General features: G+C 39.6%; 6 protein-coding genes and 8 pseudogenes across 12 annotated transcripts in view; 8 read left to right on the forward strand and 6 right to left on the reverse strand.

Moving 5' to 3' along the window:
- Positions 1 to 65,656: 65,656 nt before the first annotated feature.
- ZC4H2 (zinc finger C4H2-type containing) lies at positions 65,657 to 133,816 on the reverse strand. Its single transcript, XM_038586516.1, has 5 exons — positions 133,580 to 133,816; positions 77,800 to 77,971; positions 69,641 to 69,813; positions 68,640 to 68,802; positions 65,657 to 67,118 (listed from the first exon to the last, which is right to left on the reverse strand). Exons 1-5 carry the CDS (start codon positions 133,720 to 133,722, stop codon positions 67,005 to 67,007), a joined length of 765 nt encoding a protein of 254 aa, XP_038442444.1. The 5' UTR covers positions 133,723 to 133,816; the 3' UTR covers positions 65,657 to 67,004.
- LOC100686882 lies at positions 96,578 to 97,116 on the forward strand (annotated as a pseudogene).
- An 8,822-nt stretch (positions 133,817 to 142,638) lies between the features above and the next one.
- On the reverse strand, positions 142,639 to 195,817 carry LOC119868302 (annotated as a pseudogene).
- On the forward strand, positions 194,981 to 798,390 carry ZC3H12B (zinc finger CCCH-type containing 12B). Of its 2 annotated transcripts, none has more exons than XM_038587576.1 (6): positions 194,981 to 195,442; positions 718,883 to 719,644; positions 774,147 to 774,286; positions 790,508 to 790,742; positions 791,386 to 791,492; positions 792,687 to 798,390. In XM_038587576.1, exons 2-6 carry the CDS (start codon positions 719,037 to 719,039, stop codon positions 794,105 to 794,107), a joined length of 2,511 nt encoding a protein of 836 aa, XP_038443504.1. In that variant the 5' UTR covers positions 194,981 to 195,442; positions 718,883 to 719,036; the 3' UTR covers positions 794,108 to 798,390. The 2 variants fall into 2 exon arrangements, with proteins under 2 accessions (XP_038443504.1, XP_038443503.1); XM_038587575.1 differs by lacking the exon at positions 194,981 to 195,442 and adding an exon at positions 586,791 to 587,209.
- Positions 373,574 to 382,282, forward strand: LOC100686091 (annotated as a pseudogene).
- Positions 462,792 to 464,024, reverse strand: LOC480940 (annotated as a pseudogene).
- LOC100855868 lies at positions 520,604 to 573,937 on the reverse strand (annotated as a pseudogene).
- LOC100684956 lies at positions 608,745 to 608,995 on the forward strand (annotated as a pseudogene).
- Positions 798,391 to 815,286: 16,896 nt separating the features above from the next.
- Positions 815,287 to 834,917, reverse strand: LAS1L (LAS1 like ribosome biogenesis factor). 4 transcript variants are annotated; one of them, XM_038587578.1, is made up of 14 exons: positions 834,583 to 834,917; positions 833,732 to 833,857; positions 832,704 to 832,773; positions 831,834 to 831,915; positions 830,709 to 830,993; positions 830,188 to 830,234; positions 829,219 to 829,328; positions 827,325 to 827,410; positions 826,897 to 826,947; positions 826,425 to 826,631; positions 825,933 to 826,080; positions 820,496 to 820,989; positions 817,560 to 817,707; positions 815,287 to 815,650 (listed from the first exon to the last, which is right to left on the reverse strand). In XM_038587578.1, the coding sequence occupies exons 1-14, from the start codon at positions 834,771 to 834,773 to the stop codon at positions 815,518 to 815,520; spliced, it is 2,178 nt and encodes a 725-aa protein (XP_038443506.1). In that variant the 5' UTR covers positions 834,774 to 834,917; the 3' UTR covers positions 815,287 to 815,517. The 4 variants fall into 4 exon arrangements, with proteins under 4 accessions (XP_038443506.1, XP_038443505.1, XP_038443508.1 ...); XM_038587577.1 differs by having other exon boundaries at positions 817,560 to 817,710; XM_038587580.1 differs by lacking the exon at positions 833,732 to 833,857 and having other exon boundaries at positions 817,560 to 817,710.
- Positions 834,918 to 872,450: 37,533 nt separating this feature from the next.
- LOC100686592 (60S ribosomal protein L30-like) lies at positions 872,451 to 873,000 on the forward strand. The gene is made up of 2 exons (XM_038586517.1): positions 872,451 to 872,527; positions 872,724 to 873,000. The coding sequence occupies exons 1-2, from the start codon at positions 872,451 to 872,453 to the stop codon at positions 872,998 to 873,000; spliced, it is 354 nt and encodes a 117-aa protein (XP_038442445.1).
- Positions 873,001 to 931,949: 58,949 nt separating this feature from the next.
- On the reverse strand, positions 931,950 to 932,442 carry LOC491922 (annotated as a pseudogene).
- A 31,758-nt stretch (positions 932,443 to 964,200) lies between these two features.
- On the forward strand, positions 964,201 to 965,553 carry LOC119878113 (syncytin-1-like). Its single transcript, XM_038588799.1, has 2 exons — positions 964,201 to 965,313; positions 965,401 to 965,553. The coding sequence occupies exons 1-2, from the start codon at positions 964,201 to 964,203 to the stop codon at positions 965,551 to 965,553; spliced, it is 1,266 nt and encodes a 421-aa protein (XP_038444727.1).
- A 34,109-nt stretch (positions 965,554 to 999,662) lies between these two features.
- Positions 999,663 to 1,000,007, forward strand: LOC100687722 (annotated as a pseudogene).
- A 5,444-nt stretch (positions 1,000,008 to 1,005,451) lies between these two features.
- The window catches only part of MSN (moesin), a 66,522-nt gene continuing 9,473 nt past the window's right edge, over positions 1,005,452 to 1,062,500 (forward strand). The window contains exons 1-8 of one of the 3 annotated variants that reach the window (XM_038587583.1): positions 1,005,452 to 1,005,691; positions 1,033,532 to 1,033,654; positions 1,044,804 to 1,044,887; positions 1,056,244 to 1,056,339; positions 1,057,759 to 1,058,033; positions 1,059,470 to 1,059,553; positions 1,060,245 to 1,060,391; positions 1,061,619 to 1,061,715. In XM_038587583.1, coding sequence (XP_038443511.1) covers positions 1,044,825 to 1,044,887; positions 1,056,244 to 1,056,339; positions 1,057,759 to 1,058,033; positions 1,059,470 to 1,059,553; positions 1,060,245 to 1,060,391; positions 1,061,619 to 1,061,715 — 762 coding nt within the window. In that variant the 5' untranslated portion in view covers positions 1,005,452 to 1,005,691; positions 1,033,532 to 1,033,654; positions 1,044,804 to 1,044,824. Of the gene's footprint in view, positions 1,005,692 to 1,029,256; positions 1,029,318 to 1,033,531; positions 1,033,655 to 1,044,803; positions 1,044,888 to 1,056,243; positions 1,056,340 to 1,057,758; positions 1,058,034 to 1,059,469; positions 1,059,554 to 1,060,244; positions 1,060,392 to 1,061,618; positions 1,061,716 to 1,062,500 lie in introns of those variants that run through there. The other 2 variants (XM_038587582.1, XM_038587581.1) reach the window with 2 other exon arrangements.

The following is a 1,062,500-nucleotide window of genomic DNA, read 5'->3' on the forward strand; positions in this document are numbered from 1 at the left end:
ACTCCCGTAAGAGCAGGGCTAGCTGAAAGCTGCATTCAAGGGCTGTTTGCCTCGGAGAGTGAAGCCCAGGGCAGGGTAACTGAGCTTCCGCACCTACAGTTGACATGAGTTCATGTTGCCTTTTCAGAGGCCTGTGAGTCGCTGCTTTCCGGCAAAGCTTTTTTCCCGTCAGTTACATTGGTCCCATTTCCCTGGAGTGTCCCGCCGCACTTTCACCTATGTCGGCACGGCTTGACGTGAGCGTCTGGTCAGACGCTCCAATGAAGGAAGACTTGCGTCTCACACTTGACCATAGATGGGTTCCATCGCACCTCCACACCTCCCCGGTGTTAGTGTCTACCAGCACCAAAGAGACGCCCCTCGACAGCTGCAATGCGGGAGAGCTTGGATTTCTGACCTAGGTATAGCGCATTTCCACGGCATGTCCTCACTTCGAGTTGAGCTAGGTTCTAAGTCCCCAGCGAGAGATGCTAGCTGAAAGCTGCATTCAAGGAATGCTTTCTGCTCAGACCTAAGCATGGTACATTTTCCCTGGGTCCCATCACCTGCACCGAAGCAGTTTCTAACTCCTTTCCTAGGAAGGCATGTTAGAGGCTGCCTTCAAGGATCACTTGTGCCTCAGAGTTCGGAAGGGACACTGCCCACGAGTCTCCAACCCTCTCTGGTCTATGTTCCCATGCCGGTTTTGACGAGGGTACTGGAATGCACTCAAAGAACAACGCTTCTGTCTCACGGTGAAGAATAGAGCATTTCAGTGAACCAGGTGGCGTTTCCATTGCAACTCGGCGGGGTGTGTAGGTAGCTTCTTCCTCCCTGCTGTGATGGGCTGGAGGGAAGTTGCACTGCACGACTGCATGGTTCTCTGAGTGAAGAAGAGCACATCTCCACGGCACCCCGTAAACTAACCTGGACCTAGGTTCTGACTCGCTCATGCGCCAGGCTGGTTGAAATGTGCATGGCAGGAATGCTTCTCTCGGAGCAGTCAGTACAGTGTATTTCCGTGCGTCTGCACAGATTCTGGGGTCATAAGTTCCTACTGCCTCCTATCTGCGGTTTTCAGGACCTGCCCCACGGAGCACTTGCATCTCAGCGGGAAGTAGATCACATGTCCCTCGATACTCCCCACTTACCTTTGTTAGCTATTGTCATGGGTTTCCGGAGGAGGGTTTGGATGGGGCCTCGGAAGGAACCTTTGTTTCTCACACGTCCGGGTATAGACTTTCCATTTCACGTTCACTCCTCTGTTGCGATTACTTCTGCCACCCCAGATTTCTTGAAAGCCCAGTTGAAAGCTGCCGAGGTCCTTCTTGTGTCCTGCTTGTGCCTGCCCGTGGCACCCGCTCGTCGAACTGTCAGCTGGCCTCTAACTCCCATATGCGAGAGGCGGGTGGGGAGCTGCAGTCCAGGGATGCTTGTATCGGAGACTCTAGCACAGTGCATTTCGTTGGGGCCTCTGCACCTGAAGTATTTATGCGCTCCGATTCCGTTCATTGAGTGGCTTCCCAGAAGCTACCTTCAAGGAACGCTAGTGACTGGGGTTCACTTGGACTGCACATCCCTCGAGCCGCCAGGCTTATTTTTTTATGATTTCCTGTACCTCTTCTTTTGCGTTTTGCCCGCGAAGTTTAAAGCTCTACTCCAGGAGCGCTTCTTTCTCACCGGAGCTCTCAAGTGCTTTCGTGGCCCTGCTACTCTTCTGTGCAGGGAACCTCGCCCATCCTATCAGTGAGGTTGCGTTGAAAACGGCCGGGCAGCACAGCTGCCCCATCTCAGCGTTAAGTACGTGCATTTCCAAGGCACCTCCTCAGAACAGATCTAACGGCTAGGTTGTAAGGAACTCCCGTAAGAGCAGGGCTAGCTGAAAGCTGCATTCAAGGGCTGTTTGCCTCGGAGAGTGAAGCCCAGGGCAGGGTAACTGAGCTTCCGCACCTACAGTTGACATGAGTTCATGTTGCCTTTTCAGAGGCCTGTGAGTCGCTGCTTTCCGGCAAAGCTTTTCTCCCGTCAGTTACATTGGTCCCATTTCCCTGGAGTGTCCCGCCGCACTTTCACCTATGTCGGCACGGCTTGACGTGAGCGTCTGGTCAGACGCTCCAATGAAGGAAGACTTGCGTCTCACACTTGACCATAGATGGGTTCCATCGCACCTCCACACCTCCCCGGTGTTAGTGTCTACCAGCACCAAAGAGACGCCCCTCGACAGCTGCAATGCGGGAGAGCTTGGATTTCTGACCTAGGTATAGCGCATTTCCACGGCATGTCCTCACTTCGAGTTGAGCTAGGTTCCAAGTCCCCAGCGAGAGATGCTAGCTGAAAGCTGCATTCAAGGAATGCTTTCTGCTCAGACCTAAGCATGGTACATTTTCCCTGGGTCCCATCACCTGCACCGAAGCAGTTTCTAACTCCTTTCCTAGGAAGGCATGTTAGAGGCTGCCTTCAAGGATCACTTGTGCCTCAGAGTTCGGAAGGGACACTGCCCACGAGTCTCCAACCCTCTCTGGTCTATGTTCCCATGCCGGTTTTGACGAGGGTACTGGAATGCACTCAAAGAACAACGCTTCTGTCTCACGGTGAAGAATAGAGCATTTCAGTGAACCAGGTGGCGTTTCCATTGCAACTCGGCGGGGTGTGTAGGTAGCTTCTTCCTCCCTGCTGTGATGGGCTGGAGGGAAGTTGCACTGCACGACTGCATGGTTCTCTGAGTGAAGAAGAGCACATCTCCACGGCACCCCGTAAACTAACCTGGACCTAGGTTCTGACTCGCTCATGCGCCAGGCTGGTTGAAATGTGCATGGCAGGAATGCTTCTCTCGGAGCAGTCAGTACAGTGTATTTCCGTGCGTCTGCACAGATTCTGGGGTCATAAGTTCCTACTGCCTCCTATCTGCGGTTTTCAGGACCTGCCCCACGGAGCACTTGCATCTCAGCGGGAAGTAGATCACATGTCCCTCGATACTCCCCACTTACCTTTGTTAGCTATTGTCATGGGTTTCCGGAGGAGGGTTTGGATGGGGCCTCGGAAGGAACCTTTGTTTCTCACACGTCCGGGTATAGACTTTCCATTTCACGTTCACTCCTCTGTTGCGATTACTTCTGCCACCCCAGATTTCTTGAAAGCCCAGTTGAAAGCTGCCGAGGTCCTTCTTGTGTCCTGCTTGTGCCTGCCCGTGGCACCCGCTCGTCGAACTGTCAGCTGGCCTCTAACTCCCATATGCGAGAGGCGGGTGGGGAGCTGCAGTCCAGGGATGCTTGTATCGGAGACTCTAGCACAGTGCATTTCGTTGGGGCCTCTGCACCTGAAGTATTTATGCGCTCCGATTCCGTTCATTGAGTGGCTTCCCAGAAGCTACCTTCAAGGAACGCTAGTGACTGGGGTTCACTTGGTCTGCACATCCCTCGAGCCGCCAGGCTTATTTTTATATGATTTCCTGTACCTCTTCTTTTGCGTTTTGCCCGCGAAGTTTAAAGCTCTACTCCAGGAGCGCTTCTTTCTCACCGGAGCTCTCAAGTGCTTTCGTGGCCCTGCTACTCTTCTGTGCAGGGAACCTCGCCCATCCTATCAGTGCGGTTGCGTTGAAAACGGCCGGGCAGCACAGCTGCCCCATCTCAGCGTTAAGTACGTGCATTTCCAAGGCACCTCCTCAGAACAGATCTAACGGCTAGGTTGTAAGGAACTCCCGTAAGAGCAGGGCTAGCTGAAAGCTGCATTCAAGGGCTGTTTGCCTCGGAGAGTGAAGCCCAGGGCAGGGTAACTGAGCTTCCGCACCTACAGTTGACATGAGTTCATGTTGCCTTTTCAGAGGCCTGTGAGTCGCTGCTTTCCGGCAAAGCTTTTTTCCCGTCAGTTACATTGGTCCCATTTCCCTGGAGTGTCCCGCCGCACTTTCACCTATGTCGGCACGGCTTGACGTGAGCGTCTGGTCAGACGCTCCAATGAAGGAAGACTTGCGTCTCACACTTGACCATAGATGGGTTCCATCGCACCTCCACACCTCCCCGGTGTTAGTGTCTACCAGCACCAAAGAGACGCCCCTCGACAGCTGCAATGTGGGAGAGCTTGGATTTCTGACCTAGGTATAGCGCATTTCCACGGCATGTCCTCACTTCGAGTTGAGCTAGGTTCTAAGTCCCCAGCGAGAGATGCTAGCTGAAAGCTGCATTCAAGGAATGCTTTCTGCTCAGACCTAAGCATGGTACATTTTCCCTGGGTCCCATCACCTGCACCGAAGCAGTTTCTAACTCCTTTCCTAGGAAGGCATGTTAGAGGCTGCCTTCAAGGATCACTTGTGCCTCAGAGTTCGGAAGGGACACTGCCCACGAGTCTCCAACCCTCTCTGGTCTATGTTCCCATGCCGGTTTTGACGAGGGTACTGGAATGCACTCAAAGAACAACGCTTCTGTCTCACGGTGAAGAATAGAGCATTTCAGTGAACCAGGTGGCGTTTCCATTGCAACTCGGCGGGGTGTGTAGGTAGCTTCTTCCTCCCTGCTGTGATGGGCTGGAGGGAAGTTGCACTGCACGACTGCATGGTTCTCTGAGTGAAGAAGAGCACATCTCCACGGCACCCCGTAAACTAACCTGGACCTAGGTTCTGACTCGCTCATGCGCCAGGCTGGTTGAAATGTGCATGGCAGGAATGCTTCTCTCGGAGCAGTCAGTACAGTGTATTTCCGTGCGTCTGCACAGATTCTGGGGTCATAAGTTCCTACTGCCTCCTATCTGCGGTTTTCAGGACCTGCCCCACGGAGCACTTGCATCTCAGCGGGAAGTAGATCACATGTCCCTCGATACTCCCCACTTACCTTTGTTAGCTATTGTCATGGGTTTCCGGAGGAGGGTTTGGATGGGGCCTCGGAAGGAACCTTTGTTTCTCACACGTCCGGGTATAGACTTTCCATTTCACGTTCACTCCTCTGTTGCGATTACTTCTGCCACCCCAGATTTCTTGAAAGCCCAGTTGAAAGCTGCCGAGGTCCTTCTTGTGTCCTGCTTGTGCCTGCCCGTGGCACCCGCTCGTCGAACTGTCAGCTGGCCTCTAACTCCCATATGCGAGAGGCGGGTGGGGAGCTGCAGTCCAGGGATGCTTGTATCGGAGACTCTAGCACAGTGCATTTCGTTGGGGCCTCTGCACCTGAAGTATTTATGCGCTCCGATTCCGTTCATTGAGTGGCTTCCCAGAAGCTACCTTCAAGGAACGCTAGTGACTGGGGTTCACTTGGTCTGCACATCCCTCGAGCCGCCAGGCTTATTTTTATATGATTTCCTGTACCTCTTCTTTTGCGTTTTGCCCGCGAAGTTTAAAGCTCTACTCCAGGAGCGCTTCTTTCTCACCGGAGCTCTCAAGTGCTTTCGTGGCCCTGCTACTCTTCTGTGCAGGGAACCTCGCCCATCCTATCAGTGCGGTTGCGTTGAAAACGGCCGGGCAGCACAGCTGCCCCATCTCAGCGTTAAGTACGTGCATTTCCAAGGCACCTCCTCAGAACAGATCTAACGGCTAGGTTGTAAGGAACTCCCGTAAGAGCAGGGCTAGCTGAAAGCTGCATTCAAGGGCTGTTTGCCTCGGAGAGTGAAGCCCAGGGCAGGGTAACTGAGCTTCCGCACCTACAGTTGACATGAGTTCATGTTGCCTTTTCAGAGGCCTGTGAGTCGCTGCTTTCCGGCAAAGCTTTTTTCCCGTCAGTTACATTGGTCCCATTTCCCTGGAGTGTCCCGCCGCACTTTCACCTATGTCGGCACGGCTTGACGTGAGCGTCTGGTCAGACGCTCCAATGAAGGAAGACTTGCGTCTCACACTTGACCATAGATGGGTTCCATCGCACCTCCACACCTCCCCGGTGTTAGTGTCTACCAGCACCAAAGAGACGCCCCTCGACAGCTGCAATGCGGGAGAGCTTGGATTTCTGACCTAGGTATAGCGCATTTCCACGGCATGTCCTCACTTCGAGTTGAGCTAGGTTCTAAGTCCCCAGCGAGAGATGCTAGCTGAAAGCTGCATTCAAGGAATGCTTTCTGCTCAGACCTAAGCATGGTACATTTTCCCTGGGTCCCATCACCTGCACCGAAGCAGTTTCTAACTCCTTTCCTAGGAAGGCATGTTAGAGGCTGCCTTCAAGGATCACTTGTGCCTCAGAGTTCGGAAGGGACACTGCCCACGAGTCTCCAACCCTCTCTGGTCTATGTTCCCATGCCGGTTTTGACGAGGGTACTGGAATGCACTCAAAGAACAACGCTTCTGTCTCACGGTGAAGAATAGAGCATTTCAGTGAACCAGGTGGCGTTTCCATTGCAACTCGGCGGGGTGTGTAGGTAGCTTCTTCCTCCCTGCTGTGATGGGCTGGAGGGAAGTTGCACTTCACGACTGCATGGTTCTCTGAGTGAAGAAGAGCACATCTCAACGGCACCCCCGACACTAACGTGGACCTAGGTTCTGACTCGTTTATGGGCCAGGGTGGTTGAAATGTGCATTCCAGGAATGCTTCTCTCGGAGAATTCAGTACTGTGTATTTCTTTGCATCTGCACAGATTCTGTGGTCATAAGTCCCTACTCCCTCCTATCTGCCGTTCTCATAGCCTGTCCCCTCGGAAATCTTGTGTATCAGAGGGAAGTACATCACATGTCTCAATATCCTCCACCCTCAGTTTTGGTAAACTGTGTCTTGCGTTTCAGGAAGATGGTTGTGGATAGGACCAGGATAGGAATGTTTTTTTTCTCACACTTCCAAGTATAGGTTTTCGATTTCACCTGGAGTCCTCTGTTCAGATTTCTTCTGACTCCCCCCATATAGTAAAAGGCAGTATGATAGGTGCTGTGTACGAATTTGCGCCTGCTCCTGGCATCTGCTCACCCAGCTTTGATATAGCGTCTAACTTTCATATGTGAGAGACGAATGGGGAGCTGCATTTCAGGAATACTTGTGTTGGAGACTTAAGCAGAGTGCATTTCATTGTGGTCTCTGCACCTAAAGTATATATGCGATCCAATTCCATTAATTGAGTGTCTTCTCAGCTTCCTTTAGGAACACTGGTTCCTTAAATTTACTTGTAGTGCATTTCCCTTGAGCCTCCATGCTTATATTTTTCTGTGTACCTATACCTTTGTCTTTTAGTTTTGCCCCAGGAGTGGAAAGCTTTCTGCAGGAATGCTTCTTTCTCATGGGTAACCCTCTAGTGCTTTCCTGGCCCTTCTCCTTTTCTGTGCAGATACCCTCGCCCAGCATTTAAGTGAGGTTTTTTTTTTTTATGATAGTCACAGAGAGAGAGAGAGAGAGAGGCAGAGACACAGGCAGAGGGAGAAGCAGGCTCCATGCACCGGGAGCCCGATGTGGGATTCGATCCCAAGTCTCCAGGATCGCGCCCTGGGCCAAAGGCAGGCGCCAAACCACTGCGCCACTCAGGGATCCCCGCATTTAAGTGAGGTTACGTGAAAACGGCAGTGCAGCACAGCTGGATTCTCAGCGTTAAGTATGTGCATTTCCAAGGCACCTCCTCACCTATCAGTCTATTTGCTAGGTTGTAACTAACACGCATAAGTGTTGGGTTAGCTGAAAGCTGCATTCAAGTGTTGCTTGCTTCAGAGCGTTAAGCCCAGTGCAGGGTAACTGAGCTTCCGCATCTACTGTTGACATGACTTTCCTCTTTCCTTTTCAGAGGGCTGTGAGTCGCTGCCTCCCAGAAAGGCTTTTTTTCCCTCAGACTCACATAGGTCCCATTTGCCTGCAGTGTCCTCACTTACGTTCATCTATGTTCTAAAGCCTTGATGAGAGAGTCTAGTCAGAATATCCACTGAAGGAAGGCTTGTTTCTCACAGTTGAGCATAGAGCAGTTCCATCTCACCTGCACTCTTCTCTGGAGTTAGTGACTAACAGTACCAATGTGTGCTCCTTGTAAGCGGCAATGTAGGGGAGCTTGGTATTCTAAGTTTGGTGCATTTCCATGGCACGTCCTCACTTCGAGTTAAGCTAAATTCTGAGTCCCCAATGAGGGATGCTAGCTGAAAGCTGCATTCAAGGAATGCTTTCTGGTCAGACTGAAAGAGGGCCTGAGCCCTGAGTCCCGTCACCTACATTGATGTCTTTTCTACCTCCTTTCTCTGGAGACTTGTCAGAGGCTGCCTTCAAGGATCGCTTGCATCTCAAAGTTCTGAAAGAGCACACTGCTCACAAGTCTCCATCCCTCTTTGCTCTATGTTCTCATGCCGGTGTTTGAGAGGGTATTGGAATGCACTCAAAGATTGCTTCTTTGTCACCGTGAAGCATAGAGCATTTCAGTGAACCAGGGGGCATTTCCATTCCACTTTGGCGGGTTTTCAGGTTGCTTCTTCCTCCTGGCTGTGATGGGCTGGTGGGAAGTTGCACTGCATGACAGCTTGTTTCTTTGAGTTTAGAAGAGTGCATTTGCATGGCACCTCGTAAACTAACCTTGAGCTAGATTCTGACTGCCATATAGTCCATGTTAGTTGAAATCTGCATTCCAGGAATGCTTCTCTCGGAGCCTTCAGTACAGTTTATTTCCATTGCATCTCCACAATTTGAGTTAATTTCCTACTCACTCATATTTGAGGTTTTCATGAACTGCCTCCAAGGAACACTTTTTAAAAATTTTTGTAAAGATTTTATTTTTTTATTAGAGACAGAGAGAGAGGGAGAGAGACAGAGAGAGATGCACGCTCCAAGCAGGGTGCCCAACACAGGAGTGGATCCCGTGTCCCCAGGATCATGCCCTGGGCAGAAGCCGGCACCAAACCGCCGAGCCTCTGGGACTGCCCCCAAAGAACACTAGTATATTGGAGGTAGGAATTTCACATATCCCTCAATTCTCCACAGTTACCTTTGATATACGGTGTACTTCGTTTCTGTGAGAAGTTAGTGGATAGGGCCACGGATGGAATATTTGTTTCTCATGTTTACCTGTATAGAGTTTCCATTTCATGCACACTTGTTTGTTCAGATAGCTTCTGGCTGCCCATATAGTGAAAGGCTCGATGAAAGCTGCTGTGTAGGAAACCTGGTGTACTGGGAAACCTGCAGGGCCATCCCGTGGCACCCACTCACCAAACGTTGATCTGGTTTCTAGCTCTCATTTGTTAGAGTCTAGTGGAGAGCTGTCTTTCAGGAATGCTTGTATAGGAGACTTAAACACTGTGTACTTTATTGTGGCCTCTGCACCTAAAGTGGATATATGTTTTAATTCCATTATTTGAGTGGCTTATCAGAAGCTTCTTTCAAGGAATGCTAGTTTCTCATAGTTCTGTGTACCACATTTCCCTGGAGCCTCCATGTTTATTTTTATATATGTTCCAGTTGCTTTTTTCAGTGGGAGTGGAAAACTTCATTCAAGGAACGCTAGTTTCTCACTGCTATCTATCTATCGTTTTCATTGCACCGTCCCTCTTCTGTGGAGATAGCTGCGACTACTATGTAAGAGAGGCTACACCAAAACTGCAGTGCAGCAAAGCTGATTTCTCAGTTAAGTACAGTGCATTTCAAAGGCCCCTCCTTTCCCCCAGTTCTTTTACGTTCCACTAATCCCATAACATAGGAGCTAGCTGAAGCTGCATTCAAGGTATTCTTGTTTTGGGGAGGTAAGCACAGTGCAGTGTAATAGGGCTTCTGCACCTACTGTCGACAAAAGTTTCATCTCCTTTCTCACAGGGCTATGAGAAGCTGCCTTCAAGAAAGGCTTTTTTCCCCTCAAGGTTATGTACATCCCATTTCCCTTGAGCGTCCACACATATGTTGATATATGTTCTAATGCCTTTATGTGAGAATATAGTCAGAAGCTACACTGACGGAAGGCTTGTTTCTCACAGTTGACCATTGAGCAGTTCAATTGCACCTCCACTTCTCTATGGAGTTTGTTTCTACCACCATGAACGAAACACTCCTTGAAAGCAGCAATGCAGTAGTTTCGTATTCTGAGATAAGAATTGCATGTTTCTATGGCATGTCCTCACTTCGATTTGATCTAGATTCTAACTCCTATATTTGACATTGTTTCTACCTCCTTTCTTTTTTTTTTTTTTTTTTTTTTTTTATTTTTTAAAGATTTTATTTATTTATTCATGATAGTCACACAGAGAGAGAGAGACAGAGAGGCAGAGACACAGGCAGAGGGAGAAGCAGGCTCCATGCAGGGAGCCCGACGTGGGATTCGATCCCGGGTCTCCAGGATCGTGCCCTGGGCCAAAGGCAGGCGCCAAACCGCTGCGCCACCCAGGGATCCCCTCTACCTCCTTTCTTTAAGAGTCTTGTCAGAGGCTGCCTTCAAGGATGGCTTGTGTCTCAGTTATGTAGAGCACATTTCCCAGGAGTCTCCACCCTTATTTGGCATATGTTCTCATGGCATTTTTTGAGAGGATATGGGAATGCACTCAAAGAATGCTTCTCTGTCAGTGTTAAGCATAGGGCATTTCCATTCCACCTCGACCGTTTTTGCAGGTAGCTTCTTGTCCTGTCTCCACTGGGCTTGTGGGAAGCTGCACTGCAGGATAGCTTGGTTCTCTGAGTTGGGAATAGCACATATCCTTGGCCCCTCCTTTTTAAAAAAAAGTATTTATTTGTTCTTTAGAGACCGAATGAGAGAGGCAGAGAGACAGGCAGATTGAGGTGCAGGCTCCATGCTGTGAGCCTGACATGGGACACGATCCTGGGGCCCCAGTATCACTCCCTAGGCTGAAGAAGGCAGACGCCAAACTGCTAAGCCACCTGGGCTGCCGTTTCATGGCCCTCCTAAACTAACCTTCAGCTAGGTTCTCACTTGCATTTGTGACAGTCAATTTGAAAGGTGCATTCCATGAATGCTTCTCTCGAAGGCTTTAGTACAGTGTGTTTCCATTGTGACTCCACAACTACTATTGACATAAGTTCCTATTCTCTCATATTTGAGGCTTTCAGGAACTGCCTTCCAGGAACACTTGTTTCTTAGAGTTAAGTATATTACATGTCCCTCAATTTTTTACGCTTGCTTTTGATACATGGTTTTATGTGTTTATGTTAGTTGATAGTGGATAGCTGCACTCAAGTATCGATTGTTTCACACATTTCAGTGAATATCATTTCCTTTTCACTTGACTCATCTGTTTAGATAGATCCTACCTCCACATTGTGAAATGATACTTGCATGCTGCAGTGTAGGAATACTGGGGTATCTGAGTTAACTACCGGGCCTTTCCATCGCACTTTCTGACCTAGTGTTGAGCTGTATTCTAACTCCCATATGTGAGGCTAGTGGAAAACTACATTCATAGAAGCTTTTTTTCTGAGAAGCCCAGTGCCTTGCCACTGCAACTCCACAGCTACTATTGACATAATTCCCTACTCCCTCAGGTGAAAATCTCAGAATCTGGTACAAGGAACCCTTATTTCTTAGAGGTAAGTATATCACATGGACCTCGACCCAACTCCTTTAATTTTGATATATGGTATCATGCCTTTATGTTACAGGGTAGTGGAACGCTGCAAGCAAGGGAAGCTTGTTTCTCTTACTTAATTGCTTAGTATTTCCATTGAACCCCCACTCCTTTGTTGAGAAAATTTCTACCTGCATATTGTGAGTAGATACTTGAATGCTTCACTGTAGGAATGCTGGTGTGCCTGGGTTAACTACAGGGCCTTCCAATGGCAACTTCTCACCCAGGTTTAAGCTAGTTTCTAACTCCCATATGTCAGTGTCTGGTGGAAAACTGCATTCTAGGAATGCTTAATTAGGACATTTGAGCAAACTGAATTTAAAATGGGTCTCTGGAATCCAGGCAAGATGACGAAATAGGAGGGTCCCCAAGTCACCTGCCCACACCACATTACCTATATAACCTTCAACTCATCCTGAAAACCTAAAATTCGGCCTGAGATTTAAAGAGAGAACAGCTGGAATGCTACAGTGAGAAGAGTTCATGCTTCTATCAAGGTAGGAAGACGGGGAAAAAAGAAATAAAGAAACAAAAGGCATCCAAGGGGGAGGGGCCCTGTGAGGAGCAGGGCTAAGGCTGGGGCGAGTGCCCCCAGGACAGGAAAGCCCCGTCCTGGAGAAACCGGAGTTTCACCAATCCTCCCGGACATAAAGGCACTCGCAGAGAGTTAGAGCAGGATCCCAGGAGGGGCGGGGATGCCCTCAGGCTCCCTGGGACACTAACAGAGCACCTGTGCCCCAGGGAGAGCGCACCACACCCCACAGCCGAGCTCCCTAAAGCGCTGCAGCGTGCACACCTCTGGACCCTAAAGCAGCTCAGAGGCGTCTCAGGCTGCGGCTCCGCATGGAGTGGGCTGCACAACCCCGGGAGCAGCTCGGTGGCTCGGCAGAGGCTCCGCCCAGAGGGAGCTGCGCGGCCTGGAGCGTGATTCCAGCAGCGCAGGCCCAGAGGCACAGGGCGCCGGGAACACAGCCCAAGATCCGGCGCTCCCCCCGGGACTGGCAGAGGCCAAGAGGGCCCAGGACAGCAAGGACACTCCTGCCGCCACCGGGCGGCCCCGAGCTGAGAAGATCAGTGACCCTGGCCTGGAGCATCCAGGCCCCTGAGCTTCCAGGCCCCTGCAGACTGAGAGCTCTGTAGTTACTGCGGGAGCGGAATCCAGGGCTCCAGAGCTGGCCGCCACCACCGTTGTTGTTCCTCCTGGGACCTCACAGGGTAAACAATCCCCACTGAGCTTCACAGTGGCCTCACCGGATAATCAGGTTAAACATCTTTTACTGAGCCCTGCACCAGGCAGGGGACTGAGCAGCTCCCCCAAGTGCTAACACATGAAAATCAGCACATCAGGCCCCACCCCTGGAAGACTAGCTTGACCGACAGGGAGAAAACAAATTATTGACCAAGCAACACTGGAAAGTTCCAGAGGAAGTTAAGGGATTTACAGTATACAGAATCAAAGGATACTCCCCCTTGTTTTTTGTTTTTTGATGTCTGTTTGCTCCCCTCCCTTTTTTTCTTTTTTCTTTTCTTCTCTTTTTTTCTCTCTTTTTCTTTTTTTTTCTCTTATTCTTTTCTTCTTTCTCTTCTCTCTTTTTCTTCTTTTCCCAATACAACGTGTTTTTGGCCACTCTGCACTGAGCAAAATGACTAGAAGGAAACCTCACCTCAAAAGAAAGAATCAGAAACAGCCCTCTCTCCCACAGAGTTACAAAATTTGAATTACAATTCAATGTCAAAAAGCCAATTCAGAAGCACAATGATAAAGCTACTGGTGGCTCTAGAAAAAAGCATAAAGGACTCAAGAGACTTCATGACTACAGAATTTAGATCTAATCAGGCAGAAATTAAAAATCAATTGAATGAGATGCAATCCAAACTAGAAGTCCTAACGACGAGGGTTAATGAGGTGGAAGAACGGGTGAGTGACATAGAAGACAAGTTGATGGCAAAGAGGGAAACTGGGGACAAAAGAGACAATTAAAAGACCATGAGGATAGATTAGGGAAATAACAGACAGACTGAGGAAGAAAAATCTACATTTAATTGGGGTTCCCAAGGGCGCCGAAAGGGACAGAGGTCCAGAATATGTATTTGAACAAATCATAGCTGAAAACTTTCCTAATCTGGGAAGGGAAATGGGCATTCAGATACAGGAAATAGAGAGATTCCACCCTGAAAATCAATAAAAAACCTCTCAACACCTCCACATTTGGTACTGAAGCTTGCAAATTTCAAAGATAAAGAGAAGATCCTTAAAGCAGCAAGAGATAAGAAATCTCTAACTTTTATGGGAAGACATATTAGATTAACAGCAGACCTCTCCACAGAGACCTGGCAGGCCAGAAAGGGCTGGCAGGATCTATTCAGGGTCTTAAAAGAGAAAACAATGCAGCCAAGAATACTTTATCCAGCAAGGCTTTCATTCAGAATAGGAGAGATAAAGAGCATCCAAGACAGGCAGGAACTGAAAGAATATGTGACCACCACACCAGCTTGGCAAGAAATTTTAAGGGGGACTCTTAAAATTCCTCTTTAAGAAGAAGTCCAATGGAACAATCCACAAAAACAGGGACTGCATAGGTATCATGATGACACTAAACTTATATCTTTCAATAATAACTCTGAATGTGAATGAGCTTAATGATCCAATCAAAAGGTGCAGGGTGTCAGACTGGATAAAAAAGCAGGACCTATCTAATTGCTGCCTACAAGAGATTGATTTTAGACAGAAGGACATCTAGAGCCTGAAAATGAAAGGTTGTAGAACCATTTACCATTCAAATGGTCCTGAAAAGAAAGCAGGGGTAGCCATCCTTATATCAGATAAACTAAAATTTACCCTGAAGACTGTACTGAGAGATGAATAGGGACACTATATCATACTTAAAGGAACTATCCAAGAAGAGGATTTAACAATCATCAATATATATGCCCCGAATGTGGAAGCTGCCAAATATATCAATTAATAAAGTTAAGACATAGATAATAATACATGTATACTTGGTGACTTCAATCTAGCGCTTTCTACACTCGATAGGTCTTCTAAGCACAACATCTCCAAAGAAACAAGAGCTTTAAATGATACACTGGACCAGATGGATTTCACAGATATCTACAGAGCTTTACATTCAAACGCAACTGAATACACATTCTTCTCAAGTGCACATGAAACTTTCTCCAGAATAGACCACATATTGGGTCACAAATCAGGTCTTAACCAATACCAAAAGATTGGGATCGTTCCCTGCATATCCTCAGACCATATGCCTTGAAATTAGAACTAAATGACAACAAGAAGTTTGGAAGGACTTCAAACGCGTGGAGGTTAAGGACCATCCTGCTAAAAGATGAAAGGGTCAACCAGAAAATTAAGGAAGAATTAAAAAGATTCATGGAAACTAATGAGAATGAAGATACAACCATTCAAAACTTTGGGATACAGCAAAAGCAGTCCTGAGGGGGAAATACATCGCAATACAAGCAACCATCCAAAAACTGGAAAGAACTCAAATACAAAAGTTAACCTTACACATAAAGGAGCTAGAGAAAAAACAGCAAATAGATCCTACACCCAGCAGAAGAAGAGTGTTAATAAAGATTCGAGCAGAACTCAACGAAATTGAGACCAGAAGAAATGTGGAACAGATCAACAAAACCAGGAGTTGGTTCTTTGAAAGAATTAATAAGATAGATAAACCACTAGCCAGGCTTATCAAAAAGAAGAGAGAGAAGACTCAAATTAATAAAATCATGAATGAGAAAAGAGAGATCACTACCAACACCAAGGAAATACAAATGATTTTAAAAACATATTATGAACAGCTATATGCCAATTAATTAAGCAATCTAGAAGAATTGGGCGCATTTCTGGAAAGCCACAAATTACCAAAACTAGATCAGGAAGAAATAGAAAAGGCCAGTAACCTTTTGAACAGGCCAAAAACCAGGGAGGAAATTGAAGCAGTCATCAAAAACCTCCCAAGACACAAAAGTCCAGGCCCAGATGGCTTCCCTGGGGAATTCTATCAAACGTTTAAAGAAGAAACCATACCTATTCTACTAAAGCTGTTTGGAAAGATAGAGAGAAATGGAGTACTTCCAAATTCGTTTTATGAGGTCAGCATCAGCTTAATTCCAAACCAGACAAAGAGACCACCAAAAAGGAGAATTATAGACCAATATCCCTGATGAATATGGATGCAAAAATTCTCAACAGATACTAGCCAATAGGATACAACAGTACATTAAGAAAATTATTCATCATGACCAAGTATGATTTATTCCCAGGACACAAGGCTGGTTCAACACCCGTAAAACAATCAATGTGATTCATCATATCAGCAAGACAAAAACCACGAACCATATGAATTTCTCAATAGATGCAAAGAAAGCACTTGACAAATACAGCATCCATTCCTGATCAAAACTCTTCAGAGTGTAGGGATAGAGGGAATATTCCTCAACATCTTAAAAGCCATCTATGAAAAACCCACAGCAAATATAATTTTCATTGGGGAAACACTGGGAGCCTTTCCTCTAAGATCAGGAACAAGACAGGGATGTCTACTCTCACCACTGCTATTCAACATTGTACTAGAAGTCCTAGCCTCAGCAATATGACAACAAAAAGACATTAAAGGCATTCAAATTGGCAAAGAAGAAGTCCAACTTTCCCTCTTCACAGATGACGTGATACTCTACATAAAAAACTCAAAAGCCTCCACCCCAAGATTGCTAGAACTCATACAGCAATTTGGCAGTGTGGCAGGATACAAAATCCATGCCCAGAAGTCAGTGGCATTTCTATACACTAACAATGAGACTGAAGAAAGAGAAATTAAGGAGTCAATCCCATTTACAATTGCACCCAAAAGCATAAGATACCTAGGAATAAACCTAAGCAAAGAGGTAAAGGATCTATACCCTAAAAACTATAGAACCCTTCTGAAAGAAATTGAGGAAGACACAAAGAGTTGGAAAAATATCCCATGCTCATGGATTGGAAGAATTAATATTCTGAAAATGTCAATGTTACCCAGGGCAATTTATACGTTTCAAAATACCATGGACTTTCTTCAGATAGTTGGAACAAATTATTTTAATATTTGTGTGGAATCAGAAAAGACCCCTAATAGCCAGGGGAATATTAAAAAAGAAAACCATAGCTGGGGGCATCACAATGCCAGATTTCAGGTTGTACTACAAAGCTGTGATCATCAGCACAGTGTGGTACTGGCACAAAACAGACACAATGATCAATGGAACAGAATAGAGAATCCAGAAGTGAACCCTCCACTTTATGGTCAACTAATATTCAACAAAGGAGGAAAGACTCTCCACTGGAAAAAAGATAGTCTCTTCAATAAATGGTGCTGGGAAAATTGGACACATCCACATGCAGAAGAATGAAACTAGACCACTCTTTTGCCCCATACACAAAGATAAACTCAAAATGGATGAAAGATCTTAATGTGAGACAGGATTCCATCAAAATCCTAGAGGAGAACACAGGCAACACCCTTTTTGAACTTGGCCACAGTAACTTCTTACAAGATTCGTCCATGAAGGCAAGAGAAACATAAGCAAAAATGAACTCTTGGGACTTCATCAAGTTAGGAAGCTTTTGCAAAGCAAAAGATGCCGTCAACAAAACTACAAGACAACCTACAGAATGGGAGAAGATATTTGCAAATGACCTATCAGATAAAGGGCTAGTATCCAAGATCTATAATGAAGTTGTTAAACTCAATGGCAAAAAAAAAAACAACCAATACAATCATGAAATGGGCCAAAGACATGAACAGAAATTTCATAGAGGAAGACATAGACCTGGCCAAGAAGCACATGAGAAAATGCTCCACATCACTGGCCATCAGGGAAATACAAATCAAAACTATAATGAGATACCATCTCACACCATTGAGAATGGGAAAAATTAACAAGCCAGGAAACAACAAATGTTGGAGAGGATGTGGAGAAAGGGGAACCCTCTTCCACTGTTGGTGAGAATGCAAACTCTGGAAAAGTGTGGAGGTTCCTTAAAGAGTTAAATATAGAGCTACCTTATGACCCAGCAATTGCACTACTGGGGATTTACCCCAAAGATACATATGCATTGAAAATATTCGACACCAGCACCCCAATGTTTATAACAACATTATCTACAATAGTGAAACTGTGGAAGCAGCTTGATGTCCTTCAGTAGATGAATGGATAAATATGTGGCATATATATACAATGGAATATTACTCAGCCAGTAGAAAGGATCAATACCCGCCATTTGCTTTGACGTGGTTCGAACTGGAGGGTATTATTGCGAGTGAAGTAAGTCAATCACAGAAGGACAATCATCAGATGGTTTCACTCATACAGGGAATATAAGAAATAGTGAAAGGGCTTAGAAGGAAATTGAGAGAAAATGAGTGGGAAAAATTATAGAGGGTGACAAAAAAATGAGAGACTCCTTCTAGCTGGTCTTCTGGGGGAGGGGCCTGTTGTGCTGATTTTCAGGTGTTAGCACTTGGGGGAGCTGCTCTGCCCCCTCCCTGGTGCAGGGCTCAGTGGGGGTTGTTTACCCCGTGAGGCCCCAGGAGGAACAACCCCAGAGGCGGCAGCCAGCTCTGGAGCCCTGGATTCAGCTCCCACAGTAATTACAGAGCTCTCAGCCTGCAGGGCCTGGATGCTCTGGGGCGGGGCCGCTGATCTGCTCAGCTCGGGGCAGGAGCGTCCTTGCTGTCCTGGGCCCTCCCGGCCTCTGCCTGTCCCAGGGGGAGGCGGGATCCTGGGCTGTGTCCCGGCGCCCTGTGCTCCAGGGCCTGCACTGTTGGATTCGCACTCCCGGTGGCACAGCCCCCTCTGCAGAGCCGCCGCCCGAGCCCCTCTGAGCTGCTCCCAGTGCCACACAGCCCCCTCTGCACGGAGCCTCTTCCTCTGCCCGAGCCCCTCTGAGCTGCTCCCGGGCCTCGCAGCCCCCTCTCCGTGGAGCCTTTGCCCGAGACCCTCCGAGCTGCTTTGGGGTCAATGCATGCGCGCTGCAGCCCTTTAGGGAACTCCGCACACTCTCCTGGGCGCGCAGGTGTCTGTTCGTGTCCCAGGGAGTCCAAGGGCATCCCCACACTCCTGGGGTCCTGCTCCAACTCCCTGAGGGCGCCTTTCCACCCGGGAAGATTGGGAAAGCTCCTGCTCCTCCGGGATGGGGCTCTCCTGTCCTGGGGACACTCTCCCCAGCCTCAGCCAGGCTTCTCGTGGGGCCCCTCCCCCTTGGATGCCTTTTGTTTCTTTATTTCTTTTTTCCCCATCTTCCTACCTTGATAGAAGCGTGAACTCTTCTCACTGTAGCATTCCAGCTGTTCTCTCTTTAAATCTCAGGCCGAATTCATAGATTTTCAGGATGATTTGAAGGTTATCTAGGTAATTTGGTGGGGACAGGTGATTTGGGGACCCTACTCTTCCGCCATCTTGCCCCTCCTCCAAAATGAGAGACTCCTAACTCTGGGAAAGGAACAAAGGGTAGTGGAAGGGGAAGCAGGCGGGAGACATGAGGTAACTGGTTGATGGGCACTAGGATGGCACTTGATGGGATGAGCACTGGGGGTTACACTATATTTTGGCAAACTGAACTTTAATATATAAAAAAGGAAAGAGATGTGTCCTGAGATCTTGTGAGAATTGGAAGAGAGGTCACATGATCTGGATTGAGATCACATAAGATTTGGTGGAGATCTCCCAAGATTTGGTCTGAGATGTCACAAGAATTGCTCTAGACCTCACGAAATATAGATTGAGGTCTCTCCAGATTTGCCCAATATCACACTAGATCTGCTGAGGTCAGAGGCTAGCATGTTCCCATATGGGACGACTCTCATTCAGACCATCCTGAAAATGTCCAAAGCCTAGGAAAGTCCCTGGCTAGATTTCCTGAGAGTTTGCTTGAGCCAGCTCCCTGGCTCCTTGACTTTTCCTCTACTTAATGCCCTGATGGGAGAATCACCTCTCCTCCAATGAGCATAAGAGATGTGGGGCCCCCTCCCTTCCTATTTCAGGGCTTTGATTGGATCCCATAACCAACATGGCTTTTGTGGGATGTGTCATGCCAGGTTACCCCAGGCTCCCCCAAAGAGGAAGGTCAGAGTGTTGGCACTTAGGCCTCACAAGTCAAAGGCTAGGGGAGGGACCATCCCTGCCGAGGTCCCATGAGATTTTTCACTAGCTCTCTACAATTTTTTTTCTATATCTGGCATGATTTTGCCCCATCCCACAAGGGATTTGGGCCCATTTCACACCACTGGGCTTTGAGGTCCGATGATTGTCCTGATTCTCCTGAGATTTCATCCTAGCATTCCTGTGACATAAGCAGAGAATTGGTGAGATGTGCCTTTAGCCTACATGATATCACCCTAAGAACAAGTTGGTGTATTTTGGGTTTGGGGGTCTGGGAGGTGAACAAACAAATTAGCCTTATTGCTTTGTGACACAGAGAAAGCCCTACGGAGTGGAGCCTGCCTGCATGTTCCTGCATCCTGCTCTGTGGCACAGGAACTATTCTTTCTCCACCTCACCTCCAGTTTCTATCCCCTCTAGTCTCCTTGGGAGAAGAGTCATGGGGGCCAGTTAGTCCTGCAGTCAGTGCTCCCTTGTTACACTCACTTCACCCAGGAGGGCTGACACAGATTGTGTTCTCAATGAGACACCTATGTGCCTTGCTGCATGTCATTTTGGGGAGCATTTTTCAAAGTGGAAATGCTAGTGTTCAGGCCTACTGTGGCATGTGCCAACCCTCCAAGCTTCAGAAGCACCCATCAGGCTCTGTTTGAGATTGTCAGTTTCTCCAAGGGGCTAGGGAAATGTCACCAAGGTGAGGAGTTTTTAGGGCTGAGATGTTACTGGCAAGGCTTGAGATCACAGGAGACATGGAGGATATTTCATGAGATAGGGCCTGGTAACTTGAAGGTTAGCTCATCCAATGGGACTGAGATCACGTGAGATTTAATGGAGATTTCCAAAGATTTGGTGTGAGATCGCGCAATACTAGATGTAGATCTAACAAGATTTGGATAGAAGGGACTTGATGTGGAGGCGATTTCACCAGTCGTGGACCAAGATCACGTGAAATTTCTTGGCAATCTCATGAGTTTTGGAAGGAAATCTCATGATATTGCCATGGAAATCACATGAGACCTGGATGGAAATCACTCGAGGTTTGGTGGAGATCACTCCAGGTTTGAACACTATCACTCTAGATCTTCTGAGGGCAGAGGACGGGGTGTTTCTGTGGGGGGTGGCTCTCACAGACTGTGGTCTTATGTCCCAAGCCTAGGAAGCCCTGGGGAGACTTCATGAGCATTCGTCCAAACCAGCTCTCTGGATACTTGACTATTGCTCTATCCAATGTCCTCCTGGGTGGATTGCTTCTCCTGCGATGAGCATAAGAAGTGTGGGGAGGCCTCCTTCTGCATTTCAGGGCTTCCGTGGAGCCCCATCACCACAATGGCTTAGTCAGGCTGAATGCTATGCCAAGTGACCCCAGGCCCAGGCTCCCCTAGAGAGCATCCTCAAAGAGATAGCACTTAGGACTCACAGGCACCAAGGCTAGGGGAGGGCCCAGCCCTGATGAGATTACAAGAGCTTTTTCACTAGCTCTCTAGGGATTTTTTTTTCTAGATCTGGCTTGATTTGACCCACCTCTCAGGTACTTGGGCTCAGTTTCCTCTAGTGGGGTTTGGGGCCCAAGGATTGTTCAGATTTCCTAAGTTTTCATCAGAGCATTCCTGCGAGGTGGGCAGAGAATTGGCATGATGCCCCCCAATTGGACACAAGATCCTGCTGAAGAACCAGTTGGTGTCTTTTTGGGCTTTGGAGTCTGCAAGGCAAACACATCAGCCTTAAGGTTTTGCAACACTGGGAAAACCCCCAGGGTGAGCACCTTCCTGTGTGCTCCTGTGTCCTCCAAGGCACAAGACCTGTTCTTTCTCCACCTGCCCTCCCATTTCTTCCCTTCCAGTCTCCTGGGGAGAAGAGTTATAGGGCCTATTGGTCCTGCAGTCATGCTCCCTTGTTATGCCCACTTCACCCAGGAGGTGGCACACAAGTGGTTCGGGATGAGATGCCTTGCGTGCCTTGCTTCATGTCATTTTTGGAGGCATGTATGAAAGCAGAAATGCTGTCAGTCATGCCCTATGCATGTACCATTCATCCAAGCTTCAATAGCACCCATAAGACTCTGTTCAGTATTGTCAACTCCTCCTAGGGGCTTGGGAAGTGTCACGAGTGATGGGAGGATTTTTGGTCAGGAGATCTCGCTGGCAATGGCTGAGATTTCACGAGACCTGCAGGAGTTCTCATGAGATAGGGCTTGAGATCATGTGAGACTTGGAGGTAATGTCACACGATGTGGACTGTGATCACTTGAGATTTGTTAGAGATCTCCCAAAATTTGGTGTGGGATCATAAAAGACTTGCTGGAGATCCCATGAGATTTGTACTGTGATCATGTGAGATTTGGCGGATATCTCACGAGATTTGGTTGGAAATCACATGAGACTTGGATAGAAATTATGCAAGATTTGGTAGCTGTCTTTTGAGATTTTGTCTGTGATCACGTGGGATTTGCTGGAGATCTCAAGAGTTTTGGACCAAGATCTTGTGGGACTGGAGGTAATCGCACAAGATGTGGACAGAGATCACGTGCGATTTGTTGGAAATCTCAACATGATTTGGATGGAAATATAACAGTTCCCTCCAGTGGGTTTGAGGTCCAAGGATATTCCAGATGCTCCTGAGATTTCTTCTGAGCATTCCTGCCTTGTAGGCGGATAATTGGCGACATGCACCCCCAAGAGGACACGAGATCCAGCTAATGATGGAGGTTGTGTCTCTTTGAGTTCCAGTGGCCTTTTAGGCCAACACACACAGCCTCAATGCATTGCTACAGCTGGAATTCCCCCAGGGTGATTCCCGCCTGTGTGCACCTTTGTCCTGTTCTGGAGCACAGGTCATCTATTCTTTTTTTCTTTTGTCCTCCCATTTCTATATCCTCTGGTTTCCTGGAGAGAAGAGCCACTAGATCCGTTGGTCCTGTAGTCAGTGCTCCCATGTCACAAACTTCACCCAAGAGGCTGACTCACCATGATCTCATGGTGAGATCCCTTGTTACCATGCTTCAGGTCATTTTGGGGAACTGAGGTCACACGAGTTTTTGTGGAAATCTCATGAGGTTTGGATGTAAATCACTGGACAATTGCTGGAGTTCTTCCCATATTTGATCCATATCATACAATACTCGCTATAGACCTCATGAGATTTGGACCAAGATCTTGTGAGAATTAGAAGTGATCTCATGAGATATGGACCAACATCACACAAGATTTGGTGGAAATACCACAAGATTTGGATGGAAAGCACACAAGAGTTGGATGGAAATCACTTGAGATTTGGTGGAGCTCCTCTGAGATTTATACTGAAATCTTGCCAGATTTGCCCCAATATCAAGATAGATATGCTGATGGCTCATTCCTGTGGTAGGCAATGCCCAGTCAATCATCTTGTAATGTCCAACACCTAGGAAATTCCCCAGGGAGACCTCATGAGTGTTCACCTGAGCCAGCTCCATGGCTTCTTGACTATTCCTCTACCTAATACCCTCCTGGGAGAATCACCTTTCCAAAAATGAGCATAAGAGACATGGGCCACCTCTTCCCCTATTTCAGGGCTCCAATTGGACTCCATCACTACCATGGCTTCTGTTGGCAGAGTGCCATGCAAGAGAACCATGGGGTACCCCAAAGAGGAATGTCACAGTGCTAGCACTTAGACCTCACAGGCATCCAGGCTAGGGGAGGGCCCTTCCCTGCTGAGGTTCCATGAGCTTTCTCCATACCTAACCTCCCTAGAGATTTTTTTCTAGGTATAGCACTATTTGACCCCACATCACAGGGGACTTGTGCCCAGTAACCACTAGTGGACTTTGAGGTCACAGGATTGTCCAGATTCCCCTGAGATTTCACCTGAGCATTCCTGCAAGGTAGGCAGAGTATTGGCAAGATGTGCCAAAAGAAGAGATCCGGCTAAGAATGGAGGTGTGTTTGTTCAGGTTCTGAGGGCCTGTGAAGCCAACACAGACAGCCTTAATGCCTTGTGACACTGGGAAAGTAGGGGATCATCTACCTGTGTGCTTCTTTGGCTTGCTCTGGGTCCTTTCTCCACCTGTCCTGTTTCTATTCCCTCTGCAGAGCAGAGATTTGCGGGCCATTGGTCCTGCAGTCAGTGCTCCCTTGTTATACCCAATTCACCCAGGATCCTGACACACAAGGGCTTTCAGGATGAGACCTTTTGTGTGCCTTGGTGCAAGTCATTTGGGGAGTATTTGTGAAAGCAGAAATGCTGTCAGTCATGGCCTATTGTGACATGTACCATCCCTCCAAGATTCAGGAGCACCATCAACCTCTGCTCAAGTTTGTCAGCTTCTCCCAGGGGCTGTGGAAGTGTCACCTGGTATGTGGGGATTTAGGCCCACATTCTTGCTGGCAAGGGCCAATTTCACAATTTCACTTAGGAGGATACCTCACAGGATGAGGCCTAAGATCAAGTGAGGCTTGGAGGTGAGCTCATATGATATGCCTGATAACATGCAAGAGTTGGTGGAGATCACCCAAGATTTGGTCTGAGATTTGCTGGAGTTCTCACAAGATTTGGACCAATATCTCACAAGTCACGAAGGCGATCTCACAAGTTGTGGACTGAGATCACACGAGATTTGTTGGAAATCTCACAAGTTTTAGACTGAGATCACGTGGGACTCAGTGGAAATCTCATGAGATGTGGATGGAAATCACAGGAAATCTATATGGAAATCACTTGAAATTTGGTGATCTCCCAAGATTTGTTCTGAGATCACACAAAATTTGCTGGAGATCTCACAAGATTTGGACCAAGATCTCTCAAATTTTGGAGGCAATTTCACGTCACATGGACCAACATTATGCAATATTTGGTGGAAATATCACCAGATTTGGATAGTGATATCATGAGAATTGGAGGCGACCTCATGAAACATGGTCCGTGATCACATGAGATTTGGTGGAATACTCACAAGATTTGATTAGAAATCTCGCAAGACTTGGATGGAAATCACTTGAGATTTGGTGGAGATGTCTGGAGATTTGGACTGAGATCTTGCCAGATTTGCTCCAGTATCACCGTAGATATGCTGAGGGCAGAGGCTGGCTCATTCCTGTGGTAGGCAATGCTCAGATCATCCTGTAATGTCCAAGGCCTAAGAAAGTCCCCAGGGAGATTGCATGAGCATTCACCCAAGCCAGCTCCCTGGCTCCTTGACTATTCCTCTATCCAATGCCCTCCTGGGTGGATTGTCTCTCCTGCAATAAGCATAAGAGATGTGGGGCCCCACCTTCCCCATTTTAGGGCCTTGATTTGACCCCATCACCATGTCTTCTGTGGGCTGAGTACCATTCTAGGAGACACCATGCTCCCCTAAAGTGGAATTCAGAGCGTTAGCACTTAGGCCTCACAGGCAACAAGTCTAGGGAAGGGCCCAGCTGGACTGTGGGACTATGAGCTTTCTCCCTATCTCTCTAGAAGTTTTCTCTAGGTGTGGCATTTTGACCTCACCTCTCAGGGGACTTGTGCCAATTTCCTGCCAGTGGGCTTTGAGGTCAGTGGATTGTCAAGATGCTCCTGAGATTTCTTCTGAGCATTCCTGTGACATAGGCAGAGAATTGGTGAGATGCACTCCAAGCAAACATGAGATCCCTTTCTGCACTTGATCATGACTTTTTGGGTTTGGGGGATCTTCAAAGTGAACTCATCAGCCTTAATGCTTTGCCATACTGGGAAAGCTCCCATGGGAGGAGGCTGCCTGTATGCTCCTATGTTCTACTCTAGGGCACAGGCTTCACAGGCACCAAGGGTAGGGGATATCCCAGCCCTGCTAACGTCCCATGAGCTTTCTCCCTAGCTCTCTAGAGATTTTTTTCTAGGTCTGCTGTGATTTGGCCCCGCCTCTCAGGGGACTAGGACCAAGTTATCACCAGTGGGATTTGAGGTCTGAGGATTGAACAGATTCTCCTGAGATTTGTTCTCAGGAGAGGACACGAGATCCAGCTAAAGATGGAGGTAGTGTCTCTTTGGGTTGCAGGGGCCCTGTGAAGTCAACACAGATAGCCTTAACACATTGGGACACTGGGAAGGCACTCACGGGGGAGCTTGCCTGTGTGCTCCTGTGTCTTGCTCTGGGTTACAGAGTACTTGTTCTTTCTCACCTGTCCTCCTGTTTCTAACACCTCTGATTTGCTGGGGAGAAGAGCCACTGGACGCATTGTTCCTCCATTCAGTGTTCCCCAGTCATGCCCACTTCACCTAGGAGGCTTACATACCAGAGCATTTTGGGTGAGACCCCTTGTTTTCCATACTTCAGGTTGTTTTGGGTGGCTTTTATCAAAGTGATAATGCTGGCAGTGGTAGCCACTCCAGCCATGTGACATCACTCCAAATTTCAGGGGTTCAAATCAGGCTCTGTGATGGATTGTTAGCTTCTTCTGAGAGCCAAGGAACTGTGAACAAGGATGCGGGGCATTCAGGCCTGAGATTTTGCTGGCAAGGCTTGACTTCCCGTGAGACTTGGAGATGTCAAGAGATGGAGCCTGAGATCATGCAAGACTTGGAGGTGAGCTCACGTGATGTGTACAAGGTTCACACAGGATTTGGTGATCACCTAAGATCTTTTTTCTGAGATCATGAGAGTCTTGCTTGAGATCTCACCAGATGTGGACTGAGAACTTGCGAGATTTGGTGGAAATCTCATGAGATTTGGATGGATATCACATGAGACTTGGAGTCAGTCTCCCGAGATGTCACTTGAAATCACACAAGATTTTGTGGAGCTCTCTCGATATTTGTAGCAAGACACAGAAGATTTGCCACAATAGCATGTGACATCTGTTGAAGGCAAAGGCTGGAATGTTTCACTGTTTGGCAACACTGTCTCAGAGTGTTGTGAAATGTATAAAGCCTAGGAAAGCCCCCAGAGAGATTTCCCATGTGTTAGGCTGAGCCAGATTCTGGGCTCCACCTAATGCCCGTCTGGGTGGATTGCCTCTCCTGCAATGATCATAAGGGTCGTGGGGGCCCTCCTTCCCCATTTCAGGTGTCTGATTGGACTCCAACACCACAGTGGAATCTGTGGGCTGAGTGCCATGCCAGGTGGTTCCAAGTTCCCTCAACAGGAATGTCAGAACGCTAGCACTTGGGTCTCACAGGCATCAGGTCTAGGGGTGGTTTCTGCCCTGCTGAGGGCCCATGAGTTTTCTCCCCAGGTCTCTAGAGAGTATCTCTAGATCTGTCGTGATTTGGCTCCACCTCTCAGGGGACTTGGGCCCAGTTCTCACCAGTGGGATTTGAAGTTTGAAGATTGTCCAGATACTCCTGAGATTTTGTCTGAGCATTCCTGCAAGGTAGGTAGAAAATTGTTAAGAAGTGCCTCAAGGGGACACAAGATCCAGCTAGGAATGAGTTGGTGTCTTTTTGTGTTTTTGTGGGCTGAAAGTCAAACACAGACAGCCTTAATGATGACACTGGGAAGAACCCCTGGCGGGGGGAACTTGTAGGAGTTCCCTATCAGTTCCATAGCTGATCCTATGTCCTGTTCTGGGGCACAGGGTCTGTCCTTTCTCCTTTTTTCCTCCTGCTTCTATCCCCTCCTATGTTCTGGAGAGAAGAGCCATGGGGGTTGTTGGTCCTGCAGTCATGCTACCTTGCTACACCCACTTCACCAAGGATGCTGACTCTCCAGGGTGTTTGAGATGAGACCCTTTGTGTGCCTTGCTGCATGCCATTTCAGGAGCATTTTTGAAAGTGGAATGCTGACAGTTGTGGCCAAACATGGCATGTGCCATCCCTCCAAGCTTCAGGAGCACAAATCAGGCTCTGCTAGGGACTGTCAGCTCCTCCCAAGAGCCGGGGAAATCTGATCATGGATGCTGGGCTTTTAGGCCTGAGGTCTTGTTTGTGAGGCTGGAAATTGTAAAAGATTTGGTAATCTAATGAGATGGGGCCTGAGATAACTTGAGAGTTGGAGGCATGCTCATGTGATGTGGACTGAGGTCACATGAGATTTGGTGGAGATCTCCCAATATTTTGGCTGAGATCACTTGAGACTTGCTGGAGATCTCACGAGATTTGGACTGAGATCTCACAAGACTTGGAGGTGATCTCAGGAGACAGGGACCAAGATCACACAATATTTGGTGGAGATTTCCAATAATTTGGATTGAGATCACGTGAGATTTGCCCCAATATCACACAAGATTTTTTTTAGGGCAGAGGCCAGTGTGTTCCCCTGGGGATGGACTCTCATCAGACTGTTCTGAAAATGTCCAAAGCCTAGGAATGCCTCTGGGGATATTTTCTGTGTGTTTTGCAGAGCTAGATCCCTAGTTCCTTGCCTATTCCTTTATGTAATGCCCTCCTGGTTGGATCACCTCTCCTGCAATGACCATAGGAGATGTGGGGCACCCTCCTTCCCCATCTCATGGCTCTGACTGGTCCGTAACACCACCATGGCCTCTGTAGGTTGAGTATCATGCCCAGTGATACTTTGGATCCCCCAAAGAGGAAGGTCGTCAGAGTGTTTGCACTTAGTCCTCGGAGGTAACAAGCCTAGAGGAGGGCCCAACCCTGCTGAGGTCCCGTGAGCTTTCTCCCTAGCTCTCCAGAGATTTTTTCTAGAGTTGGTGTGATTTGGCTTCACCTCTCAGGGGACTTGGACTTAGTTACCGCCAGTGGGGTTTGAGGTATGAATATTGTCTAGATTATCTTTAGTTTTGGTCCCAGAAATCTTGCAAGTTAGCCATATATTTGGTGAGATGGGTCCCAAGAGGACACGAGATCTGTGTTAGGAATGAGGTGTCATCTCTTAGTTTTGTTGGGAGACAAACAGTCTTTAAGGGTGGAGAGACTCAGAAAACTACCAGGAAGATCCTACTTCACATGTCATGGTCTGGGCCACAAGGCCTCTTCTTTCTTCTTCTGCCATCCTGTCTCTATCACCTCCAGTTTCCTGGGAAGAGGAGCCCTGGGGACCACTGGTCCTGCTTTCAGTGCTCCTTTGTCCACCCACTTCCCCTAGGAGGGTGAATCCCCAGGGTGCTTGGGGTGAAACCCCTTGGGTCTTTCTGCATGGCATGTTGGGGAGCATTTCTGAAAGCTGAAATGCTGAAGGTTGTACCCAGTCATGGTATGTACCATCCCTACCTCCTTAAGGAGCCCAACATAGGCTCTGCCAGGGAGAGCCAGCTCCTGCCAAGGGCCTGGATCCATGGTCAGAGATGCACAGGGTTCAGTACCTAGATTTCAATAGCTTGGCTTTAGTTCTCGTGAGACTTGTGCTTCTTACAAGATCTGGAGTGAGATCAGGCAAGACTTTGAGGATATCTCAAGAGATTTGGTCTGAGATCTCAGATATTTGTAGTGAGATGGTGAGGCTTGGAGGAGAACTCATGAGACTTGGGGTAAGACTCTGGGAGATCTGGACTGTGATCATGGGAGCTTTGGAGGAGATCTCATGAGATTTGGGCTGAAACCTGGTGAGATTTGGATTGATATCTTGTTAGCCCTGGAGGAAGTCTCACGGGGCTTGTGGCTGAGAAGTCAGGGGATTGGGACCGAAATCACCCCAGATTTGCCCCTTTGCTGATCTAGTGGGATTTTCTGATCCCTTTAGATCAGAAAAGGCAGGAACTGGCTTGTTCCTGCAGGTGGTGACCCTCACCCAGACTGTCCTGAAATGTCCAAAGGCTGGGAAAGCCCCAAGGCACCTTACTGTGTTTCCCTAGGAGGCAGCTCCCAAGCCCCTTGCCTCTTCCTGTACCTAATGCCCTCCTGGGTGGATTGCCTCCCATGTACTGACAGGAAGAGCCCAGGAGGCCTATTCCTGTTTCAGGGCTTCAGTTGGGCCTCCACTTCAGAATGACATCTGTGGCTTCAGTGGCATGCCCAGTGTTCCTAGGCTTCCCAAACGGGAATGTTGGGGTGCTATCTCTTAGGCCTCGCATGTATCCAACATCAGGATGTCCCAGCCCAGCTGAGGTCCCCTGACATTTCACCACAGCTCTAGGGAGATTTCAATCTAGATCTGGTGAAGTTTGCTCCTACCTCTCAGGGGACTGGGGTCAAGTTCCCAGGGTGGGCTTTGCCCCTGGTGAGATTTGTGCAGATCCTCAGGAGATTTAGTCCAAAATTCCTGTGAGGGAGCTATACCATTTGCGAGACTTGCCCTGAGATTACAGGAGATCTTGCTGAGGAAATAGGAGTCATATATTTCTTTTTTCTGGAGTGTTGTAAGACAAACAGAGCCACCCTTCATAAGTTGACAGACTGGGAAAGCCCCCAGGGAGCCTGCCTGGGTGCTGACATGTCCAGCTCTGGGACACATAACTTTTTCCTTCTCCTCCTGCCCTCCTGTTTCTGTCCTCTCCAGTTTCATGTGAATAGGAGTCCACAGGAAGCATTCATCCTGAATTCAGTGCTCCCTTGTTATGCCAACTTCACACAGGATACTTGTAACAGCAGGGATTGGCATGTAAGACAAAATGTCTTCCTGCAGGTTGTCAGGGAATCTTTCTGAATCTGGAAGTCTTGGAAGTTGAGCCCAATCATGAAATATGCCATATCCATCTACTTAAGGAGCACAAAGCTGGATCTACTAGGAAATGCCACCTCCTCCTCAGGGCCAAGCAGCTTTGGCCAGCAAGCTCAAGAGGTATGGCCCTATATCTCACTGGCTGTGCCAGACATCTCTTGAAGTTGGGGTGAGAGTCACAAGATTTGGACTGAGATTACATGAGATTTACTCCCATATTACTCAAGATCTGGCAAAGACAGGAGATGACTTCTTCCTGCAGGTGCCAAGTCTCACAGAGAGGCTCCTAAACTGTCAAAAGCCTAGGAAAGTTCATTTTTTGCTTTTGTTTCCTTTGCCTTCATAGATGAATCTTGCAAGAAGTTGCTGTGGCCACGTTCAAAAAGGGTGTTGCCTGTGTTCTCCTCTAGGATTTTGATGGATTCTTGTCTCACATTTAGATCTTTCATCCATTTTGTGTTTATCTTTCTGTGTGGTGTAAGCAAATGGTCTAGTTTGTTTCTTCTGCACGTGGCTGTCCATTTTTCCCAGCACCATGGGAAGAGACTGTACATTTTCCAGTGAATAGTCTTTCCTGCTTTGTCAAATATTAGTTGACCATAGAGTTGAGGGCCCTTTTCTGGGTTCTCTATTCTGTTCCATTGATATATGTGTCTGTTTTTCTGCCAGTACCACACTGTCTTGATGATCACAACTTTGTAGTACAACTTGAAATCCTGCATTCTGATGTCCCCGGCTCTGGTTTTCTTTTACAATATTCTGCTGGCTATTCCAGGTCTTTTCTGATTCCACACAAATCTTAAGATGGTTTTTGCCAACCATCAGACCTGATTTGTGACCCATTATGTGGTCTCTTCTGGAGAAAGTTCCATGTGCACTTGAGAAGAATGTGTATTCAGTTGTGTTCAGCTGGAAAGTTCTGTATATATCTGTGAAATCCATCTGGTGCAGTGTATCATTTAAAGCTCTTGTTTCATTGGAGATGTGCTTAGAAGAGCTTTCATTTGCAGAAAGTGCCGTGTTGAAGTCTCCCCGTTTTAGTGTATTATTATCTAAGTATGTCTTAACTTTGGTTATTAATTGATTGATATAATTGGCAGCTCCCCCATTAGGGGCATAAATATTCATGATTGTTAGGTCTTCTTGTTGGATAGACCCTTTAAGTATGATGATATAGTGTCCCTCTTCATCTTTTACCACAGTCATTGGGATAAACTTTACTTTTTCTGATATGAGGATTGCTACTCCAGCTTTCTTTTGAGGTCCATTTGAATAGTAAATTATTCTCCAACCTTTCATTTTCAGGCTGGAGGTTTCCTTATGTCTAAAATGAGTCTCTTGTAGACAGAAAATAGATGGGTCTTGTTTTTTTATCCAGTCTGGAAACCTCCGTCTTTTGATGGTATCATTTAGCCCATTCACATTCAGAGTAACTATTGAAAGATATGAATTTAGTGTCATCATAATACCTATTCAGTCCCTGTTTTTGTAGATTATTTCTTTAGGCTTTCCCTTTCTTTTACAGGGTCCCCCTTAATATTTCTTGCTGAGCAGGTTTGGTGGTCACATAGTCTTTCAGTTTCTGCCTATCTTGGAAGCTCTTTATCTTTTCTTCTATTCTGAATGAGGGCCTTGCTGGACAAAGTATTGGCTGCACGTTCTTCTCATTTAGGACCCTGAATATATCCTGCCAGCCCTTTCTGGCCTGCCAGATTTCTGTGGAGAGGTTTGCTGTTAATCTAGTATTTCTCCCCGTACAAGTTAAGAATCTCTTGTCTCTCACTCCTTTAAGGATTTTCTATTTATCTTTGGAACTTTCAAGCTTCACTCTTAAATGTCAAGGCATTGAATGTTTTTTACTGATTTGTGGGGGCCATAGCCCGGGTGGCTCAACGGTTTAGCACTGTCTTCAGCCTGGTGCGTGATCCTGGAGACCTAGGATCGAGTCCCACACCAGGCTCCCTGCATGGAGCCTGCTTCTCCTTTAGCCTTTCTCTCTCTCTCTCTCTCTCTCTCTCTCTCTCTCTCTCTCTCTCTCTCTCTCCTCTGTGTGTGTGTCTCTCATGAATAAATAAATAAATAAAATCTTTCAAAAAAAGATTTTTTGGGGAAACCTCTTTATCTCTTGGATCTGAATGCCTGTTTCCCTCCCCACGTTAGGGAATTTCTCAACTATGATTTGTTCAAATATGCTTTCTGGCCCTCTTTGTCCCTGTCAGCATTTTCTGGAACTCCAATTTTATGTAGATTCTTCTTTCTGAGGCTATCATTTATTCCCCTTAACCTTCTTAGAATTAGTTATATGATACATTTTCTATGCTTCCACACATTTGAAAACTATTCTAACATTATGAAATAGATTTTAGTTGAAAGATGCTTTCTACACAGATTTTTTTTCTCATAGTTATGTTTTTGACACATTCCCTCTGTGTTCACACATACATTGGAAAATGCTCCAATCTTCATTGTTAAAGTAGATATTAGTTAAATGACTGTTTCTATGCAGGTTTCATTCTTAGAGCTAAGTATATGACACATTATTTATGCTTCCACACATACATTAGAAACCTTCTATGTTCATCAAAAAGATGTTACTTGAAAGAAAGTTTCTTTTTATTTTAATTATTCATGACAGACACACAGAGAGAGGCAGAAACATAGGCAAAGGGAGAAGCAGACTCCATGTGGGGAGCCCAATGTGAGACTTGATCCCAGGACTCCAGGGTCACACCCTGAGCTGAAGGCAGACACTCAACCACTGAGCCAGCCAGGGATCCCAAAAGAGTTTCTATGCACACTGTTCTTTCTTAGAGTTCAGTATATTCTATATTATTTACACTTCATCACATACAATTTGTTGTATATTTTTTATTGGAGTTTGATTTGCCAACCTATAGTATAGCACCCAGTGCTCATTCCGTCGAGTGCCCTCCTCAGTGTCTATCACCCATTAACCCCATCCCTCTGCCCACCTCCCCTTCCACTACCTCTTGTTAGTTTCCTAGAGTTAGGAGTCTCTCATGTTCTGTCACCCTCTCTGATATTTCCCACTCATTTACTCTACTTTCCTCTATAATCCGTCACATACATTTTGAAAATGCTTCTACATTTATGAAAGAAGGTATTAGATGAAAGATGCTTTCTACTTTTAACGTTTGGTAGAATTTGCCTGGTAAGCCAACATACCTTGGACTCTTATTTTTTGGGGAGGTTTTTGATCAATGATCCAGTTCCATTGCTGGTTAATGTTCATGTTTTCTATTTCTTCCTTTTTCTGTTTTGGTAGTTTATACATTTCCAGGAATGCACAAATTTCTTCTAGATTGCCTAATTTGTTGGCATATGGTTGCTCATAATATTTCAAGGAGAAATAATACCTGTCCTACTGAAGCTATGCCAAAAAATAAAAATGGAAGAAAAACTTCCAAACTTCTTCTGTGAGGCCAGGATTACTTTGATCCCAAGATCAGAAAAACACCCCATGAAAAAATTAGAGATCTGTATCCCTGATGAACATCAATGTCAACATACTCAGGTTACTATCCAACAAGATCCAGCAAACATTAAAAAGGATTATTAGTCACCATCAGATGGGATTTATTCCTGGGAAGCAAGGGTGGTTCACCATTTGAAAATCAATCAACTTGATAGATCACTTTAATAAAAGAAAGGACAAGAGCCATATGTTTCTCTCAATTAATGTAGAAAAAGCATTTGACATATACTTATTTCTTTTTTGAAACTCTTCTAAGTGTAGTAATAGAGGAAATATACCTCAATATCACAAAAACCATCTATAAAAAACCCTCAGTGAATATCCTTCTACATGGTGAAAAACTTTTCCCCTAAAGTCAGGAACAGGATAGGGAGGGGTGCCCACTATCACCAATGTTGTTCAACATAGTACTAGAAGTCTTAGCCTCAGCAATCAGACAACAAAAATAAATGAAAAGCATTCAGATTGACAAAGAAGCTAAATTCTCACTCTTGACAGATTACATGATACTTTATGTGGAAAACCCAATAGACTCCACTCCAAAATTGCTAGAACTCATATAGAGACTTAGCAACATGGAAGGTTACAAAATCAATGCATAGAAATCAGTTTCATTTCTATACACTAACAATGAGAGACAAGAATGACAAATTAGGGAATTTATCTATCCTATTTATAGTTGCACAAAACATCATAAGATAACTAGGACTAAGCCTATCTGAAGAGGTAAAAGATCTATATTCTAAAAACTACAGAACCCCTATGAAAGAAATTGAGGAAGACACAGAGATGTAAAAGCACTCCATACTCATATATTGGAAGTGTAAATATTGCGAAAGTGTCTATACTATCCAGAGCAGTCTACACATTCAGTGAAATCTCTGTCAAAATACCCCGGACATTTTTCACAGAACTGGAACAAATAACTCTAAAATTTGTATGAAACCACAAAAGATCCCAAAAGCCAGAAGAACTTTGAAAAGAAAACCAAAGCTGGGGGCATCATAATGCCAGACTTCAAGCTATTAAAAAAAGCTATAATCATTAAGACATTATTGTGCTGGCATAAAAACAGACAAATAGATAAAAGGAACTTCTGTTCCAAAATGGACCCTCAAATTTATGGTCAACTAATCTTTGACAAAGCAGGAAAAACTATCCACTGGAAAAAGGAAGTCTCTTCAGTAAATGGTGCTGGGAAAATTGGACAGCTACATGTAGAAGAATGAAACTAGATCACTTTCTTGCACTGTACACAAAGTTAACTGAAAATGGATAAAAGAGCTAAATGTGAGACAAGAATCAATCAAACTCCTAGAGGAGAACACAGGCAGCAATTTGACCTTGGCCCCAGCAACTTCTTGCAAGCAAGTCACCAAAAGCAAAAATTGAGACTTTTTGAAGATAAAAATATTCTGCACAGCAAAAGAAACAGTTGACAAAACTAAAAGGCAACTTACAGAATAAGAGAAGATATTTGTAAGTGTCTTATCAGATATAGGCTTAGTATCTAAGATATATAAAGAATTTACCAAACTCAACATCCAAATAGCAATTAATCCCTCAAAAAATGGGCAGAGGACATGAACAGACATTTCTCCAAAGAAGACATACAAATGTCCAACAGACAGATGAAAAAATGCTCCACATCACTTGGCATCAGAGAAATACAAATCAAAATCACAATGAGACATCAGTCAAAATGGCTAAAACTAACAAGAGAAGAAACAACATATGTTGGCAAGGATGCAGAAGAAGGGGAACCCCCTTGTACTGTTGGTGGGAATACAAGCAGGTACAGCTATTATGGAAAAAGTTATGGAGTCTCCTCAAGAACTTAAAAATAGAGCTACCTGACAACTCATCAATTGCACTATTAGGTATTTACACCTAAGATACAAATACAGTGATCTGAAGGGACACCTGCACCTCAATGTTTTTAGCAGCAATGTCCAAAATAGCCAAAATATAGAAAGACCTGAGATGTCCATACTCAGATGAATGGGTAAAGAAGATGTGATATATATGTATGTGTGTGTATACACACACACAATGGAATATTACTCAGGCATCAGAAAGGATGAATACTTGACTTTACATCAACATGGCTGGAACTGGAGGGTATTGTACAGAGTAAAATAAGTCAGAGAAAGACAATTATCATATGGTTTCACTCATATGTGGAATATAAGAAAAAACACAGAGTATCATAGGAGAAGAGGAAGAAACCTGAATGGGAAGTCATCAGAGAGGGAGCAAAATCATGAGAGACTCTTAATTATAGGAAACAAACTGATGGTTCCTGGAGAAGAGGTATCCATCGATGGGATAATTGGTGATGGGGATTAAGGGCATGTGATGTGATGAGCACTGGATAATTTTTTAAGGATTTATTTATTTATTCATGAGAGACACACACACACACACAGAGGGGTAGATACATAGGCAGAGAGAGAACCAGGCCTCCCACAGGGAGCCCAATGGGGCACTCGATCTCAGATTCCAGGATTATGCCCTGAGTCGAAGGCAGATGCTCAATTGCTAAGCCACCCAGGCATCCCAGCACTGGATATTATACTCACCTGATGAATTATTGAACACTAAACTTATTGATTAACATATGTTGGCAAATTGAATTTAATAGAAATTTTGTATTATTTTATTTTATTTATTTATTATTTATTTTATTATTTATTTTATTTAAATTCAATTTGACAACATATAGTATAACACCCAGTGCTCATCCCCATTAAGTTCCCTCCACAGTGTCCATTACCCAGCAATCCCATCATCCCACCCACCATTATATATATATATATATGAATATATATATGATGGAATATTACATATATAATTATATTTATATATATATAAAATACCAATATCAATATATAATACCAATACCAATATATAAATGCGATGTATACCCCTCTTAGAACTGCTTTTGATTTTTATGGATTCTTATCTCACAGTTAGATCTTTCATCCATTTGAGCTTACCTTTGAGGTATATCCCAACTCTTTATCCATCCAACTGTCAAAGGACATCATGGCTCCTTCCACAGTTTCGCTATTCTGGACATTGCTGTGATGAACATTGGGGCACAGGTGCCCAGCATTTCATTACATCAATATCTTTGGAGTAAATACCCAGTAGCACAATTGCTGGGTCATAGGGTAGCTCTATTTTTAACTTTTTTTGGAACCTTCAGCTGTTCTCCAGAGTGGCTGTAACAGTTTGCATTCCCATCAACACTGCAAGGGGATCCCCCTTCTCCACATTCTCTACAGCATTTGTTGTTTCCTATCTTGTTAAATTTAGCCATTCTAACTGCTGTGTATTTCATTGTGGTTTTGATTTGTATTTCCCTGATAGCAAGTGATGTGGAGCATTTTTTTCATGTTTGTCTAAGTGTATGTCTTCTTTGGATAAATGTCTATTTAGGTCTTCTACCCATTTCATGACTGGATTGTTTGTTTCTTGGATGTTGAGTTTGATAAGTTCTTTATAGATCTTGGATACTAGCCCTTTATCTGATATGACCTTTGCAAATACTTTCCAATTCTGTAGGTTGTCTTTTTGTTTTGTTGACTGCTGCTTTTGCTGTGCAGAAGCCTTTTATCTTCACTAAGTCCCAATAGTTCATTTTTGCTTTTGTTTCCCTTGCTTTCATAGATGGATCTTGCAAGAAGTTGCTGTGGCCAAGTCAAAAAGGGTTGCGGCCTGTGATCTCTTCTAGGAATTTGATGGATTCTTGTCTCACAATTAGATCTTTCATCCATTTTGAGTTTATCTTTCTGTGTGGGGTATGAGAATGGTCTAGGTTCATTCTTCTGCATGTGGCTGTCCAATTTTCCCAGCACCGTTTATTGAAGAGACTGTCCTTTTTCCAGGAGATAGTCTTTCCTGCTTTGTCGAATATGAGTTGACCATAAAATTGAGGGTCCACTTCTGGATTCTCTATTCTGTTCCATTGATCTATGTGTCTGTTTTTGTGCCAGTACCACACTGTCTTGATGATCACAGCTTTGTAGTACAACTTGAAATCCTGCAATGTGATGCCCCCGGCTCTGGTTATCTTTTTCAATATTCCCCAGGCTATTCAGGGTCTTTCTGATTCCACACAAATATTAAGATGATTTGTTACAATTCTCTGAAGTAGGTCCATGGTATTTTGATAAGGATTACATTAAATGTGTAAATTTCCCTGCGTAGTATTGGCATTTTCATGATATTAACTCTTCCAATCCATGAGCATGGAATATTTTTCCATCTCTTTGTGTCATACTCATTTTCTTTCAGAAGTGTTCTGCAGTTTTTAGTGTATAGATCCTTTACCTATGTTTTAAAATTTATTTATTTATGATAGTCACACACAGAGAGAGAGAGGCACAGACACAGGCAGAGGGAGAAGCAGGCTCCATGCACTGGGAGCCCGATGTGGGACTCAATCCCAGGTCTCCAGGATCGCGCCCTGGGCCACAGGCAGGCGCCAAACCGCTGCACCACCCAGCGATCCCATAGATCCTTTATCTCTTTAGTGAGGTTTATTCCTAGGTATCTTAGGCCTTTGGGTGCAATTGTAAATGGGATTGACTCCTTCATTTCCCTTTCTTCAGTCTCTTTCTTAGTGTATAGAAATGCCACTGACTTCTGGGCTTTGATTTTGTATCCTGCCACACTGCCAAATTGCTGTATGAGTTCTAGCAATCTTGCGCTGAAGTCTTTGGGTTTTCTATGTAGAGTATCATGTCATCTGCAAAGAGGGAGAGTTGGACTTTTTCTTTGCCAATTTGAATGCCTTTTATTTCTCTTTGTTGCCTGATTGCTGAGGCTAGGACTTCTAATACTATGTTGAATAGCAGTGGTGAGAGTGGACATCGCTGTCGTGGTCCTGATCTTAGGGGAAAGGCTTCCAGCGTTTCCCTATTGAGAATGATATTGGCTCTGGGCTTTTACTAGATGGCCTTTAAGATGCTGAAGAATGTTCCCTCTATCCCTACACTCTGAAGAGTTTTGATCAGGAATGGATGCTGTATTTTGTCAAATGCTTTCTCTGCATCTACTAAGAGGATCATATGGTTCTTGTTTTTCCTCTTACTGATATGATCTATCATGTTGATTGCTTTACGAATGTTGAACCAGCCTTGCATCTGGGGATAAATCGCACTTGGTCATGGTGAATAATCTTCTTAATGTACTGTTGGATCCTATTGGCTAGTTTCTAGCTGAGAATTTTTGCATCCTTGTTCATCAGGGATATTGGTCTATAATTCTCCTTTTGGTGGGGTCTTTGTCTGATTTTGGAATTAAGGTGATGCTGGCCTCATAAAACAAGTTTGGAAATATTCTATCCCTTTCTCTCTTTCAGAACAACTTTATTAGAATAGATATTGTTTCTTCTTTAAACGTTTGATAGAATTCCCCTGGGAAGCCATCTGGCCCTGGACTTTCCTGTCTTGGGAAGTTTTTGATGACTGCTTCAATTTCCTCCCTGGTTATTGGTCTGTTCAGGTTTTCTATTTCTTCCTGTTCCAGTATTGGTAGTTTGTGGTTTTCCAGAAATGCGTCCATTTCTTCTAGATTGCCTAATTTATTGCCGTATAGCTGCTCATGATATGTTTTTAAACTCGTTTTTATTTCCTTGGTATTGGTTGTGATCTCTCATTTTTCATTCATGATTTTATTAATTTGAGTCTTTTCTCTCTTCTTTTTAATAAGGCTGGCTAATGGTTTATCTATCTTATTTATTCTTTCAAAGAACCAACTCCTGATTTTGTTGATCCTCTATTTCTTTGAGTTCTGCTCAAGTCTTTACTAACTCTCTTCTTCTGCTTGGTTTATGTTTTATTTGCTGTTCTTTCTCCAGTTCTTTAAATGCAAGGTTAGCTTGTGTATTTGAGTTTTTCTTTTTTACAATTTTTTGAGAGATGCTTGTATTGCTATGTATTTCCCACTCAAGACTGCTTTTGTTGTATCCCAAAGATTTGGAATGGTTGTATCTCTTCATTTTGATTAGTTTCCAGGAATCTTTTAAATTTTTCTCTGATTTCCTTGTTGACCCATTCATCTTTTAGCAGGATGGTCTTTAACCTCCACGTTTTGGGCTTCTTCCAAATTTCTTCTTGTGATTGAGTTCTAGTTTCAAAGCATTATGGCCTGAAAATATGCAGAGGACAATCCATACTTTTGGTATTGGTTGAGACGTGATTTGTGACCCAGTGTGCAGTCTATTCTGGAGAAAGTTCCATGTGCAATTGAGAAGAATGTGTATTCAGTTGTGTTCAGATGTAACTTTCTGTAAATATCTGTGAAATCCATCTGGTCCAGTGTATCATTTTATGCTCTTGTTCCTTTGGAGATGTTGTGCTTAGAAAATCTGTCATTTGCAGAAAGTGCCATGTTGAAATCTCCCTGTTTTGGTGTATTATAATCTAAGTAGATCTTTACTTCGTTTATTAATTGATATACTTGGCAGGTCCCACATTAGGGGCATAAATATTCATGATTGTTAGGTCCTCTTGTTGGATAGATCCTTTAAGTATGATATAGTGTCCCTCGTCATCCCTTACTACAGTCTTTGGGATAAACTTTAGTTTTTCTTATATGAGGATTGTTACCCCTGCTTTCTTTCTTTTGAGGAACATTTGAATGGTACTCCAACATTTCATTTTCAGCCTGGAGGTGTCCTTAGGTCTAAAATGAGTCTCTTGTAGAGAGCAAATATATGGGTCTTGCTTTTTCATCCCGTCTGTAACCCTGCGTCTTCTTATGAGATCATTTAGCCCATTTGTGTTCAGAGTTACTATTGAAAGATATGAATTTAGTGTCATCATAAAACCTATTCAGTTTCTGTTATTGTGGATTATTTCTTTGGGCTTCCTCTTTCTTTCAGTGGGTCCCCCTTAATATTTCTTGCAGAGCTGGTTTGGTGGTCACCTATTCTTTCAGTTTCTGCCTATCTTGGAAGCTCTTTATCTCTCCTTTTGTGGATGAAAGCCTTGCTAGATAAAGTATTCTTGGCTGCATGTTCTTCCCATTTAGGACCCTGAATATATCCTGCCAGCCCTTTCTGGCCTGCCAGGTCTCTGTGAAGATGTCTGCTGTTAATCTGGTATTTATCCCCATATAAATTAGGGATCTCTTGTCTCTTGCTGCTTTAAGGATCTTCTCTTTACCTTTGGAATTTGCAAGTTTGACTATTAAATGTCGAGGTGTTGAACAGTTTTTATTGATTTTGGGGGGGGGGGACCTCTCTGTCTCCTGGATCTGAATGCCTCTTTCCCTCCCCAAATGAGGGAAGTTCTCAGCTCTGATTTGTTCAAATATGCTTTCTAGCCCTCTGTCCCTCTTTGCACCCTCTGGAACCCCAATTATACATAGATTTTTCTTTCTGAGGCTGTCAATTATTTCCCTTAACTTTTCCTCATGGTCTTTTAATTGTTTTTCTCTTTTTTCCTCAGCTTCCTTCTTTGCCATCCACTTGTCTTCTACCCTTCTACTCACTCTTTCTTCTATCTCATTAACCCTCGTCATTAGGACCTCCAGTTTGGATTGCATCTCATTTAATTGATTCTTAATTTCAGCCTGAGTAGATCTAAATTCTGCAGTCATGAAGTCTCTTGAATCCTTTATGCTTTTTTCCATAGTCACCAGGACCTTTATAATTGTGATTCTGAATTGGCTTTCTGACATTGAATTTTAATCCAAATTCTGTAACTCTGTAGCAGAGAGTACTGTTTCTGATTCTTTCTTTTGTGATGAGTTCTTCTTTTAGTCATTTTGCTCAGTGCAGAGTGGCTGTACGAGGGTGATGTGTTAAGAATATCGGGATCCCTGGGTGGCGCAGCGGTTTAGCGCCTGCCTTTGGCCCAGGGTGCGATCCTGGAGACCCGGGATCGAATCCCACATCGGGCTCCCGGTGCATGGAGCCTGTTTCTCCCTCTGCCTGTGTCTCTGCCTCTCTCGCTCTCTCTGTGTGACTATCATAAATAAATAAAAATTAAAAAAAAAAAAGAATATCAACTACGACCTAAGCAAATTTCACCCTTGATGATTACTCCGAGGTCAAACACCAGAACGAAGTAAAACAAAGGGACCCCTAAGGTGAAAAACAAATTTTAAAACAAAGTAGTAAAAAATAAAAAGTCCTTGAATCATAAAGAAGAAGAGAACAAAAGAAAAAAAAGAAGAAGTAAAAAAGGAGAAATAAAGAAAATGGGGGACTGGGAGATGGTGTTTGTGCAGAAGTTGTAGTGGAGGGAGAATGTAGTCTACCTGAGAGGGTTCTAGAGGTTGATGCTCTTGTTTCTGAGTATATTAAGTTCTGTATATTAGAAGATGCTCAGTCCAAATGTATATAAACCAGAAATATTTGTAGAGGGCCCCAACATTGACCACCAAAATATAAATGAGATAAAAGATGGAGGAATAATAGGAAGGAGGAATTTCACAGAATGAACCAGCATGGTATACTTAGTTCTGGGTGCATACTGGTCATGTTTTAGAAGGTATTACCTTTCACCATTGTATAACAAAATGAGGCAGAGGAAACAAAAAACACAAAACAAAACAAAACAAACATATCTTGTATATCTCCCAAAATTAAGTTGAGTATGTTGAAGGGAATCTAGAAGTGGAAAATATATCTAGGACCTGTAATTGTAGAAATATGAACGTCAGTGGAAGAATCTTAAAAATGAAGAGGTGGTAAAAGATTGTAGTTAAGGTAGGTAAAGAAAAAAAGTAGAAATTTACAGTCTGGTATAAAAACGAGTTGTGCTGGGAAAAGGGGGAAAAAAAGAAAAAAGGAGGATTATCCTCTGGTTCTATATACTGTAAATCCTTCAACTTCCCTAGAGCTTTAAAGTGATGCTTAGTCAGGAGCTTGCTTTTCTCCCGTTCTTCCAGATGGTCTTCTGGGGGAGGGGTCTTCTGTGCTGTTTCTTAGGTGCGTGCACCTGGGGGAGCTGCCCCGTCCCCTGCCAGGTGCTCGGCTCAGTGGGAGCTATTTATCCTGTGAGGCCCTTGTTCTCCATGGGCCCCACTCTGTCCCCGGGACAGGGTGACACAAGGAGGAACAACACTGGCGGCAGCCAGCTCTCCACCTCTGGAGTCAGCTCCCACGGTAACTACCGCAGCTCCCAGTCCACACTGGCCTAGGTGCTCCGAGGGCGGGGGCGCTGATCTGCACAGCTTGGGGCCCCGGCGGCAGGAGAGTCCTCGCTGTCCTGTGCCCTCCTCACTTCCACCTGTCCGGGGAGGGAGTGCAGGATCCTGGGCTGTGTCCGCTCGGCACCAATCCGGGGCCTGTGCTGCTGGAATCCTGCTCTTGGTGCTGCCATGTGCAGCCCCCTCCATCTGGAGCTGCCACCTGAGCTTCTTCCGAAGACCTGCAGGGCAGTCTTCAGCCCTTTACTGACCTCGGCCCACAGTTTGTGGCGAGCTCTCCCCTGGGGAGCACTTCCTCTATTAGTGACTCCAGGAGACTGGATGCTCTACTGCCCCTCCTGCGATTCTGCATGAGTTCCCTGCTAAGTGCTTTTCCGTCTGGGAAGAATCTGGTGTGGATTTTTAAAGTTCTTGCTTCTCCGGGACTGGGCTTTCCTGCCTGGGAGGCCTTTGCCGCAGGGCCTTAGCCCAGCTCCTTGTGGGAGCTTGATTCTTTTTTTTTATGCCTTCCTAACTTGTTAGAAGCAAAAACCCTTCTCTCTGTAGTATTCCAGATGTTCTCTCTTAAAATCTCAGGTCGATTCAGCATGATTTGAAAGGTAAGGTAAGTTGTTGGGGACAGGTGACTTGGGGACTTGGGGACCCTACTCCTCCGCTATCTTGGTTTCTTTTTTTTTTTTTTTAAGATTTTATTTATTCATGGTAGACACACAGAGAAAGATAGAGAAGCAAGCTCCTTGCAGGGAGCCCGATGCAGGACTCAGTCCCAGGACTCCAGAATCATGCCCTGGGCCGAAGGCAGGTGCTAAACCACTGAGCCAACCAGGGATCCCAAATTTTTGGTTTCTTTTCATTGTATTTTATTGTATTTTTTCTTTCTTTCTTACTTGGGATCTAGTTTCTTTTAACAAACAGATCAAAATACACCTAGAATCTAATTTGTTGTTTTGTTCTGTGTTACTTGTTTGATTTTTGAAATTTTTGTTTTCTTGTGATTTATTTTGTTTCTATTTTTCTGGTGTTGTTGTTCCTTTTCTCTCTCCTTTATCTATTCCTTTCTGAACATAATGATGAGATCTAGAAACTCACCCCAAAAGAAAGAACAGGAGGCAGTACTCATTGCCAGGGATTTAATCAACATGGATAGAAGTAAGATGTCTGAATTAGAATTTTTAAAAATGATGAGAAAAATACTAGCTGGGCTTCGAAAAGTGTAGAAGACACTAGAGAATCCCATGCTATGGAAATTAAAGAACTAAAATCAAATCAGGCCAAAATTAAAAATGCTATTACTGAAATGCAGTCACAAATGGAGGCTCTAATAGCAAGGATAAACAAGGCAGACAAGAGAGTCCATGATATAGAAGACAATATAATGGAAAATAAGGAATCTGAAAAGAAAACACAACTACTGGACCACAAGAGTTTGCAAACTCATACTGTCACTCTGGAAAATAGTATGGATGCTCCTCACAAAGTTAAAAATAGAGCTACACTATGACCCAGCAATTACACTACTAGGTATTTATCCAAAGGACACAAACATAGTAATTTGAAGGGGCACCTGCACCCCAACATTTATAGCAGAAATGCCCACAATAGCTAAAATATAAAAAGAGCCCATGTCTATTGACAAATAAATGGATAAAGAAGATGTCAGATGTATATTTTTTATACATATATGAATGGATAAAAATGTCATATATATTTTTTATTTCATAAAAATGAAATCTTGTCAATTGTAAGGACATTCATTGAACTAGACAGTATTATGTTAAGTGAAATAAGTCAAAGAAAGACAAATACCATATGATTTCACTCATATGTGGAATTTAAGAAACAACAGATCAACATAGGGGAAAGGAAAGAAAAATAAAATAAGATAAAATTAGAGATATAGGCAAATCATAAGAGACTCTTAAGTATAGGGAAAGACTCAGGGCTGCTAGAGGAGTGGTGGCTGGTGGGATGTGTTAAATGGGTGATAGGTATTAAGAAGGGCACTTATAATGAGCACTGGGTGCTATATGCAAGTGATGAATCACCAAATTCTACTCCTGAAACTAATACTGTGCTATATGTTAACTAACTTAAATTTAAGTCATGAAATAAAGGGAATATGGAAGGAAAACATAAAATTTCAAATTAAAAAAATCTCATCCCCTTGTGTCAAAAATGTAAAGAAGTCCCCAGACTGGGTTATTCCAAGACTGGAAGACCTGAGTTCTAGTTGTGGCCCTAGTTGTTCTTGCTTTGTGACTTTGGGGAAGTCAGTTCCCCTCTCCGCATCTCATCAGTAAAATGTAATAGTAATATATGCAATACTAACAGTACAAGGTATTAACATAAGCATCAAATGAGAATGTTGAAAAAGGTACTTTAAGTGGAAATGATTTACCAATGCAACTAACTTCCTTTACTCTCCTCCTCCTCACCTTTTTCTCTCTTGTCCATCCCTTTTATTTTCTTCTTTCATTCTATTTTTATGCCTTCTCTTCCTTTTTTATTCTCCTTTAAGCAGGCTTCAGAATTTCCTGCCAGCACTGCACTTAGGCAATAGGAACACAGCCTTATAGGAAGAGGGACCTGGGTCTGACTCCTGGCTCTGCCTTTTTCTTAGTTGTTAGGCAATCACTTTACCTCTTTAAGCCACAGTTTTATCATTTATAAAATAGGCACAGGGGCTCCCTGGGTGGCGCAGCAGTTTGGTGCCTGCCTTTGGCCCAGGGCGCGATCCTGGGGACCGGGGTCGAATCCCACGTCAGGCTCCCGGTGCATGGAGCCTGCTTCTCCCTCTGCCTATGTCTCTGCCTCTCTCTCTCTCTCTCTGTGTGACTATCATAAATAAATGAAAAAAAATAAAATAGGCACAAATAACACCTTCTTTAAAAGGTTGTTGGAAGATGTAGTAGATTGTCTGCAAATATGTCCAACAATCCCTCCCATCTCTGACATGCATGTAGTCCTTCCCATCAGGATATTACCCACTTTGGGTGCCTGGGTGACTCAGTCCATTGAGCATTTGCCTTTGGCTTGGGTCATGATCCCAGGGTCCTGGGATCGAGCCCCTCATGGGGCTCCCTGCTCAGCCGGGAGCCTGCTACTCCCTCTCCCTCTGCCCGGTGCTCTCCCTGCTTATATTCTCTCTCTCTCTTTCTGTCCAATCAATCAATCAATCAATCAATCTTTAAGAAAAAGGATATACCCCACTTCTTAGATCTGGGCTAGCTGTGTGACTTGTTTAGACCAATAGAGTACAGCAGCAGTGCTAGTATATCACTTCTGGTCTTATGCCTCAAAGGCTTTGTTTTTTTACCCTTTGGAAGCCTGCCACCATGTGAAAAATGTCTGACTACACTACTTAAAAGAAATGTCAAATGGAGGACGAGAGGCTGTGGAGGATAAAATACTAACAAATGAGGTAGGAAGCACAGGAAGCCCACAGCTCCTCAGCCACCCCAGCTGAAGTATCAGATATGAGTGCAGACATCTTGGATCCTCCAGACCTAGCCAAGGTGTCTGAGGTAACACTACATAGAATGTAAAGCAATTCTCAGCAAGTCTTGCACAAATTACAGATCATGAGCAAAGAAATTGTTGTTTTAAGCCACTAAGTTTTGAGGTGGTTTTACAACAATAGATAAATGAACCAAGGAAACTAAATGAGGTAGCACCCTACCCAGTGGCTAGAAGGTATAGGTGCTCAACACATGGTTGTTCCCTTCCCATTCAGAAGTGTCTCTAGGAGATGGCTGATCTAGTTAGTGGTGCTACAACTGACTTTTAGAACTGACAAACCTGATCTTCAGTGTGCAAGGATGCGGAGCAATAACAACTCTTCATATACTTACAGGAACCTATGAGGCCTATACAGGTTAAGATATACCCCAAGTTACACAGCTGAGTGTGCTCCTTTTGCCCACAGTGAGCCTGGGCCACCTCAAAAGCAAGCTTGTAGATGAACAAAATCTGTGGTGAGGAAGTAATGTCAGGTAAGACAAATAGTATTTATTTTACCAGTCATTCAACCTACCTGAAGGAAATTAACACTTATTGAGTGCTTACTATGTATTCCATTGATTACAATAGCCCATAAGTGGGTACTGTTATTTCTCCCACTTTTTGGATGAGGACACTGAGGCACAGAGACATTTTTGTCATCTATTGGGTTACTGGGAAGCACTGGGACTATTTAATGTATAGGATGTTAATTAGGGACACCTTTGGATTAATACTTGTAGAAAGGAAGCATTAGAGGAGGCAGGGTTTAACAGAGGATGCTGTTAAACTGCAATGCAGTCTTAATAGAAACCTCAGTCTACCCAATGGAGAGCTCTGAAACTAGGATAGTCTCTCAGTATTGTTCCCTATTGTATCTTTATAGGGAACCAGACCTTTGTATTCCTGCATCAATCACTGGATTCTGAGTCCCTAGTATCTAGTTTAGAGTTATTTCAAATACTCCTATCATCAAAGTATTCCATAGAGGAGAAAGCCTTAAAGAAATAAAAGTGATCATAGAGAAAAAGAAAAAAATGGGCTCTAGAACTAAATCTGGATTGAAATCTTAACATATCTGTTACTGTTTAACTCTGGGCAAGTTATTTAAATTCTCTGAGCTTTGGTTTACCTTTCTGGAAATTAGCAATAAAAATACTTAGCATGAGAAGATTAGAGGGAAGATGGCAGGAGAATAGGGGACCCATGTTTCATCTCATCCCTTGAATTCAGCTAGTTATTTAGAATCATTCTGAAACCTGTGAATTTAATCTGAGATCTAATAAAATAATTGCTGCAATTCTACAAATAGAAAAGTAACCACTATTTGCAATGTAGGAGGTGCAGAGACATGAATCTGAGGGGACATATCGGAATATAAACCATGGGGCGGGGGAACCTCCATAAGCCAGCTACCAGAAAGTGTTATAGCAGTGCATTGCAAAATCAAAGCTTTTATAAGTCTGCTCTTGTGAGGGAAGTCCCTGCCTGAAAGCTGATCAGGTGGTGAAGTGGGGCAGAATCCTAGGTAGGATAGTTTTGTTTCAGGATTCCCAGAGTCACAGAAAGAATGACGGTGCCTGAGTGCAGCAGAGTTCCCAAACATCGGAGAGAGGAAGACCAGCTACAATTAATGAGTCCTGAAGTGGCCTCTCAACTAGGTGTTACCATATTAGCTCTAACCACAGCACAGATGTGGTGACCACTCTCCAAGCAGGGGCCCAGCAAACAGCAAAAACTGCTACAAGACCCTGCTCTTTCCCCTGGGATGAGTGGCCCCAGTGCATGCATGATTGGGGAACTGATCCCCAAGCAGGAGTCCAGTGAGCAACAGGGAGTTGTGAGACCCTCTCAAATCTCCCCTCCTGCAAGATTGGTGTGGGTATGCACTGCAGGAATCTGTGGAATTTGGCACACACAAAAGGGATTGAATGCTTTTCTCTGAAGGTGCACTGAAGAGTGGGGGCAGAAATCTTTCAGCTCCAGGACTGGAGATTGAGGTGCCACCATTTTTACTTTTTTTTTTTTTTACCATCCTTTAAAGCAGCCCAAAAAAGCATTCGGGGAACAAAAGCCACATAGAACAGCCCTAAGCAGCTTACACTGAGCCAGGTCCCCTAACAATGGGGGATTCAACACAGCCCTGGCAAAGACACCTGAGAATCAGCGCAACAGACACCTCCCCTAGAAGAGCAGGAGGAATATGATTCAAATACCAGGTAATGGACCACTCAAAACTGAAAAACTCCTGTGCTAGGGGAGTTTTTCACAACAAAACTCGAGGTTATTTCCTCATGAGTCTTTTGGTATACAGTTTTCTTTTTTTCCCTTTTCAACTAGTTTCTTATTTTAACAATTTTATTTTTAAGTCTTTTTTATTTTCATTTTTAAGTTAAATTATATGTATATACTCTTCATATTTAGCTTCTTTTCACTGCATTGAATTTTATTTTAATAAATATATAAGTTTTGCTCTCTTTATAAATTTGTGATTTAGGGTCTTCTAACAGACAAAAATACACTCAGGACCAAGAGAACCACCCTGTTTTGACTGGCTGCGAAATTATATTCTCTTTTTCCCTTTTTTCTTTTTCTTTACTTTTTTGGTTTCTGACATCTTCAGACTTGACTAATTTGTATTTTGCTAGGGTTGCGGTTGGTATTTTGATTTTGTTCTCTTGTTCATCCATTCTTCGCTGGACAAAATGATTAGAAGGAGGAATCCATAACAAAAAGACAAGAGGTAATACTCTGTGCCACAGACCTAACCCATATGGATATAAGTAAGATATCAGAGCTGGAATTTAGGGAAATGATTATAAAGTTATTAGCTGGGCTTAAAAAGCATAAAAGACACAAGAGAAACTCTTAGTACAGAAATAAAAATCTAATCAGACTGAAATTAAAAATGCTTTAACTGAGACGGAGAGTAAGATGGATACTCTAGGTAGAGAACTCCTCTCAAAATCGATAAAAATAGATCAAGACCCCAACATATAATAGTCAGGCTTGTAAATTCCAGATATAAAGAGAAAATCCTGAAAGCAGTTAGAGACAAGAGGTTCTTAACCAACAAGGGTAGAAACATTAGGCTGGTAGGAGACCTCTCCACAGAAACCTGGCAGGCCAGAAAGGGTTGGCATGATATATTCAGGGTACTAAATGAGGAAAACATGCAGCCAAGAACACTTTATCCAGCAAGGCTGTTAATCAGAATGAAAAATACAAAAAAGACCTTCCAGAACAAACATAACTAAAAGAACTTGTAATCATTACACCAGTCCTGCAAGAAATATTAAAGGGTATCCTGTAATGGAGACAGAGCACAAAAGTAACATAGAACAGAAAGAAATCTACAGAGACAATCTACAGAAACAGAGACTTACAGGAAATAAAATGGTACTTAATTCGTATATTTTGATACTTATTCTGAATGTAAATGAGATAAATGCTTTAATCAAAAGACACAGAGTATTAGAATGAATAAAAAAGAGTAAGATCCATCCAAATACTGTTTGCAAGAGACTCTATTTATTTGTATGTTTTTTTTTGGACTTAGATTTGCCAATGTATAACACCCAGTGCTCACCCCGGGAAGTTCCACCCTCAGTGCTCGTAACACAGTCACCCCATTGCCCCGTCCACCTCCCCTTCCAATACCCCTTGTTCATTTCCAGAGTTAGGAGTCTCTCATGGTGTGTCACCCTCTCTGATTATTCCCACTCATTTACTCTCCTTTCCCCTATAATCCCTTTCACTATTTTTTATATTCCCCATAAGAGTGATACATATAATGATTGTCCTTCTCCAATTGACGTACTTCACCCAGCATAAAACCCTTCAGTTCCATACACGTTGAAGCAAATGGTGGGTACTCAATTTTCTAGTGGCTGAGTAATATTCCATTGAATATATATACTACATTTTCTTTACCCATTCAGCTTTTGATGGACATTGAGGCTCCTTCCACAGTTTGGTAATTCTGGACATTGTTGCTATGAACATTGGAGTGCTGGTGTATAGTATTTTCAATGCATCTGTATCTTTGGGGTAAATGCCCAGTAGTGCCATTGCTGGGTCATAGGGTAGCTCTATTTTTAACTCTGTGAGGAACCTCCACACACTTTTCCAGATTGGCTGTACCAGTTCACATTCCCACCAACAGTGCAAGAGGGTTCCCCTTTCTCCACATCCTCTCCAGAAGTTGTTGTTTCCTGTCTTGTTAATTTTCACCATTCTCACTGGTGTGAGGGAGTATTTATTCCATTGTGGTTTTGATTTGTATTTCCCTGATAGCCAGTGCAGCGGAGCATTGTCTCATGTGCTTGTTGGCCCTGTCTATGTCTTCCTCTGTGAAATTTCTGTTCATGTCTTTTGCCCATTTCATGATTGGATTGTTTGATTCTTTGCTGTTGAGTTGAATAAGTTCTTTATAGATCTTGGATACTAGCCCTTTATTTGATATGTCATATGCAAACATCTTTTCCCATTTTGTAGGTTGTCTTTTAGTTTTGTTGACTGTTTCTTTGGCTGTATAGAAGTTTTTTATCTTGATGAAGTCCCAAAAGTTCATTTTTGCTTTTATTTTCCTTGCCTTCATACATGTATCTTGGAAGAAGTTGCTGTGGTCAAGTTCAAAAAGGGTGTTGCATTTGATCTCCTCTAGGATTTTGATGGAATCTTGTCTCCCATTAGATCTTTCATCCATTTTCTCTTTGTGTATGGTGTAAGAGAACGGTCTAGATTCATTCTTCTGCATGTGGATGTCCAATTTTCCCAGCACCACTTATTGAAGGACTGTCTTTTTTCCAGGGGATAGTCTTTCCTGCTTTGTCGAATATGAGTTGACCATAAAGTTGAGGGTCCACTTCTGGATTCTCTATTCTCTTCCACTGATCTATGTGTCTGTTTTTGTGCCAGTACCATACTGTCTTGATGACCACAGCTTTGTAGTACAACCTGAAATCTGGCATTGTGATTTCCCCCAGCTATGGTTTTCTTTTTTAAGAATAGCCCCTTGGTTATTCAGGGTCCTTTCTGATTCCACACAAATCTTAAGATGATTTGTTCCAACTCAGTGAGGAAAGTCCATGGTATTTTGATAGGAATTGCATTAAATGTGTAAATTGCCCTGGGTAACATTAACATTTTCACAATATTAATTCTTCCAATCCATTCCATCTCTTTGTGTCTTCCTCAATTTCTTTCAGAAGTGCTATGTAGTTTTTGGGGTATAGATCCTTTACCTCTTTGGTTAGGTTTATTCCTAGGTTTCTTATGCTTTTGGGTGCAGTTGTAAATGGGATTGACTCCTTACTTTGTCTTTCTTCAGTATCATTCTTAGTGCATAGAAATGCCACTGATTTCTGGGCATTGATTTTTGTATCCTGCCACAGTGCCAAATTGCTCTATGAGTTCTGGCAATGTTGGGGTGGAGTCTTTGGGGTTTTCTATGTACAGTATCATGTCATCTGCAAAGAGGGAAAGTTTGACTTCTTCTTTGCCAACTTGAATGCCTTTTATTTATTTTTGTTGCCTGATGCTGAGGCTAGGACTTCTAGTCCTATGTTGAATAGCAGTGGTGAGAGTGACATCTCTGCCATGTTCCTGATCTTAGGGGAAAGGCCTTCAGTGTTTCCCCATCGAGAATGGTATTTGCGGTGGGCTTTTCTTATACGACATTTAAGGTGATGAGGGATGTTCCCTCTACCCCTACATTCAGAAGAGTTTTGATCAGGAGTGGATGCTGTATTATGTCAAATGCTTTCCGCATCTATTGAGAGGGTCATATGGTTCTTGTTTTTTTTCTTGCTGATATGATCTATCACATTGATTGCTTTATGAGTGTTGAACTAGCCTTTGCATCCCGGGGATAAATCCCACTTTGTCATGTTGAATAATCTTCTTAATGTATTGTTGGATCCTATTGGCTAGTATCTTTTTGAGAATTTTTGCATCCATTTTCATCAGGGAGATTGGTGTTTAATTCTCCTTTTTAGTGGGGGCTTTGTCTGATTTTGGAATTAAGGTGATGCTGGCCTCATAGAATAAGTTTGGAAGTACTCCATCTCTTTCTACCTTTTTGAACAGCTTTAGTAGAATAGGTATGGTTTCTTCTTTAAACGTTTGATAGAATTCCCCCTGGAAACCATCTGGCCCTGGACTCTTGTGTCTTGGGAGGTTTTGGATGACTGCTTCAATTTCCTCCCTGGTTATCGGCCTGTTCAGGTTTTTTATTTCTTCCTGTTCCAGTTTTGGTAGTTTCTGGTTTTCCAGAAATGTGTCCATTTCCTCTAGATTGCCCAATTTATTGGTGTGTAGCTGCTCATAATAAGTTTATAAAATCGTTTGTATTTCCTTGGTATTGGTGGTGATCTCTCCTTTCTCATTCATGATTTTATTAATTTGAGTCTTCTCTCTGTTCTTTTAAATAAGGCTGGCTAATGGTTTATCTATCTCATTAATTCTTTCAAAGATCCAACTCCTTGTTTTGTTAATCTGTTCCACAGTTCTTCCGGTATCTATTTCATTGAGTTCTGCTCGAATCTTTATTAATCCTCTTCTGCTGGGTGTAGGAACTATTTGCTGTTTTTTCCCCATTTCCTTTAGGTGCAAGGTTACCCTTTTATTTGAGTTCTTTCCAGTTTTTGGATGGATGCTTGTATTGCAATGTATTTCCCACTCAGGACTGCTTTTGCTGTATCCCAAAGATTTTGAAGAGTTGTATCTTCATTCTCATTAGTTTCCATGAATCTTTTTAATTCTTCCTTAATTTCTTGGTTTACTCTTTCATCTTTTAGCAGGATGGTCCTTAACCTCCACGTGTTTGAAATCCTTTCAAACTTCTTCTTGTGATTTATTTCTAGTTTCAAAGTATTATGGTCTGAAAATATGCAGGGGATGATCCCAATCTTTTGATATCGGTTAAGACCTGATTTGTGACCCAGTATATGGTCTATTCTGGAGAAAGTTCCATGTGCACTTGAGAAGAATGTGTATTCAGTTGCGTTTGGATGCAAAGTTCTATAAATATCTGTGAAATTCATCTGGTCCAGTGTATCATTTAAAGCTCTTGTTTCTTTGGAGATATTGTGCTTAGAAGGTTTGCTGATTGTAGAAAGGGCTATATTCAAGTCACCAAGTATAAATGTATTATTATCTAAGTATGTCTTAACTTTGGTTATTGATTGATATACTTGGCAGCTCCCACATTTGGGGCATAAATATTCATGATTCTTAGGTCCTCTTTTGGATTAGGTCCTCTTGTTGGAGTTTGTGGTTTTCGATAAATGCATCCATTTAGTCTAGGTTGCCTAATTTATTGGTGTGTAGCTGTTCATAGTATATTTTGAAAATAGTTTGTATTTCCTTAGCATTGTTTGTGATGTCTCTCTTTCATTTTATTAATTTTACTCGTTTCTCCTTTCTTTTTAATAAGGTTATCTAGGGGTGTACCTAGCTAATTAATTTTTCCAAAGAACCAGCTCTTGTTTTGTTGATCTGTTCTACACTTCTGGTCTCTATTTCATTGAGTTCTGTTGGAATCTTTATTATCTGTCTTCTGCTTGGTGTAGGTTTTATTTGCTATTCTTTCTCTAGTTCTTTTAGGTTTGAGGATAGCTTGTGTATTTCAGTATTTTCCTATTTTTTGAGGGATGCTTGTATTTCTGAGGATTGCTTTTGCTGCGTCCAAGATTTTGAACGTTTGTATCTTCATCATCATTAGTTTCCATATATTTTTATTTCTTCTCTAATTTCTTGGCTGACCCATTCATATTTTAGTAGGATGCTCTTTAATCTCCATCTGTTTTAGTTTTGTCCAAATTTCGTCTTGTGATTGAGTTCTAGTTTCAAAGAATTTTGGTCTAAAATTATGCAAGCAAGAATCCCAATGTTTACGTATTGTTTGAGACCTGACATATGACCCAGTATCTGGCCTATTCTGGAGAACATTCCATGTGCACTCAAGCAGAATGTGTATTTAGTTGCATTCAGAAAGTTCTGTATATATCTGTGAAATCCATCTGGTTCAGTAAATCATTTAAAGACCTTGTTTCTTTGGTGATGTTGTGCTTATAATAGTTGTCATTTACGGAAAGTGCTGTGATGAAGTCTCCTACTATTAGTGTATTTTTATCTAAGTCTGTCTTAATAACTTAATTAATAACTTAATAACTTAATAACTTTGGTTATTAATTGATATACTTGGCAGCACCCACATTAAGGACATAAATATTCATGATTGTTAGATTTTGTTGGATAGACCCTTTAAGTATGATATAGTGTCCCTCTTCATCTCTTACTACAGTCTTTAGGATAAACTTTAATGTATTTGATATGAGGATTGCTACTCTAACTTTCTTTGGAGGGTCATTTGAATGGTAAATAGTTCTCCAAACTTTTATTTTCAGGCTGTAGGTGTCCTTAGGTCTAAAATGAGTCTTTTGTAGACAGCAAATAGATGGGTCTTGCTTTTTTATCCAGTTCGAAACCCTGTGTCTTTTGATCGGATACTTTAGCCCATTCACATTCAGAGTTCCTATTGAAAGATAGGAATTTAGTGTCTTTGTAATACCTATTCAGTCCTTGTTTTTGTGAATTATTTATTTGGTCTTCTTCTTTCTTTTACAGAGTCCACCTTAGTATTTGTTGCACAGCAGGTTTGGTGGTCACATATTTTTTCAGGTTCTGCCTATATTGGAAGCTCTTTATCTCTCCTCCTATTCTGAATGAGAGCCTTGCTGGATAAAGTATTCTTGGCTGCATGTTCTTCTCATTTAGGACCCTGAATATATCCTGCCAGCCCTTTCTGGCCTGCCAGGTTTCTGTGGAGAGGTCTCCTGTTAATCTGGTATTTATCCCCATATAATTTAGGGATCTCTTGTCTCTTGCTGCTTTAAGGATCTTCTTTACCTTTGGAATTTGCAAGTTTGACTATTAAATGTCGAGGTGTTGAACAGTTTTTATTGATTTTGGGGGGGACCTCTCTGTCTCCTGGATCTGAATGCCTGTTTCCCTCCCCAAATGAGGGAAGTTCTCAGCTCTGATTTGTTCAAATATGCTTTCTGGCCCTCTGTCCCTCTTGGCGCCCTCTGGAACCCCAATTATACTTAGATTCTTCCTTCTGAGGCTATCATTTATTTCCCTTAATCTATTCTCATGGTCTTTTGTTTGTATCTTTTTTCCTCAGTTTCCCTCTTTGCCATCAACTTGTCTTCTATGTCTCACTCATTCTTCTACCTCGTTAACCCTCGTCGTTAGGACCTCTAGTTTGGATTGCATCTCATTTAATTGATTTTTAATTTCGGCCTGATTAGATCTAAATTCTGCAGTCACAAAGTCTCTTGAATTCTTTATCCTTTTTCCATAGCCACCAGTAACTTTATAATTGTGCTTCTGAATTGGCTTTCTGAAATTGAATTGTAATCCATATTCTGTAGCTCTGTGGCAGAGAGTACTGTTTCTGATTCTTTCTTTTGTGGTGAGTTTTTCCTCCCTAGTCATTTTGCTCAGTGCAGAGTAGGTCTATGATTGGTCTGAGTCAAGAATATCAACCAGGACCTAAGCAAATTTCACCCTAGATGATTCTGCTGAGGTCCGAGACCAGAAAATAAAAACAAAGATCAGAACAAAAGAAAACAAAAGGACCACTAAATTGAAAACAAATTTTAAAACAAAGTAGTAAGAATAAAAGCCCAAGAATCCCAAAGAAGAGAAAAAGAACAAGAGAATAAAGCAAAAGGAAAAGGAAAAAAAGGGAGGGGGGAGAGAGTGGCAGATGGTGGTGGTGAAGAAGTTGTAGTGGAGGGAGAATATAGTCTACCTGAGGATTACTAGAGGCTTATCCTCTTGGTTCTGAGTGTATTAAGTTCTGTATGTTAGAAGAGGCTCAGTCCCAAATTTAGATGAACCAACAATACTTGTAGAAAGCCCCAACACTGACCACCAAAATATAAATGGGATAAAATGGGAAAGAAGAGTGAATATAATCTCACAAAATAAAGCAGCATGATATACCACTTAGTTCTGGGTGCATGCTGTTTATGTTTTAGAAAGTATTAACTTGCATCATTGTAGAACAAAATGAGGCAGAGAAAAGATAAGAAAACAAAAACGTATCTCATATATCTCCCAAAATTGAATTGAGTATGTTGAAGGGAATCTAGACATGGAAAATATATCTAAGACATGTAATTGTAGAAATATAAAAGTCAAAAAGGAAACAAAAGAAACTTAAAAATGAAGAGGTGATAAAATATTGTAGGTAAGGTGGGAAAAGAGAAAAAATATTGGAAATTTTTAGTCTCATATAAAAACAAGTTGTACTGGAAAAAGGGGGAAAAAGGAGGGGTACCCACTAGTTCTATATACTATAAGTCCCTCAACTTCCCTTGGAGCTTTCCAGTGCTGCTTGGTCAAGAACTTGCTGTTCCACTGTTCTTCCAGCTGGTCTTCTGCGGAAGGGGCCTGCTGTGCTGACTCACAGGTGTCTGCCTGGGTGGAGCTGCCCTGCCCCCTGCCAGGTGCCAGGCTCAGTGTGCGCTTTTTTTTTTCTGTGAGGCCTTTGTTTTCTGGGGGCCCTGCCTATCCCAGGCACAAGGTGAAAGGAGGAAAAACAACAATGGCAGAGGCCAGATTTCTAACTCTGGAGTCAGCTCCCCACTAGTAACTAATGTAGTCTCCCAGTTCACGCTTGCCTAGTTGCTCCCAGACCAGCTGGGGTGTGCTGATCTGCACAGCTTTGGAGTGCCTGGCAGCAGGAGAGTCCTTGCTGTCCTGTGCCCTCCCCACTTACATCTGTCCTAGGGGGAGTGCAGGATATTGGGCTTTGTCTGCTCAGCACCCTGGGATCAGGGGCTATGTCCTGCTGGAATCACCTCCTGGGCTGTGCAGCTTCCGAAGGCAGCAGGTCACAGACACCTCTGTCTGAAGCTGGCCTGCCTAACTGACTGGCTTCTCCCAAATGCCCTGCTGTCTGTGCGCCAGCCCTTTACCAAGATCAGTCCATGGTTTGTGGTGCACTTTTCCCCAGCTTACTTCCTCTATTTGTGACTCTGAGAAGCTGGAGGTTTCATTGCCCCTCCTGCGATTCTTTTTTTTTTTCACTTTTATGTGTCCATTTATTAAACAAGAACTCCTTCATGACAATTTAGTACAATATTTATTAGCGATTACTGTTGAGAAAATTATTTCCCTCCTGCGATTCTGCCTGATTTCCCTGTTAAGTGCTTTTCCATCTGGGAAGAATTTGGTGTGGATTTTTAAAGTCCCCACTTCTCCGGGGCTGGGTTGTCCTGTCCTGGAGGCTTTTACCTCCTGCTTTAGCCCTTAGCCAGCTCCTCGCAGTGCCCCCTCCCCCACTGATTTTTGAAAGTTATCTAGTTAAGTTGGTGGGACTAGGTGAATTGAGGACCCCTACTCTTCCACCACCTTGCCCCATGCCCCAAAAGACTCCCTTTAGAAAAAGACACCTCCAGATTGAAAGTGAGGCTGTGGAGAACTATTTATCTTGCAAATGAACCTCAAAAGAAAGCTGGGTAGGAATTTTCATATCAGACAATGAGATTTTAAGCCAAAGATGGTAGTAAGAGATGAAGAGGGACACTATATCATACTTAAAGTATCCATGAGCACTGGGTGTTATGCTATATGTTGGCAAATTGAACTCCAATAAAATAAATTTTAAAAATAAACAAATAAATATAAATACTACTGTTTTTCAACACCTACAAAAAAAAAAGAATATCTAACAATTCTAAATACTTATGCCCTAATTTGCCAACAGTGATTATATCAACCAATTAAAAACCAAATTAAAAAAATAAAGAAATATATTGAGGGGTATCTGGGTGGCTCAGTGGTTGAGCATCTGCCTTTGGCTAGGGTCATGATCCCAGGGTCCTCAGATAGAGTCTGGCATCAGGCTCCCCATAGAAAGCCTGCTTCTCTCTCTGGCTATGTGTATGCCTCTCTCTCTGTCCCTTATGAATAAATAAATAAATAAAATATTTTTAGAAATAAATAATTATATTGATTATAATACAATAATAGTAGGGGACTTTAACATTCTACTCACGGCAATGGACAGCTCATCTAAGCAGAAGATCAACAAGGAAACTAGGCCTTTGAATGACACACTAGACTAGATGGACTTCACAGATATTTACAGAACATTCCATTCTAATGCAACAGAATACACATTCTTTTCAAGTGCACATGGAACATTCTCCAGAATAGATTCCATACTGGATCAAATCAGATCTCAACAGGTACCAAAAGATTACAATGATTCCCTGCATATATTCAGACAACAATGATTTGAAACTTGAACTCAATTAGAAAAGGAAATTTGGAAGGAACTCAAACACTTAGAGGTGAAAGAGCATCCTACTAAAGAATGAATGGGTCAACCAGGAAATTAGAGAAGAATTTAAAAAGTTCATGGGAATAAATGAAGATTAAAATATGACTTCAAGACCTTTGGGAAACAGCAAAGGTGAACCTAAGAGAGAAGTACATAACAATACAAGCCTTTCTCAAAAAATTTTTTTAAAGTCACAAATATACAAGCTAATCTTACACCTAAAGGAGCTGGAGAAGAACAGCAAATAGAGCCTAAAACAAACAGGAGTAGAGAAATAATTACGATTAGAGAAGTCGATGAAATAGAAAGCAGAAGAACAGTAGAACAGATCAACGAAACTAGAAGCCGTTTTTTTTTACTTAATAAGATCAATAAACCCCTAGCTAGACTTATCAAAAAGAAAATAGAAAGGACCAAAAATAATAAAATCATGAATGAAAGAGAGATCATGACAAACATTAATTAAATACAAAAAATTGTAAGAATGCATTATTAGCAAATATATGCCAATGAATTAGGCAATCTGGAAGACATAGATACATTCATGGAAACTTACAAACTACCAAAACTGAAACAGGAAGGAATAGAAAACCTGAACAGACCCATAACCAGCAAGGAAATTGAAGCAGTGGGGAGGAGGCAAGATGGTGGAAAAGTAGGGGTCCTCATTTCATCTGGTCCCCTTAATTTAGCTGGATAACTAACTATGAAATCATCCTGAACACCTATGAAATCAACCTGAGATGTAAGGAAGGAATGGTTGGAAGTATACAAATAGAAAATTTGCCACAGTTTGCAACTAGGAGTGCAGGGAATAAAAAATGGAGAGGATATATTGGAAGATAAAAGGTGGGGGTAAGGCCAGCTACTGGAAAGTAATATGGCTCTGGATCTCAAAATCACAACCTTTAGAAATCTGCTTCTGTGAGAGACTTCCCTACCTGAAAAGTGCTCAGTAGTGAAATGGAGCACAATGGCAGGTGGGACGAGGGGGGGTGTCTCAATATTCCCAGAAGCACTGAAAGAAGAGGGGTGCCTGAGCCAACAGGGTTCCCAAGCACTGGAGAAGAGAAACAAGTTTAAGTCAGAGAGTCCAGGAGGGTGTTCCCGGCTTGCTTTGCCATAATCCTCAAACTGCAGCCAGATTGGTTACCACTCTCCATGCTGGGTCCCTACAAAGGAGTGGAACTCAGCAACCCTCCACCTTCCTCTGGGATAGGCAGAGCAGGCTCACACAGGAGTTGGTGAAAGCTCTTCCTGCCTGAGCCTTGCAATTTGCACAAATTGGTGTCCCTCTGCCTTCTTCCAGGGTGGATCTGAGTAGGTGGGCAACACAGAAGTCTGCAGAATTTGACACACACCATAATCTTTCAGCTCCAGGGCTGGAGATCAGGGAAGGAAATTTTTATTTTCAATCTCTGAAGAGGCAGGGAAAGCCTTCAGGGAACAAAGCCTCACACACCAAACAGCTTACACCGAGCTTGGCAGGCTGGCAAGGATCGGTGCAACTCTGCCCAGGCACCAACACCTGAGAATCAGCACAGCAGACCCTCCCCCAGAAGACCAGCTGGAAGAACAGCCATCCTGCACTGGACGAAATGGTTAGAATTAGGAATTCCCAACAACAACAACAACAACAAACAACAAAAGCAGAGTTAATACTCTCTACCACAGATCTAATGGATATGGATTTAAGTAAAATGTCAGAGATTCAATTCAGGATAGCAATTAAAAAGTTACTAGTTGGGCTTGAAAAAAAACAAAACACTCTAGAGAACCTCGTAGTGAAGAAACAAGATCTAATCAGGCCGAAATTAAAAAGAGTTTAACTGATATGCAATTTAACCTACATGCTTTAATAGCTTGGGTAAATGAGGCAGAAGAGAGAGTAAGTGACATAAAAGACAAGTTGATAGGGCGGAAACAGGAAAATAGAGAAAAACAACTAATAGGCCATGAGTAGAGGCTCAAGAGATAAGTGAACATATGAAAAAAAACCTAAATTATTGGAATTCCTAAGGGCATGGGGCAGGAGGGAAAAGGTAAATTTGAGCAAATCTTAGCTGAGAGCTTCCCTAATATGGGGAAGGAAATAGGCATCAAGTCCAAAAGGTAGAAAACTCCTGTCAAAACCAACAAAAATAGATCAACTCCAGGATATATAATAGTGAAGCTTGCAAATTTCAGAGATAAAGAGAAAACCCTGAAAGCAACTCCAGACAAGAGATTCCTAACATACAGAGGGAAAAATATTAGATGACTGAGACCTCTCCCTAGAGACATAGCAGGCCAAAAAGAGCTGGTGTGATATATTCAAGGTACTAAATGAGAAAATCATGCAGACAAGAATACTTTATCCAGCAAGGCTGTCATTTAGAAGGAAAGGAGACATAAAGAGCTTCCAGAAGAGACAGAAACTGAAAAAATATGTGACCACCAAGGCAGCCCTGTACGATATATTAAGGGGGATCCTGTAAGTGAAAGGGGAACTCAAGAGTAATATAGACCAGAGAGAAACAGAGACAGTCTGCAGAAACAGGTATTGTACAGGTAATAAAACGGTACTAAATTCATATTTTGAATAGTTACTCTGAACATGAATGGGCTAAATGCTCAAGTCAAAAGACACAGGATATCACACTGGATAAAAAAGAAAGACCCATCCATGTGCTGTCTACAAGAAACTCATTTTAGACCTAAAGATACCTTCAGACTGAAAATTAGGGGGTGAAGAACCATTTATTATGCAAATTGACCTCAAATGAAAGCTGTGGTAGCAGTCCTCCTATCAGATAAATTAGATTTTAATCCAAAGACTGTAGTAAGAGATGAAGAAGAACACTATATAGTTCTTATAGTTAAAGAACACTATATCACACTTGTCTATCAAACAAGAAGATCTAACAATTATAAATATTTATGCCCCTAATTTGAGAGCAGAAAATTTTTTTTGAGAGCAGAAAATTTTATCAACCAATTAATAACCAAATTAAAGAAACACATAGATAATAATAGATTAATAGTATGAGACTTTATCACCCACCCCCCACAGCAATGGACCGATCATTGAAGCAGAAGATCAACAACGAAACAAGTGAATGACACACTAGCCCTGATGGACATCACAGATATATACAGAACATTCCATTCTAATGCAACAGAGTACACATTCTTCTTAACTTCACATGGAACTCTCTTCTTCAGAAGAGACAACACAATCAGATCTCAATGGATACCAAAAGTTTGGGATTATTCCCTAGATACTTTCAGACCACAGTACTTTGAAATTTGAACTAAATCGCAAGAAGAAATTTGGCAGGAACCCAAACACTAAGATTAAAGAGCGTCCTACAAAAAATGGAGGGGCCAAGCTGGAAATTGGAGGAGAATTAAAAAGATTAATACAAAGCAATGAACATGAAAGCACAACTGTTCAAAACCTTTGAGATACAGTTACAGTGTCCCTAAGAGAGAAGTACATAACAATACAAGCCTTTCTTAAAAAATTTAAAAAGTCACAAATACATGAGCTAATTTTTTACCTAAAAGAGCTGGAGAAAGAGCAGCAAATAAAACCTAAACCAAGCAGGAGAAGAGAAATAATTAAGATTAGAGCAGAAATCAACCAAACAGAATGGATCAACGAAACTAGAAGCTGGCTCTTTGAATTAATAAAATTGATAATCCCCAACTAAACTTATCAGAAAGAAAAGAGAAAGGACCCAAATTAATAAAACCATGAATGAAAGAGGAGTGGTCATGACCAATGCCAAGGAAATATAAACACTTAAAAGAACATATAATGAGAAACTATATGCCAACAAATTAGGCAATCTAGAAGAAATGTATGCATTCCTGGAAACTTACAAACTACCAAAACTGAAACAGGAAAAAACAGAAAACCTGAACAGACCCATAACCAGCAAGGAAAGTGAAGCAGTTATCAAAAACCTCCCAACAAACCAGAGTCCAACACTAGATGGCTTCCTAGGGGAATTCTATCAGACAGTTAAAGAAAAATTAATATATATTCTTCTGAAGCTGTTTCAAAAAATAGAAAGGGAAGGAAAACTTCTAATCTTGTTCTATGAGGCCAGCAATACTTTGATCCCAAAAGCAGATAAAGACTCCACCCAAAAGGAGAATTACAGATCAATATCCCTGATAAACATGGATGTCAAAATCCAACAGTACATTAAAAGGATTATTCACCATGAGCAAGTAGGATTTATTCCTGGGATGCAAGGGTAGTTCAACATTCACAAATCAATAAATGTGATAGATCACATTAATAAAAGAAAAGAACCATATGATCCCTTTCAATTGATGCAGAAAAAGCATTTGACAAAATACGGCATCCTTTCTTATTAAAACTCTTCAAAGTGTAGAGATAGAAGGAACGTATCTCAATATTATAAAAGCCATCTACAATAACTCACAGAAAATATCATTCTCAATGGTGAAAAACTAAAAGCCTTTCCCCTAAGATCAGGAACACGACAAGGATGTCCACCCTCAACACTGTTGAGTAATATAATACGAGAAGTCCTAGTTTCAGCAATCAGACAACAAAAGGAAATAAAAGGCATTCAAATGGGAAAGAAGTCAAACTCTCCCTCTTCACAGATGACATGATACTGTATGTGGAAACCCAAGGACTCCACCCCAAAACTGCTAGAATTCATACAGTAATTCAGCCACATGGCAGGATACAAAATCAATGCACAGAAATCAGTTGCATTTCTGTACACTAACAATGAGACTGAAGAAAGAGAAATTAAGGAATGGGTCCCATTTACAATTGCACAAAACTCTATAAGATACATAGGAATAAACCTAACCAATGAGACAAAGGGTCTGTACTCTAAAAACTACAGAACACTTATGATGGAAATTGTGGAAGACACAGGAGATGGAAAACCTTTCCATGCTCATGGATTGGAAGAATAAATATTGTGAAAATATTTATGCTACCCAGAGCAATCTACACATTCAATGTAATCCTTATCAAAATACCATGGACAACGGCACCCGGGTGGCTCAGCCAGTTAAATGTCTGCTTTGGTTCAGGTCACAATCTCAGGGTCCTGGTATTGAGCTCCATGTCAGGCTTTCTGCCCAGTGGGGAGTCTGCTTATCCCTCTCCTTCTGCCTGCTGCTCTGCCTGCTTGTATACTCTCTGTCATTCTGTCAAATAAATAAATTATATCTTTTAAAAAAATACCATGGAAATTTATTACAGATTTGGAAGAAGGAATCCTAAGATTTGCATGAAATCAGTAAAGGCCTCGAATAGCCAGAGGAATATTGAAGAAGAAAACCAAGCCCAGAGGCATTACAATGCCTGACTTCAGGCTGTATTATAAAGCTGTGATTTTCAAGACACGTGGTGCTAGCACAAAAACATACACAAAGATCAATGGAACAGAAGGAGAACCCAGAAATGGACTTTAAACTCTATGGCCAACTAATCTTCAACATAGCAGGAAAGACTATCCAATGGTAAATGGACATTCAATATATGGTGTTGGGAAAATTGGACAGCCACATGCAGAAGAATGAAATTAGACCATTCTCTTACATCATATACAAAGATAAACTCAAAATGGAGGAAATAAATAAATGTGAGACAGATCCATCAAAATCCTACGGGAGAACACAGGCAGCAACCTCTTTGACCTTGGCCTCAGGAACTTCTGTCTAGACATGTCTCCAAGGGCAAGGGAAACAAAAGCAAAAATGAACTATTGGGACCTCATCAAAGAAAAAGCTTTTGCACAGCAAAGGAAACAGTCAACAAAACTCAAAGTCTATCTAGCAATCTTTAGAATGGGAGAAGATATTTACAAGTTTCTTATCAGATAAAAGGCTATTATCCAAAATCTATAATGAACTTATCAAACTCATCACCCATAAAAACAAATAATCTAGGCAAGTAATAGGCAGGGGACAATGAATAGATATTTCTTCAAAGATGATATACAAATGGCTGACAGACATGAAAAAATGCTTCACATCACTTGTCATTAGGGATGTAGAGACCAAAACCACAATGAAATGCCATTTTACATTGGTGGGAATGGCTAAAATTAACAAGACAGAAACAGCCTATGTGGGCAAGGATGTAGAGAAAGGGGAACCCTATTACACTATTGGTGGGAATGCAAGCTGATACAGCCACTCTGGAAAACAGTATGGAGGTTCCTCAAGAAGTTAAAAAAGAGCTACCTGACAACTCAGCAATTGCAATCTTTTTATCCCAAAGATACAAATATAGTGATCTGAAGGGGCATCTGCACTTCAATGTTCATAAGCAGCAATGCCCACAATAGCCAAATTTTGGACAGAGCCAAGATATCCACTGACAGATGAATGGGTAAAAAATATGTATATATACAAAATGGAATATTACTCAGCCTTTAGAAAGGATGAATACTTATCCTTTACATTGATTTGTATGAAACTGTAGGGTATTTTGCTGAGTGAAATAAGTCAGTCAGTGGAAGATAATTTTATTATTTCACTCCTATGTGGAATATAAGAAACAGTGCAGAGGATCATACGGGGAGAGAGGGAACACTGAAGGAGAAGTCATCATAGAGGGAGACAAACCATGAGAGAGTCTTAAATGCAGGAAAGAAACAGAGGGTTGCTGGAGGGGAAGTGTATGGGGGATGGGGTAATTGGGTGATGAGTGTTAAGTAGGGTATGTGATGTGATGAGCACTGGGTGTTATTTGCAACCAATGAATTACTGAACTCTACATCCCAAACTAATGATGTACTACTATATGTTGGGTAATTGAATTTAAATTAAAAAATACTTAGCTTGAAAGATTGTTTTGAAAATCAAATACAGTCATGTACTTTAAGTGTATTACAGAGGCTTGACACTGAGTTAATATTTAATAAATGGAATTATAATAATAATAGGGCAAATCATTGTGCAGTGGTGTGTTTTCTCTCATCATTTGTAGGGTGGAGAAATAAAAGTGAAGAAGAGCTACCCAGAAGGGGAAACGGCACCACATTTTTTCTGTTACTTGATACTTATAGAAACTCCTCAGCATTCACTCAAATGAACAAATGTTTATTTAAAAGAATTTGTACACATATAACACTCTCACTTTCAAAAAGCAGAGTAACTTTTTATATTATGAATAAACAAACACTGGCAACTTAAAACTATAGTTAAGGAAGGTAGGAAAAAGATCCCCTTTCCCCAGCCAGGGACTGAGACTTGGAGCTAAAGCCAACCTCCATCTCTGTCTTTTAAGTCTGAAAGTGACTTGACTAGAAATCTGATTTTGGTAGAGAGGAGAACTGTAGAGCTTGGGGAGCCTAGTGCCTTTTCTTTTGTAAGGGAAGGCCACCAAAACAATCTATAGGAAAGGGAGTAGCCAGCAGCTGACTTGAGCTGAGGCTGCTTTACAAGAGAGCAGACCCAAGAGAGGGAGGGATGAATGGAGGGGAAATTCCACCCTCCTACCTATGTGAAATGGTTGGCACTCACTTGAATATCAGCTCATGCCTTTAACCCCTAAGATATATCATTGAGAAACTGCCAGAATAATGGGTTTGAATAAAAATGATTTTGAACATTTGGCAACAGAGATGTCAGCCTGGGGCCCCTCTCATTCTAAGGCAGCCTGTACAGTAGAGCCCGATAATCTAGGCAGCAAGTTACATAGGACTTGTGGATAGCTGCAGCTCACTGATTTCACTGTGAGGAAATTCTGTCATTGATTTGAAAAACAAGGGTTATGGGAAAGGCCTGCTGGTCTCAGGATCTCTAGACACACAACCTATACCTGAGAACTTTACCCTATCTGGGAAACTGGCATGGGAGTGAACTCCATAATAGCAGCCAGGCTTCCCAAATGAATAATAAAAGGAGGTCTTGTCCAACTGACCTCTGGGCCTTCCTTAGACAACATGAGATGAGGAGGGGTTTGTGGGGAAGATATATACACCAAGTCTACTGGAAAGTTCAGCAAGAAGACTGTTGCCCCTTCAGAGCCTAATGTAAAAGTATAAGGAGGGGGCACACTGGAGCCTTCACCTGAAACAAGGGCCTCCTCCAGCCCTCAGCGCTTAGGTCCCAGGCCTCAGACACGAGGCAGAGAATCACATCTTGGCCTCTGCCCTTCCCTCAGCATCAAATAAGGGCAGGAGTTGAAATGTGGGTGGGAGAGAAGGGATCATCAGACACACTATCATTAGCACCTGAACCATATCTCTTCTTAAATCAGAAACCCCAAGAGAAGAAAGAAGAGCAAAGGAGAGAGGTTGTGCTTCCATCACATTAAATAGGAAACTTGGTAGAGGTGGGGCAGGGTGGTTTCAAATCAAGAAATTAATCACTCTAGCCATGGAAGGAATTATGAGCAGCAGAGCTCTATGTGTTCTCCATTTCTTCATTCATCTTGCTTCCGTTTTGGCTTTTTGGGGTTCCGGGACCGACTCTTGGCCTTGCACAGAGGACATATAGGTGCATTCCGATGAATTTGCTGATGGCATGACAAGCAGGCCTGGTGGGAGGACACAGGACAAAGAAAGTTAGTGATCAGATTCTTCTAGCCTATGGTTCAGCCTTCTCATCCCCAATGGTCAAGAAAGCAATTGTGATTTCCCAATAGGAAAATGTTATTATCACTTCTCAAAGAGTGTGACCCAAGTAGAGAGATCAGTGCTAGATGTAAGAATGTAAAGGCTATAAAGGGATGAGGGTCCAAGATGGTTATTGAGGAAAAATATCCAGAATTTGGAAATAAGGCAAAATGAGAATTATATATCATTTTAGCATTATATTGGAGCATGGTCCAACGGGCCCTATTAAGGATTAATACTCTAGGACAGATAGCAGTTAACTTTCTCTATGAATATTTTAGACTTTTCAGGTCATGTGGTCTTAGCTACACCTACTCAACTATACCTGTTCTTTATGAAAGAAGCTACAGACAATACATAAACAAACAGGTAGATGTGTGTGTGTCAGTAAAACTTTATTTACAAAAACTGAGAACCAATCAGACTTGGTCTGTGGGTTCTAGTTTGCTGACCCCTGCTCTAGGAGAATGTCCCTTTCTTGACTATTTACTATTGATCAGGGTCCAAACTGTGATTTATGCTAATAAACTACAAATGATTTTTTTCCCAGTAGAGATGCAGATTATTTCTGTTCCAAAGAAAAGATAATCATAAAAGTTACATTTATTTATTTTATTGGACATCAACCAGTTCTGTATTTAATTTTGCAAACTTGGGATCCCTGGGTGGCGCAGCGGTTTGGCACCTGCCTTTGGCCCAGGGCGTGATCCTGGAGACCTGGGATCGAATCCCACGTTGGGCTCCCGGTGCATGGAGCCTGCTTCTCGCTCTGCCTGTGTCTCTGCCTCTCTCTCTCTCTCTCTCTCTGTGTGTGACTATCATAAATAAATAAAAATTAAAAAAAAATTTGCAAACTTATTTCAGCATTCTTTTCCTTTTCTTACTACATAATTAACTGTTTTTCTTTCTTTTTTTTTAATTTTATTTTTATTTATTTATGATAGTCACACAGAGAGAGAGAGAGAGGCAGAGACAGGCAGAGGGAGAAGCAAGCTCCATGCACCGGGAGCCTGATGTGGGATTCGATCCCGGGTCTCCAGGATCGTGCCCTGGGCCAAAGGCAGGCGCCAAACCGCTGCACCACCCAGGGATCCCAATTAACTGTTTTTCAAATGCTTTTGGAACCACCTTTGTAATCCTGCTGACTCCCTCATTAAGAACAAATGTTCACTATATATTTGCACAAGTCTTTCTAACTTAAAAAAAATTATCCTTTGGTAGAGCCTGCCAACCTTCCTGCATTGTAGCCCCATTGGGAATGTGAAGCAGTGAAACCAGCTCGTCTGCTACAGCACATATATACTAACTCTTCCTCTGTGTCCCAAGCAAAGGCTGTTTTAGGAAGGCACCAAATATGTAACTACAAAGCCCGAGTCCTAGCCTTCCGTGGGGCTGCTTGAAGATACCTTGCTTCCTCCACAACCCCTACTCAGCTCACTTACCTTCATAGGTGGGGGCTGTTGCCTGAAGGTGGCTGTCTGCCGAGTGTCCTGCTTTCTAGCCACTTGGAGTTGTTGGGCAGCAGCAGCTGCAGCGGCCAGAGACTCAGGGATGGGGGGCTCCTGAGGCTCCGTCTGCCACTCCGCTTTCTGCTTCTCAAAGTAACTTTGGAAATGAAAGACATTAGTTAGATCATTCTGAAAGCAAGGAGAACCTTGCCCCTCTTAAAGACTCCATGTCACAGAACCAAAGGGGTGGGGCTGTGGCTCACTATAGAAAGTTCCTGTATCCTCCCCAGCACAAGGTTCTTCTCCTTCACTACCTGGCCCATTGTCTGCTGGGAAGGGTAATCCTTCTCTTTGTTGGCTCTGACAGATCCAGAAAATCAAGACTCCCAGGGCTAACAAAGTCCTTAAAGGGCACTTGCTTACTGTTCATCCCATTTACCCTTGCAATATTCTCATTAAGTGTCCCAGACCTCTGCTCACATACCTCTAGGAAGAAGCTCAACACTTCCACAGGCAGCCCGTTCTACTTTAAGAAGTGTGCCTCCTTCTACTAAACTGAACTCTCTCTGTAAGGTGAGTATCTAGGTCTCTAGATAAAGTTCCAGGATAGCACCTGGAGACCATGAAAGCCCAGCCTTCAACATTTTCAAAGGTTTCTAGACACCCCTTCTAGACTTTGACTTGGGAAGTCACCTCTTAAGAGTCACACACACACACACACACACACACACACACACACACACACACACAGAGTCATAGACACAGTCTTGTGTTATCAAAATTGCACAAAGAATTTTAAAAGCTTCCCAGTAATACTAGTCTAATCATCCTTATTTTGGTACACAGAGACTTGTCCAAGGTCATACTGACAGGCCTGAAGCTAGGACTGAGAACCATGACTTTAGACCAGGTTTTATGTATGTATATGCGCCTCTGCGTGTGTATGTGTGTGTGTGTTGTATGTGTGTTACAGGGACAGGGAGTAGGCAGCTTACTCCAAAGAGAGCTTCTCTTCCTCTTCACATAGGTCAGGGAGCCTCTGTAGGCCTAGAGTCATGCGTAGGGCATCCACATGTTCCTTCAGTGGCTTATACTCATCATGTAGCCGCCGGGTAGACTCTAGCAGCTTGTTTAGGTCATTCTCAGACTGTTTGATGGTGTTTTCCATCTAGAACACACAGTGAGGTAGGTACAGAGAAAAGACACCAACAATGTCAGCAATGCAACAATGCAAGGCTCTACAGCTAGATGGATAAAATAGCTCAGGGTCCAGAGCCAGACCAATCTATGGTCAAGTCCTTCATTCACCATGTATTATATGTGACTCATCATGCCTGTTTTTTTCATCTTTATAATGGTGATACTAATAGTTCTTATTTCATATAATCTTATGAAGATTCAGTGATTTAATTCATATAAAGCTCTCAGTACAGGGGCTACCAAAGAGTAAAGGTTCAATAAATGGTAGTTATTATACAAATATAGCACCTTAAAGCTAGAATGGCCCTTAGAGCTGATTTAGTCCATCTCACCACCATTTTACAGATCAGAGAATTGAGACTCAGAAAGAAGAAGAAACTTCCTCAGAGAAATACTTCTTAGGGGCAAAGCATAGACAAAGAATAAGGTCTTCTTCCCAAGCCAGTGGTTTTTATCTTAGATCAGTAATTTTCAAAATGTGGTCACCAGATCAACAGCATTAGCATCACCTGAAAATTCATTAGGAATGCAAATTCTCAGGTACAACCTCAGGCATATAAAAATCAGAAATTCTAGGGTTGAATTCAATAATCTATGTTCTAAGAGCTTCTTCCAGGTGACTTTGATTCATGTTTAAGTTTGAAATCCACTAACTTAGATTCTTAGCCTCTCTGTGGGTAATATTTGTTTTTTTTTTTTTTTTTTTTTTTTTTTTATTGGTGTTCAATTTACTAACATACAGAATAACACCCAGTGCCCGTCACCCATTCACTCCCACCCCCCGCCCTCCTCCCCTTCTACCACCCCTAGTTCGTTTCCCAGAGTTAGCAGTCTTTATGTTCTGTCTCCCTTTCTGATATTTCCCACACATTTCTTCTCCCTTCCCTTATTTTCCCTTTCACTATTATTTATATTCCCCAAATGAATGAGAACATATAATGTTTGTCCTTCTCTGACTGACTTACTTCACTCAGCATAATACCCTCCAGTTCCATCCACGTTGAAGCAAATGGTGGGTATTTGTCATTTCTAATAGCTGAGTAATATTCCATTGTATACATAAACCACATCTTCTTTATCCATTCATCTTTCGTTGGACACCGAGGCTCCTTCCACAGTTTGGCTATCGTGGCCATTGCTGCTAGAAACATCGGGGTGTAGGTGTCCCAGCGTTTCATTGCATTTGTATCTTTGGGGTAAATCCCCAACAGTGCAATTGCTGGGTCGTAGGGCAGGTCTATTTTTAACTGTTTGAGGAACCTCCACACAGTTTTCCACAGTGGCTGCACCAGTTCACATTCCCACCAACAGTGTAGGAGGGTTCCCTTTTCTCCACATCCTCTCCAACATTTGTTGTTTCCTGCCTTGTTAATTTTTCCCATTCTCACTGGTGTGAGGTGGTATCTCATTGTGGTTTTGATTTGTATTTCCCTGATGGCAAGTGATGCAGAGCATTTTCTCATGTGCATGTTGGCCATGTCTATGTCTTCTTCTGTGAGATTTCTGTTCATGTCTTTTGCCCATTTCATGATTGGATTGTTTGTTTCTTTGGTGTTGAGTTTAAAAAGTTCTTTATAGATCTTGGAAACTAGCCCTTTATCTGATATGTCATTTGCAAATATCTTCTCCCATTCTGTAGGTTGTCTTTGAGTTTTGTTGACTGTATCCTTTGCTGTGCAAAAGCTTCTTATCTTGATGAAGTCCCAATAGTTCATTTTTGCTTTTGTTTCTTTTGCCTTCGTGGATGTATCTTGCAAGAAGTTACTATGGCCGAGTTCAAAAAGGGTGTTGCCTGTGTTCTTCTCTAGGATTTTGATGGAATCTTGTCTCACATTTAGATCTTTCATCCATTTTGAGTTTATCTTTGTGTATGGTGAAAGAGAGTGGTCTAGTTTCATTCTTCTGCATGTGGATGTCCAATTTTCCCAGCACCATTTATTGAAGAGACTGTCTTTCTTCCAATGGATAGTCTTTCCTCCTTTATCGAATATTAGTTGCCCATAAAGTTCAGGGTCCACTTCTGGATTCTCTATTCTGTTCCACTGATCTATGCGTCTGTTTTTGTGCCAGTACCACACTGTCTTGATGACCACAGCTTTGTAGTACAACCTGAAATCTGGCATTGTGATGCCCCCAGATATGGTTTTCTTTTTTAAAATTCCCCTGGCTATTCGGGGTCTTTTCTGATTCCACACAAATCTTAAAATAATTTGTTCTAACTCTCTGAAGAAAGTCCATGGTATTTTGATAGGGATTGCATTAAACGTGTATATTGCCCTGGGTAACATTGACATTTTCACAATATTAATTCTGCCAATCCATGAGCATGGAATATTTTTCCATCTCTTTGTGTCTTCCTCAATTTCTTTCAGAAGTGTTCTATAGTTTTGAGGGTATAGATCCTTTACATCTTTGGTGAGGTTTATTCCTAGGTATCTTATGCTTTTGGGTGCAATTGTAAATGGGATTGACTCCTTAATTTCTCTTTCTTCAGTCTCATTGTTAGTGTATAGAAATGCCACTGACTTCTGGGCATTGATTTTGTATCCTGCCACGCTACCGAATTGCTGTATGAGTTCTAGCAATCTTGGGGTGGAGACTTTTGGGTTTTCTATGTAGAGTATCATGTCATCGGCGAAGAGGGAGAGTTTGACTTCTTCTTTGCCAATTTGAATGCCTTTAATGTCTTTTTGTTGTCTGATTGCTGAGGCTAGGACTTCCAGTACTATGTTGAATAGCAGTGGTGAGAGTGGACATCCCTGTCTTGTTCCTGATCTTAGGGGAAAGGCTCCCAGTGCTTCCCCATTGAGAATGATATTTGCTGTGGGCTTTTCATAGATGGCTTTTAAGATGTCGAGGAATGTTCCCTCTATCCCTACACTCTGAAGAGTTTTGATCAGGAATGGATGCTGTATTTTGTCAAATGCTTTCTCTGCATCTATTGAGAGGATCATATGGTTCTTGGTTTTTCTCTTGCTGATATGATGAATCACATTGATTGTTTTACGGGTGTTGAACCAGCCTTGTGTCCCAGGGATAAATCCTACTTGGTCATGGTGAATAATTTTCTTAATGTACTGTTGGATCCTATTGGCCAGTATCTTGTTGAGAATTTTTGCATCCATGTTCATCAGGGATATTGGTCTGTAATTCTCCTTTTTGGCGGGGTCTTTGTCTGGCTTTGGAATTAAGGTGATGCTGGCTTCATAGAACGAATTTGGAAGTACTCCATCTCTTTCTATCTTTCCAAACAGCTTTAGGAGAATAGGTATGATTTCTTCTTTAAACGTTTGATAAAATTCTCCTGGGAAGCCATCTGGCCCTGGACTCTTGTGTCTTGGGAGGTTTTTGATGACTGCTTCAATTTCCTCCCTGGTTATTGGCCTGTTCAGGTTTTCTATTTCTTCCTGTTCCAGTTTTGGTAGTTTGTGGCTTTCCAGGAATGCGTCCATTTCTTCTAGATTGCCTAATTTATTGGCGTAGAGCTGTTCATAATATGTTTTTAAAATCGTTTGTATTTCCTTGGTGTTGGTAGTGATCTCTCCTTTCTCATTCATGATTTTATTAATTTGAGTCTTCTCTCTCTTCTTTTTAATAAGGCTGGCTAATGGTTTATCTATCTTATTAATTCTTTCAAAGAACCAACTCCTGGTTCTGTTGATCTGTTCCACAGTTCTTCTGGTCTCGATTTCGTTGAGTTCTGCTCGAATCTTTATTAGCTCCCTTCTTCTCTTGGGTGTAGGATCTATTTGCTGTTTTTTCTCTAGCTCCTTTATGTGTAAGGTTAGCTTTTGTATTTGAGTTCTTTCCAGTTTTTGAATGGATGCTTGTATTGCGATGTATTTCCCCCTTAGGACTGCTTTTGCTGCATCCCAAAGATTTTGAACGGTTGTATCTTCATTCTCATTAGTTTCCATGAATCTTTTTAATTCTTCCTTAATTTCCTGGTTGACCCTTTTATCTTTTAGCAGGATGGTCCTTAACCTCCATGTGTTTGAGGTCCTTCCAAACTTCTTGTTGTGATTTAGTTCTAATTTCAAGGCATTATGGTCCGAGAATATGCAGGGGACAATCCCAATCTTTTGGTATCGGTTCAGACCCGATTTGTGACCCAATATGTGGTCTATTCTGGAGAAAGTTCCATGTGCGCTTGAGAAGAATGTGTATTCAGTTGAGTTTGGATGTAAAGTTCTGTAGATATCTGTGAAATCCATCTGGTCCAGTGTATCATTTAAAGCTCTCGTTTCTTTGGAGATGTTTTGCTTAGAAGACCTATCAAGTATAGAAAGAGCTAGATTGAAGTCACCAAGTATAAGTGTATTATTATCTAAGTATTTCTTCACTTTGGTTAATAATTGATTTATATATTTGGCAGCTCCCACATTCGGAGCATATATATTGAGGATTGTTAAGTCCTCTTGTTGAATAGATCCTTTAAGTATGATATAGTGTCCCTCTTCATCTCTCACTACAGTCTTTGGGGTAAATTTTAGTTTATCTGATATAAGGATGGCTACCCCTGCTTTCTTTTGAGGACCATTCGAATGGTAAATGGTTCTCCAACCTTTTATTTTCAGGCTGTAGGTGTCCTTCTGTCTAAAATGAGTCTCTTGTAGACAGCAAATAGATGGGTCCTGCTTTTTTATCCAGTCTGAAACCCTGCGCCTTTTGATGGGGTCATTAAGCCCGTTCACATTCAGAGTTACTATTGAGAGATATGAGTTTAGTGTCATCATGATATCTATTCAGTCTTTGTTTTTGTGGACTGTTCCACTGAACTTCTTCTTAAAGGGGAATTTTAAGAGGCCCCCTTAAAATTTCTTGCAGAGCTGGTTTGGAGGTCACATATTCTTTTAGTTGCTGCCTGTCTTGGAAGCTCTTTATCTCTCCTTCCATTTTGAATGAGAGCCTTGCTGGATAAAGTATTCTTGGTTGCATGTTCTTTTCATTTAGGACCCTGAATATATCCTGCCAGCCCTTTCTGGCCTGCCAGGTCTCTGTGGAGAGGTCTGCTGTTACCCTAATACTCCTCCCCATAAAAGTCAGGGATTTCTTGTCTCTTGCTGCTTTAAGGATCTTCTCCTTATCTTTGGAATTTGCAAGCTTCACAATTAAATGTCGAGGTGTTGAACGGTTTTTATTGATTTTAGGGGGGGATCTCTCTATTTCCTGGATCTGAATGCCTGTTTCCCTTCCCAGATTAGGAAAGTTTTCAGCTAGAATTTGTTCAAATACATATTCTGGCCCTCTGTCCCTTTCGGCGCCCTCGGGAACCCCAATTAAACGTAGGTTTTTCTTCCTCAGGCTGTCGTTTATTTCCCTTAATCTATCTTCATGGTCTTTTAATTGTTTGTCTCTTTTTTCCTCAGTTTCCCTCTTTGCTGTCAACTTGTCTTCTAGGTCACTCACTCGTTCTTCCACCTCGTTAACCCTCGTCGTTAGGACTTCTAGTTTGGATTGCATCTCATTCAATTGGTTTTTAATTTCTGCCTGATTAGCTCTAAATTCTGCAGTCATGAAGTCTCTTGAGTCCTTTATACTTTTTTCTAGAGCCACCAGTAGCTGTATAATAGTGCTTCTGAATTGGCTTTCTGACATTGAATTGTAATCCAGATTTTGTAACTCTGTGGGAGAGAGGACTGTTTCTGATTCTTTCTTTTGAGGTGAGGTTTTCCTTCTAGTCATTTTGCTCAGTGCAGAGTGGCCAAAAGCAAGTTGTATTGGGAAAAAGAGAAAAAGAGAGGAGAGAAAGAAGGAAAGAAAAGAGAAAGAGAAAAAAAAAAGGGAAGAAAAAGAAAAAAAAAAAGAAAAAAAAAAAAAAAAAAAAAAAAAAAAAAAAGAAGAAAAAGAGAAAGAAAAAGAAAGGAGAAAAAAAGGGGGTGGGGGAAGGAAACAAATCAAAAAGCAAAACAAAACAAAAACAAAAACAAAAACAAAAACAAAAACAAACAAACAAAAAAAGAACCACCGGGGAGTATCTTCTGATTCTGTGTACTTTAAGTCCCTTGGCTTCTCCTGGAAGTTGTCAGTCAGTCTAGCTGGTGTTCTGGGGGAGGGGCCTGTTGTGCTGATTTTCAGGTGTGAGCAGTTGGGGGAGCTGCTCCGCCCCTGCCTGGTGCAGGGCTCAGTGGGGGTTGTTTACCCCGTGAGGCCGCAGGAGGAACAGCCCCAGTGGCGGGGCAGCTCTGGAAACCTGGATTCAGCTCCGGCAGGAACTCCGTCTGCAGGGCCTGGAGGCTCCGGGGCGGGGCCGCTGATGTGCTCAGCTGGGGCAGGAGCGTCCTTGCTGTCCTGGGCCCTCCCGGCCTCTGCCTGTCCCGGGGGAGGCGGGATCCTGGGCTGTGTCCCGGCGCCCTGTGCTCCGGAGCCTGCGCTGTTGGATTCGCGCTCCCGGGCCGCGCAACCCCCTCCGCGGAGCTGCCGCCCGAGCCCCTCCGAGCTGCTCCTGGAACCGCGCAGCCCCCACCGCACGGAGCCTCTTCTTCTGCCCGAGCCCCTCCGAGCTGGTCCTGGAACCGCGCAGCCCCCTCCGTACGGAGCCTCTTCCTCTGCCCGAGCCCCTCCGAGCTGCTCCCGGGGCCGCGCAGCCCCCTCCGCGGAGCCGCCGCCCGAGCCCCTTCAGCTGCTCCGGGTCCCGCCGGGTCCCGCCGTGCGCGCTGCAGCCCTTAGGGAGCTCGGCGCACTCTCCTGGGCGCGCAGTTGCTGTTACTGTCCCCGGGAGCCCGAGGGCATCCTCGCCCTCCTGGGTCCTGCTCCAACTCCCCGCGAGCCCCTTTCCCCCGGGGAAGGTCGGTGCAGCTCCTGCGTCTCCGGGACGGGGCTCTCCTGTCCTGGGGACACTCGCCCCGGCCTCAGCCCGGCTCCTCGCGGGGCCCCTCCCCCTTGGAGGCCTTTGTTTCTTTACTTCTTTTTCCCCGTCTTCCTACCTTGATAGAAGCGCGAACTCTTCTCACTGTAGCATTCCAGCTGGTCTCTCTTTGAATCTCAGGCCGAATTCATAGATTTTCAGGATAATTTGAAGGTTTTCTAGGTAGTTTGGTGGAGACAGGTGATTTGGAGACCCTACTCCTCCGCCATCTTGCTCCTCCCCCCTGTGGGTAATATTTGTAATTTGCATTGGCTTTGTATCCTTTGTTAGTTGGCAACAGTTCATGAGACCCTGGAATCCTGTGATCTTGTGACACAGGAAATACCAAGTACCTACTGTCCAAATCACATTCATATTTCCTTTAAAATCCTAGGCTTGGCAATATCAGGAAATAGGTATTGCCATAGAAATGAGTTTCCTAAGAATAGAAACTTAACTCCTTCAAATGTAATTTTTAAAAACTGCTTCTCATTGTCATAGGCTCAAAGGATTGAAAAGGATCTCCTAAGTCAGCACCTCTAAATTTCCTCCTGGTGCATCAATTTTGCAGCCCAGAGGTAATCATTCAGACTGTGCTTGAATAACTCCAAAAAGTGGGAAACTTATCAACTTAGCAGACAGTTCATTCCCCATGTTCCAAGTATCTCAAAAAGAGACTCTAATGAGGGAGCTACACTTTAGTAAGGTGGCAGAGATTATTTGTTTAGCCTACTCAGAAGCTTTGGAGCCCGTTGAGCTAGACCCCAGAGGCAGCTGTCTGCTCTGATTTACTCCAAGGCTAACTCTCAACTCCCAGACTCCCAGAATGACTGCACATAAGTGCTGAAAGAGACCTTAGAGGTGACTGAATCCCTGTAACAGTAAAGAGAGAAAACGAGGCCTAAGAGAAAAAGGGACTTGTCCAGTGATATTCAGTGACAGAGCCAGAGCTAGATCTCAGAACTCCTGGATTCTTCCATTCTACCACAACCTGATGCTTACTCCCCTAAGTTGGCCACAGTCACATCTCAAGGAGAGGCCACAGTACTCATTACTGTCTATTCAACTAAGGGCCCAGAGGTAGGCTTCAGGCGGCCAGCCACGTACCACATTGATATCAGCATGGATCAGTCGGAGTTCCTCCACATGGGCCATCTTCTCCTGTAGCAGCAAGTCCATCTCCTGCTTATATTCCTTCAGGTGCCTCTCCTCTGATTCAAGAGCCTCAAACTCAGCCTTCAAACGTGCCTTGATTTTCTCCATCTGAAGGGTCTTGTTCCTGCAATTACCAAAAAGCAAGAAACAGATCAGCAGGAAAAGGCAGGAAAATGGTAATAGAATACAGATTTAGCCCTGAGCCAGGGCTATTTTCCTAAGCTTTTCATTCTCCAGGCAGACCCAGCTTGAAGCCATCCTCCAAAAGTTAGGAGATCCATTATTTATTTATTTATTTATTTATTTATTTATTTATTTATTTATTTAATATTGTTTCATGTTTTTTAATAATACATTTATTTTTTATTGGTGTTCAATTTGCCAACATACAGAACAACACCCAAGTGCTCATCCCCTAAAGTGCCCCCCTCAGTGCCCACCACCCAGTCACCCCCACCCCACGCCCTCCTCCCCTTCCACCACCCCTAGTTCGTTTCCCAGAGTTAGGAGTCTTCCATGTTCTGTCTCCCTTTCTGATATTTCCTACCCATTTCTTAGAAGATCCTTTATTCTAAGATTGAAGCTCAGTGGGTCTCAAAAGGGGATAATTGTATTCCTTTATGGAACATTTGCAAACATGGAGGTTTTTGCTGTTAGAATGATTCATGATAAAACACTACTGGCATGTAGTGGCCATAGGCCAGAGACACTAAATAGCCTCTTAATGCACAGGAAAGTCCTACATCACAAAAAACTCCAACCCAAGATGCCAACCATGACCTTTGAGAAACTCCTACAGGAGCACCGTCCATTAAACTTTCTACAATGATGGAAATTTTCTATATCTATACTTTCTCATACAGTTGCCAATACACACATGTAGCTACTGGGTACTTGAAATGTGGCTAGTGCAGCTGAAGAACTGAATTTTGAATTTTATTTAATTTTAATTAATTTTTTAAATTTTAATTAATTTAATGTTATACTATCACACATGGTTAACAGGACTGCACAACTCTACAGAGTCCACCCTTCAGTTCCAGAAGAGGAAGTGGAATGTAAGAACTATAGCTCATTTCTTTTCCTAAAAAATAAAACTTGTATCTGGTTGTTAAATCCCAATTGTATACATTCTGGTTCAGTAATCACACACCTGTGAATTTATTCTAAGGAAATAATTAAGGGAAACAAAACATTAGTACACAGGAATGTTCATTCTGGACTATGGGAAAGACTGCAATATTTGGAAACCATAAAAAGTAATCACTATGAAGACTTATGACATGGAAAATATTGAAGATATGATACTTAATGGAAAAGTGTATATACTTGGATTGCATTTTTCAAAATATACATGCACAAAATATACTGGCACAGTTTCAAGGACCTTTAAGACCATTTGAAGCATGCCTAAATAAAAAGGACACAAAAATTTGGAAGGAGGCCCCTCTAGGGCACATTGTTATCCTCCCGATGGCTCTCTACTTTCTGGTTTTCAGGTACTACCTAGCTGTTATCCATCACTCAGATACTTTCTTCTGCATCAGTAGCTGGCTTTCACCCTTGCTCCAGGCCGTTCCATGGGTGCTCTTGCTCTATACCCTAGACTCTGGCCTCTGGCTTTAGCCTGTTTCTGTCTTTAGTCTCTCTCTCATGGCTCCTGCCTTAAGAGGTGACCCTCAATGGCACAGACCCACAAACAGACTTGTGTTAGGTGGATAGGATAATGGGAGAAATTTTTCTTTATTTATTCAAAAATTCTTTTCATGTTATTGTATTTTGTTATCTAGAAAGGGTGAAAACAAAAGATGGGTGTTATTATCCCATTTCTAAAATAGGAAATTGAGGTTCAGGGTAGCAACTTGCCCAAGACCACAGAACTAGTAAATGGGATGTTGAGATTTGAACACAGGGCCCTCTAACACCACCCACTATGCCACACTAACTGAGTGGGGTTGCCCTGACTAAAGAGCATAAACATAATAAGAGTTCTTGGTATACCTGTTCAACTGCCTTGAAGAGGGTGAAACTGACTTGTATTGGCCAATTAACTAACTATATAGAGCCCCTCCTATCTAGACTTCCATTTTCCTCCTCTACATTACATGTAGAGCAATCTGAATTTTGCCTATTCCTACCCCAATTTACAGATGAGAAAATTGAGATTTAGAGTGAGATATAGTATATCATCCTAAGGCAATCTGTGACAGTGCTCAGCCTACAATCCATTTCTGCAAGCAGAACCATATTATAAAAGGAACATGAGCTTTAGATTCAGACCTGGGTATAAATCTGGGTTCTACCATTCCCTAGCTATCTGTTTTTAGACAATAATAATAACAGCTATATTTATAGTTTATATTTATTGAACACCTATTATGTACCAATTATATAGGATTTTAATATAAACTCTATTTAACAAATATTTATGGGACATTTATCATGAGGCATGCACTATACCAGTTGCAAGGAATAGAACAAAAAACAGAATAGTCTGTGGACAGGAAAATTCATCTAATGACTAAAATGGACCCTGAACACATTGCTACATGAAAAACTATGTGATGAGTAGTAAAGATGAGATGCAGAATGCAATAGGAAGACACAATAAAGGGATATAACAGTCTAAGGGACATTGTAAAGTCAAAGGGACATTCACCAGAAGCTATCCTAATAATCTGTGGATGTGAAAATTGGAGCAAAACCTGGAAAATGAGTAGGAGGTAGCTGGTAAAGTGCACGTAGACACAGAGGAAAGCAGTCCAGGCAGAAAGAATAGCAGGAGCAATTAATTGCCTTGGCACAGAAAAGAAAATGGCACATTAGATGAATTAAACAAAGGTCAGTGTGGCTGGAGCATTTACTATATGAGGGAGGAGGCCTGAGATGAAATTAAGAGGATGCCAGAATATGGCCTGGGGATTGAGATGAGGAGTTAGGACTTTTATCCTTAGGAGAAGGGGGAATCATTGTAGTATTTCAAGCATCAGGAGAGGGACAAAATCTGATTATCTCACTTTACTTCTCTCAGTCTTGGAGAGATTTTTGCTTCTAACAAGGTATGAAAGCAAAACAAAAAAAAAGTGGGGGAGGGGAACAACAACTAGCTGGGCAAAAGCAGTGAGGCAAAAGCCTCCAGGGCAGGAGACCCCAGCCCTGGAGAAGCTGGAACTTTAAAAATCTGCATCGGATTTTGCAGGACAGAAAAGTACTTAACAGAGTAATCTGACAGAATTACAGGAGGAGCAGTGAAGCCGCAAGATTCCTGGAGTCACTATAAAACGAGGGGCAGGGAGGCGGGGCAAGATGACGGAAGAGTAGGGTCCCCAAGTCACCTGTCCCCAACAAATTACCTAGATAACTTCCAAATCATCCTGAAAATCTACGAATTCGGCCTGAGATTTAAAGAGAGAACAGCTGGAATGCTACAGTGAGAAGAGTTCACACTTCTATCAAGGTAGGAAGACCGGGGAAAAAAGAAATAAAGAAACAAAAGACATCCAAGAGGAAGGGGCCCCAAGTAGAGCCGGGCCAAGGCCGGGGCGAGTGTCCCCAGGACAGGAAAGCCCCATCCTGGAGAAGCGGGAGCTTCACCAATCTTCCCGGGTGGAAAGGCTCTCGCAGGGAGTTAGAGCAGGACCCCAGGAAGGGCGGGGATGCCCTCAGGCTCCCTGGGACACTAACAGAGCACCAGCGCCCCAGGGAGAGCGTGCCGGGCTCCCTAAAGGGCTGCAGCTCTCGCACGGCTGGACCCGGGAACAGCTCGGAGGCGGCTCCGGCAGAGGCTCCGCGCAGGAGGAGGCTGCGTGGCCCCGGGAGTGGCTCGGGGGCTGCTTCGGCAGAGGAAGAGGCTCCGCGCGGAGGGGGCTGCCCTGGGAGCAGCTCGGAGGGGCTCAGGCGGTGGCTCCGCGGACAGGGGGCGTTGTGGCCCAGGAGCGCGAAATCAACAGTGCAGGCCCGGGATCACAGGGAAACGGGGACACAGCCCAGGATCCGGCCTCCCCCCTGGAACAGGCAGAGGCCAGGAGGGCACAGAACAGCAAGAACGTTCCTACCCCAAGCTGAGCAGATTAGCGGCCCGTCCTGGGAGCATCCAGGCCCCTGCAGACTGAGAGCTAGGTAGTTACTGCCTGAGCTGAATCCAGGAATCCAGAGCTGGCCGCCACCATTGTGGTTGTTCCTCCTGGGGCCTCACAGGGTAAACAACCCCACTGAGCCTCACAGTGGCCTCACCTGATAAGCAGCTTAAAAATCACTCACTGAGCCCTGCACCAGGCAGGGGGCTGAGCAGCTCCCCCAAGTGCTAACACCTGACAATCAGCACAAAAGGCTCAAAACCCAGAAGACCAGCTAGACAGGCAAAAAACAAATTATTAACCGAGCAGCACAGGAAAGTTCCAGGGGAAGTCAAGGAACTTACAGTATACAGAATCAGAGGATACTACCCCTTGTTTTTTTTTTCTTTTTGATTTCTGTTTGCTTCCCCCCCTTTTTTCTCTTTTTTTCTCTTTTTCTTCACATTCTTTTCTTTTTTTCCTCTTTTTTCTATTTTCATTTCCTTTTCTTCTTTCTCTTCTCTCTTTTTCCTCTTTTCCCAATGCAACTTGTTTTTGGCCACTCTGTACTGAGCAAAAAGACTACAAGGAAAACCTCACCTCAAAAGAAAGAATCAGAAACAGTCCTCTCTCCAGTTACAAAATTTGGATTACAATTCAATGTCAGAAAGCCAATTCAGAATCACTATTATAAAGCTACTGGTGGCTCTAGAAAAAAGCATAAAGGACTCAAGAGACTTCATGACTGCAGAATTTAGATCTAATCAGACAGAAATTAAAAATCAATTGAATGAGATGCAATGCAAACTAGAGGTCCTAACGATGAGGGTTAACGAGGTGGAAGAACGAGTGAGAGACATAGAAGACAAGTTGATGGCAAAGAGGGAAACTGAGGAAAAAAGAGACAAACAATTGAAAGACCATGAGGATAGATTAAGGGAAATAAATGACAGCCTGAGGAAGAAAAACCTACGTTTAATTGGGATTCCTGAGGCGCCGAAAGAGACAGAGGTCCAGAATATGTATTTGAACAAATCATAGCTGAAAAATTTCCTAATCTGGTAAGGAAAACAGGCATTCAGATCCAGGAAATAGAGAGATCTCCCCCTAAAATCAAAAAAACCATTGAACACCTTGACATTTAATAGTGAAGCTTGCAAATTCCAAAGATAAAGAGAAGATCCTTAAAGCAGCAAGAGACAAGAAATCCCTAACTTATATGGGGAGGAGTATTAGGGTAACAGCAGACCTCTCCACAGAGACCTGGCAGGCCAGAAAGGGCTGGCAGGATATATTCAGGGTCCTAATTGAGAAAAATATGCAAACAAGAATAGTTTTTCCAGCAAGGCTCTCATTCAGAATGGAAGGAGAGATAAAGAGCTTTCAAGACAGGCAGGAACTGAAAGAATATGTGATCTCCAAACCAGCTCTGCAAGAAATTTTAAGGAGGACTCTTAAAATTCCCCTTTAAGAAGAAGTCCAATGGAACAATCCACAAAAACAGGGACTGAACAGGTATCATGATGACACTCAACTCCTATCTTTCAATAGTAACTCTGAACGTGAATGGGCTTAATGACCCCACCAAAAGGGGCAGGGTGTTAACTGGATAAAAAAGCAGGACCCATCTATTTGCTGTCTACAAGAGACTCATTTTAGACAGAAGGAGACCTACAGCCTAAAAATAAAAGGTTGGAGAACCATTTACCATTCAAATGGTCCTGAAAAGAAAGCAGGGGTACCCATCCTTATATCAGATAAACTAAAATTTACCCCGAAGACTGTAGTGAGAGATGAAGAGGGGCACTATATCATACTTAAAGGAACTATCCAAGAAGAGGATTTAACAATCATCAATATATATGCCCCGAATGTGGGAGCTGCCAAATATATCAATCAATTAATAACCAAAATTAAGACATACTTAGATAATAATACACTTATACTTGGTGACTTCAATCTAGCGCTATCTTCACTCGATAGGTCTTCTAAGCACAACATCTCCAAAGAAATGAGAGCTTTAAATGATACACTGGACCAGATGGATTTCACAGAGATCTACAGAACTTTACATCCAAACTTAACTGAATACACATTCTTCTCAAGTGCACATGGAAGTTTTTCCAGAATAGACCCAATACTGGGTCACAAATCAGTTCTGAACCGATACCAAAAGATTGGGATTGTGCCCTGTATATTCTCAGACCATAATGCCTTCAAATTAGAACTAAATCACAACAAGAAGTTTGGAAGGACCTCAAACACGTGGAGGTTAAGGACCATCTTGCTAAAAGATGAAAGGGTCAACCAGGAAATTAAGGAAGAATTAAAAAGATTCATGGAAACTAATGAGAATGAAGATACAACTCTTCAAAATCTTTGGTATACAGCAAAAGAAGTCCTGAGGGGGAAATACATAGCAATACAAGCATCCATTCAAAAACTGGAAAGAACTCAAATACAAATGCTAACCTTACACCTAAAGGAGATAGAGAAAAAACAGCAAGTAGATCCTACACCGAGCAGAAGAAGAGAGTTAATAAAGATTAGAACACACAACGAAATTGAGATCAGAAGAACTGTGGAACAGATCAACAAAACCAGGAGTTGGTTCTTTGAAAGAATTAATAAGATAGATAAACCATTAGCCAGCCTTATTAAAAAGAAGACAGAGAAGACTCAAATTAATAAAATCATGAATGAGAAACGAGAGATCACTACCAACACCAAGGAAATACAAACGATTTTAAAAACATATTATGAACAGCTATACGCCAATAAAATAGGCAATCTAGAAGAAATGGATGCAGCTCTAGAAAGCCACAAACTACTAAAACTGGAACAGGAAGAAATAGAAAACCTGAACAGGCCAATAAACAGGGTGGAAATTGAAGCAGTCATCAAAAACCTCCCAAGACACAAAAGTCCAGGGCCAGATGGCTTCCCAAGGGAATTCTATCAAATTTTTAAAGAAGAAACCATACCAAAAAAAAAAAAAAAAAAAAAGAAGAAACCATACCTATTCTACTAAAGCTGTTTGGAAAGATAGAAAGAGATGGAGTACTTCCAAATTCGTTCTATGAGGCCAGCATCACCTTAATTCCAAAACCAGACAAAGACACCACCAAAAAGGAGAATTATAGACAAATATCCCTGATGAACATGGATGCAAAAATTCTCAACAAGATACTAGCCAATAGGAGCCAACAGTACATTAAGAAAATTATTCACCATGACCAAGCAGGATTTATTCCTGGGACACAAAGCTGGTTCAACACTCATAAAACAATCAATGTGACTCATCATATCAGCAAGAGAAAAACGAAGAACCATATGATCCTCTCAATAGATGAAGAGAAAGCATTTGACAAAATACAGCATCCATTCCTGATCAAAACTCTTCAGAGTGTAAGCATAGAGGAAATATTCCTCAACATCTTAAAAGCCATCTACAAAAAGCCCACAGCAAATATCATTCTCAATGGGGAAATGCTGGGAGCCTTTCCCCTAAGATCAGGAACAAGACAGGGATGTCCACTCTCACCACTGCTATTCAACATAGTACTAGAAGTCCTAGCCTCAGCAATCACACAAAAGAAAGACATTAAAGGCATTCAAATTGGCAAAGAAGAAGTCATACTCTCCCTCTTCGCTGATGACATGATGCTCTACATAGAAAACCCAAAAGACTCTACTCCAAGATTGCTAGAACTCATACAGCAAATGCAGTGTGGCAGGATACAAAATCAATGCCCAGAAGTCAGTGGCATTTCTATACACTAACAAGGAGACTGAAGAAAGAGAAATTAAGGAGTCAATCCCATTTACAATTGCACCCAAAAGCATAAGATACCTAGGAATAAACCTAACCAAAGAGGTAAAGGATCTATACCCTAAAAACTACAGAACACTTCTGAAAGAAATTAAGGAAGACACAGAGAGATGGGAAAATATTCCATGGTCATGGATTGGCAGAATTAATATTGTGAAAATGTCAGTGTTACCCAGGGCAATTTACACGTTTAATGCAATCCCTATCAAAATACCATGGACTTTCTTCAGAGAGTTAGAACAAATTATTTTAAGATTTGTGTGGAATCAGAAAAGACCCCGAATAGCCAGGGGAATTTTAAAAAAGAAAACCATATCTGGGGGCATCACAATGCCAGATTTCAGGTTGTACTACAAAGCTGTGGTCATCAAGACACTGTGGTACTGGCACAAAAACAGACACATAGATCAATGGAACAGAATAGAGAACCCAGAAGTGGACCCTGAACTTTATGGTCAACTAATATTCAACAAAGGAGGAAAGACTATCCATTGGAAGAAAGACAGTCTCTTCAATAGATGGTGCTGGGAAAATTGGACATCCACATGCAGAAGAATGAAACTAGACCACTCTCTTTCACCATACACAAAGATAAACTCAAAATGGATGAAAGATCTAAATGTGAGAAAAGATTCCGTCAAAATCCTAGAAGAGAACACAGGCAACACCCTTTTTGAACTCGCCCACAGTAACTTCTTGCAAGATACATCCCCGAAGGCAAAAGAAAGAAAAGCAAAAATGAACTATTGGAACTTCATCAAGATAAGATGCTTTTGCACAGCAAAGGATACAGTCAACAAAACTAAAAGACAACCTACAGAATGGGAGAAGATATTTGCAAATGACGTATCAGATAAAGGGCTAGTTTCCAAGATCTATAAAGAACTTCTTAAACTCAACAGCAAAGAAACAACCCAATCATGAAATGGGCAAAAGACATGAGCAGAAATCTCACAGAGGAAGACAGACACATGGCCAACATGCACATGAGAAAATGCTCTGCATCACTTGCCATCAGGGAAATACAAATCAAAACCACAATGAGATCCTACCCCGGCAATGAGAATGGGTACTACAGAATTCGTTACTGCAGAGTTGAGGTCTAATGAGGCTGAAATTAAAAATAGATTAAATGAGATCCAACTCAAATGGGATGTTCTAACAGCTAGGGTTAATGAGGTGGAAAAGAGAGTGAGTTACATAGAAGACAAGTTGATGGTAAGGAAGGAAGCTGAGGAAAAAAGAGAAAAACAATTAAAAGCCCAGAGGAAAGGTTTAGGGAAATAAATGATATCTTGAGAAGGAAGAATATAGGTTTTATTGAGATTCCAGAAGAGGCTGAGAGAGTGAGAGAGACAGACAGACAGCAGACAGAGGACCACAAGGTATACTTCAACAAATCATATCTGAGAACTTCGCTAATCTGGGGAAGGAAGCAGGCATTCAGGTACAAGATATAGAGAGGGACCCCCAAAAAAATCGATAAAAACCATTCAACACCTCGACATTTAAGAGTGAAACTTGCAAATTTCCGAGATAAAGAGAAAAGTCATAAAGCAGCTTGAAACAACAGCTTCTTAACTTATATGGGGAGAAATATCAGATTAACAGCAGACCTCTCCACAGAGATCTGGCAGGCAAGAAAGGGCTGGCATGATATATTCAGAGTACTAAATGAGAAGAACATGTAGCCAAGAATACTTTATGCAGCGGGGCTGTCATTCAGAATAGAAGGAGAGATAAAGAGCTTCCAAGATAGGCAGAAACTAAAAGAATATGTGAACACCAAACTAGCTCTGCAAGAAATAATAAGAGGGACCCAGTAGAAAAAGAGGAAGCCCAAAGAAATAATCCACAAAAACAGGGACTGAATAGGTATTATGATGACACTAAATTCGTATCTTTCAATAGTAAGTCTGATCGTGAATGGGTCAAATGATCCCAGCAAAAGGTGCAGGGTTTCAGACTCGATAAAAAAGACTTCTCATCTATTTGCTGTCTACAAGAGACTCTTTTCAGATCTAAGGACACCTATAGGCTGAAAATGAAGAAGTGGAGAACCATTTACCATTCAAGTGGTCTTCAAGAAAAAGCTGGGGTAGCAATCCTCATTTCAGATGAATTAGAGTTTATAGCAAAGACTAGTAAGAGATGAAGAGGGATACTATATCATACTAAAAGGTCTATCCAACAAGAAGACCTAACACTTATGAATGTACATGCCCCTAATGTGGGAGCTGCCAAGTATGTCAATTAATAATCAAATAAATACATACTTAGATAATAAGACACTAACAATAAGAGAATTCAACACAGCACTTTCTGCAAATGACAGATTTTGTAAGCACAACACCAGAAAAGAAACAACGGCCTTAAATGATATACTGGAAAAAAAGATTTCACTAATATATACAGAACTTTCCATTTCAAACTCAAATGAATACACATTGTTCTCAACTGCACATGGAACTTTCTCCAGAATAGACTGCACACTGGGTCACAAGTCAGGTCTCAACCAATACCAAAAGATTGGGATTGTCCCCTGCATATTTTCAGACCATAATGCTTTGAAACTAGAACACAATCGCAAGAAGAAATTTGGAAGAAGCTCAAACACATGGAGGTTAAAGAGCATCCTAGTAAAAGATGAATGGGTCAACCAGGAAATTAGAGAATTAAAAAGATTAATGGAAACTAATGAAGATACAACCATTCAAAAACTTTGGGAAAAGTCATCCTAAGAGGGAAATGCATTGCAAAACAAGCATCCCTCAAAAAATCGGAAAAAACTCAAATACAAAAGCTAACCTCGCACCTAAAGTAACTGGAGAAAGAACAACAAATAAAACCAACACCAAGCAGAAGAAGAGAGATAATAAATATTAGAGCAGAACTCAATGAAATAGAGACCAGCAGAACTGTAGAACAGATCAACAAAACCAGGAGTTCCTTCTTTGAGAGAATTAATAAGATAGATAAACCCCTAGCCAGCCTAATTAAGAAGTTTAAAGACTCAATAAAATCATGAATGAAAGAGAGAGATCACAGCCAATACCAAGGAAATACAAACGATTTTTAAAAAGCATTATGAGTAGCTATATGCCAATAAATTATGCAATCTAGAAGAAATGGATGAATTTCTGGAAAACCACAAACTACCAAAAATGGAACAGGAAGAAATAGAAAACCTGAACAGGCCAATAACCAGAGATGAACCTGAAGCAGTTATCAAAAACCTCCCAAGACACAAAAGTCCAGGGCCAGATGGATTCCCAAGGGGAATTCTATCAAATGTTTTTTTTAAATAATAAATTTATTTTTTATTGGTGTTCAATTTGCCAACATACAGAATAACACCCAGTGTTCATCCTGTCAGGTGCCCCCCTCAGTGCCCATCACCCATTCACCCCCACCCCCCGCCCCCTCCCCCTTCCACCACCCCTAGTTCATTTCCCAGAGTTAGGAGTCTTTATGTTCTGTCTCCCCTATCAAATGTTTAAAGAAAAAATAACACCTATTCTACTAAATCTATTTCAAAGGATAGAAGGACAGAATACATAGAAACTCTTTTTTATGAGGCCTCTATTACCTTGAATCAAAAACCAGGCAAAGACCCCACCAAAAGGGAGAATTATAGACCAATATCCCTGATGAACATAAATGGAAAAAATTCTCAGCAAAATACTACTCAATAAGATACAACAGTACTTTAAGAGGATTATTCACCATGTCTAAGTGGGATTTATCCTCAGGATGCAAGGTTGGTTCAACACTCATAAAATAATCAATGTGATAGATCACATCAACAAATGAAATAACAAGAACCACGTGATTCTCTCAATAGATGCAGAGAAAGCATTTGACAAAATATACCATGCATTCCTGATTAAAACTCTTCAAAGTGTAGTGATACAGGAAACATTCCTCAGTATCTTAAAAGCCATTTATGAAAAGCCCACAGCAAATATCATTCTCTATGGGGAAACCCTGAGAACATTTCCCCTACGTTCAGGAACACGACAGGGATGACCACTCTCACCATTTGTTATTCAACATAGTGCTAGAAGTCCTAGCCTCAACCATCAAACAACCAAAAGAAATAAAAGGCATTCAAATTGGTAAAGAAGAAGTCAAACCTTCTCTCTTTACAGATGACATGATACTGTACATAGAAAACCCAAAAATCTCCACGCCAAGATTGCTAGAACTCATACAGCAATTCAGCACTGTAGCTGGATACAAAATCAATGCACAGAATTTAGTTGCATTTCTGTGCAGTAACAATGAGATTGAAAAGACAAATTAAGGAATCAATATCATTTAAAATTGCACCCAATAGCATATGATACCTGGGAATAAACCTAACCAAAGTGTTAAAGGATCTATTCCCTAAAACATACAGAACACTTCTGAAAGAAATTTAGGAATATAGAAAGAGATGGAAAAATATTCCATGCTCATGGATTGGAACAATTAATATTGTGAAAATGTCTATGCTACTCTGGGCAATTTACACGTTCAATGAAATCCTTATCAAAATACCATGGACTTTCTTCAGAGAGTTGGAACAAATAATCGTAAGATTTGTATGTAATCAGAAAAGACCTGAATAGCCAGAGGAACATTGAAAAAGAAAACCAATGCCAGGGGCATTAGAATGGCAGATTTCAAGCTCTATTACACAGCTGTGATCATCAATACAGTATGGTAGTAGCACAAAAACAGACACATAGATTAATGGAACAGAATAGAGAACCCAGAATTGGGCACCAACTCTATGGTCAACTAATATTTGACAAAGCAGGAAAGAATACCTACTGGAAAAAGGACAGTCTCTTCAATAAACGGTATTGCGAAAATTGGACAGCCACGTGCAGAAGAAACAAACTAGACCATTCTCTTACACCATACCCAAAGGTAAACTCAAAATGGATGAAAGTTCTAAATGTGAGACAAGAATCCATCAAAATCTTAGAGGAGAACACAGGCAACACCCTTTTTAAACTTGGCCACAGCAACGTCTTGCAAGATACATCTATGAAGACAAGGGAAACAAGAGAAAAATAAGCATTGGGACTTAAACAGGATAAAAAGCTTCTGTACAGTAAAAGAAATAGTCAACATAACTAAAAGACAACCTACAGAATGGGAGAAGATATTTGCAAATGACATATCAGATAAAGGGCTAGTATCCAAGATCTATAAAGAACTTGCTAAACTCAACACCCAAGAAGCAAAAAATCCAATCATGAAATGGGCAGAAGACATGAACAGAAATTTCATCAAGGAAGACATACACATGGCCAATAAACACATAAGACAATGCTCTGCATCACTTGCTCTCAGTGAAATGCAAATCAAAACCACAATGAGATACCACCTCACACCAGTGAGAACGGCAAAGTTTAACAAGACGGGAAAACAAATGTTGGAAAGGAGGTGGAGAAGGGGGAACCCTCTTGCACTGTTTGTGGGACTGGAAACTGATGCAGCCACTCTGGAAAACAGTGTGGAGGCTCCTCAAAGAGTTAAAAATAGAGCTACCCTTTGACTCAGCAATTGCACTACTGGATATTTATCCCAAACATATGGATGTAATGAAACACCAGGACACCTGCACCCCAATGTTCATAGCAGCAATGTCCACAATAGCCAAACTGTGCAAGGAGCCACGATGTCCTTTGACAGATGAATGGATAAAGAAGATGTAATATATGTATACACACACACACACACACACACACAATGGAATATTACTCAGCCTTCAGAAAGGACGAATACCTACCATTGCCTCAACGTGCATGAAACTGGAGGATAGTATGCTGAGTGAAGTAAAAGTCAGATGGATAAGAACAATCATCTTATGGTTTCAGTCCTATGGGGAATTGAAGAAATAGTTAAAGGGATTATAAGGGAAAGGAGGGGAACTGAGTGGGGAAAATTAGAGAGGGAGACAAACCATGAGAGGCTCCTACCTCTGGGAAATGAACAAAGGGTTGTGGAAGGGGTGGTGGTCAGGGATTTGGGGTAACTTCATGATGGGCACTGAGGAGGGCAGTTGATGGGATGAGCACTGGGTGTTACACTATACATTGGCAAACTGAATTTCAATAAAAACAAATAAAAAAGTAACAAAATGGCTGGGTATGTCTTTGACTCATTTTTAATTGAATATTTTTTCCTAACAGTTGAGTTTTGAGAATCTATATATCCTAGACATGAGTCCTTTGTCAGTTATGTTGTTTGCAAATATGTTCTCCCAGTCAGTATTTTGTCTTTCATCATTTTTTAAAAGATTTTATTATTTATTCATGAGAGACACAGAGAAAGGCAGAGATATAGGCAGAAGGAAAAGTAGGCTCCTCGCAGAGCCTGATGCAGGACTTGATCCTGGACCCAGGATCACGCCCTGAGCTGAAGGCAGACGCTCAACTGCTGAGCCACCCAGGTATCCCTGTCTTTCATCATCTTAATCATGTTTTTAGCAGAACATGTTTTTATTTTAGCATAAAAAATTATGAAATCCAATCCATCAATTTTATCTTTTATGGATAGTGCCTTAGTGTCAGGTCTAAGACTTCACCAAGCTCTAGGTTCTGCAGGTTTTTCCGTATATTATCTTTAAAAATTTTTATGGTTACATTTATATCTACAATCTACTCTGAGTTAAGTTTTATATAAAGTGTGAGGTTTAGGCTGTGATTATCTTTTTTCCTTACTTATGTATATACAATTGTTCCAGCACTACTTGTTGTAAAGACTGTCCTAATGTTGGATTACTTTTGCAATTCTGTCAAAAATCAGTTGGCCATACTTGTGTGGGTCTCACGTGATTTCTCACGGTTTTTTAATAAGATGTATTTATTTACTCATGAGAGTCTGAGAAAGAGAGAGGCAGAGACATAGGCAGAGGAAAAAGCCAATTCATGACTCAATTCTGGAGTCTGGGATTATGCCCTGAGCCAAAGGCTCAACCCTGTGCCACCTAGGCTTCCAAATTTGTCTGTTCTTTTTTTAAGATTTTATTTATTTATTCATCAGAGACGAGAGAGACAGAGAGGCAAAGACACAGGCAGAGGGAGAAGCAGGCTTCATGCAAGGAGCCCGACATGGGACTCGATCCCAGGACCCCAGGATCACGCCCTGGGCCAAAGGCACAGGCGCTAAACCGCTAAGCCACCCAGGGATTCCCCCCCCCTAATTTGTCTGTTCTTAATGTTGTTCCATTTATCTATGTGTCTGTCCCTTTGCCAATACCACATAGCCTTGATAAGTTAATTAGATCCTGGACTTTTTGGGAGGTTTTGTTGTTTTCAATTTATTGGGATTTCTTACATGACAATTATGCTATCTGCAAACAAAGACAGTTTTATTTCTTCCTTTTCATTTATATGATTTTTACTTATTTTTTGACTAATTGTTCTGTCTAGAGCCTCCAGTGCTAATACTGACTAGCAGTGCTGAGAATCGGCATCCCTCCCTTGTCCCTGATCTTGAAAGGATAGCATTTATTCTTTCACAACAAAGTATGTTAGCTCCCTGGAAAGTTTTTATGGGTGCACTTTATCATGTTGAGAAAATTCTCCCTTATTCCTAGTTTCCTAAGAGATCTCATAAATGTACTGAATTTTTCCAAATGCTTTATCTGTATCAATTGACATGATTATGTGATTTTTGTCTGTTAATATGACAAACAAAATTGACTTTTTTAGCAGCAAACCAGCCTTGCATCTCTGGAATAAATCCCACTTAATTATGGTGTATAATTCTTTTTATATATTGTTGAAATCTATTTGCTAATATTTTATAAAGAGTTCTGTTATATTATTTTTTAACTTAAAAAATTTTTTTTATTGGAGTTCAATTTGCCAACATATAGCATAACACCCAGTGCTCATCCCAAGTGTCCCCCTCAGTGCCCATCACCCAGTCACCCCAACCCCCCACCCACTTCCCCATCCACTACCCCTTGTTCATTTCCCAGAGTTAGGTGTCTCTCATGTTTTGTCACCCTCACTGATATTTTCACTCATTTTCTCTCCTTTCCCTTTATTCCCTTTCACTAATTTTTATATTCCCCAAATGAATGAGACCATATAATGTCTGTCCTTTTCCAGTTGCTATGTCTATATTCTTGAGTTTGATTTTATTAATGTCAGAGACCACACTCCATTTTACATTCTTTTAAATTGGTTGGGGATTATCTTATATCCCAAGATATGGCCTATTTGTCTCGGTATGTATTTAATGGGCACTTGAATATATAACTTGTCTTTGGGTTAAGTGTTCTATAAATATTAAGGAGATCCTGTTGCTGATGGTGTTGTCAAGTTCTATACCTTTGCTGATTTTCTAATGATAGAGGAATGTTAAAGGCTCCAACTATAATTGGATTTATCTATTTTTGCCTTTGGTCCTATCAGATTTGCTTCACATATTTGGCAGTTCTTTCGTCTGGTGTATACCCTCTTAGGATTACTATGTCTTCTTGGTGGATTTACACCTTTGTCATTATGTTATGTATCTAAATGTACCTAGTAATTTTCTTTGCTCTGAACTCTACTTTATCTGATATTAATATTTCTGTTCCTATTTTTCTGATTAATGTTTTCATTATATATCTTCTTCCATTCATGGCACTTTTAACATACATATATCTATATATTTGAAGTGAGTGTTTTGTAGATAACATATAAATGGATCACATTTTTAAAATTCTCTTGGCTCATCAGTTTTTAATTACTATACTTAGGCCAATTATATTTAGTGTACTTATTGATAAGTTAGAGCTTAAATGTACCAATTCATTCTTGTTTACCATTTGATCTTTTATTCTGTTTTCTTTTAGCTGCTGTCCTGTGCTTAATTCATTATATTCCAGAATTATATTTTATCTATACTGTTTTTAAGTGTATCTTTTTCTATAGTTTTTTAGTGGTTGCTCTAAGTATTACATTTCATAATTTTGTAGTCTATTGTGTCATCACTTTATTGGTATGATAGTAGAATCATTACCTACCTTTATGCCCCTTCACCTTCTACCATTTATAACTATCTGAAATATTTCTTCTACATACATTGAAAACCATATTAGCACTACATTATTGCTTCCACCATCAGAAATAATTTAGAAAACTAAACAGGATAAGGAAAATGTACTGTATTTTATTATTATTTTTATTTATAAAAATATTATTATATTTTTCCTCTTTCTCATATTTTTTCTCCGTCCTGTTATTTCATGTTTTCCTCTTTTATTTCCTTTTTAAAAAGGAAATTCCTTTATTTTAGGGTAGATATGCTACTCACAAATTTTCTTACGTTTTCTTCATCTGAGGATATCTTAAATTTTTTCCTCATTCTTAATGGATATTTTTAATACATATAAAATTTAGGGTTTAGTTATAAACTGAATTGTGTCTCTCAAAAGTTCCCATGTTGAAGCCCTAATTCGCAGTGTGAATGCACTTAGCTTGTGGTCCTTTGGAGAAGAAATTAAAGTTAATGAGATAATAAATATGGTACCCTAATCCAATTGGATTGGTGTGCTCATAAGAAAGAGACACCAGAGATTGCTCTCTCTCTCTCTCTCTCTCTGAATGCACAGAGGAAAGGCCATGTGAAAATATAGCAACAAGGTGGCCAACTGCAAATCAGAAAGAGAGCCCCCACCAGAAAGCTAGTTTGCTGCATGTTGACCATAACTGCCTTTATTAGTGAGAAAATAAATGTCTGCTGTTTAAGCCATCCAGTCTATGATATTTTGTTGTAGAAGACTGAACAGCTTTTTGTACTGTAAAGTGGGGGTGTTACTTTAATAAATACCTAAAAATGTGCAAGTGGCTTTGGAAATGGGTGATGAGTAGAGGCTGGACATGTTTAGGGCATGTGCTTAAAAAGCCTATCTTGCATTGAAAGAACTGCCGATAGAAATATGGTCATTAAAGGTGTTTCTGATGAGTTCTTACAGAGAAAAGAGGAACATGCTATTGGAAACTGGAGGAAAGGTAATCCATGTTATAAAGTGGCAAAGAATTTGGCTGAATTTTGTTCTAGTGTTTTACGAGGTAGTAAATGTGAGCAAGGACATTGAATACTTAGCTGAAGAGATTTTTAAGAAAAATGTTGAAGGTGAGGATGGTTTCTCCTTGTTGTTTATAGTTAAATGCAAGAGGAGAGAAAGAACCAGAAAGAATCATTAAGCAAAAAGGAACCAGAACTTGAAGATTTAGAAAACTCTAATTCCATCTATATTGCAAAATATATATAACATAAACATGTTATGGAAAGAACATGAACGATGTGGCTGGAAACCACTCTGAGATTACTTATTATTTTAATCAGGTATCTCAGCAGACATCAGGAATACAAATGTGATTATACAAGCATAGACACTGTCAGTATGCACAAAGGAAAGCAGAAATATAAAGTTTTTCAAACTCTGGGATTTTGCAGGAAAGGACAATAGAATTATTTAGTTCAAACATGTTTTTTCTTTCAAGTAAAGGCAAGAATGATGCTGAACATGATTCAGAGATCATTAGGGCTGCCACTCCCACCATAAGCCCACAATTAATAGACCCAGGGGGCAAGGCTGTTTTCTCCTCATTTTCAAAGAATGGGTTCCCCTACTTAGTTCCAATAGGCCAGGATACTTGACTAGTGCCTCATGGAGAAAGGTGACTGCATAGAGCTGTCAGGATGTGGCTGCCACAAGGAGTTGTAGGGGTGATGCTGCTCAAATTACCTAGCCAAAGAAATTGATTCTTGAGCCTTAAAAATGTAATATAGACAGTTGCAGTTGTGCTCTCCAAGTTCCTGCCTCCCTCCCTGCGCCGCCAGGATGGCCTCCCAGAACTGAGACCCAGCTGCCGCCAGTGTCACCACTACCTGGAAAGGAGCCAACTCCAGCGGGGGCACCGCCCAGGGCCCCATGGGCAAGAGGCTGCAGCAGGAGCTGATGACCCTCATGATGTCTGGTGACAAAGGAATTTCTGCCTTTCCTGAATCAGACAACCTTTTCAAATGGGTGGGGACCATCTACGGAGCAGCTGGCACAGTATATGAAGACCTGAGGTATAAGCTCTCTCTGGAGTTCCCCAGTAGCTACCCTTACAGCGCACCCACAATGAAGTTCCTCACACCCTGCTACCACCCCAACATGGACACCCAGGGTAACATCTGCTTGGACATCCTGAAGGACAAACGGTCTGCCCTTGTGACGTCAGGACCATCCTGCTGTTCATCCACAGCTTGCTAGGAGAACCCAACATTGATAGTCGTTTGAACACACATGCTGCTGAGCTCTGGAAAAACTCCACAGCCTTTAAGAAGTAACTGCAAGAAACCTACTCAAAGCAGGTCACCAGCCAAGATCCTTGACTGCCCAGCCTCTTTCCTTGTGTTGTCTTTTTATTTTCTCCCTACATGGTCTGTCCTCTTCATTTCTGTCTAGGACTCTGTATCTGAAGCTGTGGTATCATTTTTGTTTTGTTTCTGTTTTTTAAATTACTAATTTAAATTAAGTCTCTGTTTGAACCCTTGTGATGAATATATTAAATACACTGGGTTTAAATAAATGTAATGGAACTTAACATGCTAGGTTTAGCACTTCATTGGGAACTGCCAATCTAATCTTTCTGATTTCTCCTTTTAAAAAAGAGAATGTTTTTCCTATACCTGTTATACTACTATACTTGGGAAATATAACTTGTCTGCTTTCACAGATGGAGAGAAATTTTGACTCTGGATGAATCATACCACAAGTTTCACCCAAACCTACTTGAGATGATATTTAGATGAGACTTTGGGCTGGGCATATATGCTGCAATGGCTTAAGACATTTGGGATTATGGGAAGGAATGAATGACTTTTGCACATGAGAAGGATGTGCCGGGGTGGGGGGGGCATAGAGTAGAAAGTACAGAATGCATTGTGTCCTTCTAAAATACATGTATTCAAACCCTAACCCCTAAAGTGACAATATTTGGAGAGAAGATTTTTAGGGAGGCACAAGTTAAATAAAGTCTTAACACTGGGACACAAATCCAATAGTATTGGTGGACTTATACATAGAGGCACGAATATATGAGCTCATTCTATGCCCACAAAAGAACAGAGGATAAACTTAAAATCGATTAAAGATCTAAATGTGAGATCTGAAACCATAAAACTAAAAGAAAACACAGGTAATAATCTCTTGGATATCAGCCTTTGCAACATATTTGTAGATATGTCTCTTCAGGCAAGGAAAACAAAAGCAAAAATAATCTATTGGGACGATAGCAAAATAAAAAGCAAAAGAAACGATCAATGAAATGAAAAAGCAAACTACTAAGTGAAAGAAGATATTTGAAAATTATATGTCTGATAAAAGATTAATATTCAAAAGATATAAAGAGCATATAAAACTCAAGATATACATAAAAAGCAAATAGTCTGATTAAAAATGGCAGAGAATCTGAATAGACATTTTTACAAAGACATATCATTGTAAAGCCCACATATGAAAAGAAGCTCAATAACACTAATCATCAGGGAAATGCAAATCAAAACCAAAATGACATACTACCTTATACCTGTTACAATGGCTAGAATCAAAAAGACAAGAGATAAGCGTTGGTGAGAATGTAGAGAAAAAGGAACCCATCATGCACTGTTGTTGGTAATATAAATTGGTACACCTACTGTGAAAAAGTTTGTAGTTTCCTGAAAAAAATTAATTGAAATATCATAGGATCCAATAATTCCACTACTGGGTATTTACACAAAGAACAAAATCACTAATTCAAAAAGATATATGCACCCCCTGTATTTATTGAGTTTTATTTACAATAGAAATGGCAGCAATGCAAATGTCTACCAATAGATGAATGCATAAAGAAAATGTGGTATATAAATATATAATGGAACATTGCTTGTCATAAAAAGAATGAGATCTTGCCATTTGTGACAACATGGATGAACCTAGAAGGCATTCAGCTAAGTGGAATAATTCAGTCAGAGACAAATTCCATATGATTCTCCTCATATGTGGGATCAAAAAATAAAACACATAAAAAACCAGAAATGGATTATTAAAAATAGAGAACTGGTGGGTACCACTGAAATGTGGAGGAGGAAGCTGATGAAATAGATAAAAAGTATTAAAAAGTACAAAATCTACTTATAAAATAAATAAGTTGTGATGAAAAATACAGCACAACAAATATAGTCAATAATATTGTAATAATATAGTAGGTGACAGATGGTGACAACACTTACAGTGGTGAACAATTAACAATGTACAAAATGATTGGATTACTCTGTTATATACCTGAGGCTAATATAACATTATATGTTCATTATTCTTCAATAATAAATTTAAAAAGCAACATTGACATATTGTCATAAAGATGGACAAATGGAACTATGAAGTAAAAAAGAAAGTCCAGAAATAAACCTACAAACATAAGAACAACTGGTTTCTGAGAAAGGTGTAGAAACAATGCTATGGAGAACATGTCCTTTTCAAAACTGGTCCTGATACAACTGTATATTCACATGCAAAATATAAACAAATAAATAATTTTGACATAATCTGAATCATATACAGCAATTAAGTGAAAATGAATCATAGGCTTATGTGTAAAACCTAAAAAATAAACTTTCTGGAGGAAAACTCAGAAGAAAATATTTGTGACATAAACATAGAAGAAAATTTTTGTGAATTTCTCTTAGGCAAAGATTTCTTTTACAGAAATACAATCCATAAAAGAAAGTATTAATGATTTAGACTTCATCACTATTGAGAAGTTCTGCAATTCAAAAGACAGTTAAGAGAATGTAAAGACAAATCACAGATTGGGAAACCATCTTTGTGATGCCTGTATCTAAAGGTTTTGTATCCAGAATACATAAAAAATCCACAGTAAGTTAACAAACAATTGAAAAATGGGCCAAAGATCCGAATAGGTATTTCAGCAAAGATATATTGGTGGCAAATAACCCATGAAGAAGATGCTCAAAAGAATTACTCATTAGGAAAATGCAAGTTAACTACAGTAAACTACAAAGAATTACTACTTTACACACCACTTTGATGGCAATAATGTCCTTTTATACACACTTGATTACCAAGTGTCACGGATATAGAGCAAGTGAAATCTTCATACACTCCTTCTGGTGATGGAAAGTGCCACAATACTTTGGAAAATAGTTTCCAATATCATAAAAAGTTATATGTATGCTTATCATATGATGCAGAAATTCCTGGTTAGGAATCTAACCAGGAGAAATTAAAATCTATTTCCATGTAAATAATCAACAAAATTAAAAGGCAACCTATTGAATGGGAGAAGATATTTACAAATGATGTATCTAATAAGGGACAGTATCCAAGATATATAAAGAACTTATAAATCTTAATACCCAAAACGACTGAACAAACCAATTAAAAAGTGGACAGAAGACATGAATAGATATTTTTTCCAAAGATATTTTTTCTAATGTCCTAGAAGGCAATGAATGGCCAAAGACACATTAAAAGATGCATAATATCACCCATCATCAGGAAAATAAAAATCAAAACTACAATAAGATATCACCTCACACCTGTGATGATGGCTAAAGCCATCAACACAAGAAAGAATAGGTGTTGGTGAGGATGTGGAGAATGGGGAACCCCTTTGCACTGTTGCTGGGAATACAAACTGGTGGAGCCACTCTGAAAAATTGTATGGAGGTTCCCCAAAAAGTGAAAAATGAAACTATGCCATGATCCAACAATTGCACTAGTAGGTATTTACCCAAAGAATAGAATAATACTAATTCAAACGAATAATGCACCCTAGTGTTTATAGAAGCATTATCTACCATGGCCAAATTATAGAAAGAGCCCAAAAGTCCATTGACTGATGAATGGATAAAGAATTATAATACATATATAATTAATATAATATATAATTACATAAAATTTATAATAGAATATTACCAAGCCATCAAAAAGAATTAAATCTTGCCATTTGCAATGAAATGGATGGAGCTAGAGTGTATTATGCTAACAAAATAAGTCAGAGAAAGACAAATACCATGATTTCACTCATATGTGGAATTAATACACAAAACAAATAGGCAAAGGGGAAAAAGAGAGAGAGGCAAATCAAGAAACAGAATCTGTGGAGCTAGGAGAGAGAGAGAAAAGAGAAAAGCACACAGGGGACACACAAGGAAAAACCTTCTCCAAAGCTACTGACTGGGAAAATAAGAGGGGCTGGTTTCTGTGAGTTTTTTCAACCAGCGGAGCTCAAAGACTTGAGTTTCAGAGGTCGGTATTGTGGCTGGTATACAGCACTGAGGACATTGCAGTGCTCCCGTAGAGAAGGCAGTCAGGTTGTAGCCCGGGGGGCAGACAGCACCATTTGAAGATCTCCTGAGACACACTGGGAGAGATGGTTTCCCCTTCTTGGAGTACATCTGAGAGAGGTGGCATTGCCTCTCTGGGGACAAAGGAGCTGGTGAGAGATATTACCCTCCCCTGCCACTCAGCATAGGGACAGAGCCACCTGATGAGGGTGGCTAACCCAGACACTAGCCATTTAGCAAAGCTGCTTGCTTTGTCCCAAATTCCACATGCCTGAGCTCTGGTGCAACTGCCCTTCTGGGTCAAATCTGCATCAATCCCAGCACAGTGAAATATCCCCCCACCCCACACAGAAAACCAGTGTGGGCCCCTGTCATTCCAGGTCTCTAAAGTTTTAGAGTTCTGAAACTCAGCTGGCCTGTATGGAATAACCCCAAAGTACACTGCACTTCTCCAGACAGGCAAGTGACCTAGACACAGACAGTGTGTAAGCAGTGATCTGAAAAACACCTAGGATGCAGGAGGGAAATATATTCATTTTTCTAGGAAGGCTTCCCTGACAGCAACAAACATGAATTCCCCTCTCTGAAGACAAGGGAGCTGGCTGGCACCATTTCCCTCCCTTGTCCCTTAGCATAATCTAACTTGAATAAATAGCACAGGGCCAACACTGGAGGCCAAAATTGCTTATATCAAACCCTGCCTCCCCTGTACTTTGCTGGTACTGCTTTTCTCAAGCAAGTGTGTCTGAGAACCACTGCACTGGGCTCCTATCCCAGAAGACCAGGACAAACCCCAGCATACACCACATCTACTGACCATAAAGTTCTGCAAAGCTTCAGCACTGCTGGAAATAGCATCGTGTCTTTTATAACAAGCAGACCATCTAAATTAAAACTCACCACACTCTGGCCAAGGTCCAAACACGCCCCACTGCAGGTTAATAAAAAACTCTACAGAGGACTGACCTGAGGGATAGAGCAGCCATAACACAAAAGCAGAGTACACACACCATACAAAAGAGACAATTCCTGAAGCACCAGGCTCAGGACATTATATATGACCTCTTCTTCATAAAGATGTTACTCTCAGGAGCAGGGAAATACAACAGGCTTTCCTAGCACAAAGAGGATGATAAAGACTTAGACAAAATGCCACATGGAGAAATTCATCCTAAAAGAAGGAACAAGAAAATATCATTGCTAGGTATCTAAATGAAACAGATATAGGTAATACTCCTGATTCAGAATTTAAAGTAATGATTAAGGGGGGGGCAAGACGGTGGAGGAGTAGGTGCCTCACTCACCTGACTCCATCAACTTACCTAGATTACTTTCAAATCATCCTGAAAACCTACAAATTCAACCTGAGATTTAGAGAGAACAGCTGGAACACTACAGTGAGAAGGGGTTTCAGATCTAACAAGGTAGGAAGGCTGAAAATAAATAAATAAATAAATAAGAATCAAGGGGGGAGGGGCTCCGTGAGGAGCCTGGTTAAGCATAGGTGGGGAAAGCCCAGCCCCGGAGAAGCAGGAACTTTATTTTTTTTTAAATAAATTAATTTTTTATTACTTTTATTACTTTTTACTTTTATTTTTTTTAAATAAATTAATTTTTATTTACCAAGATACAGAATAACACCCAGTGCTCATCCCGCCAAGTGCCCCCCTCAGTGCCCGTCACCCATTCACCCCCACCCCCCGCCCTCTTCCTCTTCCACCACCCTCAGTTCGTTTCCCAGAGTTAGGAGTCTTTTTCTTCTCCCTTCCCTTATATTCCCTTTCACTGTTATTTATATTCCCCAAATGAATGAGAACATACACTGTTTGTCCTTCTCCGATTGACTTACTTCACTCAGCATAATACCCTCCAGTTCCATCCACGTTGAAGCAAATGGTGGGTATATGCCGTTTCTAATGGCTGAGGAATATTCCATTGTATACATAAACCACATCTTCTTTATCCATTCATCTTTCGATGGACACCGAGGCTCCTTCCACAGTTTGGCTATTGTGGACATTGCTGCTAGAAACATCGGGGTACAGGTGTCCCGGCATGTCATTGTATCTGCATTTTTGGGGTAAATCCCCGACAGTGCAATTGCTGGGTCGTAGGGCAGGTCTATTTTTAACTGTTTGAGGAACCTCCACACAGTTTTCCAGAGTGGCTGCACCAGTTCACATTCCCACCAACAGTGTAAGAGGGTTCCCTTTTCTCCGCATCCTCTCCAACATTTGTGGTTTCAGAAGCAGGAACTTTAAAAAATCTGTACCGGATTCCTCCTGCATGGAAAGGTGCTTAGCAGGGAAATCAAGCAGAATAGCAGGAGGGGTAATGGAGCCTCTAGTCTCCTGGAGTCACTAATAGAGGAAGTGCGCCCTGGGGGGAAATTGCACCACGCTATGGGCCAATCTTGGTAAAGAGCTGGAGCGCACACCCAGCGGGGCATCTGAGAGAAGCCGGTCCAGCAGGCGGGGGATCTGGGTGGAGGACGCTGCGCCCTGCTGCCTTTGGGACCTGTGGCCTTGGGAGCGTGATTCCAACAGCACAGGCCTTGGATCCCAGGGCACTGGGTGGACAAAGCCAGGGATCCTGCACTCCCCCCTGGACAGGCGGTGGTGGGGTAGGCACAGGACAGCAGGGACTATCCAGCCGCCAGGTGCCCCCAAGCTGTGCAGATCAGCGCACCCACCCCAGGAGCATCCAGGTCAGTGCATAGTGGGAGACTGCAGTAGTTACTGGGGGAACTGACTCCTGAGCTAGAGAGCTGGCGTTTGCCAGTGTTGTTGTTCCTCTTTGTTTCACCCTGTGCCTGGGAGGTGCAGGACCCAAGGAAACAGAGGCCTCACAAGATAAACAACTCCCACTGAGCCCAGCACCAAGTGGGGGACGGGGCAGCTTCCCCAGGTTCACACACCTGAGAATCAGCACAGCAGGCCCCTCCCACAGAAGACCAGCTGAAAGAACAGGGAAAGAGTAAGTTATTGACCAAGCAGCACTGGAAAAGCTCCAGGAATCATCTAGGCTGAAATTTACTTAGGTCGTAGTTGATGTTCTTGACGCAGCTCGCTCATACAGCCACTACGCACTGAGCAAAATGACTAGAAAGAAGAACTCACCACAAAAGAAAGACTCAGAAACAGTATTCTCTCCCACAGAGTTACAGAATTTGGATTATAATTCTATGTCAGAAAGAATTATAAAGCGCCTGGTGGCTATGGAAAAAACAATAAAGGATTCAAGAGACTTCATGACTGCAGATTTTAGATCTAATCAGGCCAAAAATAAAATCAATTAAATGAGATGCAATCCAAACTGGAGGTCCTAATGACAAGGGTTAATGGGGTAGAAGAAAGAGTGAGTGACATAGAAGACAAGTTGGTGGCAAGGAAGGAAGCTGAGGAAAAAAGAGAAAACCAATTAAAAGATCATGAGGAAAGGTTAAGGGAAATAAATGACAGCCTCTGAAGGAAAAAAATCTAAGTATAATTGGGGTTCCATAGGGTGCAGAGAAGAAAGCACATTTGATCAAGTCATAACTGAGAACTTCCCTAATATGGGAGGGACACAGGCATTCAGATCCAGGAGATAGAGAGGACCCTCCCTAAAATAAATAAAAACGGTTCAACATATCAACATTTAATAGTGAAACTTGGTAATTCCAAAGAGAAAGAGAAAATCCTTAAAGCAGTGAGAGACAAGAGATCCCTAAATTATATGGGAAAAAATTAGATTAACAGCAGACCTCTCCACCAAAACCTGGCAGGCCAGAAAGAGCTGGCAGGATATATTCAGGGTCCTAAATGAGAAAATCCTGCAGTGAAGAATACTTTATCCAGCAAGGCTCTCATTCAGAATAGAAGGAGACATAAAGAGCTTCCAAGATAGGCAGAAACTAAAGGAATATGTGATCACCAAACCAGCTCTATAAGAAATAGTAAGGGGGACTCTGTAAAAGAAAGAGGAAGCCCAAAGAAATAATCCACAAAAACAGGGATTGAATAGGTATTATGATGACACTAAATTCATATCTTTCAAAGGTAACTCTGAATGTGAATGGGCTAAATGATCCAAAAAAGACGCAGGGATTCAGACTGGATAAAAAAGCAAGACCCATCTATTTGCTGACTACAGACACATTTTATTTTGTTTTTTTTTTTAAGAGACTCATTTTAGACCTAAGGATACCTCCAGCCTGAATATGAAAGGAGGGAGAAACATTCAATGGTCCTCAAAAGAAAGCAGGAGTAGCAATCCTTATATCAGATAAATTAAAGTTTATCCAAAAGACTGTAGTAAGAGATGAAGAGGTACATTATATCGTACTTAAAGGATATATCCAACAAGAGGACCTAGAAATCATGAATATTTATGCCCCTAATGTCGGGGCTGCCAAGTATATCAATCAATTAATAACCAAAGTAAAGACATACTTAGATAATAATACACCAAAACTGGGAGACTTCAACATGGCACGTTCTGCAAATGACAGATTTTCTAAACACAACATCTACAAAGGAACAAGAGCATCAAATGATACACTTTACCAGATGGATTTCACAGAAATTTAGAGAAATTTACATCCGAACGGAACCGAATACATTCTTCTGAATTGCACATGGAAATTTCTAGACTAGACCAGATATTGGGTCACAAATCAGGTCTCAACCGATGCCAAATGTTTGGGATTCTCCCCTGCATATTTTCAGAACATAATGCTTTGAATCTTGAACTCAATCACAAGAAGAAATTTGGAAGACAAACATGTGGAGGTTAAAAAGCATCCTACTAAAAGATGGATTGGTCAATCAGGAAATTAGAGAAGAATTAGAGATTCATGGAAACTAATGAATGAAGATACACCTGTTCAAAAACTTTGGGATTCAGCAAATGCAGTCCTAAGAAGAAAATACATCGCAATACAAGCATCCCTCAAAAAACTGGAAACAACTCAAAAAAGCTGACCTCACATCTAAAGAAACTGGAGAATGAATAGCAAATAAAACCTACACTAAGCAGAAGAGAGTTAATCCAAGGTGAACTCAATGAAATAGAGTCCAGAAGAACTGTACAACAGATCAACAAAAGCAGGAGCTGGTTCTTTAAAAGAATGAGTAACATAGATAAACCATTAGCCAGCTTTATTAAAAACAAAAGAGAAAAGACTCAAATTAATAAAATCACGAATGAGAAAGGAGAGATCACAACCAATACCAAGGAAATAAAAACGATGTTAAAAATGTACTATGAGCCACTATACACCAATAAATTAGGCAATCTAGAAGAAATGGACGCATGTTTGGAAAACTACAAACTATCAAAACTGGAACATGGCGAAATAGAAAACCTGAACAGGCCAATAACAAGGGAGGAAAGTGGAGAAGTCATTGAAAACCTTCCAAGACACAAAAGTCCAGGGCAGTATGGCTTCCCAGGGGAATTCTATCAAACGTGTAAAGAACAAACAATATCTATTCTACTAAAGCTGTTCCAAAAGATAGAAAGGGATGGAAAACTTCCGAACTCGTCTTATGAGGCCAGCATCATTTTATTTTATTTTATTTTATTTTATTTATTTTATTTTTATACTTTTATTTAAGATTTTATTTATTTATTCATGAGAGACACACACACACACACAGAGAGAGAGAGAGAGAGACAGCAACACAGGCAGAGAGAGAAGCAGGCTCCATGCAGGCAGCCCGATGTGGGACTCGATCCCAGGTCTCCAGGATCACGCCCTGGGCTGAATGCAGCGCTAAACCACTGAGCCACCGGGGCTGCCCGCAAGCATAATTTTAATTCCAAAACCAGGCAAAGACCCCACCTAAAAGGAGAATTATAGACCAATATCTCTGATGAACACAGATGCAAAAATTCTCAACAACATACTAGCCAATAGGATCCAACAATAGGGGATCCCTGGGTGGCTCAGCAGTTTAGCGCCTGCCTTTGGCCCAAGGCGTGATCCTGAGTCCCGGGATCGAGTCCCGTGTCGGGATCCTGGCATGGAGCCTGCTTCTCCCTACTCCTGTGTCTCTGCCTCTCTCTCTCTCTCTATGTCTATCATAAATAAATAAATCTTTTTTAAAAAAAAGGATCCAACAATACATTAAGAGGATTATTCACTATGACCAAGTGGGATTTATCCCCGGGATGTAAGGCCGGTTCAACACTCGTAAAACAATCAATGTGACTCATCATATCAACAAGGGAAAAACAAGAACCATATGATCCTCTCAATAGATGCAGAGAAAGCATTTGACAAAAGACAGCATTGATTTCTGATCAAAACTCTTTAGTGTGGGGCAGCCCCGGTGGCCCAGCAGTTTAGCACCTGCCTTTGGCCCAGGGCCTGATCCTGGAGACCTGGGATCGAGTCCCATGTCAGGCTCCCTGCATGGAGCCTGCTTCTCTCTCTGCCTGTGTCTCTGCCTCTCTCTCTCTCTCTGTCTCTCATGAATGGGTAAATAAAATCTTTGAAAAAAAAAGAAAAAAGAAACTCTTTAGTGTGCAGGGATAGAGGAAACATTCTTCAGCATCTTAAAAGCCATCTACGAAAAGCCCACAGCAAATATCATTCTCAATGGGGAAACGCTGGGAGCCTTTCCCCTAATATCAGGAACAAGACAGGGATGTCCACTCTCACCACTGCTATTCAACATAGTACTACAAGTCCTAGCTTCAGCAATCAGGCAACAAAAAGAAATAAAGGCATTCAAATTGGCAAAGAAGAAGTCAAACTCTCCCTCTTCGCAGATGACAAGATACTCTACATAGAAAACCCAAAAGACTCCACCCCAAGATTGCTAGAACTTATACAGAAATTTGGCAGTGTGGCAGGATACAAAATCAATGCCCAGAAATCAGTGGCATTTCTAGACACTAACAATGAGACTGAAGAAAGAGAAATTAAAGAGCCAATCCCATTTACAATTGCCCCCAAAAGCATAAGATACCTAAGAATAAACCTAACCAAAGATATAAAGGATCTATACCCTAAAAACTACAGAACACTTCTTTTTTTTAAGATTTTATTTATTTATTCATGAGAGATACACACACACAGAGAGAGAGAGAGAGAGAGAGAGAAAGGCAGAGACAGGTAATGACGCAGGCTCCATGCAGGGAGCCCGACGTGGGACTTGATCCTGGGTCTCCAGAATCAGGCCCTGGGCTGAAGGCGGCATTAAACCACTGAGCCACCCGGGCTGCCCCTACAGAACACTTCTGAAAGAAATTGAGAAAGACAAAAAGAGATTGAAAAATATTCCATGCTCATGGATTGGAAGAATTAACATTGTAAAAATGTCAATGCTATCCAGTGCTACTTACACATTTAATGAAATCCCTATCAAAATACCATGGACTTTCTTCACAGAGTTGAAACAAGTAATCTTAAGATTTGTGTGGAATCATCAAAGAATAGCCAGGGGAATATTAAAAAAGATAACCAGAGACGGGGGCATCACATTGCAGGATTTCAAGTTGTACTACAAAGCTGTGATCATCATCACTATAGTGTGGTACTGGCACAGAAACAGACACATAGATCAATGGAACAGAATAAAGAATTCAGAAATGGGCCCTCAACTCCATGGTCAACTAAGATTCAACAAAGCAGGAAAGACTATCCATTGGAAAAAGGACAGTCTCTTCAATAAATGGTGCTGGGAAAATTGGACAGCCACATGCAGAAGAATGAACCGAGACCATTCTCTTACACCATACACAAAGATAAACTAAAAATGGATGAAAGATCTAAATGTGAGACTAGAATCCATCGAAATCCTAGAGGAGAACACAGGCAACACTCTTTTTGAACTTGGCCACAGAAACTTCTTGCAAGATACATCCATGAAGGCAAGGGAAACAAAAGCAAAAATGAATTATTGGGACTTCATCAAGATAAAAAGCTTCTGTACAGCAAAAGCAACAGTCAACAAAACTAAAAGACAACCTACAGAAAGGGAGAAGATACTTGCAAATAACATATCAGATGAAGGGCTAGTTTCGAAGACCTATAAAGAACTTTTTAAACTCAACACCCAAGAAACAAACAATCCAATCATGAAACGGACCATAGGCATGAACAAAAATTTCACCAAAGAAGAAATAGACATGGCCAACAAGCACAAGAGAAAATGCTCCACATTACTTGCCATCAGGGAAATACAAATCAAAACCACAATGAAATACCACCTCACACCAGTGAGAATGGTGAAAATTAACAAGACAGGAAACAACAAATGTTGGGGAGATGTGGATAAAGGGGAGCCCTCTTGCACTGTTGGTGGAAATGTGAACTGGTACAGCTATTCTGGAAAACTGTGTGGAGGTTCCTCAAAGAGTTAAAAATAGAGCTACCCTACTACCCAGCAATTGCACTGCTGGGGATTTACCACAAAGATACAGATGCAGTGAAATGGCTGGACACCTTCACCCCGATGTTTATAGCAGCAATGTCCACAATAGCCAAACTGGAAGGAGACTCCGTGTCCATCAAATGATGAATCGATAAAGAAGATGTGGTCTAAATATACAATGGAATATTACTTGGCCATTATAAATGACAAATACCCACCATTTGATTCAATGTGGATAGAAACGGAGGATATTATGAGTAAAGTAAGTCAATCAGAGAAGGACAAACATATGGTCTCATTCATTTGGGGAATATAAAAAATAATGAATGGGACTATAGGGGAAAGGAGAGAAAATGAGTGGGAAATATCAGAGAGGGTAACAGAACATGAGAGACTCCTATCTCTGGGAAACGAACAAGGGGTAGTAGAAGGGGAGGTGTGCGGGGGGATGGGGTGATTATGTTGGGCACTGAGGGGGGTACTTGACAGGATGAGGACTGGGTGTTATAGTATATGTTGGCCAATCGAACTCCAATAAAAAATATACACAAAAATATTTAAAAATAAAATAGAAAAGTAAAATAAATATTACATAAAATGAAAAATAAATAAATAAAAATATATTAAAAATAAAATAAAGCAATAATTAAAAGGATAGTAGCCAAGATTCAGGAAAGCATAGAAGAGGGATCCCTGGGTGGCTCAGTGGTTTAGCACCTGCCTTCGGCTAAGATTGTGATCCTGGAGACCTGGGATCGGGTTCCGCATCAGGCTCCCTGCATGGAGCCTGCTTCTCCCTCTGCCTGTGTCTCTGCCTTTCTCTCTGTGTATGTCTCTCATGAATAAATAAATAAAATCTTTAAAAAAATAATCCATAGATGACATCACAGAGTTTGAAAACCACTGAGATAAAGGTGCAAAAAATGAATCAGGCTGAAATGAAAATTTAATAACCAAGATTCAAAACTAATTGGCTGTAATGAACTCAAGGATGGAAGAAGCAGAACAAATAAGTGATACAGAAAATAGATTTATGGTAAATAATGAAGTTAATTAAGAGAGGGAAAGAAAAATCTTGGATCAGGAAGGTAGACTTAGAGAACTCCATAACTCCATGAAACCTAATAGCGTTCATATCATAGGACTCCCAGTAAAAAAGAGAGAGAAAAGGGGGCAGAATGTTTATTTGAGGAAATTATAGCAGAACATTTCCCTAATTTAGAGAATGAACTGACTTCCAAATCTGTGAAGCACACAGAACTCTCACCAAAATCAAGAAAAGCAGACCAACACCAAGATATATTGTAGTTAAATTTGGAAAATATCGAGATAAAAAGAAAAACTAAAAGCAGTGCGATTAACTTTATACCTAAAGGAGCTAGAAAAAGAAAAACAAATGAAACCTAAAGCAATCAGAGGAAGAAATAGAAAACTTGAACAAATAACCAGCAAAGAATTTGAATCACTAATCAATATCTCGCCACAAAGTTCAGGGCCATGTGACTTGCCAGGTGAATTCTACCAAACAGATTTTTAAAAAAGTTTTTATTTATGTATTTGTTTGTATTAAAAATATTTAAAACTATAATTAAAAATTAAAATACTACACTATTTGTTTGTTTAAGAGAGAGAGCATATGAAAGAGACCATGAGTAGTGGGGAGGGGTAGAGGGAAAGGGAAAAGCAGACTCCCCTCTAAGCAAGGACACTAATATGTGGCTTGACCCTAGGACACAGATCATGGTCTGAGCTGAAGGCAGATGCTTAACTGACTCAGCCATTCAGGTATCCCTTCTATGAAACATGTAAAGAAGAATTAATATCTATTCTTCTGAAACTGTTCCAAAAAATAGAAATGGAAGGAAAGCTTCCAAACTGATTCTATGATGCCAGTATCACTTTGATTCCAAAATGAGACAAAGATCAAAATCAAATACAACAATACATTAAAAGAATTATTCACCAGAACCAAGTAAGATCTATTCATGGGCTACAGGGATGGTTCAATATTTGCAAATCAATAATGACAGATCACTTTAATAAAAGAAAGGATAAGAACCGTATCAATACTCTCAATAGTTGTAGAAAAAAACATTTGACAAAGTACAGCATCCATTCTTGATGCCTTAACAAAGTAGAGTTAGGGGAAACATATCTCAACATCATAAAGGTCATATATGAATGACCCATAGCTAATATCATCCTGAAAACTGAGAGTTTTTCCCCTATGGTCAGGACAAGAAAAGGATGTTCACTATCACCATTCTAGTTTATCCTAGCCTCAGCAATCAGACAACAAAAAGAAAAGGCATTCAAATCTGCAAGGAAGAGATCAAAATTTCACTATTCACAGATGACATGATACTCTATGTAGAAAACCTGAAAGACACCAAAAAATTGTTAGAGCTGATACATGAATTTAAAGTTGCAGAATACAAAATCAATGTACAGAATCTGTTGCATTTGTATACATCAATAATGAAGCAGTAGAAAGAAAAATCAAGGAATCAATCCCATTTACAATTGCACCCAAAACCATAAGATAACTAGGAATACATCTAACCAGGGAGGTAAAAAGACTTGTACTCTGAAAACTATAGAAGACTTATGAAAGAAATAGAAGATGACACAAATGGAAAAATATTCCATGGTCATAGACTGGAAGAACAAATATTGTTAAAATGTCTGTTTTAGCAATCTACAAATTCAATGTAATCCGTATTGAACACCATATTCAATAGGTATTGAATAAAATACCATTGCATTTTTAGAGTTAGAAAAAAAATAATCCTAAAACTGCAAAAGACTGCAAATTGCCAAAGCAATCTTGAAAAAAAAAAAAGCAAGCTGGGGAAAGAGGGGCAAGATGGTGGAAGAGTAGGTCCCCAAATCACCTGTCCCCACCAAATTACCTAGATAACATTCAAATCATCCTGAAAATCTACGAATTCGGCCTGAGATTTAAAGAGAGAACAGCTGAAATGCTACGGTGAGAAGAGTTCAGCTTCTATCAAGGTAGGAAGACGGGGAAAAAGAAATAAACAAAAGGCATCCAAGGGGGAGGGGCCCCGCAAGGAGCCAGGCTAAGGGCGGGGCGAGTGCCCCCAGGACAGGAGAGCTCCGTCCCAGAGAAGCAGGAGCTGCACCAATCTTCCGGGGGCGGAAAGGCGCCCGCAGGGAGTTAGAGCAGGACCCCAGGAAGGCGGGGATGCCCTCGGGCTCCCTGGGACACTAACAGACACCTGCGCCCCGGGGAGAGTGCGCCGAGGTCCCTAAGGGCTCGGAGCTCAGAGGGGCTCCGGTGGTGCCTCCACGGAGAGGCGGCTGCGTGGCCAGGAGCACGAATCCAACAGTGCAGACCGGGAGCATACGGCGCTGAGACACAGCCCAGGATCCAGCCTCCCCCCGGGACAGGCAGAGGCTGGGAGGGCCCAAGACAACAAGTACACTCCTGCCCCGAGCTGAGCAGATCAGCGGCCCCGCCCCGGAGCCTCCAGGCCCTGCAGATGGAGAGATCCAGAGTTACTGCGGGAGCTGAATCCAGGTTTCCAGAGCAGCCACTGTGGTTGTTCCTCCAGGGACCTCAGGGGGTAAACAACCCCCACTGAGCCCTGCACCAGGCAGGAGGCAGAGCAGCTCCCCCAAGTGCGAACACGTGAAAATCAGCACAACAGGCCCCTCCCCCAGAAGACGAGCTAGACGGGCAAGTTCCAGGGTAAGTCAAGGGACTTAAAGTATACAGAATCAGAAGATACTCCCCCATGTTTTTTTTTCTTTTTGATTTCTGATTGCTTCCCCCACCCCTTTTTTTCACCTTTCTTTCTATTTCTTTCTCTTTTTCTTGTCTTTTTTACTTTTTTTCTTCTTTTCTTTTTTCTTTTTCTCTTTTCTTCCCTTCTCTCTCTCTCTTTTTCTTCTTTTCCCAATATAACTTGTTTTTGACCACTCTGCACTGAGCAAAATGACTAGAAGGAAAACCTCACCTCAGAATCAGAAACAGTTCTCTCTCCCACAGAGTTACAAAATCTGGATTACAATTCAATGTCAGAAAGCCAATTCAGAAGCACTATTATACATCTACGGTGGCTCCAGAAAAAAGAATACAGGACTCAAGAGACTTCATGACTGCAGAATTTAGATCCAATCAGGCAGAAATTAAAAACCAATTGAATGAGATACAATCCAAACTAGAAGTCCTAACGACGAGGGTTAACGTGGTGGAAGAACGAGTTAGTGACATAGAAGACAAGTTGATGGCAAAGAGGGAAACTGAGGAAAAAAGAGACAGACAATTAAAAGGCCAGGAAGACAGATTAAGGGAAATAAACGACAGCATGAGGAAGAAATACCTACCTTTAATTGGGGTTCCTGAGGGTGCCGAAAGGGCCAGAGGGCCAGAATATGTATTTGAACAAAACATAGCTGAAAATTTTCCTAATCTGGGAAGGGAAACAGGCATTCAGATCCAGGAAATAGAGAGATCCCCCCTAAAATCAATAAAAACCGTTCAACACCTCAACATTTAATAGTGAAGCTTGCAAATTCCAAAGATAAAGAGAAGATCCTTAAAGCAGCAAGAGACAAGAAATCCCTGACTTTTATGGGGAGGAGTATTAGGGTAACAGCAGACCTCTCCACAGAGACCTGGCAGGCCAGAAAGAGCTAGCAGGATATATTCAGGGTCCTAAAGGAGAAGAACAGGCAACCAAGAATACTTTATCCAGCAAGGCTCTCATTCAAAATGGAAGGAGAGATAAAGAGCTTCCAAGACAGGCAGGAACTGAAAGAATATGTGAACTCCAAACCAGCTCTGCAAGAAATTTTAAGGGGGACTCTTAAAATTCCCCTTTAAGAAGAAGTTCAGTGCAACAATCTACAAAAACAAGGACTGCATAGATATCATGATGACACTAAACTCATATCTGTCAATAGTAACTCTGAACGTGAACATGCTTAATGACCCCATCAAAAGGCGCAGGGTTTCAGACTGGATAAAAAAGCAGGACCCATCTATTTGCTCTCTACAAGAGACTCATCTTAGACAGAAGGACACCTACAACCAGAAAATAAAAGGTTGGAGAAGCATTTACCATTCAAATTGTCCTCAAAAGAAAGCAGGGGTAGCCATCTTTATATCAGATAAACTAAAATTTACCCCAAAGACTGTAGTGAGAGATGAAGAGGGACACTATCTCATACTTAAAGGATCTATCCAACAAGAGGACTTAACAATCCTCAATATATATGCCCCGAATGTGGGAGCTGCCAAATATTTAAACCAATTAATAACCAAAGTGAAGAAATACTTAGATAATAATACACTTATACTTGGTGACTTCAATCTAGCTCTTTCTACCCTCGATAGGTCTTCTAAGCACAACATCTCCAAAGAAACGAGAACTTTAAATGATACACTGGACCAGATGGATTTCACAGATATCTACAGAACTTTACATCCAAACGCAACTGAATACACATTCTTCTCAAGTGCACATGGAACTTTCTCCAGAATAGACCACATACTGGGTCACAAATAGGGTCTGAACTGATACCAAAAGATTGGGATCATCCCCTGCATATTCTCAGACCATAATGCCTTGAAATTAGAACTAAATCACAACAAGAAGTTTGGAAGGACCTCAAACACGTGGAGGTTAAAGACCATCCTGCTACAAGATGAAAGGGTCAACCAGGATATTAAGGAAGAATTAAAAAGATTCATGGAAACTAATGAGAATGAAGATACAACCGTTCAAAATCTTTGGGATGCAGCAAAAGCAGTCCTGAGGGGGAAATACATCGCAATACAAGCATCCATTCAAAAACTGGAAAGAACTCAAATACAAAAGCTAACCTTACACCTAAAGGAGCTAGAGAAAAAACAGCAGATGGACCCTATGCCCAGCAGAAGAAGAGAGTAAATTAAAATTCGAGCAGAACTCAACGAAATCGAGACCAGAAGAACTGTGGAACAGATCAACAGAACCAGGAGTTGGTTCTTTGAGAGAATTAATAAGATAGATAAACCATTCGCCAACCTTATTAAAAAGAAGACAGAGAAGACTCGAATTAATAAAATCATGAATGAGAAAGGAGAGATCACTACCAACACCAAGGAAATACAAACGATTTTAAAAACATATTATGAACAGCTATATGCCAATAAATTAGGCAATCAAGAAGAAATGGATGCATTCCTGGAAAGCCACACTACCAAAACTGGAACAGGAAGAAATAGAAAACCTGAACAGGCCAATAACCAGGGAGGAAATTGTAGCAGGCATCAAAAACCTCCGAAGACACAAGAGTCCAGGGCCAGATGGCTTCCCAGGGGAATTCTATCAAATTTTTAAAGAAGAAATCATACCTATTCTACTAAAGCTGTTTGGAAAGATAGAAAGAGATGGAGTACTTCTGAATTCGTTCTATGAGGCCAGCATCACCTTAATTCCAAAACCAGACAAAGACCCCACCAAAAAGAATTACAGACCAATATCCCTGATGAACATGGATGCAAAAATTCTCAACAAGATACTAGCCAATAGGATCCAACAGCACATTAAGAAAATTATTCACCATGACCAAGTAGGATTTATCCCTGGGACACAAGGCTGGTTCAACACTCGTAAAACAATCAATGTGATTCATCATATCAGCAAGAGAAAAACCAAGAATCATATGATCCTCTCAATAGATGCAGAGAAAGCATTTGACAAAATTCAGCATCCATTCCTGATCAAAACTCTTCAGAGTGTAGGGATAGAGGGAACTTTCCTCGACATCTTAAAAGTCATCTAGGAAAAGCCCACAGCAAATATCATTCTCAATGGGCAGCACTGGGAGCCTTTCCCCAAAGATCAGGAACAAGACAGGGATGTCCCCTTTCACCACTGCTATTCAACATCGTATTGGAAGTCCTAGCCTCAGCAGACAACAAAAAGACATTAAAGGCATTCAAATTGGCAAAGAAGAAGTCAAACTCTCCCTCTTTGCCGATGACATGATACTCTACATAGAAAATCCAAAAGCCTCCACCCCAAGATTGCTAGAACTCATACAGCAATTCGGTAGTGTGGCAGGATACAAAATCAATGCCTATAAATCAATGGCATTTCTATACACTAACAATGAGACTGAAGAAAGAGAAATTAAGGAGTCCATCCCATTTACAATTGCACCCAAAAGCATAAGATACTTAGGAATAAACCTAACCAAAGAGGTAAAGGATCTATATCCTAAAAACTATAGAACACTTCTGAAAGAAATTGAGGAAGACACAAAGAGATGGAAAAATATTCCATGCTCATGGATTGGAAGAATTCATATTGTAAAAATGTCAATGTTACCCAGGGCAATTTACACGTTTAATGCAATTCCTATCAAAATACCATGGACTTTCTTCAGAGAGTTAGAACAAATTATTTTAAGATTTGTGTGGAATCAGAAAAGACCCCGAATAGCCAGGGGAATTTTATTTTTTTTTTATTTTATTTTTTTTTAAACTAATTTTTTTTTAATTTTTATTTATTTACTTATGATAGTTACAGAGAGAGAGAGAGGCAGAGACACAGGCAGAGGGAGAAGCAGGCTCCATGCACCGGGAGCCTGATATGGGATTCGATCCCGGGTCTCCAGGATCGCGCCCTGGGCCAAAGGCAGGCGCCAAACCGCTGCGCCACCCAGGGATCCCGCCAGGGGAATTTTAAAAAAGAAAACCATATCTGGGGGCATCACAATGCCAGATTTCAGGTTGTGGTCATCAAGACAGTGTGGTACTGGCACAAAAGCAGACACATAGATCAATGGAACAGAACAGAGAACCCAGCAGTGGACCCTGAACTTTATGGTCAAGTAATATTCGAGAAAGGAGGAAAGACTATCCATTGGAAGAAAGACAGTCTCTTCAATAGATGGTGCTGGGAAAATTGGACATCCACATGCAGAAGAATGAAACTAGACCACTCTCTTTCACCATACACAAAGATAAACTCAAAATGGATGAAAGATCTAAATGTGAGACAGGATTCCATCAAAATCCTAGAGGAGAACACAGGCAACACCCTTTTTGAACTTGGCCACAGTAACTTCTTGCAAGATACATCCACCGAGGCAAAAGAAACAAAAGCAAAAATGAACTATTGGGACTTCATCAAGATAAGAAGCTTTTGCACAGCAAAGGATACAGTCAACAAAACTAAAAGACACCTACAGAATGGGAGAAGATATTTGCAAATGACGTATCAGATAAAGGGCTAGTTTCCAAGATCTATAAAGAACTTATTAAACTCAACACCAAAGAAACAAACAATCCAATTATGAAATGGGCAAAAGACATGAAGAGAAATCTCACAGAGGAAGACATAGACATGGCCAACATGCACATGAGAAAATCCTGTGCATCACTTGCCATCAGGGAAATACAAATCAAAACCACAATGAGATACCACCTCACACCAGTGAGAATGGGGAAAATTAACAAGGCAGGAAACAACAATGTTGGAGAGGATGCGGAGAAAAGCTTACTCTGTTGGTGGGAATGTGAGATGGTGCAGCCACTCTGGAAAACTGTGTGGAGGTTCCTCAAAGAGTTAAAAATAGACCTGCCCTACGACCCAGCAACTGCACTGTTGGGGATTTACCCCAAAGATTCAGATGCAATGAAACGCCGGGACACCTGCACCCTGATGTTTCTAGCAGCAATGGCCACAATAGCCAAACTGTGGAAGGAGCCTCGGTGTCCATCGAAAGATGAATGGATAAAGAAGATGTGGTTTATGTATACAATGGAATATTACTCAGCCATTAGAAACTACAAATACCCACCATTTGCTTCAACGTGGATGGAACTGGAGGGTATTATGCTGAGTGAAGTAAGTCCATCGGAGAAGGACAAACAGTGTATGTTCTCATTCATTTGGGGAATATAAATAATAGTGAAAGGGAATATAAGGGAAGGGAGAAGAAATGTGTGGGACATATCAGAAAGGGAGACAGAACATATAGACTCCTAACTCTGGGAAATGAACTAGGGGTGGTGGAAGGGGACGAGGGCCGGGGGTGGGGTGAGTTGGTGACGGGCACTGAAGGGGACACTTGATGGGATGAGCACTGGGTGTTATTCTGTATGTTGGTAAATTGAACACCAATAAAAAATTAATTTATTAAAAAAAAAGCATCACAATTTTAGACTTCAAGCTATATTACAAAGGTGCGGCCATCAATACAGTATCTTACTGGTACAAAAACAGACACATAGATCAATGGAACAGAATGAAAAGCCCAGAAACAGACCCATAACTATATGGTTCAACAAAGCAGGAAAGAATACCCAATAGAAATAAGACAGTCTCTTCAACTAATGGTGTTGGGAAAACTAGATAGCAACAAGCAAAAGAATGAAACTGGACCTCTTTCTTTCTTTCTTTCTTTCTTTCTTTCTTTCTTTCTTTCTTTCTTTCTTTCTTTCTTTCTTTCATTCTTTCTTTTCTCTCTCTCTCTCTCTCTTTGAAACTGGACCACTTTCTTATACAGTACACAAAAATAAATTCAAAATGGATGAAAGACATAAATGTGATATAGGAAACCAATCAAAATCCTAGAGAACACAGGTAGCAACCTCTTGGACATTGGCTGTCACAACGTCTTACTAGACACATCTGATGCAAGGGAAACAATAAAATTAACTACTGGGACTTCATCATGATAAAAAGCTGCTGCTCAGTGAAGGAAACAATCAACAAAACTAAAAGGCAACTTTTGGAATGGAGAGGATACTTGCAAATTACATATCTGCTAAAGGGATAGTATTTAAAATCCACAAAAAATATCAAACTGGGGATCCCTGGGTGGCTCAGCAGTTTAGCACCTGCCTTCGGCCCAGGGTATGATCCTGGAGTCCTGGGATCAAGTCCCACATCAGGCTCCCTGCATGGAGCCTGCTTCTCCCTCTGCCTGTGTCTCTGCCTCTCTCTCTCTCTGTCTCTCTCTGTCTCTCATGAATAAATAAATAAAATATTTTTAAAAAACTTATCAAACTAAACACCCAAGAAACAATACAGTTAAGAAATAGGCAAAAGATATGAAGAGACATTTTTCAAAAGAAAAGATAAGGATAGCCAACAACACATAAAAAGATGCTCAATACATCACCCATTATCAGGGAAATACAAATCAAAACTACAATGACATTATCACCTCACACATGTAAGAATGACTAAAATTAACAGCAGAAAAAACCCCACAGGTGTTGGTAAGGATGTGGAAAAATGGTAACTCTTGTATTTTTGGTGAAAATGCAAAGTGGTGCAGCCACTCTGAAAAACAGAATGGAGTTTCCTCAAAAAGTGAAAAATGGACCTACCTACAACCCAGCAACTGCAATACTAGGTATTTACCCAAAGAATACAAAATACTAATTCAAAAGAATACTTGCACCTTGATGTTTATAGCAGCATTATCTATATTAGCCAGATTATAGAAACAGGTCAAGTGTCCATTGACTGATGAATGGATAAAGAAGTTACGATATACATAGAGAATGGAATATTGCTCATGCATAATAAAGAATCAAATCTTGCTATTTGCAATGACATGGATGGAGCTAGAGTGTTTTGCTAAGTGAAATAAGCCAGTCAGAGAAAGACAAAAGCTCATGACCTCACTCATATGTAGAATTTAAGAAACAGAACAAATGAAGAATGAGGGGGGAAAAGAGAGGCAAACCAAGAAGCAGACTCTTAACCATAGAGGAGAAAATGATGGTTACCAGAGAAGAGGTAAGTGAGGGATGGGTATGGGATAAATAGGTGAAGGGATTAATGAGTGCATTTGTGTTAAGCACTGGGTATTGTATGGAAGTGTTGAATCACTATATGTACACCTAAAACTAGTGTCATATTGTATGTTAGTAAACTGGAATTTAAATAAAAACTTAAAAATAAAATGTAATTCTTTGCAATGACTTATATGCCTATGTTTAGAGGAACATTATTCACGGAAGCTGAAAGGTAGACATAACCCAAATGTTTACTAATTGGTCAGCAAATGAACAAAATGTGGTATTCTCATACAATGAAAAACCATTTGCCATTAAAAAGGAAAGAAACAATGGCATATGTTACAATGTGTACAAGCCTCAAACTCAATATGCTAAGTTGTATGTAAAGGCAAATCTATAAAGACAGAAAGTACATTACTGGTTGTCTGGAGCTGTGGGTGGGAATGGAGATCAACTTAAAACTGGGCATAAGGGCTCTTTATTGGATGATGGAAATGTTCTAAAATTGTATTGAGGTGATAGTTGTACAACTCTATAAATTTACTAAAAGCCATTGAATTGCACACCTAAAATGGATGTTTTCTATGGTATGAAAATCACAACTCAATAGATATTACACATATATCCTCCAATGACTTCTTACCATACTTAGAATTAAATCTAAATTCACAAAACCATCTGAACCCAAATTTTAAGCTGTTCCTACCCCTCCGTTCCTGTTTCTCCAGGAAAATAAATGACATGTCAAAAGGCTTGTGTAGAGGCAAGAGATTTTTAATGTAGTTGGTCAACTGAGGTACCCAGGAGGACTAGGGAGGGGGTTAATGATGAAACAAAACATGCAGACATGTTACCCTGGTGGTCAATTGCCTTTACTCTGTTCTTAGGATTAGTATCTATTGTTCTACCATCTATGCTCTGTCCAGTTACTGGGTAGTTTGGCTAAGATTAAATTTAGGGAAAATGTCCTTCCTTTCCCAAATCTACAGAGTAGACATCATGCTAACTTCCTCTTCCTTCTCTTCACATTTTTTCTATCAATCAAGTGGACAAAGAAAGTTTATTAAGCAAGTACCATTTACTCTAACAGTGTGCTGGATCCTGTGGGTTACTGATGAGTAGACCTCTTCCTTCAAATAAAATAACTGTGATCCAATACAGAAAATAGAACACATTTTAACTGTTATGGCTGAAGTGGAACTGGGACCTCCAGAGTCCTTATTCTCCAAATCCAACTCTGTCTGACTCTATGAGAGTGGCCATTGATAAACCTCTGTGGAACTCCCAGGGCTTCTCAGAACATTATTTCAAAGCCACCAATCAAATTCATCCTCTTCATTTCAGAGATGAAGAAACAAATGCCCAGATAGGGCAAAGAACTAGCCCAAGAGCATGCAGCTATGGTCCTTTGGGTCCTCTAAATGTACAGACTTACACATGAAGCAATTTAAAATATAGATAATTATACACACAAGAGCTTTCTAGAGAATGGCACAATGTTATACTTCTCTCTATAAACTCCCCATCATCCATCACACTGCTTTGGCCATAAGCAGGGCTCAGCAATTACATTTGGAGTGACAAAATGAAAGCAAATAGGTAGTAAGTTTAGGGTATTGACTGAAATTTCAGTAGCCTCAGAGAAAGAAAGACATTATCATGGGTGGGAAGGGTTGATTCATTTAGGCATCATTTATTGAGTCTATAAGTACCAGGAACTGAGAAGAAATCGGGTGTTCAGAAGAGTTCTGTTTAATAATAGCAGATGTATGTGTGTGTGTGTGTGTGTGTGTGTGTGTGTGTGTGTATTATGTTCCAGCAACTGTGCTAGGCATCTTATATGTCATCTACTTTAATCCTTATCATGACCATATCAATGGGATGTTTAGCTTCATTTTTACAGATGAAAAATCTGAGGCTGAGATCACAAAGCCAAGAAGTAGAGACTCCATTGTAGTGAGCCTAATCAACTTTGCCATCATACCAAGGGACTTTTCTCATATGAAAGATCTCAAGCAGTAGAAAACAAGCAAACAGAGGTGAATTCTTGTCCCGGTGCAGTCACCAATTTTCGGGATGGAATAAGGCGCATAATGGAACTTCCTGGAACCTTGGAAATTCTACCTGAGAAGTAAAACTCAGTATAACCTTGCACATAGGTCTTGGATGACTCCATGAGATAGAATCTGTGGTATATTTGGCCTTACAAGAGAGGAAAACATCCAAATCATTAAAGATGTGATTTTATGTGGAAAGTTTTATAAGGAAATCCTCCCAAGAGGCTGAAGTGCACATGGTGTGGTCAAAGAATCACAGGAAAACCACATCATACTTACTTAAGGTTTCCCACAATCACTGGGGCCATAGTTTTATTTAACTGTTGAACCAGGATATCTGACCTCCCTAGGTCACAGTCTATCCATACAGAATCCTGAGTCAAAACAAAAATATTCAGCTGGCTGACTTCTTTCCAATGGATTTTTACTGGCTAACATGGAGTAGGACGTATAGGGAGGAGAGGTTCTAGGGCAATAGAACATCCATTCATGGGCCGAACTTGGCAGGCTCATCCATCATCCAGCTCCAGAGGTGATTTAGCCCCAATACTCACACAACAAACAGGACAGGGCAGCTGGGATCTATAGGACTTGAGGATGCGCTGATCAAGTGAAGCCACTGGGTAGTGCAGATGTATGGAAACCTGCACAAATTTGTTGATGAGCTAAGTAAATGGTGAGAAGTGGACAGATCCAGAATATATTATATAGGTATACCCACCAGGTCAAACTAACTAATGCAGTGGTTTTTCAAGTGTGATCTCAGGACCACAAGTAACACTATTGCCTGAAACTTGATAGAAATGCATATGCTCAGGCTCCACCCGGGATCTACTGAATCAGAGATTCTGGAGATGGGACCCAAAAATCTGTTTCAATGGTCCTCCAGGTGGATTCTGATGCATAACCAGTGTACTACTGTTTGATAATCACTGTGATAATGTCTCAGATGTAGGGGGTCAGAGAGAGGGAGGAATGAAGAATGATTCCAGATTTTGAGTTCAGGAGACAATTACTATTGATGGGGCAGACTAGGAGTGGAGAATGTTGGGGTGGGAGTGGAACTGAAAGTTCTGCTGGAGCTTGAGATGCCAGTGACACATCCAGTAGGTATGGGTAAGTGGGAAGTTGGATATGTGAGTCTGGAACTCAGGGGAGAGATCAGAGCTATTCACCTTGATTCTAAGATCCTTGAGAACAGGTCTAATTTATCTTAATGGTCCCCAGAATATCCCAGTCCAGTGTATGGCTCAGAACAGGTGGTTGGTAAATGTTACTGAATTAAGAAAGGGGAACCAGTTTTTCCTGCCTTCTCTAGTCTAGTTAGAACAGTCCCTAAGTACCAAGTGTCTTTCCATCTAATATTTATTTGCTCATCTGGGAAAACAGAACAGGTACTGTCAGAAAATCAGGTTAGAACAGTTCTGTTTGAAGACTTTCTTACAGCTCACTAGCAAATGTCAACTCCTTCCCATTCTCTTTCCTGTGATCATCATTATTTGGCTTACTCATTCCTAAGGCCCAGAGGTACTGAATCTCCTGTAACTGGCTGTTGAGTGAGTACTGGGCTGTGTCAGTTTTCAAGCCAGGTGACAGAGGAGCCTGCCGAAGCTGCCACAGCAATGAGTGAATAAAGGGAGGAAGGGAAGGAAATATATGCCAATTCAAAACTTGATCATAAGGCATAAGTCTTACTGTGGGAACCCAAAAAGGTAGTGATCCATTTGGACTGGGGAAATTGAAAGGTTTTGGACAACAGGTGGGGTTTGTTCTGGGTCTTCTTTGAAGAACGAGTAGGACTTACGGCCTAGAATGAGGAAAAGGCATTCAATAAGGGATTAACATTGGCAAAGGCCTAGGGGTGTAAAAGTGTATGATAGAGCAGGGAACTTTCATGTAAATAAAGGATAGGTTGAATAAAAAGTAGTAGCAGATAAGATTGGAAAGGTGGGTGTGGGTCAGACTTGTGGGACAGAGGTGCATGAATGCAACAACTATAGGCAAATATCTGTTCATTAGAAATACAATAAGAAATGGCCTACAGCAAGAAATGATTTTTATGTTGTGACCCAATACACACAAACACAGATAAAAACTTGAAACAAAAGTTTCTGAAAAGAATATTTACCATTTCTTATGCAATGTAGGCTGGTATTTCCTATCTTATTTTGATATTTAAATGTTTTACAGATGCTACTGGCAACTGATTAATTTATTTCATGAAACATGTGGTTTGTAACCTGTGTTTTGAAAAATACTGCTATAGGGACACTTGGGTGGCTCAGTGATTGAGCCTCTGCCTTTGGCTCAGGGTGTGATCCCGGAGTTCTGGGATCGAGTCCCACATCAGTCGGGGTCCCTGCATGGAGCCTGATTCTCCTCCCTCTGCCTATGTCTCTGCCTCTCTATCTCTCTCTGTGTCTCTCATGAATAAATAAATAAAACCTGTTTTTTAAAAAAGGAAAAATACTGCTATAGGCTGTGGGAAGTTGGCAAATATGTTTGAGGGATAACATAACACCAGTGCTTTAGGAAGACAGTTCTTATAGCAATGTGAATGGCATTGAAGACAGGGAAGGAGAAAAAAGACAAGAAAACAATTTCATAGGTAGAGTTATAAATATGCAGACAAGTCATGATGAAAACATAAAATGTGGCAGTTAGTGTGGAAGTGGAGAGTGGGGTAGGAATTTGAATTATAATGGTAAACATAGAAATAGTAGGATTTGCTAAGTGTCAGAGATGAGTCGTAAAAAAAGAAAGGGTAAGCAACACTGAAATATAGGTTTCAATTTGAGGTAACTATTCAGAAAATAATGGCATTAAACAAGAACCTGGACTGGTGTAGAGACAAAGTCATAAGAGCTGGCCAACTTAAGCATCATTTGTGGAACAACCAGGTGGACAAGCCCAGTACAGTGTGGGATGTATTGGGCTAAAACTTGGAAGGAAGCTGGGGGGACAGAGATTGGGGATTTGAAGGTAATACCTGAAGCCATGGAAGTATAGTTGGTCACACAGAAGAATTTGTAAAGAAGGAAAGAGAGGACCCAGAGCAGAAACATTTAAGGGAAACTACTTCACATCACAAAACAGACATGCCTCTGAGATACTGTGTGTTCTGTTCCAGATCACTTCAATACAGTGAATATTGCAATAGAGAGCCAAATAATTTTTTGTTTCCCAGTGGATATAAAAGCTATGTTTACACTGTACTGTAGTCTATTATGTGATAGCATTATGTCTAAAAAAGGTATACATAAATTTAAAAATACTTTATTGTTAGAAAACCTGTTAACCATTACATGACCTTTAAGTGAGTCCTAATCTTTTTGCTAGTAGAGGGTCTTCCCTTGATCTTGATGTTTACTGACCTATCAGGGTGATGATTGGCAAAGGATGGGGTTGCTGTGGCAATTTCTTAAAATAAGACAATGAAGTTTGCCATATCAATTGACTCTTCCTTTTGTGAATGATGTCTCTGTGGCATGTGATGATGCTTGATACCATTTTACCCACAGTTCTTTCAAAATTGGAGTCGTCTTTGACTCTCAAATACTGCTGCCTTATCAACCAATATTTACGTACTATTCTAAATTTTGTTGTCATTTCGACAATCTTCACAGCATCTACACCTGGTGTCTATCTCAAGAAACCACTTTCTTTGCTCATCCATGAGAAGCAACTCTTCATCTCTTAAAAGTTTTATAATGAGATTGTAGCAATCCAGTCACATCTTCAGGTTCTACAACTAATTCCAGGTCTCTTGCTATTTTTACTACATCTATAAATACTTCTTTCACTAAAGTCTTGAACTCCTCCAAGTCACCCATGAGGGTACAATTAATTTCTTCCAAACTCCTGTCCATGTTGATATTTTGACTGCTTTCCATGAACCATGAGTGTTCTTTTTTTTTTAAGATCTTTAAAATTTATTTAATCATGAGAGACAGAGAGAGAGGCAGAGACATAGGCAGAGAGAGAAGCAGACTCCCTACAGGGAGCCTGATGTGGGACTCAATACCAGGACCTCAGGATCACAACCTGAGCTGAAGGCAGACACTCAACCACTAAGCCACCCAGCTGCCTCAAACCATGAGTGTTTTTAATGATATCTAGAATAGGGAACATTTTCCAGAAGGTTTTCAATTTACTTTGCCCAGATTCATCTAGGAATCACCATCTATGGCAGCTATGGCCTTACAAAGTGTATTATTTTTTTAAATTGAAGTTTGATTTGCCAACATATAGTATAACACCCATCAAGTGCCCTCCTCAGTGCCCTTCACCCAGTTACTCCATCCCCCCACCTGCCTCCCCTTCCACTACCCTCTGTTCCTTTCCCAGAGTTAGGAGTCTCTCATGTTTTGTCACCCTAATTTTTCCCACTCATTTTCCTTCCTTTCCCTTATAATCCCTTTCACCATTTCTTATATTCCCCGTATGAGTGCAACCATATGATGATTGTCCTTCTCCGATTTTGTTTGCATAAAATGTATTTCTTAAAGGATGAAATTACTCCTTGATCCATAGGCTTCATAATGAATGCTGTGTTAGCAGGTATGGAAACATTAATTTTGTTGTTCATTTCCAGCAGAGCTCTTGGGTGACTGGATGCATTGTCAGTGAGTAGCAGTATTTTGAAAGGAATCATTTTGTTTTCAATAGTAGGACTCAACAGTAGGATTAAAATATTCAGTAAACCATGTTGTAAACAAATGTGCTCTTATCGAGGCTTTATTGTTCTGTTTATGGGCCATGGGCAAAATAGATTTAGGGTAATTCTTAAGGGCACTGGAATTTTCAGAATGGTAAATGGTCACCAGCTTAAAGTCAACTTTAAGTCACCAGCTGTATTAGCCCCTAACAAGGGTCAGCCTGTCCTTTGAAGCTTTGAAACTTCTCTCTAGCTATGAAAGTCCTAGAAGGCATCTACTTCCAATACAAAGCTACTCAATCTACATTGAAAATCTGTTGTTTAGTGTAGTCACCTTCATTTATTATCTTAGCTACATTTCTGGATAACTTGCTGCAGCTTTGTTAGCGCTTGCTGCTTCATCTTATACTTCTGCTTTATGGAGAAAGCTTCTTTCCTTAAACCTCATGAACCAGCCTCTGCTAACTTCACACTTTTCTTCTACAGCTTCCTCACCTCTCTCAGCCTTGACAGAAATGAAAAGTGTTAGGGCCTTGCTCTGGATTAGGCTTTGGCTTAAGGAAATGCTGTGGCTTGTTTTATCTTCTATCCAGATCACTAAAACTATCTCTGTATCAGCAATAAGGCTATTTTGCTTTCTTATTCACTGGAGCAGCACTTTCAACTTCCTTCAAGAACTTTTCCTCTGCACTCACAACTTAGTTAACTGTTTGGCACAAGAAGCCTAGCTTTTGGCCTATCTCAGCCTTTGACTTGATTTCCTCAGTAAGCTTAATAATTTAATTTCTAGCTTTTGATTTAAAGTGAGAGATGTGTTTCTCTCACATGAACACTTAGGGATCATCATAGGCTTATTAATTGGTCTATAGTCAATATTGATGTGTCTCATGGGATAGGAAGGTCAAGGAGTTAGAGATAGAAAAACTGCTGGTCAGTAGAGCAGTCAGAACAGACATTGTTTATTGATTAAGTCTACCATCTTATATGGGTGCAGTTCATGGCACTTTGAAACAATTGCAATAGTACATCAAAGATCACTGGCCACTGATCACCATAAAAATATGATAACAATGAAAAAGTTTGAATTATTACAAGAATTACCAAAATATGATATGGAGACATGAAATGAGCAAATGCTATAGGAAAAATGGCACCCAAAATCTTGCTTGATGACACAAGGGTTGACAAAAACTTTTAATTTGTTTAAAAAAATGCACTATCTGCAAAACACAATAAAATGAAGTATACCTGTGTATACTTACAAAATGTGTTTTCCTTTCTTAAGTGGGGAAAACTCATTGTGTATAGATACTTGTGCACCAGGACATGAGTGGATGTAATGTATGTGTATGAATGGAATGTGCATGTTAAGGAGATATTAGTATGCATTTGGGGAGCTGGTGAAGCGCTCTGGTTCGTTTAGTGGTGGCTGCACTCCTTTCCTCTGCCTCATGGCTTCTTTTCTTCCCTCTTTTCCACCTCCCTTCTTTTGTTCTATTCTCCTCTTCCCCTTCCTACATATCTGCAGCACCACTTGAAAGCCTAATGAATGGATTGGCAAAATAGACCAGTGTCAGATTTGGGGGCTGTGGTCTTAAACACACTATTGGGAGTGTGGGTGGGATTGGGAGGAAAGGCAGGGCTGGACAGATGGTCAGAGTCAGGACTGGGGAAATGGTCTGCGGTTGGAGGATCTATTCCTGAAACATTTCCCATTTCAAATCCTGCCATTGGTATGCATGACCACTGAATATGAATGTGTTTCTTTCTGGGCCTGGAGGTCCATCTAGCTTCCCGCTTATCTTAATTAGGCCTTCTGATGATGTTGCCGTCATCACTACTACTTCAGCTCAGAAGCAACATTTTATTATTTTTTAACAGAAATAGGCTGCTCTGATCATACCTTCCAGGGATTATCTTATCTCAGATAAGAGCAGTTGAAGAACTGTGCATAATAGTTAATGAGATTATCAGCATTTTTAAAAGATTTTATTTATTCATGAGAGAGAGAGAGAGAGAGAGGCAGAGACATAGGCAGAGGGAGAAGAAGGCTCCATGCAGGAAGCCCAGTGTAAGACTCAATCCTGGGACTCTGGGATCCCGTCCTGAGCCAAAGGCAGACAGACGCTCAACCGCTGAGCCACCCAGGTGTCTCAGATTATCAGTATTTGCTAAAATGTGTATGTCATGTGAAGAGGAGGATATATTCTTCCTTTCCTAGCTATATATCCATAGATAGATAACCTAACCTTTCTGAGCCTTGGTATCCTTACTGTAAAATGGGGATAATAATTCCTACCACAGATTTCCACTAAGAAGGTTAAATATAAATGAGCCAAGAACTCTGAAATTAGGTGATGGACAAATAAATGTTAGCTCCTTTCTCCAGTTCCTTCTACCCCTTTCTTTGCTCCCTCCTTCTCTCACCCACCCATACACGGTTACCTGTCCCATGTGTGAACATCAAATTGTATTTGTAGTAATTTCCCCACTTTAAATTCGTAAACCAAGTGATGTAACCTTTGTATATTACATTAAAATTGTCTAAAAAAATAAAATAAAATTGTCTAAAGCAAGCTAATTTAAATGACTTTGGGGGCATATGCATTTAGAATTGTTATGTCCTCTTGGTGGCTTGACCCTTTCTCATTATGTAATATCCATCTCTATTCTTGGAATGTTTTTTCATCTGAAATCTGTTTTACCTAACATTACCATAGCTGCTCCTGGTTTCTTTTAAAGTTTCCATTGCATCTTTTCCCCTCCTTTTACTTTCAGCTTACCTATATCATTATATTTCAAATGTATTTCTTTATAGACAGTATATGGTTGGATCTTTTTTATTTTAAATCCACTCTTGGGGGCGCCTGGGTGGCTCAGTCAGTTAAGCATTTGCCTTCAGCTCAGGTCATGATCCCAGGGTCCTGGGATCAAGCTCCCTGCTCAGGGGTAGTTTGCTTTTCCCTCTCCCTCTGCCTGCTGCTCCGCCTGCTTGTGCACTTACTCACTCTCTCACACACACTCTCTCTCTGTCAAATAAATAAATAAACTTTTAAAAAATCCATTCTTTTACATTGGTGTATTTAGACCATTTATATGCACACAATTACTGATATATTAAGGCTCAGCCTGCCATTTTACTTTGTTACCTGTTTGTTCTGTCTGGTTTTATTTTGTTGTTGTTGTTTTGCCTTGCTTTCCTGTGGGTGACTTGAACATTTTTTAAAATTCCATTTTTATTTATCTATAATGTTTTTGAGTGCATCTCTTTGTACAGCTTTTTTAGTGTTTCTTCTCATTATTACATTATGGATACGTAATTTATCACAGTCATCTGATGTCATCATTGTGTCAGTTCAAGTGAAATATACAAACCTCACCTTTTACATCACTTTACGCTGCCTTATTTGTGACATGAATGTATTAAATGTTTCCTCTACTTACACTAAGAACTGCATGAGACAGTGTGATAAATTTTGAACCAATAATCAAATGTAATTCAGATGACTCAAGAGGTAAAGACTTCTCTTGTAATTACTCATGTTTTTGCTCACTGTATTCTTCCCTACAAGAGTCCTTTTATTGTTTATTTTGTGTTTAAAGGACTTACTTTAATCATTCTTATAAGGTAGAATTTATCAATAGGAAGCTATTGATAAATTCCCTGATTCAATTCATTTTAGAATATCTTGGTTAATCCTTTTATTCATGCAGGATATTATCACTGGATATAGGATTTTGGATTTCATTCAAGATTCTCTTCTGTCAGGACTTGGAAAATGTGCCACTTTCTGCTAGGGCCTCTTCAGTGTCTGACGAAATGTCTGCTGTCTTCTAAAATTTTTCCCCTGAAGGTATAGGTAAAGTGTTGTTTCTCTCTGATTGCTTTCTAGATCTTTTCCTTGCCCTTTGTTTTCAGAAGGCTGATTATGATGTGTCTTGGTGTGAATTTCTTCACATTTATCCTGATGGTTGCAGAATCTGGAAGTTCATGTCCTTTGCTTAGTTTGTGAAGTTTTAGCCACTGTTTCTTCAAGTACTTTCCTAGTCCTGACATAAAGTGGACATAAATGTTAGATCATTTGTTATAGTCCCACAGGTCTGGACACTCTGGTTAATTCTTTTTTCTTATTTTTGGAATCTAATTTCCCTTTGGTTGGATTATGAAATTTCTAATGTTTGATGTTTAAGTTGTCTGGTATTTTTTTCCCTCTATCTTCTCCATCCTGCTGTAGAGCCCATCCATTTAGTTTGTATTACGTTTTTTGGCTTTGTGTTTTTTCAGTTCACAAATTTCTATTTGGTTCTCCTTTATGTTTTATATATCCTTGCTGAGACTTCTATTTATATGCTGAGATATTTTATTTTATCATTTGTTTTAAGTGTGTTGCAATCACTTAGTGAATCATTTTTATGAAAGCTGCTTTAAAATCTTTGTAAGATAATTCTACCATCTGTGTCATCTTAATGTTGACAAGGGTTTACTTTCTCTTGTCATTTAAATTTATAATCTTGGTATGGCAAATAATTTTTCTAAAAATTAAATTTGGACAATGGATCTCTTTTAAACCTTTGGTTTTGCAGACCTGATGTATTCTTTTTGCAGGAAGTGAGTAGTATAAATCCAGGTTCTACACCTGGTCTCTAGTTGACCTTCACGTTTACAAAGGGCTCTTTGTTACTGCTGATTGCTGATGGGAGTTCAGCCCTCTCTGTAGGCCTCTGATGTACCCCTCCCAGCTAGTAGTGGGAATGCCTGGTTTATATAGGTGAGGGTAGAGGCTCCCTATGAAGTCTCCATTGGGAGGGTACTTCCCTTTCTCCCAACTGTCCTTTCTTTTGGAGTTGGACAGAGGTTTCTTTAAAGTCCAGTAAGAGGGACACCTGGGTGGCTCAGCGGTTGAGCATCTGCCTTTGGCTCAGGGGGTGATCCCGGGGTCCTGGGATAAAGTTCTACAACGGGCTTCTTACATGGAGCCTGCTTCTCTCTCTGCCTATGTTTCTGCTTCTCTGTGTGTGTGTCTCTCTCATGAATAAATAAAATAAATAAAATCTTAAAAAGAAAATAAAGTCTAGTAAGAAAAAGATCTAGACTCTTCACTTGTAGGCCTAAGCTTCTTATTAGCTACATTGTTATTATGATAGCTGGCTTTCTGACACACCAAAGTATCTCACTCTTTTTGCAAAAGAATATTGCAACATAATCCCCCTCTCCAGCCTTTTGTAGACCCTCCATGGGATACAGTGGGAAAACCAGAGACTCTGCACACAAATTGGGTTCCTGTCAAAATCTGACATTTATTTTCAAGTTGTCAGGCTCTGGGAAAGTTAGTTAAATGTTCTGAGCTTCCATTTTCCCAGTTGTAAAAGAGGTGTAGGAAGCTCTCAGGGCTCTTGCTGAAATAAGCAATAGTGGGTCAATGAACTTGGCTCACCAGATGCTTAATAATTAATAGTCCCTTCCCTTTACACTTTACAGTCCTGCAAGGAGAGATGCAAACCTCCAAAGGACAAAAAAAGCTCAAGTGCTTCCCTACACATGTGAGTCTCACCCAAGACATTCACTCCAAGGGTTAAATCTCTTGGTCCAACGTCTTATTTCCTAAATAGACACACTTGACATAAATATCCTTTTCCCCGAGTTCTGTGAAAACGCTAAAGGGAGACTGTCCAACCCAGGCCATCCTCAGAATTAGGGTGAAAACTGGAGCCAGCGAGGGAGGATGGTTCTGGAAAAGCAGAGTGGTTGAAGGAAAGCCGGGTGTCAGCCCAGTCAGTCCACTTGCTTGGCAATAGTGTGTTCTGAGCAAGGACAACATCATCACCTTGCCAAAGGTGCTCCTGGAAGGAAGGGGTCAGGAAGCCGGCAAATTCCCCTTTGCTGGCCTGTCCCTTCACCTCTGGCACCTTAGAGCTGCAGCTGAGCTCCCACCATCTGGCGCAGCCACTGCCTCCCCAGTCCCCACTGCTCCCATTCCCCTTTCAGAGCACCGGGTAGGAGAGGAAGACGGTGGTAAATTTGTGAATGCAAAAGTACATACGTGCGAGTGCTTTCCGGCCTACCAATCCCAGACTGCCGTATACTTCCGCACCCCCAGCAATTAGTCCCTGGAGGCCACCACCTGCCCCAATGCGCTGGACTTTGCTCTCAAAAGTCCAGCCTGAGCTCTAGGTCCTGAAGTTATCAGGAGACTGAAAAAAATCTCGCCTCTGAAAGAACAAGGAGCCACACAAAACACTAATAATAATAATAATAATAATAATAATAATAGATCCAAGAATGCTGTCCAACTCCCACCCCAAGATGAAAAAAGCTGTCTTGGAACCAACATCACCACCACCCGCCAAGGTCCACGCCCCAGCCCACCCCCACCCCCGGCACGGTCCTCCCCAACCTCCCGGTGTCTCCATCTGGCTTTCTCTCTGACATCTGGCGACAGGTTTCTCTTGGTCAATCTGCTGGCCTCAGTTCCAACACTTTGCAGCCTCCCTCCCATCGTTGAATTCCGTGAATGGGTTCCTTTCCCGCCCCTCTCCACAAGTAGCTTAACAATAGATACTTTCCATTGGTAACTCAGCTCTTTCCCGCAGCGGGGGATTTTGGGGGCTTCGAGGGGGTCTAAGGGGCGCTGCAATGTTCACTTACCTGATCTCTTTAATGCTTTCCAATTTGCACATGATTTCTTGCTCATCTGCCATGCTCTTCACTCCCAATTTCACGTCCCGAGAAATGTACAAATACAAACCCAGGCATACAATAGACACAACGTAACCACCGCCTCCGGGCATTGGGCTCTGAGCCTGTGCGGTAGGGATTCGGAGCAGGCCTGGGAGCTGTAGTCCGCAGCTCCAGGACCAGCCATGAAGCCCAGGGACCAAAGGGACTACAACTCCCAGAAGGCCATGCGAGACATGCCTGTTTCTCTTCCTGCAGTTACATTATTAATCAATTTGTCACAGATAATTGTGTCAAAGGTTGTGAGGTGTTCAAGGGAACGAGGATATTCGTCTGGCCCATGCGGAAAAAAATGGGAAAAAATGCCTTCTGAGGAAGGCAACCGGAGAGATAAGAGATGTACTCACACCCTTCCCGGGGCCCTTATGCCTACCCACTCCCAAAAGGTAACAAGGACTCGCTAATTAGTGGACTCGTTCGGGCTGGAGGGAAACCCTGCGGAAGAACTCTCTTTTGACATGTTGAGTGTTTCGTCAGCTGCCTGGGAATTAGTGGCTTTGGCATTTAGATGTAGATGAGGGGGGTGTGGTTAGAGAAGAGGCAGAGGACTTAGGAGGGAGCAGCTGCTAAAAGCTGGGGAAATGGGAGAGTGACCTAGTTCTTTCCAGCCTAAAAACAGTTAACAGAGTTCAGATTTTGCCAGTCATTGAAGGAGGTACCGGGGAGGGGGTCACTGGGTGAGGCAAAATAAATAAAAAGAATCCTTGGCTTTGAGGAGCATAAGAGACTGTAAGGTGACCCATTAATTACAGTGCTGTGTTCTATCATAAATACAGGAATAGATAAGCTGTAACCTCAGCAGAGAAGATGTACATAGGTCTCAAAAGGCGATTGAGAATTTGGCAGACCATTGGTGAGGATGGACTTTCCAGGAAAAGGCACAACACATATTGAAAGGACAAGTGGGCCATAGTGTCTGAGGTATAAAGTTCATATATGGCATGTGGAGGTGGGAAAGAGAAGCAGGAAAAGTATGTAGAAAAGGTAGGTTGGAGCCAGAATGTGAAAGACCTTGAATATCACAATAAAGAATTTGGACTTAATCATATAGCCTTTAAAGGCTTATTGTGAGTACTCAATGAAAACATCCCCAGCAGTGCAGAATACAGAGCTTGATATTTTTTAGGTGCTAGAGAAAAGTTAGTACAATATAAATATCAGGACATTCTGGATGTCCACACTGATTTTTTTTAAGATTTTATTTACTTATTCATGAGAGACACACACACACAGAGAGAGAGAGAAAGAGAGAGAGAGAGGCACAGGGAGCAGCAGGCTCCATGGAGGGAGCCCGATGTGGTACTTAATCCCAGGTCTCCAGGATCATGCCTTGGGCTGAAGGCAGGTGCTTAAACTGCTGAGCCACCCAGGTGCCCTGTCCACACTGATTTTAAGAGTTCTCTAGGGAAAAAAACTGAAGTCATTCTCTTCATTGGATCCCAAACATACCTTTCACAACTAGGAAATTATCTGTGCTGTCTACTCTAATACTTTTTAAAAAAATTTTTATTGGAGTTCAATTTGCCAACATATAGCATAACACCGAGTGCTCATCCCACCAAATGCCCCCCTCAATGCCCATCACCACAACCCCCCCGCCAACCTCCTCTTCCACTACCCCTTGTTCATTTCCCAGAGTTAGGTGACTCTCATGTTTTGTCACCCTCACTGATATTTTCACTGATTTTCTTCCCTTTCCCTTGATTCCCTTTCACTAATTTTATATTCCCCAAATGAATGAGACCATATGATGTTTGTCCTTTTCCGATTGTCTTATTTCACTCAGCATAATACCCTCCAGATCCATCCACATCGAAGCAAATGGTGGGTATTTGTCATTTCTAATGGCTGAGTAATATTCCACTGTATACATATAACACATCTTCTTTATCCATTCATCTTTAGTTGGACACTGAGGCTCCTTCCACAGTTTGGCTATTGTGGACATTGCTGCTAGAAGCATCGGGGTGTAGGTGTCCCGGCGTTTCACTGCATCTGTATCTTTGGGGTAAATTCCTAGCAGTGCAATTGCTGGGTCATAGGGCAGATCTATTTTTAACTCTTTGAGGAACCTCCACACACTTTTCCAGAGTGGCTGCACCATCTCACATTCCCACCAACAGTGCAAGAGGGTTCCCTTTTCTCCGCATCCTCTCCAACATTTATTGTTTCCTTTCTTGTTAGTTTTCCCCATTCTCACTGGTGTGTGAGGTGGTATCTCATTGTGGTTTTGATTTGTATTTCCCTGATGGCAAGTGATGCAGAGCATTTTCTCATGTGCATGTTGGCCATGTGTCTGTCTTCCTCTGTGAGATTTCTGTTCATGTCTTTTGCCCATTTCATGATTGGATTGTTTGTTCCTTTGTTGTTGAGTTTAATTAAGTTCTTTATAGATCTTGGAAACTAGCCCTTTATCTGATACGTCATTTGCAAATATCTTCTCCCATTCTGTAGGTTGTCTTTGAGTTTTGTTGACTGTATCCTTTGCTGTGCAAAAGCTTCTTATATTGATGAAGTCTCAATAGTTCATTTTTGCTTTTGTGTTTCTTTTGCCTTCGTGGATGTATCTTGCAAGAAATTACTGTGGCAGAGTTCAAGAAGGGTGTTGCCTGTATTCTTTTGTTGGAATCTTGTCTCACATTGAGATCTTTCATCCATTTTGAGTTTATCTTTGTGTATGGTGAAAGAGAGTGGTCTAGTTTCATTCTTCTGCATGTGGATGTCCAATTTTCCCAGCACCATTTATTGAAGAGGCTGTCTTTCTTCCAGTGGATAGTCTTTCCTCCTTTGTTGAATATTAGTTGACCATAGAGCTGAGGGTCCACTTCTGGATTCTCTATTCTGTTCCATTGATCTATGTGTCTGCTTTTGTGCCAGTACCACACTGTGTTGATGACCACAGCTTTGTAGTACAACCTGAAATCTGGCATTGTGATGCCCCCAGCTATGGTTTTCATTTTAAAATTCCCCTGAGTATTTGGGGTCTTTTCTGATTCCACACAAATCTTAAAATAATTTGTTCTAACTCTCTGAAAAAAGTCCATGGTATTTTGATAGGGATTGCATTAAATGTAACATTGGGTAACATTGACATTTTCAGAATATGAATTCTTCCAATCCATGAGCATGGAATATTTTTCCATCTCTTTGTGTCTTCCTCAATTTCTTTCAGAAGTGTTCTATAGTTTTTAGGGTATAGATCCTTTACCACTTTGGTTAGGTTTATTCCTAGGTATCCTATGCTTTTGGGTGCAATTGTAAATGGGATGGACTCCTTAATTTCTCTTTCTTCAGTCTCATTGTTAGTGTATAGAAATGCCACTGACTTCTGGGCATGGATTTTGTATCCTGCCACACTGCCAAATTGCTGTATGAGTTCTCGCACTCTTGGAGTGGAGAATTTTGGGTTTTCTATGTACAGTATCATGTCATCAGCAAAGAGGGAAAGTTTGACTTCTTCTTTGCCAATTTGAATGCCTTTAATGTCTTTTTGTTGACTGATTGCTGAGGCTAGGCCTTCCAGTACTCTGTTGAATAGCAGTGGTGAGAGTGGACATCCCTGTCTTGTTCCTGATCTTAGGGGAAAGGCTCCCAGTGCTTCCCCATTGAGAATGATATTTGCTGTGGGCTTTTCGTAGATGACTTTTAAGATATTGAGGAATGTTCCCTCTATCCCTACACTCTGAAGAGTTTTGATCAGGAATGGGTGCTGTATTTTGTCAAATGCTTTCTCTGCATCTAATGAGAGGATCATATGGTTCTTGGTTTTTCTCTTGCTGATATGAGTCCCGGGTATAAATCCTACTTGGTCATGGTGAATAATTTTCTTAATGTACTGTTGGATCCTATTGGCTAGTATCTTGTTGAGAATTATTTTGCATCCATGTTTATCAGGGATATTGGTCTGTAATTCTCCTTTTTGGTGGGGTCTTTGTCTGGTTTTGGAATTAAAGTGATGCTGGCCTCACAGAATGAATTTGGAAGTATTCCATCTCTTTCTATTTTTCCAAACAGCTTTAGTAGAATAGGTATGGTTTCTTCTTTAAATGTTTGATAGAATTCCCCTGGGAAGCCATCTGGCCCTGGACTCTTGTGTCTTGGGAGGTTTTTGATGACTGCTTCAATTTCCTCCCTGGTTATTGGCCTGTTCAGGTTTTCTATTTCTTCAGGTTTGGTAATTTGTGCCTTTCCAAAAATGCAACCATTTCTTCTAGATAGCCTAATTTATTGGCGTATAGCTGTTCATAATATGTTTTTAAAATCTTTTGTATTTCCTTGGTGTTGGTAGTGATCTCTCCTTTCTCATTCATGATTTTATTAATTTGAGCCTTCTCTCTCTTCTTTTTAATAAGGCTGGCTAATGGTTTATCTATCTTATTAATTCTTTCAAAGAACCAACTCCTGGTTTTGTTGATCTGTTCCACAGTTCTTCTGGTCTCGATTTCATGGAGTTCTGCTCGAATCTTTATTAACTCTCTTATTCTGCTGGGTGTAGGATCTATTTGCTGTTTTTTATCTAGCTCCTTTAGGTGTAAGTTTAACTTTTGTATTTGAGTTCTTTCCAGTTTTTGAATGGATGCTTGTATTGCGATGTATTTCCCCCTTAGGACTGCTTTTGCTGCATCCCAAATATTTTGAATGATTGTATCTTCATTCTCATTAGTTTCCATGAATCTTTTAAAATCTTCCTTAATTTCAGGGTTGACCCTCTCATCTTTTAGCAGGATGGTCCTTAACCTCCATGTGTTTGAAGTCCTTCCAAACTTCTTGTTGTGATTTAGTTCTAATTTCAAGGCATTATGGTCTCAGAATATGCAGGGGACGATCCCAATCTTTTGGTATCAGTTCAGACCCGATTTGTGACCCAGTATGTGGTCTATTCTGGAGAAAGTTCCATGTGCACTTGAGAAGAATGTGTATTCAGTTCAGTTTGAAATTAAAGTTCTGTACATATCTGTGAAATCCATCTGGTCCAGTGTATCATTTAAACCTCTTGTTTCTTTGGAGATGTTGTGCTTAGAAGACCTATCGAGTGTAGAAATCGCTAGATTGAAGTCACCAAGTATAAGTGTGTTATTATCTAAGTATGTCTTAACTTTGATTATTAATTGAATGATATATATGGCAGCTCCCACATATATATATATTGAGGATTGTTAAGTCCTCTTGTTGGATAGATCCTTTAAGTATGATATAGTGTCCCTCTTCATCTCTCACTACATTCTTCCGGGTAAATTTTAGTTTATCTGATATAAGGATGGCTACCCCTGCTTTCTTTTGAGGACCATTTGAATGGTACATTGTTCTCCATCCTTTGATTTTCAGGCCATAGGTGTCCTTATGTCTAAAATGAGTCTCTTGTAGACAGCAAATAGATGGGTCCTGGTTTTTTATCCAGTCTGACACCCTGCGCCTTTTGATGGGGTCATTAAATCCGTTCACATTCAGAAATATATGAGTTTAGTGTCATCATGATATCTAATCAGTCCTTGTTTTTGTGGAATGTTCCACTGGACTTTTTCTTAAAGGGGAATTTTAAGAGTCCCCCTTAAAATTTCTTGCAGAGCTGGTTTGGAGTTCACATATTCTTTCAGTTCCTGCCTGTCTTGGAAGTTCTTTATCTCTCCTTCCATTCTGAATGAGAGCCTTGCTGGATAAAGGATTCTTGGTTGCATGTTTTTCTCATTTAGGACCCTGAATATATCCTGCCAGCTCTTTCTGGCCTGCCAGGTCTCTGTGGAGAGGTCTGCTGTTACCCTAATACTCCTCCCCATAAAAGTCAGGGATTTCTTGTCTCTTGCTGCTTTAAGGATCTTCTCTTTATCTTTGGAATTTGCAAGCTTAACTATTAAATGTCGAGGTGTTGAACGGTTTTTATTGATTTTAGGGGGGATCTCTCCATTTCCTGGATCTGAATGCCTGTTTCCCTTCCCAGATTAGGAATGTTTTCATCTATGATTTGTTCAAATACATATTCTGGACCTCTGTCCCTTTTGGTGCCCTCAGAAACCCCAATTAAATGTAAGTTTTTCTTCCTCAGGCTGTCATTTATTTCCGCTAATCTAATCTCATGGTCTTGTAATTGTTTGTCTCTTTTGTCCTCAGTTTCCCTCTTTGCCATCAACTTGTCTTTTGTGTCACTCATTCGTTCTTCCACCTCTTTAACCCTCATCATTAGGACTTCTAGTATGGATTGCATCTCATTCAATTGATTTTTAATTTCTGCCTGATTGGATCTAAATTCTGCAGTCATGAAGTCTCTTGAGTCCTTTATGCTTTTTTCTAGAGCCACCAGTAGATGTATAATAGTGCTTCTGAATTGGCTTTCTGACATTGAATTGTAATCTAGATTTTGTATCTCTGTGGGAGAGAGGACTGTTTCTGATTCTTTCTTTTGACGTGAGGTTTTCCTTCTAGTCATTTTGTTCAGTGCAGAGTGGCCAAAATCAAGTTGTATTGGGAAAAGGAGAAAAAGAGAGGAGAGAAATATGGAAAGAAAAGAGAAAAAGAAAAAAGAAAAAAGAAAAAAGGAAGGAAAAAAAAGAAAAAAGAGAAGAAAAAGAGAAAGAAAAAGAAAGAAAGGAAAAAAAGGGTGGGGGAAGCAAACAGAAATCAAAAGCAAAAAAAAAAGAAAAGAAAGGAAAAAAGGGTGGGGGAAGCAAACAGAAATCAAAAAGCAAAAAAAAAAAAAAAAAGAAAAAGAAAAGAAAAGAAAGAAAGGAAAACACGAGGGAGTATCCTCTGATTCTGTATACTTTATGTCCCTTGACTTCGCCTGGAACTTGTCCGTCTACCTGGTCTTCTGGGGAAGGGGACTGTTGTGCTGATTTTCAGGTGTTAGCACTTGAGGGAGCTGCTCAGCCCCCTGCCTTGGTGCAGGGCTCCATGGGGGTTTTTTACCCCGTGAGGCCTTAGGAGGAAGAACCACAGTGGCGGCGGCCAGCTCTGGAGCCCTGGATTCAGCTCCTGCAGTAACTACGGAGCTCTCTGTCTGCAGGGCCTGGATGCTCCCAGGGCGGGGCCACTGATCTGCTCAGCTTGGGGCAGGAGCATCCTTGCTGTCCTGGGCCCTTCTGGCCTCTGCCTGTCCCGGGGGGAGGTCGGATCCTGGGCTGTGTCCCTGGCACCCTGTTCTCCCAGGCCTGTGCTTTTGGATTCGTGCTCCCGGGGCCGCGCAGCCCCCTCGGAGGAGCCGCTGCCCGAGCCCCTCCGAGCTGATCCCGCGTCCAGCCAAACCTGTGCTGCAGCCCTTTAGGGAGCTTGGTGCACTCTCCCTGGGGCGCAGGTGTCTGTTAGTGTTCCAGGGAGCCTGAGGGCATCCCCACCCTCCTGGGGTCCTGCTCTAACTCCCTGCAGGCGCTTTTCCACTGGGGAAGATTGGTGAAGCTTCTGCTTCTCTGGGAGGGAGCTTTCCTGTCCTGGGGGCACTCACCCCAGCCTCAGCCCGGCTCCTTGCGTGGCCTCTCCCCCTTGGATGCCTTTTGTTTCTTTATTTCTCTCCCCCACCCCCCCCCATCTTCCTACCTTGATAGAAGCACAAAGTCTTCTACTGTAGCATTCCAGCTGTTCTCTCTTTAAATCTCAGGTCGAATTCGTAGATTTTCAGGATGATTTGAAGGTTATCTAGGTAATTCGGTGGGGACAAGTGATTTGGGGACCCTGCTCTTCCGCCATCTTGCTGAATTCCCTGTAATGACTTCTTATTGCATCTTTCACTCATTACCCACACAGTGAAATGTCCCAGGGCAGTTCTGGGGCCAATATATGCAAGTGGCATTTGCCTGGTACACAGACTGGCTGGATTGCAAGGCTGCTTATAGAACTTGTCCTCCATGGAACAAAGTGCTGCTCTAGCACAACCTGAGAACTACCCTGGCCACATTCCACTTCAAAATAAACCCACAGGACTTTATTCTAGTACTGACATTTTATAGTTATGCCTTCCTTGAAAAAACTTTGAGTGTAATATCAAATCTGAGTAGAAATCATTGATTTCACTGTGAAATGCAAAACCTATGTATGGATTATGAGTGATAGGAACCACTTCATTCATTCTAAGTTACAATTATGTTCTCAGTTGAAAACACATCCTAGCAGGTGTATTTTAATCTATGTTATACAGGTAGTTCATACTATAACATTCCCAAAGCATGTTGCATTGCAGTTAAGTGTTTCCAAGTGGTACAAATTCCCTGAGTTAAATGTATTTTAATCCTAAAGATTTGAGGTTGATCACTTAGGGTCAAAAAAACAATGAAAATTTATGACCATGATTTGAAGAGATCTACTCCACCCTTAATTTTAGTACATAAATACAGATACCTACATACTGTGATAGGAAGTTATAATTCATCTAAAAAATTTTTTTTACTGCACAGATTGGTATAGCATAGCAATTCATGAGTTTAAAATTAGTCAACAATTCATTTGTAGATCAAAAATGTAACTCAAAACTGCAGAATTGAAAAGAAAAAGAAAGACCTCTTCAAAAATTAATACTGTAACTTTCCTTCATAAAAAGACCATTTGGCAAGTCCACAGATAAACATTAGTCTCTGATGTATAAGCGAACATTAGGCCCAGAGCCCATCACAGGTCAAATCTCAAAGTGGCGATTTAGAGTCTGTCCAAATTTTCTATTGTATTGAATATTTTTGAAATATTTGGACCATCAGCCAGGGCTTAAAATTTTTGTCACACAGGGATGTGTTTTAACAGGATTTGACATGCATACTGTTAAAGTGTTTGCAGTGTTTGTTTAGTCCTCCCAGGTATTCATGGTGCACTGAAAGGGAAATTCTGTCTTCCTGATGCTGGTATCTGAAGAGTTCTGATGCAGCATTTTTGAAGAGAAGTTTACAAAAAGCTTTCCCTAGAGCCTTTCCTTTTTGAAGAGAAGTTTACAAAAAGCTTTCCCCAGAGCTTCAAGTCACAGAACAGTCTGGGTCAGGAATTATCTTCACATAAAATCACCTTTTAAAGCATGGAGTAATGCAAGGGTAATGTTCATTTATCTAACTCTGGTTATAAGAAACATTCAGACAGGGCTTCACTTCTACTGGTATTGCCAGTGACATCCCAACACCAGTCTGCACGTGCCCGAAACCCTGAACACTGGTTTGGAAGCCAGAAGGACAAGTCTATAGTGTGTAAGATGAGGTGTGTGTGGTAGATCCAATCTGCTGGCAGGTCGGCTGTTCTGCTACAGGATGGCGGTACTGCAGCGAAGTGTGGTGGATCTGATGGAGATAGTGGGGCTGCTGAAAGTGAACCGGCCATGAGGGCTGGGAGGCTGACTGCAGCACACTCAGCTGCGCTGGCTGGGACCCTGCCTGTCCTCTCTGTTTGTTGGCCTCTTTCACATCGTTATCATGTGCGATCAATAGCCGTTCAATGCACTGCACTAAAAAAATCCCAGGAGTAAGCAGTAAGACGATGCAGTCTTGTGGGCCACGTTGGAGAAAGACGAAGTATAATCCTTGAAGAAGCCACACATGCAGCAGCTACTAAAGAAGGTGCATAATTTAGAAAGGCATAATCTTGCAAAGATACTTCCAGGAAATAATCTGCATACTTGGCCATGTAAAGTTTCGTTTTTTCCAAGCAAATCATCGGCCAGCCATCATGAAGATCTGTTTCGCGTACTGCTTCAGATAGATAATACTCCATGAAATGAGCAGCTGTTGGAAGGCAGAGGTTCCACTGAAAGGTTTCTAATAATAACAGTTCCATATGTAGCAATTATTGCTTTGTTAATACTAGATTCATATTAGTCATACAACCCAGGCTGTTGAGCTGTTCCAGTTTAGGCACGCTATCTTCTTTTTCTTCAAATTTACTTTCTAAAAGCAGACAGGAAAGTGAAACTAAATGCAGCTGCTGGATAGAGATGTCATATCGATCCATAAATCAGTCCAGCAAATAGCAAGATGTCGGGCAGAAGGGCAGAGGGTGAAGCAATTGCTCACTATGGCAATCAGGTCAGCAAAATACCTTCTGAGACTTAGTTGAGGGGACTGGCCTTTGTAGGAAGGCAACTTCAGCTCCTTGTATCGAAGCGCTTGATGAATGTCGGCGGCCAGCTGCCCCCGACACCTACAGCTCCATGGGACCGGGCGGCACGCCTGGCCGGACGCGGCAACTTCAGTCCAGAACCGCGGCCCTCACAGCCCCAGCCCCGCCGGCGTGCGGGGGAAGCCCGCCCGGCTCGTGATGCGGACAGTTGGCCGCGAAGCACCGGCCTCAGCTCGGGCCCAGCACCAGGGCGCTGGCACCGCCGGTTGTGAAAGGACCGGCAGGCGGCTCCACGTACAAAGCCAGCGCCGAGAGTACTGTTTCTGATTCTTTCTTTTGTGGGGAGTTTTTCCTTCTAGTCATTTTGCTCAGTGCAGAGTGGCCAAAAACAAGTTGTACTGGAAAAAGCAGAAAAAAAGAGGAAAAAAAGCGGGGGGGAGGGGGACAAACAGAAAACAAAAAACAAGGGGGAATATCCTCTCATTCTATATACTGTAAATCCCTAGACTTCCCCTGGAACTTTCCAGCACTGCTTGGTCAATAACTTGCTTTTCCCCTGTCTTTACAGCTGGTCTTCTAAGGGAGGGGCCTGCTGTGCTGATTCTCAGGTGTGTGCACCTGGGGGAGCTGCCCAGCCCCCTGCCAGGTGCACAGCTCAGTGGGAGCTATTTATCCTTTGAGGCCCCTGCTTAGTCCCAGGTACAAGGTGACACCAGGAGGAACAACAGTGGCAGTGGCCATCTCTCCTGCTCTGGAGTCAGCTCTCGCAGTAACTACCGCAGCTCCCAGTCTGCAGGGGCCTGGATGCCCCGGGTGCTGATCTTCAGAGCTTGGGGCTGCCCGGCAGCAAGAGCATCCTTGCTGTCCTGGGCCCTCCTGGCCTCTGCCTGTCCTGGGGGGAGTGCAGGATCTTGGGCTGTGTCCCCAAGCGCCCTTGACTCCGGGGCCTGCACTGCTGGAATCATGCTCCCGAGCTGCACAGTCCCCTCCGTGTGGAGCCGTTACCTGAACCACTGCCTGAGCTGCTCCCGGGGTCCTGCCAGGCATGCACTCCAGCCCTTTAGGGAGCTGGACTCATGGTGTGTGGCACGCTCTCCCCCGGGGCACAGTTCCTCTGTTAGTGCCCCTGGGAGCCTGAGGGCATCCCTCCCCGTCCTGGGATCCTGCCCGAGTTCCCTGGAGCGCCTTTCTGTGCGGGAAGATTGGTAACATTTCTGCTTCTCCGGGACTGGACTTTTCTGTCCTGGGGGCACTCTCTGAGAGGCCTTAGCCTGGCTCCTCGCGGGGGCCCTCCCCCTTGGGTGCTTTTTAATTTCTTTATTTTTTTCTGTCTTCCTACCTTGATAGAAGCGTGAACTCTTCTCACTGTAGCATTCCAGCTGTTCTCTCTTTAAATCTCAGGACGAATTTGTAGGTTTTCAGGATGATTTGAAACTTATCTAGGTAAGTTGGTGAGGACAGGGGACTTGGGGACCCTACTCTTCTGCCATCTTGCCCCCTAATACTTTTTTGATGGTCTTGAAGATGTCTGTCATATAGGGCCACTAGCAAGCATTTGAAGACTATTCGTTTAGTTGGCCACAAAGACTGTGGATCTGAGCTACCCTACCATAAAGTCTAGAGGGCAAGAATTTGCCCCAGACCTATCTTATAAGAGGAGGGTGAAGGGAACAAGTCTGTGTAACTTCCTGGCCTGTATCAGCTAATGTGCTGATAGCTGCATGTGCAGGCCCTCATTTCATCTTCACAATTACTATGAAGGTGGTAAGTAGATTAATCCCCTTTTATAGGGAAGAAAACTGACTCATATAGGGAAAGTGGCTTGGCCCAAGACAACATGGTAAGGTACAAAGCTAGAGCCTAGGCTCAGGTTGGACCAAGTTAATTGTAGATTAAGGAAGGGATTTTGTTTGAAAATTATGGAGATAAAAGCAAAATGGGGTCCTAGATGTATGTATCTATATCAAACATAAATTGAATATGAGTTAACTGTGGTTTGAAGAGAAATGGAAGGTATGTATGGTGATGTGTGGGAAGCAATTCAGGAATTTCCTTAGAGGTTTTAAAACTAATGTTTCTTCGTTCACTATCCACTTACTCTTAGAATCTTAACCTCACTCTCTGTTCACATATCTGGTAAGGGTCTAGATGTGGCTTTGCATCTGTTTAAATTAAATGTGTTAATAGCTTTACAGTATAATTTTGAAAGTAATTTTGCAGATATCTTGTCTCTCAAGCCTCAGTAAAGCCCCATTTCGCAGATGAAGAAAAAAGCCAAGAGAGGCAAAGGACTTGTCCAAAGTCACCCACCCTGACACAGAAACTAGACTCCTAACTCAGGGCCTTTTGCTCTTCCTAAAGCCCCACACTGCCTGTATCAAGCTGCTGCAGTCCCCATGGAATCCAAATGTCTCTGTTACTTCAGCCAGATGGTATACTCCAATATGGGGAGCCTACAGAGGGCCAAGTATGTCCTATGCTTCCAATCCATTGACATTACAAGGAGATGACAGTTAATCTAGGAGGAAGGATCTTGGGAGCACCTAGAGCTTGGAAGGTTTGTGCTATTTGTAACAATCAAGGTGTCCAATTAAGGAAAGGGTTCATAAGCCTCTTAATTTCTATGAGTTTATCTTGGCTTCTTGATCTCTTTAATAACAGATATTTCACCTGCTCTTACTTTGTAAGAAACCAGACTAGCAAGGAAGGGAAGGAAAAATGTTGAAGATAAGAAAGGGGAATAGAAAGAAATTATAGCCTCTGCCACTTCTCCTGAAGTAGTACTTTAAACAATACCTTCAAGCCAAGTTGGTAGCCTTCTTATAGTAAATGTTCAATAACTCTCCATTCATTAGAAGTCTGTAATGGATGAGAGAATATTTAGGTGCTGTGCTAGCAGTAAGTTCTGATGCATTATTTTATTAGAATAACTGATTTGAGGTGGTGGAAAAGAAAACTTAGTCCCATCAGGACCAGCATTGTCCTTATTGATAAGAAATAGGTAAGGAGGGCAAGGAATGTTGAGGTGAATACCATTAAAATGCAAGGAATTGGGCAGCCCAGGTAGCTCAGCAGTTTAGTGCTGCCTTTGGCCCAGTGTGTGATCCTGGAGATCCGGGATCGAGTCCCACATCAGGCTCCCTGCATGAAGCCTGCTTCTCCCTCTGCCTGTGTTTCTGCCTCTCTCTCTCTCTGTCTCTCTCTGTCTCATGAATAAATAAATAAAATATTTTTAAAAATGCAAGGAATTAGCAAAGGAGAAGTCAGCCAGTTGTTGACATGATACTTTCAGGGAATAGATTAAGATTTGAGTAGAGGCCAAAATGTTTGAATTCATATATCTTTTCCTGTGCTTCAATACTGAACTGAACCAAGAGAGGAGACAGAGATGCAACAACTTTAAAACTGAATTGTCTTTCAAAAAGTGCTGCAAAGTACTTACTAAATTTCTCAAACCATGTTTCTTAATTAGCATTCCTAAAAGAAAAATGAACCAACGTTTTTGGGTCATTCAGCTAAAAAATATTGATTATATACATATTACATCAGGCATTATGCTATGCAGCAGAGATCCCATAGTAAATACAACAGACATAGGCCCTGCCCTCAGCAAGCTTGCAGTTTTTTTGGAGAGAGACCAGTTATATTACAAAAATCACACACAAATATATAGCTATACCCAGCAATTAGGGATTGGAAGAAGTCTGGGTTCTGTGAGTATACATAACAGGAGAACAAACTTAGTCCTGGGCAGAGGGCAGGGTTATAGTCAGAGTATAGCTTCCCAAAGGAAACTAGACAGGAAAAGAGAGAAGCAGTAGGAGTCATCAAAGATTCATTCATGCAGTCAGCCTTCAAATATTTCCTGGGCACCTACTACATGCTAGTCACTCTCCTAGATGCTAGTGCTTTACATATAATTCAGATAACTCAAAGAAGCATTACTGTTATTATCCCAATGTAATAGAGAAGGAGGCTAAGGCATAGGGAAGTTAGGTAGCTTTCCCAGAGTCACTCAGCTAATAAGTGGCAGAACTGAGATTTGAATTTAGACAGTGTAGCTCTGGAAGCCATGCCCCTAACCACTATGTTTTACTGCTTTCCTAAGTTTCCTGTTCTCATGATGTTTACATTCTAGTGGGAGGAACAAGACAATAATCACAGAAAATGAAAAAATAAATATGATAATTTTAGGTGAAGATAAAGCCAATAAACAAATTAAAAGAAGGTAATGGAATTACAGTAGTGTCAGAAGGGAGAATATTTTAAGTAGGATGCCCAGGGAAGGGTTATCTTCAGAGATGACACTGAAAAGGAATTCCTAAAAAGGAATCAGCCATGCAATGATCTGGAGGAGAAAGAGTATTCCAGGCAGAGGGAAGAGCCAGTGTAATGGTTCTGAGGAAGAAACATGCTTGATCTATGACAGAAAGTAGGCAGGACTCTGGCTGATTTAGGGGAACAGTAGTATATTGAGGAGATAGAGACAATATCTTATAAACCCTACTGAGAAGTTTGGATTTTACTTTAATTAAAATGGCATCCATTGAGGGTTTTAAGTAGTAGAGTAACATGATCTAGTTTTTATTTTTATTTCTATTTTTATTTTTTAAGATTTTATTTATTTATTTGAGAGAGAAAGAACATGAGCATAAATAGGGGGAGGGACAGAGGAACAAGCAGACCTCCCACTAAGTGTGGAACCCAATGCAGGGCTCCATTTCAAGGACCCTGAGATCATGACCTGTGCCAAACTCAAACACTTAGCTGACTGAGCCACCTAGCCACCCTATGATCTACTTTTTAAAGATCACTTTGACTGCTGTGAGAATAATACATTTTACTGGGTCAAGAGTGGAAGCAGGAAAACCATCAAAGGGCTATTGCAGTTATCCAGGAAATAGATTATGGTGGCTTGGATTGGGGTCATAACAGTAGATATGAAGAAAAACAGACTGATTAGAAACATACTATTGGGGCAGCCCGGATGGCTCAGCAGTTTAGCTCTGCCTTCAGCCCGGGGCCTGATCCTGGAGACCCGGGATTGAGTCCCACATCAGACTCCCTGCATGGAGCCTGCTTCTTCTGCCTGTATCTTTGCCTCTCTCTCTCTCCTTGTGTGTGTGTCTCTCTCGTGAATAAATAAATAAAATCTTTAAAAAAATAAACATATTATTGGATGTAGAACTGGTATGATTTGCTCATAGATTGGATAAAGAATTATGGAGGGAAAGATAGGACATCTAAAATGACTTATGAATTTTTAAGCTGGATAATAAGGCAGTGCCATTCATTGAGACAGGGAAGAATAGAAGAGAACCATAGGTTGTTAGAGTCAGAAGGGTTCCCACATATGATATATGGGAAAACTGAATATCAGAAATTGTAAATGACTTGTCTAGGATCAACCGGTAAACTGGGAGCAGGGATAGGTAATCCCATTTTCACAATGTTTCAGATATGTTTATGTTCTCTATCTCTTCAATTAATCTGGCCTAATAATTCTTATAATGTGTGTGTAGGAAGTAATTGAAGACTTACTCAGGATTCCCTTAGGAGATGGGAATTGTGGGTGATTATAGCATATAATTTACATCTGCCTACATGGATTATGCCCAATATTTTCAGACAATGTTTCATCTCAGATTCTTGCTATTTGTGATGGCTTGTGTCACTGAACTTTCTTGCTCCTCTGCCCTTTCTCACCTACCCAATGTCACTGACCTAAATCCCCCAAATGAAAGTGCAGGGTGGGGTGCCTGGGTAGCTCAGTTGGTTAAGCATCTGCCTTAGCTCAGGTCTGGATCCCAGGGTCCTGGGATGGATCCCTGCATCTGCTTTTTCCTCTGCTTCTTCTCCCTGCCCCTTTCCCCATTCATGCTCTCTCTGTGTCTAAAATAAATAAATAAAATCTTTTTTTAAAGTGCAAGTTATAAAAAAAGTGCAAGGTATAAAGAAATGCTGTCACAATAGGGAAGCTCCATTCCAAGTCTATAAACCCTAGTATGAAAAACCCTATTATAAAAGTAGTCTAGTGTACCTCTACTAAGTTTTCTTAGTACACATTCATCAGCTTCCTCCAGAACTCAAGGAAAAAGATACACTGACTGCTGAGTCCATGACCTTTGATTCAAATTCCAGCTTTCATACTGCCTCTCTGTGTCTTGAGAAAGTCCCTTCCCCTACAAGGTCTCAGTCTTCCCATCTCTAAAATGAAAGGATGGCACCCTCTGGAATGTAAAAGAAACTATCTAACAGAGTATATATATGCTTAAAAGCCCCATTTTCTAAGCCTAACAAGATGTGAACCTAGGGTCCTCTCTTGTTTTCTTGTGTCATCTATCTCCCCAACTTCCAGTAGATATGAGTCATTTAAGCCATCTGCCCTTGCTCTTTCCTCTTTATGCTGTTTTAAAGGATGCAGTCATTCTCTCATTTCCTTAAACTTTTTCCTTATGTGCTTGTTCCCATAGCACTTGTATTCTGACTAGAAAAGGTGAGAAATCATGTGAACAAGTGCTTTGTTGTATTTATTTCTTAAATGTATGCAAGTTTTCTAAATCTGTATGGATCAGCTTCCATGAAGAGGCAAGCTAAGGAGAGCTCTGTTGAGGGACTGGCTGCACCACTAACCAGCCAAGCCTCTCTGCGTCTCAGTTTCCTCATTTGTAAAATAACATCACATCAGATGAAGAACTCCAGGGCCTGCTTTATTAGTGACATTCTGAGATACTATTTTATAACACATATACTTTTAAAAATTCATCAGCGTACTGGGAACATTTGCCACTGTTCCTCTCCTTGTTAATTTCTCACTTACTCAGAATCATGCAAAGGAGAGAAGGAGGCAGGAGATCTGGTTACTCTGCCCAGCTTTACCATTAACTCTCTGTGTTACCTGTGCAGGTCGTTTCCTTCTCTTCTTCCATTCTAACATGTTTAACACAAAGGGGTTAAACTAGCTGGTCTGGTATTCTAGTTTAGTCACTTTGGGATTCTATGATGCTGTAATTGAGTATCTTTGAGGATTTCTATGTAGACAAAAGAGTTGGATAACTATATTGGTAACTTTTCTGATTCCTTGGATATTGCCCCCCCCAAACACATAACCTGGTAATGGTCAGGATTTTCCAAGATGTGTGTTCACCTGTGTGTGAATGTTTGTTGTTCTACTAAATGCTTTCATCTACACTAACTCTTATGAAGACTAAATATTTAATTAATATAGTTTTCTTTCTTTAAATTTTGGTAAGAGAACAACTTGGATGATTGGAGAATTGGAGAATGATTTGGATGATTTGGGTTTCATGGAAGGGAAAGATATTCAGGAAGGAACAGAAGAATTTAACAAACATTTTTTTCTTTATTTTAAAGTTTATTTAATTTAAATTCAATTAATTAACATATAGTATATCATTAGTTTCAGAGGTAGGAGTTCAGATATTCATCATGGCATATAACACCCAATGCTCATTACATCACATGCCCTCCTTAATGCCTATCACCCAGTTACCCCATCCCTCACCCACCTCCCCACCAGCAACCTTCAGTTTGTTTCCTATAGTTAAGAGTCTGTTATGGTTTGTGTCCCTCTCTGATTTTTTCTTATTTTATTTTTCTCTCCCTTCCCCTATTTCCATCCATGTCATTACAAATGGTAAGAGTTCATTTTTGATGACTAAGTAATATTCCATTGTGTGTGTGTGTTTATCACATTTTCTTTATCCATTCATCTGTTGATGGACATCTTGGCTCTTTCCATAGTTTGTCTATTATGGACATTGCTGCTCTAAACATTGGAGTACAGATGACCCTTCAGATCACTATGTTTGTATCCTTTGGGTAAATAACTAGTAGTGCAATTGCTGGGTGGTAAGGTAGCTCTATTTTTAATTTTTTGAGGAAACCCCATACTGTACAAACATTTTTTTCTTTTTTTTTTTTTAAAGATTTTATTTATTTATTCAATGTACAATGATAGTCACACAGAGAGAGAGAGGGGCAGAGACACAGGCAGAGGGAGAAGCAGGCTCCATGCACCGGGAGCCGGACGTGGGATTCAATCCCGGGTCTCCAGGATCGCGCCCCGGGCCAAAGGCAGGCGCCAAACCGCTGCGCCACCCAGGGATCCCCAAACATTTTTTTCTTGATCCAACATTTCACTTCAACAAATGTTTATTGAATAAGCTCTCTATTTTGGTTGTTATTCTAGGGGCTGGAAGTCCAGAGAAATAAGAATGTTTCATACTTTTAGGAAGTTTACAGCCTAATTTGAGATGGCCTAGTAAATAAACAATAGCAGTACATTGTGAGTTGTGTTCTAATGGAAAAGTTGATAGCATGCTCTGGGATCACATAGAAAGTACTAAGGAATTCCAAATGGGAGAATCAAGAGGGTTTTCCCAGACAGGCATTATCAGAGCTGGATCTGTTGCAGGTACCATCAGAGAGCTTGAATCAATTTCCTGTGGTAGGCAAAGACATGCATGTCCCTCGAACCCGGGCATGCCCCTCTAAGCCAACACATCTTAAATAAAGACTGACTCAAAATTTCTCATCCTCTTGACCCTGTTACTTCCTTGGTTTATTTAATGCTACAAAGGCTAGTGAATATTAGCTCTGAAAAGGCTTCTCAGAAGTCAGCTATATCAATGGTTTTCAAATTGGGTTTGAAAAAGCTCTAAAATTTCAGAGTAAAGGGGAACCACCCCATTTCTGCTTCAACTAGAGCTCAGCTAGTTTTGGTTTCATATTTGGAATTTTCATAAAAGAGATTTTTCAACATAATGCTCTGTTGTTTAAAAAATACTGGATTTTGGGATCCCTGGGTGGCGCAGCGGTTTGGCGCCTGCCTTTGGCCCAGGGCGTGATCCTGGAGACCCGGGATCGAATCCCACGTCGGGCTCCCGGTGCATGGAGCCTGCTTCTCCCTCTGCCTGTGTCTCTGCCTCTCTCTCTCTCTCTCTCTATCATAAATAAATAAAAATTAAAAAAAAAATACTGGATTTTAAAGAAAAACAGTAATTTAGTCTTACTTGTCCTTATTTTAAAGATAGAAAAACTGAGGACCTGGCCAAAGACCAAAGAAATGCAACAAGAAAACAAGTGCTATTGAAATAAACATGCTTATCTTTATTTGTCAAAAACAGCTTTGCCAAAGCGTCTGTATAGACTATAAATCCTCCAGTCCCAAGCTAGTAGCCTTGCCTAGGATCACCTGGGTGGCTCATTTGGTTAAGCCTTTGGCTCAGGTCATGTTCTCAGGATCCTGAGTCCCATTGGCCTCCCTTCTTGCAGGGAGTGTGCTTCTCCCTTTCCTTATGCCCCCCCCCAACTTGTGCTCCCTGTCTCAGGTACTCTGTTTCTCAAATAAATAAATAAAATATTTTTTAAATTTTTAAAAAAGAAGTCCAGCCTAGTCTGGCTTTGTTAGCAGTGGAGAGCCAGGTTAAGGCTGAAGGAGATCAGAATCTGGGCCAAGAATTCTCCCCATTCCTCTGTTACCACGTATTCATATTGGTGTTAGATGAATGTTTGGGGTTGGGGAAGACTTAGGCCCCACATAAAAAGCTGTACTAGGTATATTCACTGACAAGCCACAGACCAGAGAGTTAGTTGGAGTGTGATACGAATTAAAAGGAGTATCCCCACAGGTAGGAGATGCAGAGCAAGAAAGCTCTAAGGGAGTAACACATTTGGAAGCTCTCAGTGGGCAGCTGCCTCCAAAAGAGTGTGTCCATAAGAGACAAGGGCTCCAGCCACCAGACTTCAGTTAGTCTCGATATGAAAGCAATGGAGGAAGGTAGATACACTGTCCATTAAGATAAAAGTATGTCTCTGTTGTAGAGGGATTGGTGACCTGAGCAACAAACTAAGGCATAGGGAACAAGATGAGAGCCTAATCACTAGCACTGGTACAAAATGTTGATACTTTCCAAATGTTGATACTTTTCCAAAATGATACATAAGTTTAATGCAATTGATAACAAAATACAGAAAAAGTTGGGAGCAGCTTGAGGCAAGATAATTCTAAAATTGATATGAAAAGGCAAAGGAACTGGAATAGCTAAAAACAATTTTGAAAGAGAAGACTAAAGTGAAAGAAATCACTGTAACCTATTTCAATACTTATTAAGTAGCTATGGTGTTTAATACTGTGTATAAACATAGAAATCAATGGAATAGAAGAGCCTAGAAACAGACCCACACAAATATACTCAACTGATTTTTGTCAAAAGTACAAAAACATTTCAGTGGTAGAAGGGTGGATCTTTCAATAAATGATGCTGGACTAAGTGACTTTCTGTTGGCTAATAAATCATCATCATCATCATCATCATCATCATCATTATCTTGACCTAAACCCCACATCTTATGCAAAAATTAATTCAAAATTGATGATGGACTTAATGTAAAATGTTAAACTATAAAAACTTCAGGAATGTTAAACAGGAGAAAATCCTTAGAATCTAGGGCTAAGCAAATACTTATATTTATATCCAAAGCATAAATCATACAAGGATAAATTGATAAATTGTACTTTATCAGGATTTAAAACTTCTGTTGAGAGAAGATGAAAAGGGTGACGGGCACTGAGGGGGGCACTTGACGGGATGAGCACTGGGTGTTATTCTATATGTTGGCAAATTGAACACCAATAAAAAATAAATTTATTAAAAAAAAGAAAATACATGAAAACCACATATTCAACATAGGACTAGCATCTAGAATATAAAAAGAATCTTCAAACTTCAACAGTAAAATACAGCCAATCTGATTAGAAAATGGGCAAAACATATGAGGAGCTATTTCACAGAAGAAGATATACAGATGGCAACTAAGTACATGAAAAGATGTTCAACATCTTTTAGCCATTGGGAATCATCATTAGCCATTTGGGAATTACAAATTAAGACCCTGATGAGATATTGCTACATACTGATCATAAAGGCTAATTTTTTTTAAAATAGTGATAACACCAAATGATAGCAGGGATTCAGAGAAACTGGATCACTCATATATTACTGGTAAGCATGTAAAATGGTATGGACACTCTGGAAAACAGTTTGGAAGTTTCTTTTAAAAAAAAAGGAACATGTAACTATCATACAACGTGGTAATTGCACTCTTGGGCATTTACCTTAGAAAGAAAAGTGAGAACTTCTGTTTACACCCAATCCATAAATGTATAGTCAATTGAATAGCCAAAAACTGGAAATAAGCCAGCTGTTGATTCAACATATGAATGTTTAAACAAGCTGTGCTACATTCATACCATGGAATACTACTCAGCAATAAAAACATAATTATGCTGAGTGATAAAAAGGTCAATTTCTAAAGGTTACATACTACATGATTCCATTATATAACATTCTTGAAATGATAAAATTATAGAAATAGAGAACAAATTAATGGTTTCCAGGGTTAAGAGAAGGGATGGTAGTAAGAGGAAAATGGATATAGCTATAAAAGGGCAATGTGAGGATTCTTGCAGTGGTGAAAATGTTTTGTATCTTGACTGTATCATTGTCAGTATCTTCTTTGTCATATTATACCATAGTTTTTCAAGAGCTACCATTGGAGAAAACACAGTGAAGAGTGTGCAGTATCTATCCATATTATTTTTTTGCAACTGCAATGAATCTACAATTATCTGGAAATAAAAAAATATTGTTTATCTTGATTACTGTGTTTGTTGGATCCTCTTAAAATTCTTCCCAAGGCAAATAATCTCACCTTAGTCCTAACCTTTCTCCTCTTCTATATCTCAGGGCCTAGCATAGACCAGGCCCTCAGTGGATTCACACTGTACAGTTGGGAAGTGGATAACTTCCTTCAAATAGGTTATTCCCAGTAATGCTACCTTCACAGGGAAAAAGAGAATTCCTTGACTCCTTCTGTCCATATTTATTTATTTTCTTTTGTCATAAAGATCAATTTTCAACATTGTTGAGGTAATCTGGATTCAGTTTATGAGCCCAAATATATCCTTTGATCTTCTACCTTTTCCAGAGGTGTTATAGGGCAAATACTTCAGTGTAAAGGAGTCTAGAGCAGGTGTTGAAAGCCTTAGCATCTAATGCAAAATCAGAAACTCACTGACTTTAGGACATTTGACAAGTCACTTTACCTGTTGGAGCCTCAATTTCCTCATCTGCCAAATGGGAATAATAATGCCTTCCTGTCAAAAAAGCTTTGTATCCTGGAAAATACAGTGTATCTGAAAAACGTAAGAATACATTTTATACCTCCTCATCTCCATGAAGTAAATAGATACAAGAGGGAAAGTGTGGGAAGAAGGGAAGTAAGACCCCATTTGGGAGTGGCAGTGTTATATTAGTATAGTTCTTTCCATTGGACCTTGAAGATTATCCAATACTGGTTAATGACAGGATTTCTCAGTGGTGAAGAGTCTCAGATTTATTTCCATTTGTGAAGGCTCTTGGGAATATTAAAAATGAAAAGTTGATAATTCCTCAATAAGTCAAAGTTACCATGTAACCCACCAATTCCACACCAAGTCATATACCCAACAAAAAATGAAAAAATAAAAGAAATGAAATGAAAACCTATGCTTATGTCCTCACAAAAACTTGCATATGAATATAGCAGTATTATTGATAAAGCCCCAAAAGGTAGAAATAAGTCCCCAAAGTCCATTAACTGACAAATGGATAACCAAAATATAGTCTATCCTTACTATAAAATATTATTTATCCATAAAAGAATGAGATACTGATCACCTGCTAAAACATGGATGAACCTTGAAAACATGCTAAGTGAAAGAAGCCAGATGGAAAAGGCCACATGCTGTATGATTCCATTTATATGTAATATTCAGAATAGGCAAATCCATAGACAGAAAGTAGACTAGTGGCTGCCAGGGGATCAGAGGGATGAGGAATACAGAGTGACTTCTTAATGGGTATAGGTTTTATTTTGGTGGTTATGAAAATGTTCTAGAGTTAGACAGTGGAAATGGTTGCACAATGTTATGAATGTAATAAAAGCCACTGAATTGTACATTTAGAAAGTGTACATTTTAAAAAGTGTGAAATGTATGCTATGGGCTATATCTTAAAAAAAATGTCAGATCATGTCTTTTATCAGTGGTAGTATTTAGATTCATATGGAGATAATACAAAAAGTCTCAAGACCTTACATGAATGTGACTTTCAGGCCAAATGGGTCTTCTCATCCCTCATACCTTCTGATCCCACCCTTTGATAGGCTGTGATTGAGAATCCCTCAGTGTATGCCATCCACATGTCTGTTAAAATTATAGCTGAATCCACTAACGCCACTATCCAGGTTCAGATCTGCCTGTGTCTGAGTACTTGGCAATACATATAATTCTGCCTACTGCTTTGTGGGGTTTAGAGTTTACTCACATTTTCAAATTTGGGTGTTCCTTCACAATAGCTGAACTCCCAAGCCTTCTTTCTCCCAGGCATACCTATGATTCAGTGGTTTCAGGGACCAGATCTAGTCATGCCAGTGATATCATTCCCTAACTCTCCAACTTGCTTGCTCTGCCCCACTTGTGCTCAAGTCTGCAGAGCTAAGTTTCTGCTACTTTCCCATTTTGGTATTGATGATTACTGTAGTTGATACTGCCAAGTTTCACTCCTTCTATTCCTCCCACAGATACAAAGCACTACCATGGCTCGTCATTCTTCACCCTGCTTTTATTGCTTGCCAGTGCCTTTACTTGGGACAGATCTGATCCCCACCCTTCCTGGCCACTGATTATGTCTTGAACCCCAGGTACTACCTCCTGAGTATTGTACAAGAGTCTGGATACATGGCTACCTGACTCACCCACCACAAGGCTTAATTTAGAGCTGCCACTTCAGGAATTGGGCCTTGGTCCTAGACCACTTAGTTGTGCAGTCCTTAGCTAATCTCTGCAAATGCGGCTATTCCAACCCCCCCCTCCCCCGGCCAGATAGGATTACTAGATTTAACAAATAAAGTCCAAGACACCCAGTCAAATTTAAATTTCAGGTAAGCAATACTTCTTTGCTATGTCCCATGTGCTATCTCAAACATACTAGTTTTTTTTTTTTGTGGTTTATCTGAGATTAAAATGTCGCTCAGCATCTTGTATTTTATTTGACAGCTTTGTCACCAGGAGAGTTGGCATTAGTTTAGATATCCCATTCCTTTAAGCTCCTTATCTTCATGTTGTCTCTGCTTCCTTTGCTCCCTTTTTGTGTTGCCTAATTGATTTACTTAATTCTTAATCACAGGCTTCCTGGTTATTGTTAAGGGTTTTCTTTTTCCCCACTCTCCTAGGGCTCCTCTCCCCTCTATTTTAAACCTGCCTATTCTTTATTCCAAAATAATAATAAAAGTTATTTGAGTGCTTATGTGTCAAGCACTGTGCCGGGTACTTTTATTTCTTCCTCAAAGCGGTTATTATTTCAATGCCCGCTTTACAGATGAGGAATTTCAGATGCAAATACATGAAATAAATTTGCCAAAAGCCACTTACTAAATGGCAAAGCCAGGATCCTAGTCATAATTATTTTCTTAATTCTAAGATAATTATTTACCATTAAAAGGGGTCCATATCAGAATTTTAAAAATTTTGTTTTCATTTTAAAAGTTCACTCGTTTTTTCTTTGTTAGTTATAGAGACACAACTTCACTTTTTGCATGATGACTCATCACCGAATAATAAATAACATTTTTTGAGTACTTATATTCTACGTACTATGGTAACTCTTTACATGTATAAATAAATTTATCTTAAGAGAACTTTATGAATTAGGCATTACTGTTATATTCATGTTAAAGCTGCAGAAACAGAGTCAGAGAGAGGTAGTTAATATAACTAGCCCAAGATCGCGTAGTTAATAAGTGACATGCTTAGGATCAAACCTAGGCAAACTGGCTGAAGAGCTCATGTAATTAACACTATGTAATAATCCATATGAATAAGTTAATTAAAACTTTATTAGATCTGTGTTGTTTAAATCAGGGTGTTCTTAGGGATTCAAAACACATTTTTCATTATACTAGTCAATGTCCAGAAACTTTGCACTCTTTTGTATTGCTGAGTTGTTACAGTAACCTTCATTTATTTCAACTTGTGGACTTTATAGTTGAAAGGCAGGTTCAGGAACACAATTATGAATTATTAGCTATGGTACACTTTTTGTGCTGTTCTTGGCTTTTTTTCCACTGAAGCAATGATATATGGTGTTAAAGCAATAGGATTTCAACAGATACATTCCTAGTTTTAAGATGGGTAGGTCATAAGTAAAAATATTAGATTTTTAATCGTATTCTCTTCTTTATATCTTTCCTCCTTCCACAAAAAGAATTTCATGAAGTTTACAGAGATACACAGATATTGTACACACAGATTTGTACACACAGATATTTGTAAAAATAAATAAAGTGAAAAGGAAACAAGAACAAATGGGAAATAAATGCATTAAATAAGATAAAAGCAGAGGTAAAGACTGAAAAAGAAATTCTTGCATAATTGCTAGTGATAGCCACAATGGGTCTCTGACTTTCTTAGCAGCCAAGGTCAAAATGAAATCACAGAATCAGTCATGCTTCCCTTAGGATTAACTGTAGAAAATAAAGCAGATTAGTTTCTCAGGATTCCCTTTTCCTTAAAAAATGGATTCTAGGTGACAACAGGAAAATGACAGAGTAGGCAGCTCCATTCCCATCCCATTACCAAAACAATGAAAAACAAGCAAAATATTGTTAGAACCAACTTTCTTAGAATTCTGGAAAACAGTTAAAGGTTCACAGCAATCGAGAAAATTTTAATCCAGAAGTTCTGGTGGAAAATTATTGTAGGAAAGCTTGTGATATTTCTATTTGTCATTGTCCCACCCTCTCCTCAGATTGGCAATGGTCCTGAAGATGGTAGTTGCATTTGCAGAGTGAGACTCTGGTATCTGGTTCCAGAAGCACAAAAGACCTCATTTGTAGATTATTATATAGGTCTGTTCTAACCTATCTATGGGCTACCCAAAAGACTGATGCAAATCATTCATGTCTGTTTTGCCTAACTTGGAATTTACTGAGGCCAGAAAACTGGTGGGTGTTGCTTGAAAACATTGTAAGTCAAGGCAGGCAAACCACACATTACCAGGGCAAAAGACTACTGTTGAGATATGCAATAGACCTCCTGGGGCCTGGAAGAAAAAATACTGGAGAGTTTCATTGGGAAATTAGGGCATTCAAAGGTACCTGTGTATGGTCACCTGAGTGATGCAGTTAAGCAATCTGACCCGGTTTTGGCTCAGATCTTGAACTCAGAGTCCTGAGATTGAGCCCTGTGTAGGGCTCTGTGCTCAATGTGGAGTCTGCTTAGGACTCTCTCTCCTTCTATGAAATAAATAAGTAAATCTTTTTTTTAAGTACCTGTGTGTATGAAAGAATTTAGAAAATATGCATACAGGGCAAGATACATGCTCACAAAAGACCTGTGAAGACCTTAAGCTTCAACTTTGGGCTGGCATTTGGGCTTGATGATTAAAGGTGAGGTACATGCTAATTGTCAAAGGAAGGGCACATCGCACAGCTGATCTGCAAAGACAGGAAGAGATGGGTTTTCATTTGTTTGTTTGGTAAGGTCCTGAGATTTACAGAAATATGTTCACATAAGAGGGACACCAGCTAAGAAACAAAAACTTCAAAAGCTACACACAAGAAGAATACAGTCTCTGAAAATTAAGTAAGGTCACTAGACAGACTATTACAGCTTTTAGAAACCCACAACAGTAAATCCTGGGAAAGAATGATAATCATATTTCCAGAGTAACTACATTATAATTTTCAAATGTAATTTGAAAAGGCATGTAAAGAAACACATGAGAAAAGCCCTCTTCATAAAAAATAAATCAACAGAAATCATCTTTGAGCATTCTGGGACACTGAACTAAACAAAGACATTAAAACAATTGTCTTAAATATGCCAAAATAACTCAAGGGAACAGTGGATAAAGAACTAAAGGACATCGGTAAGAAAAATAATATATGAATAATATGAGAATATAATATAAAGATAGAAATTATAAAAGATATCAACTGACCAGAGACTTTTGCAGGGCCTCAGTTCTGTTAGAGGTGGTAACAGGTCTCATTTCACAAGCAGACGAGAGTACACTTTATTAAAACTCACTATATTCAGGTCAGGGACCAAACACTGCCTAGAACAGGCAAGGGGAGCCTCTGCCGATGACTGGCCTGAAGGATAGAGCTGACAAAATGCAACAGCAGAGTCCATGCAGCAAACACCAGAGACATTCCCTGAAGCACTGGGCCTGGAGCACTTACATGATCTCTTCTTCCTCAGGGATTATTTTTAGAAGCATGAGACACAGTTGGTTTTACTAACACAGAGAAGAAGGCAGAGACTTAGAAAAAATGCCAAGACACAGGAATTTACCCCAAAGAAAGAAAAACAGCCAGAGATCTAAGCTAAACAGATATAAGTAACATGCCTGATGGGGAATTTAAAGCAATAGTCATGGGGTGCCTGAAGGCTCAGTCAGTTAAGTATCTGCCTTCAGCTCAAGTCATGATCTCAGGGTCCTGGGATTGAGCCCTGAATCAGGCTTCCTGCTCATCAGGGAGTCTACTTCTCCCTCTTTCTCTGCCCCTCCCCCCTGCTTAGGAACTCCTCTCTCTCTCTCTCTCTCTCTCTCTCTCTCAAGTACATAAATAAAATCTTAAAAAAATAAAGCAACAGTCATAAGGATATTCACTGCACTTAAGAATAGAACACGTCAGTGAGATCCTTACCACAGATATAAAGGAGTTAAGAAAAAACCAGAGATGAAGAATGCAATAAATGAGATTGGAAACAACCTTGATGCAATGAACAGCAGAAGGAAAGAAGCAGAGGAATGATTTAGTGAAACAGAAGACAAAGTAATGGAAAGCAGTAAAGCTGAACCAAAGTGAGAAGAATTATGCAACATAAGAATAGACTTAGGAACTCAGGGATTCTAAAAATGTAATAACTTTCCTATTATAGGAGTCCAAGAAGAAGATAGAGAAAAGGCAGAAAAGTTATTTCAAGAAATAACAGCTGAGGGGCACTTGAGTGGCTCAGTGATTAAGCATCTGCCTTTGTCTCAGGTCATGATCCTGGGATCCTGGGATTGAGTCCTGCATCAGATTCCTTGTAGGGACCTGCTTCGCCTCTGCCTATGTCTCTGCCTTGCTCTTTGTGTCTCTCATGAATAAATGAATAAAATCTTAAAAAAAGAAATAATAGCTGAAAACTTCCCTAATCTGGGGAAGACAACAGACACCCACATCAAGGAGGCACAGAAAACTCCCCTCAAAGTCAAGAAAATCAGGCCAACACCATGACATATTGTAATTAAGTTTGCAAAGTATGGCAATAGAGAAAAAGTCTTAAAAGAAGCAATATAAAAGGAGTCCTTAGCTTACAAGGAAAGATCCATAAGACTGGCTGGAGATTTTGCAACAGAAACTTGGCAAGCCAGAAGAGAGTGGCATGATACAGTGAAATTGCTGAATGGGAAAATATTCAGCAGAAATACCCTATTCAGCAAGGCTATTATTCAGAATAGAAGTACAGATGAAGAGCTTCCCAGAAAAACAAAGACTAAAGGAGTTCATGATCATTATACCAGCCTTTCAAGAAATACTAAAGAGGACTCTCTGAACGTAAAACAGAGACCAAAAGTGACAAAGACAAGAAAGGATCAGAGAAAAATCTCCAGAAATAATGAAAAGGCAAGTAAGAAAATGGCAATAAATATATATCTATATCAATAATGACTTTGAATGTAAATGTACTAAATGCTACAATCAAAAGACATAGTGTCAGCATGGATAAAATCTCAAGACCCATCTACTTGCTGCATACAAGAGACTCATTTTAGAAATAAAGACACATGCAGATTGTAAGGGAGGAGATGGAGAAACATTTATTAACATTTATTACAATTGGATGTCAAAAGAAAGATGGAGTAGCAATACTTATATTAGACAAACTAGACTTTAAAACAAAGCCTGTGGGATGCCTGGGTGGCTCAACAGTTGAGTGTCTGCCTCTGGCTCAGGGCATGATCCCAGGGTCCCGGGATCGAGTCCCACATCGGGCTCCCTGCATGGAGCCTGCTTGTCCCTCTGCCTATGTCTCTGCCTCTCTCTCTCTGTGTCTCTCATGAATAAATAAATAAAATCTTAAATAAAATGAAATAAAAGACTGTAACAAGAAATGAAGAAGAGCACTATATAGCAATAAAGGGGACAATCAAACAGGAAGATATAACAATTGTAAATATTTATGCCCTCCACTTGGGAACAACCAAATATATTTTAAAAATAATAATAAACATAAAGAAGCTCATTGATAATAATACAATAATACTAGGGGACTTTAACACCTAGGTTACATCAACAGGCTGATCATATTAAAAAATCAATACAGAAACAATTGCTTTGAAGGATATACTGGACTAGACAAACTTACAGATATATTCAGAACATTTCATCATAAAACAGCAGAATACACATTCGTATCAAGTGAACATGGGACATTCTCCAGAATATTTTACATATTAGGTCAGAAAACAGACCTCAAAAAATATAAAATGATTGAAAGCATACCATGTATGTTTTCTGACCAAAATGATATGAAACTAGAAGTCAACCACAAGAAAATATTTGGAAAGACCACAAATACATGGAAATAAAACAACATGCTATTGAACAATGAATGGGTCAACTGGGAAATCAAAGAAGAAATTTAAAAATATATGGAAACAAATGAAAAAGAAAACATAATCATTCAAAACTTTTGGGATGCAGCAAAAGCAGTCCTATAAGGGAAGTATATAGCCATACAGGCAAAAATCAAGAAGCATGAAAAATCTCAAGTAAACAATAAAGAAAAAAATAGCAACTGGAGCCTAAAGCCAAAAGAAGGAAGTAAATAAAAAAGAGTACAGCAGAATAGCAAAGGAAATAATCAACAAAACTAAAAAGTAGTCCATGGAATGGGGAAAGATATTTTCAAATGACATATCTGATAAAGAGTTAGTATCCAAAATCAATAAAGAACATACCAAACTCAATACTCAAAAAAACAAATAATCCAATTAAGAAATGGGCAGAAAACATGAATAGACACTTTTCAAAAGAAGACGTCCAGAGGGCTAACAGACATCATCAGGGAACATTCATCATCAGGGAAATACAAATCAAAACCACCAAGAGATTCCATTTCATACCTGTTAGAATGGCTAAACGTGTTGGTGACAATGCAGAGAAAGGGTGCTCTTGCGCTGTCAGTGGGAATGCAAACTGGTGCAGCCACTGTGGAGAACAGTCCAGATGTTTTTCAAAAATATAATAAAACTGAAAAAGAATGTAATAAAACTGATAGAGGCACTTGGGTGGCTCAGTAGGGTTGAGCATCTGCCTTTGGCTCAGGTTGTGATCCTGGGGTCCAGGATGGAGTTCCACATCAGGCTCCCCATAGGGAGCCTGCTTCTACCTCTGCCTATGTCTCTGCCTCTTTCTGTGTGTCTCTCATGAATAAATACATAAAATCTTAAAAAAATAAACAACTGATAAAGCCTTAGCCAGACTTACAAAAAATACAAGTGAGAGGACCCAGATAAATAAAATCTCAAATGAGAGAGGAGAAATAGCAACCAACACCACAAATATGCAAACAATTGTAAAAGAATATTATGAAAAACTATATGCCAACAAATTGGAGAAATGGAAGATATGGATAAATTCTGAGAAACAAATAAATTATCAAAACTGAAACAGGAAGAAATAGAAAACCTGAACAGAACAATAACCAGTAGAGTAATTGAATTAGTAACCAAAGAACTCCAAAAAAAAAAAAAAAAGTTCAGGGCCAGATGGCTTCACAGATAACTTCTTTTTTTTTTCACAGATAACTTCTATCAAAAATTTTTTAAAAAGTTAATACCTAGTCTTCTAAAATGATTCCAAAAATTAGAAATGGAAGGAAAACTTTCAAACTCATTCTATGAGGCCAGCATTACCCTGATATCAAAACCAGATAAAGACTTCACTGAAAAAGAGAACTACAGGCCAATATCTCTGATGAACATGAATGAAAAAATTCTCAATAAAATATTAACAAACGAATCCAACAGTATATTAAAAGAAACATTCATCATGATCAAGTAGTATTTATTCCTGTGCTTCAAGGATGTTTCAATATGTGCAAATCAATCAACATGTTACATCACATTAGTAAAGGATATGAACCATATGGCCCTCTCAGTAGATGCAGAAAAAAGCATTTGACAAAAAACAACATCCATTTATGATAAGAACCGTCAACAAAGTAGGGTTAAAGGAAACATACCTCAACATCATAAAGGTTGAAAGACCTACAGCTAATATCATTCTCCATGGGGAAAAACAGATCTTTTCCTCTAAGGTCAGCAACAAGATAGAGATGTCTACTCTCACCACGGTTATTTAACATAGTACTCCATGTCCTAGCCACAGAAATCAGACAAAAACAAAAAATAAAAGTCATCCAAATCAGCAAAGAAGTAAAGCTTTCACTATTTGCAGATGACATGGTACTCTATATAAAAAAAAACTCAAAGTCTCCAACAAAAAAATAGCTATAAGTGATACACAAATTCAGTAACATCACAGGATAATAAATAAACCTATAAAATATGTTGCATTTCTCTATACCAATAATGAAGCAGCAGAAAGGTAAAAGAATCCATCCCATTTACAACTTCACCAAAACCCCTAAGATACCAGGAATAAACCTAACCAAAGAGGTGAAAGACCTGTACTCTGAAAACTATAAAACACCGGTGAAAGACATTGAAAATGATACATGGAATTGGAAAGACATTCTGTGCTCATCAATTGGAAAAACAAACAGTTTTACAATGTGTATACTAACCAAAGCAATTTACACTTTTAATGCAACCCCTGTCAAAATACCACCAGAAATTTTTACGGAGTTAGAACAAACAATCCTAAGATTTCTAACACAGGACATAGAAGACACTGAATAGCAAAAGTAACCTGGTAAAAGAAAAGAAAAGCTGGAGACATCACAATTACAGACTTCAGGTTATATTATGAATCCTTAATCATCATGAAAGTATAGCACTAGCACAAAAACAGACTTATAGATCAATGGAACAGAATAGAAAACTCAGAAGTGAGCCTACCAGTAGATTGTCATTTAATCTTCAACAAAGCAGGAAAGAATATCCGATGGGAAAAAGAAAGTCTCTTTAACAAACGGTGTTGGGAAAATTGGACAGCAACATGCAAAACAATGAAATTGGACCATTTTCTTACACCAGACACAAAAATAATTTCAAGATGAATTAAAAACTTAATCTGAGACCCAAAACCATAAAAATCCTAGTGGAGTACACAGGTAGTAACCTCCTTAACACAGGCCATATCAACCTCTTTCTATCTATGTCTCCTGAGTCAAGACAAACAAAAGAAAAATAAATTGTTGGGACTTCACAAACATTAAAAGCTTCTGTATAGCAAAGGAAACAATCAGCAAAACTAAGGCAGCCTATGGAATGGCAGAAGATATTTGCAAATGACATATCTGATAAAGGATTAGTGTCTGAAATATATAAAGAACTTAGAAAACTCAACACCCAGGGGCACCTGGGTGGCTCAGTTGATTGAGCATCTGACTCTTGGTTTTGGCTCAGGTCATGGTCTTGTGGTCATGAAATCAAGCCTTGAATTGGGCTCCACATTCAGCATGGAGTTTGATTCAATTCTCTCTTCATCTCTCTCTCCTTCTTTCTCTGCCTCTCTCTTCACTCATGCCTGTGCCCTCTCTCTCTCTAGAATAATAAATAAAACCTTAAAAAAACCCTCAACACCCAAAAAATCCAATTAAAAAATGCGCAGAAGACATGAATAGATATTTTTTTTCCAAAGAAGACCTACAGATGGCCAACAAATACATGAAAAGATGTTTAACATCACTCATCATGAGGGAGATACAAATCAGAATTACAATGAGATTACCTGATACCTGTGATGATAGCTAAAATCATCAACACAAGAAAGAATAGGTGTTGGTGAGGATGTGGAGAATGGGGAACCCTCTTGCACTGTTGCTGGGAATGCAAATTGGTGGAGCCACTCTGAAAAGTTGTATGGAGATACCTCAAAAAGGAAAAAATGAAACTATGCTATGATCCAGCAATTACACTACTAGGTATTTACATACAGAACACAAAAATACTAATTCAAAGGGATACATGCACCCTGATGTTTATAGCAGTGTTATCTACAATAGCCAAATTATGGAAAGAGCCCAAATGTCCATTGACTGATGAATGGATAAAGAAAATTTAGAAGTTTATATACATATATACATATATTGTGTATATATTCACACATATACACATATATACAACTATCTATATAATGGTATATTACTCAGCAATAAAAAAGAATGAAATTTTGCCATTTACAACAATGTGGATGGAACTGCAATATATTGTAGAGAGCAAAATAATTTGGTCAGAAAAAGACAAATATATGATTTCACTCATAAGAGGAATAAAGAAAGAAAACAAAAGAGTAAGGTAAAGAAAAGAGAGAGGCAAAATGAGAAAAAGGCTCTCAACCAAAGAAATAAAACTGATGGTTACTGGAGGGGCGATGAATGGAGAGATGGGTTAAATAGGTGATAGGGTTTTAGGAGTGCACCTGTGATGGACACCAGGTGTTGTATATAAGTGTTGAATCAATAAATTGTACACATGAAACTAGTATTACACTGCATATAATCTAATCAGAATTTAAATAAAAACTTGGGGGAGCTAAGACAGTGGAGTAGTTGGAGGACCCTAATGTTGCCTCCTCTTTCAAACACAGCTAGATAAATATCCAATCATTCTGAACACCCAAGAAATCCATCTGACAGAACCAACTGCACAACTAGAGAAAGAGAATAGGCCACATCCTGGAAGGTAAGAGGTGTGGATACATGATTTGATGGAGAAAAGGATTGCAAGCACTGCAGTGGGGGTGGAGCCATGATGATGGAGAGAGGAGAGAGAGAGAGAGAGAGAGAGAGAGAGAGAGAGAGAGAGAGAGAGAGAGATGAGTGCACAGGGAAAACACAAGGAAAACACTTCCCCAAAGCCATTGACTAGGAAAAATAAAGGAGCTGATTATCATAATTTTTTCCAACCAGCAGAGCTCAAAGATTAATGTTTTAGAGGTGTGAGTTGTGGCAGGTGTTGAACACAGTGGGCACTGCAGTGGTCCTGTGGAGGACAGCAGATAGCCCAGTAGCAGGTTGCATGATTTGAGGATCCTCTAGGATGCACTGAGTGAGACAGCTCCCCCTTCTTTTCTTTTAAATTTTTTAAAAAACTTTTTATTTGAGAGAGAGAGAGAGAGAGAGAGAGAGAGAGAGAGAGAACAAGCAGGGAGAGGGGCAGAAGGAGAAGTAGACTCCCCACTGAGCAGGAAACCCAATGTAGGGCTTGAATCCAGGACCCTGGGATTATAACCTGAGCTGAGGGCAGACACTTAATTGAATGAGCCACCCAGGTGCCCCAACAGCTCCCCCTTCTTGGAGTGCATCTGGGAGAGATGGTTTTGCTTTTCCAGGGACAAAGTGCTGATGGGCACCATTACGCTCCCCTGCTCCTCATCATAAATGCAGGACACCTGTTGAGGGTGGCTAACCTGGACACTGGCTTTTCTTATGCCTTTTTCCAAAATCCAAGCTCTTGCACGTTAGTGCAACTGCCCTTCTGGACAAACTGGCACCAGCCCCAGTGTGGCAAGAACCTGTTGTAGATGACAAGTGCAGGTCCAAGCCATGCCAAGTCCCTAAAGTTTGAAATTTTAGAACTCAGCCAACCTGCTTGGGATAAAACACAGGTTCACAGCACTTCTGGGTGGGCAGATAGCTTGGACACAGACAGGATGAAATCAGGGAACTGTGGGATGCCTGGGACACACGAGGTGAGATTGTTCATTCTTCTGTTTGATTTCTGGGCAGTGGCAAGCACAAACTAACCTCTCTGGGAATGAGGGAGAGGGCTGGGTCCACTTCCTTCCCCTGCCCCTTAGCATAAACTAACTTCAATAAGCAGCACAGCACCAACATTGATGGCTAAAATCATTTACATCAATTCCCTCCCCTCTGTGCTCTGCAGATATAGCTTTCCTAGGGCAACAGTGCCTGAGAACTGGAGCAGTGGTCCCCTCCCCCAGACTACAAAGCATAGCACAAACCCACCCACAGGCACCACATCTACAGACCATAGATTGCTGCAAAGCTTCACCTCTACTGGAAATAGCATCAGATCTCTTTTAATAAGTAGACCAGAGCACACCTAAATTGAAATTCACCACACTCTGGCCAAGGTCCAAACACTCCCCACTATAGGCAAGGAGAAACACTGCAGAGGATTGACCTAAAGAATAAAGCATACACAACATCGCAGCATAGTGCACATAGCACACACCAGAAACACTTCCTGAAGCACCAGGCTCTGGACATTATATGACCTCTTCTTCATAAAGCCATTATTCTCAGGATCAGGAAACATAACAAGATTTCCTAACACATATAAGGGAGAGACCTAGACAAAATGCTAAGATGGAGGAATTCATCCCAAAAGAAAAAACAAAAGGTCACGGCCAGGGATCTAATTGAACCAAATATAAGTAATATGGCTGATACAGAATTCAAAACAAAAGTCATAAGAATTCTAGCTTGAGAAAAGCATAAAGATATCAAGGAGTCTATTAGGCCAGAGATAAAACACCTAAAAACTAGTGAGGGTAAAAAAAAAAAAAAATATGAGGGAGGGGCAAGATGACGGAAGAGTAAGGTCCCCAAGTCACCTGTCCCCACCAAATTACCTAGATAACCTTCAAACCATCCTGAAAATCTACGAATTCGGCCTGAGATTTCAAGAGAGAATAGCTGGAATGCTACAGTGAGAAGAGTTCACGCTTCTATCAAGGTAGGAAGACGCGGAAAAAAGAAATAAAGAAACAAAAGGCATCCAAGGGGCAGGGGCCCAACGAGAAGCCAGGCTAAGGCCGGGGCGAGTGCCCACAGGACAGGAAAGCACTGTCCGGGAGAAGCAGAGAGTAAGAGCAGGACCCCAGGAGGGGCGGGGATGCCCTCAGGCTCCCAGGGACACTAACAGAGCACCTGTGCCCCGGGGAGAGTGAACCGAGCTCCCTAGAGGGTTGCAGCACGCACATGGCTGTACCTGGGAGCAGCTCAGAGGGGCTCAGGCGGGGGCTCCGCAGAGAGGGGGCTGCACTGCCGGGAGCGCAAATCCAACAGCGCAGGCCCGGGAGCACAGGGCACCGGGGACACGGCCCAGGATCCGACCTCCCCCCGGGACAGGCAGAGGCCAGGAGGGCACAGGACAGCAAGGACGCTCCTCCCCCGAGCTGAGCAGATCAGCGGCACCGCCCCCGGAGCATCCAGGCCCCTGCAGACTGAGAGCTCCATAGCTACTACGGCAGCTGAATCCAGGACTCCAGAGCTGGCCGCTGCCACTGTGGTTGTTCCCCCTGGGGCCTCACAGGGTAAACAACCCCCACTGAGCCTCACAGTGGCCTCACAGGATAAACAGGACAAACAACTCCCACTGATCCGTGCACCAAGCAGGGGGCTGAGCAGCTCCCCCAGGTGCTCACACCTGAGAATCAGCAGAGCAGGCTCCACCCCCAGAAGACCAGCTAGATGGACAGGGGAAAAGCAAGTTATTGACCAAGCAGCACTGGAAAGTTCCAGAGGAAGTCAAGGGATTTACAGGATATAGAATCAGAGGATACTCCTTGCTTTTTGCTTTCTGTTTCCTTCCCCCCCCCGTTTTTTCCTTCTCCTTCTTTCTTCTTCTCTTTTTTCTTTCTCTTTTCTTTTTTCTCTTCTCTCTCTTTCTCCTTTTCCCAATACAACTTGTTTTTGACCACTCTGCACTGAGCAAAATGACGAGAAGGAAAAACTCACCTCAAAAGAAAGAATCAGAAACAGTCCTCTCTTCCACAGAGTTACAAAATTTGAATTACAATTCAATGTCAAAAAGTCAATTCAGAAGCACAATGATAAAGGTACTGGTGGCTCTAGAAAAAAGCATAAAGGATTCAAGAGACTTCATGACTGCAAAATTTAGATCTACTCAGGCCGAAATTAAAAATCAGTTAAATGAGATGCAATCCAAACTGGAGGTCCTAAAGATGAGGATAGTAGAACAAGTGAGTGACATGGAAAACAAGTTGATGGAAAGGAAGGAAACTGAGGAAAAAAGAGAAAAACAATTAAAAGATCATGAGGAGAGGTTAAGGGAAATAAACGACAGCCTCAGAAGAAAAAATATATGTTTAATTGGAGTTCCAGAGGGCGTGGAAAGAGACAGAGGACCAGAAACTGTATTTGAAGAAATCATAGCTGAGAACTTCCCTAACTTGGGAAGGGAAACAGGCATTCAGACCCAGGAGATAGAAAGATCCCCCCCTAAAATCAATAAAAATTGCTCAACACCTCAACACTTAATAGTGAAACTTGCAAATTCCAAAGATAGAGATCCATAAAGCAGCAAGAGACAACAGATCCCTAACCTTTATGGAGAGAAGTATTACGTTAATAGCAGACTTCTCCACAGAGACATGGCAGGCCAGAAAAGGCTGGCAGAATATATTCAGTGTCCTGTATGAGAAGAACATGCAGCCAAGAATACTTTATCCAACAAGGCTCCCATTCAGAATAGAAGGAGAGATAAAGAGCTTCCAGGATAGGCAGAAACTGAAAGAATATGTGACCACCAAACCAACTCTGCAAGAAATACTAAGGGGGACTCTGTAAAAGAAAGAGGAACTCCAAGGAAACAATCCACAAAATCAGGGACTGAATAGGTATCATGAAAACACTAAATTCATATCTTTCAATAGTAACTCTGAACGTGAATGAGCTTAATGACCCTATCAAAAGGTGGAGGGTTTCAGACTGGATAAAAAAGCAAGACTCATCTATTTCCTGTCTATAAGAGACCCATTTTAGACAGAAGGACACCTACAGCCTGAAAATAAAAGGTTGGAGAACCATGTACCATTCAAATGGTCCTCAAAAGAAAGCAGGGGTAGCCAACCTTATATCAGATAAACTAAAGTTTATCCCAAAGACTGTAGTGAGAGATGAAGTGGGACACTATATCACACTTAAAGGATCTATCTAACAAGAAGACTTAACAATTATCAATATATATGCCCCGAATGTAGGAGCTGCCAATTATATCAATCAATTGATAACAAAAGTTAAGACATATTTAGATATAAATACACTTAAACTTGGTGACTTGAAGACAGCGCTTTCTACAATAGACACGTCTTCTAAGCACAACATCTCCAAAGAAGCAAGAGCTCTAAATGATACAATGGACAAGTTGGATTTCACAGATATTTACAGAGCTTTACATCCAAACTCAACTGAATACACATTCTTCTCAAGTGCACATGAAACTTTCTCCAGAAGAGACCACATACTGGGTCACAAATCAGGTCTTAACCGATACCAAAAGATTGGGATCATACCCTGCATATTTTCAGACCATAATGCTTTGAAAATAGAACTAAATAACAGGAAGAAGTTTGGAAGAACTTCAAAGACGTGGAGGTTAAGGACCACCCAGCTAAAAGATGAAAGGGTCACCAGGAAATTAGAGAATAATTAAAAAGATTCATGGAAACTAATGAGAATGAAGGTACAACCATTCAAAATCTTTGGGATACAGCAAAAGCAGTCCTGAGGGGGAAATACATCGCAATACAAGCAGCCATTCAAAAATAGGAAAGAACGCAAATACAAACGCTAATCTTGCACCTGAAGGAGCTAGAGTAAAAACAGGAAATAGATCCTACACCCAGCAGAAGAAGAGAGTTAATAAAGATTCGAGCAGAACTCAATGAAATAGAGGCCAGAAGAACTGTGGAACTGATCAACAAAACCAGGAGTTGATTCTTTGAAAGAATTAATAAGATAGATCAACCATTAGCCAGCCTTATTAAAAAGAAGAGAGAGGAGACTCAAATTAATAAAATCATGAATGAGAAAGGAGAGATCACCACCAACACCAAGTAAATGCAAGCGATTTTAAAAACATATTATGAGCATCCATGCACCAATAAATTAGGCAAACTAGAAGAAATGCACATATTTCTGGAAAACCAGAAACTACCAAATCTGGAACAGGAAGAAATAGAAAACCTGAACAGGCCAATAACCAGGGAGGAAATGGAAGCAGTCATCAAAAACCTCCCAAGACACAAAAGTCCAGGGCCAGATGGCTTCCCTGGGGAATTCTATCAAATGTTTAAAGAAGAAACCATACCTATTCTACTAAAACTGTTAGGAAAGATAGAAAGAGATGGAATACTTCCAAACTAGTTCTATGAGGCCAGCATCACCTTAATTCCAAAACCAGACAAAGAACCCCCCAAAAAGGAGAATTATAGACCAATATCCCTGATGAACATGGATGCAAAAATTCGCAACAAGATACTTGCCACTAGGATACAACAATACATTAAGAAGATTATTCACCATAACCAAGTGGGATTTATCCCCAGGATGCAAGGCTGGTTCAACTCTCGTAAAACAATCAATGTGATTGATCATATCAACAAAAGAAAAAACAAGAACCAGATGGTCCTCTCAATAGATGTAGGGAAAGCATTTGAGAAAATACAGCATCCATTCCTTATCAAAACTCTTGAGAGTGTAGAAATACAGGGACATTTCTCAGCATCTTAAAAGCCATCCATAAAATCCCACAGCAAATATCATTTTCAATTGGGAAGCACTGAGAGCCTTTCCCTTACGATCAGGAACAAGACAGGGATGTCCCCTCTCACCACTGCTCTTTAACATAATGCTAGATGTCGTAGCCTCAGGAATCAGGCAACAAAAAGACATAAATGCATTCAAATTGACAAAGAAGTAGTCAAACTCTCGCTCTTCGCAGATGACATGATACTCTACATAGAAAATCCAAAAGACTCCACCCCAAGATTGCTAGAACTCATACAGCAACTTGGCAGTTGGCAGGATACAAAATCAATGCCCAGAAATCAGTGGCATTTCTTTAAACTAACAATGAATCTGAAGAAAGAGAAATTAAGGAGTCAATCCCATTTACAATTGCACCTAAAAGCATAAGATAACTACGAATAAACCTAACCAAAGATTTAAAGCATCCATACCCTAACAACTATAGAACACTTCTGAAAGAAATTGAGGAAGACACAAAGAGATGGAAAAATATTCCATGCTTATGGATTGGAAGAAATAATATTGTGAAAATGTCAATGTTACCCAGGGCAAATCACACATTCAATGCAATCCCTATCAAAATACCATGGACTTTCTTTAGAGAGTTGGAACAATCATGTTAAGATTTGTGTGGAATCAGAAAAGACCCCGAATAGTCGGGGGAATATTAAAAAAGAAAACCACAGCTGGGGGCATCACATTGCCGGATTTCGGGTTGTGCTACAAAGCTGTGGTCATCAAGACAGTGTGGTACTGGCACAAAAACAGACACATAGATCAATGGAACAGATTAGAGAATCCAGAAGTGGACCCACAACTATATGGTCAACTAATATTTGACAAAGTAGGAAAGACAATCCACTGGAAAAATGAGAGTCTTTTCAATAAATGATGCTGGGAAAATTGGACATCCACATCCAGAAGAATGAAACTAGACCATTCGCTTACACCATACACAAAGATAAACTCAAAATGAATGAAAGATCTAAATCTTTCTAAATGTGAGACAAGATTCCATCAAAATCCTAGAGGAGAACACAGGCAATACCCTTTTTGAACTCGGCCACAGCAACTTCTTACACGATACATCCAAGAAGGCAAGAGAAACAAAAGCAAAAATGAACTATTGGGACTTCATCAAGATAAGAAGCTTTTCTTTTGCACAGCAAAAGATACAGTCAACAAAACTAAAAGACAACCTACAGAATGGGAGAAGATATTTGCAAATGACGCATCAGATAAAAGGCTAGTTTTCAAAATCTATAAGGAACTTATTAAACTCAAGAGCAAAGACACAAACAATCCAATCATGAAATGGGCAAAAGACCTGAACAGAAACCTCACAGAGGAAGACATAGACATGGCCAACACGCACATGAGAAAATGCTCCGCATCACTTGACATCAGGAAAATACAAATCAAAACCACAATGAGATACCACCTCACACCAGTGAGAATGGGGAAATTTAACAAGGCAGGAAACCACAAATGTTGGAGAGGATGTGGAGAAAGAGGAACCCTCCTGCACTGTTGGTGGGAATGTGAACTGGTGCAGCCAGGCTGGAAAACTGTGTGGAGGTTCCTCAAAGAGTTAAAAATAGACCTGCTCTACGTCCCAGCAATTGCACTACTGGGGATTTACCCCAAGATACAGATGCAATGAAACACCGTGACACCTGCACCCCGATGTTTCTAGCAGCAATGTCCACAATAGCCAAACTGTGGAAGGAGCCTCAGTGTCCATCGAAAGATGAATGGATAAAGAAGATGTCTATGTATACAATGGAATGTTACTCAGCCATTAGAAACGACAAATACCCACCATTTGCTTCGACATGGTTGGAACTGGAGGGAATTATGCTGAGTGAAATAAGTCAATCGGAGAAGGACAAACATTATATGGTCTCATTCATTTGGGGAATATAAAAAATAGTGAAAGGGAATAAAGGGGAAAGGAGAAAAAATGAGTGGGAAATATCAGAAAGAGAGAACATGAGAGACTCTTAACTCTGAGAAACGAATTAGGGGTGTTGGAAGGGGAGGTAGGCAGGTGGTGGGGGTGACTGGGTGATGGGCACTGAGGGGGCACTTGATGGGATGGGCACTGGGTGTTATTCTATATGTTGGCAAATTGAACTCCAATAAAAAATAAATTAAAAAACGAAAGATATGATTTTATTGTCATCATGATATCTATTCAGTCTCTGTTTTTGTGGATTGTTTCCTTGGACTTCCTCTTTCTTTTACAGAGTCCCCTTTAATATTTCCTACAGAGCTCGTTTGGTGGTCACATATTCTTTCAGTTTCTATCTTGGAAGCTCTTTATCTCTCCCTCTATTCTGAATGAGATCCTTGCTAGATAAATTATTCTTGGCTGCATGTTCTTCTCATTTAGAACCCTGAATATATCTTGCCAGCCCTTTCTGGCCTGCCAAGTCTCTGTGGTGAGGTCTGCTGTTAATCTAATATTTCTCCCCATAATGGTTAGTGATTTCTTGTCTCTTGCTGCTTTAAAGATCTTCTCTATCTTTGGAATTTGCACGTTTCACTATTATATGTCGAGGTGTTGAGCAGTTTTTATTTATTTATTTTATTCATTTTATTATTTATTTATTTTTTATTGGAGTTCAATTTGCCATTATATTGCATAACACCCAGTGCTCATCCCATCAAGTGTCCCCCTCAGTGCCCTTCACCCAGTCACCCCCACCCCCTCCCACCTTCCTTTCAACCACCCCTTGTTTTTATTCCCAGAGTTAGGAGTCTCTCATGTTCTGTGTCTCCTTGAGCAGTTTTTATTGATTTTACGGGGGGATCTCTCTATCTCTTGAATCTGAATGCCAGTTTCCCTTCCCAAGTTAGGGAAGTTCTCAGCTATGATTTGTTCAAATACGCTTTCTGGACCTCTGTCCCTTTCGGCACTCTCGGGAACCCCAGTTAAACATAGATTTTTCCTTCTGAGGCTGTCATTTATTTCCCTTCACCTATCCTCATGATCTTTTGTTTTTCTCTTTTTTCCCTCAGTTTCCCTCCTTGCCATCAACTTGTCTCCTATGTCACTCACTCTTTCTTCTACCTCGTTAGCCCTCTTGGTTAGGACCTTCAGTTTGGATTGCATCTCATTTAATTGATTCTTAATTTCAGCCTGGTTAGATCTAAATTTTGCAGTCATGAAGTCTCTTGAATCCTCTATGCTTTTTTCTAGAGCCACCAGTACCCTTATCATTGTGCTTTTGAATTGGCTTTCTGACATTGAACTGTAATACAAATTTTGTTGCTCTTTGGGAAAGAGGACTGTTTCTGATTCTTTCTTTTGTGGTGAGTTTTTCCTTCTAGTCATTTTGCTCAGTGCAGATTGGCCAAAAACAAGTTGTACTGGAAAAAGCAGAAAAAGAGAGAGAAAAACGAAAAAAAAAAATAAGGCGGGGGTAGGGTGGGACACATATAGAAAACAAAAAACAAGGGGGAGTATCCTCTGATTCTATATACTGTAAAATCCTTGACTTCTCCCGGAACTTTGCAGTGCTGCTTGGTCAATAACTTGCTTTTCCCCTCTCCTTCCAGCTGGTCTTCTGGGGGAGGGGCCTGTTGTGCTGATTCTCGGGTTTGTACACCTGGGGGAGCTGCCCTGCCCCCTGCCAGGTGCATGGCTCAGTGGGGGCTTTTTATCTTGTGAGGCCCCTGCTCAGTTCCAGGTACAAGGTGACACCAGGAGGAGCAACAGTGGCGGTGGCCAGCTCTGTAGCCCTGTTGTCAGCTCCCACAGTATCTACTGCAGCTCCCAGTTTGCAGGGGCCTGATGCTCCCAGGGCGGGGGGTGCCGATCTGCACAGCTCAGGGTCGCTTGGTGGCAGTAGCGTCCTTGCTGTCCTGTGTCCTCCCAGGCTCTGCCTGTCCCGGGAGGATTGCCGGATGTTGGGCTGGTTCCCCCAACCCCCTGGGGTCCGCGGCCTGCACCGCTGGAATTGCGCTCCCAGGGCCACGCAGCCCCCTCTGTGTGGAGCCGCTGCCTGAGCTGCTGCAGGAGCTGCTCCCGGGTCCCCGCTGGGCACGCACTCCAGCTGCATTGTGTGGCGCCCCTCCCTTGGGGCACAGTTCCTCTGTTAGTGACCCTGGGAGCTTGAGGGTATCCCTGCCCCTCCTAGGATCCTGCCCGAACTCCCTGCGAGCACCTTTCCATCTGGGACGGTTGGTAAAGCTCCTGCTTCTCTGGGAGTGGGCATTCCTGTCCTGGGGGCACTCGCCCCGTGGCCTTAGCCAGGCTTCTCGCGGGGGCCCCTCCCCCTTGGATGCTTTTTTATTTCTTTATTTTTTTCCATCTTCCTACCTTGATTGAAGCGCAAACTCTTCTCACTGTAGCATCCCAGTGTTCTCTCTTTAAATCTCTGACCGAATTCATAGGTTTTCAGGATGATTTGAAAGTTATCTAGGTAAATTGGTGGGGATAGGTGACTTGGAGACCCTACTCTTCCGCCATCTTTCCCCGCCTCTGATACAGCCTTTTGATAGACTCCAGTCAAAGATGGCTCTAAAGCTGTAGAATCCACTGGGAAATTTAGTACATTGGACTAATTGCAATCATTCAGTCTCCGTCATTTTTTTTTTTATTAACTCAAGTGCTCACACAAGGCATATTTGGTTGCCAGTTACAGAAGTTAACTGAAGTAAAAACGATATTATTGTAATGATATGGCAGACAATCTCATGGAATCCAATTAGAAGAACTCAATCATGTCTCAAGAGACTAGAAACCTTTTTCTCATTCACTTTCTTGGATTGCATATCTTTTTTTCTTGAAACATCTGCTTAACAATCCTGTTTCTTCTTGCAATCCAGCGTCCCTTTCTTATTTATCAGAATCAATCATTAATTTTATCTTAGCCAATCATGGCTGTTCAGAAATGGAAGTCAGTCCTCTAGTCTATATGACTGCTTTCAGCAACAATAAACAGAAAGTATAGTGACTTCAACAAATAAATGGTTTTTTTCATTTAATAAGTCTAATGATGGATGAGTGGATTAAAAAATAAAAATCCCTGTGATACACACAGGAATATTATTCAGCCATTAAAAAGAATAAATCTTGCTATTTGGTATAACATAGATGGACTTTAAGGGCATTTCACTAAGTGAAATAAGAGAAAGATAATTACCATATGATCTCTGTTAAAACAAGTCTAGATGTAGGGGGTTATTGGTGTTGCTAGACTATTTCAATGATGTTAGAGTCAATATTTCAGGGTCGTACCTCACATGGTTGCAAAATGGGTACTTGAATTCCAGGTATCATAGCCATTATCATGGCAGGAAAGGGATTAAAGATATAGAAGAAAATGCTGTATTGCCCCTTTTTATCAGGGAAACAAAGCATTTCCAGGAATGCTTGTCAAGTTTTTCCTTACATTTCACTCACCAGAATTAAGTCTTTTAAATTTAAATTTTAAAAATATTTTATGTATTTATTTGACACATATACAGCATAAGAAGGGGGCGTGGCAGGCAGAGGGAGAGGGAGAAGCAGACTCCCACTGAGCAGGGAGCCTGATGTGGGATTTGATCCCAGGACCCCGGGATCATGACCTGAGCCAAAGGCAGACACTTACCTGACAGAGCCACTCAGGTGCCCCAGAACTAAGTCTTATACCTCCCCCAAACTACAAAGGGGGCAGAAAAAAAAGAGCTCATTGTTGCCTTGAACAAAAATCTCAGTTCTGTTATCAAGAAAGAATATGAAAATGTATATTACTGGCAGCTTAAGATCTCTGCTACAATGACCTTCCAAGCTCAGTTCCCTGCATCAAGCTACCCAGTCTCTTTTTACCCTAATTTAAGTCATTGTCCAACTCAGAGAAATGAGGTAATGTAGTGATAAGGGAGGGCTGCCTTGTTGAGGCTATGGCTGGGATAGCTTCTCTAAGAAGAATATAGAAGGGTCTATGTAGTAGATAGACTTTTACAAGACTTTTATAATCTCTGCCTGTCTGTGTTGAAGAGACTCATATATGAAGGAATTGAGAGCAATATCTGGCCAAGTATTAACAAGGAACTGAGACACCTCCTACAGCCCAAAATGTACAGTTGAATCCTTCCAACAGCCATGTGAACTGGGAAGTAGTTTCTCTTCTACTGTCCCTTTCCCCAGCTTTCTGCTTGTGTAGAGAAAAAAAAATCTAATATTTAAGTTAGAGAAGTCTAAAATAAAACTGAATAAAAATAGGTGAATGGGTTCCCATATCTGGAGGTATTTAAGCCAAAGCTATATAACTATCTATTACCAATTTTGTAAAAAGGAATCAGGCATCATATAAATGATTGGATCAGATCAGTGCTTTCTAACTCTTTTACCTTATAGAAAAATAAATATTTGTATCGTATATCAGGGATAAACAACAAAGCTATTTGTGGCCCAAAGCAACCAGTTACTCCAGGTGTGTTCCCCCCCACCCCCCACAACCATCTAAGGCCAAAAGAGATTCAATACCTCTGCAAACCTGTCATTTTTTCTTGGCATATCACTGTGCCTTTGTCCACTGATTTGGAAGCTCAAGCCTAGATGACTTAAAGCTTTCACAATACTTAAATCATCTGGAGCAATGTTTTTCAGAGTGTAATCCCCATAACAGTAGGGTCAGCAGAACCTGAGAACTTGTTAGAATGCAAACTCTCAATCCAACCCTATATCAGAAATTCTGGGGATGGTGTTCAGCAATTTGTGTTTCACCAGGCCCTCCAGGAAACCAAACCAAAACAAAACAAAAACCCACCACAACAACACCCAAAATTAGGTTTAAATCTTTACACTTGAACTTTCCAGCTGTATTTTGGAGAAAATCACTTTGTTTCTTGGAACTCAGTTATGTTATCCATAAAATTGGCTGAATAATTTTTAAAAAATGAAATCTTGCCCTTTGCAACAAGTTGCATGGAGCTAGAGAGTATAATGCTGAGTGAAATAAGTCAATAACAAGGTTATTTCACTCATATGTGGAAATTAACAAAAAACAAATGAGCATGGGGAAAAAAGAGAGAGAGAGAGATAGGCGAACCAAGAAATAGACTCAATTGTAGAGAACAAATTGATGGTTACCAGGGGGAAATGGATTCAGGGAATGGCTGAGATAGGTAATAGAGATTAAAGAGTACACTTATCATGATGAGCACTGAGTGATGTATAGAATTGCTGAATCACTATATTGTACACCTGAAACTAATATAACACTGTATGTTAACTATACTGGAATTAAATAAAAGACTTAATTTAAAAAAAAGAAGAAAATGAGCTGAATAAGGTATTACTAAAGATTAAATAATGTAACATTTATAAAGTGCCTAGTACAGTGCTTGACATATAATAAGCATTCAATAAATGATGTTAATTTTTTTGACAGAAATAAACTGAATTTATTTTAAAAAGCATTTGTGAACATATTTTACAGTTTACAATTTGCATAAAAGGATTTAAAATCACCCATAATTTCACTTCATAAAGATTTTCACACTCAACATTATAATTCCTATCATTCCAGTATTTTTCTATACCTAGCTATACTTATAATAAATGAATTACAATTTCTAATTTCTAGTTTCTACTACTTCCAACTGTTGTTTTAAAAGATTTATTTATTTATTTGAGAGAGAGAGAAACTGTGCGTGTGTGGTCAGAGGGGCAAAAGGACAGTATCTTCAAGCAGACTCCTCATTGAGTGCCAAGCTCCATGCAGGGCTTGATCTCATGACCCATGAGATCATGACTTGAGCCAAAATCAAGAGTTGGATGCTAAACTGACTGAGCCACCCGGGAGCCCTAATACTTCCAACCCTTGATTATCTGCTTGACTGTCTACTTTATGGATCATTGGTGGCAAATTAAAATCCCACACTGTTTTCCCTCTACCACACAGCATATGTCTGTGCTACCTTTTTCAGCCATCAATTAATTTGCCTGGGAATAAAAGTTCATTTTTCATACTAACCTAAGTGAAATGAGCTGCCAAGAAATCAGAACTTATATTCTAGAGCACATTAGAAATGTGACTTAGATTATCTAAGACTTCTTTACCCCTCTCCATTAAGTCAGGGCTCTGAGGGGCAGCCCAGGTGGCTCAGCCATTTAGGGCTGCCTTAGGCCCAGGGCGTGATCCTGGAGACCCAGGATCAAGTCCCACATTGGGCTCCCTGCATGGAGCATGCTTCTCCCTCTGCCTGTGTCTCTGCCTCTCTCTCTTTCTCTCTTTCTGTCTCTCATGAATAAATAAATAAAATCTTTTTTTAAAAAAAAGTCAGGGCTCTGAAAATTGGCTCTTTAAGCAACTACTACGTACAGGGCACTTTGTTTAATAAAGGGATGAATCAGACACACTCTTAATGGAGATTTCAACTTACTAAGTGAGGTAAGGTAGGTATATTGAGAATTACAATATGGCACAGGTCAGTTTAATTTAATTCAATAAATATTTATAGACCATCCACTATGTTTCGTGCATCTAGCTAAGTGCTGGAATGCATTGATGAATAAGATGTTGTTCTAGTCCTAAGGAGCTCACCACTTAGTGGGGGCAAGAAACATGTATAACTCAGATATTGGCGAGGCCTGCCTTACTTCTCAGAGATCTTTTTTTTAAATAATAAATTCATTTTTTATTGGTGTTCAATTTGCCAACATACAGAATAACACCCAGTGCTCATCCTGTCAAGTGCCCCCCTCAGTGCCCGTCACTTCTGACTCTCCTTATGATTTCTTTTTAAAAAAGATTTTATTTATCTATTCATGAGAGAGAGAGAAAGAGAGAGTGAGGCAGAGACACAGGCAGAGGGAGAAGCAGCGCCCCCCCCCCCCCCCCCCCCGCCAAGGAGCGCGATACAGGACTCCATCCCGGACCCCGGGACCATGCCCCGAGCCAAAGGCAGACACCCAATTGCTGAGCCACTAGATGTCCACTCCTTATGATTTCTATGGTCACAGTTGGAGCTTATACTTTCTTGCTTTCCTCAGGTTCTGGCCTATGGTTCCTGTATCTACATGCTGTCCGTGTTTTACTTCAATAAAGCTTACAGGTAGAGGTCAACTCATCACCATTTTTCACAAGAAATCTATCCACAATAATCCTTCATGAGTTCTAGACTTTATTGAAGATTTAGAGGTAATAGGGAAAGCTCAGAACACAAACCATGTGGCTTTTCACCATTTACTTTTTCCTATATCGTCTATTTCCCCACTTCCCAGATTACTCCTATAGTTCCAAATACTTCCTCCTCTGTTATACAGAATACTTCTGTCTTCCCCAGCTTTCCTTACTTGCTTGCCTACCCTAACCCATAAAAGATACACAGACAAACAAAGATCCCCCTTTTAAAATGGATTATTTTTCTTGCAAGGCAGTTAGGTTTATATTTAGTAAATTTGTTTTTGTACTATTTTCTATAAATAAATGTATTAGTGTGGCAGAGCTTATAAATTGATTCTCTAATACTTATTCCCCATTTTTTTCTTGCTATTCTTGCTAACATAACCCTATATTTGTGCTGGGAAGCTATGTGACTGGCTCAGGCAAGTACTCACTTTCTCCAATTTCCTTAAAGACAGAGTGGCTATATATCCAGTTTTGACCAATGATTATAAGGAGGAATCAGCCTTGGGGGCTCCAAGGAAAGCTTCTGCTCTTTTAATAAAAGGGACAGAAACAGCTATTGCTGCCTTCTTACCCCAAGGAAAGCTTTTGATCTTTTTTTTTTAATTTTTTATTGGTGTTCAATTTACTAACATACAGAATAACCCCCAGTGCCCGTCACCCATTCACTCCCACCCCCCGCCCTCCTCCCCTTCTACCACCCCTAGTTCGTTTCCCAGAGTTAGCAGTCTTTACATTATGTCTCCCTTTCTGATATTTCCCACACATTTCTCCTCCCTTCCCTTATATTCCCTTTCACTATTATTTATATTCCCCAAATGAATGAGAACATATAATGTTTGTCCTTCTCCGACTGACTTACTTCACTCAGCATAATACCCTCCAGTTCCATCCACGTTGAAGCAAATGGTGGGTATTTGTCATTTCTAATAGCTGAGTAATAAAGAGACAGGAACAGGGCAGCCCCTGTGGCTCAGCGGTTTGGCGCCACCTTCAGTCCAGGGCGTGATCCTGGAGACCCGGGATCGAGTTCCGTGTCAGGCTCCCTGCATGGAGCCTGCTTCTCCCTCTGCCTGTGTCTCTGCCTCTCTCTCTCTCTGTCTTTCATTAGTAAATAAATAAGATCTTAAAAAAGGGGACAGGAACAGCTGGTGCTGCCTTCTTACCCCAGGGAAAAGGGCTGCCTTAAATAATGTGCTCCCCACTTACCCCTTGTACCCCCAGTCCAATCAACTATGGTTAGGGGCTATGGTTATGTTGTAATAACATGGCAACTCTTATTACAATCAGGTAGATAGTGGAGTGGAGGAGCAGATATAGGGAGCAGAATTCCTAGAGAGAATTTCTAAGTAAACAATTACATAGGTACCTGTTACAACAAAGTTAGAAGATGAATAGTACTGGGAATGTGAAGAGGGTTTGTTGGTATTGTCTAGAATCTCAAAATGCCCAATTTCTTCTTTACTCTTCTTCCTCAATTGCTCCTGGAGGTCACAACAATAAAAAAAAGGTAAACAAAGCACCATGTTACTATTAATTAGACCTGGGCCCAATATTTGAAGTGCATGGCATAAACCTGAGGTCTAAGACAGGCTGCTACCTCTACAAAGCATAAATAAAAAATACAACTATTTTATCACCTGTAGGACACAAGAAACTTAGATGAAGAGAAAGAACTTTGATGATTTATCAGAATGAAAGGAGGAACAGCCAAGAACAAGGCTATGCTCAGCTGCCTGATCTTTAGTCTAGTGACCCCATTCATTAGCTCACAAGTAAATGTGACCCAGTTAGTGTATTGCTATTTGATTTAAAAGTTTGACATTCCCTCTTGCTTAGGAGGAGGGAAGGAAATAATAGGAAAAGGTGTGGAAACCATTTATTAGAGATTTTTCTGTTGTGAGGAAAGAAAATGAATGCTCTGCTTGCCTTATACTCCTCTACATTAAATTATCTTTTAATCCTTTGAGTTTAGTAACTAAAATGATGGTCAGATAGGACAGTAATGTGAGAGAAGACTCATGGAATATCAGGGAAATTCTGCTTCTCCTTTTGTGATGCCATCTCCCTGACATTCATCATTCTTTTATATTACCTTCCCAGGATCACAGCTGTACAGCAGACCAAAATTTTACCCATTAATTTATCTCCCATCTCAAATTACGCTTATCTACAATTGTCCCACAAGACTCAATGAGTACTACCTAGTAGCACAGCCCAGATAATGCAACACTAGCCCAGCAATATATCCTACATTTGAACCTTATAAAACCCCTTAAAGATTAAGTTTCCACAAAGATACGGTCCCACATGGAAAACTGTTTCTTTTGTAAAAATTAATATCCCAAAGAAATAAAAGCCAAAAATTATCTTCTCCCCAATTTTTAATTTTTCTTTATCTCAGCCAAAAGAGGTGGAGCTGGCTTCCTTCAGCAGTTAGAGACTTGGCTCCATTGCACAGGGATTGTAATTTTTCTAACACTTCTGAAGTTAGACTGATACAACTGCAAGTCTCCTTTGGGTCTCACTTTTCTCAAGTTTTAGTCCACACTCATAAAATGTATGATCAAACAATGATCATCCTGACCAATGACAATCCTAAGCAAAAATAATGTTTCCATGTTACTATTACCAGTCCTATTTCTTGGTAAACATGAATAAAAGGTGAATGAAATAAAAGCCAAAATCTTGCTTTTAACTTTATCTGTGTGCCTGCCAATTTGTGCTAATAGTGCTAAAACTATTAAATAAAATTCTCCTGTGAGAAATTGTCTATCAATAGACCAAGTGAGCTTCTATGTTTATTTTCTAAAAGGCTAGTGGAATCTCAAATATTTATTAGCTCTGAGCTGCTGCTATTGGGACTTATCATACTTGGATCTATGTCAATATTGTTTTCTCTCAGCTTTTGAATTCCCCAGGCTTTGGTTACCTAAATAGAGACACAAATTTTCTTCTCCTACCTTTTTCCTACTATAGTAGGATGTAAACTGTTTTGGACAAATATACCATTATTCAGCTCCAAGTGAGAGATAGGTTGGGAAGGGAAGTGAGGACGGCAAGATACTGTCTCTCCAATCAATGCTTAAAAGAATGCGCACCAAAACTCTTTCCATCTGAAGAGTCCACTTATAGCTAGCCACAAGGAGAACTTTCCTTTCTCTGTGTGCAACTCAACCTTCTAATCTAACTTCAGCAGAAGTGCAGCTGTCTCTTCAATCTATATTCCTCAAAGGATGTCCTACTTTATGGCAGAATCTCTTTTCCCCATAATATGGGCTGCAACTGTGATTACTAAATATAGGGGGCTGTACAAAATATTTCCTGGTGCAGAATGATAGCAAAGCATGGTTGAAACATAGGTCACTTAAAACTTATGTGAGGTTCCCTAATGGCACCATTGTTCTCAAGCTCAAATCAAAATGTTACTATTCTCTGGCAGGTATAAATCACAGGAATATTAATTAATGGAGAGAGAGAGAGAGAATGAGAAAGAAAAGCTGCTTTGGCCCTCTTACAATATCCACAAAAAGAATAGGAAGAATAGGAAAAGAAGAACTATGAGTGACCATGGGACTTATTTTGCAGACGATTAACCCACCGGCTATTAAGTCTGATATAACCATGGTCAAGACACCTGATCTATAATATCAGCATTCCCTTTTCTTGAAAAAGGTCAGGGTAGAAAGACAGGCACCTTCCTGATACAGGTAAAAATAGGAATTTTACCTTCTCTGTAAAATTGGAATTATTCAGGCAAAATGGATCTGAGGGGAACTACAGTTTTCCAGTAAAAGAGAAAAGAATGCACAAAGACACAGAAAAGTAAACAACATGTTATGGGAAAGCAATATGCTCTTTTTTTCATGGAAGAGAAATTCAATTCAAACTAGCTTAAGCAACAAAAGAAATTTAGCATGAGGATAGAATGTCTTATTGAAGCGAAGAATAAGGCAGATGAACTTAAAGGAATAAGCTGGAGCTAGGGACTCAATTGCTATATGGAGTCTATATTTCTCATCTGCCCATCTCTCTGCGTGTCTGCTTCATCTTTCATAACAGACCAGTTTTTCCTCTTTCCAAGACCATATGGCATAAAAATGACTGCTGCCAAACAGCACTGAAGCATACACTACTCAGCATAAAAAAACAGTTAAAGTGGGTTGAAATCTCTGTTTAGATTCCAAATTTCTGAGGAAGGGCTATGGTAGACCTAGATTGGTCAACTGTGGCCAAAGGATCACATAACATGAAAATTTGCAAAGTAACATTGGGATGGAGTTGGTGACAAGAAAAGCTCCCAGAAGAAAGGATATGTTTATAAAGGAAAATGGCAAACAACAGATTCCTGAACATTAAATTGAATGCACAGAATGGTAGGAGATGAGACTGGAGAAGAAATCTAACCAAATTCAGGGAGGAATTTGGTAAGATTTGCATTTTCGATAACTCAATAAAGGAGCAGTGTGTAAGATGATTTGGAAGAGAAGTAAGACTGAAGGCAAGGAGCCCAATTAGAAAGTTGTTGAAATAGTCATAAAAGTTGAGGTTCTAAACTAAGGCATAATTGATGGCAGTGGAAGTATAAAGGAAATATGGATATAAGAAATAGGAGATATAATCAATAGAGTTTATTAACTTAATTACATGGGATGGAGGAATAAAAGCCTAAGGTGATTTTAACTTTCTGTCTTGGGAGACAAGGCAAAGAGTTTCACATGCTCTTTATTCACCATTGAATACAAAACAAAATCTAGATATTACATGCAATCTTTCCAACCTTCTTATTGCTCATTCAGGCCTCAGAAGCAAACCTCAGAGGAATTTTGCCTATAGGCAGATGTCTGAACCCCTGGAAGAAGTACAAACTGAATGTTCCAAGTGATAGATGAAGTGTTTTATCTCTCCCTGGCCCTTTTTCTTTATGTCCCATGGACATAAATCTGCGTGACATGCAATTAAAATTTTTTTATTCAAGGATCCTTGGGTGGCTCAGCAGTTTGGTGCCTGTCTTCAGCCCACGGCATGATCCTGGAGTCCCGGGATTGAGTCCCACGTTGGGCTCCCTGCAGGAGTCTGCTTCTCCCTCTGCCTGTGTCTCTGCCTCTCTCTCTCTGTCTCTCATGAATAAATAAATAAAATATTAAAAAAATAAAATAAAATTTCCTTATTCATATACAAAAAGACACATTTTCCCTTAATCTATGAATAGATTATGGATCTACATCTGTATCAACATCTATATAGATATCATATACACACGTATATATACATATATATATATGCATCTATATAGATATCCATATAGACAAAAGAGACAAAACCCTTGTCCTAATGGAGCTTCCATTTGAGCAATAAACTTATTCTTCCCCAATATATCTATGTCGTCTATTTTCCAGGAAAAGATATAGTAGTCTTGATATAACTCATAATATAGTCATATCCTAGTCATTTCACTTGTTTCTGTGAAATGTGTTATGCGAACAAGGTCTCCCTTTGGTGAGGTGGGTTTTTGTTGTTGTTGTTGTTTGGGTATCATCCTTAACAAGGAAGAACACATTAGCACAGGAAGATGGTGAGTTCAGTTGTGGACAAAATAAATATAAATTGTTTGGGGTCATCCCGATGAGGATGTCTAGTAGTCAATTGAATCTACTGACATACATATCAGGAGACAGGGCTGAACTAGAAACATGGATTTAAAAGTCATTCATGTATAGTTAATAGAGTATAGAGAGCAAAACAAAAGAAATAGGTCATGGACAGAACCATGGGAGAACATAAATATTTAAGAGGAATCCATGAAAATTACATAAATAAAATCTAAAGAGGAAGAAAAAGAGCAAGGAGAATGTGTGTATGAAAGTTGAGCAGAGAATTTCAAGCAAAATGAAGTAATCATTTTTTTGTTACTGTTATGAAGATACAGTATGAAAAGGACTTAAAAGTGTCCATTAAAAAGATAAATTTTTCAATAAATAGGATTCTTAACAAGTGATGTCTTAGTGGAGAAGAGTAGGTAAAATCCCTATTACAGTGGTTAAAAGGTAAATGGTAAGTGAAGGAATAAAGACAGTATATGTAGATAACCATTTTTGAGACCTCTGGGTGAAAAGGAAAGGTGTTAACAGTCAACACTTCAAAGAAACTAGAGGGGAAAACTAGAGGAAACTCCAGGATAAAGGAAAATATTTCTTTTAAAGATGAAAGAGACTGGAGTATAAAGGCTGTGGGGAAGGGATCAGTGCGTGAAGGTGAGAGGTGTAAAGTAATAAAGACAGAACACATAATAGAGCAAGTTATCTGAGAGGCTGGGCGAGACAAGGATCAGCTCAGATGGAAGACATAGTTCTATACAGTCTATGTGAGGGTGAAGGGATCAAAATATAGTATGGAATCAGAAGCAGATTGTTGTAAGTGAGAAGAATGCCTGATAGCTTCGTTGAAGGAACATTTTAAAGGAACGTAGGTGATGAAGTAATCAGTTGAGTGGTAGGTTTGATGGGTGAGTGAAGAAGTCATCAGTAATAGTGGAGAACGGTTAACAGAATAATAGCTGAGATTTGGAGAGGGGTTGACCATGAAAAAGTGAAAGGATTATCAAGTGATGAGATAAGAAACTAAATCTGTAACATTTTGCGTTCAAAGGCCATAGTGATAGGGATTGAATTGAATTTGTAGATTGTTCTGGGTAGCAACATTTTCACAATATTTTTTCTTCCAAACTATGAGTGTGGAATGTTTTACCATTTCTTTAGGTCTTCCACAATTTCTTTCATAAGTTATCTGTAGTTTTTAGATTACAGATCCTTAACTTCTTTGGTTAGCCTTATTCATATGTATCTTATGGTTTTTAGTGCAATGATAAATGGGATCCATTCCTTAATTTCTTTCTTCTATCTCATTGTTAGTGTATAGAAATGTATCTGATTTCTGTGCACTGATTTTATATCATGCCACATTGCCAAATTCCTGTATGAGTTCTAGCAATTTTGTAGTGGAATTTTTTTTTGGCGTTTTCTGCATTAAGAATCATATCATCTGTGAAGAGTGAGAGTTTGACTTCTTCTTTGCCAATTTGAATGCTTTTTATTTTTGTTGTCTAACTGCTGAGGCTAGGACTTCTAGTACTATGTTGAACAACAGTGATGAGAGTGGGCATCTCTGTCATATTCCTGACCTTAGGGGAAAAGGTCTCAATTTTTCCCCATTGAGAATGATATCTGCTGTGGGCTTTTCATAGATGGCTTTTATGATATTGAGTTATGTTTGCTCCATCCCTACACTATGGAAAGTTTTAATCAAGAAAGGATGCTGTATTTTGTCAAATGCTTTTTCTGCATCAATTGAGAGGGTCATATTGTTCTTGTCCTTTCTTTTATTAATGTGATGTTCATGTCGATTGATTTGCGGTTGTTGAACCACCCTTGCATCCCAGAAATAAATCCCACTTGGTCGTGGTAAATAATCCTTCTAATGTACTGTTGGATCCATTAGATAGTATGTTGGTGAGAATTTTTGCATCCTTGTTCATCGGGGATATTGGTCTGTAATTCTCCTTTTTCGTGGGTCTTTGCTTTGGGGTTCAAGGTAACGTTGGCCTCATAGAACAAGAGTGGAAGCTTTCCTTTCCTTTCTATTTTTTGAAACAGCTTCAGAAGAATAAGTGTTAATTCTTCTTTAAATGTTTGATAGAATTCCCCTGGGAAACCATCTGGCCCTGGACTCTTGTTTGTTGGGAGGTTTTTGATAATTGCCTCACTTTCCTTGCTGATTATGGGTCTGTTCAGGTTTTCTTCTTTTTCTGGTTTCAGTTGTGATAATTTGTAAGTTTCTAGGAATACATCCATTTCTTCCCAATTGCCTAATTTGTTGGCTCATCATATGTTCTTTTAATTATTTTTATTTCCTTGGTGTGGTCATGATCGCTAGCCTTTCATTCATGGTTTTTTTTTTAAATTTATTTTTTATTGGTGTTCAATTTACTAACATACAGAATAACCCCCAGTGTCATTCATGGTTGTATTAATTTGGGTCCTTTCTCTTTTCTTTTTGATAAGTTTGGCTAGGGGCTTGTCAATCTTATTATTTCTTTAAAGAAACCAGCTCCTAGTTGCATTGATCTGTTCTCCTGTTCTTTTGGTTTCTATCTCATTGTGTTCTGCTCTAATATTTATTAATTCTTGTTTCCTGCTTGCTCTAGGCTTTATTTGATGTTCTCTCTCCAACTCCTTTAAGTGTATGGTAGATTGTGTATTTGAGACTTTTCTTGTTTCTTAAGAGAGGCTTGTATTGCTAGGTATTTCCCTTTTAGGACCTCCTTTGCTGCATTCCAAAGATTTTAAACAGTTGTGGAGGGGAGGTGGGTAGGGGGATGCGGTAACTGAATGATGGGCATTAAGGAGGGCACACGATATGATAAGCACTGGCTGTTATATGCAACTGATGAATAACTGAACTCTACATATGAAACTAACGATGTATTATATATTGACTAATTGAATTAAAAAAAAAAAAGGCCAGAGGGATCCCTGGGTGGCGCAGCGGTTTGGCGCCTGCCTTTGGCCCAGGGCGCGATCCTGGAGACCCAGGATCGAATCCCACGTCAGGATCCCGGTGCATGGAGCCTGCTTCTCCCTCTGCCTATGTCTCTGCCTCTCTCTCTCTCTCTCTCTGTGTGACTATCATAAATAAATAAATTAAATTAAAAAAAAAAGGCCAGAGTGATTTTCTTTAGCAGAGTCAGAACAGAAACAGGGAACAAATAGGGGAAGAACTACAACATATAGACATACAGAGTTCAAGTATTTGAAATTCCAGGAGCTACTCTGATTATGGAGGAGATCCTTTACATTATAGGTAAAGATGAAGTCATCCAAGGAGCTTTCTTAGAATCTTTAACCAAAATCTATCCACAATCCCATATCTGTTCCCTCAAATACATCTAAAATATACCTGTCAATTTATGGTATTTCTTTATGTTAATTATAGAAGAATTATAGAAGAATCTTGTATTCTTGCATCCATTAGATTATAAGCTCTTTGGGGCTGGGACACTGTTTAATATTTGTGCCAAGCCCCCAAACAAGCATTATTAGTATGTTACCCTATTTTAGCTATCAGATATAGACCTTTTCAAAATCTGGCATGGTATCTAGGGCATTTCACAATCTTTCACCAACCTACTTCTCTATACTCCTTTGTAGCCTTATGATGCTCAGTTCCTAAATACAGATATAATACGTGTAAGTCCAACTTTTCTACTTTCACTGAACATACCAGGAACTTTCACATTTTTTGGACCTTTGAACAGACTTTTTTATTTGCATGTTCTATTCCCTTCTAGAAAACTCCTACTCATCTGTCAACACTCAGAGCAATGCCACCTTTTCTATGACTTTCTTATTTAAGAAAGACTTCCTCATGATCTACTAGGTGCCATCTACTGTGCGAGCACAGAATTTTGTTTTTGAAAAAAATGACTGAATTTTAAAGGTAAATAAAAGTGAATGAAGAGATAGACTATTTCTTCTCCTTCACTTAATGTATCTCTTTGGGGGACATAGTGGGCATAGATCCTTACTCTAATTTTTGGAATGCAGATCAACCTCTCCAGGAACTAGAAAGTCTCCTTCTCCAGTTTTAGAATGTTTTCAAGCTCATGAGCCATATACCCCTTTGAAATGTAAAGACATATCTATAGAGATAATGTGGGAGCCCTATAACCATTTGACTTCCAGGAAGATTCAAGGTGTCTTTTGGGGGAAATCAGAGATGTTTTGTTATTCTTTTTTTTTAGAGGGAGGGGGAGAGTAGTCTGAATTGCGTTATGAGGCCCTCAGGCGGGGTACCTTACCTCAGCCATTGAACTCACTTTGCTGGCCCTGAGTATGTTCCAAGCTCTGGCTTAGGAGGCATCCGCCAGTCGCCTCCCCAAGGGTGGGGTCAATGGCATCTCCTGCCCAGTCTGCCCTTGCATGGAGCCCCATTCTCTGGGAACGCACCTCTTTGAGACTCAGGGAGGACCCTGCTAGGAGCTGCTTTATGGCCCTAGTCTCAGATCTTCCCAGGGGACATGGGGTAGAGTGACACAAGGTGTTTTGTTATTTTTTTGGAGGAAGTCAATTAACTAAACATCCATTACAATTTTCAAGTGAACTTTGTATTTGCTTTACTCTATAAGTTGTGTGGAATTATATCCTGACTTTGCAGTTTCTTGAGGGATATCTATATTCATGCACTGTGCTGTCCTTACTCAATAATTAATGCTTTATTTCTTTCCATATTGATGTGGATAGGTCTCTCTTTGTTGACAGTTTATACTTTGCTAACATAGTAGAGGCAGACACGCTGATGTGTGCAAAGGAGCTCAGATTTTATATTGAAACCCAAGGGAAAATATTGGAGGAGTTTAAGTGCAGCAGTGACACAGTTCTGTATGTAGAAAAGGAAGAAGTAAAGATGACTAATAGAATTTTATATATTTATTCCTCTGTTTCACTATAGAATGTAATGAGTTCAATAAGTGAACAGAAAATAAAGATTAAATAATACAGATTTTATGTCACTAAATACAGATCTTAGAAGATCTAAGCAAAATCTTTTAGAAGTCTGTCCCTGAGAGTTGTTGATGATCCTTGGAAAAGGCTGAACACTAAGAAACTGTGTTCCTTTGGACTAGAAAGGCATATCTATATCTTATGGAAGGAAAGGTATGATCAGTGTGAGAAGTTTATCCAAGGTCACTGCCGTATTCACAGTTATAATACATATTCCCTATGTTGTGATTTTCCCTGATGATTACAATTTGTTGATTATTTTCATCTGGTGTTTCTATTTAATTAGTCTTAGAGTGATTCACTCTTTTTTTACCTTTCTAATTATTCTTTTTTTTTTTTGATATTTTCTGTCTGCTTGGTTCTCAAAGTTTCATTTTAGTTTTATATTCCATTTGAGGTCTTTATTAATGTTTCAGGATTAGTTTTAGGGCCTCTCACTCTCACATGGTATAGCTACTTTTACACTTCGTAAAATATTTAAATCTTTTGTTAAATAAACATCCAGCAGGGCCTGTAACGTCTGTAAATATGTTCATGCATTGTATTAAGTTCAAACTTGTTAACATATTTTTGTCATTATACATTACAGAAACTTTGAGCCTAATTTCAAAAGATTGAATAAAGAAGCCTCTAGAAAAACCATACGATTTTTGTAAACAATCACTATGTGCCAATTCTCAGTGTCAATATTTAAAAATTAGCATGTGTATTTTGGGAAAGATCACTGAAGACTTCAATGTTCATTAATGGAGGGTTTACACAGAATTCTTCCCCAGAGGAAACTTGGGAAAATATATTGAAGGACTTTATAATCTAGATGTATCTCAAAAACTGCAGGGACTGGTCTATGGCTAGGTGCTCAAAGAGGAATGGAAAGGAGCTATAGCCAGAAAAATAGAGGCAAGATCTTAGGAGACCTTGAATACTAAGCTAGGGAGTTTGTACTTTATCCTTTATTTTATATAAGCAATGAAATCAACTTAAACATAGCTCTAATTTTTACTGAGTGCTTATTCTGGTGCCAGAGTAAGTTGTATATGTTAAGTGCTCTACATGCACTCTCATTTAGTCCTCTTAACTATTCCATAGGTACTATAATAATCCCCATTTTACAGATGAAGAAACAAATTTAGAGAAGTGTTTGGCTCAAGGAAACATAGCTAGTCAGTGGTGGGGCAGAAATTCAAAACTCGCTCTAACTCCAAAGCCCTTCTCTAAACCAGAGGAAAGTGAGAGTAGATTTCTGTTTAACAAAGACCACCCTGATAGAAGTATGAGAACGGATTGTAGAAAGACAAATGTAAAGGCAGGGAGACCAGAGAGGATGCTGTAGCAGTAGTATAGAACTATTAGGCCCTATTAAGGGACTTCTCCTTTAACTACCAGAATTATGCAGATGAGTGACACGGTCAGGGGAGTTTATTTTAAAAATTCCTCTGCAAGCCCTTGTTAAAAATGGATCGGAGAAGGCAAGATTAAAGAATAAGTTGGGAGGTTGTTGGATTGTCACTCTCAAGCACCAGAAACCTGTCCAGGGGTCAGGGGATTGCCGTATTCTAAGTCCAGCCTCTTCCATTTGCACCGCATGTTGCACCTTTCCCCACCTCATCTGTGCCTTGACTCCCCTCCATCCAGGATCTAGGAAGTGGGCTTTTGCGCACTTCTGTAGGTCTTAGACTGAGCCCAGACAGAGGCGCCAGCGGTGGCGGCGGTCGCCGGCGGGGGTGGGACGCATGCGCGCGGTTGCTAGGCGACGGCAGTTGGGGCGCCTTGGCTCTAACGGCGCTGGGGTTGTGTGTGTAGGCAGCGGCGCCAGAGGAGGAGGAGCACGAGGATGCAGCTGCGACCGCGGCCCCGAGAGGGAGCCGCCGCTGCTCTGTGGCCGCGGGGGCTGAGGGACAGGAATCAGGCCTGGGGTCGGGTCGCTGAGGGGACTGAGGGTGGCGGTCCCGCCGGAGCTCGGGCCTAGTAGGGGCCGCTGGGCGAGGGCCTCCCCCCGTGTCTCCCCTCGCCCCTCCACGTCGATGGTGGTGAAGTTGGCGGCGCCAGGGAGCGCAAGGCACCAGGCTGCCTCCTTTGCACTCAGCTCCTCCTGGAGTGCATCTCTGGCACCGGCTCACCGACACCTGCGCCGCCCTCTCCTCTTGCCCGCTGAGCCCACCCCTGGCAGCGGGCGAGGGAGGGGCTCCCCTGCAGGGCCTGTGTCCAGCAGGGCGACGACGGGGACCATAGGAGAGTAGGGGTGAGTAGTGGCACCGCACTCGCCTGGTGCTGGGGCGCCTTTCCGGCCTCCGGCCCGGCAGGCGACCAACGCGCTGGTTTCTCCTGCAGAAGCTTTTAATGCCTCTCCCACATCTGCTCGCGGCTCCCTATGTCCTTCGAGGTAGTTTTCCTTCTAAAAACCAACACTCTCTGGTCTCAAGCTTGGCATCCAGGAATTGGGGGGTTTAAGGCCTGGCTTTGCTTCTTAGATGCCATAGATGCTGATGATTCTATGTACGGTTGCGCAGCCTGGTCCCTGTTTCTGGGACAGACTTTATCAATACTGTTCTTACCCCTTTTCTGTCACCTTTGCTCTCAAAGGATTCAGTCTGACCACAGGCTTCTCAAGGGCCATTTCTCAGACCATTGTCTCTCCATGCCTCAAAGCTTGAATGGGCAGAAGGCCTGACCTCTTTTCAGTTATCCTGATACTCCTGTGCTGAGAGCTCCTGAAAGCCACGTTCCTGGCTTCTGACTCCTGACATGTAACAGTTAGGAAGTCGGTACTTACATTAAATAATAATAATAATAATAATAATAATAATAAAACACACACTCCACTTGACTTCCAAAGTGGCATCAAACTTGAAGAGAAGTAGACAGTGACTGATTGATAACAGAGGAAACAGGTTTTATGAAACTAACTACTCTTCAGCCAGAATGACATAACTTCTTTTTAAGTAAATATGATGAAACTTAAAGTGTCCCTAATAAAAACACGAATGTATTATGATCTCTATGTTCTTCTTGGGGTTTCCAGCAATTGAGAATAGTTGCTTCCAAAAAACATGGCTACGAGGGACCTGAAGTGATGGACAGGACGATTAGAAGAAAATCTAAAGTTATAAGATACTTTTGGAAAATTAGCAATATTATCTGAGTAGTGAAGTTGTTTCTTTAAAACCAAATGGTTGAAAAAAAATCGCAGTTCACAGTTGACCCTTTCCAAATGTGGACTGAGTTTAGATTAATTAGTATTCCTTCTTTTATTTGGCCCTTTCCCTCCCTACTAGTTTTTAAGCTATTTCATGTTTCTTTTTATTAGAAAAAGAGTAAAGAAGTAAAAAAGAAGTGCAGTATTAAAAAGGATAAATTTAATTTTGGGTAAGTGCCTTTAAGCTAAATATTTTTAAAATGATATACATGCTATTTGTGATTAGATAACTTTCTCTAGTGAATCAGTCAAGACGATAGTTTTGAGTAACATGCAGCTTTCATGTTTGAGTTTCCTCTGGATATGGTTTAAAGCACAATATAATTCTAGTATCACTGCAAAATAATCCTGGACCTCAGTGAATATTTTATGTTGTTGTTGGTGGTGGTTGTGGTGGTAGTGGTGAATTGGCAAATTGACATGCTTCCAGTTGCTAGATTCCAGAGTTAGGGATCTTTTGTTTTGGAAAAGCTCTTGATCAAAACAAGCCTGAACCTTTTGAAATAAAATGTACCATGTGGATACTCACAGTTCATCTTCACATACTTTTAGAACCAGGCAGTAACTTGGATCCCATTTTGAATTTGATTTTAATGAATATGGTTATAAAGTTTCCACATACTCAAGAGTATTTACTTAGCATGTCATAACCATATTATAAGATAATATTAACATTTCATTTTACAGGTACAGCAAAACACTTGGCCAGTGAACTCTGGAATGAATTAGGTGTTTTTTAATTAATTGATTTTCAAAAGCTTTTATTTTCTAGCTTCACTGAGTGCTCATTACTATACTAGTTATTGTGGAGAATAGAAAAGAAACAGGCCCCAAGAGTTAAACTGCTTACCTCCTATAGATATCATGGTAAACAATTAGAACAAAGAGGATAAGAACTAAAATGATTATAGAGTAAAAGAAGAGCTTTGGAGCTGCTGTTTGAGAAGTCTTAGAATTAGATTTTGTTGGAAGGTGGAGGAGTTCAGCATAGCATGAACTGAGGCACTTAATTTTCTTATCTTTGTGAATATAACTCTCTTGAATAAACCTGTGTCATTAGTGGGCACAGTTTTTATGATAAATTATATACTAAATCAATAAATTAATACTAAATTTTTCAAGTGTGCATACTATAGAAGGCAGACTTAAAATAATCATGCTATTTCTTGGGGCAAGTGAAAATTTTTTTAAAGCAGATATAGATAGAGTATTAGGTTCACATATTTTTATCACCTGCACATTTTCACTATCTCCTAATATAGTTATAATCTAAGTACTTTGTATAGGACAGATCTGATTAATACAACTTTAGATTATAATATTCTCCAAGACTATTTCTTGATAAATTAAGTTAGGAAATTCCATAAGCAACATTAATTTTGGCCCATTAACTATATGATAGCTTAGTTTTTAGTACTGTTAATTAATAATATTTTTATTATTTTTTGAAAACTGAAGGAAGTATGCCAGAGACCTACAAATTGATGTCTGTTGAAGTTATAATATAATGCTATTAATAATGCTTGTGTTAATAATTGGCTGTGTTAATAATTGGACACCTGGATGGCTCAGTGGTTGAGCATCTGCCTTCGGCTCAGAGTGTGATCCTGGAGTCCCGGGATCAAGTCCCATATCAGGCTCCCTGCATTGAGCCTGCTTCTCCTTCTGCCTGTGTCTCTGCCTCTCTCTTTCTGTGTCTCTCATGAATAAATAAATAAAATCTTTAAACAAAAATTGGCAACTCATGTCAGTATTTAAACTGCAGTTATAAACCTCAGTAAAACTTATTTTATTGCTTTTCTAACCACTTTCTGCTGTGTTGAGAATTAGCTGTATAACTAATAGTCTTCATGGTTTTAGTCAACCATCACAAGTTGATGTTTGTATATAGGAAAGTAACAATAAGAAAATGTGCTATGATTATTATGTCAAAAGAGAGATATGCCCCCCCCCCCGAAAGTCAAAGAATTCTCCAGTTAATTCACAGATTTACTCTAAGGAACAATATACCCAAACTTGACATTTTTTGAAGCTTCTATACACCATCTTACACTTTTCATTTGGTATCTTTGCTACCAACATAGTCTTTTCTGATTATAGGTATTAGTAACAAATGTTAATTCACAGTAGCTAATAATTTTGACAAATATAATTGTTGTTTTTAGCATTCTGTAGTTAGGATGTCAGGTATTAGCTAAAAAACAAAACAAAACACAAGTTATTAGAGAACAGAATAGTCCACAAGACATAGTCAATGAATATTGGATCATTGGAAATTAATTAGTTAACAGATAGTAAAACATATTCAGAAAGAGAACTGGTAAATTTAAATGATGGGGGAACTGCTGAGAAAATTAAAATTACCTTGTATATCAACTTCTATTAAATTACTATGGTAATTTAAAGCAGGTAAACATCTTATGTAAATTGCTAAATCTCAGTGTTGGCTGCATGTGAAATAGGGTAAGAGATTGTCAATTACCCTTACTATATAATAGGAAACTTTCAATATTTTTACCATATAACTGAGTCTGGAGGGAGAGCAGCATTATGCTGAGTACCAAAGGTGTATCCGTAAGTTAAAATTTTCTATCAGTATGCATTTTTAACAGTGTTATATTCCTAAATATGATATTTATTACATTAAAAGCTTGAAATTTTTACCAGATGAGCACATCTCTAGATTTTATTATGAAAGCTTATGCGAAAAATGGCTTTTACCCAATAGTTCTTTTTGGATCACATTTCCCTGGAACATAATCTTTTTCACAAGGTGAAAAATATTAACAGCCGATTCAATGTAGGAAAAAAAGTGGAGAGTTGAATTCTTTCCTAAAGAATGGTACCTACAAACAAAATAAATAAAACATATCCTTCATATATAAGTTCTAAAGTAATATTCACAAGAACTGCTTTATACCCAATTATTGTTTTCAATATCATATCTTGATTATAAATTGTTAACTGTCTTTGGACTGATGGCACTCAAAAGTTCCCCTGTGGTCTGATTCATTCTTATTTTCCTAATGACAAATACACCTCAGGTATTTGATGATAAGAGTTCATTACTGAAATATAAGCTTTTTGTAGCAGTTTTTAAAATGCAATAAATATTAACTGAAAACCTCAAGTTAAATTTTGACACGATTTGTAATGAGAAAAATGGGTGTTTTTAAACAATCTTGATTAAAACTATTGCATACTAAATATTAGTATCTCCATAAAATTTCAAAGCCTTGAATTATATATCTCACTATGTTCACTTTCTAGACTTCATTTCCACTTTTTCCAATAAAGGTGGATATTGGCTTGTTCTGACTGGCACTTCTGAGATACTTCTCTGACCCTTACATGAATTTTACAAAATATATTTATATTTTTGAAGTCCTTTAGGAAAGATTTTCTGTCATAGTCTAAAAAACTGAATCCATGTCAGATAAACTACATTTTCTTAAATAAACTACATTTGAGACTGGATCATTTGAATGGAAGTCGTAAGATGACAACTAATCCATATTATTTTAAAATATTGTGTCTAACTTAGTCAATTTTTGAATTACTAGATTAAAAATAATTATTTTTATTTTAAATTCAAAACTAGTTAATATATAAGGTGTGACATGAGTAGTAAGTTTGATTCCACAGATCATACATAAACCATTCTTATTATTTGCTCCTTGACCTTTGTTGGGCATTTAATTGTTCTTGTTGAGTTTAGTTTCTAAATGTGCACACAGATCTTTTTTTTTTCCACACAGATCTTTATATTCCCTTTCTCTCTGTACTTTCAAGGCTAACATTAACTGGATTGTTTTGCTTATTATTAATAGGTTTAATTATCATGGATTGTATTAATTTTGCTGCCAAATTAGTTCAGATACCTGTGATTCCATAGAAGAAAAAAAGTAGAGGTATAAGAAAAATGGGTTTTAGATTTTACATGTTTACATTTTTTTCTTAATTTGCAATAACTTTGGGATGCCTGGATGGCTCAGCGGTTAAGCTCTGCTTTTGGTTCAGGGCCTGATCCTGGAGTTCAGGGATCAAGTCCCTCATCCGGCTTCCTGCATGGAGCCTGCTTCCCCTTCTGCCTATGTCTCTGCCTCTCTCTCACTCTGTGTCTCTCATAAACATATAAATAAAATCCTTTTTAAAAATTTCAGGGATCCCTGGGTGGTGCAGCGGTTTAGCGCCTGCCTTTGGCCCAGGGCACGATCCTGGAGACCCCGGATCGAATCCCACGTCAGGCTCCCGGTGCATGGAGCCTGCTTCTCCCTCTGCCTGTGTCTCTGCCTCTCTCTCTCTCTCTGTGACTATCATAAATAAATAAAAGTTAAAAAAAATAAAAATTTCAGTAATTTTAGTAGAATAAGTATAAAGTGGTTGATGTTATGAATTTTAGAATATTTCTTTTGTATTGCAGTTTTTATGACTTTCTTGTACATGCAGTAACCAGAATTAGTCTAACAAAGTATTACCCTTAAAGATCTTGTTTTAACAAATATGTGAGAATTATTTGTAGTTAGTATATCTATGAATTATATGTAAAGAAATATTTCTTTTTTTAAAGAAATATTTCTAAGGTATTTAAAGATGCTTAGAAGCATTTTTTCTTTGCGATCTTGTTTATATTATTTTTTGAAAGATTTTATTTATTCATGAGAGACAGAGAGAGAAAGAGAGAAAGAGAGAGAGAAGCAGAGACACAGGAAAAGGGAGAAGCAGGCTCCATGCAGGGAGCCTGATGTGGGACTCGATCTGGTGTCTCTGGGATCACCCTCTGAGCCAAAGGTAGATGCCCAACCGCTGAGCCACCCAGGACTCCCTCTTGTTTATACTATTAATTTGCTTATAGCAAACTCTTTTTTTTTAAATATTATCATTTTATTTTATTTTTTTTAAATTTTTTATTTATTTATGATAGTCACAGAGAGAGAAAGAGAGAGAGGCAGAGACACAGGCAGAAGGAGAAGCAGGCTCCATGCACCGGGAGCCTGATGTGGGATTCGATCCTGGGTCTCCAGGATCGCGCCCTGGGCCAAAGGCAGGCGCCAAACCACTGCGCCACCCAGGGATCCCATTAGCAAACTCTTTGTTCATAAATAATACTAAGGTCAATTTAATCTCAGCCCCTGTCTGAATTATCTCATATCTCAAATTCTGAAGCAGTGGGATCCAAATGATAGTACAACAAAATTTCCTTAATTCAGGCTCCACTAGCCAACATTTGTTATAGCCTGGATATAGTAATTATGCTAAAAATATATATTCTGTAGAGTGCCAAATCCATGCTGGTGATGGATTGCACTCCACAGGAGAAGTAGCTAGAGCCTTACATAAGACGTTAGGAAATGTCAGAGCTTCTTTACTGGCTATGAAAGTGTTGCCAGGTGAACTGGGAGGCCCCAGGTCCTGAGGCCATCCCAAAGATGTTGCCAAAGGTTCTTGGTCTCATCGGGAGAAAAAACTCAAGGACAGACACAATCCAGTAGACAATTGACATGGATGGGAAAAATTATTAAAACAAAGGTACATTCTCAACATGTGAGAGCCAGCAAAAGAAATGAGAGAGAGAAAGATAGAGAATTGCAACCTGGAGGTAAGGTGTCTATCTTATATTGACAGTTGTTAACAAGGATAGGGAATATTCATTACTTGTTCGGGGGAGGGGGATTTCTTGGAATAAGGGTTTTCAGTCTTTTCTTATTTGGTCAAGAGTGTTGGGTCTACTTTGACAGCCATCTTGATCCTGTCTTGTTTGATCCAACTTCTTGTGGCTTTGTTGTGGAGTGCTGCCAGAACAGTCCTCTGACTTTCTTCATAACTAGCCCTGGCTTCCTCTTTGCTGGCCTCCAAGCCTCCTGTTATAACCTAACTAACTGCCTGTAACAAAAGCACTGATACTGAATTAAAATAAGTGCTAAGAGGAATAAAGGTAGGCACCACTAGGTTTTATGTATTTTAAAATGTCTTCTAAGTGCTGCATTAAGCATATGAGGATTAGATTGCTTAAATTTTTTAAAGATTTCATTTCTTTATTCATGAGAGACACACAGAGAGAGGCAGAGACATAGACAGAGGGAGAAATAGGTTCCTTGCAGGGAGCCCGATGCGGAACTCGATCCCTTGACTTGGGATCATACCCCGAGCTGAAGGCAGATGCTCAATTGCTGAGGCACCCAGGTGTCCCAAGGATTATATTATTAATTGCAATGGGCTTCTTAGAAGAGAACGGATTTAAACATCAGTAAGTAATGTAAGCAAAATCGGGACAATAGTTATGTTGAACTACTCTCTGACGTTTTAAAACCTGTAATTTCAATATTATTTGCATGTAAATTCTGTGCACTTATAAGAATAAAATTTCATCAGCATAAGAAAGTGAAATAAGTGTGCACTGAAAGTTACACTGAATAGTCTTGATATTTTTTAATTTAAATTCAATTAGCCGGGATCCCTGGGTGGCGCAGCGGTTTGGCGCCTGCCTTTGGCCCAGGGCGCGATCCTGGAGATCCGGGATAGAATCCCACGTCGGGCTCCCGGTGCGTGGAGCCTGCTTCTCCCTCTGCCTGTGTCTCTGCCTCTCTCTCTCTCTCTGTGTGTGACTATCATAAATAAATAAAGAAAAAAAAATAAATTCAATTAGCCAACAGATAATACATAGTTTTCATGTAGTGTTCTATAATAGATAATTTTCGTATAACACCCAGTGTTCATCACATCACATGCTCTCTTTAATGCCCATTACCAATTACCCCATGCCCCCATTAACCTCCTCTCTAGCAACTCTGCATTTTTTTCCCTATGGATAAGAGTCACTCATGATTTATCTCCCTCTCCAAAGACTTCCCATTCAGTTTTCCCTCCCTTCCACTATGATCCTCTGCTCTGTTTCTTATATTACACATATGAGTGAAACCGTATGATTATTGTTTTTCTCTTGTTTGTTTCTGATTAACGTATTTCACTCAGCATGGTACCCTCCAGTTCTAGCCACGTTGATATAAATGGTAAGTCTACATCTTTTCTGATGGTTGAGTAATATTCCATTCCACCGTATCTTCTTTATCCATCATCTGTCAATGGACATCTTGGGTCTTTCCACAGTGTGGCTATTGTGGACATTGCTGCTAGAAGCATCGGGGTGCAGGTGTCCCGGCGTTTCATTGCATCTGTATCTTTGGGGTAAATCCCCAGCAGTGCAATTGCTGGGTCGTAGGGCAGGTCTATTTTTAACTCTTTGAGGAACCTCCACACAGTTTTCCAGAGTGGCTGCACCAGTTCACATTCCCACCAACAGTGTAAGAGGGTTCCCTTTTCTCCACAACCTCTCCAACATTTGTTGTTTCCTGCCTTGTTAATTTTCCCCATTCTCACTGGTGGGAGGTGGTATCTCATTGTGGTTTTGATTTGTATTTCCCTGATGGCAAGTGATGCACAGCATTTTCTCATGTGCATGTTGGCCACGTCTATGTCTTCCTCTGTGAGATTTCTCTTCATGTCTTTTGCCCATTTCATGATTGGATTGTTTGTTTCTTGGGTGTTGAGTTTGATAAGTTCTTTATAGATCTTGGAAACTAGCCCTTTATCTGATACATCATTTGCAAATATGTTCTCCCATTCTGCAGGTTGTCTTTTAGTTTTGTTGACTGTATCCTTTGCTGTGCAAAAGCTTCTTATCTTGATGAAGTCCCAACAGTTCATTTTTTCTTTTGTTTCTTTTGCCTTCGTGGATGTATCTTGCAAGAAATTACTGTGGCCGAGTTCAAAAAGGGTGTTGCCTGTGTTCTCCTCTAGGATTTTGATGGAATCTTGTCTCACATTTAGATCTTTCATCCATTTTGAGTTTATCTTTGTGTATGGTTAAAGAGAATGGTCTAGTTTCATTCTTCTGCATGTGGATGTCCAATTTTCCCAGCACCATTTATTGAAGAGACTGTCTTTCTTTCAATGGATAGTCTTTCCTCCTTTATTGAATATTAGTTGACCATAAAGTTGAGGGTCCACTTCTGGATTCTCTAATCTGTTCCATTGATCTATGTGTCTGTTTTTGTGCCAGTACCACAGTGTCTTGATGACCACAGCTTTGTAGTACAACCTGAAATCTGGCATTGTGATGCCCTCAACTATGGTTTTCTTTTTTAAAATTCCCCTGGCTATTCGGGGTCTTTTCTGATTCCACACAAATCTTAAAATAATTTGTTCTAACTCTCTGAAGAAAGTCCATGGTATTTTGATAGGGATTGCATTAAACGTGTAAGTTGCCCTGGGTAACATTGACATTTTCACAATATTAATTCTGCCAGTCCATGAGCATGGAATATTTTTCCATCTCTTTGTGTCTTCCTCAATTCCTTTCAGAAGTGTTCTATAGTGTTTAGGGTATAGATCCTTTACCTCTTTGGTTAGGTTTATTCCTAGGTATCTTATGCTTTTGGGTGCTATTGTAAATGGGATTGACTCCTTCATTTCTCTTTCTTCAGTCTCATTGTTAGTGTATAGAAATGCATGTGCCCCTTCAAATCACTATGTTTGTATCTTTGGGGTACATACCTAGTAGTGCAATTGCCAGGTTGTTAGATAGCTCTATTTTTAAATTCTTAAGGAACTTGCATACTGCTTTCCAGAGTGGCTGTACCAACTTGCATTCCCACCAACACTGTAAGAAGGTTCTCTTTTCTCCTCATTCTCACCAACATTTGTTAGTTCTTGTCTTGTTAATTTTAGCCATTCTGACTGGTGTGAAGTGGTATCTCATTGGGGTTTTGATTTGTATTTCGATGATGCCAAGTGATGTGGAACATTTTTTTTCACATGTCTGTTGGCCATTTATATGTCTTCTTTGGAGAAATGTCTGTTCATGTCTTCTACTCATTGTTGACTGGATTATTTGTTTTGGGGTGTTGAGTTTGATAAGTACTTATAGATTTGAATACCAGCACTTTATCTGATATGTCACTTGCATATATATTCTCTGATTCCATAGGTTGCCTTTTAATTTTGTTGACTGTTTCATTTGCTCTGCAGAAGCTTTTTCTCTTGATGAAGTCCCAATAGTTCATTTTTTATTTTGTTTCCCTTGCACCCAATTGGAGACGTGTCTAGCAAGAAGTTCCTTAGGCAAAGGTAAAAGAGGTTGCTGCTGGTGTTCTCCTCAAGGAATTTGTTGAGTTCCTGTCTCTTATTTATTTATTTATTTATTTTAAAATTTTATTTATTTATTCATGGCAGACAGAGAGAGAGAGAGAGAGAGAGAGAGGCAGAGACACAGGCAGAGGGAGAAGCATGCTCCATGCAGGGAGCCTGACATGGGACTCGATCCAGCGTCTCCAAGATCACACCCCAGGCTGAAGGTGGCGCTAAACCGCTGGGCCACTGGGGCTGCCCCCTGTCTCGTATTTAGATCTTTCATTTTGAATTTGTTTTAGTGTAGGGTGTAAGAAAATGGTGCAGTTTCATTCTTCTATATGTAGCTGTCCAATTTTTCCAGCACCTTTATTGAAGAGACTGTCCTTTTCTCATTGGATCTTTTATCCTGCTTTATCAGAGATTAGTTTAGGGTCCATTTCTGGATTCTCTATTCTGTTCCATTGATCTACGTGTCTGTTTTCATGCCAGTACCATTCTGTCTTGATGATTACAGGTTTGTAATCTAGCTTGGAGTCCAGCATTGTGGTGCCGCCAGCTTCGGTTTTCTTTTTCAACATTCTCCTGGCTATTTGAAGTCTTTTCTGGTCCCATACAAATTTTAGGATTATTTGTTCCAACTCTGAAAATTGTGGATGATATGTTGATAGGGATTGCATTGAATGTGTAGATTGTTCTGGGTACCATAGATATTTTCACAATATTTATTCATTTATACATGAGCATGAAATATTTTTCCATTTCTTGTGTCTTCCTCAATATCTTTCATAAATATACTGTAGTTTTTAGAGTACAGATCTTTTATTTCTTTGGTTAGGTTTATTCCTAAAAATCTTGTAGTGCCTGGTGCAATTGTAAATAGGATCAGTTTCTTAATTTCTCTTTCATCAGTCTTATTGTTAGTGTATAGAATGCAACTGATTTCTGTGCATTGGTTTTATATCCTGCCACATTGCTGAATTGCTGTATGAGTTCGAGAAATTTTGAAGTGAAGTCTTTTGGGTTCTCAACAAACAGTATCATGTCATCTGCAAATGACTTCTTTGCCAATTTGAATGCCCTTTATTTCTTTTTGTTGTCTGCTTAGGCTAGGACTTCTAGTACTATGTTGAACAACAGTGGTGAGAGTGAGCATTCCTGTCATGTTCCTGACCCTAGGGGAAAAGCTATTAGTATTTTCCCATAGATAATAATATTCCCTGAAGGCTTTTTGTGTATGGTTTTTATGATACTGAGTTATGCTTCCTCTATCCCTACACTATGGAGAGTTTTAATCAAGAAAGGATGCTGTATTTTGTCAAATGCTTTTTCTGCATCAGTTGAGAGGATCATATATGGGTTTTGTCCTGTCTCTTGTTAATGTTATGTATCACAATGAGTGACTTTTGGATGTTGAATGAACCCTGCAACCCAGCAATAAATCCCATCTGGTCATGGTGAATAATCCTTTTAATGTACTGTTGGATCCTATTGGCTAGTAACTTGGTGAGAATTTTTGCTTCCATGTTCAATAGAGATACTAGGCTGTAATTCTTTTTGATGGGGTCTTTATCTGGTTTTGGGATCAAGCAAATGGTATTCTCATAGAACAAGCTTGGAAGTTTCCCTTCCCTTTCTATTTTTTGAAACAGCTTCAGAAGAATAAGTATTATTTCTTCCTTAAATGTTTGTTGGAATTCCCCTGGGAAGCCATTTGGCTTGGACTCTTGTTTTTTGGGAGGTTTTTTATTACTGCTTCACTTTCCTTGCTAGTTATGGGTCTGTTCAGGATTTCCATTTATTCCTCTTTCAGTTTTGGTAGTTTATAAGTTTCTAGGAATTTATCCATTTCTTCCAGATTGCCTAATTTGTCGGCATATAGTTCCTCATAATATGTCCCTAAAATTGTGCTTCCTTTTTATTGGTCATGATCTCTCCTTTTTCATTCATGATTTTATTAATTTGCTTCTTTTCTCTTTTTTTGGTAAGTTTTTCTAGGGGCTTATTGATTTTATTAATTTTTTCAAAGAACCAGCTTCTAGTCTTGTTGATCATGTTTACTGTTCTTCTGCTTTCTATTTCTGTGTATTCTGCTCTAATCCTTATTATTTCCCTTCTCCTTCTTGGTTTAGGCTTTATTTGCTATTCTTTCTCTAGCTCCTTTAGATGTAAGATTAGCTTGTTGTTTGAGATTTTTCGAGAGAGGCTTGTATTAAAATGTACTTATTTTTTAAGACTGCCTTTGCTGTATCCCAAAGATTTGTAACACTTGTGTTTTAATTTTCTTTAGTTACCATGAATTTTCTAATTCTTCTCTAGTTTTCTGGTTAACCCATTCATACTTTAGTAGGATGCTCTTTAACTTCTAAGTGTTTGAGTTTCTTCCAAATTTCCTATTGTAGTTGAGCTCATGTTTCAAAGCATTGTGGTCCTAACACATCCAAGGAATAATCCCAATCTTTTGGTATTGGTTGAGACCTGTTTTGTGATCCAGTATGTGTCTATACTGGAGAATGTTCAATGTGACCTTGAGAAGAATATGTATTTTGTTGCTTTAGGTTGGAATGTATATATCTGTGAAGTCCATCTGGTCCAGTGTGTCATTCAAAGCCCTTGTTTATTTGTTTTTCTGCTTAGATAATTTGTCCATTGCTTTGAGTGGGGTGTTGAAGTCTCCTACTATTATTGTATTATTACCAATATGTTTCTTTAATTTGGTTATTAATTGATTGATATAATTGGCCATTCCCAATTTAAGAACATAAACATTTATTATTGTTAGATCTTCTTGTTGGATTGGATAGATCCTTTAAGTATGATATATTGTCCTTCTTCATCTCCCACTAGAGTCTTTGGTTTCAAATCTAATTTATCTGGTATGAAGATTGCTACCACAGCTTTCTTTTGATGTCCATTTGCAGGATAAATGGTTCGCCATCCCTCACTTTCAATCTAGAGGTGTCTTTGAGTCTAAAATGAGCCTCTTATAGACAGCCTATGGGTGGGCCTTGACTTTTTATCCAATCTGATACTCTGTCTCTTTTTATTAGAACATTTAGCCCATTTACATTCAGAGTAACTATTGAAAGATAAGAATTTAGTGCCATTGTATTACCTGTAAAGTCCCTGTTTCTGCTGCTTGTCTCTCTTTCCTTCTGGTCTTTGTTACTCTTGGGCTCTTTCTTCACGTACAGAATCCCCCTTAATATTTCTTGCAGGGCTGGTTTAGTGGTAACATATTCTTTTAGTTTCTGTCTGTCCTGGAAACTCTTTACATATCCTTCCATTCTGAATTACAGCCTTGCTGGATTACACATCCTTGGCTGCATGTTTTTCTCATTTAGTACCCTGAATATTTCATGCCATCCTTTCTGGCCAGACACATCTTTGTGGAGAGGTCTGTTGTCAGTCTAATATTTCCCCCCTTGTAAGTTAAGAACAACTTGTTTGAACTGCTTTCAAGATTTTCTCTTTATCTCTGAAGCTTGCAAGCCCATTATTATATAGGGGTGTTCATCTATTTTTTTCAAAGATTTTATTTATTTATTCATGAGACACAGAGGGAGAGGCAGAGACATATGCAGAGGGTATGGTTTGCTCAAATATAACTTCGGGCCCTCTCTCTCTTTTCTCCCACAGAAACTACAGTAATTCTAATATTTTTCATATTATGGCATTGCTGATTTCTTGAAGCCTCCTCTCATGTTCTAATAGTTGTTTCTTTTCTTTTGACTTATCTTCTGTCACTTACTTTCTCTTCTGCCTCATTTACTCTAGCTGTTAGAGTATCCAATTTAGACTGCATCTCAGAGAATTCTTTAATTTTGGCCTAATTAGATCTCATTTATGCACTAAGAGATTCCCTAGTGACTTTTATGCTTTTTTTCATGTCCAGCTAGTAACTTCGTAATTGTTATCCTGAATTCCAACTCTAACATTTTACTTATATCCATATTGATTACATCTGTGGCAGAAAGTATTACCTCTAGTTCTTTCTTTTCTTATGAATTCCTCCTCCTAGTCATTTTTCCCAGAGGAGAATAGATGAACAAGTGATTGAAATAAAAAATATCAACTATGACCCAAGCAAAATACACACTAGACAAATCTGAAGAAGTCAGAAACCAAAAAAGAAAAGAAAACAAAAGGGGGAAAAGGGAAAGAAAAAAGAGAAAAAAGGGGGCAGGAAGAGAGAATATAATCTCACAGGCTGGACAAAACAGGGTGATTCACTTATTCCTGTGTGTATTTTGGTCTGTGTTTTAGAATTCACTAAATCCCAAAATTGTAAAGAAAGCAAAACTTAATCATAGACAAAAATAAAATTGAATAGAGTGAAAGGAAGCAAAAAATAAGCATATATTTATACAATGTAAAAATAAAAAATGGAAATTATAGAAAGGCTTAAAATCAAAGAGTTAATAAAAAAACAATCTGAGAAGGGAAAAAAGAAAAACAGAAATGGAAAAATGTTTTTAATAATAAATTTATTTTTTATTGGTGTTCAATTTGCCAACATACAGAATAACACCCAGTGCTCATCCCGTCAAGTGCCCCCCTCAGTGCCCGCCACCCAGTCACCCCCACCCCCTGCCCTCCTCCCCTTCCACCACCCCTAGTTCGTTTCCCAGAGTTAGGAGTCTTCCATGTTCTGTTTCCCTTTCTGATATTTCCTACCCATAGAAATGGAAAATTTTAAACTGAAAGATAAATTCCCTTGGATTCTATATACTATTTTCCACTAGTGTTAGAGTTTTGTAGTCCTGTGAGGTCCATAAACTTTCAGTTCACCTGTTTTTCCAGCTTGTCTTCTGGGGAGGGGCCTGCTGCACTGATTCTCAGTCTGTGCCTGGGGTCAGTGTTGTACCACCCCTTGCCAGGGGGCCAGGCTCAGTGTAAGCTCTTTCAGGTTGCTCTGTGTGGCTTTTGTTCCCTGAAGGATTTCTGAGCCTCTTTAGATGACCAAAACAAAAATGGCCATACCCCAGTCTCCAGCCCTAGAGCCAAAAGATCTCCATCCCCTCTCTTCAGTAAACCTTCAGGGATAAACAGTTCACTTTTGTGTATGCCAAATGCTGCTGACTCCTGTGGTGTGCGTCTGCACCAAATCTCTTAGGGGAAGACACGGTGTCCCATTTCTGCACTTTGCATGGCCCTGGCCAGAGAGTGGTCACCTGATCCTGTGGAGGCCCCTACTCCACCCCTCTCAGTTTGAAACCATTGGTGTTCAGAATGATTTGATAGTTATCTAGCTATATTCAAGGGACCAGATGAAATGAAGTCTCCTATTCTTCTGCCATCTTACACAACTCAGTAGTCTTGATATGTGGATGGTGTTCCAAAAGCTTTCAAATTAGCAAAATTTCAGGACCTCCTTTTCTCTAGTTTTTTAAAAGATTTTATTTATTTATTTGAGAACAGGAGAGAGAGCACTGGGGAAAGGGGGAAAGGGAGAGGGAGAAGCATACTCCCCACTGAGCAAGGAGCCTGGTGCAGGGCTCGATCCCAGGACCCTGGGATCATGACCTGACCTGAGCGGATGCTTAACTGACTGAGCCACTCAGGTGCCCCTCCTTTACTCTAGTTTCGAATTAATAATCATATAATGCATCCATGAATCTTGATATAGCTTTGTTTTATTTATGTGACAATGCAAAAAGTTCTAAAAACCAGTATTACTAATATCATAGAATGAAATTCTTCTGACAAGAAACCAGAATAAATGTCAAAATTAACAGAAGACAACTACACATAATAATGGGTTTGTTGGAGGTTTAATATTTACTATTGATGTTCTTTTGGGAAGGAAAATAACTTGTTCTTTGTTTTATGCCTTTTAGTAGTGATAACTTGCCTTTATTGTGTAACTTATTGATACTAGGATTGAGAGGAAAGGAAGCAATAACACAGAGATAATTAGATTAACTACAATAAAAATTTAGCTTTCTGGAATTCTTAACTAATTAAACTGAGCCACACTCACCTCCTTTGCTCCCTTTCCTAAACTCTCACCTCTAATCTGTTCTCTATCTCTACAATTATGTTACTTTATCAATGCTGTGTTATGTTCTTCTTTATTCCTAGTAATTTTCTTTGCTCTGACATGTATTTACTGGGGATATGATTTTTTTTAAAAAAATATGTGTTTTAATGTTGTATCTTTTTCCCATCCATTTACTTTAGTCTACACATATCTTTACATTTGAAGTGAATTTCTTGCACACAGTATATACTGGACCATATTGTTTTGTTTTTAAAAGATCTTATTTATTTATTCATGAGAGAGAGAGAGAGAGAGAGAGAGAGAGAGGCAGAGACACAGGCACAGGGAGAAGCAGGCTCCACACAGGGACCCCAATGCGGGACTCGATTCCAGGACCCCAGGATCACACCCTGGGCCGAAGGCAGGTGCCAAACCGCTGAGCCACTCAGGGATCCCCTGGACTATATTGTTTTTATTCACTATGCCAATGTCTGTCCTTTCATTGGTGCATTTGGACTATTTACATATTAAAGTAATTATTGATATGTAAGGGCTATGTCTTCCAATTATTTAATCTAATTTAATTTAATTAACTTATTTTTTACTTACTAAATTACCAGTTTATTATAAAAGGTACACTCAGGAACAGCCAAATGAAGAGATATATAGGGCAAGGTATTGGGAAGGAGCATAGAGCTTCCATACTCTCCAGGCATGCCACTGTCCCAGCATGTCAGTGTTCACCTGCCTGAGAGCTCTCCAAACCCTGTTGTTTAGGATTTTTAATGAAGGTTCCTTTACATTGATTTACATTTGTGATTGGATTTAACCTTAGCCCCTCTCCCCTTGCAGGTCTGTAGTTGGGGCTGAAAGTTCTAATCCTCTAGTTACATGGTTGATTCCTTTGCCTACCTCCAAGAGTCACCATTACCATAAAATCAGGTGTGATTGAAAGGGGCTCATTGTGAATAACAGAAGATGTTCCTCTTACTGTTTATCACTGAGAAAATAATAAGAGTTTTAGATGCTCTGTGCCAGGAACTGAGGATAAAGATCAATTATATATTTCTCATTATTTTACAAAATTATGATCTTCCCTGGTCTTTGGGCACATATCCTTTACAGTAAAATGTTCATAAAATTCAAAAGATACTAGCACATTACTAGAATCCATTTAATCATTAATAATCCAGTCCAACATCGTATTGTAAGAAAATATCTCTGAGGGAGAAGCCACTCAGGTTTGCAGGCTTTCATTCAGTCTTGTCAGGTTCCAAAAATTGGAGTGGTCTCAGCATATGTTTTTCATTTGCTTTTTTTCACTTAACAATATATTTTGAGGAACACTCCAAATCAGAGTTTATCAATAGCAGCACTATGGATCAGATGATTCTTTGTTTTGGGGGGGGGCAGTTCTTTTTTATAAGATTTTATTTATTTATTCATGAGACACACACACACACACAGAGGCAGAGACATAGGCAAAGGGAGAAGCAGGCTCCCTACAAGGAGCCAGATGAGGGACACGATCCTGGATCCCGGGATTAGGACCTGAGCTGAAGACAGATACTCAACCACTGAAGCGCTCCCCCCTCAAGGCGTTCCTTGGGGGAAGTTCTATGTATTATAGGATGTTTGGTATCCCTGGCTTCTACTCACCTGATGCCAATAGCAACTCTGTCTGCCATTAGATAATCAAAAATGTCTCTAGATATTGTCAAATATCTCCTGGAGGGGCAAAATCATCCATAGCTGAGAACCAGTGCCTTTTAAAGATATTGAGAGCTTTCTAATTTCTTTTTATGACAGCACCATACTCCATTTTGTGAATGTACCAGAGTGTGTTCAAGCAGTATCCTATTGTTGGGCATTTAGGTTGTTTCTAGTCTTTCACTATTACAAAATGTGCACAGTGAATAGTGTTATGCCTACATCATATCATGTTTTTGCTAGTGTATTTTTCATAGGATTCCTACAAGTGGGATTGTTAAGTCAATGGGTTAAATGTGTGCATGTAATCTATCTAGGTATGGCTCAAATTCCCCTCCTTGGGAAATGTACTATTTTTCATTTCCTACAGCAAGGTATGGCAGTGCATATTTTCCCATAGCCTCCCCATAGAAGATGTTAAATATTTGAGATTTTGCTCATATGTTTAAGAGACATTTGCTTTTTTAAAATCTAAATGTTATATTTGCTCATTTTTCTATGGATATTTCCATCTTCTAGAATCATTCAGACCTCTGTATATATTGGAAATAGTAACAGTTTTTGATTATTTTAAGTTGGAAATATGCTTCATCCCTCAATTTGTGTTTGTCCTTTGATTTTGCTTATGTTATTTTTTCATGCAAAATTTTCTATTTTCATGTGGTCAGTTTATTCTTTTTTATTTATTGCTTCTAGATTTTAAGCGGAATGAAAGTTTTCTCCATTTTCAGATTATAAAAGAATGCCCTATGTTTTCTCCTAATATGTCTGTGTCCAACATTTAGATCCATCTGGAAATTATTCTGGTATAAGATGTGAGGAATAGTTTCAGCTTTATATTTTTCTATATTGCTGATCGACTGTCCACTAGATAGTCCATGTCTTCCACACTGATTTGAAATTGTGCCTTTATCACATCCTAAACCTCCATATTTAGTTTGGCGTATTTTTCAAATTTTCATTTCTTTTTTTTGGTATATTTTTTAATTGGAGTTCGATTGGGCAGCATAGAGCATAACACCCAGTGCTCATCCCATCAAGTGTCCCCCACAGTGCCTTTCACCCTGTCACCCCACCCCCCCGCGACTTCCCTTTCAATTTCCCCTTGTTAATTTCCAAGAGTTAAGTGTCTCTCATGTTCTGACACTCTCACTGATATTTCCCACTCATTCTCTCCATTCGCCTTTATTCCCTTTCACGATTTTTTATAATCTCCAAATGGATGAGAACATATAATGTTTGTCCTTCTCTGATTGACTTACCTCACTCAGCATAATACCCTCCAGTTCCATCCACATTGAAGCAAATGGAGGGTATTTGTCGTTTCTGATTGCTGAGGAATATTCCATTGTATACATAAACCACATCTTCTTTACCCATTCATCATTCGATGGACACCGAGGCTCCTTCCACAGTTTGGCTATTGTGGACATTGCTGCTATAAACACTGGGGGGCAGGTGTCCTGCTGTTGCATTGCATCTGTATCTTTGGGGTAAATCCCCAGCAGTGCAATTGCTGGGTCGTAGGGCAGTTCTAATTTTACCTCTTTGAGGAACCTCTACAGAGTTTTCCAGAGTGGTTGTACCAGTTCACATTCCCACCAAAAGTGCAAGAGGGTTCCTTTCCCTTTCTCCACATCCTCTCCAACATTTGTGGTTTCCTGCCTTGTTAATTTTCCCTATTCTCAGTGGTGTGAGGTGGTATCTCATTGTGGTTTTGATTTGTATTTCCCTGATGGCCAGTGATGCGGAGCATTTTCTCATGTGCTGTTAGCCATGTCTATGTCTTCCTCTGTGAGGTTTCTCTTCATGTCTTTTGCCCATTTCATGATTGGATTGTTTGTTTCTTTGGTGTTGAGTTTGATAAGTTCTTTATAGATCTTGGATACTAGCCTTTTATCTGATACGTCATTTGCAAATATCTTCTCCCATTCTGTAGGATGTCTTTTACTTTTTGTTGACTGTTTCTTTTGCTGTGCAGAAGCTTTTTATCTTGATGAAGTCCCAATAATTCATTTTTGCTTGGTTTCCCTTGCCTTCATGGGTGTATATTGTAAGAAGTTGCTGTGGCCAAGTTCAAAAAGGGTGTTGCCTGTGTTCTCCTCTAGGACTTTGATGGATTCTTGTCTCACATTTAGATCCTTCATCCATTTTGAGTTTACTATTGTGTATTGTGTAAGAGAATGGTCTAGTTTCATTCTTCTGCATGTGGCTGTCCAATTTTCCCAGCACCATTTATTGAAGAGACTGTCCATTTTCCAGTGGATAGTCTTTCCTGCTTTGTCAAATATTAGTTGACCAGAGACTTGAGGACCATTTCAGGATTCTCTATTCTGTTCTATTGATCTATGTGTCTGTTTTTGTTCCAGTACCATACTGTCTTGATGACCACAGCTTTGTACTACAACCTGAAATCCTGCATTGTGACGCCCCTGGCTCTCGTTTTCTTTTTTAATATTCACCTGGCTATTCTTTTCTGAAACCACACAAAATGTAAGATGATTTGTTCCAACTCTCTGAAGAAAGTGCATGGTATTTTGACAGGGATTGCATTAAATGTGTAGATTATCCTGGGGGGCATGGACAGATTCACAATATTAATTCTTCCAATCGATGTGCATGGGATATTTTTCCATCTGTTTGTGTCTTCCTCAATTTCTTTCAGAAGTGTTGTGTAGTTTTTAGGGTATAGATCCTTTACCTCTTTGGTTAGGTTTATTCCTAGGTATCTTCTGCTTTTGGGTGCAATTGGAAATGGGATTGACGCCTTAATTTCTCTTTTTTCAGTCTCATTGTCAGTGTATCGAAGTGCCACTGATTTCTGGGCATTGATTTTGTCTTCTGCCACATTGCCGAATTGCTGTATGAGTTCTAGACATCTTGGGGTGGAGCCGTTTGGATTTACTCTGTACAGTATCATGTCCTCTGCGAAGAGGGAGAGTTTGACTTCTTCTTTACCAATTTGAATGCCTTTTATTTCTCTTTGTTCCCTGATTGCTGAGGCTAGGACTTCTAGTACTATGTTGAATAGCAGTGGTGAGAGTGGACATCCCTGTCTTGTTCCTGATCTTAGGGGAAAGGCTCCCAGTGCTTCCCCATTGAGAATGATATTTGCTGTGGGCTTTTTGTAGATGGCTTTTAAGATGCTGAGGAATCTTCCCTTTATCCCTACACTCTCAAGAGTTTTGATCAGGAATGGATGCTGTATTTTGTCAAATGCTTTCAGTGCATCTATGGAGATGATCATATGGTTCTTGTTTTTTCCCTTGCTGATATGATCAATCACATTGATTGCTTTACGAAAGTTGAACTGGCCTTCCATCCTGGGGATAAATCCTACTTGGTCATGGTAAATAATCTTCCAAATGTATTGTTATATCCTAGTGGCTAGTATCTTTTTGAGAATTTTTGCATCCATGTTCATTGGGGATATTGGTCTATAATTCTCCTTTTTGGTGGGGTCTTTGGTTTTGGAATTAAGGTGATGCTGGCCTCATAGAACGAGTTTGCAAGTATTCTATCTCTTTCTATCTTTCGGAATAGCTTTGATAGACTAGGTATGGTTTCTTCTTTAAACGTTTGATAGAATTCCCCTGGGAAGCCATCTGGCCTTGGACTTTTGTGTCTTGGGAGGTTTTTGATGTCTTCTCCAATTTCCTCCCTGGTTATTGGCCTCTTCATCTCTCACTACAGTCTTCGGAGTAAATTTTAGTTTATCTGATATGAGGATTGGTACCCCTGCTTTTTTTGAGGACCATTTGAATGGTAAATGGTTCTCCAACGTTTTATTTTCAGGTTGGGGATATCCTTGGGTCTAAAATGAACTCATGTAGACAGGAAATAGATGGGTCTTGCTTTTTTATCCAGTCTGAAACCCTGCATCTTTTGATAGGGTCATTAAGCCCATTCACGTTCAGAGTTACGTTTAGAGTTACTATTGAAAGATATGAATTTAGTGTCATCATAATACCTATTTAGTCCCTGTTTTTTCTGGATTGTTTCTTTGGACTTCCTCTTTCTTTTACAGAGTCCCCCTTAATATATCTTGCAGAGCTGCTTTTGTGGTCACATATTCTTTCATTTTATGCCTATCTTGGAAGCTCTTTATCACTCCCTCTATGCTGAATGAGAGCCTTGCTGGATAAAGCATTCTTGGCTGCATGTTCTTCTCATTTAGGACCCTGAATATATCCTGCCAGCCATTTGTGGCCTGCCAGGTCTCTGTGGAGAGGTCTGCTGTTAATCTAATATTTCTCCCCATATAAGTTAGTGATCTCTTGTCTCTTGCTGCTTTAAGGATTTTCTCTTTATCTTTGGAATTTGTAAGTTTCACTATTAAATGTCGAGGTGTTGAACAATTTTTATTGATTTTAGGGGGGACCTCTCTATCTCTAGGAGCTTCATGCCTGTTTCCCTCTCCAAATTAGGGAAGTTCTCAGCTATGATTTGTTCAAATGTGCTTTTCGTCCTCTGTCCCTGTCGGCACTTTCTGGAACCCCAATTAAACGTAGATTTTTCCTTCTGAGGCTGTCATTTATTTCCCTTAACTTTTTCTCATGGTCTTTTCATTGTTTTTCTCTTTGTAAATTCAGCTTCATTTCTTGCCATCAACTTGTTTTCTATGTCACTCTTTCTACTACCTCGTTAACCCTCATTGGTAGGACCTCCAGTTTGGATTGCATCTCATTTAATTCATTTTTAATTTTGGCCTGATTGGATCTAAATTCTGCAGTCATGAAATCTCTTGAATCCTTTATGCTTTTTCCCGGAGTCATAGCTTTATAATTATGCTTCTGAATTGGCTTTCTGACATCAGATTGTAATTCAAATTCTATAACTCTGTGTGAGAGAGTACTGTTTCTGATTCTTTCTTTTGTGGTGAGTTCTTCTTTCTAGTCATTTTGCTCAGTGCAGCATGGCTAAAAATGAGTTGTACTTGTTAGAAGTGCATTTGTAGCATTCCAGATGTTCTCTCTTTAAATCTCAATTTGAATTAATAGGTTTTCAGGATGATTTGCAAATCATTTAGGTAAGTTGGTGGGGACAGGTGACTTGGGGACCCTACTCCTCTACCATCTTGCTCCGCCCCCTCCAATTTTTTTATTCTGGTAAAAACATATAATAAGATCTACTCTCTTAACAAAAATTTAATTGTTCAGTAGAGTGTTGTTCTATAGGAAATCTCTAGAACTTTTTCATCTTGTGTGATAAAGTTTATACCCATTGAACAAAAACGCCTTATTTCTCTGTCCCCCCAGCCTTTGTGAAATACCATTATACTTTCTGCTTCTCTGAGTCTTATTACTTTAGATACCTCGTTTAAGTGGAATTATTCAGAATTTGTCTTCCTGTGACTGGATTATTTCACTTAATATAATGTCCTCAGGATATATCTGTTGTAGCATTAACAGCAGGTCCTTCTTTTTCAAGGCTGAATAATATTCAATTGCATGTATCTACCACATTTATCTACTCATCTGTCAGTGTACATGTAGATTATCTCCATCATTTGTCTATTGTAAATAATATGCAATGAACATGAGAGCGCAAATATTCCTTGGAGATCCTATTTTCAATACTTTTGGATATATATCCAGAAGTAGGATTGTTGGATCATATGGTAGATTTTTTTTCTTTTTTCTTTAGGGATCTAATTACACTCCCCCCCCCCAGTTTTTTTAAATTGGAGAATAATTTAAATTCCAGTTACTTAACATACAGTGTAATATTAGCTTCAGATGTGGAATTTAGTGATTAAGTACTTACATACAACATCTGGTGCTCATTGCAAGTGCTGTTCTTAATCAACATCACCTGTTTGGTTTTTTTTTTAAGATTTTATTCAGGTATTCATGAGACACACACACACACACACACACACACACACACAGAGGCAGAAACACAGGCAGAGGGAGAAGCAGGCTCCATGCAGGGAGCCTGATGTGGAACTTGATCCCGGGCCTGCAGGATCATGCCCTGGGCTGAAGGCAAGCACCAAACCACTTAGCCACCCAGGGATCCCTGACATCCCTATTTAAGCCTTCCTCCTACTCCCCTCCCCTCCAGTAACCTTCAGTTTGTTCCCTATACTTAATTCTGTTTCCTGGTTTGCCTCTTTGCACCCTTATGTTCATTTGTTTTGTTTCTTAGATTCCACATCTGAGTGAAATCATATGGTATTTGTATTTCTTTGACCTACTTATTTTGCTGAGCCTAATACTCTCTAGCTTCATCCATGTCATTGCAAATATCAAGGTTTCATTGTTTTTTATGGCTAGTATTCATATATCTATGTATATATATATGTGTATATACATATATATCTCATATCTTCTTTATTCATTCAACAGTCAGTGTAAACTTGGGCTCATTCCATAATTTATTTCTTGTTGATAATGCTGCTGTAAACATTGTGGTGCATGTATCCCTTCAAATCTGTATTTTTATAACATTTGGGTAAATACCTAGTAATGCAATTGTTGGAACATAGGGTACCTTGCTCTATTTTAAACTTTTTGAGGAACCTCCATACTGTTTTCCAGAGTAGCTGCACCTTTGCATTCCAACCAATAGTGCAAGAGTTTTCCCCTTTCTCTACATTCTTGCCAACGCCTGTTGTTTCTTCTGTTGTTAAATTTAACCAATCTGATTGGTTTGAGGTGATATCTCATTGTAGTTTCGATTTGTGTTTTCTGATGGTGACAGATGCTGAGCATCTTTTCATGCATATGTTGGCCATCTGTATGTCCTTTTTAGAAAAAAAGTCTATGCTTTCTGCTTATTTTTAACTGGGTTATTTATTTTTTAGTACTATATGATAGTTTAAAAAATTGGGGGGAACGTCTATGCAATTTTCGTGATCATGGTATCTCCCCTGCCAGGTAAGTATTCTATGCAATTTTCTATACCAGCTGCACCATTTTAGATTCCCACCAACATGGCACAAGGGTTCTAGGAGGCTTTTTTAAGATTTATTTTTTATGAAAGGGGGACGGGCAGAGGGAGAGGGGGAGAGAGAGAGAGAGAGAGAGAGAGAGAGAGAGAGAGAAGCAGACTCCACCACAGCCTTACCTGGAGCTCAGTATCATGACCCTGAGGTCATGACATGAACTCAAGTCAAGCCAACCAGGTGCCTTAAGAGTTCTAGTTTCTAAACATTCATACAAATACTTGTTTTCTGTTTTTTGTTTTGTTTTTATATAATGAATATCCTAATTGGTGTGAAGTAGTATTTCCTTGTGATTTTGGTTTGCATTTCCATGATAATTAGTGATGTTAACCATCTTTTAATATACTTGTTGACCATTTCTTTGTCTTCTTTGGAAAAATGTTTATTCATCATTTTTTTAAAAACTTGATTTATTTTTGTTTTTATTTTTACTGTTGCATTGAAGAGCTTTCTTACATATTTTGGAAATTAATCCTTTATTAGAAATATAGTTTGCATATATTTTTCCCATTCCATGTTTGCCTTTTCAGCCTTGATTTATTTTTTAGTGAAGATACTTTTTAGTTTTATATACTTCCATATGTCTATTTTTGCTTTTGTTTCCTACATTTCTGGTGTCATATCAAAGGAATAATTACTAATACCAATGTTATAAAACTTTTTCTTTGTTTTCTTCTAGGAGTTATATGTTTTCAAGTCTTTCATTTAAATCTTTATTCCAAATTTATTTTATTTTTATGGATGTATAAGATAAGGGTCCATTTTTATTCCTTTGCATGTGAATATTCATATTTCCAACACCATTTATTGAAGAGACGGTCCTTTTCCCATTCCATATAACAATACTGTGCTGAATATCACTTGACTATATATGCATGGATTTATTTTTGGGCTCTCTAGTCTTTTCCATAGGTCTATTTGTCTGCCTTTATGCTAGCACCATAATGTAGCTTTGTAATATGCTTTGAAAATAGGAAGTGTGAGGCCTCCAGCTTTGTTATTTTTGCTCAAATTTTGTTATTGTTATTTGGGGCTATTTTCTGGTTCCATTTGAATTTTAGGATTGTGTGTGTATATGCAATCTTAAGGTTTTCTACATATAAAATCATGTCATGTGTGAGCAGAGTTGATTTATTTCACTTCTGTATAAATTTGGATGCCTTCTAAGTTTCTTTTACTTGCCTAATTAGCTAGAAAAGAAAGATGATATAAATAATTGGAAAGACATACCTTGTTTATGGATTGGAATACTAAAAATTGTCCAAATGTCCATGCCACCAAAAGCAAGCTACAGATTGAGTGCAATCCGTATAAAAATTCCAATGGCATTTTTTATGGAAATAAAAAGTCCTAGGGATGCCTGGGTAGCTCAGCTCTTGAGCATCTGCCTTTGGCCCAGGGCATGATCCTGGAGATATGGGATCGAGCACCACATTGGGCTTCCTACATGGAGCCTGCTTCTCCCTCTGCCTATGTCTCTGCCTCTCTCTCTCTCTCTTTCATTAATAAATAAATAAATAATATTTTTAAAAAATCCTGAAATTCAGTACTGTGTTGAATAAAAGTGGTGAGTTGGAATCCTTGCTTTGCTCCTGATCTTAGAGGAAAAGTTTTCAGATTTTATTACTGAATATGATGTTAATGTGGGCTTTTCATATATGGGCTTTATTACATTCAGGTAATGTATTTCCCTTCTAAATGTGTTGAGGGCTATTTATCATAAAGTGGTGTTAAAATTTGTCAAATGCTTGTATACGTCTATTGAGATAATCATATAGTCTTTCCCCTTTGTTCTGTTAATGTGGTTGTATCACATGAGCTGATTTTTTATCTGTTGAATTAACTTTGAATCCAGGGATAAATCTCACCTTTTCATGGTGTGTGATCATTTTAAGGTACTATTGGGTTTGGTTTATTGTACTTTGACCAGGAATTTTTAATCTATTCATCAGGAATATTAGCCTGTAATTTTCTTTCTTTTAGTAGTTTTTTTCTGGCATTGTTAACAGGGTAATGCAGGCCTCATAAAATAAATTTAGAACTCTTTACTTGAATCTTGCAAGAAGTTACTGTGGCCAAGTTCAAAAAGGGTGTTGCCTGTGTTCTCCTCTAGGATTTTGATGGAATCTTGTCTCCCATTTAGATCTTTCATCCATTTTGAATTTACTTTGCGTATGGGGCAAGAGAGTGGTCTAGTTTCATTCTTCTGAATGTGGATGTCCAATTTCGCCAGTACCATTTATTGAAGAGACTGTCTCTTTTCCAGTGGATAGTCATTCCTCCTTTGTTGAATATTAGTTAACCATAAAGTTGAGGGTCCACTTCTGGATTCTCTATTCTGTTCCATTGATATATGTGTCTGTATTTGTGCCACACTGTCTTGATGACCACAGCTTTGTAGTACAGACTGAAATCTGGCATTGTGATGCCCCCAGCTCTGGTTTTCTTTTTTAAAATTCCCCTGGCTATTCGGGGTCTTTTCTGATTCCACAAATCTTAAAATAATTTGTTCTAACTCTCTGAAGAAAGTCCATGGTATTTTGATAGGGATTGCATTAAACGTGTAAGTTGCCCTGGGTAACATTGACATTTTCACAATATTAATTCTTCCAATCCATGAGCATGGAATATTTTTCCATCTCTTTGTGTCTTCCTCAATTTCTTTCAGAAGTGTTCTATAGTTTTTAGGGTATAGGTCCTTTACCCTTTGGTTAGGTTAATTCCTAGGTATCTTATGCTTTTGGGTGCAATTTAAAACGGGATGGACTCCTTAATTTCTGTTTCTTCAATCTCATTGTTAGTGTATAGAAATGCCATTGATTTCTGGGCATTGATTTTGTATCCTGCCACACTGCCAAATTTCTGTATGAGTTCTAGCAATCTTGGGGTGGAGTCTTTGGGTTTTCTATGTAGAGTATCATGTCATCAGTGAAGAGGGACATTTTGACTTCTTTGCCAATTTGAATATCTTTTATTTCTTTTTGTTGTCTGATTGCTGAGGCTAGGACTTATAGTACTATGTTGAATAGCAGTGGTGAGAGTGGACATCCCTGTTGTGTTCCTGATCTTAGGGGAAAGGCTCCCAGTGCTTTCCCATTCAGAATGATATTTGCTGTGGGCTTTTCCTACATGGCTTTTAAATGTTGAGGAATGTTCCCTCTATCCCTATACTCTCAAGAGTTTTGATCAGGAATGGATGCTGTATTTTGTCAAATGCTTCCTCTGCATATATGGAGAGGATCCTATGGTTCTTGTTTTTTCTCTTGCTGATATGATGAACCACATTGATTGTTTTAGGAGTGCTGAACCAGCCTTGCATCCCAGGGATAAATCCTACTTGGTCCTGGTGAATAATCTTCTTAACGTATTGCTGGATCCTATTTGCTAGTATCTTGTTGAGAATTTTTGCATCCGTGTTCATCAGGGATATTGGTGTATAATTCTCCTTTTTGGAGTCCTTTTGGGTTTTGGAATTAAGGTGATGCTGGCCTCACAGAGCGAGTTTGGAAGTACTCCATATCTTTCTATTTTCCAAACAGCTTTAGTAGAATAGGTATGATTTCTTCTTTAACTGTTTGATAGAATTCGCCAGGGAAGCCATCTGGCCATGGACTTTTGTGTCTTGGGAGGTTTTGGATGACTGCTTCCATTTCCTCCCTGGTTATTGGCCTGTCCAGGTTTTCTATTTCTCCCTCTTCCAGTTTTGGTAGTTTGTGGCTTTCCAGAATTCTGTCCCTTTCTTCTAGATTGTCTAATTTATTGGCGTATATATATATATAAAACATAATATGTTTTTAAAATCGTTTGTATTTCCTTGGTGTTGGTAGTGATCTCTCCTTTCTCATTTGTGATTTTATTAATTTGAGTCTTCTCTCTCTTCTTTTTAATAAGGCTGGCTAATGGTTTATCTATCTTATTAATTCTTTCAAAGAACCAACTCCTGGTTTTGTTGATCTGTTCCACAGTTTTTCTGGTCTCGATTTCATTGAGTTCTCACATCTTTATTAACTCTCTTCTTCTGTTGGGTGTAGGATCTATGTGATGTTTTTTCTCTAGCTCCTTTAGGTGTAAGGTTAGCTTTTGTATTTGAGTTCTTTCCAGTTTTTGAATGGATGCTTGTATTGCGATGTATTTCCCCCTCAGGACTGCTTTTGCTGCATCCCAAAGATTTTGAACGGTTGTATCTTCATTCTCATTAGTTTCCATGAATATTTTAAATTCTTCCTTAATTTCCTTGTTGACCCTTTCATCTTTTAGCAGGATGGTGCTTAACCTCCACGTGTTTGAAATCCTTCCAAACTTCTTGTTGTGATTTAGTTCTAATTTCAAGGCATTATGGTCTGAGAATATGCAGGGGACGATCCCAATCTTTTGGTATCGGTTCAGACCTGATTTGTGACCCAGTATGTGTTCTATTCTGGAGAAAGTTCCATGTGCACTTGAGAAGAATGTGTATTCAGTTGCGTTTGGATGTAAATTTCTGTAGATATCTGTGAAATCCATCTGGTCCAGTGTATCATTTAAAGCTGTTGTTTCTTTGGAGATGTTGCGTTTACAAGACCTATCGAGTGTAGAAAACGCTAGATTGAAGTCACCCAGTATAAGTGTATTATTATCTAAGTATGTCTTAACTTTGTTTATTAATTGATATATTTGGCAGCTCCCACATTCAGGGCATATATATTGATGATTGTTACGTCCTCCTCTTGGATATATCCTTTAAGTATGATATAGTGCCCCTCTTCATCTCTCACTACAGTCTTTGGGATAAATTTTAGCTTATCTGATATAAGCTAAAAGAAACCCCTGCTTTCTTTTGAGAACCATTTGAATGGTAAATAGTTCTCCAACCTTTTATTTTCAGGCCATACGTGTCCTTCTGTCTAAAATGAGTCTTTTGTAGATAGCAAAAGATGGGTCATGCTTTTTTTTATCCAGTCTGAAACCCTGCGCCTTTTGATGGGATCATTAAGCCCATTCACGTTCAGAGTTACTTTTGAAAGATATGAATTTAGTGTCATCATGATACTTATTCAGTCCCTGTTGTTGTGGATTGTTCCATTGGACTTCTTCTTAAAGAGGAATTTTAAGAGTCCCCCTTAAAATTTTTTGCAGAGCTGGTTCGGAGGTCACATATTCTTTCAGTTCCTGCCTATCTTGGAAGCTCTTTATCTCTCCTTCTATTCTGAATGAGAGCCTTGCTGGATTAAGTATTCTTGGCTGCATGTTCTTCTCATTTAGGACCCTGAATATATCCTGCCAGCCCTTTCGGCCTGCCAGGTCTCTGTGGAGAGGTCTGCTGTTACCCTAATACTCCTCCCCATAAAAGTCAGGGATTTCTTGTCTCTTGCTGCTTTAAGGATCTTCTCTTTATCTTTGGAATTTGCAAGCTTCACTATTAAATGTCGAGGTGAAGGACAAAAAAAAAGTTTTTTTAAAATTTATTTTATTTATTGATTTCAGGGGGGGGGAATCTCTCTCTTTCCTGGATCTAAATGCCTGTTTTCCTTCCCAGATTAGGAAAGATTTCAGTTATTTGTTCAAATACATGTTTTGGACCTCTGTCCCTTTGGCGCCCTCGGTAACCCCAATTAAACATAGGTTTTTCTTCCTCAGGCTGTCATTTATTTCCCTTCATCTATCCTCATGATCTTTTAATTGTTTGTCTCTTTTTTCCTCAGTTTCCCTCTTTGCCATCAACTTGTCTTCTATGCCACTAACTCGTTCTTCCACCTCGTTAACCCTCGTCGTTAGGACCTGTAGTTTTGATTGCATCTCATTTAATTGATTTTTATTTTCTGCCTGACTAGATCTAAATTCTGCAGTCATGAAGTCTCTTGAGCCCTTTATGCTTTTTTCTAGAGCCACCAGTAGCTGTATAATACTGCTTCTGAATTGGCTTTCTGACATTGAATTGTAATCCAAATTTTGTAACTCTTTGGGTGAGGGGACTGTGTCTGATTCTTTCTTTTGAGGTAAGGTTTTCCTTCTAGTCATTTTGCTCATTGTAGAGTGGCCAAAATCAAGTTGTATTGTGAAAGGAGAAAAAGAGAGAAGAGAAAGAAGAAAAGAAAAAGAAAAAAAAGAAAAAGAAAGAAAAAAAAGAAGAAAAGAAAAAGAAAAAAAGGGGGAGAGTAACAGAAATAAAAAAACAAAGGGGAGTATCCTCTGATTCTATATGCTGTAAATCCCTCGACTTCCCCTGGAACTTTTTTTTTTTTATTTATGATAGTCGCAGAGAGAGAGAGAGAGGCAGAGACACAGGCGGAGGGAGAAGCAGGCTCCATGCACCCGGAGCCTGATGTGGGATTCGATCCCGGGTCTCCAGGATTGTGCCCTGGGCCAAAGGCAGGTGCCAAACCGCTGCGCCACCCAGGGATCCCCCCCCTGGAACTTTCCAGTGTTGCTTGGTCAATAATTTGTTTTCCCCTGTCGGTCTAGCTGGTCTTCTGGGGGAGGTGCCTTCTGTGCTGATTTTCAGGTGTTAGCACTTGGGGGAGCTGCTCAGCTCCCTGCCTGATGCAGAGCTCAGTGAAAGATGTTTAACCTGTTTATCTGGTGAGGCCACTGTGAGGCCCCTGTAGGCCCCAGTAGGAACAACAACTGTGGTGGCGGCCAGCTCTGGTGCCCTGGATTCAGTTTCTGCAGTAACTACGGAGCTCTCTGTCTGCAGGGGCCTGGAGTCTCCAGGGACAGGCCGCTAATCTGCTCAGCTCTGCCGCCCGGAGGCGGCAGGAGTGTCCTTGCTCTTCTGGGCCCTCCCGGCCTCTGCCTGTCCCGGGGGGAGCGCCGGATCTTGGGCTGTGTCCCCGGAGCCCTCTGCTCCCAGGTCTTCGCTGTTGGAATCGCGCTCCTGGCCGCGCAGCTCCCTCTGTGTGGAGCCTCTGCCGGAGCCGCTTCCGAGCTGCTCCCGGGTCCAGCCGTGTGCTCACTGCAGCCCTTTAGGGAGCTTGGCCGTGGGGTGTGGCACGCTCTCCCAGGGGCACAGGTGTTCTGTTAGTGTCTCAGGGAGCCTGAGGGTATCCCCACCCTTCCTGGGTTCCTGCTCTAACTCCCTGTGAGCGCCTTTCCGTCTGGGAAGATTGGTGAAACTCCTGCTTCTCCTGGACAGGGCTTTCCTGTCCTGGGGACACTTGCCCGGGCCTTAGCCTGGCTCCTCGCGGGGCCCCTTCCTTGGATACCTTTTGTTTCTTTATTTCTTTTTTCCCCCGTCTCCCTACCTTGATAGAAGCGTGAACTCTTCTCAGTGTAGCATTCCAGCTGTTCTCTCTTTAAATCTCAGGCTGAATTAGTAGGTTTTCAGGATGATTTGAAGGTCATCTAGGTACTTTGGTGGGGACAGGTGAGTTGGAGACCCTACTCTTCTGCCATCCTGCCCCGCCTCCAGGTTCATTTATTTAAATATAGCTGTCCAGTTTTCCCAAGACGATTTGTTAAGATTGTCTTTTTAGCATTGTATAATCTTTCGTCCTTTAACAGATTAATTAACCGTATAAGCATATTTCAGGATTTTCTTATTTCTTCCATTGATCTATTTTTGTGCACCTATCATACTGTTCTGATTACTACAATTTTGTTGTATATCTTGAAAACTGGGATTGTGATACAATCCCTGTCTCAAAATGTCATTGACTATTCAGTGTCTTTTGTGGTTCTGTACCAATCGTAATATTACTTTTTGTAGTTTTATGAAAAATGCTGTTGGAATTTTGATAAAGATTGCATTAAATCTGTAGATTACTTTGGTAGTATGGTCATTTTAACAATATTAATTCTTACAATTCATGAGCATGGGCTATCTTTTCATTTTTTTGTGTTTTCAATTTCTTTCATCAGTAGCTTATAGTTTTCAGAATACAGGTCTTTCATCTACTTATGTTTATTCTTAGATATTTTAATATTTTTTGGTGCAATTGTAAGTGGGACTGTTTTCTTAATTTCTCTTCCTGATATTTCATTATTAGTATATGGAGGTGAACATATTTCTGGGTATTAATTTTTTATCATGCCATTTTACTCAGTTCATTTTTCAGTTCTATAAGGTTTTTGGTGGAGTCTTTCAGGTTTTCTATATATAGTATCATATCATCTGTGAATAGTGAGTTTTGTTTTTTTCCTTACTGATTTGGATGCCTTTTACTTCTTTTTGTCTGATTTCTCTGGCTAGGACTTACAGTGCTATGTTGAATACAAGTGATGAGAGTGGACGTCCTGTCTTTTTCCTAACTGTAGAAGAAAAGGTGATGTTAGCTGTGGGTATTTCATACATGGCCTTTATTATGTTGAAGTATATTCCCTCTAAACCTATTTTGTTGAGAGCTTTTATCATGAATGGATGTTGTAATTTGTTCAATGCTTTTTCTGCATCTACTAAAATGGTCATAAGGTTTTTATTCTTTCTCTAATGAGGTGATGTATCACATTGATCCATGAATATAGAACAACCCTTCCAACACAGGAGTAAATCCACTTGATTGTCATAAATGATTTTTTAATGTATTGTTGGATTTTGTTTGCTAATATTTTGTTGAGGATTTTTGCATCTATTTTCATCAGGGATATTGGTCTGTAGTCTTCTTTATAGTAGAGTATTTATCTGGTTTTGGTACTAGGGTAATGCTGGCCTCAGAATTAATTTGCAAGTTTCTTCCTTTTCTATTTTTTTTGGAATAGTTAAAAAAGCATAAGTGTTAAATCTGTTCTTTACATGTTTGCTAGAGTTCACCTGTGAAGCCACCTGGACCTGGACTTTTGTTTGTTGGGATTTTTTTTTTTTTGGTTTTTGACTCAGTTTCTTTGCTGGTTATCAGTTTGTTCAAATTTCCTTTTTCTTCCTGATTCAATTTTGGTAGCTTATACATATCTAGGAATTTATCCATTTCTTCTAGGTTGTCCAATTTGTTGGCATATAGTTTCAATAGTATTCTCATAAGCCTTTGCATTTCTGTGGCATTATTTCATCTCCTTTGTTTCTAATTTTTATTTGAGTCATCTATCTTTTATCTTGATGAGTCTGGTAAAAGAGTACTCATTTTGTTTATCTTTTTTGAAAAGATTTTATTTATTTATTCATGAGAGAAAGAGAGAGAGAGAGAGAGAGAGAGAGAGAGGCAGAGACACACACAGAGGGAGAGGCAGGCTCCCTGCAGGGAGGCCAAATGGCACCAGATCCCCAGAACGGGATCATGCCCTGAGTCAAAGGTAGATGCCCAACCGCCCAGCCACACAGGTGTCCCTTGTTTATCTTTTTAAAGAATCAGCTCTTGGTTTCATTCTTCTGTTTTTTTTTTGTCCCTGTGTCATTTATTTCTGCTCTTTATATCTTTCCTTCTACTGGCTTTATGTTTTGTTTGTTCTTCATTTTCTAGCTCCTTTAAGAGTAAAGTTAGGTTGTTAATTGAAGATTTTTCTTCCTTCTTGAGATAGGCCTGTATTACTATAATCTTCCCTCTTAGGACAGTTTTCCTTCATACCAAATATTTTGGATCATTGCATTTTCATTTTCATTTGTCTATATGTGTTTTTTTTAAATTTCCTCTTTGTTTCTTGGTTGACTCTTTCATTGTTTAGTACGTTTTTATACACCCACGTGTTTCTTCCCAGATTTTGTCTTGTGATTGATTTTTAGTTTCATATTGTGATTAGAAAAGATGCATGATAGGATTTCAGTCTTTTGAATTTATTGAGACTTTCTTTGTGGCCTAACATGTAATCTATTCTGGAGAATATGCTCTGTGCACTTGAAAGGAATGTGTGTTCTGCTGTTTGAGGATGGAATGTTCTGAGTTTTTCTGTTAGGTCCACCTGGTCCAATGTGTTTTTCTTTTTTTTCAGATTATTTATTTATTTATTCATGTTAGACACACACAGAGAGAGAGAGAGAGAGAGAGAGAGGCAGAAGCAGCCTCCATGCCGGGAGCCCGATGCAGGACTTGATCCGGGGACTCTAGGATCATGCCCTGGACCAAAGGCAGGTGCCAAACCACTGAGCCACCCAGGGATCCCCCCAATGTGTTTTTCTTTTTCTTTCTTTCTTTTTTTAAAAGATTTTATTTATTTATTCATGACAGACAGACAGAGAGGCAGAGACACAGGCAGAGGGAGAGGTAGAGAAGCAGGTTCCATGCAGGGGGCCCGATGCAGGACTTGATCCTGGGTCTCCAGGATCACACCCCAGGCCAAAGTTGGCACTAACCTGCTGGGCCACCGGGGCTACCCCCCACCCCACAATGTGTTTTTCAAAGCTACTTTTTCCTTGTTGACTTTCTGTCTGCATAAACTATTTCCATTGATACAAGTCCCCTACTGATTGTATTTCTGTCAATTTCTTCTTTCATATCTGCAATTAGTTGCTTTATGTATTTAGGTGCTCCCATGTTTAGTGCATATTTACAATTGTTATATCCTCTTGTTGCATTTTTCCCTTTATCATTATATAGTGTCCTTTTATGTCTCTTATTACAATCTTTGAGTTAAAGTAGATTTTGTCCAATGTATTGTTACCCCTCCTTTCTTTTCACTGTCATTTGCATGTTAAATATTTTTGTGCCCCCTTCACTTTCAGTGTTCACTTGTCTTTAGGTCTGAAGTGGGTCTTTTGTAGGCTGCATACACATGGTTCTTGTTTTTATGTATTCTGTCTTTTGATTGGAGCATTTACTCCATTTATATTTAAAGTAATTACTGATAGGTATGTTCTCATTTTATTTCTTTTCTGGTAGTTTTTGTAATTCTTCTCTGTTCCTTTTCCTCTGTTCCTTGTGTTTGATGGCTTTTGTTAGTGTCATGCTTGGATTCTTTTGTCTTTATTTTTTGTATACCATGTGTTTTTTATTTGTGGTATACCATTATGGTCATATATAATTGCTTATGCATATAGCAGTCTATATTAAGTTGATGAATGTTTAAGTTTGAACTCATTCTAAAAGCACTAAGTTTTTACTCCCTCTTCCCATGTTTCATTGGGAAGAAACAAACTTTTGTTTGTATGGGAGAATTTTTATCTCTCCTTTTATTTTTTATTTTTTTTGAGATTTTATTTATATATTTACAGAGATGCAGAGAGAGAGAGAGGCAGAGACACAGGCAGAGAGAGAAACAGGCTCCATGCAGAGAGCCCAACGCGGGACTCGATACTGGGACTCCAGGATCACGCCCTGGGCTGCAGGCGGCGCCAAACCGCTGCACCACTGGGGCTGCCCTTATCTCTCCTTTTAGTCTGAATGATAACTCTGGTAGGTAAAGTATCCTTGGTTGCAGGCTTTTTTTTTCTTTCAGTATTTTGATTATATCATGCCACCCTTTCTGGCCTGCAAAGGTTCTGCTAAAAAAATCAGCTAATAACTTTATCGGGTTTCTTTTGTATGTAACTCTTTTCTTTTACCTTGTTGCATTTAAAACTAGCTATTTATCACTTCTTTTTGCCATTTTAATTATTGTGTGTCTTGATGTAGACCTCTTTGGGTTCATTTTGTTGGGGGCTTTGTGCTTCTTCCATTTATGTGTCTGTGTCCTTCCCTCAGATGAGGGAAATTTTCAGCTATCATTTCTTCAAATAATTTTTCTACATCTCTCCCTCTCTCTTTTTTTCTGGGATTTCTATAATGTTAATGTTATTATGCTTGATGATGTCATTGAGGTCTCTTAACCTAGTCTCATTCTTTTTTATTCTTTTTTTTTCTTTTGCCATTCAGCTTAGTTGCTTTCCATTACCCAGTATTCTAGGCAGCTGATCCATTCTCCTACCTCCTCTAATCTGCACTTGATTCTCTCTAGTATATTTTTTACTTCAGTTATTACATCTTTCATCTCTTATTGGCCCAGTTTTATATTTTCTATCTCTTTTTTTGAAGGTCTCAATGAGATCCTCTTATCTTTTGTTAAGTCAGTATCTTTATGATTATTACTTTGAATTTTTCTTCAGACATATTGCTTATCTCCATTTATCTCTTTTGCTGTGGTTTTGTTCTGTTCTTTCACTTGGGGCATGTTCCTCTGCCTCCTCATTTTGTTGAACTCTCTGTGTTGGTTTCTATGTATTAGGAAAGTCAACCATATTTCCTGATATTGAATGTGGCTTTATGAAAAAGAGGTCTCCTTGTGCCCTGCCGTGTAATATCCCTGTTTACCAGAACCAGGTATTCCAGGAATGTTTCCTATGTGGGATGAAGTGCCCTATTATTGTAACTGAGCTGTGTTTGCCTTCAGTCCAGTCAACTGCAATAGTACAATTTGCCTGTTGTGAGTATACTAGGCAAGGCTTTATCCTTTTGCTGTTAAGGGACATGCCTGGGGCCACTGTTGGCTTTCAGTTGTGTGGTGTCAGCGGTCAGGCTACGTGGCTGCCCTCAGCCTGTTCATGGGCTACAGTAGCACTACCCTAATGGGTCCCAGAGGTTTTACTGGTGTGAAGGACTGGCAATTAATACCTATGTCTGCCTACAGTGCATCTGCTGGAGCTTCAGTCACACCGAATTTCAGGTCTCTCTTCCTGTTTTGTGCCTGATATGTTTTTGTTATGAGCAGTGCTAGTAGTCAGACTAGATTACTGTCCCCAGTTTATCTCTTGGAGCTACAGCTTTGCTGATTGGCAGAGCACTCTTTTATGCTGTTACTATAAGGGTCAGCTGTGCGTGTCATGACTGTCCTCCAGTGGCAGGAGTCTCTTTGGAGGAATGTCTGCTAAGTGGGGTGGTTTGGATGGGAAGGGATCCACAGAAGAATATGGTGTAAGACACTTAGTATTAGCAAGATAGGTGGAGAGTGATGGTTTCCTTTTATCTATTTGTTGGAGGGAGGGAGAGTAATGGAGCCTGAAAGCCCCTTTTTCTTGCCAAAGTCTTCCCAGCACGTATTCTGAGATTAATACATAAATCTTCACATATATCCCAGGCACTTTTTAAAGTGTTGCTTCTATGTTGTATCTAGCCTGGGTTCTTTGTTATGCTGTTTCTTTAAGGGCAGGGACTCAGTTTACTGTTACTTTTGTGGCTCTCCTGGGCTAAATACACTGATTTTTAAAGTGCCAAGAGTTAATTTTCCCTGATTGTAAAACCTCACAAAGTTATGCCCCATTGTGAGGACTCATTTTCCTAGTGCAGTTACCCCATGCTAGGGTGCCGGGTGAGGTCTGATCCTTTTGCTTCTCCATGCTTGTGGTATCCCTCCCCTTTGTGGTTGGTTAGTCTTGCTGTTGGTTTGGTTCTGAACCTCATCTCTGTCCCTCCTACACTTTTTGATGTATCCTTGTCTCTACAATTAACTGTGGAGAGTCTGTTCTGCCAATCTTGAGGTTGTTTTCAGGGTTAGTTACATAGATGTTATCTTGATGTGTCTGTGGGTCAAGATAAGCTCAGGATCCTCCTATTCCATTTACCCTGAGCAAACCAATCTCTCTTTCTTTCTTTCTCTATCTTTAATGCATCTAGCCAAAGGTTTATTAATTTATCTTTTCTAAGAAGTAGTTGTTCCTTTTTAATGATTTCTCTATTGCATTTTATGCTCTGTGTCATTTATTTCCACTTTGATCTTTATTATTCCCTTCCTTATACTAAATATGAGGTGTGTTTATTCCTCTATTTCTAGTACCTTTAGTTGTAAGGTAAGATTGTTTATCTGTGATTTTACTCGTTTTGTGAGGTAGGCCTATATTGCTATGAACTTCCCTATTAGAGTTGCTTTTTCTAGATTCCATAGATTTTGGAACGCTGCATATCCATTTTTGTTTGTCTAAATGTAATTTTTAATTTCTTCTTTGATTTCCGTGATCACCCATTGGTTGTTTAGTCTCCACATGTTTGTGATTTTTCATTTATCTTCTTGTTATTGATTTCTAATTTCATAATATTGTACTTGAGAAAGATGCTTGATATGATTTTAGTTGTTTTTGTTTGTTTGTTTGTTGACTTGTTTTGTGGTCTAACATGTGATCTGTTCCAGTGAATGTTCCATTTGCACTTGAGAAGAAAGTGAATTTTGCTGTTTTTGAATGGAGTGTTCTATATATAAACATTAAATCCATGTGGTCCAATGTGTCCTTTAAGGCTAACATTTCCTTGTTTATTTTCTGTTGGAATGATCTAACCAGTTATGCAAGTGGGGTATGAAGGCCCCCCACTATTATTGTATATCTGTCCATCTCTCCCTTTAATATATGCTTTATTTTCTTAGGTGCTTATATGTTAGAGGTATAAGAATTTACAAATGGTATGTCCTCTTGTTGGATCAAACCCTTTATCATTATATATTGCTTTTCTTTGTGTTTTGTTAGTCTGTGTTTTAAAGTTTTTTTCTGAAAAAGTTTTGCTACCCCAGCTTTCTTTTTATTTCCTTTTGCATGGATATCTTTTCCCATTCCTTCTCTTTCACTCTGTGTGTAATTTTAGGTCTGAAGTAAGTCTGTTGTAGGCAGAACATAGAAGGATCTTTATTTCTTAATCCATTCATTTTCCCTATGCCTTCTGATAGGGAATTTATTACATTTATATTTAAAGTAATTATTGATACATATGTACTTAAAGTTACTTATTTATTCATGAGAGAGAGACACACACACAGAGGCAGAGACATAGGCAGAAGGAGAAGGAGGCTGCCCTTATGTACTTAATGTCATTTTGTTAATGGTTTTCTGGTTGTTTTTGTAGTTCTTTTCCTTTCCTGATCTTTTCCTTTGTGGGTTCCTGACGTTAGGTAGTGTAATGGTAAGATTACTTTCACTCTTTTTAATGACTTTATATATTTATTCAAGAGAGACACAGAAAGAGAGGCAGAGACATAGGCAGAGGAAGAAGGCTCCCCACATGGAGCCGAATAGGGGACTCAATCCCAGAAGTCTGAGATCCCTCCCTGAGCAGATGCTTAACCGCTGAGCCACCCAGGCATCCCATACTTCAACATTTTTGCATATATCTACTACAGGATTTTGATTTGTGGGCACCGTGAGGTTCATATATAGCAATATATATTGTATATATATCAGATTATTTTGATAGTCACTTAAGTTTGAAATCATTTTAAAACACTACATTTGTATTCCCTTCTTGTATTTCATGTTTTTGATGTCATATTTTACATCTTTTTATTTTATATATCCCGTTAAAAATGTTTATTCATTTAAGAGAGAGAGTGAGAGAGAGAGAAAGAACACAAGTAGGGGGAAGGGACAGAGGGAGAGGGAGATGCAGACTCCCCACTGAGCAGGGAGCCTGATGTAGAGCTTGATCCCAGGAACCCAGGATCATTACCTGAGCTGAAGGCAGATGCTCAACTAACTGAGCCACCCTACTTTGTTTTCCCTTAAATAATTATTGTAATTACAGTTGATTTTAGTACTTTAGCTTTTAAATTTCATAGTACTTTATAAGTGTTTGATGCAGTGCTTTTATAATAAAATAACAATTGCCTTTAAAATTGAGACTTTTCTTTCATATATTACCTTGTTTAATTATGGTCTTACTTTTATACTTAAATAAGTCTTTTAACATTTATTGTAAAGTTAGTTGACTGGTGATACTCCTTTAACTTTTGCTTGACTGGGAAGCTTTTTCTCTCCAATTCTGAATAACTTTGCCAGCTAGAATGTTCTCTCTCTCTCTCTCTCTCTCTCTCTCTCTCTCTATATATATATATATATATATATATATATATATATATATAAATTTATGTTTCATTGGTGTTCAATTTGCCAACATATAGAATAACACCCAGTGCTCATCCCATCAAGTGCCCCCGTCAGTGACCATCACCCAGTCACCCCCACCCCCTGCCCACCTCCTCTTCCACCCCCTCTAGTTCGTTTCCCAGAGTTAGGAGTCTCTCATGTTCTGTCTCCCTTTCTGATATTTCCCACTCCTTTTTTCTCCTTTCCCTTTATTCCCTTTCACTATTTTTTATATTCCCCAAATGAATGAGACCATATAATGTTTGTCCTTCTCCGATTGACTTATTTCACTCAGCATAATACCCTACAGTTCCATCCACGTCGAAACAAATGGTGGGTATTTGTCGTTTCTAATTGCTGAGGAATATTCCATTGTATACATATGCCACATTTTCTTTATCCATTCATCTTTTGATGGACACCGAGGCTCCTTCCACAGTTTGGCTATTGTGGACATTGCTGATAGAAACATCGAGGTGCAGGTGTCCCGGCATTTCATTGCATCTGTATCTTTGGGGTAAATCCCCAACAGTGCAATTACTGAGTCCTAGGGCAGATCTATTTTTGACTTTTTGAGTAACCTCCACACAGTTTTCCAGAGTGGCTGCACCAGTTCACATTCCAACCAACAGTGCAGGAGGGTTCCTCTTTCTCCACATCCTCTCCAACATTTGTGGTTTCCTGCTTTGTTAATTTTCCCCATTCTCACTGGTGTGAGGTGGTATCTCATTGTGATTTTGATTTGTATTTCCCTGATGGCAAGTGATGCAGAGCATTTTCTCATGTGCTTGTTGGCCATGTGTATGTCTTCCTCTGTGAGATTTCTGTTCAAGTATTTTGCCCATTTCATGATTGGATTGTTTGTTTCTTTGCCACTGAGTTTAATAAGTTCTTTACAGACCTTGGATACTAGCCCAAATCTGATGCGTCATTTGCAAATATCTTCTCCCGTTATGTAAGTTGTCTTTGAGTTTTGTTGACTGTATCTTTTGCACAGATGAAGTCCCAATAGTTCATTTTTGCTTTTGTTTCTCTTGCCTTCGTGGATGTATCCTGCAAGAAGTTACTGTGGCTGAGTTCAAAAAGGATGTTGCTGTGTTCTCCTCTAGGATTTTGATGGAATCTTGTCTCACATTGATATCTTTCATCCATTTTGAGTTTATCTTTGTGTATGGTGAAAGAGAGTGGTCTAGTTTCATTCTTCTGCATGTGGATGTCCAATTTTCCTAGCACCATTTATTGAAGAGACTGTATTTTTTCCAGTGGATAGTCTTTCCTGCTTTATCGAATATTAGTTGACCATAAAGTTGAAGGTCCACTTCTGGATTCTCTATTCTGTTCCATTGCTCTATGTGTCTGTTTTTGTGCCAGTACCACCCTGTCTTGATGACCACAGCTATGTAGTAAAACCTGAAATCTGGCATTGTGATTTCCCCCAGCTATGGATTTCTTTTTTAATATTCCCCTGGGTATCTGGGGTCTTTTCTGATTCCACAAAAATCCTAAAATAATTTGTTCCAACTCTCTGAAGAAAAACCATGGTATTTTGATAGGGATTGCATTAAACGTGTAAATTGCCCTGGGTAACATTAATATTTTCACAATATTAATTCTTCCAATATATGAGCATGGAATATTTTTCCACCTCTGTGTCTTCCTCAATTTCTTTCAGGAGTGTTCTGTAGTTTTCAGGGTATAGATCCTTTACCTCTTTGCTTAGGTTTACTCCTAGGTATCTTATGCTTTTGAGTGCAATTGGAAATGGGATTGACTCGTTAATTTCTCTTTCTTCAGTCTCACTGTTAGTGTATAGAAATGCCACTGACTTCTGGGCATTGATTTTGTATCCTGCCACACTGCCAAATTGCTGTATGAGTTCTAGCAATCTTGGGGTGGAGTCTTTTGGGTTTTGTATGTAGAGTATCATGTCATCGGCGAAGAGGGAGAGTTTGACTTTCTTCTTTGCCAATTTGAATGCCTTTTATTTCTCTTTGTTGTCTGATTGATTGCTGAGGCTAGGACTTCCAGTACTATGTTGAATAGCAGTGATGAGAGTGGACATCCCTGTCTTGTTTCTGATCTTAAGGGAAGGGCTCCCAGTGTTTCCCCATTGAGAATGATATTTGCTGTGGGCTTTTTGTAGATGGCTTTTAAGATGTCGAGGAATGTTCCCTCTATCCCTACACTCTGAAGAGTTTTGATCAGGAATGGATGCTGTATTTTGTCAAGTGCTTTCTCTGCATCTAATGAGAGGATCATATGGTTCTTGTTTTTTCTCTTGCTGATATGATGAATCACATTGTTTTACGACTGTTGAACCAGCCTTGTATCCCGGGGATAAATCTCACTTGGTCCTGGTGAATAATCTTCTTAACGCATTGCTGGATCCTATTGGCTAGTATCTTGTTGAGAATTTTTGCATCCGTGTTCATCAGGGATATTTGTCTATAATTCTCCTTTTTGGTGGTGTCTTTGTCTGGTTTTGGAATTAAGGTGATGCTGGCCTCATAGAACGAATTTGGAAGTACTCCATCTCTTTCTATCTTTCCAAACAGCTTTAGTAGAATAGGTATGGTTTCTTCTTTAAGCGTTTGATAGAATTCCCCCAGGGAATCCATCTGACCCTGGACTTTTGTATCTTGGGAGGTTTTGGATGACTGCTTCCATTTCCTTCCTGGTTATTGGCCTGTTCAGGTTATCTAATTCTTCCTGTTCCAGTTTTGGTAGTTTTTGGGTTTCCAGAAATGTGTCAATTTCTTCTAGATTGCCTAATTTATGGCATATAGCTGTTCATAATATGTTTTTAAAATCGTTTGTATTCCTTGGTGTTGGTAGTGATCTCTCCTTTCTCATTCATGATTTTATTAATTGGAGTCTTCTCTCTCTTCTTTTAAATAAGGCTGGCTAATGGTTTATCTATCTTATTAATTCTTTCAAAGAACCAACTCCTGGTTCTGTTGATCTGTTCCACAGTTCTTCTGGTCTGTATTCCATTGAGTTCTGCTCGAATCTTTATTAACTCTCTTCCTCTGTTGGGTGTAGGATCTATTTGCTGTTTTTCTCTAGCTCCTTTAGGTGTAAGGTTAGCTTTTGTATTTGAGTTCTTTCCAGTTTTTGGATGGATTCTTGTATTGTGATGTATTTCCCCCTCAGGACTGATTTTGCTGCATCCCAAAGATTTTGAATGGTTGTATCTTCATTTTCGTTAGTTTCCATGAATCTTTTTAATTCTTCCTTAGTTTCCTGGTTGACCCTTTCATCTTTAGCAGGATGGTCCTTAACCTCCATGTATTTGAAATCCTTCGAAACTTCTTCTTGTGATTTAGTTCTAATTTCAAAGCATTATGGTCTGAGAATATGCAGGAGACGATCCCAATCTTTTGATATTGGTTAATTCCTGATTTGTGATCCAATATGTGGTCTATTCTGGAGAAAGTTCCATGTGCACTTGAGAAGAATGTGTATTCAGTTGCGTTTGGATGTAAAGTTCTGTAGATATCTGTGAAATCCCTCTGGTCTAGTGTATCATTTAAAGCTCTTGTTTCTTTGGGGATGTTGTGCTTAGAAGACGGATCGATTGTAGAAAGCGCTACATTCAAGTCACCAAGTATAAGTGTTTTATTATCTAAGTATGACTTAACTTTGTTTATTGATTGATTGATATATTTGGCAGCTCCCACATTTAGGGCATATATATTGATGATTGTTAAGTCCTCTTGTTGGATAGATCCTTTAAGTATGATATAGTGTCCCTCTTCATCTCTCACTACAGTCCTTGGGATAAATTTTAATTTATCTGATATAAGTATGGCTACCCCTGCTTTCTTTTGAGAACCATTTGAATGGTAAATTGTTCTCCAGCCTTTCATTTTCAGACCATAGGTGTCCTTATGTCTAAAATGAGTCTCTTGTAGACAGCAAATGGGTCCTCCTTTTTTATCCAGTCTGAAACCCTGTGGCTTTTGATGGGGTCATTAAAACCATTCACGTTCAGAGCTACTATTGAAAGACATGAGTTTAGTGTCATCATGATACCTATTCAGTCCCTGTTTCTGTGGATTGTTCCATTGGACTTCCTCTTAAAGAGAAATTTTAAGAGTCCCCCTTAAAATTTCTTGCAGAGCTGTTTTGGTGGTCACATATTCTTTCAGTTCCTGCCTATCTTGGAAGCTCTTTATCTCTCCTTCTATTCTGAATGAGAGCCTTTCTGGATAAAGTATTCTTGGCAGCATGTTCTTCTCATTTAGGACCCTGAATATATCCTGCCAGCCCCTTCTGGCCTGCCAAGTCTCTGTGGAGAGGTCTGCTGTTACCCTAATACTCCTCCCCATAAAAGTTAGGGATTTCTTGTCTCTTGCTGCTTTAAGGATGTTCTCTTTATCTTTGGAATTTGTAAGCTTAATTATTAAATGTCGAGGTGTTGAAAGGTTTTTATTGATTTTAGGGGGGGGGATCTCTCTATTTCCTGGATCTGAATGCCTGTTTCCCTTCCTAGATTAGGAAAGTTTTCAGCTATGATTTGTTCAAATACATATTCTGGACCTCTGTCCCTTTCGGCGCCCTCGGGAACCCCAGTTAAACATAGGTTTTTCTTCCTCAGGCTGTCAATTATTTCCCTTAATCTATCCTCATGGTCTTTTAATTGTTCGTCTCTTTTTTCCTCAGTTTCCCTCTTTGCCATCAACTTGTCTTCTATGTCACTCACTCGTTCTTCCACCTCGTTAACCCTCGTCGTTAGGACTTCTAGTTTGGATTGCATCTCATTCTATTGATTTTTAATTTCTGCCTTATTAGATCTAAATTCTGCAGTCATGAAGTCTCTTGAGTCCTTTATGCTTTTTTCTAGAGCCACCAGTAGCTTTATAGTAGTGCTTCTGAATTGGCTTTTTGACATTGAATTGTAATCCAAATGTTGTAACTCTGTGGGAGAGAGGACTGTTTCTGATTCTTTCTTTTGAGGTGAGGTTTTCCTTCTAATCATTTTGCTCAGCGCAGAGTGGCCAAAAACAAGTTGTATTGGGAAAAGGAGAAAAGGAGAGGAGAGAAAGAAGGAAAGAAAAGAGAAAAAGAAAAAAGGAAGAAAAAAAGGAAAAAAGAGAAGAAAAAGAGAAAGAAAAAATGGGTGGTGGGAAGCAAACAGAAATCAAAAAGCAAAAAAAGAAAAGAAAGAAAAGAAAAACATGGCTGAGTATCTTCTGATTCTGCATACTTTAAGTCGCTTGACTTCCCTGGAACTTATCCGTCTACCTGGTCTTCTGGGGGAGGGGCCTGTTGTGCTGATTTTCAGGTGTTAGCACTTGGGGGAGCTCTTTGCCCCCTGCCTGGTGCAGGGCTCAGTGGGGGTTGTTTCCCCCGTGAGGCCCCAGGAGGAACTACCACAGTGGCAGCGGCAGGATCTGGAGCCCTGGATTCAGCTCCCCCAGTAACTACGGAGCTCTCTGTCTGTAGGGGCCTGGATCCTCCGCGGGCAGGGCGTCCTTGCTGTCCTGAGCCCTCCTGGCCTCAGCCTGTCCCGGGGGGAGGTCAGATCCTGGACTGTGTCCCGGGCACCCTGTGCTCCCGGGCCTGTGCCATTGGATTCGCGCTCCTGGCTGGGCAACCCCCTCCACACAGAGCCTCCTCTGCCCGAGCCCCTCCCAGCTGTTCCGGGTCCAGCCGGGCGTGCACTGCAGACCTTTAGGGAGCTTGGCGCACTCTCCACGGGGCGCAAGTGTCTGTTAGTGTCCCAGGGAGCCTGAGGGCATCTCCGCCCTCCTGGGGTCCTGCTCTCTCTCTGCGAGCTCCTCCGCCTGGGAAGATTGGTGCAGCTCCTGCTTCTCCAGGACCGGGCTTTCCTGTCCAGGGGGCGCTCGCACCGGTCTTAGCCTGGTTCCTCGCGGGGCCCCTCCCCCTTGGATGCCTTTTGTTTCTTTATTTCTTTTTTTCCCCTCTTCCTACCTTGATAGAAGTGTGAACTCTTTTCACTGTAGCATTCCAGCTGTTCTCTCTTTAAATCTCAGGCCAATTCATAGATTTTCAGGATGGTTTGAAGGTTATCTAGGTAATTTGGTGGGGACAGGTGACTTGGGGACCCTACTCTTCCGCCATCTTGCCCCTCCTCCTCTCTTTCTATGTGTCTCATGATTAAATAAATAAATAATCTAAAAATATAAAAACAAAGACTTTTATAAGAGTTGAAGAAAGATACTATATCATAAAGACCCCATATCATAAGGGTCTATCCTACAAGATCTAACAGTTGTAAATCTTTATGCTCCAGCTTGGAAGCAGCCAAATATACAAATCAATTAATAAAAAATTTAGAGAATGTCATTGATAATACAATAATAGCAGGGAACTTTAATACACCACTCACAGCAAGAGAAAGATGATCTTAGCAGAAGATCAATAAAGAATCAAGGGCTTTTAATGGCTCAATGGACCAGATGGACATCAGATATATACAGAGCATTCCATCCTAAAGCAACAGAAAGTACATTCTTCTCAAGTACATATGGAACATTCTCCAGAATAGATCACATACTGGGTCACAAATGAGTTCTAACTGGTACCAAAAGTTTGAGATTACTCCATGCATATTTTCAGACCACAGTGCTTTGAAACTAGAACTCAGCCATACACACACACACACACACACACACACACACACACACACACACGCATGCCCACAATTGGAAGGACAACAAATACGTGTAGGTTAAGGAGGATGCTATTAAACAATGAATTGGCCAACCAGGAAATTAAAGAATTAGAAAATACTTGGAAGCAAATGAAAATGAAAATACAAAAAAGAACAAACAGAAAATGAAAATACAACAGTTATGCTGAGTGAAATAAGTCAATCAGAGAAGGACAAACATTATATGGTCTCATTCATTTGGGGAATATAAAAAATAGTGAAAGGGAATAAAGGGGAAAGGAGAAAAAAGGAGTGGGAAATATCAGAAAGGGAGACAGAACCTGAGAGACTCCTAACTCTGGGAAATGAACAAGAGGTGGTAGAAAGGGAGGTGGGCGGTGGTGGGGGTGACTGGTTGACGGGCACTGAGGGGGGCACTTGATGGGATGAGCTCTGGGTGTTATTCTATATGTTGGCAAATTGAACACCAATAAAAATTTTTCTTATAAAATAAAATAAAATAAAATAAAATAAAATATAATGGGATAATGGTTCTTCCACTTCTTCTACCTGAAAGGCATCTGGGTTTGGTGTGTACACACTGTAAATTGACATGAGCATGTGGATGTGTGTCTGCATTTTAGTGCTCCCCATCTCTCATCTATAGACATAACAATAAAACACTAAAGAAAGTGCCTGAAAAAAAAACTTCTGGGGGGATCAAACTATATTTGGTAAAAAGGAAAATTTATGGGTTTTTATTTGTTTTCCTTTGTGTACTTTTTATAGAGCTAAATATATTTTGTTAGTTCAGGTCCATAAAATTCTTTATGTATTTTTTAGTGTGTGCATAACATTTTGATGTATACTTAAAAATATCTAAAGACTTAGGAACTTTAAAAAATAATATTTTCAATTAAAAAAAATACAACAGTTCAAAACCTTTGGGATGCAGCCAAGGTGGTGCAGTATATAGCAATATAGGCCTTCCTCAAGAAGCAAGAGGACTCAAAAATACAACCCAACCTTACATCTAGAGGAGCTAGAAAAAGAACAGCAAATAAAGCCAACGTCTAACAGGAGAAGAGAAATAATAAAGATTAGAGCAGAAATCAATGATATAGAAATAAAAAAAGCAAAGCAGTAAGACAGATAAATGAAACTAGGAACTCGTTCTATGAAAGAATTAATAAGGTTGATAAACCCTTAGCCAGATTTATCAAATAGAAAAGAGACCCAAGTAAATAAAATTATGAATGAAAGGGGAGAGATCACAAACAACACCAAAGAACTATAAACAATTCTAAGAGAATATTATGAGAAATTATTTGCCAACAAATTAGGGAATATGAGAGGCACCTAATTCTGGTAGTGGAAAGGGAGGTGGACGGGGGGCTGGGGTGACTGGATGATGGGCACTGAGGGGGACACTTGGCGGGATGAGCACTGGGTGTTATGCTATATGTTGGAAATTGAACTCCAATAAAAATTTTTTTTAATTAGGCAATATGGATTCCTAGAAACATATAAACTACCAAAACTGAAACAGGAAGAAATAGAAAATCTGAACAGACCCACAACCAGCCAAGAAGTTGAATTAGTAATAAAAAAATCTCCCCACAAATAAGAGTCCAGGGCTGGATGGCCTCCCAGCAGAATTCTAGCAAACATTTAAAGAAGAATTAGTACTTATTCTTCTGAAACTGCTAAAAAAATTGAAATGGAAGGAAAACTTTCAAAGTCATTCTATGAAGGCAGTGTTATCTTGATCCCAACCAGACAAAGACCCCACAAAAAATGGGAATTACAGACCAATATCCCTGATGAACATGGTTGCAGAAATTCTCACTAAGATACTAGCTAATAAGAATCCAACAACTCGTTAAAAGGATTATTCACCACAACCAAGTAGGATTTATTCCTGAGCTGCAAGGGTCATTCAACATCCACAAAATCCATCAGTGTGATACACTACATTAACAAAAGGTACAAGAACCATATGATCCTCCCAACTGGTACAGAAAAAGCACTTGACAAAATACATCTTGTCTTGATAAAATCTCTCCACCAAGAAAAGATAGAAGGAACATATCTCAGTATCATTCAAGCTAAATATGCATACCAACAGCAAATATCTTCCTCAACCTGGAAAAAAAAGAGCTTTTCCCCTAAGGTCAGGAACACAACAGGGATATCCACTCTCAACACTGTTGTTCAACAGTACTGGAAGTCCTAGCTTCAGCAGTTAAACAACATAAATAAAAAGCAGCCAAGTTGGCAGAAAAGTCAAACTTTTACTCTTTGCAGATGACAGGATATTCTATGTAGAAAGCCTGAAAGACCCCACTCAAAATTGCTAGAACTGATATATGAATTTAGCTAAATGGCAGGATAGAAAATCAATGCATAAAATGAATTAAATTCATTTGTATGCAATTGAATTCAGTTGAAATTTCAGTACTATATCCAAGCAGTGAGGCAGAAGAAAGAGAAATCAAGGAATCAATCCAATTTACATTTGCACCAAAAACCAAAGATATCTAGGAATAATCATAACCAATAAAGAATTTGTACTCTGAGAACTATAGAATACTTAATAAAGGAAATTGAGGAAGTCACAAAGAAAAGAAAAATATTCCATACTCATGAATTGGAAGAACAAATATTGTTGAAATGTCTATGCTACCCAGAGCAATCAACACATTCATTGCAATCCCTATCAAAATACCACTAGCATTTTTCGCAGAGCTGGAACAAAAAATTTTTTCAACGATTTTATTTATTTGATATAGAGAAAGAGATCTTGAGCAGGTAAGAGTGGCAGAGAGAGAGGGAGAAGCAGACTCCCTGCTGAGTAGGGAAGCCCATCATGGGGCTCCATCCCAAGACTCTGAGATCATGACCTAAGCTGAAGGCAGACAACAGACTAAGCTACCCAGGTGCCCCCCGGAACAAATAATCCTAAAATGGAAGCAGAAAACACCTCAAGTAGCAAAAGGAATGTTGTAAAAGAAAACCAAAGTTAGAGGCATCACAATTCTGGACTTCAAGTTGTATTATAAAGCTGTAATCATCAAGATAGTATGGCACTGGCACAAAACAGACACGTATACTAATGGAATGGAATACAGAACCCAGAAATAGACACTGAACTCTATGGTCTACTAAACTTCAACAAAGCAAGGAAAGAATATCCAATGGAAAAACAAGTCTCTTCAACAAATGGTGCTGGGAAAATTGGATACCCACATGTAGAATAATGAAAGTGGACTACTTTCTCACACCATACTAAAAAATAAGCTTAAAATAGACAAATGACCTAAATGTGAGACAGGAATCCATCACAATCCTAGAAAAGAACACAGGCATCATTTCTCTGACCTTGGCCACAGCATCTTCTTGTTAGAAATGTGTCCTTAGGAAAGGGAAACAAAAGCAAAAGTGAACTATTAGATTCCCATCAAGATAAAAAGCTCTTGCACAGCAAAGGAAGCAGTCATCAAAGCTATAAAGCAACCTATGGAATGGGAGAAAATATTTGCAAAAGACTTATCAGATAAAGGGCTAACGTAGGAAATCCATAAAGAACTTATAAAACTCAACACCCCCAAAACAAAAATTCCAGTCAATAAATGGGTAGAAGATATGAACAGATAGTTCTCCATAGAAGACATACCAATGACCAACAGGCACATGAGAAAATGTTCCACATCCCTTGGCATCAAGAAAATACAAATCAAAACCACAATGAGTTACCACCTCACACCGATCAGAATGGTTAAAATTAACAAATCAGGAAACAACATATGTCAGTGAGGATGTGGAGAATGTGGAACCCTCTTCCACTTTTGGTGGGAATGCACACTGGTCCAGACACTCTGGAAAATAGTATGCAGATTCTTCAAAAAGCAAAAAGTAGAGCTACTCCACGACCCAGCAGTTGCACTATGAGGTATGCAACCAACAGATCCTAAAATAGTGATTCAAAGAGGCACTTGCATCCCAATCTTTATAGCAGCAATACCCGTAATAGCCACAATATGAAAAGAATCCAGATGTCCATCAATGAATGAATGAATAAAGAAGAGGTGGTATATATTTATACAATGAAATACTGCTCAGCCATAAATAAGAAGGAAGTCTTGTCATTTGCATGATGTGGATGGAGTTAGAGGATATAATGCTAAGTTAAATAAGTCAGTCGAAGACAAATGCAATATGATTTCACTCATATATGGAACTTAAGAAACAAAACATGAACAGAAGGGAAAGAAAGGAAAAATAAAATAAGATGAAAATAGTGTCAAACCATAAGTGCTGCTGAACTCTAGGAAAGAAACTGAAGGTTGCTGGAGGGGAGGTGGTTGGGGGGAAGTGGTAATTGGGTGATGGGTGTTAAGGGGGGGGCCCATGTTGTAATAAGCACTGGATGTTATATGATCCAAATAATTTTTTTATTTTTTTAATAATAAATTTATTTTTTATTGGTGTTCAATCTGCCAACATACAGAATAACACCCAGTGCTCATCCCGTCAAGTGCCCCCCTCAGTGCCTGTCACCCATTCACCCCCACCCCCCGCCCTCCTCCCCTTCCACCACCCCTAGTTCGTTTCCCAGAGTTAGGAGTCTTTATGTTCTGTCTCCCTTTCTGATATTTCCTACCCATTTCTTCTCCCTTCCCTTCTATTCCCTTTCACTATTATTTATATTCCCCAAAAGAATGAGAACATATAATGTTTGTCCTTCTCCGATTGACTTATTTCACTCAGCATAATACCCTCCAGTTCCATCCACGTTGAAGCAAATGGTGTGACCCAAATAATTTAATTTGATTTTAAATTTAGAGATGTTTTTATTCAGTTTTATATTAAAACAGTTTTTAGGCTTTGTGGATAGTTATGATGACTCACTGAATTATACCCCCTGAAAATAATAATACAGTAAATGTTAACTAAATTCAGTTTAATTAAAATTTTTTTTAAAAATCCATTCTATCCCTAATGTACTATGATATTACAAAATCTAAAGTTTATCTCTTCATAGCCTCAGATCTGTTATTTTACCAATTCATCCAGGAAAATTATGCTATTTACAAACCCACTTTAAGGCAATATAATTTAATAAAACAACTTTATATTATTAACTACTTAGATTATTTCCATTTAAGGTTTATTTCAAATTTATCACAATGTTATGTTCTTATAATTACTATTAACATATTGTAAATGTGTATTTAAAAGTTTTTTTAAATGTACCACAAGCCAAATCAGTTTTTTATATTTTTTAATTTAAAAAGTTTTTAAAATATTTTATTTGAGAGAGAGATAGCAAGAGAGGGTGTCAGTGGGAGGGTGAGGAACAGGGAGAAGCAGGCTCCTCACTGAGCAGGGAGCCTATCCTGTAGCTTGATTCCAGGACCCTGGGATCATGACATGAGTTGAAGGCAGATGCTCATCTTACTGAGCCAGTCAGGCACCCCTTTATAATATTTTTAATTGAAAAATTTTAGTAGGCCTGTTTAGGAGAGACCCAACTAATTTATTTTGATTTTAAATTTAGAGATGCTATTATTCACTTCTGTATTAAAATAGTTTTTAGGCTTCATGGAAAAAGAGGTATCGTTATGAATATAGGTGAAATTTTAGTAATACTAGAATGTCACTTATATGAAGCAACACTTTTTTATGCTTAACCTTTGCTCTTTCTGACTTTGATATATGAGTATTTTTCTTCATTATGAAAATCTACTGTTAAGACAGAATAATGGGAGATAATTTAGAATTAAACACTTGTACTCTGTTTAATGTAAGATAAAGCGTCATAAATACAATTGTGGATAACAAATATTTTATTAAAATAAAAAACCCAGCAATTGCACTGCTGGGGATTTACCCCAAAGATATAAATGCAATGAAACGCCGGGACACCTGCACCCCGATGTTTATAGCAGCAATGTCCACAATAGCCAAACTGTGGAAGGAGCCTCGGTGTCCATCAAAAGATGAATGGATAAAGAAGATGTGGTTTATGTATACAATGGAATATTACTCAGCCATTAGAAGTGACAAATACCCACCATTTGTTTCGACATGGATGGAACTGGAGGGTATTATGCTGAGTGAAATCAGTCAAGCAGAGAAGGACAAACATTCCTTCATTCATTTGGGGAATATAAAAAAAGGGAATAAAGGGGAAAGGAGAAAAGATAAGTGGGAAATATCAGACAGGGAGACAGAACATGAAAGACTCCTAACTGGGAAACGAACTAGGGGTGGTGGAAGGGGAGAAGGGCGGGTGGGGTTAACTGGGTGGCAGGCACTGAAAGGGCACTTGACGGGATGACCACTGGGTGTTATTCTCTATGTTGACAAATTGAACACCAATAAAAAATAAATTTATTAAAAAAAAATACAAATGTGAGACTTATAGCACATCAAAATAAAATAAAATAATTTAAAAAACAAAATTATGTCGCATAAGTAAAAATTTCAAAATGGAGAATCAGAACCCAATTTATCCTTCTATTTTCAAAGGTAATAATTCTCTGAACTAGAATCATGTCATTTTTAGATGTTATATTTATATTTTTATTTTTTAAAGAAATTTTTTAATAAATTAATTTTTTTATTGGTGTTCAATTTACCAACATACAGAATAACACCCAGTGCTCATCCCGTCAAGTGCCCCCCTCAGTGCCCGTCACACATTCACCCCCACCCCCCACCCACCTCCCCTTCCACCACCCCTAGTTCATTTCCCAGAGTTAGGAGTCTTTATGTTCTGTCTCCCTTTCTGATATTTCCCACACATTTCTTCTCCCTTCCCTTCTATTCCCTTTCACTATTATTTATATTCCCCAAATGAATGAGAACATACACTGTTTGTCCTTCTCCGATTGACTTACTTCACTCAGCATAATACCTTCCAGTTCCATCCATGTTGAAGCAAATGGTGGGTATTTGTCGTTTCTAATGGCTGAGAAATATTCCATTGTATACATAAACCACATCTTCTTTATCCATTCATCTTTCGATGGACACCGAGGCTCCTTCCACAGTGTGGCTATTGTGGACATTGCTGCTAGAAACATCGGGGTGCAGGTGTCCCAGCATGTCATTGCATCTGCATCTTTGGGGTAAATCCCCAACAGTGCAATTGCTGGGTCGTAGGGCAGGTCTATTTTTAACTCTTTGAGGAACCTCCACACAGTTTTCCAGAGTAGCTGCACCATCTCACATTCCCACCAACAGTGTAAGAGGGTTCCCTTTTCTCTGCATCCTCTCCAACATTTGTGGTTTCCTGCCTTGTTAATTTTCCCCATTCTCACTGGTGTGAGGTGGTATCTCATTGTGGTTTTGATTTGTATTTTCCTGATGGCAAGTGATGCACAGCATTTTCTCATGTGCTTGTTGGCCAGTCTATGTCTTCCTCTGTGAGATTTCTCTTCATGTCTTTTGCCCATTTCATGATTGGATTGTTTGTTTCTTTGGTGTTGAGTTTAAAAAGTTCTTTATAGATCTTGGAAACTAGCCCTTTATCTGATAGGTCATTTGCAAATATCTTCTCCCATTCTGTAGGTTGTCTTTTAGTTTTGTTGACTGTATCCTTTGCTGTGCAAAAGCTTCTTATCTTGATGAAGTCCCAATAGTTCATTTTTGCTTTTGTTTCTTTTGCCTTGGTGGATGTATCTTGTAAGAAGTTACTGTGGCAGAGTTCAAAAAGGGTGTTGCCTGTTTTCTCCGCTAGGATTTTGATGGAATCTTGTCTCACATTGAGATCTTTCATCCACTTTGAGTTTATCTTTGTGTATGGTGAAAGAGAGTGGTCTAGTTTCATTCTTCTGCATGTGGATGTCCAATTTTCCCAGCACCATTTATTGAAGATGGTCTTTCTTCCAATGGATAGTCTTTCCTCCTTTATCGAATATTGGTTGACCATAAAGTTGAGGGTCCACTTCTGGATTCTCTATTCTGTTCCATTGATCTATGTGTCTGTTTTTGTGCCAGTACCACACTGTCTGGATGACCACAGCTAAGTAGTAAAACCTGAAATCTGGAATTGTGATGCCCCCAGCTATGGTTTTCTTTTGTAAAATTCCCCTGGCTATACAGGGTCTTTTCTAATTCCACACAAATCTTAAAATGATTTGTTCTAACTCTCTGAAGAAAGTCCATGGTATTTTGATAGGGATTCATTAAACGTGTAAATTGACCTGGGTAACACTGACATTTTCACAATATTAATTCTTCCAATCCATGAGCATGGAATATTTTTCCATCTCTTTGTGTCTTCCTCAGTTTCTTTCAGAAGTGTTCTATAGTTTTCAGAGTATAGATCCTTTACTTCTTTCGATAGGTTTATTCCTAGGTATCTTATGCTTTTGCGTGCAATTGTCAAAGGGATTGACTCCTTAATTTCTCTTTCTTCAGTCTCATTGTTAGTGTATAGAAATGCCATTGATTTCTGGGCATTGATTTTGTATCCTGCCATGCTACCAAATTGCTGTATGAGTTCTAGCAATATTGGGGTGGAGGCTTTTGGGTTTTCTATGTAGAGTATCATGTCATCGGCGAAGAGGGAGAGTTTGACTTCTTCTTTGCCAATTTGAATGCCTTTAATGTCTTTTTGTTGTCTGATTTCTGAGGCTAGGATTTCCAGTACTATGTTGAATAGCAGTGGTGAGAGTGGACATCCCTGTCTTGTTCCTGATCTGAGGGGAAAGGCTCCCAGTGCTTCCCCATTGAGAAAGATATTTGCTGTGGGCTTTTTGTAGATGGCTTTTAAGATGTCAAGGAATGTTCCCTCTATCCCTACACTCTGAAGAGTTTTGATCAGGAATGAATGCTGTATTTTGTCAAATGCTTTCTCTGCATCTAATGAGAGGATCATGTGGTTCTTGGTTTTTCTCTTGCTGATATGATGAATCACATTGATTGTGTTACAAGTGTTGAACCAGCCTTGTGTCCCAGGGATAAATCCTACTTGGTAATGGTGAATAATTTTCTTAATGTACTGTTGGATCCTATTACTAGAATGTTGTTGAGAATTTTTGCATCCATGTTCATCAGGGATATTGGTCTGTAATTCTCCTTTTTGGTGGGGTCTTTCTCTGGTTTGGGAATTAAGGTGATGTTGGCCTCATAGAACGAATTTGGAAGTACTCCATGTCTTTTTGTCTTTCCGAACAGCTTTAGTAGAATAGGTATGATTTCTTCTTTAAATGTTTGATAGAATTTCCCTGGGAAGCCATCTGGCCCTGGACTCTTGTGTCTTGGGAGGTTTTTGATGACTGCTTCAATTTCCTCCCTGGTTATTGGCCTGTTCAGGTTTTCCATTTCTTCCTGTTCCAGTTTTGGTAGTCTGTGGCTTTCCAGGAATGCGTCCATTTCTTCCAGATTGCCTAATTTATTGGCGTATAGCTGTTCATAATTTGTTTTTAAAATCGTTTGTATTTCCTTGGTGTTGGTAGTGATCTCTCCTTTCTCATTCATGATTTTATTAATTTGAGTCTTCTCTCTCTTCTTTTTAATAAGGCTGGCTAATGGTTGATCTATCTTCTTAATTCTTTCAAAGAACCAACTCCGGGTTTTGTTGATCTGTTCCACAGTTCTTCTGGTCTCGATTTCGTTGAGTTCTGCTCGAATTTTAATTAACTCTCTTCTTCGGCTGGGCATAGGGTCTATCTGCTGTTTTTCTCTAGCTCCTTTATGTGTAAGGTTAGCTTTTGATTTGAGTTCTTTCCAGTTTTTGAATGGATGCTTGTATTGCGATGTATTTCCCCCTTAGGACTGCTTTTGCTGCATCCCAAAGATTTTGAATTGTTGTATCTTCATTCTCATTAGTTTCCATGAATCTTTTTAATTCTTCCTTAATTTCCTGGTTGACCCTTTCATCTTTTAGCAGGATGGTCCTTAACCTCCACGTGTTTGAGGTCCTTCCAAACTTCTTGTTGTGATTTAGTTCTAATTTCAAGGCATTATGGTCTGAGAATATGCAGGGGTCGATCCCAATCTTTGGTATCGGTTCAGACCTCATTTGTGATCCAGTATGTGGTCTATTCTGGAGAAAGTTCCATGTGCACTTGCGAAGAATGTGTATTCAGTTACGTTTGGATGTAAAGTTCTGTAGATATCTGTGAAATCCATCTGGTCCAGTGTATCATTTAAAGCTCTCGTTCTTTTGAGATGTTGTGTTTGGAAGACCTATTGAGTGTAGAAAGCACTAGATTGAAGTCACCCAGTATAAGTGTATTATTATCTAAGTATGTCTTAACTTTGTTTATTAATTGACTTAAATATTTGGCAGCTTCCACATTCGTGGCATATATATTGAGGATTGTTAAGTCCTCTTGTTGGATAGATCCTTTAAGTATGAGATAGTGTCCCTCTTCATCTCTCACTACAGTCTTCGGGGTAAATTTTAGTTTATCTGATATAAGGATGGCTACCCCTGCTTTCTTTTAAGGACTATTTGAATGGTAAATGGTTCTCCAACCTTTTATTTTCTGGTTGTAGGTGTCCTTCTGTCTAAGATGAGTCTCTTGTAGCGAGCAAATAGATGGGTCCTGCTTTTTTATCCAGTCTGACACCCTGTGCCTGTTGAGGGGTCATTAAGCCCGTTCATGTTCAGAGTTACTATTGACAGATATGAGTTTAATGTCATCATGATATCAATGCAGTCCTTGTTTTTATTGATTGTTCCACTGGACTTCTTCTTAAAGGGGAATTTTAAGAGTCCCCCTTAAAATTTCTTGCAGATCTGGTTTGGAGGTCACATATTCTTTCAGTTCTTGCCTGTCTTGGAAGCTCTTTATCTCTCCTTCCATTTTGAATGAGAGCCTTGCTGGATAAAGTATTCTTGGTTGCATGTTCTTCTCCTTTAGGACCCTGAATATATCCTGCCAGCTCTTTCTGGCCTGCCAGGTCTCTGTGGAGAGGTCTGCTGTTACCCTAATATTCCTCCCCATAAAAGTCAGGGATTTCTTGTCTCTTGCTGCTTTAAGGATCTTCTCTTTATCTTTGGAATTTGCAAGCTTCACTATTAAATGTCGAGGTGTTGAATGGTTTTTATTGATTTTAGGGCGGATGTCTCTATTTCCTGGATCTGAATGCCTGTTTTCCTTCCCAGATTAGGAAAGTTTTCAGCTAGGATTTGTTCAAATACATATTCTGGCCCTCTGTCTCTTTCGGCACCCTCGGGAACCCCAATTAAACGTAGGTTTTTCTTCCTCAGGCTGTCGTTTATTTCCCTTAATCTGTCTTCCTGGTCTTTTAATTGTCTGTCTCTTTTTTCCTCAGTTTCTCTCTTTGCCATCAACTTGTCTTCTATGTCACTCACCCGTTCTTCCACCTCATTAACCCTCGTCGTTAGGACTTCTAGTTTGGATTGCATCTCATTCAATTGATTTTTAATTTCTGCCTGATTGGATCTAAATTCTGCAGTCATGAAGTCTCTTGAGTCCTTTATGCTTTTTTCTAGAGCCACTAGTAGCTGTGTAATAGTGCTTCTGAATTGGCTTTCTGACATTGAATTGTAATCCAGATTTTGTAACTCTGTGGGAGAGAGGACTGTTTCTGATTCTTTCTTTTGAGGTGAGATTTTCCTTGTAGTCATTTTGCTCAGTGCAGATTGGCCAAAAACAAGTTGTATTGGGAAAAGGAGCAAAAGATAGGAGAGAAAGAAGGCAAGAAAAGAGAAAAAGAAAAAAGAAAAAAGGAAGAAAAAAAGGAAAAAAGAAGAAAAAGAGAAAGAAAAAGAAAGGGAAAAAAGGGGGTAGGGAAAGCAATCAGAAATCAAAAAGAAACAAAAAACACGGGGGAGTATCCTCTATTTCTGTGTACTTTAAGTCCCTTGACTTCTCCTGGAACTTGTTCTTTTAGCTGGCCTTCTGGGGGAGGGGCCCGTTGTGCTGATTTTCAGGTGTTAGCACTTGGGGGAGCTGCTCTGCCCCCTGCCTTTTGTAGGGCTCAGTGGGGGTTGTTTACCCCGTGAGGCCCCTGAAGGAACAACCAAAGTGGCGGGGTCAGCTCTAGAAACCTGGATTCAGCTCCCACAGTAACTACGGAGCTCTCCATCTGCAGGGGCCTGGATGATCCGGGGCGGGTCCGCTGATCTGCTCAGCTTGGTGCAGGAGTGTCCTTGCTGTCCTGGGCCCTCCCGGCCTCTGCCTGTCCCGGGGTAGGCCGGATCCCGGGCTGTGTGCAGGCGCCCAGTGCTCCCGGGCCTGCGCTGTTGGATTCGCGCTCCGGCTGCGCAGCCTCCGCGGAGCCTGCCCGAGCCCCCCCGAGCTGCTCCCGGAGCTCGCAGCCCTCTCTGCACGGAGCCTCTTCCTCTGCCGGAGCTGCCTCCGAGCTGCTCCCGGCCGCGCAGCCCCTTCCGCACAGCGCCGCCACCCAAGCCCCTCAGAGCTGCTCCCAGGTCAATGCGTGCGCGCTGCAGCCCTTAGGGAACTCGGTGCACTCTCCTGGGCGGGCAGGTGTCTGTTAGTGTCCCAGGGAGCCTGAGGGCATCCCCGCCCTCCTGGGGTCCTGCTCTAACTCTCTGCGGGTGCCTTTCCACCCTGGAAGATTGGTGCAGCTCCTGTTTCTCCGGGACTGGGCTCTCCTGTCCTGGGGGCACTCGCCCTGGCTTTAGCCTGGCTCCTCGCTGAGCCCCTCCCCTTGGATGCCTTTTGTTTCTTTATTTCTTTTTTCCCCTGTCTTCCTACCTTGATAGAAGCGTGAACTCTTCTCACTGTAGCATTCCAGCTGTTCTCTCTTTAAATCTCAGGCCGAATTGGTAGATTTTCAGGATGATTTGAAGGTTATCTAGGTAATTTGGTGGGGACAGGTGATTTGGGGACCCTACTCTTCTGCCATCTTGCCCCTCCTCCTTCATGTTATATATATATATTTTAATCTTTTTTAAAAATATATATATATTTTTGATAGTCACAGAGAGAGAGAGAGAGGCAGAGACACAGGCAGAGGGAGAAGCAGGCTCCATGCACTGGGAGCCCGACGTGGGATTCGATCCCGGGTCTCCAGGATCACACCCTGGGCCAAAGGCAGGCGCTAAACCGCTGCACCTCCCAGGGATCCCCTTCATGTTATATTTTTAAATTAAGACTGGATTCTTGTGTTTAGATACTTGAGTTTGATCTTTAAGTTAAAAACATATAAAAGCAATTTCAGCTATTTTGAAACTTCAAAAATGTTAAATTTAGATTAATAGCTTCTACTTAATTCATACTTTATTGATTATAGTCACATAATTATTTTGAAAAAGATTTATTTATTAATTTACTTGAGAGACTGTGCATAAGCAGGGGGAGGAGCAGAGGGAAAGGATCTCAAGCAGGTATCCTGCTGAGAGTGTAGTGCAATGGAGGCCTTGATCTGGCAATCCTGAGATTATGGCCTGTGCCAAAATCAAAATCAGACACTCAACTTACTGAGCCACCCAGGTGCCCCTATGGTCACATAATTCTTAGAAGAGTTTTATAAATATGCTGTAGCAGACTTTGGATTATCCCCAGATAGTTGTTTTGGGCAAATACTAGATATTTTGTACCTCAATAAAATATGCTGAAAATGGTTGTTAAAGATAATTTAGGTCACTGCAAAATTGACTCTGAGGTTGTGTGAGCCATACTGCTGGAATAATTGTGAATGCAGTTTGTCTTTGGCATCCATTATTAGTGCTCTTTATCTTTTTCTTGGTGACTCCCTCTCTCATTTTTCTTTCTTTTGTTCTGTCCCCACTAGTTCATGCTAACGTGTTAACTGGTTAACAAAAATTTTAGTTGTTTGAGGTTTAAATTGTTCTTCTTTCTATGTATCAGGGTTTGTGGAGGAAGAAAACCAACCCCATCGCCCCCTTCTTTCCTACTATCCATCCATGTCTCAGAACCCCCAGTTTTCCAGTCTCAAGAGCCTGAGGCTTTGAGGAGTGACACATCTAAGTGTTTCCTTATGAAACATCTGTGTCTCACCAGGCCCACATGAGCTCCAGTAATTTGAGAAAGTAACTGCTCTCCTAAGCACCAGCTGAGCTGTATCCTAGCCTGGCCTCTACCTCTAAGAATGTTTGAACTTGAGTTACTTTCTGTGCCCAATTTTCTTTGTCAATAGACAAAATAAGGAGGAGAAGAACAACACTTGACTGGCTCTTGACATTATGAGAATAAAATGATATAATGTATAGTTATTTAACATTTATTTGGAATAAAAGCTCTTCAAAAAACTGTCATAAGGTATTATGACGTGGTCATCTCTAGTAACTATCCTTCTATAATGCTACTTGCAATAACTTTCAGGTCTTATGAATAACACCACTTAAGAAATATGTCACACATTTTCCAAGTAAAAGTAAACGGCCAATGAACGCATAGAATTCCTTCAGCACCTGAGTTCATTAAAATCCATGAATATAGGGGATCCCTGGGTGGCTCAATGGTTTGGTGCCTGCCTTCAGCCCAGGGTGTGATTGATCCTGGAGACCTGGGATCGAGTCCCATGTCGGGCACCCTGCATGGAGCCTGTTTCTCCCTCTGCCTGTGTCTCTGCCTCTCTCTCTCTCTCTCTCTCTCTCTCTCTTTCTCTCTCTCTGTGTGTGTCTCTCATGAATAAATAAATAAAATCTTTAAAAAAATCTATGAATATAAAAGGCTAAATATCAATGAAGGCATTATTTTTTCATTTGAAACCACAATGTCATGTATTTTTGTGTTTCCTACTACATCTAATTAGTTAAGAAATTTCTTGAACTCTTCACTTTAAGTGCCATATCTGTTTTCTCTCCCTTTCCCGTTGCAGCAGTTCTTTCTATGGGTCCTTGTTATTTTCTCCTTTGATTGTGGCTACTGAGCAAAAGGGTGACAGGAATCTTCAAGGAGATTTCAAAATAAGTCAGTATAGACATTACTTATTCAGGGCTATAAATGAATATTTTTAGGACTTAAATAAGATGATTTAAGTGGCTCTTCACATTTGTTGAGTTAAAGACAGAATACTTATTTGTAAAAATGTAATTGTTAACTATAAAACTATTCAAGCTTTCTTTTTTTTTTCAAGCTTTCTTTTTTTAAAAAAGATTTTATTCATTTACTCATGAGACACACACTCACACACACACAGAGGCAGAGACACAGGCAGAGGAAAAAGCAGGGTCCATGCAGGGAGCCCGATGTGGGACTGGATCCTGGATCAGGCCCTGGACTGAAGGCAGCGATAAACTGCTGAGCCACCTGGGCTGCCCAAACTTTTCTGTTTTTAAGATCTAAAACCATTTGTCTCACCTTCTCTGCTTCCCCTTTCTTTGAGGATAAGACTTTTGCTTTCCTTTTCCATGGAAACCTGTTACTTCTTATTCTGTCCTTTGGGGTTCTATTCTCCATAAAACTGGCTGAAGAATGGCCATGTAATCTCCCCTGCATTTCCTTACTAGCTACTTCCAAAGATATGCACACAACCCCCCCCTTTTTTTTAGTTTTAAAAAGTGAAGTATAGTTGACATACAATGTTATGCTAATTTTAGGTGTGCAACATAATGATTTGACAGCTGTATAGGTTACTCACCACAATAAATGTAGTTACATGTATCATCACACAAAGTTATTATATTATTGACTATATTCTCTGTACTTTTTTTCTCTGTGACTTATTGAGTTACATTGTGTCCCTGACAGTCCCTTTGTATTATGAAGTTTTGTTCTAATCACTTTTGGGAATAGAGAATTGAAAAAAAAAAGTGCACGAACAATTTAGGGCACCTGGGTGGCTCAGTGGTTGAGTATCTGCCTTTGGCTCTGGTCATAATCCTGGAGTCCTGGGATCAAGCCCCACATCAGGCTCCCTGCAGGGAAGCCTGCTTCTCCCTCTGCCTCTGTCTCTGCCTCTCTGTGTGTCTCTCATGAATAAATAATTGAAATCTTTAAAAAACAACTTAGTTTATTTCTGCAAGCATTTGTTATTGGATGTTTATAGTGTCTAACCAGACATCGTGCTAGCTCTTGGGTTAGAAAGATGAATAATATTTTTACTATATTACAGCGTGGTAGGGGGACATTATAGATATTCAGTAGATCACAGTCTAGTGCATAAAATTATAAAGTTCAACACATCTAGTAAAATTCTAGTAGCCATGCTCCTCTTTAGTTTCTGTTTTACTTTGAGATAGTAGTTAAAAGCTCATCCTGATTTTTGCTTTCTGCTTGAATTTCTGACCATGTATATCATGAAATATCCCTTTTAGCTATCCTTAGACCTGCCTATGTAGCAAGGGCACACTGGTTCCTTTTTTTCACAGAGCTTCTCAGTTGGTAACCTGAAGAGTACACTGAGAATAATAATATCTTAGTGTCAATTGGTTATTTTCCCTAACATTAAGTTCCTCTAGTTTGGCTGATATCCATCTCCCAAGGCCTCTGTGTGCACAGAATTGCTACCTTCTGAATGTTTCCTCACATTATTTTCTGAAGCATCACAAATACTTAATAAAGGGATAAACTGTGACTGATTTTATGGCAGATTCACTTATCATTTTGAGGATAATTTACCCACAAATTCCCATAGTTCACCATTAAAAATTAAATATTAAATCTTAGAAATGCTGCATTTGAAGCTATCACTAAGAGAATTATATGAAATTTCAGGTAATTAACACATTTGCTTCTAAGAAATGTGTGGTGCAAGTCAAGACAAAGTATTTTCCATTACCCTTGATATTTTACAGGTAATTAATCTGTATACTTAGTAACCTAGCAAATAGAAAGAATTCATGGGAAGCTTTTTCTAAACACTCCTGCCAAAGCTAGAAAAGTAAGATCCTAAAGTAAAAATAACTAGTATCAAATTGTTTTTAAAACGTATAAGAAGAGAGATGTTTTGTTTTAAAACAAATAAAAAATAAAATAAAATAATAATTAAAAAATTTATTCTTATATTTGAGCTACAAATTTCTGTATCACTTACTTAACCAGTGCTCTTTCCTTAAGAAAGGAACCAGAAGGAATTTCCCCTGTAGCATCTTCCCATTAGTATTAAACTTAATATTTACATCAGGTTTACTGGGAGTTTGATATTTAATTTTTGAAAGCCTAATGAAGGGGATCCCTGGGTGGCTCAGCGGTTTGGCACCTACCTTCGGCCCAGGGCATGGTCCTGCATGGAGCCTGCTTCTCCCTTTGCCTGTGTCTCTGCCTATCTCTCTCTGTGTCTCTGATGAATAAATAAATGAAATCTTAAAAAAATAAAAGCCTAATCAATTATTTACATTTTAATAAGTAGAATGCTTTTAATATATCTATAAGGATAAAAATATCCAAAGTACTTAATTTTATAGCATAATAACTCTATGTCTCATAAATATAGGTATAAAACTATTATCTACAAAAAATGCCATGCCCTGACTGTGCTTCTATTATTATAATTTTCATTACTGGTTTTCCTTCAATTTTAGGAAAGGATGAACAAATTTACCTCACCAACCTCTCCAACTAAACTGTGAGATAAAAGCATAACAGGAGAGAGGAGAACAATTCATATTGAATTCCTACTACTATCCCATCTAGTCCTCCTAAGACCTAGTAGAATTTTGGGGGGAAAGCACAGTGGAGATTACCACTTAATCACAAGTATCACAAATGATTACTAAAGTTTCCTACTTGCCATTTTCTCTTTCTTGTCTTTTCACAATTGAAATAAATTGATAAATCTCTTGTGTCAGATTCAAAGGAAATGGGAAGTGATAAAGTGATATAAGTAAAAACGTGAAGAATATAGACTACCTTTTACTATGAGAGGAGATGCATGTAAATGTTTTATTTCAGTTGAACATTAAATTTATTCTTCCTTTTTTTTTAAAAAAAAGAAACTAGCTATTGGCATCTATCATAAATAGATTCTAGATTTTGTCTGGCTTATGTAATTCTGGTAAAGAGGTATCAGCATCTTTCTATCAGTACCATCAATAGTTATGTGCTAGTAGTATGTTTAAGGAATATTATATCATAGGATTAAGAAGCTTTCTAGAAAAAAATTGAGCAAAGTGCCATACCAAAGCTTTACAGATACATCAATAAACAATCATAATATTTGTCTTTATGCATCTTACAGGTTAGTTGAGGACGGAGATGAGAAAACATTAATGAGAAAAAAAATACAGAACATAAAACTTTAATTAAAGGGAATGAAGTTCTTCAAACAAAATTCTATTCTGGTTATAAAAGTGATATAAAAAAAGTGATATATATTTTGTTTTAGAAAACTTCAAAAAATACAAAGAAGAAAACCAATCAATTATCAGTAACTCCTCCTCAATACCTGAAATAATCTTTGTTATGATATCAATGAATTTCTTTCCTTCTCTCTATATTGCTCTACCTTAATTGTGATCATACTGGCAAACAATTTTATTTTTCATGATCATTATATTTATTTATTTATTTATTTATTTATTTATTTTTAAAGGAATTTATTTATTTATTATTTATTTATTCATGTGAGACACACACACAAAGAGAGAGAGAGAGAGAGGCAGAGACACAGGCAGAGGGAGAAACAGGCTCCATGCAGGTAGCCTGACGTGAGACTCAATCCTGGGTCTCCAGGATCAAGCCCTGGGCTGAAAGAGGTACTAAACCACTGAGCCACCCGGGATGCCCCATTATTTTTATTTAAACATTTCCCCCATGTGATTAGAATTCTTTTTTTTAAAAAAAGGATTTTATTTATTTTTTCATAGAGACACACAGAGAGACAAGCAGAGACACAGGCAGAGGGAGAAGCAGGCCCCATGCAGGGAACCCGATGTGGGACTCGATCTCGGGTCTCCAGGATCACACCCCGGGCTGCAGACGGCGCTAAACCCCTGCGCCACCGGGGCTGCCCTAGAATTCTTTTTAAACATTTTTGATGACTGCATAGCAGCCTATTTAATGGCTATACTATGATTTATGTAATCATTCATTATTAGACAGGCTAAAGAGTTTTTATTTTTCCATTATTAATAAAGCTTGTGATAAACATTTTTGGCATAAAACTGCATTTTGGATATCTCTTTAGTGTAAATTGCAGAATAGATTTAAGTTTTTGATTATCTGTCACTGAATGGTTTTCCAAAATATTTTATGAGTTTACACTCCAATCAACAATAAATACACAATTTATTAAGGATTGAGTTGTTTTCAAGTGCTTATTGCCATTAATATTTCCTCTTTTGCAATTTTTGGGTTATCTTCTCATTTTTCCAAAACATAACTTTTAACATTTATTCAAGAACCAAAGAACCCAAGAAAGAAAGAAAATCAAAAGCCAAACCACCACAAGAGCACTCAGAAAAACCATGCTGGAAACATATTCTTATACTCTTGATATTATTTCTTTAAAAATATTTCTTTAGTTATTTGAGAGAGATCATGAGAGCATGACTGGGAGGGGAAAGGGAGACGGAGAGAGTATCCTAAGTAGGCTTCAGAATGGAGCCAAAAATAAGGCTTGATCTCAGGACCTGAGATCACAACCTGAGCCAAAACCAAGAGTCATATGCCCAATGACTGCACCACACAGACACCCCAAACATTGATATTATTCCTATGTTAACAATATTTGTGATTAAAAAATGTATTACTGAAAACCATTGTTGCCCTTAATAAAGATAAAAATAAGAAATTCATGAGTGAGCAAAAAAAATGAACTGATTTTTTTTGTTTTCAAGAATGTTTTTTAAATAATAAATTTGTTTTTTTATTGGTGTTCAATTTGCGAACATACAGAATAACACCCAGTGCTCATCCCTTCAAGTGCCCTCCTCAGTGCCCGCCACCCATTCACCCGCTCCCCCCACCCTACTCCACTTCCACCACCCCTAGTTCATTTGCCAGAGTTAGGAGTCTTCATGTTCTGTCTCCCTTTCTGATAATTCCTAACCATTTCTTCTCCCTTCCCTTCTATTCCCTTTCACTATTATTTATATTCCCCAAATGAATGAGACCATATAATGTTTGCCCTGCTCCGATTGACTTATTTCACTCAGCATAATACCCTCCAGTTCCATCCATGTTGAAGCAAATGGTGGGTATTTGTCATTTCTAATGGCTGAGTAATATTCCATTGTATACATAAACCACATCTTCTTTATCCATTCATCTTTCGATGGACACCGAGGCTCCTTCCACAGTGTGGCTATTGTGAACATTGCTGCTATAAACATCGGGGTGAAGGTGTCCCGGGCTTTCATTGCATCTGCATCTTTGGGGTAAATCCCCAGTAGTGCAATTGCTGGGTCGTAGGGCAGGTCTATTTTTAACTCTTTGAGGAACCTCCACACAGTTTTCCAGAGTGGCTGCACCATCTCACATTCCCACCAACAGTGTAAGAGGGTTCCCTTTTCTCCACATCCTCTCCAACATTTGTGGTTTCCTGCCTTGTTAATTTTCCACATTCTCACTGGTCTGTGAGGTGGTATCGCACTGTGGTTTTGATTTGTATTTCCCTGATGGCAAGTGATGCAGAGCAAGTGATACAGAGCAAGTGATGCAATATGTTTTTCTCTTTGTGCGTGTTGGCTATGTCTATGTCTTCCTCTGTGAGATTTCTCTTCATGTCTTTTGCCCATTTCATGATTGGATTGTTTGTTTCTTTGGTGTTGAGTTTAAAAAGTTCTTTATAGATCTTGGAAACTAGCCCTTTATCTGATACGTCATTTGCAAATATCTTCTCCCATTCTGTAGGTTGTCTTTTAGTTTTGTTGACTGTATCCTTTGCTGTGCAAAAGCTTCTTATCTTGATGAAGTCCCAATAGTTCATTTTTGCTTTTGTTTCTTTTGCCTTGGTGGATGTATCTTGTAAGAAGTTACTGTGGCAGAGTTCAAAAAGGGTGTTGCCTGTGTTCTCCTCTAGGATTTTGATGGAATCTTGTCTCACATTAAGATCTTTCACCCATTTTGTGTTTATGTTTGTGTATGATGAGAGTGGTCTAGTTTCATTCTTCTGCATGTGGATGTCCAATTTTCCCAGCACCATTTATTGAAGATGGTCTTTCTTCCAATGGATAGTCTTTCCTCCTTAATCGAATATTGGTTGACCATAAAGTTGAGGGTCCACTTCTGGATTCTCTATTCTGTTCCATTGATCTATGTGTCTGTTTTTGTGCCAGTACCATACTGCCTTGATGACCACAGCTTTGTACTACAACCTGAAATCTGGCATTGTGATGCCCACAACTATGGTTTTCTTTTTAAAAATTCCCCTGGCTATACGGGGTCTTTTCTGATTCCACACAAATCCTAAAATAATTTGTTCCAACTCTCTGAAGAAAGTCCAGGGTATTTTGATAGGGATTGCATTAAACGCATAAATTCCCCTGGGTAACATTGACATTTTCAGAATATGAATTCTTCCAATCCATGAGCATGGGATATTTTTCCATCTCTTTGTGTCTTCCTCAATTTCTTTCAGAAGTGACCTATACTTTTTAGGGTATAGATACTTTACCTCTTTGGTTAGGTTTATTCCTAGGTAACTTATGCTTTTGGGTGCAATTGTAAATGGGATTGACTCCTTAATTTCTCTTTCTTCAGTCTCATTGTTAGTGTATAGAAATGCCACTGACTTCTGGGCATTGATTTTGTATCCTGCCACATTGCCAAATTGCTGTATGAGTTCTAGCAATCTTGGGGTGGAGGCTTTTGGGTTTTCTATGTAGAGTATCATGTCATCGGTGAAGAGGGAGAGTTTGACTTCTTCTTTGCCAATTTGAATGCTTTAATGTCTTTTTGTTGCCTGATTTCTGAGGCTAGGATTTCCAGTACTATGTTGGATAGCAGTGGTGAGACTGGACATCCCTGTCTTGTTCCTGATCTTAGGGGAATGGCTCCCAGTCCTTCCCATTGAGAATTATATTTGCTGTGGGCTTTTTTGTGGATGGCTTTTAAGATGTTGAGGAATGTTCCCTCTATTCCTACACTCTGAAGAGTTTTGATCAGGAATGGATGCTGAATTTTGTCAAATGCTTTCTCTGCATCTAATGAGAGGATCGTATTTTTTTCTCTTGCTGGTATGATGAATCACATTGATTGTTTTATGAGTATTGAACCAGCCTTGTGTCCTGGGAATAAATCCTACTTGGTAATGGTGAATAATTTTCTTAACGTATTGTTATATCCTATTGGCTAGTATCTTGCTGAGAATTTTTGCATCCATGTTCACCAGGGATATTGGTCTATAATTCTCCTTTTTGGTGGGGTCTTTGTCTGGTTTTGGAATTAAGGTGATGCTGGCCTTATAGAACGAATTTGGAAGTACTCCATCTCTTTCTACGATTCCAAACAACTTTAGTAGATAGGTATGGTTTCTTCTTTAAACGTTTGATAGAATTCCCCAGGGAAGCCATCTGACCCTGGACTTTTGTGTCTTGGGAGGTTTTTGATGACTGCTTCCATTTCCTCCCTGGTTATTGGCCTGTTCAGGTTTTCCATTTCTTCCTGCTCCAGTTTGGTAGTTTGTGGCTTTCCAGAAATATGTCCATTTCTTCTAGATTGCCTAATTTATTAGCGTATAGCTATTCATAATTTGTTTTTAAAATCGTTTATATTTCCTTGGTGTTGGTAGTGATCTCTCCTTTCTCATTGATGATTTTATTAATTTGAGTCTTCTCTCTCTTCTTTTTAATAAAGCTGGCTAATGGTTGATCTATCTTATTAATTCTTTCAAAGAACCAACTCTGGGTTTTGTTGATCTGTTCCACAGTTCTTCTGGTCTCGATTTTGTTGAGTTCTGCTCGAATCTCTATTAACTCTCTTCTGCTGGGTGTAGGATCTATTTGCTGTTTTATCTCTAGCTCCTTAGGTATAAGGGGAGCCTTTGTATTTGAGTTCTTTCCAATTTTTGGATGGATGCTTGTATTGCGAGGTATTTCCCCCTCAGGACTGCTTTTGCTGTATCCCAAAGATTTTGAGCGGTTGTATCTTCATTCTTATTAGTGGCCATGAATCTTTTTAATTATTCCTTAATTTCCTGGTTGACCCTTTCATCTTTTAGCAGGATGGTCCTTAACCTCCACGTATTTGAAGTCCTTCCAAACTTCTTCTTGTCATTTAGTTCTAATTTCAAGGCATTATGGTCTGAGAACGTGCAGGGGACGATCCCAATCTTTTGGTATCAGTTCAGACCTGATTTGTGTCCCAGTATGTGGTCTATTCTGGAGAAAGTTCCATGTGCAGTTGAGAGGAATGTGTATTCAGTTGCGTTTGGATGTAAAGTTCTGTAGATATCTGTGAAATCCATTTGGTCCAATGTATCATTTAAAGCTCTCGTTCTTTTGAGATGTTGTGTTTGGAAGACCTATTGAGTGTAAAAAGCACTAGATTGAAGTCACCAGGTATAATTATTTTTATCTATGTTTGTCTTAATTTTGGTTATTAATTGATTGATATATTTGGCAGCTCCCACATTCGGAGTATATATATTGAGGATTGTTAAGTCCTCTTGTTGGATAGATCCTTTAAGTATGAGATAGTGTCCCTCTTCATCTCTCACTACAGTCTTCGGCGTAGATTTTAGTTTATCTGATATAAGGATTGCTACCCCTGCTTTCTTTTGAGGACCATTTGAATGGTAAATGGTTCTCCAACCTTGTATTTTCAGGCTGTAGGTGTCCTTCTGTCTAAAGGGAGTCTCTTGTAGACAGCAAATCGATGGGTTCTGCTTTTTTATCCAGTCTGACACCCTGCGCCTTTTGATGGGGTCATTAAGCCCATTCACCTTCAGAGTTACTATTGACATATATGAGTTTAGTGTCATCATGATATTTATTCAGTCCCTGTTGTTGTGGATTGTTCCATTGGACTTCTTCTTAAAGGGGAATTTTAAGAGTCCCCCTTAAAATTTCTTGCAGAGCTGGTTTGGAGGTCACATATTCTTTCAGTTCCTGCCTGTCTTGGAAGCTCTTTATCTCTCCTTCCATTCTGAATGAGAGCCTTGCTGGATAAAGGATTCTTGGTTGCATGTTTTTCTCATTTAGGACTCTGAATATATCCTGCCAGCCCTTTCTGGCCTGCCAGGTCTCTGTGGAGAAGTCTGCTGTTACCCTAATACTCCTCCCCATAAAAGTCAGGGATGTCTGGTCTCTTGCTGCTTTAAGGATCTTCTCCTTATCTTTGTAATTTCCAAGCTTCACTATTAAATGTCGAGGTGTTGAATGGTATTTATTGATTTTAGGGGGAGATCTCTCTATTTCCTGGATCTGAATGCCTGTTTCCCTTCCCAGATTAGGAATGTTTTCAGCTATTATTTGTTTAAATACATATTCTGGACCTCTGTCCCTTTCGGCGCCCGCAGGTACCCCAATTAAATGTAGGTTTTTCGTCCTCAGGCTGTCATTTATTTCCCTTAATCTATCCTCATGGTCTTTTAATTGTTCGTCTTTTTTTCCCTCAGTTTCCCTCTTTGCCATCAACTTGTCTTCTATGTCACTCACTTGTTCTTCCACCTCGTTAATCCTCGTCATTAGTACCTCTAATTTGGATTGCATCTCATTCAATTGATTTTTAATTTCTGCCTGATTAGATCTAAATTCTGCAGTCATATGTCTCTTGTGTCCTGTATTCTTTTTTCTAGAGCCACCAGTAGCTTTATAATAGTGCTTTGAATTGGCTTTCTGACATTGAATTGTAATCCAAATTTTGTAACTCTGTGGGAGAGAGGACTTTTTCTGATTCTTTCTTTTGAGGTGAGTTTTTCCTTCTAGTCATCTTGCTCAGTGCAGAGTGGCCAAAAACAAGTTGTATTGGGAAACGGGGAAAAAGAAAGAAGAGAACGAAGAAAAGGAAAAGAAAAAAGAAAAAAGGAAGAGAAAAAGAGAAAAAAAAGGAGAAAAAGGAGAAGAAAAAGAGAAATAAAAGAAAAAAGAAAAAAGGGTGGAAGCAAACAGAAATCAAAAAGAAAAAAAGGGAAAAAAGAAAAGAAAAGAAAACAAGGGAGAGTATCCTCTGATTCTGTGTACTGTAAGTCCGTTCACTTTCCCTGGAAGTTTCCAGTGCTGATTGGTCAATAATTTGTTTTCCCCTGATTGTCTAGGTGGTCTTCTGGGGGAGGGGCCTGTTGTGCTGATTTTCAGGTGTTAACACTTGGGGGAGCTGCTCTGCCCTTTGCCTGGTGCAGGGCTCAGTGAGTGATGTTTATCCTGTTTATCCGGTGTGGCCACTGTGAGGCTCAGTGGGGGTTGTTTACCCAGTGAGGCCCTAGGATGAACAACCACAGTGGCGGCATCCAGCTATGGAGCCCTGGATTCAGCTCCCACAGTAAGTAAGGAGCTCTCAGTCTGCAGGGGCCTCGATGCTCCGGGGGTGGGGCTGCTGGTCTGCTCAGCTTGGGGCAGGAGCTTCCTTGCTGTCCTGAGCCCTCCTGGCCTCTGCCTGTCCCGGGGGGAGGCCAGATCCTCGGCTGTGTCCCCAGCGCCCTTGCTTCTGGGCCTGCGCTTTTGGATTCGCGTTCCTGGCTGGGCAGCCCCCTCCACGCGGAGCCTCCGCCCAAGCCCCTCGAGTTGCTCCCGGGTCCATCCGTTTGTGCGCTGCAGACCTTTAGGGTGCTTGGCGTGCTCTCCCCAGGGCGCAGGTGTCTGTTAGTGTCCCAGGGAGCCTGAGGGCATCCCCCCGCCTCCTGGGGTTCTGCTCTAACTCCCTGCCAGTGCCTTTCTGTCCAGGAAGTTTGGTGAAACTCCTGCTTCTCCGGAATGGTGCTTTCTTGTCCTGAAGGCATTCTCCCTGGCCTTAGCCTGGCTCCTCGTGTGGACCCTCCCCCTTAGATGCCTTGAGTTTCTTTATTTCTTTTTTTCCTGTCTTCCTACCTTGATAGAAGCGTGAACTCTTCTCACTGTAGCATTCCAGCTGTTCTCTCTTTAAATTTCAGGCCGAATTCATAGATTTTCAGGATGATTTGAAGGTTATCTAAGTAATTTGTTGGGGACCGGTGACTTGGGGACCCTACTCTTCCGCTATCTTCCCCCTCCCCTCTGAACTGTTTATTATATGGTCATGTCAGAGTATAATTTTTTTAGAAGGAGTTGACTTTTCAAGCATGTATTGGATGAAATCATGGTTATTATTTCATTAATTTATTAAACAAATATTGTTTGGACAATTACTATATTTTAGGCACTGGAGTATAGTAGGAAGCAAAACAGACAGAATCCCCTACTTGCATAGGGCTCTTCCTAGATTGATCATTGCTACTCAAAGTGTAGTTCACAGACTAGCAGCATTAATATCAGTTGTGAATTTGTTAGAAATGTAGAAACTTAGGCCCAACTGTAGACTTTCTGAATCTGCTTTTTAAAAATATCATTAGATGGTTAGCATACACATTAATAGTAAACACTGATGCAATGGATTTAATAGGCAGTAGGAGAGTAATCTGGGAAGAAGCATGAGCAAAGGTATGGGGAGAGATTGAGCAAAATATACTGGGAATGGTAAGTATAGTTAGGTAGAGAAAGCAGAACTGTTTGGTAAGTGCTGTGGTCTGTGTGTTTGTGTCCTCCTCAAATTTATTTGCTGAAATCCTAATCCCTTAGGTAGTTGCATTAGGAGGTGGGGCCTTTGGGAGGTAATTCAGTTATGGAAGCAGAGACTTCATTGCTGGGATTATTTCCCTTTTATAAGTGCCCCAGGGAGCTTGCTCACTTCTTCTACAGTGGAAATATATCTGCCTAAGAAGCAGGCCTTCACCAGACACTGAATCTGCCAGCACCATTATCCTGGACTTAACCATAAATGTGAGAAATAAAGGTTTCCTGTCAATAAGCCACCCATTCTTTGTTACTTTGTTATAGCTGTGTTATCTAAATGCTAAGTGATAAGATTTGTGGGGGATTGAATGATAAAAGCTTAGATTTCACCTGTCATTTCTTGGGTGGAATTTTCCATTGAGCAATTGGATATGTGATTCTGGGACTCCGAGGAGAAGATGAGGATGGAGAAATATATTTGACAGTTTGCAGTGTAGGAGCAGGATTGGAAGTCACAGGTATGGATTCAATATACTAGGGAAAGGATAGAATGTGACAGGAAGGGAACTAAGGACAGATCTCCAGGAAATAACAATATTTTAGATTGAGAAAGGAGAAGAGGTGCCTATAATGGAGACTGAAAAGGAATGAGCTAGAAGGTAGAATGAGAACCAGAAGAGCTAGTCCTAAGGATAATGGTATAGAGTTTCAAGGGGTAAGGAGGAACTACAGTATCCATTACCATGACAAGTTAGGTAAGGTGAAGTCTGAAAAGTAATTATTAGATTTGAAAATAGGCAGTCATTGATGATCTTAGAAAGATCATTTTTAGTGGAGTTATGGGGGGAAAGCCAGCTTGCCTTCATTTGTTTTTTTTAAAATTATTTCTAGATTTTTAAAATTTAAATTCAATTAGATGAAATATAGTATATTTGAAATATGAATGGGAAGTGAAGAACTAGAGAGTGTGAAAGTAGACTCTGAGGAAAAAGCTATCAATGAGGAGGAATAATAGACGTCAGTAGGATCCAGGTGTAGGGAGAGATATTATTGTTTGCTCTCTCCCTGTATATCTCAGCTTTGTTTTAAGATAGGAGAGAATCGGTTATCTTTATATGCTGAGAGATAAGATCCAGCAACAAAAGTAATAGTAATGCTAACATTATTGAATGTTTACTCTGTCAGGAACTCTGCTAGGTTCTGGGCATATATTATTTAATCATTACAACAACCTTAGATAGAGGTAAAGTGATATTTCTGAGGTTGCACAAATGATAGGTAGTAGAGTTAGGAGCTGAACCTGGACAGTCTGATTACTTAACCTATTCTCATAATCATTAAGATATACTTCTTCCCAAATAGAGAAGAAATGGGAAAAAAGAAAAAGAGAAGATAACCGATAAAGCAAAGTACTTAAAGTATATTGTAAGATGGAACATTCAGAGTATTCAGAAGTAGAAGTGTCAGCCTATATCACTAAGAGGGACATTCTCCAATTTAGTAAAGAAGATAGTAAGGATAGGGTTGATATAGAAATGTTGGGGGACTTTATAACTTTGTGCTTAATTTAAATTTGTAAAACCATCCTTTAGTACTCTCTATCCCCTTAATCCTGGTCTCCATCTGACATACTATATATTTATTGATCTCTCCTGTTTATTATTTTGGTCCCAACAAAATGGTAATTTGATATTCTTGATGAAAATAGTATCAGTGAAAACATGATAGTAGAACCAAAGTGAATGGTTTGAAACAAAATAATAATTGAAAAAATACAGTAAATATAGAACACTTTCAAGGTTTGTAGTAAGTCATAGAAGGGAGGTGTAACAAAAGTATGTAGAGGAGATAGTATTAATGGTAAATGTTTCTTTTAGAATCGGAAGACTTGAATATGTTATGAGGAAGAATTCATTCACAGAAAAATGAAGAATACTAGAAGGAGTAAATCATTGACAGCAGTCATGGGTGTGGAATAAGGTCACATTTGAAGAAGGTACCTATATTGAAGAAGATATCTGTATCTTTTTCTTATGGAAATGAAGGTGGTAAAGATGGATATATCTTTACAGCTACAGATTTATGTATTTATCTCCTCTCTCATTAGAATATGTAAGGAGTTTGTCTAAAACAGAAAATCTGGTGGGTAGGGGAATTTTATTTTTTATTTTTTATTATTACTTTTTTGGTAGGGGAATTTTAAAATCAACCTCTATAAAGAATTAAAATTGGAAGCAAAAGGACAGCCCAGAATTTTTTTGAAGCCCAGATGAGGTTGAACTTTTCCTGTTTAGAACGCCTATTGATATAACTTATGTAAAGCACTCTATACATTGGCATATGGGAGTCCTTAATTAAATGTTAGTTGCTTCCCTTCCCCTTCCCTAATAACATTTACTTATTAAGACATGTTATCTCAGCATTTCCAGATTGTATACTTCTTAATAATGTAGACTGTCTTATATTTCTTTGTATTCTCAACTCCCTTCCCTCTTTGACACAATAACAATAAGTGAACTCATGTATAGTGTTTTACAATTTACAAATGGTTTTACACAAATTATCTCATTAAATCTTTAGAACAACATCATAAGTATTATGAACTTTTGATAGGTGAGGAAACTGGAGCTCAGGAAGGTTTAATGGCATTTTCTAGGTTTTAAAGCAAGCAAGTGGATGAACAGAACTCCAAATATTGCTAAGTATAAAATATTAATGCATACCAACTAACTAAATGTGTAAGATATGGCAAAGATGGACCTTACAATAGATGGAATTGGTAGACTAGTAAAGTGAGTCAGAGATAATTTCACTGACTGCCAGAACTTTTAAAGCAGCAACATATAAATTGAGAAACTATGAAGATGATTATTTTTTTTACAAAGTAGCTTTTTAATTTTTTAAGATTTTATTTATTTATTCATGAGAGATATACAGAAAGAGAGAGAGACAGATACATAGGCATAGAGAGAAGCAGATTCCATGCAGGGAGCCTGATGTGGAACTTGATTCTGGGACTCCAGGATCATGCCCTGGGCCAATGGCAGACGCTCAACCACTGAGCCACCCAGGCGCCCCTATGAAGATGATTAAATAATGAGTTTGGATTTTTATGTGTGAATTATTATATTGCTGGGATATCAAAGAATAGGTGAGCTATAGGACAATAACTACTTCCTCCTTTTGCCACTTCTGATCTATTCTCTATATAACATGATTTGATTCAAATATACTTCGTGGCCCTCTCTCCCTATTGGCTTCTTCTGGAACCCCAATTATATGTAGATTCTTCCTTCTCAGGCTATCATTTATTTCCCTAAGCCTTTCTTCATGGTCTCTTAATTGTTTTTCTCTTCTTTCCTCAGCTTCCTTCCATACCATCAACTTATCTTCTATGTCATGCACTCTTTCTTCCACCTCATTAACCCTAGCAGTTAGGACATCCGGTTTGGATTTCATCTCATTTAATTTATTTTTAATTTTGGCTGGTTAGATCTCACTTCCACAGTAATGAAGTCTCTAGAGTACTTTATGCTTTTTTTCCAGGGCCACCAGTAGCTTTATAATTGTGCTTCTGAATTGGCTTTCTGACATCAAATTGAAATTCATATTCTATAATTCTGTGGCAGAGAGCACTATTTCTGCTTCTTTCTTTTGTGGTGAATTCTTCCTTCTAGTCATTTTCTTCAGTGAAAAGTGGCTATATGAGCGGGCTGAGTCAAAAATATCAACCACGACCTAAATCAGCCCTAGATGATTCCGAAAGGTCAGAAACCAGGAAATAGAAAAGATCAGAAAAAAATAAAACAAAAGGACCACTAAAGTGAAAAACAAATTTTAAAACAAAGTAATAAACAATAAAAGGCCAAAATTCCAAAGAAGAAGAAAAAGAAAAAAAAGAGTAATGAAGAAAAAGAGAAAAAAGAAAAAAATGGGGTCTGGGGGATGGTGGTGGTGAAGAAGTGGTAGTGGAGAGAGAATGTAGTCTACCTGAGGTGCCCTAGAGGGTGATCCTTTTGGTTCTGCGTGTATTGTTCTGTATGTTAGAAGATGCTCAATCCCAAATTTATATAAACCGGCAATTCTTACAGAAAGCTCCAACACTGATCACCAAGACATAAATAAGATAAAAGGGCAGAATGGGAATGAAGAGAGAATATAATCTCACAGAATGAACCAGGATGGTATTCCACTTGGTTCTGGGTGTATGCTGGTCATGTTTTAGAAGGTATTAACTTCTGCCATTGTAGAACAAAATGAGGCAGAGAAAACAAAAAATACAAAACAAAAACCCATATCTTGTATATCTCCCCAAATTAAATTGAATACATTGAAGGGAATCCAGAAGTGAAAAATATATCTAAGACATGTAATTGTAGAAATATGAAAGTCAAAAGGAAAAAACTTCAAAATGAAGAGCTGGTAAAATATTGTAGTTCAGGTGGAAAAAGATAAAAAATAGTGGAAATTTTTATTCTGATATAAAAATGAATTGTAATGCAAAAGGAAAAAAAAGGACCCTCTAGTACTATATACTATTTTCTCTTGATTTTCCCTTGGTCCTGGATCTTTCCAGCACTGCTTGGTCAAGAACTTGTTCTTTCCCTGTTCTTCAAGCTGGTCTTCCCGGGAGGGGTCTACTGTGCTGATTCTCAGGTGTCTGTGCCTGGGTGGAGATGTGTAGCCCCTTGCCAGGTGCCAGGCTCAGTATGAGCTTTTTATCCTGTGAGGCCTTTGTTCTCTGACGGCTCTGCCTCTCCCAGGCACAAGGTGATACAAAGGAAAAACAACAATGGCAGTGGCCAGATTTCCAGCTCTGGATTAGAGCTCCTCTAGGGTAATGAATGCAGTCTCCCAGGCTGCACTGGCCTAGATGCTCCTGTGCCGGCCCGGGTGCACTGATTTGCACAGCTTGGGGGCGCCCACCAGCAGGAGAGTTCTCACTGTCCTGTGCCCTCCTTGCTTCTGCCTGTCTCAAGGGGAACACAGGATCACTGCCTTTGACTGCTTGAGCACCCTGGGATCTGGAGCCAGCCTGCCTAACCAATTGGCTTCTCCCAAATGCCCTGGAGCACCACATCCCTCCAGCCCTTTACCAATATCAGATGGGGGTTTGCGGCGAGCTTTTCTCCGGGTGCACTTCCTCTAATAGTGACTCTGGGAATCTTGAGACTTCACTGCCCCTCCTGGGATTTTGTCTGATATCCCTCCTAAGCACTTTTATGTCTGGGAAAACTATGGTGTGGATTTTTAAAGTTTCCGCTTCTCCAAGGCTGGACTTTCCTGTGGTGGAGGCTGTTGAAGCTCTGCATTTGCCTGGTTACTAGTGGTGCCCCTCCCCCACTTTATTCTTATTTATTTATTTATTTATTTATTTATTTCTGCCTTCCTATGTATTTAGAAGTGAAAATTTTTCTCTCTGTAGCATTCCAGCTGTTCTCTTTAAATCTCAGGTTGAATTCGTAGGTGTTCAGGATGTTTTGAAATTTATTTAGGTAAGTTGGTGGGGCCAGGTGAGTTGAGGACTCCTACTCTTCCGCCATCTTGCCCCTCCTCCTATTCATGTTTTCTGCCCATTTTTATTTGGATTATTAATTTTTGGGATGTTGAGATAAGTTCTTTATATTTTCTGAATATTAACATTTTATACCATATGTCACGTACAAATAAATATCTTCCCCTATTCCAAAAGTTGCCTTTTAGTTTTCTTGATTACCTCCTTCATTGTGCTGAAATTTTTTATTTTGATGTACTCCAAATAGTCTATTTTTGCTTTTGTTTCTCTTGCCTCACAAGACATATCTAGAGAGAAGTTGCTATGGCCTGTGTCAAAAAAAGTCCTGCCTGTGTTCTCTATGATCTTTGTGGTTTCAGGTATCACATTTAAGTCTCTAATTTATTTTGAATTAATTTTTGTGTATGGTGTAGGAAAGTGATTCAGTTTTATTCTTCTGAATGTTGTCCAGTTTTCCCAAAGCCACTTGTTGAAGAGACCATTTTCCATTGAATATTCTTTTCTGCCTTGTCAAAGATTAATTGACCATATACTTGTGGGTCAATCTCTGGATTTTCTATTCCGTTCTGTTGTTCCATGTGAATGTTTTTGTAACAGTACCACACAGTCTCAATACTACACCTTTGTAATATAACTTGAGGTCTGGAATTGTGATACCTACAGCTTTTCTTTTCTTTTTCAGGATTACTTTGGCTATTTGCAGTCATTTATGGTTCCATACAAATTTTAGTATTATTTGTTCTACCTCTGTAAAAATTGTTGGTGATATTTTGACAGGAGTTGCCTTAAATGTGTAGATTGCTTTGGGTAGAATAGACATTTTAACAATATTTGTTCTTCCAATCCATGAGCATGGAATGTCTTTCCGTTATTTTTGTGTCCTCTTCAGTTTCTTTTATAAGTATTTTATAATTCTCAGAGTACAGGTCTTTCACCCCTTTGGTTAGGTGTATAACTAGATATCTTATGGTTTTTGGTGTAATTGTAAATGGGATTGATTCCTTGATTTCTCTTTCTGCTGCTCACTATTACTGTATAAAAATGCAACAGATTTCTGTATGTTGATTTTGTATCTTGTGATGTTACTGAATTCATTTTTCAGTTCTAATAGTTTTTTTGGAGGAGTCTTTCAAGTTTTCTATATAGAGTATCATGTGATTCACAAATAGTTAAAGCTGCACTACTTTCTTGCCAACTTAGATGCCTTTTATATTTGTTATCTGATTGTTGAGACTAGGACTTCCAATACTATGTACAATAGCAGTGGGGATATTAGACATTCCTGTCTTGTTCCTGACTATAGAGGAAAAACTCTCATTTTTCCCCATTGAGAATTATATTAGCTGTGAGCTTTTCTTACATGGTCTTTATGATTTTGAGATATGTTTCCTCTATCCCTACTTTGTTAAGTGATTTTATCAGGAATATCATGAATGAATGTTATACTTTTTCAAATGCTTTTTCTGCATCAGTTGAAAGGATGATAATGGCTCTTTTTTAAAAAACAAGATTTTATTTATTTATTCATGAAAGGCACACACATGCACACACACACAGAGGCAGAGACATAGGCAGATGGAGAAGCAGACTCCCTGCAGGGAACTCGATTCAGGACTGGATTCCAGACCCCAAGATGACACTCAGAGCCAAAAGTAGACGGTCAACTATTGAGCCACCCAGGAATCCCAGAGGGATGATATGGTTCTTATCCTTTAATCTATTAATTTATTTTATCATGTTGATTGATTTATGAATATTGAACCACCCCTGTAGCCCAGTGGATAAATCCCACTTGATTGTGGTGACTGATTCTTTTAATGTACTGTTGATTCAAATTGTTGGTATTTTTGGGGGATAGTTTTTGCATTCATGCTCATCAGGGATATTGGCCTGTAGTTCTTTTTTTAGTGGGATTTTTATCTGGTTTTAGTATTAGGATGATGCTGATCTCATGAAATATATTTGAAAGTTCCTTACTTTTTTGTTTTTTGAAATATTTTGAGAAAAATATGAATCACTGCTCCTATTGTTTGGTAGAAAGCAAGAGAGCAAATGTCAAGTGTGTCAGATGTCTTTTTGTTTGTTTTGTTTTTTAATTTTTTAATTTAAATTCAATTTAGTTAATATAGGGGCACCTGGATTGCTCAGTGGTTGGGTGTCTGCCTTTGGCTCAGATTGTGATCCCAGGGTCCTAGGATCCAGTCCCACATCAGAAAGAAGCCTGATGGTGGTAAGCCTGCTTCTCCCTCTGCCTATGTCTCTGCCTCTCTCTGTGTGTCTTTCATGAATAAATAAATAAAATATTTTTTAAAAATTTAGTTAACATATATAGTATATTATTAGTTTCAGGAGTAGAACTCAGTGATTCATCAGTTGCATATAACACCCAGTGCTCATTACATCAAATATCCTCCATAATGTTCATCACCCAAATACTCCAACCACCACCCTCCCCTTCTAGCAACCCTCAGTTTATTTCCTATAGTTAAGAGTCTCTTATGGTATCCCTGTCTGTTTTTATCTTATTTTATTTTTCCTCCCTTTTCACTCTGTTCATCTGTTTTGTTTCTTAAATTACACATAAAAGAGAAATCATATGGTATTTGTCTTTCTCTGATATTTAAAAATTTAATTTAATTTAATTATTTATTGAAGTTCAATTTACCAACATATAGTATAACACCCAGTGCTCATCCCATCAAGTGCCCTCCTCGGTGCACATCACCCATTACCCCATCCCTTGTCCACCTCCCCTTCCACTTCCCTTTATATATATATATATATATATATATATATATATATATATATATCCACACACACACACACACATACCACCCCTTCTTTATTTATTCATCCATTCATGGACATCTGGGCTCTTTCCATATTTTGGCAATTTATGGGCATTGTTGCTATAAACATTGGGGTGCATGTGCCCCTTCAAATCACCATGTTTCTATCCTTTGGATAAATACCTATAGTGCAGTTGCTTGGTCCTAATGTAGTTCTATTTTTAACTATATGAGGAACCTGCATACTGATTTCCTGAGTGACCGGACCAGTTTGCATTCCCACCAATGGTGTAAGAGGATTCCTCTTTCTCCACATCCTTCTTAACACCTGTTGATTTGTGAGTTGTTAATTTTAGCCATTCTTATTGGTGTGAGATGCTATCTCATTGTAGTTTTGATTTGTATTTCCCTGATCCCAAGTGGTGAGCATTTTTTTAAATGTATATGGTTAGGCATTTGAATGTCTTTTGGGGGGAAATGTCTGTTCATGTCTTCTGCCCATTTCTTGACTAGATTTTTTTGGGGGGAGCCATGCTGAGTTTGATAAATTCTTTATAGAGTTTGGATAGTAGCCCTTTCTCTGATGTCATTTGCATATATCTTCTCCCATGCCATAAGTTGCCTTTTACTTTTGTTGATTATTTTCTTTGTCGTAGAAAAGCTTTTTATCCTGATGAATTTCCAATAGTTCATTTTTGCTTCTGTTTCCCTTGCATTTGGAGACATGTCTAGCAAGAAGATGCTGTGGCCAAGGTCAGAGAAGTTGCTGCCTGTGTTCTCCTCTAGGATTTTGATGGATTTCTGTCTCATGTTTAGGTCATCCATCCATTTTAAGCTTATTTTTGTGTATGGTGTAAGAAAGTGATCTAGTTTCATTCTTCTGCATGTGGCTGTCCAATTTTCCTAACACTATTTGTTGAAGGGATCATTTTTTTTCATTGTATATTATTTCCTGCTTTGTTGAAAATTAATTAACCATAGAATTGAAGGTCAATTTCTGGGGTCTCTATTCTGTTCCATTGACTGTGTCTGTTTTTGTGCCAGTACCATACTGTCTTGATAATTATAGCTTTAGAATATAACTTGAAATCTATAACTGTGATTTGGTTTTATTTTCAACATTACTTTGGCAATTTTGGTCTTTTCTGGTTCCATACAGAGTTTAGAATGGTTTGTTCCAGCTCTGTGAAAAATGCTGGTGTTATTTTGAAAAACATTGCATTAAATGTGTAGTTTGCTTTGGGTAGAATAGACATTTTAACAATATTGGTCTTCACCTAGATGGGCATGGAATATTTTTCCATTTCTTTGTGATTTCTTCAATTTCTTTCATAAATGTTCTATACTTTTCAAATTTCAGATCTTTTACCTCTTTGGTTAGGTTTAATTGTAACTATGTTATGGTTTTTGGTGCAATTGTAAACAGGATTGATTCCTTGGATTCTCTTTCTTCTGCCTTGTTGTTAGTGTATAGAAATGCAACTAACCCCTGTTTTTTATTTTTCTTATTTTTTATTATTGTTATTTTTTATAAATTTATTTTTCATTGGTGTTCAATTTGCCAACATATACAATAACACCCAGTGCTCATCCCATCAAGTGCCTCCCTCAGTGCCCGTCACCCAGTAACCCCCCTCTGCCGCCCACTCTCCTTCCACCACCCCTAGGTCGTTTCCCAGAGTTAGGAGTATCTCATGTCCTGTCTCCCTTTCTGATATTTTCCACTACATTTTTCTCCTTTCCCCTTTATTGCCTTGTACTATTTTTTATATTCTCCAAATGAATGAAACCATATAATGTTTGTCCTTCTCCGATTGACTAATTTCACTCAGCATAATAGCCTCCAGTTCCATTCACGTCTAAGCAAATGGTGGGTATTTATCATTTCTAATGGCTGAGTAATATTCCATTGTATACATAAACCACATCTTCTTTAAAAATCTTTCGATGGACACCGAGGCTCCTTCCACAGTTTGGCTATTGTGGACTTTGCTGCTAGAAACATTGGGGTGCAGGTGTCCCGGCATTTCATTGCATCTTTATCTTTGGGGAAAATGCCCAGCAGTGAAATTGCTGAGTCGTAGGGCAGGTTTATTTTTAACTCTTTGAGGAACCTCCACACAGTTTTTCAGAGTGGCTTCACCAGTTCACATTCCCACCAACAGTGCCGGAAGGTTCCCCTTTCTCCACATCCTCTCCAACATTTGTTGTTTCCTGCCTTGTTAATTTTCCCCATTCTCACGGGTATGAGGTGCTATCTCATTGTGGTTTTGATTTGTATTTCCCTGATGGCAAGTGATGCAGAGCATTTTCTCATGTGCATGTTGGCCATGTCTATGTCTTCCTCTGTGAGATTTCTCTTCATGTCTTTTGCCCATTTCATGATTGGATTGTTTGTTTCTTTGCTGTTGAGTTTAAGAAGTTCTTTATAGATCTTGGATACTAGCCCTTTATCTGATAGGTCATTTGCAAATATCTTCTCCCATTCTGTAGGTTGTCTTTTAGTTTTGTTGACTGTATCCTTTGCTGTGCAAAAGCTTCTTATCTTGATGAAGTCCCAATAGTTCATTTTTGCTTTTGTTTCTTTTGCCTTCGTGGATGTATCTTGCAAGAAGTTACTGTGGCCAAGTTCTCCTCTGTTCTGTGTTCTCCTCTAGGATTTTGATGGAATCCTGTCTCACATTTAGATCTTTCATCCATTTTGAGTTTATCTTTGTGTATGGTGAAGAGAGTGGTCTAGTTTCATTCTTCTGCATGTGGATGTACAATTTCCCCAGCACCATTTATTGAAGAGACTGTTTTTAATCCAGTGGATAGTCTTTCTACCTTTGTCAAATATTAGTTGACCATAAAGTTGAGGGTCCATTTCTGGATTCTCTATTCTGTTCCATTGATCTATGTGTCTGTTTTTGTGCCAGTACCACACTGTCTTGATGACCACAGCTTTGTAGTACAACCTGAAATCTGGCATTGTGATGCCCTCAGCTACAGTTTTCTTTTTAAATATTCCCCTGGCTATTCAGGGTCTTTTCTGATTCCACACAAATCTTAAAAGAATTTGTTCCAACTCTCTGAAGAAAGTCCATGGTATTTTGATAGCGATTGCATTAAACATGTAAATTGCCCTGGGTAACATTGACATTTTCACAATATTAATTCTGCCAATCCATGAGCATGGAATATTTTTCCATCTCTTTGTGTCTTCCTCAATTTCTTTCAGAAGTGTTCTATAGTTTTGAGGGTATAGATCCTTTACCTCTTTGGTTAGGTTTATTCCTAGGTATCTTATGCTTTTGGGTGCAATTGTAAATGGGATTGACTCCTTAATATCTCTTTCTTCAGTCTCATTGTTAGTGTATAGAAATGCCACTGATTTATGGGCATTGATTTTGTATCCTGCCACACTGCCGAATTGCTGTATGAGTTGTAGCAATCTTGGGGTGGAGTCTTTTGGGTTTTCTATGTAAAGTATCATGTCATCATTGAAGAGGGAGAGTTTGACTTCTTCTTTGCCAATTTGAATGCCTTTATATTTCTTTTGTAGTCTGATTGCTGAGGCTAGGACTCCTAGTACAATGTTGAATAGCAGTGGTGAGAGTGGACATCCCTGTCTTGTTCCTGATCTTAGGGGAAAGGCTCCCAGTGCTTCCCCACTGAGAATGATACTTGCTGTGAGCTTTTCGTAGATGGCTTTTAAGATGTTGAGGAATGTTCCCTCTATCCCTACACTCTGAAGAGTTTTGATCAGGAATGGATGCTGTATTTTGTCAAATGCTTTCTCTGCATCTATCGAGAGGATCATATGTTGTTTTTTTCTTTTGTTGATATCATCTATCACATTGATTGTTTAACGAGTGTTGAACCAGCCTTGCATCCCAGGGATAAATCCCACTTGGTCATGGTGAATAATCTTCTTAATGTATTGTTGTATCGTACTGGCTAGTATCTTTTTGAGAATTTTTGCATCCATGTTCATCAGGGATATTGGTCTATAATTCTCCTTTTTGGTGGGGTCTTTGGTTTTGGAATTAAGGTGACGCTGACCTCATAGAAAGAGTTTGGAAGTATTCCATCTCTTTCTATCTTTCTGAACAGCTAGTAGAATAGGTATGATTTTTTCTTTTAACATTTGATAGAATTCCCCAGGGAAGCCATCTGGCCCTGGACTTTTGTGTCTTGGGAGGTTTTTGATGACTGCTTCCATTTCCTCCCTGGTTATTGGCCTGTTCAGGTTTTCTATTTCTTCCTGTTCCAGTTTTGATAATTTGTGCCTTTGCAGAAATGCGTCCATTTTTTCTAGATTGCCTAATTTATTGGCGTATAGCTGTTCATAATATGTTTTTAAGATCGTTTGTATTCCCTTGATATTGGTAGTGATCTCTCCTTTCTCATTCATGATTTTATTAATTTGCACTTTCTCTCTTTCTTTTTAATAAGGCTGGCTTATGGTTTATGTATCTCATCAATTCTTTCAAAGAACCAACTCCTGGTTTAGTTGATCACTTCCACAGTTATTCTGGTCTCGATTTCGTTGAGTTCTGCTCGAATCTTTATTAACTCTCTTCTTCTGCTGGGTGTAGGATCTATTTCCTGTTTTTTCTCTAGCTCCTTTAGGTGTAAGGTTAGCTTTTTATTTTAGTTCTTTCCACTTTTTGTATGGCTGCTTGTATTGCGATGTATTTCCCCCTCAGGACTGCTTTTGCTGTATCCCAAAGATTTTGAATGGTTGTATCTTCATTCTCATTAGTTTCCATGAATCTTTTAAATTCTTCCTTAATTTCCTGGTTGACCCTTTCATCTTTTAGCAAGATGGTCCTTAACCTCCACGTGTTTGCAATCCTTCCAAAGTTCTTGTTGTGATTTGGTTCTAATTTCAAAGCATTATGGTCTCAGAATACACAGGGGACGATCCCAATCTTTTGGTATCAGTTAAGAACTGATTTGTGACCCAGTATGTGGTCTATTCTGGAGAAAGTTCCATGTGCCCTTGAGAAGAATGTGTATTCAGTTGCGTTTGGATGTAAAGTTCTGTAGATATCTGTGAAATCTATCTGGTCCAGTGTATCATTTAAAGCTCTTGTTTCTTTGGAGATGTTGTGCTTAGAAGACCTATTGATTGTAGAAAGCTCTACATTGAAGTCACCCAGTATAAGTGTATTATTATGCAAGTATGTCTTAATTTTGGTTATTAATTGATATATTTGGCAGCTCCCACATTCGGGGCATATATATTGAGGATTGTTAAGTCCTCTTGTTGGATAGATCCTTTAAGTATGATATAGTGTCCCTCTTCATCTCTCTCTTTTAGTCTTCAGGATAAACTTTAGTTTATCTGATATAAGGATGGCTACCCCTGCTTTCTTTTGAGGACCATTTGAATGGTACATGGTTCTCCTACCTTTTATTTTCAGGCTGTAGGTGTCTTTCTGTCTAAAATAAGTCTCTTGTAGACAGCAAATAGATGGGTCCTGTTTTTTTATCCAGTCTGAAACCCTGCACCTTTTGATGGGGTCATTAAGCCCATTCACGTTCGGACTTACTATTGAAAGATATGAGTTTAGTGTCATCATACCTATTCAGTCCCTGTTTTTGTGGATTGTTCCATTGGACTTCCTCTTTCTTTTACAGAGTCCTCCTTAAAATTTCTTGCAGAGCTGGTTTCGTGGTCACATATTCTTTCACTTCCTGCCTATCTTGGAAGCTCTTTATCTCTCCTTCTATTCTGAATGAGAGCCTTGCTGGATTAAGTATTCTTGGCTGCATGTTCTTCTCATTTAGAACCCTGAATATATCCTGCCAGCCCTTTCTGGCCTTCCATGTCTCTGTGGAAGGTTTGCTGTTAATCTAGTATTTCTCCTCATAAAAGTTAGAGATTTCTTGTCTTTTGCTGTTTTAAGGATCTTCTCTTTATCTTTGGAATTTGCAAGCTTAACTGTTAAATGTCGAGGTGCTGAGTGTTTTTTATTGATTTTAGGAGGGGATTTCTCTATTTGCTGAATCTGAATGCCTGTTTCCCTTCCCAGATTAGGAGTTTTCAGCTATGATTTGTTCAAATACATATTCTGGACCCCTGTCCCTTTCGGCGCCCTGGGATCCCCAATTAAATGTAGATTTTTCTTTCCAAGCTGTCATTTATTTCCCTTAATCTATCCTAGGGTCTTTTAATTGTTTGTCTCTTTTTCCTCAGTTTCCTCTTTGCCATCAACTTGTCTTCTATGTCACTCACTCGTTCTTCCACTTCGTTAACCCTCTTCGTTAGGTCCTGTAGTTTGGATTGCATCTCATTTAATTGATTTTTAATTTCTGTCTGATTGGATCTAAATTCTGCAGTCATGAAGTCCTTTGAGTCCTTTATGCTTTTTTCTAGAGCCACCAGTAGCTTTATAATAGTGCTTCTGTATTGGCTTTCTGACACTGAATTGTAATCCAAATTTTGTAATTCTGTGGGTGCGAGGACTGTTTCTGATTCTTTCTTTTGAGGTGAGGTTTTCCTTCTAGTCATTTTGCTCAGTGCAGAGTGGCCAAAAACAAGTTGTAGTGGGAAAAGGGAAAGAGAAAGGAAAGAAGAAAAGAAAAAGAAAGAAAAGAAAAAAAGTTGAAAAAAGAGAAGAAAAAAGGGGGGGGTCAGAAACAGAAAACAAAAAACAAGGGGGAATATCCTCTAATTCTGTATACTGTAAATCCCTCGTCTTCCCCTGGAACTTTCCAGTGCTGCTTGGTTAATAATTTGTTTTTCCCTGTCCATCTAGCTGGTCTTCTGGGGGAGTCGCCTGCTGTGCTGATTCTCAGGTGTGAGCCCTTTGGGGAGCTGCTCAGCCCCCTGCCTCGTGCAGGTCTCAGTGAAAGTTGTTAAACCTGTTTATCCTGTGAGGCCATTGTGAAGTTCAGTGGGGGTTGTTTATCCTGTGAGGCCCCAGGAGGAACAACAACAGTGGAGGTAGCCAGCTCTCCAGACCTAGAGTTGGCTCCTGTGGTAACTATGGGAACTCTCAGTCTGCAGGGGCCTGGATGCTCTGGGCATAGGGCGGGGGAGGGGGGCACAGATCTGCACAGCTTGGGGCCGTCCGGAGGCTGGAGCGTCCTTGCTGTCCTGTGCCTTACTGGCTTCTGCCTGTCCCTGGGGGGAGCGCCGGATCCTGGGCTGTGTCCCCTGGTGCCCTGTGCTCCTGGGCCTGCGCTGCTCCCTCAGCGGGGAGCCTCTTCAGGTGCCACCGCAGAGCTGCTCCTGGGGCCGCGCAGCCCCCTCCGCACGGACCCTCTGCCAGAGCCGCCTTGGAGCTGTTCCCGGGCCTCTGGGCAGGGGCTGCAGCCCTTTAGGGAGCTGGGCTGCGGGGTGTGGCACGCTCTCCCCGGGGCGCAGGTCCTCTGTTAGTGTTCCTGGGAGCCTGAGGGCATCCCCGCCGCTCCTGGGATCCTGCTCCAACTCCCCGGAGAGCCTTCCAGGAAGATTGGTGAAGCCCCTGCTTCTCTGGGATGGGGCTTTCCTGGGGGCACTCATCGCCGCCTTAGCCTGGCTCCTCATGGGGCTCCTCCCCATTGGATGCCTTTTGTTTCTTTATTTCTTTTTTCCCCAGTCTTCCTACCTTGATAGAAGCGTGAACTCTTCTCACTGTAGCATTCCAGCTGTTCTCTCCTTAAATCTCATGCCGAATTCATAGGTTTTCAGGATGATTTGAAGGTTTTCTTCCTATTTCCAGTTCTTAGCACAGGGTGTCTTTTTTTTTTTAATTTTTAATCGTGCCACTTTACTGAATTCCTGTATTAGTTGTAGCAATGTTTTGGATTCTTTTGGGTTTTCTACATAGATCATCATATTGTCTGCAGAGTGAAATTTTGACTTCTTTGCCAATTTGGATTCCTTTTATTTCTTTTAATGGTCTGATTGCTGAGGCTAGGATGTCCAGTACTATGATGCATGAAAGTGGTGATTGTGGACATCCCCTCATGTTTCTGATTTTAGGGGAAATGTTCTTAGTTTTTCCCCATTGAGGATGATATTCATTGTGGATTTTGTGTGTATGGCATTTATGACGTTGAAGTATGTTCCCTCTATCCCTACATCATGGGTGTTTTTGTAATCAAGAAAAGATACTGTATTTTGTCAAATGCTTTTTCTGCATCTATAATGAGGATTGTGTGTTTGTTATCCATTCTTTTATTACTGTGGCATACCATGTTGATTAATTTGTGGATGTTGAACCACCCCTGCAGCCCAGAAATTAATCCACTTGGTCATAGTGAATAATCCTTTTAATGTTGGATCCTATTAGCTTGTCACTTGGTGAGAATTTTGGCATCCATATTCATCAGGGATATTGGTCTGTAATATTCCTTTTTAGTGGAGTCTTTGATATTGAGATCAAGGTAACACTGGCCTCATAGAATGATTTTGGTATTTTTCCTTCCACTTCTTTTTTCTTTTCTTTCCTTTTCTCTTTCCTCCTCCTCTTCCTCGAGAAGGAGACATAAGCAGAAGAGAGAGGCGGAGGATGAGGCGGAGGGATGACGAGGGAAGCGAGCATCGCATCTTACGCACCGATCATAAGCCATACTCCTAATCGCTACTCCGCTTTTGCCTCTCTTCTTCTTCTTCTTCTTCTTCTTCTTCTTCTTCTTTCTCTCTTTTTCTTCTTCTTCAGAACAGTTTTAGAATAACAAGTATGAATTCCTTAAATGTTTAGGAGAATTCCCCTGGGAATCCATCCAGCCCTATAATCTTGTTGGTTGGGAGATTTTTTACTACGGATTCAATTGCTTTGCCTGTTATTAGTCTTTTAAGCTTTTATATTTCTTCATTTTTTTGTTTGGTAGTCTGTATGTTTCTCAGAAACATTTATCCATTTCTTCAAAATTGTCTAATTTGTTGGCATATAATTGCTCATAATAATCTCAGAATTGTTTGTATTTCTTTGGTGTTGGTTGTGATCTCTCCTCTTTCATTCGTGATTTCTTTACTTGGGTGAAAGTAAAGAAATCCTTTCTTTCTTTCTTTCTTTCTTTCTTTCTTTCTTTCTTTCTTTCTTTTCTTTTCTTTCTTCTTTCTTTTTATAAGTATGGCTAGGGGTTTTTCAATTTTGTTAATTCTTTCAACAAACCAGCTCCTACTTTCCTTAATCTGTTCTACTGTTTTTTTTTAAATTTCTATATCATTGTTTTCTGTGCTAATCTTTATCATTTCTCTTCTTTTGCTAGATTTAGGCTTTATTTGCTGTCTGTTTTCCAGCTCCTTGAGGTGTAGGGTTGGTTGTGTGTTTGACTTTTCTTGTTTCTTGAGTAAAGCCTGTATTGCTATAAACTTCCCTCTTAGGACCACCCAATGGTTTTGAACTATCAGGTTTTCATTTTCATTTGCATGAAAATATATTTTAAAAATTCTTCTTAAATTTTCTGGTTGACCCATTCATTCTTCAGTTGGATAATCTTTAACCTCCCTGTATTTTTGGTCCCTCAAAATTTTTCTTGTGATTGACTTCAAGTTTCATAGCATTGTGGTTTGAAAATATGCATGGTATGATGTCAATCTTTTTGTACCACTTAAGACCTGATTTCTGACGTAATATATGATCTATTCTGGAGAAAGTTTCATGTGCACTTGAAAAGAATGTATTCTGCTACTTTATGATGGAATACTCTGAATATATCAGTAGAACAGATTAAGGAAAGTAGAAGCTGTGTCATTCAAAGCTTCTGTTTACTTGTTGATCTTTTGCTTAGATTATCTGTCCATTGCTCTTAGTGATGGTTAAAGTCCCCTGCTATGATTTTTATTGATTTATTTTTATTATTATCAATGAATTATTTGTTTGTTAATGTTTTATATATTTGGCTGCTCCCAAGTTAGAGGAATAAATATTTACAATTTTTAGATCTTCTTGTAACATAGACCCATTTATTATTATATAGCGTCTTTCTTCATCTCTTATTACAGGCTGGTTTATTTTTTTAAATATTTTATTTATTTATTCATGAGAGACACACACAGAGAGAGAGAGAGAGAGAGACAGAGAGAGAGAGAGACAGAGACACAGGCAGAAGGAGAAGCAGGCTCCATGCAGGAAGCCCGATGTGGGGCTCAATCCTGGGACTCCAGGATCAGGTCCTGAGCCAAAGGCAGATGCTTAACCACTGAGCCACCCAGGCATCCCTAGTCTGGTTTAAAATCTAGTTTGTATGACATAAGAATGGGTATTCCAGCTTTCTTTTGGTGTCCATTGGCATGATAAATAATTCTTCACCCTTCGTGTTTAATCTGGAGGTGTCTTTGGTTCTAAAATGAGTCACTTGTAAGCAGCATACCAATCATTCTTCCTTTTTAATCTATTCAGATACCTTGTGTCTTTAGATTGGAGCATTTAGTTCTTTTATATTCAGATTAATTTTTGAAAGTTATTAATTTAGTGCCATTATATTACCTGTACTGTCACTATTTCTGTAGATTGTGTCTGTTACTTTCTAGTCTTGATTAATTTTGGTCTCTCTTTCTGCTTAAAGGTTCCTCTTTAATATTTGTTCCAGGGGTTATGTGGTGTTCATGATCTCCTTTAGTTTCTGTTTGTCTTGGAAATGCCTTATCTCTCCTATTTTGAATGACAGCCTAGGTGGATAAAGTATTCTTTGCTGTGTATTTTTCCCATATAACCCATTGACTATATCATGCCAGGCCTTTCTGGCCTTCCGGGTCACTGTGGACAGGTTTGTTGCCAGTCTAATGTATCTAGCCTTTTATGTGAAGGACCTCTTGTCCTGAGCTACTTTCAGAATTTTCTCTGTCTTTGTATTTGCAAGTTCCAATATAGTATGTGGAGGTGTTGGCTTATTTTTGTTGATTTTGAGGAACATTCTCTGTGCCTCTCCTTGGACTTGAATGCCTGTATCCTTCCCCAGATTAGGGAAATTCGCAGTTACAATTTGTTAAAATATGCCTTCTGCTCCTTTTTCACTCTTCCTGTACTCCTCTGATAGGGATAATATTTCACTTTATGGAATCATTGAGTTCCCTTGTGATCTAATAGTTTTCTCTCTTTTGCTACTTAATTATTTTCCAGATTTTTATCTTCTATATCACTGGTTTGCTCTTCTTTGTAATCCTTGTTTTTAGTGTGCACTTGGGAGTGCATCTGTTATAACATTTTAATTTTTCCTAGACTAGATTTTGGTTCTTTTATCTCTACAGTAAGGTATTCTCTAGTGTCTTCAATGTTCTTAAAAGCCCAGGTAGTATATTTATAATCATTGTTTTAAATTCTAGTTCAGACAACTTACCTATATTCCCACTGATTAAATCTCTGGCTGTGAGTATTACCTTTTGTTCTTTCTTTTGAGGGGAATTTCTTTTTTTTTATAAATTTATTTTTTAGCGGTGTTCAATTTGCCAACATACAGAATAACACCCAGTGCTCATCCCATCAAGTGCCCACCTCAGTGCCCGTCACCCAGTCACCCCCACCACCCGCCCACCTCCCCTTCCACCACCCCTAGTTCATTTCCCAGAGTTAGGAGTCTCTCATGTTCTTTCTCCCTTTCTGATATTTCCCACTCATTTTTTCTCCTTTCCCCTTTATTCAAGGGGAATTTCTTCAGCTCATTTTGTCCAGAAAAAAAAAAAAAGATGAGAGGAAACAACAAAAAACAATAGTAACAACAAAACAAAAAAGCTAGATCCTGGGTGTATTTCAGTCTGCCTGTTAAAAGGAATTAGATTCCAAATTAAAAAAGAAAGAAAGGAAACAAATAATAGAGAAAGGACCCTAAGTAAATGTTAAGATAAGTATTAAAAAATAAAAAATAGGGGATCCCTGGGTGGCTCAGCGGTTTAGCGTCTGCCTTCAGCCCGGGGCATGGTCCTGGAGTCCCAGAATTGAGTCCCACATCAGGCTTCTGTGTGAGGCCTGCTTCTCCCTCTGCCTGTGTCTCTTCCTCTCTCTATATCTCTCGTGAATAAATAAATGAAAGTCTTTTAAAAAAATAAAAAATAAGGAAAAAACAAGAAAAATAACAAAAGATAATACTAAAGGACTAAAGAATAAAAATACAAAAAAATGCTAGATACTGTTTTCCCCTGAAGCTGAAGCTTTGCTGCTTTCTATGATAAGTAAACTAGCGAGTTGTTTGTGCTGTTCTTTGGGGTAGGGGCCTGTTGCTGTGATTCCCAGGTGGTCTTGCCCCAGTGGGAATGTGCCTCCAGTGCTTAAGGAGGGAGTGCTTGGTGCAAATGTCTCCAGATTCCACTAGGTGCGGTGCTGTTTTGTTTCCTGGAGCCTTTCAGCACTGATGGGCAGGATGAATATGATGGTGCCCTTGTTCTCTAGCCCTGGAGCTGAAAATTCAAACCTCCTACTCTTTTTTTTAAGATTTTACTTATTTATTCATGAAACACACACACACAGAGAAGCAGAGACATAGGTAGAGGGAGAAGCAGGCTCCATGCAGGGATCCCGATACGGGACTCGACCCGGGACTCCAGGACTCCCTGAGCCAAAGGCAAAGGCTCAATTGCTGAGCCACCCAGGGGTCCTGTCACATCCCCTACTCTTCAGTGAGCTCTTACAGAAGAGCAGTTAATCATGCTTGTCTCCTCATTTTCCATCAGAAATCTATGTTCACCCTGCCTGTGCCCAAGCTTTTTTATTTCATGCATGCTTCTGAGTTTCAAAACTCCAAATTTTAGGGATTTCCATGTTTCTGACCCATGTTCATTCTCCCAGGGATGGTCTCACCAGCTTCTGACTTTTGTTGGACCTGTCCCAGAAAAGGAGTTGCTCAACCCTGCAGTGGTTCACAATTTATGGCAACACAGAGAAGAAAGCCAGCACACAGACTCACTGTTCTCAGCCAGCTTCCACACTCCCATGCCTGGGAACCTTGCTGCACTTAGGTGCCTCCCATTCTTCTTGCAACCCATAGGATCCTCAGATCATGCTGTCACAGCTGGGATTCTGCCCCACTTCACCACCTGAGTACCCTTAAGCCAGGCACATTTTCTCACTGTAGCAGACTTCTAAAATTTCTTATTTTGCACTCCACTGCTTATAATACTTTACAGTAGGCTCCTTAAACAGGTTCCCTCCCCCACCACGGCGTCCTCAACTATATCACGTTGGATTCAAGTCTCTGCATCTCCTTCCCTCTAAATGGTGGTAGCTTTTCTACTTGTAGACTTGCAGCATTTGTTTTCTTAGAGCTCCCTTGATTTCTCATGTGTTTATAATGATTTGATAACTATCTAGTCGCATTCAGAGCATGAGACAAATTAGGGTTCATCTGCTTCTCTGCCATCTTAACTCCTCCCGTATGTCTTGTAAGAGAAATTATTTTATCTGAGTTCATAAACTAGTGATTTCCAACAAACCAAGTTCTCCTAGTTTATCTTGGTTTCATCAGCAGCTAGGTTTTGGCTCAGATCAGATGTCATTCATGGCATTCATTGTGTGACACAGAAGTGACTAAACTTATCCAGTGTTCAGATTCTTAAAATATCCCAGCTAAGAGGTGTGGAAGAGAGCACAGCAGCAGGGAGTGTAATGTGTTGAAGAATGGTTTGGGTTGCCAGGATATATAATGGGTAGGAGAAGGACATATGGTGAGTAATTTGGCTGTTCTTTCTTTGGTTCCTTTGTAGCCAGAATTGCATTAAGGTACCTTTTAGGAGGTTCTCACATTGAGGCAGGGAAAGATTCATTGTACTCCCTACAGTGTGAATGAGCACCTGCCAGGTCCTGGGTCTGCCTTTTCCTCTCATTTATTCCAGGGAGAAAAGACCTGAGAGGCTTTTCATGATCTTCTGAGATGTCTAAAACATTGCCTAGAAGTATTTCTCTATTCAGCTTATGAAGTTTGAAATATTTTCACCTCTGAGTGCAGAGATCCAGATCATTTCTCCAAGGGGATCCTCCTTCTCTTCTGGATGAAAAGTCCCTCAAGGAAAGAAAAAGTTTACATACAATTTGGCATTGAATACCACGCCCAACAAGTGTCTTGTCCATGGCACACATCAAGTGGATGCATGGTCAATGAATAACTGAAGATGCCTAGAAAGATGTCTTTTCCTTTTGATTTTTTTTTAAAAAAAGATTGTATTTATTCACGAGAGATACAGAGAGAGAGAGGCAGAGACATAGGCAGAGGGAGAAGCAGACTCCCTTCAAGGAGCCTGATGTGGGACTCAATCCCAGGACACTGGGATCATGCGCCGAGTCAAAGGCAGACGCTTAACCACTGAGCCACCCAGGTGTCCCTCCTTTGGATATTTAAAAATGATTATTTAAGGATGGTTACCAGCTGAAAGGGGGTGAGAAGATGGGCGAAATAGGTGATGGGGATTAAGGAGTGTATTTGTCATGAGATACATATTGTATGGAAGTAGTGAGTCGCTATTTGTATACCTGAAACTAATATAACACTGTATATTAACCATTAAAAAATAAATAAGTAAATGTTTGTTAGCATTCATCTGTGAAGCCATCTGGCCCTAGACTTTTTTAGATGGTGGTAAGTTGTTTGAGTACTGATTCCATTTCTTTGCTAGTTATCAGTCTGTTCAAGTTTTCTGTTTCTTCCTGGTTCAGTTTGGTAGTTTATATGTTTCTAGGAATTCATCCATTTCTTCCAGGTTGTCCAATTTGTAGGCATATAGTTCTTCATAATATTCTCTTACTATTGTTTCTATTTCTGTGATGTTGGTTGTTATTTCTCCTCTGTCATTTGTGATTTTGTTAATTTGGGTCCTTTCTCTTTTCTTTTTGATAAGGATGACTAGAGGTTTATCAATTTTATTAGTTTTTTCAAAGAACCATCTCCTGGTTTCATCAATCTATTCTATTCTGTTTTTTAAATTTCTGCATCAATGGTTTCTGCTCTAATATTTATTATTTCTCATCTACTGGCTTTAGGCTTTATTTATTTTCCTTTTTCTAGCTCCTTTAGGTGTAAGGTTTGAGATTTTTCATGCTTCTGTAATTAGGCCTGTATATACTTCTCTCTTAGGGCAGCTTCTTCTGAAGTTTTAGGCTGTTGTGTTTTCATTTTCATTTGTTTCCATGCTTTTGAAATTTTTCTTCTTTTATTTCCTGGTTGACCCATTCATTAAGTAGCATGTTGTTTACCCTCCATATATTTGTGGTCTTTCCAATTTTTTTCTTGTTGATGACTTTCAGTTTCATAATGTTGTGGTCAGAAAAGTTTCATGGGATGGTTGCAAACTTTTTGTATTTGTTAAGGTCTGTTTTGTGACCTGTTATGTGATCTATTCTGGAGACTGTTCCATGTGCACTTGAATGGGATGTGTATTCTGATGTTTTAGGATATAATGCTTTGAATATATCTGTTAAACCATCTGGTCCAGTGTGTCATTCAAAGCCATTGTATCCTTGTTGATTTTCTGTTTAGATTGTCTTCATGTAATTCAGGGTGTTAAAATCTCCTACTTATCTTGTATTATTATCAAGTTTGTTTACATTTGTTATGAATTGTCTTATATATTTTGATGCTCCCATGTTGGGTGCATAATATTTACAATAGTTATATCCTCTTGTAGTATTGTCTTCTATGATTATATAGTGCTTTCCTTTGTTTCTTGTTATAATATTTGTTTTAAAGTCTATTGTGTCCAATATAAGTATTGATATTCTGGGTTGACATCTACCTGTATAATAAGTGTTTCTCCATCCCCTCAGTTTCAATCTGCCAATGTCTTTAGGTCTAAAATAAGTCTCTTGTAGGCAGCACATAGATGGGTCTTTTTTTTTAATTTTATGGTCTGTTTTTAATCCATTGTGACATTTGTTTTTTTGATTGGAGCATTTAGGCCATTTACATTCAAAGTAATTATTGATAGTTATATATTTGTTGCCATATTACTACTTGTTTTGTCATTGTATCTGGAGATTGTCTCTGGTCCTTTCTTGGCTTTGATCCTTTTGGTCTTTCATTTGCACTCAAAGTTTCCCCTTTAATATTTCTTGCAGGGCTGGTTTAATGGTCACAAATTTCCATAGTTTTTATTTGTCTGGGAAACTCTTCTCTCCTTCCATTCATTGAGCTAGAGAGTATTAGTCTACCTGAAGTCAGTGAGAGAAAGACAAATACCGTATGGTTTCACAAGGCAATTGAACAAAGGGAAGACAGACAGAGAGAGGCAAACCAAGAAATAGATTTAACTATAGAGAAAAAATTGATGGTTACCAGAAGAGAAGTGGGTTGGGAGATGGGTTAAGTAGGTAACCTGGATTAAAGAGTGCGCTTGTGATGAGCACTGGGCATTGTATGGAAGTGTTGAATTGTACACCTGAAATTAATATTACGCTGTATGTCACCTAACTAGAATTAAGATAAAAACTTAAGAAAAACAAAAAGACAAGCTGAGAAGCCGCCTAGTTATCCTGGAGAATACCCCAAGCATTTAAGAATTGGCAGTATTTCTGAAAGGGGGTGTGTAGGTAAAGATAAAAGCAGAAGGACCTGGCAGCCCCCGGTGGCTCAGCGGTTTAGCGCCACCTTCAGCCCAGGGCCTGATCCTGGAGACCTGGGATCGAGTCCCATGTCGGGCTCCTTGCATGGAGCCTGCTTCTCCCTCTTCCCACGTCTCTGCCTCTCTCTCTGTGTGTGTCTCATTAATAAATAAATAAAAAATCTTTAAAAAAAGCAGAAGGACTAATTGAACATCTATTTAAAGTGTATTTAGAGACCCAAATTCCTTCCTGTCTCAATTTGGTAATTAGGTGAAATGTCTTCTCAACCCAGCAACAGTCTGAGGTTTTATTCTCTGGAGAGGTTTCTGAACTGCAGGATACCAGGTGAAAAAATTAAAAATGCTACATAATCCAGTAATTACACTACTGTGTATTTATGCAAAAAACTGAAAACACTGATTAGAAAAGATATACGCACTACTATGTTTATTGCCACAGTATTAACAATAGCAACAGTATGGACGAACTCAGTGTCATAAGCAAGATTTGTCAGATATGTGGAATATACATATACAGTGGAATATTACTCAACCAAAAAAGATGAGCTCTTGCCATTTGTGACAAGTTGGATGGGTTTATGTTGTAGTATGCTTAGTGAAATAAGTCAGACTGAGAAAGACGAACACCACATACTTTCACTCACATGTGAAATCTAAAAGAAGCAAATGAGGGACACTTGGGTGTCTCAGTGGTTAAGCATCTGCCTTTGGTTCAGGTCATAATACCGGGGTCCTGAGATCAAGCACCGCATTGGGCTCCCCACAGGGAGCCTGCTTCTCCCTCTGCCTCTCTCTGTGTGTCTCTCATGAATAAATAAAATCTTAAAAATAAATAAACAAATGAATAAATAAAAAGCAGAATCAGACCTATAATTACAGAGAGCAAACTGATGTTTGCCAGAGGGGAAGGATCTGTGGGGATGGGCTAAATTGGTGAATGGGAATAGGAAATCTAGGTTTCCAGTTATGGAGTGAATAAGTCATAAAAATAAAAAGGATGTCATAAGGAATATATTAAATAATGTGATAGAATTGTGTGTTGAGAGATGGTAGCTACACTTGGAGTGATCAGTTGGCAATTCATTAACTCCTACAAGCTTTACAAACCATGGCAAATCTCTCGTTTTTATAACTATTTCATTTCATTATTTTGGACCACCAGTAAGGTAAGACATAGCTTAGCAAATATTTCTAAATACTTCTAGATAGTCACAATGCAAGAGACAAAATAAAGTAGGATGAATTTGTTGAACAGTATCTAATGCGGGAGTAGAATTTTTGTTACAATAAATATGTGAAAGTGTCCAGGTAAGGATATGTAAATAACCATTTGCTAAAGATGACAAATCAGGAGCTGCAAATAGAATTGACGAAGTGTCCGTTGCACCTTTCTTGATAAGCAAATCATTGAAAATGAAACATTACCTCCCAAATTTTCTAAAGCCCAAACAACTTATTCACCAATATGTGAATGAAGTGTCAATAGAACAATTAATGCTGGTATACACCCTCCACTTACTACAGTTTTACCCCATTCTGCTTTCCAAAAATTGATATTAGCAAATGCACCTAAGCATCTTAAAACTCACCGAGACTATATTTACAGAAAGGCACACATTTTGGAGTCAAACCGGCCCAGATTATCTTGTCTATGGCATGCTGTTTTTCCATACAGAAAAGTTTTCCAAGAACTTGGGTAGCTTGGAGTTGGCTTCCCAAATTATTGCTCTTTGTGCCTTTATACTTGCAATGGTTTTCCTGTGGTGGAGAAGTAGCAGCATCAGGAAAAGAGGTTACTTTTTTTTTCAGCATCTGGTTATCTTTCTTAGCATTCCTCGGTTTCATAACTTCTATACACTACTGTTTCATCTATGTTCTATCTTTCGCTTTGTTCTCCAAACTGTTAAGGGATGGGCAGTTAGCTAATTAGTATTCTCATTGGTGGACATGTAATTAGACAATGGAAGAAAGCTAGAAGATAGTTGTGGATCTGACTTAGTTATTGGTTAACAGTATCAGGGCTTACAGGCTTTAGGTTAATACTCACTAGTTGAATGGAAAATTATATTTTTAAAATTCTGCACTATAAAGGTGTTCAGAGATTATTTTTAGATTATTTTTATTTTAATTATGTATAAAATATAGATAAAATATTCTATCTATGCATGGTAGGAAAACTTATATTTTTAGTTAAAGACAAGATTATTTAAGGGAAATAATATCCACCAAAGAAGAGAAAAGAAATTTGGGTAGTATTCTGCAGTCATGTCTATGGTAGAATGATTGTAGAATTATTTTATTCTGAAATGGGTAAATTAGAGGTTTGGGGAGAGGGAGTTTAGATCAAACTAGGATTTGATGCTTTATTTCCTATTCCTTCTAGCATGCTTGTTTACAGTAATACTGATTGTTAATATTTCTTATAAAATACTGATTATTAACAGAAAATGTGTTTCAATTCTCATATAAACAAACCAAGGATGTTATTTTCCCTGCCCTGCAAGCAAAGTAAAAGTTAAGATAGGCAGGCAACATATAATTAAGATTTAAGTTATCCATTGGCAGCCTAAACTTTTGAGGTGGTATCTCATTGTAGTTTTGATTTGTATTTCCCTGATGGCAAGTGATGCAGAGCATTTTCTCATGTGCATGTTGGGGAATATAAATAATAGTGAAAGGGAAAACAAGGGAAGGGAGAAGAAATGTGTGGGAAATATCAGAAAGGGAGACAGAACGTAAAGACTGCTAACTCTGGGAAACGAACTAGGGGTGGTAGAAGGGGAGGAGGGCGGGGGGTGGGAGTGAATGGGTGACGGGCACTGGGTGTTATTCTGTATGTTAGTAAATTGAACACCAATAAAAAAAAAAAAAAAAAATAAAAAAAAAAAAAAAAAAAAAAAAATAAACTTTTGAAAGATGTTTTCTCAGTTATAAAAAGAATATCATTTTTAAAATGAAGGTACATAGTTAATATTAACAAAATTAGCTAAAAACATATTTTAGGAATAACGTCTTCCTTTCTCTTCCTTTCTTTATTTCCTAATTGTGTTAAACTGGATTGTTCTTATATTTGAATTTGAGAAAACATCAGCAACTTGTTATGTGCTGTTCATTTCTTGCTCCATTTGGTCTGAAGCTTCATATGCAAGCTTTTGGAAGGTGCAAAATCTATTTTTAAGGCAATTTAATCTTAGTATTTTACAGTTGTTAATGACTACTCTTTTTCTGAACTTGTAAATACAGTAATCTATTATCTGTCTAGCCTTATTGGAGAGGGAGTTTTTCTACATAAGAATATATTTTAGCAACTGAAGATTTCCACTTCGTGGGGAAAAATTATTCTAACCATTTTTGAAGGCTAGCTATAAAATATTAGGTTTTTAAAAGAGCGTACCAAAAATATCTTGGCTTTCTTATTCAGCAGATGTATCATTATTAGCATGTATTGTCTCTTTTCTGGTTTCTCTTTTATCATAGCTGTCACTTCTTTTTGTCCTCTAACCACTTCTAGTTTGTTTTATCTAATCTAGCACTTATCAGGAAAAGGGATAACCAAAAATGTTAAGAGTTTGTGCTAATAAAATTTAATAGGCTTGAATGAGAATCAAAGGGCTCCTTTTGTTTTTTTTAAATAATAATAATAGACATTTACTGAGTATTTACTATATTCTTAACACCATGGTAAATGCTTTATATGCATTTATTTGGTCTTCAGAATAGACATATAAAATAGGTGTTACTATTTTTAGTCTTGCAGATAGAGAAACTAAGGTCCAGAACTCACAGAATATACTCTAACAACTTTTCTATATATCATACAGTATTGTTAGCTATAGTTATCATTTGCACATTATATCCCTAGTCCTTATTTACCTTATAACTGAAAGTTGTACCTTTTGACTACCTTCTCTAATCCTCTTTCTCCCCATCCTCTTCATCTGGTAACCACAAGTGTGGTTTCTTTGGGATTTTTTCCTTTCCTCAGTGGTTGGGCGTCTGCCTTCAGCTTGGGGCATGATCCTGGGGTTCTGGGATTGAGTCCCACGTCGGACTCCCTGCCTGTAGCCTGCTTCTCTCTCTGCCTGTGTCTCTGCCTCTCTCTGTATGTGTCTCTCATGAATAAATAAATAAAATCTTTTAAAAAGTGTGATTTCTTTGTCTATGAGTTTGGGGTTGCTTTTAGATTCCACATGTAAGTGAGATCATACAGTATTTGTCTTTGTCTGATTTGTTTCACTTAGCATAATGCCTTCAGGGTTCATCCATGTCATCACAAATGGTAGGATTTCTTTGTTTAGTTATATTTTAAATTTCATTTGTATCTTCCATATTGTCTTGCATAGTGAGTGTACCAATTAACAATCCTACAAACAATGCAGAAGAGAATTTACCTTATCTCCATATCCACATCAGTAACTGTTATCTCTTGAATTAAACAAAACTTAAAAAGATTTTATTTATGAGAGAGAGAATGAGCACCTGAGCACAAGCAGGGGGAGCAGCTGAGGGAGAAGGAGAAGCAAGCTCCCTGCTAAGCAGGGAGCCCAACGAGGGGCTCAGTCCCAGGACCTTGGGATCATGACCTGAGCCAAAGGCGGATACTTAATTGACTGAGCCACCTAGGTGGCCCCATCTCTTGTCTTTTTGATGATATCATTCTAACCAGTGTGAAGAGATAGTTCAATGTGGTTTTAATTTAAATTTCCCTGATCACTAGTGATATTGAGCATCTTTTCATGTACCTATTGATATTTCATATATCTTCTTTGGAGAAATGCCTATTTAGGTCATCTGCTCATTTTTAATTAAACTATTTGGGTTTTGTTTTTGTTTTGCTATTGAGTTGTGTGTATTATTTATATATTTTGAATGTTAAGCCCTTCTCAAATACATGGTTTGCAAATATTTTTACCATTCTGTAGGCTGTATTTTCACTTGGTTCATGTTTTCCTTTGCTTTGCTGTGCAGAAAGAAGCTTTTTCGTTTTATGTAGTCCCATTTGTTTATTTTTAAAATTTTGTTGCTTGTACTTTTGGTGTCATATCCAGAAAATCATTACCAAGACCCATGTCAAGGAGCATTATTCCTGTGTTTTCTTCTAGAAATTTCACGGTTTCAGGTCTTTTGTTTAAGTCTTTAATCCATTTTGAGTTAATCTTTGTAAGGTATAGATACAGTTTTATTATTTTGCATATAAATAACAAATTATCCCAGAACAATTTATTGAGAAGATTGTACTTTCTACATTGAGTATTATTGGATATTTGTCAAATATTAGTTGACTATATATGCTTAGGTTAATTTCTGGGCTCTTAATCCTAGCCCATTGGTCTATTTGTCTGTTTTTATGCAAGTATCATATCTTTCCTGACTGTACTTTATGGTATAGTTTGAAATTAGGAGTATGCTTCTTTCTGCTTTGTTCTTCTTTTTCAGGTTTCTTTGGTTATTCAGGGTTTCTATGAGGTTCCATATAAATTTTAGGTGTATTTTTTCTACTTATATTAAAAGTGCCACTAGGATATTGATAGGGATTGTATTAAGTCAATACAAGGCTTTTGGCTTTCCGTAGCATGGACATTTCAGCAATATTAATTCTTCCAGTCATTGAACACAGGATAGCTGCCCATTTATTCATATCTTCTTTGACTTAGTTCACCAATATCTTGTACTTTTTAAAGATCTTTCATCTCCTAGTTAAATTTATTCCTAGGTACTTTATTGTTTTTTATTCTATTGTAAATGGGATCAGTTTGTTTTTCAGAAAATTCATTGTTAATATATAGAAATGCTACTGATTTTTGTATGTTTTTTGTAAAATTTTGTAAAAACTTATTGAATTAATTGATTTGATCTAACAAATTTTGGTGGATTCTTAAGGATTTTCTTTGTATAAAATCATGTCATCTAAAAATAAAGGCAAATTTCCTTCTTCCTTTCAAATTCTGATACCTTTATTTCTTTTGCTTGCCTTATTGGTCTAGATAGGAATTCCAGTACTGTGTTGAATATGAGTGCTGGACATGGACACCTTGTCTTGTTCTTGGTATTAGAGGATAGGTTTTCAGCCTTTCATCATTGTGTATAATGTTAGCTGTGGGCTTGTCATATATGGCCTCTACTATGTAAGATATATTCCTGCTATGCCTCATTTGTTGAGTTATCATAAATCATGCTGAATTTCCTCAGACATTTTTCTGTGTCTATTGAGATTATCATATGATTATTTTAAGTATCACAGTGATTGTTTTGTGTATGCTGAATCATCCTTGCATCCCAGAAATAAATCCTACTTGATCATGGTGTATGAGCCTTTTAATGTGCTGCTGCATTCAGTTTGCTAGTATTTTATTAAAAATTTTTGCATCTAGGGCAGCCCGGGTGGCTCAGTGGTTTAGCGCCGCCTTCGGCCCAGGGCGTGATCCTGGAGACGCAGGATCAAGTCCCACGTCAGGCTCCCTGCATGGAGCCTGCTTATCCCTCTGCTGTGTCTCTGCCTCTCTCTCTCTCTCTCTCTCTCTCATGAATAAATAAATAAAATCTTTAAAAAATTTGCATCTAGATTCATCAGAGATATTGGCCTATAGTTTTGTTTTTCTAGAAATTAGTGCCCTTTTATGGTTTTGGTATCAAGGTAATGCAGGCCCTGCAAAATGAGTTTGAGACTGTTTCTTCCACTTCAATTATTTGGAAGAGTTTGAGAAGGATTGGTGTTAATTTCTTTTTAAGTGTTTGGGAAAATTCACTAGGGAAGACATCTGGGTTTTTCCTCACTGGGAGAATTTTGATTACAGACTAAATCTCCTAACTGGTAATTGGTCTATTTAGATTTTCTATTTCTTCCTGATTCACTCTTAGTAAGTTGTGTTTCTAAGAATTTTTAAACATTTTTTTCTAGGTTGTCTAGTTAGTTGTATAGTTATTTAAAATAACTATAGTTATTTAAAATACCTTCTTATGATTATTTGAATGTTTATGGTATTAGTTGAAATGTATGATTTTTCATTTGTAATTTTGGTGATATGGATCCTTTCTCTTTTTATCCTTGGTTAGTCTAGCTAAGGATTTGTCAAATTTGTTTAACTTTTAAAGAACCCAACTCTTACTTTGATCAACTTTTTCTATTTTTTCTCTGTTCTCAATTTCATTTATTTTTGCTCTAGTTTTTATCATTTCTTCTGCTAAGTTTGGGCTCATGTTTTTTTCTTCTTTTTATAGTTTCATAAGACACAAAGTTAGGTTGTTTATCTTGGATCTTTCTTGCTTCTTAATGTAGGTATTTGTCGATATGAACTTCTTTCTAAAACTGCTTAGTCTTCATTCTTCAGGTTTCTGCATGTTATATTTCCACTTATGTTTGTCTCAAGAAACTTTTTATTTCCCACTTAATTTCTTATCTGATCCATTTTCTTTTTCAGGATAATGTCGTTTAATTTCTATGTGTTTGCATATTTTCCAGTTTTTCTCTTGTTACTGATTTCTAGTTTAATGCCATTGTGGTCATAGAAGATACTTGGTATGATTTCAGTCTTCTTGAATTAGCTATGACTTGTGACTTAATATATGGTCTATCCTCGAAAATCTTCCATGTATATTTGAGAATAATGTGTATTCTGCCGTTGTTGAATAGAGTGTTCTGCACAGGTTTATTGGGTCGATTTGGTCTATACTGTTCAAATCCATTGTTTATAGATGCTCTGTCTGTATGATGTATCCATTGTTTAGAGTTGGTATAAAAATCCCCAGCTATTATCATCTTGCTGTTCCTTTTTCCTTTCAGCTCTGTTAGTTTTTGCTTTATATATTTAAGTGCTCCAAGGTTGGGTGCATAAATATTTATAACTGTTATAACTTCTTGATGTATTGACACGTTTATCATTATATAATGACCTGTTTCTCTTAACATTTTTAGTTTAAGAGCTATTGTGTTTTTTTTTTTTTGACAAGAGCTATTGTGTTTGATATAACTATCGCTACACAGTTTTTTTTTGGGGTGCTACTATTTGCTTGAAATGTCTTTTTCCATCCCTTCCCTTTCATTCTGTTTGTCTTTAAGGACAAAATGAGTTTCTTGTAGGTAGTGTGTTGTTTAATCTTGTTTTCTTTAAGTCTTTAAAAATATTTTAAAGATTTTATTTATTTATTTGACAGAGAGAGAAAACACAAGCAGAGGGAGCTGCAGCAGGAGAGTGAGAAGCAGGCTCCCCACTGAGCAGGGAACCCTATATGGGGCTCCATCCCAGGACCCTGGATCATGACCTGAGCTGAAGGCAACAGTTTAACTGACTGAACCACCCAAGCTCCCTGATCTTGTTTTCTTATTCATTCAGTCATTCTGTTTTTTAATGGGAGAATTGAATCAGTGCACATTAAAGTAAATACTGATAAAGACTTACTATTGTCTGTCACTTTGTTATATGTTTTCTGGTTGTTGTTGTTTTTGTAAATCCATTGTTCCTCGTTTCTTATTTTACAATTTTTGTGTTTTGATGTCTTTTGTTATCAATATGCATTGACTTCTTTATTATATTCTTTTGTGTATTTAAATGATTTTCATAAAGTTTACATAAAATATCTTAAACTTACAACATCCTATTTTAAACTGATAACAACTTAACTTCAATAGAATTTGTAAACTTTATACTTTTACTATTTCTCCTCCTTACATTTTCGATTATTGATGATACAATTTACATGTTTTATATCATGTAACTAATAACTGATTATTGTTGTCATGGTTATTTTTACTATGGTAATTTTTTCACTTGTAAGCTTTCACTTGAGCTTTAAGTGAATTATTGCCATATGCAGAATTTGTGACTATATATTTACCATTACCAATGAGATTTACACTACCTTTTTTGGTTTTATGATGTTAATTAGCATTCTTTTACTTCCACTAAAATAAACTTTCTTTAGACTTTCTTATATGTCATGTATGGTGGTAATTAAGTACTTGGCTTTTGTTTTGTTTTGAGAAAGTTTTCAGCCCTACTTTGCTTCTGAAGGATAGCTTTCCTGGTATAAAATTCTGATTGACAGTTATTTTATTTCAATATTTTGAATATATCATCCCATTTTTTTTTCCTGGCCAGAAAACTTTCTGTTGAGAAGTCCACTGATAGTCTTACAGGGGTTCCCTTATATGTAATGTATCTCTTCTTTTGCTGCTCTTGAAATTCTTTGTTTTTGACTTTTGGCAATCTAATTATAATGTGTATTTGTTAGTCCTATTTGGGTCCAACCTATTTGGGGGTCCTTTGGGCCTTATGAATTTGAATGCCCATTATTTTTCCCTCTTCCTGGAATCAGTAAATTCTCAGCCATTATTGCTTTCAGTATACATTCTGTCCCTTTCCCTTCTTTCTGTGGAATCCTATAATGTGAATATTGTTTTCCTTTATGTCTCACAGTTCTCATAGGCCTTCTTTACTCTTTTGTTTTGTTTTGTTTTGTTTCATTTTGCTCTTCTGACTAGGTAATTTCTAACATTGTAAACTCGAGATGTTGATTTTCCTGTGTGGTCTACTCTACTTTTGATACTATCTATTGGATTCTTCAGATTACTTACTGAATATTTCAACTCTAGAATTTCTGGGTTTTTAAATGTTTGCTATTTCCTTGTTGAACCTCTCATTTTGCTCATGCATTGTTTTCCAAATTTCATTTAGTTGTCTGTATTGTGTACTAATCCACTAAACTTTTTTAACAATATTATTTTGAATACTTTATCTGACAGTTCATAGTTCTCCATTTTCTTAGAGTCAGTTATTGGATCTTTATTAGTTTCCTTTGATATCATATTTACCTGATTTATCATGATTGGTATCATGATTGGTATTTATCATCCTTTTAGTATCTACACATTTGACTGATTGGTTTCTGCTTTCAGATTTTATAGGTTTCCTTTGGACAAGAGAGTTTTTCTCTAGTCAGCTCAGCTTGGGACTTGGGGTGTGTCTGCTAGTAATTTCTTTAAGCAGGTGGGGCCTGCTATTATTTTCCATTTGGAGGCAAGGCAACTGTTTACACTCTGAGGACATGGAAGGGGGTGTGCCACTAGCTGAGAACTGTTGGATAAGTCTGATGGCTTGGTTCTCTATCCATATGAGTCTGTAGAATAGGCCCTATGATGGCCTGGATTTTCTGGTCAAGCTTACTAGATAGTTGGGACGGGGTACTATATTCAGTAGCTTATGGGGCTATGAATTAGCTTCCTTGCCTTGGAAGGGCAACAGGATGGAGTCCAGGGCATATAAATTATTGACTGAGAACTCAAATCAGGCCAGAGTGTACACTAAATTCCCTGGTCAGTTTTTGTTTTTGTTTTTGTTTTTGTTTTTTTGTTTTACTCTTCAGATGGGAAAACATGGGCTATACTCTGTCAGGTACCACTTTCATAGGGCTATTTAATGGACTATGCAGCTTCCTGTTTGCACTGGTTAGATTCCTTGGTGTGACAGGCTGAAGACTAACAACGAGGAGAGCTACAAATTAGATTTTCTGCCTGGGCATAGTGAGAGAAGCAGCTCTAAAGCTGATAAAGCTTTTTGTTGTCTTAATTGAAAATGATTTGAACCCCAAGTTTCCTGACAGAAGAGGGCCCCTAGCTTTGTCTGAAAAATATCAACTCTGCCCGCCCACCTTTTGTATTGAGTGCTGCTGAGCTACAAAGCTTCCAGGAGTTTTCTCTAGCCCTTTTGGTCAGATGGAGCCAGAAAACATTTTTCAGAGTTGGAAGGGCTTGATTAAGCCCTTTCCTGGGTGAAAGTTATTAGGGCTGATCCAGGCTACTCTTAGTTTCTCAAACTGGCTATCCAGCTGAGAGGACCTTAGCTATACACCTCCTGCTTGTGTGCATTAGTGAAATGCCTCATATATGGTCCTGCCTTTGCCCTGGGAACAGTCAGCTCTTTCTGCCTCCTTCTAGCCTTGAGTACCACTGGGTAGCGTGCTTCCAGGAGTTGTTACCAGCCCTTCTGGTAAAATGGGTCTGAAAAACAGTGTCCACAGTGGGTAGGGTATGATTCACCTCCTTGCACATGTGCAAGCCAGCCTCTAGGCCTCTTCAAAACTCCTTCTTTGAGGATCTGAATCAGGCAGATTTGCACCCTGCAGTACTTCCTGGTCAGAGTGTGTCTCTGACTTTGTTCTATAGATAAGTAAACCTTCTGGTTGGGATTACTACCTAGACATTGCAGGTATGAACTCAGTCTGCCAAGATCCATGTGCTGGTTGTTGTAAGCCCCTCTCCTGTTCTTTTACCATCACATTCTTAGTGGTTGAGCTCTTCAGATTCTACTTGCAATCCTTATTTTTTGAAATCAGAGCAGCATCTCCTGCAAAGCAACCCACATTCTAGGGGAAACTGGTTGTCCCCACTGGGTTTTCTTTTCCCACTGGAGTAATAGGAAGTTCAGGAAGATCTCTACACATGGTGCTGCCCTGGCCTGGGGCTGATGCAATGTGATAAACATATAGCTGCTTTTATTGTTCTAATGTAGTCTTTTACGGTCTCTGTGTTGCATGGGGGTGCTTTAGCCTCACTGTTGAGTTCTAGTATTCTCTCAGTAGTGTCTTATTCTTTAGTAATTGTTGGTTGTTCTTGTGAAGGTGAGGAAAGTCAGGAACAACTTATGTCACTATCTTGGTGATGTAATTCCTATTACTTTAAACATTTTTACATATTATTCCCTTTCATGTCCATTCTCTATTGATTTCCCCAACTCTGATAGGGTACAATTCTAACATTCTTTATGTGGTATTGTTATTTTTTTATCTTTGAGTTCTTGTGAATTGTGGGAGGTTTTTGTACCACAAGCACTTTTGCAGTGAATACCATTATACATGTTCCCCTACTGTAGTGAGAATTTCTCTACTTCAGAGTGGGACTACTGGGTCCATAGGGTACATATTAATTCAATTTAAGTAAGAGGTGCTGGATTTCTCTCCAGGATGGTTTCATCAGCAGTTAATAAGGGCCCCTATCTCTCCCAAAATCCCCTATAATACCTGTCACTATTCATCTTTCTGATGTTTACTAATCACAGTACTATAAAATGATATCTGATTGTTTTGCAGAATATTTCTTAAATTGCTTATATGTTTGGGTATCTTTTCATATATTTTTGGTTGGGCTGAGTTTTCTCTTGTGAAATACTTAATCATATTTGCCAGTTATTCTGTAAGTTCCTCAAATTTTTTGGCTGATTTTAGGAGTTCCTTAAATATAGTTTCTAATAGATATCACAGATGTCTGAATAATGAATATTGAAAAAGCCCAAGACTTTCACTATTGCACTATACTGCTTGATTTTGGTTTATATATTTGTATATATTTTATTGTTCAATTTGCGAACATATAGCATAACACCCAGTGCTCATCCTGTTAAGTGCCCCACTCACTGCCTGTCACCTAGTACCCCATCCACCCGCCCACCTCCCCTTCCACTACCCTTTTTTCATTTCCCAGAGTTAGGTGTCTCTTATGTCCTGTCACCCTCACTGATATTTGCCACACATTTTCTATCATTTCCCCTTTATACCTTTTCACTATTTTTTATATTTCCCAAATAAATGAGACCATATGTTTGATGGACTTACTTCACTCAGCATAATACTCCTCAGTTCTATCTACATTGAAGCAAATGGTGGGTATTTGTCATTTCTTTTTTTTTGGGGGGGGGTTCACCCTTTCACTTCGCTTTATTTTTTTATTTATTTTTTAATAATAAATTAATTTTTTATTGGTGTTCAATTTACCAAGATACAGAATAACACCCAGTGCTCATCCTGTCAAGTGCCCCACTCAGTGCCCATCACCCATTCACCCCCACCCCCCACCCTCCTCTCCTTCCATCACCCCTAGTTCGTTTCCCAGAGTTAGGAGTCTTTATGTTCTGTCATTTCTAATTGCTGAGTAATATTCCATTGTATATATAGACCACATCTTCTTTATCCATTCATCTTTCGATAGACACTGAGGCTCCTTCCACAGTTTGGCTATTGTGGACATTGCTGGTATAAACTTTGGAGTACAGGTGTCCTGCCATTTCACTGCATCTGTATTTTTGGGGTAAATCCCCAGCAGTGCAATTGCTGGGTCATAGTGTAGTTCTATTTTTAACTCTTTGAGGAATATCCACAGGGTTTTCCAGAGTGGCTGAAACAGCTCACATTCCCACGAAGAGTGCAAGAAGGTTCCCCTTTCTCCACATCCTCTCCAACATTTGTTGTTTCCCGTCTTGTTAATTTTCCCCATTCTCACTGTTGTGAGGTGATACCTCATTGTGGTTTTGATTTGTATTTCCCTGATGGCAAGTGATGTGGAGCATTTTCTCATGTGCTCGTAGGCCATGTCAATGTCTTCTTTGGTGAAATTTCTGTTCATGTCTTTTGCCCATTACATGATTGGATTGTTTGTTTCTTAGGTGTTGAGTTTAATAAGTTCTTTATAGATCTTGGATACTAGCTCTTTATCTGATATGTCATTTTCAAATATCTTCTCCCATTCTGTAGGTTGTCTTTAGTTATGTTGACTGTTAATTTTGCTGTGCAGAAGCTTTTTATCTTGATGAAGTCCCAATAATTCATTTTTGCTTTTGTTTTCTTGCCTTTGTGGATGTATCTTGCAAGAAGTTGGTGGGGCCAAGTTCAAAAAGGGTGTTGCCTGTGTTCTCCTCTAGGATTTTGATGGATTCTTGTCTCAAATTTAGAACTTTCATCCATTTTGAGTTTATCTTTATATGGTGTAAGACAATGGTGTAGTTTCATTCTTCTGCACGTGGCTGTCCAATTTTCCCAGCACCATTTATTGAAGAGACTGTCATTTTTCCAGGCGATAGTCATTCCTGCTTTGTCAAATATTAGTTGACCATAGAGATGAGAGACCATTTCTGGATTCGCTATTCTGTTCCATTTGTCTATGTATCTGTTTTTGTGCCAACGCCATACTGTCTTGATGACCACAGCTTTGTAGAACACCTTGAAATCCAGCATTTTGATGCCCCTGGCTCTGGTTTTCTTTTTCAATATTCCCCTGGCTATTTGGAGTCTTTTCTGATTCCACACAAATCTTAAGATGATATGTTCCAACTCTGTGAAGAAAGTCCGTGGTATTTTTGTAGGGATTGCATTAAATGTGTAGATTTCCCTGGGGAGCATTGACATTTTCACAATATTAATTCTTCCAATCCATGAGCATGGAATACTTTTCCATCTCTTTGTGTCTTTCTCAATTTCTTTCAGAAGTATTCTGTAGTTTTTAGGGTATAGATCCTTTACCTCTTTGGTTAGCTTTATTCCTAGGTATCTTAGGCTTTTGGGGGCAATTGTAAATGGGATTGTCTCCTTAATTTCTCTTTCTTCAGTCTCGTTGTTAGTGTATAGAAATGCCACTGATTTCTCAGCATCAATTTTTGTATCTTGCCACACTGCTAAATTGCTGTATGAGTTCTAGCCATCTTGGGGTGGAGTCTTTTGGGTTTTCTATGAACACTATCATGTCGTCTGTGAAGAGGGAGAGTTTGACTTCTTCTTTGCCAATTTGCCTTTTATTTCTTTTTGTTGCCTGATTGCTGAGGCTAGGACTTCTAGTACTTTGTTAAAAAGAAGTGGTGAGAGTGGACATCCCTGTCCTGTTCCTGATCTTAGGGGAAAGGCTCCCAGTGTTTCCCCATTGAGAATGATATTTTCTGTGGGCTTTTCGTAGATGGCTTTTAAGATGCTGAGGAGTGTTCCCTCTGTCCCTACACTCTGAAGAGTTTTGATCAGAAATGAATGCTGTATTTTGTCAAATGCTCTCTCTGCATCTATTGAGAGGATCATATGGTTCTTGTTTTTTCTCTTGTTGATGTGATCTATCTCATTGATTGCTTTACAAGTGTTGAAGCAGCCTTGCATCCCAGTGATAAATCCCACTTGGTCATGGTGAATTCTTTTCTTAATGTACTTTTGGATCCTATTGGCTAGTATCTTGTTGAGAATTTTTGCATCCGTGTTCATCAGGGATATTGGTCTATAATTCTCCTTTTTGGTGGGGTCTTTGGTTTTGGAATTAAGGTGATGTTGGCCTCATAAAACGAGTTTGTAAGTATTCTGTCCCTTTCTATCTTTTGGAACAGCTTTAGTAGAATAGGTATGGTTTCTTCTTTAAACGTTTGATAGAATTCCCCAGGGAAGCCATCTGGCCCTGGACTTTTGTATCCTGGGAGGTTTTTGATGACTGCTTCAATTTCCTCCCTGGTTTTTGGCCTGTTCAGATTTTCTATTTCTTCCTGTTCCAGTTTTGGTAGTTTGTGGTTTTCCAGAAATGCGTCCATTTCCTCTAGATTATCCTAATTTATTGGCGTTTAGTTACTCATAAGATGTTTTTAAATCGTTTGTATCTCCTTGGTATTGGTTGTGATCTCTCCTTTTTCATTCGTGATTTTATTGATTTGAGTCTTTTTTTGTTTTTAATAAACCTGGCTAATGGTTTATCTACCTTATTTATTCTTTCAAAGTACCAACTCCTGGTTTTGTTGATCTGTTCTACAGTCTATTTCTTTGAGTTGTGCTTGAATCTTTATTAACTCTCTTCTGCTTGGTGTAGGTTTTAGTCGCTGTTCTTTGTTCAGTTCCTTTGGGTGCAAGGTTAGCCTTTGTATTTGAGTTTTTTCCAAGTTTTTGAGGGAGGCTTGTATTGCATTGTATTTCCCTCTTAGGATTTCTTTTCCTGTATCCCAAAGATTTTTAACGGTTGTATCTTCATTCTCATTAGTTCCCATGAATCTTTTTAATTCTTCTCTAATTTCCTAGTTTTAATTCTTCTCTAATTTCCTAGTTTCATCCTTTAGCAGGATGCTCTTTAACCTCCAGGGGCTTGAATTTCTTCCAAATTTCTTCTTTTGATCGAGTTCCATTTTCAAATCATTATGGTCTGCAAATTGGTATCATTGGGATCATCTCCCAGTCTTTTGATATCTGTTGAGACCTGATTTGTGACCCAGTATGTGGTCTATTCTGGAGAAAGCTCCATGTACACTTGAGAAGGATGTGTATTCAGTTGCCTTTGGATGTAAATTTCTGTAAATATCTGTGAAATCCATCTGGTCCAGTGTATCATTTAAAGCTCTTGTCTCTTTAGAGATGTTTGGTTTGGACATCTGTCATTTGTAGAAAGTACCATGTTGAAGTCTCCCAGTATTAGTGTATTATCTAAGTACGTCTTTACTTTGGTTATTAACTGATTGATATATTTGGCAGCTCCCACATTAGGAGCATAAATCTTCATGATTGTTTGGTCCTCTTGCTGGATACATTCTTTAAGTATGATATAGTGTCCCTCTTCATCTCTTACTACAGTCTTTGGGATAAACTTTAATTTATCTGATATGAGGATTGTGACCCCTGCGCTCTTTTGAGTACTATTTGAATGGTAAATGGTTTTCCAACCTTTCATTTTCAGGCTGTAGGTGTCCATAGGTCTAAAATGAATCCTTGTAGACAGCAAATAGACTGTCTTGCTTTTTTATCCAGTCTGAAACCCTGCGTCTTTTGATGAGAGCATTAAGCCCATTCACGTTTAGATTTACTATTAAAAGATATGAATTTAGTGTCATTGTAATACATATTCAGTCCCTCTTTTTGTGGATTATTTCCTTGGACTTCCTGTTTCTTTTACAGAGTCCCCATTAATATATTTTACAGAGCTGGTTTGGTGGTCAGATATTCTTTCAGTTTGCCTATCTTGGAAGCTCTTTATCACTCCTATTCTGACTGTTAGCCTTGCTGGGTAAAGTATTCTTGGCTGTATGTTCTTTTCCTTTAGGACCCTGAACATAGCCTGCCAGCCCATTCTGGCCTGCCAGGTCTCTGTGGAGAGGTTTGCTGTTATACTAATACTTCTCCCCATAAAGGTTATGGATTTCTTGTCTCTTGCTGCTTTAAGGATGTTCTCTTTATCTTTGGAATTTGCACATTTCACAATTAAATGTTGATGTCTTGAGCAGTTTTTATTGATTTTAGGGGGGTACCTCTCTATTCCTGGATTTGAATGTCTGTTTCCCTCCCCAAATTAGGGAATTTCTCAGCTCTGATTTGTTCAAATATGCTTTCTGGTTCTCTGTCCCTCTCAGCGCCCTCTGGAACCCCAATTAAATGTAGATTTTTCCTTCTGAGGCTGTCATTTATTTCCCTTCACTTTTCCTCATGGTCTTTTCATTGTTTTTCTCCTTTTCCTCTGCTTCCTTCATTGCCCTCAACTTGTCTTCTATGTCACTTACTCTTTCTTCTACCTCATAAACCCTCATTGTTAGGACCTCTAGGTTGGATTGCATGTCATTTAATTGTTTTTTATTTCGGCCTGATTAGATCTAAATTCTGTAGTCATGAAGTCTCTTGAATCCTTTATGCTTTTTACCAGAGCCACCAGTAGCTTTATTATTGTGCTTCTGAATTGGCTTTCTGACATCGAATTATAATCCAAATTCTGTAACTCTGTGGCAGAGAGTACTGTTTCTGATTCTTTCTTTTGTGATGAGTTCTTCTTTCTAGTCATTTTGCTCAGTGCAGAGTGGCTATAAACAAGTTGTACTTGTTAGAAACACAAACTGTTCTCTCTGTGGCATTCCAGCTGTTCTCTCTTAAATCTCAGGTCACGTTTGTAGGTTTTCAGGATGATTTGAAAGTTATCTAGGTAAGTTTGTGAGGACAGGTGACTTGGGGAGCCTACCATCTTGCCCTGCCCCCTCTTGATTTTGTTTTAAAGATGTGTTAGTAGGGTTGATATTTTAGAGAATTAGAAGCTTCTTTTCTCATTACTCTTTAAAAAATATTTAAATTCAATTTGCCAACATATAGTACAGTCTTGATTATACTTGCCTGAAATCTGACCTCCTGATAGATATGGTCTTCCATGTTTTGAAATCTCTAACATACCTTAACTATTTATAATAAAAGACCTACTTAAAAATATTTTTGAAACTGGATTAAATTGTTTTTATATTATATTTGAAAGAGTAGATATGCATGATTAGCCAAGAACTTTTTGGAAAAGAAGAGTAATGAGGGTAGCTTTCCTTATCAGATATTGAAATTAATTTTAAAGCTAGAATACTCAATGTAACACTGACATAAGAGCTTACAGATTTGTCAATGGATAAGATATTTAGCCCAAGAAGACATCCTAGTATGCCAATTTCCTTATAGAATGTTTACCATGCAACCAATATTTAAGATACTAGAGACCCACCAGTGAGCCAAACAATCCCTGAGCTCATTGATTTTACATTCTAGTGGCATATATGCTATACATACATATTTCTTTGTTATATGAAATATATGCTTACTATATGAATTAGATAAATTGATTTTAGTTGATTTTTAAATAAATGGATTTGATTTGTAAAAAGTTTATGGGAAAATGCTTCATAAATTATTGTGAGAAAAATAAAGATTTTCAACAAATGATGTTAGCTTAATCAATTATTTAGAGGAAATGTTAATTCCTTATTACATCAAACTAGGTTGATTAAGACATTAAATGTTTAAGATGAAAATTTAGCAATCTAGAAGAAAACATAGGTGAATAGTTATTGAAACTTCATAAGGAAAGACTTTAAATTTTAAGAACAATAGATAAATGATAGATCAGTGGGGCCCAGTGGGGAGCCTAGCCTCTATCCCTACCTGATACCTATGAGGCAGAAATGGTGTGATTTAAGCTAATTGACATGCTTCCCCCATTTTATTTGCCCTTGGTGTCAATGAGACCCAGTAGAAATCTGAGTCTCTATACCTGCCCAGCATTAGCAAGGACGAATGGGGTAGTGGGAGGTGAATCTGGTTTGCATTATAATTCCTTCTTCTCCCTTAGTGTCAGTGGGGAAAATGGGAAGCTGAGTTTTCACTCTTAACTTACAACGACAAAGTGTTGTTAATTGCTCTCAAGTCCACCCATCACCTATACCACCAGGTGATGAGATGGTGTATATTAAGGGGGTGTCCATATTCTTGCCAAAAAGGTATCAACTATCAACAGGGCAAAGGGGATTGCTAAACTTCCACCTCACTTGTCTGAAGCAAAGCAGTGGTAGCCAACATTCTGCTTTTGCTTTAGTGATGTCAGTGGAGCCCATTGAGAAGCTAAACAGAGAGGCTCACACGGCCTTCATTCTGTAAGTCAACAAAGGACTTTCTGCTAAAAAAGATTAAATAAGATCTAAAATCTCATCATATGGTACACCTATTATTTAGGATACAATGAAGATTCACTTTTCATAGCAAGAATCAGGAAATCCAAACATCAAATGAGAAAAGAAAATTACCAGTTACTAACACTGAGATGAATCAAATATTGGAAATATCTAACAAAGATTTTAAATTAGCCACTATAAAAATGCTCATCGAACAATTACATTGCTCTTGAAACAAAAAGAAAAATAGAAAATCTTGGGACACCTGTGTGGCTCAGTGGATTAAGCACCTGCCTTTGGCTCATGCTCTCAGGGGCCTGGGATCAAGCCTCATGACAAGCTCCCCGCTCAGTGGGGTATCTGCCATTTCCCTCTTCTTCTGTCCCCTCCTCCTGCTCATGCTTTCTCTCTCTCTCTCTCTTTTAAAGATTTTATTTATTTATTCATGAGAGACACAGAAGGAGAGAGAGACAGAGACACAGGCAGAGGGAGAAGCAAGCTCTATGCAGGGAGCCTGATGTGGGACTCAATCCCAGGTCTCCGGGATCATGCCCCAGGCTGAGGGTGGTGCTAAACTGCTAAGCCACCTAAGAGAGGGCTGCCCTCTCTCTCTCTTTATCTCAAATAAATAACTAAAATCTTTTGATAAAGAAAAATAGAAAATTAAAAAAAAACATAAATTATTTTAAGGAGAACTTATGAATAGAAATCAATAGAACTGAAAAATACAGCAAAAAAGCTACTGGATGAAATCAGGAGTAGAGATGATAGAGGATAGAATCAGTGAAATTGACGAAAAGTCATTAGAATTTATTCATTGTGAACAATAGAGGGAAAATAGACTGAGAAATGAACAGAGCTTCAGAGACCAATGGGACAATAACAAAGATTTAACATTTCTATCTTCAGCATCCTAAAACTAGAAGAGACGAGTATTACTCAAAGCATATTATGAAGAAATAATGTAGCCAAGATATTGAAACAACCTAAGTGTCCATTGATGGGTGAATGTATACAGAACATTATATATAGTTAAAATCACACAATGGAATTTTATTCAGCCATAAAAAAGGAAATTTTGACATTTGTGACGATATGGATGAAACTTGAAGGCATTGTGCTAAGTGGAATAAGTCAGAGAAAGACACATACTGTATAATCTCACATTTGTAGAACATAAAAATGTCAAACTTATTAGAATAGAGTAGATTTGTGTTTTTTAAGACCTGTGGGGTGTGGAAAACAGGTAGATATTGATCAATGGGTACAAACTTTCAGTTATAAGAGTAATAAGTTGTGGAGATCTAATATACAGAATGGTGACTGTAGTTAATGATACTGTATTATATATTTCTTATTTTCTAGAGAGTAGTTCTTAAATGTTCTCAACACACACATTATCTTGGTATGTTAACCTTATTGCGGTAATCATTTCACAATATACACATATATTAAATCATCACAATATACACCTTGAATTTACACAGTGTTATTTGTCAATTATACCTCAATAAGGCTGATTAAAGAAGAAATAATGCTGAAATCCTCCTAAATTTGGAAAACCCCAGATTCAAGAACACAAATGAATCTCAAATAGGATAAACCTAGAAAATCCACACTAAGAGATGCCCAAGTAACTTCTGAAAACTTTTCATAAGAAAAAACATTTGAAAGTGGAGAAAAATGATACTTTTCCTATAGGGAAAAAACAATCTCTAATGACCTCAGATTTCTTATCAGAAAATAGATGCCAGAAGGAAGAAGCACAATATTTGTTAAGTGCTTAAAGAAAACTGCCAAGTGCAATCCCATTTCTGGCAAAAATATTAATCTGGAATATAGAAGAATTTTCAAATGAAGGAATAGTAAGAATTTTATGCGAGCAAAACTACCCTTAAATGACTAAAGGAATTTATTTAAACAAAAAGGAAATGATAAAGCTTTGAACATCAGAAAGGAAAGGCATCAGAATGAATAAACATACAGCTAAATGTAATAGAATGGCCTCATGAGTTTCTTAACCTGTATTTGATGATTGAAACAAAGATCATAGCACCATTTAATGTGATGATCAAAATACGTAGAAAAATACTTAAGACGGTTATATTTTTAAAGTTGGGAAGCAAAAGGGACAAAAATGGAATTAAGATTTCTATTTTTACTTGAAGTGGTAAAATGCTGATGCAACTAGACTGGTAAGTTACATATGTATCTTGTAATATCTAGAGCAATCACTAAAGATATTTTACAAAGAAAGTAATAAAGTTATATGATCTTCTCAATAGATGTAGAAAAAAGCATTTGGCAAAAATATAGCATCCATTCTTGATAAAAATACTTTAAAAAAGTAGGTATAGATGGAACATGTCTCAACATCATAAAAGCCATATACGAATGATCCACAGTGAATATCATTTCCAATGGGGAAAACTGAGAGTTTTTCCTCTGCAATCAGGAACAAGACAGGGATGTCCACTCTCACCATTACTATTTAACACAGTGCTGGAAGTCTTAGCCTCAGCAATCAGACAACAAAAAGATATAAAAGGCATCCAAATCAGCAAGGAAGAAGTCAAACTTTCACAATTTGTGGAAGACGTGATACTCTGTAGAAAACCTAAAAAACTCGTCCAAAAAATTGCTAGACCTAAAACATTAATTTAGCAAAGTTGCAGGATGTACAATCAACATTTTGCATTGTTGCATTTTTACACATCAGTAAAGAAGCAGTAGAAAAAAATCAAGTCATTGATCCCATTTACAATTATACCCCAAACCCTAAGATATCTAGGAATAAACCTAGCCAAAGAGGTAAAAGATCTGTACTCTGAAAACTATAGAACAATTATAAAGAAACTGAGGAAGTCACAAAGAAATAGAAATACATTCCATGCTCATGAATTGGAGAACAAACATTGCTAAAATGTCTATACCATCCAAATAAATCTACATATTTAATTCAATCCCTATCAAAATACCAACACCGCTTTTCACAGAGGTAGAACAAACCTACAATTTTTATGAAACCACATGTAAAGACCCTGAATAGCCAAAGCAATCTTGAAAAGGAAAAAAAAAAAAAAACAAAGCATCGTAATTCCGGATTTCAAACCATATCACAAAGCTGTAGTCATCAAGACAATATGGTACTGGCACAAAAACAGACACAGAGATCAATGGAGCAGAATAGAGAACCCAGAGGTGGACCCACAGCTATATGGTCAATGAATCTTCAACAACGCAAGAAAGAATTTCCAATGGAAAACATTCTCTTCAACAAATGATGTTGGGAATACTGGACAGACATGTGCAGAAGAATGAACCTGGACCACTTTCTTACAATCTGCACAAAAATAAATTAAAATTGGATGAAAGGCCTAAATGTGAGACAGGAAACCATCAAAATCCTAGAGCAGAACCCAGGGGACAATTTGTTTGACCTCGGCCTTAATGATTTCTTAATAAACACGTGGCCAGAGGCAAGGGAAACAAAGCAAAAGTTAACCATTAGGACTTCATCAGAATAAAAAGCTTTTTCACAGTGAAGGAAACAATCAACAAAACTAAAAGACAGCCTACCGAATGGGAGAAGATATTTGCAAATGAATATGCAAATGATAAAGAGCTAGTATCCAAATTCTATAAAGAACTTACCAAAAAACACTAAAAAAAACAATCCAGTTAAGAAGTGGGCAGAAGATATGAAAAGACATTTTTCCAAAGAAGACATCCAGATGGCTAACAGGACACATCAAACATTATATGGTCTCATTCATTTGGGGAATATAAAAAATAGTGGGGGGGAATAAAGAGGAAAGGAGAGAAAATGAGTGAATATATCAGTGAGGATGACAGAACATGAGAGACTCCTAGCTCTGGGAAACCAACAAGGGCCAGTGAAAAGGGATATGGGTGGGGAGTTGGGGTGACGGGCACTGAGGGGGGCACCTGATGGGATGAGAAGTGGGTGATATGTTATACATTGGCAAATTGAACCTGAATTAAAAAAATGTTCAAAATCCTTCATCATCAGGGAAATACAAATCAAAACCATGATAAGATGCCACCTCACACCTGTCAGAATGGCTAAAAGTAACAACATAGGAAACAAGGTGTTGGCAAGGTTGCAGAGAAAGGGGAACCCTCTTGCATTATTGGTGGGAATCCAAACTGATGCAACCACTCTAGAGAATAGAGTGGAGGTTCCTCAAGAAGTTAAAAATAGAACTACCCTACAACTGAGCAATTGCACTACTAGGTATTTACCCAAAGTATACAAAAATACAGATTTGAAGGGGTACATGAACCCCAATGTTTATTGCAGCACTATCAACAATAGCCAAACTATGGAAAGAGCCCAGATGTCCATCGACTTATGCATGGATAAAAAAGATGTGGCATGCACACACACACACACACACAGAGAAATACACAATGGAATATTACTAAGCCATCAAAAAGAATGAACTCTTACCATTTGCAATGATGTGGGTGGAGCTATAGTGTATTATGCTAAGCGAAATAAATGAGTCAGTGCAAGACAAGGACCACAAGATTTCACTCGTGGAATTTGAGAAACAAACATGAACATATGGGAGGGGAAAAAAAGAGAGAGGAAAGTAAACCATAAAAGACTCTTAAAGATAGAGAACTGAGGTTTGAGGGATGGAGGTGGTGGGAGGTAGTCTAAATGAGTGATGGATATTTTGGGGGGCACTTAGCATGATGGGCACGGGGTGTCAGATGTAAGTGATGAATCACTAAATTCTATCCTGAAATCAATATTACACTATATATGAACTAACTACAATTTAAATATATAATAAAAAACTGCAAATAAATCAAGATGGAATTCCTGTAAATGTCCAAATATTCAAAAGGAAGTGGGGGGAAACCATAGAGGAATAAGAACCCAAGGAAATGGAGTGTCTGGGTAGCTTGGTCGGTTAAACTCTGATTTGGTCTCGGGTTTTTAGGATTCAGCTGCCTGTTGGGATCTGTGATCAGTGAGGAGTCTGCTTGTCCCTCTTTCTGCTCATCCCCCTACTCATGGTCTCTCTGTATCTCTCAAATAAATAAATAAATAAAATATTTAAAGAAACCCCATTAAAACAAACAAGACAAATAGTAAAATGACAGGCTAAAAGGAGTCTATCACTCATCACTGACCCAGCCTTATAAGTAATGTTAGGGGCATTTGAAGTGGAAAAGAAAAAGAGCATAGCTACAAGTAGAAAATTATTTTATTTTTTTAATAAAAAATTAGTTTTTTATTGGTGTTCAATTTGCCAACATACAGAATAACACCCAGTGCGCATCAGTCAAGTGGCCCCCTCAGTACCCGCCACCCATTCACCCCCACCCCCCGCCCTCCTCCACTTCCATTACCCCTAGTTCGTTTCCCAGAGTTAGGAGTCTTTATGTTCTGTCTCCCTTTCTGATATTTCCTACACATTTCTTCTCCCTTCCCTTGTATTCCCTTTCACCATTATTTATATTCCCCAAATGAATGAGAACATACAATGTTGGTTCATCTCCAATTGACTCATTTCACTCAGCATAATAACCTCCAGTTCCATCCACGTTGAAGCAAATGGTGGGTATTTGTCATTTCTAATGGCTAATATTCCATTGTATACATAAACCACATCTTCTTTATCCATTCATCTTTCGATGGACACCGAGGATCCTTCCACAGATTGGCTATTGTGGACATTACTGCTAGAAACATCGGGGTGCAGGTGTCCCGGTGTTTTATTGCATCTGCATCTTTGGGGTAAATCCCCAACAGTGAAATTGCTGGGTCGTAGGGCAGGTCTATTTTTAACTCTTTGAGGAACCTCCACACAGTTTTCCAGAGTGGCTGCACCATTTCCCTTTCCCTTTTCTCCGCATCCTCTCAAACATTTGTGGTTTCCTGCTTTGTTAATTTTCCCCATTCACACTGGTGTGAGGTGGTATCTCATTGTGGTTTTGATTTGTATTTCCCTGATGGTAAGTGATGTAGAGAATTTTCTCATGTGCGTGTTGGCCATATCCATGTCTTCCTCTGTGAGATTTCTGCTCATGTCTTTTGCCCATCTCATGATTGGATTGTTTGTTTCTTTGGTGTTGAGTTTAATAAGTTCTTCATAGATCTTGGAAACTAGCCCTTTATCTGATACGTCATTTGCAAATATCTTCTCCCATTCTGTAGGTTGTCTTTTAGTTTTGTTGACTGTATCCTTTGCTGTGCAAAAAGCTTCTTATCTTGATGAAGTCCCAATAGTTCATTTTTGCTTTTGTTTCTTTTGCCTTCGTGGATGTATCTTGCAAGAAGTTACTGTGGCCAAGTTCTCCTCTGTTCTGTGTTCTCCTCTAGGATTTTGATGGAATCCTGTCTCACATTTAGATCTTTCATCCATTTTGAGTTTATCTTTGTGTATGGTGAAAGAGAGTGATCTAGTTTCATTCTTCTGCATGTGGATGTCCAATTTTCCCAGCACCATTTATTGAAGAGACTGTCTTTATTCCAGTAGATAGTCTTTCCTCCTTTATCGAATATTAGTTGACCATAAAGTTCAGGGTCCACTTCTGGGTTCTCTATTCTGTTCCATTGATCTATGTGTCTGTTTTTGTGCCAGTACCACACTGTCTTGATGACCACAGCTTTGTAATGTAACCTGAAATCTGGTCTTGTGATGCCCCCAGCTATGGTTTTCTTATTAAAAGTCCCCTGGCCGTTCGGGGTCTTTTCTGATTCCACACAAGTCTTAAAATAATTTGTTCTAACTCTCTGAAGAAAGTACATGGTATTTTTTTTTAATTTTTTTTTATTTATTTATGATAGTCACACACACACACAGAGAGAGAGGCAGAGACACAGGCAGAGGGAGAAGCAGGCTCCATGCACCGGGAGCCTGATGTGGGATTCGATCCCGGGTCTCCAGGATCGCGCCCTGGGCCAAAGGCAGGCGCCAAACCGCTGTGCCACCCAGGGATCCCGTACATGGTATTTTGACAGCGATTGCACTAAACGTGTAAATTACCCTGAGTAACACTGACATTTTCACAATATTAATTCTGCCAATCCATGAGCATGGAATATTTTTTCCATCTCTTTGTGTCTTCCTCAGTTTCTTTCAGAAGTGTTCTATAGTTTTTAGGGTATAGATCCTTTACTTCTTTCGATAGGTTTATTCCTAGGTATCTTATGCTTTTGGGTGCAATTGTCAATGGGATTGACTCCTTAATTTCTCTTTCTTCAGTCTCATTGTTAGTGTATAGAAATGCCACTGACTTCTGGGCATTGATTTTGTATCCAGCCACACTGCCAAATTGCTCTATGAGTTCTAGCAACCTTGGGTTGGAGGCTTTTGGGTTTTTCTATGTAGAGTATCATATCATCAGTGAAGAGGGAGACTTTGACTTCTTCTTTGCCAATTTCAATGCCTTTGACGTCTTTTTCTTGTCTGATTGCTGAGGCTAGAACTTCCAGTACTATGTTGAATAGCAGTGGTGAGAGTGCACATCCCTGTCTTGTTCCTGATCTTAGGGGAAAGGCTCCCACTGCTTCCCCATTGAGAATTATATTTGCTGTGGGTATTTCGTAGATGGCTTTTAAGATGTTGAGGAATGTTCCCTCTATTCCTACACTCTGAAGAGTTTTGATCAGGAATGGAAGCTGAATTTTGTCAAATGCTTTCTCTGCATCTATTGAGAGGATCATATAGTTCTTGGTTTTTCTTTTGCTGATATGATGAGTCACATTGATTGTTTCACGAGTGTTGAACCAGCCTTGTGTCCCGGGAATAAATCCTACTTAGTCATGGTGAATAATTTTCTTAATGTATTGTTGGATCCTATTGGCTAGTATCTTGTTAAGAATTTTTGCATTCATGTTCATCAGGGATATTGGACTATAATTTTCCTTTTTGGTGGGGTCTTTGTCTGGTTTTGGAATTAAGGTGATGCTGGCCTCATAGAATGAATTTGGAAGTACTCCATCTTTTTCTACCGTTCCAAACAGCTTTAGTAGAATAGGTATTGTTTCTTCTTCAACGTTTTATAGAATTCCCCAGGGAAGCCATCTGGCCCTGGACTTTTGTGTCTTGGGAGGTTTTTGATGACTGCTTCAATTTCCTCCCTGGTTATGGGCCTGGTCAGGTATTCTATTTCTTCCTGTTCCAGTTTTGGTAGTTTGTGGCTTTCCAGAACTGTGTCCAATTCTTCTAGGTTGCGTAATTTATTGGTGTATAGCTGTTCATAATATGTTTTTAAAATCGTTTTTATTTCCTTGTTGTTGGTAGTGATCTCTCCTTTCTCATTCATGATTTCATTAATTTGAGTCTTCTCTCTCTTCTTTTTAATAAGGCTGGCTAATGGTTTATCTATCTTATTAATTCTTTCAAAGAAACAACTCCTGGTTTTGTTGATCTGTTCCACACTTCTGGTCTCGATTTCGTTGAGTTCTGCTCGAATTTTTATTAACTCTTTTCTTCTGCTGGGTGTAGTATCTATTTGCTCTTTTTTTTTTCTCTAGCTCCTTTAGGTGTAAGTTTAGTTTTTGTATTTGAGTTCTTTCCACTTTTTGGATGGATGCATGTATTGCGATGTATTTCCCCATCAGGACTGCTTTTGCTGCATCCCAAAGATTTTGAACGGTTGTATCTTCATTCTCATTAGTTACCATGAATCTTTTTAATTCTTCCTTAATTTCCTGGTTGACCCTTTCATCTTTTAGCAGGATGGTCCTTATCCTCCACGTGTTTGAAGTCCTTCCAAACTTCTTGTTGTGATTTAGTTCTAATTTCAAGGCATTATTGTCTGAGAATATGCAGGGGATGATCCCAATCTATTGGTATCGGTTCAGACCTCATTTATGACCCAGTATTTGGTTTATTCTGGAGAAAGTTCCATGTGCACTTGAGAAGAATGTGTATTCAGTTGAGTTTGGATGTAAAATTCTGTAGGTATCTGTGAAATCCATCTGGTTCAGTGTATCTTTTAAAGCTCTCGTTTCTTTGGAGATGTTGTGTTTAGAAGACCTATGGAGTGTAGAAAGTGCTAGATTGAAGTCACCCAGTATAAGTGTATTTTTATCTAAGTATGTCTTCACTTTGGTTATTAGTTGATTGATATATATGGCAGTTCCTACATTCGAGGCATATATATTGAGGATTCTTAAGTCCTCTTGTTGGATAGACCCTTTTAGTATGATATAGTGTCCCTCTTCATCTCTCACTACAGTCTTCGGAGTAAATTTTAGTTTGTCTGATATAAGGATGGCTACCCCTGTTTTATTTTGAGGACCATTTGAATGGTAAATGGTTCTCCAACCTTTTATTTTCAGACTGTAGGTGTCCTTCTGTCTAAAATGAGTCTCTTGTAGACAGCAAATGGATGGGTCCTGCTTTTTTTATCCAATCTGAAACCCTGCGCCTTTTGATGGGATCACTAAGCCCATTCACGTTCAGTTACTCTTGAAAGATATGAGTTTAGTTTCATAATGATATCTATTCAGTCCCTGTTTTTGTGGATTGTTCCATTGGACTTATACTTAAAGGGGAATTTTAAGAGTCCCCCTTAAAATTTCTTCCAGGGCTGGTTTGGAGGTCACACATTCTTTCAGTTGCTGCCTGTCTTGGAAGCTCTTTATCTCTCCTTCCATTCTGAATGAAAGGCTTGCTGGGTAAAGTATTCTTGGTTGCATGTTCTTCTCATTTAGGACCCTGAATATATCCTGCCAGCCCTTTCTGGCCTGCCAGGTCTCTGTGGAGAGATCTGCTGTTACCCTAATACTCCTCCCCATAAAAGTCAGGGATTTTTTGTCTCTTGCTGCTTTAAGGATCTTTTCTTTATCTTTGGAATATGCAAGCTTCACTATTAAATGTCGAGATGTTGACTGGTTTTTATTGATTTTTGGGAGGGATCTCTCTATTTCCTGGATCTGAATGCCTGTTTCCACTTCCATATTAGGAAAGTTTTCAGCTATGATTTGTTCAAATACATATTCTGGACCTCTGTCCCTTTCGGCGCCCTCGGGAACCCCAATTAAATGTAGGTTTTTCGTCCTCAGGCTGTCATTTTTTTCCCTTAATCTATCCTCATGTTCTTTTAATTGTTCATCTTTTTTCCCTCAGTTTCCCTCTTTGCCATCAACTTGTCTTCTATGTCACTCACTCGTTCTTCCACCTCATTAACCCTCGTTGTTAGGACTTCTAGTTTGGATTGCTTCTCATTCAATTGACTTTTAATTTCTGCCTGATTAGACCTAAATTCTGAAGTCATGAAGTCTCTTGAGTCTTTTCTGCTTTTTTCTAGAGCCACCAGTAGCTTTATAATACTGCTTCTGAATTGGCTGTCTGACATTGAATTGTAATCCAAATTTTGTAACTCTGTGGGTGAGAGGAATGTTTCTCATTCTTTCTTTTGAGGTGAGGTTTTCCTTCTAGTCATTTTGCTCAGTGCAGAGTTGCCAAAATCAAGGTGTATTGGGAAAAGGAGAAAAAGAAGGAAGGAAGAAGGAAATAAAGAGAAAAAAATAGAAAAGAAGAAAGAATAAGAGAAGAAAAAGGGAAAAAAGAAGAAAAAAAGAAGAGGGGAAGCAAAAGGAAATCAACAGCAAAACCAAACAAAAAACAAAAAACAAAAAAACAAGGGGAGTATCCTCTGATTCTGTAGTCTGTAAGTCCCTTGACTTCCCCTGGAACTTTCCAGTGCTGCTTGGTCAATAATTTGTTTTTCCCCTGTCCCTCTAGCTTGTCTTCTGGGGGAGGGGCCTGCTGTGCTGGTTTTCAGGTGTTAGCACTTGGGGGAGCTGCTCAGCAAATGATATTTAAGCTGTTTATCCTGTGAGGCCACCGTGAGGCTCAGTGTGGGTTGTTTACCCTGTGAGGCCCCAGGAAGAACAACCACAGTGGCGGCCGCCAGCTCTGGAGCCCTGGGTACAGCTCCCGCAGTAACCACAGAGCTCTCCGTCTGCAGGGGCCTGGATGCTTCGGGGGCGGGGCCACTGATCTGCACAGCTCAGGGCAGGAGCGTCCTTGCTGTCCTGTGCTCTCCTGGCCTCTGCCTGTCCCGGGGGGGTGTCGGATCCTGGGCTGTGTCTCCGGTGCCCTGTGCTCCCGGGCCTGCGCTGTTGGATTCTGGCTCCTGGCCAGGAAGCCCCCTCACTGCAGAGCTGCCACCTGAGCCCCTCCGAGCTCCTCCCGGGCCGTGCAGCCCCCTCTGCCTGGAGCCTCCGCCCTAGCCCCTCCGACCTGCTCTGGGTCAAGTCGTGTGCGCTGCAGCCCTTTAGTGAGCTCGGCGAACTCTCCCCAGGAACAGGTGCTCTGTTCGTGTCCCAGGTTGCCTGAGGGCATCCCCGCCCCTCCTGGGTCCTGCTCTAACTCTCTGTGAGCGCCTTTCGGCCCGGGAAGATTGGAGAAGCTCCTGCTTCTCTGTGACAGGGCTTTCCTGTCCTGGGGGCACTCGCCCAGGCCTTGGCCTGGCTCCTCGAGGGGCCCCTCCCCCTTGGTTGTCTTTTGTTTCTTTATTTCTTTTTTCCCCGTCTTCCTACCTTGATAGAAGCTGAACTCTTCTCACTGTAGCATTGCAGCTGTTCTGTCTTTAAATCTCAGGCCGAATTTGTAGATTTTCAGGATGGTTTGAAGGTTATTTAGGTAATTTGGTGGGGACAGGTGACTTGGGGACCCTACTCTTCCGCCATCTTGTCCCTCCCCCTAGAAAATAATTTTAAAAAATTGTTGGTAAAGCAAGCGTATGATATAGGTTGTGGTTAATTCACTTATAAAGCCAAATATAATGATTAAAATGAAAAATAATAAAATCAGTTCTATCTACAGTACTCAGTTAAGAGATCAAAGGATTAAAATAGGTATCATATCCATAAAATGTGAATGGGGGAGTTGTACTGTGTTTACAATGTGTTCAAATTTAAGTGACTATCAACTTAATATTGACTGCAATATGCATTGAATGTTACACGTGAATCTCCTGGTAACCACAAAATCCTATAATAGATAAACTTAGAAAGCAATCTCAGCAAATCATTAGAAAAAGTTATCAATTTGTAAGAGAAAAGAAGGAGAGAAAAGGAAATGAACAGAGAACTATAAAAACAAATAAATAATGGCATGGTAGTAAGTACATACCCACAAATAATTACTTAAAATGAACATTAGCTAAGTACAACTTGCAGAGAACATGGTTGAGTAGGAGGACCCTAAACTCACCTTATCTCACAGATACAACTATATAACAGTTGCACCAGAATGAAAAACTCAGAAGAGGCTCCAGAGACTGGTTGAACTAACTTCACAACTAAAGTGTAGAGAAGAGGTCACATTGAAGAGGATGGGAAGGATGAGGATTCAGGGAGAATATAAACCCCATGGGTCTGACCAGAGGGAGGAAGCTGCAGGCACAGAGCGGGGCAAGAAACATACTGTCACACTGGGGATCCTATAAAGGGAAGAGGAATTCCAAAGCATTTGACTTTGAAAATCAGAGGGGCTCAATTTTGTGAGTGATTACAACTAGTGGGACTTAAAGCCTGGAACTTTAAAAATGAGCAGAAGTAGCTCTGACAGAGCCTAGAGGGCAATAAGAAGCTGAGCACCAGCCCTTAAAAGAGATAGGACATCAAACAGCCCATAGAACTAGAGCTTGGAAGCAGCAGTTTGAAAGGCACCTGGGGCTTATGGAAAGGAAAGTTTGCTACTAATCTGAGTTTACTGAGGCACTTCTACTGTAACAGAGGAGCTGACAGGTGCCATTTCCATTTTTGCTCCCATCATAAACACACAGCCACCTGCAGGAACCAGCATGGTGCACTAACTTGCTCACACTGCCCTTTCCCCTCCATCTGGGCCTGCCTCAGTCCTGGTGCTGCAGATCCCTTCCCCTAGAAGACTTGTGCAAACCTTGACAACACTGCATCTCCCAACCTCCGGGTAGGAGAAGTGCACACCTTGTTAAAACTACACCTTCCACCCAGGCTTGCTTTACATAATAGCCCCAGCCAGCCTGGTCTCCACAGCAGCTGTGTATCCCCAGGTGGAGGAAGACCTACATACACTGTTTGTGGCACCACATCCCCACCTGTTCCTTCACACATGATGACATGGCCAAACCCATTGTGGCTGCATGTCCTCTGTGGAGAGGAACCAGTGCCATCTAGTTAAAAGTGCATATCCTGCTCACTAGTTTCAAGAAACAAAGACTTGACTGACTTTCCTAACACAGAGAAGTAGACACAAAGAGTTAGGCAAAATGAGACAGCGGAATATGTCACAAATAAAAGAACAGGAAAAAAGAACAACAAGAAGCTTAAGCAAAATGGATAGAAATACGATGCCTGTTAGAGAATTTAAATGACCATAAAACACTAACTTTACTACAGAAAAGAGTCAAGGGCATCAGTGAGATCCTTAGTAAAGAGACAGAGAACAAAAAAGAACCAATCAGAGATGAACACAATAAGTGGAATTTAAAAAATACACTGGATAGAATAAATAGCAGGATGGAAAAAGCAGAGGAATGATTTAATGAAGTAGAAGACAGTAATGCAAAGTGGTCAAGCTGAAACAATTATGCACGAGACTAGACTAGGGAAATCAGTGATTCTATCAAGCACAAAAATATTCATATTATAGGAGTCCTAGAAGGATAAGTGAGAAATGTAGGCAGAAAGTGTATTTGAAGAAATAATAGCTAAAAACTTCCCAAATCTGGGAAAGGAAATATGCCTACAGATCCAGAAGGCACAGAGATCTCCCAACAAAATCAACAAAGGGAAGTCCACAATAAGACATGTAGTAATCAAATTGGCAAAAATTAGTGATAAAGAAAAAAGTTTAAAAGAAACAAGGGGAAAAAGTTATATACAAGGAAAACCCAATTAGGCTATCAGCAGATTTTTCAGCAGAAACGTTGCCATCCAGAAGATGATATATTCAAAGTGCTGAAAGGAAAAAAAAAAACTACAGTCAAGAGTAATTTATCCAAGAAGGCTATCATTCAGAATAGGAGGGATAAGTAATTTCTCAAACAACCAAAATTAAGGAGTAAATTAACATTAAAACAGCCCTACAAAATATCAACAGACCTTTTTTAATTCAAGTTCAATTTGCCAACATATAGCAAGCATATCACGCAGTGCTCATCCCGTTAAGTGCCCCCCTCAGTGTCTGTCACCCAACCACCCCAACCCCCTTTACACCACCCCTTGTTTGTTTCCCAGAGTTAGGTGTCTCTCATGTTCTGTCACCATACTGATAATTCCTACTCATTTTCTATCCTTTCCCCTTTATTCCATTTCACTATTTTTTATATTCCCCAAATGAATGAGACCATATGTTTGTGCTTCTCCGATTGACTTATTTCACTCAGCATAATACCCTCCAGTTCCATCCACATCGAAGCAAATGGTGGGTATTTGTCATTTCGAATGGCTGAGTAATATTCCATTGTATACATAGACCACATATACTTTATCCATTCGTATTTCGATGGACACCAAGGTTCCTTCCACTGTTTGGCTATTGTGGACATTGCTGCTATAAACATTAGGATGCAGGTATCCCAGCATTTCCCTGCATCTGTATTTTTGGGGTAAAACCCCAGAAATACAATTACTGGTACATAGGGTAGCTCTGTTTTTAATTCTGAGGAATCCCCACACAGTTTTCCAGAGTGGCTGTCCCAGTTTGCGTTCCCACCAACAGTGCAAGAGGGTTCCCTTTCTCCACATCCTCTCCAATATTTGTTATTTCCTGTCTTGTCAATTTTCCCCATTCTCACTTGGTGTAAAGTGGTATCTCATTGTGGTTTTGATTTGTATTTCCCTGATGGCCAGTGATGATGAGCATTTTCTCACGTGCTTGTTGGCCATGTCTATGTCTTCCTTGGTGAAATTTCTGTTCATGTCTGGCATTGTGATGCCCCTGGCAATGGTTTTCTTTTTTAATATTCCCCTGGCTATTTGGGGTCTTTTCTGATTTCACACAGATCTTAAGATTACTTTTTCCAACTCTCTGAAAAAAGTCCCTGGTATTTGATAAGGATTGCATTAAATGTGTAGATTGCCCTGGGGAGCATTGACATTTTCAAGATATTAATTCTTCCAATCCATGAGCATGGAATATTTTTTCCATCACTTTGTGTCTTCCTCAATTTCCTTCAGATGTGTTCTGTAGTTGTTAGGGTATAGATCCTTTATACCTCTTTGGTGAGGTTTATTCCTAGGTATCTTATGCTTTTGGGTGCAATTGTCAATGTGATTGACTCCTTAAGTTCTCTTTCTTCAGGCTCGTTGTTAGTGTATAGGAATGCCACTGATTTCTGGGCATTGATTTTGTATCCTGCCACACTGCCGAATTGCTGTATGAGTTCTAGCCACCTTGGGGGGGGAGTCTTTTGGGTTTTCTACGTGCAGTATCATGTCATCAGCGAAGAGGGAGAGTTTGACTTCTTCTTTGCCAATTTGAATGCCTTTTTTTTTCTTTTTGTTGCCTGATTGCTGAGGCTCCAACTTCTAGTACTATGTTGAAGAGCAGTGGTGAGAGTGGACATCCCTGTCTTGTTCCTGATCTTAGGGGAAAGGCTCCCAGTGTTTCCCCATTGAGAATGATATTTGCTGTGGGCTTTTTGTAGATGGCTTTAAAGATGCTGAGGAGTGTTCCCTCTATCCCTACACTCTGAAGAGTTTTGATCAGAAATGAATGCTGTATTTTGTCAAATGCTTTCTCTGCATCTAATGAGAGGATCATATGGTTCTTGTTTTTTCTCTTGCTGATATGATGAATCACATTGATTGTTTTTTTTAAATTTTATTTATTTATGATAGTCACAGAGAGAGAGAGAGAGAGAGGCAGAGACACAGGCAGAGGGAGAAGCAGGCTCCATGCACTGGGAGCCCGATGTGGGATTCGATCCCGGGTCTCCAGGATTGCGCCCTGGGCCAAAGGCAGGCGCCAAACCGCTGCGCCACCCAGGGATCCACATTGATTGTTTTACGAGTGTTGAACCAGCCTTGCATCCCGGGTATAAATCCTACTTGGTCATGGTGAATAATCTTAATGTACTGTTGGATCCTATTGGCTAGAATCTTGTTGAGAAGTTTTACATCCATATTCATCAGGGATATTGGTCTGTATTTCTCCTTTTTGGTGGGCTTTTTGTCTGGTTTTGGAATTAAGGTGATGCTGGCCTCGTAAAACGAACTTGGAAGTATTCCATCTCTTTCTATCTTTTGGAACAGCTTTAGTAGAATAGGTATTGTTTCCTCTTTAAACCTTAAGTAGAATTCTTTTGGGAAGCCATCTGGCCCTGGACTTTTGTGTCTTGGAAGGTTTTTGATGACTGCTTCAATTTCCTACCTGGTTATTGGCCTGTTCAAGCTTTCTATTTCTTCCTGTTCCAGTTTTGGTAATTTGTAGTTTTCCAGAAATGCGTCCATTTCTCTTAGATTAATAAATTATTGGCGTATAGCTGCTCATAATAAGTTTTTAAAATCTTTTGTAATTCGTTGGTATTGGCTGTGATCTCTCCTTTTTCATTCATGATTTTATTAATTTGAGTCTTTTTTCTTTTTAATTAGGGTGGCCAATGGTTTATCTATCTTATTGTTTGAAAGAATCACCTCCTGGTTTTGTTGATCCATTGCAGAGTTTTTCTGGTCTCTAATTCATTGAGATATGCTCGAATCTTTATTAACTCTCTTCTTCTGCTGGGTGTAGGTTTTATTCGCTGTTCTTTCTCCAGTTCCTTTAGATGCAAGGTTAGCTTTTGTATTTGAGTTTTTTCCAGTTTTTTGAGGGAGGCTGCTATTGCAATGCATTTCCCTCTCAGGACTGCATTTGCTGTATCCCAAAGATTTTGAACAGTTTTATCTTCATTCACATTAGCTCCCATGAATCTTTTTAATTCTCTAATTTCCTGGTTGATCCTTTCATCTTTTAGCAGGATGCTCTTTAATCTTCACATGTCTGAATTTCTTCCAAATTTCTTCTTGTGATTTAGTTCTAGTTTCAAAGCATTATGGTCTGAAATTATGCAGGGGACAATCCCAATCTTTTGGTATCCACTGAGACGTGATTTGTGAGCCAGTATGTGGTCTCTTCTGGAGACAGCTCCATGTGCACTTGAGAAGAATGTGTATTGAGTTGCATTTGAATGTAATGTTCTTTAAATATCTGTGAAATCCATCTGGTGCAGTGTATCATTTAAAGTTCTTGTTTCTTTGGAGATGTTGTGCTTAGAAGATCTGTCATTTGCAGAAATCACTGCTTTGAAGTCTCCCAGAATAAGTGTATTATTGTCTAAGTGTGTCTTACCTTTTGTTATTAATTGATTGATATACTTGGCAGCTCCCCCATTCGGGGCATAAATATTTATGATTGTTAGGCCCTCTTGTTGGATAGATCCTTTAAGTATGATATAGTGTCCCTCTTCATCTCTTCCTACAGTCTTTGGGATAAACGTTAATTTATCTGATCTGAGATTTGTTCCCCCTGCTTTTATTTTAGTACCCTTTGAATGGTAAATGGTTCTCCAACCTTTCATTTTCAGGCTGAAGTTGTCCTTCTCCTGTAGACAGCAAATAGATGGTTCTTGCTTTTTTATCCAGTCTGAAACCCTACGTCTTTTGATGGAATGATTAAGCCCATTCACGTTCAGAGTTACTATTGAAAGATATGAATTTAGTGTCATCATAATACTTATCAGTCCCTGTTTTTGTGAATGGTTTCTTTGGACCTTTTCTTTCTTTTACAGAGTCCCCCTTAGTATTTCTTGCAGAGCTGCTTTGGTGGTCGCATATTCTTTCAGCTGCTGCATCTCTCAGAAGCTCTTTATCTCTCCCTCTATTCTGAATGAGAGCTTTGCTGGATAGAGTATTATTGGCAGCATTTTCTTCTCATTTACGATGCAGAATATATTCTGCCAGCCCTTTCTGGCCTGCCAGGTCTCTGTGGAGAGGTCTGCTGTTAACCTAATACTACTCCCCATATAGGTTAGGGATCTCTTGTCTCTTGCTGCTTTAGAGATCTTCTCTTTATCTTTGGAATTTGCAAGTTTCATTATTAAATATTGGGAGGTTGAATGGTTTTTATTGATTTTAGGATAGGTTCTCTCTATCTCCTGTATCTGAATTCCTGTTTCCCTCCCCAAGTTAGGGAAGTTCTCTGCTATGATTTGTTCCAATACACTTTCTGGACCTCTGTCCCTTTCAGCGCCCTCGGGAACCCCAATTAAATGTAGAGTTTTTCTTCTGAGGCTGTTGTTTATTTCCCTTAACGTTTCTTTATGATCTTTTAATTGTTTTTCTCTCTTTTCCTCAGCTTCCTTCCTTGCCATCAACTTGTCTTCTATGTAGCTCACTCGTTCTTCTACCCCATTAACCCTTGTCATTAGGACCTCCAGTTTGGATTGCAACTAATTTAATTGATTTTTAATTTTGGCCTGGTTAGATCTAAATTCGGCAGTCATGAAGTCTCTTGAATCCTTTATGCTTTTTTTCAGAGCCACCAGTAGCTTTATAATTGTGCTTCTGAAATGGCTTTCTAATATTGAATTGTAATCAAAATTCTGTAACTCTGTGGGAGAGAGTACTATTTCTGATTCTTTCTGTTGTGGTGAGTTCTTTCTAGTTTTTTTGCTTGGTGCAGAGTGACTAAAATGAGTTGTACTGGGAAAAGGAAGAAAAGAGAGAGAGAGAAAGAGAGAGAGAGAAACAGAAAACAGACAACAACAACAACAACAACAATAAAATGAACAAGAAAAGAAAAGGTGGGATATCCTCTGGTTCTATATACTGTAAATCCCTCGACTTCCCCTGGAGCTTCCAGTGCTGCTGGGTCAGTAACTTGCTCTTACCCTGTCCTTACAGATTGTGTTCCGAGGGAGGGGCCTGCTGTGCTGATTCTCAGGTGTGTGCACTTGGGCAAGCTTCCCGTCCCTTGCCAGGTGCATGGCTCAGTGGGAGTTGTTTATCCTGTGAGGCCCCTGTTACCTGGTGGCCCTGATCCTCCCAGGCACAGGGTGACACTAGGAGGAACAACAACAGTGGTGACGGGCAGCTTTCCAGCCCTGGAGTCAGCTCCCGCAGTCACTACCACAGTCTCCCAATCTGCACTGGCCTGGATGCTCTGGGGGTGGGGGCCCTGACCTGCACATCTCGGGGGTGCCCAGCAGCAGGAGCATCCTCACTGTCCTGTGATTTGTGACACACAAATGGCTCTCCCCATCACCACCTGTCCTGGCGGGAGCACAGGATCCTGGGCTGTGTCCCTCGACTCCCTGTGATCTGTGGCCTGTACCTCTGGAATCATGCTCCTGGAGCCGTGCAGCCTCTTCCGCATGGAGCCCCCGCCTGAGCTGCACCTGATGCCCCACCATGCATGCCCTCCAGCCCTTTACTGAGTTCGGCCCACGGGGTGTGGCATGTTCTCCCCTGGGACGCACTTCCTCTGTTAGTGACTCCGGGAACCTGGAGGGTTCACTGCCCCTCCTGGGATTCTGCTGGAGTTCCCTGTGAGTGCCTTTTTGTCCGGGAAGATTGTTCCTGCTTCTCTGGGGCTGGGCTTTCTTGTCCTGGAGGCTCAGGCTGCCTGGCCTTAGCCCTGCTCCTCGTGGGGTCCCTCCCCACTGGATTCTTTTTTATTTTATTTTTTCTGTTTTTCTACCTTGTTAGAAGCATGAACTCGTCTCTCTGTAGCATTCCAGCTATTCTCTCTTTAAATCTCAGGCCAAATTCATAGGTTTTCAGGATGATTTGAAAGTTATCTACGTATGTTGCTGGGGACAGGTAACTTGGGTCCCTACTCTTCCGTCATCTTGCCTAAAGGTGACTTTTTGACTGAAAAGACCATAAATGAGAGTATAAAAAGTAGGAAGCAATAAAACCAGTAAAAAGTAATCCTATGAAATGAAAAAAAAATTCTATAAAATAACATTCAAGGGGTTCCAAATTGAAAAAGATGTAAATTATGATACCATATACATAAAATGGAGTGGGGAGAGGACTGATAAATGGGTTCAAACTTGGGACATCTGGTCAATTGAGCATTTGACTGTTGATTTTGGCTCAGGTCATGATCTCAGTGGAGTCATGAGATGGAGCCTCACATTATGCTCCATGCTGGGCATGGAGCCTAGTTAAGATTATCTCTCTACCTCTCCTTCTGCCCCTCCCCAACTTGTGTTCCTCTCCCTCTAAAAAATGCAAACTTAAAGGTAACCACAAGTCAAAACACTAATAAATATGCAAAAATAAAGAGAAAGGAAACCCAGCATATCACTAAAGAAAAACACCAAACCGTGAAAGAAAGCAAAAAAAAAAAAAAGACATGATTGGATAAAAACTACAAAACAAACACAAAACAGGTAAGAAAATTATAATAAATACTTATCTATCAATAGTTACTTTGAATGTGAATGGAATAAATGTTCAAAAAAAGGCATATGATGACAGAGTGGATTTAAAAAATTCATCTATGGGCAGCTCCCATAGATGGCCCAGTGGTTTGGTGCCACCTTCAGCCCAGGGTGTGATCCTGGGGATGTGGAATCGAGTCCCATGTCGGGCTACCTGCATGGAGGTTGCTTTTCCCTCTGCCTGTGTCTCTGCCTCTCTCTCTCTCTGTGTCTCTCATGAATAAATAAATAAAATATTTTTTAAAAATCCATCTATATGCTGCCTGCAAGGGACTGATTTTAGACCCAAAGATATTGGCAGATTGTAAGTGTGGGGTTGGAGCAATATCTATTATCCAAAGGTGTCAAAAGAAAGCCAGAGCAACAAAACTTATACCACATAATGTTGACTTTAAAACAAAGACTGTAACAAGAGACAAAGAAGGACACTATATAATAATAAATGGGAACAATCCAACAAGAAGATGTAACAATTATAAATATTTATGGACCCAAAATGGGAGCACACAGATACATAAAACAGTGAATAACAAACATAGAGGGACTAATTGATAGGAATACACTAATAGGGTAAGTTATCACCCCACTCACGTCAATGGATAGATGATCCAAACAGAAAATCAACAAAGAAACAGTGACATTGAATGACATGTTGGACCAGATGAATGAAACAAATATATTCAGAACATTCCATGCTAAACCAGCAGAATACATATTCTTTTCAAGTGTACATGTGGCATTCTCCAGAAGAGATCACATAACATGTCCCAACAAATTTTAAAAACTTGAACTCATACCATGAATCTTTTTTTTAATAATAAATTTATTTTTTATTGGTGTTCAATTTGCCAACATACAGAATAACACCCAGTGCTCATACATCTTTTTTGACCACAATGCTATGAAACTAGAAATCAACTATAAGAAAAAATCTGGAAAGCTCACAAATATAGGGAGGTTAAATAACATGCTATGAATAATGAATGAGTCAACTAAGCTATCATAGCAGAAATCAAAATTCATGCAAATAAACAAAAATGAAACAATGGTCTAAAATCTTTGGTAAGCAACAAAAGCCATCCAAAAGGAAATATATAATACAGGCCCACCTCAGGAAGCAAAAAAAATTTTCAAAAAACAACCTAATATTACATCCAAAGGACCTTGAAAAAGAACAAAAAAAGCCAAAACCAATAGGAGGAAGGAAATAATCAAGACTAGAGTAGAAATAAATGATACATAAACTAAAAAAATGTAATAGAACATATCAATAACACCAGAAATCGTTTCTTAGATAAAATTAATAATCATCTAGCCAGACCCATCAAAAAAGGAAGCACTCAAATAAACAAAACCACTAATTAAAGAAGAGAAATAACAGCCAATATCATAGAAAAACACACAATTTTAACAGAATATTATCAAAAACTATATTCCAACAAATTAGACAATCAGAACAAAATGATAAATTCCTAGAAACATGTAGCATACCGAAAGTGAAGGAGGAAGAAATAGAAAATTTGAACAGATTTATTGATAGCATGGTGATTGGATCAACAATATAAAAAAATTAGAACACCCAGAAGTCCAGGACCAGACATTTTCACAAGTGTATTTTACCAAATTTGAAAGAAGAGTTAATGCGTATTCTTTTCAAACTATTCTAAAAAATAGAAGAGGAAGTGAAACTTCCAATCTCATTCTATGAGGCCAGTATCACCCTCATAACCCTCCAAAAAGAGATCAATATCTCTGATGAGCATATATGCAGAATCCTTAACAAAGTACCAGCAAACTGAATCCAACAATACACTTTAAAAAAATGATTCATGACTATCAATTGGGATTTATTCCCAGAATGCAAGTATGGTTCAATATTCATATATCAGTCAAAATGATACATCACATCAGCAATAAAAATGATAAAATCTATATGATCATTTCAATAAATAAATAAATAAATAAATAAATAAATAAATAAAGCATTTGACAAAGTACAACATCCATTCATGATAAAAACCCCTCCAACAAAGTAGGTTTAGCAGGAACATACTTAACATAATAAAGGCCATACATGAAAAATCCATACGTAACATTAGACTCAATGCAAAAATACTGAGAGCTTTTTCCCTAAGAACAGAAATGAGACAAGAATGTCCATTCTTACCACTTTTATTCAATATAATACTGGAAGTCCTAACCGCAGCAATCAGACAACAAAAAGAAATAAAAGGCACAAAAATTGTTAAGGAAAAAGTAAAACTTTCAGTATTTTCACATAACATGATGCTATATATAGTACTCCAAAGATTTGATTAAAAAAAAAATACTAGACCTGATAAATGAATTCAGTAACATTGCAGGATACAAAATTTGTTGCATTTTTTTCTTTATTTTTTTATTTTAATTCAATTCAGTTAACATACACGGTATTCTTACTTTCAGGGGCGGAGTTTATTAATTCATCAGTGGCATATAACACTCAGGGCTCATTACATCATGTACCCTACTTAATGTGCATCATTCAATTATCCCATCCCCCCAGACACCTCCCCTCCAACATCCCTAGTTTGTTTCTTATAGTTAATAGTCTTTTATGGTTTGCCTCCCTGTTTTCCTTTTATTTATTTTTTTCCTTTTCATTTTATTATTTTTAATAATAAATTTTTTATTGGTGTTCAATTTGCCAACATAGAGAATAACACCCAGTGCTCATCCTGTCAAGTGCCCCCCTCAGTGCCAGTCACCCATTCACCCCCACCCCCCGCCCTCCTCCCCTTCCACCACCCCTAGTTCGTTTCCCAGAGTTAGGAGTCTTTATGTTCTGTCTCCCTTTCTGATATTTCCCACAGATTTCTTCTCCCTTCCCTTCTATTCCCTTTCACTATTATTTATATTCCCCAAATGAAAGAGAACATATAATGTTTGTCCTTCTCTGATTGACTCATTTCACTCAGCATAATACCCTCCAGTTCCATCCACGTTGAAGCAAATGGTGGGTATTTGTCATTTCTAGTGGCTGAGTAATATTCCATTGTATACATAAACCGCATCTTCTTTATCCATTATCTTTCGATGGACACCGAGGCTCCTTCCACAGTTTGACTATTGTGGACATTGCTGCTATAAACATCGGGGTGCAGGTGTACCGGCATTTCATTGCATCTGTATCTTTGGGGTAAATCCCCAGCAGTGCAATTGCTGGGTCGTAGGTCAGGTCCCACATTCAGGGCATATATACTGATGATTGTTAAGTCCTCTTGTTGGACAGATAGATGCTTTAAGTGTGTTATAGTGTCCCTCTTCATCTCTCACTACAGTCTTCGGAGTTAATTTTAGTTTATCTGATATAAGGATGCCTACCCCTGCTTTCTTTTGAGGACCATTTGAATGGTAAATTGTTCTCCAACCTTTTATTTTCAGGTTGTAGGTGTCCTTCTGTCTAAAATGAGTCTCTTGTAGACAGCAAATAGATGGGTCCTGCTTTTTTATCCAGTCTGACACCCTGCGCCTTTTGATGGGGTCATTAAGCCCGTTCATGTTCAGAGTTACTATTGACAGATATGAGTTTAGTGTCATCATGATATCTATTCAGTCCCTGTTTTTGTGGATTATTCCATTGGACTTCTTCTTAAAGGGGAATTTTGAGAGTGCCCCTTAAAATTTCTTCCAGAGCTGGTTTGGAGGTCACATATTCTTTCAGTTCCTGCCTGTCTTGGAAGCTCTTTATCTCTCCTTCCATTCTGAATGAGAGACTTGCTGGATAAGTATTCTTGGTTGCATGTTCTTCTCATTTAGGACCCTGAATATATCCTGCCAGCCCTTTCTGGCCTGCCAGGTCTCTGTGGAGAGGTCTGCTGTTACCCTAATACTCCTCCCCATAAAAGTCAAGGATTTCTTGTCTCTTTAAGGATCTTCTCTTTATCTTTGTAATTGCCAAGCTTCACTATTAAATGTCGAGGTGTTGAACGGTTTTTATTGATTTTAGGGGGGGATCTCTCTATTTCCTGGATCTGAATGCCTGTTTCCGCTTCCATATTAGGAAAGTTTTCAGCTATGATTTGTTCAAATACATATTCTGGACCTCTGTCCCTTTCGGCGCCCTCGGGAACCCCAATTAAACGTGGATTTTTCTTCCTCAGGCTGTCACTTATTTCCCTTAATCTAAACTCATGATATTTTAATTGTTTGTCTCTTTTTTCCTCAGTTTCCCTCTCTGCCATCAACTTGTCTTCTATGTCACTCACTTGTTCTTCCACCTCGTTAACCCTCGTTGTTAGGACTTCTAGTTTGGATTGCATCTCATTCAATTGATTTTTAATTTCTGCCTGATTAGATCTAAATTCTGCAGTCATGAAGTCTCTTGAGTCCTTTATGCTTTTTTTTCTAGAGCCACCAGTAGCTTTATAATAGTGCTTTTGAATTGGCTTTCTTTTTATTTATTTATTTATTTATTTATTTATTTATTTATTTATTTTTTAATTGGCTTTCTGACATTGAATTGTAATCCAAAATTTGTAACTCTGTGGGCGAAAGGACTGTTTCTGATTCTTTCTTTTGAGGTGAGGTTTTTCTTCTCGTCATTTTGCTCAGTGCAGAGTGGCCAAAAACAAGTTGTATTGGGAAAAGGAGAAATAGAAAGAGGAGGAAGAAGGAAAGAAAAAAAAGGAAGAAAAAAAGAGAAAAAAAGAAAAAGAAAAAAGGGGAGGAAGCAAATGGAAATCAAAAAGAAAAAAAAAACAAAGAAAAAAAAAACAAGGGGGAGTATCCTCCGATTCTGTATACTGTAAATCCCTTGACTTCCCCTGGAACTTTCCAGTGCTGCTTGGTCAATAATTTGTTTTTCCCCTGTCTAGCTGGTCTTCTGGGGGAGGGGCCTGCTGTGCTGATTTTCAGGTGTTAGCACTTGGGGGAGCTGCTCAGGGAAAGATATTTAAGCTGTTTATCCTGTGAGGCCACTGTGAGGCTCAGTGGGGGTTGTTTACCCTGTGAGGCTCCATGAGGAACCACAGTGGTGGAGGCCAGCTCTGGAGCCCTGGATTCAGCTCCGGCAGTAGCTATCGAGCTCTCAGTAGCTATGCAAGGGCCTTCGTGGTCTGGGGGCCATGCGGCTGATTTTCTCAGCTCTGGGCAGGAGTGTCCTTGCTGTCCTGTGGTCTCCTGGCCTCTGCCTGTCCCGGGGGGAAGTCGGATCCTGGGCTGTGTCCCTGGTGCTCTGTGCTCCTGGGCCTGTGCTGTTGGATTCACGCTCCTGGCCACGCAGCCCCCTCTCTGCGGAGCCTCCGCCTGAGTCCCTCCGAGCTGCTCCCGGTTCCAGCCTTGCATGCGCTGCAGCCCTTTAGGGAGCTAGGTACCCTCTCCCTGGGGCACAGGTGCTCTGTTAGTGTCCCAGGGAGCCTGAGGGCATCCCCGCCCCTCCTGGGGTCCTGCTCTAACCCCTGCGAGTGCCTTTCCGCCTGGGGTGATTGGTGAAGCTCCTGCTTCTCTGGAGCTCTCCTGTCCTAGGGGCACTCGCCCTGGCCTTAGCCTGGCTCCTTGCGGGGCCCCTCCCCCTTGGATGCCTTTTGTTTCTTTATTTCTCCCCCCCCCCCCCCCCCCCCGTCTTCCTACCTTGACAGAAGCGTGAACTCTTCTCACTGTAGCATTGCAGCTGTTCTCTCTTTAAATCTCAGGCCGAATTCGTAGATTTTCAGGATTATTTGAAGGTTATCTAGGTAATTTGGTGGGGACAGGTGACTTGGGGACCCTACTCTTCCTTTTCCTTTTATTTTTCCTTTCTTTCTCCTATTTTCATCTGTCTTGTTTCTTAAATTCCATTCGTGAAATCATATATTTGTCTTTCTCTGACTTATTCCACTTAACATAATACACTCTTGTTCCATCCACATCATTGCAAATAGCAATATTTCCTTCTTTTTAATGGCTCAGCTATACCAATAGTTATTACTAATATATTGCATACACTTCATTGTATGTATATATCACATCTGCTTTATCCATTTATCTGTCGATGGACATTTTGGCTCTTTCCATACTTTGGCTATTGAAGGAATTGCTGTGGTAAACATTGGGGAACATATGCCCCTTCGATTCACTATGTATTCTTTGCATAAATACCTGGTAGTGCAATTCCTGGTCATAAGTTAGTGCTATTTTTAATGTTTGGAAGAATCTACATACTGTTTTCCTGAGTGACTGCACTAGTTTGCATTCTCATCAAGACTGTAAGAGCATTCGCCTTTCTCCACCTCCTTGCTAACAGCTGTTGTTTCCTGAATTGTTAATTTTAGCCATTCTTATTGGTGTGAGTGGTATCTCATGGTTTTGATATGTATTTCCCCAATGCCAAGTGATGTTAAGCATTTTTTCAAGTCTCTGTCAGCCATTTGTGTGTCTTCTTTGGAGAAATGTGTTTATGTCTTCTGCCCAGTTCTTGATAGGATTTTTTCTTTCTTGAGTGTTCAATTTGATAAGATCTTTATAGAGTTTGAATACTAGCCCTTTATCTGATGTGTCATTCGCAAATATCTTCTCCTATTCCATAGATTGCCTTTTAGTTTTGTTGACTCTTTCCTTTGTTGTGCAAATCTTTTATCTTGAGGAAGTCATAGTTCATTTTTGCTTTTGTTTCCTTTGCCTTTGGAGATTTGTCTAGAAAGAAGATGCTGTGGCTGAGGTCAAATAAATTGCTACCTGTGTTCTCCTCTAGGATTTTGATGGATTCCTGTCTCACCTTAAAATCCCTCGCCTATTTTGAGTTTATTTTTTTATGGTGTAAGACAGTGGTCCAGTTTCATTTTCTCCATATGGCTCTTCAATTTTCTCAACACCATTTGTTGAAGAGACTGCCTTTTGTTCATTGGATATTCTTTCTTGTTTTGTTGAAGATTTGTTGACCCTATGGTTGAGGGTCCATTACTGGGTTCTCTAATCTGTTCCATTGATCTATGTGTCTGTTCTGGTGCCAGTACCATACTGTATTGATGATTTCAGCTTTGTAATACAGCTTGAAGTCCAGAATTGTGATGCCCCCAGCTTTGGTTTTCATTTTCAAGATTTGTTTGGCTATTCAGGATCTTTTGTGGTTCCATACACATTTTAGGGTTGTTCATTTCACCTTTGTTAAAGATACTCATGATTGGGATGCCTGGGTGGCTCAATGGTTGGACGCCTGACATCGGCTCAGGGCGTGATCCTGGAGTTCCAGGATCGAGTACCACATCAGGCTCCCTGCGAGGAGCCTGCTTCTCCCTCTGCCTGTGTCTCTGCCTCTCTCTCTCTCTCTGTCTCTCATGAATAAATAATAAGTCTTTTTAAAATTTTAAAAAATAAAAATACTCATGGTATTTTGATAGGGACTGCAATGAATGTGTAGATTGCTTTGGGTAGCATAGATATTTTAATAACATTTGTTCTTCAGGGATCCCTGGGTGGCGCAGCGGTTTGGCGCCTGCCTTTGGCCCAGGGCGCGATCCTGGGGACCCGGGATCGAATCCCACATCGGGCTCCCTGCATGGAGCCCGCTTCTCCCTCTGCCTGTGTCTCTGCCTCTCTCTCTCTCTCTCTCTCTCTGTGACTATCATGAATAAATACATAAAATCTTTAAAAAAAAAAACATTTGTTCTTCAATCATGAGCATGTAATATTTTTCCATTTCTTTGTGACTTCCTCAATTTCTTTCATAAGTGTTCTATATTTTTCAGAAGACAGATCCTTAGCTTCTTTGTTTAGATTTATTCCTAGGTATCTTATGGTTGTTGGTGCAATGGTAAGTGGGATTGACTCCTTAATTTCTTTTACTTCAGTGTCATTGTTAGTATATAGAAGTGCAACTGGTTTCTGGGTGTTGATTTTGTATCTTGCCACATTGCTGAATTGCTGTATGAGTTCCAACAATTTTGGGGTGGAGTCTTTTGTGTTCTCCACATGCAGTATCATGTTATCTATAAAGAATGAGTTTGATATCTTCTTTGCCAATTTGAATGCCTTTTATTTCTTTTTGCTGTCTGATTGCAGAAGCTAGGACTGCTAGTACTATGTTGAACAACAGTGGTGAGAGTGGACATCCCTGTCATGTTCCTGACCTTAGGGAAAAGATTTCATGTTTTCCCTGTTGAGCATGGTATTCACTGTGGGTCTTTCATATATGGCTTTTAGATATTGAGGTATGTTCCCTCTATCCCTACATTGAGAAGAGTTTTAATGAAGAAAGAATGCTGTACTTTGTCAAATGCTTTTTCTGCATCCATTGAGAGGATCATATGGTTCTTGCCCTTTCTTTTATTAATGTTGTGTATCACATTGATTTGTGGATGTGGAACCTCCCCTGTAGCTCAGGAATAGATCCCACTTGGTCATGGTGAATAATTCTTTAAATGTACTGTTAGCTCCTATTAGCTAGTATCTTGGTGAGAATTTTTGCATCCATATTCATTAGGGATATAGGTCTGTAAATCTCCTTTTTGATTGGGTTTTTGCCTGATTTTGAGATCAAGACAATGCTGCCCTCATAGAATGACTTTGTAATCTTTCCTTCCATTTCTACTTTTTAAAGATTTTACTTATTTGAGGGAGAGAGAGAGAGCGAAGGAGAGCACAAGCAGGAGAGAGGAGCAGGCTCCCCACCGAGCAGGGAGCCCAATGTGGGGCTCAATTCCAGGACCCCAGGATCATGACCTGAGCTGAAGGCAAATGCTTAACTGACTGAGCACCCAGGGCCCCTTCATTTCTATTTTTTGAAATAGCTTCAGAGAAATAGACATTAGTTCTTCTTTAAGTGTTTGATAGAATTCCCCAGGGAAACCATGGGCCCTAGAATCTTGTTTCTTGGGAAAATTTTGATTACTTAATCCATTTTTTTTGCTGGTGATGGATCTGTGTTTACATTTTCTGTTTCATTCTGTTTCAGTTTTGGTAGTTTATATATTTATAGGAATTTATCCACCCATTCCAGATTGCCTAATTTTGAGCATATAATTGCTCATAACATTCTCTTAGAATTGTTTTATTTCTTTGGGATTGGTTGTGATCTCTCCTCTTGTATTCATGATTTTATTTAGTTGAGTCCTTCTCTTTTCTTTTTGATAAGTCTGCCTAGGGGTTTATCAATTTTGTTAATTCTTTCAAATTACCAGGTCCTAGTTTCATTTATCTGTAATATCTGTTATTTTTTATTTCTATAAATTGATTTATGCTCTAATATTTATTAGTTCTCTTATCCTGCTGAATTTAGGCTGTATTTGCTTTTCTTTTTCCTACTCCTTTAGGTGTAAGATTAGGTTGTGTATTTTATATTTTTCTTGCTTCTTGAAGAAGGCCTGCATCGCTACATACTTACCTCTTAGCACTGCCTTTGTTGCATCCCAAAGGTTTTGAACTGTTGTTTTCATTTTCATTTGCTTCCATGTATTTTTAAAATTCCTCTTTAATTTCCTGGTTGACCTATTCATTCTTTAGTTGGATATTCTTTGACCTCTGTGTACTTGTGGTCATCCCAAAGTTTTTCTTCTAGTGGACTTCAAGTTTTATAGCATTGTGGTCCGAAAATATGTATAGTATGATGTCAATCTTTTTGTACCATTTGAAGCCTGATCTGTGACCCAGTATGTTATCTATTCTGGTGAATGTTCCATGTGCTTTTGAGAAGAATGTGCATTCTGCTGCTTTAGGATGTAATGTTCTGAATATATCTGTTATGTCCACCTGGTCCAGGATGTCATTCAAAGCCCTTGTTTCCTTGTTGATCTTCTGCTTAGATGATGTCCATTGCTTTGAGTGGGGTGTTAAAGTCCCTTACTATTATTGTGTTATTGTTAACGAGTTTCTTTAATTTTCTTATTAATTCGTTTATATTTTTGGCTGCTCCCAAGTTAGGGACATAAATATTTGCAATTATTAGATCTTGTTTTATAGACACCTTTATTATGTATAGTGTCATTTTTTAAAAATTTTTATTTATTTATGATAGTCACAGAGAGAGAGAGAGAGAGAGAGGCAGAGACACAGGCAGAGGGAGAAGCAGCCTCCATGCACTGGGAGCCCGACATGGGATTTGATCCCCGGTCTCCAGGATCACGCCCCAGGCCAAAGGCAGGCGCTAAACCACTGTGCCACCCAGGGTTCCCTATAGTGTCATTTTTTATCTCTTATTACAGTCTTTGGTTTAAAATCTAATTTGTCTGATATAAGGATGGCTGCTCCATCTTTCTTTTGATGTCCATTGGCATGATAAATGGTTCTCCAACCCCCTCACTTTCAATCTGGAGGTGTCTTTGGGTGTAAAATGAGTTCTTTTTAAGCAGCATATTGGTGGTCTTGTTTTTATCCAGTCTGATGCCCTATGTCTTTTGATTGAGGCTTTTCATCTTAATTCAGAATAATTATTGACAGGTATGAATTTAATGCCATTGTATTACTTCTAAAGTAATGTAAAGTAACTGTTTCTGTTAGTTGTCTCTGTTCCTTTCTGGCCATTGTTACTTTTGGACTCTCTCTCTTTGTTGAAAGGATCCCCTTTAATATTTCTTGCATGGCTGGTTATAGTGTTCACAAATTCCTTTAGTTTTTGTTTTCCTGGAAACTCTTTATCTCTTTATTCTGAAAACAACCTTGCAGGACAAGGTATTTTTGGCTGCATATTTTTTCTCATTTACTGTGTGGAATATATCATGCAAGTCATTTCTGACCTGCCAGGTCTTCCCAGACAGGTCTGCTTCCAGCCTTACGTGTCTATATTTGTAGGTTAAGGAACTCTTGTCCCAAGTTGCTTTTAGGGTTTTCTCTTTATCTTTGAAATTTGCAAGCTTCACTATATCAAGTTGTCGACTTATTTTTATTGAGTTTGTAGGGTGTTTTCTGAATTTATTGGACTTGAAAGCCTGTGTCCTTCCCCAGATTAGGGAAGTTCTCTGCTATAGTTTGTTCAAATAAACATTTTGCCCCTCTCTCCCTCGCCTCATATTGGGACCTCTATTTTGTAGATATCCTTTTATTTTTGGAATTGCTGAGTTCTCTAAGCCTCCCTTAATGATCTAATAATTTTCTTCCTCTCTACTTTTCAGCTTCTTAATTTTCCATCATTTTATCTTCTATATCACCAATTCACACTTCTACTTTGTTTCTGCTCGTTTTTATAGACTCCCCTTGGGACTGCATCTCATTAATAACATTTTTAATATTCAAATGAATAGATTTTAATTATTTTATTTGTATAGTAAAGGATATTCTAGTATCTTCTATGCTTTTTTTAAAAAAAGATTTTATTTATTCATGAGATACACACAGAGAGAGAAGCAGAGACACAGGCAGAGGAAGAAGAAGACTCCATATGGGGAACCTCACGTGGGACTTGATCCCGGGACTCCAGGATTATGCCCTGGGCTGAAGGCAGGTGTTAAACCTGCTGAGCCACCCAGGGATCCACAATGTAATTGTTGTTTTAAATTCTAGTTCAGACATCTTACTTATTTCCATATTGATTAATCCCTGGCAGTGAGTACTACCTCCTAGTCTATCTTTAGGGGTGAATTTCTTCATTTCATCTTATGTCTAGAGAGGAAAAGAAGAAAGAGGGGAAAATGACAATAACACCAATAACAGATAATAACAAAACAAACAAACAAACAAACAAAACCAAAATAATACAAAAAACTAGATCCTTGGTGTGTTTTTGTCTGCTTGTTAAAAGAAACCAGATCTCAAAATAAGAAATAATGAAAAACTTATACAGAAGTAAATAAATACAATAAAAGCAAACAATAAAAATATATAAAAATTTAAAATGAATAAAAAAGATTTGAAAAAGAAAGTAACTGAAAAATAATACTGAAAGACTAAAGAAGAAAAATATAAATAATACTATTTACTATTTTTCCCAAGAGCTGAAGCTTTGCATCCCTCATTGATCAGTAAACTTGGTGCAAGCCAGTAGTTCATACTGGCTTCTGGGGGGGGGGGGGGGCTGTTGTACTGATTTTCAGGTGGACTTGCTCTATTTCAAATGTACCTCCCTTGTGCAGAAGCTAGGGTCAATGTAAGCTGCTCTAGATTCCACTATGTGGCGCTGTTTTGCTCCCTGAAGTCTTTCAGCACCTCTGGGTGGAATGAATGTCATGGTAGCATCCCACTCTTTAATCCTAGAGCTGATTTTTCACACCCCTTCAATCTTCAGTGAGCCCTCACAGAAAGGCAGTCAATCACCCTTGTCTCCCTGGTTTCCATCAGAATTCTGTGTTCACCAGGCCTTTGACCTAGTGATTTTATCTCAGACCCATGGCTGAGTTGAAAACTCCAAATTTTGCAGATTCCTACAGCACAGACCCATGCTGTTCCTCCCAAGGGAGGGAGGGGGCACTCCCCATGCTTCTGCCTCTCGCTTAATCCCTCCCAGGAAATAGGTCACACAATCGTGCAGCAGTTTATAGTTTATGGCAACATAGAACAGAAAGCTGGCACCTAGAGTCACTGTCGTCAGTCAGCTTCCTCACTCCTCTGCCTGGGAACTCTGATTCAGTCATGTACATCTGTTCTTCTTGTGAATCTGGGAATCCTGAGACCATATTGTCACACCTGGGATTCTGCCACATTTTGACACCTGAGCACCTTTAAGCCAGGGATAGTGCCCACTGTAACAGACTTTTAAAGTTCCAGATTGGTGCTCTGCTACTTATATGCTTTGTGGTAGTCTCCTTAGGTAAGTTCCTTTCCATCTGCTGTATCCTCAGCTATACTACTCCAGATTCAAGTCTATGCACCTCCTACCTTCCAAGAGGTGGTTGCTTTTCTATATGTAGACTTGCAGGATTTTTTTTTCTCAGACAGGTGATTGATTTCTCAGGTGTTCAGAATGATTTGATAACTAGCTATATTCGAGGGATGAAACAAACTTAGGCTCTTCCTACTCCTCAGCAATCTTATTTTTCCTCCTGTTGCATTCTATACAATAATAATAAAGCAGAAGAAAGAGAAATTAAAAAATAGTTTCATTTACAATTACAACAATATTAACACAATACTTAAGAATGAACCTGACCAAAGAGGTGAGGAACCTGTACTCTGAAAACTGTACATTGATGAAAGATATTGAACACAGCACAAATAAATGCAAAGACATTCTATGCTCATGAATTGGAAGAACACATATTGTTAATATGTCTGTATTACCCAAAGCAATCTACACATTTATTGTAATCCCCATCAAAATATCACCAATATTTTTCACTGAGCTAGAAAAAACAATCTTAAAATTTACAATCCCAAATAGCCAAAGTAATCTTGAAAAATAAAGCAAATATGGAGGTATTATAATTTCAGACTTCATGTTTTATGACAAAACTGTAGTAATCAAAACAGTATGGTACTGGCACAAAAACAGGCACATAGACCAATGAAACAGTGTAGAAAACCCAAAGGTAATCCCACAATTATATGGTCAATTAATCTTTGACAAAGAAGAAAGGAATATACAATGGTAAAAAGTCTCTTGAACAAATGGTGTTGGGGAAACTGGTCAGCAAAAGAAGGAAAGTGGACCACTTTTACACCATACACATAAAACAATTCAAAATGGATTAGTTACCTAAATGTGAGATCTGAAACCATAACAATTCTAGGTGAGAGACAGGCAGTAATGTCTCTGACATCATCCTTAGCATCCTTTTTCTAGATATGCCTCCTGAGGCAAGGGGAATAAAAGTAAAAATAAACTATTTGGAAAAAAACAAAACTAAAAGAAAGTGTATTGAAATGAGAGATGTTTGAAAATGACAACTTCAATAAAGTGTTAGTATCTAGAATATATTAATAACTGAAACAACTCAACACCAAATAAATTAATGTTCTGATTTAAAAATGGACAGAAGATATGAACAAACATTTCTCCAAAGAAGACACACTGATGGCCTAACAGACAAACAAAGAGATGCTCAACATAACTCATCATCAGGGAAATGCAAGTCAAAACTACAATGGGATATTGTCTCTCTCAATGGATATCTTGTCAGAATGGCTAAAATAAAAAAACAAGAAGGAATAAGCATTGGCAAGGATTTGAAGAAAAAGGAACCCTCTTGCACTTTTGCTGGGAATGTAAACTGCCAGGGTCATTGTGGAAGAGAGTATAGAGGTTTTTCAAAAATTTAAAAATAGAACTACCCTATGATTCAGTAATTGCACTATAGGGCAATTACCCTCAAAATACAAAAACACTAATTCAAAGGGATATATTCACCCCTATGTTTATAGCAGCATTATTTATAATACCCACATTATGGAAGAAGATCATGTGCCTGTCAGTAGATTAATAGGTAAGAAGATGTGGTATATCTGTATTATTCAGTCATTAAAATGAAATCTTGCCATTTGCAAGGATATAGATGGAACTACAGAGTATAACGCTAAGTGAAATAAGTCAGTCAGAGGAAAGCAAATATGATATGATTTCACTCATATGTGGAGTTTAAGAAACAATACAAATGAGAAAAGGAAAAAAGAGAGATTAACCATTAAACAGATTCCACTTTTAAATTTAATTAAAATTTTTAATTGAACTTCAATTAGCCAACATATAGTATATCATTAGATTCAAATGTAGAGTTCAGTAAGTCATCAGTTACATATAACACCAGGTGCTCATCACATGACATGTCCTCCTTAATATGCTTCACACATTTACCCCATCCCCTAACCTGTCTCCCTCCAGAAACCATCAACTTCTTTCCCTTAGTTAAGAGACTCTATGGTTTGTCTCCCTCTCTGATTTATTCCCACTGTGTTTTCCCTCCCTTCCCCTATGATCCTCTGCGCTGTTTCTTATATTTGTTATATGAGTGAAACCATGTGATAATTGTCCTTCTCTGAGTTATTTCCTCAGCATAACATCCTGAGTTCCATCTAGGTCAATGTAAATGGTAATATTTCATCCTTTCTGATGGCTGAGTAATATTCCAGTGTGTGTGTGTGTGTGTGTGTGTGTGTGTGTGCATGTGTGTACATTCAGCTCTTTCCATAATTTGGCTATTGTTGACATTGCTGCTATAAACATTGGAATGTGTGTGCCCCTTTGGATCACTATATTTGTATCTTTGGGTAAATACTTAGTAGTGCAATTGCTGAGTCATAGGATAGGTAAATTTTTAGCTTGTTGAGGAACCTCCATACTGTTATCCAGAGTGGCTGTAACAGCTTGCATTCTCGCCAACAGTAGAAGAGGGTTCCCATTTCTCCACATCCTTGCTGACATCTATTGTTTCCTGGGCTGTTAATTTTAGCCATTCTGACTGGTGTGAAGTGGTATATCATTGTGGTTTTGATTTGTATTTCCCTGATGCCAAGTGATGTGGAGCATTTTTTTCATGTGTCTGTTGGCTATTTGTATGTCTTCTTTGGAGAAATGTCTGTTTATGTCTTCTGTCCATTTCTTGACTGTATTATTTGATTTTTGGGTGTTCAGTTTGATAATTCTCTATAGATCTTTGATACTAGCCCCTTACCTGAAATGTCATTTGCAAATATCTTCTCCCATTCCATAGATTGCTCTTTAGTATTGTTGACTATTTCCTTTGCTGTGAAAAACCTTTTATCCTGACGAAGTCCCAATAGTTCATTTTTGCTTATGTATCACTTGCCTTTGGAATCGTGTCTAGCAAGAAGTTGCTGTGGCTAAGATCAAATAGGTTCCTGCCTGTGTTAATCTCTAGAATTTTGATGGATTCCTGTCTCACATTAAAGTCTTTCATCCATTTTGAGTTTATTTTTGTATATGGTGTAAGAAGATGGTCCGGTTTCTTCTACATGTGACTGTACAATTTTCCCAACACCATTTGTTAAATTAGATTGTTTTTTCTCCATTAGATATTTATTCCTCTTTGTTGAAGATTAATTGACAATAGAGTTGAGAGTCCATTTCTGGGTTCTGTATTCTGTTTCATTGATCCATGTGTTTGTTTTTGTACCAATACCATTCTGTTTTCATGATTATAGTTTTGTAAAATAGCTTGATGTCCAGCATTGTGATACCCCAGCTTTGGTTTTCTTTCTCAACATCCTTCTGGCTATTCGGAATCTTTTCCATTCCATATAAATTTTAGGATTATTTGTTTCAGCTCTGTGAAAAATTGTGGCTAGTATTTTGATAGTAATTGCACTGAATGTGTAGATTGCTCTGGGTAGCATAGACATTTCAACAATATTTATTCTAATCCATGAGCATGGAAGGTTTTCTATCTCTTTGGGTCTTCCTTAATTTCTTTCATAAATGTTCTGTAGTTTTTAGGCTACAGATCCTTTACCTCTTTGGTTAGGTTCTTCCTAGGTTCTTATGGTTTTTGCTGCAATTGTAAATGACATAGATTCCTTAATTTCTCTTTCTTCTGTCTTATTGTTAGTGTATAGAAATGCAACTGATTTCTGTGTGTTGATTTTATATCCCACCACATTCCTGAATTCCTGTATGGGTTCTAGCAGTTTTGGGGTGGAGTCTTGTGGATTTTCCACATAAAGTATCATGTAATCTGCAAAGAGTGAGAATTTGACTTCTTTGCCAATTTGAATGCCTTTTGTTTTCCTTTTTGTTCTCTGATTGCTAAGGTGTACTTAGCAATTCTAGTACTATGTTAAACAACATAGTGGTGAGAGTGGACATCTCTGTTGTGCTACTGACCATAAAAGAAAATATCTCAGTTTTTCCTCATTCAGGATGATATTAGCTGTGGGCTTTTTGTTTATGCCTTTATGACATTAATGTATGTTCTCTATACTGTGCAGAGTTTTAATCAAGAAAGGATACTGTATTTTGTTTTTTTATTTTTAATTTTTATTATTTTTATTTTTTTATTGGTGTTCAATTTACTAGCATACAGAATAACCCCCAGTGCCCGTCACCCATTCACTCCCACCCCCCGCCCTTCTCCCCTTCTACCACCCCTAGTTCGTTTCCCAGAGTTAGCAGTCTTTACGTTCTGTCTCCCTTTCTGATATTTCCCACACATTTCTTCTCCCTTCCCTTATATTCCCTTTCACTATTATTTATATTCCCCAAATGAATGAGAACATATAATGTTTGTCCTTCTCCGACTGACTTATTTTTATTTTGTTAAATGCTTTTTCTGCATCAATTGAGAGGATCATATGGTTCTTGTCCTTTCTTTTATTAATATGGCGTATTACATTGATTGATTTGTGAATGTTGAACCACCCTTGCAACCCAGGAATATATCCCACTTGATCTGGTTGAATAATCTTTTTAATATACTGTTCCATTTTATTGGCTAGTATCATGGTGAGAAGTTTGGGATCCATATTTATCAGGGATATTGGTCTGTAATTCTCCTTTTATGATGGCGCCTTTGTCTGGTTTTGGGATCAAGGTAATGCTGGCCTCATAGAATGAATTTGGAAGTTTTCTTTCCATTTCTGGTTTTTGGAATAGCTTCAGAAGAAAAATTATTAGTTCCTCTTTAAATGTATATTTGAATTCTCCTAGGAAGCCACGTGGCTCTGGACTCTTTTTTTTCATGAGATTTTTGATTACTGCTTCAATTTCCTTGCTAGTTATGGGTCTATTCCAATTTTCTATTGCTTGGTAGAAAAGTTTCAGTTTTGGTAGTTGATAAGTTTCTAGAATGCACCATATGCTAGCTATACTGTAATTAACATTAATAGAATAAAATTTTGACTCACTTCTATCAAAAGACCTAGTGGAATGAGTAGATAAAAATTACCCTTTTTTGCTGCCTACAATAGTCTTCAGACTTAAAACACATATGGACTAAAAGTCAAGGAATGGAAAAAGATATTTTAGAAAATTCAACTGAAGAAAAGACAAGTTGGGTAGCAATGCTTATGCCAAAAATATGTATACATTAAAACCAAGGGTGCCACAGTGGACACAAAGGATATTACACAATAATAAAGGAATCAATCCAACAAGAGAATATAAAAATTATAAATATCTACATACTCAACATAAGAATCTCTAAATATATATGGAAAACATTATTAAACATAAAAAGAGGAATTAGGAATAATACAATATTAGTAGAGGAACTTAACAGCCCACTTACATCAATGGATAGATTATTCAGACTGAAAACCAACGAGGAAATAGTGTCTTTGAACAACACATTAGACCAGAAGAACCCAACATGTATATGTAGAACATTTCATCCAACATCAGCATTATACGCATTCTTTTCATGTCCATGGAACATTTTCCAAAATAAATAACATGTTAGGCCACAAATCAAGTCTCAGTAAATTTAAGTAGTTAGGAATTGTATCATGCATCTTTTCCAACTACAGCAATGTTGATTTGGAAATCAATTATGTGAAAAAACTTGAGAAAAAACCCTCAAGTATACATATATGGTGGCTAAACAAAATGCTACTAAACAACCAGTGGGTCAACCAATAGATCAAAGAGAAAGTTAAAAAGGAAAAAAAAGTTGAGGCAAATAATACTTAAAACAGTGGTTCAAATGTAGCAAAAGCAATTCTAAGAGGAAAGTGTGTAGCAATACAGGCTTATCTCAAGAAAGAAGAACATATGAAATAACAATCTAACTTTACACTTAAAGGAATTAGAAAAAGATGAACAAATCCCAAACTTTGTCTAAGGAAGGAAAATAATAAAGATTAGAGTGGGTTACCTGGGTGGCTCACTGGTTGAGCATCTGCCTTTGGCTTAGGTTGTGATCCTGCACTCCTAGGATCGAGTCCCCCATTGAGTTCCCCTCGGGGAGCTGGCTTCTCCCTCTGCCTATGTCTCTGCCTCTCTCTGCGTGTCTCTCAGGAATAGATAAATAAAATCTTTTTTTAAAGATTAGGACAAAAATAAATGACTGAGACTAAAAACAACTGTGGAAAAAGCTTATCAGAGTGATGATTTTGTCTAAAACAAAACTGACAAATCTTTAACTACAGTCAAGGGGAAAAAAGGACTCAAATAATAAATAAAAGAAGTTATAACTGATCCCACGGAAATACAAAGAAGTATAACAGAATGATATAAAAATTATCTGACAACATATTGGAAAAATTTGAAGAAATGGACAAATTCCTAGAAATATACAGTCTTCCAAAACTGATTAAAGAGAAAATAGCAAGCATGAGCAAATTACTAGTAATGAAATTGAATTGGCAATCAAAATATTTCAAAGAAACAAAGGACCTGGACCAGATGGATTTACAGGTGAATTCTACCAAACATTATAAGGAGTTAATACCCACCCTTTACAAGCTTTTCTTTTTTTTCAAGATTTTATTTATTTATTCATGAGAGACACAGAGAGACAGAGGCAGAGATAGAAACAGGCTCCATGCAGGGAGCCCGATGCAGGACTCGATCTCAGGACTCCGGGATCACACCCTGGGCCAAAGGCAGATGCTTAACCACTGAGCCACCCAGGCATCTCAAACTTTTCTTATATATTTAAGAAGAATGCTTCCAAATTTATTTTGTGACAGCATTACTATAATACCAAAATGAGACTTACAACAGGAAAGGGAAATTAGATACCAATATCTGATGAAACAGATGTAATAATTTTCAAGAAAATATGCAAACTGTATTCAGCAATACATTAAATGGATCATTTAATACAATTAAGTGGTACTTATTTCAGGGATGTAGAGATGGATCAGTATATGTAAATCAGCATGATTCACCACATTAACAAAATGAAAAATAAAAATCATGATCATCTCAATAGATGTAGAAATAGCATTTGACAAAATACAACATACAATCATGATAGAAACTCTCAACAAAGTCGGTTTAGAGGAAACACACAGGCCATAAGGCTGTATATTACAAATGCACTGTTAACATCCTACTTGATGTTGAAACGCTGAAAGTTTTTCCTCTATACTCAAAAACAAAGGTGTCCACTCTCATTACTTTTACTCATAGTACTTGAAATTCTAGCTATAGTAATCAGCAAGGAAAAAAATTCTGAATTGGTAAGGAAGAAGTAAAACTTTCACTATTTGTAGATGACATGATACTATATAAAGAAGACTCAATGTCAGCAAAAAAACACTCTTAGAAACTAGTAAGTGAATTCTGTAGAGTTGCATGATACAAAAATGAATATGCAGAACTCTGTTGCATTTCTACATACTAATAACAAAGTAACAGCATTTTTTAAAAAAATCTCATTTACAATTACACCAAAAATGAATAAAATACCTAGGGATAAACATCCAAGAAGGTGAAAGACCTGTACTCAAAATTATGGAACATTGAGAAAAAAATTGAAGATAACACAAAGAAATGGTAAGATACACTATGGTCATTGATTTGAAGAATTACTATTGTTAAAATGTCCATATTACCCAATGCAATGTACAGATTCAGTGTGGTTCCTATCAAAATATCAGTAGTCATTTTTTTTTATCAGTAGTCATTTTTGAAGAACTAGAACAAATTTTTAAAATTCGTGTGGAACCAGAAAGAACCTTAAATAGCCAAAGCAATCTTGAGAAAGAACAAAGCTGGAGGCATCACAATTTCAGATTTCAAGGTATATTTTAAAGCTATAGTAATCAAAACAGTATAGTACTGGTGCGAAAATAGACACATATATCATTTGAGCAGAATACAAAGCCCAGGCATATACCCATGCTTATATAGTCAATTAATCTATGACATAAGATCAATAATATACAATGGGAAAAACAATGTCTTCAATAAATTATCCTGGGAAAACTGGACAACTACATGCAAAAGAATAAAACAACCACTTTTTTTACACCATATACAAAAATAAACTCAAAATGGTTTGAACTTAATGTGAAACCTGCAACCAGGTTACAGAAATAATTCTCAAAAATTCAACTGCAAAAAAGAAATCTTATTAGAAAATGGGCAAAACCCATAAATAGACATTTACTCAGAAGGATATACAGATATCAAAAGAGGCCCAGGACAAGATGTTTAACATTAGCTCTTACTCCTTGCAAGGTATACTATATAGTATTCGCTAATCCTTGGAGGTGTAATTTATTTCCTTCCTTATCTGTTCCAGCATGATTTAATTCTAATTAATAGTCTGGAAACCAGTAGAGGGGGGGCAGCTGCAAAGGAGCAGTTATTGCTTTCCAATGGAGAGATTTCTGCCAACACCTTCTTTCATGAAGGAAGTGTTATTACTCTTTAGGTTTATTGAGATATAATTTTCATATAGAAAAATTCATCCTTTCTCGTATACAGTTCTATGATTTTTACAAATGCATGGTCTTGTAACTACCACAAAAATCAAGATATGTAAAGTTTCCATTGCCTTAAAAAATTCCATTATCTACCTTTGTATCATTCCTTAACTTCTATCTCAGCTTCCAGTAGCCACTAATCTATTTTCTTTCCCTATACTTTAAAATTTTTTATAGTGTTACATAAATGAAAAAATATAACATGCAGGTTTCATAATCTTACTTTTTTTCACTTTCCATAATCCATTTGAAATTTATCCATACCATAGAGTGTAAAAGTGTTTCTTTTGAAATCTGAGTAGTCCATTGCATGAATGTGCTACATACAATACATACAATATTCATTCACCAGTTGAAGAACATGTGGGTTATTTCTAAATTTTGGTTATTATGAATAAAGCTAATATAAAAATTAGTGCACAGATTTTTGTGTGAACGCAGGTTTACATTTGTGTCTTAAATTTACATACCTAAGAGTGGGATTGCTGGGTCAGAGGGTAAGTGTATGAGGGTACATTGTAAGAAACTGCCTGTGTTTTTCAGCATTTGTCATTCAATTACTAACATGCCAGGCTTCCAGTTACTCCACATATTTGCCAGTATTTGGACTTTATTATTAGTGTGTTTGATTTTAGTAATTTTATTGGTGTTTAATGGTATATAATTGTGATTTAACTTTTTCATATTAACATTGTAACCTTTCTGAGACCTTTCTTTGAGTCAGGCACAAATTGAATATTTTACACATATGTTACATAAACTTTTGTGAAAAACAAAACAGCAGACAAATAAGGAAATTAATTTTATTCAGCTATTTTAATAGGGATAACATTCATTAATGGGGACCATCTCAAAGAAAAAGAAGAGGGGACTTGGCTTTATAGAAGTGATTTAACAAAGGGTCCCTAGCATTGGGGAAGGATGGAGAGGGCCTTTTGTTGAAATATGTAAGATCAGGGAATTCTTTTTCTAGTTAGGTTAGCTCTTTCTCACAACATAAAGGGCAACTTTCATATGAGTTGTATGGAGTATATACTGTTATGTGCATTTTACTGATAAGAAAACTGAGGCTTAGGGAATGTAAGTAACTTCCCCAAGATTGCTCAGTTAATGAATGGCTTTGTAAGAACTGCTTTTCAAAATCAGAGATACTATTTATGTCCCAGAACCTCATACATTGCATGGAATATAAGAGGGGCCCAATAAATGCTAGTTCAATGAGTGCACGAATGTCAGATATTACAGAGCAGTCAGTATTAAATATATACCAGGAAACTTTAGACCTGACTCTTAGGTATGTTGGCATTTTTAAAATTCCTTTATAGCAAAAATTCCCTGAAATTACCAAAAAAAAGCTGGCAAAAAATAGTTTTAACATGTGACAGTATTCTATGTTCAGTAGAGACACTGATTGGTCTGTGGCTTTTTTTTTCATGTTTTTGACTTCATTATATGGTAATGAATGCCTGATAGGTAAGCTAGGAAATATACTATTCTCTTCAATTTTCTAAGAGTTTATGTCCATTTATTACCATTTCTTTTTTATACATTTATTCTTTATTGGTGTTCAATTTGTCAAAATATAGAATAACACCCAGTGCTCATCCCGTCAAGTGCCCACCTCAGTACCCGTCACCCAGTCACCCCCACCCCCCACCCACCACCCCTTCCACCACCCCTAGTTCATTTCCCAGAGTTAGGAGTCTTTCATGTTCTGTCTCCCTTTCTGATATTTCCCACTCATTTTTCTCCTTTCCCCTTTATCCCCTTTCACTATTTTTTATATTCTCCAAATGAATGAGACCATATAATGTTTGTCCTTCTCCGATTGACTTATTTCACTCAGCATAATACCCTCCAGTTCCATCCACGTGGAAGCAAATGGTGGGTATTTGTCGTTTCTAATGGCCGAGTAATATTCCATTGTATACATAGACCACATCTTCTTTATCCATTTCTTTTTTTTGAATGTTTGGTGCAATTTACCACAGAAGCCATCTGTGCCTTTCTCATGCACTTATTTACCATCTTTATATGTTCTTTGGTAAAGTGTTCAAATACTTTTCCCTTTTTATATTAGGTTGTTTATATATTATGCAATTTTACAAAGTGCTCTATGTATTTTAGATACAAGTTGTGTAGAAAGCACTGTCCTTTTAAAAACCTGCTTACAAGATTGGCCTTTGGCCTGAATCTAGGAACTTGGATTTTGGTATGGTTCCTATGATTTCCTCATAAGAATTATTCACTGTGTCTAAACTGCTTGTAGAAACAGTGTGATTTATGTTGAACACCTGCTTTCCTTTTGGTAGTCTGGAATTGTGGTATATACCAGGCATAAAATTGCTTTGTGACCTGTCCACTCCTTTCTCACCCCCCAAAACTCCAAAATGGGCACCAAGTCTCAAATGAGTTTACTTGGTAGACGAGATTTGACATGTCACAGTTTGTTGCTGGAGGAATTACATTTAACTTTACTAGGAGAGAACTTGTGGAAGCTTGCATCTGCTTTCTTCCAGATTTTGTCACACATAACTTTTCCTTGGCTGATTTTGTTGTTTATCCTTTTACTGTGGTAAGTTAAAGATGTAAGCATGACTATATGCTGAATACTATGAGTCTTCCCAGTAAATCACTGAACTTCGGGATAATTGGGCACTACTGACACACAAATCTTTTATGAGATATGTGTTTTCAAATATTTCATGCAGTCTTTGGTTTCTCTTACTTAATTTTACAAACAACGTCTTTCAAAGAGCAAAAAAAATAATTTTGGAGTCTAGCTTATAATGTTTTCTTTCATGATCTATGCTTTTGGATTTGTGTTTAAGATTTTTTAAATACTTAAGATATTATTTAAGTTTTTATTCAAATTTCAGTTAGTTAATATATATAGAGTAATATTGGTTTTAGGGGAAGAGTTACTGATTCAACATTTGCAGACAACACATGGTGCTCATTACAAGTGCACTCCTTAATCCTCATCACTTTTTCAACACACTCCCATACTCACTTCACTTTTCTTAACCACCAGTATATTCTCTGTAGTTAAGAGTCTGTTTCTTGATTTGCCTCTTTTTCTTTTGCAAGATAATTTAGTTTCTTAAATTCTATATATGAGTGAATTCATATGGTATTTGTCTTCCTCTCGCTGAATAATTTTGCTTAGCATAATATCCTCTAGCTCCATCCACGATGTTGTAAATGATAAGATATAATTAATTTTATGGTTAAGTTATTATTTTATATTTATTATTTTATATTTATTATTTTGTATATATATTTTTAAGATTATTTATTTATTTATTCAGAGAGAGAGAGAGAGAGAGAGAGAGAGAGACAGGCAGAGGGAGAAGCAGGCTCCGTGCAGGGAGCCTGATGTGGGACTCTATCCCGGGTCTGCAGGATCACACCCTGGGCTGCAGGCGGCACTAAACTGCTGCGCCACTGGGGCTGCCCTATTTTTGTATATATTTTAATTGGAGTTTGATTTGCCAACATATAGTATAACACCCAGTGCTCATCAAGTCAAGTGCCCCCCTCAGTGCCTGACACTCAGTTACCCTATCCCCCTGCCAAACTCCCCTTCCACTACCCCTTGTTCATTTCCCAGAGTTAGGAGTGTCTCATGTTCTGTCACCCTTTCTGATATCTCCCACTCATTTTCTCTCCTTTCCCCTATAATCCCTTTCATTAGTTTTATATTCCTCATATGAAAGAAACCATATAATGTTTGTCCTTCTCCAATTGACTTACTTCACTCAGCATAATACCCTCCAATTCCATCCATGTTGAAGCAAAAGGTGGGTATTCGTCGTTTCTAAAGGCTGAGTAATATTCCATTGTATATATAGATCACATTTTCTTTATGCATTCATCTTCTGATGGACACTGAGGCTCCTTCCACAGTTTGGCTATTGTGGACATTTCCGCTATAAATATTGGGGTGTAGGTGTCTCGGATTTTCACAGCATCTGTATCTTTGGGGTAAATCCCCAGCAGTGCAATTGCTGGGTCATAGAGCAGTTATATTTTTAACTCTTTGAGGAACCTCCACACAGTTTTCCAGAGTGTCTGTACCAGTTCACGTTCTCACCAACAGTGCAAGAGGGTTCGCCGTTCTCCACATCCTCTCCAACATTTGTTGTTTCATGTCTTGTTAATTTTCACCATTCTCACTGGTGTGAGGTGGTATCTCATTGTGGTTTTGATTTGAATTTTCCTGATGGCAAGTGATGTGGAGCATTTTCTTATATGCTTGTTGGCCATGTGTATGTCTTTGGTGAATTTTCTGTTCATGTCTTTTGCCCATTTCATAACTGGATTGTTTCTTGGGTGTTGAGTTTAGTAGCTTCTTTATAGATCTTGGATACTAGCCCTTTGTCTGATATGTCATTTGCAAATATGACATTCTGTAGGTTGTCTTTTAGTTTTGTTGATTGTTTCTTTTGCTGTGCAGAAGCTTTTTATCTTGATTAGGTCCCAATAGTTCATTTTTGCTTTGTTTCCCTTGCCTTCGTGAATGTATCTTACAAGAAGTTGCTGTGGCCAAGTTCAAAAAGGCTGGTGCCTGTGTTCTCCTCTAGGATTTTAATTGACTTTTGTCTCACATTTATTTATTTTTAAAGGTTTTATTTATTTGTTCATGAGAAACAGAGAGAGAGAGATAGAGACAGAGACAGAGACAGACAGAGACAGACAGAGACAGAGAGAGGGAAGAAGCAGGCTCCATGCAGGGAACCAGACATGGGACTCGATCCCAGGTCTCCAGGATCAGGCCCTAGGCTGAAGGCGGCACTAAACTGCTGAGCCACCCGGGCTGAAATTGTCTCACATTTAGATCTTTCATCTATTTTGAGTTTTTCTTTGTGTATGGTGTAACAGAATGGTCTGGTTTCATTCTTCTGCATGTGGCTGTCCAATTTTCCCAGCAGCATTTATTGAAGAGACTGCTCTTTTTCCAGTGGATAGACTTTCCTGCTTTGTCAAATATTAGTTGACCATAGAGTTGAGGGCCCATTTCTTGGTTCTCTATTCTGTTCCATTGATTTATGTGTCTGTTTTTGTGCCGGTACCACACTGTCTGGTGGATCACAGCTTTATAGTACAACTGGGAATCCAGCATTGTGATGCCCGTGTCTCTCGTTTTCTTTTTCAATATTCCCCTGACTATTCAGGGTCTTTTCTGATTCCACACAAATCTTAAGATTATTTGTTCCAACTCTCTGAAGAAAGTCCATGGTATTTTGATGGGGATTGCATTGAACATGTAAATTGCCCTGGGTAACATTGACATTTTCACAATATTAATTCTTCCAATCCATGAGAATGGAATATTTTTCCATTTCTTTGTGTCTTCCTCAATTTCTTTCAGAGGTGTTCCATAGTTTTTAGGGTATAGATCCTTTACCTCTTTGGTTAGGTTTTTTCCTAGATATCATATGCTTTTGGGTGCAATTGTAAAAGGAATTGTTTCCTTAATTTCTCTTTCTTCAGTCTCACTGTTAGTGTATAGAAATGCCACTGATTTCTGGGCATTGATGTTGTATCCTGCCACACTGCCAAATTGCTGTATGAATTCTAGCAATCTTGGGGTGCAGTCTTTTGGGTTTTCTATGTAGAGTATCATGTCATCTGGGAAGAAGGAGAGTTTGAATTCTTCTTTGCCAATTTGAATGCCTTTTATTTCTTTTTGTTGCCTGATTGCTGAGGCTAGGACTTCTAGTACTATGTTGAATAGCAGTGGTGAGAGTGGACATCGCTGTCGTGGTCCTGATCTTAGGGGAAAGGCTCCCAGTGCTTCCCCATTGAGAATGATATTTGCTGTGGGCTTTTTGTAGATGGCTTTTAAGATGCTGAGGAGTGTTCCCTCTATCCCTACACTCTAATGAGTTTTGATCAGGAATGGATGCTGTATTTTTTCAAATGCTTTCTCTGCATCTATTGAGAGGATCATATGGTTCTTGGTTTTTCTCTTGCTGGTATGATCTATCATGTTGATTGCTTTATGAGTGTTGAACCAGTCTTGCATCCTGGGGATAAATACCACTTGGTCCTGCTGAATAATCTTCTTAATGTACTGTTTAATCTTATTGGCTAGAATGTTGTTGAGAATTTTTGCATCTGTGTTCATCAGGGATATTGGTCTATAATTCTCCTTTTTGGTGGGGTCTTTGTCTGGTCTTGGAATTAAGGTGATTCAGGCCTCATAAAACGCATTTGGAAGTATTCCATCTCTTTCTGTCCTTTTGAACAGCTTTAGTAGAATAGGCGTTATTTATGCTTTAAACGTTTGATAGAATTCCCTTTGAAAGACATCTAGTCCTGGACTTTTGTGTTTTGGGAGGTTTTTGATGACTGCTTCAATTTCCCCCTCGGTTATCAGCCTGATTGGGTTTTCTATTTCTTCCTGTCCCAGTTTTGGTAGTTTGTAATTTTCCAGAAATGCAACCATTTCTTCTAGATTGCCTAATTTATTGGCGTAGACCTGCTCATAATATGTTTGTATAATCGTTTGTATTTCCTTGGTATTGGTTGGTTGTGATCTCTTCTCTTTCATTCATGATTTTATTAATTTGAGTCTTTTCTATTTTATTTTTAATAAGGCTGGCTAATGGTTTATCTATCTTATTAATTCATTCAAAGAACCAACTCCTGGTTTTGTTGATCTGTTCTACAGTTCTTCTGGTCTCTATTTCATTGAGTTCTGCTCGTATCTTTATTATATGTCTTCTGCTTGGTGCAGGTTTTATTTGCTGTTCTTTCTCCAGTTCCTTTAGGTGCAAGGTTAGCTTGTGTATTTAAGTTGTTCCAATTTTGTGAGGGAGGCTTGTATTGCGATGTATTTCCCTCTTTGGATTGCTTTGCAGTGTCCCAAAGATTTTTGAACAGTTGTATCTTGTATCTTCATTTTCATTAGTATCCATTTTTAAAAAAAAATATTCTTCTCTAATTTCCTGGTTGACCCACTCATCTTAAAAGATGCTCTTTAATGTCCACATGTTTGAGATTCTTCCAAATTTCTTCTTGTGATTGAGTTCTAGTTTCAAAGCATTGTGGTCTGAAAATATGAAGGGCACAATCCCATTCTTTAGGTATTGGTTGAGACTTGATTTATGACCCAGTATTTGTCTATTGTGGATAAAACTCCATGTGCACTTGAGAGGAATGTGTATTCAGTTGCATTCGGTTGGAAAGTTCTGTGTATATCTGTGAAATCCATCAGGTCCAGTTTATCATTTAAACCACAAATGTTGGATAGGATGCAGAGAAAAGGGAACCCTCTTACACTGTTGGTGGGAATGTGAACTGGTGTAGCCACTCTGGAAAACTGTGTGGAAGTTCCTCAAAGAGTTAAAAATAGACCTGCAATTGCACTGCTGGGGATTTACCCCAAAGATGCAGATGCAATGAAACCCCGGGACACCTGCACCCTGATGTTTATAGCAGCAAAGTCCACAATAGCCAAACTGTGGAAGGAGCCTCGGTGTCCATCGAAAGATGAATGGATAAAGAAGATGTGGTTTATGTATACGATGGAATATTACTCAGCCATTAGAAACGACAAATACCCACCATTTGCTTCAACGTGGATGGAACTGGAGGGTATTAAAGCCTTTGTTTCTTTGGTGATGTTGTCCTTAGAAGATCTGTTTGTCATTTGTACAAAGTGCCGTGTTGAAGTCTCCTATTATTAGTGTATTATTATCTAAGTCTGTCTTTACTTTGTTCATTGATTGATATACTTGACAGGTCCTATTAGGGGCCTAAATATTCATGATTGTTAGGTCTTCTTGCTGGATAGACCCTTTAAGTATGATATAGTGTCCCTCTTCATCTCTTACCACAGTCTTTGGGATAAACTTTAATTTATCTGATATGAGGATTGCTACCCAAGCCTTCTGTTGAGGACCATTTGAATGGTAAATGGTTCTCCAACATTTCATTTTCATGCTGGAGGTGTCCGTAGGTCTAAAATGTGTCTCTTGCAGACAGAAAATAGATGGGCATTGCTTTTATATCCAGTCTGAAACCCTGTGTCTTTTGATGTGATCATTAAACCCATTCACATTCAGAATTACTATTGAACGATATGAAATTATTGTTATCATAATGCCTATTCAGTTCTTGATTTTGTGAATTATTTATTTGGGCTTCCTCTTAGTGTTTCTTGCAGAGCGGGTTTGGTGGTTACATAATTTTTCAGTTTCTGCCTATCTTGGAAGCCCTTTATCTTTCCTTTTTTTCTGAATGAGAGCCTTGCTGGATAAAGTATTCTTGGCTGCATGTTCTTCTCATTTAACACTCTGAGTATATCCTGCCAGCTCTTTCTGACCTGCCAGGTCTTTGTGGAGACGTCTGATGTTAATATAAGATTTTTCTCCATAAAAGTTAAGAATCTGTTGTCACTGCTTTAAGGATTTTCTCTTTATCTTTGGAATTTGAAAGTTTCAGTATTAAATGTTGAGGTATTGAATGGTTTTCATTGATTTTTTTTTGGGGGGGGTAACCTATCTCCTGGATTTGAATGCCTGTTTCCCTCCCCAAGTTAGGGAAGTTCTCAGCTATGATTTGTTCAAATACACTTTCTGGCCATCTAGCCCTCTTGGTGCTTTCTGGAATCCCAATTATACATAGATTCTTGCTACTGAGGCTATCATTTATTTCCCTTAACCTTTCCTCTTAGTCTTTTAAATGTTTTTCTCTTTTTTCCTCAGCTTCCTTCCTTGTCATCAACTTGTCCTCTATGTCACTCACTCTTTCTTCCACCTCAATTATCCTAGTAGTTAGGACCTCCAGTTTGGATTGCATCTCACTTAATTGATTTTTAATTGCAGTCTAAGTTCTAAACTGCAGTCATGAAGTCTCTTGAATCCTTTATGCTTTTTTTTCCAGAGCTTTATAATTGTGCTTCTGAATTGGCTTTCTGACATTGAATTTTAATCCGTATTCTGTAACTGTGTAGTAGAGTACTGTTTCTGATTTTTTTTTTGTGGTGAGTTCTTCCTCTCTAGTCATTTTGCTCAGTGCAGCCTGGGTGTATGATTGGTCTGAGTCAAGCATATCAGGGATGCCTGGGTGGCTCAGTGGTTGAACACTGTCCTTGAGCTCAGGGAGTGATCCCAGGGTCCCGGGACCAAGTCCCACATTGGACTCCCTGCATGGAGCCTACTTCTCCCTCTGCTTTTCTCTCTCTCTCTCTCTTTCTCATATATATATATATATATATATATATATATATATATATATATATTCTTTAAAAAAAGATTATCAACCATGCCCTAAGTAAATTTCACCCTAGATGATTCTGACAAGGTCAGAGACCAGAAAATGAAAACAAAGATCAGAACAAAATAAAAGAAAAGGACCACTAAAGTGAAAAACAAATTTTTAAACAAAGTAATAAAAAATAAAAGGCCAAGAACCCCAAAGAAGGAGGGGAAAAAGAAAAAAAGGAAGAGAAAAGACACAAAAGTAAAAAGAATAAAAAAGAAGAAAGAGAAGAAAAAAAGGAGGACTGGGAGATTGTGATGGTGAAGAAGTTTTAGTGGAGGTAGAATGTAGTGTACTTGAGGTGTCCTAGCGGATGATCTTCTTCACTCTGAGTGTATTAAGTTCTGTATGTCAGAAGATGCTCAGTCCCAAATTTATATAAACCAGACATACTTGTAGAACGCCCCAAAATTGACCACCAAAACATAAATGACATAAAAGACGGGGGCAGAATGGCAATGAGGAATCTCACAGAATGAACCAGCATGGTATACCACTCGGTTTTGTGTGCATACCGGTAATGTTTTAGAAGGTATTAACTTATGCCATTAGAACAAAATGAGGCAGAGAAAACAAAAAACGCAAAACAAACAAATAAAAAACAAAAACATCTTGTATATCTCCCAAAATTAAGTTGAGTATGTTGAAGGGAATCTAGAAGTGGAAAATATATCTAGGATCTGTACATGTAGAAATATGAAAGTCAAAACGGAAGAATCTTAAAAATGAAGAGGTGGTAAAATACTGTAATTAAGGTGGGTAAAGAGAAAAGCAATTGGAAATTTAAAGTCTGATATAAAAAAGAGTTATACTGGAAAAAGGAAAAAAAATAGGAGGGGTATCTTTAATTGTATATAATTTAAATCCCTTGACTTCCCCTGGAGCTTTCTAGTGCTGCTTTGTCAACAACTTGCTGTTCCCCTGTTCTTCCAGCTGGTCGTTTGGGGGAGAGGCTGCTGTGCTGATTCTCAGGTTTGTGTACCTGGCAGAGCTTCCTGGCCCCCTGCCAGATATGGGGCTCAGTGGGAGCTGTTTACCCCATGAGGCCTCTGTTCCCCAGTGGCCCCACCCCTCCCAGGCACCAGGTGATAGAAATGACAACACTGGGGGAGGCCAGGTCTCCAGCTCTCGAGTTAGTTCCCCCAGTAACCACCCACAGCTCCCAGTCCACACTGGGCTAGATTCTCCTGTGCCCTGTGCAGGTGCACTGATCTGCACAGCTTTCAGGGTGCCCAGTGGCAGGAGAGTCCTCGTTGCCTGTGCCCTCCCCGCCTCTGCCTGTCCTGGGGGGAAGGCAGGATCTTAGAATATATCTGCTAGGTTCCCTGGGATCTGGGGCCCTGTGCTGCTGGAATCTCACTCCTGGGTCGTGGCTCCTGAAGGCAGCAGGGTGGAGACACCTCTGTCTGGAGCTGTCCACATAACCTACTGGCTTCTCACAAATTCCCCAGGTTGCATACTCCAGCCCTTTACCAAGATTTGTCCATGGTTTGTGGTGCACTTTCCCCTGGGTGCACTTCCTTTATTAGTAACTCCAGGAAACTTGAGGCTTCACTGCCCCTCCTGTGATTCTACCTGATTTCCCTGCTAAGGACTTTTCCATCCAGGAATAATATAGTGTGGATTTTTAAAGTTCCTGCTTCTCTGCAGCTTGGCTTTCTTGTCCAGCAGGCCTTCACCTCCAGGCTTTAGCCTGGCTCCTCTCGATGCCCCAACCCCACTTGATTCTTTTGTATTTGTTTTCCACCTTCCTACCTTGTTAGAAGTGAAAACCCTTCTCTCTGTAGCGTTCTACCTGTTCTCTCTTTCAATATCAGGAAGGTATTCAGGATGATTTGCAAGTTATCTAGGTAAGTTGGTGGGACTAGGTGAGTTGAGGACCCCCACTCTTATGCCATCTTGCCACTACACCACTTCTTTACCCACTCATCAGTTGATGTATAATTTGGATTTTTCCATAATTTGGCTATTCTAGAGAATGCTGCTATAAATATAAACATCAGAGTACAAATGTCCCTTTGAATTAGTATTTTTTTAAAAAAATTTATTAGTTTCAGAGTTAGAATTTGTTGATTCATCAGTTGTATATAACACCCAGTGCTTCATGTGCCCTCACCCAATTATCCCTTCTCGCCACCCACCTCTCCTTCAGGAACCCTCAGTATATTTCCTAGAGTTCAGTATCTCTTATGGTTTTCCTCCCTTTCAATTTTCATCTAAGTTTATTTTTCCTTCCCTATCCCTCTGTTCATCTGTTTTGTTTCTTAAATTCCACATATGAGTTAAATCACATGGTATTTTTCTGTCTCAGATTGAATTATTTCACTTAGCATAATACCCTCTGGTTCCATCCATGTCATTGCAAATGGCAATATTTTATTCTTTTTGATGGCTGAGTAATACTCTATTGTGTGTATATACCACCTCTTCCATATCCATTCATCTTTTTTCCCCATTCATCTTTTGATGGATATCTCAGCTCTTTCCCTATTTTGGCTATTGTGGACATTGCTGTTCTAAACATTATGTTGTGTGTGCCCTCTTGACACACACAACATTTGGTTTTGGTTTTGGTTTCCTTTGGATAAATACCTGGAAGTGCAATTGTTGATTTGTAGGGTAGTTCTATTTTTAACATGTGGAAAAGCCTCCATATTGTTTACCAGAGTGGGTGCACCAGTTTGTGTTCCCAAAAGCAGTGTAAGAGGGTTCTACTTTCTCTACATCCTCACCAACATGTTTTTCCTGAGTTAGTTTTTACTCATTCTGACTAGCGTGAGGTGGTATCTCATCATGGTGTTGATTTGTATTTCCCTAATGCCAAGTGATGTTGAGTATATTTTTAGGTGTCTGGAAACCATTTTTAATGTTTTTGGAGAAATGTCTTCATGTCTTTCTCCATTTCTTGACTAGATTTTTCTTATCTTGATGAAATTCTAGTAGTCCATTTTTGTTTGTTTTCCCCTTGTTTCTAGAGACATGTCTAGCAAGAAGTTGCTGCAGATGAAATAAAGGAGGTTGTTCCATGTGTTTTCCTCTATGATTTTGATGGATTCTTGTCTCATATTTAGTTCTCTTATATATTTTGAGTTTACTTTTGTGTATGCTGTAAGAAAATGGTCTAGTTTCATTCTTCTCCTATAGCTGTCCAATTTTCCCAACATCATTTGTTAAGAGATTGCCTTTTTTCCATTAAATTTTCTTTCCTGCTTTGTTGAAGATCAGTTGACCATAGAGGTGAGGGTACATTTCTGGGTCCCTTATCCTGTTCCATTGATCTATGTGTCTATTTTTGCGCCAGTACAATTCTGTCTTTTTTAAAACATTTTATTTGTTCATGAGAGACACAGAGAGAGCGAGGCAGAGACATAGGTAGAGGGAGAGGCAGGCTCCATGCAGGGAGCCCGATGTGGGACTTGATCGTAAGACTCCAGTATCACTCCCTGAGCCAAAGGCAGACGCTTAAACAGTGAGCCAACCAGGTGTCCCAGTACCATTCTGTCTTGATAACTACAGCTTTGTAATATAGCTTGAAGTCCAGAATTGTGATATCTGCAGCTTTGGTTTTCATTTTCAACATTCCTTTGGCTATGTGGGGTCTTTTTTATTTCCATACAAATTTTAAGATTTTTTTTCCACCTATGTGAAAAATGTTCATGATATTCAATAGGAATTACATTGAGTGTGTAAATTCCTTTGGGTAGCATACAAATTTTAACAATATTTGTTTTTGCAATCCACGAGCAGCCATTTAGTTGTGTCTTCCTCCATTTCTTTCATATATATTCTAGAGTGTTCCTTTACCTATTGGGTAAGGTTTATTCCTAGGTATCTTATGGCTTTTGCTGCAATTGTAAATGGGATCAATTTCTGGATTTTCTTCTGCCTCATTGTTCGTATATAGAAATCCAACTGACTTCTGTGCATGGATTTTCTTTTCTTGAAGTTATTTTATTTATTTTTTTATTGGAGTTCAATTTGCCAACATATAGCAAAACACCCAGTGCTCATCCCATCAAGTGCCCCCCTCAGTGCCCATCACCCAGTCAACCCCACCCCCCGCCCACCTCTTTTTCCACCACCCCTAGTTCATTTCCCAGAGTTAGGAGTCTCTCATGTTCTGTCTCCCTCTCTGATATTTCCCACTCATCTTTCTCTCCTTTCCCGTTCATTCCCTTTCACTATTTTTTATATTCCCCAAATGAATGAGACCATACAATGTTTATCCTTCTCCGACTGACTTATTTCACTCAGCATAATACCCTCCAGTTCCAACCATGAAGAAGCAAATGGTGGGTATTTGTCATTTCTAATGGCTGAGGAATATTCCATTGTATACATATACATCTTCTTTATCCATTCACCTTTTGATGGACACCGAGGCTACTTGCACAGTTTGGGTATTTTTGAGCATTGCTGCTATCAACATCGGGGTGCAGGTGTCCCAGCATTTGCTGCATCTATAACTTTGGGGTAAATCCCCCAAAGTGCAATTGCTGCATCGTAGCACAGGTCTATTTTTAACTTTTTGAGGAACCTGCACACAGTTTTCCAGAGTGGCTGCACCAGCACATTCGCACCAACAGTGCAAGAAGGTTCCCCTTTCTCCACATCCTCTCCAACATTTGTTGTTTCCTGCCTTATTAATTTTCCCCATCCTCACTGGTGTGAGGTGGCATCTCATTGTGGTTTTGATTTGTATTTCCCCGATGGCAAGTGATGCGGACCATTTTCTCATGTGCTTCTTGGCCATGTCTATGCCTTCCTCTGTGAGAGTTCTATTCATGTGTTTTGCCCATTTCATGATTGGATTGTTTGTTTCTTTGGTGTTGAGTTGAATAAGTTCTTTATAGATCTTGGATACTAGCCCTTTATCTGATACGTCATTTGCAAATATCTTCGCCCTCTCTGTAGGTTGTCCTTTACTTTTGTTGAATGTTTCTTTTGCTGTGCAAAGCTTCTTATCTTGATGAAGTCCCAATAGTTCATTTTGCTTTTCTTTCTCTTGGCTTCATGGATGTATCTTGGAAGAAGTTGCTGTGGCCAAGTTCAAAAAGAGTGTTGCCTGTACTGTCCTCTAGGATTTTCATGGAATCTTGTCTCACATTTAGATCTTTCATCCACTTTGAGTTTATCTTTGTGTATGGTGTAAGAGAATGATCCAGTTTCATTCTTCTGCATGTGGATGTCCAATTTTCCCAGCACCATTTATTGAAGAGACTATTTTTTTTCCAGTTGATAGTCTTTCCTCCTTTGTTGAAAATTAGTTGACCATAAAGTTGAGGGTCCTCTTTGGATTCCTATTCTGTTCCATTGATCCATGTGTCTGCTTTTGTGCCAGTACCATACTGTCTTGATGACCACAGCTTTGTAGTACAACCTGAAATCTGGCATTGTGATACCCCCAGCTATGGTTTTCTTTTTTAATATTCCCCTGGCTATTCAGGGTCTTTTCTGATTCCACACAAATCTTAAGATGATTTGTGCCAACTCTCTGAAGAAAGTCCATGGTATTTTGATAGGGATTGCATTAAATGTGTAAATTGCCCTGGGTAACATTGACATATTCAAATATTAATTCTTCCAATCCATGATCATGGAATATTTTTCCATCTCTTTGTCTCTTCCTCAATTTCTTCCAGAAGTGTTCTGTAGTTTTAAAGGTATAGATACTTTACCTCTTTGGTTAGGTTTATTCCTAGGTATCTTATGCTTTTGGGGGCAATTGGAAATGGGATTGACTCCTTAAATTCTCTTTCTTCAGTCTCATTGTTAGTGTATAGAAATGCCACTAACTTCTGGGCATTGATTTTGTATCCTGCCACACTGCCGAATTGCTGTTTGAGTTCTAGCAATATTTAGATAATAATATTTTTTAGAGTCTTTTGTGTTTTCTGTGTACAGTATCATGTGTTAGGTTAGGTTTATTCCTAGGTATCTTATGCTTTTGGGGGCAATTGGAAATGGGATTGACTCCTTAAATTCTCTTTCTTCAGTCTCATTGTTAGTGTATAGAAATGCCACTAACTTCTGGGCATTGATTTTGTATCCTGCCACACTGCCGAATTGCTGTTTGAGTTCTAGCAATATTTAGATAATAATATTTTTTAGAGTCTTTTGTGTTTTCTGTGTACAGTATCATGTGATCGGTGAAGAGGGAGAGTTTGACTTCTTCATTGCCAATTTGAATGCCTTTTATTTCTTTTTGTTGGCTGATTGCTGAGGCTAGGACTTCTAGTATTATGTTGACTAGCAGTAGTGAGAGTGGACATCCCTCTCGTGTTCCTGATCTTAGGGGAAAGGCTCCCAGTGTTTCCCCATTGAAAAAGATATTTGCTGTGGGCTTTTCGTAGATGGCTTTTAAGATGCTGAGGAGTGTTCCCTCTATCCCTACACTCTGATGAGTTTTGATCAGGAATGGATGCTGTATTTTGTCCAATGCTTTCTCTGCAGCTATTGAGAGGATCATATGGTTCTTGTTTTTTCTCCTGCTGATATGATCAATGACATTGATTGCTTTACGAGTGTTGAACCAGCCTTGCATCCAGGGGATAAATCCCACTTGGTCATGGTGAATAATCTTCTTAATGTATTGTTGGATCCTATTGGCTCGTATCTTGTTGAGAATTTCTGCATCTGTGTTCATCAGGGATATTGGTCTATAATTCTTTTTTTTTGGGGGGGGGTCTTTGTCTGGTTTTGGAATGAAGGTGATGCTGGCCTCATAGAATGAGTTTGGAAGTATTCCATCACTTTCTATGTGTCCGAACAGCCTTAGTAGAATAGGTATGGTTTTTTCTTTAAGCGTTTGATAGAATTCCCCAGGGAAGCCATCTGGCCCTGGACTTTGTGTCTTTGGAGTTTTTTGATGACTGCTTCAATTTCCTCCTATTGGACTGTTCAGGTTTTCTATTTCTTTTTGTTTCAGTATTCGTAGTTTGTGCATTTTCCAGTAAAGCACCCATTTCTTCTAGGTTGCCTAATTTTTTGGCGTAAAGCTGCTCATAATAAGTTTCTAAGATCATTTGTATTTCTTTGGTATTGGTGGTGATCTCTCCTTTCTCATTCATGATTTTATTAATTTGAGTCTTCTCTCTTTTCTTTTTAATAAGGCTGGCTAATGGTTTTTCTATCTTATTAATTCTTTCAAAGAAACAACTCCTGGTTTTGTTTATCTGTTCCATGGTTCTTCTCGTCTCTAATTTTTTGAGTTCTGCTTGAATCTTTATTTACTCTCTTCTTCTGCTGGATGTAGGATCTATTTGCTCTTTTTTCTCCAGCTCCTTTAGGTGCAAGGTTAGCTTTTGTATTTGAGTTCTTTCCAGTTTTGGATGGATGCTTGTATTGCAATATATTTCCCCCTCAGGACTGCTTTTGCTGTATCCCAAAGATTTTGAACAGTTGTATCTTCATTCTCATTAGTTTCCATGAATCTTTTTAATTCTTCTCTAACTTCCTGGTTGACCCCTTCATCTTTTAGCAGGATGGTCTTTAACCTTCACGTGTTTGAAATCCTTTCAAACTTCTTGTGATTTAGTTGTAGTTTCAAATCATTATGGTCTGAAAATATACAGGGGACAATCCCAATCTTTTGGTATTGGTTAAGACCTGATTTGTGATCCAGTATGTGGTCTCTTTTGGAGAAAGTTCCATGTGCACTTGAGAAGAATGTGTATTCAGTTGTGTTTGGTTGTAAAGTTCTGTAAATATCTGTGAAATCTGTCTGCTCTAGTGTATCATGTAAAGCTCTTGTTTCTTTGGAGATGTTGTGCTTAGAATATCTATCGATTGTAGAAAGGGCTACATTCAAGTCACCAAGTATAAGTGTATTATTATCTAAATATGTCTTTACTTTGGTTATTAATTGATTGATATACTTGGCAGCTCCCATATTCGGGCATAAATATTTATGATTGTTAATTCCTCTTGGTGGATAGATCCTTGAAGTATGATATAGTGTCCCTTTTCATCTCTTACTACAGTCTTTGGTATAAACTTTATCTGATATGAGGTTTGATACCCCTGCTTTATTTTAAGGACAATTTGAATGGTAAATAGTTCTGCAAGCTTTCATTTTCAGGCTGTAGGTGTCCTTATGTCTAAATGAGTCTCTTGTAGATAGCAAGTACATGGGTCTTGCTTTTTTTCCAGTCTGAACCCCTGCACCTTTTGATGGGGTCATTAAGCCCATTCACATTCAGAGTTACAATTGAAATATATGAATTTAGTGTCTTCATGATACCTATTCAGTCCCTGTTTTTGTGGATTGTTTCTTTGGACTTTCTCTTTCTTTTTCAGGGCCCCATTAGTATTTCTTGCAGAGCTGGGTTGTTCGTCACATATTCTTTCAGTTTCTGCTTATCTTGGAACCTCTTTCTCTTTCCTTCTATTTTTAATGAGAGCCTTGCTGGATAAAGTATTCTTGGTTGCATGTTCTTCTCATTTAGGACCCTGAATATATCCTGCCAGCCCTTTCTGGCCTCCCACGTCTCTGTGGAGAGGTCTGCTGTTAATCTAATATTTCTCCCCATAGAAGTTAGAGATTTCTTGTCTCTTGCTGCTTTAAAGATCTTCTCTTTATCTTTGGAATTTGCAAGTTTCAGTATTACATGTCGAGGTGTTGAGTGGTTTTTTTTGGTTTAGGGGTGGGTGTCTCTCTATTTCCTGGATCTGAATGCCTGTTTCCCTTCCCAGGTTAGGAATGTTCTCAGCTAGGTTTTGTTCAAATACATATTCTGGACCTCTGTCCCTTTCAGCACTCTCGGGAATCCCAATTAAACGTCGATTTTTTTCCTTCTGAGCCTGTAATTTATTTCCCTTAACCTATCCTCATGATCTTTTGTTTTTCTCTTTTTTCCTCAGTTTCCCTCCTTGCCATTAACTTGTCTTCTATATCACTCTCTCGTTCTTCTACCTCGTTAACCCTCATCTTTAGGACCTCTTGTTTGGATTGCATCTCATTTAATTGGTTTTTAATTTCTGTCTGATTAGGTCTAAATTCTGTAGTCATGAAGTCTCTTGAATCCTTTATCCTTTTTTAGAGCCACCAGTAGCTTTTTCATTGTGCTTCTGAATTGGCCTTCTGACCTGGAATTGTAATCCAAATTTTGTAACTCTGTGGGAGAGAGGACTGTTTCTGATTCTTTCTTTTGAGGTGAGTTTTCCTTCTAGTCATTTTTCTCAGTGCAGAGTTGCCAAAAACAAGTTGTACTGGAAAAAGGAGAAAAAGAGAGAAGAGAAAAAAGACAGAAAAAGAAGAAAAAAATTGGGGGAATGGAAACAGAGAATAAAAAACAAGGGGAAGTATCTTCTGATTCTATATACTGTAAATCCCGGGACTTCCTTTGGAACTTTCCAGTGTTCTTTGGGTCAATAATTTGCTTTTCCCCTGTCTTTCTATCTGGTCTTCTGAGGGAGGGGCCTGCTGTGCTTATTCTCTGGTGTAAACACCTGGGGGAGCTGCTCAGTCCCCTGCATGGTGCAGGGCTCAGTGGGAGTGTTTATCCTGTTTATCCTGTGAGGCCGCTGTTAGGCTCAGTGGGACTTTTTTATCCTGTGAGGACCCAGGAGGAACAACAACATTGGAGGCGTCCAGCTCTCCAGCCCTGGAGTCAGCTCCCACAGTTCCTACAGTCCGCAGAGGCCTGGGTGCTCCGGGGGCGGGGTCGTCGATCTGCACAGCTCGGGGAGCCCGGCTGCAGGAGCATCCTTGCTCTCCTGGGCCCTCCTGGCTTCTGCTTGTCCCGGGGGGAGTGCAGGATCTTAGGCTGTGTCCCCTAGCGCCCTGGGCTCAGGGCCTGCACCAATGAAATCATGCTCTAGGGCCGCCCAGCCCCTCCTTGCCGAGCGGCTGCAGAGTTGCTCCCCGGGCCCTGTGGGGCACACCCTGCAGCCCTTTATGGTATGTGGCAGGCTCCCCCCGGGACCCACTTCCTCTGTTAGTGCCCCTGGGAGCCTGAGGGCATCCCAGCCCCTCCTGGGATTCTGCTTCTAACTCCCTGTGGGCACCTTTGCGTCCAGGAAGATGGTGAAGCTCCTGCTTCTCCGGGATGGGGGCTTTCCTGTCTTGGAGGCACTCGCCATGCAACCTTAGCCAAGCTCCTCGAGGGTCCCCTTCCCCTTGGATGCTTTTTTATTTCTTTATTTTTTTTCCTCTTCTTCCTACCTTGATAGAAACACGAACTCTTCTCACTGTAGCATTCTAGCTATTTTCTCTTTAAATCTCAGGCTGAATTCATAGGTTTTCAGGATGATTTGAAAATTATCTAGGTAATTTGGTGGGGACAGGTTACTTGGGGACCCTACTCTTTCTCCATCTTGCCCCCTCCTCTCAGTTTATATGTTTCTTGAATTTATTCGTTTCTTCTGGATTGCCTAATTTCTTGCATATAATTGCTTATAATATTCTCTTATAAATGTGTGCTTTCCTTCAATGTTGGTTGTGATCTCTCCTCTTTCATTCATAATTTTATTTATTTGGATCCTTTTCTATTTTCTTTTTGATAAGTCTGCCTGGGCATTTATAGATCTCATTAATTCTTTCTAAGAACAATCTCCTAGTTTCATTGCTCTTTTCTACTTTTAAAAATATCTCTATCATTGATTTCTGCTCAAATCTTTATTATTTCTCTCCACTTACTGGATTTAGGCTTCATTTACTATTCTTTTTCCAAGTCCTTTAGATGTAAGGTTAGTTTGTGTATTTGAGACTTTTCTTGCTTCTTGAGAAATTCTTTTAATGTCAAATAATTCCCACTTAGGACTGCCTTTGCTACATCCTAAAAGTTTTGCATCATTTTCATTTTCATATTTTCATTTTCATTTTCATTTTCTTCCATGTATTTTCAAAATTCTTTAATTTCCTGTTTGGCCCATTCATCCTTGAGTCCGATGTTCTTTAAACTCCACATACTTGTGGTCATCCAATTTTTTTCTGTAGTTGACTTCAAGTTTTACAGCATTATGATCTGAAAATATGCATGGTATGACCGCAATATTTTTGTACCAGTTGAGACTTGATTTGTGACCCAATATGCGATCTAAACTAGTGAATGATCTGCGTGAACTCAAGAATGTGCATTCTACTTTAGGATGAAATTCTCTGACTATATCTGTTAAGTCCATCTGGTCCAGTGTGTCATTCAGAATAGATGGCAAGCTGCAAGATGATTCATTACTATGAATAGCTAACCTATGGTCACACTCTTCTGTAAGGGCTTTTTTCAATAAGGCTGTTGCCCTTCTCGTCTGGTTCATGTTTTTAACTGGGAAAACTTCAGATGGCTTAGCTACCTCTTCTTTGATAGAATTATCATGTTCTTTCAGGGTGGCAACATGCTGACCCAATCATGCCCTCAAGTCTGCTGCTGGTGTGTTTAAATATGACTTGCTTTTCATCGCTGCTACCCTCAGGTAAGAGTCTTGGGAGCTGGTGAAGGACAGCTGCTCCGCAAGCTTCAAGGTCTTCTTTCAGAATGTCACTGTGATCACAGAGCTCTATTGCTGGTGAGTTAGTGGAGGATTCTTTTTTTTTGAATCAGGAGAGCTTAGGGTTTGCAAAATACAATTATGTTTTTCGGTGGACAGGACATATCTTTCTTGTTCAGAGTGGATTTTTTTTTAAGTTAGTAACTGTTTATTGTGAATCTTTTTTTAATAAATTAATTTTTTATTGGTGTTCAATTTACCAAGATACAGAATAACACCCAGTGCTCATCCCGTCAAGTGCCCCACTCAGTGCCTGTCACCCATTCACCCCCACCCCCCGCCCTCCTCCCCTTCCACCAGCCCTAGTTCGTTTACCAGAGTTAGGAGTCTTTATGTTCTGTCTCCCTTTCTGATATTTCCCACACATTTCTTCTCCCTTCCCTTATATTCCCTTTCAGTATTATTTATATTCCCCAAATGAATGAGAACATATCATGTTTGTCCTTTCCTTGACATCTTAAAAGCCATCTACGAAAAGCCCACAGCAAATATCATTCTCAATGGGGAAGCACTGGGAGCCTTTCCCCTAAGATCAGGAACAAGACAGGGATGTGCACTCTCACCACTGCTATTCAACACAGTATTGGAAGTCCTAGCCTCAGCAATCAGACAACAAAAAAACATTAAAGGCATTCAAATTGGCAAAGAAGAAGTCAAACTCTCCCTCTTCGCCGATGACATGATACTGTACACAGAAAACCCAAAAGCCTCCACCCCAAGATTTCTAGAACTCATACAGGAATTTGGTAGTGTGGCAGGATACAAAAATCAATGCCCAGAAATCAATGGCATTTCTATACACTAACAATGAGACTGAAGAAAGAGAAATTAAGGAGTCCATCCCATTTACAATTGCACCCAAAAGCATAAGATACCTAGGAATAAACCTAACCAAAGAGGTAAAGTATCTATACCCTAAAAACTATAGAACACTTCTGAAAGAAATTGAGGAAGACACAAAGAGATGGAAAAATATTCCATGCTCATGGATTGGCAGAATTAATATTGTGAAAATGTCAGTGTTACCCAGGGCAATGTACACATTTAATGCAATCGCTATCAAAATACCATGTACTTTCTTCAGAGAGTTAGAACAAATTATTTTAAGATTTGTGTGGAATCAGAAGATACCCCGAATAGCCAGGGGAATTTTAAAAAAGAAAACCATAGCCGGGGGTATCACAATGCCAGATTTCAGGTTGTACTACAAAGCTGTGGTCATCAAGACAGTATGGTACTGGCACAAAAACAGACACATAGATCAATGGAACAGAATAGAGAACCCAGAAGTGGACCCTGCACTTTATGGTCAACTAATATTCGGTAAAGGAGGAAAGACTATCCATTGGAAGAAAGACAGTCCCTTCAATAAATGGTGCTTGGAAAATTGGACATCCACATGCAGAAGAATGAAACTAGACCACTCTCTTTCACCATACACAGAGTGGATTAATTTTAAGGTCTCTATTCCATCTTCTCCCTCAATCTTGTCACTCAGATTTGGCTGTGGTTCTGGACTCTTGAAAATGATATCATCTTCACTTACAGAGACTTTGAGGTCACTGCTGCTGCTGCTGCTCAAGCTTTCCTCTTCCTGCACTTCCTGCATTTTTCTGAAGGGTTTCTGTGACTCTGGGTCCCCTGAAGGAAGATGATCTGAGCAACCTTCCCACGCCGAACCCTGATCTTGAGAACACTCATTTTCAGATGCGCAGCATTCCGAGGCTTATATGGGAATACCTGGCAGTGCTCTCAAAGCCTGAAAGCGTCCCCCCCGCCAATACCCAATACGCCCAGACCCATTCAGTCAAGTATGCACAGCTGGGGGTCCTTGCCAGTGCCCGGTGCCCCCAGGCATCCCAGCCCTGGTCTGCCCCCCCCCCCCCGCCCTTCCCAGGAAGCCGAGGTGCAGCTTATTCAGGAGGCTCCCCCTGCCAAACATCCTCTAGCTCCTTCTCGCCCTTCTCCAGCAGGCCTCTCCTGCCCCCCACGCTCAGCAGGGCCTTGGATGACAAGCCACCTCTTCTGCCACCCCCAGTGGGCAATAGGCCCTCCATTCACAGGGAAGAGGTCCCACGCCCACCCCCTCAGAACAGCAAGCCCCCGGTGACTTCTACCCCTATGCCTTCCTCCTCCTCCTCCTCACAGGCCCCACCCCCGCCACCTCCACCCAGCAGGCCTGGCCCTCCCCCTGCTTCTGGGTTCCAGTAGCTCCGATGAAATCCCCGGACTCCCACAGAGGGATCTGTCCCTCACTTCGTCTACACCGCCCTTGTCTTCGCTGGGGTGATTGGGCCCTCTTCCACCCCCGCCCACTGAGAGACCCCCTCCTCTGGTGAGGGACCCACCCGACAGATCAGGCCCTCTCCCACCACCCCCCCTCCAATAAACAGAAATGGCAGCACATCTCGGGCCCTGCCTGCCACCCCCTAGTTGCCATCCAGAAGTGGAGTAGATAGTCTCAGGAGAGGAGCCTGGCCTCCTCTTCCTCCCCACAGGCCTGTTGCTGGGGCACCTCCCCCTCCTCCACCATCAACATCAATTAGAAATGCACAGATACTTGTTTCCTTGTTGATCTTCTGCTTAAATTATCTGTCCATTGCTGTGAGTGGGATGTTAAAGACTGCTACTATTATTGTACTATTATCAATGGGTTTCTTTAATTTTGTTATTGTTTTATATAGTTGACTGCTCCCGAGTTATTGATATAAATACAATTGTTAGATCTTGTTGCTTTATAGACTCCTATATTATGATATAGTGTCCTTTTTCATCTATTACAGTCTTTGGTTTAACATCTAGTTTGTCAGGATGCCTGGGTGGCTCCATGGTTAGGCATCTGCCTTTGGCTCAGGGCATGATCCTGGAGTCCTGGGATCGAATCCCACATCGGGCTCCCTGTATGGAGCCTGCTTCTTCCTCTGCCTGTGTCTCTGCCTCTCTCTCTGTCTCTCTGTCTCTCATGAATAAATAAATAAATAAAATATATTAAAAAAATAAAATCTAGTTTGTCTGATATAAGGATGGCTGCTCCATCTTTCTTTTGATGTCCATTGGCATTATAAATTGTTCTCCAACCCCCTCACTTTCAATCTGGAGGTGTCTTTGGATGTAAAATGAGTTCATGTTAGCAGTATATCGATGGATCTTGTTTTTATCCAGTCTGATACCCTATGTCTTTTGATTGGAGCATTTAGTCAATTTACATTCAGAGTAATTATTGAAAAGTATGAATTTAATATCATTGTATTACCTGTAAAGTTGCTGATTTTGTAGATTGTGTTCCTTTCTGGTGTTTTGTTTGTTTTTGGTTTGTTTTGTGTTTACTTTTGGGCTCTCTCTTCACTCAAAGCTTCCTTTCTCATATTTCTTGCAGGGTTGGTTTAGTGTTCAGGAACTCCTTTATTTTCTGTTTGTCTTGGAAACTCTTATCTTTTCTATTCTGAATGACAACCTTGATGGATAAAGTATTCTTGGGTGCATATTTTTCCCAGTTATCATGCCAGTGCTTTCTGACCTGCCAGCTCTCTGTAGGGAGTTCTGACAGCCTTATGGACCTATCCTTGTGGATTAAAGACCACTTTTCCTGAGCTGCTTTCAGGATTTTCTTTTTTATCTTTAAAATTTGCAAGTTTCACTATAATTTCTCAAGTTGTTGACCTATTTGTTGATTTTGAAGAGTGTTCTCTGTGCCTCTTGGACTTGAATGCCTGTTTGCTCCCCCAGATTAGGGAAGTTCTAAGCTATAATTTGTTCAGATAAGCCTTCTGGCCCTCATTTATCCACTCTTCAACTTTTGGGACTCCTAAAATATGGATTTTTTTTAGCTTAATGGTATCGCTGAGTTCCCTATGTCTACCTTTTATCTAATAGTTTTCTTTCCCTAATTTTTAGCTTCCTTTTTTTCTATAATTTTATCTTGTATATCACTGTTTCACTCTTATTCGTTCATCCTTATTTGTATTATCTCCACTTGAGACTGCATCTTCGCAATACCATTTTTAATTTTCCCCGACAGGATTATAATTCTTTTATCTCTACAATAAGGGATTTTCTACTGTCTTTTATGCTTTTTCAAACCTAGGTAGTATCTTTATAACCATTGTTTTAAATTTCTTGTTCTGACATCTTACAATCCATACTGATTAAATCCCTTGCTGTGTGTACTACCTCCTGTTCTTCCTTTTGGAATGAATTTCCCTACATTGTCATTTTGTCTAGAAAAGGAAATAAGAAATAATAAGAGGAAAACAACAAAAACAATAGCAACAACCACAAAGAAACAAACAAACAAATTAGATCCATGATGTGTTTTGTTCTGCTTGTTAAAAGAAACTATGTCCTAAAATAAAAAAGAAAAATATATACATATATGTAAACAAAATAAAAATACAGTGAAAATAAACAAAAATGTAATATATCTATATAAAATATATATAAAAATAAAAATTAAAAAAGGATAAGAAAGGATTTAGAAATGAGAAAACTGAAAAAATTGTATTAAAAGACTGATAAATAAAAATACAAAGACTGCCATATACTGTTTTCCCTGAGATCTGAAGCTTTGCAACCCTCTGTGATCAGTAAAATTCTTGTGAGAGTGTTGTTTGTGCTGGTCTTTTAGAGGAGGGACTAGTTGTCCAGATTCTCAGGTGGACTTGCTGTTGGTGGAAATGAGCCTCCAGTGTTCAGGGAGGACTCAGTGTAAGTGGCTCTGGATTCCACTAGGTGGTACTGTTTTGCTCCCTACATGCTTTCATCAATGATGGGTGGGATGAATATGGCTACATCCCTGCTCTCTAGCTCCTGAGATGAAAATTCTCACCCCCACTCTTCAGTGTGCCTCCATAGAAAAGCAGTCAATCACTCTTGTCTCCGTGGTTTCCACCGAAGTCTATGTTCACTCAACCTATGACTGAGGTACACAACTGAGTTTCAAAACTCCAAATTTTAGGGATTCCCACATCACAAACCTGCACTGTTCCTTCCAGGAAGGGTCTCATCGTGCTTCTACCTTTTTCTGGACCTGTCCTAGAAAAGCATTTAAATGACTGTACAGCAGTTCACAGTTTATGGCAACACAGAGCAGAAAGCTGACACCTGGACTTGCTGTTCTCAGCCAGCTTCCCCTCTCCTATGCCTGACAACTCTTCCACATTAAGGCACCACTAGTTCTTCTTGTGATCCTGGGAATCCTCAGACCACACTGTGACACCTGGTATTCTACTCTACCTCATTATCTGATCACCTTTAACCCAGGCATGTCCTCTATTGTAGCAGACTTCTAAAAGTTCTGATTTTGCAGTCCGCTGCTTAAAATACTTTGAGGTAGCCTCCTTAATTAGTCTCCCTCCCTTGGCTAATCACACCAGAATCACATCTCTGCACCTCCTACTTTCCAAATGGTGGTCACTTTTCTACTTGTAGACTTAAAACATTGTTTTCTCAGATCTCCGTTTCATTCTTCTGTTGTTCAAAATGAATTGATATCTATCTAGTTGTATTTGAGGGATGAGACAAACTTAGGGTCCCCCTACTCCTCCACCATCTTAACTCCTCTGTCTTCTGGTTATTTTTATAGTTCTCTTTTGTATCTTGATTCTTCTTTTGCTCTCTTCCTCTGTGATTGATGAGTGTCTACAATGTTCTGGTTGGCTACATTTCTGTGTAGTTTTTGTGTATTTATCACAGATTTTTGATTTATCATTGCCATTAAGTTAATATATAGTATCCTAATTAAATAGCAGTCTATATCAACCTGGTGGTCATTAAGTTTATTTTTTTAGGAAATAAAAAAGGTTTAACTTATTTTTTATTCTATGCTTTTATTTAAATTCTAGTTAAATTCTATTATTTTCAGGATGGGAATTTAGTGATTCATCACATACAATACCTAGTGCTCACCACAAACAAATGCCTTCCTTAATACCTGTCACTCATTTAATGCATCCCTCTGCCCACCTCCCCTCTAGCAACTCTGTTCTCCATACTTAAGAGTCTTTTTACGGTTTGCCTCTCCTTTTGCCTTCCCACATTCATCTGTTTCATTTCTTAAATTCCACATATGAGTGGAATAATATGTAATTTATCTATCTGACTTATTTAGCTTATGATAATACTCTCTGACTCCAAGTTATTGCAAATATCAAGATTTAATTCATTTTTTATGGCTGAGTATTATTCCCTTGTATGTATATATTACAAAATTTTTATCTGTCCATCAGTTGATGGGCATTTGGACTCTTTCAATAATTTGGCTATTATAAACATCAGTGAGCCTGTGTCCCTTTGACTCGGTATTTTTTTTCACAGGCAGGTGAAAATATTTGGAAAATGTGAGGGCATATACCATCATAACCAGCAATAAGCAGTCCAACACCATATGGTCTCCAGCCATACCGTTGTGTTGGTATCTGGGTCTTGCTTCCAATTAGAGATACAAGACAAGACACAGGAAGAGGTCTGTCAAATACAAATCTGGAATCCAAACATTCCTGGCACATAAAATTACATAACAGTCTAGCATCAGCAGTAAGTCCCGCAATTGAGATACCAATATGGTTATCAATATGGAGAATTTTCTTCTGATGAGCTCTGACTGTGCTCTCTTCAATGCAACCAACACTGCATGGGTTTTGATTTCATTGGTGTTCAATTTACCAACATACAGAATAACACTCAGTGCTCATCCCGTCAAGTGCCCCCCTCAGTGCTCGTCACCCATTCACCCCCACCCCCCGCCCTCCTCCCCTTCCACCACCCCTAGTTCGTTTCCCAGAGTTAGGAGTCTTTATGTTCTGTCTCCCTTTCTGAAGGGAAGGGAGAAGAAATGTGTGGGTTTTGATTTCAGACCCACTGTGGCTGAACCTTGTTTGACAGCTTCCATTGCATATTCAATTTGATGAATCCTGCCCTGAGGGCTCCAAAAAGTGACGTCATTATCATACTGGTTGCAAAACATGGTTCTGGCGCGGTCCCGCTGCGGCCTCCCGCAGAGGCAGAGGTGGCAGCTTCAGGAGCGCGCTGACTCGGTATTTTTGCATCCTTGGGCTAAATACCTACTAGTGTAACTGCTGAATCATAGGATGGTCCTATTTTTAACTTTTTAAGGAAATTCCTTCTGTTTTCCAGAGTGGCTACACTTGTTTGCATCCCCAACACTGCAAGACAGTACTCCTTTCTACACATCCACACCAATACTTGTTGTATCTTGTATTGTTAATTGTAGCCATTCTGACAGGTGTGAGATGGTATCTCGTCATGGTTTTTATTTGTATTTCCCTGATGTTGAGTGATGCTGAGCATTTTTTCATGTTTCCATTAGCCATTTGTATGTCTTATTTGAAGAAATGTCTGTGCATGTCTGCCCATTTCTTGCCTGGATATTTTGGTTTTTGGGTGTTGAGTTTGATAAATTCTTTAAAGATTGTGGATACTAGCTTTTTTTCTAATAAGACACTTGCAAATATCTTCTTCCATTCCATAGTTTGCCTTTTAGTTCTGTTGACTGTTTTCTTTGCTTGCAAAAGCTTTTTATACTGGTAAAGTCCCAATAGTTCATTTTTACTTTTCTTTCCCTTCCTTGCTTTGGAGACATGTCTAGAAAGAAATTGCTGCAGCTGAGGTCAGAAGGTTGCTGTCTGCATTATCTTCCAGGATTTTCATGGATTCCTGTCTCACATTGAGGTCTTTAATCCATTTTGAATTTATTTTTGTGTATGGCACAAGAATGTGGTCCAGTTTCATTCTTCTGCGTGCAGCTGTCCAATTTTCCCAACATTTATTGAAGAGACTCTTTTTTTCTATTGGACAGCCTTTACTGCTTTGTCAAAGATTTGTCAGCCATAGAGTTTAGGGTCCATTTCTGAATTCTCTATTCTGTTCTGCTAATCTATGTGTCTGCTTTTGTGCCAGTATCATACTGTCTTGATGATTACAACTTTGTAGTACAACTTGAAGCCCAGAATTGTGATGCCTCTAGCTTTGGTTTTCTTTCCTTCCCTTCCTTTCTTCCTTACATTTTTTATTTTTTCTTTTCTGTGTGTGTGTGTGTGTGTGTGTGTGTGTGTGTGTGTGTGTGGCTTTGTTTTTGTTTTTGGTATTTTTTGGGTTTTTGTTGTTGTTGTTGCTTTGGGTTTTCTTTTTCAACATTACTTTGGCTATTCAGGGTCTTTTCTGGTTCTACACAAATTTTAGAATTGCTTTTTCCAGCTCTGTGAAAAATGCTGGAGTGTTTTTTTTAATATGACTTTGTTTACTTAAAAGAGAGCATGAGAGCGAGAGATAGAGCACAGAGGAAAGAGAAGCAGACTCCCTTGCTGAGCAGAGATCCTGATGCAGGGTTTGATTGCAGGACCTTGTGATCATGACTTGAGCCAAAGGCAGACACATAACTGAGACACCCAGGTGCCCTGTTGGTGATATTTTGATATGTGCTGCGTAAAATATGTAGATTGCTTTGGGTAATATAGACATTTTAACAATATTTGTTCTTCTAATCCATGAGCATGAAATGTTTTTCCATATATTTGTGTCCTCTTCAATTTCTTTCATAAGTTTTCTGTAATTTTCAGAGTACTTATATTTTACCTGTTTGATTAGGTTTACCCCTTGGTATCTTACGGGTTTTGGTGCAATTATAAATGGGATTGATTCTTTCATTTCACTTTCTTCTGCTTCTTTAGTGTATTGTAATGGAACAGATTTTTGTACATTGATTTTGTATCCTGCAACTTTAGTGAATTTGTATATCAGTTCTAGCAATTTTTTGGTGTCTTTCAGGTTTTTTACATAGAATATCATGTCTTCTACAAATATTGATGTTTGACTTCTTCCTTAATGATTTGGATGGATTTTATTTATTTTTGTTTTTGATGGCTGAAGCTAGGACTTCCAGTAGTATGTTAAATAATAGTCATGAGAGTGGACATACTTGTCTTCTTTCTGAGTGTAGAGGAATAGCTCTCAGTCGAAGATAATATTTGCTGTGTGTGTCTTTTGTATATGGCCTTTGTGATGTTGAAGTATGTTCCATATATCCCTACTTTCTTGAGGGTTTTTATCAAGAATGGATGTTTTATTTTGCCGAATGGTTTTTCTGTATCTACTAGGAGGATCATGTGGTTCTTGTTCTTTTATTCATGTGATTTTTTATGTTGATTTATTTGTGCATATTGAACCACCTTTGAAACCCAGAAATAAATTCCACTTGATTGTCATGATTGTTTCTTTTTATATACCGTTATATTAGATTTGCTAGTATTTTGTTGAGAATTTTGTTCATCCATGTTCATCAGGGATATTTGCTTGTAATTATCCTTTTTAGTCAGGTGTTTGTCTGGTTTTGGAATCAGGGTCATGCTTGATTCCATGCTTCCAAACTCATAGAAGGAGTTTGGAAGTTTTCCTTCCATTTTTACTTTCTGGAATATTTTTAGAAATATAGGTATTAACTCTTCCTTAAATGTCTGCTAGTATTCCTCTGGGAAGCAGCTGGCCCTGGACTCTTGTTTTTTGGGAGAGTTTTGATTACTGCTTCAATTTCCTTGCTGGTTATGGGTCTGTTCAAATTTTCTATTTCCTCGTGCTTCAGTTTGGGCAGTTTGTGTTTCTAGTGATTTATCCAATTCTTCTAGATTTCTCAGTTTTTTGGCATGTAATTTCTCATAATATTCTCTTATGATTGTTTCCATTTCTGTGATATTGGCTGTGATCTCTCCTTTCTCATTCATTATTTTATTTATTTGGGTCCTTTATCTTTTCTCTTTGATATGATTAGCCAGGGGTTTATCAATTTTATTAATTTTTTTTCAAGGAAGTAGCTTTTGGTTTCATTGATTTATTCTACTCTTTTTTTGTATATCATTTATTTCTGCTCCAATCTTTATTATATTATTTCCCTTCTTCTGCTGGCTTTAGGCTTCATTTATTTTTTCATTTTCTAGCTCCTTTAAGTATGAGATTGTTTCTTTCTTTGAAATTTTCCTTGCTCCTTGAGGTAGGCCTGTTGCTGTTTGCTTCCTCCTTATGCCCACTTTTGTTGAATCCCAATGTTTTAATACAGTTTTGTTTCCATTTTTATTTTTCTCTGTATTTTTAAATTTTTCTTCTTTAATTTCCTAGTTGACCCATTCATTCTTTGTTAGGATGTATTTGTGGTCTTTCCAAATTTTTCTTGTTGTTGATTCCAACTTCCATAATACTGTTGTCAGAAAATATGTATGGGGGACACCTGGGTGGCTCAGCAGTTAAAGCGCCTGCCTTCAGCTCAGGGCATGATCCTGGGTTCCTGGGATCGAGTCCCGAAGTGGGCTTCTTGCATGGAGCCTGCTTCTTCCTCTGCCTTTGTCTCTGCCCCCTCCCATGTGTTTTTGTGTGTCTCTCATAAGTAAATAAATAAAATCTTTTAAAAAAAAGAAAATATGCATGGTATGTTCTCAATATTTTGGTATTTGTTGAGGCCTGATTTGTGACCTAGCATGTGTTCTGTTCTGGAAAATGTCCCATGTGCACTTGAAAAGAATGTGTATTCTGCTGCTGTAGAATGAAATGTTCTGAATATGTCTGTTTAGTCCATCTGTGTGTTTCTTTGTCGATGTTTTGCTTGGATAATCTGTCATTTGATGTAAGTTGAGTGTTAAAGCCTCCTGCTATTATTGCATTATTATTGATGAGTTCCTTTCTGTTTATTACTAATTCTTTTATATATTTGACTGCTCCAAAGTTGTTGGCTTAAATATTTACATTTGTTAGATATTTTTGTTTGATAGTCCTCTTTATTATGATATAGTACTCTTCTTCTCTTGTCAGTTTTTGGTTTATACTCTAGTTTGTCTGATATAAGGATGGCTACTCCAGCTTTCCTTTGACATCCATTAGCATGATAAATGGTTCTCCATCCCCTCACTTTCAATCTTCAGGTGGCTTTAGGTCTGTAATGAATCTCTTGTAGGCACCATATAGGTGAGTCTTGTTTTTTTTCAAATCCATTCTGAAACTCTATGTATTGATTTGAGCATTTAATCTATTTATATTCAGAGTAATTGTTGATAGGAATTTAGTACCATTTTACTGCTTTTTTGTAATTATTTCTGGAGGTTTTCTCTGTTCTTTTGTAGCCTTTTTCCTACTTCAATGAATTCCCTTTAATATTTTTGTAGGAGGTTTTGATGGTCACAAACTCCTTTAGATTTTGTTGTTGTTTTTTTTTGTGGGAAATGCTTTATCTTTCCTTCTATTCTGAATGCTGGACATTTTTGGCTATAGAGATTTTCCTTTCAGCATATTGAGTATATCATGCCACTTTCTTCTGTCTTGCCAAGTTTCTGTGCAGAGGTATGGTACTAAGTTTATTTGTCTTCCCTTTAAGTTACAGACTTCTTTTGTCTTACTGCTTTTAGGATATTTTTCTTTATCTCTATATTTTGTTTATTTAACTAAAACATATCTTGATATTGGTGTTAGCCTGCTTTTCTTGATTTTGGTGGGAGTTCTATGTGCTACCTGGATGTGGGTGCCCCCAGATTAGGGCAGTTTTCAGTTATAATTTCCTCCAATAAACCTGTCCCTTCTTCTCTCTCTTTTATTTCTGGGAATCCTTTGATGTGAATGTTATTGTGTTTCACGGAGTCCCTTAGTTTCCTAAGTCTACTTTCATGATTCAAGATTTTTCTTTCCCTCTTTTGATCAGCTTCGTTATTTTCCATAATTCTATCTTCTGTATCACTTATTTGTTTCTCTGCTTTTTTAAATTTTTGTGGTCATTGCATACAGTCAGTTTCAAATCTCAGTTATTGTATTTTCCTTTTGGCCTGATTGGTTTTAAGGTCTTTTATGTCTGCAATAAGAGACTCCCTGGTGTCTTCTATGTTTTCTCAAGCCCAGCTAGTATCCTTAAGATTGATGCTTCAAAATCTGGATCAGGCATATTATTTATATCTGTTTCAATTAGATCCATGGCTGTTTCCTTTTTGTTGTTGTTCTTTCTTTTGTGGTGACTTCCTTTGTCTTGGCATTTTGCCTAGGTGTCTCTATTCTTCTGCATGTCAGGAAAGCCTGCTACGTTTCTTGCTGCTGAAAGTAATGTCATTATAAAAAAATGTGTCATATAATAACGAGAGCCTGGAACTTCAGGAATTGTCTCTGATGTATTATGTGTACACTGATGCTGTGTTATGGCTGCTGTATCCCTCGTATCAGTCCTCTGCAGAGTTTCTCCTTGCCTGTAAGGGGGAATGTTTGGTCCTCAGCCAGAGTGTGGTGAGTTTTAACTGGGATGCTCTGGTCTGCTTCTAAAAAGACCTGATGCTGTTTCCACTAGAGCTGAAGCTTTGCAGAACTTTATGGTTAATAGATGTGGTGTATGAGTGGGATTGTGCTAGTCTTCTTGGGGAGGACCCTGCTGTTCTGGTTTTCAGGCACATTTGCCCAAAAATCATTACCAGCAGCGTGCTGGGGTTTGAGGTTTGGTGTAAACAATTTAGGCAGCCAGTATTGACACTGTGCTATTTACTGAGGTTAGTTTATCCTGAGGAATGTGGGATATAAATGGGACCAGGCAGCTCCTTTGTACATGGAGAGGAGAGTTCATGCTATCTCCTATCAGGGAATCTTTCCCAGAAGAGCTAAAACATTTCAGATCTGTGGGTTTTTTTTTTCAGATCTGTGCTTACACAGTGTCAAAATTGCTTGCCTGCCTGGAGATGTACAGTGCACTTTGGACTTTATCTCAGCCAGTCTGACTGAGTTTTAAAACTCCAAACTTTATGACCTGCTATGTCAGGGACCTGCATTAGTTTTTTGGGGAAGGGACTTGATACACTAGGAATGATGAAGTGTTGACCCAGGAGGGAAGTCACCCCAGAGCTCAGGAGTGTGGAGTCTGGAGCAAAGTACATTCAGTGGCCAGTGTTTGGGTGCAGATGTCTCTGCACCTATGCTGAGGGGCAGAGGAGGAAAATGTCACCCACCACCTCCTTTGTTCCCAGAGTGGCAATGCCACCTCTCTCAGATGTGCTCCAAAGAAGGGGGAACCATCTCTGCCAGTGTTTCTCAGAGGATCCTCAGAAGGTACCATTTGTCCCATAGGTTACGTGATTGTCTTCTCTAAAGAAACAGTACAGTGTTGTCAGAGCTCTATAACAGCCACTTCATGGATCTCTAATACTCAGTCTTTGAGTCCACTGGTTGGAAAAACTGACAAAAATCAGCCCCTGTCATTTTCTCAGTCAATAGCTTTAGGGAAGTGCTTTCCTTGTGTCATTCCTGGTGCAATCCTCTTTTTCTCCCTCACCTCTCTCTGCAATCTGGGCTCCCTCCCCTCAACAGCATGTGATCCATTTCTCCCTCAAACCATTTCTCTTCAGATCCTACTTTTCAGGATGTGGCCTCCTCGCTCCCTCTAGTTGTGCAGTTTCTTCTGTCAGTCCTCAGGTCAATTTCTTGGGTATTTAGAGTGATTTAATATTTATCTACCATGCTAGAGTCAACAATGAAGCAAGCCTAGGGTCCTTCTGTTACACCTCCATCTTAGCTCTTTTACTCTTTATTTTTTAATTTATTTTATATTGGTGCTCAATTTGCCAACATATAGAATAACACCCAGTGCTCATCCCATCAAGTGCCCCCCCAGTGCCCATCACCCAGTCACCCCCATCCCTCACCCAGCTCCGTTTCTACCACCCCTTCTTTTCCCAGAGTTAGGAGTCTCTCATGTTCTGTCTCCCTTTCTGATATTTCCCACTCATTTTTTCTCCCTTCCCCTTTACTCCTTTTCACTATTTTTTATATTCCCCAAATGAATGAGACCATATAAGGTTTGTCCTTCTCTGATTGACTTATTTCACTCAGCATAATACACTCCAGGTCCATCCACGTTGAAGCAAATGGTGGGTACCTGTCATTTCTAATGGCTGAGTAATATTCCATTGTATACATAAACCACATCTTCTTTATCCATTCATCTTTCGATGGACACCGAGGCTCCTTCCACAGTTTGGCTATTGTGGACTTTGCTGCTATAAACATCGGGGTGCAGGTGTCCCAGCGTTTCATTGCATCTGTGTCTTCGGGGTAAATCCCCAGCAGTGCAATTGCTGGGTCGTAGGGCAGGTCTATTTTTAACTCTTTGAGGACCCTCCACACAGTTTTCCAGAGTGGCTATCCCAGTTCACATTCCCACCAACAGTGTAAGAGGGTTTCCTTTTCTCTGCATCTTCTCCAACATTTGTGGTTTCCTGCCTTGTTAATTTTCCCCATTGTCACTGCTGTGAGGTGGTATCTCATTGTGGTTTTGATTTGTATTTCCCTGATGGCAAGTGATTGATGACAGATTTCTATTCTTAGGATACTATATATACTCCTGATGCTGGATTCGAATCCTACACTTATTTGTTTGAAAGGTGCCATTGGTGTAGAACAGGGAAAATTCTCATTTAAATTTCATTTGATTGAACTTAGTTCTTTGGTAGAGTTTTCATTTGGATTGTTTCTGGGTTGCTGTTACTTTGGCATCTCTCTTCCCTGTGGAAAAGTCTTACTTTTCTTACTCTGCTCCTCAAAAAATGTCTGCTTTTTTTCTGTTTAAAGTGAGAATTATCCTCAGAAAAGTCTCCTTTTCCTTTCAATTGGAGATTTTCTCCCGGACACTAGAGCAGGGAACACCAGGCTCTTTTGTGAGGTCTGTTTGTTTTTCCTGATTTGTTGGCTAGGAATTGTTCAAAGCCTTTTTTTTTTTTTTTTTTTGGCTGGTTAACGGAAACTGGATATAAGAAACTCTTTGTATCTCAGACAGGATTATATGAAACTGACTTTTTCATACCTGGATCCTTTCTTCCTTGATTTTGCTCCTCCCATGGGTAACATTTAGTCTACTGAGATTCCCATTTCTCAATTTCATCTGAGTATATGCTTAAGGATAGTTTGGAATTTCAGCAGCCTTAATGTAAGGAAAGATGTTAGTGTTCAAAGCCAATAGCCAAGAAGGAATTCTTGAGATGTCTTTGGTGCAAAAAGGTGATTTTATTAAAGCAGGACTTGTGGGGAGAAAGAAATGAGCTGGAGTCCTGAGGAGTGGTCTATTATATACTTTTTTCCCATATATTTGTTATATATATACATAAATATATACAAAATATGTTTATATATATTTGTTACATCAAGAGTTACAAATCAGGATGAAAGACATTTCAGACAAATACAAACTTAATATTTTGCTTTTAGTATGTGCAAGGTTGCAGGCTTTGGAAGTGTGGGAACAGAATTTAGGACGTTTTTACTCTTTAGTTGCAAATGTTTCTTTTTTATTATTTATTTACTTTTATTGAAGTTTGATTTGCCAACATATAGTATAATAGCCAGTGCTCATCCCATCAAGTTCCCTCCTCAGTGCCACTAACCCAATTGCCCCATCCCCCTGCCCATCTCCCCATCCACTACTCTTTGGTCCTTTCCCAGGCTTAGGAGTCTCTCATGATTTGTCACCCTCTCTAATTTTTCGCACTCATTTTCCCTCTTTTTCCTTATAATCCCTTTCACTGTTTTTTATATTCCCCATATGAGTGAAACCATATAATGACTTCCTTTTCCGATCGACTTACTTCACACAGCATAATTCTCTCCAGTTCCATCCAATCAAAACAAATGGTGGATATTCCTCATTTCTAATGGCTGAGTAACATTTCATTGTGTGTGTACACACACACACACACACACACACATATATATATATAAAATCTTTATCCATTAATCCATTCAATGGACATTGAGGCTCCTTCCACAGTTTGGCTATTGTGTACATTGCTGCTTTGAACACTGGGGTGCAGTTGTCCCCGTGTTTTACTGCATCTGTATCTTTGGGGAAAATACCCAGTAGTTAATTGCTGGGTCATAGGATAGCTCTATTTTTAACCCTTTGAGGAACCTCCACATTGCTTTCCAGAGTGGCTGTACCAGTTCACATTCCCACCAACAGTGCAAGAGGGTTCCCCTTTCTCCACATCCTCTCCAACATTTGTGGTTTCCTGGCTTGTTAATTTTCATCATTCTCACTGGTGTGAGGTGGTATCTCATTGTGGTTTTGATTTGTTTTTCCCTGATGGCCAGTGATGCAGAGCATTTTCTCATGTGCTTGTTGACAATGCATATGTCTTCTTTGGTGAAATTTCTGTTCATGTCTTTTGCCCATTTCATGACTGGATTGTTTGTTTCTTGGGTGTTGAGTTGAATAAGTTCTTTATAGATCTTGGATACTAGCCCTTTATCTCATATGTCATTTGCAAATATCTTCTCTCATTCTGTAGATTGTCTTTTACTTGTGTTGACTGTTTCTTTTGCTGTGCAGAAGCTTTTTATCTTGATGAAGTCCCAATAATTCATTTTTGCTTTTGTTTCCCTTGCCTTCATAGATGTATCTTGCAAGAAGTTGCTATGGCCAAGTTCAAAAAGGGTGTTGCCTGTGATCTCCTCTAGGATGCTGATTGACTCTTGTCTCACATTTAGATCTTTCATTCATTTTGAGTTTATCTTTGTGTATGGTTAAGAGAATGGTCCTGTTTCATTCTTTTGCATGTCCAATTTTCCCAACACCACTTATTGAAGAGACTGTCCTTTTTCCAGTGTGGATAGACTTTCTTGCTTTGTCAAATATTAGTTGACCATAGAGTTGAAGGCCCATTTCTGGAATCTATATTCTGTTCCATTGATCTATGTGTCTGTTTTTGTGCCAGTCCCACACTGTCTTGATGATCACAGCTTTGTAGTAGAACTGGAAATCTGGCATTGTTATGCCCCTGGATCTGGTTTTCTTTTTAAACATTCTCCTGGTTATTCAGAGTCTTTTGTGATTACACAGAAATATTAAGATGATTTGTGCCAACTCTCTGGAGAAAGTCCATGGTACTTTGATAGGGATTGCATTGAATGTGTAAATTGCCCTGGGGAGCATTGACATTTTCACAATATTAATTCTTCCAATCCATGAGCATGGAATATTTTTCTATCGCTTTGTGTCTTCCTCAGTTTCTTTCAGAAGTGTTCCATAGTTTTTAGGGTATAGATCCTTTAACTCTTTGGTTAGTTTTATTCCTAGGTATGCTTTTGGGTGTAATTTTAAATTGAATTGACTCCTTAATTTCTTAATTTCTCTTAATTTCTCTTTCTTCAGTCTCATTGTTAGTGTATGGAAATGCCACTGATTAAAAAAATGCCACTGATTTCTGGGCATTGATTTTGTATCCTGCCACATTGCCGAATTGCTGTATGAGTTCTAGCAATATTGGAGTGGAGTCTTTTGGGTTTTCAATATACAGTATCATGTCATCTGCAAAAATGGAGAGTTTGACTTCTTTTTTGCCAATTTGAATGCCTTTTATTTCTTTTTGTTGCCTGATTGCTGAGGCTAGGACTTCTAGTCCTATGTTGACTAGCAGTGGTAAGAGTGGACATCCCTCTCGTTTTCCTGATCTTAGGGGAAAGGCTCCCAGTGTTTCCCCATTGAGAATGATGTTTGCTGTGGGCTTTTCATAGATGACTTTTAAGATATTGAGGAATGTTCCCTCTATCTCTACACTCCAAAGAGTTTTGATCAGGAATGGATGCTGTATTTTGTCCAATGCTTTCTCTGCATCTATTAATAAGTTTCCTGTTTATTCTCTTGTTGATGTGATCTATCATGTTGATTTTTTAATGAGCTTTGGACCAATCGTACATCCAGGGGATAAATCCCACTTGGTCATAGTGAATAATCTGAATGTACTGTTGGATCTAATTGGCTAGTATGTTGTTGAGAATTTTTGCATCCGTGTTCATCAGGGATGTTGGTCTATAATGCTCCTTTTTGGCGGGGTCTTTGTCTGGTTTTGGAATCAAGGTGTTGCGGGCCTCATAAAACAAGTTTGGAAGTATTCCCTCTCTTTCCATCCTTTGGAACACCTTTAGTAGAATAGGTATTATTTCTGCTTTAAACGTTTGATAGAATTCCTCTGCGAAGTCATCTGGCCCTGGACTTCTGTGTATTGGGAAGTTTTTGATGACTGCTTCAATTTCATCCTTGGTTTTCCTTTTTTTTTTTTCCAGCTTACCTTTATTTATTTTTATTTTTTTTAATTTATTTTTTATTGGTGTTCAATTTACTAACATACAGAATAACCCCCAGTGCCCGTCACCCATTCACTCCCACCCCCCGCCCTCCTCCCCTTCCACCACCCCTAGTTCGTTTCCCAGAGTTAGCAGTCTTTACGTTCTGTCTCCCTTTCTGATATTTCCCACACATTTCTTCTCCCTTCCCTTATATTCCCTTTCACTATTATTTATATTCCCCAAATGAATGAGAACATATAATGTTTGTCCTTCTCCGACTGACTTACTTCACTCATCCTTGGTTTTCCTGTTCAGATATTCTATTTCTTTCTTTTCTAGTTTTGGTAACTTGTGGTTTTCCAGAAATGCGTCCATTTCTTCTAGATTGCCTAACTTATTGTCATCTAACTGCTCATAATACTTTTGTATAATCATTTGTATTTCCTTGGTATTAGTTGTGATCTCTTCTTTTTCATTCGAGATTTCCTTAATTTGAGTCTTTTCTCTTTTGTTTTTAATAAGGCGGGCTAATGGTTTATCTATCTTATTAATTCTTTCAAAGAACCAACTCCTGCTTTTGTTGATCTGTTCCACAGTTCTTCAGTGTCTATTTCATTGAGTTCCGCTCGAATCTTCATTATCTGTCTCTTTCTGCTTGGTGTAGGTTTTATTTGCTGTTCTTTCTCCAGTTCTTTTAGGTGCTTTTTTTAGCTTGTGTATTTGAGTTTTTTCCAATTTTTTGAGGGAGGCTTGTATTGTGATGTATTTCTCTCTCAGGACTGCTTTTGCTGTATCCCAAATATTTTGAATGGTTGTATCTGCATTCTCATTAGTTCTCATGTATCTTTTTAATTCTTCTCTTATTTCCTGGTTAACCCTTTCATCTTTTAGCAGGATGGTCTTTAACCTCTACATGTTTCAGTTTCTTCCAGATTTCTTCTTGTGATTGAATTCTAGCTTCAAATCACTGTGGTCTGAAAATATTCCGGGGAGAATACCAATCTTTTGTATCAGTTGAGACCTGATTTGTAACCCAGTATGTTGTCTATTCTGGAGAAAGTTCCGTGTGCATTTGAGAAGAATGTGTATTCAATTGCATTCAGATGGAAAGGTTTGTATATATCCATGGAATCTGCATTATATACTTTCAAGTTGAGATTGGGATAGGAATAGCATAAGTCCCTAAGGAATTTTGGAAGCAATTTTCTGGGCCCTAAGTGGGCTAGCTATTGTTGAGGAAAGGTCATGTATTACTATCTAATAAAACCCGAGTCATGAGACCCTTCAGATGTATATCAGTGGGTCATATGCTCAGGAGATGATTGCCACTATGTATATTCAGAGGTAGAGATAATGGAATTTTCCAAAGGAATTTTGATAAGTTGAAACTGCTTCATTATTAGTGTAGAGAAATGCTGCAGATTTCTGCAGCTTGATTTTTTAAAGGGATTTTATTTATTTACTCCTGAGAGACACACAGAGAGAGACAGAGACATAGGCAGAGTGAGAAGCAATTTCCCTGCAGGGACCTCAATGCAGGACTTGATCCTAGGACCCCAGGATCACACCCTGAGCTGAAGGCAGATGCACAACCACTGAGCCACCCAGGTGTCTCTCCACATTGATTATATATCCTGGGATATTACTTAATTCATTTACCAGTCCTAATTTTTTTTTGTGGAATCTTTCATATTTTCTATATATATAACTATGTCATGTGCAAATAGTGAAATTTTACTTCTTATTTATTAATTTGTATGCCTTTCTTTTCTTTTTGTTTTTTGATTGCCCTGACTAGGACTTCTTGTACTACGTTGAATGAAAGTGAGTAGAACAAATATCCTTTTCCTGTTCCTGAGCATAGAAATAAAGCCCTCAGTTTTTCACCATTGAATATAATGTTTGCTACCTTTTTTATATGTGTTTTTTTATTATGTGGAGGTATATTCCCTCTAAGCCTACTTTGTAATAGGGTTTTTTTCTTTTTATCATGAGTAGATGCTATAGTTTGTCAAAAGCCTCTTTCTGCATCTATTGAAATGATCATGTCGTTTTCTATCTTTCCTCTAATTAATGTGATGTATTACATTGGTAGATTTCAAGTTATTGAACCACACTTGCACTAGTGAAATAATCCCACTTGATTGTGGTGAATGATTTTTTAATGTATTATTGGTTTTGGCTCCCTTATATTTTTTTGAAGATCTTTGCATCTATATTCATCAGACATATTGCCCTGTAGTTTTATTTGTAGTGTCTTTATCTTGTTTGGTATTGGATTCATACTGGCCTTGAATACATTTTGTAGTTTTCCTTCCTCATCTCTTTTTTGGAATAGTTTGAGAGGAATGGGTAATACTTTTTAAAAAATGTTTGAGAACATTTACTTGTGAGGCATCTGGTTCTGGAATTTTGTTTGTTGCAAGTTTTTTTTTTAATTATTATTAGTGATTCCATTTCATTGCTAAGTATTCTTTCTGTACAAATTTTCTATTTCTTCCTGCTTCAGTTTTGGTAGGTTTCATGTTTTTATAAATTTATTCATTTCTTCTGTAGTTCACTTATTTCTGCAGTAATTTTTATTTTTTTTTTCTTCTACTGCCCTATGAATTTGTTTCTTCTCTTTTTTTAAGCTCCTTTTCTGTAGTGTTAGGTTTATACTTGATATTTTTGTTGCTTCTTGAGGTAGGCCTGCATTACTATAATCTTCCCTTTTACAACAACTTCTAACAACAACAATAACAACAACTTCTGCTGCATCCCAAGGATTTTGGACCATTGTGTTTTCATTTTCATTTGTCTCCATGTATTTTTTAATTTTCAAACCAAAAAATCATATCTTGTATATCTCCCAAAATTAAGTTGAGTATGTTGACGGGAATTTAGAAGTGGAAAATATATCTAGGACCTGTAATTGTAGAAATATGAAAATCAAAAAGGAACAATCTGAAAAATGAAGAGGTTGTAAAATATTGTAGTTAAGGTGGGAAAAGAGAAAAAAATGGAAATTTACAGTCTGATATAAAAACGAGTTGTACTGGAAAAAGGAAGCAAAAAATAGGAGGGGTATCCACTGGTTCTATATACTGTAAATCCCTTGACTTCCCCTGGAACTTTCCAGTGCTGTTTGGTCAGGAACTTGCTATTCCCCTGTTCTTCCAGGTGGTCTTTTGGGGGAGGGGCTGCTGTGCTGATTCTCAGGTGTCTGTGCGGTGCAGAGATGCCCTGCCCCATGCCAGGTGCTGGGCTTAGTTTGAGTTTTATCCTGTGAGGCCTTTGTTCCCTGGTGGCCCCACTGCATCCCAGGCACAGGCTGACACCAGGAGGAACAACAGCACTGGTGGCAGCCAGGTCTCCAGCCCTGGAGTCAGCTCCCACAATAACTAACGCAGTCTCCCAGTCCACACTGGCCTGGATGCTCCGGGGGCGGGGTATGCTGATATGCACAGCTTGGGGCTGCCCAGTGGCAGGAGAGTGCTCTCTATCTTGTCCCCTCCCCGCCTCCGCCTGTCTCAGGGGGACTGCAGGATCCTAGGCTGTGTCCCTGGCTCCCTGGGATCCGGGGCCTGTGCTACTGGAATTGCTCTCCGGGGTGAGGGCTCCTAAAGGCAGCAGGGCGCAGCCCCCTGTGTCCGTAGCCACTACATGAGTTTCCCTCGAGGCCCCACTGGGTGGGTGCTCGAGCCCTTTCCCAAACTTGGCACACAGCCTGTTGCGAATTCTCCCCCTGGGGTGCACTTCCTCTGTTAGAAACCCCGGAAGACTGGAGGCTCCACTGCCAATCCTGCAATTCCGCCGGAGTCTCTGCTAAGCGCCTTTCCATCCGGGAAGAGTCTGTTGCAGATTTTTAAAGTTCCCGCTTCTCTGGAACTTGGCTTTCCTGTCCGGGAGGCTTTTCCTGCCCAGCCTTAGCCTGGCTCCTCTCGGGGCCCCTCCCCCACTTGATTCTTTTCTATTTTTTTACCTACTTTGTTAGAAGTGAAAACTCTTCTCTCTGTAGCGTTCCAGCTGTTCTCTCTTTAAATCTCATGCCAAATTCATAGGTTCTCAGGATGATTTAAAGGGAACCCTTTAATGGTGGCGCAGCTGTTTAGTGCCTGCCTTTGGCCCAGGGCGCGATCCTGGAGACCCGGGATCGAATCCCACGTCGGGCTCCTGGTGCATGGAGCCTGCTTCTCCCTTTGCCTGTGTCTCTGCCTCTCTCTCTCTCTCTCTGTGACTATCATAAATAAATAAAAATTAAAAAAAAATAAAGGCTATCTAGGTAAGTTAGTGGGGACAGGTGACTTGGGGACCCTACTCCTCCGCCATCTTGCCCCACCTCCATCCCTTCCTTCATTTTCAATCTGTAGGTGTCTATAGGTCTAAAATGAATCTCCTGTAGGAAACAAATAGATGATTGTTCTTGTTCTTTTATCCATCCTCTCACCGTATATCTTTTGACTGGAGCTTTTAATCCATTTACATTCAAAGTAATAATTGATAAATGTCTATTTATTGATATTTTATTACTTGTTTTTGGTTATTTCTGATGTTTTTCATCTGATCCTTTCTATTCTTTCTGTCTTTCATGGTTTGCTGAGTTCCTTTAGTGATATACTTGGATTATTTTCTCTTTATTCTTTCTATATGTATTATTGTTTTTTTATTTTTGGTTACCATTAAGATTGTATTTAAGCTTTCCTGCATAAAGCAGTCTATTAAGTTGATGGCCATTTAAAAATTTTATTTATTTATTCATGAGAGACACACAGAGAAAGGCAGAAGAAATAGGCAGAAGGAGAAGCAGACTCTCTGTGGGGAGCCGGCTGTGGGACTTGAACCCAGCACCCCAGGATCATTACCTGAGCCAAAGGAAAACGATCAACCACTGAGCCTCATTGATGGCTATTTAAGTTTGAATGCATTATTTCCTCTTCTACCCATGTTTTAGGTATATTGTGCCATCTTTTACATCCTTTTATTTTGTGATTTCCTTGACTGACATTCTTTGGCAATATTTTTTTTTACTGCCTTTGTGCTTTCTACTTTCATACTGTCACTTTTAGCCTTTCCTGTTGACTTTATGTTGAGTTTAATAAGTTCTTTATAGATCTTGGAAACTAGCCCTTTATCTGAGTCCCCTTTAGTATTTCTTGCAATCTAGTTTAGTGGTCATGAAAATTTTCAGTTTTTGTTTGGGATTTTTTTTGTATCTCTCTTCTTATTCTGAATGATAGTCCTGCTGCATAGAGTATTCTTGGCTGTGGATTTTCCCCATTCAGCAATTTGAATATATCATGCTGCTCTCTTCTGGCTTGCAAACTTTTTGCTGATAGCCTTTTGTATTTTCCCATGTATATAAGTGTCTTGTTTTGTTGCTTTTTTTAATGTTTTGTTCGTTTACGATTTTTTCCTTTTTCCCTACATTTTCCCATTGTAATTACAATATATCATGTTGTGGATCTGTTTTTGTTTATTTGTTAAGGGATTCTCTATGCCTCCTTGAATTGGATCTGTTTCCTTCCTCAGATTAGGTAAGGTTTAGATGTTATTTCCTCAGGTGAATTTCATACCTCATTTACTCTCTCTTCTTTTACTGAGATCTATATAATATGAATTTTATTGTGTTTGACGGAGTCACTGAGTTCTCTATGTCTATTCTCATTTTGCATAATTCTTTTTTGTTTCTTTTACTCAACTTGATCACTTTCTGTTACTTTGTCTTCTAGGTCATTAATTCATTACTCTACTTCCTCAAGCCTGTTCATTCCATCAAGCATGTTTCTCATTTTTTAAAATTGAACCTTTTATTCATGCTGTTACCCATAATCTTTGTGTCAAGGGTGTCACTTATGTTTTCCAGTGTTTTCTCAAAATGAGTGAGTATCTTTATTATCATTACTTTAAATTCTCTATCTTTAAATTCTCTATATGTCACTTATATCTGTTTTGCTTAGGTGTCTGGACATGGTCTTGTCTTGTTCTTTCTTTTGGGACAAATTCTTCTATTTTCATTTTTCTGTGTTCCTGTTCTTGTTTCTCCATGTTAGGAGAGTCAGCACATTTTCTGTTCTTGAGAGTAATGGCCTTATGAGGAAGAGGTCCTATACTGCCCTGCCTTGCAAACATTCCCTGTTCCCCAGAGCCTGGCAGTTCAGGGAGTTTCTCCAATGTGTGCTGCGTGCACTTGCTGTTGTATTGTAACCACTTTTTCCCTAAGGCCAGCCATCTTCAGTGGCTCTTTTTGACTGTTGTAGGCAGTGTTTGGTCCCAGCCCTGAATGTTGCGACTTTTAAGTAGGGTGCTCTTATATGTTGGAGAAATGAGACCTGTCACTGCTGCCACTGGAACCCATGCTCCACAAAACTCATGGATAGGGATATGGTATTTTGGCTGGGTTTGGGGCTGGTTTCCTGAGGAGGAGGCCCACTGTGCTGTTCTCTACCTTTGGTTGTAGAGTTTATTCTGTCAGTCTTGAGGTTGATTTCTGGGGTATTTAAGCATATATGATAGTTATCTAGTTGTATTCTTGGGGTGAGGTAATCCTGGGGTCCTTCTACTCCACCACCATCTTCCCAAACTCTTGCTGGTATCATAATTTCTCCATTATTTTAGTTTAACTTTAAGCTTTGAAATTGGGAAGTATGAGTACTACAACTCTTTTGTTCTTTTTCAAGATTTTTTTTGCTTTCTGTCTCCTCCAATTCCAAATGATTATTAGGATTTTTTTTCTTTGTAAAAAAAGGAAGTTGGAATTATTATAGGTATTGCATTAAATCTATGGATCACATTAGGTAGTATTGCTATATTAACCATATCAAGTATTCTAATCCATACTCATAGCATACTTTTCCATTCATTTAAGATTTATTTAATTTTTTTCAATATTTTGTTGTTTACAGTGTAAAAAATCTTACACTTTTGTGACTAAATCTATTTCTAAATATATTACTGTTTTTGATGCTATTGTAAATCTGATGGGTTTTTAAATTTTATTTTTGGATTTTTCATGGATTTTTATGTAGAAATGGATTCTATATATCTTGAACTCATATGCTGCCATGTTGTTGAACTCTGTTATTAGATCTAATAGATTTTTGTTACATTCTTTATAGTTTTATATTTATACATATTGAATTAAATTTATGTTTTTTTTCCTGTTTGGGCAACTTTTACTATGTTTCTTGCCTGATTCCCTGGCCACACACCCCAGAATAATGCTGAATAGAAGTGCTAAGAGCAAACGTTCTTGTCTTGTTCCTGATCTTAGGGGGAAATTATCCAGTCTTTTTCCATTAATTATTATGTTAGCTGTATATTTTTCATTAATATTAGTTGTGAGGTATTCATAAATATCCTTTATCATATTGGGGAAGTTTCCTTCTGTTCTTAGTTTTTTAGTGTTTTTTTAAAATCATAAAGCATGTTGCATTTGTCAAATGACTTTTCAGTGTTTATTGAAATGACCGCATGAGGGGCGCCTGAGTGATTTAGTGGTTTAGCATCTGCTTTGGGCTCAGGTCATGATCCTGGGGTTGTGATCAAGTCCCACATTGGGCTCCCCACGGGGAGCCTGCTTCTCCTTCTGCCTATGTCTCTGCCTTTCTCCGTGTATCTCTTATGAATAAATAAATAAAATCTTTTTTTAAAAGAAATAAGCACATTTTTTCCTTTTTATTTTGTTGGCATAATGTATTACCTTGATTGATTTTTGCATGTTGATCCATTCTTACACTCCTGGTGTACATCCTAATTGATCATGGTATATATTAATATGCTGCTGGTTTCAATTTGTTGGCATTTTGTAGAAATGAAATATTTTTGAATCTATATAATTAGGTCTATTTTTTTTTCTTGTGATTACCTTGTCTGGTTTAAGAGCAGACTAAAGTTAACCTCATAGAATAAGGTATGTGCTTCCTCTTTTTCTACTTTTGGAAGTGTTTGAAAGAGACTGCTGTTAATTCTTCGTGAAATGATTGGTAGAATCCTACAGTGAACCCATCTGGTTCTGGATTTTTCTTTGTTAGGAGGTTTTCCTTTCTTTTCTCTTTATTTATTCCTTTTCAAAGTTTTATTTAAATTCTAGTTAGTTAACATGTGATGCAATATTGGATTCAGGAATAGAATTCAGTGATTCATCACTTACATACAACACCCAGTGTTCATCATAACAAGTTACCTTCTTAATACCCATCACTCATATAGCGCATCCCACATCCACCTTCCTCCCTCAACTCTGTTTGTTATCTCTAAGAGTCTCTTCTGCTTTGTTTCCCTCTCTTTTTTTTCCTTATTCCCCCTGTCATATCTTCATCTATTTTCTTTCTTAAATTCCACATATGAGTGAAATTGTATGGTATTGTCTTTCTCTAACTTATTTCATTTAGAATTAATACACTTTAACTCCATCCACATCATCACAAATGGCAATATTTCATTGTTTTTTGGCTGAGTAATATTTCTTTGTATAAAATAGCACATATTTTTCTATTCATTGGTAGATGGACATTTGGAATCTTTCCATACTTTGGCTATTGTTGATCACTGCTGCTATTAACATTGGGGTGCATATACCCTTTGAATCTGTATTTCTGTATCCTTTGAGTAAATACCTAGTAGTGCAATTGTTGACACATAGGTAGTTATATTTTTAACTTTTTGAGGAAATTTCATATTGTTTTCAAAAGTAGCTGCACCAGGTTGCATTTCCATCAAATTGCAAGAGGGTTCCCCTTTTTTCCACATCCTGTTGTTTTCCAGGTTTTTCCAATACCTGTTGTTTCTTGTGTTGTTGATTTTAACTATTCTGACAGGTGTGAGGTGGTATCTTTTCATGGTTTTCATTTGTATTTCCCTGATGATAAGTGATGATGAGCATTTTTCATGTATCTGTTAAACATCTGATTATCTTCTTTGAAAAAGTGTCTATTCATTTTTTCTGCCCATTTCTTTTTTTTTATTTAATTTTTTTTATTTGTTCATGATAGGCACACAGTGAGAGAGAGAGAGGCAGAGACACAGGCAGAGGGAGAAGCAGGCTCCATGCACCGGGAGCCTGACGTGGGATTTGATCCCAGATCTCCAGGGTCGCGCCCTGGGCCAAAGGCAGGCGCCAAACCGCTGCGCCACCCAGGGATCCCTACCCATTTCTTAACTGGAGTATTCTGTTTTGGGGTATTGAATTTGATAAGTCCTTTATAGATTTTGGACCCTGACTTTTTTTTTTAATTTTTTTAAAATTTATTTATGATAGTCACAGAGAGAGAGAGAGAGAGAGAGAGAGAGGCAGAGACACAGGCAGAGGGAGAAGCAGGCTCCATGCACCGGGAGCCTGATGTGGGATTCGATCCCGGGTCTCCAGGATCGCGCCCTGGGCCAAAGGCAGGCGCCAAACCGCTGCGCCACCCAGGGATCCCATGGACCCTGACTTTTTACCAGATATTTAATTTTAAATATTTTCTCCCATTCTGTAGGCTGCCTTTTAGTTTTGTTGATTGTTTCCTTCATTGTACAGAAGATTTTAATCTTTTTTTTTCAGAGGGTTTTAATCTTGATGAAGTCCCAGTAGTTCATTTTTGCTTTTGTTTTCCTTGTCTCCGGTGATGTGTGTAGAAGAAGTTGCCAAAGCCAAGGTCAAAGAGGTTGCTGCCAGTGTTCTCCTCTAGGATATTGATGATTTCTTGTCTTACATTTAGATCTTTAGTCCATTTTTAATTTATTTTTGTGTATGGTGCAAGAAAGTGGTCCAGTTTTGTTTTCCTGCATGTGGTTGTCCAATTTTTCCACCATTTTGAAAAGATTGTCTTTTTTTTCATTGGATAATCTTTCCTACTTTGTCGAAGATTAGTTGAGCATAGAGCTGTGGGCTCTTTTCTGGGTTCTGTATTCTGTTTAATTGATCTATGCTTCTGTTTTTGTGCCAGTAATATACTGCCTTGATGATTACAGCTTTGTAATATAGCTTTAAGATTGGAATGATGGGCTGCCTGGGTGGCTTAGTGGTTGAGCATCCGTTTTCATCTCAGAGCGTGATCCTGGAGTCCTAGGATTGAGTCCCACATTGAGCTTTCTGGGTGGAGCCTGCTTCTCTGTCTGCCTGTGTTTCTGCCTCTCTCTTTCTGTGTCTCTCATGAATAAATAAATAAATAAATAAATAAATAAATAAAATCAATCTTTAAACATTTTCTAAAAAAAGATTGAAATGGTGATGTCTCCAGCTTTACTTTTTCTTTTTCAAGATTCCTTTGGCTATTGGGGGTCTTTTCTGGTTTCATACAAATTTTAGCATTGTTTTTTCTACCTCTGTGAAATATGCTGGTGATATTTTGATATGAATTGCACTAAATTTATAGATTATTTTGGATATTATAGACATTTTAACAATGTTTTTCTAATCCATGTGCAAGGAATGTTTCTCCATTTCTTTGTGTCTTCCTCAATTTCTTATATAAGGGTTCTATGACTTTCAAGGTACAGATCTTTTACATCTTTAGTTAGGTTTATTCACAGGTATCTTATGGTTTTTGGTGTGATTGTAAATAGGATGGATTTTTTAAAAAATTCTTTTTCTGCTGTTCCATTATTGATGTATATAAATGCAACAGATTTCTGAATGTTGATTTCATATCCTGTGACTTTACTGAATTCATGTGTTCGTTCCAGCAGTTTTTTGGTCTAGTCTTTTGACTTTTTCTACAGTTTCATGTCCTCTGCAAATAGTGAAAGTTTGGCTTCTTCTCTGCCCATTTGAATTCTTTTTATTTCTTTTTTCTTGTCTGATTGCTGAGGCTAATACTTCCAGTACTATGTTAAATAGTAATGGTGAGAGCAGACATCCTTGTCTTGTTCTTGAGCATAGAGCATAGAGGAAAAGCTGTGGACCTTTTTTGTATGGCCATTATGATATGGAGGTGTCTTCCATCTATTCTGCTTTGTTGAGGGTTTTTATCATGACAGATGCTGTATTTTGTTGAATAGATTTTCTGCATCTATTGAGAGGATGATATGGTTTTATACTTTATTTTATTAATATGGTTTATCGAATTGATTGATTTGCAAATATTGAGGCCCCCTGCAGCCCAGGAATAAATCCCACTTTATTATGGTGATTAATTATTTCAATGTATTGCTGTTTGATTGGTTAGTATCTTGTCAAGATATTTTGTATCCTTGTTCATCAGAGATATTGACCTGTAATTCTCTTTTTTTAGTGGGGTCTTTTTCCTTTTTGGAATCAAGGTCATGCTGGCCTCATAGAAGGAATTTGGAATTTTTTTGGAGGTTTTTTGATTACTAATTCAAATATATATATATATATATATATATATATATATATAGTAGTGCAATTGTTGGCACATAGGTAGTTATAGGTAGTTATAATATATATATATATATATATATATATATATATATATATATACCAACAATTGCACTACTAGGTATTTACTCAAAGGATACAGAAATAGGGTATATGCACCCCAATGTTTATAGCAGCAGTGATGAACAATAGCCAAAGTATGGAAAGATTCCAAATGTCCATCTACCAATGAATAGAAAAAGATGTGCTATTTTATACAAAGAAATATTACTCAGCCACAAAAACAATGAACTATTGTTATTTGTGATGATGTGGATGGAGCTAATGTGTATTAATTCTAAGTGAAATAAGTTAGAGAAAGACAATACCATACAATTTCACTCATATGTGGAATTTAAGAAAGAAAATAGATGAATGTTAACTAACTAGAATTTAAATAAAACTTTGAAAAGGAATAAATAATTATTATTTATTAATGCTGTTGCTGGATCCACAGCAGGATCTCTGGTTTTATGGGTTTGCTACCATGGGCATGAGTGGTCTTGGGTCTTGTTTGGTCCTGGGTGTACAGGATTGCCTCCAGGACCTTGTAAGTAATGTGGAACTGGGATAAGAGTCTGCTTTGGTATAGATATTTGGATGCTTAGACAGCAGTTCTGTTACCAGATGTATTGATGGGTGTAGGTATTAGGAAAAGGTCTCCTAAGGGAGACCTGTTACAGGGTCTACAGCCAGGATTGAGGTCTACAGGCCTGGCTCTGGATGGGCATGTCTCCTCTCAGTCCTGAGTGAGGAAAAGTGTTCCTGAACCATGGTTAAGAAGGGCTTGAGTTGGTATGATGCCATTTCAGGATTTGCATTTGGATTGAAGTTATCTAGGTCTTACCCCCAGGGGCACAGATGAGTGCATCTCTTTGTGGGTCTCTGGATGGGCAGAATTACCCATGGGCAGTGGCTGGGAGGGTTTGGAGATTAGACACAGATTAATTTCTGGATCTGCAGTCAGACAAAGTTTGGCTGACTTACTTCTAGGAACACTGCCAAGTGTGTTTCCAAGTGGAATCCTGGGACAACAAGACTGCTAAAGGGCCAAAGCCAAGTACAGAGCAATTTCAGGATCTCTAAGGATGCAAGTGTGTGTCTCCCACAGGGTCCATGTGCAAGCAAGAATATTCATGCATAAGTATACAGCCTTTTCAAGATCTCCAGCAACACAGGAGTATTTTTTGTTGGGTCCCTTCACCTTCATAACTGTTGCTGGACTGCTATTGGCAGAGGCTGGAGCTGAGTCTAAGGTTCTTTCAAGAACTCTGGAAGTACAGATGGGGGTATTTCTTGATGGGTCTCTGCCATTCTGCTCTTTTATATGACTATTAATTTTCCTTGGCCTGCCATAAAAAACTATCACAAACTTGGATAATTTAAAACAAGAGAGACTAATTTGTCTCACAGTTTATGAATCTGGAAGTCAAAGATCAAGATGTGAACATGGCCACGCTCATTCTAAAAGTTCTAAGGGAGGATCCTTTTTTTGCCTCTTCCTAGCTTCTGGCAGTTGCAATTCATGGTGTTTCATTACTCTTAGATTCATCATCCCAGTATCTACCACACTAGTTTATAGCATCCTCTCTGTGTCTGTTTTCAAATTTACCTCATCTTATAAGGATACCAGTCTAGGGCTCACTCATATCCAGCATGGCCTTATCTTAACTAGCTTATATCTACAAAGATCCCATTTCTAAATATGGTTACATACACAGGTACCAGGTTGTCTTGTTTTGGGAGTCACAGTTTAACCCACAAAGATGTCTTTATTCCTCAGTTCCTCCATTGCTGTCATGTTTTGCATTAGATACATATTCTCAAGTGAACTATTTTGATTTTCTTCTTTTTCCACTTTTATTTGTATATTAAATAATTTTTAGTGACTGCCCTAAGATTTCAGTTAATGTATTAATTTATGCCTATATACTTGTCATTAATACAACTTAAGCTCAGTTAAGCATCTGACTCTTGATTTTGACTCAGGTCATGATCTCAGGGTTGTGAGATTGAGCTATATGATGTTCATGTTCAGCAGGGAGTCTGCTTCTCTCCCTCTCCTCCCACTATTCTTCCCCCCACTTGCATTCTCTTGCTCTCTATTTATAAATAAATAAATAATAAATAATATTTTTTAAAATACCGATGTAAGCTTGATAATGTACAAAAACTGACTTCCGTATATATCCATTCCTCCCCTTGTACTACAGCTGTTATTGTTACAGATTACATCCATCAAATTAGTGTGTCCATCAATCTAGATTTATAATTATTGCCTTTTGCAGCTGTACTTTAAATCAAATGAAAAAAGGAGTTATAAATAAAAATATATTACTACAAACTTTCATAATTTCCCTTTAATTAACTTTCCTGGAGTCCTGTAATTCTTTTTGAGGAGTTGATTTACTGTCTACTGACCTGTTTTTTCCAGCCTGAAACACTCCCTTTAGCATTTCTTGTAAGGAAAGTCTACTAGTGATTACTTCTTTAGTTTTTGTTTATCTCAATTTTTCTTTCTTTATCAATTTTGATTTTAAGATATTAATTTGCAATCCATTTATTCGGGATAGTACCGTTGGATATAGAATTCCTGGTTGAAAGATTTTTTTCAAAACTTTGAATAGCCTTCATTCTACCATGGTAATGATGAGTAACAAGCCATTAATCATATTAATGATCTTTTATACATAATAAGGAAGTTCTTCCTTGCTGTTTTCAAGGTTTTTTTAGGTGTAGTTGTCAAAAGTTTGATTATGATGTATCTAGGTGTGGATATCTTTCAAACTATACTCCTTGACCTTCCCTGAGCTCCTTGGATGCATAGATTCGTGGATTATGAAATTTAATTTTTCCATCATTTTTTCAAATACAGTTTCTACCTCTGTCTCTCCTCTCCAAGATTTTCCATTATGCATTTATTACAATTTCAATAATGTGCCACAATACTCTTAGGCTGTTTAGTTTGTTTTTGGTCTAAACATGCTTTTAATGGGATGCACTCTGGGGTGAGGTTCCGAGGCCCACAGGGGAGGGAGAGAGCAGGGAAGTCACTGGCCAGTGGCCGGGGAAGTCACATGCAGGGGAGTGCAAACAGGATTTTTAAGAGGGGAGGAATAAGGGGTTGTGTGTGTTTACAGGGTGATAGGTATTGGGCATATTACTGGTGAAATCAGCATGGAGCAATAACTGCTCATGCCCTTATATAGGGTCTGGGTAAAGTATGGTTCAAGTTTCCTGCATACGTCCTGTCTCCCCCTGATAATGTGTCCTTGAGCAGTATGCTGGTGATGGGAAAGTTCTGAGGTGGGGGCAAGGTGGAGGGTCTGCCGCCATTTTGTTGGTGCCTCCTGATCCCTCTTGATCCTGCCAGCCCAACATTCTGACCCTTTTGTTGTTATAGGGCATCGGTTCAGATCTGGCTACTTCCTGCTGAGCAGGGGATTTCGTGGCATCCTTCAGAAATGGGCAAGCGGGAGTAGGAGTAGGGGTGTAGGAGGAGTTGGCTGACAGATACTCGAGACATTTTGCGAATTCGTTCCTGGATGAATCAGAGAACGCAAAGGGCCACCATTAATAATATGCCAATGATTAGGAGTGGGCTTAGAAGGGGGGAGCCATGTTGTTAGTGGGGTTTTCCAGCATTGGGGTGTAGTTGGGCCGCTGGGGTGGTACATTTTGGAGAGACTCACAAACTTTGGCAAGGGTGTGGAGATTGGTCTCAACTACACCTGTTTCACTGATGTAGTAACAGCATTCTTCATTGAGAAATATGCAGGCTCCACCCTTGTCTGCTGTGAGTAGGTCTAAGGCCTGTCGGATCTGGAAAGCTATATGGGCCACTGAGGTTATCTGGCATTGTAGGGAAGCCAGAGACTCTGCTGAGGCCTCGATGGCCATTTGAAGCCTTTTAGATAGGTCCGTGGTGGAATCTACAGAGTGGATTAAGGCCCCTGTCCCCAATCTCGTGGCCATCAAGGTTGAGGCCAGGGAGACCCTGATAACTAGTGAGAGAAGGATCACTCATTTCTGCTTTTCCAGGGGGCTGGTGAGGAGGGCTACTTCTGCCTGACTATAGATAGTTAATAGTGGAACCAGGGAGACAGGCAGACAGAGAGGCAGAGGTATTGAGAGATTTAGAAAGGGTTGCCATTGCACCAAAAGTAACCACCGATAGGGGCGTGATGAGAGATAACATTTGACTGGGTGACATTGTAGAGGGAAGAGTTAGGGGTGGAGTAACAGAAAAGGAATTGGTGGTTGAGAGGGCCAGTGAATAAGGGAATGTCATGGAGAGAGAGAGAATGTCCTGGAGGTGTGGGTGTGGGGTTGGTGCTGATAAATGCATTAGGGAGGGGAACATCCACCAGAGGGCCTTTGCCCAAGGCGGCACAGATAAAACAGTGCGACAGATTGCCCATGCTGCAAAGGCTGGCGAGGGAAGGGCCTTGTTGGCTAAGTTTTATACAAGAGAAGGGGCCCTGGTCCTGAGTTGGGTTAGCCTGTAGGTGGGTTCAAAGAAGTTGTTCCTGTGCATGTATGGTGTGAGCTTGGTTACTTAGGGCGGATTGGATTTGTGGAAGTGAGACCTGCACATATATTCTATAGATTCGGAGAGAGGCGGTAGGGTAGGAGGAAAAAGGGCAGTGGTATAATTTTGTGGCTACCCCCGTCGCCCAGCAGGAATCCCAAGGGTCCAGAATAGTTAGAATATACTTATTGTGTTGTCTGTAGAAGTGGTATCATGGGTCACTGGTTGCAAAGGTGCCAGTGAAAGGGTCCTGACAGAAGTGGCCAAGGTGATGAATATTACAGTAGCGATAAGGACAGCCTCCGTAGGTTTCAACCCAGTAATTTTGGCAGGTAGGGTGGGTCTGATCATAGGTGAAACAGATTATAGCATCAGAGCTGGATACAGGAATTGACTGGAAATTTGGGATGGAGAAATTGATGAGAGCCTGGCAACCCAGTGGTTGACAATCAGTGGTAGAAAGAAGGCAAGACCGGATTCCCTGGTCCCAGGTTTCTGTCATGTAAAACCTCAACCTAAACCCAGGGTCAGTGGTGGAGTGACTAGGAGGTAGGACCAGGAGGATGATGGCGCAAAAGCCATATTTGAGTAGGTCCCAAAGGTTGTGCTGCCCATACATCTTGTGAGGGGGCTCTCTTTAATTTAGAAACGTGTGCCCATTGGGTGGTGTCCTATGAGTTTGGTGGCCATGGGGGTCGTAAGGACCACCATATGGGGACCAGTCTACTTAGGCTGTAAAGTTTTTGGGTGTAGTTCTTTTAGCAGGACACTATCCCCTGGGTCCAGGGCTTGGGGAGTATCTGGTGTGGATTCTCCTGGAGTAGGGGTGACAGAATCCACATGGGCCTACAGGAGGGCTCTTAGAAGTGTTTGGTAAGGTAGGTAAGATAGGAGAGGAGGAGGTGATGATGGAAGATTTTTTGAGTGAGTAGGAAGGGCCACTCGTAGGGAAGCTCAAAGGGAATTAGACCCGACGGCCCTCTAAGGGGTAGTTCTGAGCCTTGTTAAAGCCAGTGGGAGAAGGGTTGGCCAGGACAGGTGAGTTTCAAGGGTAAGTTTGGTGAGATGTTCTTTGAGAAGGCTGTTGGCCTGCTCTACCTTACCCAAAGACTGGGGGTGATATGGGATATGGAGTTTCTAGGTAATATTTGGGCTCTCGGAGCCTTGCTGGGTGCTGCTGGAGATGAAAGCTGGGCCATTGTCAGATTGTAGGGTCCGCAGAAGGCCAAATCTCAGAATGATGAGTTTGATGAGTATGGTGGCCGCCACATCTGCCGTCTCCCGAGCTGTGGGGAAAGCCTCTATCCACCCTGTAAAGGTATCCACTAAGGTTAATAGGTAGTGAAAGGATTTATGGCATGGCATGTGGGTAAAGTAAAGCTGCCAGTCCTCGCCAGGTTGGTGGCCATGGAGCTGGTGATTGGGTCCCGGCCTGCGAATTCCCCCTTGAGCATTTACAGTTAAGCAGGTTTTGCAAGACTGATCACCTCTCCGATTACCTTTTGGAGATGTGGATAGTGGAAAAGGGGTTCTAGGAACTGGTATAAGGCTGTGGGACCAGTGTGTAGAGATTGATGTATGTCTGAAATGATCATGGGAGCTAAATGGTTTGGAAGAGTGAGGTTCTTTTGAATGAAGATCCAGCCTTTTTCCCTGGCTATTCCTCCCATCCTTTTTAGTGTCTGAGTTTCCTCGTCTGTGTAAGAGGGGGAATGTGATGTGTTGAGGAAGAAGAGGGGAGCTGCTGAGGAGCCTAAGGCAGTGGCTCAGGCAGTGGAGTCGGCTTTGTTGTTGCCTTGGGGCACTGGGTCCTTGGAGGATTGGTGTCTGTGACAGTGGACAATGGCTACTTCAGTGGGAAGGCTGAGGGCCTCGAGTAGTATTGAAATGAGGGGCCCATTGATTATGAGGGTTCCCTTGGTTGTAAGAAACCCTCGCTCTTGCCAGAGGACAGAATGTGTATGTGTGATGAGGGAGGCATATTTAGAGTCAGTGTATATGGTAACTCATTGCCCTTTGGACAGGTGAAGAGCCCTAGTGAGAGCTATAAGTTCTGCTTTCTGAGAGCTTGTCCCGAAGGGGAGGGGAACAGCCTCTAGGATGACATCTAGTGTAAGTATGCTGCATGTCTCTGGCCATCTGGGGCGATGAGAGAACTACCATCCACAAAGAGTATTCAGTCAGTGTTAGGGAGGGATTGATTGGAAAGTCCTGGATGTGAAGGAGTCAGCTTCTCCAGGAGTTAAGGATGAATGGGAGGGTTCTGAGTTAGTAGAGGAGGTAGGTAGGAGGGTAGCAGGATTTAGACAAGGAGAAGTTGATAGATAGATGTCAGAATTTTCAATGAAGAGAAGATGATAAAGTTGGAGTCTAGATGGGGCCAGATGAGAAATAGATTTATGGCTCAGTCAGTAGATCTCCCAGGCGGTGAGAAGAGAAAACAGTGAGGGGCCATCCCAGAGTGAGTTTAAGGGCCTCCTTTGTAAGGGAGGTGGCAGCAGCCAGGGCTCTGAGACATGGTTGCCAACCCTGAGCAGTGCCATCTAGCTGTTTTGAGAGGTATGCTAGTGTCCAGTATGTTGGTCCTGTTGGCTGTACCAGGAGACCAGTGGCTGAGCTGGAACGTTCATCAGTAAATAAGTAGAAAGGTTTTGAGGGGCCTGGAAGAGCTAAAATGAGTCCCAAAGTAAGGCAGTCTTGTGTTTGGAAAAAAAGATGTTTTACAGTGGAGGAGTCTGTCAGTGGTACCTGAGGGGTTTGTTTGGCTGCCCTATAGTTGTGCCAGGAGAGCGGAGTTAGGAATCCAGTATCGGAAGAAACCCACAAGACCCAACAAAGAATATTGTCAGTGCCTGGGGGAGCAGGGCTGGAGATCCTGAAGTAGATGGATGAAGTCTCCAGTGAGTGTTTTAGAGGTAGGGGTTAAGGATATACCCAGATAAGTAACTGTGGCGGTGCAAAGCTGCACTTTGGAGGAAGTGACCCGGTACCCTGTAGAGCCAAGGAAGTTAAGGAGGAGAGTAGTGTCTTCCTGTGAGGAAGGTAGGGAGGGGCTAGAGAGGAGGTCATCGACATATTGGAGGAGTATGCTATGTTTGAAAGGGTATTTTTGGAGAACTCTAGAAAGGGCCTGGCCAAAGAGATCAGGGCCATCACTGAATCCCTGAATCCCTGAGGCAGGACCGTCCAGGCCAGTTGTTCTGAGGTCTGTGTTGGAGTCTTCCCATGTGAAGGAGAAAAGAAAGTATGAATCTGGGTGTAGAGGAACAGTAAAGAAGGCATCTTTGAGGTCTAAGACTGAAAAGTGAGTAGTGGTAGAAGGAACATTAGAAAGTAGGGTGTATGGGTTGGGCACCACTGGGTGGAGAGGGATAACATCCTCGTTAATGAGTCTTAAATTAAATCTTGTACTAGGCGATAGGCTCCAGAAGGTTTCCTGACAGGAAGAATGGGGGTGTTGCATGGGGAGCTGATGGGGATAGGGAGGCCCTGCTGGCAAAGTCAGTCTATAATAGGTTTAAGTCCCCATCGGTGAGTTTCTGAAATGGGAAATTGGGGACGGGAAGGAAAGGAGGTTTGATCTTTTAACTGGATTTTTACTGGGGGATGGTGAGTGACCACAATTGGTTTAGAGATATCCCAGACTTGGAGGTTAACAGGTAGAGGGACATGGGGTGGTGGGGAGGGATCAGGAGAAATTAAGGGTAAGATGAGGTGGGCAGAGACAGTGGGTGAGGGAGAAAGACAAATGGTGGCCTTGAGTTTGTGTAGGATATCCCGACCAAGGAGAGGAGCTGGGCATGAAGGAATTAAAAGGAAAGAATGTGAGAAGGGGAACCCATCTGGGCTGCAAGAGAGGAGTGGGGTAGTCCATGGAATAGAGGAGGTGCCATCAATTCCCATCACCACTATGGAGAGGGGAAGCTGGCACCCAAGTAGGGAAGGCATAACAAAGTAGGTATCCCCTGTGTCCAACAGGAAAGAGATGGACTTACCCGCTACCTGGAGCATGACCCTGGGCTTGGCCTGGGTTAGGGTGGTGTCTGAGTCTGGGCCCTCTCAGTCATTGTCCAACCTGAGTAGTTGGAAGGCTGTACTTACCAGCTCAGGGTTTCCTCTGTGTGGAGGCACCAAGGATCCTCTGAGACTGGGGCAGTCAGATTTCCAGTGGCCCGTCATTCGACATTGAGGGCATGGCCACGTTGGCTCCTTGGAATTGGGACATTGATGGACCCATTGTCCCTCGGTTCTGCATTTGAAGTAAGCCCCAGGTGGAGTGCGGTTGATTCCCGTTTTGTTGACTCCCAGAGCCAGCCAGCCACAGGGCTGCTACCAAGGCTTGGGTTTGGAGTTTGACCTTCTGCTGGAGTCTAGCCTGCCTCTTAAGTTCAGTGGCTTCTTCTTGGGTGTTAAAGACTTTAAATGCCATTTTCACCAGGTCGGGAATGGGAGTTTGAGGACCCTCATTGGCCTTCTTTAATTTTTTACGGATATTGGGGGAGGATTGAGAAACAAAATGGGTCGCCAAGACAGTAGCCCCAGCTGGGGAGGTAGGGTCCAGGTGAGTGTACTGGGTTAAAGCCTCAGTGAACCTATTAAGGAAAACAACAGGGTTTTCGTCTGGGTTCTGAATGATTTCCCAGAGTTTATCATAACTGATGGTCTTGTTAGAGGCCGCCCACATGCTAACGATAAGACAATGGACCATGCAGTCTTGGCGTCAGTGGCCATCTTGACCAGTCTGATAATCCCATCCGAGATTCATGACAGGAATTTCCTGAGCACCGACTGGCATAGTAGCATTGGTTAAATGGACCTGTTTGGCATGTTCTCAGGCAACAGCTGGAATATGTTCCCTCTTCTCTGGCGTAAGGGTTGTGGTCTGGACAACATGTAAATCATGCCAAATCAAGTTATATGCCTAGGCCAAATATTGGAATTCCATGATATAGTTTCCCAGGTTAGCAGAGTAAGAGCCCAGCCATTTTTCAATTTGGGGAAGGTCCTGGAGTGAGAAAGGTGCATGGATCCGAACAACGCCTTCAGCTACTGCCACCTTTCATAAGGGAAGGACCAGGTCAGGGGAGGAGGAGAACTTGTGGGATCTTGTGCACATGGAGATTGGAGGGGAGATGGGGTGAAGGTTGGGGGTCAGAAACGGGTTAAAGAGGTGTGTGGTTGGGAGGCAGGAGGAGAAGGTGAGGGGGTAGGGGGTTTCAGATAGTGAGGGGGGAGGGCTGGCATTCCCTTAGTAGGTAGACAGGCCAACGTCTCAGGAGATTCTGAGAGAACAGAAGGGGAAAAGGATTTGGGGGCATTTGGAGCTCAGGGAATAGGTAGAAGGGAAGGAGGAAGTGAGCAGCGCATATGCCAAAAGGACCTGAGTGGTGGAACATTGGGAGCAGAGGGAGGGGCAAGAGCAGAGGTCCCAGAAAGTCTACACACATATGGGACCTTAGTCCACTTGCCCCGGTGTCTACAGAGATTGTCTAGGTCTGTGTGAATTTGGTAGTCAAAAGTACCCTCAGGGGGCCATTGAGATTGATTGTCTAGGCAATATTGGGTCCAGGCCACCAAACAGTAATGAATGAGGTGGCGCCTTTTCAAGTCCTGGGAAAGGCCCAGAGTTTTGAAATTGGCCAGTAGACAACCCAACGGAGTTTTGGGGTCAAATTTGGATTGGGTAGTTCCATGATTCCTGCCGGCTAACCCAGAGGTTGTAAACAGGCATCCCCATTTGCCTCTCAGGGTCACGGACAGAAACAGAGATCACTGTGAGGATGAGGATGTCTCCTGATCCCCAGGGACTGGCGGAGAACCACCTGGTGGCTCGGTGGAGTTGCCCTGGCATGGCTGTGGCTTCAGGCAGGACCACCCAGACAGAGGCATGGAATCGGGGAAACTTACCCGGCATTTCCAGGTGCTGAGTTCAGTTAAGGTCCTGGTGATGAGAGGAGAGAGGCTCCCTACCAGAGTGGGGCCTTGATCTCCTCCCAGGTTTCGGCATCAAATGTCAGGTTTAATCCGATTGGTAGTGAAATGAAATAGAGAGGCCAGGCAAAAGTTGGTCAAAACAGGCTTTAATAGGATGCGCTCTCAGATGAGGTTCCGCAGCCCACAAGGGAGGAAGAGAGCAGGGAAGTCACTGGCCGGAGAAGTCACATGCAGGGAAATGCAAGCAGGCTTTTTAAGAGGGGAGGGGTAGGGCGTTGTGTGTCTGTATGGGGTGATAGGTATTAGGGCATATTACTGGTGAAATCAGCATAGGGCGATAACTGCTCATGCCCTTATATGGGGTCTGGGTAAAGTACGGTTCAGGTTTCCTGCGTAGGTCCTGTCTCCCTCTGATAATGTGTCCTTGGGTGGTCTGCTAGTGATGGGAAAGTTCTGAGGTGGGGGCAACAAGGTGGAGGGTCCACCACCATTTTGTTGGTGCTTCCTGATCCCCCTTGATCCCGATGGCCCAACAGTTTTGTTCTCCTTTCTTTTCCTCAACTGGATAATCTCAACATCCTATGTTCAAATTTATTCTTTCTTTTGTCTGCTCAAATCTACTGTTAAGTTCCTCCAGTGCATTTTATATTTCAGTTATTTTGCTTTTCAACTTTAAAATTTCTATTTGGTTCCATTTTATAATTTCTTTCTTTATTATTGTCTCAATTTGTTAAGATATTGTTTTAATGCCTTCCCATATATCTTTAGACGTACTTTCTTTTACCATATTTAACATACTTAAAGTCGTTAGCACCTCCCCAGGAATCCCAGCAGAAACACTTTCCCATACCACATTTCCAAAACAGAGTTCAGTAGACCCTCAGTACTTTTGGAAGTAATATCAAGATTCATTTCCCAAGCAGATCAGAGCTAGTTAAAAGTCACCAGATTCAGGCCAAGGACCAAACACTGCTCATGGCAGGCAAGGAGAGCCTTTGCAGATGACTGGTCTGAAGGATACAACAGCCAAAACACAACAGCAGAACACCCATACAGCACACACATCAGAGGCATTCCCTGAAGTGCTAGGCCTTGTGCACTGCATGACAGCTTCATAAAGCTGTTATTTTCAGGTGCAGCAGACAAAACAGTCTTTTATAACACACAGAAGGGAGAGACTTAGACAAATGCCAATATGGAGGAATTTATCCCAAAAGAAAAAAGAAGATAAGGCCAAAGCCTGAGACCTAATCTCAACAGATATGAATAACATGCCTGATGGAGAATTTAAAGCAACAGTTATAAGGATACTCACGGGGTTTGAGAAAAGAATAGAAGACATCAGGGAGATCTTTATCACAGAAATAGAAGAGTTAAAAAGAATCTATTAGATTGCAATAAATGTGATGGAAAACAGGCTTGATGCAATGAACATTAAGCTGGAAGAAGCAGAGGAATGAATTAGTGACACAGAAGACATAATAATGGAAAATAATACAGCTGGTCAAAGAGAGAGAGAAGAATTATGGAACAGGAGAGTAGTCTTAGGGAACTCAAGGACTCCATCAAATATAATAACATTCATATTATAGGAGTCCCAGAATTAGAGAAAAAATGGGGGCAGATTTATTTGAGAAAACAATAGCATAAAATTTGCTTATCTGGGGAAAGAAACAAACATGCAGATCAAGGAGAGACAGAAAACTCCCATCGCAATAAAAAAAGCAGTCACACACCAAAACATATTGTATTAAATTTGCAAAATATAGTGATAGGGAAAAACCTTAAAAGAAGCAAGACAAATGAAGTCCTTAAATAATAAGGAAATGCCAATATGAAGGGGTGGAGATTTCACAACAGAAACTTTTCAGGCAAGAAGAGTGTGGCACGGAATATTAAAAGTGCTTAATGAAAATCTACAGCTAAGAATATTCTATCCAGCAAGGCTTTTATTCAGAAAAGAAGGCGAAATAAGAGTTTCCCAGAAAAACAAAAACTAAAAGAGTTCATGATCACTAAACCAGTCCTTCAAAGAAATATGAAAAAGGACTCTTTGCATGGAAGGGAGACACCGAAAGTGACAAAAACAAGAAAGAATCAGAGAAAGTCTCCAGAAACAATGACAAAACAAGTAATAAAATTCCAGTAAAACATATTTGTCAATAATTACTTTGTGTGTAAATGGATTAAAAGCTCCAATCAACAGACACAGACTGTCAGAATGGATGAAACAATAAGACTCATGTATATATGCTGCCTACAAAAGACATATTTTAGATCTAAAAACAGATTGAAAGTGAAACAATGACGAAACATTCTCATGAAAATGGATGTCAAATGAAAGAGGAACAATACTCACATTGGACAAACTAAACTATAAAAAAGATAGTAACAAGCAATGAAGGAGGGAACAATCCAACAAGAATATATAACAATTGTAAATACTTATGCATCCCACATAGGAGGAACAAAATATATAAAACAACTAATAAGAAACGTAAATGAACTCCTTGATAACAATACAATAATAGTATGGAATGGTAACACCCCCACTTACATCAAAGGACAGGTCATCTAAACAGAAAATCAACAAGGAAACAATGGCTTTGAATGACACACTTGACCAGATGGACTCAACAGATATATTCAGAACATTCCATTCTAAAGCAGCAGAATACACATTCTTTTCAAGTGCACATGAAACATAATTCAGAATACATCACATATTAGGACAGTATTAGGCTTCAACAAATATGAAAAGATTGACATCATATCATGCATCTTTTCTGACCACAATAAGATAAATCTGGGGAAAAAAAAACAAAAAAATTGGGAAAACCACAAATACATGGAGATTAAACAGCATTCTAACAATGAATGGGTCAACCAGGAAATCAGAGAAGAAACTTTAAAAATACATGGAAACAAAAGAAAATTAAAACATAACGGTCCAAAACCTTTGGGATGCAACCAAAGTGACCCTAAGAGGGTGGTATATAGCAATACAGGCCTACCTCAATAAGCAGGAAACAACCTAAAGGAGATAGAAAAACAACAACAAAAGAAGCCTAAAAACAACAGAAGGAAGGAAATAATTGAAGATTACAGCAAAAATAAATGATATAGAAAGTAAAACAAAACAAATCAAGACAATAGAACAGATAATTGAAGCCAGGAGCTGGTTCTTTGAAAGAATTAACAGAATTCATAAACCTCTAGCAAGACTTATCAAAAAGAAAAGATGAAGTACCCAAATAAGTAAATCACAAATGAGACTGTAGAAATACAAACGATTCAAAGAGAATATTATGAAAAACTATGTGACAACAAATTGGGCAATCTGTAAGAAATGGATAATGACCTGGAAACATATAAACTACCAAAAAATAAACAAAAATAAATAGAGAACTTGAACAGACCAATAACCAACAAATAAATTGAATTGGTAATCAAAAATCTCCCAAAAAACAAAAGTCCAAGACCAGAAGACTTCATATCCCAATTGGAACAAATATTTAGTGAAGGATTAATACCTATTCTAGTCAAACTATTCCAAATTATAAGAAAGGAAAAAAAAATTCCAAATTCATTCTATGAAGCCAGCATTTCTGAGGAACCAAAACTGAAGACTCTACTTAAAAAAAAGAAATACAGGTTAGTATCCCTGATGAATATGGATGCAAAAATTCTTAATAAAATAGTAGCAAACCAAATCCAACAATGGATTTAAAAAATTATTCACTACAATCAAGTATTACTTATTTCTTGGTTGCAAGGGTGACTCAATATTCACAAATCAATCAGCATGACACCACATTAATTAAAAGATAAGAACCATTTGATCCTTTAAATAAATGCAGAAAAAGCATTTGAGAATACAACATAGATTCAAGATAAAGCACTCAGCAAAGTAGGTTTAGAGGAAACATACCTAAACCTAATAAAAGCCATATATTAAAACCCCATGTCTAATACCATCCTCAGTGGAAAAATGAGAGCATTTTCTTCCACGGTCAAGAACAAGATAGGGATGTCCACTCTCACAACTGTTATTTAACATGGTACTTGATGTCCTAGCCATAACAATCAGACAAGAAAAAAAAGGCAGTGCATCCAAATCAGCAAGGAAGAAGTAAAATTTTCACTGGTAGCATACAACATGATAAACTATATAGAAAACTGTAAAGATGGCATCAAAAATGCTAGAATAGATTCATCAATGCAGTAAAGTTGCATGATACAAAATAAGCATAGAGAAATCTCTTGCATTTCACTTCACCAATAAGGAATCAGCAGAAAGAGAAATAAAAGAATCAATCCCATGTAAAATTGCAACAAAAACAATAGTATGCCTAGGAATAAACCTTACCAAAGAGGTGAAAGACTTGTACTCTGAAAAGTATAAAACATTGGTTAAAGAACATGAAAGTGATACAAAGAAAGGGAAAGATATTCTGTTCTATGGTTTGGAAAAACAAATAATTTAAAATGTTTGTAATACCCAAGGCAATCTATATACTTAATTCAATCTGTACCAAAATACCAACAGTGCTTTTCACAGCACTATTACAAACAATCCTAAAATTTGTATGGAATCACCAGAGACCAAAAATGGTGAAGTAATATTAAAAAAGAAAAGCAAAGTTGAAGTCATCACAATTCTACACTTCAAGTTATATTACAAAGCTATTGTAATCAAAAGAGTATGGTATTTACAGAAAAGTAGGGACATAGATCAATAGAACAGAAAGAAAACCCATAAAGGAACCCAGAACTATATGCTCAATTAATGTTTGGCAAAGTAGTAAAGAATATCCAATGAGAAAAGGACAGACTTTACAACAAATGGTGTTGGGAAAACTGGGCAGCAAAATGCCAAAGAGTGAATCTGGACTTCTTTCTTACATCATATGCAAAAGTAAATTCACAATGGATTAAAGACCTAAATGTGAGACAGGAAACCATAAAATCCTAGAAGATATCACAGGCAGTATCTTCTTTGATGTTGGCCCTTGCAACTTCTTTCTAGACATGCTCCTGAGACAAGGGAAAGAAAAGCAAAAATAAATTATTGGGATCTCATCAAAATAAATTATTTTGCACAGTGAAGGGAAATTCAACAAAACCAAAAGGCAATCTATAGAATGGGAGAAAATATTTACAAATAATATATGTGATAAAGGGTTTGTACTAACAAATATAAAAAATATAAAACTCAACACCCCAAAACTAAAATATCCAATTTAAAAATGGGCAGAAGACATAAATAGACATTTTTCCAAAGAAGACATACAGATGGCCAACAGACACATGAAAAAGATGCTCAACATCACTTATCATCAGGGAAATGCAAATAAAAAATGTGATGATATATCGCCTCACAACTATCAGAATGCTTAAAATCAACAACACAAAAAACAACAGGTTTGGTGAGGATGTGGAGAAAACAAAATTCCTGTGTACTTTAGGTGGGAATTAAAACTGGTGAAGCCACTCTGGAAAACAGTATGGATGTTCCTCTAAAATTTGATAATAGAGCTAACCTATGATCCATCAATGGCACTAATAGGTATTCCCCAAATAATTCAAAAATACTAATTCAAAACTACATGCACCCCAATGTTTATAGCATCATTATTAACAATAGCCAAACAATGAATATAACCCATGTGTCCATTGCCTAATGAATGGATAATGATGGTGCAGCACATATATACAGTGGAATATTACTTAGCCATAATAAAGAATGAAATCTTGCCATTTGTAATGATATAGATGGTGATAGTGTGTATAATGCTAAGCAAAATATGTTAGAGAAAGACATACGTTATGATTTCACTCACGTGTGAAATTTAGCATACAAAATAAATGAAAATGGGAAAAGAGAGAAGCATACCGTGAAACAGATTGTTACCTATATAGAATAAACATAATTATCAGAGATGAGGTGGGTGAGGAGATATGTTAAATAAAGATGAGGATTAAGAAGTGCACTTGTGATGAGCACCTGGTATTCTATGGAAATGTTTGATTTAGAATGTTGTACACATCAAACTAAAATAACACTATATGTTAACTAACTGCAATTTAAATAAAAACTTAAAAAGAAATAAAATAAAAATGTAAAAAAATAAAAGTACCAACGCAAAAGAAGATAGTTAAGTACAATGGTAAACCCCATAAAGTTATCAGCAGATTTTCCAGTAGAAAGTGCAAGCCAGATAGGAGTGGCATGATATTTTCAAACTGCTAAACATGAAAAATCTGCAGCCAAAAATACTGTCTCCAGCAAGACTATCATTTAAAATAGGAGACATAAATAATTTCCCAAACAAAAACTGAAGGAGTTCATGACCACTAAACCAGCCCTGCAAGAAATATTAAAGGGGACACATTAAGTCAAAAGGAAAGGCCAAAAGTGACAGTATGAAAGTAGAAAGCACAAAAGCAGTAAAAATAAATATTGCCGTAGAATGTCAGTCAAGGAAATCACAAAATAAAGGGATGTACTATATACTTAAAACATGGGGAGAAGAGTAAATAATGCATCCAAACTTAAATGGACATCAACTTAATATAGACTGCTATATGCTGAAGAGGTTATATGCAAATTTAATGGTAACAAAAAAGCCAATAATAGATATACAAATAATAAAGAGAAAAGAATCCAAATATATTGCTAAAGGAACCCAGTAAACATGAAAGAAAGAAAGATTAGAAAGGAACAGATGAAAACTTCAGGAAAAAAAACACAAAACAGGTAATAAAATGGCAATAAATAGACATTTATCAATTATATTGGATGTAAATAATCCAAATGTGCCAATCAAAAGACATAGGGTGACAGAATGGTTAAAAGAACAAGAACAATCATCTGTTTCCTACAGGAGATTCACTTTATAAAGACCTATAGATAGAAATGAAAGGGTGGAGAAGCATTTATCATGCAAAAGGATGTCAAAAGAAAGCAGTGCAGCACTATTTATGTCAGACAAAATGGGTTTTAAATAAAAGATTCTAACAAGAGACAAAAAAAGGATACTAATAATAAAGGGGACAATCCATCAAGAAGATTTAACAATTATAATTTGTTACAATTATGCACCCAATATGGGATCACCATAATACATAAAACAGTTAATAAAAAACATAAAGGAACTAATCAGTAATAATATAATAAAAGTAGGGGACTTTAACACTCCACTTACCTCAGTGGACAGATAAAAAATGAGAAAATCAACAAGGAAATGATGCCTTGATGACACTATGAATCAGATGGATTTAACAGACATACTTAGAATATTCCATACTAACACAGCCAAATATACGTTCTTTTCAAATGTAGATGGACCATTCTCCTGAATATGGATCTATTCAATAGGACCACAGTATAAGTCTAAACAACAACAACAACAACGGAAAGAACAATAGCAATAGCAACAACAAAAATCCAAAGTCATACCAAGCTTCTTTTCTGACCTCAATACTAAACCAGAAGTCAACCAGAAGAAAAAAAAAATCTGGAAAGATGAAAAACATATACAGTTAAATAACATGGTATTAAGCAATACATCGTCAATCTTGAAATCAAAGAAATAAAAATTACCTGGAGACAAATAAAAATAAAAACATAATTGTTTGATACCTTTGGGACACGGCACAAGCACTTGTAATAGGGAAGTACATAGCAATACAGACCTACCTCAAGGAGCATGAAAAAATCTCAAAAAAATCTAACTTTATACCTAAAGGAACTAGAAAAAGGAACAAAAAGCAAACCCCACAGCAACAGAAGGAAGGAAATAATAAAGATCAGAACAGAAATAAATGATATAGAAACTAAAAAAAAAAAATCAGTGAAAGGGAATAAAGGGGAAAGGAGAGAAAATGAGTGAAAATATCAGTGAGGGTGACAGAACATGACACCTAACTCTGGGAAATGAACAAGAGGTAGTGGAATAGGGGATGGGTGGGGAGTTGGGGTGACTGGGTGATCGGCACTGAGGGAGGCACTTGACGAGATGAGCACTGGGTGTTATGCTATTTGTTGGCAAATTGAACTCCAATAAAAAATAACTAAAAAATAAAATGGAAAAGAATGATTATATGTAAAGAATCAAACTGTGATGATATTAAATGCTTAGTAAAAGTAATAAAAAAAATCAATAGAAAAAAATCAATGAAACCAGGAGCTAGTTTATGGAAAAGATAAACAAAATTCATAATCCTCTAGTCACATTCATCAAAACAAGTAAAAAGGACACAAATAAATAAGAATACACATAAAATAGAGGAATAATACCAATGCAAATGAAATACAAACAATTGTAAGAGAATACTATAAAAATCTATATGCCAACAAACTGGACAGTCTAGAAGAAATTGATAAATTCCTATAATCATATATTCTACCAAAACTGAAGCAGGAAGAAAGTGACAATTTAAATAGACTATTTACTGGAAAGGGGATTTTATCAGTAATTTAAAAAATCGCAACAAACAAGGGTTTAGGTCTAGATGACTGCTCAAGTGAATTCTACCAAACATTTTAAGAAGAGTTATAGTTACTCTTCTCAAATTGTTCAAAAAAGAAAAAAAGAAAGAAAAACCAGATGAGGAAGGAAAACTGCCAAACCTTTCCTATGAAGCAAAGGAGATGCTATGATATTAAAACCAGATAGGGCAGCCTGGGTGGCACAGCAGTTTAGCACTGCCTTCAGCCCAGGGCATGATCCTGGAGACCCAAGATCGAGTCGCACATCAAGCTCCCTGCACGGAGCCTGCTTCTCCCTCTGCCTGTGTCTCTGCCTTTCTCTCTCTCTCTCTCTCTCTCTGTGTGTGTTTCTCATGAATGAATAAATAAATAAAATTAAAAAAAACAGATAAAGATACCAGAAACAAAAGACAACTACAGGCCAATATTTCTGATGATTATAGACGCAAAAATCCTCAACAATTTACTAGGAAACCAAATTCATTAAATAAAATGTACAAGTACAAACTCAATGCATTAAAAAAAATTCATGATAATCTTGTGGGATTTATTCCCTGGATCTAAGGGTGATTCAGCTGATTACACAAATCAATCAACATGTTATATCACATCAGTAAGAGAAAGGAAAAAAATATGATCATTTCAAAAATGCATAAAAATAATTTCACAAGTGCAACATCCATTCATGATAAAAGCCATCAACATTTTAAGTTGAGAGGAAACACATCTCAACATAATAAAGGCCATATATGAAGAACCCACAGTGAAGATCATACTCAATAGAGAACAACTGAGAGTATCCACCCTAAGGTCAGGAATAGGACAATAATGTCCACTCTCACCACTTTTATTCAACACAGTAGTGCAAGTCCTAGCCAGAGAAGTCAGATGACAAAAAGAAATAAAAGTCATCCAAATTGGTAAGAAAGAGGTAAACTGGCAGTGTTTGCAGATGACATGATAGTCTGTATAGAAAACCCTTAATACTCCACCAATAAAATACTAGAACTGTTAAATGAATTCAGTTAATTTGCAGTATTACATAATGACTATACAGAAATCTGTTGCACTTCCATACACCAATAATGAAGCAGCAGAAAGAGAAATTAAAGCTTTTCCATTTAGAGTTGCACTAAAAACAACAACTAGGAGTTAAACAGTTATAAGATGTGCACTCTGAAAACTATAAAACAATGATAAAAGAAATTAGAGATTACACAAAGAAACAGAAAGATATTCCATGCTCATGGATAAGAAGAACAAATGTTAAAACATTTGTACTACCCAAAGCAATATATAGATTTAATGAAATCCCTGTCAAAATACCAACAACTCTTTTCACAGAGGTAGAACAAACAATGCTAAAATTTGTGTGGAATCACATATACCCTGAATTACTGAAACAATATTGAAAAAGAAAACAAAGCTGGAAGTATCATAATACCAGACTTGAAGTTATATGACAAAGCTTTAGTAATCAAAACAGTATGGTACTGGCACAAAAAAAGATACATAGATGAATACAAGAGAATAGAAAGCAGAGAAATAAACATACACTTATATGGTTAGTCTTTGCAAAGCAGGAAATAATATCCTATGGGAAAAAGGATCTCTTCGAAAAATGATGCTGGGAAAATTGGTCAGCTACCTGCCAGAGAATGAAACTAGACTACTTTCTTACACCCAAAACAAAAGTAAACTCAAAATTGATTAAAGATCTTAACATGAGACAGGAAACTATCAAAATCCTAGAAGGTAACACAGGCATAAATATCTCTGACATTTTGAGTAGCAACATTTTTCTAGAATAAGTCTCCTGAAGCAAGTGAAATAAAAACAAAAAGAAAATATTGGGATTATACAAAAATAAAATCCTTCTTTACAATGAAGGAAACAATCAACAAAAATAAAAGGCAATTTATTAAATGGGAGAAGATATTTTCAAATGATACATCTGATAAAGGGTTAGTACCCAAAATACTTAAAGAACTTAGATAACCCAACACTCCTCCCAAAAAAATCCAATTAAAAAATGAGCAGAAGGAATGACAAGATATGTCTTGAAAGGAGACATACAAATGGCCAAAAAACACATGAAAAGATGCTCAACATCACTCATCAGGGAATTGCAAATCAACTACAATGAGGTACTACCTCACACCTCTCAGAATGGCTAAAATCAAAAGTACAACAAACAACAAGTGTTGACACTCATGTGGAGAAAATGGAACCCTCTTGCACTGTTGGTGAGAATGCAAAATGGGCAGCCACTGTGGAAAACAGTGTGTAGGGTCCTCAAAAAATTAAGAATTACCCTATGATACAATAATTGCACTAATGATTATTTACCAAAAAAATACAAAATAAAAAGCACTAAATGAAAGGGATATATATATATATATATGTATATATATGTGTATATATACATATATATATACACACACACATTATATACATTTATACATTATATATATACATTTTTACATTTACATTTTATATATATGATATATATATCTATATATAATCACTTCAACAAACATATATATATAATATTATTTATAACATATTATTTAAAATAGCTAATTTATGGAAATGGATAAATAGATAAATGGAGAAAGAAGTTGTATAGATAGATGGATGGATGGATATATAGATATATGATGTAGATAAAGATACAGATATAGATATAGATGATATAGTTATAGATTTCTATGTTGTATACCTGAAATGAATAAAATACTGTATGTTACGTATGCTGGAATTAAAATAAAATAAAATAAATTGCGTGATCCATAGGAATATATGCAGAAGTATTTTTTGACAATACTATTTTATTATAAAAATACTCAACAATTGGGGCACCTGGGTGGCTTAGTTGGTTGAGCATCCAACTCTTGATTTGGGCTCAGGTCATGATCTTGGGGTTGTGCAACTGAGCCCAACGTTAGGTCCCATGCTCAGTGAGAAGTTTGCTTTGGATTTTCTCTCTTTCCCTTTGCCCCTCCCCCTTTTCTAAAATAAAGAAATTTTTTAAAAATCGCTCAACAAATCTAGGAATAGAAGAAACTATTTCAAAATAATAAAGGCCATAGTGAAAAGCCCATGGCCAACATCATACTCAATGATGAAGACTGAAAATTCTCCTCTATGATCAGGAAGAAGGCTTTCATTCAACATGATATTTAATGTTTTAGCAAGAACAACCAGACAGAAATCAAAGAGAGAAAAACAAACAAATAAAGTGCCTACAATAGGAAAGAAGTAAAATTATCTCTGTTCGCAGATGGCCTGGTCTTATATATAGAAAACTGAAGATTACACACGGAAACAGTTAGAACTTATACACTAAGTAATATTGCAGGATACAAAATCAACATACAAATGTTTGTTGTATTTCTGTACAATAACAACAAAGAATCCAAAAATAAATTTAAGAAGTAATCTCATTACTTATATTTGGTGCTCATCACAATAGCATCAAAAATAATAAGAAACTACCAAACATTTAAGGAAGAAACTATACCAATTCTCCACAATCTTTCAGAGTATAGAAACAGAGAATACTTCCTAACTCATCTTATAAGGCCAGAATTACCCTCATACCCAAATAAGGCAAATAAATTACCAGAACAGAACATTACAAACCAGTATTTCATAAATGTATATGCAAAAAAATCATCAATAATACATTAGCAAATTGAATCCAATAGTAATTAAAATGATTTTCCTCTATAAAGAAGTGGAATTTATTCCTGCAATGCAAGGATGGTTCAACATTTAAAAACCAGGTAGTGTAAATTATCACTTCAACAAACTGAAAAAGAAAATATCAGTGAGGGTGACAAAACATGAGAGACACCTAGCTCTGGGAAGTGAACAGGGGGTAGTGGAGGGGGAGGTGGGCGGGGGGTTGCGGTGATTGGGTGATAGGCACTGTGGGGGGCACTTGGTGGGATGAGCACTGGGTGTTATGCTATATGTTGGCAGATTGAACTCCAATTTAAAAAATAAAAAAGGAAAGTTGAAAAAAGGCATTAAAAAAATCACATGACAATATCAATAGATACAGAGAAAAAATGAAAATATTCCACATCAATTCATAATAAAAAAAACTTCAGCAAGCTAGAAATAGAGAACTTTCTCAGCTTGATAAAACTATCTACAGAAAATCTACCACTTGAAACAATGTAATGGTGAGAAGCTTGAAGCTTTCTCACTAAGATCATGTACAAAGCAAGGATATTTCCTTTCATCATTCCTTTTCAATATCACATAGGATATGTGAGGAAAACTATAAAATTCTGATTAATGAAATCACAGAACTAAGTAAATAGAGAGATATTCCATGCTCATAGACAGGAAGACTGAACGTGATAAAGACCTTGGTTCATTTCAAATTGATGTATAGATATAATGGAATCCCCAATAAAATCTCAGCAAATAATTTTTTAAATAATAAATTTATTTTTTATTGGTGTTCAATTTGCCAACATACAGAATAACTCCCAGTGCTAATCCCGTCAAGTGCCCCCTTCAGTGCCCGCCACCCAGTCACCCCCACCTGCCGCCCTCCGCCCCTTCCACCACCCCTAGTTCGTTTCCCAGAGTTAGGAGTCCTCCTGTTATGTCTCCCTTTCTGATATTTCCTACCCATTTCTACTCCCTTCCCTTCTATTCCCTTTCACTATTATTTATTTTCCCCAATTGAATGAGAATATATAATGTTTGTCCTTCTCCAATTACTCATTTCACTCAGCATAATACCCTCCAGTTCCATCCACGTTGAAGCAAATGGTAGGTATTTGTCATTTCTAATGGCTGAGTAATATTCTATTTTATACATAAAACACATCTTCTTTATCCATTCATCTTTTGATGGACACCGAGGCTCCTTCCACAGTTTGGCTATTTTGGACATTGCTGCTAGAAACATAGGGGTGCGGGTGTCCCAGCATTTCACTGCATCTGTATCTTTGGGGTAAATGCCCAGCAGTGCAATTGCTGGGTCGTAAGGCAGGTGTATTTTTAACTCTTTGAGGAACCTCCACAAAGTTTTCCAGAGTGGCTGCACCAGTTCACATTCCCACCAACACTGTAAGAGGGTTCCCTTTTCTCTACATCCTCTCCAACATTAGTGATTTCCTACCTGTTAATTTTGCCCATTCTCACTGGTGTGAGGTGGTATCTCATTGTGGTTTTGATTTGTATTTCCCTGATGGCAAGTGATGCGGACCATTTTCTCATGTGCGTGTTGGCCATGTCTATGTCTTCCTCTGTGAGATTTCTGTTCATGTCTTTTGCCCATTTCATGATTGGATTGTTTGTTTCTTTGCTGTTGAGTTTAAGAAGTTCTTTATAGATCTTGGAAACTAGCCCAAATCTGATACGTCATTTGCAAATATCTTCTCCCATTCTGTAGGTTGTCTTTTAGTTTTGTTGACTGTATCCTTTGCTGTGCAAAAGCTTCTTATCTTGATGGAGTCCCAATAGTTCATTTTTGCTTTTGTTTCTTTTGCCTTCGTGGATGTATCTTGCAAGAAATTACTGTGGCCGAGTTCAAAAAGGGTGTTGCCTGTGTTCTCCTCTAGGATTTTGATGGAATCTTGTCTCACATTTAGATCTTTCATCCATTTTGAGTTTATCTTTGTGTATGATGAAAGAGAGTGGTCTAGTTTCATTCTTCTGCATGGGGATGTCCAATTCCTTTTGTGTGCAATTGTAAATGGGATTGACTCCTTAATTTCTCTTTCTTCAGTCTCATTGTTAGTGTATAGAAATTCCACTGACTTCTGGGCATGGATTTTGTATCCTGCCACACTGCCAAATTGCTCTATGAGTTCTAGCAATCTTGGGGTGGAGGCTTTTGGGTTTTCTATGTGGAGTTTCATGTCATCGGCGAAGAGGGAGAGTTTGAATTCTTCTTTGCCAATTTGAATGCCTTTTATTTCTTTTTGTTGCCTGATTGCTGAGGCTAGGACTTCTAGTACTATGTTCAATAGCAGTGGTGAGAGTGGACATCGCTGTCGTGGTCCTGATCTTAGGGGAAAGGCTCCCAGTGCTTCCCCATTGAGAATGATATTTGCTGTGGGTTTTTCGTAGATGGCTTTTTAGATGTTGAGGAATGTTCCCTCTATCCCTACACTCTCAAGAGTTTTGATCAGGAATGGATGCTGTATTTTTTCAAATGCTTTCTCTGCATCTATTGAGAGGATCATATGGTTCTTGGTTTTTCTCTTGCTGATATGATGAATCACATTGATTGTTTTATGAGTGTTGAACCAGCCTTATGTCCCGGGGATAAATCCTACTTGGTCATTGTGAATAATTTTCTTAATGTACTGTTGGATCCTATTGGCTAGTATCTTTTTGAGAATTTTTGCATCCATGTTCATCAGGGATATTGGTCTATAATTCTCCTTTTAGTGGGGTCTTTGTCTGGTTTTGGAATTAAGGTGATGCTGGCCTCATAGAAAGAATTTGGAAGTACTCCATCTCTGTGTTTCCAAGCAGCTTTAGTAGAATAGGTGTGGTTTCTTCTTCAAACTTCAAACGTTTGATAGAATTCCCCAGGGAAGCCATCTGGCCCTGGACTCTTGTGTCTTGGGAGGTTTTTGATGACTGCTTCAATTTCCTCCGTGGTTTTCGGCCTGTTCAGATTTTCTATTTCTTCCTGTTCCAGTTTTGGTAGTTTGTGTTTTTCCAGAAAGGCATCCATTTCTTCTAGATTGCCTAATTTATTGGCATATAGCTGCTCCTAATATGTTTTTAAAATCATTTATAATTCCTTGGTGTTGGTAGTGATCTCTTCTTTCCCATTCACGATTTCATTAATTTGAGTCTTCTCTCTCTTCTTTATAATAAGGCTGGCTAATGGTTGATCTATCTTATTAATTCTTTCAAAGAACCAACTCCTGGTTTTGTTGATCTCTTCCACAGTTCTTCTGGTCTCAATTTCTTTGAGATCTGCTCGAAACTTTATTAACTCTCCTCTTCTGCTGGGTGAAGGATCTATTTGCTGTTTTTTCTCTAGCTTCTTTAGGTGAAAGGTTAGCTCTTGTATTTTTCTTTCCACTTTTTGAATGGATGCTTGTATTGCAATGTATTAACCCCTCAGGACTGCTTTTGTTGTATCCCAAAGATTTTGAATGGTTGTATCTTCATTCTGATTAGTTTCCCTGAATCTTTTTAATTCTTCCTTAATTTCCTGGTTGACCCTTTCATCTTTTAGCAAGATGGTCCTTAACCTCTATGTGTTTGAAGTCCTTCCAAACTTCTTGTTGTGATTTAGTTCTAATTTCAAGGCATTATGTTCTGAGAATATGCAGGGGACGATCCCAATCTTTTGGTATCAGTTAAGTACTGATTTGTGACCCAGTATGTGGTCAATTCTGGATAAAGTCCCATGTGCACTTGAGAAGAATGTGTATACAGTTGAGTTTGGATGTAAAGTTCTGTAGATATCTGGTCCAGTGCATCATTTAAAGCTCTCATTTCTTTGGAGATGTTTTGTTGAGAAGACCTAAACCAGTGTAGATATCGCTAGATTGAAGTCACCAAGTATAAGTGTATTATTATCTAAGTATGTCTTAATTTTAGTTATTAATTGATTGATATATTTGGCAGCTCCCACATTCGGGGCATATATATTGAGGATTATTAAGTCCTCTTGTTGGGTAGATACTTTAAGTATGATATAGTTTCCCTCTTCATCTCTTACTACAATCTTTGGGGTAAATTTAAGTTTATCTGATATAAGGATTGATACCCCTGCTTTCTTTTGAGGATCATTTGAATGGTAAACCTCCAACCTTTTATTTGCAGGCTGTAGGTGTCCTTCTGTCTAAAATGGGTCTCTTGTAGACAGCAAATAGATGGGTTCTGCTTTTTTATCCAGTCTGACACCCTGTGCCTTTTGATGGGGTCATTAAGCCCTTTCACGTTCAGGGTTACTATTGAAAGATATGAGTTTAGTGTCATCATGATATCTATTCGGTCCCTATTTTTGTGGATTGTTCCATTGGACTTCTTCTTAAAGGTGAATTTTAAGAGTCCCCCTTAAAATTTCTTGCAGAGCTGGTTTGGAGGTCACATATTCTTTCAGTTCCTGCCTGTCTTGGAAGCTCTTTATCTCTCCTTCCATTTTGAATGAGAGCCTTGCTCGATAAAGTATTCTTGGTTGCATGTTCTTCTCATTTAGGACCCTAAATATATCCTGCCAGCCCTTTCTGGCCTGCCAGGTCTCTGTGGAGAGGTCTGCTGTTACCCTAATACTTCTCCCCATAAAAGTCAGGGATTTCTTCTCTCTTGCTGCTTTAAGGATCTTCTGTTTATCTTTGGAATTTGCAAGCTTAACTATTAAATGTCGAGGTGTTGAATGGTTTGTTATTGATTTTAGGGGGGGATCTCTCTATTTCCTGGATCTGAATGCCTGTTTCCCTTTCCCGATTAGGAAAGTTTTCAGCTATGATTTGTTCAAATACATATTATGGCCCTATGTCCCTTTCAGCGCCCCAATTAAACGTAGGTTTTTCTTCCTCAGGCTGTCATTTATTTCCCTTAATCTATCCTCATGGTCTTTTAATTCTTTGTCTTTTTTTCCCTCAGTTTCCTTCTTTGCCATCAACTTGTCTTCTATGTCACTCACTCGTTCTTCCATATCGTTAACCCTCGTCGTTAGGACTTCTAGTTTGTATTGCATCTCATTCAATTGATTTTTAATTTTTGCCTGATTGGATCTAAATTCTGCAGTCATGAAGTCTCTTGAGTCCTGTATTCTTTTTTCTAGAGCCACCAGTAGCTTTATAATAGTGCTTCTGAATTGGCTTTCTGACATTGAATTGTAATCCAAATTTTGTAACTCTGTGGGAGCGATGACTGTTTCTGATTCTTTCTTTTGAGGTGAGTTTTTCCTTGTAGTCATTTTACTCAGTGCAGAGTGGCCAAAAACAAGTTGTATTGGAAAAAGGTGAAAAAGAGAGAAGAGAAAGAAGGAAAGAAAAGAAAAAAAGAAAAAAGAAAGAAAAAAAGAAAAAAAGAAAAGAAAGAGAAAAAAAGAGAAAGGACAAAAAAGGGTTGGGGGAAGCAAACAGAAATCAAAAAGAAAAAAACAAGCAAACAAAGAAACACCAAAAACAAAAAACAAGGGGTGTATCCTCTGATTCTGTATACTGTAAGTCCCTTGACTTCCCCTGGAACTTTCCAGTGCTGCTTTGTCAATAATTTGTTTTTCCCCTGTCCGTCTAGCTTGTCTCCTGGGGGAGGTGCCTGTTGTGATGATTTTCAGGTGTTAGCACTTGGGGGAGCTGCTCTGCCCCCTGCCTGGTGCAGGGCTCAGTCAGTGATGTTTATCCTGTTTATCTGGTGAGGCCATTGTGAGGCTCAGTGGGGGTTGTTTACCCTGTGAGTCCCCAGGGGGACCAGCCACACTGGCGATGGCCAGCTCTGGAGCCTTGAATTCAGCTCCCGCAGTAACCAGGGAGCTCTCAGTCTGCAGGGGCCTGGATGCTCCGGGGGTGGGGCCGCTGATCTGCTCAGCCTGAGGCAGGAGCGTCCTTGCTGTTTTGTGCCCTCCTGGCCTGTGCCCTCCCCGTGGGAGGCCGGATCCTGGATTGTGTCCCCGGCGCCCTGTGCTCCCGGGCCTGTGCTGTTGGATTCGTGCTCCTGGCCGGGCAGCTCCCTCTCCGCAGAGCCGTTGCCTGAGCCCCTCCGAGCTGCTCCCTGGGCCGTGAAGCCTGCTCCGGGCGGAGCCTCTTCCTCTGCTGGAGCCACCTCGAAGTTGCTCTCATGTCCAGTGGTGCACGCCGCTGCAGCCCCTTAGGGAGCTCGGTGCACTTTCCCCGGGAGGAGGTGTCTGTTAGTGTCCCAGGGAGCCTGAGGGCATCCTTGCCCCTCCTGGGGTCCTGGTCTAAATCCCTGTGAGCGCCTTTCCACCTAGGAAGATTGGCACTGCTCCTGCTTCTCCAAGACAGTACTTTCTTGTCCTGGGGGCACTCGCCCCAGCCTTAGCCGGGCTCCTCGAGGGGCCCCTCCCCCTTGGATGCCTTTTGTTTATTTCTTCCCCCCCCCCCCCCCCGTCTTCCTACCTTGATAGAAGCGTGAACTCTTCTCACTGTAGCATTCCAGCTATTCTCTCTTTAAATCTCACGCCGAATTCATAGATTTTCAGGATGATTTGAAGGTTATCTGGGTAATTTGGTGGGGACAGGTGACTTGGGGACCCTACTCTTCTACAATCTTGCCCCTCCCCTCTCACCACCTGCATTTTTAAACAACAAACTGATTCTAAATTTTATACAGAGAGGCAAAAGACCTAGAAAGAAATGCATAAGGGCACTTGAGTGGCTCAGTGGTTGAGCGTCTGCCTTTGGCTCAGGATCCCAGGACCCTGGGATCAAGTCCCACATCGTGCTCCCTGCAGGGAGCCTGCTTCTCCCTCTGCCTATGTGTCTGCCTCTCTCTCTCTGTATCTCTCATGAATAAATAAAATATTATTAAAAAAAGAAATGCATAATACTGAACACAGAGCAAAGGTAGAGGACTGATGGTATTTAACTTCAAGACTTACTATAAAGTTACAGTAATCAAAATAGTGTATTGTGAAAGAATACACAAAGATCAATGAAACAAAATAGAGAACCAAGAAATAGACAACTATAAACATAGTCAGGTGATCTTTGACAAACAAGGAAAGTCAATAGTGTTGACCAAAATAGATTCTTCAATAAATGGTTCTGGAATGACTGGACATCCACATGCAAAAGAAAAAAGAAAGAAGAAAGAAAGAAAGAAAGAAAGAAAGAAAGAAAGAAAGAAAGAAAGAAAGAAAGAAAGAAGATGAATCTGGAAACTGGAAACCTATCTTACACTCTTCACAGAAAGTTATCTACAAATGTATTATCAACCTAAATGTAAGATAAAAAGCAATAGAAATTCTAGAAGATCATACTGAATAAAACCTGATTACCTTACACATGGTGATGACCTTTGATATGCAACACCAAAGACATGATTCACATGTAGACATTAAGTAGGCAATGCCAGTGAACATAAGCAGGGATACACTATCCTTCTGTAACCCTTGATAGTCCAACAAGACTTCTCAGAAAGACTATACATTTAACCTGAGATAAATGTATAGTCTTTTTGCAACTGTCACTTAAAGACACCTCCAGATCTGGTTAGGAGGCCAGGAGGGATTATGATGTTTCATAGGACTGCATATGTCTGTACACTTTATAAGCTGTAGCACTAGGTCTGCCTTTAAGTCAGCCTGAAATTATGTAGTAATAGTAATATCTTTCTCCTTATATCACTGACAGGTCTTGACACACTTTCAGCAACAGGGATATATCAACAATGAATTGAACAATTTGGACAATCACAAATGTCCAAAAGATAACCAAGATCTAGGGAAAGTTAAAGGAGAAGGTTCTTCACTTAAACAAAGACATTCCTTTAAGTTTAAAGGAGTAACTATTTCATGTGATACATAGAAGGAAACAAAAGAGAGTCAAACAAAATGAGGAAATGATAAGTTCCAAATGGAAAAAATAAGATAAAACCGTAGAAGATACCTTAATGATATGAAGATAAAAATCTACCTGATAAAGAATTCAAGGTAATGGTGATAAAGATGCTCACCAAACTCAGGAGAATGGATAAATAAAATGAGAACTTCAACAAAGTGAAGGAAAACCTAAGAAAGTATGAAAAGAAAGTCAGAGCGTATACAATAACTGAACTGAAAAATACATCAGAGGGACTCAACACTAGACTGGATGAAGTAGAATGGATCAGTGAGCTGGAAGATAGGCAAAGGAACTCACCCATTTTGGGAACCAAAAAGAAAATAAATAAATTTAAAAAGTGAAGATAGCTTAAGGGGCTTATGGGACATCAAGTAGAATAACATTCACATTGTAGTGTTCCCCAAGAAGAGAGACAAAGGGGCAGAAAATCTAGTTGAAGAAATAATGGCAAAAACAAACTCTTACATACAAGGGAAACCATAGATTTATTAGCAGAAAATTTACAAGAGAGAAGAAAGTGTCATGACCTATTCAAAGTGCTAAAAGAAAAAAGTTTACTACCAAGAATACCATATACTTGGCAAAGTTATTATTCAAGCTTGAAGGATAAAGAGTTTTCCTTATAAGCAAAAGCTAAAGGAATTCATCACTACTAAACCAGATCGTTTCCTTAAAAGATTTTTATTTATTCATGAGACACACACACACACACACACACACACACAAAGAGAGAGAGAGAGAGAGAGAGAGAGGCAGAGACAGGCAGAAGGAGAAGCAGACTCCATGCAGGGAGCCCGATGTGGGACTCGATCTGGGGTCTCCAGGATTACACCCCAGGCTGAAGGTGGCGCTAGACCGCTGAGCCACCAGGGCTGCGATAAACCAGATCTTATAAGGAATATTAAAGGAACTTGGGTACCTGGTACCTCAGTTGGTTTATGCATCTGACTCTTGATTTCAGTTCAGGTCATGATTTCAGGATTGTGATGTGAAGCTCCATGTCAGGCCCATTGGGCTCTACACTTGGTGCACAGTGCAGCCTGCTTAAGATTTTCTCTCTCCCTCCCCTTCTGCTCTTTCCCCTCCCCCACTTGCACGTGTGTGATTTCTCTCTACATAATAATTAATAATAATAAGTGTTAAAGGAACTTTTTAAAGTGAAAAAGAAACAAGAAACTATAGAAAAGTAAAAATCTGGAAAAGGTAAATATACACTAAATGTAGTGGATTAATCAATTATAAACTAGTAAGAAGGTTAAAAGAAAAAAGTAACAAAATTAAAACTACAATAATAAGTTAAGGGATATATAAAATAAAAATATGTAGAAAGTGACATCGAAAACACAAAAATGTGGGGAGAGAGTAACACATTTTGAATGTGTTCAAATTTATCAACTTAAGATAGTCTGTTATATACATGGGATAATACATGTGAATTTCATGGCAACCATGGAACAAAAATGTATAGTAAGCACACAAAACAATATATGAATGAAATCTAAACATAACACTAAATAGTCATCGAAGCACAAGGCAAGAGAGAAAAAGAAGAAAGGACGAGAGCTGAAATATAAAACCAGCTGGAAAACCATTAACAAAGTGGTAATTAGTAGATACTTAATAATTTCTTTAAATATAGTGGACTAAGATCTCAAATTAGAAGACAGAATGGCTGAATGGATTTTTAGAAAGATAAGTTTATATAGTGCCCACAAAAGTATCACTTCAGAAATAGGGACACACATAGACTGAAAATGAAAAGATGGAAAAAGATATTACATGCAAACATAAATGAAAGAAAGCTGGTGTATAGTAATATTAGGCAAGATAAAATCTGTTTTAGATTGTAATAAAAGACAAGGAGGCATAATACATAACAATAAAGTGGTCAACCAATAAAAAATATATAAGATTTTGTAAATATATACGCACCCAACATCAGAGCACCAAAACCTATAAAACAATTATTAACAGACCTAAAGGAAGAAATTGAAAGTAATACAATAATTGAAGGGAATTTTAATACCCTCACACACATTAATTGATAGATCACCCAGACTGAAAATTAGTAAGAAAACATTGGCCTTAAATGACACATTGTATCATATGGATCCAATAGACATATAGATAAAATTCCAAGTGTGCATAGAATATTCTCCAGGACAGATTACATGTTAGGACATAAAACAAGTCTAAAAATTTTAAGAGTGTTGAAATCATATCAAGCACTTTTCCTTTTTTAAAAAGATTTTATTTATCTATTCATGAGAGACAGAGAGAAACAGAGAGACAGACAGAGAGAGAGAGAGAGAGAGAGAGACAGGCAGAGGGAGAAACAGGCTCCATTCAGGGAGTCCGATGTGGGACTCAATCCAGGGTCTCCAGGATCAGGCCCTGAGCCAAAGGCAGCACTAAACCGCTGAGCCACCCAGGCTGCCCCTCAAGCGCTTTTACAAATAAAATGGTATGTAGCTAGAAATCAAGAAGTCTGAAAAATTTACAATCATATGGAGATTAAACAACATGTTACCTAATAATTCTGGGTCATAGAGGAAATCAAAGGAGAAATTTAAAAATACCTATAGAAAAATTAAAACAGAAATGTGACATACCAAAGTTTATGGAATACAGCAAAAGCAGTTCTATAGAAGTTCAAAGTTATGTAGGCCTGTCTCAAAAAACAAGAGATATCTCAATAGACAATTTAACTTTATACCTAAAGGAAGTAGAAAAAGAACAACAATAAAGACCACACAAATAAACCAAAGTCAGTAGAAGGAAGAAAATAATAAAATTCAAACCAGGTGGAAATAAATGAAATAGAGACTAAAAAAAAAATAGAAAATGATCAATGAAAATAAATGCTGATTTTTTGAAAAGATAAACAAAACTGGCAAAAGTGTAGCTATTCTTAACAAAAAAGAGATTCAAATAAATAAAATTACAAGTGAAAGAGAAGTTACAACTAATGCAAGAAAAATACAAAGGATCATGAGGCAAAAGCAAAAGCAAGCAAATGAGACTACATCAAATTAAAAATCTACATAGTGAAGGAAACCATCAACAAAATGAATGGCAGCCTACTGATATGGAGAAGATATTTGCAAATTATTTATCCAATAAGGTTTTTATATACAAAATATATAAAGAACTCATACAATTCAATAACAAAAAATTTGATTTAAAAAGAATCAGAGGATCTTAATAGACATTTTTCTAAAGAAGACTTACAGATGGCTAACAGGCTATGGAGAAAATAAAAAGATCAGTGGTGGCTGGTGAGGGAAAAGAGATAAATGAGAAGAGAACAGAGAATTTTTAGGTCAATGAAAATACTCTGCATAATATTATAATGATGGATAATGCTATTTTATATTTGTCAAAACCCATAAAATGTGCCACACCAAGAGTGAACTGTAATGAAAACTGATTGTGTTGTGTCATAAGATGCTATGTCATGATTATGATGTTTCAATGTATGTTCAACCTTGGTAAAACATGTACCATTCTGTTGAGGGATTTTCTTTGAGTAATGTTGATAATGAGGGAGACTATGCATGAATCGGGGCAAGGGCTATATGGGAATTTCTGTACCTTCCCCTCAATTTTTCTCTGAACTGAAAACTGCTCTACCAAAATTAAGTCCTTAAGAAGAATATGGATTTAGAGGGGGAAAAAAACTTAACCACGGAGGTGAAAGACTTGTATTAAAAGCTACAAAACACTAATTAAAGTAAGGAAGACATGAATAAATGGAAATACACCTCTGTTAATAGATTGGAAGACTTAATATTCTTAATATGTCCATGCCAATATGTTTATACCAAAGTGGTATAGAGATTCATTTCCATCAGTGTTAAAATTTCAATGGCATTTTTTTTACAGAAATAGAAAAAATACTAAAATATGTGTGAAATCATGAAGGAAAACAATATTAAGAAACAATAAGCCTCAAGGCCTCACACATCTGTTTTCAAAATGTTTTACATAACTACAGTATCAAACATTGTGATACGGGGTTAAAGATAGATATACAGACCTATAGAACATAATAGAGAGCCCAGAAAATGCACTCATACATATAGATTCAACACATATTCTACAAGAGCATTAAAATATGAAATAAAGAAAAGACTTTGTCTTCAACAAATTTGTTAGTAAAACTAGATAGCCACATGCAAAGGAAAAAAATTGGCCCTTATCTTACACTGTACACAAAGTCAAGTCAAAACAGATTGAAGACTTAAATATAAAACTTGATTCTTAGATGTTGAGTTTAATAAGTTCTTAATAGATCTTGGATACTAGCCCTTTATCTGATATGACATTTGCAAATATCTTCTCCCATTCTGTAGGTTGTCTTTTAGTTTTGTTGACTATTTCTTTTGCTGTGAAGAAGTTTTTTATCTTAAGTCCCAAGAGTTCGTTTTTGCTTTTGTTTCCCTTGCCTTCATAGATGTATCTTGCAAGAAGTTGCTATGGCCAAGTTCAAAAAGGGTGTTACCTGTGTTCTTCTCTAGGATTTTGATTCCTGTCTCACATTTAGATCTTTCATCCATTTTGAGTTTATCTTTGTGTATGGTGTAAGAGAATGGTCTAGTTTCATTCTTCTGCACAGGTTGTCCAATTTTCCCAGCACCATTTATTGAAAAGACTATCCTTTTTACAGTGGATAGTCTTTCCTGCTTTGTCAAATATTAGTTGACCATAAAGTCAAGGGTCCATTTCTGGGTTCTCTATTCTGTTCCATTGATCTATGTGTCTGTTTTTCTGCCAGTACCACACTGTCTTGATGGTCACAGCTTTGTAGGACAACTTGAAATCTGGCATTGTGATGTCCCTGGCATTGGTTTTCTTTTGCAATCTTCCCCTTGCTATTCAGGGTCTTTTCTGACTCAACAGCAAAGAAACAATCAAATCATGAAATGGGCAGAAGACATGAACAGAAATTTTGCCAAAGAAGACATACACACAGCCAACACACACATGAGAAAATGCTCCGCATCACTTGCCATCAGGGAAATATAAATCAAAACCACAATGAGATACCACCTCACAACAGTGAGAATGGGGAAAATTAATAAGACAGGAAACAACAAATGTTGGAGAGGATGTGGAGAAAGGAGACCCCTCTTGCACTGTTGGTCGGAATGCAAACTGGTACAGCCACTCTGGAAAACAGTATGGAGGTTCCTCAAGAAGTTAAAAATAGAGCTACTCTATAAAATAGAACTGGAGGGTATTATGCTGAGTGAAATAAGTTAATCAGAGAAGGAAAATCATAAAGTTTCACTCATACGTGGAATATGATTATAAGGAAAAGAAGGGGAACTGAGTGGGAAAAATTAGAGGGAGACAAACCATGAGACTCCTAACTCTGAGAAACAAATAAAGGGTTGGTGAAGGGAAGGTGGGTGGGGGGATAGGTTAGCTGGGTGATGGGCACTGAGGAGGGCATTTGATGGGATGAGCACTGGGTGTTATACTATATGTTGGCAAATTGAATTTAAATTTAAAAAATGAAAAAAAGTAATGTGCTTCCAAAATACAATTATGGAGTAGTCATAAGATAGACATTCTTGGGCAGCCCGGGTGGCTCAGTGATTTAGCATCGCCTTCGGCCCAGGGCCTGATCCTGGAGACCCGTGATCGAGTCCCACATCATGTTCCCTTCATGGAGCCTGCTTCTCCCTCTGCCTGTGTCTCTGCCTCTCTCTCTCTCTCTCTCTCTGTCCCTCATGAATAAATAAATAAATACGTCTTTAAAAAAAGATAGACATTATCATTCCAAAAAGGGGGGAAACAGAAGAAATAAAGGGGTCACAAGTAAGTCTAAGGTTTAGGAAGCCAAATTTCATAACATCTTCAGGCTCATATATAATTACTGTCTTTGGTTTGATGTTCTGCCTTCTAGACTCCTGAGGGTATTGTCCTAGCCTTCTGGGCATACTAGGTTGTAGATTGTTCCTTTGCCCCATGTTTTTCTTTCTGGGAGGGGTTTACACCCCACCAGGTTTTGTTTTGCATCCCATACCCATTGTCTCTGCCAGGTGGCTCTACATTCTGAGGTTCTTGGAAGGTCCCACCTGCCCAGTTGAAACCAAGGTAATTGTACATGCATGCACACACATACATACTTTGAAGCTGAGGAAGTATCCTTGATGATCTCTGAATTGCCATTGGAATCATTTTCCCCTTATTTTGAATAGACATTTACAGTCTAATAGGTCGTGGCCTGGTCTTTTAGGATCTGAGAGTTTGATAGTTTTCCTTAATTACATTTTATTTTTTTTCTGTCACCTTTATTTCAAACTGCCAATAACTTTTCTGATATAAACCCATCTCTAATCCTTGTTTCTATTGATGTTGCTTATTATGTCTGTGGTTCTCAACCACATTAATCAAATGACAAACCAAAATCTTGGTGTTCTCTTCCAAACATCTTTCTCATTTTTGCAATAGGGGCAGGTTGACAATATACCACATCTTTACTTCTGGTCATTTTTTGCTGAACATTTTCTTCTTCGATTAATTCCCCTTATCTCACCTTATCATAGCAGTCAGGAGGAACTGTTTTTTCAATACTTTGCATATAAATCTCTTCAGCTAAATATGCAATTTTATTGCTCATAAGTTTTACCTTCTAGATACACAAGAACATGAACACAATTTAGCCAATTTCTTTGATAATTTTTAGCAAGTATTGTTTTTTATTTATTGTTTCTCATTTTATCTTGAAACATTATCAGAGTAGCCATGTTTCTACTAACATTCTGTTTAAGATTATGTATATATTTTCTGTAGGAAGATGAAGGCTTTCTCATCAGTTCAACTCTTTTCTCTCTAAACCCTCAGAATTTCCTTTAACATTACTTTCACAGCTATCTTGGCTTTTGTCTAGCATACAATTCAAATTCTTCCAGCCTCTACCCATTACACAGCTCCATTGCCAATTCCAAGTTTTTAGGTATTTGTTAACGCATCTTGGTACAAATTATTGTCCTAGCTTGGGCTGCTATAACAAAATACCACAGACCAGTGGCTTAAACAGCAGCAAAAAAATTTTTCACAGTTTAAGAGGCTGGGAACTCCAAAATCCAGGTGCTGGCAGATTCAGTTCTTCCTAGTTTGCAGATGGCTGCCTTTTTACTATGTGTTCACATAGCTTATTCTCAGTGCCTGTGTGTGGAGAGACAAAGGAGTGGGGAGGAAGGGGAGAGACAGAGAGATCTGATACCTCTGTGTTCCTCTTCTTATAATGGTACTAATCCCATCATTAGAGTCCTACCTTTATGACCTAATTTAAACCTAGTAATGTCTCAAAGGAACAACTTCCAAATACCATCCCATTGGGGTTTAGAGTTTAACATGAGAATTTGGGGGAGAAAACAAACCTTTGACCCATAAAAACATTGATCTTGGCAATGATTTTTTACATATTACAGCAAAAGCACAGGTAACAAAAGTAAAAATATACAAGTGGGTCAACTTAAAAAGCATCTGCACAACATTGAATGCAATCTAGAGTGCAAAGGCAACTTATAATATGTGAAAGAATATTTATAAATCATAGATCTGAAAAAAAAGGTTAATATCCAAAATACATATGGAATTCCTAAACAATATAAAAAACAATAACCTCATTAAAATATAGCTAAAAAGCTTAAATACACATTTTTCCTCAAAGAAGATAATACAAATGGAACACAGATATATAAAGTGATGTTGAACATCATTAAAAGGGAAATGCAAATCAAAACCATAAGGAGATATCACCTCATATCTGTCAAGATGACCATTATTTAAAAAACAAAACCAGAAAAAGGAAAATAACAAGTTTTGGTAAGGATATGGAGAAATTGGAAACCTTGTGCATTCCTAGTGATAAGGTAAAATGATGCATCTGCTATAAAGAACTACAATAAAAGTACTACAGAATAAAAATACTACAATATTATGAAGCAATCTCACTTCTGGTTATTTGTACAAAAGAATAAAAGTCAGGATGTTAAAGATTGTATTTAGTTATTTGAAAGAGAGAGAGTGAGTGAGAGAGAGCGAGAAAGCACAAGCTGGGAGAGTGGGAGAGGGAGAAGCAGGCTCTCTCTGAGCTCCCTGCTGAGCAGGGATCCTGATGTGAGGCTCAATCCCAGGACTCTGGCTAAAATTATGACATGAGCCGAAGGCAGATGCTTAACCAACTGAGCCACTCAGGTGCCCCTAAAGTCAGACATTTATTTATTTATTTATTTATTTATTTATTTATTTATTTATTTATTTATTTATTTATGATAGACACAGAGAGAGAGGCAGACAGAGGCTCCATGCAGGGATCCCAATGTGGGAATCGATCCAGGGACTCTAAGATCATGCCCTGGGCCAAAGGCAGGTACTAAATCGCTGAGCCACCCAGGGATCCCCTAAAGTCAGAATTTTAAAGAGATGTATTCACTCTTGTGTTCATTGTAATTTCATTAACAATAAAAAGAGGTGGAAATAAACTAAATGTTTATTGACACATAAATGGATAAAGAAAATGTGATATACTATATCATTCAATCATAAATAAGAAATTATTCAATCATAAAAAGAAAGAAATCCTCTATTATGCCACAACATGGGTAACCTTTAAGGACATAGCCCTATGTGGAAGAAGCCAGTCACAAAAAGACAAATGCTGCATGATTCCACTAGTATAAGTATCCAAAGTAGTCATATTCACCAGAGCAGAAAGTGGAAAGGTCTGGGTGGAGGGGGTAATGGGGAGATGCTGTTCAGTGGATTTCTGTTATGTAAGATGAAAAATTTCCAGATATCTATTATACAATACTGTACTCAGAATTTTTAAAAGATTTTGTTTATTTATTCATCACACACACACAAACACAGGCAGAGACACAGGTAGAGGGAGAAGCAGGCTTCCTGGAAGGAGCCTGATGTGGGACTCGATCCCAGATCCTGGGATCACGCCCTGAGCTGAAGGCAGATGCTCAACAGCTGAGCCACTCAGGCATCCATATTGTGCTTAGAATTAAAAATACCATATCGTACACTTAAATTTTTGCTAATAGAGTAGATATGCTGTTCTGTGGGGGTTTTCAATTTGTTAATTGTGGTACAATACACATAACATAAAAATTATCATCTTGACCATTTACGTGTACAAATCAGTGATATTAAATACATTCATAATGCTATGCAACTATCACCACCATCCTCTTTCTTTGCTCTTTCTATCTTGTGAAACTGAAACTCTATACTTCTTAAACAATCACTTTGCATTCCCCTCTTTACCCAGTCCCTGGAAAATACATTCTACTTTTTTCTTTTTAATTTTTTTATGTTTATATTTTAATCACATACAGTTTTATATAAGTTTCAGGTGTACAATATGGTAATTCAACACATCATCCTGTGCTCATCATAAGTGCATTCCTTAATCTGCATCAGCAGTTTAATCCACCCCAACCCCCACCCCTCCTCTAATTGTCAGGTTGTTCTCAATAAATAATCTGTTCCTTGATTTATCTCTCTCATATTTTCCCTTTGCTTGTTTGTTTTGTTTCTTAAATTCCACATATTATTGAAATCTCATGGCATTTGTCTTTTTCTGACTGACTTGTTTTACATAGCATTATTATACTCCCTAGCTCCATCCATGTCATTACAAATGGCAAGATTTCATTCTTTTTATGGCTGGATAATATTCCATTGTATATGTGCCACATTTTTTATCCATTCATCAATTAGTGTACATTGGGGCAGCTTCTATTTCTTGGGTATTGTAAAGAATGCTGCTATAAGCATAAGGTGTACATATCCCTTTGAATTAGTGTTCTTGTATTCTAATTACCTTGTAGTGTGATTGCTGGACCATGAGATAGTTCTATTTTTAACTTTTTAAAAAAGATTTATTTATTTATTTATTTATTTATTTATTTATTTATTTATGAGAGACACAGATAGAGAAAGAGAGAGAGGCAGAAACATAGGCAGAGGGAGAAGCAGGCTCCATGCAGGAGCCAGATGTGGGACTCGATCCTGGGTCTCCAAGATCATGCCCTGGGCTTAAGGTGGCGCTAAACCGCTGAGCCACCCGGGCTGCCCTATTTTTAACTTTTTAAAGAAGTTCCCTACTCTTTTCCACAGTAGCTGACCACTTTCTATTCCCACCAACAATGCATGAGTGTTACTTTCCACAGCCTTACCAGCACCTGTTGTTTCTTCTGCTGTTGATTTTAGCCATTCTGACAGGTGTGATGTGTACTACAAACTCATTTTAGTTTTTATTTTGATTTTTCTAATGATAAGCGATGATAACTTTTTTCATGTCTCTTGGTCTTCTGTATGTCTTCTTTGGAGAAATGTCTGTCCATGTCTTTGGCTCATTTTTAATTGCATTATTTGTTTTTCTGAGTGTTGCGTTTAATAAGTATATGTTTTGGTTACTAACCCTTATAAGATATGTCATTGCAAATATCTTCTCTAAATCCTTATATTTGCCTTTTAGTTTTGTTGCTTGTTTCCTTCTCTTGGTAGAAGCTTTTTAGTCTTATGAAGTTACACAAGTGTATTTTTCTTTTGATTCCCTTTCCTCAGGAGACACATCTAGAGAAATTACTATGGCTGATGTCTAAGAGGTTACTGCCTGAGCCCTCTTCTAGGATTTTTATGGTTTCAGGTCTCATATTTAGAACTTTAATACATTTGGGATTTATTTTTGTGAAAGTGGTCCAGGTTCATTCTTTTACATGTTACTCTCTAGGTTTCCAAACACCATTTGTTGAAGGGACTGTCTATATCACATTGGATATTCTTTCCTGCTTTGTCAGGGATTAATTGACCATATTGTTGTGCGTTTATTTCTGGGTTTTCTGTTCTGTTCTACTGATCTATATATTTTTTTGATGGTACCATATTGTTTTCATTACCACAGCTTTGTAATATAACTTGAAGTCCGGAATTATCATGCCTCCAGCTTTCCTTTTATTTTTGAAGATTGCTTTGGGTATTTGGGGCCTTTTGTGACTCCATACAAATTTTAGGATTGCTTGTTTGAGGCTTGTGAAAAATGCTGTTTGCATTTCTATAGGGATTGTATTAAAACTGTAGATACTGTTGGGCAGTATAAACATTTAACAATGTCTGTTCTTCCTTTTTAAATTTAAATTGCCAACCTATATGGGCAGCCCAGGTGGCTCAGCGGTTTAGCGCTGCCTTCAGACCAGGGTGTGATCCTGGAGATCCAGGATGGAGTCCATGTCGGGCTCCTTGCGTGGAGCCTGCTTCTCCCTCTGCCTGTGTCTCTGCCTCTCTCTCGGTGTGCCTCTCATGAATAAATAAATAAATAAAATATTAAAAAAAATAAATTTAAATTGCCAACATCATTAGTTTCAGAGGTAGAGTTCAATAATACATCAGTTGCATATAACACCTAGTACTCATTACATCACATATCCTCCTTAATGCTCCTCACCCATTTAACCCAGCTACCTCCCTTCCAGCAATCCTAAGTTTGTTCCCTATAGTTGAGTCTCTCATGATTTCTCTCCCTCTCTGATTTCTTTCCATTATGTTTTCCCTCCTTCTCCTACAATCCTGTTCACTGATTCTTATATTCCACATGAGTGAAACTATATAATGATTGTCTTTCTCTGATTGACTTATTTTGCTCAGCATAATACCCTCCAGTTCCATCAACATCAGTGTAAATGGTAAGATTTCATCCTTTCTGATGGTTGAGTAATATTCCATTATATAAATAAACATTATATATATATATGCACATATATATATATACGTATATATATATAATCTTTTTTATCCACATCTTCTTCATCCATTCATCTATTGATGGATATCATCCTAGCTCTTTCCATAGTTTGGCTATTGTGGACATTGCTGGAATAAACAATGGGTTGCAGGTTTCCCTTTGGATAACATTTGTATCTTACTGGTAAATACCTAGTAGTGCAGTTGTTGTGTCATAGGATAGCTCTACTTTTAACTTCTTGAGGAAGCTCCATATGATTTCCGGAGTAACAGTGCCAGCTTGCTTTCCCACCATTATCATAAAATGGTACGCCTTTCTCGGCATCCTACTCAACATTTGTTGTTTTCTAACTTCTTAATTTTAGTCATTATGACTAGAGTGAGGTGGTATCTCATTATGGTTTTTATTTGAATTTCCCTGATGCCAGGTGATGTTGAATGTTTTTTCATGTGTCTGTTGGCCAAATTTATGTCTTCTTTGGAGAAATGTCTTTTCATGTCTTCTGCTCATTTCATGACTAGATTATTTGTATTTTGGAGGTTGAATTGTTTAAATTAATTTTTAATTAATTTTTTATTGGAGTTCAATTTGCCAACATATAACACCCAGGCTCATCCCGCCAAATGCCCCTCTCAGTGCCCATCACCCAGTCACCCCAACCCCCCGCCCACCTCCCTTTCCACTACCACTTCTTCGTTTCCCAGAGTTAGGTGCCTATCACGTTTTGTCACCCTCACTGATATTTTCACTCATTTTCTCTCCTTTCCCCTTTATTACCTTTAACTAATTTTTATATTCCTTAAATGAATGAGACCATAAAATGTTTGTCCTTCTCAGACTGACTTACTTCACTCAGCATAATACCCTCCAATTCCATCCATGTCAAAGCAAATGGTGGGTATTTGTCGTTTCTAATGGCTGAGTAATATTCCATTGTATACATATACCACATCTTCTTTATCCATTCATCTTTCAATGGACACCGAGGCTCCTTCCACAGTTTGGCTATTGTGGACATTGCTGCTATAAACATTGGGGTGCAGGTGTTCTGGCGTTTCACTGCATCTGTATCTTTGGGGTAAATCCCCAGCAGTGCAATTGCTGGGTCGTAGGGCAGTTCAAATTTTACCTCTTTGAGGAAGCTCCACACAGTTTTCCAGAGTGGTTGTACCAGTTCACATTCCCACCAAAAGTGCAAGAGGGTTCCTTCCCCTTTCTCCACATCCTCTCCAACATTTGTTGTTTCCTGCCTTGTTAATTTTCCCCATTCTCACTGGTGTGAGGTGGTATCTCATTGTGGTTTTGATTTGTATTTCCCTGATGGCCAGTGATGCGGAGCATTTTCTCATGTGCTTGTTGGCCATGTCTATGTCTTCCTATGTGCAATGTCTGTTCATGTCTTTTGCCCATTTCATGATTGGATTCTTTGTTTCTTGGGTGTTGAGATTAAAAAGTTTTATATAGATTTTGGATACTCCCCCTTTATCTGATACATCATTTGCAAATATCTTCTCCCATTCTGTAGGTTGTCTTTTAGTTTTGTTGACTGTATTTTTTGTTTGTTTGTTTCTTTCTTTCTTTTTCTTTTCTTTTCTTTCTGTTTTTTTTTTTTTTTTTTTTTTTTTTTTTTTGCTGTACAGAAGCTTTTTATCTTGTTTAAGTCCCCAAAACTATTTTTGCTTTTGTTTCCCTTGCCTTTATGGATGTATCTTCCAAAGGGATACTGTGGCCAGGTACAAAAAAGGGTGTTGCCTGTGTTCTCCTCTAGGATTCTGATGGATTATTGTGTCACATTTAGATCTTTCATCCATTTTGAGTTTATCTTTGTGTATGGTGTAAGAAAATGATCTAGTTTCATTCTTCCGCATGTGTCTGTCCAATTTTCCCAGCACCATTTATTGAAGAGATTTTTTTTCCAGTGGATAGTTTTTCCGGCTTTGTTGAATATTACTTGACCATAGAGTTGAGGGTCCACTTCTGGATTCTCTATTCTGTTACGTTGATCTATGTGTCTGTTTTTGTGCCAGGACCACCCTGTCTTGACCACAGCTTTGTAGTACAACCTGAAATCTGGCATTGTGATGCCCCAGCTATGGTTTACTTTTTTAATATTCCCCTGGCTATATGTGATCTTTTCTGATTTCACACAAATCCTAAGATGATTTGTTCCAACTCTCTGTAGAAAGTCCATGGTATTTTGATATGGATTGCATTAAAAGTGTAAATTGCCCTGGGTAGAATTGACATTTTCACAATATTAATTCTGCCAATCCATGAGCATGGAATATTTTTCCATCTCTTTCTGTCTTCCTCAAGTTCTTTCAGAAGTTTTCTGTAGCTTTTAGGGTATGGATTCTTTACCTCTTTGGTTAGGTGTATTCTTAGACATGATATGCTTTGGGGTGCAATTGTAAATGGGATTGACTCCTTAATTTCTCTTTATTCAGTTTCATTGTTAGTGTATAGAAATGCCACTTATTTCTGGGCATTGATTTTTTTATCCTGCCACATTGCCAAATTGCTGTATGAGTTCTAGCAATATAGCAGTGCAGTCTTCTGAGTTTTCTATGTACACTATCATGTCATCTGCGAAGAGGGAGAGTTTGACTTCTTCTTTGCCAATTTGAATGCCTTTTATTTCTTTTTGTTGCTTGATTGCTGAGGCTAGCACTTCTAATACTATGTTGAATAGCAGTGGTGAGAGTGGACATCCCTGTCTTGTTCCTGATCTGAGGGGAAAGGCTCCCACTGTTTCCCCATTGAGAATGATATTTGCTGTGGGTTTTTTATAGATGGCTTTTAAGATTCTGAGGAATTTTCCCTGTATCCCTACACTCTGAAGAGTTTTGATCAGGAATGGATGCTGTATTTTGTCAAGTGGTTACTCTGTATCTATTGAGAGGATCATAGGATTCTTGTTTTTTCTCTTGTTGATATGATCTATCACATTGATTGTTTTATGAGTGTTGAACCAGCCTTACATCCCGGGGATAAATCCTACTTGGTCATGGTGAATAATTTTCTTAATGTACTGTTGGATTCTATTGGCTAGTATCTTGTTGAGAATGGTTGCATCTGTGTTCATCAGGGATATTGGTCTATAATTCTCCTTTTTGGTGGGGTCTTGTCTGGTTTTCGAATTAAAATGATGCAGGCCTCATAGAATGAGATTGGAAGTACTCCATCTCTTTCTATCTTTCCAAACAGGTTTAGTAGAATAGGTATGGTAAAAAAGAAAAATCAGATTCTGCTGGGGTTTCTTCTTTAAACGTTTGATAGAATTCCCCAGGGAATCGATCTGGCCCTGGACTTTTGTGTCTTGGGAGGTTTTTGATGACTGCTTCAATTTGCTCCCTGGTTATTGGCCTGTTCAGGTTTTCTATTTCTTCCTGTTCCAGTTTTGGTAGTTTTTGGTTTTCCAGAAATGTGTCCATTTCTTCTAGATTGCCTAATTTATTGGAATATAGCTGCTCATAATAGGTTTTTAAAATCGTTTGCATTTCCTATCAGAAAGGGAGACAGAACATGGAAGACTCCTAACTCTGGGAAATGAACTTGGGGTGGTGGAAGTGGAGGTGGGTGGCGGGTGGGGGTGACTGGGTGGCAGGCACTGAAGTGGGCACTTGACAGGATGAGCACCTGGTGTTATTCTGTATGTTGGAAAATTGAACACCAATAAAAAATAAATTTATTATTAAAAAATAGTTTGCATTTCCTTGATATTGGTGGCGATGTCTTCTTTTTTATTCTTGATTTTATTGAGTCTTTTCTCTCTTCTTTTTAATAAGGCTGGCTAATGGTTTATCTATCTTATTAATTCTTTCAAAAACCAACTCCTGGTTTTGTTGATCTATTCCACAGTTCTTCTGGTCTCTGTTTCATTGAGTTCTGCTCGAATCTTTATTAATTCCCTTCTTCTGCTGGGTGTAGGATCTATTTCCTGTTCTTTTGCCAGCTCTTTTAGGTGCAAGGTTAGCTTTTGTATTTGAGTTCTTTCCAGGTTTTTGATGGATGCTTGTATTGTGATGTACTTCTCCTTCAGGACTGCTTTTTCTGTATCCCAAAGAGTTTGAATGGTTGTATCTTCATCCTCATTAGTTCCCATGAATCTTTTTAATTCTTCTCTTATTTTCTAGTTGACCCTTTCATCTTTTACGCGGATGGTCTTTAACCTCCACGTATTTGAGATTCTTCCAAATTTCTTCTCATGATTGAGTTCACGTTCAAAGCATTATGGTCTGAAAATATGCAGAGGACAATCCCAATCTTTTGGTAACGGTTAGACCTGATTTGTGACACAGTATGTGGTCTATTCCAGAGAAAGTTCCATCTGCCCTTGAAAAGAATGTGTATTCAGTTGCATTTGTTTTTTTTTATTAATAATAAATTTATCTTTTATTGGTGTTCAATTTGCCAACATTCAGAATAACACCAAGTGCATATCCCGTCAAGTGTCCCACCTAGTGCCCATCACGCATTCACACCCACGCCCCGCCCTCCTCCCCTTTCACCACCCCTAGTTCATTTCCCAGAGTTAGGAGTCTTCATGTTCTGTCTCCCTTTCTGATACTTCCTACCCATTTCTTCTCCTTCCCTTCTATTCCTTTCACTATTATTTATATTCCCCAAATGAATGAGACCATATAATGTTTGTCCTTTTCCGATTGACTTATTTCACTCATCATAATACCCTCCAGTTCCATCCACATCGAAGCAAATGGTGGGTATTTGTCATTTAAAATGGCTGAGTAATATTCCATTGTATACATATACCACATCTTCTTTATCCATTCATCTTTCGATGGACACCGAGGCTCCTTCCACAGATTGGCTATTGTAGACATTGCTGCTAGAAACATCGGGAGGCAGATTGCATCTGCATCTTTGGGGTAAATCCCCAGCAGTGCAATTGCTGGGTCGTAGGGCAGGTCTATTTTTAACTCTTTGAGGAAGCTCCACACAGTTTTCCAGAGTGGCTGCACCAGTTCACAGTCCCACCAACAGTGCAAGAGGGTTCCCTTTTCTCCACATCCCCTCCAACATTTGTGGTTTCCTGCCTTGTTAATTTTCCCCATTCTCACTGGTGTGAGGTGGTATCTCATTGTGGTTTTGATTTGTATTTCCCTGATGGCAGGGGATGCAGAGCATTTTTTCGTGTGCTTCTTGGCCATGTCTATTTCTTCTTAGGTGAAATTTCTGTTCATGTCTTCTCCCCATTTCATGATTGGATTGTTTGTTTCTTGTCTTTTGACTTTACTAAGTTCTTTATAGGTCTTGGATACTAGCCCTTTATCTGATAGGTCATTTGCAAATATATTCTCCCATTCTCTAGGTTTTCTTTTACTTTTGGTGACTGTTTTATGTTGTGCAGAAGTTTTCCTCCTGATGAAGTCCCAAAAATTCATTTCTGCTTTTGCTTCTCTTGCCTTCATGGATGTATCTTACAAGAAGTTACTGTGGCCAAGTTCAAAAGGGTGTTGCCTGTGTTCTCCTCTAGGATTTTGATGGAATCTTGTCTCACATTGAGATCTTTCATCCATTTTGAGTTTATCTTTGTGTATGCTGAAAGAGAGTGGTCTAGTTTCATTCTTCTGCATGGGGATGTCCAATTTTCCCAGCACCATTTATTGAAGAGACTGTCTTTCTTCCAGTGGATAGTCTTTCCTCCTTTATCGAATATTAGTTGACCTAAAGTTGAGGGTCCACTTCTGGATTCTCTATTCTGTTCCATTGATCTATGTGTCTGTTTTTGTGCCAGTAACACACTTTCTTGATGACCACAGCTTTGTAGTACAACCTGAAGTCTGGCATTGTGATGCCCCCAGATATGGTTTTCTTTTTTAAAATTCCCCTGGCTACACTGGGGATTATTCTGTATGTTGGTAAATTGAACACCAATAAAAATAATAATAATAATAATAAAATTCGCCTGGCTATTCGGGGTGTTTTCTGATTCCACACAAATCTAAAAGCACTTTGTTCTAACTCTCTGAAGAAATTCCATGGTATTTTGATAGGGATTGCATTAAACGTGTAAGTTGCCCTGCATAACATTGACATTTTCACAATATTAATTCTTCCAATCCATGAGCATGGAATATTTTTCCATCTCTTTGTGTCTTCCTCAATTTCTTTCAGAAGTGTTCGGTTGTTTTTAGGGTATAGATCCTTTACTTTCTTGGTTTGCTTTATTCCTAAGTATCTTAGGCTTTGGGGGGAATTGTAAATATGATTGACTCCTTCATTTCGCTTTCTTCAGTCTCACTGTTAGTGTATACAAATGCCACTGACTTCGGGGCATTGATTTTGTATCTTGCCACACTTCCGAATTGCTGTATGAGTTCTAGGAATGTTGGGCTGGAGTCTTTTGGGTTTTCTAAGTAGAGTATCATGTTATCTGTGAAGAGGGAGACTTTGACTTCTTCTTTGCCAATTTGAATGCCTTTAATGTCTTTTTGTTGTCTGATTGCTGAGACTAGGACTTCTAGTACTATGTGTTGAATAGCAGTGGTGAGAGTGGACATCCCTGTATTGTTCCTGATCTTAGGAGAAAGGCTCCCAGTGCTTCCCCATTGAGAATGATATTTGCTGTGGGCTTTTTGTAGATGGCTTTTAAGATGTTGAGGAATGTTCCCTTTATCCCTAAACTCTGAAGAGTTTTGATCAGGAATGGATGCTGTATTTTGTCAAATGCTTTCTCTGCATCTATTGAGAGGATCATATGGTTCTTGTTTTTTCTCTTGCTGCTATGATGAATCACATTGATTGTTTTACCACTGCTGAACCAGCCTTCTGTCCCAGGGATAAATCCTACTTGGTCATGGTGAATAATTTTCTTAATGTATTGTTGGATCCTATTGGCTTGTATCTTGTTGAGAATTTTTGCATACATGTTCATCAGGGATATTGGTCTATAATTCTCCTTTTTGGTGGGGTCTTTGGTTTTGGAATTAAGGTGATGCTGGCCTCATAGAACGAATTTGGAAGTACTTCATCTCTTTTTATCTTTCCAAACAGCTTTAGTAGAATAGGTATGGTTTCTTCTTTAAACATTTGATAGAATTCCCCAGGGAAGCCATCTGGCCCTGGACTTTTGTGTCTTGGGAGGTTTTTGATGACTGCCTCAATTTCCTCCCTGGTTATTGGCCTGTTCAGGTTTTCTATTTCTTCCTGTTCCAGTGTTGGTAATTTGCGGCTTTCCAGGAATGCGTCTCTTTCTTCTAGGTTGCCGAATTTATTGGCGTATAGCTGTTCATAATATGTTTTTAAAATCGTTTGTATTTCCTTGGTGTTGGTAGTGATCTCTCCTTTCTCATTCATGATTTTATTAATTTGAGTCTTCTCTCTCCTTTTTATTTTTATTTTTTTTTTTAATTTTTATTTATTTATGATAGTCACAGAGAGAGAGAGAGAGAGAGGCAGAGGGAGAAGCAGGCTCCATGCACCGGGAGCCCGACGTGGGATTCGATCCCGGGTCTCCAGGATCGCGCCCTGGGCCAAAGGCAGGCGCCAAACCGCTGCGCCACCCAGGGATCCCTTCTCTCTCCTTTTTAATAGGGCTGGCTAATGGTTTATCTATCTTATCAATTCTTTCAATGAACCAACTCCTGGTTTTGTTGATGTATTCCACAGTTATTCTGGTCTCAATTTCTTTGAGTTCTGCTCGAATCTTTATTAACTCTCTTCTTCTGCTGGGTGTAGGATCTATTTGCTGTTTCATCTCTAGCTCCATTAGGTGTAAGGTTAGCTTTTGTATTTGAGTTCTTTCCACTTTTTGGATGGATGCTTGTATTGCGATGTATTTCCCCCTCAGGACTGCTTTTGCTGTATCCCAAAGATTTTGAATGGTTGTATTTTCATTCTCATTAGTTTCCATGAATCTTTTTAATTCTTCCATAATTTCCTGGTTGACCCTTTCATCTTTTAGCATGATGGTCCTTAACTTCCATGTGTTTGAAGTCCTTCCAAACTTCTTGTTGTTATTTAGTTCTAATTTCAAGGCATTATGGTCTGAGAATATGCAGGGGATGTTCCCAATCCTTTGGTATTGGTTAAGACCTGATTTGTGTCCCTGTATGTTGTCTATTCTGGAGAAAGTTCCATGTGCACTTGAGAAGAATGTGTATTCAGTTGCATTTGGATGTAAAGTTCTGTAAATATCTGTGAAATCCGTCTGGTATCATTTAAGGCTCTTATTTCTTTGGAGATGTTGTGCTTAGATCTGTCAATTACGGAAAGCTCTGTGTTCAAGTCTTCCAGTAAAAGTGTATTATTATCAAAGTATGTCTTTATTTTGGTTATTAATTGATTGATATACTTGGCAGCTCCCACATTGGGGCATAAATATTCAGAAATCTTAGGTCCTCCTGTTGGATAGATCTTTGTAGTATGATATAGTTTCCCCCTTTCATCTCAATTCCTACAGTGTTTGGGATAAACTTTAGTTTATCTGATCTGAGGATGGCTACCCCAACTTTCTTCTGAGGACCATTTGAATGGTAAGTGTTTCTCCAACCTTTTATTTTCAGGCTGGAGGTGTCTTTGGGTCTAAAATGTGTCTCTTGTAGACAGCAAATAGATGGGTCTTGCTTTTTTATCCACTCTAAAACCGTGCGCCTTTTGATGGGATCATTTAGCCCATTAAACTTAACAGTTACTTTTGAAAGATATGAATTTAGTGTCATCTTAATACCTATTTAGTCCCTGTTTTTGTGGATTGTTTCCCTTGGCCTTGCTATTCCTTTAACAAAGTCCCTCTTAATATTTCTTGCAGAGCTGGTTTTTTGGTCACATATCCTTTCAGTTTCTGCCTATCTTGGAAGCTCTTTATGTCTCCTCTTCTGAATGAGAACCTTGCTGGATAGAGTATTCTTGGCTGCAGTTTCTTTCAATTTAGGACCCTGAATATATCCTGCCAGCTCTTTCTGGCCTGCCAGTTCTCTGTCGAGCAGTCTGCTCTTAACCTAATACTTCTCCCTGTTAGGTTTAGGGATCTCTTGTCTCTTGCTGCTTTAAGGATTTTCTTTTTATCTTTGGAATTTGCAAGTTTTGCTATTACATGTCAGGGTGTTATACAGTTTTTATTGATTTTATGGGGGATCTCTCTATCTCCTGGATCTGAATTCCTGTTTCCCTCCACAAGTTAGGGAAGTTCTCAGCTATGATTTGTTCAAATATGTTTTCTCTTCCTCTGTCCCTTTTGGCGCCCTCTGGAACCCCTATTAAATGTAGATTTTTCCTTCTGAGGCTGTCATTTATTTCCCCTAACCTTTCCTCATGATCTTTTAATTGTTTTTCTCTTTTTTCCTGAGCTTCCTTCCTTGCCATTAACTTGTCTTCTATGTCACTCACTCGTTCTTCTACCTCATTAACCCTCATCATTAGGACCTCCAGTTTGGATTGCATGTCTTTTACTTGATTTTTAATTTCGGCCTGATTAAATCTAAATTCTGCAAGTCATGAAGTCTCTTGAATCTTTTATGCTTTTTTACAGAGACACCAGTGGCTTATAATTGTGCTTCTGAATTGCCTTTCTGACATTGAATTGTTATCCAAATTCTGTAACTCTGTGGGAGAGAGGACTGTTTCTGATTCTTTCTTTTGTGGTGAGTTCTTCCTTCTAGTCATTTTGCTCAGTGCAGAGTGGCTAAAAACAAGTTGTCCTGGAAAACGAAGGAAAAAGAGGAAAAAAGGGGGGGAAACAAACAAAAAACAAGAAAACAAGGAGTGTATTGCCTGATTCTATATATTGTAAGTCCCTCGACTTCTCCCTGCAGCTTTCCAGTGCTGCTTGGTCAAGAACTTCCTCTTCCCCTGTTCTTCCAGCTGGTCTTCTGGGGGAGGGGCCTGCTGTGCTGATTCTCAGTTGTGTGTACCTGGGGGAACTGCCCTGATCCTGCCAGGAGTACGGCTCAGTCGCAGCTGTTTATCCTGTGAGGCCCTTGCTTCCGGGCAGCCCTGCTCAGTCTCAGGCAAAAGATGACACCAGGAGGAACAATAATAGTCCTGGCAGCCAGCTCTCCAGTCCTGGAGTCAGCTCCAGCAGTAACTCCCGCAGTGTCCCAGTTGCAGTGGCCTGGATATGGCGGGGGGGGGGTTTGCTCATCTGCACAGCTTGGTGCCACCCAGCAGCAGGAGAGTCCTTGCTGTCCTGTGTCCTCCAGGCCTCTGCCTGTACCATGGGGAGCGCTGGATCCTGGGCTGTGTCCCCAGCACTTTGGGCCCCAGCCTGTGCCACTGAAATCACGCTCCCGGACCGCACAGCCCCCTCTGTGTGGAGCTGCTGCCTGTACTTCTCTCAGGTCTGCACAGCCCCTTCCACGGGTAGCCGCCTTGGGAAGGAGCTGCCACCTGGGCTGCTCCGGGGCCCCGCTAGGCCCACGCTACAGCCCTTTATGGAGCTCAGCCCGCGGTGTGTGGCACGTTCTCCCTCGGGGTGCACTTCCTCTGTTAGTGACCCCAGGAACCTGGGGGCTCCATTGGCCCTCTTGGCTTCCTGCCCGAGTTTCCTGCGAACGCCTTTCCATCCGGGAAGATTGGTAAAGTTCCTGCTTCTCTGGAACTGGGCTTTCCTGTCCTGGAGGCACTAGCCACTCGGCCTTACTCCGGCTCCTCACGGGGCCCCTCCCCCACTGGATGCTTTTTATTTATTTATTTATTTCCATCTTCCTACCTTGATAGAAGTGCGAACTCTTCTCTCTGTAGCATTCCAGCTGTTCTCTCTTTAAGTCTCAGGCCGAATTTGTAGGTTTTCAGGATGATTTGAAAGTTATCTAGGTAAGTTGGTGAGGACAGGTGACTTGGGGATCCTACTCTTCTGCCATCTGGCCCCCTGAACCTGGAGGTTGAATTTGTTTTTTTTTGTTTGTTTGTTTGGAGGTTGAATTTGATATGTTCTTTAGAGGTCTTGGATACTAGTCCTTTATCTGAAATGTCATTTGCAAATATCTTCTCCCATTGCATAGGTTGCTTTTCAGGTTGGTTGACTGTTTCCTTTGCTGTGCAAAAACTTTTTATCTTGAAGCAGTCTCAATAGTTCATTTTTGCTTTTCTTTCCCTTGCCTTGGGAGACGTGTCTGGCAAGTTGCTGTGGCCAAGGTCGAAGAAGTTGCTGCCTATGTTCTCCCCTAGGATTTTCATGGATTCCTGTCTCACATTGAGGTCTTTCATTCATTTTGAGTTTATCGTTGTGTATGGTCCAGTTCCTTTCTTCTGCATGTGGTTGTACAAATTTCCCAATACAATTTATTGAAGAGACTATGCTTTTTCCATTGGAAAATCTCTCTTGTTCTTGTCAAAGATTAATTGACCATAGAGTTGACTGTCCTTTTCTGGGTCCTCTATTCTGTTCCATTGATCAATGTGCCTGTTGTTGTGCCAGCATAATACTGTCTTGATAATTACAGCTTTGTAATACAGTTTGAAGTCCACACTGTGATGCCACCAGCTTTGGTTTTCTTTTGCAACATTCCTCTGGCTGTTCAAGGTCCTTTCTCATGCCATACGAATCTTAGGATTATTTGTTCCAGTTCTGTGAATAATATTGATGGTATCTTGATAAGGATTGCATTGAATGTGTAGATTTCTCTGTGTAGCATAGACATTTTAACACTATTTATTCTTCCAAAGGGATAGGTTTATTTATTTGAATTTTTCTTGCTTCTTGAGGTAGGTATCTATTGGTATAGACTTCCTTCTTAGAACTGCTTTTGCTGCATGCCACGGGTTTTTTACTCTTATGTTTTCATTTTTATTTGTTTCCATGGACTCTATATTTCTTTTATTTACTGATTGATCCTTCCTTTTATAGTAGCATGTTATTTAACATCTATATATTTGTGGTCTATACAGATTTTTTGTTGTTAACTTGTACTTTCATAGCATTATGGTCAGAACATACATATGATATGTTTCCCATCTTGAATTTGTTGACATTTGTTTTGTGAGGGTAGTATGTAATCTATTCTTGTGATTGCTCCATGTGCACTTGAATAGAATGTGTATTCTACTCTTTTTGGATAGAATGTTATGTATTTACCTTATATCATTCTGTTCTGGTGTGTCATTCAAAGATATTGTTTCCTTGTTAATTTTCTGTTTAGATGATCTGTACATTTATGTAAGTGGGGTGTTAAAGCCCTCTACTATTATACTATTATCAATTATTTCTTTTATGTTTATTAACTCTTATGTATTTGGTTTCTCCTATGTTGGATGCATAAATATTTTCAATGGTCATTATCTTCTTGTGGAATTGTTCTTTTTATTATTATATACTGTCCTTCTCTGTCTTCTGTTACTGTCTTTGCTTTAAAGTCTACTTTGTTCTATATATGTATTGTTACTCTGGTCTTCTTTGACATACATTTACATGACATCTCTTGCTTTCTTTTTTTAAATTTTATTTATTTGAGAGAGAGAAAGAGAGAGAGTGTGTGAATGAGAAGGAGAGGGAGAGAAAATTTGAAGCAAACTCCATACTGCTCACAGTCTGACATAGGGCTTGATCCCACAACCACAAGATCATGACCTTAGCCAAAGCCAAGAGTCAGACGTTTAACTGGCTGAGTCACCCAGATGCCCCTCCATCCTCCCACTTTCAATCTGTGAGTGTCTTTATGTCTAAAATTAGTATCTTATAGCGTGTTTTGTTTTGTTTTTATCCATTCAGACACCCTATGCCTTTTTTTTTTTAGCATTTCGGCCATTTACATTCAAAGTAATTATTGATAAATATATATTTATTGCCTTTTTGTTGTTTGTTTCATGGTTGTTTCTGAAGATTTTCTATGATCTTTATTTTCTTATCCTTCATGGTTTGCTGGATTTCTTTAGTGATATATTTGGATTTTTCTTTATCCTTTGCATATTTATTAGTGTTTTTAATATATAAACATTAGGTTTGTATATAACGTATTGTGTATATAACCGTCTATCTTAAGTTTTTGGTCATTTACATTTGAATCCATTCTTTTCCCCTCTCCATATTTTAGGTATTTGTTATACTTTATATTCTTTTTTTGTGAGTTCCTTGACTCAGTTTTTATACAAATACTTACTGTTAATGCCTTTGTGTTTCCTACCTCTATGCTATCACTTTGGGTCTCTCCATTCAATGTGTCCCTTTTAATACTTATTATTGAGCTGGCTTAATGGTATTCAACTCTTTTATTTTGTTTTTTTTTCCCCTTGGAAACGCTTTGTCTCTCCTTGTATTCTGAATGATAGCCTTGCTAGATACATTTTTTTTCCCATTCAGCACTTTGAATCACTTTCATCTGGCTTGTAGAAGTTCTGTTGAAAAATCCCCTCTTAGCCTTAAGATTTTCCCTTATAACTTAATGACCTCTATTGTCTTGCTGCTTTTAGGATTTTTTTCTTCATAAGGATATTTTGCCAATTTAATTAAAATATATCTTGGTGTGAATCTGCTTTTGTTGATTTTGTTGCGGGTTCTCTATGATTCCAAGATATGGATGTCTGTTTCCTTCTCCAGATTAGGGATGTTTTCAGCTATTATTTCTTCAATACATTTTCTGCCCCCTTTTCTCCTTTTTTTCTGGGACACCTATAATATGAATGCTATTATGTCAGAGTCACTGAGTTCCCTGTCTATTTTCATTTTGAATAATTAATTACTCCGTCTACTGTTCAGCTTGATTATTTTCCATTACTCTGTCTTGGTCACTAATTCATTCCTCTGCTTCTTCCATATTGCTGTTAGTTCTATCAAGTGTGTTTCTCATTTTGTTTATTGAACCCTTATTTCTGGTATGATATGCCTTATCTCCGTGTTAATGCCACTCTCAAGTCTTCCACTCTTTTCTCAAGGCCAGTGAGTATCCTTATGATCACTGCTTTAAATTAGCTATCAGACATGTTACTTATGCCTGTTTCGCTTAGATATTTGGCCATGAGTTTGTCCTGTTCTTTCATTTAGGATAGATCTCTCTCTCTCTCTCTCTCTTCTCGTTTTGTATCTCTTTCTGTGTCTATTTCTTGTGTGTTAAGAAAGTCAGATATATCTTCTACTCTTGAAAGTAGTGACTTTATGAAGAAGAGTCCTGGAGTGTAACTGCAGTGCCGTGTGCCCCCTTTACCAGATCTTAGCACTTCAGGAGGGTACTCTTTGTGTGCTTCTTATGCCCTGCTGTTATATCTGAGTCAATTCTTGCTATAAGTGCAGCCCTCTGCACTGATTCTCTGCCTGATGTGGGCTGTGATTTCTCTCTATAGTGTTAATGGGACTCAGGCAGGCCATCCCTGATAGGACATGCCTGCTGGGGAACTTGGGAGTAGGAAAGCAGTTATTGCAAAATTTCATGGGACCACTAGTCCTATGCTAGATCCCCTCAGCACTGAAGTAGCTCAAAGCTGTGTGTCAATGCTGCTGGGGGCATGAGGCTAGGTGTGGCACATAACAATGGCTGGGAACAGCTGGGGCCCACAATGGGAATGGGAATGCACCTGGGTGATGTGCAACAGCTGGCTATGTGCCTCACAGCAGTGTTTGTTCACATGGGAACTGGGTGCATTGTGTGACAAAGGCTGAGGAAATGCAGCGGAGTGTTGATGCAAATTTACATGGGGGTGCATGGATGGGTATGGTGTAGTAGGGCAGCTGGGTCAGCAGCTGGGCAAAGGGCATAAAGGTAGGTATAGTTGCACAGCTGGATATTGTATGGCAGATCTGCCCAGCAGCTACAGCAGGTGAGCACCTTTAACAAAATTTACCCTGAGCCCAAGGCCTAGGCTAGCAGGCTTGGAGTTTTCTAGTCCTCAGGAGAACTCATGGGCTTGTCATACTGCTAGTAGGTTAGGTAGCAAGTGTCTGTGCAGCCTTGCCTATTGCAGGTGGCTCTGTGTTTATGCTGAATATAGGGGAAGAAAATGGCCCCTGCCAGATCCGTTGTTTTCAGAGAAGTTCCCCAACATGTTCTGAAGTCAGTATGAATATATCTGTTTCCCATTTGCCACCAAGCATTTTGCAAAATGTTATTTCTATTTTGCCTTTCTGCTTAGGCGGCTGCCTCTTTAAGGATGGTGACCAAGGTATCACATCACTCACCCTTCAGTCTTATCCAGTGCTGATTCAGCAGACTTTTAATGCTTTACATTCAAAGTGCATTTTCTCATGTGCTTGTTGGCCATGTCTATGTCTTCTTTGGTGAAATTTCTGTTCATGTCTTTTGCCCATTTCATAATTGGATTGTTTATTTCTTTGCTGTTGAGTTTAATACTTATTTAAAGATCTTGCATACTAGCCCTTTATCTGATAAGTCATTTGCAAATATCTTCTCCCATTCTGTAGGTTGTCTTTTAGTTTCTTTTGCTGTGCAGAAGCTTTTTATTCTGATTAAGTCCCAATAGTTCATTTTTGCTTTTGTTTCCCTTGCCTTCATAGATGGATCTTGCAAAAAGTTGCTGTGGCCAAGTTCAAAAAGGGTGTTGCCTGTGTTCTCCTCTGGGGTTTTGATGGATTCTTGTCTCACATTTAGATCTTTCATCCACTTTGAGTTTATCTTTGGGTATGGTATAAGAGAATGGTCTAGTTTTTTTTCTTCTGCACGTGGCTGTCCAATTTTCCCAGCACGATTTATTGAAGAGACTGTCCTTTTTCCAGTGGATAGTCTTTCCTGCTTTGTGGAATATTAGTTGATCATAGAGTTGAGGGGCCATTTCTGGGTTCTCTATTCTGTTCCATTGATCTATGTGTCTGTTTTTGTGCCAGGACCACACTTTCTTGATGATCACAGCTTTATAGTACAACTTGAAATCCAGCATTGTGATGCCCCTGGCTCTGGTTTTCTTTTTCAATATTCCCCTGGCTATTCGGGGTCTTTTCTGATTCCACATAAATCTTTTTTTTTTTACTCTTAAGGCATTTATTTATTAAAACGTTCTCTGCCAAGATTTCACATTAGCTTAAAATTCAAATCAGTCTTTACATTTCTCTACTGAGGACTCCACCTCAGTGTATGACATAAAAGCACCTTCTCCAGCAGCGAGTGTTACCAGCATCCACACAGTGAGCCCCATGGTCAGCCTCTCTGTTCCCCAGGTGACCCAACTAGATGTTAATACTGCTCTGCTACAGGGTAAAAGCTCCTAACTCAAACTCATTGGAAAAGGGGTGAAACTTCTGCAAAGTGCACTTTAAGAAGAGGTACTGTTTGCTCATGAAAAGAAACCAGTGAGTTCTCTAAGAATAATAAAAGGGGGTATTTTACAGTTAAGCACATGATTTGGAGTGAAGAATTCAGATGTTGCTCTGCTGGTCCAGGCTGTTAATACTCTTCTTGTTCCTCCTGTGGGCCCCCTTCATCAGGTATCACAAAGCCTTCATCTGTCGCATAGAGAACGTCCAGGATCCTCTGCAACACAGGGCTGTTTTCCCCTTCGTTCTCCTGGCAAATCAATTCAATGTTCCTTAGCTTTCCAAAGTAGAAATCTCTCTCTTTCTCCAAGTCTTCGATGGTAAGTTTCAATACATTGACCTGCTGCATCAATTCAGCTGCTTCATCATCCCCGTTGTCCACACCAGGATTCTTTCGCACCACACCCCGGCCAGCCTTAGGGGTTGCAGTAGTTCTGTGTGTTGCAATGGGCCTCTGTGGAGCTTCACTGCTAGAGCTGAGAGGTTTCTTTGGTTTGTTCAGAGCTGGAGCAACGAGGGAGGGAGCCACTGCAGTTTCTTGACTTTGTCTGGCAGCTACAGGGTCATAGTCTTTTCCATCATAGTTTGCATCAAAAAACTTCTTGAACCACTGAACAAATTCAAAATTGTCCTGAAACTTTCCTTTTACTAATTTGTCCACAGGAATTATTTTGTCAACACCCATTCTCTTAAAACCTGCTTGTAGTATTTTGAAGTTCTGGATGTATTCATGAACTAGTTTAGCCTGGAATTTCACTTTCTTCAAGGCAGTGGAGCCAGGGAATAGCATGTCCATAAACTGACAATAGGCAGCCCCTGAGCACAACTGTTCAATCTTTGTCAGATTCAGCTGCAGAGACTCATTGATCCAGGCCAGCATATCATGTCAACTTAGGTTATCACTGGTGACGGACATTGAGTATACCTTCACTGCCATCTTTGGCTCTCAGCGGGACCGTGTCCACTGCCTGTGCCCAGCTTCGGTTCTGTCTTCATCTCCTGATTCCACACAAATCTTAAGACTATTTGTTTCAACTCTCTCAAGAAAGTCTGGTATTTTTATAGAGATTGCATTAAACGCGTAAATTGCCCTGGGTAGCATAGACATTTTCACAATATTAATTCTTCCAATCCATGAGCATGGAATATTTTTTCATCTCTTTGTGTCTTTCTCAATTTCATGTTTATAGCAGAAATGTCCACAATAGCCAAACTGTGGAAGGAGCCTCGATGTCCATCGAAAGATGAATGGATAAAGAAGATGTGGTACACACACACACACACACACACACACAATGGAATATTACTCAGTCATTAGAAATGACAAATACACACCATTTGCTTCGACGTGGATGGAACTGTTAGGTATTATGCTGAGTGAAGTAAGTCGATTGGAGAAGGACAATCATTATATGGTTTCATTCATATGGGGAATATAAAAAATAGTGAAAGGGATTATAGGGGAATGGAGGGAAAAGGAGTGGGAAAAATTAGAGAGGGTGACAAAACATGAGGGACTCCTAACTCTGGGAAAGGAACAAAAGGTAGTGGAAGGGGAGAGGTGGGCGGGGGATGGGGTGACTTGGTGATGGGCACTGAGGGGGGCACTTGACAGGATGAGCACTTGGTGTTATACTATATGTTGGCAAATCGAATATATATATATGTATATATATGGCATATATATATCCCATATCTAATTTATTTATTTATTTATTTATTTATTTATTTAATACCAAAATTGTGCTAGGTCTTTTATAAAATGTATTATACATCCTGGCACACACAGACAGACATCATAGTGCTCAAATATCATGAGGAAATCAGATATGTAAACAACTAAGAGCAGAATATTAAATAATATAGTTGAGGCCAAGAGGTTATATCATGGGGAATCCGAGAAGAAGGTAGTTAAATCTTTGCAGATGTAGGGCAATATGGACATTTTTCCAGAAACAACATTGAACTTGGTCTTAATAAGTAGGTGAAGTGGGAGTGTGGGAGCAAGGAGGAAATGAACAATTCAGGCAGAAAAAAGAATTGTACAAAGTTAGGAGTCAAGAAATAGAGTGAAACCTTGAGAGAATTATATGTGATTTGGATTCCTGAAGCACAGAGTAATGGCTTTGGTCACAGGAGATGAGGATGCAAAGATATCCAAGGTCAGAATATGAAGTGCTGTTCTCCATACCCACTAGTAGACTAATAGTTCATATAAGGTATGAAGAACCTTGGCAAATGCAGCCATTAGAGGTGGGAGTGGAGAAGAGTTTAAGAAATACTAAGGATATGAAGGCTTCAACAGCAATGGATAATCCAAAAATGAAAATAAGAAAAACAATTTCCAAAATGGGTTTTGTTTGAATACGAGATAACACTGGAGCATGTTGCTTTTAATGTGTTTGTGAGAATCCTAGCTTGGTATACCTCAGGGATTCTCAACTTCAGTATTACTGATCTTTTCAGGCTAGATAATGCTTCATTGTATGGGGCTTTTCTGTACATTTTACAGTGTTTTGCAGCATCTTTGGTTTCTACCCATTACGTGTCAATAAAACCTCCCCAAGTCATGATACAGAAATAACTCCAGACATCTCTAAATGTCCTTTGTGGGGGCAAAATTACCCCTCAGTGAGTACCACTGATTATATATATATATATATATATATATATATATATATATATGTGTGTGTGTGTGTGTATTACAAATGGTTGTATGTATCTGAATATATGTGAGAGGAGTAGTCAGAGCTGGAAATTTGGGTTTCATTGGGATGTATGACATAATTGAAGCCATGGGAGAAGATGGACCACTTAGAGTGTATTGAGAGAAGAAAGCAGAAGACAGACCCTCTGGAACACACATTTTCTTCTTCAAAAACTCTATTTTCAGTTATTAAATTGCAGTGTACTCTTCTTTAAGGATGGGTGATTGGGGAACACAGTAATATATAATGATCCACTTTGTTCCTTGCCCAAAATTTTTTGAAGTTTTTATTTAAATTCTGGTTAATTAACATTCAGTGTAACATTAGTTTCAGAATTATGGTTATCAGCACTTCCATACAATACCTGGTGCTCATCACAAGTACACTCCTTAATCCCCATCAACTATTGAACCCATACCTCCACCTGCCTCCCCTCTGGTAACTATCTGTTTGCTCTCTATAGTTAAGACTCTGTTTCTTGGTTTGCCTTTCTCTCTCTCTTTCTTTCTCTCTCGTTCTCCTTTGCTCATTTATTTAGTTTTAAAATTCTTTTTAAAATTTTTATTTATTTATTCATGATACACACAGAGAAAGAGAGGCAGAGACACAGGCAGAGGGAGAAGCAGGCCCCATGCAGGAGCCCGATGTGGGACTTGATCCCAGGTCTCCAGGATCATGCCCTGGGCTGAAGGTGACACTAAACTGCTGAGCCATCCAGGCTCCCCTTTAAATTCTATATATGAGTGAAATCATATGGTATTTTTCTTTCTCTGACTGACTTATCTTGCTTAGCATAATACTCTCTATCTCCATCCATGTCATTCTTTTTTTATGGCTGATATTTTCTTTATCCATTCACCAGTTGATGGACATTTGAGCTCTTTCCATAATTTGACAGTTGTAGATAATGCTGCTATAAACATGGTGCATGTATGCCTTTGAATTAGTATTTTTGTGTTATTGGGGTAAATACCTAGTAGTGCAATTGCTGGATCATATGGTAGTTCTATTTTTCACTTTTTGTGGAAGCTTCATCCTGTTTTTTAGAGTGGCTGCACCAGTTTGCATTCTTACTAGCAATGTAAGAGGGTCCTGTTTTCTCTACATCCTTGCCAACACCTGTTCTTTCTTATGTTGTTGATTTTCACTATTCTGAAGGTTGAAGTGATATCTCATTATAGTTTTGATTTATATTTCTCTGATGGTGAGTAATGTTGAGCTTCTTTTTATTTGGCTATTGACCATTTGTATGTCATCTTTAGAAAAATATCTCTTCATGTTTTCTGCCCATTTTTTGGACTGAATTATTTGTTTTTTTGGGTGTTGAGTTTTAAAATTCCTTTATATATTTTGGATACTAGCCCTTTATCAGATATGTCATTTGTAAATATCTTCTCCCATTCCATAGGTTGCCTTTTACTTTAAAACTTTTTTAAAGTAAATAACTTGAGGGAGAGGGGGAGAGAGCAATCAGGGGGGAGGGGCAAAGGGAAAGGGAGAAACTTAGACTCTATGCTGAGTATGTAGCCCAACATGGGGCTCAATCTCATGACCTTGAGATAACAACCTGAGCCAAAGCCAAGAGTCAGATGCTTAACAAACCTTACTACCCAGGTGCCACAGTTGCCTTTTATTTTTGTTGATTTGTGTGCAGAAGCCTTTTATTTTTATGTGGTTCCAATAGTTATTTTTGCTTTTGTTTCCCTTGCCTTTGGAGACATATCCAGAAAGAATTTGCTACGGCCTATATCAAAGAGGTTACTGCCTGTGTTCTCCTCTAGGATATTTATGGTGTTTCAGGTCTCACATTTAGATCTTTAGTCCATTTTGAATTTATTTTTGTCTGTGGTATAAGAAAGTCCCCTCCCCAACTTTTACTTACATTTCTTATAAAAGATAATGTCAGAGAATTTAATGTACAGAGATTGAAAAACAAAGATAAAATTATCTTCAAAATATGTAGATTAGGAAGCAGGCAAGCAGGACTCTATCTAATATTATCTTGTGCAAATTACATATTTTCTCTGAGTCTCACTTTCTTCAATTGCAACATGAAATGGCTAGACTAGATAAGTACTTTCTACACATTAGAATCACTTGGGAGAACATTAAAAAAATATCCAACACCATCCCTCACTAATTAAGTCAGAATCTCTGAGGATGGACTCCAAACATTTGATATTTTCTTAAATGCACCCCTGGTGCCTCTAATAGCAGGCAATAATGTGCAGGCAAAATGGACCACCACTGTGGTTCATGATCTCTAAATTCCTCTGATACATGTGTGTTTGTTTGTGTGTATGTGTGTGCATGCACACCCTGAAGCCAAAATATTTCCTGTAAATATACAACCCTGAAGTCCTAATAGAAGTTCACTAACAGTAAGAATCAATATGTAAATGTTGTTTTATATGCAATGACCCAAGAAAATAACTAATGTGCAAAGTATGATAAATCTGTATAGAATCTGTATTATGGTATCATATGATTAATTCCATCAGTCCTCATAATTTCTTATTATAGAAATATATATGTTTCTCCTTCAGCTAATTGTAAATTGTGTGAGAGAATGGCTTGTCTTATTTATTTACTTTTTATTTCTCCATAGCAATTACAGCATTTCTTTACATAGTGTAAGTCCTCAATAACTATTAGTTCAATAAATAACTGAATAGTGAAAGGGAATATAAGGGAAGGGAGAAGAAATGTGTGGGAAATATCAGAAAGGGAGACAGAACGTAAAGACTGCTAACTCTGGGAAACGAACTAGGGGTGGTAGAAGGGGAGGAGGGCGGGGGGTGGGAGTGAATGGGTGACGGGCACTGGTGGTTATTCTGTATGTTAGTAAATTGAACACCAATAAAAAATAAATTAAAAAAAAATAACTGAATAGTGCAATATTTTATGCTGGGCACTTGAAGCATCCTAATGAATAACCTGATAATTTGGACTTTTATTAAGCATTATGCTTTACATACCTAAATTAAATTAAGCTTTACCTATTGTAACTAATTTAGGTCTTTATTTTTCATAAGAAACTATAGCTTTGGTAGCGTAACATACCATAGAGAATTTAGATTTTCTGTATGGTTGTAATAGAGCTCATCCCACTTTCTCCTCTATTAGATGAATGGATATATGATGCACTGGTCAGAGTACACCATTCCCCTGGCCACAGTGATTGGTTTAATATTGACCATGTGACTTAGGTTGGGCCAAGAAGAAGTATGGGGTGGCAATGGAGAATGTGAAGGAATGAACAAGCAAACCTGGATTTTAAGGAAACACTGTTTAAAATTACCAGTTAACCAGACTTATCACGAAAAAAAGGACTCAAATAAATAAACCTACAAATGATAAAAGAGAAATAACCAACTCAACAGAAATATAATTTAAAAATAATATTATCAAAACTATATACCAACAAATTGGACAAGCTAGAAGAAATTGATAAATTTCTAGAAACATATAAACTACCAAAACTGAAATAGGAAGAAATAGAAAATTTGAACAGACCAGTAACCACCAAGAATTTTAGTCAGTAATGAAAAACAAAACAAAACAAAACAAAACCTTCCACAAACAAAAGTCCCAGATGGCTTCACAGGCAAATCCCAAACATTTAAAGAATTAATTCCATTTATTCTCAAACTATCCTAAGAAATAGAAAAGGAAGGAAAACTTCCAAATGGATTCCATAAGGTCAGCATTGCCCTGATACCAAATCCAGATAAAGATACAACAAATAAAAGACAACTACAGGCCAATACCTCTTATGAAAATAGGTGCAAAACTCCTCAACAAAATATGAGCAAATCAAATCCAAGAATACATTTTAAAAAATCATTCACCATGATCAAGTGAGCTGCATGAGTGACTCAATATACACAAATCAATATGATAATACCATTAATAAAAGAAAGGTTAGTAAACAAATGATTACTTCAATACACGCAGAAAAAGCATGTGACAAACTACAACATTCATTCATGATAAAAACCTCCAACAAAGTAGGTTTAGAGAGAACATACCTCAAAATACTAAAGTTGACATATGAACAACATGCAGCTAACACCATACTTAATAGGCAAAAATTGAAAGCTTTTCCTCTAAGGTCAGGATCAAGACAAGGATGTTCACTCTTGCCACTTTTATTCAGCATGGTGCTGGAAGTCCTAGCCACAGCAATCAGACAACAAAAAGAAATAAAACACATCCCAATTCATAAGAAATAAGTAATATTTTCATTATTTGCAGATTACATGATATAATTCATACAAAACCTGAAAGACTACCAATCAAGTGCTGGAACTGATAAATGAATTCAGCAAAGTCACAAGATAAAAAATGACTGTACAGAAATCTGTGGCATGGTCATAACAATAATAAAGCTGCAGAAAGAGAAAGTAAGAAAACAATCCCATTTATAATTGCACTAAAAATAATAAGATACCTAGGAATAAACCAAAGCAGAGTTGAAAGAACTATGTTCTGAATATTATAAAACATATATATCAACAATATGTATCAACAAATGGTTTTGGTAAAACTGATCAGCAACATGCAAAAGAATGAAACTGCACCACTTTTTAAATTTAAAATCAATTAATTAACATATAGTGTATTAGTTTCAGAAATAAGAAATATCTTATGAGTCTGTCTCCCTCTCTGATTTCATATTATTTTACTTTTCCCTTTCTTCCCCTATGTGCATCTGCTTTGTTTCTGTAATTCCACCTAAGAGCGAACTCATATGATAATTGTCTTTCTCTGATTAACTAATTTCACTTAGTATAATACATTCTAGTTCCATCCACATCTTACCAAATACTAAGATGTATTGTATTGATGTATTGTATTGTATTGATGGCTGTATTGTATTGTATTGTATTGTATTGTATTGTATTGTATTGTATTGTATGGCTGAGCAATAGTTGTATTGTATTGATGGCTGAACAATAGTTCTTTTTTAATTTAAATTCAATTAGCCAACATATAGTACATACTTAGTTTCAGATATAGTTTTTAATAATTCATTTCAATAATTCATTACTTGCATATAACACCAGTGATCATAATATCCTGTGCCTTTCTTAATGCCCATTACCCAGTTACCCCAACCCCCCACCCATCTCCCCTTCAGCAACCCTCACTTTATTTTCCAGAGTGTAGAGTCTCTTGTGGTTTGTCTCCCTCCCTTCCCTTAAGGTCCTTTGCAGTATTTCTTCTATTCTGCATATGAATGAAATCATATAATTGTCTCTCTGATTAACTTATTTCACTTAGTATAATACCCTCCAGTGCCATCCACATTGATATAAATGGTGGGTATTCATCACTTCCAATGGATGAGTAATATTTCATTATTTATATATGCAAATGTATATAAAGCAAATGTATATATGCAAATATATAAGCATATATAAGCATATATATGTATATATAAGGAAATATATACACCAATATATATGCTAATGTATATATAAGCAAATGTATATATATGCAAATATATACCATATCTTCTATATCCATTTACCTGTTGAAGGACATGTCAGCTCCTTCCAGTTTGGCTTTGTGGACATTGTTGCTATTAACATAGGGGTGCAAGTTCCCCTTTGTTTCACTATATCTGTATTTTTAACTTTTTGAAGAACCTGCATACTATTTTCCAGAGTGGCTATACCAGCTTGCATTCCCACCAACAGTGTAAGAGCATTCCCCTTTCTCCACATCCTTGTCAACATTTGTTGTTCCCTGTCTCGTTAATTTTTGCCATTCTAACTGATGTAAAGTGTTATCTCATTGTGATTTTGATTTGTATTTCTCTGAAAACTAGTGATATTGAACATATTTTCATGTGTCTGTGGGCCACTTGTATGACTTCTTTAGAAAAATGCCTGCTCATGTCTTCTTTCCATTTCTTGACTGAATTGTTTGTTTTTTTTGGGTGTTCAGTTTGATAATTTCTTTATAGATTTTAGATACTAGCTCTTTTTTTTTTTTTAAAGGCATTGTATTACCTGTTTTATTTTTTTTTTGCACTAGTTTTATTTATTTATTTATTTTTTTCTTTTGTTTTTGTTTTTTTTTGTTTTTTTTTTTGTTTTTTTTTTTTTATTGGTGTTCAATTTACTAACATACAGAATAACACCCAGTGCCCGTCACCCATTCACTCCCACCCCCCACCCTCCTCCCCTTCTACCACCCCTAGTTCGTTTCCCAGAGTTAGCAGTCTTTACGTTCTGTCTCCCTTTCTGATATTTCCCACACATTTCTTCTCCCTTCCCTTATTTTCCCTTTCACTATTATTTATATTCCCCAAATGAATGAGAACATATAATGTTTGTCCTTCTCCGACTGACTTACTTCACTCAGCATAATACCCTCCAGTTCCATCCACGTTGAAGCAAATGGTGGGTATTTGTCATTTCTAATAGCTGAGTAATATTCCATTGTATACATAAACCACATCTTCTTTATCCATTCATCTTTCGTTGGACACCGAGGCTCCTTCCACAGTTTGGCTATAGTGGCCATTGCTGCTAGAAACATCGGGGTGCAGGTGTCCCGGCGTTTCATTGCATTTGTATCTTTGGGGTAAATCCCCAACAGTGCAATTGCTGGGTCGTAGGGCAGGTCTATTTTTAACTGTTTGAGGAACCTCCACACAGTTTTCCAGAGTGGCTGCACCAGTTCACATTCCCACCAACAGTGTAGGAGGGTTCCCTTTTCTCCGCATCCTCTCCAACATTTGTTGTTTCCTGCCTTGTTAATTTTCCCCATTCTCACTGGTGTGAGGTGGTATCTCATTGTAGTTTTGATTTGTATTTACCTGATGGCAAGTGATGCAGAGCATTTTCTCATATGCATGTTGGCCATGTCTATGTCTTCCTCTGTGAGATTTCTGTTCATGTCTTTTGCCCATTTCATGATTGGATTGTTTGTTTCTTTGGTGTTGAGTTTAATAAGTTCTTTATAGATCTTGGAAACTAGCCCTTTATCTGATATGTCATTTGCAAATATCTTCTCCCATTCTGTAGGTTGTCTTTGAGTTTTGTTGACTGTATCCTTTGCTGTGCAAAAGCTTCTTATCTTGATGAAGTCCCAATAGTTCATTTTTGCTTTTGTTTCTTTTGCCTTTGTGGATGTATCTTGCAAGAAGTTACTATGGCCGAGTTCAAAAAGGGTGTTGCCTGTGTTCTTCTCTAGGATTTTGATGGAATCTTGTCTCACATTTAGATCTTTCATCCATTTTGAGTTTATCTTTGTGTATGGTGAAAGAGCGTGGTCTAGTTTCATTCTTCTGCATGTGGATGTCCAATTTTCCCAGCACCATTTATTGAAGAGACTGTCTTTCTTCCAATGGATAGTCTTTCCTCCTTTATCGAATATTAGTTGCCCATAAAGTTCAGGGTCCACTTCTGGATTCTCTATTCTGTTCCACTGATCTATGTGTCTGTTTTTGTGCCAGTACCACACTGTCTTGATGACCACAGCTTTGTAGTACAACCTGAAATCTGGCATTGTGATGCCCCCAGATATGGTTTTCTTTTTTAAAATTCCCCTGGCTATTCGGGGTCTTTTCTGATTCCACACAAATCTTAAAATAATTTGTTCTAACTCTCTGAAGAAAGTCCATGGTATTTTGATAGGGATTGCATTAAACGTGTATATTGCCCTGGGTAACATTGACATTTTCACAATATTAATTCTGCCAATCCATGAGCATGGAATATTTTTCCATCTCTTTGTGTCTTCCTCAATTTCTTTCAGAAGTGTTCTATAGTTTTGAGGGTATAGATCCTTTACATCTTTGGTGAGGTTTATTCCTAGGTATCTTATGCTTTTGGGTGCAATTGTAAATGGGATTGACTCCTTAATTTCTCTTTCTTCAGTCTCATTGTTAGTGTATAGAAATGCCACTGACTTCTGGGCATTGATTTTGTATCCTGCCACGCTACCGAATTGCTGTATGAGTTCTAGCAATCTTGGGGTGGAGACTTTTGGGTTTTCTATGTAGAGTATCATGTCATCGGCGAAGAGAGAGAGTTTGACTTCTTCTTTGCCAATTTGAATGCCTTTAATGTCTTTTTGTTGTCTGATTGCTGAGGCTAGGACTTCCAGTACTATGTTGAATAGCAGTGGTGAGAGTGGACATCCCTGTCTTGTTCCTGATCTTAGGGGAAAGGCTCCCAGTGCTTCCCCATTGAGAATGATATTTGCTGTGGGCTTTTCATAGATGGCTTTTAAGATGTCGAGGAATATTCCCTCTATCCCTACACTCTGAAGAGTTTTAATCAGGAATGGATGCTGTATTTTGTCAAATGCTTTCTCTGCATCCAATGAGAGGATCATATGGTTCTTGGTTTTTCTCCTGCTGATATGATGAATCACATTGATTGTTTTACGGGTGTTGAACCAGCCTTGTGTCCCAGGGATAAATCCTACTTGGTCATGGTGAATAATTTTCTTAATGTACTGTTGGATCCTATTGGCCAGTATCTTGTTGAGAATTTTTGCATCCATGTTCATCAGGGATATTGGTCTGTAATTCTCCTTTTTGGCGGGGTCTTTGTCTGGCTTTGGAATTAAGGTGATGCTGGCTTCATAGAACGAATTTGGAAGTACTCCATCTCTTTCTATCTTTCCAAACAGCTTTAGGAGAATAGGTATGATTTCTTCTTTAAACGTTTGATAAAATTCTCCTGGGAAGCCATCTGGCCCTGGACTCTTGTGTCTTGGGAGGTTTTTGATGACTGCTTCAATTTCCTCCCTGGTTATTGGCCTGTTCAGGTTTTCTATTTCTTCCTGTTCCAGTTTTGGTAGTTTGTGGCTTTCCAGGAATGCGTCCATTTCTTCTAGATTGCCTAATTTATTGGCGTATAGCTGTTCATAATATGTTTTTAAAATCGTTTGTATTTCCTTGGTGTTGGTAGTGATCTCTCCTTTCTCATTCATGATTTTATTAATTTGAGTCTTCTCTCTCTTCTTTTTAATAAGGCTGGCTAATGGTTTATCTATCTTATTAATTCTTTCAAAGAACCAACTCCTGGTTCTGTTGATCTGTTCCACAGTTCTTCTGGTCTCGATTTCGTTAAGTTCTGCTCGAATCTTTATTAACTCCCTTCTTCTCTTGGGTGTAGGATCTATTTGCTGTTTTTTCTCTAGCTCCTTTATGTGTAAGGTTAGCTTTTGTATTTGAGTTCTTTCCAGTTTTTGAATGGATGCTTGTATTGCGATGTATTTCCCCCTTAGGACTGCTTTTGCTGCATCCCAAAGATTTTGAACGGTTGTATCTTCATTCTCATTAGTTTCCATGAATCTTTTTAATTCTTCCTTAATTTCCTGGTTGACCCTTTTATCTTTTAGCAGGATGGTCCTTAACCTCCATGTGTTTGAGGTCCTTCCAAACTTCTTGTTGTGATTTAGTTCTAATTTCAAGGCATTATGGTCCGAGAATATGCAGGGGACAATCCCAATCTTTTGGTATCGGTTCAGACCCGATTTGTGACCCAATATGTGGTCTATTCTGGAGAAAGTTCCATGTGCGCTTGAGAAGAATGTGTATTCAGTTGAGTTTGGATGTAAAGTTCTGTAGATATCTGTGAAATCCATCTGGTCCAGTGTATCATTTAAAGCTCTCGTTTCTTTGGAGATGTTTTGCTTAGAAGACCTATCGAGTATAGAAAGAGCTAGATTGAAGTCACCAAGTATAAGTGTATTATTATCTAAGTATTTCTTCACTTTGGTTAATAATTGATTTATATATTTGGCAGCTCCCACATTCGGAGCATATATATTGAGGATTGTTAAGTCCTCTTGTTGAATAGATCCTTTAAGTATGATATAGTGTCCCTCTTCATCTCTCACTACAGTCTTTGGGGTAAATTTTAGTTTATCTGATATAAGGATGGCTACCCCTGCTTTCTTTTGAGGACCATTCGAATGGTAAATGGTTCTCCAACCTTTTATTTTCAGGCTGTAGGTGTCCTTCTGTCTAAAATGAGTCTCTTGTAGACAGCAAATAGATGGGTCCTGCTTTTTTATCCAGTCTGAAACCCTGCGCCTTTTGATGGGGTCATTAAGCCCGTTCACATTCAGAGTTACTATTGAGAGATATGAGTTTAGTGTCATCATGATATCTATTCAGTCTTTGTTTTTGTGGACTGTTCCACTGAACTTCTTCTTAAAGGGGAATTTTAAGAGTCCCCCTTAAAATTTCTTGCAGAGCTGGTTTGGAGGTCACATATTCTTTTAGTTGCTGCCTGTCTTGGAAGCTCTTTATCTCTCCTTCCATTTTGAATGAGAGCCTTGCTGGATAAAGTATTCTTGGTTGCATGTTCTTCTCATTTAGGACCCTGAATATATCCTGCCAGCCCTTTCTGGCCTGCCAGGTCTCTGTGGAGAGGTCTGCTGTTACCCTAATACTCCTCCCCATAAAAGTCAGGGATTTCTTGTCTCTTGCTGCTTTAAGGATCTTCTCTTTATCTTTGGAATTTGCAAGCTTCACAATTAAATGTCGAGGTGTTGAACGGTTTTTATTGATTTTGGGGGGGGATCTCTCTATTTCCTGGATCTGAATGCCTGTTTCCCTTCCCAGATTAGGAAAGTTTTCAGCTAGAATTTGTTCAAATACATATTCTGGCCCTCTGTCCCTTTCGGCGCCCTCGGGAACCCCAATTAAACGTAGGTTTTTCTTCCTCAGGCTGTCGTTTATTTCCCTTAATCTATCTTCATGGTCTTTTAATTGTTTGTCTCTTTTTTCCTCAGTTTCCCTCTTTGCTATCAACTTGTCTTCTAGGTCACTCACTCGTTCTTCCACCTCGTTAACCCTCGTCGTTAGGACTTCTAGTTTGGATTGCATCTCATTCAATTGATTTTTAATTTCTGCCTGATTAGCTCTAAATTCTGCAGTCATGAAGTCTCTTGAGTCCTTTATACTTTTTTCTAGAGCCACCAGTAGCTGTATAATAGTGCTTCTGAATTGGCTTTCTGACATTGAATTGTAATCCAGATTTTGTAACTCTGTGGGAGAGAGGACTGTTTCTGATTCTTTCTTTTGAGGTGAGGTTTTCCTTCTAGTCATTTTGCTCAGTGCAGAGTGGCCAAAAGCAAGTTGTATTGGGAAAAAGAGAAAAAGAGAGGAGAGAAAGAAGGAAAGAAAAGAGAAAGAGAAAAAAAAAAGGGAAGAAAAAGAAAAAAGAAAAAAAAAAAAAGAAAAAGAGAAAGAAAAAGAAAGGAGAAAAAAAAGGGGGTGGGGGAAGGAAACAAATCAAAAAGCAAAACAAAATAAAAACAAAAACAAAAACAAACAAACAAAAAAAGAACCACGGGGCAGTATCTTCTGATTCTGTGTACTTTAAGTCCCTTGGCTTCCTCTGGAAGTTGTCCGTCCAGCTGGTCTTCTGGGGGAGGGGCCTGTTGTGCTGGTTTTCAGGTGTTAGCAGTTGGGGGAGCTGCTGTGCCCCTGCCTGGTGCAGGGCTCAGTGGGGGGTGTTTACCCCGTGAGGCCGCAGGAGGAACAGCCCCAGTGGCGGGGCAGCTCTGGAAACCTGGATTCAGCTCCGGCAGGAACTCCGTCTGCAGGGCCTGGAGGCTCCGGGGCGGGGCCGCTGATCTGCTCAGCTCGGGGCAGGAGCGTCCTTGCTGTCCTGGGCCCTCCCGGCCTCTGCCTGTCCCGGGGGAGGCGGGATCCTGGGCTGTGTCCCGGCGCCCTGTGCTCCGGAGCCTGCGCTGTTGGATTCGCGCTCCCCGGCCGCGCAACCCCCTCCGCGGAGCCGCCGCCCGAGCCCCTCCGAGCTGCTCCTGGAACCGCGCAGGCCCCTCTGCACGGAGCCTCTTCCTCTGCCCGAGCCCCTCCGAGCTGCTCCCGGGGCCGCGCAGCCCCCTCCGCGGAGCCGCCGCCCGAGCCCCTTCAGCTGCTCCGGGTCCCGCCGGGTCCCGCCGTGCGCGCTGCAGCCCTTAGGGAGCTCGGCGCACTCTCCTGGGCGCGCAGTTGCTGTTACTGTCCCCGGGAGCCCGAGGGCATCCCCGCTCTCCTGAGTCCTGCTCCAACTCCCCGCGAGCCCCTTTCCGCCCGGGAAGGTCGGTGCAGCTCCTGCTCCTCCGGGACGGGGCTCTCCTGTCCTGGGGACACTCGGCCCGGCCTCAGCCCGGCTCCTCGCGGGCCCCTCCCCCTTGGAGGCCTTTGTTTCTTTATTTCTTTTTCCCCCGTCTTCCTACCTTGATAGAAGCGCGAACTCTTCTCACTGTAGCATTCCAGCTGGTCTCTCTTTAAATCTCAGGCCGAATTCATAGATTTTCAGGATAATTTGAAGGTTTTCTAGGTAGTTTGGTGGAGACAGGTGATTTGGAGACCCTACTCTTCCGCCATCTTGCTCCTCCCCCCGATACTAGCTCTTTATCTGCTCCCATTCTGTAGGTTGTCTTTTAGTTTTGTCAACTGTTTCCTTTGATGTGCAAAAGCTTTTTATCTTGATGAAGTCCCAATAGATCATTTTTACTTTTATTTCCTTTGCCTTTGAAGACAAATCTAGCAATAAGTTTCTGTGGCCAAGGTCGAAGAGGTTGCTGCCTGTGTTCTCTAGAATTTTGATGAATTCCTGTCTCATGTTTAGATCATTCATCCATTTTTAGTTTATCTTTGTGTATGTTGTAAGAAAATGGTCCAGTTTCATTCATCGTATGTGGGTGTCCAATTTTCCCAAAACAGTTTGTTGAGCAGACTTTTTTCCATTGGATATTTTTTCCTGCTATTGTCAAAGGTTAGTTGACCACGGAGTTGAGGGTCCATTTCTGGGCTTCTTATCCTTTTTTTCTGGGTTCCTTATCTTGTTCCATTGATCTGTCTTTGTGCCAATACCACAGTGCCTTGATGATTACAGCTGGACTCTTGTTTGTTGGAAATTTTTGATAACTGATTCAATTTTTTACTGGTTATGGGTCTGTTCAGGTTTTCTATTTCTGTTTCTAGGAATGCATCTATTTCTCCCAGATTGCCTATATTTTGGCTTATAGTTGCTCAAAATATGCTTCTATAATTTTTTGTATTACTTTTTTGTTGGTTGTGAAGTCTCCTCTTTCATTTATGATTTTACTTACTTAGGTCCAATTTCTTTTCTATTTTAAAGTCTGGCTCAGAGTTTATTGATGTTATTAATTCTTTTAAGGAACCAGCTCCTAGTTTTATTGATCTGTTATAATCTTCTTTTGACTTCTATTTCATTGATTTCTGCTCTATTCTTTTTTTAAAAAAGATTATTTTTATTTATTTATTTATTTATTTATTTATTTATTTATTAGAGACAGAGAGAGAGAGAGAGAGAGAGAGAGAGAGAGAGAGAGAGAGAGGCAGAGACACGGGCAGAGGGAGAAGCAGGCTCCATGCAGGGAGCCTGATGTGGACTTGATCCCGGGTCTCCAGGATCACACCCAGAGCTGAAAGCGGCACTAAAGCACTGAGCCACCGGGGCTGCCCAATTTCTGCTCTATTCTGTATTATTTCTCTTCTCCTGCTAGGCTTAGACCTTATTTACTTTTTTCCAGCTCCTTCAGGTGTAGAGTTAGGTTGTATATTTGAGATTTTTCTTGTTTCTTGAGAAAGGTCTGTATTGCTATATACTTCCATTTTAGGATCTCCTTTCTTGAATCCCAAAGTTTCTTAACTGTTGTGTTTTTATTTTCACTTGTTTCTATGAATTTTTTAATACCTCTTTAATTTCGGGCAGCCCGGGTGGCTCAGCTGTTTAGCGCCACCTTTCAGCCCAGGGCGTGATCCTGGAGACCTGGGATCGAGTCCCACGTCGGGCTCCCTGCATGAGCCTACCTGTGCCTCTGCCTCTCTCTCTCTTTCTCTCTCTCTCTCTCTCTCTGTTTCTCATGATTAAATAAATAAAATTAGAAAAAAACCTCTTTAGTTTCCTAATTGACCCATTTGTTCTTTAGTATGATATCTTTAAGATCCATGTATTTTTATTCCTTCAAAGTTTTCTCTTGTGATTGAGTTCAAGTTTATTATTATTATTATTCATGAGAGACACACACAGAGAGAGGCACAGACACAGGCAGAGGGAGAAGCAGGCTCCATGCAGGGAGCCCAACATGGGACTTGATCCTGGGTCTCCAGGATCACACCCTGGGCTGAAGGCGGCGCTAAACCACTGAGCCACCTGGGCCACCCCTGAGTTCAAGTTTTAAAGCAATGTGGTCTGAAGTAATCCCAATCTTTTGGTACCCAGTGTAGAACTTATTTGTGACCCAGTTGTGATCTATTCTGGAGAATGTTCCATGTGCATTTCAGGAGAATGAATTAAAGCTTTAGGATGAAATACTCTGAATATATTTGTGAAGTCCATCTGGTCCAGTGTGTCATTCAAAGGCTTTGTTTCCTTACTGATCTTCTGCTTAGATTATCTATCAATTGCTGTGAGTGGGGTGTTAAAGTCCCTTATTATTATTGTATTACTATCAAAGTGTTTCTTTAATTTTGTTATTAATTCATTTATATAATTGATCACTCCCATATTAGTGGCATAAATATTTGCAATTGTTAGATCTTGTTGTATTGACCCTTTTATTATGATATAGTGTTCTCTTCACCTTTTATGACGATCTTTGGTTTGAATCTAGTTTGTCTCATATAGGGTTTGCTACCCAAGCTTTCTTTTTCTTTTAAAGATTTTATTTATTTATTCATGAGAGACACACAGAGAGAGACAGAGACATAGGCAGAGGGAGAAAGAGGCTCTCTGCAGGAGCTGATGTGGGACTGGATCCCAGACCCCGGGATCACAATCTGAGTCAAAGGCAAATGCTCAACTGCTGAGCCACCGAGGCGTCCCAACTACCCCAGCTTTCTTTGGATGTTTGTTAGCATGATAAGTTGTTCTCCACCCTCTCACTTGAAATCTGGAGGTGTCTTCGGGTCTAAAATGAGTCTCTTGTTGACAGCATATTGATGGGTTTTATTTTTTTATCCAGTCTGATACACTACATCTTTTGATTGAAGCACTTAGCCCATTTACATTAAAAGTAACTATTGAAAGATATGTTTTATTGGTGTTCAATTTACTAACATACAGAATAACACCCAGTGCCCGTCACCCATTCACTCCCACCCCCCGCCCTCCTCCCCTTCTACCACCCCTAGTTCGTTTCCCAGAGTTAGCAGTCTTTACGTTCTGTCTCCCTTTCTGATACTTCCCACACATTTCTTCTCCCTTCCCTTATATTCCCTTTCACTATTATTTATATTCCCCAAATGAATGAGAACATATAATCTTTGTCCTTCTCCGACTGACTTACTTCACTCAGCGTAATACCCTCCAGTTCCATCCACGTTGAAGCAAATGGTGGGTATTTGTCATTTCTAATAGCTGAGTAATATTCCATTGTATACATAAACCACATCTTCTTTATCCATTCATCTTTCGTTGGACACCGAGGCTCCTTCCACAGTTTGGCTATCGTGGCCATTGCTGCTATAAACATCGGGGTGCAGGTGTCCCGGCGTTTCATTGCATTTGTATCTTTGGGGTAAATCCCCAACAGTGCAATTGCTGGGTCGTAGGGCAGGTATATTTTTAACTGTTTGAGGAACCTCCACACAGTTTTCCAGAGTGGCTGCACCAGTTCACATTCCCACCAACAGTGTAAGAGGGTTCCCTTTTCTCCGCATCCTCTCCAACATTTGTTGTTTCCTGCCTTGTTAATTTTCCCCATTCTCACTGGTGTGAGGTGGTATCTCATTGTGGTTTTGATTTGTATTTCCCTGATGGCAAGTGATGCAGAACATTTTCTCATGTGCGTGTTGGCCATGTCTATGTCTTCCTCTGTGAGATTTCTGTTCATGTCTTTTGCCCATTTCATGATTGGATTGTTTGTTTCTTTGGTGTTGAGTTTAATAAGTTCTTTATAGATCTTGGAAACTAGCCCTTTATCTGATATGTCATTTGCAAATATCTTCTCCCATTCTGTAGGTTGTCTTTGAGTTTTGTTGACTGTATCCTTTGCTGTGCAAAAGCTTCTTATCTTGATGAAGTCCCAATGAATTTAGTGCCATTGTATTACCTGTAAAGTCCCTGTTTCTATAGATTGTCTGTTCTTCTCCGGTCTTTGTTACATTTGGGCTGTCTCTTCACTCAATGGACCCCCTTCAATATTTCTTGCAGGGCTGGTTTAGTGATTAAATTTTTACTTTCTCTTTGTCTTGGGAACTCTTTATCTCTCCTATTCTGAATGACAGGATTGCCAGATAAAATATTCTTGGCTGCATATTTTTACCATTTATAACCTTCAATATATCATGCTAGTCCTTTCTGGACTGACAGGTCTCTATGGACCTGCCTGCTGCCAGGCTTATGTAATCTACCCTTGTAGGTTAGGAAACTCTTGTCCCGAGCTGCTTTCAGGATTTTCTCTTTATCTCTGATATTTGCAAGCTTCATTGTTACATGTCAAGGTGTTGACATATTTTATTGAATATTTTGGGGGGGTCCTCTGTGCCTTTCAGATGTGAGTGTTTGTTTCCTTCTCCAGATTAGGGAAATTTTCAGCTATAATTTTTCAAATAAACTTCTCCCCCCCTTCTGGGATCTCTAATATTTTAATATTATTTTGTTTTATGTTATTGCTGATTTATCAAAGTCTCCCTTTATGACCCAGTGGTTGTTTCTCTCTCTTTTTCTCACTTCCTTAATTTCTATTATTTTTTCTTATATCACTGACTTTCTCTATTGCCTCATTTATCTTCAGAGACTCCATTTTTTTTTACTGCATCTCAATAATAACCTCTTTGATTTTGGTCTGATTAGATTTTAGTTCTTTTATTTCTCCACCAAGGGATTCTGTAGTGTCTTCTATGGTTTTTTATGCCCAGCTAATATCTTTATAATCATGGTTTTGAATGGTAGTAATAACATCTTATTTATAGCCATATTGATTAAATACCTGGCAGTGAGTACTTCTTTCTGTTCTTTCTTTTGGGTGAGTTTCTCTGTCTTTTCCTTATTTTCAGAAAAGAATAGATGAAAGAGAGATAAACTATAAATATAGCAACAACAATGCCAGAAAATACAAACAAAATGAAAGAACACATAAAAATATATAGAAAGAGACAGAGAGAGACAGAGAAAGAGGGAGAGGAGAGAGAGAAATCCACCAAAAAAGTAAAAGAGAACACAAAAATAGACTAGATCTTGGGTGTATTTTGATCTTTTTGTTAGAAGAAACTAGATCCCAAAATAGGAAAGAAAGGAAAACCTATATAGGTATAAAAATAAAATTGAATACAATGAAAGGAAACTAAAAATGAATATATACACATATATATAGTAAAAATACAAATTAAAAGCACTTTAAAAAGAAATGATAAAATAAGAAAATAGCTGAAAAGGAAAAATAAAATAAAACTGAAAGACTAGGGGAATTAAAAAACAAAAACAACCATGAATGCTATATTCTGTTTACCCCAAGAACTAAGTTTTGCAGTTCTCTATGGTTGGTAAACTTGATATTAGCCAGATGTTCCTGCTGGAGTCCTGGGGGAAGGGCCTTTTGTGCTGAATCTCAGATGTCTTTGCCTGAGTGGAATTGTACTCCTCTTACCAGGGAGGCAATCTCAGTGTAAGTGGATTGCACTATGTAGCACTGTCGTACTCCCTGAAAATTTTCAGCATTGATTAATGGGGGTATGAAAATGGTGAAGCCTTGATCTCTAGCCTAGAGCTGAAAGTCGATCCCTCAGCTCTTCAGTGGGCCCTCACAGAAAAGCAGTCAATCATTTTTGTCTCCTTGGTTTCTGTCTGAACTGTTTTCACTGAGCCTGTGACTGAACATTTTTATCTTAGGCATGTGACCCTATTATGATATCCCAAAATTTTTTTTTGATATCCCAAATTTTATGAACTCCTGTGGTGCAGATCCATGCCACTCCTCCCAGGGGAGGGAGGGGGTCTCATCATACTTCTGCTTTTTGCTGGGCTCCTGATTGGAGAGCAGTCACCAAACTTGCAGTGGTTTGCAGTTTATGGCAACACTGAGCAGAAAGCTGGTGCTTAGACTCGCTTTTTGCAACTGGCTTCCCTGCTCTGATGCTTGGGAACTCTGCTGCACTCACGGACCCTGGGGATCCTGAGACTATGCTCTCCCACCTGGCATACTGCCCTGCTTTGCCACCTGAGCACCTTTAAGGCAGGGACCATCCTCCACCAGAGCAGACTTCTAAAAGTTCAGATTGTGTACTCTCTTGCTTATAACACTTTCTGATGGGTGGCTTAAGGAAACTCCCTCCTCCTGCCGTTTATCTTTTGATATATCACCTCAGATTCAGTCTCCACACTTCCTCCCTTGCAAAAAGTGGTCACTTTTTATTCTAGAATTACAGCAATTCTTTCACATATCTCCAGTTGATCACAGGTGTTCAGAATGATTTGATAACTATCTAAGTGGATTCCAGGGACTAGAAGAAATTAGGGTCCCCTTCTCCTCTGCCATCTTGATTCCTCCTGGACCACTTTCTTTCAACATATGAAAATTAAGTTCCAGATAGATTAAAGACCTAAATGTGAGACCTGAAACCATAAAAATTCTAGAAGAGCACACAGGCAGTAACTTCTTCAACATAGGATGTAGTACCCATTTTCTAAATAGGTTTCCTAAAGCAAGGAAAAGGGAATATAAACTATTGATACTACATCAAAATTTTAAAATTCTGTACAGCAAAAGAAACAATTGACAAATGTAGAAGGTAATCTAATTAATGGGAGATAATATTTGCAAATGATATATCTGTTAAAGGGTTAGTATCCAAAGGAACTTATAAACTCAACCAAAAAAACACAAAATAATTCAATTTAAAAATAAAGAACATGAACATATATTTCTCCCATGAAAAACATCCAGATGGCCAGCAGATACATAAAAAGATGCATATCATGACTCATCATTAGGGAAATGCAAGTCAAAACTACACCTTCTACCTGTCAGAATGATTAAAACAAAAACACAAGAAACAACAGGTGTTGGCAAGGATGTGGTAAAAGGGAACACTCTTTCACTTTTGGTGGGAATACAGGCTAGTATAGCCACTGTTGAAAACTGTATGTAGTTTCCTGAAAAAATTTAAAATAGAACTATCCTATGACCCAGTAATCACATTAATGGGTATTTACCCGAATAATACAAAAATACAAATCCAAAGGTATATATGTATCCCAATTATTATAGCAACATTATTTAAAATAAGCAAAATGTAGAAGCAGCCTAAGGGTGATTAATGAATTGATTAGGAAGATGTGATCATATGTACACATGATGGAATATTTTTAATCTATAAGAATGAAACCTTGTCATTTGCAATGACATGGATGAAGCTAGAGAGTATTACACTAAGAAAAATAAGTCAGAGAAAGACAAATACCTTACGATTTCAAAAGTGGAATTAAGCAGAACAAATGAGGAAATATGAAAATGAGAGAGGAAGACAAACTAAAAACAGATTTTTAATTATGAAGAACAAATTGATAGTTACCAGAAAGGAGGTTGGTCAGGGTATAGGTTAAATAGGTGATGGGGATTAAAGAGTGCATATGTCATGATGAACACTGGGTGATATAAGTAAGATGCCTTAGCCAGAATTTAAAACAACAATCATAAGGACATAAGCTGGACTTGACAAAAAGCATAGAAGACACTAGAGAATCCCTTACTGCAGATATAAAAGAATTTAAAACTAGCCAGGACAAAATAAAAAATTCTATAACTGAGATGCAAACCCAACTGGATGCAATGAGAATGGATGAAAGAGAGGAACAAATCAATTATATCAAAGATAAAATTATGGAAAATAATGAAGCTGTAAAGAAGAAGGAAAGAAAACTATTGGATCACAGAAGTAGAATTAGGGAACTCAGCAACTCCTTAAGGTGTAATAATATTTGTAACATAGGAGTCCCAGATGAAGAAAGGAGGGAAGAGGAGGCAGAAGTTATATTTGAGCATATTATAGCTGAAAACATCCCTAACCTGGGGAAGGAAAATACATCAAAATTTCAAATTTCAGAGAACTCCCATCAAAATCAACAACAGCAATCCCACACCAAGACATAACATAGTCGAATTTATAAAATACACAGACAAGGAAAAATCCTGAAAGTAGCCTCAGACCACAGCACTATGGAACTTGAAGTCAACTACAAGAAAAATTTTGGAAAAACCTCAAATACATGGGGATCCCTGGGTGGTGCAGCGGTTTGGCACCTGCCTTTGGCCCAGGGCGCGATCCTGGAGACCTGGGATCAAATCCCACGTTGGGCTCCCGGTGCATGGAGCCTGCTTCTCCCTCTGCCTGTGTCTCTGCCTCTCTCTCTTTCTCCCTGTGTGACTATCATAAATAAATAAAAATTTTAAAAAACCCTCAAATACATGGATTTAAAAAACACCCTATTAAAGAATGAATGAGTGAATAAGGAAATTAAGGAAGCAGTTTTAAAAAGATATGGAAGGAAATGAAAATGAAAACATGACAATCCAAAACTCAAAACTTTTGGGATACAACAACGGCAGTCCTTTGGGATATTGCAATACAGGTCTACCCGAAGAAGCAAGAAAAGTCTCAAATACACAAGCTAACCTTACACCTAAAGTAGCTAGAAAAGGAGTCACAAACAAAGGCTAAAGCCAACAGAAGAGGGGAAATTATAAAGATTGGAGAAATAGACAATACAGAAACAAACAAACAAAATTTATACACCAATATTGAAGCAGCAGAAAAATAAATCAAGGAATCTATACCATTAAATTACTTAGGAATAAACCTAATTAAAGAGGTAAAAGATATGTACTCTGCAAACTACAGAACATTTCTGAAAGAAATTGAAGAGGACACAAGGAAACAAGCATAAATTACATGCTCATGGATTAGAAGAACATTGTTAAAAATGTCCATACCATTCAAAGAAATCTACACATTTAATGGAATCCCTGTCAAAATACCACCGGCATTTTTCACAGAGCAAGAACGAACAATCCTAAAACTTGTGTAGAACCACAAAAGACCCTGAGTAGCCAAAGCAATTCTGAAAAAGAAAAACGGAACTGAAGGCATAAAGATTCTGGACTTCAAGCTATGTTAGAAACCTGCAGCGATCAGAACAGTATGGTACTGGCATGAAAGCAGACACATAGATCAATGGAACAGAATAGAAAACCCAGAAATGGATGCACACTATGTCTCTGCCTTTCTCTCTCTGTCTCTCATGAATAAATAAATAAAATCTTTTTTTAAAAAAAGAAAAGATTTAACCAAGCAGAAAACAGGACCAGTGGGATTGAGGACAGGTATTTTTAAATTACACAGTAAGAACAAAAAGAAAAAAAAATAACAATAAAGAAGAATAAAGAAAGACTATGTATCTTATAAGATAATATAAAAAAAGAAAAAATGTGTGAATTATGGGATTCTCTCTAGTCACAGAGAAAAAAGAAAGTGGAGAGAAAGCTTATTTAAATAAATAATGACTTGGGCAGCCTGGGTGGCTCAGCGGTTTAGTGCTGCCTTTAGCCCAGGGTGTGCTCCTGGGGACTCGGGATCAAGTCCCACATCTGGCTCCCTGCATGGAGCCTGCTTCTCCCTCTGCCTGTGTCTCTGCCCCTCTCTCTCTCTCTCTCTCTCTCTGTGTGTGTGTGTGTGTGTGTGTCTCTCATGAATAAATATATAAAATCTTAAAAAATATAAAGACAGAAAATTCCCCTACTCTGGAAAGGGAAATGATAATCCAGATCCATGAATTTCCAAGAATCCTAAATATACATAAAGAGATATTTGCTAAGAAACGTAATCAAATTACCAATAGGCAAAAACAAAAGGGGAATTTTGAATGTAGCAAAAGAAAAGCAACTTGTCACATACAAGGGATAACCCCCCATAAAATTGTCAGTGGATTTCTCAACATAATTCTTGCAGACAAGCAAAGAGTGGAGTAATAATCAAAGTGCTGACAAGAAACCCTACCAATCAAGAAAACTATAGCTGCCAAGGCTTTTTTTGAAAATGAAGGAGAGATCATCACTCTCTCAAACAAAAGTGTTGGAGACTATCATCATCAGACATGTCTTACAAGACATGCTAAAAGGAATTCTTCAAGATGAAATAAAAAGATGTTAACATGAAAAAATTTCAAGGTATAAAACTCACTATAGAGGTATGAATATTGTCAAATTCATGATATTCTAATATTGTAATGATGGTGAGTAAATAATATATTCTCCTATAAAAGTTAAAACAAAACTATAAAAATAACTACAGCTACAATATTTTAATGTATACACATATATAAAAATATAAATTATGACATCAATATATAAAATGTGAGGGGAGGATTTCAAGTGTAGAGTTTTTGTATGTTGTTGATTTTAACTTGTTATTATTTTAAAGTAGTTGGCTATTAGTAAAAGGTGTTTTATGTAAGCTTCATTTTAACCCAAAATAAAAAATCTGGAATAGATAAATAACATAAAGATAAATGTCTCAAAGAATACCACTACAGAAATAAAGAAAGAAAGAACCTGAAACATTAAATCTCAAAGATAGCCAGAGGGGGGAAAATAAAGTAACCAGAAGACAATCAGAAAACAATGAACAAAATAGAAGCAATAAATCATTACTTATTAATAATTACTTTAAGTTCAAGTGGATTAAATTCTTCAGAATATACAGGGTGGTTGAATGGATAAAAAATGATTCATTAATATGCTGCCCACAAGAGACTCACTTTATTATTAAAATTGTTGACATTAGAGTTTATTTAAATTTATCAGTAGTATACTTTTTTATTTTTCATTTGAGTCTATTTAAAACACAATTTACATTAGTTTTAGGTGTACCACATACACTCAACTTTCCTATATGTTATGCTATGCTCACCAGAAGTGTAGCTACTCTAATTTTAAGCACACAGATAGGCAGAAAGTGAAGGGATGGAAAAAGATATCCTATGGAAATGATGACCAAAAGAGAGCATGTGTGGTTATATTTATATCAGACAAAATAAGTTTTAAGTAAAAACCTATCAAAAGAGACAAATAAGGTCTATTATATAGTGATAAAAGGGTCAATTCATAATCAATTCTATCTATATCTATATCTATATCTATATCTATATCTATATCATCTATATCTATATCTATCTATCTATCTATCATCTATCTATCTATCTATCTATCTATCTATCTATCTATCTATCTATCTCCAAATTGGGGCTCCTAAATATTTTCAGAAAATATTACCAGAACTGAATGGAGAAATAGACAGCAATACAATAATAGTAAAGGATTTCACTTTCAACAATGGATTGCTCATCTAATCAGAAAAAATCAATATGCAAATAGCAGAACAATTCTATAGACCAAACAGACACACAAAAAATATACAGAGTAGTCCATCCAACAACAGTAAAATACACTTTTCTTCAAGTGCACATGGATCAATACCACAAAATAGATCTTACACTGGGCCAAAAATGCATCTTAGGAAATTTAAGACTGAAATCATATCAAGTATGTTTTCTGACCATAACAGTATGAAACTAGAAATCAGTAACAAAAGGAAAACTGAAAAAAATATACAAATTAAACAAAACACTGCTGAAAAAAATGAATCAGAGAAAAAATCAAAAGGAAAATAAAAATTTGTCTTGAAACTGTTGAATCATTATAGTATAGGAGTAAGTTTAGAGCAATAATGCCTACATTAAGAAAAAATAAAAAAAGAAAAAAGAAACATCTTATATAAACAACCAACCTTTAAACTTTATGGAAATAATTAGAAAAGAAAAATGTAAACCTAAATTTAACAAAAAGGCAATAAAGGAGATCAGAGCAGAGAGACTAGAAAAATTAATAAAAATTTGTTTTTTTGAGAAGATAAACAAAATTAACAAATCTTTAGCTAGACTAAGGCAAAAAAGGGGACTCCAAAAAATAAAATTAGAAATGAAAGAACAGACATTGCATCTGATACCACAGAAATACAAAGGATCATTTGAAACTACCATATGTTAATATGCCAATAAATTTGATAACATAGAAAAAAATTGATATTTTCCCAGAAATAAAAAACCTATTGAGACAGAATTCTAAAGACATAGAAGCTGTTAACAAATCAATAAAGAGTACGGAGAATGGATCAGTAATAAAAACTCTCCCAGTAAATAAAAGCCTAGCAGTTTTAAGGCTTCAGTGATGAATTCTATCAAACATTTAAAGAAAAATTAATGCCAATAAAAAATCCTTCTATTTCAAAAAATTCAAGAGGAAAGAACACCTACAAACACCTACAAACTTCACAAGGCCAGTATCATTTTGTCACAGCCAGACCAGGACAGTACAAGAAAAGAAATTACAGACTGAGAACTCTAATAAACATAGATGTCAAAATCCTCAATGAAACACTAGCAAACCAAATGCAATAACATGTTAAAAGTGTCAAACACTATGATCAATGGTGGGATTTATCTCAGAGATGGTAGTGTGCTTCAACATACACAAATCTGTAAGTGTGTTGCACCAATATGAAAAGAATGAAGAGGCATCCCTGGGTGGCTCAGTGGTTTAGCTCCTGCCTTGGGCCCAGGATGTGGTCCTGGGGTCCTGGGATTGAGTCCCACATTGGGCTCCCTGCATGGAGCCTGCTTCTCCCTCTGCCTGTGTCTCTGCCTCTCTCTCTCTCTCTGTCTCTCATGAATAAATACATAGAATCTTAAAAGAAAAGAAAAGAATGAAGAATAAGAGTCATATGATCATTTCAGTAGATGCAGAAAAATCATTTGAGAAAATTTAACATCATTTTTCATTAAAAAAAAACCTCTCAACAAGGTGAGTATGAAGGGAATATACCTCAAAATAATAAAGGCCATATATGACAAGTCCACAGCTAACATCATACTTAGTGGTATAAAACTAAAAGCTTTTCTGTCAATGACAAGGAAAAAGACATGAATCCCCACTCTCATCCCTTCTATTCACTATAGTACTATAAGTCTTATCCAGAGTAATTAGGCATGAAAAAGAAATTTTAAAATCATTGAAATCCAAAAGAAAGAGGTGGAAATTTTTTTATAGATGATGTGATTTCATAGATATCAATCCCGTTGTAACTAAAAAACAAATTCAGTAATTTTGCAGATACAAAATCATCATAAAAACTCAATTTTAGGGCAGCCCTGGTGGCGCAGTGGTTTAGCGCCACCTGCAGCCCGAGGTGTGATCCTGGAGACCCGAGATCGAGTCTCACGTCGGGCTCCCTGCATGGAGCCTGCTTTTCCCTCTGCCTGTGTCTCTGCCTCTCTCTGTGTCTCTCATGAATAAATAAATAAAATCTTTAAAAAAATTAAAAACTCAATTTTATTCGTATAGAGTAACCACAAAATATCTGAAAAAGAAATTATTACAACTGCATGAAAACAATAGATTTCTATCAATTTAACCAAGAAAATAAGAGATATGTACCCTGAAAGTCATAAAACATTGAAGAGAGAAATTGAGTAAGACAAACTAAACTTGTGTTCATGAATAAGAATTAGAATTGTTAAAATATCCATACCTCCCAAAGCAATATACAGATCAATGCAATCTCTACTAAATTCCAATGGCATTTTTTAACAAATATTTATTTTTAAATCTAGAAATTCAAATGGAACCACAAAAGACCAAAAAAGTTAAAACAATTCAGAACAAAAACAACATGATCACTATAGTTATCACTGCTATATGATATATTTGAAGAGAATAAGAGAATAAATCTTAAAAGTTTTCATCACAGGGGAAAAAATAACTATTGTGGTGATGGATGTTAACTTACTGTGGTAATCATTTCAAAACATATGTAAGTCAAGTTTTTATGTTTCCACCTGAAACTTACACAGGGTTGTACATCAATTATATCTCAATAAAAAATTACTATAAAAATTTAGTAATAGAATTACCATATGATTCAGCAATCTCACTTCTGGGTATATACAAAAATTAAGTCAAATTAGTATTTCACAGATATCTGCCCTCCCGGGGTCATTGCAGGTTATTCACAATAGTCAAGATATGAAAATAACTCAAGTGTCTGTCAACAGATGAATAGCTAAACAAGACTATGTTTAACAAGGCTATAAAATTTAGCCATTAGAATGAAGTTAATCCTACTGTTTGTGACAACATGGATGAACCTTGAGGACATTATTCTAAGTAAAATAAGACAGAGAAAGTCAGGTACTATATGATTTCATATGTATAATCTATAAAACATTTTTAATAGTTGAACTCAGAAGCAGATTAGAATGGTGGTTACCAGAGACTAAGTAAGGAGATAAAGGAGATATGTTGTCATAGGTTGAAATTGTAGTTATGTAGGATCAACAAGTTTAGTGAATTAATGTGTGGGAATGATGACTATACATAATAATACTATACTGCATGATGGCAATACACCATGAGCATGAACTCCAGGTTCATCACGAAAAGTGGTAACTGTGAGATGATATGTATATCAAATAATCATGTTGTGTATCTTAAATATATGCAATTTTTATTTAAAATAAACATCTTAAAAGGAGAATGAAATCCTGATACATATTACAACATGAATGAACTTCAAAGAAAGTATGCTAAGTGAAATAAGCCAGACCAAAGAGGACAGATACTGCATGCTTCCAATTATATGAGGTACCTGGAGTAGCCAAATTCATAAAGACAGAAAGTAGAACAGTGGTTACCAAGGTTTGAGGAAGATGGAATGGAATGGAGAGTTATTATGGATACAGTGGATACAGTATGGATACTGTAATGGATACAGTGTTTCAATTTGGAATTATAAAAAAAAGTTCTGGAAATGGATATTGATGATGGTTGCAAAATAAGGGGAACATCAACTGAACTGTAAAATTGAACAGTTAAAAAATATTAAAATGGTAATTTTTAGTTGTATAAATTCCCCACAATTAATATACTAACATTAGAGGTCTCTCAGGGAACTTAAGTCAACAGTTGTGTTAAAAAGAAAACCACAAAGCAAGAAACAGACTCATTATAGAGAACAATCTGATGGCTATCAGAGGGGAAGGGGTGGGGGATGGGTGAATTAGATGATGGAGATTAAAGAGTGCACTTGTCAAGATGAGCACATGGTAATCTATGGAACTGTTGAATTACTATATTGTACACCAGAAACTAACATTCTATGTTAACTAATTCGAATTACAAAACAAAACAAAACAGAGGCCCCAAATGGCATCACTTAGGTTAAGGCACCAAATCAGTAAACCAACACTTAATATCTTTTTTTTTTTTTAACACTTAATATCTAATTGCAGTTTCAACCCCCCAGAAATTCAACCTTTAACCAGTCAACATGGGAATTTCCTGGTCAGCACTATGTAATTTACTGACAGCTCCTTTATGTGCTCTTTAGGAGGGTGACCTTGCCTTAAAACAATGGATTCTTTGCTAACAGTTTACTTTTTTACAATCCCTTTCTGCTTTTGAACACCTTTCCTTTTCTGTAGCACTTTGGAGTTCCCCTCTACTTGCTTGAAGAGATACTGCCCAATTCATGAACTGATTATTAAAGACAATTAGAATTTTTAAATGTACTTGGTTGAATTTTTGTTATTCAATAGATTTGGTGGCAGTGGCGGGATCTGCAGCCAACTTCCAGCAGCATTTGGGGGCAATGAGAAAAATAGTTGTGGTACCCACAAACTTTTTATGTACACCATCTTTCTATTTCTGAGGGCTGTAGGTAAGTTCCTCTCAGTTTTTGGCTCTGCACTATTTTGTGTTTGAGTTTCTGATACAGTTGGTTTTCCTTTAGAAGGTGGATCAGCTTGAACTGACAAATGATTATGCCCAGAGCCAACTAACCTGACATATTTGCCTGGAGCCCAGTTGTGCTGACAGGTTTTTTTTTTTTCCTGGAGCTCAACTGTGTGGCAGAAGAAGAATCTGCCAGGATCTAAGCCCTTAGTCTTTCAAACTACAATTCCCCAGGTGGGAAACCTCAGCAAGTTTCTACAGGAATTAATGGTGGGGCACACAGGTCCTTCCTGTGGCCAGTGCACAGTAACATCTTTTGGTTACTTGCTGATATATTATGGTGCTCATGTTGGTTTGTCTTGTTTAGTGTAAAGGATGTTGCTAGTGGGGATCTTGATTGGAGGACAAAAAGCCACAAAAATTGGTGGGCACATGTCAAGCATTTAAAGGCTGTTAGAGTCTTACCACCTCAATACAACTTCCATGATATGATAAATTGGTCATGGAATGAGTAAGAACAACAGTAGGTCACTACACCTGCCAACCTCAAGAAAACTTCCAAACAATAAGGTACACTGTAAAACATACACAGTCCCCAACCCTGAAGCATCCCTTTAGGTATTAGTTTATATCCAAGAAATCCAAAGGTCAAGTTAATAAGATCCTTAAATTCTAGATTAAGCATGCCACCTTCCAGCACACTTGCTTATTCTATGTCTAATAACTGTGTCTCAGAAGTTGTAGATATTTAACAGGACTGGTAATATTTTACTAAGTTTGTTTTGTGTCCTGAAGGAATTGGTTTAAGTTATTATAGGTTGAGGAGACCCAACATAAGTCCATACATAAATGTGAGTTGCACTCCATTTGCGGCTAGATACGGCTGAACAAATGTGTGCATTAACTTTGAAGATTGTGGAATAGGCTGGTTCTAAGCTCACATTTTCCCAAATATACTGTAAAACAGTCACACCAGTACAACTAACTCAGAAAATGGTTTGAAGACTGATAGAACAGACTCTCCACAGTTAATCATAGAGAGGAGGTCACATTAAAAAGGGTGGGGTGGGCAGAAACTCAGCAGCAAAACTTCTGATGAGACTGTCACAAATGGGAGGGACACCGCAGGAGAAAGAGGAATAAACCCCACACTAGGCACCTCAGATATGGAGGACCCACACTGGGAAGACAAGGCCCCATAACATTTGGCTTTGAAAACCAGTGGGGCTTAATTTCATGAATTTTTACAATCTATGAAGCTTAAATGGTACTATAAAAATTAGTGAGCTTGGCTCTGGGAGAACTAGAAGGTGATAAGAAACTAAGTCACCACCCTGAAAGATACAGCACAACAAACAACCCACCGGAGAAACATCATAGAAGCAGCAGTTTGAAGAGTGCCTGGGTATATGGGAAGAAGTTTTATTTACTAATCTCAGAACTTGTGCTGAAGGGGTATGAATATTTAGGAGACTTTCTCAAGAACAAAAGAGTTGGCAAGCACCATTCCTATTCGTCTTACATCTCCCCAGACAAGATACCAGGACACTTGTGAGAATCAGCATGAAGATTTACCACATAACTTGCTAATATCACATGCCCAGCAGGACCACTCCAAAGTGACTCGCCCTGGGGAAAAAGGAAGATAGGCACAAATACCTGTTTGACTGACCAATATAAGCTGGGGGGACACATATGAACTGACAGTCAACCCTACCCACCAAAAAACATATCACAGAGGCATCATAAAGAGAGAACCCTGTAATTTGAAGTCACTGCAATACCAACAAACAGGGGACAGACATCTGATCTGACTACAGATCCCACCCACCAAAGAAAGCATCTCATGGGAAAACAGTGTGTAGTATTGGTGTGACTGCACTTCTGGCAAATGCGCTGAGGGAAGGCATCTTATCTGACACAACTTAAGTCCATGAAGGCCCTAGATTGGCCCTTAAACAGCACAGGTACCAAAACCTTCCCAAAATAGATGAAAAGAATCATTGCCGCCAACTGCACTGAAGGAAAAATGTGGCTCGACCACAACAGTATGGTGCATACAACACACATAGAAAAAAACTGAAGTGCTTGGTTCTGGTGAACAGGTGACACTATGCTACAGGGCACTACAGGACCTCATCTTCATAAGGCCACTGTTTTAAAAAGCAGGAGACATATTTGACTTTCCTAATACATAAAAGGAAACACAGAAAGTTAGAAAAAATGAGACAGAGAAATATGTCCCAAATGAGAGCAGGACAAAACCACAGCAAAAGAGCTAAGGGAAATGAAGAAATGTGCCTGATAGAAAATTCAAAGTAATGCTCTTAAACAAATTTACTAGCTTTGAGAAAAAGTAGAGAATCTCAGTGAGACCTTCAACAAAAAGATAGAAAATGTAAATAACCAATCAGAGATGAAGAACTGAATACTGAAATTAAAAATACAGTAGATGGAATAAATAGTATACTGGAGCAAGTAAAACAGATCAGCAATATGGAAGACAGAATAATGAGAAACAATCCAGCTGAACAGCAAAAATAAAAGAAGAAGAAGAAACACTGAGAATAGTTTAGGGGAAATCAGCAATATCATCAAGTATAATAACATTTGCATTGTAAGTATCCCAGAAGGAGAAAAGAGAGAAAACGTAGCAGAAAACTTTTTGAAGAAATAATAATTGAAACTTCCATAATCTGAGGAATATGGGAAGGAAACAGATATTCACATCCAGGATTCACAGAAAGCCTCCAACCAAATCAATTCAGGACGTCCACACCAAGGTACATAATAAATAAACTTGCAAAAAGTAGTGACAAAGTAAGAATGTTAAAGCCAGACAGAGAAAAGGACAAAATTACATACAAGGGAAACCCCATAAGGAAATCAGCTGATCGTTCAACAGAAACCTTCAGACCAGAAGAAGGCATGATATATCCAAAGTGCTGAAAGTAAAATATGCAACCAAGAATACTCTATTCAGCAAGGATATCATTCAGAAGAGGAGAAATAAAGAGATTCCTAGATAAACAAAAGGGAAAGGGTTTTATCACCACTAAACCAGCCTTACAAGAAATATTAAAGGATATTCTCTGAGTTGAAAGAAAATGTTACAATCAAGAGCAAAAATTAGAAAAGGAAAAATCTTCATGATTGCATACTAATATAATAAAAGTAGTAGATTAATGACATCATTATGAGGATTATTATTTATTCATGAGAGAAACAGAGAGAAGCAGAGACACAGCCAGGCTCCATGCAAGGAATCCAATGTTGAATTTGATCCCAGGCTGAAGGCAGGCACTAAACCGCTGAGCCACCCAGGGATCCCTCATTTTGAGGATTAAAGCACAAAAGAAGTAAAATCCATTTTATCTATAAATAACAGTCCATGTGTTTTCAAAATTAAAAGTGGTAAATTATGAAATCATATACATAAAATATGGGAAAAGAGATAAAATTTAGTGCTTTAGAATGGGTTTAACCATAAGACCATCAACTTAATATGGATTTCTACATGAATAAAATGTTATATGTTAGCCTAACGGTAACCATAAATCAAAAACCTGCAAAGGTATTAAAAAAATAAAGAGAAAGGAATCCAAAAATATCACTAAAGAAAGCCATCAAACAAGAGCAAGGGAAAAGGAACAGAGAATAACTACAAAACAACTGTAAAACAAGTATTAATATGGCAACAAATATATACCTACCAATAATTATTTTGAATGTAAATTACATGATCCAATCAAAAGACATTGGGTGACTAAGTGGATAAAAAATAAGATCCATCTATATGGTGCCTGCAAGAGAATCCTTGGAAGCTGAAAGACACATGCAGATTAAAAATGAAGGGATGGAAAAACATTTATCATGCAAATGGAAGTGAAATAAGTGAAATAAAGTCGGAGTAATACAATCCAATACAGTACTTGTAGCAGACAAAGCGAAAACTAAGATAAAATACAAAGAAGGATACTATGTAATCATAAAAGGTACAATTCATGAATGAAGATATAACAATTGAAAGTATTTATGCACCAAACATAGGAGCACCCAAACACATAAAGCAATTGCTAATAGCCATAAAGGAAGAAATCGGTAGTAATACAATAATACTAGCAGATTTTAACATCCCATGATCATCCAGGCAGAAAATCAACAAAGAAACAGTGGCTTTGTCTTTTTTTTTAAATAAATTAATTTTTTATTGGTGTTCAATTTACCAAGATACAGAATAACACCCAGTGCTCATCCTGTCAAGTGCCCCCCCTCAGTGCCAGTCACCCATTCACCCCCACCCCCCGCCCTCCTCCCCTTCCACCACCCCTAGTTCGTTTCCCCGAGTTAGGAGTCTTTTTCTTCTCCCTTCCCTTATATTCCCTTTCACTATTATTTATATTCCCCAAATGAATGAGAACATACACTGTCCTCCGATTGACTTACTTCACTCAGCATAATACCCTCCAGTTCCATCCAGGTTGAAGCAAATGGTGGGTATTTGTCGTTTCTAATAGCTGAGTAATATTCCATTGTATACATAAACCACATCTTCTTTTTTTTTTTTTTTAATTTTTTAATTTTTATTTATTTATGATAGTCACAGAGAGAGAGAGAGAGAGAGAGAGGCAGAGACACAGGCAGAGGGAGAAGCAGGCTCCATGCACCAGGAGCCCGACAAACCACATCTTCTTTATCCATTCATCTTTCGATGGACACCGAGGCTCCTTCCACAGTTTGGCTATTGTGGACATTGCTGCCAGAAACATCGGGGTGCAGGTGTCCCGGCGTTTCATTGCATCTAAATCTTTGGGGTAAATCCCCAACAGTGCAATTGCTGGGTCGTAGGACAGGTGTATTTTTAATTCTTTGAGGAACCTCCACACAGTTTTCCAGAGTGTCTACACCAGTTCACATTCCCACCAACAGTGTAAGAGGGTTCCCTTTTCTCCGCATCCTCTCCAACATTTGTTGTTTCCTGCCTTGTAATTTTCCCCATTCTCACTGGTGTGAGGTGGTATCTCATTGTGGTTTTGACTTGTATTTCCCTGATAGCAAGTGATGCAGAGCATTTTCTCATGTCCGTGTTGGCCATGTCTATGTCTTCCTCTGTGAGATTTCTGTTCATGTCTTTTGCCCATTTCATGATTGGATTGTTTGTTTCTTTCGTGTTGAGTTTAAGAAGTTCTTTATAGATCTTGGAAACTAGCCCTTTATCTGATATGTCATTTGCAAATATCTTCTCCCATTCTGTAGGTTGTCTTTGAGTTTTGTTGACTGTATCCTTTGCTGTGCAAAAGCTTCTTATCTTGATGAAGTCCCAATAGTTCAATTTTGCTTTTGTTTCTTTTGCCTTCGTGAATGTATCTTGCAAGAAGTTATTGTGGCCAAGTTCAAAAAGGGTGTTGCCTGTGTTCTCCTCTAGGATTTTGATGGAATCTTGTCTCACATTGAGATCTTTCATCCATTTTGAGTCTTTCTTTGTGTATGGTGAAAGAGAGTGGTCTAGTTTCATTCTTCTGAATGTGGATGTCCAATTTTCCCAGCACCATTTATTGAAGAGACTGTCTTTCTTCCAATGGATAGTCTTTCCTCCTTTATCGAATATTAGTTGACCATAAAGTTGAGGGTCCACTTCTGGATTCTCTATTCTGTTCCATTGATCAATGTGTCTGTTTTTGTGCCAGTACCACCCTGTCTTGATGACCACAGCTTTGTAGTACAACCTGAAATCTGGCATTGTGATGCCCCCAGCTATGGTTTTCTTTTTTAAAATTCCCCTGGCTCTTCGGGGTCTTTTCTCATTCCACACAAACCTTAAAATAATTTGTTCTAACTCTCTGAAGAAAGTCCATGGTATTTCGATAGGGATTGCATTAAACGTGTATATTGCCCTGGGTAACATTGACATTTTCACAATATTAATTCTGCCAATCCATGAGCATGGAATATTTTTCCATCTCTTTGTGTCTTCCTCAATTTCTTTCAGAAGTGTTCTATAGTTTTCAGGGTATAGATCCTTTACATCTTTGGTTAGGTTTATTCCTAGGTATCTTATGCTTTTGGGTGCAATTGTAAATGGGATTGACTCCTTAATTTCTCTTTCTTCAGTCTCATTGTTAGTGTATAGAAATGCCACTGACTTCTGGGCATTGATTTTGTATCCTGCCACGCTACCGAATTGCTGTATGAGTTCTAGCAATCTTGGGGTGGAGACTTTTGGGTTTTCTATGTAGAGTATCATGTCATCGGCGAAGAGGGAGAGTTTGACTTCTTCTTTGCCAATTTGAATGCCTTTAATGTCTTTTTGTTGTCTGATTGCTGAGGCTAGGACTTCCAGTACTATGTTGAACAGCAGTGGTGAGAGTGGACATCCCTGTCTTGTTCCTGATCTTAGGGGAAAGGCTCCTAGTGCTTCCCCATTGAGAATGATATTTGCTGTGGGCTTTTCATAGATGGCTTTTAAGATGTCGAGGAATGTTCCCTCTATCCCTACACTCTGAAGAGTTTTGATCAGGAATGGATGCTGTATTTTGTCAAATGCTTTCTCTGTATCCAATGAGAGGATCATATGGTTCTTGGTTTTTCTCTTGCTGATATGATGAATCACATTGATTGTTTTACGGGTGTTGAACCAGCCTTGTGTCCCAGGGATAAATCCTACTTGGTCATGGTGAATAATTTTCTTAATGTACTGTTGGATCCTATTGGCCAGTATCTTGTTGAGAATTTTTGCATCCATGTTCATCAGGGATATTGGTCTGTAATTCTCCTTTTTGGTGGGGTCTTTGTCTGGCTTTGGAATTAAGGTGATGCTGGCTTCATAGAACGAATTTGGAAGTACTCCATCTCTTTCTATCTTTCCAAACAGCTTTAGGAGAATAGGTATGGTTTCTTCTTTAAACGTTTGATAAAATTCCCCTGGGAAGCCATCTGGCCCTGGACTCTTGTGTCTTGGGAGGTTTTTGATGACTGCTTCAATTTCCTCCCTGGTTATTGGCCTGTTCAGGTTTTCTATTTCTTCCTGTTCCAGTTTTGGTAGTTTGTGGCTTTCCAGGAATGCGTCCATTTCTTCTAGATTGCCTAATTTATTGGCGTATAGCTGTTCATAATATGTTTTTAAAATTGTTTGTATTTCCTTGGTGTTGGTAGTGATTTCTCCTTTCTCATTCATGATTTTATTAATTTGAGTCTTCTCTCTCTTCTTTTTAATAAGGCTGGCTAATGGTTTATCTACCTTATTAATTATTTCAAAGAACCAACTCCTGGTTCTGTTGATCTTTTCCATAGTTCTTCTGGTCTGGATTTCGTTGAGTTCTGCTCGAATTTTAATTAACTCTTTTCTTCTGCTGGGTGTAGGATCTATATGCTGTTTTTTCTCTAGCTCCTTTAGGTGTAAGGTTAGCTTTTGTATTTGAGTTCTTTCCAGTTTTTGAATGGATGCTTGTATTGTGATGTATTCCCCCCTCAGGACTGCTTTTGCTGCATCCCAAATATTTTGAATGGTTGTATCTTCATTCTCATTAGTTTCCATTAATCTTTTTAATTCTTCCTTAATATCCTGGTTGACCCTTTCATCTTGTAGCAGGATGGTCTTTAACCTCCACGTGTTTGAGGTCCTTCCAAACTTCTTGTTGTGATTTAGTTCTAGTTTCAAGGCATTATGGTCTGAGAATATGCAGGGGACGATCCCAATCTTTTGGTTTCGGTTCAGACCCGATTTGTGACCCAGTATGTGGTCTATTCTGGGGAAAGTTCCATGTGCACTTGAGAAGAATGTGTATTCAGTTGAGTTTGGATGTAAAGTTCTGTAGATATCTGTGAAATCCATCTGGTGCAGTGTATCATTTAAAGCTCTCGTTTCTTTGGAGATGTTGTGCTTAGAAGACCTATCGAGGGTAGAAAGAGCTAGATTGAAGTCACCAAGTATAAGTGTATTATTATCTAAGTATTTCTTCGCTTTGGTTATTAATTGGTTTAAATATTTGGCAGCTCCCACATTCGGGGCATATATATTGAGGATTGTTAAGTCCTCTTGTTGGATAGATCCCTTAGGTATGAGATAGTATCCCTCTTCGTCTCTCACTACAGTCTTTGGGGTAAATTTTGGTTAATCTGATATAAGGATGGCTATACCTGCTTTCTTTTGAGGACCATTTGAATGGTAAATGGTTCTCCAACCTTTTATTTTCAGGCTGGAGGTGTCCTTCTGTCTAAAATGAGTCTCTTATAGATACCAAATAGATGGGTCTTGTTTTTTTATCCAGTCTGAAACCCTGTGCCTTTTGATGGGGTCATCAAGCCCGTTGATGTTCAATGTTACTATTGAGAGATATGAGTTTAGTGTCATCATGATATCTATTCAGTCCTTGTTTGTTTGGATTGTTCCATTGAACTTCTTCTTAAAGGGGAATTTTAAGAGTCCCCCTTAAAATTCTTGCAGAGCTGGTTTGGAGGTCACATATTCTTTCAGTTCCTGCCTGTCTTGGAAGCTCTTTATCTCTCTTTCCATTTTGAATGAGAGCCTTGGTGGATAAAGTATTCTTGGTTGCATGTTCTTCTCATTTAGGACCCTGAATATGTCCTGCCAGCCCTTTCTGGCCTACCAGGTCTCTGTGGAGAGATCTGCTGTTATTCTAATATTTCTCCCCACAAAAGTCAGGGATTTCTTGTCTCTTGCTGCTTTAAGGATCTTCTCTTTATCTTTGGAATTTGCAAGCTTAACTATTAAATGTCCAGGTGTTGAACGGTTTTTATTGATTTTTTTGGGGGGGGATCTCTCTATTTCCTGGATCTGAATGCCTGTTTCCCTTCCCAGATTAGGAAAGTTTTCAGCTAGGATTTGTTCAAATACATATTCTGGACCTCTGTCCCTTTCGGCACCCTCAGGAACCCCAATTAAACGTAGGTTTTTCTTCCTCAGGCTGTCATTTATTTCCCTTAATCTGTCTTCATGGTCTTTTAATTGTCTCTTTTTTCCTCAGTTTCCCTCTTTGCCATCAACTTGCCTTCTATGTCACTCACTGGTTCTTCCACCTCGTTAACCCTGGTCGTTAGGACTTCTAGTTTGGATTGCATCTCATTCAGTTGATTTTTAATTTCTGCCTGATTGGACCTAAATTCTGCAGTCATGAAGTCTCTTGAGTCCTTTATGCTTTTCTCTAGAGCCACCAGTAGCTGTATAATAGTGCTTCTGAATTGGCTTTCTGACATTGAATTGTAATCCAGATTTTGTAACTCTGTAGGAGAGAGGACTATTTCTGATTCTTTCTTTTGAGGTGAGGTTTTCCTTCTAGTCAGTTTGCTCAGTGCAGAGTGGCCAAAAACAAGTTGTATTGGGAAAAGGAGCAAAAGAGAGGAGAGAAAGAAGGAAAGAAAAGAGAAAAAGAAAAAAGAAAAAAGGAAGAAAAAAGGAAAACAGAAGAAAAAGAGAAAGAAAAAGAAAGAAAGGGAAAAAAGGGGTAGGGGAAGCAATCAGAAATAAAAACAGTAACAAAAACAAAAAACAAAAACAAAAAAAAAGAGAAAACACGGGGGAGTATCTTCCGTTTCTGTATACTTTAAGTCCCTTGACTTCCCCTGGAACTGGCCCGTCTAGCTGGTCTACTGGGGGAGCGGCCTGTTGTGCTGATTTTCAGGTGTTAGCACTTGGGGGTGCTGCTCTGCCCCCTGCCTGGTGCAGGGCTCAGTGGGGTTTGTTTACCCCCATGAGGCCTCAAAGGAACAACCCCAGTGGCTGCGGCAGCTCTGGAAACTTGGATTCAGCTCCCACAGTAACTACAGAGCTCTCTGTCTGCAGGGCCTGGAGGTTCCAGGGCGGGGCCGCTTATCTGCTCAGCTTGGGGCAGGAGCGTCCTTGCTGTCCTGGGCCCTCCCGGCCTCTGCCTGTCCCGGGGGGAGGCCAGATCCTGGCCTGTGTCCCAGCGTCCTGTGCTCCGGGTCCTGCACTGTTGGATTCACGCTCCTGGTCGTGTAGCCGCCTCTCTGCGGAGCCGCCACCAGAGCCCCTCCGAGCTGCTCCCCGGTAAATGTGTGCGCGCTGCAGCCCTTAGGGAGGTCGGCGCACTCTCCTGGGTGCGCAGGTGTCTGTTAGTGTCCCAGGGAGCCTGAGGGCATCCCCGCCCTCCTGGGGTCCTGCTCTAACTCCCTGCGGGTGCTTTTCCTCCGGGAAGATTGGTGCAGCTCCTGCTCCTCCGAGACGGGGCTCTCCTGTCCTGGGGACACTCGCCGCGGCCTTAGCCTGGCTCCCCGCGGGGCCCCTCCCCCTTGGATGCCTTTTGTTTCTTTATTTCTTTTTCCCTCGTCTTCCTACCTTGATAGAAGCACGAACTCTTCTCACTGTAGCGTTTCAGCTGTTCTCTCTTTAAACCTCAGGCTGAATTCGTAGATTTTTCAGGATGATTTGAAGGTTATCTAGGTAATTTGTTGGGGACAGGTGATTTGGGGACCCTACTCTTCCGCCATCTTGCCCCTCCTCCGCGCGATACAGTGGCTTTGGATGACACACTGGACCAAACAGATTTAACAGATATATTCAGAAAATTTCATCTCAAAACATCAGAATACACATTATTTTCAAGTGCACATGGAGCAGCTTCCAGTATAGATCACATGTTGTGCCACAAAACAAATCTCAACAAATACAAAAAATTAAAATCATATCATGCATTCTTTCCAACCACAAAATTATGAAACTAAAATTCAAGTACAAGAAAAAATCTGGAAAGAATACAAATACATGGAGGTTAAATTGCATGCTACAAATGAATGGGTCACGAAGAAATCAAAAAAGAAATAAAAATTACATGGAGACAAATGAAAATCACATCATAATCATTCAAAACGTTAGGGTTGAAAGAAAATCTATTCTAAGGAAAGATGATAGCAATATGATCCTACCTTGAGAAGCAAGAGAAATGTCAACCTAACTTTACAGGTAATGGAGCTAGAAAAAGAAAAAGACACAAAGCTCAAAGCCAGAAGGAGGAGGGAAATAATAAAAATTAGAGCAGAGGGGAGCCTGGGTGGCTCAGTGGTTGAGCACCTGTCTTTGGCTCATGTTGTGATCCCAGGGTCCTGGGATCAAGTCCCACATCAGGCTCCCTGCAGGGAGCCTGCTTCACCCTCTGCCTATGTCTCTGCCTTCCTTTGTGTGTCTCATGAATAAATAAATAAAAATAAAATAAATTCTTAAAAAAAAGAGAGCAGAAAATGAAATAGAGGCTAAAAATACAATAGAACAGAACAATGAAACCAGAAGCTGATTCCTTGAAAACATCAAGAAAATTTACAAGCGTTTTGCAGACTCATCAAAAAAAAGGAGGGGTGGAGGAGTTGACTCAATAAAACCAGATATGAAAGAGGAGAAAGAACAACAAGAATCATGGAAATACAAAGATTATGAAAATTATATGCCAACTATTTGGCATGGAAATACAAAGACTTTTTAAAATTATATGCAAAGTAATCGGGCAATCTAGACAAAATGAATAAATTCCTAGGAACATATAACCTTCCAAAACTGAACCAGAAAGAAATTGGATTATAGGGAAAGAAATTGAAAATTTGAACATATTAATGAGTAGCAATTATCAAAAAATTCCAAGCAATTATAGTGCATCACCAGATGGCTTCATAAGTAAACTCTACCAAACATTTGAAGAAAAATAATAACTATTATCCTCAAATGACTCCAAAAAACAGAGGAAAGAAAGCTTCTAAATTTACTCTATGAGGCCAGCTTTACCTTGATACCAAAATCAGATAAATACTTTACAAAAGAAAAAAAACTACAGGCCAATATCTCTAATGAACATACATATAAAAATCCTCAACAAAATATTAGGAAACCTAATTTAACAATACATTTAAAAAAATCATTCACCATAATCAAGTGGAATTTATTCCAGAGGTACAGTGTGGATCAATATTTGCAAATCAAGTAACATAATACATCACATTAAAAAGAAAAGAAAAATAAAACATATGATCCTTTTATAGATGCTTGAAAACCATTTGAAAAAAAAACACAGCATCCACTTATAAAAACTCTCAACAAATTTAACTTACAGGGAACATACTCTAACATAAAGGCAATATATGAAAAATCCACAGCTAACATCATATTCAGTGCTGTAAAACCAAGAGCTTTTCCTCTAAGATCAGTAAGAAGACAAGGATGTCTACTCTCTCCACTTTTATTTAACACAGCACTGGAAGTTCTAACTACAGCTATCAGAGAAGGAAAAGAAAAGGCATCCCAATTGATAAGGAAGAAGTAATATTTTCACTATTTATAAACCACATGATACTAAATATAGAAAATCCTAAAGTCTTCACCAAAAAACTACTGAAACTGAAATTCAATACACAATTCACATACAGAAATCTGTTGCATTTCTATACACTAATAATGAAGTAGCCAAAATAGAAACTAAGAAAACAATCCCATTTGCAATCGCAACAAAAAGAATAAAATAATTAGGAATAAACTTACTCAAGGAAGTGAAAGACCTGTACTCCAAAAACTATAAAACCTTAATGAAAGAAATTGAAGATGAAACAAACAAATGGGAAAATGTTGTATGTTTGCACACTGTGAAAACCAGTATTTTCACAATGTCTATACTATCCAAAGCAATCTACAGATTAAATGCAATCCCTGTCAAAATACCAGCAGCATTTGTCACAGAACTAGAACAAATAGTCATAAAATTTGTATGGACTCTCAAAAGAGTTTAAATAGCCAAAGAAATCTTATAAAAGAAAAACAAAACTGGAGAAATCACAATACCAAATTTCAAGATGTACTACAAAGTTTTAGTAATGAAACCAATATTGTGCTGGGGCGCCAGGGTGGTTCAGTTGGTTAAGTATCTGCCTTTGATGAGTCAAAGGTCATGATCTCAGGGTCCTGGGATCAAGCCCCACCTTGGGCTTCCTGCTCAGCAGGGAGTCTGCTTCTCCCTCTGCCTCTGCCCCTCCCACAGCTTGCATTCACACTCTCTCCTTCTCACTGTCTCACATAAATAAATAAAATATTTCAAAAAAGAAAGAAAACATAAAATAGATGCATAGATCAATGTAACATAATCCAAAATCCAGAAATAAACCCATGAGTATATGGCCAATTAATCTGCAACAAAGGAGGCAAGATGTACAGTAGGAAAGGAAAATCTCTTCAACAAATGATGTTGGGAAAAATGAACAGCTCTATGCAAAGTAATGAAATTGTACCAATTTTTTATGCCATACACAAAAAGAAACTCAAAATGGATTAAAGACCTAAATGTGAGACCTGAAACCATTAATTTCCTAGAAGAAAACAATAGACTACTGGCAATCTCTTTGACATGAACCATATAAACATTTTTCTATACATGTCTCCTCTGGCATGGTAAACAAAAGCAAAATTAAAGTGCTTGGTCTATACAAAAATGAAAAGCTTTTGCATGACAAAAGGCAACCTTAAATGTAATAAGATATCTGCAAATAATTTATCTGATAAGGGGTTTATGTCCAAGATATATAAAGAATTTATAGTACTCAATGCAAAAAAATCAAGCAAATTAAAAAATGGGCAGAGGACATGAATAGATTTTTTCTTTCAAAAAGGACATATAGATGACCAACATACAAATAGAAAGATGCTCAACATCACTAATCATCATAAATCAAAAATAATTATATATTACCTCACACCTGTCAAAATAAGTAAAATTTAAAAAGTCAAGAATAACAAGTGTTGATGAGAATGTGGATAAAAGAAATCCTTGTGCACTGTTGGGAATTAAAGCAGATGCAGCCACTCTGGAAAATAGTATGAAAGTTCCTCAAAAAATTAAAAATAGGATTGCCACATGATCCAATAATTCTACTACTGTGTATTTACCCCCAACAAATGAAAACACTTATTTGAAAAAGAAATTTACACTCCTATGTTTATTGCAGCATTATTTACACTAGCTAGGATATGGAAGCAACCCAAGTGTCCATCCACTGATGAATGGACAAAGAAAATTGGTATGTATATATGCAATAGAATATTACTCATCCATAAAAAGAACAAAATGTTGCCATTTGCAACAAGGTGGATGGATCTTGTGGGTATAATGCTAAGGGAAATAGGTCAGAAAAAAGACCGATACCAAACAATTTTACTCATATGTAGAATTTAAGAAACAAAACAAAGGAAAAAAAGACAAACAAAAATGAATCTTAAATATAGAGAACAAAGTGGTAGTTGCCAGATGGCAGGATGGTGGGTGTGGGTAAAATAGGTGAATGGTACTAAGAAAGCACTTATGGTGATGAGCATTGAATAATGTATAGAATTGTTGAATCATTATATTGTATACCTGAAACTAATATAACACTATATGTTAATTATACTTGAATAAAAAATGTGAGTTAACTTAATTTGTGGCCATCATCCTACCAAAGTGTTTCCAACCCTCAGGTGAATTACAACCTAGAAATATAATGACCATTATTTGGAACATTCCAATTAGATAAGATCACTAAGAAGTGCAGTTAAAAACAAGGATCCCCAAACTAAACAGAATGGAATACCTGTTTTAATTGGTAAGCAGAAGCCTCCAAAAGTTTTCAAAATTTCAAAGTAGTTTCATTACATGATTCATTACAAAAAGCTAATGAAAAATTAAGGATGTAAGAAGCACCTAAGCCAAAAGACTCTAAGAATGACAAAACTCCTACTGTTCCCCTCTATCCTTTGAGTACTCATCCACTGATCCTCTAATTTTTCTTCACCATAAAATGGCTGCACACTGTAAACAAAAAACTATCAAGTTACTTGCCTTATAGATGTTTCCATGTCTACTTTCAAAAGAGGGCCCCCATATGGGCAATTCCAATGGTTGTCAAAACTGAGGGATTTTCTGGTTAAGTGCTATGTTATCTTCTTAAACACCCAAGGGGAAACTGAAAAGTACCAGAGCCTGCAAAGAGGATTTTAGAAAAATTGGCAGAAGACAGCAAACTGGTGTAAATTCTTAACAGAATCCGTTCTACCAAATCTCTGTAGCACTGTAGCATCTAGCTGAGAGAGGAAAATACAATTTCACATTGTCCCTTCCTTTTCAAATACAAACCCATGTATTATTGATCCTCTCCCAGAGATAGTTATTTTCTTGCTTGTCTCATTTGTGCAATGTGGCTTTCTGCCTGCCTAGAATATGCAGGTTGTTAATTCTTTCATTTGGCTATCATTGAGAGTGACTCCAGGTTTGAGGGAGGTAATATCTTCTGTACCCTCTTTGAGAACACCTCTTACACCAAAGAGTGGTTATTCAATACTGCCAGAAATATTTAAAATTAGAACTAGGTAGCCAGAGGGTAAAAAGTAAATTGTGGATAATATAGCTGAATTGTTGGATCAATCTATGATGCCATTTAAGTTACAACCCAATTCATTGAGGAGATGTATGCAACTCTCTTTATCTTCCAAATCTTTACAGAACCAGAGATGCAGCTCTAATGATAATTCAAAGTTCACTCATTCTTTTATGAATCCCTTAACTTCCTCTATTTTTTCTTAAATGGCTTGTTAGTAATTGGCTTCAAGAATCCAAAATCTTTCTTGGAAAGACTTGCATTCATTGTGTCCATTAAATTTATATGTTACTTTGTCTTTGAAATGTAAACACAATGTAAACACAACCCACAATCACAACCACAATCACTTGAAACTAAAGGGGGAAAAAAGGGAAAGAGTCCTTTTTAAAATGCAAACTGCTAAAAGGGCTCTTTTGCCCAAATCTAACAATTAGTCTCCTAAGACAAATTCCAGGGACAAATACAAATCTTAAAAATCTTTAAAAATATTACAAAATATAAGGTCTTTACCTCTGTCTTTTTGTGTGTGTATATGTATATTTACTATATATATATATATATATGGAAAATATATATATATATAATATATATATGGTAAATGTGAGGTAATTTTTTTTTTACCTCTGGATGATACTGCTAAAATTAATTTGTCAAAGAATTCTATTTAGTTGGTTTAAAGGCAAGCACTTATAAAGATTGGGCACTCTAAAACTCTTAGATAAAAGTTAACTCAATTTTTTTCAAGTTCAGGTACTAAGGGGAAATTTTTATTGGTTTATTTAAAATAGACATGTCTTTAGAGCTATCTAAAGCTAGCTTTAGAGCATTAAAATTAAAACTTTTATTATGCCTGGGTATACTTTAGTAAGGTAAGTCAGGTAAGTTGATGTAATCTCTGCTACAAAATGATTTTTTTAAAAATCTGGCTCAGAAAAATGACTGAGTTTGGTGTCTCATGAAGATTTTTTGGGGGTAATTTAAGCGTACTTGTTTAAAACAAGCAAATTAAATAGGTGTAAATATTTTTTAGATAGCCTCCCAAATATTTTTGATAACCTGAAATCTTAAAATTTTGCTGAGCTAGGTTAAATGACAAATCAAGTTAAATTCATTAAATATCTAGATCATTTCCCAATAAGATAAAATAATGAAGCAATAACTACTGAACATAGATTTATCTACTTTTGGCTTTTTTATTACTGATAAACTCAAGGTAAATTTGGGTCTCTTAGTAAATCAATTTTGTGCTTTATTAAAAGATGTACTTTGAAAAAGTGCATTTCTCAAAGTTATAAAATGTATTCATCATTTTCCACACTAAGGAATACTGGTGCAACAGACAGTTCACAATTGCTTAAGTATTAGCTTTCACTATAAATTAAAGTTCCTAAGAGTTAAGAAATTCTAATAAGGGAAACAACTTTCTATAAAAAGAAAGTAAGGTCAGCCCTGTTGGCCCAGCGGTTTAGCGCTGCCTTCAGCGGGGTGTGATCCTGGAGACCCGGGATCGAGTCCCGCATTGGGCTCCCTGGAAGGAGCCTGCTTCTCCCTCTGCCTGTGTATCTGCCTCTCTCTCTCTCTCTCTCTCTCTCTCTCTCTCTGTCATGAATAAATAAATAAAATCTTTAAAAAATAAAAAAATAAAAAGAAAGTAAGATGTGTGTTTTTGGTTTAAAAAAAGTATGAGTAATGAAAATACATCTTTGTTGAGTGGAAAAAAAGTTATCTTATCCTAAAATAAGGCTGGTTCTTTAAAGAGGGAATACTCAGGATAAAATCTGAATGTATAAAAAGGTTGTAAAAGTTTTGTGAAAAAAAATATTTAAAAATAAATGTTGGGACCCTCTGGGTGGCTCAGCGGTTTGGCGCCTGCCTCAGCTGGGGGCATGAACCTGGGGTCCCGGGATGAGTTCCACATCAGGCTCCTTGCATGGAGCCTGCTTCTCCCTCTGCCTGTGTCCCTGCCCCCCACTCATGAATAAATGAATAAAATCTTTAAAAATTAAAATTAAAAATTAAAAAGAAAGATTATGTGTGGTCAGGACTCAGATTGAGATACAATAAATGTTAATATCAAAAGTAACCTAGCACAAAATTAGAATTTGCTTTTCTCAATGTTAACAAGAAAAAAAAGTTTTTCTAGAGTTTTGATCTGCTTAAGTCTTTTTTAACCTGGAACATTCCAAAGGATTTGCTAAAGTAATTAGATTTATTTAATATGTTAAATTACATGGGAAGTATTGTCATACAAGAAGTAATCCTAAATTTTATGTTTTCTTCGTAAGATTGCAGCACATGTGAATAAAATCCATTCTCCAACAAAAAATGTCCTCTGATGGCCTAACTTTTGCCATCCTATTGTCGTTGTAACATGGCAGTAGTCTGCTCCTGAATCAAAGAAATTAAGATAGGTATATAATGGTTGCAAATTCAGTGGACAGTCTGGGCTATGGGAAGCCCAAGACAACTAATTGTTTCTTCTCAGCTTTCTGATAAAATTCATTTTGGGTCTTTTACATTTCTTTACCCACTGTATAGCTTTTAAGATGACTCAAATTATAAATACACATGGGTACAGAGACTTCTGTAGTATTGCAAAAAAACAGTCTACTAACAATGTCTGGCTTGTTAGGTTCGTAATCTTGGAGAAACTGCTTTTGTTCCCAGAGGCCTCAGGTTTCCTCTCTCTGGACACTTAAACACCTGTAGCTGGACATCCTTTGATTGCCATGTAGTAAGGGTTACCAATATGTTCATGTTTTTGGTTGTATGTTTTCCAGGTGAGTTGAAGCCTTTCCCTGCCATAAGGCTGATGCCCTCACAATAGGAAAAAAACTGTTAAAATATATTTTTCCACTTGAAATACACCTTCGATAATCTCTGGTGATTGAGGCACCCACTTCCCTGGAAAAACCAACAAGCCTTAATGAAAACCATACAGACCTCTTGAAATTCTATCACTGTACAACCTTCTGTTTGATCCTTTGTTGTCTCAGACTATTATGACTATCTACTATACTCAAGCCTATCAACAAAGGTTAAAGAAGCCTTACTAGATCTCAATTCATAGGACCCTGTTGGTCACAGTTTAGAGCTTTGTGATTAGGTATTCTGGAAATTTTATCAGTGGAGGACAATCCTCAAAGCCCCATTGGAAGGAACCTTACCAGGTGCTCATGATGACTAACACTGCTACAAATTAAAAATTATTGAGCCTTGTGTATACATCACACACCAAAAAATAAATAAGCAATAATAAAAATAAAAAGGCTCTACCTAACACCTGCTCCTGTGTAGATGCTGGAAACCTCTGAATGAAGTTGACAAGAAAGAAGTAGCTGGTGTCAAGGTAGACTGCTTCCACCCAAGACAATGGATCAAGATTTCATACTTCAAATCAACATGAAACCCATTTCTCCTTCTTTTCCTTTCCTTTACTCTGGCATTGGCCTAGAAAAGTAATGCCTTCATCTTTAAAATTTACTGGACCATGGCTAAGGAGAGTAACCTTTGGAAATTAGTGACTTTTTGTTTCAGGCTAAAAGAAAAATCTGTGTTCCTAATTTTTTATAAGCAAAATAAGTAATCTCATTTGTCAAATTTCCTAAACTGGCATTGCAGAGTTAGAAAGGAACTCTCAGAAGGCTTTCATGACTGATGATTCACTCCTTTTGGCAGGTCCCTATTTGCCTGGGTAGGGAGAAATGCAAATGATCCCATGATCAAGAAATTTACCTTAATTCTTTTTTAAAAAATATTTATTTATTTATTTATTTATTTATTTATTTATTTATTTATTTATTTGAAAGAGAGAGAGAGTGCGGGGTGGGGAGAAGTAGAGGGAGAGGGAGAGAGAAACCCAAGCAGACTCCATGCTGAGTGTGGAGCCCAGTGTGGGGCTTGAACTCAAGACCTTGAGATCATGACCTGAGCTGAAACCAAGAGTCAGACACAACCAACTGTGCCAGCCAGGTGCCCTAGAAATTTACCTTAATTCTTAGAATTGTTTCAAAATCTGCTGTTAAAGCAATAGCTACTCCCTGAAATTCTCAGACTCTGGCCAGTTATTCTTGATAATAGTATAGCCCTTGATTATCTTTTAGCTAATCAAAGAGGTATCTACTATAGCCAACACCCTTTGCTGCACCTGGATTAACAATTTCAGGGAAATGGATACTCAATTGCATGAGATCACTGAGCAAGCTACTTGTCTTAAAAGAGTGACTTATTCAGTGGGGTCTTTCTTTGATGTATTTGATTTTCATTGGTTTGGGTCTTGGTGACATTGGTTTCTTTTTTTTGTTTGTTTTTTATTTTAGGTTTTAATATTTTTGTTTTAAAAGTAATATATTTCGGGATCCCTGGGTGGCGCAGCGGTTTGGCGCCTGCCTTTGGCCCAGGGCGCGATCCTGGAGACCCGGGATCGAATCCCATATCGGGCTCCCGGTGCATGGAGCCTGCTTCTCCCTCTGCCTATGTCTCTGCCTCTCTCTCTCTCTATCTCTGTGTGACTATCATAAATAAATAAAAATTAAAAAAAAAAAGTTTTAAAAAATAAAAAAATAAAAAAAATAAAAGTAATATATTTCATATTACTACAAATACCATTGCTAACATTTTGGTATTTACCCTTCCAGGCATAACAAATACTATGTATAATATTGATATTTTAAATTTTATTTTAATTCTGCTATACTTTTTCACTTAAAAAAATGTTTTTATTGGAGTTCAATTTGCCAACATATAGCATAACACCCAGTGCTCATCCCGCCAAGTGCCCCCCTCAGTGCCCATTACCCAGTCACACCAACCCCACATACACCTCCCCTTCCACCACCCCTTGTTCATTTCCCAGAGTTAGGTGTCTCTCATGTTTTGTCACGCTCAGTGATATTTTCACTCATTTTCTCTCCTTTCCCTTTATTCTCTTTCACTAATTTTTATATTCCCCAAATGAATGAGACCATATAATGTTTGTCCTTTTCCGATTGACTTATTTCACTCAACATAATACCCACCAGTTCCATCCATGTCGAAGCAAATGGTGCGTATTTGTCATTTCTAATGGCAGAGTAATATTCCATCGTATACATATTCCACATTTTCTTTTTCCATTCATCTTTCGATGGACAGTGAGGCTTTATAAAGCGATCTGGCTTTATAAAAATGCTTCTTCACCTTTCTGTCATCTCATGAATATGTTTTCTGGAATTGTAAAATTGCCATAACAATACTTTCACTTTTTTTTAGCATTTTCATATTCATTATCTAATTTCATGTCAACCTCACAACCACGAATAAAGCAGTTTTTCTGATCTTTTTTGTTCAACTGGGAGACCTGAACCTTAGAAAGTTTAAGCTACTTAGAATCACTGATGGTTAGGGATTTTGAGATCTTCCAGTTTGGCATTTTTTCTATTACAGCAATGGCCACGATAGCCAAACTGTGGAAGGAGCCTCGGTGTCCAACGAAAGATGAATGGATAAAGAAGATGTGGTTTATGTATACAATGGAATATTACTCAGCTATTAGAAATGACAAATACCCACCATTTGCTTCAACGTGGATGGAACTGGAGGGTATTATGCTGAGTGAAGTAAGTCAGTCGGAGAAGGACAAACATTATATGTTCTCATTCATTTGGGGAATATAAATAATAGTGAAAGGGAAAATAAGGGAAGGGAGAAGAAATGTGTGGGAAATATCAGAAAGGGAGACAGAACGTAAAGACTGCTAACTCTGGGAAACGAACTAGGGGTGGTAGAAGGGGAGGAGGGCGGGGGGTGGGAGTGAATGGGTGACGGGCACTGGGTGTTATTCTGTATGTTAGTAAATTGAACACCAATAAAAAAAAAAAAAAAAAAAAAAAAAAAAAAAAAAAAAAAAAAAAAAAAAAAAAAAAAAGAAAGGTGGGACACCTGGGTGGCTCAGTGGTTGAGCATCTGCCTTCGGCTTAGGGGGTGATCCTGGGGTCCTGGTATCAAGTCCTGCTTCTCCCTCTGCCTATGTTTCTATATCTCTGTGTTTGTCTCTCAAGAATAAAACCTTTTAAAAAAGAAATAAAAAGGAAAGTTACAACCAGATATCTAATTGAAATAGATATAACATGCCTGATTTAGAATTTAAAGTAATAATGATAAGGATATTGACTGGGCTTGAGAAAAGCATAGAAGACACTATGGAGACCTTACCAAGGACATAAAAAAATCTAAAAACTAGTCAAGCTAAAAGAAAAATTTCTATAACCAAGATATGAAATAGACTGAATGCAATGATCACAAGGATTGAAGAAGTAGAGGAATGAATAAGTGACAAAGAAGATAAAATTAGGGGAAAAATAAAGTTGAAAAAATAAGGAAAGAAAATTTTTGGATCACGAATGTAGAATTAGGGTACTCAGTTAATCCATAAAGTATAATAACATTCATATCATATGAGACCCAGAAGAAGGGACAGAAAAGAGGACAGAAGGTTTATTTGAGCAAATAATACCTGAAAACTTCCCTAATCTCGAGAAGGAAATAGACATCCAAATCCAGGATGTACAGAGAACACCCATAAAAATAAGCCAAAGGAAGCCAACACCAAAACATGTAAATAAATTTGCAATATTCAGGGATAAGAAAAAAATCCTAAAAGCAGCAAGTGAAAAAAAAAGTCATTAACTTACTAGGGAAGACAAATAAGGTTAGCAGGAAACCTCTTCACAGAAACTTGGCAGGCCAAAAGGGAGTGCCAAGATGTATTCAATGTGCTGAATGGGAAAAAATATGCAGCCTAGAATACTTTACCCTATTATCCAGTCATAATTGGAGGAATGATAGAGTTTTCCAAACAAACAAAAAGGGAGTCTGTGACCACTAAAGCAGCCCTGCAAGAAATATTAAAGGGTACTCTTTGAGTGGGAAAGTAAGACCAAAACCAACAAAGACTAGAAAGGAGCACAGAAATTCTCCAGAAACAACTTTACAATGAACACAATAGCACTAAGTTCATATCAATCAATAATTGCTCTGAATATAAATGGAGTAAATGCTCATCAAAAGACACAGGGTATCAGAATGGATTAAAACAACAAGAATAAGACTCATCTACACACTGCCTACAAGAGACTCCCCTTAGACCTAAAAACACCTACAGACTGAAAGTGAAGGTATGGAGAACCATTGATCATGCAAATGGACATAAAAAGAAAGCCAGAGTAGCCATACTTATATCAGATAAACTGTATTTTATACCAAAGACTGTAAAAAGAGATGAAGAAGGGCAATATATCATAATTAAGGAGTTTATTCAACAAGGAGATCTAACAATTGCAAATATTTATGCCTTCAAATTGGGAGCAAATATATAAATCAATTAATAACAGAAAGGAACTCATTGACAATAGTACAATAATTGTGGCAGACATTCACACCCCACTTACATTAATGGAAAGATCATCAAAGCAGAAAATCAACCAAGAAACAATGGCTTTGAATAACATATCAGACCAGATGGACTTAACAGATATATTCAGAGCATTTCATCCTAAAGCAGCAGAATACACATTCTTTTCAAGTGCCTATGGAACAATCTCCAGAATAGCTTGCATACTGGGTCACACATTAGCCCTCAACGAGTAAAGGAAGTCTGAGATCATAACATTTATATTTTCAGACCACGATACTATGACACTTGAAGTCAACCACAAGAAGAAATTTGGAAAGACCTCAAATACATAGAGGTTATTCCTACTAAGGAATAAATGGGTTAACCAGGAAATTAAAGAAGAAATGAAAAACTACGTGGAAACAAATGAAAATGAAAACAAAACAGTCCAAAACCTTTGGGATGCAATAATAACATTCATAAGAGAAAAGTATATAGCAATACAGGCTTAACTCGAGAAGCAAGAAAAATCTCAAATTTACAACCTAAATTTACACCTAAAAGAGCTACAAGAGGAAGAACAAATAAAACCTAAAGCCAGCAGAAGAAAGGAAATAATAAAGATTAGAGCAGAAATCAATGATATAGAAATAAAAAAAAGATCAGTGAAACAAGGAGCTGATCTTTGAAAGAACTGATAAAATTGATAAGCCCCTAGCCAGACTTATCAAAAAATAAAAGAGAAAGGAATCACGTAATTAGAATTATGAAAGAGACAGGAACAGAAATTTCACCAAAGAAGACATACACATGGCCAACAAACACATGAGAAAATGCTCTGCATCACTGGCCATCAGGGAAATACAAATCAGAAGCACAATGAGATACCACCTCACACCAGTGAGAATGGTGAAAATTGACAACACAGGAAACAACGGATGTTGGAGAGAATGTGGAGAAAGGGCAACCCTCTTGCACTGTTGGTGGGAATGTGAACTGGTACAACCACTCTGGAAAACTGTGGAGTTTCCTCAAAGAGTTAAAAATAGAGCTACCCTATAGGAACCCAGCAATTGCACTGCTGGGGATTTACCTCAAAGATATAGATGCAGTGAAAAGCTGAGACACCTGCACCCCAATGTTTATAGCAGCAATGTCCACAATAGCCAAACTGTGTAAGGAGCCTTGGTGTCCATTGAAAGATGAATGGATAAAGATGTGGTATATATATATACAATGGAATATTACTCAGCCATTAGAAATGACAAATACCCACCATTTGCTTCGATATGGATGGAACTGGAGGGTCTTATGCTGAGTGAAGTAAGTCAATCAGAGAAGGACAATCATTATATGGTTTCACTCATCTGGGTGATATAAAAAAAAGTGAAAGGGATTATAGAGGAAAGGAGAGAAAATGAGTGGGAAAAATCAGAGAGGGTGGCAAAACATAAGAGACTCCTAAATCTGGGAAATGAACAAGGGGTAGTGGAACGGGAGGTGGGTGGGAGGATGGGGTGACTGAGTAATGGGCACTGAGAGGGGCACTTGACGGTATGAGCACCAGATGTTATACTATATGTTGGCAAATCTAACATATATATTATATATTATATATTATGTATGTCTCTCTCTCTCTCATAGTTCACAGCCAACACTACAGAAATACAATTATAAGAGAATATTATGAAAAAGTATTTGCCAGCAAATTGGGCAATCTGAAATAAATTACTAGAAACATAAGAACTACCAAAACGGAAACAGGAAGAAATAGAAAATTTGAACATATTTGTAACCAGCAAAGAAATGAAATAAAAAATCTCCCAACAAACAAAAGTCCAGAGCCTTATGGCTTTGCAGGGGAATTCTACCAGACATTTAAAGAAAAGTTAATATTGTTCTTCTCAACTGTTCCAAAAAATAGAAATAGAAGGAAAACTTCCAAACTTGTTCAATGTGGCCACCATTACCTTGATTCCAAAACAAGACAAAGACCCCACAAAAAGGAGAATTACAAGCTAATATACCTGACAGACATTGATGCAAACATTCTCAATAAGATACTACCAAATCAAATCCAATAGTACATTAAAAAGATTATTCACCGTGATCAAGTAGAACTTCTCAAATGAGACAGCAGAGCTGGTTCAATATTCACAAATCAATGTCACATTAATAAAATAAAAGATAAGAACATATGATCCTTTAAGTAGAGACAAGCAAAAGCATGTGATAAAGTACAGCATTCATTCTTGATAAAAACTCTCAACAAAGTAGGGATAGAGGGAACATCATTCATCATCAATGCATATACAAAAGATCCACAGCTAATATCATCTTCAATTGGGCAAAACTGAGAGCTTTTCCTCTATGGTCAGGAAGAAGACAGGGATGTCTACTCTCACTATTGTTATTTAACATAGTACTGGAAGTCCTAACCTAAGCAATCAGACACCAAAAAGAAATGAAATCCATCAAAATCAGCAAGGAAGAGGCACCTGAGTGGCACAGTTGGTTAAATATCCTATAGTTGGTTTCAGTTCAGGTCACGATCTCAGGGTCACAAAATTGAACCCTGTGTAAGGCTCTGTGCTCAGTGCAGAGTCTGCTTGAAATTTTTTCTCCCTCTTCCTATGCCCCTCCTGCATTCTCTCTCTCATAAAAACAAACGAATGAATGAATGCATACATACATACATACATACATACATACTTTTTTAAAAAAATCAGCAAGGAAGAAGTTAAACTTTCCTCTTTGCAAATGACATGATACTCTATATAGAAAGTTTGAAAGACTCTGCCAAATAATTACTAGATAGATGAGCTCAGAAGAGCCCCAGGATACAAAACAATATGAGAAATCTGTGGCATTTCTACAAACCAATAACGAAGCAGCAGAAAGAGAAATCAAGAAATCGGTCCCATTTACAATTGCATCAAAAACTATAAGATACCTAGTAATAAGCCTAGCCAAAGTGGTAAGATTTGTACTCTGGGGCAGCCCCAGTGGCACTGCGGTTTGGCGCTGCCTGCAGCCCGGGGTGTGATCCTGGAGACCTGGGATCAAGTCCTATGTCCCATGCTCCCTGCATGGAGCCTGCTTCTCCCTCTGCCTGTGTCTCTGCCTCTCTCTCTCTCTGTCTCTATGAATAAATAAATAAAATCGTTAAAAAAAAGATTTGTACTCTGAACGCTACAGAACACATGTGAAAAAAATTGAAGATGATACAAAGAAATGAAAAAACATTCCATGCTTATTGATTGGAAGAACAAATTTTTTAATATGTCTATAGTACCCAAAACAGTCTACATACTGTTAAAAAAAAAAGATTTGTACTCTGAACGCTGCAGAATACATGTGAAAAAAATTGAAGATGATACAAAGAAATGGAAAAACATTCCATGCTTATTGATTGGAAGAACAAATTTTTTAATATGTCTAGAGTACCCAAAACAGTCTACATACTGCAATCCTTATCAAACTACCACCAGGATTTCTTTTTACCGCGAGAATTTTTTACAGAGCTATAATCAACAATCCTAAAATTTCTATGGAACCACGAAAGACCCTGAGTAACCAAAGGAATGTTGAAAAAGAAAACCAAAGCTGGAGGCATCACAATTCTGCACTACAATATGTATTAAAAAGCTATAATCATCAAGACTGTATTGTATGGGCACAAAAACAGACGCATAAATCAGTGGAACAGAATGGAAAACAGAAATCTACCCACAACTACATGGTCAGCTAAGTTTGACAAATCAGCAAAGAATATCCAATGGCAAAAATGTCGACAAATGGTGTTGGTTGGGAAAACTGGGCAACAACATTCAGAAGAATGAAACTGTACCACTTCCTTACATCATACACAAAAAATAAATTCAAAATGGAAGAATGACCCAAATGTGAAACAGGAAACCATCAAAATCCTAGAGAGGAAACCAGGCAGGAACCTTTTTGTTCATGGCTGTAGCAACTTCTTATTAGACACATCTCTGGCAGCAACAAAAACAAAAGCAGTAATGAACTATTGGGACTTTATCAATACAAAAACTTCTGCACAGTGAGGGAAACAATCAACAAAACTAAAAGGCAACCTACAAAATGGAAGATGGTTGCAAGTGACAAATCTGATAAAGGGTTAATATCCAAAATGTATAAAGAACTTACACTCAACACCAAAAAAAAAATCCAGTGAAGTAATGGGCAGAAAACATGAATAGACATTTTTCCAAAGAAAACATACAGATGACGAACAGGCAAATGAAAAGTTCCTCAACATCACTCTTCATCAGGGGAATACAAATCAAAACCATGATAAGGTACCTCCTCATACCTGTCAGAGCGGCTAAAATTAGCAACAGAAAAAACAACCAATTTTGGCAAGGATTTGGAGAAAGGGAAACCCCCTGTACTATTCATAGTACATATCTCATACAAGTCATTTATGAGATATGTACTATTGGTGGGAATGCAACCTGTGCAGCCATTCTGGAAAACAGTATGGAGATTTCTCATAAAGTTAAAAAATAGAACTACCCGAGGACCTTGCAATTGCACTACTAGGTATTTACCCAAAGGGTACAAAATTGCTGATTCAAAGGGGCACATTCATCCCATGGTTCATAGCAGCATTATCAACAATAGCTAAATTAAGTATTAATTATAGCTATATTATTATTTATATATTTATATGTATTTATATTTATATATAAATATATATATTTATGTATATATATTTATTTATATATCTCCACATATAAATATATAAATATATATTTCATAGATTTCCATAAATATATTTATATTTATATATAAATAATATATTTATAAATTTATATAAAATATAAATAAAAATAAATTTAAAATTATATAAAATTTTAATGAATATTATTATAAATTTTAAAAATATATAAATTTAATACAATTTTTTATTTTTATAAAATTTATAGATTTATATTTTATTTTATTCTATTTTAATTTTTTTCAAAGATTTTTATTTATTTATTCATGAGAGACACACACAGAGAGAGAGAAAGAGAGAGAGAGAGAGACAGGCAGAGGGAGAAGCAGGCTCCATGCAGGGAGCCTGACGTGGGACTCGATCCCGGGACTCCAGGATAAGGCCCTGGGCCCAAGGCAGTGCTAAACTGCTGAGCCACCCGGGCTGCCTTAAATTTATATTTTAATAAATAAATAAATAAATAAATATCCACAATGGAGTATCACTCAGCCATAAGAAAGAATGATATCTTGCCATTTGTAGCAACAAGGATGGAGCTAGAGTGTATTGTGCTAAATGAAATAGATCAGCCAGAGAAAGACAAATAGCATATGATTTCACTCATACGTTGAATTTAAGAAACAAATTTAAGAAACAAAAGGGATGAACATAAGAGAATAAAAAAGGGATGGAGACAAACCATAAGAGACTCTTTATAGAGAAGAAAATGAGTGTTACTGGAGGGGAGGTGTGTCAGGGAGAGTCTAAATGGGTGATGGGTTTTACAGAGGGCTCTTATGATGGGCACTGGGTGTTACATACATGTGATGGATCACTAAATTCTCCTGAAACTAATATTACACTATATGTTAACTAATGAATATTTAGATAAAACTTTGAAACAAAATCCAGGGAAGGAGAATCTCTGATCCTTTAGGTCTCTTACCTCTAAATCTATTTTAAAGGGCATCTGATTAGGTCAGACCCACCCACAATATATCTCCTAATTAACGTCAACTGGTTAGGGACTTAAACAATATCTGAAAATATCCCTTCCCTTTTGTCATATGATATAACCTAATTGTGGGAGATACATACAAGTATACACACACATGTCAACATTCATGTAAAAAAGGGGATTACACTAGGCATGTACAGCAGGGGCTGGAGAGATCTGGGGGCAGAGTTTGAATTCTTGCTATCACAGTTGCAATCTAGTCACAGGTTAAAAATTGACTTTAAATCTAATAAACAATGTTTATCTAACATAGCTTTACTTCTGAGTAACAAATTTACATTTTATTTAAATGTATCAATAAAACAGCAATTATTTATGTTTAAAATTTATTAAGTTTTAATTACAAAGCACTCATAAAAGTGTAAGAGTACACTCATGAAGAATTATTTAATGCTCAAGTTCCCTGGAGGGTAACCCATAATTCTAGTAACTTCCCCCAGAGGATGTCACTGTTAATAATCTGGTGCAGATCCTTTCAGACCTCTATCCATGCATTTTAAATTCATTTTTACTTGTAAATATGTATAATATCATTTTGTTCATTATAAATATATGAATTAGATCATACTGAACACATGGTTTTGCATTTTGTCTTTTACTTTGCAATATGTCTTTAATTTTTTTTTTCCAGTGCTGGCTCAGATAATTTTACCTAATTATTTTTAAACTATTATATAATTTTCTTTAACATTGATTTTGCCATTTCCCATTGTGGACATTTAGCTTAAAATTTTTTTACGATTTCAAATACTGCTGCAGGAAGCATCCTTTTGCATATATTTAAGTGTTTCCTTAAAGTAGATAGCCTGAAGTGAATTCGTTAGGTCATAGGAATGCACTTACATTTTTCTTACACTGCACAAAGTTAATCAGTATTCATATCCATTCCTTATTTTGTTTCTGGACTACGGTCTCTTTTTTTTTTACATTAGATGAACATAGTTTGAATAATAGGATTAATCATCCTTATTGATTCAGATACTGTTCTTCATTATGTGTTTATCTGTGCATGTCTCTTATATTTCACCTCCTGTTTTATCTATCCATCTCTTTAATCTCCTTTTGAGCACACATGCCTATGTATTTGATGTATATACTACTTTGTATATGCATTTACATAATAATAAAATATATAGCTTTTTATTTTGCCTTATAAATTTGTATAAACAATTTTTAACAATTCGTATAAACAATATTTACTGCACTTATTTATTTTGCACTCAATTTTTTATTTTATTGTGGTACAATTTATATGATAACTTTTAAGGAGTACAGTTTTATAAATTATGAAAAACTTATATAGTTGTTTCATGACCACCATAACCAAGATGTCAGCTAATTATGTCACCACCAAAAGATTTCTCATGCCACTGTATATTCATCTCACCGTTTCTTCCCTATTCCCTAGCAACCCCCTGTTTTCCCATGCTATGATTTTGTCTTTTTCAGAATGCCATATAAATAGAAGCATACAGAATGTAGCCTTTTGATTCTTGCTTCTTTTACTTCATATCATAATTTTGAGATTCACTTGTGTAGTTATATATATTAGTAATTTATTTTTCCTTTTTATTTCTGAGTTGTATTTCATTGCATGGTGTATTCCAATTTGTTTCTCATCAACTGCAGGACATTTGATTATTTTTAGATTTTGGTCATTATGTATATAGCTGCTATAAACATGCACATACAGGAATTTGTAGGAGCACATGTCTTCATGTTTCTTAGGAAAATATCTAAGAGTAGGATTGCTAGGTTTTATGAAAGTCTATGTTAAACTTTATTTAAAAAAATCCCCCAAACTATTTTCCAAGGTGGCTGAACCATGTCATATTCCCAGCAAGATATGGGAGTTCGAACTATCATTCATCCAAATTTAATATGTCAATGCTTTTTATTTTAGCCATTCTAATAAAGAGGTAGTGAGATCTCATTGTGTGCTTACCATGTATTTTCCTAAATACCAGTAATGTTAAACATCTTTTATGTGCTTAAATCTATTTGTATACCCTCTTTTGTGAAATGTTACAAATTTTCATCATTTGTCAAAGCTGCTTCTTTATTGCATTTTGATGTCTTTATATATTCTAGATAAAGTCATTTATGAGATATGTGCTCTGCAAATATCCTCCACCCCCCTCAATTTGTGGATTGTTATTTCATTTTCACAGCAGTATGTACCAAAGAGCAGGACTTTTTTTTTTTTGAACAGGACTTTTTTAACTAGAATTTTACAGCAGTTTAAGGATTACAGAAAAAAATGTGTATGTGCCTCCTCTCCTTACCTCTGCACAGACAATCCTAGTTTTAATATCGGTTTTTAAATATTTAACTTATTTTTATAGTAAAAAGGTACAGCATTATTAGTTTTAGAGGTATAATTAAGTGATTCATCAGTTGAATACAACACTCAGTGCTCAATACTTCAAGTGTCCTCCTTAATGTCTATCACCCATTTACCCTAACCCCCCACCCACATCCATTCCAGCAACCCTCACTTTTTTCACTATAGATAAGAGTCTCTTATGGTTTGTCTCCCTTTCTGTATTCAACTTATTTAATTTTTCCTTCCCTTCCGCTATGTTCATCTGTTTTGTTCCTTTAATTCCACATATGAGTGGAATCATATGGTATTTGTCTTTCTCTGAGTGACTTATTTCACATGGCATAGTACCCTCTAGTTCCATTCACATAGTTGCAAATGGCAATATTTCATTCTTTCTGATGGATATATAGATATACTGCTGTAAAATACACACACACACATATATATATATATATATATAACTTCTATATACATTCATTAGTCGAAGGACATATGGACTCTTTCCATAGTTTGGGTATTTTGGATATTGCTGCTATAAACATTGCAGCGCATGCACCCCTTTGAGTCACTATGTTTGTACCCTTTGGAAAAATACTTAGTAGCGAAATTGCTAGATTGTAGGATAGTTCTAAATAAATTTAACTTGTTGAGGAATCTCTATAATGTTTTTCCAGACTGGCTACACCAGTTTGCATTCCCATCAACAGTTTAAAAGAGCTCCCCTTTGTCTGCATCCTTGCCAACAGTTATTTCCAGAGTTGTTAATTTAGCCATTATGACTGGTGCGAGGTGGTATTTCATTGTGCCTTTGATCTGTATTTCCCTGATGCTGAGTGACAAAGAATACTTTTTCATGTACCTGTTGGCTATTAGACACTTGTATGCCTTCTTTGAAGAAATGTCTATTCATGTTTCTGCCCATTGCTTGACTGGAGTTATGTTGTTTGGGCGTTGAGTTTGATAAGTTCTTTTTTGTTAATTTGTTTGATTGGAGTTCAATTTGCCAACATACAGCATAACACCCAGTGCTCATCCCGCCAAGTGCCCCCTCAGTGCCCATCACTCAGTCACACCAACCCCACACACACCTCACTTTCCACTACCACTTCTTCGTTTCCCAGAGTTAGGAGTCTCTCATGTTTTGTCACCCTCACTGATATTTTCACTCATTTTCTCTCCTTTCGCTTTATTCCCTTTCACTAATTTTTATATTCCCCAAGTGAATGAGACCATATAATGTTTGTCCTTTTCCAATTGACTTATTTCACTCAGCATAATACCCTCCAGTTCCATCGATGTTGAAGCAAATGGTGGGTATTTGTCATTTCTAATGGTAGAGTAATATTCCATTGGATAGAAATTCCACATTTTCTTTATCCATTCATCTTTCAATGGACAGCAAGGCTCCTTCCACAGTTGTGCTACTGTGGACATGGCTGCTATAAACATTGGGGTGCAGTTGTTCAGGTGTTTCACTACATCTGTGTATTTGGGATAAATACCCAGCAGTGCAATTGCAGGGTCATAGGGCAGATCTATTTTTAACTCTTTGAGGAACCTCCACACAGTTATCCAGAGTGGCTGTTCCAGGTCACCTTCCCACCAACAGTGCAAGACGGTTCCCCTTTCTCCACATCCTCGCCAACATTTGTTGTTTCCTGCCTTGTTAATTTTCCCCCGTTCTCACTGGAGTGGGGTGGTATCTCATTGTGGTTTTGATTTGTATTTCCCCGATGGCAAGTGATGCGGAGCATTTTCTCATGTTCATGTTAGCCATGTGTATGTCTTCCTCTATGAAATTTCTGTTCATGCCTTTTGCCCATTTCATGATTGGATTGTTTGTTTCTTTGCTGTTGAGTTTAATAAGCTCCCTATAGATCTTGGATACTAGCTCTTTATCTGATATGTCATTTGCAAATATCTTATCCCATTCTGTAGGTTGTCTTTTAGTTTTCTGGACTGTTTCTTTGGCTGTGCAGAAGCTCTTTATCTTGATGAAATCCCAATAGTTCATTTTTGCTTTTGTTTCCCTTGCCTTCATGGATGTATCTTGCAAGAAGTTGCTGTGGCCAAGTTCAAAAAGGGTGTTGCCTGTATTCTCCTCTAGGATTTTCATGGATTCTTGTCTCACATTTAGATCTTTCATCCATTTTGAGTTTATCTTTGTATGGCGTAAGAGAATGGTCCAGTTTCATTCTTCTGCATGTGGCTGTCCAATTTTTCCAGCACCACTTATTGAAGAGACTGTATTTTTTTCCAGTGGATAGTCTTTCCTGCTTTGTCGAATACTAGTTGACCATAGAGTTGAAGAGCCATTTCTGGAATCTATATTCTGGTTCATTAATATATGTGTTTGTTTTTGTGCCAGTACCACACTGTCTTGATGATCACAGCTTTGTAGCACAACCTGAAATCTGGCAATGTGATGGCCACAGCTATGGTTTTCTTTTTCAATAAACTCCTGGCTATCCGGGGTCTTTTCTGATTCCACACAAATCTTAAGATGATTTTTGCAACTCTCTGAAGAAAGTCTATGGTATTTTGATAAGGATTGCAATGAATGTGTAAATTGTCTTGGGAAGCACTGACATTTTCACAATATTAATTCTTCCAATCCATGAACATGGAATATTTTTTCTATCTCTTTGTGTCTTCCTCAATTTCTTTCAGAAGTGTCCTGTAAATTTTAGGGTATAGATCCTTTACCTCTTGGGTTAGGTTTATTCATAGGTATCTTATGCTTTTGGGTGCAATTGCAAATGGGATTGACTCCTTAATTTCTCTTTCTTCGGTATCATTGTTAGTGTATAGAAATGCCACTGCTTTCTGGGCATTGATTTTGTATCCTGCCACACTGCTGAATTGCTGTATGAGTTCTAGCAATCTTGGGGTGGAGTCTTTTGGGTATTCTATGTACAGTATCATGTCATCTGTGAAGAGGGAGAGTTTGAGTTCTTCTTTGCCAATTTGAAAGACTTTTATTTTTTATTTTTTTGTTGCCTGATGGCTGAGGCTAGGACTTCTAGTACTGTGGTGAATAGTAGGGGTGAGAGTGGACATCCCTGTCGTGTTCCTGATCTTAGGGGAAAGATTCCCAGTGTTTCCCCATTGAGAATGATATTTGCTGTGGGCTTTTCATAGATGGCTTTTAAGATGCTGAGGAATGTTCCCTCTATCCCTACACTCTGAAGAGCTTTGATCAGGAATGGATGCTGTATTTTGTCAAATGCTTTCTCTGCATCTATTGAGAGGATCATATGGTACTTGTTTTTTCTCTTGATGATATGATGAATCACATTGATTGCTTTATGATTGTTGAAGGAGCCTTGCATCCCGGGGATAAATCTCACATGGTCATGGTGAAAAATCTTCTTAATGTTCTGTTAGACCCTATTAGCTAGTATTTTGTTGAGAATTGTTGCATCTATGTTCATCAAGGATATTGGTCTATAATTCTCTTTTTGGTGGTATCTTTGTCTGGTTTTGGAATGAAGGTGATGCTGGCCTCATAGAACAAGTTTGGAAGTGTTCTATGCTTTTTATCTTTTGGGACAGCTTTAGTAGAATATGTATGGTTTCTTCTTTAAAAGTTTGATAGAATTCCACTGGGAAGCCATCTGGCCCTGGACATTTGTGTCTTGGGAGATTATTGATGACTGCTTCAATTTCCCCCCTGGTTATCAACCTGTTCAGGTTTTCTATTTCTTCCTATTCCAGTTTTGGTACTTTATGTTTTTCCAGAAATGCGTCCATTTTTCTTGATTGCCTAATTTATTGGTGTATAGCTGCTCATAATATGTTTTTAAAATCTTTTTTATTTCCTTGGTATTGGTATTGGTGGTGATCTCTCCTCTTTCATTCATGATTTTATTAATTAGAGTATTTTCTCTTTTGTTTTTAATAAGGCTGTCTAATGGTTTATCTATCTTATTAATTCTTTCAAAGAACCAACTCCTGGTTTTGTTGATCTATTCCACAGCTCTTCTGGTCTCTATTGCATTGAGTTCTGCTCGAACCATTATTAATGAACTTCTGCTGGGTGTAGGATCTATTTGCTGTTTTTCACAAGCTCCTTTAGGTGCAAGGTTAGCTTTTGTATTTGAGTTCTTTCCAGTTTTTGGATGGATGCTTGTATTGCGATGTATTTCCCTCATATAGCTTTTGCTATATCCCAAAGATTTTGAATGGTTGTATCTTCATTCTCATTAGTTTCCATGAATCTTTTTAATTCTTCTCTAATTTCCTGGTTGACCCTTTCATCTTTTAGCAAGATGGTCTTTAACCTCCTCGTGTTTGAAATCCCTCCAAACTTCTTATGGTTTAGTTCTAGTTTCACAGCATTATGGTCTGAAAATATGAAGGGGAGAAACCCAATCTTTTGGTATCGGTTAAGGCCTGATTTATGACCCAGTACGTGGTCTATTCTGGAGAAAGTTCCATGTGCACTTGAGAAGAATGTGTATTCAGCTGCGTTTGAATGTAAAGTTCTGTAAATATCCGTGAAATCCATCTGGTCCAGTGTATCATTTAAAGCTCTTTTATTTTTCCTATGTTGTGCTTAGAAAATCTATCGATTATAGAATGTGCCGTGTTCAAGTCTACAAGTATAAGTGTATTATTATCTAACTATGACTTAACTTCGGTTATTAATTGATTGATATACTTGACACTTCCTGTATTCGGCGCATAAATATTCATGACTGTTAGGTCCTCTTGTTGGATAGATCCTTTAAGTACAATATAGTGTCCCCCTTCATCTCTTACTACAGTTTGGGATAAACTTTAATTTATCTGATATGAGGACGGCTACCCCTGCTTTCTTTTGGGGACCATTTGAATGGTAAACAGTTCTCCAACCTTTTATTTTAAGCCTGGAGCTCTCCTTATGTCTAAAATGAGTCTCTTTCAGACAAAAATAGATGGGTCTTGCTTTTTAATGCAGTCTGAAGCCCTGCGCCTTTTGATGAGATCAATACGACCATTCACGTTCAGAGTTACTATTGAAAGATATGAATTTAGTGTCATCATGATATTTCTTCAGTCCCTGTTTTTGTGGATTGTTTCCTTGGACTTCCTCTTTCATTTACAGAGACCCCTTAATATTTATTTTTTTTATAATAAATTTATTTTTTATTGGTGTTCAATTTGCCAACTTACAGAATAACACCCAGTGCTCATCCCGTGAAGTGCCCCCCTCAGTGCCTGTCACCCATTCACCCCCACGCCCCACCCTCCTCCCCTTCCACCACCCCAAGTTCATTTCCCAGAGTTAGGAGTCTTTATGTTCTGTCTCCCTTTCTGATATTTCCCACACACTTCTTCTCCCTTCCCTTATATTCCCTTTTACTATTATTTATATTCCCCAAATGAATGAGAACATGTAATGTTTGTCCTTCTCCAATTGACTTACTTCACTAAGCATAATACCCTCCAGTTTCATCCATGTTGAAGCAAATGGTGGGTATTTGTCATTTCTTTTTTTTTTAAATAAATTTATTTTTTATTGGTGTTCAATTTACCAACATACAGAATAACACCCAGTGCTCATCCCGTGAAGTGCCCACCTCAGTGCCCACCACACAATCACCACCACCCCCCGCCCTCTTCCCCTTGCACCAACCCTAGTTCGTTTCCCAGAGTTAGGAGTCTTCCATGTTCTGTCTCCTTTTCTGATATTTCCCACTCATTTTTTCTCCCTTCCCCTCTAATCCCTTTCACTATTATATTTATATTCCCCAAATGAATGAGACCATATAATATTTGTCCTTCTCTAATTGACTTATTTCACTAAGCATAATCGCATCCAGTTCCATCCATGTCGAAGCAAATGGTGGGTATTTGTCGTTTCTAATGGCTGAGTAATACTCCATTGTATACATAAACCACATCTTCTTTATCCATTCATCTTTCGATGGACACCGAGGCTCCTTCCACAGTTTGGCTATTGTGGGCATTGCTGCTATAAACATCAGGGTGCAGGTGTCCTGCCGTTTCACTGCATCTGTACCTTTGGGGTAAAAGCCCAGCAGTGCAATTGCTGGGTCGTAGGGCAAGTCTATTTTTAACTCTTTGAGGAACCTCCACACAGTTTTCCAGAGTGGCTGCACCATTTCACATTCCCACCAACAGTATAAAAGAGTTCCCTTTTCTCCACATCCTCTCCAACATTTGTGGTTTCCTGCCTTGTTAATTTTCCCCATTGTGACTGGTGTGAGGTGGTATCTCAATGTGGTTTTGATTTGTATACCCCTGATGGCCAGTGATGCGGAGCATTTTCTCATGTGCATGTTGGCCATGTCTATGTCTTCTTCTGTGAGATTGATGTTCATGTCTTTTGCCCATTTCATGATTGGGTTGTTTGTTTCTTTGCTGTTGAGTTTAATAAGTTTTTTATAGATCTTGGAAACTAGCCCTTTATCTGACACGTCATTTGAAAATATCTTCTCCCATTCTGTAGGTTGTCTTTGAGTTTTGTTGACTGTATCCTTTGCTGTGCAAAAGCTTCTTATCTTGATGAAGTCCCAATAGTTCATTTTTGCTTTTGTTTCTCTTGCCTTCGTGGATGTATCTTGCAAGAAGTTACTGTGGCTGAGTTCTCTATTTCCTGGATCTGAATGCCTGTTTTCCTTCCCAGATTAGGAAAGTTTTCAGCTATGATTTGTTCAAATACATATTCTGGCCCTCTGTCCCTTTCGGCGCCCTCGGGAACCCTAATTAAATGTAGGTTTTTCTTCCTCAGGCTGTCCTTTATTTCCCTTAATCTGTCTTCGTGGTCTTTTAATTGTTTGTGTCTTTTTTCCTCAGTTTCCCTCTTTGCCATCAACTTGTCTTCTATGTCACTCAGTCGTTCTTCCACCTTGTTAACCCTTGTCGTTAGGACTTCTAGTTTGGATTGCATCTCATTCAATTGATTTTTAATTTCTGCCTGATTAGATCTAAATTCTGCAGTCATGAAGTCTCTTGAGTCCTTCTTGCTTTTTTCTAGAGCCACCAGTAGCTGTATAATAGTGCTTCTGAATTGGCTTTCTCTTTTTTTTATTGGTGTTCAATTTACCAACATACAGAATAACCCCCAGTGCCTGTCACCCATTCACTCCCACCCTCCGCCCTCCTCCCCTTCTACCACCCCTAGTTCGTTTCCCAGAGTTAGCAGTCTTTACATTATGTCTCCCTTTCTGATATTTCCCACACATTTCTTCTCCCTTCCCTTATATTCCCTTTCACTATTGTTTATATTCCCCACATGAATGAGAACATATAATGTTTGTCCTTCTCCGACTGACTTACTTCACTCAGCAAAATACCCTCCAGTTCCATCCATGTTGAAGCAAATGGTGGGTATTTGTCATTTCTAATAGCTGAGTAATATTCCATTGTATACATAGACCACATCTTCTTTATCCATTCATCTTTTGATGGACACCGAGGCTCCTTCCACAGTTTGGCTATTGTGGCCATTGCTGCTATAAACATGGGGGTGCAGGTGTCCCAGCGTTTCATTGCATCTGTATCTTTGGGGTAAATCCCCAACAGTGCAATTGCTGGGTCATAGGGCAGGTCTATTCTTAACTCTAAGACACAAAGAGATGGAAAAATATTCCATGCTCATGGATTGGAAGAATTAATATTGTGAAAATGTCAATGTTACCCAGGGCAATATACACGTTTAATGCAATCCCTATCAAAATACCATGGACTTTCTTCAGAGAGTTAAAACAAATTATTTTAAGATTTGTGTGGAATCAGAAAAGACCCCGAATAGCCAGGGGAATTTTAAAAAAGAAAACCATATCTGGGGGCATCACAATGCCAGATTTCAGGTTGTACTACAAAGCTGTGGTCATCAAGACAGTGTGGTACTGGCACAAAAACAGACACATAGATCAGTGGAACAGAATAGAGAACCCAGAAGTGGACCCTGAACTTTATGGGCAACTAATATTCGATAAAGGAGGAAAGACTATCCATTGGAAGAAAGACAGTCTCTTCAATAAATGGTGCTGGGAAAATTGGACATCCACATGCAGAAGAATGAAACTAGACCATTCTCTTTTACCATACACAAAGATAAACTCAAAATGGATGAAAGATCTAAATGTGAGACAAGATTCCATCGAAATCCAGGAGAAGAACACAGGCAACACCCTTTTTGAACTCGGCCACAGTAACTTCTTGCAAGATACATCCACGAAGGCAAAAGAAACAAAAGCAAAAATGAACTATTGGGACTTCATCAAGATAAGAAGCTTTTGTACAGCAAAGGATACAGTCAACAAAACTAAAAGACAACCTACAGAATGGGAGAAGATATTTGCAAATGACATATCAGATAAAGCGCTAGTTTCCAAGATCTATAAAGAACTTCTTAAACTCAACACCAAAGAAACAAACAATCCAATCATGAAATGGGCAAAAGACATGAAGAGAAATCTCACAGAGGAAGACATAGACATGGCCAACATGCATATGAGAAAATGCTTCTGAACTGGCTTTCTGACATGAATTGTAATGCAAATTTTGTAACTCTGTGGGAGAGAGGACTGTTTCTGATTCTTTCTTTTGAGGTGAGGTTTTCCTTCTAGTCAATTTGCTCATTGTAGAGTGGCCAAAAACAAGGTGTATTGAGAAAAGGAGAAAAAAAGAGGAGAGAAAGAAGGAAAGAAAAGAGAAAAAGAAAAAAGAAAAAAGGAAGAGAAAAAAAGAGAAGAAAAAGAGAAAGAAAAAGAAAGAAAGGAAAAAAAGGTGGGGGAAGCAAACCGAAATCAAAAAGAAAAAAAAACACGGGGGAGTACCTTCTGATTCTGTGTACTTTAAGTCCCTTGACTTCCCCTGGAACTTGTCCCTCTAGCCGGTCTTCTGGAGGAGGGGCCTGTTGTGCTGATTTTCAGGTGTTAGCACTTGGGCGTGCTGCTCTGCCCCCTGCCTGGTGCAGGGCTCAGTGGGGGGGCTCAGTGGGGGTTGTTTACCCTGTGAGGCCCCAGGAGGAACAACCCCAGTGGCAGCGGCCAGCACTGGAGCCCTGGATTCAGCTCCCGCAGTAACTACAGAGCTCTCCGTCTGCAGGGGCCTGGATGCTCCAGGGGCAGGGCTGCTGATCTGCTCAGCTTGGGGCAGGAGCGTCCTTGCTGTCCTGGGCCCTCCTGGCCTCTGCCTGTCCCCGGGGGAGGTCAGATCCTGGGCTGTGTCCCCGGCACCCTGTGCTCTGGGGCCTGCGCTGTTGGATTCACGCTCTCGGCCGCGCAGCTGCCTCTCCACAGAGCCACTGCCCGAGCCCCTCCGAGCTGCTCCCGGGGCCACGCAGCCCCCTCCCCACACAGCCTATTCCTCTGCCGGATCCGCCTCCGAGCTGCTCCCGGGGCGTACAGCCCCCTCTCCGCGGATCCGCCACCCGAGCCCCTCCGAGCTGCTCCCGGGTCAATGCGTGTGCGCGCTGCAGCCCTTTAGGGAGCTCGGTGCACTCTCCCAGGGGCGCAGGTGCTCTGTTAGTGTCCCAGGGAGCCTGAGGGCATCCCCACCCTTCCTGGGGTCCTGCTCTAACTCCCTGCGAGTTCCTTTCCACCCGGGAAGATTGGTGAAGCTCCTGCTTCTCTGGGACGGAACTTTCCTGTCCTGGGGGCACTCGCCCCGGCCTTAGCCTGGCTCCTCGCGGGGACCCTCCCCCTTGGATGCCTTTTGTTTCTTTATTTCTTTTTTCCCCCGTCTTTCTACCTTGATAGAAGCATGAACTCTTCTCACTGTAGCATTACAGCTGTTCTCTCTTTAAATCTCAGGCCGAATTCGTAGATTTTCAGGATGATTTGAAGGTTATCTAGGTAATTTGGTGAGGACAGTTGATGTGGGGACCCTAGTCTTCCGCCATCTTGCCCCTCCTCTTCTCTTACTATTTCTTGCACAGCTGACTTGGTGGTCACATATTCTTTCAGTTTCTGCCTGTCTTGGTAGCTCTTTATCCCTCCTTCTATTCTGAATGAGAGCCTTGCTGGATAAACTATCTTGGCTACAGGTTCTTCTCATTTAGTATCCTGATTATATCCTGCCAGCCCTTTCTGGCCTGCCAGATCTCTGTGGAGAGGCCTGCTGTTAACCTAATACTTCTCCTTATAAAGGTTAGGGATCTCTTGTCTCTTGCTGCTTTAAGGATCTTTTCTTTATCTTTGAAATTTGCAAATTTTACTATTAAATATCGGGGTATTGAACGGTGTTTATTGTTTTTAGGGGTATCTGTCTATCTCCTGGATCTGAATGCCTGTTTCCCTCCCCAATTGAGGGACATTCTCAGCGATGACTTTTTCAAATATGCTTTCTGTTCCTCTGTCTCTTTCGGCGTCCTCTGGAACACCAATTAAACGTAGATTTTTCCTTCTGAGGCTGTCATTTTTTTCCCTTAACCTTTCCTCATGATCTTTTGATTTTTTTCTCTTTTTTCCTCAGCTTCCTTCTTTGCCATCAACTCGTTTTCTATGTCACTCACTCGTTCTTCTACCTTGTTAAACCTCATCGTTAGAACCTCCAGTTTGGATTGCATGTTATTTAATAGATTTTTAATTTGAGCCTGATTAGATCTAAATTCTGCAGTCATGAAGTCTCTTGAATCCTTTATGCTTTTTTCCAGAGCCACCAGTAGCTTTATAATTGTGCTTCTGAATTGGCTTTCTGACATCAAATTATCATCCAAATCCTGTAACTCTGTGGGAGAGAGGACTGTTTCTGATTCTTTCTTTTGTGGTGAGTTCTTCTTTATAGTTATCATCCAAATCCTGTAACTCTGTGGGAGAGAGGACTGTTTCTGATTCTTTCTTTTGTGGTGAGTTCTTCTTTATAGTCATTTTGCTCAGTGCAGAGTGGCTAAAACATGTAGTGGAATAAGGAGAAAAAGAGAAAAAGGAAGGGGGAATAAATAAAAAACAAGAAGGGGTAGTCTCTGATTCTATATACTGTAATTCCCTCAATTTCCCCTTGAACTTTCCAGCGCTGCTTGGTCAAGAACTTGCTCTTCCCTTGTCCTTCCAACTGGTCTTCCAGGGGAGAGGCCTGCTGTGCTGATTTTCAGGTGTGTGCACCTGGGGGAGCTGCCCTACCCCCCCCCCCCGCCAGGTGCACAGCTCAGTGGCAGCTGTTTTTCCTCTGAGGGCTCTCCTCCCTGGTGGCCCAGCTCCACCCCTTGTATGAGGAGACACCAGGTGGAACAACAAGAGTGAGGGCGGTCAGCTCTCTAGCCCTGGAGTAAGCCCCAGCAGTAACTACTGCAGTCTCTTAGTCTGCAGGGGCCTGGATGCTCCAGGGGCGGGGGTTGCTGATCTGCACAGCTCAGGGCCGCCCAGTTTCTGGAACGTCCTTGGTACCCTGTGACCTCCCGGCCTAAACCTGTCCTGGGGGAGCACTGGATCTTGGGCTGTTTCCCCCAGTGCCTTATGCTCCAGGACTGCGCTGCTGGAATTGGGCTCCCGGGGTCTTGCAGGCCCTCTGTGCTGGAGCTGCAGCCTGAGCCGCTGCCTGAGGTGCTCCCAGGGTCAAACCAGGGGTGCGCTCCCACTCTTTAGAGAGTTCAGCCCGCTCTCCCCCCTAGGCGCAGTTCCTCTGTTAGTGACCCTGTGAGCTGATGGCATTACTGCCCCTCCTGGGATCCTGCCCAAGCTCCCCGCGAGCACCTTTCTGTCCTGGGAAGATTCATAAAGTTCCTGCTTCTCCGGGACTGGGCTTTTCTGTCCTGGAGGCTCTTGCAGCCGGCCTTAGCCCAGATCCTCGTGGGGGATCCTCCCCCTTGGATGCTTGTTTATTTCTTTATTTTTCCCTCTTCCTACCTTGATAGAAGTGCAAACTCTTCTCACTGTAGCATTCCAGCTGTTCTTTCTTTAAATCTCAGGTCGAATTCGTAGGTTTTCAGGATGATTTGTAAGTTATCTAGTTAAGTTGGTGGGGATAGGTGACTTGGGCATCCTTCTCTTCTGCCATCTTTGCCTGCCTCTTGATAAGTTCTTTTTTTAAGATTTTATTTATTTATTCATGAGATACAGAGAGAGAGAGAGGCAGAGACACAGGCAGAGGGAGAAGCAGGCTCCATGCAGGGAGCCCAACGTGGGACTCAATCTCAGGTCTCCAGGATTATGCCCTGGGCAGAAGGTGGCGCTAAACCACTGAGCCACCTGCCCTGATCAGTTCTTTATATATTTTGGATACTAGCCCTTTATCTGATAAGACATTTGCAAATAACTTCTCCCATTTCATAAGCTGCCTTCTAATTTGTTGTTTCCTTTGCTGTGCAAAAGCTTTTTATCTTGATGCAGTCCCAATAGTTCATTTTTGCTTTTGTTTTTCTTGCCATTGGAGACATGTCAAGCAAGAAGTTGTTGCAGCCAAGATCAAAGACGTTGCTGTCTGTGTTCTGTAGGGTTTTGATGGATTCCTGTTTCACATTTAGGTCTTTCATCCATTCTGAGTTTATTTTTGTGTATCTTGTAATGAAGTGGTCTAGTTTCATTCTTCTGCATGTGGCTGTCCAATTTTCCCAACACCATTTGTTAAGGAGACTGTCCTTTTACCATTGGATATTCTTTCCTGCTTTGTCATAGATTAGTTGACCATACATTTGAAGGTCAATTTCTGGGTTCTCTATTTTGTTCCATTGATCTATGTGTATGTTTTTGTGACAGTACCACATTGTCTTGCTAATTATAGCTTTGTATTACAGCTTGAAATCTGGGATTGTGATGACTCCAGTTTTGGTTTTCTTTTCCAATATTCTTTTGGCTGCTTGGGGTCTTTTTGGGGTTTATACAAATTTTAAGATCAGTTTTTCCAGCTCTGTGAAAAATGCTGATGGTATTTTGATAGAGATTGACTTGAATGTGTAGATTGATTTAGGTAGCATAGATGTTTTAACAATATTAGTTCTTCCAATCCATGATCATGGAACATTTTTCCATTATTTCTGCCTTCCTCAATTTCTTTCATAAGTGTTTTACAGTTTTCAGAGTACAGAACATTTACCTCTTTGGTTAAGTTTATTCTAGGTATCATGGTTTTTGATGCAACTGTAAATGGGATTGATTCCTGGATTTCTCTTTCTGCCAGTTCATTGTTAGTATATAGAAATGCAACTGACTTCTATGCAGTGATTTTCTATCCTGCCAATTTGCTGAATCCTGTATGAGTTCTAGCAGTTTTGGGGTGGAGTCTTTTGGGTTTTCTACATAGAGTATCATGTCACCTGGAAAGAGAAAAAGTTTGACTTCCTCTTTGCCTATTTGGATGCCTTTTATTTATTTTTATTGTCTGATTATTGAGGCTAGGACTTCCAGTACTGTGTTGCATAATATTGGTGAGAATAGACATCCCTGTTGTGTTCCTGACCTTTGAAAAACTCTCCATTTTTCTCCATTGAGGATGATATTTGCTGTGGACTTTTCATAGATGGCCTTTATGATGCTGATGTATGTTTCTTCTATCCCGACAGAGAATAGAGTTTTGATCAAGAAATGATTATAGATTTCATCAAATGATTTTTCTGCATCTTTTGAGAGTATTATATGGTCTTTTCTTTTCTTGTTAATGGTGTCTCACATTGATTGATTTGCAGATATTGAGGCAAACTGGCAGGCGAGGAATAAATACCACTTGGTAGCTCTGAATAATCCTTTTAATGTACCATTGGATCCTATTAGCTAGTATCTTGTTGAGAAGTTTTGCATCCATGTACATTAGAGATATTGGTCTGCAATTCTCCTTTTGGTGAGGTCTTTGGTTTTGGGATGAAGGTAATTCTGGTGTCATAGAATGGATTTGGAAGTTTTCCTTCCTTTTCAATTTTTAGAATAGTTTGAGGAGAATAGGTTTTAACTCTTCTTCAAATATTTAGTAGAATTCCCCTTTGAAGCCATGTGAACATGGACTTTTGTTTGTTGGGATATGTTTATATACTGATTCAATTTTTTTCTGGCGACTAGTCTGCTCACGTTTTCTATTTCTTCCTACTTCAGTTTTGATAGTTTATATATTTCTAGGACTTTATCCCTTTCCTCCAGGTTGCCCAATTTGTTGGCACATAGTTTTTCATATTATTCTCTTAAAATTGTATATATTTCTGTGGTGTTGGATTTGACTTCTCTCTCATTCATGATTTTACTTATGTAGGCCCTTTCTGTTTGCTTTTTCATATATTTGCCTAGACGTTTATCAATTTTTTCAAAGAACCATCTCCTAGTTTCATTGTTCTGTTCTGTTTTTTTTTTAGTTTCTATAACATTAATACTCTAATTTTATTATTTCCTGCCTTCTTCTGACTTTACCCTTCATTTCTTCTTTCTCTAGCTCCTTCACGTGTAAAGTTAGCTTTTTCATTTGGGATTTTCTACTTCTTCTGGCAGGCCTATATGGCTATATCCTTCCCTCTTGTGACTGCTTTTGCTGCATCCAAAAGTATTTAGACTGTCATGTTTTCATTTTTATTTGTTTCCATGTATACTTTTTAAAGTATATTTTTTATTGGAGTTCGATTTGCCAATATATAGCATAATACCCAGTGTTTATCCCATCAAGTACCCCACGGAGTGCCCTTCCCCCAGTCACCCCAACCCCCTTTCACCACCCATTCTTCATTTCCCAGTTAGGTGTCTCTCATGTTCTGTCACCCACTCTGATATGTCCCACTCATTCTCTCTCCTTTCCCCATTATTCCCTTTCGCTATTTTTATATTCCCCAAAGGAAGAAGACCATATAATGTTTGTCTTTCTCTGATTGACTTACTTCACTCAGCATAATACCCTCCAGTTCTATCCATGTCAAAGCAAATGGTGGGTATTCATCCTTCCTAATGGCTGAGTAATATTCCATGGTATGTGTAGACCACATCTTCTTTATTCATTCATCTATTGATAGATACCGAGGCTCCATCCACAGTTTGGCTATTGTGGACATTGCTGCTATAAACATTGGGGTGCAGGAGTCTCAGAGTTTCACTGCATCTGTATCTTTGGGGTAAATTCCTAGAAGGGCAATTGTTGGGACGGAGGGTAGCTCTATGTTTCACTCTTTGAGGAACCTCCACACAGTTATCCAGAGTGGCTGTTCCAGTTCACCCTCCCATCAACAGTGTAAGACGGACACTCCCAGTGTTTCCCCATTGAGAGTGATATTTGCTGTAGGTTTTCTGTAGATGGCTTTTAAGGTGCTGAGAGTGTTCCCTCTATCCCTAAACTCTGAAGTGTTTTGATCAGGAATGGATGCTGTATTTTGTCCAATGCTTTCTCTGCATCTATTGAGAGGATCATATGGTTCTTGTTTTTTCTCTTGTTGGTATGATTAATCACGTTGATTGCTTTATGAGTGTTGAAGTAGCCTTGCATCCCCTGATAAATCCCAATTGTTCGTGGTGATTAATCTTAATGTACTGTTGGATCCTATTGGCTACTATTGTGTTGAGAATTTTTGCATCTGTGTTCATCAGGGATATTGGTCTATAATTCTCCTTTTTGGTGGGACCTTTGTCTGGTTTTGGAATTAAGGTGATGCTGGCCTCATTCAACGAGTTTGGAAGTGTTCCATCCCTTTTTATCTTTTGGAACAGCTTTAGTAGAATAGGTATTGTTTCTTATTTAAAAGTTAGATAGAATTACCCTGGGAAGCCATCTGGCCCTGGACTTTTGTGTCTTGGGAGGTTTTTGATGAATGCTTCAATATCGTCCCTGGTTATCGGCCTGTTCAGGTTTTCTATTTCTTCCTGTTCCAGTTTTGGTAGTTTGTGTTTTTCCAGAAATGCATCCATTTCTTCTAGATTGCCTAATTTATTGGCATAGCTACTCATAATATGTTTTTAAAATTGTTTTTATTTCCTTGGTATTGGTGCTAATCTCTCCTTTTTCATTCATGATTTTATTAATTAGAGTATTTTCTCTTTTGTTTTTAATAAGGCTGGCTAATGGTTTATCTATCTTCTTACTTCTTTCAAAGAACCAACTCCTGGTATTGTTGATTGTTCTACAGTTCTTTCTGTCTCTATTTCATTGAGTTCTGATTGAATCCTTATTAACTCTCTTCTTCTGCTGGGTGTAGGTGTTATTTGCTGTTCTTTTTCCAGTTCCTTTAGATGCAAGGTTAGCTTGTGTATTTGAGTTTTTTCCGATATTTTGATGGAGGCTTGTATTGCGATGCATTTCCCTCTCAGGACTGCTTTTGCTGTAACCCAAAGATTTTCTTCATATTCATTAGTTCCCATGAATCTTTTTAATTTTTCTCAATTTACTGTTTGACCCTTTCATCTTTCAGCAGGATGGTCTTTAACCTCCACGTGTTTGAATTTCTCCAAATTTCTTCTTGTGATTGAGTTCAAGTTTCAAAGCATTATGGTCTGAACATATGCAGGGGACAATCCCAATCTTTTGGTATCTGTTAAGACCTGATTTGTGACCCACTATGTGGTCTATTCTGGAGAAAGTTCCACATGCACTTGAGAAGACGGTGTATTCAGTTGTGTTTGGATGTAAAGTTCTGTAAATATCTGTGAAATACATCTGGTCCAGTGTATCATTTAAACCTCTTGTTTCTTTGGAGATGTTGTGCTTAGAATATCTGACATTTGCAGAAAGTGCTGTGTTGAAGTCTCCCACTTTTAGTGTATTATTATCTATGTCTTTACTTTGGTTATTAGGTGATATACCTGGCAGCTCCCACATTAGGGGCATAAATCTTCATGACTGTTAGGTCCTCTTTTTGGATAGATCCTTTAAGTATGATATAGTGTCCATCTTAATCCCTTCCTACAGTCTTTAGGATATACTTTGATTTATCTGATATGAGGATGGCTACCACAGCTTTCTTTTGAGGACCATTTGAATGGTAAATCGTTCTCCAACCTTTCATTTTCAGGCTGGAGGTGTCCTAGGTCTAATATGTGTCTCTGGTAGACAGAAAATAGATGGGTCTTGCTTTTATATCCAGTGTGCAGCCTTGCGTCTTTTCATGGGATCATTAAGCCCATTCACATTCAGAGTTACTATTGAAAGATATGAATTTAGTGTCATCATAATACCTATTCAGTCCCTGTTTTTTTGTGCCTGATTTCTTTGGGCTTCCTCTTTCTTTTCCAGAGTCCCCCTTACTATTTCTTGTACAGCTGGTTTGGTGGTCACATATTCTTTCAGTTTCTGCTATTATGGAAGATCTTTATCTCTCCTATTCTGATGAGAGCCTTGCTGGATAGAGTATTCTTGGCTGCAGGTTCTTCTCATTTAGGATGGTGAGTATATCCTGCCAGCACTTTATGGCCTGCCAGGTCTCTGTGGAGAGGTCTGCTATTAATCTAATATTTCTCCCAATATAAATTAGGAATCTCTTGTCTCTTGCCTCTTTAAGAATTTTCCTTTTATCTTTGGAATTTGCAAGTTTCACTACTAAATGTCTGGGTTTTGAATGTTTTTTAAATTGATTTTAGGGGAAATCTGTCTATCTTCTGGATCTGAATGCCTGTTTCCCTCCACAAGTTAGGGAAGTTCTCAGCTATGATTTGTTCAAATATGCTTTCTGGTCCTCTGTCTCTTTCAGAGCCATCTGGAACCCCAATTAAACGTAGATTCTTCCTTCTGAGGCTGTCATTTATTTCCCTTAAACTTTCCTCATTATCTTTAATTGTTTTTCTCTTTTTTACTCAGCTTACTACCTTGCCATCAACTTGTCTTCTATGTCACTCACTCGTTCTTCTACCTCATTAACCCGCATCATTAGGACCTCCTTTTTGGATTGCATGGCATTTATTTGATTTTTAATTTGAGCCTGATTAGATCTAAATTCTGCAGTCATGGAGTCTCTTGAATCCTTTATGCTTTTTTCAAGAGCCATCAGTAGCTCTATAATTGTCCTTCTGAATTCATTTTTTAAAAAGATTTTATTTGTTTATTCATGAGAGAGACATGGGCGGGGGCAGAGACACAGGGAGAGGGAGAAGCAGGCTCCATGCAGGGAGTCTGATCTGGGACTCTATCCCAGGTCTCCAGGATCAGGTCCTGGATTGAAGGTGGCACTAAACCACTGAGCCACCTGGGCTGCACCCTAAATTGGTTTTCTGACATCAAATTGTAATCCAAATTCTGTAACTGTGTGGCGGAGAGTACTGTTTCTGATTCTTTCTTTTGTGGCGAGTTCTTCTTTCTAGTCATTTTACTCAGTGCAGAGTGGCTAAAAACGAGTTGTTGGATAAAGGAAGAAAAAAGGAAAAACAAATCAAAAAATAAAAAAGAATGAGGGGTATCCTCTTGTTTCTATATACTGTAAATCCCTCGACTTCCCCTGGAGCTTTCCAGTGCTGCTCGGTCAAGAACTTGCTCTTTCCCTGTCCTTCCAGCTGGTCTTCTGGGGCAGGGGCCTGCTGTGCTGATTCTTAGGTGTGTGCATCTGGGGGCGGTGCCCCGCCTCCTGCCAGGTGCATGGCTCAGTGGAAGCTGTTTATCCTGTGAGGCCCCTGTTCCTTGGTGGCCTCACTCGGTCCCATGTATAGGGTGACGGCAGAAGGGACAACAACACTGACAGCAACCAGCTGTCCATTTCTGGCGTCTGCTCCCACTGTAACTACTGCAGTCTCCCAGTCTGCACTGGCCTTGATGCTCCTGGGGGTGGGGAGCGCTGATCTGTACAACTTGGGGGCACCCAGCGCCAGGAGCATCCTTGCTGTTCTGTGCCCTCTCCCCCTCAGTCTGTTCCGGGGGGAACACAGGATCCTGTGCTGTGTCCCCCGGCACTCTGTTATCCTGGGCCTGTGCTGCTGGAATCGTGCTCCTGGGGCTGCAGCTCCTGGAGGCAGCAGGGCACAGCCCCCTTCATTTGGAGCCGAAGCCTGAACTTCTCCCGAGGCCCTGCCTCCCATGTGCTCCAGCCCTTTACTGAGCTCGGCCCACAGTCTATGTTTTGCTCTCCCCCAGGCACACTTCCTCTGTTAGTGACCCTGGGAACCTGGAGGGAGGCTCCACTGCCCCTCCTGTGGTTCTGCCCGAGTTCCTTGCTAACCGTCTTTCTGATCAGTAAGAATCCACTGTGGAGTTTTAAAGTTCCTACTTCTCTGGGGCTGGGCTTTCCTGTCCTGGAGCCTCTTGCCGCCTAGCCTTAGCCTGGCTTCTCGAGGGGGCCTTTTCCCCAGTTGATTTTTTTTCCATCTTCCTACCTTGTTAGAAGCACAAACTCTTCTGTCTGTAGCGTTCTAGCTGTTCTCTCTTTAAATCTCAGGTCAAATTCATAGGTTTTCAGGATGATTTGAAAGCTATCTAGTTAAGTTTGTGGCGACAGGTGACTTGGGGACCCTACTCCTCTGCCATGTTGCCCCACCCCATATCCTTTATTTTTATTTGATTTTCTGGTTGACCCATTGATTCTTTAGTAGTATTGTCCTTAATCTGTTCTTTCCAGATTTTTTTTTATTGTGGTTGACTTCTAGTTTCATAGCATTGTGGTCAGAAAAGTTGTATGGTATGACTTCAGTCCTTTTATATTTGTTGAGGTCTGATTTGTGACCTAATATGTGATCTATTCTGGAGAATGACCCATGTGTATTTGAAAAAAATGTGTATTCTTCTGCCTTAGGATGAATGTTCTGAATATATCTGTTAAGTCCATCTGGACCAATGTGTCATTCCGTGACACTGTTTCCTTGTTTATTTTGTATTTAAGTGATCTTTCCATCAGTGAAAGTGAGTTGTTAATAGTCTTCTACTATTATTGTATTGTTATCAATTATTCCTTTATTTTTTTATTAATTGTCTTATATATTTGGGTGCTTCCATGTTGGGTGCATAAATATTTACAAGATGTCTAACAGGATCTTATTTTGGATTATCTCATTTATGATTATATTGCCCTTCTTTGTCACTTGTTACAGACTTTGTTTCAAAGTCTAATTTGTTTGAAAATGTTTCTACTTTGGGTTTGTTTTCACATCCATTTGCATAATAAATATTTCTTGATCCTGTCACTTTCAATCTGCAGTTTACTTTAGGTAAAGTGAGTCTCTTGTAGGGAGCAATAGATGGGTTTTTTTTTTATCCATTTTGACATGCTGTATCTTTTGATTGAAACATTTAGTCCATTTACATTCAGAGTAATTATTGATAGTTATGTTTTTAGTGCCATCTTATTACTTGTTTTGTCATTGTTTTGGAGATTTTCTCTCGTCCTTTCTTAGCTTTGACTCTTTTAGTCTTTCATTTGCATTCAAACTGTCTCCTATAATATTTCTTGCAGGCTGGTTTAGTGGTCACGAGTTCCTATAGTTTTTATTTGTCTGGGACTCTTTTTCCCTCCTTCTATTCTCAATGGTAGCCTTACTGAATAGAGTAGATTTTTCCCATTCATCTCATTAATATATCATGCCACTATCTTCTGGCTTGCTAAGTTTCTGTGGAGAGATCTGCAGTGTACCTTATAGGTCTTCCCTTGGAAGTTGCGGACTTGTTTTGTCTTTCTGCTTTTAGGATTTTTTTTTAATTTATTTTTTATTGGTGTTCAATTTACTAACATACAGAATAACCCCCAGTGCCCGTCACCCATTCACTCCCACCCTCCGCCCTCCTCCCCTTCTACCACCCCTAGTTCGTTTCCCAGAGTTAGCAGTCTTTACGTTCTGTTTCCCTTTCTGATATTTCCCACACATTTCTGCCCCCTTCCCTTATATTCCCTTTCACTATTATTTATATTCCCCACATGAATGAGAACATATAATGTTTGTCCTTCTCCGACTGGCTTACTTCACTCAGCATAATACCCTCCAGTTCCATCCAGGTTGAAGCAAATGGTGGGTATTTGTCATTTCTAATAGCTGAGTAATATTCCATTGTATACATAAACCACATCTTCTTTATCCATTCATCTTTCGTTGGACACTGAGGCTCCTTCCACAGTTTGGCTATCGTGGCCATTGCTGCTATAAACATCGGGGTGCAGGTGTCCCGGCGTTTCATTGCATTTGTATCTTTGGGGTAAATCCCCAACAGTGCAATTGCTGGGTCGTAGGGCAGGTATATTTTTAACTGTTTGAGGAACCTCCACACAGTTTTCCAGAGTGGCTGCACCAGTTCACATTCCCACCAACAGTGTATGAGGGTTCCCTTTTCTCTGCATCCTCTCCAACATTTGTTGTTTCCTGCCTTGTTAATTTTCCCCATTCTCACTGGTGTGAGGTGGTATCTCATTGTGGTTTTGATTTGTATTTCCCTGATGGCCAGTGATGCAGAGCATTTTCTCATGTGCATGTTGGCCATGTCGATGTCTTCCTCTGTGAGATTTCTGTTCATGTCTTTTGCCCATTTCATGATTGGATTGTTTGTTTCTTGGGTGTTGAGTTTGATAAGTTCTTTATAGATCTTGGAAACTAGCCCTTTATCTGATATGTCATTTGCAAATATCTTCTCCCATTCTGTAGGTTGTCTTTGAGTTTTGTTGACTGTATCCTTTGCTGTGCAAAAGCTTCTTATCTTGATTAAGTCCCAATAGTTCATTTTTGCTTTTGTTTCTTTTGCCTTCGTGGATGTATCTTGCAAGAAGTTACTATGGCCGAGTTCAAAAAGGGTGTTGCCTGTGTTCTTCTCTAGGATTTTGATGGAATCTTGTCTCACATTTAGATCTTTCATCCATTTTGAGTTTATCTTTGTGTATGGTGAAAGAGAGTGGTCTAGTTTCACTCTTCTGCATGTGGATGTCCAATTTTCCCAGCACCATTTATTGAAGAGACTGTCTTTCTTCCAATGGATAGTCTTTCCTCCTTTATCGAATATTAGTTGCCCATAAAGTTCAGGGTCCACTTCTGGATTCTCTATTCTGTTCCACTGATCTATGTGTCTGTTTTTGTGCCAGTACCACACTGTCTTGATGACCACAGCTTTGTAGTACAACCTGAAATCTGGCATTGTGATGCCCCCAGATATGGTTTTCTTTTTTAAAATTCCCCTGGCTATTCGGGGTCTTTTCTGATTCCACACAAATCTTAAAATAATTTGTTCTAACTCTCTGAAGAAAGTCCATGGTATTTTGATAGGGATTGCATTAAACGTGTATATTGCCCTGGGTAACATTGACATTTTCACAATATTAATTCTGCCAATCCATGAGCATGGAATATTTTTCCATCTCTTTGTGTCTTCCTCAATTTCTTTCAGAAGTGTTCTATAGTTTTGAGGGTATAGATACTTTACATCTTTGGTTAGGTTTATTCCTAGGTATCTTATGCTTTTGGGTGCAATTGTAAATGGGATTGACTCCTTAATTTCTCTTTCTTCAGTCTCATTGTTAGTGTATAGAAATGCCACTGACTTCTGGGCATTGATTTTGTATCCTGCCACGCTACCGAATTGCTGTATGAGTTCTAGCAATCTTGGGGTGGAGACTTTTGGGTTTTCTATGTAGAGTATCATGTCATTGGCGAAGAGGGAGAGTTTGACTTCTTCTTTGCCAATTTGAATGCCTTTAATGTCTTTTTGTTGTCTGATTGCTGAGGCTAGGACTTCCAGTACTATGTTGAACAGCAGTGGTGAGAGTGGACATCCCTGTCTTGTTCCTGATCTTAGGGGAAAGGCTCCCAGTGCTTCCCCATTGAGAATGATATTTGCTGTGGGCTTTTCATAGATGGCTTTTAAGATGTCGAGGAATGTTCCCTCTATCCCTACACTCTGAAGAGTTTTGATCAGGAATGGATGCTGTATTTTGTCAAATGCTTTCTCTGCATCCAATGAGAGGATCATATAGTTCTTGGTTTTTCTCTTGCTGATATGATGAATCACATTGATTGTTTTACAGGTGTTGAACCAGCCTTGTGTCCCAGGGATAAATCCTACTTGGTCATGGTGAATGATTTTTTTAATGTACTGTTGGATCCTATTGGCCAGTATCTTGTTGAGAATTTTTGCATCCATGTTCATCAGGGATATTGGTCTGTTATTCTCCTTTTTGGTGGGGTCTTTGTCTGGTTTTGGAATTAAGGTGATCCTGGCCTCATAGAACGAATTTGGAAGTACTCCACCTCTTTCTATCTTTCCAAACAGCTTTAGGAGAATAGGTATGGTTTCTTCTTTAAACGTTTGATAAAATTCCCCTGGGAAGCCATCTGGCCCTGGACTCTTGTGTCTTGGGAGGTTTTTGATGACTGCTTCAATTTCCTCCCTGGTTATTGGCCTGTTCAGGTTTTCTATTTCTTCCTGTTCCAGTTCTGGTAGTTTGTGGCTTTCCAGGAATGTGTCCATTTCTTCTAGATTGCCTAACTTATTGGCGTATAGCTGTTCATAATATGGTTTTAAAATCGTTTGTATTTCCTTGGTGTTGGTACTGATCTCTCCTTTCTCATTCATGATTTTATTAATTTGAGCCTTCTCTCTCTTCTTTTTAATAAGGCTGGCTAATGGTTTATCTATCTTATTAATTCTTTCAAAGAACCAACTCCTGGTTTTGTTGATCTGTTCCACAGTTCTTCTGGTCTCGATTTCGTTGAGTTCTGCTCGAATCTTTATTAACTCCCTTCTTCTCTTGGGTGTAGGATCTATTTGCTGTTTTTTCTCTAGCTCCTTTATGTGTAAGGTTAGCTTTTGTATTTGAGTTCTTTCCAGTTTTTGAATGGATGCTTGTATTGCGATGTATTTCCCCCTTAGGACTGCTTTTGCTGCATCCCAAAGATTTTGAACGGTTGTATCTTCATTCTCATTAGTTTCCATGAATCTTTTTAATTCTTCCTTAATTTCCTGGTTGACCCTTTTATCTTTTAGCAGGATGGTCCTTAACCTCCACGTGTTTGAGGTCCTTCCAAACTTCTTGTTGTGATTTAGTTCTAATTTCAAGGCATTATGGTCTGAGAATATGCAGGGGACAATCCCAATCTTTTGGTATCGGTTCAGACCCGATTTGTGACCCAATATGTGGTCTATTCTGGAGAAAGTTCCATGTGCGCTTGAGAAGAATGTGTATTCAGTTGAGTTTGGATGTAAAGTTCTGTAGATATCTGTGTAATCCATCTGGTCCAGTGTATCATTTAAAGCTCTCGTTTCTTTGGAGATGTTGTGATTAGAAGACCTATCGAGTATAGAAAGAGCTAGATTGAAGTCACCAAGTATAAGTGTATTATTATCTAAGTATTTCTTCACTTTGGTTAATAATTGATTGATATATTTGGCAGCTCCCATATTCGGGGCATATATATTGAGGATTGTTAAGTCCTCTTGTTGAATAGATCCTTTAAGTATGATATAGTGTCCCTCTTCATCTCTCACCACAGTCTTTGGGGTAAATTTTAGTTTATCTGATATAAGGATGGTACCCCTGCTTTCTTTTGAGGACCATTTGATTGATAAATGGTTCTCCAACCTTTTATTTTCAGGCTGTAGGTGTCCTTCTGTCTAAAATGAGTCTCTTGTAGACAGCAAATAGATGGGTCATGCTTTTTTATCCAGTCTGAAACCCTGCGCCTTTTGATGGGGTCATTAAGCCCGTTCACATTCAGAGTTACTATTGAGAGATATGAGTTTAGTGTCATCATGATATCTATTCAGTCCTTGTTTTTGTGGACTGTTCCACTGAACTTCTTCTTAAAGGGGAATTTTAAGAGTCCCCCCTAAAATTTCTTGCAGAGCTGGTTTGGAGGTCACATATTCTTTTAGTTGCTGCCTGTCTTGGAAGCTCTTTATCTCTCCTTCCATTTTGAATGAGAGCCTTGCTGGATAAAGTATTCTTGGTTGCATGTTCTTCTCATTTAGGACCCTGAATATCCTGCCAGCGCTTTCTGGCCTGCCAGGTCTCTGTGGAGAGGTCTTCTGTTACCCTAATACTCCTCCCCATAAAAGTCAGGGATTTCTTGTCTCTTGCTGCTTTAAGGATCTTCTCTTTATCTTTGGAATTTGCAAGCTTCACTATTAAATGTCAAGGTGTTGAACGGTTTTTATTGATTTTAGGGGGGGGATCTCTCTATTTCCTGGATCTGAATGCCTGTTTCCCTTCCCAGATTAGGAAAGTTTTCAGCTAGAATTTGTTCAAATACATATTCTGGCCCTCTGTCCCTTTCGGTGCCCTCGGGAACCCCAATTAAACGTAGGTTTTTCTTTCTCAGGCTGTCGTTTATTTCCCTTAATCTATCTTCATGGTCTTTTAATTGTTTGTCTCTTTTTTCCTCAGTTTCCCTCTTTGCTATCAACTTGTCTTCTATGTCACTCACTCGTTCTTCCACCTCGTTAACCTTCGTCGTTAGGACTTCTAGTTTGGATTGCATCTCATTCAATTGATTTTTAATTTCTGCCTGATTAGCTCTAAATTCTGCAGTCATGAAGTCTCTTGAGTCCTTTATGCTTTTTTCTAGAGCCACCAGTAGGTGTATAATAGTGCTTCTGAATTGGCTTTCTGACATTGAATTGTAATCCAGATTTTGTAACTCTGTGGGAGAGAGGACTGTTTCTGATTCTTTCTTTTGAGGTGAGGTTTTCCTTCTAGTCATTTTGCTCAGTGCAGAGTGGCCAAAAGCAAGTTGTATTGGGAAAAAGAGAAAAAGAGAGGAGAGAAAGAAGGAAAGAAAAGAGAAAGAGGAAAAAAAGGGGAAGAAAAAAAACGGAAAAAAAGAAGAAAAAGAGAAAGAAAAAGAAAGGAGAAAAAAAGGGGGTGGGGGAAGGAAACAAATCAAAAAGCAAAACAAAACAACAACAACAACAAAACAAAAAAAGAACCACGGGGCAGTATCTTCTGATTCTGTGTACTTTAAGTCCCTTGGCTTCTCCTGGAAGTTGTCAGTCTAGCTGGTGTTCTGGGGGAGGGGCCTGTTGTCTGATTTTCAGGTGTTAGCAGTTGGGGGAGCTGCTGTGCCCCTGCCTGGTGCAGGGCTCAGTGGGGGTTGTTTACCCCGTGAGGCCGCAGGAGGAACAGCCCCAGTGGCGGGGCCAGGTCTGGAAACCTGGATTCAGCTCCTGCAGGAACTCGGTCTGCAGGGCCTGGAGGCTCTGGGGCGGGGCCGCTGATCTGCTCAGCTCGGGGCAGGAGCGTCCTTGCTGTCCTGGGCCCTCCCGGCCTCTACCTGTCCCGGGGGAGGCGGGATCCTGGGCTGTGCCCTGGCGCCCTGTGCTCCGGAGCCTGCGCTGGTGGATTCGCGCTCCCGCCCCGCAGCCCCCTCCGCGGAGCCTCCGCTCGAGCCCCTCCGAGCTGCTCCTGGAACCGCGCAGCCCCCTCCGCACGGAGCCTCTTCCTCTGCCAGAGCCCTTCCGAGCTGCTCCCGGGGCCGCGCAGCCCCCTCCGCGGAGCCGCCGCCCGAGCCCCTCCTGGCTGCTCTGGGTCCCGCCGGTCCCGCCGGTCCCGCCGTGCGCGCTGCAGCCCTTAGGGAGCTCGGCGCACTCTCCTGGGCGCGCAGGTGTCTGTTACTGTTTCGGAACCCGAGGGCATCCTCGCCCTCCTGGGTCCTGCTCCAACTCCCCAGGAGCCCCTTTCTGCCCGGGAAGGTCGGTGCAGCTCCTGCTCCTCCGGGACGGGGCTCTCCTGTCCTGGGGACACTCGCCCCGGCCTCAGCCCGGCTCCTCGCGGGGCCCCTCCCCCTTGGAGGCCTTTGTTTCTTTACTTCTTTTTCCCCGTCTTCCTACGTTGATAGAAGCGCGAACTCTTCTCACTGTTGCATTCCAGGTGTTCTCTCTTTAATTCTCAGGCCGAATTCATAGATTTTCAGGATGATTGGAAGGTTTTCTAGGTAATTTGGTGGAGACAGGTGATTTGGAGACCCTACTCTTCCGCCATCTTGCTCCTCCCCCCCCCGGATTTTTTTCTTTATCACTGTATTTTGGAAATCTAATTACAATATGTCTTGGTTCTGCTTTTGTTGATTTTGATGGGAGTTATCTGTGTCTCCTGGAACTAGATGTCTATTTCTTTCTCTAGATTAGGAAAGTTCTGCTATTCTTTTCTTCATATAAATTCTCTGCCCCCTTTTTTCTCTCTTCTTCTTCTTCTTCTGGGGCTTTTATAATAATACACATGTTATCATGTTTGATTGAGTCACTGAGTTCCCTAAGTCTACTCTCATGTTGCATAATTTTTCTTTCTCTCTTTTATTCAACTTCATTATGTTCCATTACTCTATCTTCTGGGTGTTGTATTAGTTCTTCTGCTTCATGAAACCTGCTGTTCATTGCATCAAGCCTGTTTACCATCTCATTTATTGCATTCTTCATCTATTATTGTTACTTTTTTAACTCTTTTTTTTTTCTCTTAGGGGTCTCACTGATGTATTCTATTTTTTCCCCTCAGGACTGGTGACTATATGATCGTTGCTTTAAATTCTCCATTAGGCATGTTACTTATATATCTGTTTCACTTAGATCTCTGGATATGGCCTTATCTTGTTCTTTAATTTAGGATAAATTTCCCTGTTTTGGCATTTTGTCTATGTCTCTGACTTCTCTGTTAAAAGAGTCAGTATGTCTCCTGCTTCTGAAAGTATTTGCCATATGGAGTAGAGATCATCTATTGCCCAGGGCAGTTTAGAGGTTGTCTCTTATGCCTGTTGCCCATGCTCTTCTGTTGTGTATTGGTTGCTTTATCTTTCAGGCCAGTCATCTGCGAAGGCTCTCCTTGCTTGCTGTAGTCAGTGTTTCATCCTTGGCTTGAATTTGCTGTTTTTTTGTTAGGTGTGCTCTGCTCTGTGAATTGAAGCCCTGAAGAACTCTCTGGTCAGGAGATGTGGTTTGAGGAGGGATTTTTCCTGGTCTTCTGGGGGGAAATGCCTGCTGTTCTGGGACTGAGAAAGGCAGTCCTTCCCAGGGAACATGGAAATGGGGCTTGTGTAGTCATTTTAAGCCATCAATCTCATCAGAACTGTACTGATTTCTGAAATTGGCTCTTTGTTTATTCTGAGGGGTAGGGGAAGGGATATTTATGCTGAAGGGCAGGGAAGGGAAATGGCACTAGCCCACTCCTTTCTTCCCAGTGAGGCATCTCTGTAAATGCTACCTCTCACAGTCATGCTCTGAGAAGATCAAGTCATCTCCCCTTTGTGTGCCACAGACACACTTCAGATCACTATTTTCATGCTGTCTGCCCCTGGATTGTTTCCCTGACTTGTCTTGAGGATCAGTGCAGTGTCTCCAGGCTTTATCCTGCTGACCTGTAAAAATCCAGGTTTTGAGCCATTTTCTTGCAAGAACTCAAAAAATAAAGAGGTACTTTATCTTTCCAAACCAGTGGCTCTTGGCTCTTGGAAAATCATTCTTGTGTGTTCCCTATGTGCTCATCTCTCTCACACCTTTCTTTGCTACCACAGGCCCTCCAGACCATTGCACCTGCAATTTGTTTCTCCCCTAAACCCTATTTCTGAGCCTCTTACCTTTCATGTGGTCTCTTCTCTTGCTTTAGTTGGGTAGTTTGTTCTGTCAGTTTATAGGTCAATTTCTGGGTTTTAGGGTGATTTGATAGTTATCTAGTTGTGTTCATGAGAGGAGACAAACCTAGGGTCTTCCTACTCTACCACTATCTTACACATTGTACTCTGTTCCTTTCTTTTAAAAGTTAGTTACCTCCTACAATTTCTAGATTGTTTTATCTTCATAAGTTAATTTGTCAATTAATTATAGTAGATATTATGTGGTTCTGGATAATCAGTTATTAGCTTTTGGGACAAGTAAATCATTTCATAATGAATGAAAATAGATGAATTCTTTATTTAACCCCTATGTACACAGTATTGTAATACCATAGAAGGAATAACATGTGGAACTCCACATATTGGAATAACATGTGAATTTATTTTCATATTGATCCAAATGGTGTGGGGTTCTCAGCTGGTAGATTAAGAGTTGGAATAAGAAATTGTTCAGAAAGACCCAAAGAATCATTTTCCCTGCTTGACAGATGGAAGGGTCTGATATTCTAGGGATTAAGATGAGGTTGAAAGTATAAAGCTATTTTTACTTTCTTTTTATTTACTTTTTAAAAGATTTTATTTATTCATTCATAAAGGACACACACAGAGAGGCAGAGATGCAGGCAGTGGGAGGAGCAGGCTCCATGCAGAGAGCCCAATGTGGGAATCAATCCTGGGACCATGGGACCACACCCTGAGCCAAAGGCAGATGCTCAACTGCTGATCCACCCAGGCATCCTTATTTATACTTTATAAAATATGAAGTTGTTTAAAGCTAAAAGCATAAAGCATAAGGATATCAAGGCCCAGAATAGATAAATGTGCATGCTTGCTGCAAAACTGAATAGATATTTTTCCTAGGACAAGATGGAAGGCAACTAACATTTATTGATTACCTATAATGTACTGGGCACTAAGCCAACCATTTTCTTACATATTATATTTTTTATCTTCTCATGAGTCCTGTGAGATAAGTATTTTTAGCTTCAGGTCTAGACGGAGATGTGAGATAACTTCAGTAAGCTAATAATAATACATGCATTCAAACTGACTTTTTATTTATTTTTATTTAAATTCAATTTGCCAAAGTATAGTATATCATTAGTTTCAGATGTAGTTTTCAATAATTCATCAGTTGTATATAACACTGTGTTCATCACATCACATGTGCTCCTTGACTGTTCAATGTTTATGTAAAGGTGACAGTGAAGGTTGTATGAGAGGAAAGAGAAGGACTTATGGCAGTATTCACTCATTGATTCAATCAAATATACACTGAGAGCACCTGCTGTGGACCATATTCTTTTCTAAGGACAAATCCCTGTCTTCATGGAGTAAACATACCCTGAAATCTATAACTCAATTACTTCTAATATTATGACACTTCAAATATGGCCCTAAAGTTAGCAGAACACTCCTCTACTCAGAAGATAATTTATCAGTCACACAAGTATGCCCTTAAACCCACCACTTACCAGAAAACCTGGGGGGCTCACTGGTTGAGCATCTGCCTTTGGCTTGGGTTGTGATCCTGGAGTCCTGGGATGGAGTCCTGCTTTGGGCTCCCTGTGGGGAACCTGCTTCTCCCTCTACCGATGTCTCTGCCTCTCTTTCTCTGTGTCTCTTGTGAATAAATAAATAAATAAATAAATAAATAAATAAATAAAATCTTACAAAAAGAACCCACCACTACCATCACTTAAGTTATTAAAGTATTCTTCTCAAACTCCCATAAATACTTTCCCTGAGAAGAGTGCTAAGATAATGTAAATTTTTTTGCCCTCATTACATTTGTAGTAATTTAGAATCTCTTATATTTATATTTCATTTAACCATCTACCTAGGCCAACCCATTAACTTTCTCTGATTCTTTTCATTTTACAGATGAAAAAGCTAAGCTTCATAAGGTTAAATAACTTGCTCTTGCTACATAAATAAAGTAGTTGAGCTGAATTGATAGCTTTATAAATTAAATTTGGGAACCATCTGGTAAAACAGAGCTATTTGTGAACATAAGGCACAAGGTGCCCAAATCTGCTTCTATGTACATACTTCTAAAAGACCCTGAGCTATGCAACACTATATGTATTTCTTTAATTTTTATTTAACTATTCATTCTAGAAGAATTAAACAAGTTCCTATTATATGGCTATCAATTTAGTGAATAATTTGGAACTACAAATAACTTTTTTAAAAAAGCTTTTCTTGAGGTTGAGTTCCCCATTTATTTGGATATATTAAAAGACAAATAAATTTGAAAGTGTTTAGAAACTCCTATTTTAAAATCCAGTAATGATTACTATAGATCAATCATTGTGAGAATGGTTAAATAAAATATGCTATATGCAAAAAATGAAAGGACAAAATAGACCTACATATGTCAAATGGATAGATTTTTTTTCCTTGAGTATAGTTTACACACCATATTATATTAATTCCAGGTGTACAACATAGTGATTTGACAAGTTTAAACATAATGCTATGTCATGACAAGTATAGATGGAATTTGTCTTATTACATCACTATTACAAAATTATTGACTATATTCCTTGGGCTGTGCCTTTTATTCTCATGACATTCATCCATATCTGGAAGCCTGTATCTCCCTCTCCCCTGCACCTATTTTCCTAACTCCTATTCCCTTCCCCTCAAGCCATCAGTTTGTTTTTTGTATTTATAGGTGTGATTCTTCTTTTTGTTTATTTTGGGGGTTTTAGGTTCCTCTTATGAGTAGAATATTATGATATTTGTATTTCTCAATATGATTTATTTCACTTAGGATAATATTCTCCAAGCCATCTATGTTGTCTCAAATGGCATAATCTCATCCTTTTGTGGATATGTAATATTCCATTCTTTTTTTTTTTTTTTTTTTTTTTTTAAATTTTTATTTATTTATGATAGTCACACACAGAGAGAGAGAGAGGCAGAGACACAGGGAGAGGGAGAAGCAGGCTCCATGCACCGGGAGCCCGACGTGGGATTCGATCCCGGGTCTCCAGGATCGCGCCCTGGGCCAAAGGCAGGCGCTAAACCGCTGCGCCACCCAGGGATCCCTATTCCATTCTTTATATATACATTTTCCTCATCTATTCATCTACTGATGGACACTTAGGTTGCTTCCAGATCTTGGCTATTATAAATAATGTTTTAATAAATATAGGGGTGCAGATAAACTTTAGTGTTTTCACATTCTTTGGTCAAATAACCAATAGTGGAATTATTGGATTGTTAAGTATTGCTATTTTTATTTTTTTGAGGAACCACCATTCTGTTTTCCACAATGGCTGTACCAGGTTTCATTCTCACCAACATGGCACAAGGGTTTCTTTTTCTCCACATCCTTTCAATATTTGTTATTTCTTGTCATTTTGATTTTAGCAATTCTAACTGGTATAAATTGATATCTTATTATGGCTTTGATTGTCATTTCTCTGTTGATTAGTGATGTTGAGCACCTTTTCTTCTTTGGAAAAATGTGTATTCAGATACTCTTCCTATTTTTTATATCAGATTGTTTTTTGGTGTTGACTTGTAGAAGTTCTTTATATATTTTGGATATTAGCCCTTTATTGGATATATCATTTACAAATATCTTCTCCTGCTCAATAGGTTGCCTTTTCATTTTGTTGATAATTTCCTTTGTTGTGCAAAAGCTTTTTATTTTGATGTAGTCCTAGTAGTTTATTTTTGCTTTATTTTTAAAGATTTTATTTATTTATTCATGACAGACACTGAATGAGAGAAGATGTTTGCAAATAATATATTTTATAATGGATTTATGTGCAAAATTTATAAAGAATGTAACAACTCAATACTTAAAAACAACAATCTAATTTATTTAAAATCATCAGAGGACCTGAATAGACATTTTCCCAAAGAAGGTATACAGATGGCCAACGAACACATGAAAAGTTGCTCAGTTTCACTAATCACTGAGGAAATGAATATCAAAACCCTAATGAGATATCACCTTACAACCGTCAGAATGGCCAATCAAAAAGACAAGAAATTTCAAGTGTTGACAAGGATGTGGAGAAAAAGGAACCCTCTTGCCTTTTTGGTTGGGAATGCAAATTGGTGCAGCCATTGTGGAAAACAGAATGGAAGGAAATTACAAAAATATAAGTTTCATATAATTCAATAATTCCTGTACTGATTATTGACTCACAGAAAACAAGAAAACACTAATTTTAAAAGATATGCACTGCTATGTTTAGTGCAGTATTTACCACAGCCAAGATATCAAAGCAACCTAAGTGTCCAACAATAGATGAATAGATATAGAATATATGGTATATATATTACCCATAACGCAGAATAATATCTTGCCATTTGCAACAGCATTGATGGACCTAGAGTTTATAATGCTAAGTGAAATAAATCAGACAAAGACAAATACAATATGATTTCATTTATATGTGAAATTTAAGGAATAAAAATGTAAGAGACATACAGAAACAAAATTCTAAATGTAAAGAACAGACTGGTGATTGTCAGAGGGGACGTGAATAAGGGATGGGTTAAATAAATAAAAGGGATTAAGACTGTGATGAACACTGAAAATATAAAATTATTGATTCATTATTATTGTATACCTGAAATTATTATAACAATATAAGTAAATTATACTTAAATAAAAAGAAAATATAGTAATATCCAAAAGACAAAATACTATGTAAAATAGAGAAAAGTTAATTATCATAAATGAAAGCAAAATAATAAACATTTTTAACGTACTACCTTATTAAATAGTATGTAAGTTGTTTCACGATTGAATCATGAATGTAATATTGTGTTATTTATTTTTACAGCAGCAAAAATTAGCTCTTTCAGATTCTATACTGATTGGGGAAATATATTCATAAACAAACTACAATTATTTCCCACTGAGTCTTTTATCATGACTAATACCTATGAGGACTTTTTAAAAATATTTATTTTTAGACACAAATCAAAAACTGTTTTGCCCACATTGAGTTTTCATTTTTTAAGACAATTTTTGTACACTTTCATTTTTATTATCATTTGATTTCAACAAATAAAATTGAGATTGTAATACACAGTTGCTTTTAAAATATTACTATGTTAGGAATTATAGTAGTATTAAATGCATATTTTATCAGTTTGTAAAATCCTTGAACCAATGTATGGTTTATTGCGGTCACCTGGGTGGCTCAGCGGTTGCGGGTCTGCCTTCAGCTTAGGTTGCTCAGGTCACGATTCTGGGGTCCTGGGATTGGGTCCCACATCAGGCTCCACTCAGGGTACCTGATTCTCCCTCTACCTATGTCTCTGCCTCTCTATCTGTCTCTCATGAAAAAATAAATAAAATTTTAAAACAAAACAAAAACAAAGTAAGTTTATTATTGCCCTAAAAGTAAATAAACAAATAAAAATAAGAACTTACTTATATGTAAATAGATCATCCAATTTTTAAAAAGGCAATATATTGGGCAGCTTCAGTGGCCCAGCAGTTTAGCACCACCTTCTGCTCGGGGTGTGATCCTGGAGACCCAGGATGGAGTCCTGCCTCGGGCTCCATGCATGGAGCCTGCTTCTCCCTCTGCCTGTGTCTCTGCCTCTCTCTCTGTGTGTGTGTCTGTCATGAATAAATAAATAGAATATTTAAAAAGGCAATATATTTGAACAATCACTTCATCATAAAGGAGATAAGGATTGCAAATAAGCATAAAAGATGTTCAAATCATTATTAGATAAATCCAAATTAAAATGACAGTGAGATACTACTACATACCTATAAGAATGACTAAAATTAAAATTAAAAATGCTGAGTACACCAAAAACTGAGTATGCTAGCAAGGATGTAGAGAGACTAGAACTCATACATACACTGCTAGTGAGATAAATTGATACAACTACATTGGAAAAACAGTTTGACAGTTTCTTAAAAAGTTAAACATAAAGCTACCATATGAACCAGTAATTCCACTATTAGTTATTAACCAAGAGAAAAGAAAGCATATATCTATGCTTATTTTGTATAAAAATATTTATAGCAGATTTATTTGTAAAACTCCAAATAACCCAAAGGTTTATAAGCAAGTGGATGAATAAACAAAGTTTAGTATATTCAAACAGTGGAATACTACTCAGTAGAAGGCAGAGGGGAAAAGGTATTATGGGTCAGAGAACCTATATTCCAGTTCTAGCTCCACCAATCTGGAGTTTTATGACACAGAATAAGTCATATAATATTTCAGCCTCAGTTTTCTTTTAGGCAATGAGAGAAATAATATTTAACCTGTTTATTTCATATGTTGGTTTTAAACTCAGTTGAGGTAAATATATGGAGTTGTTTGGTAAACTGTAATTTGTATGGCATTTTTAAAATTGAAGTACAGTTGACCGACAATATTATATTAGAAATATTTTTCTTCTAATATTTTCTCACATTAAAGACTATATCTTGAGATATTTAAGTTTTAAGTAAAAATTGTTAAATTGTGACATTCTTGGAAAATCGATTTATGTTGAATAAAGGGTGGTAACAACATCATGACTGTTCACTGTTTAGCACATCAACAATATTTATGCTCAGTCTGAACTCTATTACTTTGTTTCTGGACTCAAATAAGAGATTTGGGACTAAATGTCAAGCTCAAGGCCTTCTGATTGGAACTTATTTTTATTATGAGAAAACATGATTAATACTTACACATGCAAGTTGGGCTCCTAAATTATGCAGATTTATTCTCTCTGGTTTAGTGGCCTTCTAAAAGCAATATTTGTGTAAGAATATAAAACAAAACCATACAAACGTAATTCGCCTCAAGAAAATATATGAAAGTAAGTCAACCTTTGGGATAGTACACATTACTACATTACTTAATAGTCTCAATTTGGATCTTGTTTGTTGCTTACTGGCTAACTATATTAATGATTTACTACATAGAAACTGTGTATTGCAGTGATATTCTCATACATGTCATACATGTCATATATCATTATATATTAGTTAATTATATATATAATGATATATGACATGTATGACAATGATATTGTCACTGCATTATATATATAATTGCAATGCACACAGTTTATTCCACACATAAACACACACATACACACATGCATTATGTACTATACACACTAGTATTATACATACTAATATGTACTATACATACTGCACTATTTTACTATAGTACATACATATATATGAGAGCAAATGAAGGCTTTCATCCTCATTAGGGGAGCAAATGATTTCTGATTTAACAGCTGTACAAAGGGAGATGATTCTTCCTTTCAACTGGTAGAAATAGAAAACAACTTTACTGGTTTGGCTTCTTTTTCTAATAGAGACTGCTTTCTTCCTCATCTTAGTCATGTCTTGTGATAGTTATTCTTTTAACTTGCTCATGAAACTTAGAAAATTCTTAGGTTACTTTTGTGTATGCATTTGTTCTTTGCTATTGCAAGTTCATGTTTATTTTAATTAGCTTCTCTCTCTCTCTCTCTCTCTCTCTCTCTCTCTCTCTCTCCCTTCTGTCCAGACCATTGTCAAGTTGAAATTTTTAGAAAGCTAGCAAAAACTGGCACTATTTCTTAACCCTCTGGACTCTTCTGTATTCTAGCAAGATTTTACTCTGAGGGAAACATATGGTTAATAGTCACCAATTGTGCTTCTTCTTACTCTCCTATAAGGAAGTAGCCTAAACAGCCAAGTTGCAAGATACCACTGCTTCTTTTAAGGACCATAGTTTCATAGGTGGCACTTGGAAAGAGAGATAATGACCACCCACCTATCTCCTTCATCCTGGGCACACAGAAAAGTAAGTGAGTAGCAGCTCCTTCAAGACATATATCCACATTTGAATCATTGTGTGAATAATTTTATCTGCTGCTTCAAAACATTGCCTCCTATCTTGCTTGCCTATAAGATAACAATCAAATCAAAGAAATAGCTAGTATTCAGTGACAAAGACAAAAAGAAAAATTTGGAAGATCAGGAAAATGTTTGCTTCCTGGAGGATCCTATAAATTATTTATCAGCTATTTTTGGAGCATCTACTATATGTGAGGCTTAGCACAAAGGACTAAGGTATGAATAAGACTCATCTGTCCTTAAGAAGTTTATTGTAGCAGAATGAAAGCTACTAAGAACAGTTTACTTAAAGTCGTCTTAGACCCCAGAGGCAGATTGTGACCCTTTTCTTGGATGCTCACAAATGTAGTGTTATTGCATCTACAAATTATTAAAACTAGGAAAAGAAGGGAACATCTCAGGGTCATATGTGGATAAAAAAGTCTGACCCTCACTTGTCATCATGATAGCTATGGCAAGAAGAAGCTACAACTAACAACATATTTGCTGGTATGGCTAACTTAGATGCCAGTGGGAATATATTTCCCTACAAATTGATAATGCTAGGTTGAGCAATAAGTAACACTAAAATCCTAATACATTGGGCTGTCAACTCCAGAGAAGCATTTCACTCTTCAACATGTTTCTTTCTTAGGAGAGACTCATGGGTTTCTTAGGATAAAGTCACATGCCATTTTCTTGAAATTCACAGATTTCTAAAAGAACTGTGGAGTATATTTTCTAATGATTTCAGGTTAAATATTGCCACTTTCTCTTGTTTTGACATCCTTTAAAACTTTAAACAAATTTAGGTTCAGACAACAGAGCAGAGAGAGGAGTTAAGATGGTAGAAGAGTAGAAGACTCTAATTTTGTCTGGTCTCTGGAATTCAGATATATAGTTATAGAATCATTCTGAACACCTGAAAAATCAATCAGCATCTGAGAAAAGAATTGCTGCAATTTCACAAATATAAAACAACCACTTTTTGAAAGCTAGGAAGTGCAGAGATGTGAATCTGGGGTAATGTATTGGAAGATAAGGTGAAGGGTAAGGATCTTGCTTAAGGAGGATACTGCAAAGTATCATAAGCAGTGGAGTACAAAATTGGAAATTTTAGAAGTCTGCTACAGTGGGGGATTTCCTGGCTTAAAGATGCTCAAGTGGAAAGCAGTGAGGAGTCCCAGGTGGGATAGCATGTGCTCAAAGGATCCCCAGGTCACAAGAAGGACGGGAATGCCTGATTGTAGCAGAGTTCCCAGGGACCAGAGCAGGGAAGCCAGATGAAAACAGAAAGTCTAGGCAATAGCTTTCTGCTTGGTATTGCCATAGACTGTGATCCACTGCATGGTCAAAGTGGCAGGGGCCCAGCAAAAGACAGAAGCTCAGCAAGATACCCCTTCCTCCCCTGGAAGAACAGTGAAGGTCCATACCACAGGAGATGTAAGTTTGGATCATGTGCCTGAGATAAAAACACTCAGCCACAGGCTGGGTGAACCCAGAGTTTGGACAGAAACCAGTGAAACAAAAGTGACTGACCTATTTTCTGTGAGAGCTTACTGAAGAGTGGGGGCTGTGAACTTTCAGTTCCAGGGCTAGAGAATGGGACGCCGCCATTTTCATCCCCTACAAACAGTGCTGACAGCCTTCAGGGAGCAAAACAGTGCCATAGAGTAGAATCCTGAACCACTTACATGGAGCTGGGCCATTGCCAAGGGAGGCATAATTTCACAAGGTCAAGAACAACTGAGAATCAGCACAATACGGCCCTCTCCGAGAAGCGCAGCAGAAAAAACTAGCTAGCACCAAGTTTACTGATCATAGAGAACTGCAAAACTTCAGCTTTGGGGAAAACAGTATATAGCATTTATGGTTTGGTTATTATTCTTTAGTCTTTCAGGGTTTTTTCCCAACTATTTTCCTATTTTTAATTATTATTTTTATGTATACATTATATATGTATATATTTTATTTTTGTTTCTTTTCATTATATATATGTTTTTCTTTCTTCCCTATTTTGAGAATCTAGTTTCTATGAACAGACAAAATATACCCAGGACCTAGTACAGTGTTTTGTTCTATTTTACATTTTCTTTGATTTTTTTCTTATTTTGTTTTATTCAGGTTTGTTTCGTTTGTTTTTTTATGTTGCTGTTATTGTTATATTTGTCCTTTCTCTCTTTGTTCTATTCTTTTCTGGACATAATGATAAGACAGAAAAATTCATCCAAATAAAAGAACAGAAGGTAATATTCTCCTCCAGGGATTTAATCAATAAGGACATAAGTAACATGTCAGAAGTAAAATTCAAAACAATTATAAAGATACTAGATGAGCTTGAAAAAAGCATAGAAGACACTAGAGAATGCCTTACCAGAGAAATTAAACAACTAAAATTTAATCAAGTCAAAATTAAAAATGCTATTACTGAGATGCAGTCCCAAATGGAGGCTCTAATAGTGAGGATAAATGAATCAGAAGAAAAAGTCAGTGATATACAAGACAGAATGATAGAAAATAAAGAAGCTGAGAAAAAGACAGAAAGTCAACTACTGGATCACAAAAGGAGGCTTCACGAAATTGATGATACCATAAAGCAAAATAATATCTGGATAATAGGGGTCCAAAAAGATAACGAAAGAGAGAGGGGCAGAATGCTTATTTGATAAAATTATCCCTGAGAAGTTCCCTAATCTAGAGAAGGAAACAAGCATTCAAGTCCAGGAGGCACAGAGAATGCACTTAAAAGTCAATGAAATTAGATCAATACCATGACAAGTAGTGAAGCTTGCAAATTTCAGAGATAAAGAGAAAATCCTGAAAGCAGATTGGGACAAAAGGTCCTTACCATATAAAGGTAGACAAATAAGGCTGGCAGTAGACCTGTCCACAGAGACCTGGCACACAAGAAAGGACTGGCATGATATGGTCAATATGTTAAATGGGGGAAATATGCAGCCAATAATACTTTATCTGACACGGATGTCATTTCAAATATAAGAAGAGAAAAAGAGTTTCCAAGACAAACAAAAACTCAAGGAATCTGTGAATACTAAACCAGCCCTGCAAGAAATATTAAACAGAATCCTTTGAATGAAGAAAGAATCCACAAGTAACAAAGACCATAAAGGGACAGAGACAATATACAGAAACAGTGACATTATAGGTAATGCAATGGCACTAAATCCATGTATTTATATAATTACTCTCAATGTTAATGAACTAAATGCTTCAATAAAAAGACATAGGATATCAGGTTGAATGTTTAAAAAGACTCATCGATATGCTGTCTACAAGAGGCTAATTTTAGACCCACAGATGCCTCCACCGAACATGAGGAGGTGAAGAAACATTTCTATCAAAAGAAAGCTATAGTAGTAATCTTTATCAGATAAACTAGATTCTAAACTAGATTGGAATAAGAGATGAAGAAGGACACTGTATTATACGAACAGAATCTGCTCAACAAGAAGATCTAACAATTGTAAATGTTTATGTCACTAACATGGGAGCAGCCAGTTATATAATCCAATTAATAACCAAATTAAAGTAACACCTTGATAATAATAAAATAGTAGTAATGGATGTTAACACCCCACTCACATCAATGGATAGATCATCTAAGCAGAAGATCAACAAGAAAACAAGGACTTTGAATGACACATTGGACTGGATGGACTTCACAGATATATACAGAGCATTTCATCCTAAAGCAGCAGAATATATATTCTTCTCAAGTGCATGTGAAACATTCTCCAGAATATATTACATACTGGGTCACATCAGGTCTAGACAAGTACAAAAAGACAGATTATTCCATGCATATTTTGAGACCATAAATATTTAAAATCAGAAGTCAATTACAAGAAAAAAAATGAAAGAAACACAAATAGTTGGAGGTTAAAGAGCATCCTACTAAAGAATGAATGGGTCAACCAAGAAATTAAAGAAGAATTTTTAAAAAATACATGAAAGCAAATGAAAATGAAAAAACTCCAGTTCAAAACCTTAGGAATGTACCAAAGAGGGTCCTAAGAGGAAAGTATATAACAATACAGGGCTTCCTCAAGAAATTAGAAAAAAATCTCAAACACACAACCTAAACTTACACCTAAAGGAGCTGGAAAAAGAACAGCAAATAAAGCCTAACTCCAGCAGGAAAAATGAAATAATAAAGACTAGATCAGAAATAAATGGTATTGGAATCAGAAAATTAGTAGAACTGATCAATGAAACTAGGAGTTTCTTCTTCAAAAGAATTAATGAGATTGATAAAACCCGTATCCAGATTTATGAGAGAGAGAGAGAGAGAGAGAAAGAGAGAGAACCCAAATAAATAAAATGAAAGAGATCTCAACCAACACCAAAGAAATACAAACAATTCTAAGAGAATATTATGAGCAAATATGTGCCAAAAAATATGCAATCTGGAAGAAATGGAAAAATTCCTAGAAACATATAAACTCTCAAAACTGAAACAGGAAAAAATTAAAAACCTGAATGGACCCATCATCAGCAAAGAAATTGAATCAGGAAACAAAAGTCCCGCAACAAACAAGAGTCCCTGGCCACATGGCCTCCCAGGGGAATTCTACCAAATATTTAAAGATGAATTAATAACTACTTTTCTGAAACTGTTCCAAAAAAGAAAATAAAAAAGAAGAAATGGAAGGCAAACTTCCAAACTCATACATGAGGCCAGCATTACTTTCATCCCAAACCCAGATGGAGATTTCTAATAGAATTATAGACCAATATCCTTGATGAACAAAGATGCAAAAATTCTCACCAATATACTACCTAACAGGATTTAATAGTACATTAAAAGGATTATTCACCACGACCAAGTGGGATTTATTCCAGGGCTGCAACAGTGGTTCTACATCAACAAATCAATCAATGATTACACCATATTAATAAAAGACAAGAACATATGATCCTTTCAATAGATGCAGAAAAAGCATTTGACAAGATGCAGCATCTTTTCTTGACAAAAACTCTCCACAGTCTAGGGATAGAGGGAATATATTTCAATATCATAAAAGCGATATATGAAAAACCCCACAGCAAATATCATCCTCAATGGAGAGAAACTGAGAATTTTTACCCTAATGTCAGGAACATGATAGGGATGTCCAATCTCACCACTGCTGTTCAGCATATTACTCAATTCAGCTTCAGCAATCAGAAAACAGAGAAATAAGATAAATCTGAATCAGCAAAGAAGAAGTCAAACTTTCACTCTTTGCCAGATGACATGATATTCTCTGGAGAAAACACAAAAGACTCTACCTAAAAATGGATAGAACTTATACAGGATTCAGCAAAGTGACAGAATAGAAAATCAATGCATAAAAGTCGGTTGTAGTTCCATACACTAATAATGAGATGGAAGAAAGAGAAATAAAGGAATTGATCTGACATACAATTGCACTAAAACCCATAAGATACCTAGTAATAAACCAAAGAGGTAAAGGATCTATACTCTAAAAACTATAGCATACTTATGAAAGAAATTGAGGAAAACACAAAGAAATGGGAAAAAAGTCCATGTTCATGGATTGGAACAACAAATATTATTAAAATTTTATGCCACTCAAATCAATCTACACATTCAGTGCAATTCCTATCAAGATACCATCAGCATTTTTCATAGAGCTGGAACAAATGATCCTAAAATTTTTGTGGAGGCAGAAGGATTCTGAATAGCCAGAGGAAAGTAGAAAAAGACAACTGAAGCTGGTAACATCACAATGCCTGACTTCAAGCTATATTACACATCTGTTTATCAGGACAGGATGGTACTGGCACAAAAACAGACACATGGGTCCATGGAACGGAATCAAGAACCCAGAAATAGACCCTCAATTCTATGGTCAACTAATCCTTGACAAAGCAGGAAAGAATATCCAATAGAAAAAAATCTTTAACAAATGGTATTGGGAAAATTGGACAGCCACATGCATAAGAATGAAACTGGATAACTTTTTTGCACCATACACAAAAATAAACACAAAATGCATGAAAAACCTAAATATGAGTCAGGAGTCCATCAAAATCCTACAGGAGAACACAGGGAGCAACCTCTTTGATCTTGGCTGCAGCAACTCTTGATTGACATATCTCCAAAAGCAAGGGAAACAAAAGCAAACATGTACTATTAGGACTTAATCAAGATAAAAAGCTTTTGGATCACCTGGTGGCTCAGTTGGTTAAGCACCTGCCTTCAAGCCAAGTCATGATCTCAGGGTCCTGGGATAGAGCCCTGCATCAGGCACCCCACTCAGCCGGGTGTCTACGTCTCCTCTGCTTCTTGTCCACTGATTGTGCTCTCTCTTTCTTGCTCTTAAATAAATAAATTATTTAAAAATATAGATATATAAAGCTTTTGGACAGCAAAGAAAACAACTGAGAAAACTAAAAGGAAGCCTATGAAATGTGAGAAGATATTTGCCAATGTCTGATCAGAGAAATGGCTAGTATCCAAATACTCATAAGAACTTCTCAATCCAAACACTCAAAACCTAGAATATCTAGTCAACAAATGGGCAGAAGACATGATCAGCCCTTTCTCCAAAGAAGACCTAGACATGGCCAAAAGGCACATGAAAAAATGCTCCACATCACTTGTCTTCAGGGAAACACAAATCAAAACCACAGTGAAATATCTCCACACATCAGTCAGAATGGTTAAAATTAACAAGTCAGGAAATAGTGGCTGTTGGAGGATGCAAAGAAAGGAGAACTCTCTTACACTTCTTGTGGTAATGCAAACTGGTGCAACCACTCTAGAAAAGAGTATGGAGTTTCCTCAAAAAGTTAAAGACAGAGCTAACCTTGGGCCTAGCAATTGCAGTATTCGGTATCGATTCAAAGGATACAAACATAGTGATTCAAAGGGGCAAATTCATACTAATGTTTATAGAAATAATGTCCACAATTGTCAAAATATGGAAGGAACCCAGATATCTATCGACACATGAATGGGTAAAGAAGAGGAAGCATATATGCACAACGGAATATTATTCAGCCATCAAAAAGAATGAAATCTTGCCTTTTGCAATGATGTGAATGGAACTAGAGGCACTATACTAAGCAGAATAAGTCAGTCAAAGAAAGACAAACACCATATGATTTCTCTCATATGTGCGATTTAAGAAACAAAACAAATGAACATGGGAAGGGAAGGAAAAACAAAGTAATATGAATACAGAGACAGAGACAAGCCATAAAAGACTCTTAACTATAGGAAACAAACAGAGTTGCTGGATGGGAAGTGGGTGGGTGGTTGAGGTAACTGAGTGTTGGGCATTGAAGAGGGCACTTGAAGTAATTAGAACTCTCATGTTCTGTCACCCTCACTGATATTTACCACTCATTTTCTCTCCTTTCCCCTTTATTCCATTTCACTATTTTTTATATTCCCCAAAGGAATGTAATTCCTTTTATATTCCCCAAATAATATTTGTCCTTCTCCAATTGACTTACTTCACTCAGCATAATACCATCCAGTTCCATCCACGTCGTAGCAAATATTGGGTATTCGTCCTTCCTAATGGCTGAGCAATATTTTATTGTATATATGGACCACATCTTCTTTATCCATTCATCTTTTGATGGACACCGAGGCTCCTTCCACAGTTTGGCTATTGTGGACATTGCTGCTATAAACATTGGGGTGCAGGTGTTCTGGCGTTTCACAGCATTTGTATCTTTGGGGTAAATCCCCAGCAGTGCAATTGCTGGGTCGCAGGGCAGTTCAATTTTTCACTCTTTGAGAAATCTCCACACAGTTGTCCAGAGTGGCTGCACCAGGTAACAATCCCACCAACAGTGCAAGAGGGTTCACCCCGTTTCTCCACATCCTCTCCAACATTTGTTTCCTGCCTTGTTAATTTTTATCATTCTCACTGGTGTGAGGTGGTAGTTCATTGGGGTTTGGATTTGTATTTCCCTGATGGCCAGTGATGCAGAGCATTTTCTCATGTGATTGTTGGCCATGTGTATGTCTTCCTCTGTGAAATTTCTGTTCATGTCTTTTGCCCATTTCAGGATTGGATTGTTTGTTTCTTTGCTGTTGAGTTTAATAAGTTCTTTATAGATCTTGGAAACTAGCCCTTTATCTGATAGGTCATTTGTAAATATATTCTCCCATTCTGTAGGTTGTCTTGTAGCTTTGTTGACTGTTTCTTTTACTGTAAAAAGCTTCTTATCTTGATGAAGTCCCAATAATTCATTTTTGCTTTTGTTTCCCTTGCCTTCATGGATGTATCTTGCAAGAAGTTACTGTGGCCAAGTTCAAAAAGGGTGTTGCCTGTGTTCTCCTCTAGGATTTTGATGGATTATTGTCTCACATGTAGGTCTTTCATCCATTTTGAGTTTATCTTTGTATATGCTGTAAGAAAATGGTCCAGTTTCATTCTTCTGCATGTGGATGTCCAATTTTCCCAGCACCGTTTATTGAAGAGACTGCCCTTTTTCCAGTGGATCATCTTTCCTGCTTTATCAAATATTAGTTGACCATAAAGTTGAGGGCCCATTTCTGAATTCTCTATTCTGCTCCATTGAACTATGTGTCTGTTTTTGGGCCAGGACCACATTGTCTTGATGATCACAGCTTTGTACTACAACCTGAAATCTGGCATTGTGATGCCCCCAGCTCTGGTTTTCTTTTTCAATATTCCCCTGGTTATCCAGGGTCTTCGCTGATTCCACACAAATCTTAAGATGATTTGTTCCAACTCTGTGAAGAAAGTCCATGATATCTTGATAGGTATTGCATTAACTGTGTAAATTTCCCAGGGTAGCGTAGACATTTTCACAGTATTAATTCTTCCAATCCATGAGCATGGAATATTTTTCCATCTCTTTGTGTCTTCCTCAATTTCTTTCAGAAGTGTTCTGTAGCTTTTAGGGTATAGATCCTTTACCTTTTTGGTTGGGTTTATTCACAGGTATCTTATGCTTTTGGGTGCAATTCTAAATGGAATTGATTCCTTAATTTCCTTTCTTCAATCTCACTGTTAGTGTATAGAAATGTCACTGCTTTCGGGGCATTGGTTTTGTATCCTGCCACACAACTGAATTGCTGTATAAGTTCTAGCAATCTTGAGGTGGAGTATTTTGGGTTTTCTACATACAGTATCATGTCATCTGCAAAGAGAGAGAGTTTGATTTCTTCTTTGCCAATTTGAATGACTTTTATTTTTTGTTGCCTGATTGCTGAGGCTAGGACTTCTAGTACTATGTTGAATAGCAGTGGAGACAGTGGACATCCCTGTCATCTTCCCGATCTTAGGGGAAAGGCCTCCAGTGTTTCCCCACTGAAAATGATATTGGCTGTGTGCTTTTTATAGATGGCTCTTAAGAAGTTGAGGGATGTTCCCTTATCCCTACACTCTGAAGTGTTTTGACCAGGAATGGATGCTGTATTTTGTCAAACGCTTTCTCTGCATCTACTGAGAGGATCATATGGTTCTTGTATTTTCTCTTTTTGATATGATCTATCACGTTGATTGCTTTACGAGTATGAAACCAGCCTTGCATCCCAGGGATAAATCCCACTTGGTCATGGTGAATAATCTTCTTAATGTACTGTTGGATCCTGTTGTCTAGTATCTTGGTGAGAATTGTTGCATCTGTGTTCATCAGGGATGTTGGTCTATAATTCTCCTTTTTGGTGGGGTCTTTGTCTGGTTTTGTAATTAAGGTGATGCTGGCCTCATAGAACAAGTTTGGAAGTATTATGTCCCTATCTCTGTTTCATAACAGCTTTAGTAGAATAGACATTGTTTCTTCTTTAAACGTTAGATAGAATTACCCTGGGAAGCCATCTGGCCCTGGACTTTGTGTCTTGGGAGGTTTTTGATAACTGCTCCAATATCCTCCCTTGTTATTGGCTGGTTCAGCTGTTGTATTTCTTCCTGTTCCAGTTTGGTAGTTTGTGGCTTTCCAAAAATGCATCAATTTCTTCTAGATTGCCTAATTTGTTGGCATATAGCTGTTCATGATATGTTTTTAAACTCGTTTTTATTTCCTTGGTATTGGTTTGATCTCTCCTTTTTCGTTGGTGATTTTATTAATTAGAGTCTTTTCTCTTTTGTTTTTAATAAGGCTGGCTAATGGTTTATCTATTTTCTTAATTCTTCTAAGAAGCAACTCCTGGTTTTGTTGATTGTTCTGCAGTTCTTCAGTCTCTATTTCATTGAGTTCTGCTCGAATCTTTATTAACTTTCTTCTGCTGCTGGGAGTAGGTTTTATTTGCTGTTTTTTCTGCATCTCCTTTAGGTGCAAGGTTAGCTTTTGTATTTGTATTCTTTCCAGTTTTTGGATGGATGCTTGTATTGAGATTTATTTCCCTCTCAGGACTGCTTTTGTGTATCCCAAAGATTTGAACGGTTATATGATCATTCTCATTAGTTTCCATGAATCTATTAAATTCTTCTATACTTTTCTGGTTGACCCTTTCATCTTTTAACAGGATGATCTTTAACCTCCACGTGTTTGAATTTCTCCAAATTTCTTCCTGTGATTGAGTTCAAGTTTCAAAGCATTATGGTCTCAAAATATGCAGGGGACAATCCCAATATTTTGGCATTGGTTAAGACCTGATTTGTGATCAAGTATGTCGTCTATTCTGGAGAAAGTTCCATGTGCACTTGAGAAGAATGTGTATTCAGATGCGTTTGGATGTAAAGTTCTGTAAATATCTGTGAAATCCATGTGGTCCAGTGTATCATTTAAAGCTCGTTTCTTCGATCTAAGGGTGGTGGAAGGGGAGGTGGGCGGGGGGTGGGGGTGGCTGGGTGACGGGCACTGAGGGGGGCACTTGATGGGATGAGCACTGGGTGTTACTCTATATGTTGGCAAATTTAACACCAATAAAAAAATAAATTAAAAAAATAAATCTCGTTTATTTGGAGATGTTGTGATTAGAAGATCTGACATTTGCAGAAAGTACCATGTTGAAATCTCCCACATTTAGTGTATTATTATCTAAGTATGTCTTTACTTTGGTTATTAATTCATGATATACTTTGCAGCTCCCACATTAGGAGCATAAATATTCATGATTGTTATGTCTTCTTTTTGTATAGACCCTTTCAGAATGATACAGTGTCTCTCTTCATCCCTTACTACAGTCTTTGGGATATACTTTGATTTATCTGATATGAGGTTTGGTACCCCTACTTTCTTTTGAGGACCATTTGAATGGTAAATGGTTCTCCAACCTTTCATTTTCAGGCTGAAAGTATCCTTAGGTCTAAAATAAGTGTCTTGTAGACAGCAAATAGATGGGTCTTGCTTTTTTATCTAGTCTGAAACCATGAGCCTTTTAATGGGATCGATTCAGCCCATTCATGTTCAGAATAACTATTAAAGATATGAATTTAGTGTCATCATAATACCTAGTCAGTCCCTGTTTTCTGGCTTATTTCTTTGGGCTTCCTCTTTCTTTTCCAGAGTCCCCATTACTATTTCTTGCACAGCTGGTTTTGTGGCCACATATTCTTTCAGTTTCTGCCTATCTTGGAAGCTCTTTATCTCTCCTTCTATTCTGAATGAGAGTTTCTGGATAAAGTATTCTTGGCTGCATGTTCTTCTCATTTAGGACCCCGAATATATCCTGCCAGCCCTTTCTGGCCTTCCAGGTTCTGTGGAGAGGTCTTCAGTTAATCTAATATTTCTCTATATATACGATAGGGATCTCTTTGCTCTTGCTGCTTTAAGGATCTTCTCTTTATCTTTGGAATTTGCAAGTTTCACTATTTAATGTCGAAGTATTGAATGGTTTTTATTGATTTTATGGGGTATCTCTCTATCTCCTGGATCTGAATGCCTGTTTCCCTCCACAAGTTAGGGAAGTTCTCAGCTATAATTTGTTCAAATATTCTTTCTAGTCCTCTGTCCTTCTCGGTGCCCTCTGGAACCCCAATTAAATGTAGATTTTTCCTTCTGAGACTGTCATTTATTTCCCTTAACCTTTTCTCATGGTCTTTTAATTGTTTTTCTCTTTTTTCCTCAGCTTTCTTCCTTGCCATCAACTTGTCTCCTATGTCACTCACTCTTTCTTCTACCTCTTTAACCCTCATCTTTAGGGCCTCCAGTTTGGATTGCATTTCCTTTAATTGATTTTTTATTTCGGCATAATTAGATCTAAATTCTGCAGTCATGAAGTCTCTTCAATCTTTTATGCTTTTTTTTTCCAGAGCCATCAGTAACTTTATAATTGTGCTTCTGAATTGGTTTTCTGACATCAAATTGTAAGCAAAATTCTGTAACTCTGTGGCAGATAGTACTGTTTCTGATTCTTTCTTTTGTGGTGAGTTCTTCTTTCTAGTCATTTTGCTCAGTGCAGAGAGGCTAAAATGGTGTTGTACTTGATAGAAGAACAAACTCGTCTCTGTAGCGTTCCTACTGTTCTCTCTTTAAATCTCAGGCCAAATTCGTAGGTTTTCAGGATGATTTGAAAATTATCTAGGTAAGTTGGTGGGGACAGGTGACATGGGGACCCTACTCCTCTGCCTCTTCCCCCACCCCTCTAAAACAGTTATTATAACATTAGTTGGGTCAATGATTCCTTTTTCCACCATATTCGCAAAATCTGTAAGCATAGTATCACACCTATGTTCTGAGGAACTTTGCATAATTTTCTCAGTTATTAGTAATCTGTCAATACCTGCATTCTTAACAATGGTCATTGCAGGAATTCTGAGTGTTCTTTTAATAATTTCTGTATCAATTCTTCTTATCTTCAGGAGCTCGATATATTTTTTAGAAGATTTTCTTTATTTATTTGAGAGATAGTGAGCACAGAGAAGCAGGGGATGGACAGAGGGAGAGAGAGAACCAGATTCCCCATTGATAAGGGAGCCTGACATGATGCAGGGCTTGATCCCAGGATCCTGAGATCATAGTCTGAGCTAAAGGCAGTTGCTTAACAGACTGAGCCACCCAGGTGCCCCAGGAACTGGAATTATTGAATCCAAAGCTGAAATTCACCAAAGCATAGTATAACAGTTCCCAGAACAATGCCTTCAACAGCAGCTCATGTAGCATTGAAGGCATCTGTTACTCTTTCTTTTCATTCACTTCAATGTCAGTTGTGCCACCATCTTTCAGCACAGCTACTCTATATAAAAGTTGGGCCAGACATTTATCAGTTTTTCCTTTTCACGTTCACAAATTGTGATATGTAATTGCTTGATGATTTCTTGAAATAATTTTCCAATTTGAGCCTTGGTCACATTTTTCTATCACGATCATGGCATCATCTTTGGTCACAATGACTTCTCCAACTTTTGCTAAGTCATGAGGCTGAATATATTCAAGATTTAGTGTCAGTCCTTCTTCTCAAAACACTGCACCACCAGTAACAATAGCCATCTCTTTAATGTGGTTCAACTGCTACAACCTGAAGACCAACTATTAGCCTGTTCAAAATGAGTGTACTCAAAGCTTCTCCATCAACATCTAGCAATTATGACCAAGGGCTTATGGGAAGAATCAGCAATTTCAAGAGCAGGTACAGTGGCCTGGACTCTGGAAAATTTCTTTTCACTTCAATATAATATATATTAATGGAATTCACATTTCTGACCTTTTCAAGTATTAATAAAAGTATGGAAATCTAGTCTCAATCAAACTTCATATCTGAATAATTTCTAATTTTCCATTTTGTGTTTTTCCATTCTTTACTGTGATGACTCTCTTCTCTTTTCTCATTGCAACAGAAATGATGTTGCACATTTTTTTGTCTCCATTTGCAGAAATTGTAGAAGTCTGAGCAATTTCTTCAGGGGTTGTCACAGGTTTAGATGGCTTCTTAAGTTCAGGAATTACAGAGTCAACTGCTAACATCACAACTCTCCTGATTTCCACAGACTTAGCACCTCTGTTAATCTTCTCTAAGCCTTTCTTGGCAATAGAGTGTGCCAGGACAGTAGCAGTAGTGGTGCCATCCCCAGCCTCTTCGTTGTGTTACTGACATCTTTAACAAGTTCAGAGCTGAAATTTTTATATTATCTTTTTTTTAATTTATTTATTTTTATTTTTTTTATTGGTGTTCAATTTACTAACATACAGAATAACCCCCAGTGCCCGTCACCCATTCACTCCCACCCCCCGCCCTTCTCCCCTTCCACCACCCCTAGGTCGTTTCCCAGAGTTAGCAGTCTTTACGTTGTCTCCCTTTCTGATATTTCCCACACATTTCTTCTCCCTTCCCTTATATTCCCTTTCACTATTATTTATATTCCCCAAATGAATGAGAACATATAATGTTTGTCCTTCACCGACTGACTTATTATCTTTTAAGCCAATGGACTTTGGAACAATCACACCACCTTTTGTTACTTTGAGTCTTCTCCAACTCTGTTCAATAAGCACTGTTCTTCCATTTGCCCCACAGTAACAGTTACAGCATTGGCTGAAAGATCTACACATTGAAGCATTAAAGCTCAGATATCTACACCAAATTTTACTTCTTTGGAATAAGCCCAAGTGAGAAGAGGAGCCAGTGCCCTGGACACTGGACTAATTTTAGAAAGGACTTCAGGATATTAAAGCATTTCTGTGGGGCAATAGAAGGGCATGCCATTGTCAGGAAGGTTGAGAGTGTTGAGTGAAGGACAAAGTTCCTCCTCTTGTGACTTTTAACTGATTTTTTCACTTATCCATTAACATTATTCAGATGGATTATTCATATAGTAGTCAAATTTTCCAAGATTTTATTTATTTATTTATTTATTTATTTGTATTTTTTATAAATTTATTTTTATTGATGTTCAATTTGCCAACATATAGAATAACACCCAGTGCTCATCCCATCAACTGCCCCCCTCAGTGCCCATCAACCAGTCACCCCCAACCGCTGCCCACCTCCCTTTCTACCACCCCTAATTCGTTTCCCAGAGTTAGGAGTCTCTCATGTTCTGTCTCCTTTTCTGATATTTCCCACTCATTTTTCTCCTTCCCCTTTATTCCCTTTCACTATTTTTTATATTCCCAAATGAATGAGACCATATAATGTTTGTCCTTCTCCAACTGACTTATTTCACTCAGCATAATACCCTCCAGTTCCATCCATATCGAAGCAAATGGTGGGTATTTGTCGTTTCCAATAGCTGAGTAATATTCCATTCTATACATATACTGCATCTTCTTTATCCATCTTTCGATGGACACCGAGGCTCCTTCCACAGTTTGGCTATTGTGGACATTGTTGCTATAAACATTGGGGTGCAGGTGTATGGGCGTTTCACTACATCTGTATCTTTGGGGTAAATCCCCAGCAGTGCAATTGCTGGGTCATAGGGCATATCTATTTTTAACTCTTTGAGGGAGGAACCTCCACACAGTTTTCCAGAGTGGCTGTCCCAGATCACATTCCCACCAACAGTGCAAGAGGGTTACCTTTTCTCCACATCCTCTCCAACATTTGTTGTTTCCTGCCTTGTTAATTTGCCCCATTCTCACTGGTATGAGGTGATATCTCATTGTGGTTTGGATTTGTATTTCCCTGATGGCAAGTGATGCAGAGCATTTTCTCATGTGCCTGTTGGTCATGTCTATGTCTTCCTCTCTGAGGTTTCTGTTTGTCTTTTGCCCATTTCATGATTGGATTGTTTGTTTCTTTGGTGTTGAGTTTAAGAAATTCTTTATAGATCTTGGATAGTAGCCCTTTATCTGATAGGTCATTTGCAAATATCTTCTCCGATTCTGTAGGTTGTCTTTCAGTTTTGCTGACTGTTTCTTTTGCTGTGCAAAAGCTTCTTATCTTGATGAAGTCCCAATAATTCATTTTTTCTTTTGTTTCTCTTGCCTTCATTGATGTATCTTGCAAGAAGTTACTGTGGCCAAGTTCAAAAAGGGTGTTGCCTGTGTTCTCCTCTAGGATTTTGATGGAATCTTGTCTCACATTTACATCTCTCATCCATTTTGAGTTTATCTTTGTGTATGGTGCAAGAGAATGGCCTAGTTTCATTCTTCTGCATCTGGCTGTCCAATTTTCTCAGCACCATTTATTGAAGAGACTTTTTTCCAGGGGATAGTGTATCCTCCTTTGTCGAATATTAGTCGACCATAACGTTGAGGTTCCACTTCTGGTTTCTCTATTCTGTTCCATTAATATATGTCTGTTTTTGTGCCAGTACCTCACTGTCTTGATGACCACAGCTTTGTAGTACAACCTGAAATCTGGCATTGTGATGCCCCCAGCTATGGTTTTCTTTTTTTTAATATTCCCCTGGCTCTTAGGGGTCTTTTGTGATTCCACAAAAATCTGAATATGATTTGTTCCAACTCTCTGGGAGGAGGAGGGGCAAGATGGCGGAAGAGTAGGGTCCCAAGTCACCTGTCCCCACCAAATTACCTAGATAACCTTCAAATAATCCTGAAAATCTACGAATTCGGCCTGAGATTTAAAGAGAGAACAGCTGGAATGCTACAGTGAGAAGAGTTCAGCTTCTATCAAGGTAGAGAGACGGGGAAAAAAGAAATAAAGAAATAAAAGACATCCAAGGGGGAGGCGCCCCGGGAGGAGCCAGGCTAAGGCCAGGGCGAGTGCCCCCAGGACAGGAAAGCACCGTCCCAGAGAAGCAGGAGCTTCACCAATCTTCCTGGGCAGAAAGGCACTCGCAGGGAGTTAGAGCAGGACCCCAGAACGGCAGGGATGCCCTCAGGTTCCCTGGGACACTAACAGAGCACCTGTGCCCCGGGGAGAGTGTGCCGAGCTCCCTAAAGGGCTGCAGCGCACACACGGGTTGACCCGAAGCAGCTCGGAGTGGCTTGGGCAGCGGCCCCTCGCGGAGGGGGCTGCCCGGTGGAGAGCACGAATCCAACAGCACAGGCCCAGGAGCACAGGGCGTTGGGGACACAGCCCAGGATCCGGCCTGCCCCTGGGACAGGCAGAGGCGAGGAGGGCACAGGACAGCAAGGTGGCTCCTGCCCTGAGCTGAGCAGATCAGCGCCCCGCCGCCGGACCATCCAGGCCCCTGCAGACCGAGAGCTCCCTAGTTACTGTGGGAGCTGAATCCAGGGCTCCAGAGATGGCAGCTGCCAGTGTGGTTGTTCCTCCTGGGGCCTCACAGGGTAAACAACCCCCACTGAGCCTCACAATGGCCTCACAGGATAAACAGCTTAAGGATCTTTCGCTGAGCAGCTCCCCCAAGTGCTAACACCTGAAAATCAGCAGAGCAGGCCCCTCCCCCAGAAGACCAGGTAGACTGACAGTGGAAAAACAAATTATTGACCAAGCAGCACTGGAAAGTTCCAGGGGAAGTCAAGGGACTTACAGTATACAGAATTAGAGGATACTCCCGCTTGTTTTTTATGTTTTTTTTCTTTGTTTTTTTTTTCTTTTTGATTTCTGTTTGCTTCCCCCACCTTTTTTCTTTTTTCCTCCTTTTCTTCTCTTTTTTTTCTATTTTTTCTTCCTTTTTTCTTTTTTCTTTCCTTCTTTCTCTTCTTTCTTTTTCTCTTTTTCCCAATACAACGTGTTTTTGGCCACTCTGCACTGAGCAAAATGACTAGAAGGAAAACCTCACCTCAAAAGAAAGAATCAGAAACAGTCCTCTCTCCCACAGAGTTACAAAATTTGGAGTACAATTGAATGTCAGAAAGACAATTCAGAATCACTATTATAAAGCTACTGGTGGCTCTAGAAAAAAAGCATAAAGGACTCAAGAGACTTCCTGACTGCAGAATTTAGATCCAATCAGGCAGAAATTAAAAATCAATTGAATGAGATGCAATCCAAACTAGAAGTCCTAACTACGAGGGTTAACGAGGTGGAAGAACGAGTGAGTGACATAGAAGACAAGTTGATGGCAAAGAGGGAAACTGAGGGAAAAAAGGACAAAAAGTTGAAAGATCATGAGGATAGATTAAGGGAAATAAGTGTTCCAACTCTCTGAAGAAAGTCCATGGTTTTTGGATAGGCATTGCATTAAATGTGTAAATTGCCCTGGGTAACATTGACATTTTCACAATATTAATTCTGCCAATCCATGAGCATGGAATATTTTTCCATCTCATTGTGTCTTCCTCAATTTCTTTCAGAAGTGTTCTGTAGTTTTTAGGGTATAGATCCTTTTCCTCCTTGGTTTGCTTTATTCCTAAGTATCTTAGGCTTTAAGGGGCAACTGTAAATGGGTTTGACTCCTTCATTTCTCTTTCTTCAGTCTCATTGTTAGTGTATAGAAATGCCACTGACTTCTGGGCATTGATTTTGTATCCTGCCACACTGCTGAATTGCTGTATGAGTTCTAGGAATCTTGGGCTGGAGTCTTTTGGGTTTTCTACATAGAGTATTATGTCATCTGCAAAGAGGGAGAGTTTGACTTCTTCTTTGCCAATTTGAGTGCCTTTTATTTCTTTTTGTTGTCTTATTGCTGAGGCTAGGACTTCTAGTACTATGTTGAATAGCAGTGGTGAGAGGGGACATCCCTGTCTTGTTCCTGATCTTAGGGGAAAGGCTCCCAGTGTTTCCCCATTGAGAATGATATTTGCTGTGGGCTTTTCTTTTTTTTTTTTTTTTTTTTTTTTTTTTTTTTTTTTTTTTTTTTTTTTTTTTATAATGATATTTTTTTTATTGGTGTTCAATTTACTAACATACAGAATAACACCCAATGCCCATCACCCATTCACTCCCACCCCCCGCCCTCCTCCCCTTCTACCACCCCTAGTTCGTTTCCCAGAGTTAGCAGTCTTTACGTTCTGTCTCCCTTTCTGATATTTCCCACACATTTCTTCTCCCTTCCCTTATTTTCCCTTTCACTATTATTTATATTCCCCAAATGAATGAGAACATATAATGTTTGTCCTTCTCCGACTGACTTACTTCACTCAGCATAATACCCTCCAGTTCCATCCACGTTGAAACAAATGGTGGGTATTTGTCATTTCTAATAGCTGAGTAATATTCCATTGTATACATAAACCACATCTTCTTTATCCATTCATCTTTCGTTGGACACCGAGGCTCCTTCCACAGTTTGGCTATAGTGGCCATTGCTGCTAGAAACATCGGGGTGCAGGTGTCCCGGCGTTTCATTGCATTTGTATCTTTGGGGTAAATCCCCAACAGGGCAATTGCTGGGTCGTAGGGCAGGTATATTTTTAACTGTTTGAGGAACCTCCACACAGTTTTCCAGAGTGGCTGCACCAGTTCACATTCCCACCAACAGTGTAAGAGGGTTCCCTTTTCTCCGCATCCTCTCCAACATTTGTTGTTTCCTGCCTTGTTAATTTTCCCCATTCTCACTGGTGTGAGGTGGTATCTCATTGTAGTTTTGATTTGTATTTCCCTGATGGCAAGTGATGCAGAGCATTTTCTCATATGCATGTTGGCCATGTCTATGTCTTCCTCTGTGAGATTTCTGTTCATGTCTTTTGCCCATTTCATGATTGGATTGTTTGTTTCTTTGGTGTTGAGTTTAATAAGTTCTTTATAGATCTTGGAAACTAGCCCTTTATCTGATATGTCATTTGCAAATATCTTCTCCCATTCTGTAGGTTGTCTTTGAGTTTTGTTGACTGTATCCTTTGCTGTGCAAAAGCTTCTTATCTTGATGAAGTCCCAATAGTTCATTTTTGCTTTTGTTTCTTTTGCCTTTGTGGATGTATCTTGCAAGAAGTTACTATGGCCGAGTTCAAAAAGGGTGTTGCCTGTGTTCTTCTCTAGGATTTTGATGGAATCTTGTCTCACATTTAGATCTTTCATCCATTTTGAGTTTATCTTTGTGTATGGTGAAAGAGAGTGGTCTAGTTTCATTCTTCTGCATGTGGATGTCCAATTTTCCCAGCACCATTTATTGAAGAGACTGTCTTTCTTCCAATGGATAGTCTTTCCTCCTTTATCGAATATTAGTTGCCCATAAAGTTCAGGGTCCACTTCTGGATTCTCTATTCTGTTCCACTGATCTATGTGTCTGTTTTTGTGCCAGTACCACACTGTCTTGATGACCACAGCTTTGTAGTACAACCTGAAATCTGGCATTGTGATGCCCCCAGATATGGTTTTCTTTTTTAAAATTCCCCTGGCTATTCGGGGTCTTTTCTGATTCCACACAAATCTTAAAATAATTTGTTCTAACTCTCTGAAGAAAGTCCATGGTATTTTGATAGGGATTGCATTAAACGTGTATATTGCCCTGGGTAACATTGACATTTTCACAATATTAATTCTGCCAATCCATGAGCATGGAATATTTTTCCATCTCTTTGTGTCTTCCTCAATTTCTTTCAGAAGTGTTCTATAGTTTTGAGGGTATAGATCCTTTACATCTTTGGTGAGGTTTATTCCTAGGTATCTTATGCTTTTGGGTGCAATTGTAAATGGGATTGACTCCTTAATTTCTCTTTCTTCAGTCTCATTGTTAGTGTATAGAAATGCCACTGACTTCTGGGCATTGATTTTGTATCCTGCCACGCTACCGAATTGCTGTATGAGTTCTAGCAATCTTGGGGTGGAGACTTTTGGGTTTTCTATGTAGAGTATCATGTCATCGGCGAAGAGAGAGAGTTTGACTTCTTCTTTGCCAATTTGAATGCCTTTAATGTCTTTTTGTTGTCTGATTGCTGAGGCTAGGACTTCCAGTACTATGTTGAATAGCAGTGGTGAGAGTGGACATCCCTGTCTTGTTCCTGATCTTAGGGGAAAGGCTCCCAGTGCTTCCCCATTGAGAATGAGATTTGCTGTGGGCTTTTCATAGATGGCTTTTAAGATGTCGAGGAATGTTCCCTCTATCCCTACACTCTGAAGAGTTTTAATCAGGAATGGATGCTGTATTTTGTCAAATGCTTTCTCTGCATCCAATGAGAGGATCATATGGTTCTTGGTTTTTCTCTTGCTGATATGATGAATCACATTGATTGTTTTACGGGTGTTGAACCAGCCTTGTGTCCCAGGGATAAATCCTACTTGGTCATGGTGAATAATTTTCTTAATGTACTGTTGGATCCTATTGGCCAGTATCTTGTTGAGAATTTTTGCATCCATGTTCATCAGGGATATTGGTCTGTAATTCTCCTTTTTGGCGGGGTCTTTGTCTGGCTTTGGAATTAAGGTGATGCTGGCTTCATAGAACGAATTTGGAAGTACTCCATCTCTTTCTATCTTTCCAAACAGCTTTAGGAGAATAGGTATGATTTCTTCTTTAAACGTTTGATAAAATTCTCCTGGGAAGCCATCTGGCCCTGGACTCTTGTGTCTTGGGAGGTTTTTGATGACTGCTTCAATTTCCTCCCTGGTTATTGGCCTGTTCAGGTTTTCTATTTCTTCCTGTTCCAGTTTTGGTAGTTTGTGGCTTTCCAGGAATGCGTCCATTTCTTCTAGATTGCCTAATTTATTGGCGTATAGCTGTTCATAATATGTTTTTAAAATCGTTTGTATTTCCTTGGTGTTGGTAGTGATCTCTCCTTTCTCATTCATGATTTTATTAATTTGAGTCTTCTCTCTCTTCTTTTTAATAAGGCTGGCTAATGGTTTATCTATCTTATTAATTCTTTCAAAGAACCAACTCCTGGTTCTGTTGATCTGTTCCACAGTTCTTCTGGTCTCGATTTCGTTGAGTTCTGCTCGAATCTTTATTAACTCCCTTCTTCTCTTGGGTGTAGGATCTATTTGCTGTTTTTTCTCTAGCTCCTTTATGTGTAAGGTTAGCTTTTGTATTTGAGTTCTTTCCAGTTTTTGAATGGATGCTTGTATTGCGATGTATTTCCCCCTTAGGACTGCTTTTGCTGCATCCCAAAGATTTTGAACGGTTGTATCTTCATTCTCATTAGTTTCCATGAATCTTTTTAATTCTTCCTTAATTTCCTGGTTGACCCTTTTATCTTTTAGCAGGATGGTCCTTAACCTCCATGTGTTTGAGGTCCTTCCAAACTTCTTGTTGTGATTTAGTTCTAATTTCAAGGCATTATGGTCCGAGAATATGCAGGGGACGATCCCAATCTTTTGGTATCGGTTCAGACCCGATTTGTGACCCAATATGTGGTCTATTCTGGAGAAAGTTCCATGTGCGCTTGAGAAGAATGTGTATTCAGTTGAGTTTGGATGTAAAGTTCTGTAGATATCTGTGAAATCCATCTGGTCCAGTGTATCATTTAAAGCTCTCGTTTCTTTGGAGATGTTTTGCTTAGAAGACCTATCGAGTATAGAAAGAGCTAGATTGAAGTCACCAAGTATAAGTGTATTATTATCTAAGTATTTCTTCACTTTGGTTAATAATTGGTTTATATATTTGGCAGCTTCCACATTCGGAGCATATATATTGAGGATTGTTAAGTCCTCTTGTTGAATAGATCCTTTAATTATGATATAGTGTCCCTCTTCATCTCTCACTACAGTCTTTGGGGTAAATTTTAGTTTATCTGATATAAGGATGGCTACCCCTGCTTTCTTTTGAGGACCATTCGAATGGTAAATGGTTCTCCAACCTTTTATTTTCAGGCTGTAGGTGTCCTTCTGTCTAAAATGAGTCTCTTGTAGACAGCAAATAGATGGGTCCTGCTTTTTTATCCAGTCTGAAACCCTGCGCCTTTTGATGGGGTCATTAAGCCCGTTCACATTCAGAGTTACTATTGAGAGATATGAGTTTAGTGTCATCATGATATCTATTCAGTCTTTGTTTTTGTGGACTGTTCCACTGAACTTCTTCTTAAAGGGGAATTTTAAGAGGCCCCCTTAAAATTTCTTGCAGAGCTGGTTTGGAGGTCACATATTCTTTTAGTTGCTGCCTGTCTTGGAAGCTCTTTATCTCTCCTTCCATTTTGAATGAGAGCCTTGCTGGATAAAGTATTCTTGGTTGCATGTTCTTCTCATTTAGGACCCTGAATATATCCTGCCAGCCCTTTCTGGCCTGCCAGGTCTCTGTGGAGAGGTCTGCTGTTACCCTAATACTCCTCCCCATAAAAGTCAGGGATTTCTTGTCTCTTGCTGCTTTAAGGATCTTCTCCTTATCTTTGGAATTTGCAAGCTTCACAATTAAATGTCGAGGTGTTGAACGGTTTTTATTGATTTTAGGGGGGGATCTCTCTATTTCCTGGATCTGAATGCCTGTTTCCCTTCCCAGATTAGGAAAGTTTTCAGCTAGAATTTGTTCAAATACATATTCTGGCCCTCTGTCCCTTTCGGCGCCCTCGGGAACCCCAATTAAACGTAGGTTTTTCTTTCTCAGGCTGTCGTTTATTTCCCTTAATCTATCTTCATGGTCTTTTAATTGTTTGTCTCTTTTTTCCTCAGTTTCCCTCTTTGCTATCAACTTGTCTTCTAGGTCACTCACTCGTTCTTCCACCTCGTTAACCCTCGTCGTTAGGACTTCTAGTTTGGATTGCATCTCATTCAATTGATTTTTAATTTCTGCCTGATTAGCTCTAAATTCTGCAGTCATGAAGTCTCTTGAGTCCTTTATACTTTTTTCTAGAGCCACCAGTAGCTGTATAATAGTGCTTCTGAATTGGCTTTCTGACATTGAATTGTAATCCAGATTTTGTAACTCTGTGGGAGAGAGGACTGTTTCTGATTCTTTCTTTTGAGGTGAGGTTTTCCTTCTAGTCATTTTGCTCAGTGCAGAGTGGCCAAAAGCAAGTTGTATTGGGAAAAAGAGAAAAAGAGAGGAGAGAAAGAAGGAAAGAAAAGAGAAAGAGAAAAAAAAAGGGAAGAAAAAGAAAAAAAAAACGAAAAAAAAAAAAAGAAGAAAAAGAGAAAGAAAAAGAAAGGAGAAAAAAAGGGGGTGGGGGAAGGAAACAAATCAAAAAGCAAAACAAAACAAAAACAAAAACAAACAAACAAAAAAAGAACCACCGGGGAGTATCTTCTGATTCTGTGTTCTTTAAGTCCCTTGGCTTCTCCTGGAACTTGTCCGTCTAGCTGGTCTTCTGGGGGAGGGGCCTGTTGTGCTGATTTTCAGGTGTTAGCAGTTGGGGGAGCTGCTGTGCCCCTCCTGGTGCAGGGCTCAGCGGGGGTTGTTTACCCCGTGAGGCCGCAGGAGGAACAGCCCCAGTGGCGGGGCAGCTCTGGAAACCTGGATTCAGCTCCGGCAGGAACTCCGTCTGCAGGGCCTGGAGGCTCCGGGGCGGGGCCGCTGATGTGCTCAGCTGGGGCAGGAGCGTCCTCGCTGTCCTGGGCCCTCCCGGCCTCTGCCTGTCCCGGGGGGAGGCCGGATCCTGGGCTGTGTCCCGGCGCCCTGTGCTCCGGAGCCTGCGCTGGTGGATTCGCGCTCCCGGGCCGCGCAACCCCCTCCGCGGAGCCGCCGCCCGAGCCCCTCCGAGCTGCTCCTGGAACCGCGCAGCCCCCTCCGCACGGAGCCTCTTCCTCTGCCCGAGCCCCTCCGAGCTGCTCCCGGGGCCGCGCAGCCCCCTCCGCGGAGCCGCCGCCCGAGCCCCTTCAGCTGCTCCGGGTCCCGCCGGGTCCCGCCGTGCGCGCTGCAGCCCTTAGGGAGCTCGGCGCACTCTCCTGGGCGCGCAGTTGCTGTTACTGTCCCCGGGAGCCCGAGGGCATCCCCGCCCTCCTGGGTCCTGCTCCAACTCCCTGCGAGCCCCTTTCCCCCGGGAAGGTCGGTGCAGCTCCTGCTCCTCCGGGACGGGGCTCTCCTGTCCTGGGGACACTCGCCCCGGCCTCAGCCCGGCTCCTCGCGGGGCCCCTCCCCCTTGGAGGCCTTTGTTTCTTTATTTATTTTTCCCCGTCTTCCTACCTTGATAGAAGCGCGAACTCTTCTCACTGTTGCATTCCAGCTGGTCTCTCTTTAAATCTCAGGCCGAATTCATAGATTTTCAGGATAATTTGAAGGTTTTCTAGGTAGTTTGGTGGAGACAGGTGACTTGGGGACCCTACTCTTCCGCCATCTTGCTCCTCCTCCAAATGATCTGCTGTGGGCTTTTCATAGATGGCTTTTAAGATGTTGAGGAATGTCCCCTCTATCCCTACACTCTCAAGAGTTTTGATCAGGAATGGAATGCTGTATTTTGTCAAAGGCTTTCTCTGCATCTATGGAGAGGATCATATGGTTCTTGTTTTTTCTCTTTCTGATATGATGAATCACATTGATTGTTTTATGAGTGTTGAACCAGCCTTGCATCCCAGGGATAAATCCCCTTGGTCATGGTGAATAATCTTCTTAATGTATTGTTAGATCCTATTGGCTAGTGTCTTTAGTAGAATAGGTATGGTTTCTTCTTTAAATGTTTGATCGAATTCCCCAGGGAAGCCATCTGGCCCTGGATCCAAGACATATTTAATTTCAAGAATTATCTCCCATTATCTTTCCAAGCCATCACTGTGCTCCATAAGTTCCAGTATTTCCAAAGTCCAAGTTATATCTTTTGGATTGCATCTGGCACCAAGAAGCAACAGAAAAACCTTATTTGTCAAAAAGTATGGTCAGATATAAAGTTTTGAAAGTGTCATCACCACACTACTAAAAGTAATATTTAGGGAATGAAAAAATACTTAAAAATATTAAATTCTTAGTAAGTGGAGATAATGATAAGGACCTCCATAAACCTTTTTTAGGACTTACTGGAACATGGTTTTAATGCACAAACTTCTAGTTAGGAAACTATTTAAGAAACTTAAAATTATAAAATGATAATTACTTATTAGTGTAATAATTTAGTGTTTTAAATTTTTCAAAAATATTCATTCATTTATTTTGAAGTGAGGTAGAAGAGAATTAGTAAGAAGGTTCAGGGCTAGTGTTAGTCACATATTTTTCTTGTTTTTGTCAACTTTGTAAACTGTAGGTGTGACTTTTTAGTTAATATGACTGCAAGTGAACTAAAAGAAAATTCTCTCTAAGGTAGAAATATAGATTACAGATCTTTAGAATATTAATGCTTCTTCTAAATTGTGGTCCTTTTGCATTTATGATCTTACTTCACTTTCCATAGATAAACAAGAGAGAATAGTAAAACTTAATCAGCAAATTATATGTAGGATCTATCTGAAAACATTCTGCTACTTAATGAGAAGTCTAGATAAAGTAGTTCTCTTTAAATTCACTGTTCATGGAAGACCTGAGTGGCTCAGTGGTTGAGCATCTGCCTTTAGCTCAGCGAGTAATCCTGGGTTTCTGGGATCTCTGCCTATGTCTCTGCCTCTCTCTTGTGTCTCTCATGAATAAATAAATAAAATCTTTTAAAAAATTCACTGCTCATATATGTTTTTTAAGTGTGTGTGTATGTATGTATGTGTGTGTGTGCATGCATATTTTTTGCTACATTTCTTTTATATTGCATCTTATCCAGTCATGAGATAAGTTCTCATAGGCCTATGGAAGACTCTGAGTCGATATATTTAAAAAACTAAAAGAATGCTTCACATCAGATTAGTACAATTATTGAACTGAACAATCAACTTTTAATATCCAAATCTTTTCCTGTCCTGACTGTAGTATTGAACTTTATATGGATAAAATGTGTTTCAGAGAATGATTTATTGAATTCTCACCATAGGTTTGCCTTCTGCTTATGCAACTCTGTTGGAATCTCTCTTTCCATGGCTTTGGATTACTTTTGACAATTCTGACTCAGCAACAGAAGATAAAAGCCATGATATGATGAATAAGCCAAATAAGTAAGAAATAGAGATGTGGACTATAGACCTCCAAAGAATTGAGCTTGTCGAAGATATATGCCAGACATTGGAAATGTTAAGAGGTAGGTATTTGGTAGATATTGTTTTTGAGGGCTGTGTGTGTGTGTGTGTGTGTGTGTGTGTGTGAGAGAGAGAGAAAGAGAGAGAGAGAGAGGGAGAGAGAGAGAGAGAATGAGAGAGAGAAAGCCCCTCCCCCTAGAAAGAGAAAGAAGAAAGCCCGCACCTCCACTCCTCCTCCCGCCCTCCCCCACTCACGCCCCCGCCCTCCCACCCGCCCTCCATCCCGCCTCCAACCCTCCCGCCCTAAGAAAGAAAGAAAGAATAGTAGACTATTGTAAGAAGATTGTCATGGTCCTGGGGCACCTATGTGGCTAACTTGTTTAAGCATCTGCCTTCGGATCAGGACATGATCCCGTGATCCTGGGAGCAAGCCTCATGTTGGGCTCCCTGCTCAATGAGGATCCTGCTTCTCCCTCTCCCTCTGCAGCAGTCCCTGTTTGTGCTTGCTATCTCTCTATGTCAAATAAATAAAATCTTTTAAAAAGTTTATCACAATATGTATAATATGAAAAGCTTAGACTACTTTTATAAGAAAATTAAGCTTACTCTCAGAAACTTGAGCTATCAAAGTGGTACTGAAAATCAGAAGAACATACCTAATGAGATTATTTTCTTAGGTTGAAAAAAATTTAGGCTTTTAAAAAGGAATAAGCCTAGGAGGAGTAAGGGAAAAAGAACGATCATTTATTGAGCTAATAATCAAGTACCAAAATATATGTTATCTGATTTAATCCTCATAATAATCTTATGATGTATGTGCTATTCTCATTTTCATTTCGCACATAGAAAATGATCTTGAATTGATTACTTGAATTTTCCAAGGCCCATGCAGCTATTAAGTTCAGGGTTGTGTTTTAGACATGGGTCTCTCTGATCTCTAAAACACTGTAGTTAGAGAAGACTACACATCTAAGAGAAACTATATATAATTTCATGGTTTTCCTATGAAGAATTAAATTTAGTTTTAATTTTCTGAGGAAAGATTTTGACATGGTATATTCAGAAAATTCTTTAGCAATCCCAATATATGCAGCTAAAGAAAAAAAGCAGTTCTAGAGAAAGAAGCAACTATTCTCAACAATGAAATAGCTGTGATTCTGACATTTTTCCTTTTTTGATGCTTCTGCATTTCTTCAGATAGTATATATATGGAAATCACTTTTTCTAGAGCAGGTAGGCAGAGTAGATAAATGCCTAGAGTAGGTAAATGTAGCAATGTACCCTTCTATTGTAAAATCTGTTTAGTTTAGCTAAAGCAGCAGCTTAAAGTTTATTAGAAATGATTGTACTCATGATACAAACCTTTGGACCCTTGATCAGACTAAGGAATTTAAACGTATTTTATTTTTATAATTTATAAATGTTTAGGTTTCCTTTGATGTACATTTTATCTTCATAAACTCCCAATACTTTACTTTTGCTTTTGTTTCCCTTGCCTCTGGCAACATGTCTAATAAGAAGTAGCTAAGCTGATGTCATAGATTCTTTTCTTTTTGTACATTTTTTTTATTGGAGTTTGGTTTGCCAACATATAGTATAACACCCAGTGCTCATCCTGTCAAGTGCCCGTCACCCTGTCACCCCATCCCCCACCCACCTCCCCTTCCACTACCCCTTGTTCATTTCCCAGAGTTAGGAGTCTCTCATGTTTTGTCACCCTCTCTGATTTTTCCCACTTATTTTCTCTCCTTTCCCCTATAATGCCTTTCACTATTTTTTATATTCCCCCCATAACTAAAACCATATGAAGAGTGTCGTTTTCTGATTGACTGAGTTAACTCAGCATAATACCCTCCAGTTCCATCCACGTCGAAGCAAATAGTAGGTATTCGTCCTTCCGAATGGCTGAGTAATATTCCATTGTATATATAGACCACATCTTCTTTATCCATTCATCTTTCGATGGACACTGAAGCTCCTTCCACAGTTTGGCTATTGTGGACATTGCTGCTATAAATATTGGGGTGCAGGTGTCCCAGCATTTCACTGCATTTGTTTCTTTGGGGTAAATCCCCAGCAGTGCAATTGCTAGGTCTTAGGGCAGTTCTATTTTAAACTCTTTGAGAAACTTCCACAGTTTTCCAGAGTGGCTGTACCAGTTCACATTTCCACCAAAGGTGCAAGAGGGTTCCCCTTTCTCCACATCCTCTCCAACATTTATTGTTTCCTGTCTTGTTAATTTTCCCCATTCTCACTGGTGTGAGTTGGTATCTCAATGTGGTTTGGATTTGTATTTCCCTGATGGCCAGTGATGCGGAGCATTTTCTCATGTGCTTGTTGGCCATGTCTATGTCTTCCTCTGTGAGATTTCTGTTCATGTCTTTTGCCCATCTCATGATTGAATTGAATTGCTTGTTTCTTTGCTGTTGAGTTTAAGAAATTCTTTATAGATCTTGGATAGTAGCCCTTTATCTGATAGGTCATTTGCAAATATCTTCTCCCATTCTGTAGGTTATCTTTTAGTTTTGTTGACTGTTTCTTTGGCTGTGCAGAAACTTTTTATCTTGGTGAAGTCCCAATAATTGATTTTTGCTTTTGTTTCTCTTGTCTTCATGGATGTATCTTGCAAGACGTTACTGTGGCCAAGTTCAAAAAGGGTGTTGCCTGTGATCTTCTCTAGGATTTTGATTAACTGATATCTCACATTTAGATCTTTCATCCATTTTGAGTTTATCTTTGTGTATGGTGTAAGAGAATGGTACAGTTTCATTCTTCTGTATGTGACTGTCCAATTTTCCCAGCAGTGTTTAATGAAGAGACTGTCCTTTTTTCCAGGGGATAGTCTTTCCTGCTTTGTTGAATATTAGTTGACCATAGAGTTGAGGGCCCATTTTTGGGATCTCATCCTGTTCCATTGATCTATGTGTTTGTTTTTGTGCCAGTACCACACTGTCTTGATGACCACAGCTTTGTAGTACAACCTGAAATCTGGCATTGTGATGCCCCCAGATATGGTTTTCCTTTTTAATATTACCCTCCCTAGCTATCCAGAGTCTTCTCTGATTCCACACAAATCTTAAGGTGATTTGTTCCAACTCTTTGAAGAAAGTCCATGGTGTTTTGATAGGGATTGCATTAAATGTATAAATTGCCCTGGGTAGCATAGACACTTCACAATATAAATTCTTCCAATCCATGAACATGGATTTTCCCATCTCTTTGTGTCGTCCTCAATTTCTTTCAGAAGTGTTCTGTAGGAAATTCAGAGATTCTAAGAAAAACAGATATATTAATTTAGAAGGTCTTCCACCTGATGTTTATACTTTTAATTACAGCTTTAATATTTTTTATAATTTACTAAGTATGTGAAAATTATTGGCAACTGTGGTATAGTGACAAGATCTTTTGATTTGTAGTCAAATAACCTGAATTACAATTTTAGTTCTACCTTTTTTTTAAATTTTTTTTAATTTTTATTTATTTATGATAGTCACAGAGAGAGAGAGGCAGAGACACAGACAGAGGGAGAAGCAGGCTCCATGCACCGGGAGCCCAATGTGGGATTTGATCCCGGGTCTCCAGGATCACGCCCTGGGCCAAAGGCAGGCGCCAAACCACTGTGCCACCCAGGGATCCCCTCTACCTCTTATTTACAATATAAATTTGTGTAATTCACTTCATGTCTCTGAGCTTAAGTTCTTTTATTTATTAATTTTTTTCTAATTTTAATTTCAGTATGGTTAACAGACAGTGTTATGTTAGTTTCAGGTGTACAATGTAATGAATCATCAATCCTGCACCTCACTCAGTGCTCATGATAAGTGTACACTTTAATCTCCATCACCCATTTCTCCCATCCCCACCACTCATCTCTCCTCTGGCAACCATTGGTTTGTTCTCTATATGTAAGAAGTCTGTCTATTTCTCTCTCTCTCTCTTTCTCTCCCTTTTAAACTTTGGTCATTTGTTTTCCTTATAAAATTCCACATAAGAGTGAAATTGTATGGTATTTTTCTTTGATTGACTTATTTCACATAGTATTATACTCTCTAGCTCCATCCATATTATTGAAAATCACAAGATTTCATTCTTTTTATGGCTGGGTAATATTTCATTGTATATATACCACATATTCTTTGGCCATTCATCTATCTGAACTTCAGTTTTCTCATTTATAATATGGGATAAATAATCCATATCTCATAGAATTGTTGTGTGAATAACGAGGTAATAAATGTGAATGTACTTGGTAGACAATAAAATTTCATAATATGAGGGGAAAGTGTATCAAATGAGCACTAAGGGAACCAAGAGGTGTTTCTTTCAAAAAAAGATTAATAAAACTGACAAACACCTCACCAGACTTATCAAAAATATGAGAAAGGACCTACATAAATAAAATCACAAATGATAGAGGAGAGATCACAATTGATGCCACAGAAATACAATTACATTAGAATGTTATGAAAAATTATATGTCAACAGTTTAGGCAATCTGGAGGAAATGGATAAATTCATAGATATATATAAGCCATGAAATTGAAACAGGTAGAAATAGAAAGTTGAACATATCAATCACCAGTAAAGAAATAGTATCAGTAATCAACAAACTCCTGACAAAGCAGTCCAGGGCAGGATGGATTCACAGGCAAATTATACCAAATATTAAAAAAATATATCTTTTCTTCTCAAACTCTTCACAAAAAAATAGAAATGGAAGGAAAACTTCCAAAATCATTTTATCAGAAGACCTTTACCATGACTCCAAAACCAGACAAAGATTCTAATAAAAAAGAGAACTACAGGTCATTATTCCCAATGAACATGGAAGCAAAAATTCTCAACAAAATACTGGCAAATTTAATTTAACAATACAGTAAAAGAATCATTTACCATGATAAGTTGGGATTTATTCCTGAGCTGCAAGTGTGGTTTAATATTTACAAATCAATCTACATGATAAACTATTTAATAAATGAATTGATAAGAATTATATTATCCTCTCAGTGGATGCAGAAAAAGTATTTGAGGAAGTACAACATCCATAATAGATAAAAAAAAAAAAACCACCCTCAACGTGGTAGAGATAACGGGAACATACCTTAACATCATAAAGGCTATATACAAAAAGACCCACAGCTAATATCCTCAATAGGGAAATTCTGAGATAAAAAATAAAATAAACCCTGCAAATCAAAGGAAACAATCAACATAACTAAAGATAATCTTAAGAATGGAAGATATTTTCAAATGACATATCTGATGTTCGTATTCAAAAATGTATAAAGAACTTGTCAATATCCACCTCCCCCAAAAAATATCCAGTCAAAAAATGGGCAGAAGACATGAATATACACTTTTTTCCCAAAGAAAATATCCAGATGGCTAAAAGACACTTGAAAAGATGCTCACCATATCTCATTATCAGGGAAATACAATCAAAATTAAAATGAGGTACCACCTCATACCTGTCAGAATGGATAAAATTAACACAAGAAACAGCAGGTGTTGATGAAGATGTGGAGAAAGGAGTATCCTCTTGCATTGTGTGTGGGATCGAAAACTGGTATAGCCACTCTAGAAAACAGTATGTATGTTCCTCAAAAAGTTAAAACTTGAACTACCTTATGACTCAGAAATTGCACTACTAGTACTTACCTAAAGGATAAAAGAAGACAAATTCAAAAGGATACATGCACTGCAATGTTTATAGCAGCATTATCAACAATAGCCAAACTATGGAGATAGCCCAAATATTCATTGACTGATGAATCTATAAAGAAGATGCAACACACACACACACACACACTGGAATATGACTCAGCCATCAAAATAATGAAATTTTGGCCTTTGCAAGGAAAATAAGTCATACAAAGACAGATACCATATAGTTTCAGTTACGTATAGAATTTGAGAAACAAGACAGATGAACATATGCAAAAAAATGAATCAAACCATAAAGCAGATTCTTAACTATAAGGAACACACTGAGGGTTGCTGAAGGGGAGGTGGTCAGCAGTACAAGTTAAATGGGTATTGGAGATTAAGGAGGACATTTTTTTGTGATGGGCACTGGGTGTTGTATGTAAGTTATGAATCACTAAATAGTTATGTTTATAACTATTATAAATAGTATGTTAACTAAATGGAATATAAATAAAAACTTGGAAGAAGAAAAAAAACACCCTCAAATTTTATAATAAATTAAGAGTTTCAGAATAACTTTTCTCAAAAGATTGAGACTCAACAATTTCCACAGTCACATCATTTGTACATGATAGAACCAGAAATCCAGCTTTGGACTGTGTGTCTCTAACCCCAATATTCTGTCCACAACACCAAACTGCCTACATGGTTTTATCCAGCCTTACAATAAGTGGAATTTATATATGAAATGAATTTAATGTAAATGATTACTGAGAAAGGAAGATGGTGGCAGATTAGGAGTACCCTAGGCTTGCCTGTCTCAACACAACTAGGTAAATATGAAATCATCATAACTCCCCAAAATATATGTGAAGACTGAGAACAAACTCCATAGCCAAAAGGAGAGAAGAAGCTACATCAAAGACTGTAGGAAGTGTAGAGATAGGGTTTAGGGGAGAAATAGATTACAGGTTCTCTGGAGGGAAGGGTCTCAGAGAAGTGCAAGAGAGTGAGGAGCACACAACAGAATGCATAAGGAGAATGTTTCTCCAAAGTCATTGGACTGGAAAAGGAGAGGGGTTGAATTTTCATATGTTCTTACAAGCAGCAGGAGTTAAAGCATAGAGTTTTAAAGATCAGTGGTTGGGATAAGGTACAACCACCTGGTTGTTATAGAGGCCAGAGGGTACTCTACTGTTCCTAGAGAGAAGGCAAGCAAACAACCCAGGAGTAGACAGCATAGAAAGAGTGATCTGAGCAATGTCTGGGGGCACACAGTGGAGATATTATTCACTCTTCTTGTAGCACATTTCTGAGAGGTAGTGTTCATGAAGATGCCTCTCTGGGAACAAAGGAGCTGGCCTGTGCCATTTCCCTCCACTGCACCTTAGCATGACACAGAGTCAACTGTGGGAAGCAGCGCAGCACCAACACTGGCTGCTTAACTTGCATACACCAGGCCTGGCATCCCTGCACTCTCTTGGGAATGCCCCTCAGTCTAGCTTGCCTCAGCCCCAGTGTAGCAGGCCCCTCATCCTGAAGACCAGCACAACCCCTGCCCACGCCATGTCTCCTTTCTTTTTCTTTTTTTTTATAAATTTTTATTTATTTATGATAGTCACACAGAGAGAGAGAGAGAGAGAGAGAGAGAGAGGCAGAGACACAGGCAGAGGGAGAAGCAGGCTCCATGCACCGGGAGCCCGATGTGGGATTCGATCCCGGGTCTCCAGGATCGCGCCCTGGGCCAAAAGCAGGCACCAAACTGCTGCGCCACCCAGGGATCCCCCATGTCTCCTTTCAAGAGAGTTCTGCAGGGCCTCAGTTCTGGTGCAGATGGTATCACATCCCATTTTAAAGTAGACTGTCACACACCTAGTTAAAACTAGCCACATTCAGGTCAGAGACCAAACACGGCTCATAGCAGTGAAGGAGATCCACCACAGATGACTGGCCCAAAGGGATAGAGCAGCTAAAACACAACAGAAGAGCACATAAGCACACAGAAGAGACACCCACTGAAGCATCCAGCACAGGGCACTACATGACCTCTTCTTCGTAAGGTCATTACTTGTAGAAGCAAGAGACATAACTGACTTTTCTAACACAGAGAAGATGGCAGAGACAAGACAAAGTGACAGAGGAATTCACCCCAAATAAAACAATAAGATAAGGCCATGGCCAGAGATCTAAGCGAAACAGATTTAAGTAAAATGCCTGTTGGAAAATTTAGAGGTGGGCGGGGGGTTGGGGTGACTGGGTGATGGGCACTGAGGGGGGCACTTGGCGGGATGAGCACTGGGTGTTATGCTATATGTTGGCAAATTGAACTCCAACAAATATATATCAAAAATAAATGAATATACTAGATAGAAAAGGTAAAAAAAGAAAATTTAGAGCAATCATCATAGGAATACTCATTACTGAGCTGGAGAAAAAGAATAGAAGAAATTAGTGAGACACTTACCACAGAGATAGAAGAATTAAAAAAAAATAACCAAAAAGGAAGAATGGAGACTGGAAACATCTTTGAGGCAGTGAATGGCAGCCTGGAAGAAACACAGGAATGAACTAATGACATTGAAGACAAAGTATAGGAAAGTATTATTAAGATGAACAAAAGTATTGAAGAGTTATGGAATGCAAGAATAGGTTTAGACAAATCTGTGACTCCATAAAATGTAATAATATTCATATTATAGGAGTCACAGAGTACAAAGAAGAGAGAAATGAAGGCAGAAAATGTGTCTGAAAAAAGACTAGATGAGGGGCGCCTGGGTGTCTCAGTCAGTTAAGTGTCCAATTCTTGGTTTTGGCTCAGATCATGCTCCTCCTACAGTTGTGATATCAAGCCCCACATCAGGCTCTATATCAAGCATGAAGTCTGCTTCAGTCTCTTTCTCTCCCTCCCCGCTACTCTTCTCTCCACTTGCTTGTGCACTCTCTCTCTAAAGTAAATAAAATCTTTAAAAAAATAATTTTAAAAAGACTAGCTGAAAACTTTCCTGATCTGGGGAAGGAAACAGATACACAGATCCAGGAGGCTCAGAGAACTCCCACCCAAATCAATAAAAGCAGGCCAATATCAAGACATATTGTAATTGAATTTGCAAAACATACTGATAAGGAAAGAATCTTAAATGTAGCAACATAAAGGAAGGCCGTAACTCACAAGGGAAAACCCACAACACTATCTGTAGATTTCTCAACAGAATCTTAGCAAACCAGAAGGGAATGACATGATATATTGAAAGTACATACTGGAGGGGCACCTGGATGGCTCAGTTGGTGAAGCACATGAATCTTGATCCTGTGGTCATGAGTTTGAGCCCCACATGGAGTGCAGAGATTACTTAAATACATAAATAAATAAATAAATAAATAAATAAATAAATAAATAAATAAATAAATAAAACTAAAAAAAGAAACTAAAGAATGGGAAAAAAATCTGCAGCCAAGAATAATCTATCCGAAAGGCTTTAATTATCCTGAACAATAATTCAGGAAATGGGAGAGATAAAGAGCATTCCACACAAACAAAAATTAAAGTTAGTGACCACTAAACAAGCCCTGCAAGAAATATTAAAGGTGATATTTTTTAGTGCAAAGGAGAGCAAAAGTGATAAACACAAGAAATGTCAGTGAAGATCATCAGAAACAACAAGAATAGTAATAAAATTGTATTAAGTACATTTCTATCAATAATTAATTTGAATGTAAATTGATCAAGCACTACAATCAAAAGACATAGTATGTCAGAATGGATTTTTTTTCATAAAACAAGACCTATATATTCTGCCTACAAGAGAATCATTTTGGACCTAAAGACACCTGCAGATAGAAAGTGAGAGGATAGAGAAACATTTATCATGCAAATTGATGTCAAAAGAAAACTGGAGTGGCAATATATGTATCAGACAAACTAGACTTTAAAACAAAAATGTAGTAAGGGACAAAGAAAGGCACTATATAATCACAAAGGTGACAATCCAATAACAGATCTAACAATTTTGAATATTTATGTAATCAAAATGGGAGCACAAATATTTTTAAAAATAATGAAAAACACAATAATCAATAATAATAGAATAATAGAATAATAATAGAGGACTTTATTATCGCACTTACATCAATGGACAGATCATCTAAATGAAAAGGCAACAAGAAAACAATGGCTTTAAATGACACACTGAGCCAGATGGAGTTAACAGATGTATTCAGTACATTCCATCCTAAAATAGCAGAATGCATATTCTTTTCAAGTGCACTTGGGACATTCTCCAGAATAGAACACATGTTAGGTAAGCAAAGAGGCTGCAACAAATAAAAAAATATCGAAGTCATGCCATGCAACTTTTCTTTTTTTTTTCTTTTTTCTCTTTATTTTTATTGGTGTTCAATTTGCCAACATATAGAATAACACCCAGTGCTCATCCCGTCAAGTGCCCCCCTCAGTGCCGGTCACCCAGACACCCCCAACCCCCGCCCACCTCTCCTTCCACCAACCCTAGTTCATTTCCCAGAGTTAGGAGTCTTTCATGTTCTGTCTCCCTTTCTGAATATTTTTTATATTCCCCAAATGAATGAGACCATATAATGTTTGTCCTTCTCCGTTTGACTTATTTCACTCAACATAATACCCTCCAGTTCCATCCACGTTGAAGCAAATGGTGGGTATTTGTCGTTTCTAATGGCTGAGTAATATTCCATTGTATACATATACCACATCTTCTTTATCCATTCATCTTTTGATGGACACCGAGGCTCCTTCCACAGTTTGGCTATTGTGGACATTGCTGCTAGAAACATTGGGGTGCAGGTGTCCCAGCATGTCATTGCATCTGCATCTTTGGGGTAAATCCCCAACAATGCAATTGCTGGGTCATAGGGCAGGTCTATTTTTAACTCTTTGAGGATCCTCCACACAGTTTTTCAGAGTGGCTATACCAGTTCACATTCCCACCAACAGTGCAGGAGGGTTCCCCTTTCTCCACATCCTCTCCAACATTTGTTGTTTCCTGCCTTGTTAATTTTCCCCATTCTCACTGGTGGGGGTGATATCTCATTGTGGTTTGATTTGTATTTCCCTGATGGCAAGTGATGCAGAGCATTTTCTCATGTGCCTGTTGGCCGTGTCTATGTCTTCCTCTGTGAGATTTCTGTTCATGACTTTTGCCCATTTCATGATTGGATTGTTTGTTTCTTTGCTGTTGAGTTTAATAAGTTCTTTATAGATCTCGGATACTAGCCCTTTATCTGATAGGTCATTTGCAAATATCTTCTCCCATTCTGTAGGTTGTCTTTGAGTTTTGTTGACTGTTTCTTTTGCTGTCCAAAAGCTTCTTATCTCGATGAAGTCCCAATAGTTCATTTTTGCTTTTGTTTCTCTTGCCTTCATTGATGTATCTTGCAAGAAGTTACTGTGGCCAAGTTCAAAAATGGTGTTGCCTGTGATCCCCTCTAGGATTTTGATGGAATCTTGTCTCACATTTAGATCTTTCATCCATTTTGAGTTTCTTTTTGTGTATGGGGCAAGAGAGTGGTCTAGTTTCACTCTTCTGCATGTGGATGTCCAATTTTCCCAGCACCATTTATTGAAGAGGCTGTCTTTTTTCCAGTGGACGGTCTTTCCTCCTTTGTCGAATATTAGTTGACCATAAAGTTGAGGGTCCACTTCTGGATTCTCTCTTCTGTTCCATTGATATATGTGTCTGTTTTTGCCATGCAACTTTTCTGATCACAATGCTATGGAACCAGAATTCAACCATCAGAAAAAAATGTGGAATGACCACAGATACATGAAGGTTAAACAATATGCTACTAAGCAATGAATGGTTCAACCAGGAAATCAAAGAGGGAATTAAAAATAAACACATGGAAACAAATGAAAATGAAAACATGATGTTCCAAAACCTTTGGGATGCAGCAAAAGCAGTCCTAAGAGGGAAGTGTATAGCAAAACAAGTCTACCTCAAGAAACAGGAAAAATCTCAAGTAAACAAACTAACCTTATACCTAATGAAACTAGGAAGAGAATAACAAATGAAGCCTGAAGTCAACAGAAGGAAGCAAATAATAAAGTTCAGAACAAAAATAAATGTTACAGAAATGAAAGAATTTCAAACCTATGAAAGGAACCAGGAGCTGGCTCTTTGAAGAAATTAATAAAATTGATAAACCTCAAGCCACCCTTATCAAATATATAAGAGAAAATATTCAAATGAAATCATGAATGAGAGAGGAGAAATAACCAATACCACATGAATTAAACAATTATGAAGGAATATTATGAAAAACTATATGCCAAAAAATTGGACAACTTGCAAGAATGGATAAATTCCTTGAAACATATAAAGTACCAAAACTGAAACAGGAAGAAATAGAACTTTTTTTGGGGGAAAAGGATATTGTTTTTATTCAAGTAACTGCAAATAGGAAACCACAAATTTGTCCCCCCAGGCTGGGACAAATAATGACTACCTCCTCCCCAGCAGAACAGAGGGAGAAGGTGGCCCCTACACCCTTGATGGTCAATACAGGCCCCCCCTCACTCTGCTGCAACACCCTAGGGAAAGAGCTCCACCTTCCCTGGGACTGGGATGGTGGGTAACTCAGTCTGCTCTGCCTTGGGGCCCTTCCCCTAAGATTTTCGGAGGAGGGGACATGGGCAGGACAGGAGGAGGCAATGAGGATGAACATTCGGCGCTGGTCGCAGCAGCAATGACAGATGTCTAAGAATGGAAACATTGGACAAAAACAACACAACTGTCCAGAGGTAGTTTGTGAACAGAGGAAAAAATGGAACCAGAACCTTGGAGGATGGGGAGGAGCAGAAGGGTGAGAGTGGGCAAGGCTAGCTCCTTATTATCAGTGTCCCATGTGAGGAAAGGGGATACTGAAGCTGAGGCGGAAGCACATGGGGTTGGGCAGGGTCTCTAGCCCACATCAGGTGGCTGTCACAGGGAATGTGGACCTCCTGAGCCTCACCAGGATAAAGGGGGGGGGAATGCATTTCCCTCACTGCAATAGATTCCAGGGAGGAAGGTGAGCTGGAGCCCGTTTAGAGGGTAGGGGGGCTCAAACCCCTTCTGCCTTCCTTCCTGTGCCCAAAGGGGGCTGTCTGACCCAGAGCAGGGACCAGGCAAGGTGGGAAGGAAGAGAAGTGTGTGTGAGCCACACCTAGTGAAACACAGGTCAGTCGGGGGGTATCTTGGGGCCGAGTGCCCTTCCCCACTGGCTATACCTGCTGCTGCCAGTGCTATGGAGTGGGGCAGATCAGAATGAGATGGGCGCTTGGGCCCCTTTTAAGGCCAGGGGAACCCTCCCAGGACCCTTAGTGGGAAGCCAGAGGAAGAATGGGGAAGCGGAAGGGACCGAAATAGAACTCTTAGACTGATCAGAAAAATAATTAAGTCAATGACAATGTCAGAAGATTTGGGGGACCCTAAGCTTGTTTTGTCTCTTGTGTTTGAGCTGTGTTGATAGGTATTTAATCATTCTGAACACCTAAAACATTAATCAGAGTTCTGAGAGAAAAAAAAGCTGCAAGTATACAAGTAGAAAAGTGACCACCTTTTGAAAGGTAGGAGTTGTGGAAGGTTGAATTGGGGGTGATATAGCTGTGGATATGATACCAGGGAGAGAGCCTGCAAACGGATACTACTGTAAAGTATTGTAAGCAGCAGAACACAAAATATGAACTTTTAGATGTCTTCGACAGTGGGGTAGGTGCCTGGCTTAAAGGTGCTCAGGTGGTGGAGTGGGGCAGAAATTCAGGTGTGACATCATAGTCTGAAGATCACCTGGGTTTAAAGAAGAACAAAGGGCACCAACATGCTGCACTGTTCCTAGGCATAGAAGTGTGGAAGCTGGCTGAGAATAGCAGGTCTTGGTGCCAGCTGTCTGCTCTGTTTTGCCATAAACTGAGAACCACTGCGTGGTCATGTAACTGATTTCCTGGGATGGGCCAGCAAATGGCAAAAGTGTGCAACAGTCTCCCTGGCAGGAATGGTGTAGCTACAGGCTTTGAGAAGCCCCTAAAATTCGGAGTTTTGAAACTCAGCCCTGTGCCTGAGATAAAAAGGCTTAGACATAGGGTGAACATAGGATTTTGAGGGGGAACTGGAGACACAGTGATAGTTTGCTCTTCTATAAAGGGTCACTGAAGAGTTTAGGGTGTGAACTTTCAGCTCTGGGGCTAGAAGGTGGGGCACTGCCCCACCCATCAGCACTGAAAACCTTCAGGGAGCAAAACAAGGGCACCTAGGGAAGCTGGAGCTGCTTAAACCAAGCCCTGCCCCACTGTGTCCTGAAGGCACATTTCTACTAGAGTAAGTCCATTTGAGAATCAGCAGAACAGGACCCCCCCATAAGACCAGCACAAACAACTTTCCAACCCTAAATTTACTTATCATAGAATGCTGCAAGCCTCAGCTCTTGGAGAAAATAGGATCTACATTACTTTTTACTTTTATTCCTTATTTTTTATTATAATTTTTTTCAATTCCTTTCTTAAAATTTTTATTACTAAATTTTCTTAATTTTATTTGTTTTTTAAGATTTTATTTACTTATTCATGAGAGACACAGAGAGAGAGAGAGAGAGGCAGAGACACAGGCAGAGAGAGAAGCAGGCTCCCTGCAGGAAGCCTGATGTATGACTCAATCCCAGGACCCCAGGATCACAACCTGAGCCAAAAGCAGACATTTAACCACTGAGCTACACAGATGCCCCTTCAATTTTTATTTGTATATCAATTTTATATATTTTTAATATTTGTTTACTTTCATTTTATTTTATTTTTAAAATTTCTTTTAGGGGTAATGATTTTTTTTAGATTTTATTTATGTATTTTAGAGAGGGAAGGAGAGGAAGAGAGTCTTAATCAGACTCCACACTGAGTATGGATCCTAATGTGAGGCTTGATCTCACGATTCTGAAATCATGACCTGAGCTGAAACCAACAGTAGAACACTTAACTGACTATGCCACCCAGGCACCTCAGGATGAAGATATTTTTAACAAGCAGAAAAAAACACACCCAAGATCCAATTTTGGCAGATTGTTTTTTTTTCTTTATTTTTTGTTTTGCTTTGTTTTATTTCTTCTTTTTGTTTTATTGAAAAAATGATGAGACAGAAATTCACTCCAAAAGAAAAAATGAGGGACTCAATCAGTAAAGATACAAGTAGGATGTCTGAACTAAAATCGAAAACAACACTTATAAGAATACTAGCTGTGCTTGAAGAAAAGCATAGAAGACACTAAAGAATCCCTTACTACAGAGTAAAAGAACTAAGATCTAATCAGGAAAAAAATTAAAAATGAAATCCCAAATGAAGGCCATAAAAACATGTACAAAGCAGAAGAACAAATCAGTGATATAGAGGAGAAAATTATGGAAAATAATGAAGCTGAAAAGAAGAGGGAGAAAATGGTAATGCACAATGAAGGTAGACATAGAGAACTAAGTAACTTCTTAAAACATAAAAGCATTCATATCATAGGAGTCCCAGAAGAGGAAGAGAGAGATAAAGAGACAGAAGTTTTATTTGAACAAATTATAGCTGAAAAATCCCCTAATCTGAAGGACACAGACATTTAAATCTAAGAAACACAGAGAACTCCCATTAAATTCAACAAAAGCCAGGCATCGTCAAGGCATATAATAGTGAAATTCACAAAATACACAGAAAAGGAAAGAATCCTGAGAGCATAAAGGGAAAAAATTCCTTACATACAAGGAAAGATAAACCAGGTATGCAGCAGATCTGTCCACAGAAGTTTGGCAGGCCAGAAAAAAAGTGTCAGGAAATAGTCAATATGTGTAATGGAAAATATATGCAGCCAGGAATTATTTATCCAGCAAGACTGTCATTCAGAAAAGGAGAGAGAGAGTTTCCCAGAAAAAAACAAAACGTAAAGGAGTTCATTACCAGTAAACCATGCCTGCAAGAAATTGTAAGGGGTAATTTGAGTACCAAAGACCAAAAGTATTAAAAACTAGAAAAGACCAGAGAACATCACCAGAAACACTAACTCTACAGGTAACACAATGGCACTAAATTCATATCTTTCAATAATCACTCTAAATGTACATGGACTAAATGCTCCACACAAAAGACATAGTGTATCAGAATGGATTTAAAAAATAGATCCATCTATATGCTGCCTAAAAGATACTCATTTTAGACCTAAAGACATTTGCAGATTGGATGTAAGGGAATGGAGATCTATCTATCATGATAATGGATGTCAAGAGAAAGCTGAAATAGCTATACTTATAGCAGACAAACTATATTTAAAACAAAGAGTGGAAAAAGAGATGAAGGGCATTATATCATAATCAAGAGGTCTATTCATCAAGAAGATCTAACAGTTGTAAATATTTATGCCCCAAACTTGGGGACACCCAAATATATAAATTAATTAATAATGAACATAAACTAATTGATAATAATACAATAATAGTAGGGCATTTAATATTCCACTTACATCAATGGGTAGATCATCTGAGTAGAAAATCAATAAGAAATCAATGGCTTTGAATGACACACAAAACCAGATGGACTTAATAGATATATATTCAGGGCATCTCATCTCAAAACAGCAGAAAATACATTTTTTAAGCTATTAGAACACTCTCCAGAATAGATCACATACTGGGCCACAAATCATCCTCAACAAGTAAAAAAATGATGATCATTCCATGAATATTTCAGACCATAACGCTATGAAACCTGAAGTCAACCACAAGAAAGCATTTGGAAAGACCAAAATTCATGGAGGGTAAAGAACATCCTACTAAATAATGGGATGACCAGGAAAATAAAGAAGAAATAAAAAAGATACATAGAAGCAAATTTAAATGAAAGTGCAACAGTCCAAAACTTTGGGATGAAGTCAAGGCAGTCATCTGAGGGAAGTGTATTGCAATACAGGCCTACCTCAAGCAGCAAGAAAAGTCTCAAATACACAACCTAACCTTATACCTAAAATATATAGAAAAGAAACAACAAATAAAGCCTAAAGCCAGTAGAAGGGAAATAATAAATATTAGGGCAGAAATTAATAATATAGAGACAAGAAACACAGTACAACAGATTAATAAAACTAAGAGCTGGTTCTTCAAATGAATTAATGAAATTGATAACCACCTAACCAGTCTTATCAAAAGGAAAGGAGAAAAGACTAAAATAGATAAAATTATGAACGAAAAGAGATCACACACATCACAGAGATACAAGCAATTCTAGGAAAATGCCATGAAAATTATATGGCAACAAAAGGTGCAACCCTGAAAAAAAGGCCAAATTTCTAGAGACTTGCAAAATACCAAGACTGAAAAAGGAAGAAATAGAAAATTTGAGCAGACCCATAACCAGCAAAGAAGTTGAATTATTAATTAAAAAAAATCTCTCAACAAATAAAAGGCCTTGGCCTCATGGCATTCCTGGGGAATTCTATGAGACGTGTTAAGAAGTGTTAATATCTATTCTTTGTGAATGGTTCCAAAAAATACAAAAGGAAGGAAAACTTCTAAACTCATTCTTCAAAGAGAACATTAAATTGATTCCCAAACCAGACAAAGACTCCACGAAAATGAGAATTATGGAACAATATCTCTGATGAGCATGGATGTAAACATTCTCAATAAGAATCTAGCAAATCAAATCAGCAGTACATTAAAAGAGTTATTCACCACAATCAAGTGGGATTTATTCTGTGCTGCAGGAGTGATTGAATATCTGCAAGTCAATATGAAACACCAAATTACATCTTATTTTTAAATTTCTTTCATTTATTTAAATTCAATTTGCCAACATATATTAATTACAGCACCCAGTGCTCTTCCCATCAAGTGCCCATCACTCAGTCATCGCATCCCTCCACTCTTCTCCCCTTCCACAACCCTTTGTTTCCCAGAGTTAGGAATCTTTCAGGGTTGTCTCCCTCTCTAATTCCCCCCCCCCTGCTTTCCTCCTTTCCCTTAAAGTCCCTTTCACTATGAATCACCATATTAATGAAAGGAGAAGAACCATATGATATTGTCAATAAGTGCAGAAAAATCATTTGACAAAATACAGTATCCATTCCTGACAAAAACCCTCAAGAAAGTGGGGATTGAAGAAACACACTTCAACATCATCAAGGCCATATGTGAAAGACCCACAGCTAATATCATTCTCAATGGGGAAAAATTGAGGGCCTTTCCCCTATGTTCAGGAACAAGACAAGGATTCCATTCCCACCATTACTACTGACCAATAATACTTGCAGTATTAGCCTCAGAAATTAGACAACAACAACAAAAATATGAAAGTCATCCAAATCGGCAAGGCAGAAGTCAAACTTTCATTATATACAAATGACATGATTCTCTATGCAGAAAACCCAAAAAACTCCACAAAAATTTGCTGGAATTCATACATGAATTCAGAAGAGTCACAGGATAGAAAATCAATGTGCAGAAATCAGTTGCATCTCCATACACCAATAATGAAGCAGCAGAAAGAGAAATTAGCATTTTTGTCATAAAAATTATTACAGTTCGAGACTTAAAGTTATATTACCAAGCTGCTGCAATCAAAACGGCATGTGACATTTAAAAATGGCATATATATATATATATATATATATATATATATATATGAACAGAATAGAAAGCTCAGAAATGGACCCATGATTATATGGTTGACTAATCTTTAACAAAGCAGGAAAGAATATCCAATAAGAAAAAGACGATCTTCTCAAAAAACTGTTGGGAAAAATAGACAGCAATGTGCTATAGAATGAAATTGGATCTTTTTCATATACCGTACGCAAAAATAAATTTCTTTTTTTAAATAATAAATTTATTTTTTATTGGTGTTCAATTTGCCAACATACAGAGTAACACCCAGTGCTCATCCCGTCAAGTGCCCCCCTCAGTGCCCGTCACCCATTCACCCCCACCCCTCATCCTCCTCCCCTTCCACCACCCCTAGTTCATTTCCCAGAGTTAGGAGTCTTTATGTTCTGTCTCCCTTTCTGATATTTCCTACCCATTTCTTCTCCCTTCCCTTCTATTCCCTTTCAAAATGGACTAAAGACCTATATGTGAGACCTCAAATGTTAAAATCCTACAGGAGTACACAGGCGTGTACTGTCAAATAAAGGCGCACACCTCTTTGACATTGGCCATTAGCTACATCTTTCTCGACATGTCTCTCAAGTCAAGGGAAACAAAAGAAAAAAATAAACTATTGAAACTTTATCAAAATAAAAAGCTTCTACACAGCAAAGGAAACAATCAACAAAAGTAAAAGGCAACCTATGAAATGAGAGAAGATATTTGCAAAAGACAAATCTGATAAAGGGATAGTATCCAAAATATATAAGGAACTTATAAAACCCAACACTCCAAAAATGAACAAACCAGTTAATAAATAGGCAGAAGACATGGAGAGACATTTTTCCAAAGAAGATATCCACATAGCCCTCGGATACATGAAAAGATGCTCAACATCACTCATCATCAGGGAAATATAAATCAAAACTACAATAAGACCACATCAGTCAGAATGGCTCAAAACACAAGAAACAACAGGTGTTGGTGAGGATGCAGAGAAAGGGGAACTCTTTTACACTTTAGTGGGAATGCAAACTGGTGCAGCCACTCTGAAAAACAGTATGGAGTTTCCTCAAAAGTTAAAAATACAAGTATCCTATGATTCAGCAATTGCAGTACTAGATTTTTATCCAAAATATGTAAAAATACTAATTCAAAGAGATGCATGCACCCCAATGTTTACAGCAGTTTAATCTACAATAGCAAAACTATGGTAACTACCCAAGTGTACATTGATCGATGCATGTACAAAGATGTAAGATATATATCTATAGGTAGAGATATAGATATGTATCTTAAATATTTTTAAAATAAATTAAATTATTAAACAATTATATATACATATATATACATACATATACACATATGTGCAATTGAATAATGGAATATTAATCAGCCATGAAAAAGTGGAATATTGCCATTTGGAATGATGTGGATGGAATTTGAGAGTATTAGGATAAGTAAAATTAATTAGATAAAAACAAATACCATATGATCTCACTTATATTTTGAATTTAAGAAACAGAACAAAGGAGCAAAGTGAAAAAAGAGTGAGAAGCCAACTAAGGTGTAGAGAACTATAGAGTACAAACGGTTGATTATTGGAGGGAGATTGGTGAGGAAATAGGTTACATAGGTGATGATGATTAAGGAGTGAATTTATTATAATGAGTATTAGGTGTTATATATAAATTTTGTATTACTATATTGTACACTTAAAACTATTATACTATATGTTAACTACCTGTAATTAAAAACTTTAGAAAATGTCTTCACATTTGAGACTGATACTGCTAACCATATTAAAGCAATCACACAGATAGAATGCAAATGCTTGGGCAGCCCAGGTGGCTCAGCGGTTTAGCGCCGCCTTCAGCCTGGGGCGGGATCCTGGAGACCCGGGATCGGGTCCCACGTCAGGCTCCCTGCATGGAGCCTGATTCTTCCTCTGCCTGTGTCTCTGCCTCTCTCTGTCTCTGTGTCTCTCATGAGTGAATAAATGGAATCTTTAAAAAAAAGAATGCAAATGCTTCTTTCATAGCCCTATGGATTATGAAAGATTAAGGAAATAGTATTTGCAACACACATTAAGATGATCGAAGAAACTACCTACAGAAGCATAATATTTAGACCTATCACCCTCATACATGCAACATAATCAATAAGTAAATGATGGGGTAAAAGAAGATATCTATTTATCTAGGGATTATGTATCACATTTACTGTGTTGGTATAGACTTCTGTATCCAAAGTCTGTGGCCACTTCTGTACTCCCTACTTTTCCTTTCCTATGTTTCTTCCACTACCTCCTCAATAATATAATTGCAGGCTTTATGGATCTTAAAGTACGTTATCTCCATCAATGAGTGGAGTGGCTGCTTGTTTTAGGTTTCATAGGAACAACAAAGGCCACCAATGGAGAATTTGTGTCTAAAATCATTATGAATAGTGATTTCAGAAAATGGGGAGTCTATGGGTTAAAATAGAAAAAAACTCAATTTCTCTTATAAATAAATGGTTTATGAATGTGGAAGCCATTAATTTGCTAATTTACATGTTCAAATTCTAATCAGATCCTACAAAAGAGATTTAGGTATATTAGATTAAAGGGCTCTAGACAATGAGCAATAAGAAGTCTACTGTCACAAAAGTTTGCATTCCAACACTTTCCACTCCATGGAAAAGTAAATATCAGATATTTTCTATGAATGCAACTCTGTTGAAGAGGCAACAGAAGTTAAATATATGGGCAATGACCTCCTGGGGATTGCAGCCTGATGGGAGGCACAGAGAGGTAACTTCCATCTACTATCGTATTTGACAAGGAAAACTAGCTTCTGAGGCAGGAATGTTATTCTCATTTCACAGGGAACTCATGTTCAGAGAACTTAGGCATCTTGCCCAAAGTCACACAGCTAGTATGAGGCAAGATCAGGATTCAAACTCATTTTTTAGATTTTGATTGTAAAATATGTGTATTTATTTACACAACACACAGGGTAAGATAAACAAAAAATAAGATTTTAGTAGTAAAATGTATAGAATATACTTTAAGTACAATAGGAATTCAGATAAAAGTATTATGAATTCAAATTTTATCTGAATCAGTCTGTTTTCCTCATGAAGGATATGGTTCCTACGTTGGGCTTATAGATTGTCTAATTAGATTTTCAAAAGGAATGAATAAGCCTGTCTCTGAATCTGTTTCTTCATTTGAAAAACAGAGATGGTGTTATCTACTTCTCCACTGTATCATTGCTATGGTTGAGTAAGATGGCATATGTAAAAGCATTTAGTAAATTACAAAGCAATAAAGGACTGGTTGGGCTTGTGAAAGGATCAACATGCCTTTGGCTAAAGATTTACTACATCCATCCTTGGAAGAGACAAAGAGAAAAACAGAAAGAAATGGCTAGCTCAAAGCCCAGATTCTTATTTTATGGATGAAAAATGTCCAGGTTGTTACAAGATTATCATGGTTTTCAGTCATGATCAAACAGTGGTTCTTTGTAAAGGCTGTTCAACAATGTTGTGCCAAGCAACAGGAGGAAAGGTCAGACTCACAGGATGTTCATTTAGAAGAAAGCAACACTAATGATCCACACAACCTCCTGAATTTGTGTTATGTGGCAGAAAGCCTTATCAGTTCAATAATTCCAGTTAATCCAGCAAGATGATATAATTAATTTTGTAAAGTATACAACAGTGATCTCATATATTTGGTGTCAGTTTTTCAATAAAGTTTAATTTATGGGCAAAAAATCATTAAACCATGTAAACTGTTATTAATATTTACTAAAGTATGAAAATGTGAGTGCATGTGATTAGTCATTTATCTCCCAAATCCTGTTAATTTTAAACAATAGTTCCACATATTTTTTCATTAATCTTATAAATTGATTTGTATTCATATTTCTTCTACTTTAAATTTTTTTCATAATGTTGGTTGAAATAAAATTGTTATATTTGTTTTGATGCGAATGCTCCCTTATTCTTCTAATTACCATATTCCAAAAATCTGGTAACTGGAAGATTAGAAGGCAATTTGCTTAGTTCTGCTTATTGTTTCTGAATTATGCTCCTAAAAGTAGGGTCCAGGTTCTTTACATTCCTAAATTTTAAAAATGCTGATTTCTTGGAGAAGATGTAACCCAAAGTACAGAAAAGGAGAGAAGAGCCATAAATTTATCTTTTGGTTCAGTTATTCTGGATATGAATCTCTACCTAGATGCTACTTTATCTCAGGGTAGGCCATGCTACTAATTTGAATCAGGTTGGACTTTATAGTAGGTAATTATTTCAAGGAAGTCCTCAGTCTATGTGGCTTAATTCCAAGGGTAATATTAGTTATTTTTCTATAACTCTAAACATACTTTCCAAGGAAACAACAATATTATAATGATACTTAACCAAAACATTAAAAGTAATCATCTTGAGATGAGGAAACATAGATGACATTTTTTCTTTATATGCTTCTCTGTTTTCCAATTTTTGTACAGTAAACATTATTACGTGTATAATTCTTAAAAATAATTTATTGAGATGAAATTCATATAGTGATAATCACTTTAAAGTTGAATAATTGTTATTTAGTACACTCACAATGTTGTGCAACCAACCTCTATCTAGTTGGAAAACATTCTCATCCCTCCAAGGTAAAACCCCTTACTTATTAAGCAGATTCTCTGCCCTTAGCCTCTGGCAACTACCAATCTATGTTCTGTCCCTGTGGATTTATATATACCGAATACTTCATGTATAACTTGAATATTTCATGTATGTTGAATCATACAATATATCTGACTTATTTCACTTAGCATAATGTTTTGAGATTCATCCATATTGTAGCATGTATGTACCAACAATTCATTTCTTTTAATGGCTGAATAATATTAATTTCTTTATCCATTCATCCCGTGATGAACATTTTGGCTGTTATCAACTTTTGGCTATTGAGAATAATACCGCAACAAACATTTGTTACATGCACTTCTTTGAGTACATGTTTTCAGGTCTTTTGTATCATATACATAGGACTAGAAATGGGAGGTCACACAATAATTGTATGTTTAATTATTTAAAGAACTTCCAAACTTTCCCCCAGTAAGGGAATCATTTTGCATTTCCACCAGTAAAGTACGAGGGTTACAATTTTTCCATATTCTCAGCAACCCTTATGATTTTCATTTTATACAGAGTGTAGTTTTATTTTTTTTATTTTCTTATCAGAGTGTAGTTTTATCTTAAATTTTTAAAATGTTTAATTCCAGTTAGTTAATATACAGTGTTATATTAGCTTCAAGTGTACAGTATAGTAATTCAACACTTCCATATATAACTCTGTGCTCATCAGGACAAATGCACTCCTTAATCCCTATCATCTATTTAACTCATTCTCTCACTCCTTCTCCCCTCTGGTAATCATCAGTTTTTCTTTACAATTAAGAATCTGTTTCTTGATTTGTCTCCATTCTCTTATTTTTCCCTTTGCTTCTTGTTTTATTTCTTAAATCCACATATGAGTGAAATCATATGGTATATGCCTTTTTCAGGCTTATTTCCCTTAGCACCATACCCTCTAGGTCCATCCATATTGTTGCAAATGGAAATATTTCACTCATTCTAAGGCTGATTAACATTTCAGTGTGTGTGTGTGAGTGTGTGTGTGTGTGACATCTTCTTTATCTATTCATCTATCAGTGGATACTTTAGCTGCTCCCATATCTTAGCTATTATAAATAATTCTGCAATAAACATGGTTGTGCATATCCCTTCAAATTAGTGTTTTGGTTTACCATTGTGTAAATGGCCAGTAGTGGAATTACTGGATCAAATGGTTCTAATTTTTTTTAAGAATATCATACTAATTTCCATGGTGTCTGCACCAATTTCCATTCCCACCAACAGCGCATGTGGATTTCTTTTTCTCTGCATCCTAATTAACACATGTTATTTCTTGTCTTTTTTATTTTAGCCATTCTGACATGTAAAGTGATATATCATTGTAGTTTTAATTTGCATTTCCTCTAGGATTTTGATGGAATCTTGTCTCACATTTAGATCTTTCATCCATTTTGAGTTTATCTTTGTGTATGGTGAAAGAGAGTGGTCTAGTTTCATTCTTCTGCATGTGGATGTCCTATTTTCCCAGCACCATTTATTGAAAAGACTGTCTTTCTTCCAATGGATAGTCTTTCCTCCTTTAGCGAATATTAGTTGCCCATAAAGTTCAGGGTCCACTTCTGGATTCTCTATTCTGTTCCACTGATCTATATGTCTGTTTTTGTGCCAGTACCACACTGTCTTGATGACCACAGCTTTGTAGTACAACCTGAAATCTGGCATTGTGATGCCCCCAGATATGGTTTTCTTTTTTAAAATTCCCCTGGCTATTCGGGGTCTTTTCTGAACTCGGCCATAGTAACTTCTTGCAAGATACATCCACGAAGGCAAAAGAAACAAAAGCAAAAATGAACTATTGGGACTTCATCAAGATAAGAAGCTTTTGCACAGCAAAGGATACAGTCAACAAAACTCAAAGACAACCTACAGAATGGGAGAAGATATTTGCAAATGACATATCAGATAAAGGGCTAGTTTCCAAGATCTATAAAGAACTTATCAAACTCAACACCAAAGAAACAAAAATCCAATCATGAAATGGGCAAAAGACATGAAGAGAAATCTCACAGAGGAAGACATAGACATGGCCAACACGCACATGAGAAAATGCTCTGCATCACTTGCCATCAGGGAAATACAAATCAAAACCACAATGAGATACCACCTCACACCAGTGAGAATGGGGAAAATTAACAAGGCAGGAAACAACAAATGTTGGAGAGGATGCGGAGAAAAGGGAACCCTCATACACTGTTGGTGGGACTGTGAACTGGTGCAGCCACTCTGAAAAACTGTGTGGAGGTTCCTCAAACAGTTAAAAATAGACCTGCCCTACGACCCAGCAATTGCACTGTTGGGGATTTACCCCAAAGATACAAATGCAATGAAACGCCGGGACACCTGCACCCCGATGTTTATAGCAGCAATGGCCACGATAGCCAAACTGTGGAAGGAGCCTCGGTGTCCAACGAAAGATGAATGGATAAAGAAGATGTGGTTTATGTATACAATGGAATATTACTCAGCTATTAGAAATGACAAATACCCACCATTTGCTTCAACGTGGATGGAACTGGAGGGTATCATGCTGAGTGAAGTAAGCCAGTCGGAGAAGGACAAACATTATATGTTCTCATTCATTTGGGGAATATAAATAATAGTGAAAGGGAATATAAGGGAAGGGGGAAGAAATGTGTGGGAAATATCAGAAAGGGAGACAGAACGTAAAGACTGCTAACTCTGGGAAACGAACTAGGGGTGGTGGAAGGGGAGGAGGGCGGGGGGTGGGAGTGAATGGGTGACGGGCACTGGGGGTTATTCTGTATGTTAGTAAATTGAACACCAATAAAAAATAAATTAAAAAAAAAAGAAACCAAAAAAAAATATTAATAATTTGCATTTCCCTGGTGGTGAGTGATATTGAACATCATTCCCTGTATCTGTTCACCATCTGCATGTCTTCTTTGGAAAAAATCCTCTATCCGTTTTTTAAATATTTTATTTATTTAAATTCAATTAGCCAACATATAGTACATAAATTTCAAATGTAGATTTATCAGTTGCGTATAACACCCAGTGCTCACTTCTACACATTTTTTAATTGAATTATTTGTTTTCTTAGGTTTCAGTTATAATACTTTTAAAAATATATTTTCGGTTTTAACTCCTTATCAAGTATAACATTTGCAAATATTTTCTTCTATTTAGTAGGTTACCTCTTTGTTTTATTGGTGGTTTCGCTCTTGTGCAAAAGCATTTTATTTTGGTGCAGTTAATAGTTTAGTTTGGTGCAGTTAAATTAATAGTTTCATTTTGCTTTCATTTTCCTTGTCAGAAGAGAAATTTCTAGAAAAATGTTCTTATGACCAATGTCACAGAAATTACGTCTATGTTTTCTTCTAGGAATTTTATGGCTTCATATCTCACATTTAGGTCTTTATTCCATTCTGAATTTATTTTTGTTCATGATGTAACAAAGTGGTCCAGTTCCTTTCATTTGCATATAGCTGTCCAGTTTTCCCAAGGCCATTTGGTGAAGAGACTGCCTTTTTCCCATTGTACACACTTGCTTCCTTTGTTGTACATTAATTGACCATGTGTGAGATTTGGACACTCAGTTGCATTGATCTATGTGTCTATCTTTGTGTTCATAACCATACTGTTTTGATTCATATAGCTTTGTAGTATATGTTTAAATCTGGGTTTGTGATACATCCAGGTTTGTTCTTTGTTTTCAAGAGTTGTTTGGCTACTTGGGGTATTTTATGGTTTCATACACATTTTCAGACTATTTGTTTTCATTCTGTGAAAAATGCCATTGGTATTTTGAGGGGGTTGCATTATATCCAAAGATTGTTTTGGGTAGTATGGACGTTTTAACAATATTAATTCTTCCAATTCATGAGCATAGATCTTTCCATTTGTTCATGTCATCTTCAGTTTTTTCATCAATATCATATAGTTTTCCAAATACATGTTTTTCACCTCCTCGTTTAAGTTTATTCCTAGATACTTTATTCTTCTTGCAAGTGTAAATGGCACTGTTTCTTAATTTGTCTTTTTGCTACTTTATTATTACAGTATAAAAATGCAATGGGATTCTGTACATTGATTTTATGTCCTGCAAACTTACTGAATTCTTTTATCAGTTCTTGTAGTTGCTTTGGTGGAGTCTTCAAGGTTTTCTATAGGTAGTATCATGTCATCTATAGATAATGAAAGTTTTGTTCCCTCCTTAATAATTTGGAGGCTTATTATTCCTTTTACTTGTCTGATTGCTGTGGGTAAGACTTCCACTATTATGTTGAGTAAAAGTGACGAGAATGGACTGCTTTTCTTATTCTTGATCCAAGGAAAATCTCTGTTTTTAATGACTGAGTGTGCTATTTGTTGTGGGGGTTCTTTTCTTTGTAAGTTATTTATTTTTAAATTTAAATTCAATTAGCCAACATAGTGTACATAATTAAGATGTAGATTTCAATAATTCATCAGTTGCATAGAACACCAGTGCTCACCACAACATCTGCCCTCCTTAATGCACATCGTGCAATTACCCCATTCTCCCACCCACCTAAATTCGAGTAAACCTGTTTGTTTCCTATAGTTAAGAGCCTCACATGCTTTGGCTCCCTTCCTTATTACTTCCCATTCAGTAGTCCCACCCTTCCCCTCTGTGCTGTATCATATATTCCACATGAGTGAAACCAGATGATAATTGTCTTCCCTCATTGACTTATTTCACTCAGCATAATACCATCCAGTTCCATCCATGCCAATGCAAATAGTAAGTATTCATCCTTTCTGATGTCTGAGTAATATTCCATTGTTGATATAGATAGATATAGATATAGATATAGATATAGATATTCTTTTTATCCTTTTTATCCTTTTTTAGTTTAAACTCAACGTGCCAACATATAGTATAACACACAGTGCTCATCCCATCAAGTGCCCTCCTTAGTGCCAGTCACCCAGTCACCACTTCCACACACAACCTCTTCCCTTTCCTCAGTCCTTTGTTTGTTTCCCAGAGTTAAGAGTCTCTTATGGTTTGTCTTCCTCCCTAATTTTTCCCCACTCAGGTTCCCTGCTTTCCTTTATAACACTTTACACTATTTCTTACAGTCCACGTACAAGTGAAAACATTGATGATTGTCCTTCTCTGATTGACTTATTTCACTCAGTATAATACCCTTTAGTTTGATCCATGTTGAATCCAATGGTGAGTATTCATCCATTCTGGTGGCTGAGTAATATTCCATTTACCTCATCTTCTTAATCAATTCATCTGGCAAAGGACATCTTGACATCTTCTACAGTTTGGTTATTGTGGACAATGTTGCTATGAATATTGGGGTGCAGATGTCCCATCATTTTATTACATCTGTATCTTTGGGGTAAATACCCAGCAGTGCAATTGCTGAGTCATAGGGTAGATCTACTTTTAACTCTTTGAGGAACCTCCACACAATTTTTCCAGAGTGGCTTTGCCAGTTTGCATTACAACCAACAGTAAAGGAGGGTTCTGCTTCCTCCACATCGCTCCAACATTTCTTGTTTCCTGTCGTGTTAATTTTCACCATTCTCACTGGTATGAGGTGGCATCTCATTGTGCTTTTGATTTGTATTTTCCTTTTTTGTTTTTTTTCTTTTTCTTTATAATAAATTTATTTTTTATTGGTGTTCAATTTACCAACATACAGAATAACACTCAGTGCTCATCCCGTCAAGTGCCCCCCTCAGTGCCCGTCACCCATTCACCCCCACCCCCACCCTCCTCACCTTCCACCACCCCTAGTTCTTTCCCAGAGTTAGGAGTCTTTATGTTCTGTCTCCCTTTCTGATATTTCCCACACATTTCTTCTCCCTTCCCTTATATTCCCTTTCATAATTATTTATATTCCCCAAATGAATGAGAATATACAATGTTTGTCCTTCTCTGATTGACTTACTTCAAAGCATAATACCCTCCAGTTCCATCCACGTTGAAGCAAATGGTGGGTATTTGTCTTTTCTAATGGCTGAGTAATATTCCATTGTATACATAAACCATATCTTCTTTATCCATTCAATTTTGATGGACACCAAGGCTCCTTCCACAGTTTGGCTATTGTGGACATTGCTACTATAAACATTGGGGTACAGGTGTCTCGGTGTTTCATTGCATCTGCATCTTTGGGGTAAATATACAGCAGTGCAATTTCTGGGTAGTAGGGCAGGTCTATTTTTAACTCTTTGAGGAACCTCCACACAGTTTTCCAGAGTGGCTGCACCAGTTCACATTCCCACCAACAGTATAAGAGGGTTCCCTTTTCTCCGCATCCTCTCCAACATTTGTGGTTTCCTGTCTTATTAATTTTCCCCATTCTCAGTGGAGTGAGGTGGTATCTCATTGTGCTTTTGATTTGTATTTCCCTGATGGCAAGTGATGCAGAGCATTTTCTCATGTGCATGTTGGCCATGTCTATGTCTTCCTCTGTGAGATTTCTCTTCATGTCTTTTGCCCATTTCATGATTGGATTGTTTGTTTCTTTGGTGTTGAGTTTAAGAAGTTCTTTATACATCTTGGAAACTAGCCCTTTATCTGATACGTCATTTGCAAATATCTTCTCCCATTGTGTAGGTTGTCTTTGAGATTTCTTGACTGTATCCTTTGCTGTGCAAAACCTTTCTATCTTGATCCAGTCCCAATAGTTCATTTTTGCTTTTCTTTCTTTTGCCTTCGTGGATGTATCTTGCAAGAAGTTACTGTGGCTGAGTTCAAAAAGGGTGTTGCCTGTGTTCTCCTCTAGGATTTTGATGGAATCTTGTCTCACATTAAGATCTTTCCTCCATTTTGAGTTTATCTTGTGTATGGTGAAAGAGAGTGGTCTAGTTTCATTCTTCTGCATGTGGATGTCCAATTTTCCTAGCACCATTTATTAAAGAGACTGTCTTTCTTCCAATGGACAGTCTTTCCTCCTTTATCAAATATTAGTTGAACACAAAGTTGAGGGTCCACTTCTGGGTTCTGTATTCTGTTCCATTGATCTATGTGTCTGTTTTTGTGCCAGTACCATACTGTCTTGATGACCACAACTTTGTAGTGTAACCTGAAATCTGGCATTGTGATGCCCCCAGATATGGTTTTCTTTTTTAAAATTCCCCTGGCTATTCAGGGTCTTTTCTGATTCCACACAAATCTTAAAATAATTTGTTCTAACTCTCTGAAGAAAGTCCATGGTATTTTGATAGGGATTGCATTAAACATATAAATTTCCCTGGGTAACATTGACATTTTCACAATATTAATTCTGCCAATCCATGAGCATGGAATATTTTTCCATCTCTTTGTGTCTTCCTCAATTTCTTTCAGAAGTGTTCTATAGTTTTTAGGGTATAGATACTTGACCTCTTTGGTTAGGTTTATGCCTAGGTATCTTATGCTTTTGGGTGCAACTGTAAATGGGATGGACTCCTTAATTTCTCTTTCTTCAGTCTCATTGTTAGTGTATAGAAATGCCATTGATTTTGGGGCATTGATTTTGTAACCTTCCATGCTACCAAAATGCTGTATGAGTTTTAGCAATCTTGGGGTGGACGCTTTTGGATTTTCTATGTAGAGTATCATGTCATCAGCGAAGAGGGAGAGTTTGACGTCTTTGCCAATTTGAATGCCTTTTATTTCTTTTTGTTGTCTGATTGCTGAGGCTAGGACTTCCAATACTATGTTGAATAACAGTGGTGAGAGTGGACATCCCTGTCTTGTTGCTGATCTTAGGGGAAAGGCTCCCAGTGCTTTCCCATTGAGAATGATATTTCCTGTGGGCTTTTCGTAGATGGCTTTTAAGATGTTGAGGAATGTTCCCTCTATCCCTACACTCTGAAGCGTTTTGATCAGGAATGGATGCTGTATTTTGTCAAATGCTTTCTCTGCATCTAATGAGAGGATCATATGGTTCTTGTTTTTTCTCTTGCTGATATGATGAATCACATTGATTGTTTTACAAGTGTTGAACCAGCCTTGTGTCCCGGGGATAAATCCTACTTGGTCATGGTGAATAGTTTTCTTAATGTACTCTTGGATCCTATTGGCTCGTATCTTGTTGAGAATTTTTGCATCCATGTTCATCAAGCATATTGGTCTGTAATTCTCCTTTTTGTTGGTGTCTTTGTCTGGTTTTGGAATTAAGGTGATGCTGGCCTCATAGAACAAATTTGGAAGTACTCCATCGGTTTCTATCTTTCCAAACAGCTTTAGTAGAATAGGTATGGTTTCTTCTTTAAACGTTTGATAGAATACCCCTGGGAAGCCATCTGGCCCTGGACTTTTGTGTCTTGGGAGGTTTTTGATGACTGCTCAATTTCATCCCTGGTTATTGGCCTGTTCTGGTTTTCTATTTCTTCCTCTTCCAGTTTTGGTAGTTTGTGGCTTTCCAGGAGTGCATCCATTTCTTCTAGATTACCTAATTTACTGGCATATAGCTGTTCATAATATGTTTTAAAATCGTTTGTATTTCCTTGGTGTTGGTAGTGATCTCTCCTTTCTCATTCATCATTTTACTAAGAGAGAGTCTTCTCTCTCTTCTTTTTAATAAGGCTGGATAATGGTTTATCTATCTTATTAATTCTTTCAAAGAACCAACTCCTGGTTTTGTTGATCTTTTCCACAGTTCTTCTGTGGAAGATTTCATTGAGTTCTGCTTGAATCTTAATTAACTCTCTTCTTCTGCTGGGTGTAGGATCTATTTGCTGTTTTTTCTCCAGCTCCTTTAGGTGTAAGGTTAGCTTTTGTATTTGAGTTCCTTCCACTTTTTGAATGGATGCTTGTATTGCGATGTATTTCCCCCTTAGGACTGCTTTTGCTGCATCCCAAAGATTTTGAACGGTTGTATCTTCATTCTCATTAGTTTCCATGAATCTTTTTAATTCTTTCTTAATTTTATGTTTGACCCTTTCATCTTTTAGCAGGATGGTCCTTAACCTCCACGTGTTTGAAGTCCTTACAAACTTCTTGTTGTGATTTAGTTCTAATTTCAAGGCATTATGGTCTGAGAATATGCAGGGGACAATCCCAATCTTTTGGTTTCGGTTCAGACCCGATTTGTGACCCAGTATGTGGTCTATTCTGGAGAAAGTTCCATGTGCACTTGAGAAGAATGTGTATTCAGTTGAGTTTGGATGTTAAGTTCTGTAGATATCTGTGAAATCCATCTGGTCTAGTGTATCATTTAAAGCTCTCATTTCTTTGGAGATATTGTGCTTAGAAGACCTATCGAGGGTAGAAAGAGCTAGATTGAAGTGACCAGGTATAAGTTTATTATTATCTAAGTATTTCTTCACTTTGGTTATTAATTGGTTTACATATTTGGCAGCTCCCACATTCGGGGCATATATATTGAGGATTCTTAAATCCTCTTGTTGGATAGATCCTTTAAGTATGATATAGTGTCCCTCTTCATCTCTCACTACAGTCTTCGGGGTAAATTTTAGTTTATCTGATATAAGGATGGCTACCCCTGCTTTCTTTTGAGGACCATTTGAATTATAAATGGTTCTCCAACCTTTCATTTTCAGGTTGTAGGTGTCCTTCTGTCTAACATGAATCTTTTGTAGACAGCAAATAGATGGGTCCTGGTTTTTTATCCAGTCTGAAACCCTGCACCTTTTGATGAGGTCATTAAGCCTTTTCACGTTCAGAGTTACTATTGAAAGATATGAGTTTAGTGTCATCATGATATCTATTCAGTCCTTGTTTTTGTCGATTGTTCCACTGGACTTCTTCTTAAAGGGCAATTTTCAGAGTCCCCCTTAAAATTTCTTGCAGAGCTGGTTTGGAGGTCACATATTCTTTTAGTTCCTGCCTGTGTTGGAAGCTCTTTATCTCTCCTTCCATTTTGAATGAGAGCATTGCTGGATAAAGTATTCTTGGTTGCATATTATTCTCATTTAAACCCTGAATATATCCTGCCAGCCCTTTCTGGCCTGCCAGGTCTCTGTGGAGAGGTCTGATGTTACCCTAATACTCCTCCCCATAAAAGTCAGGGATTTCTTGTCTCTTGCTGCTTTAAGGATCTTCTCTTTATCTTTGGAATTTGCAAGCTTCACTATTAAATGTTGAGGTGTTGAACGTTTTTTTATTGGTTTTGGGGGGGGAATCTCTCCATTTCCTGGATCTGAATGCCTGTTTTCCTTCCCAGATTAGGAACGTTTTCAGCTATGTTTTGTTCAAATACATATTCTGACCCTCTGTCCCTTTCGGCGCCCTTGGGAACCCCAATTAAACATAGGTTTTTCTTCCTCAGGCTGTCGTTTATGGAAACGACATAATCTTAATCTGTCTTCATGGTCTTTTAATTGTTTGTCTCTTTTTTTATCAGTTTCCCTCTTTGCCATCAACTTGTCTTCTATGTCACTCACTCATTCTTCCACCTCGTTAACCCTCGTCGTTAGGACTTCTAGTTTGGATTGCATCTCATTCAATTGATTTTTAATTTCTGCCTGATTAGCTCTAAATTCTGCAGTCATGAAGTCTCTTGAGTCCTTTATGTTTTTTTCTAGAGCCACCAGTAGCTGTATAATAGTGCTTCTGAATTGGCTTTCTGACATTGAATTGTAATCCAGATTTTGTAACTCTGTGGGTGGGAGGACTGTTTCTGAATCTTTTTTTTGAGGTGAGGTTTTCCTTCTAGTCATTTTGCTCAGTGCAGAGGGGCCAAAAACAAGGGAAAAGGATAAAAAGAGAGGCACAGGTGCTCTGTTAGTGTCCCAGGGAGCCTGAGGACATCCCCGCCCTTCCTGGGGTCCTGCTCTAATTCCTGTGAGTGCCTTTCTGCCCGGGAAGATTGGTGAAGCTCCTGCTTCTCTGGGATGGAACTTTCCTGTCCTGCGGGCACTCGCCCCAGCCTTAGCCTGGCTCCTTGCGGGGCCCATCCCCCTTGGATGCCTTTTGTTTCTTTATTTCTATTTTCCCCGTCTTCCTACCTTGATAGAAGCACAAACTCTTCTCACTGTAGCATTACAGCTATTCTCTCTTTAAATCTCAGGCCGAATTCGTAGATTTTCAGGATGATTTGAAGGTTAGCTAGGTAATTTGCTGGGAACAGGTGATTTGGGGACCCTACTCTTCCACTATCTTGCCCATCCTCTCTGTATTTTCCTGATGACAGTTGTTGTCGACCATTTTTTAATGTGCTTGTTGGCTATGTGTAGGTCTTCTTTGAAGAAATGTCTGTTTATGTCTTCTGCCCATTTCATAACTGGATTGTTTGTTTCTTGGGTGTTGAGTTTGATAAGTTCTTTATAGATTTTGGATACTAGGCCTTTTTCTGATATGTCATTTGCAAATATCTTCTCCATTCAGTAGGTTGTCTTTAGTTTTGTTGACTGTTTCATTCTCTGTGCAGAAGATTTTAATCTTTTAAATCCCAATAGTTCATTTTTGCTTTTGTTTCCTTTGTCTTAATAGAAGTGTCTTGCAAGAAGTTGCTTGGCAAAGTTCAAAAAGGGTGATGCCTATGTTCTCTAGGATTTTGATGGATTCATTTTTTTAAAAAAATATTTTATTTACTTATTCATGAGAGAGAGGCAGAGATACAGGCAGAGGGTGAAGCAGGCTCCATGCAGGGAGCCCGACATGGGACTTGATCCCTGATCACGGGATCATGCAATGAGCTGCAGGCAGATGCTCAACCACTGAGCCACCCAGGTTCCCCCTGGATTTTGATGGATTCTTGACTCACATATAGATCTTTCATCCTTTTTGAGTTTACCTTCTGTATGGTGTAAGAGAATGGTCCACTTTTTTCTTTTGCATGTGATTGTCCAATTTTCCCCACACAATTTATTGAAGGAACTGTCCTTTTTCCAGTGGATATTCTTTCCTGCTTTTTCAAATGTGAGTTGACCATAGAGTTGACGGTCCATTTCTGGGTTCTCTATTATGTTCCATTGATCTATGTGTCTGTTTTTGTGCCAGAACCATAGTGTTTTGATGATCACAACCTTATAACACAGCTTGAAGTCAGGCATTCTGATGCCTCCAGCTTTGACTTTCTTTTTTTTTAAATAATATTTCTTTTTAAAAAATTTTTATTTAATTATGATAGTCACAGAGAGAGAGAGAGAGAGAGAGAGGTAGAGACATAGGCAGAGGGAGAACCAGGCTCCATGCGCCGGGAGCCCGACGTGGGATTCGATCCCGGGTCTCCAGGATCGCGCCCTGGGCCAAAGGCAGGCGCCATACTGCTGCACCACCCAGGGATCCCCAGCTTTGACTTTCTTTTTCAACATTCCTCCAGCTAGCTATTCAGGGTATTTTCTGGTTCCATACAAATCTTAAGATTATGTGTTCCAACTCTGTGAAGAAAGTCCATGGTATTTTGATAGGGATTCAATTAAACATGTAAATTGCTCTGTGTAACACAGACATTTTCACAATATTTATCCTTCCAATCCATTAGAATGGAATGTTTTTCAATCTTCTTTTTCCGTTTTTTTTTTGACAACGTATAGCATAACAACCAGTAATCATCCCGCCAAGTGGCCCCCTCATTGCCCATCACCCAGTCACCCAACTCCCCACCCACTTCCCATTCTAATACCTTTGTTCATTTCCCAGAATTAGGTGTCTCTCATGTTTTGCCACCCTCACTGATATTTGCACTCATTTTCTCTCCTTTCCCTTCATTGCCTTTCACTAATTTTTATATTCCCGAAATGAATGAGAGCATATAATGTTTGTCCTTTTCCGATAGACTTATCGCTCAGCATAATACCCTCCAGTTCCATCGACGTTGAAGCAAATGGTGGGTATTTGTCATATCCAATGGCTGAGTAATATTCCATTGTATACATAGACCACATCTTCTTTATCCACTCATCTTTCAATGGACACCGAGGCTCCTTCTGCATTTTAGCTATTGTGGACATTGCTGCTATAAACATCAGGGTGCAGGTGTCCCAGCCTTTCAATGCATCTGTGTCTTTGGGGTAAATCCCCAGCAATACAATTGCTGGGTCGCAGGGCAGATCTATTTTTAACTCTTTGAGGAACCTCCACACAGTTTTCCAGAGTGGCTGCACCAGTTCACATTCCCACCAATAGTGCAAGAGGGTTGCCCTTTGTCCACATCCTCTCCAACAATGGTTGTTTCCTGCCTTGTTAATTTTCCCCATTCTCCCTGGTGTGAGGTGGTATCTCATTGTGGTTTGATTTGTATTTCCCTGATGGCAAGTGATGCACAGCATTTTCTCATGTGCTTGTTGGCCGTGTCTAGGTCTTCCTCTGAGAGATTTCTGTTCATGTCCTTTGCCCATTTCATGATTAGGTTTTTTGTGTCTTTGCTGTTGAGTTTAATAAGTTCTTTATAGATCTTGGATACTAGCCCTTATTCTGATAGGTCATTTGCAAATATCTTCTCCCATTCTGAGGTTGTCTTTTAGTTTTGTTGACAGCATCTTTTGCTGTGCAAAAGCTTCTTATCTTGATGAAGTCCCAATAGTTCATTTTTGCTTTTGTTTATCTTGCCTTCATAGATGTATCTTATAAGAGGTTACTGTGGCCAAGTTCAAAAGGGTATTCCCTGTCTTATCCTCTAGGATTTTGATGGAATCTTGTCTCACATTTAGATCTTTCATCCATTTTTTTTGTTTATCTTTGTGTATGGTGAAAGAGAGTGGTCTAATTTCATTCTTCTGCATGTCACTGTCCAATTTTCCCAGCACCATTTATTGAAGAGACTGTCCTTTTCCCAGGGGATAGTCTTTCCTGCTTTGTCGAATATTAGTTGACCATAGAGTTGAGGGGCAATTTCTGGTTCCCTATTCTGTTCCATTGATTTATGTCTCTGTTTTGTGACAGTATCACACTGTCTTGATGACCACAGCTTTGTACTACAACCTGAAATCTGGCATTGTGATGCCCCCAGATATGGTTTTCAATTTCAATATTCCCCTGTGTATTCGGGGTCTTTTCTGATTTCACACAAATCTTAAGATGATTTGTCCAATTCTCTGAAGAAATTCCATGTTATCTTGATAAGGATTGCATTAAAGTTGTAAATTGCCTTTATGGACATCCCTGTCTTGTTCCTGATCTTAGAGGAAAGGCTCCCAGTGCTTCCCCATTGAGAATTATATTTGCTGTGGAATTTCCGTAGATGGCTTTTAAGATGTTGAGGAATTTTCCCTCTATCCCTACACTCTCAAGAGTTTTGATCAGGAATGGATGCTGTCTTTTTCAAATGCTTTCTCTGCATTAATGGAGAGGATCATATGGTTCCTGTTTTTTCTCTTGCTGATATGATGAATCACATTGATTGTTTTACGAGTGTTGAACCAGCCTTGCATCCAGGGGATAAATCCCCTTGGTCATGGTGAATAATCTTCTTAAGGTATTGTTGGATCCTTTTGGCTAGTATCTTGTTGAGAATTTTTGCACCCAAGTTCATCAGGGATATTGATCTATAAGTCTTCTTTTGGGTGGAGTCTTTGTTTGGCTTTGAAATTAAGGTGATGCTGGCCTCATAGAACAAGTTTGGAAGTATTCCATATCTTTCTATCTTTCCGAACAGCTTTAGTAAAATAGGTACGGTTTCTTCTTTAAACATTTCGTAAAATTCCCCTGGGAAGCCATCTGGCCTGGACTTTTGCGTCTTGGGAGGTTTTGATGACTGCTTCAATTTCCTCCCTGGTTATTGGCCTGTTCAGATTTTCTTTTTCTTCCTGTTCCAGTTTCGGTAGTTTGTGGTTTTCCAGAAATGTGTCCATTTCTTCTAGATTGCCTAATTTATTGACGTATTACTGCTCTTAATAGGTTTTTAAAATTGGTTGTATTCCCTTGGTGTTGGTAGTGATCTCTCCTTTCTCATTCATGATTTTTTTAATTTGAGTCTTTTCTCTCTTCTATTTAATAAGGCTGGCTAATGGTTTATCTATCTTATGAATTCTTTCAAAGAACAAACTCTAGTTATTTTTTTTTTATCTGTTCCACAGATCTTCTGGTCTCTATTTCATTGAGTTCTGCTCAAATCTTTATTCATTCTCTTCCTCTGCTGGGTGTAGGATCTATTTGCTGTTTTTTTTTCATCTCCTTTAGGTTCAATGTTAGCTTTTGTACTTGAGTTTTTTCCAGTTTTGGATGGATGCTTGCAATGTATTTCCCCCTCAGGACTGCTTTTGCTGTATCGCATAGATTTTGAATGGTTGTATCTTCATTCTCATTAGTTTCCATGAATCTTTTTAATTCTTCCCTAATTTCTTGGTTGACCCTTTCATCTTTTAGCAGGATGGTCCTTAACGTCCACGTGCTTGAAATCCTTCCAATCTTCTTGTGATTTAGTTTAATTTCAAAGCATTATGGTCTGAAAATATGCAGGGGACGATCCCAATCTTTTGTTATTGGTTAAGACCTGATTTGTGACCCAGTATGTGGTCTATTCTGGAGAACGTTCCATGTGCACTTGAGAAGAACATGTATTGAGTTGCATTTGGATTATAAATTTTGTAAATATCTGTGAAATCCATCTGGTCCAGTGTATCATTTAAAGGTCTTGTTTCTTTGGAACTGATGTGGTTAGTATAACTGTCAATTGTAGTAAGCACTACATTCAAGTCACCAAGTATAAGTGTATTATTATCTAAGTATATCTTAACTTTGGTTATTAATTGATTGATATACTTGGCAGCTCCCACATTCGGGGCTAAATATTCTTGATTGTCATGTCCTATTGTTGGATAGATCCTTTAAGGATGGTATAGTGTACCTTTTCATCTCTTACTATGGTCTTGGGATGAACTTTATCTGATATAAGGATGGTTACCCCTGCTTCCTCTTGAGGACCATTAGAATGGTAAATGGTTCTCCAACCTTTTATTTTCAGGCTGTAGGTGTCCTTCTGTCTAAAATGATCTCTTGTAGACAGCAAATAGATGGGTCTTCCTTTTTTATCCAGTCTGGGTCCTTGCGCCTTTGGATGGGATAGTTAAGCCCATTCACGTTCAGAGTTAATATTGAAAGATATGAATTTAGTGTCTTCATGATACCTATTCAGTCCCTGTTTTTGTGCAGTGTTTCCTTGGACTTCCTCTTTATTTTGAATAGTCCCCCTTAATATTTCTTAGAGAGCCGTTTTGGTGGTCACATATTCTTTCAATTTCTGCCTGTCTTGGTTAGGTCTTTATCTCTCTTTCTATTCTGAATGAGAGCCTTGCTGGATAAAGTATTCTTGGTTCATGTTCTTCTCTTTTATGGCCCTGAATATTTCCTGCCAGCCCTTTCTGGCCTTCTAAGTCTCTGTGGAGAGGTCTGCTATTATCCTAATGCTTCTCCCCATAAAAGTTAGGGATCTCTTGTCCCTTGCTGCTTTAAGGATTTTCTCTTTATCTTTGGAATTTGCAAGCTTCACTATTAAATGTCGAGGTGTTGAGCGTTTTTTATTGATTCTAGGGGGGATCTCTCTATCTCCTGGATCTGAATGCTTGTTACCCTTCCCAAGTTAGGGAAGTTCTCAGCTATGAGAATACATATTCTGGACCTCTGTCCCTTTTGGCACCCTCGGGAACCCCAATTAAACATAGATTTTTCCTTCTGAGGCTTTCTGACATTGAATTGTAATCCAAATTTTGTAACTCTATGGGAGAGAGGACTGTTTCTGATTCTTTTTTTTTTTTTTGAGATGAGTTTTTCCTTCTAGTCATTTTGCTTAGTGCAGAGTGGCCAAAAACAAGTTGTCTTGAAAAAGGAGAAAGAGAGGGAAAAAAAGGAAAAAAAAGAGTATGTGGGGGGTAACAAACAGAAAACAAAAAACAAGGGAGTATCCTCTGATTCTATATACTGTAAATCCCTAGACTTCTCCTGGAACTTCCCAGTGCTGCTCGGTCAATAACTTGCTTTTCCCCTGTCCTTCTAGCTGGTCTTCTGGGGAAGGGTCCTGCTGTGCTGATTCTCAGGTGTGTGCACCTGGGGGGGCTACCCAGCCCCCTGTCAGTTGCATGGCTCAGTGGGAGCTGTTTATCCTGTGAGGCCCTTGATCAGTCCCAGGTACAATATGACACCAGGAGGAACAACAACAGTGTCGGCGCCCAGTTATGCACCTCTGGAGTCACGTTCTGCAGTAACTACCACAGCTCTCAGTCTGCAGGGGTCTGGATGCTCGGGGGGCAGGGGGCGCCGATCTGCACAGCTCAGGGCCGCTGGGCGGCAGGAGTATCCTTGCTGTCCTGGGCCCTCCTGACCTTTGCCTGTCCCAGGGGCAGTGCTGGATCTTGGGCTGTGTCCCCCAGCTCCTGGGCTCTGGAACCTGTGCTGCTGTAATCGTGCTCCTGGGGCCGCGCAGCCCCCTCTGCGAGGAGCAGCCGTGAGTCGCCGCCTGAGCTGCTCCTGGGGCCCTGCCAGGCACACACTGCAGCCCTTTAGGGAGCTCTGCGGTGGTGTGTGGCGCACTCTCCCCCAGGCGCAGTTCCTCTGTTAGTGCGCCTGGGAGCCTGAGGGCATCCTTGCCCCTCCTGGGATCCTGCCTGAGCTCCCTGTGAGCGCCTTTCTGTCCAGGAAGTTTGGTAAAGCTCTTGCTTCTCTGGGCCTGTGCTTTCTTGTCCTCGGGGCACTCGCCACGTGGCCTTAGCCTGACTCCTCACTGGGGCCTTCCCCCTTAAATGTTTTTTTATTTCTTTATTATTTTTTTTCCGTATTCCTACCTTGATAGAAGCGCAAACTCTTCTCATTGTAGCATTCCAGCTGTTCTCTTTAAATCTCAGGTTGAATTCGTAGATTTTCAGGATGATTTGAATGTTATCTAGGAACGTTGGTGGTGACAAGTGACTTGGGGACCCTACTCTTCTGCCATCTTGCCCCGCCTCCTGTTTCTCAATGTCTTTACATCTACCTCGATCTTTTGTAAGTGTTCTGTAGTTTTTGGAGTATAGTTACTTTACCACTTTGGTTAGGTCTATTCATATATATGCTTTTGGGTGCAATTGTCAATGGGATTGACTCCTTCATTTCTCTTTCTTCAGTCTCATTGTCAGTGTATAGAAATGCCACTGATTTCTGTGTATTGATTTTGTATCTTGCCACATTGCTGAATTGCTGTATGAGTTGTAGCAATTTTGGGGTGGTATCTTTTGGGTTTTCTATATACAGTATCTTATCTTTGAAGAGGGAGAATTTGACTTCTTCTTTGCCAATTTGAATGCCTTTTATTTCTTTTTGTTGTCTGATTGCTGAGGCTAGAACTTCCAGTACTATGTTCAACAACAGTGGTGAGAGTGGACATTTCTATCGTGTTCCTGTTGTTAGGGGAAATGTTCTAAGTTTTTCCCCATTGAGAGTCATATTTGCTGTGGGCCTTTCATAAATGCCTTTATGGTATTGAGGAATTCTCCCTCTATACCTACCCTTTGAAGTGTCTTAATCAGGAATGGATGGTATATTTTGTAAAATGTTTTCTCTGCATCTATTGAGACGATCATATGGATTATGTCTTTTCTTTAATTGATGTGATCTATCACGTTGATTGTTTTATGAATGTTGAGCCACCCTTGCATCCCAGGGATAAATCCCACTTGGCGGTGGTGGTGAATAATCCTCTTAATGTATTGTTGGATCCTATTGGTTAGTATCCTGGTGAGAATTTTTGCTTCCATGTTCATCTGGGATATTATCTGTCATCTTGATATTGTCCCAAATGTGAGAACCTTTTTGGTGGGGTTTTTGGTTTTGCGATCAAGGTAATGCTAGCCTCAAAGAATGCGTTTGGAAGTATTCCCTCCATTTTTATCCTTTGAAACAGTTTTAGTAGAATAGGTATTATTTATTCTTTAAATGTTTGGTAGAATTGCCCTGGGAAGCCATCTGGCCCTGGACTTTTGTGTCTTGGAAGGTTTTTGATGACTGCTTCAACTTCCTCGCTGGTTATTGGCCTGTTCAGGTTTTATATTTCTTCCTGTTTCAGTTTTCATAATCTGTAGTTTTCCAGAAATGCTTCCATTTTTTTCCAGATTGCCTAATTTGTTGGCACATAGTTGATCATAATATTTTAAAAAAATCATTTGTATTTCCTTGGTATTAGTTGTGATCTCTCCTCTTTCTTCATGACTTTATTAATGTAAGTCTCTTGTCTTTCTCTTTAATAAAACTGGCTAGGTGTTTATCTATCATATGCATTCTTTCAAAGAACCATCTTTTGTTTTTTGATCTGTTCTATAGTTCTTCTCGTCTCTATTTCATTGAGCTCTGCTTTAATCTTTATTATCTCTCTTCTGATTGGTTTAGACTTTATTTGCTGTTCTTTCTCCAGTTTCTTTAGGTGCGAGGTTAGCTTGTGTATTTGAGCTTTGGCCAATCTTTTCAGAGGCTTCTATTGCAATATAATTCCCTCTTAGGATCTCTTTTAGTATATCTCAAAGATTTTGAACAGTTGTATTTTCATTTTCATTAGTTTCCATGTTTTTTTTTTAATTCTTATCTAATTTCCTGGTTGACCCATTTATCTTTTGGTAGGATGATCTTTAACCTCCAGGTGTTTGAGTTTCTTCCCAATTTCTTCCTGTGATTGTGTTCCAGTTTCAAAGTGTTGTGGTCTGAAATTATACAGGTGATAATCCCAATATTTTGTTATCAGTTGAGACCTGATTTGTGACCCAGTCTGTGTTCTATTCTGGAGAAAGTTCCATGTGCACTTGAGAAGAATGTGTACTCAGTTGCATTAGGATGGAATGTTCTGTATATATCTGTGAAATCCATGTAGTCCAGTGTATCATTCAAGGCCCTTGTTTCTTTGGTGATATTCTGCTTAAATCTATCTTTTCCTGAGAATGCTGTGTTGAAATCTCCTACTATTATATATTACTTTTTATGTATCTCTTTACTTTGGTTATTAATTGATTGATATAATTGGCTGCTCCCACATTAGGGGCATAAATATTCGGAATTGTTAGGTCTTCTTGTTGAATAGACCCTTTCAGTATGATATAGTTCCCTCTTCATCTCTTATTATAGTCCTTGGTATAAACTTATTTATCTACTAGGAGGATTGCTATCCCAGGTTTTTTTTTGAGGACCATTTAAATGGTTCATTTTCAGGCTGGAGGTGTCCTTAAGGTCTAAAACGAGTCTCTTGTAGATATAGCAGATAGATGGGTCTTGTTTTGTTTTGTTTTTATCCAGTCTGTAACCCTGCGTCTTTTGATTGGATCATTAAGCCCATTCACATTCAGAGTTACTATTGAAAGATACCAATTTAATGTCATCATAATACCTATTCAGTCCTTGTTTTTTGTGGCTTATTTCTTTGAGCTTCCTCTTTCTTTTCCAGAGTCCCCATTACTTTTTCTTGCAGAGCTGGTTTGGTGGGCACATACTCCTTCAGTTTCTGCCTATCCTGGAAGCTCTTTTCTCTCCTTCAATTCTGAATGGCAGCCTTGCTGGATAAAGTATTCTTGGATGCATGTTTTTCTCGTTTAGAACCCTGAATATATCCTGCCTGCCCTTTCTGGACTGCCAGGTTTCTGTGGATAGGTCCACTGTTAATCTGATATTTCTCCCCATATAAGTTAAGAATCTCTTATCATGAGCTGCTTTTAGAATTTTATCTTTATCTTTGGAATTTGCAAGCTTCACTATTATGTTGGGGTTTTTAATCGCTATACCATACTCTTTATCCACAATTCTGTCAATGTACATATCGGCTCTTTCCATAGTTTTACTATTTTGCACATTACTGCTATAAACTTTGGGGTGCAGGTGCCCCTTGGATAACTACATTTGTATCTTTGGGATAAATACCAACTATTACAATTGCCAGGTTATAAGGTAGCTCTATTTTTAACTTCTTGAGGAACCTCCATACTGTTTTCCACAGTGGCTGCACCATCTTGCATTCCCACCAACAGTGTAAGATGGTTCTCTTTCTCCACATCCTCACCAATATTTGTTGTTTCCTGTCTTGTTAATTTTATCCATTCTGACTAATGTGAGGTGGTATTTCATTGTGGTTTTGATTTGTATTTCCTTGACGCCAAGTGATGTGGAGCATTTTTTTTCAACTGTTAGCCACTTGTATGTCATCTTTAGAGAAATATCTGTTCATGTCTTCTGCCCATTTCTTTTTTAAGATTCTATTTATTTATTAATGAGAGACATAGAGAGAAAGGCAGAGACTTAGGCAGAGGGAAAAACAGGCTCCATGCAGGGAGCTTGATGTGTGACTCAATCCTGAAACTTCAGGATCATACCCTGAGCCAAAGGCAGACACTCTACCACTGAGCTAACCAGGTGTCCCCTTCTGCCCATTTCTTGGCTGGACTATTTGATTTTTGGTTGTCGAGTTAGAGAAGTTCTTTTTACATCTTGGATATTAGCCATTTTTCTTATATGTAATTTGCAAATATCTTCTCCCATTCCACAGGCTACCATTTGGTTTTGTTGGCTGTTTCCTTTGCTGTGCAGAAGACTTTATCTTAATGAAGTCTCAATAGTTCCTATTTGCTTTTGTTGCCCTTGACTTTAGACATATGTGGACTTTGGACCACAGCAACTTCTTGCTGTGGTCAAGGTTGAAGAGGTTGTACCATGTGTTCTTCTCTAGGATTTTGATGGATTCCCATCTCATACTTACGTCTTTCATCCATTTTGAGTTTAACTTTGTGTATGGTGTAGGAAAGTGGTCCAGTTTCATTCTACATGTGACTGTCCAATTTTCCCAACACAATTTGTTAGAGACCATCTTTTTTCCATTGAATATTCTTTCCTTTTTTTTTCAAAGATTAGTTGGCCATAGAGCTGAGGGTCCATTTATGGGTTCTCTATTCTGTTCGATTGATCTATGTTTCTGTTTTTATGCCACTACCACTCTTCTTGATTACAGCTTTGCAATACAGCTTGAATTCCACATTGTGATGCCACCAGCTTTGGTTTTATTTCTCAGCATTCTTCTGGATATTTGGGGTCTTTTCTTGTTCCTTACAAACTTTAGGATCATTTTGTCCAGCTATGAAAAGTGTACATGGTATTTTGATAGGCATTGCATTGAATGTGAAGGTTGCCCTATGTAGCACAAATATTTAAAAAATAATTATTCTTCCAACCCATGAGCATGGAATGTTTCTCCATTTCTTTGTGTCTTCTTCGATTTCTTTCATAATCATTCTGTAGTTTTTGTAGTATAGATCCTTTACCCTTGTGATTAATTTTATTCTCAGATATCTAAGATGGTTTTCGTGCAATTACAAATGGGATCAATTCCTTCACTTCTCTGTCTTCTGTCTCATTGTTAGCGTATAGAAATTCAACTGACTTCTGTGCATTGATTTTGTATCCTGCCACATTGCTGAATTCATGTTTGAGTTCTAGCAATTTTGGGGTGAACTCTTTTGTTTCCACATAAAGAATCATATCACCTGTGAAGAGTTAGATTTTTACTTCTTCTTTGCAAATTTGAATGCCTTTTATTTCTTTTTTTTCTGATTATTGAGGCTAGGATTTCTAGTACCATGCTGCACAACAGTGGTTAGGATGGGCATCCTTCTCATGGTCCTGACCTTAGGGGAAAGGCTCTTAATTTTTCCTCATTGAAAATGATATCAGCTGTGGGCTTCTCATAGATGGCTTTTATGATGTTGAGATATGTTCCTTCTACCTCTACACTATGGAAAATTTTATTCAAGAAAGTATGCTCTATTTTGTCAAATGCTTTTTCTGCATCAATTGAGGGGATCATATCATTCTTGGCCTTTCTTTTATTAATGTGATCTATCACATTGATTGATTGATTTACAAATGTTTATTTAATTTTGTATACCACGAATAAATCCCACCTTTTCTTTGTGAATAATCCTTTTAGTATACTGTTAAATCCTATTGGCTAGTATCTTGGTGAGAATTTTTGATCCATGTTCATCAGGGATATTGGTCTGTAATTCTTTTGGGGCGTTTTTGCCTGGTTTTTGGAATAAAGGTAATGTTGGCCTCATAGGATGAGTTTGGAATTTTTCCCTCCATTTCTATTTTTTTGAAACAGCTTCAGAAAAATAGGTATTAGTTCCTTTTTAAATTGTTGGTAGAATTTATCTTGAAAGTCATCTGATCCTCGAATCTTGTTTGTTGGGAGATTTCTTGATTACTGTTTCAATTTCCTTGCTGACTATGAGTCTCTTCAAGTTTTCTATTTTGTCCTGTTTCAGTGTGGTAAGTTATAAGTTTCTAGGAATGGATCCATTATTTTCATATTGTCTAATTTGTTGGCAGATAGTTGCTCATAATGTTATTTTTTTAATAAATTTCTTTTTTATTGATGTTCAATTTACCAACATACAGAATAACACCCAGTGCTCATCCCGTCAAGTGCCCCCCTCAGTGCCCATCACGCATTCACGCCCACCCCTGCCCTCCTCCACTTCCACCACCCCTAGTTCATTTCCCAGAGTTAAGAGTCTTTATGTTCTGTCTCCCTTTCTGATATTTCCCACACATTTCTTCTCCCTTCCCTTCTATTCCCTTTCACTATTATTTATATTCCCCAAATGAATGAGAACATATAATGTTTGTCCTTCTCCGATTGACTTACTTCACTCAGCATAATACCCTCTAGTTCCATCCACGTTGAAGCAAATGGTGGGTATTTGTCGTTTCTAATGGCTGAGTAATATTCCATTGTATACATAAACCACATCTTCTTTATCCATCCATCTTTCGATGGACTCCAAGGCTGCTTCCACAGTTTGGCTATTGTGGACATTGCTGCTAGAAACATCGGGGTGCAGGTGTCCCAGCGTTTCATTGCATCTGTATCTTTGGGGTAAAAACCCAACAGTGCAATTGCTGGGTCGTAGGGCAGGTCTATTTTTAATTCTTTGAGGAACCTCCACACAGTTTTCCAGAGTGGCTGCACCAGTTCACATTCCCACCAACATTGTAAGAGGCTTCCCTTTTCTCTGCATCCTCTCCAACATTTGTGGTTTCCCGTCTTGTTAATTTTCCCCATTCTCACTGGTGTGAGGTGGTATCTCATTGTGGTTTTGATTTGTATTTCCCTGATGGCAAGTGATGCGGAGCATTTTCTCATGTGCGTGTTGGCCATGTCTATGTCTTCCTCTGTGAGATTTCTGTTCATGTCTTTTCCCATTTCATGATTGGATTGTTTGTTTCTTTGGTGTTGAGTTTAATAAGTCCTTTATTGATCTTGGAAACTAGCCCTTTATCTGATACGTCATTTGCAAATACCTTCTCCCATTCTGTAGGTTGTCTTTTAGTATCCATTTATCATTGTGCTTAAAATTTTCATCAGGTAATTAAGGAAGAGAAACATAAAAAGCATCCATATTGGAAATGAAGAAGTAAAGGTACCACTAGTTGCAGGTGATATAATTACATAAATAAAAAATTCTAAGAATTCAACCAAAAAACCTATTATAACCAATAAACTAGTCAGTAAGATTGCAAAGTGCAAATTTAATATACGATAATTAATTGTATTCCAAGGCTTTTTAAATAAACACTCACAAAATGAATTAACAAAATGATTCCATTCATAATAGCATCAAAAAGAATAAGATATATGGGAATAAATTTAACAAAAGAAGTGAAAAACTTCTAATTGGGAAAATACAACATTGTCAAAATAAATTAATAATCTAAACGAATGGGAAAATATCTCATGTTTATGAATCAGAAGATTTAACATCATTAAGATGGCAAAACTTCCAAAACTTATCTACAGATTCAGTTTAATCCCTATCTGTATCCCAACTGCCTTCTTTATAGAAATGAAAAAGCCACTTCTGTGATTCATATCATACTGAGTCAATCAGAAGACCTCACACTTTCTGATTTCAGAACTTATAATCAAGTAGCAATAATAATCAAGACTGTCTTAGTATGGAGGTTTCTGAGGAATTTAAAAACAGAATTACCCTACAAGCCCTCAATTGCACTACTAGGTATTTACTCAAAGAATACAAAAATACTAATTCAAGGAGATACATGAACTCTGATGTTTTTAGCAGCATTATCAACAATAGCCAATTTATGGACAGAGCCCAAATGCACACGCACGCACACACACACAATGGAATATTCCTCAGCCACAAAAAAGAAGGAAATCTTGCTATTTGCAATGACATGGATGCCACTAGAGAGTATTATGCTAAAGTAAATGTCAGAGAAAGATAAATACCATATGATTTTACTCACACGTGGAATTTAAGAAAAAACACAAATGAACATAGGGGGTAAAAAAGAAAGACAAATCAGGAAACCGACTCTTAACTATAGAGAACAAACTGATGGCTAACAGAGGAGAGGTGGGTGTGGGTTAAATATATGATGGAGATTAAGGAGAACATTGTTGTGATGAGTACCAGGTGTTCTATATAAGTGTTGAATCACTGAATTCTACACCTTAAATTAATATTACACTGTACGTTAAATAGCTGTAATTTAAATGAAAATTTAAAAAGATAGGCAAAAGGATAGAAATACAGCATCCAGAGGTAAGGTAATACTTTTATGGCCAACTGATGTGACAAGGATAACAAGATCATTCAATGAAAGAAACAATCTTTTCAAAAAATAGTACAATTGGATAATTATATACTTGACAATGAAGTGGGACCATTGTCTCATGGCAGATATAAAAATTCACTTAAAATGAATTAAAAAACATATATATAAGAGGAAAAACTAAAATAAAAACCTTAGAATAAAATTGTAAATCTTCATAATCTGGAATTTTGTTTGTTTAAATTCAAGTTAGTTAACATATACTGTATTGTTAGTTTTGGGGGTATAATTTAGTGATTTATTGGTTTCATACATCACTTAGTGCTCATTACATCAAGTGCCCTCCTAAATATCCATCACCCAGTCACCCCTTTTCCTTCTTTTTCCTTATGTTCATCAGCTTTAATTATATATATATGTATATATAAATATACAAATAATATATATAAATAATAAATATATATTTATATATAAATAATTCTTCTGTATATATTTATCTGACAATTGGCATCAGGGATCTCTTCATATTTTAGCAGTGGGGGACATTGCCATATAAACATTGGAGTGCATGTGTACATTCAAAACACGATGTATCCTTTGAACAAAAACCTAGTAGGACAATTCCTGGGTCATATTGAAGCTCTATTTTTAACTTTTTGTGGAACCTCTATAGTGTTTTCCAGAGTGGCTGTACCAGTTTACATTCCCACCAAGACCATAAGAGGGCTCATCTTTCTCCATAACCTCACCAACGTTTTTTTGTTTCCTGACTTCTTAATTTTAGACATTCTCATTGGTATGAGGTGATTATATCATTGTGGTTTTGATTTGTATTTCCTGAATGCTGAGTGATGTTGAGTAGTTTTTCATAGGTCTGTTTGTCATTGGTCTATCTTCTTTGGATAATTGTCTGCTCATGTTTTCTGCCTATTTCCTGACTGCATTTTCCCTGTTTGAGTGTTGAGTTTCGTAGGATTACTTGATTGATTGATTGATTGATTTTTATAGATTTTGGATACTAGCCCTTTATCTGATATCTCATTTGTGAATATCATCTCCCATTCTGTAGGTTGTCTTTTAGTTTTGTTGATTATTTATTTTCCTGTGCATATACTTTTTTTATCTTCATGAAGTCCCATTAGTTCATTTTGACTTTTGTTTCCCTTGCCTTCATACATATATCTTGCAAGAAGTTGCTGTGTCCAACTTCAAAAAACATGTTGCCAGTTATCTCCTCTAGGATTTTGATGGATTCTTGTCTCACATTTAGAGCTTTCATCAATTTTGAGTTTATCTTTTTGTATGGTGTAAGAGAATGACTAGTTTCATTCTTCTGCATGTGGATGTCCAATATTCCCAGCACCATTTATTGAAGAGACTGTCCTTTTTCCAGTGGATAGTCTTTCCTGCTTTGTCGAATATTACTTGACAATAGAGGTGAAGGCCCATTTCTAGATTCTTTATTCTGTTCCATTGATCTCTGTGTCTGTTTTTGTGCCAATACCACACTGTCTTGATGATCACAGCTTTGTAATACAGCTTGAAATCCGGCATTGTGATGCCCCTGGCTCTGGTTTTCTTTTTCAATATTCCCCTGGCTATTCAGGATCTTTCGGTGATTCCACAGAAATCTTAAGATAATTTGTGCCAACTCTCTGAAGAAAGTCCATGGTATTTTGATAGGGATTGCATTTAATGTGTAAATTGCCCTGGGTAGCATTGAAATTTTTACAATATTAATTTTTCCAATCCATGAACATGGACTTTTTCCATCTCTTTGTGTCTTCCTCAAATTCTTTCAAGAGTGTCCCATAGTTTTTATTTTATTTTATTTTATTTTTATTTTTTTCCATAGTTTTTAAGATATATATCCTTTATCTCTTTTGTTAGGTTTATTCCTAGGTATATTATATTTTCAGGTGCAATTGTAAATGGGATTGACTCCTTAATTTCTCTTTCTTCAGTTTCATTGTTAGTGTCTAGAAATGCCACTGATTTTTGGGCATGGATTTTGTATCCTGCCACACTGCCAAATTACTGTATGAGTTCTAGCAATCCTGGGGTGGAGACTTTTGGTTTTTCTATGTACAGTACCATGTCATCTGCGAAGAGGGAGAGTTTGACTTCTTTGGAATTTCAATGCCTTTAATTTCTTTTTGTTGTCTGATTGCTTAGGGTAGAACGTCTAGCACTATGTTGAATAGCAGTGGTGAGAGCGGACATCCCTGTTGTGTTCCTTATCTTAGGAGAAAGGCTCTCAGTGTTTCTCCACTGAGAATGATATTTGCTGTGGGCTTTTTGTAGATGGCTTTTGAGATGCTGATGAATATTCCCTCTCTCCCTACCTTCTGAATAGTTTTAATCAGGAAAGGATGCTGTATTTTGTCAAATGTTTTCTCTGCATCTGTTGAGAGGATCATATGGTTCTTGGTTTTTCTCTTGTTGATATGATCTATCATGTTGGTAGTTTTACGACTGTTGAACCAACCTTGCATTCCAGGGATAAATCCCACTTGGTCATGGTGAATACTATTCTTAATGTTGTTTTGGATCCTATTGGCTAGTATCTTGTTGAGAAATTTTCCATCCGTGTTCATCAGGGATATTGATCTATAATTCTCCTTTTTCGTGTGGTCTTTGTTTGGTTTTGGAATTAAGGTGATGCTGGCCTCATAGAACGAGTATGGAAGTATTCCATCCCTTTCTATCTTTCTGAACAGCTTTAGTAGAATAGGTATTGTTTCTTTAAAAGTTTGATAGAATTCCCCTGGGAAGCCATCTGGCCCTGGAATTTTGTGTCTTGGGAGGTTTCTGATGACTGCTTCAATTTCTTTACTGTTTATTGGCTTGTTTAAGTTTTCTATTTTTCCTGTTCCAGTTTTTGTAATTTGTGGTTTTCCAGAAATACGTCCATCTATCCTAGATTGCCTAATTTATTGGCATATACCTGCTCATAATATGTTTTTAAAATCGTTTTTATTTCCTTGGTATTGGTTGTGATCTCTCCTTTTTCATTCGTGATTTTCTTAGAGTCTTTTCTAATTTGTTTTTAATAAGGCTGGTTAATGGTTTATCTATCTTATTAATTCTTCCAAAGAACCAACTCCTGGTTTTGTTGATTTCTTCTACAGTTCTTCTGGTCTCTATTTCATTGGGTTCTGCTCGAATCTTTATTATCTCTCTTCTGCTTGGTGTAGATGTTACTTGTTGTTCTTTCTCCAGTTCTTTTAGGTGGAAAGTTAGCTTGTGTATTTGAGTTTTTTCCAATTTTTTGAGGGTGGCTTATACTGCGATGTATTTCTCCCTCAGGACTGCTTTTGCTGTATCCCAAAGATTTTGAATTGTTGTTTCTTCATTCTCGTTAGTTTCCATGATTCTTTTTAATTCTTCTCTAATTTCTGGTTGACCCATTCATCTTTTAACAGGATGCTATTTAACCTCCATGTGTTTATGTTTCATCCAGATTTCTTCTTGTGACTGAGTTCAAGTTTCAAAGCATTGTGGTCTGAAAATATGCAGAGGACAATCCCGGTCTTTTGGTATTAGTTGAGACCTGACTTGTGACCCAGTATGTAGTCTCTTCTGGAGAAAGTTCCATGTGCACTTGAGAAGAATGTGTATTCAGTTGCTTTTGGATGTAAAGTTCTGTAAATATCTGTGAAATCCATCTGGTCCAGTGTATCATTTAAAGCCCTTGTTTCTTTGAAGATGTTTTGTTTAGAATATCTGTCATTTGGAGAATGTGTCACTTTGATTTCTCCCAGTATTAGTGTATTATTTTCTATGTATGTCTTTACTTTGGTTATTAATTGATTGATATACTTGGCAGCTTCCACATTAGGGGCATAAATATTCATGATTGTTATGTTTTCTTGTTGGATAGACCCTTTAAGAATGATACAGTGTCTCTCTTCATCCCTTACTACAACCTTGGGGATAAACTTTAATTTATCTGATATGAGGATTGCTACCACAGCTTTCTTTTGAGGACCATTTGAATGGTAAATAGTTTCCCAACCTTTCATTTTTCAGGCTGGAGGTGTCCTTACGTTTAAAATGAGTCTCTTGTAGACAGTAAATAGATGGGTCTTGCTTTTTTATCCAGTCTGAAACCCTGTGTCTTTTGATGGGATCATTCAGCCCATTCACGATCAGAATAACTATTGAAAGATGTGAATTTGGGGTCATCATAATACTTATTCAGTCCCTGTCTTGTGTATTATTTCTTTGGGCTTCCTCTTTCTTTTCCAGAGTCCCCATTACTATTTCTTGCACAGCTGGTTTGGTGGCCACATATTCTTTCACTTTCTGCCTATCTTGAAAGCTCTTTATCTTCTTTATCTCTCCTTCTATTCTGAATGAGAGCCTTGCTGAATAAAGTATTCTTGGCTGCATGTTCTTCTCATTTAAGGCCCTGAATATATCCTGTCAGCCCTTTCTGGCCTGCCAGATATCTCTGGAGAGGTCTGCTGTTAATGTAATATTTCTCCCCATACAAGTTAGGGATCTCTTGTCTCTTGCCACTTTAAGAATTTTCTCTTTATCCTTGGAATTTGCCAGTTTCACTATTAAAGGTCGAGGTGTTTAAACATTTTTATTGATTTTTCGGGGGCACGTCTCTATGTCCTGGATCTGAATGCTGTTTTCCTTCCCAAATTAGGGAAGTTATCAGCTATGATTTGTTCAAATATGCTTTCTGGCCCTCTGGCCCTCTCAGCGCTCTCTAGAACCCCAATTATGAGTAGATTTTTTGTTCTGAGGCTATAATTTATTTCCCTTAACCTTCCCTCTGATCTTTTAATTGTTTTTCTGGGGTTTTTTTCCTCAACTTCCTTCCTTGCCATCAACTTGTCTTCTATGTTGCTCACTCTTTCTTCTACCTCATTAACCCTTGTTGTTAGGACCTCCAGTTTGGATTGAATCTCATTTAATTGATTTTTAATTTCAGTCTGATTAGATCTAAATTCTGCTGTCATGAAGTCTCTTAATTCTTTTATTTTTTCTCCAGATCCACCAGTAGCTTTATAATTGTGCTTCTGAATTGGCTTTCTGACATCGAATTGTAATCCGTATTCCATAACTCTGTGGCAGAGACTTCTGTTTTTGTTCTTTCTTTTTTGGTGATTTCTTCTTTCTAGTCATTTTGCTCAGTGCAGAGTGGCTGTGTGATCGGTCTGAGTCAAGAATATCCATTCCAACCTAAGTAAATTTCACCCTAGGTGATTCTGATGAGGTCAGAGACCAGAAATTAAAAAAAAGTTCAGAATGAAATAAAACAAAAGGGCCGCTAAAGTGAAAAACAAATTTTAAAACAAAGTAGTAAAAATAAAGCCCAAGAATCCCAAAGAAGTAGAGGGAAAAAAAGAAAAGAGAAAAAAGAACAGAAAAAGCAAAAGTAAAGAGGCAAAAAAAGAAAAAGAAAAAAAGGAGAAGAAAAAAATGGGGGACTGGCAGATGGTGTTGGTGATGAAGTTGTAGTGGAGGGAGTATTTAGTCTCCCTGAATTTAGGGACCTAGGGTCCTCTTGGTTCTGAGTATATTAAGTTCTTTATGTTAGAATACTCTTAGTCCCAAATTTATACAAACTAGAAATACCTGTGGATATCCCCAACATTGACCACCAAAACATAAATGAGATAAAAGTGGAGAGCAGAATGGGAATTAGAAATGTCACAGAATGAACCAGCATGGTATACCACTTGGTTCTGGGTGCATGCTGGTCATGTTTTAGAAGGTTAACTTCTGTCATTGTAGAACAAAATGAGGCCGAGTAAAAAACACAAAACAAAACAAAACAAAAAAACAAATCTTGTATATCTCCCCAAATTAAGTGAGTACATTGAAGGGAATCTAGAAGTGGAAAATATATCTAGGGCCTGTATTTGTAGAAATATGAAAGTCAGAAGAGAAGAATCTTATAAATGAAGAGGTGGTAAAATATTGTAGTGAAGGTGGGAAAATTTCTCTTTGGATAAAATTGGAAATTTATAGTCTGATATAAAAACAAGTTGTAGTAGAAAAGGAAGAAAAAAACAGGAGAGGTATCCTCTGGTTCTATATACTGTAAATCCCTCAACTTCCCCTGGGGCTTCCCAGTGCTGCTTGGTCAAGAACTTGCTGTTCCTCTGTTTTTCCAGTTGGTCTTTTGGGGGAGAGGCTGCTGTGCTGATCCTCAGGTGTGTGCACCTGGAAGAGCTGCCTCACTTTTTGTTGGGTGCTGGGCTCCGTGGAAGCTGTTTATCCCATGAGGGCTCTGTTCCCTGGCAGCTCTTCCCTTTCCAGGCACCAGGCGATAAATGGAGGAATGACAACACTGGCGGAGGCTAATTCTCCAGATCTGGAGTCAGTTCCCCAGTAACCACCCACAGCTCCCAGTCTGCACTGGCCTAGATGCTCCTGAAGACAGGTGGACTGTCTTGGGGGAAACGTAGGATCGTGGGCTGTGTCCTCTAGGTGCCCTTGGATTCGGGGCCCTGTGCTGCTGGAATCATGGTCCCGGCCCCTCTGCTCCCAAATGCAGCAGGTCACAGATCCCTCCATCTGGAGGCACCCGCCTGACTGACTGAATTCTCCCAGATGCCGGGCTCATGCACACACCAGCCCTTTATTGAGATCGGCCCACAGTTTATGGTGCTCATTCCCCTGGGGCACACTTCCTCTATTAGTGACTCCAGGAAACCGGAGGCTTCGTTGCCCTTCTGCGATTCTGCTCCATTGCCCTGCAAAGCACCTTTCCATCCGGGAAAAATCCAGTGTGGAATTTTTAAAGTTCCTGTTTCTCCAGGGCTGGGCTTTCCTGTGTGATGCAGATATTTAACCATCCTTGCAGCCCTGGAATAAATCTCACTTGGTAGTGGTGAATAATCCTTTTAGTGTACTGTTTGATCTTATTAGCTATTATTTGGCTGAGAATTTTTGTGTTCATGTTCATTAGTGATATTGGTCTCTAATTCTCTTTTTTTGGTGTGGTCTTTGTCTAGTTTGGGGATCAAGGTGATGCTGGCCTCGTAGGATGAGTTTGGAATTCTGTCTTCCATTTCTGTTTTTTGAAATAGATTCAGAAGAATAGGTACTAATTCTTCTTTAAATTTTTGGTAGAATTCAGCTGGGAGATTGTCTAGTCCTGGACTCTTGTTTGTTGGAAGAATTTTGATTACTGATTCAATTTCTTTGATGGTGATGAGTCTGATCAGGTTTTCTATTTCTTCCTCTCTCAATTTTGGGAGTTTATATGTTTCTAGTAATTTCTTTATTTCTTCCAGATTTCCTAATTTGTTGTCATATGATTGCTTATGATATTCTTTCATAATTGTGTTTCTTCAGTGTTAGTTGTTATCTCTCCTTTTTCATTCATTATTTTATTAATTTAGGTCCTTTCTCTTTTATTTTTGAGAAATATGGCTAGGGCTTTATTGATCTTATTAATTCTTTCAAAGGACAAGCTCCTAGTTTCATTGATCCTTTCTACTATTTTTTAAATTCCTTTGATCTGCTATAATTATTTCTGTTCTCATGTTGGATTTAAGCTTTATTTGCCATTCTTTTTCCAGCTTCTTTAGGTGTAAGGTTAGGTTGTATATTTGAAACCTCTTGTTTATTTTTTTATTTCTTGAGAATGGTCTACGTAGCTATGACCACCTTTGTTGCATCTCCATAATTTGGATTTTCATGTTTCATTTGCTTCCGTGTATTTCTTTTAATTCTTCATTAATTTCCTGGTTGACCCATTCATTCTTTAGAAGGATGCTTTTTAACTTCCATGTATTAGGGTTACTTCCAATTTTTTTCTTGTAGTTGATTTCAAGTTTTAAAGCATTATGGTCTGAAAGTATTCATGGAATAATCTCTGTTTTTGTACCAATTAACACTTCTTTTGTGATGCAGCATGTCATGTATCCTGGAGAAGGTTCCATGTGCTCCCGAGAAAAATGTGTACTTTGATGCCTTGGGATGGAAATGCTCTGAATACATCTGTGAAGTCCATCTGGTCCAGTGTGTCATTAAAAGCCCTTGTTGATCTTCTGTGTAGGTGATCTGTCCATTATTGTGATTGGGGTGTTAAAGTCCCCTACTATTATTGTATTATTACCAATGTGTTTCTTTAATTTTGTTTTTAATTGGTTTATATATTTGGTGCTCCCAAGTTAGAGGCATAAATATTTATTATTGTTAGATCTTGTTTTATAGACCCTTTTATTATGATATAGTGTCTTCCTCCACCCCTTATTACAATCTTTATTTTAATATCTAGTTTGGGGGCACCTGAGTGGTTCAATTGGTTTAGTGTCTGCCTTTAGCTCAGGTCATGATACCAGGGTCTGGGACCAAGTCCTAAGTTGGGCTCTCTGTTCAATAGAGAGCCTGCATCTCCCTCTCCCTCTGCCTGCTTTTCCCCCTGCTTGTGCTCTCTCTGTCTCTCTGTCAAATAAATAAACACAATTTAAAAAAATAAATTTAGTCTGTCTGATAAAAAATATGGCTACTCCAGCTTTCTTTGATGTCCACTGGCATGATAAATTGTTCTCCACTCCCTCACTTTCATTCTGGAGGTGTGTTTCTGTCTAAAATGAGTTTTTGTGAGCAGCATTTTGATGGGTCTTTTTAAAAATCAATTCTGATACCCTGTGTCTTTTCATTTAGTCCATTTACATTCAGCGTGACTAATAAAAGATATGAATTTAGTGCCTTTGTATTAACTGTAAAGTCACTGGTCCTGTGGACTGTCTCTGTTTCTTTCTGGTCTTTGTTATTTTTGGACTCTTTTCTCAAAGGATCTCCTTTAATATTTCTTGCAGAGCTGGTTTAGTGTTCACAAATCCCTTTAGTTTTTGTGGGGCTTTTTTGTTCTTTTTGTTGTGTTTTTGTCTTGAAACTCCTTCTCTCTCCTTCTGTTCTGAATGGCAGCCTTGCTAGATAAAGTATTCTTGGCTGTATAGCTTTCCCACTTAGCATGTTGACTATATCATGCCAGTCTGTTCTGCCAATTCCGTGTGGACAGGTCTGCTGCCAGCTTTATGTGTTTACTCTTGTAGGTTATGAACCTTTTGTCCCAATCTGTTTTCCACATTTTCTCTTAATCTTTGAAATTTGCAAGTTTAACCATTATATGTCACAGTGTTGACATATTTTTACTGATTTTGAGAGGAATTCTCTGTGCCTCCTGGACTTGAATGCCCATTTCCTTCCTCAGGTTAGGGATGTTTTCAGCTATAAGCTTTTCAAAAAATCTTCTGTCTCTCCTCTTCATTTTCTGGAAGTCCTATTATCTAGTTTTTGTTTGTTTGTTTGTTTGTTTGTTTGTTTTGCTTTATGGAACTGCTGAGTCTTGAAGTCTTCATGATTCAGTAGTTGTCTTTCTCCTTTTCATCTTTCTTATTTTTCATTATTTTTCTTCTATATCACTGACTCTCTTCTACCTCATTTATCCTTGCTTTTACAGCCTCCATATGTGATTGCATCTTAGTAATAGCATTTTTTATTTTCATTTCTACAGTAAGAGATTTTCTAGTGTCTTCTCTGATCTTTTCAAGCCCAGTTAGTATCTTTATAATCATTGTTTTAAATTCTGGTTCAGAGATTTTACTTATGGATATATTTGATTAAATCCCTGACAGTGAGCATTAACTCCTGTTCTTTCTTTTAGAATGAATTTCTCCATCAGTTACTTAGTGTGCACACAGAGGTTAAGCCTATTGTGGTTCACAGTGAAAGGTCACTAAGAGGTTTCCTGCTCTCTGTGTGCACATATGACCCTGGTATTGATCACCCCTCAATGGCTCCCTGATGACTTTTTGTCCTTGAAGATGCAAAACATACTCTCCCAAATGCCCTCCAGGAAGGGGAGTAATCTCTTTGTGCAACGTAGATATTCTCATCACTAATTGTGTGGTTCCCTACCTATTGGGCTCTTTCCCACTTTCTTCCTTTCTCTCACTTTGCTCTGTGAAGAGAGTTCATGGCCTCTACTGTTCATGGCTGCGTGGCTTTCCTCTCCCACAGTTCTTGGCTCTGAAGTTTGCATCTGCCATGTTCACTCCTTCCAACTGTGCAGATTGCTTCCTTAATCCTCCAGTCATTTTCCTTGTTGATCAAAATAGTTGAATGTTGACCTAGCTGTATTTGAAGGATGAGGTAATTTCAGGGTATCCCTACTACTCCATTATCTTAACTTCACCCCCATCATAAACATTCATTGAAAGATTGTTTTTGATAGCCAATAGCTGGTAAAGACCCATGTCCAATAGTCAATGATAAGCTCCAACTGAGACCTATTGGGTGGTACTCAACAGCAGAGTCAGAGGTGGGAGCAGAGGGCAGAAAACCTCTTAACTTTCTGCTGTGAGCTACAATAGACTTAAACCTGTGTGTGTGTGTGTGTGTGTGTGTGTGTGTGTGTGTGTGTATATGCCAAGTGACTGATTTTATGTGGCAGATTTTCTGAGCAGAAAATAGAGACAGGATCAAATTGCAGATAACCTGGCTGCCACTTTTCACTGTCTACCTCAATAGATTCAAGATACTGTGATGGCTTTCTAGAGACAGAAGGGAGTAGGAGGGGGCACCTGGGTGGCTCAGTGGTTGAGCGTCTGCCTTCAGCTCAGGTCGTGATCCTGGGGTCCTGGGATAGAGTCCTGTATCAGGTTCCCTTCAGGGAACCTGCTTCTCCCTCTGCCTATTTCTCTGCTTTTCTCTATGTGTCTCCCATCAATAAATAAAAATAAATAAATGAAGGGAGTAAGGGACTGATTCAAGGGCAGATGGCCAATAACCTGGTTCACTGAGCATTACAATAAACTAGTGTCTTCCACTGTGTGTGTTGTGCATCTCCTTTTCAGGGACAGGTCAGTGATGCACATTTCCTGAGGCTCTAATTCATGGGATGAGAGTGGGCCTGCACCTTATTAGGACCTTTAAAACTTAGAGTTTTGATCCCCAGCTACTGGCCAGAGATAAAATATAGGATATCCATGACTCCAGGTATGCCAACAGCCTGGCGCAGAAAGTTAGGTGAAATTGTTATATCCATACAGTGAAATATTCAACCATAAAAAGAATGAAGGATCAATACGTGCTATGGCATGGATGAATCTTGAGAACATTACACTAAGTCACACTAAGAAGCTAAACACAAATAACTACATATCATATGTTTCCATTCATGTGAAAGTCCAGAATAGGAAAATGTATAGAGACAGAAAGTAGAACAATGATTAAAGTCTGGGATAGGGATGAGGGGATGAAGCTAAAGGTTTCAGAGTATCATTTAAAAACTTTTTTAGCCAAAAAAAAAAAAAAAAAAAAAAACTTTTTTAGTTGTGGCCAAATATACATAAGATGAAATTTACAATCTTAACCATTTTTTAAAAGTTCAAAGAGATTGTCTCCTTCTCATTCTGTCATACCAACCCACTTGTATTGGAGAAAATGTTGACTGATTGATTGATTGATTGTAAAAAAGTTATATACATAACATAAAATTTGACTCCTTACTAATTTTTGGGTATACAGTACAGTAGTGTTATCTGTGTACACATTATTATGCAATATAGCTCCAGAAGTCTTTTTGTTTTGTTTTGTTTTTCTTTTTAGAAAACTGAAACTCTATATCCATCAGCCAACTCCCCTTTTCCCCCTGCCTCCACTCCCTGGAAACCACCATTCTACTTTTGTTTCTAAGAATTTATCTATTTTAGATGCTTTATATAAATCTGATAATGGAGTATTTGTCTTTTTGTAGCTAGCTTATTTCACTTAGCATAATGTCATCAAATTTCATCCATGTTGTATCAAATGTCAGAATTTCCTTCTTTCTTAAGGTTGAATATTCCATTGTCTGTGTATACTATACTTTGTTTGTCCATTCATCCATTGATGGACATTTACGTTGCTTCCACCTTTTGGCTATTGTGACTATGCTGCAATGAATATAAGTATACCAATATATATTTGAGACTCTGCTTTCAATACTTTTCTGCATATACTCATAAGTGGAAATAATAGATCATATTATAATTCTATTTGTGAATATTTGATGAGCAAATATATTTATTTCTATGGTGTCTTCACCATTTTGTACTCCCAGCAATATTACACGATTTCTCCACATTTTTTGCTAACAGTTGTTACTTTGTTTCTTTTTAAAAAATTATTTATTTATTTATTTATTTATTTATTTATTTATTTATGAGAGACACACAGAGAGAGGCAGAGACATAGACAGAGGGATAAGCAGGCTTCCTCTAGAGAGCCTGGTGAGGGACTCAATCTCAGGACCCTGGGATCATGACCTGAGCCAAAGGCAGATGCTTAGCTATTGAGCCACCCAGGTGCCCCTTATTTCTTTTTTTAAAGGAAGCAAATAGCTTTAAAGACCCCCTTTTAAAGATTTTATTTATTTATTCATGAGAGACACAGAGAGAAAGAGAGGAAGATACACAGGCAGAGGGAGAAGCAGGCCCCATGCAGGGAGCCTGACGTGGGACTTGATCATGGGTCTCTAGGATCATACCCTGGGCTCAAGGCGGCTCTAAACCACTGAGCCACTCGGGCTGCCCTATTTCTTTTTTTTATAGTAGCACTCTAATGAGTGCAACATGGTATCTCACTGTAATTTCGATTTCCATTTTCCTAATCATTAGTCATAAGCATTTTTTCATTTTCTTATTGGCCAATTTTATATTTTCTTGGAGAAATATGTATTCACATTTTTTGTCTAATTTTAGTTGTGCTTTTGTGTAGAGTTTTAGGAATTCTTTATATGTTATGGATATTAAACCCTTTTCAGATATATGCCTTACAAATGTTTTCTCCCATTCCATAGGTTGCCTTTTCACTCTTTTGATTGTGTCCTTTGATGCTCAGAAGTTTAGAAGTATTATGTCACTTCATTTACATATTTTAACTTTTCTTACCTATTCTTTTGGTGTCATATCCAAGAAATCATTGCCAAATCCTATATCATGAAACTTTTTCTCTATCTTTTCTTCTAAGACATTTATAGCTTTTACCTTTAGGTCCATTTTGAGATAACTTTTGTTTATGTCTTAAGGTAAGTGCACAAATTTATTCTTTTGTATGTGAATATCCAACTTTCCCAATAATACTTGATGAACAGATTGTCTTTTTCCCATTGAATGGTCTTGGAACTTTAAAAAAAAATTATTTCACCGTGTGTGAGGGTTTACTTATGTGCTCTATTGTATTCCATTGGTCAATATCACTACCTTTAAGCCGGCACCATACTGTTTTTACCACTATGATTTTGTAATAAGTTTTGAAATTAGGAAGTTTGAGACTTCCAAACTTTTCATTTTATCAAGATTATTTTGGTTATTCTGGTAACTTGAGATTCCACTGAATTTTAAGGTGCATTTTTCTATTTCTGGGGAAAAATTACCATTGTGGCATTAATAATAATTGAATCAAATCAATACATCACTTCGGGGAGTATGGACATCTTAAATAATATTGCCTTCCTTTACTCTTTTTCCTTTTTTAAGGAGAGAGTATGGGGAGGGGCAGAAGGAGAGGGAAATGGAGTGAATCCTAATCAGGCTACATGCCCAGCATGGTGCCCAATGTAAGGCTTGATCCCACAACTCTGAGATCAGGAAATGTGCCGAAATCAAGAGTCACATACTTAACTGACTGAGCCACCAAGGTGCCCCTGTCTTCTTTTTCTTAATTTTTTAATTTAAATTCTAGTTAGTTAGCATAAAATATATGTTAATTTCAGTTATACAATTTAGTGATTCAATACGTACATAAAATACTCAGTAATAATCACACATAGACTCAAGATCTACCACTTATTTACCCCATCCCTCCACCCGGCTCCCCTCTGATAACCATCAGCTAGAGTCTGTACTTATAATCAAGAGTCTGTTTTATGGTTTACCTCTGTTTTTCTTTTTTTCCCCTGGGCTCATTTGTTTCTTAAATTCCACAGAAGTTATAACATGACATTTGTCTTTCTCTGACTGACATTTGTTTAGCATAGTACTCTCTAGTTCCATCCATGTTGCTGAAAATGACAAGATTTTACTTTTTATGGCTGAGTGATTTTCCATTATATGTATACATATACATATATGTGGATAGATGATACATACATACATAGATACATAATCTTCTTTATACATTCATCAGTTGATGGACATTTGGGCTCTTTCCATAACTTAGCTATTGTAGAAAATGATGCTGTAAACATCAGTATGCACATATCCCTTCAAATTAGAATTTTTGTATTCTTTGGGTGGATACTTCTATTATTAACTTTTCAGGAATCTACATATTTTTGAGTGGCTGACCCAGTTTGCATTCCCACCAACAGTGCATGTGGTTTCCCCTTTTTCCACATCCTTGACAACATTTGATGTTTATTGTGTTGTTGATTTTAGGCATTCTAACAGGTATAAGGTGATATTTCATTGTAGTTTTGATTTGTATTTCATACATGATGAATGAGGTTGACCTTTTTTGTATGTGTCTGTTGGCCATCTCTATGTCTTCTTTGAAAAAGTATCTATGCCTTCTGACCATTTCCTAATTGGATTATTCATTTTTGGGGTGTTGAGTTTTATAAATTCTTTATATATTTTGGATACTAACCCTTAATAGTATATGTCATTTGCAAATATCTTCTCCTGTTCCATAGGTTGCCTTTTAGTTTTGTTGATTATTTCTTTTGCTGTGCAGGAGATTTCTATTTTGATGAAGTCCATAGATTATTTTTGCTTGTAGTTCCCCTGCCTCAGAAGACACTTAGAAAGAAGTCTCTATGGCTGAGTCAAAGAGTTTATTGCCTGTGTTCTCCTCTATGATTTTATGTCTCATATTTTGGTCCTTAATCCACTTTCAATTTATTTATTTTGTGTGTATGTGTGTGTGTGTGTGTGTGTGTGTGTGTACAGTGTAAGAAACTGGTCCAGATTTATTCTTTGCATGTTACTGTCTAGTTTTCTCAATAGCATTTGTTAAAGTAGCTTTTTCCGAGAGGCTATTTCCTGCTTTGTTAAAGATTTATTGACCACAGTGCTGTGGGTTTATTTCTGGGTTTTCTATCCTGTTCTATTGATCTCTATGTCTATTTTTATGCCAGTGCAATACCGTTTTGATTAATACATCTTTGTTTTTTTTTTTTTATTGGTGTTCAATTTACTAACATACAGAATAACACCCAGTGCCCGTCACCCATTCACTCCCACCCCCCGCCCTCCTCCCCTTCTACCACCCCTAGTTCGTTTCCCAGAGTTAGCAGTCTTTACGTTCTGTCTCCCTTTCTGATATTTCCCACCCATTTCTTCTCCCTTCCCTTATTTTCCCTTTCACTATTATTTATATTCCCCAAATGAATGAGAACATATAATGTTTGTCCTTCTCCGACTGACTTACTTCACTCAGCATAATACCCTCCAGTTCCATCCACGTTGTGATTAATACATCTTTGTAATACAACTTGAAGTCTTGAATTGTGATGCTTCCAGATTTGCTATTCTTTTTATAAAATTATTTTGGCTTTTCAGAGTCTTTTGTGGTTCCATACAAATTTTAAGGTGGTTCTTCTGGCTCTGTAAAAAATGCTATTGGTATTTTTCATTAAATAGGAAGATTGCTCTGGATAATATAGAGATTTTATCAATGTTTGTTTTTCCAGTCGATGAGCATGGAATGTCTTTTGATTTCTTTGTGTTCTCTTCAATTTCTTTTATCAGTGTTTTATACTTTTCAGAGTACTTTCACATCTTTGGTTAGGTTCATTCCTGGGTGTCTTATGGTTTTTAGTGCAATTGAAAATGGGAATGATTCCTTGATTTCTCTTTCTGCTGTTTCATTATTAATGTATGGAAATGCAATGGATTTCTGTACATTGGTTTTGCATTCTGCGACTTCACAGAAATTGTTTATCAGTTCTAGGAATTTTCTAGTGGAGTCTTTAGGGTTTTAGAATATCATGTTATCTGCAAGTTGTGAAAGTTTGACTTCTTCCTTGCTGATTTGGATGCAATTTATTTCTTTTTGTTGTCTGATTGCTGTGGTTAGGACTTCCACTACCATCTTAAATAACAGTCATGAGAATGGATCCCTGTCTCGTTCCTGACTATAGAGGAAAAGCTCTCAGTTTTTCCCAATTGAGGATGATATTAATGATAGGCTTCTTGCATATGGCCTTTTTTATGTTGAGGTAATTTCCCTCTAAATCTACTTTACTGGGATGCCTGGGTGGCTCAGTGGTTGAGGGTCTGCTTTTGGCTAAGGGCGTGATCCTGGGATCCTGGGATCAAGTCCTGTATCAGGCTCCGCAGGGAGCCTGCTTATCCCTCTGCCTATGTTTCTGCATCTCTCGGTGTGTCTCTCATGAATAAATTATTAAAATCTTTAAACAAAAATAAACCTACTTTATTGATGATTTTTTTATCATGAACTAATGTTGTACTTTGTCAAATACTTTTTTCTGAATCTATTCAGAGGATCATATCATTCTTATCCTTTCTTTTATTAATGTGGTGTATCACATTGACTGATTTGCTAATGATGAACAACTCTTGTGACCCAGGAATACACCTCACTTGATCATGGAGAATATTTTTTTAATGTGTTCCTGGATTTGGTTTGCTAATATTTTATTGAGCATTTTTGCATCCATGTTCATCAGGGATATTGGCCTGTAGTTCTCTTTTTCAGTGGTGTGTTTATCTGGTTTTGGTATCAGGGTAATGCTGGCCTCATAGAATGAGCTTGGAAATTTTCCATCCTTTTTATTTTGGGGGAAATAGTTTGAGAGGAATGGGTATTAACTTTTCTTTAAATGTTTAGTAGAGTTCATTTGTGAAGCCATATGATCCTTTTGTTTCTTGGAATTTTTTGATTACTGATTTAATTTCTTTGTGTCGTGATCATAAAGATACACAGTATGACTTTATTCTCTTTGTATTTGTTTTGGTGTATTTTGTGCCTAATATATGATCTATTCTTGAGTGTTCCATGTGCAGTTGAAGAGAATGTGTATTGTGCTGTTTTAGGATGGAATATTCTGAATATATTTGTGAAATCCATCTGTTCCAGAGTTTAACTCAGTCATTTTTTCCTTGTTAATTTCCTGCTTAGATGATCTACCCATTGATGTAAGTGGGTTGTTCAAATCCTTTACTGTTATATTATTATAAATTAGTTCCTTTATGTTTGTTATTGTTTCATGTTTGTTATTGTTTCATGGATGCTCCCATGTTGGGGGCATAAATATTAAAAATAGTTAGATATTCTTGTTGGATAGTCCCCTTTTTATGATACAGTACCCTATTCATCTCTTGTTACAGTCTTTGTTTTTTTTTCTAGTTTGTCTAATATAAGTATTGTTACTGTCTTTTTCTTTTGACATCCATTTGCACAATAAATCTTTCTCCATCTCCCCACTTTCAGTTTGCAGGTGACTTTAGGTCTAAAATGAGTCTCCTGTAGGCAGCATATAAATAAGTCTTATTTTTATCCATTCTGACACCATATATCTTTTGATTGGAGTGTTTAGTCCATTTACATTCAAGGTAATGGCTGATACATATGTATTTATTGCCATTTTGTTCCTTGTTTTGTTGTTGTTTCTGGAAATTTTCTCTGATCCTTTCTAGTCTTTGTCATTTTTGGTCTATCCTTTGCACTTAGAGCGTCCCCTTTAAAATTTCTTACAGGGCTGCTTTAGTGGTCATAAGCTCCTTTAGTTTTTGTTTGCCTGGGAAACTCTATCTATCCCACTATTCTGAATGAAAGTCTTCTGGATAGTCTTCTTGCATGCAGAATTTCCCCATTTAGGACTTTGACTATATCATTCCTCTCCTTTCTCTATTGCCAAATTTCTCTTGAGAAATCTTCAGCTAAGTCTTATTGGTTTTCCCTTGTAATTTAAGGATTTCTTTTGTCTTGCTTCTTTTAAGAGTTTTTTATCACTATATTTTGAAAATTCAATTACAATGCTTTGGTGTTGGTCTGCTTTTGTTCATTTTGATGGGAGTGCTCTGTGCCTCCTGGATCTGGAGTTTGTTTCCTTCCCCAGATTAGAGAAGGTTTCGGGTATTATTATTTTTTTAAGAAGTCGTATTATTTCTTCAAATAAATTTTCTTCCCCCTTCACTCTCTTTTCTTCTGGAAATACTATAATATGAGTGTTATTACATTTGATGGAGTCAGTTCCCTAGTCTATTCTAGTCTTGCATATTTTTCCTATTCTCTTTTGTTCAGCTCCATTGCTTTCCATTCCTTTGCTGTCTAGGTCATTAATTCATTCCTATACTTTCCAGTCTGCTGCTCATTGCTTCAAGCTTGTTTCCAATATTCTTTATTGTACTTTTCATTTCTGATTAATTCTTTTTTAACTCTTTTATCTATGGAGTGATCTCACTGATGCTTTCCATTCTTTCCTCAAGCATAGTGAGTATCCTTATGATTGTTGCTTCAAATTCTCCACCAGGCACGTTACTTATATTTCCTTCATTTAGATCTCTGGCCATGGCCTTACTTTATTCTTTGATTTGGGATAAATCCTTCCCTTTTCATATTTTTCTAAGTCTCTATCTTCTTCTCTGTGTTAGAAAAGCCAATTATGTCTCCTGTTCCTGAAAGTAGTGACCTTATGAAGAAGAGGTCATGTAGTGCCCAGGACCTGGTGCTTCAGGGATTGACTCTAGTGTGTGCTGCATGTACTCTGCTGTTGTGTTTTGGCTGCTCTGTCCTTTCAGGACAGTCGTCTGAAGGTTTCCTTGACTGGTGTGGGCAGTGTTTGGTCCCTGACTTGAATGTGGTGAATTTCAACTAGGTATGCTTTGGTTTGTTTGTGAAATGAGAGCTGACACCAGAACTGAGGCCCTGGTCTGGAGACGTTGTGTGGGTGAGGGGTTGTGCTGGTTCCCTGAGGGAGGGGCCTACTGTGCTGGGACTGATGCAAACTGGTATGAGAACAGGACTCAGCCATAGTGCATGGGAGCTGAGTTTGGTGTATGCAAATTAGACAGCTAGTGTTTGTGCTGCTCTGCTTCCCACAGGTGGCTCTGTGTTAATGTTGCTGGGTAGAGGAGGAAAATGGTACCATAGAGCTCCTTTGTTTTCTTAGATAGGCATCTCTTTTCACACTGATTCTCAGAAGCATGCTACAAGAGCAAATAATCTCCCCACTGTGTGCCTCAAGCATTCTTCAGGTCGCTATTTCCAAGCTGTCTATACCTGGGTTGTTTTACTGCCTTCCTGCAAGGAGCAGTATACTGCCCTCTGGGCTCTTTCCCACTGATGCCCAATTGTCTTTAAAACTGTAGGCTTTAAGCCCAACTAGTTGCAAGAACTCACAAAATTCATCACCTTTTGTTTTCCAAGCAAATGGCTTTGAGAAATCTTTCTCCTTTGGGTTTCTCCTGTGTGCTCCTCTTTCTTGCCCTTCTCTGCAACCATGGCTCTCTTCCTTTGCAGCACCCCCAATCCATTTCTCCCTTAAACACCATCTCTACTCTTCTATTCTTCAATATGGCCTCTTCTTTCCCTTTAGTTGTGGAGTTTTTCGACAATCTTCAGGACTATTTCTGAAGTATTTAAGATGCCTTGATAGTTATCTAGTTGTGTCAAGTGAAGCTGGGGTCCTCCTACTTCACTGCCACCTTCTTCACCTTATAAATGACATTTTCTCAAATTCATTTTGAAATTATTCATTGTTACTGTATGGAAATATAATTATTTTTGTATATAGATCTTGCATCATACAACATTGTTGAATTTATTAATTCTATTAATTAATTAACTATAATAAATTATTTGTAGGTTCCCTAGTATTTTTCAAAAGATTGATTAACTTATTTGAGAGAGATGGAGAGACCACAAGCAGAGAGAGGTGCAGACATAGAGGGAGAGAGAGAATCCTCAAGTAGACTCCCCGTTGAGCATGAAGTCTGACACAGGGCTCAATCCCAGGACTCTGAGATCATGACCTGTGCTAAAATTGAGTTAGACATTTACCTGAATGAGCCACCCTAGTGCCTCAAGCTCCTTAGTATTTTTTACATAAAATATACCATCTGCAAATGGTAACCACATTTTGCAGCTTGAGTGTCTTCTTTTTTTTGTTTCTTCTCTTGATTAATTATCATGGTTTTCACTTTAATAATAATGTTAATTGGAATTATCAAAAGTATTCAGAGGGAAGAGATAAGATGGCAGAGAAATAGGGGCACTGTGAGCTTTCCTCATCCCTTCAACAAGACTATATTGAAGTTATCACTTGAAATACCCAGGAAATCTATCTGAGGATTGAAGGAAGGATTTCCACAGTTGGAGGGAGACAGTGTGTCAGGTGCAAGGTGCATGGAAGTGAACTGGGGGATAACCATTTCCATGAGGAGAGAAATGGGAGAGTGGGTTTGAGAGAATACAGTTTTTGTCAGATTCACACAAGAAGAAAACCTCTTGAACCATACTGGGGAGCCAGGAGAAATGAGTGGCAGGTTTTTTGCAAACAGTGAGTGTAGCTCAATCTCTGAGCTTTTGGAAGTGCATAATTTTTGCCAGAGCTGAGCTGTAGCATGCACTTCTGGAGAGGACAGCTCTGGTACTCTAGGTGGTGTGAGATCTCCTGGATCACACTGAGAGAGATCATTCCCCTCTCCTGGAGTACATTTGGAATGGGTACATTGCCTCTTCAGGGACAAAATACCCGGCTGATGCTAGCAAACATATTTTCATCATCAGTGAACAAAGGCTTGGGCAGAGGCTGGACAACCTGGTAGCTGCTTTTTGCCATCTATGCCATAGATTCTGTGCAGCATGCAGGAGTGGGGCTGTTTTGTGAAACAAAGGGCACCAGTCAGAGCACAGAGAAGCTCTATTCTGGAGAGGGGAGCGGATATGAGGGATGCTGTCTCTTTAAAGATTGGGGTTTTGAGTCCCAGCCAAAGCCAAAGATAAAATGAAGGAGAGCTGACATGTTGGCTGTGCTGATGACCCTTACCTTTCTGTGAGGACTTCCTGAACAGTGTGGGGTGTGATATCCTCTGTCCCTGGAAGGGAGAGTGAGGTAACACCATTTTCTCATTGCTATCAACACAGTGGGTCTTCAGAGAGCAACACAGTGACCTCCAGTGGAGGTTGGAGCTTCTTACGTCAAATGCTGCACCCCTGTGCTTGGCAGGTGCTTTTGTTTTTTCTGGGGCAGGATTGACGCTAAGCCAATGCTGAAGGCCTCTCCTCTAGAGGAGCAACACAGGCAGCATGCCACAATCACCAAGTCTACTGATCATACAGTGCATCCCCTTCAGTTCTGGTGGAAGTAGGACAAGGCTGTATTTTTTCTCTCTCTCTTCATCTCCTTTATTTTTTTGGAATAAGGCTTGGATTTTTTTTTGTCAGTTTGCCATTTTAATTGCTTCTCCCCCACCACCTGCACCACATTTCTTTTTTTTTCCTTTGGTTTCTTATCCTTATGTTTCCTTTGGAAACAGACTTATAAGTGTATTATCATTATTATTATTATTATTATTATTATTATTATCTGTTTGGCTTATTTCTTATTGTTCTTTTTCCTCTTTTTTTTTGATTAGGCCTTGTTTTCTTTTTTTTCTCTTTCCTTCTTTTCAGTCTTCTTTTGAAAAACAAATCAAAAGAAACCCAGATAAAGGTCCAACACTCCCCACTGCAAGCAAAGAGGAACTCTGCAGAGGATAGACCAGTGGAAAAGAGCCACCAAAACGTAACAGTGGAGTCCATACAGCATAAACTAGAAACACTTTCTGAAGTGCCAGGCCCTAGATGGTATATGACCTCTTCTTAATATAACATTACTCTGAGGTACAAGATACATAACAAGCTTTCACAACAGGCAAAAGAGAAACTTAGCTAAAATGACAGGATGGAGGAATTCTCCCCGGAAGAAAGTTCAGGAAGATATCACAGCCAGTGACTAGCTCAAAAGAGATATAAGCAATGTACATGAGCAAGAATTTAGTTTGACAGTCATAAGACTACTAGCTGGACTTGAAAAAAAGCATGGAAGAAACCAGAGGAGCCCCTTCTGTGAGATAAAAGTCCTAAGTACTAGTCAAGCTGAAGTAAAAATTGTTATAACTGAGATATAAGACAGATAATATAAGCACTACAATGATTGAAAAAGCAGAGGAGAGGATAGGTGATATAGAAGATAAAATTATAAAAACAATAAAGCTAAAAAGAAGAGGGGGGAAAAACTTTTAGAGCACAAGATAGACTTAGAGAGCTCAGTGATTCCATAAACTGAAATAATATCTGTATAATAGAAGTTAAAGAGAAGAAAAAGGGGATTGAAGGCTTATTTGAACAAATTAGATTAGAACATCCATAATCTGGGGAAAAAAACAGGTATTCAAGTATAGGAGGCACAGAGAATCCACCTCAAAATCAACAAAAACACAACACCATGACATATCATAGTGAAACTAGCAAAATACAAAGATCAAGAGAGAATTCTGAAAGCAGCTCTGGAGAAAAGGTCCTGCCCTACAAAGATAGACACATAAAGCTGGCAGAAGACCTGTCCACATAGACCTGGCAGGACAGAAAAGATCGGAATCATATATTCAACATGTTAAATACGAAGAATATGCAACCAATAATATTTTATCCAGCAAGGCCGTTATTCAGAATAGAAGGAGAGATAAAGAGTTTTGAAGACACATAAAAACTAAAGTAAGTCGTGAAGGCTAAACCAGCCCTCAAGACATTAAAAGGATCCCTTTGAGCAGAAAGAAAGCACTAAAGTAACAAAGACCAGAAAGGGAGACAATCTACAGGACTACAGGAATAGTGACTTTACAGATAATACTTTGACATTAAATTCCTTTATTTCAATAATTACTATGAATGTAAATGGGCTAAATGCTCCAGTCAGAGGCATGGAGTATCAGGAAAGATTTAAAAAAATCCATCAATATGCTGCTTACAAGAGACTCATGTTAGACTCAAAGTTAACTCCAGATTGAAAGTGAGGGGGTGGAGAACCATTTATCATGCCAATGGACACCAAAAGAAAGATGGAGTAGCCATCCTTGTATTAGATAAACTCAATTTTAAACCAAAGAATATAATAAGACATGAAGGACACTATAGGACAATAAAGGTGTCTATAGAACAAGAAGCTAACAATTTTAAGTATTTATGCCCCTAATTTGGGAGCAGCCAAATATATGAATTAATTAATAATAAAATAAAGAAACTCATTGATAATAATACAGAAATAGTTGGGAACTTTAACACCCCACTGACAGCAATAGACAGATCTAAGCAGAATATCAAAAAGGGAAACAAGTGCTTTAAATTACACACTGCACCAGATGGACTTCAGAGATATATATTCAGAGCATTTTATCTTAAAGCCCAGAATACACATGCTTTTTGAGTACACATGAAACATTGTCCAGAACAGATCACATAATGGGTCATAAATCAGGGCTCAACCAATACAAAAAAGATTGACATGATACCATGCATATTTTCAGACCACAATGCTATGAAACTTGACGTCAACCACAAGAAAGAACAAAAATACATGGAGGATAAAGAATATTCTACTAAAGAATAAATAGGTCAACCAGGAAATTAAAGAAAAAAATTAAAATATATAGAAGAAAATTAAAATGAAAACATCACCATCCAAATGTTTGGGATGCAGCAAAAGTGGTCCTAAGACAGAGATGAATAGCAATATAGACATTCCTCAAGAAGCAGGAAAAGTCTCAAATATACAACCTAACATTACACCTAAAGGAGCTGGAAAAAGAACAGCAAGTAAAGCCTAAATCCAACAGGAGAATGGAAAATAATAAAGATTAGAGCAGAAACCAATTACACAGAAATTTTTAAAAATAGTAAAACAGATCAATAAAACTAGGAGCTGATTCATTAAAAGAATTACCAAAATTGATAAACCACTAGTCAGTCTTATTAATAAGAAAAGAGAAAGCATCCAATTAAATAAAATCTTGAGTGAAAGAGGAGAGATCACAATCCACGCCAAGGAAAATAAACATTTGTGAGAATATGATGGTCAATTGTATGCCAAGAAATTAGGTAATCTGCAAGAAATGAATTAATTCTTAGAAATTTGTGCTACCAAGATTGAAACAGGAAGTAATAGAAAACCTGAACAGACTCAAAACCAGCAAAGAAACTGAAGCCAGTAATCATAATTAAAAAATTATTCACCACAATCAAGTAGAGATTCATTTCTGGGCTGCAGGGGTGATTCAATATCCACAAATGAATCAACGTGATTCACCACATTAATAAAAGAAAGGATATGAACTATATGATCCTCTCAATAGATGCAGAAAAAAAATTTGACAAAATACAGCATTCTTTCTTGAAAAAAAAAGTTCAACAAATTAAGGATAGAGGAAACACATCTCAGTATCATAAAGGCCATGTAAAAAGTCCCATAACTAATATTGTCAGAAAAAAACTCTCAGTTTTAACCCTAAAGTTAGGAACATGACAGTGATGTCCACTCCCACCACTCTTGCTCAGTATAGTACTGAAATTCCTAACCTCAGCAATAAGAAAACAGAAAGAAATAAAAGGCATCCAAATCAACAAGAAAGAAGTAAAACTTTCACTCTTCACAGATGACATGATACTCCATGTAGAAAACCCTAAAGACTACATGTACCCCCTCCAAAATTGCTAGAACTGATATAGGAATTCTGCAAAGTCACAGGATGTAGAATCAATGCACACAAGTCTGTTGCATATTTATACATCAACAATGAACCTTCCAAAAGTGAAATCAAGGAATTTATTCCGTTTGCAATTGCACCAAAACCATTAAGATAACTAGGAATAAACCTAACTAAAGAGATTAAAGTTCTGTACACTGGAAACTATAGAATACTTCTGAAAGAAATTGAAGAAGACACAAAGAAACAGAAAAAACATTCTATGCTCTAGATTAGAAGAATAAATATTGTTAAAATGTCTGTGCTTCCTAAAGGAATCTATATTCTAATCTAATATTCAATGCAATCCCTATCAAAGTAACAGCAGCATTTTTCACAGAACTAGAACAAGCAATCCTAAATTTACATGGAACCAGAAAAGGCTCTGAATAGCCAAGACAGCAAACTGTATTATAAAGCTATTATCATCAAGACTATATGGTACTTGCACAAAAACAGACACATATATCAATGGAACAGAATTTTAAAAACTCAGAAATCAACCTTCAATTCTATGTTCAACTAATTTTGACAAAGTCAGAAAGAATATCCAATAGAAAAAGGACAGTCTTTTCAACAAATGCTGTTCGGCCTAGACAACAACATGCAGAAGAATGAAACTGGACTACTTTCTTATGCCATATATAAAAATAAATTCAAAATAGATGAAAGACCTAAATGTGAGACAGGAAAGCATCAGAATCCTAGAGAACACAAGCAGCAACTTCTTTGACCTAGACCGCAGCACATTATTACTAATATGTCTCCAAAGGCATGGGAAACAAAAGCAAAAATGAACTACTGGAGCTTCATCAAGATATAAAGCTTTTGCACAGCAAAGGAAACAATCCACAAAACTAAAAGGTAACCAATGGAATGGGAGAAGGTATTTGTAAATGACATATTAGATAAAGTGTTAGTATCCAAAATCTATAAAGAACTTATCAAAATAATCAACACCCCTCAGAAAAACCAAAAAAATCCATCCAAGAAATGTGCAGAAGATATGAATAGACATTTCTCCAAAGAAGACATACAAATGGCTAACAGACACATGAAAAAATGCTCAACACTCATCATCAAGGAAATACAAATCAAAACTACAATGAGATAGCACTTCACATCTGTCCCAATGCCTAAAATGAACAATTTAGGAAGCAACAGATGTTGGCAAGGTCTCAGAAGAAAGGGGGATCCTATTTACACTGTTTATGGGAATGCTAACAGGGGCATCCACTCTGGAAATCAGTATGGAGGTTACTCAAAAAGTTAGTAATGAACTACCCTATGGCACAGCAATTGCACTTCTAGATATTTACCCAAATGATACAAAAATACAGATTCAAAGGGATACATGCACCCTGATGTTTATAGCAGCATTATAAAAAATAGACAAAATGTGGAGAGTCCAGATGCATATTAACAGATAAATGGATGAAAGGATAAATAAAATGTGGTATGGAATATTATATTATAATGGAATAGTACTCCACCACCAAAAAGAATGAAATCTTACCATTTGCAATGACATGGATGGAACTAGAGGGTATTATGCTATGTAAAATAAGTTAGTCAGAGAAATAGAAATACCATATTATTCCACTCAAATGTGAAATTTAAGAAACAAAACTGATGAATATAAGAAAAGAGAAGGAAAGATAATACAAAAACAGAAAGAGGCAAACCATAAGAGACTCCTAACTATAGGAAACAAACTGAGGGTTGCTGGAGGGGAGTTGAGTGGGTGGATGAGATAATTGGAAGATAATTTTTAAGGAGGGCACTTTATGCGATGAGCAATAGGTGTAATATGCAACTGATGAGTCATTAAATTCTATGCTCGAAACTAACAATACACTATATGTTAACAAACATGAATTTAAATTAAAAAAAGAGTATTCATACTTGCTCTTTTCTTGATCTTGAGGGAAATATTTTAGTTTATCACTCTTACTTACAATATTACCATGGGTTTTCCATAGATACCATTTATGAACTTGAAGTTTTCTTCTATTCTTAGGTTGTTGTTTGATTTAATCATAAAAGGATGTTGGATTTTATCAAATGCTTTTTGAATGTATATTGAAATTATCCTGTGACTTTGTCCTTTATTTGATCAGTATGGTATATTACATTGAATTTCATATGTTGAACCAATCTTACATGCCTCAGATGGTTCACATTTGATCATGGTGAGTAATTTTTTTTTATGTTCTTGTATTTCATCTTGCTAGTAGTTGAGAATTTTTGCTTCTGTAGTCATAAAGGACATTGATCTATAATTTTCTTGTTATATCGTTGTATGATTTTGGTTTCATGGTAATACTTCTACTATATCTGGGAATTATTTCCGCCTGTTTTACTTTGGAAGAGGACTTAGATCCTTGAGAATATCAGTGAAATCATATGAATTGGATTTCTTTAATGGGAAGTTTATTATTGTTATTATTACTATTTTACTTATTGTAAACATATTTCAGGTTTTCTATACCTTCATGAGTTAGTTTTAGTAGTTATACTTTTTAAATGAATTTGTTGATTTCATCTAAGCAATCAATCTGATTTGTTGCCATACAATTATTTTCCTGTATTCCTTTTTAATTTTTTTTGTATATATTTTTATTGGAGTTCGATTTGCCAACATATAGCACAACACCCAGTGCTCATCCCATCAAGTGACCCCGTCAGTGCCTGTCACCACATCCACCCACCCAACTCCCTTTCCGCTACCCCTTGTTCATTTCCCAGGGTTAGGTGTCTCTCATGTTCTGTCACCCTCACTGATATTTCCCATTCATTTTCTCTCCTTTCCCCTTTATTCCCTATCACTATTTTTTATATTCCCCAAATGAATGAGACCATATGTTTGTCCTTTTATGGTTGACTTAATTCACTCAACAAAATAGTCTCCAGTTCCATCCATGTTGAAGCAAATGGTGGGTATTTGTCATTTCTAATGCCTGAGTAATATTCCATTGTATACATATACCACATCTTCTTTATCCATTCATCTTTCAATGGACACCAAGGCTCCTTCCACAGTTTGGCTACTGTGGACTTTACTGCTATAAATGTTGGGGTGCAGGTGTCTTGGCTTTTCACTGCATCTGTATCTTTGGGGTAAATCCCAAGCACTGCAATTCCTGGGTTGTAGAGCAGTTCTATTATGAACTCTTTGAGGAACCTCTACACAGTTTTCCAGAGTGGCTGTAACAGTTCCCATTCCCACCAACAGTGCAAGAGGGTTCGCCTTTCTCCACATCCTCTCCAACATTTGTTGTTTCCTGCCTTGTTAATTTTTACCATTCTCACTGGTGTGAAGTGGTAGCTTGTGGTTTGGATTTCTATTTCCCTGATGGCAAGGGATGCGGAGCATTTTCTCATGTGCTTCTGGCCATGTGTATGTCTTCCTCTGTGAAATTTTTGTTCATGTCTTTTGCCCATTTCATGGTTGGATTGCTTGTTTCTTTGATTTGAGTTTAATAAGCCTTTTATAGATCTTGGATACTAGCCCTTTATCTGATATGTCATTTGTAAATATGACATTCTGTAGGTTGTCTTTTATTGACTGACAATAAAAGACTGTTCCTGTTGCTGTGCAGAATCATTTTATCTTGATGAAGTCCCAATAATTCATTTTTGCTTTTGTTTCCCTTGCCTTCATATATGTGTCTTGCAAGAAGTTGCTGTGGCCAACTTCAAAAAGTGTGTTGCCTGTGTTCTCCTCTAGTATTTTGGTGGATTCTTGTCTCACATTTAGATCTTTCATCCATTTTGAGTCTATCTTCGTGTAAGGTGTAAGCAAATGGTCTAGCTTCATTCTTCTGCACATAGCTGTCCAATTTTCCCAGCACGATTTGTTGAAGGGACTGTCCTTTTCCCAGGGGATAGTCTTTTCTGCTTTGTTGAATATTAGTTGACCAATTAGTTTGAGGGCGCATTTATGGATTATCTATTCTGTTCCATTGATCTCTGTGTCTGTTTTGTGCCTGTTGGTTTCAATAAAGGTTCTTGAAATTGTTAACAAAAAAAATAAAATAAAAAATAATTTTTTGTGTGTGTGTGTCTTGAAGATCACAGCTTTGTAGTACAACCTGAAATCCAGCGTTGTGATGCCCCCAGCTCGGGTTTTCCTTTTCAATATTTCTCTGGCTATTTGTGGATTTTTCTGATTCCACACAAATCTTAAGATGATTTGTCCCAAGTCTCTGAAGAAAGTTGATGGTATTTTGATATGGATTACATTTGACATGTAAATTGCCTTGGTTACCATTGATATCTTCAAAATATTAATTCCTCCAATCCACGAGCATGGAATATTTTTCCATCTCCTGTGTCTTCCTCGATTTCTTTCGGAAGTGTTTTGCAGATTTTAGGGTATAGATCCTTTACCTCTTTGGTTAGGTTATTTCCCAGGTATTTTATGCTTTTGGGTGCAATTCTAAATGGAATTTATTCCTTAATTTCTTTTTCTTCATTTTCACTATTAGTGTATAGAAAATGCCACTGATTTCTGGGCATTGATTTTGTATCCTGCCACACTGCCAAATTGCTGGATGAGTTCTAGCAATCTTGGGGTGGAGTCTTTTGGGTTTTCTATGTACAGTATCATGTTATCTGCGAAGAGGGAGAATTTGACTTCTTCTTTGCCAATTTTAATGCCTTTTATTTCTTTTTGTTGTCTGATTGCTGAGGCTAGGACTTCTAGTATTATGCTGAATAGCAGTTGTGAGAGTGGACATCCCTGTCATGTTCCTGATCTTAGGGGAAGGGCTCCCAGTGTTTCCACACTGAGGCTGATATTTGATGTGGGATTTTAGTAGATGGCTTTTAAGATGCTGAGGAATGTTCCCTCTATCCCTACACTCTGAGGAGTTTTGATCAGGAATGGATGCTGTATTTTGTCAAATGCTTTCTCTTCATCTGTTGAGAGGATCATATGGTTCTTGCTTTTTCTCTTTTTGACATGATCTATCATGTTGATTGTTTTATGAGTGTTGAACCAACGTTGCATCCCGGGGATAAATCCCACTTGGTCATGGTGAATAATCTTAATGTACTGTTGGATCCTATTGGCTAGTATCTTGTTGAGAATTTTTGCATCGGTGTTCATCTGCAATATTGGTCTATAATTCTCCTTTTTGGTGGGGTCTTTGTCTGTTTTTGGAATTAAGGTGATGCTGGCCTCATAGAACAAGTTGGGAAGTATTCCATCCCTTTCTATCTTTTGAAACACCTTTAGTAGAATAGGTAGTGTTTCTGCTTTAAACATTTGATAGAATTCCCCTGGGAAGTCTATCTGGCCCTAGACTTTTGTGTCTTGGGAGGTTTTGGATGACTGCTTCAATTTCCTCCCTTGTTATTGGCTTGTTCAGGTTTTCTATTTCTTCCCATTCCAGTTTTGGTAGTTTTTGGTTTTCCAGAAATGCATCCATTTCTTCTAGATTGCCTAATTTATTGGTGTATAGTTGCTCATAATATGTTTTTAAAACCGTTTGTATTTCCTTGATATTGGTTATGATCTCTCCTTTTTCATTCATAACTTTATTAATTAAGGTCTTTTCTCTTTTGTTTTTAATAAGGTTGGCTAAGGATTTACCTATCTTATTAATTATTTCAAGGAACCAACTCCTGGTTTTGTTGATCTGTTCCACAGTTCCTCTGGTCTCTATTTCATTGAGTTCTGCTCGAATCTTTATTAACTCTCTTCTCCCGCTTGACATAGGTTTATTTGCTGTTCTTTCTCCAGTTCTTTTAGGTGCAAGGTTAGCTTGTGTATTTTAATTTTTTTTTCCAATTTTTTGAAGGAGGCTTGTATTGTGATGTATTTCCCTCTCAGGACTGCTTTATCCTTATCCCAAAGTTTGTGAATGGTTGTACCTTCATTCTCATTAGTTTCCATGAATCTTTTTAATTCTTCTCAAATTTCCTGATGGGCCCTTTCATCTTTTTTGCAGGATGCTCTTTAACCTCCACGTCTTTGAATTTATTCCAAATTTCTTCTTCTGGTTGACTTCAAGTTTCAAAGCCTTATGGTCTGAAAATATGCAGGGAAAAATCCCAGTCTTTTGGTATCAGTTAAGACCTCATTTGTGGTCCAGTATGTGGTCTACTCTGGAGAAAGTTCCACGTGCACTTCAGAAGAATGTGTATTCATTTGCGTTTGGATGTAAAGTTTGTAAATATCTGTGAAATCCATCTGGTCCAGTGTATAACTTAAAGCTCTTGTTTCTTTGGCGATGTTGTGCTTAGATAATCTGTCATGTGCAGAAATCGCTGTGTTGAAGTCTCCCCTATTAGATTATCTAAGTATGTCTTTTCTTTGGTTATTAATTGATTACTTGGCAACTCCCACATTCGGGGCATAAATATTCATGATTGTTAGGTCTCCTTGTTGGGTAGATACTTTAAATAGGATTTAGTGTCCCTCTTCATCTCTTACTACAGTCTTTGGGATAAACTTTAATTTATCTGATATGAGGATTGCTACCACAGCTTTCTTTTGAAGACCATTTGAATGATAAACGGTTCTCCAACCTTTCATTTTTCAGGCTGGAGGTGTCCTTACGTCTTTTTAAAAAATTTTTTATTTATTTATGATAGTCACACAGAGAGAGAGAGGCAGAGACATAGGCAGAGGGAGAAGCAGGCTCCATGCACCAGGAGCCTGACGTGGGATTCGATCCCGGGTCTCCAGGATCGTGCCCTGGGCCAAAGGTAGGCGCCAAACCACTGCGCCACTCAGGGATCCCCTGTCCTTACATCTAAAATGAGTCTCTTGTAGACAACAGATAGATGGGTCTTGCTTTTTTATCCAGTCTGAAACTCTCCGTCTCTTGATGGGACCATTCAGCCCATTCACATTCAGAGTTACTATTGAAATATATAAATTTCATGTCATCATAATACCTCTTCAGTCTGTTTTTTATTATTATTATTTCTTTGGGCTTCCTCTTTCTTTTAAAGAATTCCCCTTGCTATTTCTTGCACAGCTGGTTTGGTGCTCACATATTCTTTCAGTTTCTGCTTGTCTTGGAAGCTCTTTATCTCTCCTATTCTGAATGAGAGCCTTGCTGGATAAAGTATTCTTGGCTTCAGGTTCTTCTCATTTAGGGCCCTGCACATATCCTGCCAGCCCTTTCTGGCCTGCCAGGTCTCTGTGGAGAGATCTGCTGTTAATCTAATATTTCTTCTAATATAAATAGGGATCTCTTGTCTCTTGCTGCTTTAATGATTTTCTCCTTATCTTTGGAATTTGCAAGTTTCACTATTAAATGTCAATATGTTGAACGGTTTTTACTTTTTTTAGGGGGAAATCTCTCTATCTTCTGGATCTTAATACCTGTTTCTGTCCCCAAATTAGGGACGTTCTCAGATATGATTTGTTCAAAGATGCTTTCTGGTCCTCTGTCCATATCAGTGCCCTCTGGAATCCCAATTATGCATAGATTTTGCCTTCTGAGGCTGTCATTTATTTCCCTTAACATTTCCTTATGGTCCTTTAATTGTTGTTCTCCTTTTTCCCCACCTTCCTTCCTTGCCATCAACTTGTCTTCTATGTCACTCACTCGTTCTTCTACCTCATTAACCCTTATCACTAGGACCTCCAGTTTAGAGTGCATGTCATTTAATTGATTTTTTAAAATTTTTATTTATGATAGTCACAGAGAGAGAGAGAGAGGCAGAGACATAGGCAGAGGGAGAAGCAGGTTCCATGCACTGGGATCCCGACGTGGGATTCGATCCCGGGTCTCCAGGATCGCGCCCTGGGCCAAAGGCCCGCGCCAAATTGCTGCACCACCCAGGGATCCCTTTTTAATTGATTTTTAATTTCAGCCTGATTACATCTAAATTCTGCAGTCATGAAGTCTCTTGAATCCTTTATGCTTTTTTCCAGAGTCACCAGTAGCTTTATAACTGTGCTTCTGTATTGGCTTTCTGATATCAAATTGTAATCCAAATTCTGTAACTCTGTGGCAGAGAGTACTGTTTCTGATTCTTACTTTCATGGTGAGTTCTTTCTAGTCATTTTGCTCAGTGCTAAAAAGGAGTTGTACTTATTAGAAGTGCAAACTCTTTATAGTGTTCCAGCTGTTCTCTCTTTAAATCTCAGGTCAAATGTGTAGGTTTTTAGGATGGTTTATAAGTTATCTAGGTGAGTTGGTGGGGACAGGTGACTTGGGGACCCTACTCCTCCCCCATCTTGCCCCGACCTCCCCATATTTCTTTTTAAATTAATTTAATTTTAATTCTGGTACAGTTAGCATACACTGTTATATTCTTTCAGCCATACAATATAGTGATTCAACAATTCCATATATCACCCTGTGCTCATCACAATTTGTACACTCCTTAATCCCCATCAGCTATTTCACCCATTCCACAACCTGCTTCCCCTCCTTTAACCATCAGTTTGTTCTCAATAGTTACCAGTCTTTTTATTGGCTTGTTTGTCCCTCTTCATTTTTTGCTTTTGCTCATTTGTTTTTGTTTCTTAAATTCTACATATGTGTGAAATTATATGGTATTTGTCTTTCTCTGACAGACTTATTTAACTTAGCATTATACTCTCTAGTTAGACCTATGTTATTATATATCACAAGATTTCTTTCTTTCTTATGTATGAATAATATTCATATATATATAATATTGAATATATATCCTATATATATGATAATGAATATATACTTGACACTTGAGCTGCTTCCATAATTTGACTATTGTAAATAATGCTGCAATAAACATATGATTGCATGTATCTCTTTGAATTAGTGCTTTTGTAATTTTGAGTAAGTACCCCAGCAGTGCAATTTCTCAATCATACGGTAGGTCTATTTGGAAATTTTTGCGGAACATCCATACTGTTTTCCTTAGTGGTTGTGCCACTTTGTATTTCCCCAACAGTGCAATGGGATTTCTTTTTCACCACATTATCACCAACAGTTGTTCCTTGTGTTTTTTATTTTACCATTCTCATGGGTGTGAGGTGACATCTCATATCAGTTTTATTTTGCGTTTCCCTAGTGGTGAGCATCTTTTCATATGTCTGTTGGTCAATATTATGTCTTCTTTGGAGAAATGTCTGTTCATATCTCTTGCCCATTTTTATAATTGGAGTATATTTTTTGGTGTCAAATTGTATAAGTTTTTTAAGTATTTTGGATACTAATCCTTCATCAGATATGTCATTTGCATACAATCATTTCCTTTTCAATAGGCTGCCTTTTAGATTTTTTATGGTTTTCTTCCCTGTGTAGAAACACTCATTTGATGTAGTCACAGCAGTTTATTTTTGCTTTCATTTCCCTATGACAGGAGACCTATCTAGTAAAATATTTCTATGGATGATGTCAGAGATCTTACTTCTTGTGTTCTTTTCTAGGATTTTTATGATTGCAGGTCTCATATTTAGTTCTTTCATCCAATTTGAGTTTGTTTTTGTGCATGGTGTAAGAGAGTGGTCATTTCATTCTTTTGCATATGTATGAGCAGTTTTCACAATACACTTTCTTGAAGAGACTTTTTTCCATAATATATTCTTTCCTAATTTGTCAAAGATTAATTGACCTTATAGTTGTGGGTTTATTTCTGGGTTTTATATTCTGTACTATTGATCTATGTCTATATTTGTGCCAATATCATACTAGCTTGGTTATAATACCTTTGTAATATAACTCTAGGTTGGAAATTATGATATCTCCAGCTATGCTCTTTTTCTTCAAGATTGCTTTGTCTATTTGAGGCTTTTGGTACTTCCATATAAACTGCAGAATTTTTTTTTTGTGGTTCTGTTGATGGGGATTGCATTAGATATGTAGATTGCTGTGGATAGCCTACACATTTTAATAATTTTCTTCTTCCAATCCAGGAGCAGGGAATGTCTTTTTAATTCATGGCTTCATCGTCATTGTCTTTCATTAGCATTTCCTAGTTTTCAGAGTATAAGTTTTCACCTCTAGTTAGGTTAATTCCTAGGTATTTATTGTTTCTAATGCTCTTATAAATCGGATTGTATTCTTGATTTCTATTTCTTTTTTTTTAAATTTTAGAACCGCTTTATTCTTTTATAATTGGAGTTCAATTTGCCAACATATAGCATAACACACAGTGCTCATACCATCAAGTACCCCCTCAGTGCCCCTCACCCAGTCACCCCCAACTCTGACCCACCTCCCTTTCCGCCACCCCTTGTTTATTTCCCAGAGTTAGGAGTCTCTCATGTTCTGTCTCCCTCTCTGATATTTCCCACTCATTTTCTCTCCTTTCCCCTTTACTCCCTTTCACTATTTTTTATATTCCCCAAATGAATTAGACCATATAATGTTTGTCCTTCTCTGATTGACTTATTTCACTCAGCATAATACCCTCCAGTTCCATCCATGTCGAAGCAAATGGTGGGCATTTGTCATTTCTAATGGCTGAGTAATATTCCATTGTATACATATACTACATCTTCTTTATCCATTCAACTTTCAATGGACACAAAGGCTCCTTACACAGTTTGGCTGTTACAGACATTGCTATTATAAAAGTTGGGGTGCAGGTGTCCCAGCGTTTCATTCCATCTGTATCATTGGGGTAAATCCCAAGCAGTGCAATTGCTGGGTCTAGGGCAGATCTATTTTTAACTCTGTGAGGAACCTCCAAAGTTTTCCAGAGTGGCTGCACCAGTTCAAATTCCCACAAACAGTGCAAGAGGGTTCCCCTTTCTCCACATCCTCTCCAACATTTGTTGTTTCCTGCCTTGTTAGTTTTCCGCATTCTCACTGGTGTGAGGTGGTATCTCACTGTGGTTTTGATTTGTATTTCCCTGATGGCGAGGGATAAGGAGCATTTTCTCATGTGCTTGTTGGCCATGTCTATGTCTTCCTCTGTGAGATTTCTGTTCATGTCTTTTGCGCATTTCAGGATTGGGTTGTTTTTTTGTTTCCTGCTGAGTTGAATAAGTTCTTTATAGATCTTGGATACTAGGCCTTTATCTGATAGGTCATTTGCAAATATCTTCTCCCATTCTGTAGGTTGTCTTTTCATTTTGTTGAATGTTTCTTTTGCTGTGCAAAAGCTTCTTATCTTGATGAAGTCCCAATAATTCATTTTTGATTTTGTTTCTCTTGCCTTCATGGATGTATCTTGCAAGAAGTTGCTGTGGCCAAGTTCAAAAAGGGTGTTGCCTGTGTTCTCCCCTAGGATTTTGATGGAATCATGACTCACATTTAGATCTTTCATCCATTTTGAGTTTATCTTTTTGTATGGTGCAAGAGAGTGATCTAATTTCATTCTTCTGCATGTGGATGTCCAATTTTCCCAGCACCATTTATTGAAGAGACTGTCTTTTTTCCAGTGGATAGTCTTTTGTCCTTTGTCGAATATTAGTTGACCATAAAGTGGAGGTTCCACTTCTGGATTCTCTATTCTGTTCCATTGATCTATGTGTCTGTTTTTGTGCCAGGACCACACTCTCTTGATGACCACAGGTTTGTAGTACAACCTGAAATCTGGCATTGTGATGGCCTCAGCTATGGTTTTCTTTTTTAAAATTCCCCTGGCTACTCGGGGTCTTTTCTGATTCCACACAAATCTTAAAATAATTTGTTCTAACTCTGTGAAGAAAGTCCATGCTATTTTGATAGGGATTGCATTAAACGTGTAAATTGCCCTGGGTAACATTGACATTTTCACAATATTAATTCTTCCACTCCATGAGCATGGAGTATTTTTCCATCTCTTTGTGTCTTCCTCAATTTCTTTCAGAAGGGTTCATTAGTTTTTCGGGTATAGATCCTTTACCTCTTTGGTTAGGTTTATTCCTAGGTATCTTACACTTTTGGGTGCAATTGTAAATGGGATTGCCTCCTTAATTTCTCTTTCTGCAGTCTCATTGTTAGTGTATAGAAATGACACCTGCACCCCAATGTTTATAGCAGCATTGTCCACAATAGCCAAACTGTGGAAGGAGCCTCGGTGTCCATCGAAAGATGAATGGATAAAGAAGATGTGGTTTATGTCCACAAGACAGGGATGTCCACTCTCCCCACTACTATTCAACAGAGTACTAGAAGTCCTAGCCTCAGCAATCAGACAACAAAAAGAAATAAAAGACATTCAAACTGGCAAAGAAGAAGTCAAACTTTCCCTCTTCCCCGATGACATGATACTCTACATAGAAAACCCAAAAGACTCCACCTCAAGATTGCTAGAACTCATCCAGCAATTTGGCAGTGTGGCAGGATACAAAATCAATGCCCAGAAATCAGTGGCCTTTCTTTTGTTTTTAATAATAAATTTATTTTTTATTGACGTTCAATTTGCCAACATACAGAATAACACCCAGTGCTCATCCTGTCAAGTGTCCCCCTCAGTGCCCATCACCCACTCACCCCCACCCCCCGCCCTCCTCCCCTTCCACCACCCCTAGTTAGTTTCCCAGAGTTAGGAGTCTTTATGTTCCCTCTCCCTTTATGATATTTCCCACACATTTCTTCTCCCGTCCCTTATATTCCCTTTCACTATTATTTATATTCCCCAAATGAATGAGAACATACACTGTTTGTCCTTCTCTGATGGACTTAATTCACTCAGCATAATACCCTCCAGTTCCATGCATGTTGAATAAAATGGTGGGTATTTGTCGTTTCTAATGGCTGAGTAATATTCCATTGTATACATAAACCACATCTTCTTTATCCATTCATCTTTTGATGGACACCGAGGCTCCTTCCACAGTTTGGCTATTGTGGACATTGCTGCTAGAAATATCGGGCTGCAGGTATCCTGGCATTTCATTGCATCTAAATCTTTGCGGTAAATCCCCAACAGTGCAATTGCTGGGTCGTAGGGCAGGTTTATTTTTAACTGTTTGAGGAACCTCCACACAGTTTTCCAGAGTGGCTGCACCAGTTCACATTCCCACCAACAGTGTAAGAGGGTTCCCTTTTCTCCCCATCCTATCCAACATTTGTTGTTTCCTGCCTTGTTAATTTCCCCTATTCTCACTGGTATGAGGTGGTATCTCATTGTGGTTTTGATTTGCATTTCCCTGATGGCAAGTGATGCAGAGTATTTTCTCATGTGCATGTTGGCCATGTCTATGTCTTCCTCTGAGAGATTTCTGTTCATCTCTTTTGCCATTTCATGATTGGATTGTTTGTTTCTTTCGTGTTGAGTTTAAGAAGTTCTTTATAGATCTTGGAAACTAGCCCTTTTTCTGATATGTCATTTGCAAATATCTTCTCCCATTCTGTAGGTTGTCTTTTAGTTTTGTTGACTGTATCCTTTGCTGTGCAAATGCTTCTTATCTTGATGAAGTCCCAATAGTTCATTTTTGCTTTTGTTTCTTTTGCCTTCGTGGATGTATCTTGCAAGAAGGTACTGTGGCTGAGTTCAAAAAGGGTGTTGCCTGTGTTCTCCTCTAGGATTTTGATGGAATCTTGTCTCACATTGAGATCTTTCATCCATTTTGAGTTTATCTTTGTGTATGGTGAAAGAGAGTGGTCTAGTTTCATTCTTCTGCATGGGGATGTCCAATTTTCCCAGCACCATTTATTGAAGAGACTGTCTTTCTTCCAATGGATAGTCTTTCCTCCTTTATCGAATATTAGTTGACCATAAAGTTGAGGGTCCACTTCTGGGTTCTTTATTCTGTTCCTTTGATCTATGTGTCTGTTTTTGTGCCAGGACTACACACTCTTGATGACCACAGGTTTGTAGTACAACCTGAAATCTGGCATTGTGATGGCCCCAGCTATGGTTTTCTTTTTTAAAATTCCCCTGGCTATTCGGGGTCTTTTCTGATTCCACACAAATCTTAAAATAATTTGTTCTAACTCTGTGAAGAAAGTCCATGCTATTTTGATAGGGATTGCATTAAACGTGTAAATTGCCCTGGGTAACATTGACATTTTCACAATATTAATTCTGCCAATCCATGAGCATGGAATATTTTTTCATCTCTTTGTGTCTTCCTCAATTTCTTTCAGAAGGGTTCATTAGTTTTTCGGGTATAGATCCTTTACCTCTTTGGTTTGCTTTATTCCTAAGTATCTTAGGCTTTAAGGGGCAATTGTAAATGGGTTTGACTCCTTCATTTCTCTTTCTTCAGTCTCATTGCTAGTGTATAGAAATGCCATTGATTTCTGGGCATTGATTTTGTATCCTGCCACGCTACCAAATTGCTGTATGAGCTCTAGCAATATTGGGGTGGAGGCTTTTGGGTTTTCTATGTAGAGTATCATGTCATCGGCAAAGAGGGAGAGTTTGACTTCTTCTTTGCCAATTTGAACGCCTTTAATGTCTTTTTGTTGTCTGATTGCTGAGGCTAGGACTTCCAATAATATGTTGAATAGCAGTGGTGAGAGTGGACATTCCTGTCTTGTTCCTGATCTTAAGGGAAAGGCTCCCAGTCCTTCCCCATTGAGAATTATATTTGCTGTGGGCTTTTCGTAGATGGCTTTTAAGATGTCGAGGAAAGTTCCCTCTATCCCTACACTCTGAAGAGTTTTGATCAGGAATGGATGCTGTGTTTTGTTAAATACTTTCTCTGCATCTAATGAGAGGATCGTATGGTTCTTGGTTTTTTTCTTGCTGATATGATGAATCACATTGTTTTATGAGTGTTGAACCAACCTTGTGTCCCGGGGATAAATCCTACTTGGTCATGGTGAATAATTTTCTTAATGTGCTGTTGGATCCTATTAGCTTGTATCGTGTTGAGAATTTTTGCATTCATGTTCATCAGGGATATTGGTCTGTACTTCCCCTTTATGGTGGGGTGTTTGTCTGGTTTTGGAATTAAGGTGATCCTGGCCTCATAGAACGAATTTGGAAGTACTCCATCTCTTTCGATCTTTCCAAACAGCTTTAGTAGAATAGGTATGATTTCTTCTTTAAACGTTTGATAGAATTCCCCTGGAAAGCTATCTGGCCCTGGACTCTAGTGTCTTGGGAGGTTTTTGATGACTGCTTCAATTTCCTCCCTGGCTATTGGCCTGTTCAGGTTTTCTATTTCTTCCTGTTCCAGTTTTGGTAGTTTGTGGCTTTCCAGGAATGTGTCCATTTCCTCTTGATTGCCTAATTGATTGGCGTATAGCTGTTCATAATATGTTTTTAAAATCGTTTGTATTTCCTTGGTGTTGGTAGTGATCTCTCGTTTCTCATTCATGATTTTATTAATTTGAGTCTTCTCTCTCTTCTTTTTAATAAGGCTGGCTAATGGTTTATCTATCTCATTAATTCTTTCAAAGAACCAACTCCTGGTTCTGTTGATCTGTTCCGCAGTTCTTCTGGTCTCGATTTCGTTGAGTTCTGCTCGAATTTTAATTAACTCTCTTCTTCTGCTGGGTGTAGGGTCCATCTGCTGTTTTTTCTCTAGCTCCTTTATGTGTAAGGTTAGCTTTTGAATTTTAGTTCTTTCCAGTTTATTAATGGATGCTTGTATTGTGATGTATTTCCCCCTTAGGACTGCTTTTGCTGCATCCCAAAGATATTGAACGGTTGTATCTTCATTCTCATTAGTTTCCATGAAGCTTTTTAATTCTTCCTTAATTTCCTGGTTGATCCTTTCATCTTTTAGCAAGATGGTCCTTAACCTCCACGTGTTTGAAGTCCTTCCAAACTTCTTTTTTGATTTATTTCTATTTTCAAGGCATTATGGTCTGAGAATATGCAGTGGACGATCCCAATCTTTTGGTATCAGTTCAGACCCCATTTGTGGCCCAGTATGTGGTCTATTCTTGAGAAAGTTCCATGTGCACTTGAGAAGAATCTGTATTCAGTTGAGTTTGGATGTAAAGTTCTGTAGACATCTGTGAAATCCATCTGGTCCAGTGTATCATTTAAAGCTCTCGTTCCTTTTGAGATGTTGTGCTTGGAAGACCTTTCGAGGGTAGAAAGAGCTAGATTGAAGTCACCAAGTATAAGTGTATTATTATTGAAGTATTTCTTCACTTTGATTATTAATTGATTTAAATATTTGGGAGCTCCCACATTCGGGGCATATATATTGAGGATTCTTAAATCCTCTTGTTGGATAGATCCTTTAAGTATGATATAGTGTCCCTCTTCATCTCTCACTACAGTCTTCGGGGTAAATTTTACTTTATCTGATATAAGGATGGCTACCCGTACTTTCTTTTGAGGACCATGAATGGTAAATGGTTCTCCAACCTTTTATATTCAGGCTGTAGGTGTCCTTCTGTCTAAAATGAGTGTCTTGTAGACAGCAAATAGATGGGTCCTGCTTTTTTATCCAGTCTGAAACCCTGCGCCTTTTGATGGGGTCATTAAGCCCGTTCACATTCAGAGTTACTATTGAGAGATATGAGTTTAGTGTCATCATGATATCTATTCAGTCTTTGTGGATTGTTCCACTGAACTTCTTCTTAAAGGGGAATTTTAAGAGTCCCCCTTAAAATTTCTTGCAGAGCTGGTTTGGAGGTCATATATTGTTTCAGTTCCTGCTTGTCTTGGAAGCTCTTTATCTCTCCTACCATTTTGAATGAGCGCCTTGCTGGATAAAGTATTCTTGGTTCCATGTTCTTCTCAATTAGGACCCTGAATATGTCCTGCCAGCCCTTTCTGGCCTGCCAGGTCTCTGTGGAGAGGTATGCTGTTACCCTAATATTCCTCCCCATAAAAGTCAGGGTTTTCTTGTCTCTTGCTGCTTTAAGGATCTTCTCTTTATCTTTGAATTTGCAAGCTTCACTATTAAATGTCGAGGTGTTGAACGGTTTTTATTGATTTTAGGGGGGGATCTCTCTATTTTCTGGATCTGAATGCCTGTTTCCCTTCCCAGATTAGGAAAGTTTTCAGCTAGGATTTGTTCAAATACATATTCTGGCCCTCTGTCCCTTTCGGCGCCCTTGGGAACCCCAATTAAACGTAGGTTTTTCTTCCTCAGGCTGTCGTTTATTTCCCTTAGTGTGTCTTCATGGTCTTTTAATTGTCTGTCTCTTTTTTCCTCAGTTTCCCTCTTTGCCATCAACTTGTCTTCTATGTCACTCACTCGTTCTTCCACCTCGTTAACCCTCATCGTTAGGACTTCTAGTTTGGATTGCATCACATTCAATTGATTTTTAATTTCTGCCTGATTGGATCTAAATTCTGCAGTCATGACGTCTCTTGAGTCCTTTATGCTTTTTTCTAGAGCCACCAGTAGCTGTATAATAGTGCTTCTGAATTGGCTTTCTGACATTGAATTGTAATCCAGATTTTGTAACTCTGTGGGAAAGAATACTGTTTCTGATTCTTTCATTTGAGGTGAGGTTTTCCTTCTAGTCATTTTGCTCAGTGCAGAGTGGCCAAAAACAAGTTTTATTGGGAAAAGGAGAAAAAGAGAGAGAGAGAAGGAAAGAAAAGAGAAAAAGAAAAAAGAAAAAAGGAAGAAAAAAGGAAAAAAGAGAAGAAAAAGAGAAAGAAAAAGAAAGAAAGGTGAAAAAAAAGGGTGGGGGAAGCAATCAGAAATCAAAAAGAAAAAAAACACGGGGGAGTATCTTCTGATTCTGTATACTTTAAATCCCTTTACTTCCCCTGGAACTTGTCCCTCTAGCTGGTCTTCTCGGGGAGGGGCCTGTTGTGCTGATTTTCAGGTGTTAGCACTTGGGGGAGCTGCTCTGCCCCCTGCCTGGTGCAGGGCTCAGTGGGGGTTGTTTACCCCGTGAGGCCTCTGGAGGAATAACCCCAGTGGCTGCGGCAGCTCTGGAAACCTGGATTCAGCTCCCGCAGGAACTATGGAGCTCTCTCAGTCTGCAGGGGCTTGGAGGCCCCTGGTGGGGCCGCTGATCTGCTCAGCTCCGGGCAGGAGCATCTTTGCTGTCTTGGGCCCTCCCGGCCTCTGCCTGTCCCGGGCGTTGAGGGGGGGGGCGAATCCTGGGCTGTGTCCTGGCGCCCTGTGCTCCCGTTCTGCGCTGTTTGATTCATGCTCCCGGCCGCGCAGCCACCTCCGCAGAGCCGCTGCCCGAGCCCCTCCGAGCTGCTCCGGGTCCAGCCATGGGCGCTGCAGCCCTTTGGGAGCTCGGCGCACTCTCCCTGGGGCGCAGGTGTCTGTTAGTGTCCCAGGGAGCCCGAGGGCATCCCCGCCCTTCCGCGGTCCTGCTCTAACTCCCTGTGGGCTCTTTTCCGCCCGGGAAGATTAGTGCAGCTCCTGCTTCTCTGGGACGGGGCTCTCCTGTCCTGGGGACACTCGTCCCGGCCTTAGCCCGGCTCCTTGCGGGGCCCCTCCCCCTTGGATGCCTTTTGTTTCTTTATTTCTTTTTCCCCCGTCTTCCTACCTTGATAGAAGCGGGAACTCTTCTCACTGTAGCATTCCTGGTATTCTCTCTTTAAATCTCAGGCCGAATTCGTAGATTTTCAGGATGAATGAAGGTTATCTAGGTAATTTGGTGGGGACAGCTGATTTGTGGACCCTGCTCTTCCTCCATCTTGCCCCTCCCTCTCGGATTTTTACATCTTTGATCATCATGTATACTAGTGCATAGTTCTATGTTTAGTGGTATCTTTATTTGGTTTTTGGTATTAGAGTAATGCTGGCCTCATTGAATGAATTTGGAAGTTTTCCTTTCTCTTCTATTTTTTTAAGAATATTTTGAGACAAATATATATTAACTATTCTTTAAATATTAGGAAAAATTTATCTGTGAAGCCATTTGGTCCTGGACTTTTGTTCATTGTGTTTTTTTTTTATTACTGATTCAATCACCTTGTTGATAGTAGGTCTATTCAAATTTTCTATTTCTTCATATTTCAGTTTGGGTAGATTATGTTTCTAGGAATTTATCCATTTCTTCTAGGTTGTCCAGCCTTTTGGCAAGGTGTTTTTCATAATATTCTATGATAATTGTTTTTATTTATGTGGTGTTTGTTATTTATTCTCTTTCATTTGAAATTTTATTTGTGTCCTTTCTCTTTGTTTTTTTTTTTATGTTTAGCTAGAATTTTGCTTATCTTTTCAAAGAACCAACTCCTGGTGTCATTGAACTGTTCTACTGTTTTGTGTGTGTGTGTGTGTGTGTGTGTGTGTGTCTAGTTTCTATTTCATTTATTTCTGGTCTAATATTTATTATTTTAATTAGTTACAACATTTTAAAATCATATTCATTTCTGAAAGTTTGGCATTAACAACCCTTCTTTCATTTCTGATCCTTATAATTTGAGTCTTCTCTTTTTTTCTTTGTCATTCTAGGCAGAGTTTCTCAACTTTTTAAAATCTTTTTAGGGACATCTAGGTGGCTCAGTTGGTTAAGTGTCTGACTCTTGATTTTGACTCAGGTCATGAGATCAATCCAAGCACTGGGCTGCACGCTCAGTTCACAGTCTGCTTGAGATTCTGTCTCTCCTCTCCCTGTTGTTCCTCAACTTGTTCTCTCTCTCTTTCTTTCAAATAAATACATAAATAAAATATTTTTGAAAATATTTTTAAAAGACGTTTTTCATTTTATTGATTTTCTCTATTGTATTCTATTCATTTATTTAACTTCCAAGCTTTATTATTTCCTTCTTTCTCTTTACTCAGGTTTTAAGTTTTCTTTTTCTAGTTTTTGTAGGTGGAAGGTGTGGTTATTGATTTGAGATTTTACTTATTTTTAATGTAGGTTTTTATGAGTAAAATTTTCCTCTAAATACTGCTTTTGCTGTATAACATGAATTTGGTAGGTTGTACTTTTCTTTTGATTCATATCAAAGCATTTCCTAATTTTTTTGTAGTTTCTAATTTAAATGATTGGTTATTTTGGAGCATTTTGTTAATTTCTGCATACTTTTGAATTTCCTATGTTTCCTTTAGTTATTGATTTTATTTGATTTCATTGTACAGAGAATATTTTTTATGATTTTAATATTTCAAATTTAGTGAGACCTAGTTATGGCTTAATGTATGGTCTATCCTGGAAAATGTTTCATGTACAATTGAGAAGAATGTATACATTAAGGCTGTTGAGTATAATGCTCTGTTTCTGTTATGTTTAATTTATAATGGTGTTGAAAACATCTATTTCCTTGTTGATTGTCTGCTGAGTTGATTTTTTCATTATTGAAAAAGGGATATTAAAATTCCAAATAGTGTTGCTGAATTGACTATTTCACTCCTCAGTTCTGTCTGGCTTTACTTCATGTATTTGGGGACTCTGTTATTAAGTATGTGTTTGTAATTACTTTGTATTCTAAAAGATTAGCCAATTATCATTATAAAAGATCTACCTGTAGTAACAGTTTTTGCTATAAAGTCAGTTTAGTGTAACTATTCCAGCTCTTTTCTGGGGGGGAGGCAGGGGGTTACAATTTACTTGGGTTAGGTTTTTCTAGTTTAAACTTCAAAACTATTTGTTTGTTTTAACCTATAGTGTGTTTCCTGTTGATAGCATATAATTGGATCATATTTTTAAATACATCTTGCCAATCTGTATCTTTTAAGAGGAGAGTTTAATCCATTTACCTAATTACTGATTATGAAAGACTTCTGTCATTTGCTCCTTATTTTCATATGTGCTATATCTTTTTGTTGTTTTTCTTATTCCATTACTGAATTCTTTTGTGTTAGTTGCTTTCTAGTATATATTTTTAATTCCTTTTTTCAAAAAGATTTTTTATTATTTATTTATAAGAGAAACAGAGAGAGAGGCAGAGACATAGCAGAGAGAGGGGCAGGCTCCCTGCTGGGATCCTGATGCAGGACTAGATCCCAGGACCCCCATATTATGACCTGAGGCAAAGGCAGAGGCTCAACCACTAAGGCATCCAGGTGCCCTCTTTTTAATACCTTTGTTCTCTACTTTACTACGTATTTTAAGTTATTTTCCTAGAGATTACTCTGAGGATTACAAAGAAAATCTTAACTATCTATTTCATATTAACACCAGTTGAATTATAGCACTGTTAAAAACATTTGTTCAAATATAACTTCAATCTCCCCTTTCCCCTTTGTACTGATTTTAAATAAAAATCAAATCATTATACATTGTAAATCCATCAATCTAATTTTTTCATTTTTTTAAAATTTAGTGCTTCAACACTTACATGTAACACCCAGAGCTCATCATAACAAGTGCCTTCCTTACTACTCATCACAAATTTAGCCCATTCCCACCCACCTCCTTCCATCAATACTCATTTTGGTGTCTATCATTCAGAGATTGTTATGGTTTACTTCCCTCTCTCTTTTTTGCCTTCCCGTATATTCATCTTTGTTTCTTAAATTCCACGAGTTAAATCATATGGTATTGTCCTTCAACTGATTTATTTCACTGAGCACAATACACTCCAGCTCCTTCCATGTCCCTGCAAATGGTAAGATTTCATCCTTTTGTGGCTGAGTAATATTCCATTGTATACATATACAACTTATTCATTCATTCATTTGTGGGTGGACATTCAGGCTCTTTCCATATTTTGGCTATTGTTGATAATGCTGCTATAAATATCAGGGCACATGTGTCCCTTCGAATCTGTACTTTTTATCCTTCGGGTAAATGTGTATAGCAGTGCAATTGCTGGGTCATAGGCAGTTCTATTTTTAACTTTTTGAGGAACCTCCACACTGTTTTTTAGAGTGGATGCACTAGTTAGCATTCCCATCAACAGTGTAAGAGAATTCTCCTTTCTCTACATCCTTGCCAACATTTATTGTTTTGAGTTGTTAATTTTAGCCATTCTGACAGATGTGAGGTGGTATCTCATCATGATTTTGATTTGTATTTCCCTGATGATGAACGATGTTGAACATTTTTTCATGAGCTTGTTAGCTGTCTATATGTCTTACTTGGAAAAACATCTATTCATGTGTTCTGCACATTTCTTTTTTTCATTGTTTTATTTTTATTTACTTATTTTTGTTTTTTTTTTGTATTGGAGTTCAGTTTGCCAACATATAGTATAACACCCAGCGTTCATCCCATCAAGTGCCCCCTCAGTGTCTATCACCCAGTCAGCCTATCCCCCGCCCACTTCCCCTTCCATTACTTCTTGTTCATTTCCCAGTTAGGAGTCCCTCATGTTCTATCACCCTCTGATATTTCCCACTCATTTTCTCTTCTGCACATTTCTTAACTGGATTATCTGGTTTTGGGGTGTTGAGTTTGATAAATTCTTTATTGATTTTGGATACTAACCCTTTATCAGATATGTCATTTGCAAATATCTTTTCCCATTCCATAGGCTTCCTTTTAGTTTTGTTGATTGTTTCCCTCACTGAGCAGAAGATTTTAAATCTTTTTAAAAATAATTTATTTAAATTCAATTTGTCAGCATATAGTATAACACCCAGTGCTTATCTCATCATGTGCCCTCCTTAGTGACCATCACCGAGTTACCCCATCCTCCCATCCACTTTCCCTTCCGCAGCTCTTTGTTTCCCAGAGTTAGGAGTTTCTCATGGTTTGCCTTCTTTTTTAATTTTTCCCCAATCAGTTTCCCTTCTTTCCCTATTCACTATTTCTTACATTCCATATATGAGTGAAACCATATGATAATTCTTTCTCCTATTGTAATCTTAATGAAATCCCAATAGTTTATGTTTGCTTTTGTTTCCTTTGCCTTTGAAGATGTCTTTAGTAAGTACTACCTATGGCCCAAATCAAAGTGGTTACTGTCTGTGCCCTCCTCTAGGATTCTGATGCTTCCTGGTCTCACATTTAGATATTTCATTTATTTTGAATTTATTTTTGTGTATGATATAAGAAAGTGGTCCAGGATCATTCTTCTTCATGCTGCTGTCCAGGTTTCTCAGCACCATTTGTTGAAGAGACTATCTTTTATTCATTGGATATTTGTTCCTGCTTTGTCAAAGATTAGTTGACCTTATAGTTGTGGGTCTGATTCTGGGTTCTCAGTTCTGTTCCATTTTTCTATGTGTCTGTTTTCACGCCGGTACCATACTGTCTTGATGACTAAAGCTTTATAATATAGTTTGAAGTCTGGAATCATGATTCTTCCAGCTTTGCTTTTCTTTTTCAGGATTGTTTTGGCTATTCGGGGTCTTTTGTGGTTCCATACAAATTGTAGGATTATTTGTTCTAGCTCTGTGAAAAATGTTAGTGGTATTTTGGGAGGGGTTGCATTAAATATGTAGATTGCTCTGGGTAGTATAGACATTTTAAAAATGGCTATTCTTCCAATCCATGAGCATGGAATGTTTTTCCATTTCTTTGTATCCTGTTTAATTTCTTTCACAGGCATTCTATAGTGTTCAGAGTACAGATCTGTTACCTATTTGATTAGGTTTATTCCTAGGTATCTTATTTTTTTGGTGCAATTGTAAACCAGATATATTCTTGATTTCTTTTTCTGATGCTTCATTATTAGTGTACAGAAATGCAATAGATTTATGTACATTGATTATATATCCTGCAAGTTCAGCTGAATTAATGTATGAATTCTAGCAATTTTGGGGTGGAGTCCTTTGGGTTTTCTTTTTTTTTCTTTTTTTTATTTTTTATTTTTTTTTCCTTTGGGTTTTCTACATAGAGTATCGTGTCATCTGCAAATAGTGACAGTTTGACTTCTTCCTTGCCAATTTGGATGCCTTTTATTTCTTTTTGTTGTCTGAGTGCTGAGGCTAAGACTTCCAGTACTATATTAAATAGTAATAGTGTAAGTAGAGTGGAAAGCCTGTGATTGGTCCTATTTCCCTTAGAACTGAAGCTTTTCAGCACTCTATGATCAGTAGATTTGGTGTGTGTGTGTGTGTGTGTGTGTGTGTGTGTGTGTGTGTGTGTGTAAGGGGTTTCTGCTGGTCTTCTGGGGAAGGAGCCTTTCTTGCTGATTCTAGGAGGACTTACCCTAATAGAGATGCACCTGCAGGGTGCATGGGGGTGGGATTTAGTGTATGTGGTTCTATCGTCCACTGGGGGCACTGTGTTGCTGAGGATCAGTCAGTGCTGATGTTTGAGAGGAAAAAGTGTTATCATTCCTGGATGGAGGAGTTAGTGCTTCCCTCTCTTCACGAAACCCTCACGGAAGAGTAAATAGTCTCCTCTCTTGTGTACCCAGCTTCCATCAGATCCCTGCTTTCATCCTGTCTGTGTTCAAGCTGTGTGTGTGCCAGGTAGCACAGTAGTCCTGTTTCATCTCAGGCTGGCTTTAAAATTCCAAATATTAGGGACCTGTGTGGTGTGGATCCGCACTGATCCTCTGGGGGAGTGTCTTGCCATGCTGTGGCCAGTGATTTTTGTCCCAGAAAAGCAGTTACTTGAAGGCACAGCAGTTCAGAGTTTATGGTAAGGCACAGCAAAAATCTGGCACCAATGTTTGCTGTCTCAGCAGGTGTGTCTTTTCCTATGCTAGTGAACAGGGCAGCACGATTGCACCTGCCAGCTCTTTTGTCCTCTAGAGAGGCTGTGCCACCACTCACAAATGCACTTCCAGAATGGAAACTGGTTTTCCCTGTGTAACCCAGGAGATCCTCAGACCATGCTACTGGACGTCCAGCCTCCTTCCTCACCAGAGAGAACTGTTAAACCTGCCAGGCACAACCCTGGCAATAGCACGGACTTTTAAAACTTCAGTCTTTTAGCTCCACTGCTTATATAAATGTATGGTAGGAAGCCCCTCTCCTTTTCCTAGTCAATGGTTTTGGGGAAGGGTTTCTCTTGTGTAATCCCCTAAGCACTGCTTTCACTCTTTCTCTCTCTCTCTCTTACTCCTCTCTCCATGATCAGGGCTCCATCCCCTCCTCAGCACCAGCAATTCTTTTCACACCCAGATCAATTCTCTGAAGCTCCTACCTTCCATGATGTAGCCATTTTTTGTACCTGTATATATGCAGTTTGTTCTCTAAGTAGTCATCAATTTCCTGGGTGTTCAGAATGATTTGATATTTATCTAACTATTTTCAAGGAATGAGGCAACGTTAGGGTCCCCCTATTCCTGTGCCATCCTAACTCCTCCCTCTAGGAATTTCTCAACTTCTCCTTTGGGATAGTTTTTCTGATGATAGTTTTTCTGATAGATAGTTTTTCTGGATGTAGAATTCATGGTTCACAGTAGATGGTTTACAGTCTTCTTCCCTCATTATGTTGAATTTGGATTCCCATTACCTTTCATCTTCATGGTTTCTGATAATAAATCCTTATTAACTTTATTGTGTATCCCTTACACATAATGAGCTTCTTCTCTCTATACCTGCATCCAAGATTCTTGTGTTGTCTTGAACTTTTTACAGTTTGATTATGCCATGTCTAGGCGTGGATATTTTTATCCAATTTGGAGTTCATTGATCTTCTTGAATGTATTTATCAAAGTTTTCCATCAAATATTGGAAATTTTAGGCCATTCTTTTTTCAAATTACTATTTATGTTCCTTTCACTTACTGCTTTCCTTCTGGATCTCCTATTACATGTATCTTGATACACTTGATGGAGTGTCACAGTTCTTTTAATCTCTGTTCATTTTTCTTCGTTCTTTTCCATTTCTGCTCCTAGTACTAGATAATCTTAGTTGTCATATCAAATTTACTATTTCTTTATTTTGTCAATTGAAATCTGCTGTTGAGTACCTTAAATGCCTTTTTCACTTTAGTTATTGTCTTTCTTTAGTTTTATAACTTCTGTTTGGTTATTTTTTATAATTTCTATATTATTGTTATTAAAATTCTATTTTTTGTAAGACATCATTCTCATACTTTCCACTTACTTTTTAGAAATGTCTTGTAGCTCTTTAAAATATTTAAAATAACTGCTTTTCAAAATTACAATGAGATTTCACCTCACACCAGACAGAATAGCTAAAATTAACAACATAGGAAACAATAGGTGTTGGTTAAGATACAGGGAAAGGAGAATCCTCTTATACAGTTGGTGGGAATGGAAACTGGTGCAACCACTCTGGAAAACAGTATGGAGGTTCCTCAAAAAGTTAAAAATAGAACTACCCTACAACAAGCAATTGCACTACTAGGTATTTACCCAAAGGATACAAAGATTCTAATTCAAAGGGAAACATGCACCCCAATGTTTATAGCAGCATTATCTATAATAGCCAAATCATGGAAAAAGCCCAAATATCCATCAACTGATTAATGGATAAGAAGAGGTGTGATAGATATAGATGATGATATAGATGATGAAATATATATAGATATAGATAGATATAGATCCATTACTCAGCCATAAGAAAGAATGAAATCTTGTCATTTGCAATGAGGTAGTTGGAGCCAGAGAGTATTATGTTAAGTGAAATAAGTCAGTCAGAAAAAGACAATTACCATATGATTTCACACATATGTAGCATTTAATAACAAAATAAACAAGCATAGCAAAAAAGAGAGGAAAAGCAAGAAACAGACTCTTTTAAAAAAATATTTGTTAGTTAACATACAGTGTAATACTGGTTTCTGAAGTAGAACTCAGAGATTCATCACTTACATACAATAACAGTGCTCATCAAAACAAGTGTCTTCCTTCTTTTTGTAATGAGAACTGGCTGTTATATGCAACTGATCAATCACTAAATTTAATCCTGAAACTAATAATACACTATAAGTTAACTAACTTGAATTAATAAAAATAAGTGCCTTCCTTAATACCCATCACCCATCTAGCCCATCCCTCCCAATCTCCCTCCATCAATTTTCAGTTTGTTCTCTATCATTGAGTCACTTACAGCTTATTTCCCTCTCTCCTTTTTTCTAAGAAACATACTCTTAACTATAGAGAGCAAAATGAGGGTTACTGGAGGGGACGTAGGCAGGGAGATGTGTTAAACAGGAGTTGGGTATTAAGGAGGGCACTTGTTGTGATGAGCTCTAGGTGTTGTATGTATGTGATGGATCACTAATTATACACCTGAAACTAATATTATACTGTATATTAAGTAGCTAGAATTTATTTAAAAACTTGGAAAAATAAATTAAATAACTGAAATAATAATTTTTCTAGTAAGGCTGATGTCTGGGCTTGCTCAGGAATAGTTTCTATTGCCTTCTTTTTTCCTATACATGGGCTATGCCTCCTCCATCTTTGTAGAGGTATAATTAACTTTTAATTAATTTTTAAATCACCCTACTGTTTTCCATAATGGCTTTAATAATTTATATTCCCACCAACAATGTACAATGGTTTTCTTTTCTCCATGCCCTTACCAACATTTGTTATCTCTTGTTTTTTTTTTTTTCTTGATAGAAGAAATACTAACTGATGTGAGTTGACAGCTTATTTGGTTTTGATTTGTATTTCCCCCATCACTAGTGATGTTAAGTACCTTACCATCTACTTGTTGACCATTTGTATGTTTTCTTTGGGAAAATGTCTATTCAAGTCCTTTTCTCATTTTCTAATTGGATTACTTATTTTTTTGCCTTTCAGTTGTATGAGTTTTTCATATATTTTGGAAATAATCCTTTATTGAGTTTATGGTTTGCAAATATTTTTCTCTTGTTCTATTTCTCTTACTCTTTTAATCTGTTAGTTCTGGTTGTTTTTTTTTTTTTTTTTTTTTTTTGCCATACAGAAGATTTTCAGCTTAATGTAGTTCCACTTGTTTATTTTAGCTTTTGTTGCTTGTGTGTGTGTGTGTGTGTGTGTGTGTGTGATATTAAAAAAAATCATTGCCAAGGCCAATGCCATAGAGTTTTTTCCTATTTTCCTCTAGGAATTTGGTGGTTTTAGGTGTAATGTTTATGTCTTTAATCCATTTTGAGTTGATTTTTGTGTAAGATAAGGGTCCAATTTCATTCTTTTGCATGTGAATATATAATTTCCCCAACACTATGTATTGAAGAGACAATCTTTTACTTATTGTGTATTCTTGAAACCTGTTCCAGAGATTAGTTGACTTCACATGCATGAGTTTATTTTTGAGCTCTCTATTCTGATCTCCCGGCCTATGTGTCTCTTTTTATGCCAGTACCATACTGTTTGACTACTGTAGCTTTGTAATACAGTTAGAAAACCTGATACCGCTTGCTTTTTCCTTCTTTCTTCAGATTGTGTTGGATATTTGGGACTTTCTTGGTTCCATACAAATTTTAGGATTTTTTTCTATTTCTGTGAAAAGTGCCATTGGAATTTTTATAGGAATTCCGTTGAACCTGTAGACCACATTAAGTAGTATGGACATTTTCATGATATTCATTCTTCCAATCCAAGAACGTAGTGTATCTTTTCATTTATTTGTATTTTCAATTTCTTTCATCAATGTTTTTCTTTTCTTTCTTTCTTTCTTTCTTTCTTTCTTTCTTTCTTTCTTTCTTTCTTTCTTTCTTTTCTTTCTTTCTTCTTTCTTTCTTGGTAGAGATCTTTCACCTTCTTGGTTAAGTTTCTATTTAAGTATTTTGTTAACTTTAATGTTATTGTAAATGGAATTGCTTTCTTCATTTTTTTTCAGATAATTCATTGTTACTATATATAGACACAACTTACTTTTATGTATTGATTTTTTTTATTTATTTATGATAGTCACACACACAGAGAGAGAGAGGCAGAGACATAGGCAGAGGGAGAAGCAGGCTCCATGCACCGGGAGCCCGACGTGGGATTCGATCATGGGTCTCCAGGATCGCGCCCTAGGCCAAAGGCAGGCGCCAAACCGCTGCGCCACCCAGGGATCCCCCTATGTATTGATTTTGTATCTTGATACTTTACTGAATTTGTTAGTTCAAGGTTTTCATGAAATCTTTCAACCTGTATACATATAGGATCATGTCATTTACAAAGATAAATAATTGTATTTCTTCCTTTCTGACTTGGATGCATTTTATTTCTTTTTCTTGAATAATTTCCCTAGATAGGACTTCCAATACTATGCTGACTACAGCTAGTGAGTGTGGACACCATTATATTCCTGGTCCTGGAGAAAAATCTTACAATTTTTCACCATTGAATATGTTAGCTATAGATCTTTCATATATGACCTTTATTATGTTCTGGTACATTCCTTCTATATCACATTTAATTTTTAGCGTAAAAGGATAAATTTTGTCAAATGGTATTTCTGCATTTTTTGAGATTATTGTGTGACTTTTCCCCTTCATTTTGTTAATGTGGCACATCACATTTATTGATTTTCACCAATAGAACCATCCTGGCACCTCTGGGATAAATCCTTCTTGAACATGGTGTATGATCCTTTTAATGTAATATTTAATTCAGTTAGTACCTTTTGAAGGATTTTTGCACTTATATTTCTCAAGGATATTAGTCTGTAATGTCCTTGTCTAGCTTTGGTATTAGGGTAATTCTGGCATTATAAAATGAGTTTGGAAGTGTTCCTTTGCCTCCCATTTTGGGGAAAAGTTTGAGAAGAATTGACATTAATTGTTTTTTAAATATTTGATAGAAACTCACCAGTGGGGATGCCTGGGTGCCTCAGTGGTTGAGCATCTGCCTTTGGCTCAGGTTGTGATCCCAGGGTTCTTGGATCAAGTTCTGCATCAGGCTCCTCATGAGGACCCTGCTTCTCCCTCTGCCTATGTCTTTGCCTCTCTCTGTGTCTCTCATTAATAAATAAATACAATCTTAAAAAAGAAAAAAGAGAAAAAAAGAAATTCACCAGTGAAGCCCTCTGGTCCTGGGCTTTTCTTTGTTGACAGTTTTTTTAAATTGCTATTTCAATCTTTTTACTTATTATTGGTATGTTCAGTTTTACTTTTTCTCCATGATTAATCTTGGGAGGGTGTATGTTCCTAGAAACATCCATTTCTACTAGGTTATCCCAATTTTGACATGCTATTGTTTATAGTAGTCTCTCATGATTCTTTGTATTTCTGTGGCATCAGTCTCCTTTATCATTCATATTTTCTTTGAGTCTTTTGTTTTTATTCTTCATTCTAAGAATTTGTAAAAATGTTTATATTTTCAGAAAATCAACTGTTATTTTCACTGATTTTTTCTATCATCTTTCTATTATCTATTTTAGTTATTTTTGTTTTAATCTATATTATGTTCTCCCTTCTACTAACATTGAGGTCAATTTATTATTTTTCTTGTTTGCTAAGGCATAAAGTTAGCTTGTTTATTTAAGATCTCTCTTTTATTCTTCATTTATCTATATAAACTTCCCTTTAGAATAGTTTTTGCTGCTTTCTTTAAGTTTTGATATGTTGTGTTGCTGTTTGCTTGTTTCCAATACTTTCTGGTTTCCCTTTAGATTTCTTTTTTGATCCATTAGATTCTCAAGAGTATATTAATTTTCACATATATGTGACTTTACCAATTTGCCTCCTGTTACTTATTTCTTGTTTCATACCATTGTTGTCAGAAAACATATTTGATTTAATATAAATCTTTTCAAATTTTAAAGACGTCCTCTGTGACCAACATATGATTTATCCTTAAGAATGTTCCATGTGTGCTTAAGAAAAATTTGTATTTGGGTTCTGTTAGATATAATGTTATGTATGTGTCTATTAGATCATGTTGGTCTAAACTATTATTAAAATCCACTGATTTCTTATTGGTTTTCTATCTGTATAATCTATCTAGTGCTGAAAGTACATTATTGAAATCCCCTACTGTTACTGTATTTTTACTTATTTCTTCCTTTTATTTTATTTATATTTGCTTTAAGTATTTAAGTTCTCCAATGTTGGGTATACATATTTTGAAAATGCCTAAATTTTGTTGATGAATTGACTCTGTTTTTACTATATAATAGTCTTTTTGTTTCTTGTGACTGATTTTGATTGAAAATTTATATTTTCTTGGTATATTTTCTTTTTTAATAAAATAATTTTTTATTGGTGTTCAATTTACCAACATACAGAATAACACCCAGTGCTCATCCCATCAAGTGTCCCCCTCAGTGCCCGTCACCCACTCACCCCCACCCCCCGCCCTCCTCCCCTTCCACCACCCCTAGTTCGTTTCTCAGAGTTAGGAGTTTTTATGTTCTGTCTCCCTTTCTGATATTTTCTATAATATACCAATACTCCTGGTCTCCTTTGGTTGCCATTTGCATAAAATATCTTTTTCTTTCCCTTTACTTTCAGTCTATGTATGTCTGTAAGTGAATCTCTTGCAAGCAGCATATTGTTGGATATTGTTTTTTTAAAGATTTTATTTATTCATTCATGAGACACACACACACACACACACACACACAGAGGCAGAAACAATAGGCATAGAGAGAAGCAGGCTCCATGTAGCGATCCTGATGTAGGACTCGATCCTAGGACTCCAGGATCATGTCCTGGGTAGAAGGCAGGCGCTAAGCTACTGAACCACCCAGGGATACCCTGGATATTGTTTTTATATCCATTCAGCCATTCTGTGTCTTTTGATTGGTCAATTTAATCTATTTACATTTAAAGTAATTTTTGATAGATAAGAACTTTTTGTTTATTATTTCCTGTTTTGTAGTTCTTTTTTTCTTGCCTGGAGTCTTTTGAATTTCATATACCTGAATGTCCATATCCCTCTCAAGATTTAGATTCTTTTTAACTTATTCTTTAAATAATATTTTTGCTCCTTTCTTCCTTCTCCTGGGATTCCTATGACTTGAATGTGAATTCACTTGAGGTTATCCCATGATTCATGTAGGCTTTCTTCATTTTTTTCCCCTCTAACTGGGTAATCTCAAATGACCTATCGTTAAGTTTTTGGATTCTTCTGTATGACTGAGTCTGTAATTTAAGCTTTCTATTAAATTTTTCAGTTCTATTATTGTATTCTTCAGCTCTAAGATTTCTGTTTAGTTCTTTGTTATAATTTATACTTCTTTATTAAGCTCCTTTTTATTCATGCATTGTTTCCTCATTTCATTTAGTTGTCTGTGTTGTATGGCATTTCAATGAGTTTCTTTAAGGTGATTATTTTGATTCCTTTGTTAGGCAATTCAAAAATTCCATTTATTTTGGATCAATTACTGGAGCTTTTTTTCCCTTTAGTGATGTCATATTTGCCTGACTCTACACGATCCATGTAGATTTGCATTCGTGTGTGCATTTGGAGAAGCAAACTCTTCTTCTGGTCTTTAGACTAGTTGTTTCTCTGGATTGATGGAATTACCTCCATAATTGCAATCAGGCTGGATTGAAGTTGAGTCATGTGGCTATTGCTGCATCTGCAGTGGGGTCCCCAGGTAGTGGGCCTGTTACTAGAGGCTCAGCTGGGCACAGATCCTGTCTTGACCTTGAGTGGGTTGGGATGACCTCCAGGATCCTGTTCAGTAAGATTGACCCTGGATAAAGGTCAACTTTAAGATCCATAGTTTGGTCCACAGATCAACTTTAAGATCCATACTTTGTACCACAGGTAGCAGGCTTGTTACGAGGTACATGGATATGTTTGTCTCTTGCCAGATCAAATCCCTAACAGAATTCCTGCCAGGTCACTGGGTGGATTTCTAGGCAGGCATCCACAGGACTGTGGCTGATAGGGCCTGGAATTGAGTCCCAGGATTACTCCTGTATCCACAGACAGGACTGAGGTCTATAGACTTGACCTCAGGTACAGACAAGTATCTCCCATCATTTTCCTGGGTGGACAGGAGTACTCCCAGACTGCTATTGGTAGGGGCTGGATCCAAATTACAGGGCTTTTTCAGAATCTGCATTTGGAATATAGTCCCTGAGCCTCCCTCTGGGGGCATGTATAGGTGTGTCTTCTGGTGTATTACTAAGAAGGCAGGACTCCTCATGGACTGCAGCTGGAAGGGGATGGATCATAATCATAGGGTTGTTTCAAGAGCTGCTGTTAGACCGAGTTTGTTTGGCCTGCCTCCATGGGTACCAACAGGTATGCCTTTTCAGTGGTTCCCTGGGCTATTCAAAGACTATGGTTGGGAAGGGCTAGAGCTGAGTTATGACTTGTTTTCAGCATCTGCTGTCATCTGCTGTCAGACCGAAGTTGGGTGGCCTGCCTCCAGGGGCACCAATGGGTGTATCTCCCAGCAAAACTCTGGCAAGTCAGAGTGCCTTTTGACTATAGCAGGGAGGAGCTGGAGCCAAGTTACAAGCTGTTTCAGGATCTCTAGGGGTGCAGACAGGCATATCTCCCACCAGGTCCATTGGTCAGCAGGACTGCCCCCAAACCGCAGCTGGAAGTGGCTGCAGCCAGATTTTAGGGTCATTTCAAAATCTTTGTAGGCACAAATATGGGTGTCTTTTCATAGGTTCCTGAGACAACTGCTCAGACTGTTGCTGGGAGGGGCTAGAACACAGTTACAGGGTTGTTTCAGAAATTATGTCTCATATTTTTTTTTGTTGAAAACTGAACATTTTAAATAATATATTGTAGCAACTCTGAAAATCAGATTCCTTTATTTCCCCAGGGTTTGATGTAATTGTTATTTAAGTGACTTCTGGAATAATTCTGTAAAGTCTGTATTCTATGTTGTATGTTACCACTGAGGTCTCTGCTTGGGTTAGCTTTGTTTTCACTTAATGGTTCCACAGTGATCTTCTAAATGCCTTGAACCAATAAATTCCTCTCCCTTTGCCAAGAGATTTTGTGTGCATGTCAGGATACACTTTCAACACTCAGGTTTTACTTCTTGCTGCACAGAGCCTTAATGTCAGCCAAAGATAAAAGATTAGGGCCTTTTGGGGTATTTCCTGAGCACATGCATAGGCCTGCAAATGCACATATCCTTCTAGATCCTCAGATATATGTAGAACTTTTCAATGTCTCCAATGGACATCTAGTTCCCAGCTTTTCTAAGTTTTTTTGATCAGCTTTTTGTTTTCTCTGTTATTATGACCTAAAGCAGCTGTGATGTACACTGAGATGGGCACTTGACGGGATGAGCACTGGGCGTTATTCTATATGTTGGCAAATTGAACACCAATAAAAAATAAATTTATAAAAATAAAAATAATAAATAAATAAATAAATAAATAAATAAATAAATAAATAAAATAAGTAAAAAACAATCGCCTTTAGCTGTTTTCAGTAAACATCTCTGGGGGAAACAATCTGTTCACCTTCCCCAAGCTTGAAGTCAGGTCAAATAAAGACAAGCCCTGTGAGTCACGTTTTCTGAGAAACTGCCAGAAAAATGAGATGATAAATCTATGGGGATGGGACTTCGGAGGAGCGATAAACTCATTCTGATCCCTCTATTTGCTTCCAGATTGATTGATTGATGGTTCCCATGACTACTGTGGTTATGAAGCTGTTGGCTTGTCAAGGCCACCATGAATATAGGGAAGAGTTGGGAATAGGGCAAATTAAAATGCCACATTAAAAAAAATAAAAATAAAAATAAAAATAAAAAAATAAAATGCCACATTTTCTCTTATTACCAAGGTTCAGCCAGTTATTTGTTGTTTCTTGTTTTGTTTTTGCTTTAGAATAAACATTCCTTGAAATATCACACATCTTTTGTTAAATTTCAGAATTCTGGAAAAGTTGATCTAGTAATTTTTGTGAGTTCTTTTGCTTTTATTGAAGCAGAATTTGGAGGACCTTTCTCTACCATTATCATTGACATCATCCATAACTAAAGTTTAAATTTATGTAACTATCAAAAGATTGAATGTCATGAAGGTAATTACATGAACTTTTGGACATTTGTAGAGTTTTTACCATACATTGTTTTCACTATTTTTAACCTCTACTGTGTAAAAATAGTGCTTTCTAAACAGTACTAATGTTGACTGAACTAGAAAGTCAATTATAGATAGATTTTTAAAGGAAATTTCCCCTAGATAGTAAGTGACTTACAAAAAATAACCCAAGTTGCCATCATTTAGGCAAAAGTTAGGGCATATTTATTATGATATTGATATGAAGTCAAACATTTTTTATAACTTTCATAAGCTGAACTTGACTGCCGGGGCATCTATGAATATGTCAAAGGCAACAATAGTAGAAACACAAAGCATTTAAATAAAATATTTAATGAAAATCAAATATATATATAGTAATATGCAAAGTGTTTGGGTTGGGGAAGCAGAGATACAAACAATAAATGTGAATGGCTCTTACCTTTTGTGGAGCTCACAGTCTAGAGACAGATTTGTAACAAATGAGGGAGAAAGAGAAATTGGAGAGAGAGAAGAAAGAGAATCTTGAATATGAAAAGCATTATTACACACTAGTCTTGACCTCTGAATGGTCTATTATACCTCTATGTCTTTTCATATGCTATTCCATTTACCCAGCATGTCTTCCATAATTTCCTTACCTTTACCCTGATGAACCTTCAGTGCAAACTCAAATTTTACTTTCCTCGCCTCAGATAGTAGAACTACTTATTCTCTCCTTGGTATTCCCTTAGCATTTATAAACAACTTTATGAGAGTATACTCTGTAAACATTTATTTACAGGCTTGTCTCATCTACTAGAATGTGAGCACCTTACTGACTGGGACCATGTAATATTTGTTTTAGAACCCTCAGCAAATAGAGTAATAGCATGCAAAGAAAGAGTAAAAAATGATAATTTCCTGACTTCAAAGATCCAAATTGGTACAGTGATTTTATAATATGAAAAAGCAGCTTTTTATCCTTCCAGTGGCAGTGTCTGGATAAGATAGGAATGTAAACCCAAGAGAAATACTACTTTGACATTATGTTTCAACAGTATAATTGATAGTGAAGCAACCTACTAAGTCTGGGTGTAAAAAAATAGGTTAGATTGATGACTGGTATGGAACTTTACAGTTTATAAACAGCTATCACATGTGTTTTGCATTTAATCGTCACAAAATCCTATGAAATAAGTATCATCATATTTCTCATTTTACAGGTGAGGAAACTGGCTCAGAGATGTAATATAATTTGCCCAAGATCACAACTATTTGTAGTAGAGTTGAGACTAGCCCCTATGTGTCTTGACTCTCATTCTACTAGTTATTGGTGCTTATCATTAAGTGATTAATATCTCTATGTGCTATACCCAATAGTTACAATATCTTACATTTATACAATGATACATTGGTAACATACTTTCAACATCCACTTTCTTTGTATAAAACAAGAAACGATTCCTCTCACCAGACAGACAAGATTGTTCCAATTTTCTAGGTTAGAAATACTCGTGGGTGAAATGACTGCATAAAGTCACATAGGAATTCAGAGATGAACTCAGGAAGATGGCAGAGTAGGAAGACCTACTCACCTCGTCCCATGTTTACAAGATATCATCCATCGAAGTAAATAAACTAGAGTGTGATCTGAAGACTGACAGAACAAACTCCACAACTAAATATAGAGAACCTGTATCTCAAAGGTTAGGAAGGCCAGGAAGGCAGAGGAAGGCTGCCTACAAGAGGGAAGGAGGTGCATGTGCGATGGCAGAGAAACTGGGCCCTTGTATCAGGGATTTCTCACAGGTAAGGCTAACCCCCATAACTTGGCTTTGAGGTGCAGAATTCCAATAGTCTGTATAACCAATAGGACTTGGAGCTGACTCAGCATTGAGTGACCCTGGAGGGTTAGTGATAGCTGGGTCACCACCTTAAAGAGATAGGAGCCTACACAGAGAGACAACATAAAAACTGGAGCTTATCCAACACTTTTGGGGGGGGGTGTTGCACAAATGGGAGCCAAATCTGTTCATACTGATTTTGGAGCATGTTGGGGAACTTCTTTAAAAAGAGGGAGCTGGCAGGCATCATCTTCCTCCCCTGCCCCATAGCATAAGCACAGAGCCACCTGCAGGAGGCAGGGCTGCACAGACACCTGTAGCCTCTACCCAGGTCTCAGGGCAAAATTTTTTAAAGCTGTGTGTGCATCCTGCCTAACCATTAGTTGCAGAGTTGCCACCACACACCCTTCCAAGCTGCAGTGAAGCACCCAGCTCTGCATCCCCAGCCACTGTCATATGCCACACCCAGACAGCTGGAGCACAAGTGTCAACATGCTCTATGTCCAGATGCTGAGTGCACATGTGCTGAAGTACCCCATACCAAGTTACCATGCTATGCCCAGCCACGTGGCAGCAGCCATCATCACACACTGTGCCCAGATGTGCCTAGCAATTATCACATGCTGCACTCAGCCTCACACCCCAGACAATCCCGGCATGCAGTCCCCACCTGCTGGAGTGCTTCAGGGAATCCAGCAGAGGACTAGTGTCCCAATGAAAATTTTGCCAACACAGCTGACCTGCTCTCAAGTTCCCCAGTAGACATGCCCTCTCAAAACTGGCCTGCCTGGGTCCCACTAATAACACAGAAAGTAAGCACAATTCACAAAAAAAGACAGTCAGTGCAGACAACTTCACAGAAAGGAAAACTGACTCAGACACAACAGGGCATGCACAACACACACAGGATACTCTCCTTAAGTGCCAAGTTCTGGTAATTAAGGACGCTGCACTGCAGGGCACTCCAGGATCTCCTCTTCATAAAGGCACTACTTTCAAGAATAGAATATATAACTGAATTTCTTTTATATTTTACTTTTTATCATTTATTTATTTTTACATTTTTAAAATTTAAATTCAATTTTCCAACATATAGTATAATACCCATTGCTCATCCAATCGAGTGCCCTCCTCAGTGCCTGTCACCCAGTTACCCCATCCCCTCACCCACCTCCCCTTCCTCAACCCTTTGTTTCTTTCCCAGAGTTAGGAATCTCTCATAGTTTATTTCCCTCTCTAATTTTTCAAATTTCTTAACACAGAGAAACAGATACAGGGAGACAGACAAAATGAGGAGACAGAAATTTATTCCAAATGAAAGAGCAGGACAAAGCCACAGCCAGAGATCTAAGTGAAACAGATATAGGTAACATGCTTGATAGAGAATTTAAAACAATGAACATAAAGATACTCAGTGGACTTGAGAAAAGGTTGGTAAACATAAGTGAGACACTTAACATAGAGATAAGAAATAAGATAGCAGAGATAAAGGACTCAATAAACAAAATGAGAAACAGGCTTGATGGAAAGAATAGCAGGATGGAAGAAGCAGAGGATTGAATTAGTGACCAAGACAAAATAATGGAAACTAATCAAATCAAACAAAAGAAATACACAAAATAAGAAGACATAGGGAACTCAGTGACTCCATCAAATGTAATAACATTTGTACTATAGGCATCCCAAAGAAAGAAGAGAGAGAAAGGAGAGCAGAAAATTCATTTGAAGAAATAATAGCCGAAAACTTCCCTAATCTGAGGAAGGAAATACATATCTAGATCCAGGATGCACAGAGATATCCCTGCAAAATCAATGAAAGCAGACATGTACAAGATATATTATAATTGAATTTGCAAAATATAATGATAAAGAATCCTAAAAGTAGCAAGGCAAATGAAGTCAGTAAATTACAAGGAAAAAGTCATAGGCAAGCAGGAGATTTTTCAACAGAAATTTAGCAAAGCCAGAAGAGAGTGGCAGGATACATTCAAAATGCTGAATGGGAAAAATCTACAGCCAGAAACATTCTATTCAGCAAGGCCATCATTTGAATAGAAGGAAAGATAAAGAAATTCCAAACAAACAAAAACTAAGGTGTACATGACCACTAAAACAGCCCTGCAAGAAATATTAAAGGGGACTCTTTGAGTAGAAATGAGCCACCAAAATGACAGATAAATGTAGGAAAAACAAAAGCAGTAAAAGTAAATATTCCTGTAAGAAATCAGTCAAGGAACTCACAAAATAAGAAGATATAAAATATAACATATACTTAAACATGAGGAGTAAAGAATGGATTCAAGCTTAAACAACCAATATAGATGCCTATATGCAGAAGATGTTATAGATGTTATATACAAACCTAATGGTAACAATATATCAAAAACCACTAATAAACATGCAAAGAATAAGGAGAAATAATTCAACTATCTCACTAAAGAAAATCGACAAAACAAGAAAGACAAGAAAGCATCAGAGAAAATCTTTAGAAACAAACACAAAACAAATAGCAAAATGGCAATAAATTTGCATCTATCAATACTTACTTTAAATGTAAATATAATAGGGATCCTTGGGTGGCTCAGCAGTTAAAGCATCTGCCTTCAGCCCAGGGCATGATCCTGGAGTCCCAGGATAGAGTCCCATGTCAGACTCCGTGCATGGGGCCTGTTTCTCCCTCTGCCTGTGTCTCCACCTCTCTCTCTCTCTCTCTCTCTCTGTCTCAAATAAATAAATAAATAAATAAATAAATAAATAAATAAACAAACAGAATAGATAACAGCAACAACAACAAAAACACAAGACCCATATATATGCTACCTAAAGGAGATTCATTTCAGACCTAAAAGCACCTGCAGATTGAGGATGAGATGGAGAGACATCTATCATGCTAATGGGTTAAAAGAAAGCCATAGTAGCAATACTTATATAAATCAAAACAGATTTTAAGATAAAGAGTACAACGAGCTACAAAGAAGGACACTATATGATAAAAAAGTGGGCAATCCAACAAAATATAACAATGTAAATATATATGCAGTTAACATAGGAACACTCAAATACATAAAAGAGTTAATAACATACATAAAGAAACTAGTTGGTAATAATATAATAATAAGGGAATTTAACACCACACATATCAATGGACAGATCACACAAACAGAAAATCAACAAGAAAACAATGGCTTTGAAAGACAAATTGGTATATGGATTTGACAGATATATTCAGAACTTTCCATCCTAAAACAGAAGAATACACATTCTTTTCATGTACACACAGAACATTCTCCATAATAGGTCACATAGTAGCCCACAAAACAAAACTCAAAAAATTCAAAGAGATATTAGTAATACCATGCATGTTTTCTGATCACAATGCTATAAAACTAGAAATCAACCACAAGAAAAAATCTGAAAAGAGCACATATACATGCTACTAAATAACATGCTACTAAATAATGAATGGGTCAAGTAGGAATTAAAAGAAGAAGTAAAAAAATCACACAGACCAAAAGACACATGAAAAGATGCTCAACTTCACTCATCATCAGGGAAATGAAATTAAAGCCACAATGAGATATCACTTCACATCTATCAGAATGGCTAAAGTCAACAACACAAGAAAGAACAGGTGTAATCAAGAATTTGAAGAACACCTCTTACACTGTTTGTGGAAATTAAAACTGGTGCAACCACTCTGGAAAAGAGTATATAGATTCCTCAAAAAGTTAAAAATAGAACTACCCCACAACCCAGCAATTACACTACTAGGTATTTATCCAAATGACACAAACATAATGATTTGAAGGTATACCTGTGCTCTAATGTTTATAGCAGCAATGTTTACAATAGCCATAATGGAATATTACTCAGCCATCAAAAGGAATGAAATCTTGCCATTTGCAATGATGTGGTTGCAACTAGTGGGTATTGTGCTAAGCAAAATAAGTCAGTCAGAGAAAAAAAGCACATGATTTAACTCATATGAGAAACTTAAAAAAAAACAGATGAGCATAGGGGAAGGGAAAGAAAAATAAAATAAAATAAAATAAAATAAAATGAAAATATATAGAGATGTAAACCATGAGATGCTGAACTCTAGGAAACAAACTGAGGATTGCTGGAGGGGAAGTGGGGGGAGAGATAATTGGGTGATGGGTATTAAGGACAGTACTTTATGTAATGACCACTGGGTGTTATATGCAACTGACGAATCACTAAATTCTACCTCTGAAACTAATAATAGAGCATATGTTAATTAAATTGAATTTAAATAAAAAATTTGAAAGAAAGTTAAAAATATAACTACCCTATGACCCAGCAATTGTACCAATAGGTATTGACCCAAAGAATACAAAATATACTAATTCAAAGGGATACATGCATCCTGATGATTATAGCAGCATTACCTACAACAGCCAAGTTATGGAAAGAGCCCAAATGACCAACAACTAATAATGAATAAAGATGTGGTATATGTGAGATATATTTATATATATAAATATTGCTTAGCATAATACTCCAGTTCCATCCGTTATTGCAAATGGAAAGATTTCATATATATATGAAATCTTATATATATATGAGATTAACATATATATTCATATATATATGTATGATAGAATATTACTCAGCCATAAAAAGAATGAAATATTTGCAATAAAATGGATGGAACTAGAGTATTATGCTAAACAAAATAAATCACTTAAAATAAGACAAATGCCATATGATTTCACTCATATATGGAATTTAAGAAACAAAACATCCATAGTGGGGAGAAAGATAGAAACAAATCCAGACAGACAAACTGATGGTTACCAGAGGGGAAGTATGTGAGGAAATATGTTAAATAGGTGATGGGTATTAAGAAATGAACTTGTGATGAACGCTGGGTGTTGTACAAAAGCATTGAATCACCTGATACTAATATTACACTGTATGTTAACTAACTGTAATCTAAATACCCCAAAGATACAGATGTAATGAAACGCCGGGACACCTGCACCCTGATGTTTATAGTAGCAATGTCCACAATAGCCAAACTGTGGAAGGAGCCTCAGTGTCCATCGAAAGATGAATGGATAAAGAAGATGTGGTCTATGTATACAATGGAATATTACTCAGCCATTAGAAATGACAAATACCCACCATTTGCTTTGACGTCGATGGAACTGGAGGGTATTATGCTGAGTGAAATCAGTCAATCGGAGAGGGACAAACATTATATGGTCTAATTCATTTGGGGAATATAAAATATAGTGAAAGGCAATAAAGGGGAAAGGAGAAAAATGAGTGGGAAATATCAGAAAGGGAGACATAACATGAGAGACTCCTTACTCTGGGAAAAGAACTAGGGGTGGTGGAAGGGGAGGTAGGCGGGGGTGGGGTGAGGGTGATTGGGTGATGGGCACTGAGGGGGGCACATGATGGGATGAGCACTGGGTGTTATTCTATATGTTGGCAAATTGAACACCAATAAAAATAAATTTATAAAAAAATCGAAAATAAAATAAGATAGGATTAAAAAAAAGAAAAGGAATATGGAAGCAAATGAAAATGAAAACACAACATTCCAACACTGGTTGGATGCAGCAAAACTGTTCTAAGAGGGAAGTCCATAGAATATGTGCTTACCTCAAGAAGCAAGAAAAATATCAATTTAACCTTACACCTAAAGAAACTAGAAAAAGAAAAACACCGAGGCTCCTTCCACAGTTTGGCTATCGTGGCCATTTAAAGTCAGAAGGAGGAAGTAAATAAATATTAGAGCAGAAATAAATTATATAAAAACTGAGGAAACAATAAAACAGATCAATGAAATGAGGAACTGGTTTCTTTGAAAAAAAAATCAATAAATTGGATAAACCTCTACTCAGACCCATGAAGAAAAAAAAGAGAAACGGCTCAAATAAATAAAATCACAAATGAGAGATGAGAAATAACAACCAACACCACAGAAATACAAATGACTATAAGATTATGAAAAACTATATGGCAAAAGTTGAACAAATTGGAAGAAATGGATAAATTCCTAGAAACATATAAACTACCAATACTGAAACAGGAAAAAAAAATAGAAAACTTGAACAGACTGATAACCAGCAAAGAAATTGTATCAGTAATCACAAAACTCCCAGCAAACAAAAGTTCAGGACCAGATGGCTTTACAGGCAAATTCTTCCAAACATTTAAAGACTTATTACCAATTCTTCTCAAACTATTCCAAAAATAGAAAAGGAATTAAAACTTCCAAATTCATCCTATGAGGCCATCATTACCCTAATACCAAAACCAGATAAAGATACTACTAAAAAATAGAACTACACACCATTATAGAGGCAATGAACATAGAGGCAATTCTCAACAAAACACTAGCAAACTGAAGCCAACAATATATTTAAATAATAATTCACTACAATAAAGTGAAATTTATTCCTGGGTTACAAGCATTGTTCAATATTCACATATCAAGCAATGTGACACATAACCTCAATAAGAGAGAGGATAAGAACCATATGACTATTTCAATAGACACACAAAAAGGCATTTGACAAATACAACATCCATTCATGATAAAAACTCTCAACAAAGTAGGTTAGAGGAAATATGTCTAATAATAATAATAATAATGAAAAAACAACGGGGAACATCATCTGATGAGAGATTTTCCCCTAAGGTCAGGAGGAAGACAATGATATCCACTCTCACAGCTTATATTCAACATAGTACTGGAAGTCCTAGCTACAAAAATCAGACAACAGAAAGAAATAAAATTCATCCAAATTGGAAAGGAAGAAGTAAAACTTTCACTATTTGTACATGATATGATAGTATATATAGAAAACCTGAAAGACTCCATCAAAACCTGGTAGAACTGATCATTTTAGTAAAGATGCAAGACAGAAGATCAACATACAGAAATCTGTTGCATTTCTTTTTTGTTGTTGTTGCACTTCTATACATCAAAAACGCAGCAGCAGAAAGAGAAATTAAGAAAACAATCTCATTTACAATTGCACAAAAATAGTAAGATACTTAGTAATAAACCTAACCAGGAGGTGAAAGAACTGTACTCTGAAAACTATAAAACACTGATGAAAGAAATTGAACAGGATACAAAGAAATGGAAAGACATTCCATTCTCATGTATTGAAAAAACAAATATTGGTAAAATGTCTATACTACACAAAGCAATCCACACTTCTAATGCATTCCCTATCAAAATATTAACATTTATCACAAAACTAGAACAATCCTAAAATTTATCTTTTATTTTTTAATTGAAGTTTGATTTGCCAACATATAATATAACATCCTGTGCTCATCCCATCAAGTGCCCCCCTCAGTGCCCGTCACCCAGTCACCCCATCCCCCAGCCCACCTCCCCTTCTACTACCATTTGTTCGTTTCCCAGAGTTAGTCTCTCGTGGTTTGTCACTCTCTGTATTTTTTCCCACCCATCCATTTTCCCTCCTTTCCCTTATAATCCCTTTCATTTCTTATATTCCCCATATGAGTGAAACCATATGATGATTGTCTTTCTACAATTGATGTACCCTACTCAGCATAATACCCTCCAGTTCCATCCACGTTGAAGCAAATGGTGGGTATTCATCATTTCTAATGAATGAGTAATATTCTATTGTGTGTATATATATATCATATCTTCTTTATCCATTCATCTGTCAAAGGACATCGAGGCCCTGTCCACATTTGGCTACTATGGACACTGCTGCTATAAACATTGGAGTGCAGATGTCCTGACATTTCACAGCATTCATATTTTTGGGGTAAATACCCAGTACTGCAATTTCTAGGCAATAGGGTAGCTCTATTTTTAACTCCTTGAGGAACTTCCACACAGTTTTCCAGAGTGGCTGTACCAGTTTGCATTCCCACAAACAGTGCAAAAGGGTTTCCCTTTCTCCACATCCTATCCAAAATTGCTCTTTCCTGTCTTGTTAATTTTCCCCATTCTCACTGGTGTCAGGTGGTATCTCATTGTGGCTTTGATTTGTATTTCCCTGATGTCAAGCGATGCGGAGCATTTTCTCATGTGCTTGTTGGCCATGTCTATGTCTTCCTCTGTGAGATTTCTGTTCATGTCTTTTGACCATTTCATGATTGGATTGTTGTTTCTTTGCTGTTGAGTTTAATAAGTTCTTTATAGATCTTGGATACTAGCCTTTTCTCTGATAGGTCATTTGTAAATATCTTCTCCCATTCTGTAGGTTGTCTTTTAGTTTTGTTGACCATTTCTTTTGTTTCCTTTGCCTTCATAGATGTATCTTGCAAGAAGTTGCTATAGCCAAGTTCAAAAAGGGTGTTGCCTGTGTTCTCCTCTAGGATTTAGATGGATTCTTGTCTCACATTTAGATATTTCATCCATTTTGAGTTTATCTTTGTGTATGGTGTAAGAGAATGATCTCTACTTTCATTTTTCTGCACATGGCTGTCTAATTTTCCCAGCATGATTTATTGAAGAGACTGTCCTTTTGCCAGTGGATAGTCTTTCCTGCTTTATCGAATATTACTTGACCATAGAGATGAGGGCCCATTTCTGGTTTCTCTATTCTGTTCCATTGATCTATGTGTCTGTTTTTGTGCCAGTATCACACTGCCTTGATGATCACAGCTTTGTAATACAGCTTGAAATCTGGCATTGTGATATCCCCAGCTATGGTTTTCTTTTTCAATATTCCCCTGGCTATTCAGGGTCTTTTCTGATTCCACACAAATCTTAAAATAATTTGTTCCAACTCTCTGAAGAAAGTCCATGGTATTTTGATAGGGATTGCATTAAACATGTAAATTGCCCGGGGTAACTTTGACATTTTCACAATATTAATTCTTCCAATGCATGAGCATGGAATATTTTTCCATCTCTTTGTGTCTTCCTCAGTTTATTTCAGAAGTGTTTTGTACTTTTTAGGGTATAGATCCTTTACTTCTTTGGTTAGGTTTATTCCTAGGTATCTTATGCTTTTGGGTGCAATTGTAAATGGGATTGACTCCTTAAGTTCTCTTTCTTCAGTCTCAGTGTATAGAAATGCCACTGATTTCTGGGCATTGATTTTCTATCCTGCCACACTGGCGAATTGCTGTCTGAATTCTAGCAATCTTGGGGTAGAGTCTTTTGGGTTTTCTATGTACAGTATCATGTCATCTGCGAAGAGGGAGAGTTTGACTTTGTCTTTGCCAATTTGAATGCCTTTTATTTCTTTTTGTTGGCTGATTGCTGAGGCTAGGACTTCCAGTACTATGTTGAATAGCAGTGGTGAGAATGGACATCCCTGTCGTGTTCCTGATCTTAGGGGACAAGCTCCCAGTGCTTCCCCATTGAGAATGATATTTGCTGTGGGCTTTTTGTAGATGGCTTTTGAGATGTTGAGGAATATTCCCTCTATCCCTACACTCTGAAGAGTTTTGATCAGGAATGGATGCTGTATGCTTTCCTGCATCTATTGAGAGGATCATATGCTTCTTTTTTTTAATAATAAATTTATTTTTTATTGGTGTTCAATGCCAACATACAGAATAACACCCAGTGCTCATCCCGTCAAGTGCCCACCTCCGTGCCCGCCACACAATCACCCCCACCCCCCCATCCTCCTCCCCTTCCACCAACCCTAGTTCGTTTCCCAGAGTTAGGAGTCTTCCATGTTCTGTCTCCCTTTCTGATATTTCCCACTCATTTTTTCTCCCTTCCCCTCTATTCCCTTTCACTATTATTTATATTCCCCAAATGAATGAGACCATATAATGTTTGTCCTTCTCCAATTGACTTATTTCACTCAGCATAATCCCCTCCAGTTCCATCCACGCTGAAGCAAATGGTGGGTATTTGTCGTTTCTAATGGCTGAGTAATATTCCATTGTATACATAAACCACATCTTCTTTATCCATTCATCTTTTGATGGACACTGAGGCTCCTTCCACAGTTTGGCTATTGTGGCCATTGCTGCTATAAACATCAGGGTGCAGGTGTCCCGCCATTTCACTACATCTGTACCTTTGGGGTAAAACCCAGCAATGCAATTGCTGGGTCATAGAGAAGATCTATTTTTAACTCTTTGAGGAACCGCCACACAGTTTTCCAGAGTGGCTGCATCAGTTCACATTCCCACCAACAGTGCAAGACGGTCCCCTTTCTCCACATCCTCTCCAACATTTGGTGTTTCCTATCTTGTTAATTTTCCCCATTCTCACTGGTGTGAAGTGGTAGCTCATTGTGGTTTTGACTTGTATTTCCCTGATGGCAAGTGCTGCGGAGCATCTTCTCATGTGCTTGTTGGCCATGTCTATGTCTTCCTCTGTGATATAAGGATGGCTACCCCTGCTTTCTTTTGAGGACCATTTGAATGGTAAATTGTCCTCCAACCTTTTATTTTTAGGCTGGAGGTGTCCTTATGTCTAAAATGAGTCTCTTGTAGTCAGCAAATAGATGGGTCTTGCTTTTTTATCCAGTCTGAAATCCTGCGCCTTTTGATGGGATCATTAAGCCCATTCACGTTCAGAGTTACTATTGAAAGATATGAATTTAGTGTCATCATGATACCTATTCAGTCCCTGTTTTTGTGGATTGTTCCATTGTACTTCCTCTTTCTATTACAGAATCCCCCTTAGCATTTCTTGCAGAGCTGGCTTGGTGGTCACATATTCTTTCAGTTTCTGCCTATCTTGGAAGCTCTTTATCTCTCCTTCTTTTCTGAATGAGAGCCTTGCTGGGTAATGTATTCTTGGCTGCATGTTCTTCTCATTTAGGACCCTGAATATATCCTGCCAGCCCTTTCTGGCCTGCCAGGTCTCTGTGGAGGGGTCTGCTGTTAATCTAATATTTCTCCCCATAAAAGTTAGAGATTTTTTGTCTCTTGCTGCTTTAAGGATCTTCTCTTTATCTTTAGAATTTGCAAGTTTCACTGTTAAATGTCGAGGTGTTGAGTGGTTTTTGTTGATTTTAAGGGGGAATATCTCTATCTCTTGGGTCTGAATGCCTGTTTCCCTTCCCAAGTTGGGAAAGTTCTCAGCTATGATTTGTTCAAATACATATTCTGGACCTCTCTCCCTTTCGGCTCCCTCAGGAACCCCAATTAAACATAGATTTTTCCTTCCGAGGCCGTCATTTATTTCCCTTAATGTATCCTCATGATCTTTTAATCGTTTTTCTCGTTTTTCCTCAGTTTCTCTCCTTGCCATCAACTTGTCTTCTATGTCACTCACTTGTTCTTCTACCTCGTTAACCCTCATCATTAGGACCTCTAATTTGGATTGCATCCCATTTAATTGATTTTTAATTTCAGCCTGATTAGATCTAAATTCTGCAGTCATGAAGTCTCTTGAATCCTTAATCTTTTCTCTAGAACCACCAGTAGCTTTATGATTGTGCTTCTGAAATGGCTTTTTGACATTGAATTGTAATCCAAATTTTGTAACTCTGTGGGAGTGAGGACTGTTACTGCTTCTTTCTTTTGAGGTGAGTTTTTCCTTCTAGTCATTTTGCTCAGTGCAGAATGCCAAAAACAAGTTGTACTGGAAATAGGAGAAAAAGAGAGAAGAGAAAAAAGAAAAGAAAAAAATGAAGAAAAAAAGAAAAAAGGGGGGGAAGCAAACAGAAAAAAAGGTGGGGGAGTATCCTCTGATTCTATATACTGTAAGTCCCTCGACTTCCCCTGGAAGTTTCCAGTGTGCTTGGTTGATAACTTTGTTTTCCCCTGTCCTTCTAGCTGGTCTTTTGGGGGAGGGGCCTGCTGTGCTGCGTCTCAGGTGTGTGCACCTGGGGGAGCTGCTCAGCCCTCTGCCTGGTGCAGGGCTCAGTGGGAGTTGTTTATCCTGTTTATCCTGTGAGGGCACTGTGAGGCTCAGTGGGAGTTGTTTATCTTGTGAGGCCCCAGGGGGAATAACAGTGGTGGCAGCCAGCTCTCTAGTCCTGGAGTCAGCTCCCACAGTAACTACCACAGCTCCCAGTCCGCAGGGGCCTGGGTGCTCTTGGGGCGGGGACCGCCAATCTGCACAGTTCAGGCCGCTCAGTGGCAGGAGCATCCTTGCTGTCCTGTGTCCTCCAGCGCCCTGGTCTCGGGGACTGTGCCACTGGAATCGCGCTCCCGGGTGCGCAGCCCCCTCTCCGCGGAGCTGCCACCCGAGCTGCTCCTGGGGCCCCGCCGGGGCATGTGCTGCAGCCCTTTAAGGAGCTCAGCAGTGGTGTGTGGGGCTCCCTCCCCTGGGGCACACTTCCTCTATTAGTGCCCCTGGGAGCCTGAGGGCATCCCTGCTCCTCCTGGGATCCTGTTCCAACTCTCTGCTAGCGCCTTTCTGTCCAGGAAGATTGGTGAAGCTCTTGCTTTCCTGACGGGTCTTTCCTGTCCTGGGGGCACTCCCCAGTGGCCTTAGCCCGGCTCCTCTTGGGGCCCCTCCCTTTTCGATGCTTTTTTATTTATTTATGTTTTTTCCTCTTCTTACCTTGATAGAAGCGGGCACTCTTCTCACTGTAGCATTCTAGCTGTTCTCTCTTATTTTTTAAATTTTATTTATTTATTCATTAGAGACACACACACACACAGAGAAGCAGAGACACAGGCAGAAGGAGAAGCAGGCTCCATGCGGGGAGTCTGACATGGGACTCGATCCAGGGTCTCCAGGATCAGGCCCTGGGCTGAAAGGCGGCATGAAACCGCTGAGCCACCTGGGCTGCCCTGTTCTCTCTTTAAATCTCAGACCAAATTTGTAGGTTTTCAGGATGATTTGAAAGTTATCTAGGTAAATTGGTGGGGACAGGTGACTTGGGGTCCCCACTCTTCCACCATCTTGCTCCCTCCCCAATCTTGCCATTTCCATTGACATTGATGAAGCTAGGGAATATTATGCTACATGAAATAAGTCAGTCAGAGAAAGACAAATACCATGTGATTTTACTCATGCATGCAACTTAAGAAACAAAACAAAGAGGAGGAGGAGGAGGAGGAGCAGGAGGAGGAGGAGGAGGAGGAGAGAGAGAGAAACAAAGAAAAATAGACCTTAAATTATAGAGAACAAACTGATGGTCACCAGAGGGGAGGTATGTGGAGGTATATGTTAAATAGATGATGAGGATTAAAGAGTACACTTCTTGTGATGAGCACAGGTATGGAAGTGTTGAGTCATTGTATTGTACATCTGAAACTAATATAACACTGTATGTTAACTAACTGGAATTAAAAATTTTTTAAATATTGCATAGTTCTAGCAAGTGACAGAAGGAAAATTTGTACCCAGATCTTCCAACTCTAATTTCAAATGCAAAAGGCTTCTTACTATATTTAATCTTTTGTGGCTTTGTACCTTGAAAGCTCACCAGTGCTCTGGGTTCCTGGAACAGCCAGAAGAGTGCCTATGACATAACATGATTGAAATATTATTTAATACAACATATATTGCATATTAACCATTTCTTATGCTGAAAGCCTCTGAAATATTTTAATATTTAAAAGCTATTTCTTATGAAGTTTACTGGTCACAGAAGTATAGCTGCTACTGAGCTGGAACAGAGCAATTGTAGAAAAGAAACACATAACTTCCTGAAGAAGGAAGTAAAAGCAAATAGTGTGTTAGTTGAAATAAGAAGAACTAAGACTTAGAAGAATCTAATCACCTCAAAGACCATTCCACTCTCTCTTTTTCTCCCACTCCAATCTTCCTCCCAAAGCATTTTGAATTATCTCTTGGAAATATTTGGAACTAATGAGTCTTAAGTTGATATCATGGCTTCAGTTCTGCAGCTACCCCTTAGAATTGTCCTGATTATTGAATCCTTTCTAATTTTAGTCTAATGATTGAGTAGGAGGAAAGGAAATAAGATACATTCTTTACCACTCATTTTTCAAAGCAATTGAATTGGAGAGAATGACGAATGATCAAACTCAGTATTATTAACTGAATGAGATGCTCAAGTTATGTTTATTGCTATTAAAGTTATGACGGGAACTATGTTTTCGATTTACTGTAAGTAGGATAACACAGCCACATTTCCTCATAGCTAATGATGAAGAGACTCTGGAGGTGGAGCACGTGGGGCAGAGAGAAAAAGAGAGAAGGGAGAGGAAGGAAAGGGGGGAGGAAATGGGAGAAGAGAGCAAAAGAAACTGATAAGAAGCTTCACCAATGAGTCATGGAAGTGGCCATAGTTTCTGGAGAAACTACTTTTATAACAGCTCCCCAGCTATCACTAGTGGCCAGAGAACACACAGTTACTGCACAGTTACTCTTACAGAGACTTTCTCCAGTAATGTACAAGGCAGTTTCCCCATATGAATTTCAAATGATCTTTCTTTAGACCTTCTTAATATAGAAAGAAAAAAATAGTAAGTACGTAACCCACAATTTCTTTGTCCTTCTAGGAGACTGAACTTTAGAAGTGTTTTTTTTAAATGGAAGATTAAATCCAGTATAAATTATGGTTACATTTGCCACTACTTTTAGTTCATCTGGAAAATGGACTGTATGTAGAGCAGGATGTTTTACATGTGCTGTGATAATCTTTCCTGATGAAGTGAGTGGTGGTAAAAGGTAGCAGGAAAATGAACCCCAGTTCAAAACCTAAGAATAATGGGTCTTGAAATAAAATTGTGTGTCTATTATGTTTGAAATCCTAAAGGATAAATGGATAATAAAAGTCAACAGATTGTTACTTTCCTATAAACATTTTGTCTAAAGCTTCAACATTTGATGTGGGAGCAAGAGACAAGACTTGAGGCTGCTTAATCATGCATAGCTTTGAAGTGAAATCCAAAATCCAAAATTTTGAATAGCTCAGTTGTACTTACCTCTGGTCATGAACATTTTTGCTGTGACATGCATCATTTTGGGAATGCATTTAAGAATTGCATTGCTTTGGGAATTTTATTTTGGAGGACAGACTGACAAGCATGTTCTTATTGCTTGAGGAAAATCCCATTTTTACAAACCACAGAAAATATGCTACTCCTTTTTCTTATTTCTTTGCTAAGTATTACAACGTGTAAACCATTCAAGAGGACATGAACAAGTGAGTGTAATTGGAGGTTGAAGAAGCAGGAAAGCAAGCCTTTATCTCTTTTTTTGATAATTTCTGTCTGTAATTAATTTAATATAAATGAAAATGGGAAGATTTGGATTTTTAATTTCCTCAGATTTCTTTCATGTGAATCTTTTTCATTTTGAGAATCAGTAAAAATTCCTAACCATTTTCCTTCCTAATCATTGAAAGAGCTCATATCTTATGTTTCTCCCTGGGATTTATGTGACTTCTTTAGCTTATGTACTTGACATAGGGAATTGAAAAGTGAGATATATAAGTCATAACAATTCAAATCTGGGTTATGTAGGTAACCATGTGCCCCAGTTGATTTAAAGCATCCAGTTGATTTAAAGCATGTATGTGAAAGCACTTAGGCAACTCTACTGGACAACGTAAATGTAAGTAACTATATTTTATTATTATTACTAAAGTTTCATACCTATTATTTTTTACTTTTTAAAATATTTTATTTATTTATTTATTAATTAATTTACTTACTTATTTTAGAGAGAGAGAGAACATGAGCAGGCGGTTGGGTAGAGGGAGAAGGAAAGAATCTCCAGCAGAATCTCACTGAACATGGAGCTCCACAGAGGGCTCATTCTTATGACCCTGAGATTATGGTCTGAGCTGAAATGGAGTCAGATGCTTAAACAACTGAGCACCCAGGCAACCCTTATTTTCCACTTTTAATTTTTTAAAATATTTTATTTATTTATTCATGAAAGACCCAGAGACAGAGAGAGAGGCAGAGACACAGGCAGAGGGAGAAGCAGGTTCCATGGAAGGAGCCCGATGTGGGACTCGATCCTGGGACTCCAGGATCACACCCTGGGCCGAAGGCAGGCATTAAACTACTGAGCCACCCAGGGATCCCCTATTTTCCATTCTTAAAGTAAAATGTGATGGCTTTATACAGTATATATTTGGATCTGTTCTCTTTAAAGCTAATTCTAAAAACAATTGTACAGTTCTAAGTGTAGAATCCAAGAAAACAACTTGATATTCTTATGGTCAGTGAAATATGGTCTTTCTCATTTTTCTAGGCCCCAACAAAAATCATACATAGTAGTTAACTGTTGATATGTGTATTTTCTTTGAGGATCTCTATTATGAAAAAAAATGCTAGAAGGGAAAGGGAAGGGTAGTTGTCTAACTAGGTGTCCCTGTATCTTTCTCATAACACGTCTCCCAGGACACAGATTGAGATTTAACACCTTCACAAATAATAAGGTGGCTCAACCACATGTAGATCATTGAGAATTTAATATTTTCTTTTTTTTCTTTTTAAAATGCTTTGTGTTTTATTTCTTTTTTTTAATTTTTTATTGGTGTTCAATTTACTAACATACAGAATAACCCCCAGTGCCCGTCACCCATTCACTCCCACCCCCCGCCCTCCTCCCCTTCTACCACCCCTAGTTCGTTTCCCAGAGTTAGCAGTCTTTACGTTCTGTCTCCCTTTCTGATATTTCCCACACATTTCTTCTCCCTTCCCTTATATTCCCTTTCACTATTATTTATATTCCCCAAATGAATGAGAACATATAATGTTTGTCCTTCTCCGACTGACTTACTTCACTCAGCATAATACCCTCCAGTTCCATCCACGTTGAGGCAAATGGTGGGTATTTGTCATTTCTAATAGCTGAGTAATATTTTCTTCTTGACTTGGCTACTTCTGGGCAGCTCTGTCCTACATGGGTTTTGAGCTTTTTAAAACATTTCCAGTGGTTCTGGCTCAGTAGATATGGGCAGATGTTTCTGTCTTCAAACATGGTGTTGATTTGGCAGATTTTGGAAAAGATGAAGTGGAGTTTGTAGTAGAACCTAAAGATTTATCTTGAAAAGATTTATCTTGAAAAAGTGCTCTATGCAATACAAGTGAACTGTATTTCATAATACAAAGGTGAGAAAGAGGAAGTGAATGAAGAAAGTAGTGAGCAGACTGAATGAGAAGGGAAGACTTTACTTTCTTGGTAGTAATTCATTGAAGTTAATGTCAGCAGTTTTTGCCTGCATATGTTGGTCTGCTTTTTAGGTTTTTATTTATTATTTATTTATTTTGTTATAAATTTTTGTTATAAATTGTTCCATTTTATTATTAGTTACTGTTGTCAATCTCTTACTTTACCTATTTTACAAATTAAACTTTATCATAGGAATGTATATAAAGGAAAAAACAAAGTGTATGTGTAGGTTTTGGCACTACCCATGGTTTCAGGCATCTATTGGGAATCTTGTAACATAACTGCTATGTATAAAGGGGGATCAATGCATGGTTAGTTGGATAAAAATTTTTCTCTATGAACTAATTGTTGCTTCTGGTGAGCACTACTCTCAGTGTTTTCTTCTCTCTCATCCCTCTCCTTTATCTTGTTAAATGGGGACCTCTGTATCCACCCTTTGGATAATTCTCTGAGCAAAATTTCCACTTTCCACATTTACCAAAAAAAAAAAAAAAAATTCAGATGATGGTTCACAAAATTCACTTCCCAATTTTCTCAACTTACAGAAGAATAACATTTGTTCGTTTCAGGTTTGGGAGCAAGGAATTGTTTTTTGGCAATCCTTTACCTAATGTGAATTCTAATTCCCCTTTTTTTAAATTTAAATTTTAGGCAGTTAACATACAGTGCATTATTGGCTTCTGGAGTAGAATTCAGTGATTCATCACTTACATGCAACAACCTGTGTTCATCAAAACAAATGCTCTCTTTAATATCCATCACCTATCTAGCCCACCCCCCACCTATCTCCCACCATCAAGTCTCAGTTTTTTCCTTATCTTTAAGAGTCTCTTATGATTTGTTTCCATCTCTCTTTTCCCCTCTCCCATGTGTTCATCTGTTTTATATCTTAAATTCCATATATGAGTGAAGTCGTATAGTATTTGTCTTTCTCTGACTGACTTATTTTGCTTAGCATAATGCACTCTATCACCACCGAGGTCATTGCAAATGACAAGGTATCATTCTTTTTGATGGCTGAATAATATTCCTTTTGTGTATATATACCAAATCTTCTTGATCCATTCATCAGTCAATAGACATTTGGGCTCTCTCCATAGTTTGGCTTTTGTTGATAATGCTGCTACAAACATTGTGGTGCATGTATGCTTTTGAATCTGCATTTTTGTTTCTTTTGTCCAAATAGTAGTACAACTTCTAGGACATAGGGTAGTTTTATTTTTATCTGTTTGGGGAACCTCAATACTGTTTTCCAGAGTGGCTGCACCAGTTGCATTCCCAACAAGAGTGCAAGAGGGTTCTCCTTTCTCCTCATCTTCACCAATATTTTTTGTTTCTTGTGTTGTTAATTTTAGCCATTCTTACAGGTGTGAGGTGGTATCTCATTGTAGTTTTGATTTGTATTTCCCAGATGATGAGTGATATTGAGCATTTTTTCATATGTCTGCTGACCATTTATATGTCTTCAGTGGAAAAGTGTCTATTCTTGTCTTCTGCCCATTTCTTAACTGGATTATTTTGTTTCGGGGTGTTGAGTTTGATAAATTTTTATAGATTCTAGATACTAGCCCTTTATTAGATATGTAATTTTCAAATATCTTCCCCATTCTATAGGCTATCTTTTACTTTTGTTGATTGTCTTCTTCATTGTACAGAAGCTTTTTATCTTGATGAGGTCCCAATAGTTAATTTTTTGCTTTTGTTTCCTTGCTTTTGGTGGTGTGTCTAGTAAGAAGTTGCTATGGCAAAAAAAAAACAGAAGAAGTTGCTATGGCTGAGGTCAAAGAGGTTGATTTTTGCCTGTGTTCTCCTCTAGGATTGTTATGGTTTCAAGTCTCACATTTAGATCTTTCAACCACTTTAAATTTATTTTCGTGTATGATGTAAGAAAGTGGTCCAGTTTCATTCTTCTATGTGTTGCTGTCCAGTTTCCCAACAACATTTATTGAAGAGACCATCTTTTTCCTTTGGGTATTTTTTCCTGCTTTGTTGATGATTAATTGACCATATAATTGTGGGTCATTTTTGAGCTTTTCAATCTTTTCCATTGATCTATGTATCTGTTTTTGTGCCAGTATCATGCTGTATTGACGACTAAAGCTTTATAATATAGCTTGAAGTCTGGAATTCTTTGTTCTAGCTCTGTGAAAAATGATGGTGGTACTTTGAAAGGGCTTGGATTAAATGTGTAAATTGCTTTGGGTAGTATAGATATTTCAGCAATGTTTGTTCTTCCAGTCCATGAGTATGGAATGGTTTTCCATTTCTTTGTATCCTATTCAATTTATTTTATAGAGTACAGATCTTTTGCCTCTGATTCCTAGGCATCTTATGGTTTTTGGTACAGTTGTAAATGGGATCAATTCCTTGATTTCTTTTTCTGCTGCTTTATTATTGGTGTATAGAAACACAACAGATTTCTGTATGTTGATTTTATGTCCTGTGACTTTGCTGAATTTGCATTAGTTCTAACAATTTTTTGGTAGATTTTTTTCAGGTTTTCTACATAGAGTATCATGTCATCTGCAAATAGTGACAGTTTGACTTCTTTCTTGCCAATTTGGATGACTTATTTTTTTCTTTTTGTTGTCTGATTGCTCAGGCTAAGACTTTCAGTGAGAGTGGACATCCCTGTCCATAGAACATCATCTTTGAAGCTTTTTTCTTTTATCTTCCTTTTTGGGCAAAAGTAACTATTTTCCTTTTTCCATCCTCAATACTTTCATTTATCACTCCTTACCAGTAATATTAGGCATGAGGTGTTGACTAAGGCACAGTGTCATATAATCATATATTTATAATTTAGAAAACTCTTCCCTGCTCAGCAAATTGTTACTCTTTCTTTTAAGGTTCAATTGATACCTGCTTACAGTTTTTAAAAATATTTAGTCACTTGTTACAGTTTGTAATTATAAATTATGTAATTTTTTAATTATCTGTCTCCATTCCTTGCCATCACCACTATAAGAACATTGAGATCAGGATCCATGTCTGTTTTTATATCCCCAGCTCCTAAAGTTTTTCCTGGCACATAGTCAGAACTAAGTAAATTTTATTAATTTATTAGTCAGAAAATTAACCCAAATATTATATTCTTCTTGATTCTTTCCTAATCTCTATAACCACTACCTGTGTCTCTCACTCTACTGACAAAATTTAACATTCCCTCTTTTGTACGTGAATGGAAATTTTCAAGTAACTTGAAGGACAACCAAACATCCAGGTTTGCCTGGGAATATCTAATTTATGCCTAATGATCTGAGATAATTATTAATAATATTCTTATTCTCAAAAGTGTCCCAGCTCAGAAAATAATAAATGACCACCCTCTACAGAATTGTTTTAGCACTTCCTAGAGCCAATTAGTTTGGAAGTTCTTTGAAGACAGGATCAATCCTGGTTTCTCTTTCTAGACCCAGGGCTTATTTCAGTGTCTGGCACTCAGTGACTATTCTTTCAAATGAAAAGCATTCCTTCCCTCTTTGCCTCAAGAAGCTTCTATTGTTTAACAAAGAAACACAAAAAACACATGACACCTACACACATACGCAGGTTTTAGGACAGACTGTCAAACATTTTTCTTAAAATCTTCTTAAATCTTTGAAAAGTAAATCCAAGTTTATGTTTGCTAAGTCATTTATTTCTCTTCTGCTTTAGATTATTGAGTAGGAAACTTTCTTAATAAAAACTAGGTATTACAATAAGGATTTCCTATGTCGTGGGATTTTTTCTGACCTTAAATTTACTATTATATACAAACATGTACTGTATGTATCATGTAATGTATTTTATACATGAACATGGTAAAGGTGCTCACATCAATGTTAATTTGGACAGAGCAAAATATAAGAGAATAGAGAAAAGTATTCTATTATCCATTAACTAAGAATCTTCTGCAGGTACCTCTCGTTTGCCAAGAAAATACACAGTTAGTCTTATAAACAGATCTTTTTAAGTGACCCTTGAGCTTCAAATAAATGCAAGGGGAAAATCCCAATGTCCTATGTGTACTAGAAATTATTTTGAAGAGAATGAAATGTAAGTCAGATAGTAAATGTGGAACTTATAAAAGAAATAGACTTCAAAATTCAAATAAGAGATTATAGAGAAGTGAAAGTGAAATTGATGTCTACACATTGGCTAATATTCATTAAGGGAAAAATTTTGAAGTCACAAGTGATAGCATAATCATTATGGAAGTCATACTCTACCTAAATATCAGTTCTGAGATATCTATTATGTGTGCATATAATGTTTCCAAATGTGATATTCCTAATGTACACATGCAGTTAACCATATTATTTTTAGATAGAGCTATTAGTGGACTCTCTTCTTGTTTGTATAAATACTACTAAAGGGTAACTGGAAAACCCCAATACATTGGTTACATAATCTGGTTTTAGATTAGTGAACACTGCTGCTGTCTGGAAAGTTTGTCAGTGATCACAGGTCTACAGACTTTGCCTCACTGTCAGACTTCTTTAAAAATCAACAGTCCTTTGATGGTATCTGTTGTGCCCTTTACATATATTGAGAACTTACCATATGTTCTGTTCACTTTTTAAAGCACTTTCCTTATTCATCTTACATAATCCTTGTCCTGTGAGGTAAATATTCTCTTTTTGTATATCAGGAAACCAAGGCTCAGGCTAAGAAAAAAACACTTTAGCCAAGTTAGAACTGAAACCTGTGGGAACCAATGTGGTAGATGAGAGGAGGAGTTCAAAAATAAAATTGTCCATGATTATCTTCTGTAATTAACATTATTTTAAAAATGTTTTGGTTTATTGTGCAAGTTGACTTAACTTTCTCCTCTTTACAATACAATAAATGAAATTGCAATAAATAAAAGAGGCTGCAGATACAATTCATAAGTGTACATAGACCCTTTTTTAAAAATTCTGGAGCACATCTACTTGTCACCTTATACCTTCTTCAATTATTTTAAAGCAATTTTATGGTTTTCTAATTTACCTTGTAGATAGAGTCCCTGATATTTTGCAATGAGTAGTGCTGGAGATGTTGTGCTCTTCAGGAGTGGAACTCAGCTTTAGCAAGAAGGATCTGGTGTGAGATTTGGGAACATTTACCCAGCAGAAAGGATAAAAGAGAGTCCTTTCAAAGTTATATATATTCTTTCCTCTCGTTGAGATGCCATTTTTTTTTATTTTTCTCAAAGTTATGATTGGCAGTTAAACATAGTGTGATTTATTTTGTGAAGAGAAGGAGAATAACAGCATTATTGCCACTGTTGAAATTTTTATGCCTGGAATTATTAAAGAACTGGAGTCCTTTTTTTTTTATTGGAAGATGAGTCCAATCATTTGAAGCACAAAAATAAAATGTCGTACACTCTGTAGTTTCTTACAAAGAAACCTCTGCATTCTGAAATGCTTTTCCAGAATTTTACTAAAAATGATTGTGGTGTATTTGTTTATTTGTAGGTACTGGTAACATCTGAACATACCAAATCAAACAGGCAAACTCTTGCACCATCACTATCACCACATTTTACCACAAAGGAATGCAACCGTATGTGGATACCACACGGGCTAAAAGGAAAGAGTGAATTACACCTCAGACTGTCCACTGAACGGGATGACGGCCACAGCTGCAGTGGAGACGCCAAAAATGGAGAAGAGTGCCTCCAAGGAAGAGAAACAACAGTCTAAACAGGACAGCATGGAGCAGAGCAATGCTGATTCTGAAGAGTGGATGAACTCTGAAAGTGACCCTGAACAGATGAACCTTAAGAGCAGCAACAATGACAATTGCTACCAACCTGGAGATGCTCAGTTGAAAAAAAAGGAGATTCCCTCTAAGCCACACCGTCAGCTCTATAGATCACCCTGCTTAGATCATCCAAGCTTCTCCCAGAGCAGCATTCTACAAGATGGGAAGCTTGACTTGGAAAAGGAATATCAAGCCAAGATGGAGTTTGCTCTAAAGCTAGGCTATGCAGAGGCACAGATTCAATCAGTATTGAACAAGCTGGGCCCAGAATCACTTATTAATGATGTGTTGGCAGAGCTTGTCAGACTTGGGAACAAAGGTGATTCGGAAGGGCAGGTCAGCTTGAGTCTGTTAGTACCTCGGGGTCCCAGCTCCAGAGAGATTGCAAGCCCTGAACTGTCTCTTGAAGATGAAATAGACAACAGTGAAAATTTGAGACCAGTTGTTATAGATGGAAGTAATGTGGCAATGAGGTAAGTGTGGTATATTTTTGCTCTTTTAAAAAAGAAAAAAATAAACTTCCTTAAACTCATAGAAATCATCTTCCTTCGCAAAGTGCTATGAGAGGCCCTTGTTTGTTGTCTGTGGCTTGTGCTCTAGTAGGTGGAGAGAGACTAAAATGATCCTGCCTTGGCCCTTTCTCTCTCCCTTGAAATTGTTGGCAATTTATTTTCAGGTACTCTAAAAATCAGCTTAGACATCAGTGATGTTTCAGTAGAGACACAATCATTCAATCTTTGTTCCTCATGGAGTTCCTCTTCCATTTGCTTGCCTGGACCAATCATCCCGTGAATCCTGCTTTCGTAACATCATGTGGGGGCTCACTTGGGAGCTTGTGGTAACTCTCAATTGCCATTCTACCAAATTTGGATTCTTTTGCCTGGCTTTGTGATCTAACCTTTCTCTCCTCCCAGTAGGTTGTATTTTTCACACCTACTGCATTTACATCAGTCTTTTTAATAGCCTCATATAAATTATGCTGGTTTCTACCCCCACTTCTTGTGCTTATGTCATTTCCCAACGTAGGAGTGACCGCCTCCTTATCTTCATACCTTAGGATGTACTGCCTCCATAACTACCATCATGACTTTTTAAATCCCATTGATTATCTCTTAGCTACAGTACCTATGGTAGGTTGAACAATAGCCCCTGAAAGATGTCCACATTCTAATCCCTGGAATCTGTGAATATGTTATCTTAAATGATAAAAGTGACTGCAGGTTTGATAGTTAAGGATTTAAGATAGGTGAGATTATCCTGGTTTATCAAGGTGGACTCACTGTAATCACACTAGGCCGTTATAAGAGAAAAGGAGGCAGCAGGATAAGAATGAGTAGTAGGGAACCCTGGGTGGCGCAGCGGTTTAGCGCCTGTCTTTGGCCCAGGGCAGGATCCTGGAGACCCGGGATCGAATCCCACATCGGGCTCCCGGTGCATGGAGCCTGCTCCTCCCTCTGCCTGTGTCTCTGCCTCTCTCTCTCTCTGTGTGACTATCATAAATAAATAAAAATTTAAAAAATTAAAAAAAAAGAAATGTTAAAAAAAAAAAGAATGAGTAGTAGATGTGATGACTGAAACAAGAGGTCAGATGATATAAGAAAGAAGCCATGAACCAAGGAATGTGGGCAACCTCCAGAAACTGAAAATGGCAAGGAAACAGATTCTCTCTTGAAGCCTACAGAAGCAACACAGCCTTGTGAGAAAATGGATTTTAGAATTCTGACCTCCTAAACTAAAAATAAACAATTTGGTGTTATTTTAAGATACTAAATGTATGGTGATTTTTCTATAGCAGCAATAATAAAGTAATAACCAAGAGTGCCTTCATACTTTATTTCATATTTTTTCATATAGTTTTTTATTTCATGTCAGAGATCTTCAGGAATCCCACTTCCATTTCTTTTTTGCTTTTTTTTTTCAAAAGCAAAAATAAACTATAGTGACTTCATCAAAATAAAAACCTCCTTCTGTTTATAAGATGAGTTGTCATCCAGCTTGGCTTAAAATTCCCAATGTTAAAAAAAATTCCCAATGTTTGGGGCTTCTGGGTGGCTCAGTCGGTTAAGCATCTGACTCTTAGTTTTGGCTCAGGTCATGATCTCAGGGTTAAGCATCTGACTCTTAGTTTTGGCTCAGGTCATGATCTCAGGGTCATGAGATCAAGCCCCACATCAGGTGAGGAGTCAGTTGAGATTCTCTACCCTTATGCCCCTCCCCCACTCTCTCTCTCTCTCAAATAAAGAAATTAATCTTTTTTTAAAATTCCCAATGATCAGGAATCTGTTTCCTACTGAGTCTATCATTGCTTGATGAACTCGTTGGAATATAAGACTGTACACAATCAGAACATAAGTAAGAAGCCTTAGACTAACAAGTTTTTCATTTGATTATCCCATTGTCCTTGAAAGCAAGGGCCTTATTTTATGCCTCCCTTGTTTTCCTCACAGCACATAGTACACTATTGGATGCTCCTACAGAGAAAGTAGGGATAGCACAAGTCTTATGAATACTATTACTCTATGCAGGAGTTGCTTAACAGGCTATCTGGAGGTACACTTTAGTATATAGTTATTTAATCCTCACAGCAACAATATTTTACAGTTGAGAAAACTAGAGTTCATCAAGGTTCAATGATTTTCTTGAGGTCATTTGATATAGTATAGTAAAATAGCAAAGTGGGAACTTGAATTTAAGTCTTCTGGTTTCAAGTGAATTAAATGAAACTAACATTTATAAATATCTGTTATGTTTTTTCTTTTTTCAAGTTTTTATTTAAATTCCAGTTAATTAACATACAGTGTTTCAGGTATAGAATTTAGTGATTCATCATTTACCTATGATACCCACTGCTCATCACAAGTGTCAGGCACTTTTGTATGCCTGATTTAATACTCACTAAAAACCTTACAAAAAGGGAATAATTAGGCTCAGAGAGGTTGAATAACTGCCCAAGGTTATGCCAGCAATAAATGACAATGCTTGTATTAAAATCTGAATCTGACTCCAATGAATCTTTGACAATATAATGCAATAGTCTGTGACTATTAGTATTATTAAGGATATTTGAGGAACGCCTGGGTGGTTCAGTCAGTGTCTGACTTTGGCTCAGGTTTTGATCTCAGGGTCCTGGGATTGAGTCCCACCTTGGATTCCCCTCTCAGTGGGGAGTCAGCTTGTCCTTCTGCCCTTCCCCCAGCTCTAATGCTCTCTCTCACTCTATCTCTCAAATAAATAAATGCAATCTTAAAAGAATATTTAGCATTCTTCCTGGTAGCAGAGAATACATTTACAGATTTCCTTTTCCAAACTTTTAAATCATGGCTGCATAGTTACAAGGTGGGTGAAGTAGGTTAGACATCTCCCCTGTTTCACTTAGGAAAACTATATGTTCTCATTCATTTGGGGAATATAAATAATAGTGAAAGGGAATATAAGGGAAGGGAGAAGAAATGTGTGGGAAATATCAGAAAGGGAGACAGAACGTAAAGACTGCTAACTCTGGGAAACGAACTAGGGGTGGTAGAAGGGGAGGAGGGCGGGGGGTGGGAGTGAATGGGTGACGGGCACTGGGTGTTATTCTGTATGTTAGTAAATTGAACACCAATAAAAAATAAATTAAAAAATAAATAAATAAAATAAAATAAAATAAAAAGAGAAAAATGAAAAAAAAAAGGAAAACTAGAATCAGAGCAACAAGAAATTTAAATGATTTGTGCACAATAATAAACTAATCAGAATGAGGCAGTGGCCCAGTGAAAAGCAGAAGGTGATCTCTATGTTCAAAGGGCCAATGGTAACTCTGCTCTTCTCCTAATAGGCAAAAACTAGAGTAATTTCTGAGCGTAAGAGTTATGGGATCTGCCAAACTAAACCATCCAAAACACCTTATATTGGACCAATTTCCCAAGGCCTATACTTCTTTAAGTGTTTTTGTTTTGTTTTGTTTTGTTTTGTTTTGTTTTGTTTCAAATGTAAGGATGATAAGAACCCAGGACTTGTTTGAGGACTCTGACTTCATGGTAATATAAGACCTTCCTTGTCTTTGGACTTCTGTTCGAGCATTGCTGGTTATAAAAGATACTGTAGTATGATTCCTTTGCTTTGTAAGGAATACTGAAGAGATTAATTACCAAGGTAATTGGTTTCAACATATCTAGTCTATGCCAGTAGCAAACTGTCATACTGATAGGAAGATGGACTTTTGTCTTCTGTAGGAGTTGCTTTGCAAAATTAAAGATTGCTCACCCAATTTAAATGAAGCAAAATAAAAGCAGCACTAAACCTTATTTTTAGGAGCATATTAAAGTAGTGCATAGTAGGCCACATGATTTTCTAAAATTTCCAGCTGTGTCCTTGTTAGTATCTCTTTCCTTTTCTGACTAGATTAGTTACTGATGAGTCCCATTTATCCTACAATCACATTTCACATGGTCAAAGTTCAGTGCCATAGTCTGCTTATGAATTTGTTAGTGCTATTAATCTAAATATGGCTTCTTTTCCCCATTGGTTAGTTGTAGTTTTATCATTAGATTAGTATTTCCTAGGAGCGCCTGGTGGCATACTGGGTTAAATGTCTGCCTTGGGCTCAGGTCATGATCCCAAGGTTCTGGGATCAAGCCGCACATGGAGCACCCTGCTCAGTGGGAGCTGACTTCTTCCTTTGCCTCTCCCCGTGCTTATGCATGCCCTCTCTTTTTTTTTCTCTCTGTCAAATAAATAAGTAATAAAATCTTGTTAAAAAGATTAAAACTTCTTAGACAAACTACATATCAACATCTACTGTTTCTCAGTGTGCTATGTGAGCCTGCATTGAAACCATGATGCTTTGTTCCTTGTCTGCAACATTTGCTTAACATTTGCTGTAGTGGTATACCTGTGATTCACATACTGATATATGTTAAGATCCTAAAGGGTATGCTAATTGTGAAAACTGCCTCCTTGGGGAAAAAATCCATTTCAGAGGAGTTAAGGCTTTCAAATGTAAATGAAATCATATTCTTTAAGTCTGAGAAAAACCGAATTTTTTTTGAAATAAGTATTTGTTTTATTTTTTGTTTTTGTTTTTGTTTTTTTTTGTTTTTTTATTTTTTATTGGTGTTCAATTTACTAACATACAGAATAACCCCCAGTGCCCGTCACACATTCACTCCCACCCCCCGCCCTCCTCCCCTTCCAACACCCCTAGTTCGTTTCCCAGAGTTAGCAGTCTTTACGTTCTGTCTCCCTTTCTGATATTTCCCACACATTTCTTCCCCCTTCCCTTATATTCCCTTTCACTATTATTTATATTCCCCAAATGAATGAGAACATATAATGTTTGTCCTTCTCCGACTGGCTTACTTCACTCAGCATAATACCCTCCAGTTCCATCCACGTTGAAGCAAATGGTGGGTATTTGTCATTTCTAATAGCTGAGTAATATTCCATTGTATACATAAACCACACAGGTCTAAGCCTAGTATATCAATAAAACAAATACAAATCAAGTATTTGTTTTATTGATATACTAGGCTTAGACCTGTGTTTAACAAGCAAGCCTAATAAAGGCACCATGGTTAGACTATAAGTTTGCTTTTCCAAGCCATCATTTAAACCCTAAAGAAAGGGCAGAGGGAAATGTCAGTGATCCATCTACTAGACAGAATCTAGCTTAAAATCTGGATCATAAAATGTATCTAAGCCGTTGCAGAGCAAAGTGAGATATACTGTCACCAAGACACTTGGTAACTTGCAGGTCCAGGTCTTTAGACTGCATTTTAGGTAGATTTTTAGATACGAACTTTTTCAATTGCAAAATAATATCTTGTGAATTGGGGCTAGAACAGGTCATCTTGCAAGAGTCACTTTATTTGCTACTACTTTTTCATTTACGCATTCCTCAAATATTTATTGGCACTAAACTTTTCATACTGGGCCCTTATATAGGACTTCATAATTTTTTTCAAAAAAACCTCATAGAATTCAATGCCAAAATAAATAAATAAATAATTTGATTAAAAGTGGGCAAAAGACCTGAACAGACATTTACCATTTACTACCTTCAAAAATGTCAAAACTGAATTCTGATTTCTATTAGGCATTTGGTACAATTCATGGAATGCACTCGTGGCATTATTTTAATATATTTTCAATGGAATGCTATAGGCATTTTACATTTTTTAACATGATAATTCTCAGTATGATAAAAATGTATATCAGAATAAAGATGTATCAAAATATGGGATCCCTGGGTGGCTCAGGGTTTAGCACCTGCCTTCGGCCCAGGGCATGATCCTGGAGTCCCGGGATTGAGTCCTATATCAGGCTCCCTGCATGGAGCCTGCTTCTCCCTCTGCCTGTGTCAATGCCTTTCTCTCTCTCTCTCTCTGTGTCTCTCATGAATAAATAAATAAAATCTTTTAAAAAAAGATGTATCAAAATATTAACAATGTTTGTCTCTGAGAGGTAGTAAAACATAACCTGCAAGGATTTTTCTTTATATTTTATGTGTTTTCCACATTGTACATTATAAATATACATTACTCTTATAATAATTAGACATTTCATTGAATAATAATTGACATACTATATTGTATTAGTTTCAGATGTACAACGTAGTGATGTGTTACTTATATACACAACAAAATGGTCACCACAATAAGCCTACCTACCATCTGTCATCCTACAAAGTCATTGCAATATTATTGACTATTATATATATAATATTATATTCCTTATGCCATACATTACATTCTCATTTTCCTAGATGGCTTTTAAGATGCTGAGGAATGTTCCCTCTATCCCTACACTCTGAAGAGTTTTGATCAGGAATGGATGCTGTGTTTTGTCAAAAGCTTTCTCTGCATCTATTGAGAGAATCATATGGCTCTTGTTTTTTCTCTTGTTGATATGATCTATCATGTTGATTGCTTTATGAGTGTTGAACCAGCCTTGCATCCCGAGGAAAAATCCCACTTGGTCATGGTGAATAATCTTTTTAATGCACTGTTGGATCCTATTGGATCTATATTGTGTGTTTGAGACTTTTCTTGGTTCATGAGATAGGCTGCTGTTGCTATATACTTCCCTCTTATGACAGTCTTTGTTGTATCCCAAGTATTTTGGAACATCCATATAGTTTATAATTTCTTTTTAATTTATTGGTCAACCCATTAATTTTTTAGTAGGATGTTCTTTACTCTCCATGTATTTGTGTTCTTTCTAAATATTTTCTTGTGATTGACTTCAAGTTTCACAGGAGTGGTCTGAAAATATGCATTGTATGCTCTTAATCTTTTTGTACTTGTTGAGAGCTGGTTTATGACCCAGTATGTGATATTTTCTGTAGAATGTCCTATGTGCACTCAAAAACAATGTATATTCTGCTGCTTTAGGATGAAATGCTCTGAATATATCTGTTAAGTCCATCTGGTCTAGTGTGTCATTCAAAGTCATTATTTCCTTGTTGATTTTCTGTTTAGAAGATCTGTCTATTGATGTAAGTAGAATGTTAAATGCTCTACTATTATTGTATTATTATCAGAGTTTCTTTATGTTTGTTATTAATTGATTTATATATTTGGGTATTCCCAAGTTGGGGGCATAAATATTTACAACTGTTAGATCTTCCTGATGGATAGACCCCTTAATTATGATATAATGCCCTTCCTCATCTCTTGTTCCACTCTGTTTTAAAATCTAGTTTGTCTGAGATAAATATGGCTATTTCAGTTTTCCTTTGACATCCGTTAGCATGATAGATAGATCTTCATTCCCTTACTTTCAATCTGCAAGTGTCTTTAGGTCTAAAATGAGTCTCTTTTAGGCAACATATAGATGGATCTAATTTTTTAATCCATTCTGCTAACCTATGTCTTTTGTGTGGAACATTTAGTCCATTAACATTCAGAGTGATTATTGAAAGATATGAATTTAGTGCCATTGTGTTACCTGTAAAGTTGGCATTTCTGTAGATTGTCTCTATTTCTTTCTAGTCTTTGTTGCTTTTGGTCTTTTATTCCCCAAAGAGTCCCCCTTAATATTTCTTGCAGGTAGGTTTACTCGTCATGAACTCCTTTAGGGTTTTGTTTTTGTTTTTGTTTTTGTCTAGGAAACTTTTTATCTCTCCTTCTATTCTGAATGACAGACTTGCTGGATACAGTATTCTTGGCTACACATTTTTCCCATTCAGAATGTTGAATATATCCTGTCACTCTCTTCTGGCCTGCTAAGTTTCTGTGGATAGATCTGATGCCAACATGATCTGTCTTCCCTTATAATTTAGGGACCTTTTTTTTTTTTACCTTTGCTGCTTTCAGGAGGCTATCCTCATCTGTGTATTTTGTGAATTTGACTCTGATATGCCTTGGCACTAGCCAGATTTAATTTAGTGGGGATTCTCTGTGCTTCTTGGATTTAGATGTCTCTGTTCTTCCCCGGATTAGGGACATTTTTAGCTATAATTTGCTCAGATAAACCTTCTGCCCCCTTTTCTCTCTCTTCAACTTCAGGGATCCTATGATATGAAGTTACCGAGTCTCCTAATTCTAACTTATGATCCATTATGTTTGTTTCCCTCTTCTTTTCAGCTTAATTATTTTCCATAATTTTATCTTTTATATCACTGATTCATTCCTCTGTTTCATCCATCCCTCCTTGCCATGTCATCCATTTTGGGTTGCAACTTGTTTATAGCATTTTAAATTTCAGTCCAAGTAGATTTTAGCTCTTTTATCTCTGCAGTAAGGGATTCTTCTATGCTTTTTTTCAGTCCCAGTAAATATCTTTATAATTTTTTAAGTGCCCAGTTTAGATGTCGTAATTATAATTGTATTTATGAAATCCTTGACTATTACTTCCAATTTCTGTTCTTTTGGGGTGAATTCCTCTGTTGTTTTTTCCCAGACTATGTGTTTTGGTCTGCATGTTACAAGAAACTAGATCTAAAAATAAAAAATCTATTAAAAATTAAACAAAATAAAAATAGAAAAGGGAGCTATTTCCCTTAGAACTGAAGGTTTGCTCTATGATCAGTAGAATTCATGCCGGTGAGCGGTTTGTACTTGTCTTCTGGTGTGGGGACCCATTACACTGATTCTCAGACCTCCTTTCTCCATTGAAGATGCACCTACTGGATGTAGGCTTGTGAAGCTTGGTGTAAGCAGCTCCGTTTTCCACGTGATGGTGCTATTTACCTCACTGAGGTCTGTCCTTGCTTATGGGTGGGATACAAAATGGCGGCCTAACCCCACATTCACTCCTCCCGGAACTTGGAGTTTATGTCCCCCACTCTCCCCTCTTGTGTTCCTGGCTTCCATCAGATCCCTGCCTTTCCCTTGTCTTTGTCCAAACCATCCACCTTCCAAGCAGCACTGTGCTGTGTTTTATCTTAAGCACATTGCTGGGTTTCAAAACTCCAAATTTTAGGGAGTCTTATGGTGCAGACCCCCAGTGATCCTCTGGGAGAGGGCCTTGCTGTGCTTTTGCCATTTGCCAATCCACCCCAGGAAAGTGGATGCATCATCGGGCATCGGTTTGTTTATTGTAAAGTGAAGCCAAAAAGCTGCCCCCCCGGGCTTACTGCCCTCAGGGAGCATCCCTGCTCCTGTGGCTGGGAACAGTGAAGCATTATCGATAACACCAGTTCTTCTTGCTACACAGAGGGTACTCATACTATGCTGTTGGTTCCTGAGTCTCCACTCTCCTTACCCAGTGGAGCACCTTTAGGCCAGGCACAACCCTGGCAATAGTGGACTTCTAAAACCCAATTTTGTGTTCCACTGCTTATAATACCTTGTAGTAGTCTCTATAAGCAGGACTCCCTCCCCTCCACAGCATCTGTAGTTATTATCTCCCTCAAATCAACTCTCTATACCTCTTACCTTCCAGAAGGTGGTTGCTTTTCTACTCGTAGACTTGTAGTCTTGTTCTCTTGGTCCTCAGATTGATTTCTTGGGTATTCAGAATGATTTGATAGTTATCTAGCTGTATTTGAGGGACAATGCAAGTTTGGGGGCCACCTACTCCTCTGCCATCTTAACTTCTCCTGCCATTGCTTTTCCTTGTGTTACTTATGCAAACACTTGTAATGTAGGCTGAGATTTTCTAAACTGGCTGTCAGGAATCTTGCTGGCTCTGCCACCACCAAGCTGGCCATCAAGTGTGCCCCCCCTCCCTCTCCCCCACCGTATCCTAGAGGATGAGTGGAATCTCCTCTTATGACTACTTTTGCTGCATCCCAAAGGTTTTGGACAACTGTGTTTTAATTTTCATTTGTGTGCATGTATTTTTTTTTCTTCTTTCACTTCCTGGTTGACTCATTCATTCTTTAGTGTTCTTTAACCTGCATGTATTTGTGATCCTTCCAGATTTTTTTCTTGTGGTTAACTAAGTTTCATAGCATTGTGGTCAGAAAATATCCATGGTATGAATCTAATCTTTTTGTACTTGCTGAGGTCTGATTTGTGACCCAGTATGTGACCTATTCTGGAGAATGTTCTGTGTGCATTTGAAAAGAATATGTATTCTGCTACATTATGATGAAATGTTCTGAGTATATCTGTTAAGTCCATTTGGTCTACTGTGTTATTCAAAGCCATTTTTTTCCTAGTTGATTTTCTGCTTAAATGACCTATCCTTTGATGTCAGTGGAGTGTTGAAAGTCCCCTATTATTACTGTATTATTCTTAATGAGTTCCTGTATATTTGTCATTAATTGTTTCATATATTTGGGTGCTCCCAGGTTGGGGGCATAAATATTTACAATTTTTAGATCTTCTTGTTGGATAGTCCCTTTTATTGTTTATATAGTCCCCTTCATCTTTTGTTACATTCTTTGGTTTAGAGTCAAGTGTGTTTGATATAGATATGGCTATTTTTCTTTCTTTTGTCATCAACTTGCATGATAAATATTCTTCCAGCCCTCACTTTCAATTTGCGGGTGTCTTTGGGTCTAAAATGAATCTTATGTAGGTAGCTTATAGATGGGTCTTGTTTTTTAATCCGTTCTTACACCCTATGTCTTTTGATTGAAGTGTGTTTTTTTTAAATTCAGAATAATTATTGATAGATATGTATTTAGTGACATTTTCTTTCTTATTTAGTCATTGTTTCTAGAATTTTTCTCTGTTCCTTTCTAGTCTTTGACACTTTTGGTCTTTCCTTTGCACACACAGAGTCCCTTTTAATATTTCTTGCAGGGTTGTTTTAATGGTCACAAACTCCTTTTGTTTTTATTTGTCTGGGAAACCATTAATTCATTCATTCATTCATCCATTCATAAGAGACCCAGAGAGAGGCAGAAACATAGGCAGAGGGAGAAGCAGGATCCCCACTGGGAACCTGATGCAGGACTTGCTTTGCTGGACAGAATATTCTTGGCTGCAGATTTTTCCCATTCAGCATATTGAATATTAATGCTACTCACTTCTGGCTTGCAAAGTTTCTGTGGAGAGATCTGTAGCTAGTATTATGTTTTTTTTCCTGTAAGTTAGGGATTTATTTTGTCTTTCTACTTTTAGGATTTTTTCTTTATAAATCTATTTTGCAAATTTAACTACAATATGTATTGGCATTGGCCTGCTTTTGTTGATTTTGATGGGAGTTCTCTGTGCCTTCTGGATTTGGATGTCTATTTCCTCCCAAGATTAGGGAACTTTTCAGGTATTATTTCCTCAAATAAACCTTCTGCCCTCTTTTCTCTCTCTTATTCTTCTGGGACTCCTATAGTATGAATGTTATTATATTTGATGGAGTCACTGAGTTCCCTAAGTCTACTCTGTGTTCTGTCATTCTTTTTTCTCTATTTTTTCAGCTTCATTATTTTTCATAACTTTATCTTGTATATCACTAACTCATTCCTCTGTTTCTTCCCTCCTTGTGATCATTACATCCAGTCAGTCTCAAATATCAGATATTGCAGTTTTCATTTCTGTCTGATTGTTTTTTAGCTCTTTTATCTCTGCAGTAAGTGTCTCTCTGATGTTTTCCATGCTTTTCTCTAGCCTGGTTACTATCCTTATGACTGTTGCTTTAAATTCTGCATCAGGTATATTACTTATCTGTTTATTAAAAAAAATACTTATCTGTTTCAATTAGATCTCTGGCTGTGACCTTTTCTTGTTTTTTCTTTTGGTGTGAATTCCTCCACTATTTCTGCATTATGTCTAGGTCTCTGTCTTCTCTGTGTTAGAATTGCCTGTTATTTTTTTTCTGCTCCTGAGAGTAATGACTTTATGAAGAAGAGGTTATATAGTTTCCAGGGCCTGGTGCTTCAGATAATGTCTCTGGTGTGTGCTGCATCCACCCTGCTGCTGTGTTTTGGCCGCTTTATTCCTCAGGTCAGCAGTCTGTAGAGGCTTTCTTTGCCTGCAGTGGGCAGTGTTTGTACCTTAGCTACAAAGTAGTGAGTTTTAACTAGTTGTACTCTGGTCTGATTGCTAAATGAGACCTAATGCCACTTCCACTAGAACTGAAACTTTGCCAGTCTCTGTAGTCAGTAGATGTGGTGTATGCAGAGGTTTCTGGGGAGGGGACCCATTGTGCTGGTACTTAGGCACATTTGCCTGAGAAAAGCCATACCAGCAGAGTGCAGGGGGGCAGGACTTGGTGTAAACAAGTTAGACAGCCACTGTTAGTGCTGTGTTGTTTACTGAAATTGGTTTATGCTGAGGGTGGAGTAGGTCAGCATCCTTAGGTCTCTGTTCCAGCCAAGTCCCCTGACTCCTAAAACTCCAATCCTTGATCTCTGCTGGTTACAAACACTTAGAAAAATAAGCCTCTGTCATTTTCCCAGCCAACAGTTTTGGGGAAGTGTTCTCCTTGTTCATGTCCTTGTGCATTCCACTCTATCTTGTCTTTCTCTGTGATCAGGGCTCCTTCTCCTCCCAAGCACCCATGATGTTTATCCTCTAGACCATGCCTCTGCATTTCCTACCTTCTTCAATGTGACCTCTTCTCTCCCTCTAGTTGTACAGTTTGTTCTGTTAGTCCTCTGTCAAGTTGATTTCTTGGGTATTCAGAATGATTTGATAGATATCTAGCTGTGTTCAAGGGACAAGGCAATCCTAGGGTCCTCCTAGTATGCTGTCATCTTAGGTCCGCCCCCAACATGGGTTTGTTTCTGGGATTCTATTACATTCTATTGATCTGTGTCTAGTTTTGTGCCAGTACCATACTGATTTGATTTGATTGCTGTTGCTTTGTAGTATAGTTTGAAATCTGGGATTGTGATATCTCCAGCATTGTTTTTCTTTTTCAAGATTGCTTTACCTCTTCAGGATCCTTTGTGTTTTCATACAAATTTGAGAATTACTTGTTCTAGTTCCATGAAAAACACTGTTAGTATTTTGTTAGGGATTGCATTGAATTTGTTTGGGGCAGTATGGATATTGTAAAAATGTTCATTTTTAAAAATATTTTATTTATTTATTCATGAGAGACACAGAAAGAGAGAGGCAGAGACATAGGCAGAGAGAGAAGCAGGCACTATGCAGGGAGCCCAATGTGGGACTCGATCCCAGGACCCCAGGATCACGCCCTGAGCCAAAAGCAGGGGCTCAACTGCTGAGCCACCCAGGTATCCCAAAATGTTCATTTTTTCAATCCATAAACACACTATTCTTTCTGTTAATTTATGTCACCTTTAATTTCTTTCGTCAATGTTTGACAGTTTTCATAGTGAAGGCCTTTCATCTCAGTTAAGTTTATCCCTACATATTTTGTTATTTTTTAAAGATGTTATTTATTTATTTATTTATTTATTTATTTATTTGAGAGAGAGAGAGAGAGAGAGAGAGAGAGAGCATGGGGATAGGGAAGAGCAGAGAGAGAAGCAGACTTCCTGCTGAGCAGGAAGCCCAATGAGGGGCTCAATCCCAGGGCTCTAGAATCATGACCTGAGATGAAAGCTGATGCTTAAACGACTGAGCCACCCTATTCTTTTTGATACAATTATAAAGGTTTTTTTCATACTTTCTGTAGTTCATTATTAGTGTATAGGAGCACAACAGAATTTTTTATATTGATTTTGTATCCTGCAAATTTTTTTTTGCATTCATTTTGTTAGGTCTTTTGTTTTTTTAGTGGAATATTTAGGGTTTTCTACATATAGTAAGTATCATGTCATCTGCAAATAGTGACAGTTCTACTTCTTGCTTACCAATCAAATGCCTTTTATGTTTTTTCTTGCTAATTACTGTATATAGGGCTCCCAAGCTATGTTGAGTAAAAGTGGTGAGAGTGGACATCTTTGTTTTGTTCCTGATCTTAGAACAAAACCTCTCAGTTTTTCACCACTGAGCATGAGGTTAGCTGTGTTTTTCATATATGGTCTTTATTATGTTGAGGTGCATTTCCTCTACATCCACTTTTTGAGAGTTTTTTTTATCATAAATGAATGATAAATTTCATCAAATGTGTTTTCTGCATCTATCGAGATGATCCTATAATTTTTATACTTTGTTAATGCAGTGTGTCAGTTGATTGACTTGCAGGTATTGAACCATCCTCAAATCCGTGGAGCAAATCATAGAAAATCAGGATGTATGATCTTTGTAATGTTTTGTTGAATTGGTTTGTTAATATTTTTTTAAAGATTTTATTTATTTATTCATGATAGTCACACACACACAGAGAGAGAGAGAGAGAGAGAGAGAGGCAGAGACATAGGCAGAGGGAGAAGCAGGCTCCATGCAGGGAGCCCGAGGTGGGATTCGATCCCGGGTCTCCAGGATCCCACCCTGGGCCAAAGGCAGGCGCTAAACTGCTGCGCCACCCAGGGATCCCGGTTTGTTAATATTTTGTTAAATATTTTTGCATCTACAGTCATCAAAGACATTTGCCTCCATTTTTTTCAAGTGAATTTGTCTCATTTTCATACCATGGTAGGTCTGGATTCATAGACTGAGCTTGGAGGCATTCCTTCCTCCTCAATTTTTTGGAATAGTTTGAGAAGAATGAGTATTAACTGTCTAAAATTTTGGTACAATTCACCTATGAAGCCATCTGGTCCTAGACTTTATTTGCTGGGAGGCTTTTGATTAACGATCCAGTTTCATTACTAGTAATTGTTATCAGATTTTCTCTTTCTTACTGATTTAGTCATGGAAGATTTCATGCTTTTTGGAATTTTTTTGACTATGGTTGACACACATTACATTAGTTTTAGATACACATCATAGTAATACAACAACCTTAAACTTTAAGCTATGCTTACCACCACTGTAGCTACTATCTGACCACAGATACATTATCATTGTATTACACTGTATTGAGAATATCATTGACAATATTTTTTAAGTTGTTTTTAATTCCAGTTATCATACAGTGTAATATTAGTTTCAGGTGTGAAATGTAGTTATTTAACACTTCCATACAACACCTGGTGCTCATTATAAGTATACTCTTTGTATAATCCCAATCATCTATGCAATTTATTCCCCACCCACCTCCCCTCTGGTAATGTCAGTTTATTCTCTTAGTTAACTATATGTTTCTTGGATTACATCTCTCTCTCTCTGTCTCTCTGTTGGTCTGTCTGTCTGTCTGTCTCTCTCTCTTTATCCCCCATATTCATCTGCTTTGTTTTTTAAGTTCCACATATGAGTGAAATCATATGGGATTTGTCTTTCTCTGACATATTTTGCTTAGCAAAACACTGTCTGCTCCATCCACATTGTTCCAAATGGCAAGATTTCATTCCTTTTTATGGCTGAGTAATATTGTATATGTGTGTGTGTATATACCATATCTTTATCCATTCATGAGTCAGTGGGCACACAGGTTGTTTCCACAATTTGGCTATTGTAGATAATGATACTATAAACATCAGGGTGCATGTATCCCTTTGAATTAGTATTTTGGTATTCTGTGAGTAAATATCTCCTAGGGCAATTGTTGGATTGTAGGGTAGTTCTATTTTTAACTTTTTAAGGGACCTCCATACTGTTTTCCAGAGTAGCTGGTCGTCCTGAATGGGAAAAAAATGGAGACATTTTTCTCTATGATCAGGAACATGACAGGGATGTCCACTCTCACCACTGTTATTTTTTTTGAATAAAGATTTTTAAAAAAATCTTTAAAAGATTGAAAAAAAAGAAAAAAAAGATTGATTGATGGACTAATTGATTGATTTATATGAGAGAGTTGAGAGTGGGAGAAGGGTTAGAGGAGGAGGGAGAAAGGAAATCTTAAGCAGGCTCCACACACAGCACGGAGCCTGACCCAGGGCTCAATCTCACAAACTTCAGATCATGACCTGAGTGTCAAGATTTGGACACTTAACTGAGCCACTCAGGCACCCACACTTACTGTTTTTTTAAGATTTTATTTATTCATTCATAAGAGACAGAGAGAGAGAGACAGAGAGACAGAGAGACAGAGACACAGGCAGAGGGAGAAGCAGGCTCTATGCAGGGAGCCTGATGAAGGACTCCATCCTGGGACTCCAGGAACACGCCCTGGGCTGAAGGCAGGCGCTAAACTTCTGAGCCACCCAGGGATCCCTACTGTTGTTTAACATACCAATAGAACACCTAGCTGCAGCAATCAGGCAACAAAAATAAGTAAAAGGCATCCAATTTGGCAAGGAAAAAGTAAAACTTTCACTATTTACAAGTGACATGCTACTCTATTTAGAAAACCTGAAAGATTCCACCAAAAAACTGCTAGCACGGAAAACTGAATTCGGTAAAGTCACAGAATACAAAATCAATATACAGAAATCTGTCGCACCAACAATGAAGTACCAGAAAGAGAATTCAAGGAATAAATCACACTTAAAATTGCACCAAAATGCATGAGATACCTAGGAACAAACCTAACCAAAGAGGTGACTTTGGTTTTTATTCTCGTGGAATAAACCAAAGATGACTTTGGTTTATTCAACACTTTTATTCTGAAAACTATAAAGCATTGATTAAAGAAATTGAAAAGGGCACAAAGTAATGGAAAGACATCCCATGCTCATGTTTTGGAAAAACAAATATTGTGAAAATGTCAATAACAGACAAAGCGATCTACACTTAAATGCAATCTCTCTCAAAATACCTATATCACTTTTCACAAAACTAGAGCAAACAATCCTAAAATTTCTATGGAAACACAAAAGATTTCAAATAGCCAAAGCAACCTTGAAAAAGAAAAGCTGGAGACATCATAATTTTGGACATTAAATTAGATTGGAAAGCTATAGTGATAAGCTATAGAATAAGTATGGTACAGGTGCAACAACAGACACATCAATCTATAGAACAGAATATAAAATCCAGAAAGGACCCACAACTATAAGGTCAATTAATTTTTGACAAAAGAAAAAAATCCCCAGTGGCAAAAGACAGTCTCTTGATCAAATGGTGTTGGGCAAACTGCATGGCAGCCTGCAAAATAATGAAACTGGACCACTTTTTTACACGATACACAAATATAAATTCGAAATAGATTAAAGACCTAAATGTGATACCTGAAATCATAAAAATGCTAGAGGAGAAAACAGATAGTAACCTCTTTGACATCAGCCATAGTAACTTCTTTCTAGATGTCTCCTGAAGCAAGGGAAATAAATACAAAAAATAAACTATGAGAACATCATCAAGATAAAAAGCTTCTGCACAGTGAAGGAGAAAAAAATCAACAAAATTAAAAGGCAACCTAAGAAATGGGCAGATATTTGCAAATGACGTATTTGATAAAGTGTTAGTATCCAAAATATATAAAGAATTTATAAAACTCAACACCCCAAAAAGAATAATCCAATTAAAAATGGGCTAAATACATGAATAGACATTTTTCCAAAGAGATACAGATGTCCAGCAGCACATGAAAAGAAGCTCAAAATCATTTATCATCAGGGAAATACAAATCAAAAGTAAAATAAGATCTCACATCTGTCAGAATGGCTAGAGATAACAACACAAGAAACAAGTGTTGGTGAGGATGTGGATAAAGGCGAACTCTATTGCACTGTTGGTGAGAATATATAAACTGGTGCAGACATTCTGGACTGTGTTTCTTATGGTGTGCCTTTTATTCCCATGACTTATTCATTCCGTAAATGGGAGCCTATATCTTCTAGTCCTCTTCACCTATGTTGCCTAACACCACACCTTCTCCCATCTAGAAATAATAGCTTGTATTCTGTATTTATAGGTCTGACTCTTTTTTTTTAATTTTTATTTATTTATGATAGTCACATAGAGAGAGAGAGAGAGAGAAGCAGGCTCCATGCACCGGGAGCCCAACGTGGGATTCGATCCCGGGTCTCCAGGATCGCGACCTGGGCCAAAGGCAGGTGCTAAACCGCTGCGCCACCCAGGGATCCCTAGGTCTGACTCTTTTCTTTGTTTATTCACTTGATTTGTTTTTAGATTCCACATGTGAGTGAAATCACATGGTGTTTCTCTTTCCCTGTTTGAGCTATTTCAGTTACCCTAATACCCTCTTGGTCCATCTATGTTGTCACAGATCCTTTTTTACCATTATCTATCTATATCTATACCTATCTATATCTATCTTCCTCATCTGCTATATCTATACCTATCTATATCTATCTCCCTTATCCCATCTACTGATGGGCATTTGGGTTGCTTCCACATCATGGCTTTTGTTTATTTTTTAAAATCTATTTCCTACCCATCTGTATAAGTTCTTTATTTAGTTTGGATATTAACACCTTAACTTCTCCTATTTATAAATATTTTCACCCATTCAGCAGGTTCTCATATTTTTGATGGCTTCCATGCTGTGCAGAAACTTTTCATTTTGATATAGTCCAAATACTTTATTTTTGCTTTTACTTCCCTTGCCTGAAGAGACACACTTAGAAAAATATTGCTACACCTGATGTCAGAGAAACTATTACCTGTGCTCTCTTCTAAGCTTTGTTGGTTTTAGTTTTCACATTTAGATCTTTAATCCATTCTTTTATTTTTGTGCATTGTGTTAGAAACTGATTCAATTTAGTTCTTTTACATATATCTTCCCATTTTCCCCAGCACCATTTATTGAAAAGACTGCCTTAGTGTCTTCAACAAATGTCTTTGGGAAAATTGGACATCCACATGTAAAGTATGAAAATAGACCACTTTCTTACAGCATACACAAAAATAAACTCAAAATAGATGAAAAGACCTAAATGTGAGACAGGAAACCGTCGAAATCCTAGAGGAGAATACAGGTAGCAACCTCTTCGACCTCAGCCATAGCAACTTCTTACAAGACGTCTCCAAAGGCAAGGGAAACAAAATTAAAAATGAACTATTGGGACTTCATCATGATTGAAAAAAAAGCATTTGCAAAGAAAAGGAAACATTTGACAAAACCAAAACACAATTTACAAAATGGAAGAAAATATTTAAAATTGTCTTACTGGATAGCTAGTATCTAAGATCTATAAAAACTCACCAAACTCTGATTGCTGAGGTTAGGACTTCCAGTACCATGTTGAATAGCAGTGGTGAGAGTGGACATCCCTGTCTTGTTCCTGATTTTAGGGGAAAGGCTCCTAGTGCTTCCCCATTGAGAATGATATTTGCTGTGGGCTTTTCATAGATGGCTTTTAAGATGTCGAGGAATGTTCCCTCTATCCCTACACTCTGAAGAGTTTTGATCAGGAATGGATGCTGTATTTTGTCAAATGCTTTCTCTGCATCTAATGAGAGGATCATATGGTTCTTGGTTTTTCTCTTGCTGATATGAATCACATTGATTGTTTTACGGGTGTTGAACCAGCCTTGTGTCCCAGGGATAAATCCTACTTGGTCATGCTGAATAATTTTCTTGATGTATTGTTGGATCCTATTGGCCAGTGTCTTGTTGAGAATTTTTGCATCCATGTTCATCAGGGATATTGGTCTGTAATTCTCCTTTTTGGTGGGGTCTTTGTCTGGTTTTGGAATTAAGGTGATGCTGGCCTCATAGAACGAATTTGGAAGTACTCCATCTCTTTCTATCTTTCCAAACAGCTTTAGGAGAATAGGTATGGTTTCTTCTTTAAACGTTTGATAAAATTCCCCTGGGAAGCCATCTGGCCCTGGACTCTTGTGTCTTGGGAGGTTTTTGATGACTGCTTCAATTTCCTCCCTGGTTATTGGCCTGTTAAGGTTTTCTAGCAATCAGACAACAAAATGACATTAAAGGCATTCAAATTGGCAAAGAAGAAGTCAAACTCTCCCTCTTCGCCAATGACATGATACTCTACGTAGAAAACCCAAAAGCCTCCACCCCAAGATTGCTAGAACTCATACAGCAATTCGGTAGCGTGGCAGGATACAAAATCAATGCCCAGAAATCACTGGCATTTCTATACACTAACAATGAGACTGAAGAAAGAGAAATTAAGGAGTCAATCCCATTTACAATTGCACCCAAAAGCATAAGATACCTGGGAATAAACCTAACCAAAGATGTAAAGGATCTATACCCTCAAAAGTATAGAACACTTCTGAAAAAAATTGAGGAAGACACAAAGAGATGGAAAAATATTTCATGCTCATGGATTGGCAGAATTAATATTGTGAAAATGTCAATGTTACCCAGGGCAATATACACGTTTAATGCAATCCCTATCAAAATACCATGGACTTTCTTCAGAGAGTTAGAACAAATTATTTTAAGATTTGTGTGGAATCAGAAAAGACCCCGAATGCCCAGGGGAATTTTAAAAAAGAAAACCATAGCTGGGGCCATCACAATGCCAGATTTCAGGTTGTACTACAAAGCTGTGGTCATCAAAAGAGTGTGTTACTGGCACAAAAACAGACACATAGATCAATGGAACAGAATAGAGAACCCAGAAGTGGACCCTGAACTTTATGGTCAACTGACTTTCATTAAAGGAGGAAAGACTATCCATTGGAAGAAAGTCTCTTCAATAAATGGTGCTGGGAAAATTGGACATCCCCATGCAGAAGAATGAAACTAGACCACTCTCTTGCACCATACACAAAGATAAACTCAAAATGGATGAAAGATCTAAATGTGAGACAAGATTCCATCGAAATCCAGGAGAAGAACACAGGCAACACCCTTTTTGAACTCAGCCACAGTAACTTCTTGCAAGATACATCCACGAAGGCAAAAGAAACAAAAGCAAAAATGAACTATTGGGACTTCATCAAGATAAGAAGCTTTTGCACAGCAAAGGATACAGTCAACAAAACTAAAAGACAACCTACAGAATGGGAGAAGATATTTGCAAATGACATATCAGATAAAGGGCTAGTTTCCAAGATCTATAAAGAACTTATTCAACTCAACACCAAAGAAACAAACAATCCAATCATGAAATGGGTAAAAGACATGAAGAGAAATCTCACAGAGGAAGACATAGACATGGCCAACATGCATATGAGAAAATGCTCTGCATCACTTGCCATCAGGGAAATACAAATCAAAACCACAATGAGATACCACCTCACACCAGTGAGAATGGGGCAAATTAACAAGGCAGGAAACCACAAATGTTGGAGGGGATGCGGAGAAAAGGGAACCCTCTTACACTGTGGGTGGGAATGTGAACTGGTGCAGCCACTCTGGAAAACTGTGTGGAGGTTCCTCAAACAGTTAAAAATAGACCTGCCCTACGACCCAGCAATTGCACTGTTGGGGATTTACCCCAAAGATACAAATGCAATGAAACGCCGGGACACCTGCACCCCGATGTTTATAGCAGCAATGGCCACGATAGCCAAACTGTGGAAGGAGCCTCGGTGTCCAACGAAAGATGAATGGATAAAGAAGATGTGGTTTATGTATACAATGGAATATTACTCAGCTATTAGAAATGACAAATACCCACCATTTGCTTCAACGTGGATGGAACTGGAGGGTATTACGCTGAGTGAAGTAAGTCAGTCGGAGAAGACAAACATTATATGTTCTCATTCATTTGGGGAATATAAATAATAGTGAAAGGGAATATAAGGGAAGGGAGAAGAAATGTGTGGGAAATATCAGAAAGGGAGACAGAACGTAAAGACTGCTAACTCTGGGAAACGAACTAGGGGTGGTAGAAGGGGAGGAGGGCGGGGGGTGGGAGTGAATGGGTGACGGGCACTGGGGGTTATTCTGTATGTTAGTAAATTGAACACCAATAAAAAATAAATTAAAAAAAAAGAAATGGGCAGAACACATGAACAGACATTTCTCCAAAGAAGACATACAAACGGCCAAGAGACATGTGAACAAATGTTCAACATCATTCAGTATCAGGGAAATACAAAGCAAAACAAATATTGGCAAGGATGTAGAGAAAGGGGAACCCTCTTACACTCTTAGTGGGAATGCATACTGCTACAGCCATTCCGGAAAACAATATGCAGTTTCCTGAAAAAGTTAAAAATAGAGCTACCCTATGACCCAGCAATTAAATTACTAGTTATTTAACCAAAGGATAAAAACTTAGTGATCCAAAAGGGTACCTACACCGCAAAGTTTATAGCAGAAATGTCCACAATAACCAATCTATGGAAAGAGCCCAAATATCCATCAACAGATGAATGAATAAAGAATATATATATATATATATATATATATATATATATTACTCAGTCGTCAAAAAGTAAAATCTTACCATTTGCAATAACATGGATGAAACTAGAGCATATTATGCTAAGTCAAATAAGTCAGTCAGAGAAAGACAAATATATGATTTCATTCATATGTGGAATTTAAAAAAGAAAACAAATGAGCATATGGGAAGGGAAGGAAAAATAAAGTAAGGTAAAAACAGGCAAACCATAAGAGACTCTTAACTATAGAAAACAGAGGGTTGCTGGAGGAGACATGGGTTGGGGTATGGAATTATTGGATAATGAGAATTAAGGATAGCACATTATGTAATTAACACTGGGTGTTACATGCTACTGATAAATGACTAAATTCTACCCCTGAAACTAACAATATATGTTAACTAAATTGAATTTAACTAAAAAATTAAAAAGAAGATAAACTACAAAGCTGTAGTAATCTAAACAGTACAGTACATCTAATACTGTACATCTAAACAGTACAGTATTGGCACAAAAGGAGACACATAGATCCATGAACAGAATAGAGAGTCCAGAAATAACCTGACACTTATATAGTCCATGAAAAATGAGGAGAGACTATACAATGGGAAAAAGACAGTCTTTTCTTATTTAAAAAAATTATTTTTATTTCCAGAATGGCTGCACCAGCTGCCTTCCCACCAACAGAAGGTCCCATTTCTCTGCATCTTCACCAGCATCTGTTGTTTCCTGAGGTGTTGATCTTAGCCATTCTGACTAGTGTGAGTTGGTAACTCCTCATGGGTTTGAATTGTATTTCCCTGATACCAAATGATGTTGATCATCATTTCATGTGTTGCTGGGCATTTGTTTGTTTTCTTTGGAGAAATGTCTATTCATATATTCTGCCCACTTCTTGCTAGGGTATTGTTTTGTTTCCCTTTGAGGGGTTTGAGTTTCATATATTCTTTATAGATTTTGAATACTAGTCCTTTATCTGAATGTCATTTGCAAATATTTTCTGCCATTCCATAGGTTGTCTTTTAGTTTCATCGATTGTTTCCTTTACTATGCAAAAGCTTTTTATCCTGATGAAGTCACAATAGTTCATTTTAGGTTTTGTTTCCCTTGTCTCTGGAGACTTGACTAGCAAGAAGTTTTTGAGGCTGAATTCAAAGAGTTTGCTGCCTGTGTTCACCTCTAGGATTTTGATGGATTCCTGTTTCATATCTAGGTCTCTTTCATTAATCTTGAATTTATTTTTGTGTATGGTGTAAGAAAGTGGTCTGTTTCCATTCTTTCGCATGTGACTATCCAGCATTCTTTTTTTTTAATTTTTAATTTTTTATTGGTGTTCAATTTGCCAACATATAGCAAAACACCCAGTGCTCATCCCATCAAGTGCCCCCCTCAGTGCCCATCACACAGTCACCCCCAGCCCCCGCTCACCTCCCTTTCTAACACCCCTAGTCATTTCCCAGAGTTAGGAGTCCCTCATGTTCTGATACCTTTCTGATATTTCCCACTCATTTTTTTCTCCTTTCCCCTTAATTCCCTGTCACTATTTTTTATATTCCCCAAACGAATGAGACCATATAATGTTTGTCCTTCTCCGATTGACTTATTTCACTCAGCATAATACCCTACAGTTCCATCCATGTCGAAGCAAAGGTGGGTATTTGTCATTTCTAATGGCTGAGTAATATTCCATTGTATACATATACCACATTTCTTTTTTTTAATAAATTTATTTTTTATTGGTGTTCAATTTACCAACATACAGAATAACACCCAGGGCTCATCCTATCAAGTGCCCCTCCAGTGCCCAGCACCCATTCACCCCCACCCCCACCACCCTCCTCCCCTTCCACCAACCCTAGTTCGTTTCCCAGAGTTAGCAGTCTTTACGTTCTGTCTCCCTTTCTGATATTTCCCACACATTTCTTCTCCCTTCCCTTATATTCCCTTTCACTATTATTTATATTCCCCAAATGAATGAGAACATATAATGTTTGTCCTTCTCTGATTGACTTACTTCACTCAGCGTAATACCCTCCAATTCCATCCACGTTGAAGCAAATGGTGGGTATTTGTCACTTCAAATGGCTGAGTAATATTCCATTTTATACATAAAACATATTCTTTATCCATTCATCTTTTGATGGACACTGAGGCTCCTTCCACAAATTGGCTATTGTGGCCATTGCTGATAGAAATATCGGGGTGCAGGTGTCCTGGCGTTTCATTGCATCTGTATCTTTGGGGTAAATCCACAACAGTGCAATTACTGGCTCATATATTTAACTCTTTCAGAAACCTCCACACAGTTTTCCAGAGTGGCTGCACCAGTTCACATTCCCACCCACAGTGTAAGAGGGTTCCCTTTTCTCCGCATCCCCTCCAACATTTGTGGTTTCCTGCCTTGTTAATTTGCCCCATTCTCACTGGTGTGAGGTGGTATCTCATTGTGGTTTTGATTTGTATTTCCCTGATGGCAAGTGATGCAGAGCATTTTCTCATATGCATGTTGGCCATGTCTATGTCTTCCTCTGTGAGATTTCTCTTCATGTCTTTTACCCATTTCATGATTGGATTGTTTGTTTCTTTGGTGTTGAGTTGAATAAGTTCTTTATAGATCTTGGAAACTAGCCCTTTATCTGATATGTCATTTGCAAATATCTTCTCCCATTCTGTAGGTTGTCTTTTAGTTTTGTTGACTGTATCCTTTGCTGTGCAAAAGCTTCTTATCTTGATGAAGTCCCAATAGTTCATTTTTGCTTTTGTTTCTTTTGCCTTCGTGGATGTATCTTGCAAGAAGTTACTGTGGCTGAGTTCAAAAAGGGTGTTGCCTGTGTTCTTCTCCTGGATTTCGATGGAATCTTGTCTCACATTTAGATCTTTCATCCATTTTGAGTTTATCTTTGTGTATGGTGAAAGAGAGTGGTCTAGTTTCATTCTTCTGCATGGGGATGTCCAATTTTCCCAGCACCATTTATTGAAGAGACTGTCTTTCTTCCAATGGATAGTCTTTCCTCCTTTATTGAAAGTCAGTTGACCATAAAGTTCAGGGTCCACTTCTGGGTTCTCTATTCTGTTCCATTGATCTATGTGTCTGTTTTTGTGCCAGTAACACACTCTCTTGATGACCACAGCTTTGTAGTACAACCTGAAATCTGGCATTGTGATGGCCCCAGCTATGGTTTTCTTTTTTAAAATTCCCCTGGCTATTCAGGTCTTTTCAGATTCCACACAAATCTTAAAATAATTTGTTCTAACTCTCTGAAGAAAGTCCATGGTATTTTGATAGGGATTGCAATAAACATGTAAATTGCCCTGGGTAACATTGACATTTTCACAATATTAATTCTGCCAATCCATGAGCATGAAATATTTTTCCATCTCATTGTGTCTTCCTCAATTTCTTTCAGAAGTGTTCTGTAGTTTTTAGGGTATAGATACTTTACCTCTTTGGTTAGGTTTAATCCTAGGTATCTTATGCTTTTGGGTGCAATTGTAAATGGGATTGACTCCTTAATTTCTCTTTCTTCAGTCTCATTGTTAGTGTATAGAAACGCCACTGATTTCTGGGCATTGATTTTGTATCCTGCCACGCTACCAAATTGCTGTATGAGTTCAAGCAATCTTGGGGTGGAGGCTTTTGGGTTTTCTATGTGGAGTATCATGTCATCTGTGAAGAGGGAGAGTTTGACTTCTTCTTTGCCAATTTGAATGCCTTTAATGTCTTTTTGAGGTCTGATTACTGAGGTTAGGACTTCCAGTACCATGTTGAATAGCAGTGGTGAGAGTGGACATCCCTGTCTTGTTCCTGATCTTAGGGGAAAGGCTCCCAGTGCTTCCCCATTGAGAATGATATTTGCTGTGGGCTTTTCATAGATGGCTTTTAAGATGTCGAGGAATGTTCCCTCTATCCCTACACTCTGAAGAGTTTTGATCAGGAATGGATGCTCTATTTTGTCAAATGCTTTCTCTACATCTAATGAGAGGATCATATGGTTCTTGGTTTTTCTCTTGCTGATATGATGAATCACATTGATTGTTTTACGAGTGTTGAACCAGCCTTGTGTCCCGGGGATAAATCCTAATGGTCATGGTGAATAATTTTCTTAATGTACTGTTGGATCCTATTGGCTAGTATCATGTTGAGAATTTTTGCATCCATGTTCATCAGGGATATTGGTCTGTAATTCTCCTTTTTGGTGGGGTCTTTGTCTGGTTTTGGAACTAAGGTGATGCCGGCCTCATAGAACGAATTTGGAAGTACTCCATCTCTTTCTGTCTTTCCAAACAGCTTTAGGAGAATAGGTATGGTTTATTCTTTAAACGTTTGATAAAATTCCCCTGGGAAGCCATCTGGCCCTGGACTTTTGTGTCTTGGGATGTTTTTGATGACTGCTTCAATTTCCTCCCTGGTTATTGGCCTGTTCGGGTTTTCTATTTCTTCCTCTTCCAGTTTTGGTAGTTTGTGGCTTTCCAGGAATGCCTCCATTTCTTCTAGATTACATAATTTATTGGCTTATAGCAGTTCATAATATGTTTTTAAAATTGTTTTTTATTTCCTTAGTGTTGGTAGTGATCACTCCTTTCTCATTCGTGATTTTATTAATTTGAGTCTTCTCTCCCCCTCTAAAAAGAAGAGTTGATCTGTTCCACAGTTCTTCTGGTCTCGATTTCATTGCGTTCTGCTGGAATCTTTATTAACTCTCTTCTTCTGCTGGGTGTAGGATCTCTTTGCTGTTTTTTCTCTAGCTCCTTTATGTATAAGGTTAGCTTTCGTCTTTGAGTTCTTTCCAGTTTTTGAATGGATGCTTGTATTGCAATGTATTTCCCCCTTAGGACTGCTTTTGCTGCATCCCAAAGATTTTGAACGGTTGTACCTTCATTCTCATTAGTTTCCATGAATCTTTCTAATTCTTCCTTAATTTCCTGGTTGACCCTTTCATCTTTCAGCAGGATGGTCCTTAATCTCCACGTGTTTGAGGTCCTTCCAAACTTCTTGTTGTGATTTAGTTCTAATTTCAAGGCATTATGGTCTGAGAATATGCAGGAGACGATCCCAATCTTTAGTATCAGTTCAGACCCGAGTTGTGACCCAGTATGTGGTCTATTCTGGAGAAAGTTCCATGTGCCCTTGAGAAGAATGTGTATTCAGTTGAGTTTGGATGTAAAGTTCTGTAGATATCTGTGAAATCCATCTGGTCCAGTGTATCATTTAAAGCTCTCGTTTCTTTGGAGATGTTGTGCTTAGAAGACCTATCGAGTATAGAAAGAGCTAGATTGAAGTCACCAAGTATAAGTGTATTATTATCTAAATATTTCTTCACTTTGGTTAATAATTGATTGATATATTTGGCAGCTCCCACATTTGGGGCATATATATTGAGGATTGTTAAGTCCTCTTGTTGAATAGATCCTTGAAGTATGATATAGTGTCCCTCTTCATCTCTCACTACAGTCTTTGGGGTAAATTTTAGTTTATCTGATATAAGGATGGCTACCCCTGCTTTCTTTTGAGGACCATTCGAATGGTAAATGGTTCTCCAACCTTTTATTTTCAGGCTGTAGGTGTCCTTCTGTCTAAAATGAGTCTCTTGTAGACAGCAAATAGATGGGTCCTGCTTTTTTATCCAGTCTGAAACCCTGCGCCTTTCGATGGGGTCATTAAGCCCGTTCACATTCAGAGTTACTATTGAGAGATATGAGTTTAGTGTCATCATGATATCTATTCAGTCCTTGTTTTTGTGGACTGTTCCACTGAACTTCTTCTTAAAGGGGAATTTTAAGAGTCCCCCTTAAAATTTCTTGCAGAGCTGGTTTGGAGGTCACATATTCTTTTAGTTGCTGCCTGTCTTGGAAGCTCTTTATCTCTCCTTCCATTTTGAATGAGAGCCTTGCTGGATAAAGTATTCTTGGTTGCATGTTCTTTTCATTTAGGACCCTGAATATATCCTGCCAGCCCTTTCTGGCCTGCTAGGTCTCTGTGGAGACGTCTGCTGTTACCCTAATACTCCTCCCCATAAAAGTTAGGGATTTCTTGTCTCTTGCTGCTTTAAGGATCTTCTCTTTATCTTTGGAATTTGCAAGCTTCACAATTAAATGTCGAGGTGTTGAACGGTTTTTATTGATTTTAGGGGGGGATCTCTCTATTTCCTGGATCTGAATGCCTGTTTCCCTTCCCAGGTTAGGAAAGTTTTCAGCTAGAATTTGTTCAAATACATATTCTGGCCCTCTGTCCCTTTCGGCGCCCTCGGGAACCCCAATTAAACGTAGGTTTTTCTTTCTCAGGCTGTCGTTTATTTCCCTTAATCTATCTTCATGGTCTTTTAATTGTCCCTTTTTTCCTCAGTTTCCCTCTTTGCCATCAACTTGTCTTCTTTGTCACTCACTCGTTCTTCCACGTCGTTAACCCTCTTCGTTAGGACTTCTAGTTTGGATTGCATCTCATTCAATTGATTTTTAATTTCTGCCTGATTAGCTCTAAATTCTGCAGTCATGAAGTCTCTTGAGTCCTTTATGCTTTTTTCTAGAGCCACCAGTAGCTTTATAATAGTGCTTCTGAATTGGCTTTCTGACATTCAATTGTAATCCAGATTTTGTAACTCTGTGGGAGAGAGGACTGTTTCTGATTCCTTCTTTTGAGGTGAGGTTTTCCTTCTAGTCATTTTGCTCAGTGCAGAGTGTCGAAAAGCAAGTTGTATTGGGAAAAGGAGAAAAAGAGTAGAGAAAGAAGGGAAGAAAAGAGAAAAAGAAAAAAGGAAGAAAAAAGAGAAGAAAGAGAAAGAAAAAGAAAGAAAGGGAAAAAAAGGGTGGGGGAAGGAAACAAATCAAAAAGCAAAAAAAAAATACAAAAAACAAAACAAAGCAAAAAAAAAAAAAACACGGGGAGTATCTTCTGTTTCTGTATACTTTAAGTCCCTTGGCTTCCCCTGGAACTTGTCCATCTAGTTGCTCTTCTGGGGGAGAAGTTGCTCTTCTGGCCTGTTGTGCTGATTTTCAGGTGTTAGCACTTGGGGGAGCTGCTCTGTCCCCTGCCTGGTGCAGGGCTCAGTGGTGTTGTTTTCCCCGTGAGCCCCTGGAGGAACAACCACAGTGGCGGTGGCCAGCTCTGGAGCCCTGGATTCAGCTCCACCAGTAACTGGAGCTCTCAGTTTGCAGGGGCCTGGAGGCTCCGGGGCGGGGCCCCTGATCTGCTCAGCTCAGGGCAGGAGCGTCCTTGCGGTCCTGGGCCCTCCCGGCCTCTGCCTGTCCCAAGGGGAGGTCGGATCCTGGGCTGTGTCCCGGGCGCCCAGTGCTCCCGGGCCTGCGCTGTTGGATTCGCACTCTGGCCGCACAGCCCCCTCCGTGGAGCCGCCGCCTGAGCCCCTCCAAGCTGCTCCGGGTCCAGCCCTGGGCGCTGCAGCCCTTAGGGAGCTCGGCGCACTCTCCCCGGGGCGCAGTTCCTCTGTTACTGTTCCAGGGAGCCTGAGGGCATCCCCGCCCTCCTGGGGTCCTGCTCCAAATCCCTGCGAGGCCTTTCCACCCGGGAAGATTTGTGCAGCTCCTGCTTCTCCGCGAGGGAGCTCTCCTGTCCGGGAGACACTCGCCCCGGCCTTAGCCCGGCTCCTTGCAGGGACCCTCCCCCTTGGAGGCCTTTTGTTTCTTTATTTCTTTTTTTCCCTGTCTTCCTACCTTGATAGAAGCGCGAACTCTTCTCACTGTAGCATTCCAGCCATTCTCTCTTTAAATCTCAGGCCGAATTCGTAGATTTTCAGGATAATTTGAAGGTTATCTAAGTAATTTGGTGGGGACAGGTGATTTGGAGACCCTACTCTTCCTCCATCTTGCCCCTCCTCCACCACATCTTCTTTATCCATTCATCTTTCGATGGGCTGTCCAGCATTCTTAACACCATTTGTGGAACAGACTTTTTTTTCCATTGGATATTCTTTGCTGCTTTGTCAGCAATTAGTTGACCATAGAGTTGAGGGTCCATTTCTGGGTTCTCTATTCTGTTTCATTGATGTATGTGTCTATTTTCCTGCCAGTACAATATTGTCTTGACCACTACAACTTTGTAATATAACTTGAAGTCCAGAAATATGGTTTTGTTTTCTTTATCAAGATTTTTTAGCTATTTAGGGTCTTTTGTGGCTCCACACAAATTTCAGGAATGTTTGTTCTAGCATTGGGAAAATAATGGTGGTATTTTGATAAGGATCGATTTAAACATGAAGATTACTTTTGATAGTATAGATATTTTTACAATATGTGTTCTTCCAATCCATGAGCATGGAATAGTTTTCCATTTATTTGTGTCTTCTTCAATTTCTTTCATAAATGTTCTATAGATTTCAAGATACACATCTTTTAAAGGGTTACTTTTATTCCTTGGTATCTTTTCATTTTTTGTGCAGTGACATATGGGATCAATTCCTCAATTGCTCCTCTGTTGCTTAGTTGTTAGTGTGTAGACATGCAACGTACCTCTGTGTGTTGATTTTATATCCCCCACTTTACTGAATTCTTGAATGAGTTCTAGGATTTTTTTTTTTTTTTTGCTGGAGTCTTTTGGGTTTTCTACATGTCATCTGTGAAGAGTGACATTTTTACTTTTTCTTTGCTGATTTAGATGCCTCGTATTTCTTTTCCATTGTCTGATTGCTGAGAATGGGACTTCCAGTATTATATTGAATAACAGTGGTGAGAGCGGACATCGCTGTCATATTTTTGACCTTAGAGGAAAAAACTGTTTTTCCCTGTTGAGGTATGATATTACCTGTGGATCATTCATGTGTGAGTTTTGTGATGTTGAAGTATGTTTCCTATACCCCTACATTGTGGAGGGTTTTTACCAAGAAAGGATGCTCTATTTTGTCAGATGTTTTTGCTGCATTTATCGAGAGCATCATATGGTTCTTATCCTTTTTTTAAAATGTGATGCATCATACTAATTCACTTATGGATGTTGAACCACCCCTGTAGCCCAGGAATAAAACCTTTTTGGTTGTGGTGAATAATCCTTTGAAGGGACTGTTGGATCCTATTGGCTAGTATCATGGTAAGACATTTTGCATCCATGTTCATCAGGAATCTTGACCTGTAATTCTCCTTTTTGGTGGGGTCATTGTTTGGTTTTGAGATCAAGGTAATGCTGCCTTCATAGAATGAATCTGAAAGTTTTCCTTCCATTCTAATTTTTTGGAACAATTTCAGAAGAGTTGATATTAATTCTTCCTTAAATATTTGGTAGAATGGAAAGCCATCAGGCCCTGGGAAGCCATCAGGCCCAGAAGTCTTGCTTGTTGGGAGATTTTTGATTGCTGCTTTAATTTCCTTGTTGTTGATGGGTCTGTTCAGGTTTTTTACTTCTTTCCATTGGAGTTTTGGCACTTTATATGTTTCTAGGAATGCATCCGTTTCTCCCAGATTGCCTATTTTTTTTGGCCCATACTTGCTTATACTATATTCGTAAAACTGTTTATATTTCCTTGGTGTTGGTGGTGTGAAGTTCATCTGGTCCAGTGTGTGTCATTCAAAGCCCTTGTGTCCTCTTGATCTTCTGCTTAGATGATCTGTCCATTGCTACAAGTGGGGTGTTGACATATCCTACAATTAATGTATTATTATCTATGTGTTTCTTTACTTTGGTTATTAATTGGTTGATATAATTGGCTGCTTCCAAATTAGGAGCATAAATATTTATAATTGTTAGATCTCGTGGGGTATACCCTTTAAGTATGATATAGTGTCCCTCTTTATCTCTTACTACAACCTTTGGTTTAAAATTTGGTTAAAAAATTGGACATCCACATGCAGAAGAATGAAACTAGACCATTCGCTTACACAATACACAAAGATAAACTCAAAATGGATGAAAGATCTAAATGTGAGACAAGATTCCATCAAAATCCGGGAGGAGAACACAAGCAACACCCTTTCTGAACTTGGCCACAGTAACTTCTTGCAAGTTACATCCATGAAGGCAAGAGAAACAAAAGCAAAAATGAACTATTGGGACTTCATCAAGATAAGAAGCTTTTGCACAGCAAAGGATACAGTCAACAAAACTAAAAGATAACCTACAGAATGGGAGAAGATATTTGCAAATGACGTATCAGATAAAGGGCTAGTTTCCAAGATCTATAAAGAACTTGTTAAACTCAACAGCAAAGAAACAAACAATCCAATCCTGAAATGGGCAAAAGACAGGAACAGAAATTTCACAGAGGAAGACATAGACATGGCCAACAAGCACATGAGAAAATGCTCCACATCACTGGCCATCAGGGAAATACAAATCAAAACCACAATGAGATACCACCTCACACCAGTGAGAAGGGGGAAAATTAACAAGACAAGAAACACCAAATGTTGGATAGGATGTGGAGAAAGGGGAACCCTCTTGCACTGTTGGTGGGACTGTGAACTGGTGCAGCCACTCTGGAAAACTGTGTGGAGGTTCCTCAAAGAGTTAAAAATAGATCTGTCCTGTGACCCAGCAATTGCATTGCTGGGGATTTACCCCAAAGATACAGATGCAGTGAAACACCGGGACACCTGCACCCCGATGTTTATAGCAGCAATGTCCACAATAGCCAAACTGTGGAAGGAGCCTCAGTGTCCATCGAAAGATGAATGGATAAAGAAGATGTGGTTTATGTATACAATGGAATATTACTCAGCCATTAGAAACGACAAATACCCACCATTTGCTTCAACATGGATGGAACTGGAGGGTATTATGCTGAGTGAAATAAGTCAATCGGAGAAGGACACACATTATATGGTCTCATTCATTTGGGGAATATAAAAAAAAGTGACAGGGAATAAAGGGGAAAGGAGAAAAAATGAGTGGGAAATATCAGAAAGGGAGACAGAACATGAGAGACTCCTAACTCTGGGAAACGAACTAGGGGTGGTAAAAAGGGAAGTGGGCAGGGGGGTGACTGGGTGACGGGCACTGAGGGGGGCACTTAATGAGATGAGTACTGGGTGTTATTCTATATGTTGGCAAATTGAACACCAATAAAAATATATTTATAAAAATATAAAATCTAAATTTCTAAAAATAAATAAATAAATACATAACTAACCTAGTTTTCTTTCTGAGGTCCATTTTCATGGTAAAAGGTTCTACACTTTCTCATTTTTAGTCTGAAGGTGTCTTTTTGTCTAAAATGAATCTATGGTAAAGTGCATATGGATGTGTTTTTCTTTTCATCCAATTTGTTACTGTAGTCTTTCTACTGGTGCATTAGGCTCATTCATATTCAGAGTAATTATTGAAAAACATTAATTTAGTACCATTGTATTACCTGTACAGAAACTGTTTCTGCAGATTGTCTGTTTCTTTCTGGTGTATATTACTCTTGGGCTCCCTCTTTGCTTACAGGATCTCTCTTAATATTCCTTGCAGAGCTGGCTTGCTGGTCACATAGTATTTCAGTTTCTGTCTGTCTTGGAACCTCTTTTTCTCTCCTTCTATTCTGAGTGACGGCCTTGCTGGATAAAGCATTCTTAGCTACAAGATTTCTCATTTAGTACCATGAATATATCATGCCAACCCTTTCTGGCATGCCTGTTCTCTGTGGATATAGGTCTGCTGTCAATCTAATATTCCTCCCTGTGTATGTTAGGAATCTCTTGTCTCAAGGGATGTCTGGATGGCTCAGAAGTTGAGCATCTGCCTTTGGCTCAGGGCATGATCCCAGAGTCCCAGGATTGAGTCCCACATTGGGTTTCCCGCATGGAGACTGCTTCTCCCTTGCCTATGTCTCTGCCTCTGTTGTGTGTGTGTGTGTGTGTGTGTGTGTGTGTGTCTGTGTGTGTGCGTGCATGTGTGTGTGTGTCTCATGAATAAATAAATAAAATCTTTAAAAAAAAGGAATCTCTTGTCTCAAGATGCTTTCAGGATTTTCTCTTCATCTCTGAAATCTGCAAGCTTTACTATTATATGTCAAGTGTTTACCTGTTTTTATTGATTTTTGGAAGGGGTCCTCTCTACCTCTTATATATGAATGCCTGTTTCCTTCCTTAGACTAGGGAAGTTCTCAGCTATGATTTGCTCAAATATACTTTCTGGCCCTCTCTCACTCTCTTTCTCTTTGCACATTCAGGAATTCCAATAATTCGGATTTTTTTTATGGCATCAGTTATCTCTTGGAACCTATCCTCATTTGCTATTTTTTTTCTTGCTTCCTTCCTTTCCATCAACTTGTCTTCTATGTCACTTATGCTCTCTTCTGCATTATTTACCTTAACTGTTAGAGCATCCACTTTAGACTGCATCTCAGTTAGAGTATTTTTAATTTCAGCCTGATCTCATTTCTGCACTAAGATGATTTTCTAGAGTGTGTTATGTTTTTTTTTCAAGCCCAGCTAGTAACTTTTTAATTGCTATCCTGAATTCCATCTCTGATAGTTTACTTAAATACATATCCATTAGATCTGAGGCAGAGAGTATTGCTTCTGGTTCTTCTTTTTGTGTGTGAATTCCTCCTTCTAGTCATATTGTCCAGTGAAGAATGGCTGAATGAGTGAACATAATCAAAAGTATCAACCACAACCCAAGGGGAATACACACTAGACAAATCCAAGTAGTTAAGAAATCAGAAAAGAAAAAGATTAAGTAAAACAAAACAAACAAGAAAAGAAAACAAATAAAAAAGGGGGAGAGAGAATATAATCTCACATAGTGCATAATACAGGGTGACCCACTTGGTCCTGAGGGTATTTTGGTCTGTGTGTTAGATGATGCTAAATTCCAAAATTATAAGGAAAGCAAAACTGACATGTATACAAAAATAAAACTGAATACAAGGAAAGGGAGCAAATAATGAAGAATATATCTATAATATACGACTGTAAAAAAAGTGAAAATTAAAGAAAGACTTAAAACAAAGTTGATAAAAGAAGAAACTAGTTGAAATAGGGAAAAAGGGGGGAAATGGGAAAATGTAAACTGAAAGATAAATGAAACATGAAAAAAAATTCAAGTTCTACATACTATTTCCCCTAGCACTGGAGTCTTACAGTTCTGTTAGGTCTGTAAACTTGCTGTTCACCTGTTTTAGCTAGTCTTCTGGAGGAGGGTGTGCTGCATTGATTTTCAGTTGTCTGTGCCTGGGTGGAGTAGAACCGCCCCTTACTAGGGGGCTGGACTTAGTGTAAGCTATTTGCTGTGTGTGGCTTTTGTTCCCTAAGGCTTTCTGTGCCTCCTTGGAGGGTGAAAATAAAAATGGTCATGCCCTAATCTCCACTCTGGTAGCTGAAAGTTCTCAGTGTGTGCCAAACTCTGTAGACACCTATGGTGCCTACCCACTCCAGTCCTTCCTGGAGGGAGGTAGAGGGACACTGATTTGTGCAATTTGCAGGACCCACTCAAGGAGAGCTTTTGCCCAATCATGGGTGTGCCCACTCTGCAACTCCCAGAGGAGGCAGAGGGTTGCCCTATTTCTGTCCCTAATAGGGCTGTAGCCCAGTTGAGTGGGCACCTTCTCCGCCTTTCCCCGGGGGGAAGGTGGAGTGTTGCTGCATTCCATTCCTTTGCAGGGACTGGCAGAGGGAGCAGATTGGGCTACAGTTCGTGGGCAAATGAATTGAGAACCCCCTCTGAGCTCACTGATCTAAATCTGATTCCCCACTCCAATGCTTGGAAATTCTACCAGCTCAGGCATCCCTGTTCTCTCTGAGCCTCCAGGAATATTGAGACCCCACTGTCCAACTCTCGATTCTGCCCCACTTGAGCACTAAGCACCTTTCAGTCAGAGAAGTCTCGCACGGAGCAGATTTCTAAACGTCTCAATTTTGAGTTCCCGGTCTATATTACTTTCTGGTAGCTGGTTTATGCAGACTCCCTCCCCTCACTGTTTATCTTCTAATATATCCCTTCCCGTTTCTCTTCTCTGCAATCCAACTTTGCAAAACGTGGTCACTTTTTTATTTGTAGAGTTCCAGCCATTCTTTTCTTACATCTCAAGAGGTGTTCAGGATGATTTGATAGTTATCTAGGTAAATTAACTGGACCAGATAAAACAGGGACACCTACTCTTCTGACATCTTGCCTCTACTCCCTCTTTTTTTCTTTTTAAAATACACAACTCTGGCTTTATGACTTAAAACTCTGTATCATCTGTAGACATACTCCTAGACACTACTCAAAGAATGTACAGAAGATCTGTATTAACATTCAACCAATTTTGTAATATTTAAAGAGAAAAGAAAAAATCTCTTTGGCTAAAATAGAGATATAGCAAATGTATGTAATGATTTCCAATATACTAAGCACTTAATATATATTCTCTCGTATTCCTCAGAGAAAAGCTAAAAGAATAAAAGAAAAGAAAAGCTATAAAAGAATATATTTTAACCTCATTTTATTCATTTATTTTTTACATATTTTTAAAATTTAAATTCAATTTGCCAACGTATAGTATAACACCCAGTGCTCATCCCATCAAGTGCCCTCCTCATTGCCCATCACTCAGTTACCCCATTCTCCCACCCACCTCCCCATCCACAACCCTTTGTTTGTTTCCCAGAGTTAGGAGTCTCTCATGGTTTGTCTCCTTCTCTAATTTTTCCCACTCAATTCCCCTCCTTTCCCTTATAGTCCCTGTCACTAAACTGAAACTAATACATTTTTAATAATTTGTCCCTCAAACCCATAGCTATTTTATTTAATGGTTACAAGAATACAGTCTCATTTGATTATGGCCCACTAATTCCTCCTGGTTGCTTTCCTTTTTAAAACAGAGATAGCATAAATTCTATCTTCTCATGTTTTTCAGCCAGTTCATCCCAGATCTACCATCATATCTCTCTGCAAAGATGCCAGTGAGTTTCAGAAAAATAGTAATTATTTATAAATATTTTTAATAGAAAAATATTATTTATAATGTCATGATGCCTCCTAAATAATGTATAGATAGAAGAGGGAACTTTGCCAAGAATTGGCTGTGGCAGGATGCCTGGGTGGCTCAGCGGTTGAGCAGTTGAGTGTCTGCCTTTGACTCAGGGCGTGATCCCTGATTCTGCATTGGGCTTCTTGTGGGGAGCCTGCTTCTCCCTCTGCCTCAGTCTCTGCCTCTCTCTGTATGGCTTTCATGAATAAATAAAAATCTTTAAAAAAGAAAGAATTAGTATTTTTGTATTCTTGGGGTAAAGATCTAGTAGTGTTGTAGGGCAATTCTATTTTTGACTTTTTTGAGGAAATGCCATACTGTTTTCCAGAGTGGCTGCACCACTTTGCATTCCCACCAAAAATGCAAGAAAGTTTCCCTTTCTTTACATCATTGCCAACACCTGTTTTTTCTTCTATTGTTAACTTTAGCCATTCTGACAAGTGTGAGGTGGTATCTCATTGTAGTTTTTATTTGTATTTCCCTGATGATCAATTATGTTGAGCATTTTTTCAAGTGCCCAGTGACAATCTGTAGGTCTTCTTTGGAAAAATGTCCTTTCATGCCTCCTGCGCATTTTTAATTGGATAATCCTTTTTTGAGAGTTGAGTTTTATAAGTTCTTTATAAATTCTGGATACTAACCCTTCATCAGATATGTGAGTTACAAATAACTTCTCCCTTTCCATAGCTTGCCTTTTACTTTTGTTGATTGTTTCCTTTGCTAGGCAGAAGCTTTTATTTTGATGCAATCCCAATAGTTTATTTTGGCTTGTTTAATAGTTTATTTTGGCTCCTTGCTTCAGGAGACATATCTAATAAGAAGTTGCTAGGACCTATGTCAAAGAGATTATTGCCTGTATTCTGTATGTTTTTAATGGTTTCCTGTCTCATATTTAAGTCTTTCATCCATTTTGAATTTAAGAAGGTGTAAGAAAGTGTCCAGTTTTATTATTGTCCATTTTGATGTCTGGTATTCTCAACACCATTTGTTGAAGAGACTATCTTTTTCCTATTGAATATTCTTTCCTGCTTTGTTGAAGATTAATTGACCATATATTTGTGAGTTCCTTTCTGGGTTTTCTATTCTGTTCTATCGATCTGTATCAATTTTTGTGCCAGTACCAGTACCATTTTGATCACTACTGCTTTGTAATACAACTTGAAATCTGGAATTGTGATGTCTCCAGCTTTGCTTTATGTTTTTTCAAGTTTGCTTTGTTTATTCAGGGCCTTTTGTGGTTTCATACACATTTTATGTTTGTTCTAGCTCTGTGAAAAATGCTGTTGGTATTTTGATAGAGATTTTATTAAATGTGTAGATTGCTTTGGGTAGTATAGACATTTTAACAATGTTTGTTCTTTTGATTGATGAGCATGGAATGTCTTTCCATTTCTTTGTATTTTCTTCAATTTCTTTCATCAATGTTCTATAGTGTTCAGAATACAGGTCTTTCCCCTTTTTGGTTAGGTTCATTCCTAGATATGTTCTTGTTGGTGGTGTAATTGAAAATGGCATTGTTTTCTTTATTTCTCTTTCTCCTGCTTTATTACTGATGTATAGAAATGCAACAGATTTTTAAAAAAAATAAATACAAAAAAATTTGCATGTTGACTTGTATCCTATATATTTACCGAATTTGTGTATCATTTCTAGTAAGTTTTAGGTAGATTCAAGTTCTCCATGTAGAGTATCACATCATCTGCAAACAAAGTTTTACTTCTTCCTTGCTGATTTGGATGTCTTTATTTCTTTTTATTGTCTGATTGCCGTGGCTCGGACTTTCAGTAATATATTAAATAACAATGGTGAGAGTTGACATCCCTGTCTTGTTCCTGACCATAGAGGAATAGCTCACAGGTTTTTTCCCATTAAGGATGATATTAGCTATGGGTTTTTTATAGATGGGTTTTATTATGTTTAAGCATGTGTCCTCTAAATCTACTTTGTTGAAGGCTTTTATCATGAATGGATGTTGTATTTTGTAAAATTCTTTTTCTGTATCTATTTAAATGATATTATGGTTCTTATCCTTTCTTTTATTAATGTGGTACCAGGCATCATCCATTTTCATTATAATCCATTGCACTTAGATTTCTGGTTGTGGCCTTATCTTGTTTTTTAATTTGGGATGAATTCTTCCCTCTTGGCATTTTGTTTAAGTCTCTCCCTTCTTCTGTGTGGTAGAAAAACCAATTATGCTTTCTGCTCCTGAGAGTAATGGCTTTATGAAGAAGAGGTTATATAGTGCCCAGGACCTGGCACTTCAGGGAGTGTCTCTGGTGTGTGCTGCATTTGCTCTGCTCTTGTGTTTTGGCTGTTCTATCCTCAAGCCAGTAGTCTTCAGAGACTTTCCTTGCCTGCAGTGAGTAGTATTTTGTCTTTGATCAGAAAGTGGTGAGTTTTAACTAGGTATGTTCTAGTCTGCTTGTTTAATGATAACTGATACTACTTTCCCTAGACCTCAAGCCCTGCAGAACTCTATAGTCAAGAGATATGGTGTGGTCAGGGGTTTCTGGTGGTCTTCTGAGAAAGGGGTCTGATGTGCTGAGACTGAGGCAAGCTTGACTGAGAAGGGTAGTTTCCCCAGAGCACAGGGCATGGAACTTGATTGAAGTCAGCAAGTTAAGCAGTTTGTGTTGGTGTTTGACTGCTTCCCACAGGTGGCTCTGTATTTATGGTGAGGGTTGAGATGTGAGAAATGGCACAGGCCAGCTCTTTTGTCTGTGGAGAGGCATCTTTGTGAACGCTGCCTCTCAGGGAAGCACTCTGAGAAGAATGAATAATCTCTCTACTGTGTGTCCCAGGTTTTTCAGATCACTTGCGTCCAGGTTTTTTGTTTGTCTTTTCACCAGGAGGAGTGCAGTGCCCTCCAGGTTCTCTCCTAGCCAATCCTACTGACCTTTTAAACAGTCTTTAGAGATGTGGTGTGGGCAGGAGTTTGTGCTAGTCTTCTGAAGGAGGGGCCTGCCAAGCTGAGACTGAAGGAATTTTGACTGAGAACAGTAGTCCCTACAGACCACAGGGGGTGAGGCTTTGTCTAAAGTTAGGTAGCCAATGTTGGCCCTGTGCTGCTTCCCCTACATGGCTTTTTTTTTTCAAAGAGTGATCAACTTTTATTAAAAGCTACAGAAAATCAGAATTTAGCTCAGTATAAGGAAGAATTTCAGTATAGTCAGAAATGTCCCAAAGAGGGGGTCCTGGGTGGTGCAACTGTTTAAGCATCCAACTTTCAGTGTCGGCTTAGGTCATAATCTCAGGGGTAGGAGAGGGGTAGGAGAGGGAAATGGTGCTGGCCAACTCCTTTTTCCTGAAAGAGGCCTCTCCTTGACTGCTTCCTCTCAGGGACTGTGTTCCAAGATGAGTAAATAATCTCCTCCCTGTGTGCCCCAAGCATTCTTCAGATTGTTGTTTCCATGCCATCTATCCCTGGGTTGCTTGCTTGCCTTCTTTCTAGGAGCACCACAGTGCCCTCAGAGCTCTATCCTAGCCAAACCCACTGGCCTTTTAAAACTCCAGGTTTTAAGTTCCACTGGTTGCAAGAATTCATGAAAATCAGCCCCTCTTGGTTTCCCAGCAGATGGCTTTGGGGAAATGTTCTCCTTGTGTATTTCTCTGTGTGCTTTGCTCTCTTTTGCCCTTCTCTGCAGTTACTGCTCCCTCCCTTCTGCAGCACCCATGATCTGTTTCTCCACTTTACCCTCTACGTACTTCTTACCTTCAATGTGGCCTCTTCTCTGCTTTTCTGCTTTTAGTTGTAGAGTTTGCTCTGTCAGTGTTCAGGCTGATTTCTGGGGGTATATAGGGTGACTTTTTTTTTTACAGATTTTATTTATTTATTTGAGAGAGTGAGTGAAAGAGCATGAGAAGGGTGAGGGGGAAACAGAAGGGGAGAAGCCAAGGGAGAGGGAAAAGTAGACTCCTCACTGAACAAGGAGCAGGACATTGGGCTCCATCCCAAGACCATAGAATCATGATCTGAGATGAAGACAGATGCTTAAATGACTGAGCCACCCAGGTGCCCCATAGGATGATTTGATAGTTACTTAGTTGTGTTCATAGGATGAGATGAGCCTGGGGTCCTCCTCTTACACTCTCATCTTCTCTACCCCTCTGTAGCTGAACCAACATGAAATTGCTCTTTTATGAGTCAGAAACTGCACCAGGTTGGGTTGTCCAGAAAGAAAGCAAATAAGATCATGGGGAACACCTTTCAAGCTGTGACTCCCTGAGAGAGAGTGAATGAGTTCCCTTTATTTCTGGTTAGCATATGTTTGTGTATATATAAATATATACACACATTTAGGTAGAGAGCACACGAGTGGTGGAGAGGGGGCAGAGGAAGAGGAAGAGAGACAATCTTAAGCAGACTCTACAACCAAGACCCTGAAATCATGACCTGAGCAGAAATCAAGAGTCTAACACTTGGCTCACTTAGTCAGTCAGGTGTCCTTAGAGTTAGCATGTATATTTAGATAGGAAAGCCTTGTCATCCTATGTAGCTATGGGCATGAGGCATGGATGTGCCTTAAGAAAACATACACATATTGTATTTTATGTAAATGAGTCTCAGGTTCCTCCTTGGGTGGAGATTTTAGTATTGTAATAAGGTGAAGGTAATTGTAAGTCATTCCAGAGGTCACTCATGGTCCATCTGCACAGGAAAGAGTCAGGTTTAGCTCAAAGGGTGGTCTGAGCTTGTGGGAGGCCTGTTGCCATCACCTGGGGGGTGGTTTCCAGTTTGATTTGCCTGAGTCAAGAGAAAAGCCAGAAAGAAGAACTTAGAGGAAAATGAAAGACAAAGGTTAGTAAGTACAAGCAGGTAAGGCCAGGTACAAGCAGTAAAGGCCAGGTCTCTGGGGACTAGCAGGTGATACCTCTTGCCAGCCTATGTCTTTTGATTGGAGTATTTATACTATTTACATTTAACATAATTATAGATATGTATATACTTATTGCCATTTTATTTGTTTTCTGGTTGTTTTTGTAATTCTTTGCTGTTCCTTTCCTTTTGTTTTTTTAATATAAATTTATTTTTTATTGGTGTTCAATTTGCCAACATATAGAATAACACTACTGCTCATCCCGTCAAGTTACCCACCTCAGTGCCCGTCACCCAGTCACCCCCACCCCCCGCCCACCTCCCCTTCCACCACCCTTAGTTCGTTTCCCAGAGTTAGGAGTCTTTCATGTTCTGTCTCCCTTTCTGATATTTCCCACTCATTTTTTCTCCTTTCCCCTTTATTCCCTGTCACTGTTTTTTATATTCCCCAAATGAATGAAACTATATAATGTTTGTCCTTCTCCGATTGACTTATTTCACTCAACATAATCCCCTCCAGTTCCATCCATGTCGAAGCAAATGGTAGGTATTTGTTGTCTTTAATGGCTGAGTAATATTCCATTGTATACATATACCACATCTTCTTTATCCACTCATCTTTCGATGGACACCGAGGCTCCTTCCACAGTTTGGCTATTGTAGACATTGCTACTATAAACATCAGGGTGCAGGTGTCCCGGCATTTCATTGCATCTGTATCTTTGGGGTAAACCCCCAGCAGTGCAATTGCTGGGTCGTAGGGCAGATCTATTTTTAACTCTTTAAGGAACCTCCACACACCTCACACCAGTGAGAATGCGGAAAATTAACAAAGCAGGAAACCACAAATGATGGAGAGGATGTGGAGAAAGGGGAACCCTCCTGCACTGTTGGTGGGAATGTGAACTGGTGCAGCAACTCTGCTGTTCCTTTCTTTTTCTCCTACTCTCTTTCTGTGTGGTAAATTTCTGTAGTATTATGTTTGGCTGTCTTTCTCTTTACTTTTTGTGTATCTATTATAAGTTTTGGATTTGTAGTTACCATGAAGTTCATATATAACATCTCAAGTATATAGTAGTCTATATTAAGTTGATGGTCATTTCAGTTCAAGCACATTCCAAAAAAAACCACACTTTTTTTCTTATGTTTGACTCCCTCCTCCATTTTTTATGCATATGCTTTATGTATATACATCTTTTTATTCATAATTTTCTTGAGTCTAATTATGGTCATTTATTTTCCACTTAAAAAGTTCCTTTAATATTTATTGTGAGGGTGGTTTAGTGATAATAAACTTGTGCTTGTCTAGGAATTCTTCATCTCTCCTTGAAATCTGAATGATAACCTTGCCAGATCCAGTATTCTTGGTGATTTTTTTTCCTCTTAGTACTGTTCAGCTTGGGTATTTTCCATTTCCCTATCTTCCAGGTCTCTGATTTGTTCTGCATCCACTAACTTACTGTTGATTTTCTCTGTTTCTTTTTTTTTTATTTTAATCATTGTATTCTTCAACTCTGATTGGTTCCTTTTTATATTTTCCATGTCTTTATTGAAAGTCTCACTGAGCGCTTCCACTCTTCTTTCTAGGCTGCAGAGAATCTTTGCAATCATTACTTTAAATTCCTTAACAAGTATATTGCTTATCTCCATTTCATTTAGTTCTTTTGCTGAGGTTTTATCTTATTTTTTCTTCAGAAGCATATTAATCTTTCCCCCCATTTTGCTTGGCTTTCTGTGTTGGTTTTTATGGGTTAGGCAGAACATGAAAGAATCTTCTTGTGTTTGGTTGCCTCCTGTGTAGTAGATGTGTGCTTAGTGTCTTTGGCTGGTTATCTGAAGCTGTGGCTGGTATGGGCTGGACGTTCTTGGGCTCTCCACATTATGGGTACCTTGGAAGGACAGCTAAAGATTAAGTGGGTGCAGTGGGTGCATCAGGGCAGTCCCTGGGCTCTTCATACATTAGGCATCCTGGCAGGACAGTTAAGGATAATATAAATGTAAAATGGGGTGTGAATGAGAGCTCTCCCCATAGATGGTATCCTGGGGGGCTCATGGAGCTGACCTGAGTTGTGAGCTGGAAGGATCCATGACTCTCTGTGCAGCAAGTACCCACGCAGTACAGCTAAAATGGAAGTAGGTGTAGGTCGGGAGATACTTGGGCTTTCTGTGATGAATGCGAACTTGAGGACAGCTGAAGCTTAAATTGCAAGCTGGGGTTTCCCAGAGTAGTCTGAGCACAGGGTGAACTGGTGGAGTAGCTAGCTCTCTGCACAGAGGATGTCCTGACAGGATAGCTGAAAGTAAAGTGGGTACGAGCTGGGAGGACCTGGAGCTCTTTGCACAAAAGGCATATTGGCAGGATAGTTGAAGCTGAAGTGGATAAAATCTGGAGTGTCCTGGAACCCTCTGCATAGAGGGTATGATGAAGGGGTGGCTGGAGCTGAGACAAGGTACAGGCCAGAAGCTCCTTGGGTACTCCATATAGAGGAGACCCTGGCAGAACAGCCAACCCTAAAGTGGGTTCAGGCCACTGTAGTCCCTGGAGTGTCCCATACAAAATGTGCCCTGGCAGGACAGTTGAAGCTGAAGTGATTGCAAATTAGATTTTTCTAGGGCTCCCCACACTGAAGGTGAACTGGCAGGACCAGCAAAGCTAAATTGAGTGTAAGCTGGGGTGTCCCAAGGTGCTTAGTGCAGTGGGCGCCCTACCCAGGCAACTGGATCAAAAGTCATGTGGACAGGAGTATTCCAGGGTGCTCTGAGAAGCAGGTATCCTGGTGGAGTGGATGAAATTAATGCAAGTATGGGCTGGGGTATTCCTGGGGCTTTCCACACAGAGGGCATCGTGACAAGGAGGCTTAATCTGAAATGGACATCACTCAGGAGGTTCCAGAGCACTTTGTACCAAGAGTAACCTATCAACCTCATTAAGCCAAAGAGATGTGAGCCTGGAGTGTTCTAAGGCACTTTACTCCCATTGCAACCTGATTGGGAAGGCTAGGGGTGGTTTTGGCTATGAGCCCAGGATTCCATATATATATATGGAATATATATATATGGAATATATATATATATATAACATACTCAGCCTTTCTTTTTTTTTTTCATACTCAGCCTTTCTAATGACTAATATTCCAAGGTATACATACATACGAAATCTTCTATCTCCATTCATCTTTCGATGGACACAGAGGTTCCTTCCACAGTTTGGCTATTACGGACATTGCTGCTATAAACATTGGGGAACAGGTGTCTCGATTTTCACTGCATCTGTATGTTTGGGTTAAATTCTCAGGACTGCAATTGCCAGGTCATAAGGTAGTTCTATTTTTCACTCTTTGAGGAACCTCCACACAGTATTCCAGAATGGCTGTACCAGTTCACATTCCCACCAACAGTGCAAGAGGGTTCCCCTTTCTTCACATCCTCTCCAAAATTTGTTGTTTCCTGCCTTGTTAATTTTCCCCATTCTCACTGGTGTGAAGTGGTATCTCATTGTGGTTTTGATTTGTATTTCCCTGATGGCAAGTGATGCAGAGCATTTTCTCATGTGCTTGTTGGCCATGTCTATGTCTTCCTCTGTGAGATTTCTGTCCGTCTTTTGTCCATTTCATGATTGGATTGTTTGTTTCTTTGCTGTTGAATTTAATAAGTTGTTTATAGCCCTTGGATACTAGCCCTTTATCTGAAGGTCACTTGCAAATATCTTCTCCCATTCTGTAAGTTGTCTTTAGTTTTGTTGACTGCTTCTTTTGCTGTAAAAAGCTTCTTATCTTAATGGAGTCCCAATAATTCATTTTTGCTTTTGTTTCACTTGCCTTCATGGATGTATCTTGCAAGAAGTTACTGTGGCCAAGTTCAAAAAGGGTGTTGCCTGTGTTCTCCTCTAGGATTTTGATGGAATCTTGTCTCACATTTAGATCTTTCATCCATTTTGAGTTTATCTTTGTGTATGGTGAAAGGGAATGGTCTACTTTCATTCTTCTGCATGTGGATGTCCAATTCTCCCAGCACCATTATTGAAGAGACTGTCTTTTTTCCAGTGGATAGTCTTCCTGCTTTGTCAAATATTAGTTGACAAGAAAGTTGAGGGTACACTTCTGGGTCCTCTATTCTGTTCCATTGATCTATGTGTCTGTTTTTGTGCCAGTACCACACTGTCTTGATGACCACAGCGTTGTAGTACAACCTGAAATCTGGCATTGTGATGCCCCCAGCTATGCTTTTCTTTTTTAATATTCCCTTGGCTATTCGGGGTCTTTTCTGATTCCACACAAATCTTAAAATAATTTGTTCTAACTCTCTGAAGAAAGTCCATGGTATTTGGATAGGGATTGTATTTAATGTGTAAATTGCCCTAGGTAGCATTGACATTTTCACAATATTAATTCTTCCAATCCATGAGCATGGAATATTTTCCATCTCTTTGTGTCGTCCTCAATTTCAGAAGTGTTCTTTAGTTTTTAGGGTATAGATCCTTTACCTCTTTGGTTAGGTTTTTTCCCTAGGTATCTTATGCTTTTGGATGCAATTATAAATGGGATTGACTCCTTACGTTCTCATTCTTCAGTCTCATTGTTAGTGGATAGAAATGCCACTGATTTCTGGGCATTGATTTTGTATCCTGCCACACTGACGAATTGCTGTATAAGTTCTAGCAATACTGGGGAGGAGTCTTTTGGGTTTTCTATGTATAGTATCATGTCATCTGCAAAGAGGGAGAGTTTGACTTCTTCTTTGCCAATTCGAATGCCTTTAATGTCTTTTTGTTGTCTGATTGCTGAGGGTAGGACTTCTAGTACTGTGCTGAATAGCAGTGGTAAAAGTGGACATCCCTGTCTTGTTCCTGATCTTAACGGAAAGGCTCCCAGTGTTTCCCCATTGAGAATGATATTTGCTGTGGACTTTTCATAGATGACTTTTAAGATGCTGAAGAATGTTCCCTCTATCCCTATACTATGAAGAGTGTTGATCAGGAATGGATGCTGTATTTTGTCAAATGCTTTATCTGCATCTATTAAGAGGATCCTATGGTTCTTGTTTTTTCTCTTGCTGATGTAATCAATCACGTTGATTGCTTTATGAGTGTTGATCCAGGGTTGCATCCTGGGGATAAATCCCACTTGGTTATGGTGAATAATCTTAATGTATTGTTGAATCCTATTGGCTAGTATCTTGTTGAGAATTTTTGCATCTGTGTGCATCAGGGGTATTGGTCTATAAGTCTCCTTTTTGGTGGGGTCTTTGTCTGGTTTTGGAATCAAGGTGAGGCTGGCTTCATAGAATGAGTTTGGAAGTACTCCATCTCTTTCTATCTTTCCGAACAGTTTTAGTAGAATAGGTATGGCTTCTTCTTTAAACATCTGATAGAATTCCCCTGGGAAGCCATCTGGTCCTGGACTTTTGTGTCTTGGGATATTTTTGATGACTGCTTCAATTTCCTCCCTGGATATTGGCCTGTTCAGGTTTTCTATTTCTTCCTGTTCTAGTTTTGGTAGTTTGTGGTTTTCCAGAAATGCGTCCATTTCTTCGAGATTGCATAATTTATTGGTGTATAGCTGCTCATAATGTTTGTTTTTTCACAAATTGGAAGAATTATTATTAAATGTCCATACTACCCAAAGCAATCTATAGATTCAATGAAATCCCTATCAAAATACCAACAAGAGAGGTCCCTGGGTGACTCAATCAGTTAAGTGTCTGCCTTTCGCCCAGGTCATATCTCAGGGTTCTGGGATCAAGCTCCAAGTCAGGCTCCCTGTTCAGTAGGGATTCTGCCTCTTCCTCTCCCTCTGCCCATCTTCCCCTGCTTGAATTCACTCTCTCATGCTTTCTGTCTGTCTCTCAAATAAATAAATAAATTCTTTAAAAAATACCAACAACGTTTTTCATAGAAGTAAGAAAAATAATCCTAAAATTTGTATGGAACTACTAAAGTCTCCAAACAGCCAAAACAATCTTGAAAAAGAACAAAACTGGAGATATGGCATCCTAGATTTCAAGATATACTACAAAGCTATAATAATCAAAACAGTGTGGTACTGACACAGAAATAGACACCTAGATCAGGGGAACAAATAGAGAACCCAAAGGTGAACACATGCTTTTATGATCAATTAATCTTTGACAAAGCAGGAAAGTATATTCAATGAGAAAAAGACCGTACCTTCAACAAATGGTGTTGGGAAAATTGGACAGCAACATGCAAAATAAAGAAACTGGACCTCATAATAAGTTTTTAAAATTGTTTGTATTTCCTTCGTATTGGTGGTGATCTCTCCTTTCTCACTCATGATTTTATTAATTTGAGTCTTTTCTCTCTTCTTTTTAATAAGGCTGGCTAATGGTTTATCTATCTTATTAATTCTTTCAAAGAACCAACACCTGGTTTTGTTGATCTGTTCCACAGTTCTTCTGGTCTCTATTTCATTGAGTTCTGCTTGAATCTTTATTAATTCTCTTCTGCTGGGTGTAGGATCTATTTGCTGTTTCTTTCTCCAGCTCCTTTGGGTGCATGGTTAGCTTCTGTATTTGAGTTCTTTCCAGTTTTTGGTTGGATGCTTGTATTGCGATGTATTTCCCCCTCAGGACTGTTTTTGCTGTATCCCAAGGATTTTGAGTGGTTGTATCTTCATTCTCATTAGTTTCCATGAATCTTTTAAATTATTTTCTAATTTCCTGGTTGACCCTTTCATCTTTTAGCAGGATGGTCCTTAACCTCCACGTGTTTAAAATCCTTCCAAACTTCTTCTTGTGATTTAGTTCTAGTTTCAAAGCATTATGGTCTGAAAATATGCAGGGGACGATCCCAATATTTTGGTATCTGTTACGACCTGATTTGTGACCCAGTATTTGATCTATTCTGGAGAAAGTTCCATGTGCACTTGAGAAGAATGTGTATGCAGTTGCATTTGGATGTAAAGTTCTGCAGATATCTGTGAAATCCATCAGTCCTGTGTATCATTTAAAGCTCTTGTTTCTTTGGAGATGTTGTGCTTAGAAGATCGGTCAATTGTAGAAAGCATTATATTCAAGTCACCAAGTATAAATGTATTATTATCTAAGTATGCCTTAACTTTGGTTATTAATTGATTGATATACCTGGCAGCTCCCACATTAGGGGCATAAATATTCATGATTGTTAGGTCCTCTTGTTGGATAGATCCTTTAAGTATGATATAGTGTCCCTCTTCATCTCTTACTACAGTATTTGGGATAAACTTTAATTTATCTGATATGAGGATGGCTACCCCTGTTTTCTTTTGAGGACCATTTGAATGGTAAATGGTTCTCCAACCTTTTATTCTCAGGCTGGAGGTGTCCTTATGTCTAAAAGGAGTCTCTTGTACACAGCAAATAGATGGGTCTTGTTTTTTTATCCAGTCTGAAACCCTGCACCTTTGGATGGGGTCATTAAGCCCATTCACATTCAGAGTTACTATTGAAAGATATGAATTTAGTGTCATCATGATTCCTATTCAGTCCCTGTTTTTGTGGATTGTTTCCTTGGACTTCCTCTTTCTTTTTCACTGTCCCCTTAATATTTCCTGCAGAGCTGGTTTGGTGGTCACATATTCTTTCAGTTCCTGCCTATCTTGGAAGCTCTTTATCTCTCCTTCTATTCTGAATGAGAACCTTGCTGGATAAAGTATTCTTGGTTGCATGTTTTTCTCATTTAGGTCCCTGAATATATCCTGCCAACCCTTTCTGGCCTGCCAGTTCTCTCTGGAGAGGTGTGCTCTTAACCTAATACTTCCCCCCATAGAGGTTAGGGATCTCTTTTTTCTTGCTGCTTTAAGGATCTTCTCTTTACCTTTGGAATTTGCAAGTTTCACTATTAAATGTCGAGGTGTTGAGTGGTTTTTATTGATTTTAGGGAGGGATCTATCTCCTGGATCTGATTGCCTGTTTCCCTTCCCATTTTAGGAAATTTTTCAGCTATGATTTGTCCAAATATATATTCTGGACCTCTGTCCCTTTTGGTGCCCTTGGGAACCCCAATTAAACAAGATTTTTCTTTCTGAGGCTGTCATTTATTTCCCTTAACCTATCCTCATGATCTTTTAATTGTTTGTCTCTTTTTTCCTCAGTTACCCTCTTTGCCATCAACCTGTCTTCTATGTCACTCACTTGTTCTTCTACCTCATTAACCCTCATTGTTAGGACCTCTAGTTTGGATTGCATCTCATTTAATTGATTTTTAATTTCTGCCTGATTAGATCTAAATTCTGCAGTCATGAAGTCTCTTGATTCCTTTATGCTTTTTTTCTAGAGCCACCAGTAGCTTTGTAATTGTGCTTCTGAATTGGCTTCCTGACATTGAACTGTAATCCAAATTTTGTAACTCTGTGGGAGAGAGGTTTGTTTCTGATTCTTTTTTTTGTGGTGAGTTTTTCCTTCTAGTCATTTTGTTCAGTGCAGAGTGGCCAAAACCAAGTTGTACTGGAAAAAGGAGAAAAAGAGAGAAATAAGGGGGGGTGGGGAACAAACAGAAAAGAAAAACAAGGGGGAATGTCCTCTGATTCTATATACTGTAAATCTCTCGACTTCCCCTGGAACTTTCCAGGGCTGTTTGGTTAATAACTTGCTTTTCCCCTGTCCTTCCAGCTGTTTTTTTTGGGGAGGGGCCTGCTGTGCTGATTCTCAGGTGTGTGTACCTGGGGGGGAACTGCCCAGCCCCTTGCCAGGTGCATGGCTCAGTGGGAACTGTTTATCCTGTGAGGCCCCTGCTCAGTCCCAGGTACAAGGTGCCACCAGGAGGAACAACAACAGTGGTCGAGGCCAGCTCTCCAATTCTGGAATCAGCTCCAGCAGTAACCACCGCATCTCTCAGTCTGCAGGGGCCTGGATGCTCCAGGGGCAGGGGGCACTAATCTGCACAGCTCTGGGCCTTCCGGCAGCAGGAGCATCCTTGCTGTCCTGTGTCATCCCAGCCTCCACCTGTCCCAGGGAGAGTGCTGGATCTTGGGCTGTGTCCCCCAGCGCCCTTGGCTCCAGGGCCTGCACCGCTGGAATCGTGCTCCTGGGGCTGCGCAGCCCCCTCCGCGTGGAGCCACCACCTGAGCCGCTGCTGGAACTCCTCCCGGGGCCACGCTGGGCGGGTGCTCCAGCCCTTTAGGGAGCTCGGCCCACGGTGTGTGGCGCACTCTCCCCCAGGGCGCACCTCCTCTGTTAGTGACCCTGGAGCCTGAAGGCATCCCTGTCCCTCCTGGGATCCTGCCTGTGTTCCCTGTGAGCACCTTTCCCACTGGGATGATTGGTAGAGTTTCTGCTTCCCCGGGACTGGGCTTTTGTGTCCTGGGGTCACTGGCTGCCGGGCCTTAGCACGGCTCCTCATGGGTGCCCCTCCCCCTTGGATGCTTTTTTATTTATTTTTTTCTGTCTTCCTACCTTGATAGAAGCGCAAACTCTTCTCACTGTAGCATTCCAGCTGTTCTCTCTTTAAATATCAGGCCTAATTCATAGGTTTTCAGGGTGATTTGAAAGTTAACTAGGTAAGTTGGTGGGGACAGGTGACTTGGGGACCCTACTCTTCCACCGTCTTGCCCTGCTTCCAGAGTACTGTTTCTGATTCGTGTGTGTGTGTGGTGAATTCTTCCTTCTAGTCATTTGTTCAGTTCAGAGTGGCTGTATGAGTGGACTGAGTCAAGAATATCAACCACAGTCTACATAAATTTCACCCTAAATAATTCTTGCTAGAAGCGAAAACTTTTCTCTCTGTAGCATTCTGGCTATTATCTCTTTAAATTTCAGGTTGAATTCATATGTGTTAAGGGTGTTTTGAAAGTTATCTAGGTAAGTTGGTGAGACCAGGTGTGTTGAGGACTCCTACTCTCCCACCATCTTGCCCTGTCCGGGCCCAGGGTTCCTTACCAGATTTTCTTGAGGCAACAATCCAGCCTTAAAAATCAGACCTTGATCTTTTCTGCTTTTTAAGATGGGGGGGTGGTAAAAACCCTGTCATTCTTCAGTCCTTCTGACTCAGAGAATATTCTCTCAGCTCCTTTGACCTTTTAAACTGCATGTTTTTTTCTGTGCCCCACAGCTACTAGGGCTGGTATAGTCTTGTGGACCAAGGCTATGCATCTGGATGCTACCCCAGTTTGCACTTTTAAGGTGGTGAAGGAACTAAACGGTGTTGTTCTTCAGTTATTCTGACCTGGAACCCACAGTTCCTCTGCCATTTAGCAGAGCTCTAGTGCTGTATCTTTCATATGATAGTTGTTTTTTTAAACCACAGGGATTTTTTTATGTGCCCAAGGACAGAGGAATCTGTTCCTGCTACCTCAATACTATCCCTTCTCACTGCTGTTTGCAATGTCAAGGGTGGGAGTTCCCTTTGTTACCATGTCTTCATCTCTCTTTTTCTTCTCTTTGTCCATTCTATCTTTTGTTGTGCAGAGGCTGTTCAGCCAGCCCTCACTCCTTCTTCAAGAGGAATTGCTCTATAAATCGGTGTGATTTGGATGTTCCATGGAGGGGATGAGTTCATGGTCTTCCTATGTTGTCTTCTTGGACCAGACACAGTTTCTAGGAATTTACCCATTTCCTCTAGGTTGTTTAATATGTTGCCATATAATTTTTCATAGTGAAAAATATTTTATTTTTATTAAGTTATTGTTGACACACAATGTTAGAGTAGTCTCAGGTGTATAACATAGTGACTGGACAACTCTATTCTCATTACAAATGTAGCTACCATCAGTCCCCGTACAATGTTGTCACAATACCATTGACTATATTTCCTATGCTATGCCTTTCATCTCCACGACTTATTTATTTCATAACTGCCAACTTTACTTCCCACCTCCCTTCACTCATTTTGCCCACTCTACCCTCTGGCAACCACCAGTTTGTTCAAGGTATTTATGGATCTATTTTGCTTTGTGTATTTATTTGTTCTGCTTTTTAGATTCCACATATAAATAAAATTATGTAGTACCTGTCTTTCTCTATCTGACTTATTTAGTAAAAATATTTTTAAAAAGAATTTTGCAACATAAAATATATAGTTGGCATATCCAACAGCAAATATTACTCCTATATTTATTTAGACTGTGTTTGGGAGGACACACTTTATAGCACTGCCAAGCTATGTGAAACGAAATCCCATCCCTTTCCTCCAAATTCCCCCTCTATTGGCAATTCTGATGATTTTCCTGAGTTCATGTTATTCTCTTACTTAACAGCACTATAGCAGTGGGAAAAATAGCATCTGAGCATATTCCTTTCCCATATTTCATGCTAGGTTCATCCAATATTAACCCTTTAAGATCCATAAGCTAGCCTAATTTACCCATTCATCTTTTTAGAAGCAATCGGTGTGGTAACTGTTTCTAAGGCTACCTTGGAATGTATTGGCATTTAAATATATTTCTTTTCTTTTTTCTTACGTGTTTTGACTTTTAGTAATGTAGTATAATTGCCTTCTGGCACTTACTGGAGACTTAAACATGATTATCATGTGTTTAGAAATGTTGAAGAAGCATTTAATAATGTGTTTCAAGAGTGATTAAGGCACTGGGAATTCTTGCAGTATGTGTGTTAGTGGGACTTTTGAGATTATGTATAAATTCACCCAAAAAGAACAATATAATTGGAGCTAATTTCTCTTATAGTTGAGTACCAGTGGGAAATCTAAAGAGAGAGACCCTATTATATTGTCTTAATTAACTTTCTAGCAAAATGTTTCTTCTTTTCTGATCAGTTTTAACAGGCAATATCCACTTTATTGTACTAGAATTGGTACGTGTAATGTATGCTGTTTAAAAACTATAATTTAATGTGGTTTATGTTTATGTTAGAACACCCAACTCCTTGCTCAAAGATCAGGATTTTCACAGGCAAACTAGGCACAAATTTAGTACACTGTGAGTTTTTAAGATTATGTCAATAAATATATCTTTTCTCAATTCATCTAATTTTCTCTCTTCAAATTTCCAATCAAATTTCTGTTTGGCTTTTTAAGTTTTTACAATATTTATGTCTACACGTAATTATGATAAAATGTCTTCTCTTTTTACATCATGTTCTAATTATAAAAGCAATACTTGTTTGAAGAAATTTTGGAATAAGAAAATAAATTACTTATAATCCTCTCACACGGGATAATTATTTTTATCAATATTTTGATGTGTCTATTCTCTAGTATTTTCTCTAAATAATATATAGACTTTCTTCTACAAAATTGGGATTACATTATATATAGTCTGTATCCTTTTTTTCCCTTAACATTACATTGTGAACATCTTCCACATCTTAAAACTTTCAAGAATGCGATTTTTCTTGGTAAATTATATGTAATTAAATGTGATAACTGTTTTTAGTCAGCATTTATATGTGTTTCTTTTTTGTTGTCAGTGTCATTCTTTTAAGTTTAAAATATGTGCTTAAGACATAGCTCCAATTAGTCCTCCATATAAACTCTATCTAAACCTCTGGAGATACCTCTTCTTTTCTCATCTGTTGTGAACATCTGAGTGTTCTAAAATAAAATGGTAGTAAATGTAGAGAGAGGAGTGAAAATTGAAGCAGTCATAGGAAATATCCATCAGAGTTGCTACAAGTTGGGAGTTATCTGGGACCTTGAAGAAAAATGTAATAATAATAGCACTATTTATAGCAATTAAATAAAAATAACTTGATTTGCTGTTTTTAAAAACATATTTTTGGCAATATCAAGAAATAAAATGTCTATTGTTAGTGTCTTGGTTCTAAGAAAAAAGCTTGTTTGGAGTATTTCTCTGCTACCTATTGTTGATACTTTATCCTTTCATTCTCTATCTTCCTAAAGCCATGGGAATAAAGAAGAGTTCTCCTGCAGAGGAATACAACTTGCTGTGGATTGGTTCCTAGACAAAGGCCATAAAAATATTACTGTATTTGTGCCTGCCTGGAGAAAGGAGCAATCTCGCCCTGATGCACCAATTACAGGTACTATTTCAAATAAGACATTGCTTCTCATCCAGAGGCAAAGCTGGGAGAGATTGGTCCCAACTTAGATAATTATTTTTCTAAGTTTATTAAGTGTACTTAAAATGTCTTGTATTAAATATATTTTTAAAGATTTATTTATTTACTTATTTATTTGAGAGAGAGACATAGCGCAAGTGGGAAGGAAAGAGAGAAGCAGGCTCCTTGCTGAGCAAGGAGCCCAAGGTAGGGCTCAATCTCAAGACCCTGGGATCATGACCTGAGCCAAAGGCAGACACTTAACAGACTGAGCCACTAAGGTGCTCCCATTAAGTATATTTTTAAATGTATTTTTTCTGATCCAAATAAAACCATTATTGTGTTGTGGCATATGGCACTTAAATTGAGACTTCAATTCAGCAAGGAATAAAGCATATAGTTGAAAAAAAAAGGAATGCTTTTCTATTTGACCACAAACTTTGGACTAAAATGGAATGAATCTGTTTATGAGTGTGGCTGAGTTTTCCAAAAGACTTAGAAACCATCATAGAAAATTGATCACATTCTGTAAGACAATTGGTAGAGATTATGAGATTTGCAAATTATAGAGCAAAATATATATAGAGAAAAGTTCCATGGCAGTCAGAGCCAACTTATCAATGAGGCATGAGGCCCAGGGCTCAGGGCCATGATACTCTTAAGGTCCTACAAAGATATTTTAATTTGAAGCACAAGCAAGATGGCAGAGTAGGAGGGTCCTAAACTCACCTTATCCCATGATTGCAACTAGATTTCGTTCATATCCCAGGGTCCTGGGATCAAGTCCCACATTGGGGTCCCCACAGGGAACCTGGTTCTACCTTTACCTATGTCTCTGCCTCTCTCTGTGTGTCTCTCACAAATAAATAAATAAAATCTTTTAAAAAATATATAAAGCCACTACTCTCAGGAGCAGAGATAATAGCTGACTTTTCTAACTTTCATATATATTCATTTTATATACTTATATTCATATATATTCATATATATTCATATATTCATATATATATTCAATGGAATATTACTCAGCCATCAGAAAGGATGAATACCTACCATTTACATCGATGTGGATGGAACTGAAGTGTTTTATGCTGAGTGAAATAAGTCAATCAGAGAAAGACAGCTATCATATGGTTTCACTCATATGTGGAATATAAGAAATAGTACAAGGGGCCATAAGGGAATGAGGGGAAACTGAATGGGGAAAAAATCAGAGAGGAAGACAAACCATGAGAGACACTTAACTCTGAGAAACAAAGAGTTGTTGAAGGGGAGGTATATGGAGAGATGAAGTACCTGGTGAGGAGCATTAAGGAAGGCACTTGATGTGATGAGCCCTGGGTGTCATATGCAACTGATGAATTATTGAAAAGTACATATGAAACTAATGATATACTATATGTTGGTTAATTGAATTTAAATTTAAAAATGCAGTGATAAAAAAAATAATTTAAAGCAGCAAGACAAAAGAGACAGTTATATATAAGAGAAACCCCATAAAGCTATTAGTATATTTTTCAACAGAAACTTTTCAAGCCAGAAGAGAGTGGCATGATATATTCAAAGTTCTGAATGGGAAACATCTTAAGCCAAGAATAGTCCATTCTGTGAAACTATAATAAAAAATAGAAGGAGAAATAGCTTCCCAGACAAATAAAAACTAAAGGAGTTCATGGCCATTAAACTAGCCTTGCAAGAAATATTGAAAATGACACTGAGTGCAAAGAAAATATCAAAAGTAACAATATGAATGTAGGAAGCACAAAAGTAGTAAAAAAAAATATTTCTGTAAAAAAAAATCAGTCAAGGAACTCACAAAATAAATTATGACAACATATACCTAACATGTTGGGAAGAGAGGAATAAAGAATGGCTTCAAAATTAAATGACCATCAACTTAATATGGAATTCTGCTATAAAAAAAGGAATTCTGCTATATACAGAAGATACAATTGTGGGCAGCCTGGGTGGCTCAGAGGTTTAGCACCGCCTTCAGCACAGGGCGTGATCCTGGAGAACTGGGATAGAGTCCCATGTCGGGCTCTCTGCTTGGAGCCTGCTTCTCCCTCTGCCTGTGTCTCTGACTCTCTCTCTGTGTCTCTCATGAATAAATAAATGAAATCTTTTTTTTAAAAAAGAAGATATTATATACAATTGTAATGGTAACCACAAGTCAAAAACCCCTAATAGATATGCAAATAATAAAGAGAAAGAAATCCAAATGTATCATTAAATAAAACACACAAGGAAAGAGAACAAGCAAAGAAAGAAACACAGAAAAACATTAGAAACAATCACAAAACATGTAATGAAACAGCAATAAATACTTATTTATCAATAATTACTTTGAATGTAAATGGAATAACCATTCCAATTAAAAGACATAGGATGCCAGTATATATGTATATATATATATATATATATAGACCCATCTATATCCTTCCTGCTTGAGACTCATTTTAGACCCAAAGTCACCTGAAGATTGAATGTAAGGGGATTGAAAAAAGTTTATCATGTAAATGGATGTCAAAAAAAGCTGGAGTAGCAATACTTATATCAGACAAAATAGATTTTAAAACAAAGACAGTAATGAGACCAAAAGTAGCAAGATATAATAATAAAGGGGACAATCAAACAAGAAGATATAAAAATTGCAAATATTTAAATACTCAACATGGGAGAAACTAAATACATAAAGCAATTAATAATAAACATGAACTAATCAACAGTAATACAGTAAGAGTAGGGGACTTTAACACCCCACTTATGTAAACAGGAAGATGGACAGTTAAGAAAATCAACTAGGAAGCAATGGATTTGATAACACATTGGGCCAGGTGGATTTAACATATATATTTAGAACATTCCATCCTAAAACAGCAGAACACACATTCTTTTCAGGTGCACATGGAACATTTTCTAGAATAAATCACATATCAGGCCACATAACAAGTCTCAGCAATTCAAAAAGATCAAAATCATACCATGCATCTTTTCTCACCACAAACTACAAAACCAGAAATCAACCAAAATAAAAAAAATAAAATCTGAAAAGAGCACAAATACAAGGAGGTTAAATAACATGTTACTAAACAATGAATAGGTTAAACAAGAAATAAAAAATGAAGTCCGCAAGTACATGGAAGTAAATGAAAATACAATGGTCCAAATCCTGTGGGATGAAGCAAAAGCAGTTCTAAAGGGAAGTTTATAGCAATACAAGGCTACCTTAAGAAGCAAGAGAAATCTCAAATAAAAAAAACTAACCTTATACCTAAAGGAGCTAGAAAAAAAGAACAATAAATAAAACCTCAAATCAGCAGAAGGAAGGAAATAATAAAGGTTAGAGCACAAATAAATGATACAGAATCTAAAAATAACAGTAGACAGAACATAAAGACTCCTAACTCTGGAAAAAGAACTAGGGGTGGTGGAAGAGGAGGAGGGCGGGGGGTGGGGGTGAATGGGTGACGGGCACTGAGGGGGGCACTTGACGGGATGAGCACTGGGTGTTATTCTGTATGTTGGCAAATTGAACACCAATAAAAAATAAATTTATTATTAAAAAAAATAAAAATAAAAATAACAGTAGAAGAGACCAATGAAACCAAGGGCTGGTTTTTTGAAAAGATTAAAAAAAATCCAAGGATGCCTGGGTGGCTTCGGATGCCTGGGTGGCTCAGCAGTTGAGCATCTGCCTTCAGACCCAGGGTGTGATACTGGAGTCCTGGGATCGAGTCCCACATTGGGCTCCCTACATGGAGCCTGCTTCTCTCTCTGCCTGTGTCTCTGCTTCTCTCCGTGTGTGTCTCTCATGAATAAATAGATAAAATCTTTTTAAAAAATCCATAAACCTCTAGCCAGACTGATCAAAAAGCAAAGAGCAATGACTCAAATAAAATTTAAAAATGTAAAAGCAAAAATATCAACCAACAGAAATACAAACAAATGTAAGAGAATATTATGAAAAAATATATGACAATAAATTGGGCGACCTAGAAAAAATGGAGCAACAGGCACTTCCCCAGACATCCAGTACAGGCCCCTGCCCACATCATGTCTCTAAAGCCTGGAGATTTAAAGGTCAGCAGACTCACCTTGGATAGAGCCAGGAAGGTACTGTGCTACTTCTGGAGAGAAAGTAGGCAAATAACCTGGGGATAGACAGAATGGAAACAACCATCTGAATAACACCTGAGGCACAAAGAGTGAAGATTATTTGCTATGCTAGGAGCACTTCCTTGAGAGGCAGCATTTACATAGATGCCTCTCCAGGAAAAAAGGAAGTGGCTGGCACCATTTCTTTCCCTTGCCCTGTAGCAGGCAAACCACTTGGAGGAAGCAGCTCAGCATGGACACTGGATAGCTAACTTGCATATACACTGGATAGCTAACTTGCATATAATCCCCTGAGGTCTGGTGGGACTTCCCTTTTCAGTCAAGCAAAGTTCAGTCCCAGCACAGCAGACCCCACCCCCAGAAGACCAGGACAAACTTGTACCCATGCCACGTCTCCCAACCACAGAGTTCTGTAGGGCCTCAGTTCTAGTGGAGTTTGTGTCAGGTCTTACCTCAGAATCACACCAGAGCACACCAAGCTAAAACTGACAACATTCAGTCCATGGACCAAACACTGCCAACAGGTGGTAAGAAGAGCCTCTGCAGATGACTGATCTGAAGGACACAGCAGCCAAATCACAGTAGAAGAGCATATGCAGCACACACCAGAGACAATCCCTGAAGTGACAAGCCTTGGGCACTACATGACCTCTTTTTCACAAGACCATTACTTTCAGAAGCAGGAAACATAACTGGCTTTACAAAAACAGCAAAAGGGTAGAAACTTAGAAATAAGCCAAGAGGGAGGACTTTATCCCAAATAAAAGAACAAGACAAGGCCACAGACAGAAATCTAAGCAAAAGAGATATCAGTAACATGCCTGATGGAGAATTTAAAGTAACAATCATAAGGATTCTTACTGGGTTTGAGAATAGAAGACATCAGTGACACCCTTACAATAGAGATAAAAGAGTTAAATAGAATTAATCAGAGATGAAAGATGCAATAAATAAGATTGGAAGCAGACTTGATGCAATGAACAGCAAGCTGGAATAAGCAGAGGAACAAATTAGTGACCTAGAAGACAAAATAATGGAAAACAATGAAGCTGAACAAAAGAGAGAGAATTATTATTATTATTATTATGTAACACAAGTGTAGAATTAGGGCTGGTTCCACAAATGTAGTAACATTCATATTATAGGAGTTCCAGGAGAGGAGAAAGAAAAGGGGGCAGAAAATTTATTTCAGATAATAATAGCTAGAAACTTCCTTAATTTGTTAAGAGAAACAGATATCCAGAGCCAGGAGACACAGTGATCTCCCATCAAAATCAATGAAAGCAGGCCAACAAGAAGACATATTGTAATTAAATTTGAAAAATATAATGATAAAGAAAAAAATTAAAAACAGTAAGAAAAAAGTAGTCCTTAACTTACAAGGTAAGACTCATAAGTCTAGTTGCACATTTCTCAACAGAAAACTTGGCAAGCCAGAAGGGAGTAGCATGATATATTCAAAATGATGAATGGGAAAAATCTGTAGCCAAGAATACTCTATCCAGCAAAGCTATAATTTAGAATAGAAGGAGAGATAGAGTTTCCCAGACAAACAAAAACTAAAGGATTTTGTAACCACTAAAGTAGCTCTGTAAGAAATATTTAAAAAGAGTCTTTGAGTGCAAAGGAGAAACCAAAGACAAGAAAGGATCAGAGAAAATCTCCAAAAACCATGACAAAACAAGTAATAAAATGGCAATAAATACATATCTATTAATAACTACTTTGAATGTAAATGAACTAAACATTCCAAAGGCATAGAATATCAGAATGGATTAAAAAAAGAAGACTTGTATATATGCTGCCTACATGATATTCATTTTAGACCTAAAGACATCTGTATATCAAAAGCAAGGGGGTAGAGAAATATTTACCATCCAAATAGATGTCAAAGAAAGCCTGAGTAGCAAAACTTACATCAGAAACATTAGAATTCAAAACAAAGACTGTAAAAGGAGATAAAGAGGGCAAAATATAATTATAAAGGGAACAATCCAACAAGATCTAACAAATGTAAATATTTATGCCACCAACATGGGAGCACCCAAATATATAAATCAATTAATAACAAACAAAAAGGAGCTAATTGATAATAGTACAATAATAGTAGGGAACTTTAATACTCCAGTTATATCAATGGACAGATAAGCTAAACAGAAAACCAATAAGGAAACAATGGCTTTGAATGACACACTGGACCAGATGGCCTTAACAGATATATTCAGAACATTCCATCCTACAACAGCACACTATACATTTTTTTTCAAGTGCTAATGGAACATTCTACAGAATAGATCACATTAGGTCAAAAACAGGCCTCAACAAATTAAAAAAGATTGGACTCATACCATGCACGTTTTCTCACTACAGTTCTATGAAACTAGAAATCAACCACAAGGGAAAATCTGGAAAGACCATAATATACGGAGGTTAAACAACAACTAAACAATGAAAGGGGCAACCAGGAAATCAAACAAGCAATTAAAAAAATGCATGGAAACAAATGAAAACTAAAATACAATATTTCAAAACCTCTGGGATGCAGCAAAAATTGTCCTAAGAGTGGAGTATATAGCAAAATAGGCCTACCTCAAGAAGCAAGAAAATTTTCAAATAAACAACCTAAACTTACACCAAAAGAAGCTAGAAAAAGAACAAAAAGGAAGCCTAAAACCAGAAGAAGGTAGAAAATAATAAAGAGCAGAAATAAATTATATAGAAAAAATTTTAAAATAACAATAGACTAGATCAATGGAACCAGGAACTGATTCACTGAAAAAAATAATAAAATTGATAAACTTATAGATTGAATTATCAAAAAGGAAAGAGAAAGGACACAAATAAAATCACAAATAAGAGAAGAGAAATAACCTCTAACACCACAGAAAAGCAAACAATTATAAGAGATATATAAAATATATGCCAACAAATTGGACAACCTGGAAGAAATGGACAAATTCCTACAAATGTATGAACTACCCAAACTGAAACAGGAAGAAATGAAAAACTTGAACAGACCAGTAAACAACAAAGAAATTGAATCAGTAATCAGAAAACTCCCCATAAACAAAAGTCCAGGGCCAAATGGTTTCACAGGTGAATTCTAACAAACATTTAAAAAAGATTTAATACTTATACTTCTCAAACTATTCTAAAAAATGGAAGTGAAAGGAAAATTTCCAAACTCATTCTATGAGTCCAACATTACCCTGATATCAAAACTAGATAATGACTCCCCTAAAAAAGAGAACAAGTCCATATTTCTGATGAACATGGATGGAAAAATTCTCAGTAAAATATTAGCAAACCAAATGCAACAATAAATTAAAAGAATAATTCACCAATATCAAGTGGGATTTATTCCTGGTTGCAAGAGCGGTTCAATATTTGCAAATCAATCAATATGATATACCACACTAAGAAAAGAAAGGCTAAGGACCATAAGATCATTTCAATAGATGTGGAAAAAGCATTTGAAAAGTACAACATCCATTCTTGATAACAATCCTCAACAAAGCAAATTTAGAGGGAATATGCCTCAATATAATAAAGGCCATCTATGAAAAACCAAAAGCTAGTAACATCTTCCATTGGGATGGATGGTCAGGAACAACAAATGGATGTCCACTCTCACCACAGTTATTTAACGTAGGACTAGAAGTCCTAGTTTCAGCTATCAGACAACAAGAAATAAAAGACATCCAAGTAGGCAAGGAAGAAGTACAACTTTCACTATTTGCAGATGACATGATACCCTAAAGAAGATGTGGTTTATGTATACAATGGAATATTACTCAGCCATTAGAAATGACAAATACCCACCATTTGCTTCAACGTGGATGGAACTGGAGGGTATTATGCTGAGTGACATGAGTCAATCGGAGGACAAACATTATATGTTCTCATTCATTTGGGTAATATAAATAATAGTGAAAGGGAATAGAAGGGAAGGGAGAAGAAATGGGTAGGAAATATCAGAAAGGGAGACAGAACATAAAGACTCCTAACTCTGGGAAACGAACTAGGGGTGGTGGAAGGGGAGGAGGGTGGGGGTTGGGGGTGAATGTGTGACGGGTACTGAGTGGGGGGCACTTGACGGGATGAGCACTGAGTGTTATTCTGTATGTTGGCAAATTGAACACCAATAAAAAATAAATTTATTATTTAAAAAAGCATAAGGATTTATTTTAGAGCATAATAATAAAATAAAAAAAGAAAATCCAAAAGACTCCACCTAAAGACTGATAACACTGATGAACAAATATAGTAAAGTCACAGGATACAAAATCAATGTTCAGAAATCTGTTGAATTTCTATACACCAATAATAAAGCAGCGGAAAGAGAAATTAAGGAACCAATCTCATTTATAATTGCACCAAAAACTATAAGATACCTAGGTAAATGATCTATACTCTGAGACTTATAAAACACTGATGAAAGAAATTAAACATGACAAAAAGAAATGGCAAAAACATTCCATGCTCATGGATTGGAAGAAGAGATGATGTTTAAATGTTTATACTACTCAAAGCACATTTAATGCAATTCCTATCAAAATACCACCAGCATCTTTCACAGAGCTAGAAAAACAATTCTAAAATTTTTGTGGAAAAACAAAAGACCCTAAATAGACAAAGCAAGCTTGAAAAAGAAAAGCAAAGCTAGAGGTATTACAAGTCCAGACTTCAAGTTATATCACAAAACAGTACTAATCAAAACAATATAGGGTGGCACAAAAATAGACACATAGATCAATGGAACAGAATAGAAAACTCAGAAAGGAACTCTCAAATATATGGTCAATTACCTTTGACAAAGCAGGGAAGAATATCCAATGGAAAAAAGGCAGTCTCTTCAACAAATCATGTTGAGAAAATTGGACAGTGACATGTAAATGAATGAAACTGGACCACTTTTTATACACCATACACAAAAATAAATTCAAAATGGATAAAAGACCTAAATGTGAGGCAGGAAATTATTAAAATCCTAGAGGAGAACAAAAGCAGTAATCTCTTTGCTATTGGCCATAACAATTTCTTTTTTAAAATACTTTATTTATTTATTCATGAGAGACACACAGAGAGAGGCAGAGACACAGGCATAGGGAGAAGCAGGCTCCATGCAGGGAGCCCAATGTGGGACTTGATCCCGGGACTCCCAGGATCATGAACCAAAAAGGCAGACGCTCAATCACTGGGCCACCCAGGCATCCTGGCCATAACAATTTCTTACTTAATATGTCCCATGAGGCAAGGGAAACAAAAGCAAAAATAAACTATTGGGACTTCATCAAAATATAAAGCATCTATACAGCAAAGAGAACAATCAACAAAACTAAATGTCAACCTAAGGAATGGGAGAAGTTATTTGCAAATGGCATATTTGATAATGGGTTAGTATCCAAAATCTGTAAAGAACTTATAAAACTCAACACTACAAAAAAATTCAATTAAAAAATGGACAGAAGACACGAATAGACATCTTTCCAAAGAAGACATGCATATGGCCAACAGACACATGACAAGATGCCCAAAAAAGGACAAACATTATATGGTCTCATTTACTTGGAGAATATAAAAATTAGTGAAAGGGAATAAAAGGAAAGGAGAGAAAATGAGTGAAAATATCAGTGAGGGTGACAAAACATGAGAGACACCTACCTCTGGGAAATGAACAGGGGTAGTGGAAGGGGAGGTGGGCGGGGGGCTGGGGTGACTGGGTGATGGGCACTGAGGGGGCACTTGGCAGGATGAGCACTGGGTGTTATGCTATATGTTGGCAAATTGAACTCCAATAAAAAAATTAAAAAAGAAAAGATGCGCAAGATCACTCAACATCAGGGAAATACAAATCAAAACTACAATGAGACACCACCTCACACCTGTCAGATGGCTAAAATCAACAATGCAAGAAGTAACACGTGTTGGCAAGGATGTTTAGAAAGAGGAGCCCTGCTGCAACATTGGTGGAAATGCAAACTGGTGCAGCCACACTAGAAAACAGCAACAGTATAAAGTTATCTCAAAAAAGATAAAAGAATCCTAGAACCATACCACTGAAAAGATTTAAACAAAGATAGACACAACTATAAGGAAGGAGGTAGGAGGCTACATTTCTCTTGGGTAAGTAAGCCGGTTCTTGGCTCCATCATGGGCTTCAGTGAAACCACTTAAGTTTCTCTTCAAATGTACAAAATTGAGAACTATTATCTCAGGCAAACCGATGGTGTTATTCATTATGTATAAATCCAGGATATTAGTATTAGTATATGTTAAACCATAACAATTAATCTGGTCGGTTTACAGATGAGAAAACTGAGTCCCTGGTATGTAAAAGTTCTGACTGAAAGTCAGAGTTAGTATCTAATGGGACCAAGGCAGTACTCATCCCAGTGTTCCCGCTCCATTGTGTTGCCACTCCTCGGACCAACTTTAACCATGATATAATATCATGACACAGATTGAGAGCTAGCTACGTGCTTTATATTATGCTAAATCTCTCATGCCATCTATTTTAACAATACCAAAACAAGGACGTATTATTGCAGATAGTATTTGGCAGATAGTGAAACTGTGTCACAGATGAATAGTTGGTTGACAGTTTATCTAGGTTTGGGGATTTCACTGTCCTATAAGCTCAGGACGCTAGCTGAGAGTGTGGAAAAGAAATAAAGTACTTCATTTGCTTTCCAATACTGCTGAGTGGGGAAGCCCAGCTAAAGGCAGCATACTAAAAAGTATGGCATCAAAATAAGAGTCTAATTAGGTCTTGTGATGAGTGGCAGAGGTAATTTTGTCACCATCCATTATACTGTGGAATTGCTTCCAAAGAATTACTATACCAGTACTTATATTCCAAAAAGTGATAGGATGCTGAATAATGTCTCATAGTATGGTGGTGAGAAATATCTTACAGTATGTTGAATGCACATTGGGCATGGACTGAAGACTCAGATTCAGATCTAGCTATAATCCTTCTGTGTCTCCATTTGTTATGCAAAATAAGGATAACAATAATACAATGCAAGAAAATCCACCTCAGGGTTCATGGTGGTAAAAAATATAAATATCTCATGGGAAAGCACTTCTACAAATGCGAAAATGTTACTTAATTTCCTTATTTAAGTAAGGACTCACTTTCTATTCCAATTTATAAAGCACATGAACATTTTGTCATGAGGTTGGTCACACTCTATAAACTGTGGATATCAAATAATAAGCATTATCAGAGACAGTTTGCAGTATCAATTGCAGTATCAGTTTTGCACCTGAACTTAAACTGACTCAGAGAGCCATTTTATAAGGGAATGGACCATGTCTATACACAATTGTAACTGGAAATGTAATCCCATACATTGTAAAGAGTCAAGACTTCCAAAGAGTCATTAACAGTGGAAGTAAATATGCTTGTTGGAATAGGCAGTTTTCAATATTCTTTTACTGATCTATGTTTATACAATGAATGGCTATTACTCTGAGAAATAATGAGAATTTAAAGATACCAATCTTACCTATGTTTCAATAATGGAAAAATAGTTTTAGATTATTGGCCAAATATACCACAGTTATATACTTGCTTAATCTCAAATAAAAATATAAATTCATTTGAAGATTCCTTCTTTTACATACTTTTTTAGTATACCAAGATCAGAACCTATTCAGATCCTATTTAGCCCTACATAACATTACTGTGAATTTTAACAAGATATTCCTCATTTGTAAGTATATATATATATATATATATATATATACATATATATTTATAAATACACATTTATATATACATATATTAAATACAATCAATGTATGATCCATATTTTTCATTTATTTAATATTTTCCCAAGGTATACTAATACTATAATAAAGAAATAGCAAATACGTTGTATAACATTTAACTATTTTCTGCACTTTATTACAGTTTCTGTGACCTTTTTAAGAATGAAACATTGTGACACTTTGATGGCTCAGTTGGACATCTGCTTTCCACTCAGTCATGATCCTAGGGTCCTGCAATAGAGCTCTGCATCAAGCCCTGCATTGGGTGCCCTGCTTGTCACTGAGTCTGCTTCTCTTTCTGTCTGCCTGCTGCTCCCCCTGCTTGTTCTCTCTCTCTTTCTCTCTGTCAAATAAACAAAGAAAATCTTTTTAAAAAATGAAAAAAAAGATAAAAGATAAAAATTGAACTACCTAAGATCCAGCAATTGTACTATAATTGTACTACTAGGTATTTACCAAAACAATACAAAAATACTAATTTGAGGGGAGACATGCAACCTGATGTTTATAGCTGCATTACCTAGAATAGTCATATTATAAAAAACCCAAATGTCCATCAACTAATGAATGGATAAAGAAGATGTGAGATATACCTGCCTTCAGCCCAGGGCCTGATCCTGGAGTCCCAGGACTGAGTCCCATGTCAGGCTCTCAGCATGCTCCTCCTTCTGCCTCTCTCTCTCTATCTCTCAAGAATAAATAAAATCTTTAAATATATATATATATACATTTATATATATTTATATATATAAATAAATATATATATAACTCATCGTTGGAGGTATATATATAATATAAAAGTATATTATATATTATATATATTTATATATTATAATATATATATATATATATATACCTCCAATGATGAGTGGCGCTGGAGAGTATTATGCTAGCAAAATAAAGCAGTCAGAGAAAGTCAAATACCATATGATTTCACTCATATGTGGAATTTAAGAAACAAAACAAAGGAGCATAGGGAAAAGAAGAGAGAGAGAGGCAAACCAAGAAATATACTCTTAACTATAAAGAATAAACTGATGGTTACCAGAGGGGAAGTTGGGGGTGGAATGGATTAAATAGGTGATAGGGATTAAGGAGTGCAGTTGTTGTGACTTCACCACATGTTGTATGTAAGTATTGAATCACTATATATCGTACCCTAGAAAATAATATTACACTGTACATAATTGGAATTTAAATAAAAACTTTAAATGGGGGGAAATAGCCATATGATCATTTAAATAGGTGCAGAAATAGTATTTCACAAAGTACAACATCCATTCATTATAAAAACCCTAAAAAACGTAGGTTTAGAGGGAATATATCTCAAATTAATAAAGGCAATATATGAAAAACCCACAGCTAACATGATCCTCAATAGGGAAAAATTGAGAGCTTTCCCCCTAAGGTCAGGAACAAGACATGTATGTCCACTCTCACCACTATTATTCAACATAGAACCAGAAGTCATAGCCACAACAATCAGACAATAAAAAGAAATAGAAGGCACCAAATCAGTAAGGAAGAAGTAAACTTTCACTATTTACATATGACATGATATTCTATATAGAAATTCTGAAAGCCTCCAAAAAACTGCTAGACTGATAAATGAATTCAGTAATGTTGTAAGATACAAAATCAGCATACAGAAATCTGTTGCATTCCTATACACCAATAATGAAGCAGCAGAAAAAAAAATTAAGAGATGAACCCCATTTACACTTGCACCAAAACCAATAAGATATTATTCCTAAATAAACCTAACTGAAGAGACAAAAGAGCTATACTTTGAAAACTATAGAACACTTATGAAAGAAATTGAGGAAGACACAAAGAAATGGAAAAATATTCTATGCTCATGGATTGGAACAAACATTTTTAAGAAGTCTATGCTACTCAAATCAATCTACCATTTATTGCAATCCTTATCAAAATATAAACAGTATTTTTTACAGAGCTAGACCAAACAATCCTAAAATTGGTATGGAAACACAAAATACCCTGAAAATCAAAGCAATCTTGAAAAATGAAAGCAAAGCTGAAGGCATCACAATTCTGAGCTTCAAGTTATGTTAGAAAGCTGTAGTAAACAAAACAATATGGTACTGGCACAAAAATAGACACATAGATCAATGGAACAGAATAGAAAACCAGAAATAAACCCACAATTATATATGGTCAGTTACTCTTCAATAAATCTGGAAAGAATATCCAATGGGAAAAAGACAGTTTCTTCAACAAATGGTGTTGGGCATACTGGACAACAACAAGCAAAAGAATGAAACTGGACCACTTTCCTACCCCATACACAAAATAAACTCAAAATGGATTAAAGACCTAAATGAGAGACCTGACATCGTAAAAATTCTAGAAGAGGACACAAAACAGTAATGTCTCTGACATCCACAGCAAATATTTTTCTAGATATATTTCCTGAAGCAAGAGAAATAAAAGCAAAAATAAACTATTGATACTCCATCAAAATACAAAACTTCTGCACAGTGAAGGAACAATCAACAAAATTAAAAGGCACCCTAAGGAATGGGTAAAGATATTTGCAGATGATATATCTGGTAAAGGGGAATTATCCAAAATATGTAAAGGATTTATACAAATTAATACCAAAAAACAAATAATCCCATTAAAAAATGGGCAGTAGTCATGAACAGACATTTCTCCAATGAAGACATATGGATGGCCAACAGACACATGAAAGATGCTCAACATCACTCATCCTCAGGGAAACAGAAATCAAAAATACAATGAGATATCACCTCACCCCTGTCAGAATGGCTAAAATAGAAAACACAAGAAACAAGTATTGGCAAGGATGTGGAGAAAAAAGAACTCCTTGCACTGTTGGTGGGAATGCAAAATTTTGTAGCCACTGTGGAAGTTCCTCAAAAAAGTTAAAAATAGAACTACTATCCCCAGGGGTATATCCCCCCAAAATGCAAAAAAAAAAAACAATGCAAACACTAATTCAAAAAGTTACATGCACCTGTATGTTTATAGCAGCATCATTTCCAGAATATGGAAGCAGCCCTAGTGTCCATAGATTGATGAATGGATAAATAAAATGTAGTGTATATACATACAATGGAATATTCTTCAGCCATAAGAAAGAGTGAAACCTAGTACAACTGAAAGTAATATGGCACTGTATGTGATTTGGAATTAAAACAAAAACTTAAAAAATATATTTATACCAAAAAATGAAATCTTCCATTTGCAATGACATGAATAGAGCTAGACAGTATAATGCTAAATGATAAAAGTCATTCAGAGAAAGAAAAATATCATATGGTTTCACTGTTATGTGGAATTTAAGAAACAAAACAAATCAGCAAATGAAAAAAATTGAGAGATAGACCAACCAAAAAACACTCTTATCTATAGAGTGTTACCAGAGAGAAGTTGGGTGGTGTGGATAGGTGAATAGGTGATGAGGAATAAGGAGTACACTTTTCTTGATGAGTATTTGTGAATAATATTTCTTTATTAAAGAAGGGGCCTGCAAAGGCAAACATGCTTAAGGCCAATGATGCAACTCTAATGTCAGTAGGATTACTACATTCACTTACAACACTATATGAAGCTAGCTCTTTATAGCATTTGAGAACATATAGACCCCAGTCCTCTGAGTATCAGCTGTTTGCATGATGTGCCAAATAAGTAAGTCAGAGTGGTGGTCAGAGCTGTGTTGTGGAGTTGTCTGCCAGCTTCTGAACAGGGTCCCAACTTCATCTGAGAGTAGATCCTGACCCTGCTCAAGTCCAGCTTGTGTGCTTTCTTTCCTCAGCAGTTAAGAGGCCAAAAGGAAAGGGGGTCAGTACTCAACATGCTACAGCTTTATATCTCCTTAATTGTGGCTTTCCTTCAGGCAGAAGGCAAAAATGTAATGTATGGAATGATGCCTTACCTTTCTCCTGGCAGGCACATCCTCAGCATACTGCTCTGTTTTCTTCAGCAGTCAAAAGATGGTCCTTCCTCCAAAGGGCAAAACAATCATCAAGAATGCTAGGATATCAGTGTTATTTTTCACTCTTCATGGTAGTTTTTGAAACTTAGATGTCATTGAATCCAGTTCCTTCACTTTATGGAAAACTGAAGTCCCAAGGAGAAGGTCTAAGTCTAAGGTCACAATCCAAATTGGTACCATAGCCAGGAATAGAGGCCACTTCCTCTCTAAGGGCAAATAACATATTCATCTAGTACAAACATCTGTACTTGTAATATGAGGATAATGCTGGTAATTTCCAAAGATGGTTTCTACTCTGTGGCATATAATCTATATTTTGACAGATCAAGATATTCTACGTAAACTGGAGAAAGAAAAGATTCTTGTCTTCACACCATCCCGAAGGGTCCAGGGCAGAAGAGTTGTCTGTTATGATGACCGGTTCATAGTCAAATTGGCTTTCGATTCTGATGGCATCATTGTATCTAATGATAACTATCGAGACCTTCAAGTTGAAAAGCCAGAATGGAAGAAGTTTATAGAGGAGCGGTTGCTGATGTATTCCTTTGTGAATGACAAGTACGTTGCTTTCAGTAGGCTCTGAATAACCTAAATCCAAGTTTCACTAGGAATAGATTATTTCATTTCAATAAACATTTACTAAACATTTACTGTGTACTGTGCATTATGCTGATTGGCATGGGGATAAGAGGCTGAATAAGAAACAGGACTCACCCTTAAGAGTCTCAAAGGGTAGTGAAGAGAGAGAAAGAGAACCACAATGTGTAGTGATAAGCAGTATGGTTAGAATTTTTAAAATTTCTTTGTCTACATGAAATGATAGGAAAAAGCCTCAAACAGGAGATGACATTTGAGGTGAAGTTTACTGTCTGTTTACAGACAGAAAAAAGGGGACTACTGGGCATTACAGGTAAAGGGACTATCATGAATAAAGGTATAAAGATGTGAAAGTGGGTTTCATGTTGGGGAACCATTATGGTTGAAACATATAGTCTACAGAAGAATCATACACTGGAAAAATCGTGTGTGTGTGTGTGTGTGTGTGTGTGTGTGTGTGTGTGTGTGATCAAATGAGAATGGAGGGAGGAACTGCTGGCTTAGCTTGAGGCAAAAAGGGCAATTAGAAGGCTGTGACAATGAAAGTCTGAACTCCTAAAGGGGGTTGAAAGGAAGACATTTACCTCTTACTATTTGCTTTCAGATTTATGCCTCCAGATGATCCTTTAGGACGTCATGGCCCAAATCTTGAAAATTTCTTGAGAAAGAGACCTGTTGTTCCGGAGCACAAGAAGCAACCGTGCCCTTATGGTGAGTACCTATGTGCGGAACTGAGTTCTATACTATGGGAAACATAAGGACTATATAGATACTTACCTCTCAAAGATTTCCCTTTCAAATGGAAAATCCTAACTTGTCCCCTTCTTGTGACTTAATGTCTCTGTCTTTATGTATTTTCGGTTAGGCATTTAAAGAATCATCCTAGAAACTGCACGAGGAAAAGGTAACTAGAATTGAAGGGAAGATAAGTTGTTACTTGTTTAAATAATGCATGTGTTTTAGCTGCCTCCATCTTAAGTGGTGTTACTGGAGGCAGGGAAGTACAGAAACCCACATGGCCTATGGAAGCAGAAAGGGTAATGCCAAATTGGATTTGGCCCTAAGAAGGACATGTCTCTTAAGCAGGTGATTGCACTCTCTGTCAACTAATAATACTCTTTTCTTCAGTTCTGTATTTTCCAGTTTGCTTCCAAACTTCTTTTTCATTTGCTTTTTTAAAATATAGTTTTCTAGAGTGCTTTCATAATCTTAAACAAGTCCCTCTGATACAAAGTTTGTGAGCCTAACAGTGCAACATGGGCTGCCTGGTCTAAGGCTACTTTGGATGTTCACTCTTTTTGGATAATCACATATTTATGGGACATCTTGGATTTTTTCTTTTTCTCAATTAACTTTTATTTTAATTATAGAGTACTTTCATTTAATCTACATTATCTTCATTTAATCTACACAGTGTCTGTATAATATAGGCATAATTATGGACTTTTATATGGAAGAAGAAATTGAGGCTCAGAAAGTAAAGTCACTTACCAAAGTTACATGGCTAGTAAGTAACATAGCTGGAATTGAAATTCAAGTCTGACTGGCTACCAAGCATGTGTTTTTGGCATAGCACTATGCTGCCTGCTGCTACCCTATACCACCTCAGCATGCAGGTTATGCCTAGACAAAATTGTGAGTTATAGGAAAATGAAGGCTGTTCAACTCTCAGTTCTTAGCTTTTACACTGAAGTTTCCTCTCCAGCTTTCCACTTCTCCCCTATCCCCTTACAGCGTATGATGCCTCGTTGATGTTGTCCTGCCTCTCATCTTCATGGACAGTTAATTTTCTTCCTTAATCTCAAACAGTAAAACTCTAACCTGAGTAACCAGATTGTTACAACAGTTTCTGACAGATTTGCACTGGTATGAGAGAGAGTCTTACCCCAAGGCATTATTTTTCAGGCAAAAAATGCACCTATGGCCACAAGTGCAAATACTACCATCCGGAGCGGGCCAATCAACCACAGCGTTCCGTGGCTGATGAGCTCCGCATCAGTGCCAAACTGTCCACAGTGAAAACCGTGAGTGAAGGCACCCTGGCCAAGTGTGGCACAGGGCTGTCTAGTGCCAAAGGTGAGACAACCTCAGAAGTCAAACGTGTGACCCCCAAGCGCCAGTCGGATCCCAGCATCCGGTCCATGGCTGTAGAGCCTGAGGAATGGCTGTCGATTGCCCGTAAGCCTGAGGCCAGCTCTGTCCCCTCACTTGTGACCGCCCTAAGTGTCCCCACAATCCCACCCCCTAAAAGCCATGCAGTGAGTGCACTCAACACCCGTTCAGCCAGCAGCCCAGTGCCAGGATCCTCTCATTTCCCCCACCAGAAGGCCTCACTGGAGCACATGGCTAGCATGCAGTATCCCCCAATCCTGGTAACCAATAGCCATGGGACTCCTATTAGCTATGCTGACCAATATCCAAAGTTTGAGTCCTTGGGGGACCATGGCTACTATTCAATGTTAAGTGACTTCTCCAAACTGAACGTCAACAGCATGCATAATCGAGAGTACTACATGGCTGAAGCAGACCGAGGAGTATATGCCCGGAATCCCAACCTCTGTCCTGACAACCGTATGAGCCATACCAGGAACGACAACTATTCCTCTTACAACAACCTGTACTTGGCTGTAGGTGATAGCCATCCTGAGGGCAGTTTGAAGCTGCATCGTTCGGCATCTCAGAACCGTCTTCAGCCTTTTCCTCATGGTTACCATGACGCCTTAACGCGAGTGCAGAACTATGGCCCAGAGGATTCTAAGCAAGTCCCCCACAAACAGTCAGTTCCCCACTTAGTTCTGCAAGCCCAGCACCCAGCAACTGGCGTATGCTCCAGCGGTCCTGGAGACTACTCTATGCTTCCCAATATCCATCCTGGGGCAACCCCCCAGCCAGGACGTGCCCTGGTAATGACTCGTATGGACAGCATTTCTGACTCCCGCCTCTATGAGAGCAACCCCATGAGGCAAAGGAGACCTCCTCTGTGCCGGGAGCAACATGCCAGCTGGGACCCATTGCCCTGTGCAACTGATTCCTATGGCTACCACTCTTATCCCTTGAGTAACAGCCTCATGCAACCATGCTATGAGCCAGTCATGGTACGGAGCGTGCCTGAAAAGATGGAACAGCTTTGGAGAAATCCTTGGGTTGGAATGCGCAATGATAACAGGGAGCATATGATCCCAGAGCACCAGTATCAGACTTACAAGAACCTCTGCAATATTTTCCCTTCAAACATTGTTCTTGCAGTGATGGAGAAGAATCCCCACACAGCAGATGCCCAACAACTGGCAGCTTTGATTGTTTCTAAGCTTAGGGCTGCTCGTTGACATGACATAGAAGTTAATCCTTTATACAAATATAAATACTAATAATGCATTAATACTATGATGAGTAATAATTTTGTGTTGCGCTTTACAAGTTACAGTGTTTATGTTATTTGAAGCTCAAAACAACCTTGTAAGATAAATCTTACTGATGTCTTATTTTCTAGAAAAAGAAACTAAATCTCATTGAGATTAAGTTCCTTGCCAAGGTCACACTGCTAGCAAGTGACCAAATCATGGCTCATACTCAAGTCCTCTGACTCCAAGTCCCATGCTTTTTTGCACGGCACCATGCAGGCAATGGAGGACAAAACTCAGGGGGAGAAGGTCTAACTGCAAGAATCTCCCAAGGGATTCCATTACCAACATTTTCTTAATCACATATTCTATATTACAAAGTATTGATAATATATCTAATTTTAAAAGGAAGAGCATCAGGAGCAAATTATATGTTGAATTAACCTTTGGGGATTTTTAATAGGATATTTAAAGCTATTTAAAAGCAAATGCATAAATTATTGCATGAATATCTGACCATTCAATATCTTTACTAACCAAGCTATAGGGTCACATCAAAGCTTCTAGAGGTATATTTCAACTTATTGTTAGCAATTATATTGCATGTATAACTGTATGTATTTAGTTTAAGATGTTTCTGTATTTCCATATAACCTTTTATATAGTGATAATGAGAAGAAAAGCTCTGCACAGTCCTTAGTCTATAGTTGTATAGATCATGAATCTAATTTGATTTTATGTCACATTTCATAGTTACGACCAGTTTTGAAAGTGAAATTACATGCCAATATTTGAATATTGTTTTCTTAGACACCAGAGCAAGCTAGCTCTACTTCCTTTGCAGTTTTTACTGGTCAACATTTACTGATAGTTCTTAGCTTTTATATCTCTTCACCTTAGCAAATTAAAGATCAGATTACAGCTTTTTATTTCAGAGGAGCTGATGGAAAAGCTCAAGATCCAAGCATATCAGGTTTGTGCTAAAAAAGCACAGAAGTTTGACCAGGACCAAGGGAGTTACTACCAGACTTCACTTCCTTTTTACCAGGAGAGATGGCCAAACGTGCAGCATTAAATGATGAACACAAAAGCTGCATTCAAGGAGGGTCTAATGGATACTTTTTAGACTTCTGACCTATGCAGTATTCGACATCACAGGATAAAACGTAATGGAGGACAGTGCACAGTCATGTAATCCACTTTCTCTTGTTGTCCACCCTTTGGGAAATAAGGTTGATCACTGGTGGAACAGAATTTCTTTAGGAAACAAAACGAGGGGATTTCTAAGTGGAAAAAGGCAGCTTACAAAAGGAGATGGTACATCTTTGCTAATAACTGGCTCAGTTATGCACTTCAAATATAGCAAACAGGATGCACTTACCCTTAGATAATTATTAAATGCATTACTAAAGACAGCAGGACTTTGGGTTGGGTGGCACCATTTGTGCAACTAGTATCTTGCTCAGGGTGGAAAACTTTGTAGCTAAATGCCTCCTCTAGAGGCATTATTGGGTTGTTTTTTTTTAAGCTGTACTAAATGAACCCCTTTTTTTAATCCATTGTATATTAAACATTTTGAACCATGACCTGCTCACTATTTCTTGAGCTGGAACTTGCTAATTTCTATGATTTTTTTTTTATCATGAAAGTTAAGAAGGCCTGGTCTAGGTCTTTTGTTGCTTCATGAGAAGGTGTGACACTCTCTATAAATGTTTCTTATCGTGAAACCCTCCACACGTGAGTCTGTAGTTAGGATTGTTTCTGGTGGTTTCATAGTGGCTTGCATGCTGCTTTCTGGCTTTCTATCTCTGTCCTAGTTGATCAAAACTGCATCTCAATCAGCATTTATCTTCAGTTAACCACAGCTTTGTATTCATCTCCTACTCTCTGATCTTTCCATTCCCCAGCATGCTGATATGCAAAAAGTACTTTCTGTCCCATATAGAATAGAGAGTGACAGTTGCCACTGAAACTAGTGTTTGCAATTCAGTTTCACCCAAATTTTATACACTTTATTTTCAACTTATACAAACATTTTATTTTCAACCTCTTGGACCTTCTGAATCTGTCCCATGTCTAAATCAAGGGTATTTGACAATCTTAGATGACTCTACTAACTTTGTACCTGTTAGTTCATCTTCCTACCAAAATCATCAATGGCACCACAGTATCTACTAGCTGCACAATTTTCAGGGAAGCACAAGATTTGTCTTGTCAGCTGCAATTTATCTCAGATAAGTTCATATTTAATACTTGGGAAAACTGTAAGCTCCTCCCAACACAGGACGTATTTTTAAGGCAGCATATGTATTTTTTATTTTCCAAAACCAATTGTCATTCTTCTCATAAAATGTGTACAAGCCAAAGTGGCTAAAAGCAATGCTTCAAATAATCAGAAATGACCTTTTGTTGATACAAATTATATCTTTTTTTCCTGATTGCATAAGAACAAATGTACAAAACTCATAATAAACTAAGTTAGGTACTGACTTTTCACCATGATGTTTGTGGCACTGTGTGTCACAGAAAAGCAGCCTGGGAGTCATGAGGGAGCTATTTACAAAGGGCAGTAGTGGTTTATAGACAAAGACAATTTTTTCAAGGCTTCCTTATTACTATGCACACAGCTATTATGTGTACAGTTTCAAGGATTATATTGCATAAGTTCTCTTTAGCCTATTACATTTAATATGTCCCCAAAAAAGGAATTTTGTGTCAAAATTGTGGTAGTGAATCATCTGCAAGAAGCTAAAATTATGAATGCATGAATCTAGCATGCTTTTTAGTGAGGTTATTAGAGAAACATTTTCTTTATACTGGTATCTGTACACTTCTTGACTTTTCCATATTGTCTGTAACTATAAAACAACAAATACAAAGAAGCACTGGGACCTTCTCAGTTCTCCTGATAATAAAATCAGGCCTCTTTCTTAGGGTTAAGCTTGTGTTCCTGAGAATACTTACCTCCAAGCACTCAGCAGGGGTTACTGCAGTGTTTAGTGTGGTTTTCAAGGACCAGTATATTTTGCAAGAGGTGCTTTGTACTTTTAATTTTTTCACTGAATTTCTGAACTCATAGAAAGTCTGTGCCTATTCAGGTCTTAGATTTTATACATTTTGTGATTTTTGTTTCTTTTTGTGATTTTGTTGTGGTTACTTTTATTTCAACCTGAAAAAGTGTGATTCTAGAGTGGCAAGGTCAATTCAATTACTAGAGCCTTTTCAAAGGACGCATGTAGCCATTGCACTATCTTTTAAAGTGTAAAGTATAGAAAGGAGAATGACAGATGCCTTATGGAAAGGGTCTGTAAAACTTTTCTTTTTCTAAGTAATAATATAAGTATTCTCTCTTTCTTTCCTAGTTTCCAGAACACTTTGAAAACCCATTTTTTTTCTATTTGAGAATAAATTCTCTTTATACAGTAATTCAAATATTGATACCCATTAACCTTTGGCACTGAGCTTTCTTCTAACATAGAAGAATTCATTTTGAGAGGCGCTCATTTACTGTTCTATCTATGCTGTTAGTATGGGACTTCGTACAATTGCCCTTTTTGAGGGCCAACAATTTCAATACACTTTTACTCTGTGAACCAGGTCTGAAACTGCACAGGGAAAATACTGTTAAGCTATCCAAAGAGCTCTGCTCAGGTCTCTTCCTAACCCTTCTCTGTCTTCCCCTAGTTTTCTCCTCCTCACATCTGACACTGAGGAGGGCATAGTCTTAAACTTGAAGTGGCACTACAGTTAGTTCTCATTGGAAACCAAACCGGTATGTTTTGGGAACCTGCTTGTCCAAAGTATTCGATGCCTTTGGAAAGACTCAGCATATTCAATGTCTACCATATTGTAGCTAGCTATATACATAGACAGATTGACTATTTCTAGTCCTGATTTATATATCACTGAGCTATAGTAGTTTGCTTTATCCATTTGTGGGATTAAACAAATACTGTTTAATGGTTGTAAACTTTTATAAAACCTCTTTGGGTTTTTTGTTTGACCCAAACATAACGTAAGTCTCAATGACAAAATACACAAAGCCAACCAGAGGTGAGTGAAAATATGTCCCATCCCCAGTTTTGTCTTCCCCTATAACGCAGGTGCAATGCTTTGCTATGTTTTCACTAGCATGAATATGCTATGACTACATAATGAGGTTTTATTGGTTTCACCTATAATCATGATTGAAAATGCTGTATCATTGACAATAATGAACTGTAACCACACTTACTTTCTGCATAAACTATTTGTCTACTAACTACAAATGACTGTGTTTCTTTAAGAACATCAACAACAAAAGCCATACCACACTGACCTATACACACATTCTAGTTCACTTCTAAAAACTTAATTTTCTTCCCTTGGGAAATTTAAATAAAAACTTGAAACTACAAAAAAATTTCTGTCCTTGGGACTTGCATCGTGAGATAAGTTATAAGGAGAGGGATCTCCCCAAATGACTTCATCTGAATTTTACCACAGTAAGCATATGCCTTCTTCTATTTTTGTATACTAACACAGCCCTAAGTGCTACTCATAGGGCTGGACTGATCCAAGCCTCCACTCATGGGTCAGAACTAGGTGGAGGGTTCAGGGCCCAGCTTAATTTCTTACCTGATATCTTCAGGGACATAGAAATATCATCTGCTGGGCATTAGCCAAATATCAGAGCTAGAAGCATTCTGGCACCCTTACTTACAGAGAAGCCACTGATGGAAGCTTAGCTTCCATCAAGTTATAGTTGTGCGAACTGAGGATCCAAGAACTAAAGAGGTTTGACTAAGGCTGAGGGAGGTAATGGCAAAGCTACAACTGGAACCCCAGGCCTCATTGCTCCCAGGCCAGTGAGCTCTTTATTAAAGTGGTGTCTCCTCTTCCCTCATGCTTTTTGGGAGCATCCTACTCCCACCTCAAGCCCCTCACCCACCCTGAACAATTGAGGCCAGTCCTATTCTAAAGGCAGAGATGACCACAGTTGCTACAGGAAAGTCCAGTCTGAGCCTTTGGAAGGCACTACTTATAAATCTGTGAATCTTTCTTTCTTTTATCATACTTTTGAGACTAAGTGCTCATCTCTCCTTATCCTTTCCCTGCCTTCTCTCACATTTCTTAGGCACATACATTATTAAGTTCTTCCTGAGTACCAAATAGGGACCTGAACTATACTATACTGGGCTAGGGAGAGACAGAAGAGGAATAAACAGTTCCTAGCTTTCGAAATTTATGCTCTCATGATGAAATAAGGCAGACTTATAGAAAAAGTTAATAAATTAAGACTTTCTTGGAGGGCAGTGGCAGCCTCAGAGTTGGGTGAGTGGTCATGATAGTTAGAATTCCAAGAGGGGACAATTCAATATTCAATGCCTCTCCCTAATCATAGGTGGGAAATCAACTAGTCTGATGATTTCCCTCACTAGCTTACCTCTCTGGCCTCAGAACTTACCATGTTCTAATTATCCTGTACCCTTCAATGGTGTCCCAATATGATATGATCTTTCTTTATGCCCTCTGGACTTCTACCTTACTTCTACTCTTTGTTATGACTAGGGTAACTTGCCTTTGAAGACTTCCTGCTATTGTCACCTTTAATAGGCTGTCCTACCTCCTTGATCAAGCATTGTTGGTCCTTACCAACAGTAGGCTTTGCAGGCATCTTGAACAATCCTTCTATCTTAGCACTTGTCACTCTGTTATAATTAACTTGGCATGCAGACTCTACAAATAAGGGAGTTCCTTAGAAGAAGAAACCATGTTCTTCATCACTGATGGGTTATCAGAAGGGGTGACTCTCAATTATTATCATTGAATAACAGTATAATGTATACTTCTTCAACTTGACCCTCAACTCTGTTCCCCAGAATGTGTATAGTTTGAAGACTTTTTAATCAGTCTCTGATCTCTAGTCAGAAATAAAGGTCAAAGGGCACTGGGCTATTGTTGCTCCTAGCCAGTTCTTCCTTAACCTTCTTTCACACATGACACTACCCCTGACTCAACCATCTAAAGCAGTCCTTCCAAGGGACATGATTTCAGATCCCAGGTTTTAGAACTCTAGCAAACAATTATCTTTGACTCTTACCCTCCCTGGACCTGGTCTAAGCTCATATAGTATGCTCCTCAACTTTAGGTCCGTCTTTGAAGTCCAGGGGAAAGCATTTTGTCCTAGGTTAAATAGACCTGAGTCCTGAGTTCAAGGTGTATTAATCCTGGTAGGAATCCACACCACTTACAAATACAAACCATAGTACCTTTTAAAGAACACTTTCATACTTATTCTCTTTTTCTATCCTTGCAACAAGCCTGTGAGGCAAATATTATCCTCTTACAGATAAAGAAACTGGAAATTTACCCAAGGTTACTCTCATTAAGTGGTGTTCTCTGAAACCCAAGACTTTGGGCAGCTTTTTTCTCTCTATTCTTGTTGCATCTCAAACTTTATTTAGCATGCATCAGACTCACCTGGTGACTGTAAAAACAGATTGCTATCCACCCTTAATCTTTCTGATTCAGGTCAGTGATGGCATTCAATGATTTAATTTCTAACAAGCACCCAGATGTTGATGTAGCAAGAAACAAAGATCTATATGATATTAATTTGTTTTGTGTCCTTGGACAAATCCGCTCCATTTTTATCTGCCTCACTCCCTCAATGCACAAAATTAGGGGGCTAACTAGAACTATGATATCCAAATTTTTTAGCAGCAAAAACTATCTGGCAAGAAAAAATATATTATATAGGATATCAATACATTTTTTAAGGATGTAAGAGTTGCTGGAATACATTGATTTATTTATTTTCTATTGTATTGTTTTTGCACCTCTATCTGATTATTTTCCTGATGAGGTTTTTATTTTTTTATTTTTTAAATATGACTTTATATATTTATTTAGCTATATTTTTTATTGGAGTTTGATTTGCCAACATATAGAATAACACCCAGTGCTCATCCTGTCAAATGCCTCCCTCAGTGCCCATCACCCAGTCACCCCATCCCCCCACCACCTCCCTTTCCACTACCCCCTTTTCCTTTCTCAGAGTTAGGTGTCTCTCATGTTCTGTCATCCTCACTGATATTTCCCACTCATTTTCTCTCCTTTCCCCTTTATACCCTTACACTAATTTTTATATTCCCCAAATGAATGAGACCATATAATGTTTGTCCTTCTCTGATTGACTTGCTTCATTTAGCATAATACTCACCAGTTCCATCCAAGTTGAAGCAAATGGTGGGTATTTGTTGTTTCTAATGGCTGAGTAATATTCCATTGTATATATAGACCACATTTTCTTTATCCACTCATTTTTCTATGGACACCGAGACTCCTTGGACTGTTTGGCTATGGTGAACATAGCTACTATAAACATCTGGGAGGGAGGGGCAAGATGGCGGAAGAGTAGGGTCTCCAAATCACGTGTCCCCACCAAATTACCTAGATAACCTACAAATCATGCTGAAAATCTACGAATTCGGCCAGAGATTTAAAGAGAGACCAGCGGGAATGCTACAGTGAGAAGATTTCGTGCTTCTTTCAAGGTAGGAAGACAGGGAAAAAAGAAATAAAGAAACAAAAGGCATCCAAGGGGGAGGGGCCCTGCGAGGAGCCCGGCTAAGGCTGGGGCGAGTGTCCCCAGGACAGGAGAGCTCCGTCCTGGAGAAGCAGGAGCTGCACCAACCTTCCCGGGGTGGAAAGGCCTCGCAGGGAGTTGGAGCAGGACCCCAGGAAGGCGGGGATGCCCTCAGGGTCCCTGGGACACTAAGAGACACCTGCACGCCCAGGAGAGTGTGACATACCCCAGGGCCGAGCTCCCTAAAAGACTGAAGCCCACGGCTGGACCCGGAGCAGCTCAGAGGGGCTCGGGTGGTGGCTCTGCGCAGAGGGCCTGCGTGGCCAGGAGCAGCTCGGAGGCGGCTCTGGCAGAGGAAGAGGATCCGTGCGGAGGGGGCTGCGTGGCTCCGGGAGCAGCTCCATGGGGCTGGGGTGGCAGCTCCATGGAGGCAGCTGCGCGGCCGGGAACACAAATCGAACAGCGCAGGGCCAGGAGCCCCGGGCACCGGGACACATCCCAGGATCCGGCCTCCACCCGGGACAGGCAGAGGCCGGAAGGGCCCAGGACCCCAAGGACGCTCCTGCACCGAGCTGAGCAGGTCAGCGGCCTGCCCCGGAGCCTCCAGGCCCTGAAGACAGAGAGCTCCTTAGATATTGTGGGGGCTGAAGCCAGGGTTCCAGAGCTGGCCCCACCACTGGGGTTGTTCCTCCTGGGGCCTCACGGGGTAAACAACCCCCACTGAGCCCTGCACCAGGCAGGGGGCAGAGCAGCTCCCCCATGAGCTAACACCTGAAAATCAGCACAACAGGCCCCTCCCCCAGAAGACCAGCTACACGGACAAGTTCCAGGGGAAGTCAAGGGACTTAAAGTATACAGAATCAGAAGATACTCCCCCGTGGTTTTTTCTTTTTTTTTCTTTTTCTTTTCTTCTTTTTGATTTCTGTTTGCTTTCCCCACGCTTTTCCTTTCTTTCTTTTTCTCTTTTTCTTCTCTTCTTCTCTTCTTTTCTTCCTTTTTCTTTTTTCTTTTTCTCTTTTCTTTCCTTCTTTCTCTCCTCTCTTTTGCTCCTTTTCCCAATACAACTTGTTTTTGGTCACTCTGCACTTAGCAAAATGACTAGCAGGAAAACCTCACCTCAAAAGAAAGAATGAGAAACACTCCTCTCTCCCACAGAGTTACAAAATCTGGATTACAATTCAATGTCAGAAAGCCAATTCAGAAGCACTATTATACAGCTACTGGTGGCTCTAGCAAAAAGCATAAAGGACTCAAGAGACGTCATGACTGCAGAATTTAGATCCAATCAGGCAGAAATTAAAAATCAATTGAATGAGATGCAATCCAAACTAGAAGTCCTAATGACAAGGGTTAACGAGGTGGAAGAACCAGTGAGTGACAAAGAAGACAAGTTGATGGCAAAGAGGGAAACTAAGGAAAAAAGAGACAAACAATTAAAAGACCATGAGGATAGATTAAGGGAAATAAACGACAGCCTGAGGAAGAAAGACCTACGTATAATTGGGGTTCCCGAGGGCACTGAAAGGGACAGAGAGCCAGAATATGTATTTGAACAAATCATAGCTGAAAACTTTCCTAATCTGGGAAGGGAAACAGGCATTCAGATCCAGGAAATAGAGAGATTCCCCCCCTAAAATCAATAAAAACCATTCAACACCTCGACATTTAATAGTTAAGCTTCCAAATTCCAAAGATAAAGAGAAGATCCTTAAAGCAGCAAGAGACAAGAAATCCCTGACTTTTATGGGGAAGAATATTAGGGAAACAGCAGACCTCTCCACAGAGACCTGGCAGGCCAGAAAGGGCTGGCAGGACATATTCAGGGTCATAAATGAGAAGAACATGCAACCAAGAATACTTTATCCAGCAAGCATCTCATTCAGAATGGAAGGAGAGATAAAGAGCTTTCAAGACAGGCAGGAACTGAAAGAATATGTGACCTCCAAACCAGCTCTGTAAGAAATTTTAAGGGGGACTCTTAAATTCCACTTTAAAAACAGTGGAACTATCCACAAAAACAAGGACTGAATAGATATCATGATGACACTAAACTCATATCTTTCAATAGTAACTCTGAACGTGAACGGGCTTAATAAACCCATCAAAAGGCGCAGGGTTTCCGATTGGATAAAAAAGCAGGACCCATCTATTTCCTGTCTACAAGAGACTCATTTTAGACAGAAGGACACCTACAGCCTGAAAATAAAAGGTTGGAGAACCATTTACCATTCAATGGTCCTCAAAAGAAAGCAGGGGTAGCCATCCTCATATCAGATAAACTAAAATTTACCCCGAAGACTGTAGTGAAAGATGAAGAGGGACACTATATCATACTTAAAGGATCTATCCAACAAGAGGACTTAACAATCCTCAATATATATGCCCTGAATGTGGGAGCTCCCAAATATTTAAATCAATTAATAACCAAAGTGAAGAAATACTTAGATAATAATACACTTATACTTGGTGATTTCAATGTTGCTCTTTTATACTCGATAGGTCTTCTAAGCACAACATCTCCAAAGAAACGAGAGCTTTAAATGATACACTGCACCAGATGGAATTCACAGAAATCTACAGAACTTTGCATCCGAACTCAACTGAATACACATTCTTCTCAAGTGCACATGGAACATTCTCCAGAATAGACCACATACTGGGTCACAAATCGGGTCTGAACCGATACCAAAAGATTGGGATTGTCCCCTGCATATTCTCAGACCATAATGCCTTGAAATTAGAACTACATCACAACAAGAAGTTTGGAAGGACCTCAAAATGTAGAGGTTCAGGACCATCCTGCTAAAAGATGAAAGGGTCAACCAGGAAATTAAGGAAGAATTAAAAAGATTCATGGAAACTAATGAGAATGAAGATACAACAGTTCAAAATCTTTGGGATGCAGCAAAAGCAGTCCTGAAGGGGAAATACATCGCAATACAAGCATCCATTCAAAAACTGGAAAGAACTCAAATACAAAAGCTAACCTTACACCTAAAGGAGCTAGAGAAAAAACAGCAGATAGATCCTATACCCAGCAGAAGAAGAGAGTTAATTAATTTTTGAGTAGAACTCAACGAAATTCAGACCAGAAGAATTGTGGAACAGATCAACAGAACCAGGAGTTGGTTCTTTGAAAGAATTAATAAGATAGATAAACCATTAGCCAGCCTTATTAAAAAGAAGAGAGAGAAGACTCAAATTAATAAAATCATGAATGAAAAAGGAGAGATCACTACCAACACCAAGGAAATACAAACGATTTTTAAAACATATTATGAACAGCTATACGCCAATAAATTAGGCAATCTAGAAGAAATGGACGCATTCCTGGAAAGCCACAAACGACCAAAACTGGAAGAGGAAGAAATAGAAAACCCGAACAGGCCAATAACCAGGGAGGAAATTGAAGCAGTCATCAAAAACCTCCCAAGACACAAAAGTCCAGGGCCAGATGGCTTCCCAGGGGAATTCTATCAAACGTTTAAAGAAGAAACCATACCAATTCTCCTAAAGCTGTTTGGAAAGATAGAAAGAGATGGAGTACTTCCAAGTTCATTCTATGAGGCCAGCATAACTTTAATTCCAAAACCAGACAAAGACCCCACCAAAAAGGAGAATTACAGACCAATATCCCTGATGAACATGGATGCAAAAATTCTCAACAAGATACTAACCAATAAGATCCAACAATACATTAAGAAAATTATTCACCATGACCAAGTAGGATTTATCCCCGGGATACAAGGCTGGTTCAACACTCGTGAAACAATCAATGTGATTCATTATATCAGCAAGAGAAAAACCAAGAACCATATGATCCTCTCATTAGATGCAGAGAAAACATTTGATAAAATACAGCATCCATTCCTGATCAAAACTCTTCAGAGTGTAGCGATAGAGGGAACTTTCCTCGACATCTTAAAAGCCATCTATGAAAAGCCCACAGCAAATATCATTCTCAATGGGGAAGAACTGGGATCCTTTCCCCTAAGATCAGGAACAAGACAGGGATGTCCACTCTCACCACTGCTATTCAACATAGTAATAGAAGTCATAGCCTCAGCAATCAGACAACAAAAAGACATTAAAGGCATTCAAATTGGCAAAGAAGAAGTCAAACTCTCCCTCTTCACAGATGACATGATACTCTACATAGAAAACCCAAAAGCCTCTACCCCAAGATTGCTAGAACTCATACAGCAATTTGGCAGCGTGGAAGGATACAAAATCAATGCCCAGAAATCAAAGGCATTTCTATACACTAACAATGAGACTGAAGAAAGAGAAATTAAGGAGTCAATCCCATTGACAATTGCACCCAAAAGCATAAGATACCTAGGAATAAACCTAACCAAAGAGGTAAAGGATCTATACCCTAAAAACTATAGGACACTTCTGAAAGAAATTGAGCAATACACAAAGAGATGGAAAAATATTCCATGCTCATGGATTGGCAGAATATTGTGAAAATGTCAATGTTACCCAGGGCAATTTACATGTTTAATGCAATCCCTATCAAAATACCATGGACTTTCTTCAGAGAGTTAGAACAAATTATTTTAAGATTTGTGTGGAATCAGAAAAGATCCCGAATAGCCAGGGGAATTTTAAAAAAGAAAACCATATCTGGGGGCATCACAATGCCAGATTTCAGGTTGTACTACAAAACTGTGGTCATCAAGACAGTGTGGTACTGGCACAAAAACAGACACATAGCTCAATGGAACAGAATAGAGAACCCAGACGTAGACCCTGAACTTTATGGTCAACTAATATTCGATAAAGGAGCAAAGGCTATCCACTGGAAGAAAGACAGTCTCTTCAATAAATGGTGCTGGGAAAATTGGACATCCACATGCAGAAGAATGAAACTAGACCACTCTCTTTCACCATACACAAAGGTAAACTCAAAATGGATGAAAAATCTCAATGTGAGACAAGATTCCATCAAAATCGTAGAGGAGAACACAGGCAACACCTTTTTTGAACTTGGCCAGAGCCACTTCTTGCAAGATACATCCATGAAGGCAAGAGAAACAAAAGAAAAATGACTTATTGGGACTTCATCAAGATAAGAAGCTTTTGCACAGCAAAGGATACAGTCAACAAAAGTAAAAGACAACCTATAGAATGGGAGAAGATATTTGCAAATGACGTATCAGATAAAGGGCTAGTTTCCAAGATCTATAAAGAACTTCTTAAACTCAACAGCAAAGAAACAAACAATCCAATCATGAAATGGGCAAAAGACATGAACAGAAATCTCACAGAGGAAAACCTAGACATGGCCAACATGAACATGAGAAAATGCTCTGCATCACTTGCCATCAGGGAAATACAAGTCAAAACCACAATGAGATACCACCTCACACCAGTGAGAATGGGGAACATTAACAAGGCAGGAAACCACAAATGTTGGAGAGGATGCGGAGAAAAGGGAATCCTCTTACACTGTTGGTGGGACTGTGAACTGGTGCAGCCACTCTGGAAAACTGTGTGGAGGGTCCTCAAAGAGTTAAAAATAAACCTGCCCTACGACCCAGCAATTGCACTGTTGGGGATTTACCCCAAAGATTCAGATGCAATGAAACGCCGGGACCCCGATGTTTATAGCAGCAATGTCCACAATAGCCGAACTGTGGAAGGAGCCTCGGTGTCCATCGAAAGATGAATGGATAAAGAAGATGTGGTTTATGTATACAATGGAATATTACTCAGCCATTAGAAATGACAAATACCCACCATTTGCTTCAACGTGGATGGAACTGGAGGGTATTATTCTGAGTAAGTAAGTCAATTGGAGAGGGACAAACACTGTATGTTCTCTTTCACTGGGGGAATATAAATAATTGTGAAAGGGAATATAGGGGAAGGGAGAAGAAATGTGTGGGAAATATCATAAAGGGAGACAGAACATAAAGACTCCTAACTCTGGGAAACGAACTAGGTGTGATGGAAGGGGAGGAGGGCAGGGGTTGGTGGTGAATGGGTGATGGGCATTGAGGGGAGCACTTGACGGGATGAGCACTGGGTGTTATTCTGTATGCTGGGAAATTGAACACCAATAAATAATAAATTTATTATTAAAAAAATTAAAAAATAAACATCTGGTTGCAGTTGTCTCGGATTTTCATTGCATCTGCATCTTTGGGGTAAATCCCAGCAGTGAAATTGCTGGGTGGTAGGACAGATCTATTATTATCTCTTTGAGGAAGCTCCACACAGTTTTCCAGAGTGGTTGTACCAGTTCACATTCCCACCAACAGTGCAAGAGGGTTCCCCTTTCTCCACATCCTCTAAAACGTTTTTATTTTCCCGACTTGTTATTTTCCCCATTGTCACTGATGTGACGTGGTATATCATTGTGGTTTTGATTTGTATTTCCCTGATGGCCAGTGATGCGGAGCATTTTCGCATGTGCTTATTGGCCATTTCTATGTCTTCCTCTTTGAAATTTCTGTTCATGTATTTTCCCATTTCATGACTGGATTGTTTGTTTCTTGGGTGTTGATTTTAATAAGTTGTTTATAGATCTTGGATACTAGCCCTTTATCTGATAGGTCATTTGCAAATATCTTCTCCCATTCAGTAGGTTGTCTTTGAGTTTTGTTGACTGTTTCTTTTGCTGTGCAGAAGCTCTTTATTTTGAAGAAGTCCCAATAATTCATTTTTGCTTTTGTTTCCCTTGCCTTCCTAGATGTATGTTGCAAGAAGTTGCTGTGGCCAAGTTCCAAAAAGGTGTTGCCTGTGTTCTCCTCTAGGATTTTGATGGATTCTTGTCTCACATTTAAATGTTTCATCCATTTTAAGTTTATCTTTGCATATGGTGTAAGAGAATGGTCTACTTTCATTCTCCTACATTGGCTTTCAAATTTTCCCAGCACCATTTATTGAAGAGAGTGTCCTATGTCCAGTGGATAGTCTTTCCTGCTTTGCTGAATAAGTTGACAATAGTTGATGACCGTTTTATGAGTTCTCTATTCTGCCAGTGAACTATGTGTCTGTTTTTGTGCCAGTACTACAATGTCTTGATGATCACAGCTTTGTAGTACAACTTTAAATCTGGCATTGTGATGCCCCCGGCTTAGATTTTCTTTTTCAATATTCCCCTGGCTATTCGGGGTCTTTTCTGATTCCAATCAAATATTAAGATGATTTATTCCAATTCTCTGAAGAAAGTCCATGGTGATTTGATAGGGATTGCATTGAACGTGTAAATTGCCCTGGGAAGCATAGGCATTTGGATGCTGTATTTTGTCAAAAGCTTCCTCTGCATCTATTGAGAGGATCATATAGTTCATGTTTTTTGTCTTGTTGATATGATCTATCATGTTGATTGTTTTACGAGTGTTGAAGCAACCTTCCATCCCAGGGATAAATCCCACTTGGTCATGGTGAATAATCTTCTTAATGTACTGTTGTATCCTATTGCCTAGTAACTTGTTGAGAATTTTTGGATCTGTGTTCATCAGGGTTATTGTTCTATAATTCTCCTTTTGGTGGGGTCTTTGTCTGGTTTTGGAATTAATGTTATGCTGGCCTCATAGAATGAGTTTGGAAGTTTTCCATCCCTTTCTATCTTTTGGAACAGCTTTAGTAGAATAGGTATTGTTTCTTCTTTAAACATTTGATAGAATTCCCCTGGGAAGCCATCTAGCCCTGGACTTTTGTGTCTTGGGAGGTTTTTGATGACTGCTTCAATTTCCTCGCTCGTTATTAGCCTGTTCAGGTTTTCTATCTTCTGTTCCAGATTTGGTAGTTTGTGGTGTTCCAGAAATGCTTCCATTTCTGCTAGATTTCCTAATTTATTGGCGTATAGCTGCTCATAATATGTTTTCAAAATCGTTTGTATTTAATAAGACTGGCTATTGGTTTATCTATCTTATTAATTCTTTCAAGGAACTAACTCCTGGTTTTGTTGATCTGTTCCACAGTTCCTCTGGTATCTATTTCATTGAGTTCTGCTCAAATCTTTATGAACTCTCTTCTGTTGCTTGGTGTCGGTTTATTTGCTGTTCTTTCTCCAGTACCTTTAGGTGCAAGGTTAGCTTGTGTATTTTAGTATTTGAGTTTCTTCCAATATTTTGAGGGATTCTTGTATTGTGATGTATTTCCGCCTCAGACTGCTTTTGCTGTATCCCAAAGATTTTGAATTGTTGTATCTTCATTTTCATTAGTTTCCATGCATCTTTTTAATTCTTCCCTAATTTCCTGATTGACCTATTCATTCATCTTTTAGCAGGACGCTCTTTAACCTCCAAGTGTATGTGTTTCTTCCAAATTTCTTCTTGTAATTGAATTCAAGTTTCAAAGCATTATGGTCTGAAAATATGCAGGGGACAATCCCAGTCTTTGGTATGGGGTGAAACCTGATTTGTGACCCAGTATGTGGTCTATTCTGGAGAAAGTTCCATGTGCACTTGAGAATAATGTGTAGTCAGTTGAGTTCAGATGGAAAGTTCTGTAAATATATGTGTGAAATCCATCTGATCAAGTATATCATTTAAAGCTCTTGTTTCTTTGAAGATCTTGTGCTTAGAGGAATTGTCATTTGCAGAAAGTGCTGTTTTGAAGTCTCCTAATATTACTAATATTAGTGTATTATTATCAAGTATGTCTTTACTTTGGTTACTAATTGATTTATATACTTGGCAGCTCCCACATTAGGGGCATAAATATTCATGATTTTTAGGTCTTCTGGTTGGATAGATCTTTTAATTATGATATAGTGTCCCTCTTCATCTCTTACTACTTACTTTGGGATAACATTTAAGTTATCTAAGGATTGTTACCACAGCTTTCTTTTGAGGACCACTTAAATAGTAAATGGTTCTCCAATGTTTCATTTTCAGCCTGGAGGTGTCAATATGTCTAAAATGAGTCTCCTGTAGACAGCAAATAGATGGGTCTTGCTTTTCATCCAGTCTGAGACCCTGCGTCTTCTAATGGGATCATTAAGCCCATTCATGTTCAGAGTTCCTATTGAAAGATATGAATTTAGTGTCATCATAATACCTATTCAGTCCCTGTTTTTGTGGATTATTTTTTTGTGCTTCCTCTTTCTTTTACAGATTCCCCCTTACTATTTCTTGCAGAGCTGTTTTGGTAGTCACATATTCTTTCAGTTTCTGCCTATCTTGGAAGCTCTTTATTTCTCTTTCTATTCTGAATGAGAGCCTCACTGGATATAGCATTCTTGACTGCATGTTATTCTCATTTAGTACCCTGAATATATCCTGCCAGCCCTTTCTGGCCTGCCAGGTCTCTGTGGAGAAGCCTGTTGTTAATATAATATTTATCCCCATATAAGTTATGGATCTCTTGTCTCTCACTGCTTTAAGGATTTTCCCTTTATCTTTGGAATTTGCAAGTTTCAGTATTAACTGTCAAGGTGTTGAACGGTTTGTATTGATTTTGGGGGGGGGAGACCTCTCTATCTCCTGGATCTGAATGCCTGTTTCCATCTCCAAATTAGGGAAGTTCTCAGCTATGATTTGTTCAAATATGCTTTCTGGCCTGCTGGCCCTCTTGGAGCTCTCTGGAACCCCAATTATACGTAGGCTTTTCCTTCTGAGGCTATTATTTATTTCCCTTAGCCTTTCCTCATGATCACTTAATTGTTTTTCTTTCTTTTACTTTCTTGCCATCTACTTGTCTTCTGTGTTGCTCTCTCATTCTTCCACTTCATTAACTCTCTCGTTGGGACCTCCAGTTTGGATTGCATCTCATTTATTTTAATTTGGGCTGATTAGTTCTAAATTCTGTAGTCATGAAGTCTCTTGAATCCTTTATCCCTTTTTCCAGAGCCACCAGTTGCTTTATAATTGTGTTTCTGAATTGGCTTTCTGACATCTACTTGTAATCCAAATTCTGTAACTCTGTACAGAAAGTACTGTTTTCTGATTCTTTCTTTTGTGGTGAGTTCTTCTTTCCAGTCATTTTGCTCAGTGCAGGGTGGCTGTATGGTGGGCTGAGTCAAGATTATCAACCACGACCTAAGTAAATTTCACCCTAGATAATTCTTAAGAGGTCACTGATCAGAAATTGAAAACAAAGATCAGAACGAAAGAAAACTAAAGGACCACTAAAGTGAAAAACAAATTAGTAAAAATAAAAGGCCAAGAATCCCAAAGTATAAGAAAAAATGAAAAGAGGAGAAAAAAAGAAGAGAAAAAAAGCAAAAGTCAAGAGAAAAAAAAAGAGAGAGAAGAATAAAATGGGGGCAGGCTGGGAGATGGTGGTGGTGACGAAGTTGTAGTGGGGAGAGATTGTAGCCTACCTGAGGGGTCCTAGAGGGTGATCCTCTTGGTTCTGAGTGTATTAAGTTTTGTATGTTAGAAGATGCTCAGTCAGAAATTTCTCTACCAGAAATACTTATATAGAGCTCCACCATTGACCACCAAAACATAAATGAGATAAAAGAGGGGGGCAGAATGGGAATGAAGAGAGAATATAATCTCACAGAATGAACCAGCACGGTATATTATGGGTGCATGCTGGTCATGTTTTAGAAGGTATTAACTTCTGCCCTTGTAGAACAAAATTAGGCAGAGAAAACCAAAAGCACAGAACAAAAAAAAAATCTTGTATATCTCCCAAAAGGAAGTTGAGTATGTTGAAGGGATCTAGAAGTGGAAAATATATCTAAGACCTGTAATTGTATAAATATTAAAGTCAAAAAGGAAGAAACATAAAAATGAAGAGGTGGTAAAATATTGTAGTTAAGGTGGAAAAAGAGAAAAAATGGAAATTTATACTCTGATATAAAGACAAGTTGTAGTGGAAAAAAGAAAAAAGGAAAAAGGATGGGTACCTTTTAGTTCTATATACTGTAAATCCCTTGACTTCCCCTGGAGCTTTCCAGAGCTGCTTGGTCAAGAACTTGCTGTTCCCCTGTCCTTCCAGCTGGTCTTCTAGGGGAGGGGTCTGCTGTGCTGATTCTCAGGTGTCTGTGCCTTGGTGGAGATGCCTCACCCCCTGCCAGGTGCAGGGCTCAGTGGGAGCTGTTTATCCTGTGAGGTGTTTTTTCCCTGAAGGCCCCACCTCTCCCAGGCACAGGGTGAAACAAGGAGGAAAAACAACAATGGTGGCGGCCAGATTTCCAGCTCTGGATTCAGCTCCCCGTTAGTAACTAAAGCAGTCTCCCAGTTAGTAACTAAGGCAGTCTCCCAGTCTGCACTGGCCTAGGTGCTCCCAGGCCGGGGTGGGTATGCTGATCTGCACAGCTTGGGGCCGCCCAGTGGCAGGGGAGTCCTTGCTGTCGTGTCCTCCCTACTTCCACCTGTCCCAGGGGGAGTGCAGGATCCTGGGCTGTGTCTGCTTTAGCGCCCTGGGATCCGGGGCCCTGTGCTGCTGGAATCATGCTCCTGGGGTGCATGGCTCCTGAAGGCAGCCAGGCTCAGCCACCTCTGTCCAGAGCCACCTGCCTAACCGACTGGCTTCTCCCAGATGCCCTGCCAAGTGCGTGCTCTAGCCCTTTACCAGGATCGGCCCAGTTTGTGGCGAGCTTTCCCCTGGGCACACTTCCTCTATTATTGACTCCGGGAAACTGGAGGTTTTACTGCCCCTCCTGCAATTCTGCTCTATTTCTCTGCCGAGCACTTTTCTGTTGTGGATTTTTAAAGTTCCGGCTTCTCCGAGGCTGGGCTTTCCTGTCCTAGAGGCTTTAGGCAGGCTCTTCGTGGTGCCCTTCCCCCACTGATTCTTTTTTTTTTTTCCTGCCTTCCTACCTTGTTAGAAGCGAAAACCTTTCTCTGTAGCGTTCCAGCTGTTCTCTCTAAACTTCAGGTCAAATTCGTAGGTGTTCAGGATGGTTTGAAAGTTATCTAGGCAAGTTGGTGGGGCCAGGTGAGTTGAAGACCTCTACTCCTCCACCACCTTGCCCCATGTCTCTGGATATCAATACATTCATACAATATATAAAATCCAGGCTTCTCCAGAGAAGTGGTGGAGAGGAACCAAGTGTTTGCAGCAGCCATCTCCATATGGAGCAGATGCTGAACTACCACCCAGAGTATGTTTGCAAATCCCTTGGCTATATGCGCCCTAGATGCTCTGAGGGCAACTTGAACTCTGATGTTCCAGGATACTGAAAGACAGCATCGCCACTGTGGCAGGAATGGGAAGATTTGGAGGGAAACTGTGCTACCTAGTGCAAGAGACTGCTCTACCCATGCCTAATGCTTGAGTCTACATATAGGAAATCTTAATCCTATTGGGCTGTTGGACTGATGGACCCCTTTGATAATCTTTTTTTTTTCTTATTTATTTATGATAGTCAGAGAGAGAGAGAGAGAGAGAGAGAGAGAGAGGCAGAGACATAGGCAGAGGGAGAAGCAGGCTCCATGCACCGGGAGCCCGATGTGGGATTCGATCCTAGGTCTCCAGGATCGCGCCCTGGGCCAAAGGCAGGCGCCAAACCGCTGCGCCACCCAGGGATCCCTCCCTTTGATAATCTGATTAGGTCTGTGGGCCAGCTCTAGAAAAATGATTATATACACATACCCACAAAGATATTCAGGATATCCTTTAAGGGGTGTTGGCAACTTCCTGGGGGTTCTACTTCAAGTTAACAGTTGACTGGGCTCTGACATGATGTTCCCCTAAATTTCTCCTTGGCATTTTCTTTTTTCTCCTTGGCATTTTCTTAGTCTAAGCCCTCTCCTTCCTTTCATTATTCCTTAGCTCACCTACTCCTTGGGCCAGGTTCTTGTCTGAAATGCTGCCTAGTTTTATCCCTTGTTTCCCTTTGGGGCCAACATGGTGCTACAAATGCCCACTTTCTTTCTTGTTTAGCTATTACTCTCCCCAGAGGATGGATAACACTGTAGCATCTTGACCTCAATCAACCTTCACCCGGAAAATATAACCCTGAGAAAAACAAAGAACTTGTGGCACAACAGAGATCTCTTAGGGTACTTAGCAGATCTTCAGGTTATGATTGGTGAATTTGTCTTTTCTCACCAGGTAGAGGGCTCTAAGGAATATAAACATTTATTCATCCCTGTCTCCTGGCAGCTCTGAGCTGGCAGAGTAGGCACTCTTGAGTATCTGACGAACTGGGTGATCACAGAGAAGGAGCTCTGGATCAGTTCATAAGATTTTTCTCTGGCTTCAGTGCCTACCACAGTAAAGTCCACTCTATTATTTCTAGGCCAAAGGAGTGGGGAACAAAACAACAGAGGTTTCTTTTCGTTTTTCAATTGCTGTTTAGTGCCCAATGAGGGTAAGCAAGGAAATGAGCCAAAAGCCTGCTAGGTAGCATCAGGAAGCCTGGGTCTGTCAGTGAGGTTCTGAGCAGATTCACCAGATGCTGGCTGGGTTCTATAGCGATGCCTGTCTTCTGGAACCCAATGCTTCTAAGTGAGTTGGCCCCATTCTACAGCTGAAAGGAGTGAAAGTGGTTTGAATCAGGAAGTATGTATGGGGCCTGGTGGTGAAAACAATTAGGGGCAGTGGGCCCAAGGGGCCATAGGACCAAGCTTCTGCTTAAAGTCCTATTATGATCCCAACTTCTCCAAGGCCCCCCAGAAAAAGGCGAGTATACTAATCTGCCCCAGCACATACTCACTTATCTTACAAACACCAAAACTAACAGTTGCCTGTTTATTGTTTTTTAAAACAAAATTTAAAAAACCCAAAACATTCAAAATTCCATGGTGGCAAAAAGCTGAGCTGATATGGCTGATGTGGGCTGTCTCCCAGGTTGTTTAATAGAGCATCAGGTGCACTGGCGGGGGCCAGGAGCGGGGGGTACAAAAGAGGCAGGGAATGGGCTGTTTTCCCAGCAGGGCTGGATAAACACTTTGCAACAGAGTGGGTGTCAGAAGAGCTGCAGGCCAGTTTTGAGTCCATGCAGCTGGCCCTGGCTCCAGAGAAGGCCCTCCAAGTTGCTGCTGCCATTGCTACTGTTGCTACAGTTGTCACTGCCCACGCCACAGCTCAAGCCACGGGTGCTGTAGAGAGAGAAGAGGGTTCAGTCAGGGAAGGAGGCAGCTTTGGACTCTGGAAGGGTTAAGGGTGCTTGACTGATCTATGTATATGGAAAGAGCCCACCCTCCTGCTTGGTTTTACAAAGACTATGGAGGAAATCTGAGAAACTACTTCAGATGGGCCCCAGGGGTAGTTCTGCCTTCCCCTCAATTGAGAGGAGGGAAGGACACTTTTCAAATGAAGCTTTATTCAGAGCCCTAGTATACAAACCAGATGAAAGCAGAACTTTTTGGGTCAAGGCAGGGGGGAGGGCCCATACCACCCCACCACAGTGGCCAGCTTAACAAGTCTTTTCCTAAGGTCCTAGATGTTGGGGTCCCAGAGGACCCAGGCTGGATCCCTCCCACCCCCAACAACTGGTTAAAGGGTCCAAGGCCAGCATTGGGCTACAGAGCTAGGCCCAGATCCCATCCCAGGATTGCAAGATTGCTCTAGGGAGAGAACTGCCCTCCCTGCCCTGGTGCTGCTCAGAACACTCTTGCTTCCCCCTGCTTCCTGCATGTAAAAGGTCCTTCCAGGTAGATGAGGGTGACAGCTGAGAGCAAAGCCATCATCCTTCCCATCAGGCAGATCCATGGTTACACTAACTGCAGCTGAAAAAACCCTTAGAGATGATCCAGTCCCATTCCCTCCTATAACCCACCATCTTACAGACAAGGGAACTGAGGCCCAGAGATGAAAAGGGACGTGCTTAAGGCCACATAGCCAAGTCAGGGATGGAGCTGAGACAAGAAGCAAGAGTGGGCATGCCTGCTCCAGCAGAGGAAGCCTCCCTACTACATGGGATGTGGGAACTGCGCTGAATCAGCTTCCTTCTGGAATTAACAGCTCTACCTGCCCATACTTGATACTCTTATGCTCATCAAGCCAGCCATACCCAAGACGAGAGGAAGTCTCTCAGACACATGGGCCCCACACCCAACTACACACCACCTAGTTTCCCCAGCTGCCTCCTCTCTTCTCCAAGAGGCCTGCTGCCCCCATGACCTGTTAAGACAGAGAGTCTATAACACTGCCTTGGGCCTGGCCTGCTGCTGGGTCCTACAGCCCTTTCCCTGAATATCCAGAGGAAGAGGGGCTCATCTCCCAGGGAGTGGACAGGCACACAGGGACAGACTCAGTTTCAGGGGCCCACAGAGGTCATTCTTTTGTACTCACAGGATTCTTCTGGTCACAATGGCCCCACATTCTGGAATGTAGAGGCCCTCTCGATGGGCTCCTTTGTGTTACCAGCAGAGCCCTTCAGTGAGGGCTGCTTGGTTCCTGGCCTCCTGATGACCCAAGGGCTCCCATGCCTGTGGTCCAGAGGCGAGTTTCGAGGGAGAGCATGGAGCCCTGGCACAGGCCTTGCTACCAAGATGCCTGGACAGTGTCGGGAGGCCTACTGATTACTCTGCATTTTTGGACAAATCTCATCCCCTTTCTGGGCCTTAGTTTTCTCCTTGGAAACAGGAGGAAGTTGTATTACAGCATTCGTTCTTGACCTTTAGGGAGTGGTGGACCCTTTAGAGAATCTGAGGAAAGCTATGAAACTCTCTCCTCCCCAAAATGTGTGCACACATACTTTCTCTCTCTCTCTCTCTCTCTCTCTCTCTCTCTCACACACACACACACACACACACACACAGGATGCAATCTGAGAGGGGTTCCAAAACAGCTCTTGTGTGGCTACCTCAATGCGCACGCCCTCAACTAGGGACTGAGAGTCCTGGCAAGGGCCCAGCCAGTGACTGGAGCTTACACATCACTTACTTAACCACTGACTGGGGGGGGGGCAAGTTACCTCCCCTACCCATCCCACTTTGTGTCCCTCCCTACCTCCTGCACGAGGCAGAGAAAGGGGTAAGACATCCTGCTGCCATTGGCACTCACCCAGTCTTGCATGTTGGGGGTTCCAGCCGCTGCTCTAGCACAGGCTGGTCCAAAAGATACATGGTGTCATAATTCTCCAGCATAAGCTCTGCTGGATCCTCAGTCTGACCTGGCATTAGGCCTAAGGGAAAGGTATTCCATCGTACATCTTCTGTGGAGCAAAGGGAAGAGGCAAGAATAGGCTGATTAGGTAGTTATTAAACTGGTGTCTACCTGCCCACCTCAATTAGTCTGCTCAGCATGGAATTTCTATGTATGTCCAGCCTTATTCCTGTTTGCATCATTTCTCATGAGCTCCTCTCTTTGAGTTCCCCACCTCTTCCATACTCCCCTATTCACTCTTTGTTGCCCTTCTTTGCCTCCATATGTTTATACACACCAACACATGCCACCACAACCCATCCCAAGTCTATACATGCCATATACACAACTACAAACATATTTGTTCCTCTCAGCTCTTTCCCACTTCCCCAGACATGTCTTCAACATAAACACAGACAAGGATATCTTCTTCAGACCTGGCTGTATCACTGCCTCAACCTTTCACCTGCTCTATTTCTATACACACATATATCCTGGAGAGTCTGGATGCCCCAGAATTATCACACCTTATCCCTAAACCTCAGAGAATCTGAATTACCTAGATTTCCTGCACATCTATAAACAACCACCCCCCCCAAAGTGTCTGAATGCCATTTATTTCTTAGTGGCCTTGCCTTGAGAGATATGCATACACCCACATAACACCTCTGGGTGGACTCTCTCTCAGAGCTCTTATACCCCCCTGCCCCCTGTAAGGTCTTATTGCCCCCAGATGTACACACAAAGAACATCCCTTATCCAGGGAAGGACGGTCTTACTGCATATCCCACTCCCCACTGCCACCTAAGTATACACACATAAAAACACAGAGACCTCCATTCGATGAATATTCCCAGTTTCACTCCCTGCCTCCTATACCTCTGATTCACAGGCATACAAGCAGGAAATCTTAATGTCCCTGTATCCCCACATACGCATATGCCCACACAGAAGCAGCAATGGAAAGAAGGGAGAAGAAAAGACTTTAATATCCTAGCCTTTCTACTTTTATAAACCACTCTCCTACCACCCCACAAACATTTCAGTTTAGAATGAACCATATCAGGCACTTCCCAACCCTCCATCTAATCAGTTAAACACTCTCTACATAGTATTATACTAAACCCTCATTCCCATCCTTATACCAGTACAATCCAATGTTTTGAAGGAAAACTTTCATGAGGTCCTCCAACTCCCTGGTACCCAAAAAATTTTCGCTGTCATAATGTCCCTGGCATTCTGGAAAGTATCACCCATGGATTAGTTTTTCATGTTACCCATAGAACCACTCACCCTGACCCTTTTACAGGAAGAAGTTGTGCCTATCTCAATTCCTTTTGCTGCCCTATTAATACAAAGATACCTTCGTACACAGGGACTACATCCCCCATGTCTGTCACTGACCTGACCACCCTCCTTCCCCATCGCTAACATCCCCAACCCTGTCTGCATCACAGACCCTGCCTCTCCAGCCTGACATCTATGTACATGTCCCTCAGTGACAAGAGAGGCTACTTCTATGGCTGTCTCACTGCATGTTCTTACACTTTTCCGTATACCCCCTACCTCTCATTACTGCCACTTCTCTTCCTCAGAGATACCTTCTGGATCCCAAGTCTCAGCAACCCTGCCTTTTCTTCGAAAAACATACATGACCCTGTGTACATTTATGCACAGATGCATAGTGCCCACTTCGTTCATAATAACTTCTTTCACAGCCCTTAAACTCTCTTTCCCTCCCTCCCTCTCTCTCTCTCTCTCTCTCTCTCTCACACACACACACACACAATCTGCCTATGTCAATGCCTTCCCATTCAATATTTACAAAGACCCCAAACAGCCCTCCTTTCCTTAAGAGATTTCTCTGCTACAATGCTTTGGTATGTCCAGCATATGCAGGCCCGCACACGGACATAAAGCACTCAGTGCCTTTATGCCCTAGCTCTTCCACATACATGTCCACAAAAGGACAAAGGCTCTACCTTTGCCCCTAAGTTCTTTTGTTTCCTCCCCTCTCTCTCCCTATCATTCCCTACCATGCCCACCCTACGCCATACCTAACCCCAGCCATTTTCTTTCCTCTTTCAGGTTTCATCATACACTGCCTCCAGTGTGTACACATACACACATGCTCCCCACCCCGACACATATACCATACTATTCATCCCTTCAGGATCTCCCTGCCTTAAGGTTCCTGTTCCCCAACCTAAACAAAGGCACTCTAAAATACATCCCTTAAGAGGAGCAGATTCACGTATCCCTACTTTATCACCTCATCTTCTCTATTCCTCTCCAGGCTTTGTCTCACTAACTTGTATGCCCACCTAAAAACCACAGTGATCCTTTATTTTCACTCTTCTGGTCTCCCTTCCACTTCCTCTAATTTAATACCCCTGGTTTCCTTTTCTCATAAACACAGCAAAATCCTGTCTCATCACCACCCAGCCTCCATGTGTACACACATATTCATTCACATATACATAGAAAGCGTTACTGTCTCTCTGATCCTGGATCACTGTGTGCAAAAAACACATGCAGAATCACATATATCCACCCACTTCTTGCTTTCTCCTTTGTATTTTGTTGCTCAGTGCCTATATCCACACCATCCCCGGTGGGGCACTCTGCATGAAGGAGCCAATAGCATGACAGTTCTTAGGGCTCTGAAGCTTACACACTATCTTAAAAAAGAGGAAAGCCAAGTGTCATCCACACACGAGGTTGCCTCCCAGGCTTGCCTCATGCTGGCCACCTTTTGCTACTTTCCATCTCTTCTCTGAGGTAGAGGGAAGCCTTAGGAGCCAGCCAGAGAGGGAAGACTGGTGAAATAGAAAGTAGGTTATCAGGCTGCTTACCAGAGCTAACTTGCCATGGAGAGCCCTGCAAAGCTCCTCTTTTATGGGCCAGGAGTCTGGCATTCTCAGCAGTGGGAGATTCCTCCCCAGTAGACAAAGGCCCGACCTCCATTCTATCTTCTTCTTCCTCCTCATCTTCATCTTCATCCTCATCATCTTCATCCTCCTCCTCCCATTTCTGGTCATCATTTTCCTCTTCCTCCTCCTCCACCTGATCTTCCAGATCTTTCTCATCCTTTTCATCTTTCTTGAGATCATTTAGGCTGCCCTGTTCCTCCTGCTGCTGGGGTTCTCCTTCAGTTCCAAAGATGGAGCCAGCTGGTTTGAGGCTCCAATACAGACTGTCCAATGTGTATGGAGACTTCCCAATGGGGGAGGCCTCTGAGCCCTCCTGTACTAGGCCTTTTTCTCCAGTCTGGGTATAAATGGAACAGATGCGCAGCAATTTCTCCTGCTCCTCATCTGGCAAGACCTGTCCCATGGCTTTGAAGACACTGAGAAAAGGGAGGAATGGGGTAAGAAAGATTCAAAATCTCAACTCACTTTATACCCCAATACTCCACTCTCTTGAGTTTCCAGACTTGCGTCTGAAAGGCAGTGCAGAAGAGCAGACAGAAACAAACACAACCAGGACCCTGAACAATCTCTGTGATTTATCTCTGTGGCTCACTTCTATTCTCAGTAAAATGAGGATAATAATGGCACCCAACTTATAGGGTTGTTGGAAAGAGTACATAAGTAAGGTAGCTCACATAGAATGGCTGGCACAGTGCCTGGCACATAGGGAGTCCGCATGCAATAAATGATAGCTATTTGTCTGTACTAAATGCTACAGAAATACACAAACTAGCCAATAGGCCAATAAGATTGGACATGAGAATGGCAGATCCATCTCTTCCCTTGGCCTAGCTGAGGGATTTGTCCTGAGCATCAAAGATATGCCTAGAAGTATATTGGTCTCCTTTTGCATGAACACAAAATGTGATCCCTTTCCAAGAGCAATTATAGCCCAGCCTGAAATGAGGAAAAGGAAAAAAAAACACTTAACAAGACAAAGCTAGATGTGGAAGGGAGGCCAGATGAGCACTGCAGACCTTGGGCACTACAGGAGCTGGGGAGAGGCAGAGGGTACAAGGAGGGCAGGAGAGATCAAGGGAGGGCTTTGTGCAGAAACAAGAGTGAGCATATTGTACTGTGTACATGTAGTGGGAGTAGCCTTGGATACAGGGTAAGGGCTATCCTGGGGAGCTGTGGGAGGAAGAGAAGGCTGCAAAGGTTAAATATGTGTGTTGGGGAGAGGGGGTCACCTGACCGACTCTAAGCACAGGTGATAGCTGCATTTCTGAAGATCATCATGGTGCCCCTGTGGAGGATGGTTATGTGGAGGATGGCCTGGATGGGGCAGCCAGGGGGCAGGGAGACCAGGGAGCCAGTGAGGGTTGACCTAGGGAACTGACAGTGAAAATGAGGGGGAGAAGCTGACGGCTTGGTGACTGGATGGTAGGGGTCAGGCAGAGGGGAGTTAATGATGGTAACAGTGTGCACACAGAGGATGGTACTGACAGCAAAACCACCAACAGACACAGAGCCAATAGGAAGGAGAGCTCCTAGGGAGGAAAAGGGTGAATACTACCTGTACAGCCTCATGTAGAACCAGGTCACTGCTGGAGGCATGGGTGGAGTGGGCAAATAGTTTCTTTCTAGGTGTACTGAATTTGTGAACTGTGGGTCATTCATGGAAGTTGCCATATGCTAGGCAGGCTATCTGGCCACATATGGTTGCTGGTCATTGGGGGTAGGGCTGGGGGCTAGTGAATCTACTGGGAGACTCTTTCTGCAGGGCTAATTTCATATTCCAAGGGGACACTGGCTCAAACTGAATTGATATTGGCTGGCTAGGGGAAACTCTTGAAAAGTTTTCAGCCTTTTTGGAGAAAAAGCCAGAGAGATGCTCACTATGGTCCAATAGTATGACTAATAATAAATATTTCCTGGCACTTGATATTGGCATATGCTGTTATCACCACTGTTTATTACCCACTCACTATCTCAAGCTGTATAGTCTGACCATTGAAGTGATACGAATCTTAAAATACATCCCCTCTTTGGGTTTGCCTGGTCACAGGTCAGGCTATAGGAAAGTGTGGATTTTGGACTCACAAAACCTGTGCCCGATTCCTTGGCCCACTGTCAACAAACTGTGTGACTTTTGGATAAATCACTTCATACCTTACCGCCTCAATATCTTTCTTATCAAATAAGGATACAGTATCTCCACCTTCAAAGACTACTATGTCAAATGAAATGACTTCTACAAAAAACACAGCACCATGCCTGACAGTTGCCAGTGGTATCTTTTATTTTTTCTTCTGGGGAAAACAAAGCCAGATTCTCTATTTGCCTAATAACACATGCTTTTCACAATCATGCAATTGAATGGAACATTGTAGAAAGAGCATAGGAGTAAAGACCAGGAAACCTGGATTCTGGCCCTAGCTCTAACTTACAGACTTACCACTGACTTACCACATAATACCTAGGGTAATCCTGTGTCTCAATCTGTGTAATGGGGTGATTAGGATTAGATTCACTGATTATTTGGGAAAAGTAGAACCTGTGCACAAAGAGTTATACCCAAGTAAGTCGCTGCTACTGCTGGCATGTGTCACATCCCTCTGGTATGCCTGGATTGGGAGAAGATCTCTGTGATCCAGACTTCTCCAAGACCAGCAGCTTCCACTCTGCAGGCACTTAGGATTGGAAAGTACCTTGAAGGCCACCTATCCAAACCTCTCCATGCTGCTTTTTGCATACCCCTACCCCATTACATTTCATTCCATAGTGTTTCTAGGCTTTGGAATTTGTGTTCTTTCTCCTCCTGAGATTGCTCAAATGCCCTGTCTGTCATGTTTCCCTGACCCCTCCACATCTTTTTGGTTCTCCCAGTTTCCCACCCATCCATATCACTTCTAGTCTAGAGCATACACATTTGGAGATCTGGCTGTTTGGTTCAGTTCTATCTCCTGGAGGTCTTGCCATGGCTTACTTTTTTCTCTTATAAGCTACTACCATGCCCCAAATGCCATCAGGATTCAAGAAAGACTTTCTGACTCTAGGGAGAGCTAAGGGTATTAAGAGGATCTTGGCATCCAGACTCCCAATTCATTCAGTCCCCAGACACAGAGTTAGTTGCCACCAAAGACAGCATTGCTGGCAATGAGACAGCAGAGTTCAACGATGTTTACTGAGATCTGTTTAGGCCCTAGATTTGTGTGGTGGTTTAGGGCACAGATATGGCTAATAAACCGCCCTTACCTTTGAAAAGCTAAAGTCTGATAGAGGGAAGGAGACACAATGGGAAGTAGACATGGCAACACAAAATCTCAGATTTGAGAAGTGCTTGAGAATCAACAGCATAGATAGTGATACCACCAAGTGAGATAGGGAGCAAAAGAGGAAGATCACTTCGGGATTGGGGTTGGGAATAAAATGACCAATTCTCTTTTGGTCACAGTAAAGTATCTGTTGGTCATCCACGGGGAGATGTCCGATATACAGTCAAATACAAGAGGCTGAATCTCGGGGGAAAGGCCTGAGATAGATGAAAAGATGTGGGCCTTGGCACTTTATAGGAACTAGGAAAAAAGCACAGGCATTTCAAGGAAGGAGTGGTAAATAGCCATTAATGCAGCAGACACAGCAATGGACAAGGGCTCACTGGATTTGGTAATTAGGAGGTCAAAGCATCTTTTTGGGGAAAATGCCTAATTGCAGCAGGATGAGGAATAAGAGGGTAGTGAGGAAATCAAGACTGCTGAGTGTAGACTATTCTTTTAAGATGTTTTGATGGTGGTGGCTGGGAGAGGAGTGTTATGCTGCTGATTAACCAACATGGGAATGCAGGGTCAAAGGAGATTTTGCTTATGTTATTGCTGTTTTAAGATGAAAAAAACTGAGGCCTGTAAGTTGAAGAATAAGAGGCAGTAGAGCAAAGGAGAGGTGGAGGTGAAGCCCCCGTGATACTGGTAGAGGTGGCTCCAGAGCAAAGGTGCAAGAGGAGGCTTGGAGGTGGGGGGAAGGCCATCTCATCCTGAGACTGGCAAGATGGTTAAGTGTAGATGGAGTTCAGCTGACGAGGACTGGACCACAAGTTGAGGGGCCCTGCTGGATGCTCAAGGAAGTTAGGGTGAAATGGGAGAGGAAGAGGGGCTTGAGGTGAGTGGTAAAAGTTTAGAAAAGTCAGGAAACAAAAGAGAAAGTGGGCAGAAAACAAGTAAAAAGTTCAGATAAGCAGAACTGACGCCTGGCCTGAGATTAAGAATCATACCTCTGTAGTAGCAGCAATCCACAGTACTATGTGGTTTTCCCCAGAAGAGTTCAGCTACCCAAGCTAAGGAGTGGGGGAAGCAGAAAGGGGAGGATTAATCCCGGCTCAGGGGTTTGCAAGATATGTCAAAGGATGGGCAGAGCTGAGGGTCCAGATGGTGAATGGTTGAAGTGATCAACCACAGACAGGATGGAAGGGAAGCAAAGTTGAGGGAGAGGGGAAATGGAGGGATGGAGATATGGATGCAGGCAAAGAGCTACCTTCATGAGATGCAAGGGTGAGAAATGGAAGGACAAGAGGTTATGATCACTGAGTGGGATGCTGGGATGTCAGGTTTCAGAGGTGGAGCAGCTCTGAGTGATGGAAATGGGTTGCTGAGTGTAGTGGGAAAGGAAGGTCATTGGAGTTGAGCTGAAGAATCTCAGATGGGTCACTTGAATGAAACAGATATTGCTCCAGAAAGCAGGAAGATAACTGCGTGCTAAAGGTTTCTATGAATATGAGGAAAGTGGCTCGGAGTCAGAATATGACAGAAAAGGAAAGGAAGACAATCACAGATATTTACAGGAACCAGTACAATATTCAGTTTGACCATAGCACCCAGGGTAGATTGGGTAAAGGGGAATCACAGGAGGTATGGTTATCATGATAGGTTGGGGCAGAATAAGAAAGATCTTTGAATGTTAGGCTAAGAAGCCTAGACTTCATCAGAATGGCAATAGGAAGTCACTGAAAGTTAGTGAGCATCTATGAGAGGTACACTTTGGGAAGATTACAAAGGAGACAGCACTGGGCTCAGTGTCAGAAGACTGGTTTCAATAATAAACAGCAGCTACCATTTATTGTGCAACTTTGTACAGGCCACTCTGCTAAGCACTCTGGGGGTGGGAGGGCATCATCTCATTCATTCTCATACCGGACTCAGTTGAGTCAGGTCTTAAGCTGTGTGATCTTAGGCAAGAATACCCTACCCACCCCCATCTGGGACTCAGTTCTTCCACTGGTTAGTAGGAGGGGAATGGGACTCAAGAGTCCTTGCAACAGCCCAAATCTGCCACTCTAGGGCTGTGTGGCCTCACCCTCTTACCAGATGGAATTCAAGAGACTTACAGCTGGAGGAGTTGGGAGCTGGCCCAGCAAGGTGAACCCAAGCAGGACTCAATCACCCGGGGCCAGTCAAGGGAGGCAGAGCAGTTGAATAGCCTCCAGCTCTTTCTTGCTTCCCACTGGCTTGCAGAAAATCGGCGGGCATTCCGTCCTGAGAGAAGAGAGAGTCTGAGGAGAAGGAACCAGTAAGCCCTCACCCAACTTTGTATCTTTAAAAGCTTGGCTCTGTCCCTCCCCACTCTCCCAGACTCCCCACCCTATACCTCCTGATTGCTCAAGCATTTAGGCCTTTCTGTCCCAGACCAGTTTACTTGGCTCTGAGAAAAAAAAAAGTGGAATATTTGTTCACTGCTACTGTGGGGCCCTCTTGGGCAAGCCTAAACCTTTAACATGGGGCATGTCTACTTAGTGCTATTCATCTGAGAGCTAAGGACAGTGACAGATGCTCCTGCCTAGGCTGTGTTAGGACCTGAGGCTAAGGCTAGTCTCCCTCACCAGTCTTGGTGTTAGCCACAATCAGTTCAATGGTCCATCTGAGGATGTAGGTGGGCCGGATTCCGCTGTCCCCCAAGACTGGCAGCTCAGAGAACATCCTTTCCAGCAGGGCCTGTGTGAAGGTCTGGGAGTGCAGGCCCCTGAGCAGGGGCTGCCAGAATTGAGAGAATGGCTTTGGCACCAGGATGTCATTCAGGTCCACATTTTCTGGTTTGTGAGGGATACAGATTGATGGAAAGGGGAGGCAGGGGCCAATAGAAGACAAGGAGGGAAGAAAGAAGCAGAGGCGGAGAAAAAAGAGGGAGAAGGAGGGAGACCCACCAACAATAGAGTTGCCACCACAGAACAGAAAGAGAAGAGAACAGTAAGCAGAGGAACCAGTTAGTATCTGGCAACCAAATGACTCAAAACGAAGTATTAAAAAAAAAAAAAACAGCTCTGGTTCTAGCTTTCAGCTTTGTCAATAACTCACTGTGTAACTTTGGGTCAGTACCTTCCCCTCTCTGGACCTCAGTCTGCCCATCTGTAATATGAGGATGTTGAACTAGATGACCTCACAAGGCCCTTCCAGTTCCGCTGTTCTAGCTCTCTAAGCAAGCAGCTAAATCACAATTAACATAACAAAATAATGGCATTAAAACTCCCCCACATCCCAGTCCACCCCAGCCAATCCCATCCCACTTCATGTCACCCCACCCAATTCCAGGCCACCTAAGAGTAGTCCAGCAACTGAGTAACAATGGAGCTACCTGTTCTTCTCAGCTAAGATAGGCTTCCAGAGACTATGGAATGGCACTTAGCAGCCCTTGCCTCCCAGTCCTGAGCCACTTAGCCTAACCCTGGTATTTTTGCCCAAGAAACACAATACTCCAAGACTAAAGTGAGCCCCTAGGACCATACCTTCATAGTTTATCTGCAAAGCTGCCAACTGCTCAAATGTAGGGATGAGAAAGCCATCATCCAGAAAAGCATCCAACACAGCCTCCCTGGAGAAAGAGGACACTTAATTAAGTCAATTGAGCAGTCAGAAGACCTTCTTCTACTCCCTTACCCACTCCCAAGGCATCTTACGCCTCTGACTTAAGTGGGCACAGCAGCATGGTGGAGGTAGGAATGAAGGCAGCTCTGACAGTTGGATCTCAGGGCTCAGCTTTCTGGGGCAGAGGCTGGGCCAGATATTGGGATCAGTGAGTTTTGAATAAGCATTTACCAAGCACATGCTTATCTAAGGCCCATAATGAGGGCAGCAGCAGCTGAACAAGCCTGAAAGCACAGATGGAGAAAAGGTGCCAGGGTGATGCCTAGGGTCACAGGGCCAAGGGCTTTTAGACTTTAACTATTACTCAGTGTCTGTTTCTCTTGACAGTCTTCCAGTCTTTTACCCCTCCCCTTTTTCCTGGTTACCCTCTTTCAGATCCTAGAAGCAGAAACTTTGGTGACTCAATTGCTGAAGCAAATAATCATCCTTATTCCTAGGGACCCCAAGAACACAGAAATAAGTTACAGAAGTTGAAAGCATAGGCTATAGGGGTAATCCCTCACCTCATGTAGCTCAAATGTGGGGCCAGTACGGGAGTTGTGGGCCCACCCTTGCATTACCTGCCCTACCCCAGGAAGGGAAGTGCTGATAGACCTCCCAATGACAGCTAGCTCTCTTCTCCAGAGCTAGCAGGTCCCCCAAGAGAGGCTCCCCCAGCTGACCAGGCCTAGAGAGGGAACATGAGCTCCCAAGGGGTCTCAATGGCCAGAGGCATTGTCAAATCATGCTGTCATGCTTAGATCCCTCCCTCCACCAGGTTTGAAGTGGAAAGAGTTGTCCTTTCATCCATCTCCCACCTCTTCAAGTCAGTATCCAGGAAGAGCTGCCTGCTCAGCATAAGCAGGCAGACAGTACTGTACAGAAGTACAGGGAGAGTTGTCCCAGCTGCTGAGGGGGCCTTTGCTAAAGGGTGCTAAGAAGCCTAGGGTGGAAAGACACTGATAGAAACATCTTGGGAATTAATAGTATCCTGGGAATGAAGAAGGCTCTATAGGCAATCCCAAACTGCACTGTAGGCTCTCACTCAGGCCCACTCTGCCACCTATACGACCTTCCTAATATTCTGCTCCATCCCAGATTTCTTCCACTGTCTCCCTAGTTTGGAAAGTCTAGCAATGCCTCCATTGGTTCTTAGTGGAAAGTCCCCCAAAGCCCTTTCCAGCTGAATTTAGGTAGCAAGACCCAAGAGCTAGGGAGGAGATGAATGGATAGATTCTGTCTGCTCTAGATGGAACTAAGCACTATGGGGTGTGGTGGGGGGGGAGGCTCATGGCCACACAGAGCAGGGACGTACTTACTCTTTCAAAGAGCCAGACTCTGGAAAGCCTCTCCTTTGTTCTCCCAACCACAACTACCCAAGGGATACGATTACTCCCCATATGCAGTTCAAAAGATCAGCAGCACTCACCTTATTTTTTACCTCAAACTTGGACAAGGACTAGATAGTGAAATGGTAAGAATGAAGAGCTTTTCCTCCCTGCCCAGAGCTCCATATACCATTGGACAGAGAGGAACAAATCTAACCAGGGAACTGATGACAGCAGACAGTCCTGTCTCTGGCCATTTTAGTGATTCAGAGTAGGCAATCCCTACCTGGTAGCTGGCAGGGCAAGGGGGAGGGTCATGCAGAATTTGGGTCACTCTGCAGGGATCAGGATTATCCCTGAAATTTCCTTACAGGTTGGCAAGCTGGGCTATGGAAGCCTACTTCAGTGAGGCTGCTAGAGTAAACAGCCTGATTACTTAGTTACATACCTGTTTTCACATGTAATGCCCTTGAGTTCTGCCAGGATGCATTCTACAGGTGGAGAAAGGTTGTTCCATGCCTTAATAGCCTGAGGTAAACGCCTAAATTTCTCCAGCACCTGCCAGCACAGAAGTTACTATCAGAAGGCTGGTTCAGCCAAGCAACCCTCTCCCACCCTTCAAGGATCCCTTCCCGTAGGACCTCTTAGCATCTCCCTTTTTTGCGATAAGGCAGGGCATACAAGGGTGGGCCCACAACTCCCTGACTTGGCCCCACATTAAAAAAAAATATCCTGACCTTCAAATCCCAGACTTTCTTCTCTTCTTCCTCCTCCCTCCCTACCTCGAATTCTTTATGGCTCCCAATCACCAGATACTCCAATACTAAGATGTCCAGTGGGGGCATTTTGTTGGAATTGGCCCAGAGACCCTTGGGCCCAGGAATGAGGGGAAGCAATGGATTATGGAAGAAAGGGAATCAGGAGACCAAGATTCTAATTCTAGTTCTATCACTAATTGCATATGTAACCTGGGGCCAGTCCCTTCACTCATCTGTTGTTCAATTTCTTCATCTATGAAAAAGAAGAGTCAAGCTGAATTATTTCTAGGCTATCTCCCTTCCTGCTAAAATAGCATCCCCTTAAGCTCACCTGATCTAGGAAAGTTCCTGGGTGCCATCTGCTTATCAGCTGCAGTATTGCAGGACCATGCAACCACCTATACCCAGTTGTTCCCTACCACCCATTTGGGCACATTATCCAGACTTCCAACATCTGTTCTCTTCCATTGGTGTGGAGGATCAGCCAAATTAATTCTGCTTCTCTTGTCTCCTTCCTAGTTTCTCCCTCTCTCTGAGAAGTTCCCTCAAGCTCTGCCACTTTTCTTTGAAATTCCTTCTCAGGACTTCTCTCAGGAAGCTGGCAAGAGGGAAGAAATGGCTGGGGCAAGTGAAAACAAAGTCAAGGGCACTTTTCTTACCTTGAACTGTTCCTCTTCATATAATACCAGCAGTTCTCGGGCTCTTTCTGAAAACGGAATGTGGAAACAGATAGGGCATCCCAGCTCTCTGCTCCTCATGAGATTCTGAGGCACTCTCACCTCATTTCTTTTTTTTAAGATTTTATTTATTTATTCATGAGAGACACAGAGATAAGCAGAGACATACGCAGAGGGAGAAGCAGGCTCTCAGCAGGGAGCCTGATGTGGGACTTGATCCCAGGACCCCAGGATCATAACCTGAGCCAAAGGCGCTCAACCACTGAGCCACCCAGGCACCCTTCACCTCATTTTTTAAGTTGCAAATTGGGAACTAGAATTCTTGCCTCTCCTACTTCACAGAGATCAAGGGAAATGGTTTGTGAGAGTAATTATTTTAAGCTAAAACTCACCACAAACCCAGAGGAAATGCTGAGCCAGGGAAATAACCAATGTTAACCTTAAGTCTAAGTCTTCCAGACTCATGGGCCTCTCTATGACCCCTCCCACCTAAGGACACCTACCATATAGCTCTTTATGTCTCAGAGCCTTTTCCCAATGTGAATCAACCTCTTTGCTGCCTTCGCTGTCTCCATCAACCCTGGCATCCAGTTCTACACCTTTCCCTTTATCCTTAGGCTCTGGTCTCTGTTCTACAATGTCATCAACAACAATGTTTTTATCTTCTTCCTGGTCTTCTTCATCTGTATCTTCCCTATCCTCCTCTAGCTCCCAGGTGTCTCTCAAGCTGTTTTCCAGTTGGCGGCACCAATAGGTCTTCTGAAGCCAGTCCAGAACAAAATAACAGCCTAAAGGAGGGGAGGAAGGAAAACAATATCATAGGAGTAGCCACAGGCAAAGAGCTCCTAGCAGGCCCCTAGTCTCCTCTTAAAAGCTTTATGGGAAGACCCTAGGGAAGAGGATTGGCTCCAAGAAGGCACAAATCTCAAATATCTAGAAGCAGCCTCTCTTCCTCCAGGTTATCTCTCTGTTCTTTGCTTTCTTGTGCTCACCAGTACCTTTCCTAGAAGAAACTAATATCAGTATTACAGATGGGGTGCCAAAAGTAACACAGGGCTGGCAAGTGAAGAACAGGGATCCAGGCCCACGACCTAATTACACGGCCTTTGGCGGAGTCTCTTCCCTTTTTTAGATCTCAATTTCCCCACCATGAAGGGACTAGGCTGAATCAATTGGGATGGGGTGTCTAAAGAACTCCTAGGTTCATGACATTTGATGGCTCACACCTCTCAATTTGCTCCCTACTAACCTCTTTAGGTATAAAACTTAAGTGGATGCCAAAAAATGCAGTAATCAAGATATCAAAACAGGATCAGAACAGTGTCCTGCCAAGCCATATTGGAGTCTGAAGCAAGAGGAAAAATCACTAATAGTAATTCAGTTTTTACTTAAAATTTTGGAATTCTGTTCATTGTGGGTTTTTCCGCATTAAAATGTTATTTATCTTGATTACTGAACTTTTGACACCCCTTTAAAGTTTGTGCCCAAGACAAGTGCCTTACTTGCCTCACCCTAGTTCTGGCTCTGACACCACTTAGAGATCCTCCTCCCTCTCCCCCTACCCACAGTGCCACCCAGCCCAGGCCCTTTGGCTTAAGCTATGATAGGTATACTCCATAAAGACTCACCTCTGCGGCAGTCATTTAAATGGGGCATTTTCTTGTGGGTCAACTCATGGCGAAGTTCAACAATCCAATCTGGAATATTTACCTGATTGTGAGTATAGGAATTATAAAATATTAAAGGTGGAAGGGACCAGAAAGATAAATTAGCCTGGCCTCGCCACATTTTATGGATAAAAATATTGAAGTCCTGAGGAGGTTCCAGTCTTTGTGGCAGGGCCAAAATTAGAAACCAGGTCTCCTTATTCTTTTTACTGTTCTGTTGAGGTGATTTTAAAAATCAAAAAGATAGCTACTTCCTCCAACCACCCTCTTCCAACACAGATATTCCTGTGACTGAGCATTAACAATCACCTCCAGCCTTCCTCTGCCCTATCAATCCCAATCCCTGGGTACCCTTTATCCTTCTTCCCTCCCTCCCATACCCTTTTTCTGGAAGCTTCTCTAGATAGCTGAGAACCTGCCTGCCCTCTGAGCTTCAACACACCTCACATACTCAATCAGGGCAGGGATATCAGGCGTTTTCATGCTGCTCCACTGAGTTTGTCTCCTCCCTCAGACTATCAGCTCCCCAAAGGCAGATACTGTGACTGCCACCTTTTTCCTGTCCTCACCCAGTGGAGCATTCCAGTGCTTCAGCTTCACTGGCCTACTCCCAACAAGTTGAAAAGGCCAAGCCACTGAAGATAGTAGCCATGAGCAAGGGAGCAAGTCTGCTTCTATAAGCTGGAGGCTGAGGCTCTGAGGTTCTTGCTGGGCTTGGCTGGTAGTGGTGGGATGAGCTAGTCTTAATTGTGTGCTCATATCACCCTATGCCCCATTTAGTGAGTCCTCCTGGGGAGAGAGGACTGAGCAAGGCCGTTTTACCATACACACCTCCTGAGCCAGGAACTTGAGAGGGAGCTTCACAAACTTTGTCTTCCTCTCCGAGATAAGATTCACAAACCTGGGGTTGGGGAAGAAATAAGTGGCACAACCCAAGGAACTGTTTTACTCAAACATCTTGCTGTGTTACTGACACCCTGCATTTCTACAACCTTTCTACTAACTGTTCTGTTCTGTTCTTATGATTGGTATCAGCCAGAACAGGAATATTTGCCCTGTACTAAAGCCACACAGGTGAAGAAAACACTGCTCTGGCCTTGAAAGGTCAGTCTAGGATAAAATAATAATACAATAAAGCATGCTTCACTAGATTATACGTTATAAAGCCTAAAACAAAGGACTACCTACACCGAATGATATGGGGAGCACACCTAAATGATGGAGAAGGTAAGAAGAGCTAGGGAGGGCCTCAAGGCACACAAAATAAACAGTATGAGATGAGCAGATTTTGACACATGAGAAAATTCAGTGGCAGCCTTTTTCCTAATGTGTATGAAACAGCTATAATTACTCTAAATCACTTTGTTAGTCAGGAACTCCCAGGCCATATGTCCACTTCAACTCAGCAACTTTTCAGTGATCATGAATAGAAAGGGAAAATTATTATGCTACGTAAAGATGGGAAAAAGGTTGAAAAATCCACATTAAACCATGGCCAAGGACACCAGACTAATCAGAAAAATTCTTCTGGGTAAAAGAGTTAAGGGGGAAGAAAAAAATCAAATTATCAAAGTTGGAAGAGACTCAGAGATCACTTGGTGTAAATCGCCCCCACCCCACATTCCAGAAAGAAGAAAAATGGAAGGGAGAAGGCTCTCAGGGGAAAAAAAAGAGGAATGTGTGTTGACAGGGAGTACCAAAAGCTGTCAAGTCAATCACAGAGTGACCCATACAGAGGGACATAGGGGCTTTTTGCTTCAGGTAGCACTTAAAAGCCAAGCTTTGCTTATCAAGTGCTACCCCCACTCCCCATCCCTCAACCCACCCCCACTCCCAACCCGTGCCCCTGCAAGTCTTACCTGACCAATGCCATTCCATAAAGCAGTCTAAGTTCATCAGTGCCCAAGCCACCAGTTACATCCATGAGCTTACAGCGTACCAGGTCAGCAGTAGAAGCCACTGCCAGGGGGAGTTCGTTGCCTAACCTAAAGAGCCACAGTCCAGCACCATCATAGCGGTCCTTCACCCTGGTCCACCCTCCACCTCAGAATCTAGGTTGCTTTAAGTTATTCCAATTACATAACTGGCTGAAGAGTGCAGGACAAGACACACATCAAGAAAGTGAGAAGAGGGAGGATAACGTCCCTGGGATCCAATAGTATACAGGGTGTGAGAGACTGGCCAGGGTATACAAAGGACACCTAACTGCTAGGCAATCAACCAACAATTAAGTGTGGACACACCCCCTTTCTTTCACTCTAAAACCTTCAATTCATTCAGCTAAAGAAGACTTCATTCTTTGCTCCCAACTCAATCTTACCAAGTGGACTGAGGTGCTCCCTTCAAACAAGGTTTTGTTAGCAAACACCACTCCCTTCCAACCCAATTCGACTCAGAAATCCACCCCAGAGTGTTAATCTACTCCTAAAGCCCGGGTTCAGACACCCTGGTCCCTCTGGCACCGTCCCCAAGACAGAAGAAGGTAAGGGTTAAAAGCTCAAGAATTTTAACAAGAGGGTGGTTGAGGCACACCCACTTCCTCTTTCCACACCGGATTAGTACAAAGGATTGGCAATGACTTTCCCCCAGGCCCTTGGAAAAGGAACAACGCCCAAACCCCCTTTAAGGGCTTTAGGCATTTCGTAGATTGAGGAAGAAGAGGTGAGGCGCCACCAGCGCGCAAATAGGACGTCTGAGCCTGGAGTCTTACCTACTCCTCCACACGGTGATACGGTTCAAGGCATACCGCTGCAATTTATGATCGTCACAGAACAGATACACCGTCACCTGATCCCACTCGGCTCTACTGAGCCAGGCGACCACGATACGCTGGGCCCAAAGTGGCGACGACCCTTTCTCTTTAACGCACTTTCCGCACCACGCACTCCACACGCGATCCATCCCCTGAAGACCTACACCTGGCCGGGCACCAGATTCCCACCGGACACTGGGCTCCACTGCAGGTCTTGAGTCGCAGCACTTCACACAGCTTTCAGTTCAACGTGCTATCCTCACGCCAAACCACCGTTGTGCCAACAGCCAATGGGAGAGCGTGACCCAGACGCAAACCCGCCTCTCTGCGTTAACGTGGCAAATCGGAGCACGAGAACCGGGGACCTATCTAACTACAAATCGGGGGCACGTCTTTGCCAGCCGGAAGTGCTCTTTTCTCAAAGCAACCGTGTGGGCTGCAAGCGTTCAGCCTCAAGGTTCCGGTAATCTCCAGGTTGCTAACGTGCTTCGGTCCCAGACCCTGAGGACGTGTCTAAACTGTGGGAGGAGGCATCCCGGTCGCTCAGCGGTTTAGCGCCGCCTTTGGCCCAGGGTGTGATCCTGGAGACCTGGAATCCAGTCCCCCCTCGGGCTCCCTGCATGGAGCCTGCTTTTCCCTCTGCCTGTGTATCTCTGTTCTGTCTCCCATGAATAAATAAATAATATCTAAAAAGAAAAATAAACTGCCGGAGGAATTTCACTTTGCACGCCCTTTGGCGGGCAGGGGAGTGATCATGGTTGTCCTGTGTACTGAGAATGTGGTTTTAAGTATGTTTTCATTGCCATGAATCAGCACCTGATCCAGAAAAACACTATAGACACTAAAGCAAGACTACAGAGCAAATATTGAAATATTTAAAGTTTGATTTAAAAATCTGCTAGTTTTCACATCTGTACAGTGAGGGGCTTAGACTTGGTGATCTCTAGGTTCTCTTCCATATTTGGAAATTGTAGGATTTTACCCTCCCAGCATTCCACTCTATGTCGGTTTCAATATCTACATAGGTATACTTCTTTTTTCCGCATAATTCCTTAAGATTCTGGAGTTCCTTGGGGACAATTTTATGAAACTCTTCTGATTTTATAGGTTGTCTAAAATGTGTTCAGGGTTCCATTCCAATCCTTCTCACAGATGTTATTTTCCAGTCTAATACTAGAGAGAACTGTTCATAGCAATCTTAACAGCATTTCCATGAGTAGCTCTTTTTCACTCTATAGCAACAAATTCCAATCCAGTCTCCATATGTGCTTCTTTATCCATTCATTTTCTCCCTGAAATGTAGTATTCTTGTGGTTCTTGAATGACAGTTACTCTGTCCTGAGTAGCTATGCCAACCAGTAGGCCAGGTGTTTGCCAGAAACCAGATACCTTTCTTGGGTATCTTGGCTACACACAGGCAAAGACAGGGAGAGATGGCTTATATGACCCTTAAAATCTACTCCAATCAGAGGAGCTGCCAGGTCTGAAGGAATAACCTGTGAACATTTTGGGGGTTTAGAGACTGATTCTGGATAGTGCGTTTTTGTAAAGACCCCTATCTTTCCCCTTTCATTCCCATGAAGCTGAAGGTCTCTCTACTGCATGTGTTCCAAGAAATTTTGACTAAAGTGCATAACAAGAGCACCATGTCTAATATGTGACAAATGAGTCCTGACACCTGTTGATAATTAGGGATTACTAGGTCAAAAAGTGTTTTAAGTAGTGATAGCCTTGAGAAGGCACTCATATTAGTTTCTGGCCACTGTAAGAAATATCTGCAAACTTGGAGGCTTAAAACAGCAGAAATTTATTATCTCACAGATCTGGAAGTCAAAGATCTGAAGTCAGTATTATTTGGCTGAAATCAAGGTGTTCACAGAGCCATAGTCCTTCTGGCTGCTCTAGGGGAGAATCCATTTCTAGTCTTTTCCAGCTTCTGGTGGCCACTGAAATTCTTTGACATAGTCACATCACTCCAATCTTCAAGGCCAGCATCTTCAAATGTCCCTCTGCTCTGTCTTCACCTTTTCTTTGTGTGTGAAAGATCTGCTACTATTCAGGGCCAATCTGGATAATCCAGGAAAATCTCCCCATTTTAAGATTTTAATGTAATTATATCTGTAATTAAAAATTTAAACTTCTTTATTTAAAATTTTAAATTTATTTACATGTAAAGTACCATTCATCCATTTTATTTATTTTACCATAGAAAGTAACAGTCACAGGTTCCAGGCATGTACCATTTAGATGTGTTTTGCTTGCAGGGGAGGGTGCCTTTTTTCAGCATACCACAGCCACAGGAACTATGGAATCCATCCTGTCACATATTCAAGAATACTAAAACTTCATAGGCCTATGGTGCTGCAGGACCCTTCCAGCTGTATCAATGGGCTTGAATTAAACAAGCACTCTCCAAGTCTAAGGCATTGCCTGTGAAATATTTAAGTTGATAAAATTTATCTACAAGCTACTGCTTCCCCTTGTGTGTTTCTCCATCCCCCTCCTTCTAACTCTCCACTCCTACTTTTGTACATCCCATTCACCTGAGGCAAGCTTGAGGCCCCTAACAAGCACATACCTCTAAGTTGCTATCCCTCAAGTCTCCAGCTCTGGTTCTATCTCTCTTTGGAGCCCCAAATCCATTTACTTAACTCCCTGCTACATTCAATATCAACCTAAAATAATATCAACCTAAAATATCAAAACTAAAATAATTTCGCCATAAATCTGACACCCTTCCTGTATCTTCTGGTCCTAGTAAATGGCAACAGTATGCACAAAGTCATCCAAACTTCAGTCTTTGCACTCGGACAGATTGGGGTTGAATTCTGGCTTCACCACTTACTATCTGTGAAAACTTCAGGAATATATTTTCTATGCCTCATATTCTTCTTTGTGTGTGTGTATGTTTATTTTTTATTAGACTTCAATTTGCCAACATATATAAATAGGATAACGGCCAGTGATCATCCTGTCAAGTGCCCCTCTCAGTGCCCATCACCTAATCACCCCATCCCACCGCTCACCTCCTGTTCCAATCCCCTTTGTTCATTCCCCAGAGTTAGGAGTCTCTCATGTTCTGTCACTCTGTCTGATTTTTCCCACTCATTTTCTCTCCTTCCCCTTTAATCCCTTTCACTATTTTTTATATTCCCCATATGAGTGAAAACATATAATGTATGTCCTTCTCCAATTGACTTACTTCATTCAGCATAATACCCTCCAGTTCTATACACATTGAAGCAACTGGTGGGTATTTGTCCTTTCTAATGGCTGAGTAATATTCCATTGGATGGATATATATATATATTTTTTTCTCGCTCTCAAAATACTTTATTATATGGCACTCATCCTTCTTGTGATGCTGTGAGATGATAAAATGCCTACACGATGAAATGAAGTGAAGTGAATGACACAGGCCTGTGACATAGCATGAGGCTACTGGTGACCTTCTAATGATACATCAGAAGGACGATCATCTGCTTCTGGACTGTAGTTGATGTTGGGTAACTGGGCAGGAGTTAGGGGAGAGGCCTCACTTTAATGTCCACAAATCTGGGCTGTGCTCCAATGGGTAGATCAGCTTTGGTTTGGGCAAAGGACAGCCCAGAAACTATATATATATATATATATATATATATATATATCTCACATCTTCTTTATCCATTCATATGTTGATGGACACCAAGGCTCCTTCCACAGTTTGGCTATTGTGGACATTGGGGCTATAAACATTGGGGTGCAGGTGAATCAGCTTTTCACTGCATCTGTATCTTTAGGGTAAATCCCCAGCACAGCAATTCCTGGGTCGTAGGGTAGCTCTATTTTTAAATCTTTGAGGAACCTCCACACAGTATTCCAGAGTGGCTGTACCAGTTCACATTCCCACCGACAGTGCAAGAGGGTTCCCTTTTCTCCACATCCTCTCCAACATTTGGTGTTTCCTGTCTTGTTAATTTTCCCCATTCTCACTGGTGTGAAAAGGTAGATCATTGTGGTTTTGACTTGTTTTTCCTTGGTGGCAAGTGCTGCAGAGCATTTTCTCATGTGCTTGTTGCCCATGTCTATGTCTTTCTCTGTGAAATTTCTGTTCATGACTTTTGCCCATTTCATGATTCGATTGTTTCTTTGCTGTTGAGTTTAATAAGCTGTTTATAGATCTTGGATACTATCCCTTTATCTGATAGGTCATTTGCAAATATCTTCTCCCATTCTGTAGGTTGTCTTTTAGTTTTGTCGACAGTTTCCTTTACTGTGCAGAACCTTTTTATCTTTATTAGCTTCCAATAGTTCATTTTTGCTTTTGTTTCCCTTGCCTTCATAGATGTGTCTTGTAAGAAGTTGCTGTGGCCAAGTTCAAAAAGGGTGTTGCCTGTGTTCTCCTCTAGGATGCTGATTGACTCTTGTCTCACATTTAGATCTTTCATCCATTTTGAGTTTATCTTTGTGTATTGTGTAAGAGAATGATCTAGTTTCATTCTTTTCTGCACATGGCTGTCCAATTTTCCCAGCACCATTATTGAAGAGACTGTCCTATTTCCAGTGGATAGTCTTTCCGGCTTTGTCAAATACTAGTTGACCATAGAGTTGAGGGTCCACTTCTGGATTCTCTATTCTGTTCCATTGATCTATGTGTCTGTTTTTGTGCCAATACCACACAGTCTTGATGATCACAACTTTGTAGTACAACTTGAAAACTGGCATTGTGATGCCCCTGGCTCTGGTTTTCTTTTTAATATTCCCCTGGCTATTCAGGGTCTTTTCTGATTTCACCCAAATCTTAAGAGGATTTGTTCCAACTCTCTGAAGAAGGTCCATGGTATTTTGATAGGGATTGCATTGAATGTGTAAATTGACCTGGGTAGCATTGACATTTTCACAATATTAATTCTTCCAATCCATGAGCATGGAATATTTTTCCATCTCTTTGTGTCTTCCTCAATTTCTTTCAGAAGTGTTCTGTAGTTTTTACTGCATAGATCCTTTACCTCTTTAGTTAGGTGTATTCCGAGGTATCTTATGCTTTTGGGTGCAATTGTAAATGGGATTGATTCCATCTATTTCTCTTTCTTCAGTCTCATTGTTAGTGTCTAGAAATGCCACTGATTTCTGGGCATTGATTTTGTATCCTGCCACACTGCCAAATTGCTGTATGAGTTCTAGCAATCTTGGGATGGAGTCTTTTGGGTTTTCTACGTACACTATCATGTCATCTGCGAAGAGGGAGAGTTTGACTTTTTCTTTGCCAATTTGAATGCATTTTCTTTCTTTCTTTTTTAGTCTGATTGCTGAGCCTGGGAATTCTAGTACTGTTTTAATAGCAGTGGTGAGAGTGGACATCCCTGTCTTGTTCCCGATCTTAGGGGAAAGGCTCTCAGTGTTTCCCCATTGGGACTGATATTTACTGTGGGCTTTTCTTAGATAGCTTCTAAGATGCTGAGGAATATTTCCTCTATCCCTACACTCTGAAGAGTTTTGATCAGGAATGGATGCTGTCTTTTGTCAAGTGCTTTTTCTGCATCTATGGAGAGGATCATATAGTTCTTGTTTTTTCTCCTGTTGATATGACCTACCATGTCGATTGCTTTATGAGTGTTGAACCAGCCTTGCATCCCGGGGATGAATCCCACTTGAACATGGTGAATAATCTTCTTAATGTATTGTTGGATCCTATTGGCTAGCATCTTGGTGAGAATTTTTGCATCCATGTTCATCAGGGATACTGATGTATAATTCTCCTTTTGGTGTGGTCTTTGTCTGCTTTTGGAATTAAGGTGATGCTGGTCTCATAAAATGAGTTTGGAAATATTCCATGCCTTTCTATCTTTCAGAATAGCTTTAGTAGAATAGGTATTGTTTCTTTAAACGTTTGATAGAATTCCCCTGGGAAGCTATCTGGCTCTGGACTTTTGTGTCTTCGGAGGTTTTTATGACTGCTTCAATTTCCTCCCTGGTTATTAGCCTGTTCAGGTTTTCTATTTCTTCCTGTTCCAGTTTTTGTAGTTTGTGGTTTTCCAGAAATATCTCCATTTCTGCTAGATTGCCTAATTTATTGGCGTATAGCTGTTCATAATATGTGTTTAAAATAGTTTGTATTTCCTTGATATTGGTTGTGATCTCTCCTTTTTCGTTCATGATTTTATTAATTTGAGACTTTTTTCTTATTAATAAGTAAGGCTGGCTAATGGTTTATCTATCTGATTCTTTCAAAGAACCAACTCCTGGTTTTGTTGATCTGTTCCACAGTTCTTCTGTTCTCTATTTCATTGAGTTATGCTCGAATCTCAATTAACTCTCTTCTTCTGCTTGGTGTAGGTTTTATTTGCTGTTCTTTCTCCAGTTCCTTTAGGTGCAAGGTTAGCTTGTGTGTTTGAGGGTTTTTTTCCCCAATTTTCGGGGGTATGCTTGTATTGCAATGTATTTCCCTCTCAGGACTGCTTTGGCTGTATCCCAAAGATTTTGAATGGTTGTATCTTCATCCTCATTAGTTTCCATGAATCTTTTTAATTCTCTAATTTCCTGGTTTACCCTTTCATCTTTTAGCAGGATGGTCTTTAACCTCCATGTGTTTGAATTTCTTCCAAATTTCTCCTTGTGATTGAGTTCAAGTTTCAAGCATAATGGTCTGAAAATATGCAGGGGAGAATCCCAATCTTTTGGTATCATTTGAGACCTGATTTGTGACCCAGTATGTGGTCTATTCTGGAGAAAGTTCCATGTGCACTTGAGAAGAATGTGTATTCAGTCACGTTCAGATGGAAAGTTCTATATATATCTGTGAAATCCATCTGGTCCAGTGTATCATTTAAAGCTCTTGTTTCTTTGGAGATGTGTGCTTAGAACATATGTTATTTGCATAAAGTGCCGTGTTGAAGTGTCCCAGTATTAGTGTATTATTATCTAAGTATGTCTTTACTTTGGTTATTAACTGATTGCTATACTTGGCAGCTTCCACATTAGGGGCATACATATGATTCTTAGTTACTCTTGTTGGATAGATCCTTTAGTTATGATATAGTGTCCCTCTTTATCTCTTCCTATAGTCTTTGGGATAAACTTTAATTTATCTGATGTGAGGATTGCTTCCTTTTGAGGACCATTTGAATGGTAAATGGTTCTCCAACCTTTCATTTTCAGGCTGGAGGTGTCCTTAGGTCTAAAATGAGTCTCTTGTAGAACAGCAAATAGATGGGTCTTGCTGTTTTATCCAGTCTGAAACCCTTCCTCGTTTGATGGTATCATTCAGCCCATCATGTTCAGAGTTACGATTGAAAGATATGAATTTAATATCATCATAATACCTATTCAGTCCCTGTGTTCGTGCATTATTTTGGGGGGCTTCCTCTTTCTTTTACAGATTCCCCCTTACTATTTCTTGCAGAGCTGGTTTGGTAGTCACATATTCTTTCATTTTATGCCTATCTTGGAAGCTCTTTATCTCTTCTTCTAATCTGAATGAGAGCCTTGCGGGATAGAGTATTCATGACTGCATGTTCTTCTCATTTAGGACCCTGAATATATACTGCCAGCCCTTTCTGGCCTGCCAGGTCTCTGTGGAGAGGTCTACTGTTAATCTAATATTTCTCCCCATATAAGTTTGGGATTTCTTGTCTCCTGGTGCTTTGAGGATTATCTCTTAATCCTTTGAATTTGCAAGTTTCACTAATAAATGTCCAGGTGTTGAACTGTTTTCATTGATTTTAGGGTGGTACCTCTCTATATCCTGGATCTGAATGCCTGTTTCCCTCTCCACATTATGGATGCTCTCAGTTATGATTTGTTCAAATATGCTTTTTGGTCCTCTCTACCTTTTGGCCCCCTCTGGAACCCTAATTAAACATAGTTGTTTCCTTCTGAGGCTGTCATTTATTTCCCTTAACCTTTCCTCATGGTGTTTTCATTGTTTTTCTCTTTTTTCCTCAGCCTCCTTCCTTGTCATCAACTTATCTTCTATGTCACTCACTCTTTCTTCTACCTCATTAACCCTTGTTATTAGGACCTCCAGTTTGGATTGCATCTCATTTAATTGATTTTAATTTGGGCTGATGAGATCTAAATTCTGCAGTCATGAAGTCTCTTGAATCCTTTATGCTTTTATCCAGAGCCACCAGTATATTTATAATTGTGCTTCTGAATTGGCTTTCTGACATCGAATCGTAATCTAAATTCTGTAACTCTGTGGCAGAGAGTACTCTTTCTGATTCTTTCTTTTGTAGTGAGTTCTTTCTAGTCATTTTGCTCAGTGCATAGTTGCTGTTTGAGCAGGCTGAATCAAGAATATCAACCACGACCTTAGTAACTTCACCCTAGATGATTTTTGTTAGAAGCGAAAACCCTTCTCTCTGTAGCATTCCAGCTATTCTCTCTTTAAAACTCAGGTCGAATTCATAGGTTTTAAGGATGGTTTGAAATTAATCTAGGTAAGTTTTTAGGGCCAGGTGAGTTGAGGACTCTACTCCATCATCCTCTCAGCTCCCCCCCTCTATGCCTCATGTTCTTCATCTGAAAATGGAGGGTAAAAAAAGCACTTACCTCATATAATTGTTTGGTTTAAAAAAGGTAAATGTAGAGCCCTATAATGATGCAGGACACATTGTAAGCACTAGAAAAATTAGTCTATTTGTTATTAACATTTTCATCCTCTACTATTCCACCTTCTCCCTCACCTCCATGCTGCCCCTCCCCACAACTAGAGAATATATCTAGTAAATCGTATTTTTAAAAATATTTTATTTATTTATTCATGAGAGACACAGAGATGCAGAGGCACAGGCAGAGGGAGAAGCAGGCTCCAAGACAGGACTCAATCCCGGGTCTCCAGGATTACGCCCCAAGCCATAGGCATTACTAAACCACTGAGCTTTCAGGATGCCCTAGTAAGTCCTATTTATTTTCTTTGTAATAAGTCTTCTCCTTGACATCCTCATAGCCACTGCTCTAGGTCAAGTCTTGGTCCTCTCTAGATCACATACTACCCTCCCAACTGGTCTCCCTGCTCCTATCCCTTACATGACAGTCTCATAAAATGGAACCTCATCTTGATAGAGTCCTAAATTCCTGGATTGTTTTCCTGAAACAGTAACCATTACTGTACATAGGTTTTTACAATTTATCTCAAACCTACCTCATGTTATTCTTTGTATCACATTGAAGTTACAGCTGGTCTCTGAATATGCAAAGCTCTTGTGACCCTTTATGCCCTTATATATAATGTTAGCACCATCTAGAAAGCTTTCATTTTTTCCCCTCTTTCTGGCAAAATACCATTTATCCTTCACGATTCAGGATCCTTTGTCAAATCCAGCTTTCCCAAACAGAGTAAATCTGTCAGGCCCATCTCTGAACCCCCACACCGCTTTGTACATCCTTCTACCCGAGGAAGGAAAAGAAAGAAACATTCTAGGAATGCCTGTGGCTGAATACCAGGCTCTAGGTTAAATGCTTGAGAACACTGAATATTATTTGAGCCCTGGGGTCCAAGAAAGCAGCCACAGTTGAGAAACTTCCCCACCTTTTTGTGTTCCCAAGAACAGCTAATTTTTTTTAAGATTTTATTTATTTATTCATGAGAGATACACATAGAGAGAGGCAAAGACATAGGCAGAGGGAGAAGCAGGCTCCATGCAGGGAACCCTGTGTGGGACTCAATCCTGGGACTCTAGGATCACACCCTGCAGCAAAGGCAGACACTTAACTGCTGAGCCACCCAGGAGTCCCAAGAACAGCTAATTGTAAAGGACCATATTGCCCTGGCATATTCTGAGATAAGACCCTATCCATATTTCCTCATGGTTCCCATAAGACTGATGATGACTCCTTTGTTCACCTGCCTCTATAAAACTTTCCCTTCTTTTCTTTGAGCAGTCTCTTTAAGGCTATAGTCTGAATAAAATCATTTCTTTAATTCTGTGAAGTTAGTTTTGTTCTTAGTAGTTTACAGATGAGAAACTGAAGCTCAGATGCATGGCCTAAGATGGTACCATTAAGGAGGAAATATGATTTCTTCCCAGTCTGTGTGGCTTCCACTAGGTTCTTTCCACAACTCTTATAAATGGAATGTGACTTAGCCATGCAGGTAAGCAGGCCATGAAACCTTCAAAAGCAGGGACATCCAGGTCTCAAATTCATCTTAATCCTTGTTTGCTAAATGAATTCCTGAATAAACTGTGTCAATTCCCACTGAGGTAGTGTTACAGTGTTTCTCACTTCCTTTTTAACCTAAGCTTCTTTTTAATACATAGGAAAAACAAATATGAAAGGCTGAAATTTTGAGCCAAAGGAGAATTTACATTTTATTTTATTTATTTTTTTAAAGATTTATTTATTTGTTCATGATAGACAGACAGAGAGAGAGAGAGAGAGAGAGAGAGGCAGAGACACAGGCAGAGGGAGAAGCAGGCTCCATGCTGGGAGCCCGACGTGGGACTTGATCCTGGGACTCCAGGATCACGCCCTGGGCCAAAGGCAGGCACTAAACCGCTGAGCCACCCAAGGATCCCCAATAATTTACATTTTAAATGTAGATGATAGTGCTTTATCCTAAGGATTGGGGTTCTCTGAGGAATTTCAGACCTGATGAAGGGGGATGTTGGTGGAAGGGGAAGGCTTAATATCCCTTCCAAAACTTCCAGCCTTCTAAAGACTTCAAGTGGTAGAATTTCCTCCGAGAAGTGGATAATTCACTTGAGAATGGAAACTCTTCATTGTCCATTGTATCGCATTTATTATTCTGTCCAAAAATATCTCAGGATCAGGTGCTGAGAGGTGATAGCCAGATAACATCTTGGGTTAAATGCCTGTCTCTGTTGTAGGATCCTCACTAGAATCATAATATCCTCTCAGTGGAGGAGGCCCCAAGGGTCATCTTATCTAGTCCACTGACAAAGTGGATTGTATCTCAGTCAAATGGGAACCTATGCCTTCTTAGGGATTTGTTTGAGACACTAACTTTGCTCACAGTAGCACACTGTTATTTGTGTCTAGCCTCCATGTTTGTGCTGCAGTAACAATGGTGCCTTCTTTCAGGTCTCTGCTGAAATGACAGACAACCTTGTAGATTCAGAGTTCCCACTCAAACCTTAGTCTACCTGAAGAAGACCTCCATTTCAATTCTCAGATTATGTATTCTTTCCTAACAAAGCCAGACACTCCTCCATTACTAGCATGGAAGGTTAGATTGGAGCAGTGCGCACTGGCTGAGAGAAGGGATTGTCACCTTTACTGGTCTATCAGAATTTTTCAAGGCAGAATCTTTTAAATATTTCTGAATCCAGACCCAGTGTAAGGCAATACATTATACTTCATGACTCATTTTGCACAAACGTGTGTATAACTGAAAGAAAGTTTTCCATGGAAGAGTATTTAACTTTACTACATGCAATTCAATTTTAGTTTACTTATTTTAATTTTTGAAACATTTTGGTCATCACTGTCATGTAAGGGGTTCATGGATACATATATTGCCAACATCTGAGAATCAAATCTTCTATTCCCATACTTAGCCTAGACTTTGAAAGCTATACCTTATTGTCTACACGAACATAATTTCACTATTCTACTATCTTCATTAGCATGACATTAGTTTTCCAGGTCTCCCCTGTCCAGGCAAATGTTTTATTACAGGAACATCTTCAAAAATCCAACAACTAACTCTTCAATGGAAGGCATTAACAGCGCATTTAAAATGTCCTAAGGGGATCCCTGGGTGGCGCAGCGGTTTGGCGCCTGCCTTTGGCCCAGGGCGCGATCCTGGAGACCCGGGATCGAGTCCCACATCGGGCTCCCGGTGCATGGAGCCTGCTTCTCCCTCTGCCTGTGTCTCTGCCTCTCTCTCTCTCTGTGACTATCATAAATAAATAAAAATTAAAAAAAAAAAAAAAAAAGATTTAAAAAAAAAAAAAAAAAAAAAAAAAAAAATAAAATGTCCTAAGAGTCTTTTAATCTCTTACTTCAAAACCCTTGTCTTGCCGTTTCCACCAATCTTGGACTGTTGCATTATAATCCTTACATAATTCTAATCGAGTCCCTGCATTAAAAGTCCTATCTTGAACCAAACTTCCAATTCTCAAGTTCTAACTTTGCCTTCCCTCCCTTTGAGACATCTTTGCTGAAGCTTTGCATAGGTGCTGTTAGTCATCACCCTGGTAAGCAATAAACTCAACTTGGTCTTATCAACAGTCTGTGTTGGTAATATTTGGAAAACCAGCTATTGACATACCACATGATACAGGTACAACATGGAGTTTATTGGGGGAAAACTTACAAGCAGGCCAAGATGTAGCAAAGCACACACAGCCTCTCCCAATCTCTCCTTGTTCCATGGCATATGCAGGTTATAGATGTTCTGTGTGCACTAAGGCTAAAGTCCCAGCAAAGAGGGGCCTGCTTGGACACCAGGCTGTCTGTGGAACTGTGAGCACTCCAAGAGAGCACAATCTCTGCCTCCATACTGGGAGAAGAAGTTAAGGAACACTTAGTTTCTCTAAGTAACAAGAAACATATCAATGATCTTCCTGATCAGTAACAATGCTAGGAAATATGCATGCCCAGGGCCACAGTTTACATACTAAGGGCCCTAAGAAGAGCCTTTCCCACCAAGAATTCTAATATCAGCCAGAGGCCTTGTCTTTCCACAGCTGGCTCAGTAAAGCACATTCACTCTCAACTGAGTTACTGAAAGGGGAAAGGAAATACAGCTCAGGGCTATCCCAGACTTGTCTCAAATCCATCACTTGGAAGTGATTCCACAAATGACTATTGGGTTACACCTGAGTTTGAAAAACACTTCTAAATTGTAGGGTAATTAATGTGTTCATTATATTGATTGTGGACATGATTTCAAGAGTATATACATATACCAAATTGATCTAATTTTATACTTTAAATATATGCAGTTTTCTGTGTGAAAATTAAACCCCATTAAACCTATGAAAAATTAATAAAAGGAGTAGATAACAGTAGAGGGCATAGATGCAACAAGATTGGTCATATGTTGGTAATTGGTAAAGCTAGTTTTGCCTGTGTTTGGAAATCTACATATTTTTTAAATGAATTTTACCACAAAATATGAAAACAAAACTTCAAAAAAACAAAGAAATTGTACTAACGATCTGAACCATGGCTGCACAGTTAATACAAGGAGTGTAGAGAGTGAAATTTGCTGCAAGGTTCTAGCAGACAGAAACTTTTTTAAGGCCCTCTGTTATCCTGGTGAAAATTTCCACTATCCTCAGAGCATAGGAGAAATATGGAGACTAAGTAGTAGTATTCATATATCCAATAATTCACCAAGGAGATATTAATTAAGCACCCATATGTACCAGACACTCTTCTAGGAGAAACAGCAGTGAACAAAATTAAGGTCGTGGCCCCATGAACCCTACATTCTAGGGGAAGAAAAATGACAACCTACAGGAAAATAAGTACTGTAGGGAGAGAGGTAATATGGCAGAAGAATAGGGGACCCACATTTCATCTGGTCCTTTGAATTCAGCCAGTTATCTATCAAACCATTCTAAACACTTGTGGATTCAATCAGAGCTCTAAGAAAAGAATTGCTCCAATAAAAAGGTGACCACTTTTTGCAAGTGGCACGAAAAGCCTCAAGGGAAAAAAAAAAGCCACCTAGTGGCTCAACTCCGCCCAGGCAAAGCCACCTAAGAATCAGTGCAACATGGCCCTCCTCCAGAACACCAGGAGGAATATCAGGTGAATACTAAGTTAATAGATCATTCAGAATTAAAAATTTCTTGTGTTAGGGGAAAATAGTATATAGAATTTGAGTTTTTTTTCTCATGAGTCTTTAGTCTTTCAGTTTAAAATTTTCTTTTTTCATTTTCTATTTTCCTTTTCAACTAGTTTCTTATTTTATGAAGTCTTTGTGTTTAACTTTTTTTAAATTTTCATTTTTACATTTACATTTTATAGACATACTTCTCATTTTTGGCTTCCTTTCACTGTATTCAATTTTATATGTTTATTATATATATATAATTTCTTTCTTTCTTTCTTTACAACTTTGGGATTCAGTGTCTTCTAACAAACAGACCAAAATACACCCAGGACCAAGTGGATCACCCAGTTTTGTCCATCTGTGAGATTGTAGTCTCTTTTTTTCCCTTTTATTTTTTTATTTTTGGTTTCTGACCTTTGTGGATTATCTAGTTTGTATTTCACTGGGGTCATGGTTGATATATTTTTATTTTTTCTCTCAATAATCTATTTAGGCAAAATGACTAGAAAGAGAAAGTCACAGCAAAAGAAAGAATCTGCCATAGATCTTATCAATATGGATATAAGTAAAATGTCAGAACTAGAATTCAGAATAACATAAAGTTACTAGCTAGGCATGAAAAAAAACCATAAAAGAGAGTAGAGAATCTGTTAATGCAGAAATAAAATCTAATCAGGCCAAAATTAAAAATGCTTTAACTCAGATACAGTCTAAAATTGATGCTCTAACAGCTAGTATAAATGAGGCCAAAGAGAGTCAGTGACATAGAAGACAAAATGATGGAAAGGAAGGAAGTTAAGAAAAAGAGAAAAACAATCATGGAATGTGAGAGGAGGCTTCAAGACATCAATACTATAAAGTGAAACAATATTAGAATTATTGGGGTTCCAGAGGAAGAAGAAAGAGAGAGGGACAGAAAGTGTACTTGAGCAAATCATAGCTGAGAACTTCCCTAATATGGGGAAGGAAATAGGCATTCAAGTCGAGGAGGCATAGGGAATCTGCCTCAAAATCAATAAAAATAGATCAATACCCTGACATATAATAATGAAGCTTGCAAATTTCAGGGTTAGAAAGAAAATCCTAAAAGCAGCTTGAGACAAGAGGTCATTAACATATAAGGGTGGGAACATTAGACTGGCAAGAGACCTATCCATAGAGACATGGCAAGCCAGAGAGGGCTGGTATGATATATATGGGGGCAGTAAATGAGAAAAACATGCAGCCAAGAATATTTTATCCATCCAGCCAAGGCTGTCATTCAGAATGGAAGGAGAGATAAAAAGTTTCTAGGACAAACAGAAACTAAAAGAATTTGTGATCACTAAACCAACCCTGCAAGAAATATTAAAGAGTATCCCATAAGCAAAGAGAAAGCCTAAAAGTAACATAGAACAGAAAGAAACAGAGACAATCTATGGAAACATGGACTTTACAGGTAATACAATTTTACTAAATTCAATTCTTTCAATAATTACTCTGAATGTAAATGGGTTAAATGCTCCAACAAAACACAGGGTATCAAATTGAATAAAAATGCAAGACTGATCGATATGCTGTCTATAAGAGATTGATTTTTGATTCAAGGACTCCTCTAGATTGAAAGTGAGGGAGTGTAGAACCATGTTTCATGCTAATGGATGGCAAAAGAAAGCTGGGGTAGCAATCCTGATATATCAGAAAAAGTATATTTTAAACCAAAGACTGTAGTAAGGGATGAAGAAGGACACTATATTTCATAATAAAAGGGTCTATCCAACAAGAAGACCTAACAGTTATAAATATTTACACTCTTAACTTGGGAGTAGCCAATTAGATATACCAATTAATAACAAAATTAAAGAAACACATTGATAATAATAAAGATTAGTAAGGGACTTCAACACTCTAATCACAGAAATGGATATTTCTAAGCAGAGTATCAAAAAGGAAACAATGGCTTTGAATTACACACTGGATCAGATGGACTTCACAGATATATAGAGAACATTCCATCATAAAGCAACAGAGTACACATTCTTTCCTACTGAACATGGAACTTTTTCCAGAATACATCACATACGGGGTCACAAATCAGGTCTCAATCTGTACCAAAAGTTTGGGATTATACCCTGCTTATTTTCAGACCACAAAACTATGAAATTTGATCTCAACCACAAGAGGAAATTTGGAAGGAACTCAAATAGTTGGAAGTTAAAGAGCATCTTACTAAAGAATGAATGTGTCAACCAGGAAATTAAAGAAGAATTTTAAAAATTCATGGAAACAAATGAAAATGAAAACACAACTGTTCAAACTATTGGGACACAGAAGTACATAACAATACAAGCCTTTCTCAAGAAATTAGAAAAGTCTGAAATACACAAGATAACCTTACACCTAAAGGGGCTGGAGAAAGAATAGCAAATAAAGCCTAAACTAAGCAGGACAAGAGAAATAATAGCAATTAGAGCAGAAATCAATGAAATAGAAACCAAAAGAAAAGTAGAACGGGTCAATGAAACTAAAAGCTGGTTCTTTGAAATAATTAATAAGATCAATTAGCTCCTATCCAGACTAACCAAAAAGAAAAGAGAAAGTACCCAAAATTAATAAAAATATGAATGAAAGAGGAGAGATCACAACCAACACCAAGGAAATACAAATAATTATAAGAACATATTATGAAATATATGCCAACAAATTAAGCAATATGGAAGAAATGGATGCATTCCTGGAAACTTATAAGCTACTAAAATTGAAACTGGAAGAAATAGAAAGCCTAATCAGACCCATAACCAGCAAGGAAACTGAAGCAGTAATCAAATGTCCCAACAAACAAGAGTCCAGGGCTTGATGGCTTTTGAGGGGGAATTCTACCAAACATTCAAAGAACTAATACCTACTTGTCTGAAGCTTCAAAAAGTTTCAAAAAATGGAAATGGAAGTAAAAATTCCAAATTCATTCAATGAGGCCAGCATTACCTTGATCTCAAAACCAGGCAAAGACCCCACCAAAAAGGAGAAATACAGACGAATATCGTTGATGAACATGGATGCCAAAATTCTCACCAAGATATTAACCAATAGTATCAACAGTACATTAAAAGAATTACTCACCAGAACCAAGTGGGATTTACTCCTGGGCTGCAAGCATTTGTTCAACATCCACAAACCAATCAATGTAATACATCACATTAATAAAAGAAATGACAAGAACCATATGATTTTCTAAATTGATGCAGCAAAAGCACTGACAAAATACAGCATCCTTTCCTGATTAAAACTTTTCAATTGTAGAGATAGAGGGAACATACGTCAATATCATAAAATCTATCTAAAGATCCCACAGTGAATATCATTTTCAGTGGTGAAAAACTGAAAGCTTTTCCCCTAAGGTTAAGAACATAACAGGGATGCTCACTCTCACCACTGTTGTTCAACATAATACCAGAAATCTTAGCCTCAGCAATAAGACAAGAAGAAGAAATAAAAAGCATTCAAGTTGATGAAAAAGAAGTCAAATTCTCTATCTTTGCAGATGACATGATCCTGTATGTGGAAAACCCAAAAGACTCCACCTCAAAATTGCTAGAACTCATATAGCAATTCAGCAGTGTGGCAGAATACAGAATCAATGCACAGAAATCAGTGGCATTTCTATACATTAACAATGAGACTAAAGAAAGAGAAGTTAAGGAATCAATCCCGTTTACAATTGCACCAAAACCCATAAGATATATAGGAATAAACCTAACTAAAGAGGTAAATGTTCTGTATTCTAAAAACTATAAAACATTTATGACAGAAATTGAGAAAGACACAAAAAGATGGAAAAACATTCCATGTTCATGGATTGGAATGATAAATTTTGTTAAGATGTCTATGCTACTCAAAGTGATGTACACATTCAATGCAATCCCTATCAAAATAACATTGGCATTTTTTCCAGAGCTGGAACAAATAATGCTAAGATTTGTATGGAACCAGAAAAGATCCCGAATAGCCAAAGAAATGTTGAAAAAGAAAACCAAAGCTGGTGGCATCACAACTGCAGACTTTAAGCTATATTACAAAGCTGTAATCATCAAGACAGTATGGTGCTGGCACAAAAATATATACATAGATCAATGGAACAGAATAGAGAACTGAGAAACAGACCCTCAATTCTATGGTCAACTAATTTTAAACAAAGCCAGAAAGACTATTGAATGGAAAAATACAATCTCTTCAACAAATGGTGTTGGGACAATTGGACAGCCACATGTAGAATGAAACTGGATCATTTTGTTACACTTTAAACAAAGATAAACTCAAAATGGATGAAAAGTCTAAAGGTGAGGCAGGAATCCATCAAAATCCTAGAGGAGAACTTAGACAGCAACCTCTTTGACCTTGGCCACAGAAATTTTTGCTAGGTATGTCTCCAAAGGCAAGGTAAAAAACACCCAACAAAGTAAAAATGAACTATTGGGACTCCAATCAGGATAAAAAGCTTCTGCACAGCAAAGCAGTCAACAGAACTAAAAGTTCCACAGGTTGACTTGTGGGATAGAAGAAGATATTTGCAAGTTACATATGAAATATGGGGCTAGTATCCAAGATCTATAAAGAACTCATCAAACCAAACACCTAAGAAACCAAATAATTCAGTCAAGAAATGGGCAGAAGACATTAACAGACATTTCTCCAGAGAAGACATGCAAATAGCCAACAGACACATAAAAAGATACTCCTCATCACTTGGCATCAGGGAAATACATATCAAAACCCCAATAGGATACCACCTCATGCCAGTTAGAATGGCTAAAATTAACAAGAAGAAATGTGTGGGAAATATCAGAAAGGGAGACAGAACATAAAGACTCCTAACTCTGGGAAACGAACTGGGGGTGGTGGAAGGGGAAGAGGGCGGGGTGTAGGGGTGAATGGGTGATGGGCACTGAGGGGGGCACTTGACGGGATGAGCACTGGGTGTTATTCTGTATGTTGGTAAATTGAACACCAATAAAAATTATTTTATTAAAAAATTAACAAGTTATAGTGAAAGGGAATATAAGGGAAGGGAGAAGAAATGTGTGGGAAATATCAGAAAGGGAGACAGAACGTAAAGACTGCTAACTCTGGGAAACGAACTAGGGGTGGTAGAAGGGGAGGAGGGCGGGGGGTGGGAGTGAATGGGTGACGGGCACTGGGTGTTATTCTGTATGTTAGTAAATTGAACACCAATAAAAAATAAATTAAAAAAAATTAACAAGTTAGGAATCAACAAATGTTGGGGAGTATGTGGAGAAAGGGGAACTGTTTTACACTGTTGGTGGGAATACACCTGGTACAGGAACTCTAGAAAACAGTATGGAAGTTCCCCAAGAAGTTAAAAATAGAGTTACCCTATAACCCAGAAATTGCATTACTAGGCATTTACCCCAAAGATACAAATGTAGTTATCCAAAGCGGCACCTGCACCCCCCAAAGTTTATAGCAGCAATGTCCAAAATAGCCAAATTGTGGAAAAAGATGAGATGTCCATTGACAGATGAATGGACAAAGAAAATGTGATAAAGATGTGAGATATATATGCACAATGGAAGATTGCTCAGCCATCAGAAAGGATGAATACTTACCATTTACATCAATGTGCATGGAACTAGAGGGTATTGTGGTGAGCAAAATAAATCAATCAATGAATGACAACTATCATATGGTTTCACTTACATGTGGAATATAAGAAACAGTGCAGAGGATCATAGGGTAAGGGGGGGAAAATTGAATTGACAAACCATGAGGGACACTTAACTATAGGAAACAAAATAAGGGTTGCTGGAGTAGTAGTGGGTAGGGGGATGGAATAAGTGGGTGATGAGCATTAAGAAGGGTACATGATGTGATGAGCACTGGGTGTTATAAGCAACTTATGAATTATTGAACTCTACATCTGAAATTGATGGTATGTTGGCTAATTGAAAAAATGGTACTGTGTAATATAATTTTGGGTAATGATAAGAGCTATGGAAAAAATAGGTACAGGGTAAGACAGCAATAAGGATTCCAGGGGAGGTCTCTAAAGGATGGGTCCAGTCTAAAGTTAGGATTAAAATACTGGAGGTTTATGTATACAATGGAATATTACTCAGCCATTAGAAACGACAAATACCCACCATTTGCTTCAACGTGGTTGGAACTGGAAGGTATTATGCTGAGTGAAGTAAGTCAATCCGAGAAGGACAAACATTGTATGTTCTCATTCATTTGGGGAATATAAATAATACTGAAAGGGAATATAAGGGAAGGGAGAATAAATGTGTGGGAAATATCAGAAAGGGAGACAGAACATAGACTCCTAACTCTGGGAAACGAACTAGGGGTGGTGGAAGGGGAGGAGGGCGGGGGGGTGGGGGTGAAATGGGTGACGGGCACTGAGGGGGGCACTTGACGGGATAAGCACTGGGTGTTATTCTGTATGTTGGTAAATTGAACACCAATAAAAATAAATTTATTATAAAAAAAATAAAATACTGGAGGGGCACCTGAGTGGTGCAGACAGTTGAGTGTCAGGCTTTTGGTTTCTGCTCAGATTGTAATCTCGGGGTCATGGGATCAAGCCTCGCCTTGGGCTCCACACTCAGTGCACAGAATCTGCTTGAGATTCTCTTTCCCTCTGCCCCCTTCCCCACTCTTGCTCTCTCTCTAAAATAAAATAAATAGGATACCTGGGTGTCTCAGTCTGTTAAGCGTTTGCCTTTGATCCTAGGGTCCTGGGAATGAGTCCCATGTCGGGATCCCTGCTCAGCTGGGAGCCTCATTCTCTCTCTGCCTGCCATTTCCCCTGCTTGTGCTCTCTCTCTCTGTCAAATAAATAAATAAATAAATAAATAAATAAATAAATACATACATACATACATACAAAAATACATACCTTAAATAATTCTTTAAAAATAAATATTGGAAATGGAGACAAGGGAAGGAATAAGAAAAGATGATTAAATATTGGAAATCAAGGTTATTTACTAGATATCAGAGGAAAAGTGCTAAAGATAAGGGAGATATCACTCAAGTGAAAGGTTTCAAAGCCCCTGTTCTAACTTTTACTAATAGAAAGGAATAAATACAGGGCATCTGGGTTGGGGCTGTTAGAACAGAAATAGCACAGCTAATTGCTGGTTGGTCACCTTTCTATGTCTCATTTTTCAGTCCAGCTGTGCTGTATGTTGCTCAGCAGTTGGCCTGTATATCAGATTGAGAAGCAAAAGCTTGAGGTTGGGCATCAAGGTGCTGAGAGTTGTTAAATCCTGATCCTTATGGACCAGGGCTGGGCGACTGTTTCACTTGGGGAAGTATGACCCCACATGGATCCTCAATACTACCACAATGCCTACCATCACCTCACCACCTCCCAATTTTATGTTGTTTTCATTATATTCTTCCAAGTAGATATATATTTACAGAATATGGGAATTGTCACTAACTATATAAATCTAAACATATATATACATATATACTATATAAAATCTAAATATATAATATATACACATATATGTTAGCAATATTTTGGACAGTCTTTTTGTGAGAATTTTCCTTCCATCATTTCCATAATTCATGTTAATATGCTGTTACATATTTCCCTGAGCATAACCAAATAGTCTTATACATAGATGCATATATTGTTTTCCAAAATGAGATCATATCATAAAGACTTTTCTACATATTTCCTTTAGCAACATGTTAATAAAGCCCCTTCAAGTCATCTAATATAGCTGAAATTATTCCTATTTGATGGTTGTGTAATATCTAGCACAAACATACTGTAGTTTTTTCAACTGTTACCTATTTCTGGGCATTCACTTTGTTACCAACTTTTTGCCATTAAGGACTTTTTGCCACTAAGATGCAATCATATTGTTGTACAGATTTGCTGGAGAGGTATTGTTGGTACTTAACTCACATGGTTATACTTTCTGGCCCTACCAAGAAGGGTAAACAGTCTATTTAGTTTAAAAAAACTGATTTGTACAGCTTCTCAATTTCTGTGGACTCAATACTTTTATTATGGCCAATTTCAAGCTGCCAATGTGAAATCATTGAACACAGAGTTGTGAAAAGATTCACACAATTGGTTCTAACCTATAAGAACCAGCTCCTCTAAAGCTGGCACAAGCCTGAGTGGCTCAGTGGTTGAGCCTCTGGCTCAGGGCATGATCCTGGGGTCCTGGTACTGAATACTGCATGGGGCTCCCTGCAGAGAGTCTGCTTCTCCCTCTGCCTATGTCTCTGCCTCTCTCTGTCTTTCATGAATAAGATTTTATTATATTTTAAAAAGCAACCAGCTCTAGAACAGCACCATGAGGACTAATTAAAAATGTGATATAGGGGGAGGAGCAAGATGGCGGAAGAGTAGGGTCCCCAAATCACCTGTCTCCACCAAACTACCTAGAAAACCTTCAAATTATCCTGAAAATCTACGAATTCGGCCTGAGATTTAAAGAGAGACCAGCTGGAATGCTGCAGTGAGAAGAGTTCGCGCTTCTATCAAGGTAGGAAGACGGGGAAAAAGAAATAAAGAAACAAAGGCCTCCAAGGGGGAGGGGCCCCGCGAGGAGCCGGGCTGAGGCCGGGGCGGGTGTCCCCAGGACAGGAGAGCCCCGTCCCGGAGGAGCAGGAGCTGCACCGACCTTCCCGGGCGGAAAGGGGCTCCAGGGAGTTGGAGCAGGACCCAGGAGGGCGGGGATGCCCTCGGGCTCCCGGGGACAGTAACAGCAACTGCGCGCCCAGGAGAGTGCGCCGAGCTCCCTAAGGGCTGCAGCGCGCACGGCGGGACCCGGCGGGACCCGGAGCAGCTGAAGGGGCTCGGGCGGCGGCTCCGCGGAGGGGGCTGCGCGGCCCGGGAGCGCGAATCCACCAGCGCAGGCTCCGGAGCACAGGGCGCCGGGACACAGCCCAGGATCCCGCCTCCCCCGGGACAGGCAGAGGCCGGGAGGGCCCAGGACAGCGAGGACAGGACGCTCCTGCCCCAGCTGAGCACATCAGCGGCCCCGCCCGGAGCCTCCAGGCCCTGCAGACGGAGTTCCTGCCGGAGCTGAATCCAGGTTTCCAGAGCTGCCCCGCCACTGGGGTTGTTCCTCCTGCGGCCTCACGGGGTAAACAACCCCCACTGAGCCCTGCACCAGGCAGGGGCACAACAGCTCCCCCAACTGCTAACACCTGAAAATCAGCACAACAGGCCCCTCCCCCAGAACACCAGCTAGACGGACAACTTCCAGGAGAAGCCAAGGGACTTAAAGTACACAGAATCAGAAGATACTGCCCCGTGGTTCTTTTTTTGTTTGTTTGTTTTTGTTTTTGTTTTTGTTTCTGTTTTGTTTTGCTTTTTGATTTGTTTCCTTCCCCCACCCCCTTTTTTTTCTCCTTTCTTTTTCTTTCTCTTTTTCTTTTTTTTTTTTTTTTCGTTTTTTTTTTTTTTCTTTTTCTTCCCCTTTTTTTTTCTCTTTCTCTTTTCTTTCCTTCTTTCTCTCCTCTCTTTTTCTCTTTTTCCCAATACAACTTGCTTTTGGCCACTCTGCACTGAGCAAAATGACTAGAAGGAAAACCTCACCTCAAAAGAAAGAATCAGAAACAGTCCTCTCTCCCACAGAGTTACAAAATCTGGATTACAATTCAATGTCAGAAAGCCAATTCAGAAGCACTATTATACAGCTACTGGTGGCTCTAGAAAAAAGTATAAAGGACTCAAGAGACGTCATGACTGCAGAATTTAGAGCTAATCAGGCAGAAATTAAAAATCAATTGAATGAGATGCAATCCAAACTAGAAGTCCTAACGACGAGGGTTAACGAGGTGGAAGAACGAGTGAGTGACCTAGAAGACAAGTTGATAGCAAAGAGGGAAACTGAGGAAAAAAGAGACAAACAATTAAAAGACCATGAAGATAGATTAAGGGAAATAAACGACAGCCTGAGGAAGAAAAACCTACGTTTAATTGGGGTTCCCGAGGGCGCCGAAAGGGACAGAGGGCCAGAATATGTATTTGAACAAATTCTAGCTGAAAACTTTCCTAATCTGGGAAGGGAAACAGGCATTCAGATCCAGGAAATAGAGAGATCCCCCCCTAAAATCAATAAAAACCGTTCAACACCTCGACATTTAATTGTGAAGCTTGCAAATTCCAAAGATAAGGAGAAGATCCTTAAAGCAGCAAGAGACAAGAAATCCCTGACTTTTATGGGGAGGAGTATTAGGGTAACAGCAGACCTCTCCACAGAGACCTGGCAGGCCAGAAAGGGCTGGCAGGATATATTCAGGGTCCTAAATGAGAAGAACATGCAACCAAGAATACTTTATCCAGCAAGGCTCTCATTCAAAATGGAAGGAGAGATAAAGAGCTTCCAAGACAGGCAGCAACTAAAAGAATATGTGACCTCCAAACCAGCTCTGCAAGAAATTTTAAGGGGGCCTCTTAAAATTCCCCTTTAAGAAGAAGTTCAGTGGAACAGTCCACAAAAACAAAGACTGAATAGATATCATGATGACACTAAACTCATATCTGTCAATAGTAACTCTGAATGTGAACGGGCTTAATGACCCCATCAAAAGGCGCAGGGTTTCAGACTGGATAAAAAAGCAGGACCCATCTATTTGCTGTCTACAAGAGACTCATTTTAGACAGAAGGACACCTACAGCCTGAAAATAAAAGGTTGGAGAACCATTTACCATTCGAATGGTCCTCAAAAGAAAGCAGGGGTAGCCATCCTTATATCAGATAAACTAAAATTTACCCCAAAGACTGTACTGAGAGATGAAGAGGGACACTATATCATACTTAAAGGATCTATTCAACAAGAGGACTTAACAATCCTCAATATATATGCTCCGAATGTGGGAGCTGCCAAATATATAAATCAATTATTAACCAAAGTGAAGAAATACTTAGATAATAATACACTTATACTTGGTGACTTCAATCTAGCTCTTTCTATACTCGATAGGTCTTCTAAGCAAAACATCTCCAAAGAAACGAGAGCTTTAAATGATACACTGGACCAGATGGATTTCACAGATATCTACAGAACTTTACATCCAAACTCAACTGAATACACATTCTTCTCAAGCGCACATGGAACTTTCTCCAGAATAGACCACATATTGGGTCACAAATCGGGTCTGAACCGATACCAAAAGATTGGGATTGTCCCCTGCATATTCTCGGACCATAATGCCTTGAAATTAGAACTAAATCACAACAAGAAGTTTGGAAGGACCTCAAACACATGGAGGTTAAGGACCATCCTGCTAAAAGATAAAAGGGTCAACCAGGAAATTAAGGAAGAATTAAAAAGATTCATGGAAACTAATGAGAATGAAGATACAACCGTTCAAAATCTTTGGGATGCAGCAAAAGCAGTCCTAAGGGGGAAATACATCGCAATACAAGCATCCATTCAAAAACTGGAAAGAACTCAAATACAAAAGCTAACCTTACACATAAAGGAGCTAGAGAAAAAACAGCAAATAGATCCTACACCCAAGAGAAGAAGGGAGTTAATAAAGATTCGAGCAGAACTCAACGAAATCGAGACCAGAAGAACTGTGGAACAGATCAACAGAACCAGGAGTTGGTTCTTTGAAAGAATTAATAAGATAGATAAACCATTAGCCAGCCTTATTAAAAAGAAGAGAGAGAAGACTCAAATTAATAAAATCATGAATGAGAAAGGAGAGATCACTACCAACACCAAGGAAATACAAACGATTTTAAAAACATATTATGAACAGCTATACGCCAATAAATTAGGCAATCTAGAAGAAATGGACGCATTCCTGGAAAGCCACAAACTACCAAAACTGGAACAGGAAGAAATAGAAAACCTGAACAGGCCAATAACCAGGGAGGAAATTGAAGCAGTCATCAAAAACCTCCCAAGACACAAGAGTCCAGGGCCAGATGGCTTCCCAGGAGAATTTTATCAAACGTTTAAAGAAGAAATCATACCTATTCTCCTAAAGCTGTTTGGAAAGATAGAAAGAGATGGAGTACTTCCAAATTCGTTCTATGAAGCCAGCATCACCTTAATTCCAAAGCCAGACAAAGACCCCGCCAAAAAGGAGAATTACAGACCAATATCCCTGATGAACATGGATGCAAAAATTCTCAACAAGATACTGGCCAATAGGATCCAACAGTACATTAAGAAAATTATTCACCATGACCAAGTAGGATTTATCCCTGGGACACAAGGCTGGTTCAACACCCGTAAAACAATCAATGTGATTCATCATATCAGCAAGAGAAAAACCAAGAACCATATGATCCTCTCATTGGATGCAGAGAAAGCATTTGACAAAATACAGCATCCATTCCTGATTAAAACTCTTCAGAGTGTAGGGATAGAGGGAACATTCCTCGACATCTTAAAAGCCATCTATGAAAAGCCCACAGCAAATATCATTCTCAATGGGGAAGCACTGGGAGCCTTTCCCCTAAGATCAGGAACAAGACAGGGATGTCCACTCTCACCACTGCTATTCAACATAGTACTGGAAGTCCTAGCCTCAGCAATCAGACAACAAAAAGACATTAAAGGCATTCAAATTGGCAAAGAAGAAGTCAAACTCTCTCTCTTCGCCGATGACATGATACTCTACATAGAAAACCCAAAAGTCTCCACCCCAAGATTGCTAGAACTCATACAGCAATTCGGTAGCGTGGCAGGATACAAAATCAATGCCCAGAAGTCAGTGGCATTTCTATACACTAACAATGAGACTGAAGAAAGAGAAATTAAGGAGTCAATCCCATTTACAATTGCACCCAAAAGCATAAGATACCTAGGAATAAACCTCACCAAAGATGTAAAGGATCTATACCCTCAAAACTATAGAACACTTCTGAAAGAAATTGAGGAAGACACAAAGAGATGGAAAAATATTCCATGCCCATGGATTGGCAGAATTAATATTGTGAAAATGTCAATGTTACCCAGGGCAATATACACGTTTAATGCAATCCCTATCAAAATACCATGGACTTTCTTCAGAGAGTTAGAACAAATTATTTTAAGATTTGTGTGGAATCAGAAAAGACCCCGAATAGCCAGGGGAATTTTAAAAAAGAAAACCATATCTGGGGGCATCACAATGCCAGATTTCAGGTTGTACTACAAAGCTGTGGTCATCAAGACAGTGTGGTACTGGCACAAAAACAGACACATAGATCAGTGGAACAGAATAGAGAATCCAGAAGTGGACCCTGAACTTTATGGGCAACTAATATTCGATAAAGGAGGAAAGACTATCCATTGGAAGAAAGACAGTCTCTTCAATAAATGGTGCTGGGAAAATTGGACATCCACATGCAGAAGAATGAAACTAGACCACTCTCTTTCACCATACACAAAGATAAACTCAAAATGGATGAAAGATCTAAATGTGAGACAAGATTCCATCAAAATCCTAGAGAAGAACACAGGCAACACCCTTTTTGAACTCGGCCACAGTAACTTCTTGCAAGATACATCCACGAAGGCAAAAGAAACAAAAGCAAAAATGAACTATTGGGACTTCATCAAGATAAGAAGCTTTTGCACAGCAAAGGATACAGTCAACAAAACTCAAAGACAACCTACAGAATGGGAGAATATATTTGCAAATGACATATCAGATAAAGGGCTAGTTTCCAAGATCTATAAAGAACTTATTAAACTCAACACCAAAGAAACAAACAATCCAATCATGAAATGGGCAAAAGACATGAACAGAAATCTCACAGAGGAAGACATAGACATGGCCAACATGCATATGAGAAAATGCTCTGCATCACTTGCCATCAGGGAAATACAAATCAAAACTACAATGAGATACCACCTCACACCAGTGAGAATGGGGAAAATTAACAAGGCAGGAAACAACAAATGTTGGAGAGGATGCGGAGAAAAGGGAACCCTCTTACACTGTTGGTGGGAATGTGAACTGGTGCAGCCACTCTGGAAAACTGTGTGGAGGTTCCTCAAACAGTTAAAAATAGACCTGCCCTACGACCCAGCAATTGCACTGTTGGGGATTTACCCCAAAGATACAAATGCAATGAAACGCCGGGACACCTGCACCCCGATGTTTCTAGCAGCAATGGCCACTATAGCCAAACTGTGGAAGGAGCCTCGGTGTCCAACGAAAGATGAATGGATAAAGAAGATGTGGTTTATGTATACAATGGAATATTACTCAGCTATTAGAAATGACAAATACCCACCATTTGCTTCAACGTGGATGGAACTGGAGGGTATTATGCTGAGTGAAGTAAGTCAGTCAGAGAAGGACAAACATTATATGTTCTCATTCATTTGGGGAATATAAATAATAGTGAAAGGGAAAATAAGGGAAGGGAGAAGAAATGTGTGGGAAATATCAGAAAGGGAGACAGAACGTAAAGACTGCTAACTCTGGGAAACGAACTAGGGGTGGTAGAAGGGGAGGAGGGCGGGGGGTGGAAGTGAATGGGTGACGGGCACTGGGTATTCTGTATGTTAGTAAATTGAACACCAATAAAAAAAAAATAAAAAAAAAAAAAATAAAAAAAAAAAATAAAAAAAAATAAAAATGTGATATACTGTTCTTATTTTTTATTTGTTAATTTCTTCTGGTGGCAGGGAGAAGAACATCACCATTACTAGCAGGTCCACACTACATAACTCTGTATGGCACCATTCACAACTACATGAAAGACGGCTTCTAGAATTATGCAAAGCACAACTGTTTTTGGTGGTCCTACTTCCTGGTACCCCTAAAATGATACCATGTTCTTTTTTGTAATGCTAACATAAGGGTGCAGGGCAGAAGTTCTAAAGTTTAGCATGTAGCAACATCACCCAGGATACTGGTTAAAACCAAGATTACTGGACTTTACTCCCAGAGTCTCTAACTCTGTAGGTCTGGAGTGAGGCCTGATATTTTGCATTTCTAAGTTCCAAGATGGTAATGACATTGTCGATTTAGGGACCCCTTTTGAGGTATTGTAGTATAGAATAAACTAGGTGTTTTCTCGTGGACTGTAAATACATGGCTGGACCACCCAATTAGAATGCCTGCCTTAGGGAATAAGGGCTCAGGGTAGAATAGAGTACCAAACTTTGATGCCTATTGGGGCTTAGCAGGTAACAGAAGTATGTGTGGTGGCTAGCTGGGTGCAGAAAATGTTATGTTTAGAATAATTTTTTTGTTTTGAGGTTTAGATGACTTTGAAATGACAACTTGACCAAAGTCAAGGACGTGGGGGAGTAAGAGCTAGGCACTGAGGCTGCGAGATGGGGTTGAGAAGTGTCAGCAGCCCAGGACAACAGTATAAAAGAGATGTCAAAAAGGGAAAGGGGAGAGTCTCTAACCCTCTTTCGTTCTAATACTCCCTCACCTCCACATTTTAGCATCTGCTTCAGATCCTCAGATTTCAGGATATTAACACAGCCTGATGGGTAAGAATTAAAGGTACAGAGGTGTGAGAAGGTGTATTGGCTTTTATACAGCCCTATGTGAAGGGGGCCTGCTTGGCCTGCATGCCCAATTCCTGAGAATGTAGTGACATAAGTTCTGCACTAGGTGGCAGGATACCCCAGTGTTCCTGTTCCTGCCCCCCAACCCCCCAAACCCTTCTCTGGACTTCATTGTGTCTTATCTGTAAAATGAGAGCTTTGGAGTAGATTACATTGATGAGGAATAGAAGCAGAAAAATGTTCACCTTAAGCCCAGAAGGCTGACCTATATTCTGCATAGTTTTGGTAATGATCAAATAAATATGTGTTGGTTGCTTTATTCTTAAAGGGTCTCATGACTGCCTGTAAATCTCACCAATAGTTAATATTGAACTGAATGATAAGCACCAAAGAAATCTTGCAAAAGTAGTTTTATGAGTAGAAATTTAAAGAAAACATTTATGATCTAATAATCCCTGCATGTTCCCTCCCTCTTGAGCACTAAGCAGATAATCACCAGCTTCTTACAACAGATATGCAGCTATTTCTGCCCATGAGTGCTGTCCTCCTATAACTTAAACTTACTAAGTTTATATGCAACTGATGAGTCACTGAACTTTACCCCTGAAACTAATAATATACTATATGTTAACTCATTTAATTTAAATAAAATTAAAAATTTTAAATTTTTTATTGGATTTCAATTTGCCAACATTTAGCATAACACCCAGTGCTCATCCTGCCAAGTGCCCCCCTCAGAGCCCATCACTCAGTCACCCCAAGCCCCAACCCACCTCCCTTTCCACTACCGCTTATTCATTTCCCAGAGTTAGGTGTCTCTAATGTTTTGTCACCCTCACTGATATTTTCACTCATTTTCTCTCCTTTCCCTAATTTTTATATTTACAAAATGAGAGAGAACATATAATGTTTGATCCTTTCTGACTGACTTATTTCACTCAGCATTATACCCTCCAGTACCATCAACATTGAAGCAAATAGTGGATATTTGTCGTTTCTAATGGCTGAGTAATATTCCATTGTATACATAAACCACATCTTCTTTATCCATTCATCTTTTGATGGACACGGAGGCTCCTTCCACAGTTTGGCTACTGTGGACATTGCAGCTATAAACATCGGAGTGCAGGTGTCCCGGTGTTTCACTGCATCTGTGTCTTGGGGGTAAATCCCAGCAGTGGCATTGCTGGGTCATACGGCAGATCTATTTTTAACTCTTTGAGGAACCTCCACACAGTTTTTCAGTGCCTGTACCAGTTCATATTCCCACCAACAGTGCAAGAAGGGTTCCCCTTTCTCCACATTCTCTCCAACATTTGTGGTTTCCTGCTTTGTTAATTTTCCCCATTCTCACTGGTGTGAGGTGGTATCTCATTGTGGTTTTGATTTGTATTTCCCTGATGACCAGGGATGTGGAGCATTTTCTCATGTGCTTGTTGGCCATGTCTATGTCTTCCTCTGTGAAATTTCTGTTCACGTATTTGCCCATTTCAAGACTGGATTGTTTGTTTCTTTGCTGTTGAGTTTAATAAGTTCTTTATAGATCTTGGATACTAGCCCTTTATCTGATACGTCATTTGGAAATATCTTCTCCCATTCTGTAGGCTGTATTTTACTTTTGTTGACTGTTTCTTTTGCTATGCAGGAGCTCTTTATCTTTATGAAGTCCCAATAGTGCATTTCTGCTTTTGTTTCTTTTGCCTTCATGGATGTATCTTGCAATAAATTGCTGTGGCCAAGTTTAAAAAGGGTGTTGCCTGTGTTCTCCTCTAGGATTTTGATGGAATCTTGTCTCACATTTAGATCTTTCATCCATTTTGAGTTTATCTCTGGGTATGGTGTAAGAGAATGCTCTAGTTTCATTCTTCTGCATGTGGATGTCCAATTTTCCCAGCACCATTTATTGAAGAGACTGTCTTTTTTCCAGGGGATAGTCTTTCCTGCTTTGTCAAATATTAGTTGACCATAAAGTTGAGGGTCGACTTCTGGATCCTCTATTCTGTTCCATTGGTTTATGTGTCTGTTTTTGTGCCAATACCACACTGTCTTGATGATCACAGCTTTGTAGTACAACCTGAAATCTGGCATTGTGATGCCTCCAGCTTTGGTTTTCTTTTTAATATTCCTCTGGCTATTCGGGGTCTTTTCTGATTCCACACAAATCTTAAGATGATTTGTTCCAACTCTCTGAAGAAAGTCCATGGTATTTTGATAGGCCTTGCATTAAATGTGCAAATTGCCCTGGGTAACATTGACATTTTCACAATATTAATTCTTCCAATCCATGAGCATGGAATATTTTTCCATCTCTTTGTGTCTTCCTTAATTTCTTTCAGAAGTGTTCTGTAGTTTTTAGTGTATAGATCCTTTACCTCTTTCGTTAGGTTTATTCCTAGGTATCTTATGCTTTTGGGTGCAATTGTAAATGGGATTGACTCCTTCATTTCTCTTTCTTCAGTCTCATTGTTAGTGTCTAGAAATGCCACTGATTTCTGTGCACTCATTTTGTATCCTGCCACACTGCATCTGTTCAGAGGATCATATGGTTCTTGTTTTTTCTCTTGTTGATATGATCTATCACCTTGATTGCTTTATGAGTCTTGAACCAGCCTTGCATCCCTGGGATAAATCCCACTTGGACATGGTGAGTAATCTTAATATACTGTTGGATCCTTTTCGCTAGTTTCTTGTTGAGAATATTTGCATCTGTGTTCATCAGGGATATTGGTCTCTAATTCTCCTTTTTGGTGGGGTCTTTGGTTTTGGAATCAAGGTGATGCTGGCCTCATAGAATGAGTTTGGATGTACTCCATCTCTTTCTATCTTTCCGAAAAGACTAGTACAATAGATATGGTTTCTTCTTTAAAGGTCTGATAAAATTCCCCTGGGAAGCTATCTACCCTGGACTTTTGTGAATTGGGAGGTTTTTGAGGACTGCTTCAATTTCTTCCCTGGTTATTGGCCTGTTCAGGTTTTCTATTTCTTCCTGTTCCAGTTTTGGTAGCTTGTGCTTTTCCAGAATGCGTCCATTTCTTCTAAATTGCCTAATTTATTGGCATATAGCTGCTCATAATAAGTTTTTAAAATCAATTGTATTTCCTTGGTATTGGTGGTGATCTCTCTCATTCATGATTTTATTATTTTGAGTCTTTTCTCTCTTCTTTTTAATAAGGCTGGCTAATGGTTTATCTATCTGAATATTTCAAAGAACCAACTCCTGATTTTGTTGATATGTTCCACAGTTATTCTGGTCTTTATTTCATTGAGTTCTGCTCGAATCTTTATTAATTGTCTTCTTCTGCTGGGTGAAGGTTTCATTTGCTGTTCCATCTCCGGCTCCTTTAGGTGCAAGGTTAGCTTTTGTATGTTAGTTCTTTCCAGTTTTTGGATGGATGCTTGTATTGAGATGTATTTCCCCCTCAGGACTGCTTTTGCTGTATCCCAAAGATTTGGAATGTTTTTTTATAATAAATTTATTTTTTATTGATGTTCAATTTGCCAACATACAGAATAACACCCAGTGCTCATCCTGTCAAGTGCCTCCCTCAGTGCCCATCACCCATTCACCTCCACCCCCCGCCCTCCGCCCCTTCCACCACCCCTAGTTCATTTCCCAGAGTTAGGAGTCTTTATGTACTGTCTCCCTTTCTGATATTTCCAACCCATTTCTTCTCCATTCCCTTCTATTTCTTTTCACTATTATTTATATTCCCCAAATGAATGAGAACGTATAATGTTTGTCCTTCTCTGATTGACTCATTTCACTCAGCATAATACCCTTCAGTTCCATCCACGTTGAAGCAAATGGTGGGTATTTGTCATTTCTAATGGCTGAGTAATATTCCATTGTATACATAAACCACATCTTCTTTATCCATTCATCTTTCGATGGACACCGAGGCTCCTTCCACAGTTTGGCTATTTTGGACATTGCTCCTATAAACATCGGGGTGCAGGTGTCCCGGCATTTCATTGCATCTGTATCTTTGGGGTAAATCCCCAACAGTGCAATTGCTGGGTCGTAGGGCAGGTCTATTTTTAACTCTTTGAGGAACCTCCACACAGTTTTCCAGAGTGGCTACACCATTTCACATTCCCACCAACAGTGTAAGAGGGTTCCCCTTTTTCCGCATCCTCTCCAACATTTGGTGATTCCTGTCTTGTTATTTTTCCCCATTCTCACTGGTGGGAGGTGGTATCTCATTGTGGTTTTGATTTGTATTTCCCTGATGGCAAGTGATGCAGAGCATTTTCTCATGTGCATGTTGGCCATGTCTATGTCTTCCTCTGTGAGATTTCTGTTCATCTGTTTTGCCCATTTCATGATTGGATTGTTTGTTTCTTTGCTGTTGAGTTTAATAAATTCTTTATAGATCTTGGAAACTAACCCTTTATCTGATACGTCATTTGCAAATATCTTCTCCCATTCTGTAGGTTGTCTTTTAGTTTTGTTGACTGTATCCTTTGCTGTGCAAAAGCTTCTTATCTTGATGAAGTCCCAATAGTTCATTTTTGCTTTTGTTTCTTTTGCCTTCCAGGATGTATCTTGCAAGAAGTTACTGTGGCCGAGTTCAAAAAGGGTGTTGCCTGTGTTCTCCTCTAGGATTTTGATGGAATCCTGTCTCACATTTAGATCTTTCATCCATTTTGAGTTTATCTCTGGGTATGGTGTAAGAGAATGCTCTAGTTTCATTCTTCTGCATGTGGATGTCCAATTTTCCCAGCACCATTTACTGAAGAGACTGTCTTTTTTCCAGGGGATAGTCTTTCCTGTTTTGTCGAATATTAGTTGACCATAAAGTTGAGGGTCGACTTCTGGATCCTCTATTCTGTTCCATTGGTTTATGTGTCTGTTTTTGTGCCAATACCACACTGTCTTGATGATCACAGCTTTGTAGTACAACCTGAAATCTGGCACTGTGATGCCTCCAGCTATGGTTTTCTTTTTAATATTCCCCTGGCTATTTGGGGTCTTTTCTGATTCCACACAAATCTTAAGATGATGGGCAGTCACTCCAGCCCTTTAGGGAGCTGGGTCTGTGGTGTGTGATGCCCTCTCCCCTGGGGCGCAGTTCCTCTGTTAGTGCCCCTGGGAGCCTGAGCGCATCACTGCCCGTCCTGGGATCCTGCCGGAGCTCCCTGCGAGTGCCTTACCCTCCCAGAAGATTCATAAAGTTCCTGCTTCTCTGGGCCTGGTCCTGGGGGCTATCCCTGCCTAGCCTTAGCCAGGCTCCTTGCGGGGGCCCCTCCCTCTTGGATGCTTTTTTGTTTCTTTATTTTTTCCGTCTTCCTACCTTGATAGAAGCGCAAACTCTTCACACTCTAGCATTCCAGCTGTTCTCTCTTTAAATATCAGGCCGAATTCATAGGTTTTCAGGATGATTTGAAAGTTATCTAGGTAAGTTGGTGGGGACAGGTGACTTGGAGACCCTACTCTTCCGTCATCTTGCCTCACCTCTAAATAAAATAAAAATTAAACAAACAAACTTACTAAGTTGAACTGTAAAACATCTCAAGAATTCTTTCTTGACCATTGTTCTCAAGGGTCCCACAAGAACATCAATGGGCCACCTCTCTGAGGTGCAAGATATGGTTCCTCTTGGGGGTTGTTTTGGAATCAAGGATTGGAGACATTTTTATGGAAGCCAAGAGACTGGAGGAGTGGGCTTACTGCCTCCCCATAACTGTCTACTATCTTGGCAGTGATGGACTTTCCACTCTTCCCTCTCTATCAGTACCCTAGTCCCAGTTGTCACTCATCAAGCCTCTCAGGAGACCTAGCTAACTACAAAATTCTCATTGCCAACACTTTTGCCCTGTGTGTGTGTGTGTTTGTGCACTGGGGGGAGCAGTATAGGCCATAAGGTATAATGGTAAAATGGATTAAGCTCTCAATCTGAGTTTTGAAGACATCTCCCCATGTCTAATAATGTCTGCATCTTATCATGCCAGGGTTGTAATAAACCCCAATAAGATGACAAACATAACATTTCTCAGGAGCATTATAATACTGTAAGAAAAGAACTGGATCCAGAGTCAACCAGTCTGGGCTTGAATCCTATCTTGTCCACTTTCTAGCATTTTGACCTTGAGCTATTTATCTCATTCAGCCTCAGAGTCTTCATTTGTATCATCTATTGAGCTAATAATATCCACTAGACCAGGATTTCTCAACCTCAGCACTATTGATATTTTGAACTAAATAATTCCTTGTTGGAGTTGTCTTGTGCATTGAGGGATGGTTAACAGCATCCCTGATCCCTATACACTAGATATCTAGAACTCTCCTCCCCCCAGGTTGTAACAATAAAAAATGCATCCATTCATTGCCGAATGTCCCCTGTGGGTAAAATCACCTTGGTTGAAAGGCACTGTCCTAGAACAGAGTTGTTGAGAAGAATGCAAAGTAGAAGCACGTTGTAATTTGTTGAATTTACATATTTTTATAAGTCTTTAGGATTTTGATTAGAGAAATACTAAATAGACTAGTTTTCGAGTCAAACAAATGAGGAGGTGAGGGTTAGATTATCTTAATTTGGAGAGTTGAGAAAAGAGGATTGAAAGTAGGAAGACCAAACATCACAATCTGCCAGAACTCAGGGATGTGAGATTTTCAGTGCCCAAATCAGGAAAGTCTTGGGCAAAAGGGGATGTCACTCTAGTCAAAAAAAAGTCACCACCGGTATGCACTACATGCCAGACTTTGTGCTGGGCACTTTTTATACATTGTTCAGTCCTGGCAATAAGCTTGTGACAAACATCATATCTCTATTTTCTTGCATAGGCAACTGAGACTCAGTGCAGCAGAATAGTGTAGCCACAAGAATTTGGGCAAATCTACTCAAAGGAGGTGGGATGGTTTCAGGCCTTCTAAAAACCCCCTTATGCTCTACTCTGAGATCTTATTCTTCCCGTTACTTGGCCCAGGACACAGAGAAAGCCTACCAGAATACAACCTGTGACTTTCTGGTGACAGTATGGATGCATAGTTCTGAGCATATCATGCCAAGAACCTTCAGCATGAAGTGGGCTTGAGTGGGCCTCCTTGGAGTATACTCTACATAAGCAAAATTATCTCCAAGGATAAGGAGATAGTCATGAGGAAAGGGGGATCCCCAGGAAGATGCACCTGCATGATTGTTTTGGCTCTTTTTTGGGTGTATTACCCTTGAATTGGAGGAGGTGCAGTGGAAGGGGTGAGTGGGATGACAAGGCAGAAGAGACAATAAATCTTCTGTGCCATTTTGGAGCTCACATATCCTCAGTGTGCCATCATTTCCTAGGAATTTTCAACATTCCACTTCAACCCCTACCAAAATAAAACAAAAATTTAAAAAAGGATTTGATTCTGGAAGTCTGTGCCCAGTGGTCCAGTATCACAAACCCTTGCTAGGCCTTTTGGAAGAAGCTGTCTTTCCAAGGATGAAGAATTTTCTTTAGGGAATTATGAAGCTTTCCCTGATAATTGCTAGAAAATATATTATCTTTCTCTCTTGCTCTCCCTCCTGCCTGCGTTTTGATGGCCTAAGTAGCTATCCTCACTCTAGCCTTAGAAACTTAAACTTGCATTTGCTTCTAGTACCCACAGTGGAATCTGTGAACTACTCATTTATTTTCCCTGAGTATCTCTTGATCAAAGGCCAGGATTTCTTAGTGCTGCTATTTGCTTAACAGGAACTATCCACTCCTATCACAGATTTACCTGTTCCTACTTGGTCATGGTGAAATGGTGCAGCCACTCTGCAAAACTGTGTGGAGGTTCCTCAAAGAGTTAAAAATAAACACGCCCTATGACCCAGCAATTGCACTGTTGGGGATTTACCCCAAAGATACAGATGCAATGAAACACCGGGACACCTGCACCCCGCTGTTTCTAGCGGCAATGTCCACAATAGCCAAACTGTGGAAGGAGTCTCGGTGTCCATTGAAAGATGAATGGATGTGGTTTATGTATACAATGGAATATTACTCAGCCATTAGAAATGACAAATACCCACCATTTGCTTCAACGTGGATGGAACTGAAGGGTATTATGCTGAGTGAAATAAGTCAATTGGAGAAGGACAAACATTATATGTTCTCATTCATTTGGGGAATATAAATAATAGTGAAAGGGAATAGAAGGGATGGGAGAAGAAATGTGTGGGAAATATCAGAAAGGGAGACAGAACATAAAGACTCCTAATTCTGGGAAATGAACTAGGGGTGGTGGAAGGAGAGGAGGGCGGGGGGTGGGGGTGAATGGGTGACAGGCACTGAAGGGGGCACTTGACGGGATGAGCACTGGGTGTTATTCTGTATGTTGGCAAATTGAATACCAGTAAAAAATAAATTTATTATTAAAAATAAAATAAAACAAAATAAAATAAAATAAAAAAAGAAAAGAAAAGAAAAAAAAAACAGATTTACCTGTTACTCTCTGAATTCCAAGGCTGCCAGAGAATAATATTCTTTGCTGTATGCCCCACCCTACTTCTACCTCTTGGTCTCCAGCCAGCCAGAGAGACCTCAGAACGGGGGTGAGGAAGCATATTCACACAGATCCACTCTTACACTTAAAACTTCTGAGGTAGCCTTTCTCACTCCTGGCCATTTTGGTGGGTGCTGTTGGTTGGGGCCATCCCGCATATAAGGCAGGAAGATGGTGGCCACAAAGAAGAGGAAAAAGTCACTTGAGTCAATCAACTCTAGGCTCCAACTCATTATGAAAAGTGGAAAGTGGGCAGCCCCTGTGGCCCAGCGCCTTAGTGCTGCCTTCAGCTCAGGGTATGATCCTGGAGACCCGGGATCAAGTCCCACGTCAGGCCTGCATGGAGCCTGCTTCTCCTTCTGCCTGTGTCTCTGCCTCTCTCTCTTTTTCCCTCCCTAGGTCTTTCATGAATAAATAAATAAAATCTTAAAAAGAAAAGAAAAGTTGCAAGTACATACTGGGGTACAAGCAGACTCTGAAAATGATCAGACACGGCAAAGCAAAACTGGTCATCCTGGCCAACAACTGCCCGGCTTTGAGGAAATCTGAGATAGAAAACCACACCATGTTGGCCAAAACTGGTGTCCATCACTACACTGGCAATAATATTGGATTGCACATAGCATGTGCGAAATACTACAGAGTATGTACCCTGGCTATCATTGATCCACATGATTCTGATATCATTAGAAGCATGCCAGAACAGAGTGGTGAAAAGTAAGTCACATGAAATTTTTTTCTTTAATAAAACTAGCCAGAGATTGTTTTAGAGAAAAATAAATAAATAAATAAATAAATAAATAAATAAATAAACATTCTGAGGTAAATTCTTCCAGAAGCATGGACTGTTGAGGTTGGAAGGACCTTCAGAAGACCAGCCAGTTTGACTCCATAAGCTTAGAGAAGTGGAGGAAGTGATGACCAGAAAGGTCAATGGCCTACCTCGGGATCACTCAGTGAGTTGGAGACTGAGCCTGCAATCAGAATCCACAGTTGCTGGAATCTAAATCATCATTCAGAATACTACTTACTTTCTGAAAACCACTCTAGCTCAATGCAGATGAAAGGATTGGAAGTTTTAGCCAGTAGTCTGGCTACATGATACTTTGAGCTTAAGAGCAATCCAGTGACTCCCTGCTCCTTGAAAAGGTCAGTGTCCTCACTCAAGTGTCCAGCCCTAGCACACAATGTTGGTCTGGGGAGGGAAGTGACCAGATCATTAAAGAAATTGGTAAAGTGACTGATGTCTCTGTGGCTGTCACTATGGAGTATTCTCTACATAAGCAAAATTATCTCCAAGGATAAGGAGATAGTCATGAGGAAAGGGGGATCCCCAGGAAGATGCACCTGCATGATTGTTTTGGCTGTATGTATCTGGATGTAACTCATTTGCCTACCTTGGCATAATTAAGCTAAAGAATTGACTTTTCTTTATTGACAATTTTTACTTCCATAAATCTCTGTTAAACTACTGCAATAATCCAGTAGCACATTTTAAGGTGAAGAGTCCAAGCAGCTTCTCTAATTTTTTAATGGACATGTGCACTGTGGGTTGTGATTCTGGACATATGTGTATAATATATTGCCCGTTGGGAATTTTTTTGTATGTGGCTTTCACGGAAAAATGAAATAGCAGGAATTTCAGAGACTTACAGATGAAGTTTCCAGTCTCAGTTTGAACTAACTGTGTAAATTTGGAGATTTGCTTAATCTTCTGAGCCTTGATTTCTCTAGCTGAAAAATGAGGGCTATCGTATTTATTTCAGTGGGTTATCGGGGAGAATTATATGAGATGATGTGGTTAAAGTGCTTAGCTTAGTGCCTGGCATATACACTGAATGTATGCTTAGCCAATAGGGTTTATTATCATCACACTATGTGCTATTTTATTCTGCTTAGAGCATTGGGACCTCTAGATTATGTTGTGGCCACTTGCCTGGGAAGCAGTACACCATCCCCATAAGCCCTGTCCCAGCTACCCTAACCCTGTCCTCTTCTGTACTACAAAACTAATTTTGATGCGTGGCTATCCTAAAGGAAAGCATAGCAATTAAAAGTTTCCCTTGCCCTCTGCTAGTCTGAGTACTTTGCTAATATCAAGAGTATGTAGTTTTATCTCTGCCTTTTTTGCACTGTTTTATAATAATTTGATTCTGTCACTGTATGTGTCCAGCTAGATTTTAAATGTGTTCAAAAATTATCTTAATCCTTTCTGCCCCGCCCCAGGGACCAGCATTAAAACTACAGCAGAACAGGTGCTCAGGGAGTATTTAAATAATTAAATGAATGAGCACTCCAAGCATTCAAGCTATTTCTAATTGTAAAAGGGACCACCTCCCTCTCCCTTTAGATCACCATCTGTATGGAGTCCCAGATGTTTCTGGTAAGAAGGTTGGTTCCAAGTTGTTCTGAGAAGTTTTATTTTTCACATATCTATCCAAATTTGAGTTTACTTCCTGTTCCTTTCTGTGTGCACAGAAATTTTCACCCTTATTCTGGAACTTAACATAATCAATCTTAAAGTGTGTTGTATATCTCCATTACCCCTTAAGAATGATTATTCCTGGGATGCCTGGGTGGCTTAGCCATTAAGCCTCTGCCTTTGGCTCAGGGTGTGATCCCTGGGATGGAGTCCCACATTGGGCTCCCTGCAGGGAGCCTGCTTCTCCCTCTGCCTATGTCTCTGCCTCTCTCTGCATGTCTTTCATGGATAAATAAATAAAATCTTAAAAAATAAAAAAGAGTGGCTATTCCTGAGGGTGACTTTGGCTTTGGAATACTGGGATTTGGAAGGTGATAGGTTTGTATTGAAACTTTGGCTGTACCACACATTTATTGTCTGTATAACCTTCAAAAAGAGGCTTAACCTCTTGAGTCCAGTATCTGTATCTGTAAAATGATGTGAAAGATTTGTAAAAATTTTATTTAATCTTTGTGATAAACTCATGTGTGTGGGGATATAGAATTATAGCTAGAATTAAATAATATAATATGTAAAAAGTTCCCAGTATAGAGCTTGGCATTTGGTACACATTTGATTAATATTTGCTTATAATTTGTTTATGAAAAATAACCAAATTGCAGAAGAAAAAATGTAGAAAACAATGAAAATAAGGAAAAAAGTTATCCATAGTTCCACTACCTTAACATAACAATGGTCTCTGGGGTTATTCAGGGATCCTGTCTTTGTAGTCCCCACAGTACCTGGCACATAGTGGTCACTCAATCAATGTGTTCCATTCAATTGGCTTAGAAGGGAGAAGTAAATAAATGGCAAACTTATGTGGAGGCTTTGGCAATTTACAAAATTTATGTCCACTACATATTTGTTGCTCATACCAACACTTTGAGGTTAACAGATTGTCTGTCATGTCTCTCATTTTACAGAGGAAGACACTGAACTTCGAAGAGGTACATGTGAGGTACATGTGATTTTCCCTAGTCCACACAGCAATAAGTAAGTGACAGGATAGGGCCTCTGGCCCAGGGTTTCTAACTCAAAATCCTGGGCCTTTGACATTGTCTAACTACCATTACCCAAGCCCAATAAAGCCTAAATTGTCATCCGTATGACTGGGGGTTTAATGTTCCCTGGCAAACTGCCCAAATGTGCCCCCTTCTTACTATTGATCCCTGGGACTTGACTGGGGAGTAGGGATGGTAGTGAACAGGAAATTGAGACAGGCAGGGTCTTGGATCTGCCAAACCGGAGAGAACAGAGGGAGAAATGGCATGTCCAGAGACATCTGAGACCATTTCTACTAGAAGTGGGTAAGGGAAAGGAATGCACTTTAGAGAAGGTTCAGCTAGTTCTGGACCAGTAAACTTTGTGAGAAAGCAAGCTGCCTCTGAAGCATCTGTCCAGACAATTGGAAAGAGATTCTGGGCCACATCAGGTTATTTCCATCTCCTGTGTCTGGCGCAGGTCTATGTTTCTGAGACAAGTACACTTCTATTTTGCCTCTGTCTTAGCCATCCAGTCCTGGTATTTCAACCCCTATCCTTTTTGTTTTAATTTTTATTTATTTATGATAGTCACAGAGAGAGAGAGAGGCAGAGACACAGGCAGAGGGAGAAGCAGGCTCCATGCACCGGGAGCCTGACGTGGGATTCGATCCCGGGTCTCCAGGATCGCGCCCTGGGGCAAAGGCAGGCGCTAAACCGCTGCGCCACCCAGGGATCCCTCAACCCCTATCCTAAACTGGGAACCTTCAAAACTGCTTCCTGCTGAACAAAGCTGGGACTCAAAGTAAGCCTTTTCCTCCATACATTAGCCCCAGATTCCACCCTTATACTCTAGTGCAAGAATCTGACCCCCACACCTAAGAAGCTTTCTATAGCTTGCCTCATCTCTGAGATCTAAGCATGTTTTCTCAGGTCTGTGAAATGTTCCTGCAGATGCTCGTGGAGAAAACCCAGATGACAGAACTCTAGCAGGAGTTCAGAAAGTGTGGATATAGCTTCACCAGAGTCCTTAGAAAAGGGTAGTGTAGGGGAGTAGGGGGAGTGGGATGGGTCAATGGGTCCAGGTGGGGAAGGCATGGCCATAATGATCAGCCTTAGTTTTCTGGGTGGGTTTTACATCCCTGGGCCTCAAATGCCATCTGAGTTTGAAGGAAAGGATTCCTAGAATGTACAAATGGGCATGCATTTTAGAGGTCGTATTTCACCTCAGACCCAGAGGTGACTTATCCAAGGTAAGCTGAAGTTAGAGCTGGGATTTGGATGCAAAGGAAAATACCTACACAATGCCTAGCACAGAGTACGAACTCAAATGTTTATCTTCTTTCTTCTTCTGGACTTTCTGGTCAGCGTTCTTTTTAGGGTGACCAGTTCATCCCTGTTTCTCTGGGATTTTCACAGTTTTACTATTGAAAGTCCTGAGTCCTGGAACTCCCACTTGGTCCTGGGCAGACCAGAATAGTAGGTAAACCTCGTTCTCTTACTACTTTTGTCTCACTACCTTGCCTCCTTTGGGAACTTCAAATTTGCAGGTAGAGTTGAAATTACTTCTCAAGAAAACACAATTTGAATTTTTGTTTTTACGAGACTGGCATGTTGCATCAGCATTGTGTCAGCCTATTTTACAGATAATTTATCTGTAGTTCAGGTAGGCTAGATAGCTTGCCTGAAGACATACAGTGTGTTTATGGTATGGGGGTCATAAATGGATAAGCAAACCCAGGGCTTCTGACACTAAGTTCAGTGTGTTTCCTGTAACACTCCCCAAATAACCCTTAAAAATTGAACCTATGACTGCACTGTCTTGCATTTTGGGGGACTTCTCTGAGGACCAAGTCTAGGGCTATATATCCAGTGGATCCTCAGCCAGAGAGCTTCCTTCCCACATGGTGACTTTTGTCTGTGGTAATGGGCTAAGCAATTGAGGAGGGCTGGCAACTTTCTGGTTCTGGGAACTTGTTTGTAGAGTGCCTCAACCTGCATGCCTTTGAGGGGCTTTTTGTGATCCATCTCCTTCAGCTGGTAGCTGCTTCTCCCTCCCCACACTAGGATTATGATACAATTCCAGTATCTTTTAAGGCTAGCCTTTGCATGTACCATGGGATTATCCTGAGGGTGTCAGATGATGTTCACCTAGTATATGATCACACTAGCAGCCTGCTGGAGACCTCTCATCAATAAGGGTGACAGTGTGAAGTGAATATTTAGGGAAGGGGTTGGGGAACCCAGCCTGTTGCACACTCTGGAACACTCCCACTCAATACTCTATCAATGGTTTCTGGGTTTGAGGATTGGGAGAAGAGGCCTGAGAGGGTACAAAGGATATGGGCTTGAGAGTCAGCAGAGCAGGTATGGACCCTAGCTCTACTCCAAATTGCTACATGTCTTTGGGAAACCCACCCTACCTTCCTGGGCTCAGTTTTCTCTTCTATACAATGCAAGGACTGCTCCACATAATTCACAGGTTCTCTGTCTGTCAGTATGAAAGTTTTGTCACCATTTTAGTCTCTAATTTTAGTTCCTCTGGGATTGTTTCTTTAGAAATTGCTATGATTATTAAGAATGAGAATAATAACGATCATTTATTGAACACTACATAGTCACCAAACCAGTAGAGCAGATGAGAGCTAGGGCTCTCGAATGAGATGATTTGGATCAGAATCCTGCTCTGCCACTCACTACCTGTGTGACCGTAGGCAAGTGACTCAATTTTTCTGTGCCTTAGTATCTCTCATTGATAACTCAAGAAAAATAAGAAGTATTGAGCACAGTGCCTGGCACTTAAGAAGTTAGATATTAGAACTGATCAGAGGAGGAGGGGCCAGACGGCGGAAGAGTAGGGTCCCCAAGTAACCTGTCCCCACCAAATTACCTAGATAACTTTCAAATCATCCTGAAAACCTGCGAATTCGGCCTGAGATTTAAAGAGAGAACAGCTGAAATGCTACAGTGAGAAGAGTTTGCGCTTCTATCAAGGTAGGAAGATGGGAAAATAAATAAAGAAATAAAAAGTATCCAAGGGGGAGGGGCCCCAGCAAGTAGCCGGGCTAAGGCCTCGCAGTGAGTGCCCCCAGGACAGGAAAGCCCCATCCCGGAGAAGCAGGAGCTTCACCAATCGTCCCAGACAGAAAGGCACTCGCAGGGAGTTGGAGCAGGATCACAGGAGGGGCGGGGATGTCCTCAGGCTCCCAGGGGGACTAACAGAGGACCTGCACCCCAGGGGAGAGTGCACCACACCCCTCCACTGAGCTCCCTAAAGGGCTGGAGCACACGCAGGGTGGGGCAGGGAGCAGCTCAGGCAGCAGCGCCGGGCGGAGGGGGCTGCGTGCGCCTCAGGAGCACAATTGCAGCAGTGCAGGCCCAGGCGGCAGCTCCGGGCAAAGGGGGCTGCGCGCCCTGGGAGCATGATTGCAGCAGTGCAGGCCCCGGAGCCCAGGGCGCTGAGGGACACAGCCGAGGATCCGGGGCTCCCCCTGGGACAGACAGAGGCCAGGAAGGCACAAGACAGCAAGGACACTCCTGCTGCTGGGAGGCCCCGAGGTGTGCAGATCCACGCTCCCGCACCCGGAGCATCCAGACAACTACAGACTGGGAGCTGCAATAGTTACTGCAGGAACTGACTCCAGGGCTGGAGAGCTGGCAGGCCGCCACTGTTGTTGTTCCTCCTGGGGCATCACAGGATAAACTACCCTCACTGAGCCTCACAGTGGCCTCACAGGATAAACAACTCTCACTGAGCTGAACAACAGGCAGGGGGCTGAGCAGCTCACCAAGTGCTCACACCTGAAAATCAGCACAGCAGGCCCCTCCCACAGAAGACCAGCTAGTGGGACAGGGGAAAAGCAAGTTATTGACCAAGCAGCACTGGAAAGTTCCAGGGGAAGTCGAAGTTTTTACAGTGTATAGAATCAGAGGATACTCCCCCTTGTTTTCTTTTTGTTTTGTTTTGTTTTCTGTTAGCTTCCCCCTCACTTTTTTTTCTATTTTTCTTCTTCTTTTTCTTCTCTCTTTTTCTTTTCTTTTTTTCTCTTCTCTCGTTTTCTTCTTTTCCCAGTACAACTTGTTTTTGGCCACTCTGCACTGAGCAAAATGACTAGAAAGAAAAACTAACCTCAAAAGAAAGAATCAGAAACAGTCCTCTCTCCCACAGAGTTACAAAATCTGGATGACAATTCAATGTCAGAAAGCCAATTCAGAAGCACAATTATAAAGCTACTGATGGCTATAGAAAAAAGCATAAAGGAATCAAGAGACTTCATGACTGCAGAATTTAAATCTAATCAGGCTGAAATTAAAAATCAATTAAATGAGATGCAATCAAAACTAGAGGTCCTAACGATGAGGGTTAATGAGGTAGAAGAACAAGAGAGTGACATAGAAGAAAGGTTGATGGTAAAGAGGGAAACTGAGGAAAAAAGAGTAAAACAATTAAAAGATCATGAGGATAGGTTAAGGGAAACAAATGACAGCCTCAGAAAGAAAAATCTATGTTTAATTGGGGTTCCCGAGGCTGCCGAAAGGGACAGAGGCCCAGACTATGTATTTGGACAAATGATAGCTGAAAACTTTCCTAATCTGGGAAGGGAAACAGTCATTCAGATCCAGGAGATAGAGAGATTCCCCCCCACACACATAAAATCAATAAAAACCACTCAACACCTCGACATTTAGTAGTGAAGATGGCAAATTCCAAAGATAAAGAGAAGATCCTTAAAGCAGCAAGAGGCAAGAAATCTCTAACTTTATGGGGAGAAACATTAGAATAACAGCAGACTTCTCCACAGAGAACAGGCAGGCCAGAAAGGGCTGGCAGGATATATTCAGGGTCCTAAATGACAAGAACATGCAGCCAAGAATACTTTATCCAGCAAGGCTCTCATTCAGAATAGAAGGAGAGAAAAAGAGCTTCCAGGATAGTCAGACACTGAAAGAATATGTGACCACCAAACCAGTTCTCCAAGAAATATTAAGGGGGACTCTGTAAAAGAAAGAGGAAGTCCAAGGGAACAAACCACAAAAACAGGGACAGAATAGGAATCATGATGACACTAAATTCATATCTTTCAATAGTAACTTTGAACGTGAATGGGCTTAATGACCCGATCGAAAGGCTCAGGGTTACAGACTGTATAAAATAGCAGGACCCATCTAGTTGTTGCCTACAAGAGACTCATTTTAGACATAAGGGCACCTCCAGCCTGAGAATAAAAGGTTGGAGAGCCATTTACCATTCAAATGATCCTCAAAAGAAAGCAGGGGTAGCCCTCCTTATATCAGATAGACTAAAGTTTATCCCTAAGACTGTAGTAAGAAATGAAGAGGGACACTATATCATACTTAAGGGATCTATCCAACAAGAGGACCTAACAATCATGAATATTTATGCCCTGAATGTAGGAGCTGCTAAATATACCAATCAATTAATAACCAAAGCTAAGACATACTTACATAATAATACATTAATACTCGGTGACTTGAATGTAGCGCTTTCTATAATCGAAAGGTGTTCGAAGCACAACATCTCCAAAGAAACAAGAGCTTTAAGGATACACTGGACCAGATGGATTTCACAGATATTGACAGAACTTAACATCCAAACCAACTAATTACACATTCTTCTCAAGTGAATATGGATCTATCTCCAGAATAGACCACATACTGGGTCACAAATCAGGTCTTAACTGATACCAAAAGATTGGGATCACCCCCTGCATATTTTCAGACCATAATGCTTTGAAATTAGAACTAAATCACAAGAAGTTTGGATTTCAAGCATGTGGAGGTAAAGGAACATCCTGGTCAAAGATGAAAGGGTCAACCAGGAAGTTAGAGAAGAATTAGAAAGACCCATGTAAACTAATGAGAATGAAGATAGAACCGTTCAAAATCTTTGGGATACAGCAAAAGCAGTCCTGCGGAGGAAATACATCTCAATACAAGCATCCATCCAAAAACTCGAAAGAACTCAAATACAAAAGCTTACCTTGCACATAAAGGAGCTGGAGAAAAAACAGCAAATAGGTCCTACACCCAGCAGAAGAGGAGAGTTAATAAATATTCGAGCAGAACTCAATGAAATACAGACCAGAAGAAATGTAGAACACATCAACCAAACCAGGACTTGGTTCTTTGAAAGAATTAATAAGATAGATAAACCATTAGCCACCCTTATTAAAAAGAAGAGAGAAAAGACTCAAATTAATAAAATCATGAATGAGAAAGGAGAGATCACTACCAACACCAAGGAAATACAAATGATTTTAAAAACGTATTAGGAGCAGCTATATGCCAATAAATTAGGCAATCTAGAAGAAATGGATGCCTTTCTAGAAAACCACAAACTATCAAAACTGGAATAGGAAGAAATAGAAAACCTGAACAGGCCGAAAACCAGGGAGGAAATTGAAGCCATCATCAAAAACCTCCGAAGACACAAAAGTCCAGGGCCAGATGGCTTCCCAGGGGAATTCTATCAAACGTTTAAAGAAGAAACCATACCTATTCTACTAAAGATGTTAGGAAAGATAGAAAGAGATGGAATACTTCCAAACTCGTTGAATGAGGCCAGCATCACCTTAATTCCAAAACCAGACAAAGACCCCACCAAAAAGGAGAATTATAGACCAATGTCCCTGATGAACATGGATGCAAAAATTATCAACAAGATACTAGCCAATAGGATACAACAATACATTAAGAAGATTATTCACCATGACCAAGTGGGATTTATCCCCGGGAAGCAAGGCTGGTTCAACACTCGTAAAACAATCAATGTGATTCATCATATCAGCAAGAGAAAAAACAAGAACAATATGATCCTTTCCATAGATGCACTGAAAGCATTTGACAAAATTCAGCATCCATTCCTGATCAAAACTCTTCAGAGTGTAGGGATAGAGGGAACATTCCTCAGCATCTTAAAAGACATCTATGAAAAGACCACAGCAAATATCATTCTCAATGTGGAAGCACTGGGAGCCTTTCCCCTAAGATCAGGAACAAGACAGGGATGTCCACTCTCACCCCTGCTATTCAACATAGAACTAGAAGTCCTAGCCTCAGCCATAAGGCAAAAAAAAAAAAAGAAATAAAAGGCATTCGAATTGGCAAAGAAGAAGTCAAACACTCCCTCTTCGCCGATGACATGATACTCTACATAGAAAACCCAAAAGCCTCCACCCTAAGATTGCTAGAACTCATAGAGCAATTTGGCAGTGTGGCAGGATACAAAATCAATGCCCAGAAGTCAGTGGCATTTCTATACTCTAGCAATGAGACAAATTAACAATGAGGGAAATTAAAGTACAATCCCATTGACAATTACACCCCAAAGCATAAGATACCTTGGAATAAACCAAACCGAAGAGGTAAAGGATCTATACCCTAAAAACTACAGAACACTTCTGAAGGAAATTGAGGAAGAGACAAAGAGATGGAAAAATATTCCATGCTCATGGATTGGCAGAATTAACATTGTGAAAATGTCAATGCTACCTAGGGCATTTTACACATTAAATGCAATCCCTATCCAAATACCATGGACTTTCTTCAGAGAGTTGAAACAAATTATTTTAAGATTTGTGTGGAATCAGAAAAGACCCTGAATAGCCAGGGGGATATGAAAAAAGAAAACCATAGCGGGGGGCATCACAATGCCAGAGTTCAGGTTGTACTACAAAGCTGTGATCATCAAGACAGTGTGGTATTGGCACAAAAACAGACACATAGGTCAGTGGAACAGAATAGAGAATCCAGAAGTGGACCCTCAGCTTTATGGTCAACTAATATTCAACAAAGCAGGAAAGACTATCCACTGGAAGAAAGACAGTCTCTTCAATAAATGGTGCTGGGAAAATTGGATAGCCACATGCAGAAGAATGAAACTGGACCATTCTCTTACACCATACACAAAGATAAACTCAAAATAGATGAAAGATCTAAATGGGAGACAAGATTCCATCAAAATCATAGAGGAGAACACAGGCAACACCCTTTCTGAACTTGGCCACAGTAACTTATTGCCAAATACATCCATGAAGGCAAGAGGTACAAAACCAAAAATGAACTATTGCGACTTCATCAAGATAAGAAGCTTTGCACAGCAAAAGAAACAGTCAACAAAACTAAAAAATAACCGACAGAATGGGAGAAAATATTTGCAAATGACTTATCAAATAAAGGACTAGTATCCAAGATCTATTAAGAACTTATTAAACTCAACAGCAAAGAAACAAACAATCCAATCATGAAATGGGCAAAAGACACGAACAGAAATCTCACAGAGGAAGACATAGACATGCCCAAGAAGCACATGAATAAATGCTCTGCATCACTTGCCATCAGGGAAATACAAATCAAAACCACAATGAGATATCACCTCACACCAGTGAGAATGAGGAAAATTAACAAGGCAGGAAACCACAAATGTTGGAAAGGATGTGGAGAAAGGGGAACCCTCTTGCACTGTTGGTGGGAATGTGAACTGCTGCAGCCACTCCTGAAAACTGTGTGGAGATTCCTCAGAGTTAAAAATAGACCTGCCCTACAACACAGCAATTGCCCTGCTGGGGATTTACCCCAAAGATACAGATGCAATGAAACCCCGGGACACCTGCACCCCGATGTTTATATCAGCAATGTCCACAATAGCCAAACTGGAAGGAGCCTCAGTGTACATAAATATTCACTTTGGGCTCTTAGTAGATGGATTTTTAGATGCTGAGGAATGTTCTCTCTTTTCCTACATTCTGAAGAATTTTAATGAGGAATGCATGCTGCATTTTGTCCAATGCTTTCTCTGCATCTATGGAGAAGATCATATAGTTCTTGTTTTTTCTCTTGTTGATGTTATCCTTCACGTGATTGCTTTACGAGTGTGGAACCAGCCTTGCATCCCGGTGATGAATCCCACTTGGTCATTGTGAATAATCTTCTTAATGTACTGTTGGATCCTATTGTCTAGTATCTTGTTGAGAATTTTTGCATCCATGTTCATCAGGGATATTGATCTATAATTCTCCTTTTTGGTGGGGTCTTTGTCTGGTTTTGGAATTAAGGTGATGCTGGCCTCATAAAATTAGTTTGGAAGTTTTCCATCCCTTTCTATCTTTTGGAACAGCTTTAATAGCATAGGTGTTCTTTTTTCTTTAAACGTTTGATAGAATTCCCCTGGGAAGCCATCTGGTCCTGGACTTTTGTGTCTTGGGAAGTTTTTGAGGACTGCTTCAATTTCCTCCCTGGTTTTTGGCCTGTTCAGGTTTTCTATTTTTTCCTGTTGAGTTTTGGTAGTTTGTGGTGTTCCAGAAATGCTTCCATTTCTGCTAGACTTCCTAATTTATTGGCATATAGCTGTTCATAATATGTTTTTAAAATCATTTGTATTTCCTTGGTATTGGTTGTGATCTTTCCTTTTTCATTCATGATTTTATTAATTTGAGTCTTTTGTCTTTTGTTTTTAATAAGGCTGGCTAATGGTTTATCTATCTTATTAATTATTTCAAGGAACCATCTCCTGGTTTAGTTGTTCTGTTCCACAGTTCTTCTGGTCTCTATTTAATTGAGTTCTGCTCACATCTTTTTTTTTTTTTTTTTTTGAGTTCTGCTCACATCTTTATTAACTCTCTTCTTCCACTTGGCCTAGGTTTATTTGCTGTTCTTTCTTCAGTTGCTTTAGGTGTACGTTCAGCTTGTGTATTTGATTTTTTTCAATTTTTTTGAGGGATGCTTGTATTGCAATATATTTCCTCCTCAGGACTGCTTTTGCTGTATCCCAAAAATTTTGAACAGTTGCATCTTCATTCTCATTAGTTTTCATGAATTTTTTAAATTTCTCTAACTTCCTGATTTACCCATTCATCTTTTAGCAGGACTGTCTTTAACCTCCACGTGTTTGAAATCCTTCCAAATTTCTTCTTGTGATTGAGTTCAAGTTTCAAAGCATTATGGTCTGAAAATAGGCAGAGGAGGATCCCAATCTTTGGTATCAGTTGAAATCTGATTTTTGACTCAGTATGTGGTCTATTCTGGAGAAAGTTCCATGTGCACTTGAGAAGAATGTGTATTCAGTTGTGTTTGGATGTATAGTTTAGTAAATATCTGTGAAATCCATTTGGTCCAGCGTATCATTTTAAGCTCTTGTTTCTTTAGAGATGTTGTGCTTAGAAGAATGTCATTTGCAGAAAATGCCATGTTGAATTGTCCCAGTATTTGTGTATTATTATCTAAGTATGTCTTTACTTTGGTTTTTAATTGATTGATATTCTTGGCAACTCCTACATTAGGGGCATAAATATTCATGATTGTTAGGTCCTCTTGTTGGATAGATCCTTTAAATATGATATAGTGTCCCTCTTCATCTCTTCCTACAGTATTTGGGATAAACTTTAATTTATCTGATATGATGATTGGTACCCCTGCTTTCTTCTGAGGACCATTTGAATGGTAAATGGTAAATGGTTCTCCAACCTTTCATTTTCAGGCTGTAGGTGTCCTTAGGTCTCAAATGAGTCTCTTGTAGACATCAAATAGATGGGTCTTGCTTTTTTATCCAGTCTGATACCCTGTGTCCTTTGGTGGGATCATTAGGCCCATTCACTCTAAGAGTTACTATTGAAAGATATGAATTTAGTGTCATCATAATACCCATTCAGTCCCTGTTTTTGCTATTTCTTTGCACCTCCTCTTTCTTTTACAGATCCCCCCTTAATATTTCTTGCAGATTTGGTTTATTAGTCACATATTTTGTCCGTTTCTGCCTATCCTGGAAGCTCTTTATCTCTCCTTCTATTCTGAATGAGAGCCTTGCTGGATAGAATATTCTTGGCTGCATGTTCTTGTCATTTATACCCTGAATGTATCCTGCCAGCCCTTTCTGACCTGCCAGGTATCTGTGGATAGGTCTGCTGTTAATCTAATATTTCTCCCCATATAAGTTCGAGATCTCTTTCTCTTACTGCTTTAAGTATTTTTTCTTTATCTTTGGAATTTTCAAGTTTCAGTATTAAATGTCGAGGTGTTGAATGGTTTTTATTGATTTTAGGGGGGTGGACCTCTCTATCTCCTGGATCTGAATGCCTGAGTCCCTCCTCAAGTTAGGGAAGTTCTCAGGTATAATTTTTTCAAATATGCATTCTGGTCCTCTGTTCCTCTTGGTGCCCTCTGGAACCCCAATTATACATTGATTTTTCCTTCTGAGGGTGTCATTTATTCCACTTAACCATTTTCCTCATGGTCTTTTAATTGTTTTTATCTTTTTCCCCAGCTTTCTTGCCATTAACTTGTCTTCTATATCACTCACTCTTTCTTCTACCTCATTAACCATCGTCGTTATGACCGCCTATTTGGATTGCATCTCTTTTAACTGATTTTTAATTTCATCCTGATTAGATCTAAATTCAGCAATCCTGAAGTCTCTTCAAAAATTTTTGCTTTTTACCAGAGCCACATCGAGTTTCTGACATTGAATTGTAATCTAAATTCTGTAACTCTGTGGCAGAAAGTACTGTTTCTTATTCTTTCATTTGTATTGAGTTCTTCTTTCTAGTAATTTTGCTCAGTGCAGAGTGGCTGTATGAGCGTGCTGCGTCAAGAATATCAACCACGACCTAAGTAAATTTCACCATAGATGATTCTTGTTAGAAGCAAAAAACCTTCTCTCTGTACCATTCCAGCTGTTCTCTCTTTCTTAGGTCGAATTCGTAGGTTTTCAGAATTATTTGAAAGTAATTTAGGTAAGTTGGTGGGGCCAGGTGAGTTGATGCACCTACTCTTCTGGCATCTTCTTAAATATCTCTTTTGATCTCTACTATTACCCTGGATAGTAGAGCTTCTCTTCTATTTTATAGTTGAGAGTACAGGATCTTACTCAAAGTTGTGCAATAGAACTGTAATTGGTGACTGATGGCAACCTTCTGTGGCTATTTCAAGTGACCTGAAAGAGATATCAAAAAACAGGAAGAACTGAAAAACCAGTTAAGGCATGCGAGCAATAGTTTTGAACAATTGGATATGATAGAAACATAATGTATTAAGATGACCTAAAGATCTCTCATGTGTCTATGTGTAAATTAGTAAACCTTAATTTTTACAAACAAATTATACCTTGTGACATGCAACCATACCTTGGAGAACTGCTTACAAGCACATATATCTCTTTCCCTTTTTGCATGTGATCCTCTTTAAGCTAACAAACTTCAGGGCAGTTCTGCAGAACAATATGAAAGACTCTCTTCCAGGCTATAATTCTTAGTAAGACAATGAAAAAATTATTTACTAACCTCTTTTGAGATTAGCTTTTTTACAGTCAAGCCATTGGGTATATATGGGTCCGAAACACAGGCCAGTTGCCTCTTGTCCCAGTAGAAATAGCAAGATGTAGTCATTCATGTCAAGCAGTGACTTATGTTAAGCAATGACATAAGCCGCCAAGGGCATTGTAGCTAAGACTGTATATTTCTGAAACACCATATATCTCTGACAACACCCAGAACTGATAACCAACAGAACCAGACATAGTCTTCAGAGGTCTAAGACTCATTAAACTCTTTTTTAAAAGGAGGATTTTTGCAACAAACTGTCAGATTCTCCAGATGCTGACCCTTTCATCTTACCACATCAAAAAGCAACTGCCAGATTGGTCTCTGAATGTAACAGAGATTCTCCACCACTTGAACATAATAAGCATCACCTGCAGAGAGCTGACCCAGACCGGACCAATACCTCATCTCAGCTGTACACTCATGGCCTGACTTTGTGTTTGGTTCATTCGACTTCCTATTGTTTGCTGTATCTTGTTTGTTGTGTGACTTTGTATTGTGCTTCTCTTTGTGTGGAGTATAGGAAGCTAAGTTATAAATGTAATGAGATGCTATTGAGTTTGGAACCTGAGCCTGCTTTATGATTATGTCAACCTTGCTTTATGATTGAATAAAGTTGGCATTGTGGAAACACACAACTTGTTTGTGTGCTTTCATAGCATGCTCGTGGCACTTACCATGAGAGAGGCATAAAGAGGGAACCAAAAGCTATTTTTTTCTCATGCTCACATTTGGTTCTTTTCCTTTTCTGTCATGTAGGGCATTGCCTTCTGTCAGGGAGGAAGACTTTCCCTTGCCCTTCAAGATCCTTCTGGCTGGACTAAGGATCAAATTGACATGAGACAAATTAACAGGAGAAAAACAGATTTAAATTCCTACTTACATGTGGGAGCCCTACAAAGATCTGAGGTTCAAAAGCAGCCAGTCAGTTGTGGCTTATATACCATCCTTAGCTAAGGAAAGGAATAGAGACTTAGAGCTTCAAAGTGGAGCAAGGCAATTCATAGGAAGATGAGAAGAGCAGACATTTGGTAATCAGATGTTTGCCCTGACATGCAGATAAGTCAGATAAAAAAAGTTATCTCTGGCAATAGCTCTCTTTCTAGTACAGGCACCTTATCTATATTATGCCAGTCAGTTAAGGAGGAGATAGAAACTTTTCCTAATACTACAGAACCCTGATTACTTTCAGTTCAAAAATAACCCACATGCCAAAATGGCATACTCTGCTCCCTTTCAGTTCAAAACAACATAAATTAATTACCTTGTTATTTTGAAGGTAAGAATTCCAAAATCAAGGTATTTATAGGGCTGCATTATTTCTGGAGGCTTTAGGAGGAGAATGTCTCCTTATCTTTTCAAGCTTCTAGAGGCTATCTGCATTCCCTGTCTTCTGGCTCCTTCCTTATTCAAAGCCAACAGCACAGAATTTTCAAATCTCTGTTTCAGTTTACCCTCCAGCATCCCTCTTATGATGATCCTTGTGATTACATTAAGGCCTTCCAGATAATCCAGAATAATAATCCCCTAGCTCAAGATACTTAACTATCAGATCTACAGATCCCTTTTGTCAATTTCCAAGGATTAGGTCATGGACATCTCTGTGGGAAGGGTCATTATTCAGCCTACCAAAACTGATTAGCTGTGGGAATAAGAGAAGAGAGACGTTGAGAATTTTTTTTTTTACTTTTTATTATTGAAAATTTCACACACAGTAAGTGAAAACTACAGTATAATGGATCCTAGGTACACATCACCCAGCTTTAACAATTATCAACATTTTGACAGTCTTGTTTCAACTACCTCTCTCACTTTTTTTTGGCAGGATTTTTTTTTTTTTTTTGTCACGGTAGGAACATTTTAAAGCAAATTGCGGATATCTTATCATTTTACCCATAATATCTCCTAATGTATCTCTAAACTTAAATTTCTTTCATAGCCATCACACATTTAATTACACTTAATACAATTAACATTAGTCATCTAATTAACATCAACATTAATGTCATTTAATACTGAAGATGATTTTGCAGTGTCTCTTATGGCCAGTCTTGTGGCTGGTGATGGCCACATCAAAATGGGGATGGGAGGAGCATAAAGTCTTGTAGGTGAATAGATAATGAATTTGGTTAGATATCCATGGTCAGAATTAGATTATCACTGAATGGTTGAAAAAAGAGGGGACTTCCAAAGGCAACATGACACATTTAAGCATTTGGTTGCAGTTATGGGAGCAGAGAAGTGTGCGGCCTGTGTGTTCAAACTGGTCAGGCCTGAATCAGTGACAATGCTGGTTTCTCTTACTTGTTGTAGCATGTGGCTATTGATAAAGCATTATCCTATCTATTAATTTGTTCTTCACAACAATATTTCAAAATAGTGAATACAGACTTATTCTACCCACTTTAAAAAGAGGGAACAGAGGCTCAAGACTATCTAATTGGCAAAACAGGAAATTTAAACCAAGTCTTCTGACTTAGCTTTCTGTGTCTGAGATGGGGCCCTTATAACATCTCCCTTTTCCCTCCCCATATAACCTGAGGAGAGGGACATGAAAGTGGAAGGAATGATAGGAAGATATGAAGGATATAGGGCTAGAAGCCAGGTTTGTGGTCACTTGTGGGGATTGGAGGTCTAGAGCTAGATAGAAGTACAAAGAGTATGCACATTTGTTTTTTCCCCTTCTGGGACCTCATTTCTGCTTCCTTTTATTATGATATGATCCCTAGCCCTTTTCCTACCACACTCCTCCTCATCTGGTGACCCTAGGATGAACATTTACTCTGATGATGCTCACAGCCATTAAAAGAAATGAGGAAGCTGAAGGCTACCGGTTACTCCAGAAACCACAGCTCACCCAGTGTTTCAAGGTGAGGAATGATGATGACCTTGGCATTCAAGGTTCCTCTACTCTATCTTTATTAATAACTCATCCTCTCTCTTTCTTTCTCTCATACTTGCTCAAGCCCTTTATCATCTACAGTATTCTCACAGTGTAGCAACTTAAATACTCTGAAAGAAAGTTTTATTTTGTAAATATTTTGTAGGTGAGATACCATGTGATGAAACAATTTATATGAGGCTACAACACTAATAATTGACAGATCTGGAACTGACTGGCAGTCTGATTCCCTATCTGAGAGCTCTTTCCAGGGCAATATATCCATTATATTATATTATATCTAATATATCTTCCATTTTACCCCCTCCACTGATGGGACAGTGTGGGAAGGATTCATGCTTCAAAGGGTCGGTCTTCTATGAACCAAGACTCCATTGTTCATTCTTTACTTTCCATGTGAATGTAGAGAAGGGAAAGGGAACACCTAGGCCCTTAGGATAGAAGGTGGGAGAGTAGAGACCTCTTTTCCATCTTCCTGCTTTCATCTGGGTCCAGAACTAGGCAGACGGACATTTCTTCTGTATTGAGAGTCCCAGGCATTGCTGTCTCTCTAACACTTCTTCCAGGACCTAGATCCAGACAAAGAATCCTCTTCTGAGCTTGAATTTCAGCTCTAGTTATTTGATAGTTTTGCTTTTCTAATATCTAAGTAGGGATAATTGTATTATACAATATTTTGTAGGCCTATCATGAGGATTCAATGTCCCTCAAATGACTTTAGTTAGAGACAGATAGGTGGGGCATATTGATTCATTCAGTCATTTCACAAATATTTATCAAGTGTCCTCTAAGTGACAGTTACTATGATTGGTCCTGGGAACACACAGTACAGAACAAGCAGACAAGGTCTAAGAGAGAGTTTGAGGGGGTTCTTCTGTGACAAACCCTACATTCCTTAAAATATCTTATTTTAGCTTAAAAGTTCATAAAACTTTTATACTCCAAAATATACTGATTAAGATTAAAATAATGTTTTAATTATTTACTGTAGAAGAAAATTAATCCTCCAGGAAGATGCACCATGCGTATTGTTTGATTTCATTGAACCTTATTTGGCCACAATGTGTGAAAATAACAGCTATTCTTACTGGGTGATTATTGTGTGCCAGGAATCTTTCTAAATGTTGAATGCATGTTAACTTATTTAAGTTTTACAACATCCTTTTGAGGTACATTTTATTGCCATCTACACAGATGAGGGAGTAAAGGAACAGATGAAAAATCAATTGTCTGAAGTTGTTCAACTAGTAATCCGTAGAGCTAAGATTTGAACTCAGTTACTTTGGCTCCAAAGGACACACTTTAACTCCTCCATTTGCTTGCCCTTGAGATCCATGTGCCTTCAATGGAATCCCTGATTTCAGTGCCTCACTGTAGGAGCTCATTAAATGTGTATTTCCTTCCTTTCCCTCTTCCTCTTGAGTCTATTCTTTTATGTCTTTATGCTAACTCAAGACAGATGCTATTGGCTATAAGGTAATTTGCTACTAGGAAATATTTCAAGAAGATGAGATGCCAGTGGGGAGCAGTGCTGGGTGGTTCAGTGATTGAGCATCTGTGTTTGGCCCAGGTCGTGATCTCAGGATCCTGGGATGGAGTCCCCCACAGGGAGCCTGCCTCTCCCTCTGCCTATGTCTCTGACTCTCTCTCTGTGTCTTTCATGTATAAATAAAATCTTTTAAAAAACCCCATAGATGCTGCAGACCCTACAAAATCCTTTGTCAGGAGGGCTTTGGACACAAATATTACCATTTCTTTACCCTAAGTCCTCCTCTGCTATTGGTTCTTTTTTTATATTTGTATTTTTTTATTTACTTATGATAGTCACAGAGAGAGAGAGGGAGAGAGAGAGAGAGATAGAGAGAGAGAGGCAGAGACATAGGCAGAGGGAGAAGCAGGCTCCATGCACCGGGAGCCTGACGTGGGACTCAATCCCGGGTCTCCAGGATCGCGCCCTGGGCCAAAGGCAGGCGCCAAACCACTGCGCCACCCAGGGATCCCTTTTTTTATTTAATCAAGAGAGAGAGAGAGAGAGAGAGAGAGAGACAGAGACACAGGCAGAGGGAGAAGCAGGCTCCATGCAGGGAGTCTGACGTGGGACTCGATCCCAGGTCTCCAGGATCACGCCCTGGGCTGCAGGCAGCGCTAAACTGCTGAGCCACCCGGGCTGCCCACTGCCATTGGTTCTTAAAGATTGTGATGAAACAGGTGACTGAAGACATTTTGAGCACCTCAAATCATCTCCCTTGCTGTTGTCCTTTCAGATAGTCCCCTATAACCTTGCTTTGGGGTAGGAGGCCCTTCCTCTTGCTTCCTTCCTGTTATGGAGGCTTTTGTCTGTTGCTTTAAACTTTGGCAACAGAAAGGGCATTTGGGGCAGTACCCAAAAAAGAGGTGCTTCTTCTCTGGCTGGGCTGGCTCCCAGCTATAAGCCAGCATCCCTTGAATTGAAAAGTATGAGGGATATAAGAAACAGCACAGAAGATCATAGGGGAAGGGAGGGAAAACAGTATGAGAAGAAATCAGAGAGGGAGACAAACCATGAGAAACTCTTAACTATGGGAAATAAACTGAGGGTTGCTGGAGGGGCGGTGGGGGTATTGAGTAATTGGGTGATGGGCATTAAGGAGGGCACCTGATATGATGAGCACTGGGTGTTATATGCAACTGATGAATTACTGAACTCTACATCTGAAACTAATGTTATACTACATGTTGGCTAATTGAATTTAAATTTTAAAAAGAGGTTGGTAAATTGAATTTAAATAAAAAGGAAAAGAAAAAAATAGTGAGTGAAATAAAAAAAAAAGAAATAAGTACTTTTCAGTCAGATACCTACCTAGTGTGAGACACTCTTCCCTTAGCTGGGTGGGCCCATCCTTCAGATGTCAGGCCATAGATTGCAAGCCAACTGAAGTCTAGGTTGTCAACCTGCTTCTGACCCACAAAGTTTAGATTAGAGATTTCTATAACCACCTTTGAGTGTTCAATAAATCTGCTAGAACATCCCACAGAACTCAGAAAAACATTTTACTTACTAATGGCTGATTTGTTATAAAGGGCCTAATTCAGGAATAGCCGGATGAAAGAGATTCATAGGTCAGGTTGGCTCATTCAGTTGAGCATCTGACCCTTGGTTTCAGCTCAGGTCATGATCTCAGGGCTGTGAGATCAAGCCCTGCATCAGGCTCTGCACTCAGCAGAGCTCTGCTGGAGATTATCTCCTTCATCCTCTCTTTCTCCCTCTCCTTCTTCCTCTGCTCCCTGTGCTCACTCTCTCTTAAATAAATTAAATCTTAAAAAGGAAAGAGATTCACAGGGAAAGGTTTGTAAGAAGGGGCACATAGTCTCTGAGTGTCCACTCTCCTCTTGGGTTTTATGGAGGCTTCATTAAATAGGTATGATTGATTAAATCACTGTCCATTGGCCAATCAATTCAACCTTCAGCCCTACTCCCCTCCCTGAGGGGCTGAAAGTTCCAACCCTCTAATCACATGGTTATGTTAGCAACCAGTTCTATCCTTAAGGACATTCCAGAAGTCACCTCATTAATGTAAACTCATGTATAGTTGAAAGAGGTTTGTTACATATCAAGGTACCTTTTTCATTCTTATCACTTAGGGAATTCCAACAGTTTGTGAGCTCTCTTTGAGAAATGGAGAGGAAGACCAAACCTATATTTCTTAATATAAATTACAATATCATGCCACCCAGTACGCAGATGAGCAATTCCAGATAACCAACCAGATGACTGACTAGTGACTCAAAACTGAATGTAAAGACTGGGAGAACTCTTTGGATTGGATCTCTCAATGACTAAGGTCTCATGCTGATGGCCTGATTGCATAATTAACCCTAACAAATTTAAGTGACCATTTTTGACTGACTGACTTGGACTAATTTAGACTGCTTAGTCCTTTTTTTTTTTTTTTAGACTGCTTAGTCCTGATTACGAACTGACCAATTAACTAACTTTAGCCAACTGATAGCACACACAGAAGATACAGAAGAGGCAAAAATTTCCCTTCTTTCTTTTAGGTTCTGAGGCTGGTCTAATAATTAAGTTGATATAAGACCTATTAACAGGAAAAAGACAAAAATGTTTTTACATATGTATAGGGAACATACAACACACATAGTAGTCATTCCCTGAAGGGCTAAATTCTGGGTAACAGGGGGCACTGCACTGCCGGGCATTTTAGGAAATCTTCTTCAAAAAGGTCATTATCTTTAAAAGCAGAAATATAAGAAATAGTGAAAGGAGTTATAAGGGAAAGGAGAGGAACTGAGTGGGAAAAATTAGAGACGGAGACAAACCATGAAAGACTCCTAACTCTGGGAAACAAACAAAGGGTTGCAGAAGGTGAGGTGGGTGGGGGGATGGGATAACTGGGTGACAGGCACAAAGGAGGGCACTTGATGGGATGAGCACAGGGTGTATATGTTGGCAAACTAAAAATCAATCAATCAATGAGGAAATGTAGCTGACTTAATACACAGAAATAAGCACAGAGAATTAGACAAAATGAAGAGAGAGAGAGGAATATGTCCCAAATGAATGAACAGGACCAAATCACAGAAAGAGACCTAAGTGGAGTGGATATAAGTAATATGCCTGATAGAGAATTTAAAGTAGTGATTATAAAGATATTCAGTAGACTTGAGAAAAGAGTGGAGGACATCTGTGAGACCCTTAATGAAGAGATAAAAAACAGAGATGGAGAACATAACTGAAATTAAAAAAACAACAACAACAACACTTGATGGGCGAAGGTTATGATGGTGGAGATGTAGGGCAACTCTAAGTTTGCCCCCTCCCTCAAACATAGCTAGATAAATACAAAATCATTCTGGAAACACAAAATATTGATTAGAAGTCTTAGAGAATAAAACTACATGTTCACAAACAATAAAAATGACCCATGGATGCTTCTTGTAAGAAACAGACCAAAACACACCTAGGATTTAGCTTATTTGTTTTTATGTGTTAATTTTTTATTTTATCTTCTTAAAATCTTTTTTCCTATCAAATGACAAGATGGAAGAATTAAACCTGAAAAGAAAGAACAGGAAAGATGATGACCAGGGTGTTAATCCATACAGGTACAAGTAAGATGTATAAACTAGATTTTAAAACAGCAATTAGAGGAGAGTGGGGCAAGATGGCGGAAGAGTAGGGTCCCCAAGTCACCTGTCCCCACCAACTTGCCTAGATAACTTTCAAATCATCCTGAAAACCTATGAATTTGGCCTGAGATTTAAAGAGAGAACAGCTGGAATGCTACAGTGAGAAGAGTTTGTGCTTCCATCAAGGTAGGAAGGTGGAAAAAAATAAATAAAAAATAATCCAATGGGGAAGGGGCACCCACGAGGAGCTGGGCTAAGGCCAGGCGGTGAGTGCCTCTAGGACAGGAAAGCCCAGTCCCGGAGAAGCAGGAAATTTACCAATCTTCCCGGACAGAAAGGCACTCTCAGGGAACTCGGGCAGGATCTGAGGAGGGGCAGTGGAGCCCCCAGTTTACCGGGGTAACTAACAGAGGACATGCACCCTGGGGGAGATCGCACCACACACCACGGGCCAAGCGCAGTAATGGGCTGAAGCATGCATCAGGCAGGGCCTCAGGAGCAGATCAGCCGACGGCTCCATGCTGAGGGGGTTGCGCAGCCCTGGGAGCATGATTCCAGTGGCTCAGGCCCCGGAGCCAGTGTGCTGGGGGACACAGCCCAGGATCCGGCCCTTCACGTGGGAAAGGCAGAGGCTGGGAGGGCACAGGATAACAAGGACGCACCTGCCACTGGGCAGCCCCAAGCTGTGCAGGTCAGCACCCCCCCGGGCGCCAAGAGCATCCAGGCCAGTGTGGACTGGGAGACTATGGTAGTTACCGCAGGAGCTGACTCCAGAGCTGGAGAGCGGCCATCTGCCAGTCTTGTTGTTCCTCCCTGTGTCACATGGTGCCTGGGATGGAGCGGGGCTGCCGGGGAACAGGTCCTCACAGGATAAACAGCTCGCACTGAGCCTTGCACCTGGAAGGGGGTGGGGCATCTCCCCCAGGTGCACACACTTGAGAAACAGCACAGCAGTCCCTCCCCCAGAAGACCAGTTGGAAGGACAGGGGAAGAGCAAGTTCTTGACCAAGCAGTGCAGGAAAGTTCCAGGGGAAGTCTAGGGACTTACAGTATATAGAATTAGAGGATGCCCCTCCCTTTTTTTTTTGTCTTTCTTTGTATTGTTTTTTGTTTTTGTTTCATTGTTTTTTGTTTTCTGATTTTTTCTATTTTTTTCCTTCATTTTTCCACTACAACTTGTTTTTAGCCAATCTGCACTGAGCAAAATGACTAGAAGGAAAAACTCACCACAAAAGAAACAATCAGAAACAGTACTCTCTGCCACAGAGTTACAGAATTTGGATTACAATTCTATGTCAAAAAGCCAATTCAGAAGCACAATTATAAAGCTACTGGTGTATCTGGAAAAAGGCATAAAGGATTCAAGAGACTTCATGACTGCAGAATTTAGATCTAATCAGGCCAAAATGAAAAATCAATTAAATGAGATGCAATCCAAAATGGAGGTCCTAACAACGAGGGTTACTGAGGTAGAAGAACAAGTGAGTGACATAGAAGACAAGTTGATGGCAAGGAAGGAAACTGAGGAAAAAAGAGAAAAACAAGCAAAAGAATATGAGGAAAGGTTAGGGGAAATAAATGACAGCCTCAGAAGGAAAAATATATGTTTAATTGGGGTTCCAGAGAGAGCCAAAAGGGACAGAGGACCAGAAAGTGTATTTGAACAAATCATAGATGAGAACTTCCTTAACTTGGGGAGGAAAATAGGCATTCAGATCAAGGAGATAGACAGATCTCCCTCTAAAATAAAAAAAAAAACCTGTACAACACCCTGACATTTAATAGTGAAACTTGCAAATTCCAAAGACAAAGAGAAGATCCTAAAAGCGGCAAGGGACAAGAGATCCCTAATCTTTATGAAGAGAAGTATTAGGTTAACAGGAGACATCTTCACGGAGACCTGGCAGGCTAGGAAGGGCTGGCAGAATATATTCAGAGTCCTAAAGGAAAAGAACATGCAGGAAAGAATACTCTATCAAGCAAGGCTATTATTCAGAATAGGAGAGATAAAGAGCTTCCAGGATAGGCAGAAACGGACAAAATATGTGACTACCAAAACAACTCTGCAAGAAATATTAAGGGGGAATCTGTAAAAGAAAGAGGAAATGCAAAGAAATAATCATCAAAAACAGGGACTGAATAGGTATTATGATGACACTAAATTCATATCTTTCAATAGTAACTCTGAGAGTGAATGGGCCTAATGATCCTATCAAAGGATCAAAGCATAGTATCAGACTGGATAAAAAGGCAAGACTCATCTATTTGCTGTCTACAAGAGCCTCATTTGAGACCTAAGGACACCTACAGCCTGAAAATGAAAGGTTGGAGAACCATTTACCATTTACCATTCAAATGGTCCTCAGAAGAAAGCAGGGGTACCAATCATCATATCAGATAAATTAAAATTTATCCCAAAGACTGGAGCTAGAGATGAAGAGGGACACTATATCATACTTAAAGGATCTATCCAACAAGAGGACCTAACAATCATGAATATTTATGCCCCAAATGTGGGAGCTGCCAAGTATATCAATCAATTAATAACCAAAGTTCAGGCATACTTAGATAATAATACATTTACAATTGGTGACTTGAATATAGATAGCACTTTCTACAATTGACAGGTTCTAAGCACAACATCTTCAAAGAAAGAACATCTTTAAATGATACACTGGATTAGATGCATTTCACAGATATTTACAGAACTTGACATCCAAACGCAACTGAATACACATTCTTCTCAAGTACACATGGAAGTTTCTCCAGAGTAGACCACATACTGGGTTAGAAATCAGGTCTTAACTGCTACCAAAGGATTGGGATTGTCCCCTGCATATTTTCAAACCATAATGCTTTGAAACTAGAACTCAATCACCAGAAGAAATTTGGACGAAATTCAAACACTTGGAGGATAAAGACTGTCCTGCTAAAGATGAAAAGGTGAACCAGGACATTAGAGAAGAAATAAAAAGATTCATGGAAACTAATGAAAAAGAAGATACAACCATTCAAAATCTTTGGGATACAGCAAATGCAGTCCTTAGAGGGAAGTGCATCGCAAAACAAGCAGCCATCCAAAAACTGGAAAAACTCAAATACTAGAGAAGGAGGGGCAAGATGGTGGAAGAGTAGGGTCCCCAAGTCACCAGTCCCCACCAAATTACCTAGAAAACCTTCAAATCATCCTGAAAATCTACAAATTTGGCCTGAGATTTAAGGAGAGAACAGCTGGAATACTACAGTGAGAAGAGTATGCTTCTATCAAGGTAGGAAGACGGGGGGGGGGGGGAGAATTAAAGAAACAAAAGGCATCCAAGGGGGAGGGGCCCGGCGAGGAGCTGGGCTAAGGCCGGGGCGAGTGCCACCAGGACAGGAAAGCTCCCTCGCAGAGAAGCAGGAGCTTCTCCAATCTTCCGGGCAGAAAGGCATTTGCAGGGAATTAGAGCAGGGCCCCAGGAAGGGCGGGGATGCCCTCAGGCTCCCTGGGACACTAACAGAGCAACTGTGCACCAGGGAGAGCGCGTGGAGCTCCCTAAAGGGCTGCAGCGCGGTCACGCATTGACCCGGGAGCAGCTCGGAGGGGCTTGGGCGGCGGCTCGGCGGAGAGAGGGCTGCGCGTCCTGGAGCACGAATCCAACAGCGCAGGCCCAGGAGCACAGGGCACCGGGGACACAGCCAAGGATCCGGCCTGCTCCCGGGACAGGCAGAGGCCAAGAGGGCACAGGATAGCAAGGACGTTCCTGCCCTGAGCTGAACAGATCAGCGGACCCGCCCCGGAGCCTCCAGGCCCCTGCAGACTGATAGCTCCATAGTTACTGCAGGAGCTGAATCCAGGGCTCCAGAGCTGGCCGCTGCCACTGTGGTTGTTCCTCCTGGGGCCTCACGGGGTAAACAACCCCCACTGAGCCATGCACCAAGCAGGGGGCTGAGCAGCTCCCCCAAGTGCTAAGACCTGAAAATCAGCACAACAGGCCCCTCCCCCAGAAGACCTGCTAGACGGACAAGTTCCAGGGGAAGTCAAGGGACTTAAAGTATACAGAATCAGAAGATACTCCCCTGTGTTTTTTTGTTGTTGTTGTTGTTTTTTGTTTTGTTTGTTTTGTTCTGTTTTTTTTTATGCTTTTTGATTTGTGTTTGCTTCCCCTACCCTTTTTTTCCTTTCTTTCTTTTTCTTCTCTCTTTTTTCTTTTTTTCTTCCTTTTTTCTTTTTTCTTTTTCTCCTTTCTTTCCTTCTTTCTCTCCTCTCTTTTCTCCTTTTCCCAATACAACTTGTTTTTGGCCACTCTGTACTGAGCAAACTGACTAGAAGGAAAACCTCACCTCAAAAGAAAGAAACAGAAACAGTCCTCTCTCCCACAGAGTTACAAAATCTGGATTACAATTCAATGTCAGAAAGCAATTCAGAAGCACTATTATACAGCTAATGGTGGCTCTAGAAAAAAGCATAAAGGACTCAAGAGACTTCATGACGGCAGAATTTAGATCTAATCAGGCAGAAATTAAAAATCAATTGAATGAGATGCAATCCAAACTAGAAGTACTAATGACGAAGGTTAATGAGGTGGAAGAACGAGTGAGTGACATAGAAGACAAGTTGATGTCAAAGAGGGAAACTGAGGAAAAAAGACACAAACAATTAAAAGACCATGAAGATAGATTAAGGGAAATAAACGGCAGCCTGAGGAAGAAAAACCTACATTTAATTGGGTTTCCCAAGGGCACCGAAAGGGACAGAGGTCCAGAATATGTATTTGAACAAATCCTAGCTGAAAACTTTCCTAATCTGGGAAGGGAAACAGGCATTCAGATCCAGGAAATAGAGAGATACCCCCCTAAAATCAATAAAAACCATTCAACACCTGGACATTTAATAGTTAAGCTTGCAAATTCCAAAGATAAAGAGAAGATCCTTAAAGCAGCAAGAGACAAGGAATCCCTGACTTTAATGGGGAGGAGTATTAGGGTAAGAGCAGACCTCTCCACAGAGACCTGGCAGGCTAGAAAGGGCTGGCAGGATATATTCAGGGTCCAAAATGAGAAAAAACATGCCACCAAGAATACTTTATCCAGCAAGGCTCTCATTCAGAATTGAAGGAGAGATAAAGAGCTTCCAAGACAGGCAGGAACTGAAAAAAATATGTGACCTCCAAACCAGCTCTGCAAGAAATTTTAAGGGGGACTCTTAAGATTCCCCTTTAAGAAGAAGTCCTGTGGAACAATCCACAAAAACAAGGACTGAATAGATATCATGATGACACTAAACTCATATCTGTCAATAGTAACTCTGAACATGAACGGGCTTAATGACCCCATCAAAAGGCGCAGGGTTTCAGACTGGATAAAAAAGCAGGACCCATCTATTTGCTGTCTACAAGACACTCATTTTAGACAGAAGGACACCTACAACCTGAAAATAAAAGGTTGGAGAACCAACCATTCAAATGGTCCTCATAAGAAAGCAGGGGTAGCCATCCTTTTATCAGACAAACTAAAATTTACCCCGAAGACTGTAGTGAGAGATGAAGAGGGACACTATCTCATACTTAAAGGATCTATCCAACAAGAGGACTTAACAATCCTCAATATATATGCCCCGAATGTGGGAGCTGCCAAATATTTAAACCAATTAATAATCAAAGTGAAGAAATACTTAGATAATAATACACTTATACTTGATGACTTCAATCTAGCTCTTTCTACTCTTGATAGGTCTTCTAAACACAACATCTCCAAAGAAACGAGAGCTTTAAATGAAACACTGGACCAGATGGATTTCACAGATATCTACAGAACTTTGCATCCAAACTCAACTGAATACACATTCTTCTCAAGTGTACATGGAAGTTTCTCCAGAGTAGACCACATACTGGGTCACAAATCGGGTCTGAACTGATACCAAAAAATTGGGATCGTCCCTTGCATATTGTCAGACCATAATGCCTTGAAAATAGAACTACATCACAACAAGAAGTTTGGAAGGTCTTCAAACACGTGGAGGTTAAGGACCATCCTGCTAAAAGATGGAAGGGTCAACCAGGAAATTAAGGAAGAATTAAAAAGATCCATGGAAAGTAGTGAGAATGAAGATACAACCGTTCAAAATCTTTGGGATGCAGCAAAAGCAGTCCTGAAGGGGAAATACATCGCAATACAAGCATCCATTCAAAAACTGGAAAGAACTCAAATACAAAAGCAAACCTTACACCTAAAGGAGCTAGAGAAAAAACAGCAAATAGATCCTACACCCAGCAGAAGAAGAGAGTTAATAAAGATTCGAGCAGAACTCAACGAAATCGAGACCAGAACTGTGGAACAGATCAACAGAAGCAGGAGTTGGTTCTTTGAAAGAATTAATAAGAGAGATAAATCATTAGCTAGCCTTATTATAAACAAAAGACAAAAGACTCAAATTAATAAAATCATGAATGAAAAAGGAGAGATCACCACTAATACCTAGGAAATACAAACGATTTAAAAAACATATTATGAGCAGGTATACATCAATAAATTAGGCAATGTAGCAAAAATGGATGCATTTCTGGAAAACCACAAACTAGAAAAACTCGAACAGGAAGAATTAGAAAACCTGAACAGGCTGATAACTAGTGAGGAAATTGAAGTAGTCATCAAAAACCTCCCAAGACACAAAAGTCCAGTGCCAGATGGCTTCCCAGGGGAATTCTTTCAAACGTTTAAAGAAGAAACAATACCTATTCTACTCAAGCTGTTCTAAAAGATAGAAAGAGTTGGAATATTTCTAAACTTGTTCTATGAGGCCAGCATCACCTTAATTCCAAAACCAGACAACGACTCCCCCCAAAAGGTGAATTATAGACAAATATCCCTAATGAACATGGATGCAAAAATTCTCAACAAGATACTAGGAAATGGGATCCAACAGTACATTAAGAAGATTATTCACCATGACCAAGTGGGATTTATCCCCGGAATGCAAGACTGGTTCCACACTCCTAAAGCAATCAAGTGATAGATCATATCAATAAGGGAAAAAACAGGAACCGTATGATTTTCTCAATAGATGCAGAGAAAGCATTTGACAAATAGAGCATCCACTCCTGATCGTAACTCTTCAGAGTGTAGGGATAGAGGGAACATTCCTCAACATCTTAAAAGCCATCTCCGAATAGGCCACAGCAAATATCATTCTCAATGGTGAAACACTGGCAGCCTTTCCCCTAAGAGCAGGAACACGACATGTATGTCCACTCTCACCACTGGTATTCAATATAGTAGTAGAAGTCCTAGCATCAGCAATCAGGCAACAAAAAGAAATAAAAGGCATTCAAATTCACAAAGAAGTCAAAATTTCCGTCTTCGCAGAATTTATGATACTATGCATAGAAAATCCAAAAGAATCCATCCCAAGGTTGCTAGAACTCATACAGCAATTCAGCAGTGTGGCAGGTTACAAAATTAATGCTCAGAAGTCAGTGGAATTTCTCTACACTAACAATGAGACTGAAGAAAGCAAAATTAAGAAATCAATCACATTTACAATTGCACCAAGAAGCATACGATACCAGGAGCTGCGCGGCCCTGGAAGTAGCTTGGAGGCAGCTCCAGCAGTGACTCCGCATGGGGGGAGCTGCGCAGCCCTGGGAGTAGCTCCCAGGCAGCTCCGGCAGAGTTTCTGGGCGGAGGAGGCTGCCCGGCCTCTGGAGCAGCTTGGACTGGCTCCGGCTGAGGTTCCACTCAGAGGGAGCTGCGCGGCCGGGAGCACGATTCCAATAGGCAGGCCCGGGAGCCCAGGGCACCGGGGACAGAGCCCAAGATCTGGCGCTACCCCAGGGACAGGCAGTAGCCAGGAGGGCACAGGAGAGCAAGGACGCTCCAGCCGCCCGGTGGCCCTGAGCTGAGCAGATCAGCGGCTCCGCTCCCAGAGCATCCAGGCCCCTGCAGACTGAGAGCTGCATAGTTACTGCAGCAGCTGACTGTGGGGCTGGGAGCTGGCCACTGCTAATGCTGTTCCTCCTGGGGACTCACAGGATAAACAGGTTAAACAACTTTCACTGATCCCAGCACCAGGCCGGGGGCTGAGCAGCTCCCCCAAAAGCTAACATCTGAAAGTCAGCACAGCAGGCCCCTCACCCAGAAGACCAGCTAGATGGACAGGGGAAAAACAAATTATTGACCAAACAGCTCTGCAAAGTTCCAGGGGAAGTTGAGGTTTTTACAGTATACAGAATCAAAGGATACTCCCCCTTCTTTTTTGTTTTTGACTTCTGTTTGCTCCCCCCTCCTTTTTTCTTTTCGTCTCTTCTCTCTTTTTTTCTTCTTTTTTTCCTTTTTCTTTTTTCATTCTCTTATCTCTTTTTCCCTTTTCCCAATACAACTTGTTTTTGGCCACTCTGCACTGAGCAAAATGACAAGAAGGAAAAACTCACCTCAAAAGAAAGAATCAGAAACAGTCCTTTCTCCCACAGAGTTACAAAATTTGGATTACAATTCAATGTCAGAAAGCCAATTCAGAAGCACAATTATAAAGCTATTGGTGGCTGTAGGAAAAAAGCATAAAGGAATCAAGAGACTTCATAACTGCAGAATTTAGATCTAATCAGGCAGAAACTAAAAATCAATTGAATGAGATGCAATCCAAACTAGAGGTCCTAACAATGAGGGTTAACGAGGTGGAAGAACGTGTGAGTGACATAGAAGACAAATTGATGGCAGAGAGGGAAACTGAGGAAAAAAGGGACAAACAACAGAACATGAGAATAGATTAAGGGAATTAAATGACAGCCTCAGAAAGAAAAAATCTATGTTTAATTGGGATTTCCGAGGGCGCCGAAAGGGACAGAGGTCCAGAATATGTATTTGAACAAATCATAGCTGAAAACTTTCCTAATCTGGGAAGAGAAACAGGCATTCAGATCCAGGAAATAGAGAGATCTCCCCCCCTAAAATCAATAAAAACCGTTCAACACCTAGACATTTAATAGTGAAGTTTGCAAATTCCAAAGATAAAGAGAAGATCCTTAAAGCAGCAAGAGACAAAAAAAATCTCTAACTTTATGCGGAGAAATATCAGATTAACAGCAGACCTCACCATAGAGACCTGGCAGGCCAGGAAGGGATGGTAGGATATATTCAAGGTCCTAAATGAGAGGAAAATGCAGCCAAGAATAAGTTATGCAGTAAGGCTCTCATTCAGAATACAAGGAGAGATAAAGAGCTTCCAAGACAGGTAGGAACTGAAAGAATATGTGACCACCAAACCAGCTCTGCAAGAAATTTTAAGGGGGACTCTTAAAATTCATCTTTAAGAGGAAGTCCAATAGAGCAATCCACAAAAACAAGGACTAAATAGGTATCATGATGACACTAAACTCATATCTTTCAATAGTAACTCTGAACGTGAATGGGCTTAATGCCCCCATCAAAAGGCTCAGGGTTTCAGACTGGAAAAAAGGCAGGACCCATCTATTTGCTGTCTACAAGAGAACACTTTAGACGTCAGGACACCTCCAGCCTGAAAATAAAAGGTTGGAGAACTGTTTACCATTCCAATGGTCCTCAAAAGAAAGCAGGGGTAGCCATCCTTATAACAGATAAACTAAAATTTACCCTGAAGACTATAGTGAGAGATGAAGAGGGACACTATCTCATACTTAAAGCATCTATCCAACAAGAGGACTTAAAAATCCTCAATATATATGCCCTGAATGTGGGAGCTGCCAAATATTTAAACCAATTAATAACCAAAGTGAAGAAATACTTAGATAATAATACACTTATACTTGATGACTTCAATCTAGCTCTTTCTACTCTCGATAGGTCTTCTAAGCACAACATCTCCAAAGAAACGAGAGCTTTAAATGATACACTGGACCAGATGGATTTCACAGATATCTACAGAACTTTACATCCAAACTCAACTGAATACACATTCTTCTCAAGTGCACATGGAACTTTCTCCAGAATAGACCACATACTGTGTTACAAAACAGGTATTAACTGGTACCAAAAGATTGGGTTCGTCCCCTGGGTATTCTCAGATCATAATGCTTTGAAATTAGAACTAAATCACAGGAAGAAGTTAGGAAGGATTTAAAACACGTGGAGGTTAAGGACCATCTAGCTAAAAGATGAAAGGATCAACCAGGAAATTAAGGAAGAATTAAAAAGATTCATGGAAACTAATGAGAATGAAGATAAAACCATCCAAAATCATTGGGATACAGCAAAAGCAGTCCTGAGGTGGAAATACATCGCAATACAAGCAGCCATCAAAAAACTGGAAAGAACTCAAATACAAAAGTTAACCATGCACGTAAAGGAGCTGGAGAAAAAAAAGCAAATAGATCCTACACCCAGCAGAAGAAGAGAGTTAGTAAAGATTCAAGCAGAACTCAATGAAATCGAGACCAGAAGAACTGTGGAACAGATCAACAGAACCAGGAGGTGGTTCTTTGAAAGAATTAATAAGATAGATAAACCATTAGCCAGCCTCATTAAAAACAAGAGAGAGAAGACTTAAATTAATAAAATCATGAATGAGAAAGGGAAGATCACTACCAACACCAAGGAAATACAAACAATTTAAAAAACTTATTATGAACAGCTGTACGCCAATCAATTAGGCAATCTAGAAGAAATGGACGCATTCCTGGAAAGCCACAAACTACCAAAACTGGAACAGGAAGAAATAGAAAACCTTAACAGGCCAATAACCAGGGAGGAAATTGAAGCAGTCATCAAAAACCTCCCAAGACACAAGAGTCCAGGGCCAGATGGCTTCCCAGGGGAATTCTATCAAACCTTTCAAGAATAAACCATACCTATTCTACTAAATCTGTTTGGCAAGATAGAAAGTGATGGAGTACTTCCACATTCGTTCTATGAGGCTAGCATCACCTTAATTCCAAAACCAGACAAAGACCCCACCAAAAAGGAGAATTACAGACCAATATCCCTGATGAACACGGATGCAAAAATTCTCAACAAGATACTAGCCAATAGGATCCAACAACATATTAAGAAAATTATTCACCATGACCAAGTAGGATTTATCCCCTGGACACAAGGCTGTTTTAATAGTCGTAAAACAACCAATGTAATTCATCATAACAGCAAGAGAAAAACCAAGAACCATATGATCCTCTCATTAGATGCAGAGAAAGCATTTGACAAAATACAGCATCCTTTCCTGATCAAAACTCTTCAGAGTGTAGGGAGAGAGGGAACATTCCTCAACATCTTAAAAGCCATCTACAAAAAGTCCACAGGAATTATCATTCTCAATGGGGAAGCACTGGGAGCCTTTCCTCTAAAATCAGGAACAAGACAGGGATGTCCACTCTCACCACTGCTATTCAACAGAGTACTGGAAGTCCTAGCCTCCGCAATCAGACAACAAAAAGACATTAAAGGCATTCAAATTGGCAAAGAAGAAGTTAAAATCTCCCTTGTCACCGATGATATGATACTCTACATAGAAAACCCAAAAGCCTCCACCCCAAGATTGCTAGAACTCATATAGCAATTTGGTAGCGTGGCAGGATACAAAATCAATACCCAGAAGTCAGTGGCATTTCTATACACTAACAATGAGACTGAAGAAAGAGTAATGAAGGAGTCAATCCCATTTACAATTGCACCCAAAAGCATAAGATACCTAGGAATAAACCTAACCAAAGAGTCCAAGGATTTATACCCTAAAAATTATAGAACACTTCTGAAAGAAATTGAGCAAGACACAAAGAGATGGAAAAATATTCCATGCTCATGGATTGGAAGAATTTATATTGTGAAAATGTCAATGCTACCCAGGGCAATTTATACGTTTAATGCAATCCCTATCAAAATACCATGGACTTTCTTCAGAGAGTTAGAACAAATTATTTTAAGATTTGTGTGGAATCAGAAAAGACCCCGAATAGCCAGGGGAATTTTAAAAAGGAAAACCATATCTGGCAGCATCACAATGCCAGATTTCACGTTGTACTTCAAAGCTGTGGTCATGAAGATAGTGTGGTATTGGCACAAAAATAGACAGATCAATGGAACAGAATAGAGATCCCAGATGTGTACCCTCACCTTTATGGTCAACTAATTTTCGATAAAGGAGGAAAGACTATCCCCTGGAAAAAAAGACAGTCTCTTTTACAAATGGTGCTGGGAAAATTGAACATCCACACGCAGAAGAATGAAACTAGACCACTCTCTTTCACCATACACAAAGATAAACTCAAAATGGATGAAAGATCTAAATGGGAGACAAGATTCCATCAAAATCCTAGAGGAGAACACAGGGAACACCCTTTTTGAACTCGGCCACAGTAACTTCTTGCAAGATACAACCACGAAGGCAAAAGAAAGAAAAGCAAAAATGAACTATTGGGACTTCATCAAGATAAGAAGCTTTTGTGCAGCAAAGGATACAGTCAACAAAACTAAAAGACAACCTACAGAATGGGAGAAGATATTTGCAAATGATGTATCAGATAAAGGGCTAGTATCCAAGATGTATAAAGAACTTATTAAACTCAACAGCAAAGAAACAAACAATCCAATCATGAAATGGGCAAAAGACATGAACAGAAATCTCACAGAGGAAGACATAGACATGGCCAACATGCACATGAGAAAATGCTCTGCATCACTTGCCATCAGGAAAATACAAATCCAAACCACAATGAGATACCACCTCACACCAGTGAGAATGGGGAAAATTAAAAATGCAGTAAACCACAAATGTTGGAGAGGATGTGTAGAAAAGGGAACCCTCTTGCAATATTGGTGAGAATGTGAAATGGTGCAGCCACTCTGGAAAACTGTGTGGAGGTTCCTCAAAGAGTTAAAAATAGACCTGCCCTTCGACTCAGCAATTGCACTGTTGGGGATTTACCCCAAAGATTCAGATGCAATGAAACGCCGGGACACCTGCACCTCAATGTTTCTAGCAGCAATGTCCACAATAGCCAAACTGTGGAAGGAGCCTAGGTGTCCATCGAAAGATGAATGGATAAAGAAGATGTTGTCTATGTACACAATGTTATATTACTCAGCCATTAGAAATGACAAATACCCACCATTTGCTTCAATGTGGATGGAACTGGTGGGTATTATGCTGAGTGAAATGAGTCAATCGGAGAAGGAGAAACATTATATGTTCTCATTCATTTAGGGAATATAAATAATAGTGAAAGGGAATAGAAGGGAAGGGAGAAGAAATGGGTAGGAACTATCAGAAAGGGAGATAGAACATAAAGGCTCCTAACTCTGGGAAATGAACTAGGGGTGGTGGAAGGGGAGGAGGGCGGGGAGTGGGGGTGAATGGGTGAGGGGCACTGAGGGGGATGACGGGATGAGCACTGGGTGTTATTCTGTATGTTGGCAAATTGAACACCAATAAAAAATACGTTTGTTTTTAAAAAAATAAAAGTAAACTTCTATGAATTTCCATTCCTAGATGAGACATACCGTCAGTTCTTGGCAGATGACACAAAACCTGTCCCCATTTCCCTATTTTGCTTGAAACTAAATTTTCCTTTCCTCTGACTTAAAATGTATAAATTTCCTGCTAGGAGCTAAACCAAAAAGGCTTTGGGAGGTCATCTAGAGTGCAGTCTATGTTCAAATGAAGGAAAGGCCCAGCTTCTTAACCTCCAAGTAGCTTGTTGAAACCCCTATTGAATGAATCTGGAATGAATATCCACCTCTCCAGCCCTGAGTCCTGGGTCTTCAGATCCCGCATAGAAATGCCTGTGCCAGGATGTGAAGCCAGTTCTTAGCAGTACAAATGTGGCAATGAAACAGCCTGCCCAGCTGCACAGGCCCAAGGTACAGCTTTTCAGAGGTGGTTCACAGAATGAAGGTCAGAATCAACCTCTTCTAAGTCCCTTTAAGAAGCCCACCTCTGGGGGGACGTGAGTGGCTCAGTGATTGAGCATCTGCCTTTATCTCAGGGCGTGATCCCAGGGTCTGGGATTGAGTTTTGCATTGGGCTCCTTGCAGGAAGCCTACTTCTCCCTCTCTCTCTGCCTATGTCTCTCCCTCCCTCTCTCTCTGTGTCTCTCATGAAAATAAAATCTTAAAGAAAAAAAAAAGAAGTCCACCTCTGGCTTCCAAGCTGTCTGCAGTCTCTACTCCCCCACGTTTCCTTGTGAAGATGAGGGATAATACATGGTTGGTCCTATTCCCTGCCAACAGAAGGTGGGGCTATGAGGACATCCTGTGGATTATTCCTAGAAGATGACCTCCCCCACCCCTGCCATCCCTTCATCCCTCATGGGATAAAGAGAGAGCAGAATGTGGCTGGGAGTTCCACTTTCCAAGAACAAGGCCAGTAGGTGAAGGCTAAGACTCTCAGCCACTATGCAGCACCATTTACCTACTTTTCTGTGCAAGGCTAATAATGGATGGTGACTGTGTCCAAAGCAAATTGAACTTAAAAAATCTGAAAACTTTTTAGGGATTTAATTCTGACATAGTTACTAATATAATGAAGGAGACTGGGAAAACTCCTTGTCCTCTGTGTCTCAATGTCTAATTTTGTGAACTGGGAAGCATATGGTGTTCCCTAAAATCACTTCCAGCTCTACTATTCTACAAATATATGAGCGCTCTCTGATAGTTATCTGAAAGATGGTACTTGGGGCCTTTGGGCCACACAGAAGATAAATGTATAAAAAATCACAAGGGCCAAGTTGTTTGTGAAGTTGAGAGTAAGGAGGACATGGGTCATGGAATCAGGAGGACTTTCCAATACATGGACCATGATTTCTCCTGAGCCTCCTGGGTATCAGAGAAAAGATGAGGGAGCCATTTACTTGTTGAGTAAACACTGATTGACCACAAAATTGGGGCCTGACACTGTGTGATGAAGGCAAGGCTGTGGTGATACGTGGTAGTGGAGTGGATGGTTGGTAGGACACCAAGGTGAACAAACCCCAAAGGTTGGGAAGTAGATGAGTAAACAAATAACCAGAACACAAGGATAAGTGGATTTCTTGCTAATTAGAACAACAAATTGCTGGGGGGATGAGAAAGGAGGAAGGATAAATTCTGGCAGGTAAGTCTCACAGAGAAGAAATCATTTTATCTAGGTTTTAAGAGATGAATAAGTGGTGTGTGTGTGTGTGTGTGTGTGTAATTTTTAGAAAGGGAGGACAAGAGGGTGAAGAAAAAGTAGGCATTCTAAGCAGAACAAATGGCTTAAGGAAAACAGGGGAATAGGTTCAGTTATGCTGTTTGGGGGGAATAGGGAATTGTTTCAGGTGCCAGGAGGAATGGAGTGGGAAAAAAGTTTTCAAAAATGGTTTTGGGCCAGATTCTGTGTTTAGGGAGCCCTTTTTACATGTTTAGCTCTGTACAGGTTGTAGGGAATGCTCTCAAGATGTGGATATGGTCCTAATTCTTCAGGCTGAAGAGGCAAGACCTACTCTCACACATATAGAAAGCTACCAAAGAACAGTTAAGGTGAATGAGGCAGGAAATCCTGACTAGGTCAAAGGAAGAGGATCTTGGAAGACACCCTGAAGGAGGGTGGTCTTCCTGCAAGAGGTATTCACTCCTTTACTTTCTCCTGCAACCCAGATAGTAAAGGCTTTAAAATATGAGCTATGAAGAACAGAAGACTTGCCTCAAAAATAGGATGGCCAAACTAGGAAAACTGGGTAACTGCCCTGCTATGGTTATGTTGTCAGGGCTAGTTTTCAGTTTGTTTCCAGTTAGACTTCACTAGACAGGGGGAAAAGCAAAAAGGTTGACGCACCATAGGACCTGTCATCAATTCAATTAGGATAAGAAAGCAGGTGGAATTTAGGTAGGGTTTACAGAAGAAAGAAATCTGTTCTCTGAGAAGTGATAGATCTGGTAACCATGAGAAGTTATAACATGTATTTGTTCAATCACTGATGAGTGTCCACTCTGTGTCAGACACATGATTTGAAGGGAGAACTGCAGGGTAGGTGTTTAGAAAGATAAATCAGACATGACTCAGCATGTCTTCAACATTCCCAGAAGTGGACCCTGAATTTTATGGTCAACTAATATTCGATAAAGGAGGAAAGACTATCCATTGGAAGAAAGACAGTCTCTTCAATAAATGGTGCTGGGAAAATTGGGCACCCACATGCAGAAGAATGAAACTAGACCACTCTTTCACTATACACAAAGATAAACTCAAAATGGATGAAAGATCTAAATGTTAGGCAAGATTCCATCAAAACTCTAGAGGAGAACACAGGCAACACCCTTTTTGAACTCGGCCACAGTAACTTCTTGCAAGATACTTCCACGAAGGCAAAAGAAAGAAAAGCAAAAATGAACTATTGGGACTTCATCAAGATAAGAAGCTTTTGCACAGCAAAGGATACAGTCAACAAAACTAAAAGCCTACAGAATGGGAGAAGATGTTTGCAAATGACGTATCAGATAAAGGGCTAGTTTCCAAGATCTATAAACATTTATGTTGTTTTAAGGCACTAAGCGTATGGCAATTTGTTAGAGCAGCAATTGTAAAACTCATACAATGGAACAATGAAAACATAAACAATAATGTTCTAGTATGAAAAGTGCTCGAGAAAAAAATCTGAAGCAGATTTTAAGAATTCAGAGGTCAGGATCTTGTCTTGTGGAGAAGGATTCAGAGTTGTCTCCCCGAAAGAGGTGTGACATTGGTGATGGATATGGAAGAATAGAGAGTTGATAGGTGGTTGGAGTGGATAGAGCAGTCATAAAAGAGACTGACCTATTTAGGGAATCAAGAAACAAATGGGCTAGGATGGATGAGGGGTAAGACATTTGAGGGGAAGAAAAGTGAGAGAAGAAGCTGCTGCCTCTACCCTCCTCACTGGGAAAGTGAAGTGCCCAAATTACTGTCTGACAAAATTGGCTGAGTTAAGAATCTGGCTTTGTAGAGCTACAGCCTGCTACAGCTGTGTTTGTCACCATGCCTCTTCCCCTCACTCTCACCAAGAAGTCCACTGAGAGGACCCTTCCCTTCACTAGCCTTATAGTAAGACAGTGATGAAGAAGAAAGACAGGAGCCAGGAACCAACTTTCATGTCTCGTAACTCTTAATCCAACCTAAACTTTCATGTCTCGTAACCCTTAATCCAATCTAGTCCTGGCTCTGAGGGTTGGGTTAAAATGAAAGAGCTGTGGAGGGTGTTGAATTGTGGTAGAAATCTTTATTCTGCCTAGAAATTTCTGGTCTAGTGATGGGGGAGAGGCATTGAGCCTGGGCCAAGGAGTGAGAGTGAGGGTTATCTTGGAATTCAGAATCATCTGGCTGCTCCATTGGCAAACTCTTATAGCAAATTGAGACTGGCTCAATACCCAGGGTGGGGGCAGGGCTTGAGGGCAAAGATTCTGGAAGAAGGGGAGGAAGGAATGGGGCTTGTCTCAAGGGGCTAGGGACCCTGTCAATCCTGGCATAAGCCATAGTCAAGCAAGTTCTCTCTTAGGTGGCATGTTCCCCTGCCCCTCCCCTTCCCCATTCCTACCTATATCTTTGGCACAAGGGCTTCTGGAGTTTTCTCCAGAAAGAAAAATAAGTGGGCAGAAAACAGCTGGATACAGCCAGGAGCACATCTGGCTTCCCAGGCTGTCTTCTGATCCTCATTTCCACCTTCTCCTGCATTATTTCCTCTTTCTCAGGCTTCTGGTAGGACTGTAGTGGAACTGGGGAGAAGGGTGGGGAATTAGAGTGGGGCTGGTGGGAGTGGAGTGCGGGAAGAAAGTTGTTCAAAATATTAACTGGTCTTGTGAGGTGGCCTCTTGTCTGGAGCCCGACCACCTAACTTCCTGTTTTTCCTCCAGCTGCCTCTTCCTCTCCTTCGGCTCTGGGGTGGGACTGAGCCCATGAAGGAAGGAGAGCAGCAAAGTTGGCCAGGGTCTCTTGTCTGATTCTCTGCAGGCTTGGGGCTAGGACAGCCTCTCTAAACAAGTCAGGGGCAGGGGGAGGAATGTATATAGTCTTAAGTCAGATTGTTGCCCCTTAGCAGTTGCTCCTCTGGCCACAGCAGAAACAAGACACTCCTGAAAAACCCCAGCTTCTTGCCAGCTCTTACATGAGCATACACTGGGCCTGGGAGCAATCTATGCATGAGCAATCATGAACTCTGGAGGTGGCAGCAATGCCAGCCACACTACCTTCCCAGCTACCCAGCCAGCTGCTGGTCCCTTCACTGCCAGTGTTTGTGGACCACACAAAACAACCAATTGAGTGAGCAAGAGCTGGCTGAGAGGTAGGAGGATTTGGGTGTAGGGTATGTGAGTTTTCCATGCTGGAGGCGGCTGTCTGTACCGTCATCCTTTTTTGCCCTCAGGGACAAACATAGTGGTCAACTATGTGTAAACATAGTGTACACATCCAGTAGGCTGTCAGGGGGTAGGTGACACTGAAATGTTTATCTGGGTAGGTGTTTTGACCCATGAGTTTGCCTTTCTGTGCTCCTCCCACCTCCCTCTCTTCTGGACACCCACTGTGTTCTTACCCCTTTCTGTTCCTAGGCAAGGAACTCCCAAAGCAATTTTAGGACACCCAATAGAGAGACCCACAGAAGTAGCAGCAGCTGCTGCCACTGGTGTTGCTGCTACTAATGAGTTCCCAGAACATGGTGTGACCAGAGTTGAAGTAAAAAAAATCACTGTCAGGTCTGCGAGCCTCTAGTCAATTTCTTGTTAGGCACCTCCTACTCCTTGTGGAGGCCTGGGAATTTCTAAAGCCCTCCAGCTTCTCCTGTCACTCCCATCTTCACCCCCTGCACTTAGCCTTCTTTGGTGGATCCTCTTTTTACCCCCTTCCCCAGTCTATTCCACCTTTGTATCAAGCTTTCAAAGTGATGGCAGATTAAGACATATCCCCATCTTGGCCATTTAATCTGTGGTTGCCTATCTGTGACTTCCTCTGCTTTACACTGTGGCACAATTGTTCTCTGAGTCTATAGGAATCTCCCAAGAGCCAAAGAAAAACATCTGTTTCGGAGGAGGGGCAAGATGGCGGAAGAGTAGGGTCTCCAAATCACCTGTCTCCACCAAATTACCTAGAAAACCTTCAAATTATCCTGAAAATCTATGAATTCGGCCTGAGAATTAAAGAGAGAACACCTGGAATGCTACACTGAGAAGAGTTTGCGCTTCTATCAAGGTAGGAAGACGGGAAAAAAGAAATAAAGAAACAAAGGCATCCAAGGGGGAGGGGCCCCGCGAGGAGCCAGGCTGAGGCCCGGGCGAGTGTCCCCAGGACAGGAGAGCCCCGTCCCGGAGAAGCAGGAGCTGCACCGACCTTCCCGGGAGGAAAGGGGCTCGCAGGAAGTTGGAGCAGGACCCAGAAGGGCGAGGATGCCCTCGGGCTTCCCGGGACAGTAACAGACACCTGCACCCAGGGGAGAGTGCGCCGAGCTCCCTAAGGGCTGCAGCGCGCACGGCGGGACCCGGAGCAGCTCGGGGGGGCTCGGGCAGCGGCTCCGCGGAGGGGGCTGCAGGGCGGGAGCAGCTCGGAGGGGCTCGGGCAGAGGAAGAGGCTCCGCAGAGGGGGCTGCGCGGTTCCAGGAGCAGCTCGGGGGGGCTAGGGCGGTGGCTCCGCGGAGGGGGTTGTGCAGCCCGGGAGCGCGAATCCAACAGGGCAGGCTCCGGACCACAGGGCGCCGGGACACAGCCCAGGATCCGGCCTCCCCCCGGGACAGGCAGAGGCCGGGAGGGCCCAGGACAGCAAGGACGCTCCTGCCCCAGCTGAGCACATCAGCGGCCCCGCCCCGGAGCCTCCAGGCCCTGCAGACAGAGAGCTCCGGAGTTCCTGCGGGGGCTGAATCCAGGTTTCCAGAGCTGGCCCCACCACTAGGGCTGTTGCTCCTGGGGCCTCACGGGGTAAACAACCCTCACTGAGCCCCGCACCAGGCAGGGGCACAGCAGCTCCCCCAACGGCTAACACATGAAAATCAGCACAGCAGGCCCCTCCCCCAGAAGACCAGCTAGACTGACTGACAACTTCCAGGGGAAGCCAAGGGACTTAAAGTACACAGAATCAGAAGATACTCCCCATGGTTTTTTTTTTTTTTTTGCTTTTTTATTTGTTTCCTTCCCCCACCCCCCTTTTTTCTCCTTTCTTTCTTTTTCTTTCTCTTTTTCTTCTTTTTTTTGTTTTTTTTTTCTTCCTTTTTTTTCTCTTTCTCTTTTCTTTCCTTCTTTCTCTCCTCTCTTTTTCTCCTTTTCCCAATACAACTTGCTTTTGGCCACTCTGCACTGAGCAAAATGACTAGAAGGAAAACCTCACCTCAAAAGAAAGAATCAGAAACAGTCCTCTCTCCCACAGAGTTACAAAATCTGGATTACAATTCAATGTCAGAAAGCCAATTCAGAAGCACTATTATACAGCTACTGGTGGCTCTAGAAAAAAGCATAAAGGACTCAAGAGACTTCATGACTGCAGAATTTAGAGCTAATCAGGCAGAAATTAAAAATCAATTGAATGAGATGCAATCCAAACTAGAAGTCCTAACGACGAGGGTTAACGAGGTGGAAGAATGAGTGAGTGACATAGAAGACAAGTTGATAGCAAAGAGGGAAACTGAGGAAAAAAGAGACAATCAATTAAAACACCATGAAGATAGATTAAGGGAAATAAACGACAGCCTGAGGAAGAAAAACCTACGTTTAATTGGTGTTCCCGAGGGTGCCGAAAGGGACAGAGGGCCAGAATATATATTTGAACAAATTCTAGCTGAAAACTTTCCTAATCAGGGAAGGGAAACAGGCATTCAGATCCAGGAAATAGAGAGATCCCCCCCTAAAATCAATAGAAACCGTTCAACACCTCGATATTTAATAGTGAAGCTTGCAAATTCCAAAGATAAAAGAAGATCCTTAAAGCAGCAAGAGAAAAGGAATCCCTGACTTTTATGGGGAGGAGTATTAGGGTAACAGCAGACCTCTCCACAGAGACCTGGCAGGCCAGAAAGGGCTGGCAGGATATATTCAGGGTCCTAAATGAGAAGAACATGCCACCAAGAATACTTTATCCAGCAAGGCTCTCATTCAAAATGGAAGGAGAGATAAAGAGCTTCCAAGACAGGCAGCAACTAAAAGAATATGTGACCTCCAAACCAGCTCTGCAAGAAATTTTAAGGGGGACTCTTAAAATTCCCCTTTAAGAAGAAGTTCAGTGGAACATTCCACAAAAACAAGGACTGAATAGTTATCATGATGACACTAAATTCATATCTCTCAATAGTAACTCTGAATGTGAACAGGCTTAATGACCCCATCAAAAGGCGCAGGGTTTCAGACTGGATAATAAAGCAGGACCCATCTATTTGCTGTCTACAAGAGACTCATTTTAGACAGAAGGACACCTACAACCTGCAAATAAAAGGTTGGAGAACCATTTACCATTCAAATGGTCCTCAAAAGAAAGCAGGGGTAGCCATCCTTATATCAGATAAACTAAAATTTACCCCAAAGACTGTAGTGAGAGATGAAGAGGGACACTATATCATACTTAAAGGATCTATTCAACAAGAGGACTTAACAATCCTCAATATATATGCCCCGAATGTGGGAGCTGCCAAATATTTAAACCAATTATAAACCAAAGTGAAGAAATACTTAGATAATAATACATTTATACTTGGTGACTTCAATCTAGCTCTTTCTATACTCGATAGGTCTTCTAAGCACAACATCTCCAATGAAACGAGAGCTTTAAATGATACACTGGACCAGATGGATTTCACAGATATCTGCAGAACTTTACATCCAAACTCAACTGAATACACATTCTTCTCAAGTGCACATGGAACTTTCTCCAGAATAGACCACATATTGGGTCACAAATCGGGTCTGAACCGATACCAAAAGATTGGGATCGTCCCCTGCATATTCTCAGATCATAATGCCTTGAAATTAGAACTAAATCACAACAAGAAGTTTGGAAGGACCTCAAACACGTGGAGGTTAAGGACCATCCTGCTAAAAGATGAAAGGGTCAACCAGGAAATTAAGGAAGAATTAAAAAGATTCATGGAAACTAATGAGAATGAAGATACAAGTGTTCAAAATCTTTGGGATGCAGCAAAAGCAGTCCTAAGGGGGAAATACATCGCAATACAAGCATCCATTCAAAAACTGGAAAGAACTCAAATACAAAAGCTAACGTTACACATAAAGGAGCTAGAGAAAAAACAGCAAATAGATCCTACACCCAAGAGAAGAAGGGAGTTAATAAAGATTCGAGCAGAACTCAACGAAATCGAGACCAGAAGAACTGTGGAACAGATCAACAGAACCAGGAGGTGGTTCTTTGAAAGAATTAATAATAGATAGATAAACCATTAGCCAGCCTTATTAAAAAGAAGAGAGAGAAGACTCAAATTAATAAAATCATGAATGAGAAAGGAGAGATCACTACCAACACCAAGAAATACAAACGATTTAAAAAACATATTATGAACAGCTATACGCCAATAAATTAGGCAATCTAGTAGAAATGGACGCATTCCTGGAAAGCCACAAACTACCAAAACTGGAACAGGAAGAAATAGAAAACCTTAACAGGCCAATAACCAGGGAGGAAATTGAAGCAGTCATCAAATACCTCCCAAGACACAAGAGTCCAGGACCAGATGGCTTCCCAGGGGAATTTTATCAAACGTTTAAAGAAAAAAGAACACCTATTCTACTAAAGCTGTTTGGAAAGATAGAAAGAGATGGAGTACTTCCAAATTCGTTCTATGAGGCCAGCATCACCTTCATTCCAAAACCAGAAAAAGACCCCACCAAAAAGGAGAATTACAGACCAATATCCCTGATGAACATGGATGCAAAAATTCTCAACAAGACACTGGACAATAGGATCCAACAATACATCAAGAAAATTATACACCATGACCAAGTAGGATTTATCCCTGGGACACAAGGCTGGTTCAACACCCGTAAAACAATCAATGTGATTCATCATATCAGCAAGAGAAAAACCAAGAATCATATGATCCTCTCATTAGATGCAGAGAAAGCATTTGACAAAATACAGCATCCATTTCTGATCAAAACTCTTCAGAGTGTAGGGATAGAGGGAACATTCCTCGACATCTTAAAAGCCATCTATGAAAAGCCCACAGCAAATATCATTCTCAATGGGGAAGCACTGGGAGCCTTTCCCCTAAGATCAGGAACAAGACAGGGATGTCCACTCTCACCACTGCTGTTCAACATAGTACTGGAAGTCCTAGCCTCAGCAATCAGACAAGAAAAAGACATTAAAGGAATTCAAATTGGCAAAGAAGAAGTCAAACTCTCCCTCTTCGCCGATGACATGATACTCTACATAGAAAACCCAAAAGTCTCCACCCCAAGATTGCTAGAACTCATACAGCAATTCGGTAGCGTTGGCAGGATACAAAATCAATGCCCAGAAATCAACGGCATTTCTATATACTAACAATGAGACTGTAGAAAGAGAAATTAAGGAGTCAATCCCATTTACAATTGCACCCAAAAGCATAAGATACCTAGGAATAAACCGAACCAAAGATGTAAAGGATCTATACCCTCAAAACTGTAGAACACTTCTGAAAGAAATTGAGGAAGACACAAAGAGATGGAAAAATATCCCATGCTCATGGATTGGCAGAATTAATATTGTGAAAATGTCAATGTTACCCAGGGCAATATACACGTTTAATGCAATCCCTATCAAAATACCATGGACTTTCTTCAGAGAGTTAGAACAATTATTTTAAGATTTGTGTGGAACCAGAAAAAACCCCGAATAGCCAGGGGAATTTTAAAAAAGAAAACCATATCTGGGGGCATCACAATGCCAGATTTCAGGTTGTACTACAAAGCTGTGGTCATCAAAACAGTGTGGTACTGGCACAAAAACAGACACATAGATCAGTGGAATAGAATAGAGAATCCAGAAGTGGACCCTGAACTTTATGGGCAACTAATATTCGATAAAGGAGGAAAGACTATCCATTGGAAGAAAGACAGTCTCTTCAATAAATGGTGCTGGGAAAATTGGACATCCACATGCAGAAGAATGAAACTAGACCACTCTCTTTCACCATACACAAAGATAAACTCAAAATGGATGAAAGATCTAAATGTGAGACAAGATTCCATCAAAATCCTAGAGAAGAACACAGGCAACACCCTTTTTGAACTCGGCCATAGTAACTTCTTGCAAGATACATCCACGAAGGCAAAAGAAACAAAAGCAAAAATGAACTATTGGGACTTCATCAAGATAAGAAGCTTTTGCACAGCAAAGGATACAGTCAACAAAACTAAAAGACAACCTACAGAATGGGAGAAGATATTTGCAAATGACCTATCAGATAAAGGGCTAGTTTCCAAGATCTATAAAGAACTTACTAAACTCAACACCAAAGAAACAAACAATCCAATCATGAAATGGGCAAAAGACATGAACAGAAATCTCACAGAGGAAGACAGAGACATGGCCAACATGCATATGAGAAAATACTCTGCATCACTTGTCATCAGGGAAATACAAATCAAAACCACAATGAGATACCACCTCACACCAGTGAGAATGGGGAAAATTAACAAGGCAGGAAACAACAAATGTTGGAGAGGATGCGGAGAAAAGGGAACCCTCTTACACTGTTGGTGGGAATGTGAACTGGTGCAGCCACTCTGGAAAACTGTGTGGAGGTTCCTCAAACAGTTAAAAATATACCTGCCCTACGACCCAGCAATTGCACTGTTGGGGATTTACCCCATAGATACAAATGCAATGAAACGCCAGGACACCTGCACCCCGTTGTTTATAGCAGCAATGGCCACGATAGCCAAACTGTGGAAGGAGCCTCGGTGTCCAATGAAAGATGAATGGATAAAGAAGATGTGGTTTATGTATACAATGGAATATTACTCAGCTATTAGAAATGACAAATACCCACCATTTGCTTCAATGTGGATGGAACTGGAGGGTATTATTCTGAGTGAAGTAAGTCAGTCGGAGAAGGACAAACATTATATGTTCTCATTCATTTGGGGAATATAAAGAATAGTGAAAGGGAATATAATGGAAGGGAGAAGAAATGTGTGGGAAATATCAGAAAGGGAGACAGAACGTAAAGACTGCTAACTCTGGGAAACGAACTAGGGGTGGTAGAAGGGGAGGAGGGCGGGGGGTGGGAGTGAATGGGTGACGGGCACTGGGGGTTATTCTGTATGTTAGTAAATTGAGCACCAATAAAAAATAAATTAAAAAATAAATAAAATAAAAATAAAAAAAAGAAAAACATCTGTTTCCAGGCTAGGCTGTTTTTTGCTCCTGTGATTTCTGGGGCCAGGAGTTACTGTGGGTAGTCACTGTGACCACACCTGAGAGCTCGCTGTCCTGATTCTCAAAGACCGAGGAGGAAGAAACATCCCTAGTTTCTTGCCTGGGGTAATGTCCCATGGGTTCCTGAGCTTCCACATCACTTCTGTGCCCTCAGTCTCCTTCCTGCCCTGGCCAAACCTGGCAGGGGAGAAGAAGTCAAGCAAGAGGTAACCCATGTTATCCCTCCTAACCTGTGTTATCCCTCCTTCTGCCAGCGGATCCAAGCCACCCAAGAAGCAGGCCATGGAGGGCTTAGATGATAAACTAATCCTGAAGGTGAAGGGCATGCACTTTGAGGCCTACATAGCAGGCACCTGCCTCTACAAGGTGACCAAGCCACCCCCATCTGACACTCTACTTGTTTAAGAGTTTTTCTTTGACCAAAATCCTGACCTCTTTGGCTATGTGCTGGCTACTATTGCACTTGGCAGCTACACTTCCCTGTCAACATTTGGTGAGATGTCCTAGAAGAGTTGGCTTATTGGGACCTGGAGGGAGCACTGCTGGCACCTTGTTACTGGCTCAAGTTGAGTGGCAAGGAAACCCAAACTCAGAAATTCCTGTCTTGGGAGGCCTGTCACTCTAATTCCTGTCATCAGAAGGCTTTCATCCATGTGGGCATTCTGTGGGTGAAAATGCCTACATGGATGAAAGCCTTCTGATGAACCCTATTAAGGACAAGAGACTACAGAATACTTGGAAGCCATGACCCTGGATCCTTCTTGACCAACCCTGATCTTCCCTAGGAACCAAGGTAATTCATTAACAGTGCAGCACCATGCTAGACACTCTTACTTCCAAAGGGCCTTGCCAAATTGCTATAAAAACTACACAAATGGCATGGTTCTTGGTCACTGAATCTACACATCCAAGGACAATTTGAAGGGATCTCCCCCAAAAAGGAGGCAAGACAGATGAGGGTATACTTTAGATAAGTTAGGATGGCTGAAAAATTGGAGTATTTCCGACATTCCTCTTTTCCTCTGGTATCTTTCTCTGATCTCCACACCTTTTTTTTCTGTGTGTGCTATGGTCATCTTCTTCTAAGAGACGAAGGTCTAACTGGATTACTTGTTTGCCAACTTCACTCCTATGAGGCATGGGGTGGTGGCAGGGGAAACCAACAGCAGCAGCAGAACAACAGTCTAATTTACTCTCCTGCCTCTCATCTGCTCTACCTGGAATTGCTCTGTGCCCTTTGGTTTGGAATTGAGCTCTTTGCTTGGTCCATTCATTGCCCTAATGACGTGTACTTCTTGTGTAGCCCTCTTAATCTAATCAACATTTTCTGTCTATTCCCTGTGCTGGAGGAGTTGGTGATAGGTTTGGATGCTAAATGGCAACCTTATATCAGCCTAATGCTTGGAGCCATTTGTTCTCTTTAAGTCTTCCATTTGGTTCATCTCCTGGGCTTCCTTGAAAAGTTTCTGGCCATGAGAGTCCCGGTTCATACCTTCCATTCTTCCTGGAAGGATGTGTGTGCCTTTTCCTGATTTGGATGCTGAGATCTTATTTTTTGGCTTGCTCTTCTGTGGGGAACTCTTGGGTATGTCCACCCCAGGTCAGGGTGAGCCTTAGTTTGGGGACTGTCATAACTCTCATCACTATTGGCTGTGAAGATGTCTACCCCTCTCTGCTCTGGGCCAGCTCACGGCTGCTGTCACAGACACCATGGGAATATGCACTGATGTTTTGCTGGTTCACTTCTAGCACTATTATGCTGTAGCCCTGACTCGTCAGAAACTAAGTTCCAGTAAGATCCTATAATGGTACTATTGGTCAAGAAGGTAAGAAGATGAACTTTCCCTTCCCTTCCTTCCTCTTGCTGTTTTTGTTTTTTGTTTGTTTGTTTTGTATTTTTTAGAGATAAGGATTTCTATCATTGGATTTGGCTAAGAGTCTTTCAAAAGTAGTCCAGGTCATGGCAATCTCTGCGAGTCAAGATCAGCTAACCATGATCTGAAGGTTAGACTCCTTCCCATCATCAGGGGATGATGGAAGGAAGGGGCTTAGGGGCAAGGCTAGCTAGATCTCAGATTTCCCCCTAGGCCATTCTCTTAATTATAAAGTGACCAGGAAGGATAGAGGATAGTTCTTCCTGGGTTGCTGTTATGTCCCCCTCTCAACCAGCTCTACCCTTTCATTCTTTATTTCGGTCCCCTAACAAGACCATAGGCTAGGTAGAGGACTTTTGAATGCTGGTAGCAATAGGATATCAATGTCAACACTTGTGGATATCAGTGGTGATTGGCTGTGAATATCAATAGCTATTATTTGTGGATATCTGACAGAAACTTGTTATGGGTATTGGTGACAATGGTACCAGAAGTGCCCAGGGATGGCCAGATTGTAGCATTGCTCCTTATACTGCTCCTGGGACAAGTGCTCCTTAAAGCCACGAAGAAGTCTTCAAAGATTGTATGAAAATCTATGACAAAAGATTCTATGAGAATCTATGAGAAAAAAAACAGATGCTGTTTTTTTAAAAAAGGATTTTATTTATTTATTCATGGTAGACATAGAGAGAGAAAGAGGCAGAGACACAGGCAGAGGGAGAAGCAGGCTCCATGCCGGACGCTTATGCAGGACTCAATCCCAGGAATCCAGGATCGGGCCCTGGGCCAAAGGCAGGTGCTAAACCACTGAGCCACTCAGGGATCCCCAACAGATGCTGTTTTTTTTTTTAAATAATAAATTTATTTTTTATTGGTGTTCAATTTGACAACATACAGAATAACACCCAGGGCTCATCCCATCAAGTGCCCCCCTCAGTGCCCGCGAACCAGTCACCCCCAACCCCTGCCCTCCTCCCCGTCCACCACCCCTAGCTCGTTTCAAAGAGTTAGGAATCTTCCATGTTCTGCTCCATTTCTGATATTTCCTACCCATTTATTCTCCTGTCCCCTCTATTCCCTTTCAGTATTATTTATATTCCCCAAATGAATGACACCATATAATGTTTGTCCTTTTCCGATTGACTTATTTCACTCAGCATAATACCTTCCAGTTCCATCCACGTTGAAGCAAATGGTGGGTATTTGTCATTTCTAATGGCTGAGTAATATTCCATTGTATACATAAACCACATCTTCTTTATCCATTCATCTTTCGATGGACACTGAGGCTCCTTCCACAGTTTGGCTATTGTGGATTTTGCTGCTATAAACATCGGGGTGCAGGTGTCCCAGTGTTTCATTGCATCTGTATCTTTGGGGTAAATCCCCAAAAGTGCAATTGCTGGGTCGTAGGGCAGATCTATTTTTAACTCTTTGAGGAACCTCCATACCATTTTCCAGAGTGGCTGCACCAGTTCACATTCTCACCAATCGAGCAAGAGGGTTCCCTTTCCTCCGCATTCTCTCCAACATTTGTGGTTTCCTGCCTTGTTAATTTTCCCCAATCTCACTGGTGTGAGGTGGTATCTCATTGTGGTTTTGATTTCTTTTTCCCTGATGGCAAGTGATGCGGAACATTTTCTCAGGTGCGTGTTGGCCATGTCTATATCTTCCTCTGTGAGATTTCTGTTCATGTCTTTTGCCCATTTCATTATTGCATTGTTTGTTTCTTTGGTGTTGAGTTTAAGAAGTTCTTTATAGATCTTGGAAACTAGTCCTTTATCTGATACATCATTTGCAAATATCTTCTCCCATTCTGTAGGCTGTCTTTTAGTTTTGTTGACTGTATCCTTTGCTGTGCAAAAGCTTCTTATCTTGATGAAGTCCCAATAGTTCATTTTTGCTTTTGTTTCTTTTGCCTTCGTGGATGTATCTTGCAAGAAGTTACTGTGGCCGAGTTCAAAAAGGGTGTTGCCTGTGTTCTCCTCTAGGATTTTGATGGAATCTTGTCTCACATTTAGATCTTTCATCCATTTTGAGTTTATCTTTGTGTATGGTGAAAGAGAGTGGACTAGTTCCATTCTTCTGCATGTGGGTGCCCAATTTTCCGAGCACCATTTATTGATGAGACTTTTTTCCAGCAGATTGCCTTTCCGGCTTTGTTGACTATTAGTTGACCATAAAGTTGAGGGTCCACTTCTGGATTCTCTATTCTGTTCCATTGATCTAGGTGTCTGTTTTTGTGCCAGTACCACACTGTCTTGATGACCACAGCTTTGTAGTACAACCTGAACTCTGGCATTGTGATGCCCCCAGCTATGGTTTTCTTTTTTTAAATTCCCCTGGCTATTCGGGGCCTTTTTTTTTTAAGTTTTTTTATTTATTTATGATAGTCACACACAGAGAGAGAGGCAGAGATATAGGCAGGGGGAGAAGCAGGCTCCATGCACCGGGAGCCCAATGTGGGATTCGATCCCAGGTCTCCAGGATCGCACTCTGGGCCAAAGGCAGGCGGTAAACCGCTGCGCCACCCAGGGATCCCTCGGGGTCTTTTCTGATTCCACACAAATCTAAAAACAATTTGTTCTAACTCTCTGAAGAAAGTCCATGGTATTTTGATAGGGATTCCATTAAACGTGTATATTGCCCTGGGTAACATTGACATTTTCACAATATTAATTCTGCCAATCCATGAGCATGGAATATTTTTCCATCTCTTTGTCTCTTCCTCAATTTCATTCAGAAGTGTTCTATAGTTTTTAGGGTATAGATCCTTGACCTCTTTGGTTAGGTTTATTCCTAGGTATCTTATGCTTTTGGGTGCAATTGTCAATGGGATTGACTCCTTAATTTCTCTTTCTTCAGTCTCATTGTTAGTGTATAGAAATGCAACTGATTTCTGGGCATTGATTTTGTATCCCGCCACGCTACCAAATTGTTCTATGAGTTCTAGCAATCTTGGGATGGAGGCTTTTGGTTTTTCTACGTAGAGTATCATGTCATTGGCGAAGAGGGAGAGTTTGACTTCTTCTTTGCCAATTTGAATGCCTTTAATGTCTTTTTGTTGTCTGATTGCTGAGGCTAGGACTTCCAATACTATGATGAATAGCAGTGGTGAGAGTGGATATCCCTGTCTTGTTCCTGATCTTAGGGGAAAGGCTCCCAGTGCTTCCCCATTGAGAATGATATTTGCTGTGGGCTTTTCGTAGATGGCTTTTAAGATGTCGAGGAATGTTCCCTCTATCCCTACACTCTGAAGAGTTTTGATCAGAAATGGATGCTGTATTTTGACAAATGCTTTCTCTGCATCTAATGAGAGGATCATATGGTTCTTGGTTTTTCTCTTGCTGATATGAAGAATCACATTGATTGTTTTATGAGTGTTGAACCAGCCTTGTGTCCCAGGGATAAATCCTACTTGGTCATGGTGAATAATTTTCTTAATGTGTTGCTGGATCCTATTGGCTAGTATCTTGTTGAGAATTTTTGCATCCGTGTTCATCAGGGATATTGGTCTGTAATTCTCCTTTTTGGTGGGGTCTTTGTCTGGTTTTGGAATTAAGGTGATGCTGGCCTCATAGAACGAATTTGGAAGTACTCCATCTCTTTCTATCTTTCCAAACAGCTTTAGTAGAATAGGTATGATTTCTTCTTTAAACGTTTGATAGAGGGATCCCTGGGTGGCACAGCGGTTTGGCGCCTGCCTTTGGCCCAGGGCGCGATCCTGGAGACCCGGGATCGAATCCCACATCGGGCTCCCGGTGCATGGAGCCTGCTTCTCCCTCTGCCTGTGTCTCTGCCTCTCTCTCTCTCTCTGTGACTCTCATAAATAAATAAAAATTAAAAAAAAATAAAAAATAAACGTTTGATAGAATTCCCCTGGGAAGCCATCTGGCCCTGGACTCTTGTGTCTTGGGAGGTTTTTGATGACTGCTTCAATTTCCTCCCTGGTTATTGGCCTGTTCAGGTTTTCTATTTCTTCTTGTTCCAGTTTTGGTAGTTTGTGACTCTCCAGGAATGCGTCCATTTCTTCTGGATTGCCTAATTGTTTGGTGTACAGCTGTTCATAATATGTTTTTAAAATCGTTTGTATTTCCTTGGTGTTGGTAGTGATCTCTCCTTTCTCATTCATGATTTTATTAATTGAGTCTCCTCTCTCTTTAATATGGTTGGCTAATGGTTGATCTATCTTATTAATTCTTTCAAAGAACCAACTCCTGGTTCTGTTGATCTGTTCCACATTTCTTCTGGTCTCGATTTTGTTGAGTTCTGTTCGAATTTTAATTAACTCTCTTCTTCTGCTGGGCGTGGGGTACATCTGCTGTTTTTTCTCTAGCTCCTTTATGTGTAAGGTTAGCTTTTGTATTTGAGTTCTTTCCAGTTTTTGAATGGATGCTTGTATTGCAATGTATTTCCCCCTTAGGACTGTTTTTGCTGCATCCCAAAGATTTTGAACAGTTGTATCTTCATTCTCATTAGTTTCCATGAATCTTTTTAATTCTTCCATAATTTCCTGGTTGACCCTTTCATCTTTTAGCAGGATGGTCCTTAACCTCCACGTGTTTGAGGTCCTTACAAACTTCTTGTTGTGATTTAGTTCTAATTTCAAGGCATTATGATCTGAGAATATGCAGGGGACGATCCCAATCTTTTGGTATCAGTTCAGACCCGATTTGTGACCCAGTATGTGGTCTATTTTGGAGAAAGTTCCATGTGCACTTGAGAAGAATGTGTATTCAGTTGAGTTTGGATGTAAAGTTCTGTAGATATCTGTGAAATCCATCTGGTCCAGTGTATCATTTAAAGCTCTCGTTTCTTTGGAGATGTGCTTAGAAGAGCTATCCAGGGTAGAAAGAGTTAGATTGAAGTCACCAAGTATAAGTGTATTATTATCTAAGTATTTCTTCGCTTTGGTTATTAATTGGTTTAAATATTTGGCAGCTCCCACATTCGGGGCATATATATTGGGGTATGTTAAGTCCTCTTGTTGGATAGATCCTTTAAGTATGAGATAGTGTCCCTCTTCATCTCTCACTACAGTCTTCGGTGCAAATTTTAGTTTATCTGATATAAGGATAGCTACCCCTGCTTTCTTTTGAGGACCATTTGAATGGTAAATGGTTCTCCAACCTTTTATTTTCAGGTTGTAGGTGTCCTTCTGTCTAAAATGAGTCTCTTGTAGTCAGCAACTAGATGGGTCCTGCTTTTTTATCCAGTCTGAAGCCCTGAGCCTTTTGATGGTGTCATTAAGCCCATTCACGTTCAGAGTTACTATAGAAAGATATGAGTTTAGTGTCATCATGATATCTATTCAGTCCTTGTTTTTGTGGATTGTTCCACTGGACTACTTCTTTTTTTAAAATTTATTTTTTATTGGTGTTCAATTTACTAACATACAGAATAGCCCCCAGTGCCCGTCACCCATTCACTCCCACCACCCCCTGCCCTTCTCCCCTTCCACAACCCCTAGTTCATTTCCCAGAGTTAGCAGTCTTAAATGGGATTTTAAGAGTCCCCTTAAAATTTCTTGGAGAGCTGGTTTGGAGGTCACATATTCTTTCAGCTCCTGCCTGTTTTGGAAGCTCTTTCTCTCTCCTTCCATTCTGAATGAGAGCCTTGCTGGATAAAGTTTTCTTGGTTGCATGTTCTTCTCATTTTGGACCCTGAATATATCCTGCCAGCCCTTTCTGGCCTGCCAGGTCTCTGTGGAGAGGTCTGCTGTTACCCTAATACTCCTCTCCATAAAATTCAGGGATTTCTTGTCTCTTGCTGCTTTAAGGATCTTCTCTTTATCTTTGGAATTTGCAAGCTTAACTATTAAATGTCCGGGTGTTGAACGGTTTTTATTTATTTTAGGGGGGAATCTGTCTATTTTCCTGGATCTGAATGCCTGTTTCCCTTCCCAGATTAGGAAAGTTTTCAGGGGATCCCTGGGTGGCGCAGCGGTTTGGCGCCTGCCTTTGGCCCAGGGCGCGATCCTGGAGACCTGGGATTGAATCCCACATCGGGCTCCCGGTGCTTGGAGCCTGCTTCTCCCTCTGCCTGTGTCTCTGCCTCTCTCTCTCTCTCCGTGTGACTATCATGAATAAATAAATTTAAAAAAAAGAAAAAAAAATTTAAAAAAAAAAGGAAAGTTTTCAGCTATGATTTGTTTAAATACATATTCTGGCCTTCTGGCCCTTTCGGCGCCCACGGGAACCCCAATTAAACATAGGTTTTTCTTCCTCAGGCTGTCATTTATTTCCCTTAGTCTAGCCTTATGGTCTTTTAATTGTTTGTCTTTTTTCCTCAGTTTCTCTGTTTGCCATCAACTTGTCTTCTATGTCACTCACTCTTTCTTCCACCTCGTTAACCCTCGTCATTAGGACTTCTAGTTTGGATTGCATCTCATCCAATTGATTTTTAATTTCTGCCAGATTAGATCTAAATTCTGCAGTAATGTCTCTTGAGTCCTTTCTGCTCTTTTGTAGAGCCACCAGTAGCTTTATAATAGTGCTTCTGAATTGGCTTTTGGACATTGAATTGTAATCAAGATTTTGTAACTCTTTGGGAGAGAGGACTGTTTCTGATTCTTTCTTTTGAGGTGAGTTTTTCCTTCTAGTCATTTTGCTCATTGCAGAGTGGCCAAAAACAAGTTGTATTGGGAAAAGGAGAAAAAGAGAGAATAGAAAGAAGGAAAGTAAAAGAGAAAAAGAAGAAAAAAAGAAAAAAGGAAGAAAAAAGAGAAAAAAAGCAAAAAGAAGAAAAAAGAAAAAAAGGGGGGGAAGCAAACAGAAATCAAAAAGCAAAAACAAAACAAAACAAAACACAAAAACAAGAGGGAGTATCCTCTGATTCTGTATACTGTAAGTCCCTTGACTTCCCCTGGAACTTTCCAGTGCTGCTTGGTCAATAATTTGTTTTTCGCCTGTCTGTCTAGCTGGTCTTCTGGGCGAGGGGCCTGTTTTACTGATTTTCAGGTGCTAGTACTTGGGGGAGCTGCTCAGCCCCATGCCTGGTGCAGGGTCAGTGAAAGATATTTAAGCTTATCGGGTGAGGCCATGGTGAGGCCACTGTGAGGCTCAGTGGGGGTTTATCCTGTGCGGCCCCAGGATGAACAACCACAGTGGCAGTAGCCAACTCTGGAGCCCTGGATTCAGCTCCTGCAGTAACTACAGAGTTCTTAATCTGCAGGGGCTTGGATGCTCAGGTGGCGGGGCCACTGCTCTGCTCAGCTTGGGGCAGGCGCGTCCTTGCTGTCCTGTACCCTCCTGGCCTCTGCCTGTCCTGGGGGTAGGCCCGATCCTGGGCTGTGTCCCCAGCGCCCTGTGCTCCCGGGCCTGCACTATTGGATTCTCGCTCCCAGCTGCGCAGCCCCCTCTGTGTAGAACCACCACCTGAGCCCCATCGAGTTGTTCCCAAGTCTAGCTGTGAGCGTGCTGCAGCCCTTTAGCGAGCTCGGCCACAGGGTATGGCACGCTCCCCGGTGCACAGGTGCTCTGTTAGTGTCCCAGGGAGCCTGAGGGCATCCCCGCCCTTCCTTGGGTCCTGCTGTAACTCCTTGCGAGCGCCTTTCCGCCCAGGAAGATTGGTGATGCTCCTGCTTCTCCAGGATGGAGCTCTCCTGTCCTGGGGACACTTGCCCCGGCCTTAGCCTGGCTCCTCGCTGGGCCCCTCCTCCTTGGATGCCTTTTGTTTCTTTATTTCTTTTTTCCCCTGTCTTCCTACCTTGATAGAAGCGTGAACTCTTCTCACTGTAGCATTCCAGCTGTTCTCTCTTTAAATCTCAGGTGAATTCGTAGATTTTCAGGATGGTTTGAAGGTTATCTAGGTAATTTGGTGCAGACAGGTGACTTGGGGACCCTCCTCTTACGCCATCTTGCCCCTCCCTCCCAGATGCTGTTTTGATGCCAGTTATGCACCCATAGAAGCACTCTAACTCCAGGACTTCCTCCTTATTCCATTTTTTCCTTCCTCACTTCTTCCTTTTACTTCCCATCTCTGTGTTTTTTCTATAATATTTTAGATATAGTATTAAAGTTCATCACAATGTATTACTCAATATTAGCCACACCTTTCAGCTACAGTAACAACATATAGTCACTAGTAGACGTGAAATGTTATCATCACACGTTGCATAGACAGGAATGAGGGAACTGTATTTGTTGGCAAGAATAAGCAAGTGACTTCCTCTTCCAGTACTTTTAAGACATATTTTTAGATGTTACTTATTTATAATTACTATTTTTCCAACATTTTTTAGTGAACACAATGGGTCTACCTCTGATCCTCACTGTTATTGAATATTTCCTCTTTCCCTCTTCCTTTTTCTCCTCTTCTTCCTCCTCTTTCTTCTATTACCTGCATGCTCTTCCCTCCTGGCTTTTTCTGTGGTGCCTACCACCATGCCCACTACCTCTCTTGGAACTGGCTTATAAGAGGGAGAAAAGGGACTTCTTCAAGGTCTGACTTCAAATCAAGCCACTGAGGTGTTTGGGGAATTGCTCTGAACACTGAGGCTGAGCTGAGAGGTTGAACTGAACTCTCACTGTTGCTGAAGCTGTGAACATAATTCTGTTTACAAAACTTTAAGAAAAATTCCTTTGAAGTCTCCATTGCAGGGTCTGTGTTTTTTTTTTTTCTGGGAGAGACTTCTGTGCATCAGCAGGCATGGGGGTGATATATTAAACTAATATTTTTTTGAGGGGGAGCAGAGGCAGCTGCCTTTATTAGGCGCCACAGGCCGGCGCCTTTAGTCAAAGGCCAGGCACTTGATCTTCATGTCACCATCAGCTGCCAGGTAGCTGATGGCCTCCAGGTTGAGGCGGTTGGGGAACTTGAAGGTGTATCCATCTGGCAGCTTGATGGTCAAGTCGGCCTGGTCGAAGGAGATGCACACCTCTGTGACAGTCCCGGGCTGGAAGGGGAAGGCGGACTCTCGATGCTCCTCGCCTCTGGCCCCGCCATCCTTGCTGTTACACACAATGGTGTTGACGTCGCTGTGGGCTTCAAAGCGAGGGTTGAAGTGCAGGCACAGGTTGTCCCCGTCTTTGCCCAGGTTCAGCACGAAGCTCTTGGCTTCGGGGACCACCTCGCATTGCACTCTGAGGCACTGCCCAGGTTTGAGACTCAGATTGCTGGCGACCAGACCACAAGCCATGATTGAGGACTGGAGGATGTTCCCGCGGGCTGGAGCACCAGCTGTCTCAAGACTCTTTGCGAGAGGGTTTTTTTTTTTCCAATATTTAGGGCTTTCCCTTGGGTATATGTCTATGTCACTAGGTTTTTCTTGGAAGATACAGCAAGATCTAAAAATAGGGGCTGAAAGTGTTCTTTCTCTCTGAAGTCTGCAGACTGACTAAAGCCAAACAATAGGCTGACCAAACTCAAGTGACTAAGGCCAAGCTTGGTGTTAAAGGTATACTGCTGTTGGCCCCAATATGAATTCTAGAACCTACCACTACCTCTAAGTGTCCTAACCCCCAAATTACAGACTACTTACAGTGCTACAAAAAGAGACTTACCCCGCAGACGACCTGCTCTTTGAATGGCCTGATTTACTGCTTTTAGGTTTCCCAAGAGTTCTGTGTGGTTGTTACAGCGAATTTTGTATCCATGTAACAAGTCTCTGTTAAGGTCATACAGTTCCATGTAGCGGTTCTTCATGGTTTTCCTGTGTAAATCGACAGAAGTGTTTTAATATCACTGTAACTCAATATGGCAGTAGCTTAGATGAAAAAACCTGCAAATTTCTCACACACATAAAAACACCAAATTTAAAACACACACACACACACACACACACGGTGAAATGCATATGAAGTTGGGAGTTGGGTCACAGGAATAGTAACTGCTAATACATTAATTAGTCATAGCGGTGAGCCGGCACCAGCGCCTGAGCTGCCACAGCAAGTGTCCGTTTCCTGAGGCTATTGTAACAAATCACCACAAAGTCTGTAGCTTTAAAAAAATCACCCGTTTATCAACCTCACGTGGTGAAGTTGGGAGTCCCAAAACCCAGGCGTGGACAGAGCTGGTCACCCCTCGTCCCCCCGGGCCCCAGGGAGACCCCCTCCTGCCCCCCATCTTCCAGAGGTGCCCCCTCCCGGCCCGCAGCCACTCCTCCGTCCTCACCACCAGCAGCACAGGGTCTGCCTGTCTCTGGGGCTCCCCCCTGGCCTCCGTCTTGGAGGCCTGGACCAGGTCCCCTCTGCCGCAGGAGGCGACACATCCCAGGTCCTGGGACGAGGACGGGGACATCTTGGGGGGACTGGATCACACCACTGATGACAAAGTGCAGACAGAAACTCTCTAACATCTTTGCAACTTTCCGTAAATCTAAAAATTTTTCCAAAATAAGATTTTACTTAAGAAAAAAAAAAAGGTGTTGTGTGGGCAAAGAATTTGATAAGTTAAGAAAGAATTTGCTATTTTTATTTTATCTGCTCCTCAAAATAAACTATTATCACTCACAAACACCTTGATTAATACAGAACTTTTTGTTTGTGTGGGAATAGAGTGGGGAGGGGAAGGAGAAAAGTCCAAGAGTTGTAGTTGAATGGGAGGTTGACTCTCCTGTTTAGGGCACAGAGTGGAAACCGTGGATACCCCTCAGAGGAGGCAGGTTTTAGGGAGAGAGGTTTCCACTTAAGAAGCACTGAAAGAAGATCAAGATTAGGGCAAAACATCAAAGAAAATCTCCACCTTCCCATGCCTAAAACATGCTGGGACAATTTGGTGCTTTCAGAGACTACTATTCTAGTTCACTGCTTTTAAGTTAAAAATGACAAAAATAAGTTGTGAATGACAACTTATTTTTGTCATTTTTAATTGGGAATTTTAGAAGTAGTAACAGAACTGGGAGTTCTGTCTCTTCAGAGGAATACTGTATTAATCTGTGTTAACTCCCCAGTATCAGAAATAGATTATTAGAATTTCCAACCTAAAGTCAACCCCATTGCAAGCAGCAGTATCAGTGACAGTAGAATGAAGGGATGGGGTTAGGGCTAGGATTTTTTTACATGTTTTAATTTAAATTCAATTTGCTAACATATAGTATAATACCCAGTACTCATCCCATCAAGTGCTCTCCTCAGTGCCCATCATCCAGTTACCCCATCCCTCTGCCCACCTCCCCTTCTGCAACCCTTTATTTCCCAGAGTTAGGAGTCTCTCATGGTTTGTCTCCCTCTCTAATTTTTCCCACTCAGTTCCCCTCCTTTCCCTTATAATCCCTTTCACTATTTCTTATATTCCAAGTATGAGTGAAACCATATGATGATGGAATATTAGTCAGCCATCAGAAGATACGAATACCCTCCATTTGCTTCAAAGTGTACGGAACTGGAGGGTATTATGCTGAGTGAAATGTAAATCAGTGAAGGATAATCATCATATGGGGCTAGGATGCTATGGAGAGCCTTAGAAGTTTGAATGACTAAGGTAGGATCTTAGAGTTGAAAGGACCTTGGGGATGGCTGGGCACTATTTGAGTAGGTGAAGAATGTCACAGAACATTATAAAAGAACCTTGCGTCATATTAGGGCTAGGAGAAGCCTGGGAACTCATCAAGTCCAAACCCCTTCCATTTCAGCTGGGAAAATAAGCCTGGAGAGAGGCTGGGACTTGACCTGAGTTATATAGCGAGTCAGGAGCAGAAGTAGAGTTGCAACCACATCTATAACACAAGAAACAGTTTCTTCCTTTGTATTCTTCCTTGTCTCTGGATTGGATGGTCAGACTTTATAATTGAAAAGGAGAGAAGGGGGAGGGGAGAATAGGGTTTCATGATCTGCCTAGTATTCTATAATAAAACATTATAGAATGACAGAGATGAAAGGTTTAGTATATCCTTATTTTTGTAGTAGAATCCTATATCTGAATATTTCCTCAGCCTCCAGCACATAATGTCCTGTAAGAATGAGTCCATGGATTGTTTCAAATTTAGTGATACTCCAAGACTAAGCCTACAAATCCTCTAGACGTTTAGAGTCTTCTCTGAATACTGAGCATTCCTCAACATTATTCTCCTTTTCATGATTTAGGTACTTACTTCACACTAAGGTCCTATTGGGGCTTCTGCCCAAGCATAAATTGCTTCTACTCTGAGAAGGACAAGGGGTAGAGAGGGACACTGGAAAACACTTTAATTTGAGGAGCTCTTGCCAAACGTTAAGAACAGTTCTTTTCCTTAAATGTGAAAATTCTCAGCCATGGAACTAACTCATTCTTGCATCCTCCTTCATAACACAATCACCCTCCACCCTCAAACATTCATCCACATCTCCCCAAATTTACCAACTTTACCTATGACAGATATGCCACTGACTAGGCTCTCTGTGCTGTCCTGGAAAGCCTTTTGTTATTGGTGGCTGGTAGGGAAGATGTACTCTTCCAGCACATACTTGTCTCTCTATCCTTCTTAAGAAGGGCCCAAGAGGTTTGTAGGCCAACTCTAGCCTATGTGTCTGGCCCTATCTGGTAAAGCATCCAGTTGTCTTGTTGTTCCACTCCTGCCTCAGCTCTCCAGCAGTTCCATCAGCAGGTTAAATATAGCTGGTCCTGCACTTTCAGGTCAGATCTATAGAGGGCAACCACTACTAATTTATGATAAATTATTCTGGGTGTGTCCTCCCACTCCCTTCACTTATTTTCAGTAGTTGTAAAATTTTAGAAAGACAGGCTATTAGAATAGGGGGAGTGTGTTTAAATAACTTATGTTTGAACTCCCTCATGATACATATTGGGAAGTTGAAGCCCAAAGAAAAGATAAGATCAGTCTAAACTGAGACAATGATTCACTCTGTGACAATTAGAGCAAGAACTCAGAATTCCTGAATCTCAAAACTCTGGAAACACAGTGATAAGTATCTAATCCAAATACATCATTTTATAGTTGCCAAAACAGGCCCCAAAAAGAACCTGTGTAAGGTCATGCAGTTATTGTGACAAAGCTAGGATATCCAGATATTCTAAATCCTAGTCCAGGAATCTTGAAAACTAATTTTATTCATGTAGATAATTTTGTATATTACAAGCAATAAGGGCTCAGAGAGGGAATGCAATTTGTCTGAAGTCACAGAGTAAATTAGTTACAGTCAAAACCAGAGCCCAGGGCAGCCTGGGTGGCTCAGCGGTTTAGTGCCACCTTCAGTCCAGGGCCTGATCCTGGAGACCCGGGATCAAGTCCCATGTCAGGCTCCCCTGCATGGGGCCTGCTTCTCCCTCTGTCTCTGTCGTCTCTGTCTCTGTCTCTGTCTCTCTCTCTCTTTCTCTGTGTGTCTCATGAATAAATAAATAAAACCTTAAAAAAAATAACAGAGCCCAAAGTTGGCTGTAAAACCAAGACTGAGCAGAAATTGGAGATTTTGACTTCTAGTCCCTCAGAAACCCCAATGGCTTGGGGACATGGCATTTCAAAATTAAATAGCATAGTAGGAGGGGCACCTGGGTAGCTCAGTGGTTGAGCAACTGCCTTTGGCTCAGGTCATGATCCTGGAGTCCTGAGATTGAGTCTTGCATTGGGTTCTCTGCAGGGGGCCTGCTTTTCCCTCTGTCTATGTCTCTCTCTGTCTCTGTATCTCTCATGAGTAAATAAAATATTTTAAAAAATAAATAAATAGTAGAGTAGGAGAAGGACAAGCTAAAATGGCAGAATAGTTGGTGGCTCTTGCTTGCCTTATTCTTTGAATACAGCTAAATAATTGTCAAATCATTCTGAATACCCAGGAAATAAATCTGAGGAATGAGAGAACAAACTGAACAACTAGAGGGAGAAAAGATGTCACATGATGGAAAGTAGGAGATGTGGAGAGGTGATTTGAAGGAGAAAAGAATCATGGGTCCTGTGGAGGGGAGGGAGCCATGATCATGGAGAAAGGAGAGAGAGAAAGAGATAAAGCAGCATATAGGGAATTGCATAAGAAAAACATTCCCCAAACCATCGAATGGGAAAATGAGGGGGGCTGCATATTGCAAGTTTTACAAGAAGTGGAGCCAATGGGGATCCTTAAGTGGCTCAGCAGTTGAGAATCTGCCTTCCGCCCAAGGCATGATCCTGGAGTCCCGGGATCAAGTCCCACATCAGGCTTCCTGCTTGGAGCCTGCTTCTCCCTCTGCCTGTGTCTCTGCCTCTCTCTTTCTCTGTATTTCTCATGAATAAATAAATAAAATCTTTTAAAAAATAAGTGGAGCTGAAAGTCTAAAGTTTTAGAAATCCATGCCATCACCATGGTTGAGCCTGGTGGGCATAGTGGTGCTCCTGTGGATAAGGAGGACAAAGGCCCAGAAGCAGAGAGTATGATCTGAAGATCCCCTGTATCACACTGGAAGAAACAGTTCCCCTTCTTGAAGTGCATTTGGGAGAAGTGGCACTACCTCTCAGAGGACAAAAGAGCTGGTGGGTTACCATCGAGTTGCCTTGTTCATTAACATAACAGCAGAGTTATGTGCTGAGGGCAGCTAACCTGGATGTCAGCATTGTGATACACTTTACCATTAAATCAAGCCCAAGCCCTTGAACAGTTGTGTGACTACTTTTCTGGTTAAACCTGGCACCAGCCACACCATGATGAGACCTTCTCCCAGAGGATCAGTGTAGGTTCATGCTGTGCTGTGTCCCTAAAATTTGGAGTCTTGAAACCCATGTGCATGCCTAAAATAAAACACCAGGTAGGCAGATGGCTTGGACACAGACACGGTGAAGGGGGGGATTAGATCGAGGCCTGGGACACAAGAGGGGAGATTGTTCATTCCTCTGTGAAGGAGGGTTTCCTGAATAGCAGTGGGTATGAACTCCTTCTCCAGGAAAGAAAGTGGGCTGACACCATTTTTCACTGTCCTTTCAGTACAGATGGATTTCAGTGAGTGACATAATACACAGTGGAGGCTTGAGCCTCTTACACCAAGCCCCACCACCCTGCACTCTGCAGATGCCTTTTTTATTAGGGCAAGTGTGATTGAGAGCCAGAGCAGCAGTGGAGCCCGTCCCCACAACACTAGAACAACTTCACCCCCACCCCACATCCATTCCCTCCCACGCAGACCAGGTCCACTGTTCATACAGTTCTGTGAAGCTTCAGCTTTAGTGGAAATAGGACCAGGCATAGACTTTCCTAACACACAAAAGATAGAGTCCTAGACAAAAATGTCAAGTTGGAGGATTGCATCCAAAATAAAGAGATGAGTGGGAAAAATCAGAGAGGGTGACAAAACATGAGACTCCTAACTCTGGGAAATGAACAAGTGGTAGTGGAAGGGGAGGCAAAAGGATAGGGTGACTGAGCTACAGGAGCTAAAGGGGGCACTTGACAGGATGAGCACTAGGTGCTATATTATATGTTGGCAAATCGAACTTCAATAAAAAATATACAAAAAAAATCAAGCAGAGGTCATAGCCAGGGCCTAAGTCAAAATAGTACATCTGAACCAGAATTTAAGACAAGAATTTAAATCAAGAATCATAAAGATACTAGCTGGGCTTGAGAAGCATGTAAGAAACTGGAGAGACTGTTATTGCAGAGAAAAAAGACCTAAAATCTAGTCAGAACAAAATAAAAAATACTATAAACAATGCAAAACTGACTGGAGATAATCACTACAAGGATGGAAGAAGGAGATGAATCAATAATTGATATAGAAAATAAAATTGTGTAAAATAATGAAGCTGAAAAGGAGAGGGAAAGAAAAATATTTGATCAAGAATATAGACTTAGGGAACTCAGTGACTCTACAGAAAGTGATAACTTTTGTATCATTGGAGTCCCAGAAGAAGAAGATAGAGGAAAAGGGGCTGAGGAAATTATAGCTGAATACCTCCCTAATCTGGGGAAAGAAAGAGGTATCCACATCCAAGAGGAACAAAGAACTCCCACTAAAATCAACAAAAGCCAGCCAACACCAAGATATATCATAGTAAAATTTACAAAATACACAAATAAGGAAAGAATCCTGAAAGTAGAAAGGGAAAAAAATCCCTAAACTAGAAAGGAAGACAAATCCCTAACCTAGAAGGGAAAACAAACAAGGTTAGCAGCAGATCTCTCCACAGAAGCCTGGCAGGCCAGAAGACAGTGGCATGATATATTTAACATGATGAATGGGGAAAATATGCAGCCAAAAACAGCAAGGCTGTCATTCAGAAGAGAAGAGATGAAGAGTTTTGCAGACAAACAAAAACAAAGGGAGTTCGTGACCACTAAACCAGCCCTGCAAGAAATATTAAAGAGGACTCTTTAGTGGGAGTCTTTGAGTGGGAAGGACGAAAATAAACAAAGACTAGAAAGGAATAGAAAAAAATTTCCAGAAATAATGACTTTACGGGTAATACAATGGCACTAAGTTCGTATCTATCAGTAATCACTTTGAATATAAATGGACTAAATGCTCCAGTAAGAAGACATAGGGTATCAGAATGGATTAAAGAACAACAACAATATGACCTATCTATGTGATGCCTACAACAGACTCATTATAGACCTAAAGACACCTGCAGATTGGAAGAAAGGGAATAGAGAACCATCAATCATGCTAATGGACATCTAAGAAAAGCCTGAGTAGCCATACTTATATCAGACAAACCATTTTAAATCAATGACTCTAATAAGAGATGAAGAAGGGCACTATGTCATAATTAAACAGTCTATCAATAAAGAAGATCTAACAATTGTAAATATTTATGCACCTAACTTGGGAGCACCCAAATATATAAATCAATTAATAATGAACATAAAGAAACTCATTGATAACAAAAGGGGACTTTAACTTCTCACTTACAGCAATGGACAGATCTTCTAACCAGAAAATCAACAAACATGCCTTTGAATGACACATTGGACCTGATGGACTTAACAGATATATTCAGAGCATTTCATCCTAAAGCAGCAGAAAACACATTATTTTTGAGTACACATAGAACATTCTTGAGAATAGATCTTATACTGGGTCACAAATCAGGTTCCAACAATACAAAATGTTTGATAACAAACCAAGCATATTTTCCAACCACAACACTATGAACTTGAGATAAATCACAAGAAAAAATTGGAAAGACCTCAAATCTATGGAGGTTAAAAAATATCCTACTAAAGAATGAATGGGTTAACAAGGATATTAATGGAGAAATTTAAAAAATACATGGAAGCAAATAAAAATGAAAACACAACATTCCAGACCTTTGGGATGCATCAAAGGCAATCATAAGAGGGAATTATATAGCAATATAGGTCTACCTCAAGAAGCAAGAAAAATCTCAATTACAAACCTAACCTTACACCTACCTTAAAGGAGCTAGAAAAGGTACAGCAAATGAAGACTAAAGCCAACAGAAAAAAGGGTAATATTACAAATTAGAACAGAAATAAGTGACACAGAAACAAACAAAAAACTCAGTAGGACATATAATTGAAACTATGAGCTATTTTTAAAAAAGAATTAATAAAATTGATAAACCTCTACCCAGACATATCAAAATGAAGAGAGAAAGGACTCAAATAAATAAAATCACGAATGAAAGAAGAGTGACCACAACCAACACCACAGACATACAAATAATTATGAGAATATTATGAAAAATTAAATGCCAACAAATTGGGCTCTCTAGAAGAAATGAATAAATTCATAGAAATATATAAACTATAGGATATTTGAACAGATACATAACCAGCAAAGAAATGGAACCAGTAATCAAAAACCTCCCAACAAAAAAAATTCAGGGCCAGATGGCTTCCCAGGAAGAATTATATCAAATATTTCAAGAAAAGTTTATACCTACTTTTCTCTGTTTTTAAAAAATAGAAATGGGATGAAAATCAACAAACTCATTTTATAAGGCCAGCATTACCTTGATTCCAAAACCAGGCAAAGTCCTCAAAAGGGGAATTTAAGGCCAATATCCCTGATGAACATAGCTGCAAAAATTCTCAATAAAATATTAGTAAATCAAATGCAAAAGTACATTAAAAGAATTATTCACCACAATCAAGTGGGATTTACTTTTGGGCTGCAGAGGTGGTTCAGTATTCACAAATCAGTCAATGTGATAAATCACAGTAATAAAAGATAGGATAAGAAACATATGACCCATTTAAAAGGTGCAGAAAAAGCATTTGAAAAAATACCATCCATTCTTGATAAAAACCCTCAAAAAAGTAAGGATATATGGAACATACTTCAACATCATGAAAGCCATATATAAAAGACCCACAGGTAATATCATCCTCAATGGGGAAAAACTAAGAGCTTTTCCTCTATGAACAGGAAAAAGACAGGGATATTCACTCTCACCATCATTATTTAACATAGTACTGGAAGTTTAGCCTCAGCAATCAGAAATCAAAAAGAAATAAAAGGCATCTAAATCAGCAAGGAAGAAGGGAAACTTTTACTATTCAGAGATGATATGATATTCTATGTAGAAAACCTGAAAGATTCCACCAAAAAGTGGTAGAACTGATAAGTAAATTCAGCAAAGTCACAGGATAACAGTAATTAACTTACAGAAATGAGTTGCATTTCTATACACCAATAATGAAGCAGAACAAAGATAAATCAAGCAGGATATCCCATTTACAATTGCATCAAAAGCCACTAGATACATAGGAATAAACCTAACCAAAGAGGTAAAACATCTGTATTCTTAAAACTACAGAATACTTATGTCTATGTTATCCAGGGCAATTTACGCGTTCAAAGTAATTCCTATCAAAATACCATGGACTTTCTTCAGAGAGTTGAAACAAATAATCTTAGGATTTGTATGGAATCAGAAAAGACCCTGAATAGCCAGAGGAATATTGAAAAAGAAAACCAGAGCTTGGGGCATCACAATGCCCGATTTCAAGGTGTATTACAAAGCTGTGATCATCAAGACAGTATGGTACTGCCACAAAAAAAAGACACATAGATCAATGGAACAGAATAGAAAACTCAGAAATGAACCCTCAACTCTATGGTCATCTAATATTTGACAAAGCAGAAAAGAGTATCCACTGGAAAAAAGCCTCTTCAATAAATATATTGGGAAAATTGGACAGCCACATGCACAAGAATGAAACTAGACCATTCTCTTACACCATACACAAAGATAAACTCAAAATGGATGAAAGATCTAAATGTGAGACAGAGATGGCGGAAGAGTAGGGTCCCCAAGTCACCTGTCCCCACCAACTTACCTAGATAACTTTCAAATCATCCTGAACACCTACAAATTTGGCCTGGGATTTAAAGAGAGAACAGCTGGAATGCTACAGAGAGAAGAATTTGCGCTTCTAACAAAGTAGGAAGACAAATAAATAAGTCAGTAAGTAAATAAATAAGAATCAAGTCGGGGAGGGGCAACCTGTGAGGAGCCGGGATAAGTGGGGTGGCGAAAGCCTCCAGGACATGAAAGCCCAGTCGTGGAGAAGCAGGAACTTTAAAAATAGGCACCAGATTCTTTCCAGATGGAAAGGCAGTCGCAGGGAACATGGGCAGGATCCCAGGAGGGGCAGTGGAAGTCACTAGGTTAGGTTCCCGGAGTCACTAACAAAGGAAGTGGCCCTGGGAGAGAGCATGCCACAGACTGCAGGCCAAGCTCAGGGAAAGGGCTGGAGCAAATGCCCGGTGGGGCCTCGGGAGCAGCTCAGGCAGGGAGGGAGATGCGAAGCCCCAGGAATGTGAATCCAGTGGCACAGGCCCCAGATCCCAGGAATCCGGGGAACACATCCCAGAATCCTGCACCCTGCCCCTGGGACAGAAAGAGGTCAGGAGGGCCCAGGACAGCGAGGACGCTCCTGCCGCCAGGCGCCCCCGAGCTATGTAGATCAGTGCCTCCTGCCCCAGAGCATCCAGGCCAGTGCAGACTGGGAGCTGCGGTAGTTACTGCGGGAGCTGACTCTAGGGCTGGAGAGCTGGCCACCACCAGTGAGGTTGTTCCTCTTGGTGTCACCCTGTGCCTGGGATGGAGCGGGGCCCCAGAGGACAGAGGCCTCACGGGGTAAACAGCTCACACTGAGCCGTGCACCTGACAGGGGGCAAGACAGATCCCACAGATGCACAAACCTGAGAATCAGCACAGCAGGCCCCTCCCCCAGAAGACTAGCTTGGAGGGACAGGGGAAGACCTAGTTCTTGACCGAGCAGCGCTGGAAGTCAAGGGATTTACAATATATAGAACCAGAGGATATCCTGCCTTGTCTTCTTCTTCTTCTTCTTCTTCTTCTTCTTCTTCTTCTTCGTTGTTGATTGTCTGTTTTTTTTCTATCTCTCTCTTGTTTTCTTCTTTTTTCCAGTACAACTCGTTTTTAGCCATTCTGCACTGAGCAAATTGACTAGGAAGAAGAACTCAACACAAAAGAAAGGCACAGAAACACTACTCCCACAGAGTTACAGAATTTGGATTACAATTCGATGTCAGAAAGCTAATTCAGAAGCCCAATAATAAAGCTACTGGTGGCTCTAGAAAAAAAGCATAAAGGAATCAAGAGACTTTGTGACTGCAGAATTTAGATCTAATTAGACTGAAATTAAAAATCGATTAAATGAGATGCAATCCAAACTGGAGGTCCTAACAATGAGGGTTAATGAGATAGATGAATGAGTGAGTGAGATAGAAGACAAGTTGATGGCAAGGAAGGAAGCTGAGGAAAAAAGAGAAAAACTATTAAAAGACCATGAAGGAAGGTTAAGGGAAATAAATGACGATCTTAGAAGAAAAATCTACATTTCATTGGGGTTCCAGAGGATACCAAAAGGGACAGAGGACCAGAAACTGTATTTGAACAAATAATAGCTGAGAACTTCCCTAATTAGGGGAGGGAAACAGGCATTCAGATCCAGGAGATAGAGAGATTCACCACCCTAAAATCAATAAAAACTGTTCAACACCTCGATATTTAATAGTGAGACTTGTAAATTCTTTTTTTTTTTTTGTAAATTCTAAAGATAAAGAAAAAATCCTTAAAACAGCAAGAGATAAAAAATCTCTAACTTAGATGGGAAAAAATATTACATTAACAGCAGACCTCTCCACAGACACATGGCAGGCCAGAAAGCACTGGCAGGACATATTCAGGGTCCTAAATGAGAAGAACATGCAGCCAAGAATACTGTGTCCAGCAAGGCTCTTATTCAGAATTGAAGGAGTGATAAAGAGCTTCCAAGATACGCAGAAACTAAAAGAATATGTGACCACCAAACCAGCTCTGCAAACTATTAAGGGGAACTCTGTAAAAGAGAAAAGAAGGACAAAGAAATAATCAACAAAAACAGGGACTGAATAGGTATTATGATGACACTAAATTCATATCTTTCAATAGAAACTCTGAATGTGAGTGGGCTTAATGATCCCATCAAAAGACACTTTGTTTCAGACTGGATAAAAAAAGCAAAACCCTTCAGAGTGTAGGGAGAGAGGGAACATTCCTCAACATCTTAAAAGCCATCTACGAAAAGCCCACAGCAAATATTCTCAATGGGGAAGCACTAGGAGCCTTTCCCCTAAGATCAGGAACAAGACAGGGATATCCACTCTCACCACTGCTATTCAACATAGTACTAGCCTCAGCAATCAGACAACAAAAAGACATTAAAGGCATTCGAATTGGCAAAGAAGAAGTCAAACTCTCCTTCTTCGCCAATGACATGATACTCTACATAGAAAACCCAAAAGCAAAAAAAAAAAAAAAAGATAAAAAAAGAAAACCCAAAAGCCTGCACCCCAAGATTGCTAGAACTCATACAGCAATTTGGCAGTGTGGCAGGATACAAAATCAATGCCCAGAAGTTAGTGGCATTTCTTTACACTAACAATGAGACTGAAGAAACAGAAATGAAGGAGTCAATCCCATTGACAATTGCACCCAAAAGCATAAAATACCTAGGAATAAACCTAACCAAAGAGGTAAAGGATCTATACCCTAAAAACTATAGAACACTTCTGAAAGAAATTGAGGAAGACACAAAGAGATGGAAAAATATTCCATGCTCATGGATTGGTAGAATTAGTATTGTGAAAATGTCAATGTTACCCAGGGCAATTTACACGTTTAATGCAATCCCTATCCAAATACCATGGACTTTCTTCAGAGAATTAGAACAAATTGTTTTAAGATTTGTGTGGAATCAGAAAAGACCCCGAATAGCCAGGGGGATATGAAAAAAGAAAACCATAGCTGGGGGCATCACAATGCCAGAGTTCAGGTTGTACTACAAAGCTGTGGTCATCAAGACAGTGTGGTAGTGGCACAAAAACAGACACATAGATCAATGGAACAGAATAGAGAATCCAGAAGTGGACCTTCAACTTTATAGTCAACTAATATTCAACAAAGCAGGAAAGACTATCCACTGGAAGAAAGACAGTCTCTTCAATAAATGGTGCTGGGAAAATTGGACAGCCACATGCAGATGAAAGAAACTGGACCATTCTGTTGTACCATACACAAAGATAAACTCAAAATGGATGAAAGATCTAAATGTGAGACAAGATTCCATCAAAATCCTAGAGGGGAACACAAGCAACACCCTTTTTGAAGTTGGCCACAGTAAATTCTTGCAAGATTCAGCCATAAAAGCAAGAGAAACAAAAGCAAAAATGAACTATTGGGACTTCATCAAGATAAGAAGCTTTTGCACAGCAAAGGATACAGTCAATAAAACTAAAAGACAATGGGAGAAGATATTTGCAAATGACATATCAGATAAAGGGCTAGTTTCCAAGATCTATAAAGAACTTCTTAAACTCAACACCAAAGAAACAAACAATCCAATCATGAAATGGGCAAAAGACATGAAAAGAAATCTCACAGTAGAAGACATACACATGGCCAACAGGCACATGAGGAAATGCTCCTCATCACTTGCCATCAGAGAAATACAAATCAAAACCACAATGAGATACCGCCTCACACCAGTGAGAATGGGGAAAATTAACAAGTCAGGAAACTACAAATGTTGGAGAGGATGCGGAGAAAGGGGAACCCTCCTGCACTGTTGGTAGGAATGGGAACTGGTGCAGCCACTGTAGAAAACTGTGTGGAGGTTCCTCAAAGAGTTAAAAATAGATCTGCCCTACGACAGAGGGCAGAGAGGATTTTTTTTTATTATGTGAGGAATGCAAGAAATTTATTCTGTCATGGGACACAGCCTTCAGCTTTTCAAGGGACCTGTGGGGAGCCCTTTCTCTCACTTCACAAGTGAGATGGGGGGGTTGTCGGACTTGCCTTGGTCTCTCAGAGGCTAGGGCTGGAATGGGAGCCCCTACAATTCCTTTTGTCCCCAACCCCTAGGCTGAGTTAGGGCACCAGCTATACCACCTCCATAACAAGGGGGCTAGGGTGGTGGATTGGGGTACCAGGTGGGAAGGACACATTCCAAGAGGATTAAAACCCCTAAGGCACTCATGTCAGAATTGATAGCAGACAGTAAGAGAGGTGCAGGCCCAGGCCCCCCTGTTCCTTTATGCTCACAGGGACTGGGCTGACTTCCATCTTTGAGCTTCCTTGGTTCCACAGAGCCCTGGTTCTTCATGTTTCTGTGCAGCAAGCCCAGGGCTAATGTAGGACAGGCACTACTGGGGATTTACCCCAAAGATACAGATGCAATGAAACACGGGGACACCTGCACCCTGATGCTTATAGCCGCAATGTCTACAGTAGCCAAACTTTGGAAGGAGCCTCGGTGTCTATCGAAAGATGAATGGATAAAGAAGATGTGGTATATGTATACGATGGCATATTACTCAGCCATTAGAAACAATAAATACCCACCATTTGCTTCGACATGGATGGAACTGGAGGGAATTATGCTGAGTGAAATAAGTCAATCAGAGAAGGGCAAACATTATATGGTCTCATTCATTTGGGGAATATAAAAAATAGTGAAAGGGAATAAAGGGGAAAGGAGAGAAAATGAGTGGGAAATATCAGAAAGGGAGACAGAACATAAAGACTGCTAAATCTGGGAAACGAACTAGGAGTGGTAGAAGGAAAGGTGGGCGGGGGGTGGGAGTGACTGGGTGATGGGCACTGAGGGGGGCACTTGAAGGGATGAGCACTAGGTGTTATTCTATATGCTGGCACATTGAACACCAATAAAAATAAATCTATAATTAAAAAAAAGCAAAACCCATCTCTTTGTTGCATATAAAAGACTTATTTTAGAAATAAGGACACCTCCAGCCTGAAAATAAAGTTTGCAGAACTATTTACCATTCAAATGGTCCTCAAAATAAAGCACGGGTAGCAGTCCTTATATCAGATAAATTATGGTTTATCCCAAACACTGTGGTAAGAGATGAAGAGGGACACTATATCATAGTTAAAGGATCTATTCAATAAGAGGACCTAACAATCATGAATATTTACGCCCCAAATGTGGGAGCTGCCAAGTATATCAATCAATTAATAACCAAAGTAAAGTCATACTTAGACAATAATACACTAATACGGGGAGACATCAACATGGCACTTTCTGTAAATGAGATATTCTAAGCACAATATCTCCAAGAAACAAGGGCTTTAAATGATACACTGGACCAGATGGATTTCACAGATAATTACAAACTTTACATCCAAACGCAACTGAGTACACCTTCTCAAGGGCACATGGAACTTTCTCCAGAATAGATCACATAGTAGGTCACAAATCAGATCTTAACTGATACCAAAAGATTGGAATTGTCCCCTGCATATTTTTAGACCATAATGCTTTGAAACTAGACTCAATCAACAGAAGAAATTTAGAAGAAATTCAAACACTTGGAGGTTAAAGACCATCTTCTAAAAGATGAAAGGATCAACCAGGAAATTAGAGAAGAATTAAAAAGATTTATAGAAACTAATTAAAATGAAGATAAAACTGTTCAAAATCTTTGGGATACAGCAAAAGCAGTCCTGGGAGGGAAATGCATCACAATACAAGGCTCCCTCAAAAAATTGGAAAAAACTCAAATACTCAAGGAGACTTCACACCTAAAGGAACTGGAGAAAGAACAGCAAATAAAACCTCCACCCCACAGAAAAAGAGAGTTAATAAAGATGTGAGCAGAACTCAATAAAATAGAGGCTGGAAGAACAGTAGAGCACATCAACAAAACCAGGAGTTGGTTCCTTGAAAGAATTAATAAGAGAGATAAACCATTATCCAGAAACCATCATCCAGTCTTTTTTAAAACAAAAGAGAAAAGACTCTAATTACTAAAATCACGAATGAAAAGGGAGAGATCCAACCAATAGTAAGGAAATACAAACGATTTTAAAAAAATATTATGAGCAGTTATATGCCACTAAGTTAGGCAATCTGAAAGAAATGGACACATTTCTGGAAAACCACAAACTACCAAAACTGGAACATGAAGAAATAGAAAACTTGAACAGGCTGATAACCAGGGAGGAAGCAATCATCAAAAACCTCCCAAGACACAAAAGTCCAGGGACAGATGGATTCCCAGGGGAATTGTATCTAACATTTATAGAAGAAACAACACCTATTCTACTAACGAGTTCCAAAAGATAGACAGAGATGGAATACTTCCAAACTCGTTCTATGAGGCCAGCATGACTTTAATTCCAAAACCAGACAAAGACCCGACCAAAAGGAGAATTATAGACCAATATCCCTGATGAACACAGATGCAAAAATTCTCAACAAGATACTAGCCAATAGGATCCAACAGCACATTAAGAAGATTATTCACCATGTCCAAGCAGGATTCATCCCCGGGATGCAAGGCTGGTTCAACACTCATAAAATAATCAACGTGATAGATCCTATCAACAACAGAAAAAACAAGAACCATATGATCCTCTACACAGATGCAGAGAAAGCATTTGACAAAATACAGCATCCATTCCTCATCAGAACTCTTCCGAATATAGAGATAGGGGGAACATTCCTCAGCATCCTAAAACCAATCAAATAGCCCACAGCAAATAAAGTTTTCAATGGCAAAACAGTGGGAACCTTGCCCCTAGGATCAGGAACACGACTGGTATTCAACATAGTATTAGAAGTCCTAGCCTCAGCAATCAGGCAACAAAAACTAATAAAAGGCATTCAAATTGGCAAAGAAGAAGTCAAATTCTCCCTCTTTGCAGATGACACAATACTGCACATAGAAAACCCAAAAGACTCCACCCCAAGATTGCTAGAACTCAGACAGGAATTCAGCAGTATGGCATGATACAAAATCAATGCCCAGAAATCAGTGGCATTTCTAGACACTAACAGAGAAACTGAAGAGAAATTAAGGAGCCAGTCCCATTTACAATTGAACCCAAAAGCATAAGATAACTTGGAATAAACCTAACCAAAGAAGTAAAGGATCTCTATACTAAAAACTACAGAACACTTCTCAAAGAAATTGAGGAAGACACAATGGGATGGAAAAATAATCCATGCTCATGGATTGGAAGAATTAACATTGTGAAAATGTCAATGCTACCCAGGGCAATTTACACATTTAATGCAATCCCGATCAAAAAGAAACGGATTTTATTCAGAGAGTTGGAAGAAATAATCTTAAGATTTGTGTAGAAAGAAAAAGACCCCGAATAGCCGGGGGATATTGCAAAAGAAAAACAGAGCCAGGGGCATCACAATGCCAGATTTCAGGGTGTACTACAAAGCTGTAATTACCAAGACAGTGTAGTACTGGCGCAAAAACAGACACATAGATCAATGGAATAGTTTAGAGTATCCAGAAATGTGCCCTCAACTCTATGGGAAAGACTATCCACTGGAAAAAGGACAGTCTCTTCAAAAAAATGGTGCTGTGGAAATGGACAGCCACATGCAGAAGAATAAAACTAGACCATTCTTTTACACTATACACAAAGATCAACTCAAAATGGATGAAAGATCTAAATGTGACACAGGAATCCATCAAAATCCTAGAGGAGAACACAGACAACACCCTTTTTGAACTTGGCCTCAGCAAATCTTGCAAGATACATCTATGAAGGCAAGGGAAACAAAAACAGAAATGAATTATTGGGACTTAATCAAGATAAAAACCTTCTGCACAGCCAAAGAAACAGTCAACAAAACTCAAAGGCAACCTACAGAATGGGAGAAGATATATGCAAATGACCTATCAGATAAAGGGCTAGTATCCAAGATGTATAAAGAACTTATTCAACTCAACAGCAAATAAACAATCTAATCATGAAATGGTCAAAAGACATGAACGGAAATTTCACAGAGGAAGATATAGACATGTCCAACAAACACATGAGAAAATGCTCCACGTCCCTTGCCATCAAGGAAATAGAAATCAAGTCAATCGGAGAAGGACAAACATTATATGGTCTCATTTATTTGGGGAATATAAATAACAGTGAAAGGGAATAAAGGGGAAAGGGGAATAATAAGTGGGAAATATCAGAAAGGGAGACAGAACATGGAAGACTCCTAACTCTGAGAAACGAAGTAGGGGTGGTGGAAGAGGAGAAGGGTGGGGGGTGGGGGTGACTGGGTGGCGGGCACTGAGGTGGGCACTTGATGGGATGAGCACTGGGTGTTATTCTGTATGTTGGCAAATTGAACACCAATAAAAAATAAATTTATTTTTTTAAAAAAGAGATCAAAACTGCAATGAGCTACCACCTCACACCAGTGAGGATGGTGATAATTAACAAGAGAGGAAACAACAAATGTTGGAGTGGATGTGGAGAAAGTGGAACCCTCTTGCAATGTTGGTGGAAATGCAAACTGGTGCAGCCACTCTGGAAAACTGTGTGGAGGTTCCTCAAAGAGTTAAAAAAAGATCTACCCTACTACCCAGCAATTGCAGTGCTGGGATTTTTTTTTTTAATTTATTTATGATAGTCACAGAGAGAGAGAGAGAGAGAGAGAGAGACATAGGCAGAGGGAGAAGCAGGCTCCATGCACCGGGAGCCCGACGTGGGATTCGATCCCGGGTCTCCAGGATCGCGCCCTGGGCCAAAGGCAGGTGCTAAACCGCTGCGCCACCCAGGGATCCCGCAGTGCTGGGATTTAACCCAAAAATACAGATGCAGTGAAAAGCTGAGACACCTGCACCCCAAAATTTATAGCAACAATGTCCACAATAGCCAAACAGTAGAAGGAGTCTCAGTGTCCATCGAAAAATGAATGGATAAAGAAAATGTGGTCTTTACATACAATGGAATATTACTCAGCCATTAGAAACGACAAATGCCCACCATTTGCTTCAACTTGGATCGAACTGGTGAGTATTATGCTGAGTGAAGCGAGTCAATCAGAGAAAGACAAACATTATATGGTCTCATTCACTTGGGGAATATAAAAAATTGTGAAAGGGAATAAAGGGGAAAGGAGAGACAATGAGTGGGAAATATCAATGAGGGTGACAGAACACAAGAGACTCCTAAGTCTGGGAAATGAGCAAAGGGTGGTGGAATGGGAGGTGGGTGGGGCTGGGGGTGACTGCATGATGGGTACTGAGGGGGGCATTTGATGGGATGAGCACTGGATGTTATGCTATATGTTGGCAAATTGGACTCCAATAAATAATAAATAAATAAATAGTTAAAAAATACTGGAAATACCAAACAAAATGCCAAAGCAAAGAAAAAATAAATAAATATATAAAATAATAAAAATGAATAAGCAAATAAAATAAAACCCCTTAAAAAATAAACAGTTAGTTTTAGAAAAATTGAATTTTCTAGCCAGGTACTATCTTTTAAGCAAAATGGCAATGCTTCCAATTTCTAGTAGTTATAATACAGTGAATTACTCTTGTAATTTATTGTACTGTTGAATCAGAATTATAGGTTAAACAGAGGGGTAATAAAAATAGCCACAACAATCAAAAGATAAAATAAATAAATAAATGTGAGACAAGAATCCATCAAAATCCTAGAGGAGAACACAGGCAACACCCGTTTTGATCTTGGCCACAGCAACTTCTTGCAAGATACATTCATGAAGGCAAAGGAAACAAAGCAAAGATGAACTATTGGGACTTAATCAAGATAAAAATCTTCTGCACAGCAACAGAAACATACAACAATACCAAAACACAACCTAAAAGAATGGGAGAAGATATTTGCAAATGACATATCAGATAAAGGGCTAGTATCCAAGATCTGGAAAGAACTTATTGGGATGCCTGGGTGGCTCAGTGGTTGAACACCTGCCCTCAGCCCAGGGCATGATCCCGAAGACATGGGGCTTCCTTCATGGAGCCTGCTTTTCTCTCTGCCTCCTTTTCTCCATCTCTCATGAATGAATGAATGAATGAATGAGACTAAATAAAATATATTTTTAAAAGAACTTATCAAATTCAACACCAAAGAAACAAACAATGCAGTCAGGAAATGGGCAGAAGACATGAACAAATTTCTCCAAGGAATACATACACATGGCCAACAAGCACATGAAAAAAATGCGCCACATCACTTGCCATCAGGGAAATACAAATCAAAATCACAATGAAATACCCCTTCACTCCAGTGAGAATGTCAAAAATTAACAAGACAGGAAACAACAAATATTGTAGAGGATGTGGAAAAAGGGGAACACTCTTGCATTATTGATAGGAATGCAAACTGGTACAGCCACTCTGGAGAACAGTGTAGAGGTTCCTCAAGAAGTTAAAAATAGAGCTACCCTATGACCCAGAAATTGCACTACTGTTTTTTTACCCTAAAGATACTGATGTAGTGAAATACCAGGACACCTGCACCCCCATGTTCATAACAGCAATGTCCACAATCGCCAAACTCTGGAAATAGCCACAATGTCCTTCAATAGATGAATGGATAAAGAAGATGTGGTATATATGTACAATGGAATATTACTCAGCCATCAGAGAAGACGAATACCCACCATTTGCTTCAACATGAATGGAGCTGGAAGGTATTATGCTGAGGGAAATAAGTCAGTCAGAGAAGGACAATCATCATATGGTTTTACTCATATGTAGAATATAAGACCTAGTGAAAGGGATTATAAGGGAAATGAGGGGAACTGAGTGGGAATAATTAGAGGGTGAGACAAACCATGAGATACTCTTAACTCTGGGAATGAACAAAAGGTAGTGGAAGGGGAGGTGGGTGGGGAGATGGGGTAACTGGGTGACAGGCACAAAGGAAGGCTATGGAGAAACATGCCATGCTAATGGATTGGAAGAAAAATACTGTTAAAATGTCTATACCACCCAAAGCAATCTACACATTCAATGCAATCTCTATCAAAATCCAACAACTTTTTTCATAGATCTATAAAAAACAATTCTATAATTTGTATGGAACCATCTGTAAAGACCCTGAATATCCAAGCAATCCTGAAAAGGAAAAACAAAACTGGAGGCATCACAATTCCTGAATTCAAGCTATATTACAAAGCTGTGGTCATCAAGACAGTATGGTACTGGCACAAAACACATAGATGAATGGAACAGAATAGAAAACCCAGAAATGGATCCACAACTCTATGGTCAACTAATCTTTGACAAGGTAGGCAATAATATCCAATGCAAAAAGGACAGTGTCTTCAAAAAATGGTGCTGGGAAAATTGGACAGTCACGTGCAGAAGAATGAAAATAGACTCTTCTCTTACACCATACCCAAAGATAAACTCAAAATGGATGAAAGATCTAAATGTGAGACAAGAATCCATCAAAATTCTAGAGGATAACACAGGCAACACCCTTTTTGAACTTGGTCACAGCAAATTCTTGCAAGATATGTCTCTGAAGTCAAGGGAAACTCTGAACTACTGGGAGTTAATCAAGATAAAAAGGCTCTGCACAGCAAAAGAAAAAAAAAACAGTCAACAAAACTAAAGCCAACCTACAGAATGGGAGAAGATATTTGCAAATGACCTATCAGATAAAGGGCTAGTATTGAAGATGTATAAAGAACTTACTAAACTCAACAGCAAAGAAACAAACAATCCCATCATGAAATGGGCAAAAGTCATGAACAGAAATTTCACAGAGGAAGACATAGACATGGCCAAGAAGCACATGAGAAAATGCTCCGCATCACTGGCCATCAGGGAAATACAAATCAAAACCACAATGAGATACCACCTCACACCAGTGAGACTGGTGAAAATTAACAAGACCAGAAACAACAGCTGTTGGAGAAGATGTGGAGAAAGGGGATCCCTCTTGCATTGTTGGTGAGAATGTGAACTGGTACAGCGACTCTGGAACACTGTGTGGAGGTTACTCAAAGAGTTAAAAATAGAGCTACCCTATGACCCAGCAATGTCACTACTGGGTATTTACCCCAAAGATATTGATGCAGTGAAAACGGAGACAACTGCACCCTAATATTTATAGCAGCAATGTCCACAATAGCCAAACTGTGGAAGGAGCCTCGGCGTCCATAGAAAGATGAATGGATAAAAAAAAATGTGGTCTATATATACAATGGAATATTACTCAGCCATTAGAAAGACGAATATGGGCAGCCCAGGGGGCTCAGCGGTTTAGTGCTGCCTTCAGCCCAGGGTGTGATCCTGGAGATCTGGGATTGGGTCCCACGTTGGGTTCCCTGCATGGAGCCGGCTTCTTCCTCTGCCTGTGTCTCTACCTCTCTCTCTCTCTCTCTCTCTCTCTGTCTCTCTCTTTCTCTCTGTCTCTGTGTGTGTGTGTGTGTCTCATGAATAAATAAGTAAAATCTGAAAAAAAGGAAACGATGAATACCCACCATTTTTCCTCGATGTGGATGGAACTAGAAGGTATTATGCTGAGTGAAGTAAGTCAATTGGAGAAGGACAAGAATTATACGGTTTCACTCATTTGGGGAATATAAAAATAGTGAAAGGGATTATAAGGGTAAAGGATAGAAAATGAGTGGGAAAAATCAGAGAGCGTGACAGAACATGGGAGACTCCTAACTCTGGAAAACAAATAAGGGGTAGTTTAAGGGGAAGTGGGCAGGGTTTGGAGTGACTGGGTGATGGGCACTGAGGGGGATCTTGATGGGTGAGCACTGGGTGTTATACTATATGTTGGCAAATTGAATTCCAATAATAATTATACATAAAAAATTGCTACTGCTCTAAGGTCCAGGGAGCTTCTTTTACAAAGAGAAAACTGATTTATGGGGGCTAGTGAGGGGGAGAATGCTTGACTGAGCAAGTGTAAAAGAGACTGAGACTAAATCTCTCGACCGAATTTTTTCTAAGTTTCTGGAATGTTCCATGTAAGTACTCAGAGCCCCAGAAGAGTCTTCAGTGTCCCTCAAGTGCTCTGATAGCAACCCACTCCCTCATTTATTTATCACTGACTTGGGGCCAGATACTGTATTGGACTTTCATTGCCGACAAAGGAAATCTGGACATTGTCCTTGAGTGTTCACAATCTGGGTATCTATTTTTTTTTAAATTATTTTTATTTGAGAGGGATGGAGAGGGGCATACAGAGAGCATCCTCAAGCAGACTCCCTGCTGAACACAGAGCCAAATATGGGGCTTGATCTCAGGACCCTGAGATCATGACCTGAGCCAAAATCAAGAATCAGCCACTTAACCAACTTAGTCACACAGGCACCCCACAATATGAGTATCTATTAAGTCTCCATCCCAATCATCACTATCTTCAACCTTCTTTCTTTTTCCAAGTGGTCTGAAAATTGTCTTTCAACTGATGGTGTTTTAGATTTTATAATTTTTTTCAAGAGCACTTGATTAGGAATCTGGAGACCAGAATCTATTTCTAGTTCTTCTATTACTTCATGTGGAGGAGTGCTCCATTTCTTCATGTCCATGCACCTCAGTTTTCATCTCTCTAAAATGATGGGTCAGGGAGAAGAAAGAGGGAGTATATGATTGTTAAGAATCTCTGGTTCATATCATCTAGGTGATGGAGATCCTTTGTGATCTGTGGGCAATACCCTCTCTGGGTGAAAGGATGGATGGTAAGAGCCTGCTATGAGATGCTTCATCCTGCTGCCTTCCTCCTGAGCTCTGTGACCACTTCCCTAGGGGAGAGGTGGGAGATTTGAGCTTCCTGAGGCCTTCAGAGGGACCTCATTTCTACTTTTACTCAACTGCAACACTCAGGAAGCATTAAAGCTATTTTTGGTTGAGAGCTATTCAGCCAAATTCACTTCCTGGGGTTGGGGGTGGGGCAGAGGGAGAGAAAGAATCAGAGACAGAGAGACACAGAGGAGAGAGAGGTAGAAACTAAGTCAGAGAGACAAAGAGTGAGCAAGAGAGAATACCAGAGAGGGAGAAGAGGAAGAAGGGAGGAATTAAGAGAAAGAAGGAGAAAGAAAGAGACAGATACAGATAATAAATAGAGACAAGATGAGTGAGTGAGTGTGTGAGAGAAAGAAAGATAGTGGACATACCCAGTCCCAGAAGTCCTCATAAAAATGCTGCATAAAATCCTACATCTTGCAGTAATAGAATCCCAAACTGGAAGGATCCTTCAGAAATTGAGAATAGAGAAGGATTTAAATGTGTTCATAATGACACAGCAATTTAGTATCAGTGCCAGGATTCAAACCCATAACTAAAATAGGATAGCTCAAAAGATAGCTCAGAGGCTTGAACTTTGTTAGTCTGTCTTTACATAGCTATGGGTAATGTAGTAACACAAGGGTGCCACTACATTGTCTGCCCCACAGGAAGCACTAGCATCAGGGAATTCCATCCTTTTCCTCCACCAGCTCTGCTCTGAGGACCTAGAAACATACCTGTGAAGGCTGAATGGGGTAACTTTAATTTTCAAATACAATGTTTTTGGGAGATTACAAGCAGACTTCAGGTAGGAATTAACTTTAGGGTGGGACCTTGAAGGATGAAAACAACAAAAAGTTAATGACAATTATGTAGTCATCCTACTAAAACTTTCAAACAACCCAGGAAAATCTAATGTGGGCAAGACTGTTTTTTTTATAATTTAATTTAAAAATTCTTAATTCTAGGGACACCTGGGTGGCTCAGTGGTTGTGGATCTGCCTTTGGCTCAGGGTGTGATCCCGGGGTCCCAGGATCAGGTACCACATCAGGCTCCCTGCATGGAGCCTGCTTCTCCCTCTATGTCTCAGCCTCTCTGTTTCTCTCATGAATAAATAAATAAAATCTTTTTAAAAATTCTTAATTCCAGTATAGTTAATATACTAAGTTTTATTAGTTTCAGGTATACAATATAGTGTTTCAACAATTCTATATACTACTCAGTGCCCATTGAGATAAGTGTACTCTTAATGTCTTTGCCTATTTCACCCATTCTACACCTACCTTCCCTCAGGTAACCATCTCTTTGTTCTCTATAGTTAAGAGTCTGTTTTTTATTTTTCCCCCATTTTGATCATTTGCTTTGTTTTTTAAATGCCATATATCACTGAATTCACATGATATTTGTCTTTCTCTAACGTATTTCACTTAGCATTATGCTCTCTAGCTCCAACTTATTTTGTATGGCTGAATAATGTTCCATTATCTATATATCTATCTATCTATATCTATATCTATATCTATCTATCTATATCTATATCCTACATCTTCTTTATCCATTCATCTGCCCATGGACACTTGTGCTGCTTCCAGAATTTGGTAATTGTAAATAATGCTACAATAAAAATAGGGGGGAATCCTCGGGTGGCTCAGTGGTTGGGTGCCTGCCTTCCGCCCAGGGCATGATCCTGGAGTCCCGGGATCGAGTCCCACATCAGGCTCCCTGCATGAAGCCTGCTTCTCCCTCTGCCTGTGTCTGCCTCTCTCTCTCTCTCTCTCTCTCTCTCATGAACAAATAAATAAAATATTTTTCTTAAGGTATATAAACTTCATCAGGTAAAAAAAATAGGGGTGAATACATCCTTTCAAATTAGTGTTTTTGTATTCTTTGAGTAAATACCTAGTAGTGTAATTACTGGTTCATAGGGTAGTTATAATTTTAAAGTTTTGAGAAACTTCGGAGGGAGGGGCAAGATGGTGGAAGAGTAGGGTCCCAAGTCACCTGTCCCCACCAAATTACCTAGATAACTTTCAAACTGTTGGGGCCAGGCGGGAAGGGAAACTCCTCAAGATGGCGGATACGCCAAAATGGCTGAGGTTCCTGTCACCACCTCCACTTGGGACGACAGCTTGAGCAGACCCTTACACCTCTCCTTTGGACTTCCTCAACCGAACCCAATGCCCTTCAAACCCCAGAGGAGGAAGTCACCTTTGACTGGTCGAATTGCAATCCTTCCTTTGCATAGTGAGGGTCACTCTGACTGGTTGGATTGCAATCCTTCCTTTGCATATGAGCCAACCAATAGGAAACCGTTCTGCCTTACAACGTTATGTAAACCCCCTACCACCTTGTCTTGGCGCGACTTCCTCGACTCACTCTCTTTCCCCCGTGAGTCGTGGAACCTCGCCCGAGGGTGCCTGCAATAAAATCTGTTCTTGGACCCTCGCTTGCCTTGGCGGTCTCATTTCCATCTAGTTACTAAAAAACTTAACATTTGGTGCCGAAACCCGGGAGGAGATCGAGCCCCTGCAACAGCACGGAGGCTCTCTCCTCCTCCGTCAGACTGGGACTCCGCTCTCTTTCTCTGCTGGGGTCACCGGACTCCTTGCGGTGAGTGTTCCCTGGTTTCTGACCCTCTCCCGGGGCGCCCTGTCCTAATCGCGGCCCCGTCAGGGCAAACCCTCCTCCGCCACCTGGTGGCTCCGTGGTTCCGGGGAGTAAAGGAGACGTCCTCACTCCACGGTGACCACTTCTGTAAGCAGCAGCTCAATTCACAGTCAAGGGGACGCCCTCCTCCCAAGTCTTGAGCTGATACGGGAAGGAGCCATGGGAACCTCCCAGTCCAAATTCGATTCCAAAACGCCTTTAGGATGCCTACTGGCTAATCTCCGAACTCTGGAGTTAGACCAGGACTTATGAAGGCGACGCCTTATCCATTACTGTACCGTCGCTTGGCCTCAATATCGGCTGAATAACCAATCGCAATGGCCACCTGAAGGCACTTTTGATTATCAGATACTTACGGACCTTGATAATCTCTGTAGACGCCAAGGCAAATGGTCTGAGGTGCCCTATGTCCAGGCTTTCTGGACCCTGCGCTCCAGACCAGAACTCTGCTCTAGCTGCTCAACCTTTCAGGTACTCCTAGCCCGCTCTCCCCCACGGACTCTTCCCCACTCCACCTCTAGAGACTCCAACTTGGCCCCTCCATCCCCCCTCGCCGAGCCTCCTGAAGATCTCTCCAGGCCCCCTGTAAGGGCCCCACACCTGTCTCCTCCTCCCTACCAACCCGCTCCCCAACAACCTGTGTCCCCGACTCCTTCCTCAATCTCCGAAACTCCAGGCCCAGGCCCAGCCTCGAGCATACCCTCTCCAACCGTTCCTCTCCTCCCAGCTCCAGAACCTCAACCACCTTCCAGCCCCCTCCCTTCCCCTCCTATCTCTGCCCGTACCAGATCCAAAAACTCTTCCCCGGACCTGGTCTGCCCCTTGAGGGAGGTTGCAGGGGCTGAAGAGGTTGTCCGAGTCCATGCGCCCTTTTCTCTACAAGACCTATCCCAAATAGAAAAACGCTTAGGTTCCTTTTCGGCCAATCCCGACAACTACATCAAGGAATTCCAATACTTGGCGCAGGCCTATGACCTAACCTGGCATGACTTACATGTCATCCAGACCACCACCCTCACCACTGAGGAGAGGGAACGTATCCAGGCTGCTGCCCGGGACACGCTGATCAGGTCCACCTTACGGACGCCACAATGCCAGTCGGTGCTCAGGCGGTCCCCGCCGTAGAGCCAGGCTGGGATTACCAAGATGGTCAAGATGGCCGCCGGCACCGCAACTACATGGTCCGATGTCTCATCGCTGGCATGCGGGCGGCCTCTAATAAGGCCGTAAATTATGACAAGATCAGAGAAATCATACAGGCCCCTGACGAAAACCCAGCTATATTCCTTAACCGGCTGACCGAGGCATTAATTCAGTACACTTGCTTGGACCCGGCCTGTCCTGCGGGGGCCACGGTTCTAGCCACACATTTTATCTCTCAGTCAGCCCCAGATATCCGCAAAAAATTAAAGAAAGTCGAGGAAGGCCCTCAGACCCCCATTTCTGACCTAGTGAGAATGGCATTTAAGGTCTTTAACTCCGGTGAGGAAGCCGCAGAGCTGAAGCGACAGGCCAGACTCCAGCAGAAGGTTCAGCTACAAACCCAGGCCTTGGTAGCAGCCCTGCGGCCGGTCGGCTCCAGGAGCCAGCAGAAAGGGGGAACCACCCACACCCCTCCGGGGGCCTGCTTCAAATGCGGGGCTGAAGGCCATTGGGCCCGTCAGTGCCCCAACCCGAGGGCACCAACTCGACCATGCCCTCTCTGCCATTTGATGGGCCACTGGAAATCTGACTGCCCTAGCCTCAGGGAATCCTCGGGGCCTCAACGCGGGGGAAGACCCGAGACGGTGAGTCCAGCCTTCCAGCTGCTCGGGTTGGAGGACGACTGACGGAGCCCAGGCTCAGCCACCCCTCTCACCCAGGCTGAGCCCAGGGTCATGCTCCAGGTAGCGGGTAAGTCCATCTCCTTTCTGCTGGATACGGGGGCTACCTATTCTGTTCTGCCTTCCTACGCGGGACCTACTCAACCCTCACCAGTCGCTGTTATGGGGATCGACGGGAACTCCTCCACTCCTAGGGCCACACCTCCCCTTACTTGTAGCCTAGATGGGTTCCCCTTCTCTCACTCATTCCTGGTGATTCCCTCATGCCCAGTGCCCCTGCTGGGTAGGGATATCCTCCAAAAGCTAGGGGCAACTATTCATTTGTCCCCCTCTCCTCCCTCCTCACCCTCAGCTCGTCTCATCCTATATCTCTCCACTCCATCTTCTCCTACCCCTGATCAATTACCCTTCATGAACCCCCAAGTATGGGATACCTCGGAACCTGTAGTGGCCTCCCACCACCCTCCCGTCAAAATAAAACTCAAGGACGGTTCCAAGTTCCCCTCTAGACCCCAGTTCCCTATCTCCCTCCTCCATCGCCTTGGCCTCAAACCGATCATAGAACGACTAAAGCGTCAGGGACTTCTGATTCCCATAAGCTCTCCCTGTAACTCCCCCATCCTGCCGGTCCGTAAACCCTCCGGAGCTTATCGATTGGTTCATTAATGAGGCAATAGTCCCTCTCCATCCAGTGGTTCCTAACCCTTATACCCTGCTATCCCATATCCCTCCAAGCACCACTCACTTTACGGTGTTGGACCTGAAGGATGCCTTTTTTACTATTCCCCTACACCCCGATTCCTACTTTCTTTTCGCCTTCACCTGGGAAGACCCAGACACACATACCTCTGGACAATTAACCTGGACTGTCTTACCCCAGGGGTTCCGGGACAGCCCCCATATTTTTGGTCAGGCCTTGGCTGCGGATTTACAGCAATGCCTCCTTAAGGCTAGTACCTTACTACAATATGTAGACGACCTCCTCCTCTGCAGCCCTGCCCTCACCATCTCCCAGGATGACACCACCTCCCTACTTAACTTCCTAGGGAGCAAAGGGTATCAGGTCACACCCTCTAAGGCACAACTCTGCACCCCTTCGGTCACTTATCTGGGAATCCACCTGACCCCCACCTCTAAATCTCTTACCAGAGACCGTATCCGCCTCCTACGAGAGCTCCAACCCCCTCAGACGGCAGATGAAATACTTTCCTTCCTCGGGTTGGCTGGCTTCTTTAGACACTGGATTCCAAACTTTTCTATCTTGGCCCACCCCTTATACCAAGCGGCAAAGGACACTCCCCAGGGTCCTCTCATGATCCCTCTTCGGTCCGCCGCCTGTTTTCCAAGTTAAGAGACTGTCTCACTGCTGGGCCGATACTAACTTTGCCTGACCCTTCAAAACCATTCCACCTTTACACTGATGAGCGGTCGGGTTCAGCTACTGGCCTTTTGGCCCAACCGGTTGGACCTACTTACCGGATTATAGCCTATCTATCTAAGCAGCTAGACAGCACCGCCCTCGGATGGCAGCCCTGCCTTAGGGCGCTCGCAGCTGCTGCCTCCTTAACTAAGGAGGCTCTCAAATTGACTTTGGGACAACCCCTCGTGGTTTACTCCCCCCATCGACTTGGGGATCTTCTTAGCCACCGATCCCTGGCCCACCTAACCCCCTCTCGTCTCCAACTCTTCCATCTGCTATTCATCGAAAACCCTCAAATCTCCCTCTCTACCTCTCCCCGCTTAAATCCTGCAACTCTGTTGCCTACACCTTCGCCTACCTCTGAACCCACTCACTCCTGCCCGCAGCTCATAGAGGATCTCACCCCTCCCCACCCTGGACTCTCTGATCAGCCATTATCCAACCCTGACCGTATACTCTTTGTAGATGGCAGCTCCTTCCTGGCTGCGGATGGTCGGAGACACGCCGCCTATGCTGTAGTCACCCCAGAGACGGTAGTGGAGACAGTCCCCCTCCCAATTGGGACTACTTCCCAAAAGGCTGAACTTATAGCTCTCACCAGGGCTCTACATCTATCTAAGGGACGAGTCACCATCTACACCAACTCAAAATATGCCTATCTCATCGCTCATACTCATTCCGTCCTCTGGCAGGAGCGGGGATTTTTAACCACCAAGGGGACGCCTATAGTAAATGGACCTCTCATTGCCAAATTGCTTGAGGCCCTTAGTCTGCCCACTGAGGTTGCAATCGTTCACTGTAGGGGCCATCAGACTTCTAAAGACATGGTCTCCATAGGAAATAATAAGGCCGACTCAGTGGCCAGGGAAATGGCCTTAAGTAACCCAATATCTCCCATCCTCTTCCTTAATACCCCTCATCGACCTTTCTACTCTATAAAGGAAACTCAAGCCCTCCAGGTCCTGGGAGGAAAGGCAGAAAGTAAAGGATGGATTTACATCCGAGGGAAGATTGCCCTCCCAGAAAACCTGGCCCATACCCTAATTACTGATATCCACCAATCTCTCCATATTGGCCCAAGGGCACTGAACCAGTTTCTCCAGCCCCTGTTCTACTATCCATCCCTACCTAAGGTGATTGAGGCTGTCCATAGGGCTTGTAAAACCTGCTCGGCCGTAAATGCACAGGGAGGAATCTGCAGGCCGGGGCCTAACCATCAGCTCCGAGGCCATCAGCCCGGTGAAGACTGGCAGCTGGACTTCACTCACATGCCCCGCCATAAAGCCTTTCGTTATCTACTGACTTTGGTTGATACTTTTACAGGATGGATTGAGGCATACCCCACAGCCAGAGAGACTGCAGATGTGGTGGCCACAATCCTCATCGAGCACATCATCCTGAGGTTTGGGTTACCCCGGACCCTACAGTCAGACAACGGGCCGGCATTTATCTCCAGTGTAACCCAACAGGTGGCCGAGAGCCTCAACATTACCTGGAAGCTGCACATCCCCTACCACCCTCAGTCTTCGGGTAAGGTGGAAAAGGCCAACGGGCTACTTAAGGCTCAACTCACTAAACTTACCCTGGAGACTCGCCTGTTGTGGCCCACACTGTTACCTATAGCTCTCACCAGACTCCGGGCGTCCCCCCGAGGACCATCAGGTTTGAGTCCCTTTGAGTTACTGTACGGTCGGCCCTTCCTTATCAACCACAACCTCCCGGCCATTCCTCCACCTCTTTTATCCTATCTGCCTTACTTTACCCTCCTCCGGGCCCTCTTGAGAGCCCATGCCGATGCTGTCATTCCGGCCCCGAACGACAATGCCTCCGAGGAAGCCTCTCCACGAGACTTATCCCCAGGGGACCAGGTCCTTCTCAGAAATCTGCAGCCAGGCTCCCTGCAGACCCGATGGACCGGACCTCACATGGTCATCCTCACCACCCCAACCGCGGCAAAATTGCTGGGACATACGGCATGGGTGCACATCAACAACCTTAAACGGGCACCCACAGGTATCGAATGGACCTCCCAGATGGTGGGACCCACCAAACTCTGCCTGGCTAGGGCTCCTTCTCATACTTCTCCTGAGCCCCCCAATCCAAGCGGTAGAATGTGATTGCATGAAAGGCAGCGGTACCTCACGCTACTTTTCATCTTATACCCACATGCCCAGAACTTGTTACTCAGGGAAGACACCCATCACCTGTACTTCAAGACATGCCGAAGGAACCTTTTGGATGTCTGAACTTTCTCAAACCAGCAGATCCCCTTGCAGCCGGTACCCCAAGACTGGTAAAGTATGCTGGACTTATCTAAGCCATGTGGGCCTCTCTGATGGGGGGGGAGTCCAAGACCAGGCTGGCCAGGAGCAGACCCGACAAAGGGTCATCCACCAACTCCAGACCTCAAACCAGTTGACCTATAAGAGTATTTCCCTTGATGACATCAAGAAAGTTCCCACCACCGAGCAGCTAACGACAGCCCACCTAAATTCCAGCTATAACTTATGGCGAAATTTCTCCAAAACCAGGGACAGCAACTGCTGGATCTGTTTTCCCTTCTCTACACTCTCTAATATCGTAGGAATCCCTCTCCCAACTAATTGGACGCTCCCCAACTCCACGATCACCAATCAGACAGTCCATATTGGACCTATTGGGGGGAATATACCGATCATTAATTCCTCTAACTCTCTCACTCCTGCAGCTGCCAACATTACTAATTCCTCTCTTCCATACTGCGCCCCCTCGGGAATATTTCTCTCATGCCCCCAGGGCACTTACCGTTGTTTAACTGCTAATGATTCCCTAGACTGCATGTTCATCCTCCTGTCTCCCTCAACCAACATTTACTCCGATTCCCAGCTCCAGTCTACATTATTTCTCCAATACCGGAGAAAAAGGGCTGCCTTTCTCCCCTTCCTGATAGGAGCAGGAATAACTACTGGGGTCGCTACAGGAGTGGCGGGAATGGGAACTTCCATAGACTTTTATTATAAACTTTCCCAAGCTCTGAACGATGACATGGAACGGATCGCTGACTCCCTCACGGCCCTACAGACTCAGGTCACTAGTTTGGCAGCTGTTACCCTGCAAAATCAACGGGCTCTCGACCTTTTGACCGCCGAAAAAGGTGGAACCTGTCTGTACTTAAATGAGGAATGTTGCTATTTTGTTAATCAATCAGGTATAGTTACTTCCAAAGTTAAAGAACTCAGAGACCGAATCCAGACCAGGCGCCAGGGCTCGTCTTTCTGGGGCCTAGACCCCCACACTTGGGTAACATGGCTACTCCCTTTGGTGGGACCCCTATGCCTAATCCTTCTTCTCATCTCTGTCGCCCCTTGCTTGTTTCGATGTTTACAGGAACGCCTGCAAGAACTCACCCGGGTATCTGTCAACCAACTTTTACTTCACCCATACTCTCGCCTGCCCACATCCGACTACCCCTACAATGACGCCCCACCGTCAGCAGGAAGTAGCCAGAGCAGAGTCGACGCCCCCGACATCATTATATAAAACAAAAGGTCGGAATGTTGCGGCCAGGCGGGAAGGGAAACTCCTCAAGATGGCGGATACGCCAAAATGGCTGAGGTTCCTGTCACCACCTCCACTTGGGACGACAGCTTGAGCAGACCCTTACACCTCTCCTTTGGACTTCCTCAACCGAACCCAATGCCCTTCAAACCCCAGAGGAGGAAGTCACCTTTGGTCGAATTGCAATCCTTCCTTTGCATAGTGAGGGTCACTCTGACTGGTTGGATTGCAATCCTTCCTTTGCATATGAGCCAACCAATAGGAAACCGTTCTGTCTTACAACGTTATGTAAACCCCCTACCACCTTGTCTTGGCGCGACTTCCTCGACTCACTCTCTTTCCCCCGTGAGTCGCGGAACCTCGCCCGAGGGTGCCTGCAATAAAATCTGTTCTTGGACCCTCGCTTGCCTTGGCGGTCTCATTTCCATCTAGTTACTAAAAAACTTAACACAAACCATTCTGAAAATCTATGAATTCGGCCTAAGATTTAAAGAGAGAACAGCTGGAATGCTACAGTGAGAAGAGTTCATGCTTCTATCAAGGTAGGAAGACGAGGGAAAAAAGAAATAAACAAAAGGCATCCAAGGGGGAGGAGCCCCGAGAGGAGCCAGGCTAAGGTCAGGGTGAGTGTCCCCAGGACAGGAGAGCTCCGTCCCGTCCTGGAGAAGCAGAAGCTTCACCAATCTTCCGGGGTGGAAAGGCGCTCGCCGGGAGTTAGAGCAGGACCCCAGGAGGGCGGGGATGCCCTCAGGCTCCCTGGGACACTAATAGAGCACATGTGCCTGGGAGAGAGTGCGCCTAGTTCCCTAAAGGGCTGCAGCGCACACACGGCTGGACCCGGGAGCAGCAGCTCTGAGGGACCCAGGCAGCGGCTCCGCGGAGAGGGGACTGCAGTGGCCCGGAGCTGGAATCCAACAGCGCAGGCCCAGGAGCACAGGGCACCGGGGACACAGCCCAGGATCTGACCTCCCCCCGGGACAGGAAGAGGCCAGGAGGGCATAGGACAGCAAGGACGCTCCTGCCCCCAGCTGAGCAGATCAGCGGCCCCGCCCCCAGAGCATCCAGGCCCTGCAGACCAAGAGCCCCATAGTTCCTGCCAGAGCTGAATCCAGGGCTCCAGAGCGGGCCTCTGCCAATGTGGTTGTTCCTCCTGGGGCCTCACAGGGTAAACAACCCCCACTGAGCCTCACAGTGGCCTCACCAGGGCCTCACCGGATAAACAGCTTAAATATCTTTCACTGACCCTGCACCAGGCAGGGGGCTGAGCAGCTCCCCCAAGGGCTAACACCTGAAAATCAGCACAACAGGCCCCTCCCCCAGAAGACCAGCTAGACAGACAGGGGAAAAACAAATTATTGACCAAGCAGCACTGGAAACTTCCAGGGGAAATCAAGGGATTTACAGTATACAGAATCAGAGGATACTCCCCCTTGTTTTTTTTGTTTTTGTTTTGTTTTGTTTTCTTTTTCATTTCCGTTAGATTCCCCCCTTTTTCTCTTTTTCTTTTTTTTCTTTTTCTTCTCTTCTTTTGTCTTTTTTTTCTCCTTTGTTCTTTTTCTTTCCTTCTTCCAATTCTTTCTTTTTCTCCTTTTCCCAATACAACTTGTTTTTGGCCACTCTACACTGAGCAAAATGACTAGAAGGAAAACCTCACCTCAAAAGAAAGAATCAGAAATAGTCCTCTCCCACAGTTACAAAATCTGGATTACAATTCAATGTCAGAAAGCCAATTCAGAAGCACTATTATAAAGCAACTGGTGGCTCTAGAAAAAAGCATAAAGGACTCAAGAGACTTCATGACTGCAGAATTTAGATCCAATCAGGCAGAAATTAAAAATCAATTGAATGAGATGCAATCCAAACTAGAAGTCCTAATGAGGAGGGTTAACAAGGTGGAAGAACGAGTGAGTGACATAGAAGACAAGTTGATGGCAAAGAGGGAAACTGAGGAAAAAAGAGACAAATAACCATGAGGATAGATTAAGGAAAATAAGTGACAGCCTGAGGAAGAAAAATCTACGTTTAATTGGGGTTCTCAAGGGCGCCGAAAGGGCCAGAGGGCCAGAATATGTATTTGAACAAATCCTAGCTGAAAACTTTCCTAATCTGGGAAGGGAAACAGGCATTCAGACCCAGGAAATAGAGAGATACTCCCCTAAAATCAACAAAAACCATTCAACACGTTGACATTTAATAGTGAAGCTTGCAAATTCCAAAGATAAAGAGAGGATCCTTAAAGCAGCAAGAGACAAGAAATCCCTGAATTTAGGGGAGGAGTATGAGGGTAACAGCAGACTTCTCCACAGAGACCTGGCAGGCCAGAAAGGGCTGGCAGGATATATTCAGGGTCCTAAATGAGAAAACCACGCAACCAAGAATACTTTATCCAGCAAGGCTCTCATTCAGAATAGAAGGAGAGTTAAAGAGCTTCCGAGACAGGCAGGAACTGAAAGAATATGTGACCTCCAAACCAGCTCTGCAAGAAATTTTAAGGGGGACTCTCAAAATTCCCCTTTAAGAAGAAGTCCAATGGAACAATCCACAAAAACAAGGACTGAATAGATATCATGATGACACTAAACTCATATCTTTCAATACTAACTCTGAACGTGAACGGGCTTAATGACCCCATTAAAGGGCGCAGGGTGTCGGACTGGATAAAAAAGCAGGACCCATCAATTTTCTGTCTACAAGAGACTCATTTTAGACATAAGGACACCTCCAGCCTGAAAATAAAAGGTTGGAGAACCATTTACCATTCAAATGGTCCTCAAAAGAAAGCAGGGGTAGCCATCCTTACATCAGATAAACTAAAATTTGCCCCGAAGACTGTAGTGAGAGATGAAGAGGGACACTATATCATACTTAAAGGATCTATCCAACAAGAGGACTTAACAATCCTCAATATATATGCCCTGAATGTGGGAGCTGCCAAATATATCAATCAATTAATAACGAAAGTTAAGGCATACTTAGATAATAATACACTTACACTTGGTGACTTCAATCTAGTGCTTTCTACACTTGATAGGTCTTCTAAACACAACTTCTCCAAAGAAACGAGAGCTTTAAATGATACACTGGACCAGATGGATTTCACAGATATCTACAGAACTTTTCGTCCAAACTCAACTGAATACACACTCCTCTCAAGTGCACATGGAACTTTCTCCAGAATAGACCACATACCGGGTCACAAATCGGGTCTTAACTGATACCAAAAGATTGGGATTGTGCCCTGTGTATTCTCAGAACATAATTCCTTGAAGTTAGAACTAAATCACAAGAAATTTGGAAGGACTTCAAACACATGGAGGTTAAGGACCATCCTGCTAAAAGTGAAAGGGTCAACCAGGAAATTAAGGAAGAATTTAAAAGATTCATGGAAACAAATGAGAATGAAGGTACAACCGTTCAAAATCTTTGGGATGCAGCAAAAGCAGTCCTGAGGGGGAAATACATTGCAATACAAGCATCCATTCAAAAACTGGAAAGAACTCAAATACAAAACCTAACCTTACACCTAAAGGAGCTAGAAAAAAAAAAAAAACAGCAAATAGATCCTACACCAAGCAGAAGAAGAGACTTAATAAAGATTCGAGCAGAACTCAATGAAATAGAGAACAGAAGAACTGTGGAACAGATCAACAAAACCAGGATTGGTTCTTTGAAAGAATTAATAAGATAGATAAACCATTAGCCAGCCTTATTAAAAAGAAGAGAGACAAGACTCAAATTAATAAAATCATGAATGAGAAAGGAGAGATCACTACCAACAGCAAGGAAATACAAACGATTTTAAAAACATATTATGAACAGCTGTACACCAAACAATTAGGCAATCTAGAATAAATGGACGCATTTTTTGGAAAGCCAGAAACTACCAAAATGGAATAGGAAGAAATAGAAAACATGAACAGCCCAATAATCTGGGAGGAAATTGAAGCAGTCATCAAAAACCTCCCAAGACATAAAAGTCCAGGGCCAGATGGCTTCCCAGGGGAATTCTATCAAATGTTTAAAGAAGAAACTATACCTATTCTACTAAAGCTGTTTGGAAAGATAGAAACAGATGAAGTACTTCTAAATTCGTTCTATGAGGCCAGCATCACCTTAATTCCAAAACCAGACAAACACCCCACCAAAAAGTGGAATTATAGACCAATATCCCTGATGAACATGGATGCAAAAATTCCCAACAAGATACTAGCCAATAGGATCCAACAGTACATTAAGAAAATTATTCACCATGACCAAGTAGGATTTATTCCCGGGACACAAGTCTGGTTCAACACTCATAAAACAACAATGTGATTCATCATATCAGTAAGAGAAAAACAAAGGACCATATGATCCTCTCCTTAGATGCAGAGAAAGCATTTGATAAAATAAAGCATCCATTCCTGATCAAAACTCTTCAGAGTATAGGGATAGAGGGAACATTCCTCAACATCTTAAAAGCCATCTACGAAAAGCCCACAGCAAATCTCATTCTCAATGGGGAAGCACTGGGAGCCTTTCCCCTAAGATCAGGAACAAGACAGGGATGTCCACTCTCACCACTGCTATTCAACATAGTACTGGAAGTCCTAGCATCAGCAATCAAACAACAAAAAGACATTAAAGGCATTCGAATTGGCAAAGAAGAAGTGAAACTCTCCCTCTTTGCCGATGACATGATACTCTACATAGAAAACCCAAAAGCCTCCATCCCAAGATTGCTAGAACTCATACAGCAATTTGGCAGTGTGGCAGGATACAAAATCAATGCCCAGAAGTGAGTGGCATTTCTTTACAGTAACAATGAGACTGAAGAAACAGAAATGAAGGAGTCAATCCCATTTACAATTGCACCCAAAAGCATAAGATACCTAGGAATAAACCTAACCAAAGAGGTAAAGGATCTATACCCTAAAAACTATAGAACACTTCTGAAAGAAATTGAGGAAGACACAACGAGAAGGAGAAATATTCCATGCTCATGGATTGGCAAAATTAGTATTGTGAAAATGTCAATGTGACCTAGGGCAATTTACACGTTTAATGCAATCCCTATCCAAATACCATGGGCTTTCTTCAGAGAGTTAGAACAAATTATTTTAAGATTTGTGTGGAATCAGAAAAGACCCAGAAGAGCCAGGGGAATTTTAAAAAAGAAACCATAGCTGGGGGCATCACAATGCCAGATTTCAAGTTGTACTACAAAGCTGTGGTCATCAACACAATGTGGTACTGGCAGAAAAACAGATACATAGATCAATGTAACAGAATAGAGAATCCAGGAGTGGACCCTCACCACTAGTTATGGTCAACTAATATTCAATAAAGGAGGAAAGACTATCCACTGGAAGAAAGACAGTCTCCTCAATAAATGGTGCTGGGAAAATTGGACATCTTCATGCAGAAGAATGAATCTAGACCACTCTCTTTCACCATACACAAATATAAACTCAAAATGGGTGAATGATCTAAATGTGAGACAAGATTCCATCAAAATCCTAGAGGAGGAATGGATAAAGAAGATGTGGTTTATGTATACAATGGAATATTACTCAGCTATTAGAAATGACAAATACCCACCATTTGCTTCAACGTGGATGGAACTGGAGGGTATTATGCTGAGTGAAGTAAGTCAGTCGGAGAAGGACAAACATTATATGTTCTCATTCATTTGGGGAATATAAAGAATAGTGAAAGGGAATATAAGGGAAGGGAGAAGAAATGTGTGGGAAATATCAGAAAGGGAGACAGAACGTAAAGACTGCTAACTCTGGGAAACGAACTAGGGGTGGTAGAAGGGGAGGAGGGCGGGGGGTGGGAGTGAATGGGTGATGGGCACTGGGGGTTATTCTGTATGTTAGTAAATTGAACACCAATAAAAAATAAATTTAAAAAAATCCTAGGGGAGAACACAGGCAACACCCGTTTTGAACTCGGCCACAGTAACTTCTTTCAAGATACATCCGCGATGGAAAAAGAAAGAAAAGCAAAAATGAACTATTGGGACTTCATCAAGATAAGAAGCTTTTGCCCAGCAAAGGATACAGTCAACAAAACTAAAAGACAACCTACAGAATGAGAGAAGATATTTGCAAATGACATATCAGATAAAGGGCTAGTTAGTTTCCACGATCTACAAAGAACTTATTAAAGTCAATACCAAAGAAACAAGCAACCCAATCATGAAATGGGCAAAAGACATGAACAGAAATCTCACAGAGGAAGACATAGACATGGTCAACAGGCACATGAGAAAATGCTCTGCATCACTTGCCATCAGGGAAATACAAATCAAAACCACAATGAGATACCACCTCACACCAGTGAGAATGGGGAAAATTAACAAGGCAGGAAACAACAAATGTTGGAGAGGATGTGTAGAAAAGGGAACCCTCTTACACTGTTGGTGGGAATGTGAACTGGTGCAGCCACTCTGGAAAACTGTGTGGAGGTTCCTCAAAGAGTTAAAAATAGACCTGCCCTACGACCCAGCATTTGCACTGTTGGGGATTTACCCCAAAGATGCAATGAATTACCAGAACACCTGCACCCCGATGTTTAATAGGAGCAATGTCCACAATAGCCAAACTGTGGAAGGAGCCTCGGTGTCCGTCGAAAGATGAATGGATAAAGAAGATGTGGTATATGTATACAATGGAATATTAGTCACTAGGAACGACAAATACCCACCATTTATTTCGACGTAGATGGAACTGGAGGGTATTATGCTTAGTGAAATAAGTCAATCGAGAAGGACAAACATTATATGTTCTCATTCATTTGGGGAATATAAATAATAGTGAAAGGGAATAGAAGGGAAAGGAAAAGAAATGTGTGGGAAATATCAGAAAGGGAGACAGAACATAAAGACTCCTAACTCTGGCAAATGAACTAGTGGTGGTGTAAGGGGAGGCGGGCGGTGGGTTGGGGTGAATGGGCGACGGGCACTGAGGGGTCACTTTACAGGATGAGCCCTGGGTGTTATTCTGTATGTTAGCAAATTGAACAGCAATAAAAAATAAATTTGTTATTAAAATAAAATAAAATAAAATGAAATAGTAAAATAAGATAAAATAAAATAAAATAATAAAATAAAATTTTGAGAAACTTCCGTACTCTTTTCCACAGTGACTGAAACAGTTTGCATTTCCACCAACAGGGCATGTGGGTTCCTTTTTTCCTACATCCTTGTCAGCACTTGCCCTTTCTTGTATTTTTTATTTTAGCCATTCTAATTCATGTGAGGTGATATCTCATTGTAGTTTTGATTTGCATTTCCCTGATGATGAGTAATGTTGAGCATGTTTACATATGTCTGTTGGAGATCTGGGTGTCTTCTTTGGAGAAATGTCTTTTCATATAGTCTGTCCATTGGATTATTTGTTTTTTGGGTGTTATATTTTGTAAGTTCTTTATATATTTTGGATACTAACCCCTTAACAGATATGTCATTTACAATTATCTTCTCACATTCAGTATGTTGTTTTTTAGTTTTGTTCGTTGTTTCCTTTGCTGTGTAGAAGCTTTTTGTTTTGATGAAGTCACAATAGTGACAGACAATTGTCTGTCAAGAGCTCTTGCACTTATATCATCTTGTCTCAAGAAAGCTCAGGTTGAGATTTCTGGCAGTGGATGGCTTATACTGCACTAACCAAATGTGTGACTGGGACCAGTATTTTCCCTTTTTCTGGGTCTCAGTGCTCTCATCTGTACCATGGAAGATTAGATTACAAATTTCAAAAATGTCCTTACAGTTTTGTTCCTAGGAATTTGTGACCAACACTGAGAACATAAAACTGTATGCCATTGGGTAGTGTAGAGAGGGGAGGAAGCAGTTAGAGCTTGTCTCAGAGGCTGTGTGTCACACCTTCATCCCACTCTTTTGACTCCAAATCTCCATTAAAAGAAGTAAAATAGCTTTTCCAGCTTTGGAAATCTTGCTCTGACCTATAAGCCACTGGGTCTCTGGGAAGTGGGACAGCCTGTCCAACCCATATCCTCCAATGTCTTATAGGACTATAAAGGCCTAAGTGGCCAACTGGGCAGGTGGGGAATAGTTGGCCCAGAGACGTCCTCTAGTTCCAGAAGATCTGACCCTGGTGAAAAAAGGGGGTGACTGCCACTCATTCCTGGACAGGTAAGCAGGCTGAGCCAAGCCAGCATGCTCTGGAAAGGCCAGGAATGATGTCATGGGACATTTTGGGCTGCAACAACAGGAAACCACTGAGTGTTTACATTGGCTTGCAGAGCCTAGGCAGCCTGTTTTTTCTTCACTTCCTCAGTCTATCTGTTTCCTCTAATTCAAATACTATGAAGAGGGACTCCTGCCCAGGGCACGGAAAGCGGAAGGGAGGCCCCCAGGAGAAATAACCCCTTCCCCAGCCCAAAGGGCTTTACTTTAGCTGGAGTCCTGCCAAGGACTGACCTTAGGGTAGGGAAAGCAAGGTAGTTAGGACATACTTTGAGTGTTCCACAACTACATGGAAAGAAACTTCAGAATTCTCCCTAAGATTCAGGTCCTAAACCTAGAAGCCATCTTGGAGTTTTCCTAAGATGAAATCAGTCACCTAGTCTTGTAAATTCAATTTAATTTGATCAATTTAATCACTAGTAATTCATATACACAGTGCTGTGTCTGTACGTCTGTGTCAGTAGACAACACAGGCAGTGGTAAGGTACAAAGATGAAAAAAACAACAGTTCATACCCTCAAGGAATTGAGAATAGAGTGGTGGAGTAGCAGTGTGATGTCATTCACCTGTTTCATTCTTTTCATCCCCAAAGTTATTGCCCCAGTTCAGGAACCCCATCACTTCCTACTACATTTAACACTCTCATAATGGGTCTTCCTGTTTCCAATCTTCCCTCCTCCCATGCTTCCTTCATAGTTATACTAGAGTGACTCTGACCCAACTTTCCAGTGCCACTCTCTCCTATCAAGCCTCCTAGGCAGTATGACAAGGGCTCAAAATGTAGTCTTAGTAGCAGGCAGACCCGGGTTTGATTGTCTACCTTATCACTCACCATTTCCTTTTTTAAAAATTTTTTTTATTTATTTATGATAGCCACAGAGAGAGAGAGAGAGAGAGAGGTAGAGACACAGGCAGAGGGAGAAGCAGGCTCCATGCACCAGGAGCCCGACGTGCGATTTGATCCCAGGTTTCCAGGATCGTGCCCTGGGCCAAAGGCAGATGCCAAACCGCTGCGCCACCCAGGGATCCCTCACCATTTCCTATCTAAAAGTGGGCAATGGCTTTGCCTTTCTAAACCTCTACTTCTCTAGCCTCAGTTTCTTCACTGGCAAAATGAAGATAATGACTACCTCTTAGGGTTGTTGTGAAAATTAAATGAAATAATGTATATATGGTGCCCAGTACAGAGTTAGCATTTGGTGAATGACAGCTCTAATTGTTATCTCTCAGATATGCCATGTTATTTTATTTTTTTTTGTTTTAAAGACTTTTTTATGTGTTCATGAGAGACAGAAAGGCAGAGACATAGGCAGAGAGGGAAGTAGTCTCCCCACTGATGTGGGACTTGATCCCAAGACCCCAGGATCACAACCTGAGCTAAAAGCAGACAACCATAGAGCCACCCAAGTGCCCTGCCATGTTCTTTTCTATCTTAATTCCTTTATGCAATCTGAAGCAGGATCATTTTCGTTGAAGAGGACTGAAACTGGTAAGGCTGAGATACCATCTAGGTCAGTGCAATCACCACCTTGAGGCCAGTGAGGATAAACAATGTACCTAAGGATACATAGAGAATGAATATCAAAGTTTCAGCTAGAACCACTACTAGAAGTAGAACTAGGATTCTCCAGAATTCTATTCCAGTCATGGTTCCACTTCACCAACTGCTGGACAGAACTCTTAGCCTTTAAGATGCATCAACTGGCAATGTTACTTTCCTCTGAGAGGTTTTCTCTGTGTGTGTGTGTGTGTGTGTGTGTGTGTGTACTTCCTTCTCTGTGATATACTGTTATTACTACTGTTAGACTACAAGTATTACTGCTGTTAGACTACAATACTATAATTTATTAAGTGTTATTATGTATCAGGTGCTAGTCTGAACACTTTACAAGTTAACTCATTTCACCTTTATCCTACAACTCTTAAAGATAGGTACTATTATTAGACCATTTAATAGATGAAAAGATAGGCTCAGAAAGGTTATATAATTTTCCCAAGATCACACAGCTGCAAGAGACAGGTCCAGATATGAATCTTAGTAGCCTGCCTTCAAACTCATGAGCACTTGAAATGTGGTTACTGTGACAAAGACATTTAACTTCTAATGAATCTAAAGTTAAATTTTAATAGCCACTTAAAGCTTCTGGTTACCATGTTGGACAGAGAAGCTATTGGCTATACTGATTTTCCAGACTCCAAGGGATTTTCCAGACTCCAAGGGACTCCAAGGACAGGTAGTTTACCCACAAATCATATCTAATAAATGTTTGTATTATGACAATGCTCCACACAGTGCATGGCACATCTATAATGTTCAAATTCAGCTACATTAGGAGGCTCTTGTGATTTAGGCAAGATGAAAATCCACACTATGACAGTCACAGTCAAGAGGGACAAAGGGGACATAATTGAGAGATCATTATCATTATCATCACCATTATTATAGATAGTTAGCAAGTATTAAATACTATATGCTAGGCATCTGCTTTAAGTGCTAGCTGAATTAACTCATTTGGTTCTCACAAAAACCTTATGAAGTATTATTATTATCACACATTTTTCAGGTGAGGGCACTGAGGCACAGAAAGTTTAAGTAACTGTAAGTTACAGGGACAGGATATAAGCCAGGAAAAGCTGGCTTTAGGATCCAATCTCTTGGGATGCCTGGGTGGCTTAGTGGTTGAGCGTCTGCCTTTGGCTCAGGGCATGATCCTGGAGACCCGGGATCGAGTCCCACATCAGGATCCCTGCATGGAGCCTGCTTCTCCCTATACCTCTCTCTCTCTCTCTCTCATAAATAAATAAATAAATAAATAAATAAATAAATAAATAAATAAATAAATAAAATCTTAAAAAAAGACACACAGTGAGTTTCAGGGATTATAGTTGATATTTACTGGGTCTGTGATCCTTAATAGAACTATATTAGTTTATTTATTTAATCAATAAACATCTATTATTTTCAATGTACCAGGTACTTTTGCATCCTCTAATTCAATCATCATAATAATCCTCCGAAAGAGATACCACCATTAAGTCCATTTCTAGGATAGAGCACCTGAGATCAGAGAGATTTAGCAATTCATCTTAGGTCACACAACTAGTAAGGAGTCAAGGACAGGTAGTTTACCCACAAAGCCTATCAGTTTACTCATCGGACTACAACACACTGCTTTTGGGCTTAAAATCATACACAGGAACCTCTGCAGGGCCCTTGATCCAGAGGGAGACCTTGAAAAAATAGAGCCACACAGAAAACCCCCAGACTACACCAGGTCTGATATGCACCCCCTTGTACTCTCCATTTCTCATAGTTATAGGGTAGACCTCATAATTGGTTAATATTTGACATATGGGGGAAATAGACACATAGGATCAAGAAGGAAGTCACCCAAGAGCATATAGGCAGTAAAGAAAGGCCCTGGCACCATTGTAACTTAAGAGACCATAGAATAGCACACTGGGGATTAACTTCAGGAAGGGGAAGGGTAGAAGTAGGCATAGAACAAATACTCAATTATTACTTCAAAGCCTGGACAACTGAGGAAGAAGACTCCACCTCCGTGCCATTAAATGAACCCTCACTTGCAACTCCTCCCTGAGCCAAGTATCTGGAGGACAGGAGGCAGAGGAGATAACTCTGTGGTTCACCCTCTCCACCATAAAGGTAGATATATGGAAAATACTCTAAACACTGAAAGGGAATCAAGGTGCAAGTACAGGTGGAAGGAGGCACAGCCCTAACCATTCTATCCTTCCCTGAGGTTCAGGGCAGAATTCTGCCTGCATAGACACCTTCTGCTAAGTGACTCGAAATGTCACAAGGTAAAGAGAGTCATACAAGGAAAGCAGGGGAGGAGTGGGCAGCTCCTGGGTGTGGCTTGGGCTGGGCCTGTCTGTGACTATGAGACTGTGTGCAGGGTCTGTATGACAGTATGGCATGGAGACTGGGAAGGTCTGGGAGGGGAGGAGATACAAAAAGGAATGTGGCAGAGTGAGTGAAGAATCTCTATGCCTAGTTTTGTTGCCAAAAAACAGTGTAACTGTGTATTTCTGAAAGAAATGTTTATCCTTGAGTGGGAGACATGGCTTATCACAAAAATGGCCTGGGTAGGCATATGTATATGTGTGTAAAGTGTTGGGAAGGAAAAGTTGTGTCAGTGTCCGGATGTGCATGCCAGTTTCTGCATGATATTCAAGAACACTAGATATAGAAGGTATGCCTAAGGGAGATGTTATATGTGAGATGTGCAAGAGGAACATGGGGGTGAAGTGTGCAGTATGTGCTGTAAACTGTGGAGTACATTGAAGTGAGGTGTTGGCAGAGGGCATGGTGCACTGACTGTGTGGAGGATACACGAGCTGTGGAAAGTGAATTGGGGCCCCTAGTGAAATTAGCCACATCTGTCTGAATCTCAGCTTTTTTGCTAAGAAATGTGGGTAAGCCCCACCTCTACACATGAAAATTCAGTGAATAAATCCATGTGAAGTGTTCTGCACACAATAGATACTCAAGGTATTATTATTACCATTATTATGGCTGTGAAGTATAGTTACTGACATTTGGGTCCGAGCAGGGCTTCGTTAAATATCTGTCAAACTGAAGAATGAATGACTTGTTTGGTTTGTTTTTACCTGTTTAATACTCCGTAGATACTTAGTTGATAACTAAACTGGGGCTTGAATTGGCCCATTATTTTGTCTATGTTGAAAACTCTGAAATGGGAGCCCTGGAATTCCAAGTGCCACAGAGGGTAAGGTAGGATGAGAGGAGATGGTTGGAAAACAAACCACCCAGGCCTGGACAAAAAGCAGGGGAAAGACAGTACCAGGAGCTCTCCAACCATTCAAGAAACCAAGTCAAGGAGAGGTGAGGGCAGTGCAGTGCCAGGACCCAAGGGAATATTATGAAGAATGAGAAACATTTGAATTCTCTATTTTTGCCTAAGCTCTGCTATTCCAAGGCAGTTCTTGAGTTTCAGGCTTAAGCCCATCTGGGACAAGGCAAAATTGGCCACCTACAAAATAGAGGGTAGAGGGGAGCAAAAACTATTGCAGAGCATCTGCCCACTGCTATGGGCATGCAAAGTATAGTTCTACAACTTAAGTCTTTAGGGCCTGGCCTAGACAGAGGCTTAAGTGGTCACAGACAACAGAAGTTACAAAGTGCCAAGTCCACAACAATGTTAAGACTATAAATTAGGTTTCCTGATTACTCATTTGTTTGTATATTGTCTGTCTCTTCTGACTAGAGTGTTCTTCACAACCATTTCCCCAGAACCTAAAATAGTACCTGGCATGGAGTCAGTATTTCACAAATGGTTATACTAGATCACAGCAGTAAGAGTATAGCTGTTATTATAACTTTTTTTTGTATTTTTATTGTGATTATATATATATATTATATATATAATATATGTGTATAAAATCTCCAATTTAACCACTTTTAAGTATACAAGTAGCACTAAAATTTACATTCAGTGTGTACAATCTTCACCACTTTTTATTCCTTAAACTTTTCATTCGTCCCAAGCAGAAACTCTGCAACCACTTAACAATAACGCTATAATCTTCGAATCCCTCTATCCCTGGTAACCCTTAACCTACTTTCTTTCTCTATGAATTTACCTATTCTGGATATTTCATCTAAGTGGAAGCATACAACATTTGTCCTTTAGTTTCTGGTTTATTTCACATGGTATAATGTCTTCAAGGTTCATCTATGTTATGCCATGTATGAGAACGTCATTTCTTTTAGTGGCTGTATAATATTCCACAGTATGTACATACCCATTTTATTTATCCATTCATTTGTTTATGAATGCTTGAGTTGCTTCCATATTTTTTGGCCATTGTGGTTAATGTTGCAATGAACATGGTGATACAAGTATCTGTTTGAGTCCCTATTTTCAATTCTTCTGAGTATATACATAGAAGTAGAATTGCTAGGTCATATATAATCTTATGTTTGGCTTTTTGAGGAACTGCCAGATTGTTTCCCACAATGGCTTCACCATTTAACATTTCTAACAGCAGTGCATGAGGGTTTGAATTTCTCTAAGACTTTGCCAACATTACTTTCTATTTTCTTTTAAGCTTCTGATATTTGTTTATTGTTGTCATAAAATATACCTAACATAAAATTAACTATCTTAACAATTTTAAGTGTATAATTCAGTAGTGTTAGTATACTCACATTGTTGTGCAAACAATCCCCAGAACTCTTTTCATCTTATAAAAATTCATCTTATAAATTTCAATATAATGAAATTCTATATTCATTATGCAATAATTACTTATTTGCCTATTTCCTGGCAACTACCATTCTACCTTCTGTCCCAATTAATTTAACCACTCTAGATGTCTCATATACAAGGAATCATACAGCATTTGACTTTTTTATGACTGGGTTATTTCACTTAGCATAATGTCCTCAAGCTTCATCCATGGTGGAGCCTGTGTCAGCATTTCCTTCTTTTTAAAAGGTTGAGTAATATTTCATCATGTGCACATACCATATTTTGTGTATCCATTTATTTGATGATGGACACTTGGGTTGCTTCCATATTTTGGCTGTTGTTAACAATGCTGCTATGAACATGAGTATATGAATATCTTATCAAGATTCCACTTTTAATTCTTTTGTATACACCCAGAACTGGAATTGTTGGCTTATATGGTAATTCTATTTTCAATATTTTCAGGAACTGTCATGCTGTTTTTCATAGCAACTATACCATTTTAAATTCCTACCAAGAGGGCACAAGTGTTTTAATTTCTCTACATCCTCACCACACTCCATTCTTCTTGTACTATAGCCATCCTAATGGGTAAGTGATACCTCACTGTGGTTTTGGTTCATATATCCCTAAAGAAGAATGATGTTGAACATATTTTCATGTGTTTGACATTTTATATCTTTTTTGGAGAAATATATATTCAAATTGTTGCTTATTTTTTTCCAGTGCCTCAATATTTTATGTATGTATGTATGTATGTATGTATGTATGTTTAATTTTAATTCCAGTTAGTTAACATACAGTGTTATATTACTGTCAGGTGTACAATATTGTAATTCAGCACTTTCATACATGACCCTTTGCTTATCACAAGTCCATTCCTTAATCCCTATCCTATTTAACCCACCTCCCACCTAACTTCCCTTTGGTAACCATTGGCTTGTTCTCTAGAATTGTTTGTTTCTGGATTTCAATCTCTCTCTTTCCCTCTCTTACTCTTTTCCTTTGCTTATTTATTTTGTATATTAAATTCCACATATGAGTGAAATCATGCAGTGTTTGTCTTTCTCTGATTTATTTCATTAGCATTATACTCTCTAGCTCCATATATGTCATTGCAATTTCTTTTGCTTATATTTTATTTTTTATTTTATTTTTTGTATATTTTTTATAGGAGTTCAATTTGCCAACATATAGTATAATACCCAGTGCTAGGGTTGCTCAGTGGTTTGGTGCCTGCCTTTGGCCCAGGGCATAATCCTGGAGTCCCAGGATCGAGTTCCACGTTGAGCTCCTTGCATGGAGCCTGCTTCTCCCTCTGCTGGTGTCTCTGCCTCTCTCTGTGTGTCTGTCATGAATAAATGAATAAAATCTTAAAAAAAAAACCCAGTGCTCATCCCATCCCTCCGCCCTCAATGCCAGTCATCCAGTCACCCCATCCCTCCGCCCACCTCCCCTTCCACTACCCTTTGTTCCAGAGTTAGGATCTCTCATTTTCTGTCACCCTCTATGATATTTCACACTCATTTTCTCTTCTTTCCCCTTTAATCCCTATCACTATTTTTTATATTCCCCAAATAAATGAAACCATATAATGTTTGTCCTTCTCCAAGGACAAACTTGACTTACTCCACACAGCATATTACCCTCCAGTTCTATCCACGTTGAAGAAAATGGTGGGTATTTGTCATTTCAAATGGTTGAGTAACATTCCATTGTATATATAGACCACATCTTTATCCATTCATCTTTCGATGGATGCCAACGCTCCATCCACAGTTTGGCTATTTTGGACATTGCTGCTATAAACATTGGGGTGCAGGTGTCTCGGTTTTCACTGCATCTGTATCTTTGGGGTATCCCCAGTAGTGCAATTGCTGGGTTGTAGGGTAGCTCTATTTTTCACTCTTTGAGGAACCTCCACACAGTTTTCCAGAGTGGCTGTACCAGTTTACATTCCCACCAACAGTGCAAGAGAGTTCCCCTTTCTCCACATCCTCTCCAAAATTTGTGGTTGCCTGCATTGTTAATTTTCACCATTCTCATTGGTGTAAGGTGGTAACCCATTGTGGTTTTTATTTGTATTTCCCTGATTTGCCTATTTTTTAAATTAGGTTTTTCTTGTCTTTTTGTTGGTGAATTGTAAGAGTTCTTTATATATTCTGAACATTAAACCCTTATGACATATGTGATTTGCAAATGTTTTCTGTTTTTATGTAAGTTATTTTTTTCAGTTTATTGATAATGTCCTTTGATGCACATAAGGTTTTAATTTTGATGCTGTCCAATTTATCTACTTTAAATTTTGGTGCTTTTGGTGTTATATTTAAGAATACCAAATCCAAGATCATGAAGATTCACCTGTATGTTTTTTATAAAGGTTTTTTTATATTTTTAGCTTTTATATTTAGGCCATTGATATTTTTTTACTTGGTTTTTGTATCTGGTATGAGGTTAGGGTCCAATTGCATTCTTTTGTATGTGGAAGTCCAATTGTACCAGGGTCATCCATTTAAAAACTATTTTTCTCCCACTGAATGAATGGCCTTGGTACTCTTGTCAAAAATCAATTTTGTATGCATTTATTTCTAGACTTTCAATTCTATTCCATATTCTATATGTCTATACTTATGCCATTGCCATACTCTTGATTACTGTATCTTTGTAGTAAGCTTTTTATTGTAGTAAGTTTTAAAATAGGGAAAAGCTCACTCCAGCTTTCTCCTTCTACTTTTTTCAAGAATTTTTTGGCTTGCAATTGTATATAAATTTGAGGACTGGCTTTTCCCTTTCTTCAAAAAAGATTGTTGGAACTTGGTAGGGATTGCCTTGAATCTGTAGGTTGTTGGGGTGGTAATATTGATATTTTAACAATATTAAATCTTCATACTAATTAACATGGGGTGTTTTCCGTTTGTTTAAATCTTGTTAATTTTCTTTCAGCAAAGTTTTGTAGTTTCCGTGTACATTTATTTCACCTTGTTGGTTAAATTTATTTCCTGAGTATTTTATTCTTTTATATGTTATTTTAAGTGGAATTCCTTTCATAATTCCCTTTCTTTGATTGTTCATTGCTGGTGAATAAAAATACAAATGATTTTTATGTTGATATTGTATCCTACAACTTGGCTGAACTTGTGTATTAGCTCACTAGGTTTTTTTTTTGTGAATTCTTTGGGATTCTTTAAAGATTTTATTTATTTGTTCATGACAGAGAGAGAGAGAGAGAGTCAGAGGCACAGGAAGAGGGAGAAGCAGGCTCCGTGCAGGGAGTCAGATGTGGGACTCGATCCTGGGACTCCAGGATCACATCCTGGGCCGAAGGCAGGCGCCAAACCGCTAAGCTAGGATCCCCAATTATTTGGGATTTTTCTCTATGTGGGATTATGTCATTTGTGAATAAAGATAATTTTATTCTTTTACTTTTCAATTTGGTCGCTTTTTATTTCTTTCTTTGTGTGTGATGTTCCTCTAGCTAGAACTTCCAGTACAATATTGAATTGCAGTGGTAAAAGACAGCATTTTGGCCTTGTTCCAGATTTTGAGAGGAAACCTTTCAAGTCTCTTACACCAGAGTATGATGTTAGCTGTGATTTTTTCATAAATATAATTCCCCATGTTGACAAAGTTCCCTTCTATTCCGAGTTTTTGAGTGTTATTTTTTTATTATGAAAGGATGTCATTTTGTGAGATACCTTTTCTGCCTCAATTGAAATGATTATATGATTTTTCTTTTCATTCTATTAATGTAATATATTACATTATTGATTTTCTTATTCTTTGATCCATTTGTTTTTTAAGATTATGCTGTTTAAGTTCTACAAATTTGCAACATTTACATTTTTCTTTTGTTATTGATTTCTAGCTTCATTCCATTGTTGTTGGAAAAGAAAGTTTGTATGTTTGTATGTCAATCTTTTCAAAAGTTATTGGGACTTCTCTTGTGACCTAACACATGGCTTATCCTGGAGAATGTTCCATGTACACTTGAGAAGAATGTGCATTCTGCTGTTGTTGGGCGGAGTATTCTCTATATGTCTGTTAGGTTAGTTGGTTTACAGTGCTATGCAAGTCTTCTATTTCTTTATTTTCTGTCTAAATGTTCTATTTATCGTTGAAAGTATGATATTAAATTTTTCATTATTATTTTACAGCTGTTTATTTCTCACTTTAATTTTGTCAATGTTTGCTTCATATTTTATTGGCTCAATTGTTTGGTGTATATATATTCATAATTATTATATGTCCTTGATAGATTGACTCTCTACCAAAATATAATTTGCTCCTTTGTCCCTTGAAGTCTAATACTCATAACCAGCTAATTTTGGTTGCTATTTTCACAAAACATCTTTTCCCATCTTTTCACTTTCAGTCTATCTGTGTCTTTGGACATAAAGTGAATCTTTTGTAAACACGATGTAGTTGAGTCATGTTTTCAAACCATTTCATTAATCTCTGCCTTTGGGTAGTTTGATATATTTATATTTAATGTAATTACTATTTTCTTATTTGTCACTCATTTTCTCCATTACTGCCTACTTATATGTTCAGTGTTTTTTGAGAAAAATTGTTTTCAGCTCCTTCTCTTTTGTTTCTGTGTATATTCATTAGGTATTATTTTGTGGTTACCATGGGGATTCCATTTAACAATCTAATTTGAAGTGTTACCAACTTAACTTCAATATTATTCAAAAACTCTACTAAGATACAACTCTGTCGCTTTGTGTTATGGCTTTCACAAATCACAGCTTTATAGGTTGTGTGCTCAATAATGTAAATTTACAATTATTTTAATACATACATCTTTTAAATAATGTAGGAAATAAAAACTAGAGTTAAAAGCCAAATACACAATAATATTGGCTTTTATGTTTGCTCATCTATGGACCTTTATCAGAAATGTTGATTTCTTCATACGATTTCTACTTACTGTTTAATGTCCTTTTTATTTCAATGCCAAAGACTCCCTTATAGGGCAAGTCTAGCATTAACATATCACCTCAGCTATTGTTTATCTGTAAATGCCTCAATTTTCCTCTTATTTTTGAAGGAGAGTTTTGCAAAATTCTTGGTTGATAGGTTTTTTAGCAATTTAAATACAATGTTCATTTAAAAAATATATCTTACAGGTTTTTTATGTAGTTGAAAACTGGACATTTGAATATTATAATGTGGTAAATCTGGAAATCTGATTTTTCTACTTCCCCAAGGTTTGCTCTTTTGTTGATTGCTGAAGGGACTATTATATATGTTTAGTGAGTATTCCAAACTATTTTTGGAAAGACTGAATTCCTTATTATGTATGGTCTCTGAAGTTTCTATTTCCTTAGCTCATGTTTGGCTAGTGTTTTGACATATTTCCTTGAATGCCAGGAGCTAAAAACAAAAACAATAACAAAAACAACAACAACAACAACAAAAGAAAAAACATCTTCCATTTTAAAAAATCCAAAATACAAAACCTGTGTCCCAATATTTGTAGATTGGCTCTGTTCTGGGTCCATCCAACACTTATCTAGGATTTCACTGAGCCTGAGGTGAACATTTAGAGTCTTAGTTATAAATGAGGCAAAATAGAGGCAAGTTATTTGCATTTGTCCTTCAGAAAGCCCCCAGAGAACTTAGAACAGGCATTCAACAGGATCTGGACACTTTCAGAGGATGAGTTCTGTAGCAACTTCCTCCCAGTGATCCACTGAAGTTCCTGAAAGATGGCTTGGTTACTAAGAGAAAATGGCAGTGGAGTAGGAGGACCCTAGGCTTGCCTTATCTCATGAACACAACTGGATACTAAAAATCATCATCCTAAGTGCACCAGAAATAGGCCTGAAGACTGACAAAACAAACACCACAACTAAAGGGAGAGAAGATGCCTCATTGAAGAAGGAAGGAAATACAGAGATGGTGCTTAGGGGAGAAACAGATCATGGGTGCTGTGTAGGGGAGGGAGCCCTGGTCATGGAGAATGGAGAGAGAGAGAGAGAGAGAGACAGATAGAGAGAGAGAGAGAGACAGAGAGAGAGAGGCAGAAGTAGAACATTTCCCCAAAATTATTGGCTTGGAAAAACAAGAGAGGCAGAATTTCATGAATTCTTACAGCCAGTGGGGCTTGAAGCCTGGAGTTTCAAGATCAGTGGGTTTGGCTGGAATAGAGCCTGGAGGGCACTGTGCTGCTCCTAGAAAGAAGGCAGGCAAAAAAGCTGGGACAGACAGCTTGGAAACAGCAATCTGCAGAGTGCCTGGGGCACACAGTGTGGAGATTACTCACTCTTCTCCGAGCACCTCACTGAGAGGCAGTGTTCATTGAGACACCTCCCTGGAAACAAAGAGTTTCTGGTGCCATTACCATTCCCCTCTTACCCTTCAACATAAACAGAACAACTTTTGGGAAGGAGAACAGCATTGGCACTGGCTGCCTATGCTTATACAAAACCCCATGTTCCAGTGTTCTGTGGGACTGCCCTTCTCACTCAAGCTTGCCTCAGTCCCATCACAGAAAGTGCTTTCCCTAGAAGACCTCACCACACCCCAGACACATCTCTGGGCCAGAGACTTCTGCATGGCCTCAGTTCTGGTGGAGTTTGTGTCAGGTCTCATTTCACAAGCAGACCAGAGCACACCTAAGTAAAACTTACCACATTCAGGCCTGGGACCAATCACTGCCCATAGCAGCCAAGGACAGCCCCTGCAGACAACTGGCCTGAAGGTTAGAGCAGCAGAAACACAATAGCAGAGCACATGCAGCACACACCAGAGACACTCCCTGAAGCGCCAGACCCTGGGCACTACATGATATCTTCTTCATAAGACCACTACTTTTAGGAGCAGGAGACATAACCAGATTTTCTAACACAGAGTAGAAGGATGAGACTTAGACAAAATGTAAATATGGAGGAATTTATCCCAAATGAAAGAACAAGATAAGGTCCAGGCCAGAGATCTAAGTGAAACAGATATAACTAGCATGCCTGATGGAGAATGTAAAGCAATAATCATAAAGTTACTCACTAGACTTGAGAAAAGAATAGAAGACATCAGTGTGACCCTCACCACAGAGATAAGAAAATTTAAAAAGAAATTAATCACAAATGAAGAGTTCAATAAACACAATTAAAAACACGCTTGATGATTGCATTGTAACAGCAGGCTGGATGAAGCAGAAGAATGAATTACTGGCCTAGTAATGCCAAAGTAATGGGAAATAATGAAGCTAAATAAAAGAGAGAAAGAAGGGGTGCCTGGGTGGCTCAGTGGTTGAGCATCTGTCTTCAGCTCAGGTCGTGATCCTGAGGTCCTGGGATCAAGTCCTAGGTCAGGCTTTCTACAGGGAGCCTGCTTCTCCCTCTGCCTGTGTCTCTGCCTCTCTCTATATATCTCTCATGAATAAATAAATAAAATCTTTAAAAGAGAGAGAGAATTATGCACAAGAGAATAGGCTTAAGGAACTCACTGTTCATCAAACATAATAATATTTGTATTACAAGAGTCTCAAGAAGAACAGAGAGAAAAGGGGGCAGAATAGTGAAAGGGAATAAAAGGGAAAGGAGAGAAAATGACTGGGAAGTATCAGTGAGGGTGACAGAACATGAGAGACACCTAACTCTGGGAAGCAAACAAGGGGTGGTGGAAAGGGAAGTGGGGGGGTTGGGGTGACTGGGTGACGGGCACTGAGGAGGGTACTTGATGGGATGAGCACTGGCTGTTATGCCATATGTTGGCAAATTGAACTCCAATAAAAAAATATATATTATATATAATATATATATAATAAAATAAAATCTAAACAAACAAACAAAGGGGGAAAAAGAGGGGGGGAAACTCAAGAAGAACACTTTTATCTTTGGAGAACAAAATGATGGTTATCAGAGGAGAGGTGGGGGGAAGGGTTAAATAGTTGATGGGACTAAGGTGGACACTTGTCATGAGCAATTCATGATGTGTAGAAGTGTTAAATCACTAAATTGCATACCTGGAACTAATATTACTCTGTATGTTAACTAACTGGAATTCAAATAAAAACTTAAAAAATAAACTTAAAACTTTTTCATCACTATAAAAGTAAATCCTATGTACCTGATCAGTCTCTTCCCACTATTATTACAAAGATGAAGATGATATTGTTCCCACCTTCAAAATGTTTATTTTCTTTTGGAATAATGTCAATCCAGATTCCTGAGTGGAGGAGGCATGAAGCAGACCCAATACTGGGTATAGAAGTTGGCCAGGGAAGACTTCTCAGTAAAGGTGATCTTTAAACTAAATTCTTCAGTTAGCTTAGCTAAGCAAAGGAAGGGGTGACAAGGATGCATTTCAGACAGAGAGTGAATATAGATTATGGGGACAGGATTTTAATATGGCTGTAGGTCAAGGATATAAAGGTGGAGAGAAGCCAGAGTCTAGGGAGAACATGGAAGGGTTGAAGCAAGGACCTATGTACTACAAAAAATTTAAAATTAACCTGATAAGCACCAAGGAGCCATATAATCCCTAAAAGCAACATTTGGACAGGTGGGAGACTTTCATGGTGCCCACCTCTCAGAGGTTCCTGTCCAGACTCCTTCCAGCTACTTCCTGGGTCCCTAATGGCCTGGCCACGCTCCCTTTTCAAGGGTTTCTGTTATAAAGAGCTCTTTACATATTAGACATATTTATGATTCCTCTCTAACACATCACCAAACAAAGCCCAAATAAGGCCATAAAAAATTAATCACATCTCAGTTCTTATTATGACAATAAAGTCAGATTTCCATTTCTTAACTCTGCTCTAGTTTCTCCTGTTTTTTCTCTCGGCTTCTCTCGGGCTTTCTTGCTCTCTCCTCTTGTTCCTGCCCTAATAAAATTCAGAGAGCCTCGCTTATCTCATCTGTACTAGGCACTGTGTTCACCTTAATGGTCTGACATTTCCTAAAGCTACTTGTAATAATCGGAAATATTCTTACACTCACAGTTTCTAGTTGCTTATTCGTCTGCAAATCTCACCAGAATGCTAGCACAATGGGTAATAGTTCCATTTTATTAAAAATGAGGCCAAGTTTCAGAAAGTTTAAGTCTGTACCAAAGGTTACACTGTATTTCAGGAGTAGAGTTAGGCTTTAAACCTACATGGTTCAATGCCTTACCACCAAACCAGATATCTTTTCTTCACATTTTTGCCCAAATCTCTTTGCTTTCTCCCCAGCTGGTTCTCACAATTCCCAAAAGAGGTCTTTGCTAAAAAGTTTCTACTTGTTCAGGGACCCTGGCAAAGATGACTGAGAAGGGACAGTTAAAAGAGGCATATAAACAGGCCCAGAAGGGGAGCATGTGTTTTCTATCACCTTACCCTAATATCCAGAACTATGGTGGCAGGTCAGGTGAAGACCTTTAAAGGCCCTAAATGATGAGTAGATTCTACTTCTTTATAATTAAAAAAACAAAACAACAAAACAATAATAAACCATTGAAATCAATGTAAAGAAGTTTATTAATATTCTGATATTACTTATTTGAAGTCTTTTTAAATATCAAATAGGAAAATGTTCTCACTTAGGGGGCCATTTTTTAAAGATTTTATTTATTTCATGATAGGCACAGGGAGAGAAACAGAGGCAGAGACACAGGCAGAGGGAGAAGCAGGCTCCATGCAGGGAGCCTAATGTGGGACTCGATCCCGGGACTCCAGGATCATGTCCTGGGCCAAAGGCAGGTGCTAAACCGCTGAGCCACCCAGGAATCTCCCCGGGGCCATTTTTTGTATAATTACTGTGAGGGTGACTATTGGCCTATCTGCAGTACATGGTGGGTATGAATGCCTAATGACAGAACCATGCAAATATGAAGGCTGCTTGGGCTCACTGGCATGCTTATCTTCGTGTTTCAGTTGGTCATACCTCTAGGAGATCTTGCCTGCTCCCACCCCTGAGGAATTAGGTTCCATAGGGACTACCTCTAGGCTTCAATTCAGGCCTCTAGCCACAGGCTATTGGATGATGCAAAGGTTCAGAACAGAACAAAGAACTGAGCCTCTTTCTCTTTTCTTTTTTTTTTTAAAGATTTTATTTATTTATTCATGACAGAGAGATAGAGAGAGAGACAGAGACAGAGACAGAGGGAGAAGCAGGCTCCGAGCAGGGACCCCAACGTGGGACTCAATCCCAGGTCTCCAGGATCACACCCAAGGCTGAAGGTGACGCTAAACTGCTGGGCCACCGGGGCTGCCCCTCTTTCTCTTTTCTCTGGCTCTCATTCTCCCTTTTTCTCTGCCTGTCTCTGACTCTATGTATCTGTTTTGCACTTTCTTTTTCTTTTTTCTTGCCCTCTCTATTTATTTCTATATCTGAGTCTTTCTCCTTCTTTGCCTCAGTCCATTTTTCCTTTTTCTTATCCTTCTGTTTCTATTCTTATGTTCTTTCCTTCTCTATTTTTCTCATATCTCAGTGTCTCTTCCTTTAATTCTTGACCTTTGTGGGCATGTGTCTTGGTCCCAACTTTTCCCTGTCTTATTTTCTTTATCATCCCAGAACCCACAGGGACTTTTAGAGAGGATTGACTGCTATATTTTGGGCTATCTCCTTTCTAGGAGAGTTAGGGATGGGGACTTAGGGCTAAATTTGAACTTTTCAGGCTTGGGTGGGGCCTCCAAGCAGACAACTAAGGAAGGAGCGAAAACTGGCTTATTTAGTAAGAGGATGGAGCCTGTGGTGGGAACTTGGCAAAGACTGTGAGTTCCAACGTTCAGTCACTGTCCTGGCCCTGCCTTCTCTGACTGAGGCCTTGAGGCTATTTTTAGATGCTTTCAAAATATACCAGAAAGCTCCTACCCCTCCCTCCATTCAGTCTGGGATGCCAGAAGATTCACAGGTGATAAAAGAACTGAGACCTGATTTCTATTCTTCCCTAGCTACTACCAGCCCTGAGAAAATAGTAGTAACACTGCCCCCAGAGTGGGTCTTGAATGGAGAGGGGAGGAGTAGTAATAGATTATGAGCCAGCCAGAGAGTAGGAAGGAGGTTAATAAAGTGCTTCAAATCCCAAGACCACAGTGTCTCAGCTGAGAGGGATCCTAGAGGTCAGTTGGTCTTTTTCCCCTCATTATGTATATATAGAGAAGGCTGAAAAGGGTGCTATTAATGTCTTTTAAAAGGAAGGGAGAAAAAAGAATTTCTCAGACCCACCCCCCTCACCTTTACTCTAGTTTACTATTTCTGGCATGGATTGTTGTAATAGCTTGGCTTTTCTGCTTCCAGACTCTCCCTGGGCAATCTAGTGTCCATACTAGCCAGAGAAACCTATTATATTTTGAGGGTGGAGGTTGGAGTGAAGGGCCAACTCCGTGTCACTTCTGCTTAAAGACTTCTCTAAGCTCTACAGTATTTTGATACAATCTAAAACCCCTTAGCCTGACACACAAGCCTAAGCATGTTTATGATTTAGCCTCCACTTACTTTTCCAAATTCTTTCCTTATTTCTTCCCTTGCTTTATTATTTAGCACTTATCACCATCTAATTTACTACATATTAGACTGATTTGTCCTTCTCCGATTGACTTATTTCACTCAGCATAATACCCTCCAGTTCCATCCCATTAGAATGTAAGGTCCATAGGGCAGTGATTTTTCTACACAGCTGTACCCTATACTAATACAGCACCTATCACATCATAGGTTTTTGATAAAATATTCACTGAATAAAGTTCAACAGATGATAGCCATAAATTCACCTATGTAGTTGAGACTGTAAATACACTCAGTGCTGACCAGCTGATTTGTTTGTTTGTTTCTTTGGTACAAAACTGCTTCAATTACTACAGATTTTTATGGTTGATGTATGGTCCCATACTTCTGACTTGTGTACTTGCTGTTCCTTCTGCCTGGCATTAGTTTCCCCCTCCCGGTTCTATGTGGGAAACTGCCTCTTATTCTTCAAGTCTCATGTCAAGCTCCACCTTTTTGTAAAATTTTTCTGCTTCTGCAGTGCTGGATTAGATGTCCCTCCTCCATTCTCTCATAGTCTCTCTGTCATTGTATTTATCACTCTGTGACTTGGTCATCTATTTGTACACCTTCTTCCGTTAGTAAATTGTAAACACTTTGAGGGATCAGGACTTGATGTTGGTATCCGTAGTGCCCAGCACAGTGCCTGGAATTCAGTAGGAGCAGCTGTAATCAGACAGAGCTGAATTTAAATCCAACTGTGGAAGGAGCCTCGGTGTCCATCGAAAGATGAATGGATGAAGAAGATGTGGTTTATGTATACAATGGAATATTACTCAGCCATTAGAAATGACAAATACCCACCATTTGCTTCAACATGGATGGAACTGGAGAGTATTATGCTGAGTGAAATGAGTCAATCGGAGAAGGACAAACATTATATGTTCTCATTCATTTGGGGAATACAAATAATAGTGAAAGGGAATAGAAGGGAAGGGAGAAGAAATGGGTAGGAAATATCAGAAAGGGAGACAACATAAAGACTCCTAACTCTGGGAAACGAACTAGGGGTGGTGGAAGGGGAGGAGGGCGGGGGGGTGGGGGTGACTGGGTGGCAGGCACTGGGTGTTATTCTGTATGTTGGCAAATTGAACTCCAATAAAAAATAAATTTACTATTAAAAAAAAGAAAGATGAAAGGATAAAGAAGATGTGGTCTATGTATACAATGGAATATTACTCAGCCATTAGAAATGACAAATACCCACCATTTGCTTCAACGTGGATGGAACTGGAGGGTATTATGCTGAGTGAAATAAGCCAATTGGAGAAGGACAAACATTATATGTTCTCATTCATTTGGGGAATATGAATAATACTGAAAGGGAATAGAGGGGAAGGGAGAAGAAATATCAGAAAGGGAGATGGAACATGGAAGACTCCTAACTCTGGGAAACGAACTAGGGGTGGTGGAAGGGGAGGAGGGTGGGGGGTGGGGGTGACTGGGTGGCAGGCACTGAGGGGGGCACTTGACGAGATGTATGTTGGTAAATTGAACACCAATAAAAATACATTTATTATTAAAAAAATAAATCCAACTGTGCTAATTTATAGCTGTGTGATCTTGTACAACCTACTTAACCCTGCTGAGTCTCAGTTTCTTTTTTTTTAAGTTTTTATTTGTTTATTCATGAGACACACACACACACACACACACACACACACACACACAGAGGCAGAAACACAGGCAGAGGGAGAAGCAGGCTCCATGCAGGGAGCCCGATGTGGGACTGGATCCCGGGTCTCCAGGATCATGCCCTGGGCTGAAGGCGGCGCTAAACCGCTGAGCCACCTGGGCTGCCCTGAGTCCCAGTTTCATATCCTGTAACACAGGCATCATGATACTTACCACATGGGGTTATGGTAAGGATTAAATGAAATAAATACATGCATAAAGTGCTGTAATAAATATGTAGACCTCTCATTATCTCACTTGCTCATTATGAGGAAGTAGGACAAGTATTATGAGCTCCATTTTTCAGAGACCCTGAGAAGTGAAGGTGAATTTTCAGGTTGCAGAATAAATAAGTGGCAGAGCCACGACCCCATTATGAGTATTCCAAATTGGAAGCTTGCTTTCTTTCTGGGAAGTAAGAAGGCTATGGACTCCAGGGCTCAGGTTGTGATTCCATGGTCCTAGGATTGAGTCCCACATCAGGGTCCCCATGGGGAGCTTGCTTCTCCCTTTGCCTGGGTCTCTGCCTCTCTCTATGTCTCTCATGAATTAAAATAAAATCTTTTTTAAAAAGGAAGATATTCCTATGGGTAACAGTTACATCCCAGAATTCCCTAACAAATAGCATACCTGGGAGCCTGAGAACATATAAGCAGCTATTAACATATTCTCAGTTTATGAGCTTTCATCTGGCAGTCATCCAGCAGAAAGCAGAGGAGAGTGGATACCAGGTAGTGAGTTATTATGGAGGGCAGAGGTTGGAGAAGGAAAGAGTTAGTATCTAGAATGAGCGCCTAATGTATCAAAAGTAAATACAGATTGATATTTTTGTAACTTTGGCAGGATAAGACAGAAATAACAAAATGAATACTGATAAAGGTTGATGATATAAAAATTCAAAAATATATTTTATGCTGCAAAAATTGAAATCAGAAGACAAAGGACAAACTAGGGACAAATTTAAAAGATATTCAACATAAAAGGGACTGCCATCCTTAAAACAGAGAAATTTTATAAATCAATAATTAAAAGATAATACCTCAGGAAAAATTGAACAATGGAAATAAAAAGATTTATAAAAGAAGAAATATAAATGATTATATGAAAAGATGCTTAACCTCATTAGTAACTAATAAATGAAAATAAAGATTAAGAGGATTTTTTTGGTGTAGCATATTGGCAAAGATTATGATGACTGATACCAAGTGTTGATGGGTATGCAGGATAAAAGAACTTGCATGCACTGATCATAGAAATGGAAGTTAGACAATTTCTCTGAGGATTGTTTGGTGATACGTATCAAAATTTAAAATTTGCTTACCCTTTGACCAACTGAGGAATAAATGTGGACCAGTGTGTAGAGATATATACATAAGATGTATGATGTGTATTCATATATGTATGAATACATCACATTTTTTTCAGATTCTAAAGAATTTAGCTTAATTAATTTATTTTTTGTATACTTTTTATTGGAGTTCGATTTACCAACATATAGTATAACACCCAGTGCTCATCCTGTCATGTGCCCACATCAATGCCCGTCACCCAATCACCCCATTCCTCTGCCCACCTCCTCTTCCATTACCTATCATTCGTTTCCCAGAGTAGGGAGTCTCTCATGTTCTGTCACCCTTTTTGATTTTTCCCACTCATTTTATTTCCTTTCTCCTATGATCGCTTTCACTATTTTTTATATTCTCCATATAAATGAAACCATATAATGTTTGTCCTTCTCCAATCGACTTACTTCACTCAGCATAATACCCTGCAGTTCCATCCACATCGAGGCAAATGGTGGGTATTCGTTGTTTCAAATGGCTGAGCAACATTCCATTGTATATATAGACCACATCTTCTTTATCCATATCTTTTGAAGGATGCCGAAGCTCCATTCACAGTCTGGCTATTGTGGACACTGCTGTTATAAACATTGGGGAGCAGGTGTCTCAGTTTTCACTGCATCAAAATCCTTGGAGTAAATACCCAGTACTGCCATTGCTGGATCATAGCATAGCTCTATTTTTCACTCTGAGGAATCTCCACAGTTTCCAGAGTGGTTGTACCAGTTCACATTCTCACCACCACCAACAAGAGGGATCCCCTCCCTCTAAATCCTCTCCAACATCTATTGTTTCCTGTCTTGTTAATTTTCACCATTCTCAATGGTGTGACGGGTATCTCATTGTGATTTTGATTTGTATTTCCCTGATGGCAAGCGATGTGGAGCATTTTCTCATGTGTTTGTTGACCAGGTCTATGTCTTCCTCTGTGAAATTTCTGTTCATGTCTTTAGCCCATTTCATGATTGGATTGTTTGCTTCTTTGCTGTTGAATTTAATAGGTTCTTTATACATCTTGGATACTAGCCCTTTACCTGATAGGTCATTTGCAAATATCTTCTCCCATTGTAGGTTGTCTTTTAGTTTTGTTGACTGTTTCTTTTGCTGTGCAGAAGCTTTTTATCTTGATTAAGTCCCGACAGTTCATCTTGGCTTTTTTCCTTTGCCTTCATAGATGTATCTTGCAAGAAGTTGCTGTGGCCAACTTAAAAACGCGTGTTGCCTGTGTTCTCCTCTAGGATTTTGATGGATTCTTGTCTCACATTTAGATCTCTCATCCATTTTGAGTTTATCTTCGTGTATGGTGTAAGAGAATGGTCTAGTTTCATTATTCTGCATGTTTTTCCAGCACCATTTATTGAAGAGACTGTCCTTTCTCCAGTGGATAGTTTTTCCTGCTTTGTCGAATATTAGTTGACCATAGAGTTGAGGGCCCATTTCTGGATTCTCTATTCTGTTCCATTGATCTAGGTGTCTGTTTTTGTGCCAGTACCATACTGTCTTGATGATCACAACTCTGTAATACAACTTGAAATCTAGCACTGTGATGCTCCCGGCTCTGATTTTCTTTTTCAATATTCCCCTGGCTATTCAGGGTCTTTTCTGATTCCACACAAATCTTAAGATGATTTGTTCCAACTCTCTGAAGAAAGTCCATGGTATTTTGATAGGCCTTGCATTAAATGTGTAAATTACCCTGGATAATATTGACATTTTCACAATATTAATTCTTCCAATCCATGAGCATGGAATATTTTCCCATCTCATTGTGTCTTCCTCAATTTCTTTCAGAAGTGTTCTGTAGTTTTTAGTGTATAGATCCTTTACTTCTTTGGTTAGGTTTATTCCTAGGTATCTTACGCATTTGGGTGCAATTGTAAAAGGCATTAATTCCTTAATTTCTCTTTCTTCAGTCTGATTGTTAGTGTATAGAAATGCAACTGATTTCTGGGCATTGATTTTGTATCCTGCCACACTGCCAAATTGCTGTATGAGTTCTAGCAATCTTGGGGTGGAGGCTTTTGGGTTTTCTACGTAGAGTATCATGTCATTGGCGAAGAGGGAGAGTTTGACTTCTTCTTTGCCAATTTGAATGCCCTTTTTTGTTTTTGTTGAATTTAAGATTCTTATTTGTAGTGTGATCATGGCCAAGTGACCTCACTTTTTTGAGCCTCAGTTAACTTATATGTCAAATAAGGATTGTTACCTATTCCATCTAACTTAAATATTCATAGGAGTGAATGAGATAATGATTTGAAATTAGCTTTGTTTTCACTTGAGGGTGTTTAACATATTGGTTTCATAGATTTTTAGAACATAGGAATCTCTTCCTCAACCTCCCAGAGTGTGGGTTCCTCCAACATGTTTGCTCACACATCTCCAATTATGACTTCAGTACTTTTTTCAAGGGAGAGAGACAGAGGGAGAGGGAAAGAGAGAATCTTAAGCAGGCTCCATGCCCAATGCAGAGCCTGATGTGGAGCTTGACTCAGGGCTTGATCTCAGAATCTTGAGATCGTGATCTGAGCCAAAATCAAGAGTTGGATACTTAACCAACTCAGCCACCTAGGTGCCCCATGACTTCAGTACTTATTCAGTGACTCTCCAGTTTTAGACAGATATGATAAGAACCTTATTCCTTGCATCTCATTGTAGATTTCTCCCAGCTCTGTCCTTTAAAGCCATATAGAGCCCATTTCTTAAGGTGACCATTCTTAACAGTGACATTCTATGTGTTTGAATTTGGATGATCAAGTCCAAACACATAGGCAACATCCTTCTGAATCCTTCAAAATCAAACAATCTCAGATCCTCTAACTATTTCTCATGCATCCTGGGTTCCAGGCCCTCCCCAACTAGCTCACTCTCCTATGGATATACCTCAATGTGTGTGTCTCCTCTTAAAGTGGGGGAACTACAGAGGCATATAGTTTTTTAGATGAGGCATGAGTAGGGAAGAAGACAGGACTGTCTTTTCCTCCTGGAGCTTAGTCTTCTAGGTTTGAATTAACTCTCTTGGAAACCACAGCTCACTGCTAATGTTTATGAAGTTTATTATCAAGTAAAGCATCAGAGGTCTTTCTTTTCAATTATTTTATTTCATTTTATTTTATTTACAGTGTTATGTTAGTTTCAGGTATGTAATATAGTAATTCAACAATTCTATACATCACCACAGAAATCTTTTTAGCCATGGTACTGCTAAGTCACATTTCCCCCATTTTTCCTCATAACGTTGACTCTTTGGACTCCAGCACAAATATTACAGTTTGTTCTACTTTTATGTTTTACCATTATTTGGGCTTGTCACAAACTTTTTGGATCCTAACTCTATTGCTCAACCTATCCAAATTCTCTCTTAGATTCTTCTTTTTTTCTCTTTTGTTCTTTTCTTCCCTCTCTTCCTCTTCTTACTCCTATTCATGTTTCTTTTTTTCTTTTTCTTTTTACCATTTTATATAATTACAGTAGTAATTCAGGTTAATTGAAAAAAATAAATAATATAGAAATATATACACAAAGAAGAAAAAAATTTCTCTTTCATTTTTAATCCCAGTTCCCTTTCTGGAGATAACAACCGGTATCAGTTTACTGTGCATATTTCTCCTTTTCTGGGGACTTACATAGGTATAAACACATGGATTTTTAAATAAATATTTTATTTATTTATTCATTAGAGACACAGAGAGAGAGGCAGAGACACAGAGCGAGAAGCAGGCCCTATGCAGGGAGCCCAATGCAGGACTTGATCCCAGGACTCTGGGATCACGCAACACATGGATATTTTCATTCATAAATAGTATCATTCTATTCATATTGTTCTGTAACTTCATAGTCATAGTAGTTCTTTTCATGGTAGTTGATGGTTTTAAAAGGCTGAACAACATCCTGTTGAATGGATATAATATAATGTATATTGTATATAATTAGTCCCCTAAGGATGGGCATTTAGTTGTTTCCCTTAATTATATTAGTATTACAGTGAATGTTCTTATTAATTCCTCTTTGTGAACAGTAATGTGTTTCCCTAAGGTAGAGTGGTAGCAGAGCTGGCATATGTGCGCGCGCACACACACACACACACACACACACAAAAGGGGGAGAGATGAGAGAGAGAGAGAGAGGGAAAGAGAGAGAGAGAGTGAGAGTGTGTGTGTGTCGTAAGTGGAGGGAGGAATAATGAGATAGGATAGAACTAGGAGGTTCTGTTCTGTTAGTTTTGTCTTCTACTAGGAGAATTTAAGTCAGTGTAAGGGAAATTTGGGCCCTTGGAGCATCTGGACATAATACAACTTGATAGGCATGCAGGGATAGACATGAGAATAACAGATCCCTCTCTTCCCCTGAGCAATTTGTCCTCAGCTCCAAAGATATGCCTGGAAGTGTGTTGGGTTCTTTCTGCATGGAACACAAAATGTGATCCCTTTCCAGAAGCAACTGTAGCCCAGCCTGAAATGAGGAAAAGAAAAGAAAAAAAATACAACAGTTGACAAGACAAAGAAAAGATGTGGGAGGGAAGCCAGATAAGCACTGAAGACCTTGGTCACTACAGGAGGTGGGGAGAGGCAGAGAGTACAAGGAAGGCAGGAAAGATCAAAGGAGGGATTTGTGCAGAGACAAGAGTACACTGTACTGTGTTCATGTAGTGGAAGTAGCCTGGGTCCAGGGGAAGGGGTATGCTGGGGATCTGTGGGAGGAAGAAAAGTCTACAAAGGTTAAGTGTGTGCTGGGGAGAGGGGGTCACCTGACCCACTCTAAGCACAGGTGATGGCTGCATTTCTGAAGATCATCATGGAGCCCATGTGGAGGATGGCTATGTGGAGGATGGCCTGGATGGGGCAGCCAGGGGGCAGGGAGACCAGGAAGCCAGTGAGGGTTGTCCTAGGGCACTGACAGTGGAGATGAGGGGAAGAAGTTGTGAAAGCGGGGCTTGGTGACTGGATGGTAGGGGTCAGGAAGAAGGGAGTTAATGATGGTAATGGTGTGCACATAGAGGACGGTGCTGACAGCAAAACCACCAACAGACACAGTGCCAATAGGAAGGAGAGGCCTTTCCTGAGCTGCCACTATGGTGCTCGGTCTAGGAAGCTAAGGCTGCTTTGGGGTGAGGCCCTCAATTCATCTGGCCACTAACACCGCCTTTGGCAGTGCCTGCTCAGCACTTGCCCTCACCATGGCCTCCATCTATAAGCTCACCTGCATCTACTCAGCCCTCATCCTGCATGACAATGAAGTGATGGTCACAGAGGATAAGATCAATTCCCTCATTAAAGCAGCAGGTGTGAATGTTGAACTTTTCTGGCCGGGTTTGTTTGCAAAGGCCCTGGCCAACATGAACATTGGGAGCCTCATCTGCAATGTAGGAGCTGGTGGATTCACCACAGCAGCTGGCGCTGCACCAATGGGATATTCTGCTCCTTCAACCACTGCTGCCCCAGCTGAGGAGAAAAAAGGTGAAGCAAAGAAAGAAGAATCTGAGGAGTCTGATGATGATATGGGCTTTGGTCTTTTTAACTAAACTTCTATAAGCTGCCCAATAAAAAGCTGAACTCTTAAAAAAATATAGGAAGGAGGGCTCCTAGGGAGGCAGAGGGTGAATACCCCTTGTAGAGCCTCAGGTAGAACCAGGCACCTGGTCACTGCTGGAGGCATGAGTGGAGTGGACAAATAGTTTCTTTCTAGGTGTATTGAATTTGTGAAATGTGGGTCATTCATGGAAATTGCCATTTACTCATCAGGCTATCTGGCCACATATGGTCTCTGGTCACTGAGGGTAGAGCTGAGGGCTAGAGACTCTATTGGGAGACTGAGAGACTCTCTCTGCAAGGCTACTTTCATATTCCAAGAGGACACTGGCTCAAACTGAATTGATAATAGCTGGTTGGGGGAAGCTCTTGAAAAGTTTCCAGCCTTTTTAGAGGAAAAGCCAGAGGCAAGCTCTTCCCTTTCATTGTGGCCCATTAATATGATTAATAATAAACATTCCCAGGAACTTGATATTGGCAAGATGCTGTATCACCCCTGTTTATTATCTCCTCCCTACTATCTTAAGCTGTCTAGTGTGACTACTGAGGTGCAGTGGTGATATGAATCCTAAAATGCATCTCTCTCCTTGGGTTTTCTGATCACAGGTCAGGTTGTGGAAAGAATGTGGCCTTTTGACTCACAAAACCAGGGCCCCCAAATCCTTGTTTTTGTTGTCCAAGTCAACAAACTGTGTGACTTTTAGATAAGTCACTTCACTCCTCAAAGCTTCAAATTCCTCATTTCTACCTCTACAGTTTCTTGCTAGATATTGAAATGTCCTCCTCACTGCTTAGCACACAATAGGTGCCTCATTAATGTATCCTCTCCCCTTTCACCCAAACCTTAGCTTTTACTTCGAAGAAGTGGGTAGAAGACTGAGGATGCTTAAAAACAGTATTTCTCTACTGCTGAAACATAGTGTACTCACAGCCATATTGTACCAGGAGGACCTATTTTGAGGACACAGCAGTATATTCTTTTGCTTATTCTCTTGTTTGTGTAAAGGGTACAGCTAGCGTAGTGCTTGGTCTACTGACCCAGTGGAAGGAAGTAAGAGAAAGAGCCTGAGTGTGTGGCCTCAAGCTAATGTTTGCCCTCATTTCTGCCATATTTCTCTTTTATGAATAGGGGAGGGGTGCCAGGGTGGCTTAGTTGATTAGGCCTTGGTCTCTTGATCTCAGCTTAGATCTTGATCTCAGAGTGGTGAGTTCAAGCCCTACATTGGGCTCCATGCTGAGTGTGGAGCCTCCTGGAAAGAAGGGAGGAAGGAAGGAAGGAAGGAGGGAGGAAGGAAGGAAGGAAGAGAGAGAGAGAGAGAAAGAAAAGGAATGAATAGGGGAGAAAAGCAACTTTGGAGGCTTAGTTAATTGCTTACGTAAGCATCAGCCAAGACCAATTGTGCTGAGTGAAGCAGAAAAGATCTAATGTAGATGTAAAGAAGGACTTTCCAACAGTGATGAAAATGAAAAGCAGCCCTCAGAAAGTTCTAAGTGATGGGATCTTTCAACTGTTACCATCCAATAAATGGGAGTGTGGGGGGTGCTTCTTTATCCAATGTATCTCTGGAATTCAGGATTGCTCCCTATCCAATTCCTCTCTGGTATTGTCTCCCCTGCACTATCATGTCCTCTGAAGGAGAAATAGTATTTAGAATGCAGAAGCTTCTTTATTGCATTGAGTTTAGATATTGGGGGTGGGAGGTGATCAATAGTCCAATCTCATTTCTTTCTTGAGTTTGGCATAGGCTTTCACATAAATCAACATTATGCAGTTCCTGCTTTCAATTTCCTTGACTTTGATATCCAGACTTGCTGCTGCTTTATAATAGTCCCAGTCTCCCAGGAATCCTGAGCCTTTCCACCTGGACCTCATGTCTGGCCCAAAAGCCCAGATCTTATGCATCTGTTATCCTCTGATTCAAATGCCTCCACCTACCTTGGACTCTAGCTCTAGAATGATTCTGTACCACCCTCTGCTCATAACTGGATCTCACCTACCTTTACTGCTTAAAAAATACTTGCCTATTCCTCATTGAACCTTCTGAATTCAGATCTTCTGAAAATCCAAGTGTCTTTATACCTTTCACTTTCCTTACCCAAGGTAGCCAATATACATTAACTTTCATACACATGTCTTCTCTCTACAAACAGTGGCATAAACCTCATCATATCTAAACCTAAGTGTAGGGATTACTCTGGCCATAAGAAGATTGTGCTCTCATTTCACATATCATGGTAGGGAGTGGGGTGGGGGAAGATAAGAAGTTCTGGCCATATAGGTATAAAGTGTTTTACAAAGAAGTAAGAAACAAAGGTGTATTTCTCTGGCCATCTTGAAGAACAAGAGAGCACCTCAGCTGCCTCTACTTTTCTCTGGAGATGGAGGGATAACTAGGATGGCTCCCTCCCTAGCTAGATGGCTTTAAATGTAACCCTTTAAGCAATGTCCAGCTGCTTGACCATAATAACCATAATCAGCCTCTGTCTGGTGAAGTTGGAGAGGGGACTACTTCCCTTGTTCTAACTTTCAAAATTTCTTGCTTGTGTTATCACAACAGCTTAACTGAACTCAGTCTTCTCTATTATCCCTGAATCCATTATTTACACCTATTGCCCACTCATGGATAAGTTCTTTCCTCTTTCCAATGCTCAATTTGGGGACTGGACTACACAGTTTCTGATAGTCTATGTTTTTCTCCTATTTCCCACATTTATCCTCCCCAAAGGGCAAACCCTATCCTCTCTTGGCCCCTCTTCCCATCAGCTTCCTTAGCTTCCCCACCCTCTGATCTTTCTTTCCCCATTTGGACTCCTGTTCCCCCTTTCCCTTTTAATAGTATGTTCAGCTGCTTGACACTCCCTGACCAGCTCTCTCTTGTGTGTTACAGGGAGTGTTGACATGGGACATGGGGAATGACACACAGGGGGATTCCACTCTCCAGAATGAGTAATGAAAGTTGGAGTTTCCAATCAACTTCCCCTCCCTCTTTAGGCACTTAGTCTAATCTGAGGCCCTTGTGGGTTTTAGGAGAAAATAAATGAGGAAATCCATAAGTTCCTTGAACTTCAGGGAGAAAAAGGACATGGTAATGTCAAGGAATGTGATTGGCTGCTCTTGCTATCCTTCCTGCTGAGCTTCCTGGGGAGTGCTGCTCTTCCTTGGAGGATCAACTGCTCAGCTTAAGAAAATAGTTTGGGCAGGGAGGTTTTTTTTCAGTAGTATAATACATCTAAAGTAATTTTATTTTTTAAATTTTATTTTAAATTCCAGTATATTTAACATAGAGTGTTATAGTACTTTCAGGTGTACAATATAGTTATTCAACAATTCCATACATCACTCTGTACTCATCACAACAAGTGTACACCTTAATTCCTATCACCTATTTCACCCATCCTCCCAACTCTATCTCCCCTCTGATAATCATCAGTTTCTCTATAGCTAAGAGTCTGTTTTTTGGTTTGCCTCTTTCTCTTTTTACTTTGCTTGTTTTGCTTGTTTTTTTATATTCCACATATGAGTGAAATCATATGGTATTTATCTTTCTCGACTCACTTATTTCACTCAGCATTACACTCTCTAGCTCTATTCATGTCACTGCAAATGGCAAGATTTCATTCTTTTTATGGCTAATATTCCATTGTGTATATACTATATCTTCTTTAACCATTCATCTGTAGATGGACACTGAGCTGCTTCAGTTATGTGTAAATAATGTTGCTATAAACATGTATAGTTTGTGCATGTATCCTTTTGAATTAGTGTTTTTGTATTTTTTCGGTAAATACACAGGATGATTACTGAATCATAAGGTAGTTCTATTTTGAACTTTTTGAGGAACCTCCATATGTTTTCAGGAATGGCTGTACATTTGCATTCCTACCAACAGTTGCAAGAAGTTTCTTTTTTCTCCATAACCTCTCCAAAACCTGTTGTTTCTTGTGTGGTTGATTTTAGCCATTCTGACAGGTATGAGGTGATATCTCCTTGTAGTTTTGATTTACATTCCCCTGATGATGAGCTGAGTGGGGAACTTTGTTTACCTTAGCACACATCAATAAATTTTGACAGCAGTGAGAGAAACTGAGACACACTGATTGATGCACAGTGTTGAATTGGGAAAGCAGAGGAGCAGGGAATAAGACTGCTGATTCCTGAGTGCAAATGCAAGGCTAGTCTTTATGCAACCCTGCTACACTCATCTATTGTTCTAAGGATTCTACTTTCTTTCTCATCCTTTTATAATGTCAGAGTGGGAAAGGACCTTGGAAGCCCATGAATCCAATGTTTTCTTGTTAAAAAAGGGAAACTCAAGTCCGGAGAGGGGAAGGGACTTCCCAAGGCCACACAGTGGTCAGAGTGAGTTAATGGCAAAGCTACAACTAGAAGCCAGGTGTCTGACTACCCATCTCAAATATCCATTCCACTTCTCCCAGTTGGCTTATCATACTTGAGTTATGTGGTGCCCTACATTTTAAAGGATACCCAGACCATACCTTGTTGCCTATGCACAAGAGGAAAAAAACCTGACTAGGTTTTTTCAAAAAAAAGCTAGTTTTTTAAAACTCAAACTAGCCAGATAACTGCTACAATCTTGAACTCCATTGTCCTGGGATTCTGTGACCTTGAAAGAAGTAGAATGATTGCTGGCAGACACATCAAAGGCTTGGACGGAGGGTGCATCCAACCTGGGATATTATAGTCTTATCAGAAAGTAAACACGTAAATCATGAATGTGTTGGGAGAGGGGATAAAGCATCAAGCCATTGATTTGAAGAAGGTGAAGACTGGGATTTGAAGGAAGGAAAATAAGCAGACAAATAGGAAAGAAGCCAAATTCTGTTGAAAATGAGAATTGAGTAAGAACAGGGAGGAAATATGATGGGAAAAGGGATACGGAGACATACAGAAGATAATGAATGAAGTGTTAGTGGAGCTGAGGCAGTGTAGCCAAGAGAAGAGAAGTTTGGGGGGGATCTGTAATCTTCAGACCTCTAAGGAATTATCAGGGGCAGTAGGGGACTTTTGTGGGGCACAGGGAGCAGAGCTGAGATCCATAGGGTAAGTCACAGAGAAAAGGAGTTCAGCTACACACAAGGACTTTTTGAGAGTCAGAACTGTCTTGAGAGGGAACAGTTTTATAGGTAGTGAGCTCCCCATTAGTGGAAACTTGCAGTCAGAAGCTGTAAGCCTCTGCCAGGGTGCTGCCCTGGGTTGGGCTCTGCTTGAAGGTGGGGCCAGATGGCCTGGATTTGAAGGTGTAGGGGCTGTGAAAGGGGTGGGATTAAGAGTGGACCTGGGTCGGCGGTGGGAGTCCCTCTTGGAATGCCCAGGCCCAGCCTGACACCCACGAGGCTGGTGTGGCCAGGCTGGGCTGGGCGGGGCCAGGCCAGCGGCCGGCGAGAAGGCGGGCGCGAGGGCGGGGAGCAGCGCGGAAGCCCGGCCACATAAAGAAGCCGGCTACGCGACAGGGGCGGCTCTTTCCTGGGTGGGGTTTGTGAAGTTGTGGCCCGTTAGCAGGAAGCCGAGCAGTTGTCCCGACGCTAGAGAGGGACCCAATCTGAGCCCCCAGCCCCCAGAATCCTTGCTGTGTGTACTGTATGCTCAGTGCTGCCCGACAGCAACTAGCCGAACTTTATCAACTCTGCCACTTCTGCAGTCACCATGCCTAAGACGGTGAGTAGGGGGATGTGCGCTGCCGCCCTGGGAACTCCAGCTGACTCTAGTAGCCTCTTGCTGTGGTTAGGGGCTTGATCAGCCTTCCGCTCACTCAGAACACCGTGCCCTCCCCAAGGCCTGGGTTGGGGAGGGGCGAGAATGGAGATATCCTATGGTGAGCCCTGGGGTGTGAGGGGCTGCCGGGCTAGAAGTGTGGACTGGGCGGGACTGGCCTCTTTCTCAGATTCCAGTTTCCTGCGTGTGGGATGAGACAGTAGGGAACGTTCCATAGGGGCCTGAGGTCTCCTCTTGCCCCTGACAGGCTATGGGGGCAGGGGAGAGGAACACTTCCTCCAGATCAGGAACTGGCGCCTTTCTGAGGGGGCAAGGCCATGGTCCAGGAGGGGCTCTGGAACCAAGAAGCAAGGGGGTTTTAGGGAGATGCAATGGGATGATTCTGCACCCCCACTCACATTTGTCATAGTCTCCCCCAGTGGCTCCAGCTGTTTCCCACTAGTAGGGGAGGAAAGAGTTGGTGGAGGAGAGAGTTGTGGAGGGACTCATCAGAGGCTGTTTGCTTTTACCTAGGATCACTAATACTTCACTGGGAAGAGAAGTTCTGCTCTACTTCCTAGGGTAAAAGACCGGTTTCTTCCTTCTTTCCACCAACAGATCCCTGTTCTTCCTATTGCTTAATGTCTCTTTACCTCCTCCTATCCCCTCCAGACTGTGGGGTTTGGATTCTCCCCTCTTGGGCCACACATTTCTAGAATGGTGGTAGCTTCTAGGATTTGATCTCCACCCCACTGGCTATTATGAGAAGAGCAGAAGCCTCCTGGGAGTTGGGGCCTAGGGAGGCCGGATGCCCAGAAGGGAGGGGCATGGGAGGGGTTTGTCTGAGTAATGAGTCCTGCTTGCTTTTGTGCAAGTCATACCAAAAGGCTACTGAGGCCCTTCTCTTGTTCAGGAAGGCCTGGTGACCACCCTGGCTTGAGTCCCTAAGGCCAAACAGTTTGTTGTGCTTCCAGACCCCTCTCCCTAGAGGACTGCCTGAGCCTTGTAGAGCTGAGATAGTGACTAGTAGTCTTGAGAAAGTCTGAGGGTCCCTGGAGGAGAGTAGTGGGGGGCCGGCCTGGTTATTTGGGTGTATATTGAATTTTGTTGTCACATTGCTGTATTCCAGCCTTTCTGCCAAGTCATTCTTGCTTTTCTTGCCTGTCCATTAGAAACATCAAATTTTCAACAAGTATGTGCTTCTACATTCTCTCTTTTTAAAAATTGTTCGTGGTTTTATGACATGGGGTTTTTCCACACTTGTCCCTCCACCCCCAACACACTTAAAGTGAAAGAGAATGGTTTTGGAAAGAGAAAGAAGGAAAAAAAGTCCACTGTCTCTGCCAACACAGAGGATTACAAAGATTCTTCCAGGAGATTCCTTTTGAGTTTATCTCTCTGTGGGTGGTTTTACCTAAATAAGATGGGTGGATCTCTGGGAACAGACTTTGACCCATGACCTCTCTTCACTAGTGGTATCTTTCATCCTCAATTCTAAAATATCTCCTAACTCTGAGAAACAAACAATGGATTGCTGAAGGGGAGGTGAGTGGGGGCATGGGGTAACTGGGTGATGAGCACTGAGGAGGGCACTTGATGGGATGAGCACTGGGTGTTATGCTATATGTTGGTAAATTGAACTTAAATAAAAATAAATGTAAAAAAATAACTGAGGGACGCGGTTGAGCATCTGCCTCCAGGCTTAGGGTGTGATCCTGCCCAAGATCCGGGATCCAGTCCCACATCAGGCTCCTTGCAGGGAGCCTGCTTCTCCCTCTACCTATGTCTCTGCCTCTCTCTCTCTCTCTCTGTGTGTCTCTCATGAATAAATAGATAAAATCTTTAAAAAAATAACTGAGAGTTATATAAAAATTACCGAAAAAAACCCTGAAAAAATAAATAAAATATCTCATCTTTAAATGCAACTTGACGGGCCTGGAAATTATCTCAAAGTTGCCTTAATCATTCCATCTCAGTAAGAATTGGCAAAGAAGATAGTGTGGTGATCCTTTTCCTGGGCTTGGAGAGAGGCTGGAGAATGAGCAGTTTGAGGTCAGGCCTAGGTACCTGAATGCTGAAGGTATTTTTATGGAGATTGACTGAAACTTGAATCAAATTGGAAGGAGAGGGATGAATTTTTATAGTCTAAAAGCTTTGGAGAATTTTCCATTCTGTTCAGTTTAAGAGATGGTCAAATTTTAGCAGAAGTAATTATATCATGCCTATTAAGACCATACAATCTTGACCTGAAAGGGACCTCTGAGACTGTCTAGTACAACTTTCGCCCTCTCCCCAACCCACTATTTATCTCTTTTAACTAATGAGTATATTGGGCCTATAGAAAAGACCCTACCAGGCAGCCTGGGTGGCTCAGCAGTTTAGCGCCGCCTTCAGCCCAGGGTGTGATCCTGGAGACCCAGGATCGAGTTCCACGTTGGGCTCTCTGCATGGAGCCTGCTTCTGTCTCTGCCTCGGTGTGTGTGTGTGTGTGTGTGTGTGTGTGTGTGTCTCATGGATAAATAAATAAAATCTTTAAAAAAAGAGAAAAGACCCTACCAAGATTAGGACCCAGGCTTTTTGATGCTTATTTCAGTGACCCTCCATTCTGACTTAGTGATTAGGTTCTTGAAGTGGAGTCTTCTCTCCTGGCCAAAGCAAACTGCCCCTGTTTGTAGCCCTTCCTGGTCCTCAGATAAAATAGACAAAGTAACATTGGCATTTGGTGGTCTCTGGGTGAGAGTTGGGGGTTTCACAAGGTTCCTGCCCCCTGTTACTTTTCTCATTCCTCATCTCAATGCATCCAGAGGCATACACTAGTTCACTGCAGGCCAGCTTTAATGAAGGATGGAAATTCCCTATTTTCCGTTCCTTCTTCACTAGTTAGGCTACCAGGCTATTTCTGGAGTATGATAGATAGGGAAGGATAGTGGAAAAATAAAATCCGTTCATTCATATGAACCATGTCCATACTCTGTTGAAGGTTGGTTTCACTTTTATAGTCAGTTGTCTCCCTTAGTAAGCCCAACCTCCATTAAATCTGTTAAAACATGCTTCTCTGCACCCTCTCCCTGCCAATTCTTAGATTCTGCTTCTATTTGCCATTTTCCTAAGTTTGCTTTAGTAGCCAGTATGAAGAAGCTTTTTAACTGATATCTACACTTTCTGCCATGATATTTGTAAGAAACAAAAAACAAAACAAAACAAAAAACCTTGCCTCTCCCTGCCCTTTTTCATTTTTTTTTTCAGATCACAGAATATTTCGGACTGATTCCCTAAAAAGAGATTGTTTTAAATTTTCAAGGTTTCCTTAAGTTTTTGGTTTGTTAGAGTTGAAAAGGCTCTTCAAGTCTAACCCTTCTCATTGTATAGATGGGGAAACTGAGACCCACATATAAGGAAGGGCTGACCTAGAATAATGTAGCATGTCAGTAGCAAAGCCAGGACTTGAATCTAGGTCTGAGTTCGAGTATCAGTCTTGGTAAATAAAACCTTTTCAATTTGCTGGATTTTTACCCCTATCTCAATAGGTCAGAGAAAGGTGATCAAATGATTGTTGAGGGGACCATCCATGTGGGCAGATATAGAGTCCACCTCCTTGAAATATTTGAAGGCTTCTGGATCTGCATTCAGCTAAACTTTAACAGGGACTGTGTGGGCTATTTATTCTCCTGCCATTCCTAGCATTGCTTGAGCCACTCGAGTGGCACTAAACTGGTACTTTGTGAATAGAAGGCAGAATCTCAGTCTTTTAACCCTCGAACCAGCCCTGCCTACAGACTTCAGGGTGGGGCAAGGGATTAGGAATGAAAGTTATATGTAAGAGAGGGTGCCTCTGGATTCTGCATCCTTTCACTGCTTTATTCCTCCAGTCCATTCGGCCCTTTGTGAAAGCATAGATGATAAAGCAGGAACCATCTTGGGGATTTCCTTTAGGCTGCTTCTTGAATAGCCATCTGGGCAGAGAGGGGGTGGTGGGGCAGGAGGACACTTGAAGGCACTAACTAATCTATACTTAGTTTTGTAGAGGGGAAAGTTGCTCGGTGAGTGGGTGACAGAGATGATATTGACCACTAGTCTGCTAACTCTCCATTATTCTCTAGCTGCCTGTAACAATTGCTTGTGTTAAGGGTGTTATTTTTACTTTTCTCTCTTCCTCCTTTCAGGAGAGTGCTTTAATAGATGGTGAAGTGATATTTAGAGGTCATCTGGTCTTTCTTCCTGACTCCAAATCCAATTCTATCTGGATAAGATGAGATGACAGCTACATTTATTCTGAGTTCTGTTCTACTTGTGTTGCTTGGCAACAGTCTGTCTAGGTTCCTTTGTATCTTCCTTGGAGTCCCCCTCACTGGAATTTCCAGACTCAAGGTCTCCAGAAGGGAGAGTATCTGGCTACCAACACTACCAGCATTGGTGCTTTAATGGCTAGAGTAGCTGAAAATTGGCATTATTATAGGCTGGGAACAGTGTGTTTCTGATTTTCCAAGATAGAACTGAGTTTATCATGTACATCTTTCCAAACTCATAATCATTTCTTCCTGCTACCACACCCCACTCTTCTGCCTCAAAGGAAAAAAAAGAGTACAAAGGTGGTCTCCTTTGGCCAGCCTGGTGATCAAGTGGAGAGGTGGTCTTGTCATGATAGGATGGCTTTTGTTTTTCATCTTTACCATTTCCTGCTTGATAGAGCTGAAAAACCTTACATTTTCAGGTTTTGATTTGTGGTACAGTAACTTGAAGGGTAGCTCAGGACTCCATTGATTTGGAAAGTGGCAAGTAACACTGACCTGAGAATTTTTCTTTTTCTCTTTCCATGTAAAAATAACATCTTCCCTGTCCTCAATAAAGTGATCTAAATGAAGTAAATATTTAGGCAAGTTCTTTCTTTAGGGTCCCAGTCTCTCCAGTTTGTCATGAGGGTACTATAAAAGTAGTAAGTACACTCTAGTGTACTCCAGTACTAATGTCCCTGAGTGCCTTGATGATACAGCTTCAGGCCTCCCATTTGTATGTTTTTCTTAAGACATTTTTCCCCTCAAAATTAGAGTGCTTTCTTTGTACCAGGCAGTGTGCTAGGCTTTGCTGGGAATACACAGTTTATCAGCACTTGCTAGAATATGCCTTCTTTGTCCCCGTGTACCTCTGCAGTACTAAAAAAATAGTACTGCGTGCTGAGTTTAGAATGGAGAGTTGGTTTGTTTCATTAGTAGCTTTGACAAGAACACTGGAATGAGTGTCCTTGATGTTTCTTCTTAAGTTTATAGAGGGGAACGGGGTATGTCTTTCCTTACTGAGGAATAAAAAAGAAACCAAATAACATTATATTGTGAAGGCTGTGATTTGACTGAAGAGCCTCAGACAAACAGACAACTGCATGAGTTTCCTTCCCTTTCTTTTCACTGGCTGCCAGTAGCATATATCCTCTGTAGGATATGGAAATGGAAATGGAAATGGAAATGTCAGGAAGCTGCTAGGTCATGTTTCTTTTTTTTTTTCAAAGATTTTATTTATTCATGAGACACACACACACACACAGAGAGAGAGAGAGAGAGAGAGAGAGAGAGAGAAGCAGAGACACAGGCAGAGGGAGAAGCAGGCTCCATGCAAGGAGCCTGACATAGGACTCGATTCCAGGGCTCCAGAATCAGGCCCTGGGCTGAAGGCAGCGCTAAACCGCTGAGCTACCCGGGCTGCCCTAGGTCATGTTTCAAAAGTACTTTTAACCTTATGAGTGTGGTAGTTAGATATTGGTAGACCTTGAGGAGCTAATGGACCTCTTCCCAAGGTATCTACTACCAGTGATCTGAGGGCTAGCTGTTGTGAGGTACATTTCAAGTGCGTCTCTACTTAGGATGACCTTAGCCTTAAGCTTCACTTCAGCTGATTATTCTGGATGGTCTAGGTTTCTCACATGGTATTTTGAACCAGAGACCAAATGACCAGGCCTTAAAACTTTTAGTTCTACCTTTTTTGTTTTAGATGAGGCCAGCAAAGTCCAGCAAAGGGAAGTGATATGCATGAATGGTAATAAGGTTGGGACTAAAACTCAAATTAGCTGGCCTCCAGTGTAGGGAAAGAACATTAAAAAAAAAAAGATTTATTTATTTATTTTAGGGAGAGCAGGACCTGAGCCAAAATCAAGAGTCAGATGTCCAATGGATTGAGTCACCCAGGTATCCATAGGGGAGGAACTTTTAAGATATTCCTTCTAAGTGGCACTTGGTGTAGTGTGCTCAGAGTTTCCTACCTTTGTACTAGGGTGACTTGACCATAGTTTTATGGCTATGGAAAGAGCAAGTCCTTCTGAGTGTGTACAGCTGACCTCAGCGGTTACTTTATATGGGGATGGTTCAAGCTCTTACAGTGCGTTTGAGACTCTTTGTAGCACATCCCAGGAAGGTAAGAGTTTTTTGCTTTGTTTGCAGTGGGTGGTAGAAAACAGATGTGTGTGTTGAAGGGAGGTAAAGAGAGGAGACTAGCCTCATTTTCCTGCTTGTGACTGGCCTCAACTGTCCTAAGAGTCTTAATGGAGTATAGTTATTCCTTTTATGTATATTCATAGCTAGAGGAGTCAGCCAGCTTATTCAGGATCACATAGAGTTGGAAAGGAGAACTTGGCTTTCCCAATCACTAAGTTAGCAGTCTCTCACTAACTTGCCTGCCTTGGAAGAATGACTCTGTTCACCATGGGGGCACAGACTTCCAGAGAATTGGCTCTGGTGATTACATTAACAAGATGGCTGCAGTGGAGTTCCCCTAAACAGCTTCTGCTGTAGAGGTTTCAATCAGCGTGTGACTCAGTTTTTCTGGGGCCCCAGAATCACTGTTTAATTTTCCTGCCTGCCCCTCACCCAAATTGTTGCTTTCTCTTTCTAAATTTTGAGTTCTGACCTTTCTGTATCTGACTCAGTGCTCCAGCTTGACCTGTTTCTTGAGTAAGGAGAACATTATGGTACTTTCATTAGTACTTTGGTGGCAGTATTTGCTGCTGTAGCAACCATTTGAAATCAGACTGGAATCTCCTGGCCTCAACCCTCACTACTTACCTCTAGGTGTTATAGGCCAGGCCTAGGGCAGGTAGAGACCACCCGCACTGTTACAAAAAAAAAAAAAAAAAAAGACTTTTCAGGCCTTCATAGAAGGGTAGCATAGAGTAGTAGAGAAAAGCACAGACTCTGGAACCAGACTTCTTGGACTCAAATCCCAGCTGTGTGACCAATTAGTTGTGTAGACTGGGGCAAGTTACTTAATTGTATGCCTCATTTTTCCTCAACTGCAAAGTGAAGATAATAATAGTACCTATTTCATAGGGTTGTTCTGAGGATTAAATGAGGCAATATGTGTAAAGTGCTTAGAACTATGCCTAGCATCTAATAAGTTAGATGCAAATGTTAGTTATTATAATTACTTATGGAATCGAACTACCCAACCATGTGTTAGGTAAAATGGATAAGAAAGAAGGCAGGCAGTTGCATCCTCACCATTTATTGAGTGGCTGCTAGGTACTATTTACTATAAGGGGTACAAATAAATGACGGGAGTGTACAATTGCTACCTTCATAGATCTTCTGTTTAATTGGAGATTTAGGGCTAGCTCACTTAAAAACATTTTGAGAAAAATATATTTATATGGCAATCTCTATGGATTTTGGGAAGGGGGTTTAATGGGACATGAACAGGACTTTGAAGTGTATCCTTGGGAGTGGTGGCTGTTCTGGGTAGGAGAGTGATGTGGTTTTGGTATGTGGACATAAACCCTAGTCTAATGCTCTTTGGAAAGTGAGTTTGGGGGGCCTACATGGCTCAGTCGGGTAAGTGTCTGCTTCAGCTCAGGGCATGATCCCAGGGTCCTGGGATTGAGCCCCAAGTTGGAATCCATGCTCAGTAGGGCATCTGCTTCTCCCCCTCTGTCCTCCTGCTAGTGCTGCTCTCTCTCTCTCTCTCTCAAATCAATAAATAAAATCATTTTTAGAAAGAAAGTGAGTTTGTCTGAAATGAAGGAAGCCTTCAGGTGTTTCCAGGAGAGCCACAGAGTACATGTAAGTAAGCTTAGACAGACCAAGTTATTCTTTGTATGGTCAGTTAGAGGCAATAGTTCTGAAGGGGTCTATTGGGGAAAGACTGCACTTTGGATTTTCTAAAATTGGGTGAATTAACTGAAATAAATTTTATTGTCTTTGTTGCCCATGTAGGTATTTTGTGTTACAGAGTGTCAGTTAGGGCCTAATGAAAGAGAAAAGTGGGCATTTGGTGTCTTACAAAACAAAGTATAATCCCAAGAAAATCCTTTCCTGGATATGTATTTGGGAGGTGACAGGGGTCAGCGCCTCGAAGGGGGAACAATGCATACCTATCAGGCTTGGTCAGTATTTCCTTTCCTCTCTTTAGTTCTGGATTCCCTTAAATACCTGGGAAGAGGGGGGTGCCTGAGTGATGCAGTCAGTTGAGCTTCTGACTTTTGGCTCAGGGTCCTGAGAATCAAGCTCCCGTGTTAGGATCCATGCTCAGTGCAGAGTCTGCTTAATATTCCCTCTCCCTCAGCCCCTCCCAGTCATTCTCTCTCTTTTTCTCTCTCTCTCAAATAAATAAATCTTTAAAAAAAGATACTTGGGAAGGCTCAAGACTTTATTTTTCTCCAGTGTAGTGTGTTTAGATAAGGTTCCTAATTTTGCTGTCTTGGTCTAATCTGCCGTCTACCACTCCCTCCCACATCCCCCAACCTTTTTCAGAAATCTCAACCTGAAGGTTAGATGAAGTACACCAAGAAGTTCTTATCTGTTGTAATCTTTGACTGAGGTTGACTAATCCGTGTTACGGAGTTGTAGGGTGGGAGTCAAGGTAATAGACAATTTGAGTGTCATCAGTTAAGTTGTACCAATCTTTGCTATCCTCAAGGGTGTTTTCTTTTAAGAATTTATGTATGTATGTATGTATGTATTTATTTATTTATTTTTAGAGAGAGATAGAGCATGAGCAGACGGAGGGGCTAAGGGAAAAGGAGAGAGAGAATCTTAAACAGACTCTGCACTGAGCACAGAGCCTGATGGGAGGCTTGATCTCATGATCCTGAGATCATGACCTGAGCCGAAATCAAGAGTTGGATGCTTAACTGACTGAGCCACCCAGGTACCCCACTATCTTCAAGGGTTTTAAGTGAACAAAACTCTTCTCCAAACATTTTTGTAGATATTCCTAGGATGTTAATAACTCAGAAATTCCCTGCTGAGAACAAAATTCACTTAACCTCTTTGCCTTTGAAATTTTCTTTTCTCTAAGATGAAACTATAACAATATCAGAAATATGTAACTATAGTAGATCAGAGTCCTCTTCAGGTTTCTTACTCATCTTGGCACCTGGGTCATGGTGAATCTAGAATATGCTTAGTGAGAACATCTGGCATTTTGCTTCAGAGTTCTACTATACCTCTCTGCTGGTACTTGAAAAGCTAGGCTCCAGCACAGCCTGACCTAGGCTTGGGGAAAAATCTCTTTTGCTTGTCTTTCTCTCTGCAATAGCCTGGACATTTTCCTAAGGTTGGGAGTTTGCCTCCTGGCCTTAGGCCAGTTGCCAGAGGAAACCAATGACTAAATGCTTCCTCCTTGAGACGTCAGCTTTTGGACCCTTTCCTGATAATTCCCTACCAGTTAAGTATGCCTTATTTGGCTATTTTCTCCCCCCTCAAATGCCCTTTGCTACCTCAACTAGTCCCGTTCTTTTTTGGTACAAGGAATGCATTTCTCTTTATAGTTTATATAGTGCCACCTGCAAACTTTTCTTTTTTGCCTGGTGTAGGGCTTGCTTGGAGCAGGTGGTTGAGGCTCTTTCATGGAGGTGGGGGAAAAGTGGGAAAGAAGAGAGAAATATGGAAGATATCTGGAATAATGTAATTTTTCCACCCTGCTTTCATTTCTCCTCATTCTTTTTTATCTCTCCTGGCTCTGGTGACCCAGTCTGGCCACCCCTGTCTAACTTCTTAGATCTCTGACAGCCTAAGGGTAGTCTTGCTTAATCTAAAAAGGCTCAGAGTGTGGGGGTGGGGCGGGGTCATGCTGGGCGTCTCAGCATCTTTAACTATTCCTTTGGAGTAGGTAAAGCCTTCCAGTTAGTAAATTCTTTGTGTGTGCCTTTGGTATGCCTAACCTTTTCACGTGGCTTTCCTGAGTGGAATGAGTCCAGTGTCCCCCTGCTTCCCATCCTCAGTCCTGAGCAGTCTAGCCCTAGGTTATAAGACCTGTGCTTTTGACATTTAAAGCTTGAGACACGTCTCTAGATGTTTTTTTTTTCTTAATGCTTTTTAATATAAATGGTGCAATGAAAAGAATAACGTACTTAATCAGGATATCTGCTTCTTAGTATCTGCCTGTGTGACCTTAGGCAAGTCATTTCTATGGGCCATAGTTTTAATATCTGTAAAATATTAACATTATTAATATTAATATTCTATTGTCAGGAGAACATTGTTTTTTCCTGACATTCTGATTATTTGTGCCAGTTTTTAAGAAGATAGTAAGGCTTTTTGGAAGGAGTGTAACAGAACAGACAGCAGTGACTATTTGGAGAAGTTGCCCACTTTTTACAATAACATTGGGAACATCATCCCCCCCACCCAGCTATCCATGTGTAAGTAGCCCTCTTTATTTCAGTGAGCTCTGCTTGGAGGTATTAGATCCACCTACTACAGAGTCACTGTGGGCATCCTGGCTTCTTGGAGAGACAACTGTTGACTAAGTGCCTTGGGTAGGGCCTTGGAATCTGGCCTGAAAACCACAATTGCTGGTTATTTTGGGTCATTAGTGACTCTAGGAAGAATAGAAGACCCTTGTCATTGTTCAAGCAGGGAAGAGGGAGGCTAAGAAACAAACCAAAACTGAATGCAAATGAGATTTGACTTCCCTTACCCCCTTCCTCCACAACATCCCTCTTCTTAGGGCTATGAAATTGCTTTTGGCCAAATCTTAAATTGCTAAGGTCCCCTTCCTTTTCCTCTGAGTCACTAATATCTATGTTTCCCTTGGATGGGGAGAGCTAGGTGATGTGGACTTGGGTGGAAAGGAGAGGAGGAATTTCTAGTGAGGGAGATTGCTGCACGCCTAGTGTTAAACTTTCAACTGATCCTGCATTTTGTGAATATGGCTTTCTTTGGTGTTAGACCTGTAGATCAAAGAAGAGTTTGAATTTCCTGTCAAGGCCTAATGGGCTGATGGGACATAAGCAAGGTCCTAGAAATTATGTGTTTTGGGGCTGGATCTGTTTACCCATCTTCTTCCTCTTTACTGACTATTTTGTATAGTTCTTACTTGTGAATCAAGGATCCTAGGCTATAATTCAGCCATCTAGGAGTTGGCCATGAATTTGATCTTTACCTACCCTGTGCCCTCTGTGGGGAGGGCATGATAGAAGTATTCTTGGTATTTGTCTTCATTTGTTTGGGAACAAGTTCCTAGGGCAATTTAACCAAAGAAGGCTTAGTTGGGTAGAGCTGGGTAGTGCTTTTGGGTAGAAAACTCTTCCCCAATATCGGGCAGAAATAGCCTCCAGGCTGTGTAGGAACTTGTTGCTGAGTACAACCACCTTGCTGTCAGCCTTTCCTTTCTAGAGGCCTCTCAGATGGTAGATTGGAATGACTGTTGGTGAGGGAGAGTAAGGAAGCAGGTGGATTAGTGAGAAGGGGAGAAAGAAAGAGGAGTCAAATGAAAGAAGAATAGCTAATTTTATATTTCCTCTTTTTATAAAACCCAACATGACATATGACAAAGTTTAGTAGAGGAAGAAATCTTCCATAAATCCACCATTTTAACATAGCAATTTATGTATATTTCTTGTCATAGCTCATATATGTAATATAATTTTCCATAGTGCAGCCATAGTATACATTAAAAAATCCTGCTACATTATCCTTACCTAATATATCACTAAAAACTTACATAAATGCTGTTTAGTTTTTTTTAAAGTGAACACTTTAATGGTTTTATAAAATTCCATCCAATGGCTGTGCCATAATTTTACATTACTCTTTTAGGAGCCATTTAGATTACTCCCAGCATTTGCTAGTATTAATAACATTGCAGTATATGTGAAAAGAATGTCTAAACTTTTTTTTAAAGATTTTATTTATTTATTCATGAGAGACACAGAAAGAGAGAGAGGCAGAGACACAGGCAGAGGGAGAAGCAGGCTCCATGCAGGGAGCCTGACATGGGACTCAATCCCAGGTCTCCAGGATCATAACCTGGGCTGAAGGCGGCGCTAAACCGCTGAGCCACCCGGGCTGCCTGTAAACCTGGCTCCATCCTAGCTTACTTTCTGGACTTACCTCTCCACATGTATGCTGTACTATGGCTTTGTGGGATCATGGTTTTCCAAGTAAGCCATGCCTTTTATATCTTTCAGCTCTAGCATATGTCTTTTCTTTCAGTTTGAAATGTCAAGTGTGTCTTCTTTACCTCCTTCCACTCTATGTCACCTCTACTGGAAGCTTTCTTTAATACTCTTAGGTGGTATTACTTGTACCATCTTCTGTATGCTGACTGTACTTCCTTCATAAGAATTTCTGTTATGATACATACCATGCAGAGTAGCAACCCTCTGGGTTCCCAGATTTTCTTCTTCAGTAAACTCGTGGACTTGAAAGTTTCTAACTCCCTTGCCTCAAGAAGGGGCTCTTATCCAGGTGGAGGTGGTTAGGGATGGGCAAGTCTTTGAAGAATGTATAGTCAGTGACAGACATAGAGAGGGAGAAGCAGTGGTAATGTATGCAAGGGATCCAAGAGTGTTGAATTAGAACCTGGTAGAAGGTACTAGGCACTAGTAATGGAAAAAATACACCTTGGAGAAGGGAAAAAATGCATTAGCACCAATAGGGAGGAGAGGCAGCTGAGAGAGTATTGTTGGCCTTCAACCACCAGTGCAAACTTCTTAAATCATTCCAAATCTCAGTTTCATGTCTGCAATATGGAAAGAGTAACAGCACCCTACGTTTTAGGGTTATGGTGAAGATTCATCCACTAATGCATCTGAAAGTGCTCTGTGAGATATGGGCCACAAGGGAAGAAGGGAAGGCCTAGGATATGCTAGAACTTTTCCAGTTATCCTCTTAGAGCTCTTTCTTATGTGTAGTTCCTATTAAGCCTCTGAACCCAGAATGGGAGATGCTATGGTTTCCCTGAGCAAGCCCTACAGCTTAGTGCTTTAGTGGAAGGTATGCAAGGAAGGTGGAAATATTTGTGGAAGCTGCAGTGAAACTGGGTACCTTTCAGGCCTTCTGGCTCCAAATTTGCCATGGTTAGAAGGACAGGTCTCTGTGTCTGTCACTGCCTATATATTCAAAGAAGAATATCCCACCTGTCTTGGGCAAATAGCTCATGGGGAGCCATCAAAGCCAGATCAAGGTCTTTGGATGGAGATTCTGCTCTATCTAGTCTGCTTTTGTTTCTCCACATACTACCATGGCTTCTTGCTGCTGTTCTGGCCATTTGAAAATCCCCAAGCTACCCCAGGATTTTGTTTTATAAAGGAAGCAAATTATATGAATCCATGGAAGATTCCTAACTATAAAACACAACAAAGGGAAGGGACTTGCTTGAGGTCCCATAGTGAGTCAGGACTCTCAGGAGTGTGTTCTTTTCCACTAAGAGTGTAAAATTCATGAGAACAGGGAGAGTTTCCCACTACTTATTGTATCCCCAGTACCTAGTACAGTACCTGGCATAGAGGAGGTACTCAACAAATATACGTTGAATAGATGCATTAATGGCTACTGTTGTCAAGTTGGATTGTCTTTCTCAGGCTTCTTTGGCTAAATCTACTGGAAAGCCAAACAACAATTCCAGTGGCCTACTGTAAATTAGCTAATGTAGACCCACCTGGGCCCTGGCAGAATGGAACTGAGTAGTGTCAAGGAATGGGGAGGAGTTGTTCCTCTTATATACCTTGGAGATCCTGTTTACCTGTGAGTGGCCAGCTTGTTCACAGACAATTTCCACTCCCTTTTTTTCATGTCTTCACACAATGTTGGTAGCGTTCACACCAAGGAAGAATATTTGAATCTGACAGTCTAAGCAAGAATAATTAGGTAGGGAAATATTTTCCAAACAATTTCCCAGACAGAAAGTGGTTAGGGTGCTCCTGCTGAGTTATCCATAGGGTCCTACTCTTATGTTGATGTGGATAACTGACCTTAACCACAAAGAAAATAATGGACTTTGGCTTCTGGAATAAGAAAAGAAATAGGCTTCTACTTTCCTGGTACTTCCAGTACCATCCTTCCAGGCTGTGAACTCAGGCAGGGGTGATGAATTTATGAGACTGGGATTGAGAGGGAGGCAACCCTTCAAAGAATGGAGGTAAAAGAGACCACGTATGAAATTGTACTACACAGATGTTATTCCAGGGTGAGTTTGAACAGTTCTCCTTTCCCCACTGTATTGGAATTAAGCCTTTTTCAGGGAGTGTTAAGACTGAGGAGCTCTTGAAGGAGCTCTTAGAGACCCCTCTAGATAAGTTCCTCTGGAGCCTCTAGCTTTGAGCAGCTCTGAAAAAGAAATACGTGGGTTAGAAAGCTTGGAGGGAGTTACAGGTTTAGAGGAGAGGTGCCTGCTTTCCAAGTAGTTCCCTGTTTAAAACAACCTTGACAGATGTGAATTGAAGGAATCCTTTTACAGGTTGGTTGGCATTGTCCTGAAATTATTTTCCAGTGTTCCTAGCTTTCCTTATCCCTTGCCTGGACAACAAACAAACAAAACAAAAAGGTCTCCAACAAAATACTAATAATTCTCTATGTTTGTGACAGGCATCATAGCTGTCAAAACCGTTTTTACCAGTTACTATGTCATGTGATATTCATTAGCTCTCTCCACTTGTCAGGATAGGAATTATTATCCCCATATTTTCATATGGGAAAACTGAGGCTCAAAGAGGCTAAGGGACTCTGCACAATTATTCAGCTAATGAATAAGGGAAACAGGACTTGAGTGGGATACAGAAGACTTTAGTTTTAGACTCCATATAATAAGGTAGAGTGTGGGAAGGGGAGATAAATGTTGTTTCACAAAGGCCTGGACTTAAGCTCTAGTCATGGTTAAGCCAGAGCTCTAAGGCTAGGAAGGAAGTTTCAAGTTTAAACATGGGGTTCTTCCTCTATATCAATCGTTGCTCAATCTTTCTTTAGTTTCTCTTTCTAATATATTATGGGTCAAGAATAAAGTTTAGAAAGGATTTTAGTGACTGGGATTTGTGCATGGATATCCACCTGTCAGTTTATGTTCTGCTTGTCTGGGGCCTGGCCTGACTCTTGTCTGCAAGAATGGTATCCTGTATCACCATTCTTGCTAATGTCAGACTACTGCCTTCAAGGCTAGTTGAGCTTTCCACCTGGTTGAGCCAATAACTTACTTGGTTTTGCCTTACTTCTGAACACATAGATGTTACTTGTTAGGAAATGAGTATTTTGGGGGACTGCTTTGACCTAGCTAATGTAGGGTCTTGTTTGTACCTTGGGATCATGAGCATTGATCAAACTTGTTAGTGAATGGAGGTATTGGGGAAATTGTGAAAAGGGCACTCTTTTAGTTTAGGAATAGAAGAGCGAGAGCTTTGTTTGGGCTCTGCCACTAGCTTTCCAGGGCAATCTTGGCCTTTTGGGGCCATAGGTGGTTCTATAAGGAGTTAGTTTGCCTAATCTCTGAGGACCATTTGTGTTCTGAAAGTCTGTGATTTACTCAGAAATGTTATATTCTCCCAACAATGGACATTGATCTGCCCCACCTTGGGTAAGGGGATAGTGGCCATATCTCAGCAAAGTTCTCATTCTGTTGGGAACTGGGGCAAGAGTCAGCTCTACCAGCTTTGAGAGGTTGGAAGTGGTCAGTTATGTCTGGATTTTTTTAAAATAAAGATTTTATTTATTTATTTGAAAGAGGAGAGAGAGAGGGAGAGAGAGGGAGAGAGGGAGAGAGAGAGAGAGAGAGAGAGAATATGAGTGGGGGAGGGGCAGAGAGAGAGGGAGAAACAGACTCCCCACTGAGTAGGGAGCCCTACATAGGGCTCCATCCCAGGACCTTGAGATCATGTGTGTCTGGATTTTGGAGGGGAGAACTTCATAGAAAGGCCTTGGGAAAAAAAAAAGAAAGAAAAGCTTTGGGAATGTTAAGTAGCATTACTGGGTGGAGGGATAGGCAGGTAAGGTGGTAAGACTCAGTCTAGGTAGGAAGAGATACTCTGGAAAGGTAGTTTTTAGGGAACCTATCAGAAACAGGTGATAGAATGGCATCATGAAGTTGATGGTTTAGTATAGTCCCTGGCCAGATAGTTCCTGATCACAAGTAGCTGGTAAGCCCTCAGGAATGTGACACTGTCACATGGGAATGTGTCACTAGAGCAGCCAAAGCCTATGGAAGCAGGAAGAACAGTTCTCCATTGTTACCATCCCCTCTGTTTAGGATGTGAGTTCCTTAAAATTGGGCCATAGGGGCCAGAAGTGGCAAATGGAATATAAAATCTAGTTCATAATGGTAGATAGGCCTGGTCCTTTAGAAGAAGGAAAGGTCATAATGCTTGCTTGATTTCAGAGCATGTGAGGTTGAATTTACTAGTGCTAATACATTTTGATTTTGATTTTTTTTGTTTGCAGATCTGAAGCAAGGTTAGAAAAAGGGGGAAATTTGAACTCATTCCCCAAGTGGCCCTAGGTGCTAGAATGAAGGTCGAGTTTAACTGTTAGAGCTGCTATTCTTATAGTAGGGAGCTGAGTTTTACATGGGACCAGCTAGGTTCCTTATCTTCTGAGCCACTGGGAAAGTCTAGCTTTCCTGTGCAGTTGGTCTTGGCCAGCTTTGGGAAGCATGTTTAGACTGATTAGGCAATTGTTCTGGCTTAGGGCTTTGGGCATCAGCATTTTTAAGAGCTTTCCTAGTCTAATGTTGGGCTAGAGTTGATAACTACGCACTCAATCAAAGCATGTTCAGTTTACATCCAAGAAAATGGAGTCTGAGAAAAGTAGAGGCCTATGCCGGTGCCCACACGTGAATAGAGCTGAACTTAGCTGTGATTTGTCCAGGGATCTTTTCACTCCATTCTTGTAGCTGGAGGTAAAGGTGGCCCTGATTGCTCAACTGGGCAGTCTTTAAACTTAGTCCCTGGGCCTGGATGAGATGGAAGTTATGTGCTCCCTCCCCCACCACAAGTGCTGGAGGAAGGAGTGGGATTCAAAGTAACTGGGGATTTGGGAAGTAAACAGCTCTCTTTAGAGCAAGAATTCACTGTCTGGGCATGTGCAGACCAGTGGTGGTAGGGAGAAAAGATAGGACAGGATGGGAAGTGAGTAATTCTGTGGGTTCCAAGGCATTCAGTTAGTGGGAACATTATAGGGAGTTGGTGAGTAAGAGCCCAAGGACCCCATGACTTCATTTTTCAGCTCCGTATAGAAGTGCTGATCTGGGACCCTGCCCTCTGTTCAAAGCAAGGTGCTTGGGAACCTAAGACTGCTTGTTTTGTTTCCTGCTTCAGCTAGATGGCTTTTACACCTGAGTAGGCCCCAGGCCCTGCTACTTCTATACTTTTAGAAGTATAGCCTACAAGGCCTGACACCATATCACAATGTATTCTGTAATTATTTTTTCATTGTTTTATGTGTGACACTCCAGTTAGGGCATAAGCTTTTTTTTTTTTAAACAGCCAGAGCACCCACTTAAATCAGCAGCAGCTAATTTTTTTAGACATTTATTTATTTATTTATTTATTTATTTATTTATTTATTCATGAGAGACACATAGAGAGAGGCAGAGACACAGGCAGAGGGAGAAGCAGGCTCCCTGAAGGGAACCCGATGTGGGACTTGATCCCGGACCCCAGGATCAGGCCCTGGGCCGAAGGCAGACGCTCAACCACTGAGCCATAGCCTTTTCTATGGTAGAAAAGGGGATTTTGTTCCAAATCCTCTCTGGGGCACATGACGGTGGAGAACCAGGCAATGCCAGGAGGACATCTTGGTTTCTTTTCACCCATTAGCCTCCAAAGGAACTTTTCATATGAGAAGAAAGGTGACCACAGCTTTAGAGTGGATATAACATATACTGCATTCTGTGGGATCCAATAATTATATCTTTTTAACTACTAGATGGGGAACCCCTTGAAGTAAGGGCTTATTATAATCTTTGTATTCTCACTATCCAATACCCTGCCTCACACTTTGCAAGTACTCAATAGCTGCTGAATTTTCTTCTCCTGTTTCCTCTGTTGAGTCCAACTAGATTCTCTAGAAACCCTCCATCTCCTGAGGGAAGAATCTGGAAGCTAATGGGGAGAAAGGAGCTACATATGAGCATTGGCCATCAGTGGTATCCCTTGTATCCAGAAGTCCATAGTTTTTAGTAGTAGTTGATTTTTAGGGTACACATGCTTTCAAAATACATGTTTTTCTTTTCTTTTTTTCTACAGGAGAGGTAAATGTGAGGATCCAGGGCATAGAGTGGGAGGTGTGAAGGTGGGCACTCCTGAATGGTTGTTTTTCTCACCACTTCCTTATGAGAGAAGTACTAACTGGACTCTGAGAATCCTAGACCTAGTCCAGAGGAGAAAGGCTTGTGTGCAGTGTTGACCACTAATGGGGATCTTTAGCCTTAGAGCTTTGTGGTTGGCATTAATTTCATTCTTAGCTCTCCTTCCCATTGAGTTTGGCATCTCTGACTTGATTTCTTTTTATTATTTAAACCTTTTCTAAAGGGATAGGAGGGAAAGCAAGCCACACATGTCCATTAATTTCTTGAGCCCTTAAAGGTCAGCTGGGAAGGTCCCTTTTGTTCTTCTTCTTATTATTCTTCAAGGCCTGGGGTTTGAGCCAGAGGCCTAGGGGCAAGGCTCTCCATGGCTCAGCTTCTGGCCTGAGGCCTACTACTGAGGAGAATCAGTGTGACCCAGGGCCTTTCTGGTATGTAAATGAGCCTTTTGGGAAGATGGTTAGTGCTCTAAGCTTATTGCTTATTTTTTCCCAGTTGTTTTACTTTTTTTCCCAGTTGTTTTACTTAGGAAGGGAGTAACCTACCGTGTATGATTGTTTGGACCAGTTATCTTTGGCTAACTTTTGGATAATACCCTTGCTGCCCATCTTTTATGGAAAGTAGAATGTGAAGAGAGGTGTTAGTTCAGATTTGAGGCCTTACTGATAGTGAGTGGAGTTATTAGCATGACAGTATTTGGTTGAACCTAGCAGTTGGCAAACTTGTTTGTGAGTCCTGTTTTTGTATGTATCATAAGAATAGGTTTCACAAAGTAATCATTGTTAAAAAGGGAAAAAAATCATTGTTAAAAAGAAAAAAAGAGGAATATGCTACAGAGACCATATGTGGCTCACAGAAGCAGTTTGCCCATCCCTGGGCAAAGGTGTCTTGTAAACTCATGATACCTTTATAGTCACCTCATTCTTGAGCCATGCACATATGGTGGGCCTCTGAATCCTGATTTAAGATGGAACTATTTGTAGCCTGCCCTCTCTACATTGATTACTAACTGAACCACTCTGTCTCCTTCTTGTGTACACTTGGGGTCTTAGTCACGAGGCTTAGAATTAAGATTGTATCCTTAGGGTAAAAAAAACCTGGTAGATAATGCTTTTCTTCTAGCTCACTGTTCCTATGTAAGATTTAACTTTTCATTTCAGATGGCCCTAAATCTGATAAGTATGCAGCTGTTGTTGATAGTAATTAAGGAGATCTGAAAACGAAAACACAGAAGTCCAAAGCTATACTCAACAAAAGATTCAAGAGCTGGAGCTAGTTCTTCCTATTTTTTCCCCCACATTTTCTTTTGCTTTGCTGAGCCTCCTAAAATCCAGCCTAGGTTTTTGAGAAGATACCTCCTTTGTGTTCCTCTAAGATCATGCCTAAACAGAAGGAATCCTGGTACTTTTGGAGTATGACACTGAAACTGTTTGGAGTTATGGGCATGATACTATAGTATAACTCTAGTGACAGGATTACTGAGACATGGAGACATTCCCAGCTCTATATGTAGCCCTTACATCCAGTGTTCTGAAGGCTTCCACTTTGTTAGCTCTTGTGTGTTTATGTGGGGTACATGCCTATTCAGGCACCTGTGCTGATTCATGCCAAGTCTTTGGGAATCTTGAAATGGGGAGAGTATAGTGCCAAGGTTGAGTCACTCTTCTGGAAAGGTCATAATTTTAAGAGGAGTTGAACCAGATTTGCTCTGGAATGCCTTTTCTTCTCCCTTCTGCTGATTACCCTTCCCCAAACACACCTAGGCTTGTGGATACACATCCAACTCCAGACTACTAGGGAGACTCAACCACTGGGCTTCCTGACCTGAGATGAACAGGGCACACAGGAGTGAGTAGCATTCATCAGAGATGCTCCTCTTCTCCCCTTCCCTAATGTCCTCAATAACCTACACCTCTACCAAACAACATAGAAGACTTGTGGAATATGCAAAGATGTTTCTTTTATTTTTAAGATTTTATTTATTTATTCATGAGAGACAGAGAGAGAAGCAGAGACACAGGCAGAGGGAGAAGCAGGCTCCCTGCAGGGAGTCCGTTGTGGGACTCCATCCCCAGACCCAGGATCATGCCCTGAGCTGAAGGCAGATGCTCAACTACTGAGCCACCCAGGTGCCCCAAGATATTTCTACCCTTAATGATTGAAGTATATTTGTGGATAGTCAGTGAGTAAAGTTAGCTTAAATAGTTTCAACATGACAATGGTGAGCATTCCAAGTAGAGTTGCCTCAGGTTTTCCTGTGACTTTTTTGGGTGGGGGTCTGGTCAGCATTGTTCAAGGTGATTCGAGAGAAAGGAAGGGTGGTAGCCACAAGGTAAATAAAGTAGGTCAATTATATAGTCATTTTCAACTACTATTTATAGGTGTATGACCTCCTTAGGTAAGGCATTTAACATTTCTGAACCTAAATTTTCCATTTTAAAAATGTGGGTAATAATGATACCCACTTCCTTGGGATTTATGAGAGAGAAAATAGCTCCTAAGTGTGAAAATACATCTAGGAGGGTGCCTGGAATATTGAAAGTGCTTGATAAATACCCTGCTGCTCTTAATTTCTTTCATGGTATTATGCCATCTTTAATTATTTGACATAAAAAAATTTTAGGACCCTGATTAGGTTTTGCCTCTAATTTGTAAGTGTGCTTCCCATGTGCAGTAGCACTATCTCTGTGTGATTTTTTTAATAGGTGAGGAAACTGATATTTGAAGCAATAATGCCAATTACTGGCCCAGTTTGTAGTTAACCCCACTGTACCTTACACTGCAGCCTGTTGGGGAGCACTGAGAATCTATATGGACATGTCTTGTTTTGTGAAGAGGAACCTCAACTCTTGGGAGCCTTGAAAATCTCAGGAGGAGGGAGTGGGGGAAAGAAGAGCTATATTGAGACCCAGGTTAGACTGGAATGTTATGCGGTGGAAAGAAGAGAGGATGTACAGAGGAGAAAATGATTAGACACCTGCGTGGCTCAATGGTTGAGCATCTGCCTTCAGCTCAGGTCATTGTCCTGAGGTCCTGGGATTGAGTACTACATCAGGCTCCCCTGCAGGGAGTCTGCTTCTCTCTCTGCCTATGTCTCTGCCTCTCTTTCTGTGTCTCTCATGAGTAAATAAATGAACAAATAAATAAATTAAAAAAAGGAAACTTTACTCAAGACAGCAAATTTTTTTGTGAAATCAGTGTGCCCCGCCTCTTTGCAGAAGCCAGGCAGCTGTGGCTGAGGCCCAGCCCAAGCCCTTGCTGTGCTGGTAGCTTTCACTTCCTCTTTGTGTGTGTACGTGTGGTGGGGTGTGGGTACAATGGAAATCTTCGTCTGATTGCTTTTCCAAGCCTATCTATAGGTAGACAGGTTTTCTGTATGGACTGAATGGGTTGTATTAGGCTTCCTTGAGGTCTGGAGAGTGGTTCCTCCCAGGTTTGTGGGAGCTAGGGTAGGGAGTACTCATTACGCTAATCTGGTACTTTGGTGGGGCTGTGCAGAACACAGCCAGCTTCCTATCTGTATGTCTTATGTTAGGCCACCTTGTTTGGCTTTGTCTTCAGGAGTTTCTCTCTCTGCCTGTGGAACAACTTTCCCCCTAATCTGGTGATCTGGTGCCTAATATTGTGGTGTTGAAATGGTCTATAATTCACTCTCTTCCGACAAATTCTAGGGAGAGAGTGGAGGTTGGGAAAGGAGACTTGGATTCTTTGTACCTTAAGAACAGTTTTCACATGTTATATATTTACATGTAGCATTTGGAGGCATGCATTGTGTTTCTTGCCTCTGCGTCCTTGTTGTACATGCTATGTCTCTAACCGGAACACTGCGCTTCCCTTTCCGTTTAACATCTTTTTTCCTGTGACAGTCTTATTTATCTCAGGACATGTCAGCTCTTCCTCTAAAAACTCTTTGCCCTTCTGTTTTCTACGTTATGGCCTGAGTGCCCCTTTATGTTTCCACAGTTCCCTCTGATTACCTCTATCACTGGTCTTGCTGTACAGAATGGTAATTACACATTCACTTGTCTGCATGCCTCTGCCTCCCCATCCTCCCCCCCAAAAAATCTCTCACATGCTCATTCACTCACTTTCACACACATGTGCAAGCATGAAAATAATCTCAAGACTTGATCCATATTGGTGTCTGATAAGTTGGTATATGGAGCCAGCATATATATATATGTGACTGTATCAGAGGAATAGATCCTTTCTAAAACACCTAAGGTAGGTAAGAGTTGGCCCTATTTGATTTTCTAAATATTACTAGAATTTTAGGTACAATTTTAGGGTTTACTTTGGATTATGGAACAATGTCTATTGCATGGGCCATTAGGGAGGCTGCTGGGTAATTACTATAGAGATTCTGGTAGGCCTCTTTCCTGCTGTTTGAAAAAACTAGACCAAAATTAGGGTTGTGGGGGAAGGGGCTTCTTAGTCTACCCAAAGAACTCATGTGTGTGTGTGTTGGAAGGTGAGTGGTTGGGATCCCTGGGTGGCTCAGCGCTTTAGCGTCTGCCTTTGGCCCAGGGCGCGATCCTGGAATCCCAGGATCGAGTCCCACGTCAGGCTCCCAGCATGGAGCCTGCTTCTCCCTCCTCCTGTGTCTCTGCCTCTCTCTCTCTCTCTGTCTGTCTATCATAAATAAATAAATCTTAAAAAAAAGAAAAAAAAGAAGGTGAGTGGTTTCATGCATGCTCTCCTCAGCTTTAGGGAGTGCAAAGATTGTATGTTTGTGGTGGTAGGAGTACTAAAACCCCTGGTATTGTTGGCTGAATCGGTTAAATGGTTTTTACCAGTCTCAGTAATTTGGTAGCTGAGCTTGTAGTTTGGAGGGCAAGATGTGGTTTTATCAACTGAAAAAATACAAGGCCAACTTTTAAAGAAGTTATATCAATCTATATAGGGACCAAAACTAATAAGCTGGTTGTTATGTCTTAGTTCTCTTACTGGCCATCCCTGCTCTGTAACTTTTTCAAAATAATCATGATTCATAGAGCTCAAGGACATTATTTGGGGTCCCTTCACCTCTGCTTCCAGGAAGATGACCATGACAAAAATGAAGACTATAAAGCTATGGCCACAAACAGAGATACCTAGGGTAAGTATGAGAGTACTCTTCTGGCTTCAAGCACATCCAGTGGTGGCTGGTGCTGAGAAGTTAGTATTTTCTTAAGGCCTATGTAATAAATATCAGGTCCTGATTCCTACATCCTGGGATCTAGTCCCTCATCAGGTTCCCCACAGGGAGCCTGCTTCTCCCTCTGCCTATGTCTCTGCCTCACTCTGTGGCTCTCATGAATAAATAAAATCTTTAAAAAAAAAGCCTAGCCAAGGATTATGCTGCACTGAACGTATGCACTTAGTGAATGCTGTGTTGTAAAATGTCATCTGTGTCCTCACTTCACTCTGGATAAATGAGGAGATTCTACCTGAATATTCAGATGGAATGTTCAACCACATTCTTTGCTACTTATAGTCTAGGAAGTAAAGACAAGGGCCAAGGACTCAGCTGGTTAGGAGTGAAGGGAAATTGAACAATGAGTGGGCTATAGCTGTGGTACTCTCTTGCCATCCCTTACTCTGAGTATGTTAGGGGAGCTGTTTATTATGGATCTGAAGTCATTTTCTTTTTCCTAGTGTCCAGAGCCCATTAAGACTGCCTGCAGATCATGCTACTTTAGCAGAAATGGTGATATGGGCATCTAAAACCAATACGTAATGACTTGAGTAATGTTTGGGAGACTTTTTTAAAAATAAGTTTACTGTATTTTTGCACCTCCTGGTTCATTAATCAAGGAAGAGCATTAGCATGTTGTTTTCCAGTTTCCAAATGTAGAAGTCACCATTTTATGTTTTTCCAGGAAAATTAGTTTTTCCAGAAGTATTTTGGATCATCACCATTTGTCTCTAGACATGGATCCTGTAATATGGAAAGTGCTCTCAGTGTTAACTTGTCATCTTTCCTGTCCCTGTCTGTGAAACTGGGAGATTTACTGCAGATTATTTAGCCTGATCAGGCAGAGAACTCCAGCTCCCTCCCTAGTCAACCAAAGCCTCCTCCAAGGAGGGGAAATGTGGTAATGACATTATCTTTCCCCAGCCAGCCATGTGTTCTCTGAGAACAGGATGTGGAGAGGGCTGGGCCCCAGTCACAGGGTTTGGGGAGGGCATGGGAAAGTGGGCTGTTGGTGTGGCCATGTGGGCTGGTACCTGTCTCCTTGGCTTTGAAAGGCATGAGGAGCTCCTGTATTCTTAAGGGTTCACTTATGTGCACACTTATATGTACATGTCTGTGTTCTTACCCTAAGAAGGAACTGTAAACACTTGTGCATGAAGCACACCTCTTCAGGCTGGAGAAACTCAGTAGTAAGGATGGATGCACCTAGGCTTCCCACTACCAGCTTATGATTACTTGTGATTCCTGAAGCCATATGCCATTTGGAAAGGTTTTGTTGGGGGACCTGGACCCCAGTAAAGAATGGGGCTGCTTTGTTGCTTCTTTCCCAGGGCCTTAGTCATTCCCCTCCCCCCAGGTGGCTCCCTACCATACTGTGGTGATTTGCATGTTTAGTTTTTTTTTTTCAGGCCTCATCATCTTCTTCTCCCTGCCCCCACTACTTCTGTTGGGGATCTTTGGAGATGTGCTGCCTGGGGTGGGGAAAAGAGGATGTGGCTAGCTTCCTGTGCAAGGGAGGGTGGGGTGCTTGCCTTCCTGCCTGTCTGCCCACCCGCCCAGTTGCCATTTACCCAGTGCTTGAGGACCTGACTGAAGAGTTCAGAGTCACCAGAGGCTGAGGGGCAAAAGGATGGGGATTTGCTTTTAATTGTCTCTCTTCACAGTTCTTTACTATGGGGATTGCTGGGCTTCCTTTTCCTCAAATCCCAATGCTGAAAGGGCCTTTAGAGGCCAATTGGTCCAACTACCTTAGGTGGGGAAACTGAGGCCAAGAGAGTCCTTTAAGTCCTGTAAAGAATCAGTGGCAGGGTTAAGATGAGTAAAATTCTAGAAAGTTATACCTGGAGCTCTCTCCATTTCCCTAAACTGGTAGTCCAGTGGTTTGTAAACTAGATTTGGCTGAGCTGCCTAGGCAGCTGCAGTCCCCCTTTAACTAGAACAGCTCTGCTTTTATGTACTTCATACTTTGAAGGTGCATGTGGTTTTCTATTTGGAAGAGTGAAGAGGCAAGAAGCTGCTAAGAATATAATAAAATTGAAAACCACTGACTAAAACTTTAAGACTTACCCAGTACATTTGGGGACACTCTACCTAGAAGGGGAGGAGACTATCCCAAGGTTATTGGGACCAGACCCAGGACCAATTTCTGGCCCATTGTTCCTGGTTGGTTGCTCCTAGATAATGATGTAACTCCCTCTACCACAAGAAGACTGTTCCTACTCCATTGCTGCATTGATCTTCTCCCATCCCAAGAACAGTTCCTCTTGTAGCACCTGAGATGGAGCTAGAGGCCAGAGGCCACTAGATTTATTAGATAAAATAAATGACAATAAGTAAACCATCGGACTTTCTTTTAGCCTTTGTTTTTCTTTTTTTTAAAGAGAAAGTTGGAAGGGTAAAGAACAGTATACTAGTAGTTGGGAAGCCCTGGGTTCTAGTCCTGTCTCCTTCACACTTGAGCAAATTGCTGTTTACCTCACTGAGGCTCCATTTCTCCCTTCTGTAAAATTGGGCTTGTCTATGCCCTGACTTTCATACAGAATTGAATTTGATGAAAGAATACATATAAACAACTGTCTTTTAACCTGTAAAGTACTGTGTACATAAGGCTATGGTTATTATTGTATAAGGGTGAACCAGGCACCTTGGAAGAATCTAGATTGGATAATAAGGTTGCAGGAGAAAAAGAACTAAAATTTATCAAGCATCTAATACATGCTTAGTGCCAAGCCAGGTCCGTTTGTTTGTTCCTTCTTTCTTTTTAAGATTTACTTTTTTATTTGAGAGCAAGAGAAAGAGAATGAGAGAGAGAGAGAGAGAGCACAAGAAGGGGGAGAGGCAGAAGGAAAGGGAGAAGCAGACTCCCACTGAATGGGGAGCCAGATGCAGGGCTCTATCCCAGGACCCTGAGATCATGACCTGAGCTGAAGTCAGACATTTAACCAACTCAACCTCCCAGCTGCCCCATTACTTTCTTATAAGTAAAGGAGATGATGGTTTTCCTCACAATAATCCTGTGACATAGACATTATTACTCTCATTTTACTTGTAGGGAAATTGAGGCTTCAAGAGGTCAATGGACTTGCAGTGTACGGGGGCCTCCCTCCAGAGCCCATACTGTCAGATATTTATGAAGAGACCCTAAGAATGTGCTATGGTTTCCACTGGAGCTTTCTAACCCATTCCCTGCCTCACTCCAGCCTTTCTCCTGTGGTAGTGATGGAACTGTTCTTGTTGCTTTCATGTCTTACCCCTAGCTTTCCTTGGCACCAGGCACATTTAAGTGCCCTTGTTTGGCCTTTAGCTGATGGATGAGCCTTTTGGGTCAGCCACCTTTTTAACAAGAGGGGCTGCCTACTCTCTTGGGGTGTTGTTAGGGAGAGTCAGGAATTTGTTGCTAGTCAAACAGACCTGGCTTTTGGCCAAGGTCACGCAGCTAGAAGATGGCAGTTGTTTCCCTTCATTGAGACTCAGTTTCCTCATTTGTAAAATGGGGCTAAAGATGCTTACTTCACATGTGTATCATGTGCTAGTAAATAATTTAAAAACAAACTTTCTGGTGAAGTCAAGATTTGTACGGTGTATTGATCCCCATGGTATAAATACTCTCACCATAGCCAATTCCAAGATACCAATGTGAGGTCCTTGAGGAAGGAATTGTAAAGAGATGCACATGATTCAGGGCTAGTGTAAGCTGAATCTAGTGCACCGTTATTAATCATACCTATCTCAGACCTCCTTCACCCCTCCAACCTGCTCACATCTCTATGCAAATATAGAACCCCCTCGCCATGTCTCTTCTTTACTCCCAAGTTCCCAGAGCATCTGGGAAATGGGAAAGTATCATTTAAGGTCTGCTTCTTGCCTGAAAGCTCTCTCAGGAAAGAGCAAATATAGAGTGTTTAAGGGACAGAGAACTCAAGAAGGCTTTGATTGGGAACCTAATTAGAACATTTTGATCAATGTGTTTTGTCTGGTGAGGTATCTGCATCAGCTGTTTTCTCCCATTGTCTGATTCTTAACTAGACGTGAGGATGGTGGAAGGCTCTGGACAATGACCTGAGCATTTGGTCATTTCAGAAAGCACTTAGCTTTCTGTTTGGAATTCCAAAGTCTCCTCCTTCTTCTGCCTGCAGAGCCTGCTCTACTGAGCCCTAACTTCAAGGTCCTTGTCATGAGGATATCTGGACCAGACAGCAGTTTAGAAGACCAGAACTCTGATCCAACCCCTCATCTCCTCTCAACAGTATCTGTGCCAGGTGATGTTTCTTTAAATTTCCTAAGAGATAAGAATCACCTGGGGCAAAATCACTAATTCCCAAGATCCTCTTCTAGAGAGTGTTTCAGTCAGTTGGAATGGGATCCAGGAATTTGAGTTTTTAAATTAGTGCCCCAAATGATTCTTATGATCACTTAAGTTTGGGAAACACCACATTAGTACTGTACAACACTGCCAGGTTGGCATCATTATACCCACTTTATGGGTGGGAAGATGGAGAGCTCATGGCTTATTCTGGCACATAGGTTTTCAGAATATAAAGCTATGTTCTTCCTACAACAGAGACACTGCTTTAGTGCACAATAGTCTCTGTAGTGGTGGGGAGTGATGATACTAGGTAGCAAGGGGCAAGGATAATCCATGCCCAATTTTACAAATAGGGAGACCAAGTTGCAGAGGGATTTGGAGGCAGTAACAGGACTGATTGCATTGCTGATCTTTTGTGGAGGTGGACTGTATTCGACCCTGAAAAGCTGTTCAATAGGCCCAGCAGCTTAAATGCCTCTATAGTTGTTCTCTAATTGTGTTTTCCTTCCTTCAAGCATCCCTCTGACCATAATAATTCCAGCCGATGAGAAGCTAGTTTGTTCTGTGTCAGATATTCCCAAATCTGACTGGCCCTTAGAATAATCTGAAGTTCTTAACTTCTGATATCCAGGCCCTCCTTCTTTGATAATAAAGGAATATTTCTGTGGGTGAGCTCAGGGAATCTGTATTTTAAAAATTTCCTTAGGTGATCTGATAAGCCAGTTTGCAGACTCAGCTTTGATTTTTCTGGATACCAGCTGAAAAAAGTTTGGAGGTCCTGGTGGGTTGTATTGAGGGGGTGGGGATTTGTGTATTTTGGTGAAATACGATTGGAGAAAATGACAAAGCAGAGCCCATATTAAGGAAGATCAGGCAGCCTCTGAAAACGACAGGGTAGCATAGGTGCTCTGTTGTGTTCTACCTCTCCTTGGGGCTCTGCTTCTTGGGGAAAATCCCCATTCCTCATAATAGGGAAGGCATTTAAAATAATGCATGCAAGGATATGTGTATGTGTACCTGATGTGCAGAACTTCACATGGCTAACTGACTAGAAATCTAATCACATTTTAGAGTTTGCTCCCAAAGTGAAAGAATCCTTTATGCTGAAAGGGCTCTCTGGAGATCTTCTTTGGTAGGCCCTAGACCTTTGAAGTTTAACACATTTTCATTTTAAATCATTTCTGAGAGGTTGGATATTTTTAATAATATAGCTAAAAAAGTGGGGCACCTGAGTGGCTCAGTTGGTAAAGTGCCGTTGGCTCAGGTCATGATCCCAGGGCCCTGGGACCGGGCCCTGGTCAGGCTCCCTGCTCAGCAGGCAGTCTGCTTGTCCCTCTCCCTCTGGCCTTCCTCTGTGCACACTTTCTCTCTCTCTTTCTCCCTCTCAATCTTGCATGCTTGCTCACTCTCTTTTAAATCAATCAATCAATCTTTTAAAAATATGTCTTAAAAGGAGGGGTTAGTAGTCATCCTATTCTACTTATGATGTGCTATGTAGTTTCAAGTCTATTATTTTAACTGAAATCTCCCAATAACTCTTTTGTGAAGTTGATATTATTAGAATTGTTTTATAGATTAGGAAAATGAGTTTCAAAAAAAGGGAGGTCAAAGAAGCTCCAAAACTTTTTTCTATCATATCATGCTTTACTCCTCAAAATGCTGAAACAATTATTTCTGGGACAAGAATTCCAATTTTGTGGGTTTCCCACATGCTGGGTTTAGCTGTCAGCTTACCAGTAAGGTTCATTGGCAGAAAGCTGGCCTTACTCTACCTCTAGAGTTAAAAAGAGCTTTTGGATGGCCTGGGTCTCCTCCTGCGCCTGCAGAGTTAATTGATCCTGGCTTCAGCAATTTTGAACAACCGGAAGCACAATACAGGGCAGAAATCCCATGACTATTAGTTTGAACTCAAGCTGAGGCTTGGATTAGCTCCAGCGTGCTTCAGAGCTATGATGCTGGAGGTTGTTGGGATGTGTTCCTGAGCAGAGAAAGTAGAGCCCTCTTCTGGTGCTCTGGGCAGACCTGGCATCTCCATGCAGTTGCAAAAGGTCTGTGTTCCCAGCCTGCAAATATTTCTTATGAAACTTTCAGGTAGGAAGCTGGGTCAAGCAGGAAACTGATGTGAGAGTTTAAAATCCACCTGGGTGTAGTCCCAGAGAGGGGCTTTGCCCATTTGGGAGACTTACTTTATTAATGACAGGCCCTGTCCCCTTTTATTTCAGCAGCTTCAGAGTTTTACAGGAATTGAAGAATCTGTTGTTCTTAGCTACCAAGGTATAAATCTGTTCCTCAAACTCCCTGCCACTTTCTCTTTTGCATCCCACCCTCTCCTCACCACCTCCAGCTCAGATCTTGGCTGTGTCTGCTATCAGGGAACCTCCCAATCAGTTGCTATCCAAGTTCTTGCAAAAGAAGCTGTCCTAGAAACAAGGGATCTTTGAGTTTTCTTCTATAGTGTTATGAAAGGTTTAGTCTCCCTAAAATGAGTGTTAGTGAATGTCTCAGAGCCTGAAAGTTATGCCTGCCCTCTGTTGAAAGCTAGACTTCCAAGCCATGTGAGCTTGGAGATTTTCATGGAAGCAGGATGGGCCAGCCTCCTCTACGTAGTCTTCATAGTTTTCAGGAGTGGTGCACCTGAGGTGTCTACTGTTTCTAAGTGCCAGGGTGATTCTATAGCTGATTAAATGGCTAGTGGATCAAGAACCAGTTTTTTAATCCTTGATCTCATGCTGCCTAGCAGCCGTGTGACTCGAGAATAGTGCCTCTCCTTTCCTGGACCTCAGTTTCTCCAGCTGTTATGTTGCATGTTTGAACCAAATAATCTCTAAGGTTCCTTTCTGATCTGACAGTTTGGGATTCTGGACTGTTTATTCTCTTGGCGAACAGTAATGAGAAGTTCAAAAGGGTGCTATTCTGGAGGAGCCAGATGATATTCTAGGATGAGTGGATTGAAATCTTGAGGAATTATAAAGAGGAGAAATAGCTATGCTAAGGATCTGGTGGGACAGCCCCTGTAGTTAAGGAGAGATGATGGGATCCCTGGGTGGCGCAGTGGTTTAGCGCCTGTCTTTGGCCCAGGGCGCGATCCTGGAGACCCGGGATCGAGTCCCACGTTGGGCTCCCGGTGCATGGAGCCTGCTTCTCCCTCTGCTTGTGTCTCTGCCTCTCTCTCTCTCTCTCTGTGACTGTCATAAATAAATAAAAATTAAAAAAAAAAGGAGAGATGAGCTGGGGTGGGGATAGAGGAGTAGGTGTTATTTGATCCTAGAGTATTGTTTGGCTGAGCTGATTTTATAAAAAAAGATTTTTGCTTATTTATTTGGGAGAGAGAGAGGGTGAGAGAGAGAGTGAGAGAGAGAGTGAGAGAGAGCATGAGCAGGAGGGAGAGAGAAGCAGGCTCCCTGTTGAGTAGGGAGCCCAACAGGGAGCTCAGTTCCAGGACCCTGGGACCATGACCTGAGCTGAAGGCAGATGCTTAAATCAACTGAGCCACCCAGGCACTTCTGGCTGAGTTGATTTTGAGAGTAAGTCCTGGAGTTAGGTGCAAATCGTTGAGCTCTAGTTTCCTTCCTTACCTTCATGTGTCGAGAGAGGGACTCAACCTCAGTCTGAGCTTGATCAGAAGGTAATACAATTAAGGCTGGATTAATGGGGGAAGCTGCAGCTTGCTAAGGTGGTCTTATTGTCACTGACCTTTTCAGCTTTAGCCTCTGCTCTGAACTGCCATTCCCATAGTGACTAGTTATGTTCTCATTGCTAAGAGAGATTAGTTACATGTGAGGGTTACTCCCCCAAATATATGGTGAATGGTGGAGCAACACTCCATTTCCAATATGCCCTTGTCTCCCAATGCTTTTTGGGGAGCTTTTGGAGGGAAGGACTGGGCCAAAGCAAGTAAAAGGGGAACCCTTGTCTCCCATGGCCTTTGCAGTAATTGAAGTGGTTGAAGAACTACTGCTGATCCACTAAGATATGGGTGTGCGTGGTGGAGTTGAATGTGGCTCTCCTTTCGAGAAACTACTGGGAAAAGGCACAGGCATAGGAAGGGTTAACCCCAGGAAGGTCTTGACGGCAGTGTTAAGGGTCTAGAGATAGGTAGGAAGAGGTAAGAACACATAACTGTTTCAGGTACCATTTCCAAGTCAACAGTGGCTAAGTTGCTGGGAAGTGAGTGAGTCAGCGGAGGAGGAGGGGGTGGTGGAGAGGAAGAATGCCTCCTAGGCTGGAGATTCAAAGCAACCCTTGTTTTCCCCCTTATGGAAAACAGCTGCTTGAGGCAGTGCTGTCATCCCAAGAGGCAAGACAGACCAGGCCTTGCCGGGCCCTGCCCTGCCCTTGCCTCAGTTCTGGCAGCAGGAAATGGTGGATGCTGGAGCCTAAATATTGTAGATTAGGTAGTTTGAGTAACACTGTGGTGACTGTTCTCTGTCCAGTGGAGAGACTGAAGTTCTGAAGTTGCCCTAGTAAGGCTTTTTCTGCCTTTGTCCCCCTCCCCCGTTTGCCTTTGTCTTCTTCATACCAGTAGCTCCACTGAAATGTTAAAGCCGGTGGACCCCTGAGAAGAATGGGGAGATGGCAGGTGCAGGTGAGGTCATTGAGCTTGGACCCAACTGGGTTGACTCACAAGCTCTGCCCCTGCGAGGGGGCCTTCCCAAGGAGTGCTTCCCAGATGTGTTCAGGCTTTCAATGCCAGAGTGTTTGGACCTTGGCCAAAGTAGTTGCCAAGGCAGTGTCTGAAGACAGCAGTGAAATCAGCATGACCAGAGAGTGGGGTGGAGTCATGGAAGGAGCTGCGGGGATGTCTAGAAGACCAGTCTTCCCCACTTGCTGACTGATTAAATTTGGTTTCAGTGATGTTAAGTGAAACTGTGGGTGATGGGGCTTAGCACATAGTTGATATTCAGTAAGTGTTCATTTCCATCCTGTCACCTGCCTCTGTGTACTTCATACTCCTTTTAAAAAAAAATTATTTATTTGAGAGAGAGCGAGAGAGAGCACAAGCAGAGGGAGAGGCAAAAGGAGAGAGAGAGAGAGGCAAACTCCCTACTGAGCAGGGAGCCCAACACTGGGCTTGATTCCAGGACCCTGGGATCATGACCTGAGCTGAAGGCAGATACTTAACTGACTGAGCCACGCAGGTGTCTCTGCCTCTGTGTACTTCAGTTTCATCATCCATGAAGTGGGGCTGGTAATTTTTTTTATAAATTTATTTTTTATTGGTGTTCGGGGCTGGTAATTTTAATTCTTTGTGGCTTACATGTCCATGTTCAGGCAATTTACTTGTGGTTATTCGACTCTCTCTACATTCTCTCTGCCTCCCCCAAACTCCTCTCCAGGAAGAGCCATCTATCTTGTAGTTCAGTGATATGGGATAAGTGAGGGGAAGCATTGCCCTGATTTCACTGTGGTCTGGTGACTGCTTACCTGGATGTTCCTGGCTAAAGAAGAAAGAGAGGGTTGGTCCCTTCTTTGATGCTGCCCAGGCACAGAGTCCAAAGTACCCCAGCTGCTGCAGCATCTGATCTGGTTATTTTTGTTTCCAAGGCCAGTCAAGTGGGGACATAGGAGAGATCCCAGTTTGTTGAGAGCTTTGGATGACAGGCCACTGAGATGGGTTTGTTAATGTCCAGTGAAGGGCATTAGTGTGGGAACTGTCTGTGTTTAACTGTTCAATAAATAACAGTGTATGTATTGTTTTTGGGCTAGAGGTGGGAGGGCTAGTTATATGAGAGGGTGACACTGTCCCTACCACACCCAAACTTTTTTTTTGTTCCCTAAACCCTTAAGTGTTCTCCAGAGACACAGTCTTTAACCTCAGGCTATGCCTAGGTCCTCAGGGACAGGCTTTGGAAGGGATTAAATTCTCTACATATTGAAATAATAACCCACCCAGGCCAGTTCCTCCACTCCTGCCAAGCTGAGGGGCTGCCTGGGAAATTTCTGCTGACTTTGGTGGTTTTATTTTCAGGCTCTTGCCTCCCAAACTAGGCTACCTTCTTCTGATTGAAATTGCAGAAACCAGGCCTCAAAGGAAGTCAATGGGTACCTCCTAGGGTGAGCAGTGGGTGGACCCTGTGTGGCAGTGGGTCTGGGCATGCAGCTTATGTTGTTACCTACTTGGGTTCCAGATTAGTCTAAAGGAGAACAAGGGATCTTCTTTGATCAAGACTCCTGCTTTACCCGTCACCTTTAGGCCCCAGCTATGTTTTTACCCTTATTGCCTCCCCGTACCTCTGACACACAGAAAACAGGAGAGTACAGACCTATGACCCTGTCCTCATGATTCACATTTTCTTCCGCGTTAAGTGGTGGCAAGAATATAAGTCCCTTTGTGTTTGCTTTTCTTTCTAATTTTTTAAAGCTAAGATTATTTGTCCTTTCAGTGAAATTCAGGAGATCTTAGGCTCTTCTTCCTGGAGTAACAGCCACTGTGGAAATGGCAGAAACCTTGAGCAGGGATTCTGGAGAAGTAGGTTCCATTTTGGTTTCAGCTGAACGTATTTAGATTTTTAGGAGGGCCCTTGTTCTGGGATCATGCTCTATTTAGGGGGAAGGAAGCATAGACAGCACTACCCTGGATGACATACTTATTCCTAACCCAGACTGGGTCCTTTTCTACCAACTGATTTATTCAAGAAACATTTCTTTAAAAAACATTTAACTTAAATATTTGGGCTTCTGAAATAGGCCCTAAAGATGGGACATTGATATGACCTGTGATTGACATGATCTGTGGTTGACACTGGCTTATTTACTTTGAAAATTCTTACCAGTAGTGTGAATTAAAGGGAATTCCTAGGCTGTGGAATGTTTCCCTGGAGTCCCACCTCTTTTGTCAGTTTCCTTCCTGGGCACTTTCTTCCAAAAAGTCCTGTTCTGATTTTTGCCCCACTCTGTTCAGAACCTCCAGGCTGGCTGGCCACTGGCAACAGAATTAAGGCCCAGCTTTCTAGAGTAGCCTTCAAAGCTCTCCACTTACCTTCCCAGCCTCTCTGCCTACTCTTCACTGGATAGGCCTCATTCACCCTGCTTCTAAATGGGCCATCTCCATTCCTATCTCAATCCGGGCTATTTCATATAATGATTTCTCTATCTGAGACATTTGGGTATTCCTCTTTTGCAAGATTCCATCCTGCAATCTCTCTTTTTAAAAAATGCAGCTTATCCTTATGGACCAATACAAATATCACTTTGAACTATTATTTTTTTTATCTCTACAAGAGGTTTCTTCTGTTATGGCATTTCTTAGGGTCTTCCTTGTATATTAATAGTTTTCCTATTATTCAATAAGTGCCTTGGGATCAGGGACTGGTCCTACAGCTCTACTCTGACCATAGTTCCTTAAACGTAGTGTTCCATTAATATTGGGTGAATTGAAATAAATTTATAGGAAGCTCCTTTTTTATTTTTTTACTTTTATTTATTTTTTTAATAATAAATTTATTTTTTATTGGTGTTCAAATTGACAACATACAGAATAACACCCAGTGCTCATCCTGTCAAGTGCCCACCTCAGTGCCCGTCACACATTCACCCCCACCCCCCGCCCTCCTCCCCTTCCACCACCCCTAGTTCATTTCCCAGAGTTAGGAGTCTTTATGTTCTGTCTCCCTTTCTGATATTTCCTACCCATGTCTTCTCCCTTCCCTTCTTCTCCCTTTCACTATTATTTGTATTCCCCAAATGAATGAGAACATATAATGTTTTTCCTTCTCCGATTGACTTATTTCACTCAGCGTAATACTCTCCAGTTCCATCCACGTTGAAGCAAATGGTGGGTATTTGTCATTTCTAATGGCTGAGTAATAGGAAGCTCCTTAACCTGGAATCCTTAGGCCTTCATGGGGTCCCATGGATATAATCTGAAGTGGGAAACATCTATGAACTTGGATTGAGAAAAAATACATATTTGTTTTTATTAACCTCTTACTGAGACTTAGACCTCCTTCAATTATGAATACAGGCAAAAAAAGTGGTAAAAATGGCAGTACCTGTGACTTTGTCATTAATGGAAATCTAAGACTTTTATATCACATTTTTTTGGTGAAATGTAATTTTTTTAAATTTATTTATTTATGATAGTCACACACACAGAGAGAGAGAGAGAGAGAGAGAGAGGCAGAGACATAGGCAGAGGGAGAAGCAGGCTCCATGCACCGGGAGCCCGACGTGGGATTCGATCCCGGGTCTCCAGGATCGCGCTCTGGGCCAAAGGCAGGCGCTAAACCGCTGCGCCACCCAGGGATCCCATGTGAAATGTAATTTTTATTTTGATTTAAAAAATTATTATTGGGACACCTGGGTGGCTCAGTGGTTGAGTGTCTGCCTTTGGCTCAGGGCATGATCCCAGGATCGAGCCCCACATCTGGCTTCCTGCATGGAGCCTGCTTCTCCCTCTGCCTATGTCTCTGTCTCTCTCTCTCTGTGTCTCTCATGAATAAATAAATACAATCTTTTAAAAAATTACTATTAAATTATAGTTGATATACAATGTTATGTTAGTTTTAAGTGTACAACAGTGATTTGGCAATTCAATGCATTACTCAATTCTCTAGTTATTGTATATTTCTCAAAATATCACTATGCTCAACACAATGCTGAAATTACACTAGTAATAACTAATAAGGTGCAGTGCTAGACAATTAATATGATAAAAAGCACATATTTTTATGCGTATTTCAATATAATTGGTTTCTTTGTATCACTTAATTTCATGCATTTACAAATATTCTGGAAGGGGATCCCCATAGACTTTACCAGACTGCCCAGAAGGGTCCATGGCACGGTAAAAAGGTCAAGATATAAAATCTTCTCACCTCTGAATCTGTAGACTATGCTATATCTCTGTATTTCTTATACTCCCATACTTAGAACTGCTCATTTAACTAACATCTTCTGAGTCTTGGGTACTGGAGATGTAACTCTAAGTAACACAAAAATCTTGAGGTGATGATGAAGTTCAGTGTACTAAAAGTCCTACTGTCTCTTTTCCTATCTCCTCAGTCATTGGCATTTTGAGGTTTCCCTTGACTCAGCTCAAGGGTGGTTTGAAGCTAGATGTTGAGGCCAAATTCCAGCCCATTGGGCCTCATTCTTCCTACCTTATGAAGGCCCATTCTACAGAGGTCACTGGATTGGCAGGAAGCCTAGGATAACACCGAGTCAAGGTGGCTAATCTTGCCCGTTGTCTCCCACTGGGATAACTTGCCTTTCTTGTTCCTGCCTTCAGGGCCTTTCCTGTCCCATTGTCAATCTGGAAATAGATTTCCTCCCTGGCTCCCTAGTGATATTTATTTACAAAGTTGTTCCCCAGGTCTGGTCCTCATTGGAATTGTTCTTCTGGCAAAATAGCTGTTTGGCCCCCTCTTCCCTGCTAACTGACCCCTATGCTCAGGAAAGACCCAGAGGTGTCAAAGACTGATAAGGCTTAATGTCTTACCCACTCCATGGGGATTTGCATATTTGATAATTCTATTTTTAGTCTTGAACCAATAGTATAAGTACTATATAAGTATCTTAGAAAATGTAGATCCGTTTCTTTTTTTGATTTAAAGAAAGGAGAACACACTCACCACCACCCTAAAACCAAGCCTGACTAAACACTTGGGCAGGATTCCAATGATTATCTCTCTGTGTATACTTTTGTAGAATTGAACTCATACAATCTTGTTGCTTACCCTTCCTCACTTAATATTACTGAGTTATTTTCCCTGACCATGAAATAGTCTTCAAAATATTTTATATGACCTTATATAACAAGCCAGTTTGTGGTTGTACTGTATAGAGTACTTATGCAAAATGTCCCACAATTTAAAGAATTAATATTTGATTTCTTTTCATATTTTGCACTTTGATATACAAAGGGTCTAGTGTATTGGTTTAAATTATGAGGTTTAGACTTAATCTGAATTCACACCCCATCTTCCCAACTTACTAGTGATATGACTTTAGACAAATATTTATTTATTCATCTCCAATGTGGAGATAACATTATTTACTTCACAAGGTGATTGTTGATATTAAATGGGATAGTACACATGAGTCTTCTAGTGAGTAGCAAGTCTGCATACATGAAAGCTACTGCATATTGCTATTACTATTACCACTACTACTAAGTTTTAAACCAAGGAAACAAATCGACTTATGAAATTTCAGCTATCATTGACCTGAGCTAGGGGATCTCTTTGGAAAAGTGGAGGGTATTTTTTTCCAGTGCCTATAAAATTGTGTGCATAGCTAACTGTTATTTTCATTGGTGCCTGTCCCTTTCCCATTTCCCCTCTGCTGACTTGGCTTTGGTAGCACCTTTTTTCCACCCACTTGTACCTTTGCTAAGGCCCCTTTCCTTTTTTGTGCTTAAGGAGACCAATGAGACATAAATACAGGAAGTATTAACACAAGTCGATATATAGAACCATAGACACCAGCACTGAAATGGTCATCACCTAGTGTAATTGACCCTTCCTCCAGCATTACTACTATTGTACAGATGAGGTGAACTAGGGGCCAGAAAGGAGATAAGACTTTTATCCAAGGTTTTAGACTGAGACAGTTACAGTGCTAAGCTTGGAACCCAGTGTTCTTTATCTTGCTCTTAACTTGTGTTTGCAAAGATAATCCAGGCTGTGGATCAGAGGTGGGAAGAGAATGCTGTGGGCCCAGAGATGTCTGGTGTAGGTGGGGAAGGCTTCCTGGAAGAAGTATAGTCAGCACTTGCTTCCTCTTGATAGTAGGCTGATTTGCATTTTTGTGTAGCTCCTTGGTAAGTATTGCTCTGTGACACTGGGTGTATGCTATATGTTGGCAAATTGAACTCCAATAAAAAGAAATAAAAAAATAAAGGGATGTGGAGAAGACAAGGTAAAAAAAAAAGTATTGCTTTGTGGCTATGTTTTTTTGTCTTCTGTAAGCTGATTTTGGGAGCCAGGGCCAGGATATTATTTGTTTGGTTCAGTATTCTCCTTTCCTTCCCAACAATATCTAAGTTTCTCAGATTCTTAGGATTCTAGTTTCCTCTTCTGTGACTGAACAGATACACTTGTCCTAGGTTCTGCTAAGCACAGAGCTAGACAACTAACTTGCCTCTTTTGATCTCATCCTAGATCAATGTGCGTGTAACCACCATGGACGCAGAGCTGGAGTTTGCCATCCAGCCCAACACCACTGGCAAACAGCTGTTTGACCAGGTAAGGGAGGAGCTATTTGTTTCTTAGCCTCTTCCAATTGTCCCAAAAGTTTCTACCACAAGACCCACTTCTTGGGAATCTCTTCTACATGCTCCTCCAAGATAGGTCAAAACAAAGGTTGACTCCTGCCATAATAACAAAGGAGGCAAACTTTGATTTTGGCAGCCTGCACTTTGGATGGCTCCAATTAATCCTATCCTTGGTCCTGAATATGGGAGAAAAGAGAGGTAAGCAGGGTATGACTCTGTGCTAGATGCTCTAAAAATGTTAGCACATGGAATATTCCTCTCAACTCTGAAAGATGTGAGTGATCTCTTCCTTATTTTAATGATGAGAGTCAGAAATTAAATAACTTATTCTGTCTAGCCAGTATTTGGCTGGGATTTCAATGCTGCATTCTAGTCACTGTATTCTTATGGTTTCTGTCATTTTTTTTTTGCTTCCTAGTAGAAGGAAATCAACTTATTCTCCCTGAGGTAGTGTGCTCTATATACATTTCCCTCAAAATAATAGTAGGACTTAGGACATAACACCACTTCATATCCTGCAGTCATACCTGCAGATAATGCTGACATGTCATTCCCATGTCCAACACAAGGGGTGTCCCTTTATGGGGAGTTACTATTATTAGAAAGGATGTTCTATATATAATGTAATAGCCAGATGGGGGCCACAGAATCTTTCAGCATTCAAAGACTCTCCAGGGGCCAAGGGAATATGCCATTTGTGACCAGACTTCCAAGGGGTAAAAATGGGGCTCCCATTTCCAGAGGCTGGAATCCCTTTAGATGGTTATTATCCCATTTTCCTACCAGTTTCTGGTGAGGTGGGAGTCTGATATTGTCCAGGATGTTGAGACCACATGTTACCTTGATGGATTTTCCAGGCTTTCTTGATTCTTTTTCTCCTTTGCCCTCTGAGTCCCTCTGTTGTCTAAGAACTTACTCAGAGCTGGGGAGGGAAAGAAAGAAAGGCTCCTTTGACCTCTTCTCAGACTTCTTCCCAGACCCCTGGTTCTATACATTACCCTTCTCAAGCTAAATGATGCCATCCCCTGCCTTCAACACTGGGAGCTTTGTTCAGCTGCATTGGAGAGGGATAACTGTGGAGGGAGGGTGAGGAAGGCATAATTTAGAACCCAGGGTAGAAAAATTCTTGAAAAAAAGAGACTTATTAATTTGAAAAAGCCACAAGGCATGATAATTCTTTGCTAGTGTTGGTTTGATTTGTGTATTGTGGGTGTTGTTCTGTAGGAAGTCCAGATGGTAGAGAGCCCTGGACAGATGGTGTGCTACTTGTGAAAGTAACTACTTCCGAAACAAAACCTTTGAGAGACTTGAATCTTTTATACTAGATAGAGAGAGGAAAAGGAGAAAACCAGTAAGTTCATGATTTCTTATCTGGAAGATCAGTGTTGTTTTGAAAAATATCACTTATTGAGCACTTACAATGAACTAGCCTTGCCTAGGTGCTTTAGCCCTTGCAATGATCATGCCTCTGAGAGGTAAAAGAACATTCTCTAGGTTATGATGTTAGTGAGTTGTAATATGAAATTTCAAATACAGCTCTGGGTATAAAACTATAGTTTTCCCACAGTAATAGTCTTCCTGCATGAATGAGGCTGTTTGAGTTGAGAAGACTTTAAGAGGAGATGTGTTCTCTGTCTTGAGATTTCTGAGGGGCTGTCATAGGAAGGAGGGAGCAGTAATTTTCTGTGAGGTCAGATGGGGCAGAGCTAGGATCCTGTGGATGAAAAACAGAAAAAGATTTGAACTCAGACAAGGATTTGAGCATCTAGCAATCTCAGGGCCGAGGCAGGTCTGGATGAGAATCCACAGAGGTATGTGTTCACAGGCTATTTGGGGATATGATCTATTCCCTCTCTCTAACTTGATGAGTCATAGGGAAGAAGTCTATTCTGTCTGGCCTTTGAGACCCATTATTCAAGGAGGCCCTCCTGGTGCCATTGGGGCCTAGGAGGAAGGGGTTGGACTCTTTATAAGAAATTGACAAAAGCTCTGGGGCCATCCTGGAACCCAGAAGTTGTCTGGCCAATGACTAGAGAGGAAGCTGACTGGAGAGGAAGCACCCTCTTTGGTACCAGTAATAAATAACAGGGAATAATAGGAATTCATAGCTTGAGGAGACACAAGACCTGGTAGGAAAGGGAAGTATGGCCCATAGTTTCTCCATTTGCCTTTGGGAATGTACACATAGCTAGGGAATGGAAAGAACACATTTTGCTACAGCAATTCTGTCACTTACCACCACTTCTAAAGCCTGAGGTTCTTTAGAGGGCTCTTGATTACCTAGGTGCCACTAAAAGACAGTGCCACCACCATGAGTTCCATTTTGAGAACCCCTTGCTTCGCTCTACCCCAGCCAGTGGTTCTAACTGTACCTACCCCTTCCTTCAAGATACTGAGCTGTGCAAAAAAGGTGAAGTCTCAGAGCATCCATTCACTTATTTGTTCATTGACTGACTCACTATTGACTGAAGGTCTACTGTGTCTCAAAAAAAATCTCTAGACCTATCAAACACATCTCTGTCCTTAAGGATCTTGGAGTTCCTTATCCTATAGAAGCAGAGAGAAGTAAATGCAACACAACTTTCTTCCCACATAGCATAAAACACCCTTTAAGATAAGGTTATGTATGGAAGTGATGTAGTGCATAAAGTATGGGATTTAGTGTCATCCTTGGGTGCAAATTCTGTCCTGCTATCTAGCTGTGTGACCTTAGATGGCTCATTTAACCTCTTAGGACTTTACTTTTCTCAGTAAAATGGTAACCAAACTAATTTCAGAGATTTTGTGGTCTTATTTAATCCTCAAATAAGTAAAGTGTCTTGTGTATAGCAGACATTCGAATATTGGTTGTTCTTATTAAGGGCTAAATAAGTAGTAGAAATTGCCCTAGGAGTTCAGATAAGGGAGCCATTAAATCAGGCAGCTTGTCTGGCTTGTAAAGTCCTTAGGATTTATGGACTCTGCATTGACGGCAACAACCTTTCCTTCTCTTTCTTCCATTTTTATTTTATAAAATAACATCTATCATTATAATAGTAATATACTCATCTTATAGATGAAGGACTTAGGCTTACAAGGGTGAAAAGACCTGTTTTAGGTCAGATAGCTAGGAAGTGGTATAGTGGCTTGAATCAAGGCATATATCATTTGCAGTTTTCCTAGTGGCTTTTGTCAGCTGTGTCTTCTGTGACCTCCTCTCTTTTTGTCTGTTCCTATTCTGAGTGGAGGAAATTTTCCCCTAAACTTAGAATCCTAGCTGAGTGTGTTCTACACTGTAGAGCAGGTGGCTGGTTGAATACAGGCAGGGTAGAGTAGCAGAAACAGCATTGGTGGCAGCCCCTACCAGAACTTTCTAGTAGTGCATTGATTTGCTTTCAAAAGGGTGGCTGATGCAGCTACTGCCAAGACTGTAGTGGGATCTCAGTGGGCCTCAGGTGTTTGGGCATTGATGGGGTCTGCACATGATTTTTCATGCAGTTTTCCTTTTGAGGCTTCAGTTTCCCAATCCTGCTCTGGGCTTCTGAAGTGGCCCATTATATCACTAGTTGGTTTACTAATATAGATGCATGGGGGATATGGAGAGGAGGGCTCTGGGCTCTGGACTTGACCTGATTTCCCCTTCCCTCCATAGACCTCAGATGTAGGCAGCCTTTACGTGCAGAAGAGAGACAAAGAGGGTTATTTCTTACATCAGATGCTCCTAGTAATAGTGAGGATTTTCTCAGAGGCAAATCTCTTCCCCTCACTGAACCTCAGTTTTCTAGTTTGTGCTGCTTGGACTTTATAATGCTTCACACTCTGTTGTGAGGGTTTCTGTTGTGTGGCTCAATAGAATTAACAGCCAGTGTCTTAAACACTGAAGTCCTAGTTTCTGTAGGTATATATGGCAGGTTTTAGGAGGTACACAGACCTATGGGCAGAATTTGATTCAGTATCTTAGAGCATTAGTTTTAGTTGTGATGTTATCTATTTCATCATTAAAACATTGGGGTACCTAGGTGTCTCGGTTGAGCATCTGACACTTGGTTTTGATTCAGATCATGATCACATGGGTTGTGGGATTGACCTCCACTTAGGTTCCACACTCAGTGAGGAGTCTGCTTGAGAATTCTCTCCCATGCCCCACTCATGGGCATGCATGCCCTCTCACTCAAATAACTAACTAACTAAATAAATAAATCTTTAAAAATAAAAAAAAATGATATTTAAGGAGTAAAATGTAAGATGTGCAGATACATTAAAATTAAACCTGAGGCTTCAAAGAAATTCTGGCTTTAGCCATTTACATATGTTCCCCTACCCTTTTTGTCCTCTGGGTATGCGCATTTATTATTTTCTGCTGCTCATGGATTTCTTCCATGGCAGATTTGAGAAGTGGTAGTTCAGGCCAGATAAGTTGGCATTCTGGAGTCAAAGGGAGCCAAGAAAGAATCTTTTTTTTCCTTTTAATCAGAGATGGAGCCATTTATGAGTAGACTGGGAAGGACCCTAGTCACTCTAGTCACAGATGTTGTTCCTAGAACAAGAACCTAGAGACTCCCTCCCTCTAGAAAATAAGATTTCTCTTTTCTTTTGGGTGGAAGTCTCAGCTGGAAGCAAGCAAATCTTGGCCTCATTTCCAAGTGGAGACATGAGTAGCCCAATCAAATGATTCCCAGTACCCTGTGGAGCTTAAATGGGAGATTTCCTTATGACCTGGAGTTTAGGGGTTATCTGTTTTATCCTTTGTTTTTTTTTCCAGTCTCAGTTCTGACTTTACATCATATTTCCTTCCCTCCACACCCTTATTTCCTCACTTTGGGACTTCAGTGGATGCTGAGAGAGATTGCTCATCTCTCAAAGCCCTGAAGCCTAAGGAAGTGGAAAATTTATATGCATCTGACTTTGCTGTGTTCATAAAGGAAGGGGCAGAGTTCAGAGAGATTAAAATTTGCTACTGATCTTGAAATATATATTTTTAAATATCACTTTAGCTGTTATTTGTTCAACTGCTCCTGAGAGATACTGCAGATCCTAGAACTATTTTGGGCCCTGTTATATTCTTCTCATTACATCCCTACTCATCCTTCTAGTGAAACAGACAACATAGTGCAAAATGAAGCAAAGGAGCTCACTCCTGGAACCTCTAGGACTGGCCACATAGTCTGTACCTGCCTTAGTCCTTTTTTAATTCTGGGCCTTCTGAGCCTCTACAATTGGTACAGGCAGAGGCCAGTTGCTGTCCTACCAGTTCTGTTCTGAGTCTGCCATCCCATGACCTAGCATCCTGGCCCTAATGGTCCATCTTCAGTGTGCCTCTTTGTCTACTGGGACTGAATTACTTCTTCGCCACCAATTGCATCTAGACATACTATTCTTCTACAACCCTGTGGAAAATCATTAGAACTGTTAATTGGGTTCTACCTTAAATATAAGATGAGATAAGAGGTACATTAAGTAATCTTTTATATCCATACCCTACCCCTCTATCCTCTGCAAAAAAAGCAAATATCACTTTTAAACATGAACATTTTTATGTTCTCCATCTAAAACTTATAGGGAATTCCTATTGCCTATTATCTTAGACTCAGGGACTCACCTTGCCATTGAATCATGGAAGTCTTTTGATCTTTCCTTAACATAACCCACATACAACTTATCTTTTTTTTTTTTTTTTTTGGATAACGCCCACACCGATTATGGAGGGCAATCTGCTTTATTTTTTAAAAATTTCTTTTTATTGGAGTTCAATTTGCCAACATAGAGCATAACACCCAGTGCTCATCCCATCAAGTGCCCCCCTCAGTGCCCGTCAGTCATCCCAACCCCCCGCCCACCTCCCTTTCCACCACCCCTTGTTCGTTTCCCAGAGTGAGGAGTCTCTCATGTTCTGTCACCCTCTTTGATATTTCCCACTCATTTTCTCTCCTTTCCCCTTTATTCCTTTTCACTATTTTTTATATTCCCCAAATGAATGAGACCATATAATGTTTGTCCTTCTCTGATTGACTTACTTCACTCAGCATAATACCCTCCTGTTCCATCCACGTTGAAGCAAATGGTGGGTATTTGTCATTTCTAATGGCTAATATTCCATTGTATACATAGACCACATCTTCTTTATCCATTCATCTTTCGATGGACACCGAGGCTCCTTCCACAGTTGGGCTATTGTGGACATTGCTGATATAAACATTAGGGTGCAAGTGTCCCGGCGTTTCACTGCATCTGTATCTTTGGGGTAAATGCCCAGCAGTGCAATTGCTGGGTCGTAGGGCAGATCTATTTTTAACTCTTTGAGGAACCTCTACACAGTTTTCCAGAGTGGCTGTACCAGTTCACATTCCCACCAACAGTGCAAGAGGGACCTATCAGATAAAGGGCTAGTATCCAAGATCTATAAAGAACTTATTAAAGTCAACAGCAAAGAAACAAACAATCCAATCCTGAAATGGGCAAAAGACATGAACAGAAATCTCACAGAGGAAGACATAGACATGGCCAACAAGCACATGAGAAAATGCTCCGCATCACTGGCCATCAGGGAAATACAAATCAAAACCACAATGAGATACCACCTCACACCACTGAGAATGAGGAAAATTAACAAGACAGGAAACAACAAATGTTGGAGAGGATGTGGACAACTTATCTTTTCTAATCATGTTCCTAGTTACTCAAGTTAGCAAGAGGTAGGTGGGAAATGGGAATCTATTTCTTTTTTTTTATTTCTTAGTCATTTACAAATAACCTAATTAGTGGAATAAATGTGAAGGAATAAAGAGGCTGTAAGTCACACCATTTTAGTAGATGGGAAAGCTGGATAGATGGGGAAGCTAAGGCCCAGAGAGGGAAATGTGTTGCCTTAAGATCACATAGCAAATTAGAGACAGAGGGGAGACTTTCACTCAGGTTTCTTGATACCTGATTTAAGCTATGAAAGGGAGGGTGACCATCATGCATGCCCTGGGGGCAATAAAGGTTGAGGATTTGGGGATATGGCTTCTCCCCAAAGTGGTTGTTGACTGAGCCTAGTGGAAAGCCAGAAATGATCAAAGTTCATTACCTGGCTGGGATATGTGGGCAAAAGAGATAAAGAAGTTAGTTACTAAAAAAAAAAAAAAAAAAGAAGTTAGTTACTTGGGAACTCTAGGGTTCCTAAGCTCATATGAATCCTTGGAATTAAAAGAGGGCATTCTATAAAAGAAAGGGTACAGGTTTTGAAATCATACACATCAGGATTCTAGTCTAGTCTCTATGGTTTTAGGTAGGTTGCCTCTTTTTAGGGGTGTGCAATTAAAAAATATATATTTAAATTCTAGTTGACACACAGTGAATTATTGGTTTCAGGGGTAGAATTCAATGATTCATCACTTACATAAAACACCCAGTGCTCATCACAGCAAGTGCCTTCTTTAATATCCATCACCCATCATAGGTCATTACCCACCCACATCCCTCCATCAACCCTGAGTTTGTTGTCTATTGTTAAGAGTCTCTTGTGGTTTGTTTCCCTCTCTCCTTTTCTTTCCCCCTTCCCATATGTTTCTTAAATTCTACATATGAGTGTATGGCATTTGTCCTTCTCTGGTTGACTAATTTCGCTTAGCATAATATATTCTAGCTCCATGGACATCATTGCAAGTGGCAAGATTTCATTCTTTTTGTTGGCTGAGTAAAATTCCAATATATATATATATATATATATATAATCTCCCACATGTTCTTTTTTTTAATTTATTTTTTATTGGTGTTCAATTTACTAACATACAGAATAACCCCCAGTGCCCGTCACCCATTCACTCCCACCCCCCGCCCTCCTCCCCTTCTACCACCCCTAGTTCGTTTCCCAGAGCTAGCAGTCTTTACGTTCTGTCTCCCTTTCTGATATTTCCCACACCTTTGTTCTCTCTTCCCTTATATTCCCTTTCACTATTATTTATATTCCCCAAATGAATGAGAACATATAATGTTTGTCCTTCTCTGACTGACTTACTTCACTCAGCATAATACCCTCCAGTTCCATCCACGTTGAAGCAAATGGTGGGTATTTGTCATTTCTAATGGCTGAGTAATATTCCATTGTATACATAAACCACATCTTCTTTATCCATTCATCTTTCGTTGGACACCGAGGCTCCTTCCACAGTTTGGCTATCGTGGCCATTGCTGCTATAAACATCGGGGTGCAGGTGTCCCGGCGTTTCATTGCATTTGTATCTTTGGGGTAAATCCCCAACAGTGCAATTGCTGGGTCGTAGGGCAGGTCTATTTTTAACTGTTTGAGGAACCTCCACACAGTTTTCCAGAGTGGCTGCACCAGTTCACATTCCCACCAACAGTGTATGAGGGTTCCCTTTTCTCCGCATCCTCTCCAACATTTGTTGTTTCCTGCCTTGTTAATTTGCCCCATTCTCACTGGTGTGAGGTGGTATCTCATTGTGGTTTTGATTTGTATTTCCCTGATGGCAAGTGATGCAGAGCATTTTCTCATATGCATGTTGGCCATGTCTATGTCTTCCTCTGTGAGATTTCTCTTCATGTCTTTTGCCCATTTCATGATTGGATTGTTTGTTTCTTTGGTGTTGAGTTTAATAAGTTCTTTATAGATCTTGGAAACTAGCCCTTTATCTGATATGTCATTTGCAAATATCTTCTCCCATTCTGTAGGTTGTCTTTGAGTTTTGTTGACTGTATCCTTTGCTGTGCAAAAGCTTCTTATCTTGATGAAGTCCCAATAGTTCATTTTTGCTTTTGTTTCTTTTGCCTTCGTGGATGTATCTTGCAAGAAGTTACTATGGCCGAGTTCAAAAAGGGTGTTGCCTGTGTTCTTCTCTAGGATTTTGATGGAATCTTGTCTCACATTTAGATCTTTCATCCATTTTGAGTTTATCTTTGCTCCCACATGTTCTTTATCCATTCATCATTTCATGGACATTTGGGCTCTCTCCATAGTTTGCCTATTGTTGGTAATGCTGCTATAAGCAGGGTACTGGGCAGCCCTGGTGGCTCAGCGGTTTAGCGCCTGCCTTCAGCCCAGGGTGTGATCCTGGAGACCCCGGATCGAGTCCCACGTCAGGCTCCCTGCATGGAGCCTGCTTCTCCCTCTGCCTGTGTCTCTGCCTCTCTCTCTCTCTCTCTCTCTCTCTCTCTATCTATCTATCTCTATCTCTCTGTCTCTCATGAATAAATAAATAACATCTTAAAAATAAAAAATAAATAAACAGGGTACATGTATCCCTTTGAAACTGAATTACTTAATTTTGATTCAGTTTGCCAACATATAGTATAATTTTATACTTTAGGTAAATACCTAGTAGTGCAATTGCTGGATCATAGCATGGTTCTATTTTTAACGTTTTGAGGAACCTCCATACTGTTCTCCAGAGTGACTGCATCAGTTTGCATTACATTCCGACCAACAGTGCTAGAGGATTCCCCTTTCTCCACATCCTTGCCAAGACCTGTTGTTTCTTGTGTTGTTAATTTTAGCCATTCTGACAGGTGTGAAGTGGTGTCTCATTGTGGTTTTGATTTGTATTTTCCCTTTTTTTTTTTTTTACTTTTCATTTTTTAATTTTTATTTATTTTTTATTATATAAATTTATTTTTTATTTGTGTTCAATTTGCCAACATATAGAAATTTTTTAATAATAAATTTATTTTTTATTGGTGTTCAATTTACCAACATACAGAATAACACCCAGTGCTCATCCCATCAAGTGCCCACCTCAGTGCCCGTCACCCAGTCACCCCCACCCCCCGCCCACTTCCCCTTCCACCACCCCTGGTTCATTTCCCAGAGTTAGGAGTCTTTCATGTTCTGTCTCCCTTTCTGATATTTCCCACTCATTTTTTCTCCTTTCCCCTTTATTCCCTTTCACTATTTTTATTATATATTTGTATTTTCCTAATGATGAGTGATGTTGAACATCTTTTCATGTATCTGTTAGCCATCTGGATGGAAAGGTGTCTATTCATGTCGTCTAGGCAACTTGTCTCAATCTTTTGTTTCTTCATTTGTAAAATAGAGAATAGATATCTCAGGGTTGTTCAGTGTTTATTACCTGGTATATAATAGATGCTGAATAGTTTTGAGCTACTTATTCCTTGGGACCTCTGAAGCTCTAGACTGTAAGCCTTAGGAGTGACTATGGGGTCTGGCTTTGGGTGCATAGTAGGAACTTTGTGGATATAGTGGAGGTGTGTGTGTGTGTGTGTGTGTGTGTGTGTGTGTGTTGAGGGGAGATATGATTTATTCACAAGGAAGGAAATTAGCAATATTGGGTTCTTCTTTCCTATTTCTATCTCCAGGTAAATTTCTTCACCTCACTCTTCTACCTCCCCTGCCCACCCCTCAAGAAAAATAAAAAAGAACACTGTCAGCATAACATCATTAGAATGTGGGTCAGCTTTATTGCCTCCATCTCCAGTGGTAGGCATGCTAGGGTTCAGCTGTCAGCCAGAACCATTAATATACTAATATCAGGGACTAGAAAACAAACCCCATCTCCTGGCTGGCCTCCCTTTCCTACCACTGCTTAACTAAGAGGCCCAGAACACCAGAGGCCACTTAGCTACTGAGATACTCACCCTGTTTCTACACTCTCTTTTCCACTTTCAACCTGTGTGAGTAGTAAGGGGAATCACAACTAGCCTCTAATCAGGGCTGGAAAGAAGCATATTAGCATCCAGACATAGCACATCTTTGGAGTATATAGATACCACAGTGCCTGCTATGTCTCCCCAGACATTCTTTCTTGGGGCATTGTAAATGGACTCAGAAGAGTATGGGCATATTCCTAGTTGCTAAGATAAAGGAGCAACATAGAAGATATAGGAGTTAAACTAATAATCTCTACTTCCAGCCTGTAATTCATCCTGGAGTAGAAAGGCACCTGGCATAATAGAGGGAAGAATTGGCGGAAAACACTGGATTTGAATGGGTTTGGAGTCAAACAGACCTGCCTCTGCTATTCACTAACTGAACCTCCACTTCTCAGAATCTTACTTTCATTATCAATAAAATGAGCCTAATTGTAAATGTATCACAGAACTATTGTGAAAATCAAAGGGGATAATGAATATAGTTATTGGTGTGTGGTAGTGGTCCTAAGTGATGGATCTGTTTCCTACCTCAGCAGAAGTATTTTGTGTAGATCGATGCTGATATCATTTGACTGCTGCCCAAGTGTATTTCTTTGTCAGACCCTGGACACCTTATGTCCTTTAAAATACGGGATCATGTCAGTTTAACTTTTGTGTCCTCTATGCCTGGCACAAAGTAGGCATTCAGTCATTGGCTGTTTTTTTTTTGTTGTTGTTGTTGTTGTTGTTTTCTTTTCTAGGTGGTGAAAACTATTGGCCTGAGGGAAGTTTGGTTTTTTGGTCTGCAATACCAGGACACTAAAAACTTCTCCACTTGGCTGAAACTCAATAAGAAGGTAACTGCTTAAAAAAAAAAAAAGAAGGTAACTGCTTACCTCATTGTTAGATTTGGAATTCATTCCTCCATCATATCTTATTCAAGGGAGTTAATATGTGCTAGCTGGCAAATACAGGGCTGTGTTTTTCACCGGGTGGTCTATTGACCACTAGATCAGAATAAGGGCAGAGGACCCAGCTAAGGCAGAGCTCCTACCCTGTTTCCATTTGGACTTCTAACACTGAGAATGGCCAGTGTCCAGGAGGAAGAGAGCCTTCCCTTTCTCCTGGGAGCTCTGTCTTAAACTTCGGCTTGTTTTATACCATAGTCATTAATGGCTTTTCTTTTTTCTTAAGATATTTAACTTATTCATCCATGAGAGACACAGAGAGAAAGGCAGAGACATAGGCAGAGGGAGAATCAGGCTCCCTGTGGGGAGCCCAATGGGGCTCGATTCCAGGACCCTGAAATCACACCCTGAGTTGAAGCAGATGTTAAACCACTGAGCTACCCAGGCGTCCCCTGCTTCTCTCTTTCTTGATTTTCTTTCTCCCATAGGCATCTACACATAAGTTTATTAACATACATATTTTTTTCAACTTCTTATTTCAATTGTAGCTAGTTAACATAGAGTGCAATATTATTTGCAGGTATAGAACTTAGTGATTCATTGCTTACATACAACATCTGGTGCTCATCACAAGTGCTCTCCTTAATACCCATCACCTATTTAACCCATTCTTTCTTGATTTTCTATCTCAGTTGAACTCCAAATGAGATGATTTGAGTATAGGCATATTCAGGCTCTTCACCTCCAAGCAGTCTTACTGAAGGAACATGATCATGTTCCTCCATCTCAGTATTCTCAAACTTCCTAACTTTATCCTTGGAGGTTTCCAATGTCTTGTGGCTTATGTTTCTGATTGTGTCTAGGGATAAGTGCTTCACCTTCTGGCAAAGTCTGATTTTCCTGAAGAGTGGAGACTTTTTTGCTGGACAAATGTGGAGCTGTTAAGAGCCAATTTTAGGCTTTAAAAGACAGCTTAGTTTGTTTTCGTCTAGCCAATTCCCAGGCCCCAATGATACATACCAGTTTTTACTTTGCTAATTTATGGTGTTGGAGGAGCCTTAAAAGAAGAGTTTTCTTAAGCCTAACCTCAAAATTTAGGGTCATTTGGCATATTGTCAGATAGTGGTGGCTTGAAGGCTTATGACCATCACTGGGTATAAGGTCATTTCAAGAAGGAATCCCCAAAAGGAAGCAATTATAGACATGGGATTGGGTTCCCAGTGAAAACAATGTATCTCTTTTCTGAATTACCAGAACAGTTGCCACTGGCTCTTTGGGATTAGCCAAATTGATGACCTTTCAGTGTCTCTCCCCACTCTACAACCAAAGTCTATTTTTTGAAACCCCATAACCGCTTGTTTCTCCCAGGTGACTGCCCAGGATGTACGAAAGGAAAGCCCCCTGCTCTTCAAGTTCCGGGCCAAGTTCTACCCTGAGGATGTATCTGAGGAATTGATCCAGGACATCACACAGCGCCTATTCTTCCTGCAAGTAAAGGAGGGCATTCTCAGTGATGAGATTTACTGCCCACCTGAAACTGCTGTGCTGCTGGCTTCCTATGCTGTCCAGTCTAAGTATGGCGACTTTAATAAGGAAGTCCACAAGTCTGGCTACTTGGCTGGAGACAAGTTGCTGCCACAGAGGTAAGGTGGTGCCTTTAGTCATCTGCTCTGGCAAGGAGGAGGTCTGTGGCTGACCAAGCCTTATTATACGGGACTTCCATATCTGTTCCTTTCTACTAGTGTCTGTCTGAAGACCATTTTATGAATACTGGTTTTTCCTTTGCTAATTTATGGTGTTGGGAGAGCCCTCAAAGAGGAGCTTTCTTAAACCTAACCTCAAAATTTGGGGGCAGTTTGTATAAGAGAGACATATCTGCATATGGCACCATACCCTGCTGTTTCTCTGACTCTCAAAAGGCTTTTTTCCCCTCTCTACTTTGGCCTAATTACAGAATTGTGTTACTCTGGAAGCAGTTGCTTATACAGATTACCAGAGACAGATTGACTCTTCCTACCCTGGTTCCATTTTTCAATCCTTTTCACTAATTTAGACCTCTTATATCAGAGGCTCACAGGAGGAAGGGAGAAATACCCAAGCCAGGGATATGAGGGAGCTCCAACAGTCTTTAAATACCAATAAAGAGTGTACAGAGCTTTCTGCTTTTATAAACTTCAAAGCTGAAGGCTTTCAAACACTCATTATTTTTTGTTTTAGCATCACAACAATACACAAAATGAATAAGACAGACATATCTTATTTCCTGGCTAAGGAAATAGATCAAGGTGCTCACTCTGAGCTGCCAGATCTCTCACAGCTCATTTGAGGTGCCAGACCTGGAACCCTAGTCTCTTGAATTTTTAACTCTGGGTTTTTCCCTACTGCATCTAGTGGCCATTTTTATAAGCTTTTGGATGGAAGGAAAAGTTATTCTGGGAGCCTCAGTCCCATTGGAGCTGTGGCATATGCACAACTTACCTGAAGGTATTAGGGATAATGGCTGTGCCCTAAGACTCTCTCTGAGTCTGCTTTGATGTCTGAGATGGCATATTTAAAAGAAGTCTTGTTTATGAACTAGATCTGGGAACTTGAGCCTGTTAGTTTATTCTAAAGCCATTTAGACTCAGTTCTCTGTTCTGTAGTAACTGGCTGTAATCTCATCCCTGAGCAATTTTCTCATAAACACAAACTATTGGTCCCACAAGGATCTGGGAGAGAGTATCACCTCCTCTGTGAAGCCAATCTCTACTCTTAGCTCCTCAGGTCAGCATAGACTCCTGATATATTACTGCCTTACTTGGAAACCACAGCACATTATTGGATTTTCTGGTTAAAACTACAAAGGAAGGTGTTTCCATTGTCTTTATTTTCTACCCATTCTTGTATCTCTCCTACCTCTCAGGCAACTCCCTATATCTACTTAATACCTCCTGCTATAATTTCAGTCTACTTCCAGTATGACCTCAGTGGGTTGACTCTATATCTTCTTTGCCTCAACCCCTCAGAGTGCTTAGTGGGCTTCCCTTCACTCCTGCATTTGGGGTTTTGTGCTTGAAACTACTATCTATTGTCTTTCCAGGGTCCTAGAGCAGCATAAACTCAACAAGGACCAGTGGGAAGAGCGGATCCAGGTGTGGCATGAGGAGCACCGAGGCATGCTCAGGTAAATATTACCCTAGCAACTCTGGGTTCTACTGCTTTTGCAGGGAGAATAAGAGTAGGTTCTGGGGGAAAGAGGCAAAGGACTGGGGGCATTGGAGGATGTTGGAGAGAAAGGGATAGGAATGCAATTATAGGGGAAATTAGAGATAGAAGGTAAATTAAGGATCATTATATAGTTATATATTTTTGAATGATGGCAACTGATAGCCTAAATAGTTTTTACCATAAAGAACCAGGAGGGACCTCAGGATCCCTAGAGAGCTTCTGGAGTACCAGGAACTCCTCCCCAAGAAAGAAATGAGGAAGGAGCCCTATAATCATGGCAGATCAATTGGGCATTGTCTAGCTGGGGAACAAATTTTATTTTGCCATCACCACACCATTTGGGCTCTGCTAAGAACATAAGAGGTTTCATTGCAGCTAACATACCAGAGGCTACCAAGAGTCAGCCCACCCTTATTCCCCTTGAAAACCTCAGATCTTAGACTCCTGTCAGCAGGTTTTGTTTGACAAAAGTTAGGTTGTGCTCTATTTTCCATCATCTCACCTTTTTTCCCCTTCCCCCACTCCCCCGCAATGGCAAGGTTCTTGTCAGAAGTGCAGGGCAGATAGGCTATCTCCCTGGGTCTGATTCACAGGTTCCACTCTATAACAGCCCCCTCTCCCCACCCCACCTGAAATCTGTTATTTAGGGAAGATGCTGTTCTAGAGTATCTGAAGATTGCCCAGGACCTGGAGATGTATGGTGTGAACTACTTCAGCATCAAGAACAAGAAAGGCTCAGAGCTGTGGCTGGGGGTGGATGCCCTAGGTCTCAACATCTACGAGCAGAATGACAGGTATAGCTCAGAGTTCTCTTAGTTAATTTGGACTATTCTGACACCTAGGGTTCATCATGAAGTAGGACTCTACCTCCTGGGTCCCACTGGGTCCCACCTGTTTCTACCTGGATCAGCCCAACTGATTGCACAACCTCCCAGACCTCTAAATCTTGCATTGACTAGACTTGCACCATCCAGTATGGTAGTTGCTGGCTACATGTGGCTATTAAACTCTTGAAATGTGGCTTCTCTTTAATTGAGATATACTGTAAGTGTAAACTATACACAAGACTTTGAAGACTTAGTGTGAAAAACAGAATGATGAATATCTCAATATTTTTTAAATACTAATTTACATGTTCAAATTACAGTCTTTTGGATATACTGGGTTAAATGAAGTGTTCTTATAGTTACTCCTACCTGTTTCTCTTTACTTATTTTCATGTCGCTACTAGAAAATTTAAAATTACATGTGTGCCATTCATTATATTTCCATTGGACAGCGTTAGCCTAGTACCCATCCTGTCAGGATTTGTAATTAATCCATTAATCCCACTCCTATAGGATGATTATATGCCTTTTGGCCAATATTACCTCTTGCTACGGACTTATCTCACTTGCTTATTTTTTTTCCCCTTTGTCTGCTCTTTTTCCCTTTGGTGAGGTTGGATGTAATAAATGATTGTTCCATGTAACTTCTTTTTTTAAAGATTTATTTATTTATTCATGAGAGACACACAGAGAGAGGCAGAGACATAGGCAGAGGAAGAAGCAGGCTCTCTGCAGGAGCCCAATGTGGGACTTGATCCCGGAACTCCAGGATCACGCCCAGAGTCGGAGGCAGACGCTCAACCGCTGAGCCACCTAGGCATCCCAAGTTCCATGTAACTTATTAATCTTGGAGCTCATTGTTTACGTTCTTCCCAACTGTTAAAACCTTGGGTAGAGAGTCCCAGTAAAATAGGGCTAGAGATTCTTGTGAGAGATTTTTACAAGGTCCATGCCGCAACAAAAAATACAATAAAACAAACCTTAGAGTTTGGGACAAGAAATAATAGGCTGGTTGTGTTATCATGAGATACATTTTGCACCCTCAATGCTGGCAACTGACCTGGTGATTAACACTGGCTGAGCTGACAATGAATCTTTCTCCTTAAGGAAGAAGTTGGGGGTGCAGAGGGCAAACCACCAACCCTCTATGTCCTTCTTGTCTTTCCTTTGTCCTGATGTTCTTGTTCTCTACAGACTGACTCCCAAGATAGGCTTTCCCTGGAGTGAAATCAGAAATATTTCTTTCAATGACAAGAAATTTGTCATCAAGCCCATTGACAAAAAAGCCCCGGTAAGTGATTCCTCCTCCTGGCCAAGACAGGTACTTGCCAAGACCTGGATAATGTTAGGAGAAATCATGTCATTGTATGTTTCTCTCATTTTTTTTGTGGAGGGGGGTGGGAATAGGAGGCCCAAAAGGAGATTGGCACTGGAAGGGGACATTGATGACAATACATGACCAGAAGGCATCCTGCTACCTGTGTGTTAGGAAAAGCATAGATGAGGGAGAGCCACAGGCAGTCTAAATGCTGCCCCTTAGCCACTGTCTTCTGCTGTCCTTATGCTCTGGAGTGGAAACAAAGAGTGCATCTTATTTTTTAAAGCATCTAGGCTGCAGAAAGTGAAACTGTATATGTACTTGATTTATTTTTAATTGTGAAGAAAAGACAAGGTCAGGAGTCCAGATCCAAAGATGATCTTCCAAACTTTCTTTTGTTATAACTTTGCTACTGTACTCTCAAGACTTATCTCCAGAGCAACCCAACAACAAAAAAAGGGCTTTGGGTCCAGTCATTCTTCTAACATGCTCACCATACTTTTCAGCTGCCTGTAGCTGATAAGACTGGAAAGCTAGTGATTGAAAGTAGGATAGAAAACAGAAAAGGGTCTCCTCTTTTGATGTACCTTATGTCTAACAAAGGTCAAAAGCCATGCCGAGACAGAGCCTCCTCATGAGGCCTCAACATTTTTCTCCAGCCCTAAGGTCTCTGAACTTCTGCTGCTAGGCACTTTATATATGTTACTGTGTTTAACCCTCAACAACATTGCCAGGTAGGTAGTAGCATATCTATTTTA

The sequence above is a fragment of the Canis lupus genome, chromosome X (assembly GCF_011100685.1).
Source record: "Canis lupus familiaris isolate Mischka breed German Shepherd chromosome X, alternate assembly UU_Cfam_GSD_1.0, whole genome shotgun sequence".
In the NCBI taxonomy this organism is placed as follows: Eukaryota; Metazoa; Chordata; class Mammalia; order Carnivora; family Canidae; genus Canis; species Canis lupus.

Coding starts and splice junctions, on each gene's coding strand:
- ZC4H2 (XM_038586516.1), bottom strand. CDS start 133,722: ATGCCCGGAGGCGGTGGTTACGTTGTGTCTATTGTATGCCTGGGTTTG. Junction 69,814..77,799: donor TCCATGCTGATATCAATGTG/GTACGTGGCTGG, acceptor TGTGTGTTCTAG/ATGGAAAACACCATCAAACA. Junction 68,803..69,640: donor GAAGAGAAGCTCTCTTTGGA/GTAAGCTGCCTA, acceptor TCATTTCCAAAG/TTACTTTGAGAAGCAGAAAG.
- ZC3H12B (XM_038587576.1), top strand. CDS start 719,037: ATGACGGCCACAGCTGCAGTGGAGACGCCAAAAATGGAGAAGAGTGCC. Junction 774,287..790,507: donor CCCTGATGCACCAATTACAG/GTACTATTTCAA, acceptor ATATTTTGACAG/ATCAAGATATTCTACGTAAA. Junction 790,743..791,385: donor TATTCCTTTGTGAATGACAA/GTACGTTGCTTT, acceptor ATTTGCTTTCAG/ATTTATGCCTCCAGATGATC.
- LAS1L (XM_038587577.1), bottom strand. CDS start 834,773: ATGGATCGCGTGTGGAGTGCGTGGTGCGGAAAGTGCGTTAAAGAGAAA. Junction 833,858..834,582: donor ATCACCGTGTGGAGGAGTAG/GTAAGACTCCAG, acceptor GTGGCTCTTTAG/GTTAGGCAACGAACTCCCCC. Junction 827,411..829,218: donor GGCATTACATGTGAAAACAG/GTATGTAACTAA, acceptor CTCTTTCTCCAG/GGAGGCTGTGTTGGATGCTT.
- LOC100686592 (XM_038586517.1), top strand. CDS start 872,451: ATGGTGGCCACAAAGAAGAGGAAAAAGTCACTTGAGTCAATCAACTCT. Junction 872,528..872,723: donor CTCATTATGAAAAGTGGAAA/GTGGGCAGCCCC, acceptor AGAAAAGAAAAG/TTGCAAGTACATACTGGGGT.
- LOC119878113 (XM_038588799.1), top strand. CDS start 964,201: ATGCCCAGAACTTGTTACTCAGGGAAGACACCCATCACCTGTACTTCA. Junction 965,314..965,400: donor GCCTAGACCCCCACACTTGG/GTAACATGGCTA, acceptor CGATGTTTACAG/GAACGCCTGCAAGAACTCAC.